This window comes from Ictidomys tridecemlineatus, chromosome 6 (genome assembly GCF_052094955.1).
Source record: "Ictidomys tridecemlineatus isolate mIctTri1 chromosome 6, mIctTri1.hap1, whole genome shotgun sequence".
Classification (NCBI taxonomy): Eukaryota; Metazoa; Chordata; class Mammalia; order Rodentia; family Sciuridae; genus Ictidomys; species Ictidomys tridecemlineatus.
Window position 1 is genome coordinate 118276763 of NC_135482.1, and position 1153433 is coordinate 119430195.

Below are 1153433 nucleotides of genomic sequence, written 5' to 3' on the forward strand. Positions count from 1 at the left end.
AATCAACGTGCATGTGCATGCACCTGCACAGGGTGCCAAGGGATCTGTCTAACCGTCAGCACTGACTTGCTCCTGCAAGACCCACCTCATGAGCTCCAGTCAGCGCGGGGTCTTTGGCCCACTTAGAAGGTGTAGGTGGAGTCCCTGAGTCAGCAATGCTGGAAGAGGAAGTACAGCCTGGCGCAACTGAGGGTTCCATAGATAACTAGAGAAGGAGAGCTGGCCAGGAGATCCCAAGCACAGCTTGCCGCTTGGCACAGAAGGGGGCGCTTGGCAGCCACAGCGCAGCGGGACGATGGAGCTAGGGGCAAAGCTCTGGTGGCAGCAGTGGGACAGTGGACCGGTGAGTGCGGGCTGCAGCCGGCTGGACTCCCTGGTCCGGGCTGCCCTTTGCTTCAAGGCTCCCGGCCAGGCAGCCTCTTGGGGAGGGGCGGGCGCGGGGTCGGGCCTCCATCGGTCCCAGAGCAGTGAAGTTGCAGCATCACGCCACGCGCGCTCCAGCGGGGCGGCGGGACGACCCAGCTAGGGGCACAGCTCTGGTGCCTGCAGTGGGACCCTGGACCGGTGAGTGCGGGCTGCAGCCGGCTGGACTCCCTGGTCCGGGCTGCCCTTTGCTTCCAGGCTCCAGGCCAGGCAGCCTCTTGGGGAGGGGCGGGCGCGGGGTCGAGCCCCTAGCGGCCCAGGGTCCAGTGAAGTTGCTGCATCCTGCCGCCCGCACCAGCCAGGCAGCGGGACTTCGGAGCTAGGGGCACAGCTCAGGTGCCGGCGGTGGGACCCTGGACCGGTGAGTGCGGGCTGCGGCCGGCTGGACTCCCTGGTCCGGGCTGCCCTTTGCTTTCAGGCTCCGGGCCAGGCAGCCTCTCGGGGAGAGGCGGGCGCGGGGTCGGGCCCCAAGCGGCCCAGGGTGCAGTGAAGTTGCAGCATCCCGCTGCGCGCGTTCCAGCGGGGCGGCGGGACGACCTAGCTAGGGGCGCAGCTCTGGTGCCTGCGGTGGGACCCTGGACCCCTGAGTGCTGGCTGCGGCCGGCTGGACTCCCTGGTCCGGGCTGCCCTTTGCTTCCAAGCTCCAGGCCAGGCAGCCTCCTGGGGAGGGGCGGGCGCGGGGTCAGCCCCCAGCGGCTAGGGGTCCAGTGAAGTCACTGCATCAAGCCCCGCGCGCTCCAGCCAGGCGGCGGGAAGTCTGAGCTAGGGGCGCAGCTCTGGTGCCAGCGGTGGGACCCTGGACCGGTGAGTGCAGGCTGCGGCCGGCTGGACTCCCAGGTCCGGGATGCCCTTTGCTTCCAGGCTCTGGGCCAGGCAGCCTATTGGGGAGGGGCGGGCGCGGCGTCGGCCCCCAGCGACCAGGGGTCCAGTGAAGTCGCTGCATCATGCTCCGCGCGCTTCAGCCGGGCAGCGGGACGACCTAGCTAGGGGCGCAGCTCTGGTGCCTGCGGTGGGACCCTGGACCCGTGAGTGCGGGCTGCGGCCGGCTGGATTCCCTGGTCCGGGCTGCCCTTTGCTTCCAGGCTCCAGGCCAGGCAGCCTCTTGGGGAGGGGCGGGCGCGGGGTCGACCCCCAGCGGCCAGGGGTCCAGTGAAGTCGCTGCATCATGCCCCGCGCGCTTCAGCCGGGCGGCGGGAAGTCTGAGCTAGGGGTGCAGCTCTGGTGCCAGCGGTGGGACCCTGGACCGGTGAGTGCAGGCTGCGGCCGGCTGGACTCCCTGGTCCAGGATGCCCTTTGCTTCCAGGATCCAGGCCAGGCAGCCTATTGGGGAGGGGCGGGCGCGGCGTCGGGCCCATGGCGGGCCGGGGTCCAGTGAAGTTGCTGCATCCCGTTGCAGGCTCCAGCCAGGAAGAGGGATGACTGAGATAGGGGCGCAGCTCTGGTGCTGGCAGTGGGACCCTGGACCGGTGAGTGAGGGCTGCAGCCGGCTGGACTCCCTGGTCCGGGATGCCCTTTTCTTCCAGGCTCCCGACCAGGCAGCCTCTTGGGGAGGGGCGGGCGCGGGGTCGGGCCCCCAGCAGCCCAGGGTCCAGTGAAGTCTCTGCATCCTGCCGCGTGCGCTCCAGCGGGGTGGCGAGACGACCTAGCTAGGGGCGCAGCTCTGGTGCCTGCGGTGGGACCCTGGACCCGTGAGTGCGGGCTGCAGCCGGCTGAACTCCCTGGTCCGGCCTGCCCTTTGCTTCCAGGGTCCGGGCCAGGCAGCCTATTGGGGAGGGGCGGGCGCGGGGTCGGGCCCCTGGCGGCCCAGGGTCCAGTTAAGTTGCTGCATCCCTTTGCAGGCTCCAGCCAGGAAGAGGGATGACTGAGATAGGGGCGCAGCTCTGGTGCTGGCAGTGGGACCCTGGACCGGTGAGTGAGGGCTGCAGCCGGCTGGACTCCCTGGTCCGGGATGCTCTTTTCTTCCAGGCTCCCGACCAGGCAGCCTCTTGGGGAGGGGCGGGCGTGGGGTCGGGCCCCCAGCGGCCCTGGGTCCAGTGAAGTCTCTGCATCCCGCCACGTGCTCCAGCGGGTAGGCGGGACAACCCAGCTAGGGGCGCAGCTCTGGTGCTGGCGGTGGGACTGTGGACCGGTGAGTGCGGGCTGTGGCCGGCTGGACTCCCTGGTCTGGCCTGCCCTTTGCTTCCAGGTTCCGGGCCAGGCAGCCTCTTGGGGAGGGGCGGGCGCGGTGTTGGGCCCATGGCGGGCCGGGGTCCAGTGAAGTTGCTGCATCCCTTTGCAGGCTCCAGCCAGGAAGAGGGATGACTGAGATAGGGGCACAGCTCTGGTGCTGGCAGTGGGACCCTGGACCGGTGAGTGCGGGCTGCAGCCGGCTGGACTCCCTGGTCCAGGCTGCACTTTGCTTCCAGGCTTTGGGCCAGGCAGCCTCTTGCGGAGGGGCGGGCGCGAGGTCTGGCTCCCGGCGGCCCAGGGTCCAGTGAAGTCTCTGCATCCTGCAGCTCGCGCTCCAGCCAGGCAGCAAGAAGTCGGAGCTAGGGGCCCAGATCTGGTGCCGGTGCTGGGACCCTGGACCGGTAGTGCGGGCTGCGGCCAGCTGGACTCCCTGGTCCGGGCTGCCCTTTTCTTCCAGGCTCCAGGCCAGGCAGCCTCTTGGGGAGGGGCGGTCGCGGGGTCGGGCCCCCAGCGGCCCGGGGTCCAGTAAAGTCGCTGCGTCCTGCAGCACGCGCTCCAGCTGGGCGGCGGGAAGTGGGAGCTAGGGGCCCAGCTCTGGTGCGGGCGGTGGGACCCTGGACCGGTGAGTGCGGGCTGCGGCCGGCTGGATGCCCTGGTCCAGGCTGCCCTTTGCTTCCAGGGTCTGGGCCAGGCAGCCTATTGGGGAGGGGCGGGCGCGGGGTCGGGCCCCTGGCGGCCTGGGGTCCAGTTAAGTTGCTGCATCACGCCACGTGCTCCAGCGGGTAGGCGGGACGACCCAGCTAGGGGCGCAGCTCTGGTGCTGGCGGTGGGACTGTGGACCGGTGAGTGCGGGCTGTGGCCGGCTGGACTCCCTGGTCTGGCCTGCCCTTTGCTTCCAGGCTCCGGGCCAGGCAGCCTCTTGGGGAGGGGCGGGCGCGGTGTTGGGGAGGGGCGGGCGCGGTGTTGGGTCCAGTGAAGTTGCTGCATCCCTTTGCAGGCTCCAGCCAGGAAGAGGGATGACTGAGATAGGGGCGCAGCTCTGGTGCCGGTGGTGGGACGCTGGACCGGTGAGTGCGGGCTGCGGCTGGCTGGACTCCCTGGTCCAGGCTGCCCTTTGCTTCCAGGCTCCGGGCCAGTAGGCTTATTGGGGAGGGGCGGGCGCGGGGTCGGGCCCCCAGCGGCCTGAGGTGCAGTGAAGTTGCCCCATCCCGCCGCACGTGCTCTAGCCAGGAGGCGGGAGGTTGGAGCTAGGGGCACGGCTCTGGTGCCAAGGGTGGGACCCTGGACCCGTGAGTGCGGGCTGCAGCCGGCTGGACTCCCTGGTCCGGGCTGCCCTTTGCTTCCAGGCTCCAGGCCAGGCAGCCTCTTGGGGAGGAGCCGGCGCGGGGTCGGGCCCCTAGCGCCCTGGGGTCCAGTGAAGTTGCTGCATCCTGCCGCGCGTGCTCCAGCCTGGAGGCGGGACATTGGAGCTAGGGTCGCAGCTCTGGTGCTGGCGGTGGGACCTTGGACCCACCGTGAGTGCGGGCTGAGGCTGGCTGGACTCCCTGGTCTGGGCTGCCCTTTGCTTCCAGGCTCCGGGCCAGGCAGCCTCTTGTGGAGGGTTAATTTTTAATTTGGTTGTTTACTTTCAGCAATGAATCTGAGTTTTCAAATACTGAAAATTAGAAAGGCTTGTTTTTGCGTCGGTGCTTTTAAAATCAAATACAGCATAGAAAGTGACAATTTTGACTGTCAAGGAGAGGCTAGCCATTTTATATATTTTGGTTTTAAAAGTTAGGTTTATCTAAAACTGTTCAAAGGCCTGCGACTCTATCAAAAACTGAGTTCAAACTGTTAGAATTGACTTATTTTTCTGTCACTTCTAGGATAAATTCTATTGAATTCCTGTTGTTTCTTTTTGTATACCCTTTACCAAACTTTCCTTTTCTAGCACTTGAACAAAGCTGTGATTGTTAGAGGACAAAGCTGGTTTGACCTTTCCCAAAGGCACTTTTCTGTGTGTTGTCTTTGTTTTTTCTTCTCCCAGGATTCTAATGACTTCCTTATAGTATTCTTTTGTCTTTACTTTTAAAGGATCATTGGAATTTATATTTTTGAAAGTTGTGTCTTTTCAAATGTTTAAAGCTCACTAGGTTGGAAAGTTTGGCTGACTTTTTTTTTTTTTTTTTTAATTTACCGCCTGAACCTGTATTTTGTGTTCACTTAAACAGTGAGAAGTTTGTTCTAGATCTCTATGTAAAAATTACTCTTAAGTTTCCAGTTGATTATGTGAAGTTGCTTGATAGCATTGTTTTATCTGTTTGCTTAAAATGTCTGACCTAACTGTTGATGTGCTACACTAACTGCAAAAATTCTGAAAATAAAGGTAGACACAGTTTGCTAAGTGGTCATGGGAACATAGTAGCCCCAGTTCATCATCAGTGTGTCTCTGTACACATTTTCCATAGAAACTTTCATGTGGCAAGTAATCTTTTGGCTCTTGGGATCTATATTTAAACTACTAAAAGAATTATTTGTACTCATGGGCCAGAATTTAGGGTTTATATTTCAGGAACTTTTATAACTTATGTTTTACCCCTGGGAGTAGCTCAGTATTGCTATATAGAACTTAAATTGGTCATCCTCTCTTCTCAGTTCCTTTTCTTTTTAATTCTTAAACTTTTTATTTATTTATTTATTTATTTTTGCTTTGTTTGGATGTTTGGAATCAAATGCTGCTTAGTCTGCATTTTTCAGGACTCATCCTTTACCTATGACTTAATTTAATCTGGCAATTGAAACATATTTTACACAGTAATACATAAATAATGCAAATAAACTTAACATTGATAAAGAGAGATGTGGGGTGAACACATCAGTTTTCTTTCCCCTTCTTATTGTCACCCTAATCCTGTATGTTTTTTCAGCAGTAATTCTACTATGAGGTGTACCCTTCCAGATATTTTTCAAAAACTTTTTTTCTTTAAAAAACATGTAGTGAATGCCTAACTAAATACTGGGCACTATTTTAATCACTGATGTTCTACAAATAAGAGATGAGAGCATTCAAGATATTCATAACCTACCTCAGTTACTGAACAGTGTGATATGTACCACGATAGAGTCCATAATGAGTGAGGGACTGGTGAGCCTCATGTGAATGACCTAATCCATCCATTCACTTGTTTTAAGCCTTTGGTACACCTTAATAGTTTGTCATATGTGCTAGGGATACAGTGATGAATAGGACAAACATCTCTGTTGGTCCCTGATGGGCTTGCTGTTCCAGCTCTCAGACAGTCTAACCATTGTTAGCAGTGCTGGCTCTGAAATGGTCCAGCTATGTGAACTGTGAGGAGAACCACAGATCTGAGCTTAGGAATTGCTCAGAGATACAAGAAAGACCTCCCAGAGGAAGTGTATGAAAAGAAATTGGTGAAAGTCTGGATTGAGGAAAAAGTGTACAATAGACTGGTCAGGGAGGTGGTACCTTGGAGCAACTGAAAACAGCACAGATTTAGTGTGGTGGTTCAAGGGCCAAAAAGTGGCAAGAAGTGAGACAGGAGAAAACACTAGAACCAAACCATGGAGGTGATTCCTGTTATATAGAGTTTGGACTCATCTATGGGCAGTAGGGGATAGTTGAGGAATTCTGAGCCAAAGAAGGACAAGGTAGATTTGCCCTTTGGGCAATGAATTAGAAGGGGGAAGGCTAGAAGGAGGGATTTGAGAGGGTAGGGTGGTTGGGACTTGGTGCTTGTTTGAATGTGTGTGTTGGGGGCCGGCAGGGGAGCTGGGAGAGGAAGGCTTTTAGGGCAGTGCCTGGTTGTCATTGGGTATTAGGGTACTGAGATGGAGACAGCAGTATTTGAGGGGAGAAGGTAATTAAGTTGCAGGCCTGTGGTACATAGAGTGCTGAGTTAACTACATTAGGGAATCTAGATATTTGCAAATCTTTGTGCAAGAGAATTCTGCAGAATCTAGATATCTGCAGATCTTAGTACAGAATTGAGAATTATTAGCACCATAGTTCCCAGACTGACTGAAGTGCTGTATTGAGCTCACAGGGGACAGAGATATATTTTAAATTGTTGAGAAAAATGCAGTGATACTTATATCCATCCAATTCTGTGAAAACTACTATCTGAAGTTAATTTTTCTCAACTAGATCATACTCCATTCCTTTTAATGGCCTTATTTCTGTAAAGAGGGGTTTGTGGTTTTTGAACCATGTACAAATCAGCAGGGAACAGGAAATGTAGGAGGGAGTATCCAACCTGACTCCAAAATTTTAGAAATTGGGATGGGATTGTGGCTCAGCCGTTGAGTGCTAGCCTGGCATGTGTGAGGCCCTGGGTTAGACCCTCAGCGCCCCATTAAAAAAAATAAATAAAATAAAGGTATTGTGTCCAACTACAACTAAAATAAATAAATGAATGAATGGATGGATGAATGAATGAATGAATAAATATTTAAAAAAAGATTTGAGAAATTGTGCAGTGCTCAAGAGATGCACCTGTACCATTAATAAATACTTACCATTATTTAAGAATGAAATAAAAATTCATTTGTTCTCTCAGTTTAAGTGTACTTTTTCCAAATGGTCACTAAATTTTTATGACATAAATATTTTAAGTTGTTAATGCTTTTGTGATTCAATAGACATTCCTTTTGACTCCAAGACACCCAGGATGCAGTGCACAGAGAAAGCTTCAGAACCCGCCTTTGCCTATAATTATGAGAAGCTATTGAAGTAGATAGGTTATTCAAGGAGTATGTATAGAGTAAAAAAAGGAATGGGACAGAATGTTGTTTGAGGAACTCTTGTGTTTGAAAGACAGGCACACTGAGGAGGAGGAGGTACTCTAGGGAACCTCACCCAGGAGGGAGTGGTTGGCAGCCAGGAGATCCTTGCTAATGTTGGAATGCCAAGGGCAACTTGGTAATGGGAACTGTAGCCAGAGGACTAGTTTGGTTTAATAGTGAGTGGGTTTGGGTCAGTAGTGAGTGGGAGTCAGTCAGGGTGTGGAGACAGCTTTGCTCAAGAAATTTGGTGGTGGTAGTTAATGGTGGTTACCAGAAGAGTGGGTAAAGGGGGAGCCTACTTTTTTGTTTTTACATGAAAGGCTTTGAGCATGTTTGAATGTCAGTAGTAAGGAACCAAGAGGTGAAAGGTGTTGGAAAGGGATTCCTCTAGACAGCAACTTAAAGGTTTCCATTGGATTTAGCCCTGAGATATAATTAGTGATCTTGGTGAGAGGTCTTGAGGAGCTTGTTCTATGAATTGAGAGAAGGAGGTTAAAGGAAGGAAGTCTGTCAGGGCAGGCAGTTTATTCTAAAACTTGATGATGAAGAAGAAGGGCATTAACTAGAGCGGGCATCTGGTGCAGGGTTATTATTATTTTTTTTTTTAAAAAGCAGTGCCTTTATTAAAAAACATTTTAAAAACAGTTTTTTATTTCTTTCTCCAGAAAGAAGAACTGTTGTCTTGGAACTGTTTGGTTCTTCTCAGGGTTCCTCTGGCCTGGCCTGGCCTTTACCTGGATGTGCATGCTCCTTTAGGTCATGTTGTCCTTGTGGGCTCCAGTTCCTTTTTGCTATTCTCTTCTTCTGAAGAATACTCTTTGACATCAGCGTCAACACCTTTTCAATGCTGCCTTTATTTGTTTTGTATCAGGACCAGTCCTCCTGTGTTGGTAGATGGTTCTAGATGAGCATATTTTCCATACTCATATTTCACTTTTCCACTTTGAAGCTAGCCTTACTCTTCCTTCTCTTTCCATGGACTTTTGCAGGTTAGCATTTTCTTTCTTTGGTGTGTCTGTCTGTCTCTCTCTCTCTGAAAATTTAGACATACCAAACATCCCAAAATGTTTTCTCCTCCTTTGGGTTGAACTTCTAGGCCTTGGCTTTGATCTAAGTATTTGGGATAATTTCTCAACTTAGTGCTTTTGGGAATTTCTCCTGGTGCCTGTTTTTAGGGTACCCCCCCAGCCTCCTGGAGTGGTGGTCTTGAAATTGATCAAAAGATCTCTTGTGTTATGTATTCTTGATTTCATCTTTTATTTTACTTTATTTATTTTAGTTTTAAAAAAATCTTTATTTTTTATTGGTGTGTTATAATTATATATAATAGTGGGATTGATTGTGCCTTTTATGTACATGCACAAAAGTTAATCAGTCTTATTCCCCAATAACTCCATATTCCCTCCTTTCTTTTCCTTATCGCCTAACTCTATTAATTTCCCTCATTATTTTTTAAAATTAGTTCCTTGTAATTATATATAAAAGCAGGATTAATTGTGGTCTATTTGTGGACATAGCATAATTTGGTAGATTTTGTTCCCCAATATTTCATCATGCTCTCTCTTCCCTCCTTCTCTTTTCTCTGTCTCCCTTCTATTTTCATAAGATCTCCCCAACCCTACCCTTTCCATCTTGCTTTCACATATGAGAGGAAACATTAGATCCTGGACAGATTTCTTTGTCTGCTTTATTTTACTTAGTGCAATGTTCTCCATTTCCATCCATTTACCAGCAGATGACATAATTAACATTCTTCTTTATGGCTGTTTATGTACCACGTTTTCATTGTTCATTCATCTGTTGGTGGATACCTAGTTTGGTTGCACACCTTGGCTATTGTGAATGTTTTCATTTAGTTTGTTAGTCATCTTTCTTTCCATTGCTGTGACAAATATCTCAGGTAATTAATTTATAAAGAGAAAAAGGTTATTTGGGCTGACAATGTTTGAGGTTTCAGTCCATGATCAATTGGGCCCATTGCTTTTGTGTCTCTGGCAAGACAACACATCATAGCAGGAACACATGGTGGAGCAAAAGTGGTCCCCTCATGGCTGGGATGCAAAGGGGAGAAATAAAAAGAGATTAAGGACCCTTTGAAGGCATATCCTTAACGACCTAAAACCTTCCATTATGCTTTATTGCTCAGAAGGTTCCACTGTTTTCCAGTAGCAGCATTCTGGAAATGCATGGATTTTTTTGGGGGGGGGTGGTGGTACCCAGGATTGAATCCAGGTACGCTTAACCACTGAGCCACATTGCTAGCTCCTTTATTTGTATTTTATTTAGAGGGTCTCACTGAGTTGCTTAGGATATCTATAAGTTGCTGGGCTGGCTTTGAACTTGTGATTCTCACTGCTTCAGCTTCCCAAGCCACTGGGATTACAGGGGTGCACCACCGCACCTGGCTTCATGTGAGATTTTTGGGGAACATTCCAGAAGTAAACTATAGCAGTCAGTCCATAAATATATGAATGCCTACTGTGTCTCAGACACTGTTCTAGTTTCTGGTCATAAGAATGTTTCACACAATCAAGCTTCTGCTCTCAGAAAGCTTGACAGGTTGACTATCCCTTATCCAAAATGCTTGGGACCAGAAGTGTTTTGGATTTTGAAATATATACACATAAAGAGTTCTCTTGGGGATAAGACCCAAGTCTACACACAAAATTCATTTGTTTTATATATATCTTATGTACATAGCCTTAAGGTAACATTATACAATATTTTAAATAAATTTGGGTGCAAATTTAGAATCCATATGGCCGTGTTTTATCAGCTAAGTTACATGATGGAGAATTTTCTACTTGTGGCCTCATGTTGATGAGGGATGCTGGACCTGTATTCTGATGAACCAAAAAAAACGGGGATAGGTGGTCTTGCTAATTAGTTTAGCCTCCTGGGGGCAGGAACCAGATAGCAGGATGCCTCCTACTTATCAGTGGTTTGTGTTTTTTTTTTTTCCCTGTTTGTCTGATAACCTCTTCTACATTGTAATCATGTAAAGAAAGACCTTTATTTAGGTCTTCACCTTGGTTCACAGTGATAATACTCAGTGCCTTTCCATGGCCATCTTTCCACAATCTTTGCTATCTTTGGATCTTGAATACCTCAGTTTTCTAGCAGTTGAAACCCTGCTGGATTTATGCTGAAGATTTTATTGCCTTGCTGCAGCAGTTCCATTTTGGTTCATCTCACAGCGTCTTCATTGAGGGCTGTAATCCATTTTGTGTACACAAACAGCTCAGTGAAATTATGTTGCAGTGTGAAACCATGGATTCCATTGACTGTGAACTAGAATCCAGGTGGCCATGTATTATCAGCCAAGGGGATGAAATGATCTTCTTTGCACACAGTAGACACCCAACAATTTTTTTATTGATTGAAAATATCATCTATTTTACTTATGATTATATATCAGGACATTATCATGACTGTTTAATTTACAAAATCTTGTCTTTTTTCCCTACTAATAATCACAGTTATCTTTCAGCCCCTTCAAAAATATACACATGACAAGGGTTTTGGTTTTTTTTTTTTTTTCCTGTTTTGTTATGTAATCCTGTGTTAGAATAATTCCTAAACAGGGTTTAGCTCTGAACTGGCCTTGTAACCCTTTGCTGGGCCACATTCTATCTGGAGTTTAAAGTTCATGTTCATGGAGAAGCTCATGGATTTAAGTTGATTCTTTTGATGTATGACATTAACATTGAGGGATGATGATACTCAGCAGAAAGGGGGTAAAGAGATGGCAGTTTATGCTTTATGTTTGTATCCTTCAAGATAGGCCGTTAAACAGCTTAGAATGAGGGGGAAGAGCCTGATTTCCTATCTCTTCAAAAGCAAGAGCTTACTTTTTGGAGGGAAGATTGTAATTTTTCAATATAGAATTCACATCCATTTTCAGTATAAATAGACAAATGCATTGTATGTTATTAAGAACCCAGTAGAAATTAACATCATATCTCCATTCTTGGTTTTCCATAGAATTTGTCTCCATTTTTGTACATCTTTTAGATTTAAGTACTTTGGTTTTTGATTTAAAAATCAGAAATACACAGAAATCCCCTAGTTCCCTAGTTACCTGTCCTCAGATTTTAATTACACAGTGCAAACAATGTTTTTTCACAAAGCTTCAATACAGTTGAATTGTTCTTTGAGATATCCCAGAGAGAAAGATTATTAAAATGTTACTCCTTTTCAAAAGTTGGCAGTGCAATTTATAGTAGTTGCAAGATTTATCAATGATAATGATGTTCATACCTGAGCTGTAATTAAAATTTTCATAGCTTTTCTGCTGTTTGCCCCTTATGTTACGTAAGCCTAATTAGTTGACATGTCCAGTTCCCTCTGTGCACCCTCCCGCTCCCAGCCAAAAATAAAAATGTGGAAACCACAGAACTTCAAGACCTTCAGGACATCATCTGAAACAATTGTATAGGGATTAGGTACTGAAGGGTTTAGGAAAGCTGTGTTACAGGAAGCTACAATTATGGTTACTTTCTCTTCAGACCGGAGTTTAAAAGTTTGTGGTTTTATTTCTTAGGCTGTATGTTTTCTAATGATTGTCAAACTTAAGTTTGACAAAATATATTGTCCTGCATTTTGATATTTACTCAGCATTCTTTCCCTGTTTTGGAAAGTGTAATGACTTAGGTCAGCATATGATAATTGAAAGTTACAAATAAAGTTTTGTTTAAATGTAATATATACGTATTTATCCAGATGTTTATTGTCTGAGATGATTATGATTTTATTGACCATAATCAGTGAAGGCTTGGCTCTCTTGTCTTTGATTAAGTGAAGACCTGATTTTGCTTATAGGAAGTACTCATGGTAATAAAAAGGCTAAATACAAATAGTGAGACTCAGAAGTATGTGAGGCAAGCATGTGGCCCCGGGTTCCATCCACAGTAGAACAAAACATAAAACAAAGTATATGAAAACCAGGAATAAAAACAGTCCTCTAGTTCTAACAAGATTCAAGTCTTCATGCCATTGTCTAGATTCAAGGACTGTTTCTGCAACTGCAAGATTACAGTGACTTGGCAGAAGAAATCTTAGTTGCTCACTTCTGTGAGGTATACATCAGGATCCTCCTGGGATGGGCCTCTCTCTATATGGCTCCTGTAGTCAGCCTTTTTCCACCTTGTGACTCAGCCTTCTATAAGGACTGGGAACCTGCTGGTGGTTGGGGGAAGAGTAGAGTCTTGTGGGAGGTTTTTATAGGTTGGCACACATCATCTCTTTTCCCATCAGCTGTGCTAAGGTATTTCCTCATTTAATCTACTTTATACTAGAAATGTAGTATAGCTGTGAATCTCCTGAGAAGAGAGGTCACAAGTATGGTGGCAGTCTCTTCCCCAGGCTGACATGGAACTTGACTGAGTATCCTAGTGGACATAGTGAAAGGGAATCATCCTCAGCTTTATCCTACAGCTTTCACCATCCATAAAAAACACATCAGTTTCCTTTCCTAAATGTTCCCTGATTTTGCACTGTAGTTTGGTATCAGTTAAATCCAGAGATGTAGCATAGTAGATGATGTACTCAGTGACATTCTTAATAGTACATAGAGCAGTGGGTTTTTTTAAATTGATTTTTAAAAAATGACAGCGAAATGCATTATAATTCTTATCACATGTATATAGCACAATTTTTCATATCTCTGGTTGGATATAAAGTATGTTGACACCAATTCATGTCTTTATACATGTACTTTGGATGATCTATCACATTCCACCATCCTTGCTAATCCCCTGCTCCATCCCTTCCCCTCGCACCCCTCTTCCCTATCTAGAATTCATCTATTCCTTCCATGTTCCCCCTCCCTACCCCACTATGAGTCAGCTTCCTTCTATCAGAGAAAACATTCGACATTTGTTTTGGGGGATTGGCTAACTCCACTTAGCATTCTCTTATCCAACGCCATTCATTTATCTGCAAATGCCATGATTTTATTCTCTTTTATTCCTGAGTAAAATTCCATTGTGTATATATGCCATCTTTTTTATCCATTCATCCACTGAAGGGCATCTAGGTTGGCTCCACAGTTTAGCTATTGTGAATTGTGCTGCTATAAACATTGATGTGGCTGTGTCCGTGCAGTATGTATGCTGTTTTTAAGTCTTTTGGGTAAAAAACCGATAGCTGGGTTAAATGGTGGTTCTATTCCCAGTTTTCCAAGGAATCTTCATACTAAGGCAGTGGTTTTTGTAAGGCTTATTATTGTAATGTTCTTAAATGGAGTAAAAAATGCAACTTAATTAAAGATGGTTATGCAGAGGGTTAAACAAACCTGGCTTATATACCTAATAGTGGAAAGAATGAACACATTGCATATCCTTCAGTCTTTCAGCAATTGACTTCAGATTGATTTTTGGTGGAAGATGTATGCAAGGGTGATGTTATTATTTCTGATGAGCTCAGAGTACTGGTGTTTTGTGTTGTTAATTAAAGGTAGCTTTAGAGACCAAAGAGGAGTGGTTGATTAACTTGAAGTCAGTATGCTGTGTATCAGGCCTGTTCTAGAGCAGAGGTTGGCAAACTAAAGCCTATGGGCCATACCTAACTTTTTGCTTGATTTTTGTACGAAAACTGTTCAAATACAGATATTCCTGTTTGTTTATGTACTGTGTGTGGCTGTTTCAAGGCTCCAGGGAAGAGGTGAGTAGTGGAGATGGAGACCTAATTCATCAAATATAAATTATTTACTATTGATTCCTTACAGTGAAAATTTCTGGCTGTTGATTTGGAGGCAGATTTGTTTTGTTTTGTTTTTTCCTTTTCTTATAGGACTCACATTCTCTAGTGAGGCATAAAGATAATAAACAACGTCTAAGTATATATAGTAGTAATAACTGTAAGGAACTTAAAGCAAGTGAGGGCAGAGAATGTCATAGACTGCTAGTTTTGACAGAATGGTCAGTAAAGGCCTCTGTGAGATGAACTTTAAGCAAAGACATGAATGAAGGTGAAGGAATGAGCTACCAAACATTTTGGGAAAGAGCCTTGTGGGGGAGTATACCTTTCAGGTGCTTGAGTAGCAGCAGGGAGGGCAGTGTGAATATGAGGGTTGAATAATGTCAGGTAGTACTAGGGGCCAGATCATGTAGGGCCAGATAGACTGTGATGACAATTTGGATTTTACTCAGAATCAGATGAAGGCCATTGCAGGGTTTTGATCAAGGAAAGGATATCATTTGATTTTGATTATAAAGCATCACCAGGACTGTTGTACAGAGGATGGATTGCAGGGGGACAAGACTAGAAGGAGGATGTGTACATGTGAGGCATGGCTAGATGCTGTGGCCATCTGGATGAATCACACATTCCTGTCTTCCAGGGGCTTGTTGGTGTAATAGCATAGTAAAGAGATTATTGTAATGTTCTGCCCTTTGTGGAGAAGCAAAAGTTATCTTGAAAGTGTGACTGATCTAAATTGGGAGACAATGCCTCATTGAGAACTTGGAGGGTGCCACTTAAGGCTGATTCTGTACCTGAGTTTTGAGATTCTTATTTGCATATAAGCATTTGCCCCAACTATTTGACTGTGAGAATAGGTACTCAGCCAGATCCTGGAAGATTCTGCTAGAGCAGAGATGGTAGTTTTTTAGGTCAGGTGTCAGTGCCTGTGGTGGCTCTGCGGAGCATGAGGAGAGTGATTCTGAAGCAGTGTCTCAGCTCAGTAGGATATAATAGCACAGATACTAATGGAAAGGATGAAATTTACACTACTTGCCAGAGAGCAGGACCAAGGTACCTTTTGATTTGGAAAAATCGGTATCACAGGGCTATAGAAAAGTCATGGTAATTTGTCTGTGGAATGTAGAACATTGCTGCTTTCCCCATGTACCCAGGTGGTAGGAATTAGTTGCAAAATGTACCTCAGTAATTAAACAAATTGATGTGGTATCTGGAGTTATGGATATGGCCCAATTAAACTCTGGAGAATGTTTATAAAAGTGATTTTATTTTTGAGATAGATGTTATTAAACCATTTTTCATAATAATAATTTGAAACAATTGCTGGCATTTTTATAAGTGTAGAGGAAGGAGGTCTATTGCCTTTCTCATCTCTAATAGGAAGTCCAAACCACCTAGAAAGACTTTTCGAGATTATAATCTAGGTTTCAAAAAGAAGTAGGGAGAGAAAATAAAATCACAATTACTCAGGGAGATTTTTATTTTATTTTGTTTTACACTGTCTCTGATAGAACAAAATTTAGTAAAGACTTGAATGCCACAATTAAAAAGCTTGCCTGCACTGTCTAGATGCTTCACTTAACAACTGTGACTATACATTAACATGGACATTAACCTAAGCTATCAGCTTCTTGGGGCAAGCAAGTTTCAGTATATTAGAAACTATTGAAATAAAATAGTGTTCTCTAAATTAAACTAATTAAGCTAAAATCAATAGCAAAAGGTACCTGGAAAATATTTTCTAAATAACCCATGGTGCAAGAAGATATTACAGTGGGAATTAGAAAATTTGTTTGGTTAGAATTCATATGAAAACATTCTGTATCAGTGTTTGTGGGGTGGAGGTGAAGTCATGCTTGGAGGTAAGTTCATATCATTAAATGCAAATGTTAAGAAGGAGAAAACCATAACATTTTTAGTGATCTAAGCATTAGTTATAAGAAGTTAGAAAAGAGCAGCAAATTAAATCCAGGGGAAGGAGATGGACATTAACAAAAGGAGAAATTAGTAAACTAGAAAACAGATGTGTAATAGAGAACAACTATGGGGCTATTCATTCTTTTGAAAAGACTGATGACTTTAATACATTTGGTGAGATTAAGGAATTTCAAAAAGACAAAAGGGCCAAATAACTAATACCAGTGGTGAAAAAAGGGAAAGTCACAAAAGATCTTTTAGGTAGTAAAAGGTTTTTAAGAAGGTATATGAACATTTATACTGATAGATTTTAATTTTAGATTAAATGGATAATTCTTCCAAACTTAATTTTAAATTAAATGTATAAATTCCTCCCTTGAATGTGTTTTAGTTATCTACTTACAATAAACCGGTTGTATTTAAGGGTCCCCTTCCAGTCCTTTGAGTTTTTAACATAATCAAATTTTAACATAATTTGAAGTAAAAAATGCACAACAATGTTATAGTTTCAGAGTAACTCTTTCTTTGGCTTTCCCCTTTCTCCCCCTTGTATGTAACCAACCATATTGTTTGCTGGTGTCTTTTGTAGGGAGTATTACATGTATGTTATTTCCTTTTCTTTCAATACCAGAAGGTAACATAATAGTATATGTATTCTGCTGCATTTTGCATTTTGCACTTCACAATAAACCCATAAAATTCCTTTGTACAGATCTTAAAGCTTTTCAGTTTACAATTGCCTAGTATATTTCCACATAATGGGACATGATGAAGTTTGTTCACTCATTTTTCTATGTTTGGACGTTTAGGTAGTTTCCAATATTGTGCAATTAAAAATTGTATTTTACTGAATAAACTTGTACATGTATATTTTTGTATTGCGGGTTTAAACTTGAGGGTAAAGTCCTCAAAGTTATATTTCTGTATTGAAGGATAAAAGCATAGGTAATTTTGTTAGAACTGACAAATTCCTCTTCCTAGAGACTGTCCTGTTTTGTCCCCCAGGTTCATTCATGTTGTCACAGATGATAGGTTAGTCTCTTTTGTCATTGTGACCAAAATACCTGACTGATAAGAACAACTTAGAGAAGGAAAAATTTATTTTGGCTTATGATTCCAGAGATTCATTCCGTCGTCTGCCAACTCCAGCTCTGGGCCTGAGGTGAACATCAAGGCTGAAGCGGGTGGAGGAGTGCTTCATCTATGAAAGCAGAGAGAGAGAGAGAAAAGGGAAGGAACAGCAGGGAAGATGAATCACCTCTTCTAGCCACACCCCATTTGCCTCTAGTTACTAAACAGTGCATTTAACTAGGTTACAACTCTGAGTCTAATCATTTCATCTTTAATATTCATGTATTAATAGGAGTCTTTTGGGACACATCATATCCAAACAGCACCAATAGGATTCCCCTACTTCCTTTTTTTTTTTGTACCAGGAATTAAAACCAGGGCACTTAACCACTGAGCCACATCCCCAGCCCTTTTATATTGTATTTGAGACCTGGTCTTGCTAAGTTGCCTAGAGCCTCACTAATGCTGAGACTGGCTTTGAATTTGTGATCTTCCTGTCTCAGCCTCCCAAGTTACAGGCTTGTAACTTGCTAGGGTTACAGGCTTGCACCAATGTGCCCAGCCAGGATTTTCCCCTTTTTATGGGAATAGCATTCCATTGTGTATATCACATTTTCTTTATCTATTCTTTTGATGATGTTTGCCTAGGCTGCTTCCATATCTTAGCTGTTGTGAATAATGTCATAATGAACATGGAACTCAGATCTCTCTTCTGTATACTACTTTCATTTTCCTTGGATATATAACCAGAAGTGAGGCTGCTGGATCCATATGTAATTCTCCTTTTAGTTTTCTGAGGATCCCCTTACAAACTACATTTTCATGATGTTGTATTAAGTTTTCATCAGTGCATATAGGTTCTCTGTTATTCATACCTTTGCTAGTGTTTGTTATCCTTGTTTTTTTTTTATTGATAATAGCCCTTTTAACACATGGGCTGTTAGTCTTAATATGATTTGAATATGCATTTCCCTGGTGGTTAGTGATGATGAGCATTTTTTACAATCTTTTGGCTATTTGCATTCTTTTTGCTATGTAATACTCCATTGTGTCTTTTTTACCACAGTTCAGCCACTCTCCTTTTAATGAATTATTTGTATCATTTTTAGTATTTAATATTTGTGATTCCTTTTTTTCTTTTCTAATTTATATTGTGGTGGAAGGATACTGCTAGTGATACTTTTATTTTAAGACCATATTAATGATTTTGTGCACTATAGTGATAATTTTTGTGCAAATTTTCAAAATACTGAGTTTATATTTTTATCAGAGTGTAGTGATGAGTATATACCCCCCCCAACTACCTTATTGGTTATATTGTTTAGATTATTTACATTTTTGTTTTATCCCTATGAGTCTTTTACGTAGATCATTTAATTTTTAATTACTTTTTTCTCTTGATCTGTTTTATACTGAGTAATGCATAGGTCTTTCATTTCTAATATTTTTCTGTTTATTTCCCTTGAATCCACTGTAGTTATATCATTTGGTTCATAGATATTAATAATTTATTTTTCATTATGAAATATAGTTTTTAATGCTTAAAAGTTCATTCATTATGTGTTTGCCTTGAGTTGCAAGTGGTAAGATTAGATATTCTTGATTTTAGGGGGAAGACATTCATCCTTTCACCATTAGGTGTGATACTAGTAGTAGGATATATTTTTTTATGCCCTTTATCAGGTTAATAAGTTTTCCTCTATTCTTGCTCTATAAGCTTTTAAAATATATATTTTCGGTTTATAATTGACACATATCAATTGTTTGACACATAGTAATTGTACGTATTTATGGGGTTTAGTGTGACATTTCAGTAGATATGTACAATGAGTAATGATCAGGCAATTGCCATATCTATCACCCCAGACTCTAGCATTTTACACTACTGTCATAAGGTTAATATGGTTGCTGCTTCAGCATCCATTTTAGGCTTTATGTGAGGCTGTGTTTGTTGCTCACTCAAGTCCTGTCACATTTCTTCTACTTTAAACTTCCTTTCATTTTAACTTCCCCTCTTAGTATGTTGCTTGTAATACAGCTTTCTTGTGCTCAATGAGGATGAGCCCAAACTTAACACACCCTAAGGCCTGACTGTGATAAAACCTAACAGGCAAACCAGAGTCAGGGCATAAGTTCCCCTTTGTGCATGTGTTTTTTAAACTACCCAATGTAGAACTCCCGAGGAATGTGTAAAGGGTGCTGCTACATATGCTCCACCTGTTGGTTCAGCATCCACTGTCCCTGGACCTATTGGGAGCACCCCTAAGCTCTCTTGTACCTAGGAGTAACAATCTAAGGATAACCTTTTTCATTTCATGCATTTTGCCTTTATTATTTCCTCAATATGTCTTACCTGATATTATGTACTGTAGTGTTCTCAACATTATTTAACTTCTTCAATGAACAATAATAATCATAAATGAATATTGAATTTTAAGAAATGTTTTTTCTGCATTTATTGATATTATATGTTGTATTAATTGACTTTTTGGAGGTTAAACCAACCTTGTATTCCTAAAATGAATTCTACTTCTTTTATGGTGTATATTTTTTCTATATGTTGCTAGATTTTGTTGGTTAATATTTTGTTGAGTATTTTTACATTAGTATTCATGAGGGAAACTAAATTGTAGTTTTCTTGTGCTGCTTATAACTTTGGCATTAGTAAAACTGGCTTCCTGGAATGAATTAGGAAGTGTTTTATCTTTTATTTTCTGGAAAGTTTGTGAAGGATGTTTATTTTTTAAATACTCATCTGTGAAGCCATTTGAACCTAAACTTTTCTTTGTAGGAAGGTTTTTAATTACTTTCATTACTATAATTCAATCTCTTGTTACAGATTTATTCACCCTTTTCTTTCTTTTCTAGTCAGTTTTAAAAATTTATAATTTCCAGAAATTTTTCTTTTTAGTTTCCTAGTTTGGTGGCATAATTTAATTCATTATATTTTTTTACAACCTTTGTGAATATTTTTATTCTTGGTAGTGTAGGGATCAGTGTCTCCACCCCGCCCACCCCACCACCCCATTTTGCCAATTTGTGTCTTTCTTCTCTCTTTGTCTAGCCAAAGATTGCTTTGTCAGTTTATCTCAAACCATCTAAGTAAGATTTGACCTTAAAATTATGGAAAAAAATTATAATTTCTGTAAAAACAGCAAAAAGAGAGAAACTAGATTGAATAAAAAAGTAAAATATTCCAGCAAGAAAAGGGAAAAGAGGGTGTTGAGCAAATTAATTAATTATGGTAATTATATTTTTTGTTTACCATTAATTAATTTTGGGATAGTAGACAAATACATTTAAACATTTTAATATTTCATGGCCTGTATAGGTGGGTAATCTTATTCCAGACAAATGTTAAATTGCAGTGCCAGTATAGGAAATAAGATTGAAAGTAATAGCATTCTTCTACTAAGAAGACCTTTTCTTTTTTCCCTCTCCTTTTTGGTGTTTTGCAAAATCTCACATACACTGTAACTTTGCCTAGTTTATTTATTTTTTTGTTGAACTTCATTTTTTGGTGTTGAGGGGAAGAACATGAGTTCAGCATTATGTAGACATGGTATAGACTCTTGCTATTACCCTTTTCCACCAAAAGGTAACATTCTTGGTAGTTAGTGTGAGCATGGATTATGCAAGGGAAACAAATGAATGAGCCCTTGGAGGCCAACAAAGCATGTGACCAGCTTTTGCTTCCCCTCTTGATCCATGTGGCACTGTAGGTCACCCAGTGATCTGGTTGCTTAAGTAACTGAAGATGGTAGCCCAGGTCATTAGGTTAGAGAAAATGCAAATGTGTCTTCTTGTATGGGCATGCCTTCCTACATCCCCAGGGATCCAGTTACCTCACCTGTCTTTGTGTCCCTGCCCCCCTTGACTTTCATTGGATGGAAATTTCTAAAGAATCTAGAGTCCCCCCAATAAAAGTCCACTCTGAAAGTGCTCACTCTATCTCACCAGCCTTTCATGAGATTCTTTACTCTCCCATTTGGGGAGCTTGAGGCCAAGGGCAGAGGAGCCATCCTGGGGCTTGATTTCAAGGTAAGTGTGTCTTCTGTGTTTTATTTTGATGCCTTAGGAATTTCACACCAGCCACCTATAGTTGAGCTGTCTGCGTGGGTTGTAGATGGCAGAGCCCAGAAAAAAAATGAAACTGAAACATAATAAAAAATAGATGATTTGCAGGTTGTGACTGTTTATGAGATTTTATGTTGAAAACTGGAAGCACCTGTATTTCTAGTAATTAGGCAGTTCTTACTGTGCAGTTTTGGCTTTCTAGTATATATTTTTAAAAATTAAAACACAAGTATGTTGGGCTGGGGATGTGGCTCAAGTGGTAGCGTGCTCGCCTGGTATGCATGCGGCCCAGGTTCCATCCTCAGTACCACATACAAACAAAGATGTTGTGTCCGTCGAAAACTAGAAAATAAATACTAAAAAGTTCCCTCCGTCGCCTGCTCTCTCTCTCTCTCTCTCTTTAAAAAGAAAAAAAAATACAAGTATGTCCAATGGTTGGTTTGTAGTTTTCTTTTCTCAGAAATGCTTTTTCTTTTCTCAGAAATGCTGTAGTATAACACAACTTAAAAACACATGTAGTTTTCTGTTTCTCTTAAGATATTTATTTAAAAAAAAACTTGAAATAAACATCTGAATCTAATTGATGATACTTTCCACGGGCTTTGTAGAAAACTAACCAAGCATTAAGTTCATATTTTCTTTCAGGCTTGATTAGCATTCAGTTATTACTTCTGAAGTGTTAGATTTCATGTTTTCTGTTTTGTTGCTTGTTGATTGATTTTGGTAAGTGCCTAATTCCAGTATTAACCTCAATTTATTTCTAGTGATTTTGGAATTTCTGTTTTTATTTATATTTTGGAGTATCATGGATTGAATCTAGGGGCATTCTACCACTGATCCAAACCCCCAACCCTTTTTATTTTTTATTTTGAGGCAAGGTCTCACTAAGTTGCTGAGGATGGCCTCAAACTGTGATCCTCCTGGCTCACTCTCCATGTTGCTGGAATCATAGCTGTGTACCACTGCACCTAGCTCTGGGATTTCTAGTTTTAAAGATGGCTTGCTGTTATTGATTATTGATAAATTGAGGAATCTCAGTGGATAGAATATCTGAATAGATGGAATGGAATTTCTTTTCCTAAACTGAGTAGAATTTGATTAATATGAACAATCTCATGAAAGTACTCAAATAAATCAAAAGATTTACCAAATTTCATTTAAATTTATATTCACAGAATTTCTGAGTTAAAAGTTTAGTCATTTAAAATATTTAAAGAGATTGAAATCCAGCAATATTTGAGTTGACCAAAGCATTTTGATCTGTTGCCTTTTCCTCCTCCTTAAAGAAATTTATGGGAAAACATACCCATGTTCGATCCAGAACCACTCCCTTTTAGCTGGTGAGCATTTTCTTTAAAATTTTATTTTTAAAAAGAATTAGCTATTGATCCTTTTTAAAAATAAACCACTTCTTTTCCAGGGAAGGATTTCCAAGTATAAATATTATCAGTGAAGATAATCAGAATTTCTTTTCTTTTTTTAGTTTATTGATTTTATTTTTTTAAATACATGACAGCAGAATGCATAACAGTTCTTATTACACATATAGAGTACAGTTTTTCATCTTTGTATATAGAGTATGTTCATGCCAATTCATGCCTTTATACACGTGTTTTGTTTTTCATTACAATTCTTATTATACTTATATCAAAATTTTTCATATCTGTTTATATATAAAATATGTTGACACCCAATTCAGAATTTCTTGACTTAAAAAAATAGCATCTAATAAAGATTCTTTCCTTGACAGTTATTTGCTATAAATTGTTTTGGTATCATCAGAAGAGAAGACATCATTTTAAATATTGAGTACAGAGGAAAATATAGTGAGCCAATATGGACTTACCTCTGTTTGCTAAGATTACTTTCTGATCTTAGATTCAGGAATACAGGCCCTCACTCTGAGCAGTTGATACATTTGTGGTTTGTAGACACTGAATTCTGTATTAGCTTCCTGTGTAGAAGTTCTGGAACCAAATTTATGGTATATCTGAAGCCATGTGTAGACTAAAAGGGATTTTTTTTTTTTTTTGCATGAATCTCATTTTGAGATTGTTTGATGCTTCTGTTTTCTCTTTTCTTTTTCACTTATTTCCAATAAATGTTTTCTTGCTTTCTCAACATAGCAAGTTGTATGTAAATGCAATCATATGTATATGGTTCCTGACTAGACCTATATCCTTGCCTAGGTTTAGACTCTAGATCTGATGGGACAGCCTCATCAGGAGCAGGGGTTTTGGTGCCAGACTGTATGGGGTTCTCACTTGGCTTTGCTGTTTATTAGCTGTGTGATTTAGGGGATCCTTCTTAACTTTTGTGAGCCTTGATTTCCTCATCTAAAAAAGAATGCCTACCCCACAGGCTTATTTTAAGAGTACAATTAAGAGAATGAAAATAATAAATAAAGGACCAACTACTGTATGGAAAAAATTGCCCAGCAATTGACAAAGTACAATAGCAATAGCAAGAAAATCCCTAAGAAATCTTCAGTCTGTGTGTGTGTGTGTGTGTGTGTGTGTGTGTGTGTGTGTATGTGTGTGTGTGTGTGTGTGTGTGTGTGTGAGAGAGAGAGAGAGAGAGAGAGAGAGAGAGAGAGAGTGTGTGTGTGTGTGTGTTGAGGCCACACCTTAGAAAAGAAGGGACAACTAGAAACCTTTTTGTTTTTTTTTTTCAGTTACTATGTATCTTCTGGTATGATTGATACCTTGAAAACATTATTAGTAACAAAAAAGATGACAGGTGCTCTGTTAATGCTAAAAATGGGGGTACAAGGAAATTAATACTAAGGTAGTAATTTGAAGCCTGGGTCTTTGTTAGTGAAAAGAGAATAATAGCTATGGCAAAGTGGCTTGGACAGAGTTAGCATGGATAATGTACATTGGTTCCATAGGAATGTGTTTTTGTAGAATGTTTATGGTGTTAAGTGTCTTTAATTATGTGATCACATTGATGATATTTACAGCATGCTGTAAGGTAACTTTGTCAGATGTTCCAGTTCACCTGGGAGCAAATTCCAAAGGGAGTTAGTAAAGATGAGAAAGAATGTTTTTATATTCCTTAATGGGTGAGAAATGGAAAGGTTTTCATGGTCACACGACAAGTGAACAGTACAACTAGTCTGAGAATTGCCAATTCTAGTGTAGGACTCTTTCTCTTTCAGTGTGCATGTTGTTATTTTGCTTTTGCTCAAAATAGCAGTACTTGCAGATGCAGAGTAGTTTTAGAGTTGGCAGGATGGGTGTGAAACTAGAGCCAGTACTTTTTTTTTTTAATTTTTTATTTTTTTATTGGTTGTTCACAACATTACAAAGCTCTTGACATATCATATTTCATACATTAGATTGAAGTACTTTTTTACTGCTACAGGTGGTGCTCTTCCATTGAAAATCCCTTATTTAATTGAAAGTTGGTTTGAAATTATCAATGTGTTAGTCAAAATAACAAAATACTGAGATAATTAACTTATAAGTAGCTTAGTATGATTTGCACTACAGAAGTAAAGGGTTCCCTGAGGACATTGATCCACTCTGAAAAGTGCTGCAGGCTAACTGTGGGAGTGTTTGGGTTCAGTGCACTGGATCTTAACAAAAACATTCCTTCCTGATGCCTCTTTTCTCATCATGGATTAGTCATTTAGTAGCATGGGACTAGTAAATTAACAGAATGGTGGCCCCTTTCCTCTTGCTTTTTCTTGGTGGCTAGTGGTTTCTGCTAAAACATCAATGAAAAATCACAGGGTTTTAAGATTTTGATAACTCTGGCAAATGAGGCTTTCTAAAATTCCTGGGAAACATTTAACAAGAATACTTCTGTATAATGCCCGATTATAAAGTGAAAAGTGTGACTCTAATTTCTAGTACAATATAAGGAGCACAATGTAGTGAACACAGACCATAGGATTTGGATTAAAGAGCATATTGGTTAAAAAGTCATGTGAGTGGGGTGCTGTTAAGAATGGTGCTGAGTGAAATTTAATTCATAACCTAAGGCAAGAAAGGCTAAAAGTTGTTATCATTCGATTACATTGCTTGATTTTTGTGTTTTTTAAAAGCTTCTCTCCAAGTGATTTGAGATTGCTGAATTTGAATACTATAGAACCTGGATAGAATTATGAGGCCCTGATGGGGCCTCATTCAATACATAGTCTTGATTTTGTTTATGAACTTTTTATAATGAAGTGATAGTCATTTTTTTCAAATAGTTTAATGTTGGCCTCTAATGTTTTTCAATCTTATTTTTTAAACTATTTTTACTAGTTGTTGATGGACCTTTATTTTATTTACTCATTCATATGCCATGCTGAGATTCGAACCCAGTGCCTCATGCACGCTAGGCAAGCTTTCTACCACTGAGCCACAACCCCAGCCCTGGATCTTATTTTGAAAGACCTTTTCCATTACACGATTGTTTTAAATTTTTATTCTTTGTAGGTCTTTAGTGGTTTCATTTCATGGATTCCTGGTGTATATGGAACTTCTTTTGGCTTAAAGGATGAGGTAAGAACTTATTTTTTTTCTCTCCTAATTGTTATTCAGTTGCAGTTATTTAAAATGCTACATGCATTTTTATCCTGAATTCTTATGTGTGTACAAATTGATTTCTACATTTTCTCATGTGTTCCAATATAGATTTATTTATACAGATCATGTTAACACACATGGTATTTTAGTTGTGATAGATTTATAATGTTTTAATATCTGATAGGGGATGCTCTTTACTCTTTATTCTTTTTCAGATTTGTCTTTGTTTTTCTTTAAGAATTTTAAAGTCAGATTTTCTGGTTCATAAGAAAAGTGTCAGAGATACTTATGAAGTCTTTCCTCCGGTGATGAATTCTTAGAGCCCCGTGTGTATTACAAATCTGGAGACCTAGTTTTAGATTTTGTTCTGACATTGGCTCTGAAATAAAACATAAGACTCATGTTTTATTTATTATTTGTACAGGTGTTTGCAGGTGCTTTAAAAAGAAGTACTGTATATTTGCAACTTTTTTGTCTGTATTTTTATTAGTCACTAGGTAGAGCTATTATAAAAATCCTCACAATTTTTTAGCACTGTAGAGGGGTACTTATATTTACAAAAATTGGAAAGAGTTCCCTGAACTCATTTTTGTTTTAAAATTCAGTTGTGAATAAATAAAAGGTGATATGTCATCAGTCCGATCAAGGATTGAATTTAAATCTTTGTAGTCACTGAAAGGGCTACTCTACCAAGAGAGACTACAGTAATGGTTCTTGGCAAGATCATTTGTCTGTTTCTTTGTTTTACTCTGAGACCAGTTGGTATTTTGAAAGGAAGCATATTGTCTGGATTTTCAGAGTTCTCCAAAAACAGGATGAGAGATATTTTATTTTTGAAGCATGTAACATGATTGCATCTTTTTTAAAGAGAGAGAGAGAGAGAGAGAGAGAGAGAGAGAGAGAGAGAGAGAGAGAGAGAGAGAGAGAGAAATTTTTAATATTTATTTTTTCAGTTTTCAGTGCATGCCAGGCGAGCACGTTACCACTTGATCCACATCCCCAGCCCATGATTGCATCTTCAGTAGAATAAAGTGCTTTGAAAGCTTGAATTCTTTGTGTTGTCATAGTTGGCTATTTTGATTGAAATAAGTATCTATGTATCTTCTTCCCTTTCTGAGTGTTCATTGTTAGGCAAGAGCCGCTTTACAGAATGGTTGATTTATAGTAGACAATCAAGGCTGTGATAATTCTCAAAAGACAAACTCTACATTTTGAAGGGAAAGTCAAATCTATAGTTTATATAATTCTGTAGCAGACTGGGAAATGATGGAACAAATGATGAGAGAAAATTGGCCTTCAGCTGTTGGTGAATGACAGTCATCATTAAATTGAGTTTTTAAAATGAAGAGACCAGAAGTTTTTTTGTCCTTTAGGAAAATTGCTTTGGGGATTCACTGATTGCCACAGGAACTAAAAACAAAACAGAAAACTTCTAAGAAAAGCCTAATAGCAGTCGTATAATTTCATCAGAATAATATCCTTAGGTAGAGGGAAAGATGTTAAAATGGTTGAGTCTGGTTACAATAGTCAGTCTGTTAAGGAACTGAGGAACTGTTAGTAATGTTCTTACGTGAAAATAAGTATGATAATCAGATAAGTTGATATAAATTGTCATTATTGAAATTAGAAAGAGGAAAGAAGGGAGTTTAGGGAAAACGAGAATATAAATAGAAAACAGTTCTGGAGAATAAATTTTAAAAAATTGAAATGGAAATCAGTTTACTGAATCCTCAAGTTCTGTTTATTTTGTACAAAGTAGAAATGGACTATGCCAGGTTGTGGGGCTCCTTAAAGCATACCTCTTAGTGTACATTTTCACTGCCCCAGAGCATGTATGACCAGAGAAAATCAAAACCACAGGGTGGGATTAAACAGTCCTGGTTTTCTAAAGTTACATAGTAGTCCCAAATAGACTTCCTGTATTCAGTTGTCAACACTGATTATCTTTTGGGAAATGTTCTTTCCTCTAGAGCCTCATTTGGTCTTGTGGCCCCTTTGCATATTTAAAATGCTTAATTGACAGTCTGTGCTACTGAAGAAGGAGGCATCATTGAAGAGAGTCAGGAAGTTTGGGGTTACAATTTTATTGGAGTAGGGTCAGAGGTTGTAATGTTTGAGCAGAGATTTAAAGGAGGTGTGTAGCACAAACCATTTTGAGGTGGGGTGGGTGAAGAAGAACATTACAGGACAGATGGTAGGAGAAGCAAAGGACTTCTGGTGGTTTCTTACCTTGTAAAGAACAGAGAGGAGGGCTAAAATAGAATAAAAGAGGTGGGAGGGAGAGAGAGAGAGAATAAGAGGTAGAGGAGGGAAGAAGGTAGATCTGGTGGCTCTCTTAGGTCATTAGAAGGGTTTTGGCTTCCATGTAGAGTAGGAAAACATGATGTTGGAGAGTAAACAGTTGTTGACCAGTTGGAGAACAGGTGATGGGCTTGGATTAGGATGGAAGAAATAGAAGGGAATGATTTAATTTGGATCTCTTTAGAAAGTAGACTGCCAGTAGAATTTGCTGGTGGATCTGATGTAAGGAGAATGAGGGAGAGAATATATAAATATTCCAGGTTTTTGACATGAGCAGTTGAGATATGTAGTTGCAATGAACTGAGATGGAAAAGCCTTTGAACACCAGATTGCAAGTCAGGAGTTGCAAGCTGGGCATGTGAAATTAGGGTGTATGTCAGATATCTGCATGAAGCTGTGTGTATAACTTCAGAATTCAAGGTAGTATTCTGGGCTAAATATTTGAATTTGAGGGTTGTCATTGAAAATATGGCATTTGAAAACTTGAGGCTGGATGAAATCAGGAAGAAAAGAGTGGAGAGAGAAGAGAAAGGTCCAGGGCCCAAATTGTGAGAATGTTAGGAACAACTGGTGTTGGTGGCTTAAATTCTTGAGGTGCTTCCTTGCATCTCAGTTGGCTTACTGTTGTGTGTTAATCTTAGTACACTCAGCTGTCACTTCAGAATGGACATCTTATTTACTGGAGAACATATTAGGTAGTAATTCAAAAGGACATCAGAGGAAAGGGGGAATTCTTTTTCTTATGCTTTCTATGTCAGAATAAGTCTAATTTTTCTGGGCTTTGTTTATTCTTTGTACCAATAAGGTTGCTGTATTGTAGGGTTTTTTTGTTTGTTTGTTTGTTTTGTTGTTTGTTTGTTTGTTTTTGGTACCAGTAATAGAATTCAGGGGCACTTTATTGCTGAGTCATATTCCCAGCCCTTTTTTATTTTATGTTTTAAATTTTGAGACGGAGTCTTGTTAAGTTGCTTAGGACCTCACCAAGTTGCTGAGGCTGGCTTTGAATTTGTAATCCTTCTGCCTCAGCCTCCTGAGCTACTGGAATTATAGTCATGTGCCACTGTACCTGGCTGCAGTTTTAATGAAGTTTATGATGTTATCAACCTCTGTAAACTATTTTATTTAACTGATTAATTGCCAACAATAACATTATTCTGACAGTTGACTTTAAAATATATTTTTAGTTGTCAATGGATCTCTCTTTATTTTTTCAATTTTTTAAAAAATTTATTTATATGTGGTTCTGAGAATCAAACTTACTGCCTCACACATGCTAGGCAAGCAGAACTCTGCCTCTGAGCCCCAACTCCAGCCCCACAGTTGACTTTTTAAGAAGATAATTTACATTAATTTGAAACATTTTATTTTCAGGAAAGATTCCAGAATATTATATTAGAGGTGTTTGTGTGTGTGTGTGTGTGTGTGTGTGTGTGTGTGTGTGTGTGTGTTTGAGTGAATTCCAGTAGGTTTTTTTTCCTTCTTGTAACTGGTATGAAAAAATACCAGAGACTATATGGCTTAAATAGTAGACATTGCTATGACAAAATACTGTAGGCTGTGTGACCTAAATAACAGTTGTTTATTTTTGCATTTTCAAAGAGTGGGAGAAGTCTAAAGTCAAGGCTCTGGCAGGGTTTAGTTCCTGGCAAGGAATCTTCTCCTCACTTGCATATGAATATTTTGGCCTCACATGGCCCTTCCTCTGAGAAAGTGCAGAGAGTGAACTCTGATATCTCTTCTTCTTCTTATAAGGGCACTAATCCTATTGGCTTTGACCATTTTAGCCTTAATAAAGACCCTTTCTCTAACCACAATTATATTATGGGTTGGAGCTTCAATATATGAATTGGTTTTAGGAGTGAGAGACATAATTCAGTATGTAATACAATATTTTCCTAATTTTCATACCTCTAACAGGATATTCTTATCAGTTTCTTGAGAATTGTATGTTCAGGATTTTATTTATTTATTTATCTAGTTAGTTAGTTAGTTGTAGTTGGACATAATACCTTTATTTTGTGGTGCTGAGGATCGAACCCAGAGCTTTGCATGTGCTAGGCAAGCACGCTACCACTGAGCCACAACTCCAGCCCTCAGGAAATTTTTTCTAAAAGATAATTTTTTTTGTTTTTGCCTTTGTGTATTAACTATCATTGGGTTGTTTTTCAAGGGAGTTTCTGTAGTGTTACACAACTCGGTACAGCAGTTTTTTTGGTGCTTTCCTTCAGTATAGTCTTTTCACAAACATTTAAACAGTCTAACATTTTGCATTTTAGGAATTGATCTTTAAATTTCTGTCGCATATTGAGTACTATTTCTAGGTGATATTGTGATTTGTGGTTTGAAGGGAGTCCCTACCATGCAGTATATTGGTAGGTTCAACAAATGAATGAACAAATTTAAGAGAGAGAGAGAGAGAGAGAGAGAGAGAGAGAGAGAGAGGGAGGGAGGGAGGGAGAGAGAGAATATATATATGTGTGTGTATGTGTACTGTAACAAAAATGGAAATGCAACAAACCCCCCAACTTCTCTAAAAAACAATCAATGAATCAATCAGCTTGTTATGGAAGGATCATTTATCTTGTGAATTTTTAACCTGTATGTAGTGTTACTGAGGAGTTGATTTTGGTCCATGCCAGCTCTGTGGAAGCATGGGTCTCCCTAAGCATGTTGCTTTTGCCTATTGAATGGTAAAGATTGGTGGGAATGAGAAAGACTAGAGGTTATGAAAGTTCTGCCTCGTGACCATACTGAGGAAAAATTATAAAGGGCCCAAATGTTTTTTGTTTCACAACTTTTCCTTTATTTTCTAGACTATTTACTAAGCCACCTGAAGTTTGCTTTGTTTTTAGTTTTTATTTATTTTTTACTACTAATCATATATTTTATTTCTTTGAAGCCAATTTTAGGTATTTTTATATAATTGATAATGTTCCCCTATTATATCCTGTTATGTGTGCCTTAGCATTTTCTTCATATAAGATTGTCTTACAGATTTATGTGTTTACTATTTTTTAGTCACTTTTCAGTAGAATCCTATCCTCCATTAAAAACTAGTATTTGGTTTTGACTGTATTTTATCTCCAATACCTAGGTACTAATACATAGTAGGTATTTGTTAAATATTCTTGCATAAGTAAGTATTGTAAACACTGCTTTGTATGCTTTTCCATTTAATATCGTAAGAATTTTTTCACATAAATGAAAAGTCATTTAAAATGCTAGATAAGTGGTTATGTAACAACTTACTTTATAAAGCTAGCGTAATTTGCTTTAAGTGATTTTTTTGTTTGTCATATTTAATTCTGTGTTTTATTATAATAACACTGAAGGGAACATCTTTATATATAAATCTTTATTTCTTTAGAATATGTTATTAGAATTATTAGTTGTAATTATTTAAATAATGTATAGTCTTAACATATATTGAAAACAAAAGTGTAACAATTTGTATTTTTTAAAGTATAAATTTTAAAAGAGCCTGTTTCCTAGAATTGGATCCCTAATGATATTTTCCTTTCATTTTGTATTCTCTGCCTTTGGCAATCCGTCTGTTGCTAGTCTCTTCTAGACCTTTGATTACAGCCTGATTTGTGATTTGTGCTTAAGGCTCTAACTCTGCATTTGTTAGATATCTGGGGGTTATTTCTGCATGTCAAGTTCATCATCTCCAAAAAATGTAGTTGTGATCTCTCCATCAAAACCTGCTTCCTACTGCTTTATTTCCTTTTGAGATAAATGAAGGTAAAATCTTTTCTGCACCCACGTGGAATTTTGGGAATAGTTCTCATATCTTCCTCTTTTACCTTAACTAGTTTTTAGTTCTCAGATCTTCCTCTTTTCCCTTAACTTTTTCCCTTAACTAGTTTTATGTCCTTTTATTTGTATGTTCCTTGATGCTGCCTTGGTTTAACTTTCTGACCATCTTTTTCCTGGACTATTTAATTATTGCTTTGTCATGCTTTCTGTGTCACTTTTCTCCAGTGCATCATTCATACTGCGAATTATCTCCCTAAAATTTCATAGTACTCCTTTTACTTTACTAAGTGAATTGTTTCTTCAAATCTTCCCACTTTCTTGTGGTGTGACATCTGAAATTCTTACTTAACAGAGGCTTTGTGTCTTGCCTTTTTACTCCCTACTCCTATTTGCTTTTGTCGTTTCCTATGGATTTTTTCCTCCACAGTCCTGGGTATCTTGAATCTTTGGCATTTTATTTATTTGTTATCTTTCTTTATACTTTGTGACTAAGCTCTGGTCACCCTTTGCATTGAATACGGTCCATAATGCTTGACTTAACATTCATTTTCAGAAACACAATGACAATTTTCATTCTTGTACAACCACCAGTATAAAGTATTTTGATGACAGTGTCTTTATTATTATTTTTTGGTAATAATTACAAAGATTTATGTTAGATCGTATGATTTAGTGTTATTTATCTTTGATTCCATGGTGCTTACAATACTAGTTATTGTAGAATATATATATACACACACACACAATCTGTATCTCTCACAAATATTAATTGAACTAATGAATATCTCAGTAGAAACATGCTGCACTTTGAGTCTGATATTCTTCCTTACTTCTTGCTTCTCTCAGGTACTGTTTCCATTCAGTTTGAAGAACTCCAGCATCTTTTGTCATATGGATCTGTTCAGCTTTGGCTTATTATAAAATGTCTTTATTATTCCTTTAAAAAGTAAAAATTTAAAAAAATTTAAAAAGTAAACATTGTATTTTAGAATAGTTATTGTCTCATAGGATGTTGAAAAAACAAAACATAAAAAAAAAAACCCTAGAATTTTAGGAACCTTTTGTCAGCTTCCCCAGTGGTGGCATCTTTTATGGCTTATAGTGCAGTAAAAACTAGGAAGTTGATATCTATCAGTACATTATTGTTAACATCTTAAGGATCTTATTTAGTATTTCCTATATTTTAAGCTACATCCATGTATGTATGTTTGTATGAAGCTCTGTGCGATTGTATCATGTGTATATTTGAATGATTGCCTCAAGTGCTGTTTCATTACCACAAAGATCTCCTTCATGTCATTTCTTTGTATTCTTCTCCATCTTGTTCTCTATCCCTGTTCCCTGTTCTCCATTTGTTAGTCATGTCATTTTTCATATAGTATGTAACCTTTTCAGATTACTTATGTTAAGCAAATGCTGGTAGAATTCTTTCCAGGTTGGTGTATGTATCAGTAGTTCATTCCTTTTTATTGCTGAGACATGTATATCATTGTGTGGATATAGCAGTTTATCCACCCAAACAACATTTGCATTGTTTCCAGTATTCTGGTATTATAAATAGAGCTGCTATGAACATTGTGTACAGGTTTTTAGATGAATATGTTTTCAATTCTCTAGGATAAATACCTGGTTGAATGGCAAGTGTATTCTTAATTCTATAAGAAACTGATGAGCCATTTTCCACAATAGCCATACCATTTTTTATTTCTAAGCAGCAGTGTTAGGAGTGATTTCTTTTCTTTTTATCCTTACCAGAATTGGGTATTGTCTTAATTTTTATTTTAATTGTTCTAACAGAGTAATCATATTTCATCATGGATTTTATTTGCATTTTCCTAATGGCTCTGATGATACTGACTACCTTTTTATCTGCTTATTTTACCATTCATCTCTCTCGTTTGGTGAAATGTATCTTGTCTTTTGTATGTTTCATAATTCGATTGTTTGTTTTCATTTTTGTGCTTAGTTGTGGGAATTCTTGGTATATACATTTTGCTGGATAAAGAGTCCTATGAAACAATTGTTTTTCTTTTCCCTCAAAATTTAACCATACCAGACCACTGTATTCTGACTTTACTTTTGACAAAAGGTAGGCTTCTTTAATGTTGTTGTTCTTACATACTATAAGTAGTATAAGTAGTATGTCTTTTTTTTCTTCAGACTGCTTTGAAATTTTTCTTTGTCTTTAGTTGTTAGCAGGTTGACTGTGATATGTCTAGATATGATTTTCTTTGTGTTTTTCTTCCTTGGGGTTGACTGATTTTCTTGGATCTGTGAGTTAATGTCTTTTAGCACATTTGGAAAATTTATAGGCATTACTTCTTTGAGTAACACTTCTGCCACACTCTTTTTCTTGTTGGCTTTTGGATTTTTCCCCCATTTTTTTTTTTAAATCATAGAACCTCTGTATCTAGGTTTCTGGTAAGCTCTTTGAATGTGTTGTTTTATTTTTCTTTTTTTTTTTTTAAAGAGAGAGAGAGAGAGAGAGAGAGAGAGAGAGAGAGAGAGAGAGAGAGAATTTTTAATATTTATTTTTTTAGTTTTTAGCAGACACAACATCTTTGTTTGCATGTGGTGCTGAGGATTGAACCCGGGCCGCACGCATGCCAAGCGAACGCACTACCACTTGAGCCACATCCCCAGCCCTGTTCTTTTATTTTCAACGTTAAAATATTTCATTTATAGTTTTTCTATATGCCTTTTAGTTCCTATTTAATTCTCTTATAATCCTTTACTTGTTCTTTTTTATCTGTTCATCTTTTCACTAGATTCTTTGGTACACTTATTGTAGTTTCATCTATTTTTTAATTGCAATATCAAGGTCAGGTATGAGTCTACCTCTGTTGATTGTTTTCTTATGGATCATGTTCTTATTGTGATTTATTAGATTTTATGATGTGTTGGATGTTGTATACTAAAGAATAATAAAGTCTGAGGAATATCCACTTTCCAAAAAGGGCCTGTCTTTTCTTTGTCACCCTGTTAATGTGGAGTTCTGAGCTAGGGCAGAGCTTTGTAGTAATATTAGGTACTGGTCACCACTGGCATTCTACTGCCTTAAGATTGGGATTGGGACTATGATTTTAATGGAGCTTTGAATTGAGCCCCAATAGGACATTGGTGATCTCCTATGCTTAAGAGCCTAGCTGCCATCTTTCTGAAGAGTGGGAGATCTCTTTGTTTTATAGCTTGACTACTTGTGTTTTTGGACACTGTTGAGTTCTTTACTTTCTAGGCTGTGGCTTTCTCCTGCTCAGGAGATCTCTTTTTGGAGAGGAATTTCTCTCAGTTCTCCTGACTTCCTCCAGATTTCAGCTTCCTACTCTGCAGCCAGAGGTGTTCACCAGTGCCAGAGAGACATGATCTCTCAGTTCTCCTACCCCAAATCCTTACGCACTATCCATATGTGTTGCCAGGAAAGACTTGGCAGATGAATGCAGACTTGGCTGTGTGTTAGTGGCTCTTGGTGATTCTAATCCATCATTTTGGCTCACATATGAAGGTTAAAAGTTTGTTATCAGATAAGCTTGTATCTTTTTATCCCTGCCATTGACAGATTCCTTGTTACTCTGCCAGGATTGAAACAGCTGTGGATTACTCTTTTCCTCGGAAGATATTGTTGATGTCTGATCTTTACTTCATTTAAGTTTCTTTGTGTTATGAGCTTTAAACCATTCCTGTGTAATCTTATATAAAATGGAGGTTATAGTCACCCCATGAAATTTGATTCATTTGGAGGAAGAGGACAGAATATTTCCAAAAGTGTCATTTATGAATGAACTGAGCCTTTGCCACTTAGAAGCTTTGTGGTGGTATTCATTTACTGACTCTGGAAGATACTCATTTGTTAGTTGAATGTTTTAATACCCACCTGTGCCATCCTCTTTGGGATCTGAAGATTATGTGATATAATGTATACAGAAATACACAATACACTTCCCACGGCTCTAGTGGCTTCCCTAGAGTTTCTGTGGAGAGATTTTGAAATTTACCTTTTAATAGTGTAATAGAATGGGTATCTGATAATCCCTTTACATTTTTAAGAGTTGTTTTTACAGTGAGATTATTTCATTTCAAATAAAAGAAGGACTGGCTAGCAGGTGAAAGTTAATTATCTGGAAACCTATTTTTGTTTTGTTTTGAATGTCAACTTCATTTTTTCCTCCTGTCCTTGGGCAAGGCTCTTGACTCTTCCCTAGTTTCTTCATCTCTAAAATGGGTTGTTATGAGGATTTAGAGATATATGTACGTAGAGCATGGAAACAGAGTGCCAGGAGCAGTACCATAGGCTCAGCCAGTGGTAGTGACTGTGTTCCTCATTTGTTCCCTTTCAAGTGCCCTATGTTGGGGCAGATACAGTCCTGCTTAGCTTTTCAGCTTAGCAAATTCATGCTACAAATCCCAACTAAAAAGATGTTTTAAATAAGAAGCCTTACAGTGCTCATAGGAGCTGGGTTCTCTTCCTTTGTCAGTTGGTAGATATTAGAGATCAGATGTTTCGGTTCCTGTTTTCTCCTTGTGCTGGGTCATCAGCAAAGAGGGACAGGAGTTTCTGCTCTGTATCACTTATTACCTTTAGGAAGAAGTAATGCCACAGAGAATCAGTGGTGACTCCTGCCCAGGTCTTCTGCCCACCTCCCTACTTCTTTCTCTCCTCCTTCCCTTCCTTGTTGGAAGGCTGGTATATATAGTGGAGGGATTGCCTTCTTTGTGACAGGGTAGAGATGACCAGCATATAGTTCTCTTAGGTTGAGAATGCTCAAGTTTAAAAGTTATGCAGGAGAGAGGGCTGTGATATGTTGAAATCTCACAATTTTGTTGGTTTCTATAATGACGCTTTTGTATTTTTATGTGCAGTAACTCATTCAGATGCTGTCAAATGTATCTTTAAAATTGCTAATCACTTTTATATTATAAAAGATTTGAGGTCATTAAATTTAAACATTGAGATTAATAAAAATGGTACTAACATCTGTATTTGTAATACACAATGACATAATTATATATCTTTGGTATCTGAATTATACAGTATTTATTTTAGGAAATTTTCATGGAATTTATTCATCCAGTATTTGTGGAAGGAGATGGTGAAATAGTGTATATGACTTGCTGGGGTGCTTTTTGAGTTCAAGCCTGTTGTCTGTCTCTGTGTAGGTTTGTTGCCATTGTAATTTCTTCAGTGCACTATGTAAGTGGAGTGCTATAGTCATTTATCATTGCTGGAAGGTTCTACAGAGATGAGGTCTTCCTTTGGGAGAGACGGCTCCTCAAGATTTTGTAAGAAAAATGCTGTTAAGTAAGGGGAATGATGGTGGGTGACAGAATCAGAATCTTGGTGTCTTTGTCCTTCAGGGTTGACAGATTTGGCTGGTATCTTATAGAGAATTCAAGCTATTCACAGACTACTTTGCAAAAGTAAATTAAACTTTTAAGAAATAAACCTGAGTGTCACGACCCCCTTGCCCGCAAGGAAGACGCGACTCAGGAATCTTCTTTCAGCAGTTTATTCAGGCCCTTGATATTCTTCTAATGATTCTTCTACTACCCGGAATAATAATTGGATGCCCCTCCCAGCCTTAATAAAGCACCTCGAACCCCAATGCAAAGCTGCCACGTGTACCCTTCTCACAGGGTGCTAGAAAATGACATGCCAACTTTCTCTGATAAGGAGCTGGGAACACGCCAACTCTCTTTGATATGGAGTTGTCCTTCACAGACCACAACGGAGCCAGCGCCATCATGTAATGGCAACCACAGTCCGCAGGAACGGCTCACCACAGCTCCCCCTTTTTGTTTCACTAAGACAATACAGGCGAGAGTAGAGGTCCTATCCCACTGTGCAAAAGTGGCTGCATAGTATGGGCCAGCCCCAGGGGGCGCCTTCCCCAGACCTGACACCATATCAGCCGACGCCTTTTTTCGTGGGGCGGGGCGGAGACACGTCAAACCCGCATGCAATAGGACATGCTCCCCTTGAGGTCCCTCTTCTCAATGGATCACTCAAGTGCAGTGCCTTGCCTCGCATCCTGTATCGTGACGATGGTGAGTAAGAGGGAATAGCTGAGGTTGAACTGTGGCCATGCAGAGGTACAACTACAAACAAGTTGGCAGCACCCTGAAAGAAAGGCACGGACTTTAAAGTGATAGATAAAGACCAGTGTGGAAACCCTTCTGCGTGCAATGGCAACAAGACCCGCAGAGTGCAAGGGCTTTCCAGCACTAAGAGAAAGACAAAAGAAGGACATGTCGTACCCAGTGCAATGTTATAATAACTTGGGGTGCAACGACCATGTCAAAGGCACTAGTGTAGAAACCCATCTGCGTGCAATGGTAGCAAGACCGGCAGAGTGCAAGGGCTTTCTGACACTAAGAGAATAACGAGGAAAGACATGTCAATCCCAGTGCAATGTTATAATAACTTGGGGTGCAATGACCATGTCAAAAGTTTAGTGCTTAAGATGCGCAAGCCAGACCTGTGGCGAGTTGCCAGTTTCTAAAGCAGCAAGAGCTTGTATGATCATAGCCTTATCTTGAGCACTACGAGCCTTAAGGCGACAGAGAAACCACAAACAGAGGAACATACCAAAACAACACAGTGCACCAAAAATGCCTACTCCCACCCACTCTTTAAAAAAGGAAAAGGCAGAAGATATCCAATTGGTGAATTGACCCAGAGTCACGGGATCGACACGGGTACTATTCAAGACAGCTATCTGGGTTAGTTGAGACTGGATCATGTCTTCCGCTTCCATGGACCAATTTCCGGCCAGATATCCACCAATGATGTGGGAAGCATTCCTGGAATCATTAAATCTGACAGAGGTTATACATAAATGTGCACGTTGGTCAATGCAGCCTAAAAGTACTAGGTCAGCCAATTCTTCTACCTGAGCTTGAAGAAAATCTATTCTTTGGTTGGTAGCTAAAATCCCCGACAAAATATGTTGATTAATCGCATTTTGCGATTCAAGTATAGTGGACGTTTGTTGAACAACTTGATTAATAGTGGCAGCAGTTTGTACTCTCTGCGGACTCTAAGTAGCTCTACAATAGGAAATTTATCTGGATCCGCAGTGACTGGGATTGGGACAAAAGTTGGAATTTTCATAATTACTGCTACAGTCCAAGAACCATTCCAACACTCAGATAAGAAACAGGTAATAATAGAACAATCCAGCATCCCCGATGAGGTGTGATTAGCTAAAAGGAACAGGAACGGGGATTGGATACAGACCATTGCAGGAGGCAATGTGGCATAATGCAACAGAGAGTTGAACGAAACAGATGTAAGCCTATTACCTCGTTCACTCTCCTTAGTAGTGCCAGAAACATTAGCCAGCCAACTTTTGGCTCCTAGTAATTGAGCCAATGCGGAAATATCGGCTGAAGCCCCCTTCTCATTGGAAATTAGCCATTGAAACCAGGACCAACCTGTTCCTGTAGAGGAGTTGGCATTGTTGTTAAAGTTATAAACATATCTCTTCAGAGGGGGGGAAAAGGAGAAACCTTTAGCAACTTGATGTTTCTCCCAAGAATGATCCTGACAAGGCGTAAATGTCGGGGGAAAACCAAAATTAGGGGTACAGTAGGGAGAGGCCTTGAAATGAGTGGCATAGCAAGTACTATTAGAAGAAGGAGGCATTGGGATTAATACCTCGGAGATAATAGCTAAAGTAGTTATGTTTAAAACAGAGCTAGTTGCGGGGGTCCCTGAGCCTGATTGCTTCCCTGAAACTACTTGGCTCAATACAGCACTGAGAATACTCCCTGAGACTCGACTGGACCGCAATGGGTCCTCCCAGTTAGTCAAATTTTTAGTCTTAAGGCTAATACAATTAGTGTTCCCAAGACTGAAACAAAAAACTCCTGTGAGATTAACTTGAGACTGATTAAAAATATTTTCCATGTCCCCTCTAGGAGAGGTACAAGGAGCAGACATCTCACATGAGGTAGAAAAAAGAGTGGGGAGGACACTAGAATTACTATGAACTGGCATTGGCATTGGCCATGCCCGTGCCACTGCCCACCACTGCATTGGTGCCATCTGTACCGTTGGCACCAGCATCAGAGCCAGAGCACTCATCAGAATGAAGCTCCTCATCATGGGACTGTTGTGGCACCTCCTGCTGCTGGTTAGTAGATCTCGAGACTCTTCTTGTCAGGCGTTCAGGGATCCACAGCGGCTCCGTGCGATCCTGGGGAAAAACACATACAGATCCTCGTGCCCATGTCAGCACGGGGTCAGGGCCGTTCCATTGGCCCGTAAGAACATCCTTCCACTTAACATAGCCAGTCACAGAGGGCTGAGGGGACACATGTCTATCGGCCGCAGAGCGGCCATGAATATCCAAATTCAAAAAATTAATGGTAAAAAGAGCTAAGGACAGGCGTTCTTTAGGAGTGTGGTCAACTCCTATTCCCCCTTTTTGTTTTTCTAAGGTTTCTTTTAAGGTGCGGTGGGCACGTTCAACAATGCCTTGCCCTTGAGGATTGTAAGGCAACCCATGAGCAAGTTGTACTCCCATAGCAGAACAAAAGGATGTAAACTGTCTGCCAGTATAAGCAGGTCCATTATCAGTCTTAAGGGATGCAGGTGCACCCCATGCTGCCCATGCCTCTAAGCAATGAGTAATAACATTACGTGCCTTTTCTCCCGATAAAGCAGAAGCATGAATAATTCCAGAGTATGTGTCAATAGAAACATGTACATATTTGAGGTTACCAAAGTCAGGCACGTGAGTTACGTCCATCTGCCAGGCAACCAATGGCTTCAATCCTCGTGGGTTTACACCATAAGTAGGAGGATGAAGAAATGTGACACAATGGGGACATTGTAATACTATCTGACGAGCATCTGCTCTGGAGATGGAAAAACGTCTGCGCAGTGTCATAGCATTGACATGAAAGTTGTGGTGAAACAATTTAGCTTCTTCTAAGGAGGAGGCCAAGCATACCAACTGGCTTCTAGTTGCCGAGTCAGCACAGGCATTACCCTGTGATAACGGGCCAGGAAGAGAGGTGTGAGCCCGAATGTGCATTGGATAGAAGGGGGCAGTACGGCTACGGATAAGCTGTTGAAGCTGATTAAAGTAAGCAGACACAGCATGGGTGTCACTAATAGCTCCTACAGCCTCCAAAATTTTGAGCGCCTGCACCACATAGATGGAGTCCGAAATGAGATTGAAAGGAAAAGAACACTGTTTAAAAACTTCAATGACAATTTGTAGTTCTACCCATTGTGGATTTCCAGGAGCAAATTGATGCTGGACAGGAGGAGAGTCATTAATCACATAAGCTCCCATTCCAGACTTAGAGCCATCAGTAAAAATGTTAACAGCCCCCGGAATTGGAGTGGGTGAAGTTACTTTAGGGAAAATGATAGGATGCTCTTTAACAAAATGGAGTAATGGATGAGAAGGGTAATGATTATCAATATCCCCTTGAAACGAACAACATAGAATGGCCCAGTTGTCCAGAGTAGCACACAAAACATTAATTTGAGCTTTAGAATAGGGTATGATAAGAGAAGAAGGTGCTTGTCCAAAAAATTGAATGCTCTGTTGAATCCCTCTAAGTGCTAACGCTGCAACAGCATCAGGATAGTATTCTAAAGATTTTCCTGGGGATACATGTGGGTGAATCCATAGTAAAGGCCCATCTTGCCACAGTACTCCAGTAGGCTGCCGCATAGTGGCAAGCACACATAACTGGAAAGGTTTATCACTCTGGAGCCTGCATAGAGTAGCATGTTGTATAGCTTCTTCTACTTTTATAAGGGCCGCTCTGGCCTCTTTAGTGAGGGTACGAGGGGAAGTAAGATCTGGATCACCCTTAAGAATAGCATACAAAGGCTGGAGCACGATATTAGGAATATGTAAATAACCTCTTATCCAATTAATATCTCCCAACAGTTTTTGAAAATCATTTAAAGTTTGGAGATCTTGAGTTCTTATAGTAACTTTTTGTGGTTTTAACATGTCATATTTAATCGTCGCTCCCAAATACTGAATAGAATCCCCTGTTTGAACCTTCTCAGGTGCAATACGTAATCCATACTGAGCTAACAACTTCACCAAGTCTTTATAGGCCTCATAAACTGACTGTTGTAATTTGGCTGCCAATAATACATCATCCATATAATGAATAATCTTAATGGAAGGATATTGTTGTCTGAGAGGTGCGAGTGCCTTCCCTACATACATCTGGCAAATCGTAGGACTGTTAGACATTCCCTGTGGTAAAACAACCCACTCAAACCTTTGATCTGGTTCCTCGTGATTACACGAGGGAAGGGTGAAGGCAAAACGCTGTGAGTCCTTAGGATGCAAAGGAATAGAAAAGAAACAGTCTTTAATGTCAATAGCAATGATATGCCAGCCCTGAGAAACAGAGGAAAGCAGCGGCAGCCCGAAACACCCCCGCCATACGGAGGCGGATCGGGAGGCCGCCCGTTCTTGAGCCCTTGCTTATCTCTGTTCCCTGTACCTAAACTCCCTAGCTGCCGAGACAGCGTCTCCAGCTCCTCCTCTTCATTATCTTCTACCTCTGACCCACTTTCGCATGGGGGCGTGCGCAGCACACTGAGATCTGGATACAGTCTCCTCCCGTTCTCCACGCCCCGCACACTCCCCTCTTCCTGAGACACTTCGCTCTCTGTTGTTTCTGATTTTTCTTCATGCAATTGTTCTAAAACCTCCTGCCCTTTAACAAGCGCTTCTTGGCATCTGCCATCCGTAAGACAACTACGGACCATCTTCCAGAGGGGTATCACCCCGCCCTCTAGCATGCCCTGCTCACGAGCAAAGTCAAGGTCTTTGCCTAATTTATCCCAGCTGGGTGTAGTGAGGCTGCCTGAAAATGCAAACCACGGTGCAGCTGTATCTACCCTCTGTAAAAATTTCTCTAAGGTACTGCGTTTCACCTCCAGTCCCTTGGAACGTAAAAGGCCATCGAGGACTAGAAGGAGTGGACTTGAAGTCACAGCACCCATAACGCAACACAAGAAAACACAGAAATCGAAAGTGAAAGTACACAAAACAAAACGAACATACACAGAAAACAAAACAAAAATACAGAGTGCAATTGCTATGAGATGTAACGCCCTCTCTTTTTACAGAGGAGCAGGTACCTTTTAATGCTCCCTCTTTATGTATAGAGGAGCCTCCGCTTTTTAACAGCGGGTCCCACCTTACCTGGGACTTACCGGCGCGCCTCCCTGACTGCTGAAAGTTCTGGTTCCTGGGTGTTTCTTTGTTTCTTTTCTCCCGGGTCTCGGCACCACTTGTCACGACCCCCTTGCCCGCAAGGAAGACGCGACTCAGGAATCTTCTTTCAGCAGTTTATTCAGGCCCTTGATATTCTTCTAATGATTCTTCTACTACCCGGAATAATAATTGGATGCCCCTCCCAGCCTTAATAAAGCACCTCGAACCCCAATGCAAAGCTGCCACGTGTACCCTTCTCACAGGGTGCTAGAAAATGACACGCCAACTTTCTCTGATAAGGAGCTGGGAACACGCCAACTCTCTTTGATATGGAGTTGTCCTTCACAGACCACAACGGAGCCAGCGCCATCATGTAATGGCAACCACAGTCCGCAGGAACGGCTCACCACACCTGAGGACCTCAAACATCAAAAATCTACTATCTGTAATATTCACTTTTCTTTGTCCTTTTGGTAGGTAAACTGGCCATTGTTATCTTTATTATAAAAATAAAAAAAGGAGCTGGGCTATCTACTACATCAATCTCTTGTCTAAGCATCCATTACTATTATTTGGAGATAGACCATTCCTACCTGTGTAACCTCAGAGAGGGAGAAGGGGCATGCCATCTGTGCACATAGGGGATGGTATGAGTACTTGGTCCTGGTAATGCTGCTAGGTATGGTAGTTGTGCTTTTTGACCTCCCTCCCTGTCTCTTCACAGGATTCATGTTTTGCTGTGTTCCTTACCATGATAGCTCATCATTCCCCATCTTCTCACTGTGGGGGAGATGTTATTGGCTTTATTTTTATAGGTGGGGAGACTGTGGATCAGACAGTAATAACTGTCCCAAGGCCCAGAGATTTTGATGGGGATCCAGGAGTGGAACTCAGATCTCTAAGTCTTGTACCTCTGATCTTTCCACTTTTTTCATGCAGTCTCTGGTTCACAGAAAATGTTTCCTCCAAGATTATATTGAATGCCACTAATTAAATGATTACTGCCACTCAGCTAATCAGAGATGAGATTTAATGCTAGAGATATTTTGGAGTTACTTTCTAGGCAACTAAAGTTTAATGTTCCTTTCTAGGACGTGATTTTTTTCCCTTGTTTTTATCTTGTTTTGTGAACTGTAGCATTCTTGTAACGTGGTAAGCCATTTAGCTTTCATTACTTTAGATATTGTGTGAGTTAGAGTTTGACTAGAGGCTCAGGAGAATTGAATGTAGACATGTTGTCAGATGTTATTGCTATGTTTGTCAGTCTATTTGAACACAAGAGAGTCCCCTCTGGGTGGAAGTTTATGGACCCATTTGTTATAGTGGCTGTTACTATACTTGATCCTCAGGGAATAAGAAAAAAACACCTGAAGTTACTTGTTGGATTGCACATGAAATCTTTATGTCAGGTTTAGTGTTATAGCTTGCTGTGAAATATAGATTGATTCTGGGATATGTAAAAATTGTTATGGTAATAATGAAAAAAGCCACCTCTGCAGTGCAGCATTTATGTCTTACTATTTCCTTCTGGTATTGTACATATTTCCTAAGTATTTTTATGAATTTATATAGTCCTTTTCTTTATTTTCTTTTGTCCAAATTTCAGAGTCATCATATTTAATGAAATTAAATACAAATCCTGTTTGGGTAGTGCTCTAACGCATGGGTATCCAAAAGTTAGCTCACTGCTCCATGATAGTCTAGTAGGCCAGGGCATCTGCCACCATTTCAGAGTATGAGCTTGAAGAAAATAAGGGTTAAAGAGAGGTGAGAGTAACTATCGATGGAACTGTTGTTACATTTATCCTTCTCCTAAAACAGCAGTGGAAGTTTTGCATGCAATTAACAGCATGCTTCCTCTTTTGACCAGTTGTGGAAGGCTCCCCTGAGTAGGTGGTGAACTGTTGTACATGTGAGGACAGGTTAGAAAGTCAGGTTTGAGAGTCAAGGTTGGTCTGGCAGATAAAGGTGAGGTTCTGGCACCAGAATAGAAGCCAGCAGATTATTTAGGAATCAAGGTAGTCAAAATAAGTGAATAAAAACATGAGCGGGTACTCCTGAAGCAACATGCAGTCAGAATCCAGGGATGGTATGTCGTAGGTGTGGAAGAGGGGCAGAAACCCAGCCAGTAAGATGTAAGGCAATTTTGACCCAGTTAAGAAATTCTCTTTTTGTAAAAAGCAGAAAGAAAACAACAACAAATCAGAATAAGAAATCCTCTTTTTGGCTTATTTATAAGGGTACATGAATGAGATTTTCTGGATGGAGCCAAAGCTAAGAAAGCCATGGCTTGGGTTCTTCATTTTCTTTTTATTGAGGATTGCACCCAGGGATGCTTAACCACTGAGCCACATCCCCAGCCCTGTTTGTATTTTATTTAGAGACGAGGCCTCACTGCCTTGCTTAGGGCCTCACTAAGTTGCTGAGAGGGACATTGAATTCAAGATCCTTCTTCCTCAGACTCCTAAGGCGCTGGGATTGCAGGCGTGTACCACCATGCCCAGCTGACGGCTTGGTTTCTGCAGTTAGGGAATGAGACCTTGTCTACTGGACTGCTCATTCACATGTGGCATCATAAACAGAAATTTAGTGTGTGCCTATTACATACACTGAATTGGCTCTGGATATTACAAAAACACACAATCCCTGCCCTCTCAGGGCTCCTGATTGAGTTGAGGAGGCAAAGCATAGGTCTCCAAAGGTTAGCCACAGTATACAGCAGCATAAGTTAGCTGGCACATGGGTGATATTCCTTCTATAAAAAGATAGAGGGAGTGTTTGGGTCCACTTTTCTGCTGCTGCAACTAAAAGATCTGCCCAGAACCATTTTAGGGAAGGAAAAGTTTATTTAGGAGTGCCTGTTTCAGAGGTCTCAATCCCCAGACAGCAGACCCTGTTCCTCAAGGCTCAAGGTGAGGAAGAGTGTGGAAGAGGGATGCAGCTGACATGATGATCAGGAAGCAGAGACAGCTCGAGCTCCACTTGCCAGATGCAAATATATACTCCAAAGGCACCCCCCATGCCCCACCCCTGTCACACACACCCCTGCCATCCCCCCCACCCCCTCACCCCCTCTTCAATTACCACTCTATCCCATCAGGTGATTAATTTACTGATTGGGTTAAGGCTCCCATAACTCAATCATTTCTTCTCTGAACATTCTTGCATTCTCTCACATGTGACCTTTTGGGGGACATCTTACATCCAAACCCCCATAATTGGGAGTCAGAGATGGAGTTAACTTTGATAGGTGAATGTCTCCCACCTTTACTTGGCTATATGATTTTTTTGAACGAGTCTTTTCTTTCTATGAGCCTGTTTCCTAAGTTTTTAGATGGGTAAAGTGATTTCTGACTTGTTGGAGTCAGGGTTGTTGTGGATTACATGAGATGATTTATGTGAAAGCTTTTTGTAAATGGCACTGTGGATTCAAATGTAAGTTGTTGTTATTAATTTGTCATTTGCAATGGAAAGCCTGTTGTATAACAGCTTTAATTCATTCATCATATGCAAATTAGGTGGTACTCTTGCAATCAAAGGTATTTAATGAAGGTCATGATTAGAAATAGAGGGAACAAGTCAGGAGACTCTTTTAAGTCAGGTTAGTATATGCCTCAAATTTCACTTATAAACTAATAAATATAATTCGTATTGACAGTTAATGTTTAATATGTCTTTGAAGTGTTTTACAGTTTTGATTAATAAAAAAGAGGAAATGTATTTGAAGAGTACGTTACTGAACAGTGAAACACTAGGAGTCCATTTAGTAACAAAATTACATGATGTGTCTCATTCTATATTCTAAAACACACTATTTTTAGCATCTCTTTGAATCAGGGATGAATTCCAGTTATAGGGTTCAGTAATTAAAGCAGAGAAAAATAGTTTGGGCAAGGAAATCTTTTCACTTGGGTTGGATCTGTTTCAAGATTTAATCTGTTACCTTTAAAGGCGTCCCTGATAGCCTCTGGTTTGTAGTCTTTGTGGGGTCAAGAGCAACAGAAGATCAGCCAAGGACAGTGTGTCTCACTTTTAAAAATGGGGAGTTTTTTAAAAAAAAATTGAAATTTTGGAATCTTCTAGCTGGTAAGCTTGTTGTATATGTTTTCTACACAATTCTGGACCCTCTAGCCTCACCTTGCTTTTCCTGTTCATGAGCCCTGTTCATCACTTTCTGTCCACCTTGTAAAACGTCCAGTTCTCTGTCTCCTCCTACTACCCTGCCTGCCTCTTTCTTTTCTGCAGTGTTCAGGCTGTCTCTGAGTATTCCAAAGAAAATGGCTTATTGATGTCAAGTGGTACTAGTCCACATTTGTATTTAATGATTGTGGATGTTCTGGAATGTTGCTTAAAAGCTTTTTTGTTTTTTTTTCTTGATTCTAGTCAGCAGTCTTTCCTCAAGCTAAAAACCTTATTTTATCATAAATAAGTTATTATTTTATCTTTTTATATCTATTGCAAAGAAGCCCATTAACTGTGTGGTTGAATGGAAACAACTGTTCTGTTGACTCAAATTCTCATGCATATTATGCATATTGCCTGTGCTGCATTTAAAAGTGGTGGTCAGACAGCAAGCATGAAATCATTGTGAACAAGGCATGTCTAGCTTTCTATGGTTGAAGTAGGCAAGGAACACACATCATGATTTATTTTATTACCTAGGCATTTGGGAAAATTCATTAATTTGATAGAGGTTTTTTTTCTTTAATATTATCTATGTACCAAGGAAGAAGGAGAATAAGAGAGAAATACTAAGAACTGTTATAGTGACAAGTTGCATTTTCAGCAGTTTGGTTCTTTTTGTTGTAGTAATCAATAAGTGAGCAAATTTAAGACTAGAACAAAACCTGAACTTGTGAAATCATCTTGGTTCTACATTTTTCCTGTGCTTATTTGTTTTGTTCTGGGCCACACTGATCAGGAAATTGCTGTGAACTCCTGTTTGTTTAAAGGCCTGGGAGGACATGGTAGTTTTCCACTCTGGCATATTGCATGATCTGGTGGGCTGAGTCCCAGGGGCAGGTGGGGTAGTGACATCATATTGCCAAGATCAACTCTTCTAGTACATTATTAGCTCATAATAATACTTCTCCCAGTCTCATCTTTGTAGTTAGGGAAACATGGGTTTAAATCAGCTGCCTTGAGTCTCCTGCTGTGTAAGCAGAGAAGCCAGCATAACTTGGAATCTGGCTCAAGAGTCCGTAGCATTCTGTTGTGGGCACAGAGAACTGGGGAAGTGGTTGCTGCCAGGCTAGCTTGAGCAGTATCTTACAGTAGCAGTTACCATTGAGTTTCACTAGTAGGAAAGAGGCTAAGGCCTAGCAGTGGATACAGAAAATGCCAGCATTGGGCAGGCTGAAGGTAGGGTGTTCTGATGAAAAGTAGGGGGAACCTATCTTAGAAAGGTAACTGGCAAGTGGAAGTAATGCCCCTATATCTCGTTCCCAGGAATTGAGTATTGTTGCCCCATAGTGCTACAGGACAGGGTGTGTCACATGTGGTGGCAGTGTGAAGAGATGAAAATAAAATTAGTCAGACATTCACTGAGGGAGAGATGGGTCAGGGCAGGGAGAGACTGAGAAGGGTGAGGGCCTTTCCTGCAGGCCTGGGTGGTAAGTGTGGCTCTGAGCAGCATCTAATGGGACCAGCTGGAGACCACTGGGCAGTCCTGCCTCAGATCCCAGGAAACTGGTAAAGTTGTAGGGCTCCACAGAATCTGGGAGACCAGGAAGTGTTGGTTTGAAGTTATAAGGATGTAGGCTTTCACTGAGTACAAAGGAAGCCTTATTTTAGATAGTGACATTTAATGACTGTGGCTACAGATCATGAACTTCCTCTGCCTCCACAGTGTTCAAGCAGAAGTAGGTGGGCCGTTGTGGAGGGGAGCCTCAGTACATGGGGTGTATGGTTCTCAGTCTCTTTCACTGTGTGACATTGCTTCAGTCAAATATATGCGCCTGTGCATTTCCTTGGGGATGGATGGACAATACAATCACTATTTTAAGAGCAAGCTCTGCATCTGTCACTTGATAGCACTGTATTTACATGGTGATGAGCATTTATCTTTACATTAACTTTGTATAATCTGTGCATCTGAAAAGACAGAAATCAGTTTCTTGGTGTCACTGTTCCACATGCAAATTTTAGATTTTTATTGTTTATTGCAGATGGAATCAGTCTCTGCATGCTTGTCCCTGACCTCGCACTTCACACTCTCAGGTCTGTGTAGTATCTTCCTGTACATAGCTTCATCTTTGAGAGAATCCTGGCTACATTCTGCAGCATAGTAGGAGGCTGGTTTCAAAGGGCAGAATTATAACATATTAAAAGATCTAACTGGATTTTATTTGTGATTCTAGAATCAGGCAACATTTCATTGTTCAGGCAGTCTTATGGACAAAAGAGGGATGAAGACTATAGAAATAAGAATGGAGGAAGAATGGGTTGATTGTTCAGTTACTTTCCCTATAGAGTTAAAAGAGAAGGAACTTTATTTTTTCATGCCAGCCCAATTAAACTGGGCCTTTTTTGATTGGTGAATCTAAGATAATCAAAGAGTGGTGGGGTGGGGGAATTGCTGTTATTTGTGCTACTAATATGCTTTATACCAAAATTTTGTATTTAACATTTTAATGAAATGTGTTTCTCTGAAGCTCATAGTGGCTACATGTTCTATACAGTTTGAGAGTCTTGTAAGTGAATAGAATTTAATGTGTGAATAGTTAGGGTTTGAAGAGAATGTAGAATTTGAGCCTGGTTAAAGAGGTGGTGCTAGGGAATGAAGTACGGAACAGGCTTTCTGTAGAGAGCCTATGTAAACTCTGTATGTGCTAGCTTCTGCTTTCTGGAAAATTTAGAGGCTTAAGAGAGATCGCAAGGACCAAAATCGTAAACAAATCCAAATACAATTAGATTAGAAGAATATCAGCAGATTAACAGTCATTTTGACACAACCTATTCTCAGGTTAAACGTTTTCACAAAAAAGATTCTTTATTTCATATTGACTCTAAAATAGTGAATAAGTAAGACTATGGGCTTATTACTAGGGAAAACCTTATTATCCTTGACCTTGTAAAATGCCTTCTAGAACAAAATTAAATATTTTATGAGAAAAATTCAGTTGTCTTTTGTGTCACTGTGCAGTGACACATAACCAGAAAGTAATTTGTATGCTTTGGAGGTGAATTGTCTGTAATGCAATTGAAATTTCCTGAACTCATGTTATTACTACAAACTGTCTGGTCCTCCTTCCACCTTATTTTTAGAAAAAAAAAAATTTAAGCAGGTAGTTAATTATCCTGGCTTGGCTTTGGTCTATGTTTGTTCCCTAAATTATGATTTAATGTTAGGGTTAGTTGATAGCATTGTGCAGAAAATATAAGTGCATCTTTGGTGGGATTTTTGAGGGAGGGTTTCCATAAAGATAAGTTTGTTCCTTCCTTCATTCTTCTAATCAAGAAATAGCTAGAAGGGAGGTGGGCCTTATTGTCTGCTAGAGCATCACAAACACAAGACCAATTTAGAAATTACAGGGCAGGTGTGTTCTTGCTTCATAGGGGGGCACTGCCAGCACAATATAGAGATTAAACCACAGATATGACCAGAATTGGAATGATGGTGTTTCATCCAAACATGCACCTCTGAGCTGGCAGTATTGCACCTCTTAGTAGAGATGTTGTGTTTCATACTTTATAGCCTTGACCTATAACTTCAAAGGACTGATGCTTGTCACTTGGCAATGAGGCTACACACTTAAAAAGGGAAGTTATATTCTTCAAGACCTTTGTGGTGCCTGACTTAGGTATTTTAGCAGCTGGATAAGAAAGGGGAGGGGAACATCTTTATTTATCCAAAAGGAGACAGCCCAGTAGAGTTAAAAACAGTGACTCCAGTTGGACAAACTTGTCCTAACACTTCTTTTTCCCCCTGGCTATGTGATCCTGGGCAAATCACCTTCTGTTCCTCAAGTTCTTCATTTTTAATGGAAGAACTTGCCTCTCAAGATTTAAGTAAATGTATGTGAAATATTAGTATTATGATTGATCCTGACTACAGCATTTACCGAATAATAGCTAATAACAAAAGTAATAATTTTGTAGACTTTCACACAAATGGAAGAATTCCTAAACATCCAGAAAACAGACCCGGTGTTGGACAGTTTCCTCACTCTTAGGCAGCATTAGCTAATTGCAACCACATTAGCTAGATAAAACCATCTCTAAAATAGGTTTTAATAGGGCTTATAGTGCTGGTTACTTTCAGAATCTTCAAATCAGATCATCTGATTGATGGAAGACAAATGAGGCCTGAATAATCTAATAATCTAATCTGTATTTATAAATAAGGTGATGATTTAATGCAGATTACTTAGGGGAAAGCTCACTTTTTTCTTTTACTCTGTGTAATCAAGAGCATGCTGTACAGCTGCTCCTAAGGATGAGAAAGAAAGCTGTGTGATGCTTTTGATTTTAAATAAGCAAAATAGGATACGTGTAAAACAGAATAAAACTGAATAAATGGTCATTCTGAATTATCAAGATACTTTTGAAAGGATAGTGGCAGTCTGAACTATGTTCTCAAAATCTGTTGAACTATAAATAATTCATACATGTTCTTATAATTATTTCTAGTAGACTCAGGAGTGTATTAGGCTCTTTTCCAGCCCCCATGGAAATGGCAGTTTCTTCTTTTTCTTGTCTGGCCTGCCTTTCCCAGACTTCAATCCTCCCTATCCTTAGATTCCCTGAAGTTATTTGACATATTACAATACATTATTATTAGGCTGTCATGTTATCAGTTTTTTCCATTTACCTTTTAACATTAAAATTGCTTGCATGTATCTGTCAGTTTTTTTCTTTTTTAAAAAAATATTTTTATTTTATTTATTTATTTTTATGTGGTGCTGAGGATCGAAGCCCATGCCTTGCACATGCTAGGCAAGCACTCTACCACTGAGCCACAACCTCAGCCCCCTTTCAGTTATTTTCTTACTCACTTTTGTGTGTTCAGTGTATAAAAGGGCTAATACAAGATGCTTGATAAAGTTTTGCTGAATGTATTAATGCCTATTCAGTAAATTTTTCTTATTTGTATTCATTCCAAGTAAACTATAACTCTTGAGTAGAAAACCGCATTTTACTGTTCATTACCTAATACTATAGCACATAGTTAAACACTATTTGCCAGATTGCTGCATAGCCTGGTTGCTAATATCCAGTATCCTGGAAATATTTTTTTGGGGTTCATTCAGCAGGTATAAAATCTTTACTACTACTTTATCCTTAGGTGTACTATTAAATATTTATGATATGATCCCCAAGATGTTCATTAAGTTTAAATCTTATTGTGGGAAAAATTACTACAAAGGCTCTCATCAGGTACAGGTCTTCCATCAGTGATCAATATTTGATGGATTCTGTAGGCAGTAACAAACCTTAAAATGCACGTTTTAGTTGAATAAACAAATTGAGTGGTTCAGTTGAACGTACCGTACTATAATATACCTTTAGCTCTTATTAACTATGAGTCCCTGAAGTTAATTTCAGAGTTTATTCCAGGATAGGGAGTTGAAATTGTATGGGAATTCATATACCATATCAGCTTCTTGCTTAAACCAATTAGAAAAGAACGGGTTCTGGGATTAAGACTCTCATTAAAATTACTGAAATATGAAATTTTAATTTAAGACTTTTTTGAAGACTTGAAAGCTTTTGCCTATTGGCATTTAATTTTGTTTTTATTTTTTTTCCTTTAGTTTTAATTTTGGTTGCTGTTACTACTGATATCTGAGCCAAAGTGGTGCTAACTGAGGGAATCTCTGCAACTTGTAAGTCAACAATTACACGGTAAGAATACGTGTCTTTACCTTTAAAGCCATTTCATTTCTATAACATTATAGTTTAGAAATTTAATTGGAAATAGGATAGCATAAAATAATATTTTTGAATATTTACTATTCAATTTTAACATATTTTAATATAATAACAGATTATATTTTAGAGCTTTTTATCCTAATCGATAATTAGGACATTAAAAGAGAAAACATATAACTTGATATATTTATTTCATGTTAATTTTTTATGGCCTAGTAAACAGATCTTATTTACTTCCCTATGTTCTTTGTTAGTTTGCTTTTTATTTTTTGCAGTTTAGCCAATTCTTTGTTGTCTGAATCTTGCTAATAATGAATCTGTTTAAGAAGTCAAGATTTAAAAACAAACTAGTCAATTTTACTATAATTCATTCTGAACTGAGGTTGTGGTAATTCCAACTATAGGCTAAAATGAGGTATTTTAATTATTTGTGGATTTCATTGATATATTTTGCTGTATTTATTTATTTTATTTATTTAGTGTACCAGGAATTGAACCCGGGGCGCTTAACCACTGAGCAACATCCCAAGCCTTTTCTTATTTTTTATTTTGAGATGAGGTCTCATCAAGTTGATTAGGGCTTGATAAATTTCTGAGGCTGGCTTTGGACTTGGGATTCTTCACCCTTACCTCCCAAGTCACTGGATTACAGGTGTGCACATCCACACCCAGCTATATTGCTCCATCTTTGAGAATTGAGGAGTAATGAGACATTTGAGAATAGTAGGGCAAGTCATTCCCTTCAGCTCCAACTTCTCCATGTGCAAAATAATATCATTTGTCTTGCTACATATAGAATTGTAGAAATCAAATGAGATGCTACATGTGGAATACTTTTAATTTTTTTTCTTTTCTTTTTGAAGTGAAGGGAGCGAATAACAAGTCTTGTTTTGAGACAGTATTGAGAAAAAACATGATAGTAGAAAGGATGCCATACAAGAAGCTGAATGACTCTAATTTGGTCATGTCATTATAGTTCTTTAACATAGGAAAATCGAGTTTGATTTCTATTCTTTCTTTTTAGAGGTAATTTTTTTAAGGAATATATCTGTGTTCTCTAACTACAGTAGAATTACTACTGTAGTAGTAATTGATTTCTATTCTTTCTTTTTAGAGGTAATTTTTTTAAGGAATATATCTGTGTTCTCTAACTACAGTAGAATTAAGCTAGAAATCAGATTCAGATAATTGGGAAATCCCCAGGCATTTCAAAATAATCATCATATTCTGAAAACTCATAGGCCAAAGAATAAGTCATAAAGGAATAAAAAAAATAAAAATGAAAACACAGTATATCAATCTGAGAGTTATACCTAAAGGACTACTCTTAGGTGAAATTTGTAGTGTTAAATGCTCATATTAGAAAAGAAAAGGTTTGAAGCAGTTATCTAAGCTTTTACCTTAAGAAACTAGAAACTAAAGAACAAGTTACACCCAGAAAAAGAAGAGGAAGGAACGGACAGAGAGTAAAGTCAATGAAATGGAAAACAGCAACAAAAAATGTGTATTTAAAAAAATTCATTGAGGGGCTGGAGTTATAGTTCAGTGGTAGGGCACTTTCCAGTGTGAGGCGCTGGATTCGATCCTCAGCACCACATGAAAATAAATAAATAAGGGGATGGGATTTTGGCTTAGTGGTAGAGCACTCACCTAGCACATGCAAGTCCCTGCTTTTGATCCTTAGCACCACATAAAAACAAATTTGGGGCTGGGGTTGTAGCTCACCGGTAAGTGCTTGCCTAGCACATGTGAGACGCTGGGTTTGATCCTCAGCACCACATAAAAATAAATAAAATAAGGATATTGTGTTCATCTATAACTAAATATTATATTTTTAAAAGGAGGAGTTTTTTAAAAAAAGGTATGAAACCAAACTGCTTAATTGATACAGAGTAAAATTGATAAGCCTCTAATCAGACTAATAAGGAACAAAGAAATAGAAATTCCTATTACCAGAAAAGAAAGTGACACAGCACTACAGATTCTGTAGATATTAAAAGGACAGTAAAGGGATATTATCTTGTAATGCATTTGATAACTTAGATAAATGGGCAGATTCCATCAAAGACACAAACTTTGGGGACTGATGTGGTGCCTCAGTGGTAGAGCTCTTGCCTAGCATGTGTGAGGCACTGAGTTTGATTCTCAGCCCCACATATAAATAAATAAAATAAAGATCCATTTTCAACTAAAAATTATTGGGAGAAAAAAAAATACAAACTTCCAAATTATTGTCAAGAAATCATGGATAAGTCTCCATTAAGGAAGTTGAACTTGTACTTCAAAACTCTCCTACAAAGAAAGTTTTAGTTATAGATGAACACATTATCTTTATTTTATTTATTTTTATGTGGTGCTGAGGATCGAACCCAGCGTCTCGCATGTGCTAGGCAAGCACCTACCGCCTAAGCTTACATGGCTTAACTGGTGAATTCTGCCCACCTCTGATACTAGTTAAGCACAAACTCTTCAAAAAATGAAAGGGAGAGACATGATGTTATTTTACAAGTATTTCCCTGATACAAAAAGATGTTATTGAATAAAATATTAGTAAATTGAATACAATTAATGTTACTAAACTAAGTCTAGCTGCTCATCTAACAGCAGGGTAGTTAAGTCAAGAGACAAAGTGTTAAGGCAAGGAAGGTGAATTTATTTTGAAAGTCAGCTAAAGGAGAAGATAGAAGACTTGTCACAAAGCCCATCTCTATAGAAGCTGATGTAGGGTGCTTTTTGCAGGTGCTTTATAGGTATCTTCCCATAGAGGGTGGGCCAGATACTTGCTATCTGATCCTTCTTGCCTAGTCATGAAATGTTTTTAAGTTCTTCAGATCTCAAAAACAGAGATCATTTTTTCCTCAGGCTATTTCTGTCACCAGTTATTTACATGTTACACATTGTATAAGTTAGAGGCTGGGTAGTTTCCTAAAGGCCATCTTGTTCATTGCCAAATTCCCAATAATGAAAGAAAACATCCTTAGTGCTTGGTCTCATTAGTTATGTACTACAAACTTCTGGAAATGAATGAAAACATTCTGAATGCTCAATTCATTAATATGAAAAGGATAATCCATCCTGGGTAAGTGCCATTTATTTTATAAGTGAAAGATTGGTTCAGTATTTGAAAATTGTAGTTCAAAATATTAACAGAATGATCAACAGAATTGTAAAAAACCATATGGTCATCTTCATAAATGCATAGGAAAAGGCATATAACAATACTCATTATCAATTCATGATAAAAGCTTAGACAGATAGGAATAGAAGGCAAACTCTCACAAACTTAGAAATACGAGCTTTCTCAACTTGATATATCAAGAGATTTATGTAAAACTGTAGCTAATATTGTAATTATTGGTAAAAGACTAATGCTTTCACCTAACATGAGGTGCAAAGCAAGGGTGGTCACTGTCATTACTGTTCAATATAGTACTGTTAATATAATAAAGCAAGAGAAAGAAATGGCATTCTGTTAAGGAAAGACAAATAACAAATCAAATTCACAATTCACTTAGCAAGGAAGTCTAGGAAATGATGATTTAGACTTTAAGCCTCATGTAAGGAGGCGCACAGAAGGAGTTGGGAATTGATGCTGAATGCTACAGTTACCAATCAGTCAGGGGTTCTTTTGCTTGGTTTGGATAGAAATCATGAAAAGGTAAAGTGCATCTTAGTGTTACCAGCTCTGAGTGCCAGCATCCCTTTACCCTTAGTGTAATCTTATCCTCAAGGTGTTAATAGCTGTCCCAGCCACTCCTGGCAGTGCCTTTGCAGCCAGGGTAGTATCCCCTGGCAGCTTTCAGGAGCATATCTAGTGATCAGAGCTAGCGGCTTCTAGCTGCTTTTTCTCACCTTCTTCACAGCTCTCCATTGCTCTCTAGAGCTTTAAGCAGCTCTCTGGCTTTTACGCATTCTATAGGGCTAGTAGATCTTGTTATCAGCTTTTAATGCAAGCAGCTCATCTATTTTTTTTTTTTTTACCCCAAATAGAGATCATGCACCGTAGTGGAACCATCCCAACAAGTCTTTATTGGAAACTATATTCCAGCATAGGGGGTCTATAAACAGGACGCAGGTCTCAGACTGGCCTGATGAGGAAGTTTGCTTCTTAGCCAAACAGGGATAGGTTAATACACGTGCACAGTCTCCTGTTGACTAAACTCAGTCTTTCTGCTTAGTCAGGCCAGCCTGCACAGGTATATTAGGCTCACCTGTTTTGGCTGTTGTGGGCTGGGGAGGTGCTCCTTTTCTGCCAGAATGGGGTCAGCTGAAGGTGGGTGGAGGCATCCAAAGTGGCTACAGGTTGGAGACCTCCTGGGTGACTGACTGTAGGTTGTCTGAAGCTACTATAGCTGAAGCCACATCTCCTGGAACCACTTCAGGACAGCTGAGCCTGCAGCTATCCTGATGACAGCTGGGTTGGACCACTGAAGAAGTAGCTGCTTGATTGACAGCCCTGAGGCTTATGTGGTAGTGGCAGGGCTGAAAGTCTGATGGGACCTCAGGAGCAGTGGCAGCATTCATTATAACCCAGTTAGATGAAGCAGCAGCCCCCAATCTCTACCTTACCAAGCCAACCATCTGTCCTTCTTCCAGGGCAGTGAGAGTCCAGAGGCTGGGCTACTGTAGCTGTTATTGGAACAGACCCAGTGGGGCATGATGGTTTCCCTAGTAACCAGGAGAGTTGTGACAGCTTCTTTGGCAATTGCATAATTGGTGTTTTGATTGTGCTTCCATGGCTAGTCATGCCTCCAAGGTAGCAGTCATTTGATGGACAGGCCCTGTTGCATTTGCAGAAGCTTTGGTGCTAAGTCCCAGTCACTCCCTCTGATGAGAATCCAGGAGTGGGGCCATTGATACTAGTTCACCTGGGCTTCGGGGATCCATCTGTACCCCAGTATGGCCCCATCTGAACCCAATCTAGGGCTGCTGCCTGTTTGTGTACCAGGGTAGCATCAGCTGTGCACAGGACAAGGACTTGACAGTGGTCAGTCAAATACCTGGGTAGTTGTTCACTTCCACCAGCTCAGGGCTTGTCTGTCATTAACAAAAAGTCAAGTCAGAAAGCAGGTTCCTTTGAGGAGGGTCAGTTGCACTTATTCTTGCTCTCCAGCAGACCCTTCCCACTTTTTTTTAAAGATGGACACAATATCTATCTTTATTTTATTTATTTTTATGTGATCATGAGGATTGAACCCAGTGCCTCACTTGTGGGAGGCAAGACCTCTACCACTGAGTTGTAACCCCAGCTCCCTCCTGACTTTTGATCTGAATCTGAAAGTCCTAAAAGCACTGCAACATTTTTATCACTGTGGTTTTAAATTGGTATTTCCTTTAAAGTTAAAAATGGGCATCATCTGGAGGAAAAATTTCACTTAGCATTTTCTTCTTTATGGTAATATAACTGAGAAAATTGTGTATAGTCCTTCAAAGGTATGCATTGGTTTAAATTCCATTAAATAGCATTTGCTTTTAACTTAAAGAGGATTGCTAAAACAATGTTAAAATGTTCTCTTAAATTGTAAGATGGCAAACAAATTGTTAAATATATTACAGTCATCATTTAGTTTCAGATGAGTTAAAATTGTTTTGGATGCTTGCTGTCCATGCCTTAGATATTGCCATGTTTTGTATTACTTTATATGCCCCTTATAATGCCTATTGAGTTCTTCTTAGTATTTCCTAAGTATTTGTATATATTTATCATGGGTAGCAATAGAGTTGAGGGACTCTTGAATTCCAGTCCCAACTGTCTGGGATAGTTAGACAAAAACACATCTATTGTCTCTGGTTGGTTTTCCTGAAATTTTATTATTCAACGAAGGTTTTGTAGCTGAGGTATAATGCTTAGAAATTTAAACAAATACATGTTTTAGTAACTGTGTGACTTACTTTCTTTTTTTCTTTTTTTGGTATTGGGAATTGAACCCAGAGGCATGTAATCATTGAACCACATCCCCAGTCCTTTTTTATATATTATTTAGAATAAGTTGATGAGGCTGGCTTTGAATTCATGATGGTCCTGCCTCAGCTTCCTGAGCCATTAGGATTACAGGTGTATGCAACCACACCTGGCTGTGACTTACTTTCTTAATGACATATTATATAGCTTACCCTTATTCCAAGAAGATCTTGGCTGCAGAAGCAGCATAAGACTTTGATGTTTGATGGAGCCGATTTTGAATATAAGTTCTTTAATTTACTAGTTACATTAATTTGGGTAAGCTACATAACCTATTTGAGTCTTGTTTCTTTACCTGTTAAATGGGGGCAATAGCAGACTAAAGTTGTAGTGAGATTTAAATGATACAACATATATACAATGTTTATGTGAAATGTTCTCTTATTTCATTATTTAACTAATTCATTACCATTAGCTGTATGATTAGGATATTTTAACTGATTTTCTATGGTTAGCCCCTTTGACTACTGTTTTTTTAATGGTGATCTCACTGTTATTCAGTGGAATTTGTTCAGAAGAATGTAAAGTTGGATGTTTGAGAAGAAGTACATAGTTTGTACACTTGAGATATTTTATGGTTTGGTATTTGTCTTCCTCCTTAGGATGGCTTAGAGAATTAGGAATATTTAGTTAAAAAAACATTTAATTATTTCAAAACTTTATTTCATGAGTGCAGTTTTAGTTGCCAGAAATAATGCTATCATAAAGCCTTTTGTTTATACAAAACAGAAACTCAAGGTTGGTAGCATTCACACTGGGAACTGCCAAGTGAATTACACAAATTTATACTTTTTTAACCTTATCCTGCTTTATTTTGTACATGCGTATAAAAATTGCAAATTTTTGGCCAGCATTAATGAACAACAGTGGTGATTTGGGGGCTGGGGTGTAGTTCAGTGGTAGAGCTTGTACTTAGCATGCCTCAGGCCCTTATTTCAATCCTACCATTGAAAGAAAAGTCATCTCCTATGATTCACTTTTATAATTGGGGGATGGTGACAATGTTTTCTTTACCTACTTGGCAAACCATCCAATTTTGTATTTTATAATTCTTTGTTTTCCTTTGGAATTCAGATTTATTTTGGGATTGGGGTTTTTGGCATTTTGGGTTTTCTTTTGTGATTTACATAGTCAATGTCATTTTCAAATAATTGATACCTAAAAGTTAGAGAAAAATGTGATAAATATATCATTCTTAACCAAAAGAGTTAATGCTAATGTCAAGACTTGAAATTTTATGATTAACTACCTAATTAGAAACAAAAATTAGATGTTTTTGAGAATTAATTGGATTGGAAGAGGTCATAGGGCTTTATAAGTCTGAATATCTAAAAATTATTTGGGAATTTTTCAAATTCTTTGAAGTAAGTATTTTTCAGAAAGTCAGATCTCTCTAGCAAGTGTTAAAATACTTTCAATGGTTTTAGCATTAGAATATTTATTGATGTATTTTAATTATAAAAATAATGCAGCTCTAGCTAAATTTTGTGTTTGTAAAATGCTTGTAAGTCGTGTTTTTATTATATCTTGAATAAGGAGCTAATTATTTTATTTAAAAGCATTAATCTGACAAATATTTAGTGTGCATTGTAAATAATAATGTAGTGAATCACTTATGAGCTTTTCATATACTTCACAGTATGATTTCAGACTGATTATAATGTTGATAATTAGCTTCTTCCTTTTCCTATGCAATTAATAAGAAAAGGAAGGTAGTTAAATTTTTTTTAATTTGTAAGGCAACCATTTATTTTTTAATATGAATACCATCTAGTATTTATATTCCACTTATAACTTTTAGGGGGATTGTTGATATTCTATCTCATTGCAGCCCTTTCAGCTTCTATATTTTATTTTTAAAATATTTATTTATTTATTTATTTATTTATTTATTTGGCGTAGATGGACACAACACAATGCCTTTATTTTTATGTGGTGCTGAGGATCGAACCCAGGGCCCGCCTGTGCTAAGCGAGCGCTCTACTGCTGAGCCACAATCCCAGCCCATCTATATTTTAAATAAGGACTTGAGGTTCATCAGAGTCTTAAATGGCTTACCCCAGGAAGTTATAGCTCCTGAAGAATCTTGAAGCTTCTTCCTGTATTACCATCTTCTTATTTGACCACTGGGCTGGATTTCCAGGCCTCTTACAGAGGAGCTGTTTAGGGGTCAGGCTGTTTTAAGACATATATTCTGTAAATTGTTAGAACAAATTCTTTTCAGATGAGGGAATTCTGTATAAAGAGGAAGACTTTTGTTAGGAATTTGGTTAGCATTTCTTTTTATTGTTCTTATCATATCCTTTAAATGTGGCCCCATGTATGTACTCTTGGAGATGTGCCTAATTGCTAAATTTATCTTTCAGGTTTGTTTTTTGTATCATAATATCTAGTGTGGTGTCTGGCGAATAGTAACCTTTTTACTTGGCCTTCATGTTAGCATGGGAAAAATTAAATAAATGTACATTTATCTTCTAATTTTCACTCAGGAATACCTCCACTGATTGAATTTTAAGACTTTTTATTGAGGCACAATTGATTTACATAAGCTATGCTTATTTAAAATGTACCATTTGATAAGCTTTGAAATGTATATACATTGCCAGTCTGACTAGGAGTCTTTGCTCATTTAAAGACAGAAGTCAAGAAAAGGCAAAGAACACAGCTCTTTAGTATTGCCATCTCTGAATTCTTAGAGTTACCAGCTGAGCTTTTGGGGCCTTTTGCTCAATTTGAGATAGAAATGAAGAAAAGGCAAAGCAGTACCACCAAAAAGAGGCTTTTCTGGGGCTTATGCTTTTTGAGCACAAGGAAAACAGTACATGGCATAGGGCTCTGGGACTGGCTTCCTGAGGATGTAGTGAGTGAAGCTTATATAGCCAAAAAAGATGGTCTCACAGAGGCACACAGTCTGTTACACATTTCTACACTTGTTTAGTTGGTTCTTTGCTGTGGGTACCAGGAGTTGTACTTTCTTCATGGCTTTCTTCATGATAGATCAAAAGCCCCAGCCTTTTTATTTTATGTCTACAAGACCCAACTGTGAAATGAATTCAGTACATCAGAAGACACTCACCAACAAGAGTCAAGCTGAGTCTAGGAAAGAAACAAATCTTGTGAGAGCTCTGAGCAGCAAAAAAATTGCACATATCTTAATTTGGAAATACTTTATTGTTTCAAACCCAGGCCGCACTTATGCCAGGCGAGCGCGCCACCACTTGAGCCACATCCCCAGCCCTGGATGTTGATGATTTTTGATCAGGGTGGTGAATGCTGAAGGTTGGGATGCCTACAGTAATTTATTAAAATAAGACAACAATGATATTTTTGACTTTTCCCCTCATAAAATACTTCTTTGAAGCACACAATGCTGTTTTTTTTTAGTAGTTTTTCCACAGACCTTCTTTCAAAATTGGAGTTAGTTCTCTCAAACCCTGCCACTGATTTGTCAACTCAATTTTTGAAATATTCTATGTCCTCTAACATAATTTCAACAAAATTCATAGCATCTTCACTAGGAGTAGATTCCATCTCAAGAATCAAGTTCCTATTCTCAGCTATTAGTGGACACTTCTCAACCAATGTTTTATCATAATAGCAATTCAATCACATCTTTAGGCTTTATATTTAACTCTGTCTTTTACTATTTCCACCAGGTACTTTCTCCATGGAAGTCTTGAACCCCTCATAGTCATCCATGGAGGTTGGAATCAAGTTCTTCCAAACCTCTGTTAATGTTGATATTTTGACCTCCGCCCATGAATCATGGATTTTCTTAATGGCATAGAATGATGAATCTTTTCCAGAGTATTTTCAATTTGTTTCTCTTAGAGTCATCAGCAGAATCACTATCTAGGGTATCTGAAGCCTTGCAAAATTTATTTCTTAAATCTTGAAATTTGAAATTACTCCTGACCCATAGGCTACAGAATGAATGTCATGTTACCAGGCCTAAAAACATTAACCTCAATGTAGGTCTTCAGCAGGTCTTGGGCATTTTCAATGAGCAGTAACATTTTGAAATGAATCATTTTTTCTAAGCACTAGGTCTCTACAGTGGGCTTATGACATTCAGCAAACTATGTTGTAAATAGATGCGCTTTCATTCCAAGCTTTGTTGTTTCATTTACAGAGCACACACTGAGGAAATTTAGTATAATTCTTAAGGGTTCTAGGATTTTCAGAATGGAAAAGGAGCATTGTCTTCAATGTAAAGTCACCAGTTGCATTAGCTTTGAAGCTAAGCACTGACTTCTCTCTAGTTATGAAAGTCTTAGACGGCATCTTCTGCTTCACCTTATACTTTTATGTTGTAGAGTTGGCTTCTATCCTTAACCCTCATGATCCAACCTCTGCAATATTCAAGGTATTGCAGCTTTCTCACCTCTCTTGGCCTTTATAAAATTAAAGAGAGTTAGGGTTTTCTCTGGATTAGGCTTTGGCTTAAGGAAATGTTGTAGCTAATTTGATTTTCTATCCAGACTACTGAAACTTTGTCCATAAGTGAGCACTAAAGGTGTCTCATTTTTTCTTTTTTAATCATTCATGTGTTCACTGGAGTAGCACTTTCAATTTTCTGTTAAGAACTTTTCTCTTTTATTCACAACTGGCTAATTGGTGTAAGAAAGAGGCCTAGTTTTTTTTGTTTTTGTTTTTTTTTTTGTCTGTCTTGGCCTTTGACATCCCTTCCTCACTAAGCTTAATCATTTCTAGTTTGGGATGTAAAGTGAAAGATAAGTCATTGTAGGATTATTAATTGGCCTAATTTCAATTTCATTGTATCTCAGGGAATAGAGATGGCTGAGGGATAGAGAAAATATGGGTAAACAGCCTGTTGGTGAAGCAGATAGAACTCATACAACATTTATTAAGTTCACCATCTTATATAGGCGAGATATGTGGTACTCCAAATCAATTACAATAGTAGTATCAAAGATAACTCACTGATCACAGGTTTAATAATAATTTAAACATTTTAAATATTGCGAGAATTACTAAGATATCACACAGAGACACAAAGTGAGTGCATGCTTTTGGAAAAATGACTCAGAGAGACTTTCTCTATGTGAGGTTGCCACAAACCTTCAATGTGTTAAAAAAATGCAGTGTCTTCAATGTGGAATACAGTGAAGCACATTAAAATGAGCTATGCCTGCACTTTTCATTTCTCTGGTTGTACATGATGCTGAGTCACACCATTCATACACTCATACATGGAAACAGGGTAATAATTTCAATCTCATTCCACCATCTTTCCCACCCTCAGACCTCCTACTGTCCTCTCACTCCCCTCTTCCCAATCCAAAGTTTCTCTATCATACTTTTATAAAAATAATTTGGTAGAATGATAAGAGATTTGAATTTTTCTAATGGGACTCTGAGTTGTGGATTCATTTAATTTTAATTAATTCATTTAATTTTAATTATATAGTTTTCAGTCACTTTCATGTATTGTTATTTCTGACTGCTCAGGTTTAGCAATGGATTCCAGAATGTTTCTATCACTGACCATGGCAATTCTTTCAAAATTGTGACAAGATAACTCACACCCATAGGACATGTACTGGTATTAACATTGCACTTGGTACTGTGAACACACAGGTAGCAAAAATGAAGATATGAAATCTTTTGAACCAAATTCTGGTCTTTGGAAAATTCCTTCAAATCTTAGATATCATGTATGAAAAAAATACAACTGAGGTTTCCCCAAATTTAACAAAAATATTTACAATGCATATGACCATCCCTAAAATGAACTGTGAAACTGAAAGAAACAGTTTAAAACATTATCAATAATGAAAACAATATGTATTGGCCACATTAGAAGACAGAACTGTTTATATATTATTTCTTCTTTGTAATTTTCTTGACTCACCTTTTCCTGCTGCATTTATACTGTATTTTCTCTGCTCCCTTAATTAAGCAAATTGAAACAAAGAAGGTGCCTTGCTCAAACTGAGTTTCCTTTCTTTGAATTTCAGAATGAAGGTACAAGAGTCTAAGTCAGTTCATATGAGGAAAGAAGAGACATAAACCAAAACAAATGTAACCAAGGCCTATTGAAGGAAGCACTATGATGGGGATGGAAAACTCCACACTAGGAATACCCTCAGAACTGACACTCTCTTCTTAAAAAGATTAGCTCCTACAGGATTGGAATCCCCAGAACACCGCCCAGTTTACTTAAGATAGAGTATAAAGGTTTTATGAAAAAAGCCAGCAACCCGTCAGCACTCCACTTTCCTAGTTATTGGCCTTGAATCTTTGAGTCTAACATTGGGAGAGAGCATCCGTTCTATAAATTACTTCTTATTCCTACATGAAGGGGGGGAAAGGGAGAAAAAGGAAGGAAAAATGGAAAGGAGAAAGAAAGAAGTAAAAGTACTAAAAAGAAAAGAAGAGAGAGTCAAGGGGAGGTACAGAATAACAAAAGTGATGTCAAATATACCAATAAAAATAAAAAGGATAACTGGAATGAGTACCAATAATAAATTAATTTTTTTTTTTTTGGTAAAAACTGAACTAATTCCAAAATGCCTCTCTATCCTCTTCCTTTGACCTCCTTCACTTATCAAATTGGAAGTGATCTTTGAATTTCAATTTCAATACAATAACTTGCAGGGTTCAACACAATAGCTTACATCTTTCACCAGAAACTGAACTCTGAGCTTATATTCAGAGGTTTGTCAATATTTTTCTGAAAAACAATGAAAGGAAAAAAATTACTGCTTCTCAATGCTTGTGAAGTTAAAATATAATGGCACTCCTTTTTTGGGGTTGAGGGGTCAGGAAAAAGGCTAAATGGTCAATCAACACCTCCAGTTGATTTCTGTCAAATAAGTCTCAAAATTTCAAATCAAGTGAGTGGACATTGGGCAACGACCTGAAAGTTGTGGGCAAATTCCCTATTTAGACAATATAGCAGTGACCAGAGCAATATTATTATGCTAAAGAAAGTTTGAAGTCATCAAATAAAATCTATAGAAAAGATCCCATTCTACACTAAGATCATGCCTACTGCTTCCTCCAAACAGCTCAACAATTTACGTTTTCATTATTCATTAGGCAAAATTTCCTGTTCTTATATTTGTACTAACAAACTGTGAAATTTCATTGCTGTATAAATATGTACATAAGTTGCATGTGGCACTGAGATTTGAGGTACAAATTTCCAGCTCTGCTGACTAAGATACCCAGAGCACACCCAAACACAGATTGGGGTTACCTAGGATAAGTTTGGAAGAGACACTGATTAGTATTCTAGCTCCTAGATAATTATCTCTCTCTTAATAATTTCCATATATCACATTTTTTATTGGTTGTTCAAAACCTTACAAAGCTCTTGACATATCATATTTCAAACATTAGTTTCAAGTGAGTTATGAACTCCCATTTTTACCCCAAATACAGATTGCAGAATCAAATCGGTTACACATTCACATTTTTACATAATGCCATACTAGTAACTGTTGTATTCTGCTACCTTTCCTATCCTCTACTATCTCCCTTCCCTCCCTTCTCTTTCTATCCCATCTACTGTAATTCATTTCTCTCCTTGTTTTTTCTTCCAATTCCCCTCACAACCTCTTTTATGTAGTTTTTTATAACAATGAGGGTCTCTTTCCATTTCCATGCAATTCCCCTTTTCTCTCTCTTTCCCTCCCATCTCGTGTCTCTGTTTAATGTCAATCTTTTCTTCCTGCTCTTCCTCCCTGCTCTATTCTTAGTTGCTCTCATTATATCAAAGAAGACATTTGGTATTTGTTTTTTAGGGATTGGCTGGCTTCACTAAGCATAATCTGCTCTAGTGCCATCCATTTCCCTGCAAATTCCATGATTTTGTCATTTTTAAGTGCTGCGTAATACTCCATGGTGTATAACTGCCACATTTTTTTAATTCATTCATCCATTGAAGGGCATCTGGGTTGGTTCCACAGTCTAGCTATTGTGAATTGTGCTGCTGTGAACATCGATGTGGCAGTATCCCTGTAGTACGCTCTTTTAAGGTCTTCAGGGAATAGACCAAGAAGGGCAATAACTGGGTCAAATGGTGGTTCCATTCCCAGCTTTCCCAGGAATCTCCATACTGCTTTCCAAATTGGCTGAACCAATTTGCAGTCCCACCAGCAATGTACAAGAGTACCCTTTTCCCCACGTCCTCTCCAGCACTTGTTATTGTTTGACTTCATAATGGCTGCCAATCTTACTGGAGTGAGATGGTATCTTAGGGTACTTTTCTCTGTGTCTCTTTTATAGCAGTCACTTGGTAATGTTCCTACAATACCTACTTTCTTACAAAACACTGTAGCTGCAGAAGATTAAGCAACAATTGTTCATAATTTTCATTGTATAAAATGGGATTTGTGTCTTTTGATTTCTTCATAGAAATAAGGAGTCTCAAAATGAATGAAGCTTTTGTAATGTTCCAAGTTCATGTCTACACAGTGTGTTTTGGTGAGATGCTTATGAGGACTCTCCACATATCTATGAGGATGATTATATGTTCATGGGAGTAGCTTCCCTTTAGAGTGGAGAGATTTGGGACTTTCAGACTGTTCCCAGGGTCATACAGTGTTGTGAGAAGAATAGGTGTTTATTCTAGAAGAAGAAATTGTGAAATTCTCAGGCAGACCCTAGTGTTAACTTCTCCAAAGAAAATTTATTACAGAGTCCCCAAAAGAAGCATAGGGACCATAAGGAGCAATGGTAGATATATTGATCTCTGTAAGATTTTTATGGACTTAGGTCCAGTTATACTTTGTGACTTATGTCCAAGTATATAACACTGATGGGAGTGGATATTTTTGCCCACTCTAATAAAAGTACCTTTCATATTAAGTTGAAACACAAAGCTAAGGACCACAGATTGGAAATATCATATGCTATAGCACTAATTGACCTAGAGAGTCAGGCTACTTGGTACCTAGCACCACTGGATCAGAAATGTGTTCCCTGAACTTCTAATAGCTTATACCTGCTGTCCCTAGGATGTCCTCCACATGGCCCTAGGGCATAATTGGTCATTTTTAGGAGAAACAAAACAAAGAGGCTCCAGAACTTATATCCCACTGATAAAAACAAGGAGAAATTCCTGAATTCCCATGGGCATTTTCTGGGCAATTTCTAACTTAGTCAACAGGCATTTATTTGGTGGAAGTTGGAATGCTTTGGGGTTCATCTGGATTTAGCCACTCTTGATTTTACTAATTGACTCCTTTGTGGACTGGATGTGGACTAGGAGAACATGAGTTAGACTTGGATGTTCTGAGTTAATTCCACTCTGTTGTCCATGAGAACAAAAACAAACAGTACAAAAACCTTCTGATAGAACTTGAGAGTCCTAAGTTTATTGTGTAACTTGGGGTCATCAATTGATCCTTCATCAGAGATTGAATCATAAATAGAGTAAGAAATATGGAGCAATGGAAACGACTCCTGAAAGACCCAGAAATATCATATTAGGAGATAAAATAATTTCAAGTATCCTTTGTAGGTAATTGATAAAAAGCCAGATGTGAAATAGAGTGGAATGACCTTTGTGAAGCATGGGAGAAGCACTATTAAGTTTCAAAAAAGAAACAATTTCTAAAATCCTAAATACAGTCTCTGTATTTTCTTAGAAATTAGTGACATTTGATAAAGATTTTTATATATTTTTAAAGTTGTGACAATTAAAATTCCAACAAGATGATGATGATGATGATGATGATGATGATGATGATGATGATGATGATGATGATTTTGGTTAAATCATTTTACCAAATGGAAAAACATTGCAAAATTTAAAGTCTATTCTAGAGGATCACAAATGAGAGAAGAAGGAAGCTATGATACATCAATGTGTATTTAGTTCACAATGTTTTATTCCACAAAGGATTTAGGAAAACTACAAAAAGAAGATACCCCAGTGAAATAATGATGATGTAGAAGAGAAAAATCAAAAAGAAGGAAAATAAAAAAATGAAAGATGCAGGGACCTATATAGTTAAACTCCTAATTTGTCTCAGAGATTCCTGTCAGTTAAAATGGATTGTTATTAGTTGAAGAATGTTCATTTAAGAGAGAGAGAAAGAGAGAGAGAGGGAGGGAGGGAGGGAGAGAGATGGGGGGACTGGCATTCTTCAGGTAAGGGACTATCATCTTTGGACTAATTTCTAAAGGCAGTAACTCATATTGGTAGATATTCCATACCCGGGAATAATGAGAAATACTGCAGGCTGTATCCTTCATAATATTCCAACAACAGATTTTTCTGAAGGATCTATTTCTATAAAGCACAAAGATATACCGTCAAATCACAGGTCTGTGTGCTCAGTTTTGACAGGGACTAAGATATATAGTACTCTCATCTCTCTCCTTGACATACAGTACCATTTGACTCTTCATTCCCAAAACTTCAGTCTTTTGGAACAATTATTCCAATTGTATGTTTTTAATCTTTAGTTTACCCATTTGTTACAGACAAATGCTTCCAGCAGTATGTTGTGCATCTCTTCCTAGGTACTTTTTCTTATAGTGTCTTTAGTTGGGATGTAAATATATTTTCTTTTAAGGAGTTTAAATTTTGTTTTTCAGTCTCTCAATTTCCTTATAGGCATTAATGTTCAGCTCCAAGAATGAACTTAATAGTGTTACATCATTCTAAAATTTAAGCTTGTATTAAATGGAATGTGACTGAAGATAGTAATCAAAACTTCTTTAAAAAACTGAAATAATGAAAGAAGAACTGAAATAAGGAAGGGTGAATAGAGTTCTCTACCTTAAACAATTGAAATGTTAAAGCTTTTTTTGTAGAACACAAAACAATATAATTTAAGGGTTGTTAACTATCACACTTTTAGGCATTCTTAGCTCTTGCTTGTCCTGCTGATATACTTTCCCAGTTCTGGTATATGTTGACCTGTTTTATCTCTTATTTGTCAGCTGTGTGTGCACGCACGCATTTGCGTGCACGCTCTACCAGTGTCTACCAGAGTGTGCGTACATGAGAGAGGCCAAATTCATGGATGTTGGATGAATGAGTCAGTTCTTACTGGGCACATTTATATCTCCACAGTGGGTTCTCTAAAATAGTAGCTGGAATAAAGTCCTTTACTTTTATAAAAATAGCTTTTCATTTCTCTGAGGCAATGACCAGAATCCTAAGCATGGCCTTCCAAGTTGTGCAACATATGGCTCTTCTCCTTCCTCTCCTCCTCTTGCTCTACAATACACTGGTATCCCTTCATTTCCTTCCTTTTGCCCCAGGTCCCTCATAGGAGTCTTTATCTTTCTCTTTGCCCATGGGAGGAACAGGCTGTTGAGCTTTCTTCTCTGATCCTCCAACTATGAACCCTCATATCTCAATTCAAATGTGACTTTCTCATGGAACTGTTTCCTAATTGAACTGTATCTGTGCTGAGGGTTTTAACAACACCTCAGTATTCTCCAAAAGTTCCTAATTTTGTTGCTAGCTTGATTCTAGAAAACTGTAAATTCCCTGTGGTAGTTATGTTCTTGGTAAGTTTGAACACAACACCTAGCATAGTATTTTCTGCATGTTAGGAATTAAATAAATATTTATTTAAAATGAGAAGTCTAAATGAAAACAATAGTGGAAAAAAAGATCAAGACAGACTGCAGTTTTGCAAAATAAAGTTGAGTCAAAGTTAATAATAGTGTGAAACTTAAAAACTAAAAACAGAAGTTTAGATGGGGAAGCATAGTATTGACATAAGCTTGAAATATCAAAAGTTTATGAGATTTAAAATATAAAATATTGGTAATTACAATACAGAATTAATGTAGAAGGATGGTTAGTGATTAGAGAAGAAGTAAGGAAGTTCAAAGAAGGGTTGTTTTCCCCAGAGAATCATCTTCTCCTTAACCAGGGGCCTGTGGTCTCCCATTCCTCAGGGGCACTCATACTTTTTCTTGTTCTGAATCTTATGTTCCACTCTAAAGGATTCCCTTTGGAGATTGCCTGCAAAATGGGCAGTCTTTTTTTTTTTTTTAAGTTTTACAATTTTATTTTCCCCACAAAAGTAAATCTCTATAGCAGTCACTAAAGAGTCTGAGTTCAAAGACCTTGTCCTTTAAGCCTCCCAGGTAAAAATAATAATAAGGGCTCAAAGCAGATTTTTTACTTTTGTTTAACAAAAGTAGACTTTACTTTGGGTGAATTACCCAATGTTCCCATGTCTGTTAATATAGAATAATACTATGAATGCCTTATGAAGGTTTATGAAAAATGTATATTAATTTATTTGATGTATATAGTCACCTGGTGGTACAAGTACTGTCATTGTTACCTTTGGAAGTAATCTTAAACATAATAATGTTAAACTTCTATTTTAGAGTTGAGCAATGTGTGTTTATTAATCAAACTGAGATTCAAACCTGGATTTTTTGATTCCCAGCATCTTAGTTTGGGATACTATTATAAATTACCACAGAGTAGAAAGTTTTAAAACAACAAAAATGTATTTCTCATGGTTCTGGAGGCTGGACATCTGAGGTCAGGGTTCCAGCATGGTTGAGTCTGGTGAGGGCTCTTTTCTGGGTTTCACACTGGCATCTTGTACTTGCACATGATGCAGAGTAGAGCAAAGGTGTTTTCTCTCTCATGACTCTTCTAAGGGCACTTGTCCCATTCACTCTTCTAACCTTATCTAATCCTAATTACCTCCTAAATAGAATTTCCACATATGAGTTTAGAGAGGATACATCCAGCCCTTATTATATATTTTAATTTACTTTTTTGTTGGTTTGTACAGTGATCGAACATTTTGTAAGATTTATGATCAAGAATGTCCAAAAAGCATATGAAATTCTCATAGAAAGTGCTCTTATTCCAGATTATAAATGAACTAATAGAGAATTCATATTGGTCATACTGTCCTTATGTGTGATTTTTTATTCTGTGTGAAATTTGTCATCATTAAAGCATGGTTTTCAAAATGGGAAATGTTAATAATTTTCAAAATTACTGAATATGAAGTATGTGATAAAGCTGAGAATAGATATGATGATCAAAATAAAGATTTAGTGAAATTAAATAAAAAAGCTAAGAATAGATAGGCATGAAAAATGACTGGTTATATGTGAAAATAGACTTTTTTGACTACCCCTTTCTTAACCTAGTCAGAATTAAGCTCCGAGAAGACCATGACAGGCTAGAGTAGATAAAGAATGTACAGGAATAAATTTAAAAGAGATAAGCATTTTAGAGTGGATCATGTGATAGTTCAGTTTTAATTGACTTTAGGCTTTATTTTGACTAACAGAGTGATAAACCCTAATTTAAATTTTAAGTCTCAATTATGTGCCATTTAAGTTTTTTTTTTTTTTTTAAGCCAGGTGCTAAAAAAACCTCTGAAACCTGCATGTCACCTGATCCTCATAGTGTTCAAAATGCATGTGAACAGATTACTCATCCACACAACAAGTAAATTATAAAAGTTTTCACAGGATGCTAGAGGAAGGAGGAGGAAGAATTAGCACTTCAAAATGGGGGCCAGAGAGAGAAGAGAAGTTTTCCATAGGAGAACCCTTAATTGCTACCAGCAGTTTGACTCACATACAAAGGCTGTTAAGTGAAGATTTTTTGGCTCTTTAGAGCAGTGATTCCCAAAGTGGTTGGCTACCTTTTGGGCAAACGTTATATATTGATTTAAATTAATCCTCAAATACAAATCCATTCTTTAATTGCCATGATTGAAAAATATGCATAGGTTTCTATTTTCTTGAACAATTAAGGACTGTATCTTACTAATAGCCCATATTTTTTTTCATTAAGAGTTATTAAAAACAGTAGCTATTTGCAAAATTAAGCTCATTACTGGAGGCTACCAAATATTCTAATATTCTGTCAGAAGTCAGAGTATGAAAAAATCTGGATATGTTGTAGATCTCTAGCTGCTCAGGCCCATGAAACAGCTGGCCAGAATTACTGTCTATGGCAGAGTATTTTGTTATTGGTGTATCTGCTAGGCACACTTCTGGTAGTCAGCTTTCAATAATGATGACAAATACCTGAGTAATCAACTTATAGAAGAAAAGATTCTTCTTAGCTCACAGTTTTAGATGTCTTAGTTCACAATTTTGGGGGACTCTGGTAGTACCTCATAGGGAGAATGTATAGCAGAGCACAATGGTTCAACTCAAAGCCTGGAAGCAAAAAGAGAAGAAGAAGGGACCAGAGTTTTACAACCCCCTGCCAGGACATGTTCCAGTGACCTAAAGCCCTCTCACTAGGCCCCACCAATTAAAGTTTCCAACATATCCAAATAGCACCAATGTGGGAGACAATGGCCCAGGTATTATTTTGCTTATGAATTATAAATGGTTTAGATTTACCATCATCATTTTTTCAGGATTGCCTTATTTGTCTAATGTGGTTAGTAATTAATATTTGCATTAATATAATTTTTGACTCTAGCATGTCTTCAAATATAGTTGGTAAAATCATCATTAGAACATGATTTTACATACTCTAATGGCACGCCAAAGCATCACCCAGACAGGTTGTCCCAAAACAGAGTCCTGGGCCACTGGTGGAAATTTGAGTTCTCTGGGTCTCTGTGGGGCCTGATAATTAACATTTCTAACAAAATCCTGGATGACAGTGATGCTACTGATCTTTTAACTACACTTTGGAATTGCAGTGATCAGTGTGTTTATTGCTAAAACAGACACATAGAAAATTCCATGGAAACATTCCTGTATGAAAGAATTAATACTTTTTAGTTCTTTTCTTTGTGAAAGTGGGAATACTTAAGATAGGATGAGTGGGCAGCAAAGTTTCAGTGTTTTGGCCAATTTGAGAACCTGCTTTAAAAAAGAGAACATTTGGTTTTGAGCTAATTCAAAGTTAATCAATGGCATGCAAAGAGAAAAGACAGGATAAATTAATGTGACTCAAACATTCATGTCAGGAGACTAGAGGGGATAAAGGTGGCTAGGGAAATTTACTGGATTATCTAGGGTCTAGTATGCTATGCTCAACAATCTGCATTTTTTCCAAGGATAGTAGCAAAGTATTTTAAATTAGGAGATGATATCATCAAGTTATAAAAACAAGAATATGGCAAGAAGGGAGGCAGAGACATCAATTTGGAAGCTATCACAGTAATTTAGGTGAGAATAATGAAGGGCTTGAACATAATGGGCAGTGATAATAATGATGAAAACAGAGTTCTGTTAGATGTTATGGAGTTGACAATAATGACAATACCAGCTGATGTTTATTCTATACTCACTATGGGATATGGGCTGATCATTTTTTTTAAGTTATTCATACGAACTAACTTAATCCTGCTAGCAGCATTCTGAGTGAAGTGTTATTTTTATTTTCATTTTACAAATTAGGAAACTTGAGTGCACGGGGTGGGGGGAGGGATAGGCTACTTGTGAAACGCCACCTGCCTGGTAGGGGCATCCCAGAATTTAAATTCCAGCAGTTCAGATGAAAATGTGGACTGTTAAATTGCATAGTAATTTTAATGGTCAAGTGGATGCTATAGAGAGGGAATGTATAATAGTAGCAAATAACTAGGCATTACTAGTCTAGGTACTGACATAGGAAAATTAGGAGGAGAAATGTAGTTGGAGTATAATGAAGTATAGAAATAAATGTATGAATTGAATATTTGTGCTCCTCCAAAATTCATATGTTGAAATCCTAACCCCAATATGATAGTGTTATTACATTGGGCTTTTGGTAGTAATTAGGTCATGAGGCTGGAGTCCTCATGAATGGAATTAAGGCCCTTATACAAAAGACCTCAGAGACTTCTCTCACTTCTTTAGCATATGAGGATATAAGGAGAGACAGTCATCTGCAACCTGGAAGAGGGCCCTCACCAGAACTGGACCACGATAGCAATTCAATGTCAGGCTTTGGTACTATAAGAAATAAATTTATTATTTATCCAGTTTTTTGGTCATATAGGCCAAAATTGATGAAGATAATGGAGAAAGGAAAAGATAAGTTTAGTTTTGGCTATTTTGAGCTTGAGAAATCTGCAGGATTTCTGACTTGACTGTTAAAATATAATGATTAACAAGGAAATGTGTTGTTGTCAAATGGATAAACCTCTATAGTATTGTATTCATATCTGAATTTCATATGTTAATTTAAACTAAAGTTTATTTGGAGCAACCATGCTGTTGAAGAACTGGGAAAATATGCCATGGGAAGAAAGGAATAAAAATTTGGTTGGTTAATGCAGCGTCGAAGGAACCTGGATAGGCTTGGTACTACACAGTGTTTTATTAAAGGATAGTTAATGTCAAATAGAGAATTTGTCTTATATTATTTTAGTAGTCAGAATGGGACCAAATAAATACAAGTTATTCAGAGATATATGCTAAGAATTAAAATCATATCTAATATGGGAAATGATTGCCTTATGAGGTAGTTAGTGCCTATAAGAACATATTGATATACTGACAAGTGTCCTTTAGTAGGAGTATAATAGTGATAATTCCTATTTTAATAAATTATTGAGTCCATAGAACTAATAATAATATAAACACATGTATTTTTTTGCTCTGCTGAGAGGGCTTAAAACCTACAAATATACCTAATGCCTATAAATTGGTTTCAAATACCATTCTCTATTTTTTTAAAAGAGATATTTTTTAAAATTGTTTTGATTATAGCATCAGTGCAGAAAATATGCACTGTAGAATACTGTGGTGCCAGAAAATAAGGTCATGTTTAGAAAAAAAAACCTGTAAAATAAATTTCTATGGGTCCATATAAAAAATAAGTAAAAATAGAAACAATGGTAGATCGATGATTGGGTAGTGGGACATACCCACTGATTTTTAAGCCTTGAAGACTTTAGAGCAAAATTTCTATAAAATAGCATGCATTTTTGACTTGAATAGTTTAGTGTTTGAACAGTTTGAATACATTTTGAAGTGTCTTTATGCAGGGAATGAAGTGGAGAGACTGATCTTAATATAGTTCCAGGAATATATTATAGATAGATCCATGTGTGAGTTTCCAGCAAACCAGCTACACCTGCTGTGAGAAGTAGGAATGAAAAGTGTAGCACAACATATAGTCAATTATTGAATTGTTTAGTAAGCTGTTACTTTTGCAGGTAAAAAATCAATAATTGCTATTATTTATTAGTCCAAACATTTCTTACTACATGACCAACTATTTAACTTTAATCTTCTCAGTTCTACTTCTGCAAAACATAATAGGTTTTAGATTCTAAGTTAGCCTTATCTTCAAGTTGCTCATAGTCTGTTATGGATACAGTCAGGGAGACAAATGATCGTAAGTAAATAAGAGTCTCTCTCCTTCATCCTTTCTCATAACACATTCACTAGCAAATATACACAAATACTTCAAAATACCTAGGCAGGGTGGGAAAAGGAAGAAAGACAAAGTAGAATTGCTTTAAATTCTCCTCACATTGAATAAAAACACCTTCACAATTCATTGTATTTCTCTACTTTGGTTGTATAACAAATGTCAGGCAAGAAAATTGTGCAGACAAGACACAATTCAAAACTCATGGGTACAAAGAGTTGCATTCCTTTTCCTATTCAAGGTCTTTTTTTAGATATGTTCATGGGTTCTATGGGATACTAAGTTGTGTGTGATAGTCCAACTTTCCAAAAATAGCAGCTTACTTATTAACTACAAATGGAAAAAAGTACCATTACAATGGAGAATTTGGAGGACACTGTTTTAAATAGATGAATAATTTACCATCATCAATAATAGAATGCTCTGATATTTATGCCCCTAATGTGATGCATTGAGGAGGACACAAACTGTTCTATATGGTGTTTTGCCAAAAATGTTAATCTGAATCGAATTTGAGAAAGCAAATTAAACAAACCCAAATTAAAATAAATAAATGCCCAAATTAAAGAGCATTCCTTAAAACAATGTCCAAAACTCTTCAAAAATGTCAATGTCCTGAAGATTTTTTTAAAAAATGGTAAAACTGTGTTTTAGATTAAAGAAGACTTAACTATAGTGTTTGATCTTTGATTAGATAATGGGTCAAGAAACAAAACAGCTCAAAATTACTGAGAATCAAAGAGGAGTGACATCATCAAGATGGCTAAATAGGAGGTACCAGCTCTTTTCCCCACAAAACAATAATTTAACAACTACCTGCAAGTGAAAGTAGCTCTGAGAGTTCCAGAGTATATTTAAGAAGTTGCAGCAACCCAGTGGGGTCACTGTTGTAGTCAGTTTTTTTGCTGCTATGATTAAAAGATTGGAGAAATTGATTTGGGAGCTCATGGTTTCAGAGGTCTCAGTCTGTAGATAGCCAGCTCCATTCCTTGGGGCTCAAGGTGAGGCAGAACATCGTGGCAGAAGAGTGTGGCAGAGGGAACAGCTCATACTGAATTGTAAAAGAACCAAAGTAATGCCATTTTATTCTGACCTGACTCCATTTTATGCTTGCTTAAAATCTTTTCAGTCTCCCGACACCTGTGTCTATGTTGACAGTAAGTAGGACCTTCCTGTGTCCCTGACTATGGCCCTGATGTATAACAAAAATGACTCTGAAATATATAATCAAAACGATTCTCTCATATAATCAAAATATCTGTCTCAACAAGGTCTTTTATGATCTCCATCATTGGGGTTTTTAGTTTTGGCCTTTCTAACTCTGTACTTCCAAAATTAAGTGCTGGGAGATCTTTGAGGCACTAGCCTGCTCCCAATTGCTTGCCTGGCTTGCTCATTAAAGGACTTTTTTTCCCTTTCAATCTGGCTCAGTTAGCATGGTGGTCTATAATTCTTGTGCCTTCCATAACAACATGATGATCAGGAAGCAGAGTGAGAGAGAGACTCCACTTGCCAGGTACAAAATATATATACCAAAGCCACACCCACTTCCAGGGACCCACTTCCTCCAGCCACACCTTACCATCCTTAAATTACCACTCAGTTAATCCCCATTAGGGGATTAATTTACTGATTAGGTTAAGGGTCTCACAACCCAATAATACATCTAAACCATAACAGGTCCCAAAACTGAAGATGGCCACGCAGAAAAGTATAGGAAGCACTTTATCTGCATCACCTAATGAAGTTTGGTACTAAGATGGGTCCCCTTTGTTCGAGATCTCTCCCTATAGGCAAGAGCCCCCAAAATTCAAAGAATTGTGGCTATCTGGAACCAAAGATTCAGAATCATGCCTACCATGGCATGGTTTATTGACAGTTTTGTCTGTGAAACTAAACACAGATGGGGTCCACTAAGCTGCATATACCATCTGGTCAATGGTTGGTCATGTTTTGACTAAGACTGATCATGGACATTTGGCCCAATGGACCAAACTATTTACAGTGGCCCCCACTTCAATTTCACTGAGTCATGAGTTGTTGACAATAGCACAGCCATCTAGTCAAGAGAATGGCAACTGAGTGAACTATTGAAGGATAAATGGCAGTACCAGGCAGCAACCTGATAAGGCTGTGTCTGTCAAATCCCAAGCTCAGTGACTCCCAACATTTTTTTTTTTCATTTTTCCCCTTAGAGTGTATGTTTTGGAAGTGGTCCATGGCTCAGACCATTATGGTACCCTAGGTAGGGCTCTCTGACTCAAATCTGGAGATGATGCTTCACCAGAATGCTCTCTTCTATGAGATTCTACAGGGGGTGAGGGGTGGGAACAAGGAGTATCATAATGCTAGTGTTTCACTAGTGGTGGTAGGGCATCTGATCCTTCCAGTAGGTGAACAATGTTATCACATGTCAAGTTTGTACAGGACATGATTTATTTTCCTGGACTGGATGACTGAAGCAGAAAGAACAAGGGCAAGATGTGAGAGCTTTAGAACTGGGACAGATATCTTGGGTTATAATACCTGGATAGCCAGAAGCCCAAGTGATAGAATACTGACCCAAGAAAGTATAGGAAGTGGGTATGGAGTGGGAAAACTAATCTCCCCCTTGTTTCTTCAGAATACCCAGTGGTATGAACCCACTGATGAAGATCAGTACAGCAATAACAGCAGGTAGTGATTTGAAATATTGCTGGATCTGGCATCTGAATATTTGGAGCCCTTACCCACAAATATAAATAGTTCATGTCTGGTCTATCACCAATTCAATGGGGGTGCCAATGATTCTAATCAGTGGGAGACTGATTAGAGACTTTTTATGGGTTACCTAGAACAAAGACAAAATTAGAGACAGACTTTAAATATTTTGATGTTTTCAGATGGTCCATACTTATGCAGCCTTACCCTGCCACCTAACACGTGGCTAAACCAGACCCAGGCTTTGTATAATTGGATTAGGTGGTGATGGATCACTGCTCCCTGGCTGGCCTGACTTGCTCCCTAGGTTATATGTTCCTGTGTGGGGCATACTGGGCTATGGAGTGCCTGTCACCTTTAAATGAAGCATGACGTTTGGGAATCTGGGGTTCTCAGGAATTTGTACAAAAGTGTCATTCCAAACTGGAAGAGTCACATACTTGTGACACATTGCAGAGTTGCCTGAGACACACTGCCAGGAAGACAAAATGACAGCCAATTTCATTCTTCTGCCTGTGTTCTCATATCCAGCATGGGAATACATGACTTGTCACTAACTGGAAGAGCTACCTAACATTGCCACCAGAACTATTTAGGATCCAAGTAGGATTCACTGAACTCACTAGCCAAGGTGGTGATGGATCACTGAATAGCTCTTGATTATCTACTGGCAGAACAGGGTAGTATTTTGTTATTGCCAATACTACCTGCCAGACTTGGATAAATATCCCAGGTTATTGTAGCAATATAAATGGAAGAGATCTGGAAACAGCTCACTGGGTGCAGATAGTAAGGCTATGTGCAGGATCTTTCTTTGGCCTCTTTTGTAACTTCTTACCTGGATTGATGGATCTTGGGTCAGATCATAGCTTCAGGCAGGCCTGGCTGTCCTACTTGTGACAATGGTCCTCCTGAGCCTAGGAAGTGTATTCTGGCTGTGGATCAATAATGCATGGAGATTGTCAATCAAAGGGATGCATCACTCTGAAGAGACAAATTGCCTCCAGATCCAGGGAGATTGGTGGGCATGTGATATGGCTGGCTTTGCCATATCACATGTGTGTGATGATTTGGATGTGAGTTGTCTCCCAAAAGCTCATGTGTGAGATAATGCAAGAAGGTTCAGAGGAGAAATGATTGGATTGTGAGAGTCTTAACCCAATCAGTGAATTAATTCCCTGATAGGGACTAATTCAGTGGTAAATGAAGTCATAGGGTGTGGCTGGAGGAGGTGGGAATTGGGGGTGTGGCTTTAGGGTCTATATTTGTATCTGGCAAGTGGAAACTTCTCTTTGCTTTCTGATTATTATGTGAGCTACTTTCCTTTTCTACATTATTCTGCCAGGATGTCCTATCTCACCTGTCTCACCTGGAGCCCCAAGGAATGGAGCCTGCTATCTAGGATCGGGACCTCTGAAACCATGAGCCTCTTAATAAACCTTTTCTCCTCTACAGTTGTCCTGGTTGGGCCTTTCAGTCACAGCAGTGAAAAAGCTGACTAAAACAGGGGATGGAAAACAAGAAGACTAATCCCCGAAAGGCCTTGACCCATGCAGACGTTCCTACTCACACTTGTAGCTCTCAGGATAACTGTAGAAGGTGCTGAGAATGCAGTGTCTTGAGATAAGGAAGAACTGTCTGGAATAGCCCAGACTTGGTCCTCATCCTTCCTAAACAGGATTTCTTGCAATTCTTGTTCTCAGTGACCCTATGTTCCCCTGGTGTATAAACCTCAGAGCTTAATGTTTTAGGGTACCTCAGCTGTGGCATGAAGTGTCACACACATAGATGAGATGCCATCCATCCCATAAGGCCAGCTCACTAAGATCCTGGGCTTCTGTAAGTCTGAAAGTAATAAATTTGCATTTCTTGGCTTTTGCAAATATTCTGGTTTACTGGATTAGACTTAAGAATGTCAGTGGTGAAGGTATGACTATTGCAGCAGCTGGGTCTCCTTTGAGGCTCTGCAGAACTCTGGAAGCTGGGTTTTTGAAAAGTTTCCAGCCAGAGCTGGGAATATGTGCAGACATTAGTAATATGTTTAGAGACCTTCTCTGGGACAAATAACTGGTGTAATGTTCTCCTCCTGGGGATTAATACTAGCATGTGGTTTTTCTGTGTAACAACATATACAATGGAATACTATAGGTATTCTGACAGTGGAAATAGACAGGGAATGTTCCCCTGGTGAGCAAACTCCCTAGGGGTAACTGGCGCCCTGATGTCCATGATTGGAATGCCCAGCTATTCCCTGCTGAGGTTATTAAGATAACTATGTGGATACACTACCTGGTTTACATAGTGACATCCTTTGAAGGAGAGAGGCTCTGTGTTTGCATTAACCTGGACCTTATCTCAGTTAGCTATCACTCAGGGTTAAAGAAATACTGGTCAAAGTGTAGTCACTGGTGGTAGGTAATATGTAACTTTTTGGGTTACTAAAGACAACAGTAGAGAGGGGTAGGCATTCCTTTTGCCTGCCATCCTTCTGTCTGTCTTGCACCTGCCCTTTGTACGCCTCCCCCACAATTCTCCCCACACAGGTGTTCCTTTACAGAAAACTAATCAGTATTTTTTAAAAAAGAAATTCTGTCATTTGTGACAATATGGATGAAAGCAGAGGACATTATGCTAAGTGAAATATGCCAGATATAGAAAGACAAATACTGTAAGGTCTTGCTTAAATATGAGATCTAAAAATTACCATCTAAATTATGCTGCCTGGAAAACAGACACTTTATGATAACACTCTCAAGTGTTTTACTGTCTTTATTCTGAACCTGTGAACTGTTTATTATAAAATTTCTGTACGTGGTCCTTGGTTATGAAGTAAAGAATTCTAAACCACCAATGTTGTAATGGTTAAGGGATGATGTCAAATTTTCTATAACCCTCCCCACAGCCCAGCTCAGGGCCTAGAACTTCAGAGCACTAGCTCATCTGGGTCCACCAGCTTAAATAAACCTGTGTTCTCCATCCCTCCCAGGGGTGCTTGGTCTCTTGCTGAGCACGATTTCCATAACATTTCCTTTATAGAAGGTTAGCAATGTGTTGTGAAGAGGGCTGACTAGAGGAAAATGGATGACTAAAGGGAAATGGCATTTCTTGTGACCCAGGATTCAAACAGTGGGAATACTGCTTCTCTTTGAGGTGGGTGAAAGAGGGATTTTATTAAAACTCCGTACTGGACAGCCAGACTTAGAGACTTAAAAATGTTGGATACCTTAAACAAGGAAAAGGAACAAAATTAGAGCTAAGCTGCTTGCAGGTCCAGGGGTATTAGCACACAAGGACAGAAAATGTCCAAAAACACTACAGACAGTCTTAGCATGGAAAATCCTGAGATCGGAGGGCCAGCCTGACCTAGGCTGATCTAGAAGCTGTATAGCACAATAAACTGGGGAATGAAAGATGTCCCACATTTACCAATTGTCCATGGAGAGCAGAGGGAGGAGCCATCTTGAGCAGATTGCTGCAGTGGCCAGTGGATATAAGAAACAAGGACTTTGATGTAGGAGTACTGGATTGGCTCTGATGTAGGTCTAGGCAGTCACCAACCATGTGACCGACACGATGCCTAACAAAACTGGAGAAAATTAGGTATGGAAAGTATTTTGCCTGTGGGAGTACAAGTTGGGGAGGTTGGGGAGGACCTGGGTCCTGTTGGCCATTAGTCCAATAGCTCCCAGGACCAGCTGCAGCTGGTAGGAATCTGAATGGGTGGGTGTGTCTGTGCTCAGAGACTCACCTGGGAGGCTGGGAAGGGCAGTATCTGTGAGCAACAGAATCAGCAAAGGACTGGCTTTCCAGTTCCAGGAGTGGAACCCTGGGGAGACTCCTGTGGTACAGTCTCTCAGAGTAGATTGGCATCTGCCAAGCTCTAAAAGTTCATTGATTTAATATCTTCATATAACTAGCCACACATAAAGTACCTGGGGCCTCACTAGACCTAAGCCCTGTCCTAGACCCACCTACAGGAATGCATCTCACAGAATCCAGGTGTGTGTGTGTGTGTGTGTGTGTGTGTGTGTGTGTGTGAGAGAGAGTATGTAAACATGTTTACATACTCTCATTTATAGCATTTTTTGAAGGTAGTTATTTTCTCTTGCTCTGCCTTTTGAGGCTTAAGGATTTTTATTAGTATATTTTGTTTTGTATTGTTTTCTTCATTACTCTGTTTCCTTTGTTTCTTTTTCTCTTTTACCTTACTAACACAAATTCTACTGTTCTATCTTTTATACTTCCTTTAATTTTCTACTTCTATTTTCTCCTACCCCCATAACTATCACATCCTATGTTGATTTTGCATTTCCCACATTCACCTTTTGAAATTGCAAATCCTTTACTACCCACCTGTTTCTTCTTTTTCCACTTAATTAACTATATTCTTAACATCTCTTAGCACTAAATAGTTTATATAACACCAGCCCCCACCATTAATGCTGCAGTAATAATCTTATGGAAGACAAAGACAACACCTATAGTTTGATTTTGTGACAGATATAATACATAATTACTTACTATTTTTACCGATGGAAATTGCTGATCCTACCAATTCTGTTTATTGAATCAATTAACATTGTAGATGTCATAATAGGAACCAAGTACTTAGTTTATCACTATATATTGTTTTCAAAGATTGTTGTTATTATTGGGCTTCCCCAAATCAGTGAGGTACTGGAAACTTACAGGGGCACTATAAGTTTGTAAGGTAGAAACTCTGCTGTTTCAGATCCATTTGGATAGAAATTTTTTTTGAAATTGCAAACCCTTTATTACCCACCTATTTTACTAACCACCATTTGGTTAGACACAAATAATATGAAAAATTAAGATAACAAACCATCCCAAGTAAACCAGAATGCTTCAACAACAGACTCCCTCCACACCACAGTGGAGGAAATGTCAGAGAAGGAATTTACAAAGTTCATAGTTAAACTGATCTATGATGTATAAGATGATTTGTAAGGAGTGAAATTAGAAAATACAAGAATCGAAAGATTACTTCAATAAGGAGATAGAGATCCTGAAGAAGAATCAATTGGAAATCCTCAACATGAAGAAATCAATAAATCAAATTAAAAATTCAATAGAAAGCATCATCAATAGACTATACCACTTTGAAGACAGAGATTCAGGCAATGAAGATAAAATATCTAATCTTAAAAATAAACTTAATCATGGAGAAAAGATGTTAAGAGACCATGAACAGTATTTTCAAGAAATATGGAGAGAGATCCAAGGCGGTAGAATAGAGGATGTCACGTTCCTGGCTGCTCTGTGGCATGAAACCTCTGCAAGGTGGGTGAACAAAAAATTTACAAAGGGAGGGAGGGCTTTACTGGAATTTAAAACTGGACATTCAAAGCAGACTGTGGACCAAGGAGTTTGGATGATAAAATAAGGAAAAAAATCCCCAGGGCACAGCCATTTCCTTGGCTGGGTTGGAAATACCAGCCAGAGCAGTACCTCTGTGAGTATAGTAGAGGGATAAAGGAATAAAGGAGACCCACAGTTTTGGGAGGCCTGAGGTCTGTCTGTGTATGGAGCATTTAGAGACCAAGGATATTGCTCCCCAAACCTGAAAGACATGCTGCACAATATCCATGTGTGGGGAAAGAAGCTGCCATATCTCCAAGTGGCATGCAGAGGACAAAGGAAGGAAACATTTTGCAGCCACAGTGTGGGGGCTGGCAGCTGATTTCTGGCAAACCTAAGTTTGGTCCAAAATACTGGCCCAGTAGACATACACTGTACAACATAGAGTATGCTTAAGTGATCAGGAGAAAATCAAACATGGAGAGAGGTTTACACAGGGGACAACCAGTGGCAGAAACCCATCTGGCTCTACACTCCCCCTCCAAACTGACTGCTTGCAGGACCTGCTGGGAGAGATGCATCTGACTGGCAACTAGGAAGGGCAGGGGTAGGACAGATTGTTTGGAAACTGAACCCAAGACCAGTAAATGTGGGGTCCATAGGTGATGGAGGGGACTAAGAATTGCATTCCCCACTACACGAGTGGAACCCCGGGGAGATCCAGTGTGGATCAGCAGGTACTGGGTGCTGGGGGTGCACTGATTTAAAATCTCCAGACCAATTGACATTCAAAATATAGCCTGAAGCCAACCTAAACCTAAACTCTGCCTCCAGGATTTCCACCTATGGGATTACCTTTCTTACTCCAGCAATCCAGAGGGTGGAGCACCAATGTTCCAACTGCTATGTAGTTGAGAAATGGTGCTGGGGTGGTGACTCAGAGGTAGAGTGCTTGCCTGGCACGTGTGAGGCCCTGGGTTCAATTCTCAGCACCACATATAAATAAATAAAGGTCCTTCAATGACTAAAAACTATTTTAAAAAAAGAAGTTGAGAATACTTTAAACTCCAATGGAAAGAATTCTTTAACTTTACATCAAGATTTTTTCCTGTTTTTTTTTTTTTTTTTTTAACACAGATAATTCTTTTAAAAAAAAATCATGGAATTTGCAGGGAAATGGATGGCACTAGAGCAGATTATGCTTAGTGAAGCTAGCCAATCCCTAAAAAACAAATACCAAATGTCTTCTTTGATATAATGAGAACAACTAAGAACAGAGCAGGGAGGAAGAGCAGGAAGAAAAGATCAACATTAAACAGATACACTAGGTGGGAGGGAAAGGGACAGAAAAGGGAAATTGCATGGTAATGGAGGGAGACCCTCAATGTTATACAAAATTTCACATAAGAGGTTGTGAGGGGAATGGGAAAATAAACAAGGAGAGAAATGAAATACAGTAGATGGGGTAGAGAGAGAAGATGGGAGGGGAGGGGAGGGGGGATAGTAGAGGATAGGAAAGGTAGCAGAATACAACAGTTACTAATATGGCATTATGTAAAAATGTGGACGTGTAACAGATGTGATTCTGCAATCTATATTTGGGGTAAAAATGGGAGTTCATAACCAACTTGAATCTAATGTATGAAACATGATATGTCAAGAGCTTTGTAATGTTTTGAACAACCATTAAAAAAAATTTAAAAAAAAATGTTTATTTTTATTTATTTATATGTGGTGCTGAGGATTGAACCCAAGGTTGGACATGTGCTAGGTGAGCACTCTACTGCTGAGCCACAACCCCAGCCCCCTGTTCTTTTCTTTTTAAATTTTTTTTCTTTGTTTAATTGTTACCCTGATGGTACATGGACATTTAAACATTTTCATGTTTGTTTTTTTCCCTAATTTCTAGCATTTTGAAGCCAGTTATTTTTCAGGAATTAGTTTTTTTGGGATCTTGGATGTTTGATTAGTATATTTTACTTTTGTTTTGTATTCTTTTATTTTTTAATTTTTTTAAATTTTTACTTTAGATGTATATATTTCTTCTCCCACCTGTTTTCCTTGATTCTCTCTTTTCTTTCACTAACAGCCAGTCTCAGTTGTTTTCTCTTTCATTCTTCCTTTAATCTTTTATTCTGTCTTCTCTCCTCCTCCTTCATAATCATCACATCCTGTATCACTTCTGTTCTCTTGCTGTCCAACATTTGAAATTGTAAACCCTTTTTCAAACTTTGTTTTTATTGTAGGCATAACTGATCATATCATTTCTGTTTATTATGATAATTAAAATCATAGATGTCATAGTAGGAACTATTTGATTTAATACTATATATTGCTTGCATTGATTGTTGTACATATTTGTCTCCCCCTAAACAGTGAGGTACTGGTAACCTTCAGGGACACTGTAAGTCCACAGGGTAGAAACTCTACTGCCTCAGATCCATACAGTTAGATGGGTAAGTACACAAACACCATGAAAAATCAAGGGAACAAATCACCCCAAGAAAACCAAGATACTCCAATAATAGAATCCATAGACACCACAATGGAAGAAATGTCAGAGAAGGATTTTCAAATGAACATAGTTAAACTGATCAGTAAAGGAAAGTATAAGTAATGAAATCAGAAAGAAAATATAGAAAGTGAAAGATCACTTCAATAAAGAGGCAGTGATTCTGAAAAAAAAAAAACAAGCAGAAATCCTTGAAATGAAAGAAACAATAAACCAAATTAAAAATTCAATAGAAAACATCACCAAAAGACTAGACCACTTGAAAGACAGAACCTCAGGCAATGAAAACAAAATATATAATCTTAAAAATAGAGTTGGCTACAGAGAGAAGATGTTAAGAAACCATGAACAGAATTTCTAGGAGTTATGGAATAATGTGAAAAGACCACATTTAAGATATATTTGGATAGATGAAGGTGTAGAGATGCAAATCAATGGAACACACGATCTTTTCAATGAAATAATATCAGAAAATTTTCCAAAGCTAAAAAATGAAGTGGAAAATCAAATACAAGAGGCTTATAGGACCCTAAATATGCAAAATTACAATAGACCCACAATAAGTCACATTATAATGAAAATGCCTAGCATACAGATTAAGGTAAAAAATTTAAAGGCTGCCAGAAAAAATATATCAGAATACATATAGGGGAAACCAATTAAAATCTCAGCTGATTTTTTCAACCTAGACCCTCAAAGCTTGGAGATCCTGGAATAACATATACCAAGCTCTGAAAAAAAAAAAAAATGGATGCCAACCAAGAATCCTGTATCTAGCGAAATTAAGCTTCAGATTTGAAGATGAAATAAAACTTTCCATGATAAACAAAAGTTTAAAGAATTTGCAATTAGAAAGCCTATACTACAGAACATTCTCAACAAAACATTCCATGAGGAGTAAATGAAAAACAAAAAGTGAAAACCAGTGAAGGGAGGAGCTACACTAAAGGAATTGTCAATCAAAGGAGAAAGTAATTCAAATTAAAAGTTAGAAATAAACCATAATGACCATGAATACAAATCATATCTCAATCATAACCTTGAACATTAATGGCCTAAACTCATCAGTCAAAGGACATAGACTGGCAGATTGGATTAAAAAACAAGACCCAACAAAATGCTGTCTCCAAGGGACTCATCTCAGAGACAAAGGCTTCCCAGACTGAAGATGAAAGAATGGGAAAAAAAAAAAACATCACTCACTTGGATCACATAAACAAGCAGGGGTTTCTATCCTCATATCAGATAATGTGAATTTCAAGCCAAAGTTAAAAGGGGTAAAGAAGTGCATTTTGTACTACTTAAGGGAATCATATATCAATAAGTCATAATCATAAGTATTTATGCACCCCCAAAATGGAGTATCTATGTACATCAAACAAACCCTTCTCAATTTCAAGAATCAAATAGACCACAACACAATAATACTGGGAGACTTTAATACACCTCTCTCACTACTGCCTAGATTCTCCAAACAAAAACTGAACAAAGAAACTATAGAACTAAATAATAAAATCAATAATTTAGACTTTGTGGACATATATAGACTATTTCATCCATCAATGAGAGAATTTGCTTTCTTCTCAGCAGCACATGGATCCTTCTGTAAAAGAGACCATATCTTATGTCACAAACCAACTCTTAGCAAATACAAAAAAAAAAATAAAGATAATATCCTGCATTTTATCAGATCATAATGAAATGAAATTAGAAATCAATGATAGAATTAAAAGTAGAAGCTACTCTAACACCTGGGGACTAAATAATAGGCTCTTGAATTATGAATGTATAGTAGAAGAAATCAGAGATAAAATTAAAAAAATACTTTGAAGTAAATGAGAATAGTGATACAACATATCAAAATCTCTGGGACACTCTGAAGGCAGTACTAAGAGAAAAATTCATTGCATTGACCTCATTCATTAAAAGAATAGAAAGTCAATGAATAAATGACCTAACATTATATCTCAAAGCCCTAGAAAAAGAAGACCAGTGCCAAAGCAGTAGAAGACAGGAAATAATTAAAATCAGAGCTAGAATCAATGAAATTAAAACAAAAGAAACAATTCTAAAAAGTGACCAAAAAAAAAAAAAAAAGGTACTTAGCAAGGATAGTAAAGCAGGAGACATCACAATTGACCAGATCTTAAATTATACTACAGCGCTATAGTAACAAACACATCATGGTACTGGCATCAAAACAGGCAAGAAGACCAATGGAACAGAATAGAAGACACAGAAATAAACCCACAAAAATATAGTTACCTTATACTAGACAAAGGTGCCAAAAACATACATTGGAGAAAAGATAGCGCTTTCAACAAATGGTTCTGGGAAAACTAGAAATTCATATGTATTAGAATGAAATTTAACCCCTCTCTCTCACCTTGCATAAATATCGACTCAAAGTAGATCAAAGACTTAGATTTAGACCACAAACACTGCACATACTTGAAGAAAACGTTGGCCCAGATCACCATCATTTCAGCTTAGGAACTGACTTTCTTAACAAGACTCCCAAAGCAGAAGGAGTAAAATCAATAATTAATAAATGGGATGGCATCAAACTAAAAGGAAAAACCAAAAAGAGAGCCTATAGAGTGGGATAAAATCTTCTCCTCCTGCACCTCAGGGTGTTTATTCCCAGGATATATAAAGAAATGAAAAAACTTAACACCAAAAAAAGAAAAGAAAAGAAAAGAAAATCAATAAATAGGGCAAAGAAACTGAAAAGACACTTCTCAATAGAAGAAATATGAATTGTTGACAAATATATGAAAAAATGTTCACCATCTCTAGCAATTAGAGAAATGCAAATTAAAACTACACCGAGGGGCTGAGGTTGTGGCTCAGCATTAGAGTGCTCACCTAGCATATGTGAAGGCCTGGGTTCCATGCTTAGCACCACATAAAAATGAATAAATAAAATAAAGGTATTGTGTACAACTACAACTAAAAAAAATAAAAATAAACTACACTGAAATTTCACCCAGTCTAGTCAGAAAGGCAATTATCAAGAATACCAGTAACAATATATGATGGTGAAGATGTGGGAGAAGAGGTACACTCATACATTGCTGGTGAGACTGAAAATTGGTACAACCACTCTGAATGAATGTATGGAGATTTCTCAGAAAACTTGGAATTGAAACACCATTTGACCCAGCTACCTACCTCTTGGCATTTATCCAAAGGATTTAAAATCAGCATCTTACAGTGATGTAGCAACATCAATGTTTATAGCAGCTCAATTCACAAGAGCTAAACCATGTAGCCAACCTAGGTGTCCTTCACCAGATGAATGGATAAAGGAAATGTGATTTATATATATATATATATATACATATATATATGTATATATATATATATAAAATGGAGTATCACTCAGCCATTAATAAGAATGAATTTATAAAATTTGCCTGTAAACGGATGGATCTGGAGACTATCATGCTAAATGAAATAAGTCAGTCCCCCAACACCAAAGATTGAATTTTTTTTTTTATGTGGAAGCTAATCCACAATGCGGGGGGGATAGAAACTCACCAAAGGGGAATGAAGGGAAGAATGGGGGTATAGGAAAGGGAAAATACAGTGGAATAAATCTGACATAATTTTCCTATGTGCATATATGAATACACCACAGTGAATCCCACTATTGTGTACATCCACAGAATGGAATTCTAATTAAGACATATTCCACACTTGTATAATTATACCAAAATGGATTGTAGTAGCTCATATAACTAAAAAGAACCAATAAAAAGAAAAAAAGAGATATGCAAAACCCCAAAACAATGTCATTTATTCACATAATTATTTATTTTGGAAAAATACAGCAATTTTTCAAAAAAACATTTATGTTAACATAATGGCTTTATTATTTTAAAAATAGATTAATGAAAATATTAATTTCCCCCATCAGTTATAATTTCTAACAAGGTAAATATAAATAGATATAGCCCATATAAAACAAAAGCTCTTCAATACTTTTTAAGAGAATGAAAGATTCTTGAGAACATAAAATTTGCAACCAATGACTTAGATAACAATTTGCAGTTGCAAAATTGTCAATTATTAAATTTACGTTGTTTATGAGGTTGTTTCAAGTGAGGAATTCTCCCCTCCCCCCCTTTTTTTAAACACAAAGCTGATTGTATTTTTTCCCATCTTTTTAAACTGATAAAAATTGTCCATATTCATTGTACACAACATGCTATTTTGAAATATGCATATATTGTAGAATGGCTAAATCAAGCTAATAAACACATGCATAAGCTCTTGGGTAAACTACATTGTATACTTTCTTTCTACCACTTGGAAGAAAGTATGGCAGGCCTCTTTTATCCTTCTATGCTGAGTGGAAAGAATAGAGGTACCCCAAGGCACTGGTAGCACAGCCTGTGAGAGCTTAAGTGTTGGAAGCCTGGTAATCCTGGCTCAGAAGTGCAGGCTGGAGGGGGAGGTGCAGAGCCCCCAACTGTCAGAACTTCCAGAGGCAAGCTGGCAAGGTTTTCTCTCACTCCAGGAGAACACCAGGGGCTACAGTAATCTGCTGTGTGGTAGCATTCAGGATATTCACCCTAAAAGATCACATTTCTAGTCAAAAGTGGTCTGTCCAGACTGAGCCTGGTGAGTAGTTTGTTTAAATTGGCAGCTGCTCTGCAACAGTTTATAACTGAACTTCTCAACCGACCCAGGCTCACTCCAGCAATCTGACTCCTCTTCTTTCATTCCAGGTTCTTGCCCTCAAAACCCTGTTGAGACAGGCATTCCCAAGGTGTAATCATTGTGCTATATCCTAAATGGCCATAGAAATAACAAATTGAGATTACAAATCGTCTTTACCCACTGCTTAAAAACTATTCAAGTAGTCTGAACTGTAACTGGTGGTGGCAATACAATCTGTTTGATTGTGTGTAGGTTGGGGGCGGTGGAGTAAGTAAAATTAAACAAACACTCATATTTTTACCATTCAGAGCAAACAGTCTTTAATATTTTGCTGTCAGGATTTTCTCTAACCTTTTTTTTTTTCTTTTAAAGAAACAAGTCATTGAAGGAGAGCAAAAAATCACCTTTTAACCATCATCTCCAGGCTCATTCCTCCTGTCCTTGACTCCTGCAACTTCGATTATGAATGTGTTGTGTTTGGTTTTAGATTTAAAACTACATCTATAAATCCACAAATGAGACAGAATACTGTAGACATGCTTTTAAAAGTGACTTAATAGAGGACACATCTTTCACAGCACTTAAGTTTTTGAGATCTATCATCTATATAATTTTCATCATCTATTTATTGATGATGAGTCACTGTCTCGTAGCAACATATCAGCTTATGAAGAATGTGGGTTTTATTTAACTACTCTTCTGTTGATGGGTATTTGTAACAACAGCTAAAGTTGTTGCAAAGATGTAAAACATCTTTGTTTATATCTGCTTGAACAGTCTAGGAATTTTTGAAATTTATAACTTCAAGTGGAAGTACTGAATTGTAGGGCATGTGCTATCCAAATTTGCTCGCTCTAAAATGCCTGTCAATTTTTACTCCTGCTTGTACTATGTCTGTTTCTACTTCCCCAAGTCCTTGCCAATCTTTGACTTTGTCATGTTCTTTAATTTTTAGCTTCAGCCTGACTGAATTTGAACATATTTACATATAATTATGGACCACTTCTCTTTTTCTGTTCTAAATCAATTGCCTATTCATATCTTTTGCTGATGTTTAAATTTTTTTTTTTAGTGGATAACCATTATCAGTATTCTGCACTAAAAATATATTCTAGAAGTACATGACTTACTTTAAAATTTTATTTTACTATTTTAGTGCACAGAAGTGTCTTCATTTTAATGAAGTCAGATTGATGTTTTATTTTATGGTTTGTAGTTTTTGAACCTTCTTGAAAAAATATTTCCTATATTTTGACATACAGATCTCACTATTTTGTTTTCAATATTTAAGCTCTTGCTTTTTGTCTTCAGAACTTTGACCTATTTGGAATGTATTTTTGTGAGTAGTGTTTTCCAAATTTTTCCATAGTGCTAACTCATTATTCCAGCATCATTTGCAGAATGACACATTCTTTTCCTATTATTTTGAAATGCCACTCATGGCTTACCTGATCTAGGTAGATATACTGCATATTTCTTGCTTTCCCTTGGTTTATTTTTCTGTCCCTCAGCACTGTTTAATATCTCATAATATTTTTTATTGTGGTAAAATCTATAAAAAATTTCCATTTTACATTTTTAAGTCTACAGTTCATTGACATTAAGCCCATTCACGAATGTAACTGCCATCACTGTCTACTGCAAGAACTTTTTCATCATCTCAAAACTCTGTGCCCTTGTGGGGAAGAAGGATGCTTTTGGGCCCCCAGCACTCTGAACACCAGACAAGTGAAAGGGTTGTGGAACCTCTGAGCTTGGAGGTGCTGCCTGCGGAGTGTGAGTGGCGCGTGAGCCTCCCCGGTGAGGTCCAGGCCCTGTGCCAGAACAGATGGGGACCTGACCAAGAGGCATGCTGGCCCTGTGGCTTCCAGGTGGTGTCGCTGGAGACAGAGCCTGAGCCAGGATCCATGACCATCATAAGATGATGAAAATAACAATGATCCTCCTCGTGCAACCCGCCGCCAGCATGGCGCACGACGACTTGGAGAAGATTACGGTGGTGCCGTCCGCCAAGGACTTTATCGACCTGACATCATCGAAGACTCAACGGAAGACTCCAACAGTGATTCATAAACATTACCAAATTCATCGCATTAGACATTCTTATAGGAGAAAAGTCAAATTTACTCAGCAGAATTACCATGGCAGACTCTCACAGATTGTAACAGATTTTCCCAAATTGGATGATATCCATCCATTTTGTGCTGATTTGATGCATATTCTGTATGACAAGGATCATTACCAGTTGGCTCTAGGACAGATTAATATTGCTAAAAGTTCAGTGGGCAATGTTGCTGAAGATCATGTCCGGCTTATGAAGTCCGGCGATTCTCTCTACCGCTGTCAGCAGCTGAAGCGTGCTGCCCTCGGGCGAATGTGCACCGTTATCCAGTGGCAGAGGCACAGTTTGGAATATCTGGAACAAGGGCGTCAGCATTTATCCCGCTTGCCAACCCCTGACCCAAATGCAAGCACTCTGCTTTTATGTGGGTACCCAAATGTGGGGAAATCCAGCTTCATTAATAAGGTGACGAGAGCAGATGTGGATGTTCAGCCCGATGCATTTACCACCAAGTCTCTGTTTGTTGGGCACATGGATTATAAGTATCTGCGTTGGCAGGTTGTAGATACCCCAGGGATTTTGGATCATCCTTTGGAGGATCGGAACACCATCGAAATGCAGGCTCTCACGGCCCGGGCGCACCTTCGAACCGCGGTTCTGTATGTGATGGACTTGACTGAACAGTGTGGACACGGGCTGAAAGAGCAATTAGAACTTTCCCAGAATATCAGACCTCTCTTTATCAATAAGCCTCTCATAATTGCAGCCAACAAATGTGATGTGAAACGAATAGCTGAACTTTCTGAAGATGATCAGAAAATATTTGTAGACTTGCAAGCTGAAGGATTCCCTGTAATAGAGACCAGTACCCTGACTGAGGAAGGTGTTATTAAAGTTAAAACAGAGGCTTGTGACAGGCTTTTGGCACACCGAGTGGAAACAAAAATGAAAGGAAACAAAGTGAATGATGTGCTGAACAGGTTGCATTTAGCTGTGCCTAACAAGAGAGATGATAAGGAGAGGCCCCCTTCCATCCCAGAAGGAGTAGTGGCACACAAGAGGAGAATGGAAATTGGGGAGCCCAAGAAGAAAAGGGAACGGGATCTTGAGCGGGAAATGGGAGATGATTATATTTTGGATCTTCAAAAATACTGGGATTTAATGAATTCGTCTGAAAAATATGATAAGATACCAGAGATCTGGGAAGGCCATAATGTAGCTGATTATATTGACCCTGCCATCATGAAGAAATGGGAAGAGTTAGGAAAAGAAGAAGAGCTAAGAACAGCTGCGGGGGAGTATGATAGTGAATCTGAAAGTGAAGTTGAGGAAATGATGGAAATCAGACAGCTAGCAAAACAAATTAGAGAAAAAAAAAAAAAAGAAGCTGAAAATCCTACAATCAAAGGAAAAGGATACACAGGGACCCAGGATGCCTGGAACTGCTAAGAAGCTTCAGCTGACAGTTTTGGAAAATGAGATGCGTAGTCTTGGTGTTGACCTGGATGATAAAGACCGTGCCCACTATGCAGTCCAGGCAAGAAAATCTCGGAGTGTCACTAGGAAGAGAAAGCGGGAAGAATCTGTTCCTCCCTCTTCTGTAGCCCAGAGTGGGAGCTGCCCTCGACCTCCACGTGATGTTTCTGGTCTTCGGGATGTCAAGATGGTGGAGAAAACCAAGACTATGATGAAGAATGCTCAGAAGAAGATGAATCACTTGGGGAAGAAAGGGGAGGCAGACAGACATGTGTTTGATATGAAGCCCAAGCACTTACTCTCTGGAAAGAGGAAAGCTGGTAAAAAGGACAGGAGATAACATCCTTTTCAGTTGACATGGTTGCCTAGAGTGTTACTGTTTGATTCTTGGTTTGGTTTCATGAAATTGGAATCATGATCTAGTAACTGAAAAGACAGTGGAAGTAACTAAAGTTCTTTCTTTCTTTCCTGAAAACTGGATAACCATATATAGGTGTGGGAAATTTTGATCACTTCATGATACTATAATTTTGAGTAGATGGTATTTCTGCATTTAACCGAGTGTTTGCTTCAGAGTCACCATGTAAGCTTCAGATGTCAAGTTTTCAACAACAAAATCACAAAGAAACAAAGTACGGCCTAATAAAGTAAAAACTTGACAAAGCCATCCCTTGTAGCTGACTTAATAGATAATAGACTTTCAACAAACTGCTAGGGAAGATTTGCAGAAGTAGAAGTATTGGTGTTACTTGGTTGTTTTGATGGAGAAAACACTTTTGCAAGAGGGAGATTTGGATCATCACACCTCAAGAGCCCTTTTTGTGAAGAAGCACTCTACTTGTTGGGCGTAGACAGAGGCTACCAGCCCTCCCCTGCAGGATAGGAGGCATATCCACTTATAAGTGTGTTAGAACCCTATGTTTAAAATTCTCTCTTAAATTATTTTCTAGTCTTTTTGTACAATATATCATTGTAATCTGTCTTCAACTATTTTATCCAAAATAAACCTTCAGAAGGAAAAAAATAACAATCATCCATAATAAGATGAAGCATCTTATTTTATGACTGAAGTTCCATGTAAATGGCTCAACTCCTCCCTGGCATCCGCTTCATTGTCTCCTCTAGGGATCTGGGCTACAGAATCTTCATTGTCATTTTGACTGTTTTTACCCCCAGTGTATGAAAGTTTTCACTCATCTTGAAAGTGAGTCAGCATAGTTAAGGGTGCTGCTAGGGAAGAGGCAGATTCAGTGGCCCAACCAAGAGCATCATGCAGTTCCCTTTGCCATGGCCGGCCCCCATTGGAGAAGAACTATCAGCAGTTGCCTGGCGCCTTGGATTAATCCCCCTTGTGTGCTGATGCTGTTGGGATGTACCTGAGCAGCATAATCGGGGAACTGCCTGTTGATTAGGTATTATCTGATGTTTGAGATGCTGGCCAGGCCCTTAACCACCCTGTTTGTATTGGGGTATTTCTACCATATCCATAGTTGTGGATTTTATGTGGTAAACTCAGATCATTCATCCACTGGTGCAGACCACCAGGCTCCTCACTTGCCTCCGCAGCAGGCCTGGAAAAGGAAGGTGAGCTCATGGAATGCCCACACCTAGGCGGGCAATATTCTGGACTCCCTGATTGCTGGCCACTGGGTGTTCCTGTGCTGGGACCTGTCTTTCATTGTGCCTGGGGCCATCATGGCAGCCATGGGAATAGTGTGCTTTCTACTTCTCATCCAACATCTGAAAGACATCAGATGCTCCTCCTCCCTGTCCACACTTTCAAAAGGCTATGAGAATCTAACAAACAGAGGTGGACTCTAGAAGCCAACCTTACACAGTGAAAGGAACAGGCTCCCGGACCCAGAGATGCAGTGCTTACTACTGTCCTAGGGGAAGAGTCCCATATGCCCAGGTTATGTGGTGGTTTTCCCTGGTGACAGCAGCAACTTCCTGGCCCTCATCAGCTTCACTTGGGCCTTTGAGAATCCCTGGTTTGGGAGTTCTCTCTGTGCTGTTGGCCGAGCAGGTCAGCTTCACTTTCCTCTTTTGCCTTCCATCGTACATCACCAGCGCAGATCACCTTAATGTCAAAAAAGCAGGAGAGCTCTCCATTTTGTTCAATGTGGCCAGGATCTCCACTCTATCATCAGCAAGAGGGGCCTAGAAGACACTGTAGCCATGGTGTTTAGCAGGGGCCTGGGCAGGGGGGGGGCTGAAGGTACTAATCACCACCATCCTCTCTGCTGACCTGGGGACTCCTAAGCGTCTGAAAGGGAACTCTCATGCAGTCTCTGGGTCTGTAGGAGCTGCCCAGAGCCCTCTGCTGGTAGGAGTCATCTCTCTCTCTCTGAGAGGAGCAATCTGTCCTATGGACTGATGTTTGCATATGCTTGTGCCTTGCTGTTCCTGATCTGCTTCATATATAAGAAGCTGAGCTGTCCAGGGCTGGTGGTGGGGGACCAAGCTCTTCTGTTCTGTGGAGGCAGCAGCTGAGCCCATCCTTCACAAACTGTCTATTTAAACAGATATGGAACTCAGGATAGCAGTGGCAGGTCCAGGGAACTGCTGAGTGCCTTAACTGAGCCAATGGACAGATGGTCTAGCCTGCCCAAGCTTGCAGATGTGAGTCCATCCAGGTACTCAAATATGGTGTGTGACAGCCACTTAGGATGATCCTGCTTCTCTAGATTTTTGCTTCTGAATAAATCTTGGCTTGATGGTAGATACTATCTTGACTATTCAAGGATTTTAAAAATGTTTAAAACATAGCATTTAAAGTCATTTCAATAGAAAGATTGGTCCTAATGCTCACTCATGATCTAAAGTTTTGTTTTCTACCAGACTCGTTTCATTCATCTCTTGGTAAGATATTTGATTTCTTACCTGTAGCTTGAAAGTTTGTGGTACAGTCTCAGTGTGGCTTTTATATTCACTCTCCCTCCAATTTCTGTAAGAACTTCAATGGTTTCCTGATTAAGAATTTTTTTTCATTATTAAAAGTTAATAACTTTACTAACAGGGGCCTTAGCATTGATTGTTTTGAATCCCATTTTCCTGAGTTACATTGTTCTCATAAAAATGTCTTCTTTTAATGAAAAATTTATTCTACCATGTCTTTGAATTTTTTTGTTTGTTTCTTCTTCAAGGACAACAAACATGCACCGATTGGATATCCTTTGTCCTACACCTGTAATTGTTCTCCAATCTTCTTTGCTCTTTTCATATCATCTTACTTAGTTTTCTATAGTCTATGCAACACATTCCTCTTTTTATCTGTCTACTATTTGAGTTGCATCTTATGTGGTTTTCCTTTTCTTGAAGTATTTGTATTGTTCATTTCTTTTCATAGCTCTTTCAGATCATTTAAAAAGCCTTTCTCCAGTTTTATTATCAACTTAAAAATGAGTCTTTTGAGCTCTCATTTAATAATGCCAACACTTCCTATATTTAATTTCTTTTAAAGGAAATGTCTTTCCTTATTATTTTTTTAGCTGCTTTGTAATTTGTTTTGAAGTGTGAAAGCAATTTCCTTTGTCCTTTGTCTCTCATATTTTGGGCAAAGAGCTGTATTACTTTTTCATAGATCCTGTGCTTAAAGATTACAGAACTGAAGGCATGAGTGTATCTGCCTTGACATTTCTGCATTATGTCCTTGTTTCTTCTTGCTGCAGGATCTACTCATTTTTCCTTGGGTAATCAGAAGGTGGAGAAAAGGATGGGCTGCCAACAATCTCTGCAAAGCTCAGAAGTGTTAAAAGTCCGAACCATTTACATCAATGACCCCCTTAAGAATACTTTCTGCACAAATAGCATCAGGTGAGAAGAGTCTATGTGCCTTGGAGGGGAGAAGGGTGGAAGAAAATGTGAGTTTCCTTCCAAAATGCAATACTTTGTATAAATCAAATCATGTGATTCTTTTTATCTGGTTACAGTGTTTTTTTCCAAACCTTGAAAAAACTAAATTCTCACATTCACTTTGAAACAAGGATTTGCTCTGGGCTCCCCTCTGAATGGCCTGTGCTAGCACTGGTTCCCCATCACAGCTCTTACCATGCAGATCACTGCCAGCTGATAGTGCTCTTTAGCAATAGTTTTAAATGTGAGGCAAAGTGCTATCAGAAGAACCCTCCTAGATCTGCTGGACTCCCCACCAATACCTTGTACTTTTCATTGAGAATCACCAGGCCTCTATTTCAGGAGGAATTTGATGAGTTTCATATTTACTTCAGAGGCAGAATTAGATGAAAACTTGAAAGGAAACTACTTTTTTGTTTGTTTGTTTCTTTTTAAGGATTGAATCCAGGGCCTCACACATGCTAGGCAAATGCTCTATCACTGAGCTCCTTCTTGAGCCAATGGAAACCACTTTTCGAGTGATTTCCCCCTCTCTTTTTTTAACCAGGAACTAGGGTCAGGTGTTGGATATACTAACTTAATAATCTTTAAGGTTTTGGGTTATGAACTAATCATATAGCTTAAAAATCTGTCGTTGACATGGCAAGAAAAGGGATATATCCATGGGGGCCCCAAATGAGGGCACATCAGGGATACTAAGAGGTAGGGGACACTGAGGTGCATTTTGCTCAGGGGACTCTACCTAGTTCTATTGACCTGGTGTTTCAGTTGTAACACTCAGTTGTGGAAGAGGAGTGATCTCGGTCCATGCATGGTGGACTAAAGAATTAAAGACCCTGTCTTTGTAAAATCAGGACACCAGAGGGCTACACCCTAAATGAGGAGAGAATAAAAATTAAAATCTGTCTTGCAAAAAGAGACATAGTGAGAAAACACGCTCCTTTAAAATTGGCCCCGTTTAGGAAAACTCTATATATTTTAAAATGGTGTCATGTTGCTAGTATCCCAAGGAATAAGGCAGAAACACAGATGAACCATATCTGGAGGAGTATTCATTGGTATGGGCCTGAAAAAATTCCCAGAGATCAAGTTTGATCAAATATGAGCTAAAAAGCTAACAACGCATGAAAAAGCAAGGTCTCACTAGTGAGAGGAAACATAAAGAATGAAACAAATAGACACTATAAAGACTTCAAGTAGTAGAAGTATCGTGTACAGACTATAAAATTAGAATGTTTTCTACGAAACACAATAGCATAATATGATTAAAGGAATAAAGAGAATGTTGAAAGTATAAAGACTACTTTAAAAAAGACCTGAGTAGATCTAGAAAAGAAACAAATAGAACCTAGAAATAAAAATATGATAATCTATTTTGAAAAAATCTCAGTGAATGAGGTAAAAAGAGGAAGTGGGGAGATACAACCAAAAGTAGACTTAATATATACTATTAAATATATAGGAGAAAATGCTCCTGATATAGATATGATACTCTTGCAATAGAGAAAGATGAAGAATTGGAAAATATTAAGGACTAGTTCAGACACATACATGGCAGAGTTAGCAGCACTAGTCTGTGTTAGAGTTCCAAAATGAGAGTTTAAGGGAATGATATAGACATTATTTTTCATTATTCAAAGAAATCATGGTCCAAGTTTCCCAGAACAAATGAGAGAGATGAATCCTAAAATTCAGGAACAAAAATCTCAAGACAATAAATGAAAAGAAATTCATTTCTAATTACATGTCATACAGAACATGTGAAGGCTCCAGTGTCAACCTGTGTATAAATATAAATAAAGCTTAAGTTTCTTCTTTCAGATTAGAACATTCAAATGAAATGTTTAGTATCTTTTTCCTGTGAATTATTTGCAGCAGCACATTGTATGACAACTACTGTAGCTATCTTCATATTATTTTTCCCAGAGGAGATAATCAACCCATTTGATAGTAGATGAAACCAAAGCAGGAAAACAGTATATCATTTGTTTTGGGGCACCAAGCCATTTATGTAGTGGCAAGGTCAGATTAAAATGCAAGAGGGATCTCACATGATTAGAACAGAAGAAACACAAAGAAGTGGGTATGTTGAGAGGTGAAGGGATGGATGTGGCTTGGGTATCAAAGATGGTGATGCAAATTCAGACGTCTAAATAGTTATTCTTATGACTTACCTTGCTTAAATTTATTTAGGGAATTTGCCAATATGTTCATTTTTAGATATTAAAAACTTCTGGTTACATATATGAAAAAAATAGTTTAATAAAAGTTATCCATAAATTTTTTCTGAATTTATTTTACAGATGAAATTGCATGATGTATGGGATTTGTTTCAAAGTAATGCAAGGGAGAAGTGAGGAAGTGGGGGCATGAACAAAACAAAATTGGCCACAAGTTGATACTTGCTAAAGCTGGGATATAAATATGGGGATTCATTGCCTGGTCTCTCCATCTTTGTGCATATTTAAAAGTCTCCACAATAAAAAGTAATTTAAAAATTAACTGATTGGTAAAGTTTCTTTTTAGCTTAAATCAATGTAATATGGGATGTAAATATTATAATCAGGGATGAAACAAACTTTCATGATTTAAAAAGGTTTTTTTTTTTTTTGCTAGATGGACAGCATGCCTTTATTTTATTTGTTTCATTTTTATGTGGTGCAAAGGATCAAACCCAGTGCCTCACACATGCTAGGCAAGTGCTCTGCCACTGAGCTACAGCCCCAGCCCTATGATTTTTTTATACCTTTATTTTGTTTATTTATTTTTATGTGGTGCAAAGGATCAAACCCAGGGCTTCACACATGCTAGGCAAGCGCTCTATCACTGAGCTACAACCCCAGTCCCTCATGATTTTTTTTTCAAATTAATATTTTTTAAAATTTTAATTTGTTACATATGACAGCAGAATGCATTATAATTCATATTACACATATAGGGCACAATTTTTCATATCTCTGGTTGTACACAAAGTAGAGTCACATGATTCTTGTCTTCATACAATATATTTAGGGTATTGATGTCCATCTCATTTCACTGACCTTCCTGCCCCTTCCCTACCCCTTCCTCTCCTTTGTCCTATCTAGAGTTCATCTAATCCACCCATGTCCTACCCCCATACCAACCACATTATGAATCAGCATTCTTAAATCAGAGAAAACATTCAGCATTTGTTTTTGGGGGATTGGCTAACTTCACTTAGCATTATCTTCTCCATTGCATTTACCTGCAAATGCCATGATCTTATTCTCTTTTATTGCTGAGTAATATTCCATTGTGAATATATCCACATTTTTTAATCCATTCATCTACTGAAGGGCATCTAGGTTGGTTCCACAGCTTAGCTATTGTGAATTGTGCTGCTTTAAGCATTGATGTGGCTGTGTCCCTTTGGTATGCTCTTTTTAAGTCCTTTGTGTAGAGACCGAGGAGAGGGATAGCTGGGTCAAATAATGGTTCCATTCCCAATTTTCCAAGGAATCTCCATACTGCTTTCCATATTGGCTGTACCAATTTGCAGTCCCACCAACAATGTATGAATGTGCCTTTTCATCCACATCCTCGCCAACACTTATTGTTGTTTGTCTTCATAATAGCTGCTATTCTGACTGTAGTGAGATGATATCTTAGAGTAGTTTTGATTTGCATTTCTCTAATTGCTAGAAATGTTGAATATGTATTTTCATGTATTTGTTGATTGATTGTATATCTTCTGAGAAGTGCCTGTTGAGTTCCCTGGGCTATTTATTGACTGGGTTATTTATTTTTTTAGTGTTAAGACTTTTGAGTACTTTATATACCTTAAAGATTAGTGGTCTGATGTGCATGTGGTAAAAATTTGTTCCCAAATTGGAGCTCTCTATTCATCTCACTGATGATGTTTTATTTTTCTTTTGCTGAGAAGAAGTTTTTTAGTTTAAATCCATCCCATTTATTGATTCTTGATATTAGTTCTTGCGCTATAGGAGTCTTATTAAGGAAGTTGGGGCCTAATCCGACATGATGGAGATTTGGGCCTGATTTTTCTTCCAGGAGTGTCTGTGGCTTAATTCCTGGGTCCTTGATCCACTTTGAGTTGAGTTTTGGCATGGTGAGAGATAGGGGTTTAATTTCATTTTGTTGCATATGTATTTCCAGTTTTCCCAGCACCATTGGTTGAAGAGGCTATCTTTTCTCCAATGTACATTTTTGGCGCCTTTGTCTAATATAAGATAAATGTAATTTTGTGGGTTAGTCTCTGTGTCCTCTATTCTGTACCATTGGTCTATAGATCTATTTTGGTGCCAACATCATGCTGTTTTTGTTACTATTGCTCTGTACTATAGTCTAAGGTCTGGTATAGTGATGCCACCTACTTCACTCTTGATAAGGATTTCTTTGACTATTCTGAGTCTCTTATTTTTCCAGATGAATTTCATGATTGCTTTTTCTATTTCTATGAGGAATATAATTGGGATTTTCATTGGAATTACATTAAATCTGTGTAGATTTTTTGGTAATATGGTCATTTTGACAAAATTGATTCTGCCTATCCAAAAACAAGATAGATGTTTCTATCTTTAAGATCTTCTTTAATTTCTTTCTTTAGGGTTCTGTAGTTTTCATTGTAGAGGTCTTTCACCTCTTTCATTAAGTTGATTCCCAAATATTTTATTTATTTTTTTGAGGCTATTGTAAATGGGTAGTTTTCCTCTTTTCCCTCTCAGAGGGTTTGTCACTTACACACAGAAATGCCTTTGATTTATGGGTGTTGATTTTATATCCTGCTACTTTACTGAATTCATTTACTAGTTCTAGAAGTTTTCTGGTGGAATTTTTTGAGTCTTCAAGGTACAGAATCATATCATCAGCAAATAGTGCCAATTTGAGTTCTTCTTTTCCTATGTGTATCCCTTTAATTTCTTTCATCTGTCTAATTGCTCTGGCCAGTGTTTCAAGAACTGTTAAATAGAAGTGGCGAAAGAGGGCATTCCTGTCTTGTTCCAGTTTTTATAGGGAATACTTTCAATTTTTCTCCATTATGAATGATGTTGGCCTGGGGATTAGCATAGATAGCATTTACAATGTTGAGATATGTTCCTGCTATCCCTAGTTTTTCTAGTGTTTTGAACATGAAGGGGTACTGTATTTTGTCAAATGCTCTTTCTGCATCTATTGAGATGATTATATGATTCTCATCTTTAAGTCTATTGATGTGATTTCCGTATGCTGAACCAACCTTGTATCCATGGGATGAACCCCACTTGATTGTGGTGCACTTTTTAATGTGTTTTTGTATGCAACTTGCCAGAAATTTATCGAGAATTTTTACATCTATATTCATTAGGGATATTGGTCTGAAGTTTTCTTTCTTAAATGTGTCTTTGCCTGGTTTTGGAATCACGATGATCTTGGTCTCATAGAATGAGTTTGGAAGTGCTCCCTCCTTTGCTGTTTCCTGAAATAAATTGAAGAATATTGGTATTAGTTCTTCTTCAAAGGTCTTGTATAACTTGGCTGTGTATTCATCCAGTCCTGGGCTTTTCTTAGTTGGTAGAGTTCTGATGGCATCTTCTGTTTTATTGCTTGGCATTGATCTGTTTAAGTTGTGTTTATCATCCTGTTCAATTTGGGTAAATCATATGACTACAGAAATCTGTTGATGCCTTTGATATTTTCTATTTTATTGTAAAACAAGTTTTCAAAATGATTTCTAATTATCTTCTGTATTTCTGTAGTGTCTGTTGTGATATTTCCTTTTTTATCACATATGTAAGTAGTTTGAGTTTTCCCTCTCTTTTTGTTCATTAGCATGGCTAAGGGTTTGTCAATTTTATTATTTTTTCAGAGAACCAACGTTTTGTTTTGTCAATTTTTTTTGTTTCAATTTCATTTATTTTAGCTCTGATTTTAATTATTTCCTGTCTTCTACTATTTTTTTGTGTTGATTTGTTCTTCTTTTTCTAGGGCTTTGAGATGTTATTTTAGGTCATTTATTTGTTGACTTTTTTCTTCTTTTAAGGAATGAATTCCATGCAATGAACTTTCCTCTTAGAACTGCCTTCATAGTATCCTAGTGATTTTGATATGTTGTCTCTATTTTCTCATTCTCATTCACCTCTAAGAATTTTAAAATTTCCTCCTTGATGTCTTTTGCAACCCATTGTTTATTTAGTAGCATATTATTTAGTCTCCAGTTGTTGGAGTAGCTTTTATTTATTATTTTATTATTGATTTCTAATTTCATTCCATTATGACCTGATAGAATGCAGGGTAGTATCTCTACTTTTTTATATTTGCTAAGAGTTGCTTTGTGGCATAATATATGATCTATTCTAGAGAAGGATCCATATGCTGCTGAGAAGAAAGCAAATTCTCTCATTGATGGATGAAATAGTCTATATATGTCAGTTAAGTCTAAGTTATTAATTATATTATTGAGTTCCATAGTTTCTTTGTTCAGCTTTTGTTTGGAAGATCTATCCAGTGGCGAAAGTGTTGTGTTAAAGTCACCCCAAATTATTTGTTGTTGTCTATTTGACTCTTGAACTTGAGAAGAGTTTGTTTGATAAATGTAGATGCTCCATTGTTTGGAGCATATATATTTATTATTGTTATATCTTGTTGATGAATGGTTCCCTTAAGCAGTGTGAAATATCCTTCTTTATCCCTTTTGATTAACTTTGGCTTGAAATCTACTTTATTTATGAGGATGGACACCCCTGCTTGCTTCTGCAATTGATGTGAGTGGTATGCTTTTTCCCAACCTTTTACCTTCAGTCTGTGGATGTCTTTTCCTATGTGATGAGTCTCTTGGAGGCAGCATATTGTTGGGTCTTTTTTTTTTAAAGTCTAATCTTCCAATATTTTGATTGGTGAGTTTAGGGCATTAGCATTCAGGATTATTATTGAGACATGATTTATATTTCATGATTTGTTTATTTTTAGTATTTAACTTGACTTGGTTTTCCCTCTGATTAGTTTTCCCTTTAGTGTAATAATCTCTTTGCTGATTTTCATTTTTGTTTTTCAATTCCATTTCATAGAATATTTTGCTGAGGATGTTCTTAGTGCAGGCTTTCTAGTTGGAAATTCTTTTAACTTTTGTTTATTGTAGAAGGTTTTTATTTCATCATCAAATCTAGAGCTTAATTTTGCTAGATACAAGATTCTTGGTTGGGATTCATTTTGTTTCATAGCTTGTTATATGTTGTTCCAGGATCTCCTGGCTTTGAGGGTCTGGGTTGAAAAATCTGCTGAGATACGAAATGGTCTCCACCTATATGTGATCTGATTCCTCTCTCTTGTGGCCTTTAAGATTCTATCCTTATCTATTAGGCATAATGTGCCTTGGTGTAGATCTGTTGTAATTTTGTAAATTTGGTGTCCTGTAAGCCTCTTGTATTTGATTTTCTAATTCATTCTTCATGTTTGGGAAATTTTCTGATATTATTTCAATGAAGAGATTGTGCATTCCTTTGGTTTGAAGCTCTGTGCCTTCCTCTATCCCAGTAACTCTTAGATTTGGTCTTTTGATGCTATCCCATAATTCTTGGATGTTCTGCTCATGGTTTCTTACCATCTTTACTGTGTGGTCAACTTTATTTTCCAGATTGTATACTTTATTTTTGTTATCTGATGTTCTGTCTTCCAAGTGGTCTAGTCTGTTGCTGAGCATTCTATTGAGTTTTAAATTTGGTTTATTGTTTCCTTCATTTCAAGGATTTCTGATTTTTTTTTTAGAATCTCTCTTTCTTGCAGTAATCTTTTGCTACCTGTATTTGCTCCTTTATCTCTTTGTTGTTATGATCAATGGATGCCTGTGTTTGCTCTCTATCTCTTTGTTGGACTGATCAATTTTTGCCTATAGTTACTCATTTAGGTCATTCTTTAATTCACAGACATTTTAATTATGAACCTTCTGAACTCCTTTTCTGACATCTCATCAACTTCTCTATCCATGGGTTCTGTTATTGTAGTATACTGGTTTGTATACTATGATATATATATATATTCCTCCCTTGTTTTATCATGTTGTCTATGTGATTTCCTTTCTTGAAGTATGGATATGAAGTATTACAGTTTCTACCCTATAATCTTGTAGTATCTGTGCAGATTATCTGTACCTCACCTTGGTGTTCAGCTTCTAGACCCTACCCATGTCCCAGGAAGGATGTTACTGCAACTATAGGTGGTGGAAGCAATAGCAGGAGGTAACTGGAGGTGGCAGTGGAGGTGCCACAAGATGGATGCAACATCTTTCAGAGATGGGGCTGAAAGGGTGGGTCTTACTGGCTTTGGGATGCCTTCTCCAAGATGCAGCTGCTTCTAGGCCCTGTTTTTGTCCCAAGGTAGAGGCTACTATGTGGGGAAGACTATGGGGATGCTGCAGTGTCTCAAGATGAAAGTGGGTTAGACCTGGGCTCCCAGGTGGTGGTGTGTGGAGGGCGGATCCAGGCCTACACTGGGCCCTGGATTCCTGGCAGGTCAGGGAGGTGGTCCTGGGCCAAGCCTGAGCTCCAGTGGATGTCTTCCAGTGGCGGGGTGAGCTCAGGCCTACCCTAGGCCCGAGCTCCCACGCAGGTCAGTGAGGAGGGTCTCTTAGCTCTTCATTTCCAAAAAATGTTTCTGTTGGTTTGTATTACAACTTTCATGGGCTTTAATCTTATTTTGTTTAATTTTATCTCAAATTAATATTTGGTTTTACCAAAATAGTGGATTTATTTTTTAAGTTAAACATAGTGTGAGCTGTTGGACTTTGGTGAGAAGTAGGATTCTTCCTAGGAAGAGGTATTCTCTTTTCTGAGGAAAAATATGCCTCAATGGATAGGTCTTATTTTGACAGTAGTTCTGTCCTGATGCAATCAATGTTCTGCATTGTTTCATGAGATGATCAATCAAATGCAACCGTAAGAGGAGGCATAAAAGAGACTCAGGATACAGTTTATTGTACGCACATGTCTTAGGAGGTCTCCACATGCCATGCAGGATCACAAGAGAAGTAATAGGTTTTGGCCTGGACGCAGAACATAGGCCACTTCCCATTTCCCCAAGTATTCCCCCTCCTACTCTCATCAGCCCTAGGTAATTCTTTTTATGTTAGCTTTAAATCTTTAATCTGGATGGACTTTCTTTTGGAGTAAGGAATGAGGTAGAGACCCATCCTGATTTTCCATTTGGCTGACCAGTCATTTTATCCCCAACTAATTTGTGATGCTTTTCTTTTGTTATACACAATCTTCTCTATGACATTTCCATTGGTGCAAATGGATTTAGATATATTTTAAGGATGAAATATTAGAGAAGGAAGGGAGAAAAACTGATGGCTCTCCTTTCTCCTACAAGGTAGAGGTTGATTAGGAGTTTTGTCATAGTATTATAGGCCATTAGAAAATATAGAGCATCTTCTGCCCAAGACACATTAAAGGTTTTATTGAACTCAGACACACACACACACACACACACACACACACACACACGCATACACACATACACACCTATACACACACATACATACACACCTATACACACACATACATACACAATACATGGAGTAAGTTTTGCATATCATTTTAGCATGTATTTATTTCTAACTTATTTAGCATGTTTATTTGTTACTGTTTGTCTTGCTCCATCAGAAGGTAAGCAGGGATATTTATGTTTTTCATGATGTATCTCAAACAGAAGAGCATCTGACACACAATAATTACTCAATAAATATTTTACAGTTAATAAATGAATCATTGATATAAATCGGTGAAATCAACATGGTGCTGTTCATCTTTTCCTTTTAATGTATTTAGACATCATGATACTCCCTGGTTTTTGATCCTTGGTTTACCATATTTCTTATATTAATGGCACTTAGTTCCTAAAATGGGGGAAATCATTCTTCCTTTATTCAGAGATTATTTTCAGGTAACCGTGAAAACTCTCAAAAAAGGCAAAATAGGGACTGTGGTTACAGCTCAGTGGTAGAGTGCTTGCCTGGTATGTATGTGGCACTCTGTTCAATCCTCTGTTCAATCCACATAAACATAAATAAATAAATGTACAAAAATTACAATAGCATTAAATGAAAGGCAAAATACCTTTAGAAAAAGGCCAGTGTTTTATACACATATTTTGGGTTTAACCCACTTTTGATTTATAAGCAGTTTTTCAGTTTTCTATTAATGTTTTCGGGGTTTAGAATATCTGCTGATAATGACATTTTTTTTCTTTTCACCTACAGCACAACTAAGTACAGCAAGTGGTCATTTCTCCCTCGATATTTGTATCTGCAGTTTAGCAAAGCTGCTAATGCATTTTTTTTGTTCATTACCATATTGCAGGTAATATTTTTGTACATGTTATTAAACTAAGATTCTTAAGACATCTAAGAAAACCCTTGTAAAAGTTCATTTAGCTGAAATAAAGGTTTCCATAGACAATAAACTGAAATACTGTAAGAAGAGAATTTGTATTACAATGTTTAAGTCATTCAGTGAGACACTGAAACTCAATTTTTGGGCTAAAAAACACATGGATGCAACTTTCATCGTGTATGCCTCCTTTATAATGGAATAATTTATTCATATTTTGAAAGGAACAATTGAAAGGAAACCAAACAATAATTTTAAATAGCATCTGTTCAAAAGAGTTAAATTCAAAGTTTTCCACAATCTGGTTCATTCCTGTTTACTTATGAAGCCCACAATCAAAATAATCTCTTCATAATTTTCTGGTTTTTTTTCTATTTCCAGACTTTGACCCTTAGTGTTAGAGGAGGAGAAATCTGATATTAAGTCTGTAGCCTTTGGGCACAGGACATAGCAAAACATAAAAAACCTGGAAGCTTTGGTTGCATTTCAGGAGGAAAATCACTGTATTAGTCAACTTTGCATTACTACAGTGAAGTATCTGAAGCAACTGACTTTAGAAAATAGGCATTATTATTGCTGTGGGTATATACATGACTGCATGACCAATGTAATTCTGCAACCTATACACTCAGAAAAATGAGAAATTATATCCCATCTGATTCAAACGTATGATATGTCAAGATCATTGTACTGTCATGTGTAACTAATAAAAACGAATTTAAAAAAAGAAAGAGAAACTGTTTACTTAGCTCACAGTTTGGAGGTTCAAAGTTCAAGGTGAGCCCTGTTGGTTTGGCTTCTGCTGAGGGTAATGGATAGCAATGGAGGGAGTGAACATCAGAGAGAGTGGCAACATATCAAACTGGAGGAGAGAGAGAGGGTGGGGGGAGAGGATGAAGGCGGTCCCATAATTCCCATAATACCTTTTAAGGCAAGCTTTAATGATTTAAGGACCTCCCACTTGACATCACCTTTTCAAGCATCTCCCAATTCTGCTATTCTGAGGACAAAGCCTTCACCTAGGAACATTTAGGTGACACACATTCAAACCACAGTGATTAGGAACCAAAGAGACAAGGAGAAGAGTAGAATTTTCACTGTGAAGAATTTTGTTTTGAATTGTAAAACATGTAAATGCGTTACCTGTTAAAAATAAATAAAATACAAATTGAAAGTGTTAAATTTTTTTTCTGAGTGTATAGAATATTCCAGAAAGAATAAAAATTTGATTTTTGGCACATAGGATTGATGAAGTAGAAAAGACACTAAAGACATTAGCCAAGGCCAAGTTATCAAAAGGTTAAGGGAACAAGACAGGGTGGAGTCTTAGGCAAAATGCCCCACTTGGAGCTGAACCTCAGAAGAGGGAGAGATTAGAGAAATATTGCAAAGGCAAAATCAACTCAGACCTCAAGCAATCCAAAGTTTCTTCCTTTTCTTCCTCTATTGCTCAAACTTTACTAGTCAATTTTTCATCTCTGTGACCAAATTACCTGACAAGAACAACTTAGACGAGGAGAAGTTTATTTTGAGTTCATGGTATCAGAGGTTTTAGTTCATGGTCAGCTGACTCTCTTGCTCTGGGTCTGAGGTGAGGTGGAAAATCATGGTGCAAAGACATGGGAGAGGAAAGCTGCTCAGCTCCTGGCAGCCTGGAAGGAAGGAGGGAGAGAGAGAGAGAGAGAAGGAGGGATGGAGAGAGAAAGAGAGACACATACATGGCAGGAACAGACATAGTCCAAGGCCAAACCCTAAGTGACCTACTTCCTCCAGTTATGTTCTCCCTGCCTATAGTTATCACTCAGTAGTCCACTCAGCTACCACTGGATTAATCCAGAAAGTGGATTAGTGCACTGATAAGATCAGAACCCTAATCATTGCCTAAAATCCCTGCTTCTGAACTTGGCTGTATTGGGGATCACATGCATTTTCTGGGGAACACCCCAGATCCAAACCAAAACAAATTCCTTTTAAAGTTGTTATAAGAACTTTCAGGAGTTCAAAATAGATTCTGTATTGCTAAGTGTCAAAGAAATGATAAGCAAGAAAGAAATAATAAGGCATAAGAGGGAGTACACATAGACCCAAACCTGGATATACAGGCCTAAGAACTTGTCTAAATCTAGAATGCTAAGGGGTCATACCCAGTACTTTACCTGCATCCTTTGGAAAACCACCACACCCTCATTTTTCATTGCATCATTGATCATTGTTTAAATAATGGGGGTATCCCTGGAGCACAGACAGCAATTGATTTGTATGTAGGTAGTGTCACTCTCCCACTCCAAAATTTTTCTCCTCTGCCTCAGAAATAATGTTCAGTTAAAGTAGCCAAACCATCTGATTCTGTTTTGAAAAATGCTATTTTAAGGTAACATTTAGGTTTTGAATGATTTCTTTGGAAACATAGGAGTATCCTATGAAGAAAGTGACATACTGAGATGTTAATCAGTTGCTCTAAAGACTCCATAGGGTAACAGTGTCACACTCAAGGGAGGGTTTGGATATGCTATGAATTTTCTTCCTTCCCCTTTTATTTAACATGATGCGTTAGTTTTCTGCCATGGTGACAAAAAATACCTGAGAAAGTCAACTTAAAGGAAGAAAGATTTATTTTGTATCATGATTTCAGAGGTTTTTATATAAGTTTGGCTGGCTCCCTTGCTTTTGACCTGAGATAAAGCAGAACATCATTGTAGTGGGAGCATGTGGTTGAGAAGGCTGGTCACCTTATGGATGCCAAGAAGGAAGGAGGGAGGGAGAGACAGGAGAGAGGAGAGAGCAGAGAGGGAGGAGAGAAGATGGAAGAGAGAGGAGGAGAGAAAGAAGAAAAAAGAAAAAAGACAAGGGGAGAGTATAGAAGAGAGGAGAGGAGAGGAAAGGAAGAGGAGGAGGAGGAGGAGGAGGAGGAGGAGGAGGAGGAAGGAGAATAAGAAAGGGGAAGGGGAAGAAGGATCCAAACTATAAAATTTGTCTACTGTATTTATGTCCTGGGTCATATGACTGGTCAAGATACAGAAAGCATTTATCAAATTAATGTTATTCTGATTGTTTTGCAGCAAATTCCAGGTGTTTCTCCAATAGGACAATATACCACTCTTTTGCCTTTGCTGGTTATTCTTGCAATTTCAGGCATCAAAGAGGTTGTAGAAGATTATGTAAGTTTTCTGTTAGATAATGAAATACCCTCAAAACTCTGCCCTGACTCTTAAGGTATTCTTTGCTGCTCCAATTCTTTTTTCCTCCTCCTCCTCTTCCCCTCCCCCTCCTCTTCTTCCTCCTCTCCTCTTCCCCTTTATTTCTTCTTTCTCCTTTTCCTTTTTTCTCCTCTTTCTCTTCTTCTTTCCAGACGTGATTCTTTGAAATCTACCGTTGGTGTGAAGAGTAAAGTAAGATTTTGAGGGTTTAAATTTAAGATAATAAACTTTTTGGTTGTGTCTTTGAGGAACTAATAGCACCTAGGAGTTGTCATGAGAAGAATTATGACAGTATCTTTGGAGATATAATCCCATTGAAGGCAAAAGTCTTAAAAGCTAAAAGAGATGTGTGCATGAATTGTGCGGAGTCTTTATTTAGCTTTGTCACAGTAGATTGTTTAATATTGTTTTTTTCTGCTTGCTCTTTTACTCTGACTGGTCTCCTTCTTTTACTCTTACAATCCTAATGTTTGTTTCCCCAAATTACTGGCCATTATTATTCACAGGTCTCTGCCTGATTCCTATCCTCCTATGAAGATATGCCATCAGCAAAATCTGTCCTTTGGTTCTTTTGCTTGGTGTTTGATATAAAGAATTGTTCATGCTTAATCAGAAGGCCTACGTTAAGTTGAGGAGAGAGAGAGAGAGAGAGAGAGAGAGAGAGAGAGAGAGAGAGAGAGAGAGAAACAATCCAGCATTGTAAATTACATATTTAACCCAATATAGTCATTATAAGCTATATATTAATGTGCTAGCATTCCTAGCAGTACTTACTTTGTACAAGGTACATGGAGGAGTAAGTCTGTGTGTTTGTGTTGTGTGTGTATGTCTGTGGGGGGGTACTCACTTGAGGCACATACAGGCTCTGCTGCATCAGCGAGAGGCAGATATGGGTTGTCCACATACTTAACCACTTTGCTATACTCCCTTCCATTAGCCACATCACAGCTTAGGGAATCATGAAAGGGCAAAATGAAATTGAAATCAATTACAGCCAAAGAAGATTTTACAATTAGGTTAGCTGCCTTTATTCTTTCTTAAAACTACTATGTCTTCTACTATGAGTTGCATTTTTCATTTTGAACTTTACATGTAACAATTTTTTCCCCCATAACAGAAACGGTATATGGCAGACAAAGTAGTTAACTCAAAGACCACTTCAGGTAAGTGTGATTGTTAATTTCATTTGTTAATTTGATTGGATTACAGAATGCTGATGAGGTTAATATTTAATAAGGTAGAATGAATAAAGAATACTGCTCTCCATAATAAAATGGGCTGAAGACCTGAATAAAACCAAAAGGTTGACCATCTCCTGAGTAAGAGGGAATTCTTTCTATCTGATTGACTTTAAAACAGAACATCAGCTTTTTCCTGCTTTTACATTGAAACTGAAAGGTTGGTTCTTCCTGGTCTCAAGTATGCTGGTTTTTAGACTGGAATTACACCAGATACTCTCCTGAATCTCTGGAGACCTTGTTAAGTCACCCTGCTGATCTTGGATCTGTGAATTCTGCTTGTTTCTCTCTCTCTGTCTCTCTCTCTCTCTCTGTCTCTCTCTCTCTCTCTCTCTCTCTCTCTCTCTCTCTCACACACACACACACACACACACACACACACACACAGACACAAACATGTCTTCGTACATGTACTTTGGATAATGATGTCCATCACATTCCACCAGCATTGCTAAATCCCTGCCCCCTTCTTTTCCCTCTCTCCCTTCTGCCCTATCTAGAATTCATCTATTCCTCCCATGGTCTCTCTCCCTACCCCACTATGAGTTAGCCTCCTTATATCAGAGAAAACATTCACCATTTGTTTTTTTGGGGGGAGGGGGATTGGCTAACTTCCCTTAGAATTATCTTCTCCAACTCCATCCATTTACCTGAAAATGCCATGATTTTATTATCTTTTATTGCTGAGTAATATTCCATTGTGTATATATGCAACATTTTTTAATCCATTCATCTACTGAAGGGCATCTAGGTTGGTTCCACAGTTTAGCTATTGTGAATTGTGCTGCTATAAACATTGATGTGGCTGTGTCCCTTTGGCATGCTGTTTTTAAGTCCTTTGTGTATAGACCAAGGAGTGGGATAGCTGGGTCAAATGATGGTTCCATTCCCAGTTTTCCAAGGAATCTCCATACTACTTTCCATATTGGCTGCACCAATTTGCAGTCCCACCAACAATGTATGAGTGTGCCTTTTCATCCACATGCTCGCCAACACTATTTTTGTTTGTTTTCATAATAGCTGCTATTCTGACTGTAGTGAGATGATATCTTAGAGTAGTTTTGATTTGCATTTCTTTGATTGCTAGAGACAATGAGCATTTTTTCATATATTTGTTGATTGATTGTATATCCTCTTCTGAGAAGTATTTGTTCAGGTCCTTGGCCCATTTATTGATTGGGTTATTGTTTTTTTGGTGTTTAGCTTTTTGAGTTCTTTATATACCCTAGAGATTAGTGATCTATCTGATGTGTGAGGGGTATAAATTTGCTCCCAGGATGTGGGCTCTCTGTTCACCTCACAGATTGTTTCTTTTGCTGAGAAAAAACTTCTTAGTTTGAGTCCATCCCATTTATTGATTCTTGGTTTTAGTTCTTGTGCTGTAGGAGTCTTATTAAAGAAGTTGGGGCCCAAACCCACATGATGAAGATTAGGGCCTGCTTTTTCTTCTATTAGACAGAGAGTCTTTGGTTTAATTCCTACATTCTTGATACACTTTGAGTTGAGTTTTGTGCATGGTGAGAGATAGGGTTTAATTTCATTTTGTTGCATATGTATTTCTGGTTTTCCCAGCATCATTTGTTGAAGAGGCTATCTTTTCTCCAGTGCACGTTTTTTGGCACCTTTGTCCAATATAAGATAATTGTAACTTTGTGGGTTAGTCTCTGTGTCCTTTATTCTGTGTTGTTGGTCTACCAGTCTGTTTTGGTGCCAATACAATGCTGTTTTTGTTACTATTGCTCTGTAGTATAGTTTGAGGTCTGGTATAGTGATGCCACCTGCTTCACTCTTCCTGCTAAGGATTGCTTTAGCTATTCTAGGTCTTTTATTTTTCCAGATGAATTTCATGACTGCTTTTTAAAATTTATGTGAGGAATGCCATAGGGTTTTGATTGAAAATGTATTAAATCTGTACAGTGCTTTTGGTAGTGTGATCATTTTGATAATATTAATTTGTTCTTTCCAAGAGCAAGGTAGATCTTTCCATCTTTTAAGGTCTTTTTTTAGGGTTCTGTAGTTTTCATTGTATAGATCTTTCAACTCTTTCATTAAGTTGATTCCCAAGTATTTTTTTTTAAGGCTATTGTAAATGGAACAGTTTTCCTCATTTCCCTTTCAGAGGATTTGTCACTGATGTACAGAAATGCCTTTGACTTATGGTATTGATTTTATATCCTGCTACTTTGCTGAATTCATTGAGTTCATTTACTAGTTCTAGAAGTTTGCTGTTGGAATTTTTGGGGGGTCTTCTAGGTATAGAATCATATCATCAGCAAATAGTTCTAATTTCAGTTCTTCTTTTTCTATGTGTATACTTTAATCTCTTTCATCTGTCTAATTGCTCTGGCCAATGTTTCAAGAACTATGTTAAATTGAAATGGTGAAAGAGGGCATTCCTGTCTTGTTCTAATTTTTATAGGGAATGCTTTCAATTTTTCTCCATTATGAATGATATTGGCCTGGGGCTTCGCATAGATAGCATTTACAGTGTTGAGATATGTTCCTGCTATCTCTAGTTTTTCTAGTGTTTTGAACATGAAGGGGTACTGTATTTTGTCAAATGCTCTTTCTGCATCTATTGGGATGATCATATGATTCTTATCTTTAAGTCTATTGATATGATGAATTAAGTTTATTGATTTCCTTATGTTGAACCAACCTTGCATCCCTGGGATGAATCCCACTTGATCGTGATGCACTATCTTTTTGAAATGTTTTTGTATTTGATTTGCCAGAATTTTATTAAGAATTTTTGCATCTATTCATTAGAGATATTGTTCTAAAGTTTTCTTTCTTTGATGCATCTGCCTTATTTTGGAATCATGGTGATATTGGAAGCACTGCCTCTTTTTCTATTTCCTGAAATTAATTGAAGAGTATTGGTATTAGTTTTTCTTTAAAGGTCTTGTAAAACTCTGCTGTGTATCCATTCGTTCCTGGGCTTTTCTTTGCTGGTAGGCTTCTGATGGCGTCTTCTATTTCATCAGATGATGTTTTTCTGTTTAAATTGTATATATCACCCTAATTCAATCTGGGCAAGTTGCATGACTTAAGAAATTTATCGATGCCTTCAATATCTTCTATTTTATTGGCGCATAAGTTTTCAAAATAATTTCTAATTACCCTCTGTATTTCTGTAGTGTCTATTATGATATTACCTTTTCATCACATATGCTGGTAATTTGAGTTCTCTCTATCCTTCTCTTTGTTAGCATAGCTGAGGGTCTGTCAATTTTATTTATTTTTTCAAAGAAGCAACTTTTTGTTTTGTCAATTTTTTTCAATTGTTTCTTTTGTTAACCATGTACGTCCTAAACTCCTTCTCTGTCATTTATTCTGCTGTGGCTGCCAATGATTCTAATGATGTGATGTCTTCATTTGTTTGGGGCACTTTCTTCCTTTGTCTTTTCATGTTGCTTGTGTGTCTTCCTTTCTAGCTCTGTGGGTATAGATTGTTTTTATTTTTACCCTATAGATTTATAGTGCTCTTGTAGCATTTCAAGACTTCTCCTTCGTGGGGAAGGACAACGCTAACAGATCCCAATATTAACAATTTGTTGTTTACAGTTTACATTTATGTTTACAGTTTAGTCTCAATGTATAGAAATGTTGGATTCAATTATTATCTAAACTATAATCAGTAGTTTTATAAAAAGGTTTACAATTTCTGTCGGTGGACAATAAACTGGGGGTGGGGTGTAGGATGATGTGCTAAGGAGGTAGGATGTGAGGATATAGAGTTAATATATCTTAGGAAATGTGAAGGAGAAATCTAATAAAGAGGGTTAGTAGCAAGAGAATAGACAGGAAGTAATTTAGGGTAGGCAAGTACGTGGGATGACAGTAGAGTACATAAAACAAACACATATAAGTATTTAGAAAAATACAGATATTAAAACATTAAAATTTGGAGGGGGAAGAAAAATGAAAGAAGAAAAAGGAAAAGAAAAAAAGGGAATATACAACATCTCTATATTATATTATTCAGATGACTCAGTCCTCAAAGTCCTATTTCATGCAAAGTTTTTGGTTTCACATATGTTGGGATGTGAGGGCCAGAGGATAGATGGGGTAGAAGAGAAACAAACAAATAAACAAAAAAGCTCAAAGGAAGAAACCAGGGTTGTAGCTAGTTTTAGAAATCTGTATCTTTCTGCTTTTCTTCTCATCCAATAGGTGGGGTCATCTGTTGTAATCTGGTGTCTCTGCCCTCCAGATGGTGGAAGTAACCAGGGTGGTCCTGGCACAGGGTGCCTGGATGGGGGGAGTGGAACCCCCAAGTCTCTTCAGGGAGGCTGCACCTCATGGGTCTCTTTTTAGAACCATTTGTATGACTTGAGCACCTGGTACTATCTCCCTCTCTTGCCCAGAGATTTCCCAGCTCCTGGTCTCTCTGCTAGGCTCCAAACTTTAGCCCCATCTTCCTCTGTCCTAGCAGTTCCTGGAGGAAACTCTCACCTTGGGGCCCCCAGGGGTGGCTGTCTGGTTGCACTGCACACATTTGTTGGGTAGCTACTGTGTTGGGTTACCGAGGCTGGGGAGAGGGGATAGTTGGAAACCTGGTACCTGTCTGCTGGAGATCCAATCTGGGAACTGCCCCCAACTAATATGGTGAGAATGTTGAGCCAAGATGGCGGCAGTCTGCTCTCAGAGCTCGGGTGTTTGGTGAGGTGGGGATAACTGGGCGATGGCGTTATGCTGTGGGTAGGTAGCAGCTGAGTGACCTGCATGGGAGCTGAGTGAAGTCTTGGCATTCTGCAGATGTGTTGATAGATGATTCTGCTAAGATGCTCACTGAACCTTGGGTGGGCTAGAACTTTGGGCTTTGGGTCCTGCTTGAACACCGGCATCCTACTCCAACACTGAGGCCCGGAGCTCTGCATGTGGTCACAGTGCTGGTGATTTCTGTGGAGAGCAGCTGTATATGGGTTGTCTAATATTCTCAGAGATGGAGGAATCCAACTAGATGAGATCTGGATCAAAGATCAACACAGAATGCTTTCTCCCTCTGGCCTGCCATCTTGAGAAATCCCCCATCTTTGCTTCTATTATAACTAGACTGAAGTCACAGTAGGCTCCTACAGGTGAAGTACAATGTGTGACTGAAGAGGAAGATGCTGCACTCCAAAAGGACTACTTAGATTTTCTAACTTGTACTTTCCTAGACAGAAATCTGGGGAAAATATATGCAAATGGATATTAAGGGCATGGGATCATCATGGGAAGTATATAAAGTTGTATCAGGTTGAATTTAGTGGTATGGGTGCAGTAGCAGAGATCAGCATGTAATGTTGCAGAATATCAAGGAATTAGAAAGGACTTGGTCTTTGCTCATTGTCTGAAACATGGGCCAAACTGTGATCCAGTGAGTTAGAAATGTCAGAAGTGCCTTGGTTTAATGTAGAAGAAGGAATTCAAGGACTTTCAGTGATTGGAATGTTACAATGGATTTGTCATTTAAGGACCTACTCACTCACCCTGGGATAGCCCAGAAGACATACCTTTTACCAAAATTGTGAGAAAAGTCTTAGCATCTCTGAAGAGCTCTGTTGACACTCTTCTCTGAAGGCCACACCTTACAGCAGAAACTACAGCTATTAAATTAGAAAACCTAAATTCAACGTGTGCTAATCAGGTTTTTGTCACTGACAAACCTGAGATAAAAAACTTAAAAGGAGGAAAAATTTATTTGGCACATGGTTTTATAAGTTTAAGTCTATGGCTACTTGGCCCCATTATTTTGGACTTGTAGTGAAACTGCACCATCGTCTGGAGACCAACCTTTAGCACATGGGCCTTTGAGGAGGGAACATTTAACCATAACACAATGGGAATCACTGGGTTACAGGGTAGCCAGAGTACAGTGGCAGTGATCAGCCACTAAGGCAAGGTAGGTATGGTTATCATAATGGACAGCAGAATCAAAGCGGCAATCAAAATAGATTTACTTACAGAAACTTATGGCATTGGCTTTGGGTGTTCCTAGAAGTGAAAACTGATAGGAGGCCTATTAATTTCTTACTTGATTTGTATAAGCAGAAAGGTTCTAAGCCAAATGAACAAAAGTCTAACTTGAATGATAAGAACAGAGAATCAGGGCCCCTCAGTCAATCTCCAGACTTCAGCCAGTTTATATGCCAGAAACACATGAATAGGAGGAGGCTGTATCCCCTCGAGGGTACAATGCCAAAAATTTATACCACTGATCTTTCCCGGAAGAGACCTATGGTCTTTTCCAGGGAACTGTGCATTGGAGGAAAAGAATAAAAATACCTTTTGGGTATTATTAGACATTTGTTTTGAATTGACCCTGATTCCAGGAGACCCCAAATGTCACTGCATTCCACCAGTTAGAGCAAGGGATTAGTGGAGGTCACTTATCAAAGGAGTTTTTGCTCAGGTTTACCTCATAATTGGCCCAATGGGTCCCCAACTCACCCTGTGGTTATTTCTCCAGTTCTGAAATGCACATTGGGGGCTGGGGATATGGCTCAAGCGGTAGCGCGCTCGCCTGGCATGCGTGCGGCCCAGGTTCGATCCTCAGCACCACATACCAACAAAGATGTTGTGTCCGCCGAGAACTAAAAAAATAAAATATTAAAAATTCTCTCTCTCTCCTCTCTCACTCTCTCTTAAAAAAAAATGAAATGCACATTGGGATGGGTATACTCAAGCAGCTGGTAGAATCCTCAAATTGGTTCCCTGACCTCTAGAGTGAGGCTATTGTGATGGGAAAGGCTAAGTGAAGGTCACTAGAATTGTCTCTCTCTAGGAAAATAGTAAACACAGAGCAATATTGTGTTCCTAAGGAATAGCAGATATTACTATAACCACTAGGATATGAAAGATGCAAGGGCGGTTATTTCTACCATATCCTCATGCAACTCTCTGATTTGGTCTGTAAAGAAGACAGATGGAGAATGACATCTTAGGAAAGCTTAATTAGGAGGTGGTTCCTATTGCATTGGTCTTGCCATGTTCCCTACTATCCTGAAATACAACTAGTTTTATTGAAGTGGTCTTTTGAAAACTCAGTTATAACAGCAGTTGGGTGGGAATGCCTTGTGGGGTAGGGCAAATTTCTTAGTATATACTTTGAATCAGTGTCTAATATATGGAATTGTTTTTTTCATGGCAGGGTTCAAGTGATGAAAATGGGAGTAGTACCACTCGTTATTAGTAGGGACCTTTTAGAAAAAATTCTGCTTCTTGTTCCTGCAAGCTTATACTCTCTTGACCTAAAGAACATAGTTTTAAAGGGAGGACTGCTTACCATATGACCAAGCCCCTTATGAACCCATCCTGTTTCATATCATCTGTCTCACCATCTATTTCCCTTTTTTTTTCCCTCAAGTACCCCTGTGTGATCAGCACATGTACTGATGCCTGATCTATGTCAGATATGTGAGGTATCTGGATTCTACAGAAAAGCAAGATATGAAACCAAGGGGTCTACAATTAGGATGCTGGGCTCAGTAAAACTGAACAGGTTTGAGCTGGTTTGGATGCCACCTTGACCTGAGTTTGCCCTCCAAGCTTCATTTTAATGCATTTCCATAGTAACTCTCCCACCTGTTAGTGGCATGACTGTTTACTAGTTCAGCAATCCCAAGAACTGGCAAAATGTCGTCAGTTATGTGGAGGAGGGGTGTGGGGAGGCAAAAGTGGTCTTTCCTGTCCCCTGGTCCCTTCCCACCTTCCAAATCTATATAATTTCATTCTTTTTCTTGCTTGGATTGAGTTGGAAAATTCTGTGGCAGAAAAGACTCCTGTTCCCCCTTGACTGGCCATTGAACAAAGACTTGCATTCTGTTTAATTGTTCTCCAGTGTCATTACTGGCTCTGCTCTGGGGAAAAAGAACCCAAGAGTTGGAGAAATCATGAGTGACACCCAGAAGCACAAAGATAATTCTACTGAATTGGAAGTTAAGAGAGCCACCTGTCCACTTTGGGCTCCTCATAGCCTTGAATCAACAGGCAAAAGAGGAAGTTACTTTGGGGTGACAGATCCTGACAACCAAGGGAGAATTGGACTATTCTTCCACAATGGAGGGAACTAAGAGTGTCTGGAATAGAGTAGATACCTTAGGGCTTCTCCTAATATTCATGTCCTATGACTAAGGTCAATGGGAAACTACCATAACTTGACTCAGGCAGGACTACTAATGACCCAGATAGATACATTAGGAATGAAGGTTTGAGTCACCCCACCAGAAAATGAACCACAACTAGCTGAGATGTTTCCCAAAGACAAACAAATACAGAATGTGTAGTGAACAACAGTCGTCATAAATACCAGTTATGGACACATGGCCAGTAACAGAAATGAGGACTGTAATTGTAATTGTCCTGAATATTTCCTCCTTACTTTGTTATGACTATGTGGGTGTATGTGTATATAATCTTTGGTTTTTTTCCCCTCTCTTATTTCCTTATCATGTAGCATAAGCTGTGCTGACTCTATATCAGTATTTAAGTATTGTTAACTTTCCATCAAAGCATTTAAGTTCTATAATTACAGGGAGAAGAGTAAACATTCAAGGAACTGAACTGCTAGAGAAGCAGTTAGTGTCTTTTTAGTTGTATGTAAGATATTGTATCATGTAAGGTAGAATTTTGACTTTGTTATGTTTGAGTTTCAGTTTGGTTTAAGGAGATGCATATGAGTGCCAGGTTGGCATAGAATGGACTTGTGGTGGCTAATTTTATGGGACAATTTGACTGGACTGTGGGGTTCCCAGGCATCTGATAAAAAAATTATTCTGGGTGTTTTTTGTGAGGATTTTTTTTGCAGGGGGGGGCGCGGGTACCAGCGATTGAACTCAGGGGCACTCAACTACTGAGTCACATCCTCAGCCCTATTTTGTATTTTATTTAGAGACAGGATTTCATTAAGTTGCTTAGCACCTTGCTTTTACTGAAACTGGCTTTGAACTCTTGATCCTCCTGCCTCAGGCTCCTGAGCCACTGGGATTAGAGCCACTGCGACTTGGCACCTGGCATAAGGATTTTTTTGTATGAGGTTAATATTTGAATCACTAACTGAGCAAAGCTGGTAGCCTTCAATACCTTCAATAAAGTTGTCAATCTTCATCCAACCCAAATGAAGACCCAAATAGAACAAAAAGGCTGATCCTCTTTTAAGTAAGGGAGTTCTTCTTGCCAGATAGCCTCTAAATTGGAACATTGGCTTTTATTTTTTTCTGCCTACAAACTGAAACTGAAATATTGACTCTTTTTGGGTCTCAAATATACAATCTTCAGAGTGGAACTTCCTGTGTCTCCACCTTGCCAACTCACTCTGCCAATCTTGACATGTGCAAATCTATAACCGTGTGAGCCAATTACTTTATGCACATAAACTATTGGTTCTGTTTCTCCAGACAACTCTGGGTATGACAGTAAGACATTGAATGGATACTTTACTCATCTCCTACTGTGATGAAAAATATCCAATTTGCCAAGAAGATCCCTGAAATACTTTTATTTAATAATCAAGATAAATGTTTTATAAGATATTTAAAGAAAAGAAAAAAGAACAACGATCAGAAGGAAGCACAATTTCCATATATTAGAATAAATAGTTACATTAATTTATAATAAAAAGTAAGAAAAATATGGGGCAGATGTAGTAGTGAGGATATAACGATTTGGATGTGGATATATTCTCTCCTAGTTTCAGTTTTTATATGTGCTGTCTTTATAATGGATTAGAGATATATTATGTTGCTTTTCAGGATATAAACCAGTATGTTAGCATGTAATGACAAAAGTTTTTTTTCCCCTTTAGGATTGAAAGTGACCTAATATAACCTCTATTTGTCCCTCTTTCACTATATCAATATGTAATATATATTATTGCATTTTAGTTTCACACATTTCAGTACAACTTACATATTCTTGCAGTACATGTAAGGTTAAAATAACAAAGATAAAACTTTATAGAGAACACCTTTTAGTTTTTGGGAAAAGGTATCTTAAATTAATCTTGGGTGGACTTGCCCTAGTGCAATAATTATAATTAATAAATATCTATTTCTTTTTCAGTGTTCAGACAGAATTCATGGCATGTGATTAAGTGGCATGAGGTAAGAATGTGTTTAACTTGAAACTTAGCAATAAAGTACTACCTTGTATTTAAAATCACAAGATCTTGAATTTAAAATTCACAGATCTTTATCTGTGAAGCACATCTTCAAGAACTATATTATCCCCACTTTATAGGTGAGAAAATAGATGACCATAGAGAATAAGTATCTCGCTCAGGTCTCACAGCTAATAAGTGGAGAAAATGGAACTTGAACTCAATTCTGTCTAGTTGGAAGTCAAACGCTTTCTAATGTATCTTGGCATTATCTGTGTCATTGCATGGAATATTTAAAGCTAATACTTTAATAATAAATTATGGCAGACACAGACATTCGAATCATAGCCAGATCCAAGTTAAAGGCATACTAACTGTTTTGAAGGCCAGATATTGATTTTGTCCTCATTGGTAATTTGTTGATGACCCATGTAAAAGTCTTTGGATAGCTAACTTTAAGAATGTTTTAGTTTTTAAAGTCTCTTCAATATTTCTTTCCTTGAGTGAGATAAAACAGGTAACCCAATAATGACTGGATTTCGTTCCTCTCATTGGGACTCAGAGAAGTAAGCCACTGCGAGATCACCCTCCATTTCTAGGGACAGTCTTAGCAGAGCTGGATAGTGAATGGCACGAACAGGAAGCTAAGGGAGAGGAACAGAAGTGAGGCTGCAGGGTGGGCTTCCTGCTGAGCCAAAGGTGACTTCCAGGGTCTGGCTGTGGTTGTCCACTAAAGAATCATTTTCTGGAAGCTTGTTTCCTAGAGCACTAGTGTTAAGGAAAAGAGGAGGCTGGGCCGAACAGAAAAGGGTTGGGTCATTGGGGACTTGGAAGGGATGAATGCAGTTCTTGTGAGATCCTGGTTATTTCATGTGAGAGTGACTTGTTACAAAAGAGTCAGCCTGGCTCCTCAAGCCCCCTGCCTGACTGTCTTCACATGGGATCTCTTCCACATACTCTTGCCATGATGCTATCTTTCGTATTTTGATGTAGACAGTAGGCCCTCATCAGAACTGAGCAGATACTGCCACCATGCTCTTGAATCTCTCTAGGACTGTGACTAAACAAATACTTTTTAATAAAGTATCCAGCCTCAGGTATTTTGTCATAGCAATATAAAATGGACTAAATAACAATGAGAATACAGTTGAGATCTAATTTATCCCCAATGTCGTGCACTGGCACGTCAAGTCAAGCAGCCAAAGCCAGGGACTCAGAATTCTTGTTCCTCTGAATACTTTCTATACCATGTGCATGGTACCATAATCAAGCTAAGCACTTTAAACAGGAGGTGTTTAAAAAAGGAAGAGGTGATTAACCTGGTTACTGTGGACAAAGAAGAAAAAAGTTTGTAAGATTCGTGATACTAATGACTTTCAGCAGGTCTGCTGTCATGTCCCAGGGTACATATTTTTCTACATAGATATTGTTTTTGTGGGAAAATCTAGTTTTAATTGCAACTTGTCTCATTTCAGTATTTTTTAGACCTTGTAAGCTGTTTATGTTACAAATACTATATTATTCACTGCCATGTGAAATTTATATATGATATGGATGTTTTATTGTTTTTTATATAAATATATTTTATTTAGAACCCATTTTAAGATCAATAGATGTTTTATTGTTGATCTTTATTTTTCCTATAAGGTTGAACTTGTCCCCTAAATTTTAAAGACACAATGTAGCTTTTAAGGCTTTCCTCACTTGAACCTCCACATCTGCAGGTTTCACTTCCAAAGATTCAACCAGCCATAGATGGAAAATATTCTAAAAGAAAATTTCATCTATACTGAATAGGTACAGATGTTTTCCCTTGTCACTTTCCTAAACAATGTCATGTAACAACTATTTCCATAACATTACATTGTATAAGATATTATAAATCATCTAATGATGATATAAAGTCTACGGGAGGATGTGCATAGGTTCTTTGCAAATACCCTACAATTGATATAAGGGATTTTCTCTGCTGTCATAGAACAGCTGAGGAAAGCAGGCCATGAGCAAGGCATTACAGTGTGATTTGGTATGAACACCACATCATGTAGAGACAGTATCTCTTTCCTTTTGTATCTCTTTTAACATTTCATTGTAGAGCAAGATTGGTCAACTAAAGCACTACTCACAATTGACACTGGATCATTCTTTGTGATGGGGCTTCCTGGGCATTGTGGAATGTTTAATAGCATCCCTGGCCTCTATTCACTAGATGCTAGTAGCCTCATCTCCCTTCCTCCCACAGTTGTGACAATAAAAATAGTCTCCAGCCATTGCCCACTGTCTCCAGTTTGACGGGGATGGAGGTGGTGGTGGTGCAGGGGGCAGACACACCCTTGGTTAAGAGCAACTGTTTTAGATGAATGGATTCATTAGTAAATAAAATTGTTCTAATGTAGCCAAAATTTATTAGGATGACTAAATGAGTCAATATTATATTGTACTTTTTCTTGAGGACATTTAACACATTCTATGTATGCTTTTAAATTTCACCCTTCACTCTTTTCTCTCCTGGCTTAAAAAGGTAAATGTGGGTGACATTGTGAAGACTTTGAATGAGGAGTTCCTTCCTGCAGACATGATCCTGATTTCTTCCAGGTTAGTTCTGTTAAAGGCATTTAAGGAACTGATATTCTGAATTGTAAATTTTAAGGAAACAAGGGCAGAGTATACTTTCTCCTACTTTATTCTTTTCACCTTCTGATAAACCAGTGGCATCCAACTTTTTCTCGAAAGGATCAGATAATAAACATGTTCAGCTTTGTGGGCCACATAGTCTCTTGAACCTCCCTTTGTAACATCAGGCAATGTTGTAACATAGGCAATGTAAACCACCAGGTCTACAATAGAACCTATTTATAAAAATAGGCAGGGGCTGGCTACGTGTAGCCTGTGCATCATATTTTCTTCACCCATGATTGATAATTTATTTACCTTTAATTTCCCTGAATATATTTTCTTCTATTCTGCTGCTTAGATTAATTTCATCCCTTCTATAATTTCTATGGACATTTGACTAAACTGAAAAAAAAAAAAGTCATGTTGACTTATTTCAGTATCATGGCAATTGTGAGGTATTCTCTTTCTAAAAGCATGCTGCCTCACAGAGAAATTAAGTTATTTACTCAGGATCACTGTGTGGGTTTGTGTTAAGCCCAAGTTTTAAAACAGTGTCTACTCCTTTTATAGAACTATACTGCTTTATTTGGCAGCTGTTTGGGAGAAAACTTTAGAAAGACACTCCTTTCTATTAGGTCCTATTTTTCTAGCTCCATGTTTTCTCCTGTGGTGGATCCCTCATGTACATAGTAAGACTATGTGGTGGACTGGGTGACTGTGGGTGAGAGTAACCACAGTAATGAACACGGCCGTATTTAACACGTTTGGCAGGCTGGATCCTCAGAAGAAGTCACAATCATCTCAAAGGGGTCCAAAAAATGTTTCCAATCTTCTGAATACACATTATCTTAGAGCATGAAATTCTTGAGAAGAGAGATTAATTCTGGATCCATTCTCTAAACTTCCAGAAAACCAGTTAATTACTACACAAGCTCTTCTTTCTGTCAGTTGCACTTTGTTCTTTTGCAAACAATGCATTAACACAGTTGAGAAAGTAATTTAACTGTTACTGATGTCTGTTTCCCACTTGGATTTGTGTCAGAGAATGGGGTTGATCCAGGAGGCCACAAGAGGGTTTGTTTTTTTATTTCATCTATGTCAGTTTTTTGTTTGTTTGTTTGTTTGTTTGTTTTTGGTGAGATTTCCTTTGCTTCTTTGCTCTGGATAAATTACTGATTAATAATGAATCAATCTTTTGGGGGGAGCAGGGAAAGGCAAGACTAAAATCATTACTCCTCAACTTTTTCCTCCCTCCCTGGTACTTTTGTATGTCACATTTCCTAAATGATTCTTCTGATCCTATTAAAACAACAAAGACACACAATTGCCTAAATGTTATTTGAGGTGGCAGAAAAGTAAGAAAAATAGAGACCCAGAAAGAACTGAAATACTAAAACCCCTCAAGAGCAATCCTGTGTCAATATAGGCTTTTCCCTTAAGGATTCTGCCAGACCCTGAATACCCTGAACTACAATTTTTGTGGAGCCTAGGGAGTAAGAGAGTAAGAAACAGAATCCAGGGACTCCTCCATGAGGAGATTCTGACAGGTGATTCCCTAACTAGAAAGAGGATTTTAACATGGGTGAGCTCTAGTGAGGTCAAGTTAACTCAAGCCTTTCTGGTGGGTCTTTCTGACAGCCATCAGACTGAACAAATAATGGCTTTTTGGAAATGAGACTCTGAAAGAGCTCCAGTCTGTTTTACTCTGTCAGTACCAGGAATGTGAGTTATTATTCTTCAAGGTACCATTGAGCTAGAAATCAGGGACTAGGGCAAGTCAAAACATCACAAAGCTTCTTTTTACTTATTTATTTTTTAGCCAAGATTTAGCAATCTTTCTTGTATAAAATATTTCTGTCTTGCTTTAAGCCTTTGGCTGCTTTTCAGAGTTCTGAAAAGGTTGATTCTGAAGAATTTTTGCCAGTTTTTAAACTGTTTGTGCAGAGGACAGGGACTTTAGAGGTTTTTACTCTGTCATATCTCTGGTATCCTTAAGGAAGCTACATTTTTAATGTTAGACTGTATTAGTAATTATTTTGGGGGTCATCAGTCACTTTTATTCATATCCAGAGGTTACATTCCCAGACATGCAATGGGTGCCTGAAACTTCAGATAGTACTGAACCCTATTTGTACTGTTATTTTTCTAACATATATACCTAAGGCAAAATTTAATTCTATAAGTTAGGCCCAGCAGAATATTAACAACTATAACTAATAATAAGATAGGGCAATAATAAAAATAAACCATAATAAAAATTATGTGAATGTAGTCTCTCTTCCAAAAGATCTTGTATATCACCTCTCATGATGATGTGGTAAGATGCAGTGCCTGCATGTTGAGATGAAGTTAGGTGAGTGATGTAGGTGTTGTGATATAGCATTAGGTTTTGTAAGGATTAATTGACCACAGACACAGCAATACTGTGACAGTTGATCTCATAAGCCAAATGGCTACTAATGGTTGAATAGTGTATACAGTGTGGATGTGCTGGACCAAGGGCTGATTCACATCCCACACAAGACTGAGCAGGATGGAGAAGGTGGGGCAGTGGTTTTATCATGCTTCTCAGAACAGTGACAGTTTACTTTTTGAATTGTTTATTTCTGAAATTTTTCATTTAATATCTTGGGATTGCAGGAAACTGAAACCACAGAGAGCAAACCACAGATAAGGGAGAAGCTACTGTAATGTCTTGGCTAGTTAAATCAGCACAGTTTATTTTAAACCTGATATTTGAATGAGATACAACAACAGATGATATATTCAGATTCTAAGACTTAATATTAACTTAAGTGGAACATTTTTGTTATTCTTTGTGTCTTTTCCTTCAAAATTATTAGTTTTCAAAAGTGAGTTGGCATGTGACATGGGATAAAATATGGTAAGGCAAATGTCTGTTAAAAATCTGTACATATCTGACTGGAAAATGTAACTTCATTCTAAAGGTCATCAAGCTTGAGTCTTTGGGAATTGTGATGGACTCATTTTAGAAAATGACAGAATTTTAGATTTGACCTCAGACATGACTGTTCTGAACTATATAACATTTGTTCATCCTCAGCAATTTCTCTTTTTGAGGTTAAAGAGCAGTCACGCAAGACTGTAAGGGTAAGATCTTTTATATTGAGCCATTCTACAAGATGAATTGCAGGCTGGTGGGAGCAGTCTGCTAATATTTTCTGGAAATAGCTACTTGTAGTTCTTTCAGTGGGTAAAATTTCATAACTTTCAATTACTAGGAAAACAATTTAATGAAGAGATAATAATTCAGTAACATTTGTTTTACTTTTCCTAGTGAACCTCAGTCAATGTGTTATGTTGCAACAGCTAATTTGGATGGAGAAACAAATCTAAAGATACGGCAGGTAAAGACACTTTTTCTTAACTAATTTTATATCTGAGCCCACAATGTCAAGTTTTGCCAGTAGACGTTGTCTTTTCCACAAAGAAAACACTCTCACCACTATTGAGTGGATGTAATTTATCCACATCAGGTTATTCAAAGGATTTTTAATTATTATTAGCATTATTACTAGCTATAGTATATTAGTATTAGTCATACTATTGTTATCAGGAATCTACATGGATGTGTATTGTTTTAGGAAAAAAGCATGTGCTATGAAATTCATATGCATATTGCTTTGAACTATTTCTATTAGTACTTTGGTGATAAAACTAATGTGTGGCTAACTATGGTAAGTAGATTAAAAGTAGGGTTTAAGAGCTTATATTCTTGCATACCACTCTTTTAAAAAGCATCTTCATAGAAACATGATTATGAATGTAAGGAGATGGTTTTACAATTAATTTGTTAGTCATGGGAAAAAGACATTAAATTTTAAGCCAACTCCTTCTCTGGTCTATTTGTTTAGTAAGGAAGCTGTTGGTCTTACATTTGTCTGTTCACATGTTTGTGTGCTAATTTTTTGGGAAAATTTAATTAAAAATGGAAAAAATAGAAATTAAAGTAATACATCATTTTTGTAAAAATAATAAAAACAATACAGAAATGTATGTAGTCTATTCAACCCTCTTCCCTGTTTAAATTCCACTTTTATTTCCAATGGTAATCATTGATAATAGTTTAGTGATACTTTCTAGATTTTAAAAGTTTCAATTATGAGCTTTTGTTTCTGGGAAGGTGGAGTTAGACATACTTTTCCTGTTAAGTACAAATAATAATATTGAGCTTTATATTGAAAACAAACCTAGAACGACTCTGAAAGGCTGGGGGAAGGTGGCGACAGAGAACAACCTGGTGGTGGGGTTCTTGGGTTTTTCTTTTACTTTATATATCTCAGGCTTGTAACTGAAGAAGAACAATGAACACAGACAACAAACAAACAAACAAACAAATCCTTAGCAAAAGCCTGCTATTTCTAGTCAAAAGACCAGGAAAGGGATAGCCTACCAAGATAGAATATTGATATCTGGACTGTAGTGAAGCAGCCCAATTCTCCCATGAGAGTGGTGTCCAAGAAGCTAAGTAGGAAGCCATGACTTTCATTCCCCTTGGTGGTAATGAGGGCCTTCCTGATTTTTAGTGGAAGTGGAGAGAGAGAGACCAAGTGGACAGCAGTAACAAGGCACTCCAACCCCTTCAAGTCAGGGAGGTGACAGAGAAGGTATGGATGAGCCTTGACTGGCTATAATGGAAAGGCCCTATCAACAGAGGCCAGTACTTTCTCTTCCACTTTGCAATATTGAGGCTGTACCTGTTTCATGTGCTGGAGTAGTGTCAGGCAAAGATAACCAAAACAGGTTTAAGTAAGTTCCAGAGTTCTATTATATCATATCCTAAATTTCCAGGTTATTATTTTTAAAAATCACCATTATACCTCAAACGAGAAAGTTCTGAAACTGAATAGGAAAAAAAGATGCCAATATCAAGACAGTGGATGTATTAAAATTATCTGATAGAGAGTTTAAATCATCCATCAAAAAAAGTTTTAATGAGTGACTACAAACATGCTTGAAACAAATAAAAACATAAAAACTCTCCAGCTAAGAAACAAATTCCCAGCAAAGAAATAGAAGGTTTAAAGGACCAAATGGAAATCTTAGAAATTAGAGATACAATAACTAAAATTAAAAACAAACCGTAAGAGATGGGCTTAACAGCAGAATGGAAGGAATAGAAGAAAGAATCAGTAAACTGAAAGATAAAACAATAGAAATTACCCAATTTGAACATCAGAGAAAAAATACACTGTATAAAGTAAGCATGGCTTCAGGGACTTCTGGGAATTTAATTAAATAGCTAACTCTTATGTCACCAGAGCCTTGGAAGGAGGAGGAAAAAAATAATGGGCAGAAAATTTTGCCAAAAATTTTGCCCAAAGATACAAACTACAGATTAAATAAGCTTACTGAACCAAAAAAGGCCCAAATGAATCTATATCAAAACACATTCTAGTCAAACTTCTGAAAACAAAGAAAAATCTTGAAAGTAGTGAGGGAAAAATGACACTTTACCTCTGCAAGAAAGAGAGTTTGATTAACAGCAGGTTTCTCACTAGAAAACCATCGAGACTGGAAGACAGTGGCACACATTTTTCAAGGCTTAAAGAGAAATGTCATCCCAGAATTATAGCCAGCAGAAGTATCTTTAAAGAATGGGGGAAGAGACTGGAGGGAAGTTAAAACCTTTTCAAATGAAGTCAAACTAAGATCTCTTTTAAAATAATGGTTAAAGAAAGGTTTCAATTTAAAAACAATTTAAAGGAAGGTAAACAATTTAAAAAGTAATGTAAGTATGGAATAAAGAAGAAAGAAAATGGCAAGTAAAAATAAGGTTAAATGTAATAGGATTTATTTTTCTTGACTTTTTGAAATTGTTTGATAAATGAATGAAAAATTTTAAAACTGATGTTCTAAATATATTTATGATATGTACCATACTGGAATAAACTAAAAGGTTGTGAAAGGAAGCAAAACTTCTATGTTTTATTCATACTTGTAAAATTATGATACAAATAGACTTTGAGAAGTTATCTGTAAATTATGTAATACTTAAAAAAATCACTAAAAGAGCTGTATGAAAAGATACACTAAAAATTCTATTTAAAAATCAAAATGGAATTCTAAAAACATTCAAGTAACACATAGGAAGTAAAGAAAACTACAAAAGTAAAAAATGGAGGAAACAAAAAATCAATAAGTATATTAAGTGTAAATCATCTAATTAACCAATTAATCAACTAATTAATCTAATTAAAAGACACAGGCTGGCATAGTGGATAATGGTATGTTGTCTATGAGAAATCACTTTAAATATAATGAAATAGGTAGTTTAAGAGCAAAATAATGGAAAAAATATATAAAGCAAAATTGATAGAAGTCAGGAATGACTATATTCATATCAGATAAGGTAGTTTTTCTGATAAAAGAAAATTACCAGAGAAGCTCATTATATAATGATAAATGGATTATCCCACAAATAATACATATGATTCTAATTTTTATACATGAAAAATACAAAGTTGTGGGCTGTGGTTGTGGCTTAGCAATAGAGCACTCGCCTAGCATATATGAGGCACATAAAAATAAACAAATAAAATAAAGGTTTGTGTCTAATTACAACTAAAAAAATTTTAAAAAATATAAAGTTGCAAAATGTGTGAGGCTAAACATTAATAAAAATTAAGATAATTATATAAGTCCACAATTGTAGATTTCAATAACTCTCTTTCTCATCAACTGACAGAAAAAAAGAGAATCCTTGATTATATACAAGAACTCAACACCACAAAGTAAAAGATATACTGATTATTATGAAACAGTCACTAACAGAGTGTTTTAGAAATACACCCAACAACAGAAGGATATACATTATTTTCAGGTGGCCAAGAAACACCAAAATAGACAATATTTGAGTCATAAATATAATAAGACAAAAATAATTAAAATCATACAGACTGTGTTTTCCAAACACAATGAGTCCAATTAAAAATCAGTAACAGAATAATAACAGGAAAATCTACAAATGCTTGAATTATAAAGATCTCATTTCAATAAATACCAAAGTCAATAAATGTAATTCATTGCATAAATATAATCAAGGACAAAAAAAATCACTTGATCATCTCAATAGATGTAGAAGATCTTTGGTAACATTCAAGACCCATTCATGTTATTAAAAAGCCACTGAAGAAACTAGGGAGGGAAGGAATATATCTCAACGTCATAAAGGCTATACATGACAAACCCAAAGTCAACATCATACTGAAATTATTTCCTTTAAAATCAGGAATTAAAAAAAAGGATGTCCACTCTCAGTTCAATGTAGTTCTTGAAATTCTAGCTAGAGAAGAGAAGGAAATTAAAAAGACACAAACAGAAAAGAAGAAGTCAAACTATTTCTTTTTGTTAATGACATGATTCTATAACATAAGGACTCAAAAAAAAAAAGATTTCAAGATCTGAGAAATAAGTCAACAAAGTAGCACAATACAAGATCAATATACAAAATTAAATAGCTTTCTTCTACTCCAATAATAAATCTTCCAAACTCATTTGAAGTAACCTAAAAAAAAAAAAAAAAGAAAGAAAAGCAAAAAAGTTTAGGAATAAGTCTAACCGAGGTAAAAGAACTCTACAATGAAAACTATAGAACACTGAAGAAAAATAGATCTTAGAAGATGGAAAGACCTATCGTGTTCACATGTTCATGAATTGGTATTAACAAAAGCAATCTACAGATTTAATGCAATCTCCATCAAAATACCAATGATATTCTTCACAGAACTAGAAAAAATTCTAAAATTTATATGGAAAAATAAAAGACCCAGAATAATCAAAACAATCCTGTGTAACAAAAGTGAGACTGAAGGCATCAGAATACCTGATCTCACATTATACTACAGAGCCATGGTAACCAAAACAGCATGGTATTGGTATCAAAACAGACATGAAGACCAATGGAATAGAGTAGAAGACACAGAGACAAATCCACTTAGAAACTGTCATCTAATACTTGACAAAGGTGCTGAAAGCATATGTTAGAAAAAAGATAATCTTTTTAAGAAATGGTGCCAGGAAAACTGGATGGATATCCACATGTAGGAGAATGAAACTAGATTCCCACCTCTCACCCTGTTCAAAAATCAATTCAAAGTGGATCCAAGACCTAGGAATTAGGCCAGAAACAGGGAAATTCCTAGAAGAAAACACACACAGAGTCAGCACTCCCCATACTGGCACAGGAACCAACTTCTTATTTATTTTAGTTTTTATTTGTTCTTTTTAGATATTCACGAGAGTAGAGCGTATTTTGACAAACTATACATATATGGAGTATAACTTCTCATTCTGTGGTTGTAAGGGGCTGACTTCTTTAATAAGATGCCTAAAACTCAATGAACAAACAAAAAACTCAATAAGTGGGATAGCATGAAGTTAAAAAACTTCTGAACAGTCAAGAAAACAGAAGTGTGAAGAGAGATCCTACAGAATGGGACCACAATCTTTGCCAGCTACTCCTTTGACAGGGGACTAACAACTGGGATACAAGTAGATATAAGGAGATCTATATCTATCTATTTATATCTCGAAGTTGGACATGATGGCACACGCTGTAATCCCAGTGACTCAGGAGACTGAAGCAGGAAAAATCACAAGTTCAAGGCCAGCTTCAGTAAATTAGCAGGACTCTAAGAACTTAGTGAGAATCTATCTCAAAATAACAAAATAAATAAAAAATAAATCCTATGGACTGGGGGTGGGTACTTAAAAAACTTAGCTCCAAAAAACAAAACAAACAAAACAAAAACCACCACACCACCAATTAATGAGCAAAAAATTTTAAGGAGATATTTTCAAAAGAAGAAACACAAATGACCAACATTTCCTGCCCACATCCTGCATAGGTGATGGGAATGGAGTTCCTCTTGGTGGAATGGGCTGCCTGCAGAATAAAAGCTAAGAAAGGTAGGGCAGTGGAAAAAACCAATGGACACAGAAAGTAATTTTAAAAGCAGGACGGGCCAGCTGATATCTTACAGATTGCTCTTGCACACTAAAAAGAGCAAAATGGAGCTTGCGCTTCCTTTATTTATATCTGGGGAACATCAAAGGTTTTTCATGAAGTGTTCTTTGCCAAATAAGGTAGGAGGTGGGCTTTGAATATGTACTCTCGTGAATATCTAGAAAGAACAAATAAAAAATAAAATAAATAAGAAGTTGTTTCCTGTGCCAGTATGGGGAGTGTTGACTATGTGTTTTCTTCTAGGAATTTCACTGTTTCTGGTCTAATTCCTAGGTCTTGGATCCACTTTGAATTGATTTTTGAACAGGGTGAGAGGTGGGAATCTAGTTATGCCCAACTCTGGAGCTATGAGATTGGTCTTCCTAGTAGAATGGAGATAGAGGTCATGTGCCTTGGGCAACAATCCATTGCACACGGGCGAGAAGCCCGGATAGTTCCCAAGGAAGAACCCAAATCTCCATGGCTCCATAAGAAGTGAAGACCCTCAAGTAATTCACAGATGCCTAGGCAAGTTCAGCTTCCTTAGCAATCAGGGGGATGCAAATCAAAACTATACTAAGATTTCATTTTACCCCAGTTAGAATAGCAATCATCAAAAATATGAATGATGATAATTGCTGGTGAAATGTGGGGGGAAAATATACTCTTATACATTGTTGGTGGATCTGCAAATTAGTACAACCACTTTGGAAAGCAGATTCCTAAAACAAAACAAAACAAAAAGCCTATGACCTAGCTATCTCACTCTTTAGTATTTATCTGAAAGAATTAAAATCAGCATACTATAGTGATACAATCACTTCTACATTTATGGCAGTACAAGCCACAATAATGAAGTTATGAAACCAGCCCAGATGCCCATTGATGGATGAATGGATAAAGAAAATGTAGAAATATACACAATAGAGTTTTATTTATTTAAAAAGAAAAATGAAATTGTGGCATTTGCTGGTAAATAGATAGAAGTGGAAAATATTATGCTAAGTGAAATATCAGTCCCAAAAAGCCAAGGGTTGAATATTTTTTCTTAGATATGGAAACTAGAGAGGAAAGAGGAATAAAAGGAGTTTTCATGAAAATCGAAGGAAGATCAGTAGAGTAGGAGTGATAACCAAGGCAAAGGACAGAAGGGAAGGAAAAAAGGACGAACTGGGGAAGGAAGCTGACCAAATTATCCTATATGATTGTATGAATATATCCCAGTGCATTCCAATATTTTATAAAACTATAATGCACCAATTTAAAAAATAAATAGAAGGAAAACAAATAAAGTAGAAGGAGATCAGGGGAAATGAAGCGGGGGGGGGAGAAAGAAGGTTTACGGGGGATTGAAAGAGCAAACAATGCCATATGCATTTATAAATATATCAGATATGAACTCTATTGTTTTTTATAACTATAATGCCATAATAAATTTTTAAAAATTGTTTAAAAATCCAAGCATGTATATTTTAAAGAAATTAAGAGAATGATATGTGTTAAGAGAAATTAAATATATATGTGTTAAGAGATAAGAATCTATGTGTTTGGTGCTGGAAAAACTGGATATCCATATATATATATATATATATAGGAATGACCTATCAACCTACACAAAAGTCCAATCAAAGTGAATCAAAGACTTAGAAATTAGATGGGAAAGTTTGCAAATGCTAGAAGAAAATATAGGGCCAACACTCCATCATATAGGTGCAGGCACTGACCTAAATTCAAGAAATAAAATCAAGATAGATAAGTGGGATGGCATCAAGTTTAAAAGTTTCTGTGCAGCAAAGGAAAAAATTAAGAGCATGAAGGGAGAGCTTACAGAATGGAAGAAAATCTCTGCCAGCTTCTCCTCTGACAAGGTATTAATATGCAGACTATATAAATAATTCAAAAAACTTAATACCCCGAAAACAAAACAAACAGTCCAATTAATAAGTAGGCAAAAGAACTAAAATTACATTCCTCAAAAGAAGAAATTCAAATGTCCAACAAATATACAAAAAAATTGAACATTTTTAGCAAAGAGAAATGAAAATTAAAACTACACAAAGATTTCATCCCACTTTATTCAGAATGGCAATTATCAAGAATACAAATAAAAATAAGTACTAGAGAGGATGAGAGAGGAAAGATACACTCATACACTCTTGGTGAGGCTGCAAAAATTAGTACAACCACTCTGGAAAGTTGTATGGTGATTCCTTAAAAGACTAAGAATGGAACTATCATATGACCCAGCTATCCCACTCCTTGGCTTTTATCCAAAAGAACTGAAATCAGCAGATAATAGTGACAAGTCACTTCAGTGTTTACAGCAGCACAATCACAACAGCCAAGTCATGAAAACAGGCCAGATGCCTATTAATATATGGATGAATAAAGAAAATGGGTATATATACACAATGAGTTTTACTTATCCACAAAGAATAATGAAATTGTATCATGCTAAGTGAAATAAGACAGACTCAAAAATTCCATTCTCACATGTAAAAGCTAGAGAAAAATAAGAGAAAGAGGGTATCTTTATTAGATATCATAAAGATATAGGGAAGATCAGTGGAGTATAAGAAGGAAATTAAGAGGGAGAGAGGAAGGAAGGGAAAGGGGAGAAAAAATGGAATGAATTCAACAAAATCACATATGTACATATATAAATATATCACAGGGGAATTTCATTTTTATGTGCATGTAGAAAGCACCAATAATAAATAAATAAATAAGTAAAAGGCAGATCCATAGAGTAGAGAGGAAGGAGAATAGAGAAAGGGATGAGAGGAGGAATAGGGGAAGGGAATCAGTCCTGAAATGGAGTAAATCAAACTCCATGTATATATGATTTTGTCAAAATGAACCCCAATACTATGTGTAACTATAATGCTCTAATAAAAAGACTATATATATGTTAAGAGAAATCAAGAGAATACATACATATACATTTTTTCTTTAAAACAAAAACAAGCTACAGACTTGGAAAAAATATTTGCAAACCACATATCTGACAAATTATTGTTATCTATAATATGTAAATAATCTCAAAATTGAACAAAAATCAAAGCACATAGAAACTAGGTGAAAGACATGAGGAGACATTTAACTAAACAGGATATACAAATGGCAAGTAAGTCCATGAAAATATTTTCTATAACATTAGCTAGTCTTTAAGAAAATACAATTAAAACAACAGTGAAACAGTGAAATACCCATCAGAACAACCAAAATAAAAAAATAGTTGTGACGTTAAACACTGGTGAGGATGCATAAAACTATACCATTCATTCATTGCTGGTGGGGAATATACAATGGTACAGCTACTTTGGGAAACAATTTCTAAGTTTGATATGGAGTTAGAAATGTACCTAGCATATGACTCAGCAATTGTACTCCTAGGGATTTATCCCAGGGAAATGAAAGCTCACATCCACAAAAAAAGCTATGTACAAATATTTATAGCAGTTTTATCTGCAATAGCCACATGTTCACTTATATATGAGCGGTTAAACTAATTGTGACACATTGATACTTATTTTTGCATATTGATCTTACCATCAACTTATTAAACTCTCATATTTTTATGATCTTAAAATATAATGTGTGTAGGCTTTTCTAATAGTCAATTATTTTTCTAAAAGTAGGATGATCATTTTTTCATCAGTTTTACATATTTACACAGTAGAAAGGAGAGTATTAGAATAGAGTTTGAGGTTTTAATGCTTTCTAGAAATTTAACATAAAATTTACCACCTTGTAAATTCTATTACTACTTCCTTTTTTTAAAAAAAATTTGGAGTCATTTTTGACATTTCCTTTCCAATAAAAATTCCTCATCACTTTCCCCCCCATTTCATTTCATTGCCTAAAAGTCCAGACAATTAAAAATAAATTTCATGTTAATACTGGTGACTTCTTATTTCTTCTAATAAAATTCTATCATTTCATAGTCATGCATGATAGTTGCTTGACTAATTTGGTTGGGTATTTTAACATTCTTAGTTACTTGACTTTCATCATCATCTTTTACTAACTATTGGAGACTTGAAGCTTTGCCAGTATATCAAACTTATATTTTTATTTTTCTCATTCTGTTTTTTAAAAATAGGCATCATTAGAAGTTGCTGGAATAATAAAGGAAGGACAATTGGTAAACCTAGATGGAAAAATTGAATGTGAAGAACCTGATCGTCAGTTTAATAACTTTGTTGGAACCTTGTATTTAAGGGGTAAAAGGTATCATTTTTCTCTTCTCAAGTATATTTTCTCCCTCTTCTGGAGCACAGTTTGTTGCAGTTTCTGTTCTGTCCACTAATAACATTTGAAAGCATTATAATTATTTACATTTTCCTTGACTTTGAAATACCCTGAAGCTCCTGTGAAAACATTGAAAATAAGGAAACGATTCAGCATTATCTTAATCAGGATACCTGTGTTAGTCAACTTCATGTTACTGTAATAAAATACCTGAAACAATTAACTTGTAAAAAAGAAAAAGTTTATTATGGCTCATAGTTCTAGCCCAAGATTGGGTAGACTTTTGGTCTCTGGCAAGGGTGGCATATCATGGAGGGAGTGAATGGCAGAGAAAATTGCTTATGTCATGAGCCAGGAAACAGAGAACCAAGTTAGGAAGAGTTAAGTTTCCACTATTGCTTCCATAAACCTCCAGTGACTTAAAGACTTTCCACCAACCCCCACTTTCTATAGGTTCCAACATCTCCCAATAGCACCACCCTGAGGATCAAGGCTTTAACACGTGGTCATTTGGGGAACATTATTCATATTTAAACAATAGCAACCAATAAATGCTATGGATAGAGAAATCAACTCCAAGTTACCTTTGACTATAAGCACTGAGCATTATCACATGAAGTAAATCAGTGAGAAGAACATGGTTTTGAAAGTGACCAAGCCAAATGGACTTGGTTTGATCATAACAGAGAGGTCTTCTTTACTGTTGCTCCAGTCCTATGCACTTTGTAGACTTTTTAGGAACATATTGTATATGGTGGGTCAGTCTAGTGCTGGAGGTAAGGAGGACAAGTAAATATACCAGGATGAACCTGTTTTCTGTGCTCTGAATTACCCCATGCAATCCCTTCTATAGATTACTTAATTGATACACAGGCATTGGTCTACAAAACGTTCTCGGACAATTTTTTTTAAAGCTGTGATTTTTTTTTATTATTTCTTACATGACAATAGTGGAGTACATTAAATTCATAATTTTTTTGCATTACAATTCTTAATACACCTTTATACCACAATTTATCAAATCTCTGCTTGTATATATGATATGTTGACATCAAATTCACATCTTCATACATGAATTTTGTATAAAGATGATGGTCTCTTTCCAGTATCCCCTTCTCCCTCCCTTTCCTTCCCACCCCTATTCCCTATCTAGAGGTAATTTTCACCCATGCTTTCCCTCCCTACCCCACTTTGAGTCGCGCCCCTCCTCCATTATATCAGAGAAAACATTCAGCATTTTTTAGGGATTGGCTAACTTCACTTAGCATAATCTTCTCTAATGCCATTCATTTTCCTGCAAATGCCATGATCTTATTCATTTTTAGTGCAGAGTAATATTCCATTGTGTATAAATGCCACATTTTTTTTTTATCCATTCATCCACTGAAGGACATCTAGGTTGGCTTCACAGTTTAGCTATTGTGAATTGTGCTGCTATAAACATTGATGTGGCTGTGTCTCTGTAGTATGCTGTTTTTTGGTCCCTTGGGTATAGTGCAAGAAGAGGAATAGCTGGGTCAAATGGTGGTTCCATTCCCAGCTTATCAAGGAATCTCCATACTGCTTTCCAAATTGGTTGCACTAATTTGCAGTCCCACCAACAATGTATGAGTGTACCTTTTTTCCCCACATCCTTGCCAATACCTATTGTTGTTTGTCTTCATAATGGCTGCCATTCTTACTTGGGTGAGATGATGTATTAGAGTAGTTTTGATTTGCATTTCTCTGATTGCTAGAGATGATGAGTATTTTTTCGTGTATTTGTTGACTGATTGTATATCCTCCTCTGAGAAGTGTCTGTTCAGGTCTCAGGCCCCATTTGTTGATTGGATTATTTGCTTTTTTTTGGTGCTTGTTGAGCTCTTTATATACCCTAGATATTAGAGCTCTATCTGATGTGTGAGGGATAAAAAATTGTTCCCAGGATGTAGGCTCTCTGTTCACCTCAGAGATTATTTCTTTTGCTGAGAAGAAACTTTTTAGTTTGCATCCATCCCATTAGTTGATGCTTGGTTTTAATTCTTGCGCTATAGGAGTCTTATTAAGGAAGTTGGGGCCTAACCCCACATGATGAAGATTAGGGCCTACTTTTTCTTCTATTAGATGCAGAGTCTCTGGGTTAATTCCTAGGTCCTTGACCCATTTTGAGTTAACTTTTGTGCATGGTGAGAGATGGGGATTCAGTTTTATTTTGTTGCATATAGATTTCCAGTTTTCCCCAGTACCATTTGTTGAAGATGCTATCCTTTCTCCATTGCATGCTTTCAGCACCTTTGTCTAATATAAGAAAGTTGTAATTTTGTGGGTTAGTCTCTGTGTCCTCTGTTCTGTACCATTGGTATACCAACCTGTTCTGGTGCCAGTACCTTACTGTTTTTGTTACTATTTCTCTGTAGTATAGTTTAAGGTCTGGTATAGTGATACCACCTGTTTCATTCTTCCTGCTTAGAATTGCGTTAGCTGTTCTGGATCTGTTATTTTTCCAAATTTTATAAGCACTCTAGGCATAAGAGATAGTTTCTATCTAAAATTTATAATCATTATGACTTTGGAATGGTAAGCAGTAGACACCAAAGAAAAAATTTTTTTCATGCTCTTTTAGAAATAGGTGACTATATAAAGAAACATCTATTTTATTGTCGTCTGCTTCCAGAGTTGAAGTTGCCAAAAAGAAATATATGTAAGGTGAAGGCAGGTTTTAAATTCTGTGTCACTGAAGCCAGATATCAGTCAAGAAAATTTAGAGGAAGGAAAGTTTGTTGGGGGTTTATGGTTTCAAAGGCCTCAGTTCAAATATGGCCAACTCCATGGCCTGGGGCCTGAGGTGAAGCTATGCATCACAGGGTGAGGTCCCAGGGCAGGAAAACATCTCAGTTCATGGCATGGTCAGGAAGGAGAGAGAGAGGAGAGAGAGAGAGAGAGAGAGACCACAGGGAAGACGAGCCCTTTTGGGGTATACCTTCAGTGATCCACCTTCTCCAACTGTAAAGGATCACCTGTGGAGACAACCTGTGAGGAGGAGCACAAAAGAACAGACAGACACAGCAGACAGACAGGAGGAGCAGAGAGGAGTGAAGTGGTGAAGAAGTGCAGAAATGAACTCAAAGAACATATACCCCCGTTACCATGACTATATTCTCATTAGCGTTTCTTTCACCCGAGTGCCAGCTAACTGAGATAAAGTCCAGGTTAATACAGACACAGAGCCCCTTCTCTCCAAGGACAGGGTTAAGGAAACTAGGTAGTGCCTGCACGATTGTCTTATTACCTCACAGGGAGGAGGCTGGGCCTTCCAATCCTGGGAATCAGGGCTCCAGTTACCCCCTGGGAGTTTGCTCACTTGGGGAATGCTCCCCTGTCTATTTCCATGGTCAGAATACCTACATCCAACCATACCCCACCCGACAACAGTTACTACCCAGTCTATTAAAACTCAGGTGGATTAGGCTACAATTCTCACAATCCAATAATTTCACCTCTGGACATTCCTGCATTAACACAGGAGCTTTGGGGGAACACCTTCTATCCAAACCATAACAAGGCCTATGCTTTGTTATCACACTGTGAGAAAAGGACTTCTTTGGTACTTTATAAATGCTCTTTCTTATTTTTAGTCCTATTTCAGTTGGTCCTGACCAGATGTTGCTGAGAGGTACACAGCTGAAAAATACACAGTGGATCATTGGTGTAGTCATTTACACTGGATTTGAAACCAAATTGATGCAGGTAAAATAGTCTGTGATGACGAATTTTCTGATTCTGGATGTTTCCTTCTGATTATATGAAGTGAGGGAGTTTAGTATATATCTTTTGAATTCAGGAGGCTCGTTCCTCTTTATTACTCTGAAATTTAAAGGCAGGTTCATATTATACCCTCTCATTTTAGATATTTCTTCAGCTTTTCAAAATTATTTCTTACCAGATATTTATTACCAAATTGCAATTATCTTGTTTTTACAGTATAATTCTGTATGTGTGTGTATGTTTGTGTTTGTGTATGTGTGTGTATTTTGTTCTTTGGATATATGTGCATGTGTGCCTGCTGTGTGAACATGAATAAATGTGCTATTGTGCAGAATTCCGTCAAATCACCTCTCAAGAGATCACAGGTTGAGAAAGTAACCAACATGCAGATCCTCATTTTGTTGCTACTACTCTTTGTGATATCTGCAGTGAGCTGTGTGGGAGCCACAATCTGGAACAAAATGTACCTGGAAAACATTTGGTACATGGGAATTAGTGGTAAGTGTTTAAGAGTTCAAGAAGCTGCCACTTTGGGAAGTTATGCTTTTAAAATAGGGACTTTAAAGACTTGTTTCCCTGCTTTTGTTTAAAAGGGTCCTCCCTTATTCTAACAATTTTGGCTGGTGTCTTTTTTTTGAGAAAGTGATTGTAAAGTAGTACTAGAAACAATGTTCCCTTCTTAAAAATTTTAAATCTTTATTTATTTTTTAAAGCTTTATTTTTAATTGAGAAATAATTGCCTTTATATATGCAGTGCAATATGATTTTTGACATGTATACATTGTAGAACAATGTAATTAAGCTAACTTTTATATCCTTAACCTCACATACTATTTTCTTGTTCTGAAAACATTTAAAAGCTTCTCTTTTGGCAATTTTCAAATACACAGTGGATTAGTATTAATGATGGTCAGTACTGTACAATCAATCTCCTGTTTAACTGAAACTTTAAACTCTTTAACACAGACCTCCATTATGTCCTTCTCCCTATCTCCCAGACCCTGGAAACCACCATTCTACTCTCTATGTCAATGACTGACATTTTAGATTCTAAACATAAGAGTGCTGCAGTATTTGCCCTTTTGTGATTGACTTATTTCACTTAACACAATAGCCTTCAACTTCATCAATGTTTTTACAAATGACAATATTGCTTTATATTTTAAGGCCAAATAGTATTTCTCCTGTGCGGGTGTGTGTGTGTGTGTGTGTGTGTGTGTGTGTGTGTGTGTGTGTGTGTCTCATATTTTCTTTATCAATTCTTTGCTTGAAGGACACTTAGGTTGATGCTGAACCCTGGCTTTTGTAACTCTACTGCAAAAAACGCAAGAGGGCCTTATCTCTTTCACACACTAATTCCTTTCCTTTGAGTATCTACCCAGCGGAGGAACTGTTTGATCATATGATAGCTCTAGTTTTAATATTTTGAGGAAACACCATAGCATTTTCCAAAATGGTTGTGCTAATTTACATACCCCCTAATGGTGTACAAGGGTTCCCTTTTCTATCATTCCTTGATACGACTTGCTATTCTTTTATAAAAGCCATTCTACCAGATGTAGTATGCAAACCCATTGTGGTTTTAATTTACATTTTCCTGATCATTAGTGATATTGAGCATTTTTTTCACATACCTATTTGCCATTATATGTCTTCTTTTGAGAAATGTCTGTTTATGGCCTTTGCCCATTTTTTAATTGGGTTGCTTTCTAGCTGTTGGGTTTTTTAATTCTCTCTATATTGTCAATATTAGTCAATTATGAGACCGATGGTTTAAGATTGTTTAAAAATTATTAGGACAATTACAGATAGTTATGGCATTCCAAAATACAGGAGAGAGATAGGACTCAGGGAAGAAGCACAAGAATGTGAGCCAGACACACAAGGGGCCAAGTCTTTAGCTCTAACACTTAGTGACTATAAGAATTTTGATGAGGCTTTTCCTTCACCAGGCCTTGCTTCCCTCATTTGAAAATGGGAATAATACCTGCCTCATCAGGTCAATACAGTTTTGTGTGTGATGTACATTGATGAGAAAATGAGGACAGTGGGCATGGAATGGGGGGGGTCGTTTATTAAATCAATTTGCTGTAAGTAAAGTATTTTTAAAATTTTTAAATTTGTTCTTTTTAGTTATACATGACAGTAGAATGTATTTTGACATATCATACATACATGGAGCACTCATTCTTGTGGTTGTACATGATGTGGAGTTACACTGGTCATGTATTGATATGTGAACACAGGAAAATCGTGTCTGATTCGTTCTACAGTCTTAAAGTGAACTAGTATATGACATGAAAAGTTCAGCATTTTTTTAATTAATGTATTTCTATGTTTCAGAGTAAAGCATTATATACTTTCTGGCTTTTATAATCTGTCTTTGAGGATCTTGAACTATTTTAACCTCCCTTATGTAGACCTGTTTGGGAGCATTTTAGGAATAAAGAAACCAAGTTATAAACTCTGTAGATAGCATCAGACCCTGAGGCAGGTTTATTCTTAAGCCATGGGGATTTCCAGATGTTCCCTGTCCAATTTTGGTTTTCAATGTTATAGATTTTAGATTACTTTCAAAAGGCAATCTGGATTTAAATTTCCTTCTTCAATTTGCTCTAACAGAAGAGAGTTAATATTATCTGTATTAGTCAGCTTTCCATTACTGTAATAAAATTCCCCAAACAATTAACATGTAGAGAAAAGGTTTATTTTGGCTCACTGTTTTAGTGGTTCCAGTTGGCTTTGTTGTTTTAAGGTAGCATTTCATGGTAGAGCAAAGCTGCTTACATTTAGAGACAGGGAGCAAAGAGATGATGGAGGGGACTAGGGATCCCACAGTTCCCCTTGGAGGTATGTATCCAATGACCTAAGAACTTCCCATCAGTAACCCCCACCTTTAATGTTTCCACCATTAACCAAAAAGTTCACCCTTGGGCCTTTAACATATGGGCTTTTGATGGACTTGCTACATCCAAACTATGACATCATCTTATTTTGACATAAAAAAATAAGTTTATGTTCAAACTGAACAAGTTACTGATATTTTGGTTTCTATAAAATTTGTCAAGGTTGGTATGCCATATAAGTAACCTACTCTTCCCTTTTCTGTCAGACTTCTTTTTTTTGTTTGTTTTCATAATACATTTTTTTAGTTGTAGGTGGACACGATATCTTTATTTATTTTTATGTTGTTCTGAGGATCGAACCCAGTGCCTCATATGTACAAGGCAGGAACTCTACCACTGAGCTACAGCCCCAGCTCTCTGCAGACTTCCTGAAAGAGGAAGTGACTCTTATTGTTTCTATTTCCTGGTCACTATAGTGCCCATATAAAAAGTAGTTATGTACACATGACACTGACTTCAGTGGCATTCTGTTGCCTACACTGGATTGGCATATCACTGTTTAATGGCCCACTGCTTGTACTTGTGAGTGGTTTTATTGACATAGCCATGCCTACTTGTTTTTGTGTTGTCTGAGGCTATTTTAATGTCACAATGGCAGAGCTGGGTAGTTGCAAAGGAGATCCTCTATCTGTTACTAAAAATATTTCCTGCCTCCTGGTATACAGGGTCAAGTTCAGCCTCCTCCAGTATGCCAATACCAGGACCTTTATTACCTTATCCATTCCTATGGTATGATATACTCCTACTTCCTCCTCAGGACCTAATCTCCATCAACAAAGCACTGCCTGCTTTTTGGTATCTTGCAAGAACCTTACATTAACTGGTTGTTGATACCTCTAGGCCTTTTGTCCCATGCTCCTTTGGGCCTCAAATTCATCTCTGGTCCCTTTCACCTGAACACCTAACACTGCTCAACGAGGCCAGGATGAGGCAGTATCTTCTCTTGCGGCATTTCATGACTTACTTCTCCCAGAATTTTTACTTAGGAGTTCTATTTGGTTCTATTATAATATACATAATAGAATTCATTCCATTTCCATGTTTCATAATTATTGTTTATTTGCCCCTCAACCCTAGATTGTGAATTTTTTATGTATGTCTTTTAAAAAATGTTTTTATTAATACATTATAGTTGTGCACAATAGTGAGGTTCATTTTGACATAGCTAAACATGCATGGAATATCATTTGCTTTATTTTAGTCCCTAGTACGTCTCTCTTCACTGCCCTCTTTACTCTTCCTGTTTCCCTTCCTCTATGCTCCTGATCTTTCTCCTCGTAATTTATTTTTTTTAAATATATTTTTAGTTGTTGATATACCTTTATTTTATGTATGTATTTATATGTGGTGCTGAGAATCAAACTCAGAGCCTCACACATGCTAAGCAAGTGCTCCACCACTGAGCACTCTACCACTGAGTGCTCCAGCCCAATTTATTGTTTTTTAATTAATGCTTTATAGATATACACAATGATGAAATTCACTGTGTTATATTCAATGTACATAGCAAAATTTGGTCAATTTCATTCCACTGTGCCCCCTTTCCGCATTCCTTCTCCCTTTTACTCCATAGTTTGCTCTTCTTTTTTCATAGAAATCCCCACACTTTTTGTTCCATTTATTTATTTTATTGGTTCTTTTTATTTATACAAGACAGTAGAATACATTTTGACATAAATAATTATACAAGCATGGAATGTATCTTGTTCTAATTCACACCCAAGTGCCTCTCCTGAACAGATACTTCACAAAAGAGGAGATACAAATGCTCAACAAATATATGAAATAATGTTCAATTTGAAAATGCAAATTAAGTGAGATTCCATCTGAATCCAGTCTGAATGACAACAATCAAGAATACAACAATAAATATTGATGAGGATGTGGAAAAAAGGGCACACTCATACATTGCTGGTGGGACTGAAATTGGTGGCACCACTCTGGAAAGCAGTATGGAGATTCCTCAAAAAATTAAATATGAAACCACCATTTGACCTTGGTTATATCACTCCTTGGTATAAATCTGAAGGTATAAATGTAGACTACAGTGATGCAGCCACATCAATGTTTATAGCAGCTCAAGTAACAAGAGCTAAGCTAGGGAACTTAAACTAGGTGTCTTTCAACAGATGAGTGGGTAAAGAAAACTGGGTATATATGCTCTAGAGAATATTACTCAGCCATAAAGAAGAATGACTTTATGTCATTTTGCCAGTCAATGGTCGGATCTTGAGCCTATCATGCTAAGTGAAATAAGCCAGTCTCACAAAAGTAAAGGTCAAATGTTCTCTCTGATACATGGATGCTAACACACAACGGGGGTGGGGTTCTGACTACAATTGTAGGGCCTGTGAATGAAGGTTCTCTGTAGGTGGCCTGTGGGATAGAAACCTCCACTTGGATGATGAACATCACTGGGATACCTTTCTTGTGAGAGAAAGGTATCCCAGTGGGGAGATTGACAGTTGACCGTCATTTTTCTGAACTCCTACACGGCTGGCAGTTTTGGATTTGCTGAGTGCCCACTCCCCTCTGCTTGGAGTTTTTTGTAGTGGCTCTAGCTAGACACTAGGCCGTTGTCTGCAGTGTGGAGCCTTTGGGTGCGGACTTTCTGTGGACATACTGGCGTGGAAGCTTCCACCATGGCTGAGGCAGATGACTGGCATTTTACCTATCAGTGTGATGGAGTTAGGGTGTCAGCCCGTCGTTGCCTCAACTCCTGTGGAGGCTGTGGGGGAGCACTGGGTTGGGTTTTGCACTCCCTGGGCGTGACTTGTTGTCAGGTCAGCTCCACTCCACTTCCCTTGTCCACAGTGAAGGGGAGGGGTTTGGGCAGCATTCAACTAATAAAGATCTCTCTGCACTTCCGGATGGATTACTCAGACAAGACCATTCAGAAACTTTCCCTGTGGTTTTATTTGTAGGTGAGGAGAAGCTGTATGGGTTTACTTTCCTCTAGGGAGACTGGCTAGCTGTGGACTTTACAGAACGATTGCCCTGCCCCAGCACAGCTTTTAGCTCACACTCCGTGATCCCCTTCACTCTTTGCTGCCTCTGTCCCATTTTGACTTGGTTTCATTTTCTTTCCAACTTTGTTAAGGAAGTAAATTTATGGGCTTTTCCTTTTCTTCTTTGTCTCTTTGTTAAACCTCCCTTCTGAGTTTGGGTCAAGGACTTCTGTCCTTATTTTCTGCTCTGGTAACCAAATTCCAAGTCCCTCCAAATCTAAAGATGTCCAATATTGAGTTTTAGAGTGTTTACTCTGTTGCTCATCATTCTTATGAGTTGGTCTTTCGCTACATGTTTTTCTGGGCTATGGCTGATCAAGAGTTGCTGCCTAGATTTGCTCTGCCTTCTTCTCTCTAGATTATGCATTTTTAAAAAATATATACTTTTTTAGTTGTCAATGAACCTTTTTTTTTTTTGTAATTTACTTATATGTGGTGCTGAGGATTGAACCCAGTGCCTCACAAATTCCAGGCAAGTGTGCTACTGGTGAGCCACAGCCTCAGCCCTAGATTATGCATTTTTGAGGATAGGAATCATTGTACCCTTAACTTCAAGAACATTTTTTTATAACAAACTCAGTAATTAATTGACTAACTATAAGAAATAATTTTTGAGTTGACATAGAACTTTATAATGTTCTAGTCCAATTTCTTGACTTACTGCTGCGAAACTCAGATTCCATATGGCAACCCAAAAGTACAGATGTAGTGAGTAGCATATTTGGAAAAAGAACCTAGAATTGGTTCCAGACTATATCAATATGCCCAGGATACTCTAGTTCAAAAGAAGAGGACACTTGTTGGATTAAAATTATAACTGCACTTTCAATAATTAATAAACTTGGCAAAACACTGAAAGTTTTGTCTTGGTTTCTCTGTCCATAAAATGGTCATAGTAAAAAATCTACCTCTCGTTTTCTTAAAAGACTGATTTATAAATCTAAGGTAAATATAACAGTATAATCATGGCAAATAAGGAAATGTTAGTCAACTTGAGGTCATAGAGTTTGAAAAGATGTGACTTACTTTCAAGTTGATGTAATTTAGAAATCTAGATTTTGCTCCAATTGTCCTACATTACCAGTTATGTTTCTCTAAAAGAAAAAAAAAGAATACAAGATTTTTAACTTACAAGTTAAAATAATTCTTTAATTTTATTCAATTATATGAATTTGTGTTCAGCAAAATGTAACACTTGTACAAAATAATTTGGCTATCTTTTTTCAGTTATACCCCATACCCCATGTAACACAGATATATAAACAAAATATAAGATTGAGATGCAAGTTTTCAGAAAAATATATACATAATTCAGTGTGTACATATCCCCTGAACACCTTCAAAATATTTGAAAGTCACTTTTTCTGAAATTAGGTTGAATTTCTTATTGGAAAATTACTGTCTCAAACACACAAATGTCTCTTGAAAATATGAATATATGTATAGATTTTACAAAGCCTCCCATTTACCTCTTTTTTGGCCTTCACTACTTTTGTTAAATTTTAAAAAGTGTAATATAAGTACCTATTTATATGCTCATGTTTTAGTTTCCTTAACTAAAGTGAAGTCTGTCTCTGACTTCACACCCACTGTTACATCCAGCTACAATGTCCTCCTCATTCTCTTCCTCTTATCTCCTGCATTTAGCAAACTTCCTTCTCCTTCAAACTCTGCTCATCTCCTTTTCTGAGATGTTCCTGTCTGAGATGCTGGCCCTTTTCTTTAAGTCATTGTCACCATGCTCAATGTTCTGTGCCACCATGGAATTCCTCACACCATCTTCACTGACCTGGCTTTCTTCCTCAGTCCGAATCCTGAACTCCCTGAGAGCAGGGTGATCTCGAATCTCCGTGCTTCCCATACTGGTCATGCATGGCTGCTATTTGATTAATTTTCATAAAAATATTCATTTTGGGGTCCACTTTTAATCATGATTTTCATGGAAAAATTCCACAATTCTAATAAAGTGGTAATTCAAATCAGGATAAATGAAACCATTGTCTGAAGCTGTGACATAGTTCTGCTGATTTTCTCCACAGGTATCACCCCCCACAACCATGTGTTTGATATACTGGTATTCATTATCTTGTACCATAACCTTGTTCCCATCAGTCTGCTGTTAACTCTGGAAACTGTGAAATTCATTCAGGCCCAGTTTATAAACTGGGTGAGTATTAAAATCAGAAATTTAAACAAAAATTCTCTCTTGAGCCATGGCTTTTATTTGATATCAAAGAACTAATAATGTCATTGAGTCCTTGTGACAGGGCTAGTATAGCCACTGGGCCAGGGACGCTTTCAACAGAAAGACAAGCACTGGTGTCAACCTGGCTCAGTAATGATGGGACCCTTGTGTTAATCTTGAGGACATCATTTTTTCATACCTTTTTTTTTTTTCTAACTGTTGAAATAGGTTTAAGAGATAGTGGCTTGGTAGTGAGTATGGAAAGATAGTTAATCTAATAAAATTCAAAATACTCAACAGTGAAGGAGGCTTACAGGTCATAGCCAGAATGATAGATTCTTGGCAATCATTCCAGAATCACTTCAAATTAATTAAAAGTTTTTTAGGTTGTCAGTCATGTATTGACACTAATATTTAATGAATTGTGGACTAAACTAATTTAACAGTTTGAATGGGGCTATAATTTTTAATTATTATCTTTGAGTATTTGTCTTTGAAATAAAATTATTTCTAAATGTTGCATATTTAAAAAATCTTCTTACTGTGCCATTGGATGGCCATAATTTGAAGAACATTTTTTTGTTGTTGTTGATGTTATCTTTTGGTGGTGCTGGCATCAAACCCAGGATCTCATCGTGCTAGGTAAGGTTTCCACTACTGAGCTACACACCTCCAGCCAGAGAGTAATATTTTAACAGCCAAGAAGTGCTTTCAAGTGTATTCTCATTTAATTTTGTAGAGTGCTGTGAGATGAGACACAGAGATGCTAACTAACTTAGGCAAGTTCACAGGTTGGCTAAGGCAGAGCCAAGAATTTGAAAGCCAAGTCTTTTGATCCCTGTTCACCAATACAGGTGCCTCTGCTTCTCCTAAATTGATTCTCCTGTTGTATGAGAGAAGCTAACCTATTGGGTTAATCTAAGTATTCTACACTGTCCATTGTGGGTTATTTTTAAATGTTGGTCACATAGAAATACCAATGCCAGGGTCAGCCTTCTACAAGAGATTTTGAGCCTCATTCTAATTATGGTTTGGACTGTATTTTTCATTTGTTGCAGGATGAAGATATGCATTATGAACAAAATGATCTTTATGCCATGGCCAGAACATCCAACCTCAATGAAGAGCTTGGGCAGGTGAGAGACTTTTCAGGGAATGAGCAATGTGATAGGAGCTTCATAGAAGACTCTAGGGAGAGCTTTTGCAAATCTCAATGCCACCGTGAGAACAGGGTACAGTTCAAATTGACATGTGGAGTGGGAATAGGAGTAGGCATGTTTTGTTTAAAATATTGATAATTCTGCATCATGTTTAAATATACTGCATCATGTTGAAGGAGAACAAACTCAGTACAGGTTATTATGTGTTTATGAAAGAGTGAAAAGCTAGAAGGGAAGAAAGGGAAGGCTGATGTTAGCTCTCAGGTGGGCTAACAGTAGTTAGCTTTCAAAGTTAGGAACTGGCTGAGGAGAGCTCTTGCCTTCTTCTTCCCCTCCCTTCATGAGGCTGATGACCCACAAAAAGCAGCCAAAAGCTGCTATAAAATTTTAGAGATTGCTACAAAATTCTTCCCTTCCACACCCATACATCGGTTCACGGCTTCCTTGTCTATATGTATCTGTAAATTAAAAAATAATCTCCCATTGTTGTAGCTAAAAGAAATAAGACTTATAATTCTGATTTTTCTAAATATCTTTTTTTTCTTAATATGTTTTTACTAGATTGAAATTTCCCATATTTCAATTAATTGGGGATGTTAAGCTTCAAGGGTGTGAATTCTGGCTCTACCATCTATCTATCAAATTACCAGCTGAGTAATTTGGGCTCCTTGTGTGACTTTCCTGGCCTTGATTCCTAATATGTAAAATGGGTAATAAGAGCATCTTTGTCACAAGATTGCAATAACTGAATAGGATAATGTGCATATAAGGCACTCGGCATAGTCCCTGGAGTGTGGTAGGAACTTAATTAATGCTAGTCATATTAAACAGTACTTGGTAAATATAATTTTTAATTCATAATCACATTGTGTGGTATCATTTGAATAATGGGTTGTCAGTAAATATTTATTTAAAAAGCATTTTGGCTTTTGGAAATGCCTGTTCAGAGAACTACACCAATATCCTTTTATTTATTTTTTTTATATTTAAGAATTAAAAATGAAGGAGTCTGCAATAATTAACTCCTCTAGCATCTTTTCTCCTCATAAAAATCAGATTATTTATTTTAGAGTGTGTTTTCTAATTGGCAGTTGGAAAAGTACCATTTCATCAACCTTGCCTAGTCTTTTAGAGTAATAATTAAATATAACATTAATAAAAATTGATGTCAGTCTTTTAGAGTAATTAAATATAACATTAATAAAAGTAAGCTTTAGGACTCAAGCTTTGAAAATAGTTATTGCTTATGTAGGTAAAACATAATGAAAAGAGCAAAAATGATGAAATTGAAAACAGAAGGGCAATAGAGAACTTAATATTCAGGATACACAAAAACTTCTACAACTCAACAGTAAAAAGACAAATAAACTAATTCAAAAAAGCACAAAGGATTTGAATAGATCTTTCTCCAAAGAAGATATATAAATGGCCAATAGACTCTTGAAAAGATACTCATTATCATTAATCTTTAGGTAAATGCAAATCAAAATCACAATGAGATATTATTTATAACCATTATTATGGCTATTATTTTATTACAATGAAAAACAATAAAGAACAGACACTGATAAGGGTGTGGAAATTTTGCAAACCTTGTGCCTTGCTGGAAAAACTGTAAAATGGTACAACTGCTAAGATGGAAAACATTTTGATTGATCCTCAAAATACTAAGCATGGAATTATCATATGATCCAGAAATTCCACTTTTGGGTATGTACACAAAATGTTGGAAGCAGGGGCTTGAAAATATATTGTATAACAATGTTCATAAAATCATTATTTATAGTAGCAAAAAGGTAAAAACATCAATGGATGAAAGGATAAACAAAGTGGTATACCCATACAATGGGTTATTATTCAGCTCCTGAAAAGAATAAAATGTTGACACAAAGCTGATTGTGTGTTTGTGTGTTTGGTGCTGGGGATCAAACCTATAGCTTGGCACATGCTAGGCAAGTGTTCTACCATTGAAATATATCCTTAGCCTCTCATGGATGAATCTTGAGGACGTTATGCTAAGTAAAATATGCCATAAAAAGGAGATTAAATGATTCTATTTATAAGTCTGAGGTCAAATTCATAGAGACAGACAACTGAATAGTGGTCTCTAGGGACTGGATAGAGAGGAGAATATAGAGTTTGACAGAATTTTCATTTATTCTTAGAAATGAGCATTGTAGTTTTGACCATAATTAAAATTGCATAGAGTTTGTATTTCATTTTCATCTATTTAATGTTTTCTAGATACTTTTGATGAAATTTCTGCGGTAAGAAAATGAACTTGGCTTCTGATTTTCTTTTGGTTTGATGCTTAAAGTTTGTTTTGCATATAACTACTCAATTTTACCTCAAGTGTAAAACAAAGAACATAACTTTCAAAATAAATATAAATATTAAGGTAGAATTCTAATGGACTGCATTTCTTGCTTTCTAAAAAATTTACATATTTTAAGAATTTAGAAAGTACTTAATCTTGTTGTCTTTGATATGTAAGTACATTTTAAACATGTGATTTTTTCATGTTCACTTTTTGTTTAGGTAAAATATTTATTTTCTGATAAAACAGGAACCCTCACTTGCAATACAATGGCATTTAAGAAGTGTACCATTGCAGGCATAATTTATGGGTAAGTGTTTTTATTGCCATACTCTGTTGTAAATTGGTGCATTGAAGTTATATATAAAAGCAAAAAAATCACTGTGGTATGTTCATACATGCATATGACCTAATTAATGATTAATTTCATTCTGCTGTTCTTCCTGTTTCCCATACCTCCCTCTCCACTTTGTTCCTCTTCCTCTACTCCACCGTTCTCCCTTCTATTTTCATGAGAACTCCCCCTACACACACACCTTTAAAAATTTTATTTCTCTGTAGTTTCCATATATAAGAGAAAATATTTGACCCTCGACTTTCTGTGTCTGGCTTATTTCACTCAGTATGATATTCTCTAGGTCCATTCTACCAGCAAGTGACATGATTTCATTCTTCTTTATGGATGACTAAAACTCCATTGTGCATATAGACATTTTCGTTATCCATTTGTCTATTGATGGGCTCTGGGTTGGTTCCAAAAATTTGGCTATTGTGAACTGTGCTACTATAAAATTTGTTGTATATAGGGTACTGATTTTGGTTCTTTTGGAATAATAACAAGGAGTGGGATAGATGGGTTATATGGTGGTTCCATTCATAGTTTTTTTGAGGAATCTCCATATTGCTTTCCAAAGTGGTTATATAATTTGTGGTTCCACCAAAAATGTATGAGTGTATTTTTCCCCTACATCCTTACTAGCATTTATTATTTATATTTTTGATGACTACCATTTTAACTGGGGTAAAATAAAATCTCAGTATGGTTTTGATATGGTATTTCCCTGATTGATAGACATGTTCAACATTTTGAAATATATTTGTATATTTATGTTATACATATTACATTGTATATATTATATATTTGTATATTATAAAATATATTTATTTCTTCTTTGAAGAAATGTCTTTTTAGTTCGCCTATTTTTTTGAATGGGCTATTTGATGCTTTTTTGTGCTAAGTTTTTTTGAGTTCTGTATATATTTTATATACTGTATATATTCTATATATATATTCTGAATATTAATCCTCTGTTGGGGGAGTAGTTGGCAAAATTTATTCCATTCTGTAGGCTGTTTCTTCACACTCATGTTTCCTTCACTATTCAAAAACTTTTTAATTTGAAGCTATTCCACTTGTTGATTCTTGGTTTTATTTCTTGTGCTTTAGGAGTCTTATTAAGAAAGTTCCTGTATGTGGAGTGCCTACCTTATATTTTCTTCTAGCAGTTTCATTATTTCTAGTCTAATTGTTAGGTCTTGGATCCTCTTTGAACTGATTTTTGTGCAAGGTAAGAAACAAGAGATCTACAGTTCCATTCTTCTACACATGGATATCCAGTTTTCCTGGCATCATTTGTTTAAAAGGTCATTTTCTTTCTCCAGCATGTTTTTTTTTTTTTTTGCACTCTTGTCTTTCCTGTGTCTATGTGGATATGTCTCTATGTCTTCAATTCTATTCCATTGGTCTTCATGCCTGTTTTGATGCCAATACAATGCTATTTTTGTAACCACAGCTCTAGTCACAAAAGAGATCTGGTATTTTGATGTCTTCAGCATTGCTGTTCTTACTCAGCATTGCTTTCGCTAATCTGAGATATATATAATTTGTTATTCATCCATATGAATTTTGGGATTATTTTTTCTGGTTATTTGAAGAATGTCATTGGTGTTTTGTTTGTTTGTTTGTTTGGTACCAGAGATTGAATTCAGGGGCACTGAACCACTGAGCCAAGCCCCCAGCCCTATTTTGTATTTTCTTTAGAGATAGGATCTCACTGAGTTGCTTAGTGCCTTGCTTTTGCTGAGGCTAGCTTTGAACTTGTGATCCTCCTGTCTCAGCCCACCCCCTCCCCAGCCACTGGGATTACAGGCATGAACCACCTTGTCTGACTGTCACTGATGTTTTGATGAGGATTGCGTTAAATCTGAATACCCAAGAATATAGGAGGTATTTCCATCTTCAAAGGTCTTAAACAATTTCTTTCTTTGGTTTTCTATAGTTTTCATTGTAGAGGTCTTTCACCTCTTTAGTTAGATTTATTTTCAAGTATTACTTTTTTGAGAATATTGTGAATGCAGAAGTTTTCTTGATTTGTTTTTCAACAGATTCACTGGAGTATAAGAAAGCTATCATTTTTGTATACTGACCTTGTATCCTGCTACTTTGGTGAATTTGTTTGTCAGCAACAGAAGTCTTCTGGTGGGGTTTTTTTTCGGGGGGGGGGGTGGTTCTAGGAATAGGATCATGTCATCAGCAAACAGATAATTTAGCTTCTTCTTTTCATATTTACATCCCTTTAATTTTCTTTTCTTACCTGATTGCTCTGGCTAGAGTTTTTAAAATATCGAATAGAAGTGGTGAGAATGAACATTCTTGTCTTTTTCCTGAATTTAGAGGAAATATTTTCATTTATTTCTCCATTCAGTATGATGTTGGCCTTGGTTTTTTCATATAGCCTTTATAAGGTTGAGAAAGTTTCTTCTATCTCTGGTTTCTCCAGCATTTTAAACATAAATGGGTGCTGGATTTTGTCAAAGGCTTTTTCTGCATTATTGAGATGATCTTGTGTTTTTGTTCTTAATTCTGTTTATGTGATTAATTACATTTATTTATTTCTGTATATTAAAACAATCTTGCATCCCCGTGATAAAACTCAGTTGGTCATGGTGTACTTTGTGCTTAATGTGTTTTTGAATGCAGTTTGCCAATATTTTATGAAGGAATTTTGTGTCTATATTCATCAGAGATGTTGATCTTTAGCTTTCTTTCTTATGTGTCTGTCTGGTTTTGGTATCAGGGTGATGCTGGCTTCATAGAATAAATTTGGGAATGTTCCCTCCCTTCCTATTTCATGAACTAATTTGAGGAGGATTGTTGTTAGTTCTTCTTTAAAGGTTTGGTAGAACTCAGTTGAGAATCCATCTGGTCCTGGGCTTTTATTTGTTGCTGTTTTCTATGGTTTAGATATGATGTGTCTCCCCAAAGATCATGTGTAAGATAATGCAAGAAAGCTTAAGAGGTGAGGGCTGGGGTTGTAGCTTAGTGGTACAGTGCTCGCTTTGCATGTGGAAGGTACTGATTTGATCCTTAGCACCATATAAAAATAAAACAAAGGTATTGTGTCCATCTACAAATTTAAAAAAAATTAAAAAAAGAAAGTTTAGAGGTGAAATGATTGGGTTATGAGAGCTTTAACCTAACCAGTGCATTAATCCATTGCTATGGATTAATAGGGAAATAACTATAGGCATGTAGGGTGTGGCTGGAAGAGACAAGGTGTGGCTTTGGGGTTTACATTTTGTCCTTAGAGAGCAGAGGTCTTTCTTTGCTTCTGTATTGCCATGTTTTCAGTTGCTTTCCTCTCACATGTTCTTCTGCTTTGAAGTTCTGCCTCACCTTGGAATAAGAACTGAGACCTCTGAAACTGTGAGCCCTGAATAAGCTTTCCTCCTCTATGTTGTTCTTGTCAGGTCTGTTGTTCACAGTGATGAAAATCTGGCTAAAACATTGTTTCAATATCATTGCTTGATACGAGTCTGTTTATGTTTTCTATACCTGCGTGTTTTAATTTGGGTCAGTCATATGTTTCTAAACATTTGTCAATATCATATAGATTTTCCAGTTTATTGGAGTATGAATTTTCAAAACAGTTTCTAATGATGCTCTGGATATCAAAAGTGTCAGTAACTTTGATTTGGATCTTCTCTTTCTTTTGGATTTATCAATCTTGCTTTCAAAGAACCAACTCTGTTGCATTGTTCCTTTATATTGTTTTTTATTTTCAATTTTATTTATTTCAGCTTTGAGTCTAATTATTTCTTGTTTACTACTGATTTTGGAATTAGTGTTGTCTTCCTTTCCTGGGGCTTGGAGGTGTAATGACAGATTATTATTGTAAGATTTTTTTTTTTCCAGTGTAGTGATTCAACTTTCCTTTTAGAACTGCCTTCATATTGTCCCAGAGATTTTGCTATGTTGTATATCTGTTCTTGTTTGTTTCCAAGAACTTTGTTTCTGCCCTGATTTTTTTCTCCAATCCATTCCTCATTCATATGTGTATCACTCAATCTCCATGTGTTAAAATTGTTTCTGTTTTTTATCTTGTTATCAATTTCTAATTTAATTCCATTATGATCTGATAAAGTGCAAGAATTATCTCTATTTTTTCTATTTGCTAAATGTTGTTTTGTGTCCTAAGACATGGGCCCCATTTGATGCAGATTCCATTTGATGCTGAGATGAAGTGAATTCATTTCAGTGAAATATTTTATAGATGTTTGTTAGGTCCAGTTGATTGATAGTAATTTTGTGTGCGTGCTTGTGTGTGAGTGTGTGTGTATGTGTGTGTGTGAGTGTGTGTGTGTGTGTGTAGATGCACCAGCATTTGGGACATGAATATTTACAATCCTTATATTCTTTTGTTGGATGGAACAAACTTCCTTGTCTCTTCTGATTAATTTTAACTTTAAGTCTGCTTTGTCAGATATGAGAGTCTCACTTGTTTTTAGTCTCTATTTGCATGGTATATCTTTCTTTAACCTTTCACCTTCATCCTGTGGGTGTCTTTGCCTGGCAGGTGAGTCTCTCAAAATATGGTTTAGTCCTGTTTTTTAATCTCTTATGTCAATCTATGTCTTTAATTAAAGACTTGAGGACATTTACATTCAGTTGTTATAGAGAGGTGATTATTACCTCTTGTCATCTTTATTTAAATGTTTTATTCAAGCTTCCCTTTACTAAGCTCTTCTTCTACTAAGATTCACTTATTTGCTTTCTTTGAGTTAGTTTTGCATTTCCTTTGCATGAAATGTGTATTTGCTGTAAAGTTGATTTAGTAGTCATGAATTCTTTTATTTTCTGCTTTCATGAAAGGTTGTTATTTCATCAAATCCAAAGGATAGCTTTACTGAATAAAGCAGTCTTGGTTGGCAATCATTATCTTTCAAAACTTGTGATGTTATTCAAACTCTCCTGGCTTTTAAAATCTGGGCCAAGAGATCAATGCTAATTCCCATTGTTTGCCTCTAAATGCAACCTACTGTGTTATGGTTTACATATGAGGTGTCCCCCCCAAAAGTTCATGTGTGTGATAATGCAAGAGTGTTTAGAGATGAAATGATTGAGTCATGAAAGTTAATCAAATCAGTGAATTAATCCCCTGCTAGGGATTAACTGATTAGTAACTGAACACAGGTAGGGTGTGAGTGGAGGAGGTAGGTCACTGGGGGCATGACATTAGCATATATATTTTGTCCTTGGCAAGTGGAGTCTTCCTGGTGTGATATCCTGAGCCACTTTCCTCTACCACACTCTTCCACCATGATGTTTTGCCTTGCCTTGAGTTCACAGCAATGGAATTAGTCATTTATGCACTGAGACCTCTGAAACTGTGAGCTCCCAAATAAACTTTTGCTCCTTTAATTGTTCTTGTCAGGCTTTTTGCTTAAAACAGTGAAAAAGCTGACTAAAACATGCTGTTTTCCTTTTGAAGCTTTTAAAATTCTCTTCTTGTTCTTTATATTAGACATTTTAATTATAATGTGTCTTAGGATTATTTTTGATTTTGTCTATTTGGGGTTTCCAAAGCCATGTCATTTCCAAGATTTGGAATCTTTCCAGAAATTATTTCACTAAAAAGGCTTTGCACACCCTTAGTTGGATCTTGCTTCCTTCCTCAGTGCTAGTGATTCTCATATTTGATCTGTTCATGCTGTCTAATCCTGAATATCCTCGTCATGATCTCTTATCACTTTTATTGCCAAGTTTTAAAGATTATATACCTTTCCTTTGAGGCCCGAAAATCTGTCCCCTGTATGATCTAATTTAATTTGATTTATTATTTTATTTTTAGCATACCTATTTGTCTTATTTCAGACTATCTATGTCTTTATTGAAATGATTTTCCATATGATAAACTATATTATCTCTTAGTTCATTTCTTGAATCTTCTTTTTCCTTATCATTCTATTCACCAAATTTTAAAATTCTTTGGCATTTCATTCATTTCAATGATGATTCAGTTGTTTGGGGGTTATAGACTTTTGGAGGCATTTTATTTCCTTGCTTTCCCATGTTTTCTGTATTTCTGTGTTGAGATTTGCCACTCTCCTTGAATGGAATATTCTCCAGTAGACTGCTCTCACTTTACTGGGTGTTCCAAGAATCCAGTCAATATGTTTTCAGTATTTTGATCCATCACTTTCCACACATATGGGGAGCTTACTATTGCCTGTAATTGCAAATACAAAAGAGCAAATCATCTACTACTAAGTCTTTAAACTTGTTAAAGAGTTTTCTATAACTCCACTACATCTAAAGTGGGAGGATGGGGGATAGTATGCTAATAGGTTGAAAGAATTTTATTAAATAAATGGAATTGTTATTACACTACATAGGGCATGAAAATGAAAGAGAAAAAAAGTGACTGAATAAAAGGAAAAAGAAAGGAGAAACAGAGAAAAATAATAGGAAGGGGGAAGGAAGAAAGGCAGAACATTAAAATGTGAGTAGATGAAGAAAGAGAGGCCGTCAGTGTAGAAAACAGATGTAAAATGTATTATATAAATTTCATTAATACATTACCCAGAAAAAATAATGACAAGCAACCTCCCATTAAAAAGTAAACACCCCAAATCACTGATGTTAACCTGACAAAAAAGGAAAACTAGAATATAGAGAACAAAGCAGTATACAAAATAAGTAAATTCAAAAATATAAAGAATAAAAAAACTAAAACAAGACAAAAACAGAAAAACTAAAGAACTAAACCAACAGAAGAAAAACCTGACCCAAAAGCAGAACCCATCCCAACACACCCTCAAAAAATAAAAATAACATACATTCATATACATGAACAAAAAAAATACAAAATTTGAAAATAAGTCAGGTATGGAAAGTACAAGGATAGAAGCAAAAAATGGAGAAGTGATGAGAGAGAAAAGAAAGGGTGACAGTATAAGATAAATGTTGAAGTGAGTAAGAAGAGAAACAAAATGAATAGGTCCAATTAGTACAAAATTTTACATAAATTAAAAAAAAAAAAAGCCATGGGTCAAGACACCCCTCTGGAACCCTAGCTGTCCAGAGGGCCAAGGCAGTTTGATTACAAGGCAAAGGACCATTCCAGCTACCTAGGAAAACTCTCCTTGAATGGAATATTTCTCAACACTAAAAGCAAAGGGATTTGGGGATGCAGCTCAGAGGCCTTGTGCCAAAATTAAGCAAAATACAATCAATTATCATGTAACAACAGCAGAATAAATTTAAAAAAAGAAAAAGAAGAAGTGGGGAAAGACGGTAGGCAAGAGAGGTAATAGAAAGGAGAGAAAAAGAAAAAATGAGTAGAGTATAATTAAAAATAAAAAACAACCAGGCACTGTTGCTCACACCTGTAATCCCAGTGACCCCAGAAGCTAAGGCAGGAGGATGGTGAGTTCAATGCCAGCCTCAGCAACTTAGTGAGGCCCTAAGCAACTTAGTAAGATCCTGGCTCAAAAATTAAAAAGGGCTGGGGATGTAGCACAGTGGTTAAGTGCCCCTGGGTTCAAACCCTGGTACAAAAAATAAACAAACCAACAAAAAAAATCCTGGTAGTATGGATCTGTCCAATTAACACATTATTACATTATCAATAAAAATGCATAAGATTATGGATTAAGTAATACAATTTCCAATAGAGTCAGGGAATCCATTGAATTAATACATAAAATGATACCAGTCTAATAAAGACTAACAGCAAGGAATCAAAATTTATTCCTTGCTGATGTTTCTGAGATAAAGATAGTTCTTAGTGAGACCTCCTGGTTTGGCCTGTCTGTAGACATAGAAGGTTATAGTGGAACCTCAGAGTGACTCACCTGTATGTTTATTATTAGATCTTAGATTATTAGATCTTTCTACATCAGACTTTTGATTCAAAGGCTTCCCTGCACTCAAGTTCTTGCATTTTTCTATGCTGGTGTCCATTTGTCTGCCTTTGGTATGAGCTTATGTGGTTACAGAGCTTTAATGGATCATCTAAAAGTCGGTAGGATTGTTGGATGGAAACTTTTGAGTGTCTTCAACCTTGTTGCCTGCTCTTTCCCAGGGTGGAAGAGCAGTTTGTGTTCTGAGTAAACACCTTGTCCCAGGGACTAACTGAAATATAACTATTCCTTCTCTTTTTTGGTGCTAGTGGTTCTGCTGGTCTGAAAGATCCACCTGCCCAGTTTAAATGGGAGCCCCCTGCCATCAACTGGAGAAAAGATGGGACCTTGGGTGACCCAGAGAGTCTGTGAATCCCAGCAGGTGTGCTCACTTGCTGATAAGACCTTGTTAACCCCTACAATTGGAGCTTGCTTTTCTTTATTGCTACAGGGCATTAGAATGGGTCTGAGAGTCTCCAAGGGTCAGTCCTAGGAGATTGGCTGCAGTGTATTGCCTGGGCTGGACTATTAAACTCCATAGCTGTAGTAGATATCCCATGGTAGGCAGTTCTAAAAATCCCACACTATGAATGGTTTCAGGTGCATGCCTGCAGCCCTGGCTTGACAGCAGCTCTTGCTGTCTGCCTGAGAGGCCCGAGTAGCAAATGTGGCTCCGATAGGAATTGTCTGGCACCAGGCCATCCAATGATTCAGCCTCTTAGTCAGAACTCCCAGTAGGGCTGTTCCACAGACCTGTTCCTGGGAACCTACCTTTCTAGTGAGAAAGAAGAAAAAAAGAAAGAAAAAAAAAAAAAAGATGGAGACTCATGGAGTTTACGTTGGATCTTGCATATGTTGAAAACAGTGTAGAAAAAGTTATAACACATAAGAGTGTGGTGATCCCTGCTCTTCTGTGTACAATTTTGCCCTTTTAAGATGGATCCTGGTCCCAGCTCTCTCATTTTTCTCCAGCAGCTCTGATCCTGAGTCACCTTAGTTTGTTGCACTGCATTTAAATCTCCTTTGTGTTCAAACAGCGTATCTATATGACGGTGATGTAAAAAATTCTTGTGATCTGTATGGTCCCCTCCCTCCCTCTGCCATTTTGCCTTCAGCACCCTGAAAAGGGGTTTCCCCTCCCCTACTAAGCAGCCAGGCATGCCCTGAATTGATGTAGAATACTCCACTTAAAAAAACCAAAAAACTGTAATTTTTCTAAAACAAACAGGAAAACCACAAAAAAACCCAAAACAGAAACAAATAACAAAACAAACAAAAACTCACAATATTCCTCCACTCCTGCTGACCATTTTCTCTTTTTTGGGATCCAATTCATCTTCCAGCAGCTCAACAACTATTTTTTTTATTTTTTAATTTATTTGTTCTAATTTGTTATACATGACAGCAGAATGCATTTGGATTCATAGTACACAAGTGGAGCACAGTTTTTCATATCTCTGGTTGTATACAAAGTAGAGTCACACCATTCATGTCTTCATACATGTTACCTAGGGTAATGATGTCCATCTCATTCCACTATCTTTCCTACGCCATATCCTCCCCCTTCCCCTCCCTCCCCTTTGCCCTAATCAAAGTTCCTCCTTTCCTCCCATGCTCCCTCCCTACCCCCATTAATGGATCAGCACACACTTATTGGAGAAAACATTTGGCCTTTGGTTTTTTGAGATTGGCTTACTTCACTTAGCATGATCTTCTCCAGCTCCATCCATTTATTTGCAAATGCCATGCTTTTATTCTCTTTTAATGCTGAGTAATATTCCATTGTGTATATCCAAGCAGGGGGCATGAATTATGCAGGAGGCTGTTACCCACTATTTTCTTCCTATCATTTATTTCTTAAAATGAGTTAGCTTTTATTTATTCTAAGACTTATCTGAATTTCTAATAGTATAGTTGTATCTGAATGATATTGAAACTTAATAGAGCCTGAATGAAAGCTTGTGGTTGTTTAAAAATATGGTTTATATTTGCTTTTATACATGATTGGAAGTTTTGAAGAGTTTTATATTGATAATCTTGTAACTTGTGTATTTCTTCCTTCATTTTCTCTTAGAAATCATTCAGACAATACTGACGATGGTAACGAAAACCTCAGGTATGAACATTTTTCTTTCCTACTTTGCCTTTGTTCCTTTTCCCTGAAGTCAACTTTTCTGAATACTAGAGTATTGATTTGTATCACCTTCCCCTTGTCCAGACCTCAAATCGCAGCTTCCAGAAAGCTCCCTGGGTAGATCTCTCCCATATCATATTCAGAAAACTTAGAATTTATCCTTTAATTTACTGCTTTTGAAGTTACTTTGTTTCAAATTATTTTTAACTAACAGATTGAGTATCCCTTTCCTGAAATGCTTGGGACCAGGAATGTTTGGGATTTTGGATGTTTTTCAATATTTGAGTATATGTAATGAGATATCTATATACAACTTAATACACATAGCCTGAAGGTGATTTTGTACAGATTTTTAGATTTCAATTGACACATAATAATTATACATGTTTATGGGGTATAGTGTGATATTTTCATACCTGTGTACAATGTACATTGATCAAATCAAAGTAATTTATATAACCATCATTTCATTTATTTTGTGGATGTGTGCTCAGAATGTTCAAAATATTCTTTTAGCTATTTTGAAATATACAATAAATGATTGTAGCTATTGTCATCCTACTATGGAAATAAAACACTAGAAATTAATCCTCTTAACTATATATATTTTTTCCAGTACTGGGGATTTAACCCAGGGGCACTTAAACACTGAGCTACATCACAAGCCCTTTTTATTTTTTATTTTGAGACAGGTTCTTGCATAATTGCTTCAGGCCTCACTAAATTGTTGAAGCTGGCCTCAAAGTTGCAATCCTCCTGCCTCAGCCACCTAAATTGCTGGCATTACAGGTGTGTGCCACCATGACAGGCTTAATTGTAATTTTTGTGCAATATTTTTGATAATTTTGTTCATGAAGAAAGGTTTCATGGTTTGGAATTTTCCATTTGTTTTATCACATTGGTTGTCAAAAAATTTTGGATTTTATAGAATTTCAGATTATAGATTTTTTAATTAGGGATGCTCAACTTGCATACAGTTTTCAGTACAAGTGTAGGTATTTCTAATGCCATTTTGCACTTGATGTCTGGGAAGATGTATCATTTTACTGAATTAGATATTTACTACAGCTCTATAGACTCTGTGTGGATCCTTCTCCTTTTGAGTATTGGCTGGTGCCATTAGGGACTCCTGGTCAAAAGTAATCTTCTGTATTCTTCCTCATAGTCGAGCATCTTTCTGTGAATTTAATGACCCTAAATTATTGGAGAACTTTGAGGATGGTCATGTAAGTCTGCTATTTTCCCTTCAAAATGGACATGATAATGCTGTATAACTTTAAAACTTACATGTAATTTCCTAAAAGAAATATAATTTTCTGAACCCAGTAGAAGAAAGTCTTGGAAAAAAATGATCCACCAACCAAGAATTTCTGGTGCAAAGGAATTTTTTGCACCAATATAATGAGCTAAACACTGACTTTATTGTGTGTGCATTTAAACATCATACAACACCTTTTACTATGTAGTTATCTATTTTTCAACTATCTTCATTGTATTTCATGCCATCAATATCTTCATTATTCCAACATACTGATATACTAGATTTGAAATCTTGATCTTCTATAAACAAAGTGATCTTTTAAAGCATACATCCATACCTGTTTGTTCTTTGCTTAAATACCCTCTGAGTACTGGCACTGCACTAAGGATAAAATCCAAACTCATAACCGTGGTCTTCTCTCCAACCTCATTTTTTGGCACCGTCTTTTGCTCAAGCTGCTAAAGGTCACACTTGTCTAGAGGCACCACAATCACACAAAGCTGCTTTCTGCTTCAGGTCCTCTGAACTTGCTGTGTCCTATGTCAGGTACAGGCCACCACAAGTGACAACTCTACAAACAGTGAATAAACCTTTTTTGTTTGGATATTAATTTAACTGTCTCCTTAGATTCCCTGGCCACCTATCTGAAATAGACTCCTCTTTTTCTGTCACAAGCCCTGTTTTTTTCCCTCCAGTTTCGAGAAATTCTATCTCCCCCAGGAGGACAGAAGCTCTAAGAGGGCAGGGCCGTTCTGATGTCTCCCTAGCCTCCTCTACTGTCCCTGACTTGGTAGCCACCCACAAACACTTTTTGAATCCATGATAAGTTTCTTGGCTGGAGCCTGGCTTGTGTGTTCCTGAGGTTTAAACCTCAGGCACCATACCTCAGTGGGTACAAAATTGCAGATTCTGTATAATTCCCACATTGCTGGCATTTAGGAGACTCATTATCTCTGCATCTTTTTCTAGCCCTCATCAGAATACATTAAGGAATTCCTGACCCTCTTATGTGTGTGCCATACAGTTATTCCTGAGAGATGTGGAAATGATATACTCTACCAGGCTTCCTCCCCAGGTAGGTGTCATGTGCAAAGAAAGTGTGCACCTCATTGTGCCTAGTGGGTAATGAGGCTTCAGGAGAAGTTGCTGCTGCTGCTGCTGATATCCATTATTCCTACCTCTTTCTTTCCCTGAGATTCTCACTAGTGGGGATACACAGAGCAGAGCAGCTCAGAGCCATTCTACAACCCTGGGGCTCCTTGTCTCTCATTTCAAAGATTGTTGTAAAGAGGCCAAGATGGGCTCTTGGGCCTGGAGAGCTGAGCAGTGTTTTGGTCACAACCAGGAATAAAACAGAGGTGAATTTAAGGCCCTGCAATATTTTATGAGGGTACTATGAATGTCATTGAGAACAAGCAAAATCATTATGTGTAGTAGTGCTGTTAGCTGGGTAAATTCATCTTAATCCAGAAAAAGGCCCTATTTAACCAGATTTCTTCTTCATGAGCACTAGTACGTAGAAGGACAGATAAAATACACTTGGATCAAAAAAGTCAACTTTAAAATATGTCAAAGTATTTTAGTATTGCAGAATGCAAATCTGTATTAAATTAAATTTGGTATGAATATTGCTTGATGCCTATTAATATGGACTATTTATTGACAGATGAAGCTGCTTTAGTGAAAGGAGCAAAAAAACTTGGCTTTGTTTTCACCACAAGAACACCTTATTCTGTCACCATAGAAGTTGTGAGTAGGACACTGAATACTTTTGGATGTTTTACAGACTCCTGATTTTCAATAGAAGTACAGGTGTACCATGGTTCAGAGTAGGAACCCTGAAGGTTCTGGGATTCCCTCTTTATCTCACCCCTTTCCAAACATTGTCCTCAGGGACCTTCTTTCACTTCTCTAAGTTTGTCTTGTTTTATTATTGTGCATTTACGCAGAGTTTGTGAAGATTAGATGAGTTAATACATAGAGAGTAATTGGGATTAGTGTCTGGCACATAGAAAGTACACAATTTAAGTGAGTTATTCCAAAGAGTTAAAATCTTCATAACTTTGAGACATGTACTATGATTTTCTATGTGAAATTCACATTGTTTAAATATTTTTGTGAATTCTGTTAGTATATTGATTTTTCATTCTTTGTGTATATATATATACATTTATATACTTTTTCTGTATATATATATATATATATATATATAATTTTTCTGTTTGATAATTATTCACCAAAAGTCTTTGATATTGTGGGAGAAAATTGAAATAATGTGAACATAGTAGCCGACATGCTGATTTTTCCCCTAGTGATAATGGGATGGTTAGGGGTGTTTGCAACTTTGGTAAAAAATCAATTAATCATTATATCTAGAGTACCTGGCACACGGACAACTCTGAAATTATTTGAAATTCTGCCACACATCACTGCCTTATTGATGATGCTGGGAATTGGTAGATTCAAAGATAAATTGATCTTAGCTATTAGAACTCAAGAGACTGTAACTGAAAAACTTAGAAAAGAAAGCATCATTGCTATAGACCTTTATATATATCCTATCACCTCTTACTGTTGTCCATCTCTTCAAATTAATTTGCTCTTTGCAATTTATTGAAAAGATTTATTTTTCCATTATTGTCTGATGATTGTCTCTTATACTACGTGTGTATGTGTGTCCCTGCCCTCTAGAAAGTATTAAAATGTTTATACTAGTGCTAATTTTAGGTTGAAAAATGAGGTGCTTTTGTCCTAATTTGGTGTCCTTAGAAACATTCATGGTAATACTTTCCATGTTGCAAACAATGCTCTTACCAGAGGAGGACATTGTCATCTCATTAGAATTGCAAGAAAATTTATATTTTGAAAAAGATGTGTATTTGGAGAGTAAAACATTTGTGACTGGGGCTGTGGATTATTTTATAAAATGAATGCGTTTTTCCTCTAAGAATTTTTTTTTATCTTCCTGTAGATGACAGAAACACACACTTTTGAAATCCTTAACATCCTGGAGTTCTCTAGGTAAGCTCTCTTCTCATACAGTTCATGTATTTTCAAAGTCAGTTTCCACAACTTTTCCAATTGAGATTTGGTAATGTGAATCAAAATTTCAAAACAGAATCATGAAAGTCTTGTTAGCCTCTATGTGGAAATCTTAGCTCAGTTCTTGGTTTTTGCAAAGAACTCATTAGGCCAAATTCCCCTTAGTAAGTTGTGTACAGAGTCAAATACCTCCCTTTGATAGCACTGCCAAGGTCAGAATTGCGATTTTGGATCTGTTATAATTTTACCATCTCACTGACTAGACAATAGCTCCCAAGGGCAATGATCACCTTCTATAGGGTCTGCTGTCCAGGAAATACTCAGTGAATAATTAGTGTAAGGATGGATGTTGGAAATTATTTTCAAAAACCCAACATGTTTCTTTAAAAGTAGTCAGTAAATTAATTCTTTTTTTTTTTTTTTCTTTTTATTTTTTTTTTTTTTTTTTTTTTTTTTTTTTTTTTTTTTTTTTTTTTTTTTTTTTTTTTTTTTTTTTTTTTTTTTTTTTTTTTTTTTTTTTTTTTTTTTTTTTTTTTTATTGGTTGTTCAAAACATTACAAAGCTATTGACATATCATGTTTCATACATTAGATTCAAGTTGGTTATGAACTCCCATTTTTACCCCAAATACAGATTGCAGAATCACATCGGTTAGACATCCACATTTTTACATAATGCCCTATTAGTATCTGTTGTATTCTGCTCCCTTTCCTATCCTCTACTATCCCCCCCCTCCCCTCCCATCTTCTCTCTCTACCCCATCTACTGTATTTCACTTCTCTCCTTGTTTATTTACCCAGCTAATTCCCTAGAGTACATTGTGAGGATGGTGATGCTAATACTAATTTTATTGAACTTTTCTGCAAGACTTATGAAATCATATCTCTTGAACTCTTTGAGCATTCTAATGTAGAAACTGAAAATTTAGGAAAGGAAATGATGAAGTTACTCATTAACTCTTCTCAAAGTTGGATGATTCTGTTTATATCATATTTTTAAAGACTTATTTCCTAATGACATTTTTAAAAAACCAAAAGAAATTTAACAAGTTTTTAAGACTTGGCAAAGTTGTCATCAACTTCCCCTCACACACACCTTGAGAGCTTTTTCCAAAATCTTTTTTTATTTTTATTTTGACTTTCCATAACTTTGATTAATTATAGTATATTAACTCCATGGCTTAAATATTTGTACTTCTTTTAACATTTTTTTGAAATGTGACATTTTTGAAATTTGCTTTATATATTTTTTTTTAATTAGTATTGGAGCTTTATAGTTATAAATAGTAGTCAGGTTCATCCCGACAAACTCATACATACACGGAAATCGATTTTACTTCATGATCCCCCTCTTTTTCCTTTCCATTTTCCCTCCCCTCCCCCATTGTCTTTCCTCTACTAGACTTCCTTTCATTGACCTATTAATTTATAGTTGGTTATTTATGCTCTTTTATCCTTCTCTCATCCTTTCACTTCTTTTACTCTCGCTTCTGCATATGAGAGAAAATATTAAACTTTTGAGTTTCTGAGTTTGGCTGATTTCTGCTAGCATGATATTCTCCATTTCCATCCATTCACTGGCTAATGCCACAATTTCATTCTTTTTAATGGTTGAGTAGAACTCTATTGTGTATTTATACACAATTTCTTAATCCATTCATCTGTTAGTGGGCATCCATAATTTAGCTATTATGAATTTTTCTGCTGTAAACATGGATGTGGCTGTGTCAGTGTAGTACACTGATTTTTAGATGTTTTGAGAAAATACCCAGGAGTGGGGTAGTAGGGTCGTATATTCAATGCATTCCTATTTTTTTTGAGGAATCTCCATATTGCTTTCCAGAGTGGTTGGGCTAGTTCACAGTCCCATCAAAAATATCTGAGTGTTCCTTTCTTCCTACAACCTCACCAGCATTTGTTGTTGTTTGTGTTCTTGATCATTGCCATTCTGACTACTGTTAAGTTTTTTGAATTCTTTATATATTCTAGATATTATTTCTCTGTCAGAAGAGTAGCTAGCAAAGATTTTCTCCCATTTATTGCTAGTTGTTGGTTTCTTTAGGTTTTTCTCTGTCTTTTTGGTTCAGTTTTCATAGATGGTATTTGTCCAGAAATGTATCTGTTTATTCTAGGTTTTCCAGCTTATTGGAGTACAAGTTTTCAAAATATTTCCTAATGATCCACTGGATTCTGTAACTGGTAATCCCTCCTTTTTCATCTCTAATTTTATTAATTTGTGTTTTCTCTCTCCTTCTTTTGGTTAGTATGGTTATGGGCTTATCAATATTGTTTATCTTTTCAAAGAACCAACTCTTGTTTCATTAGTCTTCTGTATTTTTTTATTCTCAATTTGATTGATCTCTGCTCTGATATTAACTATTTTCTTCTTCCTACTGGTTTTGGAATTGGTTTATTATCCTTTTTCATGGACTTTGAGATGCATCGTTAGGTTGTTCATTTGGGATCTTTCTGATTTTCTTATGTAGGAACATACACATATAAACTGTCCTCTTAGAACTGCCTTTATAGTGTCCCAGAGGTTCTAATATGTTGTATCACTATCATCATTTGAATCTAAGAATTTTTAAATTTCTCCCTTAATTTCTTTTATCACCTATTCATCATTCAAAAGTGTATTGTTCAATCTCCACAAATTTACATAGTTTCTGTACAGTTTTGTCATGTTGATTTCTAATTTCAATCCATTATGATCTGATAAGATGCAAAGAATTATATTTTGTATTTACTAATAGCTGCTTTGTGGCCTATTTATGGTTTGTTGTGGAGAAGGTTCCATGAGTCACTGAGAAGAGTGTATTCATCTGTTTGATGAAATATTCTATAGCTGACTGCTAAGTGCATTTGATTTATAATATTTTTCAGGTCTAAAGAGTCTTTACTGAATTTATGTCTGTATGATCTAATAGTGATAGAGATGTGTTGAAATCATTCAGTATTATTATGCTAGGGCATGAGACTTCAATTTGAGTAGTGTCTCTTTTATGTAATTGCAACCATATTTGGGGCATAAATATTTACTATTGCTATTTCTTCTTGTATTTTTCTCTTTACCAGTATTTTTCTTTACCAGTATGAAGTGACCTCCTTTGTCTCTTTTGATTAATTTTGGTTTGTAGTCTACTTTGTAAGATAAGAGAGTAGCTACTCCTCCCTATTTTAGAGCTCCATTTGCATGATACATCAATTTCCATCTTTTTACTTTCATCTTGTGGCTGTCTTTGCCTATAAGGTGAATTTCTTACAAATAGCATATTGTTGAGGATTGCTTTTTAAACTCATTCTGTTAGCCTATGTCTTTTAGTTGGAGAGTTGAGATCATTTACATTCAAAGTTATTACCAGGAGATGTTTATTAATTCCTGAGATGTTTATTAATTCCTGTCATTTTGATTTATTTATAATGTTTAATTTTGTCCTGTTTCTCATTTACTTAGCTACTCTTAAAATGAGATTTTTTTTCATTTATGAACTCTGAGAGGTTTTTTTGTAAATTTCTTCTCTGTGGAGTATTTCAATAAGTAAGTCCTATAGAGCTGGTTCAGTTGTCATGAATTCTTTTAGTTTGTGCTCATCCTGGAAACTGGTGAAGGAAGAACAAACCTGCCCTGGGCTTCATGTATTATTCCATCCTCACAACTCTTTCAAATAGATCTTCCTGTCCCCATTTTGCTGCCCTACTCTGTCAACTTGTGGCATCCCTGGATACCGACAGGGCCACTACAAGTTCACAGGGTAGAGACTCTGCTGTTGATCTAAACTCAACCATGAAGGCTAGCCATTTTGTTGTCCAACTCTGAGATTCTGTCTTCAAAATGGATTACTTTTAGAGACTTTCAGCTGAACATATAGTTGATTTATTTTGTCTTTAATTTCCAAGTTTATGTTTTGTTCTTTTTCAATATTTCTATCTTTTTATGGAATTTCTCATTCATATCCTATACTGACTTCCTTAATTCATTCAGTTGTTTTTCTTTGGTCTCTTGGAATCCATCGATTATTTTTATAATGATTCTTTTGAATTCTTCATCTGATATTTAATCCACTTCAATATCTTTGGGATCAATTGCTGGTGAATCATAAACCTGAGGAGGTGTTGTTTATCTTGAATTTTTCGTATTTCTATGTTGAGTCTGGGAGATACTGGGTGGGCCTTTTCTGGACACAGTCTTCACTTGCTAGAGTGATCTAGACTGAGATTCCTTTGTAGGTGTGGTATCCACAGCTTTTATGTTAATTCTCTGTTTTTGCTGTAATAGTAAATGACCACAGGTGGGACCTGGGGGTCCACCTCTATCTGTTTCTACTTGAGGCTTGGTTGTTAGTTTTGGTTTTTGTCTCTTCTATTATTTGTATTAAAGTACAGCTGAAGATTGAGTGTTATTGATTTGTGTATAAAGCAAGATGCACTGTCTTTTGGTTGTGTTTAGTTCAACAGCAGAGTCTCTACCCTGTGAACTTGTAGTGGCCCTGTCAGAACCTAGGGATACTACAAGTTGACAGTGAGGGTAGGGCAGCAAAATGGGGACAGGAAGATCCACCAAAGAGTTGTGAGGATGGAATAATACATGAAGCCCAGGGCAGGTTTGTTCTTCCTTCATCAGTTTATTTTTTTTTTTTATTTTGTATGTGTTCATTTTAGTTATACATGACAGTAAATGTGTTTTAGTTATACATGACAGTAGAATATCATACATACAGAGAGTATAATTTCCCTTTATTGTGGTTTTACGTGATACACTAGTTGTGTATTCATATTTGAACATAGGAATGTCATGTCTGATTCATTCTACTGTTTTTCCCATTTTCATTCTCCCTCCCTTCCTGTTACTCCCCCCTGTCCAATTCAGTGAACCTCCATTCCTCCCTTCCCCCACCTATTGTGAGTCAACATCTGCATATCAGGCGGAACTTTAGGCCTTTAGTTTGGGGTGTTGGCTTATTTCACTGAGCATGATAAACTCCAGTTACATTTATCAGCAAATGCCATAATTTTATTTCTCTTTCAGGCTGAATAATATTCCATTGTGTGTATGTACCACATTTTCTTTATCCATTCATTCTGTTGAAGGGCATCTAGGTTGGTTCCATAGCTTAGCTTTTGTGAATTGAACTGCTGTAAACATTGATGTGTCCGCATCACTATAATATTCGGACTTTAAGTCTTCTGAGTATATATTGAGGAGTGGGATAACTGGGTCAAATGGTGGTACCATTCCAAGTTTTCTGAAGAATCTCCATACTGCTTTGCATAGTGGTTGAACCAATTTGCAGTCCCATTAACAGTGTATGAGTGTACCTTTTCCCCACATCCTCATCAACATTTATTATTACTTATATTCTTGATAATTTCCATTCTGACTGGAGTGAGATGAAATTGCAGAGATGTTGAACTTTTTAGTATATACATTTGTTGACCAATTGTATTTCTTCTGTGAAATGGTCTATTTAGTTCCTTTGCCCATTTTTGATTGGGTTATTTTTTTTTGGTGTTAAGTTTTTTGAGTTTTTAATATATCCTGGAGATTAATGGTCTGAGGTGCAGATGGCAAAGATTTTCTCCCATTCTGTAGGCTCTCTCTTCACGTTCTTGATTATTTCCTTTTCTGCCTTCAAAGATTTTAATGATTATTTTATTTTATGTACTTATGATAATATAATATTAGAAATTAAAATATAATATATAGAGTGTATATAAAACATAATATATAACATATAAAATATATTTTAATATATGTACATATTTTGTATCATTAATATAATAAAATTTACATAGGTTTAATACCAGTAACTATATTACATTTATTATAATATGTGTAATATATGTTACATGATAAAAGTCTACATTCATTACATATATCATAATCATTTTATATGATATAAATATATTACACATGTGATATATATTATATATATACTTGTGCTAGTGAATTTCCATGTTAGAAAAGAAGAGTAACTTCTGAGTAGTAGTAGTAGTAGAAGGTTGGAGAGATTTACAGTTAGGATCCTAGTTTAAGGAACTAGGTAAAGAAAAGGAAATGGAGACTGGCAATTGAAGAAACATGTTGATTTTTTCATCAATTGTCAGCTGAGGACTCTATGGAATTCTTTTGACTTTAGTTTGTGTTATGTACTAAAGAAAATAATGATAATTTTTATATCGTTTTAGCAATAGAAAAAGGATGTCAATAATTGTACGGACTCCTGCAGGACATCTTCGGCTATACTGCAAAGGGGCAGTAAGTGTTGGGATTCATAATTCACATGAACTCTTTCTCTCCCTGCTCCACCAACTTGTAGAAAGTTGTTCACAACTTAACAATATCTTTAAATGGTGTTTTCTCTCTGCTGTTGCTTTTGGTTGTCAACAGCATTATCCAAGACTAAAACTTCATTGCATGGTGGCCAGAGAACTTTCTCACTGCCAGAGTTCTGATGTGAGACACCAGAATACTTGTTAAGCTTAACGTCAGTGATATGTTTGCTGTCATTTGGTTGTTTTATTGAGAACTAGTGATAAGATTGTTTGTGTCAAGAATTTGTCATAGGAATTCTGATCCCAGTTTCATTTCAAAGAATTTAGATTTGGTACATGTCATGAATTTCTTTTAACCTTTGTAAACCTTTTTAAAAAAGTATTTATATGTTTATTTACCACCATATAAGTTTTCTGAGGTATGATTAAAGTTTATTGAAGTAAAATAAACTGTATATTTAAAGTGCACAAATTGTTAAGTTTTGATCCTGATTTGTTTTTTGTCACCATATATTTACATTCACTAAAATATTACATAAATGAAACAAGGGTGTGTGTGTGTGTGTGTGTGCATGTTTGTTAGGCTTCTTGCATTCTTAATCATACTGAGATTTGTCCACATTGTAACTCATACCAGTAGTTCACTTCTTTGTGATGCTGAGTGGTATTTTCCTTTGATGGCTGTATCATAGTCTGCTTATCCATTCACCTGTTGGTGGATATTTTGTTTGCAGTTTTGACTACTACAAATAATAGTTCTATCAGCATTTGTGTGCAAGTTTCATTGGTTTTATTTTTATTGGATGTATATACCTAGGAGTAAAATGACGGGATCACATGGCAGGTATATGTTTAACCAAACTGTGGTTACACTCCTACCAACAATCCTTGTCAATACTTTGTGTTGTTAGTCTTTTTAATTGTAGCCTTTTAATTTTTAATTGTTTATTTCATTGGGGCTTTTATTTACATTTACATACTGTGATGGGATACTGAGCTTCTTTTCTGGGGTTTATTTGTCATCTGTGTTGGGGGTCTCCAAGACCATTCCTATGGAGATTTACTAGCGGGAATCATCAGACTCATCACATAGTTTCCTCATGGCTAAGATTTTAATAGTAGCACAGTAAGAATGCACAGACAGATCTTAAGGGGAAAGACATAAGGTGGAGTTTGGAGGAATCAATTTCCATGGAGTCACAAAGGGAAAGTTTATATGAGTTTAGTGACTTGTGTACCAGCCAAGTTCCTAGATGCCAGCCAAGGGCCAACCTTATAAGAAGGTGTTTCTGAAGATAACAGTCTCTAACCTGATATGTTAACTCTGTCTTGCATACCATCCACTTATTTCTTTGGTGAAAAGTCTTCTTAAATATTTGATCTCCCTTGGTTAAAAAAAAAAACTTAATTTTTTAGAGGTAATATTCCCTCAGCTTATATTCTTTAAGTGATCATAAAGAACATAAGTAATTGGTAGAATTTACCAGTAAATTAATTCATGTTTCTCCTTTGGAAGATTTGATTATTGGTTCAATTTCTTTAATTTATGTAGGACTATTCAGATTGTCTATTTCTTCATGTGTGAGTTTTGGCAGATTGCATCTTTCAAGAAATTGGTCTATTTTGTTCAGTCATATCTATAAATTTGATATTTTTTATCTTCTCTCTTTTTCCTGATTGGCTGGCTAAACAGTTATTAGATATATTGATTTTCCTCAAAGAAACTGCTTTTAACCTTATTGATTTTTCTTGAAAGCTTTCTTACCTTCTATTTCACTGATTTCTACTCTTTATTTTTTCCATAAATTTGTCTAATTTGTCTAATTTTTGTTTCATTTTCTCTTCTTTATTCTAGCTTTCTAAAGTACAACTTAATTTGGGAGTCTTCTTTTCTAATGTAAATGTTTAGTGCTATAAACCTCCTCTTAACTACTGCTTGAGTAGCAGCTCACACATTTGGGCTGCTTTTATAAGTTTAGAGAAATAGTTTGCATTCAAATCATGCAGAGTGTGGCATTTGACTCTTCTCATTATTTCGGGTAGGTGTGCTTTTTTTAGATTATTGAAATTTCTTTGATAAATTTGAGGATTTGTAAGACAATGATATTTTTTTTTCATTACTCTCCCTGTTGTCTTCTCCAATGTGTAGGTCAGACTTAGTTTTATCCAAAGTGAAGAGAGATGCTCTTTAAGACTTATTTCTTAACTCATCTGGAATTGTGGCTGCTTAAACTCCTTTACACCGACTAGATTCAGCAATAAAATTATAAGGCACTATTTAGAATGTTGACTTAAAATCTTATATTCGATGTTAATTACAGGGAATCATTTTTTTGTAGGACACAGTGATTTATGAGAGACTTTCAAAAGATTCCCTGTTTGTGGAGGACACATTAAAACATTTGGAAATTTTTGCCACAGAAGGTAAGTGAGGTTGTTTAGAATCCATTTACTTTTGAAAATGTTGTTCTTAAAGGTTGAGATTATAACCTGAATGCATGTCACTGATGCTTGTTGGGCACACAGGTGGCATGCAGAGCTCTTTTATGTTTGTGGCTTTATAATGCCTTCTGCTTGCTTGAAATTAAATGGTTTCTCCAAGGAATCCTAAGACACCATTATTATTTCCCCCTTTTTCTCCTTGTAATACTTTTGTGCTTATGAGCAAACAGTAAAATGTGTGTTTTTACTATGTATTTCATTATGTTTAGCTCATCATTATCTATTTCTGCAAGCTGTGTTGCCTTTTAGCTGGTTGTATAAGGAACTTGGCCCATAGATGGAGAAAAACACAGGCTTTTCCAATATGTGTTATATACATTTTGTAGTTAATTATTTCCACATGTAACTCAAAAGCCAACGTCACTGACATTTTTCTGTCATTTTCTCAATGTCTTTCTCATGTTGACTTATCATCTTTTAAGGAAATATAATTCCATGAATGAATTTCAACCAAGGACAACATTCACTTAAAGCTTGGCAAAGGCTTTGAAGAACAAGATAAAATATCATTTAAGAGTAAAGCTACTAATATTGGCAAGCTGAGGCTAACTGTGTCCTTTTAGTTTATAAGTTGCTGCTTCATATAACCAAGCATATGTCCATCCTGAAAGTATGGATGTAGTTTTCAAAGTCGTACATTGGATCTTTTATTGCTATTAAAATATAGAAGTGCTGTAGGCAGACTGTATCACATACAACCATATGGGAGCTCTATTATAATTGAACACAAAACAGAGAAACAACTTCTGTGTTCTGTAGAGTCAGTTTGTAGAGAATCCTAAAGTATATAGATGCCAAGATAGCCTTGGCAAAGTATTATAGTATGGTTTTAAAAAAATTTAAATATCCCCACAAAATGGGATTTAAATTAATTTTCTGTTGTTTTGGAGGTTATTTGACAGTAACTGATAACTTGAACCTTTGTTCATTCATTCATTTATTCAGCAGGTAATTAATGAACATCTATTAAGTGCCATATACTCTCCCAAACATCTAGGATAATAGTGGAGCTTAAGTTCCTGAGGAATTCACAAGTGGATAATGTCAGGTGATTCCAAGTTCTACAAAGAAAAAACAGGAAAAGGGAAGCAGGGAAGGATGATGCAGGGTGATTTAGGTCCAGACTGAAGAAAGGAAGGGAAAATGAAGTGGCTTCCAGAGAAGGTGGAAGATTCTGAAAGTAAAAGGACCAGCAAGGATGTTACTGTGAGTAAGGAGGAGCAGAGGAAAGACAGCAAAGGGGGCCAGGAGCACACTGGGTAGGTCCATGTGAGGCACATCTAAAAGGCTTTTGAATATTATTTCTTAATGCTCCACTTGTGCCTGATGGCTGGTTGCTGATCACGTTCTTGCTTGCAGGTCTGAGGACTCTCTGTATTGCCTATACTGATTTAACTGAGACAGAGTACCAAGACTGGTTGCAGGAATATAAAAAAGCTAGTGCAGTTTCACAAAACAGAATTCAAAGACTGGAGGAATGCTATGAGATTATTGAAAAGGTAATGTAACCCACATGCACTCTGCATGCCAAGATAAATATATGATGGAGGGCTGGGGTTGTACTCAATGGTAGAGCACTTGCCTCGAATGCAAGAGGCACTGGGTTCAATCCTCAGCTACCACATAAAAATAAATAAATAAAATGAAGATATTGTGTCCACCTACAACTAAAAAAATATTAATATATATCATAGAAATCCACTTGTCAATGTTTTCATATTTTGTTGTACTTTTAAAAATGTGTTAAACATTTAATAGGTTAATTATTTCACACATAATTATGTATGAGGGTTTTTCTTTAAAAGTATAAACCTGTTCTATGCTGAAATTCATAAAATATGTCCTAAAAATATTTCTGTCTCTTCTGCATCATAGCCTAATCACTTCAATTTTGTAACCATTTTTATACCTTTTCCTGTTTCTAAAGAAACACATATTCATTATAGAAAAACAAGCAAAAATAATAAGTAATCACCTATGTTGGGCTAATAAATAAGCTCTGGTATATAAGCTTCCAGTCTCTTCCTTTTCTTTATATAGCTTTGTATTATATATATTTAACCTATACATATACACGCACAAGTTTTTCCCGTGAATATTAGCACATCCTGTATGTACTACTTGAGTCATGAATTTTTCATGTAATAAATTGGGAATATTTTTCCACATCATTCAATATTCTTTCTTTTTTTTTTTTTTTTTTTTTTTGTGGTGTTGGGGATTGAACCCAGGGCCTTGTGCATGTAAGACAAACACTCTACCAACTGAGCTATATCCCCAGCCCTCATTGAATATTCTTATATGTTGTGAGCTCTACTGTCTGGTGATTTCTTTTCTTCAGGGAAACATCATGTGCCCAGGATTGGAGAGCGTCCATCCAGGGTCATTGTGAATCTGCTTCGGTTAAGGCCCCAGGGATTTCACAGGTCTTGGGCCAACCTTTATTTCAGTTTTTTGGCTTGGAATTCTTTTGTCCTTTGGCCCTGTGAACTCGGCATTGCATTTCTGGAGAAGTTTGGCTAGAAGATATTTAAATTAGGTCTAAATATTAGATAGCTCTCCTTTTTTAATTTGTTCTTTTTTAATCGTAATTTGTTACATATGACAAAGGATGCATGACAATTCATGTCACACATACAGAGGACCCTCTGGAAAGGAAACTACCCTATTTACAATAACATAAAAAAAAATACTTAGGAATCAACTTAACGAAAGAGGTGAAAGACCTCTACAATGAAAACTGTAGAATGCTAAAGAAAGAAATTAAAGAAGACTTTAGAAGATGGAAAGACCTAAATTTGTTCTTTTTGGTTAGACATATATATGTTATTTTTCAAAGTCATATATTGAAAGAGTTGCCATCGAATCCAGCTTCACGCCAAGTGTATGGACTCTAAAGTATCCCTCCTAAGTAATTAGTCAGCTTCTGCAGACAGATTGTAATGAAGGGGACTAGTGAGTGCATCATCTGTTTCTTCCTTATGGTTCCATTTTGGAGTCTCCCGTGGGGCATTCCCAATTTTTACCACAGGCCATTCATTTCTCCTACATCCTGAGAAGAAATCTGTAAACTGATCTTCTGGAACAGAGTACAAGTATTGTGGCAATGATTTTTCAATTAAATGGTTATATTTAAATTTTATTTAAAATATAGGGCAGGGGATTTATTGGGAAAAGAGTAAAGATGAGTAAGAAAGTCATAGGATAAGGAAAATAATAAGTAGATTTGCTTTTCCTAGCATATGTAATGCCGATGGTAAAACTGGGAAGTGGAGTGATTTTGAATGTTAGGGTTTGCCAGTACAGCTTGAGCTCTCACACAGTGCCTGGCTGCAGGGAGTGTTCAGGAACGTTAGGTGAATGGGTGAATGAATATTGGGTTGAAAACTGCAAGTTTCTCTGCTATTCAAGAAAAAAATAGGCATGTATAAGGAAAGGCTTGGTGTTGACTGCCAGGGCACATTCTGTTCCTTAAATAATAAAAAGCAGGCGGCCCATGTCAAGCCAGTTTCCCCCCATTTGGTCTTGTGTGGTTATCTGGCCTGGGTAAAAGTCACATTTTTATATCTCCAATGTACTTGAATGCCTGTAGTAACAATGAGTATGATACAATGCTGTTGTTAGGATTAACAAGCCTTTAAAAGGTCAGAGTGGAAGTCTAATCAATTTTAGACAGTTTAACAAAGCAAAATCATACTACTTATTAAAGTTCTATTTCTCAATGACTATATGATTTAAAAAATACAGGGTAGCATCAGTTCTCAAACATTACATTACTATTTAGCCTAACAGAAGACAAGTTATCAGACTCTGTGATGCTAAGATCACATTGATAATCATCAAGTGTATTGACCACTATTTCTTCACTTTCCTGACTTGATATTTTTCATTTCACTCAGAAGTAATGAGTTCCTGAGGGCTGAGTCATGCAAGCTAGACTTCTATGGGGCTGGGAGCTGGATCTTGCTATTCGTTTCAACTCTGCCATGGGAGGCTTACTCTGAGAACTAGAGGAATTATTCATTGCCAGGCGCTGTGACACATGGCTATAATTTCAGTGGCTCAGGAGATTGAGACAGGAGGATTGTGAGTTCAAAGCTAGCCTCAGCAGTGGCAAGGCACTAAGCAGCTCAGTGACACCCCATCTCTAAATAAAATACAAAATAGGGTTGGGGATGTGGCTCAGTGGTTCAGTGCCCCTGAGTTCAATCCCCCATATCAAAAAAGAAGAAGAGGGGGAGGAGGAGGAGGAGGAGGAGGAAGAATTGCTCATTGAAGGGACTTCATAAAATGAACACATACAAGAGACAAAAATAGATGAGAGGGCTGCTTAGTGTACATAGATTTTGTTTGGATGGACCTGGATTTTCATAAGATAACATATCTTTTAAGTTATCATAGCTTCAAAACAATAACAAACCACAATGATTTTGGGTGGTGTTGATTTTTTTTAATCTATGCTGTCAATTCTAGTTTTCTAGGTCTGGAATACCTTTACCTCATCTAGAATAGCCAAAAGTCTTGTTGTTTTGTTGTCTTTATTTTATATTAGCCAGTAGATCCTCTTATCACCTTATGACTTGTGCTAATTTCAACAATTGTAGATGATGGTATATTAGTTGTATGGCCACTCTCTGCAGACATGATTGTTGGGTCTGTGAACTGTCTGTTGTAGACAATTCCATGCCTATCGTTAGGGTCCTTCTTATTTTCAGATATCAGAAGTATTTTCTGGCCCTCTTTCTAGCTCTTGAGGCCAGCAGCCCTTCTTGGCTTCTTAAACATTTTTCCTTTAGGAAATCATAAGATATTTATTTTCTTGTTGGGTAAAATAAATTTTACCCAAATAAACAAATAAAATTTCTATATTTGAATCAGTAGTCTTTGAATGTACAACTTAGATCATAATGGCTAAAGTAATTAACTATCAACTTGCCAAGATTTTTCTGTTGGTTATCAATTGATTGGAGAGACTTTATTCTGAGGCCCTCTGGCTTTATAGTTGCTCTGAAATGTTCATTTCAAAAATATAATAGCTTTATTGGTATATAATTAACATACTATACAAGGCACTCATTTAAAGCATATAATTCTATGGTTTTTAATATATTCACAGAGTTGTATAACTATCAAAAAATGAAAACAGAACATTTCAACCTATTCCCCAAACTCCATCCATTCACTCTGTCCCCCAATTTTCTCCCCCAGACAGAACCACTAATCTGCTTTCTATCTCTATAGATTTGCCTCTTCTGGACATTTCACATAAATGGAATTGTATGATACGTGGTTTTTAGTGACTTCCCTTCTTTCATTTGGCATAGTGCTTTCATGGTTCATCCACCTCATGGCATGTTTCAGTTCTGAATAATATTCCATTGTATGGGTATACAATTTACTTATCCATTCATCTGTTCATAGACATTTGAGTGGTTTCCACTGGTGAGCATTATGAACAATTCTGCTATGAGTGCTCAGCTGCAGTCTTTCACTTGGACACAGACTTCCATTATCTTGGGTAGATACCTAGGAGTAGAATTGTCAGGTCACATGGAAACTCTATTTATAACCATTTCAGGGGCAGCCAGACTATTTTTCAAAGTGATTGCACTATTCTATATTCTCACTCCCAGTTTGTGAGTTTTACATTTCCTCCATCTTCATTAATACTTGATATTCTCTATCATTGGTTATAACCATCCCATGGCTATGAAGTGATATCTCATTGTGGTTTTGATTTGAATTTCTTTAAGGATCATCTTTTCATATCTTTATTGATATATATTCTTTGGAGAAATATATATTGGATATATCTATCTTTTTTTTTTTTCTTGGTTCTGGGGATTGAGCCCAGGGGCACTTAACCACTGAACCACATCCCCAGCCCTTTTAAAAACATTTTATTTAGAGAAAGGATCTCACTGAGTTGCTTAAAACCTCACTAAGTTGCCGAGGCTGGCTTTTAACTTGTGGTCTTCTTTCCTCAACCTCCCAAGCCACTGGAATCATAGCCATGTGCCACCAAGCCTAGCTATTCAAAATGTTTGAACCCTTTTTAATCAATAGATTTATTTTTAGAGCAATTTTAAGCTTACAGAAAAAAAATAGAGCAGAATGTAGAGAGTTTACATATGCTCCTTCTCACTTATCAACTTTCCCTATTTATATTGCATTATTGTGGTACATTTTGTTATAATTGATGAATCAATATCAATTGTTACTAAAGTTCATAGTTTATATTGGAGTTCATTCTTTGTGTTTTAGAATTCTATGGGTGTTATAGTTTGGATGTGAGGTGTGCCCCAGAAGCTCATGTGTGAGACAATGTAAGAAGATTTGGAGGAGAAACGATTGGGGCATAGCCTTAACCTAATCAGTGAATTAATTCCTGATGGAACTGAATGGTAACTGGAAGCGTGTGGGGTATAGCTAGAGGAAGTGGTACATTGGGGGCATGGCTATGAGGTATATATTTTGTATTTGGAGAGTAGAGTCTCTATCTATCTCTCTCTCTCTCTGCTTTCTGATCACCATGTGAGCTGCTTCCCTCTGCCACACACTCTGCCATGATATTCTACCTCACCTCGAGCCCTGAGAAATGGAGTCGGCCTTCTATGGACTCTGAAACCATGAGCACTCAAATAAAGTTTTCCTCCCCTAAAATTGTTCTGGTCACTTCTTTCAATCACAGCAGCAAAAAAGCTGTCTAAAACCATGGCTTTTGACAAATTTGTAATACGTATCCATTTCTCCAGTACCTTGCAGAATAGTTTTACTGTCCTACAAACTCTGTGCATCACCTATATTTCTTCCTTCTCCTGAATCCCTGAAGACCTTTAATCTTTTTATGTCTCTAGACTTCTTTCACTTAGTAATATGTTTTTTAAGTTTCCCCCATGTCTTTTTATGACAGGACAGCTCATTTCTTTTTAGCACTGAATTATATTCCATCCTATGAATATATCACAGTTTATCCATCCATCTACTGAAAGTCATCTTGGTAGCTTCTAAGTTTTTTTTTCCCTGCCACTGTGACCAGAAGACCCGATAAGAACAATTTTATTTTATTGTTATTATTTATTTATTCTAATTTTATACATCATAGAAGAATGCAATTCATTTCATATTATACATACAGAGTACAATTTTGAAGTCACTGGTTGTACACTAAATATTTTCACACCTTTCATGTCTTCATATATGTACTTAGGTAATGATGTCTAACTCATTCCACCATCATTCTGACCCCCTTGCCCTTTCCTATCCCTTCCCTCCCCTTTGCCCTATCAACATTCTTCCACTCTTCCCATGCTCCCCCTCCATCACCATTGTAAGTCAGCATCCTCATGTCAAAGAAAACATTCGGCCTTTGGTTTTTTGGAATTGGCTTACTTTACTTAGCATTATATTCTCCTAACTCCATCCTTTTACCTGAAAATGCCGTGATTTTATTCTCTTTTAATTCTGAGTAATGTCCCATTGTGTATATATACCAAAATTTCCCTATCCATTCATCTACTAAAGGGCATCTGGGTTGGTTCCACAATTTAGCTATCATGAATTGTGCTGCTATAAACATTGATGTGGCTGCATCTCTGTAGTACGCTGTTTTTAAGTCCTTTGGGTATAAACTGAGTAGTGGGATAGCTGGGTCAAATGGTGGTTCTATTACAAGTTTTCCAAGGAATCTCCATACTGCTTTCCAGATTAGCTGCACCAATTTGCAGTCCCACCAGCAAAGAGTGCCTTTTTCCCCACATCCTCGACAACACCTATTGTTGTTTATATTCTTGATAGCTGTCATTCTGATAGGAGTGAGATGTAATCTTACAGTAGTTTTGATTTGCATTTCTCTAATTGCTAGAGATGTTGAACATTGTTTGTTGATTGATTGTATGTCCTCTTCTGAGAAGTATCTGTTCAGTTCCTTGGCCCATTTATTGATTGGGTTATTTGTTTTTTGTTGTTAAGGTTTTTGAGTGCTTTGTATATCCTAAAGATTAGTGCTCTATCTGATGTGCTTGAGGTAAAGATTTGCTCCCATTCTTTAGGCTCTCTATTCACCTCACAGATTGTTGTTGGTTTTTTTTTTTTTTTTTTTTTTTTTTTTTGCTGAGAAGAAGCTTTTTAGTTTGAATCCATCCCATTTATTGATTCTTGATTTTAATTCTTGCATTATGGGAGTCTTATTTTTAAAAGTTGGGGCCTTCTTCTAATGATGAAGATCTGGGCCTATTTTTTATTCCATTAGGTGCAAGGTCTCTGGCTTAGCTCCTAGGTCCTTGATCCACTTTGAGTTGAGTTTTGTGCATGGTGAGAGGTAGAGGTTTAATTTTATTTTGTTACATGTGTATTTCCAGTTTCCCCAGCACCTTTTGTTGAAGAGCTTATCTTTCCTCCAATGTACATTTTTGTCTAATATAAGTTAACTTTAGTTATGTGGGTTAGTCTCTGTGTCCTCTATTCTGTACCATTGGTCTATAGGTCTATTTTGGTGCCAATACCATGCTGTTTTTGTTACTATTGCCCTATAGTATAGTTTAAGGTTTGGTATTGTGATGCCACCTGCTTCACTCTTCTTGCTATATATTGCTTTGGCTATTCTGAGTCTGTTATTTTTCAAGATGCATTTCAAGATTGCTTTTTCTATTCTTTATTTTTAATTTTTATCTATTTTTATTTATATATGACAGTGGGATGCGTTACAATTTTATTCAAGTTTATTTCCAAGTATTCTATTTTATTTTTTTGAGGCTATTGTAAATGGGGTGGTTTTCCTATTTCTCTTTCTGAGGATACAGAAATGCCTTTGATTTATGGGTATTGATTTTATATCCAACTACTTTGCTGTATTCATTTATTAGTTCTAGGAAATTTTTGGTGGAATGTTTTGGGTCTTCTAGATATAGAATCATATCTTCTGCAAATAGTGATAATTTGAGTTCTTCTTTTCCTATCCATATCTCTTTATTTCTTTGTCTGTCTGATTGCTCTGGCTAAAGTTTCAAGAACTATGTTAAATAGAAGTGGTGACAGAGGCATCCTTGTCTTGTTCCAGTTTTTAGAGGAAATGCTTTCAATTTTTCTCCATTTAGAATAATGTTGGCCTGGGGCTTAGCATAGATAGCCTTTACAATGTTGAGCTATGTTCCCGATATCCCTAGTTTTTCTAGCATATTGAACATGAAGGGATGCTGTATTTTATCAAATGCTTTCTCAGCATATATTGAGATGATCATATGATTTTTATCTTTGAGTCTATTGATGTGATGAATTACATTTATTGATTTCTGTATGTTGAACCAACTTTGCATCCCTGAGATGAAGCCTACTTGATCATGGTGCACTATCTTTTGGATATATTTTTGTATTCGATTTGCCAGAATTTTATTGAAAATTTTTGCATCTATACTCATTAGAGATATTGGTCTGAAGTTTTATTTCTTTGAGGTGTCTTTGTCTGGTTTTGGAATCAGGGTGATATTGACCTCATAGAATGTGTTTGGAAGTGTTCCCTCTTTTTCTATTTATGAAATAGATTGAGAAGTATTGGTGTTAATTCTTCTTTAAAGGTCTTGTAGAACTCAGCTGTATATACATCCAGTCCTGTGCTTTTCTTGGTTGGTAGGTTTCTGATGGTGTCCTCTATTTCATTGCTTGAAATTGATCTGTTTATATCGTGTATATCATCTTGATTTAATTTGGGCATATCATATGCCTCTAGAAATTTGTCAATGCCTTTGATATTTTCTCTTTTATTGGAGTACAAATTTTCAAAATAATTTCTAATTATCTTCTGTATTTTTGTAATGTCAGTCATAATATTTCCTTTTTCATCACAGATGTTAGTAATTTGAGTTTTCTCTCTCTTTCTCTTCATTAGCATGGCTAAGGGTTTGTCAATTTCATTTACTTTTTTCAAAGAACCAATTTTTTGTTTTGTCAACTTTTCCAGTTGTTTCTTTTGTTTTAATTTCATTGATTTCAGCTCTGATTTTAATTATTTCCTCTCTCCTACTGCTTTTGGTGTAGATTTGTTCTTCTTTTTCTAGGGCTTTGAGATGTAATTTTTGGTCATTTATTTATTGACTGTTCTTTTTTGAAGGAATGAACTCCATGCAATGAAGTTTCCTCTTAGAACCGCCTTCGTAGTGTCCCAGAGATTTCGATATGTATTATCGGTGTTCTCATTTACCTCTAAGAATTTTTTAATCTCCTCCTCGATATCTTTTGCAACCCATTGTTCATTCAGTAGCATATTATTTAGTCTCCAGGTGTTGGAGTATTTTTTATTAGCGTCTAAGTTTTGATAATATGAATAAAACTCTGGAAACATTTGAGTGCAGATTTTTATAGGGACATATGTTTTCAATTCATTTGAGTGAATACTGAAGTATAGTTTCTAGATTATTTGATGAGAATTTAGCCTTGTAAGAATCCACCACATTATTTTCCAAAGTGGCTTTACCATTTTGTATTTCATCAGCGATGAATGAAAGTTTCTGTTGCTCCATTGCTTGTCAATATCTGGTATTGTCAGCATTTGGGATTTTAGCCATTGTAATAGTATTTAACAGTGTCTCATTTAAATTTATAACTCCCAGATGGGATATGATATTAAGCATATTTTTATATGCTTATTTAACATCTTATGTGTTCTTTGGAGAGATGCCCACTCAGGTATTTTGCCTATTTTCAAATTGTGTTGTGTTCTTACTACTGTGTTTGAAATGTTCTTTGTATATTTTAGTTACAAATTCTTTCTCAGATATGTGTTCATTGTTGAGTTGTAAGAGTTCTTTCTATGTTATGAATGCAAGACCTTTATCAAAATATAATTTTCAAATATTTTGTACAATTGTTTAGGTTTTCACTTTCTTGATGATGTCCTTTGATATGGATAAAGCTATTAAATTTTGATGAGATTTTTTATTGTGTTGCTTGTGTTATAGTGTCATCTAAGAAGACTCTTTCTAGACGAATATCAAAAAAATATTTCTATATTTTCTTCTAAGAATTTTATATTTTAAGCTCTTATTTTTAGGTAGTTGGTATATTTTTAGTTGATTTTTACATGTGGTGTAAGGTAATAGTTGAACTTTATTTTCTTTTTGTCGATGTCCAGTTTCCCAATATTATTTTTTGAGGAAACTATTTGCATGTTGAATTGTTTTGACATCCTTATTGAAATCAGTTGCTCATAGTCTCAGAGGTTTATTTTTGTACTCTTGCTTTCATTCCATTGAGCTATGTCTGTTTTTATGCCAGTACCACACTGTTTTGATTACTTCTTCTAGAGGATTCTTCACAGTTTTCTAAATAGAGTAAGTCATCTGTGAATAGAGATAGTTATCTCCTAACTATTCATTTTGGATTCCTTTATTTCTTTTTCTTGTCTAATTGTCTTGGCTAGAACTTCTAAGAAGATGTGAATAGAGTTTTTGAAGATAGACATGCAGACATCCTCATTTTGTTCATGATCTTAAGGGGAAAGCATTTAATTCTTCTCCATTAAGTATGATGATAACTGTGGCTATAAGGTTAAGGAAGTTCCATCCTGTTTCTAGTTTAAGTGGTTTTATCAAGAAAAGAGTACAAGTATTCTTTTAAAATGTTCTATACCTGGAATAATAAATCATTTCTGAAAATACCTCCTGCCAATTGTTGGACATTTTACATTAAAATTCAAAGTTTTAATATAGAAACATTGTGAAAATATAGTGGCAGAAAGGACACAAGAATAAAATAATACATATAGATGTCTAGTAGGATTAAATGAGTATTTAGCATTTATAAAATTCAACTTGTCAATAAGACTAAGTTAAAGTTTCAACTTCTTGTTTATACATGTGAATATTTTATTTCAGATCTGATTATCAGCATAGAATAAGCTTGTCATATATCTCAATTTGACTTTAGCTACTGATAGCTAAAGTTATATACTCTTAAACTCATAGACTGCTCTGGCTTCTGGGAAACATACCTCAGACTATCTTAGGTTATCTGGTCTATTTCCTGTGTTTTTGTCTGCCATCAAATCTCTGACTCTCTCCAGTGATAAGGAAATAATTCAAATAGGAGCAAAAATATTAAAAAATCATTAAAATTTAAACTAAACCAAAACATTTAATGAGAAATAACTTATTAAAAAATGATAAGTTTTTACTTTAAGACAAAACAAAGCACCAAAATAAAAAGGTAAGTATTCATAATATGGAGAAAAACCTAGAATAATAAAGGTGAAACTTTGCAATGCAGGAATACATTAAGTTTAACCAGCTTGTCCTAAAATTTATATAAACATCAGAGTAGCCTTAGAATTATCATTACAATTATATTTTGGAGAATAATGGTATAAAGAAGAAATTTACCTGACTGAACATCAAAATTTATTTTAGCCAGGTGTGGTGGCACACGCCTGTAATTCAGTGATTCAGGAGGCTGAGGCAGGAGGATCACAAATTCAAAGCCAACCTCAGCAAATTAGCAAGGCCCTAAGGAACTTAGTGAGACCCTGGTTCATAATAAAAAATAAAATGGGTTGGGGATGTGGCTCAGCAGTAAAAGGCCTATGGGTTCAGTCTCTAGTACCAAAGATTTACCTTAAAGCAATAATAATTAAGATAATTGGTATATTTATTATCTATTTATAAACTACTAGACATTATTTCAATCTTTACAAATGTTAACTCATAAAAATTCCTTGAATAATAGAATTCCCCCCCCCTGGTGTTTGCATCTTATCGATGAGGAAACCGAGTCACAGAAAGTTTAGTGATTTTCTTATGATCATTTACCTAGTAACTTATACAGTTAAGACACAAATCTGTGTTCTTAACCATTATGTTGCACTGCCTCATGGTATGCTTAAATAGAACAATGGGAAAAGTAGGCCAAAATGTCTGTGCATATGTGGAACTTGGCATAATTAATTGTTAGCCTACATATATTTTGCCCCAATTTTTTCCCTTTTTCCATCTTAAATTTTTTTTAGATATTTATTTTTTAGTTTTTGGTGGACACAATATCTTTATTTTATTTCTATGTGGTGTTGAGGATCGAACCCAGTGCCCTGCGCATGCCAGACAAGCACGCTACCGCTTGATCCACATCCCCAGCCCCCCATCTTAAAAATTTTAATATCTAATTAGTAACAAAATAATCTCAACAAACATTTAGGAATTTCTGCTGCTTGGAGCCACAGCCATAGAAGATCGTCTTCAAGCAAATGTTCCAGAAACTATATCAACTCTACTGAAAGCAAACATAAAAATATGGGTCTTGACAGGAGATAAACAAGAAACTGCAGTTAACATAGGTAACACATGTAAAGAAATTTTTATAAAAATTTTATGTACATTCTAGGACTATTCATTTTGACATAATTATAAGAGCATGGAATATAATTTGTTCTAATTCAGTCCTCAGTAATTTTTCTTTGCCTCCCCTCCTCCTTCCTCCTTTTCCTTTCTCTCTACTGATAATTTCTGCTATTTTAGTTTTAGTTGTTGTTTTTAAATTAGTGTCTTGTAGATGTAAATGCTGGTGATATTCACATAGGAAAGTTAGGTCCGATTAATTCCATTGTCTTTCCTTATCTCATTCCTCCTCCTCTTCCTTGGCTTATTCCACTGACCTTTCTCCTCCTCCTCCTCCTCTTCTTCCTCCTCCTCCTCCTCTTCCTCCCCCTCCTCCTCCTCCTCCTCTTCCTCCCCCTCCTCCTTCCCCTCCTCCTCCCCCTCTTTCTCTTTCTCTTTCTCCTCCTCCTCCTCCTCCTTCTTCTTCACCCTGCCAGCCATTTTGGATTAGCTTCTGCATATTAGAGAAAACATTTGACCTTTGACTTTTGGGGAATGGCTTTATTTCATTTAGCATGATAGTCTCCAATTCCATCCATTTATTGGCAAATGCCATAAACTCATTCTTCTTTATGGCTGAGTAATACTTGAAAAAATATAAATATATATAGCATTTTCTTTATCCATTCATCTGTTGAAGGGCACATAGATTGGCTTCATAGCTTGGCTATTGTGAATTTTGCTGCTATAAACATTGATGTGGCTATGTCACTGTAGTATGTTGATTTTAAATATTTTGGATACATACCGTGGAGTAGGATAGCTGGGTGTGTCATATATATTACTCATAAACATTTAATTATTGGTGACAATATCCAGTTGGTATTTTTCCCCCTCAAGTTTTCTATGTTACTCCTTCCTCTCTTCAATATCTTTTTTTTTTTAAGTTTATTGATGTATCTTAGGGCTCATAGAGCATTCCAGGCACAGAGAACAGTGAGCACAAGGCTTATCATATTTGAGGAACCGTAGTTCCTTGTGCCTGGATCCTGAGAACAAAACAAAAAAAGTTCAGCCTCAGGAAGGACCATTTAATGTTAGATCCTCACCAGAGACTGAACCAAACAGGGTTGCCTAAACTTGGACTTTCAGCCTCCAAAACCATGAACTAAATAAACCTCTTTTCAAGACAAACAAAACAAACAAACAACAACAACAAAACACTATTGGAAGAATTGCATAAGTTTGTTTCTTTTAGCCACACTGAGGCTTTTTAGCCCCAATCTGTTGATAAAATAAGAATAAAATCAGAATTTAATTTCTGCAGACTTGGAATTATAAAGCATGAATCTAAGCTCAGGTCTAGAAAGACAATACTAACTTAAATGACAGAAATTTTTAAGTGCAGATCTAGCTATTGGTTGTATTCATCTTCTAAATCATTTCTATGTCAGTTGAATGCTAATACTAAAATGAACCAATATTTTAATTCCCTTCCACTCTATAACATCTTGATCAGTTTTTGTGATAGATTATTAGGCTTTGAAATACTCGTGAAGCAGAGGGAATGATGAAGGAAGAATATAAACGGTTTGTTTTCAATGCTCATCGAAGGCATTGGATCTTCAAATATATCTTTATTTCTCTGTTTGTAGCATTTTCCTGCAAACTGATATCAAGTACCACACCTCGTATTTATTTGAATGCAGATTCATTTGAGGTAAGTGATTTTTAAAAAATATATATATGTAATATGAGTGCAACCCATTTGTTACTAGGGGTTTTATCTACTTCCTCCAAATCTACTTGAGATTGCCTTTCATTCCCTTTAACAATAGAGCTAAGAGCTCCATTGGAAAGTCCTGGTTTTACCCAAGATTTTTTTTCCAAGAATCTGCAAATCCTACTGGAATTTTGCTATAGGTCATTTCTGATTCCTGCTTATTCTTCCTTCAGTACATATGGCCTACTTTGCTTGAGACTGGTCTTTATCACCACCCTGAGGCCACAACAAATCCAAGACTCAGATCCTTGATTTTAAAAATAAAAAAAAATTCATGTATCTAGCCATCTTTGTTGGAAGTTGGAGTCAATAGACGACATTTATATTGCAAGAATAAAATAAATTTGGAATGAAATATTAAACATCCTTCCCTTAAAATCTCTATAGTCAGATATTTTCTGATAGACATATTTTTTTGCTATATAATGTGCTTAAATTGACTTTTGAAGAATTTTAAGTAGACTTCATATATTCCTTCTCTAACAGTTTTTAAAACAAATGTAGCTCTGAGTTTTCTGACATAATTTTTCTTTTCTGTAGAAAATCTTTTAAAATATTTCTCATATTGCAAATATGCTGGTGATAAATTCCTTCACTTTTTGTTTGAGAAAATCTTGATTTCTATTTCATTTTTAAGGATAATTTCACTGGATATAGAATTCTAGGTTGGTGATTCTTGTTCATTCAATACTTTAAATGCTTTACTTCACTCTCTTCTGATGAGAAGTAATTCTTATGTTTGTTTTTCCTTAGATAAGATTTTTTTCCTTCTAATTTCTTTCAAGACTTTCTTTTATCTTTGGTTCTCTGCAGTGTGGATTTGTTACAGAATAGATGTGGATATTTTGGATATTTATCGGAACTTCTTGGTCTATGGTTTCGTGTCTGCCATTAACTTTGGAAAATTCTTGACTATTACTATTTAAACTTTTCTTCTCTTCTGTTTTCTGTTCTCTATTATTTCAATTACCTGTATTACAACTTTGAAAAATTATCTCACAATTCTTGGATATTTATTTGTTTCTTTACTTCTCTTTCCATTTATTTTTCCTCTTTGTATTTCAGTTTGGGGGATTTCCATTAACATATATGCAAACTTAGTAATTCTTTCCTTGTCTGTGTCCTGTTTAATGTTGATCTGGTTAAAGAAAATCTTTATTCCTGTTACAGTGTCTTTTAATTTCTATCATTTCCTTCTTATTCTTTCTTAGAGAAAGAATTCTCTTTGCTTATTTTGCCCATCTTTTATTTTATGTTTTCTACTTTTTGATTAGTCATTAGCATATTAATTATAGTTGTTTGAAATTCACTGCCTGATATTTTCAAAATCTTCATTAATTTCAGTCTGATTCTTACACTTGCTTTGTCTCTCAAAGGGTGTTTTTCCTAGCCTTTTAGAATGCCTTGTTAAAAGCTGAACATGATATATCTGGCAATAGGAACAGAAGCTGAGACCCTTAACTTGAAGTTTTATCTGTCTAGGAATGTTTAATGTCCCATGCCCTCTCCCTGTAGCATCACTCTCTGGGAACTCTCAGATGTCCAACTACCTGAAAGCTCTCTGAAATCAATGTTTTGGAGGGATTTGTGGAAGTTTCATCATATACATGCTTGATTAAATACTGGCCATGGGCCATCAACTTAACCATCAACCTTTCTTCCCTCCCCAGAGGTTGTCAGGACAGTGCTGAAAGTCCCAACCCTCTTGATCATGCCTTGGTCTTTCAGATGATCATCTCCCACTCTAATGCTACCTTCCTGCCTCCTGCCACCAAGTATCTCATTAGTGTACAAAAAGACAGTCTTAGCAGTCTGGAGAGTCCAAGGGTTTCAGGAGCTATATGACAGAACACTAGTCTTGCTCTGGTGCATCTTACTTTGGAAAGCAGTGTTTCACTTAAATATTGTGTTTCATATAATGACTCTGGTACTTTATCTCTCTAAACTTTTCTTAAATTTCTATAAACTTTAACCCTTTTTATTTTCAAAGCTCATTTCTAAATGATCATTATTTAATGGTGGACACTTTTTTTTTACATAATGGAAACACACATGTAATTTTCCATATAATGTGCTGCAAGTTACCAAAGCTCTATCACTTTTAACTCACGTCATTGAATTTTGCACAGTTAATGTTAATGTACTCTATTTTTAGAACAGTTTATTTATTTTATTGCTGCATTTAAAAAATAACACTAATGTAGCAGCTTAAGGCATCTTAAATTTATTATCCTACAGTTTTCATGAGTGAGGAATTTGGCATGTTTTATCTAGTTCCACTGCCAAGTGTCTCACAAGGCTTTTATGGTTTAGGTATGTGATGTTCCCCAAAAGTTCATGTGCAAGAAAATGCTAGAATTTTTAGAGCCAAGGTGATTAAATTATGAGAGATATAACCTAATCAGTGAATTAATCCACTGACATGAATTAATCAGGTAGTGTATGGCTGGAGGAAGTAAGTCATTGCAGTTGTGCCTTTGAGATTAGTGTCTTGTCTTTGGTGTGAGGAGCACGTTCTCTCTCTCCTCTCTCTCTCTCTCTCTCTCTCTCTCTCTCCTCTCCCTCTCCCTCTCCCTCTCCCTCTCCCTCTCCCTCTCCCTCTCCCTCTCCCTCTCCCTCTCCCTCTCCTTCTCCCTCTCCTTCTCCTTTCTAGCTATCATGTCCTGAGCTTCTTTCTTCCACCATACCCTCTCACCACAATGTTCTGCTCACCTTAGACCCAGAGCTGTGGAGTCAGCCAACCATGGACTGAATTTCTGAAACCATGAGCCAAAATAAACTTTCCATTCTCTAAATTTTCTTGTCAGGTCTTTTGGTCACAGTGATGGAAAGCTTACTAGAATAAGGCTGAAATCAACTGGTCAGGCAGCCTACATCTTCATTTGGAGTTTCAAGAAAAGATCTACTTTTAGGCTCTCTCAGTTGGTTGACAGAATTTACTGGTAGCTATGTGACTGAGATCCCATCCTCTTGCTGCCAGTCAGGGACTGTTGTCACCAGGTTCACTCTCAGGTCTTTGCACGTGACCTTCTTCACAGCAAAGCAGTTCCTTTCCTTAAAGGCAACAAAAGGACATATGCTGTAGCTGCAAATGTCTGACTTCTTGTCTCTTTACTTTTAAACTCTTTTTAAAAGGGCCAACCTGATTAGGTTCGGCCCACTCACACTCAAGGGGAATGCATTATAGTAGTCTCACCTATATCCACAGTTTTTCTTTCCATAGTTTCAGTTTTCCATAGTAAATTAAGGTTCAAAAACATCAATATTTATTTTTTTGATGAGAGAGAGAGAAAAACAATATTTGCATGTTTTTATAGTATATTATTGTAATTTTTCTATTTTGTTATTAGTTATTTTTATTAATGTTTACTGTACTTGATTTATAAATTTAATTTTATTATAGATATATATATGTATAAGGAAAACCATAGTATATGGGATTAGGTTCTATCCATGGTTTCAACCACTGGGGGTCTTGGAAAAGACCAAAAGATCCACTGGGGGGTCTTGGAAAATATCCATTAAGGAGAAGGGAGGATTACCATATACGGGACGGGCACACTTAGAGGTGAGAATTTTAGGATCCTGCCTTCCACCAGATGGAATCTTAGGTCATTGTTTTTCATCTGTTTTTTAAAAAATTAAACATTAAATCTATCATTTTCCTCTAAATATTGCTTTGTTTGTATTGCACCAATATTGATATGTTGTAATTTCATTACCATCATTTCAAACTATTTCTCAATTTCTATTATTATTTCTTCTTTACTTATGCCTTATTAAAAAGTGTGCTAATTAATTTCCACAAAATTGTCATTTTTCCTAGATTTCTTTCTTTTAACTTTATTTCATTTCATATAAAAGTCTGGTTGCTTTTAGTCCTTTGAAATTCACTGAAATTTGTTTAGTACTCCATTATATAACATGTCTCAGTGAACATAACATGTACACTTGAATGTAATGTGTATTTTCTAGTCATTGTGTATAGCAAATATCAATCAAGTCAAGGTGGTTGAGAGAACTGTTGTAATAAACTGTGTCCTTACTGCTTGTTTTTCTAGCCATTCTGTCAATTTTTGAGAAGACCATTTAAATTTCTTTTCGTGATTGTGTGTGTGTGTGTGTGTGTGCATGTAGTTCTGGGGACTAAAATCAGGGTCTTATGCATGCTAAGAACGTACTCTACCACAGAGTTGCATCTCTAAGCTCATCTTTCTGTGATTTTTTAAAAAAATTTTAGTTGTAGATGGGTACAATATCTTTATTTATTTATTTATTTATTATGGAACTGAGGATCGAACCCAGTGCCTCATGCAAGCGAGGCAAGTGTTCAACCTTTTACCCTTAAAAAACTTAGCTACATCCCCAGCCCCTCTTTCTGTGATTTGTGAATTTAATATTTATATTTTAAATTATGCCAGTTATTGCTTTATGCATCTTGAGAATTTCTTGGATTTTGTTTTTATTAGTCACATATATAATAATTGTCAAATCTTCCTTAGAAATTTGCCTTTATTTTTATGATATATCCCTGTTTGTTTTAGGCAATGCTTTTTGTCTATAGGTCTATTGTATTTGATATGAACCAACCTATTCAAACTTTATAATGCTTACTGTTTGCACTATTTATATTTTTCTGTATATTTACCTTTACCTTATCTTTTTTGTGTTCTGTTTATGATGTTCCAGCATACCATATATAGGACATCTATAAAAACTTAAGTTTTGCAGAGCTGGGATTGTGGCTCAGTGGCAGAGTGTTTGCCTTGCATGTATGAGGTACTGGGTTTGATCCTCAGCACCACATAAAAATAAATAAATAAATAAAATAAAAGGTATTGTGTCCATCTACAACTAAAACAAACAAACAAACTTAAGTTTAACAACAAATATACCACCTATGGTAACTTAATTGCTCAATTTAAGTTTTTATAAGTGCTCTACATATAGAACACTGAGATATAATGCGTTAAATGTATCTGATTATGGAAACATGAACTTTGATTTTACTTTTTTGATTCAAGTTCTGACAATCACTGCCCTTAACTTATAATAGATAACCTATTATTAGTGTAACTATTAATTGCATCAGATTTAGTACTAATAAGTTATTACTTGCTTTCTGTTTGTCTTCCCTCTTTCTCTTTCTCTGTTCTTCTCTTCCCGATGTTTTTTGGGAGAAGTGGCAGTTGATTTGAATAGTTTTTAGAATTCTACTTTTACCCATCTATTAAGTTTTAGTCAAATGTTTTTCATTATTACTCTTCATGGCTGCTTTAGAGATTGTAACATAGATCCTTACCTTTTCATGTTATAGTTAAAATTAACATAGTAACACTTCATATAAAAGTAGAAAGCTTATAATCATATGAATTTATTGCACATTGCTTACTGACCTTTTTGTTATTGTTTTATTTATATTTATCTAAATGTCATAGTTCCCATAAATCATGAACACAACTTTTGCCTTATGCGTTTATACATGTTTGAAAAAAATTTAGATAAAGTAGTGTATTATACTTGACTTAGAGATTTATGATTCCTGATGCTCTTCATTTATTCCTGAAGATCCAAGCTTCCTAGCATCATGTCCTTTCAGGTGATGAATTATTTTTTTTTTTAATCGGGGTTTTAACCCAGGGACACTTTACTACTGAGCTATACCTCCAACCCCATCCTACCCCCTTTTTTTTTTTTTGCACAAGGTCTCACAGAGTTGCTTAGAGCCTTGCTAAATTGCTGAGACTGGCTTTGAACTTATGATCCTCCTGCCTCAGCCTCCCCAGCTGCTGGGATTATAGGTATGCAACAGCATACTTGGCTCAGGTGATGAATTTTATTTAGCATTTTTTGTAGACTGCTGACAGTATATTTAGTTTTTCTTTATTTGCAAATACCTGCCTTTCCATTCACTCTTGAGAATGTGTTGTTGTTTGTTTGTTTGTTTTGCAGTGTTGGGGATCGAACCCAGGGCCTTAGATATAATAGGCAAGCTGTCTACCACTGAGCTACACAACCAGCCCTTACTTCCCTTTACTCTTAAAAAATAGTTTCACTGGGTATAGAATTCTTGTTTGAATTTTTACTTTATCTCTTTTTTTTATTGTTGGTCGTTCAAAACATTACATAGTTCTTAATATATCATATTTCACAGTTTGATTCAAGTGGGTTATGAACTCCCAATTTTACCCCATATACAGATTGCTGTATCACATCAGTTACCCTTCCATTGATTTACTTTATCTCTTTAAATTTATTGTTCAGTTATCTTCTATGATCTCTGAAGAAAGTCTGCATCATTGTCGTAGTTACTCCCCTTGATGTAATGAGTATTATTCTCTGTTTTCAAATATTTCTCTTTGTTGTTTGGTTTAAGCCAGTTTGAGATATACCTAGACATTTTTTTCCTAACTATTCTTTTGGACTCCACTAAGCTTATTAAATTTCTAAATTTATGGTTTTCACTAAATTTCTGGAACTAATTTTTCTGGAACTTCAATTACCTGTAGGTAAGTCGTGGGATTTTTTTTTTCTTCTCATAGATTCCTGTTTCTCTTTCCATCTTTTCCTATATTTTGTCTTTTCCTACTTGTATTGGACAGTTTTATTTGTCTACCTTAAGTTCACTGGCTCATGTCCTTTCTATTTTGCCAGTAAGCCCATGTTGATTATTTTTATCCCAGCTATTTTTTAGTTGTAAAGCTTACATTTTCTATTTCTTTGCTGAGATTTCCAGTTTTTTAATTTCTCTCTGAGCATAATTATGATGGTTTCTTTAAAGTTCCTGGTAACTATGTTAATTTTACAGTTAGCATTTGTTTCTTGACTTTTCCCATAGTGCAGTGTGAGCTTCTCCTCTTTCTTCTTCTTACGTTGAGTAATTTGAAATTGAATCATGAACATTGTGAATGCTGTACTGTAGTGGCTCCAAATGCTGTAATACTGAAGTATAACAATTTTACCAAATTACAAACTACTTCAGTGTCTGTCAATAGGGTCAGATTGGTTTAATGGAATACCATAAAGCAATTAAAAAGAACTATTGTCAATATATTATATAGCAGCCCAGATGAATCTATAAAAGGGTATGTTGAATGAAGAAATCCAAACACAAAAGTACAATCTAATTATTTTATTTACATGTAGATCACAAACAGAGAAGACAAGAGACACAGAAATCAGACAGGTGGTCACTTCTAGGTGCAGGTGTTTACATGCAGAACCTTCTAAAGTCCTGTAAATGTTCTATATGTTTATCTGGTTGATAATTAGATAGGTGTATATATATTTAAAGAATCATTAATTGTTCTTTTCAATTTGTGTGTTTCACTGCCTATTATATCTCAATATTCAGCATAAACATTTACAAGGAAATATCTCATTATGTTTAAGGAGTACTTAATTCAAATCTTAACTCTTCACAATATAGAATAGTGGTGATATCTCTTTTATTATTTTTCTTTATCTTCCAGGTTAGTTTGCATATATTTTGTGTGGAGAATTTATAATATTAGAAAGATCTTAAGAATATAATATGAAATGGAATCTTATATTATTTATAAAGCCCCCTTTATTATTAAATAATAAAGACTGAATTATAGTTTTTAACTTCTCCAATTATACACACCAAAGGAAACTAAAACATGTTTAAATTCATGTTTACAAAGTTTGAGAATATTTTGGTTTCCATTGCATAAGTAACAACAATTAGTTACATGAATTAGAATTTTCTAGAATCTAGTCTTGCTCTGGTGCATCTTACTTTGGAAAGCACTATTTCACTTAAATATTGTGTTTTATACAATGACTCTGGTACTTTGTCTCTCTAAATTTTTCTAAGTTTTTATAAACTTTAAGCCTTTTTATTTTCAAAACTCATTTCTAAATAATCATTATTTAATAGTGGACAGATATTTTTTTTTACATAATGGAAGCACACATGTAATTTTCCATATAATGTGATGCAAGTTAGCAAAGCTCTATCACTTTTAAAACATGTCACTTAATTTTGCACAGTTAACTTCAGCAAATCACTCAGGTTAGCTACATTCTAGATGAACCGTATTAGAAGAACTGTCTTAACTTTCATTAACATTGTCAGCAGAAGCACTGGTAGGGAGAAACAAGTAGAAAACTTAGGAATGAAAGAAAATTAGTTTAAAGATAATTAAAGATAATATAATAATTAGAATTGCATCAAGTTTTGAGTTAAGTAATCAAATGAAACATGCCAAGTTATTAAAGTCAAGGAAAACAGTTTTGTCAGATCCTTTTTCAGGGACAGAACACTTGCAGTCTCTTGAAAACAGTGAAGAAATAGTCAGCTGTGTGGAAAAAGTAGAAGTGGAAATGCTTAAAGTAATATATGGATTATATTACACGTAATAGTTCCTACATGGTGAGGAGTAAAATTTTCAAGTGATTGAATTCTATGTTATTAGGCCTTCTTATTTACATAAATGCCCTAGTAATTCAACTATTAATAAACCACTCTTTTATTACAGGAAACACAGTTACGTCATTTGCATGATGAATAAGGAAGACTTTTTGAGAAAAATAGTGATGAGAAAAAAACTGTTACTTCATTACAGTTTTTGGTGCTTGACATCAGTTGGGCTTTTCACCCATGTGGCATATTGTTAGAATTTCATCTATTCATATGTTTAAGGAAAGCAGAGATCATAGAAAACTCTGTGTCTACTTTCTGTAGATCACTAAATATGACTGCAAATTATATAGTTAAATAATGACCTTTTAAATATGGTGCTTTTATGACATTCACTTTAAATAGTCATAGAAACAAAATGGAGATACAACCAATAAATATTTTTGTACACTTAACTATCCATTTACCTTTCATGTGCGTGAACACATGTGTGTGCACAGACGTGTGTGTGCATGTGTGTGGTGCTGGTGTTGGAACTCAAGGGCTCACACATTTTGTTGCATATGGATTTCCAGTTTTCCCAGCACCATTTGTTGAAGATGCTATCCTTTTTCCAGTGTATGTTTTTGACACCTTTGTCTAATATAAGATAATTGTAATTTTGTGGGTTAGTTTCTGTGTCCGCTATTCTGTACCATGGTCTGCCAGTCTGTTTTGGTGCCAATACCATCCTGGTTTTGTTATTATTGCTCTGTAGTATAGTTTAAGGTCTGGTATAGTGATGCCACCTGCTTCATTTTTCCTTCTAAGGACTATTATTTATTTTCGATTCTAGCCATGTAAGCAGGTATAAGTGGTACTCCGCTATGCTTTAAATTTGAATTTTCCTAATGGTTAATTATATCAAGCATCTTTTCCCTAATGGTTAATTATATCAAGCATCTTTTCATGATATTTATTTACTTTTTCATCTCATTTTTTTTTTCTTTTTCATGTTGGGGATTGAACCTAGTACCTTATACATGCAGAGAAGATGCTCACCAGTAAGCCACATCCCCACCCCATCAGTGAAATTTTTTGAAGCAAAGAATGAAGTAAACATGTACCACTGGGGCTGGGGTTGTGCCTCAGTAGTAGAGCACTCGCCTAGCACGTGCGAGGTGCTGGGTTCTATCCTCAGCACCACATAAAAATAAGTAAAATAAAGGCATGTGTCCCAACAACAACTAAAAAAAAAAAAAAAAAAAAATGTACCTCAATCCTCCATCTTGATTCAGATGTCTTTTTGTTTATATGAGAAATACAAAGTTATGCTTTCCTCCTATTTTAGGCAGCACAACAAACAATTAACCATAACTGTGGAGATCTTGGAAACTTATTAGGTAAAGAGAACGACTTGGCCCTAATTATTGATGGTGAAACATTGAAGTATGCCTTAAGGTTTGAAATTCAGAAGAAGTTCCTAGATTTGGCCCTTTCATGTAGAGCAGTATTATGTTGTAGGTAAGAATATATTCATTCTTCATTTTTTTCTCTGTTGTACTTACTACTGTATTAACAGTATAGTATATGAAGAAAATATAGAACTGAAAATGTAAATTTCTTCAGAGACAACATTTCTTATTGGGAAAATGCATTCTCAAACAGAAATGCAAAAGTCTGTATTGAATTCTAATTGTCCGGATTAAGATTTACAGGAAAGCAGTTAAAAATTTTTCACTGGTAAATTGCTTATTAATGAATGACAAGTTGGAAGAAATCTGCTATAACAACAAAGGTCACAGAATTTCTTTTGCATGCTAACAAGATGTCTGGTGGTTGGAAACTCTAGATAGCTTCAGGACAGGAAGAGATCATAAGACCAAAACAGGATTAAAGATTTTGATTTTATTAAGATTTTATTAAGCCCTTTTTATCTAAGCCCTATCCCTCACCTCTTGGGAGCAAAAGGAGCATAAGTTTAAATTGATCACCATGGCCAATAATCAATCATGCAACATAATGTAGCTTCCTATAGGCATCCATTCCTATAGGCTAGCCTGAAATTATTTAGGATTATTAAATTTGTTTTTGTAGATTGCCTCAGGAAAAAAATCAATGATAATGTTCTAATCTGTACTGTTCACATAGCATGAGAAGGAAACAAGATTTCATGCTGTTACATCACTTGTGTTTGTTGTTAGTTATCAGAGTCCAACTTTGACTCTATTTAATTCAAGTTCAATGGGGTGTAATTTGATTTTCAAAGGCTACTTCATATCCCACCCTTAGTATAAAGACTTTCAAATAGTGTCATAAATAGGAGACATCTGTCTTTCCCTCATGTAGATAGCTAACGTAAATTAATATGCAGATTTGAGTCACACAGAGGGAGTTTACATCTCTCTGCATGTAAACTAGGAAATGATAAGAATTTATTTTGCAATGTTGAAGAAGTTACTATGTTATTTATTTATTTATTGGTGGGAGTGGTGGGAACATTTTTGCATATGAAAAAAGTCTCATGAAAGAATTGGAAAACTTATGCCTGCACATGAAACATAGCTTTAGGTGGTTTTATTGACTGAAGCTGGGGTTGTGGCTCCGTGGCAGAGCACCTGCCTCGCACGTGTGTGGCACTGGGTTCAATCCTCAACACCACATAAAAATAAATAAACAAAATAAAGATATTGTATATATGTATAACTAAAAGAAGTATTTAAAAAAAGAATTGGAAAACTTACTAGTATCTTCCATTTAAATGTAGTTATGTGCTGATTATTGTTGACTTTTTTTGTAAAAACTTTTAGAATAGTGTGAAGTAAAATGAACCTAAACGCAACCTTTAAAAGTGGTTCTCTCTATCTTCTTTTTCAGGCTATCTCCCCTCCAGAAAGCTGAAATAGTGGACTTGGTGAAGAAGCACGAAGAGGCCATCACTCTTGCTGTTGGGGATGGTGCCAACGATGTGGGGATGATCCGGATGGCCCATGTGGGAGTAGGGATCAGTGGGAATGAGGGCATGCAGGCCACCAACAACTCAGATTACTCCATTGCTCAGGTCAGTGCTGTGGGACACCAGCTGGGCATGGGAGATATTGATGAGTTTCCATCTGCCACTGAGGTGTACCTAACCTCTCTAAGCTGCCTCGTAAGAAAAATTCCACACATTTGGAGTTCTTAAAGTTTTTGTCCTTATACACTTTGGAGTTTCATTGATCAGCTCTGCAGATGATGGGTCAAACTAATGCCACTAAGAATTTATAGTCCTGTTAATATAATCTCTAAATCCTCAGTCTCCTTACAATGTGTATTTTGCTTTATGGTATCTTGTGACAAAGATTTATTAAAGACATACAATCTCTTAATTTCCTTTTTTATTGGCAGTTTTTTTTTTAAAAAATTGTTTAAAGCAGCTTTGGATTCACAGGATAACTGAGCAGAAGGTACAGAGATTTCCCATGCACTGTCAACAACACCACGCCCAGAGTGGTATAGCTGTTAGAACTGTGATCCTACATCCATGTATCATAATCGCCAAAAGTCCATAGTTTACATTATGGTTCACTCTTGATATTGTATGTTCTATGGATTTGAATAAATGTAAAATGATAGGTATTTACCATTATGATATCATACAGAGTAGTTTCCCTAGAAATCCTCTGTGCTCTATCAGTTTATTCTTCCACACTCCACCTCCTGACTACTACTGATAATTTTCTATTACCATAGTTTTGCTTTTCCAGAATGTTATGTATTTGAAATCATGCAGCATATAGCCTTTTTGACTGACTTCTTATACTTGATATGCATGTAATTTCCCCCCATGTCTTTTCATGATTAAACAGCTTATTTATTTTTAGCACCAAATAATATTCCATATTCTAGATTGCCGATTTGTTTATCCATTCCCCTACTAAAATTCATCTTGGTTTCTTTCAAGTTTTGGCCATTGGACTTAAAGTGTCCATAAATATCCATGTATGAATTTTTGCATGGATGAACACAAGTTTTCAATTCCTTTGAGTAAATACTAAGGAATGGGATTTCTGGATTGTGTTATAGAATGTTTTGTTTTGTAAGAAACTGCCAAATTATTTCCAAAAGTAGATATTTAAGAACAGTATATACTCATGACTTATAACTGCATTTTTTACATAGGGACCAGTTGTAAATCACTCTGCATTTTTTAACATAGGGGTCAATAGCTGAATTCCTAGGCAAAGTGGCTATTATTTGGCCTAATGACCCAGAAGCTGGGAACAAGCAAGTTTGCTCACCAAACTTGTTATTTTTTTTTTATTTATAAAGCAGTATCATCTAAGTGATATTCCAACTTCCCCAGGCAGAATAACTACAATCTTGTTAAAGGAAATTCCCTTTTATGTCTGTATATGTCAAGTTTTGCTGCTATAAAAAATTATCTAAGGCAGGATACTACGAAGAAAAAGGTTTATTTAGCTCTGTTTAGGAAATTCAAGGACATGGTGCCTACATTGGCTGACTTCTAGTGAGGACCCTCTAGCTGTCTAACATCATGGTGGATGGCAATGGTAGAAGCATATGTGGGAACACATGATTACATCTTGGTACAAAAAGCCAAAGAAGCCTGGCTGAGGCCAAGCTCAGGCCTTTATAATAAGCCTCTCAAGTGAGCTACCAAGGGGTCCCATAACAACTGCCTTAATTTATTCTGAGGGCAAGGCCCCAATCACCTACATACCTCCCCTTAGGCTCCACATCTTGAAGGCCCCACACCAGGTGCCAATATTACTACCCTGGGGACAAAACTTCCAATACATGGATCCTTGGAGAACAGACAACATCTAAACCATAGCAATAGCCATTTCTTGATTGATTTTTTCATATGGAAGCAGCCAACCTCACGATTATGGGGACTAGAGGCATAGAACCAATTAAAACTATGGGCTAACATTCACCAGAATCATAGAGATAGCACCACACAATATCCTTTACTATTTAACAAAACATTTTCCTGTTTTTACACTTTAGTATTTTGACTTTTGAAGGATATAATTTTTATTTAATAATTTAATATTGACTTTTAATGACTATAATATTTTCATCACATTCGACTAATAATTAGCAGCAACACTTTTCAGTCTTGCTGAATTCAGAAGCTTCATGTAATCTTAGAAAATCTCCCTAGGAATACCCATAGAACTCTGGGTAGGTTATCCTTATTTGGGGCAGTTGTTATTATACCCTCTCTCTGAGAAGCTATATGATTTTTTAATCCACTCACAGGTTAGTAGATACCTGAAGCTAAAATGGTGACATCATACTTTTCTCCTTTTCTCCTCCTTTTTTTTTTTTTTTTTTAATATGGTGCTTGTTATCAAACCCAGGGCCTTGCATAAGTGAAGCATACACTTTACCACCAAGCTATATCTCCAACTGTATAGCAGATATTCTTAGAGGTCCATATTTGAATCAGATCAGTTCTAACCTACATATGCATGGATTAAATGTGCTGTTGTATAGAGAGGTAAACTGTGGCTCCTGTGTGTTAGGAGGTCTGAGTTGAGAAGCATGCTATTTGCTTATGATCATAGCATCTGTCTATAGACAGGAAATGGTCGCACCAAACTCCCTCATATCTTTTCCTTAAGCACCAACTACCATTGAGACACATGCTTCTCATAGTCTCAGCAATTATATATGATATAGCCATGAATTGTTAAACACCATAGATGCACAATACTGTCTGGGATCACTACCCTGGAGTCTTAGAGGAATAGTTGTTTGCCATTTTCTTATGTATATCTAAGAAAGAGACTACAGCCTTTCCTTTTAAAACCAAATCTTAATGGGATTTAAAATTATGAGGTTGTTCTCTTTGGAGTTAAAGAAAAATCCAGAAGGGAGGTAGGATTTTGTGAGCTTTTGTTCAAGGAGATCAGCATTTGTCCTCATGCAGGGCACCTGCCATCTGAATCCTCTTTTATCTTTGTTCTGGACTCCCTCATCACAGCTGCATTTGTGGTTAGGCAGACAGTATAACTTTTTAGGCTTTCTTTTCTTCCTTCTGGATGCCCCAAAGTTGACACACCAAGCAGTTCCCTAATGCAGTGTATTGGTTTGATTCACACTTTGGCCCCTATTAAAAAGTTATTTCAGATTTATGGAAGCACTTTAAGTCACATAAATTTGCTTTCCCATCTTATTTTAAGCAACAGCAACTTATATTGGAGCTAAAAAGAATAGTGCTACCATAATGTGTGATACTACTTTCCCCCAGAATGATACTTATCCCCAATATTGTGGTGGAAATTTGTCTATTTCTGCCCTATCTTCATTTTACCCTTGTCTGAGTTTCAGTGATAGGTCAACAACGAACCATCATTTTGCCTTATGACCTCTTGGATACAACTTTCCCCTGCCCAGAGCACATCAGTATAATATTCTATTCAAAACTCTCTGATGAGAATTTATTATTTGCTATCTCCTGCCCAAATGTCTTACTATTTTAAAACTATCCTAATAAATAGAGAACTTTGATTTAGAAATTTTTTTTCACCCCTGAGATAAATCAATGCAAAACTAGAAACTGATAGTAATAGAAATGTTGTGTATAGTGACTCAAGTTTATTTCTGGTTCTGGGTTTCAAATGTTCTTTTCAAGTTTAGTTATTATTGGTATAGTTATGCATCTTATGATTAAATATCTCCCTCCCTATCCTGCCTTTTCATGTTCCACTGTTAATCTTTGTTTTAAAGGTTAATTTTTTTTTTTTTTGGTATATTTACCAACTTCTGTCACTTTGAAGTCACTGTTTAAATTAAGGACTTAACTAAATCACCATGAATTGCCTCATTTTGTAGAATAACTCATGAAGATACATTCATTTAAAACATGTTTATTGAGACCCTGCCACATTCTGGGTATGTTTCTAGGTGTGCTGGATTGGTCAATGAACAAAGTAAACCATGAGTCCTGCCCTCCTAAGGTTTAGAAATGTTTCCCAAAGGCCCACTTGTTAAAGGTTTGGTCCCCAGCCTGTGGCACTACTGGGAAGGGGTGAAGCCTCTAGGAAGTGGGGCCTGGTGGGAGAAAGTTAGTTCTTTGGGAACAGGTCCTTGAAGGGAATATTGGGAACCCCAGGCCTTCATTTCTTTGACTTTGCCTTCTGACCACCATGTAGTGAACAACTTTCATCTTCACATACTCTCACCATGATATGCTGCCTCATCACAGGCCCAGATAAAAGGTGCCAACTGACTGTGGCCCAAAACCACTAAGACCATGAGGCAAAACAGATCTTTTCTCTGTACAAGTTGATTGTCTCAGGTATTTGGTCACAGTAATAGAAAGCTAACTCATTTCTGTATGCAGCTTACATTGCAATGAATAGATCCGGTACGTCTTACACTGGAAGAAAAGCAAAAAGAAGATGGGGGTGAGGAGATTCAGGAGTGTCCCAGAGTCCTGCCCTTTTGTCCTTGTTATTTGCTATCTTTGTTATTTGTTATTTGTTATTTCTTTTATTTATTATAGGAAACAGGTAACTGATTCCTACAAGACATTATTACTTCAACCTGATCAGACAAAACACTCAGTGATTGAATCTGAGTTTCCTGTTTCCAATATGATGTTTTTTATATTAAATAATTCTGACTCATTCTTATGATTAAGATCCTAGACGTGTATTTAGTTAAGACTCAGGCACAAAAAACAAATATAATTTTGAAAAAGCCATACCTTTTATGATTAATAACAAAGCACCATTTGCTGGACAAAAAGTGATATTTAATGGTTTATTTTTGTTGTTACTGTTGAAACAAGAGAATTCTTAAAAAGGTCATTATAGCCAAGTGCCATGTCAGATTGTTTTAGGACTAATGTTCATTCTCTCCTCTTCTATATTACATTTGCTAAAGGGGGAACTGCTAAATTATGAAATACTGGGAACATAATACTTTGTGGGTTTTCACACTAAATGGTAGTTTCATTTGAACTTTTGTTGACTATTGTTTCTTTTCAGTTTAGATACTTGGAGAAGCTTCTGTTGGTTCATGGAACTTGGAACTATTTTCGAGTGACCAAATGCATATTGTATTCTTTCTACAAGAATGTAGTGCTATACATTATTGGGGTAAGAAAGGAGATGCATTTCATTATCTTTCTTCAAAGAATTAGGTCTTTTCTGTGATTTAGACTTGGTAATTAAAACTTTTTTCATATTAAAGTACTATCAAAAGAAAATTCCTTATAACTAAATTTAGCAGTTTACTTGAGCAAATCAAGACAAAAAAAAAATTGTTTCTTGAGTACGTTCTGATTCTTGACTAACCCCTGGAACTAGAGCAAGTTATGAGAATTCTAACCAACAATGTGATCTGATAGCATTGATGAAAAACAGAAGTGAGACCTAGAAAACAACTTAATTAACAACACCTTGAATAATCAGTCAATGGGTTACAACTTAACTAATTAATTGCTTGCAGCTTAATTAGTTAATTGTCTACAATTCCTCCTGCAACCAACCAAAGCTCAGGTATTGTGATTCAACTCTATTGTGGTTTGGACTGCTGGGCCCAGTAGAGGTGCCTGTTCTAAATCCATGGATCCCCACAGATTTTATTTAACAGTGCTGTTAATGAAATCCTGCTTCAAGTTTTTGCCTATAGAAGTGAATAAGTAAAAAGTGTCAATTAAACATCTTACATAATATCATGATGACAGACACCAGATACCTACTCACCCAAACACAGTTTGGTCTTTTAGCTCTAGATTCTTCCAGTGATTAAACATACCAGATATCTCTGTGCTTCCTTCCACTAAAGGATAGGAATGAGCCTGGAATTTTCAGTGTTACCACCACAGAGCTTGTGCAGATGTCATCAATTTTAGATGCATTGATGTGTGCATGAATATGTGCACTGTGTCCTTGCTCTTTTATCCATGTGTAGATTCATGTAACCACCCACTATAGTAATCAAGATACATCAAGATACATAACTATTACATCACCACAGAGGGATCTTCTTCATGCTACCTTTTTACATCCCTACCCATCTCTAACCCCTGGCAATGGCTAATCTTTTCTCAATTTTACAATGTTCTATAAAATTTCAACCAAATAATATGTCATCCTTTCAGATGAGATTTTTTTTACTCAGTATAATTCCCTTCAGATTGATCCAAGTCACTGTGTGCATCAATAGTTTATTCTTTTTTATTTTTAGTAGTTTGTTGTTTGTTTATTGGTGTGTTATACTTATACAATTTATTTACCATGGACATGTGGAAAAACATTTGTTTTTAGTTTGGTGTCAATAAAAATAAAATTTGTGTGAACATTTGTGTTTAGGTTTATGTGAGAAGTGCATAATTATTGAGTCATATGGTAAGTGCATGCAATTTTACAAGAAACTTCCAAACTATTTCCACAGTGGTTTTATCATCTTAAATTTCTACCAATAATGAAACAATTATCCTGTTTCTCTAGATATTTGCCAGTCTGAGATATCATTACTATGTCTTTTTTAACCTTTTTGATGTGTAGAAATATCTATTTTAGATTAAAATTAGATTTTCTTACCGGCTATTGATGTTGAATATCTTTTTATATATTTATTTGCCATTTATGTATATATTTTGGAAATGTGTCCCTATATCTTTTGTCCATTTTATAATTATATCATTAAGGTTGTTTTTTGTTGTTGTTGTTTTACTATTTTGAAACTTTTTCACATATTCTAATTATTATTTCTTTGCCAGGTATATAATTTGCAAGTATTTTCTTTCAGTCTTCAACTTGTTACCTTATTGTCTTAACAGGGTCTTTCACAGAATAAACATTTTAAATTTTGATTAGGTCCAGTTTATCTAGTTTTTCCTCATATGCTTGTAGTATCTTGTAGCATCATATCAAAAAAAAGTTTTTTCTAGCTTTAGGTTCCAAATATTTTCCTCTATATATTTTTTAAAAGCTTTGTATGTCATATTTAATTTCATGGTCCATTTGCAGTATAAGATGTGAGGTTTTGCTTGTCTTTCTTTTGCCTATGGATGTCCAATTGCTTTAGTGACATTTGATGAAAAGGCTCTCCCTCCTCAATTAAATTACTTTTGCACCTTTGTCAGAAGTCAGTTGGGCAAATAATAGAGAAATAGAAAAAATATGAAGAGACTTACAAGTAATAAGGAGAGATTGACTCAATAATCACCGCCCCCAACAAAGTGCAGCAGTAGATAGCTTCAATAAAAAGTTCTTCTAATCACTCAAAGAGGTAAATCATTTTCTCAGCTTACCTAAAAGTTGAAGATAAGGTAATTCTTGTAGAATTACCTTAAGAGCAAGGCAAAATACACTATAAGAAAACTATAGACCAATGTTCTTGATGAATGTTAATGTAAAAATCATAAACAAAATACTAACAACTCAAATTCAAGAGCATATTAAATTGATCCTATTCTAAAATCAGAGAGATTCTGTTATGCAAGGGCTTAGACCCAGGAAACAGATTTGAAATCCTGGCAGGTGAAAGAAGAGGCAAGATATGGTTGAGTCAGCCTTTATTCAGAGGTGGAAACAGCCTCAGCCAGTTTCAGCTTTAGACCCATCCAGTTCCATTTTGCTCCCATCAGTTCCATTTAGCCCATTTTTGAATACAGTCTAAACAAAGAAGGCACACTGCCAACAGCTTACACCAGTGCACACATGCTCACAAGCAAAGTATGCACACTGAATCAGGGTGTTTCTGACCTTGACTACACACTAATAGTGGCCTTGGCTACATGATAAAAACATAACATAACCTGCTGGAAGCCTCTGCAAGGAAGCCTAACTGGCCTTCCCCAACAGATTTATTTCTGGAATGCAAGAATGTTTCCACATGCAAAAAATCAACCAATATAACACCCTACATTAACATAATTAAGGATGGAAAATCACATGATTACTTCAATTGATGCTGAAAAGGCATTTCAACACAATTCAACACCCTTCATATGATAAAAACACTTAACAAATTAGGAAGAGAAAGAACCTACCTCAGAATAATAAAGGCCATATGTAAAAATCCCCCAGCTAACATTGTAGTCAATGGTAAAACACTGAAAACCTTCTAAGATCAGAACCAAGACAAGGATGCCCATGCTAACTACTTCTATTCAACATAGTATTAGAAGTTCTAACTTAAGCAATTAGGCAAGAAAAGGAAACAAAATGCATTCAAATATTTAAAAAGAAGTAAAATTATCTCTATTAACATATGATATGTTTGTATATGTAGAAAACCTAAATACTTCACACAAAATATTAGAACTAATAATTGAATTCAGCAAAGTTGCAAAATAAAAAGTCAAAATACAAAAATCAGCTGGGTTTCTATACACTAACATTGAACAATTCAAAAAAGAAATTAAGGTAAAATCCTATTTACAATAAAAAGCAAAATGAAATACTTGGGAAAAAACTTAATCAAGACACATATATGCAAACTAAAAAATATTGCTGAAAGAAATTGAAGAAAGCATAAATAAGTGTAAAGACATTTTATGTTTATCAGTTGGAAGAATTAATGTTGTTAAGATGTTAATTTTACCTGCTATAGCTTGGATCATGAACATACTCCAAAGGCCCTTGTGTTAAATGCTTAGTCCCCAACTGTGACACTATTGGGAGGCAGTGATACCTTTCAGAGATGGGGTCTGGTGGGAAGATATTAGAATATTAGAGACATGCCTTAAAGGGGTACAGGGATCCTGGTCCCTTTCTTTCTCTCTTTGCTTCCCATCCACCATGAGATGAGCAGGACTCTGTCAGGTCCTCACTATGATACACTGTGACGCCACAGGCCCAAAGCACAAAGACAAACTGAAACCTCAGAAACCATGAACTGAAATCGATCTTTTTCTCTCTTTTATTTGATTATCACTGGGCACGATGATGCATGCCTGTAATTTCAACAGTTCAGGAGACTGAAGCAGGAGGATTGCAAGTTTGAGGCCAATCTTGGCAATTTAGTAAGACCCTGTCTCAAAACTTAAAAAAAAAAAAAAAAATAAGATAAAAAGGACTCAGGAGTAAAGTGATCTTTGGTCCAATCCCCAGTAACAAATAAAACAAACAAAAAAATTCACTTTAAATTGATCATCTAAGGTATTTTTGTCACAGTGACAGAAAGCTAACACAAAAATTTGGTACTAAAAAATATGGCCATTGCTGTGACTGCACCTTAGAAAATGTGGAAAAGACTTTGCAGTTGATTTGCATAAGGAGTTTGGAAATTTGAGGGAAAAGGTAGAGAAGTCTAGAGTGCTGTAAAAAAAGTTTAATGGACAATTCTGGTAAGGGCTCAAAAGACCAAACTGTTGATAGAAATGCAGAAAATAAAGGCCAAGATGAGTAGGTTTCAGATAGGAATGAGGATTGTATTGACAACTGAATTATAGGCTGTCCATATTACATGTGGCAAAGAATTTTGATTTTTTTTTTTTTTTTTTTTGGTTCATGCCCTGAGACTTTGTAAGAGGACCAATTTAAAGGTGACAGACAAGTTAAGGCAATACATAGTTCAGGCTACAGGATGGAAATTTACAGTAAAAATTAGGGGCAAAAGTCAGAATGGAAAGATTTGAAAAATTCAAAGTTTGCAAGAAGTGCATTTAAAAATGCAGCAAAGCAGCATTTAGAGATGAGTGGCATTAAAAAGAAACCAAGTACTTTGCACCAGGACAATAGGAAAGATACTTTGACCATATTTCAGGAATCAGGATACCCCACCCACTGCAGGCTGAAAGGTGCAAAAGTGTGAATTCATTTCAAAGACATTCACTTGAGGAGAGAACCCCAAGGTGCCCTCTTCACAATATTACTACATTAAAAAATAAAAACTTAAAAACTGGCTCAGCATATTTGTGTAGATCTCCTTATGGATTCTCTAATCTGAGCCGTTGATGAATATGAATATCCCTGTGCTGATACCCCGTAGTCAGCTTTAACATTGGGTAGAGTGATTTCTCTCACTTTATTTTTGTTTTTTAAAATTGTGTTAGCAAAACTGTGTTTATCTCTTCAATTTTAAAATAAGTATATCTATGTCCACAAAAAAACCTTGGTGGAATTGGGTTAAACCTATATATCAGTTTGGGGAGCATTCATATCTTTACTCTGTTTAGCTTCAAATCCATGAACAGAGACTGATTCTTCATTTATTTTAGCCTTCTTTTGGTTTCTTTTATCAAAATTTTGTATTTTTCAGTATATAAATCCTATACATGCTTTTTTAAGATTATACTTAAATTGAATTAGGATTAAATCAATTTAGAATGATATTGTCTGGGGTTTGGCATATACAGCTTTTACAATATTGAGGTATGTTCCTACTCTCACTAGTTTTTCTAGTGTTGTGAGTATAAATGGATGCTTAATTTTGTCAAATGCTTTTTCTATATCTATTGAGATAATCATGTGATTCTTGTCTTTAAGTCTATTGATGTGAATTACATTGATTGATTTTTGCATGTTGAAACAAACTTGCATCCCTGGAATGATCCCCACTTGATTATGGTGCACTATCTCTTTAATATGTTTCTGTATGTGATTTGCCAGTATTTTATTAATTATTTTTGCATCTGTGCTCATTAGATATATTGGTCTGAAATTTTCTTTCCCTGACATGTCTTTGGTTGTGCCATCAGAGTAATACTGGCTTCATAGAATGAGTTTGGAAAGTTTCCCTATTTTTCTATTTTCATGGAATAATTTCAGGAGGATTGGTATTAGTTCTTCTTTGAAGGTCCTGGTAAACTCTGCTGAGAATCCATCTTCTTAGCTTTCTTTGTTGGTAGGCTTTTGATGGCATCTTTAATTTCATAGTTTGAAATTTATGTTTAAATATTCTATGTCATTTCTTTGAAATTTATGTTTAAATATTCTATGTCATTTCTTTGAAATTTATGTTTAAATATTCTATGTCATTTTGTTTCAATATGGGTAGGTCATATGTCTCTAGAAATTTGTCAGTGTCTTCAAAATTTTCTATTTTATTGGAATATAAATTTCCAAAATGGTTTCTGATTATCATCTGTATTTAAGCAGTGTCTATGCTAGTGTTTTCTTTTTCATCATGAATATTAGTAGTTATAGTTTTTTCTCTTTCTGTTCATTAGGTTAGCAAAGGATTTATCAATATTGTTAATTTTTTAAAGAAACAACTTTTTGTTTCATTGATTTTTTGAATTTGTTTTGTTCCAATTTCATTATTTTGGCTCTGATTTTAATAATTTCCTGTCTTCTACTGCTTTTTGTGGTTTTTTTGGGGGGGGTGTTTCTAGGCTTTGAGATGTAATGTTAGGTCATTTATTGGATGTCTTCCTATTCTTTTAATGAATGAGCTCGATACAATGAACTTTCCTCATAGCACTGCCTTCATAATGTCTCAAGAGACTTTGATATGTTGTGCTGCTATTCTTATTTACCTCTAAGTACTTTTTAAATTTTATCCTTGATTTGCTCTTCTAATCAGTTTTGTCATTTAATACCATATTATGTAATCTCTAGGTGTTAGAGTAGCTTCTATGTGTTATTTTATCATTGGTTTCAAATTTCATCCTATTATGATCTGATAGAGTGCAAAGTATAATCTCCATTTTTTTTTTTTTATTTTCTAAGAGATGCTTTGTGGCTTAAGATATCTTCTCTTTTAGAGAAGGATCACTGTGCTGCTTAGAAGAAAGTGTATTTCATATTGGATGAAATATTCTATATATGTCTGTTAAGTCTAAATTATTAATTGTATTTTTTTAGTTCTGTAACTTCTTTATTTAGATTTTATTTGGAGGATCTATCCAGTGATGGAGAGGTGTGTTGAAGTATTATTGTGTTGTGGCTTATTTGATTCTTGAAATTGAGACAGATTTGTTTGATGTACATAGATGCTCCATTGTTTAGGGCATAAATATTTATAATTGTTATGTCTTGTTGATGTAATGATTCCCATAAGTAGTATGAAATGACCTTCTTTATCTCTTCTGATTAACTTTGGCTTAAACTCCACTTTATCTGATATGAGAATAGAGACCCCTGCTTATTTATGAGATCCATGTGGATGATATGTTTTTCCCCATCCTTTTAACTTCAGTTTGTGGACATCTTTGCCTATGAAGTGAGTCTCTTAGAGGTAGCATATCGCTGGGTCCTGTTTTTAAATCCAATCTGCCAGTATTTTGATTGATGAGTTTAGGCCATTTATATTCAATGTTACTGTTGAGAAATGATTTTTATTCCCTGACAGTGTAATTTATTTCTGGTTTTTAATTTGATTTAGTTTCTCCTTTGATTGACTATTCTTCTAGTGTAGTTCCTCCCTTAGCTGGTTTTCACTTTATTTTTTATTCCTTCTCCATGGAATATTTTATTGAGTATGTTTTGTAGTACAAGCTTTCTAGTTGTGAATTCTTTTAGCTTTTTTTTATTATGGAAGGGTTTTATTTCATTGTCAATTCTGAAGCTTAATTTTGCTGAGCATAGTATTCTTGGCTGGCATCCATTTTCTTTCAGAGTTTGGTTTATATTATTCCAATACCTCCTAGCTTTTTGGGTTTGGTTTGAGAAATCTGTTGAGATCTGGATTGGTTTCTGTAAAATGTGACTTGTTGTTTTCTCTGGCAGCCTTTAAAATTCTATCTTATTCTGTATGGGAGGCATTTTTATAATAATGTGTCTTGGTGTGAGTCTGTTATTGTTTTGTACATTGGGATCCTGTAAGCCTCCTGTATTTGATTTTCCATCTCATTCTTTAGATTTAGGAAATTTTCTGATTTTATTTCATTGAAAATATTGTGTATTACTTTGGTTTGTCTCTCCATGCCTTCATCTGTCCTAATATATCTCAAATTTGGTCTTTTTATGTTATCCCATAATTCTTGGAAGTACTGTTCATGGTTTCTTAACATCATTCATTATTTAATAGAGTATTATTTCATCTCCAGGTGTTAGAGTACCTTCTACTTTTTTTCTATCATTGATTTCTAATTTCATTCCATTATGATCTGATAGAATGCAGAGTAATATCTCTATATTTTTTTTGTATTTGCTAAGAGTTGGTTTGTGGCATAAGATTTGGTCTATTTTAAAGAAGGATCCATGTGCTGCTGAGAAGAAAGTATATTTGCTCATTGATGGATGAAATATTCTATTTATGTCTGTTAAGTCTAAATTATTGATTGTATGATTTAGTTCTATAGTTTTTTATTAGTTTGTTTGTTTGTTTTGAGGATCTATTCAATAGGGAAAGACATGTGTTAAAGTCACCCAGTATTGTTGTGTTGTGGCCTGTTTGGTTCTTGAAATTGAGAAGGGCTTGCCTGATGTATATAGATGCTTCACTGTTTGGGGAATAAATATTTATGATTGTTTTGTCTTGTTGATGTATAATTCCCTTAAGTAATACAAAATGGCCCTCTTTGTCCCTTCTGATTAACTTTGGCTTGAAGTCTACTTTATCTGATATGAGGAAGAAATTCCTGCTTGCTTACACAATCCATGTGAGTTATATGTTTTTTTCCATCCTTTCACCTTCTGTCTGTGGATGTCTTTGACTATGAGGTGAGTCTCTTCGAGATAGCATATTGTTGGGTCTTGTTTTTAATGCTGTATACCAGTCTGTGTCATTTGATTGATGAATTTAGGCTGTTAACATTCAAGGTAATTATTGAGATACAATTTGTATTCCCATTTTGGTTTATTTCTAATTTTTAATTTGAATTGGTTTCTCCTTTGATTGACTATTCCTTTAGTGTAGTTCCTCCCTTTGCTGGTTTTCACTTTTTTAAAAAAATTTCATCTTCATGGAATATTTTGTTGAAAATATTCTGTAGTGCAGGCTTTCTAGTTGTGAATTCTTTTAACTTTTGTTTATCATGGAAGATTTTTATTTCATCATCAGATCTGAAGCTTAATTTTGCTGGATATAGGATTCTGAGTTGGCATCCATTTTCTTTCAGAGATTGGTATGTGTTATTCCAGGACCTCCTAGTTTTGAGGGTCTGGGTTGAGAAATCAACTGAGATCTGAATTGATTTCCCCTTGTAATCTAATACTTTTCTCTCACAGATTTGAAAATTCTATCTTTGTTCTGTATACGAGGCATTTTCATTATAATGAGGCTTGATGTGGATCTGTTATAAATTTTGTACATTGGGGGTCCTGTAAGTCTCTTGTATTGGATTTTCCATTTCATTCTTTAGATTTGGGAGATTTTCTGATATTATTTCATTGAAAAGATTCTGCATTCCTTTGATTTGTATCTCTGAGTCTTCATCTGCCCCAACAAATCCTATATTTGGTCTTTTTATATAATCCTGTATTGCTTAGAATTTCTACTCATGATCTCTTAACAAATTTTTGCCATGGTCAAGTTCATTTTAAAAATATATACATGTCTTTATTGCCTAAAACTTTGTTTTTCAAGTGGTATAGTGTGCTGATGATGCTTTTTATTGAATTTCTAATTTGGTTTATTGATTCCTTCATTTCCAGGATTTCTGCTTGATTTTATTTTTTTTTTAGAATCTCTCTCTTTATTGAAGTGGTGATCTCTCACTTTGTGTATTTTCTCTCTGATTTCACTCTATATCATCCTTTACTTCACAGATCAGTTTAACTCTGAACATTCTAAACTCCTTCTCTGACATTTCTTCCATTGTGGTACACATGGGTTCTATTATTGAAGTATCTATTATTGAAGTATTGAATTATTCCCTTGCTTTTTCATCTTGTTTGTGTGCCCAGCCATCTAACAGTATGGATCTGAGGCAGTAGAGTTTTTACCCTGTGGACTTAAAGTGTCCCTGAAAGTTTCTAAAACCTCACTGTTTAGGGGGAGACAAATAATAACAACAACCAATGCAAACAATACACAGCATTACATCAAATATTTCATGCTGTGACATCTTTAATGCTAATTGTCAAAATAAACAGAAATTTTACCATCAGTTATTGCCCACAGTAAAAAACAGTAAGTTTGCAAATAGGTTTAGAATTTTGAATGGACAAGAAGAGAACAAAAATGATGTAGGAAGTAATGATTATGAGGGAGGAGGAGAGAGAATAGAAGTAAAAAATCAAAGGAAGAATAAAAGGGAGAACAATAGAGATTGGCTATTAGCAGAAGAGAAAAATACAATTGAGGGAAACACATAAGTGAGAAAAAATATGTATAAAGTAAAAATTTAAAAATTAACATAAAAGCATAAAAAACAAAACCAAAATATACTAACCAAATATCCTAGTCCTAAAAATACTGATCCATGAAAAATAACTGGCTTTGAAAATGACAGAAATGAGGGGAAAAAAACACAAAACACAAAAACAAGTATATGTGTGTGTGTGTGTGTGTGTGTGTGTGTGTCCCTGAACCATTCAGGTAACAATTAAACAGAGAAAAAAAGAATAAATAAAATTTTTTTAAAAATCTCAATGAAAAGTTAAAGAATTGTTTCTACTGGAGTTAAAAAGATTCTCAGTTTCCCTTCTCAGCAGTGTTAGGTTAGGTGGGCTGGAGTGTGATGCTGGCTACACTCTCAGGATGGGGTTGCTAGAGTTTGAGAGGAAATCCCTAGGTGGTGTCCTAGGAGGTAGGGTTTAGGCTTAGGTAGGCTCCAGGGTTTTTGTTGAATGGTGATTGGTCTGAAAATTTTAAATCAGCTCACCTCCAGGGCCCAGCATTTGCCAGTCCATCCTGAAGAGTGCACCCCAGCGATTCCCCTCTGGTTCCATTCCTGCAGTGGTAGAGGCAATTCTTAGTCTCCTTCATCACCTGCAGGAACCTCTCCCCTTTCCTGGTCTTGACTTAAGCCTCCAAACTCTTCTGCCCCACCCCCTTTCGAATTCCCAGCCAGACATGTCTCTTTCAACTGGTCCTACAAGTGGCTGGATTGGAGGTGGGGTGGGGATGAGTGGGGGTGGGTAGGGGGAACAGGGGGACCTATACAATCTGTATTCCTGTGTAATCCCTGTGTAAACCCCGCTCCATGTTTGATTTTCTTCTGGTCACTTAGGCACACTCCATGTCTTGCAGTGTGAGTTTTCCGGGCCTGTATTTTGGGCCGTACTCATGTTTGCCAGGAATTGGCTCCCCCAGATGCCAGCCCCTGAGCTATGACTGCAAAACGGTTTCTGACTCTGTCCTCTGTAGGCAGCCTGGAGAGGCATGGCTTCTTTCCTGCACAAGGATATTGTGCAGCACATCTTTCAGTTTAGTTGGTCAGTGTCTTTGATCTCTGATCTTTGTATTTGCACACCCCTCAGCCCTCCTAAAAATGCAGGTTCCTTTAATTCCCTTATCCCTCCACTTTGCTCATGGAGGGACTTCTCTAGCTCATGCCTCCAGCTATAGAAGCAGCTGTGGTGCTGCGGATTTCTTCCTTATTTTATTTTATCCAACCTGCTAAGTCCCTGATCTGCTTTGAATGTCCAGTATTAAATCCTGGTAAAGTCCCCCCACCCCTTTTTTTTTTTTTCATGTCACAAAGAAGCCAAGAAAGTGACCTTCTCTATTCCTCCATCTTGGGGGAAAAAACTTGTTTTATTAATTTTACAATATATACCTGTATCAGAACATCACACTGTACTCCTTAAATATGTACACTTATTTTGTCAGTCAATAATAAAATAAATTCCATGAATGTAAAGACCACCTCTTATCATTGAAAAGAAGGAATTGGGCTTTGTTTTTATAATATCAAACAATGAAATGTGACCAAAGAAGAATTTTTTCTAATGTATGATGGTAATTATATAGTCTTAAAACTCCTGATATATTTTAACAAATCACCCCTAATGTTGCTTTTAAGAGAATGAGCATGAGTTATATGGATCTACGTTTCAATCCCATCTTTGCCACTTACTGTGTAACCTGAGTGAACAATTTAATCTCCCTAAACCTCACTTTTCAAAATTCCTAAATTGACAGTAATAATAATAATAATAACTACTTTAAAGTATTTCTATGAGGATTAACTATGTCTATGCATTTGAAGTAACATTGTAATGTTTGCTTTATTAAAATCCCATGTATTCTTGTTATTACTATTGACATACTAAGATTTACAGAGTATATTTTTTGTAACTATTCCCATAGAAGGCATAAAATTTATTACTTGTTACAAAGTAAACTTTGTTACTTGATTTAAGATTTTCTGTAATAAAAATCTGGACGTTTGCGAGAAGTTTGTATTTTAGTATAAAGATGTATGCCATTAGTTACCAAATACATCAATATTTTTAACATCATTAAGGATTGGTGTTTACAGTTCATAGTTTATGAAAGGACATCTGTATGGTCCCCTAAGTGATTGTCCTCTAGCAGCTGTGCCAGAGAAAGGGTCCCTCTTGTGTATCACTTCTTTTCAATATATGGATATATTTAGGTCAACATTGATGAAATGCTTCATTTAGCTTCCCTGTCTTCCAGCTTTGGTTCTCCTTTGTTAATGGATTCTCTGGGCAGATTATATTTGAGCATTGGTGCATCAGCTTGTACAATGTGGTAAGCATCCTCTTCCTCTCTCTGATAGCATGCATAACTTCAAGAATTTCCAAGTCAGTCATCTGGGTACTTAGCACTCAGGACAAATACCTCTTTAGGGCCTTCCTTGCCATGACAAGTCATACAGAAGTTCAAACTCTTCACATGTACTTTCAATCACGGCAGATTATTTTAGAGTAAGCATGTGAAATGTGTACCAAATGTGTTATTATTACATAAAACATATGCAACTTTTTTACTCTATACCTAAGCAAAGTTTTCCTGCTTTTAAAGCCAAGTGAAAAATCACTAAACTTTATCTATACCCATTCCAATTGATACATAAAGTTTAGGTTTACCTACATTTGCATTTTTGTGTATGTGTGTGTTTATATTGTAATTTCATGTGCTTTTAAACAAACTGCTTAAAAACTGATATGAAAAATATATCACGTGTTTGTACTAAATAATAAATTTTATCTTGTTTTATAGTATATGTTTTCTGTTATAATCAAATTTTCTAAAATTTAAAAAAGAATCCTTTGAGTCACTTAAATCATTTGGAAGTCAAAAGTAGCCACATTACCTTTTCCCTTTTTTCTTTTTGTATTGTTATTTCATCTCAAGACTTTGAGGATTAGAAATTAGGTTTCCAGCAAGTATAACATGATGCCTCTCTTGTACGGAATTACAGCAATCACTGTGTATTATGTGCTATAACTTCTGAAATTCTGTCTTCTAGGAGCTTGAATTCAGAAACAACACAGGCAGATGTCACTGGACAGAAGACATTGACTGTCCAATAATATAAAAATATCTAGCTCTGTGAATAATTAATTTGTATTGATGCCCATAGCTAGGTGGATTTGGCAAGAGTACAGCAGCAATGAGGCTATACACACAGTTGTCTTTATTAGACTCTTGATTACAGAGGATAATATTAATCAACCTTCTTTAAAGATTCCATAGTGGTGAAGAGAGTGACAGAATCTCTCCTCTTTCCTGGAAAAATCACTATTAATGTACAAGCCTCAGATACTGATCAATGGAATCATATTTTTATAATAGGAAACATAGATGTAATTTGGTGTTAGCAAGCAGTAAGTGGATGACATGAATATCCATTGACTTCCTAAGTCTCATCCCAATTCACATTCACTTTACAGATAGGATAAAAACAAAGCTCAAGATCACAGTGCCAGAGATAGATAGACTCTGTTTGCTTATTTTATAATACATCAATTATCATACTGTTTCTAGAGGTCATGTATTACTTCTACCCATGTATGACCAACTATTACAAGAACTATAAAAAAATTAAAACAAACAAAAAATTAGCATATCAGATGAAATGTATAAAACAAAATTTTCAGACTTTGGGCAACAGGCTGACTGATGGTGTTGTCTCTGGGAGAAGTCTTACTTCCCAGCCACAGTGAAGGAAGACAAACCCAAAGCAAAATGAAAGAAAAGAAAGTCCAGGGGTCCTCCTGAATGAAGACACAAAGGTTGGAGTTCAGCAGGCCAAGGTAGCTAAGATTTGCCTGGCAGAATGACAGAAAAGAAAACTAGAGGGGCTGGGGTTGTTGCCCAGTGGTAGAGCGCTTGCCTGGCATGTGCAAGACCCTGGGTTGGATCCTCAGCACCACATATAAATGAATCAATAAAAAGATCCATTGACAATTAAAAAAAGAAAAAGAAAACTAGAGAGAGACAAGAGAGAATGTGTCTGAAGAACCGCAGAGGATCCCCTTCAGTGTAGAACTGGTTCATACAAGCACTGAAAAAAGTCTATGCAAAGTTGGGGAAAGAACTACCAGAAAGGCCAAAATAGTTCTTGGAGCTCATTCAGGGCTGGGAATAATCTGTATTCTTATCAGCCAGAATGGGAAGACCTCCTTTTACACAGGATCTTAGGTAAATTCCTCATACAGGCCACTTTGAATCGTAAGGGTGAATTCGTCCTATTATAGAAATTATGCTGAACCTCCAATTACAAAACTTACATATTTTACAACATATAATCAGTCCCCTATATTTCAGAACACAGGCAAAAGAGCTGGGGGTACTGACATATAACTATAATCCCAGTGCCTCAGAAGGCTGAGGCTAGAGGATAACAAGTTTAAGGCCAATCTCAGCAACTTAATGAGGCCCTGAGCAATTTAGTGAGACAACATCTCAAATATATAATAAAAAAGAGTTGTGGATGATGCTTAGTAGTTAAGCACCTCTGGGTTTAATTCCTGGTTTAAATAACAACCAAACAACAACAACCAGAAGAAAAAGAACACAGACACAGTATTTAGATGACAAACACCAGCACTTCAGCTCCCAACAACATGTTTGTAATATTCAGCTTTCAATAATTAGGTGAAACATACATCAATAAAGACTAATTCAGAAATGGAATTAGTAGGCAAAAACCTTAAAACAATTACTATAAATTTTATAAACATGTTCAAGGATATAAAGGAAAACATGAATATAATGAGAGATATAAAAGATGTAGAAAAGAACCAAATAGAATTTCATGAGATGAAAGATACACTATTTAAAATGAAAAAAATATATATGGAAAAATTAATAGTAGATTACAGATCTCAGAACATGATCAATAAATATGAAGACATGTCAGTAGGAAGGACAGAGGAAAAGATATGGAAAAAATGTGGTCAGAAACATATTGTGCTCAGGAAGAATGTCAGGAACTCTTGTCCTTCTTATATCTAGAGCTTCAAAAGAGGGTGCAGAAAAATGTTTCAAGAAATATTGATTGAACATGTCATAATTTTGTGAACATTATAAACACAGAGATGTAAGAATATCAACAAATTTCACAAAGAATAAGCCTAAACAAAAAGTACATGTATGTTCTTTACAATCAAATGGCTGAAAACCAGTGACTACAAGAATATTATAAAAAGCAGCCAGATAAAAAACAAACACTACAGAGTACAAATGTAAAAATAAAAGCAGACCTCATGTTAGCAACCTCATAGACTATGCATAAAACAATAGAATAACTTTAAAGTTCTGATTAATCTATATTAATCTAGAATTCTATACCCAGCAAAAATGTCTTTAGAAAATTAAGGTGAAATTAAAATCTATACACATTCAGAAAATAGGGAATTCATCACCAGAAGACCCTGGATGCCTTAAATATTAAATTAAGTTATTTAAGCAAGAGGAAAAATATCCAAACATTTGGATTTCTACAAAGAATTGAAGTGCATCAGAAAATATTGATTATGGTGGGAAATGTGGGAAATTTCTCAATCTCTTTAATTGGTTAAATGGTTTGTTTAAAACCCAACTAATAATTTAGAGCTTATCAATTATATAGAGTTAAAATACATGACAAGTATAGCAAAGTGAACAAGTGAGGAGTTAAAATACAATAGTATTTGAATTTTGTGATATATTCCTCATGTATAATGTAAATCTTAATGAATACCTAATAAAAGGTATAGATAATAAGACTGTAATGGAGATAAAAATTAAAAATGATTAATGAAAAAGAATTCAGGAAATGAGGTAAAAGAATGAATGCAACAAACACAAAACAAATAGGAAGATTTAAAATCCAACATATTTATAATCACAAGTGACCTAACCATGCTAATTAAAAAGCAGACTGTCATATTGGATTTAAAATTAATATAAAACTATATGATTTCTACAAGAAACCTTGAAACATAAAGACAAAAGGGAAAAATTGAAAAAAAAATTTTACTATGTAAATACTAATAAAAGAAAGCTGGTACATTAGTCGTCCGTCTATGACCAAAATGCCTGGAATAAACAACTTAAAGGAGGAAAGATTTATATTGGCTCATGGTCAGCAGGCTTCAGCACTTTGGACCTGAGATTAAGCAGAACATCATTATAGAAGGAAGGAGAGCCGCTGTTCAGCTCCTGGCAGCCAGGAAGTACAGAGCGGTGGGGGAAGAGGCAAGGGTCAGGATGTAGTCCCCAAGGGCATGCCCCAAGGACCCACTCCCTTCAACCAAGGTCCCTTTCCACAATTTCTACTACCTCCTAGGAGTCCATTCAGCTATGAATGGATTAACTCACCAATGTGGTCAGAGCACTCCTGATCCACTCACTTCCCATTGGAAATCCACTCACTCTTACATTGGAAAACACATGGGTCTCTGGGGGACACTTCATATCCAAACTGTAATAACTACAGTAGCTGTAGAAATCATAGAATAGCAGACTGCAGAACAAGAAATGGTCTAATGACAAAGATGTGCATTCCTTAATGATAAAAGAATTAAAATAATTCTAAATATGTAATCTCTATTAAAGTAGCATATTAGCAACTTATTAGAAATTAAGAATCTGATATAATTAAATGGCAAATTAATTAAATTCACACATACAGTTGGAGATTTAAAACTCTTTTTTTAATTGATATAAACTATATATAAAACTTCAGAAAGTGCACAGAGGTTTTGAACAATATTATAACTAACTTGACCCAATTGACATTTATAGAAAACACCCAACCACAATAGCAGAATCTGTATTTTTTTTTTCCAAGAGGTAACAGCACACACTCTTATTTTGCTTCTGATCTTAAGGGCACACTTTCATTATTATTTTACCATTAAAATATATCAGCTGCAGTATTTTTGAGGAAGCTCTTTCACATTGTTCACCTAGTGGAATAACTGTGTGCTTCTTCCTTTTGAATCTGTCAACATAGTGAATTACTTTGGTGAAAGATTCACCAAATAAATCACATACTGGGCAATAAGAGTTAATATGTTCTTTGACCACAATGGATTTAAAGTAGAAATCAAAAGCAGCAATATATTATAAAAGACCCATATATCTAAAAAATTAAAGAACACCCTTCTAAATGCACCATAGATCACAGAAGAAATCGCTGGAGAAATTAGAAGATAATTTAACAGAAAAGAAAACCCCACAGATTTTCAATTTGTACAAGATATTGCTAAAGCAATGAATGCATAGAGGAGTATATACATTTTTAAAAGCTTATATTGAAAATAAGAGCCTAAAATCAGTGAACCAAGAATCATCCTAAAGAAACTAGAAAAAAGAAGAAATGAAGCCCAAAATAAGCACAGCAAAATAAGTAACAAAGAAAATGCCTGAGTCAAATAAAAGTAAGGCAGACAAACGAGACAGAAAACCAAACTGACTGCTAGAAAAGGTCATTAGGCTGATAAATCCCTAGACAAACTGACCAAATGAATCAAATAAAAATAAAATAAATAAAAAAGATACCAATTAACAGTAACACATACAAAAGAAGACTTTTTACTATAGACTCTACAGATAACAAATACAAAGTAAGCAAATATTTTAACAAATTATTATGACATATTAGGTGAAATTAACACATTCCTTGATTAAATGGATAAATTTCCCCCCCCCTTTATTTTTGGTGCTAGAGATCAAAGGCAAAAACCCTACCAACTGAACTATAGCCCCAACCCACTGGATAAATTCCTTCAAGGATGCAAACTACTAAATATCATTGAAGAACAAAATGATCCATGCCTATGAAAATTTTTGAAGTTTTAGTTAAAAATCTTCCTACTTAAACAAAAATAATTCCAGAAATATTAACAAATTTAGACCAAAGTTTTCCAGAAAAGAGGAGGAAACAACCCAACTCACTTATGATGTAGCTTTACCTTGCTGCCAAAACCAGAAAGGTATTACAGAAAACAAGAATTTAAAAAACAGTTCAACTAGGTGCAGAGGCCCTGCTTATAATCCCAGGGACTTCAGGAGGCCAAGGCAGGAAGATTGCAAATTCAAGACCAGCCTGGGCAATTTAGCAAGACCCTGTCTCAAAATAAACATACAAAAGGACTAGGCCTGTCACTCAGTGGTAGAGCACCCCCGGAGTCAATCTCCAGTACCAAAAACAAAAACCAGAGAGTGAATATGGCTCATGTACTTCCATTTTTTTAACACATTTTTCTTTCCTTCTCTCATTTTTTGTCCTCTTTACTCCCTTTTCTCTCTCTCCTTCCCCACTTTCCATATAATATAATGCTTTTTATTTAATTTAATATAGTTCCTAGAATAATGGTAAATATTCAAAGATAAAATGAATGGGAAACCTCTTCTTATTTCTGATAACAATAAGATAAAGAATTCTTGTAAAGTTATTTTTTGTTTAGTCCAGTCTATTTGCAAACTCCTGGTAAGTGAATAGCTAGTTCTCATCTAGGAGTTAGATGACATTATTACTAGATTTTTGTAGCCATTATGGCTATTATTTAAATAGCTAGATACTTGATTCATTCATTTTACTCTCATAAACATGACAAAGTGTGTAAATTTTGTGTGCAAAAAGCACAGTGTGCATAATTATAATGTATTGACTCAAAGCATTAAATCAATCTGAAAAATTATGTCATAGTTTTTGATAGACCCATTTGAATTTATGTGACTCAATAATAATAGCTCCTTTGTAAATAACTTCTTTTAATGCAATTTAAGACATATCAGAAGTTGCAACAATAGTTGAAAGTTCTGTATATCATTCACCCAGCTTCCCCCAAGATGAAATCTTAATAATCATAGAACATATTGTCAAAGCAAAGATGTTGATATTGATAAACTCACTTATAGACTAAAAGTTATTTTTAACAAATCCTTATTATCTACGTAGATTTTCACTTCATTACCACCTTTAACTCTGGGAATCTTTGAGAAATGTTGCAGTCAAAAGAGCCTCCTGGAGTATCCACAACTCTACACAGTTTTCCAGACAGGGGAAATGTTCAACACAAAGGTAAAGAAAAATTTATTACAGGTTTTCCATCTCAACCTGACTCCAAACATACCTTTGATCCTCTTCCCTTTCTGATGCTTTAGGGGGAAAACTATTTAAAACACAAGAATGTTGCATTTGGTGTCATCTTCCTGCCAGTTTAGAGAGCTAACTTTGAAACAATAGAAATAACAGTAAATGAGAAATGGAAAACAGAAACAAAAAAGAAAGTCATGTGAAAAACAAGCAAGGTGCCGTGTGTGGTCTCACAGAGTTTGCACCACTTTCAGGAGGCTTACGGAGTGAGGGAAAGGATGGAAGAGGACCTGGTGACTCCAAGTTGAGATTCCGTGTGGGGAGGTGGGAGTGGGAGGAGTGTTAAAGGGGATGTTTCTAGGCTGCAAGAGGAATGTCACACACTTTTATCAATTTTGAGTAAACATAACTGTACATCTCAATAATTAGTGAAGCTAAAAAAAAAAAAAAAAAACCTAGAACCTAGTATAAGCCTTTAAAAAAAGGAGAGAGTTTGGCTATTTTGAGCCAAAACATTTAAGACTTGGTTTTGGCTCAAAATAATCTTATCTTTCATCTTCTCTTAAAAAATGAATTAATGAGGTAAAGTACATAATGTCATTCAAAACTTTTCTGTCTTTACAGACTTTTCTGTCTACTTGTTCTATTGAGAGGTATTAAAATCTCCAACCATATTGTAGATTTATCTATTCCCCTTTGAAGTTCTAGTAGTTTTATGTATTTTGAAGCTGGTGTTAGGCATGATCCTGTTGGAGGTTGTCATATTCTCTTGAAAGACCCCTTTGTCTTTATGAAATGACTTATTATTTCTGATAGTATTCTTTGCCCTAAAATCCATGTTGCTAGTAATATAATTATTTCAACTTCTTTTACTTTTTATATACTTGTTTATTTATATTTCAATGTTTATTGGAGAGAGCTTGAAAACTTGCTTTATTATCCAAACTGATGTGTGCCTTTTAACTGGATGGATAATTTACATCGAACATACATTTTTATTTGATTAGGTTCAAGCCCACCATCTTGCCATTTTCTATTTTGTCTTATGTATAATTTTTCCATTCTTCTTTTCCTGTCTTCTTCTGGATTAATTAATTTTCATGAGTCCTATTTTATTTTCTTTGTTCACTTATTTGTTATAAATCTTTGCTTTCTTATTTTAGAAGTTCCATTTGAATGTATAATATTTGTTGTTAGCTTATAATTTACTTTGAAGTGATATACTACTTCACATATATTATTAAAATATAGTATATTTCCATCTCTTTCCTCCTAAGTTTTGGAGTATTCTTCACATACATGTTAATTTTACTTATTTTTATAAGTTCTTTATGATATTATTCATATCTTGCTTAAACAATCATTATTTTTAAAAATTTAAATAGAAAAATGTCTTATCTTACCCATGTAATTATCATTTTCAGTCTTTTGTGTAGAATCATATTATCTGTTATGATTTTCTTTCTGTCCGAAGACTTCCTTTTAACATTTCTTGTAGAGCAAATCTATTGACAATAACTCAGCTTTTTGCTTGTTAGTTATTTTTAGTTGTAGATGGACACAATACTTTTATTTATTCATTTTCATGTGGTGCTGAGGATCGAACCCAGTGACTCACATATGCTGGGCAAACGCTCTACCACTGAGTGATCACCCCAGCCCCTTAACTCAGCTTTTGTATGTATGAAAAATCCTTCCTTCAATTCATGTTTGAAGTTGTTTTTATTTGGTCTATTAACTTTGTGTTACTATAATAATATAATATAATATAATACCTGAGGAAATTATAAAGATGAAATGTTTATTTAGTTTATGATTCTGAAGGTTCCAGGTCCAAGATTGAGTTACACCAAAGCTTTAGGCACTGCTATAGGAACTGGATGACAATGACAGGAAGCACATGCCAGAGCACAGTGCTTACATCTTGAGCCAGGAAGCAGAGAGAAGGAGAGAGAATGATACAGGGTCCTACAACCACCCCCTTCAAGGGCATGCTCCTTACAAGGACCTAAAGACTTCCCACAAAGTCTACCTCCTAAAAGTCCACAGTACGTCCCAGTAAAGCTACCCTGAGATCAAGGACCTCTGGGATACACTACCAATATTCAAACTGTAGCACTTGACTAATGGTTTTATTTCTTTAAAATTTGAGATTGATTGTTTTCTTTCAATATTTTTCATATTTTTTTTCTTGTTTGCATTGTTTTGATGTAAAATTGCTGTTACCTTCATCCTTATGTAAAACGAGTCTTTCTTCTCTTTTTGGTTTTAAAAATTTTTTCTTTATTTATTGGATATAAGCATTTTATCATATTTCCTCATGTTTCTTGTGCTTCTCAGAGTGATGGGAGTTTATTGAGCTTCTTGGATCTGTGTGTTAAGACCATTACCTATGGGCCAAATCCAGTCCTCTACCTGGTTTTATAAGTTTCATTGGTACATAGCCATGCCTACTCAATTACATATCACGTGTGACGGAGGTGACTGAGTGGGAGCAACACAGATGACACAGTTCCAAACCCCAAGATAATCCAATCTCTTCCAGAAAATGTTTTCTGGTTCTTATTTTTAATACTTCCTGGCAAGTATAAAAATAATTGGTATATTTAAAATTGGAAGAACAATATACATTTTTTATCATTTAACTAATGTGTACTCTTGTTTGGTGGAACCCAGAGATTCAGTATTATTGAGATTTCTTTTAAGAAACTTATACATGGTGTGTTAAAAATTATTTTGATGAGGGTCAGAGTATAGATGTAAAAGATCAGAGCATATCATGTTTAGTTTCAAATTACATTTAAACTCATAACTTTAAAATTGAGCAAAATTCTTTTCTTTTGAAAATTACTTTTGGTTTTATTTCATTGGGTATAATAAACTTTCATAATTTTTGTGACAAATATATTTTAGTTTTATATATTTTTATCTAATAGATTTAAATAGAATAATGTGTAATATAATAATAATGATATCCTAAATCTTAAATGATTTCAATAATATCCTATAATTTTAATTTATATTATTCTATAATTTTACATAACATATCAGATAATGTTCCTATAATTTTGAAATTATTTCTTTTAAAAATAAATAAATAAATAATACATTTTTTCAATTTACAGAAAAATTTTTCAGCTTTATGACTGTATTATACAGAGCAAATATACTTCACAATGTCATATATTTTTAGATTTAGACCAAACTACCATCTTTTTTAAAATTAGTTGTTCAAAACATTACATAGCTCTTGACATATCATATTTCATACATTTGATTCAAGTGGATTATGAATTCCCATTTTTACCTCGTATACAGATTGCAGAATCACATTGGTTACACTTCCACGTTTTTACATACTGCCATACTAGTGTCTGTTGTATTCTGCTGCCCTTCCTATCCCCTACTATCCCCCTCCCCACCCCTCCCCTCCCATCTTCTCTCTCTACCCCATCTACTGTACTTCATTTCTCTCCCTTGTTTTTTTCCCCCCTTTCCCTTCACCTCCTCTTATATGTAATTTTGTATAATGATGAGTGTTACCATCTTGACTTTCTTGCTTTGTTTTCTTTTAGGTGTTTTGGATTCAATGTATAAATGCTTTGATCCACTCCTTCATTCTCTTCTGGTTTCCCACAAAAATGCTGGAGCATGGTAATAGCTTCATTATTTCAAATATTCAGCAGAGTCTGTAACTCTTGCTGAAATTAATGTTTTCATGTGATGTGCATATCCATAGAAAGAACTGGAGGACACAAAAATAGAATTCAGCAAAAACAAACAAACAAACAACTCACCTAAATCTAGTATTAGACATTCCTAGCTCTGAGGTGGGGAGGAACTAGGTCATGATTCAAATGATAAAAGGGATCAATCCCTTGTCCCACACCCCCCCCAAAAAAAAGGAAGGAAGGGAATCAGTATCCAACTTTGCTATAATATGTTATGTAAAACATCCCATTTCAACATCAGCATTCAAATAATGAGGAAAATGTGACTCATATACTGGAAAACAGGTAGGAAAGAGAGGCTACTCTGTGAGAAGACCCAGATGTCAGATTAAACAAAGAGTTCAAAGCAATCATTATAAATATGTTTAAGAAACCATACTGAAAGATATGAAGACAATGGCTCATTAAATAGAGATTATTGGAATGAAAATCAAAATTACAATAAAGAACTAAAGGAAAAGTACAATACCAAAATGGAGCCCCCCTTTTTTAGCAGAACTCAACAGTATATTTGAGCTGGACAAAGAATTAGTGAACTTGAGGTTATGTAAATATAGAATATGTACTCTGAACAGAGAGAAAATAGAATTAAAAAGTTGCACAGAGCCTCAAAAAAATGTGGTAAATTTTAAAAAATGTATATAATAGGAGGATCAGAACAAGAGGAGAAAAATAATGGAGCAGAATAAATCTTTAACAAATTATAACTGAAAAGTCACCAAATTAGTTGAAAACATTAACTAGACATCAGAAAATCAATGAACTCCAAGTAAATTATATGCAAAAACATTCACATACACACATTCTTCCATGACTCTAACTACACATACATCCATTTATAATATCTTTGTTCTCTTTTTGTTCATTTTTAGTTTCTTTTTCTATGCTTTTAAGTGTACTAATATTTTATTTAGTTGTGTGTTACTGATTTATCAGTGTTAATATTTTCATCTCTAGAAATTTTATTTTGTTCATTTCTTTAATTTCTTTCTTTATCATGTTCATATTTTCCTACAAATCCTTGAGAATATTTAAGATATTTATAATAGCTACAGACTTCCCTGCTATTTCCAACATTTCTGTTATTTTTTAATTGTTTCTAGTACCAATTTTCTTCTGGTTGTTCATCATTTTCCCCCATTTATCCACATTGTAATTTTATAATGGATGTTGAACATTATAAATGTTATGTTGCTGAATAGTTCATTTGTATATTTTTAAATACTTGGACTTTGTTTCAGCACAATAACTTAGTTATTGTGGTTCAATTTTACTCTTTTGACACTTATTTTTATATTTTTGAAGTTCAGTCTAATAATCCTTTAAAATGAATTTAATTTTTACTAAAGTTATATATTCCCTCTGGGGTCTCTGCTGAATGCTCATCAAAAAAAGTTCTTTGCACTTTGGGCTATAGGAATTTGAGCAATTCCTGTACTAAATCTGGAATTTTTTTAAACTTGCTCTTATGTAGTAATTTGTTTTTCCATGGAAGTTGTTCTTTACTGCCTTGTGGAATTTATGGGTTCACATTGCAGGTTAGCATTCAATCAAGGACTTATGAGGACCCCATATGAATTTCTTAAGATAATTCTTTCCATAATTCCCATGTTCTGTTCTGCAAATTTGAACAACTTGGTCCTCTCAGTGCCTCATTAATTCAGCCAACAATGTTGAATCTCTTTCCCTGCCAGTAGCTTAGAAACTGCCTCGAGGTGTGAGTAGGGACAAGGCTCATCTAATGTTTTACCCTTTCTTCAGGAATCAAAGTCTCTGTTTGGTCTCTTACCTAATGTCTGAAGGTAGTCATTTTATATTTAATCCAATTTTCTAATAGATTATAGCCAGAAATATTGTTGCCTCTTCATTTATTTGTTGTCACTTTATGTATTATGAACTGAGAAAGGTGAGTAAAAATCTACTACTATCATATTTGTTTCTCCTTTTATGTTTTAAAATATTATTTGTCATGTCTTGTGTAAGTCTACTTAATGTCAATTTCCTCTAGGTTACAGTTACTATTATGTCTCATCCTTGATCATCTTTCATTTTTCAACTATATGAGTTACTTTTTAAGGTGTATTTCTTGCAGCATAAAATCTAATTTAAGATTCAATCTAAAATTCATTTTGTTGAGATGTTCATATGACTTTGCATTTCCTTCCTAAATTTATTTTTCTAATCATTTCTTTGGGTTTCTTTGCTTATTTGTATAGATTTCTGATACTAAGAAAGGTTTGAATTTTTGTTCTTATAGTCAATTTGTTATTATAAGTTTGTATAAGCATCACTCTATTTCTTTAGAGAAATCATTTCCTCATATGAATAATGATAAAATTATTATATTTTTTCTTCCTTCTCTCTTTCTGTTCCTCCAGCACCTCATTATCTTGCATATGACATACCTTCATGCTCTTACGTATGCTTCCAGTTTGAATACTCTCTGTTTGCTTTGAATGTCTTTTGTTGACTTGATGAGACCATCTGCAAACTAGATGTTTTCCATTTATTTCACCAGTACCTTCATGTATTCACGTGTCATTTCCTTATCATCTAGTTTGATAGATGATAGATTATTTGACAGATTATTAGCTGTGATAATTACAGCTAATAATTTTAACACCACATTTGTTTTTGCTTTTGTACTCTTATTTCTTCAACATATTAGATGTATATAAATATATTTTGATATATTAAATCTTTCAAATGCACACAAGTCTTTTTGTTCTGATTAGTCATTAGGTTTTTGGCTGGGTAAACTGGGTCTTATGTAAAAATCCCTAGTGAGCTTTCTTCATCTGTGATAAATTTTGCTGTCCTTTTTCCACTCATTTGATTCAATTCATTTAAAAACATATTTCATAATCAGGGACAAATATATAGCATAATAAAGAATGACCAAAACTCATAAAATAGTCATTTTATGGGTACTGTGTCTGTTTCTTTTTTTAAAAATTCTTCATGGGATTAAAGTTTCTGTCCCAGAGAGAAGAAAAGTGTATTTCTGCAGATGTTTTTTTGGGATCTGATGTTTTAGGCCAAGTTGGTATTCACATCAGGGAGCTCTTACTGAGTAGCAAGCTCAGCTTCTGTGCTGGCCTCAGTTCCTTGGAAGCCTTTGTTAGTTTTCTGAGTCTATGGATTTTTTTTTGTCTCCTTGTTTCCCTGACATTGACTCTGTGGCAGTTTTCATTATTAATTTTGTGTAATATTCAGAAGGAAAGTAATTTCTGCTTCACACCAGAATGTTGGAATACTGGAAGTTTTTCTTCCCTCCCAATGTAGCTTCTAATTTCTCCATTCCTTTATGAGTACATATCCAAACAATATAATCCAATATTATGTTCCTGTGAAGCAGCTATCTTCTCTTTTCTATTCAGTTATATTGTTCTCATCTATACTATCATCCCACTCCCAATAAGCTCACAAAGTGTAGGTCAGTGCACACTCTAGCATCATGGTTGTCATTCTCCTGGTGGTTGTAATTTGGCCCACATATTTATCCAATTTTCTTCATTTGGATTCCCTAAATGTTTCATTGCCTGTAGTTTTAGTGGATTATAACTCAGAAACAAACAAACATAAAACAACAACAACAACAAATGAGCCTAAGTACATAAGTATACTATCTGAATTGGTATAAAGGTCAGGAGTTGGCACTTGAAAATTTACATATCAAATGTAATGAACCAAAAACCACCAATATGTATTAGAGAATTTTAAAACATGTCAAGAAGATCTGAAGAGAGTATCCTAATGTTGAGATAGTCTGGGGCTTTCATAAAGTTTTATAGTAGATATAGCAATAATTGAAAAGAATTAGGAAATTCTCTCATTATTTCAAATTGTCTATTGTTTGTTATTTTAGAAAAGGAAATAGTATTAAAAATATGATGAAAAAATTACTATAATTTCTCATAACCTAGCATCACTTATGGGATATTTGTACTTTTAATTTATGGGTCCTGTCAAATGGTTTAATGCAAATAAAGCTAAGTTTACAACAACATTCACATACTCCTTATGCTTTGTTTTTTCATCTGTTGCTTGATATATCCTTGGAGAGACTAAAAAGTAAGAAAAAGTCACAACTGTCACAGATAATAGATGCAAAATTTTTGTCATTTAAAGCAATTTAGAAATATGACCAATAATCAATGAATATTTTGGGGGGGTCCACTATGGGTTTCTTTGGTAAAAATAAATTCAAAATCTGTATTACAGACTCCATAAAGATTAAAACATGATTTTTTTCACTTTTCAGATATGATATTGCGACATGGTTACACCACAGACTATTTATTTCTTGGAAATTTTATTTATTCGGTAAGATTACTCTTAAATTAATTAAATCACTTATTTCTAAGTAAAACAAATCACTTTATCAAATGTTATAAGTCAGTATCCTATGAATTCTCTCACTCTAATGTCTTTTCCAAGAAGAAACTATTGTAGCAGTTGCTTATATATATTTCTAGAAATATAAACCTTATTACAAATGTATGTTACCTCCCTCCCTACTTTTTTTGATAAGAAGGAAATGCTTCTCAATATCTCATTTTTTCCCACTATATAGCATGCCTTGCTGATTTCAAATCAGCCCATAAATTTTACATCATCCTTTTAGGGTTGCTTGTATGAGTAACTTGCCATTATTAATTTAGCTAGTCTCCTATTAGTGGACATTACTGTTATTTTTTGTCCTTTGACATTATGAACAATACTACAGAGACTATTCGTATGTGCCCAGAAGTAAGTATATCTGTAGGATAAATTTCTAGGAGCTCAATTTTAGCTATATCAGATGGTAGCATGAATTTTGAAAAACATTACCAAATATTCCCCCAAAGAGTACACGTATTTAGTAATAAGAACATCAATTTCCCTGAGTCCCATGGGCAGTGATCTTATCACACTTCTTCATCCAAAAATGATAGCCTATTGCAGTTTTTGCTTTGAGAGCAATCATATTTGTGTGATTATAAATCAATTCCTTTTTTTTTTCTTTCCATGAACTGCTTGTTGTTGTATTTAGTTCTATTGAGATGTCATTTTTTTTCTTGTTATTGTGTACATATACGTACATACCATTCATCTATTGAGGGAAACCTAGGTTGGTTCCATAGCTTAACTATTGTGAATTGAGCTGCTGTAAACATTGATGTGGCCACATCACTGTAGTATGCTGACTTTAAGTCTTCTGGTTATATATCGAGGAGTGGGAGAGCTGGGTCAAATGGTGATTCCATTCCAAGTTTTCTGAGGAATCTCCATACTACTTTCCATAGCAGTTGCACCAATTTGCATTCCCATCAGCAATGTATGAGTGTACCTTTTCCCCCACATCCTTGCCAACATTTATTTTTGCCTGTATTCTTGATGATTGCCATTCTGACTGGAATGAGATGAAATCTTAGAGTAGATGTGATTTGCATCTCTCTAATTACTAGAGATGTTGAACACTTTTTCATATATTTGTTGATCAATTGTATTTCTTCTTCTGTGAAGTGTCTGTTCTAACAGACATATATAGACTATTTCACCCATCAGCTATGATTCTATACTTGGAAGACCCTAAAAGTTCCATCAGAAAACTCCTAGAACTAGAAAATGAAGTCAGCAAAGTAGCAGGATATATAAATTAACACCCATAAATCAAAGGCATTTCTGTATACCAGTGACAAATCCTCAGAAAGGGAAATGAAGAAAACTGCCCCATTCTCAATAGCCTCAAAAAAATTAAAATACTTGGGAATCAACTTAATGAAAGAGGTGAAAGATCTATATAAAGAAAATTACAGAACCCTAAAGAAATCAAAGAAGACCTTAGAAGATGGAAAGATCTACCTTGCTCTTGTATAGGACAAATTAATATTATCAAAATGACCATACTTCCAAAAGCACTATACAGATTTAATGCAATTCCTATCAAAATCCCAATGTCATTCCTCATATAAATAAAAAAAGCAATCATGAAATTCATCTGGAAAAATAAGAAGCCCAGAATAGCTAAAGCAATTATAAGCAGGAAGAGTGAAGCAGGTGGCATCACTATACCAGACCTTAAACTATACTACAGAGGAATAGTAACAAAAACAGCATGGTATTGGCACCAAAACAGACTTGATAAACCAGTGGTACATAATAGGGGACACAGAGAATAACCCACAAAAATACAATTATCTTATATTAGACAAAGTTGCCAAGAACATGCATTGGAGAAAAGATAGCCTCTTCAACATATGGTGCTGGAAATCCATATGCAACAAAATGAAATTAAACCCCTATCTCTCACCATGCACAAAACTCAAAATGGATCAAGGACTTAGGAATACAACCAGAGACCCTGCGTCTAAGAGAAGAAAAAGTAGGCCCTAATCTCCATCATGTGGGATTAGGCCCCAACTTCCTTAATAAGACTCCTATAGCACAAGAATTAAAATCAAGAATCAATAAATGGGATGGACTCAAACTAAAAAGCTTCTTCTCCACAAAAGAAACAATCTGTGAGATGAATAGAGAGCCTATATCTTGGGAGCAAATCTTTATGTCTCACGCATCAGATAGAGCACTAATTTCTAGGGTATATAAAGAACTCAAAAAGCTAAACACCAAAAAACAAATAACCCAATCGATAAATGGGCCAAGGACCTAAACAGACACTTCTCAGAGGATAATGTACAATCAATTAACAAATACATGAAAAAATGTTCATCATCACTAGCAATTAGAGAAAGCAAATTAAAATCACTCTAAGATTTCCTCTCACTCCAGTCAGAATGGCAGCTATTATGCATCAAACAACAATAAGTGTTGGTGAGGATGTGGGGAAAAGGGTACACTCATACACTGCTGGTGGGACTGCAAATTGATGCAGCCAATATGAAAAGCAGTATGGAGATTTCTTGGAAAATTAGGAATGGAACCACCATTTGACCCAGCTGTCCCTCTCCTCGGTCTATACCCAAAGGATTTAAAAACAGCATACTACAGGGACATAGCCACATCAATGTTTATAGCAGCACAATTCACAATAGCTAAACTGTGGAACCAACCTAGATGCACTTCAATAGATGAATGGATAAAAAAAAATGTGGCATATATACATAATGGAATATTACTCAGCAATAAGAGAATAAAATCATGGCATTTGCAGGTAAATGGTTGTAGTTAAAGAAGATAATGCTAAGTGAAGTTAGCCAATCCCAAAAAACCAAATGCCTCATGTTTTCTTTGATATAAGAAGGCTGATTCATAGTGGGATAGGGAGCGGGAACATGGGAGGAATAGACGAACTCTAGATAGGGCAGAGGGGTTGGAGGGGAAGGGAGGGGGCATGGGGTAATTAATGATGGTAGAATATGATGATCATTATTATCCAAAATAAATGCATGAAGACATGAATTGGTGTGAATAGGCTATGGATACAACCATAGATATCAAAAATTATGCTCTATATATGTAATAAAATTGTAATGCATTCTGCTATCATATATAAATTTTAAAATTTATATAAAATGAATATTTTACCCATCAATGAGCAAATATACTTTTTTCTCAGCAGCATATGGCTCCTTCTCTAAAATAGATCATATCTTATGACACAAAGAAACTCTTAGGTAAATACAGAAATCCATAGAAGATACTCTTTTGATTTATAGTGGTTTCAATTTACCCTGCTCAACTGTATTTTTTTTTATTAATAGCACTCAGATTTCTAGGTAGAGTCAAATCTTTCATGGTATTTATAAAAAAAATAAAAGTAAATATAGGAGCTTATAACATAAGTATTGATTTGAGTCATATGCTAAAGAGTTCCTAAACACGTGCATATATTAGAAAACACTATATCCTCCTTAGAACTAAAACCCAGGAGAACATTTATCAACTTAATGACATTACAGTCCACCAGATGTGAGGATGAACGGGGGTGGGGGGGATGTCAGGAAAGGAGTAGGAGACATGAATTCTAATGGAAATTTTTTTTACATTTTTTATTTTATTGTCTTTGCCTTCCCATCTCAACTCTCACAGTATGTAGTTGTTACTGTTTGTCTGAAAGCTGGGCTGGAGACAACATCTTGGAATAGAGTAAGTATACTTCAGGAGTTTTTCTAAATCCATTGTTGTTACTATGTGCTGACTTACTTTTAATTTTTAGAAAAATAATAAGCTTTTGTTTGTTCTCCATACTCTATTTGATTTTGCATATTCAAATAATGATTTAAACTGGATGAAGGTATATTATTCATCTAATGTCTTTAGGATATTTGTTTTCCTGTTTTACATTTGAAATAGATTCAATTTAGCATACTCTAACTGAGATACTTCATTTACTATTATTATCCAAGTTCAGGATTAATACAGAAAATTTAGCTAACACAGAAATTTAAGTAAATACATATTTTCCATGCCTTTCAATGTGAATGCTATTGTTGACAGTTTGGTTTCTATTCTTTCAGTCTTTTTTCTATGTATGTTAACTTTTTTAAACAAGAATAAAATAATAGCTAGGCCAGAGTACATGTGTAATCCCAGAGACTCAGGAAGCTGAGGAAGGAGTTTGGGGCCAGCCCAGGCTATTTAGACCCTAGTCAACTTCGTAAGACCCTCTCTCAAAATAGAAAAGAAAAAGGACTGGGGTGTAGGTTACTGGTAAAGTGCCCCTGGGTTCAATTCCCAATATCAAAAATGAAAAAAAAAGATTATAATGTAGCTAATGTTTTGTAATTTACTTTTTCACTTAATAATAGTTAACATTTTTCCATCTATTTAATCTGCATAGCTGTTACAGAAGGGGCTGGAAGATGTACTCAGTGATAGAACACTTGCATAGATGCTCATGGCCCTGGGTTTTTTTTTTAAACCACCATAAACAAAGATTTTTTTTTTTGAGAGGAAATAAATTTATATTAGCTTGTAACTTTTTTTTTTTGTACCAAGGATTAAACTCAGGGGCACTTGACCACCGAGCCACATCCCTAGGCCTATTTTGTATTTTTATTTTTTTTTAATTTAGAGACAGGGTCTCACTGAGTTACTTAGCGCCTCACCATTGCTGAAACTGGTTTTGAATTCATGATCCTCCCGTCTCAGTCCCTTGAGTCACTGGGATTGCAGGCATGCGCCACCGTACCCAGCTAGCTTGTCACCTTTTAAGAGCTAAGATGATGTAGTGTATCATGTATTCTCTGATGCAATCAATTTGGAGTTCTGACCACAACAGTATTTCCAACTGGACCTTGATACTCAGTTATGAAAAAACATATTACATTAGCAGCTCATAAAACATACAAGTAATAAGCATGATATTATACCACCTTAACCCCTATGTAAATATAGAAACAATTATTTTCTATTTCTCATTCTAATTGTCAAATCCTCTCCTGTAAAGAATGTTTTCTAGGTTTAGGATCACTTATGTCTGTACATACTGAATCTCAATTTTTTTATTCATAAATATTTCTTTGTTTACTTATTTATTTAAAGTCCATAGCAAAAGTAGCAAAAACGGGGGGGGGGCTTTCTTGTCGCCTGTGTTGCCCCATGTTCCTGCTCTCTACCTCCCATGGAGATTAAGAAGGAGTGTGGTAAAGGAAAAGAAGGCATTGGTTGCCTACCCTGTGGAGATGATGGAGTAGGTGTTCTGGGGCTTCTTCTTGGGAAAGAGGAGGATACTGGAAGTCACCATTTAGGTGCAAGAACTAAGCAGGGCAGAGAGGTAGCAAAATGCCTCTCAAGAGCAGCATGGTGGCTTGCGACCACTCCCGCGTCCCATGAGGAACCCATCTGAAAATACTAAACCATACCGAAATGCCTAGCATTACAGCATCGTGTCAATTACAAGGGAACCATTATGAAGATGCATTGTTGTATGTATGTAAATTTTAAAATTTTAGTTGTAGATGGATACAATACCTTCATTCTATTTATTCATCTTTATGTGGTGCTCGGGATCAAACCCAGTGCCTCACACATGCTAGGCAAGCACTCCACCACTGAGCCGTAACCCCAGCCCCTGCATTGCTGTTTTTTAATTTTCAAAGTTCCCAGTTTTTGCCTGATCCTCTTTTCCACCATCTTCATGTGGAAATCATCTTTAATCATCTTTATGATCACAGGAAGACCCTTTCTAGGACCAGTTCTGTTTACTTTAACCAGAGAGAGGAATCATTTGACTAATAGGTTACCTTTTAAAAGAATGTGAAAAGTTGATTTTGAAGATAACTTACAAACATAGAGTCTGAGAACTGGCAGACTGGTCTTTTCCACTGTTACATTTGTTGTTTGAACATAATTAATCAACAAGCACTACCTAACAGGATGAGAGCACTTGAGCCCATTGTAGAATTTGGCACAAGTTCCCAGACCCAGACATTGGCAGTGATCTTTCCTCCAGTTATCTCTACTAGGCTAATGTGCATCATTCAGTCAATGTCACAATGTCTGCCATTGTCCCAGAGCTACTTGTACAGAACAAGAATGATTTGGTCATTTTTAAAAGATCTCTTCCTGATTTCTGTTCAAATACTTTACTTTTACTGAAAAAGCTCTGAATTAAAAATAGACAAAAGCCGATAGCCTCAGTAAGTCACCCATCACTGTGTGGACTGAGAGTTGGCCGTTTTCACTAAAGACACAGAATGTCACTTGGCTTAGGTAAATGAGGTACCATTGTTTAAGATACATTAACCAGTGGTTCCCTGTTTCTACAGCAAAATATTCTGAAAAAATGTGGAAAAGAAACCCTAAATTTTAAGTGATTGAACAATTATTGATATTTTCTCATGAAAACATCTGAGATGAACAAATGTATTTTGTTAGTTGATATAATTACTACCTCCACCCTTTTAAATAGAAAAGACTCATGCCTCTGTGGTACTCTTCTTTCTGCAGTTTAGTCATGTGGCAATTTGGGGAAGCATAATAAGCTGGATCCTGTTTTTCTCAGTTTACTCTTTCTTCTGGCCCATCTTCTCTGTCGCTCCTGAAATGACAGGACAGGTTAGTCCTACCAACTGTGAGTGTCTTTATATTCCGCATGAAAATTGATCCTCACTAACAATATGAACTGATGCTAACAACTTCCAAAATTATTTAGGAAAAAAAAGTTAAAAATAAGTGTAATGAGAAGAAGTTACTGATTCAACTAAATTCTGACTTACTTATAAAAAATTATTATTATTTTAAGCTATCCATATCAACCACTTTTCCCCAAAATTGTATTTCTTGTGTATATAAGCAATAGTAATGGCTGAATCATCTAAAATAACTAATATTGTAATTTTATTTCTCAAGTAATATGCTATGTGCTCAAATTATTTGTACTTGTAACACATGCATGGAATTAGGAAATTATTATTATTTAAAATGTTTAGAATAGCCATTCTTCAGTTCTCAAAATAGAATACATAGTCTAAACTTCTAAATATTTTAAACCTACATGGAAGTTATATGAAACTTCAGAGCATACTCTAAAAATGTTATGCTTTTTTATATATTTTTAAATTCTACTGTGTTTATGCCTCTTGTAGGCATAGGAATTAGACCACATTCTTATAAAGTGAATCACAGAATTCCATGATATGGGAATTATAGGTGAACTTGGCACAAACCCACTCAATTACTAAGTGAAGAAATGCGAGTCCAGATTTCACTAGCTAAATCCCTGTGTTCTTTCCACTAAACAGCCGTCCCTTTATACCCCTGTCTTTCTCTGGGGATATAGGAAATGATGACTGTACCCCCAGGCTTTGGACAGCCCAATGCCAGTACACAAGAATTATAAAGGATCTTCTTGCTTTAACCCATGACTGAATGGCTGGTATTGAAAGAGATTGAATAAAGAACTGTAAAAACTGTACAACATATAGGAAAGGAATTGTTGGAAAGCATTAGTAAGTAACAAACAGACATAATACTTAAGGGTCTATGATTCTTGGAAGAAGGGACATTTTTAACATTACACTTATTTATGTATCTATAGAGAACATTCTCAAATCGGTTGTCTCTGCTTCCACATTAAGAAATTGGAAAAATAAAATAAAAACCAAGAAGAAATAAAATAATAAAGATTGTGAAATACATGAATAGGCACTTTATCGAAGAATATAAATGAATAGCAAAAAGTAAATGAAAAGATGTTCAACACCATTATTTATTAGGTAAATACAAAATACAAATTAAAACCAAAATGAGATATCAGTATACAACTACTAGGAAGGATAAAATTATAAGAATGAATCACACAACATGTTGGTATGGATGTGGAAGCAAGAAGAATTCTTATGGACTGCTGGTAGAAATATACATTGATAAAACTGTCTTGGAAAGCTGGTTGGCAGTTTCATGCAAGTTTCATCACACACCTTTTGTAAGGTGGGTACCACCTTATACTAAACTCCACTCCCGGGAATTTACTCAAAGTAAATGAAAGTGTATACTAACAGAAAGGCTTGCGCATTAATTTTCATGTCAACTTTATAGTAATGGCTGAAAACTGGAAAACAACCCATATGTCCATAAATGGGTGAATGAATAATCAAATGATGGTATTTCCATACCATAGAATATTATTCAGAGATAAAAAGGAAGAAATTATTGACACATCTAACAACATTGATGAATCTCAAAATGATGATTTTGAGAGAAATAAAGTAGCCCAAGAAAGAAAGAAAAGGAAAAAGTAAGGGAGAAAGAAGAGAAAGAAGAAAGAAGAAACAAATTGTATATGTTTAGCAAGAACTGGCATTTAATCAGCAGCATAAGGGAAGTTATGGGTGTGGTAGATATGTTCTTGATTGGGATAATGATTTCAAGGATATTTGCTATAGTTTTTTTAAATTATTCTTTCTGTATAACATTATGGTATATTTTGACATAATCACAAATGCATGGAATATAATTTTCTTTAATTCACTCCACAGAACATCCCCCTTTCTCCTCTCTCCTTCCTCCTGTTCCTTTCCCTCTTCTCCACTGATCTTTCTGTAATTTATTTTTTTTTAAAGAGAGAGAGAGAGTTTTTTAATATTAGTTTCCGGTAGACAAAAACACCTTCATTTTTTATTTTTATGTGGTGCTGAGGATGGACCCCAGCGCCCCGTGCATGCCAGGCGAGCGTACTACCACTTAAGCCACATCCCCAGCCCTTGTAATTTATATGTAGATTTTTTTAAAGTTACTGTCTTGAGGACATACTTGATGCTGGGATTCACTATTCTATGTTCATATATGTACATATGAACGTTTGGTCAGATTCATTCCACTGTTCTTCCTTTTCCCCCCCTTCCTCCATCCTCTTTGTCTACTCCACTGATCTTTATTTTGATGAAATTCCCTCTCCTTTTTTTTACTTTCTCTCTTTCTTTCCCCTCCCCCACCCCACTAACCCTTTATTTAAAATTAGTTTTCACATATCAGAACCTTTGACTTTATGGGACTGGCTCATTTCACTTAGCATGATAGTCTCCAGTTCCATCTATTTAGCAGAAAATGCCATGATTTCATTCTTATTTATGGATGAGCAATATTCCATTGTGTATATATACCATATTTTGTTCATCATTCACCTGTTGAAGGGCACCTAGATTGGTTCCATAGTTTGGCTACTGTGGATTGTGCTGCTATAAAGATTGATGTGGCTGTGTCACTGAAACAGGCTGATTTTAAGCCTTTTGGGTATATATTGAGGAGTGGGATAACTAGGTCATATAGTGGTTCTATTCCTATAATAGAACCTTCCCCCCACATCCTCACCAACATCATTATTTGTCTTCTTGATAATTGTCTTTCTGTCTGGAGTAATATGAAATTTCAATGTAGTTTTAATTTGCATTTCTCTAGTTGCTAGAGATGTTGAACAATTTTTTATATTTTTGTCTGCAATTTGTGTTTCTTCTTTTGAGAAGTATCTGTTTAGTTTAGTTTGGTTTTGGTTTTGGTTTTAACTTTTTTGAGTTCTTTGTATATCCTGGATATTAATACCCTTATCTGAGAAGCAGGTGGCAAAGATCTTCTCCCATGTTCTCATACTCTTGTTTCCTTTACTTGTGTGGAAATTTTTAAATTTGATGCCATCCCATTTATCGCTTTTTTATTTTATTTCTTTCACTTTAGGAATTGTGTTAAGGAGGTCGGTTCCTGTGCCAAAATGTAATGGCAGGGTTTATGTTCTAATTCCTAGAATTTTCTTTTTTCTTTTTCTTTCTTTTCTTTTTTTTTTTTTTTTTTTTTTTTTTTTTGTACTAAGAATTGAACTCAGGGGCACTTGAACACTGAGCCACATCCCCAGCCCTATTTTGTATTTTATTTAGAGACAGGGTCTCAATAAGTTGCTTAGCACTTTGCTTTTGATAAGGCTGGCTTTGAACTTGCAATCCTCCAGTCTCAGCCTCCTGAGCAATTGGGATTGCAGGCATGTACCACCACGCCCGGCTAATTCCTAGATTTTTGAACCACTTTGAGTTGAGTTTTATGTAGAGTGAGAGACAGGGATCATATTTAATTCTTCTACATATGGATTTCCAGTTTTCCCAAGGCCATTTATTAAAAATGTAAACATACATTTCTCTTTGTTTGGTATTAGATAACTGTATTTATGTGAGTTTGTCTCTGTTTCTTCTATTCTATTCCAGTGGTCTTCTTATCTGTTTTGGTGCCAGTACCATGCTGTTTTTGTTATTATAACTCTTTAGTATATTTTGAGGTCTGGTATGGTGATGCCTCTAGCTTTGCTCTTTTTGCTAATGATTGCTTTGGCTATCATTTTCCCAATGAATTTCAGAACTGCTTTTTCTATTTCTGTGAATAATGTCATTGGAATGTTGATGGTAATTGCATTGAATCTATATAGAATTTGTGGTAGTATGGACATTTTGACATTGTTAGGTCTGCCTCTCCAACAACATGGGAGGTCTTTCCATCTTCTAAGGTTTTCTTCAATTTCTTTCTTTAGAATTCTATCATTTCATTGTAGATATCCTTTACCTCCTTTGTTAGAGTATATTCTTGAGACTATTATGAATGGAATAGTTTTCCTAATTTATTTTTTCAGGAGATTCTTTATTGGAGTATAGGAACACAATTGATTTGAGTGCTTATCTCGTACCCTCCTACTTTGGTGAAGAATTTTAGAAGTCTTCTAGTGAAGTTTTTTGCATATTCTAAATATAGAATCCTGCCATTAACAAACAGAGATAATTTGAGCTCTTCTTTTCCTATTTTTATCCCTTTAATTTCCTTCTCTTACCTAAATATTTTCACCTAAATCATTAAAATTTGGTTTTTGCCTTTATCACTTTATCACTTTTTGCAAAAGTCATAATGAATCATTTACAATCAAATCCAGTGATAACTGGATCTCTCAGCTTGAGTTTCTCCTTTCTCACTTCCACACTGCCCGAGCCCTGTTTCTTAGGATTTTTGATATTCCTCATGACTCATCCAATCCTCTGACTAGTCCTTATCAGACTCAAAGACAGAGCAGAAACTTGAGGTGACATTGACTGTCCAGGGTGGGTTAAATACTGATATAAGACTGGGAGATAGAACACTCTATTTTAACAATCTCATTGGGATAGGACGTACTGTTTGGGGGGCCTATTGGGGTTGTGAAAGAAAGACTCTGCAGTAATTCAAGAGCCACAAAGCGTTGCCCCTTCTTGAAAGAAGACAAGAAAATTTCAAGACAAAAAGTGATAATATTTGTCATCTGTTTGATTCCTGGGCTCTAAGTCTTTACAAGAAAAAGATACCTTCCTCCCAGGTGAAGAATCCCAAACCAATACAATCATATAAAAATTCATGAGGGTTTGGGGAAAATGTCTTGAATTCCTCCCAAAAAATAATTATTAAGCCATTTACAATGTATTATACTTTTCCAGATACAATATACTCCTACAAAAGAAAAATTACCCTACTGAAGACATAAGGATTCTTTAAAGAGTCAGATTATAGCACAGTAGATTAAGGATGAGAAATTAAAATGCCATCTGAAAATGATAATTAAAATAATTTAAAAGAAAAATATGCAAATTTTAAAAGACATTGAAGGAGAAAATACAGATACATTTGATAAAGAACCAAAAAGAAGTTATTTAAAGAAAAATATCTAATCAACTGGTATTATCTGGCTGAATCATTTCTAATTGGGAAAATTGTAGTATGAAATGCATATATTAAAAGAAAGCCTGAAAAAAAATCAACTTAAGCTTCCAACTCCAAAAGCTAGAAAAAGAATCAAACCTCCAGCCAGGTGTGGTGGCACACACGTATAATCCCAGTGGCTCAGGAGACTAACTAAGGAGGATCGCAAGTTCAAAACCAGTCTCAGCAACAGTGAGGTGCTAAGCGACTCAGTGAGACCCTGTCTCTAATAAAATACAAAAAAGGGTTGGGGATGTGGCTCAGTGGTTGAGTGCCCCTGAGCTCAATCCCTGGATCAAAAAAAAAAAAAAAGAATCAAACCTCAGAAAATTAAAAACAGGAAATAAAAACAAGAGATCAATGAATAGGAAACCAATGAATCAGAATCAGCAAAGACCAGATTTGATGCTTTGAAAAGATTCATAAAATTGATGACCCTCTAAACAAGGCTCTTAAGAAAGAATAAGAGAAAACACCATTACCAATGGTCAGTGTATCAATGTCAGTATACCTGACTGCTGGCCCTAGCTCCTGTCCCTCTGCAGTCACACCATGTTCATGTCAAGGCCAGCATCCCCACAGGATGTTCCCAGGCAATGACTGAGACATGGGGATATTAAGATGGGTCTCCTTGGTGACTCTGTCCCTATCAGGCTAACTAAACATTTCTTGACACTGCTAAAATCCCAGGTTCTCCTTCTCTACCTTCTCCTAGCCTCTCTCCTTCCATAGGTGTCCGTCTGGCAATATGGTCTGAAGGCCTTCTCTGCCAATGAAAATCCTGTTGCTGTAAACCTGTCATGGTGTCTTTCTCTTGGTTAAACCAAATTAACACAAATGTCGCAAATGTGTTAAGAGGATTTTATGAGCAACTCTACATAACAATAAATATAAATTGAAAAAATCCACAAGAAATACCAAATACCAAATCTGATAGAACCACAGACCCTGAAGATGTTCTGACAGATGATTGGGAGACCTCAGGCACTCAGCCTCCCCTTCTGTCCATTTGGCAAATACTGGGACAGTATAAGGTAGGAAACTAACACGGGAGAATAACAGAGTACTGAGAAAAATCAGGAGACAAATATTAGAGACTGAGACTTGTTAGGAGTGTAAAGTTAAAGAACACAGCAGGTACTCAGTGGAAAAAAAAAAAAACCTTGGCAAGGGTCAAAGGCAAAGGAGGAATAGAGAGAGCCTCACTGAGTCTCAACTCACATGGTCTCTAATTAAGTAACATAATCAGTCAACAACCAATTAATGTGCTAGGCAAAAGGAAGAGTGAATTCTCTCAGGGAATACAATGGCAAAATTGCTTTACATATAACAGAGCAGTAAGATAATACTGACCTATCCTCGAATTCCTGGGATAGAAACCTACTTGGTCAAAATATTTATTTGATTGCTTGTTTTTAGAATACATTGAATTAATTTTGTTAATACCATCTTTAGTTTTTACACATCTGTGTTGATTTAGCGGTTCTCAGTTTCATACAACTGCCTCCATATCTTTTCTGGCATTGCCAGTTGTGGTGGAGGGGAGGAAATGGATAGCTGTACAGGCACTCAATGTTGACAAAGGCAAAGATTTTTTAACCCATTGTTTATTTCTGTTTCTTTGCAGATAAATATGGTTCTGAGTTGTCCTCACTTCTGGATGGGTTTTTTGTTAGTCCCTACAACCTGCCTGATTCAGAATTTTTTCTGGAAATTGTAAGTTGAAAAAAGAAGTAGTAGCCCAAAAGTTTATTGGCATACTCAACTGCCCTTTTCCAATTGAGTATATGTCTTTCAAACCACACTGAGGATCCCTTTATGCATATGAATGTCACAAGGCTTTTAAGAAAGAAATTGTCTTCTGCTTTCTTGCCAGTGGAGATTTACTGGCCATCAACTTAAATGGGAAAAACATGGGAAGGAAAGTGCACAAGAGGGAATATGAAATTTGTGGTGATATCACCACACTCATGATTTTTTTCCAAACACTGACCCATTTCTTTACTCTTTTGAAGTGTGATTTCAATTTTATCTAATTTATTAGAGTCAAAACCAAATCAGAGGATCACAGATTAAAAACTAAAAGTAATAGTAAGAGGTAAATACTCAATGGAAAAACATTCTTTACTTTGAAAAAAATGGAGTAAAACCCTCTCAAATATAGTTTTCCAAAAATATTTAAATGTTGGTTTAGAGTTTCTCAATTTATTTCAACCAAGTCCATTAAGGGCTGGGGTGGCAGAGGTGGAAGGAACTTTAAACTATATATAATCCCTAATATTAAGGTAAATGATTTATGGAATTACACAGCTTTAAAACAGAAACTTTATAATATGAATTATTACACATATTCTGTAACATGAACAACAAAATTCTAAAACAAATTTCAAACTCATTAACGAACAGAGAAAGGCATATACTGAATGGGATAATATTAATTTTGTTTTTTAAGGTTTAATTCTTCCTTAATTTCTCTATGTATCAGAAAATACAGAATTATTTGTGGAGCCCAAAGTGGAGAACTGAATCTTTCCCAGCATTGCCAGAAAATACATACCATGTTTTCTTCCCTCTCTCCTTCTCCCTCTCCCTTCTACTTGCCTTGCTCTCCGCTCCTTCCCACCCTTCTTCTCTCACTGTGTATCCATATATTATCTCTTCATTCATTCCACCTTCAAAAAGGATTATCTTGTCTGAGAGTCTTAAGAAACCTTTTGAAGAACTCCCTTTATATTTGTATTAACCAAAGTTCACTATGGGAATGGGGCAAAGGTACTGATACATTGGTATTATCCTGAAAGTGGACATGAGGTTTCAGGGGCAGCAATGGACACTCATTACTTACCCATAGCAGTAGCCACATTAGTTCCCCTGGCCCTGATTTTCACCCTTCTGGGTGATGTAGTGAGGAGTGGGTGGAATAGCCTGAAAGTACCAAGTTCATACCATCAAGAGAAAGCCAAAAATAGGAACCTGGGAGTTTGTGTTGGAGAGGGGCATCCATCCTCCAGCCCCTCGAGAGAGAGGAGGGAAACTTTGCTCCTTAATATCAACAAATTCTCCTTGAAAGACAACAGGGAAAGACTGTGGGTCCTAACCCCTTGAATGTAAATACAAGTCTTCAGGGATGAGAACAAAACAAAGGTCTGTGGATTTACAATTCCTGGAATATCTCCGTGGCCCAAGTCTCATCCCTTTTTTGAAATATAAACATTTTGACAAACTTTGTCATGTGAAGAGGTAAAGTTTCTAATTTAATGAACAGTTATGAGCCCTTCTTTGTATTAATAGATTTGTGATCTTGTTTATTAAAAATAATCACAAGGTGGCACATGCCTGTAATCTCAATGACTTGGAAGGTTGAGGCAGGAGGATCACAAGTTCCAGGCCAGCCCTCATCAACTTAGACAGATCCTAAGCAACTCAGCAAGACCCTATCCCAAAATTAAAAGGGCTGGGATGTGGCTCAATGGTAAAGTGTCCCTGGGTTCAACCCCCAGTATCAAAATAAATAACCACAAACTACCTAGAGCTGGGATAAGCACTTACCTCTCATGCTTCAGCCCAAATAAATCATTTCCCTTTATTCAGACACTTTCAATCTAGGTGCTAAATAATTCATCACCTGAAGGTATTTGGTATTTACTCAATACCAAAGTGTTCCTGGAAGCAGAGCTAGAATGCTGGAGAGGTAGAGTGTATATGGAACTAGAATATGCAGAAGACTCACAAGTTAAAATAAGCATTAGTCTAAAGTGTCTTCTTTTTCTGGGAAGAGAAAGCTTACTGTTAAGAACTTGACCCAGGGCAATTTTAATGTCCAGTTAAAATTTAACTTTGGAAAACATGCGGTATTTCCTGTCTCCTTACCTGCATCTTACCTGAAAACTTTTTAATTTGATTCCCAGAAATAATTGGTGAGGAACAAAGTAAACAAAGTAATTGATTAGGTGCTAGATGCTATCATTTAGACAATGACGAATGAATCAAGTATTGATTAACTTCAAATACACACACACATACACAAAAAGACAAAATAAGCATATCATTGTCAATCTTGAAACATGAGTTTTTGAATCTTGGAACATTTCGAAGCTATGTTTACCTTTTTAGAATCATTCAATTCTACACATTGTAGTATTGCCATTATAAATATATCCTTAAAAAATATTATTGAGGAGACATTTTCTTAAAGAAATGTTGTTTTCTTGTTAGTCAAGGCCACAAATGCCTATTTATTTGGTAATATTGATGAAATATAATTTCAGTGGAGAGAAAAAGGAAGCATTACTGTTGAAAATGAGCAGTATTTCAGCAATTAAGAAATGCCCAAGTGCTTGAAACACACCTCTCCCCATCTAGAGCCCAGCCCAAGAGATCACAGAAGGAAAGCTGGTTGCTGAGGAGGTGGTACAATGGAGAGGCCTTGAAAAAGCAAGATGCTTGTGCTGAAAGTGAAAGGCTAAAAAATACATAGGTCAGACATTGTTCTTTCTGTTTGAGATGAGATTTCAGACTCTGCCTCTCAGGAACTGCTGAGAGAACTATCATCCTATTATTCTTTTCCACAGAATAAAGAACCAAATGATAGAGGCCTTATATATTTATGCTAGTTATCATTGTGAATAGTCTCCCAACTGCTGCGCAGGGGTGCAGCTTCTTGCAATCTGAAGACAGCCTGATGGCTGGAGGTATACCTATCATCTGAGAGGTCCTTCCTGAACAGCATATAGAAATGCAGACTTTTTCTCTGAAACCTGGTAATCTGGCCTACTGAAACAAACTGATGATAGGCAGATTAAGACAAGGTAAGGTCCACAGACTTATTAACGTGTGCACATATTCATACGAGCCGTACAAAATATGAAGTTCAAAGAAGGGCTGGATGGTTGACACTTAAAACAAAGCCCTTCATAGGAAAGAGGTCAGTGGGGTGCTGTAGGGAATTTTAGAGGGTCAATAAATTGTTTTTAAGGAAGAAAATGAGCCTAGAGAATAGACAGAGACCTGGGACAAAGTTCCTTGGACTCTGGGTGTGGTGCTTGATTTTCAGTCTCTTCCTTTGTGCTATGAGCTTTAATTCTCCTTGGTTAATGACATCTCGGTAGGAAGATTTGAAGGCAATTTTGTTTCTTATTGGCAGATCTCATCTTTAGGTGCAGAAGGGAACTTGGGAGAAAGCCCTTCTTGGTTTGCTGCTCAATTTGATATCTAAAATGATATATTTTGGGGTGCTGCTTTCTGAGCCACAATAGCCAATTTTCAAGTCAGCTATTTATATGATTTACCATGAGAGGTGGTTCTGAGTTTGGGAAGTGTCAAATACACATGATAATGGAAACTAATGTGGTTCAATGTTATTTTAATATCTTTTTCATATGAAATGATACACTTTAAAATCTGATATTAATGTAGAAATCTACATATTAAATGAAAGCACTTTATCACATAAAAACTCTAACTCAGAAAATATATATAAAGTGTGTGTTAAGAAATTTCATTCCACATAGTGTTGTCTATCTATTTTTCTTGCATAAAGCCTGTAATTTGGTTCTTTATTCTGTGGAAAAGAATAAATGAAATATACCCCATTTGATAGAGTCCATTCCAAGGTATTAGAAGATGTCCATATTTTCCCTCCATAACCCAGAGTCACTTTTTTTAGATACACAGCAAATATATTCTGTGCCTTACAAAAGCTCTCCTTTGTTGTTATTGTCCTTTCTTTAGGTTGTGATGGCCAAAAATGTTCTTAGATAAACATAATAAGTAGAGCTCTTTCACAATGAATAGCCATGAACTTTAACATGGTCTTACATCCCTTTTCCAAAACCTAAGCCACATTTTGTTAAATATTTTTCCTTCCTTGCTTTGCTATTTCTCATAAGTAATTCCCAGGCAAGTCTTAATAATAGATAAGCCCTTGGGGTCAATTGTGAGAGGAGCATGGAAGAGTATCTATATGTTTATATTTTATTCATTATTTTACTTTGATAGAAAGGAATACAAAAGATAAATAAAATGAGAGCAGAGTGACATAGGCTTTGGAGTCAGAATATTAGGGAAATTATTGTTTTGGGAGGGAGGGATGAATGATAGCTTCATTTTCTAAGGAGTGTCTTAGAAAATTCCTTAAATGGAAGCACACCTCTTAGATACACAGCAAACAGCGTTTTTCCTCAGGTATACATTAGCATTTAGGTTTGTTAATTTTTTGCATAATGTTATCTTGTTAAGTCTGGTATCACATTTTTTAACTTTTTTGTACCAAAACTTGACCATTGACCTCTAATTTCTCCAAATCCATCAGTCCTCTTTTTTCTTCCCATCCTTTCCCATGTTGGCCAGACCAAAATTTATAAGCCACCAAGTTTTACTGATATCCTAAAGTCTCTTGCACTTTCTCGTGAGACTTGGTTGGAGGTAAAGAAAGCCATGGCTGATACAGTGGCTCATGAGCTATTCCTGATAGATGCCTCTGCTGGGCTTCCTTTCAGGGACAAAGCCAAATCTTTTTTTCTTTTCTTTTTTTTTATTGTTTTAGTTGTAGTTGGACACATTACCTTTATTCCATTCATTTATTTTAATGTGTTACTGAGGATCGAACCCAGGGCCCCGCACATGCTAAGCGAGTACTCTACTGCTGAGCCACAATACCAGCCCACAAGGCCAAATCTTTCTTTATCAGGGCCATCGATGGCCTATTTTGTGCCCATGTCTTCCATCTCCTCTAGCTACACTTTGCCACTGCTGGGCTTCTGGGTATGTTCCTTCTATCTGGAATATTCTTCCCCTCTCCCTTAGTTACTGCCTCCATCTCCTCCAGACTCCAGTTCCACTCACTTCCTCAGAGGAACTTTTACTGATATCTTTAACAACATTCTATCTCAGCCCCCAAAGAGTCACCGCACCAGTTGAGTCCCTTATCTTTTTGAGAAGGCAACCTGCGCAGCCTCTGTGTGCCACCCAGACACTGTTTTTCTAGCAGCTTAGAACCATTATCGGGGGGTGCAGGGCAGAGCTGGGCAGGGTAAGTCAGCAGCCACCTTTCCTTTACGAGGAGTAGGATGATATCTAATTATAACTCACAAAGTATATTAAGAACCCATGAATGGATACATGATGAATGCCCAACTATTGACATGCCCCATTGCAAACAAGTTGACAAAGAAAGGGAAAGCATCTCTTTGAGTCACCTGTATATTTGAGATCAAATGTATTGATCTCTGCTACAGTAACTACAGAGACTTCTTCTCTGCCATTAAAAGGCTATAAAAGGCATAGCTAGCCCTAGTGTTCTTTGATTTAAGTAAGTACAGAAGACAGGACACAGCTGAATAAGAACCTGAGCATCAAGATTCTCAAGCAGTTTTCACAGCAGAAAAAGGTATAAGTAGTCACATCTCAGTCCTATGAATCTTCAGTTCTCTGTGTGCCTAATACAGGAAAGTTCTACCCTCCATAGTCAGGGTGCTTCTATAGCCTGGACATGCATCCAACAGAGCTGCAGCCTTCATGGAAAGTGAGAAGTTTGGGGACTGCCAGCTGCTAACATACACTACCCTGTGCCCCTCTGGTAATGCTTCTCAGGTGCTAGGAAACAGCCTGGTTGCACATGGAGGCTGCTGGTGTGGTGTGATACCATGTTCCTTCACATCACCAATCATCAGAGGATGCCCAGACTGCTATCTAAGAGGGCAAGGAAGAGTTTCTCAAGCAAGTAAAGCTCATATGCTATGTTCTTTTTATCTTTCCACATGCTATAGGATTAAAAATACCTACAAAAGAGGTCTTCTAGAAGAAATTCAGGAGCTGGAAAGCAGAAAAGATAGCATATTGGAACATAGTGAGATTTTTGAAAAGAGGTGAGTCTGTTCTCTTCATTATGGTTTTTGTTAAGAACACCTTCTCCTTATTCCTTCTCACATCTTTCCTTCCCAGGAATGTTCAGACTCCCCCTTACTCCCCAAGTTCATTAAGTACATGCCAAACAGCATTTTGACCTGCACGTGCCCTGCAGCACAGTCCCTGTTTCCCTGCACACGAGGACACAGGACACAGGAGTATGCACATTTATGTCAATCAGAGCAATGGCTTTCCATTGAGGTTTTGACTGGAAAATTTCAAGGAGATTTCAGATATACAGGAAATTTATTTGGAAATTTGGAAAATAGGTATACAGTAAATACCTTTGTCAAAACTCATGACACTGAACTATGAATTTTAACATAGAGGAAACAGACCTGAGTGGGAAAAAATATATAAACACAGCATAAATGTGCAAAAATAAAGATTTCATAGCAAAGGGTTAATCTCTCAAATGAGAAAAGTGAAAATTTGGGATATTTCCAGAAATCAGAAAAAAAAAAAAAAAGTTGAAAAAGCCCACCAAGCAATAGAAAAACAGGTAAAATATAATAAACAGTTCATAGAGAAAGAAATATAATGGTCCTCAAACATATGAATGTATACTCAACTTCATAAGATATTAAAACTGTTCTTCATTTATCAGAATTTCTTACCTTTGGTTGGTGATGACATGGGAAAAGAAAGATTTAGAGCAGTTAATCTGGCAAAAATTATTAGAAATACAAATGCATTTAGCCTGGACTCAGCGATTCCATTTCTGGGAATGTACCCCTCTTCTTTGCCCTAGAAATACCTGCAGATATCTCAAGTACTTGGGTAATATTTGGAATAGCAAATATTTCAGACAATAATACCTTGTGATACATCTATACACTGTGATGGAAATGTCCCTGAGATATATTAAAAGGGATAATCAATACAGAACACTGTGTACAATATGCAAATTCTATGTAAAGGACATAGATAACCAAAATACATAATCATACTAGGCACCATTGTATATGCCTGTGATCCCACTGGCTCAGGAAGCTGAGGCAGGGGGACCACAAGTTCGAAGCCAACTTTAGCAATTTAGAGAGACCCTAAGCAACTTAAGCAAGACCCTATCTCAAAATAAAATATAGAAAGGGCTAGGGATATGATTCAGTGGTTAAGTGTCCCTGGGTTCAATCTCTGGTACAAAAAAAACATAATCACTCTCACTAATAAAGCACCTCTGCAAAATTACCCAAGAAACTAATAATAGGGATTTACCAGGAAGGAATGAAATGATGAACAAGGCAGGGAGCAGGAGAGGGGCCTTTATTTACTTTTTTTTTTTAGATATTTATAATGATGTACCTATTTCACTATGACAAAGAAAGAAGGAAAAGAGGATATATAAATGGTAAACATATAACAGAGGCTTAGAGATGCTGCCTTTTTAAAGAAGTCCTGACAGGGACATTTAACTGCCAGCTTTTACAATGTCCTGTTCCAGACCTCTGGAGCAGCACCTGTAAGTCTCCAGTCATTGCCCTACACCTTCCAGAACAAAGAAACTGGCAGGCAGATCCCCCCATGATAAGGCTGCCTCCCCAGCAGGAGCAGTCATCTCAGGGTACCTCAATTACCCACTTCTAGGATCACAGGTCTGAAAAATAAATACCCTGCAAAGAAAATGGGAAGTGTTTTCTCAAGTAATAATAAGGACTTCTCCAGAGTAAGCTCACACAGAACCAGAACTGAGATAATGAACAGCCAGACCAGTGTGACCAAGGCTGCTCAATTATGCACACCTCTTGCCCCCTGCCCCAATTCTTTCTCTATTTAAATCTAAAGCTCATGTCAATACACTTGATCTCACTTGTCTTTTCAATATGACTATTTTGATTAAAGTTCCTTTCCTGCTTCTCATCATTACTTTTTCCATTTGTTTGTTTGTTTTTGCAGGGGCGGGGAGGGGGGAGAAGTGGCCAGAACTGATTTGGTGGGATCCTCAGAGTTGGGTCTCTGGCCTGGGACTATAGTACAAAGGGATTTCGGAAAGCCCAGAAGCAAATGCTTCTGGGTATAGAGCAAAATTTAGAATCATTATCTGATTGTCTTAATTACTTTGGAGCATTTCAACCTCTTTCTTAAGTTTGTCATGGTGAAATAGGTGCATCATTATAAATACCTAAAAAGAAAGTAAATAAAGGCTGCTTTCCTGCTACCTGCCTAGTTCAACCATTCTCTCTCCTCTTTAGACAGTCCCTAGAAACCCTCCTCTGAGCTGGAAGGGCCGATTCCCATCTTGGCAGGAGGCAGGGGTTCCTGATTCTCAGTGGTCAGCCTTAGGAACAGAACTGGAGTCACATAAGGGAAATTGGACACCATGTGTAAAGGTGTTGTTGTGGTTGATGAAAGCCGCTGTCACTTGTTGTACAAACTTAAAACCCCCCAACTGGAGATATCAATGCACACAGTAAATCCAACATAGTAGAAGACTCTTGTGGTTTGTTAATATCCAGTACATAGGAAAACAATGTAGGCTTGACCATATGGGTATTTTAACCTCATCTTTCAACTATAGGGAAAAAAATTAAATAAATAAATAAATAAAGCATAAACTATATTAATTATGCTCCTTAGAGAGGGAAAATTCATAAAGTGATCCCACCTTTTGGAACTTAGAAAGTCCTACCCTTGGATTTTTCACTGTTGGTCCCATAACAAGTTTCCGGGGCTAAAGAAGAAGGTCCCCCTCATGTTTATGCCAATGCTTTCTACCACTGCCAAGAGTTTTGAACTAAACTCATTTATTATTCTTTGCCATGAAGAAAGGAAGTTGAGACAAATGTTGTTAAGGTACACCTCATGTATCTCTAAGGTGCTCTGACAAACTAGAGGAATGCAGAACACTTATGGTTCAATTCAACTATTTGGAAAGGACTGTTAGGAGAGTTTTATCTAAGAAATGCTCTCAGCAGAACACTATTTTAGAAATAGCATCTTGCTGAGTGTGTGTAGATAATACCATTTTATTTTATCTAAAATTTACATTTAAGGTTAAATTTACATTTAACCAAAATGTGGAATAGTTTCTTACTTTCACTTACAACTTGATCTTTCCCAGTCAATGCCTTTGAGACCTGTTCTAATGAATTAATGCCAGGCTGTGTTTGATTTACTCCCAGGATGACAGCAGCAAGTCTTGCAGTGTCCTTTAGTACACAGCCCTGTGAGATTTTCTTCCGGGATGATTCTGTTGATCTCAGTGCCCCACGTAAGTAACTCACCGTAAAATGGATCATGGTGCTGAAACTGTCTGTCCATGAGAGGGGTGAGGAATTAAAAGTCAGGTCATTCTACTTGAAGACATTGTGCTATGTGAAATAAGCATAATACAAAAGGCCAAAATGCTGTATGAATTCCCTTATGAGGCACCTTGAATCATCAAATTCATAGAGACAGAAAGTAGAATGAAGGCTGTCAGGGACTGATGAGCGGGAATGGGGAGTCAGTGCCTAACAGGCACAGAGTTTCAAAGTGAAAATAGTTCTGGGGAAAGATGGTAATGATGGCTTACAGCAATGTGAATGGACATAATGCCACAAAACTATGCATTTAGGAATGGTTAAGATGGTAAACTTTATGTTTGTGTATTTATCACAATTATAAGAAATAAATGGAAACTGCCTGTATTATTATCTTTTTTTTTCAAAGATAGTTCTTACAGGAAAAGAGAGCTCAATTGGATTTCAGAACTTAATGTGTTTAGCCTAAGTCATGAGCAAGTTGAAGAAAGATTATTCCAGATCTCTTGTTCCTAAAACATAAAATCCTTAAATGTAAATCCTAAAGTTTTCAAGATTCTCCAACAGATTCCCATTATACCATTTTAAAGATAAAACTGGTGGTAGTGCCTAATAATTTTTACCCAAAGAAACTTAACATACTCTTCATTGGTACAAAGTTAGCACAGCTCCATTAGGCAGGATAAAAACTTTGAAGTTATTTCACTTCCCCTTCTCTTAATAAGAAATCCATCTAAAGTTGCCTGAATGGAAGATTTGGATCCTATGTGACCTTCATTTGGCAATATTAATGCTGAGTACTATATTGGGAACAAAAACAAATCAAACAAAAGTAACGAGGAGGAAACAAGTTGTGATATTTGTTGAGAATGAGACCCAATTGCCTTTTTTTGGACAAAGGCATTCACTGAAATTTTAAAATTCTAGGTTCTCTTATTGTATTTTTTAAAAATTTCTATTGTTTGCCTCTTGGATGATTCAAGCTCACACATGCTCACACACTACTTCTTCAGCCTATCCCATGCCCACCCTTTTGCTTTCCTGCCTCTCACTAGAGATCTAGGGGGGGAAAGAAGCTGAGCAATAATGGGACAAAGAAATGAACCAGGATAAGAAAACATATACCAGAGTAGACATTTTAAGGACTGGAGTTAATGTCTCTCCCATCTTCATGCCCAACTGAGGACCTTGATTTCTACATAGGATGAGAGGTGCCCTTCCCTGGGCTCTCCCCACACCTTACTTGCCAGCTGTATCCATCCGCCTGGTTGGCCATCCCATCTGTTTCCACAGATTCTCACCAGCACACACAGTAGATTTTCCTATAAAGTAGAATGTTCTCTTTGCCACCTGTTAACCATTAGCTTTGGTTTCATTTCATGGCATTCCACTGCAACAACAGCTTTTGATAAAAATGATCTGTAGCCATTGCATCAAATTTCTTTTCTCTCTTTCTCTCTGACACCTGTTCTGCTCAGAATTTCATTCCTGCCACTCAACTGGTAGTGCTCTGGTTGAGGCCGCCACCACTGAACCTTTTGTAGTCCATTCTCACTCCTCAAGCTGAAAAGAAGCTAGTGGTACCCTGGGCTGCTTGGCCCTCCTTGGACTATTTCTTTACATGGTTTCTAGTGCACTATACCCTTTGGTTTCCTCCTACCTTGTAGGATACTCCTTTTTGTTGTGACTGGTTTCTTCCTTTTTCCTCTAGTCTCTAAATATTTGGATGTTCCACGGTTCAGTTCTTAAGTTTTTCTCTGTCTATATTCACTCAACTGAAGATCTAATCTCATCTCAGGATTTAAATTCCATCTCTATGTTGATAACTCCCAAACTTGTATGTCCAGTACATATCTTTCCCCCCAATACCAAATTCAAATATCCAACTATCCATTCAATATACCCATTTGGTTATCTAATAAATATTTCAAACTTCACATGTCTAAACTGAACTCCTGGTTTCTTCTTCCACCAAGATTGTTCCATCTAAGATCTGCCCATCTCAGTCGATGGTCACTTCACACTTCCAGTTGCTCAGGCCAAAACCCTTGATGCCATTTTCAGTTTTTCTTTTTCTCTCATAGATGGCTGACTCCATTACTCTGGGCCCAAAGTGAGGCAGCACGTAAGGCGGAAGGGCCCCGTGGAGGGAAGCTGCTCATCTTATGGTGGGGTCAGGAAACAGAGAGAGAAGGGGAAATGGGCCGTAGGGAAAGCGAACCCTTTCAGGTCATGTCCTCAGTGACCCCCGTCCTCCAGCCAAGCCCCAACCTGCCTACAGTGACTAACCAGTCTATTTGAACTAGGATGGACTGATCATGTCACAGCTCCCACAATCCAATCACTTCACCTCTGAACATTTCTGCTTTAACACAGGAGCTTTTGGGTGACACCTCATCTCCAGACCCTAACAAAGTCCAAATCCTTAAAACGATCAACAGAGATTTACTTGATTTGGGCCCTGTTACTTTCCTGGTGTTATCATCACCTTTTCTTCTTCCTCCCTCATGCACTCTGGCCTTTGTATTCTTCTTGTGGCATACCAGGTATACTCCTGCTCGAGAGCCTGGGCACTAGCTATTCCCTGTGCCTCCACTGCTAATCCCTTATATACCTACACACTCACCCCTTCACATTCTTCAAGTCTTTGCCTAAATATTACCTTCTCAATGAAGCCTACCCTGACCACTCTATTGCCACCCAACCCGACCATGTTTCCAGTTTATCTTCTGTTTAGTTAATAGCTCTTTATTGCCCTTTTGGGTACTACATGATTGACTTTTTTTTTATTATATCCTGGCTTATTATCTGTCTTTATTGACAAAATGTAAGCTTCATGAGAGCAAGAATCTTTGTTTACTTCACTGGTTTACTCCAAGCAAGCAGAAGAACACCTGGTACACAGTAGATGCTTAACAAAAGTTTTGTTGAATAAATGAAATAATTTATTAATTAATAGGTCAAGCTGAATTATACATGCTAACAGAAACCCATTCCATTTCTCTCTCTCTCTCCAATGTAAACTATAAATATGGTAAAGTGGAATTAATACTTATTAAGCACTTACTGTGTACTTGGCCTTCTGTTGAACACTTGGCCATTGCACTACATCTTTGGAACCACTATGTGAAGGTGATTGTCAGATACTTGTTGAATGACAAAATAACTAACTGAAACTGCAAGGTTAAGTCATTGGCCCTAGATTCTAAAACTAGCAACTGGTAGAATTCAGAGTGGAATATACTAAATTCTAAAGCTGAGACATGGAAATCATATACATGTTCTGCCACTCAACTGGCCATGGGGTGTTAGGCAAGTTAATTATCATCTCTGAGCTTCCCTGTCTCTGTCCTTTTGGTATTCTATGCTATTAGGATCACTAGAGGTGGCATGGAATGAAAGAGGCTGTAGATACCTGGATTCAAATAGACAAATAAATGCTTTATCCAAGAATCATACAGTCCTAAATCCACTACAAAACTTTTTATAATATCAAGAATGTGAAAGACCTCAAAATATCATTGAATGCATATGAGAAACAGAATATATGTATTCTGTTCCTTTTAAAGAAGCATTCATTATAAAAAATAATTTTATGACTCATTATTTTTTAATATTAAAATAGAAAATATTGTTGGAAGGTTAGACATTTCTTTAAGACTACAAGAGATTCTAAGATGTTTCCTCTACCCACATTGTCACTTACTGCTTGAGGTGAAGACTTTCAGCCAATTTGTGTTTTTTTATGTCTTATATATTTTTCAGCTGAATACCAAAATAATAACTTGAATTGTGCAGTGTTCTCAGCAATTCAAATAAGAAACAGAAGGGGAAACTTTCTGTTAATTGTAATGTATCAGCTCTTTCTCAAGATAGAAAATTCTGACTTTTTTTTGGGGGGGGGGGTACCAGGAATTTGAACCCAGGGATGCTTAATTACTGAGCCACATCCCCAGCCCTATTTTTAAATATTTTATTTAGAGACAGGGTCTTGCTGAGTTGCTTAGGGCCTCCCTAAATTGCTGAAGCAGGTTTTGAATTCACGATACTCCTGCCTCAACCTCCCAAAGTGCTGGGATTACATGGTGCCCAGCTCAAATTCTGACCTTTTTAAAAAAAAAAATTTTTAGACTCCCAAATTTATAATAAAGTGAATTAAATGAGACAATTATATCAAAATAATGAAAAATGGCATGGTTAATAATGAAGTCTGCTAAATGTTTTACCAGGTTAAAGAATGAAATCATTTGAAAATTCCCTGTCTTTCTCTTCTGCCCTTCCTCCTTTTCATTCCTTCCCCAGATTCTGTCAGCGGCTCTTTAGGAAGACAGCCAGGGAAAGTTCAGGAGTTGGGCCTTGCAGTACTCCCTCCAGGTCCCCATCTTGACTTTCTGGCAGTCAAGGCTTTTTTTCCTAAAAGATGAATGAAAGTGGGGAATGCAAAGAGCTGGGGGCTTCCTCAGAGAACCCCCATTTGGATGCAAATGGTGGTTAAATGTTCATCAGGCAGAATCTGGTGAGCAGAATCTGGCTGGGAAGTTGGAAATCAGTTGTCTGGGTTTCTGTTCTTCCATTCTTCACAGGAAGTGTTGGGAAAAGGAAAACCAGACCAGCTTTCTAAAGGATACATGTAGCCTCTGAATAATGGCTGATCCAGATTTAGTTGGTTTTTTAGTTGTTTTTTGTTGTTGTTGTTGTTGTTGTTTTGTTTTTTCCAGTACTGAGTACTGTATGTCTGAACTACATCCTCAGGCCTTTTTATTTTATTTTGAGATAAGATCTTGCTAAATTGCCAAGTCTGGCCTCGAACTTGCAATTCTCCTGCCTCATTCTTCCCAGTCACTAGGATTACACAGTTAGTTGCCACTATGCCCAGCCAGATCTAGATTTGGTGAGACCAGAAATTTATATAGTGTGGGGTACCTCTTAGGAAAAATTCAAAAGTTTACTAGTTTTACTAGTCTCAAAAGTAAATACTGTATTTATTAGGAATAAGAAAGAAATCACAACATACCACTAGCATATAAATGCTGACAAATTCCCAAACATCATTCAGAGCCTGAGCCAGGGCTATGTAGCTGAAAAAAAACTCATCAGCTCCCAGAAAGTACCATCTTTTTGGGGACCAAGGTGAAACCTTTTCCCTAGGCCAAATCCATCAGAAGTCCTCCAACTCCTTGAAGATCTTAGCTTGAAAAATATGGCAGGAAAATTGGCCTTTAAAAAAGAGAGGTTTGGTTTATTCATTTTGAGTGGAGAGACCATTTGAAATGGTCTTCCATTAAGAAGAGATGGGGATTTTTTTAATCTGTCCATCCATGCATTTATGGTTAGAACATTTAAAAATAAAGAGATGGGGTATTTCCACCTGTGGTTGTTTGCAGGCCTGATTCAGCATGGGGCTTTGATTCAGAGGGAGGCTGATGAAAGCTTTGGTAACTTTTCTCAGGGTTTTCCTGCCACTTACAGGTACTGTCCTGTCTGCTTTCCAAAAGACATCCACTGATGTTTCCTCAGAACCATTCATACCATCCATGGTTATACAGGAAGTACCAGTATGGGTTTTTTTACAACTCCAAATTTCCACCTGAAGATTGTAATTGAATTTTCCTGAAATGGCAAAAGGAGAAAGAAAGGAAAGAAGGAGGGAGGGAAAACTCAGGGTTTGGGAAATATTAATACCAATATCCAACCAGAGATAGTGATTACACTGACTAAAGCAGTAGTTCTCCATGCATAGTCCTATTAAAAGACAAATTGCAAGAAATCTTAAATCTTTGCAGAATTTAGTTGACTTTATTTGAGATTCCAGAATAGTACATCAGTCAGAACCAAAAATGTTCAGAATGCCTCTTTCACCACTTGGGCAGGTTATATTTATAGCCAAAGAAAAAGAAGTGACAAACAGAAAATGGAAGTGAATCAGAGCTGCCCAATTGGTTAAAACTCTGTCTTATTTGAACTTGGTTTGAACAGTTGGCTGCTTGAAACTGGATGAGACTTTGGTACCTGTTACAAGAATAGGTTATAGTCTGTACACATCAAGTTAGGTTGAAGTTTCCTAAGTAAGAACCTTTCAGGCAAACACAAAATGTATGGAGGCAGCTGTAGGCCAAACTTAATAGTCCTGAAGACAGCAATAGAAGTGTCCCCTGTGAAGTTCTTAGAAATGCCAGTTCCTGGTCCTCACACAGACTCACTAAATCAGACCTCTGGAGATGGAACCAGGCATCACCTGGTAAATTTTGGAATACATACAAGACAGAGAACCACTGGTGTAATGTTTAGGCAGAATACATGCAGTTTTCTTGGCTCCCTGGGTGATTCTAATATACAGAGAATGTTGTGAGCCATTTGCCCTTACAGAGACATTTCATTTAAAATCCTGCTGATTAGTAGGTAATGTAAGTTCCATTTATAGTTTATTTTTCTTTCACAGATCATGACTTCTCATTAGTAAATCCATTGTAATTAGCAACATGATAAGCATTAGATACATGTGATTGCTGGGCTTCATGTCTTTAATCTGAATGCAGTATTGTGTAACAGATCTACTGTTTACCCTATCAAGGTCAAGAGTTAAAGAAGGACAGTGATACTTGTTAGCTCTCAGTATAGAGTGCCAGCTTAACTTTCAGAAATGATTATAAGACTGGTCCTCCAAGGAATATAGTATTGACTAGTGAATCAATTCTTCTGGGAATTTCTACTAATGACATTATTTATTTAAACTTAATTAAACCACTTTGAAAACTTATTTAAATCAGCCAAATTTTAAGACAGGGATGTGTCCAGCATGATGGATTCTTTACTAAATTTAATATTAACATCATATGTTGTTTTCCAGCATGATTTTGGCTTCATCAATTACTTTTCTAGGTTTCAGTTACAAGTGTCCTCCTCAAGATTCAGACATTTGCAGGGCCTCTCCTCTTGAATGCCAATGGAAAAAGGGAATCGGGGACCCAGGAGGCCACTGTTTGGGTTGTTCAGTCTAGTCTCAGCCATGTAAGTGGCAATCACTCCTCAGCAAGTGATATAGATGGTTAAAATGGCAAGAGTGACATAGCCATGGTCAGGTCATTTCCTGTAGAATAGCAGTTGCTACGTAGGACATGATACACATCAGAAACCTTGGGAAATCTTTCAAAAGCCACACTAAGGGGGCTGGAGATGTGTCTTACTAGTACAGCACTTGCCTATCATATATGAGGTTCTGGGTTCCATCCTTAAACACACGCACACACATACACACACACACACACACACACACACACACACACACATCCATCCAGCCCCACTTCCAGATCAACTGTGGACCCAGAAAGGGATATTGCTTCAAGGGCTTCCTAAGTTATTCTAATACAGCTGGGTTTGCAAGCTGCTCTGTCATCAGACCCTCATCCTGTGGGTCACCTTTTTCTGTCTAATGTGGAGACTTGCTAGTCCAGTTGGAGTTTCGATCTCTGTCATCAGAATGTTCACCAGCCATTAATGTTCCTAAAGGGTTCTCTTGTCTTTGCCTTCCAGATGGGTATGCATTTTCCCAAACAGAAGGAGCAGTGGTCACTCAGGAAGAACTAGTTCGTGCTTATGACACAGCTAAAATGGAAAACTCAAGAATCTCAAAAAGAAGTTCTGATTTTTCTGAAATTTTCTAAGACCAAGATCAATGTGTTTTGTGTGCTCATAACCTTCCCTGAAGCTGACAGAGTGAATTGGCACTCCTATTCCAAACTAGAGTCTGTTATTTATTTGTTATTTATATTGACTGATTCATGGGAATAAGTAATGGGGAGGCCCTTACTTTCTTTTCTTCATTTGTCTTCAATATTTTACCCAACATGTTTATTATTTTCTGTGACTGTGAGATAATTTATCAGTTCAGCCTAAAGTATAAAATTAAACATATTACATTTTAACAAAATTTAAACTTTGTATGAGTTGGGGGTGGGGAGAGTAGAAGATGTCACGTTGCCTAGCAAAGCTATTGTGCCTAATAAATATGGAGCCATGCAGAAACTTCATATTTTGAAATCACACATTAAAGGCATGGAGCAATGCATAAAATATTTCCTGTCACTTTCATTGCATTTTATTGGTATGAATTTGCCCAAAATTTTTTATTTCAATAAATGCACACAAAGCCTCAGGCCTCAAAAATCATGTATATGAGAATCTACTAGATATTCCATTATTTTCTATGAATCATTGGGTTCGTATATAATCCTCGTTCTGATTCTCCGATCCAACAGGACTAGTAAGAAATTCAACTTCAATAATTCTTGGAGCTCTGCATTTGGCTGTACCAGTCATTCACATGGTACCAAGCTTTAGGACACACTCTGCCTTCTGTCATCAGCTCACATTGGTCATCACATAGATACAAGGTCCCTACGGGCCTGGAAGTTCTGGGAAGCTTCTGTGGTAGATATGAGGAACTGAAACCTTTAAATAGACTAGAAATCCCCATGCCCGTGGTCTTTCTCCCATGCCTGGGAAAGACATTCTGCTCTTGGAATGCATCATTTTCCTAGGGCATCTCCAAAGAATGAAGAGATATCTCACAAATCCCTTTTCTAGTCCAGGGACAGCCCTCTCTACAAGACCCTATTTTGCTTTTTAAAAGTTGTTGAAGGCTACCTCTACTTTTTTGTGTTGCCAAAATGACATCTCTCAGGAAATGAACCAAAAAGTCTGACACCTGTTTGAAGGAAAATAAAGTAATACGGAAAACCTTGGTAGAAAAAACAAAAATTCAGAAAGGGTTGGGAGTGTGGCTTAGTGGTAGAGTACTTGCCTAGTATGTGCAAGGCCATTGGTTTGTTTTTGTTTATGGAGCTGGGATCTTCTGAGAAACTGAGGCAGCATGAAGACTCCCTCTTCAAACCCTGATTCTTGCGATCAAGTCAGAAAGAGTTTAGACATGTTGCTCAGAATAACAGGAAAAGTTAATTGGAGGGATAGGAAAAGGGAAAGGGGACACTCTCAAGGAAGAGAGTGGATTCCCTCAGAGAGAAGAGGGACAATGTGCCTCTCTTGCACATCAGTTTTATCGGGGATCCCAGAGAAATTTTCAGAGAGTCCTACCCAGGTCCACCTCTTGGCTTTTGACTGACATAAAGATGACATCTCACTTTCAAGTCCCCCCTGTCATAGTAACTGTGGGTCACATTGGCCCATGTGGACTGATTCTAATTCTTACAGATTTTATGGTTGGGAGGACCTATCCTTCTCTCCCAGAGTTTCAGGATCTGGTCACAAAATACTCCTGGGTTCCTCCAATTGTTGTTATCTTGGGTCTGCTTTTCTCCTGCAGTTCACAGGTAGTTTGCTGAGGAATATAACATCCTGTCCACTTAGGCTGGGCAGGGATGCAGGTAAATTGCTTCTTGGAAAAGCAAGAATGTGGGGGTCAGTATAGTGAGCCTATTTTATAGAATTATTCTCTTAACCTCATGTTTTTACCATCTTCATCTGTCTGTTCCCTAACACACCCATAAATACATCAGAGAAGACTGGAATAATATACCTTGAGATGTTGACAATGATTATATTGGGATGCTGAAAATTTAAGCATTCTTTTTATACTTTCCATATTTCCTACATGTTAAATATGATTTCCAACTTTGGTAAGGTACTTTTATGAGTATTTCAATAGTAAGTATTTCTTCAGTGTCAGGGATTGAATCCAGGACCTCATACGTGCCAGGCAAGCATAATACACTGAGTTATGTCCTCAGCCCCACAAATCTTTTTTTTTTTTTTTTTAAGGTCAAGTTGAATCTTTTGCCAGCCACCAAAAAATCACTGGACTGATGATAGTTACTGATATTGAAATTTATTTTGAGAGGCACAAATGACATACTTCCCTTTATCACTGAAAACTGGCTGGATTTGGACCCTGCTCCAATCCCCTTGCAAATTAGGAAAATAGGGGTCCCAGAAGTCTCAACTCCTTTTTAAGTGATAAGGAGGCTCCAGGAAGGAGGCAAAGCCTGTGAAACTCCTTTCAGCCTTTTGTCCTGATGCACTCCTGCCCTGCCCTGTGCAGTGGGACATGTAAATCTGCAGACGTACATGTCCCATCTTAATAATCTGCAGCTGCCTCTTCTCCCCTGCCTCCCCTCTTTAAAAGTTCTGCTAATTTTCAGATATTTCAGAAATGGAACTTTTGAAATAATAAAATTTCTTCTGTCTTCCTTCAAATCTGGCTTTTAACCCCTTCTACCAATTTGAATATTTCAGAGCAGAAAGCCTTATGGACTAGCCTCTTCCTCCCCTCCCTAGGGAGGAAACTTATGCCACTGTGGTAACAATATTTCCACATCAGTTGTCACTGATTGATCTAAAGACTTAACCAAGGATGTAATGTACCCAGATGGGTTGTTTTTCACTGAAAAAATATGTTTTCAGGAGTGGACTATTTACTCTCCATCTGTCATATTGTCAAGTTACATGCCATTATGTCACATGGCATTTAACTAGTGAGCATTTTTAGAAATGCTAAACTATTTTCTTCCCCTTCCTCCCTCCTTCCCTCCCTCCCTCCCTCCCTCCCTCCCTTCCTTCCTTCCTTCCTCCCTTCCTTCCCACCCATCTTTCTTTCTTTCATTTTTTGGTTACAGGGTGCCTAATCACTGAGCCATATCCCCAGTGGATCCCCTTTTGTAAATTTTTTATTTGAAGACAGGGTCACCCTAAGGTCACCTTAGGGCCTTGCTAAGTTGCTGAGGCTGATTTTTTTTTTTAGTTGTAGATAGACACAATAAATTTATTTCATTTGTGTATTATTATGTGGTGCTGGGGATCAAACTCAGTGCTGAGGCTGACTTTGAGCTTGTGATCCTCCTGCCTCAGCCTCCTGAGCACTGGGATTACAGATGTGTACCACTGTGCCATCTTGTTCAACATCTTGATTAGTGTTAGTTTTATATGAATAGTGACTTTATTTAATAGCCAGTCCTTTTATATTTTTGCAACTCACTTTTGGAAAATAGATTATTTTAGTCAAAATTTACTGAAAAGGGACCAGAATCAAGGAATCCCCAGTTACTAAACATCTTTAACTTTCCTTTTATGGACTACAAAGTTTATTGGATTTCCAAGTTGAAAAATAAGACATTGTACCCCCAACAAATTTATTTCTGAAATAGAATAATAAACCCAGAAAGGATTTTGAAAAGTCAACTCGATAACTATTTTTGTTTGTTTGCCTTTATATGAAACAATACCCAAATCTCTGAGAAAAAAAATGAGTCTTTCCTCCTCATGTGTCATTTTATATTTAGCAAGTTGTAATCTCCTTTGAAAGGACAAACAAGTAGAATATATCTTTGCCAAGTGAGGTAGGGAAGAAGCACCAGATGCTGGTTCACCTGCTCCTGCCCTTCTAAATCCATCCTGGGCACCAGCAACAGGACTCAGTAATGCCCAGGCCTCTATGTCTCTCAAGAGAGACCCACACATATTATCAATCTTTTCTGCTCATTGGATGTCCACAAGAGTGTATTCTGCCCTTAGACCCTGGAGTGAAGGGTCTGTACTCATTTCTCTGCTCCCTGGTTGTAAACCTGGGTGTTCTTACCTCCTCCAGCTGCACACTCATTTCATCCTCTGATATTTACCTAAAAAGATGCCAGAATCCACAGAAAATATGGTGGGAAATCCACCCATCCTCCTCCAATTATTGTGAGGAGTCTCAGCTCTTCCATTTCTCATTTCATCTCAGCTCCAGTTTCCTACCTGACCTAAATCCTTGATCTTTTTCATCTTGTCTCTTACCGCTATTTCCTTTTCTCCATTGTCACTTAACCTCAGCTTGGAGCACACCTTTCTTCCTTTGATTTCCTTAGACCCCACTAACACAAAACAATTATAGTAGTCAACTTTTTCTGAATATTTGAGAATAATGGGAGAGTAAGAAGGCAAATTATATTTGTACAAATGGTAAGAAGACCAGCTGTCCCATTTTGCCTAGAACCAAGGTGTTTTCTGGAATGTGAAACTTTTGTTGCTAAACCCCAAACAAACAAAAACAAACAAACAAAAACCTCTTAGGCAACCTGGAATGAGTTGGTCATCTTAAATATAGATAGCACTTAGAGTTCAATTGCTGATGAGGCACAGAATTCAAAATGGTAATGCTTACAAAGTTGCAGTTCATTGCTGGAAAAGAACACACTATAGCAACTGCATTAAAGTAAGGGTGTGCATCATTTTCTCTTTCAAAGACTGCTTCACACCTGCAGGTCCGTAGAGGCCACAGCCCTCTGGAAGGGCTATGTGGGCACACAGGAGTCACCATCTTGAGCATGGAACACCTCAGAACCAGGGAGTCTGAAATGCCCTTCTGGTTCTCGTAGACATACTCTAGTACATAACTAATCCCAATGGCAGAGGGTTCCAGGGTTCTGGGGATGTCTCACCCAGACAAGGTTTCAATAGCCGCTCTTACTATTGCCAATAAACATGACTGGCAAGCAGGCACAAACCCACAGTTATAAAGAAACACCATTAATCAGTACAGTTCAAGCTTTGATCAGGCACTTTTTAAAAACAGATCAATTTAGATCAGCTGAAATCAATCTCATAGCCCATATTACATCCAGTAAAACCAGAAATTTAAAATGGTTTGTGATTTTATTATTATAAATCCTTTGACTTTTGCTGTTAACAAAATCTTTTATTTAGTCACCTACTTGGGTATTAAGCTTCCTAACAGTAAATGCAGCTAATTTTATCTTCCCATTTCTTGTCTCTAACTTAGCTTTACTATTTTCCTGGAGCATTTTTCTCTACTTCTCAGGATAAATTCTTCATACTTTATTTTCCAAAACAATTCAATTCTCCAAATTCTTTTTTTTTAAGGGCGGCTGGGAGGGGGAGAGAGAGAGAGAGAATTTTTTTAATATTTATTTTTCAGTTTTTCGGTGGACACAACATCTTTATTTTATTTTTATGTGGTGCTGAGGATCGAACCCAGCGCCCCGCGCATGCCAGGTGAGCACATTACCGCTTGAGCCACATCCCCAGCCCAATTCTCTAAATTCTTAAGAACACCTAAATTCTCTCCTAGAGAATTTTACACCTGCTTCAGTTTTATGGTTTTTTTTTTTTTTTTGGCGGCGGGGGGGGGGTGTTTGTTTGTTTTTTGTATTCCAGCTCCAAAGCCTCTCTTCTTTAGGGCGGCTAATATGAAATTATCTGTGTTTAAGTGGGAAAACCACACTGTTAATCTGCTCATGGTTATGAGGTTTACCCATTACATGCAATTGAGAAATCTCACCAAGTGCTTTCAATCAAAGCCTTTTAAATCCCATCTCTCGCCACTTTTGAGGTAAGCAGTTTTAGTCCACGAAGACTCTGACTCTTTGGATTCTCTCTTCTGTTTTATTTCTGCTTAACCAAATTAGTCATGTCTCTCTGAGGACACCTATTTCTTGCAATATTTTGCAAGATATGGCAATGCTACATGTATTAGTTTGCAGTACGATTTGCAGTATTAATTTTGAAACTTATTAGAATTAACTAACTGCTATAACTGAAAGCTTCCTAAAACCAAAACATTCATTACTCCCAGAGTTCAAATACATGATCCTGGGTGGCTTTTCTTACGTGGCTTCTCAAGGATACAAACCTATTACATAAATAGAGATCATATGTGGGAGATTTCTCACAGACTAGAAGCAGAAGTGATATCCATCATTTCTGTTCATATTCTACAGGCTAAAATTAATCACATGTTATCACCTAGATGTAAGAATGCTAGGAGGTACCATCTTTGTGTGTGCCAAAGGAAAGCAGTGTGGCAAATGCACCAGCTTTGGTTTTGCCACAGAAAGCCAATTCCAGATTAGAACAGAAGGTGTTAATGTCCTGAAAATAATATCTTAAGGAATTCAGAAGATTTCATATAATAGGTAACACGATCAATAGGAAATACATTAAAGATAGGGCAAAGATTTCTTTATTAACATGGGGAAAAGGCAATTAGAAATCACAGGAAATCTCAATCCCCCCGCCATTATGATCTTGTAAGAAGACTATAAGAAGGAAATAAAATGTTGTATAATGTTCATGGTACAGAAAGAGAATATATTTGTCTTCAAAGCTTGTCATAGTTTATCTAAGGAAGACACAATTCAATAAAATTAAATACAGAAAATTGTAGGGAAGATAATTTAAGATACTACTTGGCCAAGCCGGAAAATACATAATAAAAAATAATGTAAATATCATTCATTAGTTTTCAGGATAGAGACTTGGTTTATAACAAAGCACAAAAAAAAATCCAGAATAAAAATTTTAACAGCCTTGGAATATAAAACAAAGAGTAACAGAACAGATTAGAGCCAAGTGTGGTGGTAACATGCCTATAATCCCAGCTACTCAGGAGGCTGAGGCAGGAGGATCATGAATTCCAAGGCAGCCTGGGCAACTTAGTGAGACGCTGTGTCAAAATAAAATAAAAAGGGATGGGGATGTAGCTCAATAGTAGGGTGTCCCTGGGCTCAGTCCTCACTAGGGCAATTAAAGAATGAAAGAATAGATCCGAAGGAGGAAAATATATATATATATATATATATATATATATATATATATATATATATATATATATATAGAGAGAGAGAGAGAGAGAGAGAGAGAGAGAGAGAGAGAGTGTCAGAGTCTAAAGTTGATGAAACAGAAACAGAAGTTTAAAATATAATTTAAAGTTATGACAGGGAATGGGAGATACCTTGGTAATACAGTGTTGCCTAGCATGTGCTGGGCCCTGGATTTAATCCCCAGCACAATAAATACATGAATAAATAAAGTAAAATTAAAGGTCTAAAAATAGTTATGGCAGTAACTGAGAATATTAATAACAATAATATATTCATTAAAAACTGAAATGATTGGGTTGGTGTATATGTGTGTGAGCACACCTGTGTGTGTGTTCAAAGGAAATGCTCAACTCCAGCAGTCATTAGGCAAGATAAGCCCAAACTGTTCTTAGCCTTGAGCAACTGCCTCTGAGCTTCGCTGAAGATGGGGCCCACTCAACCTAGTATATAGCAGAATACTCTTGACAGACATTTGGTAGGCAGCTTCTAAAATGGTGGCCAGTCACTCCTAAATCCAGGTTTCATGCTCATGCCCTTGTATATTCTGTTTGCCCAAATGTAGACTGCATTTGGCAAGTTGATTCTAGTACTTAGAATATGGCCAAAGGGTGGGATGTCACTCACAAAATTAAGTTATAAAAAATATTCAGGATTCCATTTGTGATCTTTCTGGATCTCTCACTTGTTCACTCTGATTAAAGCCAGATGTCATGTAGGAAGCTACTGTATGAGGAAGATCATTTGGCAAGAAACTAAGAAAGAACTCTAGCTAATCACCAGTAAGGAACTGAGGCCCTCAGCCAATTTGCTTGTGAGGAACTCAATCTTGATGACAATCACATGACTGAACTGGGAGCTGGGCTCTCCTCCACCTGAGCCTTCCAGATGGAACTAAAACCCTCTCCAATTCCCACCTTTATTACAGCCTTATGAGACACCCCGATTCAGGGAACCCAGATAGTTCATATCTGGACTCCTGCCCCAGAGACACTGTGAGATAGTAAATGTTTGTTACTCTTAAGTCCCTAATATTTAGAATAAACTGCTACCCAGTGATAGATCATTATTAAAAGTATCCTTATTATTTGTAGACCTAAATTTTTATTTGCTTTTCTCATCCATGTGACTCATGTCACTCCACAATCTTCCTCACTTCTAGGGTGTTGTCTACCCAACATCCATTCTCCTTGTCTTTCCTGTTAACAGTCTGATTGAATTAGAGAATATGTTATGTTCATTATAGTTTCACAGCTTCCCTTGCAGATAAGATGCCCATATGACACCCTTGATGCTGAATAATAAAAGAGGATTACACTAAATTGTTAACATGGTGGGCATTTTAACCTTTCCTATTTATTTTTTCTTATTTCCTACAGGATTTTTTTGTTTGTTTGCAGTGCTGGGATTGAAGGGCTTTGTCTTGTGCATGCTAGGCAAGTACTCTACTACCTGAATTACATCCCTCACCCTCTTCTTATTTACATGGAGCTGATACTGGAAGTGAAGCAACCATATTCTGTGAGGCAACAAATATATCCCATACATCAATAAGTAAAAAGATACCAATTCTTGATGACCTTCTGAAATATTTCAGTCTTGGCCTGATTATCATAAAATTATTAATTTGGGTAATCTACTATTTCTCAGATTTGACTTACTGACAGCAAACTTCATTCTTAACTCATATCTTGGCATGGCTGCATGCTGAGGTAAAAGTATTACAATCTGTACTCTCCATTTAAAAGTTTTCATTGAAAGGGGAGGTAGTGGGGAACAAAACCAACCAAATTATATTGTTATATTGTGTTCATGTACAAACATGAAAAAACATTATTATAACTATAAAGCACCAATTAAAAACAGAATTTTGAAAAAAGATTTGTGTTTGGACACAATGAAATATTATCACGTCTAACATTCATATCCACATCTAATATTTCTCATATTCTTTGAATTCCCCTATGAAAGATATTTTGTATTCCTTTCTGAAAGATAAAGATTTGTCTTACACAAACTGAACATCTTAGAGGAAACTTATTGTCTAGTTTTCAAAAGTTCTTATTTTAAAATTATAAAAACAAAAGATTGGGTGTACTTTTCAGTGGTAGTGTGCTTGTCTAGCAAAATAAAACCACCTGTTCTTAGCCAATAATTTCATAAAGGATTAAACAATTTAAATTATTTAAATTATATCAATACAGACATATTATGTCTTAAGGGTGGATATAACATTTGCTCCATTAACTCCACTTTCAATTGTTTATCCTAAGAAAATAATTTGGTTAAGTGGGCACTAGAGCCGCCATTAGGGAACTTTTTAGATAAGCCATGAGAATTCCAAAAGATTAAATTTTTATCTGATATAGATTAGCCCTGTTCTGCTTAAAAATCTCCATGACCGCATTTAGGGTTAAATTCAAATACCTTCATAGAGCTCTTGATGATCTGGCCTTTTCTATCTTTGCAATCACAGGGCGATTTCACCCTTCTTTTCTTCTCCCCAAGAACAGGCACCAGGGGTAGGAGAAGGGAAGCTGGAGGTAGGAGGGGTAGGAGAAGGGAAGCAGGAGGTAGGAGGGGTAGGAGAAGGGAAGCAGGAGGTAGGAGGGGTAGGAGAAGGGAAGCTGGATCCAGGAGGAAAGCGGTCCTTGACGTGCTGCTGAGTCGGGACCATTTCCTGGTGTCGACGCTTCCGTCAGGACACCCCGATTCCTGCCCTCGAGTCAAACATCCGATGGCCAGAGCTGCCCAACACTGCGCTCAGAGCGCAGGAAACACGTATCTTCCAGCGCCCCCCAATCCAGGCCCGGTTGAGCCCCCTCACACCATTCCCCGCTCCAATTCCCCCTCACCATCCCAGTTCACGGGCCAAGTTCCTCATTACGGACTCCTTCCACTCTCCTGGCTCCTGGCAAGTTCTGGTTTGCCGGCGGCCACAAGTCAGGACAGGGGCGGGGAGCGGTGACCCCGGACGAGCTGGGGAGAGAGGGGCGGGGCGGGGGCGGGGAGAGGGGCGGGGCGCCGAGGGCGGAGGCCGGGCGGGAGGAAGGCAGCGGAGAGGAGTGAGTCGTAGCGAGGGGCGGGGCGCAGAGGGCGGAGGCGAGGCGTAGCAAGGGGCGGGGCGCCGAGGGCGGGGGCGGGGCGTGGCGAGGGGCGGGGCGCCGAGGGCGGAGGCCGGGCGGGAGGAGGGCAGCGGAGAGGAGTGAGTCGTAGCGAGGGGCGGGGCGCAGGGAGACCCAGCGTTCCCGGGTCCCGCGTTCCGCTCAGGGAGGGGTCAATTTTGCTCAGAATTTTCCTGCAGAACTGAAAGGGAGATGAAGAGCCGAGGAGAATATTCTTGACACCATGAGCTTTCAGCTTTCTTCCTTCTCACTTTTGAGTCCCTCAAAAGCCCCGTGCCCCAGGGAAGCGCTTCTCTGTGGACTAGACCCATCTACACGATCAGGCAAGTGGTTCAAAACCTACAGAATCAAACCACCCCAGACCTACAGAATCAGAAACTGGCAAGTTCTCCGGGTGATCTGGAGGCACACCCGTAGGTGGCACAGGTCTGCCACCGCGCACACCATCTTGGAGTGTTAGTTCTTAAAGCCGAGCACACGAGCAAGGGATTCCAACACAGAGCCGCCAGCTGGTCACATCGCCTCGTGTTTCCTAGTTAAGAGTTTCCCAGCTCTTTAGAGGTCAAGAGCTAGCTGCCTGCTGGCCTGGATAGCTAGGACGTAGGAACCAGTTTTGCGGACACGTGGCTAATGAAAAACCACAAAAGAGAAGTGTTTCTATGTTTTGAATGATTTCGTCGTCCAGGGTGGTCCTGAAGTCTATTTGAGGAGTCAGCCCTTGGTTTGGGGAAGTCATGTGGTCGCACTTGGCACACTTAACACTTGTGACCCTGAATTTTTTAGGGCATCTTGGATTTCGTCCAGGTAACTCAATTGCGGTTGGGAATTTAGCTAGTGTGGAGAGTGCTGCCCTCCACTGACGATATAAATGCAATAAATTGTCTCTGCTTTCCAAAACTATATTACTTGACTCATTTACTGTGTATATTGAAGATTCTTTGACTGGTTCACATTCTTTTAATTCTTGGGAAAGGTAAGGCGTGACTATGATTTTCACCAGCCATATATCAAAAGGGCAGAGGCATGGGTGGTTTGAAAATACTGTGTTCTCTGGGCTGAGAATGTAGCTCAGTGGTAGAGTGCTTGCCTAGCCTGCCTGGGGATACCATCCCCAGCACTGCAAGGAAAGAAAGAGAAGAAGGAGGAAAGGAAAAGAAGGAGGGAGGGAGGGAAAGGAAAGGAAAACACCAAGAAGTAAATTGTTGGCTTAAAACTGCCTTCCATTTCTCCCAGTCTTTGGATTCACTTGGCAAATCAGGTCAATAAATAGAAACTGTCTTCTTCCTTTGAATGCAATTGAATTATCTTGTGCTTTTATTAGTACGCTTTGTTAGCTTTTAAGCACTGGAAAGTTCTTGAGCAGCCACACAAGTTGTTCTCTGAAAAGCAGTGCCTTTGAAACCTTAGTGATAATTCGGTGTAGAAAAAAGTGGACACTGGTAATGTTGAGAATGCCTTTTATTGTGGGGAAGAGACAGTAGGTGAAGACAATAGTTACTCTTGCAGAAATATCATAGAAGGATGGGTAAATATCAGCAAAATATACTACAGCCAATGAGAAGTTGTCAGTTTCTCAGAAATAGCCAATGTGATGTAAATGAGTTGTTGAATATTTAATGATATAATTGAATAATCATTATTTTGTATCCATGACACCTGTTTGTATCTATGACCTGTTTGGCTCCTGTGTCATTTTTGTCTTGGTCAGTTCAAATTGTGCAAAAGCAAACATTTACTGGGAACTAGTGCACACCAGGTCAGTGATTCTAGCCTCAGTTCTTAAGGAGATGGAAGTTGGACTTTCAAAGAAGCAGGTAAGCAAATAGATCATCGAAGTGTGTGTTTTATTTCCTCTTTCCACCAAAACCCACAAACATAAAACATGTTATCCCGAAGTGGGTTGTCCAGTTTTTAATTTTGTTCGCGGTCTTTTGGGTTAAAAAAAATAAAATTTCAATAGCTTCTAATACAACCAGTGATAGCAAATATATACAAGCCATTTTCTTCATTGGTTGGATCACATTATTTGAAATGGTATTTTTCTTTCCTGAATATTCACAGATATATGTGTTCTAGTGTGTGTCTTAGATCTGAACTAGAGTGGGACAATACTCAAATTCCTCATCCATTCAGGTTTTTCTTCCTATTATGATCTGCTCTGCATTTGGGCTTCCCACAAAGTTCCCAAATCTGGCTCTTCTCCTGTTTTCAGGATTTTCTTCCTTGTCTGGTCTTTTTGCTCAGTGCTTGTCTTTGGTGGTTTCCCAAACTCTCCTTTTTTATCTTCTTTGTAGACACTCAGTCCTCATCCCTGTCCCTCTCAATAATTATTTCAGAAGATATCCTCACATATTTATTCACTGATGGCAGCCATCTGGTCATCAAGCTCCTCTAAGCATCTTTAATTAACCCCATTTTACAGTTGCAGTCAACTCAGCCACAGAACCAGCAGCAAACACCACGACTCCTTTTCTTCCATACTTACATATTTGGATTATTATTATAATAGCTGATAAAGTCATAAATAAGGATGGGCAAGTCATTTACTTCGATGGCAATTGTTCTAGGTTAAGGACAAGTCTTCAGCCATCTTTTCTCTGAAATGATTCAAAATCTTCGTAATACTGCAAGTCATGCCAATGGACATCAGGGGGCATAAGAGATGCCCCCCCTCCACCAAGGGTCACAAGAGACCCTCTCCCACAAGCTTTTATTTCTTCATGGTGTCTATACTTTTCTGTTGTGAATCTTGATCTCTCCTGCCCAGTGTAAACATCTAATTGGCTCTGCATGACTGAAAATAAAACATCTGGGCCAAAAGTATATAGTACTTGGGTTCTCCTGATCCAAGGAATATGTTAGCTCCCATTGCAGTGACTGAGTGCCTTTCCCTCTTGTGTCAAGAAGCATCCTTCTACTTCAGAACATTAGGAAATGTTCAAAAGGTGCTTTAGATCCTGTGGCATTCAAGACTTTTAACCACATATACCTAATTAAATAATAATTAAAACATGATTTCTTTCTTGAGTGATACTGTTGTTTGTTTGGATGGTTTCATTTCCCAAATAGTCTGTGATCCAATAACAATGAATTTTTCCTGGTGGGAATTCTGAAGTGTTTGCCTACTTTGGGTAAGTATCAGCTGTAGTTTGGGCAGAGTTAGGACTTATGCAATTAACAGAAGAGAAATGACAATGTCCCCTATTTGCTTCTCTTGTCTTCACTGCTGGGCCTCCCTGCTCAGACTCCCAATTAGGTTATGTTCCAACTATAACATAACCTTGGCAGATGTACTAAAGAGGGCTTATTTACCACATTCTCTGCTTGTAGGATTTGCCCCAGGTTCCTTAGTATGGGCACTAGGTCTTTACAGCAGGGCCCCGACCTCCCCTTCCATCTCCACTCTCCAGCACCTCTCCATGCACCACACTCCAGGCACCAGGACTTGTTAGTCTTCTGGGTTTTCAGACTAGTCCTCTTTTTTTTTTTTTTTTTGCATAATCCCTCTTCCTACCTGAAACACTCTTTTCCTCTTCTCATCCCATCCAGGGGAAGTTTCTTCATTGGCCCTCTCCTCAGTGCCCTGGTTAACTAGATTCATGGTAGCACTTCTAGAGGTTCAGAGCATGATACTGAGTTTGGTGCTTTGGTGTTCTGAGTGCTTTAAACTAAAGGAGATTGGAAGGCACTTAGAAGCAAAGTCTCTTGGACCTTCTTCTGTCTTCTAGTCTCCTGTACCTCCGTCTCCCTCAAAGCCATCAGAGAAACAAGAATTCCTATTCCCCAAGGTGGGTCATGGAAGCTAGAATCTCTCCCTCCTCTTTTCCTCCAAAGCAAGCCATAAAATCTAGAAAGATTGCATTCTCCCCTTTTCCTTCACCCTTTTTAAAATACCCTCTGAGGAAAGGAAGAGAGAAGGGAAAACATATGGAAATGGTAGGAGACCTTCAGTGATACACAAAATAATAAGAGGTTATGAGGGGCAAGGGGGTGGGGGGAAAAAAAGGGGAGAGAATTGAACAACAGCAGAGGAGGTAGAGAGGGATGTTGGGAGGGGAGGGGAGGGGAGGGGGGATAGTAGGGGATAGGAAAGGTAGCAGAATACAACAGTCACTAATATGCCATTATGTAAAAATGTGAGTATGTAACAGAAGTGAGTCTGTATTATGTATTTGGGGAGTTCAAAACCCAATTGAGTCGATTGTATGAAAGATGATATGTCTTGAGCTCTGTAATGTTTTGAACAACCAATAAAAAAAAAAAAAAGAAAAAAAAAAAGAAAAAAAAAAATAAAATACCCTCTGAGGGTCTTGTCCATAGCAGGAAGAAGGGATGCTACACAGAAAGACCAAGAAGAATCTGAACATACAGGCCTTGCTGGGTTTCCCTACTCGGTCTATTACTGTTTTCTCAAATACTTTTGTCCAATTACATTCCCACACAGCTGTTCATTCTTTACCTAACCTAAGCATAAAAATGGATAGTTTTCCCTGGATCTGTGTGTCTGAAGCTCTTGTGTCATGTAAAACTTTGGTTCAATGTATTTGTTATGTTTCTCTCTTGTTAACCTGTGTTTTGTTATGGGAGTGTTGACCATGACACTTAGGATGGGGAGGAAAGGGATCACATCTATCCACCTCTACACACCTTATTAAAATCTTCGTTTATCTCATTTGTCTGCTTCCTGTACACTGTCTTTTTACTTTTATATCCCCAGTGGTTAGCACATTGTCTAGCCCATAGGAGGTGAAAAATAAAAGTTTGCCTGATAAAGTTTTGGTTGCATTAACAGATTGAGCCATGGCTGAGCTATTCTGTAGATTCAGTGTCCCTGGGCAATGAATGATTGGCAAGTTTTAACTGGACCTTTAAAATTCTTTCTTATGAGAGCAACAAATATGGTAGAAAAAAAAAATCCAGACCTAGTAGTCTCTAGAATCCACCATGTCTATTCTACAAGGCACTTTTGATCTCCATCTGCTCTTTCAGAGAGTGTTCCTGAATACAAGTAAGACAGTTCACCCAGGTCAAGCAGTTAGCAAAGAACACAACGTCCAAAGAGGCTGTAAGCGCTGATTTAATCTCCCAACTCTGCAATTTCTTAAATGCCTGAAAGCTAAATTTCTTGATACTAATTTCAGAAGAAGCCATGAACTACAGTTCAGGCTATCCAAACAAAAAATTCTAATGTAGGAAGTAAAATTATATCACACTTCCTTGCACATTTCTTCCCCTGTGTGTGCCGATCTCCCAACTTGAAGGAAAAAAATATTTTTTTAGATTTTTTTTCCTATACAATACATAATAATTCCCCTTCCCCTCTCTTGTCCAGTTTTAAAATAGCAACTCCAGCTGCTGTTAGACACTCTTTGGGGATTTAAGGCCACTAATCAATTTCACAGCTGGAAGCAAAGCACTTTCCTTGAAATATTTTGCACATGACATGTATAGAGGGTACTTTGACCTTGTGAAAGCAGCCAGAGCTCTGAAGGAGCAGAAAAGGCTGCTGACCTGCCACCAAGACTTTAAGGAGGGTGAGGCAGCTGCAGGCAGGCCAAGCTGTTGCTAGCTACCCTATCCTGCTCTTGGCCTTCTTTCCTCTCCCTACTTTCTGAGCCAAGGAACAAGGAAATCTACTTCTCCAGGAACCTCTGGGAGCAGAGATCTAGGAAGGCAAGAGCTGCCTGGTTTCACCTTTCTGATCAGACACCAAGACCTAAAAGTGAATAAAGGAAAAAAAAAAGTCCTCTGATGGCACCTTTTTCTTGCCTAGTGGCTCCCGGATTTTAGCAAACACCAGAATCATATAAAGGGTGTGGGACTATATAGCTCAGTGGCACAGTACGCAGAGCATGTGCTCAACATGTACAAGGCCTTGGATTCAATTCCTACCACACAAACAAACAAACACCAGATGCTAAGACCTGACTTCAGAGTTCTGATGCAATGTATCTGGAGTAAGGCCAGAGAATCTGCATTTCAAGTTTCCTGGTGCTACTGCTACTACAACTGTCTTGGGAACCACTGCTTTCAGACATACAATCAATTGCTTTCTTTCACTTGAGTATTTATCCACATGATACTTGTGGTGTGTGAGTGTGTGTGAGATTGAACCTAGTGCCTCAGGCATGCTAGATAAATGCCCTACTGCTGAACTGCAAGCCCAGACCTTCCTCTTTGTCTCTCTTGGTCACATTAATTAACTCCCCATACTTTGCCTGCAAGTGTCAGTTTAGTCTAATTTGAAGAGTGTGGCGGGTGAGGATCCATAGGTCAAATTATTGCTCTTGCCTAATATTGGAGTAAATATTTCAGGAGAATAATAGAAAGGAGCATATCATAAAAGCATAGACTCTGCAACTGCTAGGAAAAGAAAGGCTCAAATTCCAAACATATACACAATAATTTTAAGAGATTTTCTTTCCTTAAGTTGCATAGCATAGATAAGTGTTTCACTAATTCAGTTTGTTCTTAATGGACACCTGTGTACCCATATATGATAAGATTATGATGGCTCTGCATTTCATATCTTTTCCCCCTAAAATAAAGTTAGTTTCAATACATTGATAATCTGTTTTCAGATGGAAGGGGCTTTCTTCATTTCCTACCTGGAAGAAATTGCCCATTGTGTCATAGAGTGACTTCTCCATTTTTGGTATCAGAGAGAGGATATAGCTTAGTGTTAAGAGCACAGTTCTGAGAGCTGAGGGTGCTCACTCAGTGGTAGAGTATTTGCCTAGCAGATGTGAGGCTGTGGTTCATCCCAACACTGTAAAAAATAAAAAAAGAACACAGTTCTGGAGTGAGATAGACCTGAGAAAGCTCCATCTCGCATGAGTATCTTGTGTGTATATATGTGATTATAAATTGAAGATAATGATTCCTACTTCCTAGACATGCACCACATTCACACTTTAGCTGAATTCTTGATGGCCAAGTGCTAAACTTACTGAGGCCAAAGTCAAATATCCCCATCATGACATAGATTTCTGGAATAAAAGAATAAACCTGATTCTTAGTACTACCCTCCCACTCCAAAAAGAAATATTCCAATCACAAAAATAAGCATAATATTGTTATTTAAAAAGTAGTCATTAATTACATTAGTTACCTCTTACCACACAATGCTAAATTACTAGTAACCACAAAACTTCAATGGTATTTAATAATAAATATTTATTTTTATTTTTCACCATCCTATGGGTCAGCTGAGTGGTTCTGATTATCTGGGCCACAGCCCGTGGACCTCCTCTAGGCTTGCTCAGTTTCTGTGGCTACGTCACTTGGCAGGTAGGCTGGGGACTGATGGTATAGAATGTTCCGTACTATGACTTGGAGATCATGTCAGCTCCATGTGATCTCTCAGCTGCCAGCAGGTAACTGAGCTTGCTGTTATGGCATGAGAAGATGCCAAGAGCGAGGAGGACATGTGCAAGGCTTCTTGAGGACTTGTCTCAGTCACATGGGTTGTATTCTGTTAGCTAAAGTAAATGACAAACCTACCCAGACTCAAAGCATGGGGAGATAGATTCATCTCTTGATCTGGAGGGGTTCCCAGGTCAGATTCAAAGTTTCGAGACCACAGAGGGGTTGAGAATTAGAGCCATTTTTGGTCAAACTACCACATTAACATGCTTTTATCATTCAAGTTTTATTGGTCACAGTTAGGGATGTTCACTCAGTGATGGAATTTGTGCTTAGCATGTGCAAGACCCTGAGTTTGATCACTACCACCAAAACAAAAATGAATGAATCAAATGTTATAAGTTTGATATGATGGGGAAGAAACAACAGTTTCTCCACTGTCAGCTGCTGGATTTCTTCTATGGTAGCCACCTACATATTAACAAATAGGGCCCACTTTCAACTATGATTGGTAGAAAAGCAAGATATTGGAGGAGCTCATTTAAAAACAATTATTCTTCTCTTTTCCCTGTAGTCTTTATTATTTCTGATTTCGATATGATTTATCATGGACTTTGTTGGAGAATGATTTGGAAGTTTTTCTGCCTTGTGAAATTCTAAGTGAACTTGCAGATTTTAAAGCAATCATAAAAAAAATGAAGAATTTCCAAGCAATCATTTTCCTTAGAAGATTATGGTTTAAATAGAATTTAAAAAATAAAAAAGTGAATACTTCCAAAATGTCATTTAACTGTCAGGAACTGTCTCCAAAACAATTCTGCAAAGTCCTGAATTATAATTCAATCTATAAATCTTTATTATTCTTTGTGTATTTTGATTTAAATTTGCATGAACATTTGTTGACTAGAAGGATATGTATCCTAAAGCTAACATGCTTTCTTTCACATAAAATTAATAACTTTTACACTGACTTGTGATAATAAAAATAAATTCATATGCCAATGGATCGATAGCATTCCAACCACTAAACACAGAAGGGAATTTTTTTTTTTTTTACTCTGAGTTTCATGTAGAATGATTGCCTTTATTTGAAAGTTACAATGTATGTATTTCAATAGTAACAACAAATTTGAATGTTTGCTTACTGATGATGCCATAATGACCAGATACAATGGAGACCAATCCAAGCACACCTCCATCATACACAAGTTCAGGAATGCCAGAAATACCATTAAATCCAGATTCCAAAGCTGAAGCCAAAGGCAAATGGCAGGATTTTAGGATTTCAGCCAGACCAAAGTTGAGCTGTGTGTCTCTATGATCCCTATGGTATTTAGAATATCGAATAAGGCAATGGATATAGATAATATGTGGCATACAGTAGATCTTTGACAAATGATAGGTATTACTTTTTTTTGTTTGTTTTTTTTGGTGCCAGGGATTGAACCCAGAGGTGCTTAACCACTGAGCCACATCCCCAACCGTTCTTTTTTATTTTATTTTATTTTGAGACAGGGTCTCACTAAATTGCTTACAGCCTCACTAAGGCTAGCTTTGAATCCACAATTCTCCTGCCTCAGCCTTTCAAGCTGCTGGGATTACAGATGTGCACCACCATGCCCAGCACTTTTTGCTATTTTTGCCTTTGGTCAGAATTAGTTATAATATTATATTGTCATAAAGGCTTAATAGAAAGGTTTCTTGAGTCCCAGCAGAGAAAAGGATGTAAAGACAGGGAATAGCTGTGAAAAAAAGAAACTGGTCCCTTAGAGATTTGAATTTAATTTTGTATAGAAGGCTGCCTCCCTGCCTTGGTGCCTCAGCTTTTCACCCTATTGCAGCTCTCAGTACCAGGACATGGTGACAATTATTTCACCTGTTGGAGTGTTACAGATATGATTAAACCCAGAACAGGTTCCCAAAGGTATGGACTCTGTAGAATTATTTAGGATGATATTTAAAAACCAAATGGATAACTGTAGGTTTGGGGTATCAAGTGGATTGCCATTATGTCCTATTCCAGCTTGATTATTAGGGTTATAAATGAATAATCAATTTCTGCAAATTAGTTGGATTTCAGGATCAAATTGAAAAATGTGACAATTCAGAGAGACGTAATTAAGTTTGTCTACTGAAAACCTAATAGCTCCTAGATATTTTACTATTTATGAACTATGGTGATTTATTACTTTAATATTTGCATTTCAGATTAAACTTGAGCAGCATGGCTACACACATTAAACAAAAGCAGATTCATTAGTTGCCCATTCTCTTTTTCCCCACTTCTTCTTGGTTATCTCCTTTTTAAAAATAAAATTTATTATGTATTTTTAAGATGGAAAACATAATATTATAAGATGCATACAGATAGTTTAAAGGTTGCTATACTGAACAAATTAACATACCCATCTTCTCACATAATTACCCATCTTTGGATTTTTATGGTAAGAACATTTAAAACCAGCTCATTTTGCATGAATCCCATTGAGAGTAAAATTTTATTATCTATAGTCCTCATGTTGTAGTTTCCCATTCTTAATTCATTCAATAAGATAATGCACAATTTATGGATGATACAAAGACAAATTAGGCTGGGTTCTGGCCTTCCAGAAGCCTAGATCTCAGGGGTAGTGACTTAGAGAAAGGTTTCCTAAGAGGAAAGTAAAACCATGGTAATCAGATCATTGTTCCCTGAGTCTCATTATGAGGAGCTGCTTCAGAAAACATTCTAAGTCTGAATTCAAATAAAAGAGAGCTTTACTTACCTGGCCAGAGACTGTCATCTACCCATAGAGACTGAACCTCTGTGGGAGAATAGCCATTTCCTGGCCTGTGTGCTGGGAATTTAAGGATGAAAACCACAAGCCTTGGGAAGTCCCTAGCATGCAAGCCAGCCAATCACAGATGCTAAAACAGAAGTTAGGGGAACTTAAGAGCCCCTAAGCAGAACTAAAGACCCTCTAAGGTGGGTGTACAGTTTGGGTTTTAGTACATTTGCAGAGTACAAAGTACAGTAAACACAAGTCTTTCAGGGAAGACAGCTCAGATGCTGATTTCCCAGAAATGGCTCTTGCCTACAGGAATAGCAATGGAGTCACATTAGCCATGCTTACTAATGTTGGCCTACAACAATTTTTGCCTTAATATGATTATGTCTTATTTCTATCTTGTAACTTAACATATATCAACTTAATAATTGCCTATGACTATAATTAACCTGAGGTCACACACACACACACACACACACACACACACACACACATACTTATAACTTTTATTATCTATACCTTATCACTAACATCTTTAAGTCTTATGTCTAGGTACTATAAAGGCTATATGTTTATACTAATATATTGTTATTTTTTATCTTAAAGCTTAAAACATATTTAACTATCTTAACATTAACTTTATTTTTATTATTTTCTATTTATTGATTTATATCTATTAATCTATAGCTGATGATTTATCAGTATGACTTATTAATAATCTATGACTTGTCTCTTATGAATCTATATTACTTATTTTAGACCATAACAGTCTGATCCCCAAACTTTACCCCCACTTCTTCCTTTCCTGACTCTGCCACTGGCCATGAAAACTTGGCTTCTCAGTTTGACATTCCAAAGGTAAGCAGAGGGTGCCATTTCCACACTGAAGTCATCTTTTTACTAATCTTTTAAATTTCTTTTTCACTGGTATCATCTCAGTGCCTTCCTTTTGTTTAAAACTATAGTTCCAATCTGCAGACTCTGTGTTATAAAACTAGTTTTAAGATCCACATGTTTAATTGAACTGTTCCATTGCCAACTTTTAGCCAGAAGAGGGAGTGCAAGAGCCAAAGCTAAGAAATCTGGGGAAGATGATGACTTTCATATATTTTTCTCTGCACTGAAAAGACTGGGATTTTATTTTTCAATTTAATACTTAAAGACAAAGTTTAGCCTTGTAATATGTATAAAGTTAGCCAAGCTGTTGGGAGTGGGTTATCCAAGTAATGTTCTTACAAGTATTTGATTCAGATTTAATAATTTGTTGAAAAGAGGGAAAAAGCATAAATAAATGACTAGTGTAAGAGAATGGGTTTAATTCTATTCTACAAAACATATGTAGCCAGCAATGTTGGTGCTCTTGTCTACATTTCTACATGACAGTCCAAAATTAGAAGGAGCAGGGTTAATACATTTCTATGAGTCACTGTACAGACATAAAACAGATTGTCCCAAATGTTGACAATTGGTGAGTCTGATAAAGAGGTCTATAAGATTTCTTTGTACTCTACTTATTCTTATAACTTTTCCCTTAAGTTTGAAGTTATTTTCAAATAAAAAAAGTAAAACAAAGACTGATGATGTAGCTCAGTGGTAGGGTGTTTGCCTTGCATGTGTGAGGCCCGAGGTTTAATCCTCAGTATTGGGGGGTGAAAAAAAAACTTAAGAAAAAACAGGTTTCTTTGTTTTGGTCAATCAGACATAATGTGATTTTATTATTGGCAGAAACTAGAGCCCTTACCCTACTTCTTAGGGAGAAAAATACAGTGAAAGTTGAAGTTTGCTGAGATCTATAGCTGACTGTGAAATTAAATGCAATTGTCATTAAATAAGAAATTATGAAGAGTTGATGTTTCTGAACTACCTAGTTTTCATGGATAAATATTCTTTATCCTAGGTATCTTTGGGTATCTTTGAGTATCCAATGAATTAAAGACATGACAATGTCAAAATATTTTCATAGGGAAGTGACATTTCACTTATTGTGATATCACCTGGGTTAGAGCTTGCTCCTGTTCCTGACTCAGTCACTGAATTGCCAGCCTGTGTCACTACTGTTTCTTGAACTGGAGCTTAATAACTGGAGGTCAAGCTTTCTGAAATTTGTAGACTAAATAGATTTAGTCTAACACTCAGAACTTATCTTCTTTTTTTTTTCCTTCCTTTGTCTGTCTCCCTCCCTTTCCCTCCCTCCCCTACGTCCCTCTCCCTCTCCTCTCTGTTTTACAGTCTTTCCATGTCGCCCAGGCTGGCATTGAACTTCTGGGCAATTGTCCTGCCTCAGCCTCCGGAATAGCTGGAATTCCAAGTTCATGCTACCAAGCCTAGTTCATACTTGGTCTTCAAAGTAAACCAAGCCCAGATCTTTAACCTCACCTCTAAGACAAGGACTTATTACAAAGAATAAAACAGCATTCAGAACTGTTCTGTGGTGCTGCTTACCTATTTTTTATTACTTCAGAGTCTGGTGTAATCCTTCTCTTCCTCTCAATCTGTACATGGCTAATATTTTCTTAAAAATTAAATTGAATTTGACAGCCACATATAGATTCTGGAAATGTATGAATGGGTTCAAAAGGAAGTAGTTTGTTTTCTGGGATTTTTTTTCTTATTTTTTTCTTTGTTTCTTAGCATCTATTATCCATTATCTACCATGGGGATAATATTCAAGTGCATCTAAAAAAGAACTACAGAAATTGTAAGTTCAATTTCAATTTTGTCTCTCCTGTAGTTTCTGCACTCAATATCATGATCACTGCATTCAGTACAGTTGGCAAGGTTTCTCCAAGTATAGAGAGATAGAGGTTTTACTACACTCCATAAATATGACCATTTATTGGACCTAACATATTTATGTTCCCATTCATTGAGGGCTTACTTAAACTGTCCAATTTGCTTGACCCCGTCTATAAATGTAAATTGCCTACATCTGAAACTAACTCTGGATGGCTTTAGAGTGTTCAGGAATTAGAATTATATGACTTCTACAGATGGACCAGGATTCCTGTAAGAGCGACCAGGTCTCCTATAGCCCTTAGGCAATAAGTTATTCTTTCATTCAACCTTTCTTCTCACTCTCAGAAGTACTAAAAGTGCAGAGTGGCAGGTGTAACTTAGTGGGTAAAGCATTTGCCTGAAATACATTAGGCTCTGGGTTCAATCCCCAGCGTTGCAAGAAAAACAAAGTATTAAAGGTAGATGTTATTCTAGAGTTTTTGTCAAAAATACTATTGGAAATTACCTGATACATTTAGTAGACGTCACAATTTTGTCTTGATTAAAAATGTTTTACTTGAAGGGAAGTCACCAACTTTGCCCAAGATTAAAAGAACCAGTATAGGACATATTTGTTGTTTTCTTTATCACAAACCTGAAAAAATTATGTTTTGTAGTATGAATTGAGGAATAATTGATTTCTAATCTCAAGTGTTTAACTAGTCCTGGTCCTATCAACTGGCATGGCTACCCCTCACTCTCCAAAACTAGAAGTTAATTGGCAAGTTGTTTTTTTTTGTTTGTTTGTTTGTTTGTTTGTTTTATTTTGAGGAAGGAGGGATCCAACTCAAGGGGCTGTGCATGTATATGACAGACAAGTACTCTACCACTGAGCTACCCTACCTCACCCACTTCTTCATACTGTTGAAGATAATTTGGAAGCAGCCTTCTCCCTTCCTGTCAACTTTATTTTCTTCATGCCCAGTGATAATCATCTTAAATCCTTCTATACTTTTCTGCTTTGCATTTTTCCAATATTTTCTTCAGGTCCTCGTGTTTCCAAAATAAATTGACCCACTTCCAGGAATAAAATAACTAAAAGTATGTGTGCCTTATTAAATCAAACGGCTACCCACTGAAAAGGAAATGGTTTAGAGAAACTAAGAATACCAATGACTTGTTTATGTTTTCTGATAAGACATATCATCTCATTTGTGTAACATTAGAGAACAATTCATTAAAAATAAAAACTGGGAAAGGCATACTAGCAATTCTCGTGTTAAAGTTACTTGGATGACATTCTGCACAGGTTGGGCATTTCATTTTAGATTATTAGGAAATTTTAGAAAGGGAATAAATTTGAACAGTTTTTAACCTATTTAATAAGGTACTTATTAGAAGAGACATTATAATGATGTCAAAGAATTTAGCACAATGCCCAGGACCTGCCAGATGCTTAATAAATAGCAGTTATTAACTGATTGAGCTTCAGCCTCTTCAAGTATATTTTCTAACATTACAAAAAAACATAAAACTTTCCTTCTAATTAGGAAATGAATGCTGGCTAGTTGGAGGCTCTCCAGATAACTGTTATATAAGAATTTACAATATGAAGCAAGTGTCCTGGATACTGTAAAGCTGCAAAATAATCTTAAAGACTTAACAAATCTTCAAGTGTTATTGGGACACTAGCATTTTCAGGACATGGAATTTGTTAAATGTTTTCCCATTTATTTGAATATCACACAATGCAGAACATTCTCCTTTTATTTCTCCATTTTGAGGAAATGCAGATGTGAGTTACTACCCAAGGTCTCTTTAAACAAACAGAGTTTAATTCAATTGTTTCCTGAGAGATTGCCTTCTTGCAAAAGCCAAAGAAAATCTTTTACTAATCCAAAAGGTACAAAACTATGGTTGAGACCGTAAAACTGGAGAAGGGGTTGCACTTGGTTTGGAAAAGTTAATGTGTTTGGATGGGAATAATTACTACCACTGTGAGGCTACACTGTGAATTCCATCATTCCCTTTCCTGCTAATGTAAGAAGCACAATGGTTCTTTTATCTTTTTATATTTTTACCTGAAGACTGGTGAGACAGCTTTGATAATGGAAATTTTTATTTATATCAAATCTAAACACGCAGGATAAAGGGAACTTCCTTTTTTTCTTTTTCTTTTTTCATTCTGAGAAATCTCAAGGAACCTAGGATCCAAAAGTGTCTTCTGAATTGTTTTAATAAAAAAAAATATGAAATTATCTTTAAGCAATCTAGTTTTTCAGCCTGGATGTTAAACAGCATGGCTTCATACTATACAAGTATTAAACATTTCTCCACCTCTTGCTTTCCAGGGACAAGCCCCACCATACCCAGAAATTCTTCTCAGTCCTGGGAAGTACCCCCAGGTTTCTCAAAGACATCTTCCTGGTGACCACCAAACTGAGCAGTTTCCTTGTCCTGGCTCTACCTCTTAAGGGTTCCTCCTTTCCAGAGGGCAGAACCCCGGGTGACATGGATGACACTGGCCGTGAAATTGCACACCAATACTAGGTCCCCAAAGTGAAGACTACCATAGGCGAGCGGCCTTCCTTTGTTAAGCTGGCACCAGTCACTTTCTCAAGTAGCTAGTTTCTTTTTCTTTTTTCATTGCAGATCTCTGTTATCTGCTATATCCAAACTCTTGAGACTGAGAGATTTCTGAAATAAAGGATTTATGGAGCCATTACAGATGCTAGCCAGAATGAAAAAAAAAAAAAAAAAAAAAAAAAAAAACATTCTTGGGACAAGTTCTTAGGTCCCCAGCATCAGAGATAGGTAGCAGTTGGGAAAATGTCTACTGGACCAGAGCTAAGAACATTCTTCGTAATGAAAATCTGGGGAAGGGCTTTGGAATAAGATGAGCATCTATAAGGAGAAGTACTTTTTGCTTCTGGGTTGGTTGGGGTTGCAAGCAAGATGCAGCGGCATCTAAGGCGTTTGTGAAGGAATCTGAGTTGCTTTAACATATTCAGGACTATGAAGCAATCTTTTTTTCTGCCTGGAGTTGGTTAATTTCTCCCACCTTTCCTCCTCTTCCAGCCCTTTATAATTAAATTGAGGACATCTCAGAATTTTTCTCTTATCACACCTTAAGTCTCAAATAGAAGTCTGTGGGTATGGGGTCATGGAAAACTGTATGGAAGTCCCCAATTCTCATGGATTTCAGTTACTGGAAACCAACTCTGGTCTGAACATATTAAATGGAAAATTCCATAACTCCAAAATTCATATGTTTGAAATTGCATGCCATTCTGAGTGGCATGATGGAATCTCACACTATCCCTTTCTGTCCAGGTCAGAACTCCTTTGTCCAGCATCTCCCTACCTAGCCATTAGTCACCTTGTAGCCATCTTGGTAATCACGTCAATTGTCATGCTACTACAATGCTTATGTCCAAGTAGTCCTATTTTCTTTTATCCCATAGCACAAAAGTAGTGATGCTTTTATTTATTACAATATATTGTCATCACTGTTCTATTTTATTATTAGTGTTCATCTCTTACTGTGCCTAATTTATTAACTAAATTTTCGTAGATTTGTATGTGGGATCTGATTCCATCTCTGGGTAGTCTCGGAATTGAATTGAAGCAAAGGACACCATTTGTTTGTAGGGGGAATAGCTCATACACATCTGAGGAGTTATAAACACCAGTGTAATTTCAGGGTTTTATAGTACTTTATTTCCGACTTTTTGAGGAAGTATCTGCTCTGCACAGGTTGAACCATTTTGCATTTCTGCTAGCAATGTCTGAGAGTGCCAATTTCTCTGCTTCCTCACCAACACTATTTTCTATTATTTTTTCTATCCTAGTGGGAGCAAAGTGGTATCTTGTGGTTTTGATTTGTAGTTCACTAAAGACTAGTGGTAAAAATGAACATCTTTTCATGTGATCATCAGCTTTTCTTTGGAGAAATAACTTTTTAAGCCATTTGTAAATTGGGTTGTCTTTTTGTTCTTGGGTTGTAAGAGTTTTATATATTCTGGATACTAGAAAAATATATGAATGTACATGATTTGCAAATATTTGCTATCATCTTTGTGTTGTCACATGATGATTCTGCTTAGCCCCCCCCCATTACATGAAGGCATTATTAACAGTCCTGAATGTTCTTTCACTCCATATTTCCAAAAGAAAAGATGACAATAATAAACATCAAAATAGGAATTAAGTAAAACAATGGGGTAAGATGTAGGGAGGATAAAGGGAAAGAATTTTCTTAAATGTCTGAAGTTAATGATCTATGAGAAAAAAAGAATTCAAAATATGGAAATTATTTTTCTGGAAATCAGTGTATTCATTACAATAAAAAAGATGGAAGATGAAAGAGGATGGAAAATTTAAAGCAAAAAGAAAGATATTTTTCCAAAAAATTTATTGTGCAAATTTGATATTCATATGCAGTTTAAGCAATCATGAGACAAAATTACAAGAAATTTAAATTAGCATATTTCTTTAGGTTTGAGGTCCCTTTTGGTAACACATACTAAGCACTTAAAAGAACTTTTAGTAAACCCAATGTGAATTCTGAATATGCTTGTATTTATAAAAAAAAAGAAAGGAAAAATATGAATGAACCTAGTGAAAGCCATTCTCCCTAAACAGACTGCTGATGGGGGTACAGATAGCAAGAACCTTCTGATCTTGCTGAAACTTGAAGAAAAACAAAGTAGAGCTTGCAGCTTTTAGAACTGCCAGCCGAATGAAATCTGATTACCTCCATACGATTTGTACCAACTTCAGTTAGCAAAGTTATAACTACAGTTCTTTAGCTATACAATTTTCAACTTGCTCTAGTGAAGATAGATGTAGAGGTCTGTTTTTAAATCATGAATTATATTTTATTTATATATATACCAACACACTGAAAGGCAAATGCTAAAAATGCAACTTTTAAAGTCTAGAGAATTCAACTTCTTAAAAGAGAAGTAGAAACACACTTTCATATGTGTTTAAATATATTTTGGTAGATGACATTAGTTTTGATTGTAATAGATCATTATTGCCACTACCTGTGTGTTATGAGTATTATAGTTTCTCAGAAGAGACTAGTAAAATAGTTTAGACTGTCTGTTAAGGACAGTGAGGAAATTTCTTTTTATTTCCTCTGTAGGGAACAAAACCATCTTAATATCTCCCAGGAGCAAGTCCCATAGAGAAGTTCATAAGTAATTGTCAACTTATTTTGAAAAATTTCAGTGCAACCTACTAAGTACACAAAGAAAAATAAAGATAAGTTAGGGGAAGAGGCAGAGCCATGTAAGGGAACTCTGAGTACTAGAGACATTTACCATATGACGTAGCAATGAAATAGATCATCTTTCCTTAACTTTTAAGGAATAAAAGACATAACAATTTTAAAAAAGAGGATGAATTTGCTTAAGTTCCATAGTTCACCAGCTATAAAGTAGACTTTGGGGGTGAAAAAAAAACACAACAGCACTACCAGGTTACCCAATCAATTCCAATATGAAATGCTCAATCATTTTTTTCTTTAAATTTTTTTTTAGTTGTAGATGAACACAATATCGTTATTTATTTTTATGTGGTGCTGAGAGTTGAACCCAGTGCCTCCCACGTGCTAGGCAAGCCCTCTACCACTGAGCTACAGCCCGGCCCCATCATTTTTTTCTTCATAAGCAAACTCTTGACAAATTGTGGGTGTTTTGGAGAAAGGGATAAATGGAGAGTGGGTGGAGGGTGTGATTATAGGTACTGCCTATACTCAGTACTGCCTGTATTAAGTACAAATCTTCTGCATCATTTGTTTTTAAATAAAACATTTAAAATAACACATAATAACACACAAATCAATGTAAGCTGTCATGGGAAAATGATATTTAACCATGTGGAGATTGATGCTCAGCTCAGACAATCATAGGCTTCCCTCAGTGGACCCCAGAGCTACTAGCGGTATGGTGGGCAGGCTTTGGGGTTAGGTAGGTAAGTTCAGGCAAATTGACATTCTATCCATACGGATGGGGAAAGTCAGCCTTGCTAGTAAAATGAGAATGGTAATTATGTCTTCTTTATGGGGTAGCTGTAAAGATTTAATGAAATCGTGCATGTGAAACTCTTGGCACAATGCCCGGAACACAGTAAGCTCTCAATAAATGAGAGCTAATAGTATCTTCTAAGAAAGTGACACATCTGAAAAATGAAGTCTCCCCTTGGCTTCTCCTGGCCTAATTTTAAGTCCCAGTCCTCTGGTGGTTTTTCTGCTCTCTCCCTCACATTAACCCCTTACATGGGCCTTAAACATCACTGCTCATAGATTTTTATCATACTCATGTTTGCTTATTCAATTCGTTGTCTAATTTATTTGTTTTACCTCAGATACCTTTGGCTTGTTTGAGGGAATGGCAATAATATCTGACACTTTGGTGACTCCCTATGACCCAACACAAAGCAAAGTACATTGACAGTGCTTTGCATGTGTTGGGTTAATAGTACATCGATACTGAAATTTTGTTAACTTATTAGTTTAAGTTAGTAAATAGTATATTTAGATTCATAATTTTATGTAGCTAAAAAATAAACAAATGACCTGCAAGAAATAAAGTGCAGTACTTGGAGAAAGATTTAGAGAAAAGAATAAGGTGTTAGGGAGGGGGAACCTGGAGTAGAATTTATTCTTTATTTGACTTTGTTGGGGGGAACAGTGACTAACGTTTGAGGCTTCCCATTAAGTGTCCAATGGTTGTTTAAACCAGAGCATCTTTGCTATGAATAAAACTGCTTTGTATTCTGTGGTTGTAGACTTGGAAGGAACCTTAATTTTCATCACATCCTCTGCTCCACTTCATAGACGAAGAAACTGAGAACAGCAACACTGGAGAATTCTTTACTGGTAGGGCCGGGTCTAAAATTCAAGATCCTCTGACTACCCTACCTTTAAAAGTAAGCGCGGTTGCTTTAATAGCGTCAGCACCTGTTCTTCCAGCTTCCGAAAAGACAGAAGCTATTAATTTCTCTTTCATCAATGCCGAATTTCTGGTGTGTCTGAGCTTCGTTTTCGTCCAGGCTGCAGCTGTCTAAACCACTGAGACCGAATGTTGGACGGAGGAGGCACCTTTCTGCTGAAATCTGTTCAATCGCGACACCCAGATACAGAAAAAATAAAGTGACAACTCATTCAGTCGGGAGCCAAATTTGGGATGTCTCTTAGTTCGTCCACGCTCCTTGTGGTGGAAACCAACGCAGCAGCCCAGGAAGGACAACGCTGCCACGAACAACCGAGTGTTTCCTTTGGTGGGCCAGGATATCAGCGGCTGGAAGGTGAGAGGCACAGGTCATTTGAATGGCGACTTCATCATCTGTAAATCTAAAAGAGACTATAATCCTTTGGGAAGTTTTGAGAACCAAATATCTTCACTAAGCACGTTTGGGCTGCTTCTGTCATCACCACTGTCGTTATTGTGCTAGCAAGGCTTGGATTGCTTAAGTTGTTTTCTCCCGCGCCGATTCTAGCCAGCCTCTGCCTGCCCATGGCCACACCTTTCGGTGTCCGAAAGTGAAGGGCTGCCGGGCGCCTCTGGACGTCCAGGGGAGGAGGGAAGCCCGCGCAGCACGCATGCGCGCCAGGGAGTCCCTGGCCTCTCATAAGAGCACCGCGCAGCGCGGCACCAAGTCGAGTCGGAGCTGGTCTGGCGCCGAGCGCACAGAGTGTGCAGACGTCCGCGGAGCTCGGCTTCTCCCTGAGCCTCGAGGACTGAAACTTCCGTGGGAGGCTCCTCTTGGCGCTCACCTCCTGAGGGCGCACCAGCGAGGGGGAGAGGGAAAGCCGGACGGAGGCTGCCTGGCGCCGGGGGAATCGCGCTGCAATCGAGGAGCCACGGACCAGCAGTTCGCTTGGACCCGCGCCCAGCAGCAGCCGCGGCGGCCGCCAGCCGGGCAGACCCTCCGGGCGGTAGCGGGAGGTCCGCCGGGCCCCCTCCGGTGTCCTGGACGCTCCCGGGGCGGCAGGCGCTGGGAGGATTGACCGGTCAGGGGAGCGTGGGAGCCGCAACGCCGAGGACTGCCCGGGCGGCGTGGCCGAAGCCATGTGGACGCAGTTCGGAGCTGCGGAGACTGAGCGCTGCCGGCCGCTGCACTTGCTGCTCGGAACCCTGCGCGCGCTGCCCGCTTTCTTTGCGGTTTCTGGCTGCCCGCGAGGTGAATGAAGAAGGGGAGACGCACCCCACTCGCGTACCGGACTCCCACGCTTAAGCCCCAGGGCAGTGACCTGGCTTCAGATCTGCAGCGGAGTGCCCAGCAGTCGTCGGCTCCAGTGAGCGTCCCCTCGAGGATGCACGGGGAGGGTCTGGTTGCGCGTGAAGCCTCCAGGGATTGAGGGACAGCAGCCCCGGACGTCCTCTGACTCTGCACCTCGAGAATTCCCAAACAGCTAGTGCCATTGGGACGGCAAGTCCTGGAAGGGACCTGGTCTCCCAGCTTTCGAAGGGAATGACTTAGGAGCCCTAGCCTTACAGCCTGGCGTCCACAGCTCCCGAGGTCGCGGCAGAGGGGAGTGCCTTTTGTGGAAAACGCCGCCGAAGCGATAGTCAGCGAAGAGTCCCGGTATTCACGGGGCACACAGTTCTCCGAGAATACTCTGTGTTCTCCGGAGACTCTTCGCCTGCGCCCAGGGTGGTGCCATGTGGGGCGGACGCCACTCATCCGCCGCCTCCTCCCTGAACACAGCTTCCCTCTTGCAGCTGCTGCTGGCTGCGCTGCTGGCGGCGGGGGCGCGGGCCAGTGGCGAGTACTGCCACGGCTGGCTGGACGCGCAGGGCGTCTGGCGGATAGGCTTCCAGTGCCCCGAGCGTTTCGACGCCGGCGATGCCACCATCTGCTGCGGCAGCTGCGCGTTGCGCTACTGCTGCTCTAGCGCCGAGGCGCGTCTGGACCAGGGTGGCTGTGACAACGACCGCCAGCAGGGCGCGGGTGAGCCTGGTCGGGCGGACAAAGACAGCCCCGACGGCTCGGCAGGTAGGGCTACCTGGGGCCCTGTGCGAAAGGGGAGAGCAGTTGGACTTGCATGGAGGGCACTGATCTGAGAACTTGGAGAAGGAGAAGGAGTTAGGAGCCCTGAGATTTCAGGAAAGGGATTAGGACCAGGAGGTGGAGCCTACATTCTTTCCCATCCATTAATTTGTGCGAAGTAGGGCACCAATTCGTTGCCCTTGGCCTCAGTTTCCCCATAGGTCCGCTAAGGGGTGGCAAGGCTTAGATTTTCCGAAACAAATCACACACCTACCGCAATGTGGCCACACACAGCTCCCAAATTTCTTCTGTCCAGGGTCCTCTGCCCCTCCCGTGTGATCTGTCTGCCTAGGACTTAATATCTTGGGGATACACAAGGACATGGTGAGAACTTCCTTGAAGGCTTCTCCGAAGGAAGGCAGTTCCTGGGGTTTTTGGAGTGGGTGATGTACACTTTACCAGACCTCAGGGAATTCAAACCGTCTGCACCTCTCCCCCCTGCCCTGGCTGGGTCTCTCCTTACCACATGGACTTGGTAGGTGTGACATTGCTCTTTGTGTCTTAAGATTTTTAAAAAATTTATGTATATAAAATTATATATATGATCATAAATACATACAGTCACACACATATACACACATGCACCCATATATGTGTATATGTACACATATATGGGTGCATGTGTATAGATGCATGTGGGTGTGTGTATAGATTTTTTAATTGCCAAAGCCAGATTTGGAAAATAAACAAACCTACAAAAGAATTTGATAGGTTACATTTCCTCCACTCTTTGGAAGCCTTCCCAGACTGCCTCCCTGGAAAGTCTGCATTTATTTGCAAGAGAAAGAGTGTGTAGTTTGGGATTGGAGAGGGGTAGAGTCAAATGGCAAGCATGTCTCAGACATGGTGTCTCATTTTTCTGTAGTTGTATTAATTAACTGACTTTATACCAGCACCCAGGGGTAGAACTGCCAGGACATTGACACCAAGTAGGTTCTGTGTTGGCCTGGTAAGAGACAGTTCTTTTCAGTGTCATTCTCCTTAGTGAAGCATTTTATTATCATACTACTCCTTGATGCTCTGCCTTGAATCTGAAGAGAGGAGAACTGAGGGTAATTCTAGAAAAGGTGTCATCTTAAAATGCAAGCCCAGCCTTGCAAAGTGTGTGGCCTCGGAATAAAGCCTGGAGAAATGAGCCAAAGCCCAAACTGCTACAAAAAGGTGTCTGTTAAGTTGGGCCCATTAATGATCTCTAAAAGTTGGGATGGCTTTGGACAGATCAGCAGGCATCACACTAGTCCTGATGCTTGTGTTGTGCATGGGTGCCTTCTTCATGCCTCTTTTAAATCTATTTCCTTAAATCCTGTTTCTTTCACATAGCCTCAGCAGTGAGGAAGGACGACCTGCCTAATTAAGCCTGTGGGGGGTGGGGGGAGTGGGGCTTATAGTAGCCCTGCATTCTTTACCCCTGTGTAATTATTTACACTTCCAATTAAAAATCCTGGAAAGAGAACAGTTATTTCTCCCCAAAACTCATTATGTAGACTGAGACTGGTTTGAGCTAGTTTTTGCTCTAGTGTTGGTGGTAAATTATTATTATTTTTCTCTTTTACTATTTTTTTGTTTACCTCTTGATAACATATTTGGGACTGGTGTCTTAATGTAGAGAATGACATGTTTATAGTATGTGTAGGAAAAAGTTGGGCATCCACTGCTCTAGCCCTTCATAGTTAGCCTGCAGTGATAGTGTAATCAGAGTAGTACTGCTTCCTCAGGCCGGCTATGTTGCACACTGTAGCAATACTCTGCCTGCCAGAATGGACACTATATATAGAACTGGCTCTGCTCAGCAGTGAGATTCAGGGAGATCTTTCATTGTCAGCCTTTGGCTAAATTACTCAAAAGTAGGTTTTACTTATAAGGTATTATTTCTCAATGATTCCAGGTGATGCTGGATTCTAAAAACACTGATTCCAGGAATACAACAGTCAAAGGAACATAATTTAAAAGCCCACTGCACTAAGGGACAGTCAAAGGGTATTTGCAGATCTGACCTCAGAGGTATTGGCTTCTTCCTAAAATGCTGCCCATCTGATCTTGTGCTGGCACTGTGGTTAGCCAAGGCAAGATCCAGTGTATTTTTCAATCAAATAGGGAGGTCTGGGGGATGCAGCTAGAGGTAGAATGCTTGCTTAGCATGCTCAAGGCCCTGGGTTCTGTCCCTAGTACCTGCAAAAAAAAAAAAAAAAAAAGGAAAAGAAAAAAAGAAAAAGAAGCGGGACAGGAACATATCAAAAACATACCAGGTTCTAAAGCATGGAGTGGAATTCTACGGAAGTGGCTCAGATTTCTTCTGCAGGTTTCCTCTTCCTGTTTCTGCCCCCAACAGCCTACTTTCTAAAGTGTCGTCTCTGTGACTCCCAAAAGACTTTTTTTTTTTAAAAAAAAAGAAAATAATTTAAAAAATGGAATTCGATACTGGTTTTAGTAAAGTGTTTTTTTTAATCTTATGGTTTTATTTTTCAAGAATAAAACCTAAATAAATGCTGAGTATGATAAATACCATGGTTCTCCTCTACAGACTTTGCATACAACCTTGGGTGCAACTGAACCTCTAGGCATCCTCCCTGCACCCTCATCCTTCCTGCATGCCTTCTTGGCCCTTGGTGGGCAACTCCTTTGTAGAACAAATGGATTTTTGTTCCTGATATTTGTTCTCAGTATACTTTTTCTTCTACATCACAGTTTCATCACTAGATGCCCCACACTGGGCAGGATGCCTCACCCAAGGACCCATCCCTTCAACAGACAGGAGTGTGTAGAAGTTTCTGCTATTTTTGACTGACACATAGTCATTGTACATATTTATAGGGCACAAGGTGATGTTTCATTCATGTAAAAATTGGGTGATGATGAATTCATTCAAAATTGCCCTCTTCTAGATGTTTTGGGATATAAAGTGCATTGTTTTTAAATTGTACTCACCCTACCTAGCTCACCAGAGCTTATTCCTCCTATCTAAATACTAACTTGTATCCATTGATCAGTCTTTCCATCCCCGGACCCTACCTGCTACTCTCCCTAGTCTCTGGAAACTACTATTCTACTTTCAATTTCTGTGAGATGAACTTTTTTAGATTTGTGGAGACTTTTAAACCCTTCCTTGATTTCTCATGCATTATACTCTTTTTTTTGGAAATAATAGTGGCTCAGAGTCTGACCTAAATTGTTATTTATCTACTTTTGGAAAAAGAACTTGCTAAAAAAAAAAAATGGCAAAAGACATTTTCAAGGAATGTAAGAAAATTTCCTGAAAAAAAAAAAAAGAAAGACTTAAGAAATTCAAACTCATTATTATTTGGTACATCCTACTAAATCTGCTAGGGCAGATTTAAACTTAGGTAGTTCCATTATTATAGGAAGATTAGAATCCTAGCAATTTTAATAATTTAAGCCCATGTTTTGCCATCTTGGGTATGTCTCAATCATTATAATTGATGACTTTAACTGTAAATATTAACAGTTTCCTTTCTGAGAGTCAATCTAGCATATCCATAGGGTCCTGGCACCTCTCCTGGATACTTGGTAAAAGATGGTGCATCTTATGTACTGCTAACATGTGGACTAACCAGTCCAGGTTAGGTCCTTTGATTCTGGATATCAGTGTGGCTTATTTATCGTGGCCTCCACCAGTCACCCATTTTAACTGCATTCTTATAGTAAGTCATAATGTTTCTGTCCTTTTCTCTAGTGCCCATCTATGTGCCATTCCTGATCGTCGGCTCTGTGTTTGTGGCCTTTATCATCTTGGGGTCCCTCGTGGCAGCCTGTTGCTGCAGATGTCTCCGGCCGAAGCAGGAGCCTCAGCAGAGCAGAGCCCCGGGGGCCAACCGCTTGATGGAGACCATCCCCATGATTCCCAGCGCCAGCACTTCCCGGGGGTCATCCTCCCGCCAGTCCAGCACAGCTGCCAGTTCCAGCTCCAGTGCCAACTCAGGGGCCCGGGCACCCCCAACAAGGTCACAGACCAACTGTTGCTTGCCTGAGGGGACTATGAACAATGTGTATGTTAACATGCCCACAAATTTCTCCGTGCTGAACTGTCAGCAGGCAACCCAGATTGTGCCACATCAAGGGCAGTACCTACATCCCCCATATGTGGGGTACACGGTGCAACATGACTCTGTGCCCATGACACCCGTGCCCCCTTTCATGGATGGCCTACAGCCTGGCTACAGGCAGATTCAGTCCTCCTTCCCCCACACTAGCAGTGAACAGAAGATGTACCCTGCAGTGACTGTATAGCTCACAAGTCACCCACTGGATTCCTTTATGAGGCTGAGAAAAACTGGGGTGGATTCTTCAGATGGAAGCCTGTGCATGTCAATGGTATTTATGGCACAGTTGTTTTGTGTGGCTTCATTTGCCCCCAGAACTGTAGGAAACGTCTCTGAATTAGCGTTTCTGGATGTGTTTCCTCCCAGTGTATGGATGGATTCATGATGGACAAATAACATCCACTGGAGCCGCCACCTGTGTTGTTGATGTGACAGATGCTTGAGCCCTTAAGTGCCCTTGAGGTGTGGTATCAGAAGAATTTTGTACACTGATGAATTAAGGGATTTAATATGTCATCATTATTATTTCTTTTTGTTGTTGGGTTTTAACTATACAAGAACAGAATACTTACCTCCCTTTATCCTGGGCCATTTTTTTTTTTTTACAAGCATCTAAGGTGAAGGGAAGACATGAATAACTCAGTTATTATAAAAAGAAACCAGTTTGAACTCTATGAGATTAGTCATCAGTCTCACTATTCCATAGGCACATCTTATTTCATTGTAAAAAGATATATATATTTTGTCTATTTTTGTGCTTTTTTGCCCTATTTTGTGCTTTTTTTTTTTTTTTTTTACCTTGTGTAGAGACCTTATTACCAAATGATTTTCTACATTATAAAGAGACTGAAAGAAATCGTGTAGTTCCTTAACAAATGAGGACATTTCAGAACTCTGGGATTATTTTAATCTTGAAGTAGTGGGTGGTAGAGTAATGAAACCATTCATCCCTTTCTTGATGGTATCTCAGTATTCTGGCTTTACTGGGATGTCTGAGAAGTAATTGGATTTTTTAAAATACTGAAATCATAAAACCATCACCTACTACTTCTCTGGGTTGCTTTTAATTTTGCCATGCATATGGCTTGGCATTGTGTTCTGCTTGATTTTCAGATCCCCTTGTCTATGTAGCAGTGAGGGCATAGTTATAAATGAATACCAGTGTTTCTACCTGGATCTGATAAAACATTTTTTTTGTGTTTTAATCATAAAAACTCAAAGGAATGTTTTGTATACCTTCTCACTTATAACCTGAGACGTGGAGTGAAATTTAAACCTCAGACATGGCATTACTTTGCAAATCATAAGGCTTTTATACTCTTGTTAGCAAAAGTAGCATATTTTTCAAGGAATAAGGACTATTAAGTCAAGAGAAAAACTTTTCAAAGAGATATTGCCTTTGTTTCCCCACAGTTCTTATTATTCTTTTTCAGGCCTCAATAAGCACTGTGTTCGTTGCCAATGTTTTGAATTGCCAAAATCAAGTGAATTTATTTGTGTATTACTTATTAAAAGTTTTAAGTATATGCAAGTAAATTTTCAACTGCTAGCAAAACAAAGATTTGTAATTAAACAAATCATTGTAAGATACGGTCTTTTACACATTTATGTCAGTGGCTACCTGTCATCTATTCTTCTATCATCTATCTCATGACTGAATAATGTTAAGCCATTGTTGGCAACGGGTATCAGTAAAGATACCCAATCATAGTTTTTAATAACCAAAGGCAGGGGAAAATCATATTACTTATTAATAAATATTTTATGGTGTGAATTTCTAAGAGAGTTGGGCTTTTTTAAAAAGTTTTCATTATACTTGGTGATTTTTCAGATGTTCTAGTAAATCTGTTAATAAAATACAATTACTAAAAATCATAAAATATTGCTTTTTAGACCAAGAGACTACTTTTAAAAGTAATCAGTATCTAGGAGGTTTGGTTGCATGTTCTGTGTGTGAGTCAGTAAGTATCATTTTACATATTCTGTGGGACCTGTTGACAACACAAAAGATGCAGTTCTTTGGGGATCATGATGTCATCAAGCTAATTTGTATTCCCAGTATTGTTTTTGACAGAGAATTTCTGCTTACCTAAGGAAGTAAAGTTTACTTCTTAGAAGAAAGGGACCTTAGAAATCGCTCACCATAGGGCTTGATGAACATTTTCAGTGAAGAACCAGAGAGTAAATATATTAGGCTTTTTTGCAGCCATTCAACTAAAGTAATAGCACAAATATAGCTATAAATGTAAATAGGAAAGGCTGGACTCCAATAACACTTTATAGAATATACTATATTTATGTATAGTATATATTTATGTCATATGTCATAAAGACAATTTATAAAAAATGTCCCCAACCATTTCCAAAGGTAAAACCCCTTCTAAGCTCCTGGGCTTTAAAAAAGCAGTCAGTGAGCTGTATTTTGCCCATGGACTATATAGGTGGCTAGTCTTTAAACTGATGCCTTTTCCTTACTAGATAAAGGAGTCACCTCTGTGATGTTCTTGACAGGCTTTTAAATTTTTCATTATTTTAAAATTTGGGTTGGAGATTGATGCTTAATCACTGAGCCACATCCCTGATCTTTTTAATTTTTTATTTTAAGACAGGGTCTCCCTAAATTGCTTAGGGCCTTGCTAAATTGTTAAGGTGGGCCTTGAACTTGTGATACTCCTGTCTTAGCTTCCTGAGCTGCTGGGATTAGAGGCATGCCAGTTTGGAAGGCGTTTTTAAAACACAGGAGTGGGCAATATTTGCTACTCTGTTACAAGACTGTTACTTTTTCCTCCTTTTCCTATGTGGTGGTAATGAAAGTAAAAATGCACTTTAATAAATGAAATGAGATTTTTTTTTTCCACTCAGTGAATGCTACTGGGTCTTTACAAACATAAAACACCATGAGAAGCAATCTCAGACCTTTGGTTCAATCTTAGGAATTAGAGAAATTTAGCAAAACAGGTGTTCAAATGCCTGGATTAAATGTATCTTCCTTGCTGTCATGAAATATAAAAAATCTGAGCTTGCAAGGTATAATTTCCACTCAGTAGAAATATTTTACAGTCTATGGAAAACTAGTTTGCTGCTGCACATTTTCTAAGGTCTCTAAATCTTTATTGTTGGTTCATAATAGTTCCAGGGGAATCTCTGTTTTTCAAAGAGAAAAATCAGATCTTTGATTGCAAGAAAGAAGTTCCTGTGTCTATTAAAGAGTGGAGATTACAAGTCTATAATTTCTGCTACTGCAGAAGAAAATTAAAATATACCCTCTCTCAAGCTGGGGATGTGGCTCAATGTCCAGGATGTGGCTCTTGTCCAATATGCTGGAGGTCCTGTGTTTTGTGCCCAGCATTGCCAAAAATAAATGAATTAAATAATGATGTCAACAGCCAAGTGGTGAGAAGACCACTAAGACAAATGTGGTTTAGCATATTCACTCTGCAACAGGCCCCTTCCCATAACCTTCCTGTTCTTAAGTTTCCACAAGCTTAACAAATTCTGTTTCATCTGTTAAATTTATCTTGAGCTCATTCATTCAAGATTGTACAGTTTTACTTCATGAGTTCTGTGACCCATACTTACCTTGTTCTGTTATGAACTAGGATGTGGGTTTCCTTCAGAATCATCTCCTGAGGAAACACTAAATGTTAGAACAAGGTTTATGATGCCAGGTTGGGGCTGTAGATCATGGCAGAGGACTTGGCTGGCATGCCTGAATGCATGAGGCCCCGAGTTCAATACCACACATATACACAAAGGTTCATGATACCAGTCAAAGCAGGTGTTCACAAATGGACTGACCTGCAGAGAAGGTTTGCATGCTGCCTCACATTGAGATAGAAAAGAAATTGGAATGATATGTTCTTTTCTCAGTCTGACTCCTACCCAGTAATAACGGAGGGATCTTTTAGTGCGAGTATCCCTACCACACTGTTCTCAGTGATTCACTAAAATGGGTTAGCAGGTTAATAAACAGCATGTTTGCTTTTAGTTGGTTGAACTTCCTAAATGCTAAAAGGAATAAATTCAATTAACAAGGAATAAATTTAATTGACTTCAGAATTACTATTTCCCTGATCTTAATCTGTTTTTTTTTCTGATTAGTCAGAATGTCGTCATTAAAATATGTAATTTTAATATTAAAATATGTAATTTTACTACCATGTTACTACATGGAGCAGATCTCTATGCCTGCCATGTGCATGAGGCGCTTATTGGTATGTGGGGGCAGAGGTGACAGTGTGCAGAGAAATTAGACTCACCCTGTCAGTCATTCAGAGAGAAAACAATCATGGCATGCACTTGCCAGCTCTACAGGACTTCCCTGGATTACTGCTGAGTAGATAATGTGTTTGAAGTATTGGCTCAATGCATTTTTAAAAAACATGATCATTTCCTTTTTGTGCTTAAAAAAGAAGAGAACAATCGAAGCCTCTGCGGAAGTCACATGCCACTTGTCTTGGTCAGAGGAATCTCAAGGCATGAAGTGGATGGTGATGCTAAACCTAACAGGGAATCGAGACTCTGGGGATCCTGCCAGGAAGGCCCAGGTGAGGGGCTGGGCCTGGCCACTGGTCAGGCACAGTCTGGTGTTCAACTTTTAGAGCACCTTGCATGTTTAAAAAGGGCAGCTCCGATTGTCCAAGGAGGAATGAAGCAGGTGTGCACAGGAGAACACCCTTCCTCCTCGCTCCATCTCAGAGCTTGTCTTCTGCTTACGATGGTGGAGCCAGAGGACATTGTCTTGATTCATTGCCATCCCTACTCCCCACCGGAAATCAATCAACATTTCTTTGCCTTTTGAATTTTTTTCCTTAGTTAACTGAAAGAACGGATGTTACTGTGATTCAAGAGTCTTCTAAGGGTTAAGTAAAAGATAACAACCAATTAGACAATATTCACACCTTTCTGGAAAATTACGGCATTAAACTTGGTGAATTGGTTTTAGTTTCTTTTGCCTCCTTTGCTCTGTTCTTCTGTATAGACTCATTTAACAGTGGAAAATAGAAGAGGAAAACCCTAGGAAAACCCTCAGTTACTCCAAGTAAAGATGTGAGGTACTTTTGCATACCACCTATAACCCTACACCACCATGACAGAATGACTTTGAGATAAACATATGAAGTTTTGAGCAGGGATCTGGTTCTGAGGATCATGCTGCCACTTACTGTTAAACCTTCAGAATGTCTTCAACATTTATACCCACAATTGAAGGTCCTAGATCCAAATCAAGACAAGAAGTTAAAACTTAGTGCTCTTTTACGTTTCTAAATGAAAGATTATAAAGAGGGTAAAAAGTTTACGATGGTGGCCTTCAGACTGATCTTAAACATAAAAACTTGCATTTTAACTTCAACCATCTTGAAGGGTAGGTCATTTAGAAAAATCATATCTTATACAATGCATTATTTACTCTGGAGACTGAACAGCTGCAGACCACTGATTGCCATCTGCAACCTGTATATAAAATTGCCACGTGTGTGTATACATAAATGTGCAGAAGGATCACAGGGAAATTTAAAGCAGAACAATCTTATTATATGGGGCTAGCGCATTCAAGATTGTGAGTTTGTTTGCAGTCAGTGCTCAGCTTTGTTTTTCTAGCAATAGTTTTTTTTTTTTTTTTTCTCCATAGAACCTCCTCTGGATTAAGTGGACCCAAGTTAGAACCCATTTCTACCATTTGTGGTGGTGTGGCTTCAGATGAGGGTTTGTTCTCTGAACCTGAGTTTTTGGTTAAAGGGGACTAAAAACACCCATCTCCAAGGGTTGGTGTGCAGACAAAGGATATTTGCTAGCACAGGGCTAGCAGCATCCAGTGGGTTTTTACAGTCAACATATAATTTAATTTTTTAGGCATTTTAAAATTTATCCAGTATAGAGAAGTACATCCTTAGAACTAGCTTAGGAGATTTTTTTTCTTATTTTTCTTCCAATAACAAATCTAAAGTGTTTTATTTTACCTGGGTTAGTCTCAATTTCTTGTTTTTAAGTGCGTAGGAGACTTGTACAGTATTGGCCTTTTCTGTCCCTTGCATCAATATCCCTCTTGGCGATGCCCCAAGTGGTCTTGTTTGCTTTCTCTGCACTTTACTTCTGTGACTTTGTAAATCCACAGGGCTCCTCTCACCCCTGTGTCTCTGGAGTGCTTGGCTATTCCTCCACAGTCTCTCTAGTCTGCCACTGGGCATCTCCCTGACCTGATCAAGTTTCAGTCAAGAATACAGACTGGGGGCTGTGGATATGGCTCAGTGGTACAGCACTTGCCCAGCAGGAGAAAGGCCATCAGCTTCATCTCCAACAATGGGAAAAAATTAACTATTAGTACGTACACAAACAGTCACCATCGTTATCTTTTATTTCTAATTAATTTTACTTTTTGATTGACACTGAATCATTTTATTTTAATTTTCTACTCAATTCACTACAACCTACACACAGCTAAAGCACATGCTCTTGGATGACTAGATCAATAAATCATCACTCACGTTAAGAAAGAGAAAAAATTTCTGTTGACAGCTCCCTTCAAAGATATGTGCTCCACCTCCATAGATTAGTTCTGCCTGGTTTAGAACTCACACACATCTGGGGTTCAAACAGTAGGTATTCTCTTGTGTCCAGCTTCTTTCACATCACATTATGACCATTGTTGGATGGAGCAGTGGCTTGTTCCTTTTTCATTGCTGTGCAGTATTCCAGTGTAGGACTCTACCCTAATTATCTGCCTACTCTGCTCTTGATAGACTGGGGTTATTTTCTGTTTTTGCTATCAGGTACATCTTTAAAGCTACCTCCAGGTGAGCATAAACCATTAGTCACACAGTTGTTTCAACACAAATTTGTATGAGAGATTGGTTTACGACGGGCAGAGTGGCTCACTCTAGTAATCCCGGCTACATGAGAGGTTGAAGCAGGAAAATCTCTTGAGCCAGGAAGTTTAAGAATAGCTTGAGCCCCAAAGGGAGACCCCATAAAAAAAAATTGGTGTTGGAGAACTGAAATAGCAAGAAGTGACACTGAGGTGACACTGAGGTGACACAGATAAAGTACTCGCAACATGAGAGGTTGAGGGTATTAGAAGGTAGAAGCTTGAAAGAATGGCCCTGTCCTGCTCAGGGAGAAGTGCCTGGTGACTAGGGCCGGTGCCCGCGATCAGGGGGACACTTTTAGGATAGTTCTGGAAGCATGAAAGAAATTCTAAAAGCTAGGGATGGGTCCTGGGGGAGGAAGAAAGGAAGTGGGGAGGGAAGGAAGGAAGAGGGGAAGGGGAGAAGAAAGGAAGGACAGCCAGGCACAGTCCAAGGGTCATGAGGATGAAGCTGAAACTGAGCACAAAGCACACCAACCCAACACAGCAGGAGCAGACCCAGCCTCCTCTCCTCTCTACTGCCCCCTAGGGGCAGAGCCTACTGTGCTGCCAGTAGGCACAGTGGGACCAGGCACTGCAAGGTCCCATCCCCTGCTCAAAGCCCAGAGTGTGTGGGAGGGGTCGAAGTCAGTACCTGGCACCTTCCAAGAGTTGACTGTGCTTGAAGAGTTCTAGTGGTTTTTCCTCATCTTCCTGAGGTTTGTGTTACATGAGTGTTTATTGCCTTCCTTTTAAGGTCAGAGGTTGAACTTAGAGCTGTTCATACATTCATTTTAACGCCAAGATAAAAATTAAATATTCCCTCAGGACAAGTTTGACAGCAGCCCCTGGACAGCGCTCCACACTAGTGCAGGCACCTTGGTCAAGGCCCACTTTAGAGGACATCTGGGGACAAAGCCCAGGCTTTGGAGGACAAAAGAGTTGACTTGAAATACATCTTCCATCTGTGACGAGTGTGTCACCATTCAGGAGGCCTCTCTGAGCTTCACTTGGTTAAACTGGGACTCACAGTCGCCCCTACATGGAGTTGTACAAGTCAGAGAGCTCGTGGCCCGGTGCCTGTCCCCACAGCGTCCTCGTCATACGCATGGCTTTTATAAGCTCCTTTCCAGGGACTCTGTGTCTAGGTGAATGGTGGGTTGGTTTGATTGAACTTTAGAGCATCTTTCAGACCTCACTAGCCACATCCTGGGAGGGTCCCTCCGTTGTCCTTCTGTCTGCAGTTTGGATCTAGAATGTCACCAAAGGCCCACATGTTAAAAACTTAGTCCCCAGCTTGGTGTTTGGGTGGAAACGTTAAGGCGGAGGGCTTGGAGGGAGGTCTCTGATCACTGGGGGTGTGCCCAGGAAAAGGCAGAAAACAGGAAGAGGAAGGGCTGGGGTCCCCACATCCTTTTCACCTGCTCCCTACCATCACGTACCACCAGGCAACAGGGCCCGAAGCACCAAGCCTACCAACCAGGGACTGCAGCTTCTGAAACAATGAGCCAAAATAAACCTTTCCTGGTCATCAGCTGATGACCTCAGGTTTCTGCTATACTGACTAAAAGCCCATTGACACACTCTGTTCTCATGTGAAACGATCCTTAGAAATCAGTCTGCAGGGCTTTTAGAGCTCATCCTAATCTATGCACAGATTCAACCAGATATCTTTATTTATAATACAAGTTTGTATTAAAAAGCAATTAGAAACAGTGGGAGGAAAATCAACCTTCAGGACTGCGAAGCAGTATGGATGGGATAGCCCTGGTCTCTGCTTCTCTCACAGGTACTTGGTATTATCCCCCTTTGTTCCCCCTTCCCATGGCACCTATTGGTGCCCTGACGTCATCCTGCCTTACTTATTTAATGGTATATCTTTACCCTTAAGTGGTATGTGCCTTGAGGATGGAAATCAAGGTATCTTCTTCTCTAAACAATTCCTCAGCCTCTAGTACCTACTGGCATTCAATGTTTGTGGAAGTAGAAATAAACATCGGGACACAAAGATTTTAAGTATTTCAAAAGGAGTTTTAAAAAGGAATTCTTAGGCCAATGCAAGAAAATATTTACTTAAGCATAGCATCCAATATTACTAGGCATTGCATAGACTAGCACATAGGCTTTTCTTTGATTATAAAAATTTTCAAGTAACCGATCAGTCCTTTATTGTGGGACCCTTTCTAGGTGACTCTCGTCCATGACCTGCACACATGAGTCAAACTGGGTTTAAATGGGCTGGCTGCAACATTAAGCTAAGTAGGTGGTGAAAATTACACAACACCTAAGTTTTTCAAATAGAGGGTAGGATGGCTCTTTGACCTGAAGGGTCAGCTTCCATATTGGAAAAGGAGCACTGGAAAGAGAGAGTGTGCACCTGGAATCCCTCTATTTATAGGGGGATCAAAAAAGGTTTTTCCATAGAATGTTCTTCACCAAATAAGGCAGGGGGTGGGCTGACCTCGCCCCAACAGGTAATGCCCGGGTCCAGAGCTGTGAGGAAGCAGACATCTTTGCTAACCCAAGGTGGAGGCCACCGCATCCCTCAGCCCAGACAGCGTGCAAAGCCAGACCAACACCCCTTGGGGCCAAGGCTGAGAGAGGATGCTTTCTATAGCTCATGGGTGGCCCCCACAGGTGACCTTTGTGCAAATGATATTTGCTGCTTCTGACTATATTTTAGTCATTGGTTGACTGTAAACATTTCGACTCACAGAACCAAGTGAGGGTTGTGAAGGTTTAAAATCACCAGAACCATCCGCAGTCCGATTTCTCCCAATATGCAGTTGTAAAGCTAAGCATAATCTGGAGTAGATTTTTTTTCTAGCTTGTAATATTGAGTTTTCATTTTCCTCTTTTTGGCCAGTACGATATTTCTATAGTAGCTTTAAGAAATTTCATAGCTACTTACAAGTTTATCAGAACAGAGAGACTCCTTGTGGAGCATCTAAGATCAATATTCATTCAGCAACCATTTATTGAACCTCATCAAAAACTCATAGGTTCAACAAGTTTCCTCCAATGTGGTTGTTAAGAAAAATTGCTTGACTGGTGGCCTTTGGGCCCATGTGCATCTCTACAATTGTAGAAAATGAGTTGGCAATTTTGGAACCTCTTCACTACAAGACACATTGGAGTGTACTAGAATACCATGCTGTCCTATATGTGTTGTGTAGACTTGATTTTCAGAGTAAAATACAGAGCAAGGTCCTCTCCATGGACATCATCCACAGGGAGGGCTGGTTCCTGAAACGCAGGCACACTGCTACCTGCAGCTTGGTTCTATGCATTCCCAGCTCAACAGAGCAGAGTCCCTTAGGCATTTAATAGGGTGCGAGTGAGGTCTGTGTTTTATTGCATCCTGCATCTTATGGATCGGGAAGCTGCTGCAAAACCTGGTCTTAATTTAATGTTTACTGTCACCATCATTGATAATGCACCAGTGAAACATTTCAGGATTTGACTTTACAAGACCTTTTCCATCTGTTACCTCAGCCCGGAGGCAACTTTCCCCCTTTCATTGAGGTCTCCAGAGTCCTCTTGTCTCTCCCACCTTAGTGTTTTATACACCCTTCATTCATTACATTTTGGTAGAATAAAAATGCTCACAAACCTTTTGAAATCTCTTCTGTGGAGAAGTAGAGGTGTTGGCCTCTCCCCTTGAGCCTGGGTATGTTTTGAGCTTCTGCTCTGGTAGAATTTTGGAAAGTGATGCTGTGCCGTTTTCTGGATCCAGGCATTAAAATCTGGCAGATTCTTCATCCTGCCACTGGGAACACTCTTAAAGCCCTCGACTGTTGCTGACACCATTCAGTTCCCCTGAGGCCACCATGGCAGAAAGCCCTCTCCATCAGGAGAGGATCTAAGATGAAAGAGAGGAGAGATGAAGATGCCCAGACAGCCTATGTGTACCCCCAGCTGCTGCAACGGGATGCCACAGTCTGTGGGGCTGGAGCAATACATACTTACTTCTCCCTGCTACGAAGCCCAGAAGTCTAAGGTCAGGGGGTCATGGTGGTGGGTTCTGGAAAGGCCCTTTTCCTGGTTTGCAGAAGGGACCTTCTCTCTTTTCACCAGGGCACTAATCCCATCATGATCCGATTACTTCACCAAATGCCATCATATTGGGGATTAGGATTTCAGCAGAGAAAATGTGGGGTCAATTTAGGTCTCAGACATCACTGAGCAGGGATGGGTCCTTCCTGCTGAGCCTTATCTCAATGGCAGATTTGTAAAAAAAGTAAATGATTCTTTAAAAATTTTGAGGTAAAATATACTGTCTTAGTCTGTTTTCTGTTGCTAATAAGGCAATGTCACCAACTGGGTATGTGGTCAAGGAAGGAGGTATACTTTGGCTCATGGCTCTGGAGGTGCAAGATTGAGGGTGTTGCCTGGTGATGGTCTTTCTGGCAGAGTCCTCAGGGGGTGCAGAGCACTGCACAGTGAGAGACAAGGAGTGTGTGTGTGTGTGTGTGTGTGTCTGGTCCTTTTTCTTATAAAGCCACCAGGACTCCATCATGGGGCTCCACCCTGATCACCTTTCACCTTAATCACCACCCAAACCCTAAGCACCACACTGGGTGACAACCCTCTTAGTACCTCACAATGGGGATTCAATTTCAACACATGAAGCTTTGGGGGACAGCTCAATCATTTTAAACTGTATATTTTGGTGGCATTAAGTCCATTCACGTGGCTTGCTGAGTAACCATCACTGTCATCTACCTCCAGAACTTTCTCAGCTTTCCAAGCTGAGACTTGGAAGCCCCGTTCCTTCCTGCCCCAGCCCCTGGCGTCCAGCATACTATTTCTTGTCTAGGCCTTTGACTACTCCAGGTTCATCGTCAGTGGGAATTCTGTAATATTACCTTGTGGTGTCTGGCTCATTTCAGTTAGTATGATGTCTTCAAGTTCCATCCATCGTAGCATGTATCAGGATTTCCTTCCTTTTTAAGAATCATATGTTAATGTTGTTTAATATTTTGAAGAACTTGCCATTTTAAGCCACTGGGTTTTTGAGGTGGTTTGTTGCCTAGTAACTGAACACTCTTCAGCTGTTTTTGGTGTATATACAGGTCTGTCTCCCTATGGGACCGAGTTCTTTGGGTGACTTATTTTTCCATATCATTAGTTCAGAGCAGAGGGCCTGGGATAGTTACGTAATGAGGAGGGAATGGGGATACTCATAACCAAGGGTGTTTCAGGCAGGTCTGGTGGCACACTCTGTAACCCCTGCTACTCAGAAGGCTGAGGCAGGAGGATCACAAATTTGGAACACCCCAGATCCTTGTCTCAAAATTTAAAACCATATCCTGTCTCAAAATTTTAAAACATCTGGGGATATAGCTCAGAGGTAGAGCGTCCCTCTGTCTAACCCTCAGTACCACAAAAACAAAAACAACAAAAAAACAAACAAAACTCAAGTTTTCAAACTGAAGAACAGCAGGCATAGACCAATCATAGCAGTCAAAGGCTTCAGAGTTGTTGGGTTGGGGGGTCTTGCCTGGCCAGCTTACCTCTTAGCTGCTAGATTGTGGAAGGCCTACAGTGGTGGAGCAATAAGGGTGGTGGTCACTGATCAACTGGTAGAGTTGTATTTCAATATTTTAACAAGTAGTGCAGTTGTACCAGCTTGGGTGTGCCATGGCAACCCTGTTATTATCACTTCATGAGGACCCTCAGGATAATCTACATCTGTTTCTGCAGGTGAAGAAAACGCCATGCAGGGAAGTTTACAGATTTCTTCAATGGCACGAAGTTTGGATCCAAGTGTTCTCTTAGTCTAATGTTCATTCCATTACACGAGCCTCATTGTGCGTGCAATAATAATAACAACAGGTCCTTGTGGGGAGGTGTATAAACTTCTTGGAGGGAGAAGGAGCACATGGGTGTAAGATGCCCAGTGTCTAGATGGTGCCAGCAAAACTATCAGAGGGCAGAGAAGGGAGCATTGTTCATGGATTAGTTTGACTAGAACCAAGCCTTTAAAGACAGGAAGAATTTAAGGCATCAGCAAGAAGAAGGGAGCATAAGGAGCAGACTGGGTGGAGAGGACCGGACTGAGATGTTAGAAAAGTCTGTGTCTGGCTAGGGTGGAAAAATGGCAGTCTAGAGACTGCCACTAGATGGGAAAGTGAAGAAGATGTAATGTCCCCTCACACCGTCATTACTTGTATGGTCAACAGGGACAGATCAAGTTAGAAGGAAGTTTTAAGAGGCTTTGTTGACAAGAGAAGGGAGATGGCATTCATTGAGAAAGACTGGACCACCCTACCTGCAGCTGCGGGATCTGGTTACCATTCATGCTGTTGGACACTGTCAGGTAACAGATCGTCCTCCAATTACAATGGCAGGATAAACCCATTGTCGGTTGAAAATGTAGTTAATTTGCCAATGCACGGACTACATCTGATCTACTACATATCTTGGCTTATAGTGCAGCACACTGTAGTGTTGGTTATTTCGCTTCATGATTTCCGGGCTTACTGGGAACTGTCGTGATTGCTGCTATCCAGCATCATAAGAGAAAACAGACTGCACAATGCTAGCCCTGGAAAAAAACCCAAGTTCAAAATCCCAGGTATGGTTTCTCCTGAATGACTTTTGCTTTCATCACATCATAAAGTCAAAAAAAACCCTAAATTGAAGGGAAGTCAGGAACTATCTATATATGTTCATCTGATCCGATCTCTCCCTCTAGAATGTGAGCTCCATGAGGGCAGGGACTTTGCTGAGTTCACCAGGACATCTCCAGTGTTGGTGAGGCAACTAGGATTCCAAGCAGCAACAGGAGAGGTGTCTGATACCCCCAAAACTGTAGCTCCCTGGTGCTAGGAGCCACTGCAAAGTATTACATTCATATGGAAATTGGGCTCCTACTGTTCTGTAGAAAGAGGTTCCAAGGGATTAGGCTCCACAGGTGTAGATTGGGCTGTGCTTTCTTTAAATTTAGATTCTCGCCCAATGCTAAAATTAAATATTCAAGGACATGATTTTAATGGGCTGCTGGACACAGATGCTGACCTCAGCATCATATCTCGTCAGGAATGACCAAAGCACTGGCCATTGCAACAAGCCACTCAAACGCTTCGAGGCCTAGGAGTGGCAACTAACCCCCATAGAAGTGCTATGGTATTAGATTGGAGGGATCCTGAAGGATGTGAAGGAACTATACAGCCTTATGTATTGGACCATCTTCCCATAAATTTATGGGGACGGGATATCCTAGATCAATTAGGATTGACATTAACAAATAACGTCAATTCTAACGCGCCCACTAGTAGGGCTAAACAAGGCTTTAGAAAAGAAAAAGGATTAAGGAAACAAGATCAAGATATGATAGCACCAATTCAAATAGATCAAGAAATAAATAAACATGGATTGGGTTTTCAAAAAGGGCCACTGAGACAATCAAAATTACATGGAAATCAGAAAGACCAGTGTGGGTTCCTCAGTGGCCCCTGACTAAAGAAAAGATACAAGTAGCCCACGATCTGGTCAAACAACAATTAGCGGAAGGACATTTACAACCTTCCGTATCTCCCCATAATACTCCCATTTTTGTCATTAAAAAGAAATCTGGTAAATGGAGATTATTACAAGATTTAAGAGCCATTAATAATGAGATGGTTATTATGGGACCTGCTCAATCAGGGATTCCCCAATTGTCTGCTTTACCAAAAACCTGGCATGTGTTAACTATAGATATTAAGGATTGTTTCTTTTCAATTCCAATTCATCCCGAGGATAGTCCACATTTTGCATTTACTATCCCTGCACTAAATCATGAAGGTCCTGATCAGAGATATGAGTGGAAAGTTTTACCCCAGGGGATGGCGAACAGCCCGACTATGTGTCAAATTTATGTTAATAAAGCAATCCAGCCACTTAGAAATCAAAATCCTGAACTACAAATATTTCACTATATGGATGATGTGTTATTAGCACATAAAGATAAGAACACATTGCTAGTATGTTATGCCACACTTACAAACTTACTAAAAAATTATAATCTAGACATAGCAATAGATAAAGTACAATTAAATTTTCCAATTAATTATTTAGGAGTTTTATTATCCTCAACCATGGTCCGTCCACCAAAAATTCAAATACGAGTAGATCAACTCAAATCACTTAATGACTTTCAAAAATTATTGGGAGACATAAACTGGATAAGGCCTTACCTAGGCATACCAACAGGAGAATTAGGACCCTTATTTGATATCCTAAAAGGTCCATCAGATCCAAATTCACCCCGCATGTTAACGCCTGAAGCAAGAAAGGCATTAAAAATCATTGAAACATATATGGAAAATATGCATTTGGATAGAATTGATATAAGTTTGCCTTTATTATTTATTGTACTACCAACAAAAAATATTCCTACAGGAGTATTTTGGCAAGAAGGTCCATTATTGTGGATACATTTATCGTATTCCCCTAATACTATTCTTACTAGATATCCTGAGGCTGTAGGACAATTAATACTCAAAGGGATAAAAGCAGCGAAGGGAATATTTGGGATTTCTCCCAATAAAATTATTACTCCATATACTATGGATCAAATTGATGAGTTAGCTAATGAGTTAAATACTTGGGCAATAATCATGTGTAAATCTAGTGTCTCATTTGATAATCACTTGCCATCTAATCCCTTGTTGTCCTTTTGGTCTAAGCATCCTGTAGTTTTTCCTAAAATGACAAAAAAAAACCCTATCATGAATGCTCCAAATATATTCACTGATGGGTCAAACAATGGTACAGCAGCGGTAGTTACCCCTGATCAAACTTTTACATTTTTAGTACCCAAACAATCAGCTCAAAAGGTAGAGCTCAATGCAGTATTACAAGCTTTTATGATGTTCAAAGATTCTGTATTTAATTTATTCTCTGATAGCCAGTATGTAGTTAATGCTATAGCATCCCTTGAAGATGCTGGTAGGATTTCTCCTTCCTCTACTGTTTTCTCTTTGTTTTCTGCTATACAAACTCTAATCTGGGACAGAAAAGATCCATTCTTTATTGGACATATCAGGGCACATACAGGGTTGCCTGGAGCCCTTAGTTTGGGTAATGAACTAGCAGATAAATCTACACATGACATACATATTTTCTCCACAATAGAAGAAGCTATAAATTTTCATAAAAGGTTCCATGTCAATGCTAATACCTTACAAAAACGTTTTAAAATAACTAAGGAACAAGCCAGACATATAATAAAACAATGTCAAAATTGTGTGACATTTTTACCACAAGTTAATCTTGGAGTCAATCCTAGAGGACTGATACCTAACCATATTTGGCAGATGGACGTTACACACTTGCCAGAATTTGGAAAATTAAAATATTTACATGTTACAGTTGATACTTCTTCTGGATTTTTAATGGGCTCCCTTCATGCCGGAGAAAAAACTAAAGATGTTATAGCTCATTGCTTACAAAATTTTGCCACTGTGGGTGTTCCTAAACAGTTAAAAACTGATAACGCTCCTGGTTATACGTCTAACTCTTTTAAACAATTTTGCTCATCATTTGGCATTACTCATATAACAGGAATCCCATACAATCCACAGGGTCAAGACATAGTTGAAAGAGCTCATCAAACTATTAAAATGTACTTATTAAAACAAAAGGAAGGAATTGGAAAAGGGTATATATCCCCCAAAGATAAACTTAAAATAACCCTTTTTACTCTAAACTTTCTAAATTTGGATTCATCAGGACTTAGTGCTGCGGAAAGACATATGTATCCGAAAAATGTACATAAGCCTAAGGTACTTTGGAAAGATATTCTAACAGGACAATGGAAAGGTCCGGACCCAGTAATAGTCTGGAGTCGGGGCTCCATCTGTGTTTTTCCACAGGAGGAACAGCAACCAATTTGGATTCCAGAGAGATTAACTAAAACAATTTCTACAGAAAAAGAAGATGATTTGACTCAAATCCATAACAGCTGATATCCAGAGCTCCAGCTTGGCTATTCTTACATCTACAACAGTGATTTACCACGGTGCCTTTTTCAATATCTATTTTATTATTACATTTTTCCCACATCATAAGGTTCTATTTTATTTATTTATTTATTTTCTCTTTCTTTTTGAGCTCATACAAACCTAGGTTAATGTTTTTCTGATCAGTTTTATTTTTTGACTGTGTTTTATTTTTTTTTAACTGTAAAGTTTTTAAACATTGCAATGGAGATTTCACCTAGGTATAGCTACAAGGCCTTTATTTACTATTGTCCTATATGTTCTATGTTATGTATGCACTGTTTTGTGTTGTATGTCTGTATGTGTGTATGTCCATATTTCATTTATAAGGAGCGCTCATATATAAATAGATATAAATGGATCCAAAAAAAAAAAAAAAAAAAAAAAAATCACATGACTTATATGGTTTAATTTAAATTAGGTAAACAGCTGTTATAAATTTTGCTTTTAAAGGTGGTTAACAGATCTGTTTGTTTACTTTCACCTTTCCTTTTCATTATATTTAACAATTCTATTCAAGATAATGTCTCTTTAGCACCATGGCCAGAATTCCCATCTCCATCCCAATGCCGGTGAAGACTAAGATAAAACCAAACTACAACTTCTATGATAGCTATCACAGTAAACTATATAAACTGATACATCAATCAATATAACTCAATAAGTATCCTCAATCAAGGACTTAATTTACTTTGGGAGAAAATGGACATATTGACAGACTCCTCCACTTTGAACTGCTCAATCAAGGACTTAATTTACTTTGGGAGGAAATGGACATATTGATAGACTCCTCCACTTTGAACTGCTTACACAACTTGCCTGGACTATGTATCACCTGTATGCATTGTGCTCTATTTGTTGATACAGTGAATTATGGTAGTGCTGAAATATCTTAGCTGCTGTGTCACCAGTGTTACTGTTCTTCCTAAGGAGCCGTCAATTGGCTTGGTGTCGTGGCATTTCTGTATCTTCCTCCCTTCTACTAGTGATGGTCTAAAACTTGGGGGCCAACAGAGGTGAGGCAAGAACCTCACCCCCCCACTGGCACCAAAATTAAATTTGGGGGCCAACAGAGGTGAGGCAAGAACCTCACCCCCCCACTGGTGCTTAAGCCTATCCACAAGCATGGCTATGCTAGACCGGTAATCAATGACGGGTTGATCTGATTACAGTGGATTCAACCTAAGACAGGAAACTGACATGTAAAAGTCAGTTCTCCCATGACGGGTAAGAACCACATGTTAAATTGGACAACCTACCAGGCACGGTCCCTAGCCACATTGCCATTGCTTAATTAAACAGAAGGGGGCAGATGCTAGGAGCCACTGCAAAGTATTACATTCATATGGAAATTGGGCTCCTACTGTTCACTTAGGCCCATTTGGGGACTCAAGTTACAAGACTCCTGGAGAGTTCCCATTGGTTGGGGAAGGATGGTAGGAGGGTGTTCCGGGGGAAGTGGAGCCCCCGGGTCCGGTAGGGACACACGTGTGTGGGTGTGTGGACCGGCTTGTTAGGGGGACGCACACGGCCTCTCACAAAATAAAACTTTGTTTCAGTTCCATCTGGCTTGTGTTTTTGTGCTCAGCCGGATTGCAGCATCGCAAGCCGGCGTGCACTGACAGCGACCCGCGAAAGCGCCCAGCAGGAAGGCAGCAGGTGAAAACAGCAGCGGGCAGAAGCGGAGCCAAGGCTCACGCGGCCCCCGCCGTCCAGCCTGCAGCACCCTGGGACAGGGGAACACAAGACCTTTGGCAGTCTGGTTTCCAACATCAGCCCGGGAGCACGCTCTAATTGCAAATCCCAGTGCTCACAGTCTCTCTCTGCCAATTGAGGCCTCTCCTTGGAACCAGGAGCTTCAGCAGTGTTAGCAAAAAGACTCCCGGTTCTCAGACAAATAATATCTGGCTGTCTGCTCAGTTGGACTTGAAAAGGCCCTAGAGTACTTTCCCTGTAGTACACACACAGTTGCCAGAGTAGGTTTTCTCTTGTCTTCAAAAATAAGAAATGTACTAACCCTTTACAAATGTTCCATGGCACCACAGGAACTACTTTGGCAAATTTCCAAGGTGAAAAACATGAAATTTTGCAGAGCTCCGGGGAGTGAACCCAGGTTCCCACGTGTATTAAGCATATGCTTTGCTGCTGACCTGTGGCCCCAGCCCAAAACACATTTTTTAAAAATTTTGTATTCATGCACGTTTGTGTCACTTCATCTTCTCTTGCAAGACCCTCAGACAGGCATGTACATCTAAAATCAGGTACACACAATTACAACACATCCTGCCCATCTGCATTTCTCCCTCAGACACAAGGGCAGATTCTTTTGTGTAGTATCCCTTGGGCTCTTGGCTCCATATTGGGGCTTTTCACCAAAGAAATTGGAAAGTAGGACTGCTTTCAGCTATTGTGCCAAAGACATATGCTCAGAGACTCCTCATCCAATATTTTAATTTTTAAAGATGTTTAGTTGTAGATGGACACAGGATCTTTTTTCTTTTTTTTCTTTCTTTTTTTTTTTTTAATGTGGTACTCAGGATTAAACCCAGTGCCCCACACATGCAAGGCAAGTTCTCTACCACTTAGCCACAACCCCAGCCCTCCCCATCCAATCTTAAAATATAAATTTGAAGTAAATTCTAAGGCTTTTTCTGCAGTCATTTTGGGAAGTATTTGCAGGCATCAAACCCTGGGAAGGAAAACAAGTGAGTTAAACAGCTCTTTTTTGTTTGTGACTAATAGGCTCTCCTGTTCCAGCTCTTAGATGCTAGCTGATCCCTCCATTTAAGGCTATTTGGGAAGTAACAGCAACAACCTCCCCATCATAGGCAAGATGAATGAGGTCAGCCCGGGGTGGGACCCTAGGCCTCCAGCATGCTAAGGCAAGCACTATACCACTGAGCCACATCCCAGCCCTGGCAGAAGAGCTGTCAATCACATGGAATGCATGCACAACCACTGTTTGGAAAACGGGGGGAAAATCAGGAAGCATTTCTCTGCAATTAACTTGGAATATTTCAAATCAAAACACATTTTTCTTAAAGTGTGTGTGGAGAGGAATATTAGCAGCACTAAACTTTGTAAGTAACTCTAATAATGATGATATAGAAACTGCTGGAACAGACCATTCCTATTCACAGCTCAGGCCAAGACTCAGCATAGCCTGTGCACCCTTCTTTCAAATACCTATCACTTGAGTCAAAGAGGTTCCAATTGAAGGTAGAGCTTTCATGTCAATCTTTATTTGTATGTGCTGCCTACTTTTAAAATGTTAAAGTTTAATGCTCATGAGTTGAACTGGGTGTATTGGATACTCGTAGCTTTGGTAGGCAAAGGGATTTTTGTCTTCCTTGGCAATACAGGTTCAGTATCCGTTATGGTTTGGAGGTAAGGTGTGGACCAAAAGCTCACATGTGAGACAACGTAAGAAGGTTCAGAGGAGCAATGATTGGATTGTAAGATTCTTAACCCAATCAGTGATTTAATCTTCTGATAGGGATTAACTGAGTGGTAACTGAAGTGGAAGGGTTTGGCTGGAGGAGGTGGCAATTGAGGTGTGGCTTTGGGTATGTATTTGTATCTGCAGAGTGGAGTCTCTCTCGGCTTCTTGATCACCGTGATGTGAGCTGCTTCCCTCTGCCACACACTCCACCATGATGTTCAGCTTCACCTGGAAACCTGAGAAATGGAGCCAGCCTTCTATGGACTAAGACCTCTGAAAATATAAGCCCTCAAAGAAACTCTTCATCCTCTATAATTGTGCTGGTCAGGTCCTTTAGCCACAGCAGCAAAAAAAAAAAAAACAAAAAAAAAAAAACAAAAAAAACCTGGCTAAAAAAATATCCCCTATCAGAAATATTTGGAACCAGAAGTTTTTCAGATTTTTTTTTTCAAATTTTGGGATATTTGTATATACATAATGAGATATCTTGGGGAGGGGATCCAAGTCTGAACACCAAATATATTTGTTTCATACATACCTTACACACATTGCCTCAGGGTGGTTTTCTGTGATACTTTAAATGATTTTATGCATGAAATAAAGTTTCATGGTGTGACATTTTTCATTGGTGCCATCATGTCACCAATCAACAATTTTGGATTCTGGAGCATGTGAATTTGGGATTTTTGGATTAGAGATATTACGTGCATTTATAGAGGACAAAGGTGTTATTTTTTTTCTTTAAAATAACATCAGGATGCGTATGTGGCTCAGTAAGAGAGTGCTTGCCTAGTATGTGCAGGCTCTGGGGGTAGATGGATAAAATAACAATGTCATGATTGATGACATTGATGGTAGAATTCCATCTGCCTCCATTTTGGTTTGCCCAGATGCTGAGATGGACCAGGAGGAGGGAAGTCATGGAGGGAAGAAGATTTTCTGTGGTCAGTTCTTTCCTTTAAGTCACCACATTCAAACTGGACTTCCTGGGCCCTCTTGTGAAGAGGGCCGGCCTCTGATGCCTGTGCTCAAGTTCATTGGCAATTCAGACTCCCCTGTACTCCTGCCAGTGAACAGTGTCCCCTGCTCAGCAGTTCCTGAGCTCCATGCATAGTCTGTATCTGCTGACAAAACCCTATGTTATAGTCCCAAGTCCCTAAGACTATAACTGCTTATTAGTGGAAAAGGAAATTCCAAAATAAAACACGGTCCAATCATTTACTTTAACAAAAGATTTATTTGAAACAGGTTTGTGCAGACATACACCAGTCAACAGGATTGATCAAAGCCACAAATCACTAAATTCTCCAAACACCTCTAAACACACAAGTAGATGCCCTTCATTTGTATTCACTCCAGGAGGGACCCCAGCTCCACTCAATGCGCTGCTGTAATTTAACAACCGGGGACGTTAATAGGACGGCAAAACGGTTATACTTCTAGAGAGAGGGAACAAAAACCCCCACATAACATGGAAGCTCTCCCTGCTCTGCTGGGAGCCAATTAAATGTGCCCCCATAAGCCCACTTCCCTCTGTATAACCAGATTAAAACCTCCCAATCGCCAACGATATTTAAGCAATCACAGCGCAGATGTGACAAGAGACAGGAGAACACATGGCTTTGCTCTCAGGAGAAAGACCACAAAGATGCTGCATTCAAATGGCAATTCTGTGAGCTAGAGGAACGAGGGCCCCATCCCTGCAGCTGTCCGTGCCGTCACACTGACCTGGACAGGGAGGCCTGCACACAAGCATCCTGACACACCCCTGGATTTGGCCATCACTGACAACATGGGAGAAGACGCAGGAGAGGCCAGCAGAGGTTTCAGTCCTTAATCCATTTTATTAGTGAAAAAACAAACATGACTTCACTGTTGCAAAAACTTTTTTAAATTTTTTTTTTTATTTGTGCTGCTGGGGATGGAACCCAGGGTCTTACTCATGCTAGGCAAGGCCTCTATCTCTGAGCTATGCCCCTAGCCCCAAAGCAATTTCTTTTCTGGAAAAAAAAAATTGACACATAATAATTGTATATATTTAAGGGATATGGTGCAGGCTTCTAGTTGGAAGGAAAGAAACTCCATGACTGGCTAGGTTTTCTATTTTTCTATTGGTGGTTAGTGTTTCACCTGTATCCACATACCAAGCTTCTCAAGGAACACAAGTGGATCCAATCTTAGGGCAAGTGGGTCCAGAACCTTCCGGGCTTTTTCGCTTTTGCAGGGAAGAGCTTACCTAAATAAGGCTCTTGATAAGCTCTCTTGACCCCTGTGTTTCCTGGGCAGGGTTATTTGGATAGTGCTATTATTTCAACTTTCTTCCATTTCTGCCATAAATCACAGCCACCTGACATTTTGTTCCTGACTTTTAAAACAAACAGGTCTCCTTTCTTTCTTTAGCCAGGTCAGAAGAAACGCCTATGGGCTAATCTTTGAGCGTGTTTTTCTTGGTCTGACGCCTGGGAGAGAGAGCAGAGTAGGTATCTCAAAAGCAGCTAGACCAAGAGATTGTCATTTGAAAGGGAGCCAGACTGGTGTGCAAAAAGAATCACCCTTTTGTCTCCCCTCCTTCGGGAAAGCCGGGAAAGCCGAGGTGTTCATCTAAGGTTAATGGCTGTGGATCATACAGGGGGTGGGGGTAACTGGTGAGCTCACCCCTCTTTTCTGCTTCCATTTGTTTGTAAGGTCTGACCACTTAGATTTATGTGGGTTTCATACCCTTCTCTTCCCACTGAAGAAATCACTCATACCTAGCAAACTGACAGAGAGCTTTGAACAAAGCACTGGTCAGAAGTTTGATATCCAGTGAGCTCAGGTAAATTCATGTGAGTGGAATGGAAATGTGTATTGCTGAACAACTTGAGATGCTGAGAAAAAAAGAATGAATAAATGAAGGGCACAATACATCAAATTGAATGTTCCTAGTCTATTTCTTTTAAGAGTACTTAATAGTGTCATTGTGGGGGTTTTAGACCCTTGTTACTATGATCCATCAGAAACCCACCTAGCTGCTGTCCATGCCCCTTCAGGGTGGGAAATGGCTAGCATGAGTTAATAATAACTACCTGGAACCAATGAAGAATCGCCAACAAAGCCAATTAATGCACATTCTTTTTTGGAGGGGAGGAGGCTTTTAACTCTCTCCGTTGTTATCATGTTCACTAATTTAAACATTTGCATAAAGAAAGTATTTATGAGATGAGAGGGGGTGCTGTCTTTTGATTTGACCTGATAAACTCAGTCCTTTGCCAAGTTATTATTTCAAGTTGTGCTTAGCTGGTTTCCCTGCTCACATATTTTATGGATCCCAGGAGATGAAGGCTACATTTCAAATGCTGAAGCTAAATCACTCCTTGAATTACTTTGGGACAATGACCCTAGGCAGTAATTCAAACCCTGGCTGAAATATGTGGAGTCCTTTCACATGTTCAAAACTAAAGACTACCTTCTCCTACAGCAAAGTCTTGCAAACATTCTATTTGACTTATGGTTCAAGATATAAATCCCTAGGAACATGGACAGATGATAGAAATTCTCACTCTTATGGTTATAAAAAGGTAGAGAGTCATTGTTATAACAAAAGGAGATTATAACTCCATTTGTACTCAGAAGCTGACCAAGACAATTTTTAAGAAAATTCAATTTTAAAGCCTATAATCTGTATGTCCATAGGCATTTTCAGACATTAGTTACCTAGACTCACTTTCCCCCCCATCGTATACTGCTTCTTAAAATGTTATTACTGAGTTTCACTATCAGATTCCTATAGCAGACCTGAATCCTTGTCAAGGAAAAGGAAATGTCAACAGAGTTCTCAGCCGAGCTCGGCTGAACCACAGATTCACTTTTTAGGACAGTTCTCTAAAAAATGTTCACAAAACACCATCCATCGCCTTTCTCCAAAGCACAGGTTTTATATGATACTGATCCAAAAGAGGCATCACATTTTTGTTTTAGTGTATGCACCTATACATAGGGAGATGGGAGAAAATAATACTGGTCAAGAAGTCTGGAATAGTCTGCATTGAGTCAGGACAGACATTAGCTACACTCCCCAAATTCTTACAAAGCCCACGCCGTCAGCCGTGCCAAGTGAATCCAGAATGCCAAGCAGAGAGAGGTGGTTCTTTCTGTTCTCCCCTTCCCTTTACAATGTGTTTTTTCTACAGTCAATGTTGCAAGTGAGTGCCCATGCAGAGGAACCAAGAACTCGTTTTAGAGGATGGCTGGTCTCACTTGTTTGCAGAGTTAGCCAGAACAGGACACAGCCTCAAACAACACAGTCACTGGGTATAGCACTAGCCTAGGGGTTGGCCTGACTGGGTTCTGCCAGCTCAGCCTAAGGCCCCATGTTGCTGACCAAGTTTGACCTACTAGTCTGAGAGTCACTTACTGTGTGGAGAGTGACAAGTCCCATGTGACGTTTCTACTGATCTGACAGGCAGCATATGCAACCTCGTCCAGCTCACTCGGCTCCCCGGAGAGGGGTTGTGTGTGACACTCTGACCTCAATTTAAAGATAGGACAAATGACACAGCCCCTGAGTTGGCCCCAGCTAAATATTATACATCACACCTCTTGACAGCTGCCTTGCCTAGAAACCCAATTTAGTCATTCGGCTGTAAGAAAGCTTAATCACACAGAGAATAAATAGAAAGGCATCCCTTCTAGAAATGTTTTCTTCTGTGTGCATACCTCATTATTGCAAAGATTGTTTAGTCTACTTCTCAAAAAAGGAGGAAATGCGACTTCAATCCCAGAAAATATGACTGTACTTTAATGTAAAAAAAATTAAATAAAAACCCTCAAACCCTATAAACACAAACAAGACTTCAAATTCAAGAAAGGGCTAAGTGTTTGACAAAAATTGAATTTTAACTCAATCTTTCCAAATGGGTTTAGTTCCCAAATGAAACCAAATAGTGAAGATGCCCAATGAACATTGAATTCCAACTCTCCTTCCTTTTCTGTATTTCAGCTACCATCTTTTTGGGTGTGCAATAAAGACATACACCTGGTTCGTTGTGTTAATTGGAAGCCAATTTCCTGCTGTCGTTCCTGCAGGTCAGTCCTTGAAAAATTCAACTGGCTGGGTGCTCTGATATTTAAAAATGTTTTGTTCACCTTAGGAAGTAAGAAATGGTAACTTTCTGAGCCTCCCCTGTTAAATGCATCTCGGTATTCTGGTCATCTCATAAAGGAGGATTAGTTTTCTTCATCAATGCAATTTATTCTGTTTTTTCCATGTTCATGAGTTGTGAATGTTCCAGTAATAGTTAGAAAGAAAAGTGCACTATTATTTTATTTTCTAGGTTAGTACAACCATCCCCAGAGGAACGGTGCATTTTAACCAGTACAAGTTACCCAGAAGTATTTACCTTAAGCCATCCTAAAATCAGGTTTGGCAACCAAAGCAAAGAGGAGAGAGAGAACATGCCTCCAAGCCTGCCATTTGTTGAGGGCTCCCATGTTCTCACACACATACTTGGAGGTACCCAGGTCTCATGCCAATTCGAGATGTGGGACTGCAGCTGGGGAGTCAGTGACTGAGCCTTCCCTTCCTTGTCTTAGAATTCAGGGCACTATTTTTAAGAAGGCCCCCGTGTCTAAAACAAAGTGGACAAAAAAAGGAAATCATGGGCTGGGGATATAGCTCAGTGGGTAGAGTGCTTGCCTCATATGCACAAGGTCCTGGGTTCACTCCCTAGCACCACCACAACAAAAAAAAAGGAAATCATGTCAATATTTCAAATACAGGTATTTAATTGAAAGGTTTGGAATTTTTTAAAATTAAACTGAACGGCAAGGTCATGCTTCAGCTCACATACAGGGGAGGCTGATCCTGACAACTGTAGGGGCCTCAGGGTGTGACTCCAGAGTTCTGAAAAGATCTGGTGGATATGTCCACTGTGTCTGCCTCCCACATTAGTATGCCCTTCAGCACCTTCCGAGGACAGGTGGGGTCTCCCTCACTCCTCTCCTTCACTGTCCTATACTATCCCTCTGGGTTTGTGAATTCTTTGATTCTACAGCTACAGAGTGAGAGGTGTGTTCCTTCACTGTACAGAGGTCTTATAAACTCAATTTGTTTCCCAATAGTGAGTCTAAAATGTGCTCTGAACTCTCAAGGAAACGAGCATTGATTCTAATTGAAGCAGTTGCCAAAGGCTTGGTGGTTGGAAATTGGGAAATGAGTGAGTACTCAGAGGCTGACCAGGGCAAGGGGTTTGACCATCGCTGTGATCTGTGGGATTCCCCCTTGTCAGAAAGAGGCAGATAGAAATCTAAGATATATTCAGAAGAGCTATGTTTTTGTTCAGTTATAGAACAAAAAGTCAGAACTGCAGTGGAACAAGGAATATTACTGATTAGGGTCAGCTGCCCACCAGCTGCCATGCACCAAGCCCAGTGGCCAGCTATGCAGAAGGTCTGAGGATAAGGGACACCTGAACAGCAATAGTAGGCTCAGTCAGCTGGCACCTGGCAAGGGTGTAGAAGAGTCCATGGTACACTGACTGGTTCGTCCTGATGGGACTTGGCCAAGAGGTTCAAATAAAGGTTCTTAAATTTACCTCCCAGATATAGACATTTTATGATTTCATTGCAATCAAGAAGTTTATGCCAACTTCATACAAACAAAATAGGAATGAAAGCGGGTGAGCAACCTGCCTAAAGTGAAGTTTGCATGCTGCCCACGTTGGATGCAATCTGTGAGTTAACCAAACAGGAAGTAAGGGCGCCCTGTTCCAATTACCAAGATGGATCTCTCATGCAACATAAAACTCCCTTCCCCTTCTCCCAGAACAACTAGTACTGATGTTTAAATATCGGTGGAACATAATGTTTTTAATTTCACACCTCACGGAGCACAGTTGAATGCTTTATAACAACGTAAACAGAAGTTAGGCCAAGCACTGCAGACAAATGGGGAGGGAAAAAATGGCTTCCCCTGCGGTCGGTCTCTACTCCAGGTTTGCGAGGGAATAAACAACTAACAAACTGGTTGGCTAAGGCCACAGAAATGTGTTCTCTGGTGATTTGGCTGCTGACGCCAGTCTCTTCTAACAAAGATGGGTTAACACTGGTGCCACAAACCACATCTCTTCCCTCGGATCCATCAGGAGAAGTTGCATCTTATTTCTTCCTCTGTTTCCTTTGGGTGGTATCATAAGAACGCACTATTTCTTCCTGAGAAACAGCTCCATGTTCTTCTTGAGAAAAGGCGTACCCATCTGAAAGAGAAGCAGGCAAGGAGGAAGTGGTTAGCAGGATGACTGAGAGTGCTCCAGGTTTAAGAGAAGCTGCTTTTCTGAGGACTCCAGCTGAACTGGAAGGCAACCTGTGGCTTCTTGAGCCTTGAATGGAGAGGACTGAGAAACCTGTGATGGTGAAGGGGACTCTGGGCAAGTAGACCTGTGGCAGCACAGTGCTGCTGATGCTGGGGTAGGAATGCCTCTTAGCAGGTAGGGTCTTAAGACTGTATTCCACTGCTATACTACAGATACCACAGACTGGGTAAATTATAAACAATAGGAATTTATTATTGTCTATAATTTATGGTTCTGGAGGCTGGGAAGTCTAAGATGGACAGGATGCAGCTGGTGAGGGTCATCTTATTGTGTCAGAATGTGACGGAATGGCAACCCACTCCTGAGATAACCAATAACCAAGTCCCTTGATGACAATATTAATCCATTCACGAGAGCAGAGTCCTCAAGATCTAATCACCTTGTAAAGGTCCCCTCCCTCCCTCCCTCCCTCTCTCTCTCTCTCTCTCTCTCTCTCTCTCTCTCTCTAGCATCCTGCTATGTTGCCTTGAATAGCAGGGCTCAAGTGATCCTCCTGCCTTAGCCTTCCAAGAAGCTACCAGTACCTGTAGGCATGCCTGGTAGGTCCATCTCTTAATGCCATCACCATGGTAACTAAATCCCAACACAAGTTTTGGGAGGGATATATAGTAGATGAGCCAGAGCAGGTGGCTTTCCTATTCCTCAGGTGCTTCAGCTAAGCTCAGTGTGGGTAGCATAAACAGTGGGTCACTCCCCCACTACCCATCAAGAGAGATGCCTCCATCTACCTAATGCTGCAGGCTGCCTACTAATTTATGAGGCTGTAAACATATCAGGAAAAACACACACTACACTAATAGGGAACTGTACGGATTTGTACTGGTAATAAGTAACTGATATGGGTTTATTTCTATGTAAATAAAATGAAAGAACCCATGATAAAATCAAGAGGAATTTAGTGATCGGACTCATCATGGACTCATCGTGTGGCCACACTATGACTCGTTCTCACAGTCAGTTTACATGATAATAGTAAATAATCACCAACACTTTTTAAGTGCTATGTGTTCAAGACATCGATCCACATACCATTTGCATAATGCTCATTTGATCATCCCAGAAACCCTAAGAAACATGTAATTCTATTCTTACCACTTTTCAGCTAGGAAAGAGATTTTTGTGACCTGTCCAAAGTCACAGACCAGGTGAGTGGCAGAATAGGGAAGCAGGCCTGAGCAGTGTGCTGTGGGCTATACCCTCTTGCATCTACTGCTCTGAAAGAGGCTTGGTGTTCAGAAGCCTAAGTGGGTGTTTTGCTTTCAACTGGTCCTTCTCACAGAAAGCATCTGGTAAAATTCCTTCTGCATTGGCCACCATTCTGTGGCAGAGGGACAGAAATGTCCCTCAGCTCACATAGATATCCTGACAAAAACAACAACAAAAAACACCACAGTCCAGAGCCTAACAATCATGAGAAACATCCGTGCATGTGTACAATGGAAATGTTCACTTATTTTCACACTCCAAAGGAGAAAAAGAAGTCAGCATCAGCTCCTGGGTTGTTTGTCAATTTCCTCAGGTGTTTGGCTTATAGAAGAAAGTTGCCAGGGCAAAAAGACATATCGTAGACCATAGCAATGTTTCAGAGACCTTGTGAGGATGGAAAAGACAAGGAGAAAGGAGAAAATGCCCTTTTTTTTTTTTTTTTTTTGTGGTGCTGGGGATTGAACCCAGGGCCTTGTGCATGCGATGCAAGCGCTCTGCCAACTGAGCTATTACCCCAGCCCTGCTGCCCCTGCAAGTTGCTTTTTTTTACTTCTCTGTGTGCTCATAAATCCAGAGTCCTTGTCCTTGGTCTGGCCTCCTAACTCTTCAGACGAGCAGGCCTGCCAGTAACGCAAGGGCTCCCAGGTGGGCCACCCAGGAGGCAAAGCGCTGGACTGCAGAGGTGGCCTGGGGATCAACTGAGGACACAGAGGCTAAGTAGCAGGGAGGAGAGCCTGGCCCAGGAGTCTATAGGAGGGAGAGAAAAGGAGAATGAGTGGGCCACAGTGAAGGCAGACCCCGCCGAGTGAGGGTGAACGCAAAGGACAGAGAGGGATCCTCCACAGGGGACTTTTGTCTATTTGGTCACAACTATTTCTAACAAAGCAACACACACACACACAATCCCACAAGCAGCCCTCAGATCAGTGAGAGCCCCTACACAGCTGGGCACAAGGCAGCGTCTCTCTGAACTGGAAGCCCGCTGGAGGGGGAGGCTCTGCCTGTTCCAACCAGAGTCCACAGCCCTTGAACTTGCGCAGGGCACTCTCCACACAGGTGTCTTTGCCTGATCTGCTTCTGAGCCCTGATGGGCAAATGCTGCCTCTCAGGCCCCGTTCCCTTAAGAGCTTTAGGATTTTCACCAAGTCGAGAGTTCATCAGGAGGAAGAAACTGCCCCTGCTGGCTTGGGAGGGGCTGCTCCCCACCTCCCGCCTCCCTCTGGCACAAGCCTGTCCTAAACCCGCCACAAGGTGTTCTTTGTGAAGCCTTCTTGGTGTAGTCCCAGAGGACACGCCTTTCCCTGGGACGTTTCAAAGCAAAATCTAGCCAGTAACAGTGTCCCCTGGTAACAAGACTGTGTGCTGTGGTCTGCTTGGCAACTTCCATTCTCAGGTCTTTTAAAAATCAACGTTTCTAATAAACGGCTGATGTGTCCCTGAGGGGCCAGGTGGCAGCTGTCCCTGGATGGGACGTGCCATGGAATGGCAGTTCAGCCTCCAAATGTGGCTGCAGCCAGGCTCCACTGCCAGGGGAGGCTCTCAGGCTGACCGAGGTGGCCGATCAACAACTGGTCTCCTCCCGTCATTCTAAACGCTCTTTATAAACACTTCCGTGGCAGGCAGGGGACTTCTGAGATCCCCACCCTGATGACCGCTTTGTGCACTCTGCTTTCATCTTGGACCCAGGAAGCCCAAGAAGCTGATGTACTGGGTCCTACTAGGTGTCTAGTCCTTGCTTGGCAATCTTGGGCTTTTTAGGTTTTCTGGTCTTGGTTTACTTTTCTGTAAAATAGATGACCTGGGCCAATGAAGGCTAAGTTCTCTTACAGCTCCAGCCTTCTGTGTGAATTCCAGGATGCTTCCTTGGATAACTATACCCAGGAGGCAGAATCTTCTCCTTGCTGAGTACTGATTGATACTCTCCATCAGTGGGGAGGCTTCTCCACCCAAGTCAGAGAGGAAAGGAGTCTCTCTCCACAGTGGGTCCAGTTAGAATAATTGCTTCCTATTCTTTTTTTTTTTTGGGGGGGGGTCTGTCTGTATTTACTTTCTTTTGTGTGTGGTGGTAGGGGGCTGGCGGGGGGGCAGGAAATGAAGGGTACTTGTTGAGACTTTAAAAATAAATACTGGGGTTGTCCTTTTGGGAAAGGTAGTTGTCTTTTGAGATTCTCTACTCCTTGTGTATGGAAGGAGCAAAAGCTTTGTCATTCATTTATCCTTTTTTTCTTTCACATCAGGTCTTGCCTAGTGGGCAGCCAACTCTGGGAGTTTCTTTGGCTCATGGCTGTTATGACTTGCTCAACTGCCATTAGTGCCACAGACATGTGGGCCTGCTGTGGGTGGGTTGGGGGCTGACTTAGCCACGCTGGGGTGGGAAGGATTTCTACATTTCCCTCCCAAGAAGCAGGCCGATAGAAATGCCTTATCCTGCTGCCGAACTCTTCTCCCAGGGTGAGCAGAGCACCCGAAGGCCACTGTCAAATGCTCCTCCCCTCAGGTCTCATTGGCTGTGATCTAACATCATGTTCCAGAATGCTGTGGACCGAGACTTTCTTATTATTAATCTCAACGAAGACTTAAAGAGAACTCAGAAATTCAAGAATGAATGAAGGATCAGGCAGAATCCTGCGGGCCAGTGATCCCAGTGAGTTGGGGGGCTGAGGTAGGAGAATGGCAAGTTTGAGGCCAGCCTGGGCAACTTATATTTAGAGAGAAGTAAAATAAAATAGAGGAAAAGAGCTGGGAATGTAGATCAATGGCAGAGCACTGGCCTGGTGTGCCTGAGACCATGGCTTCCATTCCCAGCATGGAGGGCGTGGGGTCGGCGGGTAGAGGGAGGATGGTCTGACAGTTTAACCCTAGGAAGTGGGTGGATCCTCCCTGGCTCAGGTAAAATATTCTCCTTTTAGAAACTGGGACTGATGGATGTTAAAGTTGTAGTGGGCAAAGTTTTAATGGAACAACAGGCCCTAGAAGTACTCACCTGCCTCCACCTGCCCAGCCTGTACCTATAGCCTGACAAAGACGCATGATCTGCTGAGCAGGTTCTGCCTAATGAGTATTTAACTAGGAGCTCAGAGGAAGCCCTCAGCAATCTGCATTTCCCACTTTCATTTGTCTTTCATGAAAGCCTGACAGCTGGAAAGTCCTGCAGTGGCCCTGGAGGAAGCACTCCACTCACCCAACCTGTGAACTTTCCCTAGCTGGCTTCCTAGTTCATCGATTCCTAAATACCAACCTCCACCAGAATTCAGGGAGCGAGTGGGGAGGTGGAAGAATGGGGAGAGGTAAATTTCTTAGTTGTTTGTCTTGTCCAGGTAGAACATTTGATGAAGTTCATAAAAATCATGTGTTTTTTTTTTTTCCTTTTCATTTATTTTGGAATAAGATTTCCCTTAAGTAGCATTCTTTGGAATCAGAGATCTGATAGCTCCTTAATGAAAGTAGCAGTTTCCTGTCTAGACAAAGATTCCTCACAGCCACAGAAGTGGGGAGACCACAGGGATGATAGGTGATGTAGGAAACACTTGATCTCAGTTGTAAATATTGTTCATTGGTGGTTGGAAGGCACTCTATCAGTCTGGTTTTTCTTGTTCTTATAATGAAATACCTGATTGCTGTGAACATTAGAAAGATAAGAGGTTTATTTGGGCTTATAGTTCTAGAGGTGCAAGGTTGAGGGGCCTCATCTAGTGATGGCCTTCTTGCTAGCAGAGTTCCAAGGTGGCAGACAGCATCACATGACAGGAGACAGGAAGCACACAGGCGTCTCTTCCGATCTGTCTTCTTGTAAAGTCATTAGGATTCAGTCCTGGCAGCTCCACCCTGAGGACCTTATCTAATCCCAATCAACTCCCAAAGACTCCATGTCTAAATACACAGTTGGATTAAATTTCTATCATCGTCATACCTCACAGCGGGGATTAAATTTCAACACATAAACCTTGGGGGATACGTTCAAACCAGACCACATGGTCAAATCCAGATCACAGCAGAAACTAAAAATACAACCAAGTTCAAGTGTTCCAGTTTCCTAAGGAGACTGAGGCCTGAACGGCAGATGGACACATGCAGGGGGACAGTCCAGAGGTCTGACTACTCAATGGTCCTCTCTCAGTATTAATGACAGAGTGTCTTACATTGTCTAAGAGGCCCTCATATTAGTCATCAAGTATTTTAAAAATGTGGTATGATACTAGAAGCTGATTTATTTCTTATATTTGCTCAGTAGATTTTTTTTGTTTTGTTTTTTGCCTTCAAAATGTTGACTTAAGAAAATCATTTAGACTGTTTAAGGCTCTCTGCTTGGTCTTTGATTGCAACACACAAACACACACACACACACACACACACACATTGTATATGTCCTTTCTTTCTTTCCTGCACAGAACCCAGGTTTTTGTGCATGCTAGGTAACCATCCAACCATACCCCTAATCCTGCAAATGTCTTTTCCCTATGGTTACCTTGAGACATTGACTAGAGGAGCAGAGTGGCTCTGTAGCATGAACACTGCGGTTCAGGGAATTTGCATGTGTTTTCTCTGTGTATGGCATACAGAAGATACTTCACACTGAGAAGATGCATAAGGCTGCATGCATATTATTATAAGTTTATTCTCTTTCCCAGAGAAGAAATTTAGAGAAATATGTAAGTTGCCCACAGTTTCTCAGCTAATGGCATCAGCATCATCACTGTCATCATTACAGTCATACCTAACTCTCTACAGTCCAGCACAGCTCTAGGCATTTATGTATATGATCTCAAATAATCTTCTTGATCACCCAGCCAGGTTTTCCTATTGTCCTCATCTTATAGATGCAGACATTTTTCTTGCCCAAGGTCACAGAAAAATGGAAGAGCAGGGCAAGGAACCCAGATAGCCGAACTCAGTGGGGGTGCACTCCTTGGAAGATCCCATCAAACCTCTGAACTTGACCTCTCTCAGTCAGAGACCAGCGGCTGTGACCTGTATCCCACAGGGCCTCCCTGGGCCACTACTCTCCTGACTTGAGCTTGCTTTGTGCTCTCAGGGCTGGTGCCTAACCCTTGGCCTGGAGGGACATGCATAGACAGGTCAGGCCCCTATATCTCAAAGGGATATTCCACATGGGGAAGAGGAGAGAGGGAGTGGATGACTCCAAGGTGGCCATGTGCTGCGCCTCACCTTCCCTTTCCATTGAGAAGGCCTGGATAATCCCTGTGGTCAGGTGGAGCGCGACTGGACCCCACACCAATCCATGGACACCTGGGCTGTTTTCAGTGTTTCATAAGGTGTTCTTTTTTACCACATGCTTCCTTCTCAACTTTTCAGGGAGGGACAGGAAGCAGGGAGTGGGGTCTGGGATTATAAAGAGATGACCTGTGCTCAGTTAGAAGAGAGGGGAGGTGGGCTGGAAAAGGAAGCGGGATCTCTAGAGGCACAGGCTGGTCCCCAGACCCCTGGGGGAAGGCAGCCTGGGCTCTCTGGCTGGCAGCTGAATGGGTGCATTGCTAAAAAGAAGCCGAGGAGCTCTCCTAAGAGGTCCAAAGTAAGTGTGTGTGTGTGTGTGTGTGTGTGTGTGTGTGTGTGTTGGGGAGGGGGGTCAATCACAGCTCACTCTCTACTCCTCTGGGTCTGGGGGTGATGGGGGGGGTATGGCAATCTTAGACATGGGTCAGTCTTCATGGGAAAAGAAGAGATTTCCCCCGCCCAATTGTTATCATTACAATTATTACACCAATAAGCAAAGCAATCCATATTGCTATCAGTGAAGGCAGTCATTGAACACTAATATCACTTCAATTTTAAAAAATTCTCTTTGGAGGCTGACAGAAGGATCTTAACCAGAGCAGGATTTTAGGATTAAGGTTTTTGTCATTCAGGCAATTGATTGGGTTTGAGGGAATTCCCAACATTCAAGTTGCCTTGGGGCCAAATATGTGCACTTCCAAAGCATACCTTTGGCTGATTAGCACTATTTGGAGTTCCTGCAGCTTGCTGCCCTCCTGGCTCTACCCAGGTCCCATTGCCCTGTCTAGGACGACAGCATGTACTCACGTGAGACACACTGCTGGTTCACAGAGCCACCAAGGAAGAGGGTCGGGGGTGTCTTCCTGCCGAGCCTCTTTATCAGGCGGTCACGCTCGTTCATTCTGCAGGGAAAGCAAACACAGTCAGGATCCAGGTCAGCTCCACACGTTTCCAAGGGAGTCGGTGAGGTGAATAACTTCAGGCTGTAAGATCAGACAGATTGACTGAGGTGGCGGGAAGCCTCCCACATCAAGGAGAAGGTTCAGTTTCCCAAGCTGCCCGGTTATTTGCAGTAGATGCTATCTAGGCATGTTGAGTGCACTGCTCCCTCTTTTAAGTCCCGTTGGCCTCCAGAGCCTCCCTCCTCACTTAGGGCTGCTTACAAGTGCCCTTTTCATTCCAGGCAGAACCTGGAGTGATGTGTTTCCACAGTAAAGTCCTAAGGCTTCACCCCCACCTGCACTCACCTTCCCTTTCTGAAGCCCAGGCGTCTGCAGAAGAGAGCGCTCACGTGCCACAGGACCCCAGGCAGAGGCGGCTTCTTGCTGCATAGCCCCAATGCTTAGTTTGAACCGCAATGAAAAATCTATATGAGTTTTCTTCTAAAACTCACGAATTAGGAACTCTCCCTGCCATTCCTGAACATGCCTTCCCAGGTGCCACTGCTGTGAAGAAATAGGGAACTTTCCCAGAGGTTGGCTATGATTTACAGCAGCCTCAACCCAAGACTGGGTTTCACTTTCCACCGTTTCAGGTATGTGGTCCACCACAATGGAAACATTTAAATGGAGAATTCCAGAAATAGACAATTCATAGGTTTCAAATTGGGTACATTCTGAGCACATCATTCACCTCCCTTCCTCTTACCATTTATATTATCTCACATCACAAGAAGGATGAATATAGTGCAGTAAGACTTTGAAAGGGAGCATGTTCATATAGCTTTGATGACAGTTTATGATTTTCACGTACTTAGATGTGGTATGCAGTCTCCACATACCAAGGCCTGCAAATGTCAGGAGTGGGTCTGGCTGTAGTGACTAGTTCAGAATTGGGGGTGTTGGGGCTGGAATCCAGGCTCTTGTGCATAGTAAGCATGTGCTATACCACTGAGCCATACCCTTAGCCCATTACTTCAGACTTTAATGAAATAATAAAATCTCAAATATAAAGTGCCCTTATACTCCTCCCTGGTCCTATTCTTCTTGCTGCTATAAGAAAATTTGGAAATAACCTTGCTGTCCATATTTTATTTGCACCATATATATGTATTTATAATTAATAGACAATTATAAAATATCCAAGTGGTATCATTTATATCGTACTTGCTATTTAGCATGCTTTTCTTTGCTCTTTTCTCTCCTTCCTTATTTATTTATTTATTTATTTGCCTACTGGCTTAGAGGCATTTTATTAATTTGAGTGATCACTCTTAGATTCTAAACTAACTTCCAATATTTGACAAAGTCAAAAGTGAGAAAATAATAACTGGCTTCTGGGATGGTGCAAAGGCTTTAGAACATCCAATTCTGATTTTTCCTAACTGTTTGTGTTCAGCCCTGAAGCTAACTTAATTTGATTGCCATTTTTTGCAAGTAATCTGTATTTTCCTCCTGGTGGCTTTTACGACAATTCTGTTTGTCTTTGATGTTCTGTGGTTTCAAACAACACTTAGTGTGACTAGGTATAAGCTCCTTGGGTCTTCAGATTTGTTTATCTTCATGAAAAAACTGTGAATTCTGCTTCCATTCTCTATTTTTTCTTGTCCTGAAGTTCCTAACACACACACACACACACACACACACACACATAATGTGTTAGATATGTGTACATGTACACACATATATAATTTTATCTTCCACATCGGTAAATTTCATCACGCTTTCCATTTCTTTACTCCTTTCACCTTTTTCTAATCTACTTTGAAATTGACCAATGTGCTTTAACTTCAATTACTTCATTTTTCATGCCTAAACTATATAAGTACAAAAAAGAACAAATTGATAAATTAGACTTAATTAAAATTAAAAACTTCTAGAATGGGTGAAGTGATACACACTTGAAGTCCAGGTGCTTGGGAGACTGAGGTAGGAGGGTCACCTGAGCCCAGGAAATTGAGGTCAGTCTGGGCAATACAGTGAGGCCTGACCCTCAAAGAACAAATAAAAATTGAAATAAAAATAAAAACTTTTGATCTTCAAAGGAGATGATCAACAAAGTGAAAAGAAAACCACAAAAGAGGGAAAACGCAGATCTACTGATCATATTTGATTCAGTTCTCATATGCAGAATGTATAAGTAATTGCAACTCAACAGCAAAAAGATAAACAATCCAGAAAGAAAGACTACACAAAAAGATGGATAGACAGAATTAATAAATTGTTAATCCAGTTTAAAAATGGGCAAAAGATTTGAATAAACATTTATTCAAAGAAGATACACAATGGCCAATAAGTACTGAAAAAGATGCTCAACATCATTAATCACTAGGGAAATGAATGTCAAAACCAAGGTGACCCAGCACTTCATACTTACTAAGAAGACTATAAAACACAAGCAAACAAAGCCAAAAAAAAATTTTTAAATTGTTGAATATCTCAAAAACACACAAAAACTTAGGAATAATTCTAATCAAGGATCTACAATGAAAAATATAGAATACCCAAGAAAGAAAGCATACACAAGAAGATGGATAGACAGAATTAATATTGTCAAGATGGCCATACTACTAAAAGTAACATACAGATTCAATGTAATTCAAAATACCAATGATGTTCTTTACAGAACTAAGGAAAAAAAACAGTTCTAAAATTCATTTGGAAGAGTAAAAGACCCAGAATAGCTGAAGCATTCATAAGCCAAAAAAGCAATGCTGAAGGCATCACAAACCTGACTTCAAATTATACAACAGAAGTATAGCAACAAAACCTGCACCGTACTGGCATAAAAGTAGATACATAGACCAATGGAACAGAATAGAAGACACAGAGACAAACCCACACAGATACAGTCATCGGATCCTTGACAAAGGGCCAAAAAGATACATGGGGGAAAAGATAGCCTTTTGAAGCAAATGATGCTGCTAAGACTGATCATCCTTATGTGGAAGGATGAAACCAAACTCTCACCTCTCCCTCACCTGCACAAAATTAACCCAAAATGGATCAAAAATCTAAGAATTAGACCAGAAATTAGCAACTTCTCGAAGAAAATGTAGGGTCAACATTCCAACATGTAGGCATAGGCACTGACTTTTTAAAGCTTAGAAAATAATGCCATGAAATAATAAATTAGATGGCATCAAATTAAAAAGCTTCTGCACAGCAAAGGAAAAAAATAAGAATTTAAAGAGGGAACCTACAGAATGGGAGAAAATCTTTGCTACCTACTATTTTGATAGAGGATTAATATCCAGAAAATGAAAAGAACTCAAAAAACTGAACACCAACGGCCCCCCCCATTAACCCAAGTAATAAATGGGAAAATGAACTAAATAGACACTTCTCAAAAGAAGAAATACAAATGTCCAACATGTATATGAAAGAATGTTCAGTATCGTTGGCAGTTAAGATTTCATCTCATTCCAGTCAAAGTGGCATCCATCAAGAATACAAACAATAATAAATATTGGAGAGGATTTTGAGAAAAAGGAACACTTCTACATTTTTGTTGGGATTGTAATTTAATACAACCACTGTGGAAATCAGTATGCAGGTTCCTCAAAAGACAAGGCATGGAACCACCATATGACCTAGCTATTCCACTCCTCAGTATCTATCCTAAAGAATCAAAGTCATCCTACTCTATCAATACATGTATACTTATGTTTATAACAGCACAATTCACCATAGCCAAGCTGTGGAAGCAGTCTAGGTGTCCATACATAGATGGAAGGTTAAAGAAAATGTGGTCTATATACACAATGGAGTTTCATTCAGCCATAAAGAAAAATGAAAGAATGTCATTTTCAGAAAAGTGAATGGAACTTAAGACCACTGTGTTAAGTGAAATAAGCCAATACTGAAGAGTCACATGTTTTCTCTCATGCGCTAGAGGGGGAGAAAAGGAAAGGATGGTGTGAGAGGAATCTCATGAAAATTGAAGGAGGATCAGTACAGCAGAGGAAACAGATGGGGGATGAAGGAGGGGAGGAAAGGGGGAAACACTGGGGAATGACACAGGCCAAATGACATTGTCACATTGTGTGCATGTACAAATGTGTAACAACAAATCCCACCACTATGTACAACTATAATGTGCTAATTAAAAAATATGGGGGAAAATTTTTAAACTGTTGAAAAGGATGTGGAAAAGCTGGAATCCTCTCACATCATTGGGACCATAAAATGGTGCAGATCTTGCTTCTCAAAAGGCTAAATACAAAATTCTCATACTATCCAAAAGTTCAGCTCCTGAATAAATCCCCCAAATGATAAAAAGGGACTCTGATGGATACTTTTATACCAGATTCATAGCAGCATTATTCACGGGAGTCAAAAAAGTGGAAATGACTCAAATGCCCATCAGTTGATCAATGCTGACAATGATGCTATCTTTATAGTTCATCTCTCCAGTGGTGGGAGCTGTTGGAATTAGAGTGCTTTTGAAAACATTTTTTTCTATGCTGGCATAAGCAGATGTGCTGGCTGGGATCTACCATATTCATAGAAGCATTATTCACAGGAGTCAAAAAAAGTGGAAACAACTCAAATGCCCATCAACTGATCAATGTATAAACAAAATATGGCCTACCCATACCATGGTATATTATTCAGTCATATGAAGGAATTCAGTAGATACATGCTGCAACATGAATAAGTTTTGAAAGCATTATAACCAGCTCCAAAGGCCATGCATAATTATATGAAATGTTCAGAAAGGGCAAATATGTAGACGGAAAGCAGACTGGTGGTTGCCAGAGGCTGCAGAGCAGAGAGTAGGTGGAGAGAGAGGGGAGGAACTGCTTAAAGATTATGGAGTTCCCTTTTGGGGAAATGAAAGTGTTCTGAAACTAGACAGTAGGGATAGTTTTACAACACTGTGAAGGTACTAAATGCCATTGATCTACACACTTTAAAAAATGATAAACTTTATGTTATGTGAATTTTCCCACAATTAAAAAAAATCAATTAAAAAGAAAGGAGAAGGTAAGTTTAGGTAAATTGCCTCCCACCACCTGAACTGCTGACAATGATGCCATCTTCATAGTTTACTTCTCTAGTGGTGGGAGCTGCTGGAATTAAAGTGCTTTTGAAAACATTTTTTCCTACACTGGCATAAGCAGGTATGCTAGCTGGGATCTACCGACATGAAAAGGTGTTAGGTAAACACAAATTCACCAGAGGTGCATGCAGTCTTGGTGCCTCCCCAGTAATGACGGTGAAACCTAATCTAACACAAGTCCTTATAAACAGGCTCTTTTTAGAAGCTGACATACCCTAGAGAAGGTGTTATATTCCTGTCCTGAAAAATGAGCAGTCTCAGGAAGGAGCAGAGAGCTGAGAAGGGTTATGTTGGGGAAAAAAATAAACTCTTAGGTCCACATTTCTGTTAGGAAGCTATTCCTGCAAAACTCACACATGCCTAACTGCCGAAGAGCAGGAGGGTGGAGATCTAGCCCGAGTTTTAGATGTCAGCAGTTCCTACAGCTGACAGGAATCACAGCAGACACTGCAGCAAAATCACAACCAAGTAAGTATTTTTAGAAACTCATTTTAAAATTAGTTACTGGGTAGTTTTGAAAACATAGATGTGGGCTGGGGGTGTAGCTCAGTGGTATAGTGTTTGCCTCATATATATAAGGTCCTGCGTTTGATCCCTTGCATAATAAAATAAAATAACTGCAACAAAGCATAGATGTGACCGGACCCTCAAGAACAAAGCTTGCCCAAATTTCCCTCGCTTTAGTTTAAGGCAAAACATCTACCAGTCCTTGAGGATGCAATTCTAAACTGCTTTTAAGGATCCTTACAGAATGACATTTCATAGCCTCACCTGGTAACTTGTTCACTCATAACAATTTGAACATTAGGAAATGAGAACCTTTTGGACTCAAGGATATCCTGGACCTCTCCAGGCCTCTATAGAATCAACAGCCTTCCCTCAGGTACTAACACATTTACGTAATGGGGGAAAAACAAAAATAAAGCAAATAGGCTTTCCAGCCTAAGACTCTAATAAGGCAAGGGTTGTATCTATTTATATACCCTGGAGCTAGGAGCCCTTCGGAAATTCCATTCTAATAGATGGTAGAAATTATTCTCCTTCCCTCTTTCTGCCAATCCACATACATCCCATTTGTAAAACCTGACTTCCCGACTTTTCAATTGTTCAGCATTTATGCAGCCCCCATTGTGTGTGAGACCCAGCACGGGAAACAAAGTTACCCAAGATACAGTCTCAGACCTCACGTGGCTCAGTTTCTGAGGAACCTTGCTATGTAGATAAATATCATGATGAAAGGTGATGCATGCCCTCGTGGAGATTATGTCAGGCTCAACAACTGTGGAGTGGAGCAAAGAACTCAAAGAAAGCTCTGGAAGGCTTCAGAGGAATTAACTTTGAAGCTACATCTTGAAAAACGCATGGATCAGTTCACTGCTGGAGGAAGAACAGGTTTTGTGGGAACGAGTCCAGTTTCAGAGGCCTTCGAGTGGCCTCTGAGGCATTCAGGAGCCCATGGGACAATGGCATCTGAGTTGGGCATGTCGTGTTGGGACTGCTGAACTTGTAGACCGTCAAGGAGAGCAAGCAGAGAGAGGAGGAGGTACCATGCCACCTGATTCCCGAGAAACACCAACATACCATCTGTTTGCTCAGCTACGGGGCTCATTCTCTCAGCCTGGACAGAAGTTCTACACTCTCTCAGAATTTTTCACAACACCTACCTGGGGCTGAGAACAGCAGACATGGTTACATAGGTAAAATCGCATTGTGGTGCTTCATATTCACTGATTGGTGCTGTGACTCCTTATGCCCTTCTGATGGGTGTCCACAGCACAATGCCATCGTCTTTGTGTCTGTCCTCAGTGCCCAGCACTGAGCTGACACAGCTGAGCTAAGTGGCTAAGATAAATTCTTCTGTATTATTTTTTTAAAAAATGACAGAGGGGAGAAGACTTCATTCCAAACTATAGAAGATACTTGGAGTGTCTGCCTTTGTAGAGCTGGAACACTAACTTTCTTAAGAATTCATTACACAGACCAGTCAGGGGCCAGCATGGTTGAGGACACAAAAAGGGTTCCAGGTAAACTCCTATTCCAAAAACAACAACAACAACAACAAAAAACCCACAGTCCTTCCTGGACTACCAGAATCGGGATCAGGATATGAGTAAAGCATTGTCTTCCTTCAAAGTTAAGGATTTGGACAACAGGGACAGGAGAATGATTCTGGATGTTGGAAGTAATTTCACTCTTTTACAGTATAGTTTGGGTGATTTTCTGTCAAAAAAAAAAAAAAAAAAGTTTATCCAAGAAGTTGTACCAAATGCCTAGGCAAAAAACCTGCAAGGGGAAATAACAGATTTGCAGCCTCAAAATAGATGGTATCTCTCCGCAGTGGCCTCTGGTCAGAGCTCAGAACAGCCTGTGAAGCCCAACAAAAAAGGGCAGGGACACTCACAAGCTTTCAAAGCAAAACAGACCCATGCAATCCTTTTCTATTGTGTCTAATAGCCGAAATGGTAACTTAAATAAACCAGTGAGGCTGGGAAGGAAGTTTAAAAAGAAATATAAACTAACCACTTGCAATCACACTGTCCTTTTGCCTTCAACATCAACCTAGGTAAAACAGATAAAAATGACTATTATAAAATAAGTGCTATATTATCATCTACCATTGATCTGGAAAAGTAACAAAGCCGAAATCTAAAAATTCCCACCCAGAAAGACTTCTGCTTCCATAAAGATGGAAGAGACATACTCTTCCTACTCTTTCAGCTGACAACCCTGGACATTTTATGTAAAGCACACAAGAAGCTGTGATAAAAATGCTTCAATAAGCATTGATGGACACACTTAAAACAAATAAAGAAAATAAGTAATAAATGCAGGGACTTGCCATTTTCATGCATTATAAGACTCAACATTGTAAATATATTAATTCTCCCCCAAATTAATCTAGTTTAGGCTTACTGCAATTGCTATTAAAACCCCAGAAACATTTTCATAGCTATAGATGAGATTATCTTTAAAAAAATATGGAAAGGCAAAGGAATAATTAGTAAAAACCATTCTGGAAAAGAATAGTACAATGGAGGAATCAGTCTATCTGATTTAAAGACTTATTATATTACTACAGCATTAGTGGAGGAATAAACACATAGGTTAATGGAAAGAAATAGAGAATCCAGAAACAGACACAAACATTCCCATCTAATTTTTTGTCTGTTTTTCTCTTCTTTTTGCAGTGCTAGGGATTGAACCCAAGGCCTTATGCAAGCTAAGCAAATAATCTACCATTAAGCTATACCCCAGCCCTTTGTCTAATTTTTGACAAAAAAGCAAAAGTAATTCAAAGGAAGAAAACTTTTCAACAAATGAAACTACAAGAAATTTACACATAGAGGCAACAAAACTAAACAATCAATAACAAAAAAAATCTGTAAGTCTCATACCTTATACAAATGTTAACATGGATCACAGACTTGAAAATAAAATATAAAACTATAGAACTTTTAAGGAAGAAAAATGACAGAATATTTTTGAGATCTAGCATCATATAATGAGCTCTTAGACTTAACACCAGAAGCAAAACTCATAAAGAAATATGGATAATTTGGACTTCACTAAAATTAGAAACTTTTCTTTTGAGAAAGATCCTATCGTGAGGTCAAAAAGGACAAGCTATAGGGTGGTAGAAAACATTTGTAAATCACATATATGACAGAGGACTAATATCTAATCAATATCTATATCTAGATATATAAAGACTTTTGCAACTCAACACAATACAAAGATTCCAGTTAGAAAATGATTAAATGACATGTGGAGACATTTTGCCGGAGAGAAAATATATATGTATATATATATATCAAAAAAACACATGAAAAGATGTTCAATATCATGAGCCATTAAGGAATGTAAATTAAAATCACAATGTGAGATCACTAAACACTTATCACATGTTTTAAAAATTAACAACAGAATGCTGGTTCACTCCTATATCACCAGTGGGAAAATAACATGGTATAGCCACTCTAAAAAGTGCTTGTCAATTTCTTTGAAATCAAATATACTACAACCTTGTGAAAATGTTAAAAACCATTGAATGATACATTTTAAGATGGTGAAGTTTGTGTTAAAATTATACCTCAAAAAAAAAAAAGAAAAAAGTCAGATAAACTAGAGCTAATACATAGCTCAAATTGCCAACCCACAGAATCATGAACTAATTAGATGGTTGTTATTAAAAATAAAAATTATGTAACTACCAGCTAACGTAATCTTGGACAGCTAATGTAATCTTGGACATCTATTTCAGAGAAATTAGACAATGTTTTCTCAAAAATCTGTAAACAAGTATTTATAAGAGCTTTATAATAGCCCCAAACCAGAAACTCAAATATCTTTCACCAGGTGACTGGTTGAACAATGTGTGTTAAATCCACAGCACGGAACACTACTCTGTAGTAAAGAGGGAAGAAATTAGCAATTTATTTAACAACATGGGTGAAGCTCTGGAGAATAATGCTGAGTGAAAAAAGTCACTCAAAAAGGTTATATTTTATATGATTCCATTCATATACCATCCTTGAAATGCCAAAATTATAAAAATAGAGAAGAGATTAATGGTTGCCTGGAATTAAGGAGATAGTTATGAAAGAACAACCTGAGGGGATCCTTTTGGTGTTGGAAATGTGTTTGCCTGATGTATTAGTCACTTTCCTGTTGCTGTGACAAAATACCTGAGAAAAACAATTTAAAATGTAGAACAATTTATTTTGGCTCACGGTTTCAGAAGTTTCAGTCCATGGTTGCTTGGACTCATGGCCTTGGACCTGTGATAAGATGGAACATCATGGCCGGGATTGTGAGGCAAAGCAAAACTACTCCACTCATGGCAACCAGGAAGCAGAGAGCTAGCTTCTATAACAAAGACCCTCCTCCTAAACCCATGAAGCTATGAATCCATAAACAGATTAATCCATTCATGAGATCAGAGCCTTCACATCCAGTCAATTCCCAGAACTCCTACCTATGAACACTGCTGCAATAAATGAGATTTGGGGGCACATTTAAGATCCAGATCATGGACTGAGGAAGTGGATTCCGCGGTGGAGTGCTTGCCTAGTTTATGGGAAGTCCTGGGTTCAATCCCCAGAACCACCACACGAAGGGTTAAGGAAAAAAAAAAAAAAGAAAAAGAAAAGAAAAGAAAGAAGAAAAAAATCCAAACCATAACACATGGTGACTGTATCAATGTCAATTTCCTGGTTGTGATATTGGACTACAATTTCCAAGATGTTATCATGGGGGGCGGGGGGAATGGGTCAAGGATCCATGAAATTTCTCTGTATTATTTCTTCTAACTTGATGTGAAGCTACAATTAACTCGTTTAAAACTCCCCACTTGTTTTTATGCATTTCTTTCTTATGCATTTTAGTTTCTCTACGGTGACACCCAGCCCCTTTCTAATGCTGCTTTGCCAAGCTCTGTTTAAAGGGGCGGGAGACAGTCGCCTACCTACCTATCCTGTGGGCACACTACCTGAGGGACAGGCCACCATCCCAGCGGAGCCATTCTGACCTCATTAGCTGAGCAGCCAAAGGAGAGTTTGAATGACAGCCCCGGCACATGTGGAAACCATTACCTCATTCCACGACTTGCAACAAGGTAGTGAGGCTTCTCTCAAATAAGCTGGAGCTCTACCGTACAGTTGGCAAGCCCCCGAAGAGGTCAACCCGGAGTCATGGGCTGCTAGGAACAGATAAATTAGCAGGGCACCTGGCTGACCCAGAAAGGCCTCAGGCAAAATGCTGTGTGGGGGGTGGCAGAGGCCTGGGAGGAACTGGTGGCGGAGGAATGGTCTCGGCTCTGTTCATTTACCAATAGGGAAATTTGGGAAAAAGGATCACACAGAACAATATTGTGGTGAAACACCATGAAGCTTCATAGGCTGAAGGTTCTTTTAAAACTCTATGTCTAAAGATAGGACCATGCCACTTAACTGCTGAAAATCACACAATCATAAACGCAAAGACCCCAGTTTCTGCTCAAATTTCCACCTCTGCTTTCCTTCCCTGTCTCTGCTCTAGCCGTGTAGCCTTTCCTGAAAATCCTGAGACTGTCAATGTTTCCCCACACCAGGGCCTTTGCACTTGCTTTCTGCCTGGAATGTTCTTTTCACTGACATGGCTCTATTCTTCCATTCACTCAGACTGCCCTCCTCTGTAACTTCCCCTCTCTGTACTCATACCTCGCTTTGTTTTCTGTCTCACATTTTCCACTACATACTCTGAATTTATTGCTATGTTCCCCAATTAAAAAAAAAATTGATTCTCTAGGGCATGGATTTTTTGTTTGGTTTGGTTTTTACAGTTAACATCTCTAGCACCAGAAACAGTACCCGGCATAGAGAAGGTGTTCAAGAACCGCTTGTTGGGCTGGGAATGTGGCTTAGCGGTACAGCTCAGCCTGTGGAAGGTCCTGGGTTTGATCTTCAGGATCAAGGTTTGGGTTTCATCCCCAGCACAGCAGAGGTGAGGGACAACTATTTATTGAAAGGATGAAGGAAAAAAGGTAGACCGGGCCAAAGCACAAAAGCAGGCAAACACACAAGGCCCTCCATCTTTCTCCTGAAATCACAGCCTTGATTCACCTTTCTCCTGCAGAAGGTGGGAAGGAGCTGGCCTGCTGACCTTCTCAGATCAAGTCCATGGGAACCTCTTTTTAAATACAGGGAATTCCTGGGGCCACAGGATGGTCAAGTTTTCTGAATAGTCAGTCACTTCTCAGACCTGCCAACAATGAGGTGGAGGGAGACTCGCCCACCTTCCTGATTTTAGCCTAGATCCAAAGTCCGCCCTCCCCCAAACATGAGAACAATGGCCTCCTTTAAGTGGAAGGAGGCAAGAAAAGAACTCCGAAAGGTGGGAAGGGTTTTTACAAAAAGGCAGAGATAACCTTTGAAATGAAAGATGGTCACAGATAAGAGGAGGAGAAATCCTATCTCCTATCTTATTCAGAAAGATTGCAAGTCCCATGCCAGCAAGGCAGTAAGAGTCTCTGTCAAAGTAAAAAGGTTATAGTGGTGGAGTTAGTACCCCAGGTTCAATTCCTAAGAGTGCAAAGAATAAGTGAAATAAAATAAAATAAGAGGAGGAGAGAACGAGTACAAGGAAGCAGAGGGAGAGCTGGAGGTACAGCTCAATGATAGAAAATGCAGGCTCTGGGTTCCATCCTCAGCATCAATAAACACATAGATAGATAGATAGGTAGATAGATAGATAGATAGGTAGATAGATAGATAAATGAAAAGGAAAATGCAGAGAGATATGTCAGTCAAACACTTTGGACAGACAGCCTCTCAAGAGACACTGGGCCAAAAAACAAGAATACAATTTCCTGAGAGTGCACCTGACAACTTTCTCGTGTCAAACACTGAAAATAAGAACATGAATTAACAAAGAACCTACTATGGAAAGGTAGAGATCTGGCATAAGAACTTAGGAGTATTTTTTTTTTCTTTTGCAATGCTGGGAACAAACCTAGGGCTTTAAGTATGTTAGACAAGTACTGTACCACTGAGCTACACCCCCAGCCCTATTTTTTTTTTTTTTGATCAAATAGATTCTTTGAAGTGAACCTGCCCTGATTTGAAAAATAAAACAAATTTGCTTCTTGGGGCTTAAGAAGATTTGGATCATGTTTGAAACTGTTGATCACTCCCTCAACACTATTATATCACCTTCAAGAGCTCTGTAAGGTTTTGAACAACCAATAAAAAAAATAAATTAAAAAAAATTATTTAATTAAAAAAAATAGCAAATCTTGTAGGACTGTTAAGCTGCAAATTAACTGCAATATGAATAACTTTCTGCATATGTCTCTCTACTTTTCCCAGCACTCCCTTCAATGCACACAGGGTCTAGGGCTGGACAGTAAACACCTGATTTTACAAATTCAAATAAGCATCCCAACAAACAGAATAAATCAAAGCTGGCCTCAAGGACCTCCTGACTCAATTGTTGAAGTAATTAAAAAAAGATGAGCTTCACCACCAATTAACCTCCGAAACACTAATTAAAGATAATGAGGGTTCAAGGTGCTTGGCACAGCCTGACCTGCGTGTCCTGCCAGAGTTCACAAACAGGCTGACAAGCCCTCCAAGACTCACAGAGAGGAGAGGGATCGGTGGACGCTTCATGCCATCTTCCTGGGAGAGCACACAGCCCAACTGACAGGGAATACAATAAACTGTCTGCATAAGAATTCCAGACAGGCCATTGTGCAGATCTCAGCTGAAGGAATCTGTCTTACAGGACTTCAGACGACGGGCGAGCCACTCTAGTTCAGCTTAGCCCATGGAGAGAGCTAGAGGACTCTGAGAAATTGTCTAACTCTTTGTGTTCTTGAGCTGCCAGAAGTCCTTTCTGGAATAAGGTTAGGTGTGGTAAATAAGCCATCGTGAAGGATGAATGAACTGGAGAGACGGTGCACTCGGGAGTCGGGCTGCGCCACAGCACACACACACACATCTGGAAGCGCTGTTCTGTCATCCATTTCCCCCTTCAGCTCAGGTGCAGGAGGCAGTATGTGCAACGCAGCCCTAGGTTGACACAGAAAAAGCCATGCAGAAAGTAATTTGTGTGCAGCTGAGCTTTCCCTTGCTTTTTAATGAATGTATTCCAACCAGGATGTGGTGCGGACATACACATTCCCATGTGTCGTAATTACAGCAGAAGGGAGGCTGAGCTGAATGAATAAGAAAGCACATGGCTGCCACTTTCGTCACTCGCAGTTCAAGGCCTTTTAACAGCTCCCCTTGCAGGTGCTGGCACCTAGCGTCATCACATCTGAGCCTTGTGACCGCCACCAGCTGAGGGAGATACCCCTTTTCAGGCACAGCTCCATGCTCACTCGTGTGTCAGCTGGGCCTTTCACAGTCACCAATCTGTGCCAGGTCTCCCTTAACTGGCTGAGCTGCTTTGTCGTGAGAGCTAAAATTTCATTTTCTGTAATCCTGGACACGGGTGGATACTTTTATGACTTGGTTCCCTGTAGTTAGAGTTCGGCTAAATATCTGAAAACTTCCCTTGAAACCTTAAAAAATGTCTGCATCATCAAAAACAAAAACAAACAAACAAAAAAAGAATGGGTCGTGTTTAACTGAAGGTGTGAAGGTCTGAACAGTGGGTTCAAACTGGCAACGGTGAAAAAGCAAGCACCATGCAATTTTCCAGGTGAGGTCGCACCTGTGGAACAGTTCTAAGTGGACCAAACAGGATCCCAGTACATAGTCTGTCACCATCAATTTCAGCTGTGTTGCTATCGAGATTGAAGGTAAATGGACAGGAAAAATAAGCATTGCATTGTCTGGTGTCTTCTGCGGGTTGTCCAGACCAAGAACCATGCCTATAGTTAAGTCACAGTGAGCTAAGGAACGCAATACCAACCCTGCGTGCCTGGCAGTTGTGTGTGGGTGTGGCAATATCCAGCATCCTTTCTAGGCCTTGTGTCTGAAAGAAAAACGACTTCAAAAAGCTGACTTTGCCAGAGACTTCTTTCATTGCTTTTATTTATTTTTTGGTACAGGACTGAATCTAGGGATGCTCAACCATTGAGCTATATCCCCTGCCCTTTTTATTTTTTTATTTTGAGATAGGGCCTTGCTAAGTTGCTGAGTCTGGCTTTGAACTTGTGATCCTCCTGCCTCAGCATCCCGAGTCACTGGGATACCCCACTACACCTGGTGTTTCATTGCTTCTAAATCAGGGTTTACTTAAAACTGATTGGCATGTGTAGAGACAGTGCTGAAGGGCTTTATTAGAAGGGAAGAACTCGGCCTTCCTCCCAGTGAAACAGTTGCTGAACCTACCTGCCCAGGATTTCTGGCAAACCTTTTCCTTTAACATTTCAATTGTCCATATTATTGCTTATTCATATTTTCCAGTTGGGAGAAGAGTTTTTATTGAAAAGCCTCACCTTGTCCCCAAGAAGAGAGGCTGGCCCAACAGGTCTAGCCACATTACCTTACTCTTGGTACCTTCCCAGTCTGGGGAAAGACTCATGGCAACCAAGGAAGGGATAGTGTTGTAGAAGACAAGGGGAAAAAATAACAAGATTCAGGGCACAGGAGAGGAGAAGAACATATCCCTTTCCTTCCCCAATGGAAAAAAGGCCTTTCAGCTATGAATTTTTTTTGGTGGGGGATGGAGGGACTGGGACTTGAACTCAGGGGAACTCGACCACTGAATCACATCCCAGCCCTATTTTGTATTTTATTTAGAGACAGGGTCTTGCTGAGTTGCTTAACCTCACTTTTGCTGAGGCTGGCTTTGAACTCACGATCCTCCTGCCTCAGCCTCCTGAGCCACTGGGATGACAGGCGTGTGCCATGGAGACTGGCTTCAGCTATGAAATCTTTAAAAAGAACGAATTGAACATTTGAAATAGGTCATTCATATGTCATTATTTGGCTTCTCTCTAGATCATCCATAAAAACTATGAAATAAGAGCTTAAAACCACAACTTACCTTCAGAGTCAGAATAATAAATTTTCTGAATGAACAAACAGTCCTGGGGAATGCTGAAATCTAGGAGTAAGGTACATTCTGCTTCTAAGATAAAGAAGGATTCTTACGCACTAAAGCCTTGGGGGAAAGTGGAAAGATGGAAAGAGGCTGGTGGGTCTTTGATGGGGATCCATCAGCCATGATGGCCCTCCAACAGGATGTTCCAATAAAATGGGGTAGGTACTTCTCACATCTTGAAGGTCAGTTTGATCTGGGGTCTCTGTAACTTGCAACTGAGAGCATTACTGACACAAAAGCAATTCCAAAATAATTAAGAGTCACTGGTCCAAAGAGTGTATGTATGTTCAAGGGAAAGAGCAGGAAGAATGAAGGGAAAGGTTAAGGAAGATAAAAAGTTGGAACTTAGCTATTTTTTCTTGATCTTCTGACCTTGAGATATACTTAGTGATTATTTTAAGGGTACTTAAATTTTTTTTTAATTATAGATGAACACAATACCCTTATTTAATTTATTTAATTTCATTATTTTTTAATGTAGTGCTAAGGATTGAACCCTGTGCCCCAAATGTGCTAAGCAAGAGCTCCAACACTGAGCTACAACCCCAGCCCTTCGGGGTACTTTTGTAGATACACTTCATAAAAGTAATGTTGCTTTTATTATCTTTTCCATTCTTGGAACCAGTACACATTATTTATTTTAAATGAACAGTTACTCATTAGGTCTTGTATGATAACTTATATTTCCTAGACTCTCCATGTTATTAACACCTACACCCCACAAAGTGCCCAAATATAGTATATGGTCAGCCCAGAGAGGCCACATTCTACATTTGCATCTTTGGTTACTTAGTACTTATGTACAAGGCAGTTAGTAAGCTACAATTTTCTTCTTAAAAGTGTGTGAAGCCACTGTAAGAAAACCTTTCTGTAACCTAGATTGCTCTTAGAGAGGAGTGACTCTCACATACAATGTGTGTGTCTTAACACAACCCTGCTTGGGAGAGGAATCTTAGTGACATGTAACATTCTTATCACATGGTCAAACTGTAGAGACTTGATGAAAGAAAGGCCAAATGATTCTTTTGAATACTCATAAGACCTCATTCTTTGGTTATTTCTTATAAGCAAAACTTCTAACGACTCCTTGTGGTTTATAGAATAAATCCCCAACTTCATCACAAGTCATGAGTTTGCTGTCGCCGATGTATCCACCCTAACTTCTTTCCATGTTTCTGGATTGTCAGCCCTATCATACTGAAGCCCCATCGCCGTTCCCAGACAACTCATCATGTCTACTGAGTCATTCTCTGCAGCTGGGATCTCCCTCTTCTGCCTCACTACCTCCTTAGAACTTCTGATTTTTTTCCCTGGGCTCTCTTGAAAGTCTATTACGCTCTTAAAACACTTTTCACATTCCATTTCCATTCTCCATCTATTCATCTACTGCCATTGCCGTACTCCTTTTCTACTTCTTCGTTGTCCAGATCAATGCTCGATGGCATATTCTAAAGGATGGACACATGTACTGTCTGGATTAGCATCACTATAAAGGATGACAACAAGGGGAGGGGAGGGGAGAGGGGATAGTAGAGAATAGGACTGACAGCAGAATACATCAGACACTAGAAAAGCAATATGTCAATCAATGGAAGGGTAACTGATGTGATACAGCAAGCTGTATACGGGGTAAAGTTGGGAGTTCATAACCCGCTTGAATCAAACTGTGAAATATGATGTATTAAGAACTGTGTAATGTTTTGAACGACCAACAATAAAAAAAAAAGAATTGTAATGCAAAATAAATAAATAAATAGAAAAAAGAAAATTAAAAAAAAAAAAAGGATGACAACAGGGGCCGGGGCTGTAGCTCAGAGGCAGGGTACTAGCCTAGCATGTAGAAGGACCTGAGTCTTATCCCCAGCACCACTACATAAATAAAGTAAGCAACTACCAAGAAGGAACCCTGTGCAGAACATCCTCAAAAACTGTACTATTACAATTCTGAGGAACAGAAATAGAACTCACCAAGTTTCTGTAAGAGAAATCTACTTTTAGAATGCAACTTTCTACAATAGGAATTGTCCCACTTATAGGAAAATCATAATGTTACTTGTCCAGTAAGTGTTAGGGGGCAAACATTTTTAAGGATTAAGATGTATATGGGTAATGGTTTATAGAGGAAAAAATAATTAAGGGAGGGTGGTTATGGCTTGTGTTGCTCTCAAGTGTGTGGACAAAGTTTTGGCAGAACAAATGATAAATTTTACTGCTAACTCAGGTCTTCCTTTTGCTACTATTTCATTTCCATTTATTGTTCTTGTTAATGGTAAAAGTAGATGAGAAAGGCTGCTGAAGATGTGTCTGTTGCTAGGAATGTGAAAATATTTTCTGCTCATACATGTAAGCAGCACAGAAAATCAAAATGGACAGACAGAAGGTGCATCCCAGAGCCTGTGCAATGTTGCTAATGATGTCATAAGTTGGATACTTTCCAACAAGGCTAAATAAGAACAAAAGTCAGAAGTTGTGAAACCTACACATGGTATAAGCTGCTGTACTCAAGAAACAAATGCAAAGAACAAAGCAGTGATACAAACTATTAAGTAAACCTGATGGAATGGTGTGGTTATGTCCTTTGAGAATATTACATAAAAGACAAAAAAAGTCACCCTATATGGAAAAATAAGAACTAAGGATCTGAAGTGTATACATGAGGGTGTCTGCTGGACTAATGGAAGAGCCCCCTGAAGATCCTTAACAAATTTCTCAATTTGGAAACGGACAATGTGCTTTGTAGATGGTTCTCTGCAAAAGAGCACAGATACAAACCCATCATCTTGGAGGATATAAGTATATTTTCATTTCTAAAAACTGAAGAAACCAAAGTGAAAACCTTGAGGAATGGCAGAAATGCTGTGTTCAGCTGGTTGCATTTTAACTGCAAGGTTTATTAGTGTAAGAAACCGAGATCAAAATGTGGCAGAAATGTGTGACTGCAGCATTTCTCTGGGATATCAAATAAAAGCTTATTTGGATTTTATTCTGAAGAGTGCTTATGTCCCAGATGCTCCAGGAGACAGAATATCTACAGATGTTTGGTCATTGAACATAGGCAATTTGTCCTGCAAAATGGCAGCAGGCTTGGGTGGAATCCAGCCCCCAGGGCTCTTGGCTTTTGAGTGGTTTGGTGCCTGTTGTCTTCTGCAGCATGTGAAAGGCACTGCACATGAATTGGGAACATGCAAAAGGGCTTTGTCTCCAGGCTGTGACAACTCAGACAATCCTTCGATGTTCAACAGATTTGTGAGGATGGTGAAAAGATGATAGCTTAGACAATGAGCCCAAAGTTCCATATGACAAAAGTGTTTTCAGCAAGTTCCTGTCCACAGCTCTTTCTTAAAAGCAAATGCTTTTTGAATAGGTGGGACAAAAAGAGGGGTACAAAAGGTCTGGGTGACAGATCACTGCTTTAATAAACAAAACAACTAACATTCTAAAATACCTTGAATGTCCAAAATTTCTTCTATCTAAACTCTTTCTCTCTCATGAACTGGGAGGAATTAAAATTTTGGATTCCACTAGTAATGGAAAGTATATATTTATCAGGAAATTCAATGAGCACATGTAATACTCTTGTTTAAATTATACATTTTAAATCCCCCAAACTTATTCATTTTATATTCAAATAACCAAATGTATTTTACTCTCTTTAAAATGTGTATTTTTATTAAAGACTTCAAATTTTTTAAGGAATGTGTATCCCTGTGAATTTTGTGACTAGTTGAAATACAGTTAATACATGCTCTTGGAGTTATAGTACCATTTATTATTCCTTCCACAACTAATTTTTAAATTATATTTTGTGTATATATAAAAGATATTTAGCTAAAATAAGAACATATATATGTTTCACATAATACATACCAAATCTTAATATAATGAAAACCACAAACATTTTCAAGTTAACTTGCTTCGATAAGGGTATCAGTTTAAAGTTCTTATTTTTTATCTGACAAATAGATTAGAAAGGTTGTAATTATAGACTACCATTTCTCAAAAATTCTTAAGTGCACACTCATATAAAATAAAACTGGCAACCGGCCTGTTCTGCTCAAAGGGCATTATTTGGCCCATGTTCTTGTCTAGGTAAGTGAGTTGTACCACCAGAAACAATTATCACATGATGCTATTTCAGAGAGTGTTAGTACTTACACAAATTGTTGGTTGTTTCTGTGTGATAAGAGGTTTAAGCAGCTGTTAGATACAGTCAAGAAAGAAATGAGAAACAGTCTGAGATTACAAGGTGGACTATGACAACAATTAAAATTGGCAACTAACCTTCATATATCAGGGCTTTTCTCAATTTTGCCCAGAAGAAAACAGAAGTAAACAGAAGTAAGATAACCTATCTTCCACTGATGCTAACTTCAAATTTTGTCATTTTGAAAAACCACCTTTCAAGTTGTGTGCAAGTATGAATGTATAACAATGAATCTCACTAATATGTATAATGCAGTAAAAACTTTAAGGCCTGGGGAGGTAGCTTAAAGGTAGAGCACTTGCCTAACATGCGTGAGGCACTGGGTTCAGTTCTTATCACCATGTAAAAATAAATAAATAAAATAAATGTCCATCAACAAGTAAAAAAAAAAAACTTAAAAAGGAAAAATCACCTCACAGGTACCCCTGACTTTAAAACAAATAAATGCCTTAATTTGAAATGTATAACAAAATCATATTAATGTTTTCTGGTTTTGGAACTTTACCCAACCTTAGAGAATGGAATTCCATGGCTTTAAAATGGTGTGATAATCACCAATTCTAGAAAACTGGGTTATGCATGTTCCTGCTTAAAGCCTTCCTGTGGACGTTTTTCCTCGTATCCAGATCCCCATCCTTACTCGCCAAGCGCTGAATGGTCTGGTCCCTGCTGTCTCTTACAAGATTTTGCTAGGACTTTTAGGCACTGGATCCGATGGAGCACATTTCCCCTCTAGGGCTTTCCCACCAGCTTGTTTTGCTGCCTGGAATGCTTCTTCCCTGGATTTGCCCCTGGTTAGCTGCAGTTTATTTATTACTCAGGTTAAATATTGCTGGGACTCAGAAAATACTACCTCAAAGAACTGTGAACCGAGAGAGACTGGGAAGTCTCAGGAGCAAGAAGGTCACTCTGACCTTGCCTTCCTTTTCTGAGTGAAAGATGGTCATAAAGGAATTCCCTGGCCTACCTGGCCTGAAAGTAGATCATAAGACCCTCATTCCAGAGGGGGGCTGTCTACGTGGTGGGGTGGTGGTGGTAGGAATGCTACACAGAGAGGCCCAGAAGAATCTGAATAGATAGGCCTTGCTGAGTTCCCTCAAGTTGATGACCATTAGGTCACACCTGCTTTGCTACATGACTGGCCATTCTTCATAGAACCTACGGATAAAAATAAAAGTTCTTCCTGAATTCTTGGGTCTTCATTACTTAAGTCTCTCCTGACATGTAAGACTTAGACAAATAAAGTCGTTGTGCTATTCTCTTATTAATCTATCTTTTGTTATGGAGGGTCTCAGCCATGCACCTTGCAGTGGGCAAGAACATTCCAGCCCAGTCATTCACTCACTGGGTCAGTCCTCTGAACAGCTCTCACTTATTTTCTTGCCCTTCACTGTTGTGACTCCAACTAGCTTTGGCACCCTAACATGGTTGGAACCCGTCTCTCGGGTTCTGGGCCACACCCTGACCTGCAATTTCTTCAATTTTCGATAAATGTCTATCGAGTGGATCAATAAATGACTTGCCCTCTATTAGGCCAATCACCAGTTCCATTTGCAATGAAGCCAGCATGTTTACTCATTAGTAACTGTGAATTCCCAGTTACCACCACCCGAGGTGCCTTGAGCCCATCCTCATTTCCAGAGAGAGAATAAACACTGAATAATCACATTTTCACTATCCTGTTAGAAAGGGAAGATTTAACTGGGACTAACTGATTGTTAACATTGAGTTAACAATCCATGCTCTATGATAAGCAGACATTCTGTGTCCTGATCTGCAAAACAAGAGACCCATGATAGTGTGTTTTACACCCAAGAAGTGGTTTTTTGTTTGTTTTTCCTGCTTCTATTGGTACAAAAATTTCTCCAAAGGTCCAATAAATCTATTGTTAATGCCTTGATTCCTACTACAAGGACTGTGTCTCTTAGTGATAACTTTTACATATTCTCTAACTTCTCATCCACAAAGTCAGCTATTTCCAAGCTGGGCCTTACCTGGCTTTCCAGGTGCCAGATAGAGATGGAATTTCCTCACCGTACCACAGAGACCATGCCTGGAGTCTGGATAAACGTTTTCTGAATTCTGGGGTGAGAGGGTAGCCTTCAAATATAAACCCCAAATGCCAAGCACTTTTCCTTAATTTTCTTTATTCCTCCCATAGTTCAATACCTCCAAGAGATTCACCTAAAATCATTACAAAAGTTATTTCAACCTGATGCCCAGGATGCCAGAGTCTCCACTTCTTTCCTCAGCTTCCCTGAGGATTTAGGGAGAGGTGCACCAAGAAATGAACCCTTGAATCTGGCTAGTCCCAGGTATGCAGATTGTAACTTAGCTGCAGAATGGTGTGCCTGGGCCATCTGATTTCAGCTGGCTGGAATGTTTTACTCTCAAGAGATCTATCACTGTTGAAGATAGGGAGGGAAGGGAAGTCCAATGGAAAAGCAAACAACTTACTGATAATGAAGTAGAGAAGTGATTAGCAGAGACTTCAGAGACCTGAAGAATTAATTCCTGCCTGGAATGTACAACATCACTATTCAAACAACACGATCTATACAATTAAAAAAACAAAACACAGCAACAAAAATCCTTTCTACTGCTGCTCAAGTGGGTTGAATAAAATCAACTTTAAAAAAAGGGATTAAAGTATACCATCAATTATTGGAAAGGGGCTCAACAAGCCATCAGCACTGGGATTAACATTAAATTCAGTAGTAAAAATGATTTGGAGGCAGGAGGGTTGGGGACTGAACCCAGAGCCTCATGCAGGTTACGCAAGCACTCTAATATTAAGCTATATCCCAGCCCCTTTCATTGATTCCTGAAAAGAAGTCTTGTAGCAAATAGGGAAAGTGGACATGAAACTAACTTAAGTCATGCTTAAAAAAAAAAAAAAAATTGTGCTTGAGTCACCCTGGAAACAGTCTGAGGCCATATTACCATCAAACCTTTCAAACCTTTGTCTGACTTTGACCCTCTACTCTCTGCTCCCCTACCTACCTCAGAGAGATGCCTCTTTCCCTCCCATTGTCTTTGGAGGCATTTCCTAATAAGGATGCTATACTTCTGCATCACAGCATTGGGCAGTAACTAAGCTCCCAATGCAATTTCTAACACATTTAATGCACCATTTTAAAGGTGAGCAGGAAGTCCTTTTCTTGCTTCAATAATCAATGTCAACTGGTGTTTACAATTAAACAAAAAAAAAATTAAACATTAGTCCCTAACAAAGGCTCTTAGGATTTAACACCCATAAAATAGCAAGAGAATCAATTATTTTTGGTTGACATGAGGAGCTTAGGCATTAACTGAATACTAATGAGGTGTTTTACTTCCTTCAGAGTTTATTTTCCTCCTCTTCCTGGCCTTCCTGTGTAGTTCCCAGAAATCCCCATTTGGGTAATCCAGTCAGCTTTTCTCTAATTTCCTGGACCATTTACCCCCTTTGTTCTACTAATGTATTTCCTCACCAATTCTGAGTATTCTGAGTATTTGTCAGCCAAGCTAGAGATTTAACTGGTCTTACCCAGGAGTTTTGTTGATTCTGACTGTTTTCCTAAGAACTCACCCTGTTGTCTGAACTAAAATGTTCAGGCCTTGCCCAAAATTCTTCCCTCCACAAGATTAAAAGCATTTAATCACTTTCTTTTCCACACCACACTAGACTCCATGGAGGGGATTCTGCACAGAAATCATCTTCCTTCATAAGTCTTCTCTTTTCTGAACTCTGACAAAACAGTTAACAGAACTCTTTCACCTTTATTTGCTCTGAAGTCCTCAAGAGTCTTTGCTTCTGCATTTTGTGGAGGGGAGCATATGATTTCTGTGCTTGGTCCATGTTTCTCCTGCAGGTAGGGTTTCAAAAAGAACTACATGCGGGTGCTCCCCTCACTTCCTTCAAGTTTAGCAAACAGTTTTGTGAAGCCAAATAAATGACTTGGACCTTTTTCATCAGACCCCACTGGCAGGGTGGCATCCCTCCAGGTCTCCCTGGGGGCTCGGTGGCTTTCTGGCCTTCTAATAAAGATGAAAGAGCAAGGGAAAACTTTAGGTGAGTCTTAGTATCTTGAATTTGTGCAAAGAGGCCTGCAATAAAAAGAAGTTTGTCTTTCTTTTTAGTTGGGTGACAGTGGGAAGAGGTGACTCCTCCTCTTGGTTGGAGGAGGCTTGGTTCCCTGGTTTTCATTGGCAACACATAGTGATCAATGTCATGATAATCAATGTCATGATAAAATGGGACCACACACAATGTCTGTTAAGTCCATAGCATTTAAAGTAAGGAAGGGAGAGCTTTACCAGATTAGGAGAGACTTGAGAAACTCAGAAACCCAGATATTAGTGTGAATCTTGCCTACATTCCAGTATAAATGATCCAGTCCTGAAAAGGCAGGGGCCATCCAAAAAGTCTGCTTACAGACTGAGTATTTGACTGACACCAAGAAATTACTGCTGATTACTGCTGGAGGTGTAAATTTACATTTAATAACATAAAGCAGAAGATGTACCCTAACAGATGTTATAATATATAATCTAATATTTAGAGATGCATCCTGAAGACTTGCTTTATTTGCTTCAGCAAAGAAAAATAATCAGGGAAAAAAGAGACTAAATGAAGCAACTGTGGTTTACTACAGAAGATGGCAGGACCATCCAAACTTTGAGCCAGAAGGGTTGTGCTTCAGAAACTGCCTGTGGCTGCATGGAAGCTAGCTGCAGGGAAGAGAGACGCCTGTAAAGGGGACCTGTGCAGGGAGTGCTGCCTCAGAGGCAGAGGCCTACCTGAAAGGGCAGAAAGGCTACCATTTAGGGAAAGACCTGGCAGTTTCTCTAAACTTTGCAAAGATAAACAGGGAACAATGAGGCCGCCAAGAGGGAGTCTGTGGTAGGGGAGCAACTCATCACAAACAGAACACAGAATGCTGAAGGGAAGGGCTGGTCCTGCAGGGTGCTGGCCAGGGACACTGCATTTCAAATGGACCTCAGTTGCAGTCAGCAGAAGAGCCTGGAGTGCAGGTGAGAGCAGCCTGGGCAGGATGTACCTCTTCTATGCAAAGAGGATTTCGTGGAAGCAGTAATCCAAAGGGTGATTTGGGAAAGCACTAAAATTCTAAACTTGTTAGATCACCCAGTTTCTCCAACCAAAACCCACTCTGTAGGTTGGGTTTGTAGCTCAGTGGTAGAGCACTTGCCTAGCATGTGTGCAGATCTGGGTTACAGCATCATAGGGAAAAACAACAACAAAAATTCACTCATTCACTCTGGCTGCCTACATTACTCTGATGTGCCTGGGATTCAGCTGGATTCCTGCATCTTATCCCAGATTAGGGAAACAGGATGCAAAATAGCACCTGCTGTGTTCACCTCTTCTCTCAATACTCTGGGACAAACCCACAGCTGTTAAGAATGGCCACTGAAATTTAACTTAAGCAGCTTTTAAGTTAGGAGATGAGATGAGTGTTAACACTTTCTGAATGTCTACATATGCTATAGATTTAATATGTATTATTCCATTTAACACTCAAAGAAAATTTATGATGACAATACAAAAGTTCAGAGAAGTTAATAATCCAGCCAAGGTCACACAGATAAGTAAGTGGCAGGGCTTGAAGCCCAACTCTAGCCTGTCTAGGGCCAGATATAGGGGCTCATTATAATATATAATATATATTATATATATCATAGGGGGTATATATATATATATATATATATATATATATATATATATATCTCAGATATAATAGGGGCTCATTGCTCTGCTTCATGACACAGCCATGGAAAAAATGCAGCTGGAAAGTGTGTTGGAAGCAGAAATTTGCCACCTGGTCTGGAGAAGTTTGCGGAAATGATGCCATAATTTCCTATCCTTTTAGCCAATGAAAAACTAATAGCCATTTTAGGAGGAGTAGGAGAGAAAGGGAAAAAAGAGTCATGCAATGCTAACAGCCAGTACTCCAAGAAAAAAGTATTTTTTCCTGAAATGATATAAAGTCAAAACTGGAGCAACACCATGCAAAAAATCGGCTATATCTCATAGGCGAGCTTTACTTAAATTCAAGTTCCATTTGGCAGTAGTGCCAATTTGACTTAGAGGTATGACAATACCAACTTCTTAAACATTACTGTTATCATTTTACTTATTCTTTATTTTGCAGCACTGGAGATGGAACCCAGGGTCTTGTACATGCTAGGCAACCACTCTACCAGCCCTTGAACATTAAAGATTGAAAGAGCCAGACTCGGTGGTACGCTCTTGTAATCCCACTGACTTGGGAGGCTGAGGCAGCAGGATCACAAGTTCAAGGCCAGCCTCAGCAACTTATCGAGGCTCTAAGCAGTTTAGCGAGATCCTATCTCAAAAAATTAAAAAAGCGCTGGGGATGTGGCTCCGTGGTAAAGCCCCCTTGGGTTCAGTCCCAAGTACCAAAAAATAAGTGAATAAATAAATAAATAATTATCTGTTTAAAGATCACAGCATAGTGGGTGTTTTGAATTGAGAAGTAAGCATGTGTTGGAGAGTTTTCGCTTTTTAAAAAAATACAATCAGTTTTAAAGAGCACCAGGAAAGTCCTGCCTGGAGCAGAGGAGTCATCTTTGGCTTGTTTAAAAATCTTGCTGCTGTGTTTCAGGCACCGTCCCCTATTTCTCAGCAGACAGCACTCTATTAGGATGTCCGTATTGCTGCCTGAGGCTTGTCCAGAGCCCTGCGGTTTAGAAGCAGCCTGGATGAAATGGAGCAGGACAGCAGGAGGGCACAGGGCTGCAGCGCCCAGGCAGGGAAGGGGATTGGATTTCTCTCCTGAGGTCCCAAGAGGCCTGGGCTATCCTGCCCAGCAGCCTCAACCCCCAGTCACAGAGCCACGCATCAGTGTTCACAGAGAACACAAAACCAAAGGGAGACAGGTGATCGCCCAGCAGAAGGCTCAAGGCCAGCCACATCAGGACCTTTATGGCAGACAGAGAGAGCCACACACGGGGGAAAGCACTTAAGTGAAAGAGAATCTACCCCTTCCTAGCAAAGGTAGGTACAGCAACCAGCACCATCCGACTTTGAAATTGGAGAAAATCAGCCCAAAGCCCACTCACTCCCACCAACTGTGACGAACAGGGAGAAAGATCTAAAATGAAACAAGGTCTTCTTGTTGTTTATTTAGATTAAATGTGACTCAACAACTAGATGTTTTCATAAAATATTCCATCTTGTCACAATACCTAAAATGTTACAACAGAACACCTGTATCCCATTATCAAATAAGAAAAAACATTAATGGAAAAAAGTTTGATATCTTACGTGACATATTGGACATTTGTTTATATTACACCTATAAAGTAAGTAGCCCTTAGGTTTTCTTCCACTAGAAATTTTTTTTTCATGAATTACACTTTAGGAATAAATAAGGGGAAATATAAATATGTTACAAAAACCCTGAAATCAGTAATTCGTCAGTTAGCTCTTCATTTCTTAAACACATAAAAAATAAAAATATGCAGGGTAGATCATTCTACACCCAGCAGCAGGCCCCCTGCTTTTCCTCGGTGAGGATAAGGATAACTGGGGACAATGGTTTGGAGAAAGTATTCTTATCAGTCCAAATGTGGCTCTCTGTACCTGCCGTAAACTTGAGCAAATGTCTAAAGTCTATACGTTGAAGAAAGCACACATCAAGGAAAACACTCCTTCAAGAAGGACAAACTGAAATCAATACAAACCTTTTTATTCCTTACCTGAAACAATTTTTTACTTTCCTGTATTTCTGTGCATATCTAATTCCCTGATCTCAGTGTTTCTCATTATCAGCTTACCTTATTAAAGTCATGAGAACATGCTTACGGATGCATAAATTCCACAGGTTAATTTTTGGAAGACAAGATTGGCTAATGAGAAAGTGTCGAAGCAGGTTAATGAGAATTTAACATTTCTCAAAATAGGGCCAAAGTTGGGAACTCAGATAAGGTCTATTAAAATGTTAGGTTATTTTCTTGAATGGATAAGACATAAAGGGAACCTCTGAATCCGCAGCCACCATTTCAAAATTCTAATTGTCAATTTGGCAGATGAGAAAGGTTTTCAAAGATCAATACATAACAGTTTTTGTTCTATTTCCTATACATTTCTAAGAAAAACTATTAGAATGTATGCCCTTGGGTTGGACCTGGATGCGGTGAGGGGGCAGAATGTCCTTATTGGGCCCCTGAGGGATGCTGTCAGAACTCAGTGAAGTCATATTCTTGTGGTTGTGCTGCCCAGGACTCTGGGGGCAGAGGCTGGGCTGGGGCAGCAGGGCAGGACCAGCTCCTACCTAGCCTGCGCATCTTTGCAGGGGTAGCACAATGCCTCTCTACTGGTGACTTTATGATAGCTCTATTCTTTTTTAAAAATATTTTCATTAGTTGTAGATGGATCTTTATTTTATTTGCTTCTCTATACGTGGTGCTGAGAATAGAACCCAGTGTCTCACACATGCTAGGCAAGCGCTCTACCACTGAGCCACAACCCCAGCCCCATGTTAGCTCTATTCTTAAGTGATAAGATAAACTGCCCCCCCCCAGCCCCCCAAGGCTGAGTGACTGCACTCTCTCAGCTTCTCTCTGTGGCCACTCCCAAAATGAGCCGGACACCTCGGGCACCAGATCTCCTTTCTTTCATCCAAGCCATTTCCATAGACTTTTGCATTTTTAGCAGGTCAGTTAACAAATATTTATAGAGCTTCCACTATGTGCCAGACTAACAACCAGAGAGGAATTTTAGAGTAAAAAGAAAAATTAGGTGAGGAAGAGAAGGAATGGAAAGGCAAGAAATGGGAAAGGTAAGAAGTGGCAAAAATACTTAGAATCTCAAAGAGGGAGTCTGTAAAATCTTTAACTGAACTGGTCTCTAGTCTCAACCTCCCCCACTTGCCCCTCCCAACCACCCCTCCCAGAATCCAAGCAGGTGTGAAAAAAGCAAATGAAGGTGATAAAAGAACAATTGTGGGGCAGCTCTCAGGAGGCCAAGCAGGACAAATCCCCTCTTAAGAGAGCAGCATGCCACCATTATCTAGTTTGCAGATGGACCACCCAGAAAATCTGGAGCAATTAGGAGGGAAACAAACAAAGGGTGGGTGCTGAGGCGATGCCCATGTCCCCATGCTGTACTGTAGCTAGCAATCCCACAGTGCAGCACTGGGAGGAGAAAAGGAATCATGCTGTAACCATGTGGGTGCATGCACACATACATATACACCCTCATACACAACATGTGCATGCACACACAATGACATCAACTACAAAGTTGTGCAAATTACCAAGGGACCAGAACAGAGTTTTTTTTTTTTCAAAAGAAACCCCATTTAACTCTGTCTTCTGGTATGCACTGGAATATTTAAAAGTGAATTTTGAACAGGATAGGTAGATTTTTAAAATTATGTTCTCAGACAGAGACCGTAGTGGAAGGGAACCAGGGAGAGAGAGGAGGGAGCGGGGGAAGAGGAAATACTAGGGAAGGATATTGACCAAATTATATTGTTATACTGTGTGTATATACCAATATGTAACAGCAAATCTCACCACTGTGTATAATTATAATGAACCAAAAAAACAAAAAACAAAAAACAAAAAAACAAACAAACAAAAAAAACTAAAGCACCAGAAAAAAATAAAGTTATAAATCCACATTCTAGGGGTTAAAAAAAAAAAAAAAGTTTTGAGGGCTGGGAATGTAGCTTGCCCAGCAAGCGTGAGAACTTTGGTGTGATTTGCCAGCACCACTACACACACCAAATAATTACTTTCTTTTTATCAACAAGCAAAGATGGGGCTCATGTTCTCTTTTAGGATTGACAGCCCAGGCAGGATTCCCTTTAATATTACCACTCTCTGGCCAAACTGGATACTCAAAGCTGCCATGCTGCATCCCCGGGAGGGCTCAGGCAGCCTGCTGTGTTGTGTGTACTATTTCATAAGCCTTACGCACCCCACCCAAAGTATTCTCATCATATGACCATCTTGCTCAAGGTCACACAGCTAAGCGACTCAGAATTCAAATGCTGTCTCCAGATCACTGAGAAATCTCCCTCTAAACTGAGTTGGTTTGTTTCTGCACAGTATTGCTTGTGCCTCTGCATGCATGCCTCTCTAGCTGAAATATACTCTGATTGCTACTCTCTACTCATTCCTTCACTTCCTCAAAGCCTTGCTGGCCATCCCATCTCCAACATGAATTCTTTCTTGGTAACACCAGGCAGATGGCCTGTTGCTGACTCTTCTGAATGTCCTCGTTATTGACCCCAGGTCCAGAACTTCAAAAGCCCTGCCATATATCACAGCAAGCTTGTGAAAGCACATTCTCTTACTGCATTATAGGCAATGCTTTCCTGCAAAATGTAGTTTAGGATTTAGAGTTTAGAATTTTGCTTTGAAATTCCCAGTTTACTTAGAAATTACTTATGCCTGAGCCAGGTGCAGTGATGCATGCACCTGTAATATGAGCTATTTGGGAGGCTGAGACATGCAGATCACAAATTCAAGGCCAGCCTGGGCAACTTAGTGATACCCTGTCTCAAAAAAAAAAAAAAAAAAGGGCTGGGGATATGGCTCAGTGATGAAGCAACCTTGGGTTCCAAACCCAGTACCAAAACCAAAACAAAAAATTAAATTACTTATGTTTGTTTAGCAATCCTCTTACGCTTAAGAATTCATGAGGTGCAAGAAGGCCTGCAGACTGCTTCCAAATGTGATAAAACTTATTGTGCTTATTAAGTTTTTAACAGGTATTGAGACAGGTAGACATTTTATAGAGCTTTTAAACATTTTCCAATTTCAATTTGCTGTGGTTCCCCTAGCTCAACTTTGAAACCTACAAATGGAATTTTTTTTTTCAGGTCTCAAAAGAATGCTGCAAGTTCCTGAAAATCTAGTAGGCACCACGTTCCTGCCTCCACTGTCTGACAGATAAAGCACCCTGCCCATGCCTTAGCCTGGTGCTGTACTGCACAGTGGCTACATGCAGACCTGCTTGCTGTAAACTCAGCCCCCTGTAAACTCAGCCTCCACATATTCACAGTTTTAAATTTATCGAAAACAGTAATTTTTGTGTTGGTGTCTAGTAATTTTTATGGTAATTAGCATGACTACCACACAATGAATGCTTAAAGTACTCACTTATTAGAAAACAAGCCTTAAATAAAACCCCAAACCACAACTTCAAGTATATCCTCTGAAATCTTTTTCCTAAAACATCTAGTTATTTGAAATAATATGCCTAAAAACTTCTCAAAATATTTGTTCTCCTTCTTTTAAAAAAACCTGCTTTGTCTTAATTTCTTTAAAAAGATAGTACAATATCCAAATAAGTATGATATAAAACAAAACAAAGCAGGAATCTCTAGATTTATGAATCTTCTAGATCTTCATTTCATTAACAGCTACAGATTTCTTTTTAAGCAATTACAAGGAAAAATGGTACAGAATTTTCTAGACATTTCATATACCCAAGATAGCATTGGCTTTCTAGTACTCAGATGTTCCCAGTTACACGGAAATCTCCTTCGGTAATACAGCTTTTAAACAAATGCCCTTAACAACATTTTAGTCTATGTGATGAAATAAATACTACTCACACAGCATACTGCTAAGTGCTGGAAAGAGCAGGCTGATCCTCCAAAAGGCAAGGACAGCCAGCAGTAGCTTCTGTGTCATAATTCCCAGGAACTTTTTCAACTCAATAGAAAACAGTAATTCATCAAAATAACCCCCAACCCCAGGTACAACTGAAGTACTCTGTAACAGACTTACACAAGTAAGTAAAAATACGCTTTATTCAGCATGCACAACTTCATGACAGATGCTCAACCTTGGGTACAATGGTTGGGTCTGAAATTAAAAGCCTGACTTTAAGATCAGGTAAGACTGCTAAACATGCACTCTTTCACCTTGAAATAGCATGTTCCATTGTCAATTCTTTGCATGTAGTTTTTTTGTTCATGCCGGTTTTAATTTGTATTTAAGGTGTCCCCCAAAAGCTCCTATGCTAATGTGGGCGGTGCAATGATTAGATAATGAGAACTGAAACTTAATGAGCCCATCCTGGTTCAAATGGCCTAAGTGGGTGGTAACTAAAGGCAGGTGGGGTGTGGGAGAAGAAAGTTGGTCCCTGGGAGTGTGTCTTTGGCCCCAGTGCCTCAGTTTCTTTCTCTGCTTCCTGGTTACCATGAACTGAGTGGCTTCCCTCCACGCTTTTGCCATGATGGTCTGCTTCACATCAGACCCAGAGCAATGGTTGACCGTGGCCTGAGAACTGTGACACAATGAGTCAAAATATACATTTTCTCCTCTAAGCTGTTGTTGGGTATCTTAATCACAGCAACAAAAAGCTGACTAATACAATGTCCAAACTCAATAAAACCCCCAGTCGTATAGGTGGGACTGGGCCAGATAGGTCAGAGGGTACAATCTAAATCTCACTGTGATGAAGTTCTTAGACAGTAACCCAAAAGCTTAAATCTGAGCACGCTGCTCTCATCAGAAACTGAGATGAAGAAACACAGGAAGGAAATTAGGGAGGAGGGCCAAAAGCGCTATGTCCTGTACATAATCTGATGGAACTACCCACCTCTTTCCATTACTGTCCCGCAGCATGGCTTTCCCCATCACTCTGGTCTTGGTTTCCAGCTCCTGTACCTCCTCCAGCAACGTCTTTTTGTAGGTATGCTTGGCCCTGTATCAGGAGGAGAAGACACGAAGAATACGGCCTGTCAACTTGACACATCTGGGAAGACTGGTCACCTCCTGCCCACCACTCCTAGATGCCCTCTGGACGAGGCAGAAGCTCCGGAAGATGTTCGAAGTCTTCTTCCTGTGGCTCCTTGATCCTTACCCAACAGCCATCAGAGAGCCCAGGGGTTAGCAGTGCCTCCTCCTTCTTTAGTGTGAGAAGGGCCACTGTCATAGCAGTAATGGGGTTTACGATACCAGAGTACTCTGTTTTATTTCCTTGTTAAATAAACCTTGCATCTGTGCCCTGAAATTTTTAAACAATTGAGCCTAAACAAAGCTAAAATTGAGCTACTGGTTGGAAATGATATAGATGGGGGAAAAAAAAGATATCTCACAAGGTGTAGACTAGATGAGGGAAAAGGAACACGGTAAAATGAAAGGCCTCATATATTAGCAATACTTTCCAGGTTCCTTTATTATGGAAAGCGCTGCATTAGCTTCTTTTCAATATAAATAAAGGTGAGAACTCCAAGAGATAAAAAGAACAACTGAGCACTTCTGTACAGAAGTGAAAACCGTGATCTGGGAACATTCTGACGATGTGGGCTATTTCCGCAGAATCACATTCTCCTGCTGCCTGACTTCTGCCTTCAAGGACAGAAAGCCTGTTGAGATAAGGCCGAGTCATCTAACACTCCACGTTAATCTATAATGGTGTATTAGCACCAAGATACTGTATATGCTTCTGTCATCCTTTCCCACAAAGTAAACAAGAGAAAAACCACACAGGTTTTAACACGTAATACCTTAATTACTTCAAACAGTGTCCCAAGACTCGGGATTGATAAAATACCACAGTTCAAAGCAGACTCTGTGGAATTTTAATTTAAGCAATAAATGAGAAAACAGCCAACATCTTGCAGGAAAGGAGACAGTTGCAAAGGATGTTAAAATGTGTACTGTTCAATATTACTGAATAGCTGGGTCCCAAACTTTACCTTTTATCTCCTGGGCTTATGGGATTATACTGATAATAAGCCAACTGAGTAGCTTATTATCAGAGTCCCCACCCCATTCAGAGTCATCCCACATATATAGGTTCCAGAGCTCATGTCTGGCTAGTCCTGAAGAATGAATATGTGTTCTCACTTTTTTCAGGACCATCTTCACTCCATCATCCTATCTTCCTCCTGCACAGGACTGTCAACCTCTAGATCGGCCCCCACTGTTAACTTCAGGACCATCTGTATCAAAGTGTCTCTCAGTAATTTGATAATATACCCACTAGGCTGGCTCCTGGGAGCTGGCCTGGAAATGCTACTGCTATTTGGGAACACAGTATTGCAATGCTGGGAATGATCAGGCTATTCTTTGTGCATGTAAACACTTGAATAAAAAGGATGCTAGCAATTTGAAACCATTTTCTGGAGCACCTTTTCCTAATAAGGTTGAATTAGAAAAATGAGTCTAAAATCTTCGTTGTCAAAGTCTACATGAGTAGACAAAAATTTCAATTATGGGTTATTAAGGCAGACTTCTAAGTATTAGCCACTGGTATGTAATTTAGTTTTCATTGTAAGCCAGGTTATGGATTGCAGCTTTGACAGAGAATAAGCCCAATTATCTGTCAAGGGCTTATCCCCAGTGACCCAAGGCTTGCTGTTTGTCACCCCACTCAAGACGCCAGAGACCACAGAAGGGTCAGAGTGAGGGTGACTGGTTACTGACAGGGAGTCCCTTTGAGCTTTCAGATACAGCAAAGGGTATCTCTTAAAAGAAATAGCTTGGTTTAGGATCTTGAACTTTTCATCTTTGTGAAATGTTTTTCTGTTCTCTTTTTGTGTGTAAAGACAGCAAGTCTGAAGGAAATGTTAAATTCTAACTGCAGATGAAAATGGAAATATAATGTACTTCAAGAGAAACTGGTTTAGTTAGAATGTTAAAAAAATCAAGGCCCATTTATATATATATATATATATATAAATTGCTTATTACCTTTTATTGCCATTTAACTGCCTATCTGGGATTATAAGAAGGAAATGAAGTCATTCTGGAATTGGGGAATGTATTGTGTGATGCCTGGTAAAAGGCAGGAGATATAGTTCAAGAAAAGGAAACTGGTTCCTCTCTGCTCAGTGGTCTTGATCTTGTATTATTTTTATAAAGTAAAACTGACAAATTTCTCCTAGATGAGAATCTGTATGTGGCAGCTCACCTAAGCTGTCATAGGTAAACATTTGGAAGAGTGTAAGCTAAAGGGTGTTAAAATAGTTTTGGGCAATTTACACTTCATGCTTCTAATAGGACTGCTCATTGATCACATATATCACATGTGATCAACCAATTATTTAATAAAAGATAGGCTAGTTTGGTCCTTCATAAAAATTCTAGTGAACAGAATAATAGGGCCAGCATTTTATGACAATCCAAATCTGACCAAAGATAGTCTAATAATGGATCTTCAGCCAGAAAGTTGACAGACTTCATGGAAAAAAAAATGACTGAATCACCTCATTCCATTTCTCTCTTCTTAACAGTCCAGGTCCTGAATTGGAAGTGAGAGACTGGGCAAAGAGAGGGGGAAAATGTGGAAAGATGGAGCAACTCGCTCACTTTCTTAGGTGCTCACAGAAGTCTATTTGAATAAGGCAGCAGCCATTTGCTTGGATTTTAAAGCCCTTTCAAAATAGAACATAACCAGCCAGGTGAAATGGTGCGCACTTGTAACCCCAGGAACTCTGGAGGCTCAGGCAGTAAGATTGCTGGAGCCCAGGAGTTTGGGGCCAGCCTGGGCCACAAAGAGAGACCTCATCTCAAAAGAAAGAAAGGAAGGAAGGAAGGAAGGAAAGAAGAAAGGAAGGAAGGAGAGAGAAAAGAACAAGAGTGGACAAGCATTACCACAAAATTCAAGACCAAAGAAATAATTCTTTGAATATTCCAAGGCAATAGTGGAACACCCAGCAGTATTATCCGAAGATCCCTACCATTGCCATGCCCAGCCATTACCCAAGTTCTGCAGAGCTGGGAGTTGAAGCACATGGGTGGGTTTGAACCCAGCTGCTCCTTAATTCATATCCACTAATTTAAAACTCTTTGGAGGTTCAAGGTGCATCATAGCAATGAATATCTGACAAATGAAACCATTTGATGGATGCTTGTGGACAACCAGGATTAACCTTTTCATTGCGTGTATAGGAAGGGGTAGGGGAGAACAAATCCTATAAAACAGAACATGTTTTCTAAAGGTGCAGTTCATAGGTAAGCACGATGGCCTCCCCAGAGGTGAGCATTCATAATATGATTTCTCCCCTTGGGATGGATGAGCCTCCAAATTTATTTGCTTGCACGAATATTTCAGAGTTGGGGTATGAGATACAATACAGGCCTCATGATCAGAGAGACAATGCCCAAAGATATTCTCAAAATTCTTGTTTTTGGAGAGGGGATAACTGTAGTTTAGACATTAAACAGACATATAAATTGGGCATATTTTTTGGACAAGTGCCCCAGAAGACTATTTTCCCAAATAAAATAAGATAAAAACACATTTCAGGAAGTATGCCAGAATCTGAGCTGTCACTCCTGGGAAAAGCTGTATTTGGGCCAATGCTAGGACTGGACATAAGCCTGTAAGGCCAACCTTCCATGCTTACTCTCAGCTTCCACTGAAACCTCCTTGGCGGGGCCTTGGTCCCTGCTTCAAACCCAGCTGGCAAACTCCTTGGAAAGGAAATGACACTTTACTCTTTCCATATGGTGGAGCTGGAAGCAGTGTCATTTGGCTTATCATTGTTAAAATGTAAATAGTGCTAATTTTATAGTGCTGGGTACTACAAACACAACCCAAAACAAGTCCTGTTGGGGGGATTTGGAATGCACTGGAAAGGATCCAGAGAACAGATAGGGAGGCATGTAGACGTTTTAATCTACAAACACTCTCTTTGAGTGGAAGAAAGATTCTTTTGCTAAAGTCTCATTTGGCAAAAGTAGCAATTAAAAAAAAAAAGTTCTCACAACATTAATTTAGGATAGCTGGATTGGGGACATAGCTCAATAGTAGAGTACTTCACCCAGCATGCACAAGGCCCTTCGGGTGAATCTCCAGTACCACAAAAAACACATTCTCAACTTTATGATAGCAGAAATAAGACAGTCTGAGACTAATGTATAAGCATGTTATTAATTCTCAATCACTTCACATTGAAAAAAACTATCTGATGTAGCTAAGGCCATGCTGCCATGCTGTATTTATCTAAAATGGACGCTCTTACAACATTGAATTGGACAAATTCAGCTAGGGAATAAACATACTGTGTGCCACCACTGGGCATACTCCTCAAAAAACAAAAATTTAATTTTGATTAATTTAAATTTATGTAGCCACATATGGCTAATGACTACCATATGAGATAGCAGAGATATAGGCAGAGTTTATGCCAAGGTTAAATTTCCAACTACAACTGTATACTATAGGTATTAGCAAGAAGTACTCTGTGGATTGAGAAGAACAGTAGGATGCGAAATTGGAGTTTTCTTTACCTGCGTATCTCCATTCTCATCATAAATTGTCCTTATCTTTAGCATCAGAAGCAGGGTGTATTAGAAAACACTGTACTAATTGAAGATCAAAAAGACCATGATTGTATGGTCTTAAGCAGCATAAGATTTTCCTTCAATAAAGTTACATATTTACTGTTAAAAAACCCAAATAGTAGAACTAATATTTTCTTATTTTTTTTAAGATTAAGAAAGTATCTTTTCTGCTCATAATCCACATTTCATTTTCAAAAATTCTGATTCTGATATTTACAGAACACAGTTTTAACATCTAACATGAAAATAGGGGTAAGTCAAAACATTTAGGAAGTTAGAATTATTTAATTTTTACTAACAGTTGGAAAACTTAATAAGCAAAAGAAAATAAAAACAAACTAGGTGCTATAAAATTCCTTTACCCTTCTCTTGTTGCATTAGGTATCCTGGGTTGTCAAGATAATGCCAAAAAAGAAGACTTTTTCAAAAGACATCCTTAACTGTCAGGCAAGAATAATTCTCGTTGAGTGTGGGAGGAACAGGAGTATAAAAATGCAATCTGATGTCTTTTTCTGGACCATTTGGATTAAAGTCTCGATTCTCTACCTCAGGGCTTCAAAATAATTATGCTTTGCCCAAAGGAAAGCCAAGGTAGGAGTTTCAATTTTCAGGGATGCTGGCAACTATTTGTAGGAGGCACTGGGCTTACTCACACCAAAATCAGTATCATCTTATTTGGAGTAAGATCTCTTTCGTTCCTGGATGAAATTAAAATTTATGTTATCTTGGGACTGAGTTGCTTCTTCTACACTGTACACAAGATACACAAGACATACAGTGAGAATTTTTTTTTTTAAATTGGAAACTGCTTGCTCCCAGCTTCCACTGGAACCTCCTTGTGTGTTGGGGGGTGCTTAACAATGTCATGAGAACTTTTTTTTTTTTTTTTAAATTGGAAACAATGTATTTTAAAGTATAGAAACAAAAATTGAGCCGGAATTATTTCCTATTCAACCTACATTATAATTTTACTTTTGTGATTTGATTTTCTCATAGATCTGTAAACTAAGTCCCTAGAAGAATTTTTTTTGGAAGGATTCTTACTGTAAATTGTTTGGAAAAATGAAGACAACTTCTTCTTTCTCATTTGCCATGACTTACATTTACACAATTTTCCTTTAAGCATGGGGATTTAAAGGCAGACCATGTTTGTGATCACTTAGCATCGAGTTTAAGATATAAACAGAACGAAGTTTGAGTGTGGGAGGAACAGGATAAGGCTTATAGAGGAAGTGAGAACAGAGACGCCAAGAATGAGTGACCTTGGGGACCCTTGCAGGCACTGGGCTTGGAAAACCCCAGAGCAGCTCTGTCTTTCTTTAACTTGATGAAATGAATTTGCATTTAGAAACTCTTCCTTAGGATCAAGTACAAGGAAAGATCTCTATTGACCTGCACACAGACTCTCTGGGGATTCCTTTGAGTCTAAATTTTCATTTTTAAGATGAAGCACAAGTTAAAAACAAAAACAAAAATACCACCACCACCCTTTTCTCTGAGTGGTGGCAGGAAATCTATTATTCAGAATTCCCATTGCCCTTAATATCCTGTGACAGGGCTCAGGTGAGAGATGCTGTTAAGGACAGGTGAGCTAGACTTAGGTCTACAACTTCATTTTCTACTTACGCTCTCCATGCCACATCTTCGAGCAAACATGCAGTAGGAACCAGAATTAATCCCAACCAGAAGTATGCAGAACTCAGGACCATGGTTGCCTACAAGAAACAGATCACACATATGTTAACAGGTTTTCTTTCAAAAACAGTGAGATGTAATTCAGTCAACATAAAAACCTCCGGCAACACAAAAACACCAATAGAAAGTATTAAATCCTGTGAAAGGTAAGACAAAAACCTGGGAAGGCTGTTACAGGGTCAGAAGAGGATGTCTTCCCTCTGGATCTCCGTGGGTTTTCACCTCTCTTCTTTTAGTTGGACCTGTGTTGTTCTCTGTACTTGATAAGGAGCTTCAAGTCCCCTTCTGAGCAGAATGCTGTCTAGATCCTTCTTTGAGGGAAATCTTGGAGCCAACAGGCTCCTTTAGAATAAACTCTGCTTCACTAGTCTCCTCTCACTCATTTGCCTATCAGCTCATTCATTCACAGACCAGTGCCCAAGTCACAGACACTCGGGGGTGCAAGGCCTCATGAATTCTTCCCACATAGAAGAGGAGAATTCATAGGCTCCGATTCATTGGTTGGCATCCAGGCAGTTAACAGCAGAGAGTTTGGTAAGTACCACAGAGATATCCTATGTGGTTTCTGGGTAGACTTCTTAAAGATGACAGAATGTGGTCGGTGCTGGAAAGATAAACAGGATTCAACAGATGGGGAAGAGTAGCTTTCTATGGGACCTCCTCGTTCCTGGCAGGCCGAGTCCGGGATGGTCTGGGAGGTAATGGGGAAAGAGGGTTTTGTGGGACAGGGCTGCAGGGCTGAAGTTCAGTGTTAGGTGAGAAACTCTGGACAGAAGCAGAGGGAGAGAGGAGCTTGCTTGCAAATGGGTGGGGGGCGGGGGGTTGGAGAGTACAGATTCTTAAATTTTGGTTTTGGGTGAGCCAAGAATGGAAGCACAGAGCGGCAGGCAATTGGAAGGCTGGTTCGGCAGGGCGGGAGGAAGGACCCAGAGTTACTATGAGTTCATGCTCCCTAAGTTTTCTTTTCTGGAGACCTCCATCATTTCATCCAATGAGTTTTGTTAGAAACTGTTGCATAGTGGGGCAAAGCTTATAGAGGAAGTGAGAATGGAGAGGCCAAGAATGAGTGACCTTGGGGACCCTTGCAGGCACTGGGCTTGGAAGACCCCAGAGCAGCTTGGTCTAGGCTGTACAATGAAGGCTGGATTCACTCTGGCCCCAGCCTGGCATCAGAGAATGAACTCACTCATTGATTTCCATTTTCTGCTCCAACCAGACAGCTGCACAAGCTATAGATCCTGTAGCTCCATGTGCCCTGTGGGCCTCCCCACCCCTGTGCCTTAAAAGCAACCCCACCTTTGACCCTGAATACCCATGCTTGCCTTTCTGGCCAATCCACAGCTCTTTGCCTCTGAGCTCCATATGTTACTGGGCTTGGTATTTCTTGGCATTTAAGACAATTCAGCTCAGAAGCAGTGATGTTTGGGGTAAAAGAGCCCAATTCCAACTCTGGCATGGGAAGACTTGCTTTCCTTTTCTAAAAATGAGAATACCAGTTTTTGAAAGAAAGATTTAAATCCTTAAAAATATGTGAGAACATTTTTGCCGTATGAATTAGAACTCTCATCTCATCCTAAGAAAGGAATAAAATGTATGAATAAGCAACAAGACAAGAATATTTCTAAGAGTGTTATACTAGCAAAGAAATAAGAAATAGATATCTAAGGAGAGGATTTATTAAATATATTATGGTACCTACATACAACGCCCTTTGGTGAAGCCACTAAAGAGACATATAATTGTATGTTTGACATAGAGATGTCACATTATATTTCTTTTCTCTTTTTCTGAAGTTCCCTTATCCAAGAACAGATCCACCTAGGAGGAGCATAATTGCTTTCAATCATCTTACTGAAATGTCATTAACAGAAGATGATGAAACTCATAGCATGCAGGAAGTGATGGAAAATCAGATACTACACCCACAGCCAAGTGGAATTTGCCCCTTTGGCCTCATTCTGTCCCCCTCTTTCTTAAAAACTGCCCACCTCCCCCACTTCCTCTCCCCTATGAAGAGGGTGTATGAGCTTCTAGACCTCATAATTGATTTGGTACTTGCCCTCCTGTGATGTCCTGTGCCCATAAATAAACATGTGTGTTTTTTTTCCTCCTGTGAATCTTTCCCTTGTCAATTATTGTCAGTATATTTAAAGACTCTAGTCTGATGAAGATGGGGGGAGAAATCCGCTCTGTCCCCACCCATTATACCCACATCAGTGCATCTTTGAGTTAAGTGTTGGGCATGACACATATGTCAAAATACATTGGTGTCTGCCATCATTTTTATAGTCCTGTTCTGGCATGTTCTTGCCTTTTAAAACAAATAATTCTGGGACTTCAAAGACAGTGGGGTGGCCCACCCTTGGTGGATTTGAGAGTAGCTACATGCTTACATATTCTGTAGAAACAGAATGGAAAAGCTAACAAGTGCCTGGGTGACATCATTAGTGATTTGTATTCTCGTATCACTTTGTATCACTACTTCCTGTTTCTTTTATAGAAAACAAGTTTTACTTGTTTATTCACCTCCCCTACAACCAAGAAAACTGCAAGGAAGGAATAGGATAGTCTCCCACTGGAAGACCGCATCTCTGGAGCCTGGTAGGACTGGGGCATCTGTTGTGAGCACAGAAGGTGGATCTGTGCAAGTTGTACTTGTGAGGATATGTGCAGGGTCATCTGCTAGGTATATTTCTCAAAGAATACAGTCATTTCACAATAATGAAGTCTTATTTAAAATAGATTCTGAAACCCAGGGAACTTCAGTTGCTAAGGAAAAAAAGGAAAATGAACTTAAAAAAAAAATCCCCTATTGGAAACATGAAGACCCCATCCCAAACTAACAAAAGTTAAATGGAGATTTGAAAGTATTGCTGTTCTCTCTGGGGATGAGTCGAGATGATGGAGATAGAATCCAGGGTCTTTTGCTTGCTGGGCAAGTGCCCTACCACTGAACGACATCTTAGCCCTTTTTATTTTTTATTTTGAGGCAAGGTCTCACGAAGGCCTCAAACTTGCCATCCTCTTGCCTCAGCTTCCTGAATAGCTTGGATTACAGGCCTTGCATCATCAGGCCTGGTTCCTGTTGTTGGTTTTTAAAACAAGGAGCTGTGAATATATTGTGTACATAACTCATCTTAAAGGTGTGTCTCAGGCAGGCTTCTGACCTGATTTTCGCAAATTGAGATTTGGAGTCCTAAAACCCTCCTCAGGCCACAGCTTTAAAATGTTTATTGAGCTGGGCTAGGTGACAAATGGCGCCTCTACCCCCTCCCCTCAATGCTATTAAGTGAGGTTTTAAAAAACATCCTTATGATGTGCTAACAGTCCCAATGGGAAGAATGCACCTTCAGTTAAGATGACTCAACCAGCAGCTGTTAACCAGTTAGGCGCCAAACGTGTGGGACCCACAAAGTAAGTTATAAGGAAGTGAGGCTCAGGTGGGTGGGATTACTTTATACATTAGGATCCAGGCTGGTGAGAGCCAGATGCAAGACTGGAGCCTTGTCTGATGTCAAAGCCAATACATTGGGCAGCTCTGCCTTGGATTAGACAGGGGCATAAACCAGGGACCACCACAAACCTGGGCCTCAGGGATTCATAGACATACCCATCCACAGTACTGCTGGACCAGCCATGACCTGAAGGTGGTGCAGCTTAGAAGAGACTTTATAAAAGAGGCCAGAAGGACTGGAGCTAGGTCAGGTGGTGAATTTGAAAAGATATGATAAAGACAGAAAAGGCAACAGTTTGCCTACAAGAAGAAGGAGACTGAGATTCACTGAATTATCATGATGTGGCAAGACTTCTGGTAAGCACTGCACTCAATGCTCCAGAGGCCCCATTTTACAGAAATAAAAACAAACAAAAACAAAACACTGTCTACAGTTTCCCTCAAGCACTGCCACCAGAGAGTAGAGTCATCCAGTGCCAAACTGAGGCCTCTCTGTCCTTGGACCCTACACACACCCCTAAATGGGAGGAGGGATGAACTTCCCTCTCCACTCCCTGCACCTGTATCTCCAGAAAAGAGAGAAGAGAATGCGTCTGAATTTCAAGAGAGCACAGTACTCCTGGTAGCCATTGAACTTCCATTTAATACCTCCTGCACTAAATTTTAGGTAAAAGGAAATTGGGAAAACTTATGATGTCACTAAAGCACAAAAGGGGGAAAAATTTCCAACTCATCCTTATTCAGCAACAAAATCACAATGATAAATTAAGACTGAACCCTAAGAATAATTGGATTTGTAAGAATACTCCTTCCCTCTCTGTCACCTTTCCCATTCTTTTCCATTCAAAGGCCAAAAATGCTTCAGTTTTGCTTTTGAGGTTTGGCATTCTAAAAACCTCGATTTCTATGAATGTGCCTGTCAAAAGCTGAGTGAATCCTCTTCTCCTTTTACTATGAGCTGTTTTGGGAAGGGTAGCAATGTACTCAATGAGTCTATTTGCTCGGGATGTCTGTGCAACAGTCCACAGGAGTGGGACTTGTGGGTCCCTTGAAAGGCGTGGCTTGGAAGTGCGTGTGCCTTGCACACTGTTCTCTGCTGAGAATGCAAATTCTCAGCACATGTGGAAGGAAGGACAGCTGAGTGTTAACTTTTGGATGCAGCAAGAAAGAGAATACCATGATCAGAAAGAGTACTCAGTTACTGGCCATGCTAACGTGGAGGGAGGAGGGAGGAAGCAATCCCAGGCTGAAATCTAGTTCTTCATTTCCTGTAATCATTTACACACCCACTATCCCCCTTACTCACTGCCTATTGCCTGGTGCCAATTTTAAGCTTAGATTTACTGCAAAGGGGGGAAAGACCTCTCAGTTCAATGTTTGGCAACATTCTCTGAAGAGGATTCCGAAGCCCTGCATGAATGTAGATGAATTTTCAAGCAGCCCCTCGATCCCATAAGTATCTTTATATCTACAACCTTTCAAAAACTACCCCCATGCTTGATCCTGAGGAGACTGCACTGGCATGTCAGAGCACACCTGCACCAAGGAAATTGGAACCCATAGCTCCAGGCATAAAAATCTGCCAATTTGGCCTCACCATTATCTGTGACTGAAAGGGGGAGAAATTAAATGTCCATCTCACCATATCATTGCTACAAAGGTAGCAGCATATGAACAAAGATATAATGAGTACACTCCTTTTGACATTGGGTCTTACTAATTTTTTTTTTTTTGTTACTTTAGCATAAGGAAGTTTTTCAGTGAACCTTACTATTGGGAAACCTCTGAAGTTAGGGGTGATTCCTTGATATAACTTGATAACTGTTTCTCAAAAGCATCCCCTATTTTTTTGGTGTGTGGTGCTGGGGATAGAACCCAGGGCCTGCAGCAGGCTAGGCAAGTGCTCTGGTACCAAGCCAAATCCCCAGGCTTCCCCTAGGCTTGGGACAATCGTATCTACCCTGCTAGAGGTTAGGCAGTGCTTTTTGAGGGTTATGATTTAAACACACTAAAATGCACAAATCTTAAATATTTAGCCTGAAGACTTCTGACAACTGTCTACACTTGGGTAACAATTGCCCGTAATAAGATATAGGACATTTCCGTTACCCCACTGAGTCCTCTCCACCCTCACGAGGCAACCACTGGTTCTGATTTCGGCCACTACAGCTAAGTTTGGCTAGAACTTCGCTTAATTAGAATGACAGAGTACGAATTCTTTTGAACCTGGCTTCTTTCACTCAGCATAATGCCTTTGGGATTGATCCATTTGGTTGCATGGATCTGTAATTCATTCTTTTAAAATTTTGGATAGTATTCCATTGTGTGAACATACCACAATTTGTTTATTCAGTCTCCCGTTGACGGACATTTGGGTTGTTTCCAGTTTGGGCCTATTATTGAGAACAAGGCTGCTATGCACATGTTTGTACAAGTCTTCTTTTGTGGACATATGTTTCCATTTCTTTTAGGTAAACACCTGGGAATGGGACTGCTTTGTCATATGGAAAGTGTAAGGTTCATTTTTTAAGAAACAGCCAGAGTTCCTCAAAGTGGCTGATGGAACAAAGCAAATGTGTGAGCACTCCAGTTGCTCCAAGTCCTTGCCAACGTCCAGTTCTGCCATCTTTTTTTTACTTTAGCCACTCTTGTGGTTCACTGGAGTAATGATATCATGCACGTGTGCAAACAACACTGAGAAATATTACCACCATCCCATGGGCTACCTAAGAGGAAGCCCCAAGGCAGGGGGGCTGCTCTCCACTGAGTGGCAGGCCAGCCCAAGACAGTTATTAGCTCCTGGAAGAAAACCCTGCAGTGAACCAAGGACCCTACTCCTCCCAGGAATGCACCATGGGGTGCACTTCTGTTTTCAAATCAGTGGTGATGTTTAGACTCTTGTGTATTCACTAGGTTGGTGAGAAACATTTCCCAAACAGGGTACGAAGAGGCAGACTGCTATTACTATAATTTGCCTACTTACCAGCTTGCCAGAGAGAAAGGTGAGAAAATACCTCATTTTTTCTTTTTTTTTGTTGTTGTTGTGTGAGTGGTACTAGGGGATTGTGGGTACAGGGAAACTCTACCACTGAGCTGGAGGGTCGTGTTCAGTTTTGCTAAGGCTGGCCTCCAACTTGTGTTCCTCCTGCCTCAACCTCCTGAGTTGCTGGGATTATAGGCGTGTGTCACTACACCAGGTTGTTCCTCAAATTCTTAACTGATTTTCTTTTACAACTTTTAAATGACTTGTGGTCATTTAAATTTTCCATTTTTCACTTTAGCAGATTTACCTAATTTTCCAGAACAAGTGGTTGGTCTAATCCAATGGCAGTATTGTTTGTATTTGCTTGTTTCCCAGTAACTTGGCTAAGCCATGATAGTCCTCCCTCAGTATCTTCAGGGGTTGGTCCAGGATGCCCAGGATACCAAGTCCTTTCCATAAAATGGTTTTGCGATTGCATAGAACCTACATGCATCCTCCTATAGACTTTATTTTTTTTATTTTTTTATTTTTTCCTCCTATAGACTTTAAATCATCTCTAGGTAACTTATAATATCTTAAACAATATCAATGCTTTATAGAAATAGTTGTTACACTAGGGTATTCTTTAGGAAATAGTGACAAGAAAAAGAGTCTGTGCATGTTCAGTATGAACATAAATTTTTTTCTCAAAAAAATTTTCGTCTGGGGTTGCTTGAGTCTGCTGATGCAGAGCCTGCAGATAAGAACGTGAAGGGCTGTTTGGGTATCAAGACAGGGCCATTCTTAACACCATTCTGCAGAGGGTGTGGTCTGGGGAAGGTCAGGCAGGGAAAATGCATATTGCTGCTCTGGGGCCATATGATGCTCTATTTCTAAGGTGAAATGGGCTGGTTTAAAACTGGTCCTGGGTGGTTTTAAAACAAGCAATCTGGAGTCTCTTCTGCTTTCAGAAATGACATAAAATGAGCCATGTTTGCTGAACACACACTGTGGTCTCTGCCACCCCTGTGTGGGGGGGAGCAGCTGTCCAGATGCCAAGCCTCTGGCAGGGGTGAGACTGCGGCTTCCAGAAGTTATGCTGGGCCCCGCGCTCCTGTGGCATATCGTGTGTATTGTGTGCTCACAGGCAATTCTGACAATCAGTTTTTTTCTAGGCTGCGATCCTTGTGTGGTTTTTACAGAAAACCAGGAAAGGCACTGTGCTGACACAGCAAAGCTATCTACCTTCCTGAAGAGAAAAATGAGATGCTAACAGCGGCCAAGCCCCTGGTAATTTGGAATATTCTATTCTACATGAAAGCCCAAGATTTGACCAAGATACTGGTGAAAATGAGGCAGATGACCATTTCTCCTTGTCACCATCTGAACTCTGAGAGAAGAGGAGATGGGCACTGATCTCTGGCCCTCCCCACATTGCCCAGAACCTGGGCCCTGGAATAGACACTTTCATTTCATCTGTTCCCTGGTAGCTGTGGCGTTTGAATCACACCTGGGCGGCACAATCGGAAGATCAGCCAGACTCGCAAAGTGGGGCAAGGAGGTGATCTGCACACCCCTCCTTCCGCAGAGAGGAATCAACCTCTGATAAAAAGCCTGGTGAGTGCACAGCTGAGGAAGGGCATCAGAAAGGAACAAAGAGAGGGACCAGAAGTGTTTCTGGAGAGGCTGAGGGGCCATGTGCTCTGTGAAGGTCTGAACTGCCTGGTCTTGAATTTGCTTAGGCTACTGTAACAAAATGTCACACCACAGCATAGAGAGCCCACAGAATGGGAGAAAATCTTTGCCACCCGTACCTCAGGCAGAGTATTAATTTCCAGGATGTATATAAAACTCAAAAAAAAATACAAATAAAAAACCCAAAACAAAAACCCCCAATCGATAAATGGATCAAGGAACTGAACAGACACTTCATAGAAAAAGAAACTCAATTAGTCAACAAATATGTGAAAAAATGTTCAACATCTCTAGCAATTAGAGAAACGCAAATTAAAACTACACTGAGACTCCATCTCACTCCAGTCAGAATGGCAATTATCAGGAATACAAGTAATAATAAATGTTGGTAAGTATGTGGGGGAAAAGGTACACACATACGTCATTAGTGGGACTACAGATTGGTGCAACCACCCCAGAGAACAGTATGGAGATTCCTCAGAAAACCTGGAATGAAACCACCATTTGACCCAGTTTTCCTACTCCTTGGCATATACCAGAAGGACTTAAAATCAGCTTACTACAGTGAGGCAGCCACATCGGTGTTTATAGCAGCTCAACCCTCAATAGCTAAGCTATGGAATCAACCTAGGGGTCCTACATCAGATGAATGTCTAAAGAAAATGTGGTACACATGCACAATGGAATATTACTCAGCCTTAAAGAAGAATAAAATTATGGCATTTGTCAGTAAATGGAGGGAACCGGAGACTATCGCGCTAAGTGAAATAAGCCAATTCTCAAAAACCAAAGGCTGAATGTTCTCTCTGACATGTGGATGGTCAACTCACAATAAGTTGGGGGCAGGAGAGAGGGAAGAATAGAAGTTCACTGGATTAGACGAAAGGGAATGAAGGGAAGGGAAATGGATGGGAATAGGAAAGACAGCGGAATGAATCAGACATGACTTTCCTGGTTCATATATGAATACACGACTAGTATAACTCCACATCATGTACGATCACAAAAACGGGAAGTCATATTCCATGTATGTTTGATATGTCAAAATACATACTACATCATGTGTAACTAAAAATAACAAATAAAAAATTAGAATAAAAGTCACAGAATGGGTGACTTAAGCAATTGACCTTCATTTCCTCAGAGGTCCGGAGGCCAGGAGTCTGAGACCGGAGTGCCTGCGTGGTCATGTTCCCTAGACACCCCGTCTCACTGTGTGCTCACATAACTTCCATTTTCTTCATATACAGAGTGCCAGTGAGCTCTCTCGTGTCCCTTCTCATAAGGACGCTAACAGTGATTCCTGAGTGAGTTTTGACTGGGAATTGGATCCAAAAGATTATGATCTGCTCCAACTTGTCAGGAGAAGGTTTTTTTCACTGATATTATCAGGTGGAAGAGTCAAGTTACAGGTTACTTCAGATTTCCCAAATTGATACTGCTAATAATTTGCTTATCACTGACAAACAGAACTTGTTGATACTGATGGTGTGCAGATAGAAAGCTAAAACCTGCTTTTTAGTTTTTTTGATGGTACTAGGTTTTGAACCCAGGACCTTGCGCATGCCAGGCAAGTGCTCTACCCATGAGCTACACCCTGAGTAGCTCTACCAATGAGTTTTTATTTTGAGACAGGGACTTGCTGAGTCCCCAAGGCTGGCCTACATTTGTGATCCTCCTGCCTTAGTCTCCCAAGTTGCTAGGTTTAGAGGTATGTGCCACGCTGCCTGGCTGATATCTGTTCTTTATACTTAAGGATAAGCACTACTCACTGTGCTAATGCCTATCCATTACCTTCTGCTTTTGTTAAACAACTAAGGTGAAGGTCCCCTCACTGTGGCATGCCAAGCAATACTTCTTATCTTGGTAGGACGATAGGCAGAGTACACCCTCAGGTGGTACCAACAACTTTGTTCCCAAATAGAAAGGAAAAAGGAAGTGATAACTGTTCTTGAAAAACGCCCCTGTAGCTCCACATCCGAAGTCTGCACCTAGTGCTCAGCTCAGGAAGAGAAGGGACATTCTCAGTGCAAGCTGTGTTCCAGAGCCTTAGCTGCTTCCACGGGGCTGAGATGTCAGTGAGGTCTCCTCCATCCTACAGAGTCACACTCTGGTAGAACATCCAGCTCTCTGCCATCTGCTTGTCTTATCCTTATCAGAGAATGCAAAAGGGATTTCAGAACTGGGGACCATCAGGCTTTTCTGCAGACAGGAACCATAGCTGAAGACAGATAGTAATTGTCTCTGATGGTGGCAGAGACTTCTCCCACTCTGAGAGCTGCCACCCACGTGGCTTGATAGGGGTGACTCTGGAAGGACAATCTCTCTAGTCTCTTACTTTTCTACTTGTAATTAATGATGACGTAGATGATGAAAATCACAAAATTCATAGAATGTATGTACACACAAACATACTCTAAATATGAGGCATTTTATCTCATTAAAAAGACCCCATCAATCACTCTTTTGTGCATTCACAACCATCTTTAAAAAGCTGATATAATCTAGGAGCTGAGGTTGTAGTTCAGTTTGTAGAGCACTTGCCTAGCCCTTGTGAGGCACTGGGTTTCATCCTCAGCACCACATAAAAAATAAATAAATAAAATAAAAGGTATTGTGTCCATTAACAACTAAAAAAGTTTGTTTTTTTTTAAAAAAAGAAGCTAATATGATCTGGAGATTCATGTATCCTGAACTGGAACTCCAATGTCCTGGTCATCACATTCAATCACAAGACAAACCAGACATATCTTCCTGGATCTCCAGACTTGCCCACATATTTGGGAAACAGGTCATTTCTGTTACCACCAATGACATTTTCTCATTACACCTGATTGATTTCTTTTTACCTAAAACTAGGATCTTGAAATAACTCTGACTTTGGATGTGCAATGACACAAGGTAGAACCCAGACCTCCCAGGTGTGTTTCTCCTCCTCTCCAGTGTTGGAGGCATCCATTCTACAGACAAGTCTGAGGACAGCGGAATCAAGAGTCAGGAAGGCCCATCTGGGATCGAAGATAACTTAAGACATCAGGTGGCCTATCAGTGGGCATAGGACGTCCTGGGACCATGTAAGCAGGAGAAGATGAGCATGCTGGGGTGGACACAGAGGGCCAGGAATAAACCACGCTTCTATCATGATTTTTCTGAGATCTAGGCTCCTCTTGGTCAGCACCATGAATCAAAGTTGTTTTCCCCTTCCATCTGGCCATACCTCTCAATCTGTCTCAATTGATATCTCACAGTTGAGATCTACGAGAAGGACTCTTGGGAACACAACCACTGCATTCGGTCACCTCACTATGTAACAGTGAACAGGAACTGAGAGAGCAGGGTCACCGGGTTCTCAGTGACAGTCTCAGTAGCTGAGCATGGTGGTAGAGAGTGAGGGTTTCGGTTTCAGACGGACCCAGGATGAAACTGTACCTCCAAGCCTTGGGCTGCAGCACCTAAACAGACTGATTAACCTCTTGGTGCCTCAGTCTCCCCCTTTGTAAAACCAAAAGCATCAGTGCCCATCTCACAGGGCTGTCATGCCTGGCCTACAGTTAGCTGTGTTCCTATTCCAGAGTATTCCATTTCAGCAGAATCCCAAGAAGCCCTGGGGCTAACCCTTCCAAAATAAGCACATACTTCTTCCTTCCTCAAACCCTACCTTGCTCCCCCCAACCCAAACATCTGTAGGGTGCCTCGTGGTAATCTCGAGACAGCTCTGACTGTAAAATGACTTAGCTGGAGCAAATGAGCTCAGAGGCTGGCTAACGGTACCAGGCGTCTGAGTGCCTGCCAGCTGGCTGCCATCCATCCCTCAGCCAGCCTGCCCGCAGCACAACAATCCGGGGACCCTGCGATGAGACATTTTCTCCAATGTTTTCTTTAACTCTGACAACTGCAACTGAAATTTAGCAGCAGCTTGTAGGCCCCTAGGGGGTTTCTTCCACATACTTTCCCCCCCTCTCTCTCCCCCCAACCCTTTTCTCCTCACCCCTGGTCTTTCTCTTTTACCCATTTTTACTACTTCTCCACACCAAAGTTCATGTTTCTTTTTTTTTTTTTTAAATAGAAAAAAAAAAGTGTTTTGGGAGGGGCTAAAAGAACTTAATAAAGATTTCAGGATAATCCAGTGAAGACTGTAAAATATCCATTGTGGGTGCCAAATTAAGAATTAAAATAATAGTTCTGCTGAGGGTGGAGTCAGTGGTAGGGTGCTTGTGCAGCATGTGCAAGGACCGGGGTTTGATTCCCAGCATTGCACACATATATATGAAATAAAACAAAAAACAAACAACAATAACAACAAAAAAACACACAAAAAACAACCTTCTTATGATTAAAGTTCATTTCTTTCTTTTGTGAGACTAATAACGAATAACTTCACAGCGACAGCCTTCCTTCTGCCAGCACTGTTTGAGCACACTCCTGATGTGTCACCCTCTGGGTTACCTAGTAGAGACACAGAATCGAAGCAAGCTCATTCTCCCATTCTGCCCCCACAGTCATTTGCACACATTTGACAGAACATGGTGCATGTCATTAGACGAGTTGTTTGTCTATATACACACACTGCTGGATACAGTATGCCCTGCAAAAACTCCAAACTCTCACGAAGAGCATCCCAAATAATACGCATGGATATTATTTGTCTAAAACCAACACTCACTTCCTTCCAACACTTCTCTAGCATTTCTTATTTCTGTCAATGACACAACCTTTTTCACGCACAAGTGAGAGATGGGCCTTGGTTTCAGCGTCTACTTTCTTGTATCAAATCTCTCTTCTCTGGCTACTCCCATATGCATTATTTATAAGCCTCAGACAAAAATCCTGCCAGGGAGATATGATTTAGTAGGCTCAGTAATTGAGCAGCTCACCTAGGATCATGGGCAAGGGGCTGAGTCAGGACCGAAATCTGGGTCCCTCAGATTCTACAGTCAGTGTCTATTTCAGAGACAGTTTCACAGATCCATATTCTTTGTTTTGTTTTATGGTACTGGTGACTAAACCCAGGATGCTCTACTACTGAGATATATCCTGTATCCTCTTCATTTTTTATTTTGAGACAAGGTCTCATTAAGTTGCCTAGGCTGGCCTAAACTTTCCATCCTCTTGCCTTAGCCTCCCAAGTTGCTAAGGTGACAGGTGTGCACTACCACACCTGGCCAAAGATCCCTATTCTTAATAGGCAACCACTTTACTGTCTCATAACTTACTAGCACTTACTGTAGTACGATTTGCTAGTATTTCAATAGCTTCTATTTTAATCAGTCGTAATCCTTTAGATATGTATAATTCAGATTCCATTTTAGCCCAGAAATCCTAGTCTAGCTATAACAGATATTCATTCATCTTTTCACTATATTTCTGACAGTGGCCATTTTCTACTCTGCCTAAAATGTAATATCTTAAAATGATGATTTCCATCACTGGGCCGTGTGCAGAGACTGTCATTATGACCCCGCAGTGCCACTGTGCACACTGAGCAAGCAGCCATGCATCATCACTCAACATAGCCAAAGCCGCTCCATCTTGGACCTGGTTGACACATGCCGAGGGGCACATCCACTAACAGAGGGCTGAAGCTCTGGATAGGCTGCAGGACTGGATTGGCTTTCATGGCTCCTGGTTATTTCTAGCAGGACGAGTCCCATGAAAGTTGGTACTCATGAAGCAAGATGGTCACTTGGTCTTCAAATCATCCCAGAGGGCATCAACAGTTTCCAAAATAATCCTTTTTATAAAAGAACAGTCACTTGAGTAAGAAGAACAAGTCTCCAGGTGACAACATAGAATTTCTCCAGGGATTTCAAACTTGTAAATGCTCAGACTGAACTCTCCTAGAGATTCTAGGATTCTTCTGAGAATTTCCCTAGAGACAAATCTCCCACACAGGGATTGGACTGCAGGCCATTTTGATGCTCTCCAGGTTCATCCCCTGGAGGCCAATGCTCTTGCTCCTCTCTCTGCAGCCATCAGAGCATTAGGGGGGCCTCTGCTTACACCCTTCCTTCACAGGCAATGCTCAGGACAACCTGGATGTGAAAAGTTTGCTTGACAATGTTTGGTGTCTAGCAGTCCAGTGTCCTGGCCACTGTCGGCAGGAAGGTAGTCAACTCAAAATGAGATACTACTCATCCAGGTGGGAAATGTCACGTTAGATCCTCTTTGATATTTACAGGCAGACATCTCTTCCAGGTAGATAAAAGATTTCATGGTGATCACTTGCTATTTGTGGGGATGGGTTCCAGGATTTCTGCAGATGCCAAAATCCACAAATGCTCAAGTCCTTTGTGTAAAATGTCATGGCATTTGCCTAGAACCCATGCATGTCCTCCTGTGTATTTCAAACCCTTTTGAGATAACTTACACTACCTAGTACTAAGTAAAAGCTATGTTAAATTGTTACCATACAGTATTGTTTAGGGAATAACAATAAGAGAAAACGTCTCTATGTTCTGTATAGATGGGATTTTTTTCTGAACATTTTTGAAAAATATGGTTGGTTTAAAAAAAAAATGAATGCAGAACCCCTAGGAACACAGGGCTGACTGGATTTAAAAGTTTTTAGGAGAAAATAAAGGAGAATATATTTATTACCTTGATTAGCTTTAAGAAAATATACAAACTGCAAAACCCAGGAAGAAAGTGATGAGTTTGACAGTATGAGAGTGGAAATCTTTTATACAAAAGACACCACAAATGAAGCTAAATGAAAGCCACAATTTGAGAGGTTGCCAATGTGCATTCCATTCCCAATTCTATACCCTTGGGAAACTCATCCAGGTCTATAAACGTATATGTTTAGGAATGTTTGCTGCAGCATTTTTGGTAATTACTGGAAAGAAAGAAAGAGAGAGACTTTAAATGTTTATCAATAGAAGAAATGAATTTGGGCATATTTATATAACTGAAATGGATTAAAATGAAGCAACTATATCACTATAGATAAACTTCAAAAACAGTCGACCCAGCATTGAGAAAGGTATTGATTCAATTTATACATATAAAATTTCAAAACTCTGCACAGTCAACACAGTGTATTACCTACATTTTCTACAGGTTTATACACATAGAATACATACAGGAAAGCTGTCAACATCACAGAGGATATTTCTCTGTCAAGGGGAGAGAGATCTGGAAGGCAGCTAGGGGTCTCCGCAATATGATTAATATTGCATTTATTTTCAAAAGACATTGAGCAAGTGGCATGGCCTTTGTCTCTATGTGTGAAATTTGTCATAGATTTTGGTGAGTTTCTTTCTTGGATCCCAGTTCACGACCCAGTGGTATGAAGTCCAGCACAAAATTCTAGTTTTTTGTGGTTATTTTTGCTTCTTTTTTGTGTGTGGTGCTGGGGAAGAGACCAAGGGCCTCATGCATGCCAGGCAAGTACTCCATCACTGCGACACAACCCAAACCCTGAGATGCTAGGTTAAAGGGGTGGCCCACAAGTGTGGACTCGCCAAGGTATAGTTCAGTGTGTGCCACTACCAGGACTGCACAGGAAATAAGAGGGACAGTGCTTGTCCTGAAGCAGGTGTGGGTCAAGGTAGGAGAAATAGAGAAATACATTTGAGGTAGAACAGAGTAACACAGATTCTAGAAGAGAGACCCTTGTGTGTGGTTCATTAGGTTCCATTCTGAACATGAGCAGTCTGAGCGAGGTCAGAATCTGTGGGCTCAGTGAGAAGGCTTCTGAAACAGCCGAGGGGGCGCATGTGAACTCGGACTGGAAGTGGGGAGCATGGAGCTCCAGCAGAAGCAGAAGCCAGCAATGGGAGAGGGAGGACCAGGGCTGGAAGACCTGGTAACTCTGAATTTGTTGGAAAATCAGGAGGTTCTAGTTTTGTAAAGTGTGAGAAAAGGTGAGTCTGGAGTTCTCAGTGAATGTGAGGCTGCTGAGGCCGACTGTGAAGCAAGTAAAGAGCTCAGTCATCCTGCTTATCTGCAGAGGATATACTCCAAGACCCCAGTGAGTGCCTGAAACCACACACACACACACACACACACACACACACACACACACACACACACACGTATACACTATGGTTTTTCCTATATCCACACACAGTGAATTTTAACTTATAAATTAGGCATAATAAGAGATTAATAATAGCTAACAATAAAATAGATTATAATAATGTACTATCCTAAAAGGCATGTGAGGCACACGCCTGTAATCCCAGCACTCTGGAGGCCGAGGCAGGAAGATTACAAGTTCAAAAGCAGCCTCAGCAAGTTAGCAAGACCTTGTCTCCAAATAAAAAAATAAAAGAGGGTGGGGATGTGGCTCACTGTTGAGTGCCCCTGGGTTCAATCCTTGATAAACAAAACAAAACAAAACAAAAAAACACAATGATATGTGAATGTGGTTTCTCTTCTCTCTTAAAGAGGGTTACTTGAACACAAAGACTACAATACTGCAACAGTAGATATGAAAACCAAGAGACTAATGGGTGGGTACTATATATAGCATGGATACACTGAACAAAGGGAAGATTGACGGTTTAGGGGTGGTGGAGTGGGATGGTACGAGATTTCATCACACAACTCAGAAAAGCATAGAAGTTAAAACTAACGAATTATTTCTGGAATTTTCTATTTAGTGTTTTTGGACCACTAAAACCTTAGAAAGCAAAACCACAGATAAGGGGCCCATTCCTGAACATGTGTTCTGTGCTTGCACTCTCGGTCCTGTCAATGAGTAAGCTCACTTTATTTTCTTAACAACCTGGGAGATGGGCACATTTGTAATTCCTCTTTCACAAATGAGTTAGCTTGGTCAAGAAATGTCAAGTGGTTTAGCCAGGTCTCATGGCTGAGATGGGACAGAATCACTATTTGAATTAGTCATCCGAACCTGGAACTTAAGCTCTCAGTTTCTTCCACGAGAGGTGGACTGGTGCTATATTCTGTTTGCACATGCAGACATGTGAACCTGCAGAAACACCCAAGATCACAGAGAAAGGGAAGATACAATAAGAAAAGGCTTGAGGCTAGAATCTGGGTGACACCTGAATTGGGAGGTTGAGAGAGAGAGAGAGAGAGAGAGAGAGACAGAGAGAGACAGAGAGAGACAGAGAAAGACAGAGAGAGAGAAGGAGTCATACCTCAGGGAGTCTGCCGGAAAGACAAGATAAAAGGGTAGGAGAAAGAAGGAAGAGAGGAAGAATCAAGAGGGGACTAGTGAAGAGTGACCCCAATGTGGGTGACAGTGGTGGCTTCAGGAGCCAAGTTGGAAGAGGTGACTCTGGAAGTTCAAGGCCAGTTCTTAAACCAAGAGACAGAAGGAAGATCACATCAGTAGGTGACTCTCTGAAATGACATCTGGGTCTGGAGGGAGATGTTGAAAACACCTGTGGGGAGTGATCTTGATCTCTGTGGGTAGGCAGAAGGCGAGATCATGTGTTCAGAGCAAAGGAACAGAGAAGCCAGAGACCCCGGAAACTAGTGCCTGGAGAACAGGAAGTGGGATAAGCAAGGGTTGACAATCAGCTTGCATGGGTGGATATGTTCAGGGTCCAAATCCTTGGATTTTCCATGAAAATACAGCACAGCCTAAGAGCACAGAGCTAAGCAATCAAAGGCAGGGGATGGAAAGGTGGAACCAAAAAGGACAAGAGAAATATGGACAAGAGTGAATTATCTATTAAACGATTGATTCAAACGATTAATTCTGGAGACTTGGTGGTTAAAAGAAAGACGATGCTGGAAGAAGTGGTGAGAGTACATTCGTATTCTATAAGGTCGAGAGCTTCATTATGATAGTGAAGGGGAAGCGCAGGATCAGTGGGAGCGAGGGCCAGGAGGCAGCGGAAAGGGTCTATTCAGAGCTGAGGGGAATCAGCTGCAGGATCCTGTAGAAGACACAGATGCCAGTGACTGAGGTGTGGAGGTGTAGCCTTGCTGGGGATGGGAGGCGGCTGTGCAGAGGGACCTCACAGGAGCTTGGGAGGTCCAAGGGTCATGCAGATATGCCAACAGGGCAGTTGTCCACATAGGTAGAAAGATACTCGGTGATGGGGCAACGAAAGGAGAGTGAGAACTGGTGCAGCGCTCTCCCAAGGGGTGCTATGAGCAGATCCATGAGCTACAAGAGAGAAGCCTGAGTGATGATTCAGGAAAGGCTCTGTGGACTCCTGCAGCCTGGGTTGATGTCTGAAAATAAGAGATGCCTTGGGATGTATAGTAGGAGAGTTGACTGAAGAATGTTAAGAACAAAGCAAAACAAAAAGCAGATAAAGAAATATCCAGATCCAGTGACTTGAATGCTTTAAAAGGAAAACATGCTTTTTGAGTTCCAGTAATGAAGCTGCTAAGAGATAGGGTCTACGGGAAGGAAAGATGGTATAATAAGTGGGTAAAAAAATATCTACAGGTAAAAAGATCATGTTAATGAAAGCTAGAGGAGTTCACCCGAGGCAAGCAAAAGAAAGAAAGATGCATTTCAACCCAATGAATTGTCTCTGGAATGTGTTAGAGACGCTCCTGACTTCTTTGCCATTATAAAGAAATGCCCTTATCTTCCTAGCTCCTTTAGTGATCAATCTCACCTTGAATCAAAGCCTGTCTCCCCGCTCTCTCGGTATTCCAAAGTGCAGCAGCTGCCTGGGCTTGGAGGCTCCTGGGTGACCTGACATAGGAGAAGGCAATCCATTTCACATCCTGTTTGTGCCCTGGCTCCCGTTACAATCGTAATTCAGGCGAAACATACATGTATGTTTAGGCGTGAAAGTTAACACCACAGATAGTAATATGAAAGACTACATATGTGTGGTGGGGTTAATTTACAGTTACTGTGGGATCCATAACTTTTCAATTTCCTGGCTTTGGTCTGTACAGTCTTTCAGACTCAACATGTTATTAACTTTTTCTTTAAACCAGCTATCTGTCTTTTGGCTAGTATTCCCCATTGTATTAGCGTGCATATTTCCAAGTGGAATATCATGTTGTAAAAGTTTGTTCACTTCCTCTCATCTCTCTCAGTCCATCTGTATATTTTACATCTAACCTCTTGGGTCTTCACCTTTTCTGGCTCTGTAAATTTAATTAATGTACTTTTGACTTTCTTTACCAGGTCACTCTTGAAAATTTACATAAAACAGATCCGCTTTTTTTTTTTCATCATACCCTAATGGAAACACTTTAGCTACATTTCCCTCTCCAGTCTATTTCAATTTATCTTTTCCATATATCTTCTCTAGTTTTGAAATTCTCAGATGCAATCAAACATGAATACTTTGAGTGCCCCTTCTAGAGAGAGCATTCTGTTTGTGGCATACCCCGACTTATTAACAGTTGACATCATGTGCTCTTCATAAAATCATCCAGATCCTTCTGATGCTTTTGCTCCCTTCTGAGCTATTTCTTTTGCTTTCACTGGACTGTTCTCTTCTATTTCTCTATTAATCTTGGAGAATTGAAGATGTTTTCAGAGAAAGAAAAGCAAAATACGATAATAAGATTTTTCCTCCATTTTTCCAGAAACAGAACCAGTGAGGTTACTTTGAGTTGCTATTCCAAATAAATAAATAAATAAATAAATAAATAAATAAATAAATATTTTTAAAAAGGAATGGGTTGGGGATATAGCCTAGTGGGAGAATGTTTGCCTAGCATATGCAAGAACCTGGGATTCCCGGCTCTGCAAAAAGAAAACACCTAGCTAGTTGAATGAATGAATTCTCCTACTACACTTGAGATTTTTGACTCAGACTTTGTATTTTTTGCGAAGGTACAACTTGGCTTTCCTCATATTTTCACTTGCTTACTAACTATAAAATTTAATGCCAAGGATACTCAACTTTGTGTTTCCTTTATCTTCTTTTCTTTTAAAACATTAGTAAACCAGAGTCAGTTACTTTGTTCTCCTTATTTACAACTTCCTTCCTCCTTAGCAGAAATATTTTTATACTTACTGCAGAAAAAGACATATATACATTCTCTCAAACATCAAGTCAAAACTAAGGAAGTCATAGCTGGCCGTATGTCTTGATTGTCATTCTTCCTACTGAAATCCTTAATTGCTATAAATACATTGGCAATAGAATCGATGAAAGAGAAAAGTCTAAAGATGTTTTCTGAATTCTATTCCTCCTAGAATCCCCATTTAAATACTTGGCCTTCTTATGAAATTCATCTTTAGTGATCACGACCAGTCAATAACATTCTCATCCAATCATCTATTTCTCTGTGATTCTTTAGTTGGATTTTTAAACCAATAGTACTTACTGACATGTACTAACCCATACGTTGGGTAGTATGTGGAAATACTTGGGAAAACAGGAAGCTAAGCCTGGTTGGCTTTCACCTGCTCAGTGTCCCACTTATCGGCTGAATGAAGCCGATAAGTGGGACACTGAGCAGACTGTAGAACTCTACCCTAACCTTCAGAGTTGTAGGCTTCAGACCTCTGCTAATGTCCTGGACCGTGAGCTGAGAGGTAGACAGTACCACTGGTGGAGTGGCTGAAGGGACTCCAGGACAACCCGATAGGAGCAAGAAGAAATACTCTGTGTTAAGTTAGGGAAAATGGACCCAGTCTTGAGGTAAATTTCCCAGGGGTGTAGGGAACCTTCTGACATTCTGCAGTCTTCCAATGACTCACCATGGAATTACCAAGAGGATCCTACTCTGACGCTTCAATATCAAGATCCTGTTAACTTCTTATTCAGGACAAAAGAAAATTCAAGGGTTGGGATTTTTTTTCCCCCTCTTCACTTGGCTTGACATGAAGATAATGCTTTACTAGTTTTCTTCCAATTAAAGGACACCAGGAAACATGGTTTTTGAGTCCTGGTATGCAAGCCCACAGAGGCTTATATCATGGATGTTCTCACTGAAGGTTCGGCAGGGCCTGTCTGCGTCACCACAAAGAATTACTTCCGCAGACACTCAGGCCCGCGGCCTCCCCCAATCCTTCCCTATAATCCCCAACATCTGTTCTGTGTCCATGCTGACCAAAGGGGGAATCAGCAAAGACCGGCTGTCACATGAGCAAACGCGCTTCTCAGGGTGTCAGCAGGGCCTATGATTTCAGCTCAACAGGCCGGATGTAAGCGCTGCTCCAGCTTAGACCACTCGCGACACAGAGGAAACACCTGCTCAGAACTCATCCAGAGGGAAAGTGCACGGAGCATTTTTGTGGGGTCGAGGTTGACAGCAGTGGTTTGGATTGCGGAACTCTAGGTATTCAGGGGGCACTATACAGCCCAGATTGGTAGGGTTGATGCTCACAGGTACTTACCCAAACTTTCAACTGAAGAAGAGCCATCTAAAATTAGTTTGTATTTTATTCTTTTATAGTGACTCCCACGTTACCTTATTTGGGAATCAAGCCTAAGACCTATCATGAAAAAGAAAAAAAATAGTGTGCAGTTTTTAATATGGTGCTTGATTTGTTTGGGGAGAACAACAGGACCCAAAGTAAAGTGAACCTTCTGTCAGCAAATTATACTACAATAATGAACTGCTTCTCTACCCGATCAACAGCTCAGCAGGGGAGGGTGACCAAACTCATTCAAGTTGCACATCAGTGGAGAGAGCTTTTATTTATTTGCTGTTGTGCTCTTTTCCAGATGTATCCAATGTCAAAAAGTGAATATGAATTTTAAAAATGAGGCAACAAAATTTAACATGAAATATCAAGTGAGACAATATGTCCTTTGGGTGAGCAGCTGTTCTAATCCACCATAATTTAATATGGGGAGTTTGATGACTAAGTATCTTAATCTAATGAGCATGAGTCTACCCATCTGTAAACTGGGGCCATCTTATCCTGATGTGGTAGTTGTTGAGCAGAAAATAGCATATACAAATAGTTCAGTAGAGTACTTGGCACTTACTAAACAGTAGCTGGGATTTTTAGTACATTCTTGAAAACTTTGGCAAAATCTAACCCCCTGAAGTGGTGTTTGAGGCCACTCATGGATCAGCCCTGATCAACGGGGACCTCACTCATGACCCTTGATCATCAGCAGCCTGCAATATAACCGTGCTGAATTGTCTCAGTTTCTTACAATCCTCAGCATGTATGTGTGTGTGTGTGTGTGTGTGTCTTTGTCCCTCTTGTTCTTCACTCATCTGACAGTTTTCCATTCCACCATTGTTCAGACTTTGAAAATTCTCTCTGCTTCAAGATTCAGTTCAAATATTACCTGCTCCACACTTCTCCAGGCAGAATCGCATGCTTCCTCCGCTGGCTGTGATGATCACCATTCTATAGATACCATTTGCTGCACAATGACCATGTGTAACGCACAGTGTTGGTAACTTGCCTCCCCCCCCTTCCTTTAATACACAAAGATGACTTTACAACAATAGTATTATCCTCCATTTAACAGATGAGAACAGATGACTGGTTCAAAGAGGTAAATTTTCCTAAGGTCACATTGCTGGCCAGGGGTAAGAAGCGCCATCTGCCTCAAGCCCACAGACTCTGTAGTATGTGCTCTTGCCACGGTGCCCTGGGATTCTGTGTCATGCTCCATGCCATGCTTGCTTGTCTATTTTTTTGATTAGACAGTCTCCTAACAGTAGGCATGTGTTCAACACATCCCTGTATCCTCAGTGGTGGGTACGTCACAAGCAGATATTCATAGACTCACCAGAGACAAAGAAGAGCAAAATGTTTTCTATGTAGGGCACCCCCATACACTGTGACTTCTATATTTTCTGTTTTATTGGGGTATAAATATCTGAGAATGAAGTTAAGGCCTAGTGGTGGAGCAACACTCAGGTAGCACCAATTCATAAGCTTTTTTCAACTTACATCAAGTGATTTTGTTTGGATTCTCAAGCATCAGGTAAAGTTTTCCTCTTGGCTTTTGGGTTAAGCCCTGCCCCTATGTCTGTTTTGAGCTGATTAGTTGCAAGTATACACTCCATGATGGGCCTATAATGTGCTCACCATCAGACCAGGTGGCCAGGAGATACAGCTGATCACCAGCTGCCTTTAGGTCTTACCATAGTCATGATTCTAGAAATAAATTCCCCTGGAGATCTGACTCCGAATTCCATCTTCAGATTGACTCACATACATGACAACTACAACCGGACCTACTACAAGAAACGATCATTTAAACTGCCTGTGGTCAGCTAGTCACCTATGTAGACACTCTGCTGACCTCAGCTTGAGTGTCCAGTCTGTCTTATGCCCTTCAAGGTTGCCCTGGACTGGGCTTGTGCACAACATTGAAGCTGGATTTATTTTATGCCTTGGCGAAAGCTATGTGCACAACTGCCCCTGTCTTCCCTGGTCCACTGGCTGCTGCTGTGATGGCCTACTTCCTGTGTTAATCATGATCATTATTGCCATTTACCGAACATTCATCCTGAGCCAGGCACTGAATATGAATTTTAAAATAACACAGCGAACTCTATGATGTTGGCATAATTGCTACCATTCTTGATTTTGCTGGTGACACACAAGGCACAAAGAGATCAGGTGACGTGTCTAAGGCCAAGCTGACAAGAAACCATCTATCTGGGGCCTCCCGTGTTCTGAACCGCCATGCAATACTGTCTCTCGGGCAATCCTGTGACTTTTCCGGCAGAGACCACCGGTGAAAAGTCAGAGGGGAATCCGGAAACATGCCCACCAAACCAGGCAGAAAAATTGAGATGGGCAACCCTGCTATGTAATCTGGTATCAGAGGGAGGAAAAGCTGAGTAAACCAAAGTGGTAGTAAAAGTTCACGTACAGCTCCTAATAACGCCCTAGTAATGGGAAGCCCAAACAATAAGATAAAAGTGAAATGGAGGGGGGCACCTACTGGGGCTTCTTTCAGGTCTAAACCCCACGGCTGACTTCCCCACAGGCTTTGAGCACTCAGAACACCCAAGACAAATCCCATAAGCGTACTTAATTGAATAATCCAGATTCTGTTTGCTGGGGTTTTTGAAGCATCAAAACAGTCCTTTATGTGCTTACTTTGGCTCCCCTGCAGTTTTAATTAAGCCTCCCAAGAGGCTCACGAGCATATTAAAATCAGGTGGAAAGAAAACTTGCAGCCTTTGATGAAGATGACCACAAGGTGCAAGGATTCTGGTTTGATCTCTCACTAGAGCAGCCACAGCGGATGCTCAGAGTCGACCCAAAGGGAAATTTTCCTGTTTATTTTCCTTGGTGGGGAGAAGATGGCCATTAACCAAGTGATGAAAAGGCTTCTTTCCTGGGACAAAATGGGCACCAGGGAATCCCCCTGCAGAAGACTCCCTGTCGCTCCTGCTTAGACCTGTCCCAGGACACGGAGGTGGGCACTCTTTCCCAACGACCACACTGGAGGCCTTCTCCTGTCTGGTCCTCTTCAACATCCACATTTAGTATGCTGTCCAATCTGCCAGCTGAGCCAAGGTACTGTAGGGCCACTTGTTTCCTACCTCAGGGGGGATGAAATCACTTCAGGCCTACCCTTGCGGCAAGTTTACGATAGGCCCTCAAACCTCAACTCTCTGGCTCTATCCTGTCTTGGATGCCACTTCACAAAAAGAAAGTGTGTCCTTTCTGAGGTTGACCATGAACTTCAAGATTCTTCTCTCGACTCAAGGTTTTTTTCTGATTTGCCTCAGTTGGGTTCAGGAGTTTGGAACAGGTTGCCTCAATAGCATGCAGAGAACACCAGCTGCCTGGGCCCATCTGGGGTCCGATATGCCCATCCAACAAGGCTCCGCTCGGCTGTGTGGGAAGCACTAAGACCAACTGAACACACTTGCTTCCCCCGCATCTTACTTGCTAGTTCAGGAGAGAGGAAAAAGACCTGTGCTGTATAGCACTGGACATGAGCCATGACGTAGACAGAGCAATGTGCTAGGGAGATGGGAAGGAGGGCAGAGGTCATCTCTGGTGGGGGACACACCCAACATCTGTCATAAAGTGACATGAGCTGAACTTGTAAAGGATGGGTAGGATTTTGGTATAAAAAGATAACAACGGAAGGGAACTTGAAGTAGAAGACAAGCAGCAACAAAGGCGCCCAGAGGGCAATGATGGGCCGTTAAATCTGGCTCACCCACAAAATACAGATGGGAGCCGTGATGGAAGGGGCAGGCAAGGTCAGCTGAAGTCAGACCTAGAGGCCCCTGAACCACAGGCTGAGGTTCTACTGGATAAGCGTGAGACTGTGGCGAACGCTTCTGCCTTGTTCATCTACAGAGTCGTTTTGAGCCCAGGCTGTGCATAAGACACTGAGTCGGTTGCTGGAAGAAAACCAACCAACCAACCCCTATGAGTTTCCTTATCTCAAGATGCTTACAGACTAGGGGAGGAGGAAATGGAACACAAAACAAATAACAGTCCACATTCTCACCATTGATGATGAGGAAGGAAAACATTTTGGTGTCATGACGGAGAATCAAGAGAGAGCTCAGGGCTGAGGAAGTCGTATTTGGGAGGAGTCCTCCAAAAGGCAGAGGACTTGGCAAGGGGTATGGAGTGCTGCGCACAGAAGGAACAGCACAGGGGAAGCTCTGGGGGCAGGGGCTTCAGGGAAGGTGGAGAAGCAGAGCGTGAGCTACGTGGCTGCAGAGTGCTCCACAAGACCCTCGCTGACGGGATGGCAGCACCGGGCTGGGTCAGGACTTACGGCCAGGTGGAGGGCTCTGATTCAGAACATAATTCAGACTCACTGAAGGGTGTGAAGAAGGGAAGGCACACCACTTGATTCACAGTGTTCAAAGACTATTCCAGAGGCTCTGTAGAGAACACCACAGGGGGACTAGAAGCAGGGAACCACAACACGGTGGAGGCAGCAGCTGGTGGTGGGGTGACGGCAGTGGGATGACCGAATGGGGAGAGACCTAGGGGAAATAGGGACAGAACCTAGTGAGGGATTGGGCCTCGGAGTCAGGAAGAGGTGGGCTGGAGTGGTGGTCTCTACAGAATGAACTGAAACAGGAGAAGAGATGGGGTGATGAGGGCAAGAAGGTCAGGGCTAGCACAGAGGGCAGCCCAGGAGATAAGGCCTGCAGGAAGGGCAGGGGATTCTGCTGGGGGAGAACTGACACTGTGTGATGCCTGAACACAGAGGTCGAGGAAGGACTCAAAGAGGACCCGGAGATCTCCAATCTAGCAACTGGCAACTGAGACGAGTTTTGACACCGAATGGAAATGGAACCGACTTGGAGATGATTCACATGGAAATGATACTGGGTGTGGGGTACAGAGTGGGTGGGGTGAGCCAGGGAGGAAGTGGAGAGAGAAGTGCGACAGAATCATGGTGAACCTCACCTCTCGGGGCCTGGAGGAGACCAGAAGCAGGGGAGAATGTCCACGTGGCAGGAGGAGACAGCAACACGAAATGGGGCAGAAAGACAGAGAACCCTGGGTCTCCAAGCCGAGAAAGACATGAACGGCTCGTGGGAGAAAGGCCAAGTGGTGACTGGAGTCCAACGCAAGGAGTACAGGTATGTCCGGTGGCAGAGGAGCAGGGTCGGAGGCTCTTCCGACAGGCTTGGGGACCAAGACAGCAAATGAGTGCACAGTGATTTCAGGCAGGTAAAATCAAGGACAAGGTGACTGAGAGCTCATGTGAGGGACTCTCCACCTTGTGAAGATAGAGAAATTAAACATGTACCATACAGCCCAGGGTGAGCAAGGCTTTAAATCTTTATATCTGGGATTGAATGGAGAGGGTAGCACCAATTGGGTTGTGTTTGTCTGTATGTGACTAAAAATCCAACTAACAGTCCCTAGAACAACAACAAAAATATCCTTTCCCCCCAAATAATTCCGGAAGTAGGTATTTGCCTCTGGTGCTATCAGGTGCTCGGGCTTGCTTGGTCCGTTTGCACTGCTGTGCTCAGTGTTGGCTTCCCTCCTGTTTGTGGCCTCATGGTCCTGGGATGGCTGCTGTGGCAGTGCGCATGACATCTGCCATCAAGGAAAGAAGAGAAGGGAGCCCCTCAAGCTCCATTCATGTGGAAGCCCCAGCTGACTTCCTGTAGTGCTCACTGGATAATTCGGGCTCACATAGAGACTCATGGGTACAAAGGAGCTTGAGGACATCAAGTATTCTTTTCAGTCTTCCTAATGGGAAGTGGCAGAAATAAAAGAGATGATCAGCAGCTGCCGTGGTTTGTGTATGTGTCCCCCAAAGGTCTGTTGTTAAAGGACTGGTCGCCAGTAGGTGGTAGACCTTGAGGAAGTGGGGACTAGTGGGAGGTCCATAGATCTTTGGGGACATCCCCTTGAAGGGGATTGTGGGGCTCCCACATCTTCCTCCCTGACTTTTGCTTTCTGGCCATTATATGAATGATTTTGCTCTGCCACATACTCTTGTCATGATATGCTGCCTAGCCACAATCCTGAACAAATGGGGCCAACTGATCATGGATTGGAATCTCCAAAACCACAAGCCAAGATCAACCTTTTCTCTTTATAAGTTAATTGACTCAGGTATTTAGTTATAGTGATAGAAAGCAGACACAGAAGCTTTTGAGTCAGCCATGGAGATGCAGAGGTTGTTAGAAATTACATGGGGGGCTGGGGATGTGGCTCAAGCGGTAGCGTGCTCGCCTGGCATGCGTGCAGCCCGGGTTCGATCCTCAGCACCACATACAAACAAAGATGTTGTGTCCGCCAAAAACTGAAAAATAAATATCAGAAATTCTCTCTCTCTCTCTCTCTCTCTCTCTCTCTCTCTCTCTCTCTCACACACACACACACACACACACACACACACACACACCTCTCTCTTAAAAAAAAAAAAAGAAATCACATGGTTCCTGAGAAATACAGATAATAGAGGGATATTTTGAAAGAGGATATATATATACGAGGTGGTTTTGTTCACGAGCCTGGAACAAGGTTGGTAAGGGGAGGGGAAGAGAGTTGGTGAGTTTGGAATATCACCTTGGGCAACAGTAAGAGAAAGCCAACAAGATGGGTAACCCATAGAGGTGTATCATAATCCAAGAATCCTAGAGAAACATTCTGTTATTGAAACCCCGCTTTTAAATTCCAAGGGCTTAAAAAGTGATTCCGAATAATCATTTTCTTTTTCTTGAAAGGCTCACTTTTAAATTTGTGTGATGTTCTAATGCAAATATATATTCCTTGAAATATTGAAGGGACTGGTTGAGCTGATTTTAGAGAGGATGAATAGCAATATAGGGTCAAGGTCAAGTAAGAAGGGACAGCTGAGAAAAATCTCCAATAAATGTTCACTTAATAATAGAGAAACCAATCCAAGAAATAATGCTTCTGTGTTCTTCGCTGACAGAAATCATGTAATTTTGAGTCAACTGAAAGGATTCCAGTATCTTTCATTCCCAAGGCAATCTTTAAATATGCATGTCAGCTGACTTCCTCCTCCTTACAGCAGCCCCCGGCCCCCAGCCATCTGCTTGGGGAAGCACAAGTGTCAAGAGGTCGTTCCCCCTGCCAACCCAGAGCCACTTTCTAACTGACAGGGAGAAAATGTGGGTTTGCAGAACTCACCAGTTGTTTTCTCTGGGGCCTGAAACCATAACATTTCCATTCAGAGGAAATAGTGGAGGATGTTTATTTTTTCAAACTTCATGAATATTAAAAGCACCATAATTGAAGCCAAAACATAAGAAAAATGAAATGCCGTGGTACCAAATGTGGGTGTTCTGCTTTCAAAGCCAGTCTCCATCCATGTGAAATGTTTGAAGCAAAGGAAGATAAATGGTATAAATGCACAGCTAAATCAAGTACAGTTCTGAAGATCATCATTTTATCTGGGATTTTGCTGTCCCCTAGGAAGGAGCAGGGCTGTTATTTGAGCAGAATGAGCCCACATCTACTGAAAATCCAGTGTGCCAATTCTATTTTAAAGGTTCAGATTTATTTGGCCTGGATATACCATGAACCTCTGAGGATTTACATATCTTTAACCTAATGTGAAGAACTAATAACCAGTGAGGGGCTTAGATAAGACCTTATGAATATTCAAACCTTTTAAACCTCCGAGTAGGGAGACACACGTATTTCTCAACACGACAATATGCATCCTATTATCTCTTTTCAAACTCTCTGGCCCAACAGCAGCCCCGTGGTGGAGAAATTCACTGGCATTAGGGAAAAAAAAAAATCAGAATGTTAACATAGACAACCAACAGCCTATTTTGGAACTGAGGACAACTGGAACTTCCTAAGAGTCAAACCTGATTTGCTTTTGAAGAGAAACACCATCAAACATGGAGCTCATTCCTGAAATGGAGAAGCCACGAACTGTTGTTCAATAAAGGTGATCAAGTACAGGTCAAGTATCTCTCATCCAAAATGCTTGGGTACAGAAGTGCTCAAATTGGCTTCTTTTTTTTTTTTTTTCCTTTTCTAGATTTTAGACGACTTGCTTAGACTTTCAGATTTAGTACCCCTAATCTGAAAAAAAAAGTAAAATCTGAAATCCAGAACATTTTATGAAAAGTTTCAGATTCTGGAGTACTTCAGAATTTAGACTTTCAGGTAAGGGATGCTTGACCAGCACACAGACTCAATTTTCCTTTTCTCCTAGTGCTGGGGATGAAGCCCGGTACCTGCTGCAGGTGCTGTACCCACTGAGCTACATACCCAGTCCTTGATGTTTTACATAAATGCTTTTGCTGGTGCGTTGGGTGGCTTAGGAGAGGTACGATGGCCGTGGGACTAGCTGTGTGGTTGTGCAGTAGGGTGGGGAGGCCAATGTGGGGCTAGCATTTGTGCACTTTACATCTGAAACAAGGAGCCATAGGAGAGGGGAAAGGGTGACAGAATGAAGAGTAGACCTACAGGAGTAAAAGGAAGTACAAAATCAGCTTGCAGGGGAGCGAGGAAAAGGAGACGAGGAAAGCCCTGGAGAACCTGGAAAAAGTGCTTTTCCTGTTACTGCTGTGGCCCTCTCCTGGCACCAGAAGTTACTCCCAAGTCATTTTCAGCACATATGTTTATTCTTCCAAAGATTTCTGAGACTGACCTAAATATAAAATAAATCTGCAATAATTTAAATCTTCACTGACTTGTGACGGGTAATATCACTCATTTTTATTTTCAAACTTTAAGCTCATTTTTAGGGCATGATCCATCATGCTGTGTATATATCTCATCCATTCTTTAGGAAAATATCCATTGACCTCCCGTAATATGCTAGGCATAGTACTGCAGGTTGGAAGTGTGCTGGATCCTAAGGGAGACTCAGTTCCTGCCCTCTAGGGTTTCCTGTTCACTGGAAAACAAGGATAATAAATGAACAATAAATTCCAAGGAAAGCACAGGGTGAGTGCTCTTGGAGTTGATGGTGGTGGGCAGACAAGTGGAGAAAAAATCAGAAAGAACCCTGAAACCTTGAAAGACGAGCCTGAGCTGTCAAGTGACAGATGCTGTGGCTTTGCTGGTTGCAGCCCGCATGGTCTCTCCTGGCTTGTCTCTGTTCAATTCCTGCAGCTTTCCTGGGCGGATGTTTCAAACACTAATGACGTCTCTTAACCTCAGGGGTCTCGACTGAAACTTTGGCTTCCTTCTCTTCATGCATCACCTTCTCAGAGCTAGCCAACAGGGACTCTGACCCTACTACACCCTATCTGGGCTCTCAGGCTGTGACAGTTTAGATACGAGGTGTTGCCCAAAAGCTCATGCATGAGACACTGTAAGAAACTCGAGGTGAAATGATTGGGTAATGAGAGCCTAATCTCATCAGTGCATTAATCCACTGTTAGGGGTTAACTGGGTGGTAACTGTAGGTAGGCAGGATATGGCTAGAGGAGGAGGGTCACTGAGGCACGACTTTGGGTTTTCTATTTTGTTCTTGGTGAGCAGAGTTCTCTCTGCTTCCTGGTGCCATGTCCCGGAGTTGCTTTCCTGTGTCAAACCCTTCTGTTATGGTGCTTTGTCTCACACCTCAGGCACAGAACAACGGGGTCAGACCTCTATGGACTGAGACCTCTGAGACGGTGAGTGCCAAATAAATTTTTCCTCCCCTAAGATTGTTCTTGTTGGGTCTTTTGGTCACAGCAGTGAAAAAGCTGACTAAAACACAGGCCTTCCTTTTAGATCTTGGTGGAAACCTCCATGACCCCATAACCCCAGCTTCCTGCAACCCTGCAGAACCAGTATCAGGTGGTTGTTGCCAAGGTGTGCCAAGCCTTCTGGGACCACAGCTGCAGCGGCCTCTGAGTGCCTAGGGAACCAAGCACGGTGGTTGGCACCCTTCCTTGGCACCCCTCCGCAAGCAGGGTGCCCCAGGGTCTCTCCTCAAATAAAGTTTGACTTTTACACCCTTGAGCCTGAGAAGGGTGTGGTTTTGCCAATTCCTGAGATGCCCTTAAGCCACCTCTCCTGTTGTCTCTGTGCAAAGCACATAATATCTCTTTGTAGGCTACCGTGTCTTTAACAATCACAGTTTCCTTAATCCCAGTTTTCTTGCATTTTTCTGGTCAAGCTACAATTTTTTTAAGTCTTTCTTTTCCTGATTATCACAGTGAACTTGGCTAAAAGCTTCCAGCAATATTCACATCACTTCCTGGATGTTGTGTTGCCTTGAAATGACTCCTACCAGATCAAGTAGTCCATTATTTTAAAATTCAGCCTCACAGAAAGCCTCAAGGCATGGGCATGGCCAGAAGACAATACGACTGGGCCCTAGTCCAATTTCCGATGGTGTTTTCCCCTGAGACCTCATGAGCCCAGTCTTTACTGCCCACAGTCCTAATGGCATTCTGGTCTTTTGAATTCCTTAGAGTTTTGCCCACAAAACTATTCTTATAACACTCTATGACTTTTTCAGTTTTCATTTCCAAACTTTTCAAAATCCCTTTCCTGCAAACCAGCTCCAATGGCTTCTGAACCACACAGTCAGGTGAGTAAAAGCAAGGACCCCACTCTTGGTACCAATTTCTGTTTTAGTTAGCTTTCTCATCAGTGTGACCAAAATGCCTGATAAGAACAAACTAGAAGAGAAAAGTTTTATTTTGGCTTACAATTTCAGAGGTTTAGTCCATGGTTGACCAACTTCATAGCTTTGGGCCTGAGGTGAGGGTGTGGCAGAGCAAGCAGCTCAGGTCATGGCAACCAGGGAGTAGAGAGAGATTCTTGTTCACCAGGGACAGAACATAAACCCCACAGTCACTCTGCCAGTGACCTCCTCCAGCCACTCCCCACCCGCCCAATTACCACCCAGTTAATCTATATCAGTAGATCCATTCACTGTTTAGGTAACAATTCTCACAATCCAACCACTGCAACCCTGAACACTCCTGCATTGTCTCACACGTGAGCTTTTGTGGAACTTCTCATATCTAAACCATAATGAATTTTATAAATATAAATTTTTTTATACTTAATAAATGTACTTTCTGATATATCTATTTTGTTATTATTATGATGCTGCTGGATGGAACCCAGGATCTTGTACATGGTAGACAAGTGCTCTAACACTGAGCTATATCACCAGCTCACTGTATTAGTTTTTTAAATCTCAAATGAGATTATTTCTTGTCTTGTTCAAAGCAACCATTTTTTCCTGCACAATTGCACCTCTTTCTCGTCTATGTCCATTAATTATTCTTGCCACAAGCCACTCCCTTCTCATCTCATTTCCCATCTCTTCTGGACCTGGGGTATGTTGTTTTCTCCTACTGAAATGTGGTCCTTCCCCTTAGATATTAGGGGGAAAAAAAATCTCTGTTTTCCTCCAAGATCTTTCTCAAGGGTGGGTGGGGTGTTACCGTTTGGGAAATCTTTAGTTTCCTTGACCCCCTCCACCCCAAAGCTGACTATGTCTTTAGGTGTTTTATATAGAAACACAGGTTTATGCTTCAATGTGAGGAATACCTTGATCACTACACAGAACACATTGTGCTCTATGTTTGTTCCCTTCACTAGTTCCTTGAGAGTAACAACTAAATATTTCATTTTAGATTCCCAGGACTAATATAGCTCAATAACTTGAAGAAAGGAGACCAACTCAATATTTTTTTAAAATCTGAGCTCAATAAGACAGCAAGATTTGAAAGTTCTGTGTTGCCCCAAATCTTTTTGAAATTAAATAATCTACCATTCTGTGAAATACTCTACCATTAGGAAAAAATAAAAAAATAAAATACTCTACCATTAGGAAAAAAAGCACAATCCAGTGTATTATCTGGTTAGTATCTAGTAAGGGTTATATATGTAGGAACCTCCAAGTACCTCAATGAAAGCATGAATTAAGATATCATTATAGAATGAATTACATCCCCTAAAAATTCAGATATTGGGTTGGGGATGTAGCTAAGCGGTAGAGCTTTTGCCTGGCATGTGTGAGGTCTTGAGTTCCATTTCTGGTAGCGCAACCGCCCCCCCCCCGGCCCCCCACCCCCGCAACCAAACAACAAAACAAACAACGATTCAGATGTTGACATTACAATTTTTCTATATTTCAAAATATGACCTTCTTTGGAAATAAAGTTGTTGGACATATAATTAGTTAAGCTTAAATGAGGTCACTAAGGGTGACCAGACTGGTGTTCCTTAAAAAAAGGACAGATTTGGATGAATATGTGCAGACAAGGTGATGCTTCTATAAACCAAGGAATACCAAAGATGACTAGCAAGCCACCAGGTGCCAGGACAGAGGGCCTGGAACAGATTCTTCCTCACACCCCTCAGCAGGAATCAGCCCAGCCAACATCTTGGTCTTGGACTTTCAGACCTTGGTACTGTGAAACAATAATATCTGTTGTTAAAGTCACTCTCTCTGTGGTGCTTTCTACCAGAGCCTTAGGAAATGAATCCAGATATTTATTGGGGGTCTATTGTCCATACTTTAATTGCTCTTGTCAAGCCTTCTATTGTTCTGCTTCAAGTGGGAGAGGTGCAACAGACAACTGGGGTTGGGGGGGAGCATTGTTTGACAGGACAGGCACTGTCAGATAATGCCAACACAGCTTGTGTGTGGAGAGACAAAGGCAAATAGGTTGAAGGGCAGGTTACTGGCTAGCATTTGTTTCTCCCATCCAGGTCAGCCACTTGGAAAAAAATTATTTTCAATCATGATAAAGTCTGTCATGTAAGAAAACAGAGTCTGTAACAATACCATCATTTTTCTGTAAGTTCTCATGCAGCCAGAGAGCAATGTCACAGAAAATGCAAGAAAAATAGAGCCAGAAAGGATTCAAATTGTCAACCCTATATCAACAGAAAGATGAAAATCGGAGCCATCATAAAATAAATACTCCTGGATAGAGGCAGCTTCTTTATTGAAAAGACTGCATAGGATTCCCTCATTCATTGTTTTGATAACTTGCAGGTGATGGGGGACTTCACATCACACCCATTTTGCAGAAAAAAAAAAATGGAATCTAAAGGTCGAGTTATCCCCAGGCTAACATGGAAGTGTGTGGCAGGATGGAATCTGGACTCGATCACTACAATCTCAGTTTTGATAATTTGCAAAAATAAATCTTGGCTGGGAGAGATATCAACATGAAGAGAGTCATTTTTCTGAAGTCGAAAAAGGTAGTAAAATGCAGAAAAAGATTTCATGCCTCCTGCATTGCACGCTCTTGCACACTCAGGCTGGCCCTCTGGGGCTGCAGACCATGCTTACCCTCGGTTCCCTGGGCCTGGCGGAGTGTTGGCTTGTGGTAGACAAACAATCAAGGCTTGCTGAAAGTGAAATAAAAGACTTCAATACAAGACTATTTTAGAAAGACTTTGTGAACTGGCAAGTACATCCCTGCTGCTTCTGGCAGGGCTATGCTGGTGGATCTGCTTATGGGAAAATTTTACTATGACTGTTCATCTAAATAGAAGAATTGCTGAATCTTCTCTAATGTGAGAAGGGGTGATGTTTTCACTCTCTGTTCCCACCAACACAGGTTTTGAGGTTGTCCCTTTGTGAAGTAAGCATGGTGGCCCAGTCTGGCTTCATTTAACCTCACTTTTCCTTCTTCCTTTGAGGTGATAACAGAGTCCACCTTGGAATCTGGACCAACATGACACAGAGTCAAAAGACTGGTTCCCTATAAAATAAGGTGTCCCTAAGCTTCCTAGCAGGCACCGATCTGGGTATAATTACCAGAATGAGGCTACCAGGATTAGAGTCAGAGGCTGTCACAGTGGGAAAGCGCGGCTGGCTCACAGTCACCAGAGATGCAAACAGATGAGCAACAAATGTGTGAGGCCTGCCAAACCTCCCCTTTTTTTGGAAATCCTCACCCCTGCGTGGAATATTTGGACACATGCAGGCATATTAGATGTGGGCTACTAATTCTAAGAGTGAGCCGAAAAAGGAATGTGAGAACCCTGCTAACCCTTCTGCTTAGTGCTCTCTGAAGGGGCTCCAATAATCGCTTATTTATAACCTCTGAGCACTTGGTGGCCTTCCATGGAAGGAGCAGGCAGCTGCCTACAGGAAACCAACTGCCCTGCCCACTGACTGGAAACAGATGTCCCTTTCTGTCATCTTTGCAAATAGTTGCAATTCCATAAAGCGATCGTTGTCAACTTATTTCCTTCTATTTGTGGTTCACTGAAATTTCAGGATCTAAAGATCTCATCATCTTGTCATCAGCCACAGTTCATGCCTGAGACAATGTTGCAATAAGACTAACCATACTCATTCTTGTAAATTCATCCCTTTATTCTAAAAAAAAAAAAACTAGAAATCAGAAAGGGGCCTTGCTTGCGCTCACTCAGATTAAATTCTGAGTTACTTTACAATAAAAACTTCTCTCTCTCTCTCTTTTCTTTTCTTTCTTTCTTTCTTTTTTTTTTTTTTTTTTTTTTGCAGTGCTGGGAATCAAACTGAGGGCCTCAAACACTGAGGCCAGCACTCTACTATTGAGCTATACCACCAATCCTAGAAGCATAATGAACTGACCACAGAAATTCCATTAAATTACATGTTACTGATTAGGATGATAGGGCCACTGGCCGAATTTCAGAGGCAGGAGAACTCTTATTGATTGTGTGGCATAGTTCCACCTCCTCCTATTTTATATGCAGTTACAGGAAATCTCTATGCCAGGATTGCCCCCTTCTGATTTCTCACTTTCCTAAATCGCTTACTCCCTAAAGTTTGTAAAACAAGAGTGTCACTGTTTTTACATTTTAGAAAAGTCTAAGAAACAAACTATAGAAGAAAAAATATTCATCACCTCAAAAAATTATTGACTCATTTCTGGTTTAGAAATACATGTTGTTTTTATGCACTTTTAATCAAATAAACACCATAAACTATACTTTCCACCATAAATATTGTACTGTTCTACATCATATAATCAAACGAAATAGTACAGGTCAGCTTTTAGACTTAAATCTTTCACAGCAGCACAAGATTTTATGGGTCAGTATGCAGTAAATACACCACATAAATATGAACTTGTTTCCAGTTTCTTTTTCTACTATCCAATGATTTTTTTTTTAACACAAAATTTAAGGAGGAAAAGATTCAACAATATATTTTCTTTGACTCTTATACCGGTTTAGCGTGCTGTGGGAAGTTTTGGGGCCTTGCTGTTGAATTTTGCTCACACCTCCTTTTTGAGTCCTTGAGGAAAAGAGGTCTGTCACTTAGGAGTTAAGGCAGGAAGACAGAGTTTCTGCCCACTGGAGGCTCACAGTTTTTCTCAGAGCACAAGAAAGAAAACATTTTGCCTATTCAGGAAAGGCAAAGGAAGGGTGTGGGAACTTGAGGGTGCCAGGCCAACACCACAGAGATGCACAACAGACTGAGAGCCAGGTGGGCAGAGGTAGGGGTACTTGGCTTAATGACTCGTCCGAGGGGAAGAAGGGTGTTGCTCCTGGCTCTGTTAGCTGATGGGTGGTGGAGCTATTTACTGAGGTGGAAACTGTCAGGGGAATATGGAGACATCTCTGTCACACAGGCTGGGCCAAGGACACGTGTGGATGCATGTATCATCCATGTAGAGAAATCTGGAAGGCTCTGGGCCACGGAGTCTGTAAATGGGTAACCTAATCTTTCACAGGTTTAGAGTTAGAAGTCATCGGCACATGGGGACTAGTGCACAAGGGGAAGTGTGGGTCGGTGAACATCATCTTACGGACGTGGGGAAGGGAAGGAGAAGAGCTGACTGGAGTACAGAAGGGATCCCAGGAGAAGGGTTTCAAAGAAGCCAAGGAGTGAGTTCAGAACAGAACAAAATGACAGTGAGGAAAAATCTAGAATTGGAGTTAAGGACTGGTTGGCACATAGATGAGACTAGTTTCAGAGGAAGGATGAGGGCAGCAGTCGGGTTAAGGGCTGAGCAGGTTAAAGTCCTCTCACATGGGCTGAGAAAGGGGAACCTCCCTTAGGAGTGACAGAGGGGTCTCTCAGGACTGGGGCTAGAGCAGCGGTAGATGATCCCAAAGGTTACTCCACCCACCTTGCAGCCCTCCTGCCAGCTGAGGGCTTGAACAATGCTGTTCTCCTCTACAAATGCAGTACATACTTTTATGTCCTACAAACAAAAAAAACAAACCTAACTACTTCGGATCTCTTGGGTATGATGATCTGTATACAATCACAAAAGAGGTGGTATGCCGAGATGAGAAATCCTAAATGTTTAAAGCTTTTCTTCCGATTGATGACTTCCTTTTAATTTCTGTAATTTATAATATGATTTACAATATATTATTTTTGAACTTCACCAAGATAGAGTTTTCTAGTAAAATATTTATGTCAACATTGATTCCTGAAATTAGATTTCTATGAATTCTAATTCACCAATTGAATGTGTCTATCCTGACATAGTAAAGTGAAATGAGTTACATATTGAAAAAAGTATGCTTGAGTATTCAAAGCATTTTAAAATTAAAATTTTAAATATAGAAGTAAGGTTGAATTCAAGGTAAACGTGACAATGCTAATCAGATAACCTTTTGAATTTTAAAACTAATCACTAACCAAGTAGATCATCAGTATGGATAATCAGCTCACAGCACACAAACTTGCGGAAAGCAGACACTCAATGTTTGTTGAGGTGCATTTTAGAAAACCACTATGGCCAAAGCTGTGAGCCCTCAAGCTTGTTAAAACGTCATTCCAGTGGACTAGGGAACATGATGTCCTGGGGGTCCAGGAAGCCAACCTCACGAGTGACCGTCTTTTATAAACATATGTAAAGGCATTCCTATTCCCAGGAGACAGACTAGCTCTCCTCTGTCTTTCTTACATATAAAGAATCACATCAAATATATAATTGGTCTTCCAGATCCATGGGTTCTACATCCGTGGATTCAACCAACTGTGAATCAAAGTGTTTTTCAATGTATCTGTACTGAGCATACGGATTTTTTTCTTGTCATTATTCCCTAAACAATATGATATTAACAACTACTTACATAGCATTTATATTATTTTAGATAAGTCATCTAGAGATAATTTAGTATCTGTGAAGATGTGTGCAGAGTATATGCAAATACTATGCCATATTATACAAGAGGTTTGAGCCTCCAAGGACTTTGTTATACACAAAGGGTCCTGGAACCTTACTGAGGAACATATGTGTGTGTGTGTGTGTGTGTATTACATATATGTGAATCACATAAAAATATGTTGCATTAATCAAATATAACTTCTAAAATTTTTAACAAGTGTTAGATATCATGATAGGTAATTGTCTCAAATCCCATAGTTTACTCTTGAAAATATTCACCCGCTTCCCCCATACAGGCTTGGCTCAAGGTTCAAGTGTAAGGAATGAGATCAAGGTAGAAAAAAAGGATAGATCAAACGCCATATGCTGAAGGTTTCAGCTGAGATCTTGCTTGTGTTTTCCCAGGTGAATGTATGCTGTTTTTCTTTATGTCTAAGTCTTCTTTATGAGCTCTCCTGAACACTTCCAAAAAAGGACAATGTATAATTTTGGAAAGAAATAAATTAAAGCATAGAGGGCTTCGTATCTGGAAAAACATACATTCTTTAAATATGAATTTCAGTTACTTTCTAGGCAGCTCCTAGTTTAGGTTTAGTTTTGGTTTTAAAAAATTTCATTAATCATGATCTTGGTCTGCTCTGACTTCTAATTAATTAAATATTTAAAGTTTCATTCAACACAAGTGCTTATATTGATTTTTAGTAGACTTCTATTTTAGTATAATTGCCAAAGAGGAATAGTATTTTAAACCTCTTTTTCCTACTGCTTAACCTCCATCTGAGTATCAAACTTCAGGCAGTAATTTGCTTTCTTTAATAATTCATTTATGAGTAATATATAGAAGGTTAATTTAAAGATTAATGGCAGTAAATAACACAGGAATCTCCTGATATCATGTTACAAGTGGGGTCCAAAATGAAATGAAATAAAATAGGAGAGAATTTGCATAGAACCCAGGCAGAGCCTCCAATAGGTTGCTGGAGGGACAGGAGACAAGTGCCAATCAAATGACCAAAATCACATTATCTTTGCTGTGTGTGGTAGTGCACACCTATAATCCCAGCTGCTTGGGAGGCTAAGGCAGGAGGATTGTAAATTCAAAGCCAGCCTTGGAAACTTAGTGAGGCCCTAAGCAATTTAGTGAGACCCTATCCCTAAAGAAAATATAAAAAGTATTGGGATGTGACTCAGTGGTTAAGAGTCCCTAGGTTCAATCTCTGATACCAAAAAAAAAAAAAAAAAAATCATGTTATCTTTGGTTTCACTCTATTCTAATTTTTTTGTATACCTATTCATGCATATTTGGAGAGGAACACTGAAAGTTTCACTGAATTATAACAAATTTTTCTTTAAAATACGCTATCATTTTTATCACATAAACCTTGCTTATGCCCTTTCTAATGAAGGGTCTGGTTGGATTGAGGGGTTCTCTGGTGGCAAAGGTAATGGATAATTTTTACATTGTAGGATATTCTATGCCTCATCAGTCCCTTTCCTGAGTTTTGCCACATATCTGGCTCTTGGTGTGACAAAGCACTACTAGCAAATAGTATAACCTTGTAAATGAATTCTCACATAATTAGAAGCATATACAGTCTAATCAACAACTATGACATCTTAGCTTGCTCATTTCCTGTTACAAATTTCCCTACCTCCAACTCTGGCAATGGTTATTCTCCCTAGAAAACCCCCTCTCTCTCACTAATGCGCCTCTAGCATCTTGAAGCATTCTGTTTTGATGGGAATGCTCTGGGAAAGTCACTCTGCAGACCACTCCACTGCCCTTTTACTTGCAACATGCTCCTTATCTGGCAGTTCATTCAAGCCCATTTATGTGGTTTGGCCAGGATGTCTACTTCATAGAAGATGTATTCACTGACTCTGAAAGCATATGTCCCTCTACAGATAATTATTCTCTTTAAACATCCGCTTTTTCTTATTTTTTCTCATCTTCTTTCTTTGTGGTCAGCAGTCTTTTGGGGCTTCTACTATTCAAAGAATAAAAGTGTTTTGAAATTATAGAATGAGGTAAGGTTTCTTATTCTATTACAGTCCATGTCTATGATATAGCTATTAGCATTTTAAAATAGTACATCAAATTATGAAGAAACTATTCTTATATTTCAGGAAAAAAAAATAAAGACATGTATTTTACTTTATGTGCTGAGAAAATAATCCTTGGGCCAGTGTTCTAACACCAAGATAAGACCCCAGGATCTAGACTTAGGTCTTTTAAGTGCTTATTGGTATAGGGACAGTCATTCTATTTTTAAACTTCAATATATTTTCTACTACATTATTTGTGTCAATATTAATTAGGGATTAACCTCCATCTGAGTATCAAACTTCAGACAGTAATTTGCTTTCTTTAATAATTCATTTATGAGTAATATATGGAATTATTATGTGAATTCTAGTTGGTATAGCCATCAGCTGACTATGTCTATCCTAACAGCACAGTGAATAACAGTGTAGCCAGCAGGTCTGAAATCAGTCAGACTTTTAGTTTTTGAACTTCCAGGTTTTTGAAGCTAAACAGCAATGTGACACTGGATTATTTAATGTCTTTCTTTCTCAATTTCTTCAGTAAGTGCGGACAATGAAAACTGGTCCTTCAGGGTTAATATGAGGAGCAGATATAGTCAATGTAAAACACTAGTGCAGTATCTGGCTTGAACTATACACCCAGCGATCTGACCTGCAAGAGTAAGTTAAAATTGATGCTCTCTGGATTTAGAAAGTCTTTATTATTTATTTATTTTGTTTTTGGTTCTGGGGATCAAACCTAGGGCCTTGTTTGTGCAAAGCACAGGCTCAATCCGTTGAGCTACGCCCAAGCCCTAGGAAGTAATTGAATGGAAACAAAGGAAGAAAGGAAGGAGAAGGAAGGGAAGAAGAAGAAAACCAGGATAATGTCACTATGCTTAATGTTTAGGGTCAACTCTGATAACTGTCCATGATGACCAGGAGAGAGAGGACCACCTCCCTGACAAGAGGAGCACTTAGAATAAGTTCAAAGTCTCCAGGTTCAAACTGCAGAGGTTGCTCATGGGAAGATAGCTAGAATCAAACTTTTTGAATCTATTTGTGTACTAAGGAGACAAATTGTGGAGATTTAAACTTTTAGAGTGAAAGCAACTAGAATGATACTGGTGCTGGAAAATAGAATTAAATATGGAACCTGGATACTGTCTAGAACTTATAAAGGCCCAATATATGATTTTAAAATTCAAGCCTAAACTAATCTACTAAAATAGGTAGAAAAAATTAATGCCAACAAATTAGAGGTAAACTAGATAAATACAAAGAAGAAAAGCAAACTAATTTATAATCATGGACAGTAACATCACAGCAAAACTCTGGTCAAAGTTAAGGTTTAAAACAACTTCTGGAATCTGTGCAGAAAAATGCAAACCTATAATCTCAGTGGCTTGGGGGGCTGAGACAGGAGGATCGTAAGTTCAAACCCAGTCTTAGCAACAGCAAGATGCTAAGCAACTCAGTGACAGCCTGTCTCTAATAAAATACAAAATAGGGCTGGGATGTGGCTCAGTGGTCAAAAGCCCCTAAATTTAATCCCCATGCCAAAACAAACAAACAAACAAACCAACCAACCAAGAATGACTATGGGTAGGGATAAGTTGGGTTATAGCTCAGGTGTGCTGCTATCAGGTTATGACACTCTGTCACCTTTTCCTGAGTTTCATTTTCCTCATGCGCAAAGAACTAAGGTTTTACCCAACTTCATTGGGTCACATGCCTCAAACATTAGATTACATGGCACATTTTGTAAAACAAATTGTAATCTCATGTATGACTGATGCAATCTGTGGCATTTTGCAGCAGCCAGGTGATGTCAGAAGCAGAAAGCAGAAAGTTAAACATAAGCAAGAGGGTGACCTTTGATAGCACATGCAGCTGGAAGCCAGCACCATGACTGCCACGGTGGTGACAATCTTTCTTCTTGGGAATGTCCCCTTTAAGGGAAAACAACTTAGAAAGGAAGGCTGGTATGGGTGACCCAACCTTCTATCTGGATCCACTGTGCTCTGCCCACAGCAAGGCCAACTACAGTCCTGAAGGTTTGTTCTAAGGGGGACAGGGAAATCTGGATACATAGCAAGGAAAGAGCTTTTTAAAGGCAAATTTAGGATAAGTTATGTGAAAATTGCCCATTACATAATTCCCCCCTTTTCTCTCACATTGTTAGCATTTATTAAGTCAATGTCTCCATTTCCCTTCTTGTATTTAATCTGATGCACAGTTGGTAGAAAATGTTTTCCAAACCAAGCTAGAGTTGATAAATAGCACTGGCTTAATATTAATAGAGGAATAGTTGAGGCTGAACTAAAGCATGGGTTTAAGTAAATAATTACACAAAATCTATGATTTTTATAAAGAAAAAAATTTCATGAAAGTGTTTCATGTTTTTGTTTCAACATTATGATAAATGGAGCCCAGGCGCTGGTAGAGAAAAACATAATTTCAGCCTTGGAAGGAAATCTTAGTGTTCATTTCAACTCACTGAATGTTTATGAGATCGTACTTGGTGCTTGGCACTGTGATTGCAAAGGCAAGTAAGAGGGTTCTTGTTTTTAAGCACCTCAAAATACATTAAGGAAACAGATAGAACTTGTGTCTGTACCTGTTCCTTTCTGCACTAGAGTCCTCTCGGCAGGCACCATCCCTGCGGGGGCCAACTCATGCAGGCAGCCTTCATTTTCTGGTGGTTTCCAACTGGGTTCTACCAGTGGGAGGCTCTGGCAAGAGATTAGAGGGAGGGAAGAAGGGAGAAGCCAGGATTCCTTCCCTAGGCCTGGAGGTCTCTAGAAGTAGCCATTATTTGCCTATGGTTCCCTCTCCTGCTGAACAGGCCCACAAGGTTTCCACCTCCACAGAGCAACTTGGCCCTGGGCTCCAGTAATACTGCACCCTGCCTCTGTCCTTCCAGCCTAATAAATGGTAGTGACATTCACCTGTTGCATTCACCTCTGGGTTCTCTCTCAGCCCCCTTTTCCAGCTTTGCAACTAGCTCCTTGAATTAAAGTACAATATTTTAAATAACCAGCCTGGCTTCTTTATTTCTGGTTCAACCAAGATTGATACGCCACCAATCCATGAGATGGTATGATAGCTGCTCTTCCAACAGTTGGAATAAAAATACTTAAGAGCTTTGGGTGGGCAGAGAGAGGAACATGAATTTAACTGGGAAATTTGGAGAAGATTCCAAACAGAAAGTAGCACCTTGAAAATCTTGTTAGGGTTTGGTGCTTATAAAGTGAGCCAAATCTTAACACGATGGGCATTCAATAAGGATCCTCAGCACATTTCTGATCAGCAGTATTCTAGCACAGGTGCAATTAAACAAAGGGGGGTTGAGCTGGGTCGGGAGAGGCCCCATCTCAGAACACTTGGAAACTCTTCTAGGAGACCATGATTTGTTCTCTAAGTAGCTGTGACCCTGATCAAGTTTCTAAGTTGTAAACTGAAGCATGAGGTCAAGAAGATTCTGGCATAGGATTCATTCGGAGTATCTGCTATAGCTGAACAGAAGGTGACAGGGTCCCAAGCAACATGGCAGCATCAGGAATGTGGACAGAGTGGGTTCATAAGACATTGGTGCAAGAAAGGAAATGGAAATAGGGTGCAGTAAGAGTATAAGAAAAGTTTCAGGTTCCATGTCTGAGCATTGAGATGAATGATGCTCATAAGAGCCCAGGCTGTAGACTGCGGGTTTGATTTTTGAATATGCTCAATCTTAGGCAACCATGCAAATCCTTCACTGCAAAGAATTCAAGAATGGTACTCAAGAAAGAGGGCAGGGCTAGGTATCTATCTCTAACACACACACACACACACACACACACACACACACACACACACACAGACACACACCTTCAGTTAATCAAAGCACAGGAATGGAAGAGATGGCCACAGAAAGGGAAAAGGAAGCCATGTAGGACTGAACTCTTTTCCCATCCATCAGTTTTTATGTTGATTCACATTAACCTAAGATAACTTAATTCTTTTTTTTTTTTTTTTTGTGTGTGTGTGGGGGGGGTGTGGATTAGTAGGTTTTGAACTAAGGAGCACATCACCACAGAGATACATCCCCAGTCCCTTTTTATTTTTCATTCTGACGCAGAGCCTCCTTAAGTTACTTAGGGCTTCACTAATTTACTGAGCTGGCCTTAAACTTGTGACCCTTCTGCCTTAGCCTCCTCAGCTGCTGAGATTATGGATGTGTACCACAGTGCCGGGAAAGAACTTAGTTTTTAGAGACCAAATTAACTCATCAGATCAAGCATTCAAATAAACACAAAATGAAGTTCTGATTGAGACACCAACACCCAAAAGATCCTTTACGCCAAGTTTAGGCATTAACATATAACATGGCATTTTACTTTATAAACTATAACTTTTTCTGTATGTTTCTCTAGTTTGAGAACAATTAATACCTTGCCCAAATGTTCTCCTTCTTTTGAGAGAAATATATAAAGAACTCAAAAAGCTTAACACCAAAAACCAAAAAACTCAATAATTGGGCAAAAGAACTAAACATGCACTTCATAGAAGAAGAAATACAAATGGTCAACAAATACGTGAAAAAAAATGTCAACATCTCTAGCAATTAGAGAAATGCAAATCAAAATGACAATGAGATTCCATCTCACTCCAGTCAAAATGGCAATTATCAAGAATACAAGTAACAACAAATGTTGGTGAGGATGTGGGGGAATAGGTACACTCATATTGATAGTGGGACTGCAAATTCTGCAATAATTCTGGAAAGCAGTGTAGAGATTCCTCAGGAAACTTGGAATGAACCATCATTTGACCCATTTATCCCACTCCTTGGTATGCAACCAAGAGACTTAAAATCAGCATGCTCCAGTAATACAGCCACATTAATGTTTATAGCAGCTCAATTCACAATAGCTAAGCTATGGAACCAACCTAGGTGCCCTTCAACAATGAATGGATAAAGAAAGTGTGGTATATATACACAATGGAATATTACTCAGCCTTAAAGAAAAATGAAATTATGGTATTTTCAGGTAAATGGATGGAATTGGAGCTCATCTCTTTGTGAGGGGGTAACCGGGGATTGAACTTAGGGGCACTCAACCACTGACTGACCCACATCTCCAGCCCTATTTTGTATTTTATCTAGAGACAGGGTCTTACTGAGTTGCTTAGTGCTTCACTTTTGCTGAGGCTGGTTTTGAACTCGTGATCTTCCTGCCTCAGCTTCCCGAGCCACTGGGATTACAGGCGTGCACCACCCCCACTGAGCTAGAGTTCACCTCTTAGAGGTTACATCACCTCCCAGTAATTCAACCCTTGGGGCCAATCTCTAAACACAGGGACCCTTGAGGGACAAACCATTTCAAACTCTTTTCCGTTTGTTAAATTAGAAACTTAAGCTTAAGCAGTTCAGTGATTTGCTTTCAATCCTATAAGTCTCTAAGTTGGGAAGGAGAACTGAGTCTGATGTCAAAGGCCATGCTGTTAACCAATGCACTACAGGAGTTTGGTAGCTTCACAAATATCTCCTGCCTAGAGTGTAGTGTTACTACCACTAAATAAATGTTCCACATGAAATAAGATATACCATTGAGCACCAGATCGTTATTATAATGAGAAAGGGGGAACTAGATTTAAATACTAACCTTGATGATACTTAATCTCAACCTGAAAGTAAGATTTTACTATGTAGTGCACTCCATACCATATTTACATCTTACTTAAAAATATTTTAAATTGTAAATTGAAATGCATACAACTAAATTTATATGTATTTACGGGTGCAAAGTGATATTATTTATGATACAACAATAAATAAGTAAATCAGGCTAATATATTCATCACCTCAAATACTGATCAGTTTCTGTGGTAAGAACATTTGAAATTTATTCTCTTAGCAAGGTTGAAATATACAACACATTACTATTTACTATATTCATCTCATCACATTGAGCAATATATGTGAAAGAAAAAATCCCTCCTAATTAAAGCTTTATATTCTTTGACCCTCACTTCCCACACTCCGGCCCTGCAACCTCAGTAATGACTGTGCTCTGCTTCTGTGAATTTTAGATTCCACACATAAGTGAGAACATACAGGATTTGTCTTTGTGTACCTGGCTCATTTTACTTAATACACTGTTCTCCATCCATGTTGAAGGAAATGACAGAAATTATGTCTTAAGGCTAACTAATATCCCTTTGTGTGTGTGTGTGTGTGTGTGTGTGTGTGTGTGAATATTGAATCATAATATCACACCATGTTTTCTTTATTTATCCACTGGTGGTTAGATTAATTCCACGACTTACCTGTTTTTGAATAGTGATGTTATTAACATGGAAGTGTAAACATCTCTTTCTTCAACATATTGATTTCATATCTTTTGGGTCAATTACCCAGAAATGGGATGTCTAGATCAGATAGCAATTCTATGTTAAGTTCTTTTAAGATCTTCCACATGGTTTTCTATAATGATCGTATTAATTTACACTCCTATAAACAAATGGAAAACCCTAGGGAGGTCCTAAAGAAATAAAAAAAATAGAACTATCATTTGATCCAGTAATCTTTTGGAATATAAATTCAAAGAAGAACAAATTCCCACCTTGCAAATATGTCGGCACGCCCATGTTCACGGCAGCATCATTCACAACAGCTACTATATGACAACCACTTACATGCCCACTGACAAGGGAACGGAAAAAGAAAATGTCTCTGTCTCCCTCTCTCTCTCACACCACACACACACACACACACACACACACACACACACACACACACACACAACTCTTATTCAGCTTCAAAAAGGGGGTAGATCTAGATTCTGAGCTAGAAATTTTAAAAATACAGAGAAAAAAAAAAACCCCCTGAGTATATTAAAGGAGAAATGCCTCTGTTAGAATGTTGAATGGCCAGCTTGAGAATAACTCATGAGCTGGTCAAAGGAGCCTGAGGGGTAGAAAGAGATCATTGACCCTGTGAAGCAAGGGGCTAACATTTGATTGGACCATGACCTTTGGGCCCAATCATCTGATTGACCACTCAACAGCCAGAGATGCTGAATCCCACATACCAGACCAGACCTCCTCCTGGGAAAACAGAGTATGGCTTAATATTTCTCAATTTCAAGGAGATCTAGTCCCTTTACATTGTCCATATTCTACCTAATTAGGTACCCTAATAAAAAATCATCCTAAGCCCCCGTGGTGTATCTGGCTCTTTAGATAGACTGCCATCTGCCCTGAGAGTGCCTACCTTCACCTTTCATTTTCTAATAAAGCTCTCTCTTCTCTTTACTGAAACCTGATGAGTCCTTAAATTCTTTTCTGAGACATGCTCAAGAACCTGGAAGAGGTCTGGAGAGGCCTCCCTGAACCTCCACATGGTGACAATCCTGGAGCACATGCTAAGTGAAAGCCAGAGAGAAAGAGAAACATCCCATGATTTCTCTTTCATGTAGGGCGTGAGTATAAGGGCAGCTACAGGCCAAATGATACCAAAATAGAAGTAGTGATGAGGGTGTATCTCAGGGACTGAGTGCTGGCCTAGCATGCACAAGGCCCCATTTCCTCCCCGCATTGAAAACCAAAAGAAAAAGATGGTAGGAAGAACAATTCTGGAAATCTAAGGTACAACATGAGGACGAAAGTTAATAAAACTGTATGGTATTAGGGATTTTTGTTAAATAAATAGATTTTAGCTCTCTTTTTACCAAAAAAAAAAAAAAAACTACTATGAGATGACAGATGTTCATCTACTTCACTACAGTAGCCATTTTACTATCCAAATGTATTTCATGTATGTTGAAAGCCTCAAATATATTCGATAAATTCTTTTTTTTCCAAAAAATAACTGATACTCCCACCAATAGTGTAGAAAGGTTCCCTTTTCTCCATAGTCAATTTTTTAGAACCAATTCTCCAAAAGCCTCCATACTAAGCAAAAATATTTGTAAGATATCTAATGACTGGTTATAAAGTATGGGAGTCCAGACTAGGTTTGGGGCTTATGTAATCTGACATCTGAAATGGAAATTCCCCCTTTTGAAAACAGGAAGCTGTGGTGTGGGATGGAAGTGAACTTCCCATCTGGAAGTAGATACTTTGGAAGGTTTCTTACCTGTGCTAGGGCCCTGGGGCCTACCTTATCAGGACCAGAGCCTCAAGCTGACAGGCTACCAACTCATTCCTTTCATAGTCCTCATCCATTCCTTTAGGCGACTCCTTTAGGATTCCGAGGACCTTCTCAGGGCTCTTAGCACATTTCTCCCCGTCAAGCCCAAATTAGTCCCCTCTCTTGCACTCCCACTGGGCAGCCTTGGTACATCACAGAGCACTCGCTGAGAAAATCGCTTTTTAGTCTCCGCAAATCACCCTCGTACCTGCTACTCTGACTAGGCCGGTGCCATTATTTATTATGGAATGAGCACTAGCTGTTGAGGGTCAATTATTCCATTGACCAGGCATTACAATAATTCCTGGTAATTAAAAGAGGTACTTATGTGAATCTGGATGCGTATTGAAAGAAACATTAGTCCCTTTGTCAACTTGGCAAGTCCATTGTTCGGAGCCAGGCCCAACCAATTAACATCTTTTGCCAATCCCTGTCAGCCAAGCTTGAAAAGAGGGGAGAAGGGAAGGGGGGGTCAGTCAGATGCTAATTTAGATACAATTGTGTCAGGGCGGATTGGAGGGGGCTGGCTCTGAAGAAGCCACCAGGGTTTAATGAAGCAAACAGCTTGGGTCCTAGTGACCCTGCAGGGGTAATTTTAAAAAGACCCTTCTGTGTTCCTGTGCCAAATAGCAGAGGGCCATCATAAGGAGCCCTTCCTTTAAAAAATTAAGAGAGGGATAATCATCCGTTTAATCTGCTCATTAAACAAATCTCTCAGGCGGACTTAACATGAATTAGCACTTCTCCAAAAAGGTAAAATGTGACATACAGCAGACAGCTCAGATCATTTGAAAGGTCACAATTCTTTATTATCAGCTCAACTGTTATTAATGTATTCATATTTGATGATATTGAGCAGAGATCACCACGTTCATTCAACCTTGTGAGCAAAACAGTATTTTTCCTAACTGGAAAACAAAAACACATTGTTCAAGTCCCAACACAGATCTAAGCATAAGCTAAATGTGGCAGACACCCTCTGCTCTATGTTTTTCATATTCAGGAATTAAGGGGGAAAAACAGAATCTGTTGTTTCCTCCCACCTGCTTCCCACCTGACCAAGGTAGGCTCACACCTGGGGCCAGAGACAACAGCCCAGCTCAACAAGACCGCAGTTTTGCAGGTAACCTCAGAAGCTCTGTGCATATTCCTGGAGGTCATTTGGTTGAATGCACCACAGCCTGGGCTCAACACCTGAAGTGCTGAAGATACAAGAAAATTCATGACTGAGGGGTCTGAAAGATAAACTTCTTGGAAAACAGCAGAACTTTTTTTTTACCCAGCAGCAAAACATCACAAGCACACAAATACCTCTTTCACAAACTTCCCAACCTTACCTATAGAGGGATAATTAATCTTCTCTTTACATTTACTTAATAATTTATAGGTGCTATGAATGGGCTGATTAACGATGAAGTTAATAGAGAGACACGAATTCTCTAACTAGTTGACTTAGGACTTCAACTAGGAGGCTTATATCCATGAAAGTATTTTCTGACTGAAAAAGAGCAAAAAAGGCCAATTTCACACCATTTTTGAAAGAAGATTTAATATTTCTCATCAAAAAGGGTTCCCTATTGTAAGACAAAGATAATGAAGGACCCTTAAATCAACACTACAACAGAAATGTGTATACCATGTTTATAAGCATCATAGTTCACAAGAGTCAAAAGGCAGGAACGACACAAATATCCACTGTTGAATGCAAAATCAAGATGTGGTATGTTTGTATGATGGAATATTATTTAGCTTTAAAAAGGAGTGGGATTCTATTATATGTTACAACATGGATGTACCTGAAAACAGAATTCTAAGTAAAATAAACCAGATAGATACAAAAGAAAATATTGTATGAGTCCTTTTATATAAGTACAATAGAGGATAAAATGGGGATGAATGGGGAGTTGTTTAATGGGCTCAGATTTTCTGTTTGGGATCATTAAAAACTCCTGGAGATGGTGATAGTGATGGTTACACAGCATATGAGTTCATTTAATCCCACTAAATTATAATCTTAAAAATGGTTAAGATGATTAAAAATTAATGTTACATACGACACTGGTAAAATCAGTCATAGTTATATATTTTACCAGGTGCATTATTTGGGGGAACTCATGCCATTAAACTTATAAAACTACTACCTTAGAATAATGTAATTATTACCATAGTAATTTAAATATATATTCAGGATTTACTTTTCAAGGAAGTCAATAATCATAAGAAAAACCAGTCAATCAATCAACAGCCCCAACTATAGTTGGAACGCTTTCATATTCAGCCTAAATATATCTAGTTTAAATAAAGATTTAATATGTGGATATCACTTGTAAATAAAAATCCTCAAAGTACATTTCACAAAATCTAGAAGTTTAATACCAGAATTCAATTTAAAGTCAGACATAAATGATTTAGATTTTTTTTTACTACTCCTTAATGCTGTTTTATTATCTTTTTATCCCAATAATATTTTCTACTTTAACTTTAAAAGTTAAGTATCACTCATCATAATCATCCAAAATCACTGGGTCAACCACCCTCGTGACAAACAGGATAGGAAACTAAAATGCTGCTGAAGTAACTGGAGCCAGGATCACGATTGCCTGGAAGAGTCCCTGCTCTGAAGTCAACTTCTTCTGAAGGAAGCAGCAGTCTGCTGGTATTTGAAATGTTCTCTCTGGAACTTGTCGCCTGAACAGTAAGTCATGTCAGCTTTGGCTCAAGCTCCCTCCAGGCCCGAACCAAGTGAAGCCTAAAGTCACTGTTCAGCAACTGTGGCAGCCACGGGGCGTCTGGAATGTGTTGAGTGCACTGAGCCTTACAACGGAACAGCTGCTGTGGAATGCTGTTACAAGACACCTAGGAGGGACCTGAGGCCTCCAGGCCACCCTTGTCTATTCTAAATAGGGAGGACATTCTCTGCTTCATTACTTTCAAGCAAGACAAGAAGTTGAAAAGATGAAAGCATCCAAGGTCAGCAGAAGGACTGACTAATTGAGAAATTCTCAATTCTCTGAAACCCCAGCTAGACAAGACAGGCCGGATGGGTGAAACTGTCCAACACACCAAAGTCACTGTGACCACAGACCTCAAGTGCTCAGACTAGAGCGGTACACACTGATTGTTGACTTAGAGAAACTGTGGAAATCATTGCACTGAAAACCTATTGCACATGTGCTACATCGTGTCCAACCAGAGATACTAGACCACAGAGTTCATTTGTCATCAGAACTCTTTATTCTGTCAAGGAAACAGAAATAAGTCAGTGTTAAAATGAAAAAGATATAGATTGGAATAAAAAAGAAAAAGAATCTTCAATCTTCTAACTCTAGGGACTCGGAGTAGGTCTCAGTGGCAGAGGGCATGCTTAATACCACATGAGGCCCCGAGTTTAATCTCTACAGTGTAAATAAATAAATAAATAAATAAAATTCTACTTCTGTATAGAACAGACTATTATATCATGCTTTGGTCTGTAAAATTCTAAATAAATATTTTTATTCTATATTCTACTGTGCTTATTCTAGAGGACAGTATGGTGTTTGTCAGCTACAAGTACAAAGGATTAACCTTGGAATAGATAAAGAGTTAAGATTGATTTAACTAAACAGGGGAAATTTGGGTGGAGTGGGTATAAAGAAAGCCTGTAATGGGAAAAATACAATCCCCAACAGATTTGCTAATCAAGCAACGTTTTGGATTGTGTTCAGAAAATATCATTGCTATTTTAGAGATAAAAGGGCCTTTAAAGATCAATAAGTACCTATCATGGATATTCATGAAACAGTTGTTGACTGGCTGAATCAATAAACTCCTTGGCTGCACAGATGAGAAAATCTAGAGATACAGCTGTAAGATCACTGTCACCAAGAACCCCACCAAATATATATGTATACACACACATATATAATATTATATATTATATATAATGCATATAATGATATATATTATATAATGCATATAATATATAATATATATTATACATAATGCATATAATATATAATATAGTTTATATATTTATGTATAACTTATACATTATAATATATATCACATACATATATGTATATGTCTATACATACACACAATGTAACTTCATTCAGTCATCATAAAAGTGAATAAAATTTTGTCATTTGGGACAATCTGGATAGAACTGGAGATCATTATGTTAAATGAAATAAGCCAGGCAGAGGAGGAAAAATATTGCATAATTTTACCCATATTTAAAAGTTAAATTTGATCCCACAGAAGCTGAGAGCAGACTGGCAGTTACCAGAGGCTGGGAATAGTGAAGGGGCTGGGGTGAGGGTGACCAGCAGGTGCAATGTGTTACAGTTAGATAGGAGAAACATTTTATGGTTTTCTATTGCATAGGAAGGTGACATGTATTCTTCTCTTCAAGACCAAGGGACCAGGACTAGATCCACACTCCCACTTAGGGGTATGTGCGCACATTCTTACACACATCTACATTCAGGTATCTAGCTATTGAATATGCAAGAAAACCCAACAAAATGAATCTCACATCATTAAGATAATCTTTGGTTTGGTAAACTAGTTAGAAAGGTAGATTTAATGATTTAATGAGGATAACAGTATATGTATATATAGTGTAAAATTTTGACACATAGTAATTGTGCATGTTTTTAAGAACTACATCTAATCATTTGCTAGATATCGAGGATAAAGCAATGCTCTCATTAGCCTTTAGGAATAATCTAAAGATATTATGATCATGGAGGTCAGTGGTGAGAATCTGAGTAATAACTGAGAGGAGGTAAGAGGGTCAGGGCTTGGATTTCTGAGGAAGAGGTTTGTTTTAGTCAGTTTTGCATTGCTATGACCAAAATACCCAAGAAGAACAATTTAGAGGAGGAAAAGTTTATTTTGGCTCAAAGTTTCAGAAGTTCAGTCCATGGTTGGCTGACTCTTTAGCTCACGGGCCCAAGATGATACAGAACATCAAGCTGAAGGGCATGGCCGAGGAAAAGAAGCTCAGGACATGCCAGTCAGGAAGCAGAGAGTGAGTTCCATTCACCAGGGACAAAATATAAACCCCAAAGGCTTGCCCCATGATCACCTTCCTCTATCTACACCTTACCTGCCTACCACCCAGTTAATACATTCAAGTGGATTAATCCACCAGTTAGGTTTCAGCTTTCATAATCTAATCATTTCACCTTTGAACATCTCTGCATTTTCTCACAGCTGTTTTTTTTTTTTTTTTTTTTTTTGCAGGAGTGGGGTGGTTGGAATACTTCATATTCAAACAATAACAAGGTTGGCAGCAAATGAAGATCCTGAAGACAGAATCTACCTTGGGACGTTAAGTAACAAGCAGTATGGTAGAGAAGAACGTATGGGGAGGGCAGTCGCAGAGATCGTGAATGGTCTGGCCACTGGAAGGCCTTAGACTTATACTCACAAAGAGGCTGGACACCGCTGCATGCTTCTGAATAGAGGAATGATTGACAGGAATCATTTGGGTTCCAAAAAGATCACTCTGGCTGAGAATAGACTTAGTGGGGCCAGGAAGGAGCAAGGACACCAGGTGGGATTAGTGGGAAGCTGGAGAGTCTGGATACTTACTGCAGGCGGTATGGAGGTGAAGGGAAGGAGAGCAGAGTGGCAGCCAGCTTAGGCAGGAGGCAATTGCTAGGGATGAGGAAAAGTACCTAGCAAAGGAATGATCAGAAAGCAATGGCAGGATTAAAATGGCCACACCGGCGGGCTGGGGGATATAGCTCAATGAAGGAGCCCTACCTATTATGTCTGAAAGCTATGGTTTGGATTCCCAGTCCTGCCCCACAATATGGCCACACTAGATGTTTGTTTGTATATGGGGTTTGTTTGGGAGGGAGAAGTCAAGAAGGAGTTGCTTGAAACGAAGACAGGATTTATAGTGAGAGAAACACATTCCTCTCTATTTCATCCCTACACTCAAGCTGTGTGCATCTGCATCTGCATATACATGTGTGTGCATGTGTCCACTGGGGAAGTGTAAAGTTAGTTGATACTTTGACATTGACTTTTAGGGCGTAAAGACCTTAGATAATTAGGAGAATGTGATCTGTTGAAAAAAGCTGGAAATTCACTAACGAGCTTGGACTTCAGTTTCAGGAGGAGGTCTGGGCTGGGCCAGGGGAACTGTGGCCACTGTAAAGAACAAGGATCAAAAGCAGAGACACAGGAGGCCGAAGACCCATCTTTGGGAGATCAGCATTCAAGGGAAAATGAAGGAGTTGTTTTTCAGCAAAGTGCAAAATACCTGAACCTACCAAAGCAGTGAACATTATTGGATCATTCTATTTTTTTAAATTGATGTTGTTATGTAACAAGACTTCCGAATGAATAGATACGATCGGTTATTTCAAACATTCATGTTCCAAAGTATAAAAATTAGACATACAACATTTATATTCTATCCTTCATCCACTAAATGTGGTGTTTCCTATGGATAGACACTGAATGAGCTAGCTCAAAAATACTAGTCATTTGTACAAATGAACCACTCTGCTTTTACAGAGTAATGTGCAATATCCCCCATGGGGCAAGGAAATATGAGTGAAGTTTCACTCTATGAGTTAAAGGATACACACACACACACACACACACACACACACACAATTGCATATTATTCTGCAGTAAGTCTGGAGTTGCTTTTGCTTTGTGAAATGCAGAGATGATGATTTTTAATCTTTCTAATTTTTTTTTCCTGCTCAGCAAAGTTTTTCATTCTCTTGCCTAAACCCCTACCAGATCTTATTCCATCTGGTAGCCCCCAGCTTCTTTTTTTTGTTGTTGTTTTTGCTAATTTTTTTCTATAACTACTGAGCTAGTTCTTTAATAGACCTCAAATCTAGGTTACTATAGCTACATTATTGTCAATTAGCTTTACTTAAGTATCTTCAAATTTGGTAGGTCAGCTAGTAATTCTTCGTTGTGCATGTATTTTCATTCAAATCAACCTTCTCTATATGCTTAAAAGAAGACTTTCCCTTGAGCATCCAGTGATGATCTATTAGAACAAGCAATGATCACTGGTGAATAATTACCACATTCTGATTGGAGATAACTTCCTAGCCAACAGGCTTGAAGGAAGCTTCCACGGCTTTATTAGCTTAGCTAATAAACTCTAGAGTGAAATATAATCTCACTTGGAAACCTCAGCTTCTCTATAGACAGTTTCTTTGTTATTAATGCCAATTTAAAAACTATTTATTCCTCTTTAAAACTGACCTCTGAAACGACTCTGCTTCTGCTTCTAAAATATTTATATAAAAATAATGGAAAGGCAGATTGAAACCTTTATACTGTCCTTTCTAGTTGATTTAATCTATTCTTAAAAATTATAAATTCAATGATGTACCTATAATGCAATTATGAATTTATATTCATAATTATGATATATTTTATATTAAAATACACCTCTACCAATTTTTAAATTTAATTATTTTAAAAGAACAAAATGCTTCCAAAACTTCTTAATTCCAAGTACCCCATAAAATCTTCCTTTTACCTAATCATAAATGCTACTGGAGCTCATAATAACTGGAAGTTATTAGGATTAGATGAAGTCATGAAGATGGGGCTCCCACAATGGCTTTATAAGAAGGGGAAGAGAGACCTGAGATGGCATGCCTGGGGTGTCTCCTCATGTGATACCCTCTGCCCATGTTATGATGCAGTAAAAAAGGTCCTCAACAGATGCTGAGCCCTCTTGTACTTCCAGTCTTTTAAAACCACGAGCCAAATAAACTTCTATTCTTTACAAATTACCCAGTCTCAGGCATTTTATTACTGCAACAGAAAATGGATTAAGATAACTACCTATTAGATTCTATGATAAGTTACGCTTTAGACACTGTCATATCAAATTGGGAGTTAGTCTTTTCTCCCACCTAGATCCAAACCTTACGAAGACAATGTTTGTTTCTTCTGTGTACCTCCTATACTAGCAACCGACAGATGTGTCTGAAACAGAGGGGTTGATTTTTCCCACAAACCCTCTTTTTTTTCCAATAGTTTTCTATTTTTGCAAAGAGCCCTACTATTTTCCATATCCCGCTGGCTCAGTCAAAATTCCAGATGGTGTCTCGGATTATTCTCTTTCCATAAGCTTCTAATTCAATCCCTGAATGAGCTCCGCCCATCCTGAATTTAACCATTTCCCTCACCTCCACCTGACACTCCACTCAAGTCATCATTCTCTAACCTGATCTCTCTGCTTCCACTCTTCCCACTGTACCATCTACTCCTCACACAGCAGCAGGGCGATCTTTTAAAACACACATTAATTTGGATAATGTTCCTATTTGAAAGTCTCCAAAGAATATCTATACCATTTGGAATAAAATCCAAGTTTTTTCTCTGTCTTTAAAAGACCTCCATAGTCTAGCCACCCCTTGCTCTCTGCCACCCTCCCCATCCTAGCTCCTGCCCGACTGTCCAGGGCCCTGAACTCAGAACACAGAACACCCCATGTCCTCAGCACCAGAAGCTCTGTTCCTTGCTCAGATCTCAGCCAGGATGGCAGTCCCCTTGTGAGGCCTCTATGTCCATGCTACCTTGAGGAAGCAGGCTGTCATTTGCTTTTGTTCTCTGTTTTTCCCATTTGCATATTACTCATCTGCATCTGTGGGACTTCTCCAGAATGGATGGTCCATAACAAAAGAAGTCTTAGTCCTTATCTGGTTTGTCCCCAAGTCCTAGCACAGTGGCTGTACCTTGGGGACATGTGTACATTTACATCTAATTAATATATACACCAAAGTTTTGCTAAATGAAAACAAATACAAAAAACTTTCCAATTTATGATAGGATGACAGTATGAGTCTAAAAAATCCCATAAGTGCCATTTGCTAAGCAACTATCAGGGGTGTAAACCAGATACCTTTGTGAATTATCTGACAAACCCTTAATAGATCCTGTGGCCTCCATTTGTCAAGCATACCCATTAGATAAGTTGTGGCACACCACAGGAGGCAGAAATGACAGCCCCTCCTTATTCAGGATCACAAGGGCACATCAGTGGTCTATCAGGAGCTGTCCTGGCTTTATGGAGACCCCGAGTCCAGACTGCAAACTGTGGCCAGCATGCCTCTATGCTTGCCAGGAATAACCTCCCCTGACTTATGCTAAGACAACATCTGACTGACGTGTCCAATATGTTTGATGGAAACAGTCCAAAACTCAGGCCTATCTAATGTTATCCACTACCTAATACTTGGTGCTAACTTTAAATGCTTTTAGCCCTTTGTATTCTTTGAAGAATACTATTAAGAGACATTGAATCATCCAGTCCTCATGTTTATGCAAAAACAATCATATATAGAAAATGAAACCCCTGTGCTTCAAAGATCATTTAGCCTGTGGCCGTACACAAGTCACTTGTGCTATCAAAAAGGCCAGAGCAGAAGAAGGTGATACAGGGAGGAACTACCAGCCGTGAATGACACGGAGCATTATGCTCTTATGTAGAGGTCTCCCCAGAATATTACCAGGGTGTGTGTGTGTGTGTGTGTGTGTGTGTGTGAGAGAGAGAGAGAGAGAGAGAGAGAGGTTGCTGTTTCCTTCTTCTTATTCTTCTTCCTTTTTTTTTTTTTAATTTTAGTTGTAATTGGACACAATACCTTTATTCATTTATTTTTATGTGGTGCTGAGGATCGAACCCAGGGCCCCGAATATGCTAGGCGAGCGAGCGCTCTACCACTGAGCCACAATCCCAGCCCTTTTTTTTTTTTTGTAGGTACAAGGAATTGACTCTAGGACCCCTTAACCACCGAGCAACATCCACAGCCCTTGGTATTTTTAATTGGAGACAGGGTCTCACTAAGTTGCTTACAGCTTTGCTAAGTTGCAGAGGTTGGCTTCCAACTTGCAATCTTCATTCCTCAGCCTCTGGAGCCACTAGGATTACAGGCATGTGCACCATAACCAGCATGCAATTGCTTTTTAATTTGTTTTTCATAGGTATAAAGAAAATCCCATCCCTAAAGCCAAACTGAATGTCTCATAATCAAAGAGGTGCCACCCTGTGCCAAGATAGGCTCTGCATGGGAGGCACACCCTACTTTTACAAATGAGGGAAAAAAAACTTTGGAGGTCACATACTTCCATTCCTTTAAGACTCTGAAATCTCAACATCAAGCAAACAACAACAAGGAATCCTAGTCCAATCAATCTGTTAGATTTGTTACCTTGAGATTTTCCTTTATTTAATGTGTTACATAAAAGAAACTTTTTTTTTTTTCCTTTTTCCAAAGCTGTACACTCTGGCCATCCCTGATAAAACAGGTACCAGGAAGTGCACAGGCAGAAACTAGCACGTTCCCTCCAATGTTTGTCAGAACTCTCCTCACATACCTGCTCATGCACAGAGACTTCGCACTCCTAACAAGGAAGAAGGGAACCAAACGGTTCAGATCTAAGCAGCAACCTGATTTCTACCCCATCCTGAATACTATGTACTTTCCACTGATCATTTTCAAGCAGCATAACTTTGCCTTTAAGAAACATCAGACTTGCATCAGAGGAAACTACTGATAACTCCAAAATGGAGTGAGAGATATGAACGGTATCTGTTAAAACACATTTTCATTAAACAACAGTAAATCTCAAGGACAGCATAACCTGCTTTCAATTTTACTCTGGCTTCACTGAGTCAACGTAGGAAGAGAAGTGGGATGCTTCTCAAACCATAGGAGGCTCATTTTTTTTCATCTCCAGCTGGACAAGGATGCTCAGGGCCCATCACGTAACCTGTGTTCTTTGTCACAGCAGACCCTTGACTTCAGAGCTCTGCTGAGCTGTAAAAATGTGTTCCAGGCTGTAACAAGGTAAACATGACTTAACCTGAGAGTAATGCTTTAACACAAATCTCATAACATCTGCTCTGTCATTTTCAAGTAATACCTTGGGCATCCACAGAACTTAAACACAGCTTTGTTTTTAAAAGCTAAATATCATAGGTCTTTTTTTTTTTCAGCTCTATGGAATATTCACTTCTGGCCATAAAAGGTTCCTCATAGGAAAAGAGGATTCCCAAATGTTTTAGCATTTCTATTCCCTAGACTTAGGCTGAAAATCAGTCTGTCCCCTAAGAATAAAGAAAATAATTGTTTAATAAATTATACTCATAATCCCTAGAATGGCATTTCTGCCAGAAGTCTGATAGAGACTTTAATTAAAAATGGACCAAACATGACAGGGGTCTGTGGGTCGATCATCAACACAAAAGGACAAACATCATCAGGGACACATTCATTCTCCCCGTATCTCACCAGAGGATACTTTATTAGAATAAAATCCTAAAGCAGAATATAGAAATTACGAAGAAACTTTAACTGATGAAAAGCATGTTTTTCATCTACCTGATATTTATTACTCACGTAGTCTATCAGGCATTTAAAGAGATACAAAAGATGGAAAAAAAAAATGCATGTCCATTTGCAAAGGACAATCATCACCCAGCATCCTCAGGGATTGGTTACAGACCCACTGTGGATACCAAAATCTGCAGATGCTCAAGTCCTTGTATTAAATGGCACAGTATTTGCATATGACCTACACAATCTTCTCATATACTTAATTTTTATTTTATTTATTTGCTTGTTTATTTTTTGCAGTACTGGGAACTGGATCAGGGCCTTGCGCTGCTAGGCAAACACTTTACCACGGAGCTACATTCCCAGCCCTTTTTGTTTCATTTGAGATAGAGTTTCGATAAGTTGTCCAGGCTGACCTCCAGCTAGTGGTCTTCTTGCCTCAGCCTCCCAAGTAACTGTTATTACAGGCATTCACCTCTGGCCCCAGTTTTTGTACATTTTTAATGACTTATAATATCTAATCTAATATAAATGCTTCATAAATTGTTGTTTTGCTATATTATTTAGGGAATAATAGTAAGGAAAAATGTCTATAGTTGAACAGTACAGATGCAATTTATCCTTTATTCTACCAAGTGGTTGGGGGACTGTGTGATGGGGGGCCTGTGGATATGGATAAGAAGAAATGACCATAAATTAGTGGTAGGTAACTTTAAACATTGTATTAAAGACATATGTTTGGAAGTTTTTAGTTTTTACCTAGAATTGAAGTTTTTGATGGTACAAACTAGAAAGAAAGTGTTTTTTATTTTTTAAAAGATGCCTAAGGAAAGAATTATTCAGATCTATTACATTTACCGTACAGGACATGGAGTAGAATAAACCAATGAAACACTGGTCAAGTAAGAGACAAGAGAGAAAGGAAGGAATTATGTTTCTCAAGGAAAAGACAGAATTTCTAGAAGGAATGGAGGATGGTTGGGAAAGTCAGTGCTGCCAGGAGATCATCTACCATGAAGGTAAAGAAGAGGTCATTGCATTTGGGAGAGAGGATGTGGAGGTGATGTTGATAACTTCCAACAGGAAATGAGCTGAAGTTTGTATAAAAATCAACATCAAACCTTAAGTAATAGTCCTTCTTAAAGAATGCTCATGAATCCACCATCGGTCCTCAAGTAAGTGTGAACAGAGTTATGACCGGAACACGTCACAGTGTTCTTAAGAGCAGTGGAATTGTACCTTAAACAGTCCTCTAGCCAAGAAATGAAGAAAGATATAATTTACGTAAAACTTATTAGCAAAGTCCTTCACCAAAGGAATTTTCAATTTTCTGATATCATAAATCATTTATTATTTGTTTAAAATCATTTAAGTCATATATATGACAAATGATAACAAAATAATATATTAGCAACTAATAGACATTGGTCTCTATAAGGAAATGGGAGAAACATCAGGACTAAAGCAACAAGAAAATAGTAAAAATTACTTCCTGCCACAGTCCTTGATAAGTCAAAATTTTTACCTATTCTATTAAAATTTCCATCTATGCAAAATGACCCCAAGAACAACACTACACGCTTCTACACATCACCAGGCGGAACAACCCAGTTGCAAAACATAAGAGCTCATCGTGTTTCCAAGCTACATCGATTCTCCTGTTAGTTACTATACACAGTGCCCATACCTTGCTGCTTCCTCTTTCGCCTTTTCTGAATTTTATATAGAAAGAAAGAAAAAGAAAAGGAAAAGAAAGAAAGGAAGGAAGGATTGATTCTCAGCACTGTCTAATTTAAGAAATTTTATACAAAATATATTGACATCTTTTAGAAGTTCTTTAATGAAAAAAAAAATCATGGTGCTACTGAATCCTCCATAAGGGCATTTGTCTTAGTCCTATCCTGAAATTTCAGATAGGAAATTTCACTACAGCTCAAAGCCATTTTACTTACATAAAGAGAAAATAAGACTGAATTATTCAACCAACCTTATGGATTTCATTGGAGTACGGACTCTGTCAAGTTAACTTGTGCTACCTTTGATGCACAGAAGGCTGTTCATCCACCTTGTAAATGCTTTCTTGTTTCTTTTCCCACTTTTTTTTTCTTTTTCGGCGTGTGTGTGTGTGTGTGTGTGTGTGTGTGTGTGTGTGTGTCTGTGGTGCTAGGGGTTGAACCCAGGGCCTCAGGCATGCTAGGAATATATACTATTACTGAGCCACACTCCCAGGCCCTCTTTGGCCACTCTTCATGGGCAGAACCATCTACTTCCAGGACCTTAAATATCATCCAAAATTGTGGTAATTTCCAAGTCGATGTGTTGAAATGAATTTTTCGATTACTTGTTTTGTGAGCAGCCAAGTGAAGCATTAACTCAAAAGTATTCCATTAGGATTTAGAATCATATCAATGTGTTCATTATTGGTTTGCTTTTTTAAAAAAATTAAACTTAAAACTCCCAATAAACAAAACGAAACTTCCTAAGAAGGGTTACTAAAAGCTACCCAGCTCACAGGGTGGATGTGAAGGAAGCTCCCATCTCAGGACACTACTTATGGTAGGCATTCCTTGCCTTTATCTTCCTTCTCTTGTCTGAATTTATGACTAATAAAAGTTGGACTGAGGAAAGAAGTTTTTCCTTACATAATTATCTTTAACTTCTTTTTTTTTTTTGGTACCCGGAATTGAACTCAGGGGTGTTTAACCACCAAGCCACATTCACAGCCCTTTTTATATTCTATTTAGAGACATAGAGAGAGGATCTCACTGAGTTGCTTAGGGTCTCACCAAATTGCTGAGGCTGGCTTTGAACTCGCAATCCTCCTGCCTCATCCTCCTGAGCCTCTGGGATTACAGGCATGTACCATCGACCCTGGCTTAATGTAAACTTTTATCAAAGTACTATAAATACGTACAAAGTACCAAAACCATACATGTGCATCTCAGATGACTTTTCCTTTTCACAAAATGAATACCTGTGGATGTAGCCTCCGGTCAAAAACTCAGACACTTAGCAGAAGCTTTCCCCTGCCTCTTCCATTTCTTACTTATTCCCCCTCCACCCAAGCATAACTACCATCTTGACCTTTAACACTGTCCATTAGTTTTGCAAGTTTGGGAACTTCATACAAATGAATCACACAGCATGGATGTTTATAGAGAATCCACAGACACTATATATCACTGACTAGCCTAAGTAAGAAAATGTGTTTTGTGTCGCTGGTTGATGGGCTGCTGTCAATGTGTCTGAGCTGATTGCCTTTTTTCTTTGCAAATATTCTATAGTGAACAACCAACAGTGCCATGTAAAGCCTCTGAAATAATAAAGGACTGGGGATTGGAAGCTTCATGTCTTCTCACATACAGAAGGCAATGCACACAAAGCAGAGGCACACAAGCTTCTTCTCCCAATTCTAAAAGCACACAAAACACATGCAGTTAAGACTAGGAAGAGCCCCTTGCCATCAGTTTTATGTTGAGAATCTTCCAGAACAAGAGCTTATTGAGATTTATGAACTAATCACAGAAGCAAGTACTTCCTTCCACCATCACCACCCCCACATTCCAACTTTTCTTTTGTGGAGTAAGACGGGGGCTATATTAGGTAATTTGGAAAATAATGTCATTATTGATTAATGACAGATAAAAAAATTAAACACCATATCTAAGAGTTGTTATAACACTGCCTGCCAAGTTTAGAAGTAGCTCCTGTAATATTCTTGAAGGAGAAAAACTTTCTTCCATCAAACGAAACTGGATAACAATGAAGCTTCGCTGGAGGTAGCCAGCAGCATCCCTGCCAGGAAAGCACTCTCCTGATTCAGTGGCATTTCCACCTCCTTTTGGTTGAGTTTTATTCAGTCTCTCACTGGAAGTTTCAACCTGTAATTCTCTTTTGTTTTTCTTTGAAAAGTTCCTCTCTCTGATTGGAATTCTGGTTATTACAAGTTAATATCAGATTACCCAGGGCCAGAGAGGATTGTGTCAGTCTAGGTAAATAAACACATCATCAAGGCATAATGCATGAAAACAACCCCTGTGGCTGTGTAAAAGGGCCAATTTTAAGAAGATAAATGCCCTGGCTCCACAAACATCCTGCTCTGATGGAATTCCTCGTATCAGGTTGTGATTGTTTTAATTCTCAGGGAAACAAGCCTCTAGAATTAATGGGAAGAAAATGGCATAATCAGAAACAGTAGAACGTGGAGATCTCTCTGGCTCAGGACTGATCTAACACCAGCCACCCCTTGTTCTATCAGTGAGTTGAGAAGGAGAGATGCAGACCTTGATCACCAGAACTAGTATTGAGCCTTTCCGGTCACCGCTGAAGGAGCATGCCAGTCATCCAAGGTGGAGGTACGGAAGGAGAAAGGGACAGGATCAGAGACAGGAACACGGAATAAAAGAGGCAAGTGAAGAAAGGAGGCTGTACCTCGGGTTGGAGAGAGGAGGCGATTCCGTGGCACATCAGGAAGTAGACCCAAGCACAGGAGCGTGTGGCCCAACATCATGAGTTCTTACTATAAAGCGACGTCCCAGGAAGGCCACCTAAGCGAGGGTCACAATACCAAGTCTCCTTCATTTCTGTAGAGTGTTATCTTGCTCCCCACAGAGTCAACAGAGACAAAGAGAGGAGGCAAGAGTCAACATTGGAGGTGGTGAAGAAGGGCCTGTATTAGTCCGTTTTCCATTGCTATACCAAAATACCTGAGGCTGGGGTAAAGCCTAAAAAAAAAGAGATGTCTTTAATTTGCAGTTTCAGAGGCCCATGTCTCAGATCAGGCCACCCTATTTGTTTGCCTCTGGTAAGGGCTTCACAGAAGATGACATCATAAGGGCAGAAGTCATGCAGAAGAGTTTACATCGCAACACCGATCTTTCTCTGTGATATCAATCCTCTCACAAAAGCTAGGCAGGGTCCCTCCAGAATTACATTGATTCCTCTGAGAGCAGTGCTCCAATGACTCAGCCACTTTCAGCAGGCTCCATCTCTTTAAAGTTCCACCATCTCTTAATACCATCACACTGGGGACCAAGCTTCCAAACATAGGAACATGACAAACCAGGGTCTGGTTGGACTTGGCTTGAGGGACGAGGCCAACTGCCAGAGGCCCATGGGAAAGCAAGAATTAGTCGTAGAAAGGAAAGCAGGTTCTGCTCACCCAGATTTAGGCTCCATTTTCCAACACTACCTTTCCAAGGATGCTCAGGAGAGTCTCAGGCCAAGGTAGGAAAAACAAAAACCAACCAACCCAACAAACAAAAACCTCACAGCAGCCAAGATTGCCTATGCTGGAGGAAAAATTACTAGAGAGAGAGTTTGCCACTGACCTCGCTCAAGGATCAGGGTACTTTATCTCCCCAAAGTCAACAAGAAGTGCAAACCAAAGCGGGTTCAGACTCTAGAATGATCTTGCTGACTTCCACAGCCTGCCTGCTGATAGCCTGCTAATGAGCAGGGGAAGCTGGAAGACACCACTAAGAATACAGAGAGGGTGCAAAGATGGGAGGAAAGGCATGATCCACAAATGAATTGGCCCCCAAATATTTGGGAGTTGGGCATACATGGCTGCCTTCCTCCAATATGGTACAACTATCGCCCTCAATCCTGAAGGATCGGCATGAATTTGATGAATGCTTTGCAGCACTGCTGCCATGAAAAAGGGATTAGAGACCAACACTACTTCAACTTGTCCTGTTGGCTGAAGGCCTCTGACCCACCAAGAGCGGACTTTCAAGGAAGACAGTGGTGAAAGGACCCACTATCCTCCCATTCTCCAGAGATGCCACTGCAAGTGAGGAATATTGAGGGTAGTAGACGTAGTGATGGATGCACCTAAAGAAAGCCATTTCTCATCTTCTGACCTTTAGGAACTTCCTTTCTTCCAAAAATGCCTTGCTCTGCTTCCTGTTACCTTCAGCCAGATTTTACATTGTATCTCCTAAACGACCAGTAGCTTGCCCATCAAGAAGGTCCACAGAATCCCATTTATAGAGGCTGCAAGGAAAGTTGCACTATACAGAAGAAGGGGAGGCAAGGAGTTCCTAATAAGTAATAAGCAAAAACCTGTTTGGTGAACTGTAGCCTAAATTCACATCCACTTAATGGCATAAAAACTCTTGAACCTGACATTTAAAATGGATGGTAAATTTTATATTATGTATATTCTGCCACAAAATTAAAAAAATTAAAATAGGACAACTTAAAAAAAAAAGAAGGTCCATCAAGGCTTTGGGGGCTAGCAAGATATTTCTCCATGTGGCCGTGACTTATGCCTAAAAGCCACATCGATGTCAATGAGCATCCCATACGATTTGGCAGACCGTGGGTGGCTGATGGTCTCTCTAGTTCTACCTGCAGGCACCTACAGGGGAGGACTTTCTCTAGCCTTTTGAAGAAGCTGAGAGAAGGGCAAGTGACAAGCATTCTCCACTCTACCCCAGACTTGCACTCCATGTTGGTGAAGACAGGTCATGCCTTGGGTTCTCCCATAAGACCTGCACACGGCTCAGGGATGAAGGTGCTGGATTGCCAGCAAGGAAGAGGGATGAATGATTGTTCATTGGGGGCCTGCTCTCTGCCAGTCCCACTCTCAAATTTCTAACAACCCAGTGGGTGAGAGACCTGTACACACATTAGTCTCTAATAATAATAAAAATACTCTTCCATAAGAAAATTTCGTGGCAGGCTCCAAGAGCAAAGAGAAGGCATGAGATGTACTGAGGAGGGAGTGTCAGGGAGTGACTGAAGGAAGGAATTGCTGGGTATTGCTGGCTGCTGGAAGGCCCTGGAGGCAGCTGAAAGCTACTCCCAGCTCTCTGCCTGGTTGTGTGATCATGAGCAGGTTCCTAAACTTCTGGGATTCAGCTTCTTGTAGAGAGTAGAAATTATAGTGAAGATTAAATGCATAAAGCACTCCTCCAGACAGTGTCATCACTGGTTAGTGATCAGAGTCATCACTACCATCATCATCGCCATCACCCCAGGCACAGAGGCACTGAGGAAAACACTGACTGATAAAACTAAAGATGCATGACTCTTTCCGTTTGCAGTCATCGATCAGTAAGAAATATTCAATAAGTGCCTGAAACTGATGGTATGGAAAGAAGCCATCTTCTAACCCTAGCATGCCACGTGGTGGAATGTGCGATGATCATTATTATCCAAAGTACAGGTATGAAGACACGAATTGGTGTGAATACACTGTGTATACAACTAGAGATATGAAAAATTGTGCTCTATATGTGTAATCAGAATTGTAATGCATTCTGCTGTCATATATAAATAATAGATAAATCAATTTGCTAAAAAAAATTAACTGGTGATGAGTGCCCCAAACAGTTATTGAACATGAAGTGCTCAAAATTAAACATATAAACATTTTACAGATTTATGCTGCAAAAGAATTGTTATTTACCTATAGTCTTCAATTTTGTATTTCTCCTACATTTAGTTCCAGATATGGGACATCCACATGTGAACAGATTATTTATTTGGAAAGGCTGCCAGGCTGCGGATGACCAAGGTACTGTCCTATGCATTTTAACCCCTAGGAAATCCGATCTGTATTGACTTTTTTTTTTTTAAAAAAAAGAGGCTGGTGCGGTCAAGTAAGCTTAATCTTTTCAAATAATGAAGATTTTATCTCTGCTAGGGCAGCCTCTCCAGTTCCACTTGGTTTGGCACTTAATGCTGCATTTAAAACCTCCCTAATACGATAATGATAATACCATCTTGGTGGTCATTATCTCCTGGCTGCAGAGCTATCTCCCAATGTGGATGCCGAGTCAGGTTTTCCCGTCCATTGGCCCCAGAATTCCTCCTTGAGCCTGCAGGAAACAGAGCCACTCCAGCTGCCAGCATTTATTTACACACATTCCTGCCTCAAATTGAATTAATGAGTATAATTTAACTCAGGCGTTGTCCTTCCCGCCCCCCCCCTCCTCCCCCTGCCCCTCCCCACTCCTCCACCTCCTACTGACTGGCCAGCTTTCTCCCTCACATTCTCCCCTAGCAGTCTTCTTGGAGAGGGTTCAGACATTCTGGTAGCATAGCATGTGACTTTGGACTTCTCTACCTTTAACGTTCTATGAATCACCTGGGTTCTTGTTCAGATGCAGATTCTAGTCCACAGTTCTGGGTTGGGACTTGAGCATTTCTAACAAGCCTCTGAGGATGCTGGTCTGAGGACCACACTTTGAGTAGCAGGGATTTCTGAAGAACTATAAGTTTGTAAATGGGCAGAGAACATAAGTAATGTGTTTGATGAATAACCAAAAGGCAAATGGCAACTCCTGATTTATCTGACCAAGGTGATTGGTCCTAGGACCCTCATGGATACCCAAATCCCCTGGATGCTCCTTTATATAATATGGAATAGGATTTGCATAGAACCTGCACAATCCTTCCATATACTTTAAATCACTGATTTATAATACAATGCAAATGCCATATACACACTGCATTTTTTAGGGAATAATGACAAGAAAAATGTCTGTAGCTGTTTGGTGCAGACTTATTTTTTTTCCTAACTATTTATGATATATCATGGTTGGGTGAATCCCTAGATGTGCAACCTGAGGACACGGAGGGCCACTGTGTATCAACAGCATCTTTCTCTCATTCTGTACCGGGGATGTATTTGCCTTGTCTATATTTTCTATATGCATAAAGGATGAGGAAGAGTTAAACTACAAGTCCTATTAACCCCCTAAATACAGTCCTACACAAATTCCAAAGCCTAGGAGCTAAAGAAAGTATGGATGGGAAGGCTGGGACCTTTAACTTTTACACAAAAAGCTAAAGTAACCCCACATGAGAAACTTCAGTGTGGATGTGGTTAGATGCAGGAGGTCTGTTTATTGCATTGGGCAGACCAATGAAGAATTTCCTGCATGCTATGCCAAAGTCAGAGTGCAGGCAACTCTCTTAGAAGTCTGGGCAATGAAATGAGCAGATCTCCTGTGTATTAACACATTGTATACCTTTGCTAGTTATCCCTGGCAAAAATCCTTCCACATTCTACCATGTGTAGAAAAAGATTAAAAGGAGAGTGCAGGGAGGGGGGAAACCCTTCTAAAACAAAAAAAGTAAATTAATATATTTGAAAACCTGTGTCAATATGTTGGATTTTGTTCTTCCTGGATACAAACACATGTATTACCTCCAGCAATAAATAGCCTAACCTTGGACCCAAAACTGTTTGCATAGGTCTACACAAACTTAATCTTTGGCTGCTTCCATGGGAGGGGGGGGGGAAGCTTTTATGTTGAATGTTGCTCAGAAAAATAGATTTAGGGATTTTTTTGAGGAAATATTAAAATTTATCATTAAACATATTTCATCAAGAAACCAGTAAAATGAGCCACCTTTTTACCCAAACCACAAAGAGTGCAAATTCTTTTGCTGTAAAAGTTGGCTGCTTTTGTTGAGAAGATTAACTTATGCTGAATAGTGGGGGCATGAAAAGATAGGTGAGATTGCCTTTTCCATTTAGGGGCACATAACTTATAACAATAAATAGCAGCTTCTAGGAATGGAAAAATGGCAGCTTATCAATACCATTTCCATATTGCAAAGGTTCTTCCAGCAGATTTATATGAATAGACCTAAATATGTCCTAAAAGAGCCTCACAATGCCTAAATTCTGGTGCAAAAAAACCAAATTCATCCCCAAACTTTTGTTTTCAAGGTCTCACTGTAAGGATTCTGGATTAAGGAGCAACTTCACTTGGTTGTGGTCACTCATTTGCTCAAATTGAAACTACCAGTGTTGGTTTTCATTCATATAATGAAATGATGCTAATCACGCTTTTCCCCTCTTTTGATGATTGCTCCTGCCTTGACAGCATCCTGAGAAAACAAAGATGACATTTTTTAGTCTGATGGAGTAGTTGGATACTTCAAATAAAGCAAGTCTGCCAAGAGGCACCCATCGTTACTCTATGGAGAAACTGCTGGATTTTGTTGAAGTACAAGTAAAAGGAAAATAGTTATTCAAATTGCTTTAGACACTGACAAACTATAGCTAATCATATGTAATTAATTTTTAGGATTATCTGATTATCTACCATTATCCTTCTGCCCCCAAAAGGCCATCCCATGGACAGGTCCATGTTCCCTGACAGTCACTTGGAAGCCACCTCCTCTTTATATCTACTTTGAAAAATGATACCAAGATTTACTCTGCTTCTTGCCAACCTCTAATTCTTCTCATTTAAATTTTCTCACATGGGTGACTGTTGTTTGTCTATGTACCTCACTTATTTTTTAAAAACCATATCTCTCAAATTTACCTCAATAACCTGTTTAGCTTGGCAATTTTGTCTTCTCACTGGGAGAAATAACTCAAAAAGGTCTAGAAGGTTCCCCTAACTCTTTTCCCCCTATGGAAGCCAAATGGAAAAGATATTTTTCTTCTTATTATTTGCAAGAGAACGTGGGCATTGCTGGGATCTCCTTAAAATGCATTTGGGCAGGTTCACATAAATCAGTGAGAAGAATCATGGTAGAAAGGAAATAGTGGGGACTTGGCAGGAGACCTGGGCTTGTCCATCAGCTGTTTCTGTCTACACTGGCTTCCTCTTGTGGCACAGCTTGATCGTGTCTTGACTGGGTGGCTGAGGCAGCCCCTCTGGGTTCAGCCAGATTCTTGAACCTGGTTCTTCAGCCTTTCCATACATATATATTTTCCTTTTTGTCCATTGCAAACAGGGACCCTGACTGGCATAGTCAATGAAGGTCTTGATTGACCTTCCGATGTCCTCTGTCCTTGGCACCCCATTTCTCCTTCCATTCTTGTTCCCATTCCAGGTATCTCCTCCCCTGTTCTTTAAAGTGAGCGCCTATTGAGACTTACATACATTGCCACAGAGGCTTAAGTTTCAATTTTAGTTGAAAATTTTAGTCGACCCCAGTTCTGCCAAGAGACCCCTCTCAAGCTGTTTACTACCAAAATCGCCAGCACCATGGATTCTAAAGCCATTTTATAAGCCCCCAAAGCCTCCAGACGTCACTTGGAAGGTAGCTCTGTTCATTAAGGACTCATTAAGGACATGACTTACTACTTTCGATTGCTGACAAAGGGGAAATGCTCTTTTTTTCTAGCAACTTCCTAACAGAGCTCCCATTGTATACAGAAAGAGAACCCTGAAAACCTGAAGGCATATGTCAGTCTTGAGGTCCTCCAAGAAAATAACTAATTTGTGAAATAGTGTTTAACCCACCACTTCCACTTGACAGAGGAGAATAAAAAAGGGGGTTTCTGTTAACCCCTTTTAGAAAGGAAACTTCTTGCAGACAGCCTCCTGGGTTGCTTGAAGAGCACATTGCAGAAGTGTTTAAGGAATGAATGACCCAAGTGGAAAGGAAGGGTGTGGAAAAAGGAGCCCCATCCCCAACCATTAGCCATCAGGCTCCTTCAGACATCCTGGGTTACTTGTGATTTTTAAAATTTTTGTAGCTTGCCTAGTATGTGTGAGGCACTGAGTTTGAGTCTCAGCACTGCATATAAATAAATAAAATAAAGATCAAAAACTAAAAAAAGTTTAAAAAAAATTTGTATCCAAACAAATTTGTATCCAAATTTGTATCCAAATTTGTATCCCATTACTAATGTAATGGGATAATAACCCTTGAATGAATCTAAACAATTTTGATTATTTCCATATCATCCATCCATGCAAATTGCCTCCTCAGACCTCAGACAGTGAACACCCAAAGAACACCTCCTGTCTTTCTCTCACTCTAATGCATCCCTCTCCTGTTCCCCCATGCTCAACGTCAACACCTCCTCAGTCACTGTCGTTAATTTTCACTTTTACAACTGTGTTATCTGTACCCGTGTTACGGCATTTACAGTATCATGCCATCAGTCTACGATCCTGCATGGCCCATAGCGCATGTTGAAATGGTAGGAGAGAGGAGAGAGTATTAGGCATTGAGGATAAGAATTTAGGCAAACTCAAGAGTTGAGACTCTGAATACTGTTTTCATTGTGGTTTGTTTCCACAAAAGAATATATTAAAACTGGGTGGACGGGGTCAAATAGGTGTGATAAGTGGCCGAGAAGGGTGGGAGCTTCACCCTCCATGGAGCCCTGGACAGTGGTCGTGAAGCCCTGGTCTTAGTAGTCATGCAGAAGTGGGACCACGGCTCCTTCTGCCCGCCCCATCCCTCCTGACCTCCTGAAGAACTGCCCTCCTCCACACAGTGCCTCCTGCAGGTGACCTGAGGGTGCTGCCACCCTGCCTACCATGGCTGTCTGTTCTGCACCCCAGTACTCTGCATGGCCATTGTGGCTGGCATTGTCTGGAAGCCCTAGCTTCCAGCAGGTGCAGAGAGGCAGCAATTTCCTGGAGCATCTTGGGGCCTCCAAGCCTCCCAGAAGCTCCTCCAGTATGACATCCTACAGCTTGCTACACCATTAACTCAGGGGTGAACACAGATGGGGAACAGGAGTGCAGGAAGCAGTAGAAGCTACAGGTAACTTAGCTTCTGCACCCGAGACTGCCTGTGAACCAGACACCAATCATCAATGTCACCTTTCCCTCTGTCACCCACATGCTCATGCAAGTCCTTAAAGTCTGAAGGAGAAAACTTTGGGGGCCTTAGCTCTGACTTCCTGTCTGATGTCCTTCACTTCAACCTGAAGACACCCAGGGCACATATAATGGCAACCAACTCCCTCAGCTCTTGTTGATCTGGTGCTGTGGTTGGAAAATGTGTGTCCCTTCAAAAAGTTCTATGCAAATTTAACTTGGATGCAACTGTGTTGAGCAGTGAGGCCTTCAAGAGGTGGCTGGGCCCTAAGGCTCCAACCTCCTGGATGGGATGTGTAGCTATGGAATCTAGCAGGCATGAAGTCCTAGTTCGATTCCCAGCACCATGCACACACACAAGAGCATTTATTAAGTCAGATGCAGTGGCTTACACCAGTAGTTCTAGCTACTTGCGTCACAAAAGCAGGAGAATCACACATCTGAGGCCAGGCTCAGCAACTTAGTGTGATCCTGTCACAAAATAAAGTAAAAAGGCTGGGGATACAGCTCAGTGGTAGAGCATTTGCCTTGCATGCAGTCATCCCTGGGTTCAATCACCAGTACCACCAAGAAAACAAAAAAGAAAGGGGCTGGAGACAGTGAGTCCAATCCTTCTGCCCCTTCCGCCGAGTGAGGACAGGGCAACAAGGTGCCACACAGAAAGACAACTCCAGTTCTGATCACACACTGAATCTCCTGGCACCTTGACCTTGGATTTGCCAGCCTTTAGAACTATGAGAAGTCAATTTCTGTGGTCAACAAACTACCAGGACTAAGGCATTTTGTTAAAGTAGCTCAAAGGGACCAAGGCAGCTGGGAATGCCTCCATTTATTTCTTCCTCTTATGGGAAGGACACTTCCGGCCACAGGATTCGACTGACGGGTTTTCTCCTTTATCATTTTGAATACGTCAACTCATTGCTTTCTGGGTTCCAGGGTTCCTCATGAGAAATCCGATGAGGACCTTATGGGTAAATTATGATGAAAGCTTCCTTTCTCTCAGCTCCATAGATGTTAATCATGTCCACATAGGGGCTGGGGTTGTGGCTCCATGGTGGAGTGCTCGCCTAGCACATGCAAGATGCTAGGTTCAATCCTCAGCACCACATAAAAAATATAAATAAATGAATAAATAAAATAAAGGTATTGTGTCCAACTACAACTAAAAAATATCTAAAAGTAAAAGTTGTGTCTATGTAGTGTCTTAGGGAACAGAACATTGTGCTATACTATCATCATGTGAATGAAGGGCTACCATCATGTTGATGCCAATCTTTCTGAGTTGAAAGAAGAAGGAATTGAATACCTTGAGTATAGATATGAGAAGTCCTTCAAAAAACCAAAAGTCATTATAGCTTTTCAGACTCAAAATGGAAGGCCATTGAAGCATCTCAGAGGTTTTAATTTCTAATCAAGCAAATACAGTCTCTGAACCCACTGAAGCAAAAGCTTCTGGAGTCTTGTCTTATTATTAAAGGCCCATGAGGCCCAAAAGTTAGAAACCCACTGTGTGTTATGCCCAGCTGTGCCTGGGCTATTTCTTATTCTGACCTCACAGAGAGCCAATGAAAAGGAATTTCAAGAACCATAGGTATAAGTCCCTGACTGTGGCTAATTTTTTGTCCATAAGCACAGGCTGATCTTGGTTGGTAACCTGTCAGACTCATAGTGAGTTTGGTCGGTTTTGTTGTTGTCGTCGTTGTTGTTTTAATTTTTTTTGTGTGTAGGGAAAACTTTTTTTTGGTTTTGTTCTTTAGGTTTTGGTTCTTTTTAGCTAGCATCATTAGTTGGTATATGTAATGATGTAGAGTGAGAGTCGAGAGACAGAGTGAGAAGATGACTGTGGCAGGGACTCCCAGCCAGCTCCTCCTTTGAAGATACCCTCATGAACATTATAGAGCCCTGCGGAACACTGGGCAGGGCAGCTCTGCCCATGTGAAACTGGACCACCATCTCCTCACTCGGACAGAAGTGGCTGTGAAAGTCCTGCCAAAGGAAGAGCAGAACTTTCCTGTCATGATATCCATACTGGATATAACAGAGACTATGGAACACCTAAATTGAGCTATTTCATGTTATTGGAACCACCGAGAATATCTACTTTGTGATGGAGCATGAATGTGGGGGACCACTATGGCGTCACAGCTTGGGGGGCAGTGGCATGCAGGAGGAGGAGGCCCAGAGAGCGTGCAGGCAGCAGCTAGACACTGACTGTGCCCCATACTCTGCTGGTGGGTAAAAAATATTATGGCCCCATGTTGGATCTCTGGATCTTGGGTGTCCTTCTGTATTTCATGGTCACAGGGTGCCTCACATTTAAAAGGACCCCATTTGTGCAGCTGAGGAGCAGATCCTGTACCCAAGGGACAATATTCCCTTGATGTTTCTGCAGAAGTTTGAAGCATAACCAGTCAGTTTCTGACTGTGGACCCCACACAGAGGCACCTGTGAGCCCAAACCATGGAGTATCTGTATCTGAACTAGAGTGACAAATATTCACCTGCTCATTCAGAGGAGCTACTCCCTAACCATCTAAACCCCACAAAAACGAGGGTCCTGTCTGACGTGTGTTACAACCTAAACAATTCCTGGATATCTCTGGTAAACAGAAAATTCGATTGGCATATCTGATGCTCCAGCACCCGACAATCTGGGGGCAGGCTGCACAATCCAAGTGAAGCTGCAATCTACAGGCTGGGCCTTGCCCATCCCCTCAGATCCTTTCACCTTTACTCTCCCAATAAGAGATGCCTGTGAGCTTCCTCTTCCCCCTCTTGCTCTCTGAACATCAGCTGGTGGAGGAGAATCAGCAGTTAGGATAGAACAGTGGCAGAAGAGCCTGAGCATCTGCCATTGCCCACCGCAGCCAGCAGGCAGGATCTCCACTCTCTGCATGGCTCAGCAGTATGTCCCTGTGCCCAACCCGAGCCTGTGGTGAGTGGCAGTGGGTGGGAGGCAGAGAGCAGCAAGTCCTCTCAGGGTACACTGTCAGAAGAAAACTCCCCCTCCACTGGACAACCCCATGGTGGGCCCATAGACTATTCCTGGGACAACCATCAGGACTGCAAGGGGGTGACTAGGAGAAATGCCACCTGTATTCTAAGACTACATTGCTGTGGGCCATGTTTCTACCTGCTGAGCCAAAGTGGCTCCAATGAAAGTGCACAAACCCCCAGATCCCACAGGATCTCTCTGATGTGGAGGAGCTGTAGGAGGGAGGTGTGCAAACTGCCTTGAGTCCCTCCCATGGATTCCAGGAAGGAGGGCACATGGACCACCTGGAGAGAAGTGGGCCCCTCCACCTCCACCCCAGAGAGACATCAGAGACTTTCCTGGGACACTTCCCCCCGCTCCGCTTGGCTCTGTCCTTTGTCCCATGTTTCTGGGATAGCAGAGAAGGTTCCTAACAATTTCTGTTTCTCACACACACAAGGAGGATATATTAAACCAGGCATGATGGCACACACCTGTGATCCCAGAGGCTCTAGAGGTAAGGCAGGAGGATTGTGAGTTCAAAACCAACCTCAGCAACTCAGTGAGATGCTGTCTATAAATAAAAATACAAAAAGCTCATTCACCCTTTTAGTGTTTTAAAGAGTAAAAAGCTGGGTGCTGTAGTCCACATGGACCTAAACCACAGAACAGTTCCCAACTCCAGCATTTACACAAAAGATACCCAGGAATAAGGAAGAGCTACTTTTCTCTTAAAAAAAGAAAAGAAAAGAAAAGAAAAGTGCTTTGGGGACAAAGTGGCCTAGGATGACTTCTAGTAGGTGGCATCTGTTCATAAGATGACCTAGGCTAGAAAGATCATGTAAAAGGCTTCCATGGAATTCAGTTTCACGCTGGCTGTATATGGGAATACTGTTTCAGTAAGTTTATTTCACTAGATTTGAACCACTGAAAACACTGAGGATGGTAGACAGTTTTCTTTTAGCCAAATGATTAAGTCCCCCAAGTCGACAACTTTGTTAACTACTTATAGTTACTTGTTGATCTTAAATTTTCTGTTCAAAACAAATTATTTTGGCAATAATAAGCTATTTTTCCAAAATCATACTCCTCTCAGACTTTTAAAATTTAATTAAGGATGGTTAAATTTACTTTATTAAAAAAAAAAGGATCATACTTCCCTAATGCAATATTTGATTCTGAGAAACGAACATATTTTAAATTATTTATCACTTTTTAAATAGATCAGACAGGAACTTTTTTGTTTTGTTTTTGTTTTGGGATTTATTTTAAACAGAAAGCTAGTAGTCAGAAAGCTAGCTCAAAATAACACATGTATTCCTTTTATTTCTTTTTGTTTCTAAGAATGACTTTTCCACACTAATCATCAAAAGGCAAAATTCTGACTTGCTGTTTCACAGGACCTTTTTCATGGTTACTCTTATTCTTTCTTGAGGCCAAACCCAGGACACCAATTTCTCAATGAACCAGTGATTTCCTGCAGTGCCATGTTTCAAACCTCTTTTTCCAGGGCTCACAGTCCCACCTGGCCTTCTCCATCACACTCTTTGTCCTCCTCAATATCAACCAGTTTCCTTCCTTTCCCTTCCCCCGACATTTTTTCTTCCTTTCCTGGATGCACAGCATGTTATTTCTGCTTATCTTTTCTTTAATTAAGATGCCGTGTTGGGGGCAGACTTTCAGTCTAAAGATGTTTGCTTCTCTTGCTGTATCACTTTACTTGACACTAAAATCCAGCACACCAATTCAGGTCTCAGGGCCAGAATCACTCCTCCCCTTAAGCCTCTTGCAAAGCAATCAGTAAGCTGGGACCCCAGCACCTGGTTCTACTGAGGAAATCATCCTGGGTTTATCAGAGGCCGCCTGTCACTAAACTCCATCAAGGCCTGACATTTTCTTGATGGAAAGCTCTCCAGCTATGTGCTAATATTCATTACTTCAACTATGCCAGTCCCTTGAATGTCATAATAAAAATGCTGCCCAGTGTGTTAGTGCTGTTGGGGAACAATGAACTATCTTCCTCGGTTTTATCTCTCATAAAACTATTCGATAATGATCATATCATGCCTTCTGGAATTAAAAGTTTAGGAAAAAACCCACCATTTCTATATTTGCCTTTTCTTTAATATCGACTCCCAAACATTTCCCATTCAAGTAATGAAACATGACTACTAATTCTCTCCAAATGCAAATATCAATGAATATTATACCACAGATGTCATTCAGGTAACCTAAACAGTTCAGCTATATTTTTTTTAGTACAAGGAAATTAAACCCAGGGGTTCTTCACCACCAAATACATTTCAAATGCTTTTATTTTTTTTTATTTTGAGACAGGGTCTTTCTAAGTTGCTTTGAACTATCGATCCTCTTGCCTCAGCCTCCCAAGCCGTTGAGATTACTACATGCTTGAACTACTGTGCCTGGATTGACTTGTGCTACTGGCTTTTTGTTTGTTTGTTTGTTGTTAATATATTTTTTTTAGTACAGTTCTTGTAAAAACAAACAAAACTCCACTAAGTTCACTAATTCGTCATTCATTTATTGGGTGCAGATCTCTTGCTAGGCTTCTTCCAAATATTCATAAAAGAATATAATAGGAAAAGAGTCTCAGGGGAAAGGCAAATGACATTAAATTCATCCAGATGCAACTGAATACCAGGGAACAAGTATGTCATTTTGTCTTTTAAAAAACCATTGTGGATACATTAGAGGAATTCATCTGCACAGACTGTGTGCTAAGAACTAGTCATGAAGCTACTGCAGTGGTCCAGGCAAGAAATGAGCAGCACAAACTAACTGGATTGGAGTATGACCAGAAGGAAAGAGAATTTAAGAGATAAGAAATGGCAGGACTTGGATTCAGCCTAGTGAGGGGGAAAAAGGTTCTGAAGCTCAAAAAGGCAAAAAATGATAAGGGGTTCATACAACCTAATAATCCTGCTTAGAAATGGCCACTTACAGAATAACCATTTGGAAAGAACAGATTTAACTTATTTTCAGTAGTGAATTTTCATTACTCAGCCACTTGCAGCATGACATAAATGTAACCAAAGTCCTAGGTCCTGACATGTTCCTTCTAACATTTGGGAGAAAATCATTGGAATATTAGCCCATTTTGGAAAAAAAAATTTGAAGTCAGATCCACACTTTATAAATCTTGGTTTATAAACTCTGCTTAAAGCAATTAATGAGTCCATAGATTAACAGCTCTGTTATCCCCAGATTTTATTTTTAGGGAAAGTCTTGTGTCAGAGCCAAGGCCCTTTCAATGGAAGGTGACTGAATTAGAAGTCAGGCAGTGCACACTCTGAGTATGTGGGAGAAACCTGGGGCATTGGGCTTTTCCAGACCCCGTCTTATCCCAGGCAGGCTTCCTGCATCTTGATCTTGCCTCTGCTAAATTTAGCTCTGAGGAGTGAACTTGTGCTTTCAAATCTCTGCTGGTCAAGAGCTAGGCTTTTCAACACAGCAGCCACTGGCCAGATGTGGCTACTGCACCCTTGAAAGATATGTAGCCTGGCTAGAGGCTCGTGCTGTATGTGCGACACACACACCGGGCTTCAGAGACATAACACGTAAAGAAGAATGCAAAGTGCCTCGTAAACAATTTATTTTTATGTTGATTGCATCTTGAAGTCATAATATTTTGTAAATGTTGGGCTAAACACATTAATAAAACTAATTTCACTTATTTTTTTTTGCCTTTTTTAGTGGAGCCACTAGAAAATTTAAAATGATACACATGTCTCCCATTATATTTCTATTGGATAGTGTTGCTCATGACTATTTGACTCTAAGCCATTTTAAATTAGCTGCCAGGAGAAAGAGAAAATCTCCATATTTTTTCTAGGTCCTGACCATTTTAATCAATTAGCTTTTACCCTGGCCTGTCTTTTTTTGTTTTGATGGGGGGTGGGGTGGGTAGAGAGTTGGGGGAGGGACTCACTGAAGGCTACAGAAAGGCAAAGTCCCCAACTTGGTAGATGCAAGCAAGAGAAACTGCTTTTCTACTATATAATGAAAACTCTAATTTCCCAAAAGGGATAGCAGAGTTTTCTCTATCTTAACTTGACCCAGACCATTCTACATTTTATTTTTTGTTTATATATATATTTTAGTTGTAGTTGGACATAATACCTTTATTTAATGTATTTATTTTTATGTGGTGCTGAGGATGGAACCCAGTGCCTCAAACGTGGTAGGCAAGCGCTCTACCACTGAGCCCCTGATTTTACATTTTATGTCTGTGACTTGGGAGATTAATTGTTCCATTAATTAAGGCTCTTCTCAGATATAACAAAAATCCAACCTGAATTATCTTATGCAAAAATGGAAATAGAGTGGTTTGTGGCTATCTAAACGTTCAGAGATGATTCCAGCTTCAGGCACAACTGGGCACACTCAAGGCTGTCAACTCTTGGTTCGGCTTTCCTCCATGCTCAAATTATCCTTCCATAGGAACTTTCTCTGCAGCAGCACCTGGCAGCTCCAGACTCATACAACAAACCTGGTGCCAAAAGACCTCCCCACTGCAACTGATGTGTGTGTGTGTGTGTGCGCACACACACACACACACACACACACACACATATATGTCCTTGAATTATCTCTAAGCATAGATAATTGTGGGGCACCAAAACCCATTTCTGAATCCATTGCTGCTGTCAATGAGATGAAAGGTCTGGTTGCCCAGTCCTAGGCCAAAGATCTAGACCTCAGAGGTGGAACATGGTAGAATCAGCACTATCTGAAAGCATATCCTGTAAAGGGGGAAGAGTTTGGGGGCTGTGACCGGAAGAAGGAGGAATGGATGGATGTAGGCAGGCAGCAGATGGTGAGATGCCACCACACCCTTTGTGCTGCTGCTGAGTGAGTTCGTGGGGCTGCCTTCTGAGCGCTTCTGCACTTGAAAGTATCTGCACATTTAAATATGTCTCCTTCAGTTTCTATCAAAACAGCTCACAGTTATTAAAATACATAGGTTATGAATTAAAGTGCACATATGAACAGAGGCACAGGTAACTGAGATTTCTCTTTCTCTGTCAAAGATACAACAACTGCATAGGAGTTGGCTAATCTAGGTTCCAAAATCATTCAACTTCCCCCAGGGACAATTTGATATTTTATGATAGCAACAGCAAACACAGTAACTGAAAATCTCACCCACTTGAAGACTGTTCACTAAAATCGATCCTCTTCGTTACTGTCACTGATAGCTTTGCATTTTTTTTAATACAAATCAGAAAAATCCTGGTCCACCCTTTATAGCATGCTATGCTTGCATTTTCTCCCTTCTCTAGCCTAACTTTCTCTGGTCATGCATCCTTGATTTGGTGGCCTTTCTCAGGCACCTCTATTCCTTTTAAATAGAGCAAACCTAAAGACCCCCACTATCCCTGGCTAGAACTGTGGGGATGGTCCCCAGTCATGAGAAAGGCTGCTTCTCTTCCTGCAGATGTCAGAGAAGCAGACCCCTGTACGGAATCTGAAGGAGGGTGGCTCGCAGACACATTTCCACATGTTGCACGCGAGAAAAAGTTCAAAACCACATCAAACATACTCTGTGACCACTGAGCATAAATATTACAAACAAACAAAATCAGCATGTAATGTGTACTTTAATTTGCTATTTAAAAAATTAACATCAGGATGAATGACAAATGGAAACACCACAACAAACCTTCTAAGTGAAGAGAAAAAAACTCACAATCAAAGCCCTCTGGCCTCTAATTAACACACGGCATCCTTGAAACGAAAGGCCAAAATAAAATAAACTGGCAAAAGGGAGAGAATTGTATAGGGGGGAAGGGAGAACTGGGTCTTCCCTGAATTAGGGTTTCCCATAATGTGCTTTTTAAAAAATCCTATTGTTTGAAACTTACTTTATTGCAGAAGAGACTGGAGCCATAGTCAGAAATGTGATTCAAAACCAAAGTCTGTTTATGTTTTCTAACTCAATATTCATGGGTTTAAAATTCCATTACATTGTATGGTAAGTCACTTCATATAAAACTGAATAAAAGCAACATTTTAAGGACAAATGGTTGATATTTATTAGATACCTGGTTTGTCATGATCCTGGATGCTTTCTGTCGTGACAAAGTATGGAAACATACCCTGTCACCTAGCAGACTTGAGGGGAGTCCTAGGTCCTCTGCTCTCTGCCTGACCATGGCACCCACCCTTTTCTCTTCGGATGGCTGCAGATTTCTGAATGAGCTGCTGCCTCGACTATATATGCAGAGTATATTTATATGGATGTATACAGTTGGCATTCCATATCTGCAAGCTACACAGCTACAGATTCAACTAACCACAGACAGAAAATGTTCTCATTCCCTAAAAAATACAATATAATAGCTATTTCCACCACATTTCCATTGTATTATTATAAGTAATCTAGAGATGATTTATAGTGTATAGGAAGAAATGCAGAGAGTAATTTTATTTTTATTTATTTATTTTGTATTTTTGGTGTCGGGGATAGAACCAGGGCAAAACATAACTCCATTTTATATAAGGGACTTGAGTGTTCTTTTATTTGGTATCTGCAGGGGGTCCTGGAACCAATCTTCCACTGAGGAACAGCTGAATTTTGTCTGACAAATGGTAACTGCTCAACAAACATTAACTATTTTTATTTACGTGTCTTATTTTCTTCAGTTTCCCTATTAAATCCAAAGATAAATACTACTGCTTTCACATACCTGACAAAACCCGGAACTCAGAAATAACACAAGTATCATTGTGTTATCGACTGTTGTGAACAACAGAATTAGCTTTATGGAGGTCTCAGGCATTGGGTTACTTTAGCTCAAGTCTCGTTTTCACAGTTGGGATGTGCACTGAGTAAGAAGGAAGTCTGTTTCCAGCCACTTTAGTCCAAACAGACACTCCTGCTCCTGCAGGTCTGCACAGAAAAATCTAAAAACCACTTTAAGGAGGTTCCAACTTCTTAAAAAATACACTTTCCCCTTTGTTTCTTAGCCAGAGGAAGAAAAACAAAGGCAACTTGTTATTCCGTGTTAACACCTATGAGATCCATTTCTGACAGAACCGTTGGATGGATGCCTGAGTTTTCTAATTTTATAGCCCAAATATTCATCAGTCTGGGAGAACCCATCTTAGGTAGCTCTGCTCAAGTGAACATTCCTGATTTTTCTTTTTATTATTAATGAAGAGGTTTTCTTTTGCTGCTGTAATAATTTTATTTGATTTTTCCAGTTCTAGTGCTTGCCTCAGACAAGGATAGGTGTGGGGGGCCTTCAAGGAAGGCAAACACATGCCAGAGAGACAGGATGCTGGTGACAACAGTCACAGACATGTGAGAAACAAGGACCTCCATGTACTCTTTTTTTACTTATTTATTTTTATCAGTACATTACAATTATACTTATTAGTGGGATTCACTGTAACATATTTATGCGATCAATTTCATTCCCTAGTACCTCCCTTTTCTCTCTTTTATATACTCCTAATTTTGCTTGTATTGCTATTTATCTTAGATAATAATGTTATCAATAAATATGTTGTGTTCCTTCTGGTAAGTCAATCTCACCATTCCACAAAATGTACAAGTTTAAAAGTAAGAATGTGGGCGGGGGTGGGGCAGCTCAGTAGTAGAACCTGCATTTGTAAGGCCCCAGGTTCAATCCCCAATACCACAAGGAAAATAAAAAGCCAAAATGTAAGCTGCTGTACAACAACAAATACTTAATAGACCTACTCAAAGATGCTAGAACATTATTTTGAAATGAAAAGCAAGTTTCTGCTGATAAGATTTTGTACACTTACGAGGCTGACCACTTCTCACCACACAGGCTTCTGAAGTACGGTATTCGGGGAAAATAGACGAATTCTATTCAATATTGCCGTGTTAAAGATATTTCCAGTGGGCTTCAGATATTCACATTTGGTGTTTCTGGGATATTATTACCAAAAACATGAATAAAGCAATTCATTACCAATTCCTATATCAATCTACAATTTGGAGTATAGCAAAATAGTAAACTATGTGATATAGGCCTTAAGCCTGTTTTTGAAAATCATTTATTTTCTTGACCAACCATATATTTATAAATATAACATTCTGACTGATACCTGTCAGGTGAAGAAATATTTTTTTTCTCACAATCTATACACCAAAGCCAAGCAACGCACACCTGGGTTGCTTCCTAGAGCACCTGACCTGGGGTGGGCTTGGAGTGGGTTTCATTTGGTACCTCCACACTTCCCTGAGGACTTTTGTCTTGGTTATTTATTTTTGTCTTTCTAGTCTTTCACACCAGCAGTGGGATTATGAGCATGTTCTTCCTGGTGGCAGAATAATTCTTCAGGTCTGTGTTAATTTTCTGTCACTATAACAAAAATCCAAGATAATCAACTTATAAAGAGAAAAGGTTATTTTAGCTCACTGTTTTGGAGGTTCCAGTCCATGATTAGTTGGCCCCCAGGAAGCACGTCATGGAGAAAAGGTGTGGAGGAGCAAAACCATTCATCTTATTGCCAGGAAGCAAAAGAGAGGAGGAGAAAGAGGAGGAAGGGGCTGGGGACCCACCATCCTCTTCAAAGCCTTGCCCTCAATGATCTACAGACTCTCACTGGACCCACCTCATAAAGGCTTTACCACCTCCCAATAGTGCCAAGCTGGGGACCAAGTCTTGAATATACGGGCCTTTGGGGGACATATCCAAGATGTGAACTACAGCAGGGTCACAGTAACAGCCACAGCATTTGGAAGAGAGGGCCTTCTCTTTGATGGATTTCTTTTGGAAGCAAACACATTTCTATCCCAGAAGCCCCCAGCAATGGTCTCCTTGCATCTCTTCAAGCTTCTGAATTACCCACCACAGCTGAGTGGAGGGGAATAAGCTCTCCTCTGTACTTCAGGGTGGAAACAGCTCCCCTAATGTGCTGGGCCTCTTGAGCAAGTCACAACCAATAAGTGATACAAACTGGGCAAGGACAAAGGAGGATGGATGTTGGAGGTGACCCACCATGCCCCTTGCTATGGGCATTCGCCTCACCCAATCCTTATGCCCCTGTCCTGTGGAGACATTCTAGAACTGCAGCTGAGCAAAGGGGTTTTCTACATGGCTCTTTTAATTACTCCTTAGCTGACCTCCTAGTATGCATGCCGCTTAGAAACGAAAGTCACTGCGTCACTGTTCATGTTTCATGTGGACATTCCCAGATCTGCCAACAGATTGACTGAGAAATCCAGGGGACACAATTTCTCAGGGAAGGAGAATCCTGAATCACTTGGATTCGGGGATGGCAAAATGGCAACCCACTGCAATTCCTCCCTGTTCACTTTTAGTCCACTGGAATTTGCACTGTGTATCTACGAGTGTGTATATAAAGCTCAAAAGTAAATTAATTCCTGTATTTAGGATAAAAAAAAAAAAATGAAGCATGTCATATTCCAGAAACTGGCTGGGCCTGGAACTTGGCACAGAAGATATAGTTAGCAGTTTGTAAGCTTTGAAGTGAAAGTCTCCCCTCCTCTTTTACTAGCAATGAAAAAATCTTTAAAGGAAAGACACAAGAGTGGGTGAGGAGTATTTTTCCATGGTGAGCTACGTAATGTCTTTGGTGTAATTCCCTCTTTAGACAGCTAGCTGCCTTACGCTGGCACTACCAGGCTACGTCTTACACTAACCCCAGCCCAGAGAATGCAATCAGCTGTGGATATTTTCAGTGGACCATTTCCTCCTATCATATCCAGCATAAGCTAAAATGTTGTAATGGAATAACAGATATTTAAAGCAGTGGTTCTCAAAATTTAAAGTATCACCTAGAAATATATTAAAATTCAGGTGCTGAGGCTTCATGCCCAGAGAGTCTATCTAATACTACATATGTGTGTGTGGGGGGGTGCAAAGGTATGTGTGTGTATGAGAGAGAGAGAGAGAGAGAGAGAGAGAGAGAGAGAGAGAGAGAGAGAGAGAGAGAGAGAGAGAGAGAGAGAGAGAGAGAGAGAGAGAGAGAATTGCATGCGTTTTTTTTGGGGGGGGAGGGGGTGGGGAGATTTCATTTTAACAAGCAGCCCAGGTGATTACAATATAGGTGATCAATTGACCTTACTGAGAAACATTTCATCTTGAACTTTCAAAATGTTAAAATTCTTTGGCCCCTGAAAATTGGGAGTTTAAATCACAGCAATATATTCCTATATATAAAAAGCATTCATCATCCCAAGAAAAAGAAGAGCATAAAAGTTTTCCAACTTCGGACTTCCCATGGGATATCTCTTGATATCTTCTTTGCAATTCTTTAAGGTAATTAGAGTGGGTGATCTTATCCTGACTTTGTTGATTAGGAAATTAGCACAGGTTAAGCAATTGCCCAAGGCTGTGTGGCTCTGGCTGGGGCATAAGCCAGGCCTCCTGACCTTTGAGAGCAGAGGTCAAGTCAGATGGACCCCCTCAGATACTCCTGAAGTCAGAAACCCTGGGAAATGCATGAAATATATATTATATATATTTATTTATTTAAAAGCACATTTCCTGATCTGGTTTTCCATCCAGTCCTCCTCATCTCTCCATTTCAAAGCTATATGCCAACAACCATATTATTATTTTCCATTTTGAGACATTTTACACCCTTAAGGAGAAACCCATGGGCATGGTTATTCTCCTGGGGGAAAGAAACCCACATGGTCTCCTAGTGGAAAGCATCATCATCTCTTTTCCATAGCTGAAGACCTTTATATTAACCAGGATGGACATAACCTGAGTTTTTAACTTTCTGTAGAAAACAGGGTGTCCCTTAAAAACCCCATAAATGCTGCACATTTTTAGGAGAGGAAATGTGCACATGACTTCTTTCATTTCAAAAACTTCCACTGGGACTTCCTGGCTCTTTGTCTGGTGGGGCTTTACATACCATATCATGAGGTGCCTTGGGGCAGATAGAAACTCTTTGAGAGTGGAGAACAAATATTTAATTCTACAGCCCTTCCTTTCCTTTGCCCTCAAGGGAAAACCTGCACTCTCCCCCACGTGAGAAAAATTCCAAATATAATGGACTAGACAAAGAAATATTTAATCACATTAGTTTAGGAAGCTCTGGCAGAACACAATGCATCTTTTCAAGGTTGAAGATGTTATGAATAGACAGAATGTTTTTGTGTCAAGTCTCTCTGGGGCTCTTGGGTACAAAATGCCATTTGCCTTTAGACACTTTTTAATTCTAGAGCTTCAAGGAACCACTTTCATTTGCTAAAACCCTATTGCATAGTCAAATAAAAAATGGCTTGTAAAAAAATCACTAAAATCATTATTTACATAGTAATTTTTCAAAAGCAGTCTTTGCCCAAGAATACCCTTCACTCTAAGCATTCACCAACCTAGAACCCAAGGAATGGATATAGCTTGGTCATATAGTTCTCCCAAAGCAGCTAATTCCTTTTATGAACGACACCAGAGGCCAGTTGCTTGCTTTCTTTATAACACCATTCAATTCCTTCTAGAATGGCATGAAGCCTTCCTGAGACTACTTTTAGCTACTCTCCTCTTAAGCAATTCTTCAAAAAAGTTATAAAATGTTTAACAGTTATTGCCACTTTTCAAAGAATCAGCAAGCTGTTGAATCAAAATAGAGTGGCAGACAGAAGGTAAAAATACTAAATTCAGTCAGGATATGGAAGTCATATATAGTTTTCTGACACCATTTTTCCACTCACCCTGGAGGAAGACTACAGATGATAAACAGCTCTTTAAATGACGGAAACTAATTAATCCTCTCGCCCAAATGTTAATGGAAACCTTAGTCTCATCCAGGTATGTCTGTCTCAAAACAGCATCATTTGCTTCCCGTTGAAGCCAACCAATCAACCCACAAAAAGGTAAAAATTTCATGGTTTCAATGGGAGGAAAAAGGGTTTTTAAACAAAAGTGAAATATAATAAGATCACTCCTTTGCTCTTGGATGATAGAACAGCTCTCTAAATTGTTACTGGAAAGTCCACAAAGACATTTAATGATGGAAATACATTCTGAGAAATGCATTGGTAGTCAATTTACCCATTACTGGAACATCATGGAAGGTACTTACACAAACTAAGACGCCTATAATATCACGAGGTCATATAATCATGTGGAATCACCCATGAAAGTACAGGGTCTGTTTTTGGTGGAAATATCATTATGCAGCACATGAGTGTATGTAAATGTCATCCTTAAGCTGAGCCTTGGAACCACCCAGACTGGCAAGTTCATGTGACTTGTTCAGTAAGAATGTGGACACCTTACAGGGCTGCATGATAATCCTGGCCCCTCTGCAGTTTGTTCGTCAACTGATTGATGGAAGCCAGTCAACAACCAGCCTAATTCATGCACACAGGAATTGGAGACACAAAGCAATTGTACACAGAGGGGTTTGCTAGAACAACACTGTAGAGGACACAGAGGGGCTTTCAAAGGAATGGCTTTGCCCGCCAGTCACACACAACTGACCTCATCCTGTCAGCTGTCACTCTTCTCTAATTTAGAAGCCTGTCTGTAACAATCCACCACAGTCCCATCTATTGTTCTATAAAATTCTTCAAATGAAATCAGAGTAGACACGCCCTTACCCAGGAGGAGAGAATACAAAGCAGATATTCTAAGTTTCCGTGACTTACCAAACGATGAGTACTGGATTCTTTTCTGGGTTTGTTTTGTGGGGGACAAATCACAACGCTTTGCAATAGAGTTGATGTCTTTAAGTGAACAAAGTATCTTTGTTGGGAAATTCTCATTCTGCTTTACAGTAATCTTGTGGGTTCATTCAATCAATGCCCTGCAATTTCCTCTACCGCTTGGAATTGGAAAAGGAGTGAAAGAGTGCTGCATTTGTCCTCTTCCTTACAGAAAGCAAAAATGCATCTGAGGATGTGCAGCCTGCTCCTGCAGGACAGGGCCAGCTTGCTTGCCTCCCACACTCATGGAGATACCAGAAACCATGGGTTATTAGTTGATTTACCAAGTAAAAAGGCAAGCAATGCCACCTGGGCTGTCTTAGACATCAATAGAACATGTATCTAGACTTTGGTAGACCCAGGCATTTTTGTTCCTATCTACTGTAAGGCAGAAGTAGCATCCAAATCTTCCTCTAAAGTAGGTATTCTGGAGGCTAAACCAAAATGGAAGCCCCTGACCTACAGTTCTTGATGTTGTCCCACAGCAGAATGAACATGCTCCTGCAAACCCAGGTGTGGAGAGACCGATGCAAACATCTGGTTGACTCATTGCATATCCCTTGTCAACAGTTGTCCAGTGCTTGAGATTGAGCCAGAAACAGTGACCATCTCATTGCTGACTGATGCTCAGGATAGTGTATGCTGGCTTGGATCTGGGGAGAGGCCCGGGCAGAGAGCTTGGCAGTGGTCTTCTGGCTATTCATGAAGGAAACTCAAGAGTCCTGGAGCCCAGAGAATGGACCTGAAGAGGGGGCTGGCTCTGCACACTATGGCTTTTAACTCCACAAAGAGGCACACACCCAACCATGGAGGCCTGCTCCAGAAGTTTCCTAAAGCTCAGGACTTGGATAGTCCCTTGTTGAGGTCTAAGGGTAGCACTAGCTGAAGACAACCCCAAGGAGGAGATGGTAGAGTGGGTCTGGGAGACCTGGGCTTGCATAGCTTTGCCTGAAAATTAAGGAATTTTGTATCAAAGAATTGCTAAACTCTTTCCTCTTCAAACCCAGTACTGTGGGATTCTGTGATTCAGTTGTCACTGTTGGCAGGTCTATCTCAGACACTGGACAAAGATAATACAAAAGAAAATTCAAAACCATTCAAACAAATATAAGTTGTCTATCTCAGCCTCCCTAGTTCAAAGAGATAAATGAGAAATTCTGGCTCATTAAAAGTCTGGTTAGGAGAGAGATTTATCTTTCACAGGTGACCAATTACCAATTAAGCAGCTAATCCTGTGGTTAACATTAAACTTATGATAATAATCATTGGATTATGAACAACTCAAAACAGCTCTGGTTTTTCCAAGGGCTACAAACCAAAGACATAAAGTACTATGTAATGAACACATAATTTATTATGGAAATGTGAACGGGGGCGGGGGGCAAGTCAGATGACTTAAAATTTCATGACTTATAATTTCAAATGTCGGTTCTGTGGACTGGACATCCTCTCCCAGGTACCTTGATTTGGTGCTTCTGATAAGTTTTGATGGGAGCAGGTAACAACGGTCTTCCTGAAGTTCACTGTCACAAGACACCACTTGCTCACACATACATATATGAAAACACTGCTGATGGAAGATAGGAGGCACACTCATAGCTCATAGTACTGACCTGCCCTCTCATGTCTGGAGCAATGGGGATGGTGGGCCAGATGGTTGAGTAGACGACAAAAAACAACAGCCACATCACCATGCTTCCCCACACAGCCAGGTGACTGAACTGCAAAGGAGACAGATGCTCAGATAGTCCCTCTGTTGGCCAGGTGATCCACCCCAACCCCACCTGCTGCAGAATTCCCCCCTCCAAGCCACCTTTCCCGATGGAAAGACTGTGAGGACTCTATTCCCTGGTCTCAGAATTTTTAACAATGAATTTAATTAACTCGTGGCTATCCTGAAGTTCAAAGTGTTTTTGTGTCACGGCTGACCATCCTCTGAGACATCCCCTAGTTATAGCAGGCTTTGCTCAGTTCATTTCAAGTATCTGCTGCCCCTGGGGATGGTATTGATCTAGTGAGAGAATGGTGGAACAGACAAATGAACAAGAAGAAGTTTTTATTTATCATTAGGAGACTTTGATTGTTCTGTTCATTTGCAAAAGAGATTTTTTTGACACCTGAAATGATATTACATCTTTAAAATTTTTAAGTCTTAAATTGACATTAATAATGGAACATGTTTATGAGTATATTGTAATATTATAGTACATGTATATAATGTGTGTGATCAGATGAGGGTAAATGGCATAACCATCCCCTCAAATATTCATCATTATTTTGTGTTGGGAACAGTCAAAATCTTTTGTTTTGAAATATATATCTATGTTTTTTAACCACAATGACTGCTTGCTGTAGAACTTAGAAATTACTCCTCCTATTTAACTGCATTCTTGTCCTGTTGACCATCCTCTTTCCTTCCTCTCCTTCCCTCTCCACTCTTCTCAGGTTCTGGTAACCCCTATTCTGCTCTTTGTTTCTACAAGATCAACTGGCTATTACAGTTTAATACCCCCTTAAGCATCTACTGAGTTGGTTATTTTTGTCTCCTTTGTACTCTTATGGTCCTTGACCTCTTCTTCTATACCTCACAATTCAATCCATCAGCAAGGTTTTGTTTGGTTTTGTTTTCCCTTAAAACAAGTACTTCCAGAATCTACCCACGACTTACTACCTTCTGCTCCAACATTCCAGGCTGTCGCCAGCCCCTCCCTGGAATAGGTGTTAACAGATTCCCCGACTCCACACTGATCTCCCACCCACCCCATCCCACCTTCTTAGCAAAGCATCAGATGAGTCTATTGAAGCTGCAGCCATGACCCTCCAGGGGTGACAAACATGAGAAACTGGTCATAACCCCCAAACCTTAGAAATAACCAAAGTACCTAAAATAAGGAACTGGTTAAATAAAGATGGGACATATCTATGAAATGTCATTGTCTTTAATCATGAACAATGATTTTTGTAGGAGTATATTTTAAGGAATAAAAATGTTCCAAATATATTTTAAGAAAGATCACAAAATTCTATGTTCTACAATGCAGCCTATTTCAAAACACACAGAAGAATGTATGGAGGGTCACAGAATAAAGTGTTACCCATGATTATCTCTTGGTAGTAAAATTACATGAAAATATGTAAAGTTTCATTTTTTTTCTCTTTTGTGTTTTCTGTGCATGTGTGTGTTTCCAGCAAGCCAGCATATACATTTGAAATAAGGTGACTAATGATAGCTTTGAGCTATATTAGCAAATGAGGCACCAGGAAACACTGGATTGAAAATTTGCCCTGAAAAAGATCAAACCACAATTTTTTACATGCAAAACTTAATATAGCTAGATATTAATTATCCCAATGCTTAAAAAGAAATCATAGTATGAAGATTATCTAGACTGCAGAGGGAGGAGCAATCCCAGAGAGGACTCACTTTAGTCCAAGCTGTAGTCTCCAAACCAGCTTTCAGACAAACTGTAACCACAACGTACTGTGAAAAGAAAGAGGAGTTAGGAAAAATGAAGCACACTACTTTTACTTTCTAGGAGAAATCCCAGATCTCCCCTCCAGCATCAGTTCCTCTAACCCACCATACTTTGAAGGTACCATCTTGGTAGCTAAGTTGCTAGGGGATGTTTTTAGGAAATGAACAGAATGAACAGACAGGTTTATTCAAGGAAAGTGCTCATCGCAGTCTCTTCCCACAAATAACTGCTCTGTCCTTTCTTAGAGGATTTTGGGGAAACCATCTTCCTTAGTACTCTTTGCTTTTAAAGATGTAAAAGGTCTTTTGAAGAATGGGGACTCCTGCTCATCACCTCTCCAGACACTTCGACTCAGTACACTCTCTGCTAAACAATAATGTAAGCATTTCTCAACCATCTGACCTTAAGGAATCTATAATATATAAACATTTGAAATATGACAATAAGAAAAGCCTTACCTAAGGGATTAGATAAGTATCCCCTACATTAGGAGTGGCTCAATAAAAAGAGATGAACTTACCGTGTAAACAATATTTCCAACAAATAAATAGTCTGTGGCATGACCATTGCTGAATGGAGTATCTGAAAAATAAAGAAGCTGTTATTAACTTCTGAGATCTTAGATGGCAATCTATATTTTATCCACAATATAAAAATGGAACTTTTAGAAACGTGTATCAAAATGGGAGGGCATTTCAAAATTGAATCTTCTGTGATTCTACTGCTCTTTCTTTTTGTGACTCCATTTTTTATATTGTATTCTCTCCAAATGAAGCAAACAAAATCATGTTTCCAACAAAACAAACAAAACAAGTCTTGATCTGCACGAAAATTTACATTTGTATAAAGATTACAATCTCTCTTTGCCCAGCTTATTATTATTATTTTTTAAAGACAGAAATAAGAACATGTTGATCTATCTACCATGGCTATCTTTCCAGCGGTGGAAACTTTTCAAGTTTTCATTTATTGTTTATTGTTAAGTTTTGCTAAATTGGAATTGTGCATCAATGAAAGAAGAGAGCCACACAGATACAAAATCAATCTGTAATGACTGAACTCTATTCTGGGGGAATTTTCATTGCTTCTGTCCTCCTTTGTAGCTACACGAACTGGAGTCTAGCATTTGTGAGGATTACAAGTGAGAGATGTTTCCAATTTTTACATTCTTCCCTTCCTTTCCCTTCCCTCCCTTTCTGATGGCTATTAGCAGGAATATAACAACTGCTAAGTCAGAACTCTCTTAGAATTGTCTAATTCATGTCAGCTAAGATAGCCCTGTCCTGAGAAGTCTTGGTTCTTATGCTGAGAAGTAAAAGCCTATTTTAAGATCAGAAATGGTTCCCTTGGATATCGCTACAAACCCCCTTTTATTCTCCCTTATACTCAAATTCAGATCTGTGGTCAGGTATATGGTCAGGGTTTTGTGTTCAAATTTCCAACCCAGTAGCTGCTATCCATATGTATTTGGGCTTACTGATTTACTCATCTGCTTGTTGAAAAATCCTACCCTTGTTAAGGAATCGAGATCTGTTTTGTTTCTTAAAACAGTGTAATCATCCAGTTGAGTCATGGTGGCATCTGGAAATGGTGGGTCCCTGAATCCAGCTCTAGGGCACATGCTTTCTCCTGATGTGGACAGGGGAAGGTTAACCACTAGCGTGGCATTGGGGTTGCATGAAGTACAGTCCTAAATGGAGAAGTTCCTGTGGGGAAGGAAAAGAATTGCACTGGGAGAGCAGAGAGAGAGATGCAGCCACAAAAGGAACCATCTCAAAGTTTAGGAGAGACATGGTAAATGCAAGAAGGAAAGCTTACACAAGACTTCGTCAGAACGGGAGGAGCAGAAATAATTGAAAAAGTGAAGGAGAGCCTAAACTAATCTCAGGAAGACAACAAACAATGTATAAGTTGAACATCATTAATCTGAAGTGCTCCAAAATCCGGATACAAAATATTGGATTTTGGTTTGGGGATGCTCAACTAACTAAATTCTGAGCAAAGATTCCCAAATCTGAAAAAAATCTCAAATCTGAAACCCTTCTGGTCCAAAGCATTTCAGATAAGGGACACTCAACCCGTATCTGCAAATAGTTATTCAAAACTGTGGGGGTTTGCTTTTCAGTAACTGGCTCTAGGATTGTTTTAATAATAAGTGCAAAAACATTTTGTTTGTTTGTTGAGTCAGGTTCTCACTATGTTGCCCAGGCTGGTCTCAACATCCTGGACCCAGGGATTGTCCTACCTCAGCCTCTGGTGTGTTGTGATTACAGGAGCTTGCTACCACACAGGGCTAAAGTGCAATAAATACTTCTAAAGGTGTACCTCAATAACAAAACACTTGAGGTTAGGCAGAGGGTCATTTCTTTGATTCTAACAGAGATTATAGTTTTGAAAATAGTAACCTTATTATTTTAGGTTCTCAACAAATTTTTACTTTAAGTCTAATTGGGGAGAGAAGGTCCCTGTCTTCATGGAGCTCACATTATAATGAAGGAGACAGGACATAAACAGATAAACAAATAGATACACAACACACCATTGTGTGTAATAAGTGCTATGAGGAAACATAAGGCAGAGTAATAGAACACAGAGTGATGGGGGAGGCTATTTTAGATTGGGAGGTAACATCCAAGCAGATTAAAATGCTGTAAGGAAGTTAAATGACCATCAAGAATGGCGTGAGGGAGGGAGTTAATGACTTTTGAGAGAAGAGAGTTCCATGCAGACAGAAGACAAATTGCTAAGAGTCTGAATACAGACAGCCCTTGATGAGCTCAGAGACCAAAATGGAGACCAGTCTGGCAAGAGATACTGAAAGAAGGAAAAAGAGTATAATCAGGCTGAGGAACAGATCAACACAGGCATGGTGAAGTGTCTGGGCTTCTGTGTACATGGTGACAGGTCACCATTCCCAGCTCAGAGGAGGATTCTGAGCTGGGAATACAGAGGTGTGAGCTAGGCTCTTAAGGGAATGATGCAGTTTTTACAGAACAATAGAGCATGGTGACCGAGAATGGGATAATAAACACAGTGCCAGCCGGCAACAATGGTAGGCATCCATCCAGGGGGGGACGTTAGAGCAGTCCTATATGGTAGCTACTAGCTGCATTTAGCCATTTACCTTTAAACTCATTCAAATAAAATACAATTAAAAAATCAGTTCCTCCCAAGGGCCAGAGAAGAGGGGGAGAATGAGGAGTTATTGCTTAATGAGGACAGTTACAGTTTGATGATGTTGCACAACATGCTCAATGTAATTCATGCCTCTGAATTGTACACTTGAAACAGCAAAGTCCAGTATATATATTTTAAAAATCATGGTAGAAAATAAACAAAAAATGGATCATAGAACCAAACTATACAACTCTTAGGATAAAACAAAGCAGAAAATCTGGCCTCAGATTTGGCTGTGATTTCTAAGACGTGACATCAAAAGCACTGTGACAAAAGTAAACAGTAGATGAAACAGACTTGATCAAAATTAGAAACTTCCATGCTTCAAATGGTACCAGCAAGAAAGTGGAAAAACTGGAAGCATGGAAGAAAATATTTACAAATTATTCATCTGATAAGGAACTTATATCCAAGATATAGAAAGAACTCTTATAACTCAACAATAAAGAGACAAAAGAAAAATCAGTTCAATTTAAAAATGGGCAAAGGACCTGAATAGACATTTTTGCAAAGAAGGCCTACAAATGGCTAGTAAATGCATGAAGAGAAGCTCAACATCATTAGGCATCAAGGAAACCATTAAAACAACAATTAAATATCACTTAACACCCACCTAGATGTCTGTCACATAAAAGACAGTAACAAGAGTTGGTGAGGGGGTGGAGAAATTAAATCATCTATATGCTGCAGGTGGGAAATCAAAATTGTGCAGACACTTTGGAAAACTGAAGGGCAATTCCTCAAAAGATGATACATAGTACAATTTTGCTTAGAATATGTGTTTTTTACCTTTAAAAATGAAGACTTCAGACAGGTCCAAGATGCATCTACCTCTACCTCTTTTAAAATATGAAACTTCATGCACATGCACCTTCTAACGTGGAATTTAATGGCAATAAAAATCAATTGGCCCCATCAAAAAAAAATGATGCATATTTATTACATGTTCCAGTAATTCTAGTCCTAGGTACATAGCCAGGAAGTAAGAAAACATATAAATGAAACACACAAAAAATTGAACACGAGTGTCCATAGCAGTATTATTCATAATTACTCATCATAGCCCAAAATAATGAAAAGCACTATTCATTATTCACAAGGGCCTATTCATAACCCAAATGTCCATCAACCACTGGATGAGCAAATAAATGTCCATCAATTGGTAAATGGTGTATCAGTACAATAGAATGTTATTAAACAATAAAAAATAATGAAGTACTGACACATGCTACAACATGGAGAAGTCTTGAAAAACTTATGCTATGTGAAAGAAGCCAAATACAAAAGGCCATATATTATATGATTCTATTCATATAGAATTCCAGAACAGGCATATTGTCAGAGACAGAATGCAAACCAGTGAGTTGGAGGTGTTTGGGAAAATACAGAATGACAGCTTTTGGAGGCAATGAACATGTGGCTAATTAAGATGATGGTTGCACAATGCTGAATATATTAAAAACCAGATGGGGCTGGGGTTGTGGCTCAGCGGTAGAGTGCTCGGCTAGCATGTGCAACGCTCTTAGTTCGATCCTCAACATCACATATAAAAAAGGTATTGTATGCAACTACAACTAAAAAAATAAATAAATATCAAAAAAACAAGAAAATTATACTCTTTGCATAGATATAAATTATATCTTAATAAAATATCATAAAAATTTTGGTTCCTCAGTCATACTAGTCACATTTCAAACACTCAATAGCCACATGAAGTTCAGATGGCACAGGTATAAAACATTTAATTTTCATTGAGGTTGGAAGTTCTACTGGACAATACAGGGTTGGAGTGGCTATGTCCAAGGTGACGAGGAATGGTAGAAATTGTTATACTGTAAAGTTATAAATGATAGTATTTGCTCATGATTTGGATGTAGGGTAGAAAAGAATGTGAGGAATCAAGGGTGATATCCAGATTTTTGGCCTAAGCCCTGAGGTCAACAGTAGAATCATCAACTTGAGATGGAGAACACTGGTTCTAGTTGTATTAACACAGCAGCAATGGTTCAAAAAAAAAGCATGTAAGGACTTGGTACCAAGTGTTTAAAATTTCCAGTTTATGACAGGAAGAACAGCTAACAATGAAGCATGGCTGTATTGCAAGAGAAGAAAAAGGAAATTTAGGAAAATGAGGTGGAGAGAAGAAACTGGGGTTAGTGGAAACAATCCCAGTAATGAGAATTAGAAGACTCTGTTCAGCCCTTCTTTCTTATCCCTGCTCTGTTGTTATTTAGTGTATTATTTTTTTGCTTTTTTTTAAATTTTAGATTCTAAGTCCCAAGATTCTCAACTATAAAACAGAGAGGCAAACAATGATGATGACTGAACTATGTCCAAGGTTCCTTTCAAATAGGAAATTCCAAGATGTTCTTAGTTGCCAAATCAGCCCCATACATTTAGTGGTAGGAACATGAGACTCTCAGATCCTCCTTCTCCTCATCTGACTTAGGATATATTTCCTAGCGTTAATCCCACACTGTGTGCCCATAAACGGAGAGTGGGGCCCTGTTAACTGAGAAGAACAAGGATTTTCGTGCCTTGACACTCTTCCTGCACAAGCCCTACGGGGCCTAGAGAGAACTCTGATCCGATGGGAGAGTGAGAAGCGGTGGGAGACTGAGCTTCAAATCAAAGTTTGCACTTATGAATTGAAATTGTTTTAAATTTCTTCCCTCTCTCCCTCCCTTCCTTCCTTCCTTCCTTTTTTTTTTTTTTTTTTTTTTGTGGTACTGAGGACAGAAACCACGGCCTTGTGCATGCTAGGCAAGTGCTTTATCACTAAGCTGTACCTCCAACCCTGAATTTCCCCTTAATACCAATATTTCCTATATTAGTAGAATCATGGACTAAATAAAAAGTAAATAAACATATAAGACATTTGTCTAATATAGAGGGCTTAGAATGTGTTCCATGTTTAGCATGTTTTATATTTTGTGGAGATGCGTATATATGAACATTAAAGTGGTATATGTAAAAAAAGTCTATTTGGAAAACATTTTTTGCAAGCATTAGCTATATGACAGGTACAGTTCTAAGTGCTTTGCAATATTGCTTCTTCAATACTTCAAGGACTGGAGAAAATATCATAATGATCTGTGAACTTCATATAAGGAATGTAGAGCAACAAAAGGAAGTGAAAAAACATGTCCAAGGTTACACGGTTTGGTGAGAATCTAATTGCTGTCAACAAGAGTTTGTTTTCATTAACTGAGTTAGAAAACTGGACCCCCCAAAATGACAGGAGACAACTTCAAGGAGAAAAACAATTAGACCAAGAGTCACTAATTGGAAATACCAACACCTAGCTGGGTGTGTGGTGTGCCTGTAGAGCCAGCTACTCGGGAAGCTGAGGCAGGAGGATCTCTTGAGGCCAGGAATTCAAGACCAGCTTGGGCAACTTAGTGAGATCCTTCTGAAGAGGGAAGAAAGGAAGAGAGGAGGTCAACACCCGATGTGAAGGTAATTTCTAGAAGAACCAAGGTGGACACAAAATTAGATTCAGGTGACAGAAATTCTTACTATGTAAAGAAACATAAACAGTGGACAATTCAGGGGACAGCAGGAACCTCTTGAGACCAGACTTTCTTCTGAGTTAATGTGGAGTATTTCCTTAGCCAAGAGTTTTTTGATCTTGGCACTATTAACATTTGCCAGATAAATCTTTAAAAAATTTTCTTTTCCTTTAACGTTTTATTTTATCCCCAATCAACATGTACTAATTGTATACATCAATGGGGTTCGGCACGACACCTGAACACACGCTGACTGCATGCACCAATCAAATCCGACCCTTACCTCCCAATCTCCATCAGTGACCACTCCACACTCAGATCTACCCCCTCCTCTCTGTGCGTTTGCCAGATAATTCTCTGGTGTGGGGTGGGGGCAGGGAGCCACCCTGTGCATGTTAGGATGTCTGGCAGCATCCCTGGCCTCTGAGACTCACTAGATGCCCCTGGTCTGTGACAATCTAAACTATACCCAAATATTGCCAAATATCCCCTGGGACAAATTCTTCCATGGTTGGGAGCCGCTGCATTAGAGGAAAGAAAAAAGAGGTAGTGGAATAGGCACAGAGTTCACTCTAAGAACTCACAAAGCTGCGGGGCCTTCACAAGGGGACAAGCTCCGTGATTATCTTGGAGCTGAGCACTGACCTATAGAGTTAGCGCCTCCACAGAAAGAGATCCTGAAGACACGGGCAGGACACTGGCCATCCAGCCCAAACAGAAAATAGATGGGAAAACTGAGGGACAGTTTGCCATGGAACATCCAGCATTTCCATGGCATTCATTTCTAAATGGTCATGAGTGAATGCTACTGGAATTCAATAAAATGTTTACACTTGAGGTCATCTGAGCATTCAACTTGTAATGAAGATAGGATGAATTTGATATTCCAGCTCATCATTTTGGTGGGATAATTCGACACTGCATTTTAGTTTTCAGCCTAGGAAAGAGTATCTCTTTCCCCAGTCAAAACTAATACCATCTGGAAATAATTGACTCCCTTGGAGGAAAAAACTCCCAAACCAGCTTGAGAGTCAGGCACTTGCCAAGTACCTCTGAAATGACAGCATCGGCTAAGGAAGCCATAGCCGTTGCCCTGAACACCTACCTCCTTGGGAAAATCCTCATGGAATGCATAGTTACATTTCAACCATTTTAGAGACAAACGCCTGTAGATGCCGTTCCTTGTGAAAAGCTACTCCTGAGAAACAGAAGTCCTAAGAAAGCTTTGGTGGATGAATGGATTCATCGCTTGGTGACAATTCAAGACCAAAAAAAGTCTAATTCCATTGTCCAGTTTATTTCTGATGCAGGTTCCTGACAAAATATTTCTTTCCACTTGGCTTCACAGCACTGTTCCAGTCTACCAATCCTCTCAGGAAAACATCTTTGTTGTCATTTTGCTGACCTTATTTTAGTCAGATATTGAAATTCTCAAGTGATTTTTTTTTTCTTGGAAAGGGGGGAAATCTGCCAAACTTAGGTGACTAGTTGGATTCTCCAAGCTGGCCTTGAGGACATCATTTCTCCTCCATCTGTGTCAACCATGGTAAGGACACCTTTCCAGAGAAAGCAGCAGGAGGTGGGATACATGGATCTTTGGGGGTGTGGGAGCAGTGAGAGGGTAAAGGATATTTCTGGCAAAGGGATATCTGCTATGTGCAGGCAGGGAGGTGGACACAGGGCTGACTGGCCAGCCGGCGATGTGGGGGAAGGGCCAGAGAGGGAGGTCAGCAGGGGTCAAGACAGGGAAGGCTCTGAAAAGGACCCTATGAAAGAGATCCATCCAAAGTGCACGGGGAACCATGTGATCTCGCTCAACCTTTGTTTCCCTGTCCTAACCAGCACAGAGCTGAGCTCTTCTGAACAGAAACCCATCATTAGTACACAATGGCTCAAAAGAGCCAGGGGAAAGGTGAGAAGCATTAACCTGCCCACTGCCTCCAAACAGCTGGCACTTCACTGAACCTGCCTGGGATCAGTGCAAATTCTGCAAATCTAGGGTCAGATCCACCTACAGAGGAAGGCTGAGCTGAGAAGAAGGGCATTGCCTGTGCCAGAATTCCAGGGGATGATTTCCTGGGGCCAAGAAAAAGAGAAGGACCCATTCCCCAAATACTTGGCCTGATAAAATCCAGAGTCCACATTTAGAATATTTTAGGATTACATGTGATGAAATCTAGCCATGCAATGGTGCCTATTACATACATGAAAAAAACGAGAAAGGTGAAAACACTGTCCTGAAGAGCAGAAGATTCTCCTAGAGACAAACAGGGTCTTGTAACTTCAGGACGCACTGACCCAAGGCAATGGTTGAATCTGTTCTCCCAGACTTAACTTATTTGCAATTTTTGGTTGAATCTGGGACCGACATAATGTAGGAGTAGACAAATGAGGTCTGGAAACACAGTCCCTAAAACAGACAGTTGTGAACAATTGGGACCAAAACCACACAGGCCCTCCACATTAGTAGGAACAGCCCCAAAAATGTTGCATGCAAAAACCGCTTTGAAAATACTTGTGGGAAAAACCACAATTTGTAAGAAAAGTTATGTCTCATTTTCTAAACAGAACGATCAAGGAACTTATTTCAGGATATACCAAAGGCCTAGGTTGATGACATTTGATAAAGATGCCATTTCAATTAAATTCTCATTAAAACCATGACATCATGGCCCAGCAAAACCACAGAACACATTCAGGAATGGCTCTGACAAAAGACAAAATGTGAAGACAAAGTTCTAACACAGTTCTGTAGGGTCAGAAAAGACAAGGTCTAATAATCACAAAAACAGACGGAGGGAATTCATACGTGCAGTTTTGATGGAGTAAGAATCAGGCGACAGCTGAATTGACAAGGGCAGGCATCTGGGTGCCACGGGACGCAGTAGGGAGAATTCAGGAGGATGTGGCACGATTCCCTTTGACATCAAAGCTTTTGCCAAGACATTTTGGTCAGGGGTCAGATGCCAAGATTCTGCTTCCCTCCCTCATCCTTTTGCTTCCAGAAACTTTCAGCTGAACAATTTCAGAGCAGCTCAGATTCCAGAATACTAACAGGGCCCCTGTTCCCCTACCTCTATGGGTCTCTTAAGACAGCGGAGGCGCAGAGGAGGTACAGAACCAACTACCCCTTGCTAGACTTACATCAAAGGTGAAGACGTAGTCCAAGTTTCAGTTGTGATTTCATTGAAAAATAAACTTTTAGAACTTAACCTGTTTACATGTCTGTACTCTAATTAACACTATGATTTCTTCTCCCAACACTATGTATTCATGAAGAGAACATTTCTTTTCCTTTCTTTGTAAAGAGTGGCATAAAATCTTGGAGAGTGCTCATAAAATGGAGGGTTTACACAAGTGTTAGCGATTACAATTACATTCAAGACCAGTGTTGGGTTAAGTTCCTGGTTATATAAGCCTTTGCTGGATTTTCTCCTCTTTATTGCCATTTCAGCTGGATGAAGTTAAGGATGTGAAACTCAAATATCAATCTCTTTTTTCACTTTTGTTTACTAAAAATAGGGTTTAAAAAGGAAGTGAAAATGAGGGAGAATATACTCAGTTGCCAACGCCAGTCACCTAGTGAGACCACAAACATGTTTCTTACTCCTGGGTCAATGGCTACGTGATACTCCCCAGCCTCCTACACCTGGGTGGGGTCTCGTGACTAGTCCTTGCCAATCAGATGTGAGCAGAGTGATGGCTCCCTTCCTGCCAGAGACAGACCAGCCTAAGTGACCTTGCTTCTCTCTCCCTTTCCAGTGTTGAAGTTGAGGGTGAAATCAGGGGCCAGTCACTAAGTAGAGAACGTTGTATAAAGCAGGACGGGGTTGTTTCTTAGCCAGGTGTGCTAGGACACGAGGACAGAGGAACAACTGTGATGAAGGAAGACATTCATAATCACAGATTGCTCTGTGGGAGAGTAAGATATCCCACCCTAAATACATTTTTTTTCACTATATTACAAGTTGGCTATTCAGAGAAACTAAAGACCTCTATAAACACGGGAATGGCTCTGAGAAGCCATTGTGTAAAAAGAAATTTAAATTTATATCAGTAAGTGAGCAGCAGATGCAGACAATGCTTTTTTACATGATATCCTACTATTTGCCTAGCAAAGATCTGGCTTCCTATGAAGAGCCCCCAGCCCCCTGAGGTTCAGTCATCTTGCCCCTCTTTGAATTCCATACTGAATGTGTGTGTGTGTGTGTGTGTGTGTGTGTGTGTGTCTCCCAAGCTTAGGTACAAAATAAAATGTGCATGTTCTCTTTCCTGTTGTCCATTTGATAAACTATAATTATTAAACCTTCAGAGAGAAAAAGGCAAATTTTAAAACTTCCATATGACTAGAAACAGGAAGCCAGATATGCCACGCAGGGCCATGTAGGAAATCTCCAACCTCAGTCTGGTCAGGAGGCAGGAGGAGGGGAGGACTAGGCATAGACCAGAACCTTTACTGGGGTTCTTGATGAAAGGAATGGTCGGGAAGGGTAGGCACACTGAATCCGTTTAGGATTGGTTACCTAAATAATTTCAGCAGGCTCTGAGCCATAGGAATGGTTTCTAGTTGTGGCACATTGATCCTGAGGTGATTTATGACAGAGGAATATAGATATGCTATGTTAGAGTTTGATAAAAAAGAAGATGGCTGGCCAGGTGCAGTGGTGCACACCTGCAATCTGAGTTACTTGGGAAGCTGAATCAGAAGGATCACAAGTTTGAGGCCAGTTTCCACAATTTAGTGAGACTCTGTCACTAAATTTAAAAAAAAGAGTTAAAAATAATACTTTTATTTAAAAGTACTAAAATAGAGTTCAAGTTGGTTATTCAGAGAAACTACTTGCCTTGCATGCAGAGGCACTAGGCTCAATCTCAGGCTGATTTATGTAACCAAAGACATGCTTCCAGGGGAGTCATTTGTCATTTTAAGAAACAGCTAGCTCTGGGAGAAAAAGTTTCTCCTGAATCTAGGCCCCCAAATGCCAGAGCACAAAGAATACAGAAAAATGTAGTCAGTATGCCTGTAAACAATGCATTTCTCCAGTGGAGAGTGACAGGGGTGGGAACCCCTCACTGGGCCAAGTCCCTGAGATGTGGGGATTGTTGTTGCAGTAGCTATTCCCATGGTAGCTAATATACTCCAGTTCTACTTTTTGCTAAATCTACAAGGGTCAGATCTGGGAACTCTGGTTCATGTTCCTAAAACTATTACACCAAACCCATGTGTTTGTACATGTAACAGAAAGTTTATTGAGAGATACTGAAACACAAGAAATATTCAGCTGAATGAAAACAAAGGCCCTTCCAACCCATTTCTATTTCTGGATGTGTGAGGTGGAATACTGACATTATGTACAAAGGTAGGCTCTGACGTCGGGGCTTTACTGTGGCAGTTCAAATGGAGAAAAAGAATTTGCATTTCAATTTGGAAACCTAGTTATATTTTAAATGTGTTATGACTGGGTTAGTAAATGAATAAGCTACTTAGATTTAAAAGTTGTACTTTGTGTAAATCTAAGTCTTCTAGAATATTCTTTCTAGTTCTTAGTTCCATTTATTGAATGGCCTCAGGATTTTATGACCCTCCACCACCCTGTTCTCTCAGCAGGTGTTCCCAGATGTCAGAGGCCACAGTGACTTATTGCTCCCCTTTTCTGTCCCATTAAACACTCAAATGTCTGCCTTTCAATTTTTCATTCATTTTAGACCTTTTCTAAACTGCACACAGTATTGGCAGTGACTTTTACAGGGGAACAAATGTCAGTGCATTGCTCAGGAACCCGACTTAGTATTTTGTGGGCCTTTGTGGCTGCAATAGCACATTTTCTTGCAGGTTTAAGACATAGTATAATCTGGTAGAGATGGAAAACATTAACTAGGGCAATTCTGGATCATTCCAGTTCTACCTCCAATCCACCTCCTCCATTCTGCTACATTTATTACTACACAAGATTGTGCAATGGCCAACCAAATGGACTCCAGTAATTATCCTTGCCAGTGTAGTTACATCAAAATAAATCAGATCCTATGGCTCCCTGTTAGACCTGTCCATGGCATCCCTGACACTTACACTCTAAAAGCCTCCATATTCTCGAAGGTCCAGAGAAGTCTGACATTTCTCCTTCCATCCTCATCATCTCAAGGCCATTTGTTTCACAGTCTCACCCTCAACCCCCACCCACTTGTGCTTTCCTTTATCCAGAGCCACTCCCCCCTGCACTATTCCCAAGGCTGAGGCACCTTCCTGTTTACTTTGTTCTCATTCCTTCCTACTCCTCTGTTGCCACATCCTCTGAGAAGCAGTCCTCAAAGCCCAGCTCAGTTCAAGTTTCCTTGGGATACAAAGGACCCTTTGGTAACAGTTCTCATTCAAGTCTGCCTTCTCTAGATGTAAGTTCCACGAGGGCAAGGAATTCATCTGTTATGTACACTTTTTATGTTCTTGCCCTAATTTAACTGAATTGCAACAATTCAAGTCATCAGGATCAACAGAGATACAAAACACCCAAGTTTACAGCTCATACATGCTTTAAGCTAAAACGACTGAACAATGCCATGGGCAAAGAGGTATGCTGAGTTTTATTTTAGACATGGGCACTATTACTTTTTTATTATTTAAGACACTTCTGATCTTATAGCAGCCCATTTATTAAAAAGTATAAAATTGCCTTCTTTAAAAATGTTGAGAGATGCTGTTGCTTAATTAGTAATTAAGCCAACATATAAATATCCATGAGACACACCTTCTTAAAATGCAAGGGATTTGTGAACTGAACTTTAAGGAATCGATCAAAATCAGTTATTTTAAAAGCCGGTAAGTGCATTCTCTTTTCCATCACCTCCCTTGCAAATTTCATCAGGAAAAATGTGAAAATTTCTTTTTCAAATCAAAATTGATTTTACGTTCTTTTGCCAATAACCACATTCCACCACAAGGAAGGTTGCTCAACTATGCAGACTGGAAATGCCAATCGGAAATCCAAGAGTGGCCTGGCACTAATGCCCCTGATGAATCTGGGGGTCTGTGAAGGTGAGATGCATGGTCTTCACCTAATGCCACTTTTTAGACAGAAGGGGATGGGGCTGCAGGCAGCCCGTGGCTTGAGCATAAGGTTGTGATGGTTGGGAGAAATCTGATTTACTGAACTGCTGGAGTGGAAAAATTTATTTTGAAACTTGAAATGAATCATCACAAACTCCATTAGCAAAACAGTGCTTTGAAAAGTCTATCCAAAACCATGCAAAAATAAGTGAAGCAAAAATTCTGGGAAGCATTCTAGGGAGAAAAAACCGGGCAAACCTTTCCAAGAATATTTATTTCTTAGTGATAATCATATGACCTTGAACCAAGTGAACAGCACTGATTGGTACCTAAGCCTCTCTCCATTCGTGGTGGATGGAGAATCTTGCAGTGAAACTCACTGTCTTTGTGACAAAATACGCCTAATATCACATGATGATGTGGAGCTAGACCAGGGACTCGCCCCGGGTTGAGCATACCTCCTCCATGGTTGTGGGTGTGAACAGGTGGGAAAGGGATGGCTTCAGAAACCACTGGGGCAGTAGAGGGAGGGTCCCTCTGCTTTGAAAATTATCCTCATTTGCCTCAAATTGGTGCCATGTTCCTATCCTATGCCTCTTGGGAGTAGAGTGAATAGCTTTCTAAATGGCAATTAAGAGTGTAATAAGAACTCACTTGTATTCAGGACAGTAAATCAGCACACATAAACAAGTAATCCAATCATCCTCTCAAACTTGCAATCTTCCTTGATTTCCACCACCGACTCACACCCCCCTCCACTGCTGTAATTCTCAACAACCTATGATCTTGCAAACTCTATATTTTTCTTTACAGAGCAGTCTTACCCTTCATGTAACTTCAAATCCCATCATGTAACTCTGCAGTTACCATCCTCTTCCCCCTTTATGCTATAGACATCCACAGCTCCCACCCACCACATAGGGGATGGTGGAAATGCATACAGACTTGTTTTGATTTACAGTTGCCACAAGGGTAGGGAAATGTGGAGAGGTGTTGTCTTAGTCTGTTCAGGTTGCTATAACAAAAGACATAGACTGGTAGCTTATAACCAATAGAAAATTATTTCTCATAGTTCTGGAGGTTGGAAAGTCCAAGATCAAGGTACTGGCAATTTCTCTGTATGAGGTGGGGGCCTATTCATTTTAGAGGGCACCTTCTTGACTCTTGGAGCATTAATATATAAGGGAACTAATCCCATTCAGTGGGTGCCACCCTCTTGACCTAATCACCCCCAAAGGCCTCACCGCCTAATACCATCACCTTGGAGGTGAGATTTCACCGTAAGATTTAGGGGGAGAGAAAAACATTCAGTCCATTTTCCTAGTTTGACTCTTCCTGCCAGTCCTACACATCTGAATCCCATGTAGACTTCACAGCTAAACCTAGATGTTTCCTCCTCTAAGAAGCTCTTAAAAATACCAAATGAAAGGCATCTCCCAACCTTCTGGTAGCTAATCACACTTCATCTGCATTTTCCTTGAGACAGCTATTGTACTAGCGTTATCGATGTGCAAATCTAATCTCCTTTACCAGACTACAAACTAATAAGATCAACACTGATACATTCACCAAACACCTTGAAATCCACTGCAGTGTTTTAGACATAAATGTTACATGAATGAACATGGTCTGTAAGTAATAATGTAATGCTTTTATTTTGTACTAATAGAGGGAAGATAGAAATTAATTCTAAAATGTTCATTCAATTTGTCCGAGGGGGTCAACTAATGGCAAGAACAAAAATGGCCTTCTATGCCAATTAACTTAATACTTTTAGTTTATTTCACCTTAAACATTTTTATTTACCTGTTGTTTAAAGCACAGCTAAAAGAAAACCCTATGCTGAAGGATCAGTAAATGTAATAAAACAGTGACATTGATGATGATGATGGTAACAATAATTAAAACAGAAAAAAATTATCTTGTGTGGCTGTTAGGCCAATAGAAAGATTTGGGAGAAATAGTTAAGGGAGGCAGAACCTAACTTAAAATTCACTTGATGATTTCTGTTAGTTACATCACCAACTGCTAGGAGTCTACTGCCTTTTAAACATAGACCACATTCGGTGAGTGAATAGATATCCATAATGGATTTGGGGAAACTCTAACAATCCCACCATCAGCTACAAGCACGTGATCCTCACTCCAGGAATAGAGAGCCACTCTCTCTACTGTAGAGCAGCTACATTAGTTCCCGTCAAAGCAGGCCATAAATGTCTTATAAAACTGGTTTACAGTCCAAAGGCAAACACTTTTGGAAACAGTTCCAGTGTCCAGTTCAGAACAAAGGGTCTGGAGACAGCACTGAGGCCAATCCATACTATCTGCCCTCTCTTCCTATGAGTCTGGGATCAGGTACAAAAGGACAATTGCTAAAATGTTCACTGGTCCATCGTGGTGTGACAATGGCTACTTCTACTTCTACCACCAAAATGTCACAGCTTTGGGAACAAAATCACACCTAATGCTCTTCTACTGGCAAACCCTTACTGCTAAAACCATTTTAAAACAAATAAAACACTGAATAAAGATGAAGCCCAGAAAAGCCTGAGAAGTAAAAGACATGGAATTCACTAAGATGTTCTTTTGCCGGGAAGGTGTAGAAGCAGAAAATTCTATTTCCTGATCTAAAGACTGAAGGTCCCTGGACAGAAAAGGAGTTCTGATGAAATTGAAAGAACAGGTCAGAGGGCATAATAAATTTCTGTGCATGCATTTTCTCTGTCAGAATTTAATAGGTTAAAGAATATCAGTGAAGATGAATCATTTCTGTTTGAAGCATAAAACACACTGACACAGCAACAAAGACCCTTGGAAACTTTATATATTCTTTGCTTCTTTGAACAATCAAAGGCCTTGTCTAGTCAAGGTTTGGAGTAATTTTTCCCAGGAGGATTATTATTATTTGAGAGGGGTGAAAGAGCAGTGTTCTTATGATACATTTTCATTTTCTGAGACTCAGAATCCACCTCTTGATGTGGAGGCCACATTTTGGAGACATTAAGAAGTATGAATAAACACGGAGGCTGTCACAGTTCTCGCTCATCCTCTTCTAGCTGTGGCAAAGAACTAAAACCAATCTGGAGAATTCATTCTCAAAGTATAGCTTCATAAGGTGGAGGAATAAGACTAAACTCTTACAAGATTTGAGTGATTCTGTATAAGAGGTATAAGAAGCTTGAAAAATGAAGGCTCAATAAATTAACAGAATTTCAAACATATGGGCAAGAGATTTCATGATAGTATAGCATTCTTCTTCAAGGTCAGACTCAAATAGTTATTACAAACGGAGTTTAGAATTCCTAGTATTTAAACCATCCAGTCAACTAGAAAAAAATGGAGTCTCAAAGTTGACCTGATAAAACCTCTTAAGTTAGAATTCTACTTGGTACTAGTTATTGTTCAAATATATACATATATATATGTACATATATACACAGACATACATATATATGTATATATATATTAAAATTATATATTTTATAAATATAAATTATATATATATATATGTATGTATTTTTTTTCCCTCTAATGTGTTCTTGTGATCTCATTGTGTAAAACTAGGGAGAAAGTCATGAACATGCCGGCAGCAGACGGGGTGCAAAGCTACTTGCTGACAGTTGAATCATAAAGCTGTTACCATGCTCCAGCGCTTTCATGGGAAACCAGAAGAGGATGAGGGAGTGGACCAAGGCGTTGATGCAGTGACCCCAGAAAACCTGCAGAAAAACAAACCAAGACAGTCAGAGTGGACGGAACTTTCAACCTCTGTGCGCAGCTCTCAGGCTGTGAAGGCTCCAGGAGCAGCATACTACTCTCAAATTTTAAAAAGCACCCCCCCCAGACAGCTATTTCCTCATATTAACATGCAAATGTCTGAACTCTCTCCACATAATACTAGTTTACTAAAAAGACCTACAGGATATATCCACCTATATACAGACTAATACACAATCCATCCGCTTTGAAAAGTGAGTTGCAGTGAGTTTTCTTTAGCATCTGAAGACAAACATTTTAGGAACATCTGGAAAAAGGGCATTAGGTCAAAATTGCTAATAAGAGATTAAATCTTTCGCTTTTGAAACCATTAAAAAGCATTTTACCTGTAAATTCTAACATGCCATTCTCTTGTTTTTCTGCTTACAATCCTTCCCATTTAATTTTTTCTTTCAGTTTTGGGATTTGGCTAATACGTGCACATTTAAAAAAATTCTGTTTTATCTGAAGGAACAGGAAGTTTATAGTAAACTAGAGTTTCATTAACACATTTCAGACTTTGGTGCTGGTGCTTCACCATAGAGCTACACTCCTAACTCCTTAAGTCTCATTCTAAACTATTGAGATGGTAGAACAACTAGAATCAGATGAAATGTATTTAAAGATCTAAAGTTGTTCTGGGAACTCTCATATAGTTTGCTCCTAAGTAGTGGTGGGACAACAGAGAAATAAAGAAAAATATTGTTATATAAAATACCTCCCCATTTTAAACATTCATGTTTGTTTCACTTTTTGCCTGACCTCTCTACCAAACAAAACCAAAACTAAAACCCAAAGCAAAACCAAACCCAGGAACCAAACAAACAAACAAAAAACTCCAAAGTAAGGTGACTGCCGATGTCTCAGGGCATACTTGGTATCACTATTTTGGAGGTGGGTTCATTCCCTATTTACTTCCCACCTTAAAAGGCTTTTTAATTCAAACTCAATCAAAACCACATTTGATTTATGTAAGAAATGCAGAGAAAACAGGTCTTATTTTCTCATAAATAGAATCATAGTAAACAAAGACTGATAAAAGTAGTCACCCAAGTCTCTCTGAGTATGGAAGACAGTAGAGTCAACAGGATCCCATTTAATTTTTTTTCCAGCCTTGGCTATGCCTGTTAAACTGGCCTAAGCATAAGCAGCTGTGAAGGCCAACTATGAGTAACATCTGGCTCAGAAGAAGGACCTCCCGAGGCAGTTCTACCACCGAGCTTGGAGAATGAGCTCACCAAGTCCTTCCACCAAGGACCCAGTGCCACCTGTGCACACTGCGACCACAGCCAGCACTCAGTACTGCAACGGCATTGGGCAAGGGACTGCGGTTTCAGCTTCCTGATCCCGTCCTGCACAGACCTGGGGCCACGCAGCTGTACTCACATCCTGCCTCCTCCAGGTGAGGCACGTGCCTTCCCCTTGGGCACGCAGCATTCAATCACTCTCCCGCTCTTGGTGTGACTGCAGGCTCTGCAACAGGCTCTCCTTGACATACAAGATTTTTTGGTCCCTATCATACCCAAGCCAGATCCTGCTTGGGTCTTCTGAGGATATATCTACATCGGCCCAGCATCCCTAATCCAAAAATTCAAAACCGAAAATTCAAAATTCTTGAATCTGAAACTTTTTGAGCCCTGATGTGATGCCACAGTGTAAAACTCCACACCCTGAAACAGTTTTCATGCCCCAAATTATTAAAAATACTGTATAAAATGACTGTCAGTTTATGTATATAAGGTCTATATAAAACATGAGTGATTTGTTCACTTAGACCTGGATCTTATCCTCAAGATATGTCACTATGTACATACAAATATTCCACAGTCCAAAAAAACCAAAGTTGAAAGCACTTCTGATCCCAAGAATTTCAGGGGTATTTTAAGGTATATTCAACTTGTGCCTAGATCCTTTCTTTTTCTACAGTCTGAAGAAAACAAACAAACAAAATACAAAAGTCACTAACAAAAATTCATGACTGACTTGATCCATGAGTTGGTATTCAGGCATTCTAGCTAAATAAGTATTTTCTTTAAAACGAAAAAACCCAGCAATGTCTAGGCAAGGTCCCAGTCAGCCTCACCCCAGGGCTCTTGCAAATGTCAGGCTTATCCTGAAGGAAGGGGAACATGAGTGCTAAGGCCCCACTGATATTAGGGACCTATGTGGAGAGGAGGGGAATGGGGTTGACCTCCTGGAACTTAAAGAAGCGCTCCATAGGACATGGGAAGCACCTCAGAAAGGCACGAGTTCTCTGGGCTTGCTGTATGAAAGGGCTGTGGGTCATAGTCTCACTGCTTCTCCCGTGTTCTCTCTCAAGCGTCACCTATAAGACTGCTGGAGCTGAACCTCTGAAGGCAGGCTGCACCCTGCTACACTCTTCTGAGGGGACAGCTCTGTAATTGCAACGTTTACCTTGGTGTTGAAGCCTTCAGCGTTCTGGGTGATTTTGTAGAGCTGCGGAAACCTGAGCATGCTCTCCTGACTGCAAGACCTCTCAAAGATTCCCAGGGTAAAGGGTGGCAACGCGGTGAAAATCTGTGTGAAGACAATGAGCCATTAAGAGCTGCCCTTCTGATCCATCCACACAGGAGCAGTGTTCTAGTTCTCTGGAATGATGACTTAATTTCCAGTCAAGTCCAAACCTGAGACTCCATGATTCACAACTCCCCAGACACCCTCCAAACAGAGAAAACATACAAAGGACCACTTTTTATTGTTAATCTGTGAAAAATGGCTACATTCAACAGTAAAAACAGCATTATAAATAGTGGATGTGCCAAGAAATCTTGCTAAGTTAACAATGGCCCTTCTTTGTACAATGAACAGCAATGGAGAATCACACCTTAGCTCTAGGAAGTGTCGTGTTTTCTGTTAGCGCTGAGCTGATGCACACTTTTAAAATTTCCCACCCTGCTTTTATCCTCAAATTTTAGGAAGTACAAGCTACTTCATACATCAATAGATATTTATTGTGAATGAACTGTGGGCCAGATACTGTGCCACTCTAGGAACACAGAGATTTAGAAACACATGAAAGAAGAGGAAGCAGATTTCTCACAACTCTGGCTACTACAGAGGTAAGAACCAGGGCAGCAGGGACACACGCACACACACACACACACACACACACACACACACACGCAGCGCTCTGCAAAATTACTCATGGAGATGGAGAGGGGGCAGGGGGAAAATGGAGGAGAAGGAAAAGTCAGGAATTGATTCTCGCATCAGAGCCTCTGACCTTCACCATATTGGACCTAGAGAATTTGGCAGGATATTCAGGGGTACAGATGGATGCTACAAAAAGCACTCCCTTGAGAAGAATTCTCCTTACAGAGCTCCAAAGCATCCATGAGCACATTTGAGGGGAACTTGCAAGACACATAGGATGATGGCTGGCTGAGTGCACAGTACAAGGATGGGAGGAAACCGTTGAGTCTCCTGGGACCCCGAGTTCTAGGGCAGTGGTGCCTTCTAAGATGCTGACACCTGTACCTCTCTAGGTGGCGGAAAGGTAAAGCCATGTGCTGAAGACGGGATCTGGAGGAAACACGTCATTTCAGTCTGGGATATGCTGTGGCCCCATGTGCCATGACACGTGAATAAATCAAGTCAGGTTCACTCCAGGTGAACTGGGTTGGCACTGAATAATCCACACAGAGACAGAGAAAATACCTTTTTCTTGGGAGTTCAGCAATGGCTCCTCGGCCCTGGCTCCCACAAGGGAAGCAAAAGAGACAGACAAAAGAGGGTGAGAGAATGCCAGAGCCCTATTTATTGAGGGAAGACAATCAGGAAAGTTCCACCCAAACAAGGCAAGGGATGGGGTGTCAGGGGAGTGTAGCCCAGTCTCATTGGGTGACACCCACTCCCAGAGCTTCATTCCCCTGCTGAGCCAAGATGAGATCCACCTGCTTCCTCCTGGAAACCAGTCTCACACCTCTCTTGCTCAAGGCTAAGGGTGCTCAGCTCCTAGGTGGCAGCTCCCAACACCCATGGGTCATTCTCTTATTTGGTTCTGGCATAGTTCAGAGACACTGATGGTTATGGTTTGAATGTGAGGTGTCCCGCAAAAGCTCATGTGAAATAAGGCAAGAAAGTTAAGAGGTGAAATGTTAGGGTTAGGAGTGCATTAATCCCTGATAGGGATTAACTGGCTGGTAACTATAGGTAGGTAGGGTGTGGCTGGAGGAGGTGGGTCACTGGGAATGTGCCTCTGCGGTATGGTATTTATTTTGTTCCTGGTTAGTGGCTGCTCTCGTGCCTCTTGCTCCTGCGCTCTCTCTCTCTCTCTCTCTCTCTCTCTCTCTCTCTCCCCCCCTTCCTCCCTCCTTCTTCTTCTCCCTCTCTATCTCTTCCTCTCCCTCTCTACCTCCCTCCCTCCCTCCCTCCTTGCTGGTCTCATGTCCTGAGCCACTTTCCTCCACCACACTCTTTCACCGGGATGTTCTGCCATACCTTGGGTTCAGAGCAAAGGAACTGGCTGTCTATGGACTAAGACCTCTGAAACCATGAGCCCCCAAATAAACTTTCCCTTTTCTAAAATTGTTCTTGTCAAGTCTTTTGGTCGCTGAGGTGAAAAGCTGGCTAAAACACTGACTCACTCACTCTTAGCAGCTAAGTGGATCAAATCCCTGCCCACCAACCCGGCAGGCTTTTTGGCCTGTGGGAATCAGATGTACATCTCTGAGACAATCCTGAGCTGACATCAGTTATTTGGAGACTTGGGTATGTGGCTAGAGAAATAAGCCTTTCCCAAGTTTGTTAGGATCAAACAATCAGAGATATAGTAAGGAAGGCCCATCAAACTCCCAGCTCTCCTCTTCCAGCAGAGAGCAGATGGAAAGCAGCCTGGGATTTCAAAGTGCTACAAAGTCTTCAAGGAGGATATTGAGGAGGGTGGTACCTACTTCCCTCCAAGTAAGAAAAGCTGTCTATGTTATGGCTAGAAGAAGGGGCTCCTATCAAACATCTCGGAAGCTCTGCATACTCTGAGTACACAGCTTCACCTTACCGTTTGGCATGGACGCCTACTTGTGCCATCATGCAAGTCTTTTCTCTTTCCCGTCTTTACTTGATTTCCTCCTTCCATCCACTTTGAGTCCTCTCCACTTCATCATTAGGCTAACAGCCTGACCATATTTTTCACCCTCCTTAGCATGCCCTGCACTCACGTTCATAGACTGGTTGGAGACTGTGATTTGTTTTACAAAAGGGAATGCTGCCTACATTTTTCTTCATCATACTTTTATTGCTAAACATCATGGAAAGCCCTCCAAAGTTCCTCGGGTTTGACACTAACTCGGTCTTTTAAATGCTCACATAATCAGTCAGAGCATGGATGTACCATACTCTTTAAGCCATTTGCTTCCAGCTTTTTGTTACCACAAATATCATGCAATAACTTCTATCATATATTATAATGTATACACTTTTTCTTTTATTTCCATGGAAAGAAGTCCCAGAAGTAAGTCTTCTGAGTAAAAGGACACATGTATTTTTAATTTTAGGAGATGTTGCTAGGTTGCTTTCAAAACAGGTCCCAATCACTTATGTCTCCCCTTGCAAAGGATAACAGTAATCTTTTCTCTGTTTTTCTATTAGCAACAGTTATGTCGATCTTTTAATATTCTCCAGTCCAAAAATTTAAAGATATTAACTGTTACTTTTAAAAATTTATGTTTCCCTATCAGTTAGTTGGAGCATGTTTTTATATATTCGTTGGTCATCTGGACTTGCAACTCTGTAAAACATCTAGTCAGGTCCTTTGTTATCTATTCGTGGCTTATGTCCTTTTCTAAGAATTATTTGAGTATAATAGATAATAAAACCTAATGTTTTATGTTATAAAATTAAATGCATTTTTGTCTGTTAATTTTAATGTTTTTTTGCATAACAAAAAGCTTTCAATTTTTAAATGGTTGAGAATAACTTTGGAGTATCCAACTGTGTTATAGAAGTATCTCTTCCCTGGAACTTGCATGAAATTTTCTGGATTTTTACAGTTTTATTTTTCACATATAAGTCTTTGATATAAGATAGAAGTCCACTTTTTCCCCAGATAATGAACAAGTTGAGAGAATACATTAATCCAGAGTTTTCCCCCTAAGTTGAAAAATCACCATTAAGGCTTATTAATTTCTCATGTATTATAAATCTACAACATAATCCTGGAATCCAGTTCTAGAATCTCTGACTTCTTTGTATAATTCTGTGCCAGTAACATATTGATTTGATTATGCTGACTTTAGAGCATAGCCTGATATTAGTAAAGATAAGTCTACTCTATGATCTTTTCTAAACCAATTTTGCATATGTATTCTCAAATACTCATTAATTCCGTCACATCATGTATAGTTTTATGCAGCTTCTCTCTTTGGAATTACATAAATTTAAATTTACATGTTAATTTTAGAAGACTTTACTCTTTAATAATACCAAGACTTCTCATGTAGAAAAATATCATGCCTTCCATTTGTTGAAATTTTGTTTTGTATCCTTTAGTAAGACTTTTTTTTCATAAAGGTACTATAAAATTATACCTATGCAATGTATAATTTTAATTGCAACTTTAAAAAAAAATTTCAGTGCTGGGAATGAATCCAGGCCCTTACACATGCTAGGCACATGCACTACTACTGAGTCACATCCCCAGCTTATTTTGAAAGAAACTACTATTCTCTTTGCATTTTTTGATTGCCAGAGCAAGTAAATAAATAAATAATGATACTAATTGCTAGGATGTTTAAAAGCTATTGATTTTTACATATTTATTATTTTTCTGGTCACCTTATCAAATTCTCTTATAATTCCAGTATTTCTTTATTAGTAATCTTTTGGGTTTTCTAGATAAACAGTCACATATCAACATATGTACATGCCCATGTTTTTGTATGCATACTGTATAACCACAGAAATTATTCATTGTTTTTCCAATATTTGTAACAGTCATTTAATCTTGGCAATTGCTGGAAAAACACAGAACAATGCTGAATTATACAGTAATGGCAGGTATCTTGACTAATTTCTTATTCAAAATGAAATAGTTTCAGGATTTTATCATTTATGGCAGCATGCTACTATTCATTATTTTTGTGAATAGTCTGAAATATAGTTAACTGACTTCTTTCTATTTCTATTTTACTTAGAGTTCCTATGTCAGGAATGGCAGCTGAATTGCTTCAAATGCTTTTGTAGCATCTACTGATGGGATGTTTTTCTTCACCTTGTCGATATAGTAATAGAAAGATTTTTTAATTTCAAACCTCCAGTATTCCTGAAATTAGTCTTACTCGATCAAGCACTTTATTATTTTAAGACACTGTTGAACTCTATTAGATGACATTTTAGTTAGAATTTTTGTGTTTATTTATAAGTGAGGCCTTCTCATAATTTTCTTCTTCAAATTACACTGGCTTAATAACAGGATACATTTTCTGCTACAGTTTAAATAAATTATAGTTATCTCATCACTAAAAAGTATATAAAATTTAGTTGAAACCCATCTGATCCTAGTAGCTTTTGTCCCTGAGTGGCCTTTATCATCCTACCCACAAAATTAAATGACACAGTGGACCACGAGTATATGGCACTCCCTCCTTCTCCTCAAGGGATAAGTTCCAAGACCCCCAGTGGATGCCTGGAACCTCACAGAATACTAAACCCTACCTATACTGTGGTTTTCCTTATTTATACAAATCTGTGATAAAGTTTAACTTAGAATTAGGCATAATAAGAGGTCAATAACAAAAACTAATAAAAAAGAACAACTATAAAAATATGCCACAAGAAAAGTTATGAATTACTAGCTGGGAACCATGGTGCATGTCTATATCCTACCCATTCAGGAGGTGGAGGCAAGAAAATCGGAAGTTCAAGGCATGGGCAATTCAGCAAGACCCTGTCTCAAAATAAAAAAATAAAAGGACTGGGATATGGCTCAATGGTGAAGTGCTTGCCTAGCATGCATGAGGCCTCATGCATGGTTCAATCCCCGGTATTGAAAAAAAGAAAGAAAATCTTATGACTAATTTATAGTCATAAATTATATGACTATAATTTATATATAAATTATTAAAAATATTAAACACAAAATTTTGTGTTTAATATTTTTAGATCGTAGCTGAATGTGGGTAAGTGCAACCGCAGAAAGTGAAATTGCAGAGAAGAGGACTAATGTAATGAGAATTCAGTGGGATAGTACTAACTCAGTACTTAGGGAGATGCATCATTTTCGAGTCTGTTTTAATACTCTTTCACTTGCTATGGGAATTAAATTGAGATACAATGATTTGCTCTCTAGTTTGAAGAGTCAAACATAAAAAATAAGTTAAAGAAAAAGTAGAAGAGAAAGAAACACAGTTTAAATATAATGACAAGGGGCAATCCAGCCCAGGAGAGAGATTCTTGGTAAACTGCTTTACATGTCTCATACTACTTCTTGTACTAGATCTCTGGAATGATTGTGGACAAAAAAAAAAAAAAACTGGTTAATAGGACGCTACTAGAACCATGATGGCAATATTGAAATATGGACTGATACAGATTAGACAATGTATTGTATATACGTTAAAATTTTCTGATGATCATTATACTGTGGTTACAAAAGAAAAGATCTTTGTAACTATGCACTCAAGTGTTAGGCAATAAAGGGCATGGTGTCTGCTAACACACATTCAACTGCTTCAGAAATAAGTGTGTGTGTGTGTGTGTGTGTGTGTGTGTGTGTGCATATGTGGTATGCATGTGTGTACGTATATGAAGAAACAAGGAAAATGGGGGCAAAATGTGAATAATTGATAAATAAATTGATAAATAAATCTGGGGATTTATTTATACTTTTTTTTTTCAATTTTTCTCTACATTTCAATTTATTTCATATACAAGTCATGAAAAAAGGGCAAAGCTTCCTGCTTCGGTTTGGGTGTGGTTTGAGTGTGTCCTCCAAAGCTTCACTTGCTAGAGGCTTGGTGCCCAGAGTGGTGAGCCCAGTGGAAGGTAATTAGGTGAGGGGGGCCTCCTTCTTAGGGGGGATTAATGTAGTTCTTGCATGAATGAGTTAGTTCTGTTGAGAATGGGTTGTTATACAGTGAGGCTACCCTATCCACTTGGTCTCTTCTGCATGTAGCCATTTTCCTTTCTACTTTTCTGTCCTGTTGTGATTCAGCTAAAGGGGTCCTCACTAAACCTGAGCAGAGGGGGCTGTTCAATCTTGGATTTTCAGCCTCCCAAATGTGGGCTAAACAGACCTATTTTCTTTATAAAGTTCCCAGTCTTAGATACTTTGTTATAGCAACAGAAAGTGGACTGAGACACTGCTGTGTTCTCAAATGAGAGAGGCAGTCACAGATCCCTTGATGTCCTAATTGGAAGTACTTTTCCTACCAGCACTTTTCAGCAGCTCATTTCAGTGCCTGCTTTGAGGTAACCCAAGATCATTTCACCTTGTGATCCACTACTATTCATAATGTCCTTTTCCTCTATAGCTCAGGGGACACATAAAGGCAAAAAGAACATATTTCCAATTCTTCCAACTCACTATGTTTTTTAAACTTTCTTGTATATAATAATCACTAGAAAAGTGCATTTAAAAGGCAGTATCTCATTCCCAACATAATCTAATAGGAATATAGGCAGCAGACCAGTATTGCCATGTAATCTTAATTTTTCTGGAAAGAATCATAGCAAAATTATAATATTGGTCACTTCTGTGTAGTAGAATTATGAATGAAATTTAGTTTGCTCTTTTCTGCTTATTTGTAATTTCCAGTTTGCTATGATGAGCAAGCACATTTTGACAATAATAAAAGGTCATTCTTTAAAATAATAATAATAAAAAAGGCAGTATCTCTATGACACTCTTTGTTAACTTGCTGTGGAGCTCAGGGATCTGTACTTTCCAAACAATCCCTGGTTATTATTCCATAACTGTTCTGTGGGCCTTAATTTGACCAATACTCTGTCTCAGCTTATCAGCATTTTATGTAGAACAGGTACCTAATAAAATTTTTTTGAATTCATTTGAATTGCCCAAGGCCTCATGGAAGAAAAGAACCTATCCCCATGCCAGGTTCATTAAAAGAGGGCTAAAATCCGTTCATCTTATAAGCAGGTATCATGCATTCCAGTCCTCCTGTCCTTAACTCCACAGCAGAGCCTCCTAGGGCTCAGTGTCTCCCTCCCTCCCTCTCTCTCTTTTTGTGATGGGGACTGAACCCAGGACCTCATGCATGTTAAGCAAGCACTCTACTACTGGGTTATATCCTTAGCCCAGCTAGCAACTTGAGAGGCTGAAGCAGGAGGCTTGCAAGTTTGAGGCATGCCTCAGTAACTTAGCAAGGCCCTAAGCAACCTAGCTAGAACCTGTCTCAAAATAAAAAATAAAAAGGGCAGGGGATGTGGCTCAGTAGTAAAGCACGCTTCAGTTTAATCCCCTGTGTCTAAATTAATTAACTAAAATAATAGGTGTGTGGCATGGATTTGCACGAGATAGCAACTCTATATCACACTTGGTGCTAAACCACTGTAGAGTAGCCCACCTGTTCCTCCCACTAAATCGTAGCATAACTTTAAGTTATGAAGTCTTAAGTTTTTAATTCTACCGATATTTCAACAAAATTATGTAAACACATTAAAATAGGTTGGAAATCATAACCTAGGACTTATATACATTATTATATTAATATTATATTATAATGTTATATAATTATATTATTATTACTATAATCATATGGTATGTTATATCCTATATATAAGATTTCACAGATGTTCTGCATCTGGGACAATGGGACAAAATGGGTTAACCTACTCAAAATAGTTTCAAGTCTTACAAAGCTAATGATCTCTAGTCTCCCTTTAGCACATAGAAAGGAAGCCCTTGAGACCCTAACTGTGGAGTAAGCTGTTAAAGGAGGTTTACCAGCATGTCAGCGTAGTTCTTCTCTCATTATCAGTTGTCTTTGTCTTTTAGGGCATCAGCACAAAAGCATAGTGCATTTTTGTAGCCAGTAACACAGATACTAATGGGCCATCACAATTCAACTCAAGATCTGAACCCAGCCTCACCACTGACTAAGTGCACCTCTGACCCCCTGAACCTGTGAGTTACATGGGATTAGGGTAAACTGATGTACTCAGCATTTTTTACCAGCACTCCACATGGGCGCTACTCAAAAAATGAGGGCTGAATGTATGGGCAGCATGAATATCTGGCCACTGAAGTATATACACACTATAAATATTTATAGCATCACAAGTTATATTATTGCATGTCTGGTAACTTCCATCTACACCTATCTGTGATGGCTGCTTCAGAAAGGGAAACTCCCATGGGGCACAGGACGCCAGGGTTAAAGTCCAGAGCAAGAAGAGCAACTCTATCATCATCTAGAGATGGGCCATTCTGGGGTCTCTAAAGCTCTCAGAAACAAGCCTCTCAGGTTTTTTTTTTTTTTTTAACCTCCTATTAAAAAAAGAAAGAAAGAAAGAAAGAAAGAAAGAAAGAAAGAAAGAAAGAAAGAAAGAAAGAAAGAAAGAAAGAAAAGAAGCCAGCCAGCCAAACAGCTACGGAGCCATTTCAGCTTATAGTTTATATTAATTTCCAGCTTTTGAATTCATCACAGTCAAGTAATATGAAAAGTACTTGGAAATCATGAAAATTACCAAATAAGCTGATTACAATTCTCCATGACAGCTGGAAATCAGAACTCATCATCTGAACACCAACTGTGGAAGAAAATGTCCTTCTACAAGGAAAGATACTCTTTCTGGAAGGCCAGAAAGGACAGTAGTGGTCACATATTCTATATTTTCGTGTCTACAATTAAGAATTCAGAAGTAAAATTATGAAGTAAAGTGAGTTTAGATGTAGTTCAGAAATTTTAACTTGAGCTAAAATCATGAATTGTTGAGCAGGCATTCAGTAAGGGGGCAACAAGGGTCTATTATCAAGATATATGGGTTAATAACTTCATGGGTTATTCAAGAATGATCTGCTATGATTGAAACCATGTGTGGAGAGTTTGGGCTTCTGCAGGATGTGCTGGAGCAACAAAGGCTCTAAAGATATATTTGTGCTGCCTGCTAAGTACACAGATGATTGACTTAGATACACTTCCCAGACATAAACAGTGGAGGAATGTCCCCGAAGTCCTGCATGCTATCAGAGAGAGGTGGAGAATGCTTACCACATTGTACAAGCCGATGCACCAACGTTCAAATAAAATCTGCCCAGAAAATCCATTAACAAAGGCGAACCAAAGCTGAAAGAGAAGAAAGTTCATGAAGTTTTATATCAATATTGACCTAAACGTTTCCATTCACCGAAGAAGTAGTGGGGAATGTGGACCACCAGCTGGACACAGCTGCTAAGGGATAATGAGCCCCCGGACCATAGCAGTTGTTCTTTCATAGGATATAAATTCCCAATATCACTAATATTAATATTTTAAGAAAAATTTATATTTAAGACATATTGGTTTTATAAGATATATGCATAAAGTTTAAAACAAAATAATTGGGTTTATATTTACTTTGTCTGTGTCAACACATTCTCATGGACTGGAAGAGTCTGAACTTCATGTTATTTTTTTTTTCCTGTAAAGTTGATTTGATAAATAAGATTTATATTTGTAGGACTTTCAAATAGATAAAAGTCATAAATAAGAAACAACAGCAAACACTCCTCTCTTGGTTATGTGTGTTTTTAGTTCACAAAATACTGACCCTCCATAATTGTATGTTCTCTTCCTTGGCCAGTATTAAAACAAATAATATGAAAGAAACAGGCTCTCATCATCTTTTGCAGCAACACTGAATGTATAAATAAATAAAACGTTAGAATATTGTTCATGTCTTCAATTAGTCTATAATTATGATTGACTAGGCAAAACTAACATAAAAATAACTACGGAACAAAGGGTCAGGGATTAATTAGTGTTGCAAAACAAGAAAATACAATGATCTTAGAGAAGGAAAGATCTCTCAGGTATGATCAGAAGAAGATATGGAGGCAGTAAGAGTGAGGTGGAAGAGGAGTGAGTCTGCAGGAGGGTGGGCAAAAACTGGACTTAAAAGGAAGCAAATACAGAATATGGGGAAACATTCTCGTGCAGCTAATTTGATATGATAGGATATTAATGATTTGGGGGCAGACTTTTAAAAATCCCATACAAATAATGTGTTATTGTTTTGATACCGGGTGTCCCCCCAAAAACTCACGTGTGAGATAATGCAAAAAAGTTTAGAGATAAAATGATTGGGTTATGAAAGCCTTAACCTAATCAGTGCGTTCATTAATCCCTTATAGGGATTAACTGGGTGGTAACTGTAAGCAGATAGGGTATCACTGGAGGAGGTGGGTCCCTGGGGGCATGCCTTTGGGTTATATATTTTGTTTTTGGTAAAAGAACACACACTCTCTCTTTCTCTGTTTCCTGGTCCCATTTTAAGATGTTTTCCTCTGCCATACTCTCCACCATGAGTTCTGCCTCACTTGGGGCCCTTAGGAAAAGAATCAGCTATCTTTGGACTGAGGCCTCTGAAACCATGAGCTCCCAAATAAACTTTTCCTCTAAAATTGTTCCTGTCAGCTCTTTTGGTCACAGCAGTGAAAGAGCTGATGAAAACATCATGGAATCTGCTTTTAGGCTAACTCATGGTAGACTCAATTCATTATTTTGGTAGAACCTAATTCAAAACAGAATAACTACACCCTAATAACCTGAGTAGAAATCAACTCTGGCACTGAAATTTTACTAAATCAAATATTTTTCAAAATCAGCTTCCTAACTCCACCAGTCCAAGTTTCTGGAGACAGAAATCATTCCCTCTGCTGCTTTATGTATAGCCATATCCACTACAACACATGGTATAAATAGGGACTCACCAAGACCCAGTGGGATAAAATTGAGTGTCTCGGTTCAATCACTCAATTATGTCTTTCTTAAACACAGCTTTCATCATCTCATACCCAAGTTTTAAAGAATCAAATAGGAGACTCCCTCCTGAATCCAAGATAAGCTTGTTGGTTTTCAAAAAAATCCAATTTGCTCTTAATTTTGCTATCATCCAAAGAAGTCCCAAAGAGGCCTGATGAAGAAATACTGGAGGACAACTGAGAACCAAAGGTTCATGCTATGTTCTACACTCAGAATATTCTTACAACACTGATTCAAACACCACCCATCCCCAAACCCACAATTTCAATCTATTGTCTTTTTACCACTCAAGACATTGGCAATCAATACTTGAATCACACTTTTAGTGCAATAAGTACCTGGATACACATCTGATTCAAATATATCTGTAAACCATTTCAAAGGTCTACAATTAATTTTCCCAAGACTGTTCTATACTTCTGAGTTCCATTCAAATAATTAGCCACACTGATGGATATCTAGTAAGCATTTGATTAAATTGCTTAGTCAGTTAAGTTGTCTTGGTGAAGGGGGTATGGTGTGATATTTCTAGTGGCCTTTCCTCCCCTGCCATCAACTCAAATCAACAAAAACAAATGAAAACTGAGAAGAAAAAAGTAGGATAGACCATTTTCAGTTAACCAATGAGACTGCTAATTAAAACCATATATGATATAGAATGGATACTAATAAATATGTGATTAGATCAAATAAAAGGTAATATGTCCATAACAAGCATAATCTATAGATTAAGAGTGAAATACTTCCATGAAAAAAAACAACTGAAAAATAGCTAACCAACTCCTTTTTTTTTTTTTTTTTTTTTTTAATTAGAGGACAAAATATAGAAGTAGAGAAGGAGTGACTGAGGTCTCTGGACAAATTTAGTGCAGCAGGCAAATTGAACTTAGAGGGCAATATATAATTTTTAAAAAGATTTTTAAGAATCAAACAGGGAGAATGGAAGGACATAGTAGAAATATACATGACAATCAACTTGGCAGACACTAATCAAGGTAAACTGAAGAAGACAAAATACAAAATCATCCAACAGAAAATTCATAACACACATAAATTCCCTGTGAAGCATAGAGGCTCCTCTTCCAAGAGGAAAAAATGGCAGCGGGGGAGGTACTTATTACTGCAAGGTGACAGATGACCAGTGGAGAAGAAACAGAAAATTTGATGAGAAAGTGTTCTGAAGACAACTTTGAAACCCTATTCCTCTAGACGTCCTAAAAAAATAATAATAATACAGAAAAAATAAGAATAAGATAAGTGCATATGAAATAATCTCTACGGAAGAACCAGGTCATGGGGGCAGAAGAAATTTTCAAATACCTTTTGTGAGCCTAAACAAGCTAAAGAAAATTATTTTTCTCTGAAACAAGAGATAAAATAAGATGTGTAAGATATTAAAGAAGGAAGAAAATAAGGAAAGATTAATGTTACAGATTAAAGCCACAGAGAAGGGAATAAAAATCAGAATTGACATTGATGAAATTAGGAATAGGAGGCTGGTCTTAATAAAACAATGCTAAGCAAAGAACAAAGTGTTAATATTGTTTTTTTAAGAGAAACAATAATCTTTCAAATATAATAAAAAAAATTCCAAAAAAGTATACTTCTCAAAAAAAGAACAAATATATTAAAAAATATATTCAAAGATAAAACAGAAGAAAAATTCCTGAAATATTCTAAAATCTTGATTAGCCAAAAGAGAGCATCCTTTGTTTCAGGAAAGAAAGCAAACAACAGATACAGACAGACCAATACCCATGCATATCCCGTTATGAGAATTACTGAATTATAATTTAAGTTTTTGTGGGTTTTCTAGGGTTTCACACATGCTATGCACATGCTCAGCTTCTGAACTACATCTCCAGTCTGAGTTTTAAAATTTTATAAGATTAACTCTTCAATATATTCAGGCAGAAAAGGCAATTAACTGGTAATACAACACTGTCTACAAATATGTTTAATGTACTTTTCCTTTGACCCAGTAATTCCACTTTTAAAGATGTACTCTTAATTTTTATCTTACAGTTATAATCATGTAGCATTTGACATCAAAACATGAGAGTGTTTACTTGGCATCATTTGGAAAAATGAAAACTTAGTTATGGCATGTACACAGACAGCTGGTTAAAAAATTAGACTTCATCCATATAATGAAATTCTTTACAGACATTAAATAGAGGGATAAAAATATGTACATATTGTCATACAAAAAGCTCACAGATATATAATTAAAATGGAAAAAATTAAGGCTTATGTTGAATGGTCCTGACTGTGCAAAATAGATGTATGTACACATGTGCATGACAACATCTTTCTGGGTCATACAAAAGACTATCTTAGTATTCATCATCTCCAGGCAGTTAGAGATATTCTCTAGGTGGAAAAAGGGAGATTCTCTTACACCTCTTTTGAAATTTTAAAAAATGGTCATGTTACTTATATACTTGTTTCAGGCAGTTAAAATTCTTGAGTAAGAGTGAAATTTTGCCTCCAAGGAGACATTTCCCAATACCTGGAGATCATTTTTATAATAACAGCTTGAAGGAACACGCCACTGTCAAGTTAATAGAAGACAAAGATTCTCCTGAACATCTTGCATTGCTTGAGAGAGCCCTCTACAAGAATTATCTGATCCAAAATGTCAATTGTGCCACTGTAAAAAAAACCACTGGATTAAAGATAAAATGTATTGGGTCAGCCAGATAGCACTTAGAAAGCTTGTCGTAATAGTGTTTACTTTGTGCCTGTTGCATGAAGGTGGGATTATGTTTGTGTGTACGGGGCTGTGGTTCCTTTTCTGAATAATTCCCCTATATCATGACCTCACATGTAGAACCACAGGTCCTATTCCTTAGAGGCCAGAGCAGCACTGGAAGTGAATCTAGTAACTTCCCAAATTTAGATCCTGAAGTAGCAGTCTATTTTTTATAAACGAGTAGTCAGAATTATTTTCAAGTCCTAGAGTGAATTTTGCATAACCAAGAAAGTCAGGTTGTTAAAAACATACAATAAGGAGGAAAAGAAATGTTAATAAATTTAGTATCTCCTTCCCTAAATTGACCTTGTTGACATTGTTCCGAACAATCCTGAACCATGTAAAACTTTTCACTCTTCATTTTGGATTAATGTTTTTGATGGGTCAAGTGTTGGGATATTGCCTCTAAACAGCTGATGCTTTGATATTGACCACATTGGTACTATCATGGCCATGTTTCTTCCAAATCTTTTGATATGTTCTCACTAAATTTTATCGGTTGCAGGTGCTGCTGCTTTTTGAAAAGTATAAACAAGCTTATTCTCAACATTTCCAGTTCAATTTCAGTCTGTGTCCAAATCATCCATCATTAGATGATCAGATCTGTTTATTTGATTGTAACAATGTTTTGGAAGAGAAAAAGAAGAAGAAGAAAGAAAATGAAAATAAACAAAACACACTAGAAAAAAAAAAAAACAACCCACCTCCTAATTTCAAAATCCACAAGCTGGTTATTTCTTCCACTGTAAACACTCAATCTTGATTTCATTTTGGCAGGGTTTCCATAGGTGAAATGGAAAAAGTATGAGAACGCACTGTATTTTTAAACATTCATACAAATGTTCTTATTTTATTTGTTCATGAGACAGGTACACGATGCCTCTCTGACACACTATAAAATCAGACTTTCACACTAGTTAGTCATATACAAATGTTAATTCATGTACAAGAAAGAGCACCACCCAATTCCTGAACATGAATGTCATTTTCGGTGGGCCACACGTTCCCAGCCGCATACACCAAACGCACAGTCCTCAATGCAAACAGATGGCCTGTCCCTCGCCCTGCCATGCAGTTACTTGCATGGCAGCTTGCTTACAGCCACTAAATTTTACTCTTTTGGATTAATGGAGGGAAAGATTCCTCTGCCTTAACTTTCTTGTTAACTAGGAATGCTCTTAAATGAATACAGTCGAAGCCCAGAGAGCCAGGTTCTGGCAGGACAGCCTCAGACGTGGTGGGTTGGTGGGGAGACCTGCCAAGCATTGCAGTTTGCCAAGCTCCTGGGGTTTTGGTCCTCAAATGTAGAGTTGTTATGAGCAAACTGACCCAAACTTATTAAATGGCTTTTCCTCCTTGGAAAAAGATCTTTCTTTGCTTTCACTGCTGCCTGACTGCCAAAAACGCAGTAACCATCTTGGCTAACTGCACAGGCTCCTGTCTGGAGGTCCTGCTGCCATTGCACAACCTCGATGGGTTGTACCTGTTGCTGCTCTCAGGTTCTCAACTAACAGCAGACACACTTAACAGACGGCCGTTTCAACTGGGGAAGGGATGGCCAGCTCCTCCATTAACTCTGTTCTTCTAGGATCCCTGGTACAGGGTGGAAGTGGAAAAGTACCCTACAGAGAATAGTTAAATAAGTTAGCCAAGAGGTTTCTCACTGAAAGAGCAATATCATGATCTACTAATTTGTGCATCAGGTCTGAGATGAATAATTGGCATTAAAGGTATTTGTTTAAAAGTCAAAGTCCAACAACCTTTTTTAAAAAATTTAATCTGGCTATATGTATTAAGGGGAAAAAAAACCCCAGCATATGCTTTGTCTAGAAACTCTACTTCTGGAAATCCATGTCTCATCAAATTAAAGAACTAGTAGGTAAAAGTGTATGTCATTTTGCAATACTGTTGGTAGAAGACCAAACAAAACAAAAGGTACAGAAAAAGACCTCAAAGTTCTTTATTAGGGGGTGGTTGCGGTGAATCTATAAAATACTAAGAACCTTTAAAAATGTTAAATCTATGTGTACTGAAATGAAGGGACTCATTTCAAGAGTACAAGAGAGACAAAAGAAAAGACAAAATAAATAAATAGGGAGGTAAGGTGAATAGGTAGACAGGAAACCAAGGGGAACAATCAGGGATGTATCATAGAGCAAGGGTTGCCAGAAGAACTAAAAATAATAGTAGTAGTAACACACTGAAAACTGCTTCTACAACCTTTTATCCAATAAATTATGAAACTGAGAGACTAGAATTAAATGGAGACTAGATAAAATATTGTAATGAACAGGCAGAGCCTCACCCATAAACTGTGCAAAGCTGTGTCTTGCTGGATCAATTTTAGACAGATAAAATGCTAGAAGCAAACACCACATACCTGTAAAGTTTCTAAGGATTTCCAAAGGCAAGCAAACAAAAAAGGAAAGTCTTAGAACAATGTATATGCAGTCATATTTTGTAAGACTACACAAAAAACATGTTACATGGTTATATGTTTGTAGGAGCTGGAAAAAAAAAGCATGGCAAGCTGGATAGACCGCTCCTACTGATCACATGAGCCAAAAAGAAGGTAGACAGGGCAAATTATTTTTGCTTTACTCATTGTATCACTATTACAAAGAATAAGCATTACTTCAACATTAAAGAAAAACACGAAGAAAGAAATAATTTGCCATTCTCTATCCCTGCACCATGCTGATACATGATGCTAACTTTCCTCTCAGCTTGTCACATTCTCTAATTTTTCTTGCATTGTTATCTGTCTACCCCATGTGGCTAGAGATCATATAAATTCCTCTCACTATTGCATACCCAGGATATAGCACCTAGATGGATACACAGTAGGTGCTTAATAAAAGAATGCATGTAGAATATTAATATTTAATGTTAAAGATAAAAGCTCACATAAGGGTAAGCACAGGACAGGTATATTTGGGCTCTTAACTATTTCCTAAACTTCATTTTTTAAAATTAACAAATGGGAAAAATATTTTTGTAGAATTGTTATTCTGTTATTTTTGATGATGATAAAAACTCACATATATTTATTGCTTACTCTGTTCCAAGAACTTCACAACACTCTCAATGGATTATCTCACTTAAACCTTGTCACAGTCCTTACAAAGTAGGGTTAGTTTCATTTCACAAATGAGGAATTCTGGGCACAGAGATGAAAGACACTGTGGCTTCTATCAAAAAGGTGTTCAATAGACTTCAGCTATTAATAGAAAATTCTACATAACCAATAAGTGATTTTTAAAATATTTAAGTAAAGGCAATTCAGAATCAAATCAAATCAATATTTATGATTGCTAACTTATTATGTTGATATTTTAAGTCTGTAACATGAACAAAATATTTCACAAAGATAAGCATATAAGTAGACCAAAAAACTTAAGACAATTTCCCAGATCTACTTAAATGTTAAAGAAGCCAAGGGATCCTTTATTATTATTATTATTATTATTATTATTATTATTATTATTATTATTATTACTACTACTACTATTATTTTGGTGGTGAAAGGAACTGATCCCAGGGCACTGTACATGCTAAGCACACACTCTACCTCTGAGCTACTCATCCAACCCTGGGGTCCTTTTTTAGGGTATAAACTGTTTTAAGAAAAATGGCAAAATCTTCCCCACTTTGTATGATAAAGCACAATCACTCTAATTGGAAATATTTTCCTGTAATATTGTAACCACACATATTGTAATCTTTTGCAAACCATGGTTAATATCAATACATTAGACAATCAAAAATAAACTTATCATCATTCATTATCCAAATTTCTTGAATTTAAAACACAAATAGAGGGTGAGGGTGGAACTTATGGTAAGAGTATTTGCCTAGCACCTGCAAGGCTCTGGGTTTGCTCTCCAGCACTGAAGAAAAAAACCCATAAAAACTCAAATTAATAATAATAGGACAAGCTAGGTTATATTTAAAAGGACCAGAATTTCAATGTGAAAAGTATATAATAGAAACTATTACATAGCATAGGCTATGAATATATAAATTTATTTAGGATTTTTTTATCGTTATTATGCTTTCCCATTAAAATCTCAAAGAAGTGAGAAGTTGAATCTCACAGCTCTAAGTCACAAAAATTAGTGAAAGAAGTCTGGTAAACATTTTTAAAGTTGCTTTAATTACTCATTTCTCGGCACTACAAAAATACCTCTTTTTCTGCAAAATTACATGCTTATACTATGAAACATCAGGTAAATACAGAATCGTGTCCACTCTCTCCCCCATAAAAGACCATAATACCCACCAGATGGAGTATGTACAATTAAATTGATTTTTAATAAGGAATTCTTGGCACAATAGAATGTAATCGCTCCAAATTGTATCAAGGACTACGTAAACTTTTTTATAGTTCAAGGCTTAGAGTCCTCAGTCTAAATCCCGTGCTGGCATGCTAGGGGACCAAATAGCTCCTGAGACCAGTAAGGAAATAATGAGTCTTTCATCTGGAGGTCACTGGTTAGGATCTGCTATCGTTCATTAATGACACAGCTGTTTCCAACCTCCTGGTGTTGGAACAGTGGCGGGGGGCTTATTATGCAAGGGGTAGCAGAAATATGTATAAGATCATTTCATTTATGGGCAGAACCTATGGCACATATTTGAGAACATGTGTTTTATAACCAATAAAGCAATGCTCTTAAGTTATTGACAGTAAGATTTAGTACCTGGCTCCACAGACCAGGATTGTCAGAAGAAAGCAAAATTCTGATGCTGTCCCTCCACCCCCATCAGCCCCAGTGAGCCTGTAGCCTGGGTAAGGTGAAGAATTTCTTTGGTTTTATTTTTTCATTCTGGAAAGTAGAGGGGAAAATTGTGTCTCAGAGGAGGATTATGAGAGAGAATTACATGTTTTTTAAAAAATTCAATTATTGAACTATCTGCTAAGACCCTGTTTCAAACTATGCTCGATGCTAAAAGTAGGAGGTACAAGGTGAGTGAGATGGTATCTCTGTCCTTAAAGAATCTGTCTGGTTGGGGACAGGCATGAGTTATATCAGAGGCATGGCAAAGTTCTTTGGGGACATTGTAGAGAGATAGGTCCTATCTGGAGGAGTCAGCACATTTTTCAAAGGTGATAACCTCTTGGGATGCATCTTGAAGGGTCTAATGCAATTGGGTGGGGAAGAAAGGGCATTGAAAGCGAAGGGAGCAACTTGTACATCAGCGTAGCAGGTGTGAATTGCCAGGTGGTTAGAACAAGGAAAATAAAGTGAGAAAAAGGTTCAGACCATGAAGGATATGAACAGGTGTTCTCCAAATACGTGAACAGCTGTGCATATATTCCTTAAGAGAAATTTAAATATCTATGCATCTGCAAATCCAAAAAAAAAAAAAAAACCTATCTCATTAAATTTTGTTTTTTTTACTGTGGTCAAATACACACAACATAGAATTTACCATTTTAACCATTTTCAAGTCTGAAAATGGTATACCCATTTTTTTCAGTGGCATTAAGTACATGGACACTGATGGGAGACCATTATCACTGCCTAACCGCTGGCTTTCTCATCCTCCAAAACTGAAATCCCAAGCTCATTAAACAACAGCCCCTCTCTCTAGTCCTTGGTAACCCAGCCTCTCTCTCTAGTCCTTGGTAACCACCACTCTATGTTCTATCTTTATGAGTTTGGCTCTTCTAGTTACTTCACATACGTGGAATTACACAGCATTTTTCCATTTTGTCTTGCTTGTTTAATTTGGCAGAGTTTTATTCACACATGTTGCAACATGTATTGTAATTTCATTCATTTTTAAGGTTGAATAATATGCCATTATATGTACGCACCACATTTTTAATCCATTCATCCATAGATGGACCTTGGGTTATTTCTCCTTTTGGCTACTAGGATAATGCTGCTATAAGCACTGGGACAAAAATATCTGTTGAAGTTCCAGGTTCTCAGTTCTTTTGTGTATAGAAACAAAATTCCTGATCGTATGAATTCTATGTTTAATGTTTTGAGGAACAGCTGTCCTGTCTTCCACGGTGGCTATTATCATTTCACTTTTCCTTCAACAATGCAAAGAATTCATTTTTTCCCCACACTTTTACCAATGCTTGTCATTTTTGATGACGTTTTTGATATATGTGTGTGTGTATATATATGATGTGTGTGTATACACACACACACACACACACATATTTTGGGGGGAACTGGGGATTGAACTCAGAGGTACTCAGCCACTGAGCCACATCCCCAGCCCTTTTTTGTATTTTATCTAGAGACAGGGTCTCACTGAGTTGTTAGGTGCCTCAGCATTCTGACACCGGCTTTGAACTCAGGATCCTCCTGCCTCAGCTTCCCAAGCCACTGGGATTATACACATGTGCTACTGCGCCTGGCCTTGATAATATTTTTGATATCTATTCCAATGGGTGACAAGTGGGACCTCCCTGTAATCTTGATCATATTTCCTTAAATAATCAATGATAGTAAGTATGTTTTCATATACTTAATAGCCATTTATGTACCTTTTTTGGAGAAATATCTATTCTTTTACCCAATTTTTAAATTGGGTTTTTGTTACTGCATTGTGGTTCTTTGTATATTCTGGATTTTATGTCTTTATCAGATATGATTGTTAGTATTTTCTTCTATTCTATAAGTTGCCTTTTAAAATACTTTTCTATCAGTTATTTTTAGTTACACATAACTTTAGGATTCACATTGACATAATTATAAGAGAATGGAAAATAATTTGTTCTAATTCAGTCCCCAGGACTTCCTCTTTCTCTCCCCTCTTCCCTCTCCCTGTGCCCTTCCCTCTACTCTACTGATCTTTCTGCTATTTACTTTTGCTCTTTTGTTTTAATAGTTATCTTGTGGGTATACATGATGGTGAGATTCACTGTGGTATATTCATATATTTTTTTTACTCCATTGATAGCATAATTTATTTTTTCTTTTGTTAACCCGTACTTTTGATGCCATGTCCAGAAAAATCCAGTGTCATGAAACTTGTTTTCTTCCAAGTGTTTTCATTGTTTTAGGTCTTTAGTCTATTTTGAGTTAATTTTTGTGTAATTTTAGGAGGGTCCAATTTTATTCTTTTCATACAGGTATCCAGTTTTACCAGAATCTTTTCCTGAAAAGACCATATTTTTCCCATTGAATGACAATTATTACTCCCTCATTGATAATCATTTTGCCATTTATTTGAGGATTTCTTTCTAGTCTCTCTATTCCTGTGGTCTTCCTATCTGTCTATATGGTAGTAGTACACTATTTTGACTGTTGTATCTATGTAGTAAGTTTTGAAATCAGGAAATGTGGGTTCCCCAACTTTGTTCATCCCTTTCATTTTTTTCTTTCTTTTTTTTTTTCCTAATTGGAAGTTGATACAGATTTCATAAGAGTTTAGGATGAATTTTTCTATTTCTGAAAAATAAATGTCATTAGAATTTTGGTGGCAATTTCATTGGATCTACCAGTAGCTTTCATCTCAGTAGATATTTCAAAGTAACATTTCAAATTTTTAATGATAAAGTTAAATAATTAAAGAAGAGTTAGTTTCTGGTATATTGTACATATTGAAACTTAAAATAAATGTACATTATTTTTAATGCAGTCAATACATTCTAAATACCACAGATGCTCACCATAACCCACTTTAAAGAAATACAAACAGAAATTTCTTGAACAGTGAGAAATTTTATTTATTTATTTTTTCCTTATCTATAGTGCATTTTATTTTATTTTATTATTTTTTTTTAAATTTTTTATTTTTTTATTGGTTGTTCACAACATTACAAAGCTCTTGACATATCATATTTCATACATTAGATTGAAGTGGGTTATGAACTCCCAATTTTACCCCAAATGCAGATTGCAGAATCCGAGAAATTTTATATCATTCCTTTTACCTTGAATTTGCTTTCCATTCCACTTGACTCTCACAGCTATATCCTGATTTAATGTAATTTTGTTTGAACACCTTTTTGACACATCACAAAAATTAATGACGGGAAATTCATTTTCTTTAAATTTTCTGTGACTATATAGCTCTCAGTGTTAAAAGTTCTTGTGGATTGAGTTTTCATTATAATTATTAGTGGTATACAATTGATAAAAATAACACATTTTGACTATTATTAAACAACAGGTAAAATTTTTTGGAAATGCCTTTCTTAATGAGACAGATGGAACTGCATCATCCTTCTTGGCCCATTAGTTCATGTGACTGTGGCAGAACTTATCAGTTGCTAGACTGAGACAGGTTTTCAGCATCATCTGCATCACTATTGTTCATTCTACAGATCTAAGCCCTGACAAATCTAGTTCACATAATAAACAATAATCTCAGTTTCATTAGAGAAGATCCATCAGTACTCTAGACTTCTTCTATACCACGTGCCAAAAATATTTAGTGCTCTAATGCTAAAGTTATTCGACCTCATCAATCTGGTGACATGGTGATTAGGTCATTTTAAAAGCTTTCTGAAAGTAAAAAAACAGAAACCATTGACCTGCAAAGGTATTTTTAAACTACTCAAGAGAATTGCTTATTATGTTTTTTAACTTCTGGGAAGTACATGCAGAGGCTGTATGTACCGAAAAGTTTTGATGATTTTAAATTATCCACTTAAATATGCATCTTTATATATCTTATATAATAATATATATGATGACTACTTTGCTTCTGAGCTTTCATTTGTAGATTCAGATTGACCTATGTGAATTTGGTGTCTACATGAAATAAGGGGCAGAAAAAAAAAAAAAGAAATAATGGGCAGTTGCCTTCCGTATTTCTCACCAAAGTTCTCTCTGGACTCTTCCTCAGAAGCAAAGTATCCTTGATCACTGTGTGCAGCGGGAGAGGTGTGTTGATCTTTTTCACTAAATGTTGTCTCTTTGGTTCATGTCCTTGAGACATCTGTGTATTGTAGAGCAGGCCCCACAGTAAGATTCTGAAGAGGTGAGATATATCCCTTCCTTTTATAAAGCATTAACTGTTGACTGTGGAGAGGCAGGTGGGGAAAAAGAGCCGGAAGTGCCAATGGAAGTGAAGGACTGTGGAGGGCCTGGACTCCCCTAGAGTATTCACCTGCCCCCGGGATGCTTTATGCTATACTAACTGGGAGCTCAGAGCAATCACATTTGGTGGCAGGGGGAGGGTGGCATGATTTCACTGACCTTTGTGAAAGTGTACCTAACAGAAAAGTGTAGGAGGCTGACTAGAGGGTTATGAAAGGAATCCCAGTTGCAATTTGTTTTGGAGGGAGAGTCTCTGAGGGCTTCATCAGTGAAACTAACATAGGGTGGTGGCAGCAAAGGCTGACTCTGAGAGTCTTCTGAAGGGAGACTAGAAGGACCATAATAATTACAACCAGAGGTAAAGCTCAGTGGTAAGATGGCCAAGTGGAAGATGAATTTACTTTGGAGGCACATCAAATGTATCTCCAGGCAAAAATTCAAAGTGCAAGGTTGATGTTCAGAGGAGTTTCAGTTAGGAAAAATACTTGTAGCATTAGAAAAGAAGCAATAATTACATCCACAAGAGTAGAAGTCACCCAATGAGAGATCTATGAGAAAAGGCAAGAAGAAAGTCATGGTGGGCTTCGGGTGACAGCCACATTTATAGGTCAAGGGTCAGAGACAGAAGCAATGAAAAGGCACTTTGCAGTAAATTTTTATAAATGGTACTTAAATTTTACAGCTACATGAGATGACAAAAAGCTAAAACTGCTATAGACTGTGAAAACACTCACCTCCTCTGTCTTTTATCCCAGCTGACACACCTCACAATCCTAGCTACAGGTTGACCATCCCTTATCTGAAATGCTTGGTACCAACCTGTTTTGGATTGTTTTCATATTTTGAAATATTTGCATATACATAATGATATATCTTGGGGATGGGCCCCAAGTCTAAACATAAAATTCACTTATGTTTCAAACATAGGTGCCTTAGACACATATCCCAAAGGTGATTTCATACAGTGTATTTGGTGTACCTGCTGTGTCTGGTCACATGAGTTCAGGTGTGGAATTTTTCATTTGTGATGCCATGTGGATGGTCTAATAGTTTTGGATTTAGAAGCATTTCAGATTATGGATAGTCAACCTGTATTATTTTCTCATACTTAGAAGCATCAACTTCATCATAGGTCCCAAACTGTGATCTGCTTCCATAGACTTAGCTCTATTTTCAGAAAGAATTAAAATGGGAGATATCACTTCTCTCAGTCAACAATACAGATCCATTCCAGGCCTTAGAATGTTGTCAATATGGGGCAGACTGATACTGGTGAATTCTACTCAGAGCTTCACAGGGAACAACATTGTTTAATGCTTTTCCCTTTCTCCTTCTCCCTTTTCTTGGCTTTCAACTTTTATTTTCAGAAGGATGCCATAATAAATTCTCAGCAATCCAGATACTATTATGGCTATTTCACTGCTTTATGCTTAATTATGGCCTTTAAATATTTGGAAAAGGGCATAGTTTATTGAAAATAATTCTAAGGCATCGATATAACATCTTGTCTAGTTTAAGTCTCTATGTACTTATTATTTTAGAATAGCAGCTTAACAACCAGCAGAAATATTTTTCAATCCTGCTGAAAGGTCTAAGAATACTAATGTAGCAGGGTACCAGCACCTGCTGAAGGCACTAATTTCAGCATGGAATGCATTTTATGAGGAGTTAAATTCTCAAAATATCGTTTCTTGCTGTAGATACTTGTATCTTAGACTTCCACTAAAGAAACTAATGTATAATTAACCTGACTATAGTATACTAATCATAATCAATCATGGACACTTGGAAAAAGTTCAGAATTAATTCCATATAATGTCTGCTTGATTAATAATACAAATATGTAAGAACACTATAATTGTAATAATGTATTGTTTATAATTGCACAATGTAAAGATCCCTATTCACAACAGGATTTGAAGGAACAGGCATAGTGATTGTCATTATCTAGATTAGCTAAAATATTTGTTCTGTTATTTCATGGTTTTTCTGAAAGGATTTTCTGAAAGAATTTTCAAAAAAAAGGAAATAAATGTCATAAGCAATGGAAAAGTTGTCACCTTTTACCACAAGGTCAAATTAATTTGAGCACATGTTAATTTTGTTAGTATCTGAAATGTATATACTAATCAATATTTCAATGTTTGCATTATTAGATAAATATTAAACATCACAATTAAGAAAGACTGAGAACACACTGGTGCTTCTAGGAACTTTCAAAAACAGAAAAAGTAATCTAGATAAATTGATAAATGAAGGAATAAAAGACTTCAAATAAACTGAGAGAACTTCAGATAAATTTTATTTCATATTTTCAAGGAGGTATAGAAGATGCTACATCTATAAACTTACACCAGAATGTTACCATAAAAGTGGGGAAGAAGAAATTTTAAAAAACACACATGAAAAAGAAAAAAATCAGTATTAATTAAAGGAAAACAGGGCTAGAGAATCAAGGAAATATCCAAGAGAGTGAAAGAATAAGATAATCTAAGTTAAATAAAACATAAGTAATTTGGGATATAAATCCAGAAAATATAATGTATGACTAAGCTGTAGAAAGACAAAATGTAGAAAATAGAAAACAGGGATGGGGCTGTAGCTCAGTAGCAGACAGCTTGCCTAGCATGTGTAAGGCACTGGGTTTGATCCTTAGCACCACACAAAAATAAACAAATAAAATAGAGGCATTCTGACCATGTACAAGTATAAAAAAACAAAAATAGAAAACAAATTTTATCAAAAAATGAGAAAATTTTCTAAACTGAATAAAATTGAGTCTATAGGTTAAAAAAGCATACTGAAGAAAGGAAAATCACATAAATACATATATCTTTTGTAAATTTCAGAATATTAAGTATAAAGAGAATACAGAAAACCATTGCAGAGTTTCAATACAAAGAACTGGAAATCAAAATTGCCTTGATTGCCTCTCCTGCCAACCAGAGACAAACTAAAGGATGCACAGCATTCTGAGCAAAATGGATTTCAGCCTAAAATTTTATATCCATCTGATATATCAATCAAATATAGCCACAGAAAAAAAGATGTTTTTAATTACCCAATGTCTCAGAAACATACTGCTCATGTAATGTTTTTTACAAATCTATCAATATATGTGCTTAATGAACATGTGTGAGGAAACTAAGATCAAGGAAAACAAGGAATCACAGAATCTCTGTCTTCTTGGGAAGCATCAAAGAAAAGCAAAATTCAGCAGCAAGCAGAGGCCTACAGAGCAAATAGTCTAGGTGGGAATTTGAGGACAGTGGGCTTCAAAAGGTAAGAGAAGGTAGATGGAAGATTTAAGAAAACATATATACCATAATGGAAAATATGGACGGTATTAAACATATGTGCAATTCAGTTAGTGCAAGAGACAAAAAGGCAATTAGAAACTGCAGGAAGAACAGATACCTGAATAAGATAGGAAAAATAATCATACTTCTTAGTTCTACAATAAGCATTATTTACATAATTTTAAAGAAGCTTGCATGCATCCCTGAATTAATTAAAAGCAGAGATAAAACTACATTGGAAGGGAGAGGACAGGGAGAAAAGGCAATAGAAAAAGATGGAAATCCTCACTCATTGAAACAAGAAGTCAAAAGATAATGTCTAAATTGGACAAACTGATATGGAGTAGAACAAGCACAATATTTGGAGATATCAAGATAACTTTCAGAAGAAACATCTAAAAGGTTTCCTTTGGGGTTTATGACTAGAAGATTACCTTTTTAATGATATATAAATACAGTAATACACACAATGTACACGCATACATACACACATGCTGTGCCTTCATGTACTGTGACTTAAATAAACTACAGGTTTTATCTTGATTTGAAAAGTTAAATGTAACTGATTATATTTAAACAAAGATATTATATAAATCATTGACTATCTGGTACTATTTATTTCTACATTGACATTTGGATCATATTTAGTATTTCTCTATTGCCAAAGTTATGCCACTGATATTGCTGTATTTCACTGCCAAGTGCATTCCACACTCTAATTATCAATTTTAAATCATGTTATTACATCCCACTCAGCATAGTTTATATAATTAAGAGGTAAAAAAAAAACTGTAGGAAAACAGCTGCCACTTAATTAAGATGACAGGTTCTTTTAATAGAGTTATGGCAATGTTTTTCTTTTAAGTGAAGTAAATGACAAAATTTTTGTATAACTGCATTAGATTAGTTCTTTAAGATCCTTAACCATAACATCAAGGACAAAATTTATAGGGCGAGCTGAACACAAAATGATGAAACAAAATGCAAACATGATCATACTTCTATCCTTTAATATTTACTTTCCAAAGATCCTAGCAAAGTTCAACCATCCAATGGTATCAATTATATACCATCTTCACCACATCAATAACTTCAAAGAATCAAACAGTCTACCCCCAGACCAAATGACTGACCTGTAACTGAAGGCTGACTCTAATTTGTCCTGCCTACTCCCTCTCTTTCTTTCTTAATACCTTATTTCTCCCATAGAGACACTAATGGAGCTTTCTGGAAATTTATTTAACATTACAGACATAGTCACATATTCATGGATGCTGGGAAATGCATCCATGAATCAGGGGTACCAGCATAGTAAAGCTGGAAAAGATTAATTAGTTCAATTTATTTGTGTTGAACATTTACTATATCAGGTACTGGTATATATTCTTTTTAAATCTCAAGATTTTTGGATTGAATTTGGGACTAATGACAGACTGGACAGTTAGTAGCTTTTTCATACTGAATGTGACAAATGCTAAGGACAGTGAAGTGTGCGAGGGGCCTGATTCCCCCAGGAAAGGCCACCATCAGCTGAGACATGAGGAGTGGGGTGGCGTTAGTTAGCACTCTGCATCCACACTGCCATCCTTCACCTTGCTGTCCAGAGGAACACACTTTTGCAAAAATGCATCAGTAATAAGATTAAAAACATGGATGAGCTCAGAAGTAGAAAGAAGCCTCATTCAGAGAAATGCTTTCCCCACTGTTGTCAATGATGAATGAAGGTCACAGACTAAAGAAGCAGAAGAAAAGCTGTCATGTGGTTTCTGAGGAAAACTCAAACAAAACAGTGAAAAATTAAAGCAAAACAAAACTGAAACAACTTTCTCCTCTACCATGTTCAAATGGTTGGAGCTTCCAGAAGTCAGTTCCCTAGGAAAATAACAGATAATTATGGCTTAACGCATATGCACACCTCAATGTCCAAGGGCTTTGACTTGGTTATACTCTGATAATTTATTAGGCACATATTTATGGAGCACCAACTACGGACTAGGCTCCATTCCAGGCAAAGATAGATAAGATCCTTCCATCCAGGGTGACAGACTGGTGGTACCAGCAATACAGAAGGAAACACAAATACGATTATCAGGGCTCTGCAGAACATAAACAGGGCGTTGTGAGTTGGAAGGGAGGCAAACCAGCCTTTTACAGGTGGAAGAGCACTGGAGGTGCAACTAGACAGAGGAGGAGACTCACCTCTTCAGGTAACAGTAAAGAGGGCCACGTGACAGGAGCACAATCATTGGGAGAGTAATATAAGCAGGTTGAAGGGTTGTGAGGGCAGATCACAAAAGGGAGGGGAAAGGACAGAGGAAGACAGAGCAGCAGGAGGTCTGGGGGCGGAAATCAACAGCTCCATTGTAGACTTGTTAAATTTATAAGGGCAAAACCATATAGGCTTTCTCCTTAACAAGACAGTTCATTTTTAAAAGCACTATTGCACTGCCTGGTAATGTTAAGTGGATATTTCATGTATGAGCCAAGTCATAGTCAAAATCAGATAATTTAAAATGTAGCATGTGAATATTCAGTGGGGCGATAAATTTAAAAAATATTACATGTGCTTTTCATGTCTAGCTTTTAAGTAGAACAAAATCCTTCCTTCTGAGATTTGTATTTCTAGATCTCTTTGAACTCTTCAGAAAAAAATCTCTTGGCTCTCTGAAAATATGGATTTCCAGTTTGGTTTTCAAGTGCTCTGTTTATATGGCCACAGAGGTTTCTAAAAGTTGAGTGTAGGTATCTGAAAGATGAAAAAAAAAACTTAAGTAGAAATATACTTTAAGTAGATATTCCAGGTATAAAAATGCCTTTGGGGAGCAAAGGAAAAAATACATGTTTTTGTTTTGTTCATAATGTTCTCTTTTCTTGCCCTGAAATCAAGGCAAAGTGTTAATGAAAATATCTCTAAATGTGTACAAAGGGAATAATATTGAAGAGCTTCAGTTTTACACATAGTAAATCAGTGGCTTATGGTAGAAAAACCAAATAACAAAATACAAAAGGACATTTATCTCTTCCCCTTCCTTTGTGCCTGTGAGAGAGAGAGATGATCTCAGAGTCAAGCTGCTTTTCCAGACTCCTCCTGTCTTGTCCAATGCATAGGAGAAGAAATAAACAACATGATGCGGCGGGTGGGAGGGTCGTGGCTTTAAAAACAGGTAGGAATAATGGTCATAGGAAATTAAAGGGTCTAAGTCTTGCTCAAGGAACTTAGAGCAAGACATTTACAGTGACAGGATTACAGATACTTTTCCATTCTCTGTTTTCCACACAGTTTTAGTAAAGTACTTAAGTAAGGTGTTCACTATTCATTTTTATTGAAAGAATTTTGAGGCTAGACATATAGATCAATGAAATGGAACTGAAAATCCAGAAATAAACCCATTCATTTATGGTAATTTGATTTTCAACAAGGGTGCGAAGACAACTTAATGGGGGAAAGAACAGCCTTTTGCTGGTACAAGTGAGTATCCATATACAAAAAGATGAAGTTGGGTATCCACTATATAATTTTTACCCCAAATGGATAAAAGTTCTAAATTTAAGATTTAACATATAAAAGTGCTACAAGAAAATATAGAAGTAGGGCTGGGGCTATAGCGCAGTAGCAACGTGCTTGCCTAGCATGGGCTTGATCTTCAGCACCACATAAAAATAAACAAATAAAATGAAGGCATTCTGTCCATCTACAACTACAAAAAACTTTTTTAAAAAAGAAAATATATTAGTAGACTTTTATGATCTTGGGCTAGGCAATGATTTTTTAGAATAGCAAAAGGAGAAAAAAATAGGTAAATTGAGTGTCATCAAAATTAGAATGCTTCAAAGGATGCCATAAGGGAGGTAAAAAGACCACCCATAGAATTGAAGAAAATATTTACAAAATATGAATCTGAAAATCAGCATACCAAAGCAATGGGATCATGTCAATGTTTACAGCAGCTCAATTCACAACAGCTAAACTATGGAACCAACCTAGGTGCCCTTCAATAGATGAATGGGTAAAGAAAATGTGATATATATTTCAATGAAATATTACTTGCTTTAAAGAAGAATGAAATTATGGCATTTGCTGGTAAATGGATGGAGTTGGAGAATATCATGCTAAGCAAAATAAGTCAAATTACTAAAATTCATGATGAAAATGAAATAACACAATCGACACTATTGAAATGTAGAAGATAATCAGAAACTATTTTGAAAATTAATATTCCAATAAAATAGAAAATCTGGAAGACATCAACAAATTTTTAGAGTCATATGATCTACCCTAACTGAATCAGGAGGATATACACAATTTAAATAGAGAAATTTCAAGCAATTAAATAGAAGTTGCCATCAAAAGCCTACCAACAAAGAAAATCCCAGATCAGAGGGATTCGCGGTTGCATTCTACAATACCTTCAAAGAAGAACTAATACTAATACTTTCTAAGTTGTTCCAATAAACAGAAAAGGAGGGAACCCTTCCAAGTTCATTCTAGGAGGCCAATATTACTCTGATACCAAAACCAGACAAAGACACATCAAGGAAAGAAAACTTCAGATATATATTTCTAATGAACATAGATGCAAAAATTCTCAATAAAATCCTGGTTAATTGAATTTAAAAACATTAAAAAATAGTGCACCATGATCAAGTGGGGTTCATCCCTGGGATGCAAGGCTGGTTCAATATATGGAAATCAATAAATGTAATTCATCACATCAACAGACTTAAAGATAAGAATCACATGATCATCTCAATAGATGCAGAAAAAGCATCTGACAAAATACCGCACCCCTTCATGTTTAAAACACTAGAAAAACTAGGGATAACAGGAACATATCTTAATATTGTAAAAGTTATCTATGCTAAGCCCCAAGCCAACATCATTCTAAATGGAGAAAATGCTTTTGCAATCCCTCTAAAAACTGGAACAAGATAGTTATACCCTCTTTTGCCACTTCTATTCAAAATAGTCCTGGAAACTTCAGCCAGAGCAATTAGACAGACGAAAGAAATTTACAAATAGGAAAAGGAGAACTCAAACTATCACTATTTGCTGATGACATGATTCTATACTTAGAGGATCTGAAAAAATTTTCCACCAGAAAACTTCTAGAATAAATGAATTCAGCAAAGTAGCAGGATATAAAATCAATATCCATAAATCAAATGCATTTGTGTATATCAGTGATGAATCTTTTGAAAGAGAAATTAAGAAATCTACCCCATTTACAATAGCCGAAGGGGGAAAAAAACATAAATAAAATACTTGGGAATCAACCTAACAAAAGAGGTGAAAAACCTCTACAATGAAAACTACAGAACACTAAAGAGAGAAATTTAAGAAGACCTTAGAAGATAGAAAGATCCCCCTTGCTCTTGGATAGGCAGAATTAATATTATCAAAATGACCATACTACCAAAAGCATTATACAGATTTAATGTAATTCTAATCAAAATCCCAATGACATTCCTCATAGAAATAGAAAAAGCAGTCATGAAATTAATTTGGAAAAATAAGAGACCCAGAATAGCTAAAGCAATTGTTAGCAAGAAGCATGAAGCATAACCTTAAACTACACTACAGAGCTATAGTAACAAAACCTGAATGTCATTGGCATCAAAATAGACTTGTAGACCAATGGTACAGAATAGAAGACACAGAGACAACCCCCATAAATACAGTTATCTCATATTAGACAAAGGTGCCAAAAACATGCATTGGAGAAAAAGATAGCCTCTTCAACAAATGGCACTGGGAAAACTGGAAATCCATATGCAGCAAAATGAAATTAAACCTCTATCTCTCATCCTGCACAAAACTCAACTCAAAGTGGATGAAGAACTTAAGAATTAAGTGAGAGACTTGGCACCTAATAGAAAAAAAATTATGCTTGGGCCCTGATTTTCTTAACAAGGAGTAAAGCACGAGAAGTAAAATCAAGAATCAATAAATGGGATGGATTCAAACTCTAAGGCTTCTTTTCAGTAAAAGAAACAATGAAGTTAAGAGAGAGCTTACAGAATGGGAGTAAATTTTTACCACACACATATCAGATAAAGCACTAATCTCCAGGATATATAAAGAACTCAGAAAACTTAACACCACAAAAACAAATAACCCAATCAATAAATGGGCCAAGGAACTGGACACTTCTCAGAAGATGATATACAATCAATCAACAAATTTATGAAAAAATGTTCAACATCTCTAACAATTAGAGAAATGCAAATCAAAACCACTCTAAGATTTCATCTCACTCCAGTCAGAATAGCAATTATAAAAAAAAATTAAGAAACAATATGTGCTGGAGAGGGTGTGGGGAAAAAGGTACACTGATTCATTGCTGGTGGAATTGCAAAATGGTACAACCATTTTGGAAAGAGTTTTGGAGATTTCTCATAAAACTTGGAATGGAACCACCATTTGACCCAACTATCCCACTCCTAGGTCTGTACCCAAAGGACTTAAAAGCAGCATGCCACAGCCATCTCAATGTTTATAGAAGCTTAATTCACATTAGCTAAACTGTGGAAACAGCCTAAATGCCCTTCAATAGATAAATGGATAAAGAAACTGTGGTATATATACACAGTGGAATTCTACTTAGCCTTAAAGAAGAATGAAATTATAGCATTTACGGGCAAATGAATGGATTTGGAAAATATGCTAAGCGATGTAAGACATCCCCAAAAAACAAAGGCCAAATGTTGTACCTGATAAGAGCATGCTGATCCATAATAGATTGGGAGGGGGCAAGGGAAGAATGGAGGAACTTTGGATGGAACAGATGGGGGAAGAGGAGAGGAGTGTGTGGAGGGAAGATGGTAGAATGAGATGGACATTATTACCCCTGTGTGTGGGCATGCTTGCATGAATGGCGTGACTCTACATCATGTATAACCCGAGAAATGAAAAGTTTTGCTCCATTTGTGCCAAAAAATTAAATTAAGAAAAATATAAGTAAAAAATAAAAATAAAAAAGTAAACAATAAAAAAGAAAGAAAGAAAGACCATACTTTGCTCAGCCCCCTAAAAGCCTGGCTATTTCCATCTTCAAAGGGAAAAAATGGAACTTGGAGGTTCCATTTCTACGGCACTGGAGTCAATCTCTACAACCTAACTCTGCCACTAAGAATATTCAAAGTACGCTCTAAAGCAAATCTCTCTCCACCTCATCCTCAGACTAAGTAGAAATTTTAACTCTTAATTATTCTTCACCATTTGGAGGAGCATCTGCACTGACCAAGTCTCTCTTAAATTCCTCTTCCTCTTGGCTGCTGAGCTGGGATGTGGTACTTGTCCTCCGACCCTTTCATGCTATTCCTTTTTGGTCCTCCCTCCCTTTTGAGAGTCGGCACCGTCTCTAGGAATACTGGCAGCTCAGAGCAGGTCTTCACATGCTCCCTTTTACCACCGTCCTGTGAAGAGCTCATCTACTCCTCAGGCCCCAAAGTCTCTTTACACAGGTGATTTTTGGGGGTGGGGGTGTTGCTGGGGATTGAACCCAGGGCCCTGTGTGTTAAGTATGTGATGTACTACCGAGCTGTCCTCCCATCCCTACACAGATGATTTTTATAAATGCATTTCTAACATCAACCCTTCATTACTCAGGCTGCAGAACATCTTCATCTTTATGTATCACTGCAGTTTAAACATTAACAGATTTTGATTTTTTTAGAGCAGTTTCAGGTTTACAGAAAAACGGAGCAGAAAGCACAGAGCTTGTATACACTCCCCATTTTAGTTTCATATTGATGGTTTTCCTTATTAACACCTTGCCTTTAACATTTGTTAAAATTGATAAATCAGCAGCAACACATTATTATTTAGCATACCTACATTCTATACCAGGGCATACTCTGTGTTCTGTGGGGTTGGACAGATCATGATATCATATATCATTCATCACAGGGTCACTTGGATAATTTCTCGTTTCTAAAACTCCCTGTGCACCACTTTAACTCTGAAATCAAGGTGCCACTTTACACCCAACACGGTTTCTCTCCAGATGCCTCCATCTGAAGGCTCCTCCTCTCACTCTTGTCTCATCTTCTTTCTTTGCAGGGTCTTTGGTGTTTCCTCTCCCTTCTCTTCACATTGTTGTTCTCCTTCCACTGTAAATCCCAAGGTCCACTTTAACCAGGAACTTGCCCTACATATCTCCAGGAATTGAAATAAAATTGATCTTCAGATACATGAACAAAGACCTCCCATACTGTCACCACGACCTTGATCTTCTCCACTACCTTTGGAGTGACAGACGCTCCATTCTAGCAAGTGCATGATATTACTGTGAATTTTAAGTGTTTGTTTTCATATTCTTATAATTGTTACTATACTTACAGTGAATTAAAGTGCACAAAAACAACCGCTATATTGGCAACCATTTAGCACTTATGATGCCTTCAAATCAATGTAAAAACTTAGTGTAGTTAGGTCTACAAGTTTTCATCAAGACAATAATTTAAATATTTCTACACTTTCAAAATTAAGTGTTCCATTTTATAAATATCCCCTTGTATTTATCCCTGGAACGACAGTACAGTTTTCACTATGGGATACCAACAGGCGATAGGAGCACAAATTTAGACTTCAAGCATGTAGCAATTTCAAAACCAACCTCGGCTGCTGGGTAAATTATACATATTTCAAGCTTTTATGACTGTACAAAAGATATGTTTTCTCATTACCCTAAAATAAGGGTCAATAGGAAAAAGTAAGCTAATACTATCTCTTGTGGGTTCTAAAGGAGAAACAGAAATAGGCAGGCAACGAGAATGCCAATAAGGACCTCAGCAAAGCACCTATAATGAATGGACTGAAACTTAACAACCAAGGGAACAGAAGCTGGTGAATGTTTAAAGTCAGTAAGTTGGATAACTGTTACACTCTGACCAAAGACCTCAATCATTTAAAACTCTTAAACAATGCTAAAAATCTGCTGGCAGCGTTTAACTGTTTAACACCTCATTTTTCTCCTAAGCAGACCTCTTAAGGCTCAGCTAGCTTCTGCCTTTTCTTCAATGCCAGAAGTTCCCTTGGGCAGAGGCTACGAGTTTTAAGTTCACAGAATTCATTTTTCTACCCACCAAGTCAAGAAGTCATTTTGCAGGGCCCCCAGTCCAGCCTAGGCAGGCCGCTCAGTAAGGCCATGTTAGGCTCAGAGCAACCGTCCCCGGGGAGTGCCATGAGGGTAAACCGGATGTCAGCTTAGTGGAAACCCTTTCTTAAAAGGAAAAGGGGAAAAGTTCATTTTAGGAGACAGTTTTAGATTTAGAATGTGTTTATAGAAAGCTCTTGACAGTTTTTTTGTGACCCAATCATAAATGAAAAAAAAAAAATAGCCATTTACACTAGCTCTATAAATGTGGAGAAAATTGTTTCTATTTACTTGTTAGATCAATAAACCTACAAAGCTACCAAACTCATTATGTGAGATCAGTATCATGGAGAATTAAACGGCAAAACACATGAAGTTTACATTTCAGAGTTAAAATTAGCTTACTCGTCTTTCAGAGCAAAAGCTTCTAAATTTTATAGTTTTTCAAGTAGGCACTCCTTATTTCTATCTTCACACTTTTAATATAAGTAGTAATATTTAATAACACTTCTTACCTGCCAAGAATCCACTGTATATTAATGTCATTAAAAGCGCCATTCCTCACTGCCCCCGCCCCCCCCCCCAAAATGATTGAAAGTCATGACAAGCATTCTTATGTATACTGGCAAAAACTAAAAGTCTCTCTAAGTTTAAAGGAGATGTTTTGCCAAAGTATATAACACAGTAGACGTGTAAGTAGTCACTTCACCAGCAGAATATTATTATTAATATACTTTCTTCTCTAAACATTTATCTATTTGTCTTTGGTGTGGGTAATCATTTGTCACCTCTCCTGGTATGCAAGTGAAGTTCTTGGTGCTGCTCATGTTATTTCAGTGTGCCAAAGTGCTGGTATTTGAAAAAAACTGGAGATTGGTACTGGGGACTGACAAACAAATCTAGGTTCTGATTCAGCTCTCAGACATCATTGGTTATAATTCAATGTTATTGACAAACACATTTCACAAGGAAACCACAACTTTCCATAGAGAATCCAGAAAGCCTCTAAATAAAGATAGTTTTGGACAGATAAATTTCAATACTAAGATATGGGGATAGGGAGCCGGGTGTGGTGGCATACACCTGTAATCCCAGCAGCTCAGGAGGCTGAAGCAGGAGGATTGCAAATTCAAAGCCAGCCTAAAGAAATTTTACAAGGCCCTAAGCAACTCAGCGAGACCCTGTCTCTAAGTAAAAGAAAAGAAAAAGGGCTAAGGATGTGGTGCAGTGTTTAAGCACCCCTGGGTTTAATCCCCTGTACCAAAAAAAAAAAAAAAAGATAAGGGGATAAGAGATGTGGCATTTTGCATACACAAGCTGGATGACATGGGTCAAAGCCTGAGAACAGGGCAGCCCTGGAATCTGTGTGATGATTACTTATTAAATGATGAGCTAAATAAAGTTTGTATCTAGGCCTTGTCTTTATGAACATGATGTTTAATCATATGTATACATCTTTTTGTATATTATAAGACATTATTTAAATTGACACCATGAACTTCTACTGATTTAGTAGGTTATGAATTTAACTATACCCCAAACACTGAGAGTGTAGTTTTGATGCATTTATATTAAATTCATTTCACAATCTGTTATAATCCTGTCATCTCATGATTTAGTCGAGACCTGCAGTCAGTACATTATTTAAAAAAGTAGTGAAACCTGATACATAAATATTGTATTTAAGTTAAATGGGATCAATGTAAGCACATTCATTAGACCTTGATTCCATAGCCAAGAACTGTTCCTGATTGAAGTTCCATGTTCTTCATCACAATTAGGTACCATGATGTAACAATCTATTTTGTTTACAAAATGTTTCTAGTTTCATTTTACTTTTTGAGTGCTAATCTTCATAAATTTTTTAAAAAGTTTTTTGCAATTGCCTTACCCATATCCAATTAGTTTAAAAAAACCCAAAGCAAAAACTTACCTTTGAGTCTTTCCAAGGCATACAAATTAGTTTTCATTAAATTTTTTTCAGCATTTTATGTAATGTCATCATTCTATGGAATAGCATGTAACACATGGTTCTAATAGCTCCTAGTGAGGTGGTAACAACTCAAGGAGCATAAGAAATGAAAGGGAAATAGGACTTAATTTTCTTCTTTCACAACCACAGGAGATGTGAAAAGTTGAAATGTGGAAGGCAAGATGTTTACTTTTATGATGAAATTAAAGGTAAACAGATTTTCAGACTTATCTATTGCTAAATGAATATCCAGCATCTACGCCCACTGTTTTATAACTCCTGCAAAACAGAACCAACTCACATACTGATAACAGATTCTGGGGATTCTGTTCCTACAGCTTCCCAGGATGAGTTTCTTCTTCACTTGGAGAACATGTTCTCAGGCATACTGAACACTTATTATCTCCCTATATTTTATGTAAGAAAATAAAAAAGCTCATTAGGATCACTGCACTTTCTAATTAAAACATCCAGTTCTTACCTTGGAATACTAAAGTTTGTTAACATTTTTAAAAGTTGGCAACTATTTAACAGGTATTAATCACATCTTCTTTCCATGCTTTTGTCCCCTGGCCCCCAAGCCCCTTGGATAAAAGACGATAGCACCATAGCTGCTAGTCCTAGAGGACTCCATCAAGCTTCTACATAGAAGCTGTACCTCAATCGTTTAACATTCATTTGTTTCACTGCAGTTATTCATATTTGTAAAGACATGTTCCGAGATGACGTCTACTTAACAATAATGGGAGATATCTCTTCCACAAGGCAAAAAGGTTTTAAAGTTCTGTTATTCGTATAACAATCTCTAATTAATGTAGGCTACCGAGTAGATCACATCTTTAATATTTAAACAGTCCCATCCAGCTACTTCACCATCTTCACAGTTCAAAGCATACTGTTAAATCCCCCAATAACAAAGAAGAATGATCTGGCAAGTGGAAGGACAAATATCCAGGAGCAATTCCTCTCGGATCATTCTGCAGCTTCTTGCCATCCTCAGGAGGGTGCCACCCACAAACAGGGATGTGGGAGGCCAATTCTAAGAGCAGCGCTTGTTCAAGTTTGCCTGTACGAGTTTCAAAAAAAGTCATGTGTTGGGCCAATAAGTTAGAGCTATGGGGAAAAACTGAAGCCTTAGAGAACTTGGCTTGAAACTGAGAAACAAAGGGATTTTGTGTGTGGGGGGGTGTCAAAACATGAACCCATTCCAGGTGAGCATGCCTGGACAGCCCCTGGGACATGGAGAAAGCCGTAGAAAGAGATGCTCTGGGCTCCATAACCATCCCAGAAGAAGGAGGATGGACTCCACATGGACCTAGAAAAGCCCCTACCACTTGAAGGTAGAGCACCCAGACAGGCATAAACTTCACCTCCTCAAAAACCAATTCTCTTTCTGCAAGGCTGATTTCTTTTCTGGTTGTAATATTGGTGTATGTTGTTTACACAATAGCCCAGTGTTTTCCTCGGCAATCTGGAATAAGACAAGGGTTCAAATTCCAGGTTCTGTAGCTAAAGCGAAGGTAGCTATTCTGAAGGTCAAGATCATGGTAATTCTTGATCCTGAAAGGTGCCTTCTGCTGCTTCAGTTCAGGATTAATATACAGCTGGGTAACTGAGTGCTTTTAAGGAAGAACTTATGATCACAAGCCACTTTTGGCTGCTGAAACCATCTTCTGATAATACCCTATGACTATTCTCACCGTTGCTTATTGGAAATGACAGCAAGGTTAAGTTTTCCAAGCATGAATTTAGGTGGAGAAGCAGGCTAAAGCAGGGTTTGGAAGTGGAAAATTCTCAGTACAACTGGGATCTCTGGGTTACTATGTCTTAACCTGAGACATAGGCATTCATCGTGGGGTGTTCAGTTTCTCAGTTTAGGAAATCTCCTCTCTAGGGATTTTTTTTAAGGTAAAAATTCATAGAGTGCCTCCAGGTGTTCAGAAACCTGCCATACAACTCTTCTGAAGTAAAATGAGTTGCTGCACCTTAAATTGTATGAAAGATTCTTGAAAATCACTGCAAAGAGGCTTATATTAAACATCTGGCCCCAGTTCAAGATACTGTATGATAATTTCAGGTCTGAGCATTTTTTCTTGACATTTCAGGATTCACCTGTTCTCCAGCTTGAAATTTTATAAATATGTAACTATGTTTGCAACTGTGTTTATTTTCCATCTCTTTAGTAAACAGCTGACCTCAGTGTTGCTCTGGCCAGGTCTGTGCCGACTTCTCATTCTCGGTCCCACTAATCTCAGTAGTGTTCATTTTAGTTGCAGACAGTGTCCTACAATCAGGTTGTCTGATTTAAAACGTTTGCTTGGCCAAGTTTCTTAACCCTCTGGGTGTCTTGACTTCCTCATGTAAAATGGGGACAATGGTAGTGACCATCTACAGGAGCTTAGGGGTCAGTGGGTATGGCACAAATTAATACATGTGAGGCACTTAAAACAGTGAATGGTACATACGAAGCCTTCGCTCAATAAATGCAGCTCCTATTGTTGTTAGATTGTTATAGAACATATGAGTCATCAGAAAAGCTTTCTCCTTTTAAGGTCCTTTAAAAAATATTTTATATTTTTGGTATATTTTGGTATATTTTCCTGAAGAAAATTATTTCCTGGATGCTCTGTGGAAATAATTTTGTTTCAAGAGCCACAGATTTGCCTCCTAGGTCAAAAGAGAAAAGTGGTAATTTGTTGTTTAATAATATTCTCCTGCTTGGCAATAGCTTCACCTGCCATCAGCAAGAGCACTGAAAATGCCTGGATCTGAGGGCTGCTTCCAGGGGAGGAGGCCTCAAAAATACCTACTCGGGGAGGGAAGCAGGGAGGATGCTGGTGGTTGGGAGCTGGGGTGGCAGGGGCTGGTTCTTCCAAACACAGATGGGGTTGGAACCTGGGCCATGAAGATTTCCTCTCTCCAGGCTTCCCTCCAGCCCACATCTGTCCAGCGAAGAGTCAGGTTTATGTGACATTATTTTCAAGTGATGGACTCCTACACCAGGACCCCAAATGACTGTGGTCTGAAGAGGAAGTGCATATAGGCATTTAGACTCTGCTAGAAGCTTGTACATTAATGACACTGAAGGAGTTAAAATCATGCCGCCTTATTATGGTTTGGATCTGGAATGTTCCCCCAAAGGCTCATTATCGAAGGACTGGTCTCTAATGCAGCCATATTCAGAGGTGGGGATTTGGGGGCCTGACGGCATCATGAGGGCTCTAACCTCAATGGTACATTAACCTACTGAGAGATTCAGAGCTGGAAGGCATGATTGGGAGGTGGTAGAAACTGTTGGAGGAGACAGGTCACTCTGGGTATGTACTGGAAGGATATTTTTTGTCCCCAGTCCCTTCCTTACATCTGTCCCTCTTTTTCTCTCTCTGTTTCCTGGCTGCCATAAGATGAGCACCTGTCTTCCACCACACCCTTCTGCCATCATGTTCTGCCTCACCTCAGGTCCAAAGCAACGGAGCCAACAAAGCCTCTGATACCATGAGCTAAAATCTCTCTTTTCTCCTTTGAGTTGTTTTTCTCAGATATTTTGGTCACAGTGACCTAACGCTAACACCCACCCCAAAATAAGCTGCCATACCATACTGATTATTTTAAATGAGAGGCACTTACAAAAACAGCAGGTGCAAGAAAATCACTCTGACCTTCCTTCTGCATCCTGAAAGCAGGAGACAAAATTCCATCAAAAATGTCCTTCCTGTCCCAGAAGGAAAGTGATACTCTTCTTGCCGAGGATGGAGAATAGAAGCCAGAGGGAAACCTGTACAGACAAACCTTGTTGGATCAACCCTCATCTCCTCATCTCCCACTCACTTCTCTCCCTAATTTACTCCCCGAGTCCAAGCGCCTTTGCCTTGTCACATTTTATAACTTGCTATTCCTTGTCCAGTTCAGTATATAAGTGATCGACACTGATGTTTCCTTGGTCCTTCATTCCCTTATAAGGGTTCCGTGCCATGTCAAACTTATATTAGATAAATTTTCATGCTTTCTCTTATTACTCTGTCTTGCGTCAGTTTAAATCTCAGGTCCAGCTAGGATCTTAGAGGATGAAGGTAGAGCTTTGTCTTCCCCAACACCCTTTAGAAGTCAATTCCATTGCATTTTATGATCAGGCCCCGAATTGAAGAAAGATGCAACTTGAGCTTGAATCTAAAGCTCATGCTCTTTGTACTATGAAAGTCCTGTGTCCCAGACCATTCTTTCTAAAGACCAACTTTTATAATATCCCTTTCCTTCTATCTTCCATGCACAGCAATTTGATATTATTTTCTTACTAAGCATTTAAAATTGTTTAGTCTTTCCCCATTCAGAAGTGGGACACTGAGTTTCCAAAGAAAAAAGAAAGTTTACAAAAAAACAAATATTTACTTTCAGTAGGCCAATTAGATCAAAGAATCATATCAAAGTGAATAACTGACAGTTGTATACCCCAAAATGTCAAACATAGGTACTCTATCACAATGTTCCTGTTCTCACACAAAAAGAACAGTTCCTAGAGAACCAGGTGCCTTTTTTCACAAGTAATAGATGCTTCTCGGAGGGATTTCTAGAGTTACATGAGACACTGATAATTTTATAGGTGTCTTTGTAATAGAATAACTATTGTTTCCTAGAAGCTCATTATGTGGCACATGGTAGTCACAAGTAACTCAGGTGACTCTCAAGGACAAAAGGACCTCACCTTTATAGGGAAAATAACATGGGCATTAAATAATTCCTCAAATAAGTTAACTCTCAATACAAGAAGGGATTCATTCCTACTGGATATAGATCCAAGTTGCACAGATTCTCTAAGTATCTAAGATTGACATATTGCAAAATAGGTTAGATTTAACTAAGGTAGCCTTCTCATGGATAACCATTCATATTTCAAATAGAATCATTCTGTCAATCTTACACCACTCTTTGGTTATAATGAGATAGCAAGTCCTTCGGTTTTTATTAATTCAACATGTAATGCTTAACAAAACCTTAACTTCAAAACTTTGCCTTGTAGGTATTGACCTTGCACTGAAACAGCCCATAGGCCATGAAATACCCCACTCATAAACAATCCTACCATTGAAAGAACTAACCTGGGCCTTCTAAAACATAAAGATACAGTAGAAAATAGGATGTACAACAACAACAACAACAAAAACTCTGATAATATAATACCTATCAAATTCCTAGAAAAATGTACGTATGTGACTGATTCAATCATCCATGTAGTTGCGGATAAAGCAGTTCCTTTAACGTAAATCTTGATTTGGACTAAACTGTCTCTTAAACGTGTGTCACTCACTGTCCAATTACCATGGAAGTGTAAACTTATAGTCAAACACACTATTGTTCCCCCATGGGCTTGAGCCCAGGGGCCCACCCATGCTAGACAAGTATTCTGCCACTGAGCTATATCCCCAGCAGAGTTAACACATTTTTAAACCAAAAAAGTTATTAACTGATATAGAGGAACTCAAGATAACACAAGACAGCTGACTGCAATGGGAACTAAACTGATCTTAGACAGTGTCCATAGTTTTTAAGCCCCTGAAACTCAAAAAAAAAAGTTCAAATGAAATTAAGTGATTTAAATGAATAATTCAACAGAGTTGTTTTGTTGACCCTACATCAGGGTTTGTATTATATTCTGGTACATCTAAAATCCAACAGATATAAAGGTATAAAGTACCCAATGTCCACGAAAGACCAGTGAAGAAATAGTTGGGGAAACCCAGCTAAGGTGGACTATCATTTTGAAAAATTATTTAATAGTATTTTTCTTATTCTGATAATTACTTACAAATAAAAAAAGTATCCTTGACAACAAACATATTTTCATACTTTAAGTGATAATCTTTCTCATAAATCCTATTTTTTGTTGCAATGGACAATTTTAGCTTCTATCATCTTAAAGGTTGATGATTTTGTTTTTAGTATGCATGCCAGTCATAATTTCCCATTGCCTTTCTTCTATCCCCTTTCTCTATAGTATCTCTTCACAAACATGTATGAATTATTAATATGCATGTATTTTCCAATTATAAAAGTCAATGTATCATTTTAGAATTCTTTAAAAATCTATAAAACACATAGAAAATATCATTTGTAAATATGCTATTCAAATATAAATATGGTAACATATGCTTTTTTGTCCTTCTAGTCTATTTTACATATAAATATATATGTGTGTATATATGTATGTATATATGTGTATAAACATACATATATGTATCTATTTGCACATACACATACATACGTACATATATACATTTACATACATATATACATATATATATTATTTGCACACTTGAGTTTCTATGGCATAAAATCATTTTTATTTACATTAACAAAGCTTTCTCTTGGTCATTAAAAATGCTCAATAAGGCTGGGGATGTGGCTCACTCGGTAGCGCGCTTGCCTGGAATGCGTGCGGCCTGGGTTCGATCCTCAGCACCACATACCAACAAAGATGTTGTGTCCGCCAAAAACTGAAAAATAAATAATCAAAAGTTCTCTCTCTCTTGTTCTCTCTCTCTCTCTCTCTCTCTCTCTCTCTCTCTCTCTTTAAAAAAATGCTCAATAATCATAATTTTACATACAAATTCACAGTAGCTCAGTAACTGCAAATAAAGGTTCAAACTGTGGGGCTGGGGTTGTGGCTCAGCAGTACAGTGCTCACCTAGCATGTGTGAGGCCCTGGGTTCGATCCTTAGCACCACATAAAATAAAATAAATAAACTAAATGTATTGTGTCCAACTACAACTAAAAAATAAATATATATAAAGGTTCAAACTGCTTCCCATCCACATTTTGCTCGATGCTGAAAAGGAGGATTCTGATACAGGCAAGGGAGACCAACTGTACAGCACATCAGGGGTGCCGTGCTGGGGTCAGGAGAGAAGCTGTGCTTGCACTTGTTTATGAAACTCTGTTTTAGAAGTTTTATTTTTGTCTTCCTTCAGATTAATCTTTTCTTGTTGTTGTTTTAAAATCTTCACTCCAAGCCTCTTTTATTTCTGGCACTGATGTGGCCATAATGCCCTAGGACTCCTTCTACTGGGGAGCAGGCCAACGCCTCCTGTTTGACAGCCAGGTGCCCAGCAGGACCCTGGGGGCAGGTCATGAGTCCTGGTGTCTGGGAATGTGTTGTGCCACCCAGTGCCAGGGTCTTTAAGGCCAGAACCCCATTCCCATAGGATGTTTGTGGATTCACCTGGAAAAGCCCTGCCAAGGATCACACCAGAGAACCCCTCCTGTTTGAAGGTAGTGGCTGAAGGGCTCATGATCTGAGGCAGCTGTTAACTGTTTACCAGAGAAAACTTAAAGCTGCATTCTCCTCTACATAAAAATTACCTTCTTCATCGATTTTATGGTGCTTTTTCTCCCTGGCTTCCTTGTCCTTAAAGATCTCACCTTTCAAATCTTTGCCATTTAAAAGAAGTCAGAGGAGGGGTTCCAGCAGGCAATACTGTTGGGTAACACAATGGCCATTTTGAAAGATGATGAAAAAAAAGTATCGCTTTGGACCAAGGCTGAAGATTTCAGATGGTCCCTTAGGCAAACAGGCCTCTTCTCTCCTTTCAAGGAACAGTTCTTCTCAGCGAGGTCCTTGCCCAATTTCATCCTGCCAGGAACCAGCTTGGCATTGCTCCCATTAAAAAGGCTTTAACGTGTGCAGCTCTCCTTTCCAAATTCTACTCCTCACAGCTTCTACTCAGAAGAGATGGTCATGGAAGTTTAGAGGTACAAAACAGCACACAGAACCTCCATGTCAGATGATTTCCACTAATTTCAGCAGGAAACTAGTTCAAAACCACACAGTTTAGTCTCTACTCCTGAAAAAGAATTCTTAAGAAACCAGGATCCCAATAAAATGATCACAGTGTTAAAAATAATTATAACACAGGAATATTGTCCTGTAAATTCCAAATTGTAGTTTGAAATCTCACAAACAAATATAAAGAAATGCCTTCTTCAAGTTTTGATCAGTCCTTTGGGACTTATTATTTAACCAATAAAATGCTATAAGAGAAAAGAAAAATTCTAGGCTATTTTAATTAATTTTCCTCTCTCTTGGGTCAAGAATATTTGCGATAAATTTATTTTCTATTTATCAAATACATATTTTAATTGATATCAAGACTACTTCCAGCAAACTTGAAATTTCCTTTTATTTAGCAAGATGCTCATTAATAATTACTAATTAGTTTGACCATAATACAAGAAGGAAAAAAATATGTCTAAGTTTGAAATGTGGAATAATAATTCTTCTCCTTATTATATTTCTGAGAACAGTTCACTTAAAAATCATTCATTCCCACTAAAAATATACTTCTAAAACAATCTATGTCAACGTGCTGACAGTCTGTCTCCTATAGAAATTTCTTCAGCTGTCACTGAGTGAATATGGAAAAGAAATTGACTAAATATGCTAAATGTGGACACAGAAGGTCTTTGCATTTATGAATTGTGGCCTTTAATTTACTATGATAGTTGTATTTAAAGAGTAAGGAAATATATACAAATATGAACATTTTAACAATTATCTTCTTACAACTCAAAAATAATGAGGAAGAGGAAGCTTTCATGGCCCAGCGGTACAAAAGGAAATACTTGTACCAACACCCTTGAGCCATCTCTACCTTCTCAGGAATGAAGAAACAGAATGGAAGAAAATCCCTAACTATTATTCAATATGCATATATAAAGTACATGCATGACATTGTGGGCTTACCTTGTTTTGAGGAAGACTAAGCTTTTTTTTTTTTTTAAATGATCCCCTGGTTTATAAGTTATTGAATCAATATATTGATAATAGCCCTGCTATTTGAATCAAAACCCAACCACAGATGGATGAATCACCCTCATGTTACCTAACCACTAAGATGACAAAGGAGGATGACATTTGAGTACCAGTTGGGAACAATCCATAAATCCCACTAAAATGATTATAAAAAAGTGTGTGGGATTTAGAGAAATAGAGAGGATATATATATATACATGCATGATAGAGAAAGGGGTAGAGGGGAGGGAGAGAAAATTTTGGTTTAAATCAGATCTTTCTATCAGCCCCCCCAAATTCCAACCTGATACATTTATACAAAGCAATAAAAAGTTTGTCAGTGTTTTGAGCTTGGCTTCTTTCATTTAGCAGGATGCATATTTACACACCAAAACGCTTCAGCTTTTTCTTGCTGAGTTGTATTCCATGGTATAGCTGTACCACCCAGCTATACCATGGAATACATGGTGGAGGGACACCCAGGTGTTTTCAGTTTATGGATTAGAAATAAAGCCACTGTAAAGCTTCAGTCAGCTACAGATCTTTATGTGAGCTGAGGCTTTCAAAGTGGGATCAAAAGATAGTATGGTAAGTGTGTGAAATGAAAGTGCCTGCTATTTATCAGGGTGGCTGTATCTTCATGTAAATCCTACCTCTTTTTTTCTTATTGATTGAAAACATGGTTAAGGGAATACCTCTTCAGACTCACTAACTCAAGAGTCTCCTCTGTCCTCTCCCTGCAGGATTCCCCATCTCCAAAACAAACCAACTAGCACACCTGGGAGTCTGAAAGCCCTGGGGACAAGAATGGCCTCTTTTTCTTCCATGTCTGAGTTCCCCAAATCAGGCACTGAGATCCACAGGAAAGTGGTTGAACAGGAGGACACAGGTCTTCAAATGCCAATTTTACTTGAAGAACAGCAGAATGGAGCTGTTTTAAAAGTGAAAAGAATTCAAGACACAGGCCTGCGTGGGACCCAGGGTCACAGTATGCCCTGGCCCTTCCCACCACCAGCAGACTCCCACAGGAGCCCAGCCTCCAACATGGGACTGTCCCTTCCAACCAGCAGGCTTCCAAACTCATTCTATGAGGCCAATATCACTCTGATTCCAAAACCAAGCAAAGACACGTCAAAAAAAGAAAATGTCAGACCAATATTTCTAATGAATATAGATGTAAAAATTCTCAATAAAATTCTGGCAAATCAAATACAAAAACATATCAAAAAGATAGTGCATCATGATCAAGTGGGATTCATTCCAGGGATGCAAGGTTGGTTCAACATACGGAAATCAATAAATGTAATTCATCACATCAATAGACTTAAAGATAAGAATCATATGATCCTCCCAATAGATGCAGAAAACTCATTTGACAAAATACAAGACTCCTTCATGTTCAAAACACTAGAAAAATTAGGGATAACAGGAACATATCTCAACATCATAAAGGCTATCTATGCTAAGCCCCATGTTAACATCATTCTAAATGGAGCAAAATTGAAGGCATTCCCTCTAAAAACTGGAACAAGACAGGGATGCCCTCTTTCATCACTTCAGTTTAACATAATTCTTGAAACACTGGCCAGAGCAACTAGATAGACGAAAGCACTTAAAGGAATACACATAAAAAAAGAAGAACTCAACTTAGCACTATTTGCAGAGGATATGATTCTATACCTAGAAGACCCAAAAAATTCCACCAGCAAACTTCTAGAACTAGTAAATGAACGCAACAAAGTAGCAAAATATAAAATCAACACCCATAAATCCAAGGCATTTCTGTGTATCAGTGACAAATCCTCTGAGATGGAAATGAGGAAAACTACCCCATTCACAATATCCTCAAAAAAAAAAAAGATATTTGGGAATCAATTTAATGAAAGTGGTGAAAGATCTATACAATGAAAACTACAGAACCCTAAAGAAAGAAGTCAAAGAAGACCTTAAAAGATGGAAAGATCTACCTTGCCCTTGGATAGGCAGAATTAATATTATCAAAATTACCATACTACCAAAAGCACTATATAGATTTAATGCAATTCTGATCAAAATCCCAATGACATTCCTCATAGAAATAGAAAAAACAATCATGAAATTCGTCTGGAAAAATAAGAGACCCAGAATAGCTAAAGCAGGAAGAGTGAAGCAGGTGGCATCACTATACCAGACCTTAAATTATACTACAGAGCAACAGTAACAAAAACAGCATGATATTGGCAGCAAAACACACCAAAGTAGACCAATAGTGCAGAATAGAGGACACAGAGACTAACCTACAAAACTACAATTATCTTACAAAGGCGCCAAAAACATGCATTAGAAAAAAGACAGCCTCTTCAACAAATGGTGCTGGGAAAACTGGAAATCCATATGAGGTAAATAGAAAACCTACATCTTGGGAGCAAACTTTTACCCCACACACATCAGATAGAGCACTAATCTCTAGGGTATATAAAGGATTCAAAAAGCTAAACACCAAAAATACCAAATAACCCAATCAATAAATGGGGCAAGGACCTGAACAGACACTTCTCAGAAGATAATGTACAATCAATCAACAAATACATGAAAAAGTGTTCATCATCACTAGCAATTAGAGAAATGCAAATCAAAACCATTTTAAGATTTCATCTAACTCCAGTCAGAATGAGAGCTATTATGAAGACAAACAACAATAAGTGTTGGAGAGGATGTGGGGGGAAAGGCACACTCATACATTGCTGGTGGGACTGCAAATTGGTGTAGCCAATATGGAAAGCAGTTTGAAGATTCCTTGGAAAACTGGGAATGGAACCACCATTTGACCTAGCTATCCCTCTCCTCAGTCTACACCCAAAGGACTTAAAAATAGCATAATACAGAGACACAGCCACATCAATGTTTATGGTAACACAATTCACAATAGCTAAACTGTAGAACCAAGCTAGATGAGATGATAAAAAAAATGTGGCATTTATACACAATGGAACATTACTCAGCAATAAAAGAAAATAAAATCATGGCATTTGCCAGTATATATATGGATGGAGCTGGAGAAGATAATAAGTTAGCCAATCCCCAAAAACCGAATGTTTTCTCTGATATAAGGAGACTGATTCATAGTGGGGTAGGGAGGGGAAGCATGGGAGGAATAGATGAACTCTAGATAGGGCAGAGGGGTGGGAGGGAAAGGGAGGGGGCATGGGTTGGAAATGATGGTGGAATGTGATGGTCATCATTATCCAAAGTACATGTATGAAGACATGGATTGGTGTGAATATACTTTGTATACAACTAGAGATATGAAAAACTGCACTCTATATGTGTAATAAGAATTATAATGCATTCTGCTGTTGTATTTAAATTTTTAAAAAATTAATTAAAAAAAGAATTCAAAATGCTGCCACCTGAATATACATGTTACTTCAGAAAAACCTGCTTTTTTTCCATAGAATCATTTTGGATTTTCTAAAAATGGTCCAGAGAATAGAAAATGTTTACCTAATATGAACAGAGGAAAAAAAAAATCCGATACTTATATTTTATCAGAAAGCTGATCATTTAAGTGTCACAGTCAGGCAAGGTGAACAGGACACCAGGGCTGAGACACTGGGCAGCTCACCTGGTACCTGGTTGTTAACTTTCATGGCCAAAGGTTAGTTTATAAAACACTCCTCTGCATCCTTGCATCCTTAGAAGCAATTCACTCAAAGGGGCATGAACTGACAGATAAAGAAGCTCCTCCTGATAGGATAATAATTTTTTTTTTTGTACCAAGGATTGAACCCAAGGGTACCTAATCAGTGAGATACATCTCCAGCCCTTTTATTTATTTATTTATTTATTTTTATTTTGACCCAGGATCTTACTTAGTTGCTTAGGGTCTCACTAAGTTGCTGAGGCTGACTTTGAATTGCAATCCTCCTGACTCAGCCTCCCGAGCTGCTGTAATTACAGATGTGCACCACTGCATCAGCTGGATGATTATTTTTAAAAAATCAAACTGAATACAGATATTTGTTCTAATGATTGTGGCTGTTCCACAAGTTACCACTCCCAGCCTCCAACTTACTGACTCAAACAATAATGATGATAGCGTTCCTCACATATGTGAGACTGGTCAGGGCTCAACAGGGGTCACTCTGCTCTGCTTCAGTCAGCATCAGCTAGAAGGCTGGGGGTGGGGTCCTCTGAAATTCACTCATGGTGGAAAGCTGAAACCCCAAAATCTAAGAGGGCTGTTGGCAAGAAAACCTGTGGCTTCTCCACGTGGCCTGGTCTTCCTGCACCAGCACAGCTGGGTTCCAAAAGTGGGTGTCTTTTTTATGTCCACCTTGGAAATCAATGGGTGTCTATTCTTTAAATCTATTTCAAAGGTCACCTGGTCTCAGAGAGCACAGAGCAACCTCTGCCCCAGTGGGAGGAGAATCCATCTTTTGCATGAAGAGCATGAAACTTACCAATTGGTAGAGTGCTCTTTGGAAAATATAAGCCACCAAGAAGAACCAGTATTGGAATGATCTTCCAGAAGTGCATATCTGCATCACATCATGGCTGCTTTGCTTGAAATGCCTCAACTCATATGCTGTTATGCCACACCCAAAGCCTGATGTCACCTTGGTTTTCTCTCCCATTGCATTTCTAGACAATTCTCTCATACCCCAATTTCCTGCTGTTCAGAGCTGCCCACAATTTCCCAGACTCCATTATACACCTTCTTCCTGGATAGGTCTTCCTCTTTTCCTTTTCTCTGCTTACTCCTACTCATGAAATTACTTCTGTTCTGATGTTCTCCCTGGAGGAAATGGCTTGCAGCTGGGCTGCACCAAGAGCAGGCACCTTCGTCCTCCTCCCAGCCACCTGTCAGGCCCAGGGTTTCAATTGCTCTACCCAAGCCACAGCTTCTTCATGCTTCTTTCCCCTCGTCCAGTGCTGTTGATCATAAGGGTTCTCACACACACTGACTGCCATCCCAGAGTCTCCTTCCCAGGGAGATCAAACTACAGTAAACGGTTTAGGATAATCCCAACCTTTTACTATAATAATAAATATAATAGGGTACTAAAAATTGCTTGTCACTCTTGTCACTGCCTATGGACTCACTTCCCCCAAATATAAAAAATTTCTAAAAGTTGGAAAGGAAGAAAATGGGCATTATTTATCAAAATTATTCATGCAATTACCATTTAACTTGTATGTCCCACTTCTGGACATTTACTGAAGGTGTAATAAGCTATGCCAGCACTGTAGCATAGTTTGTAACAAGAAAATGTTGAAGTTGGAAAAAACTCAAATGTCCATCAATACAAGTCTGGTTAAATGCAACGCTTACCTCACTGAAAATTCTGCAATTGGAAGAGTGAAGAGGCCCTCTAGTACTGATGTGAAAAGACTATAAAACTTATGTGGCTATGTCACATAATAAGTAACATGCAGAGCAGGTGTGCAATGTTCAACCATCCATGAAGAAAGGAGGCACAACGAGGGACACTCTCACCGGCCATACCTGTACATGAGGGCTGGAGGGCATGCTTCAGAGTCAGAAACAGGACCAGAACCTGCCGCACTGAACTATCAAAGGCATGCTCAAGTTTTGAGCCATGTAAACATAGTACCTCTTTATGTGGAGTTTTAAAAAAAGCAAAAACCAAACCACACACAAAAAAGTCACCCCAAATCCAAACCTCAAATCCATTTGGAATTAATTTTGGTGAAAGGAGTGAAGTGGAAATCAGGAACTCAATGCTATATTTTCCCTGAATGACCCTCTTGCAACATTGCTGTTTATGTAAATTATCTTTTACCCACTCATTTCAAATGCCAGCTTTATCACAAACCAAAGACGCAGTTGTATTTGGATCTGTCTTTGGATTCTCAATTCAGTCCTACTAATCTGTCCATATACCAGTCCCAGATTGCTTGCATTACTATAGCTTTAGCCTGTGTTGAACACCTCTTATGTCAAATCCCTTTTAACACTTTGCTTTTTAAGATTTCCATGATATTCCTCATATTTAATTTTCTTTTGAATTTCATCATTTTCTTGTTTAATTAGTCTTTTTGATGATTTTATTGTGATGCATGATACATATAAATGCATATGTGTGTAAGCATAGGTACATGTATGTATGTGCATATTTCTCATCACTCAAGAATATTGTCGGTCTTCTATTTATTCAAATTGACTTTCACAGTGGTAGTTTTCTTATTATGCCTTTAGTAAATTACATCATACTAAAGTTATATTTTTAAATAAATATTTAAATTAAATGTTTTTTCTAACTCAGTGTTTATAGGCAGAAAAACTTTATTTTAAATATGACTTTGATTTTATTCTTCAGAATTCATTACACCAACCTGATTAATAATAATGAAGACATTACTTGTTTTAGATAGGATTTAGGGGTTTGTTTTTTCCCATTTCTGCTTATTGTTTAGAACCACTGATTAGCAACTCTTGATTCTGACTTGTGGGATTCATGCTGTGGAAAATGCTATAGAAGAAATGGAAAGAATAAAAGCAGAATTATCAACCAAGACTCCTACTGCCAGGAATTCAGCTAAAAGCAGGAAAGCCCCAGTGCTGTCTAGGAAGGGGGGCCCACAATCAATGAAGGCAAGAGGATGCAGGACTGCGGGAGGCATTCCCAGGGACTCCCATCACAGGCAGATTTCTACAGCATCATGCCAACAGAGTGAAAGAAAAATAAACTCCCAAGATCATGTGCATTTACATGGCTCTCACAAGTACACTGCAGTGCTTATTCCAGGAGGCACGACTAGAAAGATGGGCCCAGCAGACTAGTGCAAAAATAATCACCATCTGCTTGGTGTCACTCAGCAGGGAAGGAAAAAACCCATAGTGGTTACAGTTCCCTGAATATGGCACAAGCTTTTCAGATACATTCAAGGTTAAAGTAATAAGATATTGGGAGTATACAATGTCAATTTTAACATTCCTTAACTATGACCTGACAGATAGCAAAGGATTTGTTCTCAGCATTGCCTCATTAATGGTTAACACAAAATATTTTTATATCACCAACAAAAATTGCTTCCAGTAAAATTCAAAAAAGGACACCCAAGTTTCTTTTTTAAAAACCTGAGGGTGAATGTTATATTTATTTGTATGTGTGTGTATGCATGTGTACAAATGTATGTGTGTTTGCACACATGTGCACATGTATATGTATTCATACATTGAAAGGTTTATATGCATAAACACATAATATAAAGGCAAAATACAAATAACTCAAGGCATTTGAAAGTATTATGCACCAGGATTTTGCCTAATTGTGATACATACATTTTTTTTTCTGTATTACCATATTATCTAGAAATAATACATTTTCTCTGTAAAATATTTGGGATGACCTGACTTAACATAAAATTCATTTAGTATTCTCCAAACTTACTCTGAAGACTTTCAGGGAATAGAATAAGGAAATATTACGTAAAACAATTAAAACTGAGGTGTATCAAGAAGTATGATGACAACTAGGAAAAAATCATCCATTCTTATGTAGGAAACAGGGATGATTTCAAATAATAACTCAAGACAGTCACAGGCCAGGTTCTGAAATTGCCTGAATGTGACACATATTCAAAATTGTACAGCTCTAGTAGTTTCCACCTGGGTAGGTCCAGTAGTTTCTAAGGAGCCACCACATAGTATGGCAAAGACTGGTTAACTAAAGAGATAACACATCCTCCCAAAGACTTTCAAAGAGGCCAGTAAGCCATTAGACCAATTAATAAAGACTGACGAAATACATTATGATTTACTAATTGCTACTTTCCTTGGACGCAAAATCAATGAAAAATCAATCTTTTGTTTAAAAGATGCAATTCTGGCCTTGGGAGAATTTATGATCTAGTTAAAAGGATTAAGAAATACTTTGGAAATGTTTCAGAGAAGTGCTACATTTTACTCTGCTGATCTTGAGAGTCCAAAGAAAAAGAGATCAAGGAAAGAGTGTCCGTGTGGGCTTCAGGGAGGTCAAAGCACTTGACCTTGAAGAAAAGGGTAGCTAACACAGAGGTGCACGCAAAGGCCAGATGGGACACGGTCAAAGCAATCAGTAGCTGTGGAAAGCCTTCTCTCTGGCTAAATTGCTATGTCAGTTGCACATGGCTGATGAAAACTGTTGCCAGGGGGAAATAAAAAGCAAGTATTTTGTTATTTTCATTACCTGGGAGGCCATAACGTTCTTATACTTGAATTGTATAGTAAATACATTTGGATAACAATCAATGTCTGATATGAGTGCAATGGTTACATGAGTTTTTGATTCGTTTTTATAGCTCAAGGGTGATGGCTAATTTATTTTATTTCCTTTTCTGGTTCTTAAAATTGATCTTATTAGCTTTAGTCATGGATAGGGAGAGAATCCTAGATAATGCTCTAAAAAGCTCTTAGTTTAAGCAACTTGGTCCTGGTATATCAATTAACACAAAATGTTTTAGTCAGATCTTCTGCTGCTGTGACCAAAAAAATCTGACAAGAACAATTTTATAGGAAAAAAAATTTCATTTGGGAGCTTCTAGTTTCAGAGGTCTTAGTCGGCTCCATTCCTCGGGGTTTGAAGTGAGGTAGAACATCATGGTGGAAGGGCGTGTTGGGGCAAAGGCGTTTCAGACATGGCCTCCATGAAGCAGAGAGAGTGCTCAAGAATATGTACCCAAGGCACACCCAAAATGACCCACCTCCTGCAGCCACTCCCTACCTACCTTCAGTTACCACTCGGTTAATCCCTATCAGGGATTAACCGAGTGGTAACTGATCCAATAATTTCACCTCTAAGCCTTCTTGCACTGTCTCATTCATAAACTTTTGGGGGACACTTCACATCTAAACCATAACACAAAAAAAATGAGTTTTGCTTCATTTATGCAATAGACAATAGCTAGGTTCACTTTTTTTTTTTTGGTATGTTTCTCTTGCCATTCCTCACCCATCAAAAGAAGTCAGCTTTACAAAGCCAAAATATACTCAGACGTGAGATCAGCAATAAAGGTCCAGGGAAGTTTATTTTTCTTTTTCATATTAACAAATACTAGTGACCAGGATATATCTCATCATTGCTTATTCTTAGAGTGATGTGTTCCAATGCAGGTTAGATTTAAGAGCACCCTGAAGGGAGGTGTGGCTGATAGGACTGGACACCTTGTATCTATACAGACTGCTCCTGACTTACAGTGATTCAACTGAGAATTTTTCAAATTTATGAGGGTACATTTTGTACAATAGGCATTCAGTAGGAACTCACTTTGAATGCTAATCTTTCCCCACGGGAGTTGTCTGCTTCTCATGAGACTGGGCAGCGAGAGTGACCCCAGCTCCTGGTCAGCCCCCATGATCACGAGGGGAAACAACCAACACTCTAATGTGCTGTGCTGCTAAGCTTCGATGTCTGATAGGCTAGGGAGACTAAATGTATTTTCCACTCATGACATGTTCAACTTACGGATTCTTCAGGGAAGAATCCCATTCCAAGCCAAGGAACATAGCAGTTGTTCCTGGTTAAAGAAGATGATCCATCAAAGCAACACTTTCTTACCTGAAAGCCCTGATATCCTCTTTACTGCATAATGACAACCCAGAGCTCCTCAGGGAGAGAGGAAGCTGTGTTCTCAGCCAGTCAGTTCTCTGAAACCACTGCTCTGACTGGTCTCGAGGGCAGGCAGATGCCTTGACCTAGTGCATCTTGGAGACAGGGTTTCTTTCAATACAAGATGGTTTCGCTTAGAAAGAAACCAGCATGACTCATGTTCTGGGAATGGAGGATTCCCTTTCACATGGGCTTCTTCCAGCAACTTCCAGGAAGATTGGATTGTTTAGGGGTTAGAGCTTTAAAGAGACAAGTACGTCACTTTTCATGTTTCATTTACCTGGTCTCGATGGAATAGGGCAAAGTTACGGGAGTGTTGGGGGTTTAAGGAGCTCAGTCCCCCAGGTGGTATGGCTGCATAGCATTGCCCTGTGACCAGGCTGTTGTCAATGCACAGCGGTCACCAGTGAGGTTGCCAAGGGAGGAAGCCAAGAATATGGGCTCCGGGCATTTTTTCTCCAGGGCTGGCCAGTGTTGGGCATCCTATACACCATAATCATCTTGGCTCTTTTGGTCCAATTTTACTAAATCTCTTCCTTAAGCTCCTGGAGTCCAGTAACTTCTTGGTCCCTGATTCACAACCCTCTGGGGGCTTGCTTCTAGAACCCCCCCAACCATGGGAATTCATGCCCAAGAAGCACAAAGGTGTGGCCAACTATGACATGGAACCAGAATCCTTTAGGGTAAAGTTCATGCTAGACTTTTCCTTCATGCAACCCAAGTGATAGAGATGGGGACCGGATGGGGAGGGAAGAAACAGAGGCCCCTTTATTCTGTTTTCCAAGATGACCTAGTTGTTTCAGAAAGCTCCACTATGACCACAAGAACACTTTCCCAAATCTAAAACTATGTTCTTTACTGCTCAAATGAAAACAGATAGTCATTTAATTTAATATTTAACTGATGGTTGCCAAAGTCTGGGGGGTGGGAATAAGAGTTTGACTACAAAGGAGAATTTGGTTTCAAAAGCAAATCTTCTGGGAAGGTTAAATGGGGGGAAATCACAGATTGTGTGGAATACTGACTGACCTTAGGGGAAATTCTGGACTTGCTAATGAATGAATACATTGTCAAAAAATACGCAATAGTATAAACTGGATGTGGTAACACACACCTGTAGTCCCTGCTAGGGTTTATGGCCAGCCTATCGAGATCCCCGTCTCAAGAAAGAAAAAGAAACAATACTATAAAATATCTGAACACACATATCATCAAAGAAGATAGACAGCAAATGAATTCATGGAATATTGCTCAACAGGGAAATAAAACAGACACATACCCATTACTAGGTGTTCACCAAGTGAAATAAAAACTTGTGTTTATACTAAAATTTAAAAAATGAGTGTGTATTCAGGCATTCCTCATAATTACCCAAAAGTGGGAAACTGCCCAAATGTCCTTCAACAGGTGAATGGATAAAAGAATTGCGGTACATCTGTGTAATGAAATACCACTCAGCAATTAAAAGAAAGATAAACTACTGACACAACAGCATGGAGAAAAAATCAAATGCACTATCATGAGTGAAAGAATGCAGAATCAGAAGGCCTTATACTATATGATTCCTTTCCTATGACATTCTGAGAAAGCAGGACTACAGGGTCAAAAAACAAACTAGTCACTGCTATGGGGTACTTATGAAATGATATCATTCTTCTGAGTCTGAATGCAATGGTGACAACACTGCTGTTTACAGTTGGAAAGATTCAGAGAATCGTGCACTAAAAAGGGTTAATTGTACTGCCTGTAAATTGTACCTTATAAAGAAAGAAACTGGTACACCATACTATAAATACCTTCAAAAGAATAAAGGAAATTTCTCAGGTGAGGCTAATAAGGAGGTATCAAGACTTCTAGTTAATAGCTTAAGTTATGAAAAAGCAACTTTCAAATTGGCAAGGGACTGACAAAATGACTACCAGAATAGCATGCAGCTTAATTAAAGGAACAGAAATAAACTTTGTCCTATAATCCCTGGATTAAAGAAGCCCATATTTTAATCAATATTTTACTGGCATGTTCTGGAGGTACAAGCAGCATTTAATAGGATAAGTCTACTTTGCCTCCCCTTGGTTTGAAAGAAAAAAAAAAACCCAGTTAAGAAAGTATATACATCACTCCTATTCTTGATCCTTCTTTAAATAGTCCACTGAAACTGCTAGGACCTTGGACTTGAGAAGTGGAGGACATTCTAAATGCCCAGATCGTTTGCTGGGAAACAAATCCAGAGGCTCAAGCAAATCCATCAGAATGCTGTGGAGATTATTTACCACTTAAAAGTACAGACGCTTACTTGAGAAAGATGAGCCTCCTGATATGATATGCATAAATAGACGGTGAACTAGAGGTCAAAGGCAACAAAGTCCAAAAAAAAAAAAAAGAGATGAACTGCATTAACATGAATCATTATATTCTACTTGCATACATACGGATGTTTCAAACTATGGGCTCAAAACTATATGTTGTTCCCGAGTCAGGATGACCAGTTTAGAGCAAAAGAGCAAAAGAGAAGGCATCTTACTCCTCTACAAGAAAACACAGGACTCAAACCCAGCTGATTCTACATTACAGGAGCAAATTTTAACAACAGGCACATCAGATAGAGCACTAATCTCTAGGATATATAAAGAACTCAAAAAGCTAACTCAAAAAGCTAAACACCAAAAAAAAAAAAAACCACAATAAAAAAACTATAAATAAATGGGCCAATGAGCTGAACAGACACCTCTCAGAAGATGCTATACAATCAATCAACAAATATATGAAAAAAATGCATCATCTCTAGCAACTAAAGAAATGCATATCAAAACTACTCCAAGATTTCATCTCACTCCAGTCAGAATGGCAGCTATTATGAAGACAATAATAAGTATTGGCCAGAATGTGGGTAAAAAGGCACACTCATACATTGCTGGTGGGACTGCAAATTGGTGCAGCCAATAGGGAAAACAGTATGGAGATTCCTTGGAAAATTGGGAATGGAACCACCATTTGACCCAGCTATCCCTCTCCTCGGTCTATACTCTAAGGACTTAAAAACAGCATACTACAGGGACACAGCCACATCAATGTTTATAGCAGTACAATTCACATTAGATAAACTATAGAACCAAGCTAGATGCCCTTCAGTGGATGAGATGATAAAAAAAAATGTGGCATTTATACACAATGGAACATTGCTCAGCAATAAAAGAAAATAAAATCATGGCATTTGCAGGTATATGGATGGAGCTGGAGAAGATAATGATAAGTGAAGTTAGCCAATCCCCCCAAAAAAAAAATGCTGAATGTTTTCTCTGATATAAGGAGGCTGATTCATAGTGGGGTAGGGAGGGTGAGCATGGGAGGAATAGATGAACTCTAGATAGGGCAGAGGGGTGGGAGGGAAAGGGAGGGGCATGGGGTTAGAAATGATGGTTTATGTGATGGTCCTCATTATGCAGAGTAGATGTATGAAGACATGGATTGGTGTGAATATACTTTGTATATAACCAGAGATATGAACAATTGTGCTCTATATGTGTAATATGAATTGTAATACATTCTGCTGTCATATATAAATAAAATAAATTTTATAGACAGGCATGGCCAGTGAATTGGTGCTCAGACACTACTACATAGTAAATTGTATAATTAGAGGTAATCTGATATCAAAGGTTTTGGGCAACTAGATCTCTTCTAGTAGAAAAAAGGACAGGAAGAGACAAAGGAGAATGACATGATTAACCAAAATGTCAAGAAAAACCACAAGGAGAAAATTTAATCAGTAAAGTCAACTTCATAAAAATGAGTATCTATTTGAGAATTTCATTAAATATAAAAATATGTGGGTAGGAACATGTTTAAAGAATGTAATCAAATTTATTCCTTCTTCTCCTAAAAAATGAGATAAAAAAAGGTAGATATATTTATCTACTAGTACTTGGATGGTACAGTTCTGTACATGAACATTATACCAGGAAATATTTAAGACCAGAAAGGCATTTCCTAGCTCTCTCCCTCTTGAAATGGCTCATATTTTCCCTTGCATGTGTATTTCTTAATTTACTCCAAAGAATGTCTGTCTCTTGGGATGACCTACATTCTCCCCTGAATGTATACCTACTTTCCTAAATGAATCCATATCTCTGGAAGAAAGGAGAAAAAAAAAAAGGGAAGATTTCCTAAAAGGAAAGACAAATAATATTCTCTTATAAGTAATCTTCTCTTGTAGATTAAAAACAAAAGAACAACAAAAACAGATAAAATCAAAAACAAACAAACAAAAAAATAAATTAAAAAAAAAAAACCAAAATCTTCAGTATATACTCATGTGTCTGCTTCTTACTGAAATGCGGTCAGTGGATTTTTATGTTTATAGAGCACTGTGTACCTAGTCCTGCAGGGGGCAAAGTAGTAAAATGGTCCCTGCCCTTAGGGAAGTCATAGCCAATTTGGAAAATAAAAATAACACTAACTCTTATAGGCAATCAGTACTAAGCTACATAGGCATCGCCTTTCAATGAAATAAGAAGGGGAGTAAGTTGGAATACATGAACATTAATGCATGAGATGAAGTGAGCTGAAGTTTTACTGTTTCCATTGCAGTAATTGGGTAGGGAGGCAGAGAGGCACCCCAGAGATAAAGCACGTCCAGCCCAGAGCCAACCTCTCTTAAGTTCATGTAGGATCATAGGTCTTTTCCATGGGCTTTACTTCCAAGCTTACATTTTTTAAATTTCAAAGACATTAAGACATTTTACAGCATTTCAAAGATAATTTTTAAAACAACAACAAAAACTCAATCCTAAATTCATGTTTTAAAAAAATTTCTGGGTTTTTCTAATGATTTTTTTTTAAACTAGGCAGCTGCAAAAACACCATTTAAAAAAAAGTATACACTATCACATGTAAAATGCAGTAAGAATCTATTTTTATAAAGTTCAAAGTGATTGTGATTTTTGCAGGGGAATCCCTCCAGACTGCTAGTATTTCTCTGGCTTTATATCTATCTCCACCCTGTCCCCCACCCCCGTCTCTACTTGTGCCTAATAAACTTCCAACATTATTCACTAGCAGCAATTGGCCTTTGAAAGAACATTCCTAAGCTCATGTCTAACTAGTTCTGCAGCCATCTTCCAAAAGAAATATAAAACCTCCTTCCCTGTTATTTACTAAGGGCTCTGCTAGCTTGTGACATTTATCACAGAACTGGAATAAACAGAGAGCATGGAATGGGAAAGACAGGTGCTGGCCTCTCTTTGGCACACTGACCTGACCCTCTCCTCCTGCCCTTTTCACCTGATCAGTTCCTACTCATCCTTCAAGTCTTAACTCTTTTCATCCTGGGACCCAGAGGCCCCAACCCACCACCACTGTAATGCACCAGTTCTAAGAGTTCTCATTGCAAGCTGTCTTCTGCCAAGTCAGCAGCTACCATGCTATATAACTGTGGGACTTGTGTTAATCTGCATTCTCCACTCTATTCCAAGAGCAAGGATCTTGTTCAACTCATCCCCAAGAGTGTACGACTTGAGGATGAGGCCAGAAAAGTAGAATTCAAAATGTTTTTATTTCAAGTTAATTTTCCAATTGCCCAAGGGGAAGTCTCTCTAACTAGTTTCCCCAGTGATATTTTAAAATTGTAATTACTGCTCAGCAATTATCAGTACATGGGCTGTGTAAGCTGTGTGCTCTTGGGATGGGGTTGGCATCAAGCCTGGGCTCACACAGTTCCCTGTACATACAACCATAGGAGGGGCACTTATACTACACTCACCTCTCTCACTACCCCCATTATAGAGGACCTGTCTTGGTACCCCTGGTCTTAGCAATCCATCTGCAGTGGACTAGGAGGTCAATACCCATTAAAGCTTTTAATGGAAGATAGATGATTTGCACATTGATGAAGCCACAGCATTCACAGAAAGGCCCATATGTTGACTGTGCTTTTAAATTTTCCTTTTACCTATTAACATGTTAACATTAAGCTTGCACCTGCCAATCTAGACCCTCAGATCCTTTCATAAAACACAAAGCCACCTCTGCCAAGGCAGATGCACAGGCAATAAGAAGAAAGATCAGCAATGGGGAATTTCGTATTCTACCACAATGAGATTTCTTGAGTATGAAACATCACTTTTTGGCCTTTTGGCTAAGATCAAGTGAATAATGAAACACATGTTTTTTCAAGGTATATTTAAGTCATGCATTATATCCAAGATAGGGGGAAAAAATCACTAGATGAACTTTTGACTATGGTTTTAAAATATCTATTCTCTATAAATTCCAACATTTAAAGTAAAATCAACTTTAAAGTCAGGGACTTTTTAAAGCTACAAAACAGCTAAAAGGAATTTGTATATTTAAAAAATAAAAATTCAAAATACAATATCTGAGAATTTTTAAGATTATAATAATAATTTATACATAAATAATCCAGTCTTTGAAATCTGAAGACACAGAAATCAAAATGTTGGTAAGCTTTGTCTCATTCTCTACAAGTATTATAAAGAGGTTTTAAATCTTGTTTTAGGCTTGTCAGATATTGATAGCTTTTCACTAGCTATCAACTAAATTCTGTTGGTTAGGTTTCATTGGGTCCTTAAATTGTTAAGGTCTTTGACTTACAATTTCTCACTCAGTAATAGTATTTCCAGACCTCCATGCTAAATATGCATCCCATTTCCTGGCCTTTATCCCATACCAGTTTAATGGCCCTAAGAAAACACTAAAATTTCATATACAGGTTGCCAAAAATAAGCAGACACTCCAAGTAGTATATAATTCCCATGTTTTTGCATGAGTACTCAGAGTTATGGTTATCTCTGTATTAGGAACCACCAAGTAATCAATGTGATAATCACCATTATGGTCACTAATCACCATGATAATTTCAAAGTCTTATCTCTGTTTCAAAGATAATTTGGTGTATCTTCTTTTTGTTACACCAAAGTTTATGAGAGATCCCTATCATAATTTTTGTAATATATATTATTCAAGACAGAATTATTATTCAAGTAATGTTCATATGAGTTTTCTATTTAAATTTTACTTTTCCTAAAATTTTTTATCTGTCCCCAAAAAAATTTCCCAGGAGTTAAAAAAGTCCATGGAAAAATACAAATCTAGAAAATGCTTAAAATGCTCATGACACTAGTGTTTTCAAGCCATATTCAACTCAGAAACTCTGAGTAATTAACTCCTACTATGCCGAGTAGTGTAGGAGCTTTAAAGAATTCACTGTCAATCTCCTGTTTGGGAGATACCACAGAAGGATCACATCAGGACTTCAAAAATTTTTAGGAATCCTTCCTTAACCTCTTCATACCCCAATTTTACATTTAAGGCAGGACTCCTCCCATTGTCAAAATGAAAGAATTTTTAAAAATTAATACTTGCCTTCTACTTGCAAATTATAAGAGATAGTTACACAATGATCCTAACTTATGCCCTTGTCTTAAAATTACAAAATCATATTTAAGTTCTCTTCTTACCATCTATCCTAACATTGACAAACTTTCTGAAGGCACTTTTACTATGTAACTTGCCTATTCTAAAATAAGAAGGAAAATTCCAGCTTCTCATGGCAAGAAGTCTCCTATTGAGTTACTCAGGTCAAGTTCCTTGGCCACTCACACATCCTATTCAGCTTTAACTTGTCTTTGCTAATTTTACTCCCGTTCCCACCTCCTAGTACAGAAATGCAGGGAAGGCTTCCCCTCCAGCTACTTCAGCAACCCCCTCTGCCTTCCAACGCTCAGAATCTCTGAGGCTTCTGGCCTCCAGTGGGTTCTACCTTCTGAAGAACAAGATCCATCCAGTGACCACCCCGAGACTTAGCATTTAATTGGTTCAATTCAAAACTAAATGTGACATTTGTTTTTCAAACCTTCAGTAAACTTCCCACAGCATCAGCTCTTACATTTGATCTTCCGCAAGGCGCAAGGCGATCAAGGCAGCAAAGTACTTGTGACATTTTTTCCTCCCTCCCTCCCTCCCTTTCTTCCTCCTTTCCTACCTTCCTTCCCTCCCTTCCTCCTTCCTTTTAGCATCTGATATTGTGCTACAATATACATAACACAAAATCCACCATCTTAACCACTTTAAGTGTCCAGTTCTAATGATTCACACTGTACAACAGTTCGGTACCTTCACATCACTGTGCAACCATCACCCCATCTGTCTCCAGGCCTCTTTGTGACACTTTATTGATTATCTATGAGCAGGAGACAGAAAATTGCCAGTTTGTTGCTAATAATGAAAATCCAATTTTAATTCAGAGAACAGTATGCTTAAAAGACTGTAGCTTGCTGTAGCTTGACTAGACTTCAATGACACTGATTAAACACGAAGGAAGGAGAGCACCGTGAGAGCATAAAGCTGCTAACAACTGGGGCCCACACTACAGAGGGGCAGGTGAGGAAAGGGAGACTGGGACTTCATCAGAAGTCAGGGGGACCTCTGGTGGGTTTGAAGAGAGTAGTGCATTTACTCACTCATTTACTGCCGACATTTTTGAGTGCCTCTGTTTCAGGCACTGTACCAGCCACTTTAACTGGTCAGAGTTAAATCTTATCTTGGTTACACTAGAGATGCTTGGGTGCAAACAGAAGTTTTTGCAATTCTCCAGGTAAAAAGTACTAACTTAAGGCAGCAGCAGAGGGGATGAAGGCAAAGGCGGTGTGTGTTTTTAGTATTACCTGTTAACCAGGGCCAACATAAAACCACAGATCCCATCATTTTGCTCCTATTTTTGAAATCATTTGAAGGATTGATTTTTTTTTCGGTAATATCACTATCAAAAATTTTTAAATTGCTTTTATTTTTTTAAATACTTGACAGTAGAATGCATCACAATTCTTATTACACATATAGAACACAAATTCTCATACCTCTGTTTGTATATAAAGTATATTCACACCAATTCATGTCTTCATACATGTACTTTGGATAATGATGTCCATCACATTCCATCATCATTGCTAACCCCCTGCCACCTCCCTTCCCCTCCTACCCCTCTACCCTATCTAGAGTTCATCTATTCCTCCCATGCTCCTTCTTTCCCTATCCCACTATGAGTCAGTCACCTTATATCAGAGAAAACATTCATCTTTTTTTTTTTTTTTTGGATTGGCTAACTTCACTTAGCATTGTCTTCTCCAACTGCATCCATTTATCTGAAAATGCCATGATTTTATTCTCTTTTATTGCTGAATAATATTCCATTGTGTATATATGTCACATTTTTTAATTCATTCATCTACTGAAGGGCATCTAGGTTGGTTCCACAGTTAGCTATTGTGAATTGTGCTGCTATAAATATTGATGTGGCTGTGTCCCTGTAGTATGCTGTTTTTAAGTCCTTAGGGTATAGACCGAGGAGAGGGATAGCTGGGTCAAATGGTGGTTCCATTCCCAGTTTTCCAAGGATTCTCCAAACTACTTTCCATATTGCCTGCACCAATTTGCAGTCCTTGCATTGTTTTTTTATATTTAATTTTAAGTTATAATTGGACACAATACCTTTATATTATTTATTTATTTTTATATGGTGCTGAGCATTGAACCCAGGGCCTTGCTAGGCGAGTGCCCTACTGCTGAGCCACAACCCCAGCCCATCATTGGTTATTTTGACCCGAATAAATTTTATGTGACACATTCAGGAAGTACTAAATAAAATCTGTCAGCAACAAAGAATCTGTTGTACAGATACAAATACATAAACTGAACACGTGTTACCTTCAAGGCACTGTGGTTAAAAAAAAATGGTCTAATTAGATCAGCATCAGTTTGGTAGAAGATATCTGGCTTGAGAAGAGGAAAAGCTGTTATCTACAGGCTTCTTCTGAGCGAAAACTGGAGATGGCATAAATGTTTATCAGTGCAGAAAGTGGCCAAAGAGATTGCAGGAAATAAAACAATAAAATGTCATGCACTGGGTCTGCTTTTAGTACCAAGGAATGGTCTCCAAAATACACTCAGGTGAAACAGGAATTATGGAATGTATTGTACAGCATAATGACATTTATCTAAAAACATCTATGTGTTTTTGTATGTACATTTTGTATTTACAAATATTTTCTCAGTAACTGCAGAGAAGAAGATCAGGACGTATAAGAGGTAGGAGGAGGAGAGAAAGGAGAAGGAACTTTTGGGTTGTATTCCATACAGCAATGAGAATGCATCCATGTGTTTCTCGTATAGAAAAACCACTTTTATAGGTTAGTATACCAAGTGAGAAGATTGCATTACATCACAAGCTTACAGCTCTTCCTTCTAGTCTTTATTGGTAATTCAAATCATATAACAGTCCTCATAATAACAGTTGAGAACAGTGTGCTTGTGCGTGTACGTGTTTTAATTTGTCAAATTGCTTTTAGACTGTAGTTTTAAATGACTGGAAGTTACGTATATCAGAGGATATTTGAGATGAGAACATATTGGCTATTGCCAAGGGTCTCTCCTTGAATCACAAGAAAACCCTTTAAGAGAGCTAAAGAACATATTTAATTTATTCTCACTTAAGTCATTAACTATATATTTACTTTTAGTATTTTTTTTTTTGCAAATGAGCAAAGCAATTCACAGCAATCTTTGATCTTGCAATTTGAAACACACTGAAATAGCATGCAAGTAATGCCTTCCTATTTTCAAAATTATATTTGAATTGCATGCTGAGGCCAGGGAAATAATTTGGCTACAGTAAAAACGTCCTGGGTCTAGGCTCTAAGACATATGGGCTCAGACAAGGGTTTTGTTTTCTTGGTTGCCAAATTAATATCTCCTAGATATACTAACTAGCAAATCAGACAAGCAGTGGTGAAGACTTTATATATTTTTAAACTGTATGAAAACATCTGCAAAGGCCATTCACAGAAGTCTGTTTGACAATGGCTGCGTGGCTACAATCGAAAAATTAATTCGCAGCACTCATATGGCACTTTCAGGGCCTCCTTCCAAATGGAGCTTTTAAAACAGACTAAAATTGAATTCTTCTCAGTCTCAGCCCACTTGAAGTTAAAAAAAAAAAAAAGAAAAGAAAAGAAAAGAAAAAAAGCAAGATAGTAGGTGTAAATGACTAAGAAGGGCCCTCCAGGGGTGCTCTGGAAAGCCAAAAGATTGGGAGCTGCATGCAGAATGTCTCCATAACAAGTCTAGACTATCTGTAATCTGCTGGTGGTGAAGAAAACCAGATTATCAAGAAACCTTGTGGAGCCAACAGTTACAGGAGCACAAAATGCTGGGAAACCCAGGACAGTATGCAGAAAAGGATTCCAGTATTCCTTTACACTATTATCTGTGACCCAAGTGACATTTAAGAGTGACTCCTATCATGAATGCAAAAGACGTGGCAGGAGGAGGGCGACAAACGTCTTTAAGTACCAAAAGGGAATTGTAAAAATGAAAGCAGGAAGAAGATAAAGACTACAAAATCCATTACACTAACGTTTCATGTTCTCACCCGGAGCAGAGGGAGGTGAATGTCACAGCACAGGACGAGCAGATGAATTGTGGACGAAATTATTGATTTTTAATCTCACATATTGTATGAAATGGGAACTGCATTTCCCAAGTCTCTCAAGGTTCTGCTTATATTATATTTTCTTCCTGGAGAAATAATCCTTATCTGATTAACATAAGCAGACAAAACATCTCACACAAAAGATTCAAATGAGGAATGGGTCGAGTTTCAGGACTTTAACCAGATCTATTTTGATTGCCCGTAACATTCTTTATGACTCAGGGCTGCTCCCCAACTTGAAGGAGATTTTGTGTGAGCTAGACAGCTATTCTTTCTGCAGATGTAACTTCACTGTGGGGATACACGTGAGCAAAGAGGTTGCCCTTTGTGTATATTTTTAAATGTATGATTGTTTCTAGGTGGGCTTCAGGCATGAGGGATAGAGAAGCACAGGCTACATTTCTGCCCAATTTACACCTTTGGCTGGGTGGTCTTGTGTAGTGAACAACATGTACAACTCAGGAAAGTTACTCTTCAGTAGTTTCGTTTGCCTATATGTTTCACTTGAATGATTCATTGGGAAAGATTAAACAAGCAAGCTGTTGAGGAGGCAGTCCCCATAATACTAGAACGTCATTTTTAAAATTACCTGAACCTATTGTTTTAAGAGACTGCATCAGAAAAAAATGTACCCCTGCTGTGGTTATTATTTTAGCTAAGAGTTGAAAAAAATCAGATCATGATATAATGAGATATTAAAAGACATGAACAATTAACACTGCTTTCCTATTCCTTTTATAGAGCAACTGTGCATGCCCTCTTTTCTATTAGCCACGATGGTTTCAAAATCCACATCATTTTAGCAGAGCTATTCTTAAAGAGAAAGAATGAGGTGACCAGTACCACCAACAGCAAACAGAAAGTGCATTTTCCACTTTTTCTTGGGCCTGGTCCTCTAGCAAGCACGTTCATTTTACTTGTAACCAAATAGGTACCCTAGAAAATTGCTGCACAACAGACTATGAACTCATGTGATATTTGAAATTATCTTGTTGGTTTCCTCCCCTCTGTTCCCCTTACTCCCATACCCTCCTCACATAAGCACTAGCATCCAAATATCCCAGGAGCAGTGAATGGGGGCTCTGGAACCACACCAATCCAGGAGAGAAATACAGCAGGAAAACAAAAACCAAAACCTAGGAATGACTCATTGCCCACCAAGAGATGTGAGAACTTCTGGTGCTAGAACACTGCCCACTGCAGCTCAGACCAGTCCAGAAGAGGACGGTGTGAGTGACAGCAACATCCTACTCCAGCCACGGACACTGAGGCACAGGCAGGGAAGGAGACACACAGGAATCAGGAGGGGGAGTAGGGTGGGGGAGGAAGACATGGCTGGGCAGGGAAGGAAGGCTCAAGACCCCTGGCTTTGTTTTTTCAACACGAGAACCTTGACCCGGATGGTCTGGCCAGCTTACAGGGAGGCTATTTGCCACATGAGTTTTAATAAGTCCCAACAGCATCTTTCCTTTGACTTCACATTAACAAAACCCTGTTTTGAAATGACTTTCAACAGTTTCCTCTTCAAGGGGAAAAAAAAATCCCCTTTCCTTACCTCAATGATGTAGAGGACTACATTCTTGTAGAAGCAGTATAATATGCACTTGGTCACCCGGATGTAGCTCCAGGCTCCATGTACAAGCAGGAGCTTCTCCAAGTAAGAAAACTGCAAAAGGAAAATATCAAAGTTCAGAAGAGCCTGTAACAGAGGAATAAATGTCACAAAATGTGTTTTTAAGCAGAAAACAGATAAAATAGGTACAGGAAGCTAGATTTTGCAGAAAACCTGAGAAGACCATTCCCTCAAGGTGGAGCTTTCCATGAGAACAATAAAATCTCAAATCTATCTCGTTAGTACCTTCCCCAAATGTACTTCTGGACTTCCTATTGTGATTTTCACAGAATCTGTTTAGTTATTTACTTATTTTGATACTAGAGATTGAACCCAGGTTCCACTGAGCTACATTTCCAGCCCTTTTAATTTTCTGTTTTGAAACAGGGTCTTGCTAAGTTGTTGAGGCTAGCCTTGAACTTGCAGTCCTCCTGCTTCAGCCTCCCAAATAGCTGGGATTATAGGTGTGTGCCATCATGACCAGCAACAGAACTGTATTTAAACTAATACTTTTTAAGGGTCTTAATTATTACCAGAAGGTGACCACTGGAACTGGAAGAAAAGTACAATGAATTAGATTCCTCTACATAATCCTGTCATAGATTTTATGGTGAGCAAAGGGACAGGGACACTTATGCAATAATGTCTTGCTTAAAAAAGATACACACCCTTGAACACACAAATTGTTCCCACTGTCAGCCTGCAAGTTACAAAAAATTACACATAGAAACACACACACATACACAACAGAGCTAGTACACAAAGGTACACAAACACACATATAGACACACGGTCAGAGGCACATTAACGCCAACACACAGATACACAGAAATTTATATACATACACAATGCCCCTACTTCTATACCTTTGTTCATCTTTTTACTCTAACTTGCCCAGAGCACCCCTTATCAGAGTGCTGTACAGTCACAGCAGTTGAGTGATTCTAGCTGAGAGTGATGTAAAAGCTCCTGCAGGTTGAGATGGGAAGCAACAATATCCCAATGAAATCCATGCATCCTCGTTGAGGCAAGGGTCTGTCAGTCTCCCATTAGCCTGGCTTTGCCTTCTGGGTCCAGGAGTATGACCTAAAAAGTGTGAACCTTAAACTGGAGAGAGGGTAATGAGGGTGTTTTTTTGTTATTGTTTGTTTTATTTTTGTTTTGTTTGTTTTCATTTGTTTCTTTGTAGATTACATCATGCTCTGGCAAGAACAAACTATTAGGGGAGAACTTGTTTAAGGTAATAATTCAGTTGTGCCCCATCCTGGTTGCTATTATGCTTTGGATGCGGTCTGTCCCTCACAGGGTCATGACACCAGTGTGGCACTCTGATGAGGAAAAGTCAAGAGGGAGGTGATTAGGACACTAGGGGCCTTGCATTCAGAAGAGATTCCCCACTTAATTCCTATAAGAGGAATTGCTATAGAAAAGCAGGCCTGGCTCCATCTCTGCCTTCCTGCCTCATTATGGTGATCTCTCGTTCTCGCGTGAGTTCCCATTATTATGTCAGCCGCCATGCTGTGATGTAGGTAGAGGGCCACACCAGAGGCAGCAGATGTTGGCACCATGCTCCTGGACCTCCAAACTATGAAAGGGATGAACCTCTTTTCTTTATTAAGTATTTTGTTTACAGGAACAGACTAATTCAGTTGCCTTAAATGAAAAATCTGAATTCATTCATTCTATGTCATAGTGTCTGAGGCCCCTGTTCCTGACTCGGTCAATGCAGAGACTTTAACCCTACAACCCGACTAGGAGAAACAATTGGGCTGTGCTGAGAATACCCTAAAACATTAGAAATTCTATTATTATTATAAACTTCCTATCAATTTCAGATAACTTTTGAAATTAAATTTAACTATCTGTAGAAAAGAAAGACTCTTACTTAAAATATTTTAAAAAACATGTCTTCAAGAGGAAACTACATAATAATTCCCTTTAGCACTAAAGAAGGTCACTGGATTGTAGGCAAAGTCACATTTCAATGAGTTCTTCCTGGCCACTCATCAAAATCTAGAGGACGACTTCAAAATGGCAGAAGTAGGTGCATATGGAAAAATAAAACTCCTCATAAAGGCTCATTAAGGATTCCAAAGGGGAATGGGGAATCATAAAATAACTAGCTAAACAAATAAAAAGGAAGTTTGCATTTGACCTGGACCTCCTGGTGTTAAATTTCAATGGGCACAGAGAACATCTGCTTGAGTCATCTCCAAGGCCTCAACCTGAGCGTTACAATGATTTGTTTTCAGGGGGGAAAAAAAAACGAAAAAAAAATTACATCCTAAATCAAAATGCTGTCTTCATGAAGTCATTCAAAAGACATTAAGAAGGTAGGGGGCAGGAATGATTCTCTCCAGAGGAGAACGGGAAGCTGAGGACTCCAGGTGAAGTTTTATACCCACAGTCTCGGCTACCCAGAGCCAGGCAGACAGAGGACAGTTGTCTGTCTGGAGCTGCCCCTGTGCATGAGGCAGATGGAAAAGAAATGGAACCAGAGCTCGGTCTGCTTCACAGCTTTCCCAAGGGTAAGTCGTTAAGCTAAATATATTTTTTCTTCTCTACATCACCTTACAGGATACTTCCCTCATAAACACGATCAAAAAAGTGTTCACCCAAATTAAAGTGAACAGATAAAGCAATGTGAACGTCAATCAGCGATGTTTATCCATTCAGTGGGGACAAAGGAATTCACCCACTCATGGTATTTCTGGTGTAGTAATTAAGGTACAAAGAACATCATGTGGGGTGGAGATGAGGCAAAGTTAAGCATGAAATTGGCCCTGAAATAACAGCATCCCTGCCTAATCATGAACAGGACCACGGACAGGAGAAACAAAGGTCCAGAGACTCATGTGGCCTCCATCAGTACCTTTGGCAGAGACACCCATTACCCTGGGAGGGCAAGAAAACCCCCAAGGGGAGTTATAAAGCCCTGCTCCCTGCTCCACCCTTCTTTGACACTTTTAATCCGATGAAAGCAATTGCTCCAGATTCCACATCCTATTCGTATGCAGCTTCAATATAGCAGGTCATGGAATCTCCCTTCCCTGGACATTTTAAAGAAAAAGCCAGAAAAATATTTTCCTGGAACTCCTAGGAAACCTCTGATGATCTCTTCCAGCCATATGATCTTATAACTCAAGTATTTAATAATGCTGGGGTATATAACATCCACAGTTGCTGACAGCATACAGGAAGCTGGAGTCCCCCAGGCCTCTGAGCAGTGGACTGAGAAAGTAAACGGGCAGGTGTGCAGGGCGACTCCTGACTTCACAGGGGGTCCGCACTTCTCTGACCTGGGATAGGCCCTCAGACCTGAAACGGGTCACCTGATGCAAAGGAACCTCCGTTTTCCCACCTGTAAAACCAGAATTTCTCCTCCTCACCACTCCAGGAATCATCCTGAGGATTTATTTGATCTCAACAAAGGAACAAGGTTGATTTCATGCTCTTTTCAGAGCCACTCGGATTTTGTAATTCCTCCCTGCATTTGCAGAACCTGGAACTGGGAGGGAATCTGAGCATGGATCTAAGGCAGCCCTCCTTTGGGGAAGGGGAGCCCCAAAGCTGCAGAGGACCAGCCCACAAGTCCTGGAGCTGCAGGAAGTTTGTTCATGTTTTAAAGGGCCACCCCCTGATTTCAGCTCGAAGCCACTCTTCCTCGGGTTCATGTGATTAAGGTTAACACAGACTTCAAAAGTCTAACCACAGAAACAGGAGAGAGCTCTTGCTAACCAGGGTACGAGCTGACAGTCACCGCATATTGTGATCTGGAGACGGGAGGAAATGCTCTGTGTTCCTGGGATGATGACATTTTCTGGATGATTTAGTAGGACATGTGCCCTAGGGGTCAGGAGGTTGGCTCTTTTCCTTCACCTTTCGATGTCATTAGGAACAGACATTTCTTTCATCCTTGAGCCACCTATACAGTAACCACAAAACACCTAAGAATTCTGCATGCAATTCTCAATTCAGGGAGGAATGGAATGAACTTGGCCTGGCTGCAGGTGGTCACATGCAGGTGAGCATGGTTCACGATGGCCCAACCCGGACTCATGCTCTCAGCAATTTATCTCACAGAAGTGGTACTGGACAGCAACCTTGTCATGACTGCAGAGAGGGGGGAGCGGCTGTAAATCATTGCTTTTCCCTGACCTTAGATACTGAGTAGTGCATGCCAGCACCTTCTGCAAGAAGAGGTGCCACTGCAAATGGATGTTATGAGCACAGTTATTCTCCAGCAGGAGGACTTATACAAGGAAACACTTGGAGCATGAAAGGCGATCACTCACAGATCAGGGGCCCATCTGTCAGGAATGACATGTCACCTGGATGGCAAGAAATGACAGGTCACCTGGATGGACAGCCCTACTCTGACAAAGGAAATGGTGCCTCCAAACTGCACAGGATCAAAGGGATGGAGAAATCTGAATAACAGGACAACTGGTCACCCATGTGGCTGACCTGTGCAATAGCGTAATCCGAGTTGTTGGTGGCCTGCATGCCCTCATTGCCACTGATCCCCACACCCACGTGGGCTGTCTGGATCATCCCGACATCATTGGCACCATCCCCGATGGCCAGGGTGATGGCGTTCACCCGCTTCTTCACCACTTCCACTATTTCAGACTTCTGCAGAGGAGATACTCTGTGAGAGAAGAAAGAGAAATTATGACAACATGCGTCTTTCCAGAGGAAACAGCTGTCATCTACATTCAGCAGCATTAAAAGGGCAGTTATTGGCCAATCTCCAAATCCAATACATACATTTTATGCTTCTGTTCAAAGAAGCTTGCACAAAACAGTAGCTTGTGGCTTTCAAGTGTTTGCCAACTTCACAGATGAAATACACCACCCGAAGCTAACTTAAAACCCAGCCTATCTGCAATGGCTCTGCTCAGTTGGAACCACACGAGAGCAAACTCTTCAGGGAACCTGTGCCCTGCTGAACAATGAAGTCAGTTAAACTAGTCACAGGGGTCTTCAGAAACATCTTCCCAATAAATCAGCAGACCCCATGTGTTCTTTGCTGCACAGCACATATGACCTAGGGCTGGCAAGGGAATTTTCTGTAAAATCTGCTTTTACAGAAGGCAAAGAAAATTGGCAGGGCAAAAGAAAGAGCAGAAAGAAGGCCAGAGTAGGAAGAAAGAAAAGTGACCGGCTCATCTCTGCCTAGAGATGGACAAGTGCTTGATGGACAGCTAGGGCAGTACTGAGGAGCAGCAATCTCAGGAGTAAAGGTCTACCATACCTGTACTTTGCAGAAGCACAGCCCAAAGGGAGAGAAGAAAAGTAGGCCCTGCCTAAGAGAGGTTGTCATACCAGTGATGGAAGAAGGTGGCCTAGTTTTCATAATTCCTCAGGTCATCTGGGAAGAAGACCTACTGGAAATCTATGGTTCTAAAGCACACAAGCAATGTCAATTATCATGAAGCATTTAATCAGAGTATAAGACCACACAAACCAACAGTATTAAAAAAAATCACTAGTATCTCAGGACTGATTTATTTGAAATTTGGGATTGAAAAACTTACAAATAAACACCTGAATCACTGGCATATGCACATATGTGTGCGCTCTCTCTCTCTCTCTCTCTCTCTCTCTCTCTCTCTCTCTCTCACACACACACACACACACACACACACACACACACACACACACGCATACACATGGTAAACATAAAGTAAATGACTTCCAGGTTCCCAGAGGTCTCCTGCTGCACTCACACGTGGACTGTAATGTAAACTAGAATGGGCACTCAAAGACTTGCCTCGTACAACTACAACTACAAATACGTTGGCCTGTATCCACAAAGATATCCATTCCCAACAGAAAACCTAAAATGTTACCTTATATTTAATTTTACCGGTCTGGGAAGAAATGCATTTGAATGCAGCATGAAGCTTTTGCTATACTCTCAGTTACTAAGATATAAAAATAAGAGAGGTAGAAAAGCAGAAGTTTAGAGTTGAAGGGGCTTTAGAAAACATACCACATAGTCCAATATCTCCTTTTTCATTTTTGTAGGAGTTTGCAATGATAGAAATCCACTGCTTCCTGAAGTCGATCCAATCACTAAAAATTATTGTTGCTTTTTTTGTTGTTATTGAGCAAACTCATATGTGTTAATTCTGCCCCGTGACCTAGACCAGACCAAGTATAATTCCTCTTTCATATACCTGAAAGGCTGAAATATAAAGACATCTATCACGTTCTTCCCCCAAAGCTTAGCTTCTGCTAACTACTTTCTCAGTTCTTTAACTTTTAGTTAACAGCATGCTTCAGAATCTAAAAACACCTTATATAAGTACGACCCTCTAGGAGCTGAGAGCACAATACTGAACTGACTTTAATGCAGCCTAAAATGAAGTACTCAGAAGCTTTATTATTGCTTATCACTGAGTTTCTGGTCAACCCAAGCAATTTCCACGCAGAGGGGGGAAATAGCTGCATATTTTGCCTCCAAGTTTGTGCAACTGCTGAGCTGAGGGAGACAGGACAGCCCACAATTCTCATTCGCAACACAAAGGTGATTTCTCATTCCATTTTTTAACTCAACAGAATCAGAAATCAAATGTGTTATGCAGAGTTATGGGAGTCAGAGTTAAATAAGCATGAACTTTTCCTCTGCCCATGCTAACCATGCAATCAGGAGAGGGATCCTGTGAGTTCCTGTCTTTTCACTAATGAAATGAAGGAAATGAGAACTGCCCACCTCATAAAATAGTGATGATATATTAATGTGAAACCATTACATTAACCAACAAGTGTGAAATAAGTGTTATTTCCTATTCCATCTAGCACAGGGTTATCTGCAAAGCCTCAGTTGGTGGGGATAAAAAATGAACATGTGAAAATTGCATGTCATCTGATGGTTCCCAAACTGTATGTGTAGGTACCTGGGAGGTGTTGCAGAGGATGTTTTAAATATTTGAGGGAAATACACCAATATCTCTCAGGTAATAGAGCAAAATACTAGCTGGAAGTACCTCTTCACAGTTTCAACATTAGATCATACTACATTCCTTCTCATGATCTATTTTTGTGAAACTGAGTTTTTATGGTTGTAATGACAGCAAATATGCAGTGAAAATCAATGTGGACTAGGAAATGAGGGAGGTGGTAGCTGCTGTCACCTTAAGATGAAGAAGCTATGTAGTGCTCCGTGGGCCTACCACCATGTACCACTGGAAAGTGATCATGATTATTTAAGGATGGAGGAAATAAAGATTATTTCTTCCAATGCATGTGCATTAGTGTTTGAAACACCTGCTAAGTTGTTCAGTCATAAGTACTTCTTAAATTATTTGACCTGACCTACTTAACAGTAAGACATGGTTTGATTTTTTTCCTTTGGCCTAGGGACTTGCAAAGGGATTATTAAGGATGTTGCACATCCACAGAGTCTGGAAGCCTCTGCACGAATCACTTCTCTCCATGATTATATTCATCACCTTAAGTATGATCATTTCCCTGGGGGGGAGGTGAAACTTTGTCTGATGAGGCCATCATGTAATCTTGTACTGTATTTCTGCATCCATGAAAATAATGCAAGAGGACAAGGAACAGAAACTGAAGCATTCCTGGGCAGGCTGGGGCTACCACTCCTCAAGACTGTGTGTTCTTCAAGTCATCAAACAGGCCGGACTTTTTGTCAGTAAATCTGAGGCGGTGTGGAGAGAAAGGGAGCCAGGGCAGAAGAAAGCTTGGTCGCTTCACACCGCGGGAGGATGGAAGGATCATGGTGGTCTGGATGTGAGATGTCCCTGAAAAACTTACATGTGAGACAATGCAAGGAGATTCGAAAGAGAAATGATTGGGTTGTAAGAGTCTTAACCCAATCAGTGATTTAATCCCCTGATTAACTGAATGGTAACTGAGTGGTAACTGGCTGGGGGGAATTGGGGCGTGGCTTTGGGTCTATATTTGTAACTGACGAACAGAGAGCTCTCTCTGCTTCCTGAAATGATGTGAGCTGCTTCCCTCTGCCACACTTTCCTGCCATGATGCTCTTTGATGCCTCAGGCCCTGAGGAATGGAGCTGGCCTTCTATGGATTTTTAATCTTAATTTGTGACCTGGAATCATAAGCCACACTCTGAAACTAGGAGCCCATTAAATAAACTTTTCCTCCTCTACAGTTGTTCCGGTCGGGTCTTTAAGTCACAGCAGTGAAACAGCTGATGAAAACAGGGGTGGAATAGGGAAGTGGCTAAACTAAATTGATCAATAGTATTATTTGAGGTCAAAGTTGTAGGTTTTCTATCAGGAGATGCTACAGTTTGGGTCTTAAGTGTTGCCTAAAAGCCTGTGTGTTAGAGGTTTACTCTCCAGCTTGGAGTTATTAGGAAGTGGTGAAGTCTTTAAGTGGAGGTCTTCAGATCACTAGGGTATGAGCCCTCAAAAGTAAACAGGGACCCCCGACCCTTCTCTTTCTTTTTTTCATTTCCTGGTCCTGAGGTGAACAGCTTTGGTCAGCCACATTCTTGCTATCATGATATGTTGCTTTGCCATAAACTCAAAACAGTGGAGCTAAATGACCAAGGACTGGGATCTCCAAACCTATGAGCCAAAATAAACCCTTTTTCCCTTATAAGTTGATGATCTTAGACAATTTGTTACAGTAACAGAAAGCTGATTTACACAGAGAATTTAGAGATAAGCTAACCAACTGGAGATGAGCTGCAAGTCAAATAAACTCACTTAGGCTTGCTCTCTGAGATTTGGACCTCAAATCAGTCAGTCAAGTCATGCTTTCCATCCTTACAATATGAATATCCAACAGCTGCCTTTTTTCCAAACAGCAAAGTAAAGGGTATATAACACGAGTCATATCCCAGCATTTTAGGACCATGAAATTCTCATCAAGGTTTTATTATGCCCTCAGCTGAAATGCCTTGAGAAAACATAATTCTAGCACACACTAGGGGTTCAAAACAGATGTCAAACAGGTAATTTCTACAGAACTGAACAGGCACTATTACACTTCAGCCATATGTAGTATTTTAGTATGCCAAGTTGCCACGAAGCACAAGCCAGCTCTTTTTTAATCTTAATTTGTGACCTGGAATCACAAGCCACACTTAATAAGCTTTCCCAGGGTATGATACATTCATCCCATAAAATAAGAACTCCAGACCACTTCTGAGCTGATAGAGGTGCTTAGGGTATTTTATAACCTACTTTTGTACATTATGAATAAAAACATACACTCAAAGAATTCAATCAACTGGAGAGATAGTCTACCACTTTTTTTGGCTAATACAATAGATTCTAAAATAAGAAGTTTCCCTTTTGAGATTTTTTTAAAAAAATCAATATCCTGGAGTAACTCATTTTACGGGATTTACATTCTTGAAATTTTAAAACTAGCTTTCTGAAATTATTTCAAATGTAGCACTTAAATTAAATCATGGGCAACTGCTTTTGTAGAATTAATGTTCATTCATTAATTTAATCTGGCCTATAAAAACCTTGGTCTCAGATTGAGTTTCCCAATTCTGATCTTATAATATAGTTTGAGCAAGCTTAAGCAAATTCCTTTTGCTTAAAGTCTCTTTCTCAAAGCCCAGCTGCCCAGTTTGCCAAAGAGAGACTGGACCTAGATTTTATGTATTTGTATACTGAGGTCACCTGAGCCAGAGGAATGTCAAGAAACTCCACCCAGAAACATCCCAAAGAGGGTCCGCCAGACCCCAAACACTCACTGATCAACCGGATTCACTAAATGCTTTCATTAACCGGGCTTCCAAATGTCTCTATTCTTGACAATCCTAAAGACTAAGAGGAAGTCTGAAGACACCTGCTTAGATCCATGAGTCTCAAATGTTAGATGAGCATCAGAATCACCTAGAGAACTTGTAAAAAATACAGACTCTGATTCAGAATGCCAGGATTGGGGCATGTAGATGTACATTTCTAACCAGCTCTGGCACAGTGCCAACACTGCTGGTATAAAGACCACACGGAAGTAGCCAGCACTGGCCTAGACAATATCACCAGTTCTTTCTAGTTCAAATGTTTTAGAACTGAAATGATAGCAGAACATTTATACTCAACTGTCATAGTGATTCAGTAATTAACTGGCAGAAACACTAAATCACCTTTTTTCAAGTTTTGCATATATATATAGGTTCTTCTTTGTTTTTAAACCCAAAATTAGTAGGTATAAATTTTGGTTGGTATTTCATTTAAAATATTCTTTCAATCTGAATGGGTCACATAAGAAGACAGTAGGAGGAAACACTAACCAAAACAAAACATGCAGGACTTCATGATTTTTAAAATATAAATATATATATAATGATACAGAAACTAATTTATCTATACCAAACCTAAAACACCTAGTAACTATTAAACAAAGTGATGCTAATATATCATATTTCATTTGGAAAAGTGTCTTTCCTGTTAAAGAAAATACACATAAAAGGGATTTTCTTGGACTATAAAAATATTGTACATTCTTTCACATAGCAGTTATCCTAAATGTTTCAAAAATTGTGATACCTTTAAAAATCTCACATCTTATAGAAACACAAACACATAATATATGAGTCTAAAGTCAAGCTGGACTTTCCCACTTATCTGTTTATGAAGGGCTTCCCTGGTTGTCCCCCAACCCTCTGCTGTAGTCCTTCCTATATGCATTTGGTACCTTTATGCAGGACACAATAGACAGTTGTCAAGGTTGTTATGAGGTATCCTCCGTAAGCTATGTGTGAGACAAGGCAAGAAGGTTTAGAGGAGAAATGATTGGGTTAGGAGAGCTTTTATCCAATCAGTGAATTAATCCCCTGATAGGGATTAACTGAGTGGCAGCTGAAGGCAGGTAAGGTGTGGCTGAAAGAGGTGGGTCACCTGGGGTGTACCTTTGGGGTTTACACTTGATGCGCTGAGCTTAGTCTCTCTCTGCTTCCTGATCATCATGTGAGCTGCTTTCCTCCACCCCACTCTTTTGCCATGAGGTTCAGCCTCACTTCAAGCCCCGAGGAATGGAACCGGCTATCTATGGACAAGATTTCTGAAACTGTGAACCAACCCATGAATGAACTTTCTCTCCTCCAAAATTGTTCATGTCAGGTCTTTTAGTGACAGAGCAAAATAGTGGACTGACACCAAGGTCTTTTGGACAATCATACCTTCTGGAATGCCCAATTTTTGTGCTTTGAGCCCAAATGTATTGCTCTCTCAAAATGTAATCTCCATGTCCCTGTTTTTGATATATCTCACTGTAGCTCCAGTTTCTGAAAGGAGATAAATTTGGCAGCTTGGAATGGTCTTAGGGGAAAAAGTGGCAGAGGTGAGACTTCAGGGGTGGGGGTAGGGTAAGGAGGTTTGGGAATGGATCCAGGTGAACTCCACAGGCACCTGAGGACTTAGCAAATGTGGAGGCAACAAGAAGTAAAATTTTAATTTAATTAAAACTTTACTTCTTAGAACTATTGAGTTCTAAGGTAGATTTAAAGGGCTCCCTTATTATAAAAACTTGCATATGGAGAGAAGCTACATTATAAATAAGGAAGCCCTAAGAGATCGTGCCTCAGAAAGATGCAATAGCTAATGAAAAGTGGAAACAGTTCAGTTTTCATTACAAAGAATGCAGTGCCTCACGAGAGCTAAAGCTAGAACGGGACCCATTATAAAAATCAGGATAAGTGCTTGCAAGAAAAGAAAAATCCATGAGATGGTGTTTAAGAGTGAATGCCACATACCCAATTATTAAATGAGCCTCATGCACACGTATCCAGGAATGAGAGTTTCCAACCTTGGTTGCTTAAGTAGCAAAATTATTTTAGCTTATCCCAGCATTGTTTCTATAAAGATTAAGGTATAATGAATCTCATCTCATGGAAAGACTCCTCTCAGTCCTTAATTTGAAAATCACATTTGAGGACTGGGGATGTGGCTCAAGCGGTAGCGCGCTTGCCTGGCCTGCGGGTGGCCTGGGTTCAATCCTCAGCACCACATACAAAAAACACAAAGATGTTGTGTCCGCCGAGAGCTGAAAAATAAATATTAAATAATTCTCTCTCTCTCTCTCTCTCTTTAAAAAAAATAAAATAAATAAAAGTCTTTAAAAAAAAGAAAATCACATTTGATTCTTAATTAGGCATATTAAAAAACTCCTTATGACTATAATTTCTATTCTTTCCATAACCCCATCAATAATACACACACTCTCACACACAAACACCAAAAAGAAAAAAAAAAACTGACGCATGATGGAATACAGGTAATAACATGGACTACCAACGTTTCAAAAAAGTGACAGCAAAATTATTTATATGGTCTACTTATTTCTACACAGTCTATTAAGTCACTATATATTCATCCATTCTGGGGGAGTATATTTGTCTAACATTCAAAAAAACAGAGATGGAATTTTTTATTCCTTTCCTATCCTTTCCTTTTCTCATCTAAATTCAAGGAGTCACACAATGGATATTCAATAAATGATGACTATCAAAATCATGATTCCAAGACTAATCACATTTCTTATCATAACCATAAATAATGGAAAGTACAGTTTGACTTAGACAAAAATGTAACTTCCACACAACTAATGGACCTGGGAACGTGCTTTGGAGGGCAATCATGGAAGATCACTCCCAGATGGAGAAAAAGAAAGGAACACAAGAGAGTCTGAGCCCCTCTGTGAGATCCAAATTAATCATTCATGGAAAGCAGAGCAAAACACTCCATTTTTCAAGTGATCTAGGGAGAGACATTATTTGTGAATTTCCTCACCAGCATGCTAGTGGTCTTCATTCTATTTTCTACTAATGTCCTTAAAAACATTGTAGGCTTTTTTTTTTATTATCTCACTCCAGTAAGATTGGCAGCCATTATGAAGTCAAACAACAATAAGTGTTGGCAAGGATGTGGGGAAAAGGGTACACTTGTACACTGCTGGTGGGACTGCAAAATGGTGAGGCCAATTTGGAAAGCAGTATGGAGATTCCTGGGAAAGCTGGGAATGGATCCACCATTTGACCCAGTTATTGCCCTTCTCAGACTATTCCCTGAGGACCTTAAAAGAGCGCACTATAGGGATACGGCCACATCAATGATTATAGCGGCACAATTCACAATAGCTAGACTGTGGAACCAACCTAGATGCCCTTCAATAGATGAGTGGATAAAAAAAATGTGGCTTCTATATACAATGGAGTATTATGCAGCACTAAGAAATGACAAAATCATAGAATTTGCAGGGAAATGGATGGCATTAGAGCAGATCATGCTAAGTGAAGCTAGCCAAGCCCTAAAAAACAAATGCCAAATGTCTTCTTTGATATAAAGAGAGCAACTAAGAACAGAACAGGAAGGAAGAGCATGAGGAAAAGACTAACAGTAAACAAAGACGAATGGGGGGAGAGAAAGGGAGAGAGAAGGGAAAGCATATGGAAATGGTAGGAGACCTTCAATGATACACAAAAGTATAAGAGGTTATGAGGGGCAAGGGGGAGGGGGAAAAAAGGGAGAGAATTGAACAACAGCAGAGGAGGCAGAGAGGGAAGATGGGAGGGGAGGGGAGGGGGGATAGTAGGGGATAGGAAAGGTAGCAGAATACAACAGTCACTAATATGCCATAATGTAAAAATGTGAGTATGTAACAGATGTGATTCTGCAATCTGTATTTGGGGTAGAAATGGGAGTTCAAAACCCAATTGAGTCAAATGTTGTAGGCTTTTTTTAACAGCTCTGGATGACAAAGGGGTAACAGCAGTCTCTGTCTTTACAAAGGGCTGTGCTGGGCAAGGCTAGCATACGAGCCTAGTCTTTGTTCCCCTTGTCTCTTCGGGTCATAATGCTTTGACTATTATAAGCTGACTGTTAGCACCCACATATCATCTTGCGTAAGCATTTGGAAAGCTTAATAGATACCAGCGCACCAATCACCAAGTCTTTACAAATGTTCTCATTCATGTTGGGTGATGCAAACCATCCAAAGCCTAACATGGAAGTACCTCACCTTGGATCCACATGGTGAAGTACTTACACGTTAGACTTTGCATGGTGATTTACACCTAGAATCACATACTATCACACATACTATCCCTCTCTCATGCTTCATTCAGTATCTACCTCTTCAGTCCTGATGAATTTTCAACACAGTGTCTAGTAAAATAAGCATTTAATCTGTGAACTGAAGATGATGAATCTAAATCATTATTGATGGTAAGAATTTTCACAAAATAACTATGAATGCTGATGTGATCCAGCCACCTTTGTGAAATAATAGTAACCCAAGTTTTTATAATTTTTCCTGTATTTTCCCCATTGTCAGTCATGAGGTCCTTTCCTCTGGATTACACTGAAGGTTGCTGTGGTCATAGTCCCACGAGTCTGTGCAAATGAAAGGCAAGGCACAGGCAGCTAGGCAAGTGTCTTTGTTTTTTCTTTCCCGTTTTGGTAATACAATTCTATGGTAATTTTAGGAATTTAACACATATATTTGGGCATATATTAAATTCAAATTGTAGAAAGCTTAACATTCCTATGGCATCTTATAAGTGCAAAGGTTATTTTCAACAGGGTGTAAGTATCCATTTCTCAAAAATACTTAAGTAAAATGTTTCCATATTCCAGAGTAGACTCTTTAAGCTATATAGCTAGATTTTCAAAAACAGGATTTGTGCTGTCCTTCACATCAAGCCTTAAAATGAATTCTTCATATAAATATGCTAGTGCAATAATATATTAACATTCACAAATGATTTTCTTATTGTTAAAAAGGTTCATTTAACTCATTTTCAGTGTTTAATATTTAATAATACAAAGTTTGATTTTTTTCTTCAATGTTATGTGTACAATCACAGATACAAAGTCTTGGCTCTGTACAAAACTTTTTGTTTTTGCTAATGTCTTAAAGTATACTGCACCTCTCACTTTGGATGGCTTATCCAAAGATTAAATATTAAAAATTTTATTTTATTTATATTATATTCTATGGTGCTGGGGCCTCATATGCTAGACAAGTGCTTGAATACTGAGCTACTACACCCCAGCCCTCAAGTTTAAAGAATTTCTATAGTAGCCATTCTGGAAACCCAAAATTACCCTTATATAGAATTTAAATCCTGATTCAAAACTCCAAAACATTTATCAAAAAAAAAAAATCTTTAAAGGAAGAAGTCCTAACACCTGATTTAGAGATGAGGCCATCTGTCTGTCTGCTTTTCTATCTATCTATCTGATCTTAATTACATGACTGGTGGCTGCTTTCAACATCCTGTGAGCATTCTCTTTTAAGAGCTACAGATCAACCATCATGCTGCTGTGAGAAGTCGGGGGCAACATGATATTCTTTATTAACTGAACAAAACCCTTATAACTCGATCCTGTGCTATAGCTATAAAGCTGGCTCTGCAGCCAAGACCTGCAGAGGGGCTCTCAGGAAAAGGTAGGATACCCTCCCGGCTCAGGATCAGTTTACTCCATGACCAAGAAAGGGCTCACTCTGAAATAAAGATACACTGCTTGGAGTTCCAGAATTTATGCATCTGTCCTTGTGTCTAGGACGATTTTATCACATCTCCAGGAAACGGAACAATTACAGGGACACTCGGACAGGAGCTGAGCTTCTGAATACTCAACATGTCCACGAAATGAGGTGGAATGGATTAAGACCTGGACAACCGCACTTTATAGAAGAAGCGAATGGGCTGTATGTTGTGAATTACATATGGGGTTTACATTCGCTGAAAGCAACTGGTTACCGTCTGCCTCTTCCTGTATAAGGCTGAAAAGAATGGAGCGGTTTAGGAAGGCTGGGATTTAAATAAAAGATATTAGATCCTTCTGTTCCCAGGCTGACACAGGGATTAGAATAACACATTTAAATACCTTAATGTTTTTAGCACAAAAAGCATTAATTTGATACTCTGCTTCCTTGAAATGCTTTATGAAGGCCCCCAACCCTCTCTCAGGAGTGTCTGCCTTCCTTGAAGTTAACGTACACATATTGTTCCCCGCTGCAAACTTCACTGCTATTTCAAAACAGCGTGCCTGACCTCTGCTGTGGGGAAGGTGGGAATAGGAAACAGAGCGGAGAGGAAAGCTGAGAAGTGTTTGAGATTTGATGTTTCAGAGCAAGCTTATGGCTCCAGCAGGACCGGGCTTCATGAGCTCATGGACCACTGAAAATTAATGACAACCGAGATACTTAGAATGATTTTCATTAAACCTGTCCTTCACCCGTCACCTGTGCCTGGAACAAAAGGTCATCTGATCCCCAGTCCAATACACATGCTAAACAGCATCTACCTGAACTCTGGAAAAAGTGGGGCAGCCTGTCTAATTCTGAATTTCACTCAATTCCTAACCCAAGCAACCAGGAGACCACAGAGCCACAGGGACAGCAGCGGTCAGTATACCACATGTGCCTCATACTTGGGGTAGCTATTTTCTAGGGTCATCCATGTTTCTTCTTCTTTCCTCTTCATTTCTTTCTTTAGTTTGGTTTCTTTCCTTTTCTTTCTTTGAGAGAAGAATTTGTTGGGTGAGAATGGAGATAAGTTTCACAAATCTTTTTCTTCCAAGCATCATATAAATATACACCTTCTAAAACCTAAAGCCTCTCTTTAACAAGCTACTAATTCTCCATCTCAATAACAGAGAATGGTAGTGCTTTTCTTTTTCGTGACCATGTAAGTAAAACTGTTTTTTAAACAGCTATGTCATTTACCCACTCCAGAACAGAACATGAAAATGACCCCTAGGGATCTATGTATTTGGTAATGTCTTAAAGTATGACACAAAAGGATGAATAGGCAGGCCTTGGTGGTGGTGGGTAGGACAAATACAGTCACAGTGATGAACCACCTGAGGGTCTGCACACCGAAAGAAGACATGCGCCCCAAATGCTCCATACCCACAGAAGAAAGAAATAATCATCCTAAATGTAATAGCAGGCAGCAACCTATTGCAGAGCTTAGTTTGCAACTTATTCCTCTAATTGATTAATACCACCGTCATAATGCTTCCTGGGATCAGTCTGATCTGAAATGTGTCCTTCTGTTTCCATTATTAAGGATTTATTTTATTCATCTTTAAATCCCTCAGAACCAAATATAGCAGCTAACAAACAAATGTTTGTCAAATTATCTGGGATTTTTTTTTTTTTGTAATGATTTTGTGGATCCCAAACATAACTGTCTTCTTCTTCTTTTTTTTCTAATGGTTGTTTCCATTTCATGTTTAAGAACACACTTATGACATCAAATGAATAATGATCATCTTGCAGTTTTGATCAAAGAAAATGAAAGATGAAGGCTTTGAGTTGATGACAGTCCCTGTTTGGAGGAGAAGCCTAATCTCAACCTTTGAGTCCACCCGATAGCTACACTTTTCAGAGTAAATTAATATGCCAATAGCTGCATTTCTCAGGTTACCACATTTTGTAAGTAACAGCCACCACCGAAAACCCAAGTTGACCATTGACATGGTTCAGTGGGCGGGGCTGATGCTGCCAACACCTGCCACATTCACTGTGGCTGACAGCTGCAGCCTGGGGGCCATGGAGACAGGCTGCCTTCAGAGCAGAGGCCTGTCACTGAGCTGGGAAAGGAGATCAAGCCTAGAGTTCACCAGACATACAACTGCCTGGATTAGGGCTGGTTCCAGAGTGGGGCTTTAGAATGAAGAAAGCTCCAGCCAAGAAACTTGAGAAATGGATGGGGGTGGAGGGAGAGCTTAGGAGCACAGACAGCAGGGGCTCCCAGCTTTATTGAGAAAAGGCTTTAACTTCTCATCTCATCATAGTCTTGAAATACCACGCCTGTGACTTACGATTACACCCACCCATCAGCTGAAAATGGGAGTCAACCACCAAACTGAGCCTCAGCTATGCAAATGTGACAAAGAAAGCAGGTACCAGCACACCCTCTGTGGCACCATGCAGACCCAGAGGCACACAGAGATACAGGGCATTGGTAAGTCTAACATGTATATAGACAACCTAAAGTAGGAACAGCTTTGGTGTTGTAACCTTTCCCCCCACCCAAAATGATACTAGAATCCACACACTTAGGTTAGAGTGGCCCAGTTCCCAAGCTCCAATGGCAGGCTCATGGTGGGTCTTCTTTGGGCACCAGTGGTGTTAAGGGAATGGCAGTGGGCACTGCGTCTGTCGGAACTATGGGGACTGATGGTTCTTTTTTCTACCACATGGTCATCCTTTCAGTGTTGGGCAACGCCCAGACAAGATTTTGGGACCTAAGGTTCAAGGCGATGATGCACAGCATGTGGGCAGGGTCTTTGTGGTTCAATAGGCTGCTCGGAAAGTTCCACACACCTACCCCACTTCATCCCTTGGAGAGTCAGTCTGTCCTGGAGGTCCTTAGGGCACTCGCTGTCAAGCCACAGAGAAGGGAGGACGAGCCAAGGGGATGACAATGTGTGAGCAAATGAAGGGGAGGAAGCCAGCAAATGTATGCACTGAGGGGCAGGATCCATGTGTGGGCTGCAAAGGGACACTGAGCCCTGCTTCTCTGGATGTGCCACCTCCCTAGGCCTTTTTCCTCATCTGTGGAGAGATCAACCAGGAAGATTTCTAATGTTCCTTGAGTTTTAAAACCTATGCTTTTCAGTGGAAAATGTCATGATTTAAATTAGGTGTCCCCCAAAAGCTCACGTATGAGACTAGGCAAGAAAGTTTAGAGAAGAAATGATTGGGTCATGAGAGTTTTAACCTAATCAGTGAATTGATCTCCTGATAGGGATTAACTAGGAGGTAACTGTAGGCAGGTAGGGTGTGGCTGGAGGAGGTGGGTCCCTGGAGGCAGCGTTGGGGTTATTTTTTGGGGTGCTGACTTTTCTCTGTCTCTACTTCCTGGTGCCAGGTTTCCAGCTGCTCTCCTCCACCACGCCCTTCTCCATGATGTTCAAAACTCATCTCAGGCCCCAAGGAATGGAGCTGGCTGGTTATGGACTAAGACCTCTGGAACTAGGAGTCCTCAAATAAACTTTTCCTCCTCTAGAATGATTCTTGTCAGGTATTTTGGTCACAGCAGAAAAAAAAAAAAAAGTCTGACTAAAACAGAACGCAAAACCTTGAACTTACAAAACAATAATAATGATAGGAACAGTGGCAAGGGCTGATTTAGCACATTCTGTTTATTCACCAGAAACTGGGCTAAGTGCTTTCCATGCACTGGCTAATTCAATCCTCACTACGACTTTATGAAATCCGTGAATTATTCTATTTTTCAGGTGAGAAAAACCAGCTCTGAAAGGTCGACACAGTGTGCCCAAGGTCACAAACCTAATGAGTAGCCAAGACAAGACCTAAACACCACAGTCTGGCTCCAGGGTCTGCACACTCCACCAATGCTGCCACATTCCTGGCTTCTGTGGAAATGAACATCTGGAAGCTTTTACCTAGTTCTGCTGAGCAACTGGGCCTCAGCTGGGGGTGCAGAACACAGGCATAAGGGCTTCTACTTCCGACGCTGTAGGACCCAACAGTTAGCTTTTTTTGCGGATTCTCAGTTTTCTGCTTGTAATATGGGGACTTGATGGAGCTGCCACTGCCATCTATTGCACAAGGCAGCCCTGAAGACTAAATAGACGCTAAAGCTGAACAAGCATCTCGAAAGGTAGGAAAATCAATGCTACATTTCCACCCCACTCCTGGATTAAGCTCCTCTAATGAACAGTATCCCCAAGCACCATTCTTCACCTCTGTTGAGGATCCATTCAGGCTTCCAACTAGTCCTGGCTAGGAATGTCTTTCCCCACAGAGTGACTAGCCTCTCAAGGACTTTTCAAGGGAGATGGAATGAAAACCAGGCAGAAAAGAAAGTCTTGCCATACATGTCCCTGTTTGAATTTATTTCTCTTTCCTTCAAGTCATGTATCAGATCATTTTCACATATAATTTTATGTAGAGTTTCTCTGCATACCAACCCATGACACACTCATACCGTGGGTTGAACATCCCTAATTTAAAAACCTGAAATCAATGATTCAAAACTCTGGAAGTGCCAACAGGATGCTAAGTGAAAGATTCCACACTCTGAAACTGGTTTATGCACAAAATTATAACAGATATTGTATAAAATTACCTTCAGGCTATGCGTGTAAGGTATTATACAAAATGTAAGTGGATTTCAGGTTTAGACTGCAGTCCCATCCCCAGTCTAGCTCATATATATAATCGAATATCCCCAAATCTAAAATGAAAAAGAAAACCTCCAAATCTGAAATAATCTGAAATCCAAAACACTTCTTGTACCAATATGCTAGATGAAGGATACTCATCCTGTAATATTTTCACACACTAAATATGAATAAATACAATAAGGCTGTGATTTCTTACAGAGCAAAGATAAGGTCTTCCTTTTTTAATTGCCCATACAGCCAACAAAACTCTTTTACACACAGTGACAACTACTGATTTTGCCTGTCTAGATCAGATTGCTATCGTCAGTCCATTTCTCTTTCAGTAGCTTTGTCTCTGTCTGGGTGAAGCTGGGGCCTAACATAGGGATGGCTTGCCTCTAGAGTTAGAAGTATTAATAATATCGTAGATTTTCTTGAATGATTAAAATGGTACAATTAACTCAATCTGTCCTCATGTCCTACCAAAAAAATGTCAGCTGTTCTAGAATACATTACAAACATACAGAAGATGTGCAACTGTGACAGGCATTGTCTCCTCCAGCAATAGGAGCCACGGCAGAGTGATTCTTTTCCATTCAACTGCTGTAAGAGTTTTCCCCTCTCACTTTAACCTCCAATAACAACAACAAACTAAAAAAATCCAAAACAGCAGATTAGCCAATCAGGATGCAATTAGTTAAGTGGAAATCTATAACCAGTTTTTCCTCTAAGAAAAAGGATAGGAATCATGTGAACAAATTTCGAAGGAGCCTAACTATGTAAAACAATACCAAACAATAAACAAGTGAGCAGCAGAACTATCAACTTCAATGAAAGACCATTTGGGTTAGCCTAAAACCCTAATGAAATTTAATTATTTTCTTATCATAGATGCTCTACTGATATATTTAAAATAATAGATACTTTTAAAAAGCCCATCGTCTGTCGCCACCACAGACACTATTACTGCAGACACAGCTGAGCCAGGTGGTCTTTTCTCTGGGCACTGCAGATGCTAACTCTAAGCTACCTCTGAGGTCACAGTCGCTGACACCCAAGGTCTCTTCTCCAATCAGCTGCCACCTATACCACTACTGCCATTGCCGCTGCTTCTGATACTGTTGTTGCCACTCCGAGGTCACCTGGAGGTCTTTTTTCTCACTGCCCCCAGAAGTTGCCTGGGTGACACTGTCCCCACACCTGCAGCTGCAGCCACTGCTGCAGACACTGTTTCAGTAAAGCTGCTACTGACCCACTGTCTACTGTCACCAACCACCACCAATCCCGCTGCCAACACCGCCTAGAGGACTGCTGCAGGAGAGACTCCAGGTTCGGCTGCACCTGGCCGCACCCATCTTGGGGCGCCAAACAGGGCCTGGGGCTTGGGTGCCAGCAGGTTTACCACCACAACAGCATCTGTCTGGGGACTCTGGCTGGGACCTACAGATTCAGTGTTGGGGCACCTGGGGTCTTCCTGCTGGGAGTGCTGGTGGCCCCTGTCTTGCTGCTGAATCTCAGGGTTGCTCCTTCACCTGAGTGTCTCCCTGGTGGTCTCTGCAAATAGGAGCAGCATTGAGATCTTGGGACTGCAGCATGGCCGAGACAGAGGTATCTGAAGCCCAGATCAGTGGGAGAGTAACTGGGTCTGTGAGGGCAGATCTGGGCCTGGTGATCTCATAAAATGTCAGAGATGGGGCTGAGAAACTTGTGAATGCTGACAGAGATAGTTTGACTTTCCATCGAGATTGATTTTATTTTATTTTTCTATTGGCTAACATCTCTACCAAATTGGATCAGGGTGTTTTTTATGCATCAGTGTGTGGAGGACAATGAGATATGAATTGTGTTTTGCATTTTTGTTGTATTTTTATATCTTTAATTTTTTCTCTTTGCATTCTGACTATCACTTTTGATTCTCTTTCCAATTTTTCTCCAACCAAGAGCCAATCTCTGTGGGCTCCTCTTCCAGTCTTCCTGTGAATCTTTGCTGCTAGATTTTTCTCTTCCTCCCTTGGGAACATTGTGTACTATGCTATTTCTGTTCTCTTCGTCCATCATTTGAAATTGTAGATCATTTTAGCAAATTTTCTGTTAATACTATAGATAGTTATTGAACTCATCATTTTGGTTCAATGTGAGAAAGCAGTAGACGCCTTAGTAGGAGCTATTAGGTTTAAGGCTATATATTGTGACCACTGGGTGTTGTTGATATTGGTCTCACCCTTAAAAGTGAGGTGCTGGAAACCACAGAGACACTATAGGTCTACAGGGTAGAATCTGTGCTGCTTTAGATCTATACTTCTAGGTAGAAAACCCCACAAACAACATGATAAAACAAGGGAATAAAGAGCCCCAAACAAACCAAGATGCTCCAATAACAGAAGCCACTGATAACACAGTAGAAGAAATGTTCAAGAAAAAGTTCAGAATGTACATAGTTAAATTAACTATGAACTAAAGGACAGTATAAGGAGAGAAATCAAAGAAAAAAATACAAGAAGTGAAAGATCATTTCAATAAAGAGATAGAGATTGTGAGAGAGAAAAAACAAACAAACAGAAATCCTCAAAATGAAGGAATCAATAAACCAAATTGTAAGTTCATAGAAAGCATCACCAACAGACTAGACCACTTGGAAGATAGAACCTCAGGCAATGAAGATAAAATATACAATTTTGAAAGTAGATTTCACCATGCAGAAAAAAATGGTAAGAAACCATGAACAGAACATCCAAGAATTATGGGATAACATGAAAAGCCCAAATGTAAGAGTTATCAGAATATATGAAGGAGCAGAGATACAAACAAAAGGAATGTACAATCTTTTCAATGATATAATAGCAGAAAATTTCCCAAACTTAAAGAATAGAATGGAAAATTAAATAAAGAGGCTTAAGAACCTCAAATGTATAAAATTACAACAGACTCATACCAAGACACATTATAATGAGAATGACTAACACAGATAATAAAGATAAGATCTTAAAGGCCACGAGAGAAAGAAATCAAATTACATATAGGGGGAAACCAATTCGGATCTCAATGGACTTCTCAACCCAGACCCTCAAAGCTAGGAGGTCCTGGAATAATATATTTCAAGCTCTGAAAGAAAATTGATACCAAGCAAGAGTGTTATATCCAGCAAAATTAGGTTTCAGATTTTAAGATGAAATTAAAGCCTTCCACAATAAACAAAACTTTTCACAACTAGAAAGTGTATATACTATAGAATATTCTCAACTAAATATTCCATGAGGATGAAGTAAAAACCAGCAAAGGAGGATCTACACTAAAGGAATAGTCAACCAAAGGAGAAACTAAGTGAAATTAAAAAACCAGGAATAAATCAAAATGACAAGGAATACAAATCATATCTCAATAATAACCTTGAATGTTAACAGCCTAAATTCATCAATCAAAAGATATAGACTGGGAGATTGGATTAAAATGCAAGACGCAACAATATGCTGTCTTCAAGAGACTCACCTCATGGGCAAAGACATCCACAGGTTGAAGGTGAAAGGATGGGAAAAAATATATCACTCATATGAAATGTGTAAACAAGTAGGGATTTCTATCCTCCTCTCAGATAAAGTAGACTTCAAGCCAAAGTTGATCAGGAGAGACCAAGAGGAACATTCCATACTTCTTAAGAGAAGTGTATATTAGCAGTACATAGCAATTATAAATATTTATGCCCTGAACAATGGAGCATCTACATACATCAAATAAACCATTCTCAATTTCAAGAATCAAATAGACCACAACACAATAATACTGGGTGACTTTAATACACCTCTGTCACTACTGAACAGATCTTCCAAACAAAACCTAAATAAACTATAGAACTAAATAATACAATCAACAAATTAGACTTAATAGACAATATAGAATATACTTCCTTCTCAGTAGCATATGGCTCCTTCTCTAAAACAGACTATATCTATGCCACAAAGCAACTCTTAGTAAATACCAAAAAATAAAAAATAAAAAACAGAGATAATACCCTGTATTCTATCGGATCACAATGGAATGAAATTAGAAGTCAACAATAAAGTAAAAAATAGAAGCTACTCTAATAAATGGAGACTAAATAATACACTATTGAATGATGAATGGATTGTAGAAAAAATAAAGGATGAAATAAAAAAATCTTAGAGGTAAATGAGAACACTAATACAACATATCAAAATCTCTGGGACACTGTGAAGGCAATACTAAGAGGAAAGTTTATTGCACTGAGCGCATTCATTAAAAGAATAAAAAGTCAACAAATAAATGAACTAACATTACATCTCAAAGTCCTAGAAAAAAGAAGAAAAATCAACACCAAAAGCAGTAGAAGACAGAAAATACTTAAAATCAGAGCTAAAATCAATTAATTCAAAACAAAAGAAACAATTGAAAAAATTGATGAAACAAAAAGTTGGTTCTTTGAAAAAATAAATAAAATAGAAAACCCCATGCCATGCTATGAAGAGAAGAGAGAGAAAACTCAAATTACTAAAATACAAGATGAAGAAGGAAATATCACAATGGATATGTCTGAAATACAGAAGATAATTAGAAACTACTTTGACAATGTATACTTCAGTTCAACAGAAAATACAGAAAACATCAACAAGTTTGTAGGGACATATGAATGAGGAGGTCATACATTATTTAAACAGATCAATTTCAAGGAATGAAAATTAGAAAACACCATCAAAAGTCCAGGACCTGACGGATTCTTAGCTAAATTCTGTAAGACTTTAAAAAACAACAACAACAACAACTAATACCAGTACTCCTCAAAGTATTCCATGAAATAGAAAAGGAGGGAAACTTTCTAAACTCATTCTAATATCACCCTGATACCAAAACCTCATCAGCAATGAATCCACTGAAAAAAAAATTTAGGAAAACTATCCCATTCACAATAGCCTCAAATAAAATAAAATACCTGGGAATCAATCTAACAAGATTGGTGAAAGGAGAAAAAGTGAAGGACGCAGTGTTACAATAACAGACCTAAAACTATACTATAGAGCTATAGTAACAAAAAATGGCATGGTATTGGCACCAAAACAGGCTTGTAGACCAATGGTATAGAATAGAAGACATAGAAACAAACCCACATAAATACAGTTATCTCATACGAGATAAAGGTGCCAAAAACATTCACTGGAGAAAAGATAGCCTCTTCAACAAATGGTGCTAGGAAAACTGGAGATTCATATGAAGCAAAATGAAATTAAACCTCTATATCTCACCTGCACAAAAATCAACTCAAAGTAGATTAAAGACTTAGACACTAGAACACAGACCCTGCACCTAATAGAAGAAAAAGTAGACCCAAATCTTCACTATGTCAGCCTAGGATCTGATTTCCTTAACAAGGTTCCTAAAGCAAAGAAGTAAAATCAAGGATCAATATATGGGATGGATTCAAATTAAAAAGCTTCTTCTCAGCAAAGGAAATAACCAATAATGTGAGGAAAGAGCCTATAAATTGGGAGAAAATCTTTACCACATGCACCTCTGATAAAGCATTAATCTCTAGGATATATAAAGAACTCAAAAACTTAACATCAAAATAAATAAATAAATAAATAATCCAATCAATAAATGGGCTAAGGAACTGAACAGGCACTTCACAGAAGAAGAAATACAACCAGGCAACAAATATATGAAAAAGTGTTTAACATCTCTGGCAATTAGAGAAATGCAAATCATAACTACACTAAGATTTCATCTCACTCCAGTCAGAATGGCAATCAACAAGAATACAGGCAACAATAAATGTTGGCAAGGATGTTGGAAAAAAAGTACACTCATACACTGGTTGTGGGCTTGCAAATTGGGACAACCACTATGGAAACAGTATGGAGATTCCTCAGAAAACTTGGAATGGAACTACCATTTGACCTCAGTTTATACCCAAAGGACTTAAAATCATTATACTACAGTATTGCAGCTTCGTCAATGTTTATAGCAGCTCAATTTACAATAGCTAAACTATGGAACTAATCTAGGTGTCTCTCAATAGATGAATGGATAAAGAAAATGTGATAATATATATATATTTTTTTCCAATGGAATATTACTCAGCTTTAAAAGAGTAAAATTATGGCATTTGCCAATAAATGAATGGAGCTGGAGAATATCATGCTAAGCGAAATAAGCCAGTCCCACAAAACCAAAGACTGAATGTTCTCTCTAATATGCAGATGCTAATTCACAATAAGGGGGCGGAGCACTAGAGAAGAAAAGAGTTACCTTAGATTAGGTAGAGGGAAGTAATGGGAGGATCCGAGAGAGGAATGGGGGGATAGGAAAGATAGTAGAACAAAACAGACATTATTACTCTGTGTATATATATGACTGTATGACCAATGTGATTCTACAACATGTACACTCATAAAAATGAGAAATTATACCCCATTTTTGTATGATATATCAAAGTGCATAAATGCATTCTACTGTCTTGCATAACTAATTAAAGCAAAAAAAATTTAAAAAGCACATCATCTCTGAAATGATTACTATCTAATATGTAAAGAAATTAAATTAAAACTTGGATTTGTTCCTGACATTTGATCTGAACACCTTTAGGAGCTAAGACCCTGCTACCTAATTTTTGTATCAGGATCCTCTTATTTATACAGGGCAATCTTTGAGCTACAAACCTATCACTGAAGTTCTAAAATTGAAAGTATTAATTTTCAGTTCAAGAAAAGGACTTTCCAGCATTATCAAAAGATGGTTTTGACTGGATTCCATGAACCTCACTGTAGTCCATTAAGTCATATCAGTATAAGTAAAAAAAAAAAAAAAAAAGAGAGAGAGAGAGAAAAGAAAAAAATCACATAGGTTTTTTTCCTATCAGAAATGCTTAAAAAGTGATGTTTTCCTGACAAGCAGAGAAAGGCCCTGCTTCTTAGAAGAAGGGCATCCAGCAAGATAATGAGCCCATTCTTTTTGACTTGCTCACTGCTGTTCTGACAGAGCCCAGCAGCAGCCAGGGCCAGTTAGTTTAACAAGAAGCTGATATTCTTTGTCACTCTCCTTTGTACATTTTAGGACTCCTTATCTGTGTGCTATGAAGCTCAAGTCACTGGTAGAACAAAGGAAAATATATTAAACAATCAGCTAAGCATATGGCAACAAACGAGTCAACCAACATTAGTGCACCAGGCAACTGAGTGTGACCTGCCGAGCTAGAGCTGCCCTACTGCTCCAAGGTGCTGACCTTGACAAGGCAGCTGCCCACCCTGACTGAGGCAGGTGGAATCTGCAGAGTTCCCAGCGCTTACTGGGTAAGTTGCACAGACGTGATGCTGTACAAAGGGAGTAATTTCTTTTCAAGTCCTTGAGTAAATGAAGGAGAGAAAAAAATATACAGGAATGTTGGCTTAATACACTTCAACAGTGATTAGGAAACAGGCAATTTCTATTTCTTCCAGATGCTAGGTTAGGGAAGGAAATGGACTTTTCCTTAGCTCTGGGGAGTTGACTTTTTCTGAATTTTCATGCAGGTGGTGTTTGTCTTTTGTATGTAACCCAAGCACCCGGGATAAGAAGACCTTTCACACAATCCAGGGGCTTGACCATGTCTCATGTGGCCGCCAGTTCCAATGATAAAAAGTCTCTAAGAGGAAAACTAGGAAACAGAGTGACAGAATGGGAAAGGCGATTCCTCCAGCCCGAGGGTCATTTTCCCAGCTCTTGCCCCCAGAGGCTGACACCATGATCACTGTCTTCACAGCATAGCTCCCATGTCGACCTCCATCCCTGGCACAAAGCTGTCACTCAGTATAGGTGCACCATCCCACCGTGCTAGAGAGTTTTCCCCGTCTAAAGCTGTGCATTACTAGCGTCTGCAGAAAGGCAAACAGAGGCTTGTATGCAGCGGAGAGAGGAAGCCAGTAACCACATGGCCCAGAGCGTCTGGCCAACATTCATATGAATCAGCACTGAACTGAGGACTGGAAATTAGCTAGAAATGGCTTTATAAATGTGCCTGGGTGGAGCCAAGGTGCAGCTGTGGGGCCACACCCCACAAGTGTTCACACTCCATTTATAGGCTCCCACTTCCAAAAATTTACCTACCTCTCGTATGTGTACTTGGACATGTGCTGGCCTTTAGGGCTAGACTTTCTCCATGCAGAGGTGCCCTGGTTCACTATTCCACTCTGCCTTTTCTGACCCTTCTCTCAGCAAATGAGCTTAAGGCGCAGCTTCACAAAAGGCACCAGAGAAGAGGCTCAAGAGTCCACTGTAACCAGATCCAGGGGTGGCCCCCAGTGCTCCGCTCCCATCAGGGAGGAGACAGGCTCTGTTCATAAATCACTCCACGAGGTCAAAACGGAAGGATGCTGTAAAACAGCTCAGTGAGAGACACATTGGAGGAAGATGAGGACAAAAGAGGAGAGTTAAAAAAAAAAAAGTAAATAAATCATGGAAACCTTTCTCTGAGCTACTTTTCAAAAGCATGGATAGAGATGGAAGGCTAAAGGTGACAAGAAAAGCATCTCATGTGGAGGGAACACTTTGAATGTGAATGTTTGGCAGAAACTAAATTGTCTAAAACTATATAATGCAGATTAGTGAATGAACAGGCAACCTTATATACTACTCTTACATGCAGCTGTCCCTTGGTATCTGAATCCGATCCCCCAGGGATGTTGAAGGATAACTGTACTTGAAATCATCTCTAGATTACTAATAATACCGTATACACTAAAAATACTCTGAAAATAGTTAGTATACTGCATTGCTTAGATAATAATTATAAGAAAAAAAAGAAGTCTATATATATTTACTATAGATGCAATTTTTTTTTCTTGAATAGTTTTCCTAGACATCTGTTGATGAGGTTGAATTCAAAACAAGCCAAGAAAGTGGGAGGTTAACTTAGTTACTTTCGTCTAACCATAGAGAAGGCTGTAGGAAAATCAGGAAAACCACCAAATAAATCACATTTACATAGTAAGCTCAATTTTCTCAGGAAAATGGGGCCTTTGTACCCTGAAGACAGAGGAACTAGCTGTGAGCCCACAGGTGCCTTTGTAGTTAATCTGTGATGCAATAAAAAAGAATCACTTCAAATTTTAGACCCTGGACACACAGAATGACAAACTCTCAGGTTTTGAAAACAGATACATTGCCATCAGGAATACTTTACCAAATCATCAATGTAATTCCAAAGGGATTTCGATCTCTTCTACCAAGATACTCTTTCGAAATACAGAATTTACATTCACAAGGTAGAAGAGGATTTTTCTGCACCAGATTTTTCATCCCTCTGTGCTCACACACATAACCGATGCCAACCCTATGAGAATGAAGTGACCACTGGCAGGAGCCCAAGTTCCCAGCCCATCATCCCTGTTATTTGAAAGCACTGATTTCTGAAAGCATATCACAAGGCAGTAAAAGGGTCCTACCAAACTGGAAACACCCACCTGATGCTAAATTGAAATGACCTCAGCTTGGGAGTGGGAGTTGAGCAAAGCAGTTTAGAGTGGGAAGAAGGAAGCTGGGTGCGGTGGTGCACATCTGTAATCCCAGCAACTCGGGAGGCTGAGGCAAGAGGATCACAAGGCCATCCTCAGCAACTTAGCAAGTCCCTGAGGACTTAGCAAGACCCTGTCTCAAAATAAAAAATAAAAAGGTCTGGAGATGTGACCAGGGCTTAAGCACGCCTGGGTTTAATCCTTAGCACCAAAATAAATAAATAAGTGTGGAGAAGATGTTAGAAGAATTGTTTGGGTTACTGAAGTGTGGAGTGGAGCTTGGGCACAGTTCAAAGAGGGCAGGAACTCCAGACAGCAAGAGCACCAAATAGTTATATGTGTGACTCTAATAAGGCAACATACAGTTGTGTATCACAGACCCTCAAACACCATGGGGTCCTGATAAACCCAGAGTAAGCTAAAAACATCTTAAACTGCAAATTGATGCAGCCACTATGGAAGCAGTATGGAGATTCCTCAGAAAACTTGGAATGGAACCACCATTTGACCCAGCTATCCAATTCCTCGGTTTATACCCAAAGGACTTAAAATCAGTATACTACAGTAATGCAACCATGTCAATGTTTATAGCATCTCAATTCACAATAGCTAAACTATGGAACCAACCTAGGTGTCCCTCAATAGATGAACAGACAAAAAATGTGGTATATATATTCAATGGAATATTACTCAGCTTTAAAGAAGAGTGAAATTATGGCATTCACCAGTAAATGGATGCAACTGGAGAATATCATGCTAAGCGAAATAAGCCAATCCTACAAAACCAAAGACTGAATGTATTCTCTAATATGTGAATGGGAATTCACAATAAGGGGGGGGCACTAGAGAAGAATAGAGTTCCCTTAGATTAGGCAGAGGGATGTGATGGGAGGGTAGGAGACAGGATGTGGGAATAGGGAAGATAGTAGAATGAAACAGACATTATTACTTTATGTATACATGTGACTGCATGATCAATATGATTCTGCAACATGTATACTCAGAAAAATGAGAAATTATATCCCATCTATCATCTATGTATGATATATCAAAGTACATAGATGCATTCTACTGTCATGTATAACTAATTAAAACAAACAAAAAATTAATTAAAAAGTGAACTTAATAACACACCTCCCCTACTAAACATCATGCTTACCTTAAATGTGCTCAGGACACTTATATGAGCTTACAGTAAGACAAAACTATCTATCACAAAGCTGATTTTATAATAAAGTGTTGAGCCCCTTATGACCAGAGCTGTGTGGGTGATAGAATTAAGATTTCTTTTTTTATTCTATGATGGTGCACAAGTATACCCAGAAAACTATTCTGCTTTTCACTTTCAGTACAATATTCAATAAATTACACGAGATGTTCAACACTGCATTGTAAAATAGGCTTTGTTTTAGATGTTGCCCAACTGTAAGCTAATGGAAGTGTTCAGAGCCCGTTCATGGTAGGCCAGGCTACGTGATGGTGGTCAGGGGGTTAGGTTAGATTAGGTGGTTAGTAGGTTATACGTGTTAAATGCATTTTCCACATGTGACATTTTCAATTCACTATGGGTTTACTGAGACGTAACCCCATCACATGTCAAGGAACATTTAGATTTAACAAGAATATCACCCGGGTTTTCATGAAAAGCATAGTGACTGCTCCAGAAAGCAATCGACTGAGAAACGGAGGCCACCAGGCCTGGGTCATCAACCACTGTCTGAAAGGACACAGTGGGTTCTACTTCTTCATCTACACTGTCGTTTTGATCTGCTCATCAGGACAACCTGCCACTACCCTCTTTCTGAAAATTCTCAATGGCCCCTCCAGACATATCCTAAGTTTCAGAGCTTCTAGGGGCTTCCTGGCTTCACCCTGTCTGACCTGGCTCATTTCTCTCTCTGCACTGTCTGTTCCAGTCAGCTTTTTTTGCTGCCGTGACCAAAAGACCCAACAAGAACAATTTTAAGGAGGAAAGGTTTATTTCTGGGCTTACAGTTTCAAAGATCTCAATCCAGAGATGGCTGGCTCCATTCCTGGGGGAGTAAGATGAGGCAGAACATCATGGCACGAAGGGTGTGGTGGAGGAAAGCAGGGACCAGGAAGCAGGGAGGGAGAGCCCTGCTCAGCAAGGACAAAATATGTAACCCCAAGGCTGTCCCCCAATGGCCCACCTCCTCCAGCCACACCTTACATGTGTAGTGACCACCTGGTTAATCCCTAATCTGGGATTAATGCACTGACTAGGGTAAGGCTCTCACAACCCAATCGTGTCACCTCTAAACGTTTTTGCATTATCTCACATGTAAGCTTTTGGGAGACACCTGATACCTAGACCATAATGGCTTCCATCTCTGACAATACATGCTGTGGGACAACCAATACCCACTGCCACATCCCCCACTCACCCCCATTCCCACTGCCTGCTTCTTCTCCTGACAGAATCCCCCTCCCACTCACAAGCTTCCTGTCTCCTCTCAGCTAACTTCTACTCGATCTTGAAGACTACTACCAATGTCCCCTCTTTCATGTGAGAGGTGTCCCCTACTGCTTCTCGCCCCCCATCCTAGGCTCTTCCTCCACTCAGCAGCCTGATCTCAAAATCGTCCTGTAACTTCCAAAGCTCCCTGAAAACCATATCAGAAGCCTCAACTTATGGCTCTAAAACCACCATCTATGTGCTGTCTTCCTCCAGGGACGAATTTCCACAAGGAACTTCTTTAGTATCCACAGTGCCTATCTCCATGCACAGCACAATGGTGCCAATGATAATAAAAAGAGAGTCACCTTTAACAGAAGACCAAAGAAGGGGAAGGTCCTAAGGGACCATAATGTCATGTTGGTAAAAATCATTCTAATAACTGAAATCTCAGTTGGTGTTATAACCTCCACATACTCCAGTGACGAGTATTGGTCCCTACGTACATTTCAGCTTATAAAATGTTCATTTATTTTAAGTTTTCATGTATTGCTATTGAAATGCCTCTGGTATGTATATGCAGTGGTGGTGGTAGGAGTGGCTCTTCAAAAATACTAAAAACACTTAAATAAAGAGAAAAAAAAAAAACGTTTTGAAAGCGCTACCACACATGCCAGAGTCACTGTTCATACAAACAGGCCCTTTCCCCACCGTCACCGGGTCACAAGTAATGGCTCACCTCAAAGCAGCCGCAGCCACACTGTTTACTCTCTACTTGGGGCTTAAAAGCATTTTAGTTGATGAACAGGCCCCGAAGCAGAAACTTCTAAACCCATGCTAATGCCCAGCAGAGCAGTAACTTCTTTTGATTAATTTACCAGTACTGAAAGCAAAAGAAAGACATCAAACCGGGTTCCGTACTAAACAATTAAACAAGGGGCCAAAGCCTCCAGTGTGGTGCACATCAGGATAAAAGCTGGATGGGGTCGAATGCAAAAGCAACAAATATCTTACATTGATTAATGCTTATAGGATTTTTCCCCCTGAATGTCATAACATTTCCTTCAATGGTCAAACCAGAGAGTTTATATAACATTTAAAATAGAAAAAAGTTCCAGAAAGCTTAAGGAACTTCAGATGTGTCATGAGGAGGAAAAATCAGGTCACTCCAAACAGTTCTAAAGAACATTCAAAACAGTTTGGCAGAACTCTGACCAGCTTGCTGAAATACCTTCAACATGAAATTGCATAGGGGAAAAAAATCTTATCACCTCCCTCCGTCCGAAAATGATTTTTCTGCCGTGAGTGACATTTTCCTAATTTAAGCTATTTAGCCCATTCACCATGTTCAGTCCTCTCCATGTGTCTCATTTTTGAAAACTCAAGAGTGAAAACAAATATAGTAATACAAGTAAACCTCTACGTGGTGTTTTTCAAATTGAAATTTAATCATTTTGTGTTTCACAAACTGGAATGAACTACAAATATGCCTGTAGTTAATCTTTTCATAGAATTTCTGGATGCTTAGCTGTATTAGTTTATAAAAATCTAATAGTCTCTTTGCAACAAAAACAAAACTTATTTCAAACTTGTAGAAAATTATCAGGACAAAGCCAGCTAAAAAATGTCAGCTTATTGAAAAATCATGTCCCAAAGAAAAATTTCTCAGGTAATTCCATATTTTATTAACCAACATATTGGTATGCTTTTGGGCAACTCACTACTATTCTTCCCTAATACATAAACTGGAGATGATGATACATAATTTATAGAATTGTTACAATTAGATGAAATATTATCTATAAAGTATAAATCCTCAAATTTTAACAAATTAAATTCTTCTCCCTATACTCTTTAGTGAATATATTCCAAGATCCCCCAGTGGATGCCCGAATCCATGGATACGTACCAACCCCTATAGACGTTACGTCTTTTCCTATATAAGCATGCATAATTTAATAATGTCTTTCCCATCTTAAGCACTTATCATGTAACGTAACCATAACTTTTGCAGTTTGGGGTCTGACAGCAAAACTCATTCAACTGTCTTTTTCCTTCTTCACAATTTCACAGATAAAAGACTCTTTCTTAACCATGGACCTTAGCAACTGCAGCATGATTTTTTTTTCTTTCCTTATCAAGTTGTAAACTTTCACCTTTTCCCTTAAAGGAAGTACTCACCTTCTTCTTTTGGCACATCCATTTTGTTGACATGACAACTCTTGTGCTTTGCTACTATTATTAAGTAAAATAAGGGTTACTTGAACATAAGCACCAAAATAGTGAGACAGTCAATCTGAGACAGCTCCTAAGTGGCTAACAGGCAGGTAGCATATACAGCATGGATACTCAGGACAAAAGAAAGATTCATTTTCCAGGCAGGATGGCATAATATTTAATCAGGCTACTCAGAACACATACAATTTAAGGCTTATGCTTATTTCTGAAATTTTCCACTTAGTATTTTTGGACCACAGTTGACCATGATTAACTGAAACTGTAGAAGGTCAAACTATAAATCAGAGGCAGCTACAGTACCCCCAGTCTATGCATTATGTGGTAGACATCCTGCATATGCTTGATTCCTCGTCCATGTTTAACCCTTATCACCTCTGTTCTAGTACAATACAGTATCATAAAGGTAACTTCACAAGTAGCTAGATAGGGCAGAGATTGTTCTGCAAGGATGTCTTAGTCAGCATTGCATTGCTGTAATCCTAATACCTGACAAGAGCAACTCAGAGGAGGGAAAGTGTATTTTGGTTCATAGTATCAGAGGTTCAATCCATGTTGGGCCAACTCCATTGCTCCACGCCCAGGGTGCAATAGAACATCATGGTAGAAGAGCAAGGGAAGGAATGCTGCTCCATTAATGGCAGCCAGAAAGCAAAGAAAGGGAAAAGGGGCCACAGGAAAGATGCATCCTTCCAGGGCATGTCCCCAGCCAGTGACCCACCTCCTCCAATCATGCCCCACCTGGTTATAGTTATCACCCAGTCAATTTATTCAAGCTAGGAAGAATCGATTAGATTACAGCTCTCCCAATTAAATCTATTCACCTATGAATATTCCTATATTAACACAGGAGCTTGTGGGGGGACACTACATATTCAAACCATAACAAAGGGTTATCAGGTATGTGGAAGATACTAAAAAGCATATAAACAAAAGGACCTTTATGGTACCCTTTGCTACAACTGATACCCTTTCCAAACAATGTAAATGGAAACCCTGTGTGTTCTAAGCTCTCAAAGAAAGACCACAAAAGATGAGAAATGCAAAGCTGAAAATGGACTCTCTCGTATTGACCTTCCCACATTCTGTCCCCTGTATGAAGATCTAGGAGCCCAAAGAGTACACACAGAGGCATATTTACCTGCTCAAGAGCTCGGTTCTGACAGACTCCAATCCCCTAGTACAACAAATGGGTCAAATAAATGGGTTATGGATGAGGCAGACCTAAGTTTGTACTGATTCCCACTTTGCATTTTTCTTCTGCTATTTTAAGTCTTTTCAAAGATGGTGACACCATGCTCATTAAAAAATAATCTAAAAACTCTTGGGTGAGATCAGGAAACATAAGGAAGCAGGGCTCTCATCTTACGGAGGAAGTAGGAATACTCCAGAGAATGAACATGATCCTCAAAGGGTTCTGTGATTCCACAAAATAGAGCTAAGTGTGTTCTCTCTGAGATGTTCCAGTCACGGGGGTATTTTGAAAGCGCAGGCCAAAAAGCTGGAGATGCTATCACAATGTTTAAAGTAAAAATTAAGAAAGGCCTACGAATTATTCCACACTGATTTTGACTCTGTAAAATTCAGCTTTCACTCTGACCTGTTTATACGGTTCTGCGTTTGACGCAGTTTTCTCCACTCTTCAGTTACAACTATCAGATTTTTAACTCTTAAGGCAATGTATTATTATGGCATAAATAACATTGGTTCAGGGGAAAAGTACTGGTAAAGCTTCCTTTCAGTACCTGAACATCAAATGAGCAGGAAACATAGCAGACTTGACTTGAGTAATTTTTTTCTAACTAAAATGCAAACATTTGAACACCTATAATACACAAAGTGACCTCAAATATTTTACTACAAAAACAATTCTATATACCAAGAAGACCAAACACTTCCTTTCAAGTTCAAATTCAAATTCTTTAATCAGATTTATTTTGCATAACTTTATTTACCTCTCTGCTAGATTCACTCTCCTAATTTTCCAAATTAAATACCCAGTGAGATGCCCAGACCCAGTGAGATGCCCAGACCCAGTGAGATGCCCAGAATGTAAAGAATGCTTTACATTCACATTAACATCCAAATTCCTACAGACAGCTTGAAAGCTATGAACAAGACTTCCTTCTTTTTCACTGGGTATTGAACTCAGGGGTACTCGGCCACTGAGCCACATCCCCAGCCCTATTTTGTATTTTATTGGAGACAGAGTCTCACTGAGTTGCTTAGTGCTTCACTTTTGCTGAGGTTGGCTTTGAACTCACGATCCTCCTGGCTCAGCCTCCGAGCTGCTGGGAAACCTTCCTTCTTATCACTGGAGTTTTTGTTTACTTTTAGGTTTTCTTTGTATTGGGTTTGCTTTGTTCATTGAGACTGACACTAGGAATGTCATTGAGAATGCCAATTTCAGCTGGAAGAGTTAAATGAATTGCATTTACTTGGACTTTAAATTCTTTCTGAAAAGCATTATTTGCAGTGGCGGATCTCTTGAGTATTAAAGAGCATTTTGTTGGCGTTATTTTGTTCTTGTTTGTTTTAGTACTGGGGATTGAACCCAAGGGCGCCTTACCACTGAGTCACATCCCAGGTTCTTTTTGTTTTATACTTTGGGACAGGTCCTAGCTAAATTGCTGAGTGTCTCATTAAGTTGCTGAGGAGGCTGGCCTTGAACTTGGCAATCCTCCTGCTTCAGCCTCCAGGTCATTGGAATTACAGATGTGTACCACCACACCCAGCTTTGAAGAGCATTTTTATGAAATCAAACTGCAAGGGTAAGAGAGTTAGAGAGTGGTAAAACAAATAAAAATATAGAGTACAAACAGAAAGATTTAGTGTTGCTAGGATTCTGCCTAGCATTCTGTCAGATCTGGGGTGATCTATTCCCTTTTACCACCAACAACAAAAATACAATATTCCTAAGAAAACAGAGAATGCTTTAAAAACAACTCAAGTGTTTTTGTTTGCTTGCTTAAAAATAATATTACTTCAATAAATCGAAGGTCTACTATATTAAAATTAATATTGGGACTTATTACATTCATGTAATATTAATTTCATTTCTTCAGTACTATCCTTTCTTTGTATCAATTATATTTGGCTGAATTCCTATTAACCGGATACATAAACACCCCCAACACATCCTCACAAGACCAGGAAAATTACATGCTTGGTCACAGAGTAGATATGTAGTCCAGAGCGCTGATGGATGTAGATCAAACAAGTGAAATATTCATGAGATAATCCTGTAAATGACACCAAATCAAATACTCATATCCAGTGTTTTGGACCAAACAGGATATAGACATAAGTTAATAATAAGTTGATTTTAACTTCTAGGCTGGCTCATCCTGCTGCTGAGGATGTCACTTCCCATTGACACTAACCAGCTTGCAGCATAATGCACATGGCCATTCACCATTCACGGTCGTTTCAGTCAAAGAAGTGGGAAGGCAAATGACACAGCATTAGTACCCAACCTCACGCCCCAAATTCCAAAGGCAAATCAGAACAACTGGGCCCCCATCTACTGTTCTCTCCTGTACCGACTTCGGTCAAATAATGCAACACTGTCATTTGCAACACTCTAAAGGTGTTGATTTTCCTTTTATTACCTGTAGGACATGGGGCTATAGCTTCTGAAAAGATATCTAAGGTGCTTTTCTCCAAAATATAATCTGTGTCTGAGAATAAGAAATTCCAATATTTCTCTCTGGATGAATGCATTTTAATTGTGTCACATGTCTCACAATGACATTTTTATTACAAACACCCTCTGAGGCAGGGAACTATCACCACAGTGGCTTGCTTTATTTTTTATTTTTTATTGTTTTTGGTGTTGGGGGATTGCACCTAAGTCCCTTGCATACTAAGCATATACTCTACCATAGAACTACACTTCTGGTTCTCCATAATGGCTTTTGAGATTTTTTTACCCAATATCACATAAGGACATAGCTCAAGTAGGATCAATAGCACTCTCTTGATTCCCAATCTAATTATTACCCCACTATTACTGCCTAATTATTAATATCACTGATGTAATAGAAATGTCATAATTTCAAAAGATGGAGCCATATGTATAAAAATTAAGCTTTTCCTTTACCCCATTTTTGTATTTTTGAAGGACTAAGGAAACTGTATTCTAAATGAAATGTGCAAAATAAATATTGTTTCCCATTTCCCAACATCATCTCAGACCCACAAACTTTCATATTTGGTCAGTTTGAACCACTCACTCATAGAAAGCAATGTACCAGACGGTGAGTGCAAGGATCAGCTTATTTTACTATTTCAGGGTTAAGTAGAATCTACTGCATTTACATTGGTTTTTAAGCTGAGAAACTGAAAGAGAATCAGGCAACTGTCTAGGAAAATTCACACTCAGGGTAAATCCATTTCAATCTCTTCTCTGACAAGATCAAGGTACCTATTGGAAGATGCTGGTCTGTAAGAAATTACTAAGCCAGATCCATGGAGTTAATACAATTACTGGATTTAAATGTTTATGTTACACCAAATGACAGTATGTACTTTTCCCTCATAAGTAATAAATGTAGTCCCAGGATTAATTTACCTCCTGCGACATTTCAAAATACTTTCCTTATAACTTGAAGAACTCTTTCCACGGACAGTCCATCAATGAATCAGTCAACTGTTAACTGATAGTGTGGGTGTTCCGCAGAGGAACTTCACCTCATTCATCAATAGAAGTTTTCATAACTAATTAGCATTCTTGCCAAGGTTAAGAAAAACTCAGCAACAGGTGAAGTGGATGAAATTGATCAACTTGTTGAAAGCTTCATAACAAATCACCGCAGAGCTCTTTCAATGGTGCTGCTCTCGACACCTCAGAACACATCTGTCTAAGATTTCTTTAAGCTTTTCCTGTCCAACATATGCCAGCACCTGATGCAACATCTACCATTACAAATGAGAAACGTGACTGGTAATTTCCATGTATAAAAGCTGCGCTCCAAGAGTCTTGTGACCACCCACAACGGGAACACTTCTCCTTGACTGGAGCATCACCACCCTGCTTGAATTCTAGAATTCTCTTCATAATGCCACCTCTCACGTTGTTACTTTCCTAAGCCTCTGTAACATGCAAAGAAAATTTTAGAATTTTTTTATGGGATTTAAATTCTATATTAGGGTAATTTCAGGTTACCAGAATAGTTAAAGTCTCTTTTAAATTTGAGAACTGGGGATGTAGCTCAGTGGCAAAACACTTGTCTAGCCTGTGTGGGGTCCTGAATCAGATTCCCAGACCCACAAAAGAAAATATAAATAAAATAAAATTCTTAATATGTAATCTTTGGGGGGTTGGGGTTGTGGCTCAGTGGTACAGCGCTTCCCTAGTACCTTTGAGGCCCTGGGTTCAATCCTCAGTACCATATAAAAAAAATAAATTAATTAAATAAATAAATATTCAATCTATGGGTAAGGCATACAAAGTGACTAAGAAGTGTTCTGAGCATGATTCAGGCAGACTAGGCTAAGGTAACGATGTTTGGTAACTTAGGTAAATTATCTGCATTTTTAGCTGACAATATTTTCAACCTAGAATGCGTCTATTGGGAGGTAACACCGTCATAAGGTAAGGAGCATCTATACTGTTTTACCTACACACATATGCCTATGGTGAAGTTTAATGTCTACATTAGGCACAGTCAGAGGTTAACAGCAATTAATAATAAGATGGGAAATTATAATCAGATACTAGGATAAAAGTGACATGAATGTGATTGGTCTTTCTCTAAGTATCTATTGTGCAGTACTGACTGAGGTAGGGCTCAGGTACCCAAACCACAGAGAGCAAAGCTGCAGATGAGGATTATATGCCCCATCTCCTCTGCTGCAGCCTGGCTCTCTGGGGAAGAAGACCCGTGCTAGACAGCAGCAGCCCTTCTTCACTGGATGCATTGCACATGGTCCCACGTTCTGCGTCCACTAGACCTAAAGGTCCATCTGCCTTCTCTTAGACCTTCAAGGCCACCTCCCAACCACTGCTTTATCCATCTACTCTGAAATCCCTCATTTTGAGTTTCCAACACATATTTCTCAGAATAAGTAACCCCTAGATTCATCACTAAGAAGAGGGGGGAGATCAGTTAAGTCACAAGAGTTTGGGAATTACTGCACCCTACATATCCCCCTTCTGAAAACCAAAAATAAACAAATACAAACAGGAGAGACACTTTAATGGTGGTGAGGAGAAAGCACAAAACATTTTGAGAATCATGGAGCATCAGTTTCTAATTTGCCCCTAATTTGTCAAAACACCTTCTTATGATGTAATAGGACACTAACTTAGTGTCTGTGTTGACAGATGGTCTTCACTGACATTAACAAGACACTTTTCACATATACATCATCTCCTGTTCCTTATGTGCAGATTGAGCATTTGATTCTTACAAATACCTACAAGGGGGGGTTGCTGGGGTTTTCATCCATAAACATTTTTGCCTCCCATCCTGAAAGTTCATGATAATGACGTCATGAGAGGAAGGGACCAGGGCACCAGGGATATAGACACAGATATCTCAGGAGCCTTGCCATGCTCACACATTTAAAGGGGGCAGATCTGGCCCCAGAACTCAGTTCTCCCAATTTCTTGGTAGAGTTTTCCTATCCAAAGGCTACAATGTCAAATTCTCATTTTTAAAAGGTTACATTTTAATAAAAAAACCGATAATGCCAACTTTTCTTAGGTTGTAAATTTAATAACTAAAATGTTGCTTGAGTATTTGTTTCAGCTACTTCAGGAATACTCTGGGTACCAAACTCATTATTTGCAAATTACTAACTAGGAAGGTAATTTCAATGTCTTAAGAAACTAAGTAACAATCCGATTTTGACCTTGCACATCATCAGCACACTTAGAATATTAGATTTATATCCAGTACTCACAAAATTTCCAAGATTTTTTTGGAACTGGTTAATGATTTTAAAACTAATTTCTTAAGACAAAGCTCTTTCCTATAAAACTAAATTTGAGGAGCTGAGGCTATAGCTCAGTGGTAGAGCATTTGCCCCACATGTGTGAGGTCCTGGGTTTAAACCTCAGCACTACATGCATACCCACACCCACAATGTAAACTCTTTTAAAAATATTTATTTTTTATCGTAGTTCTTAAAAGATGTTTTAAAGTGACTTCTTATTAAAATAGCCTATATTTAAGAAAAGTTGACAAGTATAGTCTTATGAAAAGAAAAGAATGTTTAAATAATTGGCTTCCATCATGTGGCCAAGATGTGTGAGATTCCCACATTCTTCAGCTCTTTGGGGGTAAAACATTAAAGGCTTATGTAACATAATTACTTTAAATTTCCTATTAGTCACTGACATACCAAATTAGTTTAGGACTAACCCAGTTGGACCTTAATGTCCATTTATACACTCAAGAATCCTTCAGCTGGATCCCTAAAGCCTGTGCAACTCGACCAATATGGAATTCATTATCTTTCCTGACAAATCGGAATTCACATCTATAATCCATCTCATGGGTACTGACAGTGACCACCCACTCCATCAAGCCACCACAGTGGAATCAATTTCTCCTTCCTCCTATTTGGACTTTCACCCTGTTGATGATGACTCCCACATTTAATTCAGGACCATCTGTTTGAGTAACTCCATGATGGCTATCTCAATTCAGACCTTCATCATCCCTGTTGTTACATTCCCATCCTCCTTATCATTGCAGCAATTTCTGCCAATAACCAATTTTTAACTACTTTATCTCTTAAACAGTAGAACTGAAAATTAAAATAGACACTGCTGGCCATCCTTCCACAAAATTATTCATCTCTTTCACTGATGAGGATAAGCAACGTAGGAGGTCCCTCATGGGCTGCCCCTTGCAGCAAGCTGCAGTCCAATGGATACTTCCAAATGCTCTTCTTGGCATTTTGGTGCACATTTCTTCTGTCCACGTGGGTTCTGCATTTTACATTATTTTCCCCAGTTGTATTGGTGTGCGTTTTCCAAGCTGTATCCCATTTTGTTATTTCCTGCCTATATTTTAATCTCCTTAAGGTATAATTATAATATTTCCATACTTCCAAATTCTTGAAATCAGCCCTGATTCAGAATCATCTGCCAACCTCATCAAAGTTCATTCCTCCTTAAATAAAATGTGATGTATCATACAATCCCCCATAAGATTAAGCTGCAAGTGGTTACCCTGCCATTTATGTTACATTTTATTTACTGCTTTCACACTGTTTTCCATCTGTGTGGCTCTTCTCCAAACCAAGCTGAATTTATTTCACAATAAAACAAGTCAAAAATTCCTATAAAAATAAAAAGATAAAGAAAAGGAAAACCTCTGTCTACGCTATATCAAGGCTCTGTTCATCTCTTCATCGACAGCAAACAATTAAAACCCACATTCTTTTCATCTTTCTGCTCCACACTCTTTTTGTTCCAGTGTGATTCAGTGATGGAGAAAAAAAATTTCTTCTGCAAACAGGAGCCTAAGGTGGTCAAGTTCCATTTAGGATAAAGAAGGGGCTAAGTGGGACACATCCAAAGCCTCTGAGGAGCAAATGGTGGCTTCTCCTGGCTCTCCCCAGCATCCCCAAGATGCCTTGGGACCCGTGCTAGCAAGTGCCACTGAAGTCTAATACTCTAGCACTCACACTCTGTGGCTGAGATCAGACGTTGCAGACACCTGAGAGAAACACCAGACATTTCCTTCCTCTTCTCAAATGCACGATGTGACTCTCCTGCTCCAGAAGAAAGGGCCTTTATCCACCAGTTCCACACATCCATGTATTCCAATCAGTCCTCCATCCTGCACTCACCAACCAAGTAGGAAAGGTTTCCTTAGGATAAGTCCAACTTCCAGTTTCATGATGTACATTGATTTTTAGAGTTCCAAAGTTTGGGTGTTTTCATGTTTCTTTTAAAAAATAAATCAATATTCTGATATCCCCGGCTGAACAGCTGCAGCAGATGCAGACTTATCTTGCCACCTCATTAGAAGAAACAAACAACTCTAAATCTTGTATTACATCCCAGAAGTTGTCAGCCTGGAATAAAAGCTGGCCCAGATCCAAGTGGCATGTGCCCTGGAGTCCAGTCATTTTGCCTGCAGTTCTTACATATGTAAATTGAGAAACTGTCAGCAGAAGCAAGCCAGCTGAAAACAGAAGTGTTTAGGGTACACAGACACATTTGTGGGGCCTCCAGGCCCAGGCCCCTTCCCACCCTTCACCACAAATCCCTTCCTGCTTCCTACTCTCCACCCCCCTGCTTGTCTCCCTCCTCCCTTGCTCCATCCCATCACAACATATTTTTATCATTTACTGCTGGCTGACTTCACATGCCCAGCTATGGTGGTAGACCTCAGAATGAGAATACAGGATGTAACAAAATTCCAGAGCCCTACAGCCTTCTTAAAGATTAAACTTCAGCAACTACCAGAAAAAAAAAAAAAAAAAGGGAGGGGGTGGTATGGGAGGTAGCAGAGATAAAGTGATCAAACAAGGCAAAAGCGAACATTTCATACCTATGTTCCAGGATTTGCAATTAGTGTCAGTGTTGGTGAGGAGTCTCTGGGACTTCCCAGCCCACCACTGAACTCCAGGGCATCCTGGATCCTACAGTCTTACCATAATCATCAGGGGGTCCAAGTGAGTATAGTTAAAAAAAAAAAAAAGAACAATAGTAGTAACAATAAAAACCATACCAACACAAGTTTGCATTTTAGCTCAGGCTTGAGTAATTTATCTTCATGAGGGTGCATAAAAATCCCCGCCCTCTTCCCTTGCAGGGCTGTTTTGAGCTCTAAATGATATGACATACATGAAACATGATCTAGGATTGCTGTCTTCCCTTCCTTGCCTGTTAGCCACTTTGTGAGCTACTTTTGTCCCTTCCTCCTCACTAAAACTCCCCTCCTGCCTGGCAGACACAAGCAAGAGAGAATTATCTCTACATTTGGGTTACCTCTGCCATAGCTGGCTTCAACACACATCCATGTCCCACGCTGAGAACTCATCCCCACTTTTGTCTCTTCCCGACTGACAGTCACCTCATTTCTCCTGGCTGGTTTGTTTAGTTATATTCACATAATACATTCTCCTATCCACTCCCATGGTCAAGTCTATCCCGTATGTTGATAATCATCTTAGACCAGAAATCAAAAAATCATATCCAGTGGGTCAAATCACAACATCAGCCTGTTCTTATAAATAAAGCTTTATTGGAACAGAGGCTCGTTCATTCATTCCTTCTTTTTGCAATGGATGACAAGTTTAGTAGCAGAGAAACCACAAAGCCTAGGATAGTTACCAATTGACACTTTGTAGAAAAACTCTGCTAGCTTTCAATGCAGACCTGCTTGCTTTTGTGTCTCCAAGTAACCCTGCTGATCCTAGTCCCTCAGGCCCCATCAACATGTCTTGACACTGGACACTTTACAAATGGTCAACTTGCTCTTGTGCCACATCTGGAGTTAATGGAAATGTGATTCTCACCCAGAAGCACAAGGTTCATCCCAGACAGAGACTTCTTTTACCAGATGCATTTGGGACAAAGCCTGGGTCCATCCTGCTCCTACTTCCTAAATCTCTCCCTGTGCCCCATGCCTCTCCCTCTCCAAACTTTCCTCCTGCTGCCATCTTTTCTCTCTTGGAACACCGTAAGAGCCTCCTATGTCCTTTCCTTCCTGACTCACTTTCCTCTCACTTCTTCTCCCTTACTGTCAGTTATTTCCCAACTCTTCCTTCTCTGTCAGTGTCCTTCAAGATATGGATGCCAACTTAAAACTTTAAAGTCATACTTAAAATCTCTTCTTGCTTGGTACCCATGAACCTGCATGAGGAATTCTTAGATGAAAAACCTTGAGAGAGGTTAAAAATTAAATGATTCAGACTTTAGATGCTATGCCAGAACTCAAGTTCAATCCCCTTTTCTTGAGTCCTTCCAGACCATCAGATAAAATAGTTAGTTCCCTTGTTGTTTTCTGCCACTGCCTTGATTTTACCTCTATTAGAAACCTTATCACACAGTTCATGATGATGATGATGATGATGATGATGATGACGACAACGACAATGATTATTTGTGGCACTGGGAATTGAACCCAGGGCCTCATGAATGCTAGGTAAGCACTCTACCACAAATAAATAGACTTGCCTAACTACCCACCTTTTTTTCACTTCTATTTTGAGACAGGGTCTCACTAAGTTACCCAGGCTGGCCTCAGACTTGTGATCCTCCTGCTTTAGCATCCCAAGTAGTTGGGATGTGTTGAGGGTCGTCAGAATTGCATCATAATTATTTGTTACTTCTTGTCCCCTCTACTAGGCTGTAAAGTTCCCTGAGGGGGAGGGCTGCTTCAAGCAACCTGGAAGCTCTAGTACTTTTCCTACTAAGTGGTATACAGTGGGTACTCAATAAATGCTTGCAAAGTACTTTGTAAATTGCAAAGCACTGCAGAAATGTAAGTTAAAAGATGCTACTTAAGGTTCCATGTTCCGTTTACTACCTACTACTCGCCTCTAGACACAAGCTGATGATGGGAACAGCTGCTGAGCAAGGATTTGGTCAAGTCCTTCCAAGAGGCCCTTCCAAGTACAGTCCCTGCCGTGGGCCTAGTTCCTCTTCTCAGCTGCACACCAGAGCCCTTCCGGCAGTGCTAAGCAGGATATAAATGGAGGTGATAAGGATATTATGAAGAATGGCGATGCTTCGTTTACATAGCAATTAACAACCCATACTGAAGTTTAGTCAATCAAATGTATTTGTTGCCTGCATATCACATGCTGGGCACTAGGTTGATGGTGTTCATAACAGGCTTTTTATGGTAAAATAGAGGAGGATGAAGAAATGTAACATAAAGGGAAGTTAAAGGGTAATTTGACCTTCTTTGTATATTGGGAAAAGGTAATTTTACAAAAGAGGTAACCAGCTGTTCTCCATTGCCAACCAAGAAAAATCAAAAGGATGTGGGTTACTCTGTGCCAAAAAGTATAAAATTAGGTAAAAGAAATACACTGCTGACATCAAAGGGTGCTGAATACTATGCATGGTTTACAATCTTATTTCCAGGCAGGGCTTTAAACAGCTTGAGAGGACCTGGGCAGTTCTTGAGGGAAGAAGGTAGAACTGATACCTCGTTGGACTATGATTACTTTTAAAAATGTGGGCCCATATATAAAACAGATAAAGTGATTCAAAACTTTCAACTCCTGTATATCATTTCCTTTGGAAAAACTATTAAAACCTAGTACACGAGATGGCTGACCAACATGAAGAACAGAATAACTGAGAGGTGACCACAAAATTGTCACAAATTAAAAGGCAATAAGGGGCTAGGGTTATAGCTCTGTAGTGGAACACTTGCTTTGCCTAGCACATATGAGGCACTGGGTTCAATCCTCAACACCACATAAAAATAAAGTAATTGTGTCCATCTACAACTAGAAATACTAAAAAAAAAAAAAAAAAGGCAATGGGGCTCTAATTGTAAGAAGGTAACTCTGGAATCTTGGAATCCTGATAACTGAGGTTCCTAGTGTCCTCTCAGTATATACGACCTATATGACCTTTTAGAAAATGCACAATGCATGCAGAACACACCATGAAAAATGGAACACACACGTGTACATAGATATATGCAGACAGAAAGGGTCCATAAAGAAAAAAAGAAACCCAATCAATAAATGGGCAAAGGAACTGAACAGGCACTTCACAGAAGAAGAAATACAATCTCACTCCTTGGTAGATACACAAAGGACTTAAAGTCAGCATACTAAAGTGACGAAGCCACATCAATGTTTATAGCAGCACAATTTACAATAGCTAAACTATGGAACCATCCTAGGTGCCCTTCAATAGATGAGTTGATAAGGAAAATGTGGTATATAGACACAATGGAATATTATTAGCCATAAAGATGAATGAAATTATGGCTTTTGCTTTCAAATGGATGGAATTGGACATGATCATGCCTAGTAAAATAAGCCAATCCCCCCAAACCAAAGGCCAAACGTTCTCTCTGATATGTGGATATTAACCCACATGAGGGAAGGTGAGGAGGGGAAGAATAGAAGTCCATTGGATTAGACAATATGGAATGAAGAAAAGGGAGGTAGGAATGGGAATAGGAAAGTTAGTAGAATGAATCGGACATAACTTTCTTATGTTCATGTATGAACAAGCCACCAGTGAAACGCCTCATCATGTACAACCACAACAATGGGATCCTAATTAGAATAAGTTACATTCCATGTATGTAGGTCAAAATATACTCTACTATTATTTATATCTGAAAAAAAAAACAATTAAAAAAAGAAGTAATAGCAGTAACCTTAGGATGGTGACACCACTGGTGACATCTATTTTCTTCATTTTTGCCCCCAAATTCTACAAAAAGCATCTATTATTATTAGAGACAAGGTTTTTTAGTCAGCTTTTTTTTTTTTTTTTTTTTTTTTTTTTTTTTTTTTTGCTGCAGTGACTAAAAGATCTGACCAGAACAATTAGGAAAAGTTTATTTGAGGGCTCACGGTTTCAGAGGACTTAATCCACAGAAGGTGAGCTCTGTTCCTTAGGGCTCGAGGTGAGGCAGAACCTCAGGGCAGAAGAGTGTGGCAGAGGGAAGCAGCCCCAATCCACGCCCAATTCCCACCTCCTCCAGCCACACTCTACCACTTCAGTTAACACTCAGTTAATCCCTATCAGGGGTAATTCACTGATTGGGTTAACTCTTACAACCCAATCGTTTCTCCTCTGAACCTTCTTGCATTGCCTCACACATGAGTTTTTGGGGGACGCCTCTTATCCAAACCATAACACAAGGGAATGAAAACTCTCTTTTCAAAAAAAAAAAAATCTGGCTAGATCTTTCTGGACATATACTCCTTCATGCCCTTTTTATCATGTCATTAATATTATGCTAACTTTTCTGTTAATCAGAAAACATGCAGTCAGATTATTTTCTTATGAGGCATTGATGACTTCCATGAAACAAGATGGGAATCTTCTATAATGCATCAAAAAGGCATGTAAAATCGCTGTTGAACAGCATATTATTCTTAAAGTTCACACATTCAATTTCTTATTTGTTTGGAAATTACACCACTGAGAATACGCATATATATGTATTTTTTTTTTCAATTTATTCCAGCTAACTATAATATGTCTGCAGGGGTGGGAACCCAGAAAGGGTGAGAATTTTGTACTACATTTTCAAAAAAATTTTAATAACTTTCAAATGTTTATGCCTTCCAGGTTTATTCACACCTGTGGGACAAAAACAGCAATAACACAAGGTATGATGCATTCTTTTAATGCAACAGGCTAGTTCTTTTACTGGGTTAAACTATGTTTTTAAGTATATATGATTTGTCATCCCTTTGAGAGCTGGTTGATCGATTCATAAAACATGGAATCTATTCTGTTATTACTTAGTGTGTTAGACCAATTCAGCTCTTAGACAAGCCGAAACATACTACAAAGGACACAACAGACCAAAAATATAAAGTACAAGCCCACAAAACAAATGACTTCTTTAAAAAAATTCATTTACAGCAGTGAATATTCTTGGCCAGGAAGGACATATTAAAAAATAAATGCAGGAGACAGTTCACTTACTGTGAGCTGTTAAAATTTAAGCATACTTAGAGTTTTAGTACAACAATAAAGGGTACCTTGAAGATCAGGTAGTCTCTTTTTCATAGACAGGAAGTGGAGGACTAAAGTCTGACAGGTTTGCTCAAAGAATCGTTAGCTGGTACCAACTGAGTCACTTGGTGGGGAACCTTCTGGATCCTGGTACAGGCTCCTTCCTGTCTGTGGTGCTGCTCATCTAGAAAGGACATCAAGTGGCAGCCTGGAAGAGATCACCAGCCTCCAACTTCCAAACGTCTTTGGAAGAATGTTGTCTCCTTTCCCTATACACGAGGATTGGAGCAGGGGAAAAGCCTAGTTCTTTGGACAAGGAAGACAATAACTTGGTTTTTCACTGAAGCAAAGGAGACCGAGCACTTTGCAGAAGCACAGGAGGCAAAGTCAAGAGGCAGGGAAGGAAAAAACTAGTAATTCAGAGAAACCTGGAACTCAAGATAACCAAGTTCTGAGTGTGACAACCTAAAGATGGAAATCATTTTTAGGTTGTCACACTCAAGTCAACTACTTTCCTTTTCAGAATCTAAGCTTTTCACCACCTCAAATGTAACAGAAATAAAGTTCCAAATGTTCATAAGTTCTGTGGTGGACTCTAACTTTCTTTTGAGAAAAGGAACAAGCCTGTTGCTATACACAGTGACAGTGACGATGCACGTTCCATGTTTTGGGTGACACCTTTGCATTAGTCACATCATGTGCCCCATTTCTTGTGCCTATCAGTTGCATTCTACCATATGTCCCACCACTTTTTGTGTGTGTGGGGGGAAGTACCAGATATTGAACTCAGGGGCACCTAACCACTGAGTCACATCTCTAGCCCCCCCCTTTTTTTTAAGAAAGAGAGAGAGAGAGGGAGAGAGACAGAATTTTTTAATATTTATTTTTTAGTTTTCGGAGGACACAACATCTTTGGGGTTTTTTTTTTGTATGTGGTGCTAAGGATCGAACCCGGGCCGCACGCATACCAGGCGAGTGCGCTACCGCTTGAGCCACATCCCCAGCACATCCCCAGCCCTTTTTATATTTTATTTACAGACAGGATCTCCCTGAGTTTCTTAGGGCCTCACTAAGTTGCGGAGGCTGGCTTTGAACTCGCGATCCTCCTGCCCCAGCCTCCAGAGCTGCTGGGAGTATAGCACGTGCCACCGTGCCCAGTTCACTTTTCTCTTTTTAACCAAAGAGTGAGTTATTTTCTACAAATTTGATTATGCCAACAGGCACATCCCACTAACCAGCTGCCTCACCCTAGCCATTTATATGAGCATTGAGGACACAGTACTCTCATCCAGAAAAATGAAAATTCAAGACTAAATGATATTTATCTTAAACTGGCCAAAGGTGCTCAGAAAGAGAATAGGAAAAACTGCAGACACGAGAGCCCTATTAACTTATTGTTTTTAATACTTACTTTAATTCTCTCCTTTAAACAATTAATAAAAATCCAAGAACTCCTAAATCCAAGAACTACCTTACATAGCAAGTAAATTGGGCAGAGTCTATATTTGGACTTCTTTACAGCATTCTTGTTAGGTCTATTAAGCCTGAAAGACCATAAAAAGAAAGAATATTGACCTGAGAATATAGACCAAAACAAAGAAGCTTAACCCATAGGACAAATCAGCACGGTTTATATAATACTTGTGCATATGACAGATATTATGCCACTTGAGACTATAAACTCTAAGAAGGGCAGAAGCTAACATCCCAGCCCTTGTTCACATGTTCATTGCATTTTACACACCAGCAGGAAACAGTGTAATAGTCTCCAGTCCCCACACAGCTGAGCCTGCCAACCTCTACTTGTCCCCTTCCGTTCCTCAAAACTAAAGGCAATTAGATGGCGTTGACAACAACCCGTCTTCATGTGATGCTTGCATGTAACAAATGAAATGCACCTTGAACAAAAACAAACTTGGGAAGGACCATATACTGTATTCCCTCTGGCAGGATTCACATAAGCATATTGAAGACTCAGGGGGAAAACGATCAATGTTAGCAGCTGCATATACTTATTTGTGCTGGGAAACTCTTCTTTTCACACTCCCATTAGCATCCTGAACAATTTCCCATTGACTGCAGTTTATGAAGTGGGTGAGAACCAAAGTCTCATGCAGATCTTCTATGTTACCAGCAGTTCTAGCTGTTGTCCAGTTTAGCAAAGTCACAGAAAAGAGGAAACAGAAATCAAATTAAACAAACCAGCAAGAAGGGTCAGGACCAACTTTATGCAAGCCTTGTTCAGGAACTATTGTTATTATTTATTATTATTGTTTAATAGTATCAAACCCACAGAAAGATGTAGTTATCACCTCAGAGTTCAAATAAAAGACAACATCATTGGATTCAGACCCAAATCCTGGTTATAAAATTCTCAACTGTGACAGACTGGACAAACAAATCAACTTCTTTAAACTCCAGTTAAATGGGAACATTAAGGCTTGCTACAAAGGTTAGGATTAACTGAGGCAACCTACAAAGGTACCTACCTCAGTGCCTGACCATAGTTATGATGTTCCATTCCTACCTAGTTCTCTGCAGGACAGAGAATCAAGGAGGGCAGGAAGGATAAGAGAGAATCTCAAAAATCAGAGCAAGAACTTCTAGCCAGGCACAGTGGCACACTCCTCTTATCCCAGGGGCTTGGAAGGCTGAGGCAAGAGGATTGCAAGTTCAAAGCCAGACTCAGAAACTTAACCAGACCCTAAGCAACTTATCGAGATCCCATCTAAAAATAAAAAATACAAAGGGCTGGAGATGTGGTTCAGTGGTTAAGTGCCTCTGAATTCAATCTCCAGTACAAAACCAAAAACAACAACAACAACAACAACAACAAAAAAAACAATAACAACAAGAAAAAGAGCTCTGAATTCTGCATTACAAGGTAATAATGAAACATGCTTAGTTTGTGCTCCTAATACAGAAACGGCGTGGGGGGTGAGGAACAGCACAAGGCGAACCAACAGAGGTGACTCAGAAGCATAGTTTTGTAAGGGTAACCCAAGAAACTAAGTGAAACCATGCACTTTCTAAGGGAGAGAGGGGTAAAAAGCATCTCTAAGGTTATCCCTGAGCTTTTACAATGCAACAGGAAGAACATCCATCTGCACTCTGGAAAATGGTTTTCAGAATTAATGTTCATCTCAGTCACTTTGCAAGAACATCACATAGGGGTACTAACTACATGACAATTTGAGCCACACATGTCTACATATGTACAAATATGCTAATTCCAAATTCTCCCAATGCCCAGGAGGAGGTGAGGATGTTTATTAGAGAGCCCATAGAAGATTTTAGCTGATCCTGTTTGCAGTATAGCCATGTAATTTGCAAGCAAGGGTCCCCTTCTGCAGCATGGCAGTCTCGAATGCCTGTCAGCAGTAGTGTGCTACAATCCCTGCTACCTAAAATAGTCCACTTTCTCTCTAAGCTAGAGACATTTTATCTGCCCATCAAATGGATCAAATATCACCAGTAATCCTGAAAAGTAATATAAACATTTTTTTTCTGGCATCCATTCAAGATGCAGGGCTCATGTAGATAAAACAATAGACAAGACAACCCTGCTACTTTTACCTCCATTTTTAAAGCAGGAAATACTATTAGCCAGGTATTGTGCTAAGCACCTCACACTTGCAAAGACATGTCTATGGGGGCATCCCCTCAACATCCATGAGAAAACAAATGATTGCAGTCAATTCCTCCACAAAGCCCGCCCCCCCCACACACACTGTTAAGTAGTGGAGTCAAGATTCAAAGCCAGGTGTGTTTCACTTCAAAACCAGTTTCCTTCATCACTTACAGCTTCTGAGTTTGTTCACACCAGGAATTCAGATGTTGTTAAAATGCATTCTGAGTTTTGACACTCGATAAAGATTATGAAAACAGGTTTTAGTTTTAACTAAGTCAGACACAGTATGTGGCTCTTTGAAAGATGAGCCATATGAAAGTTGAGAGCAGGAAGGAACTTTGTGGGTGACCAGAGCCTCACTGCCCCCTTGAGCCAGGAGAACTGAGGGCATTCCTGAAGGTGAAGGTGAGTCGGTCACATGACTTCTGTGTGAGCTCCAGAGTCAGGGTTCTGGCCAGTCTAAGATTTTCATCTGGGGCAGTCTCCAAATGTATAGATTTAGCAGAGTGAATGTTTTGTCCATAACTGGGGCAAATGGATAGGAAATTACAAAGGGGAGTATATTCCCAGTGCTTTGTCATACTTGAGGAAATGAAAGGATTTAAGCATATCTGGCCTGGATAAATATTTTCTCTATAAAAGTTAATCTATAATTGCATTTAATGTGAAATATAATATAGAAAAACATCCCATGTGTTTTTGTTGCAGGAGGACACTTTATAGTTTGTGTTTTATTACTGGTCTGCAGCATGGCTCTGAGAAATCCCCTCTGGGGAAGTTTATTGTGGATAATGGCTGACTTTAGTCATGAGCATTTCCAATCATCTCAGACACAGGTTCTCAAGGGCATGTGAGGGTGTATCATGTTGTCCAAAGGCCTGTGATATTTGGTTTTTAAAATTGCAAATACAGCTCTACCATGTGGCAGCTCCTTTGGCCTCGACCAAAGAAAATACACATGTAGTAATGTGGCCAAAATCACTTTCCTTATTGTCCACAGCATTTTGTGGAATGGTATGTTTAGTTTCCCAAAACACCACCAAAAAAGCTCAAAACTTCCAATACACTAAGCAATGTTTCTCAGACTACCCGTATTTGTCACATGGGTTTAAGTTTACATATTTATCAGGTTTTGTGGTTTCTCCGTCATACCATACCTTAGGTCAGTTTTCATATAAATGCTATCCTCTGATATCTAAGGGAAAATAATACAGAGCAGACCTGGGCCAGGTGTTCTGTGGCTTGCTTACCCCAGCTTTCCATTACATGATGTGTGTGCCCTTCTTGGAGAAGGATGGAGATACAATGTCAAAGATACCAGGTACTACACTGAGAATTAAGACAAAGAAAACAGAGTTGAAATGTCCACATAATTGTACATGCCCATCCATTCCCTCCTCTCCATGGGGTGATTCTCAATTGCTTTTCCCTACTGAGTCTCTCCCAGCATTCCTGTCCTATTGCAGTATATTTTTTTTCTGCAGACACTTCTAAACCTATCTTTCTTCCAGTGAGAAGAATTCCTTGAAACTGATAGAATCATCCCTATGTCCTTTCAAGCCACTGATAGTAGGCTGAATAAAATCCCCAAAGATGCCCATGTCCCTGGAACCTGTAAATGTTACCTTATACAGCAAACAAGATATTTGCAGCTATACTTAAATTAAGGATCTTGATAAACAGATTCCCTGGGATCACCCGGGTGGGCTCTAAATGTAATCATAAGTGTCCAGAGAGGAGTATTTTACTACAGAAGGAAGGTTCTGTGATGACAAGCAGAGACTAGAGATGCATTTTTGAAGAGGAAGGATACTAATACACTTAAAATTTAAAACAACCTTTAGAATTCAGTATCCACTAGAAGCTGAAAAGCACAAGGAAACAGATTCTCCTGGAGTATCCAGTAGAGAATAATTATACTGTTTTAAATGACTTTGTCTGTGATACTTTGATGCAATGGCAATAGAGATCCAATGCACCCCATTCCAGGTCTCACCTGCTCTTCCCCTGTCTCCTCTCCTCCATGTGTTTTACACACTTAGTTACAGTGGCATCTGTAAGTCCCTTCTACCTTCTACCACCGTGTAACTAAGGTTTCTGAATTTTAAAATATTACAAACTGCTTTATACAAATTAGAAAATTACTTTACTTTTGTTAAAGAACCCTCCTTAAATGAAATTTCTTCAAATGCTCGACATCACTGAAAAATTTGAAATAAACAAATTCGAAATGCTTTACTCTAGTTTTCTACTTAATGTATGTCTGTCAATATATTAAAGATAAATACATAATCAGTGTTTCCTTGTCAATTCATTCATCCTTTCTGAGTTTCTGGGGTTTTTTTAACCAGAAAATGGCACCACTATATGAATGAAAAAAAAATGACACATAAAACTCCTAGTAAGTCCTGGAACATTGTGAGTGTTTAATATATAGTGTTATCACACAGCACATGACATCTGGCCATAAGGCCATCAAACTGATCTTTCATGGTCCTTTAGGAGATATAACTTAAAAGCCACAAGAATGATCTGCAAGCCAGAAAAGAAATGAGTCTGATTTCTTGTTAGTCTCACCATATGTATGTTTATGCCCATTTCCCCACTGGCTAGTTTCCTTTTGATGAGATGACATCAGTATCAGGGGTCATGGCTGGATACCAGAAACAAGAAAGTAATCTATAGTGCAGGGACTGAAATAGTAATGAGGAACGGTTCTTACATGAATGTTTGTAACAAAATCAGAGTGGCAGAAAGAGGCAAACAAAAAGTCACGTTGCAAGCAACGTTCCGCAGCTAACTGAGGGAGTGTGCAAAGTTCCAGGAATAAACTCACAAAAGCATCCAGCAGGACAGGGTCAAAATGTTCACCACTAAGGCCAGTTTCTAGAGCACCGGGCCATTTGATGGTGTTTGATAGAGACATAGGGGAGTCACCAGCCTGCTCAGCCAGATTTATCTGAGAACCTTCCTGGTGGCCTAGTCACCTCAACCAATTTAATCCCCACAGTAGGAAGTGACCAGAGCTCTAAGACAATCCTGGATCACTTCCTTCACTCTAGTATCCTGATGAAAGGTGCTCTCTGGGGTGCTTGTTGCTGGTCTTCAGTCTCTGAGGCCTCAAAACATTTGCCTCAGTGGGTCACAGTCAGCATGGACTGCTAGCCTCGAGTCTGGCAAAGATCTTGGATTCCATCATGGTCAACCATCACCATTACTAACCCTGATCTGCATGATACTCAGACTTTGCCCCATACCTCTGTGTTCATCCTCACTGTTTAATGATGAAATTTTCTGTATGTCTTACCCAGATACATGACCCCAGGGGACAAGTAATAGAAAGCAAAGGTAATGAAACCTGGAAGAATCTCCACTGGAGAAGGAATACTTCTCCAGGTTGACAATGGCCTTCAGAGGTGACAGTAATAGAGAAATCAGCATTTATCACAGTGTCTTCCAATGTCACACTCTGACAGATGGCAGGCTCTATAGGGCAGGGAAAAGGTCTAAAGCACATAACATTTACTCTCTAGAGCCCAGCAAAAGCTTGGCAGGTAATAAGTAGAGTAGAAGAAAGGGACGAGGGGAGGGAGAAGGAGAAGGAAAGGAAAGGGGGAATACTTGGGAATGAAACTGACCAAATTATATTTTTAGTTTGTGTGCATGGATGAATATAGAACAACAAAACCCACATTATGCATAATTATAATGCAAAAATAAAAATATGAAAAAAGTACTTCAATCACTTGTTCATTCCAAGAACACTTGTTTATTTAAGACACCTAGAAACTGGGATGACCAATGGTGCCTTGAACTAGTATAGGATGAAATTAATCTGGACCTTGTACTGATGGTCTACACTGGATTGTCCACACCTTCATGGACCCAACCTCTTGTCAATGGTTCTACAATACTATAAGGGCATGGAACTGGTTTTTACATACTTTTCCAGCCCCACAGGATATTCCAACTAGAAGGGGAATACAAGAGCTATCTGGTTCCCTTCCTTACTCTCAGGAAATGTCCTAAGAACTAGACATCAGCCATTATACACTAAAAAACCATAAGTCAATGTGAACTTCAGAAATGGAGAAATAACAGCAAATGGGGCCACTGGGTCTTTTTGAAAGCAGTTAGTATACAATAAAAACTTATAGATTTCATAACTTATGTTGCCCTGAGTATACTTTTCGGCCCCTCAGGCTCTCGTTCACAATTTGACATTAGGAAATGTTGCCCCAGGTTTCCAGTTCACCCTCTTTCTAACTGACTCATCCACAGGTTATATTTCTGCAGCTCATACAGCAACAGCCATTGCAAATCTATCCCCAGGCTATAGCTGTCTCCTGAATGTTTGGCATTTATATTCAATTACCTTCTGTAAATGCCTGAATATCGTCACAGAGCCCTCTTGAATGCAACACAACTGTATTCATTTTCTGCGGATGCATAATAAATTATTATAAACTTAGCAGCTTATAACAGCACCCATTTATTAGTGACCTTACACAGTTATGTAGGCCAGAAGAGGTCCAACATGGCTGAGTTTCCTCCTTAAAGCCTCTCAGGGCTAAAATCAGGGTATTGGCCACGCTAGGTTCTTATTTGCACCCCAGGGTCCTCTTCCCGGCTCATGTGGCTGTGGAAGAATTGAGTTCCTTATAGTTGCAGAACTGAGTTCTTCATTTTTATGCTGGATGCCATTTGGGGACACTCTCGGTTCCTAGAGGTCACCTGCATCCCATGTGGCCGCCTCCTTCAAACAAGCAATCAAACCCTACTTATTTTTAGAATCTCTGTTCTCTCAAATCAGGTCAATGATTGAATGATTTTGTGGTGCTGGGTATGGAATCTTACACATGCTAAGCCTGCACTCTACCTCTGAGTTACATCCCCAGTCCCCTCAACCCAGATTCATAGGACTTGTATCTTAGGTCGGATAATCTCCCTTTCTTAAAGTCAACCGTACCACATAACAGAATCTAATCTAGGTAAATTGCATCATACTCACAGTCTAGAAGATTATGCAGAGGATGTCTACCAGTGGGTGGAATCCGGGTGCCATCTTGGAAGTTGGCCCAGGATCATGACCATGAGCAAACTCATCTCTCCCTTTCTCCATCCAGCCCAAACAACAACAATCACCTTAGATTCCATAGAAATAAAGAGAATTCTCTAGCTACACAGACCCTCCACTGGAGTTAAAAATAACAATAATAATAAATAAAATCTGCTAGATGATGCATTAAGGGAATATTTTAAAAAGCCCAAAGGGAAAGAATGGAAAAAGAAATGACAGGCAAATACTAACTAAAAGAAGGGCTGGGGAGTAGCTAAGTGGTAGAGCCCTTGCCTAGCATGAGCAATACCAACCCCAGCACTGCAAATAAATAAATAGAAGACACTGAATGTAGCCCAATTAAAACAGAGTTAAAGGCAAAAACACATTACTAACAATAAAGAATGTTATCTCATTAGCAAATACTAGAATATAAAATTACAATAAGTAGATACCATATCACACTTGCAAGGTTGGTAGAAATTATAGCACCTTAAAAACAAGTCTTGGCAAGGATATGGATTAGGAAAAGCTTTTATACATTCCTGGCAATTCACTTAAAGATATTAATTTTGTATTATTTAGTGAAGTTTAAAATGCACATTCTCCACTACTAAGCAATTCCACTCCCAAGCATTATATGCTAGAAAAATATTTGCACAAGGAGACATTTACTATTTTTGTAGCTACACTGTATGTAGTAGTCCAAATCTGGCAACAAGCCAAATGTCTATTATCAGGAGAATAATAAAATAAGTTATGGTAATATTCACACAATGAAACTTTATGCAGCAATGAGAATGAATACATTCCAGATACATGAATTAACATAGATTAAACTCAAGTAACCTTGAACAAAATAAGCCATGTTGCAGAAAATGGTACCATTTCATTTACGTGTATTTAAATATGAAGCAATGGAAATCAATATGGATCAGACGGGTAGAAACTATGAAGAAAATTCAATGAGAACAGTTACCTCTGTGGGACAGATTCAGGATATGATGTTAGGCACATGGGGATCTTCAATAGCCTTAATAAGTTTGGGTTTCTTGGTTGGGGAATGAGAAAGAAATATTTATTTCATTGGAGTTTTCTGGGTCATATATAGTTTTGTCTGCATGTGTGAACAAAAGTTGAAATAGATAATTAACTAATGAAAAACAATATATTAATGCCTAGTGTGTTACCAATAATTAGTACTCTAAGAGCATCGGAGAGGCCCCTTCCTGCTACCACTGGCAGAAAGGGTCTTGTGAAAGCACTGCAGGAAATAAAGGCTCAGAAGTGACAAACTACACGGAATGTGTGGGGTGCAAAAATGTCCAGTCTTGTTGGTCAGAAAGCCTAAAGAGAAAAGTGGAGTGCAAGGTTGCGACCCATAATGAAGTGACTGTCATCCCAGCAAAATGCAGATACTTCCATGGGATGTAAGGGACCTCCCAAGGGCTTTGGTCAGAGAAGTCCTAGGACAAACAGTACTTTAATAAGGATCTTGAGGTGACATCTTTTGACAGAGGCCCTGGAAACAAATAGGACTCAGTACTGCCATCAAGAACAAAGGGAAAACTGACCTGAGGAGGTCACTCGGGAACAGAGGACATCACTGTAAGAAGATGCAGAACCAGGACTCCCACAGTGAGATGCCACCACATGTCCATCACAATATCCAAAGCCAGTCAGTCACAGGACATAATATGAAGGCACATGATAACCAGCATGGGAGAGGACATGGTGAGATTGGACCCTGAACGCTGCTGGAGGAAATGTAAAAGGGGTAGCCACTGTGGAAAACAGTGTCGTGGTTCCACTGAGCCAGCAGTTCCACCCCTGGGTATACATCTGGCAGAAAACAAAAGACACATCTACAAAAAAACTTGCTTCTGGGTGTTCATGGAAGCACTATTCATCACAGCCCAGAGAAGGTGAATCAACCCAACAGCCCATCTATTTAGCCAAGAGAAGGTGAATCAACCCAATAGTCCACTACTTGATGAACAGAAAAACAAAATGTGCCATGTCCACATGATGAATTATTATCCCTCCCTATGAAGGAATGAAGTATTGATAACGATATGTCATGAATGGACCTTCAAAACATTACGCTAAGTGAAAGAAGCCAGACACAAAAGACCACACGTTACGGGGTTCTGTTTCTGTAAGATGACCAGAATAGGAAAATTGATAGAGACAGAGGTATATTAAGTAGCTGGACTGTACAAGTGTACATGGTTTCTTTCTGAGGTGATAAAAATGTCCTAAGATTGATGGTGATGATGGCTGTATATGTCTGTGTACTCATGAGTTGCACACCTAAATGGTGGAATTGTTTAATATGTGAATTGTATCTCAAGAAAGTATTATTATTATTCTTTAAATATATAAATAAGAAGGTGCCCATGGCTTGGATTAGTTTAAGTCAGGGCCTCTGTCCCCAGTTCAATCATTAGGTCCAGCCTGGAGATAGACCATCTAATCAACACCCATAGGACTTTTACAAACATTTAATAAGAGGAGATCTGGGCATGAGAAAACACACTTGTAGTCCCAGCTACTGGGGAAGATGAGGCAAGATTGTTTGAGCCCAGGAGAGTTCAAGAGCAGCCTAGGCAGCATACCAAGACTCTTGTCTTTAAAAAAAAAAAAAAAAAAAACGAGAAAAAGAGAGAAGATGCATAAAGTTCTTGAAGGTATTGTGTCTATGCTGTGCAATTTTCTTTAAAATGAGTGGAAAGTTAGATTTAAATGAAACAACATCAAAAAGCAAAAACTGATCATGGGAAATGGGGAAGGGAGACAAGAAAATGAAGAAGTGGAAATGAATGGGACTGGGACACTGAGACTGTCATTAGCCAATACTCTAAAGCTTCCTTCCTGTGTAAAGGAGGAGGACACCATGCATGAGAAGATGACAACCTGAAGAAAAAGAAAGACCTCACGTGGGACTTCCCAGTGTCCATGCACAGGGATATATTTCTTTCCTCAGCTCCTGAAAACTTGTCCCGTATAAGTGTTTACTTATCAGAATTCAGGTGCAGATAAGAGAAACCATGATGGATATTTTAACCAAAAGCAACTTTACACAAGAATCTGAGGTGAGAGGACTAGATGAACAGCCACTGAGCTGGGACCCCTGGAACTCCCAACTCTAGCACAGAACAGGCTGGCAATAAACTTCTGCTTTCATCAAACTCAGACAACTGGGCCAGCCAGGAGGCCCTGTCCTCATTATGTCTCTCTAAGGACCAGCACCCAGGGTCACCAGGGAGACCCCAAATTGTAGCTGGCTCTGGGCATAGCTTACCTGCCAGCTGGGCCAACAAACAGAGATCTTGACCATTTGCCTCTGTACTTGATTTTTTTTTTGTATTCGAGTCCTGTACAAATGAATCTGACCAGCTAACTCATCACTTACAGAAGGCCGACTGCCAGAAATATGATTCTCCGCTTTCTATAGTCTACAGTTCAGGAAGGGATAGAGGACAGAGGTGATAATGGGTACTCCGCGACTCAGTCTACTCAATCTGCCACTTCATCTCCTAATAATAATAGCTGAAATTCAGTAAGGTAAACAACAAATCCTCTGAAATGCTTGGTAAAAAAAAAAAATTATCTACCCATTTATCCATGCATTCACCTCCTCCCATCCATTCATCTCTCCACCCACCCACTCATGGACCCATCCATACATCCATCCATCCATCCATCCATCCACCCATCCATCCATCCATCCATCCATCTACCCATCCATCCACCCACCCATCCATCTACCCATCCATCCACCCACCCATCCATCCACCCATCCATCCACCCACCCATCCATCCATCTATCCATCCACCCACCCATCTACCCATCCATCCACCCACCCATCCATCTATCTGACAGTCCACTTGTTTTTTTAAAGCACCCCTCTCACTGACTGCCCACTCAGATCTAGGAAGTTGTCTCCTTAGAAAAACCCATTCACTGGCTTTGAGAAGGCTGGTTGGTCCAAAGCAGTAGATAAACTGATTTTCCTTCTCCTCTGAAAATCAACTGATTCTGAAGAAGAAAAAGCTGTTGCCTAAGCAGCACTAGGCTGTCATGCTGTGGAACTGTTTTAGTTTTACAGAAAGGAAATGGGAAGAAATTCCAGATAAAAGTCTACAGCCCAGTGGTGAAGTCTTTCCCCTGTTAAGTCGGATTCATGTGATCCAAGTGCTTAGCGGGGGAAGCCCTGGGGAGAAATGCCCCCAGAAGATGACCTACGAGTTTTCCACATGAGCTCTAACCCAGGAAAGGCAAAACAGGCAAAAAGTTCCAAAATCCTGAAATGCCCAGAAAATGTCACTGAGTGTCCACAAGCACCCAGGTATGTTCTCACACATGAACTTTCACATTTTGTCTCTCTGTGTGTCTATTCAATTCTAATCACTGCCAGAAGCCAATTACAGTAGAATAGACTTCATTTGTCATTGAATTGTACACATTTGTAAGTCTTTGCTTTTAACAAATTTTAAAAAAAATAGATTTAAACCAATTTACTGGTGTCTTAATCTTTATTATTCTTGGCTAAAAATGTCTGGTTTCCTTTCCCAGATTCACATTCTGTCTCAGGAGGTGTTTTTGGCAGATGTTTCTTAAATTTTTTGCTGGCTCTTTAGCATCTCCAAATTTTTTTTTTCAGTACAAAATTGACTTTTCTAGCTCATGGGGAAAAAAAAACAATATTTTTCTAGACACAATAGTATAGCAACAAAAAATAGCATCTTCTCTCTGTTTTGAATACCAACTCACATCCATAACCAAAAACATTATCAACAGATTAAAAAAAAAGAACCAAGAGATTCAAAATAGTAGAGCAATAAAAAGGAAATAACATCAAAAAATGAGTAGTAAATGAAAAACTGTACTTACATGATCATTTGAATTATTTTATATAGTCACTTGAATTATTTTCTGACCAAGTCTCTGATATATTAAAATGTTTCTTTGTATATTTTATAATTAGAGACTTGCTCCAACTCAAGGAACTTATTTTTGAAATATTTGTTCCATTTCAAAATTATGACAAAAAAAAGTGATCTCAACCCAACTTTCCTAATGTGACTATCCTGCCCTTAAAACACCATAACACCACACAATTAAAACCCAGTGACCTACCCAGTGCCGACATCCAGGGAACAAAGTGCTGGAGTACACATGACATAATTTCAGAATAGGCAGCACACACCGTGGCCAGAGCCCTCCTGCCATCTGTTCCATTTAACCCCCAGACACTTATGTACAATATTGTTTCCTTCTCCTTCTTAGCCTGAACTTTTAAGCACTGCCATAAAAAACACATCATGTAGTAAGAGGAAGGAAATTAAAATGCCAATGGCAAGCAGGCTGAACTTCAATTTTTAAATTACCCTGTGTGCATCAGGCACTTGCCCCATTAGGAACTGGAAGTCAAACACATGCCAGGAGACCAGGATCTGCTGTACCCAGGGGAGCAGTCAGGTGAGGGCCCATCTTCCACAAAGGAAGCCCAGCCACCAGAAGACAGTCATTCAGCACACACAGCCTGAGACTCTGGGAAAGTTAGTTCGTTTTACCTGGTTGTTGTTGTTGGGTTTTTTTCTCCCTCTAAAACTTCTTTGCTAGACATTTGATTAGAACTGTTAAATGTCTTTTTTTTTTTAATTCAATCTTTGGGCACTGCAAAAACTAACAAAGTAAAAGGAGCTCACCAAAGTAGTAAAAGACATCATCATTACGTCAATATTGATCGAGTCTCACAGTTTCGTGACCTCAGATAAGTGACTTCTCTCTGGAAGCTGGTTTGTCTGACGGCGGTGGTATCTTGCTGATATCTTGCCTCAAAGGTTTATTTGTTGGTCTGTTTTGATCACCACCTAAAATAACGACTGAAAGCCTAGTCCACACTCAGTGCTCAACAGCTATCACTAACATCAAAATCCTGAATCCCCAACCTCGTTCTTGACCACTCCATCTTCCTCACTCTCCCCTTTCATACTTCATTGCAAAGGCCTCTGTACCACCTCACATCTGCTCATTTCCCTTTGCCTCCTTAATCTAAGCTACAATGATGGGATGAATGAGATGAATCAATGAATGAAAGAGGGGTCATTCTGTCAGTCTGTCACTCTCTGGAAATGCTGCCAGGGGTTAGATACATGTGTCAAGTGAAAGCTCGGAGATGACAGTGATGTGTACGAGGCACTAACATTTAAAGACACCTTTGCTTCTGGAAGAGACAATTAGCCCAGCCAGCTACATTCTGCCCAACTTGTGTGTAACTTGGCATGTTTAACCTAGGTGCAGATGTGTCTACATTTGTCTACAACTCATGCCGTGCATACTCAACATCCACAGAATTTACTATGCACAACACTCTGGTTTCTTCTTTTACAATTTATAATCATCTCATTTCCTTTTTGTCTTTTTCCTGTTGGGTTCACATACCTCCTGTGATTTGGTACCAAAATACAAGGCTGGGTCTGACTTTTTATTACTAAATTCTAGTGCCTGGAATAATATTCAACACATAAGAGCTAAATAAATACTTGTCAAATGGATTTCCTTTTCCCTCTTCTACTCTTCCCTCCCTTAAACCCATCTCCACATTGCAGTTGGAATAATTTTTTTTTAAAAAAATAGACATCTGGCCAAAACCATTCAATGAACAAAAAATGATTTCTGCAACAAATGGTACTGGATAGTCAATGGAAAAAATGAAGTTAGAACCTTACTTCACACTTATACAAAAATGAATTCAATGTGGATCAAAGACTTATATGTAAGAGCCACACTATAAACTCTTAGCAGAAAATATGGAGTAAAAGAAGCTGCCTCTCTGCTTTCTTGGTCTCATTACACGGAGCAGCCAGGAAACCAACCTCCTCTATTCCACCATCATGGGTGGGTGGGAGGGAGGAAACATGGAGCAAAGCTCCAAGACCTTGAACCAGACAATGGCTTCTTAGATATGACACCAAAAACATAAAAAATAAAAGAAAAATAGATAAATTGGGCTTCATTAAAATGAAAAACTTTTGTGCAGCATATAATACCATCCAGAAAGTGAAGCTAAGCACAGTGGCCTATGTTTGTAATCCCACTGGTAATCCCAGTGGCTCAGGAGGCTGAGGCAAGAGGAACACAAGTTCAAAGCCAGCCTCAGCAACACATCAAGCCCCCAGGCAACTTAGTGAGACCTTGCCTTAAAATAGAAAACATAAAAAGGGCTGAGATGTGGCTCAGTGGTTAAGTGCCCCTGGGTTAAATTCCTGGTACCAAAGGGTGGGAAAAGTGAGAAGACAACCCACTGAATGGGAAAAAAGATTTGTGAAACATGTATTTAATAAAACACTTGTATCTGTACTAAATAAAAAAACTCAATAATAAAAAGACAACATTTTAAAATGGGCAAAAGATTTGAATAGATATTTCTCAAGGACAACATATGAATGGTAGCAATACTTAGAAATGTTAGTAAATATAATTATAAATTCAGAGCTTATAATTATAAATGTGAAGTATAATATTTAAATGTTGATGAATATTATTAGAGAAAGGCAAATCAAAACTACAATGACATACTACTTTTATTCACTCACATGGACAGTTAACATACAAAAGGTAGACATGGTGAAATTGAAAATTTACACATTGCTTGTGAGAATGTAAAATGGTGTAGCCACTTTGAAAAAATAATTTGGCAGTACCTCAAATGGTTAGGCAGAGTTACCATATGCCCCAGAAATTCGACTCCTTAGCACATAGCTAAAACATGAAAACATATATCCACACAAAAAACTTGTATATAGATGATCATAGTAGAATTATTCATAAGAGCTCCAAAGTGCAAACAACACAAAATGGATAAATAGCATGTGGTATGCACATACAATGTAGTACGTTTTGGTAATAAAAAGAAATGCTATAACATAAATAACCCTTGAAAACCATATAATACATGAAAGAAGCCAATCACAATGACCATATATTACATAATTCCAGTTTTATGAAATGTCTGTAACAGGAAAATCTATAAAGATAGAAAGTAGATTAGTGGTTGTCTTGCATTTGGGGGGAAGTGAAAATATTTTAAAATAGACCTCAGCAATAGCTGCATGACTCTATCAATATACTAAATATGAACTGTATACTTCAAATGTGTGAATCATACGGTTTATGAATGTATGAATATGTAACAACAAATCTCATCATTTTCTATAACTATAATGCATCAATAAAATGTGTGGGGGAAAAAGTGGGATGAAGTCTTTACCTCCATAACAAAAAAAACTTATTTAAAAATAATTATGTCTGACTCCATCATTCCTTGGTTAAATTTTTTCAAAGGTTTCATATTATGCTTGCCAAGGATCGAGTGCAAATTTCAACCAGGCTTGCAGAACTAAGCAGTTTGGCTCCAGCTTGCTTCTCCAGCCTCCTTTGACATCACTGTTCCCAATACAACACATACACATACTAGTTTCTCAATAAAAAGCAACCAAATGATCTGATTTATAATACAAGTCAATGATACTAGCTATAAATAAAACCAACTTCACCCTTAAGAAGCATCATGAAAAAGAGAAAAGAATAAAATATAGACATTTCCAAGGAAGCATTTACCAAATTTCTGTCAATATTTTTTTTCCTATCTCTAGTGTCCAAGTGGAGACCCTAACACTCAGAATTACATTCTAACTCACATTCAAAAGGCTCTCTGGTTCCTCCAAAGGCTTATTCTTTCTCTTACATGGGTGTCGATTTCCCATGTGATTGGCCCAGAGCATGAATATAAAAGCAGCTAAATAAACACCCTAAATTGTAAAATAAATAAATAAATAAATAAATAAAAATAAAGGGAGAAACAGGTTGATCCTGTTATCATAAATATTTTTATTCTCAACTTTATAACCATCATTGCTGTCTGCATAACTTCAATAACTGTCATGAGATGGGAGTCAGCTGACTCGGGGTAAGTCAAGGTTTGGGTAAGGTACCACCCCACTCCCTTAATTCACAAACATTGATTGAATGCTCACTGTGTGTCTGATGTCATCTCAGTTGCTGGGGACAGAACAGAGGACAAAAGAGATAAAATTCCTGCTCTCATGAAATCACATCTGGGATGGATACAGATTACCAAACATTAAACAAAAATAAAGTATGTCAGGTGATGAGAGGTGCTTTCAAGCAAAATAAAGCTGAGATGAGTAGCACAAGTATACCAGGCCCTCAAGATAGCCTTGCTGAGAAGGGAACATTTGAGCAGGGACCTAAATCAAGGCTGTTTTCCGTGTGTGACCTGGAAAATCCTGAAAGGGTGTTGAGCAAGAAGCCTTCTCTAAAAGCTTGAGGAATCTGACATGGCCAAGAGTGTGGAAAGTGAGGGGAAGCAGTATCCCACTAGGCCTCCGAATTTCATTCAGAGAATGGTGGAAAGTCACTAGCAGGGATTTTTGGCAGAGGCACATAGCTACTTTTCTAAATCTTGCCTAATTAAAGCAGATAATCAAGGGAGGTACAGAAATCTCCATCAACCTATGGCATTACGGAAGCTATTAACTGTTAAGAATTCATTGTACCCACGGTCGAAAGTATGTACATATTGAAATACAAATGAGCCAATACCAAATTCATAATTGTATACTCATGCAACTTCTCTGTGTGTGTGTGTGTGTGTGTGTGTGTGTGTGTGTGTGTGTGGTGTTGGGATGGAACCCAGGGTCTTGCCCATGATAGGAAGCACTCTACCACTGATCCTCATTCCCATTCCCCAATCCATATAAATTTTTCTGTGTAATTCTTCTTCCAGACCATGACCCCATGGAGGCTGGACATGCACTTCTAGCCATCCATGGTGCCCACTGTATCCCCAGGACCCATGGCACAGTGTTCAGCAGGATACATCTTTGTGGAACATATCCTCAATACTCATTGTGCACATATACAGACAGATTTCAAAATCATCAAGAAACACAACGTCAGCTACACTTGAATAATCCTTGAGAGACATCTGGATTTGCAAAAGAGCCACAGAAAAAGTACTAAGTTATAAAAGAAAAACTTGGGAATCACTAACAGGTACTAGATTTCAGACTGGACTCCCCTAGAATCTTGACTGAGAATCTCAGTTCAGAGCCACAAGAGACTTTTCGTTTTCCTACGTAATTTCTACATAAAAGGTGCAGAACAAAGAATAATGCTGACTGTCTAAGATTTTGAAAAGTAGGCTAAGATAAATTTGTTCTAAATCAATATCCCTTGGTACAACCATAAAAATAAATTTGGATGGTATAATGCATATGAACTGGCAAAAATTTCTAAGCCAATAAACTTGCCTCTTAGTCCTATCAGAAACAACAGACATAGTAAAAATGATGCAATTTGTTACACAGAATTGTAAAAATCCCTTTCAACTTGGAAACAGAAGAAGCCGTTTCTGCTTTTTAAAACTTATATCAAATCTGAAATATGGAATGGTCTAACAAAGCCAAAAATTTAGTAAAAGAGAAGCATACATCATTTTTGAGAAAGGGGGGAATTCAACACAATGAGCACTATCTATATTTTTAAGGATTAAATTGCTAAACTTATTTCAAGACAAAATAAATCAAGTTAATCTTAGGATAGTCTTAATGGAAGATGTGGCATAGTAAACTAAATGCAATCCATTTTCAGTTCCATGAGATTATTCTTTACTTCTGCTTTTATCAAATGAATAAAATTTTGTCTTTTCTGGAATGGCATGGTTTTAAACAAGGAATTTCCAGGTATATTTTATAGGGCATATTTTAAAGGCTATTATCTCCTGCTCATGAAATTCTCCCCACTCATCACCCCAACCACACCTTCCAACCTTTTTACATACACAGACTCAGAGCTCTTAATATGACTTTGGCTAATAAAAATAACTTCAGTGAGGATGTTTATTAATTAGCCTGAGCAGTATGGAAACCTAAGCTTAGTATTGCTCTTGCTTTCATTATATCTCCCTAAGCAAGAGCAGGAACAATTAGATTCTTCTCATGTATCATCTGGTCCTTTAGAGTCCCCAGAGTTCTGGCAAACCTACAGGATTAGCCTTGCCATTAGTAGCATATGGATCCTACACCAAATAGGCTATGACTTGGCAAGAATGCTTAAAGTCTACCTTCACTCAAAGCCTTACGTATCAGTTACCTTCCCAGAGGGACTGAGTTATAGGAGAATCCTTCACTTCCCTTGACATTTTCCCCTGTCCTGAGTGTGCACCTCACAGAGAGATTTCCTACAAGGCTTCCCCAGGTTCCAAGGCACTAACCGGTGAAGATCATCTCGACACCTAGTAGTAGAGGAAGATGCTTGGGCTTCTGTGCAAATGAGAGAGTAGTGGAAGAATCCTTTTCTAATGGGGAACAACACTGGTTGCTTGAAAAACCTTGGCTCATAAACTGAAAAGTAAACATCAGTCTGTTGGATTCATCTGACTGAAGTAAAACAAGTTGGCCCAGGACTGAGACTGTAATCTTGAGTCTTTGTTTCTCTCTTTTTTCTTCTGCAACAGCGTGCACTGACTACGAATGGACATTTCTTAAGTGCTACATATAAGATAAATAAATAAGGAGGTATGTTCTACAGCCTCAGAAAGACTGACAGACTGTATCTGGGAGGACATGGATTTAGCAATTCCTACCTGTACCTGCACTGAACACCTGGCAGCTGCTGGTGATTCCACTAGGCTTCACCTCCTAAAAGTTTCACCATCTCCCAATAGTGCCATCAGCTGGGGACCAAGCCTTTAGCATCTGTGCCTTTGGGGGACATTTAATATACAAACCAGAAGAGACCACTTGGATTCAAACCTCAAAACCATTCATCAATAGCACAGGATCTCAGAGTCATATCATTCCTCTTCTGTGCCTGAGTTCTCTAAAGTATAAATCTCTTTGAAGTCTGTTTATGGATTCTGAGGCAATACATGCTCAGTGTTTACAGAGGATCTGATCACAGTGACTGAGGGTGAGCATCACTTTATTAACAGTGTTCCCCACTAGACAGCTGTATCTCTGGGCCCTAGCCAGGCTCCCATTCAGGGACCTCACATTATGAACTACGTAACCATATGTAACTTAACTGCCCCTCTCACCAGATGAACCTCCCATCTAGCAAAGGTTGTGCCCCTAGTCCTTAATCAATAACCTTTATCAATAGGCTTCTACCCTGAGGCCCAGTCAATTCTAGGGGCTGAGTAAGGGCAAGGCAAACACCTGTTCAACCACATGGAAACAAAGGCATTTCAAAAAATAATGATCAGACACTTCACAGGACAAAACAGAGCTGAAATAGGCCCCCAAGATGTTTAGGAGTCCTCTCCTTCTCCACAGAATTCTCTAAATACACGTGATGCTGAACCAAAGAACTCTTCAGCTTGACACAATCTGAAGCAATGGATGAGTGGATAAAGATAACAGTATATTTACACAACAAAATGGTATATTCATCCATAAATAAGGTTAAAATCCTGTTATCTGCAGCAACATCATGTTAAGTGAAATAAGCCAAGCACAGAACGACATTGGTAGAAGCTGGGAATGTCAATCTCATAGAATAGAATAGTGGTCATCAGAGACTAAGAAGGGTAGATAAAGGGTACCAAAATATAGTTAGATAAGAATAATTAATTCTACCTTTCTGTTTGCAAATTTATGAGTGTATATGGGGCCGGGGATCAAACCCAGGGCCTCATACACATTAGGCAAGCACTTTACCATTGATCCACATCCCCAGCTCTTGGTTCTGCCACTCTGTGGCATGGTAAGGTACCTATATTCTGTATCATTTTATGATATATTCTAAAAAACTAGAAAAGAAGCATCCAAAGGTTCTCAAGACATAGAAGTGATAAATGTTTGAGATAGAAATGCAAATTACCCTCATTTGATTGTTATACATTGTATACATATATCAAATTATTGTACCATATTCCACAAACATGTACAAATATAATGTATCAACTAAAAAAGAGAAAAGTAAGTTAACATCATCTATAATTTTTTTCCTTTAAAAAACTATTTCATCCCCTTCAACCTTAATACTACATTATTCTGAGTTTTAGCAATTTGAATATAATGATATGAAGCACCAGCATTTTAAAAACACTAAATTTAAATGTATATTCACATATTCATGTTTCTACATAGAAAGTCCTATTTTCTTACTGTTATTTCCTGTATCAAAAAAAAATCAATATGTATTCACCATGATTTTATAAAGAGAAATTAAGGTTCTAGTATCTGAAAAAAGGCAATGTTGTGATAACACAGAACTTGAAATTTCTCAAGCTCTAACATCTTCAAACAACACCCATCCATGAAAACAAATTAGAGCAAGGAAAAATGCACGAACGATTGACAGATGGTTTTAACTCGGCACTTGTATATTTGTGAAAGGATTATCTTTGAGCTGGTATATTTACTTTGGTCTTTAAAGACTGGTATGTCCAAGTGGTGAAAGACACCAGTATGAATACTTGCTTAAAATGAGGAGAAATGCTTGCTCTGTTTTTCTCGGATGACCCAAGTGTCAAGAATTTGATAGGATGATGAGGGTAGGGGGTGTCTGTCTGTCTCTCAGTCTGTCTGCCTCCCTCTCATCTGCAGGCCTGTCAGGAACTAAACCGCTAGAGACAACAACGCTCTGGAACTTTGGCACAGCTCAGTCAATTGATTAACAAACAACAGAAACCAAATCATTCAGCAGACTCTCAGTCCCTGATGACCCAGCATAGCTCTGCAGATGATAATGGTAATAAAATTTAGAAATCGCCAATCACAAAACTCAAATTCAGCACAAGCTTCCAGAGTTTGGCAACTTTAGTCAACTGCATCAGTCTAATGTCGCAACTGTGGACAATTTACTTGTGACCCTAGATGGGACCAAAAATAAATAGAGTTTCAAGAACTCTGGGAAATGAAAGACTTAAATGTTCCTCTCTTGTCATTTGTTTCCTCTTTATACAAGTAAGAAATTGAATCAGAGAGGCTTAAAACTGACAAGTGCCTGGTTCTTGTGCAGTGCACCCAGCTATGCATTTCAAACTGGAAGATGGCAAAGCTCCAGGATGGAGTATGCCACGCAGTTTTCAAAGTCATACGAGGAGTCCTGCCTGTCAAAACCAAGAAAAGGAAAGCATCGATAATTCAGGAGGTGATAAATGAGGGAAAGTGTCAGATGTACATACAGGAAAATGGAAAACATAATTTTCTCTGGGACCAATTAATGTATGAACTACTTTGCATCCTCTCAATCAGAAAGGTGTCCGTGTTGCCAGGAGAAGGGTTTTTTTTTTTTTTTTTCCTAATGAAAGTTAACACAACACTTTCTTGTATTAATGAAACACATTCTGAACTAGTTCACAGGAAAGAGAAGAAAAAGCACTTTAAGTACAAATACCATCACAAGGCAAGACCTGGGGTTATAAATATTCATGACATAGTCCACATGTTTAATTAAGCTCTGGACTTGACTTTTAAAAAAAATTTTTTTTTCTGGTTTGTTTTACTTGTAGGAAAGATGCCAAATATTATGAGCTTCTGCTTCAGAGTTTTGGACCACAGTTTGGCCTCCTATCACCCTGTTTCATTTGGCAAGCAGGATTGTCAAGAATGACAAGCACCAATGAATTAATCATTCATGGATTCAGGGAGGGGGAAAAACACAAGAAAAAAACCTGAAAAGTGACGTGTCTGTGAGCTCTTCTGACATCTCACATCGGTCCCAATGTGTTGAGAGCAGCACACAAGACCAACAGGAACTCAAGCAGAGCCTGTGACGGCAACTCTTAGAGTGCTTCCAAAGAGGGAAGGTCTTTGCTATGGCCAGAGCCCAGTTTGTAACTGAGCTTCTTTCTGTTCAGAGAGACCATCAATTGAAGGGAATGTCTGTCATGTAAATCATGTTTTAGAACCACAAAGAAACGGGGATCTGCTCTTGAGGAAAAGTGATATAACAACTGTATAAACAACAACAAAAATCTAAGAAATGTATTCCCGATTACATGCAGGCTATTATTATAGATCAAACCTCATAATTAACTGCCCCATGGTAGATAAGTCTTTTTGTTTTGATTGCCTATAGATTTTTTAACAGAAAAATATCCTATATTTTCAAACTTACAGTAAATATTTTTCCATAAACTATATCTCTCCTCACCAAATAATTTTATCAGTTTAGGACATAAGCAACAAAAATTGACAGGTTAATTTTTCCCTATTTCTCACCTGAAAGAATTATATATAGTGATAATACACAACTTTTAGTGCTGGAAGTATGGCTCAGTGGTGAAGTACTTGACTAGTATGCATAAGGCCCTGGGTTTCATCCCCAGTACCACCAAACCAAACCAATAAAACAACTATAACTTTTAGTTGGAGGGTAATCAAAACATCAGAAATTTTTAATAGTTAAAAGTTGATCTGTTGAGTGATTGGTAGAAATGATTTTCTGCAAGAGTTATTTACAATGAAAACAGCTCTTCATTTCTGAACATGTCACTATCAAAATTACCTCTAATTTCAAAAAGTTTTCTTATTATTGTTCATTTTTTAAACCAGAAATAATTGCTTATAAGTAATTTCCTTTTCCTACTTGAGATTAATACTCCAAAGTATCAACATATTCTGGCTCCTACAATGGTTCAAATGAGCTACTTTTTTAATATACTAAAAAAAAATGTTTAACAAGATAATCTGCCTTCTAGAGAAATAGTGGTAAAACCTAAAGGTAGAAAATACATTTTTTTAAACTTTTGGAATTGAGAGACTGCTTTCATTAAGATATTGCTGGAGAATCATTACATTTGAGAAGACTCATCCTCAACAGAGTAATGAGAAGTCAGTGAAGACCAAAGAAAATTGCCTTAATCATTCAAATAATTGCATTCTTTTTAGAGTCAAGTGAAAAAATTCTGTCTGAAAATGAATCCTACTGTAATTGCATTTAATCAACAAATGTGCAAATATATGGTAAGCCATAATACAAATAACCCAGGAAAGGCTTACAGCCTCGACAATTTAATAGTGGTCCCTGGAATAAAATGTCAACATAGGAAGCTGGCTTACACCGAAAATGCATGATGCTGAAACATCACAATGGAAGAAACTAAAGTATTATTTTTGCAAGTGTGTGACTGGATCCCTACCAACATGGAGGCCAACCAAAACACAACTGGTGGTACAATTCTAATTACTTGTCTGAACTCTGTTTTAACATAATTCTGTGTATAATTCATAGGCTGAATGATATCACACATAAAATGCCCAAACTTCTGATTCCTATTATCCATCATGCCTCATCAATATGAAGAGCTAAGATGGGGAAGAGACTAAATCAGAAGAGCCAGTTCTTGCTACACTAAGTGGTCTAAAGTAGGACAGAGGTACAGGGTTTTGGATGCAGACTGCATTCGAGGTTTGAGTTCAGATCATGGGTAGAAGACTGAGCCAGCTATAGGAATGAGACACTGTCAGGGGGTTAACAATGCTGGGCCGTTTTATTCAGGAGGACAATCTGTGCTGCTAAATTTGCAAGGGAGGGTGTTCTAGACACATATTTTCTGTCATAAAATAGTCTCTCAACTGCTCCCCTTTCTTAGTGAGGCTAATGAACTACAGCTGGGGCTCAGAGTCCAGCCTAAGCTTCTACAAAGAGAGAAGAATTCAGGTATGGAACTGCGGGCCATCTCTCTCCTACTCTAAGTCAAATAACTTCATTTTTCTCAAATGACGAGAGCAAACTCTGCTGTACATTTCTATGGTGCTTACCCATGAATCCATTCTTGCTTTATGGAAATCATCAAGTATCTTTGCAAAGACTTACCTACTGTGTATGATTTAAAAAAAAAAAAGTCATTGACCTGAATATCCATCAACCAGAAATAGATTGACTGTTTTCCTACAACATCAGCTTTTAAAAAATATTTTATATTACTACTTGACATAGAAACTGTTTATAACTTTTCAATATGCACATATTGCATATATAACCCCTCTTTCAATAAAATATTTTCACAGAAGGAGGTCTAGATTTTAGCACAAATTCTTAACAGCAAATCACTAGTTTGCGACATTGTGAATGTTGATTTCTTTTTTCTTGTTTATCTGTATTTTTCTCCCTCTCTCTCTTTTTTTTTTTGCAAGAGTTATAAATCATTCTTGAGAGTCAGAAAAATAAACCCAAAAAAGTTTTTTAAAAACATTTCATGAGGCTGTTGCCTTTTTCTCTCAACCATCTTTATTCTTTGGTATCACAGTATGTTTTTGCATGTTTATCTTTGAATCTATCCTGAGAGGCAGAAGTCTAAACACATCCGAGAAAATAAATGATACCTTCTGAAACCCTTAATTTGCACATGCAGTGGAAGTCCCTGCTGTGGGTTTTCTTCCTACTCCTTCTCCTGTCCAGGGACATGGAGCCATAAATCATATCCACTAACAAGGCAGCACTTGGGGGCAAGTACAGAGTCATCTGTACTTGCAGGGCACTGTGGCGGGACCATCACTGACTTTCTTACGTGGGGGCCACTGATGATATTTTCATGACCCTTTTCCTGATGAGACAGTCATTTAAGATTTCTGAATATTCTTAAGAGGTCAAAGTCCACCCCTCTGGTAGTCTGTGCTTCAAAACTTATTTCCATTTTGACAAAAATAAAGACTTCAAAGAAAGAGAGAAAATGAGAAAGAGGAAAGAAACTTTTTTCTTTTCTTTTTTTTTTTAACATATTGGAAATGGTTTACACATTTTCTAAATGCCTTCTATCCTTTTAGAGAATGACGAATCCTGTGAGACTTTATGCTGAATATGACTAAATATTTTCTACAGTCTGAAGAATAGGGTAAAAGCAAAAACTGTAAGATGAAGTTGTGAGTATTAATGGGACTGAATGAGCTCACACAGCCAAGTAGGTAAGCACAGGTTCTGACATTGTTCAGATCTAGGATAAATGCTTCTTCTTCCATTATGAGCTGAGGACATGGGCAAGATAATAAATTTTAATTTCTGAGGCCTTTGATTCCTCATTTATAGAAACAAAGACAATGCTTATCTTGGATCAACAAATACAAAGAGTGGAATTTCTGGTGTCGATTTAATACAGTCATGCCTACTGATGCTATTGAATGGCTCTGGCAATGCAAAACAGAGTGGAGCCATCAAGGAGACAGTGAACTTCAAAGATTAGTAAAGGTGAGGAGTGGGCAGGTGCAGGTGGGGAGATGATGGCTAATTCTGCTGATAGGTCTTGAATTTACGGTGCCCAGGGAATGTGGGTATGAAAAAGTCCGAGACTCAGATGGGGCCTCAATGGATAAGCAGATTGTAGAAGTCCTTGCTCTCCATCTTGAATGCCAATCAGAACCAACCAGGTGTGTGTAAAATTCCTAGAGTTCTGATTTAATTGCTCTGGGATAGCATCTGGCAATCAGTCTTTTTATTTTCATTCAGCCAACATTTCATTTGAACATTTTTTTACTCAACACACTTTTCATTTAAATAGATTAATTATTTTATTCATTATATTTTTATTGAGGTAAAATTCACGTAAGATAAAATTAAACATTTTAAAGTATAGAAATCCAATGGCATTTAGCATAATTACAATGCTGTGTACCCATCACCTACTTCTAATCCTGCCATACCTCATCATTCTCAAAAGGAAATCCTATACCCAATTAAGCAATGATTTCCATTCCTCCCACCCCAAGCCCCCAGCAACTACAAACCTGCTCTCTGGTTCTATGAATTTGCCTATTCTGAATATTTCATATAATGGAATCATACACTATGTGGTCTTTGTGTGTAAGTGTTTGTATGTATTTGTATGTGTGCATGCATGTGCATGTGAGACAGACTGGCTTCTTCCACTAAGCATGCTTTTGTGGTTTACCCATACTGTAGTATGTATCACTACTTCAATTCTTTTTATAATAATATTCCATTGCATGGATATACCATTTTTGTTTATCCATTCATGAAATCATGGACATCTGGGTTGTTCCCAATTTTGGGGTATGGTAAACAGAGTTGCTACTATGAATATGCACATACAAGTATTTATTTAAGGGCCTGTTTTTAATTAGTTGGAGTGTATACCTGGGAATGAAATTATTTGATCATAAGGTACTCTTATGTTTAACTTTTTGAGGACAATCTTTTTTTTTATAAGGTTCTACAGATGATTCTATATAAGCTGGTATTGAGAATCATTAATGTGTAAGGCAGATAAGGTCATAAAAACAGACAGAATGCACATATGGAGCAGGAAAAGGAGAGGATCAGAGGCTGCCAGAAAAAGAGGTTGTAAAGAAGACAGATAAATAGGGAGAAGAGAGGTGTCACAGAAAGAGAAGAAACTCCCTGGAGGGAAGAACCACCAATAGCAAATGCCAAAAGGAACCGAAAGAGTCTATTGCATAAGGCAAGATGGAAAGATGGAGCATGCTAGCCTCACTGAGGGTCAGACTTTAAGAGACAAGGGTATACATGAGATTCAAAGAAGGCCAATACCATAATCTCTAATTCACTATTTGTACTTAAAGGCAAAGACCAGATCTTGCCTATTCTTCTATGACATTCAGAAGGTACAACACAAATATCAAGTTCACAATCAAAATCCTCTTTGACAAATTAAACTTCAAAAAATAATGGGCAACATCCCTGTCTTATACAGTGGTAACTGCATAAGATTACCAATCAGTAACTACCCCACTGACTGTATTATGACTTTTATAGGATTCTATCTACATGGAAAATTTTTAAGTACCAAAATATATAGTTAGCAAAAATGTTTGATTCAAATTTCAGTAAACTACTTAACAGATTCTTGCATTGGTGCTTTTTCTACTGATTAAAGTATCACTTTAGTTTAAAGGTAGGTACCCATTTTTGTGTAACATTCACCATTTAAATTTGTTCTAATTAGCGGTACATGACAATAGAATACACTTTGACATATCATATATAAAGGGAGTGTAACTTCTAATTCTTCTGGTTGTACATGATGTAGAATCACACCGGTCATGTAGTCATATGTATTTATACACAGGGTAATAATGTCTGATTCATTCTACTATCCTTCTCCCCTTCCTTCATTCCCTTCTGCCTAATCCAAAGTGACTATTTAAGAGAATATGTAATTATTTTACAGAAGAGCTCTTTTCTGAAAAAATAAATTCTTTTTCCTTCTGTAATTAGAGAAAGGGGTAACTCCTACATGGCTACATTTTAAAGACAGAAAGGGAGAATTAAGACTGACCTCATGTTTGAAGCGACATATTAAAATTAGCTTAGGTTTAACTTCTTGATGAATGTGTACACATGAAATATATAAGTGCTCTCTTTAAGGCTTTTTATTTAAATCTGAAGTGTGAGATCAGCCAAGAAATATCTCAACAGCAGGAAAGTAGTGCAGCATCCTGGATTCTTCTCCTTTTCAATTAATGCTTCTATTTTGTAGACTGTCACAGTATTTAATTTGAAATTTCCCCTTTCTGTGCCAATTGCAGTTTGAACTCCTTCCTGCAATATCCTTAAGCATACAGCCGTATGTGACACACAAAGCACCGTGAAAACAGCTAAAGCAAGAAGGGGGAAAAAGATGTTTTTCTTTAGTATCGAGCACCTGGCAAGAAAAGAGCATGTTCCCGTAAAGCCTTAAGGCTTTCCTGGCTCTCCCCTGAGAATCCAAACGGACGCGTTCTGGTTTCCCTTTAAAAAAAAACTTTATAAGGTTTTAGCACGTTTGCCTTCAAGTCACAGGTCAGCAGACTTTTCCACGCTGTTTCTCACTGTTTCTGGTGCTGCTGCTCATTTCTAGCCACTGACAAGCCGCTCCCTTACCAACATGGCGGTTGGCAGGCAGACGTGACCTGCTCACCTGGACTCTAGGGTCAGCACAGTGACAACCTCCCGTGTTGAGGAATTCATAGAAATCAGGTGCCTGCCCCTGCCAGCGACTTCATGCCATAGACACAAAGGGAAAACCATGGGAAAAAAAGCTTCCCATCACCTCTCTCTACCCTTCTTGCCATCTGCATGTCCTTGGCCTTTGGTGGTCATTCATCTTTCTAGGAGTTTATTTTCTTTATGATTCTGGCTTTCAAGTCTCTATCAGAACTGGACCTCCACACAGCCAGGAGTCATGGAACGTAACAATGTCCCCCCTAAAAAGCCTTCCCAGGCTCCACGAAGGACCCATAAAGACCAGAGTTGAATCTTAACACAAAAATTGGTATCATCTGAACCCAACCAGAGTTCTTCATTGACCAAAAAAAAAAATATTTACTGAACATTAGGAAAAAGGCATCAGAGCCCCACAAGCCTTGGGAGTTAAGTTCACACATTCAGAACAAGGAGCCAAGTAGGTGGGACCCTGGTAACTTCTCATGCTGGCTTGAGGCAGATGTTTTCAATATTTCCCCTTGTTGAGAATAGGACCTAAACCTCTGAATCTTACTTCTTTTGTCTTCTCAGAAGGCAATAAAGAAAACAAAAACATAAAAGACACTGAAACTGCCTTCTGCAAAACCTGTGAACCAACAATTAAAGATGATCTTGTATTTTTGTTTTGCTTATTTTTTTTATATATGTAAAACTTGACACCTAGAACTCCCTCTTGCACCAATTTCTTCTACAGACACACAGGACGCAGGCATGTCAGGACATGAACTAGGCACAGCCTGCAAATTCCCACCTGCAGCATATGACCGCTTTACAAGACAGCGCCAAATCGAGGAAGCTTCTCCGGACTTCGAAGGAGAGGGCATACTTGAGGGTATGGCCATCGATGATTAGAGCCACATCATTTTCCTTGCCCAGCAAATCTCCAAGGTCTGTGCAATGTTGGGTGATGGCTGCCCGAGTGGCCTGAAAGAAGAATGGAGGGGATTATTGTTACTGTGCGTTTAGCATTGGCAAAACAGAATTCAAAGGCGATGACCTTGAAATGAGAACATGCCCGTTCTAATGTAAAATATAGAAACAGTTCAGAAATCCTAATATTAAAATTTGTTGGAATGCCCTCTAGAGATGGGCAAAAACTTGCTCATAGTGAGACCCATTTGATATTTACAGTAATCCACTCGACTTGGGATCTACAGCTGGTCTAGGGATCCAAACTCTTCTCCACTGGAACTTTGATTACTAAAGATTTAAGGACTGGCTTTCTCTCTTTACACTACACACATGTTATCTTTGGTGCCTCTAGAATAGGAAACTATATGAAACTATATGAACAAACATGTTTTTAGGGAAAAAGATAGCATTATTAGAACTCAAATGGCAAACTCTATAACATTAAACTGCCAAAACCTAACAAAACATTCCTACCAGCCAAAATTAGTACCCTGGTGTGGTGCTTGTTGTCACATGGAATTAAAGCATAGAAACATTATTAATATTGGGAAAAAAGACTGGCTCAAATATTAAAAATGCAATTTGAAGTTTATTGAAGTACAAAAGTCTGGTGAAATTATTGTCTAAACAATAATCTTTTGGTTATTAAGTTACATTTACATGCAATTTATCAAATAATAACATGCATTATGATCTTAAAGAAATATGTTTAACAACAGGAATCCTGCTCCCTCCAGTTCAGTTGAGGATCAGCTGTTATTGCCAAGTGAGAAACAGCTTCCATTGTCTTAATGTTCATTCTCCCAGAAAGACTTTTTTTTGGTACCAGGGATTGAACTCAGGGGCACTCAACCTCCGAGCCATAACCCCAGCTCTATTTTGCATTTTATTTAGAGATAGGGTCTCACTGAGTTGCTTAGCACCTCACCGTTGTTGAGGCTGGCTTTGAACTCGCCGTCCTCCTATCTCAGTCACTGGGATTACAGGCATGAGCCTCTGTACTTGGCCAAAATAAAGATGTATTTTGGAAGGACATTTTCTGAGCCCTGCACTGCACCCATGCAGCCTGAGATCTAGTCCCAACCTTCCACTTAGTACCTCTGTGGCCTTGGGTGGGGGAAGATACTAAACCTCTTTAAACTGCAACTACAACTTTCTCATGCATAAAATGGGGTTAAGAACACATTATGGCACTTTTGTTATGAATAAATGAGCTAATCAATGATAAGTACCTGGCACTGGACTTGGTATACAGTATACACTTAATAAAACCCATTTTCTCCTTAATATTCATTCATTAAGAATTTCCTATATTAAGTAAAAAACACATAGATTCTAATTCCAACAGTGAATAAATACAATCATTGATAATGCTTCATTAATGATGTAATTATAGACAAATAATAAACAGAATAATGCACCATGAGATAAAAGTCGTACTTTTATTAATAACGAAGACAAAACTGTATATTTGCATTGATAATTATGCATTTCTGATCTCAATAAGCATCCTGAAAATGTCTATATTCTCTTAATCCATGAAAACAGCCTGTTCTTTAGAATTTGTGTAGGGAGAAGAAAATTCCTTCCATTTAGGAAAATCTGAGTTTGACACCTAGGTGTGTTCCCTGGGGAACTTGGACAGGTCTGGGCAGTGCTGCCAGCGGTCCACGCATGGAGGACTGAAAAAATCTCCTGAGAAATATGTCACCAAAGGGGTGAAACTCAGTAGGCAGATTTGTCACCCTGTAGGCAAGCAGACCTCAGGGCAGCCCAGTACTTTTTGCTTCTCTGGCCATCCCCGTGGTCCTCTACCTGAATCCAAACAGGGACGTCAAGGAACAGAAGTCCTTGAGTCACAGAGACCACTGCCTTCAGCTTGCTCTTGCACACGTGCTCTCTCTCGCTCTAGCTCTCTTTCTCCCTCTCCCCCTCCCTCTTATTTTAGAGAACACTGCATGAGCAGAGACATATAGAGTCCTATTAGAAAGTCACCTTTTATGCTTGGGGCTGCTGCTGGAGCACACTGGAGGACACAGTGGACACCAGCAGCCTTCCTTCCTTGGCTCTAGGAGGAGTGGGGAAGCCCCAGCTGTGAACCGCTGGCCCCTCACCCATATGAGTGAACAGGACTAGAACAGTAGGCATCACCAGAACAAGTCTGGGTACTGGGAAGATGACTGTCAGAGACGGGGTGCTAGAGCTTGAATGTGTCCCCAAAGTTCACAGGCTGTGACTTCATCCCTCACAAATGGACTATCATCGTAAGTGTGAGAGTGAGCTTGTTATAAAAGTCAGTCTAGCCCTTTCTTGCACACGTGTGTGCTTCCTCTCTGTCTCTCTGTCTGTCTGTCTGTCTCTCTATCTAATCCTCTCACCTTCTTTTGCCTTTCTACCCTGGCATGACACAACAAGAAAGCACTCATTAGATGTGGTCCCTCAGTCTTGGTCTTCTCAGCTTCCAGAACCACTCATCAAATAAACCTCACTGTTTGTAACTTACCTAGTCTGTGGTCTTCTGTTAACAGTCATACAAAACAGAAAAAGACACGGTAACTGAGAAAGCTATGTTCCTGAGAGGTGTGCAACCCACCACTCAAATGTGTAGGGGAAGGAGCTGAAAGAGAGCTGGAACTGGAGTGGGGTGCAGGGACGGACACAGAGAAACCCACCCAGCCACTCTTCCTGAAAGCCTTTACCGTCTCACAAGCAGCCACAGCCAGGGAACCACGGGTCCTACACCAAGGTGTGATATTTTCAGGTTGAACCACAAAAAGTGCACTCTAGTCCCCCCCGAAATCCCTATATCAAATCCATAATTCCCAATGAGATGGTTTTAGGAGGAGGGTCGTGAGGAGGTGGTTAGGTCATAGGGTGGAGCCCTCGTGCTGGGATTACGGTATCTTCTTCTCTCCCCAACCGAGACCCAGCAAGAAGACAGTCATCTGCAAAAAGCGACCTCACCTTGATCTTGACTTCCAAGCCCTCAGAATCATGAAGAATCAATTTCTATCAGTTAAACCACAGAGTCCCTGGAAATTTCACTGTAATAGCTGGAGCTCAGAAAAAAAAAAAAAAAGTCAAGCTCTTGAGCCCACTGGTCATGCAGCACTATTTTTGTTATTATGGGTACATAGAAAGGACACAACTTGGGATCACAGCAATGGGAGGATACACAGTAAGTGTTACAGCAGTGTTTACTGTCTGGACTGAGCCTTCTAGAACAATATGGTAAGTGCCATTATAGACACATGCATAAAGTCCCTGTCTTAGTTCCTTTTGTGCTGCTGTCACAGATTACCTGAGACTGGGAAATTTATAAAGAACACAGTTCATGGCTGTGGAGGCTGGAATGTTCAAGATCAGGGGGCCATGACTGATGAGGCTCTTCTTGATGGATTACCCCATGGCAGAAGGCCAAAGAGAGAGCAGGAGATCAAATGTGGAGCCCCAAGTTCTTCTATAATTGGATCAATGTGCGGAGTCCTCATGACCTAATCACCTCTCATTAGGCTTCACCTCCTGTGACTGCTGCATTAAGGACTGAGTTACCGACACACGGAACTTTAGGACACGTCCAAACCATCACAGCCAGGAATGCAGTGAGGACAGAAGGGCAGGACAAGGCCTCCTGTGCTGGGATCCACGTTAGAGGGAATGATCCCCCTGACCCCCTGGCTGAGTCAAATCACAAAGTGTCGATAAAGTAGCAGCCACCCTCTCCACTTGCAAATAGAAAGGCAAACTTTACTAAGTTATGCTAGAGTAATAAAAAAAATTGACATTTACATTCTGTTGAGCAGTGATTTCCTCACACAGTACACTAATAGTTTTCTCAGGCAAACAATTAATAAGCAGTCACATGCTAATTCAATTAAGTAGTTGCATGAGTCAGACCTATTTTAATCACCAACCAGGATATAGTTACTGGAGTAGCTACTAAGCTCCAGTGAAGATGGAAAAATGAATACTAAGCATGCATGTCTCATGTAGTCTACTCTTAAAAATCTAACAGAACAATCAATGTGACAAACACACAAAAATAAGGATGAAATAAAGCAAACATAATAATCTCCTATCTATCATCACCATTAGACCCTAGCCTGCTTTGGCTCATTTTTGTGGTTGGCTAGAATTACACTAAATTGTAAATTCGATGAAGGCAGAAACTCCCTTTGTCTGAATAAATGGACCAGCGAGTGAGAAGCCAGGAGGAAAGGGGGCAAGTACTGGGGAGTGATGTTGGCCATATTATATTGCTATACTATGTGCATGTGCAAAAATTAACAACAAATTCCACCATATGTACAACTACAACACACCAATACAAAATGCAGAGAGAGAGAGAAGATTAAAAAAAAAGAAGAAGAAGAAGAAAAGTCCTTTTGCCAACCTCTAATCACGTTAACCCATGGCAGATGCTCAATAAATATGTTGAACTTGCACATGAATTTATGTGTCGAAGTCTTGATTCTAAATACTGCCATGTAATATCTAGGAAAAATCATTTATGGGTCCTGAGGGCATCTTTTGACTTCCTTATGAACTACTTCACCTTCCTGGCATTTACTGCCTTACATTTTCCTTAAATGACTGATCAGTCTCACTGCTTACTCCTCATCTCTTGGCCTTTTTGCCCTCAGCTTCCTCTACTCCTAACTGACTTTTCATCCTCTTCTGTCTTCGCTTCAACTGCTCAGAATCCCACTTTTCCTTCAGAGACTGAAAACCTTTCCTAGCACTGAAGCCTCTGCAGATCTCTCCTCCCAGCTCCACCCTTGACTTGTCTCCAGCCTCTACTTTGGTTTTAATTCCTACACTTTCCATGCCCACTCAGCAATCATCTTTGATCAAACCCAGACTAGCCAGGTCCACCACACACGTGTGGAGGAATATAGGTCCCTTCTGTGCAGTTCTCCAGCAAGCCAATGGAAGGTATTACTATCACAAACAGTTCCTTATTCTCAAATGGACTATGATTCAAAAGTCTATTTGTAAGGTAGTTATTGGGCACTTAGAATCCATTTTCCCAGAGGAACGATGTTACAAATTGTGGTTGGATCTCCGGGCCTGTTAATGCCTATTTAGCCCAGTTGCTAGAATTTATACTGCAGTCTCTTATTTTAATAAAAAACCAATTACTGAAAGTTACAATGGACTTAGCTGTTATGAGGGGAATAGGGAGTTGGGGCTGGGGGTTTCATTCCCAGAAAGATAAGAAACATTCCAACATTCTTAATTTGAATTTGGCTTCTAGGTGTTAATATCAAACTATATATTTCCAGCTGTTCATTCATGTTCTACAATTTCATTTTCCTTTGCAATTAAAAACACACACAATTTAGTGCCAACGTGAATGAATGCAACCTATGACTGTCCCTTTAACTATGCTGAGCAAAGTCTACTTTTCTCTACTTGGGTTCTACAGTAAGCCTTGTATTTTTAATCACGAGGTCAGTGCTGGCCTTTGCATCTCTCATGTTTGAAATAAAATTATACAAACAGCATAAACAGAAGAGATGAACACTTCTGGATGCAATTCTAATAATTTGCAGAAGGCAGGAGTTTTCTTCAAAATCAAACAGTTCTAGCAACACTGAAATCTGTCAAGGCAGGTGCCCTGACTGTGAGCTCAGCAGTGCCATAAGGGATTTCTTAGAAGCCAGGGTAGCAGCAGCTGCGTCAGCCCTCACTTTGATGTTCTGCAAATTCCAAGGGGCTATGAGCTGACCATGCCAAAAGCCAGGCTGGTTCAAGTTTCATTAGCAGAACTTCGACCAAACCAGGCTTAGCCTTCAAGTTCAGAAGCAGATACCCTGCTCCTGAATTAACCTTGTACAAATGAGTATCTAATGACTGCCTGTCCTCTAGACCACAGGTTCGGTTTTGGTGTTTCTTCCCCATTCCCCATTCTACCCATCTACTACTCCTGTGCTTTGGTGATTGTCCCCTGCATCTTTTCTCTCAATGGCCCCCTCCCATTCTTCAGATAATTCCCACTGCCCAGTTTCTCATACCTCAGATAACTGCACCCATCATATTCCTGCCACTTTTCTTTCGCTTTGATGATTATTTTCACTTCTAGTATCATCATACCTATTTCTTGATAGCATCGATATTGTCTATGCCATTACATTTTTGGGATTTAATGGGTGTAAGTTTGTAAAACTTAACACAAAACTTGTAGAGCAAACTCCTTGTCAGCTATCTGTCTGCCAAACTGACCTCAAAGGAATTGCACATGGCCTCTACAGGAGTGGCTGGTAGCAGGCAGAGCTAGTACTCTCATGCTAGGGTGTTTGCTTTCCTCCAACCCATGAGAATTCTTCACTTCATGTGTATGCTTTCTTTTATTTTTATTTTTTTTTTTGATACACATGACAGTAGAGTGTATTTTGACATATTATACATGCATGGAGTATAACTCGTGAGTATGCTGTCAAGGACTTCCTGTAATACTAATAATTTTAAGGAAGACAGAATGATACCTTAGAGATATCACCCCAACATTTTAAAGAGGTATTTGGCTTCTTGCCTGTGAGCACCCAGGCGCCTATCTGGTACTCTCAAGGTTATCTTTTACTTCTACTTCCCTGAATTCATATTTTTCTGTACTGGTCATCCCTACTTCCCACAAAATGTTTCTATTTCATATAAAAAATTCTGTCTCAGAGTAAATCAACCCAATTTACTGAATTCACAATAATGCCCTTCATTAGTATTTTTTTTAACCACAATTAAGATGCAGAACATATTCCATTGCCCCAAAGAGTTTTCTCTTGCCACTCTGCAGGCAATCCCCTCCCCTCATCCTAGCTCCTGACTTTTATTACTATAGTTCTGCCTCTTTTAGAATGTTATAGAAATAGAATCAGTTTGTAGTGTCTTCCAAGTAGCCAACACTTAGCTCAATGCTTTGAGGTTCACCACTGTTTCTGAACATACCAAGAGTTCATTCCTTTTCGTTGCTAAGTAGTAGTCCAATTGCAAATTTGGACTACAATTTGTTCATTCATTCATACATTATTATACACTTGGGGATATTACAAATAATTCTACTATGAATATTATGAATATTTGTGTACTCATCTTTTTACAGATATACACTTTTTATTTATCCTAGGTAGAAATATAAGATCACCTAGTGATTTTATATATATATAAACACATATAGGGCAAGTGCAGGTTTCACTTTATAGTAACTGCAAGACTATTTACCAAACTGCTTGTGCCATTTTGAGTTCCCAGTAGTCATGTGGGAGTTTTCCAGTTATCCTTCATCTTTACCAACACTTGCAGGTTCAGTCTTTTTAATTTTAGCCATCTTGGAAGGTGTGGAGGGTTAGAGTCAATGGCTTTAATATGCATTTTCTAAATGACTAATAGTGTTGAACATTTTTTCAAGTTATTAAAATAATGTACAAAACTGTATATGGTACATGGTGTTTTGAAATACATATGCATATTATACATATACATATAGATGTTATACATACCTATGATGTATATTACAGAATGTATGCATCAAGCTAATTTAATTACCACATGTATTACAGAACTTCTTTTCATGTGTTCTGAATTAAGTGAATTTCTACTTGCTAGAATTTCAACTAAGAAATCATTTAAGTGGTACACTGGGGACAATTTTAATTTTGTGGGGGAAATTAACAATTGTACCCACGGACAGAGTGATTGGGATACCTCATTTTTTAGTTTCTTCTTTTTTTACATCCCAAATCTCCAAAAGAGCCACATTTTCCTAAAGAGGCATCCCAGACAGTATGAGAGGATAGATCCAGGAAGTGGCTGCTAACGAGCAAGCGTCACTGTTTACTCCCTTGTACTTCACAGACTAAAGAGTTTGAAAACCATCAGTCACCATTATTTATTGAAAGAAAGTGTGATTGGCAGTTTTGACAGAGCTCAAATTATTGAGGCTAAAAAAAATCCTAAAAATGTTCCTCTTTTTACTTCTCAAAAGTTGTCAAATAACTAACCTAATGTGTTTAATTTATTTTCTTCCTCAGAACTACATTTTTATTTTAGTACTAGGAATCCTTTCACAGGCTAAACAAACATATTCTTGAACAGCAATGTATATTAAGACCTCAAAAATAATTTGCATGCTTTAAGAAGCCTTTACTATTTGAATCTCAACTATGGTTCCTTTTTGAAACATTTCAAAATGTGGAATTCTTCTTAGAGAAATCTTTTTGTGTAAGAAAATGATTTCTCAGTGTCCCTCCCTCAGAAGGAATGTGAAATCAGCACTTGTGACCCATCACTCAGCTACACATAAATGACCTCCCTAACTTCATGGAACAGTCTCTTGTCACACGTTTGCCCAGACAGGGTTGGGAAGTCACTGTCTACTTTGGGGATACAATGAATCACTACTTCATTTAGTATCATCGTATTTACTAGGAATAATTTTACTGTGAACTTAAGCCTAATTACTTAATTTCCTAACCTTTTAGGATTAAAATTTTTAACTTCAACATGTCAATGATGCAGTCACTGCACTATTTCTCAAGCCTCCTTGATTCTTAGAGGAATTTTCCAGGGCTCAAAGGAAACACAATAGGGATTGAATTTATTAATTAAAAGAGAAACTACTGCCAAGATTAATTTCTAGACAACTACAGTTTGCAGGGTGCTTTTAATGAAGCAGGTGATTAAGTAGGTCAGGTAAACGTTCATAAAGCATTACTAATCTCATTAAGATCTACATTTGGCTCACATGGACAAATGTTAATATCTGCCATGTCATCACAAGCAGCACATCATAAGGTCCACAGTCATTTCAAGGCTCGACACCCTTTTCTGCTTTACGATGAACCGGTTTCTTAAAAAACATGCTAACTTTTTGATGCTATCAAAGAAAATGAAATAGGTACCTTAACATAATTATTTAATTTCCTAACCCTTGGGGATTAAAACATTTTTTAATATTTCAAAGACAGAGCCAGTGCATTCACTACTCCTCAAGGCTCCTCAGCTCCCAGAGGAATTATAATGTGCCCCAACTGCATTTAGCCTTCTGCAAAGAGCAAATGAAATGGTTACAAAAAAATTCTGAAAGCAAAAACAAATATCATTAAAGTTTTCCAAATGCACGTGTGGCAGGTGCAGGCTGTGCAATCAGGCAGAGAAGGGACAGATGAAAGCCACGTGGAGAACGTGGGAGCAAAGGCTCACATTTGGTATCTACTGAGGCCAAGGCACAGGACAAAAAGGGCTGTGGATAGGCTGCCACCCACAGGCTTCCAGGCTGCAGCCCAGTTGATATGGGCCCAGTGCTAGGCAGCACCTGCTAATGGTACCTCCTCAGTGTTTTTTGAACCTGCAGGAGGCTGGGGTACAGAGAGAGTTATATGAGAACAAAGAATAACTGGACACAAATCCTTGGCTATGTTAGGAAAACACTTCATGTTTATATGGTCATCACATTTAAAATTGGAAACAAAGTCACCCTATTGTGTTCTCAGGGGATTAGATCAGGGTCCCTCTCCCCGATCCCCCACAGATGCCCATGTTCCTGGTATAGAATGGAGTACTAGTCACACAAAACCTACACACATCCCCCTGTATACTTTAAATCATCTCCAGATGATTTATATCAGCTAATACAATATAAATGCTATAGGAACACTTGCTATATTGTATTGTTTAGGGAATAATGACAAGAAAAAAAAAGGTCTGTACATGTTCAGTACAGACACAATTTTTTCCCCAAATATTTTCAAACCATAGTTTGCTGAAACCTCAAATGTGGATCCTGCAGACACAGGAGATGACTGTACTTTTCAAATAAGTTTCCTGATGGTAAAGGCAGTAGCATAACTTGTTATATACAAACTGTTTGAAATTTTTTTAAAAATCTAAAAAAATAAATAAACAAAAGGTATAGAAAAAGTCCCATCTCTCCAGGAGACCCTGGCACTGAAGACAGAGTGAAGACAGAGTTCCCCAGACTCAGATTCCTGGCCAGAGGCTCCCCTGGTTGTGCAGAAGCAATAACTAACCAGGGGAGGTGAGGGCAGGCTTTGGGGCAGGCTGGAACACTTCACATTCTTTTCTCCACACAGACTGGCAAGGAATCAAGATCATGGAGATGGAAGTTTACACTATAAAGCAAGGAGGAAAAAATCCTAGAATTAATCTTTAGCCAGTAAGGGCCTATTAATGTGCACAAAATGTTAGGGCCTGGAGAGCCCCAGGGTGAAAGAATGACATAGACAAAGGTACAGAAGAGCGGGAAATCACTGCATGTCTGGCATGGTCAGGCAGCAAATATCTGAGGTCTGTAAGGAGATGGAATCACAGGCTGGAGGTAGAGCGGGGGGATCCTGGCAGGCCAGGGTGAAACATGGATTCATCCCAGAGCCTACAGGGGACCTGCAAAGCCTTTTATATATATATACACATACATACACACACACACACACACACACACACACACACACACACACACACACACACATACCACACTCAGATTTTCATTTGCAGATGTCCAGCTCAAAATGCAGAAGACAGACTGAAATAAGACCACAGATCAGTTGAAAACACTTCTGATGCCGACAGTTGTGGTAAGAGACAAAACCCAGAAAACATATTTATGAAAACAAATAAACAGTGTTGGGGCAATGGTCAGAGGACAAGGGAGGAAATGGGGTAAGCAGTAAACACCTGGCCGGGTGGATAAAGGAAGGCAATTACTAGAAAAGGAACACAGGAGGACTGGAGGAGAGCTGGGGAGTAGGTGACTGGGATCAGAGGATGCTGAATTTCAACTTGGTGGCAAACTCTGTCCTCGAAAGACGGGGGAAGCCCAATGGAAGGGTGGGGGTTGGGAAGGCCTGGAGCCTGGGGCTGCTCTCTAGGGACACTGCTCTGCGAACTCCACATCCATGGTCGACACTTGTAAATTCCAACTAAATATCCAGCAGCTGTCACTTTGTGGATTATCTAACCTCTTAATCAGTGATGGCTGAAGAAAAGAAAAAGAAACCATTTCCGGCTGTTTCCTTACCACTCCCCCTAGGTGAAAAAAGCAAACAAACAAATCACCCAGCAAATAGCACAAGCTGAAAAAAAACCGCTTGCCAGCCCTTATTTGGGGAGAATTTGCTGCTTCCTGAACTCCTGACCATTGGCAGAGCAACGGCTCCAGCGTCCATGGGTCACATGCTGTCCTCTGCTTGGGCCTCTCCTTCTGTGTCTGTGTTGTAACAATGGCCCTCTATTGAAATTTTGAAAAGTCTTTGAGACGTTAGCTTGGGAGTCCACTTCTATATTCAGTAAATGGTTACGGAATGCTGATCATGGGAACACAAGCAGTTCATGTTTATGTGGTCACGACATTTAAAATTAGAAATAAAGTCCTCTTGTTGTATTCTCAGGGGATTAGATCAGGGTCCCCTCCCCAATCCCCCACAGATGCCCATGACCCTGGTACACAAAGGAGTACTATTCACACAGAACCTATGCACATCTACCTGTCTCCTTTAAATCATCTCTAGATGATTGATAATACCTAATACAACGTATTAGTAGGGTCCTGATGGCAGGGTCCTGCTCTCAAGGTTAGTGAGGACACAGATCCTATGAAACTCATACAGGACATGATGCCACGAGCGGTAAGTGCCACAGAGGAAACTTAAGTAGGGTTTAGGAAGCAGGAGCCTCCCTGAGGTCGGCTCATTCTGACTCGGGGGCAAAAGTATCATGTATGCTGAGGTGCATGAAAGGCACTTTCTGAACATTTCAGTGGCTAGGAAATATGATCCTGCAAATATAATCATACAAAGGCAGGAGATTCCTCATGAAAACTCTGATAGCCAGCTTCTTCTGAAAAATTGCAGTACCTGGGAGTCCTGGGTCCACATGAATGCAAGGCCATGGTCTGCTCATCTCTAATAAATAGTTGTGCACCCATCTCCCACCTAGCACCTCCTTGATACTGGGACGCCACGTCTCACTGGCTATTAGGTATGTGTTGCTTGTTCCTCTGTACCTGCTTCTCCAATAAACATGGAACACATACTATCAAGGCAGATGTAGATTTGGGTCTAGAGATACAGGTCATTGTATTCCTGCACCTGCTTACCTTGTGAGCACTGTATTTCTAAATCTCTCTTGGAACAAAAGTCATCTAAAAGTCAGGTCTCTCGAGGACTCTACACAGCTTTCCTTCAGGGCTGTCATGGGCTGTTTCCAACACAGGCACAGTGTCAGATTCTTTATTCCACCTAGTGTATGGAAGGCTCAATCTCCAAAATTAAACTAGTAATTTAAATTTTTGTATGTTCTATACAAAAAAAACAAAAAAGGACCACACATGGTGGAACACACCTGTAATCCTAGCCGCTTGGGAGGATGAGACAGGATCACAAGTTTGAGGCCAGCCTAGACAACTTAGTGAGACTGTGTCTAAAAAAAATAAAAGGGCTGGGGATATAGTTCAGTGGGAGGGCATCACTGAGTTTAATCCCCAGTAACACATGCGCGCACAAACACACACACACATACACACAATATATATATCCATAAGAATAAGGACTTCCTAAGAATAAGCTTTTAAAAATTGCTTTGTGTAGAGAATTTATCTTCTAATATATGCACACACAAACACATATGAACACATTTTATCTCCAAAATCACGTTTGTAAATCTTAGGAAACAATTTCTCAGGCCCACAAACATTTACAAGGCTGTTCCATGTAGGTGATACTCCAAGATCTGGGTTGTAAAGATAGATAACCCCCTGCCTACTCCACCCTGCATCTTCAAGGGTATCACCTTCTACCAGGGACATAAAAATTAAAGCAGGATAAGTGCTATGATAGAAGACTGTTTAAAAAAAAGAAGAAGAAGAATGACCACATAAATGAATAAATGAAAGAAAGGAATACTAACAGGGAGGAGTCAGCAGCAGAAGGATACTACCAGCATGATGGAGGTTAGTTTATAACTGAGTCTGCTTTTCAAAGGGAGCAACACAGGAAAGTGGTGGAGACATGTGGATGCACAAAAGGGCCTGCCAGCAAAGGAAATGGCTCTCCAACTGCTGCTTGGTGATCATGCTTGCCCCCGACACATGTGGAAGCAACACTGGAGCACTGGAAAGGTAGGCTGGGCCACAAGGCAAAGATGCTGGTGGAAGAAATCTGCATTTCTAAATTCTATAAGAAAAAAGTTTCACGGCTCAGTCCAAAGACCCTCCTCTTCTGTGTCTTTACAGATCTCATCTGGTCTGACTTAAATACCATCTATATGTTAAGACTGAGTATCAGCGCCATCCCAAACTCCAGCCCCAAACATCCAACCGCCTAACCCGCCCTCTTCGTAGTTGTGTAATGAGGCATCCCAAGAAACCATGTCTCAGACTGAGCTCCTGGTTCCCTCCCTCTGGGCTTGCTCTCCCCTACTTGGGACAATTACAGAACATCAAGCATGAGGACATGACAGTGGACACTTTCTTCCCTTCAGGACAACTCCGTCCTTCCAGGTACTTATGCCAAGAATATTGAGGTCATTCTTCTTCCTTTCTCTCACACCTCATATATTCAATCCACCAGTGAATCATGTCACCTATGCCTTAGAAATGCATCCAGATCCTGACCACATCTCACCAGGACACAGTCACTTGCCTCCCGACCTGGCCCGCTACAACACCCTCTTCCCTGATGTCACCTTTCAGGGAAGCCCTCTCACTGTGTCCAATCACACTCGCCCATGCAAGCGCCTCATTTCCGCCTCCTCCTTTATTCTCTGGGGGCAGTTACCATGTTCCACCTTCTAGATCATTTCCCTATGTCTTCTGCCCACTGCCTGCCCTCCCCACGAGAATATCAGTTCCTGGGGACCAGGGATTTCTTGGCCGACTCTTTAACTGGCGCATCCTCATGGGCCAGCACAGATCTGGGCTACGGAATCTATCCGAATCTTTACAGAATGAAAGGATGGCTTAAAGAAGACAGAAATGGGAAGCTGGGAATCAAGTTGAGAGACTCTGCCAGCACTCACAGGTCTAGACTAAGGGGAAGGCAGGACTGAAGACTTCACAGGAGCAGAGAGCTCAGGTCGGGTGGCCTGTGGGATAGATGCCCTGTGAGGGCCTCTATCAGGGGTCATTGACTTGGAAAATGACTTGACAACCTTCATGGCGACAGAGAAGGCCCAGAGTGAGGAGAGGTGAGAGGGAGAGAGCAGGGGAAGCCAAGGCTTGACCTGTTCAGTCTCTGAGCATGTTAACTAAGTGAGGCACATTAATACACACATTAATATATCCTTCTTCGGTATGATTCAAATCCCACTAAACTCTTCCGAGAAAATTTGCAAGCTTTAAATTATTCCTAAATTTAATAAGCCCACAGACCCAGAAGGGCTCAGATTCATGTATTATATAGACTACAGGTTTCACACCATGCTCCAGAACAAAAGAAGAGTCACAAATGCCAGGAATATGTGGAAAATGATGATTTGCAAAAGACCAGAGTGTCCCCAGTGTTTCAAACTATGTAGAGAATAAAAAAGAAGTGGCTCTGTTTGCCAGACTTACATTTAATAGGCTCTAAATCCAGCACAGATTTGACCTTTGCTTTAAATAGATTTTCTTGGAGAGGAGGGAAGAAAACACTGATTCATCTGAGACTCCTGAACGACCTACTGTTCACATTACTTGAAATAAAGTCTGCTTTAAATCAGAATTCTTGAGACACCGAAATAAATATACCAAGAGGTTTCTAATTTTGTGCTTTCACCAACTGATTATTTTCATTCATAACAGTGGACGAACTCGATATGGTCTTTCCAGAAAGAAGGGCCTAGCCACAGAGCACAGCACACGGTGGAATCAATCACTTCCATGCAACTGGTCTCAGACTTCAGCTTGTCTTGAGATCAACACTTTGAACAGAAAAATAAGAGAAGTATGCAAAAGGGAGATGACTTTTCAAGTTTTCCAAGGCCCATGCTAATTCAACAATGTTTGGGCAATCAGGGAAACCTAGAAGCAAAAAAAATGTTTCCACTAAAACTGAAAAAGGTGAACCAGAATCATTCAATATTTGAACTGTTCCCTCGACAAATATGAAATATGCAAACTTCCCATTCTGTTGTACTTGGCCATTAAGAGCAATGTCATAGACATTGGGATGACGATACAACACGGTATCCTGGACCTACACCATTTTAGTTTCATCTTTGGAGATTTTTGTTTCCTCTCAAGCATCTTGAGCAGTGCAGTGCTCATTTTTAAATCATCATAAGACAAGTGGAGAAACAAAAATATAAATCAAATAGAAGTCTTGCTTTACCATCTATTTGCATCTGTTTGGAAAAGAAATATAATCATGTATTTAGGGTCCCCTGGAGACAAATGACCTCAGGACACCAGGCAGTCATAAAGGTATGATTGAGACATTCAGGAGTGGTGTGGTCTGTAGCCACTTGCAAAGTGCTTGTCCCACCTAACAATTGTCACAGTGCTCTCCAAGCAAAACAGAATTGCAAGCAAAGTGTGATCTGTTGATGATTAATCTGCCATAAAACCAAGCATGATCAGAGACTTTTCAAAAGAGAGAAAGGGATGGTTCACATAGTATTTTTTCAAAAAGCTAAACAACATTTCATCATGAATTCACAGAAGCCACCCTTTATAATCCCATGTCCCTTTCGCCTTCCTCCAGGTTAGAGGAGAGCAATGGCACTTTAGGTAAGAGGTGAACTCACATCTCCAATCATGTCAACGCTCTAATGCCTAGAATAAAAAACAAATGTGTAAGTTGAAACACTGAATCGACCTACAGATGTCATATATCCACACACATAAAATCCAATAGAAGTCTATTACTTTACTCATATACTAAGCACTTTGAGAAGTATGTGTCTAGAAAACTTGCAACCAAGAAGATCAACTGTAGCCCACAGAGGCAGAGCTGATGGAGAGACCACATAAGAATCATTCTTCTACAGGCTCAACTAGAGCCTCCCCTTGGGTGTGGCCACTGCCACGTGGGTAATGTCTCAGGGCAATGTGTTAACACAATCCTCCTTCTAAGCTATTTCCTCCTCTATGTCATTCTATATTCCATTATTAAAATGATGCAATACTGTCACATGACAACTGAGTGCTGGATATTACATATATAATATTCAAATTATGATTCTAGCAAATGATTTTTCTGTTTATGGTCTTTCACTATTTATGTCCTATCGAAGACAACATTTAGAGGTCCATTTCATGCTTACTTGCTCGGTTGGTTTAATGTTTTACATCTGTAGAGCTTTCAGCCTTTTCGGGCAAAAGACCACAGAATCTCCCTCTAATTGTACAAGGAATTTCTTCTTGAAAACTTAAAGCAAGACGATTAGGTGTAAAAGAAAGTCATAAATAGATGTGAAACCAGCCAGAAGGGAACTGGCTTGTACCAGAGGCCAACTCAGAGCTGCAGGCCCCGGGAGAGTACTACCTCATAGTCCTAAAGTAATTTACCCACCTACTTGGGGGGAGAACCCTTTAATGTTCCTGTAAACCAATATGCACATGTGAATCCTCAGGGCAGGCCTAGCAGAACCAGGGCTTTGGGGAAAGACATCCTGCAGCTGAGAACTGGGCTCAACATTCTTCAGGCTGTAACTCAATCATGGGGCTGCAGAAACCCACCAAATGACGGAATTCTGAAGAAAGTGAGCAGAAGGGGCTAAGCAGAGAGCCAGCGGTGTAAGAGAAAATCACCCACAATGAGGAAGGTGGAAGAAATTACTCTCACATGAGTTTTAAGGGTGTTCATGAAAGACGAGGAGAAGTGTGGCCAGTTAAAGCAGCAATACAATGAAGAAAAAGAGCAGCCAGAGAGCATGCCAGGCCGCTCTGGTCTGGAAGTCTGGAAGGTGATAGGAGTCTCTGAGCCAGATGCAGGAAAGGGTCTTATTCCTGATTAGCATCCCTCAAAACTACAAGGTGTTTGCAGAGGAGGCTGGAGGAAGGATTTGGTTAACAAGGGAAATCAAAGAGGAATAGAAGCAGGTTGAGAAGACAGCCCTTGGAAATGCAGCGTCACAGACCAAAACTCCTTACTTTAATAAAAAGATGGAGGTATAAAGGTCGGTGATCCAATATTTTTTTTAAATTTTGCTTTTCTTCAGCTACGGTTGTGCATAAAAATTGATATGCAGTTTTTTTTGCCTCTACTTGACTCGGTTTTCTTGTACACATCAGCCAAGGATTAGAGTGTTCTTTTTGACCTGGATTATATCCCAACACGCTCAGCGGGGGGCGCACCTCTCTATCAGTTACAGGGTAAACCATACCACATCCAAGGCAGTCAGCCCAAAGTCTCCCTCTGTTCCCAACTATTAAAGGTACGTAAGAATGGAGCAACCCAATGAGGTTTCTTTCCTTTTTAACATCTAAGATCATAGTTTTCATGCCTCTTTGGCAAATAAGGCTTTTGGGGGTATTTTTAAAGAGCTGTTTGCTTTGTTTGGGCAGGGGTGGAGGAAGATAGAAAGAGAGGCAGCTGAGTACTCATATTTAAGAAGGAGAAAACAAAACCTGTCTACAGGTTCATTCTGGCTCTTTCTCTTTTCCAGCAGTAGTGACCCACCATCATGCCATCCCCATAAGCTGCATGGAAAGCTGTGTAGGACAGCTCCCTGCTGCACACTTCCCTGTGTGGACTGAACAACGGGGATCACTGGCCTGCACCCTGAACAATCAGGAATGCACAGAGGTCGTGCTGTCACCCAACATAGCTGTCAGCCTCTGCAAGAATGATGAGTCCACAAAGATTTAATTTGTTACTCCCCTGGGAACATTCTAAAACATTAGCACCTATCCCAAATTCACTTTCCAATGTAGGAGCTCCAGGATAAAATGTGAAGACGTTCATTTTCATCATAGCCAAGCCTTCTGGAGTCCTGGGAGAAAGTCATGAATATTGCCAGAGACTGAGCCACTCTCAACATCCTTAGTATTGTTAAGTCTGGCTTCTTGGACAAAGATTTTTTTTTTCCTTTTCCAAACAGCTCCCCAACCTTCTTTTCTCCAGAGAGCCAGTTTAGCATTTCCAGTTTTCCTAGAGGACCTTGTCAAAGGAACTCGTCACTTCAATACCAATTATTTCCCTCTCCTCAGAAAAAAAATATACTGAAGTGTACTGTTTGAGTTGCTTGCAGTTAGAATTCTTTGGGGGCAGAGACTAGTGGCTCATTGAACCGATTTAACCTAAAGCCCTCAGTGCTGTTGAGATGGACACTCCATCCCCTGGCTTTCGGAATTCCTCCCAAGGAAAACAAGCACCCACACCAAGCACAATCTAAAGCCACTCTCAGGAACTAACAGGATGGCCTGCGGAGATAACTATAACCGTGAGTGTAGAAAGCACCTCCCTAACAAAAGCAGAAGCCCTTCGGTTTACTAAAGAGACTGAGATACAGAAAGGCCTCTGAGGAAGCTCCAGAACACTTCCCTCTGTTTTCCCCATTGTTCTCTGAACCTCCCATGCTATGTCCATGACTCTCATCACTTTGGTCTTGACAGTCTTTACTGGAGTCACAGCCAGTGTGCCAGGGCTGCCATAACCACATACACAAACTGGGTGGCTTTAAAGAATAGAAAGACAATCTCTATTAAACTATGATGGGCTCAAGTAATTGAGAATCCTAAGGCTAAAAGAACAGAGGTAGTTAGTAGTGGGACTTCTCGAGGGTCAAGGGTTTGGAAATCTGAAGTCAAGGTATCATCAGGGCCACATTCCCTCTCAAAGATGAAGGCAAGAACCTTCCTAGCCTTGTCCCCACTTCTGGTGCTGTGCCACCAACTCCTTAGTGTGCAGCTGCTGCTATCTTCGTTCTGCCTGTCATCATATAATCATCTCCCTCTCTGTATGCATTTCATCTCTAATTTTCATAACGACATCAGACACTGGATTTAAGGCTCATCTCATTCCAACATGACCTCATACCAACTAATCTGCAATGACTCCATTTCCTAATAATGTTGCATCCTCAAGTCCCAGAGCTTAGGAATTCAACCGATCTTTTGGGAGACATGAATAATTCAACTCGCAAAAACTATGCAATCAGCACAGTCACACCCAAGAGGCTACACATGAAACTTCCCACTCCTTCCATCACTGTTTGCCTTCAACATCACCTGTCCCGTTCTGAAAATACATTTTATTCTCTAAGCACTGACAACTTGCCCTCCTGTCAGGTTGTTCTGTTTGACCTCCCTGGACAGCTGTCCTGAATTTCACAGATATTGACACTGTCCTCATCCCCCTAACTTTCTGTGATTTCTATTTTTTTTTCAAATCCACAGTCTATGGTCTCAACTCACATCCTCCATCTATACATCATCAAAGGAGAAAGACATTAACAATGTCAGTGGTCTCATCCAGATTCCACTTGACTGGATGTAACCTTAACCCAGCCATCTCCTCATCTTACTTCGCAATGACCACTTTATCTTCAGAGAAATCATTCTTTCGCTCATTCACTCCAAAGAATGTTTGATGAATACTCATTGTGTTCTAGTAGGCATCTGACTTACATTCAGGGTTTCAGGATGTAAATGATTAATACGATCCCAGTGCTGGTAGAATTAAGAGTGTATCAGGAATATGAACAAGGAAACTTGTACTGCTAACACTGGTAAGTTCCCAGGCCATGAGAGAAGCAGGTAAGGAAATTATGGATGCATCTACGAAGACCTGACATCAAAGGAAAACAAACTGCATCATATGCCCCAGGAGTCTATTCCTAGTCTTCTTCTGATGCTATACTTTTGTTTTGTCTTTGTATTCTATTTCAAAATCTCAAATAGATTTTGGAGTGGTTGGCTCCCAACTCTAGCCTCAGTGTTTTCTCTGTGCTTACAACTAGAGTTTCCTCTTGCCATTTTCTATTACGATGTTCCAGTAGCATCAGGAATTCAGAAAGAATAAAACAAAGACCATCACCCTGATTGCTAATCTTTCCCTGTATACCCCACTTCAGTCAATCTTACCACCATTTTTCAGTCATTTGAACTTAGAAAGCTGATATCTTTCCTAACCCTTCCTTCTCTTCATCTCACTGCCTTTCCACCCACATATCATTTTAAAACCCTAACTAGAAACCCTTCTGTTGTCTCCCTAATTTTTTCATTCCCATTGGCTTGATTAGTGTTTGCATCAATTCATGGTAAGTATTGTAAAGACACTTTCACTGGGTCATCTATCTGAAAATGTAAATCCACCGCCACTCAGCTTACAAATAACTTGCGTTTTGATACCATATAACAGCTTATTAAAATGCTTTCACAAACAGAACTTTGCATCCATACATCAGCCTACAGTGATAGGTAGAAGAAGCAACAGTCTTAGAGGTCACAAGTGACTTGCCCAAGGTCAAGAACAAATGAGTAGCAGAAGCATAATTTCAAATGCAAAGTCCCACAGCCATACCGCTGCCAAGTCATCTGCCCAAAGAACAGTCCAGATACCAAGCTTGCATAAAATGTGTGCTCAAAAGCCAGCAACCTTGGCAACATCATCCAGAGATGACAGTCATGGCGGCTCCTCTGCTCATTTCCACCATCTCTGGCCACCTGCCCTAGAGGCCTGCCCTTGGGCATTACTCTAGGGCCGGGCCAGACTGGCAGTGCAGTGCCAGAAGCTAACCCAGCAGTATTTGCTTTGGCACCTTGGGTCCAGGTAATTCAATCAACTTAACAGATCTCCAGTAGGGTTTCTGACTTCCATAAACTCAGCAATACTCCTGGCCACATCCTCCACCTGCTGCCAGCACAATCACTAAGTACCTCTGCCTTTCTCCCCAGCTACTCTGTCTTTTTCATTCTGTTACTGAAATTCTTGCCTAAGGCATAGAAATCTGTTAAGTACCAAACTCCACAACTATTCAGCTTGATCAGCCCAAACTCTGCCCACGGGAAACAAATGTTCAGTAGGAATCTATTAATCATGGAGTGCTTCTCAGGTGCTAGGGAAAGTTGAAAGCTAAGTTCTTGCCATCAGAAACTACTTGTGCTTCCATTACACTCTCTACTGTAACCTCCGGGATCCTGAAACTATCATGAGACAACTTTCATTCATCTTCAACTTCTGAAATTCCTACATTCTTGGAATTTTAAAAATCTTTAAAATCTGACTTTTTCTAAAGGAATCACTTGTCTCACAACCTCTGTAATTTTCTTCTCCCTCCACTCTTTAATTCTGTCATTTGCACTACGTCATCACAGTGTTGACCTCTGATTCCATCTCTCTTCCCACTAATACTCTTGTTCCCATCTTTCTTGCAATTACCAAATCTATTCTTTCATGTTTGCTTTTTGAGGTCAGAGGAAGCAGAAGATGTCTGAATTTAAATATAGACTGAAGACCATGAGAAGACACTTACCTGTCTAAACCTAAAAGAGACTTCAAGCCACCTATCTTTCTCCCATTGCCCATTATCCAACTTGTACTTCACAAGACCAAGATTTTCTAAACTCCCTAAACTGATCATATTCACATGCTCTCCTGAACTACCTTCTATCACCCCTTGCTGTGTCTAAATGCCACGCATTCTGCAAAAAGGAACTGAATGCCTATTCACTATTACCCAGGTCTGCATGAGCTACAATGGATTTTTTGACCACCTTCTATGTCCGCCCTGTTTAATATTATATTCAGTCTCTATAGATAGCAAGATTTGAAGAGGATTAGAAGCCAAGCTAAAAAGTTCACCTTTAAATTCTTAAAAAGTTTGGGTTATGATCAGGATATAATGTATCTCCCCAAAAAAGCTCATGTGATAGACAATGCAGGAATGTTCAGAGATGAAACAATTATCTTATGAGCATTGTAACCTAATCAGTGGATTAATTCATTTGATGGATCAATCATCTGAATGAATTACTAGGTGGTAACTATAGATAGGTGGGATATGCCTAGAGGAAGTAAGTTACTGGGGGGATGTTTTTTGTGGATCATATTTTATTTCTGGCTCCTCACTCTCTTTCTTTGCTTCCAGGCTACCATGAGCTAAGTAGCTTTATTTGTCATACCCTTGTGCCATGATGTTCTGCTTTACCTGGAGCCCAGAGCAATGGAGTCAACTAACCACGGACTGAACTTCTGAAACTGTGAGCCAAAACAAACATTTCCTCCTGTAAGTTGTTCTTGTCAGGTATTTTGGTCACAGTGATGAAAAGCTGACTGATGTAATTAGGAAACCAGTAAGGGTCTACCTATATCCATGTTGTCCAACAGAACTTTCTATGATGGTGGGAGTGTTCGGCACTGTCCACAGGAGGCTGCTGGACACTTGAAAAGTAGCTAGTACAACTAAGGAACGAAAATGTTAGTCTAAGAGTAATTAGTGTAAATTTAAACAGCCACATGCGGCTAGTGGGGACTGCAATAGGCAGCAGAGTTTTCGACTAGTTGATGCCACAAAGAAAGTTTTACAAAAGTGAGTCAAATCCAGGAGGACAAAAGAAAGCATGGAGGATGTAAAACAAGGAAAGAGAGATACTCTGGCAGTGATCTGGGCAGGAGAATTCCCTTATTCTGGAAAGAAGAAAGAAATTACCCTAAGTGACGAGGAAAAAAAAAAAAAGGAGTTCATTTGCTAAATCCCTTCAAAAAAAAAAAAACAAGACTATAGAACTCAGGACACTTTTTTTGTTTGGAAGTCTTAACATATCAAATTGGGAATTTCATATTGAATAAGTACTAACCACAGATTTTGATCCCCTACTAAAATGTTTACACGTTCATCAAGTCATACACAAAAATACTTAGTTTTCAGAAAGAATATATAAAATGTAAAATAATCACTTAATAAGTTGTCAATATTTTCCATCCCACTTCAGATAACTCAAATCTTTTACTTAGGCACACATGAAACCATAGATTTCCAATGAAGGGTGGAGAGGCTGGCAGAGATAGAAGGGTACTATGCTATGAAATGGGCTACCAGACAATGACTAGAATATCCTGAGGCAGATTCTCTGAAGGGATTAGATCTCGCACTTCTATACAGAGTCCTGGTTATTTCCTTACCATCTTCCTCTTCTTACAAAGGTGTAAACCTTCCCAGTACAACTCAAGTCAAGAGGAGAGCTACCTAGTATAACAAACATAGAAATATTTAAGCCAACCAGAACAAAAAAACAATAAGGCTTACCCTTACTCAAATACCTGTGAACACTACAGACATTTAAAGATACCCATGTTTATATGGTCAAGTTAGAAACATACTCCTTTCATTGGAAATTCCAATTTTCCAATTTGTCCCAGGAATCCAATTGTTTGCTTGAAAATACTACCTATCACCCAATGCAAATCCTAAGAACAAAGTCCACACTGTAGATATGGCATTGCTGCCATTCCAAAAATTTTGTCCTGTTAAACCTTTAAGGCTCCACCACACCTAGTCCATCTATTCACCTTTACAAAACGGAATGCTAACAATCCAACAATATACTCAGGCAAATGCCTGGAATTTAGGGATGAAAGGAATGAGAAAAAGCAAAATTACCCCTAATGGGATCCAGAATGCTCCCACAAAACAGAGAAGACAGAAAAATCGAGCAAGGGATTTGTCCTTCTATTACCGTCTTACACCCATTCGACAACTGCAATTTGCTCTCAATCTACTCAGAAATATGATCAGTGAACTTGATATGGTCAAAGCTCACCAGAAAAGTAGAGAATAATCTGGACATGGCGTAATCCCGTAAACAACTTCAACACATCCTCAGAGGAGCAGAAATGGGGAAGACCCCTCACAGGGAACCCTTTTAACTTTGTCCTTCTTTAAAGGACATGGCCAACAAGCATCAGAAATATTAAAGGCAAGCTCATCTCAACCAATTCCAGAGTACAAATGATGAGATATGGGGGCCTGAAACTGATTGGAAAGGTAACAACATTTATATAAAGGTGCATAATTTATTAAAGACCTGATTTGCACACTCACTCCCACACATAGTAGAAGACAAGAAAAAAAGCAGCTAAGAGAATGTGATGGGTCCTCACAGCACAGATTTAGTCTCTTGTAGGCACACACATGGACCCTCAAGAGGAGTCTGGAAAGGGCACTTTGGCCAGGATGAAAGTGTTCATGCTAACATAAAAAGGGGCAGGTCTGGCGGCTTCTGTGAGCGCAGAAATATTACTTTGGGCCAGAAAATAGAAATCCCTGCGTGGCTGGTTTTTAACTGCAGACATCAACACCATGAAAATTCCTAGACCATTTCTACGTTTCATGCTTATGGCAGGATACAGTCCTGGCAGACCCAAGACCAAACAGGACTCCATAATCACAACCATGCAGCTGAGTTTCCTCTGCTGAACCACAAAAAAATAGCTTGTTTAAAGCATTAGCTTAATGATGACAAAGCAGCATATGGACTATTTAATTTTCACCAAACATTCTGTACCATCTTTCACTTACTTCCCCTAAAATTGTGTTCCTTTCATCCTGTCCCGATGTGAAATCAAGTACAACTAGGACCACACAGGCAAATGCAATTATAAATATATCTTCTGAATTAGTGGATCCTTTTTGAAAGTCAGCACAATGTCTTCCTTGCTTGGTCCTCCCTCCATTCCTTCTTTTCTTCCTTCTTTCCTTCTTTTTCCTTCCAATGCTAAGAATCATCCTTTATCAGCCTAAACCATTTTCCCAACTCAACCAAGAGTTGTTCCTATGAGATGTGGAAGACTGTGATCAGATTTGTATCTGGGACAGAAAGAAACAAGCTTAATAGAGGAACAAAGCAGGGTACACAGGGAGGAATCAATGCCAATTTGGAAAAATATAAATTTAAGGTAAATTAGTTGTAGGGTTGCATGATTTTTAGTATCATATTTGTTAAAATATTTTTGGCTTCTAGTCTTATAATCACATTGGTATTATACATTCTAGGACTGGAGTAAGGAGACCAAATTTCACACATGATAGCTTGAAATCAGTCTGCCTCCTAACTAGACCAGTTGGTCTCATTTGCTGCATTCTAGTAATCTTCCTAGTAACCTATCCAGAATCTTTGTGACCTAAAACAAGAATTATGAAGTAGAATTCCACATTACTTTACATAAGATCATCAGTATTCACTGCTACAACTTCTAGAGAACTCTGCTGAGATTGTAGTCTGAAAACCACAAGAACAACAAGAGGTGAAGACAGCATTGGGTCCCTCTATTCCTCTCTTCTCCTCTTCCACCCTCACAGGAAAGATGTAAGAGTGGAATGGAGAAGCATCCATAGCTAGGGAATCCTGTCATTTTTCAATCAAATATGCTATTCATAGTTACATTCTGAAGAAGGAAGCTGTAGAGATTATTTCCAAGGAATACTGACCATAAAAACTACCAACCGAACAAAGACTGTTGTCTTGGGCCTGTTGCTTGCCTCTTTCCCACCAATACCTTATATGATTCACATCTCCCAAAGTCTCCCACAGCTCTCAAGCCTGTCCACTCACACTCTGTAATTGCCTCCTTCTTCCTCTGTAACCCAGTCTCTTCTGGTCTTAAATAAGCATGTTCACACTCCTAAAATATTTTAATGGCTATCATATGCAAGGAAAATTAGATGGCATACATTAGCTCAAAAAAAAAAAAAGAAAAAAAAAGAAAACAACCAGAACTGAGCTCAAAAAGTACTATACAGATTCTGACCCTGTTCTAGCATCAAATTCATCTCTACTCCAACAGAAGTGAAGCCAGCACCTGGTCACTGGAAGAGACAACTCTAGATAGAAATGCTACAGACTAAATAAATTCAGAGAAGGAAGAAAACAAAGGGAAGCTCCAATTAGAACTTGGAAAGTGAGAAAGAGTAAGTGCCCTGTTGTTTTAAAAAAGAAGGCACACATTTGAAAGACCCACTCCTTGGAGATTGTAATTGAACTCCCCTTACCAAAGGTGTTTGAAAAGAATAACTTCCTGTCCCGGAAGAAATGGCAAGATTCTGCTAGTGTGACAACACACTGCAGTGATGCCAAGAGAAGAAGTTTTATAGAAAAAAGCCAATGATGCCACAGGCTGAAAATAAGACCTGAGACACCTTCTCTACAGTGGCTCGGAAGGACAAGCTTGAACGGAGTCAGAATGTCCCTGGGCATCTTGCATTGCCCCTGTAGGAAAAACCAGTGCCTTCCAGTAAGACAAAACAGGAAAACAAGAGACAGGAGGAAAACAAGAAACAGGAGGAAAAGAAAAGTATATAAGAGACCAAGAGGCAGGCAGCAGCTCCCAAGTCAGTACCCAAGCAAGGTAGATTCTGTGGCCACAATATCCCACCAAGCAAAACAGCACCCTGCTGCCCTATCTTTCCAGGGACCACAAGCACAAGGGCAGCGAGACACATAACAGAACTGTCAGTAGGAAATGAAGTAAACTCCAGGAGGAATCTTTAGATGAAATGAAGCATATAGGCAAATACTTGGATGAAAGGAAATCTGGAAGTTTCTAATTAAGGCTTCAGGAATAACATCTTCTAAGACATGAAGTGTTGCTACCTGTTTTCCTTCCAGGAAGTCAAAGGAAAACAAGCTAAGGGCTCTCGAAGTCAGACTCAATAAATTCATTCAAATATAAAATCTCCTTTGTGTTAATAATACTGGTGTGCCAAAGGAAAAAAAAAGGCATTTCTAAAAAATGATAAACTGCTTTCATTTTATGTAGCTACACTTAAGTACTCATTTACTTGGTAAATATTAGTAAATATTTAAAACAGTAGACATTGTGCCAAGAAATTCAGAGAATCCAGAAATGAGCCAATGTATGCTAGCCGCATATATCTTAGAGTCTAATAGAAGAAAAAGGACTTGTACCAAAATACCTATAATTCAAGAAACTAAATTGTTAACACCTAAAACAGAAGTAAAGTTACATAATAAGGAATTTTTAAAGTTTTACTTTGCTTTCAATTGACACATAATAACTGTATCTATTTATGGGGTGCTGTGTGATGTACAAACATTCATGGTGTAATGAGAAAATCAGGGCATTTTCCTTCTTAATACCCTAGGACTGAAAGAACTGATATCTAGGCTACCTTTTGAGAAATAGACAACAGAGACAAAATGAAAAGAAGGTGATGAAGGGGGCACTGGAAAAAAAGAAAGCACAGAATAAGGACCTCTGCCTCATACCAAGGCCAAGTGGCTGACTTAATTCAGTGGGAACAGAAAGGAACAGAATGGGAATTGGTGAGAAACGAGACTGCCAATGTAGACCCAGATGGACTATGGAACTGAAGGTGAGTGCCAGAAGTTGAGGTTTCATTTTAAAGGTATTAAAATGTGTGTGTAGGGTGTGTATGTGTGTATATGTGTGTTTAAGTGACCATATCAAAGCCATTCTTTGAAAACTTGATTCAGGGAGAACACTGAGTAACAGCATGAAGGGTGGAGCTGCACAGGGCCCAAAGCCACAGTGAATATGCAGGTGGGATGCCAAGGAGAGTCCATAGAGATACCTTCAGCAAGAGGAAAGGAGACTAGGACACCCGCCATACTGGAGCCAGGCCCTGCAGCCTGGACCTAGGGCTGCTGCGCAGAACATCTGATTCCATATCCTTAGGTAGGAAAACTGTCTTAGGTTCTGAAAATCTGCTTGATAATAGTATGTTTTAATACAATATCAGTGCTCATGATTCTATAAAATGGGAATATCTTCCTTCAAAAACGAATTGCCAAGTGATATCACAGAGGTGGTGGTTGCACAACATCATAAATGTACTGATTAATAACATTCATTTTAAAACTGTTAATTTTATTTTACGTGGATTTCACCTCAATACCGAAAAGCTAGGGAAAAAAGCAATTACCTCTGATTCTGTTTTCATCCTGCAAGTGGTAAAAGGGAAAAAAAGAAAAAGAAAACAAAGCTTATTCCCTATAAGAGACTGAATAAAATCAGTCCTTCTAAATGCAGAAAGCAGTCATTTTGGATTCTCTTAGATTACCTGTATCTAGAAAACCTTCATCGGTTGCAAATCTGTCTTGGAGTTCTACTTCCTGATCCTAATGTCTCTGAAAACAGAATTAAGTGCATGTCTGTTTGTCATAGTGCCCACTGGTGTCCTCAAGAGAATCAGAAATTAACATATATAACAAAAGGGGGGAGACACACAAAATACCTACTTTTAAGTCCCTCCTCAAATCAAAGAATTATTCTTATATTTAACCTGTATGTGATACTGTGAAATGTATATTTGGTATTCATTTTGTTTCCTGGCATAAAACTCCTAAAATTCTTGGAATCCCCAAAGTTATGTCCTCTTGAATGCTAATTAGTTACTGCTGAGTAGCTGGCAGCTCTAGGTAGCTTTAGGATAAGGGATGGTCACCAAATCACTAAAGCAGGATTAGAAAGTGATTCACCATCTGAATGAGTGAGGAGAGGAGAGGGGCTGAAGGCCAAATTGATCACCAATAGCCAACGATTTAACTAACCACAGCTACATAATGAGGCTATCATAAAAACCCAAAGGCTGAATTTAGAGAACTTCTGGATACCTGAACATTTGTAGGTCACTGTAGGGTGGTACACCCAGAGAGGATATGGATGCTCTGTACCCCTCCCTACCTTACCCTATGTATCTCTCCCATCTGGCCATTTATCTGTATCCTTTGTAATAAAACAGGAAATATGTTTCCCTAAGTTCTGGGAGCAATTCTAGCAAGTTAGTTGAACCCAATGAGTGGGAACATGGGAACCCTAATTTATACCCTGTCAGAAACACAGGTGACAGCCTGGGACTCATGATTGGCATCTGAAGTGGGAGGCAGTGTTGTGGGACTGAGCTCTCAACCTGTGGGATATAACACTACTCCCATACACACCCATCAGAAATGAATTAAATAAGAGGACATCCAGCTGGTACTGCTACAGAATTGATTGTTCCTGATGGAGAGAAATCCCAATACACAAAGGTAAAGCATTCTTTGTTGGCTGTTGTGAGAGTGTAACAGAAGAAACAAGGTTTTTCTCTTTTCCTGTGTCATTAGCCTATATTTTAGAAAGCAAAGTTCAACATGGAATCATTAATTTTAAAACTAATGCTCTTAAGATTCAACAATTAAAATAATGCAAGAAACAGCTCCTCCTGAAGTTTAAATCCCTGTGTCGTTACATAACAATACTTTAATATAAGGAGGCAAACCAGTGTTGGTCTGGGTAAACATTTCATAAATTTGGCTTAAGATCCTCTGATGTTCTTTCCATTGGCCAATAAAAACCAAAGGAGAGAAGCAGCATTCTTAATCTAAACATTTCTACCACATATTTTATGAATATAATAAGCCTTAACAAACAGAGTCTGGATTAAGAACCTAGCCAACATGCTTATCATAAATATCCATGGTTTCCAGAATTTAAGATTGAAGGACAGGAGTACTGACTGATTTGGGTTAAGCCCTTACCTGGCACAGACACAAATGTACAAACACATATTAGCATTCTTCCCCACAGACCCATATCCTTGGCTACATTTCACATATGTCGCTAAGACCAGAATGAGAGTCATGTACTAGGGACTGAAAATCTGCCCATAATTGCTCTATACTTGGAAATATATATGTATATTTCTAATTCTAATTTACATAATCTAAAATGCAACAAAAATTTGAATATTTCTAGGTAGGTTAGCATCATCCTGATCAAGTGGTTATTAACTTGAATGCCTATACTTCTCCTGCCCTGAGAGCAAAGTGCTTGCTCACTGCTGCAACACATTGCACACAAGGCCCTCCACCCATCCGAGTTCCACTGGCTGTCTTGTACATCCAAGTTCTGGAAGAATATCTGGGCAGGCTGCTCCTAGTCTCAAAGGTTTCATTTATCTCGATGATGCCATAGGAGATTGTTTTCTTAGTTCTAACAATGTTTTAGACCCAAGTATGGATCTTCTTGACTGTACACAATAGATGCTTTGTTTTGTTTTGAATGGCATTCTTCCAATTAATGATCTCTAGCATCCAAGAAGACAAGGGATGTCACCTGCTACCTCAAAGAAAAAGGCATAAAGTTGCTAGATACACAGAAAAAAACCAAGTCCCAGGAAGCCAGTAACCAACTGGTGGAAGCAATAAGGAAGTGAACGAAGCTTTCATGTCTTTCTTGGCATCTCCATTTGTCTCTGGGGGTCTCTCATTATCCTTAATACATTCTTGATCAAACAGCTTCCTCTGTCTACCCAGTTTGGGCTTCACATGACCCATCAGAGTCAAATTCACCCAAACTTCATTATTTGGCATTCCAGCTCCAACAATGACTGCCTCATGCTAACTGCTCTGTGGGTCTCCAATAGTTACTCAGGCATTCTGACTGGCATAGTGTCTGTAAGCCTATGTGCAGTACCTCCGGAGGCTGACCTGTAGACAGCGCCTCCTGATGGTGACATCCAAGATGCAATTGGTGAAGAGAGGAAGGCAGGGTCACATGACCCACAGCCCTCTCCGGAAGAAGAAAAGATATGGGTAGGGAAAGCAATGATTAAAAAAAAAAAAAAAAAAAAGAAAGAAAGCAATGATAAAATCTCAAATACGACCACCATTTTATCTGATCTCATATTCTCTCCTACAACCTAATCAGTACTTAAGGACTTTTACTCAATGTACAAGAAAAGTAAGTTACTACTGTAATTATTCATCTTTTATCTTTTATAGTATCTAATGGAACTACAGAGTATCTTCCCCTTATTCTGCCACAGTAATTCCCAAGATGTACAGGTTTGACAATGATTTTAAATTATTTATGGAAAATAAAGATCCCTATGAAGGACACCTCCAAAAATGTGTTTGTTCTCAGCAAATGGCTAGAATATAGGCAAAATGTACAGTTCTGCATATTATGGGTTAGGCTGAAGTCTTACTGCAAGGTACTAATTGGGTCAAAGATATTTTATGTCTTCATACCACCAGATAAGAGGTCTAGAACCAAGTGGACTGCAGTTTTGAAAATCCACCTGGTCTGAGAACCTTGAAATAGAGAATGTGGGATACAACTCCAGAGACCATGGAAATTAAGCCAGTAGCCCAGTTCACCTTCAGTGAAACATAAAAGATAGATTCTGAGGCCATTTGAATATTCCATTAAGTAGCAAGGTTAAATTGAGATATTCCTACTCTATTACTCAATTTCATTTCAAAAGCAAAATTCAAGAATACCTCTCTCATGGGAAAACTCATAAATTAAACTTGCCCAGTAATAGAATAAAAAGTTGAGTTTAAACATTTAGTGATACAATGAACTTGAATTGACTTCTAAGAAAAAAAAACTGAATTAATATTGATATAAAAATCATTCCCACACTGAATTAACTTTAAAGAGCATTAGGCTGAGTTTTATTCAACTTACACATTCAGAAGCTGCATCAGCTTAGAATTATTCAGAACTAAATTTAAATCCTGGTTTTGCCATTTACTATGCGTGATCCTAACCAAGACTATTATCTTTTTTGCCTCTCAATGTCCTCTATCTGCCAAATGGAGCCATGACATCTTATTTGGAGGATTGTGCATGTTTACTGAGATAATGACCGAGGCACCCAGCACATTACATGGGGCAGGGGACTGAATGTTCATTTCCTTATCCCTTTCCTACTAAAGTTCTAGAACATCCCTTTTCCTTTACATCCAGGCTGTTGCCACTCATCTATTCACTTCTATAGTTTCTAGTGAAACTACAGAGTATCTTCCCCTTATTCTGCCAGAGTAATTCCTAGAAATTGCTAGTAATTGCTAGAAATGAGCTTACATCTGCACATAAGGATTTTCTTCTATGTTATCAAAGGACACCACGTGCAAATATGAGAGTTTACCCAAAGATACCTTCCACATGGTTCCTGGCTTCTTACCTGACCCTAATCCTAACCCTTTGGGTGCAGCTTCTCAGAACCAGCAGATAATAGTTTCAAGGACCACTTGCAGCCTAAAGACATTTAACACAGTATCCCATAGAGTAAGGTTTGTGGCCAAGGTCTGATTTCCCCTCTCCCCAGATTAATCACTAATAATCACTAATTCACTTCAGACCCAGTGATTGTGAACTTGTGCTTCACTGAATAATTGTTTCAGTCTGCAGTGGCTAATTTCCTGTCAGATTTTTGTCAGTCACACAGAACAGTTCAAGAACATTCTTATTTGTATACCAAATAATCAAAAAATCAGTAAGAACTCTCCCGTGCTTGATAAAATTAAGAAAAAAAATATTCATGAGGTAAAAATACAATAATCAGGGAATCAGAGAACATTTAAGCTTAAATCAATTACTTACTTAGCTTATGAATTCTTTCTTTCTAAAAATTGGGGAAATCATCTTAGGGAGTCTATAAAACTTTGCTAAGGAGTCAGCCCCCAAAATAATTTTATCTTTGGTCAGTGAGCTTCTTCTGTGGCTTCATTAGCTTTTGCCTATTAATCACAGTAAGTAATGAGAGCAAATGTGTGTAACAATGCTTACAATCTGCTATCCACTCTGCTAAGACGTGGGAACATGTTGACTTACATTAGTATTCACGGCAATCCACGAGATAGGTGTTATTATGAACACCATTTTATAGATGGGAAACCTACGACTAGAGAGCTTCCATAATTTACCCCCAAGACAGAGAGCTTGGAAGTAATACAACTAGGATTCAAATGCAGGCAATCTGACTTCTGAACTCTTGAGTTAATCACTACCTATTGCTGCCACTAGAGCTCTGGGAAACAAAGATCCTCAATGCATGAGATCCTTTGTGTTCTCACTGGTTCTTGCCACATATCCCCAAATGAATGATTTTATCAAATCAGTTTCACACAATCACTTCAATTGGAATCTCATCCGTTCTGCTCATGTTTAAATCTGATATCATATTTTTGAAATATCCTTCTATAAACAACAATTTACTTATCACTGTACAAGAATGTGTTGAATCAGAGTTCAATGCCAATGGGGATGTTAGAAATAGGCACCGTGGGCAGTTCACATCCTTTGAGAATCAGATATTAGATCTCACATCACCCAACTGAGATGAAAATATGCTAAAAATTTTTTCTAAGCAGGTAATCTACAACAGTTATTCTTGCCATCCGGCTGCAGCAAAATAACGGGGCAGGGCGGGGGTGAATGACAAGCAACTTGTGTACATTGATACAGCAGGAGTGGGAGCCATTTATTGTAGGACAGGAGGGGTATATATACATTCCACACAGCTTATCTTAATTAACATAAACTAGATACAGCAGTCAACCAATAAGGAATCTCCACACTTAATGGCTCACTGGCGTTACTTCATAAACCACTCCCTCTGCAAAATGCCAGGCGCCAACTTGACTTGTTTACAGACCCTAACATTTGCCAGGCGCCATCCTGACTTGTTTACAGACCCTAACAACTCTAGCACGTTTATTTTTATTTTTGTACATTCTTTTACCTTGCCATTTGCTTGCTTTATTTACCCAAGTGATATAAGGAAAGGTTTCTCCAGAGCTATGCAAATTGGTTTGTTCTTTAAGTTTATAATCATTCTGTCACTCTTAAAACATTGTATTTAAGTGTGAAATTGAGATACCACAAGTTGATGAGCAAGACAAAAAAAAATAATGGTGTAACCTAAACAAAACTAAGAGACCAGTTAATACATTAATAGATGAATGAATGATTATCAATAAAATCAATAAATTTTCAAGTAGAAAAATAATTTTGACCTTTAATTACCATGCATTCTTATAAGTTAATATACATACCTAGACTTGGTGGGATTAGCCTTTAGCAGTGAATGGCAAGTATTTTGGACATGGAATAGTAGAATAGATGGCTCCTATGGTGAATCCCTAATAGGTGGACCAGGCTATGTTCTTAAGACACAGAACCTATGAATCACAAATATCCTCAAAACTCACATTCCAGTTGAAGACCATAGACACCATATCTACATACAAAGTTGACCCTGTTTCTCACAAATCCATCTATGTGTGCCACATATTAGCTCTCACTACATATTCATTGTTAAAATATATTTAAATAATGTAAATACTTCTCATTCGGTTGCTAAAAGAACTAAAAGTCATTATTTAAAAAGAAAAAACACCTAAATAGGGAAAGGGGGAGGAAAAAGGGGAGATTATGAACTGAAAAGGATTTCCATGCAAGAGTTTATCAGGACGGACCCAACTACTATATATAACCATAAAGCTCTAAAAAAAAATTAATTACATGGGACTAGATTAAAAAAAATCTAGCACATGAAAAGCACTCACCGAACATGGTCTATTGTGATAATTATATCATTATCATCAACCTAAAAATGTGTAAAAGTAGGGGCTGGGGATGTGGCTCAAGTGGTAGTGGGCTCACCTGGCATTCGCGCCCCGGGGCGCTGGGTTCGATCCTCAGCACCACAAAAAAATAAAGATGTTGTGTCCACTGAAAACTAAAAAATAAATATTAAAAATTTCTCTCTCTTTTAAAAAAATGTGTAAAAGTAATCTATTTCGGAGTCAAAGATTTTTAAATAAGCTAGAAAGCATACATAATCATTTGTTGTAAGTTTGTTGTTTCCCCCACCTGTGATGAAAACACGCAAAAAGGATTTTTCTAAGCAGATATCTACAATATAACCGTTCTGGTACATTTATTTTTTTATTTTTGTACATTCTTTTACACATCCGCACATGCTGACACATACACTGGCATCTGCATTTATAGCACTCATTAACCTATGTTAGCAAGTGCGTGGGATTTTACCAAGTAGGTGTGTTAGATGCCAGAAAAAAAAAGACTACTCGGCAGGCCCAACTCTCAAGGAGGTCTTGTTAAAATAAAGGAATACTTTTAGCTTTCTGAGTTGGTTCATTGTTTCAAACATGAACATAGTTCCTTCTTTTCCTATTTTTTTTTTTTTTACAATTTGATAATTTGTCATTTTTTTAGTTAAGATGGAATACCCCTTTTTATCTGTTTTAAGCTAATAGTGTAGGTAAGCTAAATTTGGGGCTCCAAATTGCCATCTTTCCATGTCAATATTATTCATAAAAAGTTCTGATTTGAAGGTGCTGTGTGATAATAAAATACATCCAACTTTCTAGCTAATTATTTCTCAATTGCCCTCTAGGTTTCTAATTTAAGTCAGCCCCAGAACCTTCAAGCTGAGTGTTTTCAATTGGAACGCAATATAGAGGAGTTAAGGTCTCTTTCCAGGGTGTATTGTTAGGACTCAGGGATGTAGGACCTTCTGACCCACATGAATTTTAGAATCACAAAAAGATTGCAATGACGATGACAGGTTTTACTTTGAGGGAGAAAACTCAAGCATAAGGAGGTACCCAAATATAAAAAGTGTGAATGTAATGTAATGGTTTCTCTCATTCCACTGTATAAAGAAATAAATAATAGATACATCGAAGAAGATTTTACATATTCTAACATTTAGAAGAGCTAAAGTTATGCAAAATAAAGGGCCTGATGATAAAAGATTTGGAGCTCCTTTCTTACTGTGTATTGCTAGAAACAACTGGCTTCAACTCGTTCTAGTTCATTAAAAATAAAAGGGGAAAAATGAATAATAGCAAATTCAAGAGAGTAGCCTGGCTCTCTGTAATTCAATTCTCAATGTAATAATATGCCTATTAGAAATGGAAGGTCACTCTCCCAAAAATTTCCCCAAAGGCACAGCTGCCAAATTGACTTCTGATCTAGTCTTTACAACATTATTAATTCAATGACATAATAAAGCTGGTAAGGAAAAGCTTCAGGTTTGCCTCACAAGGGGAGACAGCAGCGCTGAGAGAGAGGTTCTTGCAGGCTTCCTAGAAAAGTGACCCGAAAAAGTAAATGCTGCTTCTTCTCCCCTCACTCCCCCCCACCCCATCTCTCACCATCCTGATGAAGGACTGGACAAATGCTTTTGTCTTGCTTTGGGAAAAGCCTAACAAACTGGATTTCCTACTTCCACAGTCTTTATCCTTGCTTTGCCTTCAATGCATTAGCAACAAAGCATTCTGTCTCCAGAAGCACAGAGATAGTTTTATCTCAGGGTAAAACTCTGAAATTGGGTCTAAGATTAATATTGGCAAAGGGCAGAGTATCCTTGCAGGTTCTCCCCAGTACAGACAGGCCACCGTTGAAAGGCACCTGGCATGGAAGTTGGCCTCAAAACCATGACTTGGCAGCAAACTCTAATTAAATGAAACTTGATCACCGAATGCTTGTTGATTTTAACTTGTCTAAAGTTCCAGACTTGGATAGCAGGTTGAAACCTGCTGTGATTGTAATCAGTGCAATCGATAGCTTTTAGAAAGAACTTTTTCTATGTAGGTTTCAAAGGGTCACCTCTTTCCCCTATCTGCAACGCAAATCAAAGGATGCCTGCAAATCTGCCTAGGCTGACTTACTGGCTTTCCCAGACACTAAAGGGGCAGTAGATAACATAACCTTCCAAGGGAGACTATTTGCTCAATGGCTTATACTTAAGTGGATCATTCTGTTTTTACCATCATCCTTCTTCATTTATAAACTTGCCTCCTACAACAGGCCCTGCTACCTTTAATTTTTTCACAAATATTAGAAAGTACACAACAACATAATAATATCAGATATTTTGTAAAGGCATCGATACTTCTTTCATCCATAGGTCAGTTGGGAGCAGGCTATAGTAGAACTAAGTTCAATTTATTATTTTCCACAATTAGGAAGCCTGTAGGCTATGAGAAATTGCTCAGAAGCAATAAAAGTTAGGAGGAACTTGTTACATATCTGGGCTGGTTTGGTGTTCATAAGTTGCATGGTTTTGCTCTGGAGTTGGTGGTGTCAAAAGCAGGGGCGAGTCTGATTGGGTATCCAGATAACTTTATCTAGAAGTGGGAAGACCAAAGTGCAGCTAACTCATTAATGGACAAAGAAGTAGAATCACTCAGACAGAAAAGGAGGATGTCTGGGTCCTTTCAGTGGTTTGGAAACAGGCAATTCTAAATGCATACCCGCCTCTACAGAAACATTTTAAATCTTTTAAGTTTTCAAGTAGTGCAACTTAGGGAACTATACAGCAAAAGCCAAATATCTGTCCGGTGAGACTTTATCCGGTAATTCAATCAACTATGACTTATTAAGGCAATCATATATGCAACCAAGCCAGTGGAATTCAAGACTCCAATCCACAGAATTAAAATTCTTTAGAAGGTGATATTGTCAATTAAATGAGATAGAACAAAAGAACCAAAAATAATGTAGCCATCACTGAATTAATAAAACTTACAAGACAAGGACAGAAATTCAAATATTTTACAGAATGGCAATTTGTTAATGTGGGCCAGTATCAATTGCTCCCTCTAATGAGAAAATGTGAATTATGTTCTGTGTTAATTTGCAGTAGGTATGCTCTGAGTAACTGAAAGTGGGCATGATAATTCTGGTAAAACTATTTGCCTATCTTCAACATTACATTAAAGTATGTTTTCTTCTTCACTTGGGATATAACTTTTCCAAGGGAGAATATATTAAATGTAATAAATATTTTCTTCTCATTGCAAAGATTGCAAACTATTGGTCTTTCAGCCTGGATCTAATCTAAAGATATGATGTATCCGGGCTATGTACTACCCTTTAAATTTTGAATGAATTCTCAACATATCAAAATTGGAAGATTGTATATCAAAATCCAGAATTCTGTTTCTTGAAAAAAAAAATCAGAACTTTTGGAATACAAGGCCTAAATTCTGATAGGAAACAACTGGTTGGTCCTGAAGGGGAACATGCTCTGCCACTGGGAACAGTCCCCATCCGGCCTACATACTCATTTGTGCTGCCTACTCACCCCTCCAGACATCTGAGCTTTTATCTCCCTTTATAGAAAAGGGTACAGAGGCAAAGGTCAGCTTCTCTGGATCTGGGGAAAGGGATTCTCCCATACCGTAGCCCAGTAGCCTAACCATGCTGCTTCTAGTTCTTCCCTGTTCTCAATGCTCCACATGGCTCTGGAGGTAGCATTTGGAGGACATAGACATCTCCTCCTGTTTCACACTTTGGCTTCCTGACCTGCACACTGAAGATCCATCATTTTATGTGGCTTTCTAGAGTGAAAAAGCAAGTACAGCTCCCATGTCTAGGCTTTTTTCCAACTCCCTTGGACAATTCATACCCTGAATGAGGAAAACATACTTTCATACTAGACCATCAATCATAGTGATCTGAATCCAATGAGAATTTAATTAAAAAATGAAAACTTGAAGTAATGTAAGTTCACTAAGAATCCCTTAATTTCAGTTAGCAATCTGATCATCAAGGAAAGCTACACTTGCATCACTACTTCTCAGTGATGAAGGCCACCACTCCAGTGTTCATGCTTTATTAGCTACTGTTCTATGCTTTCACAGGTACGATGAAACTTAAGTCCTTACAACTTGCCTACAGAGTTCCAGTGTTACCACCATCTTATACATAAGGGAACTGAGGCACGGGGAGTTTAAGTACAGCCCCAGATTAGGACAGGACAGGGTCAGAATCAGCACAAGCAATGAGACCTTGCCTGTGAGATCCTACTCCATTGGCTGAAAGAGTCTTAGAAATACCAAGGGCTGCTGTATTTGGAAAGAAGAGCTGTTTATCAGGTTACATGTTGCAATCAGGGATGTCTGCCCAGCTAGCTAAGTGGTTTGAGATCCCTGTTCATTCTGCTCATTGGTACACATTTCTTTTTTAAAAAATAACAAATAAAAATGTACATATTTACGGCACATGTGATGTTCTGAGATACATATATATGCATTTATATTATGGGATGACTAGATCAAGCTATTAATGATCTGTTACCTCATAAACTTGGTTTTGTGTGTGTTGCAAGAACATTTAAAATCTACTCCCAGCAGTCTTCAAGTACACAATAAGTCATTATGAAATAGAATCACCGTGTGGTACGAGAGATCTTCAGAATGCATTTTGTCCCATTTAACTGAAATTTTGTAGCCTGTAAACATTTCTCCCAACTTCTTCTCCCCTACCCTAGCTCCTGGTAACCACCATTCTACTCTCCACTTCTGTGAGTTCAACTGTTTTTGATTCCACCTCTGAGCAAGGTCATGCAACATGTGTCTTTCTGTGCCTGGCTCATTTTACTTAGCATAATGTCCTCCAAGTTCATCCATGTTGTCAGAAATGACAGGATTTCTTTTTTTTCTTCTAAAAGACTGAACAGTATTCTATTGTGTATATGTACCACATTTTCTTTATCATTCCTCTGTTTCTTCCTTTTATAGGTTCTTTTTAGTTGCATATAACATTAGGATCCATTCTGATATAATTATGAAAGCATGGAATATAATTTGTTGTAATCCAATCCCCAGTACTTTCCCTTTCCCCCTCCTCCCCCTCCCAGTCTCCTTTCCTCTATCTACTCTATTGATCTTTCTGCTATTTATTTTTTTAATTAGCGTCTTGTGGGAATAGATGACGGTGAGATTCACCACAGTATATTCATATATGTACATAGGAAAGTTAGGTCAGATGCATTCCACTATCATTCATCTGTTGATTCTGTATCTTGGCTATTATGAATAGTGCTACAATGGGTGTGGGAGTGCAACTATATTTTTGAAATGCTGATTTTATTTCCTTTGCATATATACCCAGAGGCAGAATTGGTAATTTTATTTTTAATTTTTAAGGACCCGCCGTATCATTTTCCATAATAAATATACAAATTGACATTTCTACCAATAGTGTAACAAGGGTTCTCTCCACATTTTCACCAGCACTTGTTATCTCTTCTGTTTCTGATAACCATCCTAACAAGTATAAGTTGATATTTCATTTTGGTTTTAACTTATTTAATTTAATGATTAATGATGTTGAGCATTTTTCCATAACCTTTGGTTATGTATATAACTTCTTTTTTTAAGTTGGTGCCATAATTTTTTTAATATCTTCATTTATTTTGTTTTATGTGGTACTAAGGATCGAACCCAGTGCCTCACATGTGTGAGGCAAGCACTCTACCACTGAGCTATAGCCCCAGCCCCTATATATAACTTCTCTAAAAAAGTGTCTTTTGAGGTCCTTTACCCATTTTTAAATGTTTATTTTTTGATTTCTTGCACTTGATTATTTGCATTCTTCATATATTTTAGGTACTGACCTCCTTCTCACATCTATACTTTACAAATGTTTGTTCTATTCTGTGGATTGGATCTTCACTCTGTTGATTCCCTTCTGTGCAGAGGTTTTTTTTTTTTTTAATTTGATGGGATCACATTCATCTGTTTTTGCTTTTGTTACCTGTGTTCCTGAAGTCTTATCCAAAAATTATTTGCCAATACTGCGAGGCCATGAAGCTTTTCCTGTGTTTTCTTCTAGCAGTTTTACATTTCAGTCTTACATTAGGTACTTATAAATTTTTGAGTTGGATTTTAAATATATGATGTGAGATGTGGGTCTAATTTCATTCTTTGGCATATAGATATTCAGTTTTCCAAACAACATTTATTGAAGAGACTCCTTTCCCCATTGTATGTTCTTGGCACCTTTTACAAAGATCAGTTGACCATAAATGCATGGATCTGTTTTTGGCTCTCAGTTCTGTTCCACTCATCTACATGTCTGTATTTGGGCCAGTACCAGGCTGTTTTGATTATTATAGCTTTGTAGTATACGTTTTTAAGTACAGGGATGCCTCCAGCTTTGTTCTTGTTGCTCAAGATTTCTTTGGCTACTCAGGATTTTTTGTGGTTCTATATCAATTTTAGGATTTTTTAAAATCTGTGAGAAATATCATTGGAAGTTTGATAGGACTACACTGACTCTAGATCACTTTGGGTACCATGGGCATTTTAACAATGCCAGTTCCTCTAATCCATGAATTCAGAATATCTTTCCATTTATTGGTGTTTTCTTCAATTTCTTTCATCAATATTTTAGCATTTTTAGGGTAATGACATTTTGCCTCTTAGGATAAATTTATTCCTATTATGTATTTTTGATGATATTGTAAATATAATTGCTTTCCTGATTTCTTTCAGGCAGCTTTTTATTAGTATGTAGAAACATTACTTTTTTTTTGTACTTTGCAACTTTTCTGAATTTAGCATTTTATTTTTTTTAAATAACCCTTTTTAAAATATATAAGAGACAATTTAACTTCTACACACAAAATTTCTAAAGTAAAATAAATTACATGGTGTACACATCACATTCACTACAATGAAGTCTTAGTAATTGTTTATTTAAACTATAGAAAACAGTCAAATGAATACCAAAAGTTTCCTTTAAAGACTTGGTTTGGGGCCATGAGCTGGGGAGCAACATGCTGATGTTTCAGGCCAGTTCTAAGGAATCTGATGATTCTGTTCCCAGTTAGAGACATATGACAGCTGCTCTATCCATCAACTCCCCCAGTGTCTTGATTTTTCTACTATGGGGGACAATCACAGTTGGGGGAACATTTCAACCAATGAAAATCATCACTATCTCTTACTGTCTCTAGTTTAACTCCCAGATGGTATTCCACTGCAACAATAATAGTGTTAAATGATATCAGAAGCTCCATGAGGAAAACAGAAATTACACCATCCATCATAGGTGAGAGTCATTTAATCAGTGTAGAGCTAAAACTCTTACAATTCCTCCAACTATCAGACCCACTTTTACAAAACTGAGGTTCAGGGAGAGTTTAACACAGATTTCTTCCACCTATTCACATCACCCTTCAGTAAAACAGGCATATAAAGCAACTCTAAATTGGTGCAAATTTTGTAGACATCTCTTAAACAGAGTAGGGAACTAAAAAATGTATCCCCAAGTGGGGATAAATAAATTTTTTCCAATGATAAAAAAACTCAGGATCACAGATCATAAAACATCCATCACTGATGAGCATTTCATTGAGAACCACCTGCACAATGACACCTGTAAAGAGACTTGAGGGGGGAGTGTTTTCTCCTTGAGGACAAAGAAGACAGGAAGGCAAGGGGAGATGACCTTCTTATGCCGCCGTTCAAGGGTGGAGATGAAGGACAGAAATGAACTCTCCAGTTATGAGACTGCTCACCCAAGAGGAAACCACACACCAGCCACCAGAAACACTCCCACATTTTATGTCTTACAAGTCCAAAGGATGGCCTAGGGATTCCATGCAGAGGCTTAACATCCTAACAACCATTTTCAAAACTGCTACAGTCCTTAGCACCAATTCACTAGGAGTGTGAATTGGCAAAGAAGAACTGCTCTCCATTCACACCCAAAAACAATTTTGTTAAATTTGGAGCGAATAGCAATTCCTACACTGTATTCCCTCATTCCTTACTTCAGAAGAGAGAAAAATCTAATGTCACCACCTTTTCCCCACATACCTTTCTTTCCAAAGCCACCTCATCCAAGGTTTCCCATTCACCCAATTCTCTCTTTCACCAGCATCCTGGTGGCACCTAAGTCATGCCAAACACACCTCTTCACTCTGAAAACTAATCCCTATTCTCTAATCTGAATAGATCTACTTTAATTCATATGCTCATCCCCATCCTGCCTGCAAAACTGCAAGAGATTTCATTTATCTTTTCTCTATCCTATCTCCTATTCCACCACAACTTCTATATTGCTAAAGCAATATTACTAAAATAAAAACCCATGCATTCTGTCATGGTTTGGATATAAGGCATCCCCCCTAAAGCTTCTATGTTAATGCAGAAATGTTCAGAGGTAAAAATTATAATATTATGAAAGCTGTAACCTAATCAGTCCATCCTTGTTTGAATGGAGTAACTGGGTGGTGACTATAGGAGGTGTAGGAGGTGGGTCATGGCTGGAAGAGGTGAGTCACTGGGGGCATGGCCTGGGAACATGCCCTGGAAAGGTTCATCTTTCCTGTGGGAACCCTCCCCCCTGGCCCCCGCTTCCTGACCACCACAAGTGGAACAGCTTCCCTCCACAACACCTTTCCACCATGGTTTCCACCATGATGCTCTGCCTTACCTTGGGCGCAATTCACTTCACAGATTAATTGAGTTTTCATTAAATACCCCACTCTTTTGGTTAGGGAGACAGCAGCAAAGAAAACACACACACACACACACACACACACACACACACACACTCCATTTAAGGAGTTTACAATCTAGCACAGAAGAGTGATTACACTGAAATAAAGCACAGGAATAGAAGAAGTAAATTAGGTTATGGAGTACGTAGCAGGTCATAACCTAGATAAAGAATCAAAGCTGAATGCTAAAGCTTAGTGAATCATTAGGTAGGAGTGGGAGTAGAGGGAGTGATAGAGACTACTCCAGATAAAAGTAAGATTGAGCCATTAGTAAAAGGCTGAGTGACACAATCCAGGAACTGAAGGAGCAGAGCCAAAGGGTAGAGTGTGCTTTACAAATTCCGCTCAAAGAAAGTCAACCGCTTCCCTTTACACCAATACTCGCCAGTTAGAAAATCAAGGAAATGACATCCTTTTCACTAACACAAACTGAAAAAAGAAAATTGCATAGCAGTGCAAATCTGCACAGAAGAAATAGTCTTAACAAAAAAGAAGGAGTGCAAATTATGTGCAATGGGTGATCCTGTATAACAGACCATGTTTCAAATGACATGTTTAAATGGAAAAACATCTTACTTTTCAATAAAGCTAAGACTTTTTAAAAAAGAAATAAAAATAAGGAAGAGGGTCCAGTAATCTTAATAGACATTAAAGCACATTATAAATGGACAACCATTATGTTTGTGATATCAATCCAAGAACAGACTATTGACAGAGTCAAGGAGCTGTATTACCAGCAAGCTCTGGGGTTTAACACACAGAGAGGAGGACTCTCAAACCAGAGGAGACTGTCAATAAATGGTACTAGAAACATCAGGTAGCAAAGTGGGAAAATGAATGTGTTTAAATCAACCCTGGTTACACAACAAGAATTAATCTAGGGTTCAGTGAGTCTGGAAGGAGACTGGAAGAAGGTCTTTAAAATGAGTCTGAGGTGATTCTATCATGATGCTGGAATTTGGCATCATTAATTTTTGAGTTTGATTTCCCATCATTGATCAGAATAAAATTCTGGTTATTTTAATTTACAGTTTAATTTAGAATCTAGAGATAGAAATAAAATTAGAAGAGAAATTTAAACCTCTAATATCTAATTAAAAGATTTTTCTTAAGTTATTTTCTTGTTTTGATCTGTGAAGAAATCACAAATCAAAACAAGAAAATAACTAAAATCAAGAAAACCAGAGATAAACCAGGTGCCATGGTGCACACTACAATCCCAGTGTACTGGGAGGCTGAGGCAGAAGGATCACGAGTTCAAAGCCAGCCTCAGCAAAAGTGAGGTGCTAAGCAACTCAATGAGACCCTGTCTTTAAATAAAATACAAAATAGGGCTTGGGATGCAGCTCAGTGGTTGAGTGCCCCTGAGTTCAATCCAAAGAAAGAAAGAAAGAAAGAAAGAAGGAAGGAAAGAAGGAAAGAAGGAAAGAAGGAAAGAAGGAAAGAAAGAAAGAAAGAAAGAAAGAAAGAAAGAAAGAAAGAAAGAAAGAAAGAAAGAAAGAAAGAAAGAAATTTATAACTATGGTATCAATTAAATGATGAATACCTTCAATATAAAAATATATAATTTAGAAGGAAATGACAAGGTAAATACTTAAAACCACAATAAATATTAGAGAAATGGACATGAGCAATAGGTATAACTAAAATGGCTACTAAACAAAACTAAAATCTGTTCCTTAGAAAGTCTAATACCCCCGATCACATCGCTCTGGTAAATGAGATCTGCAATAACAAGCTGAATGCAAATGGAAGGTGCTACCGTTATAAAGATAAAAGGATAATAGTTGCAGACAATTTTAAGCCAATAAATTTGAAAATTTAATGAATAAATAAATATCCAGAAAAAAATGTAGCATAATAGTCGGACTTCTGGAGAAAACTGAATAACCTTATAATGTTTAAAGAAATCGATTCAGTAATTCAAGTCTTAACACAAATAAAATTCCAATTGAGTTTTATGAAGCATTCAAGGAAAAAATAATTCCAGTTTTACGCAAACTAAGTCAGAAGAGAGAAAACAAGGAAGGGAATACTTCTTTAATTCACTGTAGGTAACATAACTCTGATATGAGAAAAGTGAAAACTGTAAATAAATTACACTTAAATATAGACATAAAATTCTAACCATATATTTACAAACAAATCCAATAATGAATTTTGAAGAGACATCATGACCAAGTCGAAAATTTTCAGGAAAGCTAGACTTTTTTAACAATGAAAACCCAGTAAAAGTAGCTCATAAATTAAAGATTTAAAGGTGTCAAAAGTCACACGATCATTATGCTACAACTATAAAAAGTATGTGATCCAATTCCACATCCATTCATGATAACCCAACAAAAGTATTTACAGAAAATCGATAAGCATAACCCTTAAAGGCAAAACACAAGAGCTCAGAGTAGAACAAAATCAAGGGAGCCCCATCACTATCTCTGTTTGGCAATGTGCTGGAGTTCCCAGTCAGCAAGATAAATCAAGAAAAAAAAAGCCAAAAGTGGTGGCAAACACCTGTAATTCCAGTGGTTCAGGAGGATCACAAGTTCAAAGCCGGCCTCAGCAATTTAGTGAGGCTCTAAGGAACTTAGTAAGACACAGTGTCTAAATAAAACATTTAAAAGTGGGAGGAGGGGCGGCAGCTGGGGATGTGGCTCAGTGGTTAAGTACCCCTGGGTTCAATCTCCAGTACAAAAAAGAAAGAAAGAAAATAAATCATGAGGATGGGAAATATATTGAAACTGTCATTCAGAAATGATATCACTATTTATATCTTAAATTTTAAAAATTTACATATTTCAATTAATGAAAGAGTTTATCAAGGTTCTTACAAAATATTTTACAAAATATTACAAAATAGTTTACAAAACATTACACTAAAATAAATTCCATTTAGATATACCAGCCATGTGTAGGTAGAAAATTAATTTTTAAAAAGAATTCTTATCATAGCATAAAAAAGCATAAGGTTCCCCCCAGATATAAATCTTAAAGTATATGTGCTATGTTTAAGGAAGAACTATAGAACTTTATTTGAAAAACATTAAGGATGTACTAAGTACTGAAAGATATTAAGAATGATCATGGGTTATATGATTTAATATCCGTGTCAAATTTTAAGAGAGTGATCCCTAGGTTTAATACAACCGTGTTCAAAATCTCAACAGAGTATTTTTATAAGAAGAGGTGAGGGAGAACAGCAGGATTTATAACAAAGCTGTCGCAACTGAGATTATGCCCAACAGTTCTAGGGATCAGCAACTTACTCATGAAAAAGGACAAACATGTCAGAAACACTCCCACCCCTGTGGGCATTTGATAACAAAGTTGCCCCTGGAAAGCACAGATAACTAATCAACCAAGGACAGGCATGATGCTTTACACTCACAGAACAAAATAAAACTAGACTGCTACTTCCCAAACACTACAAAATTCAATGTGAAACTTAGACATAAAAGACAAAAAAGCACCAAAAATCATTTCTGAAACTTCAGAAAGCACAAGCCAAGGGAAAACAACTGATTAACTTACTGCATTAAAATCACAATTTTTCTTTCATGCAAGAAACTATAGGGAGATTGAAAAGACAAGCCCAATTGTCTTATCTTTGGGGCTTAATAAGTTTAATGTTAAGAATATACCAAGAATTCCAACACAGTAATAAGAAAATTAGCCAATAGCTCAACAGAAAAACCAGCAACAGACATCAGCATGTACTTCACAAGGAAGGTGATCCAGATCCACGTGAAGCCATAAGGATGTGCCATTGATACACAGGTAGACAGCATTCAGGGATCTCGACCACTTACCAAGGGCTGGACAAGAACACGGAGCCACAGAAACTCTTAGGACAGCAATCATTACCAAAAATAAATAAATAAAAAAAACTTAAAAATACTACAAGCACTTTAAAAAGCAGCAGGCATCACTTCTGAAAGTCTCATATGCTCAAACCTAATGACTCAGCAATTCCACCCCTAAGTGCATGCCTTAGAGAATCTTTCACAGATCAGGGGCCACAAATCAGAATGTCACAAAGACACTGTTCCTAACAGCAAAAAGGGAGCCACTCAAATGGATGTCATCAGGTGAAAGGAAGAAAACATGACCTTCAATATAACAATCCACAGCAGGGAAGAGAAACTACACCTATATTAAAATACAGATGCATTTTCCAACATAATAATGAATGAATATTAGTAAAACTCAGAAGATCACATATAATTTTTTTAAAAGCTCAAAAGCAAGCAAAACTAAACCTAATATATTGTTTAGTAAAATATGTACTCAAAACTGTTTCTAAAGATCAGGGAATATTAGGGAAAATAATACACAAATTTCAAGATAAGAGTGCACAGAGAAAGAGAGTGTAACAGAGTCCCAAGTTAGGTTCTAGAAGGAAGAACATTCAAACCTATGTGTCATTTGAGGGTTATCAATGACAAAGTTCACCACAGGATTCTGTTGTGAGCTTTTCTATATAAATATAAAAACGCTGTAACATTTATGAAACTAAGAGTGGCTAACAGTTAGCACTGTGAGGACTTTACACACTGTAAATATAATTTAATCTGCCAAATCATAGTTCTTAATGTTTGCTCCATGCAAAGCAAGACTCTAGGTGGAGACACCGTAGAGTGTCTTATTTTTGGGTTTTTTTTGTTTGTTTGTTTCTTTTTAAAGAAACAAACAAACAAACAAATTTTTGGGTTTTTTTTTTGTTTGTTTGTTTGTTTCTGCCCATAGGGAGAAGATCTGATATTAAGTCATTTGGGATAAAAAGCTCTCTGAATTCCAGAATATTCCTTTCTACCAGCAAAATCTATTCTTCCCATCCTTTTGGTTCCACCTCCTACATCTCTTTTGCCAGCCTCCACAGACCTGGACCACCCCTGATGGTACTGGATCCTGGCACCTCAGCCTCCACAAGACAGCCCTCTTCTTTCTTCTGAGCATGCAAATCCAGACTTGAAGTTTCACCATATCCCCACAATAGGGCCCGTTCTCCCTGTAGAATCATCCTGCAAAAACTAAATTTAAACAACTGTCTCACATATCCCTGTAGTTTGCATTTCTGTCTCCTCAGTAAGCTGTGATTCCCTTGAGGATCAGAGTCCACAGGTTCCTTTTGTATCTCTCCAAAACAGGAAGCCTCATTCTAATTATAGCAATTCCATTTCTGGTGGGAGATTATGAAGACTCTAAAATTTTTACACAGAGAAAATTTCAAAACTTGAGCATGGCCTGTAAGGCTTCCTGCAGCCTGGCCCTGGCCAAGCTCTCCATTCACTCTTCCGCCTCTAGCAAACAGACTATGCTCCCCACACCAATTAGTTCTGTGGAATACTATAAGGATTCCATGCTCAATGAAGTTTGGAAAACTGCATTAAACTGATTTAAGTGAGTTTCTTGGCAGAGGATAACTCAGAGAGTTTAATACGGTTATGTGATTTGAGAATCTCCAAAAGGGGCTTTCTATATGTTACACTGTGATATTTAGCCACAATTACCCCTTCACATGGAGCATCTATTTACACGACCTGCAGAGAAAAGATTTAGCAGAACACACCCCAAACTAAGGCAATTTCCCCTAAGGAAAGGTTTTTCATGCCTTTTGTTTCCCATACACTCTCTCTCCAATTCATTTTTCAGGCTTAGTTTTGAATATGATCCTACCCTATATTCCTTTTTATTTCTAAACGTACTCTTTTACATCTGCGGGTAAGCTTGCAATTTAAAAACATTATGTGGGTCATTCTCCACAGACTGAACTTTGTGAACATACTGATTTCCATAGTGGTTGTACTAATTTATAATCCCACCAACAGAGTAAAAGTGTTTCCTTTTCTCCACATCATCTCCAGCATTATTATTTGTATTCTTGATGGCTGCCATTCTAACTGGAGTTGAAATCTCCATGTAGTTTTGATTTGCACATCCCTAATTGCTAAAGATGTTGAACATTTTTTTTCATATATTTTTTGGCCATATGTATTTCTTGTTTCGAGAAATGCCTATTTGGCTCATTTGTCCATTTTTTAATTAATTTTTTATTTCTATATGACTGAGGAATGCATTTAAATTCTTATTGCACATATAGAGCACAATTTTTCATATCTCTGGTTGTATACATAGTATATTCACACCAATTCATGTCTTCATACCTGTACTTTGGGTAATAATGTCTATCACATTCCACCATCATTTGTAACCCCCTACCCGCTTCCCTTCTCCTCCCACCCCTCTGCCCTCTCTAGAATTCATCTATTCCTCTCATGCTCCCGCTCCCTACTATCAATCAGCCTCCTTATATCAGAGAAAACGTTTTCATTTGCCCATTTTTCGATTGAGTTATTTGAATTTCTGGTGATAAGCTTTTCTGAGGTCTTAACCTATGCTGGATATTAACATTCTGTCAGAAGAGTAGCTAGCAATGATTCTCTCCTATTCTCTCTTCATGCTCTTATTTCCTTTGCTTGTGCAGAAGTTAATTTGATGCCATCCCACTTGTTAATTTATGGTACTATTTCCTGAGCCTGACGAGGACTGTTGAGAAACTGGTTGCCACTATGTTTTTTGATCCTAGCAGTTGCACAGTTTCTGTTCTAATTCCTAGGTCTTTGATCTATTCTGAGTTGGCTTTTGTGTAGGGTGAGAGAGATTCAGTTTCATCCTTCTGCATATGGATATTCAATTTTCCCAGCACCATTTGTTTAAAAGGCTGGCTTTTTTTCCTAATATATTTTTTGGCACTTTTGTCAAGGATTCAATGGCAGTATCTGTGTGGGTTTGACTTTGTGTCTTCCATTCTTTTCCATTGGTCAATGGTCCGTTTTTATGCAGTACCATAAAGATTTGTTACATAGCTCTATAGCATAATATAAAGTTGGGTACTATAATACCACCTTGCATTGCTTTTGGGCTTAGAATAGTTTTGGCTGTTTTGAGTCTTTTAGTCTTCCATATGAATTTTAAAACTGCTTTTTTCTAGTTCTATGAAAAATATCTCCAGTATTTCGATGGAGATTGAACTGAATCTGTAGAGTGCTTTTGGTAATATGACCGTCTTAACAATATTAATTCTGCCCACCAATGAACATGAGAGGTCCTTCCATCTTCTAACATCTTCTTCAATTTCTTCAGTGTTTTAAAATTTTCCTTGCAGAGGTCTTTCACCTTCTTGATTAGATTTGTTCCTAAGTTGTTGCTGTTGTTGTTTTCTTTTGCTTTGTAGCTATTGTTAATGGCATTGTTTTCCCAATTTCTTTGTCAGCAAATTTTTTATTATTCCTACAGTCCATAAAGGAAAACTGTTGTTTTTGTAGGTTGATTTTGTATCCTGACATAGTCTTACTTTCAATGACACTCTTTGATTAAAAAAAAAAAAGATACAGAAAACAAAAAACACCTCATCAGTTCAAACTTGCTAGAAAAGCCTTAAGAAATCATGTACATATATATATATATATATATATATATACATAATTAGCTTGCTAGCAGTACCAGGAATTGAACCCAGGGGCACTCTACCACGGAGCGACTTCCCATCCCTTCTATTATTTTTATTTTGAGATAGGGTTTTGCTGAGTTGCCCCGGCAGGCCTTGAACTTACAATCTTCCTGCCTTAGCCTCCTGAGTAAACTGGAATTTCAAATATGTGTCACCATGTCCAGCTTTAAATCATAACTTAAAAACCTGCAGACAAAATATTATTCATGCAATTTTGATTAAAACAATAGCTTAGTTTGAGGCCAAATTTATGGCACATTGGAATTTTATTTCTGGATGAGCATTGCATGGGACTGATTTTGAAACACATCCTAATAGTGCCTGCTGCAAATAAGAGTCAAATGGCCCCATTTTTAAAGGACTAGTGATTTAGAGTTTGTGTATCTAATTTTTAGAAATTATCAATATTCATGGATCCAATTTATTTAATGCCTACTCTATCAGAAGAACAATTCCCAATTGTAGCTTCAGTCCCCCTAGAAAATCTGATGGCTTTTCTGACAACTCACTTGGAGATGCTGTCTGCTGAAACAGCTGTTAACTGAAAGTACAGACTGCTTGTGTCTGTGTCAAGCTTGGCAGCATCAATCTGCTTTAAATACATTCATCTTCTGGTAAGGTTTTCCATGGATTTTTAGATTGAGCTTTAAGGTTTTTTTTTTTATCTTATCACTTTTAATATTTAGGTGGTTTTTCCATCAACAAAAATATTTGCAACAACAAAAATATTTGCAATGGTGGGTCCCAGCATTGGGTACATACACAAGACCCTTAAAAAAATTGCAAACGAATTGAAGAGGGATGGGTTGAGTGGAGGGAGGGGATGTGGGGAATGGGGAAAGTGCTGGAACTGAATTTGATTGGGTTGTGCTCCATGCTTTTGTGATTATGTCAGGGTGTATCTTGGTGTTGTACATGACTAAAAAGAAGTTTAAAATTTTTTTTTTAAATTGCAAAATTTATTGCCTTATGATCTTGATTTAATTAACATTACTTTATAGGTAACTTGTCTTACACAAAGATTCCCAGGATCCAGGAGTTTTCCATAGACAGACTACAATGAGATAATTATTATTTTTGTCATCATTATTATTTTGATTAAAACATGCAATTTTTTTTAAAAAAGAGAGAGAGAGAGAGAATTTTTTTAATATTTATTTTTCAGTTTTTGGCGGACACAACATCTTTGTTTGTATGTGGTGCTGAGGATCGAACCCGGGCCGCACGCATGCCAGGCCAGCGCGCTACCGCTTGAGCCACATCCCCAGCCCCAAAAACATGCAATTTTGATTAAAACAATAGCTTAGTTTGAGGCCAGATTTATGGCCTAGTATAAAATGAGCATAATATAAAATGTTAAATTAATTTAAACGTCCACACATACGATTTCTAAAAGGCCAAAGAGGCACTCCCCTCACTCATACCCTCATATGTGTGCTCACTCTCACTGGCTCATGGGCTCTCTTTGGAAGGGAAAGCAAGACTGAAATTCAAATAAGCTCCTTCAAACCTTATGATGTATATTATCTGCCCTTATAGTCTTAGAAATCAAACCACTATATAAGATCAATCACTCTAAAAGCACACTGGCCAGTAGTGCATGTGGAATGAATACTCCAGAAAGAAAAGAAATTTCTTGACATGACATTCTGAGAGGTGTGCACACTTTTTTTTTTTTTTTTTTAAGGTACCAAGAATTGAACTCAGGGGCACTGAACCACTGAGTTATATCCCCAGCCCTATTTTATATTTTATTTACAGACAGGGTCTCACTGAGTTGCTTAGTGCCTCGCTGTTGCTAAGGCCAGCTTTGAACACTTGGTTCCTCCTGTCTCAGCCTCCCCAGCCGCTGGGATTACAAAAGTGTGCCACTGTGCCCAGCTCTGGGGTGCATACTCTATTTGTAAAATGCATACTTGGTCAGATCTATAATGACATCCAAAGGTTACTGTTATAAAGGGTATGCACCAAGTTCACAAGAAACCTGGCTTCATTTTTCTTTGCTCACGTGGATAAAACAGAGTCATAACTATATGACCTTCTTTTGGGAATTGGTCAAACATACCAAATACCAGCAGGTTTACTTAAGCCTAAATTACAGTTTGTCACTATGGCATAAGAACATCATCAACAACCAGAACTAAACAACTGGATGGCTCTGAGGCCCTTCCAGGGCCCCTTCACTGGGTGATGGAAAACTTAAGAGGATGTGTAAAGCTCCACCTCTCCCACGGAAAAGGGCAGCTTCCCAGCTAGTCAGGTAATTAAAAGACATCCTCAACACACCTACAATCTTACTCTGAACCTTTGTCAAATTAAAGTAGATCCCCATGGAGCTGAACCACATGGCCGCTCTGGTTTTTTGCTTTCATCTGATGCACACCCCAGCCAAAAAGCTACTCTGGTACTAGAATGTTATTTGAGGCCTCCAGGAGTCAACCAGGTAATAGGAGGTGAAGGAAAAGGGCTATCCAGCACACAGCAGGGAAGCTGCAGCATGATGTGTGTGACACTGGGAAATAAAGATTCAGTCTTCATCTCCATTTCCTTATATACAGTTCCTAGATCCTTGGCACCTCTGGAGTTGTTAGGTCTCATGCTAATGAGGTGACTGGTGACTGGGGGCCCTGAGGAAGCTCCAGGACAGACCAAGGCAGGATCAGAGGGTTGGGACATTCAGTCCCACTACCCCAGCCTCTGGGGAAAAGAGAGGAACTGAAGGTTGAGCCGATCACCATTGGCCAGTAGTATGATCACTCAGGCCTCCAAAAAAAAACTCAAAAGGACAGGCTCAGAAACCTCTGGACAGCTGATCCTGGAGAGGTTCCTGGAAGTAGTGACCCAGAGAGGATATGCAGGCTCCACACTCTATCTCCTATACTCGAGTATTCATCTGTATCTTCTGTAATATCCTTCATAACAGACAAGTAAACATAAGCAGAGTGTACCTCTGAGTTTATGAGCCATTCCAGCAAGTCACTGGACCAGAGGAGGGGCTTGTGGGAACCCCCTGGCTTTATATAGCAAATGAGTCAGATTCACAGGGCACACCCTGGAGCTTGTGACTGTCATCTGAGGAGGACAATCTTGTGGGGCGGAGCCCTTAACCTTTGGGATATGACTCTAACTTCAGGTAGATAGTGTCAGAATTAAGCTAAATCTCAGGATATCTAATTAGTATGTGCTACTGGAGGATTCCTTGCTGGTGTGGGAGGAAAGCCCCCACATAACTGTTATCAGAAATGTCCTATTGAGTGTGTGAGTGAGAACAGGAAAAACCAGTGTTTGCCTGTATCTCAGAACACGTAAAGCTGACAGAAGTGGTGGTATGATCTTTATTTGACAGTAGCAGCATCTGATTAGAAATCCCCCTGCCAAACATTGTAACAATGTTCCATGGGTCCCAAAGGTAGGTTAGCATCGTCAGAGCCAGTACAATGCCTAGTACAGGTGTATGATTGGCCCTTTCCAGCTTGAGAATGAAGCAGGTGCCCTCCAAGTTACTCTTCACCCTCCTCCCAAACATATGTAGCAAGCATTGGCTTTTAGAGAAGACATAATCATCATCCAGCACTTGACAAAATGATGTTACATAAATATAAAAGTAATATGACTTCAGAAACATAAGTCTCTTCTCAAATCAACTTAAGACCCAAAAATATAAATTTATCCTGGCATCAACCTAAGTATATTAAATTTATTCTAAACTGTTATGTACAATTGTCTTGGGTCTTTAAAAAAATATTCTCAATCTATTCTATCCAGTATGGTAGCTACCAGCTGCATGTGGCTAATTGCATTTAAATTAAAATTAAATAAAATTAAAAATTCAGTTCTGCAGTTGCACCAGCCACATGTCAATAGAGGTCTTTTCCAGCACAGTCAAATGCTGCCATCACTGCAGAAGGTCCTGCTGGACAGTGCTATTATTAATTCTGAAGACCAGTTTCTGCTCCAGCAAAAACTACAGCTCTAGTTTTCCCTATTTAGCAATTACCTGAGAAAAGTTATTTGCTTGCTGAGCTAGAAAGAAACTGAAAAGCAAATCACATTTAGTGTATGCAAAACCTTAGAAAATCCGTGGTCAACAACTCAAGATGCAAATACTGTAATTAAGCTATGACAGTGAAAGCACCAAGTATTTATTTATTTCACACATGGCCTCCGGCACAGCCAAAGGCCTTTGAACCAAATTTAATCCCCAGAAAATTCTCCAAGTCAGTCCCAGAAGCAGTTACTGCTCTGCTAAATTAAAACAAAGGATGAGAACTAGGACTGTACACTTTTTTTTTTTCAATAGATGATGCAGTTACCTTTGGTATGTCCAGAGTATTAAGAGAGAATAAACATCCTGTTCATTAGCCAATCAAATTGCTTAAGTTATCATTCAACACTTCATTTATCTGATTATCACCAACATGTATTATTAAGAAGCATATTTCACATGTATCAACATAAAGATTTCCCGTGGAACCATTCCCTCAAGGAAAGATCTGGAAGGTCTTTCTATTCATAATAGTTCCTGAGCGTCAGCTAGTTGCAAACCGCAGCTCTGTCACTTAAAATTTTTAGCCTCGAGCCAAGTTTCATCAATGAGAGAAGGAACAGAGATGCATGTGAAATGAGGATTAGGGCAGGGGTATATTGGCAGGGAAAACTGACACTGTGAAATTAGTGTCACAACAAATAAATGTTGTCATATGAAAGACGGAAAAGGCTTAGTCCCAACTAATTAGTCATCTCTATGGAGATCAATGCTGCCGCTTCTCTTGGACACACCACAGTACCTGGAATGGATTTTTATTGCCAATGGGTTGTGTGAGTTATAAATTGTTCTATGAATGCATTGTGTCCCACTAATTGCAAGCAAAACTAGAAACACTTCAAGGTCACAAAATTAAATCCCTGAACCACCTAGCTTTTGGGTTTCTTTGACCATATGTTCTCAATTCACTTAAAAATAAAACATTAGAAGCAAGCTTGCAAAATCCTAGGTTTGACTTTCCTTTCCCAGGCCCCTACTCAGGGGGAGGAAGAAAAACAAAAGTGTCTTCAACTGCATGAGGGTGGTGTGCACATCTATGACAGAGTAACGAGAATCGCTTCCTTTGAAAGAAATTGCCAACCCAAAGCTTTCAGTACTGCCTATAGTGCAGTTTCTGATGTCACTGATTTTGCCATAAAACCAAATTGTGGCTGTCATATGAACTGCAATATTATATTACTCTTTTCTTCTACATCTTAGGCCTTCTCTCAAATAATAAAAATATTAATATAATGTCCTTAGAAAGTGGAATAGTGTATATTAAATACTGACCAAAACAGAGTCTTAACCTCTAATCTTTCTTTGAGATCAGGGTTTATATGCCAGAAAATAGAAACCACACCTGGTTAAACAGAGTGATAAAGCAAGAGAAAGGTAGATTGATAGATGGGTGGTTGGGAGGGGAGGTAACCACTAAGAGAAAGGAAAGAGAAGGGAAGATGACATTCTGCTGGCCCTGTTACCTGGCTTATACTATCTATTATACAGTCATGTTACCTAGCACAAAATATTTTGTCAACTTTTCACATACCCAATGGAATAAAAATATTCATACATGTAAATTTGGGGCTATTATTTATAAAACCGAAAGAGTGATTCTAAAGAAGATTGGAAGAAATATGTAAAGAATATAAGATTGAAAATTTGATTAAAGGAGATCACTTTTTATCTGTTATTCCAAGAAAATAGACCTAATAGAACGGCGTTTCAAGCAGGCTTACTTTTAGAAGCTTTTCATTAAACCTGTCTACTTTTCAGTTATATGATTTTATATTCAATTACTATTTCTAAAAAAGATTTTGTTGAGTCAGATGATGTCTAAAGAGGGTATAACAAGCTAGTGTCAATGTGTTTACTGGATAACACCTGTGTGTGTGTTCTGTGAACCTTGTCCAAGTGCTTAGGCTACAAAGCCAGTCCTGATCCCTGTCTTCAAGCAGATTCTGGGCTAATGAGAGTGAAAGACAAGTCAGAGGGATAAATATGACAAAAGAGTTAATAGGAAGAGTGACTAATGGGCCTATTAGTCTAACAGAAGGCTAATTATGCTCTCGTGTGAGAGACCATCCATCACCAACTACCAAGCAAGGGCTCAGGATGTTTGCAATTCACTGTTCACACTGAGTCAGGAGAGAAGGGGACAGTGTTATGGGTTAAATTATGTTCTGCAGTAAAAGATAACTTGAAGTCTGTCATGGTTTAGATATGAGATGTCCCCTAAAATTTCACATGTAAGACAATGAAAGAAGGTTCAGAGATAAAACAATTAATTATGAGAGCTTTAACCTAATCAGTGGAGTAATCCACTGATATGCATTAACCAGGTAGTAACTGAAGGCAGGTAGGTTGTGGTTAGCTGGAGGAAGAGGGTCACTGAGGATATGACTTTGGGTTATAGATTTTATCCCTAGTGAGTAGAATGCACTCTTTCTACTTCTTCCTGACCATGTCCTGAGCTGCTTTGCTCCACACCACACTTTTCTACCATGATGTTCTGCCTTATCTTGGGCCGAGAGCAATGCAGCCAGCCTTCTATGAACCAAGACCTCTGAAACCATGAGCTCAAAATAAACTTTCCCTCCTCTAAAATTGTTCTTGTCAGGTCTGTGGTCACAGCAGTAGAAAAACTGACCAAAACAGAGTCTTAACCTCTAATATGATTAGCTCCAGAGATATTCAAGGTAAGATGAAGGCATTAGGGTGGGCCCTCCTCCAATATGACTGACAGCCTTACAAATGGGGAAATTTGTCACATAAAGAGCGAAGACACGGGGATGGGGATGTTGCTCAAGTGGTAGCGCACTCACCTGGCATGCGTGCGGCCCGGGTTCAATCCTCAGCACCACATACAAACAAAGATGTGTGTCCGCCGAAAACTAAAAAATAAATATTAAAAAATTCTCTCTTTCTCTCTCTCTCTCTATTAAAAAAAAAGTGAAGACAACGAAATGATACAGGGAGATGAGGGCCATCTACAAGAGAAACGTGCCTGAGGTCTCCAGCAGCTGGGGAAGAAGCCTGAACAGATTCTCCCTCATGCCCTCAGAAGGAACCAATCCTGCCATCACCTTGATCTTGTTCTTCCAGCCTCCAGACTAAGCCACTCAGTTGTAGTACTCTGTTACAGCAGCCCTAGCAAACTAATGCAGGCAATTTCACCCTGGATTAGAAAAGAAGGAAAGGGCATTTAGGCAAAGGGATCCGAATGAACAAAGGCAGTGAGGTCTATAAATGCTGCAGTACATTTGCAAGGATGCACTGCAGAAATAGAGGCTCCGTGTAGAAACTGGAAGGTTAGAGAGATATTTCATAACCTGGAAATGCAGCAAGATTAATACAAAAGATCAATGTGAAGCTGTGTGAGATCATTTTAAAGAGAATGAATGAACCCAGGGCCAGTGGGCCTCAGCTATAACTCAACCACAGTAACTAACATTAAAGGAGAGAAAAATGGATCAGAAAAAGGGTGGTCTAAGATGAAAACTACAGAGATCTTTAGAGGCATGGGTATCTGAGTCAGCGAAAGTGAGAATGGTCTCTGAGGGTCCAGCCAGGTTGTATAACAGCCGGTCACAGAGACACCTGATGCCTTTAAATATTTAAATTATAGAACATAAGTCCTTCTACTCTGAGTCCAAGTTTACCAAGAAACCTTCTGAGATAACACAGCTCCTGAGACAAGGTGGTTAGCACTATCCATAGATGTGGTCTACCTGACAGATAAAATTTGCATTGTCAATTTGGTGATTGATTTATAGCACCCTTGCATCCTGGCTCACAGTATGAGTGAGCTCTGATGCTAAGAGTTGGCATCATGTCTGAATCAAACAGGACACAGTGTCTTTAGCACATTGAGGACCAGACAGTCGGACCAGCCTTGCTAAGTGACAGATGTGTTTCCTCCAGATTTCCCCATCTATTAGGGTTTGGATCTTAAATATCCCCCAAAAGCTCACGTGTTAAAGGTTCAGTCACCAACCTGTGACACTACTGTGAGGTTAAGAAACTTTTAGAAGGTGGGAATTAATGAGAGGAAGTTAGATCATTGGGAGACATTGGGGTCCCAGTCCCTTCCTGTTCTTCTCTTTGCTTCCCTGACACCATGAGGAGAGCAGCTTTGTACCACTCCCTGCTGTGACATTGTGCCTCACCACAGGTCCAGAGCAAAAGGGCAAGTGACCATGAACTGAAATCCCTGAAACCAAGAGCCAAAATACATATTTCTTCTTTATAAGCTATTTATCTCAGGCATTTTATTACAGTGATGGAAAGCAGATTAACACACACTCTCACAAGCATCCAAGATCATCTGTAAGCCTGGTCTGTCATAATAAAAGGCCACTACCTGGGTGTCTTGAACAACAGACTTTTTTCCCCCTACAGTTCTGTAGTGCAATTCAGTGGTAAAAGCTCCCTTCCTGGCTTGCAGAAAGTTGACTCCCTGTTGTGTCCTTACATGTTAGTGTGAGGAAGCAGATATGTCACAGAGGACTCAACCACTCTCTAAAGATGCCCTTCTTTACCACCCAAGGCACTCCTTCATGTGCCTTGTCTTAACAAGGCACTTCTATTTTCTTGTTCATTTGTTTATTTTTATTTTCCCCCCAATTGAAGTGTGAATTCTACTTAAGGGACCTTCTACATCCTTTCTAATCATGTATTCTCAGTTGCTCAAAATCATTCTTACCACCAAGTGGGCCCTCAGAACATTTGCTGAACCAACGAATAAACTGCCTTTTAATTAACACCAATCTTTGCTCCCTCCCTTTGGAAAGGCAAATCAAAATCACTTTAGATTTGATTTTGACTATAGAACATTTGGACCATCAGAATAGCTGAGGTTCAGTTAAGTTCGGAGCCAGGAGGTATAACTTCAGCTATTCTAGTTAGTTGTGTGACCTTAGGAAAGTCATTTCTGAGCCTGATAGAACAATCTATAAAATGGAGATCCGGCCATCCCACTGTGGACTACTGTAGAGTTCATAAAAATCACTGATTTGTATACCAAGGTATGCCTTTTAGTTCCAAAGTAATTTTATTTAAATGGCAGTTATTCAGAGATCAACACAAAATTTTCAGTAGCAGTCAAGTGATACAAGAGACGTCCACTTTCTAAAGCATCCTAAGGAATGAAGTGTTAGCAACTCACAAGAGCCTCACAGAGGCAAAGGCTGTAATAAGACACCCGTCAACCCTGCTTCCCCAAAGACCTTCACTGCTCACTGCTCCACACACTGATGCTGGTTCCCACAAGAAGGTGTAATTTAATAATCTTTGAATTGCTGAGGCCTGTGTATTTTTAAACCTGAAGGTTCAATTAGCAGCTAGAGTTCAATCACCATGGTAGCACTTGTAATTTTAGACAATTACTCTCTGCTGTGTAGAAACTTTGGCCATAAAGGGATGTGTATTTTAAAGCACATTTGTACTACTGCATTTGTGCACCCTTTTCTAAATAAACACTTGATGTTTGCAAGACTGCATTTGTTCTTCTTCAAAAAGGGATGTGACACTAAAAGGCTTTCTCTGATTAAGTAAAACTTCTCATGCCTCTTGATTACAAGACTCAAACTTGTGTGTCACCTTTGATGATGAGTACCTCCAATTCTATCTGTGGAACCAAGAACAATTCTTAGGATCCACTAATGATCTCTTTTTTCCTCCTACCACAAAATGTACATTTTCTTCTTAACCACCTTGCCTACTTAAAGTTCTTTTCCTCCAAAATGTGACTATATAAAATTGATCATGCAAAATTTATTGTTGCTATGAATTTTTCCTTATACCAGTAAAGAAAAAACAAAAATTTTAGTGCATTTAGAGGTAATATGCAAAAACTTTGCCAATCTTAACTGACCCAAATATAGCAGGGGCAACCACTACTCAGAAGGAAGGAATTTCTTTTAAAATGATATTCTTGGTTAAACTTACAGGAGCTGAAAAACAAGTAAAAAACTTAAGGGCTAATCATGGAGTAAATTGCACTAATCACTTTATTTGGGTAAATTGACAATTTTTCTGAAAAGTAGCTCAGAGACAAGACCACCCCTGGGCAAGTGTAATTCACACAACTTGTCCTTACCCGACTAATAGCAAATCACTAACTTGATAAACACATAATTGCGTACATACCCTCAACTGCCTTTAGAACATGAAATTTAAGAAATACTGTAATTTGTGCTTGCTTGGTAAGTACACCATTCAACCTTCACTCGATACTGGGCAATATAAGGTGCCATTGAAAATATACAGAAAGACTATTTAATACTAAATTAAGGATCTTATTAGGTTAACTGAGTCACCTAATAATTTAGTGAAATATAAACCATAACGAGAGAAAATAAAAAGGTAAAAGAATTTGTGCTCAGTTATAAAAATTGGAGACTTAAGGTTATAACTCAGTCACCCTGAGGAAGATTCTGTAACTTAATTTCCTCCCAATTTTTCTCCTTTTCCTATTCTGTATTTGTAATACTACAAGCTATCGATAGGTGATGGAGGAATTCTAGTTCCTGACTAGATAATCATGGTATCTTCTATAGTCCTAAATGCCATTACCAGTGACTTGTACAGACCAGAAAAGGAAAGAAAAGTCCATAGTCCTTGTCTTGACAAAGTATGCTGACTAGATAAACAGAAAATAAGTAGATAATGTAAAAGCAAGACAATTTTCTATTAAGAAATGCCCTTCTTGAGGATTTCAATTCAGTAAATACCTGAAACACTACTTAGGCGCAAACTATTTTAAGGATGGGGGTGGGAGATGAAACTCAGTGATAAAAGTGCATTCTTAGTATGTGCAAGAATCTGGGTGCAATCTCCAGTGCATGTGTGTGAACACACCCACGATGAAATACAATAGGCTCCTCCACCATCAAGAAACAAGCTTATATTCCAGTAATATTGAGGGGGAGAGAGAGAGAGAGAGAGAGAGAGAGAGAGAGAGAGAGGATTGACAGAGGGCAGAATATACTTTTTAAAAGAAATACATGGAAATCTAAATCTAGTCTGAAACATGGGGCAAAGTCAGGAAGTCAGGAAAGGCCAGGAAGAAACACTAGTTCACATGAGCAACACTGTGGCTGTTTAGAAGTGAGCACTAGGGACTAGAACTCACAAAGAAAAAAATTTATCCTTTGAGTATATGCAGAACTTGTCCTACCTGGGCATGTACAACACACTACAGATGAGACGTGGAGGGGTTTGTTCAGTAAAGCTACTAAGCAAAATCTCATAGAAAAAGCAAACAAAGATTTAGACTATCTTTGGGGAAGATTCCTATAAAGAAAGATCAGTACAGTTTTATTACCATAAAGGGGGAAATCTCCAATGTTCTTGAAGAGAATACATCCAAAACAAAGAGAAATTTGCCATAAGAATTAAATCAGAAAATGAGAAGAATTAACTAGAAAAACTAATGTAGCAAATACATATTTAGTGAATTCATAGGGATTTTCTATTTACACTTTCCTTTCCTACCACAACCCCCCCCACCCCCAAATTAAGAAATAAGGCCAGGGCTTTCATCACTTCTGAGCTGACCCTGAGAAAAATCTTTAAAAAAAAAAAAAAAGTCCTGGCTTTTTGGTTCCAGTTTAATTTCTTTTGAAGAGTTGGTATGTCTTAAAAAAAAAAACTTTGAAATTCAGTTACTTAAAATTTAGTTTATAGTTAAATATTCAAGATATTTAATTTAGAAGATTTCTAACAGACTTCAACACTAATTTTAAAATGATCAGATCTTCAAAAACCCATTTTTCACTTAAACTAATATGACAACAGATATGGAGTGACCTGACAATATTATATACATGTCTCTTTCAGACTTCACCCTATTCCAAAGGATGGGAGGGAAGGAGAGAGAAGGAAGGATAGCACCCTCTACTTTTCTTCAAAGTGTAATAATTTTAAATCTCAACCTTCCCAGCTACTTGTGGCATCATGCCACAGATTGTTGCTTATCTCAATCTTACTATTCCCCCCTGCCTTTTTTTTCTGTAACAAACTAAATTTTGACAGTTGCCAAAAACCCACTTACCTCTACATAAATGCCTGGAATGTTTCAATTAATAAAAGTAATGCATTGGGCTGTGGATGTGGCTCAAGCGGTAATGTGCTCACCTGGCATTCGCCGGGTGCTGGGTTCGATCCTCAGCACCACATTAAAAAAATAAATAAATAAATAAAGATGTTGTATCCACCAAAAACTAAAAAATAAATATTAAAAAATTTTCTCTCTCTCTCTCTCTCTCTCTCTCTCTCTCTCTCTCTCTCTCTCTGTCTCTCTCTTTGGAACTTAAAAAAAAAAGTAATATGTGGCGTGACTGAGTTGCATGCACAGGACTAAATTCTGGAATCACTAAGGCATCAAATTTGAGATTCAGTACAAATTTCTAACTCTGACAATGGGATCTTAGGATATTTCAAAAGAGAACAGGTCTCCTAACCTTGAGGGAAATCTATTGTTTCCTAAACAATACTACTCCACCCCCAACCCCCACCCAGTTTTTTCAGTGATATCAGAACTGGGTTTAGTAGATGTTGACATTAACTGAGCTTTTGAAAGGCAGGATGGATTACAGGCTGACACTCCTAAGAAAGGAAAAGGGGGTGGGGAGATGGAGGTGGGGAATGAAAGAAAAGGAAACAGAAAATCTCTGTATATATACAACAACTCTGGCTGGGAAGAACACAGATTTAAACCCCAAGAGTTCCAGGAAAGGCTGAGGAAAATAAAATAGAAAGATGAATAGGCTCAATGGAGTATAGGACAAATATTATAGTTAATTTGCCCTTCAATGTCCCACCAACACTCAGCCCAGGGGATTAAAAAACAATCTGAGGTTGGCGGACTTAGATACATTTCATACTGATTAATTCACAAAACAAATTGTAAGAGCTCCCTTCCTAAGTATTAGGATTTGGGATGCATGGCAAGGTATTTCTTGTGCATGGGAGGTAGACACAAAGGTCTCTGGGATGAGATGAGTTCCATGGACTGCTGGATTAGAGAAGAAGATTCTCATCCAGCATTATTGCCTTCTAGTCTCATCCCCAGGGACGCTGCCCACTTCTCAACTTTCCTCAAAATAACTCTCCATCATCACCATCATGAATTTGTTGAGGGTTTCCACATGAAAGTCTCTCCTTCAATGGTACTAGAAAAAAAGTAGCATAGCCACCATTGGTTCATTGACTTCCATTTTTCCCCTGGATCACTGGCACTAAGCAACATGCTCCATCATTTCTTCTTCTAACATTTCGCTCCATTAGCCCATTAAACATGGAGCATATAGTTTTCTGTCTCACGATGTCTATCAATTATAAAATTGTGATTGGAAATATTTTCCAAGACCTTCTGAGGATTTTAAGCACTGGACATATATTTCCCATCCTTCTCAACTTGTAGGTTTTTGTTAATCCCATATTTCAAGTCAATATTTTTAAACCCTCAAGACATCATTGAATATATATAATATTAATCAAGTTTTAGAACCTATTAGTAGTAGTAGTACCACTTTCTTTGCTTTTCATCCCCTTGAGCAGCTGGGATCCTCCATCCAAGATCATTTTCTCTGTGTGTACCATGAAACCTTCAAAGTATCCTTTATTAAGAGTGAGCTCGTGGCAAGCTCCCAATTCTTGTTTCTGTGTTTTGATCCTAACATCACTCTTCAAAGACTTTTCTGCCTTTAAAACTCTAGGTTGGCAGGTATTTTCTTTCAACACTGAAGATGCCATTCTATTGTGTTCTAGCTCCACTGTTGCTGGCAAGATATCCCCTGTTTCTTGGGGAAAGTAATCTACACCTGTCTCTCTACTCTCCACCTGTTTTTAAAACCTTCTCTTTGTATTTGGTGTCTTGAAGTTTCACTATGGTAAACCTTGGTAAGAACGTTTTTAACTGATCCTGTTTAGGATTTTATTAGGCTTTTCAAATCTAGAGATTGGTATCTTTTTATCACTTTGAGAAAACTTCTAGCTTTTATTTCATTAGAAATTTTGTCCATCCCCTCCCCAATTTTTTTTTAACCTTCTCTCCCTTCTAGGACTCTGATAAAGCTCAGGAAAAATATTCTCTTTCTACCTTGTGTGCCTCAATCCCTCTTCTATATTTTCTCTGCTCAATGCTATGTATTCAGATTGAGGTCAGTAAATTGTGGCCGGTGGGCCAAATGTAGCTCATGGCTGTTTTTATATGACCTGCCATCTAAGAACTTTTCACATTTTTAAAGGTTTCTAAAAAAACAAACTTAAAACAAGGATGATTATGCAACAGAGATCACATGTGGCCCACAAAGCCTAAAATATTCACTGTTTTGGAAAAATGTATTTGTTGACATCTATTCCAGATAATTTCTTCATTCTAATTTTCTGCTTCACTAATTCTTTCTCAAATGTTATCTAATATACTACTCAACTCTTTCTTAGAATTTCTAATTTGTTGCAGTATTTTTCATTTATAAAAATCCGTGTAGTTGTCTCTTGCCTCTGCTATGCTGCATTTTGTCATTTACTGTTCCCTACAGATATTCCTAGGTCTATTTTCTATATTTTTAAACACAGTATGGTTCTTTTATATTCAATACCTGGTAATTCTAGAATCATCAGTCTTTGAAGTTTATTTCTGCTGTCTTTCTTTTTTTAAATATTTTTTAGTTGTCAATGGACCTTTATTTTTCATTTATTTGTATATGGTGCTAAGAATCAAACCCAATGCCTCACAAATGCTAGGCAAGTGCTCTACCACTGAGCCACAATCCCAGCCCTCTACTGTCTTTCTTATACTGCTAAATGCTTGAGGTGTCTTTTTCTTGTGTTGTACTATTTGTGAAAGCAAACTCATTATTTGCACTTAGAATTAAAGTGTCTGTACAAGAGCATCTGCATTAGTTTCTCAGACGCGTTCAACTGAAAGGTCACCGGACCATGTGGGTGAGGAGAACCCAGGCCTTAAGTTCTCTGGAAGCCCATTTTGCTGCTGGCTCAGCTTATCCTGTGGGTGAGGCCCTTTAAGGCCCTCAACTTGTTTTGAGGAAATTCCTTAGTGTATTACTTTTGTCCCCCTCCCAATGCAGACCTGTCAAAATGGAAAGTGAAAAGCACCAGGAGGACTGCAAGTTCAAAGCCAGCCTCAGCAAAAGCGAGGCATTAGGCAACTCAGTGAGACCCTGCCTCTAAATAAAATACAAAACAGACCTGGGGATATGGCTTAGTGGTCAAGGGTCCCTGAGTTCAATCTCCAGTACCAAAAAAAAAAAACAAAAAAACAAACAAACCTGTGAGCAGCTACTCTCAACACAAAATACTTCAGTGTTTACCAGACTTCTTGCTGCTCCAGGTTCTCACTCTCCTTTTATTCTACTCATCCTCTCTTCAATGCTATTAAAAATATATTTTTAAATGTTTTATTCAGCAGTCTCACTTAAATTTCAGCAGGAATGTAACCTAGAATACCATTATTAGAAACAGAAATCCAAGTTTAAGTTTTTAATTGTTGTTACCATTTAGAGAATTGGGAGTTCTTTTAATTTCAATGCTGAGAAACTAATAAAGCAAGCACTTTTCATAACCCAAGAACCCAATAAAAGACACACAGATGTCATCCAAGAATATACTTTTGCATACATCCCTGGGAAGTCTACGGCATGGATGAACTACTCTAGGCATCATCTTTCTACCAGCAACATGAAATCTCCCTGTAGCAGACAGGGATCCTGCTGGAAAAGCAAGTGTTAACTACTAATAGAGCCCTAAATCCTATAACTTCTAAAAAGAGCAGTTTCATTTTTTAAATCAATTTTTACTGCCCTTACGTAATTCCTCATTGTTCAAGAGGTTAAAACAGACTACCTAATGAAATTGTTTTCAAGTGTCCTAACATGGGTGTTTAGAAGGCCAACGGAGGACTGGTGACATGCTACCTGCATAGAGGGTCAATTGCATGCTGTTCACAGGGCTTGGTCCCCATGCCAGCGTTTCTCCCCCAAATCAACAAATCTTTCCTGAGGGCAACAAGACAGTCCCGTGGCATTGACAACACCCTCAGTGAAGAACATGCCAATAACTTTTCCACTACTTTCCTTCCCAAGTCACCAGAGGCAGTTCACTAGATCATTCTTGGTGTACATAAGCAAATGCTCCCAAAGAATCCTGTTCCAGTGACCTCAATCATCAATCTTCCTGCTCTGATTTAAATTATAAAAAAAAATTACTGAACACTTCCTAATTGTAAAGCAGTGTTAGCTATACCACATACCAAAATGAAAAAAAAAAACAGAAATCTAAGTGAAATTAAACAAGATTTATGCCATCAATATCTTAAGTTCTTGAGTATATTGACAAATCTCATTTCAAGTTGCCATCTAAATATCCATCCATGTCCACATGGTCTTTCAACTCCTAAACATGTTTTTATAGGATGGGCAATCAGCCCATCTGATAATTTTAGCACTCCTCTCATGAATTAACATATGTTGGAAACTTATACAAAATTTAGAGACCTATAATCAATTTCTTTATTATCTAAACTCACACTAAAAACATGGGGATTCATAGATTAGATAATATTAATGATTCATTAGGTAGCAGCAGTGGATAATGAGAAAAGATTTAGTCTATTAAATTCTAAATGTACATATGCATCACATCACCAATTCCTATCTTGCATAATAATAAGAATCCCCTCTCTCTTCTCACCCTATATCTATTCTTATCCATTGTGCAAATTTTAAAGGTATTAAGACTGATGAGGAGAACCTCGGAGGAAAAACAAAGGAGCAAGGTTGATTCTTAAAATAGTTTCCCCAGAACCACTCCAAGTTTTCCAGTTCTGCATTAAGGAGGAAAAGCCATGGGGAGAAACTTTCAAATATAAGTAATTCAGTAAAGTTCATTATGGGACTGTGACAAAAAATTAATAAATTAAATAAATCCATAAATAAAACCACAATAAGCAGCTATGTCAAGAGAACAGCAAGAAAGAATCAGGTCAGCAAGGGGAACATCCCGTGCTCATCTCTAACTTTTTTGTCAGATAAGTCACTTTTTTGTTTTATTCTGCCAAACTCTTCAAATCACTTTCTACTCGCAAAGCAATCCTGTCAATTCTCAATGGAAAGACTGAAAATTCCAAAATTTAAATAAATTAATCTATAAAAATAATGAGCTGCCAGAAGCAAAATCTAATATATAACGTCTGTAAATGCAACATGAATAATAAGGAAAAACATTTAAATTTTAATCTAATAGACAATAATAAAAATTTGTATATTGTCATTAAATAATAACTTTCCATATAATTATAGTCAAAACAATTAACTTTAAGAAAATGAAAATGTGAATATTTTCACATTCAATTTGGCATTATAACCTGTGTTATTTCCATTCAAATGCAGCAGGATTTTCAGTCCTACTTGAATCTCCTTGTAGCAATTTATCAATTGAATCTTGTCAACTACTAAACTCTAATTAAACTGTACAGTAAGCTATTTATATGTCTGCAATAATTTCCTTTTCAAGATACAGCAGACTTCAGTTTTATTCTGCAAAATCATTTTCAATTACATATTTAATCTCTATGTTATTGCTTAAATTACACCTGCACCACCCTCAGCCCAGATCCTGGCTGGAGATTCTGGCAGCAGCTGCCACACATGTCAAAGGGTTGTTATTATGTTCAATGGGAGCCACATGTACTTAGTCTGCCACAATAATTTGTACCCTATGACCTAACTTAAACTATCATGTTTTGCTAATTTTTTTTTTAAAGGACAAAGGGTGATTCTTGGTACTCACGATTCAGACACAAAACACAAATGTTTCAGAGGTAAAGCATCCTAGATGTATTATCAACTCTTTAGATCCCCAAACAGAAAACTATTGGGGACCTGGGGAATCTCACAAGCTGAGTTAACCCAAATACTGCTCTTAAAATTTAGATTCCATTAAGTGGTCACCAAAAAATATAAATAAAGAATTTATGTCTACCCATCTAGAAAAAATTTCACCTACAAAGAAAGAAAAAACTGGGCAGGCAAACAAAAAGGTATATAGGGAACTCTGGGTCCTAGATTCTTGAAAAGAATATTATATTTCAAGTATCGATAACACCACTCTTGTAATACACTTGTAACACAAGTTACAAGTCCAGACAGACTTGTAACTTGTGAAGTTACCTGCTGCAAACCTTTTCCCTGAGCGGCCAGGAAGCAGTGTTGTTATGTTACATTAAAAGGTGAGGCAGGTGGATGGCAGAGAATTTTGGCGTATTTTCCTTTCTGTTATATTATGTCTTTGCATTCTGTGACCAAGAGGGATCTGGAGCAATGAAAACCTGCACACACTCTTGGAGAAAGTATGAGAGTGATAGATCCATTTCAGACAGAAATTGGGCAATATCTTAGAACTTTGTTCTTATTATTGAGTGGTTCAATTTCTGTTTCTAGGCACACACCTGGGAAACTCCTACATATGTACACAAGGAGCAGCCCTTGTGAAAACACACAAAGTAAATAATAATCCAAAAAATCTGCAAAGTTTTAAATAATATACAATTATCTAGAATTAATGTAGCTATATAAATGATGAAAAAATGAAAACCACACAAAGGTACATAATGTATGATCTCATTGACATGAAAGTGAAAAATCCACAAGTTTATTTGTCGCTTACAGATACACATGCTACACATGTATGATAAAGGCATAAAAACAGGTCAGTGGATTTCTTAAAGGCAATGAGACAAAAGAAAGAACAAAGGGAACTTCAATTAAAAAATGGACTGCTTCTTTCAAAAAGTCTCCTATAATCCATCTTAACTCCAAATTATCTGTTGCTTCTCAGGTATCTTTCATGTAAACAATCATATTATCATACTATTAATTATACTTTGCTCTTTTCTGCTTTACTCCTCTAACTTTTATCTTTTGTTCCCGTATTTTGTCACACTGGAGCTAACACTTTCAAAATAATGTGAAGAGGAGTATGACAGGGAACATGTCTACTGCATCCTTACTTTCAAAAAAGGACAATAACTGTCACTGTATGGTGTGTTACAATGAGCAATAGAGGATTTCATAGATGTAACATCAGTTTTAAGAAAGTCCATACCTATTCCAGGATTCAGTGTTTACTGATAGTGGTGGTAATGATAAATGAGTGCTAATTTTGGTTGCATCTAATGAGATGACTGCATGGTCTTTTGCTTTATCTGTTAATGAGGCTTAAGCATATTAATAGATTTTTCTTAAGAAATGCATGCTTACATAACATATGCTTTCTTACATTATTGGATTTGGTTTGCCAAAATCCTTTATTAAAGAGTTTTCCCTCTTAGTTCATATTTGAGATTGGCCTTTTTTTGTTTGTTTGTGAGTGTGTATGTGTGTGTGTGTGTGTGTGTGTGTGTGTGTGTGTGTGTGGTTTGTTGTTTGTTTTCCTTTGTTATCCTACTGGTCCTGGTTTTAGTCTGAAGGTCTATTTAGCATCAAACTTTTTCCTACTTCCTGGGAAAATTTGTAAAAATTTCAAATTATCTATTCTTTTAGTACTTGAAAAAACTAAACTGTAAGCAACACAATAGTTCCTGGCTCCTCGTTGTAGGAAAAATTACAAATAATGACACCACTTCTTTAATGGCTGCAATTTATTGATGTTTTTTACAACAAGTCTGTTTCTGAAAATGCTGTCTTTCCTACGTAATTTCCCATTTCAGCTAAGCTTTAAGTTAGCTTAAAGTTGATCATTGTACTATCATATTTTTCTACTCTGCTATATCTGTAGCTATTTCTCTTTTCTCATTACCAAAACTGTTTATTTTTATCTTTTTGTTTGTTGCTCCAGCTTACTTAGGGTTTATCTCATTAGTCTTTTTGAGGACTCCACTTTTAGTTTTGTTGATCATTTCTTGTTCCATTTACTAACATCTTTAATTGTATTTATAACTCATTATTTTAAGCCTTTTTTCTTTTACAATATAATCAGTGAGGCTATGAATTCCCTTCTTCAGGATATTTATATCCCATGAATTTTGATGCAAAGTATTTTTTAATCATTCATTTCTGTTTTTCAGTGTGATTTTCCTTTGAGAGATGAGCTATTTATAAGTGTATTTTAAATTTTAATGTATTATATTAATTGTAATAATTAAATTAAATATATGAAGCATCCTGTACTTTTTTTATTTGTGGTAATTGTTACATAAAAAGAACTTAAATCAAGATTCATTCTGCTATCATGTATAACTAATTACAACAAATAAAAAAAAAGATTTAATGGCTATTATTGAGCTTAGAATAGCAGAGAATATGCTATGTCTATCATCCTGGCAAACTGCCTGACCTATTGAAAGCAATCAAATATCTGTTGATTTAGTATAAACTCAGAAATTAAATATGTTGATATTTATGTGTATATGTATACATAAATATATATATATGTATATAAATGTGTGTGTGTGTGTGTGTGTGTGTGTATTTCTCATGTTCCTCCTTTGGGACTTAGGCCTAGAAGAAAAATTCCCACAAGGAAAGAAGGCAAGAATGGCTTTTCTGCCATCTACCACCTTCCATTTGACCCCAGAATACACCATCTACAATTACAAGCACATTCATAGAGTGAGCTTTCAGAAGCTTGCTCCCTGGGTACTCCAAGAGATCCAGAAATATGCTACGAAGAAGATGGGGACGCCAGATGTGCCCACAGATAGCAGGCTCAACAAAGCTGTCTGGGCCAAAGGAATAAAGAATGCCCCACACCATATCCATGTGGGATTGTCCACAAAGCAGAATGAGGAAGGAGATTCACAAAGAAGCTCTATACTTTGGTTACCGATGTAACCATTTCTTAAAAAGATGCACAGCAGATGAAAACTGCTGATTGTCAAAGTTACACAGCTGTTTTTAAAAATGCATTATGTTTTCTTAGTCTAACCATTCTCTTCCATAGGTTTCTTCTTTTACCATCATCTTATAAAATCTCACTATTTTTAAAAGCACGGTTTCTAATCTGTGTTCCTTATCATAAGAGTTACCCACCAATAAAGCTAATGCTCAAGTAAGTTAAGTTACCAAAATATCCTATGTATCCACTTCTGTGAGATTAACAGTGCAAGAAAGTATTTAAGATGAGGTAAAACCTGTAGCAGCAGCAATTTTTTATTTATAACTCTGCATCTCCCTGAATTAGCTAGAGATCCAATCAGATCCCATTTCTCCCAAGAGGTATAGATGTGTGTGTATGTGAGTGTGTGTGTGTATTTCTTTTCTTTACTTTTCTTTTTAAATAAATGCAGCTACAACCGACAATGGGACTAGAATTAAGCCAGTTTCCATTTGACCAGGCAAGGTAGGGGTCAGCAGACTTTAACTATGGACAAGATGTAATTATTTTAGAATTTGTGGGCCATATGGTCTGTGTTGCAACAGCTTAACTCTGCTGTTGTAGCTATAAAGCAATTGTTGACAAGACACAAATGAATATGTATGGCTGTGTTTCAATAAAACTTTATTCACAATATAGATGGAGAGCTAGAATTGGTCCACTGGCTGGACTCCTACACTAGGCCTAAAAATTATCTACACTGTGTCCATTATGATAACTTCTAACCACATGGCTATTTAAGTTACTTTAAATTGATAGTTCCTCATCCAAATTGGTTATGTTTCCAGTGAAACATAATCACACATGGCTACCAACTATTCCAATGGTTAGTGTAGAAAGACATTTCCACTTCTAACTCTTTTTTTTTTTTTAAGTACCAGGGATTAAACATAGGGGCACTAAACAACTGAGCCACATCCCAAGCCCTTTTTTTAAATTAAGAGACAGGGTCTCACACTAAGTTGCTTAGAGCCTTGCTAAGTTACTGAGGCTGCCTTTGAACCTATGATCCTCCTGCCTCAGCCTCCTGAGCTACTGGAATTACAGATGTGCGTCACTGCACCAGGCCTTCACTAACTCTTTATAGAAAACGTGTGTTCTTTTTTTTTCTCCTCCAATATAGCAACCATTTTGTTTCATGCTGGGGTTTTTGTTGTTGTTGTTGTTGTTGTAGTTGTTGTTGTTGTTGTCATTTTGTTATTGTTCAAACACAGGAGATTCTTTTTTTTTTTACTTTTTTTAATTGATCGTTTTTAGTTATATAAAACATTAGGATACATCTTGACATAATCACAAAAACATGGAATACAATTTGTTCTAATTCACACTGTTTTTAAATTCAAGTTCCTGGTAAGAAAAGGGAAAAATACCTGAATAGAGTAGGCTAAGTCCAAATGAATATGCTTAGTTGGATAAAGATACTTTTCATTGGGTTTGTGATTGAAATTTAAATAGAAGAACTAAAGTGTTTGTCTGGAGGAAGGAGACTATTATTCGACTTTCTGTCACTGTGACAAAATACCTAAGAAAATCAAATTAAAGGAGAAAGATTATTTTGGCTCATAGTTTCAAAGGTCTCAGTCCCTGGTCACCTGACCCCTCTCTCTTTGGGCACTGAAAAGAAAACATGGCAAAGAGCACATAGTGGAGCAGAGATGCTTACCCCATGGCAGCCGAGAAGCAAAGACAGAAAGGTAGGAAGGGGCCCAAGGACAAGATAGCTTTCAAGGACACACCACCAAGAACCTACTGCTTCCAGATGGGCCCTGCCTCCTAAAGTTTACATCACCTCCCAATAGCACTGCCAGCTGGGACCGAGGCTTCAATACATGGGCCCTTGGGGAACATTATAGATCCAAACTTATAACACGGGTAACTTTGAACTTCCCCATTGAAAGCAGAGCAGAATGTTAATCTTCAAGGGATAGTAATCATGTTCTAACTTACACATTAAGCTTTGTTTTTATATCTGTTATGGATTATTTTTTTTCAACAGTTTTTAAATCATACAATTAAGATTGTTCTCATACTAAAGATTAAACACACACACAGAGTCATTCAATATCTGTACATAGGTGCACATTTGTATGTATGGACACATGGACATGGATGAATCTTTATCTAAGAAGGTATATTGCTCTTGACCTAGAAATTTACAGCAGAAAACAAAATAATGTGTGTTCTTAGACATGAAAAGTTAAAAACAACCTCAATGTCCAATAATAAAGAATTAAATAAATTATGAAAAATATATGATGGAATCTATGTAGGTTTCTAAAATGGGCTATAATTACATATTTGTTGATCTAGAAACAGAATTCAGCTTAAGAGAAAAAAATTAAGTTAACAAGAGTATCTACTATATATAATACCATTTTTGAAAAAGACTACTATATATGCACATATACACTTTTGAATATGTACATATGCATCTTGTACACATGCACACACACATACCCTGGACATACATGGCAGTTATTATACTGTTAGTGAATGAAAGGGAACAAAAGAGAAATATATATGTGTGTGTATGTTTATATGTGTGGTACGTCTGTGTGTGTGTGGTATATATAATTTCAACTATATGCTTCCACTTGCCCAAGAAAAAAAATTTCAAAACTTAGCCAAATTTTTTATTGTAGTTTCTGGGTAGTTAGGTTCACACTACTTTTTATTTTCTGTTTTCTCATTTATACCTGTTTTTACAACATGAAATGGATTTGGTGCTTTTTTAAAGGGGGTAAAATGAGGTTTAAAACTATTAGATTGCCAGAAAATCTAGATTATTCTCAGAACAATGCTTGTGGCTCTCATCCTATTAATCAAGTGAACTACATCAAAGGCTCTGTCTTAGGTACATCTTGAAAATCATTTCAAATAAAATATGTCCAGGTCTACAGAAGTCACCTGACACAGGAACAACAGTGCTTGGAAACCTGACCACAGAATAAACTTCACTGATGAAGGAACTTCACAGACTTAAGCCTCTGATGTAATATTTTTTCCCTTACAGTTCCCTGGGGCTCCATGGTCACAGAAAAGCAGGTTGTTATCTCAGCCTTAGACTTATCACCACTGTGAACATTAAACATTTTTCATGATATACCTTTATGATATACCATGTAATTACTGATTTTCTTCACTTAGGAAGATAAGTCAAAGGTTGTCAGGCTCCCTGCAGGTTACACATGCCTAGCACTATGATTTGGATGCTTCGAAGGCTACCACTAGGCACTAGTGGTAGACAAAGACTTCTGAGTCCCTGTCTCACCAAAGCCAGATTACACAGATATTGATTATCTCTTGTAAATAATCCCACTGTATGGGAATAATGTTGTAGCTACAGTAATAGAGTAAGGGAGTAGAATCTACCTCTGTTTTGTGAAATGTAGAAATAAAAATGTAATAGATTATAAAGAGATTGTTGCATTAGTTTATGAAGTCCTGGTTGGTTTAACTAATTATTTCAAGATTGTTAGCAATATCTATCACAATTAAACAGAGAAAATATTAATTAAAGGACATTCACTTTACTGGTTAAATTATTTTAAAAATCATAGTTCACTATGAATTAGAGAAAAATAAAGTTACCCATTAGTTTGCTCATCAGGATAAGGAAATCGATTTAACATGCTAATCTAAGACTTAACAATAAGTTTCAGCAAAACTCACTGAAAACTTAGTTTTCTCCATTCTTCTCCATGGGATCCTTTGAACCCCTGCCAGACAGGCAGTCATCTCCACAATGTCCCCAAGCAGCTCTTCACAAAGTTACTAATGACCTTTGTTAAACCCAATAACTGCTTCTCAGACCTCATCTCACTAGACCCATAAGCATCCGTTAATACAGCTGTTCCTTCCTTCCTTCTTGAAACTTTGTCGATTTCCAAAATGTCAACTTCTCATTTCTCTACCTCACCCAGAGCTGAATTCCACAGCTGTCTCTAGTCGGCCGTATGGTATTATTCAGTCCTCTCATGTTTTAAAATGCTTCGCTGAACACTCCAAGGTATTTCTGTCTATTCCAGACACAGATGTTCAACTGTCCTGGAGATGTCTAAGAATAACCTCCTAAAGTGCCCAAAAGAGATTCTCGATTCCTCCACCATGCCTGCCTGCTCTGTGGTCTTCCTCATCTCAGGCATAGCCACTTGCTCCTTCCAACTGCTCGGATCCAAACCTGAGAGTCTTATCCTTTTCCCATCTCACGTTCAATCTATCAGTCACACCCATCAATTTTTTTCTGTGAAAATACTCTATACCCAGAATCTCACCACCTATTCTCATATTAATACTGCCAACACCCTGATCCAACTTTCCCCATCATCTGTTCCCTGAATGAGAACAACAGCTGGTAACTGGGCTCCCTGCCTCTATCTGTGCCTCCCTACAGTCTATTCTTACCCCAGCATCCAAATACCCTCTTAAAGGGTACATCAGGTCCTATCCGCCTTTGCTTAGATTCCACCATTTGACTCAGGATAAAAGCCAACTTACAACAATAATCTACCAGGGTAAAGGATATAGTCCTTGCTAGTTCTCAGGCGCCCATGAAACTCCAGCCCCATGCAGCTCAAAGCAGTAGGAAACATTAGCCTTGGACCTTTGCACTCACTGAACCATGTGCCTGAAACATGAGTTCTCCAGACACAAGATGACAATATCATTTACCAACCAAATCAATGCACTTTGGGAAATAAATAGGGGTCCTCTTAAAATTATTCCAGGAAAAGAGGTGTAAACTAAGACTATCCCATGCAAAGGGGAATGTGCAGCCTTCCATCCAGACAGCCCCAGAGCTCACTCCCTGCAAGATGTCGGCATCATGATGAGAGAGGACTTCCCCAGCCAGCCACTAGTAACCTCTACACTCTCTGCTACCAGAGTTCCCCTCATTTTGCTTTATATTCCCCAATAACACCTTATTGACACATATGGAAAAAATGTTTTTTTAATAGTCTCTCTGTCCTTTAACTATAAATACTGTAAGAATTATTCCTAAAAATAAGTTAGGAAAAAAATATTCAGGCAACATTTCTAGTATACCCGAATCTTACGCTCACAAAGAGAGGTTAAGAAACAAGTTTGGGTTCTAAACATTAGCTTCTTCCACACACACTGTCCCCAGATTTCATATTCTACACTGAAGTCATTATAAGCATTTTCTAAATTCGATAAAAAAGAAGGAAATTATTCCTCTGGGATAATGATTCTTATGAAACTATCGAAAATATTTTTACACAAACTAGATTACGGATACGAGTAATATGTAGGTGTTTCTGTATTACTTTAGTGTTTGTGTACATCCTTTGGACTCTGGATAAGGAATTAAAGGCACTACAATAATAACCACATAGTCCAAAAATGATTTTTTGTGGTTTTATTGTAAATTTGAATTTTGCTTATACAAATACTGAAATTTTTTATGTTTATGAGGTCTGAATGCTTTCATTGAAATGTATAAAGATTTGGCTCTGCTTCCTGATTCCCATAACCTGAGGTGCTTCTGCCATGGCCCTCTGCCTCACAATGGGCCCAGAGCAATGGAGTCAGCCACCTGTGAACTGAAACCTTTGAAACCAAACTTTCTAAGATGCAAGAGCAAAACGATGGACTTCAGCAATGTAAGAGGCCCTGCTTATCTCCAAGAAAACAGACAGAAAGACCCACCCATCTTTAAGGAAGCTTCCATCATGGTTTCTCTTATATTTAATGTTGTTTTAATATTACTATTTAAGAAAAAAAAACTATCAGAGGTTTCTGTTTTTCATTTATTAAATTTGTGAATTTTCAAATCAATGACTTTCTCTGAACCTATCAGAAACTGAGGAAACGTCAAAGCAGACCTAATTGAGGAACATATTTCATACTTTCAAGTAAACTGTCCTGTTTGCTTAACAATTAATTGATGTTTACAATGAATATTTGTATGTATGCTTGGAGGGTCTTTTTTAATAGAAAATTTGAAATGAAATATTTAAGGGTCAAGAAATATCATCCCTGAGCATTATACATAAATGGGCTGAATCAATAAACAACAAAAAAAACATACACAAATGAACATATACATAGAAGAAAGACAATAAGTAAAATGTTACCTTTTGGGTAAGCGAGATAATGAGTAATGGGAATCCATTATAATATTCTATTTCATAATTTCGAAAACACTTTTTAAAATGTTATAATCTCTAATATGTATTAATATAACTGAAATTAAACATAAGCAAAATTAAAGAGATTTTCAAATATTTTAATAGTTCTATGACAGATTTTGTCATTTTCACATCAACTCTTACACATTTGTAATTGAAAATCTGGTCTAGGGCTGGGGCTGTAGCTCAGTGGTAGAGCACCTGCCTCACACATGTGAGGCACTGGGTTTGATCCTCAGCACCACATAAAAATAAATAAAAATAATGAGTCCATCTACATCTAAAAAAAATTTTAAAGAAAATATGATCTAAATCCAGTCTAAATCACATGCAATTATTTAAAGAATGACTGAAGAATCTTATTCTCAGTCAGTAATCTCATGCATAAGTGTTACAAAAATTGTTTTTAAAAAAATGTATAAAGATTTGTGCATACCATTGTAATCTATTAAAAAAAACTTATTTTTTTGGCAAAGAAAAAAGGGAGAAAATAACAAAGAAAAAAGTTTGCTAAAAGGAGATCTTACCAAGTAGGTAAATATCACCAGAAATTTACTATAAAGATGGTAGGGGGAAAAATACGCATTTTCGAACAAACATTTTAGCAACAACCTTGAAAAAATAAAATATCATACTGTTAAGAGTTACTAGAAGGGAGCCAGGGGCAGTGGCGCATGGCTGTAATCCCAGTGGCTCAGGAGACTGAGGCAGGAGAATCTCAAGTTCAAAGCCAGCCTCAGCAAAAGTGAGGCCCCAAGCAACTCAGTGAGACCCTGTCTCTAAATAAACTACAAAATAGGAATGTGGCTCAGTGGTTGAGTACCCCTGAGTTCAATCCCCAGCACCCACCCCGCAAAAAAGAGTTACTAAGAGGGGGCCTGAGGGCATAGCTTAGTAGCAGAGCATGTGCTTAGCATGTGCAAGGTCTTGGGTTCAATCCCCAGTACCTCTCCCCCCAAAAAATCAGGTGCCAGGAGAATTAAAAGAACTCATGTCATGTGGGGGCACTCATGAATAAGCACTCAGCAAGTGAGCTCGCGTCACTGCAGAGGCTGCTTAGCATACTGGTTAAAATCTATGACTGCATGTTCTGCAATAAAAACCACATGACAGTGCAATAAATTCTAAATGTGTCTTTACAAGTGGTCTTTCTAAACCTGAAAAAAAAAACTATTACATTAAAACATCCATGTAATCTTGAAGCAGGAAATAATGACAGCATGCTTATTCACATGCACATGTTCATACTTAAACGTATTTTAGGTAGCTTACCAGGGAGCCATCCGTCATCACAGAAAAGCTCAAATTGGAAAACTAGACTTTTATAAAAGTAAAACTGAACATAGTTGATTGTGACTTGCAATGAGAATTCACTGTGGGTCAAAGTTTTTCGAGGATGGAGAGTATCCTATGCTTATTCTTCCTTATGCCTCACCTTAAAACCTGGCAACTAGTAAAGCTCTTTGCCTTGAAAGCAACAATAGGAAAAAATAATAATAAACTTCTGTGTAGTCCAGAAATTCACTCATCATTCAAAGTAAAGAATCCACTATACAGTAAAGGTCTCACTTCAGTGGTTGAATCTACAAAATATACTGTTCTATACTATAAAATACACTCTTCCCCAGATTCACACTTTTTACCTATCAATGAGCCCTTGCAAGATGTTGTTTACTGGTCGACTCTCAATCTTCTTCCATCTTCTTCCATGTTCCTTCCCTATAGTGCAAAGGCTACACCACATTTCTCAGACTCCTTTATGATACTAGAAGTCTGGGTGAATTGTCTCAACAATATGCATTTGGTCAAGACTGAGAAGACCCAAAGGAGACAATGCCATTCCTCTTCATGTAGGGGAAGTATTCCACATTCTAACATCTCTTCCAACTTCACAGGTGTAGTTATAGGGAAGCTATAACTCCCTGAAGGGAAGTTATACTCCCTGTAGGCTCCAGGGTGGCAGCAACAATATCCTGACCCCATAAAAAAAAAAAAAAGAAAAAAAGAAACTGCAGAGGCAAGATCTTGAAGCCTAGCTAGGGCTTTCAGACTTCTCCTTCAGCTTTTCCAATAATTTTGGAAACACCTAATTTCCTGTCTTTAATTTCTTTGCATTTGATATTAGTTCCCCTACCAATTGCTGAGTTACCATCTTTCAACTTCAAACCTACCCTCCTCTGTTCCTTGTGACACTATTTTCCCCACTAGCATCTCACTCCCTGCTGGATTCTAAGGGTAGAGGGAGTTTTAAAAGGAGAGAGGGTGAAAATCTGCAGAAGAAAAAGAAAGCTGCTCCTTCCTGTTGGCCTCCTGTGGGCTTCCTGTCTGTAGGCAATTCCTTTCAGTGTCACTCTTTTAAACTGCAAGTGGGGATAGCTGTGTTCAATGCAACTTCATTTCTAGAAACAAGAGCTGGGTCAGTTTTTTCCTGAGGGTTGTAGTATGCCAACTCCTACCCTAGAACTCTCCTTCACATACTATACTTCATTAATACTTCTTTACATTCAAACCACTGCCCAAATCACTAATGTAACTTTTATCTCCTGATTAGAACTTGACTTGTTACCATTTCCCACCCTGAACTCAGATTCCTCCTATATCTGATATCAGAAGTGGATCTAAGAACCAGTCCAAAGGTGGTAAACTGGCATTGACTATTTCACTTGTTTAGTTTGATGGCACTGGTGACCTTATCATCAGTGGAAGAAAAACACTAGCTGTCCACAAGAAATAGTATCAAAACAGTTATTTAAATGGTTACTTATGACAATCTTTAAGTTAGTATTTATCAAAAATGTCTTCAGGAGGGAGAAGTGGATTACTCAAATTTTAATTCTGGTACACCATAAACAACTGGAAAACTGGAAAAAGGTATATGTAAAAGTTGTTTAGAGACGCTAAATAGCATGTTAATGAGATGAGCCACATGATAGCTAAGGCTTTCTTATTAAAGGTACTTTCCAAATTGTAGAATTGAAAGCACAAAATGTTGCTGAGAAAAATTAAAGATGATTGAAGTAAATAAGAGTATCCCATGTTCATGAGATGGAAACCTCAATGCCAGTGAAATAGCAAATTGCCCCCAAATTAAAATGCATAAATCTATAATTTCCATAAAAATTCCAACAGGAAACTGACAACCTGGTTCTAAAATGTACACAGAAATGAAAATGTCCTAGAACAACCAAGGTAATCATGAAAAAGAAAAGTTGGAAGATTTGGAGACTCATTACAAAGCTACCATAATCAAGACAATTGAGCATAAAGAGAAACGTACACATGAATGGAATAAGAGTCTAGAAAATTTGTGGTTAGAGGACTGAACAAGAAAATGTGGTCTATACACAGAAATGAAATACTATTCCTCCATAAAAAAGGAATGGAATCCTGTCATTGCAACATCATGAATGGAAAGCGAAATTAGGCAAGAAAGACAAGTACCACATGATCTCATTTATGTGTGGAATCTAAAAAAAGTTGAGAATAAAATGGTGGCTGCTAACGATAGGGGAGGATACCAGGCAGCTCCAGAGATATGGGTAAGGGTTGATCAGTGGGTAACAAATTACATTTAAACAGCAGTAAGAAGTTCTGGGTTGCTATTATACATTAGGATGCAATAGATAACAATAATGTGCTGTATATTTCAAAACGCTAGAAAAAGGATTTTTTAAAGTCACCATAGAGAAATGATAAATGTTTGGGGAGCTATGTTTAACCTTATTTAAATACTATGTATCAAAATAACACATGGTACCCCTTGATATGTACATTTTTATATTATATATCAGTTAAAAATAAATTTAATTTAAAATCAACTTAAAAATAAAATTACAAAATGCTTTTGGAACTCAATAATAGGAAAAATATAAAACAAAATTTTAAAAATGGGCAAATTTGACAAAGACTTCAACAAAGAAAGACTTTTAAACGGCCAATGAACAAGGAAAAGCTACTGAGCATGATTCGTCATGAGGGTAATACAAATAAAACTAAAATGTGACAGCATACCCACTAAATGGCTAAAATGAAAATCAAAAACAATGTAAAATATTGATGAAGCTATGGAATAATAAGAACCCTCAGATACTCCTAGCCAGGTCATAAAGTAGAAACTGGGTAGCAATTTCTTATAGACAGTCTAGCTTTTATCTCCCCTGTAAGTCAACAATTTTACTCTTAGGTATTTATCCAAAAGAAACAAAAACATTTGCCCACCAAAGCATATACAAAATGTTCATAGCAGTTTAACTTTTAATAGCCTCATACTAGAATTAATTAAAATGTCCATTGACAAGTGAATGATCAAATTGTGATGTATCCATACAGTGAAATATTTAGCAGTAAAAAGTAATGAACTAATAATAAAGCAACATGGATAAATACTGAAGTAATTATGTTGAGCAGGGTGCAATGGCACATGCCTATAATCCCAGGGACTTGGGAGGCTTAGGCAGGAGGAGCTCAAGTTTGAGGCCAGCTTCAAAGCACGGCCTATTGTAAGAACTGCTGATTAAAGCCAAGTCTTGGGTAGGTCAAGCAGCTGCTGAAACACACAATTATGGCAGGAAGAATACAAGACCACAGTATTGTATAGTTAGCCACTTGTCGTCAACTAGGGAGCTTAACGAATGAAAATTCCACAATCAGGGATCAAGATGAAGTTAGAAGACAAGGGGGAGTTAGGACAGCCTAAGAGAACTACTACTCTCACAGCTGCACAAATGCAGCTTAAATCATTCTGTGGCACAAACTCATCAGGTCTCTTCCATGAAAATCAGGACACTGATGGGAAAGAGCAGGTCCTTAGGAACTAGAACAGGGATATCTGTATCAATCTGAAAGAAACCAAATCACTTTCCTTCATATCTCATTTGTTGGCCTTTGCTGGCAAATGCAGAACCCCCTCCTCCTCCTCTCTGAGAACAGCCAGGAATCATGCTGTGTGCTTGGAGGGACTGCACTGATTGACGCTCCTTTACATATCATGTGTAGGGTGCGGAGAAACCAAAAGACCTCCCTGCATGCAGTATCTCAAGCTGTCTCCCTTCTTCTCTCCATAGGAAATCTGCAGATCCTGCTTGTCAAAGTCATCCAGAGGCTAAGCAAGGCGAAAAGTTCTGCTGTTCTCGAAACACAGCTTTCAAAGTGGCTCCCACTGTGCTTTTTACAGTCAGCAAATGTAAGAGCCAAGGAAGCCACCAGATGAGGGGTTCCATCTCAGTGGGTAAGACAGAAGTTTCACACTCACTTCTGCTCATCTTCCACTAAGAGAATTCCACCCCATGACGACACCCAGTCACAGGGATGCTGGACAACAGTTTCTGCCATCAGTGTTACTAATGAATTTTACGTAGTTCTATTTTCATTCCTAATTAGCTATCTCATCAATGACTATGCATGCTTATTTCAAAAACTTTTTGTTAGATTAATGCTTCACCCAGAACAAATACATCTCTGCCAATATATCTTTCTTTTGGTGGCTCACAAAGAGATAGTCATTTGTATATTTCATAAATTTAATACATACGATAAACAACGACACTATTATCCAAGTATGTAGCAAATCTTACAGATTTCATAATTTGTTCAGTGACCTTTTCCTTAGAAATTTCTATTAAAGTTCTCCATAGGTCTTATATTTATAGTCAATGTAGTCATTGTGTTTTCTACATTATTACAGCAGGAAAAACAAATGTTCCCCAAATGGGTTGATGCTTTTTGTCTTTTACAAACAAATATCAACAGACATTCATCATTGGATGACTAGCAGTAGGTTTTGTGAAATTTTGGAGAGTAACAGACTCCAGTATGATAAGTTTTTAATAAAATGCTGATAAAGTCACAGATTTTTTTCTTATATGTAGGATTCTTAGTGTTTAAAAAGTCTCACTTGTCCTTATAATTCCATGTAATAACAGCTAATGTATTTCAAGGTACCATATATATTTAGGGAAAGATTCATAGTTAATGATAATCGTCTTTGTGGGTCAGTGTGACATTGGTATAATCTATCTATCCAACATGATCACTGTTAGGACTGATCCAGAAGGTGAAGAACACCTGGACCCAGCACACGCATCAGGCAATGCCATCATATTGCTCTTGCTTGTCCTATTCTTGTCATCCTCAGACTGCTATTTTTACAGCTGGTTAAAAAAAAAACAGCATCTCTGAGAGTCAGTTTCACCAAAACTAAACATAGTCCCTAAATCCATTCAACCCATACACACAGATGGCAGCATCTCACAAAGGGCCCAAAGCACACAAGAGTACAAGCCCCAGGGATGACCCTTCTTATTTGGACCATTCCTCCATTTCTAGTCAGTATGCCAGGAATAAGGACTAGGGGTGCCAGTAGCAATCTTTAGGCATTATGGATAAAGCTAATTTCTCAGTACTTTTTTATTTCAACCAAAAGCAAGAAAATCTCAACACTTTTCCAGCACACTAACATATCATCTAATGCACGTCATCACTCATCCTTATTTCAAAGACAACTATGTAACAGAGTTTAGATGTTATTTTGTCAGCAACTGAAAAGCTCAAAACACAAGTAAATTCTAATTGTTTATAGCATCTGGAGGCCTAGCTTGGGCATACTTACTGGTTAGGTGAAGGTGATGGATGCCAGCTCTGGGTTTTGAGAAAAGCCTCTCATTCCCTCATGCATGCAAGAGACGAAGTAAGGGTAGCATAGTACAAATTCTCAGGCCCTCCCCTTCGCTCCTGTCTCGTGTGCTTCATCATCAGAACCCTGAGATCTTAAACATCAACTTGGGAGCTCCACTAGGCATCTGCCATCTAATTCATTGCCCCAGGACTCTGATTTTATTCTACATTGATCAAATGAAATTTTAATGAGAACAGGAATACCTGTAACCCCACTAAAGAATAAGCGGAAGGAGAAGGATACGAAGAATACTCCTGAGTGGACATTAGACAAAATAAGGTGTTCAATACCCTTGGAATATTGAACAACAAAAAATAAAATAGCAGAAACGGTCTCTTTGCAGAGTAGATACTGAACACTTTGAAGTCATTATACTTGTAATGGATAATTTGAATTGTCGACTTGATTGGATTAAGAGAAGCTGATGATTAGGAGGCTTATGGGTATGTTAATTAGAGTGTGTCTACGAATGACTGGCATGTGGGATAGCCAATTGAAATGGAGACTCTCCCTAAGTGAGGGCAGCACCAACCAATAGGATGATGGCTTGGGTGGAATAAAAGTTGGAAGAACAAGGAAGCAGCAGCAGATCCAAGCTCAATTCCTCTTGACTTGGTTCTTGATTGCTGCTGTGATCACTGAGAATATCACTCTTCCAAAGTGGACTCTGCCAGTGATTCTCCAGAAACCTCTGTCTCAGACTGGGGTAGCACCCTTGTTCTGAAGCTTCAGTCTCTTGGACTGTGCAGATACTTGTTCTTCCAGCTCTTCAGCCTGAAGACAGCCATTGTGGACTATCCAGCTTCTAGTTGTGGACTATCGAGCTTCTAGTTGCATGTATTAGTGCAACCTAATAAATCACCTTCTTATAATTATATTTCCTATTGATCCTGTTCCTCTAGAGAATCCTGACTAATACGATACAAAAATATGAATGTTATGATTTAGTTGTGGTGTCCCCCAAAAGCTCATGTGTGAGTCAATGTGAAAAGATTCAAAAGAGAAATGACTGGATTAGGAGAGTCTTAATCTAATTAGTGAATTTATCCCTGATGGGATTGGCTGGATGGTTATTGGAGGCAGGTGGGTGTGGTTGGAGGAGGTAGTTCATTGGGGGCATGGCTATGGGGTATTGAGGTGCATTCCTCTGCCAAACACACCACCATAATGTTCAGCCTCATCTCAAGTCCTGAGAAATGAAGCCAGCCTCCTATGGACTAAGACTTCTGAAACTGTGAGCCCTCAAATAAACTCTTCCTCCTCTATAAGTGCTGATCTGGTCCTTTAGTCACAGCAGCAAAAAAAACCCTACTAAAACAATGATGTTGCACTAAAGAAAATCAGGCATGCACCTGTAGACTTTTCTCACTGCAGTATCACAATCACTCTTTGATCAGGTGGACCAAAAAACTCCAACTGTGCCATCAGTCCAATGGTGTTATCTAGAGCTGAAGGCCATCTCTTGGATTCCAGAGAATTCCACACATAGAGGGAAGATACAGGCTCATCTCTGAGTACCTAATTTTAAAGTTGTGGATTCCTTGGAACTGGGAAGTCATTAGGAAACAAGACAGGCCCAGGTGTAGACGCTGTGCTGACACCAAGTGTCACAGGAATCTCTCTGCACCCATAGCTCATTCTCCTTTCCACAGAGGTGCTATTTCATCTTACCCAGCTTCTATTCCCTAGAAAGATCATCCTGCCCTTGGCCATCATGGCTGCCCAAGTCATTGCTTTATCAGCATGGCTTTTAAATAGAAGTTCTTACTGAGAGATGGAAAATTATCATAAGTTTGTTCATTTATTCCCTCCATTACTGAGCTCCTTATATGTGCAATGCAGCACTGTCTTGAAAGTAGAGAGGAAAAAAATCAATCAATAAATAAATAAAAAGAAAATTAGATTTTTATCCTAGACCTTACATCCTAAGACACTAGAGGGAGACAGATAAAATGGAAAGTGTTCACAATAGCAAAAAACACAAACAACCCAGATTGAAAAATGAATAAACATTTCCCCCAAAACTACTTACAAATGGCCAATAAGCACATGAAAAGAATGCTAATGTCACTAATCATGAGGGAAAAGAAAATCAAAACAACAATGCAATAAGACTCTCACAGTATGAGAATGGTCATTATCAAAAAGAAAAACAGAAAAAAGCTTGAGTTAGCAAGAATATTGAGAAGTTGGAATTTCTGTCCACTGTTGGTAGGAGTGCAAAATGGTACAGCCACTGTTGGAAAACAGTACAATTCCTCAAACAGTGAAACATATCATTACCATATGATCCAGCAACTCCACTCCTGGTATATACCCAGAAGGATTGAAAGCAGGGTCTTAAAGATGTACCTGTATACCCATGTTCTCAGCAACATCATTCACAAGAGCCATATGGTAGAAGCAACTCAAGAGTACATGATGATTGAATAAATCAATAAATGTAGTATATACATATAACAATATTATTCAGACTTTAAACGAAAGGAAATCCTGTCATATTCCATAACATGGATGAACCTGAAGATATCATGTTAAATAAAGTAAGCCAATCACAACAATCACAAATACTGTGTGATTCATTAATATGAGGTACCTATAGTTGTCAGATTAATAGAGACAGAAAGTTTCCAGTGATGGTGGGAGGTAGAGTTGGAGGGTCGTTACTTACTGAATTTCAGATTAGGAAAGCAAAATTTCTGGAGATGGCTGTACGACAATATGAATATACTTAATAACACTGATTTGTAGACTTAAAATGATTACAGTGTATTTTACCACAATTTACACACACACAGTATTTTCACTGTTAAAATGTTTTACAAGAAAAAACCAGAGACAAGTGCAGTAGGTAATACTGGGGAGGTTGGAACACTTGGGAGACTGCAGAGCATGTGAGAAGTAGAGTCCTAACGATGAGGCATGACCTGGGATTCTGGGATTCTTGCAGGCTGTTGTAGTTTAGATGATGAACATCCCCCAAAGAACCATGGTTGGTTCACAGGGTTGTGTTATTGGGAGGTGGTAGAGCCTGTGAGAGGTTGGGCTCTGAGGGAGGTATTTTGGTCACTGGGGGCATGTCCCCAAAGGGTATTGTGGGGCTCTAGTCCCTTCTTCTCTCTTTTGCTTCCTGGCCATGAGGTGGGTAGTTGACTCCACCACACACTCCTGCCATGATGTGCTGCCTCCCCACAGGCCCAAAGCAATGGGACCAACCAGTCATGGACTAGAACCTCTGAGACTGTGAATCAAAACAAGCTTTTTCTCTTTACAAGTTAATTTTCTCCATCATCTTGCTGTACTCACAGGAAGCTGACTAATACTCAGGCAATGATATTAAAAGGATAAGGGTCACGGTGAGATGAATCTGAAGCACTCACGCCAAGGACGCTATCTTGCTGATGTTGCCTTGGAGACACACAGAACTGTGGGCTCTCCCTGCCTCCTGCCCTTAGGGTTGTGAAGGGGTAGGCAGCATCTTGGTCTTCACAGAAGGATGCATGGCCTACTGGTACCTGGAAGGTGTCTATGGGTGTCCACCAGGAACTTGTTAAGTCTTGACAAATGGAATCGTATATTCAACTCTTATTTTTACATCAAATCACTTCTCAGATTACTGGTTTCCTTCAGATCAGCTCCTATTCCTGGTCTCCTTGGTGGTTTTAAGCCATGACAAGGTGGGAACATGCCCATAAAATACTCAGAGAACCATGATATTCAGTCTTCCATGAGCTGGTGGCACTGGGAAATTAAGTGTTAACGTATCCTACTCCTTTATAAAATTTAAATAACTCTTAACACTTGAGCATTTTTTTTTTTTAGGTTTGTACTGGAAAAAAAAATCCTACAAATCTCTTTTGTAAACTACACTGGAGTTCACCACAATGTAAATCATAACAGGTTCATCCATTCATGGACGTACTTCATATTTAACAATTAAAGGTAAACCAGATTAGAACGTTCTCATTTTAAATGCACAATTCTAGGTGAGTGAAATTAATATTTCATGAGGCAATATCATAACTTTACTATCTTGATGTTTTAAGAATAACACTTTATGACACCTGCTGATAAATACTACAGAAAACAGATGCAGTGGTTTTATCATCTTTTTCTAGAAAAAGAACACTCTATGATTAATCATCATAATAGAAAAAATAGTTTTAAAAATTTTTATGAAATACAACTTTCAAAAAACTACTTACATCCAAAGAGTCCTCCTTCATTAGGATAAGGGTCATATTCTGTGACACCAATCGGCAGGAATAGCCTAAGTGGAGAAGGAATAACATGTGAATTTAACATTCCTCCTGTGGGTTCCTAAATTCTCAATGGCTGACCGAATTCAACCTCCCTTCTTTTGTCTACCTTATTACCATTTTAAGCCTATTGGTTAACACAGAGGACTAAGGCAAGGATGAAGAAACCATAAGCCTGAATTGAATTTGATTCCTGCAGACAATGTGAATAGAACTGGCTAAGAAGGTCTTTCTAACTAAAGGCTAAAATAAATACTTGTCAATTTTCTGTGGATTTTTCTTTATCCTTGTTATCCTTGTATAACATTAGGATAAGCCTTAGATTATCTAAAATAACAGAAAACACTTTAGGAAGACAAATGCTATCCAATGGTGCTCCTAAATCAGCATAAACATGCCTACTGGAATAGCAAGTTCCTTTGTTTCCTTTGTAAAAAGTAAGTAATTCTCTCAAGTTTCAAAGGAATATTATTGTATATTGAGGGATCCACTTTTCCTACCAGAAGTTCAAAGTAATTCCCATTTCAAGAATTAAATCTGAGTTTAAAAAAAAAAAGAAAAGAAAAGAAATAGTCTTGTTTGAAACAAAAGGATTCCTAAGTAGTATCAGTAATTTCAATCTTATTGTGAAATAAAGTTATCTCTATAGCTTAAGAGAGATACTTTCTTTGTTTTTCCTCCCAGGACAGGAGCATATTTTCTATGAAGCTCTTTCCTTCCCAGTGGTCACTCACAGACCAAGACAGGAGTACCTCCTGATTACTCCCCTCAAATTCACAGACTCTATGGAATGAAATGGCTCCAGCCACCTCAAAGACCCACAATGACCCCCAGGGCTCCCAACCCCCATTTCCATTCAGCTTACCAAGAAAAAGCAAGAAAAGAATCCTCCTAAGAATCCTAGAAAACCAGACTTCACAACCATTTTTTTCCTCAACATCTCAAGATAATATATTGATGATTATAGAAAAATGAAATAAATCATCAAAGTGTAGAATTTTAACCTTCAATTAAATATGTTATGATTTCAAGAAGAGCCTTAATCAATCCTGAGCTGAAGGGTGGGAGCCCTGGATTTTTCTTGCAGAACACCTATAACATCCATTCTCATAGGTGCTTGGTTGAAGGGGAAGAGCAGGCAGGCATTTAACTAGTGAAAAAGAAACAGAGATCTGCATGTGGGTCCCTTCCTGTTCCCCAGGTCTCTTTTCATCTCTAGGAAAACCAATAGCAGGCACAAAACAAAATTCAAGGCAGATGAAAATTAAGACCAAGAAAATCCTTTGTGGATTTTATTTGTTTGTTTTGGGGGCAGATAATAAAACCTTGTGTTTGTTTACTTCAGAATGTAAAAAGAATGTCCCTTCCCTCATGACTCTCATTTGGAATATCTTGTAAAGCACCTCAGAACACAAGTTTTAAAGCACAAAATTATGACTTTTAATCTAAGTATTCTTTTTTAAAGCCATTAGAAAAAAATAGAGCTCAAGATGTTTAACAATAGCTATGTCAAAGGAATGAGATTATTTCTCTTGTTAAAAACTACCACATATTATTTTTAAAACTAAAACTAACCAAATAAAGTCAAATCATAATACTATATGGGCAAATACCTATTAGGTTTTAAAAAGGGCAGAGGATAACAAGCAATTTTGTATACATTTTAAAGTTAATTTTAATAACAGTTATGGGTGAAAAGTAAGCTGCTCCCAGAATGCTATTCACAGTTTCACACAGAAGGACTGGAATAATCAAATTCTTTGTTTCCCATTAAAATTTTTCACTCCTATAAGTTCTTAGATTAGGCCCAGAAGAGAGGGCTACATTTTTTATTTTCACTAACAAAAGGGGATATTGCAACTTTAATCATTTTCCTCTATGTTGGGCTTACTCTTCATCCCCAGAGACTTCTAGGAACTTCATGCAATGTTGACTGTTACAAATTTAGTATAACTAATGCAAAAGGATTTACTGGTCGTATTTTATTTGAACAACAGCTGCAGAAGTGAGCTGTAATTTTTAAGCTCTAGCTTTCTGCTTTATTTTATATTTTGCAATTTAAGTAAAATGCCATTTGACAACTGAAGCTACACAAAGATATTATGGAAAAACCCTAAGTATTTTTCTAGCCATGGTAGGAAGAGGGCAATAAATAAAACTACTGACACTTTCATGAATTCAAATATACAAAGCTAAAGGCTTCTGAGAAGAAACAGATTAAGCTTTTTTTAAAAAAAAAAATTGGAAAATGAATCAAGATTTTGCTTAGAGAATTATCACATAGAACACTTGCCCTAGACAGACCATGGAGGTTTAACCCAGTTAATTGTGACTTAACTAATGTAGCAAATCAAATTATGTCAATCCAAGTTTGGTGTGCTTGATTTCTAATGTTTTTGGATAAAATGAGATCAACTCTTGGAGAAGAGCCAGGTATATGGAAAGTCAATCCACACTTGTAAATTGAAGTCTAGTTCTTTAATCTCACAATCTAACAAGATGGCCATAAAATGACTGAGAGGAGAACCTTTGGGATTTCACTTTTTACCACAGCTGAAATTAACAGCACACTACAAAAGGGTTCAGTTTTTCTACTACCTGAGTATAATCAACATTCAAAGAAATTAAATTATTACAGAATCTATGGTACTTAGAGCAAGAATGATTTTAAGACAATAAAATAATTCTACACACCAGAAAATATTACCAACCAAATTTCCCAGATCTTTTAACCAGTTTCATATATTTTCTATAAGCTCATATTGTCCAACATCTCTAAATCCAGATTTTTCTGGAGACATTTTTGAAAAGGATAAGGGTCATATTCTGTGACACCAATCGGCAGGAATAGCCTAAGTGGAGAAGGAATAACACATAAATTTATCATAGATAAAAGGATAGAATAATTTACCCTTACCCACTGCATCCTGGGATGAAATCAACCAGGCTATCCATTGTTGTGATTCAGTAAGGTGCTCACAGTCCCTAAGTATGTTGTTGGTTCTAAATGTTTCCACAGAGAATCTGGTCAATCAATATTTGAGTGTGAATGAATAAAAATATTGCCAGACACCAGGAATAGATGGTGTCTACTCCAGATGGGGTCAAGGAGATACAGTCCAGAGTCCTCCATTATTCAGAAAGCCAGGAAGCTGAGGATTCATCAATGAAACCACATCCATTGACACCTTCCTTCCAGACCCTCAGGCCCTTCTCAGAACCCTTTAAAAAAAGAACACGCTGCCTCCATCCTACCTCACACGTTCCTCTCCAAACTGAGCCATCCTTACCCATTTTATGCTTTTTTTAAAATTTTTGTTTATTTTTTTTTTAGAAAATTTTGAAGGCTCGAGTTTTAAAATTGTCTCAACTCTGAAGCCTTCCCTGGTCTTTTGTAACTCATACATTTTTCATTCTGGGAAGTGGATCTTGGATGCCATGGTTAAGTATTCTGACTTTAAGCATCTTCACACCTATGTTACCTATTCTAAATTGCATCATTTCTCTGTGCTTCAATTTGATGTTTAGAGAGAGAATAATGTGTACCTCCATGGGCATTCAATCAGAGTCTTCTGTAAAGGACTTAAAACAGGATCTGGCACATTATAGATAACATCTACTAGTACCTATTATAAAAACCAGTTTTGCTTAATAGTCAAACGACACCATATTTTCTCATCTATTTCATTCTCTAATTTGTCTCTTAATTCATTCATGCCCCAGATGGGGTAAATAAATTCCCCAAGCCTATATTGGCAACAATGTTGCGATAAGTAATCAAGAGATATAGGTGTGAATTTTCTGTACAGAATAATAGTAAGATTGAGAACACTGCTAGTGTTAAAGTTTCACCTGAGAATGGGGATTTGACTTTCTTTTAAGGAGCAAGGTAATAACAGGCTGAGTAAGCACCCTATTTACTCACTTTTCAAAAGTAAGCATCTAAAACAATCTATATGTAGACCATAACATCATAATCACATACATTCATAATAAAATTTATTCCAAAATTTTTTTTAAAATATAAATGCATAAGACTGTAAGAAATGTTTTAAAAGTATCAATTAATCGGCAATGAAATGCACAGACACTGGGAGAACTCAGAGGTCCAACTAAGAAATAGTTTGAGACAAAAGCTATTTCCAACTTAATGACTTTAAAGTGGAATACATGCTAAGAATTCATTCTCACTCATCCCACATCCATTAGACAAAAGTTATAGACTCTGAAAACTCCACATCTATTGTATGACTCCTCAATAGATGTCATATCCAGTGGTAATAAGGAAATGACGACTATGTGATTCACAAAGGCCACATCTGAAAATTCACTTTAGAGGAGGGGATGCCAAGTTTTTAAGCTAAAAAAGAAAATTGCCAACTCCCCCAAAACACAGCTAGTTAGCATAAATTCAAGCACAGCCCTGCAGGATTCTGGCGACACGCCAGTTTCAAATAGTAAAACCCACAGGCAAGATGATAGTCGCCTGACAGTCTATCTACATAAAACTCATTGGCTCATTAGGGACACAAATATCCTGGAACTTAATTGGACTAATCATATTTATTTTCAAGGTACAAAGGAAAAGTTACATTTTAAAAATGACTTCTCAAACTACGATTTATACACACAAGCATGCTAAAGAAGGCCAACAACCCCAAACACCAAACTTGTCTTATTATACAAGTATCACCAGTTCTAAAGATGAACTTCTAGGACATGTGCTGCTAAGAAAATGCTGCCAATTAAAAGGTTAAGCATCAACAATCACAAAACATCCCAATTTCAGAGACACTAGAATGTAAAAACAATGTGCACGTGAAAATGAATGAAATAAAGTATGTCAAAGTTCAGAAAACAGTTTTTGCAAAAGCTGTATGAAGCCCTTTAAATAAGTCCTGCACCAGAAATCATGAGTCCTGAGATCTAGTAAAGGTTGGGCAACCTTATTCTAAAACTTTGAAATCTGAAATCTCCAAAATCTAATCAGGTTCAGATTCTAGAGCACTTTGGATGTCTAATTTTTGGATTGAGGATCCTCAACTGGTAACATCTATGCAAATATTCGAAAATTTGAAGAAGAAAAAAGAAAAATCTGAAACACTGCTGGTTCCAAGCATTTGGGATAAGAGATGCTCAATATGTACTAGTTTGGTTTTTAAGTAAAGTATAACCTTGACAAACTGAATTGTTTCTGTGAGCTGTAACTGTTCACATGTAAAGACAAAACAGAGAGTTTTCAGAAACTCCTGAGGCAGCATGAACAGCACTAGCCACTCTTCCACTTTGCTCTCTTTCCCTAAGTTGTTCTGGAAATAGAAGTGTCAGATACTTGTTCTTCTCAACTACCTTATGGACACTCTAAAAGGCACATTCGATGCACTAAAATGTGCAATGTTATGGGAAACGGATCAATATGATTCATACTACTAAAGGCTGAAGGTCTATATGACTAAAAAACAGGCTTAAATCCCATCCTCCATCCGGAGCATGACCTCATGCTGCTGATAGCTGCCACCTGTGGTATGACACTGATAGTCTAATGAAACGTCTAGACGTACATACTTTCTTGAGCCTTCTGCATCATTTGTAGGTTCAACAGATATCCTAAATGAGAAAAGACACTTAATCCCTCAACATCACCTTGGGTTACAAACTTGAGTCTTGAAGGTGGAATAAAGAATAATTCAGACATGGCTCTTTCAAAGAACACTAATTCCCTAGCTGTTAGAAACATACTGAGTAACTTCAAAGAAGAGTTTGAATGTGACTGATACACTAGATAAAACACAAGCACAGAAAACTCCCAGGATAAACAAGACTTTGGCAAAGTCATCTGCTTGTAAGTAGAAGACTTTGTCTTCTAGTGGCCTAGAGGAATATTCACCAAGAAAAATCCATTAAGAAATATCTAATGAATGTGACTGCTTCTTATACCAACAGTTACACATGTTACTTCTTTGTAAAGTACAAAATAATAATTATTACTTTTAAAAGGTTGTTTGAATGGGTACTGATTATCTCATAAAGCTCAGAGATGCTCATCATGCAAAAGCAAAATTTTTTTTTCAAGTAATAATCCAGTTTTACTTTCTGGCTGATTTTCAGTCCTTTGTTTTCATCATGTTTATTCCAAACTGAGCTAGACCCAAACAAGCTGGAGTGTAATAAAACAAAGCAAGGAAAGGACCCATGTGCTCCCCAAGGGCAGAGTGGCTGACAGGTGCACCACCAGCTTCTCACAGCATACACAATGAAGTGCTTAAGGAATTTAACTCTGAAGCTAAGGGAAAATACAGTTCATTGACCAAGCACAAAAAATAAAGATCTGAGAAATTAAGAAAATTTATCACTATTGCTCAATTTTAACTTGAGAGAATACACCCACCATTTTCATATCACTCTAAGAAGACAGAAAGCATAAGTATTTCAGGGCAGCAGTCAACTTGACATGTCGTATATGAACAGGGTCCATGGATCAATAGCAGATGTTTTAGGACAAATTTATGTGGGAAATAATACATGAAGAGTAGATCTATATACACATTCAGAAAGACAGACGCCAAAAAGAAAACACATCATCCTTCACTTATGAAAATGCTACTGACACATCATCAAATAAGTATTTTCTAGTAGCAACAATGGGTCTTTACTGAAATACTATCATGCTCTTGTCCAAAATTATGCATTTGAATGACAACCAGCACAAACCCATGAATAAAGTCTATAGCTGATGCTTCCAAGATTGTTTATAAATTTCGTATCACTCTCTTGTGACCTTAACTTCAGTTGTCTACTAACCTAAATTGCATTTTATTAGCAAGATCCTTCATAAGATATGATTAAATGACACATCTATTTAAACAAACAAAAAAATGAAACTCATCCCAGAGGGCAGGTATTGTGTACAAACAAGGTTATGAGAGAGAGAGAGAGAGAGAACTCTGATTCTAAAGAGCAGGTTTTAAGGAAAGAGTCACCACTGGATTAAGTTGATAATATTCCAAGGAGACTACTCTGTAAAGGACTACAGTTATATACATTCACAGGTTTCAGTAATTTTTTTTCCTAAACTAAGCAATGACATACAATTTGTTTCCATAAAGACAGTGTAAGTTACATAATCATTATGTATTTCTTTTATCACATACGTACCAGGTCTTATTATACCATAACGTGGCCAAATAATCAGATAAATGTATTTCACATAATCAAAATTAAATTTTTAAGAAACTAGTAGCTTCAACTTCTTTTTTTTTAAAGAGAGAGGAGAGAGAGAGAAGAGAGAGAGAGAGAGAATTTTAATATTTATTTTTTAGTTATCGATGGACACAACATCTTTGTTGGTATGTGGTGCTGAGGATCGAACCCGGGCCGCACGCATGCCAGGTGAGCGCGCTACCGCTTGAGCCACATCCCCAGCCCTTCAACTTCTTTTCAAATTTAAAATGTGCTTCTTGAAAAGTATTGGTATTAATTCTTCTTTAAAGGTTTTGTAAAACTCCGCTGTGTACCCATCTGGTCCTGGGCTTTTCTTGGTTGGTAGTCTTTTGATGGCTTCTTCAATTTCATCCATTGATATTGGTCTGTTCAAATTGTGTGTATCCTCCTGACTCAGTCTGGGCAAATCATATGACTTAAGAAATTTATGGATGTCTTCACTATCTTTGGGACTGCAAATTGGTGCAGCCAATTTGGAAAGCAGTTTGGAGATTCCTGGGAAAGCTGGGAATGGAACACCATTTGACCCTGCTATTGCCCTTTTCGGACTATTCCCTGAAGACCTTAAAAGAGCATGCTACAGGGATGCTGCCATATCGATGTTCATAGCAGCACACTTCACAATAGCTAGACTGTGGAACCAACCCAGATGCCCTTCAATAGATGAATGGATAAAAAAAATGTGGCATCTATACACAATGGAGTACTATGCAGCAATAAAAAATGACAAAATCATAGAATTTGCAGGGAAATGGACGGCACTAGAGCAGATTATGCTTAGTGAAGCTAGTCAATCCCTAAAAAACAAATACCAAATGTCTTCTTTGATATAATGAGAGCAACTATGAACAGAGCAAGGAGGAAGAGCAGGAAGAAAAGACTAACATTTAACAGAGTCATGAGATGGGAGGGAAAGGGAGAGAAAAGGGAAATTGCATGGAAATGAAGGGAGACCCTCATTGCTATACAAAATTACATATAAGAGGTTGTGAGGGGAATGGGAAAATAAACAAGGAGAGTAATGAATTACAGTAGATGGGGTAGAGAGAGAAGAAGGGAAGGGAGGGGAGGGGGGATAGTACGGGATAGGAAAGGTAGCAGAATACAACAATTACTAATTGGGCATTATGTAAAATTGTGGATATATAACCGACGTGATTCTGCAATCTGCATTTGGGGTAAAATTGGGAGTTCATAACCCACTTCAATCTAATGTATGAAATATGATATGTCAAGAGCTTTGTAATGTTGTGAACAACCAATAAAAATAAATAAATTAAAAAAAATAAAAAAAATTAGGCAATACAAAAATAAATAAATAAATAAAAAATAAAATGTGCTTCTTTAACAAAGTTATTCTGACTTAACCCACCTGTCTTCGACTTTCTTCTCTGTGATGCTCACCAAGCAAGGAGGATGCCAGTCAAAATGGGGGAAAGAAAGTCGTAATGCACCCAGAAAAACCCAATGATTGTTAAAACCTTTAAAATTGGTCATAATTATAAAAATAATGTATATTTAAATCTAGTGAAAACATGTTCTCTTAGTGTTTTTGTTTTTGTCTTTTTTAAGGAGCTAGGGATGGAACCCAGGGAGAGGTACTCTACCACTGAGTTACATCCACAACCCTCTTAATTTTTTATTTTGAGACAGGGGCTAAGTTGAGGTCCTCCTGTCTTAGCCTGAGTCACTGGAATTACAGGCATGCACCACCACACCCACCTCTCTCAGTCTAAAGTTATGTGAAGAAAGAAATAAGAAATTCAAAGTTTTCAACTATATGTTTAATTTTTTCAGAAAGCTATGATAGTTTAAATGCTTATAATAAGTAGATAGTGCACCTAAAAACATTGGATTTGGGTAAATTTTCCCTGGCCCAGCCAACAAAGAGTTCTAGAAAACATCATCCACTGGGGCTGGGATTTTGGCTCAACAGTAGAGCACTCACCTCACACGTGCAGGGCCCTGGGCTGGATCCCCAGCACCACATAAAAAAAAATGAGTGGAATAAAGGTATTGTGTCCAACTACAACTAAAAAAATAAATATTTTTAAAAACTATTTTAAAAAATCACCCATCAATGCATTAAAGAAACACTTAGACATGTCTATAAAACACTAAAAAACAATCCAAAAACCAGCATTGGAAAATTATTTTTTAAATTGATTACCTATATTAATTGCAGTTTCTTGTTTGTCTCCGGTCAATACCCATATCTTAATATCTGCCTTCAACAGAGTTGCTATGGTCTCTGGAACTCCGGCCTGAAGACGATCTTCTATGGCTGTGGCTCCAAGTAACAGTAAATCCTAAGGTTGAAAAAACATCTTCATTAAAGACTATTTCATGCTTAAGAGCAACATTAGTGACAAAAACTCTGCCAAAAGAAAGACAACCTAAATGTTCAGAGACAGTTACTTAAATCCTTTACACTAAACCCATATTTGTAGATCACTGATATATTTAGGTGTGGGGTATTTCCAACACAGGCAACCAGCACTTATCATTTACTTCTCGGCACATAGGCATTATAAAAGAAATCATCAAAGCACACACTTTGATGAGTCACCCTGAAGACACTAACGGTTCACAAGTTCTCTATTCTCACTCTGCTCCTGTGCCAAGTGTCATGTTTTATTTAATATGTGAGATGAACCCATTCTAAATGGCATACTTTGTTGGAAGTGCCAGAATAAGAAACCTATAATACTAAGAATTCAACAGCTAGAGAAGAAAATATCAAAGTATCTTAAGATTGCTGTCCCCTATAGTCCTCTTCAAGAATCAACTCCCGCTGAGTATGAGTGTGGTTGTGTGATCTATTGTTCACTACTTACTTGCCTCTGGTGAGTCTCTCCATAATATAGCACCTCAACCAGACTATGGAAAGTCTACTACCTCATGAACATCTACCACGTTTGATACCATAGAGGCATGAAACCTATTTAATCACTTTTTCTGATTCTAAAAGTAATTTTAGATATTTCTAGTATTAAATTATGTTTGCCCTAAACTTCTCTCCATGTTTGGATTAGATAAAGCTTGGCCTAATGCAGCCTTAATACATAATGAAAGGCAAATTACCCTAATAACCAAGCAACTGAGTCTCGGCCAATCACAGAAGGTGAACCTCCAGTCATTCAGGGGCTGAAACATGACCATATAAAGCAAATGACAACTGCCAAATGCTGCCACTCAGATTGATCCTGTATGTCATTTCCTTTCCTCTGGCAATAAATACAACCTACACATAGGATGGAGTAGTCCATTTTGAACCATCCTCTTCCGGTAGTGCTGCTCTGTGCTAGAACTCTTTCCTGCTCTGGTAAACCTTGTTAAAGTTAATTCAGCTCAGATTTTGTTCATTTTTTGTACCAGTACACCAGGGCAAATGAACACTTGAATTCAGTTCTAGTCCTACTCAGATTCCACAAAATAATTTAATATAAACAGCTTAATATAAAACTCAAAAGCTGAGTATAAAACAGCAAAGGAAAATTTTAAAACCAACAAAGGATCGAAAAAAGTGGAGGTGATGCCTTCGAAGCCATAGAAACTGGAAAATGGATGGCCCAAATGGTTGCTCAAACATAGAAAATGTTGAAACTTAGCTCCCAAGTGAATCCAAATAAGTAGAAAAATTATCTAATATTTTGGGATAAACTGAAAAAAAACCCAGCAACAACAAAAAATTAAAGTCATGAGCATGAAGTAGAAACAATAATGTATAAATGTTATTAAAACAAAGAAGTGTGAAATGTGTTCACATTTACAACATATAACCAGCCTAGAGAGCATTGTGATTGCTCATGTAACTCAAGAGGTTGAGCTAATCCATTAAACCTCATGTTAGGCAAACCCAGAAAGTCATTAATGCTATTTTTGACCTGGTATTTCTAAAGATATCACTAACACTTAGCTGAGGTGGCTAGGCCTTTGAGATAACCCATGAAAACTAAAGCTACTTTTGCTTCTTAAATGAAAAAAGTATGAAAAGCTGTCAGTTGGTTAAAACACAAGAAAAAAAAATCACAATATAGCAAAAGATTCCTGCTTCAAAGACTCTGTTCAACAGTAGTTAAGTCCTTCATTGGGTAAACGAAGACCGTTCTCTATGTGGTTACCTTTTCAATGATCTCGTAACACTCTTCTAATCGCTGAGCTCTGTCTTTCAATATGATGCTTGCTTCCTTATAGACTTCCAGCCACTCTGCATAATCATCCTCTGAGAGATCAGCATAGGCCACACAGAGAGTCCGCAAGCCTGCAAAACAGCCGCTGGTGAAGACCTCAAGAAGGGTCTTTTACCTGCTAGGGGACATCATGTGACTTCCTTTTACATAAGCATGCCCTCCTAAATAAAAGAAACCAGCTTATTTTACAACCAATCAAATTTAAAAATCTGCACATCTTCAAAGAGAAATTTAAAAACTACCTTATTATACTGTAATGCAAACCATCTATTCTATAAGTTTGAGTGCATAAGAAGTAATAAGAATGAATTATCCACAGCAGAGGGACACAGGAGCTGTATATGATCCATGTTCCAGAGGCAAGAATCAGCAAGCAAAGAGGCAGGAAACTGGCTAAAATAACTATCCTAGGTTGCAGTATGTGTGTTGGTTATAGAATCATTTCTAACTTTGTGCCAGGTGTGTGGCATATGTCTATAAGCCCAGAGACTTGGGAGGCTGAGGCAGGAGAATTGCAAGTTTGAGGCCAGTCTCAGCAACTTAGCAAGACCCTGTCTCATCTCAAAACTTAAAAAAAAAAAAAAGTTTTCAGTGAATTATTCCATGAAGTTGTGGATAAGCCAGTGCCATAAGTATAAGAAGAGGACAGAGAAAGAAGCACATGAGTTTTCCTCAAAAGGGACTAACTACAAGACCATCTTACAGGTGAGTTAGCCCGTGTCTCCTGCTGTACTGCTAGTTACGAATTGGCAGAGAACTGAATTTGGACTTTGCCGCTTATTTGTTTGCTGCCATAGGCACAGAATGTGGAGATGAGAGGGGCAGGGGTAGGCACCTGAAGAATCTCCTCCTGTAAAGCAACCCAAGTACTGCTCAAAAAAAGACATCTGTTTGGAATATGACTGCTTATCCAAGCATCAGCCAGGAATGCTTTAGAGTACTGCTTCAGTGGTAAAAAAATAACATTTCCAAATTTCGCTTACCTTCTGTGGCAAAATATTCCAGATGGCATAATGTTTCTTCCATGTATTCTGAGTCTTCTGAAAGTCTTTCAAAAATGACATTATCCTATAAAACAGGGAAACATTCATTGTGACTGGCAAACTCTTGTTCAGGAAGTCTTTCAGTCAACATGCTAAACTGGCTGGGTTTTATTAGTGTTTATCTAATGTGCACAAAAATACTTGAGTGGGCAAGTAAGAATAAAGTTCTTGGCCGGGCTTGGGCATGAGCTTTGGGGGAAAATGTTGGGTATGGATGTGTCCAAAAAAACAAAATCTGTTATGCATCTTCAAAGTCAAACAAAAATACATTATGGAGGACCCTAGGAGCCAGGAGACTAATCAAGGATATAAGAGTACCTACTTTTACACACATCTGCAAAACTCACATCCTAAAGTGTATATAGATTAAGATCCCAAAGGCTTGAGACTGGAAGTATTTTGAATTTCGGAGTTTGGAATATTTGTGTATACATGAGATATCTCAGGGAAGAGACCCAACTCTAAAGATGAAATTTACTTGTGTCCACACACACACACCTTACGCATACAGCCTGAAGGTAATGGTATACAGCACTTTTACTGTGCCTGTGTTTTGTCTGTGATTCATGATATGAGGTCAGGTGTGGTATTTTCCACTTGTGTCATATCAGTGCTCAAAAAGTTTTAGATATTAGAGTATTTTCGATTCAGGGTTTTCAGATGAGGGACGCTCAGCCTGTAATACCTTTATAAAATGGAAACGATGCACAGCCTGTTACCCAAGTACAACCTTGCTTGCTGACAACAGAGATGCTCCTAACCAGGGAAAGCACAACCCACAAAGCACCAAACCCAGTTCTGAGAAACACGTGGTTGGACATAGCTCATCTGTCCTGAATACCATAATAATCCATCAGCTATGTTATTCATTGCATATAATCTCAGCATGCATTATTTTAAAGCTAGTTTGGTTTGGGGAGTGTTTTGGAGGAATTAAATTCTATAAAAAGAAAATGAATCTTTGCAGCATTTTCATATTTACACTATTGTGTATTTATACCTTCCTCCCTGCCAACTCATATTGATCAAGAACTTGCTGGGGTACTAAGAATACAACAGCAAAAAAATAAACAAAGTTTAAAAAGAATATCATATAGCCAGGAACATGCCCTGTAATATCAGTGACTTAGATGGATGAGGCAGGAAGATTGAAAGTTCAGTCATCCTCATGTAATTTAGTGAGACCCTGTCTCAAAATAAATAAATAAATAAAAAGGGCTAGAGGTGTACTGGTAGAGCACTCTGGGTTCAATCTCCAGTAACTCCCCACAGCCAAAATGAATATTTTGTAAGGACATAGTCTCAAAGACCTTAACTTAAATTGCTGCTCTATAAAAGCAGAATTCTTTTATGGTTCCAGATATAATGCCTTCAGAAGTACCATGCATTACTCATCCTTAAAGAGCTCTAGTTATAGTGTACTTAAATAAAAATCACCTTTTGCCCCACAGTTGGTAAAAAAAAATAAAAAATAAAAAATTTTCAACAGACCACTAATCCTAGTATAGGATCATATTCTCAACATAGTTTTTAAAAAATAAGCATAACAATTCTTTCCCACAACCCACAAGACCACCATTTATCAGGGTGTAGTTTTACAAATAAAACTCAAAAGCAATAACATCTTTCCTTAGAGATAACACCTTTGAGTCTGGTTACTGGAAGGGAGACAGGACAAAAAAACTGATCTATGAACCTGACCAAAAGGGACAATAAAAATGTGGCCAGATATGGACACTGCCCCTGTACCTACATAGCACTCTATGATAAATAAAAAATAAAATACAGTGGTTAAGAAGACTAGATGCTAGAAAACCCATATATAACAGAGTACTTGAAGATTCTCACAGATCACACAAATGATATTCAGAGAATCACAAAATGATGGTGGTGAAACTGAAATGGAATGTTTGCATGGTACACTCATGGAGTTGCTATTTCTGAAACTAACCACTGCTAAAAGCAAGCTTTTCACTTGCCATTTTGCAACATCTCCTTGAAGCATATTCGCTTTAGCAACCTTTTACTATTATGTCAAGTTCTTTACCTAAAAGAGTTTTTCAACTCTGGGCAAGCAATCAAGAAATCAGGAGGAGAGTAGTGAGAAGCCACAACTAACTAAGTGGCCACCAAGTATGCACTATCTGAGACCCTTACCAGCAATACTTACAGCCCCTTTACAGTAGAGTCGAAGTTGTCCTGATGGAGTTCGGACGATTACAGACATTCTTTTTCTGTCACTGTTAAGAATTAAAAAAAAAAAAAAAGATTTTCATTGTCCTGTTTTATAGGACCTATGTACTATGACTGAACACCAATCAAAACAAAAGCTGGCAGCCCTAAAATTGACCAAGCTCCATTTCTCCATGCCTTTTTCCTCAAAATAGGACTTGCATTATATATCTCTTGCTCTTTTCATTTAAATCTAATGGATGTAAACCTATTTCCTGTCATGCCGAGAAAATTCACCAGCACTGCCATTTGAAGGAGAGGTAGAAAAGGAGAATTTGATCATGGATCCTGTGCATCTAACTGTCTCTGGCAATACTCTCTAAAAGTATTCTTTTTCTACTTTACAGTTCAAAAATATCAAGTAAGCCTACTAAATAGCCAAGTGGAAGGTTCAATATAGATCAACTTAATTCAAAAGCTTCTCAATGTGTCTTCTTTTTAAGAGAAATGCAAAGAAATTACAAATTTATAGAATGTTCCTGATTTGACACTACAGTACCCTTTCCCTCCCTTCTTCTCACTGAAGCCTGGCTACTTCCCTACACATCTCTCATCTCATGATCCATCCCCACTCACTTAGCTTCAATACTTCCATTGCCTAAATTCCTCTTCTTTCTTCTCTCTACCCACCCTGGCAATCTTGCCTCATCTCCCACTAACCCTCTCATAACCTACCAGGCTCCAAGCCCACAAGACTCACCACACTCCTTCCTGTACAGTCTGGTCCAAGCCCTTGCTAACACTCCATCCCTCTGAAATACACCCCAACTGGGCCCCAGATACCCATTTCTGCAGCCTTTCCACTTGGTGATTCCCACTGGAATCTAAGCTCCAAAAAACTGGGACTTTATCTCCACAGTCTCTTTCTAACCTAGATCTATATTCTCTCACAGCTACTTACAAGTTGAGCACTGTTGGCAAAGTTATCGAATTTGTGTTTAAGTTTCTCAGTATATAAAGCAGATTACCACCAGTTACTCCAAAGGAGTATTACACAATTAAGTGGCATCAGGAAAAAGATGAGTCCATTAAAAAGAAACAGAACCACAAGTATAACCACAAATGATCTGTTTCCTCTTTCTCCCCTGTAGTCTCTCGTAAATAGATCCTCATGTCTCCTTCCCTATCTACCTGTTTTCATCTAACCCTCTTTTCTCTTGTCTTACTATTAACTGCTCGGCTTAGCTAACGCAGCCACAAAGCTTTACCATTACCAACAAGAAACTTCCAGGGGCACAAAAATGTCTAGAGAGACTTCCTGTACATCCCCAAACTCCACACACACATCTACATGAACTACAACTATCATGAGCCATCCTTCATCTCTCCCATTGCATATTCAATATCTGACCCACCAGTATTCAAGCTAGACATCCTAAAACTAAAGACTAGGCCTGGAAAATATTTTCTATAAAAAAAATCAAACTTTATCCAATAGCTTATAAAGAAAACAGGGCAAATAATTTGTAAATCATTTACCAAAGATCATTGAAAAACCCATCAATTTCAAGAACAGGAAAAGACACTTTGGAGATTAGCAACAAAACCTTGCTCTTGTATTGACAGTTAAATATTAAAAAGTGAGAAAGAAACAAACATTAAGATATGGCTACTAAATTGACCAAACTATATTGTTGTATTGTGTGCATATATGAGTATGTAGTAATGAAGCCCTCTATTATGTACAATTATAATGCGCCAATTTTAAAAAGATGTGGTTTCTCATAACAAACTGTGAATGTTCCAGGTGAACAAAAGAATCCACAAAATATTCCTATGTCTTAAAGAAGCTACCCTGGGGAGGAAAGTTTTGGAATATGTACAGAAGAATGGTCCTGCCTGGACCAGGCCTCTGATGGGATGAACTGATCCAATCTGATCTGTCACCATTTGTCAGTTTCTGAGCTCTCTGGAGGAGTACTGGAGTGAAACAAGAGGTATGACCTCATGGGACCTGCGCAACACCAATGAAAATAACTTCACTTGCTCCAAACACGCAGACATGTCTGCAGCTGCTGGTGCAAGAATACCAGGCTTGGGAAAGCTAAAGAAAAAGGAGGACGTGGAAGCATAACATTTCTTTTGGATAAAAATAAAGCAAAAAAAAAAATCAGCTTCATTTTCTTTAATGAAACTCACAGATTCCATGAGGAAGAGGGTTCATGGAGGTATATTTGCCACATCAAAGAGTTAAAATAGCATACCATACAATCATGCAAACGTAGATGAGGTTGTCAAATATATATAAAGTATTTTATTTCACGTGTATGAAAGACAGACATACCTGGAAAATTCTAGGACATGAAGGATTTCAAATGTCTTTTCCTCTCCCATCTACAGGAAAAAAAAAAAAAAGCTCTTAACTGCAAAGTATTAAAATCTCAAAGCAATTGTCCCCCAATCTATCTACCTCTCTCTCTCTCTCTCTCTCTCTCTCTCTCTCTCACACACACACACACACACACACACACTCCCCTATCCTCTAGTCCTGCAAAAAAGCCTTTGCAATCTGCACTGTTTTCTCTGAAATCTGGCAGAGTCATAGCTCCCTCTTCTGGTAAGAAGCTTCATTATCCTGCAGTTCACGGGCTTCACAGTGGGCTTGGTGCAGCCACTTCTAAGTCTTGAAGATAACAGACAGGCTGCACAGCACCTTGGGGCCAGTTTTGAATTCAGGATTTTACACATTTATAAAAATCTGTGCCTAGATCATTTACCATAACATCCTCAGCATGGTCTGAGATAGCATCCTATCATACAACACATCTGTTCTGTGCTACAAAATGTATGACTAATACTGAGTCGTGAAGACCCTAAATAAGCTCATGTCAGTTCTGAATAGGTTTTGCTGCCAAACAACTATTTCCAAAAATTAGGAAAATATGGCATTATGTAAAAATGTGGATGTGTAACTGATGTGATTCTGCAATCTGTATTTGGGGTAAAAATGGGAGTTCATAACCCACTTGAATCTAATGTATGAAATATGATATGTCAAGAGCTTTGTAATGTTTTGAACAACCAATAAAAAAAATTAGGAAAAACTTTAAAATTTCAGTGTTCTTAGATTTAAGCCTGCAGATAAGGGGTTATTAGTGTGTATCTGGTTTTAGGGAATTAATCAAACACCCTTTTTCTTTCTTCTTCTTTTTTTTTTTTTTTTTTTTTTTTTTTTTTTGGTACTAGTGATTGAACAACCCAGGGGCACTTTACCACTGAGCCACATCTCCAGCCATTTCTTATGTTTTATTTAGCGACAGGATCTTGCTGACTTGCTTAGGGCCTCACTAAGTTGCAAAGGCTGGCTCTGAACTTGGGATCCTCCTGCCTCAGCCTACCAAGCTGATTATAGGCATGTGCCACCACACCCAGCTCAAATAGCCTTTTTCCTTTGGATTCTTTCAAGTTAGAATTCACAATTTTTTCCATCTAAAAAAGGGCAGATTTTGTGACTGCCATTTTCAATTTTTTCATCTAATCTTCTATTCCCCCAACATATCACAGTAGAAACAGTGTGGCCTTTGGAGTCCAACAGATGTTAAGTTTGAACTCAGTTTCTGCCACCAAGTGAGTGAATTTCTTGTGAATAGTGGCAACACTCTTTTCTTAGGCTTGAGGGAAATGGTCAATGAAGTAACATACAAATTTCCATGTCCATGACTAAGTAATCGCCATCTTCCTACCACAATTCTCAGCCTGTCTTGCTATATCCTAAAATATTCTAATTACCCCCTTAATCTAACCTTCATTAGTCTTCACTCACCCCTCTAAATCCACCAGCTCCCCGACCCCTCAACCTGTCCCAATGCTCTCAGATCCCTATTCTCAAAGGCACCCTCTGCCACTATCCTGTCTCCCTGCCAGGAACTGCCTCCTCTGCGCCACTGTTAACACCAACCACTGCCACATGCCACCCATGAGCTCAGCTGTTACAGTGATGATCAGCAAGGACATGTTGTGTAAATACCTGGTGGCTAACTGGAGAGTTTGTGGCTCACAAGTATCTCAGAACTAATGGTTGAATAGAATTTTTTAGATGATCATTGTTTATAAGACCTAACTAATCAGGCAGTCTTTTTATTCCCAGAAATACAACCTTAGTCTGACATATATATATATATATATGAATGTGCCACAGTGAATCTGAACATCGTATACATTCACAAGACTGGGGTCCTAATTAGAATAAGATATCCTCCATGTTTGTATAAATATATCAAAATAGACTCTACTGTCATGTATAACTAAAAAGAACAAGAGGAAAAAAACTCAGTAAAATAACAAAGGATGCCAGGTGGGGTGGCACACTCCTGTAATCCCAGTGGTTCAGAAGGCTGAGGCGAAAGGATCGCAAGTTCAAGGCCAGCCTCAACAACCTAGTGAGGCCCTGAGTAAGACCCTGTCTCAAAATAAAAAGTTAAAAAGGGCTGGGGATATGGCTCAGTGGTTAAGCACCCCTAGTTTCAATCCTCTGTACCAAAAATTAAAATAATAAAAATAATAATAACAACAACAAAGGAATACCAACACAGCATCTACGATAACCATGCCACAGGCTCTCTACTGCCCGTGCTTCTCTGGCACTGTGACACTATAGGCAGAAGCAGCTGTTCTACCTGCATTCCCATTCCCACTCACCCTTCCCATGTCCGTCCACCACATCATATCCTGTTTTCTCAATGCAGAAAGAAACGTGAAAGAGTCCCCATACAACAGAAAATACTACAATCACGGTTAAAAGTTCTCTCAAACTGAAGGGAAAGACCTTGTTTAATTTTAAGTTACTGAAAAAGAAATTCTGTATTCAATCAGTACTTCACTCTTAATGACTGCATATTTCTGTAAACTAAATTCCCTCTGTGGATTAAAAGAAAAAAAATAAACATGATCTGATCTCTTTGTGTAAGGTGGGGTATTTTGTAGATTTTGATATTTTAGAAGTAAAAGAGACAAATGAACTACTGCCAACTCAGGAACAATATCAACTTATTATATTATTTGGAAGTGAACTTCAAGTGCATTAAGGCAGTCTTGGGACTTAAGGATGCATTAAGCCAAAAACTATAACAATCCATGAGATTTCCCCCAAATTGAGGGATGGGCAGAAGCGAGGGAAGGCAGTGACATCCAGAGAGTAGCACAGCCCTTCTCTCTGGTCATCACTAACGTCGATAGCACCTCGCCAGTCCCAACCATCATTTTTATCTGTTGCTCACTCAGAGTGTTCATACCTGATTACTCTTGATAAATGTCAAACATCCCTAATTCCAAAATCCAAAGGGCTCCAAAATTGAGAATGTTTTTAGCACCAATATGACATCACCCATGGAAAATTCCACACCTGACCTCATGTGACAGGTTGCAGTCAAAACACAGGTGTCATACAAAAGTACCTCGGGCTGTGTGAATAAGGTCTATATGAAACATAAATTTCAAGTTCAGATTTGGGTTCCATTTCAAATTATCATGATATGCAAATATTCCAAAATGTGAAACATCCAAAATCCAAAACACTAGGGTCCCAAGCATTTTGGAAAAGGGATACTCAACTTGTAAAAAGCTTTTCCTATTGCTAAATTTCCCTCTGCAACCCACAGGAAAGAAAATTCAAATCAGAAAAAATACATAAACCCCTTGACTTCAGGGAATAGTCCTATAGATAGAAGAGATGTTAACCTCTAACTCGCAGCCCTCACAGCTACGGAGAGGGGAGCCCAGTGGACTCAGGACTCCACTGTGCAAGAACTGTCAGGCATTGGGGCTACAGAGAGGTGCAAGGTCTGCCTCAAGGACAGGCAGGCCTTGAAGTTATTTTCCCAACTTCTAGAAAACAGAGAAACTGCTTGAGAAGTTCTTTCCTGCCAACAATTTCAAAATAATTCATGAAAAACTTCTCAAGAAGAAGAGGGGGAAATTGCTGCAATACAAAATAAAGGGGATAAGCAAATACAATCACATAACCACTTCAGTGTTTCAACTGAGCATTTCAAGTCTAATTTTTCATCAAAATAAAAAACAGAAACTTAGCCATGAGATTCACCACAGACATACTATTTCAAGTAGAAAATCTTAAAAACAGTGAACTGGAATATGCACAGGTATGTCCCTTACCGCTTCTATGATGACTGAGTATGGGGTTCTGGCCGTGAAGACAAAGCCCAGCTTCTTAGCTCCTTTCACCAAAGCAGCTTCATCTGTCAATAACAAGTCAGTGAAATACTGACTAATCCTTCATGACAGAATTCTGGGAAGTACCATTTTTCAAATTACCCACCGTGGTGAGGGAGGCCTGGTGTTACCTGCGTGGTAGTAAGGATTCAGAATAGGAGCACTGACTCTTGCTACCACCAGGGACCTGAAATGGGCACTTCCGTAGGATGGGAAGATGTGGACCTAAAGCCAATTCACCAGAAGAGTGATTTGCACTCCTGCTTTTCTTGGATCAAGTTCTCTCTAATGGACATAACTAATATTTCCACTGACTAAACATCTCCTCTGAGCAAAGTCGTGTTTCAGTTGTAGTTCTGTGGGATTCAGAGCACCAGCAAGTGGGCAAAGAGTAACTGCTCCAATATATACCTTCCTCAGTAGTTGGAAAATCCACAAGGAAGGGAAGATGAGCAAAAAAAAAGCCCATCCCTGTTCTCTCTTGAGAGTTCTGTCCAGTTCTATAACTTTTACTAGGAAATACAAGACGGCCCTGATTCTCCCTGGCACTTAAAGTATCATGGCCATCAGGAGAGCTCAGCACCCGCTCTCTTGAGTTGTGACACCTGTAGTCATGATAATAGTCATGATCGGAAGATGTTGAAGAGGCCAGAGCTAAACAGCAGGGTCTCTGTGGGGCAAGCTCCATCACCACATCTGTTACAGATAATTGCAAACACCCATCTCGAGGACAGGAGCCAGCAGGGCACATCCACCCACAGCACTCACCTGGGGAAGAGGCCTGATAGATGATCTCATCTCCGTCCTTCTCAGGAACGACAGTGTGGCAAACAGCCAGCAGGGTGAGGAACTCCTGTATAACAGGGGCTGTGGGCTTCAAACAGGAGGCCAAGTTAGCCTGTCAGTTATAGCACTGCTACCGTAGGCTGCAGCTGGATGCATGTCACTGCCTGCTTCAAATCCAGTAATGATTCCCTTCTCCCTTTAGCACAGGGTCCAGATACTAAGCTGAACCCCAGGCCCCCTGGGACCTGACACCTGTTCCCCATTTAGTCCACCTCCTGCCACTGTCATCTGATGTCCTTTAGTTCTTCAAACAAGGCACATCCTTTCCCAATATCCCACTGCCACAGCCCTCCATCTGCTTTCAGGAGGTTCCTCTGTCCACCCACCCCCAGGCTCTGGGCAGCAGTCACTTCTCTCAGTCTCTCCAACTATCTCCAGTGCCAGCCCATGTCATCAGAAGAGAATCAAGGTAGCCTAGCTGCTCCTGCGAGTCCCAGGGCCCCAGTCCCACTCACATCTCACACTTCCCAAGCCGCTCATGGGCTTCTCCCCACTTGCGTTAAGGTCCCGGGACAAGTGGGGCTGTCCTCTGGGCCTTCCTCACAGAAGTGTGCCCAGGAAAGGAAAGTCACTCCCAATACACATGGAACCACCCAAACAAGTGCATTCCTTGTCTTTCCATCCTCCTGTGCTGGCATCTGTCCTACAGTATGTAGGTGTGTGGCGTTGGTGTTGGGGATGGAACCCAAGGCCCTCATGTCTGATCTTTTAACTACATAATTTCAACACTTATAGGGCAGTGCAACCTTCACTCATTAAAAAATCGATTTCTCTCATCCTCCTTGAGAAGAAAAAAAATGTAAGTTAAATTGGGATTGCACACATTTATAATCATAAGGAAAATGATACCTTAATAGAGTCTTTCCCATCTAAGAATACATTATGTATTCCTACTCATTAAAAGCATCTAAATCCTCTAAACACAGGACCTGGCATGTATCTTATTAAATTTTTGGTCTACTCAAAAAATACTTGAGTGACTACTGTATACAAAGCATTGTTTTCAATAAAGTCAGAATGGGGGATGGATTTGAACAGGGCAACTGTAATAAGCACCAACAGACAAACCCAACAACAAATTTAATCTCAGTAACTGAGCTGTGGTTGGTTGCCGGACATCCTATAGCCAATTAACTAATTAAACTGTAACCAGCCAAGCTGCATCTATCTAGTTGATTAAGCTTAGCCAATTCACTTGTTTTTGATGACACACTTCTATTTTTGTATAAGTGCTGTCAGATCACAGTGGTAGGTGGATTTCTCAGAACCTCTGGTTCTGGGTGCTGCCTGACTCTGGAGTCACTCATTTGCTTTGTTGTGTCGTATTTCCTCTGCTTGAATAGACACTACTAAATTTCACTGGTATAAGGAATTTTCCTTTTAATATCCATTTAAGGCATTTCATATTATGAATGGAATCTGACTTCCCTATATTTTCACAGTAGTTTATTATTGAGATGTAAATAAACACATTGATTTTAGTAAATTAATTTAATCTCCAATTGTAACTGAGTTCTTACTAGCTGAGTTTTAGTTCACTCTCCGGGATTTCAAGGCAAACAATTTTATCATCCACAAATCACACGATTTCCCTTTTCCTTCCAACACATTCGCCTGCCCAGTTCCCCACTGTTGGCATGAGCTAACACTTCAAGAATGATGTTCAAAGGCAGTGGTGGTAACAAGCTTCCATTAACTGAGGTTATTTTCATGCCCAGATCTTCAAGTGCGACCCTTTTAATTTATAGGCCACTGGCTATACATCTGAGATAGGTTTGTTTTTACATTTAAGCTGCTTCCTTGTTTTTCATGGAGGTTGGTTTTTTAAGTCATAAATGGATGATGACTGCCACAAAAAAAAATGTTTTTCATTTCTTCTCTGACCTTTTATTATAACTTAAGGGCAAGTTTGTGGAAGGAAATCACAACTATTCACATTGCTGCTTCTTATCAGCCTACATGAAAAGAAAATTCACATTAAATTATAGTTGAGGGAAGTCAGATAAGTGAGATTAGATAATTTACAAATCCCTTAAGGCCAACACTGCAAAAAATGATAAGAAATTTCTCCCAAAAGCACTTCAATTTGAGAAATAGACTTCAAGATTGTCTCCCCACATCTGAGACTCATCCAGCGCTGCACACAACCTTGTCCCACAAAGAGAAAAAGAGGATCACTGACTTACTAGCAAATAAATAAGCCTAATAGTGAAATACTTTCTGAGTTTTATCAATATGAGTCTTGGGCTACAGGTGTAGCTCAGTGGTAGAGCACTTGCCTATCGCACTTGACACCCCAGCACTACAGCATAATAATAATCCTAACAACAACAAATCAAGTTTCCACCTTGAGTGATGTGCCATGCAAAATTCATGAAGATTTTTACAAAACAAAAAATTCTGAGACAAAATTAGTATACCTTTACTTTTCTACCTAACCTAGTATTCTACAATGTATTAAAGAGACAAAATCAATCTGAAGTCTATAGAAAAAACGTCTGTAAAGTATTTCAGACAAGTGCTCCATGTTTAAAAATAAAGATTTTTTTCCTGTAACTTCCACAAAGAAAAATCTTTTTTATAACTTTGAAGAATTAGTGGTTTATTACAAATATCCACGTATGCATGCATATATACGTACACTTATTTATTTATTTATCTAAAGGGTTTCCATTGTGATAAAATACACGTGTAAATACCATTTTAAGTGTGCATTCACAATTCCATGTACCCACACCATGATCCATTTTTAACCATCCCCAACAAGAACTCTGTAGCCATTAAATCTTAACTCTCTGTTCTCTCTTTCTCCCACCCCCTAGTAACCTCTCTCCTGTTCCCTGCCTCTGTGAATTTGCCTATCCTATATACCTCATAAATGAAACCCTATCATATCTGTCCTTTGGTTAACAGTTTTTAATATGCACAAAATGCCAGGCATTTAGAACTGAGTATCTTCTATTTGATGAACTTACAAATAGCTTGAAATTTTACATTCTAAAATTCTTTGCATGCCCAATTGGATCTACAAATAATATATAGATACAAATGATTTTTTGTGTCAAAAGAAAGTTGGGGTACTCTTCCTCTGCCCATTGTTGGGAGTGTCTCCCACAAACAGAAGAAACTAGTTAGCAAAGCACTTAAGGAATTACATGAACCGTCTTTTGAAATTTCCCATAGGTTGATTCTCTAAGAGTCAAATCCCATCCCGGCCATCAGCCCACACAAAGCTTGAAACAGTCCTGAAGGACCCAGAAAGTCAGACAGGATGGCCCAGGAAAAATGAAAACTTCAAAATAGAAAAGTTCTCTCTTGTGAGGAAACAAAAGGACTTTCTTGGGCCAAATATTTTAGTTTTAATCAATGATCCTAAAACAACATAAAAGAAATGTGAGGTATCCATAGCAGAAAATTCACAAATGCTTATTTTCTCTTCGCAACCATATTATGGCAAAATTAAGTGACCCATAGGTCCTGTATTAAAACGGCTGAAAAAACATCCATTGAGTGTACTGAATCCTATCCCATACCTTCCTAAAGACAAATATTGAGCTATGGTCTCCATCATTTATAGAGAAGGTGGATGATAAACATCAAACAGCTTCAGGGATGTAGTACCACTGATGAAGACCTCGGAAGTTTTCAAAGATCTAAAAAAGCAGAATAATGCTAACACAGGCCAGTAGGCTTTTATTAGAAAATAGAAAATAAATTCCTAAATAAATGACCTCACAATTCTTTTACTGAATTATAAGCATACAGATTATTTAAAAACCCTTAACTGTCCCTGTGTTTCAATGCTCATGATAATGTCTTCATATCAAGGACATGAGGGCTGCATCTACCCTCTCTCACTGACCTTTCCATTAGAATAAAAGGAAATTTGGCTCAGGAGTTCCTACAGTTCTGATCTGGAATGTCCCCAAAAGAACCTCTGTATTACAGGTTTGGTCCTCAGGTTGGTGCTATTAGAAAGTGGTGGAAACTTTTAAGAGGTGGGACCTATTGGGGGGACATTTTATCACTGTGAGTGTGCCCTTGAAGGGAATATTAGTACCTTAGCAGCTACTTCTTCCTCTCTCTCATTTCTGGTCATGAGTTGGACAGGCCTCCTCTGGCATAAGCTCTTGTCATGATCTGCAGCTCCCAGGTCCAAAGCAACAGGGCCAATTAATCATGGACTGAAACCTTCAAAACTCTCCAAAATAAACCTCTATTCTTTTTAGCTTGATTTATCCTAGCTATTTGTTGTAGTAACAGAAAGCTGACTAACACAGAAGGGTTAGGAGAAGAGGAGAAGGAAGTGACAATGGCCCTGGAGGAGAACTCAGTAAGTGGTGGTGGTTACAGGAGAGAATAGTAGAGACCCTCTTTGTGCTAGGTCTGCATTCAAACATCCACAGGGAACAGGCACAGGACAAAATGGTGAGGAACTGTCAGACCCCTTAGAAGCCCACCACACACTCACATGGGGCTAGATTTAGAGACAACAACTGTGTGACTCATAAATTAAATCTAGAAGGATGTCAAGAATTAGAATCTCAGCAGCATGCAGAAGATCTCCTCTCCAGATGAGTTTCATGCCAGCCTCTAAGTTTCATGACAGCCCACACTGGGTCAGTGAAAATGACACATGGAACAGGTGGGGGAGCACTACATCCACACCTCAGCAAAAAAGTCCACCAAAAAGGGAGAGACTCCTCCACCTACACGAAACAACCACTTGCTCAGGAGTCGCATCGTACCTGTTCCGAAAAAGTGACGATGACTCTCAACGTGTTATGTGTCTTTTTCACTGGTTAACAAGGATTGCTTGAGTATTTTGTATTCATCTCTTCCCCTAGTACCCAGAGCAAGGTATTTAATGTAGATGAGGCCTTCAAACTATCTGCTAAATCGATGGATAAATAAATGGTTCTCTCACTTAAGCTGACACTGGGATTTTGAGGTACTCAGTACCCTCTTGCCCTCTGCTACCTTTTTTATCTGTTAATTAATGCTGAGAAACAAACCCTGTGAAACCAGACCGGCAGCAAGTTTCCTAACCTTCCACATCACCCTTCCATGGATTCCTTCCCAGTTCACCAAAATGCTTTGATCATTGAATATTTTTTTAAGTCCAAAAATTTTTTTAAGTACCCTTAAAAACAAAAATAAATTGATATGATCCTACAGTTAATCCTGGTTAGCTACAATAGCTGAAGGTACTGTGATATCTTAGTTAAGAACTGAACATGAACCCAGTGTGGTGGCAGACGTATGTAGTCCCAACTACTAGGGATGCTGAGGCAAGAGGATCACTTCAGCCCTGGAGTTGGAGGCCTGGGAAACAGTAAGAACCCAGATCTTAAATAAAAAAACAAATGAACATTCCCAAACAGATTTAGGTTCTAAAGCTCACTTCTATGTTTATCTGCTGGGTAACTCTTGGCTAATTCTTCCCATGTGACTTCCTTGTCCCCTTCTCAGGGTAGATTCAAATGCTAAAGGAAATACATCATCAAGTGTCTGGCATAGAGTAGAATGTTATAAATACTATCTGTTATAATTTCTTACCTTTGTTTCCTAAAGTATCCTAGAAAATATATAATTATATATTTTCTTAGATGCACAGCTGTGAAGAAAAAAATACTGCAGCTCTCTCTTGCAGCAACAGAAATCTGAACTATTATAGAATCCTGTGGGGAGGCTCCATCCTCGTGTGATTGCTTCAACACATACTTAAATTCAGCTTTACACTAATTTTTTAAAATATTTTTTTAGTTGTAGATGGACACCATCTTTATTTTATTTAGTTATTTTTATGTGGTGGTGAGGATAGAACCCAGTGCCTCACACATAATAGGCAAGGGCTCTACCACTGAGCCACAACCCCAGCCCCAGCTTTACACTAATTTATGCAGTGTTCACCACAAAGTGTTTGTTTAAGATCACATTCTCCAAGTCTTAACACAGTAAAATTGAGACTGCATCTCTTTCCAGGCTCCAAAGTAGCAACTTTCAAGACACTGCATATATAAAATATAAATAATAGTGGAGCATAACTATTTGATGTCTTATAAGTAAACTGGCAGACTCACATGGTTATCCTCAATATTCTTCAACAGCCTGGGATCATTAAAGTCACATGAATCACTAGGCGCTGAGGATATCCGACTGTAAGAGAGAACCAAAAGATACCCATTCAATTAAAAACTTCCTGTTAAGACACCTCAAGCCTAGTAAGAATCTGGCTTCTAGAAAAATCACCCCTAAAATGCCCATAGATTTATATTCAACTTTTTAAAGATTTAGAATGCTGTGTACTATTTCAAACCTCAAGATGGTAAATCCTTAATGTTACCATAAATCAAAATATTTTATAAGTTATGATAAATAACATCTTTAGAAAAAAAGAAACGGAAGCCACGGATCAATACTATGACTGTCATTTCAGTTGATCTCTGAATAACTTCTACCAGGGAAAACACCCCAGAGTGCCTGCTCAAAGTAGACAAAACAAGAGGAATTACTGTGTTGTATGCATTTACAGCCAAAGCTCATGTGTAGGAGAGAGAAAAAGGCACACAATTACTAGACAGGAAACTTGAATGATGGCTGTGTGTGAAGTCTATGTAAGAGTTTCAGTAGGTTCATTCATCTCCATTCCATCCTGAAACGTTTTCTTTAAGACAATAACAATGAAAAAAGAGACTACAACATTGTTGATATCCATCTTAACTACAAACAGATATCAGACTTTAATACAGCAAACAGTAGCCAACGATTTGCAAAGGAGATCACCTAAAATGCAAGCTGAGCCCCAGGAAAACCCCATAAAGGGTGAGAAAATGGCAGCATGGAGTTCCTGAAAGGTACAGGGAGGGCAGAAGACAGGATGCTTCTAAATCTGCTTGAGGAACTCAGCGTGCTAGAGCCTTCCTTCATCATGTAGTCAGACAATGCAACCAGACAGAAATGAAAAGTTCACACTTTAGAGAAGCCCTGAACCTGGAATATTATTCATTTCTAAAATGAATTAGTGCTATCAAGCCATGAAAGACATGAAGGCATCTTAAACGCACAGTACTCAGTTGACCTAAACAGGCTGAGTAGTGTATGGTTCCAACTTTAACATTCTGGCAACGGTGAAGCTATTGAGAAAATAAAAAAGATCAGAGGTTGTGGGGGACGAGGGTTAGAGGACTAAATAGGCAGAGAACAGAGAATTCTTAGGGCAATGAAAATACTCTATATGATACTATAAGGATAAATACATGTCATAATTTATTTGTCCAAACCCACAGCACCAAGAGTAAACCCTAATGTGAAGCAGAGACTCTGGGTGATTATAAGGTGCTAACATAGGTTCACCAATGGCAATACATGTACCACTGTGATGGGAGGGCTTTTGTTAACAGGGGAGGTCAGGAATGTTATGGGAAATCTCTGTGCCTTCTTAATTTTGTTCTGAAATAAAAACTCCCCTTAAAACAGGTCTTAAAAATAGTGAAAATGGGAAATTTTATATTCTGTATAATTAGACTAAAATATATATGAGCACACATCCAATGATCACCAAGCTTTTTTAATATATATATAGTTGTAGATGAACACACCGTATCTTTATTTATTTTTATGTGGTGCTGAGGATCGAACCCAGTGCCTCACACATGTGAGGCAAGTGCTTTACCACTGAGCTACAGCCCCAGCCTGATCACCAGACTTTTGAAGAAAGCAAAACAAAATTAAGAAATCAAAAAGTGGTGGGGTTTGGACATAGGAGAACAGAGCAGAGGAAATGGACACTGCGAGGCCAAGGACAAAAGAGTGCTCTTGAAAACTGAAAGTGACAGCCCATGAAGACTACTATGAAGGACAGAAGGCAAAAAGAATCAGAAAATAAAACAACCACAACAACAAAAAGGAAAATGGGAGGACGAGATGATACAATTGGAAATCAACCCAGAGGCTGAATATCTGCCTAACAAGAAACCCAAGGGAACAGAAAGATCAAGGGGGAAGAAAATTATCACAGAAACACAATGCAAGGACACTTCCCAAAAATTAATAAAAGAAAATACAGATGCAGAAATGGTTCTCTAGTCACCCATTAAATGTTCAACATAATTAAAAAAAACAAGCCTAGTTAGTTCAACATAATAAGAAAAATCAGCCTAGTCCTGGTTGATATATAGACCCTTTCTGTATATGCTAAGGATATACAGAAATTGCTAAGTGCTTCCAAAGGCTAGGAAAGAGAGACCAGAGAGCAAGTGACAGATCACACACAGAGCAGCAGATGCTGAAACTTCTTCCATGCTAGCAAGTCCAACAGTGTCTAAAAAGTTTAAAAATTTGTATGAACATATTATTTTGAATATGGGGATATTTTTTAAAAGCCAAAAAGTTGAAGCTGTCTACTTCCAGGAAATGGGAAGTACTGGGCCAACGGCAGGATATTTTTGCTAAAAGGTCTGAAAATATGGACTTTCAAAGTGGTATTTGTGTTTAAATCTTAATCTAATTTTCTTTTGGAAAAAAAAAATATATATATATATACACACACACATATATATTATGTACATAATTATATACACATACATATAATTTTTATTTTTGAAATAACATATATATATAACTTATTTACATATAAGATGTCCATATAATAAATGCTAATATCAAAATATTCTAAAGTTTTTTCTAGCATCAAGAAGTGCTGGAATCTACTTACCAGAAATCATCTGAGGATGCTTCTCTTGTCAATTCTGGGAAATGACTGCCAGAGAGAGGGAAAATAGAGCAGTCACAACACTGTGATCAAAAGATAGGCATTCAGATCAAAATATGAGCAAGAAATTTATAATCATTAGTTTGAATATATAAATTTACAGAGTCCCTTGAATTTCTTAGTGTTATAGTCAAAATTAATCAGTATAGTTTTATAAGAGATTTTATAGATTATCAATAGGTCATAGGTTATAGATAAGCCATAAACTATAGACTAATAAATATAGACTTATAAGATAAAACAATAAAGACAAGAGTTAATGTTAAGATAATTAAACATGTTTCAGTCTTAAGAAATAACAATACAGAAACATAAGCATATAGTCTCATATAGTACACAGACATAAGACTTAGATGTTAATGATAAGATATAGACAATAAAATTGATAAGTGGGGGGGCATAGGTTAACAATAGTCATAAATAAATGTTAAGATAATATAGGTTAAGTTACAAGATAGAAATAGTTAAGTTGAAATTGCTATAGGCCAACATAAGAAAGCATTGCTAAAGTGCCTCCATTACTATTCCTTTAAGCAAGGGCCATTTCTGGGAAATCAGCACATAAGCTGTGTCCCCCAAAAGAGCTGTGCTTTGTGTACTTTGTACCCTGCAAATGTACTGAAACCTAAACTGTACGCCCACCTTGGAGGGTCTCTAGTTCTTCTTAAGGGGCTCTTAAGTTCCGTTTGTACCCTAAATGTGTTAAAACCCAACAATACACCTGCCCAAGGGAGTCCTTAGTTCTGCTTAGGAGCTCTCAGGCTCTGCTAACTGCTGTTTTAGCTTCTGTGATTGGCTTGCTTGTATGATGCTAAGGAAAGTCCCTGAGTTGTGGTTTTCATCCTTAAATCCTCAGGACACAGGCCAGGAAATTGCTGTTCTCCCTAAGAGAGTCAGTCTCTGTGGAAGGCAGCCCTTGGCCATGTAGGCCCTGGCCAGGTAATAAAGCTCTCTAATTTGTTTCAATTCAGACTCTGTGTGTTTTCTGAGCGATCTCCCAAAACATTACTAAGCAAATATTTACAGAAGTAAATCATATTTTAAATTTTAAAAGTTCCCTTTGGGATCCATCAAGTTTTAGATACATTTAACAATAACTACAAATCTAAATTCCTTGTATATCAGAAAGTCAAGATACTTGATGAGGTAAATTTATTTTGTAGGAAGAATACAAATAAAATTTCAAACACACTTACCCATAGGTTACTCCAGCAATGCTACACTTCTTGAAGTTCATGATATTACATGTAAGAGTTCCAGTTTTATCAGAGAAAAGATATTTTACCTAAATCAAAGAATAAAAGGAATGTACATCAGGAGAGTAATAAGAAGCAAAGACCAATAAATGAAATCTTCTCTTCCATACTTTTCAAATCTGTATTAAACTTTTTTATTGGTTCTTTAGAGTTATACATGACAGTAGAACCCATTTGACATACCTACATACACGGTGTATCAAATTTAAATGAGTAGATTTCTTTAAAGTAAGTAAATTAATAACAAACAATAGCTTTAATGCTTAGACCAACTGCAAACCTTTTCTGTTACCAATTCTGTAGGCAAACTGCACAGAAATGTGCAAAGGAAGCTTCAATAATAGCTCTGGCACTACAAAGACAAATCTGAAATCCTGCCACACAGTGTCTCAATGATGCATTTCACTCTTGAAGATGATGCCACACCCTAATATAGTATGCAGATCTTAAGAGTCCACCCTACAATTGGATTAAGAAGGCATAAGACAAATCTGCAGTTTCTCAATCACTATCACAATTCAGATGCATATGAAGAAGACAGCATGCATCTTAGATTATATCACCTTCCAAGATGGAAGGTTTTACAGACTCAAATACATGATGTTCTCAAAACACAAAGACGAAAAGGGAAATCACTAAGTAGGTCAACAAGACCTATGAGATGCAGCCATGTTCACAAGATTAACTTAATGTGAAAGATATAATTACAAATGCAAATGTGGTAGGCTGGTTAGGCTATTTCAGGCTAGTGATGGGAAAGACAGGAAGAACTCTTGGCTATGAGACATGAGAGTTTAGGGTAGATTTGGGGTGCTACCTAGTCATGTGGACTATGGAGAAGTCACTTTATCCTTCTTAGCCCAGTTTTCACACTTATGAAATAAAGGATCTGTCCAGGAGATTGCAACATCCTTCCACATGTCATTCTGGGAATTATGTTATGGATTGGTGAGGATGGATGACTAACACAATGGCCCCAGCGGAAACTGATCTCTCAGTGGTTTTCTATAGAGGGGTCAAGAGTGTTGCTGGATGCTAGATAACTCCCAGAAATTCAAACCCTAGTCCAGATACTTTTTCTTAATGACAAAACAAACAAGTAAACTTAGAATTATTTCTTAAAGCAACCAAAGGTCATTCAAGTATAGAAAAATTATTTAATCTCCATAAAATAGTCAAATGTTATGTTCAAATATAAAATTACTACACTAAGGGCAATTTATGCTTTATCCATGAGTAAGTTCTTTAACATTTATTAATTATTTTAATGGTACACATTTATGAGGTTCAATGTGTAATTTGATACATGTACACAAAGTACAAGGAGATCAAATCGGGGTAGCTGGCATTTCTGTCTCCTTAAACATTATTAATTTTTTTTATTAATACATAGCTGTACATATTCAGGGATGTAGAGTGTGATACTTCAATATATGTATACAATGCGTATTGACCAAATGCAGGTAATTAATATTTCATTAGCTTATATAACCAGTAAGTTTCAAATAAGCTTTATATACATCAAGTCTGGAGGTATAGAAGTAGAATAGGATCTGCCTTCTGCCTTTTTTAAAAAGAATTAAGCAATATCAAAATGTTAAAAAGTGAAAATTTCCTAATAAGAAATCATTAAGACTTGCTATCACTCACCCTATCGAGTCTTAATTGATACTAAAGGTTCCAACTCAGAACCTCTTCCCTATGCAAACTTTCCCCCCATCACCCTAGGTGTCTTGAGTCCTCTAAAACCTCCCATTTCTCAGAGCTTCTTTATGGAACCCAAAAATAATTCTATTCTGAGCACTGTGTTAAACTGAAAAAGGCAACTAAAGACCATACGGTCATCCCTTGGCATCCTCAGGAAAATGGTTTCAGGAACCCCAGAGATACCAAAATTCAGGGATATCCCTTATAAAAATGGTACAATGCTGCATAAAACCTATGCACACCCTCCAGTATGCTTCCTTTCTGTATCATCTCTAGATGAATTTCTTAATACAGTTTAAATGCTATTATAAATCATTGTTATACTGTATGTTTAGGGAATAATGACAAGAAAAAATAGTCTGTACATGTTAGATACAGACACAGACATCATAGACTCAACTACATTTTCAGTCTGAGGTTGGATCCATCCCTGGATACAGAACCTGTGGATGTGAGAACCCACTGTACAGGGTAATTCTCTATTCTCAAATGGCCTCAAAAGTCTCCATAAAGAAACAGATACCACATGACTAATCACATCTCTTATATTACTATATTGGGAAAGACTGTTATGAGAACATAGAAGACAGACTCTTGCCTAGCAAACTGGAGACGCGTTCAAAAAGAAGACGAAAGTAGTCTGATATGTACCAAAAACACAGAGATTCTTATCAAAGTATGATTTTACTAATGACAAACCTAGTGTAGAAAGAAAGAATGGGGTAAGATTAAAAAAAAAAAAGAGGGACACTGCTGCATCGACGTTCATAGCAGCACAATTCACGATAGCAAGATTGTGGAACCAACCTAGATGCCCTTCAATAGATGAATGGATAAAAAAAAATGTGGCATTTATACACAATGGAGTATTACTCTGCATTAAGGAATGACAAAATCATAGAATTTGGAGGGAAATGGATGGCATTAGAGCAGATTATGCTAAGTGAAGCTAGTCAATCGTTAAAAAACAAATACCAAATGACCCCTTTGATATAAGGGGAGTAAACAAGGACAGGGTAAAGACGAAGAGCTTGAGAAGAAGATTTACATTAAACAGGGATGAGAGGTGGGAGGGAAAGGGAGTGAGAATGATATATAAGAGGAAAGGAGGGGTAAGACAAGATAATACAAATGGAAGAAATGATTTACAGTAGAAGGGGTAGAGAGAGAAAAGGGGAGGGGAGGGGAGGGGAGGGGAGGGGGATAGTAGAGAATAGGACTGACAGCAGAATACATCAGTCACTAGAAAAGCAATATGTCAATCAATGGAAGGGTAACTGATGTGATACAGCAATCTGTATACGGGGTAAAGTTGGGAGTTCATAACCCACTTGAATCAAACTGTGAAAGATGATGTATTAAGAACTGTGTAATGTTTTGAACGACCAACAATAAAAAAAAAAAAAAGAAAGTGAGGGCTGGGTTTGTTCCTCAGTGGTAGAGCACTTGCCTAGCATGTGTGAGGCACTGGGTTCAATTCTCAGCACCACATATAAATAAATGAAATCAAGGTCCATCAACAACAACATAAAACAGTGTATATCAAAATTTTTTGTTTGTTTGTTTCTTTACTGGTAAGTTTAATTCATTTATAGTTATTTATTTATTATTTATTTATTTTATTTTTTGCATTACAATTGTTAATACACCTTTGTACCACAATTTATCATATCTCTGATTGTATATAAGGTATCAAATTTTTTTAAAAAGTGAAAATTCAAGATCCAGAGTCAATTGCAGTGGCACAATTACACCTGTAATTCCAAGGACTTGAGAAGCTGAGGCAGGAGGATCGCAAGTTCAAGGCAATTTAACGAGACTCTGTCTCAAAATGAAAAGGGATAGAGATAAATCTAAGTGGTTAAGCATCCCTGGGTTCAATCTCCTATACCAAAAAAAGAAAGAAAAAAAAAGTACCCAGAGACCCATTCTGGGTACTATCCCTCACCTGTGTGAGTGGAACACAGGTGGGCAGAGGGAAGCCAGAGACGCTGGCTTGCTGGGGAGGATTTGTGCTCTGTGCCAGGGATGTTCTCTTAAATCACAACCCACCCTGTTTTACTAAGAATTTAAAAGCATGGATGTGAATATGAACAGTTCAAGAAAAGGTAGAAATATCTGCTATGATCTCTAAGTAGATTTGAAATATATTATCAAAGAAACACCTTCAATTTTTGTCTATAAATTTCTATTCTATCACAAGATTTTGCCCACAAATTAGCCTTGACTTTCTGGAAACAAACAAAACTATAAAAACCATTGCAGAATGAGAAAGAACGCCTACCTCCAACCAAGGCTTCAAGACTTTTTCTAGCCTTCTCATGACTGAGACATCTCACCTGCATCTTCCCAGTTTGACACAAAGTATGTGGGAGACACTCTACACTGAGCAGGGAAGCATAAGGCCATTCACTAATCCAGGGATCCTGGAGTAAGGTGTTCATTTTCTCATCTATAGAATGATAGCACCCACCTCATAGGGTGGTTGGGAAGTTTACAATGTATAAAGCGAAATCATAATCTTTTTTTTAATATTTATTTATTTATTTATTTATTTTAGTTCTCGGCGGACACAACATCTTTGTTGGTATGTGGTGCTGAGGATCGAACCCGGGTCGCACGCATGCCAGGCGAGCGCGCTACCGCTTGAGCCATATCCCCAGCCCAGAAATCATAATCTTTAATTGTGGTGCATTCAAATTTCAACTGCTGTGATTTCAATGTAAGCAACAGACATAAGTCAAAATACAACTCAGTAGAGGAAAGAAGAGTTGTAGGTGAAGGCAAGAAAGACACTGATTCTCTGGAATATTCCAAACAAAATGTAAACATGTGAGGAACACATAACCTTCAAATAGCTCCCACACATTTCATGGGGTTTCCCAGTATCTGATTATATGATTCTTGTTTTCCCTGTCATTGGCTCCTAACAAACAATTAAAAAAATGTTCAAATTTTTATTCTTATATATTTTTTTGTACCATGTTTTTGTACTATTCTATTTGCAGGTAACTTCTATGTGACAAAAGATAGGAAAAACAAGTCAAAGGCAAGGGAAATTTGTATTTGTTAATACTTTCAGATACCATAGAACTCTTCAGACATCCTAGCCACAGTCACAGGTATCTGTTCTTAAAAAAACCTCTCCATAGTTGTTCTGCTAACACTTGTCTCCTCTCCTGCTCATGCCACCACTACCACCCAAAGTTCCCAAAGAGGTTCTCACCTGCCCAAGCTCTTCATTAAGGTTTGAGGTCCTGGCCATTGCAGGAGTGTCATTTCCTACATAATACATATCTATGTCCTGAGAAAGAGAGAGAAAGCACACTTTGGAAAATATGTACCAACGATTCTTTATTCAGATTAACATAGAAGCTACCAACAGGTACCTTAAAACCCTTCTGTTTTAATATAAATATGATTTTTAATTTTGAGGTGAAAACAGTGACTGTTAAGATACAGAAACTTCAGAATTTAAGAAGGAAAATATGGTCTTTTATATACAGAAATTTAAGTTTTTTCATGACCTAGACCAACTCTTCAGGATTCTGAGCTTGATTAGTCCCTCATTCACAGGAATCCTGTGAAGACCAAATAAAATACACATAAATGTGTCTAATCTGCAAATATTGGCTGCTGAAGTCCTGTGCTTAAGGGCCATGAAAATCCAGTAAAAAAAAAAAAATCCCTACTCTAGAGCTGGGGATGTCACTCAGTGATAGAGCAATGCTTAGCATTCACAAGGCCCTGGGTCTATTCCCAGCACATACACATGTACAATTCTATCTCTCCAATCAAGTTCAAGTTTACTTTCACAATGAATTTTGGTGAATAATGAACACTACAGTAAACACACTTAAGAGTGTATTTCCTTGGCACTAAATGAGACTTTAAAAGCATCCACACCAGTTGCAGCCAGATACCAAGCACCCACTGAGCATCCTGCCTCCACTGTCTCACTTAGTCTTTACAACAACCCCGTGAATGGGTAGGCACCCTGTCCTCCCCATTTCTCAGGGGAACCCTTACCAGCTGTCTATTTGGATGACTTAACCGTCAGACCTAGTCATAAATGGACTCCATTCTTCCTTTTCTAGGAGCTCAATTAAGTGACAAAGGCTCAAGAGAGAATTAGAAAGCAGCAGTTGGCATTTCTCCAATAGCCCAAACTCCACCTTAATACTCACCCAGTTTATAAAAAGGGCTTGTGTGTATTTTACAACCTCAAGAGTCACCAGCAGACTGATGGGAATAAGATTGTTGTACAAGATGATGAACGTCAATAGGTTGTATCCAAAATTATCTGAGCTTGATTCTGTGGAAGAAAACCAAGGAATCTGTATAGCTTTACTTATAGTCTCTATTCAGTTTCTTTTCATTTTTGTTATTTTGATTTTTTTCTAAAAGATGTTGACAAAAAAAGTTGCTTATTGGTTTATTTAGATCCAAGTTAAAAGTGCTTGCTGTTGTGCATCTTCTATTGCAGGAATTGTGAGTACAGAGACAAGTCAGACACAATTTCTGTCACTATGAGCTGGTTTCTCCTAGGAGGTGGTGGGGGATAGATGGAACAGAGACAGCATGCCCCTCCACGTGACCACGCAGCAGGACACAGTTGTTAAAGAGGAGGTTGTGGAGCACCCCAGGAACCAACACAGCAGGTTTTTAATGGAGAGGCAGAAGGTGATGACTAGTGATTAGAAATTTGTAACAACTCTAAACCACAGTTACTGAGCTTTGAACCAAGAAATTAAATCAAATGGTGGTTTGATTAAGATATGGAGTTCTGGACAGTGGTTGTGATGGAAAGAAGTGCTAGGAAAGAATAAAATGAGTAGTCACCAGCTGGCCAGCAGACCCACCCTCCCACCACCCTCACCACCACTCAGCCAGTTGACAGCCTTTCTTCCTCAAATGTAGAATTTGGACTCACCAAATAGGATCTCTAAGTCCCGACACACAGATGCTCTTAAAGTATAGCATTTGCTTAGAAATGAATATCTGTCTGCCAGTAAGATTACATGTTAATAAATCATTTCTTAAAGTTTAAAAAATTTCCTAAAATTAATTTTGTTTTAATTTTTTTAAAGAAATTGAAATTTTCTGATTTTGAACACTAGCTCAAAATGTTTAATATTATTATACATAGTGTTCAAAAGTAGAGTGTATTCAGGGAAAAAGCCAAACTCAAAGCTCCAAAAACCATAAAACTTCTGGTCCAAAGTCATGAAATAGAAGAGCTCCATAAAAAATACAACCCCCACCTGTATGTAAAAAAAAAAAAAAAAAGGTTTAACCAAAAAAAAAAAAATCATCAAAAGGAGATAAGAAAGGGCAGAGTCAATTAGGAACTGAAGTCAAAGTTCCAACAGTGACCATGAAAATGTTAAGTCTGCTGGCTTTTGTCAAGGTTACTCAGATGCTATCATAAGAACAAGACAGAAAGTGTTATGAATATGACAAAAAGAACATTGTTCCACTGTAAATCATGCAGCCAGTGCTGGAGTTTGACATTACTCAAGCAATGTAAATGGCATTCAATTCCCACAAAGCCTGTATACCAATATGGTGTCAGTGCTATACATGTACCCAGACTGTGACATCTGTGGAATTAATATGCACACATAGTATCAGTCTCCACATTTGAGGCTAGTTTGGTCCAAACCCAAAGTTTAAGCACAAATACCAAGGGACTGTGATCCAATTACAACTGAAATTCCGGTCACAAGTCCCACATTTGTAAAGTGGCAATAAATGTTCTCCCAGAAAGTTAAAAGTGTATGTGTATGAGTTTTCTTTGTGAATAATTAGAAAAGTTTTTAAATTGTTTTAATCAGTTAAAAACTAAATATATTGAAAGATAGGAATAATAATAAACCCTCAAAAAACTACTTTTCCACTCCACCCCCAGAGCTATAGATTCATGTTGCTTAAATTCTGTTCCAGTTGGGTGGTAGGGATAGACCAGGATGACTACCAGTGCCCATCTTCCCTACCCAGAGCTCCATGCTGCAGAAATTTTATCCCAGGGCAGAGCAGGCTGCTACCCCAAGTAGGGTTGGCTATCAGAACAGGAACACACTCAAGGAATGGATGTTATTTGAGTGGAGTGTTAAAAAGGCCATGCCCCGGGCATTATCAAAAACAACAGAGATCTCAGTGACAAATCAAGGAAAGCAAATATCTCCACAAACAAAACAGGAAACCAGCTAGAAACTTAGCATTGATTGAATATCATATACCCAAAGAAGCCTTCCTAAGAGTACATTTCTCCTTGATAAGGTAAAAAGTCACATCCATGTGCAAGGCTGTGTCTATTCATGTGAAACCAAAAAGGGCACTCATGAGCTACCAGTCCCTAAATGAAAGTAGGATGCACTTTAATCTCCCCAAATGTCAGGGATATACCTTAAACCAACCACAGACCAAACAACAAAGGATAGACTCCTTCCTGGCTTAAAGACCAGTCATTGGCTGACCAGCAAGCCCTAGTGACCCAAGAGAATCCAGACTTTAAAATAAGGTAAGGAACTGCCTAATGTGGATGGGTTTCCTTTCTGAGGAAACAAAAATATTCTAAGATTAGGTAGTAGTGAGAGTCGCACAAATCTGTGAATGTATTCGAATCCAATGTATATTTAAAAATAATTTTAAAATTAAAATCAAAGAAATGAAATAGAGCAGTAATTCCAGTGACTACTACTATAAGAGAAAAAAGACTTTGCAGAATGAGTTCAGAAACATCACTAAAAACTAAACAAAATCAAGCAACAACAGGCCCCGGAAAGAATAGGAAATCAGAACCCAGAGTTTCTACAATATTTTATCTAAAATACCCAGTTTTCAAAAACAAAAAAAAATACATGAAACTTGTAAATAAAGAAGAAAAAAAAGAGCAATAGAAACTCAGGAGACTTCAAATAATGGGCCAAGCAAAGATATATTCAAATAACTAAAGGAAGCTGAAGAATTAAAGAAAAGCATGATTACAACAACTTCTCAAATGAAGAATATTAACAAAGGGAAGTTATTTCTAAAAAAAAAAAAAACAAATGGATATTCTGGAATGAAAAAAAATACAATAAATGAAATGAAAAAAATCACTAGTGGAACTCAACAGTAGACTTGAGTTGGCTGAGGAAATAATAAGTAAATGTGAGGAGAAGTTAACACAGATTATCTAATTTGAGAAACAAAAGAAAAAGAAAAATCAACAGAGCCTCAGAGACCTATAGGACACACCAACGGTACCAACATACACATAATGGCAGGAGAAGGAAAGAGGACTGAGAATGTGACAGAGCAATATTGAATAATACCTGAAAACTTCCCAAATTTAAAGAAAAAAAGTTAATCTGCACATCTAAAAAGCTCAACAAAGTTCAAACAACAGAATAAACACATAACTATTGAAAACAGAAGACAGAATCTTAAAAGCAACAAAAGAGACTCACATCACACACACACACACACACACACACACACACACACACAAATACAGTTAACAACAGACTTTTAATCAATTCAATGGAAGCTAGAAGAAAGTGAGATGTCACATTCAAAGTACTGAAAGGGAAAAAAACAATGTCAATCGGAATTCTATAAGAATTCTATATCCAGCAAAACTATCCTTCAAGAAATAAAGAAAGTAAGGCATTCTAAAATTAAAACTGGAGTAATTTGTTGCCAATCCACTTTCAAGGAAATATTTAATGAAGTTCTCTAGGATGAAAAACAAAACAAATGACAGAAATTAAATCCATATAAAGAAACAATGAATGACAGTGAAGAAAACTATATAGGTACTTCTAAAAGATTATAATTACATACACTTATGATTTCTTCTGGATTTAAAAAAATGATAAAATTTCATTATAGAACTGCAATGTTGGTGTTATATGCAGATATAATACATATGAAAGTATAAAAATTCATGAAGAAATGATAACCTGCCAATAACTAATACACAAGAAAAAGAGTATCAGAAATGGTAAGCAAGTAAGTTAATATAAAACATCTCCATAAAATTATTTTTTCTTTTTCCTTTTAGCTTCTTTAAGAGACATAAGGTAATATAAAGCAATAATTATAACATTGTATTGTTGGATTGTTAACATATACCTGTAATAATAATAGCACAAGAAAGGTAAGAAATGAAGGTGTAGTAGGAGTGACATTTCTTTATTTACTTAAATTAAGTTGGTACTAATAAAAAAATGGATTACAATAAATCAAGATATACATTGTAATCCTGAGGGCAACTACAAAGAAAATAAATTTTTAAATTGTGTAAAAATAATCATTTGAGTATCAACAAACCCCAAATGTGCCCATCTTCGATTCATGACATAAGCCAGAGGAAATAGAAGGATGGCACAGCCAACAAACATTGATTGACCAGGTCTGGAGGGGCTTTACAAAGGTGCTTTTGTCCTGTTTCAATGAGCAACCCACCCCAACACTTACCCATCTTTTTGATGTACCAATTACTTGCACCATGAGACCCGTTCCAGTACAGGGCCCCCACTGAGCTCACCAAGGCCATGACCAAGAGGATGCCAAACAACACCAGGATCTGCACATTGGTTACTTTCTCAACATTTGATCTTTTGAGAGGTGCTTTGGTGGAATTCTGTAAAACAGTATTAAAGTCAATGAGAGTCACACAACAGACTGGCAGGCCTACTTGAGAGAAAACAAAGTAAAACAACCAAATTCAACACCTGAAAAATAAAATCAATTTCTTTTCCAAATGAATTTCCAATTACCAATGAAATGTGAAAGCATATCATGTTCTTGAATTTACAGCTAGTTAACTCCACATGATTCATTCCACACTCACAATGACTACATCTTAGTAGGAAATTAGCCACTTCCATTATCATGGAACACAAGAGACTCTACATGATTTAAGTCCAGTTTAAAAGAAATCAGAATACTGCTAATTCAAGAGACACTTAGAGAGTCTATACCATAAAAAATCTAGAGATAACCTTCAAAGTAATAACACAGCTCCACAATAAATATACAGAGAGATATTTTTAAAGGATATATTTTTCCCTCCATTAGATAAAAATGTGAGGAAAGAAGATATACGCAAAGACATTGACATCAATAATGCAAAATAAAACATTCATAGGTGTAAAAATAAATGGATGGATAAAGATTCACTTGGAGAACTGTAAACAAGAAATGAGAAGGAAAAGTTAGGAAGGGCCTTGTGGACAGGATAAATCTGAATCATAAGCAGAACAGAGAGAGGAAGGTAAAACTTCTTGATGAGGCTAGAGCCCATGCCAGTGTTGGGAGGTGAGTGTGGGAAGAGAGATTAAAGCTAGAGTCAAGGATCATGGCATTTCAGGTACAAATTTTAAGACTAAATCCCCTCTGCAGTGGGAAAGTCAATAAAACACCCTGAGCCAGATAGTTACACAACCTGCAGTCATTTTATTTGATGATTTCTGAAAGTAGTTGTTGTGGGGAAAGTAATGCCCTCATCCTAATCCCTAGACATGTATATGTTATATTACATGGCAAAAGGGACTTTTTTTTTGGGGGGGGGGGCGGGGAGTACCGGGGATTGAACTCAGGGGCCCTCAATCACTGAGCCACATCCTTAGCCCTGTTTTGTATTTTATTTAAAGACAGGGTCTCACTGAGTTGCTTAGCCTCTAGCTTTTGCTTAGGCTATCTTTGAACTCGAGATCCTCCTGCCTCAGCCTTCCAAGCCACTGGAATTGTAGGCACGTGCCTCTGTGCTGGCTGCAAAAGGGCCTTTGCCCATATGATTAAAGTCTCTGAGAGAGGGAGTGTGTCCTGAATTAATTAAATGGGCTCAATCTAATCACAAGGGTCCTAGGAAGGGAGAGCCTTTTCTTATCATGATCAGAGGGAGAGGTGACAACAGATGGTCAGAGAGCTACAATATTGCTGCCTTAAAATATGGAGAGAAAGAATCACAAGCCAAAGAAAACAGGCACCTCCAAAGGCTGAAAGGTAAGGGGCAGACACCCACCAGGTCCTGCAGAGAAGAGCAGCCCACATCTTAAGCTCTAGTCCAGTGAGACCTATATCCAACTTCTCACCTACAGAAGTGGGGGGTTATAACTTGGGGGGTTATAAGCCACTAAATTTGTGGGAGTTTGTTAAGTCGCAATAGGAAAAAAAATACAATAATACAAATGGCTGAGGAAACACAGAGGAAAGTAAATCTAGGTGGGAATTAATTATGATAATCCATTCCTGGAGGTGAGGCAATTCCTGCATTAAATCAGAAGGCACGAACTGGATGGCGTGAGGTGGGTGCTGGAGCTTCAGTCTGCAAGTCTCCTTCCGTGAGTTTCAGCCCTGGCTTTCCACCAGCCAAACTGATTTGCAAAGACTGGGTGACAGAGAAGCTTATAAGGCATTAACTAACACAGAAATGCATCAAACTTAAGTTAAGCGCTGTCTTCTATATCCTCAATCTCTCTGATCATTGAAAGAGAGCTAGGATGGAAATGTCTTCAGAAAGAATATAAGTGAAGTTGCAATGTAAAACTAAAACTGAGATGAAAACAAGAGGCAAATCACTCCTAAGATTCAGAGAGAATCTCATGCCATGATGTCACTGAACTCTATCTGAATTCTACCACCAAACCTAGAAATACTGTAGTGCTGTCACCATGGCTTTCTTTGGTGGTAGGGAAGTTGGGGATTGTTATACTTGGGATTTTGAAAAGCTAAGTCCTTTAGAAATCTAAATAATACTGCATCATTTCTTCTATTTATACTTTTTTTCCTCTTTCTCTTTAGTTCTCTAAATTATTTGTCCTTTACAGGCTTTTCAAAAAATTCCTTTAGACTCTAAATGGAAATCCATTAGTAAAGGCCAACTTATCATCAATCAAATACCATATAAAAGGTCAACTGGTACAACACGTCCCCATCTGGTCTCCCAGCAACAGCCAGCAGGCCCATTCCAAGACTGTTTATCCTAATCTTTTAAAAACTAAATATGATCTTATCATTTTTAATAAACATTCATTGAATGAACAGGAAGGAAAAAAATACAATTAACCTCATTTCTAGGACCCCATTAGTTATTGACTTCTGATCTTTTCCAGTGGTTGAACTACAGATAGTTAACAGGGTTAGGAAAATTTATCTTATATCCAACACAACAGAAATGACCCCAAAACATCAGGCTTCAACACCTGCACTTTGTGAAAAGCCATGCTCTGCTCATTCAGCCCCAAGCCCTGAACATCTCTTCTTGGAATGATGAACTTTTAATGTTAAATTCCTAATGGAATCACAAGTTCTATAAAATTCTTTTAAAAACACTGCTACTTTGATGCAATGGAGTTTTAAGTAGAAACAGGTCAAAATGGTATTTTGAAAAAGCTGAATTAAGACTTGAATTTCACATATTTTATTTCTTATAAAGAAAGTGGGCCACAGAATACTGGTTGAAACAATGACTTCAGAGTTTGTCTGCTTGGATTTAAATCTCAACTCCATCTCTAAGCTTGGGTTACGTATTTATACAATGTGCCTCAATTTCATCAGCTATAAAATAAGAATAGGGATAGTTCCCTTCCTCATACTGAAGAATAAATGAGTTAATATGTGTGAATTGTTTAGAGTAATGCCTGATTTGCTGATACTAATTTTTGCTCTAATTAAGGTATTAATTTCTCTCTTTCCCATTAAATCAACCAACAGAAATGGTAGATTGAAAGATTTCTACATGGAACTACACTAAGCATTAACAGAGGGAACCCTCAACAGTAGAAAGCATTGACCTAAAAGTTTAAAGACAACAACAAAGTGGGGGCGGAGAGAGAAAGGAAGGAAGAAAGAAAAAGAAAGAAAAAGAGCCCTAAAGAAACTGAGTTCCTCTCTGTGGTCAAGTACTACAAGTACAGACAAAAAAAAAAAGTTATTACACAGACAGGATGGCTTCCAGCTATGTGTGTGATATCATATTCTTTTAAAAGCTTGTTATTTTTACTTGTTGATTCAGCCCTAAAGGCACAGTGAGAGGAGCACAGATGTTTCTGGGGCTTTCCATCATTCTATACTCGAGCAATAAGCCTCATCAAGAAGTTTGTCACATTGAGGGGAAAGGAAAGTGCTTCTCCCACTCATGGGCTACAAACTGCATGGGCTCACCTGGTGCAAATAACTATTAGACCTTAGCTAGAAAGCTGTATCACCGATGTATGATCTAGAAAACAGTACCATACCCTACAAAGTGACCCAATTCTCAAGGAAGCCTGGAGTGTGCTTGGATTTGTGAGGTGCACAAGCTGAAAACTAGAATCGGGGCCCTGCCACCCATGATCTCTTTAATCACTTCATCACAAAATAAAAGGAATAGTGATCTTGGTTACTAGAGTTCCAAGTGCTCGCCAAGGTCACTGTCATTGGGCTGCAGAAGTTCAATGCTACTCACTTGGTGGCACAGCAATCAGCTCTTCACCAAGTTAAAGACTTTGCGTACAGACTGCTCAGAAAGCTTTCTAATCGGCCTCTGTGGACAGATGAGGCCCGAGCAGGAGGAGTAAATGGGACACATCTCAGATAGGCAGAAAAATCTTGATCCAGCAAGAGCTGTCTTCCAGCAGTCGCTAACTGTTCATTTTTCTACCTGCCATGGAATCCAACACACAATCTCTGCAAGAATTCCACTGCGCCTAGCGCCCTACCCTTCTGTGACTGAAACTGCCCTCAGTCCTCCTCCTGCTTCACAAGATCTCCTCCTGCTCCTGGCCTTACCCAGTGGAGGACACACCTTCACTAGGGCCTCCTCCACAGCACAGATACTTGAGCAAAGACTCCATCCCTTGGCATCTGGAGATAGTTTACTGTATGTATATCGAAGACCTTGTAATGCTTCTGGATTTCTATTCCTCTAATGCCACGTTAACAAATTCATTCGTAAAACTCACGCCAGTTGGCTGCACTATATTCTGCCCTTCCCGGCAGCAGGTCCACTGACCTCTCTCTCCCCCTTTCTCGCTGAGGATTTCTGCACCTGGCTCATGGAATTCCATTCTGCCCCAACCTTGCTGTCATCCTACCTTCGAAATCACAGCAACACCAACGACCCATTAATTTAGCCTGTCAGTCCCTTACTGCTCAGTCCTGAGTGACCATCTACAGCTCTAGCTTAATCTTCCCATTTCCATGGTTCAACCCTAGGACTCATCACACATAAACACTCAGCTTCAGAGACTCAAAGATGAGTATCCTACACACTTAACCATCTGTCAGGCAACAGCTCCAACAATGCTCTTCAACTTCAGTGAGTGTCTCCACCTTTCTAATCCTAATTCCCTTCCCAGTCTTCACTGATCAATTAGGTATGGCTCTGTGTCTATCATTCCATTTATTCTAATACTTAATGCTCTCATCCTATCATTTGACCTCAAGGAATGGATCAACACACCAATCTCCCTTCCTCTAATGCATTATTTAAAACGTGTTTCTGCCCAAGAATTATTTGCAGTATCCAGTCAAATGACACCTGAAACCTGGGCATATGATCCTTTTTTATACAACTGTAGGATTTTGTAACAACACATTTTATAACATCTCTTTTTTGTAATTCCATACTACTCCTTATTCTACCTGGTTCCCAGAGAGTAAGACTAGATTTTTCATTATTGTATCTATATGGCTTAACATAAGATATATATGGCATAGTCACCATATTTTTTTTTAAATGAAGAAACACAGCCAAATGTGTGCTTTATAAATTACATTAAAGGGTTAAACAAGAAGAAAAGTCAATTCTCATTAACAGCTACCACTAGCAAAAAATAATCCCAAATGATACCAAAGAATATAAGAAATGACACAGAGGGACACTAACTAATGTGGAATTTCAAAAGCTGCCTGATCAAATGTGTCATAATATAATTTGTGGTATCAATTCACCAATGAGATTTTTTAAAAAAAAATTAACAGGGAAAAACAGCAAAATTCTTTTAAATGAATAATTTCCTTTGGTATATGAAGACTAAGCATAAGTTCTTTAATTCAGCTAAATAAAAATCGGCTGTGAAATCTAATTAACTGGAGTAAAAAGAAGTTGAGAAATTAAAAAAAAAAGGTTAAAGTTAATCCCCACTTAAGTTCAGAAAACAATGTAAGTTAGAATCATTCATCCCTCTCAAATCTAGAAAACAAAGACCATCTGTATTTCAGGCAAGAGGTAACAAGTATCTGTTAAGATGGAAATCCAGAAGAAACTACCTAAGGCACTCTCTTTCCTCATTTAGGTTGAAAGACAAACTTGAGCTTCCTAAATGCAATTTCAAACTTTCCACTCAATGAAAACAAAACAAAACAAAAAAAAAGGGGGTGGGGGGAAATAAGTAAGAACAAAGAAACTAAAATTATTATTGTTTTTCAGCATAGAAACATTTTACCTGCATGAGTTTGGTGTCGTGTCCGGTATAAACAACTACGCCAAAGACCCACTGAGTATTTCTAAGCTGTGTACCTCTTAATAAGATCTGGTCAGGCCCAAGGGCAACAGGGCTAAAAGTAAGAAACAACACTGATGTTTAATGATAGTCTGACAAGACAAGCTTGAGCTTACCCCCTTAAATGTAAACCCACAATAAAGCAAATGCTCCCTTCAGTCAAATTTGATCAATAAATGTTACCTTTGGCTTAATCTACCAAAAAAAAAAAGAACCACGAAAATGTCCATTTTATTCACTCATCACTATGGAGAAAGAGGCTGTTATTTTTTCCTATGAAGTTTTAAAGGGAATTATGTCTCTTATAATCCTGTTGTGAAACAAAATACCTAGAAAAGAAAGACCTAAAGTAACAACCAGACGCTTATTCATTTGGAAAACCCAATTTATTTTATAGACTATAATAAGAAAAAAATAAGCAATAAATGTGTCATATCAAATTTGTCAAAGATAATGTAATGATCAAATAGAGACATGAGTGATAATTTAAAAATTTAAAAGGGGGCTATGTACACTGTCTACACATATTAGATGACAATCAACAAGCAAGTGCACTTAGTTATCATATTTGCTTTGGGTCTATTGGAAATAAAAAGGAGCACCTGACAGGCTGTGGAGGCACTAATAAGGAGCATGCAGATAAAGGAAGGGCAGCAGATAGAGACTGCACCCCAACATCTCAGACAATAAAACAAATACCATGAGACAAGGACAACACAATATAGACAATCTAGCACTGAATACTCTATAGAGGAAGAATAACAATTTACTTCATTCAACTTTCCAGAAACAAAAGGGGATTGGGGTCCTAGCATGTGGGAGGCCCTAGGTGTGATCCACAGCACTGCAAAAATAAAAATTATAAAATACAAACAAATTCCATTTAGAAGAGAGCTAGCAAAAAAAAAAAAAAAAGGATAAATTTCTCGTACAAGTTCATTGACTGTTAAACAACTCCGGTATCTCTCCTGCTTTTTCTGTTTGTTATAGCTAAAACCTTTTCTTCTACTCTGCAGGTCACAGGGACATAGGAAGAACTAGTATGAATTTCATCTTAGGCCCTTGGGCTCTTGTCAAAAATCACTTCTTGGGGAATGGGGTTGTAGCTCAGTATAGAGCACTTGCCTGGCACTTTCAAGGTGCTGGGTTCGATCCTTAGCACCACATAAAAAATAAATAAATAAATAAAGTTATTTTTAAAAATCACTTTTGTTTAAATGGAAGGGAAGTTTTAAACTGATGTTGAAATAGTTTTTCAAGAAAAGCTCAGTTGGGGCTGGGGTTGTAGCTCACTTGGTAGAGAGTTTGCCTAAGAATTAAGCTAAATATGGAGAAATCTTATAGTTTTCAAATATTAGGAGACTAGGAAACAAACAACTTTTCCAAAGCTTCAGTAACTCTTAGTCACATTATTAATAATAATAATAATATAATAAAGAAAGTTGACACCTTTGCCCATCTAAGTGCAAGGTACCGGTGAAGTCATAGAGGTGACGATTAGGCCCCTCAGATTCTATGGTTCCTGTCAATTTCATCAACACCTCCCTCGTCTGCATGTCAGCAGTTTGACTCAAACCCTAAAATTTAAATCAAAAGACAAAAGTGAACACTCTTTTCCATGTTTAAGGGACAACATTCAGCATTCTGTCAATCATAAGGATATAACCAGCCATCTACAGTGCAATTATTGAATAAAGCAAATATCAGCCCCTCAAAATCCTTACTGATAGCTGGCAGCTTTTGCCACAACAACCTCATGCAAAAGATTTCAGTTTAGCAGAAGGTGAAGATTCCACCAGTGCTGGAAACATTTATGCTTAAATAATAACATATTGAAATGACTTTTAGAAAGCGTTCTAACACTGGTCAAGAAAATAGAATAAAGTATCCCCTTCAATATCTTACACTGCCTAGCACTTGCTAATTCTTTTTTGATTTTTAAAACATTTTATTCTGAACATTTCCAAACATACATAAAAGAACAGAATAGTATAATAAACTTCATTAGTTCCAAATAGAAAAGAGAATGTCTAAATCTATGGAGAAAAGAAAGATCTGTGGACAGAATTATTGAATTAAACTTTAGTCAGCAGAAAAGGTGTCAATAATACATTAAATATTATTTCTCATGCTAGAATAAAATGTATGGAGAGAATAATTTTATTTAAGACATGAAAACTGGGGGTATAATATACCACTCTCCAGAATTAGAATCTCGATTTCAACACAATGTAAATTGAGATACCCAGGGCCTGTCTACTCCATTTGTCCACTAGAGTTGCTGTTCTTTCCATCACCCAGATCAATCTGGCTGAGGATGTCCCCTCTCTTCAGCATCACAGATAGAGAGGCCAGTAAGATACAAAGGAAAACATGATACCCTCCCTCCACGACCTACAATTTAACAAAGTCCACTTTTTCTCGGTCCCTCTCAAAAAATTCCCCTTATAATTAAAGACACATTATTTCCATAGATTTCATTAGGGTGAAGGCCTGTCCTTTGGCAGCTGAACAACTTCTCCACAAAAGACAATGACTGGTACCTTTAGGACCAACTGTAACTTGAACATCTATAACATGAGTTATAAAGGTAACTTTACCTGACGTATTTTAAGGTTCGTCTCCCCATCTAGATTAGCTGTTTCGACATAACACATTGCCTGAGGTTCACTAAGGAGAGAAAAAGGAAAAAGAGGGCCACATTTAGTAACATCATCTCCCTAGATTCATAGCTCATCAACTATTATGGAAACCATGTCTGCTGATGAGTCCTTCAAAACACATTGTTATAAACAACCACGCTAGTAGTAGTGATTGGTGATAAAAGAAGACACGCTCTCCATCTTTGGGGCTCAACAGCAATACAAAGTTGTTTGCCCAAATAATCCACTCTCGCAGGCACCACAAAAGGACCCCCTGGCCTCAAGAAGACAGAAATGACTGAAATTCAATGAGAAGGAAAGGATGTCATATCAAAAACACATGATGCCCCAAGCAAGACCCAATCACTGGGCTAGGGGAATTCTTAAAAGCTGAGGCTGGGCCTACACCTGATCAAAAGAAGTGGCCAGAACAAACACACCTTTTGAGGAAAATGACAGTCACAGAAGTTAGGGAATCAAGGCATAAACTTGACAAACCTTTTTGCTTCCCTATACTTTCTACTGGGTCAAAAGGTAACTATTTAATCCAATACCTAATTTTTTGTTTATTTTTTTTTCTTACATACATGAAACTAGTGGAATGCATTATAATCATAATTATCCATTCACAGCACTGTGAATACCACTGTATTTGGCTGATCTCTGCTCTGAACTTTTATTCATCAATTTTTGCTCTGAACTTTTATTCATCAATTTTTCTTAACTCTGTATATAAAGTATGTTCACACCAAATTATGCCATTATACATGAGCTCTCTTATATTTTTTTTTGCATTACAATTCTTAATACACCTTTATACCACAATTTACCATATCTCTGTTTGTATATAAAGTATGTTGACACCAAATTCACCTCTTCATACCTAATTTTAAGGACAGCATCCAAAGAATTAAAATAAGTGTGGCAGATAAAACTCTTATTTCTAACCTTCTGGTTTAGGTTAGCTGGCATAGTTAATGGCTAAAAGAATGGACTCTGCAACTCACTAGCTAAATTAAAGTCCCCTAGTGCTACTTCGAGGAGCTATATGGTCTTGGCAAGTGGTTTAATCTCTCTATGTCTTGATTGTCCCATGCATGAATGAAGGATATCCAGGGTAGTTGGAAAGATTAAATGACACTTTGTGTTGAGCAGGCTATTCAGCACAAAGTGCACACTCAGGCACATGGAGTATCCTGACGATATGTCAGCTCAGACAAACCATCCCATATTAAAACTAAGTGATCTGAGGGTCACAGACAAGACTCCTACCCCAAACTACCAAGTGATTAAAGCTTTAACATGTCTAAAGAGTTACTCTGTTTCCTACGAATAAGGCCAAACATGAATCCCCCTGTTTACAGTGTTTTTCTCCCTCCATAGGACTCAGGCCCTATTTTTAAATTTTTCATCTCTAGCATAAAACGAATGCTAAGGCTCAAAACCTAAAGAATGATCAAATCCAATACAAGAAACACTGTTTGCAATCATAGAAAATGCATACAGCATGAGGATCTATAAGTCTAGCCACCCATTAATATAGAAGAAACAGTTTTTAAACATCATATAATTTAATCTTAAAATCAAGAATGGAAGTTTATCTTTACGCTGATTTTGACTTTCTCTCTTTGCTATATACTAAAAGAAAGAGAAAAAAAAAAGAGTCTTGTTGTGTTGCCATGGCTGCTCTCAAACTCCTAGTCTCACCTCCTTCTTCAGACTTCTAAGTGCTAGAACCACCACTGTATTTGGCTGATGTTTGCTCTGAACTTTTATTCATCAAGCCAAGAGCTGCACTGTTCCATCATGTATGTCACTGAGTGATGACACCTTTCTAGCATAAAACTACCTGGAGAACAAGGTAATGCCACTTGAGCAAATGGGGCTTGAATTGTGGATGAATAAAGAGCAAGTATCATCGCAGGTCATGTCCACACTGAGACAATGCCTGTGTTTCTGTGAACACCTGTTCAAGGGCAGAACTGGGTTCTGCCTGGGCAGACTGCTATCTGTCTGACCCACCAGGAAACTGGTGCTGAAGTGTCTGATATGTGCCCCCTGCGTGTTAGGATGTATCACTCCACTGCCCTTGAATCAGTGTACTTATCAATGAGGAAAATGCCCCAGAATGGCCAAGAAAAAGTCAAAACCTGTAAGAAAAAGAATTCACAAAAAGCCTAAAAGGACAAAGGGCAGAAACAAAACCAAGGGTCAAGGCAAGAGAAGGTAATTGAAAAAAAGCACAGGTTGGGTATCCTTTATCTAAAATGTTTGGGATTTTCAGATTTTCCAAGTTTGGATTGTTTTGGATTTTGGAATGTTTGTGTGACTGTAACAATTCTGCATCCCTAATCCAAAATTTTGAAATTCAAAATGCTTCAAAATCTCTAACTACAGTTAGCCAATAGAGTACTAACTGGAGAACAGGATAGTGAGAATAGGATAGTAACTCTGGCAATTCACAGGGTAGAACAGAAAAGATGGCTCGAGAGTTCTACAGTTGTTGTTTTTTATATTTAATTGTTGATAATATTCATTTCAAAAAAAAAATGTGCCCACTAGCACACCTGACCTGGAGGAGAACAGGACCATGTCTGCTGGAAGATACTGTCCATTGAGGACCTTCACGATGTCTCCCACTGCCACCTACAGAAAGGGACAAGGACAGAGAGGCACAAAAGAAAAGAAAGCACAAATGTGAGCAGGGTAGTTAAATAAATGAAGAAGAAAGTTATTATATAACTAAACCATGTCTGGCAACAGCAAAAGGAAAATGCTTCCACACAACCTGGAACACAGTCAGCCCTCCAAGTCTGTGGGTTCTGCAGCACTATATTCAAGCAACTAAGGATCAAAAATGTGGGGGGGGTGCCTGTACTTAATATATACATTTTTCTTGTCATTATCTCCTAATCACTACTGTATAACACTATTTGCATAGCATCTACATTTTACTAGGTCATCTAGAGATGTATATGGGAGGTTATCTAAAGTATATGGGAGGATGTACTTGTGTTCTATGCAAATGATACACTATTTTATATCAGAGACTTGAGCATTAGTGGATTGGGGTATCTATGGGGCATCCTGGAACCAATCCTCATGGATACTGAAGGACAACTTGCATCACCATTTCATGAAAAAGAAAAAAAGAAATGGAGAAAAGAGGTGCATCTGAACAATTATGAACATTACATTTTCTTACAATTACCTATTTGTCAACTAGTACTCCAGGATAGGCTCTCGTCTTCCAAAAGCCTCCTGGGTAAGTGTCTAAAAATCACTTAAATAATTTCAGAAGAAACACCAACTTAGAAAGACTGTGGGCTTTCCAATCAAGCAAGCACAGGCGCAAGTCCCAAATTCAGAGACACACACTAGTTCTATGACTGTGGCGAGCTGCCTCACCTCCCAGGGCTCCAGAACCCTCACTTCTAAAATGGGAAAAGAATACCACTGGCTCCTAAGGTGGCATATACAGCACCTGGCACAAAACTGGTATATGAGTGTAGTCCCACTCAGCATGTGTGTCACTGAATGGACATCGTCAGTGACAAAGTCAAGGGAATTAGAATTCTCTATGACATCTAAAAAGAAGACCAAGTATTACAAAATTGCAAAATGCAAAATGGGTACTTAATGTTTCCTGTTTCCTATTCTAACCATATCATTATTCTTTTAGAAACTTATATAATACTTGTGAAAAATTATATAAACTAGCTAGTACCCATTCTATTTTCTTTCAGGGAGGTAGCGTGTGACACAGTGATAGAGCATTTGCCTAGCTTGTACAAAGACTGGGTTTAATCCCAAACACTGCAAAAACAAAAACTACTATTGAAAGAAGAAACAGTTTTCTGAAAGGTGTTCTATTAGTGTTGTAAACTGCTATCAAAGTGTGAGGGGAAGTCTAATTGGGTTCAACATAGACAAGGATGGTAAAAATTAATTTTTAGAACCCTGTGCATTTACAGTTAGTACCAAATTCAAAAACATAAGTTAGTATTCAATTTAAAGGCAAAAGAAAGGCATATAATTAAAGTATATTCCAAGATAAAGCGAAGTTAAAGAATTGCTGCTACAGAGCTATTTTAATAATCATCAGCACAAAAAACAAGGGATATTTATGTAAATTTAAAGTACTTTTTAAAACTAAAACTAATTTATTCAGCTTAATTACATAGAAAAATCAGAAGCACCAATTAATTTGAGAAAACACTAGAAAGAAAAATTAGTCCTTATTTCAAAAAAAAAAATTTAAAGACTTTTTTTTCGCTAATTCAAAGGGGAAAGACAAGGGAAATTACAGCTTTCTCTCACCTTTATTTCTAAATTTAAATATATATTTTTTTCTAGTAATCAAGTATTAAGAAGTTTCAGGGCTGGGGATTTAGCTCAGTTGGTAGAGTGCTTGCCTTGCACGCACAAGGCCATGGGTTCAATCCCTAGCACCACAAAAAAAAAAGAGAGAGAGAGAGAGAAAGAGAGAGAAGTTTCATGTTCATGAGAAACTACTTACCTGGGAATCTGCTTCAAAATGATTTTCTATTTGATATTCTTATACATGATTGCCCCTTGCATATGTGATACTATCTAAAAGACTTAATACAGTGGAAAAGAAACCATCCCAAGCCCCCGAGTTCACTCTAGCCTCAGAGGATTCTTCAAGTCTCTTACTGATGAAGGAGGCAGAAAACGCTCAGTGGTGACCAGAGCTGTTGAGATCTAGCCGAAGGCTGCCTGTCCAGTTCCACCCCAGGAGCTTGCTGCTTGAGCCTCGACACATTTTGGATTAGAGTTATTGCTTTGGACACCAATGTTCTCTCCCATATCCCCATGCTCACTCTGAACTATACTAAGTTGTACAGCTGTGCCTGGTCCTCCCAAACAACTCAGCTCCACACCCTCTTCCTTGAACATCTCTTGAGAAAATCCTTGCCTGACTAGAACCAATCACTCCAGATTAACTGCCCCCTGGAGATGATCCCAAGGCACCTGCACACACCCTGGAGAAGTCAGCATGCCAACTGTCTCTCCACTACACCAGTTCTGGAGTGTGCACCCCACTTCATCCCCATCAACCTCTTCCCATAAACTTGTTAAAAATTCAAATTCTAGAACCCAGTGTATCACAAAATCTTGGAGGGGGGCCAGATCTGTATTTGATCAGACTCTGAGGTGACAGAATGCTGGCCAAGTGTTGTGGGCCACTGCACAACAAGGGCAGGAGCCATGCTCTATTCTTCCTGGGCAAATGGATCTATAAACAAATAAAATGCATTTTAAATTTGAAATAAAGTTGCATGTGGCAAGGTATTCAACAGGTGTGTTGTTGCTGTTGGTATTTTTCTCCCAAAAGTGTGTGGGGAAATAAAAATGAGCTTTAGGAAACTTTGAGGCCATCAACTTCTTTTTTTTTTTTTTAAGAGAGAGAGAGAGTGTGTTAGTTAGTTAGTTTTAATATTTATTTTTAGTTTTCAGCGGACACAACATCTTTGTCTGTATGTGGTGCTGAGGATCGAACCCGGGCCGCACGCATGCCAGGCGAGCGCGCTACCGCTTGAGCCACATCCCCAGCCCCGAGGCCATCAACTTCTGAACCCAAAAATCTGTGACCATCATTCTTCCATCTCCCACTGTTTTAAGTAACACCAGACAATACAGAACCAAATTCCTCTTCACTCTGGCCACTATTAACATCTGTTAGGATTTGGATATGAAGTGTCCCCCAAAAGTTCCTGTGTTAACGCAGGAATGCTCAGAGGTGAAAGGATTGGATTATGACAGCTGTCATCTAATCGATCCACCCTAATTTGAATGAACGAACTGGGTAGTAATTGTAGGCAGGTGGGATACGGCTGGAGAAGGTGGGTCACCGAGGCTGTGCCCGGGAACAGTCCTCTTCCACGCAGCCCTCACCCCTTCCCTCTCTCTGATTTCTGGCTCTGATGAATGGAGCAGCTGGCCTCCACCACACTCTTTGTGCCATGATGTCCTGCCTCACAGGACAATGGACTCGGCCAACTCTGGACTGAAATCCAAAATAAATGTTTCCTCCTTTAAGTTATTCTTGTCAGGTATTTTGGTCACAGTGATAGAAAGATGACTAACACAGAGCTTTTTCTGGGCAAGAAAAAAATAAAGGGGCAATTCCCCAGGGCCATGGGGACCCTTGACTTCCTACAGCACTAGCAGCATTTCTCTCCCCAAAGTCAACAATTTCTAATGTCTTGACCAAGAACTACCGCACTTCACTTGTAGATGACAGGGAGGCCAGTGAATGTGGACAGCACAGGACCTCTAGATGGCTACAAAGGTGAAGGTGTTATGAAAAACACTTTTATAAAGGGGAAATTTCTTTAAAAGGTGGTGGATCTTGTAAAAGTAAGCAAAAGTAAACTAAACCAAAGTGAAGGCTGCAATAACCATATCCTGGTCACTCTTTTCAGATATATAAGACCATAGGACATATTTAAAACATTGTTTGCTAATTGTTCAGCAATAAAAACTATTTTTAGTTGCCCTTCTAAAAAGCTGTTTTCTCTTGAAATCATCCACTTTGATGAGACTAATGAGAGGACTAATGAGAAGCATCCCTGAGAAACATCTCTGATCCATTAAGAAGGTCCTCTTAACAGACTCGCTTAAAAAGCTAATTTTATCAGTTACAAAATATCAAGATAACAGACCAGATTTCTTCTATATTTCCTGTTCATTATTACAAACAACCAAAGACCCCCATTCTTGAAACTTCCCCATGTCATGCTTCCAGGAATATGGTCAGAAATCATTTCTTACTTCCATGAAGTTAAGAGCAGCAACCGTTGTTCATGTTCATCTACCCCCATCTCAGAACCAAAACACAGGGTGTCCTACTTAAACTCTGTATTTAGTGATAACTCTTTCTCACCAATAATAATTAGAAATGAGAATCTCAAAGTTTAAAAAAAAACAAAACAACAACTCTAAACATTTGAATTTAGGTCAAGAGAACAACAGAAAATGTTTCTCACATTGGGTTTAGAAATGCTTTGAAATTTGAGAAATGAAGTTCACAGGTACATTCTAGAAGGGGCCAGAAACAGAGGAAACCCACATCAGCTCTCTGCAGACCTAATGGAAAAACTTACATAAAATGGAGATTACCTGACCTCAATGAAAGCTTTATATTGTGTAATATGAACAATTCACTACAAATTTCTAAATCAACACCTTCCAGTATTATCTTTAAAATTAGTTTTTACCTCTTTCCATATAATGGTATGCCACATACCATTTCTTAGCACTGGAAAAGAAAAAAATAAACACTGAGTCAGTTAAGATTGGTGACGATCAAATAAAAGCAGCTTCCTAAAAATCCAAAAGGCTCTTTTTAAACTTCTATTTATTAATTCTAACATATCGTGTCCTTTGACAGAAAAACATAACATCATTACCCCCAGAAATGGAGCCCCAACCTATATACTTTGTAACATACATACATTTCTGCAAACACATAAATATTTATGTTTATATGTAAGTAAAATCTACTTATGCCAGGTGCAGTGGCACATGCCTATAATTACAGCAGCTCAGGAGGCTGAAGCAGGAAAAGTGCAAGTTCAAAGCCAGCCTCAACAACTTAGTGAGGTTCTGAGCAACTTAGGGAGAAGCTGTCTCCAAAACAAAAATGGGCCAGGAATGTGGCTCGGTAGGTAAGCACCCCTGGTTTAATCCCCGGTACCTACCCTCATTCCTCACCAAAAAAAAAGAAAAAAAAATCTACTTATATTCCTCCCAGAAGCAGGAAAAAACAGATGTCAAACACACAATTACAACAACAATAAAATAGCAAAACAATAAAAAGTAGAAAAAGGGAGGTAGGGAGAGAGTATAAACCAGGGACATGAATACTTCAATGGATATAATCACAGTCTAGTTCATGATAATTACAACCTTTTCTAAAATTCTAAAATACACAGTCCTTTTCAAATATTAATTATCAGGGCTAATATTATTTTTCTAACTTATCTCAGTACCATTAACTACTTACTTAAATGCAGGCCTTAGGCATACAACAATGCAGGAAAAAAAATGATAATCTCTGGTATCTTACCTATTGCTTTCTTTTTGTTAACTGCATTGTCTGCCTTGTGTCGTTTCTGTTACAGAAAGAAACAAATGATTCTTAGATTCAAAAGTTCCAAATGAAAAACTGAAATAACAAACAATAAGGGGCAGAACCAGGTGCAGTGGTGCATGTCTGTAATTCTCAATTTCAAGATCAGCTTTGGTGGCCAAGCTGGCAGGACACACTTGTCATCCCAGCAACTCAGGAGGCTGAAGCAGGAGGACCACTGTATGGATCCAAGACACTGAGTACAAGTTATCTCCCCAAAAAATACTATCACCAGTCTAAAGGATGGTTCAGCTATTGCCCAATTCCCTGTATTGGACATATCATCCAAAGCAGCACCTACATTATCAGTTGTAATCCAAAAAGCAAACACTTACAAAATCTTCTACAATCTCTTTGATGCCGGCAATTGTTAAAATAATGATGAATGGCACCAGGGTGGTATATCTTCCTGTTGGAGATACATCTGGAATTTGCTGTAAAAGACCACAAAAGGGAAGTTAGCACATTAAAATCCTCCATGATAAAAGAAAATATGGCACTCACAGCTCACTCTTTCACAGTGCTACTCCATTTCTGTTATACAAAAAAAAAAAAGATTGCTTTATTTTTAAAACTAGCTATGCATTTTGGATATTTTTTTTTAATTTTACTCAATTGCTAATGTGTTTAAAACACAAGAGTTAAAAATATATCCCCTCAAGAACCATTTTTTCCATGCCTCTTTTACTAACTCAATTATCCTTAAGGCAATACCAAATGAAGTCTCTCCTTCTACAAAAATCACATTTGTTGCTACCATCAATGATTAGATTAGGGAAACAAACTATAAGCAACTATTGTAACACTTTTTCAAGTTAAGGAACCTGTTATCAAAATCTCCTTTTTTCATATAATTCAGGATGCAAATTTTAAGTACTTTTTAAAAGGCATTACCTGCAATAAGGCAATGAAGAGGAAGAAGGCATTAGCAGCTCTTCTAATCTGCTCATACAAGAATCGAGGTAGAAATGTCAACACACTGTACTTGGCTGTACTGTAAATGCAAAGAAAAATCCTACCATTAGTTACACATGAAAATCCTTTAAAAAAAACAAAACAAAAGTTTTTAAAACCTTACAACCAGTTTGTAAAAACATAATGTTTCAAAACTCAGGACAAGAAAGTTGCAGTGTGGACCTTCTCCTATAGACCTGTATTTTATAGAAGGGGACACCTAATCAGAACATCTCCCAAGGTGATCTTTGTGTTCAAACTTTGATACATACATGCTTGTTTAGTTTTCATATAGTATAAGCAGGGACATCTGCCCGCCCCCATCTAGAAGCCATGAGCCACGTTAGGTACACACATGTACCTAATAGTTCAACGTGTCTGTCTGGATACACACCACTGATATTGTGTGCTGCAACCACACCTAAACAAATTCCATTCCTTCTATGCACCCATTAGTTGTCCACCTTTGCTCACATTTTGCTTCAGTTGAGACATCCTCTCCCTTCCACCTTACAAGCCTCTCCACGGTTAAAAAGTCTTTCCCATCTTATCCTCCCATGTCTTATATACTCATTAAATATGACCAAAGTCATAATGACTCTTTATTCTTCAAGCCCACCATGTGGTGTTTATCCCTTTGTCATGTAAGGTCTGCTTTGATTCATAAGGTACACCTCTGCATCCTCGGGTTCTGAATCCATGGATTCAACCAACCACAGATTGAAAATATCCAAAAAAAGAAAGTTATATCTGTATGGAACATGTCATTTTTCCTTGTCATTGTTCCCTAGGTATTATAGTATAACAGTTATTTACATAGCACTTTCATTGTATTAGATATTGTAAGTCATCTAGAAATGATTTATAGTATAAGGGAAAATGTTATGGAGGTTCAATGAAAATACTATGCCATGTTATATGAAGGACTTACAAATCCACAGATATTGGTATCTGAGGGGGACCCTGGAAGCAATCCTCCACAGATACTGAGAAATGGCTACATCTATTTCTCTAGCTCCAGAACAGATTATGGAAGCAGTAAGAATGTTCACTTCATCTCAATATGTTCCTGCCACAGAGCACAATACGGTCAATGAACAATGAAATAAACCAAAGTTATAAACTGAGACCCTAAGAGGTAAAATGAACCATAAGTATATAAACTACCTACAGGTTTATCCAAGTACCTACTTAAAAATTAAAAGAAGGAAAGTCAAGTACTTATTTGATGCCTAGATCACTGTCTAAAAGCATGACTCTGAGCCCATCCTTAACTGAAATACATTCTAGCAAGATTATCTAGCAGGTTCCAAATGCACAACAAATTAGAAGCATCAAAAGAGAAGGACAAAGGGCTCAGGAGACAGCACATACCAGGGGCACATGTACTATTATTAATATCTGACTTCAACTAGTCCCAGAAAGACAAAATAAAACCAAAGCTGACAACTCAAGAAACACAAACGCCTGAGGTCAAATAATGTATCAAGAAATGGCCCCGTGTCACATTCAATGCCACCACCTCAGAGAAGAGCTTCCCATGATACAACAGCCTGGCATTTCACGATTCACAGTGATCACAGTTGTCCTTAAAAAAAAAAAAATCATTGTTGGCCTTCTGCCTAGGTGCTCGAGATGTATGATAAAATATATGAAGATCATTTTCAAAACAATTCAAACTTTAAAAATCCGACCCTTAAAGAGATATCACTGAATTAGCTCTAAGTGCTTACATGGATGGAGTCCCTCTTCCCAACAGTATACTGGGATGTTATTGAAAAATTCTGCCAGTCAGAATAAACTAGCTAACATTAGGCACATCAAAGAGTAGGGAAAGCATGCTTAACTTCTGTACAAGAGAGCTCACAGTACAGGAAGTCTTCTTAACTAGCGCTTAGAGGACAAAGTCAAATGGAACACCTTCCATTCTTGATGGCCATTCTGAACCACTGAAATAAAGCAACCAATATCAGCAGGAAAGGAAGCAGGAAAGTTCACACACTCTTAGATAAGATAATAGAAAGTGTTTTGCAAGATAGTTTGAATACAACACTTGAACTTGAGACTCCATTTACACAGCGCACACACACACACACACAAACATGTGCACCTATATGCACACATACAGTTGGCACATGGCTCCTTCTAGGTGTGAACATTTTCCTCTTTAGTCAAAGGCTCAGCATGCTTAACAGACCCACATTATGAAGGTGGAGAGCTGGTGAGGAAGGAGAGACAGGAAAACAAAAGTGGGGAAGGGAAGTGCACGCTTACTTTCACTCTACTAGAAGTACAAAATGTTTTCATCTGAGATAGAATCATCATGATCAATAATTGAGAGAAGGGGCTGTAGCTCAGTGGCAGAGTGCTTGCCTAGTATGTGTGAGGCATTGGGTTCACTCCTTAGCACTGCATAAAAATAAACAAATAATATAAAGGCGTTCTGTCCATCTATAACTACAAAAAATATTTTTAGTATTTTTAAAAATTTAAAAGTATAGATATAATTGAGAGAAAATGCATACAAGAGAGGGTTACTGTGTAGCATTAAAATAAAATGATTACCCAAATATACATTTGTCCCTCGGTATACAGAGGGAGTTGGTTCTAGGAATCCCTGCAGATGCCACGAACCAGCTCCCCAGCAAGGACAACGCTCAAGGTGCAAGGACCCCAGTATGAGTCCTGAGAGTTTAGAGCAGTTCCTGGAGAGGTAAAAATTTCCTGTTTGAATTCAGTACAGCAGTTGAATCTTACACTACAAGATCTTACACTGTGAGAGATAATAAGGTGGGAAATGTAATAAGAAGGGAGTGTTAAACTGCCGAATGAAGGCACTGCCTACCAGGCTGGTTTGTTCACCCTGATGGATCATGAATAAGTCACCCCCAAAAAGATTCCCACCCATGCACAAATCAGCCTCCTCACTCCTGCACAGCTATTCACAGCAAGGAACACACGGCTGCATGTGAGGGTGAGACATTGGGCAAGTGCTAGGGACTGGGAATTGGGGAGAAATGACCCTGTGGAAACAGAACGCTTCCTGAGGTTTACTCAGTTTCCCCCTAAATGTCTGTTAGACCACCAGGAGATAGGAAGAATGGCGGTACTCATCACAAATCCATTACCCATCTATTTACCCATCCATCCTTCACAGATTTTTTTTTTTTTTTTTTTTTTGGCTGAACTCAAGTCCTCGACAGGCTAGGCAAATGCTGTTCCACTGAGCTGCACTCTAGACCCCCATTCAGCAGATATAGGCTGAGCCCCAAATGTGCATCAAGCACTGTGCTGGACTCTGAGATGCTGCAGGGAACTGAGTGGTCGAAAATCACACCCTAGTAAGACTGCATCACGAGTGAGAAGGTCGATTCTTTTAAATGAATGAAGCACAGGAGAGGATAGAGAGCAATAAGTAGCATGGAGGGAAGCACAGCTTGGAATGAGAATACAGCTGGGGGCCAGGGTGCACTTTCAATACCCTCATCAGGGTGATTCACTGAGAAAGTGTCCTGGAGCTAAACCCTGAGGGAGGCAAAGAAGCAGGAATGACCCACATGGTTGCAGGGAAGAGCTTGCAGAGGGAGGGAACAGCAAGTGCCCAAATGCTTAGAAGGGAGAGTTCCCACGTTCCTCCTGTTGGAGGGCTGGTGGGGAGGCCAATGTAGGTGAACACATGTGGAAGAGCACTGGAACTGAAGAGACAGGGCCACACAGAGGTCCTAGTAGCTCATCTCCACGTGTGGCCTTTTTTCCTCCAGGAATAGTAAGCCTCTGGAAGGTTCTAAGGAGAGGACTAGATTTAGCAATTACATCAATTCTGCAAACCCCTCCCATGAGGTCTTGCTCATCAGGGCTGGATCATTTCTGTCTACGTGGCACATGCTCCTCTTGGCAACTTCCAGGATTTGGCAAGTATGGGAAACAACTGATTAGAAAATAGGGCCTGCCAAAAATATGGGTCTGGGCCTACCCGACTTCACAAATCACAAAGAACTGCAGGAGTCTGAACTCCAGAATGCAGCAGAAAAGCAAGAACCCACCCATAATCCTGGAGTCTGATTTTCCAGCAATGAGAAAAACTGAAGTTGACAACTTGTCAACAACAAGCAGGGGCAAATCTAGATTTTATTAACTGCTCAAAGTGTAAGTCCCCCTTAATACAAGCATCCAGGAACACGGAACTAAACTGGCTTAATATCTCTTCAGAATGTGAATAGTAAATCCACATCAGCATGTGAATACGGCCAGAAGCCACCCCCCCACCCCCCCACCCCCGCCCCATTCTCCTGTGCTCCATGCAGAAGAACACTTCTTGTGTCTGCCCAACAGACAGGAAATATTCAATATCTGCTGAAAGAGCAAAACGACCCTTTTAAACCTCTCCACAGATGCTGACTTCATGTTCTGGAAGGCCTGCATTCTACCCAGCTCCCTGTAAGATACCATTCTTCTTCTCCTCTCAAATATTCACTCCACAAGGAATTTTGAATTGCTGCAAGTTGAAGATAAGAAGATTTACATTAAATATCCTAAGAAGGTTGCTCATGTCTTTATAAATAGCTTAATTCATTTATCCCGTAGAAGTGCATTAAAACCAAAACCACAATTGAGAAGGAGAGCAAGACCGCTAAAAGCAAAGGTCCTCCTCTGTGTTCCTCTGCCGCATCTAAGAATGACAATGTCGCCTGCACCTCTGGGAGTCACCCAAGAGGACATCTCAGTGGACAGCAAAGTCCATGGGCCTTCCCCCATCTAGCACTGACTCCTTTGGCAAACATCCCTCCCAAATCATATTCTGTAAATCTCTTCAAATATAAGAATTCCCACCAATAAACAGGGTCCATCAATGTTAGAATGTTAGAATATGATCACCATCCCAGAAATTTTCACTTGATTTAATTAAACTCCTGACATCTCATCAGTCATAAATAAAAGGCCAATAAATTCATTTGAGAACATTAAGATTTTATTTTCCAACTTTTGTTGTTGTTGTTGTTGTTGTTGTTCAAGTAACCAGAAAAAAATGTGGGCTTTTTTTTTCCCCACATTTTTAATTGGTGATTGTAGCTGTACACAATAATGGGATCTGTTGTTACGTACATGCTCACAATCTAGCAATATAATTTGGCCAAAGTCACTCCCCAACACCTTCTTCCTCCCTCCCTGTTATATTCCTATTTCTTAGTTCACAGTAGGACACAATGCCAGCTACTGCCTTATCTCATAGTCTGTTTCCAGAATGTACTAATTAAACCAGGGCCAGTACTATAAACTCTGTAAATCTTTATAGCTCTTTAATACAGCTCACATAGGCTCCATTAGTCTATTCATTATAAAACACATCCATTGAGAAAAAGGGGGTTTATTACTGATTAATTATCTTATAATGCATCTTTGATCATAAGATCCTAAGGCAGAGATTACCCCTATAATTCCTGTTACATAGTGTGAGTGCCCTGTTGCAATTGATTTCCTAATCTGTTCTATTACTCAATGCATTATTCAAGAAACAACTCTGGATGTGAAATGCTTTACCTCAACACTTCTGTAGAAATATGAGCTCAGAAGAAGATAACATCTTGATCACTGAGAATTCTGCCAGGCAAATAGAGTGTGGATAAGTCTTGGATAACCAATTCGAAATGCGAGACGTTGGCTATTTATAGCTAATATCTTTAAATGTGACAGCACTGAAGAGTGGGTTTTACTCAAATGCTTTACAAGAAAAATGAGAACTTTATGATATAAAATTGAATAGAAATGAGTCAATGAGATTTACTTTATTTTGCTCTGCAGGTTCAGAGGATCATTACAAATGAGGATCGTTTTCAATAAGGAATCTATTTTCAAAAAAAAGAAACAACATATATTTGTTATAAAAATATCTGGCTAAAGGTCAACAAGGACAAGGGTCATCCCAGTTCAGGCTCAATTTTGCCAATGTCTCAAAATAAAGAGCAAACAGACCAAGGGATCAAATCCTAACAAATTGAGCATCCCTAACAGGAAGACCCAAATTCAGAAATGCTGCAAAATCTGAAACTTTTTGAGCATCAACATAACCCTCAAAAAGTTTTGGATTTTGGAGGATTTTGGATTTCAGATTTTTGGATCAGGGATAATCAACTGATAAAGTTAATGCAAATATTCCAAAATCCAAAAAACTTTGAAATTGGAAACACCTCTATCTTAAGCATTTGAATAAGGGATACTCAACCTGAACCATGATATACTGCATTTAATTACATAACCTTTGGCCCTTCATTCAAAAATTTAATATATTCTTTCCAAGGAGAGAGAGGTACATCCTACCAGAAAGAATGATTTCAGGATGTCGTAGGTGCTGACATGCTACCCATCAGATAAGGTGGGACAGAACTCTGAAACTGGTTATCGAAGCAGAAGGGCTTTCACCTCTTGCTAGGGCTCCATGCCTCTCTGCTCCCAGGCAGGAAGGTTGAGCAGCACTAGTTATGAGGAGGGGAGCTAGTGACCCAGAACTGGCACTTCCCAAGCATATAGGGTTAAGGGACTGCAACACAGAACAAATCCTGATGGAAAAGCAAGAAAGGGATGCACACAAGTTGGAGAAGAGCAGGAGGGGAGGAGACTGACACATAGTGATCTCCGGTATGGAAAGCACAAATGTTTACTTGAGGGCTAGGCAGAAAGAAAGATCTGTGAGTCCTCCATGTTTCAAGGAGTCAAACAAGTTTATAAAGATGGCAAAATCTGAGGTAAGCTGTTATTTATTTTTATGAATTTCACACATCATAATCAAATTTCATTCAAACGTATATAGTTCTAATTGAAGTGTTCCTGTTAGTTTATCATGCAAATATAGGAAAATGCATAGGAAAACCCATAGCTCAAAATTTCATAAAGCGAAAATACCCATGTAATCATCTAGCTGAAAGTCAACATAGAAACATGAGGCAACTAAGTCTTTACATGTGGGATTCTGGTCCAGCTAGCCTAAGATTCACAGTTGCAAAATGGACACACATTTACTACTTCTGGCCACTGGGACACCAGAGAATAGCACAAAGGAAAGTAAGAACATATAGCCACAGTTTTAAAAGCTGGAAATGAAATTATCAGCAAAAGAGATTTTTTTTTTATTTCTAAAACAGACTCCTTTCTGCTTTTTGCCAAAAAAAAATGGAGCATGCCTCCTAGATGCTGTCTCAGTGTGAGCTGCTACAGGAGAGGAGCTCACAGAGGGGCTGTAGCTTGAAAAGGAGCCACAGTCTGAGCATCAGGAAGAACAAGCTCTACCTTCACAATTGTTTTCTGAGAAGATATGCTGATCCACTTTAAAAGAGGAATTCAGTTCTAACAAGAGCATCATTGTATTAGTTCAGGGTCCTCCAGAGACATAGAACCAACAGGAACTGTTCATATATGTGTACACACACACACACACACACACACACACACCTCATATATACACACACATATATATTCTATATAGGGATGATATATAGATTATTTGTATGTGTGTATATGTGTCTATAAGAGAAACACACAAAGAGGTTTATTATAAAGAATTGGCTCACACAATTAAAAAGCCTGACAAGTCCTAACACCTGCAGGATAAACTAGCAAGCCATAGACCCAGAAGACTCCATTGTATAGCCCTAGTCCAAATGCTAACAGGCTCAAAATGCAGAAGAATCAGTTTCAGTTGAAGTGTGAAGACAGGAAAAACACCAGCACTCCAGTTTGAAAGCTCATGGGTAGGAGGAATTCTCTCTTACTTGGTGAAGGATCAGCCTTTTTGTTCTGCTCAGACTTTGGGCAAAAAGGTGATTTGCCTTACTATGTCTACCATTTCTTAATTTTTTAAATATTTATCTTTTAGTTATAGGTGGACACAATATCTTTATTTTTATGTGGTGCTCATGCATGGTAGGCAAGCGCTCTGCCTCTGAGCCACAACCCCAGCCCCACTATGTGTACCATTTCATATGTTAATCTCATTCAGAATTATTCTCAGAGAAACAAAGAAAAATGTTTGACCAGCTATCTGGAAACCCCATGACTCAAGATAACCCATGAAATTAGCCACCTCAAGGCTGACAGTGAGACTCACAGGTAGGGAGTGGATAGCTCAGAGATAGGGGGTGTGGCTCCAAGGTAGAGCTAGCATGTGCTAGGCCCTGGGTTCCATCCCTAGCACCACAAAAATAAATAAATAGGTAGGGCTGGGGATACAGCCCAGCCTATACTCTGGGGATATAGTGTACTTGCTTCGCATGCACAAGGCCCTAGGTTTGATTCCCACACCACAAAAATAAATACATAAAATCTTAAAAATAAAATTAACCACCATAGTCACATATCAGGCAGGACAGAGAAGGGGTCAATCTCAGTGTGCTGAGGGTAAGGGATAAGTATGGGGGTTGGGGGGTTCAGACTACAGAGCGAGGAGACCCTCAAACGGGAGACAAGATAGATAGAGTCTCAGGCAAGGACAGAACGCGTAAGAAAAGTATTTAAAATCCACACATAGGGAGCTGACCCAGGGGATCAGTGGAGAGTCTGGAGAAACTACAGGGGACATCTAGAAAGGGCTGAAAGCAAAAGACCTAATAAAAGAAGCTCAGCAGCTCTCCCACAGGTCCCCTTCTGCTGGGTGCAGGGAAACTCACCCGCCAGGCTGCTCACCCAGGGAGAGGGCTGTTCCCAAGGGCAAATGCTCAAACCCATGGAAGACAGAAAATAGCTCTCTACACGCCCATGTGTATGAGTCCTTCCTCTGGAATACTTTTTAAAATGCTAATGTCCTCAGTTATAAGGCGATGACACATCACATAAAACAAGCGCAAGACACTACTTCTTAAAAGGAACAATAACAGAGCTACTGGGAATTTGAAGCATTCTCGCCTAACTAAAAGAAGGCAATAAAAGGAATAGGAAATATAGGTGAGAAAAACTCACAGAAAGTAAAACAAAACAAAAAAAAAGCTAAAAATTAAAAGAGACTTAACAATACCGATGTGAGAATCAACATCTAACCATTAAATGGTCCCACAAAAAAAACAAAGAGAGGGATTAAAAAGTTACACAGAAAGAGTTCAAAGTGGTTGCCTTTGGAGAACAGGACCAGGATGGCAGAGGCGGGGCTACAGACTGTTGATTTCTAACACTAAGCCCTTCTAAATACTTGAAATTTTAACTACCAACATGAGTTATTTTAATAATAATTTAATATTATAAATAAAAATTACTATCCAAATATAACTGTTAAGGGACAGTCTGTTCTTTTAGCTAATTTTAGGAGCGGTCACACATAAGGAACTGTTTATTAGAACATGAAATATAGGCTAAATACCCAATTTGTTCTTCCACTACTTCCCACCACAAAAACATCTTGTAACTACCCATATCTGATGTCACTCCCCACAATCACTTTCTTTGTACAGAAACAACTGAGTCCCAGGTTGTGGATAAAAGAAGGCGAAGTTCTCATTTGCCCTGTAAGAGTCTAACAAGAAGCAACGTTAGTAAAGCACTCAGGGTACATAATTTTAATGAATTCCTTTGAGATTTTCCTTTGAGATGAGCAATATGGCTTTCAGCACAGGAGTCTCTGCCCTATAACTCAACCCACAGGGAAATTGAGAGCAGAGCTCTTGCCCTTTAAATGGAAATCACTGTATTCTGAAGAGTAGTCGCTTTTATTAAGTTCTCTCGCTTCCTTTTATCCTTCGCCAAATTCCTAGAACTTCTCTTTCTTCCTTTCTTCAAACCACATCCTTCGCCTCTTTTGAGCCAACAGCCCAAGGGGTCATCTTCTCTAGCAAGCTTTTCCCTATTTATGTCTGCCAGAAGTGTACATCCACCCATCCATTTCAATTTTGCATGTGTGTGACAGAGAGGAAGACAGAATCAGAGAATCAGACAGACTGCAAAAGAAAGTTTTGAGCTCTAATCTGATCACATCAAATATCTGTTTTCTTTAACCCTCTCAAACTCACTGCACACCCCAAATCAGCAGCACAGTGCCCTCTGCTGGCCAGCCAGAATAGCAGCGCTTTCTTCAAAGTGAACAACATTGGAGCCGCAGGTATCAGAGCCAGGACAAGGTCTTCAGTAATTATTTAATACAAATCCTCAGAGAACTGGTGCTTATTTATTTATATATTTATTTCATTAGAGTATTATACTCATACATGGTTGTTGATTCATCCCAATGAAATCTAACATGCACAGAATTTGGTGCTTTATTGCACTTGTTTCTTGTATATTCACTCGTGGTCATTTCATATAAAAACAAAGTACTATAGATCATATGGAGAAATTCTAAAATATTTTGTGATCTTTTAATTTACTACTCTCCGTGTGTGTGTGTGTGTGTGTGTGTGTGTGTGTGTGTGTGTGTCCAAAGTTTATTGAGATTTGTGGGTACTGGATGTAATTTGCTGAAAATATGCATAAAATTTGCAAATCTGGCCTTGAGAAAAATATAGAATTACAAAAGCAAAACAGGGCACAAAAGTGAGTGTTTGTTTAGAATGAAAAATATTACAACATAAGACAAATTCATGAGAGCTGAAAAATACCACATTGCAAACCCCAGAAAACAATATTGCTATAAATTATAATACTTCCCTCCACAATACACACACACACACACACACACACATACACACATGCATTTTCACTTTTATTTGCTTAAGTAGCTTCTTAAATGACAATTTTGTAAAATTTTTATTGAAAAAAATAGAAAATTCATTCTTTAACTATGATTGATAGATTATTTTTCACTGATCTTTTGGTAAAGCTCCACAACTTGTCAATAAAAATATCATTTAAATGTTTATGAAAGCTGTCAAATTCAGAGAAATGTCTCTTAAATTTCTTTCATAAATGAAACATAAAATATGAAAGGTTTTTTTTGCAAACTAGCTTCTGGTCCCATACATTTCAACACTGTTTCTCTAATAAGACTCATATACTTTCAGTGTAAGATGCCACACCGATGTTGTGAGATTTCTAGCAATGCTACTATACCTTTGAATCACATTTCTAGGCAACGTGGTGGGCAGGAGGAGCACTGCTGCTGCTTACTCTTGGGACATTTAACAATGTACTTGTTCACAAAAGTGCACACTACATAAAACATCCCTACATCCAAATTAAATCTTATATCCAACTCAACTTTTCCTTACTCAAATCTCCAAAATGCACCACTCCCAAGTCCCCTAACAGGCCCAGAAAGTTGATAGAAAGTGAGTCTACATCAACAGAGACAACATGCTTACCCAATCCAGGTTCAACTCTATTAATCTGAAGAAAAACAATTGGCCATTGCTATGATTCGAATGTGTCCCCCCAAATTTCATGTGCTAGAAATCTAATCCCTAGAGCAACAGTGTTGAGATATGGACAATTAAGAGGTGATTATGCCATGAGAGCTCTGTCCTCATGGATAGACTAATGTAGTAAGTGATGCCTTCCACCATGTTATCACACAGCAAGAAAGTCCTCATAGATGTAGCCCCTCCATCTTGGACTTCCCAGTCTGCAGAACCACAAGTCAAAGAAATCTCTATTCATTATAAATTACCCAGTCTGTAGTATTTTATTATAGCCACACAAATTACACTGAGATGGCCATGTAAACTCACTACATCATCCCTCCTAAGACCTTGGAATGGCAGATATCCCGAATTTAAGCTTCATTAGTTTAAAACAGATTTTCCTCTATGGAATATATGCAGAATCTAATTTTAAAAACCCACAAGTGATATACACATGGTTATTTTAATAACAACCTATATGCCCTCCCATTCTTTTTTCCAAACTTGCATAATCTTACACAGACTTACATACATATTTGCCAGTATTCCATAAACATGAGACAGTATGCCATTTTCTGAATTTAGCTTATTTACTCAACAACAGTACAAAAAAATCCTTACAAGTCAATGATTTAGTTCTAATTCGTTTTTTTTCAAATATTATTTATTTATATATGTATCTTTTTAGTTTTAGGTGGATACATTAGTTCGTTTTTATGTGGTGCCGAGGATCGAACCCAGTGCCTCATGCATGCTAGGCAAGCACTCCACCACTGAGCCACCACCGCAGCCCCTCTAATTCATTCTTTTAAGAGCTGTTATACTAATATTCGGCCATTTATTCAGCCATTCCTCCATCAAGAGCATTTACTTATTTCCTTATCACAATAAACATCCATGAGCATCTGTCCTTGAATGCTGGTTAAGTATTAAAAGTCACACTTCATTCTTCTTTCCTTAGTTTCCACCTATAGTCTTTTTCTCTTCCAAGAGAATCATAAATTATTTATTTTAATAGATAGTAGATAATTTTCCAAAAGGATTTTTAAACTTCCCATTTCTACCAGCAATGAGTAGGAACATTCTTTATTATCCAAATCCCTGCAAGCCATTGATGTTAACGATCAGTACTTATGTCAGCCATTGATGTTAACGATCAGACTTATGTCAAATAATGCATCACTGTTACATTAACATGTTTTTTTTCTTGGACATACTGTCATAGACATGGGACATATGGCTTTGCTGCAATATCGCCTTCTAGCACACTGAACACATTTTCCCAGCTTTTTTTTTTAAATCAATACTAAAAACTCTTGGCACTGTCTATTAATTCTATTTTGCATTAAGAAGTCTTCTAGAACATGTATTTTATATTGGTACTTTCGACATACAGAGAGGTACTGGACAATGTAAATGTTCAAAAAAAAAATTAAAGTACCTTCATTTAGTATTACAGAATTCTTTCCCATCCTTCAATTACATATATAAACTCCAAGATTTACAGATATTTTTGATATTGGTTTTTAATCTCTGCTAACCGATTTTCACATATATTATAGGATGAAGTCCATTTTTATATTCATCCTGACAGATAGCTATAATGTTTAATAAACAATTACTCATTCTACTTAACTGAGTTAATATATTAGCATGTATTTAGTTCCATGGATAGCTTTGTCAATTTCTATCCCCCAAAAAAATGTTCTTAGGAGCTTTATATTTCTTCTGACTCTTGATATGGTAGTACCTCTCTATATATATTTTTCAAAATTTTCTTTCCCAAAATTTTCATGTAGATATATATAATTTGTTTATAGGTTTGTATCTATGATCACTTTTGCATGTTGTATTGTGTATATGTGTGCGTGCATGCGTGTGTATATTTTAGCCCAAGTTCTCCCCAGAAAACTAAGACCACAAATAAAAAGGAATATCAAAGGAAGAGATTAGTTCCTAAACCTAAAAAAAGCTATTTCAGATTCAGACATGATCACTTGATGAAATCATACAGAAAAAGTGGTTCCATCCTAAGTTCCTCTAAAGATTTTTTTGAAATTATACACTACATGCTTTGTAGTAATGTATAAATTCTGAGATGAAGATCTGGTTTGAGAACTGTGAAGTCATCATTATTGGAATTACACCGGCAATTCTTCTAGAATTTTTTATGTTATTATTAGTAATACTAATTACTACTAGTGCTTTGAAAACAGAATACATTTGGGGGGGTTGACATTATAAGACATCTTAATGTAGTGTCAAAGTGGCCATAGTCATACTTAAAACAAAAAGTCATTGGGGCTGGAAGTATGGCACAGTGGTACTGCTTGCCTAGCCTGCTCAAGGACCTGAGGTCCATTCCCAGCAAAGAAGAGGCAGGCGAGGGGCAGAGACATTCAAACAAAACTGATCAACAATACTTTTACACCATATTTTGGTCAATTTTTCAATATTTTAGATTTTCCAATGAAACATAAACAGTGTTGTCATAAATAAGAAATTCCTTGCTTATTAAAAGCCAGTTAGAATATAACTGCTGCAAAAAAATATATTTTTGAAAGCAAACAACTCAAAATATATTATTAGACAAATGACCAGACATTCTAGATAGAATTTTTTTTTAATGTCCTCAATGATATCCCTTTAATTTCTTTCTTCTAATTGCTCTGGCTAGAGTTTCAAGGACAATGTTGAATAAAAGTGGTGAAAAGAGGACATCCTTGTCTTATTCCAGTTGCTTTCAATTTTTCTCCATTTAGAATGATGTTGGCTTGAGGCTTAGCATATACAGCTTTTACAGTGTTGTGCTATGTTCCTATTATCCCTAGTTTTTCTAGTGTTTTCAACATGAAGAGGTGCTGTGTTTTACCAAATGCTTTTTCTGCACCTATTGAAATAATCATATGATTCTTTTCTTTAAATATACTGATGTTAAACCAACCCTGCATACCTGGGATGAACCCCACTTGATCATGATGCACTACCTTTTTAATGTTTTTGCATGTGATTTGCCAGAATTTTATTGAGAATTTTTGTGTCTATGTTCATCGGGGATATTGGTCTGAAGTTTCATTTCCTTGTGTTGTTTTTTTTTGGGGGGGGGGTATCAGGGTGATACTAGTTTCATAGAATGAGTTTGGAAGGGTTCCCTTCTTTTCTATTTCATGGAATAATTTGAGGAGTTTGGGTGTTAATTCTTCTTTGAAGGTCTTGTAGAACTCAGCTGAGAATCTGTCTAGTTCTGGGCTTTTCTTAGTTGGTAGGTTTTTGCTGGTGCCTTCTATGTCTCTGCTTAAATTGTATATTTTCACCTGATTCAGTTCAGGTAGGTCATATGTGGAAAAGAAGAACACAAACTATCCCTATTTGCCAACAACATGATTCTATATTTACAGGACCCCCAAAACTCCACCAGAAAACTTCTAGAACTCATAAATGAATTCAGCAAAGTAGCAGGATATAAAATTAACACCCATCAATCAATTGTATTCCTATACATCAGCGATTAATCGACTGAAGGAGAAATCAGGGAGATTTTCAAGATGGCAGAATAGAGGAGGCTGAGTTCCTGGCTGCTCCCTGGTGTGAAACCCAGAAAGCAGACAGGCAGCTTCTCTACAAGGTAGATGAACCAGAAAAGGGGAGAACTTTACTGGAATTTAAAACTGGACATTCAAAGCGGACCAGGGACATAGGAGGTTAGATATAATAAAATAAGAAAAACTCCCCAGCAGCACAGCTTCTGCCTTGGCAGGGCCACAAGTCCTGGCCAGAGAGGTCCTTCCATGAGCATAGGAGAGGGATAAAGGGATTAAAGAAACTCACATTTTGGGTGGCCCAAGGCATGTCTGGGTACAGAGCATTTAGAGACCAAGGACATTGCCCAACAAATCTGAAGGACATGTTGCACGATATTCATGAACAGGAAAAGAAGCCACCAACTCTACAGGTACCAGGCAGAGGACAAGGGAAGGAACCATTTTGCAGTGGTGGCACAGGGGCCGCAACTGAGGAAGCTGATCCCTGGCAAACCCAAGTTTGACTCAAAAATAAAGGCCTAGTAAACACACACTGAGTGACAGAGTGTGCTCAAGTGACCAGGGGAAAATCAGACGTTGAGACAGGTTTACACAGAGGACAACTGGTCATTGAAACCCACCCAGCTCTGCCTCTCCCCCTCCAATCCAACTGCATGCAGGACCAGCCTGGAGAGAGAGACTCATCTGGCAGGGAACTCAGAAGGGCGGGGCAGGAGAGATTGGAGTCGGAACCCAAAACCAAGAAACATGGGGTCTGCGGTGATGTAGGGGACTAAGAATCGGCACCCTCACCATACGAGTGGAACCCAGGGGAGTTTCCTGGGGTATACTCTTCCAGTGTGGACCAGCAAGTACTGGGTGCTGAAGGTACAGCACTTTAAAAATCTCTAACCCAACTGGCATTCAGCAAAGAGCCTGGAACCCACCTAAGTCTAAATCCTGCCTCCAGGAATTCGGCCTACAGGATTCTCTCTCTCATTCCAGCAACCCAAAGGGTGGAGCATCATGATCCAGATGACGCCACCTAACACTGCTAAGAAAGAGAAGCTGAGAATATTTTTAATTCTAACAAAAAGAATTCTTTAACTTTTCATCAAGATTTTTCTGTTTTTTCTTTTTTTTAAAATTCTTTTACTCTGTTTAATTGTGATCTTGATACATGGACATTTAAACATTTTCATATTTTTTTCTCATTTCTAGCATTTTTGAAGCCATTTACTTTTTACGGATTAGTTTTTTTGTGAACTAGGATGTTTGATTTGCATATTTTACTTTATTTTTTATTTTTTTAATTTTTATTTTATATATATATTTTTTCTCCTACCTACCTGTTTCCCTTGATTCTCCCTTTTCTTCCACTAACAGCCAATCTCCATTTTTTTCTTTCATTCTTCCTTTAATCTTTTACTTCTGTCTTCTCTCCTCCTCCCTCATAATCATCACATCCAATATCATTTCTGTTTTTACCTGTCCACCATGTGAAACTGTAAACCCTTTGGCAAACTTACTGTCTTTATTGTAGACAATAACTGATCATATCACTTCTGTTTATTGTGATAATTAAAATTGTAGAAATCATAGTGGAAACTATTTGGTTTAAAGCTGTATATTGCTTGCATTGATGGTTGTTATTATTTGTCTCTCCCTAAACAGGTACCGGAAACCACAGGGTAAAAAATCTACTGCCTCGGATCCATACTGTTAGATGGGTAGACACACAGATAACATGAAAAATCACCCCAAACCAAGATACTCCAATAACAGCATCCATCGACACCACAGTGGAAGAAATTCAGAGAAAGAGTTTAGAGTATACATAGTTAAACTGATCAGCAAAGTAAAGGACAGTATAGGGATGAAATCAGAGAAAAAATACAGGAAGTGAAAGATCACTTCAGTAAAGAGGCAGAGATTCTGAAAAAAAAAAACAAGCAGAAATCCTTGAAATGAAAGAAACAATAAATCAAATTAAAAATTCAACAGAAAGCATCACCAACAGACTAGACCACTTGGAAGACAGAACCTCAGGCAATGAAGACAAAATATATACTCTTGAAAATAGAGTTGACCACAGAGAGAAGACGTTAAAAAACCATGAACAGAACAGAACTTCCAAGAATTATGGGATAACATAGAAAGACCAAATTTAAGATTTATTAGGATAGATGAAGGTATGGAGATACAAACCAATGTAATGCACAATATTCAATGACATAATATCAGAAAATTTCCCAAATCTAAAGAATGAAATGGAAGATCAAATACAAGAGGCTTACAGGACTCCAAATGTTCAAAATTACAACAGACCCACATCGAGGCACATTATAATGAAAATGCCTGGCATACACAATAAGGATAGAATTTTAAAGCCTGCAAGAAAAAAATATCAAATCATGTATAGATATCAGTTTATTTCTCAATCCAGACCCTCAAAGCTAGGAGGTCCCAGAGTAACATCCACCAAGCTCTGAAAGAAAATGGATGCCAACCAAGAATCCTCTCTCCAGCAAAATTAAGCTTCAAATTTGAAGACGAAATCAAAAGCTTCCATTATAAACAAAAGTTAAAAGAATTCACAATGAGAAAGCCTACAGTACAGAACATTCTCAACAAAATATTCCATGAAGATGAAATGAAAAAAAAAAAAGTGAAAACCAGCAAAGGGAGGAACTACACTAAAGGAATAGCCAATCAATCAAAGGACAAACTAAGTCAAATTAAAAATTAGAAATAAACTCAAATAACCAGTAATACAAATCATATCTCAACAGTAACACTGAATGTTAATGGCCGAAACTCAGCAATCGAAAGACATAGATTGGCAGATGGGATTAAAAACAAGACCCAAACCTGATATAAGATGACAATCTAGAGGGAGGCTGAATTCCTTGTCACTCTGTGACTTGGGATTCAAGCAGAGCAAATACCGCCACCACCACCATCTCAGGGCATGGCTACTTCAGTCTGGGAACACCGGCCGGGGCCTGGAGATGTATTGTCGAGGTACCTGCAGGTCTAGTTGCACCTGAGGTCTTTCTGCTGGTTGTGCTAGTGGCCACCATCTGGATACCTCTTTGCAGGGTTGCTCCTTTGTGTGAGCACATCCCTGGTGGTCTCTTTGCAAGTTGAAACTGCACTGACATCACGGGACTGCAGCAAGGGGAGAACCTGGGGAAGCTGAAGCCCAGGTCCATCAGCTTGTAGCTGGGTTTTCGTGGGCCAGCCTGGGTCTGGCAATCCTATGGAAAGCCAGAGACTGGGAGCAGTTCCCTAAGGGGAGCACAAGTAGGAGAAAACTGGGCTGTCTCCAGCTCAGTGAGTCCTAAAATACACAGGGACACAAGGGGCAGGCTACAACAGGCGGGAAGACTAAAAGAGGGTGTGGGGGCATCTTGCTATCAACTCGCCCACCCAATGGGTCTAGCACCCACCAAACTGGAGCTACCATCAAACCTTAGAGAAACCCACCTATTGGTGGAAAAGGGAAGTTGACCAAATTTTTGAAATCCAACAGAAGCAATCGTTCAATTTTCCATGGAGCGTTTCCTTTTTGTTTTGTTTTGCCTTCTCTCACACATTTCTACTGTCTTTGAATCTAAATATTTTTCATTCACCACTTTATTGAGGAATGGGATGTCTGAATAGTGCATTACAGTTTTGTTGTGTAGTCTCATATTTTTTTAATCTGCATATATTTTTTCTCTCACCTATCTGCCTCCCTGGATTCTCTTTTTTTTTTATTAGTTACACATGACAATACAATGATCTTGACATATCATACATTTGAATCAAATGGGGTATAATTTCTCATTTTTCTGAGTGTACAGGTTGCAGAATCACATTGGTTATATAGACACATATATACATACAGCAATACTAGTATCTATTACTCAGTTGGCAGAGCACTTGCCTCGCATGCACAAGGCTCTGGGTTCAATCCCCAGCACCACCAAAAAAAAAAAAAAAAAAAGTGGTTCTGGATTCTCAGTTTCTCATTTCTATCATAGTAACAGCCAATCTCTATTAATTCTTCCCTTGCTATATTTTACTATAAAATTTTATCTCTATCTTCTCTCCTTCTCCTTCATAAACATCATATCTTACGTTATTTCTATTCCCTCATTGTCCATCATTTGAAACAGTAAACCCTTTTAGCAAACTTACTATTTATATTGTAGACAAGAATTGAACACATCATTTCTGTTTATTCCAACAAAACTGTAGACACCTTGATAGGAGCTATGTGGTTTAAAGGTGTATTTTGTTTGCATTGGATGCTGTTGATATTGGCCTTCCTCTTAAAGGTGCAGTACTGTAAACCTTTAGGGACACTATACAAACAACATGTAAAAACAAGGGAACAAAGCACCTCAAACAAACCAAGATCTTGCAACAAAAGAATCCACAGACAACACAGTAGAAGAAATGTCAGAGAAGGAGTTTAGAAGATACATGGTTAGGCTGATCATCAAAATAAAGGATGGTATCAAAGAGAAAACACAGGAAGTGAAAGATCACTTCAGTAAAGAGACAGAGATTATAAAAAGGAAATCCTCAAAATGAAGGAAACAATAAACCAAAATAAAATTACAATGAAAAGTATCACCAACAGACTAGACCACTTAGAAGACAAAACGTCAGGCAATGAAGACAAAATATATACTCTTGAAAATAAAATCCACACACAGAGAAGATGGTAAGAAACCATGAACAGAACTTCCAAGAAATATGGTATAGCATAAAAAGACCAAATTTAAGTTTTATTGGGATAGTTGAAGGCATGGAGATATAAACCAAAGGAATGCACAATCTTTTCAATGACATAATATCAGAAAATTTCCCAAATATAAAGAATGAAATGGAAAATCACCTACAAGAGGCTTACAGGACCTCAAATATACAAAATTATAATAGACCCACACCATGGCATATTATAATGAGAATGACTAACTTGCAGAATAAGGATAGAATTTTAAAGGCTACAGGAGAAAAAAGTCAAATTAAATATAGGGGGAAACCAATTTGAATTTCAGCTGATTTCTCAACCCAGGCCCTTAATGCCAAGATGTCCTGGAATAACACATATTAAGTGCTAAAAGAAAATGGATGCCAATTGAAGATTTTATATCCAGCAAAATTAAGCTTCAGATTTGAAGACGAAACTCATCAACCAAAAGACACAGACTGACAGATGGAGTTTAAAAAAAAAAAAAAAAGACCAAGAATATGCTATCTTCAAGATACCTCCTAGGAAAAGACATCCACAGACTGACGATAAAAGGTTGGGAAAAAACATATCACTCACATGGACTGCATAAACAAGCAGAGATTTCCATCTTCATATCAGACAAAGTGAATTTCAAACCAAAATTAGTCAAAAGGGATAAATAAATACATTTCATACTACTTAAGGGAATCAGACATCAATAAAACATAACAATCATAATATATATGTCCCAAAAAATGGAGTATCTACACACATTAAACAAGCCCTTCTCAATTTCAAGAATCAAATAGGCCACAACAGAATAATACTGGGTGACTTTAACACACCTCTCTTACCACTGGATAGATCTTCCAAACAAAAACTAAGCAAAGAAACTACAGAACTAAATAATACAATCAATAATTTAGACTTAACAGACAAAAATAGAATATGTCATCCATCAATAAACGAATACACTTTCTTCTCAGCAACACACAAATCCTCCTCTAAAACAGACCATATCTTATGACACAAAGCAACTCTTAGCAAATACAAAAAATAGAGATAATAACCTACATTCTATCAGATTATAAAGAAATAAAATTAAAAATCAATGATAGAATAAAAAGTAGAAGCTACTCTAACATCTGAGACTAAATAATACACTATTGAATGATGAATGGATAGCATAAGAAATCAGGGAGGAAATTAAAAATATTTAGAGGTAAATGAGACTAGTGATAAAACATATCAAAATCTCTGGGACACTATGAAGGCAGTGCTAACAGGATAATTCATTGCATTGAGCTAATTCATTAAAAGACTAAAAAGTCAACGAGTAAATGACCTAACATTACCTCACAAAGCCCTAGAAAAAGAAGAACAAATCAACACCAAAATCAGTAGAAGACAGGAAATAATTAAAATCAGAGCTGAAATCAATAAAATTGAAATAAAAAACAATTCAAAAATTTGACAAAACCAAAAATTGGTTCTTTTAAAATAAATTGATAAACCCTTAGCCACACTAACAAGGATAATGTGAGAGAAAACTCAAATTACTACAATTCATGATGAAAAAGAAAATATCACAATGGACACTACTGAAAATACACAAGATAATCAGAAACTATTTTGAAAATGTATATCTCAATAAAATAGAAAATCTTGAAAATATCAACAAATTGCTACATACATATGAACTACCCAAACTGAAGGACATTCACAATTTAAACATGTCAGTTTCAAGCAATGAAATAAAAGGTATCAATAAAAGCCTACCAACTAAGAAAAGCCCAGGACCAGATTCTCAGCTGAGTTCTACAAGACCTTCAAAGAAAAATTAACACCCATACTCCTTGAATTATTCCATGAAATAGAAAAGGAGGGAGCTCATTCTATGAACCTAGTATCACCCTGATACCCAAAAAAGACACATCAAGGAAATAAAACTTCAGATCAATATCCTTGATGAATATAGACACAAAAATTCTCAATAAAATTCTGGCAAATCACATACAAAAACATATATAAAAGACAGTGCACAATGATCAAGAAGGGTTCATCCCAGGATGCAAGGGTGGCTCAACATATAGAAATCAATAATTTATCACATAATTTATCACATCGATCGACTTAAAAACAAGAATAATATGATTAACTCAATAGATGCAGAAAAAGCATTTGACAAAATACTGCATCTCTTCATGTTCAAATCAATGGAAAAACTAGGGATAACAGGAACATAGCTCAACACTGTAAAAGCTATCTATGCTAAACCCAAGGCCAACATCATTCTAAATAGAGAAAAATTGAAAGCATTCCCTCTAATAATTGGAACAAGACAAGGATGCCTCTTTCACAAACGTTTATTCAACATTGTCCTTGAAATTCTAGCCAGAGCAATCAGAAAGAAGAAAGAAATTAAAGGAGTAAGAATAGGAAAAGAAGAACTCAAGCTATCACTATTTGTCAATGACATGATTCTATATTAAGAAGATCAAAAAAAAATTCCACAGAAAACTTCTAGAACTAATAAATGAATTTGGCAAAGTAGCAGGATACAAAATTAACACTCATAAATCAAATGCATTTCTATACATCAGTGATGAATCTGCTAAAACAGAAATTAGGAAAACTACCTCATTCACAATGGCCTCAAAAAAATAAAATACTTAGGAATCAACCTAACAAAAGAAATGAAAGATCTTTACAATGAAAATCATAGAACACTAAATAAGGAAATTGAAAGAGACCTTAGAAGATGGAAAGATCTCTCATGCTCTCGAATAGGCAGAATTAACATTGTCAAAATGGCCATGCTACCAAAAGCACTATATAGATTTAATGTAACTCCTATAAAAATCCCAATGACCTTCTTCATAGAAATAGAAAAGGCAATCATGAAATTCATTTGGAAAAAATAAGAGACCCAGAATAGCTAAAGCAATCCTTAACAAGAAAAGTGAAGCAGATGACATCACTATACCAAACCGTAAACTACACTACAGAGCAATAGTAACAAAAACAGCATGGTATTGGCACCAAAATAGACCTGTAAGCCAATGGGCAGCATAGAAGACACAGATAAATACAGTCTCAAACTAAATAAAGATGTCAAAAACATTCACTGGAAAAAAGGTAGCCTCTTTTTTCCCCATCACTCAACAAATGGTGCTAGGAAAATGGGAAATCCACATGTAGCAAAATGAAATTAAACCTCTATCTCTCACCCTGCACAAAACTCAAAGAAGATCAAGGACCTAGCACTAGACCCCCTACGTCTAATAGAAGTAAAAGTATATCCAAATCTCTCCCATGTCAGCTTAGCATCTGACTTCCTTAACAATACTCCTAAAGCACAATAAGTAAAATCAAGAATCAATAAATTGGATGGAGTCGAACTTAAAAGCTTCTTCTCAGAAAAGGAAACAATAACATTGGAGAGAGCCTACAGAATGGGAGGAAATCTTTGCCACCTGCACCTCAGATAGACCATTAATCTCCAGGATATATAAAAAACTCAAAAAACTTAATACCAAAAACCAAATAATCCAGTTGATAAATGGGCTAAGGAACTGAACAGATACTTCAGAGAAGACGAAATACAATAGAATAACAAACATATGAAAAAAAATGTTCAACATCTCTAGCTAGGGAAATGCAACTAAAACTGCACTGAGATTCCATCTCTCTTCAGTGAGAATGGCAATTATCAAAAATACAAGTAACAATACATGTTGGCAAGGATGTGGAGAAAAAGCTACACTTACACCTTGCTAGTGGAACTGCAAATTGGTGGGACCACTCTGGAAAACAGTATGGACATTCCTCAGAAATCTTGGAATGGAACCACCATTTGACCTAGTTATCCCCATTCCTAGCTTTATACACAAATGACTTAAAATCAGCACACTACAATGATGCAGCCACATCAATATTTATATTCAATCCATAATAGCTAAGCTATAAAACCAATCTAGGTGCCCTTTAACAGATGAATGTATAAAGAAAATGTGGTATATACACACAATGAAATATTACTCAGCCATAAAGAAGAATGAAATTATGGCACTTACTGGTAAATGGATGGAACTGGAAAATATCATGTTAAGCAAGACAAGCCAATCCCAAAAAACCAAAGGCCAAATGTTCTCTCTAATATGTGGATGCTAACTCACAATAAAAGGTCAGGGATATGGAAGAACAGAAGTACTTTGGACTAGACAAAGGGGAATGAAGGGAAGGGAGGGAGAATGAAAATAGGAAAGATAGTAGAATGAATTGGGAATTGATTTCCTATGTGCATATATTATCACATGACCTATGTAATTTTATATCATGTACCACCAGAAGAATGAGAAGTCATACTCCATTTATGTATTATAAGTCAAAATGCATTCTACTGTCATGTATAACTAATAATAACAAATAAAAAAATGTTCTTAATTAGAAATAGAATTCTCTTCCTGTAACAAACTTATCTGGAGTCACTGTTATGGTTTGGATCTGGAATGTTCTCCAAAGGTTTGTGTATTGAAAGTTTGGTCCCCAGAACAGCAGTGTTTAGAGGTGGAAACTTCAAGAAAGTAACTGTATAATGAAAGCTCTGATCTCATCAGTGGATTAATCCACTGAAGGATTCATAATTTGATGACATTACTGGGAGGCAGTAGAAACTGTAAGAGATAGGGCCTAGTTAGAGGAAGTAGGTCACTGGGGAAATGCCCTGGAAGGGTATATATATCTTGTCTCTGGCCCCTTTCTCTTACTTTCTCTTTCTGCTTCCTGGGCACCATCAGGTAAACAGCTTTGCTCCACCACCTCAAGCCTACAGCAAGGGGGCCCAGCAACCATGGAATAAAACCTCTGAAATTATGAGCCAAAATAAATCTTTCCTCCTTTGTTTTTCTCAGATACTTAGTTACAGCAACAAAAAGCTCTCATCTAACCCACTGGAGGATTATTTTTCACTCAGAATGAGATTTGCAGAGATGGACCACCCAGTACTAATGCACAGAGCCACAAATGTGATATCCTGGGCATCTTCCCTTTACTCCACCAGCCTTACTATTGGGCATTGTGACACTAGGGTAAAACTGTGTGTGTGAAAGTGTTTTTGACATGGATAACCAGTTACATAAACACCAAATGGCTTTACCTATTCAGACTTTATTACTAATTCCAGACATTAAGATTATATGAAAATCAAGGAGGAAAACAATGACCTTGTAAGAAAAAATAAATCAAGAAGCTTTATGTGGTTTTGAGAAAAGAAACCGGAGGAAAAGGAAAAGGTGTGTGTATACCATATTCATTTATATATAATATATATTTATGTTATATGTAATATATAATATAAAATAAATATTTAATTATATATTATATCATATATAAATTATATATATGCATATAATTTTTTCTCAATAGGTCAATAGAGAGATTAATATCCTCTATTAGTGATGAGAAAATAGTTGTGATCATCACCCCCTGAAGAAATTCTAGTTATTAAACCTAATAAAAACTTTATTACCTGCAGACTTGAGACCAGGGACCAAGGCAGATGATATCAGACCCTAGGAATCCAATCGTTCTAAATCCAAGGTATACATGATTCTTGGTAAAGTGACTAATGTTAAGTTGTCACTCTACTGGAGAAGAGGGTGGATTAAAGCAGTAATTTCTTCAATAAAACTCAACAAAAACTGTCAATCTACATTAAAAGTGCAATTCTGAGGATACAGACAAAAGTTGACAGCTTCAGATGGCTTCAAGTCCACTAACCTCTACCAAGGATGTGAGATGTAATGAGAACGATAGTTGGGTTTATGAGCAAGCAACTACTAATGAGGAAAGCAGAGGATATTATATAAGACCTTTTCCATCAGACTAAAGTGACTCAGCCTGAATGTCATATATTTTAAAAAGAAAAGGAAAGAAATATAAAAAGAAATTAGTTGTAGACAAATAATCCCTTGCAACAATAACTCAAATAAAAACATGGAATAGATGTCAGATAAGGAATATTTTTAGACATAGGGTGGCATTCAGTTCTACTTTTTATAACAATCCACAAAAAAATCAACCAATATAAAATATCTAATCATTATACATTTTTAATACACATTACTGATAGTATTCAGTGTAAAACCTGAAGGGGGCATGGTATGGGTGTATGTGTGTGTGTTAGAGATACAAAACCCACCAACGAACAACCTTCCATTGGAATGAGAAGAGGCAAGTATATTGCAAATTCCCATCAGATTCCCTCTAACCTGCTTTTGGGCACATTATATACTCATGTATTCAATATAATCATATGGTCTTACAGCTAAAAGGATTCATATATTCATAGTGCTTTTAAACATTTGTGATCATTAGTAAGGGACAATCTCAATATTCTACTTAAGAAGTTTCTTCTTTTAAAGATCTTAAAGATTTGACTAGGAACTGTTATATTGCACCCAATGTGTGGGCATGCACATCTTCATGCCCATGTCTGCTGAAACCTAGAAACAGGTTTACAGTTACACTGTACTCTAAACTTGTAATTAACTAGTGTATTCAGACTTCATCCTTGCACAATTTACAGTCTTGTTCTTCTTTTCAGCATTGGGGTATGTAATGTATATTCAAATTCTGAAAGATTCACAAGAGAATTTATTCAGTGTTTGCTTTTTCAACATGGTACTACTTCCAAGAGGAAGTTATTTCTTTCTACAGAGCAAATGAGGCTTTGACCTCATGTGCAAAAGGATGCTTAGTTTCTATAGATGTGAACCCTCTGAATGTCCCAATGCCAAAAAGCAAATTTCCACCTCAGCACAAGTCTGAAAACTGGCAGGCTTCTATATGAACACTGTGTCATAGCTTCATTCTTCACCACCATGCTGACTCCCTCTCCAACATTACTCATCCAATAAAGTCGTTTCGCACCTCATTTAGTTTCCAAGAGGGCACTCTGCCTGGACACATCTCCATTGCTCAGCTCCATAGAGCGGGTGTCTGACCCACAGCAACCAGTTGGAGTCTGGTTGAGCTACGTCAAAAACTGTCACCTCCTCCATTTAAACTATACACAGAGTTGTAGGGTAAAGAGCATTATGGCATCTCATGTCTCTGACAGACCTACTATCAGAGAAGCACGTCCACCTAGATGGCATATGGATCCCATCACATTGTCCTGTCCCCACATGGATACCTCCATGACAGTGCTCTCCCCTGGAAACATCTCACTGCCCAAAGGTTCACTCAAGTCTTCCTGGGTAGTCTCAAACTAACAATGCCTCTTAAATGTAATAGCAGAACCATATCCATGAAATATCACTGTTTCCACACTCACACACATGCTAGATGCCAAGAACACACAGGACGTTGATATCAAGACAACAAGAGTCTAGAGAGCTGCAGACAGGCAGCTACACCATACAATGACCAGGGCAACCACCCAACAAGCCTACAATACAACATGAACCTGGAGAGAGTGATGTTTGAGTCCACAGGACAAGCGGGACTGAATTAGTCAGCATCTCAGGTAGAGGAGTGTGTGGGTGTTCGCACATGCGCGCGCACACACACACACACACACACACACACAGAATTCCAACTGCCCTCTTGTGAATATTATCAAATTGTTACTATTCGTAGCTTCTATTAAAGCCAGATTTAAAGACAGGTACTTAGTGTAGTTAGGTAAATCCGATTAAGTTGTCACTCTATGGAGCAAGATAAAGACCATTATCTTGTCTTTATGGAGTCCAGGAAACCAGAGCAGCTGCTTGGGGAAATTGAAATGTTAATGTCCCCAAGGCCTGGAACCCATCCTAAGGAACTGTTAATGCAGCAGCTCCCAGCAAACAGGGAGGTGCTCATCAAACCACCCCAGGCCCTTCCAGCCCAGATGACTCCTCCAGTCCACCTGTCTCCTACCTTTCTTCCCACCTACATTCTATCACTGCAGGATAGAGGAAAACAAAGACCAGGAATGCGGGAGGACTAAGCCCTTAGCTATAAAAAAGGGAAGACCTCCCTCTTCCACGGATTGGACTCCGCCTTTGGGTCCCCTTCTTCCTGGGTCCCCTTCTTCCCCGGGGAGAAGTATTTTCTGCTGTCCTTTAATAAGCCTTCCACTTCTCACTCTACACTTGCCTCGGCGTGCTTCTCTGGTATTATACTTCAGCATCTGGGGAAGCAAGGACTTGTCACTGGTAAACAGTGGTAACACTACTGTTGGCTTAAAAAGTTAACTATTGTTAACTTGTCCAGTGTCACCCAAAATGCTGGTGAGACAGGCAGGATTCCGCTCACCCCAGCTCCACCCAGGCTCTGAATCACCTTTGTTGAGATCTAGTCCCCTTTGAGAATCAGGAGAATTAACACAATGCCCACTGAAAGCATTCTTGGCTTCAATATTTGATATTAAATTCATTTTTCCAATGACATTATGATAATATTACAATGAGACTCAACAGGCTGAAGATTTCTCCAGAGTTACAGACAATTCTCTCCTCCATTTCTTCCCTTTCCATCCCAATGCCATCATGGCCTCCTGGAAGTCCTGATCACCACACACCTCCTAATTCAACCCCTGAATTGATCTCATTCAATGACACCTGATCACTTTTTTGACATGCAGCATGTCATATTCAAAAATACCATGACCCAAATAACAGCTAGAATTTGAAAACTTAGTATGTGCTAGGCACTCCACCAAATCTTATCTGTATCAAAGGGTTGGTTTTGTTTTGTTCTACAGAGCTGGGGACTGAACCCAGGACACGTGAGGCAAGCACTCTACCACTGAGCTGCACCCCCAACCCCAGAGGCTCTATTTGAGCAACAGAATCAGAAAATAAAGCTAGGCACAGCTCTGGACTTCACCACTAATAAGCTCCCAGCCTGTGACAGGGTCCAACATTCTGTTTCCAGGCATTTTTTCTTAAAACTGTCCCCTCTCCAGTTCAAGCTTCAGACACACTTGGACCTTGTTCCCTGAATTCACCATGTTCCTTTCTCCCCCTTTTTGTACCCCTCTAGAAAACCCTTGGCTGTTCCACCATACTGTAGTCCCAGGGGACAAGCAGCCCTTCCCTGTGGAGTCTTAAGCCACCTTCCATTACAAGTTACTCACATATATATGTGTTTGCCTCAACTGTATTACAGCTAGCTGAGAGCTTTGCACAACAGAATAACTATGATTTCTTGTTTACTGTATCCTGGATGCTCTAGCATCTGAAACCTAGCTGAGCCCTCCAGGGTTAGATAATTCCTAGAAACAGAAAACAACTTTGCCTGGAAGTGTCTTTCATATGCAAACCAACCAATCCAAAGCCGACCTCCTTTATTCAGTTCCCACACCTTAGGTCTGCCCTGATCACCCCAGAACCAGACAGCAGGCAACTAGGGGCAATCCTTATGCTCCTGAGCCCTCTGGAATTATTCACACACTAGTGAACAATTAGTAATCACTATCTTAATAAGCAATTAATAATTAGTTATTATTAATAACTTAACTAGTCATCCTAAGTCTGCTCACCCAGCCTTGTCTTGCATTTTCAATGGAAATCACAGTAAAAGTTGTTATCCAAGCTTTCTCTGGCTCCCTCTGCCTCCCTGCTGACCTGGTGCTTCCAGTAGCCCTGCAGGGTGCCTCTTGTTTCTAAGGAGATGTGAATAAAAAATTGTTTTCCTTGGTGACAGTCATTCCTTGTCTGCATGTCTCACCACACATGATTGAAACAAATAGCAGGTAGATTACACAATCTCCTTCATGACTCCTCTTCTGCCTAGATATACTTGAATGCACAGTCACACATAGAGTAGTGAGTGACCAAATATGTCAAAGAAATATATAAACAAAGCAAAGAGACATTAAGGTTTAGTTTTTCAGAAATAAGTAAATACATGAAACATACAAATAAAAAAATCAGGGAGTACATTTATATATCTCAATACACATTTATATATCTCATCTTTTCTTAATTTGTTTTAATTAGTTACACATGACAGTACGATGACCTTGACATATCATACATTTGAATCAGATGGGATATAATTTCTCATTATTCTGAGTGTACAGGTTGCAAAATCACATTGGTCATGCAAGTCACATGTATACCCACAGCAATAATAATGTCTATTTTATTCTACTGTCCTTCCATTCCCCCCTTTCCCTCCCCTCCCCTCCCATCACTTCTCTCTACCAAATCTAATGTGACACACTTCTTTTTTTTTTCTCACATCTTCATACATGTATTCTGTATAACGATGATGGTCTCCTTCCATCTTCCATGCAATTTCCCTTCTCCCTCTCTTTCCCTCCCACCTCTCTTCCCTATCTAGTGGTAATCTTCTTCACATGCTCTTCCTCCCTACCCCATTTTGAGTCACCCCTGTTATATCAGAGAAGACATTCGGCATTTGTTTTTTTGGGGATTGGCTAATTTCACTTAGCATAGTCTGCTCTAATGCCGTCCATTTCCCTACAAATGCCATGATCTTGTTATTTTTTTATTGCTAAGTAATATTCCATTGTGTATAAATGCCACATTTTTTTATCCATTCATCCATTGAAGGGCATCTAGGTTGGCTCCACAGTCTAGCTATTGTGAATTGTGCTGCTATAAACATTGATGTGGCTGTGTCCCTGTAGTATGCTGTTTTTAAGTCCTTTGGGTATAGACCCAGAAGAGGAATAGCTGGGTCAAATGGTGGTTCCATTCCGAGCTTTTCAAGGAATCTCCATACTACTTTCCATAGTGGCTGCACCAATTTGCAGTAATGAGATAAATCTTACATACACGACCGCTGATGTTACACTGGAATATCTCAGGTATACCTTTGGAAAAGCTCTATCACAACAAAATTGAATTCACTTGAATCCTCCGGGGCAAACAAAGGCCTTAGATTCAGTCCCTAGGAACTTCTAATAACTTGGGTGGCATCTCATCCACCCTGGATGACACCCTCCTTCCTTACAAAGTCAGAGAAACAGAAATCCTATTGACTGTACCTTTTTGAGAACACTCTGATTTTTTTGTTTTAAGATTGAGAGAGAGAAGAGTGAGAGAGAGAGAATTTTTAATATTTATTTTTCAGTTTTCGGTGGACACAACATCTTTTATTTTATTTTATTTTTTTATTTTTATGTGGTGCTGAGGATCAAACCAGTGCCCCGTGCATGCCAGGCGAGCGCGTTACTGCTTGAGCCACATCCCCAGCCCCTCTGATATTTTTAAAGTGAAGCATTTATGAGGAAGTTATGACTCTTCCCCGCCATGACACCTTCCTGGATGGTGGGACTCTCTTGTTTGGGAATGTTAGTGATTCTATCCCAGGGCTGAGGGGATAAGAGCATGCTGCCCTGAACAGCTGTGACAGCTCCTGAGGTCACCTCAGAAGATTCCTGACAACCCTGATGTCCCTCTGAGGGATAGGCCCTAAAAAATAAGGAGGCAGGCTACAGGTGAGACCCCAAGTCTGGCCCTTGCTTCCTTAACCATCCTCAGCTCCCCGCTCTGCCTACTTCCACCAGGTTCTTCTGTCACATTCTCTTGCCTTGCTGTTTTCTCTGCCCGATACCCTCCCTGCTCTGAACACCTGGCTCCTTCTATTTCTCATGTCTTAACACAGGCATTCCACGGAGAAGCACTTGCTAATCTTCTCTGAATTTTTTCTTATGTCTCCTGTGATTTTCTCAATAACCCTATTGTAATCTGAAGTTTCCTAGGTCTTTAGTTTACTGTCTATTCTTTCTAACCAAAACAGAAGTTCAAGTGCATTCTCAACATATATTAAATCAAAGAATGCACTGGAGAGGAGCTTCTTGGCAGAGATGACAGTCATATAATTCCTCAATGGTAGGGTGGGGGAGAAGATGGTCCCTTGGTGAGGGATTATTGCCATCTAATATATAATGCATGCCAGGCAACTGACCTTTGAAATAAGTTTATTAAGAGGCTGCCAACTTGCAAAGATAGACATATTCCCAAAGACGGTACCTGACTTGCAGGGACCACATAGCTCATATTAGCTAAACTAAGGTTCAAACCCAAGTGTATTTGGCTACAAATATCATATTCTAAACATTCCACTGGACACAGGTTAAGAATTAGGAGCTATGTCTTTAGTAGATTCATAAAGCTTATTCAAGATTCATATTCTTCTGCATTTGTTTCTGTACTATAATATGCTGATCTTGGCCAAGAATTCGTAAAATGTGGAAACTCAATCTAGTGAAGTTTACTATACATTAGAGTCTGTCAGATACGGGGTCAACATATAGCACAGGGACAGAGAATGAATCTTGAGGGACGGTTATCCCTGCCAAGTTGAGATTCTATTTTATCATCAAACATCAGGCATCTTACTCGTGTTTCCCTTAGGCAAAGTGTTATTTCCTCTTAGGTGTCAATTTGAATAGAACTTAGCACTGTAACTGAATCACCTCTGAGTTCAGGACTCAGTACCATGCCACTAACAGATGCAATACAGTGGCTGAGCTCTGGAACTAGACTTTGGCTTGGCTCCAAGATACCGGGCTAATTATTTAACACTCTGTGCTACAGTTTCTACATCTGTAAAATGGTAGTCATGAATTAATAAAATAAAATGACTTACAAATGGCAGTTGGGACACAGTAAATTCTCAGCAAAGGTTAGTGCTTACTAATTTTATTTAAATTGTAATGCATTCCGCTGTCATTTATTTTTTAATCCGTCTTTTTTTTTTTTTTTCAGCACTGGGTATCAAACTCAAAGCTTCACACATGCTAAATAAGTTCTTTATCATTAGACTACACCTCCAGCTCCCAATTTTCACTTCAACACATTAGTAGGATTAAAAAGAAAAAAAAACTTAAACTAGATCCTAACATCATCCTCTGAGCTTAGCCAAGGTATGGTATTAACAAAGCCAGGATTAGCCACATCGATCAATACTGCAGCTTAACTGAAAGCTTAACTGTCAAGTACATCATGAGTACACAAAAATGCAGAGCCTGTATTGGAGAGTGAATCTGTCCTATCACTAGAGAATCTGTGATGACCAGAAATAGACACATATTTATAAAAAGCACCTGGGATATGTGAACACTGAAGAATCAGAGTCCCTCTACAAACTGCACAGCTAACTGATTTCCTTCTTCAGTGAGAAATTTTAAAGGTGAAATAAATTTCAATTTTATTAACAAGAGCCCAACATCTGAAAACCCAGGCAGGTGCACAAACACTACTATTACACATGCTGCCTTAACACTAATACTTTTCTCCCAAACATACATCACATCATAGTATGAGCATCTGTTCATCTTTCCCACACTGTATGTCCAATCCTTTTTAACCTCTGGATCCAACACAGAGCATGATTTCTGCCCGACAGTGGGCACCCAAAATCATCCACCTGTATCCAGTACCTGTGTTCGTATGCCTGGGTGGAATGGGCATCAGTTATGATGAATAAGCGTTAGAGAATAGAAATTTTATTTTTATAGTGTTATCTTCAAGAGGAAAGGGAGACTAGGAAAAAGCAATAGTCTAAATTACTGATATTTGCTTGTTGGCTTAACATACCCACAAATTCTCCCATTTAAAGGAAAAGTGAACTAACATTGTAGATTCGAATAAATTTAAATTAAATTAAATTTTAAAAAGAATCCATATGCAAAAAACATTATTTTCCTCTCAAATCCAAAAATGTTTTATCTTAACATAATTTAATATTACAAATTCAATTCTCATTCAATATCCAGCCTTTTATTTCCCAAAATAATTAGGATGTTCATTAGGCAATGATTAATCCTAAAACAAACCATTCTTCTGAGTGATTAAATCAAACCTAAATTAGTACCTTTACCTAATGCTAAGTGAAGTTAGCCAATCCCAAAAGAAACAAATGCCAAATGTTTTCTCTGATATAAGGAGGCTGACTCATAGTGAGGTAGGGAGGGGAAGCATGGGAGGAATAGATGAATTCTAGATAGGGCAGAGGGGTGGGAGGGAAAGGGAGGGGGCAGGGGATTAGCAAGGATGGTGGAATGGATAACGTGTCTACACCATCACCCAAAGTACATGGATGAAGACACTAATTGGTGTCAACATATTTTATATACAACCAGAGATGTGAAAAATTGAGCTGTATGCATGTAATAAGAATTGTAATGCATTCCGCTGTCATTTATTTTTTAATCAATTAAAAAAAATAACTGTTAGAGTGAAATGTGATGACCACAGCTTCACGAAAATAAAGTTTCTTCCCATCACTGAAATTACATAAATACCTTCCCCCTATCTCAATGTTTTTGACAATGATGGTTTATCTGGGTCTTCAAAGAATTCTTCAAAGTAGGCAACTTCTCTGTTGCTCCATCATGTATTATCCCCACCTTCCTTTCATACAGAACATGCACCTGCAGAAAGGACCTAGTCCCTCTAAGGGACCCACAGTTTGCTAAGGGGGTGAGGATAGGGAGGTCAGACCTACACCTTGTTCTCATTAGCACTACACTCTCAACACTATACCAACCAAACTTAATCAATGCCCCAGATAGGTTTTTGATATCAAAGAACAAAATAACACATCAATTCATATAAGCAGATTATAACAGAGTCCACCTTCTCTATCCTTGGGTTCTGCATCCTTAAATACAACCAACTAAAGATCAAAAATATTTGGAAAAAAATTTCATCGGAACTGAACATGTACAGACTTTTTTGTTGTGATGATTCCCTAGGTAATACACTATAACAAATATTTGTATAGTATTCACATCGTATTAGGTATTATAGGCGATCTAGAGATCTAGATTCTGCAATGTAATTTAGGTACTGTATGTACAGAAGGATGTGCATAGGTTTTATGTAATATACAATGCCATTTTGATTTGAGCGTCTGCAGATTTGGGAATCTGAGGGGTCCTGAAACCAATGAGAATATTAAATATTCAGTTACAAAAGCACAGAAATGCTTTTTAAATGATCCAACAGTAACTTGCCTACAAAGCTCAACTCTACCCATGCCTGCCTATGAGAACAAACTGTTCCCCTGAGGAAAGTGGGGCTTATTAAACCTCATCTCGTTTATTTTAAGGAGAAATACGCTTCTCAAAAATAGAATTTTGTGGAAAGAGACTTTAGAGATCATTTCATCTGACAACTGCCAAGTCAAGTCCCCTCCCCACTTATTGATAATAAGACAACATTTCCTGAAAACTCCAAAGTTTTTCAGGCACCACACTCTGTGTGTGCTTGTGCATGCGCTTTTCTTTTCTTTGCATCATTTATTTAGCCTTCCCCAAAAATCCCTTCCCAGGAGGTATCTAATTCCTCATTTTCTCTATGGAGAAGTTGAGGCCTATTGAAATTAGGTCACTATTTACATTTTTAACCCTCCTTAATGAAAAACTGTCCCTGTTAGGAGTTCATGTAAAAAAAAAAAATCCCCACTTCAATGCAAATTTCATGCAGAAGCTCAAAATAAGCAGAAGCAATAAATGAGGGGCAGATCCAGGAGGGGGGTATATGAATGTGCAGCAGCTGTTTTCCCTGTCCAAGATGCTTTCAGTCTTTGTTCCCTCACCCAGTTTCCTCTTCAACAACGGTTCACTTTAATCACACACATTATTCATTGTAAGATTGCCCCCCCCACAATATAACTGGATACATCAGCCTAATTTTTAAAAGATGTTAAAGTCCACCTCTTCACTCCCTCCACAGGAAAGCACTTTTCAAAGAAATCAATCCAGGCAGCAAGGTTAACCTGGGTGATTCACAGAGATTAACGCAATTCACAGAGCACCTGATGATAGGAGCAATCAGACTGAGGGTAAATGTGCATGAGCCCTGACAGACAGGGTTCTGGTGGATAAACTGCTCAGCTATTATTTCCTAGGTAAAAAATGGACAAGAATCGTACTCCCTGTGTTCAAAGATGAGAAGACAAAACACACGCAAACCTAGAGGTTCGAGCTGTGCAGCTCAGAGTAAGGTACACTCCATAGGAAACTGTGTTCAAACCTGTGATGGGAAACAAAAAATGATTTCAAGCTATAAAAACAGGATGAGAAGAGCGGGGAGGAGGAGACAGGGAAGGCTCCCTCAGCCCCATCCATCTTCCCAGCTCCTCCCCACACTGAGACTCCACCCATACCTAGTCCTGTACTCATCCACCCTTCCAAAAGCCAGTCGTACTTTGTCATCATTTACATATGAAGTGTCCTCCAAAATCTCATGTGTCAGAAGATGCAGGAAAGTTTAGAGGTGAAATGATTAGGTTATGAGAATCTTAAGCTAATCAGTACATTAATCCTCTGATAGGGATTAACTAGATGGTAATTATAGGCAGGTAGGGTGTGGCTGGAGGAGGAGGGGCATGGGAGACATGCCCTTTGGGGTATATATTTTGTCCTTGTGGAGTGGGGCTCTCTCTCTGCTTCCTAGTAATGTCCTGAGCTGCTTTCCTCCACCACACACTTCTGCCTCCTCTGGGGCCCAGACCAATAGCGTCAGCCATTTATGGACTGAGACCTCTGAAACTGTGAGCCCACAAATAAACTTCTCCTCCTATAATTGTTCTTGTCAGGTCTTTTGGTCACAGTGGCAAAAAAAAAGCTGACTAAAACACACTGTTTCTCAGGACCAATTAAAATCTCCTTCCCACATCTTAAGCCATTTATGAGCTGATGACATTTTTTGGCCTTTCCTGACAATGATGAGTAACATTAGTTAGATAATCCCACCCATTAGGGCAGAAGAGGAGCATTATGACCGGAGTATATATTCAACTTCCTATTCTTGTGTTTGCCCAAACGTGTTCCTTCAAATTCTCACAAATCCCACCAAAGGTGGGCACCGTATTGGTTGAGAGAAAGGTAGCCTAGGAGAAATCTAAAGAGATTTCACCTAATTCAGACAGTTTAAGGAGAATGTTAAAAGGGCTGAGTAAGGAAAGAAGACTGTAATCTAAGAGGTGCTAAATGCAGAAGGGCCCATGGGGAATTGGAAGAGCATGGTGCAACATATGAACTAAACCCTTGACTATGTGACATCACTGTGAAAAAAAAGTTACAATGTCAGACACGGCAAGAAGGTCTCAAACTAAACTCATCTACAGCAATAAATAGGAAGATGGTGTTAATGGAGCTGGAAAACAATATGTCAAAAACCTCACACAAATTTTTATGCTTATGTTTTCAGTTGTTTTAAATACAGATAAAGGTCCTGTAAATATAAAAACAGCAAAGCTCCTATAAACTACAGAAGCAAACACCAAGGATCCTTCCCCGTCAAAAGACAAAACAAATAACAGCAAAAAAAAAAAAAAAAAAAAAAAAACAGGCTGTCTTCCCTACAGTCTCCTCTCATCATATAATCCTCCTTACATTCATCCCTGCCAAACACCTTCCTTCCCTTTGCAGCACGGATTTGCTCCCAGGGAACCTAATAAAATATTTATGAATGCTTTGATATTAGCAACAAGAGTCCTGCACAGAAATAGAAAGGTCAAAGCTACCTCAATACCATCCGCCCTCCCAGCTCTCCCTTAGAGATTCTATCTACTACACACCAGGGTAAATGCAGCAGACTCAAGCTGATCTCTTGACTGTTTGTTTTTTTGTTTTAATCATCAAAGTATTAAAGAAGCTAAGGTATATTATTCAACTCAGAAATATTAAGTGGGTCCCTGAATATGCAGCAATTCACATGTTTTCTGTTATCACCTAGGTTGTCTGCACTACAGACCTTGGACAGCTCCCTCCCTCTAGCAATAGGCAGGCTGCTGCAAGCCTCCTCTCTCCTCAAACCCTCCACCCTGCTCCAACACCTCACTTTAAGCACTCTGGGGTAAATAGAAGTTTTTTGGTTCCAGGGGCCTGTCCTAAGCTCTTCCCCCACTATCTTAGAAAAAAAGACTCTCTTCTTACTGCCCAAGTATATAAACTGCACCCGAGTTCGGGTCTGGGATCCTCTGTTACCCTGTGCCTAACCGGTCCGTCTCCCTTCTCCACAGCTTTACCCTCAGCCTATAAAGGTCCTCAGGAGTCCCTGACCTGCCTGCCTCTCTTCATCTCCTTCACTGTCGACTGCATTCAAGAGAACAGTTCTACTGTGCCTACCTCCTCACTGCTCATCTACCTTTTAACCTCCTGCTACCTGTCTAACCACAGTAAAGCATTTCTTTCTGGATCTGCTGTTGCTCACCACTTCCCTCCTCAAAGGGCTATTTTTGATTTTTGGCAATCCTTCTTTCTGGGTTGGCACTCCACCTCTATGGCTCCTCTGCCATCTCCCCTGCAGGTTCCTTTTCATGACCTTCAAATGGGGGTCATCCCTGAGGCTCCGCCCTTGATTTCTCTTCACTGTACTGATCCACCTTTTCTACTCCTCATTCCAGCTGCCACAAGCATGCTCATCAAGTAGTCATCATCTCCAACCACAGCCTTGCCCTACACCACACTCCTGTCTGGACCCATATGCCATCATGTGTTACTTAATGACAGGGCCACATCCTAAGACATGCATCATTAGGCAATTTCATCTTGGGGAAAAAAATCATCAAGTACATTTACATAAACCTGGATAATCTACTGCACACCTAGGCTGTGTAAGACAGCTATCTATACACAATAGTATTTAATATCTTAGCCGATTTTTCCTAGGGCCACAAACAACACAATACAAGATTAAATCAAGACAGCAGTAAACACAAGATACATGAGGCTGACACTGACATAACATGGCATACTGCTTACAGTAAACTTTTTTTCATAAGTAGGAATAATATCCTCTCAAATAAAAATAAAAGTACATTATAACAAATGCATAATCCAATAACAGCCATTTATTATTATATCAATATTAAAAAGCTAAATAAAGTCTTTTGTATTAACCTGTATGTGTGTGTGTGTGTGTGTGTATGTGTGTGTGTGTGTTTCCCACAGTACAGGGGATTGAATCCAGAGATGCTCTACCACTGAGCTATTTCCCCAACCTTTTTTTAAAATTAATTATTTATTTGTTTGTTTTGGGACAGAGTGTTGTTAAACTGGCCAGGCTGGCCTTGAATTTGAAAGCCTGCTGCCTTGGCCTCCTGAGTAGCCGGGATTAGGCATGTGCCCCTGTACCCAGCCTAAGTGTATCTTCTGATGTCACCTAGGAACATGTACAAGATATGTACATACCTGCATGTGCTATACTTTTATATGACTGATAGTAGGGGTTTGTTTACACCAGCATCATCACACATGCATGAAGAATGCTTTGAAACACGATGTTAGAAGGATTGTGATATTACTAGATGATAGGGATTTCTTAAAATTTTTTTAGTTGTAGTTGGACACAATACCTTCATTTTTATTAATTTATTTTTATGCAGTGCTGAGGATCGATCCCAGTGCTGCACACGCTAGGTGAGCACTCTACCGCTGAGCCACAACCCCAGCCCCTAGATGATAGGGATAGTTGAGCTCCATTATGATGCCATGGGACTATCATCGTATGTACAGTCTATCATTAGCTGAAATGTCATTATGTGGTACATAATTGTTCTAACTTCACGGGGTATACCTAGCTGAGTGTCCCATAGACTCCACAAGTCTACATGACCAGAACTGATGTCTTCACCTCCACCTTCCCCAATTTTCTTAGTAATCCCACAATGACTTCCATCAACCAAGCCAAAGAGTTGAGAAAAGGCAAGGAAGCAAAAATAAAAACCATAAAACAAAAGAACACACTATCAAAAAACTATGACAACAAATTGACGAAGTGCCCTTATGGAATGGAAAAGGATCTCTGAAGGGATTTTGTAATTTAACTTCAAAAAAAATAGAAACAAATTTATAAGCAAAGTAACTCAAACATAAACAAAAAGAAAATAGATCCTAAAATAGTAATATCAAGTTTAAGGCCAAAATTAGGTTAAGGCCAAAATAAGCATAGGCAAGAATAAAAAATATAGCTATATTACCACCTCTATGGTAAATTCTATTTCATGCAAAATCAAATTTTATATGAAATAAACTATTTTACATGAAAACATGTAAAATAAAAATTACAAGTGGGCTATCTGAAAAGTTGTAATAGGAGACTAATGCTATTATCCAACTTGCTAATTGAATACACTAAAAATATAGATTCAAAAATTGTAATTAAAAAATCTGAATACAGCTACTTGGGAAGCTGGTGCAGGTAGATGAAGTTCAAGGTCACCCTGTCTCCAAAAATAAAAATTAAAAATCCAAACAAATGAACTCTGAAGCCTGTAAAGAATACTCCTTCATCCCTACTATAACAGGAAACCTGAAATAAGTTCCTAACTGCAGTCACTGAAGCTATAGAGAAGAGATAACCATAACCACAAACCACCTGCCCGTTTTGCCAAGAGAACCTGGAGTTTGTCAAGAGAACCCGGAGGCAAACTCCAAAGGGTCTCACTTGCCTCAGACCAGCAGGAATGGTGGTCGCTGCAACAGCTGACCAATAGTTAAGATGTCAGATCACGCTGCCAAGTCATGGCTCAGGACCATTCAACACAGGATTTGAGAACTGGGAGACACTTTGAAAAATATAAATTGCACTGTTCATCTTACACAGGAGGAAACTGATGTCTTGAAAGATAAAGCACCACCTACTAGAGGCAGGCATCTACAGAGAGCTGCCCTCAATGGTTAGGGACTCAGGTGAGAGGCTAGAACTGAGCTCCTCTGAGATGGTAGCCACAGGTGGTAACATAACAAGTGTTTCTGCCACCCAGAGATTTAAAAAAAAAAAAAAAAAGTCCCTTCTCTATGTGGCAAAATTTTTTTCAAGAACAATTATAAAATAAAAATATGAAACTCACCAGAAAAGAAACAGAAAACAAAAATTATCTTTATTAGGGCTGGGGATATAGCTCAGTGGTAGATCACTTACCTAGCATGTGTGTCCAAGTTCAGTCCCCCCACATACCACCCCCAAAACACTATTGTTATTAAATTATATATGATGCCAGTAAATAAAATTTAAAAATTTTTATAGTACAAAAAAGGGGAAAAATAACACTATTTATTCAACAGTTTTTATATCCATGTAATAGTCTGTACTTTGATCTTTGGTTTAGGACTGATAGAATATTTATGTCAATAATTGTTCACTAATTGAAATTTAACAAAAGCAATGTCTACAAAGGGTATAATTTGATCATTTTATTTTCTTGATTTGGACATCAACTTTAAAATAATAACTTCTCAATGAATTTCAATTTTCAAAAGATTATTAAATCTAACAAAGTTTTATGTAAGCTAAAATGTGCAATTACCAAACAAAAACATTGTACTTCACAGATCAAACTGTTCCCATGTTTTAAATTTTAAACAGAAAAACAGCCAAATAGTCTCAAAAAATGACAGAATTTAGGCTATATGTGTAACTTAGTGGTAGAGCAGTGTCTCGCATGCATAAGACCTGGGTTCCATCCCCAGCATCAGGAGAAAAGAATAATGACAGAATTAAAATAGAATAGGTTCTATTTCCTCAGCATTTATAAATACTGCAGAGCTACTACTTGTTTGATAACTGCTGTTTAAACTCAGGAGTATACAGTATCATGGATCTTGTGCAAATGAGTTCCATCCCTGTCCAATTCTTAGGCCCTTGCCCTCAAAATGCATGCATACAGCTCAGTCATGGGCACCCAGGCTGGAAAATACCTAGGAGTGCTCCTAATTGGATTCCAGGGAGTCTTTTCACTTGAAAGAAACCAAAATGTACTAACTGGAAGCATAGATGTGTGTCTATTTTGCACGCATACTATATATACACACACATACGGTCTTTAACAGTAAATAATAATCACAGAAACTGTTTGGAATTTAATCCAATTGAAGACCTTTTTGATGAACATTTTATTGATGACATTATGCAGAACTGCTGGTGTATGGGAATAATAGAACAGAAGGACTTTAAGCGGGCTTTATTTTTTGTACCCTCCTCTTGCCCGTACCTCAAATGGATTGCTCCCCCAACACCCTCAACTACCTTTTGTACTCCTTGGGTTCTGGGAACTTGGGCAACTTGTATTACTTTATCTGGTGTGTTTCCTTATCTGTGCAATTAGGACACAAGTTGGGAGTGCTTCTGCCTCCTTCAGACAGCTCCTTAAAGACGGAGGATAGGTATGGAAACCCTGTCCTGGTCTATATGTGGTTTGCTCCCCCAAGAAGAACAGAGGGGGAAAAAGCGGGGGTTAATTAGCTTTTCATTACTGTAACCAAAATACCTGACAAGAGCAATTTAGAGGAGAAAATATTCATTTTGGCTCGCGGTTTCAGCAGTTCAGTCCATGATCAGCCAACTCCATTGCTCTGTCCCTAAGGTGAGGCAGCTCACCGTGATAGAGGGGTGCTGCTCTGCTTATGGTGGTCCGGAAGCAAAGAGAGGAAGGAATCAGGAGGACAAGATATAATCCCCAATGGCACAGCCCCCTACACCCCCCAACCCCTCAGTGATCCTCCAACCACGCCCCACCTGCAGTTAGTCCATTCAAATTAGAAGAAAAGGATTAGATTCCACCTCACGACCAAAGCATAACAGAGGGCAAGAAACAGAAATGACTAATCCAATGTGCATGTTCTGTTTCATCTTCCTCACTGAAACCCACCCAGAAAGTTCATCGGTAATGAGTAGATCAGGACTATCAAGGTTGAGTGAGGCCTCTTTTTTTTTTCCATCACCCTGTCCCCAACATCAATCACTGGTGTGTACTGCCATATACTTGACACTAAAAATAAATTTGTTGAATGAACAAATTCTAAAGCTCAACTTACATAAATGGCTTAAGGATGCCAACTATCACATTAAATCCCAAATAAACCTTCATTTGAGGGTAAACATCAATCTGAGTCTGAAGAAATGGCATTAAGAGCATTTTACTTGGCAGCCCTCTTTGAGGAATAGTTTATATAAGAAAGCAACATCAAAACCTCAAAATGCATCAATTTCCAAGGCTTGGGCAGCTCTATCTCACTGTGGGAGTTCTAATTTGTTCAGTAAGCAATAAAATAATGAAGAAAAATCTCAGAACAAGGTGTTAAGCCAATTCCTATTTTCTTTCCTTTTTTTTTTTTAATTAGAGCATTCTAGTTACACATAGTAATTGGGTTCATTTTGACAAATACGTACATGCATGAAATCAATTCCCATTCTCTGTACAGTTCTGACCTTTGCTGGTAGAACAGCAAAGGGTTTGCACTTCTCTCTGACCAGAAATGGTGCTTCGAGCCAGGGAAGATGCAAGGGGAGACAGACTTCATCCTCAAGAATGACCGCAGCAGAGCAGAGAGGGTCAGAGACCCATATAAACAGACATAAGGCAACCTGCTGGGATCCACAGCAAAAAAAAAAAAAAAAAAAAAGCCTGAGAAACACTGATGCACAGAGGGAGGCACCTCAGACTGCAAAGAGTAAGGACATGGGACAAGGACGAAAGTGCTTAAGAAATATGTGACCTGAGCCTTAAAATACAGAGTTCACCAGGAGGAAACACTGTGGAGGGAAGGAAATAGCATTGTAATCCCAAGATTAAAGACTGCAGCCAGACCAGAGGAAGAAAGCATGGGTAAGATAGGGCAGCAAGCTGGGGACAGGATGTCAGTGGCCCTGTATAACTTCCAGGACTGGGAATTAGAAATGTCCCTCAGAAGGTGAAACAGAAGCACATGAATTACTGTCAGTAGACGACAATCTGCAGCTTTGTTGGCATTCCCTCAAAGTTTACACATGTTAACACAGTTTTGAAGTTTCGGGGTATAATTTTAAGGATAAAAAATCTGGAAGCACTTCCAATCCCTCTTTAAATTTTTGTTGAGTATAGGAGCAATGTAAATGTAAGTGGCCACTCATTAATTCGGTGAAATAAGAAAATTTTTTAAAAAAACTTACTTTTGCACAAAGATGCGCTACAAGAGCAAACATTTGAGGAACCCACATTTCCTCTCTGGGACACTGTCTCTGTAAATGGGTCCGAACATTAAGAGCACTGTTAAAAGAACAGTTCACGAATCATAATTCAAATGTGATATGAGAATGAGTATTCGGCTATAGAAATGTAAAATACCTGTGTTGCCTATGGGCCAATTCCTGCATTTTATGTGTAGGCCGCAACCTAGAACCAATGTCTGGGAGCTATAGGAAGCCACAGCATTAAGGAAAAACCTTTAAACCAGCTAACCATGGACCAAAATAATTTGCCAAATGAATTAAAATGTTCCCTGTTGCTAGATTTTGGATCTGGAATGTTCCCCAAAGGCCCATGTGCTGAAGATTTGGTCCCCAGTATAGCATTGTTCAGGATGGAATAATTAATTGTTCAGGTGGAAATGATAGGATCGTGGGGGCTCTGACCTCATCAACAGATTGATCCACAGATGGATTCATAATCTGAATGGACTATTGGGTAGTGATGGAAACCACTGGAGGTAAGATCAAGTTGAAGGATGTGGTACTTGAGGATGTTCCCTTGAAGATATATCTTCTCTCCTCCCAGCTCCCCTTCTCTGCTTCCTGTCTGCGGTGATCTGAGAAGCTATCCTCCACCATGCCCTCCCACCATGACATTCTGCTTCACGTTGGGCTCAAAGCTGGAGCGAGCCAACCTCAGACAGAAATCTTTGAAACTAAGTTTCCTCCTCTAAATTGTTTTTCTCAGTCATTTTGTCACAACAATGAAATCTGACTAATACACCCATGGACACAGATGTTCATGTACAGGCTGTAAGAATTAAAAGCATTAAGTTAGAGCTACAGCATGTGCATATGCATATAGACATTTACTCAACACTTTGGAGTTCCCTGATTATAACATTCACAGTGTTTGGCTTACAAATATGACTCATCCATGTCAAGACCTCCATATATAGAGAATAACAGTGGTTCTCCTCTTTCCTCTCCCTCTCCCTCCCCACCCCTCTCCATCCTATACTTAAAAATCATTTCTGGGGGCTGAGGATGTGGTTCAGTGGTAGAATACTTGACCTGTAACACTGCAAAAAAAGAAGAAGTAGAAGGAGGAGGAGGAAAGAAATGAAGACAGAAATTTGCTTTTCCTGCAACATCTGAGCCTAGACAGTGAAGAAAACATTATTGAAATAGGTCTTTATTGAAACAGGTGTGGAGATGAAACCACGAGACAGCTGTCAGGCAAAACAGTGAAACTGAGAGAAGTTAATGTTTCTGCCTCCCGGAGGCATCCTCCTTCTACGAAATAATGTAACTTACTATGGTACGTTGACACTAGAATGATTAATGAACTCTAATTTGTAAAGACATCATTAAAAATTAACATGAGGCAGTTCTCACAAAGATAGAATACTGGGGAGGTAATTATGATACTACTCAGCAAATAGCCCGGCTGTTTTAAAATTAAGAGCTCTATTCTTAAATTATAAGAGCTTGGGAACACATATGCTAGCCAGTAATACTTTCAAAACTTCCACCCTTAACTGAAATTTAAAAAAGGTGTAGTATTTTTATTCAGTAATTTAAAGAACATTCCTTATATAATTGAGCCTCCAATTAAGTATTCAGGTTAAATATTATGCACAGTTTCGAGGTACACTGGAAGACTCAAAGCACAGGCAAGTGGTCAAAAAGCCAATGGTCCAAGTAAGAAATAAAGAGGAAAAGGGAGGAGAGAGGAAGAGAAAGAGAAAGACTTTTTTTTTATTGGTTGTTCACAACATTACAAAGCTCTTGGCATATCATATTTCATACATTAGATTGAAGTAGGTTATGAACTCCCAATTTTACCCCAAATGCAGATTGCAGAATCACGTCAGTTACACATCCACAATTTTACATAATGCCCTATTAGTAATTGTTGTATTCTGCTACCTTTCCTATCCCCTACTATCCCCCCTCCCCTTCCCTCACATCTTCTCTCTCTACTACATCTACTGTAATTCATGTCTCTCCTTGTTTATTTTCCCATTCCCCTCACAACCTCTTATATGTAATTTTGTATAGCAATGAGGGTCTCCCTTCATTTCCATGCAATTTCCCTTTTCTCTCCCTTTCCCTCCTATCTCATGTCTCTGTTTAAAGTTAATCTTTTCTTCCTGCTCTTCTTCCCTACTCTGTTCATAGTTGCTCTCATTATATCAAAGAAGACATTTGGTATTTGTTTTTTAGGGATTGGCTAGCTTCACTAAGCATAATCTGCTCTAGTGCCATCCATTTCCCTGCAAATTCCATGATTTTGTCATTTTTTAGTGCTGCATAATATTCCATGGTGTATAAATGCCACATTTTTTTTATCCATTCATCTATTGAAGGGCATCTGGGTTGGTTCCACAGTCTAGCTATTGTGAATTGTGCTGCTATGAACATCGATGTGGCAGTATCCCTGTAGCATGCTCTTTTAAAGTCTTCAGGGAATAGTCCGAGAAGGGCAATAGCAGGGTCAAATGGTGGTTCCATTCCCAGCTTTCCCAGGAATCTCCATACTGCTTTCCAAATTGGCCGCACCAATTTGCAGTCCCACCAGCAATGTACAAGTGTACCCTTTTCTCCACAAACTCACTAGCACTTGTTGTTGTTTGATTTCATAGTGGCTGCCAATCTTACTGGAGTGAGATGGTATCTTAGGGTGGTTTTGATTTGCATTTCGAAAGAGAAAGACTTGATATTCATGATTCAATACAATTCTAGTTCTCCATTTGTACCTAATTTAAGATTTTAACCATTCTATGATAAAGAATCTTAGTTGGTATTTGCTTGCAAGAGAAGGTGACAGTGAATTTAATGTGACCTTTTTTCCAACTCTGTTCTCCCAGCATATGGAAGGAGGAACCAACTTCTTGATTTAACAACCATGCACATAGACACACTAAATACATCTTAGACCTGCCTTTACGCTCTCAATGCAGCCTGCCTGTAATGTCACAAATTCAGGCTAAATTTTATTTCTTTACGTAATCCTAGCACCCAAAGATTATTGTTATTCTTTAGCCTGAATATTGATTCTCCTATATACCTTACTCAACTCCACTTTGCTTTTCTCCCCCAGCTTATCAACTGACTGTCTGGTTTATCAAAGAGAAGACAGAGAACAACATGAGTGGCAAAAAAGAGAGACAACAGTAATGACCAAGGTGGATGAGCAGGCACCATTTGCTCTCTTAGACCACAGGACCAATTCTGCATATGAGGTGACAGACACTATTCTAACTCTTGGGCATGCCAAAAGGCATAACCTTACTCTAGTTCCTATTCACTAAGTGGAACATCTTGAAATCAGGCACACCTAGAGATAGGGCAACACTGAATGTCTCTCCCAGTAAAGCTTGTGCAATCCCCGCCTTGCTGGAGACAGTTCACAGGAAGATATCTCCTTTGTGACACAGCTGATAGAGGTAAGCCCATGCACCTGACCCCTTGGGTTGATCCAACACTTAGGTGACAGGGGTTTTTGCCATTCTGAGGTCAATCATCTTGCCCCCAATTCACTGTTTAAAATAGTTCCAAATAAAACAAAACTCAGGAATAAGAGAAAGTATCAAAATACCTTCCACATAACTAAAACTGGAATTTTGGCAACATCTTTGTGTATTTCGCCACCTACTTACAAGCCTATTTCCATCTATCCCGAAAGCCACAGCCTCACATCTCTCCCTGGGCAATGACAGCATCCCAGTGCATTTCAAAATACAGAGCCTGTAGGTTCACACACATGCCACAGCCAAAGCATCCCAAACCCAAGGATAACTTTGTCACTTGCCCCCGTAAGAGCTTCTTTGGGCTACAGCTGACCCCTTGTCAGTAACTGGGATTTTCTGAGCACAGCTGTCTTTGCTCCTTCTTCCATATCTTTTACAGAAAGCAAAAGGCTATTACTCTCCTCTGTACCTTTGCATATGTGCATATGCTGTTCCCCATGGCTGGCATGTCCTCCCTCCACAAACCCCACCTGAGCTTTCAGACTGACTTCTAATCAGCTTTCAAACCCAACTGTAACTCTGTTCTGTCCTAGCCCTGAAGCATTACAAAAAAAAAAAAAAAACCCACTCCAGATTCCCCATGATAGAGGGGGATTAAAATGCTTGCCTTGAAAGTACCAAATGAAGGATTACAAATTGGGCTTAACTTTCTAGTCTCAGGGTTGCTGAAGTCAAAAGCAGAAGTTAGACTGAGCTTGATCTTCTCCAAGAAAAAGGAGGAGCCCCACTCAACAGAAATCTACAGCACATAGCTCCAAAGTGGGGTATGAAAGAAAGTTACCAGAGCTTACACTTACATGTATCTCCAAAAATTAAGGTTTGATAACATTTACTGAATAGAATGATCCCGGTGCCCCCACATGGTCTTAAGGAATGTGCCTGGAGGGGAAGTTCCCTGATTTGAGGGCTAGGGGTGTGCTATGGAATGAACAGTATCACCATCCCCAAATTAATATATAGAATCCCTAACCCCTAATCTGATGGTATTTGGAATCAAGATCTTTGGAAAAGAAAGGATTAGATGAAGTCATGAGGGTGGGGGCCCTCAGAATGGGATTAGTGCCCTTATTAAAGACTGATACCTTATGTGAAATATCACTATTCTCTTTGTCACTCCCTCACCCCATTCTCTTTTTTTTCATTTTTCATTGATTTTTTTAAACAAATGACAGAAGAATGCATTACAATTCTTATTACATGTATACAGCACAATTTTTCATACCTCTGGTTGTATATAAAGTATGTTGATACTAATTGGTGTCTTCATACATGTACTTTGGATAATGATGTGTCTATCACATTCCACCATCCTTGCTAACCCCTTGCCACCTTCCTTTCACTCCCACCCCTCTTCCCTATCTAGAATTCATCTATTCCTCCCATGCTCCCGCTCCCTACCCCACTCTGAGTCAGCCTCCTTATATCAGAGAAAACATTTGGCATTTGGTTATTTGGGATCAGCTAACTTCATTTAGCATTATCTTCTCCAACGCCATCAATTTACTTGCAAATACCATAATTTTGTTCTCTTTTATTGCTGAGTAAAATTCCATTGTATGTATGTGTGTGTGTGTGTGTGTGTGTGTGTGTGTGTGTGTATATATATATATATATATATCTCACATTTTTTTATCCATTCATCCACTGAAGGGAATCTTGACTGGCTCTATAGTTTAGCTATTGTGAATTGTGCTGCTATAAACATTTATGTGGCTGTGTCCCTGTAGTATGCTGTTTTTAAGTCTTTTGGGAATAGAACAAGGAGAGGGATACCTGGATTAAATAGTGGTTCCATTCCCAGTTTTCCAAGGATTCTCCATACTGCTTTCCATACTGGCTGCACTAATTTGCAGTCCCACCATCAGTGTATGAATATACCTTTTTCCCACATCCTGGCCAACACTTATTGTTGTTTGTCTTCATAATAGCTGCCATTCTGACTGGAGTGAGATGATATCTTAGATTAGTTTTGATTTTCATTTCTCTAATTGCTAGAGATGATGAACATTTTTTTCATATATTTGTTGACTGATTGTATATCCTCTTCTGTGAAGTGTCTGTTCAGGTCCTTGGCCCATTTGTTGATTGGATTATTTGTTTTTTTGGTGCTTAGCTTTTTGAGTTCTTTATATACCCTAGAGATTAGTGCTCTAACTGATGTGTGAGGGATAAAAATTTGTTCCCAGGATGTAGGCTCTCTGTTCACCTCACAGGTTGTTTCTTTTGCTGATAAAAAACTTTTTAGTTTTGAGTCCATCCCATTTATTGATTCTTGGTTTTAATTCTTGTGCTACAGGAATCTTATTAAGAAAGTTGGGGCCTAATCCCACATGATGAAGAATAGGGCCTACTTTTTCTTCTATTAGATGCAGAGTTTCTGATTTAATTCCTAGGTCCTTGATCCACTTTTGAGTTGAGTTTTGTAAATGGTGAGAGATAGGGGTTTAATCTCATTTTGTGGCATATAAATTTCCAGTTTTCACAGCACCATATGTTGAAGAGGCTATTTTTTCTCCAATGCATGTTCTTGGCGCCTTTGTCTAATATAAGATAATTGTAGTTTTGTGGGTTAGTCTCCGTGTCCTCTATTGTATCATTAGTTTACCAGTCTGTTTTGCTGCCAGTACCATGCTGTTTTTGTTACTATTGCTCTGTAGTATAGTTCAAGGTCTGGTATATTGATGCCACCTGCTTCACTCTTCCTGCTAAGGATTGCTTTAGCTACTCTGGGTCTCTTATTTTCCCAGATGAATTTCATGATTGTCTTTTCTATTTCTATAAGGAATGCCATTGGGATTTTGATCAGAATTGCATTAAATCTGTATAGTGCTTTTGATAGTATGGTCATTTTGATAATATTAATTCTGCCTATACAAGAGCAAGGTAGATCTTTCCATCTTCTAAGGTCCTCTTTGATTTTTCTCTTTAGGGTTCTGTAGTTTTCATTGTATAGATTTTCACCTCTTTCTTTAAGTTGACAAGTATCTTTTTTTTTTTTTTTTAGGTTATGGTAAATGGGGTAGTTTTCTTCATTTCCTTCTCAGAGGATTTGTCACTGATATACAGAAATGCCTTTGATTTATGGGTGTTGATTTTATATCCTGCTATTTTGCTGAATTCATTTACTAGTTCTAGAAGTTTTCTGGTGGAGCTTTTTGGGTCTTCTTTCTCTATGCAAGGTAGGAAGCGTGACTTTACCATCCTACCAGAAACCGACTACTCTATCAACCTAATCTTGGATTCCCAAACTCTAGGACTGTGTGAAAATAAATTTCTGCTGTCTAAGCCACCCACCCAGACTATGGCATTTTGCCATGACAGTCTGACTGACTAATTCATGGTAACAGTGGTACCCTCCCCTGTCTGTCTCTCTGCTTATTACTACTATATGTTTCAGTTTATATCTCCCAGCTAAATGGAATCCTGGTTTACTTTATCTAATTTCACTAAGCTAACCCTCCCAAATGAAAAAGTGGCTTCAGAATCTGGAATGATACCTTTTTGAAAATTATGTTAATATTGCAACTAAAGGCAAATTTTATAAAGCAGCAGAATTATCTCTTCCTTTCCTAATAAAAGTTCTTCAAAACAATTTTACTAGGTTAAGCATTAGGAAAATTTAACCAAACCTGATGAATCAGCCAAAAATATTCAAAATAATGAACATCATTAACAAATGTACTTAACTACAAAGTTTAACTGAGAACATTGGTGAACCATAGTATATCTTTAGATAATAACTAATTTAGATAATATGTCTACAGATATTTAAATGCCTATATTGAAGGTTATGCTAAAAAGTTTTAGTGAAGGAACATACAATCTGTAAAGTTTGGAGACCACTGACATAGAAAGAAAACTTAAATGATGAACATGTCGGACCCCAAAATATGGCCCCTCCTAATCTGTTCCTTTAGCATATTTCAAGATGAGTATTCTGAGAAACTGCTGCCAGGATTAACTCTGAGAGGCTGCCCTTTTGTAAAAGAAATGTACATCTGGTAAAGGAAATTTACACTGGTGAAGTAAGCAGCAGGCATGATACATAAACAGGTTTCTCTGATACCCACTTTTTGCCAAGGAAAGATCTTTTCACAGGAAGAAGAGGTTGGGGGTCTGACAGAATGACCACAGCTGGCAGTTACATAGGACACTTCATCTGCATCACAGGACAACTTTCCAGGCCATACACCTCCTCCCCTCAACCTCTCTTACCCCAAGAACCCTTAAGTCCTTATCCCTTTGTTCAGCTGTATATAAGGCTGGGTTATCTGTGCCCCTCCCTTGAGTCTGGTGCTATGTGTATAGCCCCCATGTTTCTGCAGTTGAATGCAATTGTTATGGGAGTTTTTTCCCTGTGAATCTGTTTGCTCTAGGTTTATTTCACAGATTAAAATCATCAAACTTTTGGAAGGAAAAGAGCAACACATCCATTCTTGAGCTGATGTCCTTTCTCAAGCAGGCCTGAAAGTTGAAACCTATCAACACTCTCCCGTAGCCTTTCAAAGTGATGGTATCTCTAACCAATACCTAAACATACAGAATAATCTAACAGAATGCCCAGCAATATCTCAAACTCAACTTCAAATCACTTTTTAATTGCATCTTGCATGAAATAATAAGAGTGGCTAACAACCTCTGATTTAAGTTTTGAAGAGCTGGCTCTCATTTAAGAAAAAAGAATGGATCAGCATTTAAATGATCAAACCCAACCTCATGAATTTCTGGAAATTTCTTTGTAAAACATCCTCGCATCCCAACAATGGTGGGTCCTCTCCTTTTGTTCTCTCTAAGCATTGTCCCTCTTGAAAGAGTTGCTGATTGGCTTTTCTGAGTAAGCTTTTGCTTCTGTTGAGTGGCTCAGTCAGAAGTGGTGGAACAAATACTTCGACCCTACTTTCTAGATGGTGACCCAGAAGCTGGGAGCTGAATGCTGAGCAGAAACAGGATTATCTGCAGGTCCCATGACTACCAACTCTTACAATTTCTATACAACTGGACTAGCTGTCATGCAAACAAATTCTCTCTGTGTTGTTGGTGAGTTTAGGGAATTTTCTTTGACACCAGGAATGGAATGTTTTCAAATCTTAACACAACAATCACCTAAGGACACTGACTCTTTTCTCTCTAATCACCATGACTTCAAAATCATATCTGTTTCCAATAAAACATGCAATGTTTATCAAAAAAAAAAAAGATGAGAGTTTAGCATTTTCCTACTCTCCCAGGTACTTGTAGTTAATTTTAAGATTTTTTTTTTTGCCTTTAGAAAACTATATATTTATAGGAGAGCTGCAAAAATAGAACAGAGTTGCCATCTAACTTTCACATAGTTTCTCTGTACAGTTAACATCTTACATCCTAGTACAATGATCATAATTAAGAAAATAACACTTGGCACAGAGCTAACCCAAGTACTGACTCTATTCAGGGTTCACCAGCATTTTTCAACCAATGTACTTTTTCTTTTTTTTACTGGGATCTGATTTAGGGACTCACATGGCATTTAGTTGTCCTATCTCCTTAGTTTTCTCTAATTCTGGTTAAGTTTAAACTTCTATCTCACTAATTAATTCTTGATGTTTAATTTATTTAGACTCAGAAATGCACCCAAGTTCACAGAAAGCAGTAAGAGTTAACAGTGTGGCTGGGGGTGGGGTGGGACACAAGTCAGTGGTAGAGCATTTTCCTAGCATGTACAAGGGCCTAGGTTCAATCCCCAGACCAACAAAATAAAAAATAATAATAATAATAAAAGAGTTCATAAGGAAATAAGTTGCTGATCCAAATTCTCAAACAAAATGCCTTCACTTATTTGTAAAAATGAGAATGGTGCTACATCTTGTAACTAGAATGTCTCTCAAAGGCCCTTTTGTTGAAGGCTTGGTTCCAAGCTGGTAAAGCTATTGGGAGGTGGTAGAAACCTAGGAGATGAGGCATAGATGGAGGAAGTATATCACAGCAGATGTGCCTTTCAAAAGTATATCTTGTCTCCAACCCCTTTTCTCCTCTCTATTTGCTTCCAGGCCACATGAGGTCAGCAATTTTGCTCCACCAAGTGATCCCTCTATGATGTTCTACCTCACCACAGGTCCACAGTGATGGGGGGCAAAGTAACTACGGCCTGAAACCTCTGAAACCATGAGCCAAAATAAACCTTTCCTCCCTTAAGTTGATTTTCTCAGGTATTTTGTCCCAACAACAAAAAGCTGACTAACACAAATGGCAAAGTTGTTTCTTTGGTCAAATTCAAATTGCGTTTCATTATCCACCCACACAAAGGTCAACTTGACAAAGAAAAATCACCAGGAAAGTCTATTCTCCTAGACATTTGCTGTTTCCTTAGAAACATCAAATACAAAGCTGGTCCAAGGTTGACATGCTTTTCTATTTCTAAAAATAGAGTTCAAGAAAGCTCACACATTCAATGATCAACTGAAATATATGGTGCCAAGGCTCCCCCAATTTCCAGTTTTATTTTCAGGATGCCTCAAAAACCTATCCAGGAGAACACTTCTAATTACCAGACTCTTCTATGGCATTAATTGCTATTGGTATTAATGAAATAAGGACTCATGATCTATTGTAACATTCATGTCAGAAAACACAGTGCCTGGTTTGGAGTTTAACCAAACATATCTATCTGCCTCTAATATAAAAATAGCATAGACAGAAGGGAAATCTTGAGACTGAAGGCTGAAAGGTAAAATGCTTTGAATATCAGCAAGAACTCTGAATGAGGAAAATACTTACCTTTGCCAAACTGGACAAGGACAGATGTCTTAAACCAGAGGTATGTAAATCTTACTTTTTAAGACAATGATCATTTTGTGACTCAAAAGAAAATGATTCTTGATAGAATCTTGGTATTGTTTCTTTGTTAAATTATAAGCAGCTTATGCATTGAGACAAGGTCCCATCTAAATTCTTTAGCTTTAAAACATTTGGAAAAGACTCCTTCATTTTTGTATCACTCAAAGACATTGGATCTAGAACCATCTACACCTATCATCCACCATTCATATATAAATAGGCTGATGAAGATTATTTTGTTCTCTCCATTCTCTTATTTTAGAATCCCAGCATAATATTACAGGTTGAATATACTTTAACCAAAATGCTTGGGATAAGAAGTGTTTCCAATTTCATTTGCTTTTGTTTTGTTTAGGTTTTGGACTTAGGAATGTCTCCAGACACATGATAAAACATCCTGGAAAGAGGATCCCAGTCTAAACATCGAATTTTCTTGTACCTATGTATCTCATACACACATCCTAAAGGTAATTTTATATAATATTTTTAATGTGCATAACTACAATCCACCACATGCTGGTAGGTGTGGAATTTTCCACCCGTGGCATCATGTGTGGTTCATAAAGTTTCAGATTTAAGGAATGCTTAACATATAAAACGTAACACACAGTGCTCAATTCCTATACAAACTTAACACAAAGTGCTTAATTACCTTTGCTTAAAAGGTAATATTTTAAACTTGCCTTGGGAAAGTCAATAAAATATTTATAAAAAGCAATTTTCCTTTTAAGATAAACAATCTGAAGAAATTCAGTAACTTAACAAAGCTCAAGTTATTGCTTTAATGAAGATTTTTTGCTAGCTAAAACGCCCACCTGAAATGAATGAGTCACTCAAAACTGAATATCTATAAACATTTCTAACTTGCTCTGAAGATCTCATTTCAGAATTGGGGAAAAAAAACCTCCTTATAGCCTTGAAATTCACTATTTCAAATGACATGCTGATAATCACATAGAAAGATTACATATGTCTGATCATGATGACGTAAATATTGTTCATTCCTTTGATCAGTCAACTACTTCAAGTATATTTTGGTGGGGGAAGCATTTTAACTTTAAATGGTTTTAAAAATTTATAAATACAAAATTAAAGATTGACCTACCAGATTCCTCTACACAGCAAATTTTTTGAAAGCATTTAATATGTAACTTACAACACACGAAAGGATATGGTGCCGTTCACATAAAATATCCAGTATAGGGAAATTTATAGAGATATAAAGCAGATTAGTGGTTGCATGGGTCTGGGGAGAAGCAAGAATAAGAGGATGACAGCTAAAGGGTAAGGAGTTCTTCTCAAGGTGGTCAAAATATTCTAAAATTGTACAACTCTGTGAATATACTAAAAAACCAATGACTACAACTTTAGATGGCTGAATTATGCACTTAAACATTTTAAAGGAAACAGGACTATATATTTTGGGGAAAACGGGACCTTGTTAGGTAGACACATACACACACACACACACACACACACACACACACACATTAAAAATAACCCATTAATTACTATTTCTTTTTCGGGGTAAAGGAATTTACTATCCTCACAAAGTCTTAGAGAATCAATGCCTAGGAAAAAGATCAATCATAATTCTCTACCATGAAGGTAATACAAAGTCATTGGCTTCAGACTGGGCACTGGTGTTGCTTTCAGTGTCAAGTACAAGACCAAGATTTGGAGGGACAACCATGTACAAGGTACAAGCTCTCCCAGAAATTCAAGAAATTTCTCAGAATTTAGACTTCCCATAGTGTGCACTCCTACAGGGTTGCCAAGGCCAGTCAACCCCAGAAGTGAACTATTCACTTCTGCTCTTTAGAGTTTTCTCCAGGCCCCGCCTCTGTTGAATCACACCAGTTCCAAATGTTAACCTTTGACTACATAATACCTGTCCTGAAGTATATCACCCCTCACTTACTTTCCCTATACCCAACAGCAACCTCCCTCCCTTAGCATCAAATTCTGAGCCCCATCCCTGTCTGGAAGTCAAACCATGAATTTCTCACAGAGACAAGCACAGAGCACCTGCCAAGACTGTAAGGTTCCACGCCAGAAAGGGTTTAGGGAGGGGGGAAATAAGAGAACTCTCTCCTACAGCGGAGGGTTCCTGAGGTGTATAATCAGACATTCCTGATTCAGTATACTAGTGTGAGCCTCAGCTGTCCCATATGTCCCTTCTTTTCAAAAACCTCAATATAGAAGCAAACAGGGCTGGAGGATACAGTTCAGTGGTAGAGCATGAGCTTAGCACGCATGAGGCCCTAGGTTCAATCCCCAACCCTGCAAAAAAAATACACACACACACACACAGCAAACTGAGATGAAACTTTCATGGCCCTACCTCTAAGAAAAAATACTGGTAACCTTTTCTCATGAAAAATTATATTTAAAAAAGAAATCTTTTATCAATTTCCTTTTATAGAAAGATTCCCTTGGATAGCTTTATCAACCTTCAGCAAACATTCATGGCCAGGATAAGAAAAAAATCCTTATTTTTAAAAAATCAATATTTTTTTAAACTGGATTTCAGCATAATTTAAAATGCTAAAACATCATGGCCCCATGTTTTGTAAAACCCTTAAACTCGAATGCTAAGAAGTTTTGTAATTAATTCCTAATGAACTACAAGTTACTGATAACCATCAGTGATTCCTACTTAAACACAGAGTAGAGGTGAATCGCATACTCAAAGGCCATTTTATAGAATCTCAAAGATCATATTTTAATTTCTTAGACACCACCCAGTGCATTCAGAAACTTATGCTCACAGGATAAGCCAGGCACTCAGAAATTTTTTTAAAATTTCATACTTAACATGATATATTTTAACAAGTTCAATTATATACTTATATGAGGTTTTTAAATAGAATAGTTGCTATCTGCTTACTTTATATCTAGCCAGCCCATTCTACATTCCCATACTTAGTCTTCTCTGCTACCTTATAAAAAAAAGCACAAATGAAACCCTACAATAAGTAGCCACTTGGAATCTAATAATAAAATCAGTCTCAAAAGTCAGTTTTTAATCTTCATTTCAGAACAGTATTGAGAGTCCATTACCTAAGTTCTTAGAAATCCTCACCTCCCATGGAAACTAGGAAATTTAGACCAAGCTCAAGACTCCTGATTTATTCTCCCAGCTTTATACAAGCCCAAGAGACACAAAAATAAAAGAAATTAATAGGAATTAAGTAAAATACCTTTGAAAACATACTATAAAGTTTGAAAAAAAAGTAATTCTTCAGTTCCATACCCTTATAGAGCATTTATCTTCTTAAAAATAATCTTTGTCTTTATAAAAGCAATTAAATAGAAATGTATGAGAAGGTGTGAAAAGTGGAACTATATTAGCAGTGCTAGATAGATTCCAAATGGTTTTAAGTATATTAAGATTTGTGCAACCATCATTAACAAATGAAAGTCCATGCCCATTAACAGTAGTTTCCTCCAATCTCTTCCCCCTTCCCCAGTCCTAGGAAACATTGATCTAACACTTTGTCTCCATAGATTGCCTCTTTTTGATATTTCATATAAATAAACTCAGACAACATGAGGTCTTTTATAACTGGCTTCTTTCACTTAGCATAATGTTTCCAAAGTTAACCCATGGTGTAGTAGGTGTATTTCATTCCTTTTGATAGCCAAATAATATTTCATTGTATGGATATACCACACTTATCTATTCAGTCATCATTCATCAGTTGAAAGACATTTGACTGTGATCACTTATTGGCCATTATAAATGATTCTGCTACGAACATTTGTACATAAGTTTTTATGTGGACATATGTTTTCATTTCTTCTGGTTGTATACACCTAGGAACAGAATTGCTGGGTCATATGGTAACTTTACATGGAACCTTTTGAAGAACTGCCAAACTGCTCTCCAAAGCCACTGCACCATTTTTCCTTCTCATCAGCAATGTATGAGGGTTCCATTTTCTCTACATCCTTGCCTATGCTTGCTATCTTTTTTGATTTCACTCTAGTTTGTGAAACGGTGATTTGTTGTCTTAAAGTAAGCCCATACATTCTAGAATGAGAGCTCAGCTCTTCTTTTAAGTTGCACTTTTATAAGTATAAAAATATGTTCAATCTTAAAACCCAAAACAAGTCTGGCACAACCTAATACTCCCTTAATAAATGAAGATACCACCTCCTATAATATACACTATTATTCTACCCCAAATTCTATCAAGCTACAATAATGTCCAGTAGCCAGACCTTTCTAAATGAAGGTGTCAGGCTAAGCACCCTGTATAAGCACTGCCACAGCAGTGGAATACTTAACCATATAACAACAACAAAGTTGGAGCCAAACTTTCAAGAAATAACACTGGACTGAAATTCAGGTTTGTCGATAATCTACGTGTAATCTGATCAATCACTGAAGTTCTCTATGCCTGAGGATGGTTGTCTGAGCAGCTCAAAAAACTACATCCTCTTAAAGTCACTCCAAGACCCAAAATTTTCTAAGCCTGAAAGTTGAGTTAAATTTGAAAATGTACTAACACCCATGCTAAAAAACAAAACTAGCCTTGCACAGCAGAAAGAAACTATTTGCTAGTCAGAGGAGCAGGTTCAATTTCCAGTTTTACCATTTAGTAGCTACATAACCACAGGTACATTACTTAGCATCTTTATACTTCAATTTTCTGATCTGAAGGTAATAATGTCTGCCACATCAGGTGATGGAGAATCATGAAGCTAGTATGACTAAGGCATGTAACACAGCAGCCAGCAAAAAAGCAGGCACTTAAATGTTACCTTCCATCCATCTTTCTGATAACTCTGGGCAAAGTTTCCCAGCAAACAGACCTCTTAACGAAGACCCAAGAATCTTTTGAGATCTGTGGGATTCCCTTATAAAGCATTTCCCTACATTAAGATCTGCAAATTGCTAAAGAGAACTACTAATCAGGTTAAAAAGAGATTATGGGGGATTCTTGACAAGCAGCCCAGGGATGAAAAGAGAAGAGACTTCACTTTGTGGGTGATATTAGAATAAAACTTCCTCAGGGCCCGCAGAAAGGCTGGACACAGCATAGATGCCAAGGGGAGGAAGGCTGAAGATGCATTCACACGACTCCTTCAGTGTACACCACTAGGCTCTGGGTGGGTGGAGGGAATTGGGGAGCAAGGTGCAGGAGGAAGCAGATGAGGCCAGGTCCAGCTAGGTGGGAGAAAAGCCCCTCCCCAGCTAACTCCACTGCCTCTGGCATCTCTCAGCCGCCTTCCCCTACCTGATCTGGTTGTCGCAGAATTTGTTGAGATGCGGTTGGTTGAGGTAAATGGTGCGGGCCGTTGCCTCCAGCTGATCTCCAACAGACGTGGTCCGGGACATCTCATCCTCTGCTTTCTTATAGCCCGCAGAAGAACGAACAGGTCCTGCAGAGACGAGGCGGGGGGGCAGAAAACAAAGAAGTCAGCCTCCGGGCGAGAGGCGGCAAGCACAGGCTGCAGGCTGACCCGCGGGGCCAGCAGGGAAAGGATGCTCAGGAGAGGCCGGGGCCGCCTATGTACCTTGGCTCCGGGTGGAGACGCCGCCGCCGCCGCCGCCGCCGCGGCCACTGCGGCAGGCCCCGCCCCTCCCCGCTCCGCCCCTGCCTCCGCCCCACCCCCAGGGGCTGTGGAGCCAGCCACGCCCGCCCTCCCCGGGGGCTGCTGCCCGGGCTCCAGCGCTCCCCTGGGCGCTCCCCTGGGCGCTCCCCTGGGCGCTCCCCTGGGCGCTCCCCTGGGCGCTCCCCTGGGCAGCCTGGGGCGCGCCTGAGGCTGGGCGGGGAGGAGCGTAGCAGCCGCGTGCAAAGTCCGCGGAGCCCCGTGTGAGTGCACCGTGGAGGCGCGCCTCTTCCGGTTGCGACCGGGATCGTGAGGACAATGGGGGTGAGGGATCGGGTGGCAAAACTCTCTTGCTGAGAGCCACCTGCCGTCCCAAGGACTGCGCTTTGGAACTGGATTCTCTGGGCTTCTTTGTTGCTACTTAGTTACTGGGTGGCAAACAGCCTGGGAAGACGTGCCTGACCTCTGCACTCTAAAATGAAAGTCCCGCACCCCGGTGTGAAGGACCTGCTCCCATGATGGTCTACGGTGGAGAAGGAGCTGCTGCTTTCCTCCATAGATGTGTCTAGTCACCTGAGGGCAGTAGCTTTACCAACCCCAGCTATGGACCTCAGTTTGAGCTTGCATTTCATTGCTTAAGTTACTGTTTCTCTGGTTACCACACGAACCAGCCTGACTCCCTACTGAATGTTTTTTATTTCATTTTATTTTATTCCCTACTGAAATTTTTATTTCAGTCCTATAGCCAAAGCTCCCTACTAACCTTCCTACTAACCTTCCCTTGAGTAAGTTATGAGCATAGAGAAGGATGAAACCCTTACTACACACACACACACACACACACACACACACACACAGAAAATTCATTACCACTTCAACTACAAGTCAGTATCCCTCATGGGAAAGGGCCACCCATCTGGAGAATGAACCTTTAGAGAGAAATGCCTGAGATAAAGGGTCATGGAAAAATAAATGCCCTACAGATGGAGCCTTACATTGTTTCCTTTAAATGTATGTTCACACCTGCCATCTGTTCACCATATCACAGTTTGCATGTTGGGTATCATTTTTAAAGCTCATCTTAGTGGAGTAAATTTCCACTTCCCAGCAACAAAGAATGCTGTTATTGTCATGGAGAAAATTTGAAAAATAAAGTTTTGGCAAAGTTATCTTTTAAAGTGAGCATAAGGATTGTAATCCTTAACAGACGGGGCAAAACATGAAGTTACTGAGAGCTAACATACTATAATGAATACTAAGTAAGGGTTAATTCTGAAGTGAACTAAGGCACCCACCAGGTATGCAGGCTTTGGGGCTCAGAGTGGGGTCCCTGGTCACAGATCGGGTACACTCCATTTTTGTTCCCATCCTCTGGCAAGGGACCACAGCCTCCTGGCTATTTCAGTGAGGAACTGATTCCCTCACCTTCCCACCGACCTCCCTCTGTCTGAGATCCTTCCTTGTGCCACTGGACACTGCTGGGCCCTCTCCTTATTATCAGTAAGGGGCAGCAGAGAGCAAGAGTCTGTATTTCAAAACTGGCTGCTCTACCAGCTCTGGCTCCTAGACTTCAATCAGAGAAGGCCGAGGTTTTGTATGGGGGATTTGACTTTGTTTGAGGGTTTTGTTTCATGTATGTATATGCATGTGCTGGGATTGAACCCAGGGCTTCACACTTGCTAGGCTAGTCCTCTACCACTGAGTTACCCTCCCAGCCCAGGCTGGGTTTTAAAGCATTCACTGATTTAAGACGGATGGAGAATATTTTTGCAACTAGCCCATATAAAAGTTACTGCTTTTCTCTCTGCCACTTACCCTATTTTGTTTTCCTCCACAGCGTTTTTATCCCCATTACCTGACATTATTTATTTATGGTCTTCTCCTGCGCCCCAGAGCATAAGTTCCAGGACACCAAGGACATGCTTTGTTCAGTGCAGTGACCTCAGCACCCACAACGGTGCCTGGCACATAATGAATACTCATATTTGCTGGTGGAATAAATCATTTTTATCCAAGTTGTATAAAGGGTGCCTTTGAATTCCCCAAGCAGAGATGCAGGGACATGCACAGATACACACACTAGTTTGAACCAAAATAGTTCATTGCCTGAATTGCATTCACTCAGTGGCTCCCAACTCAGGGTGCATCAGTATCATCAAGGGAGCTTTCACAGATTCCTGCCTTCCTTACTGTTCAGATTCTGCCTGTTCTTATTTTTTATATTCTGTAAATGATACTAATGGGCAGCCACAATCGAGAATCACTTGTCAAATGCTGCCAGGGTCACAAAAATAAGAGATCTAGCTCTTGCCCTCCAAAATGGTAACTAGTTTAAGGCACAAAGTCATAACCACAATTACCTGTTTACCAGTGAGTGACAGTTTATGACCAAGTAACTGAGAGCTTGCTAAAAGGTGCTAATGAGGATCATAGGTCATCAACAACTTTGTGCTTGGGATGGAGAAGTGGATGAAACAGACATTGTTGACAGATATGAGCCTTACTGAATGAGTACGATTTGTATTAGTAAAGAGAAAGGCACTGTAGATAAGGGCAAGGAGAGCTTAAGCAAATTTTGTCAAATAGACAAAATTGTATCAGGGGCCAATTAAAAAAAAAATCAGTATTGAGGATCCAAATTGGAAAAGTGCAGAAAAGAAGTACATAATGACTAAGGTTTCAAATTCAGACTCATGAGACAATCCTGAGTTAATGCATTTTGCAAATACCACCATACAAAATAAGAGTATGTACTTACAACTCCCCCATAGAAATAGGCACAGTGTCAGCAGACAGTGGGAGTTCAATAAATATCTATTAGTTGAGAAATAAGTGAAGAGAAAGAATCAAGAGAACAAGAGTAGGCTAATAAATACTGTTTGTCCCCTGCAGAGTTGATGCTTTAGTCAGATTTCTGTCACTGTGATACAATACCTGAGAAAGATCAACTTATCAGAAGAAAATTTAAGTTTGGCTCACAGTTCTGGAGATTCATGGTCATTTGGCTCCAATGTTTCTACTGTGGTGAGGCAGAAGAGGAGCACATGGTAGAGGAAACTGCTCATCTCATGGCAGACAGCAAACAAAGAAGAAGAGAAGGGGTGGGGGTCCCAATATGCCCTTGAAGGGCATAGCCCCAATCACATACTTCCTCCAATCAGACCCCATTCTCCTGAAGCTTCCACCACCTCCCAATAGAACCATGTCCCCCAAAAGTTCACCTGTGAGACAATGCAAAAACGTTCAGAAGTTAAATGGTTAAATTATGAGAGGTATAATCTAATCAGTGGGTGATTTCACGGATGCAAATTAACTGGATGATAACTGCAGGCTGTAGGGGATACAGGAGGTAAGTTATTTTGCTTCCTGTTGCCATATCCTGAGCCACTTTCCTCCACCAGCCCTTCCTCCACTTGGGCCCACAGCAATGGAGTGGGCCATCTGCAGACTGAGGCCTCTGAAACCATGAGCCCCAAGTAAACTTTCCCTCCTCCACATTGTTCTTGTCAAGTCTTCTGATCACAGTGAGAAAAACTGACTAAAACATCTATGGACCAAGCCTTCTATACATGAGTCTTCAGGGGACATTTAGGATGGAAATCATAACAGTGGAAATGCAGATAAGAGAGTGGATGGCCAAGGTCAGGAGAGAAAGGGAAGGGACTTTGTCTTATTCACAGCTCTATCGCTTACACATTGAATAATGACTAGCATGCCACAGGCCGTCTGGAAGTATATATCAAATGAATAAATAAAAGGCTAACATAGTAGGTGCCCTTTGAAGGTAATTACCCAGCTGCTGGACCAATGAATTCTCCCTTGTCTAGTTACTGAACTCTTTCTTTCTGACCTAAAAGCCAGGGAACCCAGTATCCGTGGAGGACCTTCTTCCTCTTACAGAGTAGATCAGGAGGCAGAGGAAGAATTTCTTCTGAAATAACTTGAAGCAGCTGTGGAGAAACCCACAGAGTCTCAACAGCTTGTGGATCCAGAGTCAAGTCCCTTCCTTGACCCCAACAGTGTTGGAGTCTTTGGTTTAAATGAACCAACCCTTCATCATTGGGTAAATCACTTAGAATTAGTTATTCCTATTAACACAACAAAGGAGCACACAGAGAACCTATTTTGTCCTATAAGATAGAAGAGCAAGTAAGATTAAAGAGACAAATTGCCCTTCACTTAGAGATCACACTGGGGCAGCAAGGTTTTAGATATCTCTGGCACCATTGCAACAGATGCCACAACCCAGACCCAGAGAGGCTCGATCCCACAGAGGAAAGTCTCCATGGCAACATCAGGGCTGGTGTGTTAAGATAAAACCTAGAAGTGGCTGAAAGGTGAATGGCTAAAGAAATAAGCACACCTGTTCTCCTCCATTCAGAGTTTCTGTCACAGCTGGAGAAAGAACAGAATGTTATGAAAGAGAGAGATGGTAGAGATCATGAATAAGAGAATGCATGAAGGAGCAGAGGAGAGTTTCTAACTCAGACAGACAGTTGTAAAAGAGCCTATAACTAGCTCTATGCTCCTTAAGCAATGGAAAGAGAAGTAGAGGTAAAGTCGGACCTTGCTTGGATATTGTATAATAAAGAATTTCTCTGCTCCTTGTCCTGGGCTCCTGGGAGGAAACCTCTAATAAGCCCTTGAAATTTCTGGAGTCCCAGGAGCATCTTTGTCATTCCTGGTGGGCATCTTGGTCCCCACCTGAGTATATGCTGCAAAGATGACTCATGGTGCATCCCTACCTATCTTCAGGTGGGGTTTGAAATTACCAGAAAAAAAAAAAACAACAATGTGATTAGAATGTCAGGTCTTTGAATCAGGTGAACCAACCCAACATCAGGGCAGCTGGAGATTGAGTTTAATTATGTTGCAATGATCCCACTGATAACGCTTGCATAGTGAACAGGGGAGGGGGGGAGGGGGGTAACTATGGACCCCAAAGCTCAGGGGGCTATCCAAGTTGATGAGTGACACTGATGTGCTGAGGAGATGACATCTCCTGAGGTCATAGAAGCTGCATGTTTGAGACCCTCTCAGACCTTGTTATATGTGTCTTTTCATTTGGGTGGTCCTGATTAACCCTTTAGAATAAAACTAATTATCAGTATAGCTTTTTTCTTGACTCTCTGAGGGGGTAGTGAGAACTCCTGATTTATTTCCAGTTGGTCAGAAGTACAGATGACCTGGCAGTCCGTGAGTTTGTGGCTGATGTCTGAAAGGAATGCAATCTAATGGAGGATTATGTCCTCATCCTACGAAATTGACCTGACTTTGGCCAGTTAGTGTTAAAATTACATGGCAAACATTACTCTATGAAATCTGAAATGACAGAGTCAAAGAGAAACCTTATTAACAATCACCGAACTAACTGCCTCATGGGAAAGAATTAGAAGCCACATCTGCACTTGATCAGGCTGATTCTTATGAACTTAGAGAAGCAGCTACTATTTGAGCCTTGGTTTCTTCTTCCACAAAACAGATTTCATTATTAATATCAAGGGCTGGTACATTTTTTTTTTGGTAGTGTGAGTTAGTGAGTATTTTAGGCTTCATGGGACACATCTGGTCTCTGTCTCATATTCTTCTCCCTCTCCTTCTTCATCCTCTTCTTTTCCTCCTCCAAATCCTCCTCCTCCTTCTTTCTTAACACAAATATATTTTAAAATGTAAGAACCTTTTTCTGAGGTTTGGATCTTAAATGCTGTCCAAAGATCCTGTATTGAAAGCTGGTTGCCAGCCAATGGTGCTTTGGGGAGGTGATGGAACCTTTGGAAGGTGAAGCCCAGGGGAAAAAATTATTGGGAGCATTCGCTTGAAGGGGCTATTGAGACCCTGGCTCCTTCCCCTCTCTCTTTGATTGCTGTCTGTCATGAAATAAGCAATTTCCTCCGTCACACACTCCCACTATGATGTGCTGCCTTGCCACAGGCCCAGAGGGAAAAGTGACCCAAAACCGGGAGCCAAAATAAATGTTTCCTCCTTTTAAACTGGTATTTTGTTACAGTGACAGAAATCTGACTAACACATCTTTTTTCCCTCACAGGCCTGACTTGGCCCTCAGGCTAGAGTTTTCTGGGCCCTTAAATAAACAAAGTTCTCTCACAGTTAATGATCTGATTTGGTTCCAACTCCCACTTCAAAGAAATAACAGTTTAAATTTCAATTAGGTCACATTTCCTAGCAGGCATAGGTATTCAAAAATTTATTGCATGAGTTAAGAAGTTGGTTATGTTTTTCCCCCACTTTTTTATGTACTGTGCTTGAAAAGTATGTAAAGGTTGTTTTCTCTTTGCCTCCAGGTATATCTCTAGGAGGAGAGTGCAATAATTATAGAACTTTTCAACAAGAGGCATGCACGTGCACACACACACACACACACACACACACACACACACACTCCCCTCCTCAAAGAGTTCAACCCTGGCCTCTACCCCATATTTACAAGATGTTTCATAATTGCTCGGAACACAGACACATCAAAAGCAGTCCAGCTGCTGGGGAAGCACTTGGGCTGATTATTTCTCCTAATCAAACAGACACAATGAAAATGCTGTGCAAACACAAAATGTGATCATTCTAGCCTTGGCAGACACGTTCTGAAGGCCCTTTCAAGACCTCACGTTGCACAAAACACGTCTTTCCAAATATAGCATCTGTGATCCACTTCTATCCAAGAATTCAAAAGAATGGGACACAAAGGAAAAAAGGCTCTGATGGGTCAGGATTTCTTATTTTTATAAACTCTTAGTGTCTTTTTTTAACAGGGATAGAAAAGATGCAAAGAAAGTAACAGGCCACAGACTATTTATGATTCAAAATATATAATTCAGTTATTATTAATCTGAATTCATTCAGTTATTAAATGCTTCCTAGACACAAAGCATCTGTAAAAGGAGAGGTACATAGTTGAAGGTATCAGCCTGTGTTTCAATAACAAGAGAGACCAAGAAATATGGAAATTCAAAGCACCAGGATGACTACCGGGTTCAAAAAGGGCCCATCAGACAGGACACTCTCATAAAGGAAGGATTTGAACTGGGCTTCTAAGAATGAATATGATTTGGCTGTGCAGAGAAGGATATTCCAGGTAGAACTGTGTGTGAGCAGAGACACATGCCAGAGAGACTTTATTTAAATATAGTTGGCTCCTGCACTTTAGGTGAAAGCTGAGCCATAGTAATTTGAAGTCTGGTTTCCAATAAGTACAGCTGTACAGACTGGACTTTTGTTCCTCGAAACCCATTCTATTTCTTATATTAAAGCTCATCATGTAAATTAAGTAAAAACAAAGAGGCTTCTAAGGACATATTTTTTCATATATAAAACCAAAGCTACAAAATATAAAAGCTGTGTTTCAATTACTCAATTCCAAGGACTTTTCAATATAGATGGGATTGGCCAAGGCTTAAAATACAAGTCCAGTGACTTCTCATAGCAGCTCTTTCTGTGAGGATGGATATTCTCCACTGTCCCTAGGATCTTGAATCTGGGCTCAAGGTGGGAATACCATCATTAAAATCCCATTGTTAACATAATATGTATGAATACAATCATCTGCAGGGGACTAGGACATGCCCCAACACTGCAGATATCAAAATCTGCAAATGCTCAAGTCCTTTATATAAAATTTATATAAAATGGTGTAGCATTTGCAAATAAATGGTTTATCCGTTTGCCTATAAAATTGTGTCATATTTGTACACATCCTCTATCAACTTCAAATCATCACTAAATTATTTATAATACCTAATATAATCTAAATTGTGTGTAAATAGTTATAGTATATTGTTTTATGATTTTTATCATTGTATTATTATTTACTTTCTTTTGTCCACTATTTTCCATCCAGGATTGGTTGAATCTGTAGATGTAAAACCTGTTCATATTGCACATGGAGGTCCGACCATACAGTCTTTAACAGTTAATCCCATGAGCAGGACAGGTGCTTTGTTTTGTTTTCTGAAGTTATGGTTTGCATATCTCCAGCACTTTGTAGACCTATGATTCCTTGTCCAATGACACACGGGCTCATGGCATCTGGCGGAATACCCTGCGTCATTAGTGGCCTTTCCCCCTTATTCTGGAAGTTCCACATTTAATGGCCTTCTCTCCATTCCTCAAAGACATCACCTCTGTTCCCTCTCTCTGCCCAGAGTGCTCTTCCCTTCTCTTTCTTTTGCCAACTCCTTCCTGTCACTCAGGCCCTAGCTTCAATCTCACTTCTCCACAAAAGCACCCCTCACCACCACCTATCTACGGCATCCCCCTCAATGATTCCCTAACATTGTGCCTCCTTTCTTTCATTACATTTATCACTCCATGGATTATTATTTTTTGTTCATCTTATGTCTTCCAACATTCGATAGAAGCTCCAAAAGGGCAGGGATCATGCCCACATTAACCACCTCTGCAACTCCAGGGCATAGAATGTGGAAAGCACTAAATTCAATGCATGAATCAAGTGAACACAAAATTTCACATTCTGCTTTAGGTAGACAGAGGAAATATCCAGTTTTGCTTGGAACTTAGTTCTGTTGAAAAAGTTCATGTATATGATTTTCAGTTCTCTCTTGAACAAGGATGCTTTAGCTCCCAGATCATGTCATCGTCCTCTTGCTTCTCTCCTTTAAATGGTGCTGGGGAAATGGAGGGTAGGGATGGTGACAGGGGAAGAGTTGGAGTCCCTGATATAAATGCCTTCTGCCTCTTCTTTTCTACAAAGTGATCTTCCAGATGACCCTGCCAGGATTTATGACTACAGTCTGTGTCTGTTCTGCTTTGGCTTTATGAAAGGGCATTAGTGTTCCTTTAGTGGCTCCTGCCTCACCTGTGCAGAGACCATCTGCCTGTGCAATCTGCCTGCTCATCAGCCATCCACCCAGAGCCCTACTGGGTGGACCTCTGGAAGGCCCAGTGGCTTTCAAATCAGCTTCCAGACTATCTAGAAGATCCAGGTGGGAAGTCTAGGAAAACAAAACCTGTTGTCAGTATTATCCTCACTTATCCCATACATCTTGTATCTTGTTGGGGAAATCTTCCCCAGAGAGAAAAAATAATCAAGACATGCCACATTGCTTTCTTCTCTCCTGCTCCTCTCCTTTTCACCTCCTGAAGATCAAAAGCAGAGGCAAGCTTTTTAATGTACTTCCCTAGCACCATTCTCTCTCCAGATCCCAAACAATGCTTTAAAAAAAAAAAAAAAAAAACCTCTGAAGCAAAGCCATCCAAGCTCTGTTATAAATATGGTGAAAGGGGGAGGGAGGAATTAATCCAGTCTCCTCATAAACAAAAGCCTAGCCTGCCTATTTCTGCTATTTTGGAAATGCACCCGATGCAAATGCCTTGATATTTCTCTTGACATCCCTTCTCATCTTTCCCAGGGAGGTGGGAAGTCTGAGCCTATGAGAGTCAAATGTTTTGTACAAGAGGAAGGCACATTCACTTGCTTTAACTGCCACCCCAGTTTCACATGCATAGCAGCCTGTCATGTTTACTTATCATCACTGGTCACAGGAACCCACATTCTGCTTCCATCAACAATATTTACATAAACGTCAAAATATGTGAGTCAGTTTTAAGCAATTCATCGCAGAGGACAATCCATTCACCTTTATTCCTAAATCCATGGGGATGAAATACAGTTTTCCCAGTACAGTGCTCTTCCTGACTTTCTAGCTGATTTTGACATTTGGTGTATCACATTTTCTTCTCAGACACAGAAGTGAGAAAAATTTAAAATATGGAAAAAAAATCTTTAAAAAGGGAATGCAAATGGAATCATGTTGAACCCCTGACATTCTCAACCAATTCAGTGCTTCCAGATCAATTAGTTGTCTTGGCCATATCACTTTACAGGTCCTAAATAATTATGGGAAGTATGACCATCTGTCTTTGAACCTACTACTACCCTAAGCATTCTGTTTATAATAGCCCATCTAATCCTTATGACAGTCATATGAGGAACATCCTCATTTTAGAGATAAACAAAAATGAGGCAAAGAGTAATTAAATAACCAGCTCAAAATCCAAGTTGAATTTGTTTGTTATTATAAGAAGGATTTACATAATTGTTATAAATAATTCAGGAGAGGCGGGTCTCAAGAAGCTTCCTAAAACAGACACATATCTGTTGACTAACTGAATCTTTTGTCCTTTTGGATGTTTTTTTCTAAAAATAGAAGTATATTTCCATAGTCTATGCATTAGAAAAAAAAATAGAAGAGGAAAAAATTCCAATGGCTACTCCAAGATCTCAGGCAGGAATGATAGAAGTGGTGAGCATACCCAGAGCTCAAACCAGGAAAGCCAAATCCCCATCACTAGAGTTTAAACTCTCCCAGAATCAAGACCAGGCAGAAGAAATAGGTAAGTCAAGTTATCCATTCACCAGAAATTCCAGGCATTCTATGTACACAAGGCAGGCATCAAAACTCCTTTCCTTGCATTTGAAGAGTTTATAATCTGGTGGGAAACAGACCAGTGCTGAAATTAACTCACACAGCATAGAATGTGAAGTGCTTCCTGCTACCTGCAGCTCCTTCCTTCCCACCTGTTCTCTGCCTGCCTACGACTCATCCTTTAAGACACAGCTTGGGTTTTCTCTCCCCAAGAAGCCCGCCCTTGCCACACATCCCCACGTTGGATTCAGTGCCCTTCCTCCACCTACGTTACCAAAGTAGGTTGACCATGTGAGGGATGAGATGATTTGAATTTATCTGGTTAAGACACATTCTTTAAGCAAAATGTAAATAAAGTACAAATGCTTTTCAAGTGCATGGTTTTATATGTGTTGCCTCTGAATCTTCATAAGTAGAGACAGTTTATTTAAAGACCATTAACTCCCAGAATATGTAAGGCATTATTTAGATTCAAACATCTCTCCTTTCAGATGACTAGAAACATCACTTTGACCACAGCTTATATACAGAAATATATACTTATATACTGCTGTGGGTGGTAGTGCCTCTCACACGCTGGTAATCTTAGGGTTGATAATCTTAGAATATGATAACTTTAGGATTATTCCAACTATGTTAGTCAGCTTTTGTTGCTATAATAAATTCCCAAGATAATCAATTTATAAATAGAAAAAGGGTGTTTTGGCTTATGGGTTTGGGAGGTTTTAGTCTATGACCCATGGCTTTGGGCCCTTGGCAATGTTCCCAACACATGACAGTAACACATAATAGAACAAAACTTCTCATCTCATATAGGAATTAAAAAGAGACAGAAAGGGAAAGACTGGCATCCCACAATCCCCTTCAAGGCACATCCCCAATGACCAACAGACCTATCATTTGGTACCACCTCTTAAGGTTCCACCTCCAGCCCATAGTGCCAATACATGGGCCTTTGGAGCACATTCCAGATCCAAACTATAGCAATGTAACTGAAGTATGTAATTCAGGGCTGGGGTGATATCTTATCTGATGACACATCATTCAAATAGGTAACAATGATGGTGATGATAATGATGACGATAGCTATGAAAAATACTTCATTCTTCACTCTATGGACATAAGGAACATAAATTCACAAAAATCATTAACGCTTACTATGGTTCCTATTGTCCACCCTTAAACTCCAACCCCTCTGGGTATTCTCCTCTGTTAAAATTTTTCCATCAAGATGGGTGGGAAGTGGGCACAAAAAGAGAGTGGTTAACGGTGCACCAGATGCAGTTGGCTAGGAGGGATGATTTCTACTGTTTTATTACATGGTAGGAAAACTGTGGTTAACAACAATTGCTTATTTCAAAATAGCTAGTAGAGAGAATTTAAAATGTTCCCAGAGCAAAGAAATGATAAATGCCTTGAGGTGATAGGAACTGCAAACTACCTCGTCTGATCATTACAAATCTGATCACATTGTAATATGTTTATTGCATAACATTTTATGTGTCTATGTGTATATTTTACCTGACATATTAATATATTTGTATTTTAATTGAAACATTAATTTTACATGTTCATAGTATACAATGTGAAACTTCAATGTTTATAAGATAAAATATCACATTGAAATATTATACTGTATCCCATAAATATGTACAATTAAAGCCTGTCTATTAAAATATATTTTAATCTATTTTATTTTATTTTTTATTTTTTTTCAGAGTAGAAATTAGAAGTTTATTAAAGGACAGCAGAAAAGACTTCTCCCGGAGGAAGAAGGGGACCCAAGAGGTGGAATCCCTAATCTATTTTATATATTACATTTTATACATTTTTCATCCATTGGCTTTCATGTTCTCTTCATCCCGCAACTAGGTAGATTGACTAAATTTCTTTCAACAATTCCTTTTTCTAGGGTCCTTGAAGTAAAAAACTCCCTCATTTCCTACGATCCCAGGCATTTAATGTGTGCTGAAGTTGAACAAATAGATTACTGTTCTTATACTATGGAGGAGTCCTCCCCAATCATGAGTGGCCTTTATTAGAGACACTTAGCATCTTCATTGGCCATCACAGCTTTCCATTACACTTTGAGTGGAGAGCTAACTCCCCATTGTCTTGGTAAGTTTTATGCTGATGTAGAATCACCAGAAAACTGGGCAATTTATAATGGACAGAAACTTATTTGGCTCATAGTTCTAGAGGCGAGGAAGTTCAAGAACAAGGACCTGAATCCGGTGAGGGTCTTCTGATTATATCATAACATGGAGAGGGCATCACATGGAAAAAGAGAATAAGTGAGGGGCCAAACCTCTCCTTTTACAAGGATCTTGCTCTCAGGATAACAAACCCGCTCCTGCAATCCATTCATGAGGACAGAGCCCTCAACCTAATCACCTCTCAGGTTCCTACCCGCCAACACTCTCGCATTAGAGATCAAGTTTCCAACACATGAACTTTGGGAACACATTGAAACCACAGCACCCACCCTAGGCTACAAGGCCCTATTCTAGACATACTGCCTTCTCTTCTGACCCTCATAAGGGTTTAGCTCCTTCCCACTTCAGAGCATTAGCTCTTACTACTCCTCCTGCTTACAGGAATCCCAGCTGGAACGGCTTTCTTCTACAACTTCACACTCTGTTCTTTATTATTTGGGTCTCTGAACCCAAAGCCAATTCCTCCAAGGAATTTCTTGAAGAAAACATAAATTATAATTATAGGGCATGTCTAACAACTCATCCTCCATAAATCCTAATGATAGGTAATGCATTTGCCTAATTCAGTTCTCTCACAGTCCTCTTTAACATCTGCCAAATGGCTGCACATGTAAGTTAAAAACTCAACCTTACAATAAATGTTCTAAACTCTGTGGAAAAGTTTGTACACCTGACATTGACATTGTTATACACAATGAGTTCATCACAGCTACTATACTAGACATTATAATAAACTCAAGCCTGATCTAATGTCAGAATCCTACCACTTGAGGGAACCTAAGAATAAATTTCTTAATCCTCTTGACCCCTGGGAGGAAATCAAAATAGCTAACTTATAGAATTTACTTAAGTTATATTTTTAAGTACAAAGTTTTTAAATTAAAACCAATAACTGATATGATTGTAGTTGTCAAGTGTAAAAATAATAATACCATAAAGTTACTTGCTAAATATCTACAACTCAGCTACCACGTTGCCCCAGAGTTTACGTAATCTTTTTTTGTCAGGGTTATTTTTCCTAAGAATTTCTCTGTGTGCAGTTTTCTTTGTATTCCAACAAAGTATTTTTCTATCCAGCCCACTTATGAACCTCAATTTGTGTGTCAGACTATAAGGGGCATCCCTATGTACACCATTGTCTTCTAGTATATAGCAATATACTCCTGTTGTTTAGGATTATAAATTGACTCCTATATTTTTCTTGCATAGATACAAAATCTTACTTTCAAATAACATTAACTTAACAAAGTCTTGTTTTCCTGTTGTGTATGCACAGTTCATGTTGAAAACATTTACTATTAAATTTTTATCAACAGAAGATACTGAATCCCAAAGATTATGTGTCAATTACCCAACCAGCTATAAATACCTAGAGTACTGGAAACATAGTTATGAGTTATCAGAAGCCAAAACTTGTAAAATGTCATTTCATTATAGCCATCCAAAGTTCATTAAAATGGTTAATTGTGAACTATCCACATATTACTCATAATGCAATTTGTGTGTTGATATGTAGATTTTGAATATTAAGAATAAAGCTGATCAGATTTTAAAAACTGATCACACTATGTAATAGACTAACACTATACTATCTAATATGGTAGCCACTAACCATCGGTGACTATTAAGCATGTAGAATGTGGCTAATCTAAATTTAAGTATGTTGTAAATGTAGAATATACACACTAGACTTTGAAGACAGCATAAAAATGTAAAATGACTTAATAAGTTTTATATTGATTGCAGTACAAAATAACATTGGAGATATATTGAGTTAAATAAAATATATTACCAAATTTAAAATATGCTCACATTATATTTCTAATTCATCTGCACTAGTATAGCAGTTACAAAGTGTGTGTGTGTGTCTGTGTGTGTGTGTGTCTGTGTGTCTGTGTGTGTTTGTGTATGTGTGTCATACTGGGGACTGAACCCAGGATGCTCTCCACTGGGCTACATACTCCAGTCCTTTTATTTCTTATTTTGAGACAGGGTCTGGTTAAATTGCCCTGGCTGCCTCAAACTTGCAATCCTTGTGCCTCAGTCTACCAAACAGCTGAAATCACAGGTGTGTGTGACCAGGCCTGGCTTACAAATTCATTATTAATAATTATCTTACCCTTCATCTGCTTCTCACATGTCAACCATATGTCAGTCCATCTCTTCCTTCCAGAGGCCTCCCCACTCCTCAAACCTACATTTTTTATCTAAAGGAGGAAACAATTTCAAAACCAGCTTAAGGAAACCCTGACAGAGAAGATAAAACAGAATGAACCCAATTCACTACATCCTAAAGCTAAGTGCCTGTACCTCACCAAGCTGTAACAGCCCTGGCAAACTCCCTACTCATCTGTGATTTAGGCATTAAAAACCCTGTAGAAAAATCCAAGTTGATGTTGGGAATGTTTTTACTAAAATCAAAACCTTTTTCTCCTAGAATGTTAGTGTTTCTTTAGAGGTAAGCACATGCAACAGCCCTCCTTTTCCATGGTTTCAGCTATATGTGGTCACCCATGGTTTAAAAATACTGTATGGAAAATATCATCAGTAAACAATTCAAGATTCTTAAATAACTTTTATTGTAATAAACTATTATAATTGTTCTATTCTTTTGTTATTGTTGTTAATCCCTTATTGAGCTTGATTTGTGAATTAAATCTTATCATAGGTCTATATAAATAGAAAAAACATTATATATTGCAGTTTCAGGAATCCGCTGGAGGTCTTAAATTGTATCCCCCATGGATAAGGAGGAACCACTGTATTAAGTTTACTCTAGTTTCTAGTAAGACGAATAAACACGGCAAATAGAGGGGGGGGGCGATACAGGGAGGCACACTAGTTGTAAATGACAGTTCATAGTAAAAATAGCCACTGAATAGTAAACACATAAGCTTGCCAAACACGGTACCCTTGGGGCCATAAGCTAGAGGCAGTACATGGTAAAACCTTAACCACAAAGAGAACCCTAATTAGACCCAATGTAATCACTTTATGTTCACAAAATGATTTTAAATCACTAAAAAAAAAGTTCATATAATACCTTCCTAAGGGACCTGGTGTTTTTAATTCAAAATTTTCTAAACGAAATGCTTAATTTATCAAGACTACATTTTTGAACATCAGTTTTACATACCAAATTCGTATCTATTGATGAAGCCAAAGAAGATATTTGCTGTTTTGAATATTTGAAATCTTCCTGGAACTATAAAACATCTAAAACAATTTAAAGTAGTGTATCTTAAATACAACTGTGTCTATAAATGCTCTTGTAGCCAATAAATTACAACCAAATACTCAATATAAACTTAAGTAGGAGATCAATCTTTAATGGCTCCTTTCTCAAGCACATTATATTGGCATATGACTTACACAAAACATAATAGCCTGTGGACATAAAAACCAGTCACAAATGTATAAGGAAAGCAAAACACACAAATAAAATAGAATTATTTTAGTGAAGTAAATAAAGATTGAGATGAAACTTACACCTAAAGAATTGTACGTAGCATCTACTTATTTACAGGTAGCCCTTGACGGTGAGGAAGATGCTAGAGGGAAATGTATATTTTCTATTCCTTTGTCACAAGAGCCTCTCATGTGGCTAACATTTGAGCTACATTGTGAAATACTGCCTCTAAGTTCTGTAACTAAAGCTCGTGAACCTCTTTAAATTCTTGAGGAATAGATTTGCTTACAGAAAGGGACATCTCTCCAAGATTTAAACTTTACGTTGAGATTTTGAAAATGAAGCACAGCATGATACCTGTGTTTTGGGTATGGAGTGATTTTCCACGACTGTGAAAACAACCCAAGTTAGATGATATCCAAGCAACTGGTCCCCTCAAACTGTACCAGGATAAGTCTAGAAAGTCTAATCTAATTTAAAAGGAAAAAAATATGCATCAGTAACCAGGAAACGTAAATTAAAATGAGGTTATCTTAACCCACAAAGTGAGTAAGTTTAAAAGACATGAATTGGGATTTCTGTTTCTGATTATGAAGATATACGGAGGTCCCAACTAGTCCTTCCACTATAACAAAAGCTGGACAAAATATTTGAAAACAATAAATATTCTCACACCAAACAATAGGCAGTGTAGGAAAGTTATCTCTGAGAGAAAAGAAACAAATGAGAATTATGAGCACACCATCCTTCCATCTGAAAACAGTTTCTTGGCTAAGTTCAATAGAAGAGAGACCTAAACAAAAGCCTAGCAGTATTGCTAAATTAAAGAGACAGAGATCTCCATTTAGGGAGACCAAAATACTGAGGATTTACAAAGTAGAGAACTGGAGATGAACAAGCTATGTAAAAACAGAAGTCAAAGACATTTGTATAGAGGTTTACTTGCATCTTTGGCTAAATTTCAATCTCCGCATATATACAACATATTCCTCAAGGCCAGGGAAAGAATAATTATCAAGATACTATCCAGGGAACAATTTTCAGGGATCACACAAAGCCAGGAAATTGTTAGAGTTCCCATGAATCAGAGTAGAGAGACCTCCTTGAATACATTTGGAATCACACCTTAGCTAGGGAGCTATAAATGGATCTAAATGGAAGGCTACTCTAGACTCACTGTATTATAGCTTAAGAACTAACTGCAACTAATCTATAAGTAACTAGGTCAAAACAAAGTCCAAGACATCTAATAGAAATCAACAATATCCAGCACTCAATTTACAATGGCTAGTATTCAGTTAGAAGTCTCTTGACATGGAAAGAAGTAGAAAATCTATATGAAACAGATGACCCATAATTAGGAGAGAATTCCACACCAGACAGAGGTTTATAAGTGAAAGAAAGGTGAAATTACCACAAAAAGGACATTAAAATAGCTAATAAGGGCTAATTCAATATGGTCAAAGATTTGGAGAAAAAAGAACATAGTAAGGAAGAAATAGGTGAGATACATGTAAGAAACAAAATTTCTAGAAAGAAAACTGGAATATCTAAAATAAACATGACACTAGATACAATTAATTGTAGATTACACACTGCAAAGAAAATGATTTGTGAATTCGAAAACATAACCATAGAAATTATCCAAAATAAAACATGGGGAGGGGGCTGGGATTATGGCTCAGTGGTAGAGCACTCACCTAGCACATGTAAGGTCCTGGGTTCGAGCCTTAGCCCACATAAAAAATAAACAAATAAATAAATAAATGTATTGTGCCTAACCACAACTAAAAAATAAATATTTTTTTAAAAACATGGGGGGAAAATATAAAATAAGTACCAAGGACCTATGAGATGATCTCAAAGGGGATTTAATGTATATATTATTGGAATTATAGGGAAAATATAAGGTGGGGGGACAGTACATAAATATTTTAGAAGTAACATGGAAAAATATTTCCAGATATGAGGAAAACTACAAATTCAAATGTCTACAAATACAATGAACATCTAACAGGATAAATATAAACACATTGGGCTGGGGGTGTAGCTCAGTGGTAAAGCGCTTGCCTCACACGTGAGGTACTGGGTTCCATCCTCAGAACCACGTAAAAAATAAATAAATAAAGATATTGTGTTCATCTACAACTAAAAAATATTTTTAAAAATATATAGTCACATCATATTCCAATGGGCAAAACCAGCAGTAAATAAAAGTATCTTAATAGTAACTAGAGAAGACATATTACACACCGAGTAACAAAGAGAAGCACTATATCAACTTCTCAGTTAGGAGGAATAAATTTTAGTGGTCCATTGCACAACATGGTGAATATAGTTAATAATAATGTGTTGGCCAGGCGTAGTGGCACACACCTGTGATCCCAGGCAGGAGGATCTCAAGTTCAAAGCCAACCTCAACAAAAGCTAGGCACTAAGCAATTCAGTGAGACCCTGTCTCTTATGAAATACAAAATAGGGTTGTGGATGCGGCTCAGTGGTCCAATGCCCCCGAGTTCAATCCTAGGTACCAAAAAAATAAAAAGGCGGGGTGGGGGGGTGGGGGGGAGAATGAACTCTATCAGGGGAACTGCATTCAAAAAGCCCTGGGGCTTACAGGAGGACTAAGTAAATGAATGGGAGGAGGACTCTGCGATAGGGTGGAGTTAACATCAGGGATCTGGACTCCAGGATATCTCTCAGCTCTTGCCACCAGCCACTGCAGCTGGGGAAAGGAGATACTGTGAGCTAAAAACAGGGAAAGCACATGGAGGCAGATATTGCAGATCTTCCAAGTAAGCTCAAAGAGGTGGAAAAAGAGCGACTAAAAGCTGTACAGTATGGTTTACAGCTACGAGAGACCCAAGATGAATTGCAAAATCAATTAGATAAATGTCATAATGAAATGATGACCATGAGTGAGAATTAAGAACAAGAAAAATAAACTCTTCAGAGAGAAGTTGAGCTCAAGAGTCACGTTAGAAAGTTTGAGCGGTGACTGTGAAGCTATTGAACAACAGCAAAAAATCCATCGAGGACAATTAGAAGAAGAGCAGCTAAGCAGAAGTCATGGACAGGAAGTGAGTGAACTAGAAAACAAGAAAGAAACACTGAAAGCAGAGTTAGATGACGCAAGGCTTAGTGAAAAGCAGTTGAAGCACAAAGTAGACCACCAGAAGGAACTCCTCTCTCATAAATGACAGCAGGAGAAAGAAGCCGTTTCTTACTATAAAGCCTTAGAGAAAGCTCATGGACCAAATCAAGATCTCTAGGTGCAGTTGGGCCAGGCCCTTCTGCAAGCCTTGGATCCCAATAGTAAGGGCAACTTTCTGTTTGCAGAGTTAGAAGATGGAAGGGCAGCAATGGAACGCCAGCCTTATCAGTATGAAAGTCAAGTATCAGTCACTAAAGAAAGCAAAATTTATTTAATAGAGAGCAAATGCAAAGAGTGAAGTTACAGATTGCTACAGATGAAAAACCTCAAACTGAAAGTGAGCCGCAGGATCAGAAGATGTTTGCCATGCTGGAGAAGAAGAATGATGAAACAAAACATCTTTTAGGTGAAATTAAAAATCTGGAGAAATTTATGAGTTTATAGGAAAATATGGATTCAAAGCCTTAAACCCCTCTGGTGCTCTGAAAGATAACACCTATTAGTACAGCTTGACTTCAGCAAAACTTGAGAACTTAGAGCAAGAAAATGAAAGCAACAAAGGTGAACTGTCCATACAGGGATTGAAAGCGGACCCTGGATATTAAGTATTAAGTATCAGTGTTCTCTTTACAAATATATGGCTCTGAAGGTAGGTTAAAGTGTTCACTTGAAAAAATCTTTTTGCAAATGAAAGATGCCTTCACCTTCACCTTTACCAGTGACCATATGAATCTAAGAGCTGAGCTAGATGAATTAAAGCTGAAGTAAGAACCTGAAGAGAAAACTGCAGTGCCTGTCCTCAAAAACAGGTGGAAGGTGCTACCTCTGGATGGAACCACCCCTGAGATGAATGTGCACGCCATGCTGTCAGGGAAGGAATTTGTACATTCGCACCCCAGAAGGAGAAGACACAGTCCTGTCCTAACCATTCAGAAGGTGACTTGCAGTTAGAAAAATCAGCATCTGCAAACACTCCTGTGATCCCTGTCTCTGCTCACAAAAACTCTGCCCATAGATATGCAGCCAAAGAAGAAATGTGTGAAGCTCGCAGCGAGCCCAGCTGACATTGAAGAAGCCTTAAGTGAAAATAGCGGAACAGCCCAGCTCTCTCAGGTTAGGGGCTGGAGTCAAGTCTTCAAACAGACGTTAATGAAGGGAAAGAACCTGCAGGCAAATTGGAAAAGGAATCTTGTAAGAAATCACACCCTATTCTCTGTGTGTCTTCCAAATCCACTCCAGAGACCCAGTGTCCCCAGCAATAATGACTTCTGTCTGATCAGGGAGGTCCTACTTAGCCCAAGGTCACTGAGGAGCTTAATTAAGAGGAGAAGTGGTGCCACCTTGCAGAATCTGGCTCTACTCGTTGTGTCAAGGCGTTTCCGTGCTTCTTCAACCAGGCTTTCAAATTTTGATTGTGATGCTAACCTGGAGAGTTTCTTAAGTAATGACTCTTCAAGGACCTTCTGAGTCACACTGAATAAACTGTTAACAGAAGGAAGACTATACTTAATTTAAATCTATATGCCATGTAGTGCCTGGATTTTTTCAAGTGAACACTTTAACCTACCTTCAGAGCCATATATTTGTAAAGAGAACACTGAAGTCATTTACTATTATATTTTCCCATGTGATCTTTTTATGAACTTAGTTTTTCACTATATTGTAAAAACAGGAAATTTGATTTGAAAATATATATTGTTACAGATTTTGTCAGCTTTTAAAGCACCTGTATTTATCTTTGTATTCATATTCATGACTTAGATTTTATGACTATATCAGAATTATCAAAAGCTATGTAAGACAATGGAACGACATCTCTAATACACTGTAAAAATACCGTCCCTTTAGAATTTTACACCCAGTAATAATAATGTCTTTCAAAAATTAAGGTGAAGTAAAGATTGCATTTTCACACAAATGCTGGCAAGATTTATGAACTATAAGAGAAATTAATGGAAGTGCTTCAGGCTGAAGGAAAAGAATATCAGATAGAAACTTAGAGCACATACACTCAATAAAGAATACCTACAATACGAAATATGTAAGTAAATGAGACATTTCCTTTAAAAATGTTTAAAATTTTATTTTAAAAGATAAGCTAATATAATAGTATACTGTGAAACTTATAAAGTATCTGAAAGTAAGAAATATAGGGCAAAGAATAAAAGAGGAGTGAATAAAAAATACTATAATAAGTTTCTTATAATAGATATAAGACCCTATGTCTATTCATTAAATTGGATATACTGTATATAAAGGCACAGAGAAACAAATGAAAAGATGCACATAGGAAATCCTGGAACAACCACAAAAAAGAAAGCAGGAACAAAAAACAGCAAAAGCTACAGTTAATAAACCTAGGGTGGAAAAAAAAAGGACACCTAAAATATACAATTAGTTCTTTTTAAAAAACAAGAAAAAAAGAAAGGGTAAAAGGACAGACTGGACAAGTGGAAAATCAAGCAGTAAATGGTAATTTAAGTCCAACCACACTAATAACGCCACATTAATAATAAACAGTCCAAATGTGCCAAATAAAAGGCAGAGACTGTCAGGTTGGATTTTAAAAAGTATGACCCAAGCTATCTACAAGAAACCCACCTTAAATATAAAATATGGTCAGTTAAAAGTAAAATAAAATTATAAAACACCACACAAGCTACCAAAAGAAAGCTGGAAAATAAAGCAACATCAGAGGAGTTAAATTTTAGAATAAGAAATATTACCACAGTAAAAAGATACATTTCATAATGATAAAGGTGTTTCCAAAAGGAATTAACAAACCCCAAATATTTTGGCATCTATTAACAAATACATGAAGAAAAATTAATAGATCCACAAGTAGAGATACACAAAGCCACAGCTATAATTGGAGACTTCAATACTGTTCTTCTTTCTCAGTAAGTAACACAAGGAGAAAAAAATCAATAGCAACAAACAAGACTGGAATACATAAAGCAACTGGATACAGCTTGACACTTACAGTACAAGCTAACCCACAAATAAAGATACATATGCACCATTCAACAAGTTAAACCTGTATTACACAACACTATCTTCTATATCATATAAGTCCTAATGCATTTAAAAGGATTGAAATGATGTAAAATATATTCTCTGACTACAATTAGAAATCAATTAAGGAAAGCTTTTTTGAAAATCCAGAGACAAATGAAAATCAGACAATGCATTTCTAAACTGTAGAGTAAAAGAAGAAATCAAAAAGGAAATCAGGAAATATTTTCAACTAATAAAAAATAAATAAAGAACCTGCAAGCAAATTGGAAAAGGAACCTTGTAAGAAATCACACCTTAATCAGCACCACACCAAATTTTGTGTGATGCTGATTAAGAGGGAAATTGATGGTTTAAATGCTTATGTTAGAAAAAAAGAAAAGTCCAAAATAAGTGAGCTTTCTTTAAAAAAAAAAAAAAAAACTAGAAAAGGAAGAGAAAATTAAACACAAAGTAGAGTAAAAAGTGGAAAAATAGAGATGAGAAAGAAAACCATTAAAAAGAAATGGGAGAGGGTTGAGGTTGTGGCTCAGCAGTAGAGCGCTCGCCTAGCACGCGTGAAGCCCTGGGTTCAATCCTCAGCACCACATATAAATAAATAAATAAATAAATAAATAAATAAATAAATAAATAAATAAATAAAAAAAATAAGGGTATTGTGCCCAACTACAACTAAAAAATAAATATAAAAAGAAAGAAAAGACAGCCAGGTGCTGTGGCACACGCCTGTAATCCTAGCAGTGGGGAGGTTAAGGCAGGAGGATTATGAGTTGAAAGCCAACCTCAGCAAAAGCTAGAGGCTAAGCAACTCAGTGAGACTCTGTCTCTACATAAAACCCAAAATAGGGCTGGGGATGTGGCTCAGTGGTTGAGTGCCCCTGAGTTCAATCCCCAGTACCCGCCCCCCACCAAAAAAAAAAAAAGAAAGAAAGAAAAGAAATGGGACAAACAATAGAGAAAGCTAAAGTAAAAATTCATTCTGTGAAAAGATCAACATTCTTTGCTTACAGATTTATATTATGAAAATCATAAGGATTTTTTTCTTTTTACAATATTGTTCATAACATACTTTTACTGTTATTATTCTGAGAGAATGCTTTCAATTATGTTTGTCTGCATGAGACCAATATGGAGCTATTTAAACTGTTATAAATGGTTATGTAGTAACCTGGGAAAATATTTGAGATATATTAGACAATCAAAGCAGGCTATAAATCATGATGCCCTTTCCTTCAGTTTTGAACTAATTTTATTTTAGGTAGATTAAATACCAGAAAGAGGTAAGGCCCACACTGGTACTGGGTAGCAAGGTATTAGGAGTGATTGCTTTTCCTTACATGCTGAATCCTCCAATTTTTCTCTTGTGACTTTTCATGCTTTTTAGATTGCAAAACTAATAATTTTAACCTGTTAGTCAAAGACCTTCAAACAGAAACTAAGCTTCAAATTTCCTTCTATAATATGCCAAGTACCCCAATCTTATCATCACACATGCTATACATGAATTGATGTACCCTCCAAAAATGTACAATTTCTGTGTCAATTTTTTAAAATTTTTTAGTGGTCAATAGACTTTTATTTTATTTATTAATTTATATGCGGTGCTGAAAATCAAACCCAATGCCTCACACATGCATGGCAAGCATTCTACCACTGAGCCACAACCTCAACCCTCTGTGTCATTTTTTAATGGGAAAAAAACTCTCTAAAATTCTCTCTAAAAAGTATTTTTTAATAACTTTATTTTATTTATTTATTTTTATGTAGTGCTGAGGTTCCAACCTAGGGCCTTGCACGTGCAAGAGCACTGAGCCATAACCCCAGCCCCTAAAAATTATTTTTTTTCAGAGAGAGAGAGAGAGAGAAAGAGAGAGAGAGAGAGAGAGAGAGAGAGAGAGAGAGAGAGAGAGAGAGAGAGAAATTTTTAATATTTATTTTTTAGTTTTCAGTGGACACACATCTTTATTTTATTTTTATGTGGTGCTGAGGATTGAACCCAGCACCCAGCACATGCCAGGCTACCGCTTGAGCCACATCCCCATCCCCTAAAAAGTATTTTTTAAATACCTTTTAATTAACAAGGTAGGTGATCTAGAAAACAAATACTGGATTAACCTAAAAAATATTTGTTTGTTACTTGTCAAAATCTAAATATGCCTGCTATTTTTTTTTTTATTGTTGGTCGTTCAAAACATTACACAGTTCTTAATACATCATCTTTCACAGTTTGATTCAAGTATACGGGGTAAAGTTGGGAGTTCATGCCTGCTATTTTTAACAAGAAGGAAGGATACCGTTTAGAACAAATAAATGAAAATTTTAGTTTGTTCAATTTTTGGAAAAGCAATTTGAAATTAACATTTTATATAACTACCTAGGAACTTTCTAACTGTCCCACTGTTCTTTAGAACCATACAATAAAATTTATGTTATATGAACCTCTAAGATTTCTTCATAACATCTAAGAGGGAATTTTTATTATTCTTTTCTGTTTAGCAAAAAATATTTGTTTGATTTTAGTCAGATTAATTTTAGATAAATTTTGCATTTGTTATGTTCTTCCCATGATATATATTTCACTCAATGAGAAACTTCATAAAAACACCAAGTCATTCAATACTGTAGTCTCCTCAGAAGACATGAGGTTGCAGAGTGATTTATTCCATTAAGAGAAAACAGAACTCATCACCTAATGTGGTTCTGGGCTTTGGAGCCCTAGGAAACTATTTTGTTCTGACCAGTTACAGAGATGACACATTCAATTGTTCAATGTATTTGAATGCCAACTGCAGTTAATCAAGCAACGCTCTAATTGAGGGGTGGAGACAGATGTATCTGAGTAGATACATAAAGATATTCAAGATGAATTCAGCCCTCATTTTTTCTTGGGGTTATGAGAGTGAAAGGTGAACAATACCAGTCAATGGACATCCTGTGTTGAGTCACACGTGCCACAAGAGTTACGCACAGTGCTTCGTAACTAGTACAACTGGTGTTCCCGTGAGTGGGGTGTAGAAGATAAAGACCTGCCTGGACACATGAACAAGGGAGGAAAGTGACCAAGAGGGCAGCCCAGAGGGAAGAACAGCTGCATGTACGAGGAGGGACACCCAAGTAGCAGCCACCATCATGGAATACTTCGTGTGATCTAGAGACGTCTTCTCTCTTCTTCTTCCTTCTCCTCCTCTTCCTTCTCCTCCTCCTCCTCCTCTTCTCTCTTTCTCCTTCTCCTCCTTCTCCTCCTCCTCCTCTTCTCTCTCTCCTCCTCCTTCCTTCTCCTTCTCTTCCCCCCTTCCCTCCCCTCCCCTTCCCTTCCCTCCTCTTCTCTCCTCTTCTCTCTCTCTCATTTATGCAATCCCACAGGCATGTGTTAATTTCATTCTACAGATGGGAAGCCTGTAACTTAACTGAATGGTTCAAGTTCACACCAAAGCATAGAGTGGGAGAGCTGGGATAGGAAGGCAGAATCCAAGCTCCTCATCCATCACTATCTATCTGTAACCTCACAGAATGACCATCAATGAGTTCTCGTCTCCAGGCACACACAATCTTTTTTTCTTTTTTTTTTTTAAGAGAGGGAGAGAGAGAGAGAATTTTTTTTTAATATTTATTTTTCAGTTTTCGGCGGACACAACATCTTTGTTTGTATGTGATGCTGAGGATCAAACCTGGGCTGCACACATGCCAGGCGAGAGCGCTACCGCTTGAGCCACATCCCCAGCCCCCCATCAAGTTTCTTTCCACTAATCTACACTTTTATTCTGCTGTTCCTAACTCTGCCCCATGCTCTTCCCATATCCAGCCCAGTCGCTTTCCATGAATCTCACTCATTGAGACCAGTGTGTCCTCTCTCACCTTCTATGCAGCCCCTTTAGAATTCAAATTGTCTTTTGCTTATACAGTTTTTGTTTAAGAAACAGATTATGAGTTTATACCAGAACACGAAGATGTAGATTTTGGCTAAAATTTAAAAATCAATGCTTAACTGAAGTCAGCATACCTCAATTCAGTCAATAAAACCAGCATCCACTTTGTGCCAGAAATAGTGTATGCACTTAGGACAAAGATGAATAAGACAGTTGCTGCCCTTCATGGGTTCCCCCATGCTAGGGTAAAGGAGACAAGGAGACAAGAAATGTTCAAAAAGAATGTCAAGTGCTACCAGGAGCTTAGGCACTAAATTCCATAAGGCACAGAGGGTGGCCTCCAAGCCAGTCAGAGGGGAAGGCTGGCCATGGTGGCACACACCTTTAATCTCAGCAACCCCTGAGGGTAAGACAGGAAGATCACAAGTTCAAGGCCAGCCTCAGCAATTTAGCAAGGCCATAAGCAACTCAGCAAGACCCAGACTCAAAATGAAAAGTAAAAGGGCTGGGGATGTAGTTTGGTGGTAGAGAGCCCCTATGTTCAATCCCCAATACCCAAGGGAAAAAAAAAAAGGAGGGGGATGTCCAGAAGAGATAAATGGCCAAGTCCCCTATTTTAAGAATAAAGAATGAATGTAATGGCTGCAAAATTATATTCTGGATAAAAGCAACAATGCATGTAAAGGATGCTAAGTCCCTCAGGCAATAATGAATCTGCAACATTAAGTTCTGCATGTGGCTAGAAGACAAGGTATGCATCCTGTGTGAAAGAAGATGAGGGTGACGAATAGAACATGGGAAGCAATCTAGTCTGTGTAAACGATCTGAGAGTCACTGAAGAATGGGAAGGTCAAAAAGAGACGTAATCGGTCTCGCTGGCTGGATTAAAGAGAGAGAAGAGTAAAGCCTGGGGAGCCATGAGGACAATGGACAGCTTAAAACATCATGGGGTGAGACAGGTGAGAGACGGTGCCCTACATTCTAGGTGGTGGCAGAACGGACAGAAGCAGAAAATTTTGGGGAAAAAAATGTTAATTCACTGGAATCAGCAGGGCAATCCCTAGAGAGAAAAAAAAAAAAACAGAGTTGGGAACAATATTATGGCTTAGGGAAAGAGCAAAAGATGGCAGCACCATTAACCACAATAGAAAGAATTGACATTTGGGTGGGGCCGAGGGAGAAGAGATACTGGAGAGAGAAGAGGTCTCATCTTGGGACATTTCTAGTTTGCAGTTGCCGTGAAGCCTTTGAGGAAAAGACTCAGTGTTGCATTTAGGAATTTGTATAGAGAAGCTGGGGACAGATATGGGTTGCAGAACAACTGTGGAAAGGGTGCGTGAAGCCAGGTAGTTCAAGAGGAGCTTGCGAAACAGGGTTACAGGGCTGCCCGCTGGATATGTCCTTACTCAGAGGGACATTTGTATCTTTAACTGCCTGCAAAAGAACACAGATCTAAAATAAATGAGCTAAGCGTTTATCTTCAGAAACTAAAGCAAGAAGAGCAAATTAAACAGGGCAGAGTGAAAAACAAAGACATGAAGGAAAACCAATGACAGAAATGGAAAACCAACAAAAACTAGCCAAAAATTTATTGGCACTCCATGTACCTGAATACTTGAATACAGGAGGAAAAGTGACTAAAAAGAAATAATAAAAAGAAGAAAAATGCTAATGGGCTAGTTCTTTTATGTTCTAGTTCTTTTTATGTACCTGAACATAATAAATAAAAATAAAATATTGCCTAGGAAAACAGCTTTCCCCATCTGACTGTTCAAAAATCTCTTCATAGCAGATAATTCACTTGACAACACATTAAAAGGAGAAATATGCATTCCAGAAAGGGCACTGGCACAATTTCAAGGCAGCTTCCTTACCACGCCCCTTAAAAATAAAAAAAAATCCACAGCTTGAGAAACTGCTTTAATATAACTCCAATGTTCAGGAGCCTCACATTTTCCAGTCTGTTACAAGAACTCAACAGGTGCTACATTCAAATATTCAATGCACTTTGATTTATAAGCTGCTACTTGCTTTGGCTGTTGAGTTATTATATTGGGAAAACTTTATAACAAGAACTTACAAGAAAAAGCTCACAAAGGCAGATGAGAGACATAATGCACAGCAATTTAAGAAGGAGAAAGGGGGCAAAGTTTCTACCTCAAACTTAAGTGACCTGTTAACCTCTCAAATCATTATTCCTTCCTGTAGCCAACAGACCACATTCTCTCTTAACATTGAGAAAGACACAGTTTCACTTTTAAAAAATTTTAAAACTATGTATGCAAAAGGTTGTAGAAAAAGAGGCTTATCATTTCCTCTTATCCTTAATAAAGGAAGAATGTTTCAATTTTGCAGTTATTTAAACATGACTCTTTTTTTCTTCCACATGAGAGCATCTAATGCAATCTTATTTTATCAGGCTAATTGCTTTAACATGACTTTAAAATCATTTCAAGATAGCCAAAGTTTTCTAAAATAGGACACAAAAAGCAATAGGCTTTTAAAAAAAATCAATAAATTTGACTTCATTAAAATTAAGAATGACTCATTATTGAAAGATGTTAGAAAAAGGACCCAGCAAATCATATACTGGCAAAAAAGATATTTGCAATGTATATATCTGAAAAAAGGGCTTACATCCCAAATAAAGAATGCATATGAAACAATAACTCAATGTACAACTAAAATTAGCCGAAGACTTCAATAGGTATTTCACAAGAAGACACCCAACTGTCCAATAAGCAAGAAAAAGATGTTCAACATCCCCACTCATCAGAAGAATGCAAACTGAGACCAAGGAAATCTTACTACATACCTACAGTTATTACTATATTTCCTACAAGAATGGGTAGGAAGGAGAGAGGAGGGAAGGCAGGTAGGCAGCCCTCCTTATATTCACCAGAATAAGAAACAATTGCTGGTGGAATATAAATTAGTTCAACCATTTTAGAAAACATTTTGGCAGTTTCTAAGAATCAGGTATACATTCTATCCTATGACTGAGTTAATTCTACTTCTAGCTTTTATTCTGGACAAATTACAAATTATGTCCACAAAAATAGTCATAGAAATTTTTTTTTTCATAATGGCAAAACAGGGAAATAACCCAGATGTCCATCAACAGGGGAGTTGATGAACAGATGATCATCTTATCACACAGTAGAACACCGCACGGGGGGCAGCTGGATCTCAGAGCCTGACCAAAATATATGAACAGAAAAATTCCATTTATATGAAGTCCCAAAGCAATCTATAGGTGATATAAATCAGAAGAATGATCGCATCTGTCAAGGAGGGGGTGGTGTGGGAAGGGCATGAGGGATCTTCTAGGGTGATGAAAAGAATCTAATTTTTACTTGGGTATTATTTATACAAAAATTTGTTGACCTATGTAATTTGGATTTGTATGCTTTATTTTATGTGGGAATATCAAAATTAAAATATATGAAATTTAAAATATCCCAAATGCATCTCTCATTTTAGTGGCTGATTTTAATTATAGTATTCTATAGTATCTATCTATATCGATTGGACATCTACTATATGCCTGGCACACTTCTGGGCACTAGAGCTATAGCAATGGGAAAAATGGACAGAAGTCCCTGCCCTCTTGGAGCTTATGTTCCAAGGAGGAAAAAGAGACAATAAACAAAAGGAATTAATAATTTACATAGTATTTTATAAGGAGAAAAGTAAGGTAATAAAAAATTTAAAAGGAAATGGGGATGGCAAGTGTGGGCAATAATAATGTGCAAATCTAATGTTTCATTTGATAACCACTTACCATCTAATCCTTTATTGTCTTTTTGGTCATTGCATCCTGTAATTTTTCCAAAAATGACAAGATAAACACCTATCATGAATGCTCCAAATATATTCAGTGATGGGTCAAATAATGGTACAGCAGCAATAGTTACACCTGATCAAACTTTTACATTTTTAGTACCCAAACAATCAGCTCAAAAGGTAGAGCTTAATGCAGTATTACAAACTTTTGTGATGTTTAAAGATTCTGTATTTAATTTATTTTCTGATAGTCAGTATATAGTTAATGCTATAGTATCCCTTGAAGATGCTGGTAGGATTTCCCCTTCTTCTACTGTTTTCTCTTTGTTTTCCACTATACAAAGTTTAATCTGGGACAGAAAAGATCCATTCTTTATAGGACATATCAGAGCACATACAGGATTGCCTGGAGCCCTTAGTTTGGGCAATGATTTAGCAGATAAAACTACACATGACATACATATTTTCTCTACACTAGAAGAAGCTATAAATTTTCATAAAAGATTCCATGTCAATGCTAATACTTTACAAAAGCGTTTTAAAATAACTAAGGAACAAGCTAGACAAATAATAAAACAATGTCAAAATTGTGTGACCTTTTTACCACAAGTTAATCTTGGAGTCAATCCTAGAGGATTGATGCCTAACCATATTTGGCAGATGGACGTCACACACTTGCCAGAATTTGGAAAATTAAAATATTTGCATGTTACAGTTGATACTTCTTCTGGATTTTTGATGGGCTCCCTTCATGCCGGCGAAAAAACTAAAGATGTTATAGCTCATTGCTTACAAAATTTTGCCACCGTGGGCATTCCAAAACAGTTAAAAACAGATAATGCCCCTGGTTATACGTCTACTTCTTTTAAACAATTTTGCTCATCATTTGGCATTACTCATATAACAGGAATCCCATACAATCCACAGGGACAAGGCATAGTTGAAAGAGCTCATCAAACTATTAAAATGTACTTATTAAAGCAAAAAGATGGAATTGGGAAGGGGTATATATTCCCCAAAGATAAACTTAAAATAACCCTTTTTACTCTAAACTTTTTAAATTTGGATTCATCAGGACTTAGTGCTGCAGAAAGGCATATGTGTCCAAAAAATGTACATAAGCCCAAGGTACTTTGGAAAGATATTCTAACAGGACAATGGAAAGGTCCTGACCCAGTAATTGTCTGGAATCGGGGGTCTGTTTGTGTGTTTCCACAGGAAGAACAGCAGCCGATTTGGATTCCAGAGAGATTAACCAAGGTCCTGACCCAGTGATTGTCTGGAGTCGGGGGTCTGTTTTTGTGTTTCCACAGGGAGAACAGCAGCCGATTTGGATTCCAGAGAGACACACAGAAAGATGGAAGCAAGTGCTCAAAAGATTTACATTTTGATGTGAGCCACTGGTGTGTGTGCATCTTCTGGCTGTACTATAGGAATATTTTAATTCACTTGGGCTAATGAATGCCGAAGTCTGGCTTGGCACAAATCAGGAGCCACTTGTCAAAAAGAAACTAACTTTATTTTTAGAACTACAAACGTCAAACAAAACAGCTCCTCAGGGAAAAAACCCTCAGAGCCCAACTGCCACCACCGGCTTCCACAAGCCTCTCCTCACACCAACCTCTCAACCTCCCACAATCCTCCTCTCTTGAGGCCGATTGGCTGGGTCGCATGGGCGGAGCCAAAGAAGTCCCCCAATGAGCAGCTCCATGGAGGAGCCAATCAGCTAGATGTTGCTGGGGCCGCTGTGAGCCAATCATCAGCTGGCAGTCTGAAGGGCAGGGAAACAGCCCAATGAACATCACCGCAGAGGAGCCAATCAGCTAGATGTTGCTGGGGCCACTGTGAGCCAATCATCAGCTGGCAGTCTGAAGCTTGCTGGCAGCTGGAAGTTTGCTGGGGCCCCTTTGGCTGTGGCTCTCAACAGTGGATGATCATTTCAGCACTGACCGACCCGATGTTGTGGTTTAGATATTAGGTGTCCCCCAAAAGCTCATGTGTGAAATGATGCAAAAAGGTTTGGAGGTAAAATAATTGGGCTATGAGAACCTTAATCAGTGAATTAATGCCCTGATAGAGATTAACTGAGTAGTAACTATAAGCAAGTAGGGCATTTGGAGTAGGTGGGTCATTGCGGGGCATGCCTTTGGGGTATATATTTTGTCCTCTCTCTCTCTCTCTCTCTCCTTCCTTATCATTATGTGAGAATGTGCGCTCTCTCTCTCTCTCTCTCTCTCTGCTTTCTTATCATTATGTGAGCATGTGAGTCTCTTCCCTCGGCCACACTCTTCTGCCATGATGTTCTGCTTCACCCCAAGCCCTGAAGAACAGAGCTGGCTGTCTGGGGACTGAGACTTCTGCAACTATGAGCCCCCAAATAAACTCTTCCTCCCCTAGAATTGGCTTGTCAGATCTTTTAGTCACAGCAGCAAAAAAGTTGACTTAAACACCCCATAAATTGCTGTTTAAATTAAATCATGATAGTCACATAAAATAAATTTCAACTATAGCTTGTTTTTACATTGCATTTCCATTTGATCATTGTGAAGTAGGATTGATTCATATGACATATGAAAACTCACAGCTACTTCCTCTCTACTACCTTTAGTTGGAATTTACTGTCTTTCTTTCTTTTTAACTTCGTAAGGTGGAGCTTCTGTTATCTATAAAGTCCTCAAAGGGAAATATAGCCAATAAAGCTTATATTTGCCTTTCAATATATCTTAAGGAAATGGCAGTGTTTCATCCTAAAAGACTTTTGTATTAAAATAAACATAAAATTTCATCTCAAGTTAAGATTAATTATAGTTGTCAGAACTTGAAACTAAATTTTCATTCACTAAGCTTCATAAGAAAAATGCATATCTACCTCAGTTAGAAGGTAAAATTAAATTGTAAAAAAATTGAACTTAATTTACTAGAGTTGCAATGATTTTTTTGGCTATGACACCAAAGGCTCAGGCAACAAAATAGACGAATTGGATTTTGTGAAAATTAAACACACTTGTGTGCATTAAAAGACACTGAGCAAAAAGGCAACCCACAAAATGAGAGAAAATATTTGCAAATCAAATATCTAATAAAGGATACTATTCAGAATATCCAGAGAACTCCTAAAACCCAACAATAACAAAAACAATTCAAAATGGGCAGAGGACTCCAAAGAAGATATGCAAACGACTAATAAGCATATGAAAAGACATTCACCCTCAGTCATTAGGGCACTGCATACCAAAACAGCAATTACTCAAACCCATTAGGAATTCTGCTATCAAAAAAAAACAAAACAAAACAAAAAACAGAAAATAACAAGTGCTGGCAAGGAGGTAGAAAAACTGGAAATTTTGTGAACTGTTGGTGGAAATATAAAAAGTATCAGCTGCTCTAGAAAACAGTAAGGCAGTTCCTCAAAAATTAAAAATGGATTATCATATGATCTGGCAATTCCACTATAAGTATATACCCAAAAGAACAAAATACAAGGTCTTGAAGAGATACTTTACACCTATGTTCACAGCAGCCTAATTCACAATAACTGAAGTATAGAATCAACTCAAGTGTCCACCGATAAACGAATGGATAAGCAAAATGTGATATATATATTAGAATATTATGCAGCCTTAAAAAGGAAGAGCATTCTGTCCCTTGCTGCAACGTGGATAAACCTTGAGGATATCATGCTTAGTGAAATAAGCTAGTTAGGGGCTGGGGTTGTGGCTCAGTGGTTGAGTGCTTACCTTGTACATGTGAGGCACTGAGTTCAATCCTCAACACAATATAAAAATAAATAAACAAAACAAAGGTATCTACAACTAAAAAAATATTTTTAAAAAGAAATAAGCTAGTCAAAGAAAAATACATGATTTCACTTGCATGAGATACTTAGAAAAATCAAAATCATACAAACAGAAGATTAATGGTGGCTACCAGAGGCTGAAGGAAGAGGAGCGAGGAAGTGATGAGTACTATAGAATGTCAAGTTCACAAGACAAAAAAAAGTTCTGGAGATGGGAGACAGTGGTGGTTACACAACACTGTGAATGTATTTAATAACACTGAATTGTACACTCAAAATGGCTAAGGTAGTAAATATTATGTGTATTTTACTAGAATTCTTAAAAATTGTGGTGGGGGATCAAGCTAACTCTCATTGCTGGGAACAAAAAAGTATGTCTACAAAGCAGGACATCATAGATTGACTATTCACTATGGCAATTTTCTTGGTAATCCCATAATACTTATAAAAATGTGTCTGAAAGAATCACAGTTAGATTCAGAAACCTAGAGTCCCAAGTTGGTTGACTGAGTGAATCAATAGGGCAGAGAAGGCAGGCTAAAAGGGCCACCTCCTGGAATACTTCATGTAGGTGCTGTGTTGACTTCCTCAAGCTAATCTCTCCTGACATGGATGTGGCATAGATCATTGTCGATTCTTCTGTGCTCAAGTTCCTGACACTGCTCTTCAATTGTAAGGTAAGGACAAAATCATTCAATTGCAAAAGGTGATCTATTCTGATGACGCTTTAGGTCATTCCCCTGCTTGAGTTTTCATCACTTATAACTTTTACCACTTAAAAGATACCCAGAAATCCAGCAGTCAATCCATGTTCTTTGGATTTTTCTATTTTAGCCATCACACCACTGTTCTAAACTGCAAGAGCAGATTAAATACCTCACAATATTTGAATTAATAATAATTCAAATAATAATAATTCAACATCCTATTTCACTAAAAGAAACAGTTGCAGAACAAATTTGGAGGAAGAAAAAGTTAATTATTATAATTATTATTTTCAGTATTCTGGGTATCAAACCCAGGGCTTTGCACATGACAGACCAGCATTCCTGTCTCAGCTATACCCCCAACCCCAAGAAAAAGTAACTTTAAAGTAATATGATCATCATGTTCCCAACTAGGAGCTCATAATTTTAACCTTCTGGTTTTCCTTTTGGGGACCACTCAGGTAAATAACCAATTTCAAGACCACAGACTATTATTAAACCATTTTCACATATAACTGCCAGATTTCTTACTCTCTACACAGGAAGTAATTCATCTTCATCATCATCTCCACAATTTTAATTCAAAATGCTATTTCAAGGGCTTCAACATATTTAAAATACACCTGGCTAAAATTTACAAATGAAGAATTCCCTAAATAAATCATCTAGGCTATTTTTGCTTCATTTTACATTTTAGGACCAACCATCCACAGCTGAAAGAATTGTTCACTACCAGCTGACCATCTGCCACAAACACTGCTGCTTTTCTCATCATCCTGCTTCCCCAGGCCTGGCGGAGGCTACCTGTGTGTTTTTAAATCTATGTATATGATGTCCATTACCTATAGAGCATCTTCTCCAGCCGCGGTGGAGAGGCCTGGCGCTCAGTCCTTTACATCTTTACTTGAAGACAAATGTAGATGGAATGTTCCCAGGCTTCTTTGTATTAGGAGGGCTCAAGGCTGATCCCATAATAATCTGGGAGAATTATATCACGCTCTGTAACTGTCCTGTTCTAATTCACCTGGCCTAAAACAGCTCTTAGCACAAGAAACTTAGGATGGAGGGTACAGAGTATTGCAGGATCAAAGGGAACAACTTTCAAGACTGAATTCAATATTTCAATTGGCATATAATAATTGCACATATTTGTGGAGTACAGTGTGATAATTTGACACAATGTGTAATGATCAAATCAAGATAATTAGCATTTCCCTCTCCTTAAATGTTGATAATTTCTTTGTGTTAGAAAGCTTTAAACTCCTTCCTTCTAAATCTTTATAAACATTGATAAATTGTACCCTATAGTCACCCTACTGAGTTAAAGAACATTAGGATTTATTCCTCCTGTCAACTTATTAATAGAAGGCAACTATTATTAACTTTTTGGTATATGTCCTCTTAGAAAGGAATATGAGTTTTAATTCTTTGTTTTCACCAGTGTGCTCTGTCTGTTATTTTTCAGAATCCAAATATTGCTTTAAAATCTTAAATCAGTGATGGCCCTTTCCCCCTCCCTTTCCTGGCCTCTGGTGACAACTATGCTATTTTAACAAAAACATAAAAACAAAACCTTTTACCTACCAAATTAGCAAAGGAAAAAAACACAAGTGATATAGTCTGGCATATCATGATAAAATTTCTAAATGAATGAGAACCCTCCCAAGGCTTGCTTAGTTTCCCACTAAGGTCATTGATTCATTCCTAGAACCCACGAGCAAATTAGAGGAAGAACCACCACCCAGACCCAGGCTTCCCCAGAATCTCTGTAGAGCACCTTCTATCTGACTGCATCCTCATGCAGAATCAGGTTGTGCCAAAGGCAAGCAACAGCATCACATCACTTAAGAAGGGGCAAGAGCAGGTGACCCGTGCACCCCAAAGACCATCTCCCTTGTTAAGCTTCTCTCATAAAATGGCCCTCGGACTTTAACAGTCAAGCTGCATGAACTACAAAGATATCTCAGTGTGATCATTTTGGGTTGACATTTATACAGAAAACATACAATTCCTCAAACTCAATATATTTAACAAGACCATATGTGGGAAACATGTCTGGTGAAAACCTAAAAACAAGCTGTAGAAAGTTAGAATCATGTGACATTTTCACAGCCTGCAGCAGCAGGAGATGACGAACATTATCCTTGAACAGGCTGGCAAAATAATTAAGACCCTTCCTTATATGATATGGCCTCAGAGAGTCCTGTAGATACATGGAGAGATCAACAGAAGTGAGCAGAGTTCCGTTTGTCAGTTTTTCCATCCTGAAGCATCTCCCGCTTCCTGGGAAGATTTCAGGCCTCTTTCCTCTTTGGGACCCTCACAGTGTCCCCAGACTACAGCCTTTCCAGCAGCCCCCAATTGGAAACGTTTGCAGAATTGCCCTGGAATTGCCCCTGCATGGCCCAAGAGGGCTGGGGAGCTGACTGCCATCACGCCCCCAGGCAACCTGTCCATTATGTTTTCTTCAGGGATTGGGGGGGCAGTTCTCTATCACAGCACCTTTTTTGGATTGCTAAGGGAGAAATTCAATTCTGAATTCAGTATCAGAAATAGCTCTGCACCTTGGAGCAGACTTCTTCTTCTCTAATAGACACTAAGGCTCATGACCGATCATGCCTTCTCTTGGCTCTGATGGCTTGAAGACGGAGCCAAATATATTTTCCTCTTTGACCTCTGATTTGGTCTTACTTTTCCTTGCTCCTATTTTCCCTTAACCCCTATTTTCTCACTTACTTTCATTTGTCACATGCCTTGCCATATTGACATGTGGGATAAATAATTCTTCCTCCAGAAGGACTAGAATAAAACAATATAAAATAATTAACAACATAGAAATAAAAACCTGGCATACAGTAGGCTGGATTAGCCAGCAAGTTTGGTTCAGAAATGGAAGATAGAGATTGTATTTTCTAATTTTCATCTTTCACTGTTTTTTTTTAGTCATTATTTTTTAGCTGTGGTTGGAAACAATACCTTTATTTATTTATTTTTATGTGATGCTGAAGATTGAACCCAGGGCCTCACACATGCTAGGCGAGTACTCTACCGATGAGCCACAACCCCAGCCCACTTTTACTGTTTTTGATTATTTGGGGAAAGTGAAAACCCTTCTATGAAAATTATCTCGACAACACACTGAAAAGCCCTTTAGAAAATAAGAGAAGGTGGTTATCAGAGGTGGGCTCTTGTCTTCGATATTTATTGGACATTCCTAGGGTGTCAATTTCCTACCCAAACTCTCCCTCATTTTTCACCCTGTCCTCAAAGTTAAATTATCCCACAGCTGAAAGAAAACTAAGGATCTCAGAATGCCCTAAAGACCATCACTGACTTGAGATTTCTGAAACTACATTGTGATTCCAAAAAATAACAAATAGAGCACAGTGGTAAAAACAAAAAAAAAATGAAAACTCTCATTTCTTCTAAAGAGGATGTAGAATAAAATGTCCATAGTAGCTACTTCATCAGGAGTGGATACATTAAGAATATCAATGATTTATTTCTTCTTTATTCCTGCTCCTGTTCTCATTGTTTTTAAAATGAACATACTTCATTATTAGAAAAAGACTAAGATGGATTGTGTTTTCTATTTAATCTTACTTTATACAAAATTCCTTTCTTATTTGGTTATTAAAGTACAACTGTCTAATCATCATCATCATACAGTATTCCACATCCAAATTGGAGGTCACTCAATGGCAAAGAATCCTGTTGGGAATTATGAAGCTTCCAGGATAGCAAATTGGCTAAAGCATATCACATTGCCTCTCCAAAGCCGAGTATTTTTTGGACTTCAGGTAAAAGAAGAATTTCCCTTATGTATTTTTTTTAATTCCATTTGTAATGCTGACTTTAATAAAAAAAGGAACATGTCTCTCCAATCCTGCTTGGTTGTAAGTTTTTTACCATCAAGAATCTTTTAGAAATGCTTACTATATCTCCAACAATACCAGAAAAAAACTAAACAGTTTCAAAATAGTCATATTGAGTGTATGTTCATGGATTCCCTGAATGTACCACTGGACATTCAGGGAATCCATGAACAAGCTTGGACAACTGATTTTATCAGGCTTTGATCTGTTAAAAAGCCATCAAATTTCTTAGCATGGACATATCGTCAGGGTAGGGAGAAGACAAATATGTAAACATCTGGGTTTCTATTAAAGTTGAGGAAATTATTAACAACTATGTCAAGACTATCCAAATATTATTCTGAATCCATCAATGGACTAATTCTGAACCTGATTGGGAAAGTTATGGGCATACCTTTCAAGCAAAGTTACCACAACTTGACTTACAACAAATTTGAAATCTCCAGTACTAAGATCAAGTTTTTTGGACACAACTCAATAAAACATTTCCAATATGTTAGAGTTAGTCACAAAAATAAATGCACACACCCACACCAAGCTTGCTTGCTTCCTTCCTTCCTTCCTTTCTTTCTTTCTCTCTTCCTTTCTTTTTACTGCAAGAGTTTTCATGAAGTCATTTTATCCTATAGTTTAGGGGAAGAATAAATAAGATACTCATTCAATGATAGTTCCTAGAATTAATAGTCTACATTATATTTTCCTAATGCAGACCTCTTAAAGAAGAACAGAGATACAAATCAATATGATTCAATAAGTGTATGTTCCAGTGGTGAGAAACCCACAAGTCCATTAACTGTGCAAATAAGCCTCAAAAGGAACAGAAAGTCTAGTCCAACAAAAAAACAAGGAGCAACCTTTCTCATCAATTACAAAGATTCCAGAATATCAACTTATTGACACTAGCACCAAAGAAGGGCTACACCAAGCTTGAGGCTAGGTGCTTCCAGAAGTAAGATCCTACAAATACTATGTTGATAACAACAAAACTTAAACTTTATTGGTTTTCTCTCCCCATAGATATAGCACACATTATTTAATTGATTGTAGAATCAAAGATTCCCTATACCAAGAAACTCCGATAATTCTAAAGTCTTCCTTTAATTTTCACTTTCAAGAAACAATACTTGTCCACCAGGCTTTGGCAGATGAGCACACAAGAATTCAAGGTGGCCCACCATGGAACAGCTGCATAGGTCCCAAGAAGAATAGTTATGGTTCAAGAAAGGTTTGTGTGACTGCTTCTCCTTAATCTGCCATCATCATTCAGGGATGAGATGAGACATAAAATGCTACACACGCCCTCCTTGCATCAACAATGCAGGGACATGTCCACACCAATAAAACACATCCATGTTGGAGAAAATTACATGTATGAGCAGCAAGCCCAGGTGTACTTTTTGCCTTCTGTACTACAGGATTTTGGTGAAGGAATAAAAGATATAAGAGTGAGAGACAAGTCATCAACAAAATGAAAGGGACTGGAGGCTTTGGGTTCTTATGGCAACTTGGACAGTACATTAGTCCATTTTCTGTTTCTCTAACAAAATGCCAGAGGGTGAGTACAAAAAAAAAAAAAGAGGTTTTGAGGCTGAAAGTATAAGGTTGGATGGCCCCGTATGGTATGATGCTCTTGAGGAGCCAACTGGCTACATTTCAACATGACAGAGAAGCAGGGAAGGAAAAGACTATATGCATAAGGGCCAGCCACATAGGGTACCCTTGCTTTATAACCAACCTTCTCTCCTGAGACATAACCTGGGTCCCAAAAGAACACTAATCCCCTGTGATGGCAGCATTCCCAATGGCCCAACCCTTTCCACTAGGCCCCACTTTCAAAAGGTTCTACCACCTCAACATGAGCATGCTGGGGACAAAGCTGCCAGGATGTGAGCCTCTGAAGGACAAACTACATCCAGACCATAGCTATCAGCTAGTGAATCCCGAATAACCCACGTGCCATGGGTAAGTGTCCCATATGCAGTCCATGGGCACCAGAGCCCCAGCCTTAAGCATCTCAACAAAGTCCTTGCACACAACAGGCTTGGTCACCTTCCCCTTCCACTGTGGACGAGCTCACAGTTTATAACGAAGCATTTCAGTCCAAACACAAGAAGCAAACACAACACTGGGAAAACAGACCTGGATGCACCTGTACATTATTTTAAAAGCTACACTTCATGGAAGAATCTCAACCACCCAAGAACATGTAGTTACCCAGAAGTGTGCCTAGTGGTGCACCCTAAGGGGATGGGAGTATTTCCTTTTGACAAATGTAAACATGGTCATATCATCTGCAGCAAAAGCTGACAGGAAGAAAACAAGCAAGCTGGATCACTTGCTGCCTTTTGGGAGACATCTCCTAGGTTCCCAAGAGTCCCGCTCACAAAGGCACATTTCTTCTGAGCAGCTCCTGACCATCCCACAAGCATGTTATCCAAATATCCAGGAGACAGACTATAGACCATAAAATCATGGAAAATCGTGCCTAGGATAGATTCACTTTGGACACAGAGACAACAACAAAGCCTAGAGATTATCCTAGAGGCCACACTGAAGCTGACTCAGAGCTACCCATGGATACACCAGAGTTGTAACCAAGGCTGATCAATCAGCCACAAACTCATGGACTTTGACATTTGCCTGCATCAATCATTGCAGGATTTTTCTTCTCATATTCAAGCTCTATGTTCTCTCTTCAAGATACACTAAAGGTTTTACCCAAATCTGTATCTCCTGAATTGCATTTCAAATTCCAAATACAGCTCTTTTGTGCATTACAGCCTCCAAAGTGATTACCGATACACACACACACACACACACACACACACACACACACACACACACAGTTAACCTTCTATCAACTACAACAAGATGCCTGAGATAGTCAACCTAAAAAGAGGAAATGATAGCTGGGTGCAATGGCATATTTCTGAAATCCCAACAATTCAGGAGGTTGAGGCAGTAGGACCCCAAGTTTAAAGGCAGTATGGAGACCACCATTTTATTTTCTGCTACTATCTTGTCATGTCAAAAATAAAAGAAAGGAAAAAAAAGAAATAACTTGAGAATGTAGCTCAGTGATAGAGCACCCCTAGGTTCCACCCCCAATAATGGGAAGGGGGGAAAATAAAAAGAGGAAAGGTTTATTTTCACTCACAGTTTCAGAGTTTTCAGTTCATAATTAATTAACCCTGCTGATTGGGCCTGTGGCAAGGCAGCACAATATGGCAGAAGCATACAGTGAAACCATGCTCTCATGGATGGAGTGTGAAAAGAGAGGGAAAAAAGGAAAATGGTGTCCCACATTCCCTTTGAAGACACACCCGCAGTGATCTACAACCTCCCAATAGGCCCTGCCTCTTAAAGGTTCCTACTACTTCCATCCACACCAAGCTGAGGACCAAGCCTTTAACAAATGGGCTCTTGGGAGACATTCAAAATCCAAAGTACAGCAACGTGTATGTGTATGCACGTGTGGGGTGTGTGTGTGTGTGTGTGTGTGTGTGTGTGTGTGCCTACTCTTTTTTTAATTTTTATTGTTGGTTATTCAAAACATTACATAGTTCTTGATACATCATATTTCACACTTTTATTCAAGTGGGTTATGAACTCCCATTTTTACCCCGTATACAGATTGCAGAATCACATCAGTTACACATTCACTGATTTACATATTGCCATACTAGTGTCTGTTGTATTCTGCTGCCTTTCCTATTCTCTACTATCCCCCATCCCCTCCCTTCCCCTCCCCTCTTCTCTCTCTACCCCCTCTACTGTAATTCATTTCTCCCCCTTGTTTTTTTTTCCCTTTCCCCTCACTTCCTCTTGTATGTAATTTTGTATAATCATGAGGGTCTCCTTCCATTTCCATGCAATTTCCCTTCTCTCTCCCTTTCCCTCCCACCTCTCATCCCTGTTAAATGTTAATCTTCTTCTCATGCTCTTCCTCCCTACTCTGTTCTTATTTACTCTCCTTATATCAAAGAAGACATTTGGTATTTGTTTTTTAGGGATTGGCTGGCTTCACTTAGCATAATCTGCTCTAATGCCATCCATTTCCCTCCAAATTCTATGATTTTGTCATTTTTTAATGCAGAGTAATACTCCATTGTGTATAAATGCCACATTTTTTTTTATCCATTCGTCTATTGAAGGGCATCTAGGTTGGTTCCACAGTCTTGCTATTGTGAATTGTGCTGCCTTTAACAAATGGGCTCTTGGGAGACATTCAAAATCCAAAGTACAGCAACGTGTATGTGTATGCATGTGGTGTGTGTGTGTGTGTGTGTGTGTGTGTGTGTATGCCTGCTTTTAAAAACACATTTCAGGGCTGGGAATGTGACTCAGTGTTAGAGTGCTTGCCTAGCATGTGTGAGACTCTGGGTTCCATCCCCAGTGTAAAACAAAATGACATTTCAGGAAGGAATATCCACTTCAGTAAGGAGAGGCAACACTGAGTGGCTCCTTCCTTTAACCCAGAAGCATGCTCAAATCTCTACCACAAGCTAGTACCATGTTTGTCTCTCACCACATCTAAACCATCCTCAGGACTGACAAGCAGTCCTTCCTTGACTCACCACCATGATTTTCTGCTACTGTCTTCTAAAGTCAATGACAAGTATTTACCAAATTCAACACTGCACACTACTCCCATTCCTACAAAACCCCTCCGCAGTGTACAGCCTCCCCATTCTTGCAACGATCTCCATATCCGTGTGTGATGTGATTGATGTGTAGGTCTAGGAATTCTCCTGATGGCTGATAGTTTCTCCCTTTTCTTTCACACAGGTTCCGCTCTCCATCTCTCTCATGGAGATTCCCATAGCTGAGCTTCAAGTCCTTTCTCATGCTGCACATTTCCTGAGGTTACAGCCTCTTTTCCCAAGTTGGGTCTGGTCCCGGACCCTTTCTCATGGACATGGACCCCCATTTTTAGCATTTTATTGGACTTCTGTTCCTGGAGGTCCTCCGAGCTTCTCCAGCTCTCTAAATCAATCACTGCATTGTTACCTTGGCTCATCAGATCTGCTTTTCTTTTCTGTCAGAGTTTATGGGAGGCCACTGTTTTGCTTTGGCCTCTGCACTAGGCCCCAGAAGATCAGATGAAAGCAGAATGGAGTCACTCATGTTGCACACAAAGTAAAACAAACTTTCAAAACAGGACAGTTTTCAAAACACAAAACAGGAGACTGCAATCTTACCTAGGTCAGCCTAATAAGGAAGTCCACTTGGTTTTAACTCTGTATGGAAAGTTAACATCAAAACGATCAATCTGGTTTTTGTTTTTTGGTTTTGTCTGTTCTTGCTCTCTCCCATCCTTTCCTGTTAATAAAGCCAACTTCCTCTGATCAGCTCAACAGAACATGAAGTGTTTGTTGTCTGAACAAAATCACAAGTAGAATCACAAGTAAAAGCCAACTCCATCCTTAAGTTTAACTCAATGTGATAACTTTGTGTTCTGACCTATCTAAACCATGATCGTCAGCGCCATCACTAACTTTGCTCATCTGGGATGACCAGGTTCCTCCTAGGACTTCCTGGTTTCAGCTCCAAACTCTAGCAGAACCTGTCCCCTTCTCATAGTCCCTATAACCATCCCTCCCTCTCAGGGCCTTGTCATCACAGCCTGGACCATCACTGGCCGGCTGGCTCCTACTCACACTTGCCTCCCCAACCACCAACACCTGACTCACCTCTCCAGGCCCTGGAGAGTGCTCCCTGAACACCATCGGCTTCTCCTGATTGACAAGAGGAAAACAGAATGCTTCAGCAAACAAGGCCCTTCTGTTTGGGCTCAAAGTGACATCTCCCTTCTCCTCAGATAACAACCTCACCCAAGCATGTGCAGAATGTGTGCATCCCTAAGTACATGGCATGCCTGCACAACCACAGAGCTTCACATGGTTGTCTGGCATATATTAATGATATTCCCTTCTTGAATAATTAATACACTATAAGAGAAATATTCAAGGAACGCAAATGGGCAAATTTTCTCAGATTTGGGGGACTCCTCCCCAAAAATGAATACACTAGATGCCTTCCCTAGACTATAACACTCTTCTTACCCTCGTCTGGCAGGGAAAGCTCACTGTCTACCAGCAACCTTGCACTAGCTGGCTATGGTGGCAACGTCTGTAATCCTAACTACTTGGCAGGGATCACAAGTGTGAGGCCAGCCTAGGAAACTTAGCAAAACTCTGTTTGAAAATGAAAAGGGCTGGGGATGTAGCTCAAACGGTAGAGCATCCCTGGGTTTAATCCTCAGTACTGCAAAACAAAACAAAAAGCCACTTTGTTTTTCCCACGCCTTCATCTTGAAGTTGTCATCTGCTACCTGGCTAGGGGTGTCTCCCAGGCTTGCTGGCAGGTTGTGTGAGAAGGTCTTTCTAAGGGTATGTGAACAGAAGTGACATGTGTTCAGGTGGGTTGAAGCTATCAATTCTGCTTCTCTTCCTCCCTTCCAAGTTGAAGCAGAAAAATAGGGTAACCACGGAAGGATCTTGGGGCATCAAAACTTGTTTGCAAGTGAGCCACCAGTAGACTTTAAATTACCTACCTTGCTGAAAGGAAAGATCTGCGCCAAACAGCTGATCTCTCACTAACACAACCAGCCTGTGAATATATAAAAAGGGGCTCTAATGGTATCAGTAATACACAAACTATAACGAGAATGACATATTTTAAGTGGAATAACCTAAGGCTGATGAGATTCAGTTTTGCTATGACTAAGTGGAAAGGAGTAATCTCACAGTTTGTCATAGAGATATATACTGGTACCACCTTTAGAAAAATTTTATAGAAGTATACAACAAAATTAAAAACTCAATTCCACCCTTAGGACTCTATCATGCAGAAAATATTTTAAAATATACACAAAAAAACACATCTATCTAAGGATCCCTAAGCAAGCATTGTAAAAGTTAGATATCCTAAAAGATTATTCATGGAGAAATCATTTCATTATCTTTGTATAGACATACTATGGAATACACTATACCATTTAAAAATAAGTAGACATGTATATTATTTATGAACTCTAATGGAATTTTATAGCAACATATTCAAGTCTCTCTTAGTATTTAAAAAAAATCATACCAACAGCAAAACAGGAAAGCCAAGAATGTATATTGACCGAGAGATACAATAACAATGAGGACTGTAACTCACTGGAGATATTTTTTAAAATCTCTAAGCCAAGTTGGTATACCCTACTAAGTGTGCACTGCCAAATGTCATGTATACCTTCATGTGAGTCATTACATACAAGTCAATGCTTTCGTAAAATTAATCAATATGCTTATTAATTAATTAATTAATTTAGAGGCGCTGGGGATGGAACCCAGGGCCTCCGGTGCAAGGGATAGAACCAAGCTCTCCACCATTGAGTTTCACCCCCAGCCCAAGTCAATGCTTTAAAACTAAACATCACTTACTCGACTAAGCAAACGCTTATGCCAAAATACATTACTGAGATCAATATGCCTCTGTACGTATTTATTAAGCCCTTAAGGAATTCTTTATCTCAATGTTCTCAATTCATAAGTGTTTTGTCAGTTTAAGTAATACTATAGTAAAAGAACAAGATCTGCTATGGTTGGATGTGATTTGTCCCCTAGAGGTTTATACATTAGAAGCTCGATTCCCAGTGTGACGATGTGAGAGGGGGTGAGACCTTTAAGAAGCAGGGTCTGGTGAGAGTCATGAGGTCTGGGAACATGCCCTTGGAAGGAAGAGATTCATGTACTTCTCAATGGAACCCTAGTCTCTCCAGCTTCCTGCCTTACCATGTAAACTCTTAACTCTTGAACATATGATGCCATGCACCATGAGGTAACAGAGTCAGGGCAGTCCTACCTAGAGCTAGCCCCATGCTACTTAAGCTTTCACCCTCCAAAAATGTGAGTTAAATAGACCTCTTTCTTTGTACCTCACCCTACCTCATAGAGTTCATTATAGTAACAAAATAGACAATTGCAATATTGCTTTGTCTTTCTGAAAACCAGAACTAAAAGGTTGAGTCCTATATCTGTTTTCATCACCTTTTTTTTTTTTTTTTTTTTGGTACTGGAGATTGAACCCAGAGGCGTTTAACCACTGAGTCACATCCCCAGCCTTTTTTGTGTATTTTATTTAGAGACAGGGTCTCACTGAGTTACTTAGGGCCTGCTAAGTTGCTGAGGCTGGCTTTGAACTTGTGATTACAGGCGTGCAATTTTCAAACTATGTACAATTTTCAAACCATGTACCCTATAGTCTCCTCTCTTACAAGGAAAAGTGATCACAGATATGGAGAAACATGTTTTAAAGAAGTGTAGAAAGGACAGCTGCTATGTCTCAAACACACAGAACAAGTCCTCGAGGGACCCCAAAACCAAATGTACTTTTAAGTAATTATCTAGTCATCCACCACAATGCCAGAAACATTAAGGGAATCTCCATGTGATCTGTCAGTTATATGCCAGCATAATTAATAATAACATTTCTGAAAAGTCTGAGCTCTCTGTTGATCCACAATTGTGTCCTATTTTACATAATCAACAAAATCCTAAATATTTCATAAATAATCTTGGAACTGAAATCAAAGCTTTATAAATAAAGGAAGGCATCTCATGGAAACAAATGAAAAATAAACAAGTGGTGTTTTTTGTTTGGGGATTTTTTTTGTTTTGTTTTGTTTTGATTTTGATTTTTTGGTACCAGGGCTTGAACTCAGGGGTGCTTTACCATTGAGCCACATCCCCAGCCCTTTTTTACATATATTTTATTTAGAGACAAGGTCTTGCTGAGTTGCTTAGGGCCTCAAGGGTAGTTGTTGAGACTGGCTTTGAACTCATGATCCTCCTGCTTCAGCCTTCCGGGCCTCTGGGATTACAGGCGCGCACCACCACAGCCAGCAAAAGATGTTCACACCTGTGCTGGCTAAACTTTAAAACTTAAATGTCAGCTGAAGCTTAAGGATTACTGCAAGAAGACAATTTAAAGTGTCTCAAGCCATCGGCTTATGTACCAACTCCCATCCCAGTATTCCACAAGATTTGCTGAAAACTATCAGTAACCATGTTAGAACATTGAACTAAACCTATTTCGATTATCACCCAAAATTTTATTTTGTATTCCCAAGACTGCATCTAAAAGCATATTCTCCATACAATGTAATCACTCAAGGCTGTCACATTTTTGTAAAAACAGCGTTAAAAATGCTAACCAGAGAGGCACAACCCTCTTCCAAGGCTGTGTCTCTGCTCCAGCCAAACCACCCCTGCCACCAGTTTGACTTGCCTCTTGTCTCTGTTGCCAGTCAGCCCAGCTGTGCCACCTTCCTCCCTAGTCAACTTCTTGAGGCTAATTAATTCCAAATGGGTTCTTTTCAAATAGGTTTAAAGGCAAATGCAACAATTCAGAGAGAAAGGAGTAGTCTTGAAAGAAAAGGAGGACTCTCCTTCGTCCCCTCCCATCCTTCAAAATGGTATCAGGTTCTAGGACGTTCCACAGTTAGAAGGATGTGTCTAGGGATGGTTTCTCCCCACACCCTTCAGTTAAAACACAAACAAAAGCCTAGAGAGCTGCAAAGATGGTTTACTCACGACCCACACGTACCCTTTTCCGTGAGTCCTTTTAGAACTATCCTCATGCCTGTTTAATTCTTTGCTCCTTTAACGGTCAGCAGAAATTCAGTGAAGATTATTTTATTTAGACTGTTAGAAAATAGAAATAGAGGCCCAAGGCTCTTTACAGAGCACACTTTCCTGCCTGCCCACAGCATTCATCGTTTTTCACATCACACTTCTCCACAGCAGTCGATTACATTTCACTTTTTCACTTACTCTTTCCTACCCGTTAACGTTATATCTCCAATTAAGGGTTAAGTTTCCCAAAGCAAAGGATTACATCTGATAATTCTCTCGAGACTTGCACAGGATTAATACGTGGACTAAATACATTATAGATAATGCAAACAAATAAAAGCATGACTTGTCATTCCCTGTTTAAATCACGGCACTTCTATTCCTTGGAACAGATTGCTTAGGGAGAGGGTGCACTGGGAGTTAGTTCAACTTTATGGTAGTTTGTGATTTGGCTGTATGTATCTCTCACTTAAGTCTCCAACTCCACGTCAGATGAATAGAAAGGCGGTAGGCCCAGGAGAAATGGACAATGGAAAGGAAGCAAACCCACCTGGTGAGTGCCAACTACCTCACATATCATTTCATTGAAGTTTTACAAGATCCTAGGAGGGAAATCCCTGAAGCTCCATCATCTGTCCAAGCTAAATGGCTAGTAGAAAGGAGTATGTATCTCTTGTATGGTGATGTCTGACTCCCCTCCATAGAGTGAAGACATAAGACAGAAGGGCGAAAATCAATAGCAATGACAAAGGCAGTCCAGGTGGAACTTAGCAACCACATTAATGAAAATGAGAACACTGTACACATGTGGTGCACATTATAATATGAGATGTTTTCTCATACTTTATCTGAGCTGATCCTCAAACCTCATAAGCTAGTGGTGGAGGACAGAACATGGTATCTCAAAAAATGGAACTTCAACATATGGGAAAACAGCAGAACAGAAAGACCACTGACCTTCTCCTGCCCTTCTCCCCTCATGGGAGAGGTGCCCTACCTAATTTCCAGAAAAAAAAGCAGCATCCTTACCTCTGAAGAAGCTGGGACGCCTAAAAGAACCTGAACAAACAGGGCTGGCTAAGTCCCCCAGCTTACGGCCAATCACACTTTATCAAATTAGCATAAAAACATGCAGGTTTACCAGTTTCTTTGGGTCTTCATCTTCGAAGGCTCCTGTGTCCTAAAATACTTTTATTAAGCAAATGTGTCTGTTTTTCTGTTAACCTGTCAATTTTTATAGGGGCCTCAGCCATGACCCTAGAGATAGGTTAGGAAAAGAAATCTTTGCTTTACCACAGTTAGGCGTATTTTTCTCCATGCTTTCAATGAAGGCATCTGGAGAGAGATAGTAAGGCCAGTGCTCCAAGAGGTGCAAGTCTTTGACCACGACTAAAGTCTCTGGGGACAAGTGGCCAGAGTCACAACATTGACTGATAGGTAGGAACCTAATGCTTCAGAGCAGTCACAGGTGTGCACACGTACACACACAGCACTACAGGGGATCCTGCGACATGACTGGTTGAGCTCACACCCTTCTGTGTTATTTGATTCTAGTGTTTGTCTTTAAGCTCTGTGAGCTAAAGATAACAGAAAGCAAAGCAAAACCATTCTTATCTGTAGACATGGAAATGGGGTCGGAGCTCAGTTCCATTTATCACCCCTCGTCCCCCAGACTATGGAAGGTGTTAGCTTGGCCTCTGCACATTCATTTCCATATTCATGACCTATAAATGTTTCTGTTCTTTGAATTCTGCTATGAACTGATGGTGGCATCTTAAGAGTTCCCTCTTAATACCGTGATTTAATTTTCTCTTTATTTTACTGTGCTGAAGATCAAACCCGGGACCTCACGCATGCTAGGTAAATGCTACCAGTGAACTACACCCTCAGTCCAACTAAATAAAAAATTATTCTGTAACATGGTATGGTACCAGATCAAGAACTGGCACAGTTGCCTGGGTCCCAAGGAGACCACAGTTCCTCAGGGAAGTCTGACAGCTGTAAAATTTACAACCCTGTTCACTAACTTTTGAAAGCGACTGTCATTTATGCATAGACTTTGAAAGACTTCAAGGAAACATCATTTGATGTCGCCCTAACACAGAGCCTGTCTTGGTTCTGGGTAAATGTCAGAGGCATTTTATGCAGCTCCCCAGTGTTGCACATCTGAGGATTTGAAGTCACTGGCAGACATGTCCTGGCAAGGAAACTTTGACTCCCTAATTGCTGGGGAAGACCTTTGGGCTTCCTGAAGCAGTCAATCCAAGGGAAAAAGAGAGTCTGTTAACGGAGGGAGACAATTATAAGAAGTGATGTGGCTACTCAGTATTAGAAGGTAAAATTTGAAGGCCTAGGGCATTAAGAAGACCTGGGAACCTAGTTCACAGAGCACCAGCTATTTTTTTTTAACATTTTTTTTTATTGGTTGTTCACAACATTACAAAGCTCTTGACATATCATATTTCATACATTAGATTGAAGTGGGTTATGAACTCCCAATTTTACCCCAAATGCAGATTGCAGAATCACGTCGGTTATACATCCACAATTTTACATAATGCCCAATTAATAACTGTTGTATTCTGCTACCTTTCCTATCCCCTACTATCCCCCCTCCCCTCCCTTCCCATCTTCTCTCTCTACCCCATCTACTGTAATTCATTACTCTTCTTGTTTATTTTCCCATTCCCCTCACAACCTCTTATATGAAATTTTGTATAGCAATGAGGGTCTCCCTTCATTTCCATGCAATTTCCCTTTTCTCTCCCTTTCCCTCCCATCTCATGTCTCTGTTTAATGTTAGTCTTTTCTTCCTGCTCTTCCTCCCTGCTCTGTTCATAGTTGTTCTCATTATATCAAAGAAGACATTTGGTATTTGTTTTTTAGGGATTGACTAGCTTCACTAAGCATAATCTGCTCTAGTGCCATCCATTTCCCTGAAAATTCTATGATTTTGTCATTTTTATTGCTGCATAGTACTCCATTGTGTATAGATGCCACATTTTTTTTATCCATTCATCTATTGAAGGGCATCTGGGTTGGTTCCACAGTCTAGCTATTGTGAATTGTGCTGCTGTGAACATCGATATGGCAGCATCCCTGTAGCATGCTCTTTTAAGGTCTTCAGGGAATAGTCCAAGAAGGGCAATAGCTGGGTCAAATGGTGGTTCCATTCCCAGCTTTCCCAGGAATCTCCAAACTGCTTTCCAAATTCGCTGCACCAATTTGCAGTCCCACCAGCAATGTACAAGAGTACCCTTTTCTCCACATCCTCGCCAGCACTTGTAGTTGTTTGACTTCATAGTGGCTGCCAATCTTACTGGAGTGAGATGGTATCTTAGGGTGGTTTTGATTTGCATTTCTCTGACTGCTAGAGATGAGCACCAGCTATTTTTACCTTCACACTCAAAGGCCAATTAACTGACACCACAATAAACTGCCCACTGCACCTACTCTATAGGCTGTCACTCATTTTTCTATGCTTAAAAGTTTTCGTTCTATTTCTATTGGCTATTACAGACTTGAGATTTGTTGTCCATAAATTAAGAGAATAAATATTTGGTGAACATCTATACTACAAGCACTGTGTTAGCACTGAAAGCACCATTTCTCAAAATCAGTCAGCAGACCCCTGATCTGAGTCATTGCCATTGCTTGTTAGAAGTGCAGATTCTTAGACTGCAGCCCAAATATGGTGAATCAGAAATCAGCACTTTAAACCAATGTCTTATTAATACGCTCTGAAGTTTGAGAATCATTGAAGTAGAATAATTAAACTGACTAATCTAAATTGAACAACTGCACATTAGGCAGTCATATTGTATCAACAAGGATGTGGGGAGTTTTTCCAACATGTGCACACACACACATATACACAGCCCAACAAGCGATTTTGATCATCTTTCCTCCTCAGCCTAATCCACCACCTGAAAAAACTGCTTCATTATTTGAAAGGGTTAGGAGGGGCTTCTAGCTCTTCTGTATCATAGAGTTAATAATAGCCATATTATTTGCCTCAGGGGATTCACATAATTGAATGGGTACATGTGAAAGTGCTTTGTATGCTCATGAAAGCAAATACCAATTATTATCATATTGCCTTAAATTATTTCTGAAACAAATAAAAATATATGAGTCAATGAATGAAAGTTACCCAGTGTCTGAGAAGATGGCAATCCATATATATTTGCTGGCTAATGAATGTACTTAGAGATGTCCAGAACAAATCTCTCTTCGTGTAGCTGAAGAAACTAAGTAACAAATGGTAAAAGTGACCTGGCCAAGATCTCAGAGGGAGGATTGTGATAAAGTCTTGCCCAGAGCAAGGAGGCAGGTCTTAGGAGCTAATAATTAGGAAGAAAGGGGAAAAAATCGTGTAAATTGTAGTCAAAGTTATTGTGATACAGCTTTGTGAAGGAAGGAGATGATTAGACCAACAAGATGCAGGAAATGCCAGATTCAGCCTAAACTGAGGGGAAACTGAACTACATCCAGCATCACAAAAGGCCATGAGTTTATGGAAAAATGGAGATAAAAGAAGATCCCAGGAAGCAAAGACAGTCTTCAGATAAGAAACAAAAACTTAACAGTTCACGATTAAAGTTCCCATCAATAGCTCTACTAACCTGTAATCCAGTTTCCTAATCTTTTCCCTATAGTGATCCATATTTTAAAACTCAAGACAGCAAAGACCACAAGTCCTCACATCATCATCAAGGAGCACAGGTTACAAGCACAAAATACAGTTTAGTTTATTGCTTTATTCAAATATCTTTGATTTGTTCATGCATCAATATATTCAATCTGAAAAGTTACTTTTAGTAATCTCTCATGAATGTAAATAGACAAGATAAAAGAAACCAATTAGAGACCTATTATAATATCATAAATATTAATACAGAGAGTCATTCTGGAAGAACTATTGACAATTTATGCTTCTCCTGAGCAACTTATAGGTTGTGTGATACAAAAATTCAACCAAATAATGTCAGGAACAGCCCACAGCTAATGTTTCCTGAGGGCTTAAGAATCTGTATATTTTAAGAGGACTAAGGGAGAGTAACATAGATACTTTAATTTCTGTAAAGGAGATAATCACTACAAAGTCAAAGCTGCCCAGAATCAACACACACTGTCTAGCTCACTGTCTGAAAACCGTAAGACACCCACAGAACTTTCACCTTCCCACCCTGGTGCCAGGACTCACCCTGGAGTTTTCCCAAAGACTTTTCACGCGAAATCTATAGACTCAATTTCATAAAATAATGTGGGGAAGGAGGAAATGACATCACATATATCCAATGACAATGGGGTGGAACGTTCTAGAACTGTGCCTTTGCATGGAGCCAGGGCCCCTTCAGTCCTCCCGCGCAGCAAGTCTTTTGACTTTCATAGGAATTTCAATCACTGAAATACCATCCTCAGATCATCCCAACAATTCCTTTGACAAATATTTGTTTTCTCTAGTAGAAAATAATGAACCAAATCCTGTCTCATGGAGCCTGGAATCTAGTCAGAGGACACATAAAAATCAGACGCATGCACTATAGATATTAGAAAAATAAAGACTAGGGGAGAGAGGGGGACTGAGGAGTTCAGTGTTAGATGAGGAGGTCGAGGGGCCTTTCTGAAGAGGTAACATTTACACTGATAATTGACTAAAATGAAGAAGTCCAGGGGCTGGGGATGTGGCTCAAGCGGTATCGCGCTCGCCTGCCATGCGTGCGGCCCGGCTTCGATCCTCAGCACCACATACCAACAAAGATGTTGTGTCCGCCGAGAACTAAAAAATAAATATTAAAAACTCTCTCTCTCTCTCTCTCTCTCTCTCTCTCTCTCTCTCTCTCTCTCTCTCTCTCCCTGTCACTCTCTCTTTAAAAATAAATAAATAAATAAATAAAAATAAAATGAAGAAGTCCAGTAAGAGAGGGGCATTCAAGATGGGGCAGCAGACCACTGAAAGGGCCCAGACAGGTGGGTTGGCGTGTGTGAGACCAGCCAGGAAGCCAGCATGCTGGGGTACATCTCCAGAGGAGGAGACTAGGAGGAAGAAGCCAATTAGGCCCCATGGATCTGGTCACCTAGGCCCCTTAGCTAGGACAAGCTTTGGATTATATCTGGGCGGGACTAAAGAACTTGAGAATTTGAGGAGTACAATTTTATCTGATGAAATCATAAATGATGCAACGTCACTGCAGGCTAAAGAACAGTGCCCAGGTGCAGTGGCCCACGCCTCTAATCCCAGCAGCTCAGGAAGCTGAGGCAGGAGGATCGTGAGTTCAAAGCCAGCCTCAGCAAAAGCAAGGGGCTAAGCAACTCAGTGAGAGCCTGTCTCTAAGTAAAATACAAAAATAAGGCTGGGGATGTGGCTCAGTGGTCAAGTGCCCCTGAGTTCAATCCCTGGTACCCTCCTCCCAAAAAAAGAATAAGTGTTTGTAGAAGAAAATGAGTCAGAAAAGACCCCAGATGATTGATGATGGTGCCGTGGCCCAGAGCCTTAGCTACGCAGGTGTTGAGATGCAGTTCTACCAGGGATACATTTCAAAGGTGGAGTCAGCACTGTGAATGAAGATAGAAAAGATGGACTAGATGTAGGTGTGATGAAGGGTAGTCAAGCATTGCTCCGAGATGTTGGGCTCCACACTGGGATGCAGTGGGGAAGGGTGTATGTTAAATCTACAATATCCCTGGTTGGAGATGTGGCTCACTGGTAGAGCACTTGCCTAGCAGGTTCAAAGCCCTGGGTTCCATCCATAAAATACATAAAGTAAATTGAATCTATCCATGAGACACCCACTGAATCCAACACAATCACAGTCAAATATATAAACTGGAATAACATTCTTCACTATAGGGTCTATAGTGGTGGAAATGTACATCTAATGAGAAGCTTAGAAATCATCACACAGTTTCTTTGCCTACAGTGACAGTTTTCTCAGAAACCATCTCTCTTTTTCATCATTTTGACCTACATAAGTGCCATGTTCTTCTGCCGAACACATTTGAAATATGCCTGTTCTCCTAGTTAATTATTTACACAGGCCCTGCGCTGCAGGAGCTTGGCCACTAGCCACTGATAAAGAACTAAAGAAGGCACAAAATAACAGCTGTGTAGTGGTGAGAGCATAAGAGGAGGGTAATGTATAAACAGTTAACAGGGCAATTCTCTAGAACCAAGTATCCATTAGGTCATGAGCCACAAGTTGAACAATAAAATGCAGTGTCATTTGTGTTCGGAGATTCTATTATGACTAGGTATTGGTATGTGGGAAGGCTGAATTAGGTAGGGAGGCCCTCAGTTTATGGGGAAATGGTGTACATACGACCAGTCAAAGGACTGGCTTCTTGGAGTTAAGAACAGCCTTGTTTTATTGCACTGACCACGACGTGTTTAGAAATAGTTCTTTGGTGGGGCTAGGGTTGTGGTTCAGTGGTACAGCACTGGTCTAGCACATGTGAGGCCCCAGGTTCAATCCCCAGCACCAAATATAAATAAATAAAGTAAAAAAAAAAAGAAAAGAAAAGAAACAGTTCTTTGGTAAGATAGTCACAAAGTCAAGAGTGTCAGGTTCCAATCACAGCTCTGATTTTTAACAAAGCATTTGATCTCTCTGGGTCTCAGTTTACCAATCAGAGAGGGAACATCAGACTCCGTGATTATCAAAGTTCCTCCAGCTCTACTATAGTCACCCTTATGCACAGGGGATGCATTCTAAGAACCCCCCTAGGTGCCTGAAACTGCAGACAATACTGAGTTCTATGTGTGTCATGCTTTTCCTAAACACACAAATCTATCATAAAGTGTACTGTTATTCTTTACTATTAGTTGTTGTTAATCTCTAACTGTGCCTAATTTATAAATTAAACTATATCAAGGGATGGCATTCTATTATATGGATACATCTAATTTGTTAAACCAGTATTCTCGGTCTACTCACAACAGAATAGAAAATCTTTGTTAACAACAGATAACAATTTTCTGATATAGATAGGGACTCTTACTCTGCTTTACAGGCAAAACTCTGAGAAGTTAAGTGATTTGTGAACACTGGTGTGCATGGTGAGTGGGGGCTACAAGGCTGACATCAGATCCTCTACCCTCATCCAGGATTTCTCTCAGACTGTTGGCAGCCTCCCCATAACCAATGACCATGTGGAAACACATGTGATCTACTCCTTTTAGGCTGACTAGGAAGTAGCACAAGCTACGCCAGGGGGAAACACTAAAGTTTCTGCAAAAGAAATTGGTCTTCTTGAAGTTTATGGCATATCTCTAGGTTATACTAATAAGAAAGGGTGTGAACATACATAAATTTGATGACATTTTATATCTAAGCCAGAGTCTTTTTTGCTAATATTGTTTTAATGGATTTCTTTCGAGAGAAAGGAAAAGAGAAAACCTTAAGTGGGAGTCGAAGAGCCCAGAATTTCTAGAGGACCCTCAGTAAACAGAGACACTAAGAACTCAGCAGAACAGTTAGATGAATCCAGTAGGATTGGGTAGATGAAAGTATTAGTATCCAGGAGGAGAAGAACATGGCTGCCAGCGAAGAGGCAGCACATACAATGCCTCTGTGGTAAGGGGATCAGAGAGACTCATTAATACACCCACATGCGTCCTGCTGGGAAACTTCAAGCAAATTTCCTCTGAAAGGAGACCTTCCTGGAACTAGTAAGTTTAATAGGAGGTGTCAGATTGTCACAAAATACTGAATCTCGGCAACCCAGAGCAGGGGCACAGTCCCGCCGGGGCCGCCGAATGGCCGCTGCCTACACATTGCAGTGAGCATAGGAGCGGACACTAACCGCCTGGACCCCCGCGGGCGGGCTCTGTGAACCCAAGCCGACCGCTGCCCACACGCTGCAGCATTCCTGGGAACGGTCGTTGCCTGCCTGGGTCCCCGCGAGCTGGCTCTGTGAATCGCAGCCGGCGCAGGCCACACGCTGCATTGTTCTTGGGAACCATTGCTGCCCGCCTGGACCCCCGCGGGCGGGCCCTGTGAACCCAAGCCGACCGCCGCCCACACGCTGCAGCGAGTTTAGGAGCAGGAGCAGCCTGCCTGGGTCCCCGCAGCCCGGCTTTGTGAACCGCCCACACGTAACATCGAACTTGGGAGCCGTTGCTGGCTGCTTGGCTGCTTGGGCCCCCGCAGACCAGTTCTGTGAACCGCTGCTGGCTACCGCCAAGCGGCCGCTGCCTACACCCTTGCAGTGAGTGGGGGAGCAGGCGCTGCCTGCCCGGCCCCTAGGGCCCGACTCTGTGAACCTCCTCTGGCGGTTTGGAGCTGCAGACGACCACCCTCCACCTGCCAACCCAGTGCTGCAAACGACCCCTGACCAGCTCTGCGAAAGGCCCCGCCCACACAGCGAACAGCAGGAATGGAGACCCGCCCAATCCAGGAGGAAGTACCACTGCACAGTGATTGACTCCCGCCTACTGAGAGGAGAAACTTGGCCCGGTTGGCATAGTTCCACCCACTGGAAGAGCAGTTAATCGAACTCTAGGACTGCATTTATAAATATTTTTTTTTGCTGTCTTTTTAAATGTTTTTTAATCCATCTTATTTTATTTTATTCTATTTTTTAAATCTCATTTTCCATTTCTACTATTATTATTTTTCTTTAAATCCCTTTTAATCTTCTATTTTTTTCTATCCTTCTTTTCTCCTGTCTTTACATCTCTTTTTAATTTTCTTATTCCCCCTTCCTTGAATTCTACCTGCTTACTCTTATTCCCTTTAGTGACTTCTACCAATCCCTTCTAATACCTTTCCTCCCAAGCTTCAAATATATTTATAGGAGTAAACAGTAACTCAGCAGTCAAACAGAACAAGAAACAATATGAACAGCATGAAAAAGCAAGGAAGAAAAGGAGTGCAAACAATGCAGGGCAGCCTAAATATTCAGGAGGATATAGAATCACCAGAAAAATGGTCATATAAAGAACTCATGGAACACCTGAGACAGATGGAACGGAACCTTAAAGAGGATACAAGACAGCAAATTCAAGCAGCAAAAGAACACATTGAGAATGTATTACACAAACAGATAAAGGAAGAAGTTAAGCATCTTTATCAGGAGATAGAGACTATAAAAAAGAATCAAATCATAATCTTAGAAATGAAGGAAAATATAAACCAAATTAAAATCTCAAATGAGAGTATCATTAATAGAGTGGAGCAAGTAGAAGCTAGAACATCAGATAATGAAGACAAAATATATCATCTGGAAAAGAGTCTAGCCAACTCAGATAGGTTGGTTAAAAATCATGAGAGAAGCATACAAGAGATATGTGATAATATAAAAAAACCAAATTTAAGAGTCATTGGGATAGAGGAAGGGAAAGAGATTCAAACAAGGGGAATGAGTAATCTACTAGATGAAATAATCACAGAAAACTTTCCAGAATTAAAAAAGGAAACAGATATACAAATTGTAGATGCATACAGGACACCGAACATACAAAATTACAGTAGACCAACACCAAGACACATTGTTATGAAGATATCCAATATACAGAACAAAGAGAAAATATTAAAAGCTACAAGAGAAAAGAGAAAGATTACATTCAGGGGTAAACCAATAAGGTTAACAACGGACTTCTCAACTCAGACGCTGAAAGCGAGAAGATCCTGGAATAACGTATTTCAAACACTGAAAGACAATGGATGCCAACCAAGAATTCTGTACCCAGCAAAATTAAGCTTCAGATACGACAACGAAATAAAAATCTTTCACGATAAACAAAAACTAAAAGAATTTGCAGCCAGAAAACCAGCGTTGCAAAGCATCTTGAGCAAAACACTTCACGAGGAAGAAACGGAAAACAATAACCAAAGCCAACAGTGGGAAGTACCTCAGTAAAGACAGACGGAGGGGGGAAAACTAATCATGGTGAAACAAACGCAATTAAAAAAAAAAAAACGAGATAAACAATCAAACATGGCTGGAAGTACAAACCATATATCAATAGTAACTCTAAACATTAATGGTTTAAACACTCCAATAAAGCGACATAGGCTGGTAACATGGATCAAAAAAACAAATCCAACAATATGCTGTCTCCAGGAGACTCACCTGACTGGAAAAGACATACACAGGCTGAAGGTGAAAGGTTGGGAAAAAATATACCACGCACACGCTCCTCGCAAGCAAGCAGGGGTGGCCATCCTCATATCGAATAAAATCGACTTCAAGACTAAGTTAATCCAAAGGGATAAGGAAGGACATTATATACTGTTAAAAGGAATCATTAAACAACAAGACATAACAATTATCAATATTTATGCACCAAATAATGGCGCTTCGAAGTTTATAAAACAAATTCTCCTCAAGTTCAAGAATCAAATAGACCACAACACAATAATTATGGGTGACTTCAACACACCTCTCTCACCATTGGACAGATCCTCCAAGCAAAAGTTGAATAAAGAAACTATAGACCTCAATACCACAATCAATAACCTAGACTTAACTGACATATATAGAATATACCAACCATCATCGAATGGATATACTTTTTTCTCAGCAGCACATGGATCCTTCTCAAAAATAGACCATATATTATGCCATAGGGCAACCCTCAATAAATATAAAGGGGTAGAGATTATACCATGCATTTTATCTGATCATAATGGATTGAAACTGGAAATTAATGATAAAAGAAGGAAGGGAAAATCCAATATCACATGGAAAATGAACAATATGTTACTGAATGATCAAAGGGTTACAGAAGACATAAAGGAGGAAATCAAAAAATTCTTAGAGATAAATGAAAATGCAGACACAACCTATTGGAATCTATGGGACACAATGAAAGCAGTTTTAAGAGGGAAATTCATTGCCTGGAGGTCATTCCTCAAAAAAAGGAAAAACCAACAAATAAATGAGCTCACACTTCATCTCAAAGCCCTAGAAAAGGAAGAGCAAAACAATATCAAATGCAGCAGAAAGCAAGAAATAATTAAAATCAGAGCGGAAATCAATGAAATTGAAACAAAAGAAACTATCGAAAAAATTAACAAAACTAAAAGTTGGTTCTTTGAAAAAATAAACAAGATTGACAAACCTTTAGCCATGCTAACGAAGAGAAGAAGAGAGAGAATTCAAATTACTAACATAAGGGATGAAAAAGGCAATATCACAACAGACGCCACAGAAATACAGAAGACAATTAGAAACTATTTTGAAAACCTATATTCCAATAAAATAGAAGATAGTGAAGACATCAATAAATTTCTTAAGACATATGATTTGCCCAGACTGAGTCAGGAGGACACACACGATTTGAACAGACCAATATCAATGGATGAAATTGAAGAAGTAATCAAAAGACTACCAACCAAGAAAAGCCCAGGACCGGATGGGTATACAGCGGAGTTTTACAAAACCTTTAAAGAAGAATTAATACCAATACTTTTCAAGTTATTCCGGGAAATAGAAAAAGAGGGAGTCCTTCCAAATTCATTCTATGAGGCCAACATCACATTGATTCTGAAACCAGACAAAGACACATCAAAGAAAGAAAACTACAGACCAATATCTCTGATGAACCTAGATGCAAAAATCCTCAATAAAATTCTGGCGAATCGGATACAAAGACACATCAAAAAAATTGTGCACCATGATCAAGTAGGATTCATCCCTGGGATGCAGGGATGGTTCAATATACGGAAATCAATAAATGTAATTCACCATATCAATAGACTTACAGATAAGAACCATATGATCATCTCGATAGACGCAGAAAAAGCATTTGACAAAGTACAGCATCCCTTTATGTTCAAAACATTAGAAAAACTAGGGATAACAGGAACTTACCTTGATATTGTAAAAGCTATTTACGCTAAGCCCCAGGCTAGCATCATTCTGAATGGAGAAAAATTGAAGGCATTCCCCTTAAAATCAGGAACAAGACAGGGATGCCCTCTATCACCACTTCTATTCAATATAGTTCTCGAAACACTGGCCAGAGCAATTAGACAAACGAAAGAAATTAAAGGCATAAAAATTGGAAAGGAAGAACTTAAATTATCACTATTTGCAGATGACATGATTCTATACCTAGAAGACCCAAAATGGTCTACAAAAAAACTACTAGAACTAATAAATGAATTCAGCAAAGTGGCAGGATATAAAATCAACACGCACAAATCAAAGGCATTTCTGTATATCAGCAACAAAACCTCTGAAATGGAAATAAGGAAAACTACTCCATTCACAATATCCTCAAAAAAAAAAAATACTTGGGAATCAACCTAACAAAAGAGGTGAAAGATTTATACAATGAAAACTACAGATCCCTAAAAAGAGAAGTAGAAGAAGATCTTAGAAGATGGAAAGATATACCCTGTTCATGGATAGGCAGAACTAACATCATCAAAATGGCGATATTACCAAAAGTCCTCTATAGGTTTAATGCAATGCCAATCAAAATTCCAATGGCATTGCTTGTAGAAATAGATAAAGCAATCATGAAATTCATATGGAAAAATAAAAGACCCAGAATAGCAAAAGCAATTCTAAGCGGGAAGTGTGAATCAGGTGGTATAGCAATACCAGATTTCAAACTATACTACAGAGCAATAGTAACAAAAACAGCATGGTACTGGTACCAAAACAGGCGGGTAGACCAATGGTACAGAATAGAGGATACAGAGACTAATCCACAAAGTTACAACTATCTTATATTCGATAAAGGGGCTAAAAGCATGCAATGGAGGAAGGATAGCATTTTCAACAAATGGTGCTGGGAAAACTGGAAATCCATATGCAACAAAATGAAACTGAATCCCCTCCTCTCACCATGCACAAAAATTAGCTCAAAATGGATCAAGGACCTTGATATCAAATCAGAGACTCTGCGTCTGATAGAAGAAAAGGTTGGCTCTGATCTACATATTGTGGGGTCGGGCTCCAAATTCCTTAACAGGACACCCATAGCACAAGAGTTAATAGCAAGAATCAACAAATGGGACTTTCTTAAACTAAAAAGTTTTTTCACAGCAAGAGAAACAATAAGAGAAGTAAATCGGGAGCCTACATCATGGGAACAAATTTTTACCCCCCACACTTCAGATAGAGCCTTAATATCCAGAGTTTACAAAGAACTCAAAAAATTAGACAATAAGACAACAAATAACCCAATCAACAAATGGGCCAAGGACCTGAACAGACACTTCTCAGAGGAGGACATACAATCAATCAACAAGTACATGAAAAAATGCTCACCATCTCTAGCAGTCAGAGAAATGCAAATCAAAACTACCCTAAGATACCATCTCACTCCAGTAAGATTGGCAGCCATTATGAAGTCAAATAATAACAAGTGCTGGCGAGGATGTGGGGAAAAGGGTACTCTTGTACATTGCTGGTGGGACTGCAAATTGGTTCGGCCAATTTGGAAAGCAGTATGGAGATTCCTGGGAAAGCTAGGAATGGAACCACCATTTGACCCAGTTATTGCCCTTCTTGGTCTATTCCCGGAAGACCTTAAAAGAGCGTACTACAGGGATACTGCCACATCGATGTTCACAGCAGCACAATTCACAATAGCTAGACTGTGGAACCAACCCAGATGCCCTTCAATGGATGAATGGATTAAAAAAATGTGGCATTTATACACTATGGAGTATTACGCAGCACTAAAAAATGACAAAATCATGGAATTTGCAGGGAAATGGATGGCATTAGAGCAGATTATGCTCAGTGAAGCTAGCCAATCCCTAAAAAACAAATACCAAATGTCTTCTTTGATATAATGAGAGCAACTAAGAACAGAGCAGGGAGAAAGAGCAGGAGGAAAAGATTAACATTAAACAGAGACACGAGGTGGGAGGGAAAGGGAGACAAAAGGGAAATTGCATGGAAATGGAGGGAGACCCTCATTGTTATACAAAATTACATATAAGAGGTTGTGAGGGGAATGGGAAAAAAATCAAGGAGAGAAATGAATTACAGTAGATGGGATATAGAGAGAAGATGGGAGGAGAGGGGAGGGGGGAAAGTAGGGGATAGGAAAGGTAGCAGAATACAATAATTACTAATAGGGCATTATGTAAAAATGTGGATGTGTAACCTATGTGATTCTGCAATCTGTATTGGGGTAAAAATGGGAGTTCATAACTCACTTGAAACTATTGTTCGAAGTATGATATGTCAAGAGCTTTGTAATGTTGTGAACAACCAATTAAAAAAAAAAGAAAAAAAAACAAAAAAAAACAAAAAAAAAAAGAAAGAAAGTATTAGTATCCAGGACTAGGGGAAATGATGAAAGGAATACCCAGGAGAATTTGGAAGCAAGGGAGTTGATCCAGTTAAGAGAAATTCCCAAAGTGGAATTGCTGGGATGATGCTAACTCAATTCAACTGCAGAGAGAAATTCCCAAGTGGCTACAATGGTTATCTCTTGTATTAGACACTAAACCCATAGGTGCCTGGATCTTCAGAGCAACCCAGCACCACCCCACTTAACAGATGAAGAAATGCACTGGGCATGTCCTTCCATCCCTTCCTAAAGGGCTTAGCAGGAAATCTGATCCTGCACAGGGCTCTACTCACAAGAGGTTTCTATTTTCTTTAGGACAAATTTGTATGTCCCACTGTTGAGCATTGAGATGACAAATAAGAATCAAATATAATCATTGAGTTCAAATAATTTAAAATCCAGGGGAAAGACAGGTGGGTGAATGATAATATAAGGCAATGAGTTGGCCACCACGTAGAAATATACACAACTCTGCTTCAGGGCTTTTAGGAAAAGTTAAATTCATTCTGCAGGACCAATGAGGAAAAATTTCACAGATCAAACAGCATTTGACCAAAGTCTTGAAGATAAACATGAATTCAATAATCAGAAACTAGAGGGAGATCATTTACAATAAGGGAAAAACCCCTATAAGAACTGCTGCACAAATTCATTTATACTTGTAAGAGGCTTGGCTGAGTGGAGAAGCTAATGGTGCCTGTGCTGTGAACCAAACTACTATAGGAAGAGCAGCACAAAAGGGTGAGTCCACATTGCATTCCATTTATTTTGGAAAATCACTGTACTAATGAGGCCAGTCTCTTTGGCCAACTGGAGTCAGACTACATCTTAATATCTGTTGTGTGCCATAAAGTAATTATCAGTTGGTACAATGCAAAAATTCCGTTACCTCTGTTGGCAAAACTTACGTGGCATATAGTTCTTCCTGACTGTAAGTCAGTACTGTGGGGACAGGTGCATGGAGTACTGCATACATGGCATATGTTAAGGGCATCAGAGTGGCAGGCCACTCGGTTCATGCTAAGCACGTGAGCAGCAGACCACTTAACCCCTAGGCACAGCCCAGGGCGTGAGGCTGTGTGTTGCAATCCCAGTGCTTGCTCCATGACCCACCCCTCGGTCGCTGCAAGGACAGTTAGCAAGAAACTGTATTGGTGGCTGCCTGTAGTTTGCCTAGCTACTGCCTGAGTATATACACATGGTAACTGCACAATAAAATCAGACCTGATGGGGCTGAGGTTGTAGCTCAGCAGTAGAGTGCTCACCTCGCATGGGCAAGGCCCTGGGTTCGATCCTCAGCACCACATAAAAATAAATTAAAAAGTTAATGTGTACAACTACAAAAAAAAATAAGAATATTAAAAAAAAATCAGACCTGCTTCCTGCTTGGTCTCCGGAGGTCTTGATTAGCGACTCCGCAGCCACACTCTCCTCTACCCTGTTCTGTAGACCTCCTCTCTAGACTAGAGAGAGCCCACACAGTACATCCTATTTCATTGATGTGCATTCATTTTTTTTCCCATTTTCTCCCCAGTTACCCTCTCTGTTTAGGAAAGAGACCACATTTGGTCAAGTTTCATAGTGCCTACTATAACAGTTTCTCTCTGCAGCTCATGATGAATCCATTCAAGAACCTGAAATGAGAATTATCATTCTCTTGAATCAATTTTTCCATAGACCCTTCCAGGCTATCTATTTTACCATATTTTTCTTATTTCAGTTTGGCTATTTGTTATGGTATTTGGAATTTTCAATCTTAGATCTTGAGTCCCGGATGTCCCAGATCTTGTCTTTTTGTTTTATATTTTTCATGCTTCAACACAATTATGCTCAAGGTCATATATATAATCATCCCCTTCCCCCCACAAAAGGAAATGAGACCCAGCAAATTCCTTTTCTGTAAATAGACACAATAGACATCATTCCTAAGCCTGCAGACTTTGTCAACACTTCAGTAGATAGTGTGTGTCACAGCCAAGAAGAGATGAAAGCTGGCCTGCTGGTCGAGCCAGTAGTGTTATTTCCAGAAATTGTTTGCAGAAAAAGAGAGCTTTATGGGAAGATCAAAATAGAAAAGGACATACACTAGTACAGGGAAATAAAGAAGAAAGATTTTCAAATTATGATTCCATGAAACAATACATGAATTTGCAACCTATAATTGAAGGTTCTAAAATCAAGCATCATAACAATTATTTCTCAAAGTATTATTATAATTCTTCACATAGTTGCAGAAAGCTCATTATTCCTACATTTAAGCTAGTCTTTTTACAGCATTCCAAGAGGATCATAGTGTTGTTCTGCATCTATACTCAGAAATTTAAATTATTAGATATAAAATTAGTTTCCTGGAACTATTCAATCAAGGAATCAAGAGAGAACTTCCAAAGCATAAGTGATAGGAGTATCCTCTAATTAAACAGCTTTTTAAAATAAAGTCAAGATTATTTTGGAAAAGGAAAAAGTTTAAGGCAATGGTTTAGTATACATAACCTATAAATAGCACTCATTGATAAGACACGCACACAATATTTTGCACATTTTTACTTTGCTATATTAATACCTAGTGGATATTCAGTGATAAAAGACAGAATAAAAATACCTTTCAGCAAAAGGAATATGTCAATGTGGGTGACCCTGCAGTAGCAAACCATGTAGAAGTCCTGGCTGCCTTCCATCCTGTCCCGCAGGAGCCTGAGAGGGTACAGCCAATTTATTTGAGATCATGAGTCAAGATGTTAACCTTGAAGGAGAAAGACTCTCTCACTTAGTGGAGCATTCTTGCTTTCGACAGGAAGGACACCAGCTGCCCATCAATAAAATTAAACCAACTGTACCAGCCCAACAGCTGCAAAACCAGCCCACACCCATGCCTGCCCACATCACCCCAACCAAGAGCACAGCTCCTGGAACAAAGGCCACATCATGGGGAGCCTGACGGTGGCAGTGACAACAGGAGAATGCTAGCAGTGAGAGAACTCGGAGGCCAGCAAGAGGAGGAGTTGTGGGAAGAGGCAAGAGAGGATACAAGTTCCAGTCCTCCTGCTTCTGTGAGTTCAGTCTAAAACCAGGAGACTGTTCCAGGCTGTCTCAAACGCAGGACAATCTATGATGAAAATAAAGTAGGTCTTCATCTACCTAGTATATATAACAGGATAAAAAACTTCACAATGTCTTCATGGGCGAAGTTTTAAAGGGATGGGCCTTTTTTCCATGGGTATTTTTTTTCTTTCTTTCTTTGTTCAGTTCAGAGGGGATTGAAACCAGGATACTCTACTACTGAGCTACATCCCCAACCCTCTTTATCTTTTTATTGTTTAATTTTGAGACAGGTCTTGCTAAGTTGCTGAGGCTGGCCTCGAAATTGTGATCCTACTGCTCAGCATCCTAAGTAGCTGGGATGACAGGCGTGCACCACCACACCAGGCTTTACATGGATGACCTTTCTCAAATTCAGTGCCCAGGGGACACTGGCCCTCCAGACAACTATATCTCCTGTTCTTCTGTCTCTGTACCAGGCGGCAACCTGAGAGCTGAGAAGGGTCTGAAAGAGGGAATGGAATATTATTTGACACTAAAAAGAAATGGCCCATTAAGTCATGAGAAGACATGGAGGAACGTTAAATGTCTATTACTGGATGAGAGAAACCAATCTGTAAAGTCTGATGACTGTATGACACTGACTTTCTAGAACAGGCAAAACTATGGAAACAGTAATACAATCAGTGGTTGTTTTGGTTTATAGAAAGGGGAAAAGGAATGAATTGGTGACGCACAGGCAATTTTTTTGGACAGTGAAACTGTTGTATATGATGTAATGGTGGATACATGACGTCTTCCATTTGTCAAAAGCCATGGAATGTACAAACACTAAGAGATAACCACGGGGCCCAAGTGATGATAATATGAGACTCTCAGTTCTTTGCAATAAATATGTACCACTCTGGTTTGGAATATTAATTGTCAGGGAGACTAGGATCAAGAGATACATAGGCTGCACTTTCTACTCAATTTTGTCGTGTACTTAAAAATACTCTAAAATGGAGACTTTTTTCCCTCAATGCTGTTTCTTTTTTAAATTTATTTATTTATTTATTTATTTTAATTAGGTATATATAGCAGCAGAATGCATTTTGATTCATTGTACACAATTGCAGCACAACTTTTAATTTCTCTGGTTGTATACAATGCAGCATTGCACCCTATGTGCAATCATACATATACCTAGGATAACAATGTCTCTCTCATTCCACCATCTTTCCTGGCCCCATGCTTCTACCCACCCCTCCCTCCTCTTTGCTCCATCGAAGCTCCTCCATTTTTCCCATGTAACCCCCATTATGGATCAGCATCCACTTATAAGAGAGAACATTCAGCCTTTGTTTTTGCGGAGATTGGCTAACATCTCTTAGCATGATATCCTCCAACTCCATCCATTTACCTGCAAATGCCATGATTTTATTCTCTTTTAATGCTGACTAGTATTCCATTGTGTATATATACCACAATTTCTTTATCCATTCATCTACTGAAGGGCATCTAAGTTGGTTCCACAGTTTAGCTATTGTGAATTGTGCTGCTATAAACATTAATGTGGCTGTGTCCCTGTAGTATGTTGTTTTTAAGTCCTTTGGGTATAAGCTGAGGAGTGTGATAGATGGGTCAAATGGTGGTTCTTTGCCAAGTTTTCTAAGGAATCTCCATACCGCTTTCCATATTGGTTGCACCAATTTGCAGTCCCACCAGGAATGTATGAGTGTGTCTTTCCCCGACACACATTTATTGTTGTCTGTATTCTTAATAACTGCCATTCTGACTGGTGTGAGATGAAATCTTAGAGTAGTTTTGATTTCCATTTCTCTAATTACTAAAGATATTGAACATTTTTTCATATATTTGTTGATCAATGTATTTCTTCTTCTGAGAAGTGTCTGTTCAGCTCCTTAGCCCATTTATTGATTAGGTTGTTTGTTTTTTTTGTGTGTGTTAAGTTTGTTGAGTTCTTTATATATCCTGGAGATTAGTGCTTTATCTGATGTGCATGTGGCAAAAATTTGCCCAAGATATAGGCTGTCTCTTCACCTCATTGTTTCTTTTGCTGAGAAGAAAATTTTTAGTTTGAGTCCATCCTTTTATTAATTCTTGATTTTATTTCTTGCACTTTAGGAGTCTTGTTAAGGAAGCTGGGGCCTAATCTGACATGATGGAGATTTGGGCCTACTTTTCCTCTATTTAGGCACAGGGTCTCTGGTCTAGGTCCTTGATCCACTTTGAGTTGAGTTTTGTGCATGGTGAGAGGGGTTTATTTTCACTTTGCTGCATATGGATTTCCAGTTCTCCCAGAACCATTTGTTGAAGAGGCTATCTTTTCTCCAATGTATATTTTTGACACCTTTGTCTAGTATGCAATTACTGTATTTATGTGCTTTTGTCTCTGTAGGGACTTTTTTTTTTCCAAGAAGACATAGAGCCAGGTACAGTGGTGCATGCCTATGATTCCAGGGGACTTGAGGGGCTGAGGCAAGAGGATGGCAAGTTTGAGGCCAGTTTCAGTAAGGCCCTAAGCAAGCTTAACAAGACCCTGTCTCAAAGTTTAAAAAAAAAAAAAAAAGACTGAGGATATAGTTCAGTGGTGAAGCACCTCTAGGTTTAATTCCCAATATAAAAAAATAAAAAACTCAAAAGAAGACACTGGTATAGGCTCGGTTCCAGAGACCAAAGAGTTCAGGAAAAGGTGATGTAAATGGCCAGGAGGAATGAAGACTGATGTCAGTGAAGGTCAGCAGGCCAATCACAAAGTGTGAAGGTAGAGTATTCCTAACACATTTATTTTTGAAAACTGTTAAAAAAAATTATTCATTCTCCTGAGTGGGTGACTTTGAGAGGTCATAGAGTAAAAGTCCCCGTCCTATCCACCTAGGGCCCCCTTGGAACCACTGTGTTATCTTCCAACCTGTCATTGCATGTCCAAGGACATTTATGTTATTTCCAGGAAGAGAGGCTGCACGCTCCTTTGGGAACCTATGTAGAACTTTCCAGCAAAATCCAAGCAGGAAGTCTTCTTGATGGCACTCTGCTTTCATTTTAACTCATTTCTTCTAGGATTTTCCATCATTTCCTCTCTGTGAAATTTCTTTTTCTTTCCTTCATTCTCAGTGCTGGCGATGGACCCAGGGCCTGGCACACCCACCTGATAGGCAAGTACTCTGCCATGGAGCTACCCCCGGGCCTGTGAAACTCCTTAGGAGCTACTTACTGATTTCCTCCTAATGTGCTTGTATAACCCTTCTCTAGTAAGTCCTGGGCTGGGGTTGTGGCTCAGTGGAAGAGCTCTTGCGTTCTATCCTCAGCACCACATAAAAACAAATGAACAACAACAAATAAATAAAAGTTAAATTCTTTAAAAAAAAAAGAACAATTAAATTAATAAGTCCTATTTGCCAATTTGCCAACATAGAGTCATTTCCTTAGAGTCCATATAAAAGAACATTCTCTAGGCAGTGATAACACAGCTTTTTCTCCTACTCTTTATAACTTCATTGGATATTCGGGATTCAAGTTTCTCATTTAGATTGTTTCAGTGTGACCATAACCAAAGTAAATTGCGTTTTCCAAAATACAAACAGTAGGAGGACTTTGGCTTTTAACAAACGTTTCCTTGTTAGCTGGGCTTAAACTCTTAGTGATGATAGGAAGGGTCTTCCTAGGGAACATAAACTCAAATTAGGCTTCTTTTTTCCTCAAGATCCTGGGGACAGACTGGGAAAGAAGCAAAGTATTAAGGCTTAAGGAAATCATCTTTTTTTGCCTTCCCCTGCATGCAACCCGGAGTGTTTATCAGTGACACAATCCCAGAGTCCTCCAGTTTAGAGTCAACTGATCTCTGCTGAAGTGAGACTAATCTTTCAAGGTTCCATGGGGGAACCTTGGATCTAAAAGGATGATGGAATAAACCCCAGCCCCTCCCTTCCACTACCAGCTGATCATGACATTAGCCTTTGGCCATCAGAGCTCAGCAAAACTCTTTGGGAAAAAAAAAAAAAAAAGGGTGCTTTCTCTCTTCCTAGGATTAACCAGGCAAATAAAGTCTGCAGGAAAGAGCCTGAGTTGCATCTGTAGGTAGGCACAAAAATACTCTGGATTACTCATTTACTTGAAGATGTATGATTTCTGGATTGTTCTGGGTAATGAAAGTTATAAATCTTACCTCCAAAGACAGATTCTACTATATCTAAGAATAGTTAGAATTTAAGAAGAGGGGAAATCTGCAGATGCTGCTTGATTTTATTGTTTGTGCTTCTGTAAGTACAGACCAGGCAAGACAGTCCCCAGCTTTCAATTCAAAATCAGAGAACTGTTACTGCCACTGTAACTTTGAACTTGATTATGCAATCATAGGGAAACTTCTATTCATGCACTCTCATTTATTTGTTTAGCAAATATTTACTGTGTGCCTTTATGTTCTGGAATCCATACAGGCCTGAGCAAATACCATGGCTTACAAATTACTCTCTTCAGAAACTTCTTTCTCATTTCATTGAAATTAACTTGTTCAAAATACAGTGTAGAAATAAAATCTTATATCAGAATTCAAAAGAAACTTTCTTTTAAGTGAAGTAGGACTTCCAGAAAGAGTTACGTAAGTTTTATTTTCCTTTTTTAGGGGTGTCACAGGAATGGAACTCAGGGGCACTCAACCACAAGCAACATCCCAAGCCCTATTTTGTATTTTATTTAGAGACAGGGTCTCACTGAGTTGCTTAGCACCCTGCTTTTGCTGAGGCTGGTTTGGAACTCCTGATCCTCTTGCCTCACCTCCCCGAGCTGCTAGGATTACAGGTGTGCACCACCGTACCGGGCCAGTTTTGTTTTACTTTTAGATTGCCTTGTAAAAAAATATTATACATCCAGGATGATGAGACATTCTTAGTTGAGTTAGTTTTAAGTGATACAATCTTTCTTATAATGTCACCTTACCTTGATACTGAGAATATCAGTATGAAACAGATTCATGTGGTCCCTTCTGAATCCAACCCAATATGGCATCTTTAAGTGGCCCTAAAATCCTTTTTCTCTTACTCTTCATGACTTCATTGGATATTCGTTTTTTCTTTTTCTTTATATATGACAGCAGAATGCATTGCAATTCTTATTACACATACAGAGCACAATTTTTCATATCTCTGGCTGTATACGTAGTATATTTACACCAATTCGTGTCTTCATACCTGTACTTTAAATAATAATGATCATCACATTCCACCATCATTAATAACGCCTGCCTGCTCCCTTCCCCTCCAACCCCTCTGCCCTATCTAGAGTTCCTCTAATTCCTCCCATGCTCCTGCTACCAATCCCACTATGAATCAGCCTCTTTATATCAAAGAAAACATTCAGCATTTGGTTTTGGGGGATTGGCTAGCTTCACTTAGCATTATCTTCTCTAACTCCATCCATTTACCTGCAAAAGCCATGATTTTATTCTCTTATTGCTGAGTAATATTCCTCTGTGTGTGTGTGTGTATGTATGTATGTATGTATGTGTGCGTGTGTGTGGGTGTGTGTGTATATATATATATATATATATATATATATATATATATCACATTTTTTTAATCCATTCATCCACTGAAGGGCCTCTAGTTTGGTTCCACAGTTTAGCTATTGTGAATTGTGCTGCTATAAACATTGATGTGGCTGTGTCCCTGTAGTATGCTCTTTTTAAGTCCTTTGGGTATAGAGGGGTCAAATGGTGGTTCCATTCTGTTGGGAGTCTCCCTGAGAACTCCCCAGGCCTTTCAAACATGGCGGCGGGCAAATTGCCAGTGGGCAGCTAGAACTCCCTGGGCCTTTCAGATAAGGAGCCCCTAATGCAACATGGCGGGGGGCAAGTTGCCAGTGGGCGGATAACAAGTTGTTTTGAAAACCTTCTAATTGGCCCTCCTGTCTTCCGTACTCGTGGACAGCTCTTGCCCCCCATGAATCTTATGCAGGGTGGACGTACGTGCACCATAGGTGATGACCTGACCTTTACTATGATTGGCCCCGGGAGCTTCCTGGTTTAAGATAACTGACTCTCACTTTCTATATAAACTAGCACCAGCTTGCAGTCAAGTGCTTCATCTTTGTCACTGCTGTCTGTGTGTGCGTTTTAATCTCCGACAATGAACCTTGGCCTTTCACATTCCCAATTTTCCAAGAAATCTCCATACTGCTTTCCATATTGGCTGCACCAATTTGTAGACCCACCAGCAATATAGGAGTGTGCCTTTTCCCCACATCCTTGCCAACACTTATTGTTGTTTGTATGCATGATAGCTGCCTTTCTGACTGGAGTGAGATGAAATCTTAGAGTGGCTTTGATTTGCATTTCTCTAATTGCTAGTGATGATGAACAGTTTTTCATGTATTTATTGATTGATTGTACATCATCTTCAGGTCCTTGGCCCATTTATTGATTGGGTTATCTGCTTTTTGGTGTTTAGCTTTTTTTTTTAAAAAGAGAGAGAGAGAATTTTTTAATATTTATTTTTTAGTTTTTGGTGGACACAACATCTTTATTTTTTTTTATGTGGTGCTGAGGATCAAACCCAGTGCCCCGTGCATGCCAGGCAAGTGTGTTACCGCTTGAGCCACATCCCCAGACCGGTGTTTAGCTTTTTGAGTTCTTTATATACCCTAGAGATTAGTGCTCTATCTGATGTGTGAGGGGTAAAGATTTGCTCCCAAGATGTAGGCTCTCTTTTCACCTCACAGATTATTTCTTTTGCTAAAAAGAAACTTTTTAGTTTGATTCCATCCCATTTATTGATTATTGATTTTAATTCTTGCTCCACAGAAGTCTTATTAAGGAAGTTGGGGCCTAATCCCACATGAAGGAGATTATGGCTTACTTTTTCTTCTGTTAGATGTAGGGTCTCTGGTTGTATTCCTAAGTCCTTGATCCATTTTGAGTTGAGTTTTGTGCATGGTGAGAGATAGGGGTTTAATTTCATTTTGTTGCATATGGATTTCCAGTTTTCCAGCACCATATGTTGAAGAGGCTATCTTTTCTCCAATGCATGTTCTTGGCACCTTTGTCTAATATAAGATAATTGTAGTTTTGTGGGTTAGTCTCTGTGTTCTCTATTCTATACCATTGGTCTACCAGTCTGTTTTGGTGCCAATGCCGTGCTGTTTTTGTTACTATTGCCCTGTAGTATAGTTTAAGTTCTGGTATAGTGATGCCACCTGATTCACTCTTCCTGCTAAGGATTGCTTTAGCTATTCTGGGTCTCTTATTTTTCCAGATGAATTTCACAATTGCTTTTTCTATTTCTATGAGGAATGTCATTGGAATTTTTATCGGAATTGCACTATATCTATATAGTGCTTTTGGTAGTATGGTCATTTATGGTCATTTTGATAATATTAATTCTGCCTATCCAAGAGCAAGGTAGATCTCTCCATCTTCTAAGGTCTTCTTTGATTTCTTCCATTAGGGTTCTGTAATTTTCATTATATAGATCTTTCACCTCTTTTGTTAGGTTGATTCCCAAGGTTTTTTTTTTGTTTGTTTGTTTGTTTGTTTTTTGTTTTTGAGGCTATTGAGAATGGGTTAGTTTTCCTTGTTTCCCTTTCTGAGGACTTTTCACTGGTATACAGAAATGCCTTTGATTTATGTGTGCTGATTTTGTATCCTGCTACTTTGCTGAATTCATTTACTAGTTCTAGGAGTTTTCTGGTGGAACTTTTAATGTCTTCCAGGTATAGAATCATATCATTAGCAAATAGTGCCAATTTGAGTTCTTCTTTTCCTATGTGTATCCTTTTAATTTCTTCTGTCTAATTGCTCTGGCCAGTGTTTCAAGAGCTATACTAAATAGAACTGGTGAAAGAGGGCATTCCTGTCTTTCTCCAGGTTTTAGAGGGAATGCTTTCAATTTTTCTCAATTTAGAATGATGGTGGCCTGGGGCTTAGCATAGATAGCCTTTATGATGTTGAGCTATGTTCCTGTTATCCCTAGTTTTTCTTATATATAAAGGGGTGCTGTGTTTTGTCAAATGCTTTTTCTGTCTACTGAGATGAACATATGATTCTTATCTTTAAATCTATTGATGTGATGAATTACATTTATTGATTTCCATATGTTGAGCCAACTTTGCATGCCTGGGATGAATCCCACTTGATCATGGTGCATGATCTTTTTGATATGTTTTTGTATTTGATTTGCCAGAATTTTATTGAGAATTTTTACATCTATGTTCATTAGAGATATTGGTCTTAAGTTTTCTTTCTTTGATGTGTCTTTGCCTGGTTTTGGAATCAAGTGATATTGGTCTCATAGAATGAGTCTGGAAGTGCTGCCTCTTTTTCTATTTCCTTAAATAAATTATAGAGTATTAGTATTAGTTCTTCTTTAAAGGTCTTGTAGAACTCGGCTGTATATCTGTCTGGTCCTGGGCTTTTCTTGGTTGGTGGACTTTTGATGGTGTCTGCTATCTTGTCACTTGAAATTGATGTGTTTAAATTGTGTATATCATCCTGATTCAATTTAATCATCCTGATTCATATAATTTGGGCAAATTATATGTCTCTAAAAATTTGTCGATGCCTTCGATATTTTTTATTTATTGGAGTACAGGTTTTCAAAATAATTTCTAATTATCTTCTGTATTTCTGCAGTGTCCGTTGTGGTATTTTCTTTTTCATCTTGTATGTTATCGATTTGAGTTTTTTCTCTCCTTCTCTTTGTTAGCATGGCTAAGGGTCTATCAGTTTTATTTATTTTTTTCAAAGAACCAACTTTTTGTTCTGTCTATTTTTTCAATTTTTTCTTTTGTTTTGATTTCATTAATTTCAGCTCTGATTTTAATTATTACCTGTCTTCTGCTGCTTTTGGTATTGATTTGTTCTTCTTTTTCTAGGGCTTTGAGATGTAGTATTCAGTCATTTATTTGTTGACTTTTTCTTCTTTTAAGGAATGAACTCCATGCAACGAACTTTCCTCTTAGAACTGCTTTCACAATATCCCAGAGATTTCGATATGTTGTATTTGTGTTCTCATTCACCTTTAAAAACTTTTTAATCTCCTCCTTAATGTCTTCTTTAACCCACTGTTCATTCGATAGCATATTATTTAGTCTCCAGGTGTTGGAGTGGATTTTATTTCTTATTTTATCATTGATTTCTAATTTCATTCCATTATGATCTGATAGAATGCAGGGTAGTATCTCTACTTTTTTATATTTGCTAAGAATTTCTTTGTGGCATAGTATATGGTCTACTTTAGAGAAGGAACCATGTTCTGCTGAGAAAAAAAAGTATATTCTCTCGTTGAAGGTTGGAATATTCTATATATGTCAGTTAAGTCTAAGTTATTAAGTGTACTATTGAGTTCCATAGTTTCTTTGTTCAACTTTTGTTTGAAGATCTATCTAGTGATGAAAGAAGTGTGTTAACATCACCCAAAATTATTGTGTTGTGGTCTGTTTGACTCTTGGATTTGAGAAGAGTTTATCTGATGAACATAGCTGCTCCATTGTTTGGGGAACATATATTTATAATTGTGAAGTCTTGTGGCTGTATGGTTCCCTTGAACAGTATGTAGTGTCCTTCTTTATCCTTTTTGATTGACTTTGGTTTGAAGTCTACTTTATTTGATATGAGGATAGAAACCCTGCTTGCCTCTGCAGTCCATGTGAGGGGTTTGATTTTTCCCAACCTTTCTCCTTCAGTCTGTAAATGTCTTTTCCTATGAGATGAGCCTCTTGAAGGCAGCATATTGTTGGGTCTTTTTTTTTATCCAATCTGCTATTCTATGTCTTTTGATTGGTGAGTTTAGGCCATTAACATTCAGAGTTATTACTGAGACATGATTTGTATTCCCAGGCATATTTGTTTATTTTTAGTATTTAAAGTGACTTGGTTTCTCCTCTGAGTATATTTTCCTTTAGTGTAATCCCTCCCTCTGCTGATTTTCATCCTTTTTTTTTTTTCATTTCCTCTTTTTGGAATATTTTGCTGAGGATGTTCTGTAGTGCAGGCCTTTCTAGTTGTAAATTCTTTTAACTTTTGTTTATCGTGGAAGGTTTTTATTTCATCATCAAATCTAAAGCTTAATTTTGCTGGATATAAGATTCTTGGTTGGCATCCATTTTCTTTCAGAGCTTGGTATATGATGTTCCATGATCTCCCGGCTTTGAGGGTCTGGGTTGAAAAATCTGCTGAGATACAAATTGGTCTCCCCCTATATGTGATCTGACTCCTCTCTCTTGCAGCTTTTAAGATTCTATCCTTACTCTGTATGCTAGGCATTTTCATTATAAGGTGCCTTGGTGTAGATCTGTTGTAACTTTGTACATTTGATGTCCTATAAGCCTCTTGTATTTGGTTTTCCAATTCATTCTTCATGCTTGAGAAATTTTCTGATATTATCTCATTGAAGAAATTGTGCATTCCTTTGGTTTGAAACCTCTGTGCCTTCCTCTGTCCCAAGAACTCTTAAATTGGATCTTCTGATGCTGTCCCATAATTCTTGGATGTTCTGTTCATGGTTTCTAACTTTCTTCACTGTGTGATAAACTTTATTTTCCAGATTTTCTTCATTATCTGATGTTCTTTCTTCCAAGTGATCTAGTGTATTGGTTATGCTTTCTATGGAGTTTTTAATTTGATTTATTGTATCTTTCATTTCAAGGATTTCTGACTGCTTTTTTTTTCAGGGTCTAACACTCTCTTAAAGTAATCTTTTATTACCTGTATTGGCTCTCTTATCTCATTGTTGGAGTGATCAATATTTGCCTGTATTTGCTCATTTATGTCATTCTTTAATTCACAGATCATTTTAATTATGAACCTTCTGAACTTCTTCTCTGACATTTCATCAACTTCGCTGTCCATCAGTTCTATTATTATAGTGTCCTGGTGTGTTTGTGGCACTTTCCTCCCTTATTTTTTCATGTTGTCTATGTGTCTTCCTTTCTTGCAGTGTGGATCTGAGATATTACAGTTTCTTCCCTATATTCTGGTAGTACCTGTGCAGATTGTCTGTACCTCACCTTGACGTTGGGCTTCCAGACCCTGCTGATGTCCCTCAATGGATGCCACTGCATCTTGGATCTGGGACCATCATAAGTTGGAGTGAATGGATCTGGGGCCGATGGGCTTGGCCTCCTGAGGTAGTCGACTTGTCAGAAGGGGCAGTCCTGTGCCAAAGGCTAGGCTCTGGGGGTGTCTGCCCTGCTGGGGGAGGGGTGAATCAGACTGGTGTGGGCGGTCTGGGCAGGATCTCAGCTCCCTGGGTAGTCCACTGGTCAGAAGGGGTGGTCCTGCACCAGAGGCTAGGCTCTGGCAGTGTCTGCCCTGCTAGGAGCGGGGTGAACCTGGCCTACTGAGAGCCTGGAACCCGTGTAGGCTGGTGTGGGCTGTCTGGGCAGGATCTCAGCACCCTGGGTAGTCCACTGGTCAGAGGCTAGGCTTTGGCGAGTGTTTGCCCCACCAGGAAAGGGTGGACCCAGCCCGCTGTGCGCCTGGGCCCTGCAGAGGCTGGTGTGGGTGGATCTTGCAAATGTCCTTTCATAACAATGCTGCAGCTGTGGCCAGAATCTGGAAACTGGGGCAAAAGAGCAGAGCCAATAGAGAGGGTGACCATCTTGATGGCATGACCATCTGGCAGACCTCCCCTTAAAGTCACTGCTTGAGTTGAAGCATTAACTATACAATGGCATTGTTTAAGTAAATATAGAATGCTTGGAAACGATGGTATATTTTCTGAGAAAGGTGACAAAACTAGTTCATGAACTCTTTACCGCAGAACCTGGCCCCTGAAGAACAAGATGAATTCAGAGGAGGAGACAATACAGGAGAGACGGAAGGAGATTCTCAGTGTGGTCTCATTGTTAACCACCTTGGAGAAAGTCAATTACAGGCTGGACTCAAATGCTACCTCCTCTGAGAGCCTTTTCTGTCCTTGTTGCACTTCCAAGAAGATGTATTTCTTCTTCTTTAGAGCTCACCTGATGTGTGGACCTGTTGTAACATATGCCATATTGTCCCCACAGAACCAAATCCCATTTAGTTCACCTTTGGTTTCTTAGTGAAGTCTTGTCCTGGAAGCTAAGTCCTCAATTTTTTTTGGGGGGGGGGGGCCAGAGTGAATGAGTGAATGGATGAATGAGTCATGTCTCAATAACACATTTTTAGGTAGTCACTGCAGTAGGAAGGAAAGGGGGAAAAAACCAGGATTTAAAATGTCTTTGGGCACTACTGGGATTTTTCCTGATATTCCAACTGCAGTTTCCTTTGCCTAGTCACAAGCACCTGTGCCCTCTCTTTAGAGATCACTGTGGGCTTGAGCTATGTTGCTCAAGCGCATGATCCCTACTATTTTGCCAGAACTGTTACTGGGTGGTTCTACTCCCTCAGGGGCAGAGGCGAGGCTATCCTGCTCTTTGCTCCACAAATATCTGGAATCAAATTGGCAGGAAAATAGGCTATTGGAATCTTCTAGCACCTTGATCTTGAACTTCTCAGGTTCCAGAACTATGAGAAATCATTTACCAACTACCCTGTCATGGAAGCCTAAAGACACTGAGTTAGATGGTAAACTCTCCACTCTCATGACTTCGTTACCTCCTAGAGGGCCCACTTCTTAACACTGTTGCGTCGGGGATTAAGCTTCAACGTGAGTTTGGAGGGACACAAACATTCACACCATAGCTGCTGTGTTTCCCATGGGTCTTTTTAATTGGCGACCAGCCTGACTCAGCTGCTCCCTACTGAACAGGCAAAGAAAGAAAGAGAGAGAACCAAAAGTTACATACACATTCTGGTGCTGACCTAGGAGCCAGAGCCAGGGCAAACCAGCACACCGGTTATTTTTAAAGGACCTTTGAATCAATCCTGTCCTTTCATCCATGCAGAAAGACATGTGCTCTCTAACGCACAGAGGGCTGATGATCACAAAGCCTAATTGTGGCTGACACCTTGCTCTCATTACTGCTTCTCAGCTCCTTTCTGTCACTCACAATCTAACCTAAATTTTATTCATTACCTTAAAAAAAATGAACAGCTTGAATCAAGAGAATAGTTATTTTTGTAGGAAAAAAATGCTTTTGTCTGCCACTTCAAGGAAAGGAGAGCCACCTAACTACGTTCTGAGCAAGCATTTATTGGGATTGCCGCTGGCCCTTTCTTCAGACTGAATCTGAAACTTACTAGCAGTCAGCATTTCTTATCACATACCATGAAGAAAATATTTGAAAAATGTCACTTCTTTTTAACACTTTTCAGTAAAAAGAAGAATAATCCCTTTCACTTGTGTAACATTTGACGACTTTAAAGAGCTTTTGCATACTTTGCCCTTTCTATCCTCCCTATTCTATAATATTGTGAGGCGAGAATGCATTCAGATCTGAACGAGAGAGTAGAGTCTCAGCAAAGTCAAGGGCCCTGCGTAGTTTTCCAGTGGACCAGCAGGCTTGCCACACGCAGCCTGCTCCACCTCTGTGGAAGCCCAGAGGGCCTGGCAGTAAATTGATGGGTTAATAAGAGCTAACAATAAATTACAGCTCAGGGCTTCCTAACGAGAAAGAAAGTACAAAACAATAAAACTACCTGTTATCCAGCTGAGCAGTTTCAGAACCAAGTGTGTGCCATAGTCGGGATCTAAAGCATTCCCCGAAGGCCCATGTGTAAAGGCTTCCTTCCCAGCTTGGCACTACTGGGAGAACGTGGAAACTTTAAGAAGTGGAGTCCAGTCAGGAATTTTAGGTCATTGAGGTTGTGCTCTTGAAGGGACTCTGGGTCTCTAGTCTCCTCCTCTCTTTCGCTTCCCAGCCACCATGAAGCGAACAGCTTTGCTCTACCACACACTCCCACCGTGATACGCTGCCTCGACACAGGCCCCAAAGCAACAGGGCTACTTGGTCATGAACTGCAGTCTCCAAAATTGTGAACCAAAAGAGAACTTTCTTCTTTACAAGTTGACCACCTCAAGTATTATTTTGTTGCAGGAACAGAAAGCTGGCTAACACAGTATGGCTTTACTATTGCTGAAGTATTGAAATGCCTCTGTATTAACTAGTAAACGGTCACTACACCAAGCACTTTGGTGGCCCTCCATGACTCAGTCTCCTCAGACCCCTCCCCAGGACCCCCAAGGCTTTCTCATAAGCCAGCAAATACTAGGCAACTGTCTGTCAAAGCACAGAAGCCATCAGAACCTTCCTGCTCCCTAAGAAGAGGAGTCTGCCTGACTGCTGTGGCCTCAGGCTGTCTGAGGTTAAAGGGTTTGAACACCATCCCCAAGTGCATTTCTATACAAAGCCATAATGGATGCTCCTTATGATAATACTGAGTCATCAAGAAAGGGTTTAATGATGTTCAGAATCCTGTATTTTCAGAAAGCAAAGAAAGGAACATTTATTCTAGAAAGGGTTCTCTAAATATGATTAAAAGAAATGAAGGCTTGACATTTGGAGAGAGAAGCTTCATTCATCTGGATAAGTCATTTACGGGGAACACTGCATTCCTCAGAAGCGCCAGGCAATTGAGATTTTCTTAGATGCCAGTGATGCTCAAAATGTGGTCACAGGCCAGCAGCAGCAGAAGCACCTGGGAATTTATTAATAATGCAAATCCTTAGTCTCACCCCAGATTTCCTTGACTTAGAACCCCCGAGGGTGGAACCCAGCCATGTGCATTTATTAAGCTTCCATCACTGTGAGCCATCAGTCCCCATGCTAGGTGTTGTATCAGATCCCCCAAAGAACTGGCTAAATGTGCAGATTAGATGCCCAGGTCCCATATGCCAGGGTTGTGCCTCAGTCAGTCCGCAAATTGGCATTTGGTGATCACTGCTATGAACTGCAGCAACCTTTTCAAGCAAAATAAAAGATGAGAAAAGTAAGTGTGTGTGTGTGTGTGTGTGTGTGTGTGTGTGTGTGTGTGATGTACAAAGCTTGAGTTTTATAATCTGTCACCTGTCATTTCGTTTCAGATCCATGATTTCATGACAGATAGCATTACTTGCTTTTGTGTATTTCGGGGTCACTCCCACCCCAAGCAGAATGGAAAATCTCCTCTTCCCTGTCACCTCTCAACCTTATCCATAGCCTTTGAGAGAATTTATCACATTGTACTGGAAGTGATTATATAACACATTCTTCCCTCCTGAATTCTTTAAGGACAGGGAGCAAGTGTCATTCAAATGTGTATCTCTGGGAATTTTAGTAAAGGACATTCAATCAGCAATGTTTATTGAACATCTACTGGATGCCAAGTAGCAAGGCAGAGGGTGCATGAGCTGCTTCATCCACTTGATACCCAACAGTGGTGACAATCAGGTAATTGTACACAGAGAAGTGTGATGATGAATTGTAATGGAAAATTCCAGGAAGTTATATAAAAAAAGATTCCTGATGAAGAAAAATAAGTTTCCAGAAGTGGGAAATTGCAAGTTGCTAACTCTGCCATGTGAACATGTACTGAGCCAAGGTGGATGAGAAGCAGAGAGAGCCCCCCATTCCTATGCCTGATAAGGAAGTCGTAATTATCATTTAATGGCAGCACAACAGGCAGGCTAAAAGAGACCTCTGCAAATTGTTATGTTGTCCATACGTTTGTATAGGATGGGTTTATGACCCCATATAAAGAATCAGGATCTTGGTGGTTTAGGTAACTTAAGTGGGCTTCCATAAGGTCTTGTATGAAAGAAACAAGCCATTTCCAAAGTTACTGCAGGACCCATTTCTGGGTAGCCTTGGAGATGAGCTCTTCTTCCCTTTCAGGCTGGTAGTTCTCAAAGATAAGATTGTGTTGGGGTGCTAGGGTTGTAGCTCAGTGGTAGAAAGCTTGTCTAACATATGTGAGGCACCGAGTTCAATCCTCAGCACCACATAAAAATAAATAAATAAAATGAAGGTATTGTGTTCATCTACAACTAAAAAAATTAAAAAGTAAAAAAAAAAAGAATGTGTTGGGAATGCAATGTCCTGTGATAAGGAGGAACTGCCTGGAACAAGATAGGCTCTCTTCTCCACCCTGAGATAGGATGTCAATCAATGTTTTACCCAGGGATCCCTGATGCCTCTGGGTATAAAACCCAGGGTACAGCACCCTTTCACAATCTGTCAGCTTCAGTGCAAAGGGGACAGGTACAGACAAGACCCCCTTAGCCCAGGCAGCGTTCCTGAGCCTTGGGGACTGGCTCACCTTGCATCTCAGACATCATCGATTGAGTCTTGCTGCCTCTCCATGAGTAATAAAGTTGCTTTGTTCAACCTGCTTTGTGATCATTATCTCAACAAACTGGTACAAATGGATTGATATCACTGCATAACACTGCCCAAGTGTTAGAGTCTGGTACACAGTGGGACCAACTTCAAGGTCACCTAGATGGAAAGTAGAAAGGAAAAGAAACGCAGATTTGCTAATGGCAGGCTTTCACCTACAGCTCAGAGTCAGTCTTAAAAGCATCAAATTTTTAGCTACAAAAGAGAGTAAAACGTTGGAAACATGAAGGTGATAATGGGTCCAAGGCACCTGCGTGATTGAAGGCTTCCTGGGCTCAAGAGCAAATGATCCCATGATACTGGAGTCAAAAGTCACAGAGCCAGAAGTGAGGATTGCCAGGCAGACCACCAAGATCCTTTTCCTAAAGGACTGCACCCACCCCTCACAGACCCAAGACAAAGCCCCTGGCTTTGGTAACAAGCTTCTGGAGCAGACACATCACAGATGGCTCAGGGGCCTTCTGAAGGGCAACCAGAAGAACGCCAAGGACTTTTCCTCTCATGTCCTAGGTTCAAGTTGGAGCCCTGCCAACTAAACTGACAAAAAAGACAAATTAAAAGAAGAAAAGAATGCAAATTTTATTTGATGTTACTATACTTTTTTTTTTTGGCCATGGATGGACCAAGAGGCTCTCAACCAGTGAGCCACATCCACAGCCCCTTCTTATTTATTTTGAGGCAGGATCTCCCTAACTAGCTCAGGCTGCCTTTGAATTTGCAATCCTCCTGCCGGGATCGCAGGCGTGCACCACCGCACACAGCTGATGTTAATATTTTTACATGTACACAGAGGCTTTCATAGGTACATAAGACAAAGAAGATCCCCCAAAAGCACTTAGGCCAGAAAGGTTATACACCATTTCAACAACAACAACAACAATAAAAAAGATAGATTGAGGATCTTTCTACGAGACAAAGGGAAAGGGAGCATTTCTAGGAGAAGTAAATTGTAGGATGGTAAATATATGGGGAAACCAATGGAAGATAAGGGTTGTCATCAGACTCCCTCAGTGCTCTGGGCTGATAAAAGTCCACAGTTGTCCCAGGTGATTAAGAGTGGCTCCTCTCCACTCTACAAAAGGGAGGCATCTTTACAAATGGACATTTAGGTTCTGCTTTTAGCTAGATAGCGAGCAGCATTTTTTCCTGCGTCTGCTGTTTCTTAATTGCTTTCAGTTCAAAGTTATCTTCATGTCAAAGAGGCATATTGTAGAGTGATGTATTTTGGTCCCCTTCACATGTCTGGCAAGCCTAGACCTGACCTGCATCACCAGACTGGCCAGTGGTCATCTTTTCTTTACCTGCCTGTTCTGACTGGCTGTTTCTCAGGCTCAGGGGGCACCGTTTGCATTAAGCCTGCTACATTCTGGTCAGACCTGGATTTTTCTTTTGTCTTGGGTTTTAGTTTACTCTTTTTATTTCCACTTTCTTTTTCTATTGTAAAATAAAATGCAAACATGAAAGGAAAGCCACACAGCAAATGTATGGCTTAATGAATCATCCTAAAGCAACATCCTTGATTATTCCTGCCTGAGTCCAACTTCTCTATGTCACTGATGGCCTGTAATGAGCTCTTCTTTTCCCTGGGATGGTCCCACCTCTATCTTAGCCTGCCGAAGGTCAGAATAGGAAGACATTATATTTAATCACACAATGAAGGATAACCCAATACATCTACAGCCCATGAAGCAGATCTAGAAAACAGAAACTATCCATCAGAACCTTTGTATTCTGGTAGTATGTGTTTGTCTGTTTTGTGCTAGAAATTGATTCCAAGGCCTTGTACATGCTATTCTTGGGCTATACCCTTAGTCTTTGCAAACTGTTTTTAAGATGCATTTATAAGGTGGTGAGAGTTATACTGATCACCTTAGTTATTTAACAACCCAAGAAAAAAGAACTGAATTTATGGAAGAACTATCAAAATCTAGGAAGTTTGCAGATTGTCTAGTTCCTCTCCATGATTCCTGTTTTATAGGTTGGTGGACAGAAAGTCTTTGAGAATTTCTTAGTTTTTCCCCAAGATCTCATGACCAGTATCTGGAAATGCAACCTTAGTCTGCCTGATGTAAAAGACTGGACTTTACCAATTAACCCTGTTGCCTTATTTAAATTGTCAGTAACTGTGCATTGAGCATCTAACATGTGTACAATGAAATGAATCTCAGGTTCTTCCCTCAAAACAATGAAAATCAATAGAGGTGTTAAAAATTATATAAAATAATTTTCAGAAGGTTAAAAAAAGTAACCACGAACAAAAAAGTGGTACAGAACAAGTGCCACAGTGGCTCAAAGAAAGCAAAGCTCCTCCATCTTTATCAGACATAGAAGGTCCCAAAGAGGAAGGGACATTTGGTCCAAGCTGGAAATGCGCTGTGTTCAAAGCAAAGGCATGGTGTGTGTAAAAGCAGTAAAAGTAGAGTCTTCTTCTGACTGCAGTATCAAGAACCTGCCGGGATGGTGCTCACTCTCAGTTACTGGCCTGCATCAAGTCTGTGAGGTCAGAGATGAACACTCTGCTCACCAGGGAGGGGACCCAGGAATGCTGCACTCATATTACATGGGCTCAGCACTAATGGGGTGCACCCAGGGACATCCAGGCCACCTTTGACCATCCATCTTTGTGCAACGAAATTTGATAGCTTTATTTTTAAATTCATGTACTTGCTTATTGTACATTATGACAGATTGATGCCTGCTGGTATTTTCCAAACCATTTTCTTAACCACAAACACTCAACTGGGACAATGTGACTGTTACATGCTGTCATTTCTCCTGAGCCCTGCATACCCTTAAGGTAGCTCGGGCAATGGTCCCCACAATGACCGACATTCCTTCTCCATGACCTCTGAATGGCAACCTGCAAGTGCAAGAACTTCAAGAGGCATACTTAATAAGAATTTTTTTTCTTTCCCAAATGCCTAAAGGTATCTAAAGGGATTCAACTCAGACTGATCTTTGCACTCATTGAAGTCTTAATGATATTCAAGGCAAGGTGAAATTCCTGCCCCCAGGACCTACATGGGAAGTGAATAATAATGTAAAGTAGGTATGACCATATATTACAACTGCTTTCATTCATTATCAACTTTCTTGTTATTCCTTCCACAAGACCCAGAAGAACTTCTTAGGGGCAGGGATTAGGACTTTTAATTTGTTTAACTTGATCATATCTCAGTGCCTAGACATACCAGAGGCCTTCGACAAATAAACAGATGATGGAAGAATGGGTGTATAAATACAGAATGAATGGGCAGATGAAGAGATGGACATAAGAGTTTAGGTAGGGGAAGTTATCACACACTGGAGTGTAAAGGAGGAGGCAGGATTTATTCATATGGATTTTTCCATAATAAAATTAAAACAAATCCTCAGATCAGAGTCTTCCTCTCTGACTTACGGGTTCTGTCAAAGTCAGAACATTATCTCCATGACTCATTCCATTCTCTCATTTCACTGTTGGGGCTCAGAAAATAATACCCCCAAACTCCAGGGTATAGTGAATTGGACTAAAAGGAAAAACCTCAAATTTTTATCTCTGACCTTCCTTCCCTCACCTTCAGCCTGTCTGAATCCTTTTTCACTCCCAAAGCACAGACTTCCTCTGAAGTTCTCTTACAAAAAACGCAGTTGTTATGAAATACCATTAACTAGGAAAGACCAACCATGGAGAAGGAAGAGACAAAAGGTCTCTATGCCCAGAACAAGCCACCTGGACAAACTTTTCATCTCTCCTTCTGATGGTAAATGTTCATTTATCATCCTCATAACTCCTTTAACAATTAATTATGCTTTGCAGGCACTTTTATAATTGTCTTGGAATAACATTTATTTTCTATTATTTCCTTTTCCCATGTCCAGGTCTTATCTCCCCAACCAGATGGTATATTCCTTGGAAACAGAAAATGGATAGTATAATACACCCTTTATCCACCTTCTGTATCCAGCTCACTGCTCGACACATTAGACAGGAGAGATAGCCCATAAGTATTTATTGATTTGAATCAGACTCACTGTGTGAGGATATTTTGGGCACTGTTTCAATGCAAAGTTAAGTATGGTAAACAGGTTCACAAGTGCATTTCTCCATTAATCAAAAACACGACTTTTCTTAAATGCCCAAACGTCTAAATCATACATTTCTCTGGTTAATCTATCACTGACATAAAAAATGAGCCTATTGTGGCAGCACATGCTTATAATCCCAGCCACTGGGGAGGCTGAAGCAGGAGGGTTGTGAGTTTAAGGCCAGCCTCAGCAACTTAGCGAGACCCTGACTCAAAATTTAAAAGGCGAGGAGGGATGCTGGGATGTAACTCAGTGGTAAAGAACCCCTGGGTGTGATTCTCCATACCACAAGGAAAAAAATAATAATTAGACTTTAAAGAACTTCAAGTAACTCCGGGCCAGCTGAACATGCCTCAGTGAAAGTGTTGGGACTGCGCTGATCCCTCCCCCTCAGTCCTGTATCCTTGGCAGATAATTACTGGCCACATTTAACATAGTTTGGGGGGAAAACATTATAGAAAGAATTTATCAGACTCAATAAAATCACATATCTGCTTTAATATTATAAAATCTAATAATTTCTATTTTATCCTTTTTACATCTGAAATGCTGAGTTTTCTTAATTTCAAACTCACCTATTTTCAGTTCCTAAAACAATGGCTACTTCCACCCCTGTATTCCCCCAAGTTTTATTAAGTGCCACTATTGTTTAGTTTTTGTTTGTCTTATTGTACTTTTTTTTTTTTTTTTTTACTGGAGATTAAACCCAGGGGCTCTCTACCACTGGGCCACCAGCCTTTGTTTTTCTTTTGTTGTTTTAAGACAGAGTCTCTGGAAGGTGCTAAGGCTAGCTTCAAACTTGCAATTCTCCTGTCTCGGCCCCTGTAGTTGCTGGGATTACAAGTATATATCACCACGCCTTGCAGTATTGCATCTTTCTAGGAGGAAATATAATCTTTATCGGTCTCTGGTAGGGAGCAGGCAGTTTGTCCTGTGCTCATGGAATCCCCCATCCCCCCCTGCATTCCCCCCACCCCCCTAACCCCCACCCGCCCCCTGTAGCTGCAGAACGATGACCCTTGTGTATCACAGAGCTGTGCCTGAGGCCCTTTGGTTGGTTTCCTATTGGATGTTTCTTAGCCTCTTTGGTGAATCTTTTTTTATTATTTTTTTAAATTTCTATAAGATAGCAGAATAGATCACAATTCATATTACACATATACAGCATAATTTTTCATATCTCTGGTTGTATACAAAGTATATTTACACCAATTTATGTCTTTATACATGTACTTTGGATAATGATAACCATCACATTTCACATAATTTCTAACCCCCTGCCCCCTCCCTCCCTCTCCCACCCCGATGCCCTATCTAGAGTTCATCTATCCCTCCCATGCTCCCCCTCCCTATCCCACTATGAGTCAGCCTCCTTATATCAGCATTTGGTTTTTGGGGATTGGCTAACTTCACTTAGCATTATCTCCTCCAACGCCATCCATTTACCTGCAGATGCCATGATCTTATTATCTTATTCTCTTTTATTGCTGAGTCATATTCCTTCTTGCTTTCCCTCCTTTCTTCCTTCCCCCACCCCTTCTGTCCTTCCCTTCTTAATCCTGACACTAAATAAGAAAAATCACAAAATAGCTCCACAAAAACAATCTTGATAGCAAAAATGTCTGAAAACAGTCCTATGGTTTGAATCTTGAATGTCCTTCAAAGGCCCATGTGTTGAAGGCGTGGCCCCCACGGGGGTAACTATTGGGAGGTGGTGGGACCTTTCAGTGGTGAGGCTTGATGGGATTCTTTTTGACATTAGGGGTATGCCCTTGAAGGGGACAGTGGGACCCCGCTGCTTCCTCTTCTTTCTCCTTCCTGGCCATGAGATGAGAAGGCTTCCTCTGCCGTGCCCCCACCATGATGGTTTCTCTCAGCAGAAACCCAAACAATGGGGCCAACGAGTCACCAACTGGAACCTCCAATAGTGCAGGCCCAAATTTAACCTTTTCTCTTTAAGTTGATTATCTCAGATATTTTAATTGTGACAAAAATCTAACACAATTAGTAAAGATAAAAGATTTTAATTAATGGATAGAAATATATTTACAGATTAAAGAAAAAAAACTGTAAGCTTAGACACCTATCAAAAACCCTTAAGATTACAAAATTATCATGAGTTTTAGGAAGTTATGGCTCTAGGTAATGTTTCAATGACTTCAATCATTCTCCCATTTTTCTAGAGGTACACTGAGGTGAGTTGGTGAAGGGGTTTGTTATTGATACCCATTTTAGGGACCAGTGAGGTATCCAAGGCCGGGTAGCTATGCACATCCCAGTGATGATGCAAACTGCTACTAAACACAGGCTCAAGTAGGTAGACACCATCAAGAGTTAAGCCAACACCTTCAATAACTAGGCTGTTCTAACAATGACCCAGGATGTGCCCAGGACTCAGCCACCCAAGAGTGACCTAAAAAGCTGGAGGAAGAGTTTAGAGATAAATGTACACACACAAATGAGAGGAGACAAAAGTTTAGGACACGGAAAGAGGTCCATTTAGACCCCGCTGCTCAGACCCATTTGCACTATCTTCGTTTCTGCTAATACATGGGCTGTCACCACTGTCCTGGGAATCCTCAATGGCTCTCTAGCACAGCCAACTGGGCAAAATTTAACTGGTCATTTAGGAGCAGAATTCCAAGCACAGAATCAGCCTGTTCTCTTTATGTTTCAAAAGCTAAAGAAGTGGGGTATCAAACAGAGCACTAATCTCTAAGATATATTGAGAACTCAAAAATCTTAACACCAAAAAAACAAATAACCCAATCAATAAATGGGCCAAGGAACTGAACAGACACTTCTCAGAAGATGATAAACAATCAATCAACAAATATATGAAAAAATGTTCAACATCTCTAGCAATTAGAAAAATACAAATCAAAACTACTCTAAGATTTCATCTCACTCCAGTCAGAATGGCAGCTATTAAGAATACAAACAACCATAAGTGTTGGCCAGGATGTGGGAAAAAAGGTACACTCATACATTGCTGGTGGGACTGCAAATTGGTGCAGCCAATATGGAAAGCAGTACAGAGATTTCTTGGAAAACTGGGAATGGAACCACCATTTGATCCAGCTATCCCACTCCTCGGTCTATACCCAAAGGACTTGAAAACAGCATACTACAGGGTTGCAGCCACATCAATGTTTATAGCAGCACAATTCACAAGAGCTAAACTATGAGTGCAACCTAGATGCCCTTCAGTAGATGAATGTATAAAGAAACTGTGGTATATACACACAATAGAATATTACTCATCAATAAAAGAGAATAAAATCATGGCATTTGCAGGTAAATGGTTGGAGTTGGAACATAATGCTAAGTGAAGTAAGCCAATCCCCAAAAATCAAATGCCAAATGTCTTCTCTGATAAAGGAGGCTGATTCATAATGGGGATGGGAGGAACATATAAACTTTAGATAGGGAAAAGGGGAGGGAGGGGAAGAGAGTGGGCATGGGAGTAGGAAAGGCAGTGGAATGAGATGGACATCATTACTCTAAATACATGTATAAAGACACAATTGTATAACTCTAGGTTGTATACAACCAGAGATATGAGAAATTGTGCTACATATGTGTAATATTAATTGAAATGCATTCTGCTGAGATATATAGCAAATTAGAATAATTTTTTTTTAAAAAAGTGGGGAAATTATCCCCTTAACAGACCAGGACAGTGATTAATTAAGGACCAGTTAGGAAGGTCCCTTGATGGTGTGTTCTAAGGGGAAATCAGAGGAGAAGGAAAAATGACATCACTAAATTGCTTCAGAAAAGAAAGGACAGGATATTTTCCAAAGCAAAAAACATCCATCCCTACTCACGCATCACCCACCACATCGCTTCGCACAGTTTTGCTGAAATGCAAGTTTGAATGGATGTCAACTCAGTCTGCGGCCATATCAACTCAGGAGTGGAAGCATCGAGGTTGGTCGACAGGACTCTGCATAACCACTGAGCTCCTCTAAGTTTCACAAAGCACCATCACCACACAGAAAACTGGTTTTGTTTCTCAAGAAAAGAGAAATTCTTGCACGTTTCCACAAATGACATTTCTAATGCTCTTTAAACATTAGGCTAATCATGGTAGTCATTAGACCCTCCAAAGACATCATCTCCATATAAAGATCAAATGATCTGGAGAGAAGTGAACAATCTAGTTACAAGACAAAATAAAATGGAGGTAGTCCAGGTCCCTGTATCCCTAGTATATTATTCTGGAAATAATGATGTCACATTAATAGTTGTTGCTTTAATAATTAATTTTATAATGATAAATAACACTTATTAAGTTTCAGGTAATGTTCTGTGCTTTATATATGTTATCTTGCTTAAGTTTCTCAATAATTCAGTGGGGAGGTATTATGAGCCACATTTTATAGGTAGAGACAATGAGGCTGAGAGAATTAGGTAACTTCCCTGTGGATACCTAGGTAGTAAGTGTCAGTGTCACACTCAAAACAAGTCTCACTGGAGTTGTCTGGGACATATTCTCTCCTAAAGAAAGGATTTTGGATACAGCCTAAACTGAACCCTAAATCACACAAAAATAGCATTGCTTGTTTGCTTGCCCTCCTCTACCAGCAAGTACACATTTCAACACAAAAAGGAAAGAGCAAATCAATGTGTCCTATGGCTCACATGGTCCCAAACCACCCTGGGTGAGGGCTAGGCCACCACAACATTGGCCTTTTGGAAATGGAAAGCCTGACAGTTTTCTTTTGCAGAGGGTTCTCCTGTGTACACAGGACATTGAGCTGATCGTGCAGAAGGAAAGACAAGCAATGACTGGCCATTTTCAGTGTAGGCCAGTGAGAGGCACATTCCATCCAACCCTGAGCTCACTAAAGACAGTGCATGAACCCTGGCCCTTTTCTTTACTCCTTCCATGGATGCCCAGCTGTAAAAAAGAGAGAGAGAGACAGAGAGTTCACGGGCAATTAAGACAAAAAAGACAAAGCACAACAGAACTCACGAACACTAAAGCAATCAGAAAAAGTCTTTTAAGTAGCTATGATTCACATCCTCCAGGAAATGAATGAGTTGTCAATGCATGAGATAATACTAGACTATTATGGAGAAAAAAGAATTAGAAGTCTTTAAATTAAAAAATATCTAACTGTTGAAATAAAAACTCATTGGATACTAAAAACTGAAAGAGAAAAAAATAAATCAAAGCTGAAGAGTGAATTACTGAACTATTAGACAAAGCCAAGAAATTTGTTCAAAATGGGGCACAAGGGGATTAAGAATGTGAAAGGAAGATTCAGAAAGCTGGGGGAGAGACAGAGGCAGCGAGAGCAGGACAGTTCCAAAGTGGAATGAAGAATGGGGAGACTCAGGAGAGAACAGACTTGAAGACTGAAGATGCGAGAATTCCTAGTCCAATGAGGTGGGCGCAGTGGTGCACGCCTGTAATGCCAGCAGCTCAGGAGGCTGAGGCAGAAGGATCATGAGTTCAAAGCCAGCCTCAGCAAAAGTGAGGGGCTAAGCAACACAGTGAGACCCTGTCTCCAAAAAAAAAAAATCAAAATAGGGCTGGAGATGGGGCTCAGTGGTTGAGCACCCGTGAGTTCAATCCCCGGTACCAAAAAAGAGAGAGAGAGAGAGAGAGAGAGAAAGAGAAAAAAAAGATACAATTCTCAGACTGAAAAGGCTTTCCAGCACTGAGAAGATAACTAGTAGGGGAAAACACATTATGCTGAAATTTCAGAACATCAAGAATGACTATATCCACTGCAAATTGGTGCAACTACTCTGGAAAACAGTAGGGATTCCTCAGAAAAGCTTAGAATGGAACCACCATTTGACCCAGTTATCCCACTCCCAAAAGACTATAGTGATGTGGCCACATTAATGTTTACCGCAGCTCAATTCACAACAGCTAAGGTGCCCTTCAACAGATGAATGGATAAATAAAATGTGGTATATGTATCTACACACAATGGAATATTATTCAGCCATAAAGATGAGTGTAAGTGTAATTATGGCATTTGCCAGTAAATGGATGGAACTGGAGATAGTATCATGCTAAGTGAAGTAAGGCCAAATGTTCTCTCTGATACACAGATGCTAACACACAATAAGGCGGGGTGACGGAGGAAGAATAGAAATTCACTGGATTAGACAAAGAGCAAGGAAGGGAAGGGAGAGGGAATGGGAATAGGAAAGATAGCAGAATGAATCAGACGTAACTTTCCCATGTTCATATATGAATACATGACCACCAATGTAACTCCACATCAGGTACAACCACAAGTTATACTCCATGTATGTATAATGCATCAAAACGTATTCTACTGCTACATATAACTAAAAAGAACAAAAAAAAACTAAAAAAAAAAAAAAGAATGACTACATCAGCAAAAAAATAATCAAAATGAAAAAAGCTATAAAAGAACAAGAATCAGATTAACAGATTCTTATCAGCAAATCTGGAAACCGAAAGATAACAAAGGGCTGACGGAAAGGAATATATGGCCTAGAATTCCAAGCACATGGTTGCTTAATTGGGATGATGTTATGGAAGCATTTGCAGGAACACAAATAATCCGACTGTTTACCACTCACAGATGCTCACTGAAAGATCCCCAGGGATCTGCTCACCAAGAAGAATGAAACCCAAAAAAGCACTGGTGAGTACATCCATAAATCCCTGTTAAGTGTGTGCGTGGGGGGGGGGTGAATTACTCTCTGGTGATTTTGACAAGGAAGGGGATAAGACAGCATGGAATAAGGCTGTGAGAAGTTTTCTGTCTTCTCTTTGTTTTGCGGGGTATCACTATGGACAAGAAAGGAGATCTATGCTAATTAACTCTAGCTATAATTAGAAACAAAAATAAGTAAATATGTGTCTTCATCACTTACAAGTGTCATCTGGAAGAATGAGTGTGTGTGTATGAACTTAAAAACGCTAAGAAAAAAGATTGTTGAAGAAAACTTGAACACTGAAAGCATAATTCATGAAAGAGAAATGTTGGGTTTTGCAAAAATTAAAACTTCTCAGCAAAATCCACTGTCAGGTGAATGAAAAGAAAAGCCAGGGACTGGGAGAAAATGTTTGGAAAATGTATCTTTCCATCCTAAGTTTTATGATTTAGATATGAGCTATTCCCCCAAAGCTCATATGTGAGACAAAGCAAAAAAGGTGAAACCATTAGGTTAGGAGAGCCTTAACCTAATCAGTGCATTAATCCCTTGACAGGGATTACCTGGGTGGTCATTGTAGGCAGGTACAGTGTAGCTAGAGGAGAGAGGTCACAGGGAGCATGACTTTGGGGTATATATTTTTTCTCTGGTGATCCAGAGCCCTATCTGCTTCCTGTGGCCATGTCCTGAGACACTTTCCTCTACCACACTCTTCTGCCACTATGTTCTGCCTCACCTCTGACCCAGATCAATGGTGTAGGCCACCAGTGTACTGTGACCTCTAGAGTCCCTAATAAACTTTTCCTCCTTTAAAATTGTTCTCATCAGGTCTTTTGGGCACAGTGGCAAACTACCGGACCAAAACACTAAACATACAAAGATCTCCTAAACAACAGGAAAATAAATAATTTATAAATAGGTAAAAGATCTGAACAGATGCTTTACCAAAGAAGAAATGCAGATGGCAATTGAGCATGAAAAGATGCTCCACATCGTATGTCATCAGGGAATTGCAAATTCCAACAATAACGAGATACCACTACTCACCTATTAAATGTCTAAAATCCAAAATAATAACACCAAATGCTGGTGAGGATGTGGAGAAACAGGAACTCTTCCTCATTGCTGATGGGAATACAAAATTATACAGCTACTTTACACAGTCTGGCAGTCTCTTATAAAACTAAACATATTCTTACCATATGGTCCAGCAATTGCACTCCTTGGTATTTATCCAGAGAAGTTGAAAACTTAAGTCCACAAAAAAAAAAACCTGCACACGGGTGTTTAAAGCAGCTTTATTCATAATTCCCTAAAACTGGAAGCAACCAAAATGTACTTCAGTAGGTGACTGGGTAAATAAACTTGTATATCCAGATGATGGAATACGGTACAGGGATAGAAAGAAATGAGCTATCAAGTCATGAAAATTCATGGAAGAATCTTGAGTACATGATTCCAACTCCGTGACATTCTGGGGAAGACAAAACTACAGAGACAGTCAAAGGAGCAGTGTTTTCTAGGGATGGATGAATGGGCAAGGTGAGGGGATTCTCAGGGCAGGGAGCCATTCTGTATGATACTTCACTGGAGGATACATGTCATTAACATTTGCTACAATTTGACACTTCAGTGCTGACATCCTGGTGCTGATGTTATGGTGTGATGCTACCATGCTCAATTCAGTGTTAACACAGACTTCACCATCTCCAAATGTCACGTCCACCACCTCAGCACAGTACTGCCTGCCTTGCCCTGGTACATCTTATCAATGTATCATCTGCATAAAAGCTCAGATGATGGACTTGGGCCTCCTACGAAATAGCTCTCTTACCCTGGGTACCCTCGGTCATACTCTATGCCCATGTTCACAAATCCAAGGTCTCAGATGAGGGGCTGTAGCTGGTACAGCACCTGCCTAAAGTGCGTGAGGCCCTGATTCAATTCCCAGCACCCCAAAATAAATAAATAAAGCCAAGATCTCCTTTGGAAAATATCCTAGGCTACTGGCAGCTTAGCTCTTTATTTTACAGACTCACAGATTGGGAGCCAAAGCACCCTAACCATATACTCTTGATACAAGATTTCAGACTACCAATAATCACACAAGCATTGTCTTGGTTATCATCACTATATTTATTATCACAGCACATGATTTCTTAGTACAGTTTAAAAGAAGTTCCTAAAAATTCAAAGTCCTGAACAATTATATAAAAAAAAAAAAGTCTAGCATTATCTCCTGGAAATAAAATTTATCTTTGTCTTCTCAGTAAGACTCAGGGATGCTAACAACCCAATGGTGTTTGAACACTATGGTAGTCCATTTTCTGCTGCCATAATGAAATACCTGAAGCTGCATAACTTTATAAAGAAAAGAGGTTTGTTTAGCTCATGTTTCTGAGGGTTCCAGGCCATAGTGCCAGCATTAGCTCAGTTCTGTGAGGATCTCGGATGCTAGATAGCATCACAATGGCAGGAGCGTGTGTGAGGGAGAGAGATCACATAGTGAGAGCAGAAGCCAGCCATGGTGACTTGACCGGCCAGGTTGGATCCTTTATAAAATCACTCTTAAGAGAAACAACTCAGGGTCCCACAGGAACTACCCTAATCCTTTCTGAGGACCAAACCCCAGTAAGCGGCCCCGCCTCTTACCAGCACACATGGAGGAATGAGCTTCCATGACGTGAACCTGTGGGGGACCAAACCGTGCAAACAACACCTAGAAAATATTTTTTTTTTCTTCTGTATTTACTTCCTCCATTTTCCTGACAAACTTATTTGAGAAAGCCATAAATTATGGAGAAGATACATGTGAAGAAGGAGACATTTCTAACTGGAGGACATCATGCTAAGTGAAATAAGCCAGTTCCAAAAAACCAAAGGCAGAAATGTTCTCCCTGATATGCGGATGCTAACCCTCAACAAGGGAGGGGAAGATTAGAAGTTCACTGGACTAGACAAAAGGGGAATGATGGGGAGGGAGGGAGGATGGGAATGGGGGAGGGGGATAATAAATCCAACTCTAGTGACTGGTCTCTGAGGGTCGAGGGGTGAGCTGAGATGCCTCTGGTCTTGAGAGCTCCCGGTGTGGGAGTTCCAGGGATCTGCCACTGTTCTCTCCAGCCTGGGCAACACGCAGGCAGGGGCTCCTTTACTCATAAGTAAAGAGTGCATGATATTTATAGATCTTCTCTACAAACGTTGACTGATAACATCAGTCAACAAAGACTCAACTAACTGGATTGTATTAGAGATCATATTCAGAGAAATAATAGCATTTCACAGTACTATGACCCAGTTCATTTTCAAAATTGATTTAAGGTGAATATCTTAGATTATACCCAAGGCATATCTTGTACCTGGTAAGAGGAAGACAAAACAATACTGAAAAGACTACCGCAGGAATCCAGAGACACTGTCTCTAGGGTCTTTCCCTCAGACACTGTCCTTGGATCACTGGGTGAGTCCCTGGGACCCTTTTGTGTCTTGGTGCCCCCATGATTCTATTTCTGAAAGTCTGAAACGCCATGAATAGTCGATCAAAAACGTTTGGACTAGATGATTTGTCATACTGTTCTCTAACAGAAATAGACTGCAAGCCACATGGTGACAATTTAGAATTTTCTAGTAGCCACATGAAAAAAGTAAAAAGAAACCCAGAAAATGATTTTTAATGACATTTTATTTTGCCTGACATATCAAAAAATCTAATTTTTTTCACTCTGTAGTAAACGTAAAACCTATTACTGATTCCTTATAACATATTTTAAATTTCTTTTTTGTACCAGGTCCTGGAAATCCAGTGTGTATTTTACAATAACAGCACAGCTCTGTTCTGACTCACCTTCCTCAAGCCACATGTGGCTAGTGGCCACTATACTGGGTGGCACAGTTCTATGATATTTACCTTTCAACTTTGATAACCTCTAACTCTGTTAAGTTTTGCCAACTCTGTATAAAAGATCTCAGGCTCCGCCAAAGACAAACAATACCACTTTTCTACTTGCCCATGATCAGGAGAGTTCCTCCCTCATCTCTCACTTCCTGGTTTCCATCTCTATGGAGTATGGATTTCCACTCAGCTGTTTCCCATAAGTCCTCTCTCTTCTCTGATGTTGCCCTGATTCAAGCCTCATTATTTCCCAATTGGTATATGATGACAGGCCCTGACTCTGCACTTCATTTACGATCTTCCTTTCAGTTTGTGTCCAGCCCAGTTTCTTGTTACTGGAGAACCCTTCTCAGGGGCCTGCCAGTGTTGGTATCTGCCCTTTCAGAAAATCTGCCCAGTCCCATCAGAAAATCATACGGTACAACAGTTAAATAGAGTTGAGGAAATGTATTTCCAAACATCCAGAAAGGGCAACATGAAAATAAACTTAGAGTAGACCAGCAAGTGTATTTCTATTATTCTCTCCAGCATGCACAAGAAGTGGGACAACTTGGGGAAGTGGCATGTGGAGCTGGGGATACTGCAGAAACAGTACACTCTCTTAGAGCTTAGCAATAGGTTCAGCTGAACCCCCGCTGCTGAACGAGTCTCCTTAGATTCCTGAGGAAAGAGGAACACCTTGTTTGCTATATATATAGTAACTACTGCTGTGGGCTCTAAAAGCAAAAATTCTGTAGTTTTAAAGGCAAAGTTATGCTTCCTTGACACAGTAGAATGAGGAAAAGAAAGGGCAAATTGAAAAGAGTCTTAAATAAAGATAATCATTATGTAGCTAAAGATAGCTGGTAAGAGGCCTGATCCCCTGGCATACCAAGGGAATATACCAGCAGGCAATCCACTGTTTTCTCCATTGAATACAAATGATCTGCTCCACTCTACAAGGGCATCATGACCATGAAAAAAAGCAAGTGTCTTTGAACTTAGTATTTGCAATGAGATTTCAATGTCAGAATAGGGAATTCCTCATTCCATGGAGTAGTTTTCTTACCCTAGTTCCCCATATAATCAGTCTCAGTAATGTGCTTAAAATATTTACAGTAATCCTGGGATCCTTGGTGCTGTGTGCAGCTAACACAGAATCTCTGGAGATACAAAAAGGGGAAGTGCACTCAAATCCATCTCTGAAACATGAAATATACACATGATGATAATTTGGCATAAGATTACTCAAGGGTGGAAAACGTACTTCCAAATGCAAACTCTCTGAATCAAAAAAATGAGAAGGAGGCCACTTTTAAAAATTTTAACTGAGTTTATTTGAGCAAAGAACAATTCATGAACTGGGCAGGATTAGGTCACTTTTTAGGATGAAATATGATGACATGTCAGATGGTGGTTCTTACAGAGAGGTGGGAGGAAGGTAAGAGATGAACCATCAAAGCAAGAGACACGCACAAAAATACGACACACATGTATGGTAACAGGTTGATGCAGTAAGTCCTCCAACAATGGCTGGTGAATCAACATCATCCCTATGCACTTCTTTTTCTCTTTTTTATTTTTATTTTATTTTTTTGATGAGTCTCACTATACTGACAGAATTGGTTGCTGGTTCTGAACTCCCTGGGCTCAAGTGATCTTCTGTCTCAGCCTGGTCCAGAGTAACTGGGACTCCAAGCACCCCACGTGGCTTCACACACAGACCCAGGGAGCCTCAGGACATGACTATTCCCCACTTCAGTGCCTCTCTCTCCCCAGAAGAGCACTCTCCTGGTCTGGAGTAGGCCCTGTTTTCTGTTTGCCCTTGACAATGGTAAGGAGAAACTCCCAGGTTATGAATGTGAGATCACTTTTATTTTTAGCCTTTCTTGATGGTTGTTAACATTTGCTCTGAGGGTTTTTACTGGACTAAAAGGATGTAAATATCATCTTATGTCAGTGTCATATTGACGAGACGCATATTTAGTAACTGTAAAGATCCAAAGAGTGAGGGTAGAGACCCATCCTTAGAGGCACTGTACACACATCCTCTCATAAATGTCTAAAAACATTTTAGAGAATAATTTTAATTTAATCCATTGGTCTAGCCGGCACCTCTCTCAGATAAAGGCTTAAGATAAAACGTCTGTTGTAAATGTAAAATCAATTATTAAACAACTGAAGCTATCAAGTGAGGTGCATATTGGCCACCTGAAGGCACAAGACATACTACTTCCAACAGGAGGTGATAACCTTCAGAGACACCAGGGGACGAACATTCTAAAATCAGAGTGGCTGGTGAGTGTTCATTTCTGCAATCACATATGCCTGGATAACGATGCTGAAAGAGCACTTAAATTCCCCTATCATGACTCTGCAGTTATTTCCTAGTTAGGCCTCCACCGTTAGATTTAGGGGGAAAAGGACAACTGAAGTTCTTGCCTTTTCTGCTATTCTGTAGGGTAAATGTCTAGGTGAAGGAGTTTGTCTTAGTTGATGACAGCATTAGAAATATAACAGAGTGCCTATATAAGCTTCATCACACATGAAATAATTAACACATGCATTTGTGTGCACATCACACATACCACTACAAACCTTGTGAGGCAAAAACATCCTTGTCTATAAGAGAAGTAAAAGAATATGTTTAACCATATGGGTAACAAAAAGTGTAAAACTTGAATCCAATTCCCTCCAACCTTAAAATTTGGCATTTAAAAATTTTTTTTTTTAGTTATCAATGAATCTTTATTTTATTTATTTATATGTGGTGCTGAGAATCGAACTCAAGGCCTGACACATTTCAGGCAAGTGTCCTACTGCTGAGCCCCAGCCCCAGCCCAAAAATTTGGCATCTTGACCCCCACACACATATACTTCCAAACAAAATCTAGACCTTTAGAACAAGCCCCAAAATTACACAAGACACAACTCAGTCAAATCTTTATTGAGTAGTTACTAGATGGTGGAGAAAATGGAACCCAGAGAAATTAGGCCCATGTCTGTCTTTATTTCTTATGAAGGAAGAGCAAACAATGTGGAATGAATGAATTTGTTCTGTTCACCTCACATGTGATATAGAACTAGGCTGATTGGAGATTGCAGAATGTTCACTAGACTTGGGGATTAGCAGGTTCTGTTGGAGATTAACCACTAAGCAAAGACTTTCTCTGTATTTTTTTTCATCCTGTGAAATGAAAGGATTAAATGATCTCTGGGATGTCTTCCAGCTCTTACGTTATAACATTACAGCTCCTTGTATTTTCAGCTGCCCTGATTCTTCTCCTCAGAACTTGGGGCAAGATGTTATGGGAAAGCAAAGTCCATATAGGAACTCATGTTTTTTTTTTAAAAAAAAAAAAAAAAAAAAAAAAAGATATCTTTCATGACCAGGAGAAAAACCATTTTTCATGACCAGGAGAGGGCAGGAAAGATAGATTAGGTATGAGACTGATAGCAGAACTCCCAGGACAGTTTCTGGAAGATCTGCGATCATTGGGTTTGGTATTTGGTCTGTGCACTTGCTGCCCACCTGCTCTTTATGATAATCTTTTATTTAGCCAAATCCAGAAATTCAATAAGATAGGTTGGAAACTTCTGCCCTGGACAGTACTGAAGTTGTAGTCCACAGAGAACAACCCTTCCTTCCTACTTCCACTCCCACTGCCCCCACACACTTGCCTGACTTCCCTATTCATGCGTGTGTGTCACCTGTGAGTGTATGTGGAGAGCGGTGATTTGGACCACGGTCTTTAACTGACTTAAAGCTTTGGCTGCACTTTGCCAAGGGAATATTCTGTGTAAAGGTACAGGATGAGATTTCCCAGGAGCTATAGCAGTGCCCTGACTGAGGAAGTTCCAAGCAAAGATGTGGAGTGTTTCATGCAAAGGCATGGAACCATAACAGTCTTGACCTTGAGCTCAGACACCAGCTGCTGGGGATAGAGAATTCTGAGCATAACAAAATAACCACAATATCTTGCAAGTGCTGTGACCTTCAAGCCTGCTTGCTTTGGAGAAATTTTCCCACAAATAACTTTTGGATGATAACACCTATATAATAAACGTGCTGTGCTAGCTCTGGGTCACTGTTCCTCCCAGAGATCGGTGTCCCACCCAGTCCCAGTTTTCTCTTTGTAAATGTTTGTGTGTTTTTCTTAATCCCCCATCACCCCTCAACAGTCTTTAGGGTTAGCTATGAGGGTTGTGGCAAGCATAAACTCAAGGTTGGATAGGAGTTGCCAGCCCTTACCACATGCCTTGTAATACACCCCTAAACCATGAGCTCTATGAGTATGTACCTGCTCAATTCACGGCTCCATCTCCAGCACTCAGAATGGTGCCTGGCACAGAGTAGATGATCAATATGTATTTGTGAAATCAATGACTTTGTTTCCATTCTGTCTCCCTTACTAGATTAAAAGGATCTACCTTTAGCAACTGCAAGCTCCATAGGACAAGATAACCCTGTTCTTACTTGTCTTTGGATTCCTATCATTGAGCAAAATATCTAAGACACACTAGCACAAAATAGATCTTTGCAAAGATAGAACTGATAGAAGTGCAATAGAATAATCCAGATAAAGAGAGAAATCAAAGATGTCTCCAAAGAGATAGTCATCTCAGAATTGCTTTACTAAATAGTACTCTGCTTAGCAGAACTTGAAGCTGACTGTGACCTGTGATCCTTTTATGGAAAGACTGTACAAAATGAGAAGCAGCAGACTTCACTGAAAAATCACATATCTTTAATATTTTTATGGGATTACACACTGTCAGGCCCTTTACCCAAGTTTTCATGAGTCAATCCTGGAAGCCCATACTACACAGGTCCTCTTCTTGCACATTTATTATAGAAATGCTCTAAATAGACCCCATCCCATAAAATCTTTCATTTGTCTTCTAGAATATCCACCTCTCAATAATGAGATTCCCAGACCCCCATCTCTCCAAATACTCCTGAACCTTCTTACCTTAATTACTCTGCTTTGAGGACCCTGCTCCTCACTGTGGCTCTCGGACCACTGTTCCCCTCCAAAAGTCCCTTAATTTGACATGTGTGCCATCACACTGTCCTGCTAGAGGATCAGTCTTAAAACATGCTCTCTTGAACTCACATCTTCTTCCTGCTACTACTCAATTTGATTCCTCTCCACTCGCTTTTCTGAAAAATGTATCCAAAAGAGTTTTCTGGTCTTGCTGTTTCCAATTCTTGTCCTCTTGTTCTCTCTTGCACCTATTCTATCAGACATTCTTTCCTATGATTACACAACAGCAGCTCTTTCAAGGTCAACTGTGACCTCCACAAGGCTAAATCAAGCACCAGTGCCCAGGCCTCATCTTTCTCGAGCTCTCGGTAGCATTCCTGCCTCTCTGGGCTTCCAAGCGTTCTGGCCATTTTCTCAAACACCTCTGTTGCCCCCGATTTCCCCAACCTTGAAACACTGGAATGCTCAGAATCCCCCCAGACGCTTCTTTTCCAAGCTACAGCTGTACACACTGACATCTGGGTACGGTTATGTAATTTTTAGGGCCCGGTGCAAAATAAATTTGTGGGTACCTTCTTTAGAAATTATCAAGAATTCAAAACAGCAACAGTAAAACATTAAGACAAGTGCAAGGCTCTTCTAAGAGCTGGGCCCTGCCCATCTTCAAGGCAAGAATGCCTAAACCAGTCATACTAAGACAATTGTTGAATTTGTATTTCTGACCTTGAACACACTCCTACACCCCAGATTTATAAACCCAGCTACCTACTAAGCATACCCACTGTACTCTCTAATGGGCATCTCAAGTGTGATATGGTCAAAACCAAATTCCCCCAACCCTCCCACCTCCAAAGGAGAACCTGTTCCTCTGCAGTCTCCTCATCTTAGCAAGTGGCGTATTCTTGTAGTTTCTTAGACCAATCGCCTTGGGGGCACCTTTGATTCTCCCTCTTTACAAGGCCCTCATCCAAAGCATAAGCAAATACCCTTGGCTGTACCTTCCAACACAGAAAGGTTGTCCCCACCTTTCCCCACTCTGCTTTCACATGGGTACAACACACCCCCAATAGATTACTGCAGCCCCTCCCAATTGTCTCCCTGGTGCCACTCTTTCTCCCCTGTCTAGACCCTGAAGCTGATGGTCCTTTCAAGAGGGAGGTCTCCCCAAAATGAATTTGAAAGTGCCCTGACTTTGCTCAAGTTTAACAAACCTTCATCAAAACTACCTAAGAAGCTTGTTTCCCTCTCACATGACTCAACTACTAAAATATGAAAGTCGCTTATTTTTCTATGCCTATTTTCTCAAAACAGGAAGAGGGCAAGTGACTCCAGCTCTAAACCCTGAACCTTTCTCTTGTCTCCCATTTGCCCAGAGTCCTGAAACAGTAAGAAACCAAATCTTTAGAAGGTCCTTTTTCAATTTTGCATTAGCTAGCGTCTAGCTAATCCATCATGTGTCATGACCACAGATCAGCCAATTCCACAAGATCGTGGTTTCTAAATATATATAACATAACCAAGGACTCAACCAGGTGAGTGGTTGGGAAGCTGTATTTGAAGTACCCAAGAATGCTACTGTTTTCAAGGATTTCAGTCGCAATCCATAGGTCTGGGAGCCTGATTGTGAGTCTGCCTGCCTGCCTGTCTTGTCTGTGTGAGCTTCTGGATCCAGTGTCTGCCCCGGTTACGGTGAGCTAGTAGACGTCGCTACTGTGCGCGCGACGACCCGGGCCCCAGGTGATAGAAAACACTCCACTGCTCTGGCTCTTAGAACTCTGCAAAAGACACTGCACAACGCGACGCGGCCGCCAGCAGGTTAGGCCAAAAGTCCCCAGAGCCGACCAACCGCGCGCACCGCCGCTGGGAACACTGCCGGCAACTGCGGCTCCAGTAACGTCCATCAGTCGCAGCAACGCGTGGGGCGCACGGGCATGCGCGCAACGCGCACACACGTACACACACACACACACACACACACACACACACACACACACACACACACCCCTGTACCAGGCGGATCTGGGGTCTCTGACGCCCGCCGCCCCCTTTGCCCGAGCATGGGTCCGTTTAGCCTCCTAGGTGCATGGGCGCCACCCCATCCCCAGGACAGAAAGAGCGTGGAGCGAGCGGGTCCTGCAGCCCCAGCAGCCCTGGGAGGAGGGGGGCCAGCACAGGGCGGGGCAGTGTCACATAACAGCGGGCGCGCCGCCCCCGCCCCCGCCCCCAGCCCCGGCCCACCCTCCGCGCCGCGCCCCTCCCGGCTCACCCACAGAAGAGCCGATCCTCGCCCTCCGCTGCAGGGACATCTTAAGAGCTTTGTCCAGGCCTGCACCCTTCAGCATCGCGCCCGTGTCGCTGACTCGGCCGCCCCGGGTGAGCGGAGAAGGCTGAGCGCAAGGCTGGGCACAGGGACCGCGGCGCGAGGGCCATGGGAGAGCCGGCGACTCTCTGGGCTACGGACGGGCGGGGACCGCCGGCGCCCGTGCCCCACAGCCGCGGAGGCTGCGCGGTTCGTGCCGCAACGGCCAATGCGGCAGCGCCCGCGAACGCCACCGCTGCGGGCCCCGCTGGCCCCGGCTGCGGCGCGGGGGGCGGGGGACCGGCAGTGCGGCGGAGAAGCCCGCGGGAGGAGGAGCGGGCTGGGGAGGCTGGGGAGGACCGCAGCTCTCTGCAGGACCGGGGGCTTTCAGGTGGCGGGGAATGCAGTACCGTGGGCTGATGGGGGGTTGGACTGGTGCTTTAGGGAGGCTGTTCTAGAAGGTGGCAGCCTGGGGACTCGGGGTCTGAGCCTGTTTGCTACCTATTTGCCTGCTTGTCAGTTGCCATATGATGCAAGCGGAGGCAGTGTAACTCCTGACCTTCTGTTTTTTTTTCGCAGTTTCTGTGTCTGGCCTGGTGTTAACTGCGTAGTTTCTTCAGGAAACAGATATTTCCAAGATATCTGATGTGTGGCCTCGAAAGTCAGAGAAGTCCTGGATCTGCAGCCCCCTGACTCCCACCCATCACAGCCTGTCTAGAATTCTAAATAGTGGCATGTTAGAGCTATAAGAATAGTGCACCTAACCACACGCACACCAGCACCTTCTTCCATAGAAACAAAATTAATTGAGAGGTAAGGTGACTTGTCCAAGGTCACTCGATCAATTTTTGTTTTCTTTTGTCAGTGGATGTTTAAACTGCTTGGTCCTCTGGGCAAATTGAGAATATCTGATGAAATTCTGACCTAAGTTAAAAATTCGGATAAGAGTCCTATGTATGTATACTGATATGATCATTTCATTTTACATAAAGTGAACACCAGGACGGACAAGGAGAACAAAGTTCAGAAAGAATCAATGTCTGTTTCAGTCAGCTTTTTCACTGCTGTCACCAAAAGACCTGACAAGAACAATTTTAGAAGAGGAAAAATTTATGGTGGCTCACGGCTTTCTGTTCACAGATAGCCAGCTCCATTGCTTTGTGCCCCAGGTAAGGCAGAGCATCATGGTGGAAGAGTGTGGTAGAGGAAAGCAGCCCAGGACTGGGAACAAGGAATGATAGAGAGAAATTGCCCTCACCATGGACAAAATATATATATATACTCCAAGGGCACATCCTAGTTACTACTCAATTAATCCCTATCAGAGGATTAATGCACTGATTAGGTTGACTCTCATAACCCAATCAGTTCACCTCTAAACTTTCTTGCATTGTCTCACACACACACTTTTACAGGACACCTCATATCTAAACCATAATACTAGGGATAGACATGTCGAAGTGCCGCCCCCACCCCCACCCCAGCTCCTCCTGTGTGGCCTCGGCTAACGATTTTTCTTAGGGAAATCCAGAAGGGATGGGAAACTTGTACTGAAAAATGTAGGCTATCAACAGACTGGACTAAATTTTAGTTTCAAGTACAATTTCTTGTCTGTCTATTCAAAGTGTTTCCCATTATAAATTAATCTATGGGGAGAGTTGAAGACAAAAAAAAAAATTCTTAAGCATTGAGCCGAGTTTCAGGGTGGGTGTGTTTTCTTTGAGTTTTCCTACTGGCTGAGAATGTAAAGCTGGAGTTAATCCTAGCACTGAATTTGTCAAAACTTTGCCCCTAGTGATTTAGCACATTTTCCGTCTATAATAACCCCTGGAAGGCTAAGCAAATTTTTGAAAAGGACTTGAAAGAATAAGATTTTTTCAGCCCCAAACTTTAAGATCAGTAGAAAACTTCTGTTGTTAAATATAGAACATTTACAGACCTACCCAGTGTCCTACCCTGATTTCACACAACCCCATTACTGCTTTTATTTCCATGTTTGTATTACAAAAAACAATAACAAAAACTGTCCTGACAACTTTGTGGGAGTTTAAGGCAGTTCAGTTGGCACACTTTGAACATCAGTAACATGAGCCCATTCTTTCTTATTTTGGCTGCATGGTCCTAAAAACAATCAGCTGGGATCCTTCTTTCAAGAAGCTATTTTACACAAATGAAGCTGGTTGTAGTGGCACATGTCTGTAATCCCAGCAACTGGGAAGGCTAAAGCAGGAGGCTTGAAAGTTCAAGGCTAGTCTCAGTAATTTAGCAAGACCTTGTCTCAAAATAAAAAATAAATAGGGTTCAATTTACTTATTGTTCACAAGTAAAGCACTCCTTGGGTTCAATCCCCAGTACAACAGCATTTTAAAAAAGAATTAAAAAAGCTTCAAGCCACTTCTTAAGCCCCCTTTCTTCAAACTGAAAAAGTTCTGTTTCTTTTGTCTGTTAGTTTCTGCAGTTCAGGAGATTGAACCCAGGGGCTCAGGCATACTCTACTATGCAAGGGCACAACTACTGAGCTATACCTTAGTCCTAGCCCTGTTTCTTTTAAAAATTTGTGTGTTTATAATATATATATATATATATATATATATATATATATTATACACACAGACTTTTAAAAGAAAATGGCATATATATTTGGCATATTAAAAATATATTACTCATCCATATATCCACTTCCCAGTTTAGGAAACATCACAATACAGGCCCGATGGGAGACTATTTACCTTCCCCTAATCCCTTTCTTTTCCTTCTGTTCCCCAGACCAACTTCCTTTTATCTTTTCTTCATTGAGTGTCTTTTTTCTTTCCTTGTTATTATTTACAGACTAATGAACTAAAAGTCAATCCTGATAGTAATGGGTAAGGGTCCAAGGTGGACCATTTCATTGAAATCTTTTTTCTATGAGGTTCTTACTAACCCATTAAGTCCTAAGTTTTAAATTCTGCAATTATTTCAATTTCAATAAAATTAACATAGATGCATTAAAATAGGTTGGAAACCGTAATCTAGAGCTTATATATTATTGACTGATACTAGTATTAATGTAATTATTATATAATTATATCATATAATTATATTATATACTATATTTTTATAGGCATTTCACTTCTGGGGTGATGGGGTAAAATGGGTTATGTAAATATAGTTTGATTACTTAAATCTTCTCTGAATTCTTCTCATTTTTACACGTTGTTATTAGAGAGCAGTGTCCCAAACTGTGCATAGAAGAAATATTCAAAAGAACTGTAAATCTCTGTTTTCCCAATGACAAAAAGGGCAATTGTCCCAGATCCTTCCTCCTCTATCAATCATTTCATTCATTCATTCACAGTCATGTCTGGCATTTGGTGGCTGGCAGCTGGGATTTTAGATGGGGCTGGGAACTGGTGTACTTATACATGGCCTCTCCACCTGGGATTCCTTACAACATGTTTGTTGGAGTTCAAGTGTGAGTTCCCAAGAGAGTATCAGGTGGAAAGGAGTCTTGGAAAGCATGGCCTTGGAAGTATGCAGCATCATTTTCACCATACCCTGTTTGTCAAGGCAGTTACAAAGGCCCTATCGGTCCAAGGGAGGAAGAAGTAGACTTGACCTTCTGATGGAAAAAGTGGCAAGATTCTGGAAAAGCACAGAGTTGCAAACATCGTTGCAACCACTTTGGGAATTGCAGTCTGTCAGAACTAGCAACAAGCAAGATTAATGTTAATAAAATATTATTTATGATTACATCATAATCAAGTAATAGTCATGGAGAAAATTTTGAAAGATGTGCAAGACCTACATGCTGAAAACAAGGCATTTGGGGTCCTAGAGAACAAAATTGAGGGACTTATACTATTTGATTCCAAATCTTTCTATAGTACTAATACTAATCAAGACAAGTAGGTTATTGAAATAATAGGTTTTTAAAGTATATCCAAGCACATATGGTTGGCTAATTTTGACAGACACTAAGACTATTCAATAAGGAAGACAGTCTTTTCAATAAGTGATACTATAACAACTTAATAACCATGTTGGGGTGGGGAGCTTTGACTCGCTAACCACAAAAAAATTCAAAATGGATCATAAACTTACAAGTGAAATAAAAAAGCAACATGCAAATCTTCTGGAAGAAAGCATTGAGAAAATATTTCACACAGGACGTAGAAAACACTAACCATAAAAGAAAACATGTATAAATTGGACATCATCAAAATAAACTTCTATTCAAGAAAAGATACCACCAAGAAAGTAGATAGGTAAGCCAGAGACTGAGAAAAGATGTTCACAATGCATTCATCTGACAAAGGACCCATATTTAGAATATATAAATAATTCCTGCAATTCAATATTAAAAGACATCTAATTTAATAAAAGTGGTCAGAAAACTGGAACATATTATAGATGAAGATATACAAAAGTTTGACCAGTACATGAAAAAGTGCTCAAAATCATTAGTTGTCATGAATAGGCAAACTAAAAAAATATTTTATACACACTCACTAATAGGTCAAAATAAAAAGATTGACTCAAATATTACAGAGGATATTGAACACCAGAACTCATATTATTGGTGGAAATGTAAATTGTTGGTACTGAGGATAAAACCCAGATGTGCTTAACCACTGAGCCACATTCCCTGCACTTTTTTATATTTTATTTTGAGACAGGGTCTTGCTAAGTTGCTTAGGACCTCACTAAGTTGCTGAGGCTGGCCTTGAACTTACAGTCTCCTGCCTTAGCCTCCAGAGTCTGTGGGATTACAGCCATGCACCACCATTCCCATCTTGCTGTATACATTTTTTTTAAACTTGTAGTTTCTCATAAAGTTAAATATACACCTTATCTATGACTCATAAATTCCACATCTGATATTTCCCCAAAAGAAATAAATACGTATTCTACAAAAATATTCAAAATGTAATGTTAATAGTTGCATTATTCATAATAGACACAAATTGGAAACCATCCAAACACCCATCAACAGGTAATGAACTGGTCTATTCCTATAATGGGATATGACTTAGCAATAAAAAGGAACAAATTAACAAATACACATTGTGTATATGTGTGTCTACACTTGTGTGTATGTCTCTCTCTCTTCTTATAAAGCCACCAGTATTCTGTCATGTGCACAACATCCTGATGACCTTTTCTAATCCTGATCTCCTGACAAAGGGTCTATTTCTAAAGGCCATAGTTGAATTAAGTTTCCACCCTCTTAGCAAAAGCAAAATATGAAAGTTTATATAATAGGGTTCAATGAAATGAAGTTTAAGGAAAAGCAAAAATAAACTATGAGTTAGGTTATAGAGATTTACATAGGGTTCAATGAAATGAAGTTTAAGGAAAAGCAAAAATAAACTATGAGTTAGGTTATAGAGATTTACTGGGAAGGAATTCAAAGGCACTTTTGGAGATGATGGAAATTTTCTATTTTTTGACAAAAAAGTGAATATTGGGTGTATAAGTTTGTTAAGGCTGTCAACTGTACAGTTAAGATTCATGCATTTCACTGGAAATTAAAACTCAATTTTTAAAATGCTAATAAGAAATTAGTTTTTAAAATGCTTGAACTACAATATAATAATGTTATTTATAATAGCAAAAATCTGGAAATTAGGCCCATGAGATGAGAAGAAGTTAAAAATTTTTCCCTTAAAACCCCTAATTCTCTTGAAATTAACAAATTTGTAAGGCTCTTTAATGAATAGAGAAAATATTTATAGTGATTAACAATGAATAAAGTGCAAATGCAAAGCTGTGTATATTTTGTAATCCATTTTTCAATAGATCACAATTAAGTAAATTCTGTACAATTTATTTATTGATATATACCATACATCTGTATATGAAGTATTAAAATACTAACAGTAAATTGGGCATGGTGGTACACACCTGCAATCCCAGGAACTTGGGAGGCTAAGACAGGAGAATAGAAAGTTCAGGATCAGCCAGCCTCAGCAACTTAGTGAGGCCCTAAGCAACTTAGTGAGATCCTGTCTCAAAATAAAAAATAAAAAGGGCTGGGGATATAAGCCAGTGGTTAAGCACCCCTGGGTTCAATCCTGGTACCAAAAAAAAAAAAAAAAAAAAAGTTAACTGTAATCATCTCTGAATGATGGTCTTTATTTTCTTTTTTATACCTCTCAGTATATTTCAAACTTTTTACAAAAAGAAATGGTGTCTTCTTAAAATGAAGTGTAGAAGTACAGTGAGTCTACCAGCCCAAAGTTATGGCTTCCATCTAAAGCAAGGCTGAACATGTTTCTAGGATGAATGCACAGGATCAAAGCAAGTTCTGCTTGCTGCTATGGTTTGAATATAGTTGTTCCCTCTGCTCCTGTTGGAATTTAATCCCCATTGATATTAAGAGGGTGAAAATGTAATCTAACTATGGTTTTTAGATATGGGACCTTAAGGAGATTGGGATCAGAAAGGTCATCAGGGAAGAGCCCCCATGATTGAATGCTGGTAGCTTTATAAAAAGAGAGAAGAGACACCAGAGGAAACACATGCTTATGCCCCACCTCTTGCCATGTCATGCCCTTCAAGCAAGAAGGCCATCACCAGGCTGCAGCCCTCTGACCTTGGATCAGAGTTGTAAGCCACAGGAACTCTCTTTCTTTTGTAATTTATCTGATCTGTGATAATGTTATTAGCAACAAAGAATGGGTTAATACAGTTGCCAAGCCAAACCCAGGGGACAGAAGGGACATGATAATAAGAGTAAAGCACCTCTGTAGCAGATGCCACACAGCTGCAGAACACGGGGTAATTCAATAGCTAACACCACCACTTGATGACAAATTAACTAGCTTAATAATAATGATTATCACAGCTAGAATGTTAAGTGCATACATTGGTCATTTACTCTAGCTAAATGAATGACTTGGGTTTTCCCTTTTAATTTTTCAAAATAATACAGAGACAAATACATTATCACCTCTGTTCTGTAGGTGATAACAGCTTGGAGTTAGAGAAGTTACAAATTTGCTTAAGGTCAAACAGGTAAGTAAGTAGTCAGTGGAGATAAAATTAAGCTCTTGTCAGAGTGTGTCTCATGGTCACACTCATAATGTGGTGACTATTGCATTCCCCTCCTTCTCCAAAGAAGTCTTTCAACAGAGAAGAGGTTAAAAAAAAAAAAAGTATTTCTTAACAGTGACAGTAGCACAAACCGAAAATCATACTTTTGTATAAACTGCATAAAGGGCTTTAATTGAGCATCTGTATTGTCTGTCACTTCTGCTGACCAAAGACCAACAAAAGCAGTTACTATTTTGACCACATGAGCACATGCACTCTCCTACACAAAAATGAATTAAAAACTCATATTTTACTAAATTCTGAAATTTCTCATCCACCCTCTAGTCACTGAACATCTGTTGCTTTTTCAGGGTTTATGAACGTTCTCTCCTCACTCTCTGTGATTTGGGGAATAGAACTAACAATATCACAAATACAACTCTTCATCCAAGGAGTGGGCTGGGAGCTTCCCGACCAATTAGAGCAAGTCTCTCTAGAAATCTGGAAGTGGTCATGTGATCTGAGAGGACTTTAGAGAGGCAGAGTCAGTCACATAAGCCCCCTCCACACACCCCAAGCTTGAGCCCTAGGGAGTCTATGATTTGGGGGGTTTCCAGAAGCCCTCTTGGCACCATTCAGGAAAGACCTCATTATCTAGCCACAAGATTCATTTCCTGATCACGTTGTTTGCTCTGGTTAGTCTAGCCATTTCTGAAGCCCAGACTACTTGCTGGACTTTTTACGACAGAATAAATTCAATTTTTTTTTTAACTTGAGATTATATATCACTCTAGAATGTTTACCTAGGAAGGACTTAGGGAAGGAAAAAAGCTAGAAAACATATCTTGAAGCACTGCTTTCACAGTTTGGGGATAATGGAGATTAATGGGAATGGGAACTAAATCCCTGAGCCACTCCCGGGAGCAAATGCTAGTTATTATATCACTTGTAAGCAAAACAGTATGGACTAGTACAAGTCTCTTCATCCTTTCTGCTCCTCTTCTCTTTATCATCAAATTTTCCTGGAACATGCTATTATAAAAAAGTGCTGTGTGTAGATGAAAGAATATCAGCATCAAAATGAAGCAACAGCATTGCTTCTCAAAATGTTTTTCAACCCTGCTGACTTCAAAAATAACATGTGCTCATGAGCATCAGCTGGTATGTCGGCTTTCAAAGCTTTATTCCCAGAAAACACTGATCTACTTGAATGAGCTTCCCAGGGTACCATGCTGTCATGTCCTATCACAAAAAAGAAAAATCTGTAATCTTATATTCTACATTTATTTGTATCTTTCTATTTCCATATATGTGATGCTAGAAGAGTCATTGAGACCATGATGAACACAGAGCCCATCGGTCAAAAGTTTCCCCATCAGTGTCTTCCTTTCATTTACATAATTTTCCAGAAATAAACTACTTTCTAATTTCCATTCCTCAAACGTGTTCTCAATTATTTTATGTTCTTAGAGAATGCTTAGGATTCTGAGAATATAAACAGTGGACTTCCACTTATAAATTTTAAAATATCTAAAGGAGGAATTTCAGAGAATTATAAAAACTTTTAAATACTTGGTTCTCTTAGTAACAAATTACACAATTTAAGCATGGTTACAATGCCATGGGAGACAATTTTCATAGATAAATTTTTACAGCAGCATTTATATTAATCCTAGAATATTATTTATCATCAGAGGAAGTTGATCCTCCATTTTTAGATGAATTTGAAAGATAACTGATATATAATTCTTTCCCCTCTTCCTTGTTCTATTCAGTTTCATTCAGTCCCTCTTTCTCTGACTTACACTCTGTCATTGTAAAAAGTTCGTTGCCCTTAGGGTTCTCATTTGGGTAGTTTGAATGGAAATCTCATTAAAGAAACCATGAAACAAAGAAATGGAATTTTTTGACCAAATCAATATTGTGTCTACTGACCTTCTTTTCCCTGTACATGATTTATCTAGCAGATCCCTGTAAGCTCTGAAATTCAATGATTAAAAAAAGATAGTAAATTCCATGTTGTATAAAATATCTAGTATTGCTAGGCACAGTGGGGCATGCCTGTAATCTCAGCAGCTGGGGAGGCTGAGGCAGGAAGATTGCAAATTCAAAGCCAGCCTCAGCAACTTAGCGAGGCCCTAAGCAACTCAGTGAGACCCTGTCTCTAAATAAAATATTAAAAAGTACTGGGATGGGGCTGGGGATGTGGCTCAAGCAGTAGCGCACTCGCCTGGCATGCGTGCGGCCCGGGTTCGATCCTCAGCACCACATACCAACAAAGATGTTGTGTCCGCCGAGAACTAAAAAATAAATGTTAAAATTTCTCTCTCTCTCTCTCTCACTCTCTCTCTCCTCTCTCACTCTCTCTTAAAAAAAAAAAGTACTGGGGATGTGACTCAATGGTTAAGCAATTCTGGATTCAATCCCCAGTATATAGAAAAAATAAAATAAATGTAGTGTCACAATAGCATTAACAGCAGTCAACCATGAACCGATACACCAAACCTTTCCTTGCCATCCCTTAAGCCAATAGATAGCAGACTTTCACATGTAAGGGAAATTTTTCCACTAATTAAATATTGAACTGCAGATCCCCCACTTCCTATCCTCTTCTAATTCAATAAATATTTATTTATATAAGCCAGTTGTATATGAATTTTTATAAGCATTTAAAAAAACTGTTTTTAAGTTATAGTTGGACACAATACTTTTATTTTATTTATTTATTTTTATTATGGTGCTGAGGATTGAACTCAGCGCCGCACACGTGGTAGGCAAGTGCTCTATCTCTGAGCCACAACCCCAGCCTCTTATAAGCATTTTATATTTATGAATATATATATATGAATTTGAATTTACATATGTATGATCTATGCCTCCTTCTGAAAAAAAAACTACTTTAGAGTCAATCCAACTTTCTACATTTTTTATAAATAGAAAGCAGAGGAAACTTTCATGTCATTGATCCACCTAGAATAGCCCCCTGAACATTGGACGGCCAACAGTGGCCACTGTCCAGCCACCCAAGAGTTAGAATTGCCATTATGGGCGAAGGTAGAAAGATTCTGAGAGAATGGTGCCTGGGCGAGATGTGTAGAGATCCAGAGAAAGAAGTGTGTTTATATGTGGAGGTAGGGATATGGGCAAGATGTGATTGTATGCACAAGAACTGGGGACATCTTTAGCCTGGGCCCACTGCAAGCATGGCATTCCTTTCATGAGCTGGGAGGTGGCAGAGCAGGGAGGCAAGCTTGCTTGAATAGTGCACTCATTTCAGGACCTCAGGCCCCAGTGACCACCTAGGAGTTGGTTTCCATTCTCTGACTTGGAAATAAAGCTGTCATCCTGGGCCATCTTTCCTCCTCTACCTAGAATCACCACCTGAAAGGCATTTTATTTATTTATTTAAATTAGGTATATATGACAGCCGAATGAATTTTGAATCATTGAACACAACTGCAGCACAACTTTTTATTTCTGGTTGAAGGGGGATGGGGGGAGGCATTTTGGGCACAATATGTCCTTTCTGACTTCGAGTCAGTGGAACGCAAAGGAAAACCTGAATGTCCAGTGGAAAAGAGACAACGCCTTGGAGGGACAGTGGTGTGAATTAGGTAATTAATGCAGAGTTTGTAGAAACATCGGCAGTTTACTCATACTGAAGCAGACCAGGTATCCCCCTGACAAAGACCCTTGCCATAATTAAGCTTAAGATTTTTACAAAGAGTGTTGACAGGATATCAAGAAAAATTTCTGCAGAGGGCTAAAATTGTGGTTTGTAACTTCCTCTTTCTTGTAAATGCAGACTAAACTTGTGAAACTTCTGTCTAACCTAAGAATGTGGGATAAAGAGCAACTGTTTTGTACCCACCCACTGACATGTACCAATCCCACTGAGCATAAATCTAAAAGTATTTCCAGACTCAAGATCCAGAGATTTTTAGGCATTAGCCCCCTCTGGGCTGCAGCTGCTAAATAAACCTGCTTCTTGAAAATTCCTCAGGTATCTAGCTTCATCTGTACTTTGATCACTCACTCCACCCATAGGCAACTGCTGTTCCTTGATCTTCACTCAGTCCTAATGCAACTTATTAACTTTGTGAGAGGCATTGTGGTTAGAGAATGCAATCGGCACCTTTCCATAACCAGGTGCTCATAGACTGCACTCTATCATAATGTGTCTAAGGTGAACAAGGGAAGAAGGCCTGTGTGGCCACCCCTCCTGTCTAGAACAGGGGATGCCTGGAGTGCATAGGAGACTGCATGGCATGCCGGTTGAGCGACATGTTGTGCAAACAGAGCAAGGACACTGTGTACTAAATACAGACGGTAATTATGAGTGCTTTTACTTTGCACATTTTTTTAAAGAATAATTGTTAGCAAATGAGGCTAGAACAATTGGAAACCGTATGCAAAAAAAAATAGGTGAATTTAGACTCTTCCATCTCCCATTTGGAAATGAACTCAAAACAGATCACAGACTGTTACATCATAGTGGGTTCCCTAGCTTGTGTTGCCCACGTGGCATGGTAAGACATGGTATTCTCAGATGATTGGTTCTAAGACCCCCACAAAATTCATAGATGCTTAAGCCCCTTATATAAAAAGGCATTTACATAGAACCTATACAGGGCCTCCTCGGTAAATTATACCTAGATATCTTATCATACCTAAAACAATGTAAATGCTTTGTAAAATTATTATACCATATTATTTAGGAAATAAAGATTTTTAAAAGTGTACATAAATCAGTACAGAAATATTTTTTCCACTTATTTTTCATCCATGGATTCAGAACCCATGAATACCAAGGGCCAATTGTATTTTTTCCCAACTTTATAAAAAAAAAAAGGTGATGGAGCACTATTATTGCATAAACAATTTCACCCCTACTCATGTGTTGAGAACCATATGCATCTCTTCCCTCTCCATGTACCTTGGAAGCTGGGACAGCAGATTCCTTCTGGAATAAGAGATAACAAGCTTTAGGGATAGGGTCCAGGTGTCCTGATCCTGTGAGGGTCTCTCTCTCCTGCTCTCCTGACTGGACACCACTAGAGTAGCCACATGTCGAAGTTCCTCCAGCTCAGACTTGAGGTGCCATAGACAAGAGAAGAAAGGCAGGGAGGCTCCGGCAGGTGGATTTCCACTGCATGGGAAGCATGGCATGGCTGACTTCATTCATGCAGTCAGGAACCATTTTTAAAACTGTCTTATTTGTTATGGATGATGGACCTTTAGCTTTATGATTGATAGATTATTATTTCTTTTCTAAAACCAGTGGATTTAAATGACCCTTCTTTAACTGATGAAGATGAATGCTTATTTGTTCACATGTTCCAAAGTACAGGGGGCCCAATTCTATGGAGGACTGAAATAGGACCCCTGATATATACAGTATGCAAAAGACACTATTTACTTGTGTTAAATCAAATCAAACTTTTGAGACTAAGAAGTGTCTGAAATGAAGGGCTAATTGATATAGATACAAGCCCAAGGGTAAAAGGACCAGTCCTGAGATACATTCTGTAAGTGGAAAGCACCATAGCCAGAAAACAGTCAGAAAAATGTCCCTGGAACTAAGGACCAGGGCGTGTTTTAATGAACTCTGGGGGGAGAAAAAACATAAATTGCTTACACTGAATCTATATGGGCTTTGGACAAGAAGGGCAGGACAATGCAAAGTCAGAGAAGTCCTGGGATTGGGGTGAGTCCATAAAGAGGAGTTGCTGTTGCTTCTTTGTTCTAAAAGTAGAATGTCAAAAGGCCTTGATGGCTGATGTCCAGCACACAGGAAAGGAATGGGGAGAAGTTTTTTGTTTGTTTTGTTTGTTTTGTTTTGTTCTTTCTCTTTGTTGATTTAGCTTGAAGCTGGGAGTTAAGCTGGTTTCTCTGTTCTCTCTCCTCTCTCCATTATCTAGCCTGGAGCTTTATTTAGGTATCTCATCACTTGGGGAAAAAAAAAAATAAGGTTTGGACACCCTTCTCTAATGGAGCAATCCGAAGGAAAACAGTCAGCATGTTATGAAAAATATAAAGGCTTGTACTCACATCCTCTTCAACCCTTGAGGCCCCCATGAAAGGGAATGGAATTCAAATAAGCCAAAGCACTCTCTCTTGGCTCCTGCATATGGATAATTACATAAAAGAGCATAACCTGAAGGCAAAATTTAGAGAAATTTACATTTAATATTTGTTTTGCTATCTGCTCCATCAATTCTATGGGCTAAAAATATTTTAGACACATTAATGCCCCTGTAACATGAACTGTCGATGTCGTTTTCTCACTATTCTACTTTCTCACTATCTACTTTCCTCTGAGTTTTAAGAGCAGCAGCAAAGGGAGATGAAATCTTTCAGATGAGGCTACTCCTGAATGATTTAACAACCAAAATGCTTTAGGTTACATTTTGGCAGAGTATCAAAAGTGCACTCAGGATGTTCCTAGCATACTGCCCACTCAGGAAGAAGACAGGAGTCTGTTCTCATCAGTCCTTCCCAAGATAGGGGCAAGGAGAAAAGTTGGGAGAGAGAGCACCCTCCAAGCTCCCTAAGGTGAGGCATGATCTGGCTCCTTTCCACTGCCCATCCACCCTGCCTGGCTACAGTCCTCCCAAGAACCAGTAACCTCAGCCAGTGGAGGCCACATGTCTCCTGATCACGATACAGCTCAACCACACCTACCTCTGTGATTTGGAGCAACCCTGTTTGCTTAACAGATTTGAATATTTGCCAGTACGAATCCAGTTATGTCCTCCTAAAGGACAGTGGCAATGTACACCATTTCATTTATGATTGAACTTTAAAAAACAAATCTATTAAATTCACCTAGCAAAATTCTCCCCCCAGATTATGGAGAATGAAGTGCCTATCTTATGAATCAAAAAATAGAAACTTAATTCTAAGTAGACACTATCCAGGTTATCAGAGACTGATGAGAGGTCTGCAGATCTGAGAGGCACCCCGCAGGCACCTCCCCATACATGCTACAATGGTCTCTCCAGGAAAATTTCCCAGAAATAGTTCCCTGGTGTTCTACAAGGTCACCAGGTTTGGGGTCCTTATGCATGCATGTAGTGGTGACCCAGCTTTTTCCTGCCTCCACTAACAGTCTGAATCAGAGGAGGAAATGAAGACATGGAAGGATCCATACAGAAGAGAAAAAAAAAATGAGGAGGGAAGGAAAAGAGAAAGAAGGAAATGGCAGCAGTTAGGCCAAAGACACCAAGCACTATCCCTTCTGGTCAACAATCCTGCAGGACCCTTGACCCCACCTCTGCCTTTCTCTTCAACTGCAATAGGAATCAGGGGCTCTTTACTGCCACAGAGGATCCCCAAGGATGCCCAGGCCAGCTCAGCCATTACCTGCACTCATCTGGACTCCCTGGCAAACCCACACTCTCCTCCTTGAGTGTACAAACATGTGCATAGAAGAATGCATACCTCTACCTGCACACACAACCTTTTCTTCCAGGAATTAGCCCCTTACCTGTTGTAACATCTAATGGCTGCAGGGTCCTGAACCCCAACTCCCTTTCTTTCTAGCTGGCAATTGTTTCAGAGGTTGACATGTGTCGGCAGCGCTAGGAGGAGGGTTGTGGTTCTAGAAGGTAGACTGGTCAAAGTGTCTGGCTCAGCGGAGGATTGGTGTTGCTGTGCTGAGGAGCTATGGGGATGGTTTCTGGCTTGCTGACCTGTGGACCCAGAGCACAGACACAGTGATCCCAGAGTTAACCTGATACACATTGTTCCCAACTCAGGGTCAGTGCAGCCTTTCAGTAGATCTTGTCAGTGTAGTATGTCACAACTTAGAGATAAGAGGAAACTCAGAGAAGTCAGAAGGGCCTGATGATAGGAGTTGGAAAACAGAACAGCACGTTCAGGAGGGTCAAGAGAAGAGATCTTTACCTGAGAAAAATTCCTGAGAGCTGACAGTTGGATCTTGCAAAATCTAGCTTGTGGCTCACTATATCAATGTGGCAAATTAATAGGTGTTAAATATCTCTTAAGGTGTAGGTAGCTTTGCTCCTTTGAATGATTATATATCACAGGACACAGTGGTACACACCTATAAACCCAGCTACTTGGAAGGCAGGAGGATCACAAGTTTGAGGCCAGCCTGAGCCTGTCTCAACATAAAATAAAAAGGACTGGTGATGTAGCTCAGTAATAAAGTGCCCTGAGTTCAATCTCTAGTATGAAAAAATGAAGGAAGGAAGAAAGGAAGAAGAAAAGATTACGCATCTTTTCATACATTCATTTGGTAGTTAGTATTTTTCTTTTGCTAACTAGCCACTGAAATTTTTAGTTGTTTTTCTTACTGTAAATGTTTTTCCATTTTGTTCTTTTTCTTTCAACTTGTTCATAATTTTTTTTCTTGGAGGAGAAGCAGTGGCTGTTATTCTTCTGTACAGATTATTCACTAGAATTGTATGAGTAGAAGCAACAGACACTGATTATGGCTAGCTTAGGCAGTCACGGAATTTATGAAAGGACACACAGGCCCTCAGATAACCAATGGCAAAATGGAACAGCAGAGCCGGGGGAGGGGCAGGCCCTATGATATTCCAAAGTGCAGGTACTAGACAGTTGCTCTGACTGTGCCCCAGAGTCTCGCTTCTGGGACAGAGTCAGAGTGGCCAACGCTCTGTTAGCTGCCAAGCCTGCATGGGCAGGTGACAGGAGTAGGGAGGATTGAAAAAGCCTAGTTCACACAGATAATCACAGGTAATGTGCTTCCCAAGAAAGGATGCTGGAGAGCAAAGCCCACCAACAACCAGGTGCCTCGTGTTGAGGCTGTACAGTTGGTTACGACCCTCACCTTCAACCTTTCTGGATGTCATGGTGCATTGGAAAGCCTCCTTTGTCTCAAGGTTGCATTCTTAAACAATGATCCATTTATTGGGGCATTTTTGTGTTCTCCCACTTCACATCTGAATCTTTATCCCATCTGGAATCAATTTTGTTTTAGAAAAAGAGGCAAGGAGTCCAATTTTATTGTTTTCTCAAAGGCAAGCAGGGATGTTCACACTGTTTATTGAACTATTCATTTCTTCCTCACTTGAAAATGTCACCTTTAATGTGGACCTTTATTCTATTCTGGATTTCCAACAAAGACCTCATCTATTTCTGAGAACTATCTCACCCTTCGTGGACAAGTCTCTTCTTCAAGGTGGAGGAAGCTGCTGCCTCTGGGGGAGTAGAGAAGAGGCAGGTCAAGGACAGAGCTTGACTGCCTGCCAGAACCCAAAGCAGGTTCACAGCTCAGCAATGTGACACTCAGGGAGGATTGATGGAGAAGAACTGCAAACAGGGGAGTCAGTGGAACCCTGAGTAATCAAGAGGTGTATGCACACAAATGCCTACACAAACACATTCATGGGACATGCACCTGCATGGCACACACACAAGCACACATGGGGTACACACGTGTGCATGCACAGGCATGCATATGTACACACAAGCACAGATACGAACTCAGACAAAGGTCAGACACACATCCAGACTAGTTAATGCGCAGAAATTCTGGCAGCCAGGCATTTAGGGAAATAAGAAAGAATTTTAAAACTTAGAAAATTAATGTGATTATTAGTAGGAGTTCCAGGAAGAGAAAATTGACAGATGGAAATACTTTTTTAAAAAAAATCTTTATTTTATTTATTTTCTTTATGTGGTGCTGAAGATCAAACCCAGTGCCTCACACGTGCTAAGCAAACACTCTACCACTAAGCTACAATCCCAGCCCTGGAAATATTTTCTAAAAATTAAAAAAAAGAAAAACCGTGCTCTAAATGTGTACTATGAGCTGAAATGCATTCTGCTGTCATGTATAACAAATTAGAATAAATAAATAAAATTTTAAAAATAATTTTTAAAAATTTTTAAAAGGGAGGGAGCTGGGGATGTGGCTCAGTGGTTAAGCCCCCCTGGGTTCAATCCCTGGTACCAAAATTAATTATTTAATTAATTTCAAGTGTGCGTCTATGTAAATTCGAAAAAGAAAAGAGAGGGAATTATGTGAATAAGTACGTTCTGAAATGATATTCATTAAAGGTGTTACTTCTGTAGAGGAGAAAGGAATTAAAAATGGAAAGAAGCAGAAGAGGAACATGGGTTTTCCTTTTTATTCCATGTATTTTCTATATTAAATTGTTTATACTAGAATTGTCTTCCTATATTACCTGAAAAAAATCGTGGAGTAAGCAGCATGTCTATCTTTTAAGGTACAGGTAGCTTTGCTAGTTTGAATGATTATATATCACAGGACACAGTGATTTTTAATTTATTTATCTGATAAGATTTTTAAATAGATTTTCTAACAGTGAATAATCTGCACCATTGAATGTTCCTATTGAATGCACACAAATAATCAAATTATATTTACTAATATTTTACTAGGACATCTGCACTAATGTTATGGTTGACGCTGTTCTGTGTTCTCTCTCTCTTTTTTTCACCTTTATTTAATTAATTTATTTATTTTCATGTGGTACTGAGGATCGAAACCAGTGCCTCATGCTTGTGAGGCAAGGGCTCTGCCATTGAGCCACAATCCTAGCCCTCTGTGTTCTATTTTTGTGTGCTATTTTAACTAAAATTTTTTATGTCTTTAAAAACACTTGGAAAATGCCAGTTTTGGAAGGGTTTGATAGCACAGGGATAAGGCAGGGTGATGCAGTGCTTAAGTGCAGGCTTTAGAGGCAGACTGTCTGAATTTGAACTCAAATCTGTCACTTCCTATTGGTGTGACATTAGACAAATTAAGCATTTTGTGCCACTGCATCCTCATCTATGAAATATGATGATGTTGATAATGATGTGATTTCATAGTACTACTGTGAGAATCCATGTAAAGCACATAAGCTTTCATAAAGATTTCAAAGAATTTGCTCTTATTTGTTTATGTTCTGAAAGTTTAAGAATCCATCCATGAAATTGCCTGACTGAGTACTTTGTGAGAGTGTATCTCCTTGTTGCTTTTTTATTTACAACTAGTGACACATACAGATGGAAATGCTATGTGACATTATGTGATTATACTGCTACTATTTACCCATTTACCGTGAATGACATTTAGGATTTTTCCAGAATTTGTCATTGTAATGTTACATTAACGTTATATCCTTCTTAATGCATATTTTGAGAGTTTTTCCAGGGTCCAGACCTAGGATTTAAATTGTTCTTAAGCAGATATTTCCAAATTCTTCTCAAAGTGTTACTTTTGTTTTTGTTTTATTTTATAATTCTCTATACATGTCTTTGTCTTTGCTAACTCCTGTTTGCATATACTTTATCATTTTTCCTTTCAAGTTCTTGAATTCATTGTTTTATGATTACATTCCAGAATTCACCATGATCATGATCCATGTTTTATTTCTTAGTTGACTGAATTGTGTGTTTACAGGTAAATTTTTCAAGAAAAGCACATGGATACTATACTTTCCTTCACTCTCATCTCCACGTTCCTGAAATACAGTTGCAGCTGTCTGTGTCCTGCTTGGAGGTCTGGGCATTGAAGCCCTCTGACAAGTTCCTACGTTTGATGAGAATAATCTGTTCTTTGATCTCCCCTAATCTAGGCTTAGTAGCTAGAGTTACCTGAGTTACTACTTTGGGTTTTGCTCCTTTGGCCCTCAACACCTGTGTAACTACTATAGTTTGGATCTGGAATGTCCCTAAAAGGCCTGTGTATGAAAGGCTTGGTCCTGGGTTTGGTTCTATGGGGTGCAGACAGAACCTTTAAGAGGTGGGGCCTAGTGAAAGGAAGTTAGATCACTGGGTATTTTGCTTCCCACCTGCCATGAGGTGAACAGGCCTCCTCCTGTTCCCACCATGATGTACTGCGCCACCAGAGACCCAAAGCAGAAGGGCCAAGTGAACATAGAGTGAAACCTCTGAAACATGAGCCAAAATAAACTTTTCTTACTTAAAAGTTTATTTATTTCAAGTATTTTGTCACAATAACACAAAACTGATTAATACTGTAATCAATTCCCATATTATATCCCCTTAAAATTTCTTATGTGTCTTATATTTTTCTGATTGTACTGTGGTCTAGAGATTTTAAAAAATGTCTGTTGGATCCACATTCTCTTTCAAAATAATCAAATCACATTTTGTCTGACACATTCTTTGGATTTTGTAGCATAAATTTCCAAATTTTACCTTAATTATTCATTTGCATCTCATTTAGTTATCTTTCTAAATGTACTTCAGAAAGCAGAGAAAATATATTTTAATTGTACTGTCTCTGAGTGATGGACTTTCTTTTGTGTTTTTCAAATCCTCACAATAGGCATATAATTCCTTTATAAACAGGAGCTAAGAGAGGGCAAAATGCTTCATAGAAATTTTGGGGAATAACTACTCTTTCTAAAAACAATGATGCATATTCTGGACCCAGGTCACTATTGTACAAATTTTTTAGGTCACTTTCCTTCATGTATTAAATAAATCCATTTGCCAAAAGGAGCTGCTCCTTTCACCCAGGAATGTTGAAAGGACAAATGAAACAAGGACCAGTAAAATATGCCTGAAAATGTTCTGAACTATGCTAAAGAAATATTATGGATTTATATAACATAGAGGCCAACCTGAGTACTATAAAGATGTAGCGTTTAATAACACCTTGTTTGCAGGGAGTAGATATGGATCCACCAAATTAACATAAGGACAGGTGCTTTGGGACCTGATATAACCACTGAAAAGAACTCAGTGAAAAGCCAGATCTGTCTTTACCACCTGGGTATTTATCAATGGCAATCATGATCTTGTCTGGAATAATGAAATGTTTGGCCTTTTCAGGGGCCCATGCATCTGGCCTTCCTTGAAAATAATCCAGCACAGACCATTGACACTTCCTCTTTCATTCTTAAACTAAGATTGAAGTGACAAGCTCAACAAGACGGCTGCCACTGCAGAATGAATTATGGCAACTCACTCCACGCAGAGTGCTATTTTTTACCCAAATGTATACTCCTCTGGCTAGAGGTTAGTTAAGCAGATAGAAAGCAGGGAATATTCATTACATGTTGGCCATATGCATGAAAATGCTTCATGGGCAGCTTGACAATTTTGATTCTGCATTTTCAGTTGTTCTTTTTACTAGGATGATTTCTATAATGGAGCCTGTTTTGCATTTTCAAGATCTTTTTCCCCCTTCTTCCCACTACACCACAGAAAGTAGATTTTTGCAAACCCTCAGAATCATTCCAAAGGCACAGATAGCCAAATTACCTAAAGACCTTTTGGGAAAAACAAATTTATAAAAGAGGAGCCCCCCGCCCCCCGCCAATTACAAACGCCCCACCTGAGACATTTCTCTAGTTTTTTCAGTGTGGTAGGACAGTGAGCCTCACTACTACAGCAATATTGTGAGAGGTATGAATCTCCCTCAAAGGGCTCCTTCCAGATGCAAACTGAGACCAGTCATTTAATTTAATTCTTCTCCATCCAAACAAGGATGATAATTATTCCACCCTGAAAGGAAATTGGAAGGTTTAAATTATGGATATAATAGTATTAAAAGGACAAATTATGTCCACAAAAGAGTAGGTAAAACTGGAAGTCAAGGGCATTTGTCTGACCCTGTATAAGGAAAATTATTTTCACCATGACTTGGGAATATGGAAAATCAGAATACTTGGTACTTAAGCAGCCCAGGAGGAAGCTGGCGGCTTATAAATATCACTCAACAAAATGGCTCAAGTCCAAAGAACAGGCTCCTGGGACCTCGAGTGAGAATTCAAAGGAATTTGAAAACTTCTTGCCCTATGATTTGGAACAACAAAAGGCACAATCACTGCTAAATAGAAGTTTTAAATGGATGGTGAGCCTTTATGCTTGTCATCAGGTTTACTTATTGGGAAAACAAATGAATGTATTAAAAAAAACCCTTTGTTGTTCCCAGATCAGATTTTAATGTGAAATGTTAATTAAGCTTTGCTGCTACTTCCTCAGAGACAATTTCACATAGTGTCTATTCTAGTTCTAATTCAAAGCCCTGCTGGAGACTGTCTATGTCACAAGTGATGCTTATATTGTATCTTTTTGCTACTTCAAATAATTCTATGTTTCCCAATCAATTCCTTTTTCTCTTTTGAATATCATTATGTGATCAGGCTAGAGACACTGGAGATGCCTGGTGGTACTGAAGAAGATTCAATGAAAAATAAATCATGGGAACTTAGGGCTTCCATAAGAAATAGTTAGGTACTGTGTAAATGGTAAACATCATACCTTTTAAGTATTAGCATTCACAAGGAAGCATAAAAGGTATCAAAAAATGTGGGGCATGGACTGGGGTTGTGGCTCAGTGGTGGCACACTTGCCTCAAATGTGTGAGGCACTGGGTTCGATCCTCAGCACCACCTAAAAAATAAATTAATAAATAATGATATAGTGTGTCCATCTACAACTATAAACAAACAAACAAACAAACCAATAAGTAAATAAATAGAAATGTGGAGCAAGTGCTAAGGATGTAACATAGTGGAAGTTCACTGGTCCAGCATGTGTGAGGCCCTGGGTTCCATCCCCAGCACTGAAAAAAAAAAAATCTGGAGTGGAGTAGGCAGGAGAGAGATTGGAGAAAATAAAAAAGAACAATGAGCTGAAATGGGAATAGTAAGCAACAATCAAAGTTGTAAGATAGATTTTGCCCTGGAGGCAGCATTGCCTCCTGAAACCGAATAGAAAGTAAAAGAATTAAACCTTGAACTTCCTCAATGAGAGAGAATCTCAAAGGGAAAATTATAATTGAAGTATAAAAGAAAATTCCACCTGAAAAAAAATAATTCATGAACAAATCTGGAAAAAAAAATAATCCAGAAGTATAACACAGAGAGCTATGGAAATAATCATTCTAAGAGTAGACTTCCAGGTAACTTAGACAATGGTGGCCACCTACAGCTGAATCTCCCTACATGTCCTTTAGCAAATGGTGAAGTTCAACAAGGACAATTAAAATAGCTTATTCTATCAGCTGAACTATAAGACAGAATCTTATAAACTTTGAATTACCTCTATGTAGAAAAATGATAGGCAATTTCTAGGGAAGACATCTCTCAAGTTCCCACCACGAGCCTTTGTGGGAAGCTAGGGAGGTCTCCATGGAAGAGGAAAGAAAGGAAGAAGGGCTTAGGATTTACTTAAAAGCACCACAAGAAAGAAAACTCTGTCCCAAGAGTGAGAATACTAGAAAACAGTCATAGTGCCTCAGAGCACTGACTATAGAAAAGAGATTTTAAAATGTGTAACAGTCACAGAAAAGCCTCAGTTCTGGAGAGAGGGCTGGAAGTGAAGAAACTTAAAAGGCAAACAAGGTCCTTTGTGGAGACTTTGTGATGAAGAACAAATAAACTAAAGGAGGAACTTAGAATCCTTAAACACAAAGGAGAGCCAACAGCTGACACAGGGCTCAAGCCTCCCTTTCAACTTTAAAAATAAAGTTAAAAAAAATAAAGTCATCCAGTAAAAGATAACCATTTCTTACATATTCATGTGCTACTTCAACAGCAGAGTATTCTCTTGAACTAAGAACTTCTATACTTGGTCATTCACAAAGATGGATACAACAATCCCTCTTAGCATCTACACATGCCCTCTAATAATGTGATTTAAGCACTCTCCTACACTTCAATCTGGACTAATTACATGATTTCCTTTGATTAATAATATGCAATGGAAGTGATTCTGTGTGATGTGAAACAGCAGTTCTCACTGTTTCCACTTCCTAAGACACCACCTTGAACTATGTAGACTAAGAGGCCATGAGAGGCCAAGCTGGGCAATCCAACGTAGCCCAATTCCCAGCCACCCGCCTGCTAAACACAGCTGCATTGATGAATACTGGTAAGACAACTAAACATCCACCCAGCCAAAACACATGTATAAGCCATTAGTTTTTGTTTTAAGCCAATAATTTGTATGGTGGTTTATTATAGTATTAAAATAGATAACTGATAGCACACCATAACCAAATAACCTTGCCTTTAAAATTCATAAACAAACTAATTAGAACAAATAAAAGTAAATAAATAAGATGCATAAACAGTCTTCTATACAAAACTCCTAAAAAATAGAAAATAAGAGAGTATTTCAACTGATACTTGATGAACTGCCCCCACCTCAATAAGTAGCAGAAGAAAATTCTAATATTATACTTCAAACAAAATTAAATATCCTTAAATAAGTCTTTAGGTATTAAAAACTTTAATAAAATAGTTACAAAATGACCCCCAATAGAAAGAAATGAAATGAAAATTTTATTAAAATGAGGGGAAATTAGAGCAAAAGACAAAATCATAAGAGAAATGAAGATTAAATTAGCTACCAGGTAACATTAATCACCTTTATAAAGCAGGAAACTATAGGAGATGTCAGGAGATATAGATTCAACCACATTAATCGTAGATTTTCAGATACCATTCTTACTACAGGTTAGGTGAACTGTGTTAGGTGCAGGGCAAGCCAAACTAAGTTGTCAGCAGGGCAAGCTGGACGAATGTTAGCTGCAGGATAACCTGGGCACTCAAACCCCCCTCTGTCTGGTCCTTTATCACCTGTTTGCGTCAAGTCTGAACACTCAGCCCCACTCAAGGCTGAACACTTGACCCCCACATCTGACCCCTGCCCCATCTGCCTGAAGGTAGAAGATGACACCCTATATGATCCTGTTTGACACTGCTGTATGATCCAATCACTGTACACCAACAAGGCAACTTGCCAGCCCAAAGACCCCATTAGATTTTGGCTATAAAAAACCCCTCCTGCCGGGCCCCACTCTCTTGTTCTCTTTCTCTCTCTCTCTCTCTCTCTCTCTCTCTCTCTCTCTCTCTCTCTCTCTTCTCTTCTCTTCTCTTCTCTTCTCTTCTCTTCTCTTCTCTTCTTTCTCACTGCTGCAATAAGGATCTCTTGGTGGCTCTGAGTGTTGTGGTCACTTTCCTTTCAAAGTGAACAAAAAGTAATGATAATAAGAACTTAAAGACTATAATTGTAAAGTAGGACTTGTAGACCTAACACATTGAAAATAAAGACTATACCTTCTTTTCAACTACTCATGCAACAGTCATGAAAAGTGATCACATACTAGGTAACAAAGAAAGCATCAGAGGGTTAGGAATGCAGTTCAGTGGTAGAGCACTTGCCTAGCATGCACAAGTCTAGGGTTCAATAATCCTCAGTCCTCCCACACACAACACAAGAGCATCAGTAAATTCCACAAAATATTAAAAACAACATTCTGATCACAATGTAAAAAAAAACTATTAATTAATACTATCATGTGGATCTTAAGTGACCCCCGGAAGTACATGTGTTCAAGGGTTAGTTCCCAGCTAGTGGCACTATTAAGAGATGGTATGGTCTTTAGGAGGTCAGGCCTCCTAAGTGAAAGATAGATCTTCTTTTTAATATTTATATTAAGATATTGTAAAATTTTCAAAGCCAGTAACAGAATCTTTTTGTATATTTATTTAATGCATAGCAAAGAAATACATATTACAGTATTATTGAAATATGGGCATAGACTAATTATGTATTTATGGGTTAAAAACAATACATTCATTTTGAAGAATAAACATTTAATGTAAATAACATTTTGGTTAAAATAAATATCATGGTAAATGTTAACGGCAACACCTGAAGTATATGAAGGAAGGTAGGTCTTTGGAGGCAGGCCCTTGATGAGTATATTGGAACCCTGACCCCTTCTCTCTTTTTGCTTCCTGGCTGCTACAAGGTAAGCAGCTTTGGTCCATCACACATTCTGGCTGTGATGTACTACTTCTCCACAGCCCCAAAGCAATGCAGTCAAGCAACCTTGGACTGAGAAATTGAACATGAGCCAAAATAAACCTTTCCTCCTTTGCTTTATCTGTTTGTTTTTCATAGTAATAGAAAGCTGATGAACACAGTAACACAGTTTTTAAAAAGAAAAACACTTCAGTTTAGTTGTAGTACTAAAAATGACCCTGAAAGCTAACATACACAAGGAGAATCTTTTTATTACCTGTGATGCCAAATGCACAGAGGTTAAGAGCACAGGATCCCCCGCCCCCTTATCAACTCTGTGAACTGAGGCAATTGCTCAACTTTTTCTTCATCTATAAAGGAAAGTGAATAGTATTAAATTAAATCATGGAGCGTATGCTTGCTTATTGAGGACACCCAATCATTAGTTATAAATTCTGGTTTATATGCATTGAAAATTATAGATTTGATAGAATCAAGAGTTAGGCACTTTTTATAGGTATAGGAAAATTTTATTCTGAAAAACAGAACTCAAACTAAAACTAAAGTCTATGAAGTTTAGAATTTGCATGGCCGGCCACTCATAATGTTCTAATTTACATCAAAATCTTGATGAGTCCCTAAAAAGATCTTTCCATTGTTTTGGGCTAGTCCACAGAACAAGCTGGCAGTTTAATTATCATATCTCAGTGAAATTGTGGAGATGACATTCATCAGGCCTGCTGGGATCGAAACATGAATGTGTTTCCTTTGAAAGCTTTATCATGAAATTGAACTAACCTGGCACAGCCAATAAACTGCAATCAGATAGTGTGCTTGGGAGAAAGTGTGTGTGTGAGTGTGCATTTGTGTATTTCTTCTTTAAAAAGTCTTGGCAGGTTGTATTTTTAAAAAGACCCTTCCTTTAGAAATTTAAAACTTTCTATTTAACAACTTTGGGGTGAAAAAAATTGTTTAAATTACAAAACTCCTAAATAATAAAAGTAATAAAAAAATCAACATCTATGAGGTACTTTTAAAGATATGTTAAAATTTATATACTTATATAATTGTATCAGTAAAAATGAAATAATTAAAAGAAACTGTCTAGTCAAGTGTCATATGAGACAGACCAAAAATATAAGACTATAAAAATGGAAAGCAAAAGAATAGAAAAGTTGCACTGGGCCCAGTAGCACACCCCTGTAATCCTGGTAACTCGGGAGGCTGAGGCAGGAGGTTCATGAGTTCAAAGCCAGCCTCAGGAAAAAGCAAGGTGCTAAGCAACTCAGTGAGACTATGTCTCTAAATAAAATACAAAAAAGGGCTAGGGATGTCACTCAGTTGTCAAGTGCCCCTGAGTTCAATCCCTGGTACAAAAAAAAAAAAAATGGAAAAGTCATACTATGCGGATATTAACAACAAAAAACAAACAACAACAACAAAAAAAACAGGAACTACTATGTTCATGAGACAAAAATAAATAAAAAGTAGTACTAGGAAAAAATAGGGTTTTTCCTATTGATAAAAAAGATTTGTTCAGCTAACTAAATAGCCTTCATATGTAAAACTAAAAATTGAAATTAATTCCGTATGAAATTGACAGATACTTCAATATCGTATCAAAGCACCTGCCTCAATTATTGACAGCACAACGCAGCAGTTAAGACCTTTTCTCTGCAGACAGAATGCCAGGTATAACTTTTTATTTTGTTACTTACTTGCATTGTGATCTTGGAAAGATTAATTCATTCTGATTTCTCATCTGAAAAACAGTGATAATCATAGTATTCACCTCATTGGATAGCTATGATAATTACCTAATAATTAACGTAAACAGTCCGAAATGAACTGTCAGCTATTTCATTGTTGATAGGATAAGAGAACCAAAAACCAAACCAAACTCAGCTGGTGAAGATGTAAATGATTTGAACAAAACAGTTTAAAGTTCGCTTTTCTTTCTTTCTTTCTTTCCTTCTTCTCTTTCTTTCTTTCTTTCTTTCCTTCTTCTTCTTCTTCTCCTTCTCCTTCTCCTCTTCTTCTTCTTTTCTCTCCCCACCCCCTCTCTCTCATTTGGTACCAGAGACTGAAACTTCAGGTACTCAAGGGTACTTAACCACCAAGCCACATCCCCAGACCTTTTTTGTATTTGATTTAGAGCAGGGTTTCACTGAGTTGTTTAGGGCCTTGCTAAGTTGCTGAGGCTGGCTTTGAACTCTTGATTCTGCTACCTCAGTCTCCTGAGGGCTGGTCTTTTTTTTTTTTTTCCTTGCAATGCTGAGGATCAAACCCAGGATCTTGCCCTTGTTAGACAAAACACTAACATTCCAAATTTGAGTTTTAATAGGAATCAATACCTGCACTCAACAGAGAATAAATATACTTTTATAATTTATTCTAATTAGTTGTACAGGACAGTAGAATGCATTTTGACACTTGTACACAAATGGAGCACAACTTCACCCACCTCTGGCTGTACATGGTACAGAGTCATACCGGTTTTGTAATCATATGTATACATAGGATAATAATACCCGTCTCATTTCACCATCCCTTCCACCCCCACACCCTCTCCCCTCTCCTCACTCTCCTCAGCCCAATCCAAAGTTCTTCTCTCCCCTCCCTCCAATTACAGATCAGCATCCGCTTCTCAGAGAAAATATTCAGCCTTTTTGGGGTTTGGCTTATTTTGCTTATCATGACATTCTCCAGTTCCATTCATTTACCTGCAAATGCCATATTTCATTCTTCTTTAAAGCTGAATAATTAGAGAATAACTATGATTTTTAAGCACATACAGCACATTATAAAAATGGAACAAGTTCTTAATCAAAAAATAACTCTCAAAAACTTCTAAAAAGTAATAGAACATATTCTCAGACAATTAACCTGTTATAAATCAATAACAAAATTAAATATAGGAATTTAAAGAATATGGTTGGTAATGTAGAGATTCCCTTTCTAAACTCAAGAACCAAAGAAGAAATCATGATGTAAATTAACATTCAGAACTTAAAAAAATAAAAGTAATTATCAAAACTAGTGGTATAATGCTAAATTGATACAAGGAAGTAAATGTAAAGACCTGTGTTTATGCTAGAAAAAAAAAAGAAAAAGAAACTCCCCAAAATAATTAAATAAATGTCCATTTTAGATATTAGGAAAAGAATAACAGAATAAACCTCAAAGAGATAGAAAATAATAAATATGAAGATAAAAATTAATTAAATAGAAAAAAGATATATTACAGAGGTTCAACAAAGTCAAAAGTTTCTTCTTTTAAGAAATACAAATGGCCAACAAATATATGAAAAATGGCCAACAAATATAAGAAAAAAAATGTTCAACATCATTAGCAATTAGGGAAAAGCAAATCAAAACTAACTGAGATTTCATCTCACACCAGTCAGAATGGGAGTATCAAAGAATACAAATAATAAACTGGGCATGGTGGCGCATGCTTGTCATCCCAGTAGCTTGGGAGACTGAGGCAGGAGGATTGCAAGTTCAAAGCCAGCCTTAGCAAAAGGGAGGGGTTAAGCAATTCAGTGAGACCCTGTCTGTAAATAAAATACAAAATAGGGCTGGGGATGTGGCCCCTGAGTTAAATCTCTGGTACCCTGCCCCCCCCCAAAAAAAACCAAGAATACAAATAATAATAAATGCTAGAGAGGTTGTAGAAGAAAGGACCACTTTTACACTGTTGGCAGGACAGTAAATTAAAACAACTACTATGGAAATCAGTATGGAGGCTCCTCAAAAGAATAGCATGGAACCACCACATGACCCAGTTATACCATTCCTCAGTATTTATCCTGAAGAATTAAAGTTACAACAATTACTAATTGTGCATTATGTAAAATTGTGGATGTATAACCGACGTAATTCTGCAATCTGCATTTGGGGTAAAATTGGGAGTTCATAACCCACTTCAATCTAATGTATGAAATATGATATGTCAAGAGCTTTGTAATGTTGTGAACAACCAATAAAAAAATAAAAAATTAAAAAATAAATAAAAAAATAAAGTTGACAAAAGAAAAAAAAAAAAGTTGCCAGTCCTGGTGGCACACACCTGTAATCCCAGTGGTTCCAGAGGCTAAGGCAGAAATATCGTGAACTTAAAGCCAGCCTCAGAAATTTAGCAAGGCCCTAAGCAACTTATAAGACCCTGTTTCTAAATAAAATACAAAAATAGAGGCTAGTGATGTGGCTCAGTGGTTGAGTGTCCTGGGTTCATTCTCTTGTACCAAAAATAAATAAATAAATAAAAATGAAGAATTAAAGTCATCATACTACAGTGGTACATGAATGCATACCTATGTTTATAGTAGCACAATTCGCAATAGCCAAACTATGAATGGCAAATTCAAGTCTAAGTTCTGCAACATATCCACATCCTGTCTCAAAATAAAAAATAAAAAGAACAAGGTAAAGCAAAACTGAGTTCAATTCCCTATATTGCAAAACCAAAATGAAACAACAACAACAACAAAAATAACTACAGAGTTATAGGAATACAATCAGCATGGTACTGGCATAAAACAGACACAGAATTGGATAGGATGAATAAGATAGGATAGGAGGAGCCAGAAATAAACCCAATGCATCTACAGTCATCGGATTCTCAATAAAGGTACCATTGGAGAAAAAGTACCTTGGAGAAAAGACAGCCTTTTCAGCAAAGGGTGCTGGCAAAACTAGGTAACCATACATAGGAGACTGAAACTAGATCTCCATCTCTCATCCTGTACAAAAATTAAATAAAAAATTGATCAAAGACCTTAATGTGAGTTCTATAGCCTTGAAATTAGTAGAGTAAAATGTAAGGGAAACGCTTCAAGATATAGGCACAGAGGCTGGAGTTTTAGCTCAGTGGAAGAGCACTCACCTAATGTGTGAGGCACTGGATTCCAGTCTCAGCATCACATATAAATAAATAAAATAAACGTCCATCAACAACTAAAAAATATTTTTTAAAAAAAGATATAGGCACAGGCAAAGATTTCCTAAATAGGTCTCTAATAGCTCAGAAAATAAATCAAGGATTGATAAATGGAATTGTATCAAATCAAAAAGTTCCTGCATAGTCCAGGAAACTATCAACAGAACAAAGAAGCACCCTACAAAAGAGAAGGAAAAAACTTTGCTAATTATTCATCTGACAGAGAATAAATATCTAGAATATATAAATAACTCTAAAAACTTAATATCAAAAGAACTAATAATCTGATAAACAATGATCAAATGATTTGAACAGACACCTTTCAAAAGAGGTACAAATGACCAAGAAATAAACAGGAAAAAAATCCTGAACATCTTCAGCTACAGGGAAGTGCAAATCAAAACTACATTCAAATTTCACCTCATTCCAGTCAGAAAGGCTATTATTTTTTAAAAATGCTGGTGTGGGTTTGGAGAAAAAGAAATCTTTATTCACTGTTGGTTATGATGTAAATTAGTGAGCCACTATGGAAAACAGTATGGAGGTTCCTTAAAAAACTATATGACCCAGCAATGCCACTCCACATTCAAAGAAAATTAAGTCATTGTTATAATTTGGATATGCTTATATGTGAGACAATAAGCTGGTCTCAAAAGCTTATATGTGAGACAATACAGCAATGTTCAGGGGTGAAATATCAGACCATGAGAGTGTGGCCTAACCAGTAGATTAATCCACTGATGTAGAATAAGTGGGTGGTAACTGTAAGCAAGTAAAGTTTAGCTGAAGGAAGTAGGTCACTGGGGTATGCCTTTGAGGGTTTATATTTTGTCCCCGGTGGACAGAGCTCTCTCTCTTTCTGCTTCCTGGCTGTCATGAACTTCCTGGCTGTCCTGAACTCTCCTCTGCCACATTCTTCTGTCATGATGCTCTGCTTCACCCCAGATGTAGAACTATGGAGTTGGCAGACCATGGACTAAACCTCTGAAACTGTGAGGCAAAACAAACTTTTTCTCCTCTAAGTTGTTTTTGGCACATCTTTTAGTCACAATAACACAAAGCTGACTAAAATAGCATACAAAAGAGATACCTGCATACCTATCTTTATTGTGACATTATTCACAATAGGTAAATAATGGAAATGGCCTAGGTACCTATCAACAGATGAATGGATAAGGAAAATGTGATATATATATAACCAATGGAATATTAATCAGCCATAAAGAAGAATGAAATCATGTCATTTGCAGGAAAATAGATGAAACTGAAGGTCATCATGTTAAGTGAAATAAGTATTTTCATGTTTTCTCTCATCTGTGGAAACTAAAAAATAATGAAAGATGGATTGAAAATAGAAGAAGGACCATTAGGGAAGGGAAAGGCAACTGGGTGGAGGGAAGGGGAGGAGAAGAGTGGGTGGTAGGGTGATATATGCATGTATGAAAATGTCACAGTGAAACCCAATATTGTTAGGATTAATATGAGTTAATATTTGTAATTTTATATATAATTATAATAATTACAGGGTATCATTCTTTCTTGACTTCCATTTTGTTCCTATCATTTTTTTTTCCTCATGTTTTAGTTCTTATGTTCTCAGTTCATGATAGTTCCCACTGGACACTAATTCTCTTGGCAAATAGCTCCTTGATTCAACAGGTTCGGCAGTGTGGTGATTGAAATTCTAGATTCTTTGCAGTTTTGCCACAGTAACATATGTGACATATTCTTCCTTTCAGAATGATATTCACTCCCGTAATGTCCTACTTGTGGATTTCCATTATGCAGCTAAAGAAGCAGTTCCATGTTTCCACAAAGGCCTAGGGAACTCTACAGTGTCTCTTTTCTCCACTCTGGTGATTACTAACAGATGACTAGTCTGGTTGAAATCTCTCTCCCCCTCCCACCCTCCTCTACCTCTTCTACCTCCTCTGCATCTGTTACGTCTATATACCTTTTACTGAATTTATTTTCACAACTTACTTATGAATTGTGAACCACGTTTTGAAAAAAACTTTCCCAAAAGAACTTCTTATATGATGTGTCAGGAAGCGCATGCAAAAATGTTCATGACAGGGGCTGGGGATGTGGCTCAAGTGGTAGCGCGCTCGCCTGGCATACGTGCGGCCCAGGTTGGATCCTCAGCACCACATACAAACAAAGATGTTGTGTCTGCCGAGAACTAAAAAATAAATATTAAAAAATTCTCTCTCTCTAAAAAAAAATGTTCATGACAACTATTTGTCCATAATAGAAAACAATGTAGAATCAATAGTGTTCACCTTCGGGAGAAGGGATAATTAAGTATTCACATAATGGATGATTTACATGGCAGTGAAAATCAATGAGCTATACATATACAACAGCATAGATGAATATTGAAAATATAATATTGAGTGAGACTATAGGTAATATGTAAAAAGACTATGTATAATATACCATTTTAAAAATATATTTTTTAGTTATAGATGGATACAATATCTTTATTTTGTTTATTCATTTTTATGTGGTGCTGAGGATGGAACCCAGTGCCTCACATGAGAGAGGCAAGCACTCTGTCACTGAGCCACAACTCCAGCCCCTAATATACCATTTTTAAAAAATATTTTCTTAGTTGTAGATGGGCACAATATTTTTATTTATTTATTTATTTTTATGTGGTGCTGAGGATTGAACCCAGTGCCTCACATGTGTGAGGCAAGCACTCTACCACTGAGCCACAATCCCAGCCCATTAATATATCATTTTTATAAGGCTAAAAATCAAATAAAATGAAATGTTTAGGGAAATATGCATATGTGATACAGCTATTTTTAAAACGGCAAGGTGTTATAGTTTGGATATGTGGTGTCCCCCAAAGTTCATAAATAGACAATGCAAGAATTTTCAGAGATGAAATGATTAAATTATGAAAGGTGTGACCTAATCAGTTATTAATCCACTGATATGGATTATAACTGTAGGCAGGTAGGGTGTGACTGAAGGAGATGGGTTACTGGGAGTGTGCCTTTGAGGTTTATATTCTGCCCTGGTGAGCACAGCTAGGAAGTGCTCTCTCTCTTCCTGATTGCCACATCCTGAGAGCTTTCTTCTGCCATGATGTTCATGATGCCTCACCCCAGGACCCAGACCCATCAGGCCATCTATGGACTGAGACCATGACCTTTTCTTGAGCCAAAAGAACTTTTTTCTTCTCTACGTTATTCTTATCAGGAGTTTGGGTGACAGCAGCGAGAAACATGACTCAAACACAAAGAAAAGATGAGAACAAAATTTAGGATAGTGGCTACTTCTGTGGGGATCCAGAGGTAGGGGATTGGATAAGAAGGCAAAGGGAGCTCCAACAACAATGTACGTGTTTTAGCTTCTAAATTGAGTAGTGATTTTGTAAGTATTTATCATTATTCCTCATAATTTATAACTATTGTATTATGCTTATACTTATTTCTTATAAGGTTCTTATTATATATATTTGCTATAATTACTCAGTATGCCTGTGCTTATTTTATTATTATCGCATATAACTTAAACTTCCTTTTTTAATACATATCCAATATCATATAACACTTTTATAGGGGTGGTACTAGAGATCAAACCCAGGGCCTCATACATTCTAGGCAAGTGCTCTACCATTAAACTACAGCTCTTTCCTCCATTTATTTTTTAAATGAAAGAAACTGTAGATTTGGTCCAAGTTCCCACAAGGGAACCCCACTTCCTTGAAGCCAGAATAACTTTGCCCCAGGCTCAGATCTTCATTAGCAGTTCCTACAAAGAGGCGCTAGAATTCTGCATGCTGCAGACAAGATTCCCAACACCCTACCATTCAACTTCACAGCCCTAACACCATCAGAACTAGGTTAATTATGCCCTTTGCCTTTATGTCAAACCCAATAACACCAGAATCCCCAATTGTACACTCATTTTCCATATTCACACTCCATAATCCTTTTGTATCTGGACCAATCTAATCACATCTCCAATCAATTATCAATTGTAAACCTCGTCCTTTACAACACAGGGACAGACTTTAGGAAAGTCCCTTGTATCCTCAGCCTCTAGTCTATACTCTACTGACTTTCTTCCTATGATAGTGAGAAGGGGCAAAGGAAAGGATAGCTGATTATCAAAGAAAAGGTAATGGTCAGATAGCACTTTACATTCAACCGGGGGATGGGGAAAGATCACAATTCCAACACAAGCAATCACCCCCATGGCTCTTTTCTTGCCTTTTGGTCTTTTCCTGCCTTTTGGGCATATAGTCATGAGAAGAAGGTAAACCTAAAATCTATAAAGGGGCAAAACACCCCCACACCCATGGGCACCAGCTCTTGGTTCTGACTTTTCTCCGGAGGAGTATCTATATATATCCATCCCCTCTTTTCTCTGTGATGTCTCTTACATAAAAATTTCTTTTTGCTCTTGCCTCAGCATTTCTCAAGTGTTTAATCTATAACACCAGGGGAATGAGGACCCGATCCTGATTTTCAAGACCATACATCTAATTATTCAGCCTTCCTTCTTTCCATCCATCCATGCCTCCAACTATTTGCTTATCTGTCCATTCCTCTATTTGTCCATCCATCCACCATTTCTCCAGCCAATTAGCCAAAAAACCAATTAACATTAAGTGAAAAACTCCCAGGTGTTAAGTCTGTACTAGGTGTTAGGCATTCAAAATTAAATAAGATCCAGTCCCTATTCTCACTTAAGATAGTTCATAGGTTAAGAGAAATGCTTATAGTACAGAAGTTTTCACACATGCTAGACTTTGATGTTTACCCAGGCCTTTGGTTCAGTGTGCTTTGTGTCCCTATAAGGAGATCAGGGTGCGGTGCAGCATGCCTTGTGTTAATGTAAGAGAGCAGCACAAGTTTGATTCAATGTGACTTTCTTCCTCATATGATTATTTTCCTCCTATTTAGTTGATGATTGTAGTGAAGCATTTTAATTCCCTTATCTCTCATTTTGGGTGTGCTTCACAAGTATTTCTTTGTATTCCCATGGGGTTCCATTTAACATGAGAAAGAGATGCTGCTCTGATGTGAATCAGTATATGACTTCAGTAGTGTACAGGTGCGGCTGCTGTACCTCTCCAACCCCTCCCCCTCATTTACTGATGTTACAGTGTTCCATATGCAATTTATTCAATACTATAGAATAAAATTGGGGTGTTTTGATATTTTATTCTCTTACATCTTGTTGAAAACTAGCTGTTGTAGTTCTCATGAATTTGCTTTATCAGAGATCTTTCTGTCTTCAAAAAGATCTGAGTTCCTATCTAATGTCCTTCAGTGCAACCTGAAGGACTCCCCTCACACAGGCACATCTAGTGGGGACCAATTCTCTGGGCTTTTGTTTACCCCATGCTGTGGTTTGAATGTGTGTATCTCTACCAAATTCCTATTGACAGTTAAGCCTCCATGTAATAGTACTGAGTTCTGGTTAGGCCAGGAATCTCCAGCCCCAGGGATGGGATATGCACATTAAGGGAACTTCTCCAGCATGTGCAAGGACCTGGTTATGTTCCCAGCACTGCACCCTGCCCACCCCCCCACACACACACACATACACAAGTACATGTGAAACTGGACGCATTGAATCATGGCTGTGTTTTAGGTTTTTGTTTTGTTTTGTTTTGTTTTTTGCCTCCATGACCAAAACACTCAGCAAGAACATTTAAAGGGGCTGGGGATATAGCTCAGACATAGATGGTAGAGTGCTTTCCTTGCATGCACAAGGCCCTCAATTCAATCCCCAGCAGCATAAAAAGAAAGAAAGAAACAACTTGGAGGAGGAAAACCTTCTCTGGGGCTAACAGTTCCAGAAGTCTCCATTCATAGACAGCTGACTCCATTGCTCTGCTCAAAGTGAAACAATCCATCATGGAGGAAGGACCCAGTGGAGGAAAGCTGCTCAGTTCAGGGCAGCAAAGAAGAAAAAAACTAGAGTGTACACATGATGACATAAACAACTTTGAGCCACAAAGTTATTGCAGATTTTCAGACTTGAAAAGACCACTGATGTATCCTACAAATTTTTCTTTTCTAAACAAGTAAATATCAATGTCCAAAACTCACCATAGCAAAAAAAAAAACCTTTTAGAGTCCTTTCTTATTATAGAAAAGTAGAAAAGGTCCTGGAGGCCTAAAAGTGAGATGCCCACTGGGGATTATGGCCAGGTGAGACTGAATTATTTCTTGCCATTGTGAGGGAATTTCAAGCAGTATGTATATAAGCAAGTGCCTACAGCTGGGTTTTTGTCTGTATGTACAGGAAGCTCTTGGTGGTGACCTAACAGACTCCCAGATAGTCAGCATGTTTGGTGGTGGTTGGTGGCTGGTGGCTGGTGGTTATAGTCTTTGGATATTGGTTCTTTGATTTGGGGTTTTTTTTTTCCTTTTGTTTTTTGGGGTTTTGTTTTGGCTTATTTATTTATTTATTTTTAGATAGCATCCTTGTTCTGGTTTAGGATGTGGTTTGGCAGTGAGAGTAGTCAGAGCAGTGTAGGGCTGCAAGACCCAGGCTCCTGCTATGAGCTCGCCCTCACGGACCATTATAAGACCCTGCAGGATATTGGGGAGGTGGGCTTTGCCCAGGTGAAGCTTGCTATCATCTCCTCCCCAGGACAGAGGTTGTGGTGAAGGTCTTGGCCAAAGAGGACTGGAACTTCCCCTTCCTCTGTGAACCAGAGATGATGGTGGCCTTAGACCACCAAAATGTGATCCAGGTCTTCCAAGTCATTGAGACCATCGAATGTATCTATCTTGTCATGGAGCGTGCATGTGGGGGATAGCTATGGGACCTTATCCTGCAACCTGATGGCATGCAGGAGGAGGAGGCCAAAAGATTTCAGGCAGTTCGTGCGAGCCATGCAGTACTGCCACAAGCAGCGGATCGTGCACCTAGACCTGAAGCCAGAGAATGTGGTGGTGGATACCAGCGGCAACGTCAAACTCATCGACTTTGGCCTGAGCACCAGATTCACAGCTGGGCAGAAGCTGAACAGGTTCTGGGGTACTCTCCTATATGTTGCCCCTGAAGTTGTCCATGGTAAGTAATACAAGGGCCCCCTGGCAGCCCGGTCTGGAGCCCTTGCGGAGGGGGGGGGTCATTCTCTATTTTATGCTAACAGAGAGATGCCCATTTGTGGCAATCAGCAATTAGCAGGTGAAGAAGGTGATCACGCAGGGAACATATGACATTCCCCCACATGTTTCCGAGGGTACACAGAGCCTCATCAGTGAGATGCTAACTGTGGACCCCAAGCACAGGCCCACCATAGAGCAGGTAATGGGACATCCATGGCAGAGCCAGGGCGAGGAAGCTTCATCCAGTCCTTCTAGTGAGGCACTGCGCAAACTCCTGGATCCCACAATTATAAAAAACATGATCGACATGGGTTACCGCCCCTGTAATAAATACCTGGGTGTCCGTGGCCAAAGATTTGACGATGCCATGGCTACCTACCTCATCCTTGAGCACCAGAGAGCCCAGGGAGCAGGCCCTGTGGATCCTCCCAGGGTCCACCCCAAGAAGTGTTCCAGTGAGTCTGCCCTTCCCTTGTCCTGTGAGCAGCAGCAGCCTGAGGAGGCCATGCAATCCCAGCAGAAGGGTGTTAGAAGTGCCAACATGCCTTCATCCCTCTCCGCTTCCTCCACATTGGACACACCCCCTCCCAGCCTAGCCTCCCTGCATGACCCTATGCCCAGCAGCACATCCTCCCAAGGTATCTCCACAGGGCAATCCCCCCACAGGAGCAGGGGTTGGAAGGGGCTGAGGAGGAGGATCATCAAATGTATTGGACATCTATGCTGCATACCCTGCTTCTGTCGGCAGTGTCCAGAAACAGAGTGGCTCCACTGGAAATGACCAGCCCAAACAGAGAGAACTAATGGACAGGCAGAAGACCCTGAACTCTGTGGATACTGACATGGTGGTGTGGGTGTCGACTTCTCTGCATGGATTCCAGGCAGCAGCGCAGCTGCATCCACCAGGAGTCTCCTCTGACCCCACCTGCAAAGACACATCATAGAGACTTTTACCTGGGACACTTCCCCTATTCTGCTCTTTGTCCTTTCTCCCATGCTTTGGGAGAAATTATTCTTAGGTTCTTTTCCCCCCCACAAATTGTATAATAAAATTGATGTTTCAAAGATTAAAGAACAAAAATCAGGGTTTTGTTTTTAGAAGAAGGCCATAGGGCAAGGGCCAGAGTCCAGCAGCCATCCTTTCCAAGGCTTGGACCACTGTGCTCCCCTCTCCTGCTCACTGTATATACTCACTTTGAGCCAGTGTAGATGGGGACTCACTTGCCTTAAGCCAATGTAGATGGGGACTTGCTCCTCCTGCTGTAGTACAGATGGAGATTCTCCCCCTGAGCCAGTGTAGACTTGATTTACTTTAAGCTGGTCACTTTAGCCAGAAGGAATACTTTTCCTGTCTTCAGGCCCCTCTGAGAAGTGTGTGAGGAGGGTGGGTTGCAGCTGTTGGAGACTCCATAGTATTGTATGGCTTTATCTTTTTTTCACAACTCATTTTTTTATTGGTTGTTCACAACATTACAAAGCTCTTGGCATATCATATTTCATACATTACATTGAAGTGGGTTATGAACTCCCAATTTTACCCCAAATGCAGATTGCAGAATCACGTCGGTTACACATCCACATTTTTACATAATGCCCTATTAGTAATTATTGTATTCTGCTACCTTTCCTATCCCCTACTATCCCCCCTCCCCTCTCCTCCCATCTTCTCTCTATATCCCATCTACTGTAATTCATTTCTCTCCTTGATTTTTTTCCCATTCCCCTCACAACCTCTTATATGTAATTTTGTATAACAATGAGGGTCTCCCTCCATTTCCATGCAATTTCCCTTTTGTCTCCCTTTCCCTCCCACCTCGTGTCTCTGTTTAATGTTAATCTTTTCCTCCTGCTCTTTCTCCCTGCTCTGTTCTTAGTTGCTCTCATTATATCAAAGAAGACATTTGGCATTTGTTTTTTAGGGATTGGCTAGCTTCACTTAGCATAATCTGCTCTAATGCCATCCATTTCCCTGCAAATGCCATGATTTTGTCATTTTTTAGTGCTGCGTAATATTCCATTGTGTATAAATGCCACATTTTTTTTATCCATTCGTCTATTGAAGGGCATCTGGGTTGGTTCCACAGTCTAGCTATTGTGAATTGTGCTGCTATGAACATCGATGGGGCAGTATCCCTGTAGTGAGCTCTTTTAAGGTCTTCAGGGAATAGTCGGAGAAGGGCGATAGCTGGGTCAAATGCTGGTTCCATTCCCAGCTTTCCCAGGAATCTCCATACTGCTTTCCAAATTGGCTGCACCAATTTGCAGTCCCACCAGCAATGTACAAGAGTACCCTTTTCCCCACATCCTCGCCAGCACTTGTTGTTGTTTGACTTCATAATGGCTGCCAATCTTACTGGAGTGAGATAGTATCTTTGAGTGGTTTTGATTTGCATTTCTCTGACTGCTAGAGATGGTGAGCATTTTTTCATGTACTTGTTGATTGATTGTATGTCCTCCTCTGAGAAGTGTCTGTTTAGGTCCTTGGCCCATTTGTTGATTGGGTTATTTGTTTTCTTATTGTCTAATTTTTTGAGTTCTTTGTATACTCTGGATATTAGGGCTCTATCTGAAGTGTGAGGAGTAAAAATTTGTTCCCATGATGTAGGCTCCCTATTTACCTCTTATTGTTTCTCTTGCTGAGAAAAAACTTTTTAGTTTAAGTAAGTCCCATTTGTTGATTCTTGTTATTAACTCTTGTGCTATGGGTGCCCTATTAAGGAATTTGGAGCCCGAATGCTTTTTCTGCATCTATCGAGATGATCATATGGTCTTATCTTTAAGTCTATTGATGTGGTGAATAACATTTATTGATTTCCGTATATTGAACCATCCTTGCATCCCAGGGATGAATCCTACTTGATCATGGTGCACAATTTTTTGATGTGTTTTTGTATCTGATTCGCTAGAATTTTATTGAGGATTTTTGCATCTAGGTTCATTAGAGATATTGGTCTGTAGTTTTCTTTCTTTGAGGTGTCTTTGTCTGGTTTCAGAATCAGGGTGATGTTGGCCTCATAGAATGAATTTGGAAGAGCTCCCTCTTTTTCTGTTTCCCGAAATAACTTGAAAAGTATTGGTATTAATTCTTCTTTAAAGGTTTTGTAAAACTCCGCTGTATACCCATCCAGTCCTGGGCTTTTCTTGGTTGGTAGTCTTTTGATTGCTTCTTCTATTTCATCCATTGATATTGGTCTGTTCAAATTGTGTGTATCCTCCTGACTCAGTCTGGGCAAATCATATGACTTAAGAAATTTATCGATGTCTTCACTATCTTCTATTTTATTGGAATATAGGTTTTCATAATAATTCCTAATTATCTTCTGTATTTCTGTTGTATCTGTTGTGATGTTGCCTTTTTCATCCCGTATGTTAGTAATTTGAGTTCTCTCTCTTCTTCTCTTCGTTAGCATGGCTAAGGGTCTGTCAATCTTATTTATTTTTTCGAAGAACCAACTTTGAGTTTTGTCAATTTTTTCAATAGTTTCTTTTGTTTCCATTTCATTGATTTCCGCTGATTTTAATTATTTCTTGCCTTCTGCTACATTTGCTGTTGTTTTGCTCTTCCTTTTCTAGGGCTTTGAGATGAAGTGTGAGCTCATTTATTTGTTGGCTTTTTATTTTTTTGAGGAATGACCTCCAGGCGATAAATTTCCTTCTTAAAACTGCTTTCATTGTGTCCCATAGATTCCGATATGTTGTGTCTGTATTTTCATTTATCTCTAAGAATTTTTTTATTTCTTCCTTTATGTCTTCTGTAATCCATTGATCATTCAGTAATATATTGTTCATTTTCCATGTGATGTAGGATTTTTCCTTCCTTCTTTTATCATTGATTTCCAGTTTCATTTCATTTTGATCAGATAAAATGCATGGTATTATTTCCACCCCTTTATATTTACTGAGGGTTGCCCTATGGTCTATTTTTGAGAAGGATCCATGGGCTGCTGAGAAAAAAGTATATCCACTTGATGATGGTTGATATATTCTATATATGTCAGTTAAGTCTAGGTTATTGATTGTGATATTTAGTTCTATAGTTTCTTCATTCAACTTTTGTTTGGAGGATCTGTCCAATGGTGAGAGAAGTGTGTTGAAGTCACCCATAATTATTGTGTTGTGGTCTATTTGATTCTAGAACTTGAGGAGAATTTGTTTTATGAACGTCGCAGCACCATTATTTGGTGCATAAATATTGATAATTGTTATGTCTTGTTGGTGAATGGTTCCTTTTAACAGTATATAATGTCCTTCCTTATCCCTTTAGATTAACTTAGTCTTGAAGTCGATTTTATTCGATATGAGGATGGCCACCCCTGCTTGCTTACGAGGACCGTGTGCATGGTATATTTTTTCCCAACCTTTCACCTTCAGCCTGTGTATGTCTTTTCCAATCAGATGTGTCTCCTGGAGGCAGCATATTGTTGGATTTGTTTTTTTAATCCATGTTACCAGCCTATGTCGCTTTATTGGAGAGTTTAAGCCATTAACATTTAGAGTTACTATTGATATATGGTTTGTACTTCCATCCATGTTTGATTATTTATCTTTTTTTAAAATTTAGTTTGTTTCTCCATGATTAGCTTTCCCCCCCGCCCTCTGTCTTTACTGAGGCACTTCCCACTGATGGTTTTGGTTATTGTTTTTCATTTCTTCCTTGTGTAGTGTTTTGCTCAAGATGCTTTGCAATGCTGGTTTTCTGGCTGCAAATTCTTTTAACTTTTGTTTATCATGAAAGATTTTTATTTCATTGTCATACCTGAAGCTTAATTTTGCTGGATACAAAATTCTTGGTTGGCATCCATTGTCTTTCAGTGTATGAAATACGTTCTTCCAGGATCTTCTCGCTTTCAGCATCTGTGATGAAAAATCCGTTGTTAACTTTATTGGTTTACCCCTGAATGTAATCTACCTCCTTTCTCTTGTAGCCTTTAATATTTTCTCTTTGTTCTGTATATTGGATATCTTCATAACAATGTGTCTTGGCATTGGTCTACTGTGATTTTGTATGCTTGGTGTCCTGTATGCATCTACAATTTGTATATCCATTTCCATTTTTATTTCTGGAAAGTTTTCTATAATTATTTCATTCAGCAGGTTGCTCATTCCCTTGGTTTGAACCTCTATATCTTCCTCTATCCCAATGACTCTTAAATTTGGTTTTTTTATGTTATCCCATATCTCTTGGATGTTTTTCTCGTGATTTTTTACCAGCCTTTCTGAGTTGGCTAGACTCTTTTCAAGATGATATATTTTGTCTTCATAACTGACGTTCTGGCTTCTACTTGCTCCACTCTGTTAGTGATACTCTCATTTGAGTTTTTAATTTGTTTTATAGTTTCCTTCATTTCTAGAATTATTGTTTGATTTTTTTTATAATCTCTCTCTCCTGATAAAGATGCTTAATTTCTTCTTTTATCTGTTTATGTAATTCATTTTCAATGTGTTCTTTCACTTTTTGAATTTGCTGTCTCGTATCCTCTTTAAGGATCCATTCCATCTGTCTAAGGTATTCCTTGAGTTCTTTATTTGACCATTTTTCTGATGCCTCTAGGTCCTACTGAATATTTAGGCTGTCTTGCATTGTTTGTACTCCTTTTCTTCCTTGCTTTTTCATGCTGCTCATGTTACTTCTTGTTCTGTTTGACTGCTGAGTTACTGTTACTCCTATAAATTTATTTGATGCTTGGGAGGAAAGGTATTAGAAGGGAAGGGAAGAAGTCACTAAAGAGAATGAGAGTAAGCAAGTAGAATTCAAGGAAGGGGGAATAAGGAAATTGAAAAGAAATGAAAAGACAAAAGAAAAAAATAAAATTAAAATTAAAAAAAATAAAAATTTTTTAAAAATTTAAAAAACAACAAAAAAATGAAAATGAAAAAAAAAACAGATAAATAAATTAATAAATGCAGTCTTAGAGTTTGATTAACTTCTCTTCCAGTAGGTGGAGCTGTGCCCACCGGGCCAAGCTTCTCTCAATACACGGGAACCAATCACTGTGCAGCAGCTCCTCCTCCCAGACTGTGCGGGTCTCCAATCCTGAGTGCCTAGGGCTTTCTCTTGTGTCTAGTCACTTCCCCACTTTTCCTCAAGCCAGGCCCTGCTCACGGTTGACGCTCACTACAATACTGGCTACATGCCAGGTCTGCTGCTCCCGGGAGCCCTATTTTCATGTATATGAAAATACTGTATTTAAATGCTCTAAAGACAACTGAGGTATACAGTTGTAATTTATTATATGTATCACACAGTTCTCTAAACACTTCACATCCTCCCATCCATCCATCCATTTATCCTTCCAGTCTCCCAACTAACTGAAATAGGGGCATAAGATAGATAGCTGATTATCAAAGAAAAGGAACTTTTTGCTAATACCTCTGTGAAGGGGAGGGGAAGGATGACACTTTCCAACACAAGCAATCACTTTCTGGAAGGCTCTTTTCCTGCCTTTTGGTCATGTAGGCATGAGAAGAAACTAAACCTAAAATCTGTAAAGGGGCAAGTCATTCTCATAGGTACCAGTTCTGGGTCCCTTTCTTTCTGGAGGATTCTCTCTCATTTGGTTCTCCATCTGATGTAACAGGAGCAGGGGTTGTTTGTGACATAAAATAATAAAGTGTAACTTTGTTATATTGCAAACCATTAATACTTTAAAAAAAGGATTAAACTAAAACAATCAGTTGGCATAGACTGAAATTTCATATCTCTGCTCCCCAAATCAGGAGGAGCTTATGGGTGGTGAGGCCCTGCCCACTGGTCAAGATCTCACTTCCCTGCTAATGGAATTATAAAGATAAAGCCATACAGTACTCTGGAGTCTCCAATGAGTCTCCAAGAGCTGCAATAAAATCTACTTTTTGTTCTTGGCTTGCATTTCTTGTGTGTATTTAATCTTAAACACCAGGGGAATGAAGACCTGATCCTGATTTTCAAGACAGATCATCAGCTTGGGGCTCAACCAGGATCATTACGGAGGTAAGCTCCTCCACACTTCATATCTTTCTGAGGTGCACCTTCCTGTGTATTTCATTCTGCAGGACAATAATGGTACCTGCCAGCTAATTAAAAGCAGTTAGTGCAAGCTACCATTCTATAAGGCTTGGTTGAGGGGATTGTCAGTCTTGGCAGCTTCTAATTACACGTCCTGCAGGTCAGGCATGTTGGGTTTTGCCAAAGCCATTTTCACTGTTCTATCCAGGCTCAGAGAATATTTGGTATCAGTACATTGTGTTCCTAATCCCAGTTTGCCTTGAGATTCATGGAAAGATGAACAAAGTATCAAAACAACTGTAACATTCTGTCCTGGGTGACTCCTCAGTGAATCTCAAAGGTTTTTCCCCTGCCACCACCTCTCCCATCAGCCCTAATAGGGTATCTTATGTGACTGGTTGATCAAAGCAGTGCTGGAGAACACTCCTGAATCCTAGAGGATCTTTGTCATTCGACAATCAGGAACCTTGTTCATTGTCCCTGGTGAGACAGCAATAAATCTAGCAGAACCAAGTAGTCAGGGAAGGGTTTGCTGGTTGTCAGAAGTTCATCTAGGGAGATGTCCCTAACAAAAAGAATGGAAGCTTCATTTTTTTTTCAACAGTTATGCCAGGTCCACCACTAGCCTGAATACTGAAAAATTGGGATAAGTTTGACCCCCACATGCTCAAAAAAGCACCTAATTTTCTTCTGTGCCAGGTCTGGGAAATGACATAATCATGATTGGAAAAAAGAGATGTCTGAGAATTTTATGCATCCAATTTGCCTCATTACCGACTGGGGGAATAGAAAATGGTTTCCAGAGGAAACAAACTATAACACCACAGCTTAAGAGACTGATTTTCACAAAATAAAACAATGGTTAAAATTCCCTATTATGAGGTTTTGCCTCTCATGCTCAAAAACAGCAGCTTTCCTTGTTAGCCTTCTGTCAGATCTCTCTCTCTCTCTCTCTCTCTCTCTCTCTTCAAAACTTGCATCTGAAATGTAAGCTACAGAGGCAATTATCCAAAATCAGTTTGATACCAAAGGGAATGAAAAAGGTGTCTCTTTTAAATTCAAGCTGCTATGGGACCTAAATGGCTTATCTGCTGTTTTCATTCTACCACCTGCTTTTTTAACAATTTTCTCCATAAACACTACAGCACAGAGAGGAAAAATAGAATGATTTCATATACTTAAGTCTTCTTTACCTTGAGAATCTTTACCTGAAGATTTCAGGACTCTCAATTTCTTTAACTATCTGGACTGAGCCTAATCTGACCCCAAAGTGCACTCTGATCTGATGGAGATGTTCTGCATGATTTATGGCTGCACCATTTTTTAGAACTCTTGGTTTTGTGTGTGTGTGTGTGTGTGTGTGTGTCAGGAATGAACTCAGGGGCATTTGACCACTGAGCCACATCCCCAGCCCTATTTTGTATTTTATTTAGAAACAGGATCTCACTGATTTGCTTAGTGCCTTGCCATTGCTAAGGCTGGTTTTGAATTTGTGATCCTGATGTCTCAGCCTCCGGAGCCGCTGGGATTACAGGCATACACACCAGGCTAAATTTCTATATTTTTGAGCTTATGATTTCAGGTTGAATTCACATTTGATTCTGTGCATGTAAATTAATATGTTTTTCTAATCAGTCTTATTTTATCTAAATATAGAGGTTTTTGTTCAGAGGCCAATTTTTCAAAGGCTAGCTCTCAAATACATTGGAAAAAATCTCCTTTCACAAAATCCTAAGAAGGACATAGACATGGTGATGTTGGAAATAAATCTGATAGCCATTAAGGATAGGTGGCCACCTGAACCTTTGATCTACAGCAAGGCACTAAGCAACTCAGTGAGACTCTGTCTCTAAATAAAATACAAAATAGGGCTGGAGGTGTGGCTCGGTGGTTGAGTGCCCCTGTCTTCAATTTCTGGTTCAAAAACCAAATAAATAAATAATAAAAAGGGCTGGGGATATGACTCAGTGGTAATAGTTCAATCTTTGGTACAAAAAAAATACATTTCTTGATTCATAGTTATTACATGAACTAAATGTTATTACTCTTGTTAATTTCATTTTGTATTTTCCTTGTAAACTTTATAACTATGGTCTGTTAGTGCCTTACAAAAGTACAACTTCTAGTATAACAACCTGAATTAATTTGAGAGAACAGGCCATCACCCACAGGACAGACAGGATATAAGGCTAACTTTCAGTACTAACACTGACCCTAATTAAATGGAAGGGATAATGACTGTAAAGTTATAGATGCTAAAGTTAAAACACAGTACTCCTACTTTAAGACTGGTGAAACTGGCTTGCTAGATGTTTAAAACCAAAACTTAGAGACTAAAGTTAAGGAAGTAAAAGGGCCAAGAAGAAAATAGCCAATATTTGGTCAGCTCAAACCCAGGGAACAAGGTGACTTCTTTAAGGGCTTTGCAACTTTGGGCCACATGATCTCCCAATCAGGGGGATCAATGAGATCCTAAAAAAATAGAAAGCTGACCAGTGCACCTGCTTCAAAATGGAGGGTCATTGGAGAGGGAGATATCTCTGATGCTTCTAAGGGAAGCCACATGGTCAACAAGACCCTAACCCATCCTGCCAGAAGAGAGGCTGCTCACAAGTTCCCAAGAGTGATACCTGAGGAAACTCAGTTGACTTTTCAAAATAGATAGGAACAAAGCAATTTGACCAGCTTAGACTTGATGGACCTTTATATATATTTATTTATATATGGTGCCGAGAATCAAACCCAGTGCCTCATGTGTGCTAGGCAAGCGCTGTACTACTGAGCCACAACCCCAGCCCATACCTGGGCATTTAAAGTGAAAGATAATAGTTCCTTTTATTTTTCTTTTCTTATCTGTTTAATTAGTTGTACATATCAGTATACTGCACTATTATATATCAATATATATGGAGTATAATTTCTCATTTTTCTGGTTGTATATGATGTAGATTCCCACTGGTCATGTGATCATATATGTACATAGAGTAATAGTGTCTAATTCATTCTACTATCCTCCCTACTCCCATACCCCCTTCCCTCACTTCACGCCCCTCTGCCTAATCTAAATAACTCTTTTCTTTCCTAGTCACCCTCCTCACCACCCTTCTTGTGAATTAGCATCTGCATATCAGAAAAAACATTTGGACTTTGGTTTTTTGGGATTGGCTTATTTCACTTAGCATTATATTCTCCAGCTCCATCCATTTACCAGCAAATACCATAATTTTATTCTTTTTTTAGGCCAAGAAATATTCCAGTTATATATCACATTTTTTAACTCATTCATCTGTTGAAGGGCCTCTAGGTTGGTTCCACAGTTTAGCAATTGTGAGTTGAGCGGCTATAAATATTGATGTGGCTATGTCACTATAACATGCTGATTTTAAGTCCGTTGGGTATAAACTGAGGAGTGGGATAGCTGGGTCAAATGGTGGTTCCATTCCAAGTTTTCTGAGGAATCTCCATACTGCTTTCCAGGGTGATGGCACCAAATTGCTGTCCCACCAGCAATGCATGAATGTCCATTTTCCCCTACATCCTTGCCAACATTTATTTTTTTGTCTTCTTGATAATTGTCATTCTGACTTGAGTGAGATTAAAACTTGGTTTTGATTTGCATTTCTCTATCTGCTACAGATGTACATTTTTTCATATATTTGTTGATCTGTTGCATTCCTTTTTACAAAATTATTTTATATAAATATATTTTTAGTTGTTGATTGGCCTTTATTTTATTCATTTATTTATATGTGGTACTGAGAATCAAACTCAGTGCCTCACACTTGCTAGGCAAGTGCTCTACCACGGAGCCACAACCTCAGCCCAATCTATTTTATTTCTTCTTTTAACAAATATCTGTTTGGTTCTTTTGCCCGTATATTAATTGGATTATCATTTGTTTTGTTGTTTTTTGAGTTCTTTATATATTCAAAATACTAATGCCCTACTCTACACCTAGAAGCAGGTGGCAAAGATCTTCTCCAACTCTGTAGGTTCTCTTAATTCTTGTTTCTCTTGCTGTGTAGCAGCTTTTTAATTTGTTGCCATTCTACTTGTTGATTTTTGGTTTCATTTCTTGTACTTACGAATCTTGTTAAGGAAGTTGATTCCTGTTGAATTGACTCTGTGGAATAAAATGTGTTGGAGTGTTGGGCTTACATTTTCTTCTAGTTGTTGAAGAGTTTCTGTATAATTCCTAGGTCTTGATCCAGTTTGAGTTGACTTTTGTGCAAAGAGTGAGAGATAGGAGTCAAGTTTTATTCTTCTTCATATGAATATCCACGTTTCCCAGCACCATTTGTTATAAAGGCTACCTTTTCTCCAATGTTTTTGGCACCTTTGTCTAATATCAGATAACTGAATATGTGGGTTTGTCTCCATGTCTTGTATTCTATTCCATTGGTCTTCATATCTGTTTTGGTGTCATACCATGCTATTTTTGTTACTGTAACTTTGTAGTATAATTTGAGGTCTGGTATTGTGATGACTCCAGAATCACTCATTGCGATCAGAAATATTGTTTTGGCTATTCTGAGTCTTTTGATTTTCCAAATGAATCTTGCTGTTTCTACTTCCATGAATGTCATTGGTATTTTGATGGGGATTGCATCAAATCTGTATATTGCTTTTGGTAGTATAGCCATTCTGACATTATTAATTCTGCCTAGTCAAAAACATGAGTATGTGTGTTGGGGGCAATCCTTTTATCTTCTAAGGTCTTATTTTTTAATTTCTTCAATGTTCTATAGATTTTGTAGAGGTCCTTCACCTCCTTTGTTAGCTTAATTCCCAAGTATTTTATTTTGGGGGGTTATTGTGAATGGAATGGTTTCCCTAATTTCTTTCAGTGGATAATGATTATCAGAATATAGGAAATTGATGAATTTATGTATGTTGCTCTTGTATCCTGCTATTTTCCTAAATTTGTTTATCAGCTCTAGAAGTCTTCTGGTGTGTTTTTGGGTCTTCTAAATATAAGATCATATCAACAACAAAGAAAATTTGACTTCTTTTCCTATTTGTATCCCTTTAATTTCTTTTGTCTTGCTTTACAGCTCTGACTAGGATTTCAAGGACTATGTTGAATAGGAGTGGTGAAAATGGATATCCTTGTCTTGTTCCTGTTTTTAGAGAAAATGCTCCCCCCTCCACTCAGTATTATGCTGATCTTGGGTTTCTCTTATGTGGCCTTTACAATGTTGAGGTAAGTTCTATCTATCTCTAGTTTCCAGTGTTTTAAATGTGAATGGGTGCTGTACTTTGTCAAATAGTTTTTCTACATCTATTAAAATAATCATGTGATTCTTAACTCCATGTGGTTAATTATATTTGTTGATTTCCATGTTGAACCAACCTTGCATCCCTCGAATGAAACCCAATTGATTGTGGTGCACTCTCTTTAATGTGTTTCAAAATGCAGTTTGCCAATATTTCTTAAAATTTTTTTCTCCTATGTTAATATTGGATATTGGCCTGAAATTCTCTTTCCTTAATGTCTTTGGTTTTGGTAGCTGGGTGATACTGGGTTCATACAATGAATTTGGCAGTGTTTCTTCCTTTTCTATTTTTTGAAATAATTTTGAGAAGTATTGGCATTAGCTCTTCTGGTAGAACTTGACTAAGAATCTATCGTCTAGTATGTTTATTGATTGGGTTATTTGCTTTTAATATTTAGTTTTTGAGTTCTTTATATATCCTAGACATTAATGCTCTATTTGAGGTGCATGTGGTAAAGATTTTTCTCCCATTCTCTAGGCCCTCCCTTTACAATATTGTTTCCTTTGGATTAGGTAGAGAGGAGTGAAGGGAAGGGAGGAGGGTGGGTAGGAATAATAGAATAAGTCAGACATTATTAACTTGTGTACATACATGACTACACAACCAGTGTGATTCTACTTCATGTATGATCAGAATAAGAAATTATATTCCACTTATGTATGATGTATCAAAGTGCATTCTACTGTCATGTATAATTAGAATAAATTAATCCATTGTTTACGTTCATTTTTGTGTTTGCTACATAACTTGGGTCTTCTCTGCACAATGCATGGTTTGGTTAATCTGAAACTTAAGCAGGTTCATATACAGAATTATTGAATTTCCTTCTGTAATTTTCCCTCCTCAGGTCTTCTACACACACACACACACACACACACACACACACACACACACACACACACACTTTCTAATCCAGAAGGGCTCCTTTACCCAGCCCTCTGGAGAGAAAGACTGAAAAGTTTCTATGGGAGTTTCAATCAAATTGTATCAGTCAGTCACTGAGGCAAAAAACTGAGGGAGAAAAAATAAACAAAAAACAAATAAAACAAACACACACCAAGGGTTGGAGGAAACAACCCCGGGCAATTGCCCCTGCAGTGTTCTTCAAGTTTTGACTTCTTACCCCAATCTGCCTTCCATTCTGTAATTTTTACAGTCTTCAAGTCATTGTTTTTGCGATTTGTTCTTTGTTTGTAACCAATAGGATTGGTTATTTCAGACATAAATCATAATAGCCAGACTCCCTCTAACCTTTGATCCCACTTCAGTCAGGCTTTCTCCTCAATGCTCCACCCAACTATGCTTCATAATGTGACCAGAGATTTCTCTTAACAGTTAATCCTTTCTCCTTCTTTCTCAGTGGACATGCTAAGTCTCCTTGCTCCTTCCTACCCATTACAGTTTTCCTATTATTGGAAAGCCCTAGATCCTGTCTCTTAGTTCTAAATCATTCTTTGTTGAATCTGGCCTGATGGGAGTCCCAAGTTTAAATCACCACTTAAGTCTCTCTTCTGAACTGCACAATTGTACTTCCAACTGCTTACTGAGTATGCTCACTTGTGAGTCTAAACACATCTCAAACTTTTTTGTCTGACTACTCCTATGATTCTGCACTCTTCCCCCCCACTGATGTCTCCTTCAGTCCTTCTCTTTTCAATCAGTTCCAGCTCCATTTTTCCTAATGCTCAGACCAAAGTTCTCCTATTCTTATCCTACATTCCATTTGTAAGAAATTCCTGTCAATTACACCTTCAAAATATGTCCAGATTCCTCTGATTTCTGTACACTGCCCTTGCCTAATCCATGTCATCTGTATTTCTCACCTGGATTGTAGGAGTACTCTCTTCTTGTCTGTTGCAGGAATACTTTGTGTTTATTGTGCTTGGCTTTATTATACTTCACAAATATCATGGTTTTTACAAATGGAAGGTTTGTGGCAACTCTGCATTCAGCAAGTTTGTCAGCGCTATTTTTCTAACAGCACATACTCATCCCATGTCTACATTGTTTCAGTAATTATCACAATATTTCAAACTTTTCCACTGTTATTATATTTGTTATGGTGATCTGTGATCAATAACTCTTCATGTTATCACTGTAATTGTTTTAGGCATCACAAAACATTCCCAAATCAAATGGCTAACTTAATTGATAAATGCCATGTTCTGATAGCTCCACTAATCTTTCAGGTCTCCAATTTCCTGAGGCACAATATTGAAATTAGGTCACTTAATAACTCTATAATGGCCTCTAAATGAAATGAACATCTTTTCTATTTGGAACCAAAGGCTATAAATGGTCAAGCTCAGAGAGGAAGACATCAAAAAGAGAGACAGGTCCAAATCTAGTACTTATGGACCAAGAGTTATCCAAGTTGTGAATGAAATGAGAAAGTTCTGAAGGAAACTAAAAGTGCTACTCCTGTGAATACATGAATGATAAAAAAGCAGAGAACTCTGATTGCTGATGTGGAGAAAGTTTTAGTGGTCTGTACAGAAGATCAAACTAGTTATAACCATTCCCTTAAGCCAAATCTAATCCAGGGCAAGGTCCTAACTCTTAATTCTATGAAGATTGAGAAAGGTGAGGAAGAAGTCAAAGAAAAGTTTGCAGCCAGCAGAGGTCAGCTGATGAGAGTTGAGGAAAGAAGCAACAGCCATGGCATTAAAGTGCAAGCTGAACTGATAGAGGTAGCCACGATATAAACTATATCTTTTCAATGTAGATTTGTCCAGTTTCTACTGGAAGATGCCATTTAGGATGTTGAGAGCTAGAGAGAAGTCAGTGTTTGGCTTCAAAACTTCAAAGCACAGACTGTCTTGTTAGAGATAATGCCCCTGGTGACTTTAAGATGAAGTCAATGCTCATTTAGCTCTAAAAGTTCTAGGTCCTTGAGTCTATGAAACTAAACCTACTTTGTTTGTGCCCTATAAATGCAATAACAAGGCTTGTATGACAACTGAATATTTTAAGCCACTTTACATATTGCTCATTAACATTTCAAAATATTACTGCTGATTAACAATGCACCTGATCACCCAAGAGCTGATGGAGATGTCCAATGAGATTAATGTTGTTTTCATGCCTGCTAACACAATATTCATTCTTTACCATATAGATAAAGGAGTAATTTCAACTCCCAAGTCGTCTTATTTAAGAAATACATTTTGTAAGGCTACAGCTTCATAGTGATTCCTCAGGTGGATCTGGGCAAAGTAAATAAAAAACCTTTTTGTAAGGATTTATCATTCTAGATGCCATTAAGAATGTTCATGATTCATGGGAGATTGTCTCAATATCAGTATTAACAGGAGTTTGGAAGTTGATTAAATGTCTTTAAGGGTTCAAGACTTCAGTGGAGGAAGTAACTGTAGATGCAGTGGAAATAGCATTGCAGTTGGAGGCGAAGCCTAAAGATGTGACTGAATTGCTGCCATTTCTGGATAAAACTAATGGATGATGAGTTGATTCTAATGGATGAGAAAGTGGTTTCTTGAGCCGAAAACATTCCCTGGTGCAGATGCTATGAAAATTGTTGAAATGATCCTAAGGGATTTAGAATATGATATAAACTTAGTTGAAAAGCAGTGTTAGGGTCTGAGAGAACTAATGCCAGTTTTGAAAGAAGTACTACTGTGGGTAAAACAGCATCACACACTACAGAGAAATCACTCATGAAAGGAAGAGTCAATGGATAGAGCAAACTTCGTGATGTATTATTGGGAAATTGAATTGCCAAAGCCACCCGGTCTTCAACAACCCCAATCAGTCAATAGCCATCAATCTCAAATCAAGATCCTCCACCAGCAAAAAAGGATGACTTTCTGAAACCTCTTATGACCATTAGCATTTTTAAGCAATGAAGTATTTTTCATTAAGGTGTGCATTTTTTTTTAAAGATATAATGCTGGTGCACACTTTAGCTGAAGTTTTTTATTTTGGTTTGGTTTTTGTTAGTGCTGGATATTGAACACAGGTCCTTAAATATTAAGCAAGCAAGCTATATATACAACTCAGCTATATATCCTACTGCATACTTTATTGACTACAGTATAAACTTTTGTATACACTGGGAAAAAATTCATGTGACTTGCTTTATTGCAGGGGTCAACTTAAATTTATCTCCAAGGCATGCCTATTTTTCTTTGCCAGTGTTTCCTAGATAGGCTTCTACTAACATTTTGTGTGCTGTAAAATATTTAGTATTCCTGGTCCCCAGTCATTGTGGCAATTTCCCCTGACACACATGAATCTCTAAACATCCTGTTAAGATAAAGGTCAGATCATGTCACTTCATTATATAAACCCTCTAGAACTTTAGGATCTTGGAGTAAAAGCCTCATCATGGCCCACAAGAACCTACACAATCTGATCTTTTCTGCTTATGGGAGAGTGGATCCTCTTGCTTTGCAGCTTTTGAGCTGATTATTTCTTCAGCCTTTTTTCTCCTTGTCTCCCTCTCTTATTGCCTGTCTTCATCTGAACATCATCTTCTTCTATAAGGCTTTACTAAGTACTTTGTTTAAATACGCAAATTTCACTCCTAGCATTTCTAGTTTTCTTCCTTTCTTTTCATTGCATTTCTTATCACTTAACATTCTAATATTTAACTTTATTTTATGTTCCCCAAGTGGAATATAAGTTCCATGAGGGCTAATATTTTGGTTTGATGTGTTCACTTACCTACTGTAATACTTCTAAGTGTCTGGCACATAGTAGTTGTTCAACAAATGTCTGTTGACTAATAAAATGACCATAGGAATGGTATATATAGTTTCATTAATGTGCAAAATACCAATAAGTACATGAAAAGATGATCAACGTGATTACTTACCAGGAAAATGCAAATCAAAACCACAATGATATATCACTTCACACAAGGCAGAAAGCTATAATAAAAAAGAGTGATAACAAGATAGAGAAATTGGAAACCTCATACGTTGCTGTAAGAATGTAAAATGGTGTAGATACTTTTGAAAAGTTTGGCAGTTCCTCAAAATGTAATATAGTTATCATTTGACCTAGCAATTCTACTCCAAGGTATATTCTTCAAGAAAATTGAAACCAGTTGTCCACCCAAAAACCTGGACATGAATTTCAGAGCAACATTACTCATCATAGTCAAAAATAGGAAACACAATGTGCATCAACTGATGAATGGATAAATGTGTAATACTCATACAAATGAAGATTATTTGACAATATAAATGAAGTACTGACATATGCCACAAGGGTGACTCTTAAAACCATTATGCTAATTGAAAGAATTCAGTCATAGTTATATGAAATATCCAGGATACGCATATATAGAGAGGCAAAGAATAAATATATGGTTACCTAGGACTTAGGGTGGTGGTGGTAAGGAATGGGGAATGATTGCTAACATGTAAGGGGTTTTGTTTTTATAGTGACAAAATGTTCTAAAACTAGACTGTGGTAATATTCAACAACTTCATGAATACACTAAAAACCATTGAATTGTACAGTTCAAATGGCTGAACTATAAATGTGAATTATAGTGCAAGTTTTTAAAGAGAGTGAGTTGCATAATCAAAATTACCAAATACTTATTTCACTATACTTGGTCAATTTTATTTTATGCATTCACTATACTTGGTGAATTTTCTACCATCCATTATACATACTGAACTAGTGGCCTGCTTCTCAATTCTTTAAACCCTCCCAGAATCTAGTTATATGATCCATTAGGTTCATATCCTTAAATACTTGATACTTATATCAAGGTCAAGTTTTCTTTCCTGAATTCTAAGCAGCTTGACCAAACTCACTCTAAGTCTTATAGTACTCTTCTTAAAAACAATGAGATTCGCAAAATGAGTGTCAGAAGTTCCTTGCAAAAGTAGATATTTGGTGATTCAATGACTGTTCAGAACTGGATTTTTCTTCCTACTTCATTGGTTTCTGTAACACTAGGTTTTCGAAATCCAGTTAAAACCTGTGATTTGTGGCCTGAGAGAAAGAGAAAAATAGTTTAGAATGCATTATGACATAAAAGTTAATATTTATTACATCTTAGTTTGCACAGGAACATTAAATTTAAACACCTCATTTTGATATTATCTAGATTTTGCTAACGAGGCACAAAGATGTTAAATAACCTGCCTAATGTCAAACAACTACCAAGTGGTGAAGCTGAGATTCTAACCCCAGCAACCTGGTTCCAATGCATTTGTGGAGAAAGGTCAGCAGGGTGTCACTAGATTACCCTTTGCTACTGCATTATCCAATTAATAAATACGGAATTCAACTAGATGCTAAGTTTTGATGATACAAAAACAAATAAAATCAAGACAGAGCTCCTGGGATTAGATAGGTTTAATGTGGGAAGCAAGAACACTAATAGTAATAAAAAAAATCATGTGGTAAGCCTGTACCCAAAGGTCCAAAGCCCAACTGGAGGGAAGCAGGTACAAGCTAACTTTTCTGGAGGAGTTGGAGGACAAGGAAAGATGGTACTGAAAGGATTCACATTGATTTCAGACAAAAGAAAACATGGTAGTGCACATCTAAAATCCCAAGTACTTGGAAACCTGAGGTGGGAAAATCATAGCAAGACTACATGTTAAAAAAAGAAAGGAGGGAATGTTGGGAGAGAAAGAGATAAAGAAAGGGAGAAAAAGGAGAGAGGAGAAAGAGCAAACCTGTAATATAAAATGAACTGCAAAGTGGTATGAAAGAGTCCAGTATTCCCAAATGGCCTTTGTATGAGTGTCGGATGAAGGTGTTGGCAAAAGAAGTAAAGACCAGGCAGTGAGGGGCCTTGTATATTATGCTAAGGAGTTTTGAAAAACAACTGTTAAGAACGTTGATGAATACGGGTACAGACACTGAAAGCAGGGATTCCAGGTTGGAGGCTGTTTGAACAATTGTTCTAAGAGATTCTTTAAAAAAAAAAAAAAAAAAAGCAAATTTAATAATCTACAGTTTATTTTTCTTTCAAGTACCTAAACCATAAGACCATGGTTAGTACCATCTAAAGCAGTAATGTCCAACAGAAATATAATGTGATCCACTTGTACAATTTTAAATTTTATTCTAACATTAAAACATGAAATTAATTTTTATTTAATCCAATATAGTATCCATTCAACATGACATCAACATAAAGATATTAACAAGTGTTTGAATTCTTTTTTTCATACTTCTGTGAAATCCAATGTGAACTTTATAACTAAATAATTTTTAATTTGAATACTATTTTCCTGGAAACTACTGATCTACATTTAGATTTTATAACATTTATAATTGAAAATGTGACCTCCTGTAATAAACACACTTAAATGTTGTCCAATATTTGAACTGAATAGTCTTAAATTTAAATTGATTAAAGATAAGAAGTTCAGTTCCTAGTTGTACTTGCCATATTTTCAGTGCTCAGGAGCTATATATATGGTTGGTGGCTACCATTTTAAACAATGCAGATAGTATACTTTTCACCCATGAAAGAATGACTTGCCAAACTCTCCTGGTTAGTTTATAATAGATGCCCACTAACTATACCCATTATTTTCAGAGAGCAGAGAACTCAAAAAGCAGAGAATACTAATTTTCAACAATTGGAAATAAAACAGTATATAGAAACTTCTAGAAGGAATTCTGGGTCCAGAAGTAAAAAAAAAAAACGACAGGCTGGTTTTTTTGCTAAATTATCTGAAAGAACTTGGTCAATTCTTTGTTTAGCCAATAGAGATGTAAACCATGACCTCAGTCATTCTTTATTAACAAACTCATAAAAACCACAAAAAATAAGTATCATCATAGAATTTTAAGTCATAAAATAAGGCCTTTTGTTTAGATCAGATACCCTAAAATGCAGACTTACCACAAGGCACCTGAAAATTACGATTCTAATTCTTTAAAAATACCTTTTAAACACGCAGCTGAATTAGCAAAAGAATAAGGTAAATTGTTGGAAGACAAAAATGAAGTAAAGGTGAAGAAGGCAGGGTACCTAGACTGGTGGCCACCAATAGTAAGGTTTTAGTGGCTGCTTAGGAGACAAGCCAAGGCCTTGGCAACCTTGGCATTATCCCCTCCACTCCCAGTAAAGTTTTTTCTGCTTTACTGGGAGGAGATTTAGCTGAGTGTGTGAAACCTATCAAAGGCACTCAGAGTATGACTAGGTTCTTGCCAATGGGATGTGAGCAAAAGTGAAGTATGCAACTTCTGGACCATACTCTTGAAGGACGAGGCCAACATGGTAGTAAAAGCCTATCACCTCAGTTACTTGGAAAATTGAGGCTGAAGGATACCAAGTTTGAGGATACCCTGGGCAACTTAACACTGTCTAAAATAAAAAGAAGAGGAAAGAAGGATGTTTTCTTCACTCTTTCCTTTATCCCATGAGCTGGAAGGCAAATACACTCCACTATTCAGACAAGGGCATTGCCCTCAGATTGGCAGAACAAATGCTACCAGGAGTCTGGGCCTCTGACTCCACTGAGCAGCAACATCAACTCTGGACTGTTCTTGGATCATCATGTGAAGAGAAACGATCTTGCTTTAAGCACTGTTTGAATCTCTTAATGAAGCAGCTTTGTATCTGACATAATTTAAGCCATACAAGGTAATAAAGAACCCCCCAAAAATAGGTCTTCTCTAGGATTGAGCAAATATTTTTTTGTCATAGCCAGGCAACAGTGATGTGTTTAAGTACTCTGAATCTGGGAGCAATGGTGCAGACAAAAAATCAAACACGCCTACGATTGACTACCCTTTCTTCTTCTTCTTTTTTAAGAAACCCTAGCAATACTCTAGGAACCCCTGGGGTATTGTCATAATTTGAAACCCTTTTACCACAGAAGAGATTTCAGTGCTGTTTAATTCAGACTATTAATTTGCTTTGCAGAAGCACCATAGATGACATAAACATATGGGTATGGCTGAATTCTAATAAAATGTACATAGAAAAACAGGGAAAAGGTCTCAGTCTAACTCATGGGCCATAGTTTGCCAATCCTTTGTCAACACCATTACCAAAGAAAATAGTGTCTCACCAAGAAAACTTGCCAATTGTGGCCTTAGCACTCTGAAGGGAAAGATAATTACACACTGTAAAGTCATTACTTTTAGCTGACTCTCAAAAGAGGCTGTAGAATGAATCCACATTACCCAAAAAACCCTTGATTTTTATTTTAACATGGTCCTGGGTTAGTAGTGCTTTCAGGTTCCTGAAACAAACATACAATTTCTCTGTGGAGGAACATATCTTCTAATGTAAAGAATTTCTAAAGATAAGTTCCTAATAAAATGAGCTCATGCTGGGTGCACTGCTGGACCCACTGCTGGGCCCACAATCCCAGCAACTCCAGAGGCTAAAGCAAGAGGATCACAAATTCAAGACCAGCTTCAGCAATTTATCAAGACCCTGTCTCCAATTGAAAAATAGTTCAGTGGTAGGGTGGCCCCAGATTCAATTCCAACACACACACACACACACACACACACACACACACACACACACACACACAAAATTACAAACAATAACCAGAAAACACCCTGAATCACCCTGAATAAATGTGGGAAGGAGGGAGAGAGGGGGAGGGAGAGGGAGGGGGAGGGGGAGGGGAGAGAGAGAGAGGAAGAAAAGAAAGGAAGGAAGGGAAGGGAAGGGAAGGGAAGGGAAGGGAAGGGAAGGGAAAGGGAAGAGAAGGGAAAGGGAAGGGAAAGGGAAAGGGAAAGGGAAGGGGAAGGGGAAGGGGAAGGGGAAGGGGAAGGGGAAGGGGAAGGGGAAGCAAAAGCAAAGCAAAGCAAAAGCAAAGCAAAGCAAAGCAAAGCAAACCTAAACAAAATTGGACCTTTGATCACTTTAAACATACTAGAATCATCAATGACAAATATGTTGAATATGCTTAGAAAAAACAAAGTGTAGGCTTTAATTTTTATTTTTTTTGTTACCAGGTACTGAACCCAGAGACACTTAACCACTCACAGAGCCATATCCCAGCCTTTTTTTTTGAGACAGGATCTCACTAACTTGCTATGGCGGGCTGAGAATTTGGGATCCTCCTGAGCCGCTAGGATTACAGGTGTAAGTATCAAAATATGGTTTAAAACCACAAAGAAAATGAATAGATAAAGAGCAAAAAAATCATAAGGGAAAGGGAACTAATTTAGCAGATCAAGAGAGCTAAATATTAAGCCTAAGGAGAAAGCCATTTGTATGTCTGCTAATAGGGAGGGATAAAGGCAGGACAGAAAGCCTGAAGAGGTAAAAACAGTCATTTCAAAATAGAAAGGACAGGGATGAAAGTGCTACCTTTTAAACAAATCTTATAGAACTGTTTGACTCTTTAACCAGTGCAACTTTGACAAAAGAAAAATTTAAAACTAACCTTGAATTTAAAAAATGGAAATAAATTGTTAGTTTTTTCAAAAGTAATAAATTTACTGGACTAAAGTCAATTTGAGGGCAAAGTAGTTATAAAATACATAAAATGTTTTCATATGCAATCATAAAAATAGGGATGAATTTTCATATTTTAATCTTATATAGTTATTATATGTATATAAATACACTGATAACTTTACAAAAATGTAAAACTACAGCACAAAATCAGGAATGTAAAAGTGCTGGTTTTAACTTCTTGATAAGATTATTATTTTAAGATAATTACATCTAACAAGGACTGATCTTAAAAGTTCACTTTTAAGAAGAATTTATTTCCATTTTCAAAGTAGTACCCATAGATTATAGCCAATTAAGATGAGATTAGCAGAATTTATTAGTCATGTTGTTTATCTATGAGACTTGTGTTCTTGAATCAAATCATCACATCTATCTATGCTATCAAAATTGCAAAAGAGGGGGGGGAAGGTTAATTGGCCAGATCTAAATCCATAATTTTTCTTCTGCCAAGATTTTTTTTGTATTTTTGCAGTAATGGAGATGAAACCCAGGGAATCAGGCATGCTATGCAAGTGCTCTACCACTGAGCTACATCCTGGGCCCCTGCCTTCTTAAAGTAAAATTGCATAAAAGGTGCTATTAAATGTGGAAAACCACATCAAGTGGAAAGCGTGTTACCCATTTTGATAACTGATTTTAAAAAATGTTTTGTGAGAACATCACCTGGGATCTGGGTGTTTTATCATCATCACTTAGTACTTACACGACTCTGGGCAAATTCCTTGGTTGCTTCACTCATCTGTATAGGGGAAAGGATCACACCACCTACCTTAGAGTTACTGTGGTGCTTTAACCCGATGCTCCTGGAACCTTTCCAACTATCAAGGGCTCTGTAAAGTGGCATGTTTTCGTAAAGTCTTGCCACTCCACTCTGATTAGTCTGTCCCTAGCCACCTGGCTGAGCCTTTAAAAGCATTTCCTCACATAGTTATGGAGTTTTAATGAAAAATATAAAACATTTTACAAACTGCAAAACCTCAAAATGTCTTAACTCTCTTTTCCCATCAAGCTTTCACTCATTCCCAAGTCATTTAAAGACACATTTTTGACTACATAAAAAAATTAAAGCTTCTACATAAAACAAAACAAAAAACACATAAGATGAATATCTTAACTACTAAAAATGTTTTAATAAAAAAAGAAATATCACATTGTATCCCATAAATATGTGCAATTATAATATCCATTTAATTTTTTTAGAATATACTGAAAGCTTTTTTTAAAGAAAAAAATGTTTTGCGCAACTTTATATGGAATGTAATTTTCATTGAAAAAAATCACATAAGTGCAAGACTAAAGAGTATAAAACTGTTAATCTTTTCAAACATCTTCTATGGATAGAAAATAATTGTATTTCGAATTCTCAAAAGTAATTAAGATGGCCAATACCCACAAGAGAAACTCCCTCACCAAAAAAGTTAATAAAACTAGATGCCAGTATCATCTATCCTAGCAGAATTACTTCTAATAGAAAATATATATTATAAACAAATATATATATTATATATAATACATATAAAAATATATTTTATGAACATATATATATTATAAATTATTTATATATGTAAACAATTGAATCTCGAAATGCTTCCCATTAATTTCTTTTTGACAGTTCTTAATACTTAAATAATCAACCTTTACAAAAGGAACTAGTTAGAATATGGACAGATCTGCTATTAAGCTATTGAAAAGACTGAAAAAAAATTATCACGATACAAAGAAAGTTAGTCAGGCTTGGTGGCGCACACCTGTAATTTTGAATTGTGGACCATCCACCTGAGAGCTGAGTGATATTAGTTAAATAACTTGATTTCCTCATTTAATTTCCCATTTCCTCATCTGTTAAAAAGGAATAATAGATGTCATAGGATTTAGGACTAAATGAATTAATATGTGGTAAGCTCTCAGGAGTAAGCCATGGAGTTGAGCATGGTGCCAGGCACCTGTAATCCCAGCTGCTCAAGAGGCTGAGGCAGGAGGATCACAAGTTCAAAGTCAGCCTTAGCAACTTAGCAAGGGCCCTAAGTAACTTAGGGAGACTCTACTCAAAATAAAAAATAAGGGTGGGGGAAGTGGATCAGTGGTTAAGCACCCCTGGGTTCAATTCCAGGCACAAAAACAAACAAAACAAAACAAAAACTTACTGATTAGCTAACATTATTTATTATACAATATCCAATTGATATTTATATTCCTCTAACTTTCTAGCAGAGGTTCACACACAGTAAATGAAGAAATGTTTACTGAATTCAACAGTTTTGCTACCAAAGAGGATGAGTATGACAAGAAAGGAGTTCTCCCAAAGTTTAACACTCTTTAGCATTATGATCTTATGAACATTATGAACATTCTGGACCAGGACCTATTTCTCTAGGATTCCTAACTCTTCCCTCTATCTGCTGTTCTTGTAGCACCTGAAGATTCTTGCCAATTTTCCTGGTCCTTTGGGCTGCTTAAAGTCCCACTGATCTTTCTTTCTCTGTACAGGCAAGTAAAAGACCTTAGCCTTAGCTGGTCAAGGCACATAGGGGCATTCTTCTGGGGTTACAGGAATCTCAAAATGCTTCCCATTAATTTCTTTTTGACAGTTCTTAATACTTAAATTATAATCAACCTTTCCAAAGTGGGCAGACCCTCCAGACCTGCTTGCTGGGACAAATGGTTTTTCCTCCATGTTCTTCATAGGAAAGTGGAAAAACCTCAGGAGATGGGATGCATAATCCATCTCTTGCTTCTTCCTAACAATCTTTACACCCCAAATATTATTCATCCTCCTTTAAAAACCTATAACCCTAGTACTTACCATATTTTGGCTCATCTGTAATCTGCAATGTACCTGTAATTTCACATATAAATCGTGTGATGACAATACCCTCAGTGCTTTTGCAGAGGTTAGGCATAAACACCAGTGTGCTATGGCTGACCACAAAAGGGCAATATAATATTGTGCTTTGAAATGAAATAAATATGGGTTCAAACTCTGGTTCCATAATAGATATGTGATCTGATAAGTTGCTTAATCTAAGCCTTAGTTCCTTCTTCTATAAATTGGAGACCTCAACTACATAAGGCAATGTTGAGATTAAACAAGGTCAAGTGTATAAAGCAGAGAAACTGGCTGGAGTTGTGGCTCAGTGGAAGAGCACTTGCTGGGCATGTGTGAGGCCCTGGGTTTGATCCTCAGCACCACATATAAATAAACAAAAGATCCACTGACAACTAAAACTTATTTAAGAATAAATAAATAAAGCAGATTATGCAAAAGGCAAGGAAGACTTTGTGAATGAGATTGAAATTAGGACCTCCAACTCAACAGTGCAGTACAGGCAGGCTTACTTATAGGGAAAGGCATACAGGAAAAAGGATCTCAAAGCAAAATACCTTCTGCTAGACTACTAACACCAAATGCTTCACAAAACAAATATCAACATAATATTCCTAAAGTTACTATTTAAATTCACTTATTGCAAAATAAAACAAAAATACACCACTTGAGACTAGGAGGACATTAAGTTGAGCTGCATTGCACTTTCTGAAGTATACCAAAACAGGCTAATTATTAGGTAACAAGACCCTCTCTATACAAGGCAAGCGTTCAAGAAAATCTGAGGTAGAGGGTCTTATAATTCAAATAACTTGTTGTACCTGCTGCAGGATAAAAACCCACCTCAAATGAAATCAAGGTGTCAGGGAAACAACCAACCAAGGATCTAGAAAAACTGCAAAACTTACTGAAGGAATATTAAAAAAAAAAAAAAAGAATAAAAAGCTTTATTAGTGCATATATTATGTTATACTAAAATGTCAATTCTCCCCCAGATCATCATAATAATAATTTTGTGTAAATTCAATAAATGTTTATTGAATTTACACAAAATTATTTTAAAAGAAAAATCAAACTTGACAAAATGGTATATATAAAGTTTGACTAAAAAAGTTAACTTGCCCAGTATCATGTGGGGACAAGGAAGGGTTCTGAACCCAGATGACTGCAGATATCTCACAGGAAAAATAACAATATCCATTAACAGTACTCCTATAAATAACTAAGAAACAAAAATCCCTAAATATCCTAGACAAAGGCTATAACATACAATTATATTAACATGCAATTAGCTTATGTACATGTATTCACACACATTTAAAAGTTCAACCTCACAAGTATTTATTAGGATTATTAGATTAGAAAATATTAATAGGATTGAGAACTTGGAATACTGCAAATGCTAGGATACATAATGGTAGGAGTGTATATTTATATAGTACCTTTGGAAGGCAGTCTGACATGAAAGCATACAATTTATATGCTCTTTCAGCAATTCCTCTTTCAGAATCATCCCAAAGAAACATTAACATGAGCACAAAAAGCCACAAACAAGTACACTCACTTCAACTTCTGTGAAAGTGGAAAGAACCTAACTGTCCATAACAGGGAATAGCTGAAGAGATCATTGGACATCCACTGTGGGATAGTATGTAAAACATAAATCTACATGGGTGACATGGAAAGATATTGATCATAGACCACTAAGGGGAAACAAGCAAGTCACAGACTATGTATAGGTTTTTTAAACCCACTGATTAAAGGAGGATCTGAAAAAAAAATGATATACTATAAGAAAAAAAAAATCTTTTAAAAAGGGGAGGAGAAAAGAGTATTTATACATATATGTTGAAAAAGGCATTTTTTTAAGAAGGATTTGCAAGGATATACACCAAACCTTTAGAGTTGACATTCTGGGGAAGGACTGGGATTGGGCCTGTGAACTGAAGGAGTCCTTGCTGCTTACTCAATAGTCTTCGATGTAACTAAAATGGTAATGTTTTTGTAATTTTGAGAAGACAAAAATAAGTGAAAAGAACTTACTATCTTGTGTTTAGACCTGTTAAAGAGAGATGTGTATGATAAGAAACATCTAAAAACTACTTAAAAAAGAAATAATAAAATTACATAGTAAGAACAATTATTGACACCTATAAAGATTCAAAGCAACCGACACAATAAATTTTATTGTTTCCATAATAATAGGCTCTAGACAAAGTGAAGACAATGGAGACAATGACAACACACTTAAAACTGCCATCACAAATTAATCTGTTACAAATTTCCAGTGGTTCCACATATTAAAATGTAAAATGTATGAGGAAAAAAAACCCCAAGAAATATAAATATTCAGATTTTTGCAGCACAATGCAAGGTCCTTAAAAAAAAAAAAAGTTACAGAGAACTGTATGTAACTCTGACAGTAATTCAAAACAAAATCACACCTTTTTTTCCTAAGCTCCCCCATGATCTGGATCTGGGGATTGCAGTAATAGAGAAATATGCAAGAATGAAAACATGTTTAGTGCTCAGAGACAAAATAATTTTCCTAATTTTAATGCAAGACACAGAAAAACAAAAGATTAATTCAAAAAAGCTAATCATTGCTATATGCAGATAAATAAAACAGATTTGACAACAGTTTTATAATCAAACCCAACTAACATCATACTAAAATATATATATGTGCGTGTATGTGTGTATATATATATATTTATATATGCAATACTATTTTAGAAAAAAGGTGCGTTGGTGAAAATGATTCTGAAAATATTCACTGATGCACATTTATGTACAAAAACTTCTATATAAAAAATTAAACTATTTTCAATGAAATTCCATGTTTACAGCCCATCTGAAAACTGTACTTGAAAGATAAATAGGTCTACCTAATGTTTTCTCTCTGAAATTATGGCTAAGGCAGTTCTCTTTCCAATGTTCTCTTTTTATCTACTTGACACCACTAATACTAATATAGACAGTATTACACAGATGCAACTTAACATGCCTATGCATTATTACCTGGAGCTGTGTTCACTGTTAAAACTGGGGATTGTTTATAGTTGCTATAAAGAATATTTTTCTTTCTTAAAATATATTGTTTCTCTATTCCAAGTTAAGCACTTACTTAAGACATTAAGAGGCTACAAAGCCACTCCATTTGGTGTCAATATCATTAGCCCTATAAGAAAGAACTCTGTATTGGAATAGCTAGAAAAGTTCTCATTAAAATAATAGTGCATCCTTCACCTGCATAGAGTCAATTTGGCTTAATAGCTCTTTGCCCCCAGAACACTAGTCTGGAGTTCAAATATGCTCCTGAAGGTCCATCTTATATGAAAAAAGATCTCATAGAAGCAATATGAGACTATTATAGGATAATAAAAATTGTTAAATTCTGTTTGATGAGTCTTACAGCATTCCTCATTCAGAGTAGCTGCTAAAGGATAGGAGGAAACAAAATGGATAAGACTGGGACAATGAAATTGAGTTGGTCAAACTATATCAGTAACCATTTAATAAATCTTTAAGCAAACAAATGAAATGACAGGGTACCTGTAGCTCATCATTCTATAAGCAGTGAGGATTTGAAGCTTTTAGGTGAAAAATTGAATACCCTTAGAAAAGGGGAACAGTCTGAGGCAAAAGTTGTAGATCTGTAAATATATATTTCATATGCACACACAATTGTGTGTTTTATTCTGTATATTTACATACATATTCACAAGATGCCCTGCAGTGTAGTTCAAAAGGCCTTTAACAAACTACTTCTATTATAGGCCCTAGAATTCATACCACCGGTATAAGAAACCAATGTGCATATATTCACATAATGTAAACCTTATCAACAAAAACATTGCTATTAACACTAGGTTAAATAATAAGCATTAGGTTAATTTTTTAAAACTACTATTAGTGATGTAATCACAACATTTCTTACACGGAGAATCAAAAATAATGGGGGGGGGGGACAAAAACACAAAACAAAACAAAACAAAAAAACCCCAAACAAAACCCACCACAACTGGAGTTCAAATTCACAAGAAATGTTCAGTATGGCAATCAAAGTTCAAATTCCAGAGTAGGGAAAAATATCAAAACTTTATAAATCTCCTGGGATGCAATTTAATTAATGCATCATTAGAAAAATAGATTCAGAATGAACGGTGCTGCTGAGGATTCTCTTAATACATCAACCCATATGTTTATCTTTTTCCTCTTTTGTTTCCAGCTGGAGGTTTCTTCAACTGAAGGAGTTGTCCTCCTGTTCCAAAACCTGCAGAGGCAGGATTGGACACCCCAAATGTCAAACCAGCTGATGCCGTGATGCCAGGATTGCTGAAGTTAAACCCAGATGTACTTGAGCTGCCAAAGCCTTATGTTTAGGGAAGAAAATATTCGTATCAGAAGTCAAATCATAAAACACAAATATAGAAAATGGGGATGAGCAGTAAACTTCTATCTGAAAGAATACATAATTTGTAAAAACAGCAAATATCTTAGGCCCCTGAATTTCTAACATGGAATTTCACAGGAAAATAACTTAGCTAACAACTAAGTGGCATCTTGAAAGCCAGAGGTTTAGTGATACAGGCCCAAGGTGAAACATTAGCACGAATAACTGAAATCTATAGAATACTTCAAGTTGCCAAAAAACTTTCCCACTAATTAAATAAGTCAAGGCGTCTTCCTCCTCGGCCCCACCAAAACCACTTTGTCATCAAGTAGAGCAACATCTGCAATCCCAAACTCTCCAAGAAAGCCTTAACTCACAATGTTCAAGACAGAGGACACATCAAAAAGCAATACTTATTGCTTTCATTTTAGACAAGACCCTGTATAATTGAGATCAAGTACTATTACTAACTAGTTAACTAAAACAATATTTAGATTACAGTTTTAATACCACTGAAGTATACATCTTAACACAACTGGAACTACTAATTTTAAACACTACTTAACATAAGCAGAACTTCCTTCAAATTCCCTGAAATTAAACACGTGTTTAACAGTGTTATGTCATTATTTTGGACATATTTATCCCCAAGCACTGCACATTCAAACAAGCCATTATTTTTAAATAAAGACTAAATGTAAAATAGATGAAATTTGGAATTTTCCACTGGAAAAGTCAAAAGATTTTATCTATTTTAGAAACAAAGAATAAAATTAATCCTTTTTGTAAGTCTGTGGCATTCTTAAAATTGGAGGGATTTAAAGAAAAACTCTTATTCTAAAGAACAACTCTTATTCAAAATGTCTTTCCCGGATGAACAATGATTAAAAACAAAACAAAAACCAGGTTAAACTTTCACAATGATAGGTTCAATTTTGCAACAATGAAGAAAACTGCTTAACCATGAATCTGTATTTAGGTAAAGAAGATACATTTATATATAAATCAAACTATGAAGATTTGTCAGAAATATTTCATATACCTGTCCTTTAGTTCATAAAAAAGACAGCTACATAATTAGTCAGGCTTGCATGCTTCATCCAGAAAGTAAAAAAAAATGAATCAGGGATCTTTTTGGATTACTGGAAATAACACTTATACTTTTAAGTTAAATAATTTCCACCTTTAAATTCACCTGGAATTCAGGTAGAAACACACAAACCTGCACTAAGACTTCCTGAGGGTTTATTTGTTGCTCCAAATCCAAATGTGGAGGCCCCTGTGGTGCTGCATCCAAAACCAGAGCTAGTTCCAAATCCTAATGGAAGGGTAATAGAGAAATATACAATGGTACATAAAACACAGGTTAAAGGTTACACACAATAAAACCAAAAATTATCAAAGGTCTAACAAAAACACCGTTGAAAAATATGGCTTTATTAAGAAACAGATTATTTTTTCTTCTAAATGTTCTAGAAATTTTATCGATCATTCAAATATGATTTTTAAAACAGTTATGAATATATCTATTTGACGGTTACTTTTTTTTTTGGGAGGGGGACTGACTAAATTCACAAATATTCATGACATACATAAAAATGTATACCACAAGATAATTTTACTCAGCCCTTTACCAAACATTTTTGGTTAATTAAAAAATCTTTACATTGAAAACCTAACTACATAACAGTCTATCACTTTAAATCTACTCCATAACAGATTTGTGCCATCTATTGTCAATGTTAACAGTGAGAAACTGGAAGAGGGAGCAGCATATTTTTCCTCTTAATAGTTTTCAAAACTTAAAATAACTTTTATCACAAAGTTCATGAAGATATTCTATGTATTTGAAGAACAGTTTCCCAGATGCTCTATGTAAATAAAATTCAAATTCTTTTTAGGCTACCCTATATCTTATCTAAACTACTGAGACTGACAGTTATCACTACCTATGAATCTTAAGAAATAGAATAGCAAACTGGATTATAATCATATAAATTATGATGCCTATAATGATTCTAGTAATTCCTAATATAGAAAAGTCTATATTAAATAATAATAAATAATTATAAGTCTTCTCTATTCTATTTTAGTGGAAATAAGGGAATCTTATTCATTACATTACAATGCTTTTGTCAAAATACAATCAACTTTTAATTATCTAAAGAACTGTGAATGTATCTGCATTCAGCATGATGCTTTTGCAGAGAACTTACCTAATTAACTTATGAAACTACCATAAGTTCAACTGCTTATGTATATAAGTATGCCAAAACTGTTTAGAAATGGAAGAAGTCAAGCTGTTTAAGTTATAATAAAATTAATTCCCCATTTTTAAAGTGATCCAGAAAAAAAAGATAATGATTAGAGACTGTTATGACATCTAGAAGTTGATTGGATTCCAAAAATTAAGACAGATTTTTAAATTTTAAAATTAAAACTAAGTAATTCAAGTTCATATCAGCATAGTGATTTGAAAATATAAACATCCCTACCACTTAATTTTAATACTTTTTAATATTTACTAATCACAGAAGATGGAATGATTTTTAAGTTCTAAATCTAATACTAGAAAGCAATGATTATGTTCGGAGAATCATTTTTGCCAGATGGAAACTTAACTTCCAAAACAGCAGAGGATCTTCTTAGAAACTATTTTATAGGCTAGTATAAATTCAAATGTATAATACTTCAATGAAATATTAGAAAAGTTAAAGTGTACCTCCAAGGTTTGAAGAACCTAAGCCACTTGATTGCAAGCCAGTGCCAATACCTGAGCCGAATGGCGTTCCAAAACTAACTCCCAGAGATGGCTGTGGCCCTGGTATAAAAAAAAAAAATGGGGGGGAAAAACAAATTTGCCTTACTCTTTCAAGATTAAAATTCCTTTATGAAATTATTTTAAAACTGAACAGTGATTACTTTTAACAATTCCATTTGTTAAAACTTTGTTTTTCAAGATGTCTTTCTGACCTAACTTATCTGTCCAAAGTGATTTACCTATCAAAAAAAAATCTTTTTAATTAACCTGCTCAGAACTATAACTATTAAAAGGCTAACCAAAATGAAAAAAATGTTAGTTTAATAGATGAAATAATTTGTTTTTAATATATCATAAATTATAGTTTAGATTTACTTATAGAATTATTTTAGATCTCCCCACTTGTTCTCTGATAAAACTGGTGTAATCAGTAAAGGCTTTTATTCTTTTTTTCCAAACAAGTTCCTTAGTGTTAGAGTCAAGTCTCAATTGATCAAAAGAGACTGACACTAACATGGCAAAACTATCATGTTACTTCATAAAAGTACCCAAAAAACTAGGCATGATTTGTTATGATATAAATAATATATACAATAAATAGATAAAAAACAAGACAATGATTTATTTTATTAAATTTATTGTTCATTTTAAAGCAAACCAATTACACAGTAACATGACAATTCCAACTTGTTCACAAAAAGTGATAATTGAGTTCTATTCTTCAGCTCAGCTACATTACACCACTTATCACCTGATTAAATAAGATAATGAACATTTACAAAGGCACCGTTGTGTACCTTGACAAATTCAATACATTCAAGATTTCAATTCAGAAGCTTCTTTCCAACATTTTGGGAAATGTACTCAGATACAGAACGATTAGTCATCCTTTTCCCATCTGTTACTTTAAAGATTTCGGCTGAGTTTGTCTGGCAAAAATAGCATCAAACTTACTAGCCTCTCTTTTTAACTACTATTTTTTTTTTTAAGCTAAGCAGAATACAAAAATCTAAAAATCTCATTTGATAAATAATTTATGAAAATTACTCAATAGATTTCATAGTACAATCTTCAGTCTTGTCTTTTTCAAGCACAGTGATCAGTGCATCTCAAAAGTTGAGGGAATGCCAAAGTAATACATCTTAAAATTTAAATTTTTAAAGAAATCAAAGCCTTCAAGTTGTTCAATGATGAATGAGGTTTGTATATTCAAAAGGTAGTGTAAAACTATATAAAGCATTAAAAAACAAAACAAAAAAAGAAAAACAAAAAAACGAGGAACTACATTTTGCTACACACTGGGACAGAAACTGGACTTTTCAAATAGCTTCTATCCAGAAAATAAAGATTAATAACTAATAGCGGCCAGAGTTCTTATACTACTATTAAAAAAATAAATAAAAAAGGATTTAAGCTTTTACATCCAGTTTGAGATCAATTTGAGAATATAATACCTGCCTAGCAGCTCTTTTGTAAAATGTTACTATAGAAAAAAGAAAATAAGCATATTACCTTTTTTTATTCCTAACAAAAATAATATGTAGAAAACACATGTCCAGTTTCTTTAACATAGAGAGACTTAAGTGTCACATGTTAACAGGAGGCACTGCTGGTGGAAGACCCTAAAGAACAATGCACACCACAGCCCTCAGCCTTAAAAGTCATAAGAGTTACTCAAATAGCATGTTTTGTTGTTGTTGTTGTTGTTGTGTGTGGGTCTGTTTTTTAGAGCAACAGAACATAGTTTCTCTAATCATCAATATTCAGGATATCAAGAACTCATATAGCTAACAATGACAAGACTTTCCATTGCACAACAGATACATGATAGTTTGAGTTTTGGACCTTCATACAAATTTTGAAGGCAACATCATTTATAAAACTAGTAGGCAAATGTATAACATTTTTTAATAGTAAAAACTCATCATAAATATCTCCCATGCCAAAGTATTAGCATATATTACACTCTGGCCACCATATATATTAGTTTCGCTATTAGAAAGCAGAATCAAAATCTTTCAGGCAAAAGTTACGTAAACAATTCAAGTCTGCTTTAAAAATCTGAATAATCATTTAATGAGAGGCTCTTAGTTCCATAAATAAAACCAAGTTAATAGTAATATATACCAATGACTGCCCAAAGTGAAATCTTTATGTAGAGTAACATTTTACAAAAGTTACCATAAGATATATTCACACACAACAAAATGAGATTTAGCACTGTCATTTATATTTTCCAGAATAAATTCTACTTTCTTTCTTAAAAGTAAAACTGCATTCACAGGAAAAGGACTAAAGTGCTAAAACTTTTTTTTTTTTTTATAATTTTCTATGGTCACTAAAAATACCTAACGTAGTTAGTATAGTTAACTCCTAAGTCATTTTTTTAAATAATAATTTTTCTTAAAAAACCAAAAATGCCTTTTCCCCAGTTTGAAAACTTTACTTACTTATTTGATGGGGAACATTCCTTTGGTTATTGAATACAACAAAATCACAAAACCACAAGAAACTAGGATAAAATACTTGAAGTTCCCTATTTAACACTACACCTTAAATATCCAGACTGTCACTAAAAGCTAGAAAGTAGGAATTTCTAATAAATGTCTCAGCTCTCCTTAAAAACAGCAGTTAAGTCACATGAGAAAAATCATGAGGTAAGCATCAAGTACATTGGTCAAAACACAATGGCAAAATCCAATCCTAGTACAATGCTTTAAAAATCCATCCTAAATTAAAATTATACTGAACAGCCTAATGTAAATGTCTTTGTAGGGGGCTTGAGGCATTTGTGAACAAGTATACTAAAGATCTGCCAACATGTAACTTATCCATGTACTGAGACTCATTTCGTACTTAAATAGCCTGCTGGTTTTTCAGCAATTTTCTTCAGGCTTCAAAACAAACCACCATAAATCACACATGCCTAAGTTCTATTGTATATTGTTCATTTAAAAAAAAAAATTGGACTCTGGGAGTGTAGCTCAGTGGTAAAGTGTGTGTTTAATATGAATGAGAACCTGGATATAATCCCCAACAACATTAAAAAAAAAAAAAAAGCTGAAGGATTAATAAGTCATTTTAAGTCCAACCCCTGACTCTAAGACAACATTCAGAAACCAGTAGTTTAAGAGAAGCTATCTGTTCTGTGCCATATTTCTAATGAAATCAAGAATCTATATGCAAATAAAACCAAATCTGATAACTCAAAACCTTGATCAACGGTGATGTATAAAAACAGTGCACAAGTTCTATCTCACTTCATCTAGATGGTCTAGAATTTGTTATTGGCACTTAAAAGATTTCATGAAAGTATCAAGGCACAAGGAATAACTCCTTGGACACAAAATATAAATGCAATAAACAGGGACATTACTAAGTGGGCTAACTCATAAAACTGTTATTTAACCAACAGAGCTTATAAATGTCATAATCAGGATGACATGACTGGTGACTAAAACCACTGGCATTCTGAATGGGAAGGTATAAAGGAATGAACTACAGAGCCTGGGAGACTTTTAGAGAAACAAAAGGGAAAGACATAATACAAGATTATTGTCACTTCGGTAACTTTTCAGTTCTAGAAATTCAAACAACTCAAAAGTAATAATACTGTAAGACTGTTAAGGCTAAAACATTCTGATTCCTGCCACGTTATCAGAAAGCTCCTAAAGGCTCTAAAATTGCAAGAACACTAAAGTCTTAAGATTTCCCCTGGCAAAAGAAAAAACAAAAAAACTTACCAACTTGGCAAAACTCACAGATAAAATTAAAGTATAAAAGCAAAAAGCTCCTCAGAATAATTACTCCAAATTAAGCTATTATTCTCTACTACCACAGAGAGCAAAGATCGTATTTCTACATCTACTTTTATGTCCCCCAAAACTAGCATATAGGAGGAACTCATATTTATAGAATGAACATACATGTTATGTCCATGAGCCCAAAATATATGAGTGAAAGCCTATCAATTCCTCTAAATTAGTTAAGTTTACATTCAAAAAAGTAAAAAAACCAAAACAACCTCGACAGGTAATTTTGCTTCAAGTTTACTTATTTACCATAGAATACAGTAATTTTAGATAACTGACTTTTCTCAAGCTTTATTATATTGGAAATCAATTATATTTAATGAATACTTAACCACAGCCATATTAATCTGATCTTCTTTAGAATTAATACTGGCTCTAAAAAGTAAACTGGTAATATGGTTGATTTGATTAGCTGGTTAAATAATCATTAAGAACTAATGGTTGTAATTTGGGGGTTGATTCTTCAAAGCAATCAATCCCATTATGATTTTTCCTCTCCATAATTTGAGAGAATACAATCCTATACTCCAGCCAGCTAGAGAGCTACTAGATAGTGCTATGTGAGCCACTATTCACATGTGTCCAGCCATGGAATGTGGAGGATTTGGCATAGATGCATCATCAACTCTTTACTGATATCTAGTCATTATGTTTTCTCCAAATGTGAAGAAGAATTCGTTAAACTGCCAACAGTTACCATAAAATGCTTCTCTGGTACAGGCAGCTTGAATGCAACCTAAATATGTATTTTTAAAATTATTTTTGTATTGTAATTTAATACCAGATTATATGGAATTCTCAGAAGACACATGCTGTAAAATAAACAAGCCTCAAAAATTAATGATTGAAGAAAAAAATTCAATATCCATTAAGAGTATAGTTTCCTAAGTTAAAGCCTGACAAAAATGAATAAAGAAAGTTTTCCTACTTTCCAGGGACCAAATAAAATATTGTAGAACTACACCACAAAATTTTTTCTCTGATTAGAAGTGGAATTAAACCAAGGACTAAAAAGATCTAATATTTTACTATTTTCATCTGCTCTACTCCCCACTTCCTACTTAACATGCAATCCAAATCTCAAAACGTCCTCTTCCTGCTCTTGCTACTTACTTTCTTTTATGTCCATGAGCCCTTATTTTGAAAAGGAACAAATAATTCTCGTGTATGTATAGTCTTCAAAATTTGGCTTACAGGACCTATATTCTGTTTCTTGTCAAAGTACATAAAGCAAATTTACTGATCTTCAACACATCTTCAGTCAATAAAATCACACTGCATCCTGAATGTGGGTACTTTGCAATCATTATGTATGAAAAAGGTCAGAATGCACCATCTATCAGTATCATACATGAAAAATGCAATGTATGGATGGATTATATCTGACTTTGAAACAAAAAATGATACAATCATGATTTTAGAACCTAATGGTATTCTTAAATGTAATTCAGTAGTGAAACACCATAGTCTAAAGAGTATTTATAGCAATACAGCAAATAACATTGAGTTAATTCACAATAGTCAATATCTGATGTATAATTATTGCTAGACTACCCTGCATTTTTTGTCAGGTGTGTTTATAATTGTGTCGATCACAATTTTTAAACTGTACTGAAACAGTTGTTCATAGAAATTTTTTCAGGGCTCACACAAAAGGAAGACTTATAAAAATGCACATAAATGTTCAGCATTTGAACAGTAAGAAGCTATAACTTGAATGCATTCAGACCTGTAGCAGGCTGTTGCTGCTGCGTAAGTGTTGCAGCCATGGCAACGGCTGCTGCATTTGGCATGGTGCTGAAAGGGGTTGGTCCAGTAGTAACTCTGGGTGCATTCTGCCACTTCTTAGCTTCTGCTCGCCTGGCTTCAAATACATCTACAGCATCTCCCAAGAACATTTTTCTGTAGCCAAGGTACTGTTCTTTGAGTACCTAAAGAAATGGGGGAGGGGGGGATAATCAAGTTCCAGGTTGACTATGATAATATGTAAATGATTATAACTACAAAAGATCTAAGAAACTGCCTATAATTTCCACCTAAACTGTAATGCACATTGATGTGGGAATTGGTGAATTTCGGTTCTATTTTTCCTTTGAATACTTTATTCCCCATTTTGCCATGTCTTTTTTTTAATGCAAGAAGGCTGTTTTTTTTTTTTAATTTTGTTATATATGACAACAGAACGCATTACAATTCTTATTACACAGAGTACAATTTTTCATATCTCTGATTGTTTACTGCCATATCTTTTTACAATAGGCCACATAAAACATTCTGGCTTCATCAGACTGTTTGTTCGAGATGAATCTACTACATTTTAGGAAAGCAGAATAATATTTAAATTAATATTAATGCCTAGAATGGTGGTGCATACTTGTAATCTTATTAACCTGGGAGGCTCAGGCAGAAGGATTTCAAATTCAAGGGCAGCCTGAGCAATTTAGTGAGACCCTCAGCCATTTAGCAAGACCCTGTCTCACAATTTAAAAACAGGGTGGGAGATGGTGTCGAGTTAATGGTGAAGCACTCCTAAGTACAATCCCCAGTATACCCACTCAAAATAAATATTTTTAATCATTTTTTCATAAAAATTTTTCCTTAAATGTCCAACCTTTCCATAACCTTTATTAAAAGCCAGCACTAAATAAGTACTTTTTAAGTACATTTTTTAAAAAAGGCCTGAATGATACATACTAAGATGTCACACCTCAAGTAGAGAAATGTTGGAAGGTATAACCAAGATTTCCACTTTATTGATATTGTTTGACTAGTATACAATGATGATGGCTGATATATCCAAACTTGACTCAAGTTCTTACACTTCATAACTCCAGAGTAATACTAAGACCATTAATAGGAATAATTCTAATTTACATGAGAATTATTAAATCACTAAAGATAGTCTAATTTAGATAGTTATTTACCACTTTTTGGACAGAAATTTCACATTTCTTACTTTTCTTAATAGAAATAACTGAAAGGCTACAACATATTGAAATCTTATTGCTATTAATAGTATTTAAAAATTATCATCATCCTTTTGTGTGGAAGTCTGTACTTAAAACTCCAGTTCCAAACTTTGCTACCTTTATAATGGATTATAAAATGGACCTGCTAAGAACCAACAACTGGGCAAAATGTGAAGTCAGAAGCAGAACGTGTAATGTAAGAAAAACAAATATTATTATTGTTTTCCCCCAAATCCAGCCTTCCTTTTCTTGTGCAATTCCAGGTAATTCCCAAAGTATGGCATTAGTATCACATAAATTTTACTTCTACTTCAGATAATAATAAAATGATCGCTTTGGAGACCTGAAAAAGGCAATTAATTTTTAAAAACTAGACATCAGCCATGAGTTATGTAACTAATTTCTAAAACTTCCAAATTTGCTAATGACTCTAAGTCCTGGCTGGATAAAGCAGTTTGTGTTTGGCTTCAACAGATTATCTAATAAAAAAGAGGAGGGGGGAAAAAAAAAAAAGCCTTGGGAGAGTTCTGTAAGATATAAACTAGTCAAATTTATAGTTAGCCAGCTCACTAAACTAAGCTAAAAACAACTGCTAACATACCAAGCCTGCTCACAGAACAGTCTTTGGTTCTTAGTAATATATTAAAAATATATTATTAAAGAAGAAGAATAGTTCAAACTTTCATGTTAAGTTTATTCGACATGAGGTGGACTATTTTATGCAAATTTCATTCTCAGTGGTTTATAGTCACATTACAAAAAAGGCATGTTTTTGAAACCAGACAGGAGAAAGACACGCATGTATACATTTGGGCTGTACTTAAAAAAATCAGCACAACAGACTTCAAAGTGCCAAAATAGAATCATGTTCAGTAATTTAAAAGATTAAAAGTAACATTAAAGACTGATAAAATTTTCAAGAAAATTTGATAAAATTCTTCATTTAAAAACTCTGATTTAGTTTAAAATGTTAAAGAGAAAGGTCTAAAGATGCTATCATTTTAAAAAATGACATAATTTAAGGGATTAACTTTTTAAAACATTCTGTTACCATGCATTAGATTAAGCATAAAAATACTAGTAATCTCAAACTTTTGTACACAATTTATTTAGACTCAGCTTTCAATGCTTTGAATATTAAAGGTTCTTTTGGACTATGTATGACTCTTAAAGAATTTAATTACACTTGGATTGGTTACTGAGAAAAAAATGCACCCATATTTTTCACTTAAAATAAATTTTAAAAATTACCATTACATGAGGGATATTCAGCGATGAATTATTTATATTATTGAATAAACACAAAGAGTTCCCTATAAGTAGGAGAAATAATGTAAAAAAATTTTTTTAAACACATAACATTAAGTCAGTGTAAAATAATTTTTCTATTGAGAATATTTACTTTCTATAGTATTATTTATAGTGGTAAAGAGATGGAACAATCTAAATGTCCATCACCAAGAATGGGTTAAACAAAGAATGCACATACAATGACCTACATGGCTACAAAAAATGATTTTGAGGAAATATGTTTACTAATAATTATTTCCAATATATTGCTGAAAAATGTTAAGAGGATAATTGACTCTGGTAAAAGATTTTATCAATGTAAACAGATTTCACCAATGATTATATTAGTATATAGTTATTTTATGTAGCCTGAGCCATTTCTGTAATAAGCATGGCCATGTGTTCCCAGTGAATAAATACTTGGATCTAGGTATATAGACAGAAAATTGGCACTGAAAACTTACCTTTACATTTTCATGAATAGACTGAAGTTGTGCAGCTAAAGCTACAAATGTTTGATAAATTTTCTGCATAGCCATTGACAAATCTATAAAAGAAAATTATGTTACCATACAATAAAACAATCAATTTTATTTTTCTACTATTTGAGACCAATTTTTGGTACAATTACTGTGTTAAAGAAAAAAAAAGTTCATCAATGATCCCATGGCTACAGAAGAGAGCAAACTGAGTAGACTGAAAAAAGGACATCAGTAATGTGAGGAGAAGTGGTAAGACTCTAGGATTTTTGCCCTTGTCAGCACAGTAACAATTCATAATAAAGTCTTTCATATTTGCAGGAATAAAGATCTATTTAATGACTTAAGGAAATTTTCTTACAGCCCTTTAAAATAACTATTAGTAGTTGTATATCTACTATACAACCAAGGTTTATTCCTTCTCCTACAAATAAAGTAATAGTACTGTCAAAAAAAATCACCAAAGCAAGCGCGTTACCTTGAGGGGTTATATGTGAATTATTTGCTTGGGTGGCAAGATGGTTTTCTAGTTCTTCAATCTGCTGTCTGTACTGTTGGAGCTGTACCTCAAATTGCTGAACCAAGATTCTGAAGTAGCTATTAAAAAAGTGTTAAAACAGATCAAATTTTTAAAAATTATTTTCTTTATACTTAAAATACCAAATAAATGTTCTTTTTAACAGGACTTCTTCAATTAGTTTAATAATGTCACAGATACAATCACTAAAATAAGTGCCCAAACACTGTAAATTGTCAAGGTATCATTACTAATCAGGGGAGACAAATCCAAATAATCACCTATGGAATAAGTTAATGATCTTTAGACGTAACAAGGTCATACAAGACAAGACTGAATAACTATTACAGAAAATAATTAAGGAGAAATTGCAAATAAATGCAATGTGAACTCCCAATAAGATCCTGAAAAAAAAAGTTACATTTAATGGGGAAAAAAACCAGTACAATTCCAACACGTTTTGTGGTTTTATAAATAATACTGTGTCAATGCCAGTTTCCCTATTGTTGATAATAGTACATATATAGTAGGTTAACATTAGAGGAAGCAAGATAAGAGATATAAGAAAATTATTTACAATACTATTTTCACAAGTTTTCTATAAGTTTAAAATAAAAAGATTTCTTAAAACAACAACAAAAAATCCCAAACCTGAACTGTTAATCAGACTTTACAATCAGTACTTAAAAGCTATTATAGTAATATAAGGAATCCGAATGTTTTTCTATTAAAAAAAAAGGCCATAATGAAACTTTTTGCAAAATAAGCCCTATTAGCAATGTGAAAAACAGCACAGAGGGATAAAATATCAGAAGTCCAGCAAGAAAGCATACCCAATGCTAATCTGAGTAACACAATAGATGTAACATTGTCATTGGTACCTGATTTTAATAATTATACTATTGTACAGAAGATTATCCAGAGATTGATATCAAATTCCATGCATATCTGATTTTTTCAAAATAAATCCAATTTTGTATAACTATAATGCTCTAATAAAAAAAGACTATCCTTAATTTTTAAGAAGTATACACGAGGGCTGGGGTTGTGGCTCAGTGGTAGCATGTATGAGGCACTGGGTTTGATCGTCAGGACAACATAAAAATAAAAGACAATAAAGTCCATCAGGAACTAAAAAAAAAAAAGTAGTAGTATACACAAAAGTATTTTTGCAAAACAACTATTATGTTTGCAAATAATTCAAACTGTTCAAGGAAATAAAACATATATACAGCAAGAGAATAAGGAATAAATCCAATATGGCAAAAGTGTTGAGATGTGGGGGGCCTAGATTATAGGTATATAAGAAATTTTGCTCCACTCTATAAATTTTTCTGTAAGTTTGAAATAATACCATAATAAAAATTAGAAGAAAAAAAAAGTGAAGAGCAGGAGTCAAATAGACTACCACTGAAAAAACACCTCTGGCTCCTCACTGGAGTAAAAAGTAATAATAGGTTTTGTGAAAAATAAGATAAAGCACAGACAGTGCTGAGCACACTGCTTGACAAATAGGAGACACCTGGTGTGTATTAGCTATTATCTGTAGTAATATAGTAGGATAGAAAAATAGAGACAAAAATCTATACCACATGAAGTGATTCAATTACCAGTGGAATTTTTTCTCTAACTTATCTGTGTTTTCTAATTTTTCATCCTCAATGTCATTAGCTATGCAAATAAATAAAATTTATGCAAATAAGTAAAAGAGTTAAAGTATAATTATTATGCCCTGTTTAAGGATAGGACTATCATAAAATTAATCTTAATTTAAAAGTTCTAATAGAAAAACTTAAAATTTCTTTTACCTGCAAACTTAATAAAGTAGAATATAAATTCCATGACATTAAAGTATAACTGCATAAAACTGTTTAAAAGTTCAGATCTTAGCCTTTACTCATCCTGAAGTAAAAAGGAAACACTAAACTATCCTCTTAAAGGTTATTAGAAATCAATTTAAAAGTCCGTGTGAGGTGTTAACTCAGTATATGCATATAATAAATGAAACGGTCTTAGCTTATCATATTATTACTACTGATATACTTTCTTAAAATGGGAAACATTTGTTTTTAAAAAAACCAATAACTTACTCAGCAGGAGCTGTATTTTCATGTTGAAGTCCAGGTGGTGTTTTTTGGGTTCTTAAAGCTATTTCAGCATTCTTTAACTCCTAATATGTCAAAGGTTTAAAAAACAAAAAAGCCATTTTAGAGGTAAGCTAAAACTACGAACTATTTCTCAGCTAAGATTTCAAATAATACCAGTTCATGTTTTAATAACACCACGGATGAAGTTACTTTATAAGAAAATTCTAAAACCTCTTGAGAGCAGACAATTAAACTCAACAAGGTTTATAAGATTATAATGAACTGGGCTAGGGCTGTAGCTCAGTGGCAAGAGCACTTGCCTAGCATGTGTGAGGCACTGGGTTCCAATCCTTGGCACCGTATAAAAAAACTAACTAAATAAATAAATACAGCTATGCTATCCATCTACAACTATTAAAAAAAAATGTCATTGGTAAATCCAGTCCCACCTAATTTTGTCTGATAGGCAATTTAAAAACAAAAGATTATAATGAACTGATCTATTTTAAGGTTTCTGAACAATTCGTGAATTCATCTATAGTGAAAAGATTGGGCTACTATTTGAAGCTGACATGGGCAATAATTAACATCCAATGCTTATTATGTACAAAAATCTATGCTGTAGGAAATGCTTTTCTTTTTATAGATGCAGAAATGGAGTTAAAGACATAATTTGCTCAATGCCATGTTGCCATGAAACTTGAGAACTGAATGTTGGCAGCTCAATTCTTTTAAATGCTATTCATTGAACAATTCTTATATTACCTTCTACTATTCCTAGAAGCCCTGGACAGTTCTGGACCATTCAAGACTGACGCCTACCCAACTCTCTAAGTACTGACTCTTGTCAGGCCCAGACATCTGTAATACTAAACTGCTTGCAAATAATCAAATATGCCTATGCCATGCCTCTTTGGCCTTGCTCATTCCTACCTACCAGCGTGTAACATACATACATTTTAAGACTCAACATAAAAGTATCCACTTAAGCCCTCTGTAACTATACCTATTATTTAAACATGATTGATTTAATTCTCTCCCGGTTCTCTTGATCCTCACTGCTTGGCACACACAGATTTAAAAAAAAAAAAAAAATTCACTAAGTGACTGGATAGCTAAACTCAGCAATGTGACTTAAATGAACCACATGGAACCCATTTGATGACCATTCCATTCCACTGTCTTTCATATCCCTATGCCCCCCCCCATTTATTTAAACTCAAAGTTATTTGCCAAAAAAGGAGGTATTAAAAGAATTCACTTCCATAAGATTTTGGTTCACATCATGCCTAACCACAGAATGCTTCTATTACCCAAAAGGCTGCCTTTGATGAAAACGTTTTGGGGTTAAATAAGATTGATAACTACATCACGAGGGATTCAGAACACTGTTTTTCAACTGGTAAATCTCTAGACACTGCATAGAGTACTAGGTTCCTTTATAATGGAAATAATAGTAATCATAAATCAAATTTCTTTGATGTAGCCTACAAAGTTTTCTAAATTCAGTTCATTTATCCTTAAGGAAACTTTGACTCCTATCCTCTTTCTTTGCAAACCTTTTTGCTCTTCTTAATCTTTTACCATTCCATTTATCCCCCACTGTCTTTTTATTACTAGAGATGATCAACAAGTCTGATATATAACAGGTGTCCCATGTATATTTGTGAGTGGAATTATCCAGTTTTAGAATTACAATGGGTCCCATCAGAGTTCATCTCACTCTGCGTTTGTTCCATTATTTTTCTACTTATAACTTACATGATTTCATATATTTTGCATACAAAATTTATGATTTCGTGTAATTTATGTAACATTTAATCTGAGATTTTCCAAATGACAAGGAAATCTGAGAAAACACAAAAGTCTTAAAATTCTCTTTAAACCTAATAGTTTAGAGTAGTTACTTGAGTAACATGGTATTTAAAAAGCAAAGGTATTCTCTAATAGTTGACTTGAAGACGTGTTTTAACATTTTACATATAACAACATCACTAGATGGGCACAATGGCACATGCCTATAATCCCAGAGGCTTGGGAGTCTGAGGCAAGAGTTCAAAGCCAACCTCAGCAAAAATGAGACACTAAGCAACTCAATGAGACCCTGTCTCTAAATAAAATACAAAATAGGGCTGGAGATGTGGCTTAGTGGTCAAGTGCCTTAGCTCAATCCCCAGTATCCCCACCAAAAACAACATCACTTATGAGCACAGCACTCATTGATAAGCTCACAGTAAAGGCATATCCTATGCAGTTTATCAACAGATAGGAACAACTTAAAGGGAATGTTGTCCAGATTGCCACAATGATATCAAGTATGTTTTATAATTATGACATATAAAATTCAAGTAAACCATCAACCATCATTCTTCTTCACTGCAAAAGAAAAGAATTATATGTTTTATTTAGTATGTATTGTATATTAGGCCATGGGATAAAAGCCATTAGACAAGAATGACAGAAAATACTAACCTCATTATAATTTTTATTAACTAAGATATAACCAAGACTAACAAGTCTTCAGTGAAATGAATCTATAAAGTGTGATATAATTTTAATTTAATAAATGATATGTTAAAAACATTTTCTGACTAGGTATTCTTTCTCTTATGAACAGACCAATTTAGTCAGCAGGCACTTATGTAAACAAATTAGTTAAGGGCATAAACTCAAACTAGATCAGCAGGGTCTGAATTCAGGCTGTTCAACTTATTAACAAAGTTCTCTGCCTCTTATTTACATAATGAGAATAACAGTACCTTACTTCAAAGGACTACCAAGAAAATGAAAGCAGATTAATAAATATCAATAAATTGCTTACGATACAGTGTTATAGAGAGCAAGCATTAACTAGTAACTACTATTATTTATTAAAGTAATTTAAAAATATATGATAGGCTGGGGATATTGCTCAGTAGTAGAGCACTAGTTTGGCAAACATGAGACCCTGGGTTCAATTTCTAGCATCACAAAAAAACATTTTTTAAAGAAAAAATATGATCTACCTGGTTTTCTCATAGTATGTATGTATCAACTTTCAATAAATCATTATTTCCATTTTGGAAAAAAAACAAAGCAAAACATTCTATGGTAAAATGGCTGTAATTTAGTGTACCTGAGCAGTTTCTACTTTCAATTTATCAATATTAAGAGTGTTTCTCTGTAATCCACTGGCAGCCAACGATAGAAGTTGCTTCAGAGCTTTAATATCTTCTTGTACTTTAAGCATTGCTTTTGAAGACATTCTACTAATTTCTTCTTGGACCTGTTTTTGTTCCTTCACAAATTTCCTTTACAAAAAATAAATAATAGATAAATAAATAAATAAAACAATAAATAAAACTGAGAATTTAAAAACTGTGGTACTGGCAAAAAACAAAACACTTAGGATCAATGGAATAGAAGACCAAAAAAAAAAAAAAAAGACAAACCCATAGAAATAGTGATTTGATCCTTGACAAAGGCACCAAAAACATACACTGGAGAAAATATAGGGTTTTTAACAAATGATGCTGGGAAAATTATATATGCATATGTAGAAGAATGAACCTAAATCTCTCTCATACTACAAAAAAGTCAATTCAAAATAGATCAACCTGTAATCCCAGTGGTTCGGGAGGAGGTAGGAGGATTGCGAGTTCAAAGCCAGCCTCAGCAAAAGTGAAGCACTAAACAATGAGACCCTGTCTCTAAATAAAATACAAAATAGGACTGGGATGTGGCTCAGTGGTTCAGTGCCCCTTAGCTCAATCCCTGGTACAAAAAAAAAAAGATTTAGGAATTAGACCACAAACTTTGCAACCCCTACAAGAAAATGCTGGGGCACTCCAACATAAAGGCACAGACAAAAACTTCCTTAGAAGGACCCCTAAAGCTCTGGAAATAATACCAAGAATCAACAAATAGAGTGGCATCAAATTAAAAAGCTCTGCCAAGCAAAGGAAACCAAAGACCATGAAGAGAAAACCCACAAAATGGGAGAAAAATCTTTTCCAGCCCTTGTTCTGATGGTATTGATATCAAGAATATAAAGAACTCAAAAAATTTTTAAAAATCAATAAATGGACAATTGAACTAAACAGACATATCTCAAAGAAGACACACAAATGACCAACTTACTTATAAAAAATATTCAGCTTCTTTAGCAATCAGAGAAATGCAGATCAAAACTACTCTGAGATTTCATCTCACTCCAGTTAGAACAATCACCATCAAAAATACAAATAACAAATACTTCGAAGAATGTTGATGGAAAAAGAACACTCATACACTCTTGGCAGAACTGCAAATTAGTACAACCACTTTGGAAATCAGTATAAAGATTCCTCCATGGACTAAGCATGGATTCACCATATGACCAAGCTATATGGTGCGTCAGTATTTATCCTAAATAATTAAAGTCAGCAATACATGCATCCTATGTTGCTAACAGTGCAATTCACAGTAGCCAAGTTAAGAAACCAGCTTATGTGTCCACCAAGAGATGAATGGATAAAGAAAATGTGGCATACACATGGAATGGAGTTTTATTCAATTGTAAAGAATAAAATTCTGTCATCTGCAGGAAAATGGATGGATGGAACGAACGTAAAAGCATTATGTTAAGCAAAATAAGCCAGATTCAGAAGTCAAGGATTGTTATGTTTTCTCTTATATATGGAAGCTACAGAGAAAAAAGGGTGAAAAAAAGAGGGAGGAGGGCAAATCTCATGAAAACAGAAGGTAAAGCTGGAAAGGGGAGGTACCGGGGAATTAAACTGATAAATTATATGCACATACAAATATGTTGCAATGAATTATATATAATACACCAATTAAAAGACTAATCAACTAAAAAATAAGTTTGTCAAAGAAACAAAAGTAAAAACTTCATCCATAATTTACACATTAGTTTATAGAATGGCAGTTACATTAATTTTAATTGCTTTTCAACTTTCTCTTATTTTTAAAAACATTAACAATTTAACCCAAGTTAAAATGTTTAGAAAGAAAAGATGTTCCCCCTAAAATGTATTCTAGAATTCTTTGAGCATTATTTATTTAATATATTTGACACTCACTGGAGATTTTCAACATCCTGGCAGATGACAGGAGGTAGATTTTCATCCTTCAGTGCCTTACTATCCCTAAGAAAAAAAGCCACAAATGTATTAATACCATTCAGATTTTAGAAAGTTGACATTAAATTTTACTATACTATGTGTTAAGATTCAAGAATATTGCAAATGTTCTCTACTTAGAGCTTCCTTGGATGATTTCAAAATAATAAAAAAAAATTCCTGACCTAGTTCCAGCAATTTATTTGAAATTGAGATTTCTTAATTAAGAAGAGTGGCAGCTATTATAAATATACTTAAAAGCTTTTAACTAAATTCTAAGGAAAAAAGAAAATACTAATGACTAAATGAGATGCTGAACTAAATTCCCTCTGGCTAAAAGATTCTATGACTAACATTTTATTCAGTTTGAATAATTAAAGCATCAATAACACAAAGTCTATATAACTTCTCATGAGATGCTCTAAATATTATAACTTCAGTTTGTTCTTCAACATGCATTGAAATGAGAAAATAAAAGCAAGGGACAGTTTAAGGGAAATACAAATAATTAATGAAGGCAGGAACAACTAAAATTTGGCATGCTATAATGAAATCATGAGTTAGATTTTATAACCTTAGACAGATCTCAGTCTGTTCCTTCATTTCAATTTTTTAAAGTTTCAGATTCTAGAGCATTTTGTATTTTGAGATTAGGGACACTCAACGTGTATATTCCATACAAATATCCCCAAGTCTGAAAAAGTCCAAAATCTGAAACACTTCTTGTCCTAAACATTTTGTATAAGGGATACTCAATCTGTATTAGGCTAAAATATACACAAGAAGTTTGTAGAACAGCAAATTTGATCTTTTATTTATAAATAGCTTATTTAATACAAATTGTGTGAGAAAACATAATTTGTAATAAAAATAATGATCAAGTTCAAATATATATTTCAAGTGTGTGTGTGTGTGTGTGTGTATATAATGTATATGAAAACTATTTTCTTTAATAAAGATACAAATAAATAAAAAACAGTCCTGGCATAATAATTTACATATGTAAGCAAGATGTTTTAAAGGCTGCACTATATAATCCATGGTTCAAGATGTTTTAAGGGCTACAGATTACATACTATTAAGCTTGTGCTTAATTAGCATGCACCAAGGCCTTTGGTTCAAAACCCAGCACCAGAAACAAAAACAACAAAAACTGACAAACTTATATGCATATTTACATTATCTGGGGAAAATGTCAATCACCTTTCTAAAAAGAAATGTTTTAAAGTTTTTTAATAACTAAAAATTGAAGATGTGATGTGACCTATCACAATCTTTCTAGAACATACATTTATTATCTTATTTTTGACAAATGCTTGTTAAAAGTGTCTTTTCCTTCTAAATGTGTACCTGGTTCTATGTATTTCCAACTATACCATCTGCCTACAAATTCAATAAATAAAACTCTTGATTAAAATATTTTAAATTAAAAACTTACTCTGGTCTTGTTCCTGTTTTATCACCTAGAAAATTCAAGAAGCTTCATGTAAAAATAGGTAATTTAACAACATATTCCAAACGTTTTAAATGAACACAAATTAAGGTACAAATATAAATGGAAACATTTCTTAGCTTGCCTCTTAAACACTGCTCAATGAAATGACTTGTTATGAACGCAGCGTTATCAAGGAGATATGTACAAAGCCAACGTGTTCCACAGCTGATCTGCACCTACTTCTTTCAAGGACATAGTTTTCTTTTCTCAACTAAAAATTTTCTCAATTGTTCCATAAAAAATATCCAGTATGAATAGTTTATATTCTCTACCAAGTTAACTCTAGGTAACTTTATCTAACACTTTTTAAGGCCCTATCAGGATTGAACACTAAGTCAGATTAGTATCCTGAATTTCTCCAATTCTTTAAAACAATCTGGCAATCCCTTAAAACAACTACTCTGAGAGCACTTTTTGGATCACACTCTCAAAAATCAATGAACATCAGATTTTTAAATCTTTGCTAATCATGTAGCTAAATGATGCCATTTATTTTTATCTTAGCTTGTATTTCTTAACTAGTGAAACATATTTTTCAAATCTTCATCCGACAGGTTTATTTTTTGTGAATTGCCTACCTGTGTAATTTCTACATTCTTCATTTTTTTGCACATTTCTCTTATGATATTTCTCTTATTAATTTCTAAGAGCTATTTCAACACTTAGTATATTAATTATTTATCTCACAAATATTTATATCTGTTTCTAAAATTGAATCTATAAACAACCTGAATTTCAGAGATATTAAAATGTGAGAAAGTAAGCATCTAAAAATCAAGTATTTTATTTTTAATGTATTATTTGTCTTTCATCTTTATAAGCAGGATTTCACTTTTTTCATCTTTCATCTGACTAGTTTATTTTTCCATAAATATTTGGAATATTTCATTAATTATAAAAATTTTTTCATTTTAATATTTCTGAAATTGGCACATTTCTTCTATAAATGCCTTAATAATGGTAATAAAAAAGGGCTTTTAATTTTGTTTTGCCAAATAATTCATCAATTATTTTCTACTAATATACTACTTCATTGGTATTTCATTTTATTTATGTACATACAAACAACTAGAACTTGGGCCTATTTCTAGACTGCCAAGGACACCTTACTGGTCTACCTAGCTTTGCCTCAGTAATATATCCAGACTACTATATAACTTCCCAACACTTCTCCATGCTGCTTCTCTCCTTCCTACAATTATTTTCTACCTGGCTGTCAGAATGCTCTTAATCTTAAAATACAAATCTCATCAATATCCTTTAGTAGAGTCTAGTGGTCATCAGTATAGTGACAAAATTCAATGTTGCACAGAAAGTTCTTCAAGACAGCTGGCATCTGACCTTTCTGCTCTCTGGCTATACTAGCCTTCAATTAGTTCTTCAAAAGAGAAGACTTTCTTGATTCTACTCCACTCCAGGCTTCCCCCTCTTTACCAATTACTGTTTCCTATCACTCTCCATCTGGTTAAATCCCACCAATAGTACAGCTCCTAAACTGATATAGCTACTAGAAAAAGAAAAAATTCTGTAGAGTAACACAACAACAAAAAAATCCTTTGACCAATATAACAGATTAAAGGGAACTGAGATATGGTACATGTGATCATGTGCATTTATTTTTATGTATTTTCTTTGCTCAACTCAAGCTTAAGCACACTACGAGTACAGGATGGTGTGGATAGAGGTAGAGAGGGGAAATTAAGTCCTTATATTTCTCATACTCCTCTCTAGAGTAAAGCACCTAGCTGAATTACACTGCCAAATGCTTTTGATATGTGAGTAACAACATATTACAAAATATATACTATGACGTCAATATAAAAAAAATTAACAAAGATTAAGTTGAATAAGAGATACACATATATATTTAAGTGATCTACAAAAATTAAACCTTAATCAATACACAAAATTTGCACAATGCTAATGCTAATGTAAAACAAACTTAAAAGTAAAAACTATACTACTGAATACATTCAGACATAGGAATTTTGAATAATGTGGAAGTTGTTTAATAGTAGTGTTAGAAGACAAAATTACAATAACACTACTTACTCTTTTTATCTGATGAGCTACTAAAATCTATACCACCGAGGCCTTCATTGCCTGCAGCTGAAGTAGCTGCTGTAGTTCCCAAAGTCAGGCCTAAAGCATTTTGTCCAAGTCCTGCAAATAAACCAAATATTACATACAATTTTACTGAAAGACTTTACCAGAATTTCCTCTTACTAACCAAAGTACTCAAATGCTTTTAAGATTTTTTTCATAATAGATTTAGGAAAATATCAAGGAACAAGTCTGGAGCATGCTTTGGGCAAAGATGGTATATGTAGTTTGGATAATGTGATGTTTCATTATTAAAAAGATCAGAATATGTGTTAATTCAATATATGTGGGTGTTTGTTGCTTTTGAACCTTTTCTACAAAAACAGTTTAAGTTGTATTATTTTCAGAGAAGTCAGTCTTCCAAACATATTTTGGAACTGCACACTTTAAAAATAATCCAGTGTTAATCTATAAACTTTGAGCATAATATATATTAAGTATAACTGCATACTTCCAAGTTCTTTTCAGAAAAGTTATTTTAAAAAGAAATGCTTTAATTTACCTGACTATACTAGCCTTCAATTAGTTCTACAAAAGAGAAGACTTTCTTGATTCTAGTCCACTTCAGGCTTCCCCCTCTTTTTTTTTTACTGCTTCCTATCACTCTCCATCTGGTTAAATTCCACCAATAGTATAGCTCCTAAGCTAACTGATATAGCTACTAGAAAACCTGGCAAAAGGAATCAAAATGATGACAGTTAATTCTAAGTCATTAATTTATATTTGAGCCAAGTAGCAAAATTTCAAAGGTCCTATGTTGAGGGACTGGGATCGTGGCTCAGCGGTAGAGCGCTCGTCTAGCACATGCGAGATCCTGGGTTTGATCCTCAGCACCACATAAAAAATAAATAAATAAAAAAGGCATTGTGTCCAGCTACTTCTAAAAAATAAGTATTAAAAAAAGTCCTGTTGATAAACATATATTTCTAAAATCCATGCATTCCTAAGATAATATCATCTATTTTTTAAAAAGAGAAAATATTTAATAAATATAACTGATATTTTGATTTAAATTCTGGCTATGTGTCAGAAAACAGCTAAATAAAGAATTACTCTATACCAGACAAGCATCCCTAATCCAAAAATTCAAAATCTGAAATGCTCTAAAAATCTAAAACTTTTTGAGCATTGATTGGTGAAGTCTACATAAATATTTTAAAATTCAAAAAATTCTAAAATCTGAAACACTTCTGGCCTAAACATTTCAAAAAATGGATACCTAACCTATGATATTTTTTAAAAATTCAACAACACATTTAGATTAAGTATAAGCATTAAATATTAAGAGTCTGAGAAGAATCAAAGCACATCTAAACACTGGGTAAGAAACATAAAACAACCCTCTGTCTCTCTTATTACTATTGCTTCTGATACTATTACTCGTACTACTACTTGCGGTTATTTGAGTCAAACCCCAGGTTTCACGCATGCTAGGAAGCACTCCATCATGGAGTACTACCTCCCCAGCCCTCTCTTATTACACAGATATTAAATAATTTCAATATAGTCATTGGCAAAATACTAAAATATCAATTCATATGGCAGAAAATACTGAATTAGTATTTTATGTATCAGGTTAATTTCTATTTTCTTGCTTATTATGAAATTTGCCTCATATTAAGGATTCTATAGATTTTTTTATTTTTATTTTTTTAGTTGTAGTTGGACATAATATCTTTATTTATTTTTATGTGGTGCTGAAGATCAAACCCAGTGCCTCACATGTGCGAGGTGGGTGCTCTACCACTGAGCTACAGCCCTAGCCCCTCTATAGATCTTTTAAATATTGGTTATAGCTAATGACTGTATAAAGAAATGAGTATTTTGAAAAGTCAATGAGGGCATTCTGGGAGTGAGAAAAGCTTTTCTATTATTTGAAGAAATTGTATAATTATTTCACATAGTAGTGTAACATCAAGAATTTCTATTTAGCTAGGCATAGCAGAGCACTCCTGTAGTCCCTGCTATTTGGGAGGCTAAGGTAGGAAGATCACTTTAGTTTGTAAGTTCAAGACCTGGGCAACATAATGAGACCTCAACTCCAAAAATAAATAAATAAATAAATAAATAAATAAAAAGAATTTCTGTTTAACAATGCACAAATTAGGAAATGCTAATCTATCAAACTCAGAATTTCCAGTTACACTTGGACTGATTTATAATGACTATTTTACTTTCAGAAGTTTTGCAGGGCCCCTAATATGTGCCTAATACTTCACTTGGTTGAATAGGAGAAAAGAAAGAAAAATGACTTGACTTTTTCGATTAAAGACACTATTTCTTTTTTATCCTTTCTTCAGATAATAATTTGATGATGAGGATTTTCAAGTCAGTGGAATGGAGGGTAAGGATGGTCATAATAATGTGAAGAAAATTATAGTGTTATAGTTTGTATTGATATCTCAAATACTATCTTTTTGTTATTGTCTAATTTTGTAGATATTCACAATATCTTGTAATATCCAAATCATGAGATGACTGTAACATGCAATTTTTACAGGATAAATATTTAAACATCTCTCATAAAGACTGATATAAAAGTAAAATGAAAAAAAATAACAAAGAAGAGGCACATGGTTTTCTAATACCCTTTCCTGAAATTCCATAATGGAAAGTCATTCCTAGAGCTAAGACTTTACAAGTTGCCTTATAGTGAAGTTAAGCTATAAATGACTCAAAACAAATTTTTTTTTTCTAGCTTGGGAATCCACCCAAGCCTTTGTGCATGCTAGATAAGCAATTCTACCACCGAATTAGACCTCCAATTAACCCCAAACTACTTAAATGCCACTTATTTTAAGTTTTCTGACTCCTTTTTTGTGGGGGAAAGAAGGAGGGATGGGGATTGAACTCAGGGTTACTCAGCCACTGAGCCACATCCCCAGCCTTCTTTTGTGTTGTATTTAGAGATAGGGTCTCACTGAGTTGCTTAGCGCCCCTTTGTTGCTGAGGCTGGCTTTGAACTTGCAATCCTCCTATCTCAGCCTTCAAAGCCGCTGGGATTACAAACATGTGCAAACGTACCTGGCTTTCTGACTCCTTAATAGGCTTGCTTCTTTATCTAATTTATCAATATTGAGGAAGAGAAAAATGTATCTCTAAATATGACTAAAAGGTTCAATTATGTACGAAAACCAATTTTACATTAAAGGAAAATATACAGATTAAAGAGGAAAAGCAAACTGGTTAAAAGGCAGAAATAAAAAATAATTTAAATACAAATACTTACTATTCTGTAGAGTAAATATCATCAATTACCTGATGCTGCTGTGTTTGTACTCTGGAAAAGTGAACCTCCCAAACCAGCTAAGGCTCCCCCTAAAGAAAGGCCTGTTGATGCAGTTGTAGTTGTGGCTGTTGTTCCTCCCAGATTATTTAGAGTAAATCCAGTGGATGCTAACGAAAAATGAGATACTAAGCCTTCAAATGGCACATTACTTAAGTACACCATAGAAAAATACAAGTAAAAAAATTTTAAGTTGATTTCCATGATAAAATTGTCTCTTTACAAAATCCACTCGCTAAAGATAAAAATTATATACACTTTAGAACAAAAGAATAGTAGCTATAAAGCAAAAACTGAGAGAAATAAGGGCTTCAGGTAATATTAGAACAGTACCAGGTAACTGATTCCATACAAGTGTTTCCAACCCAGGCTTCCAATTCCACTTTTAAAATTAAACAAATACTAAGCTAAGTAAGGTTTATATAACATTGTTATCCTTCCTTGTCATAAAATGGCTCCTTGAAAACAAAGCAAGTATTAAAAGCTTTACATTTTACCTTTCTAATCCTGTCCCTTGCTCTACTCTGTAAATAAAGAACACATTCCAAGACGTTCCCTGCTGCAGTAATGGCCAACACTGACATGTCTTTACAAACAACAACAAAAAAAAACGGCTGGGATGTGGCTCAGTGATTAAGTGTCCCTGGGTTCAATCCCTGGTACCAAATAAAAAAAGAAGGAAAAGTGGGTATCTATGTTCTCTACTCACCTGCTGGAGTTGATGTCAGAGCAGATGAAAGAGTGAGACCGCTTGCTGAGGTAGAAGTAATAGGAAGAGCAAATGGTGTGGCAGATGCTGCAGGTTTATTGAATCCTAAACTGAAGCCAGTTGTAGATGCAGATGTAGTGGCTGGTGTTCCTGTTTTAATAGATAAAATCCAATTTTACCTTAAGTGTATACATATCATATTGGTTTCAATCAGGATCCCTATAAGTTTGTGATCCTATTTTGTGTCAACAGAATAAGAATACATGTGTATGCATGAAAATTAAAATAGAGGTTAGAACCAAATCATGGTGAATTCAGAAAAAAAAAAGGTCCTTTAGATTTTAAGAAAAGTGAAAACACCCCAATCAATATAATATTGTGATCAATAAATTCAATACCTAGATTTATATAAAACAGTATTTATCCTTTTTTCCCTTTACTCTCAAAAGAAAAACAGTCCCTCTTCTCCAAGACTATGCAAACATTCTCTAATCCTTAAAATACTCTTCTTTCTGAGTCCTGTCAGCTCTCAGATCTCTTACTACTAGTTTCTGTGCTATTCCTTTCCCATATTCTTTTGTAGATTTCCTTCGTCTGTTGATGTCTTGATATTCCCTAGAGTTCCCTTAATGTCACCCACTTATGGGTACATGAGACTAAAATGTGCATTTACCTGAATGCCCGTTAGCTGGCTTTACCTTTCCAAAAAAACCCAAATAAATCTAATTTTGCTAAAGCCCCAGGCCCACCAAAGTCAATTCAATTATTAAAGCCAAAAAAGCCACGATTTTTTTCACAGTCCTTCCTTCCTCTGAATTCCACTGGCTATAAATCCTGCTAATTCTATTTCAGAAATATCCCTGGATTATAGGCATTCTCAAAAACCTTAAATTAAACCACCTCTCAAGAACTACAACAACAGACTTAATTTCTCTGCCAATCTCTTCTGAACTCTATTTTTGGCATTATCCCAGTTACCTTAAAAACAACATCCTGGTGACCCTACCAACTTATGGTTCCAATTAACTCTAGATTATTCTACAATAGTCTAAAAATCAGGCACATAAGTGACCTTCTAATCTGGTTCCAACCTGCTCTCAAATCTCAATTCTTCCCACCATTTCCACTTTTGAATCCTAAGCCCCATGAACAAAATGTTTTTCTTATTCCATTGGAATAAGTTTTATGATTGAGCAAACACTGCATTCTACTTCTGTCTGGAATATTTTCTGTCCCAAAATAACCCTATTCTCTTCTTGCTTTTCCTTTCTTTGTATCATCCTATGTCTATGAGATATTTATCAAATTACACAAGTCCATATTATATACCTGCTTACCCCGTCATCTCATATTAGATCAATGTCCTGCATGTACACCCCAAATTTCCTGACTTCACCATCAATACCATTCTCACCAACACCATTGCAAATACAAGCTAATATTGACTTTCAAGGCATCATGCATACTCATAATCACACAGAAAACAGTAACTATTCAAACAAGAAATGCATGAATGACCCACATTTGGGCTTCTCCTGAAACCACTGAGAAAAAAGAAGTCAGAAACTATGCTTCTGGATTGCCCTGATTACAAGTTCCTGCGAGAGCACAGTACTCCAAAATCATGTATGGATGGGTTTTATAACCTCAGATAATAAGAGGAATAAATTACTTGCACTCGGCCAATCCTGTCCAAAGCTCTGGTGACAAACAGATGTGTTTTCCATTGATGACAAGCCAACAGCATTCAAGTGAATAGTCAATCCTTAACCAATTTAAGAGCTTTTCAACATCCTTCATTTTTTCCTTTCACTTTACTGTCACTCATTATTCACCGTTAAGAGTCAAAGCAGGATGAAACCTAGTTACTTACATTCTCGTAAGCATACCACTACAGAAACTATTATGTTTCTGAGTGACAAGGGAATCAAAGAACTTTTTAGTCCAGTATCATTATTATTTTCTTTTTCAGTACTGGGGATCAAACCCAGGACCCCATACATGCTAGGGAAGCAATCTCCCACTATGCTACACCTCAGCCCTACAATATTTTATAGACAGCTAAGAGCTTTGTCACTACATACTTTATATGACTGTCTAAGGCTTCACATTATTTAAAGCTACAACCAGAGATTAACTCTAAGACTTCTGGTGTGCAGCTTGGCTCTTTTCCTAATATTTAGTCAAAATGTTGAAAAAGTAATATAAAATAAACTTCTGTGTTAAAAACCAATTCTGTATTTAAAATATTTATCTGAATTTTTAAAATCATGTATAAATCACTTTTAAGTACTCAAATATTGAAAGGAGTACTTAGGATCTATACTCAAGATTTTCTTTGCATACTTTCTTCTATATCCCAGTACTGTGAGATATAAGAAAAGAGTAGAAAGATCACTTAATTCATTTAAATTTTTAGGAAACCACAGATCTGAGATCTTTCCTCAAAAATTCTTACCCAGAGTTAGTCCTGTAGTTATAGTTGTTGCTATTCCTGAGAACAAAAAGAGAAATAAAATTTAAACAAGAAAGATGGCATTCATAAGGGAAAAAAACCCTCAGGTGTCGCCTCCATGGAGGCAAATAGATAATAGACTAATAAATACATTAGTCTATTAAGACTAATAGATCATGATATCTGCCACCATAACTACTAACACAAGAATTTTTCCTATGGCACTGGTTTTCGTATTACAGGCTATATAATTTGATTAATAAGGAAATAAGGTTTATAAAATGCAAACTATTGCTTATAACAAAATAAAACAGAGGGGAAAAAAAAAAAACTACTCCAGACAAAATGCAGGCACACAAAACTATCTTAGGAAACTCACTGGTTGGTACCCCAGTTGTCCTTTCATTTTCTGGGTATGGCTGTAAAATGTGCTGCACTCCAAGTCTGAAGGTCAACACAAAGGTGGCGAAAACCAAAAGGCTTTGAGGACAGAGAAAGTAAGTAAGGATGCAAAAACGTTTTAAATGGTCAGCTCCAGTAAAACATTCTTCAACGCTGGCCGTTCCATACATGCTTACATGCTAAGTTAATTAATGTTCCAAACTGGTAAACTTGGCTTAAACAATACTCTTTTATTAAGGAAAAAAATGTATTATATAATCTAATATAAAATTTTAAATCTCCTTAGTTCATTATATTTAAAGAAATCTTATATTTTTTTGAGAAAGCCTTCCTTATAATCATAGCCAATAACTCAGCCTATCACCCTATTTCCAAATCCCTGTATTCCATTCATCTTGGTATTTAGCCTTATTTTAAGTTCTACTACCAATAACAACCTCTAAACGGAGACAGAAGATGAAAATTGGAAAATAAATATCCCATTGGAAAAGGAATATCCCAAGCCTACTCCCTGAAAATATGAAAATCCTCCTTACCTGTGTTTGTTCCTCCTAGAGTGAACCCAGTAGTAGGCTTAGATCCAAAGAGTACAGTTCCAAAACCACCAGAAGAAGTAGACGTAGTTGCTGGAGTTGCAGTGCTTCCAAGAGTTCCAAAATTGAGCCCCACAGAAGGGTTGCTTGTTTATTAAAAAACAATAAAAAAAAATCTGTTATAGTCAATGTTTACTTAAGAAAAATAAAAATTAATTCTTCTGGGTTATTTTCTTTTTTATTATACATCTAATATACACCTAATGTTCAAAAGAAAATAAATTCAACTTTAACCAAGTTCAAATATCTTTCTGTTCTCCAAATGTAAAATTAGTCTTATAAAAATACAATACCAAGCTTTTAAGAAAAGCACAGTAGAGCAATCAGGATTTCAGATCTCAAGATAATCATAAGCAAGGAACACATTCTACTTTTATTAGTTTTTGTTTGAAAACTATCATATTTGAAAATGGCCATAATAAATCTTATAATGTATATTATTTTCCTTTGGAACTACTCAAATAGAATTCACATTTCCAAATGAATCAAAAAAATTAGAAAGCACAAAGAAAAATATACAAGTTACCTTAGCCATCTCTCTATTGCTATAGTACATATTCATGGGGGTGGGGGGAAAGATAATCTTGTCACCAAAACTGAGACATTAGGGGCTGGAGGCGTGCTGGAGTGAGCATGTCCTGGCAAAAATTAAATGCAAAGCTAAATTGACATCTATCAAGATTATGTGCTCAGCAGCAAAAGCTCTCTTTAGTGAGTTTCTTGAATGCTTAAAGAAAGGATTAAAACAAGTGGTGTAACAAAATTTACAACTTTTCAACTGCTATTATCAAGCCTCAGAGGTGCAAATTTGCTATCTATAGGTAGGAGAGCATATTATGAAAATAAGCAAGAAAGTTTCACAATTTGATACTTCAAGAATTATGTAGGAGGAGCAGGGGTGGTAAAGTATTTGCTTAACATGAAAAGGGCCCTGGTTTCAATCCCCAGAACCAAAAACAAAGTGGGAAAGTTAATAGATTATAACATGCATAGCATAATGGGAAATCCCACTTATCTTTATTACTACTTCCCTTTCTGCTCCACCATAAAGACTAATCACCATGACAGAACCCAATATCTTTCTAAAGAATCTTAATATCCTTAGGATGTTTCAATGTAAGGAGAGGCAGTAGAGGTTGGGTTCCAATACCAGCTTCCCCATGTGCTAGTATTTGTGTGACAACACTTAACTTCATTGAACTTTTATTTCTTCTTCATCTGCAAAACAGGCATAATAGTACCACTAAGTAGGTTTATTTATTCTGGTTAAGAAATTGTAAATGGGGGCTGGGGATGTGGCTCAAGCGGTAGTGCGCTCCTCTGGCGTGCGTGCGGCCCGGGTTCAATCCTCAGCACCACATACAAACAACGATGTTGTGTCCGCCAATAACTAAAAAATAAATATTAAAAAAATTCTCTCCCTCCTCTCCCTCTCTCTCCTCTCCCTCTATCACTCTCTCAAAAAAAAAAAAAAGAAACCTAACCTGTATTTAAAAAAAAAAAAAAAAGAAATTGTAAATGGCAAATTCACTTCAATAAATGTTGTTACTGTTATCATTAGGAATGCTTATAAATTGAATTAAACAACATTATGTGCAAGATAGTGTGCCTGAAACTGCAAAGGATACAAAGATAATTAAGATAATTCCTACTCAAAGAACATGTTGTTCCTCAGGGGGATAAAATAACACAAATAACTGTAATCAAAGTCAGAATAGTTCTCCAAGTTATTTAGGTGCAGGCATCACCAATTCCATAATTACCCAAAAATTAATTTGGTTTTCTGCACACATTAGGGGGCCTAGTGAAAGGGTAGTGTTATGATTCAAGCAGTAGAAATATATACCTTCAATAAAGCAGATTATAATCAAGTGCCAAATTATGGCAAAAATAATTATTGCAGTAGTTTGAGATAAAAGACTTATCAGTATATAGGGCATGGAGACAGAGGAACCCGTTAAAGAGCTAGGCCTTGAGATAGGACATCAATGCTGAGTAGAAAAAAGGAGGAGTGGGGGGCTGGGGTTGTGGCTCAGTGGTAGAGTGCTTGCCTAGCATGGGTTCGATCCACAGTACCACATTAAAAAAAAATAAATAAATAAGAGTATTGTGTCCATCTACAATTTAAAAAAAAGAAAAAGAAAGAGTACCCTGTTATGTATTAGTTTACCATATATGTATGCACCCCTGGATGTCTGAAGAGCAGGAAGGAGGCCAAATTAGGCTGCAAGGATTCACTGACAATTGTAAGGATCTCTGAACGCTTATTGAATGAATTTTAAAAGTATTTTAAGAGGGCTGGGGTTGTGGTTCAGTGGTAGAGCACTTGCCTAGCATGTGTGAGGCACTGGGTTCGATTCTCAGCACCACATATAAATAAATAAAGCCTTTGATAACTAAAAAAAATATTAAAAAAGAAAAGTATTTTAAGAAATAGTATTGACTACAATAAAAACTTTAGTGAGATACCCAGTTTAAAAAATACAAACAAAAAAGCTAGGTGTAAGTTAAAAAGAAGATATTACAGTATTCAATGACTATACATTCAGAGAGCATAGGAAGTACAACTAAAAAGAATGCATGAACACATGGTTTCACTGATGGTAGTCTACGATATTGTTATTTTGGATCTACTATGTGTGTATATAACATGGGCTAGAAAATTCACAGAACTTTTTTTAAAAAGAAGCAGGAGGATCTTAAGTCAAAACCAGTCTGGGCAACTTTGTAAGACTCTTGTTTTAAATAAAAAATAAAAAGGAGTTGGGCATTGCGGAATACTCCTGTAATCCCAATAACTCAAGAAGCTAAGGCAAGATGATCACATGTTCAAGACTAGCCTCAGCAACTTAGTGAGACACTCACCACCTTAGACCTGCCTGAAAAATAGATAGATAGATAGATAGATAGATAGATAGATAGATAGATAGATAGATAGAAAGAATTTTAAAAGAAGGTGGATTGGGGATGTAGTAGTAACGTGCCCTTGGGTTCAATCCCTATTACCACAGAGGGTGGGGTGGTGGTGGTAATAGATGCATGGTGAAAATGTTTTCAAAAAATTAATCAAAATATGTAAAATTTCTTGATAACTGAAGGTACTACCAAGTGTTACATAACTAAAATTAAAAATACTGCCATAGAAACATATCAAAGTAAAATCTTAAAAGAAAAAAAGTAAAAGAAAAATTTCTTAAAAGAAAAAATTCCATGTGGCAGAAAAATTTTCTTCAAAAAAAAAAAAAAAAACAAAATCTACCCTAGACCCAACAAATTATTGACTCAATCCAGGGCTATCTGCCAAGGACTTGATAGAATGTGCTGTGATAAAACAAAACTCCACTGGGCTGGGGATGTGGCTCAAGATGTGCGCTTGCTTGGCATATGCGGGCGGGGCACTGGGTTCAATCCTCAGCACCACATAAAAGTAAAATAAAGATGTTGTGTCCACCGGAAAAAAACTATAAAATAAATATTAAAAAGTTCTCTTAAAAAAAAAACCCTCCATCAAGTCAGGCATGTGATTTTAACTTCTTAGTCTGCCTCTAGTAGATTTGGGAGCTAACATAATGGTTAATTTACTAAGCATTTAGCAAATGCCAGATATGATGCTAAACTGACATGCTTCAACTAACATCTCCAAGATATATATACTATCATATCCCTTTTCCTTATGTAGGAACTCCCTAAAAATGGCTTACTTCAAATCACCAGGTGATACTAACAAAGTCAGGCCTCCGGAACAACATCTTGGCTGACACGTTGATTGTCTTTCATTACTTTATCCTAATCTTTCTAAAATCTGAGTAAATATTTCTAATTTATTACTAATAATTCATTTACCAATTCAATAAGGATTTATTAAAGACCGTTTTCTATGCCAGGTATGTTCTAGCAACTGAGGATAGAGTGGCATATACTCTGACTCTGACCTCAGAAATTTCACGACAGTGGGCTAGGGTTCTGGCTCAGTGGTAGAGCATTTGCCTAACACTGGTAAGTCACTGAGTTCAATCCTCAGCACCACATTAAAAATAAACAAATAAAATAAACATATTTTGTCCATCTACAACAAGAAAATAAATAAAAAAAGAAAGAAATTTCCTGACAGTGGGAGACATAGATACTAACTGTTCATTCATTTACTAAATATGGTTTGAGGTCCAAGTACAGTGTCTGCTGAGAAAACAGAATGAAAAGATCTCTAGCATCATAGAACTTACAATCTACTTCGGGGGTCATACTACAAGCAAAATAATAAATATTAACAATTACGATTTATATACACACTTAATATATTAAGATAGTATGATAATGGATATCTCATACAAAATAGTGTGAGAATGGATATCTCCCTTAGACTGACATGTCAGAAAAGGCCTCTTAGGAAAAGATCATTTCAGTACCAAAAGACAAACAGGGATTGGTTTGGTAGAGAGGAAGTTGTGGCACTCTAAATAGAGAGAACTACTTGGAAGTAGGAATGTTTAGCTTCATTCCTCTGAGGAACTGACAAAAGCCTGTACTGCTAGGACAGAATTCTTCAAACTAAGATCAGGACCACTAGAAAAGATTAATTAAAAAATTAATTTTGCAGGTCACAACATTCTAAAAAATAAAATGGACTAGCATAGAAAACAGCAAAATGCATCCCATGAAATATAAGTAAATATGAACAGTTCCTATGAAATTGTTCAATTTCTAATTTGTGCAAATATACTAGGTGATAACTTAAATGTTATTTTTCTACAGTGGGTCTGGATCACTGAAATGATAAAATGGGCCCAAGATGAATCTGGAGAGATTGCAGATTATTTGGGGCCTTGAAACCCAAAGGAATATCTTTTCTTTCCTCTTTTTTTTTTTTTTTTTTGTTTACTTCCTTCTAGGGATAGTGGGAAGTAACTAAAGGAGGAGCCAATCACTGATGTAAAAGGAGATTTGGGGACAGCAATTGGGATTCCATTGTACTAATCCATGCAGGAGCTGATAGCAGTTCTCAATCAACACAAGTTAAGAGGGCCGGCTGAAAACCTGACAGGAACCAGGAATTTTTATTTAGAATTTGAGCGCCAAAGACAACTCTTATTTGTCTTACCATCCAAAATAGATCCTAACACAAAAATTTGTTTAACAAATATCTGTGCCATGAAGGATAATAGCTTGTGCACTGGAATGCAGACAAATGAATCCTGCAGAAGCAAAGTTATCAGGACTTACATTAAAAGCACACAGTAGCAGAGGTATGGAGAAAAGCTCCCAGATTTCTTGCTTGCGTGTATTGTATGTGGTTCCTCTCCCCTTCCTTTTCTTTTTAGGGCTGGGGTTGTGGCTCAGTGGTTAGGCGCCTGTCTCACATGCCTGAGGCACTGGGTTCAATCCTCAGCACCACATAAAAATAAATTAACATATTGTATCCATCTACAACTTAGAATATATATTTTTTAAAAAAAATTAGTTGCAGATGGACCTTTATTTATTTATATGCACTGCTGATAATCTATCCCAGTGCCTGACACATACTAGGGAAGCACTTTACCACTAAGATACAACCCCAGCCCTCTCCTTCCTTTTTTAAAATACAGGTAATGTTGAAGGTGTTTTTGCCTTTTCAATCTACCACCATGTCCTTTAAGCCATTCACATCCACAGCTTGTCAACAGAGTACACATTTCTTAACACTGTGTTCTAAAGATTAAAGTTTTCTATATTCTCTTCCCATTCTTTCTGAACTTCCTTTTTTTATGTTTCCACCTGAACTGGTAGGTTGTTTTGTAAATTAGTAAGCGATAAAATGAACCATTACGACATTATTATCAGAGAGATACTGATATGCACATGCTACAGAAAATTATTACCAATAAACTGGGTCCCATGAGACACAAAGGTCTGCAAAGCTCGAGAAAAAAAAAACAATCACGAAATCATAAAAACACCGCTAGTACGAAAGGCCGTACATACTGCGAAGGAATCTTAATTAACAAGGAGAAACCATGATTGTCCTCCTCAACATCTTCTATTATTCGTCCCTTTCTAAAGCCCTAAAAAAGCTGTAATTTCATTCATTCGCTCAATTTTCACCTAGGCCTAAGATTAGCACAAGATTAAACTTTAGGAGTGAAACCCCAAGCCCCTTCACCTAGTCAGACCCCGCTGGGCAGTAACAATACCTGAACCATCTGTGAAATTCGAGACCTCACAGCAAAGGGATACTCGGCCCCCGTCCCTACCAGAAGCGAGCGGGAGGTCCATGTCGCTGGTGTCTGGTCAGGTGCTTTTCCCCCAAGCCCAACGGAAAGAAATCAGCGGGAGATAAGATGGGGCACCAAGAGCATCGCGAGGAAAGACAGGACCACGAAAGCGAAGAAGTGTGATTACCTAGATGCTCCAGTCCCGAAAGAAAAACCGCCGCCAGTGCCGGTCCCACCGGCCGCCACGGTGGTGGAACCCAGCGTCCCGGACCCGAAGGAGAAGCCCGTGGCCATGGCTGCCTCGGGCTGGACGCCGTCAGCAAGCTGGAAAAGGTCGGAGACCCTCCTCTAGCCTTAAAGCCGAAGTGGACCAGGCAGCATGGTTCTTGGCCAGTTCCGACTTGGCGGGCACTTCAAGCCCTAGCGGCGACCGCGAACCACGGCCAAAATGGATGGAGCCACTAAACCAAAGCACGCCCAACGCCCGCCGCGAGCTCCTAGCACGCCGGAAGCGAACCGGCAGCGCAGGGAACTCTGGGACGGGAGCGGGAGCGACGTGCCGCGCAAGGCACCCTGGGACGCGGTGGAGTCGGCTCCCCGCCTACTCTCTGAACAGGGTCGGGGGCCCAGAGTTTTTAAACCACCATTTCTTCCTTTTGTAGTTCTCCTCCTTCTGTACTTTGTGACTGATGAATTTCTATCCTACGTCCCACTAAAAAGCATGCCCAGAACCCCAGAGGTGGGGAGGGCTCTAGTGAACATCCCTAAACCTCCCGTACAGAAATAGGAGGAGTCAGGCTTGGGTAGGCAGCCGACTCATCCCAGGAAGGGAAGGGAGCGCAGCAGCTCCGCGAGGATTCAGAAATCAGACGATCATCATTTACTGGTCCCACGCCGCGAGCTCCACCTGGGAGCTCCAGGCCTTGCAGAGTTCGTTTGGCCAAGTCGGTGGGACGAGGGGGCTTCGGTGGCCCCGTGGAGCCCCCAGGCTGACTTGGCCAGGCGCCCAGGTCTCTGGTGTGTGGCGTGCGCAAGTGGACGAATCATGTGTGCGGCCTGGCTGGGTGAAGCTAGCATGCCGGGGATCCCAGCGGCTTGGGAGGCCGAGGCAGGAGGTTCCCAAGTTAAAAGCCAGCCTCCGAAACTTAGCAAGTCCTTGTCTCAAAATAACAAAGGGCTGGGGATGGGGCGGGCTGCGGTAGTAGCTCAGGGTAGAGTGCTTGCCTAGCATATGTGAGGCATGGGGTTGGAGTCTCAGCACCACATAAAAATAAAAAAATAAAATAAAGGTCTTATGGGCAATGTCCTTGCCTAGCATAAGGACGGCCATCTTAAGTGACAGCCAACGTTTTAAGAAAAATGTCGCTTTCCCGTCCAAGGGCATTAAATGAGAAAGGTTCATCACTCGCTCATATCTACCCCACCCTTAACCGCCTGCATTAGACTCCCTCCCCCACAATCTCTGAGACTGACCCTTAAAAGTCCCTAATTCCAAGCTTACTTTGTCTCTCTCCGTCTATAGAGATGTGCCTTAATTTGTAAACTGACATACTCCCATGTGTAGCTCTACCTGGTCTCTGTCTTTCATTTCTCTCTCGCCTGTCTCCCCGTTCCTGCTTTCCTTTCATTGTGTTCATCTACAATTAAAAAAAAATTAAAGAGTGACGGGGCTAGGGATGTGACTTCAGTAGTTAAGTGCTCCTGGGTTCAATCCTGGTACCCAAATAATAACAACGATAACAATAATCAAGTCAGCGTTTTAGTGGGTAGGAATGCCTGTGGGTCCTTCCCAGACAGCTGCTTAGTGGCTGTATGGTTGAAAGTACTAGAGGAACTGCCGAATGGGAGCTATGAGAAAAGTACAGAAACAAATACCATATAAGGCAAAATCTTCCTTGAGCAGCATACAAAATATGTGGGATTAAAGATGAAATCCTCCTTCAGCGGGAGCATCAGGAAAATTTCCTGGCAGTTGTGCATGTGTAGGCAGCCACCAGAATATTGGTCTTTATTTTTCCATCAGGTATAGTTACTCCTCCAAATGGTTTGCCTACTGCAGTCTCTTCCGAGGGGGGGGGGGATCAATCCCAAAAGCACCCCTTGGATTTGTTCTCCTAAAGCATAATTCTCACCATGACAGTACCTTGGTCAAAAGCCCAGTGTCTTCTAAGTCTGGCACTCAAAGTCCTCCAAAGGACCAGTCTTTCCAACCTCTTCTCTCACAGCCACCCTTAATTCAACACTTTCTGCAGCATTGAGTTTGATATTTACCATCTGTTAAAAACTGAATTATGCCACACACACCCCAAAGATTCATATGTTGAAACCTTATGCTCCCCTCCGAATTCATATGTTGAAACGCTACCCTCCTCCAAATCCATATGTTAAAGCCCTATCCCCTTCAAAATCAAATGTTGAAGTCCTGCCTCCTATGATCCTTTGGAGGTTACTAAATTTAAATCAAATCACCAAATCGGGTCCCCATGATGGGATTAGTACCCTTATAAAAGACAAAACAGAGCTTGCTCTCCTTTCTTCACCACATAAGTACACAGCAAAAGGGAGCCTTCTGAAAGCCAAGATGGTCCCTAGCAGGAACCCAACCTCCAAGCACTTTAACCTTGATCTTCCCAGCCTCCAGAACTGAGAAATAAATGTCTGTTTTCAACCACCCTAGCAAAACCAAGGTACGGGAATTTGACTTGACCTTCCTTATCTTGAGTAGCAAAAGTAGAAAATAGACTTTATATTCTTATGTGCTACAGAAACATGACTCCAAGAAAGCAGTTTCAATAAGCTCAATTGTTTGGTCAGTCAACTGAAAACTTGACAGTAGAATGGCATACGAACACACCAACATGTGTTTGTATAATTAAAAATAAAACTAAACATTATTGAAGTCACAGTGGGAATGATAAAAAAGGAGAGAGACACAGTTGAACTTCAGTTATAAAGAAAAAATTCATAGTTACTGAACAGGAGAAAAGAAAAGATTATTGTGTGCTTAAAACTTTTGACAATCTAAAGAATGCTATTTTCAGTGATGGCTGTAGAATGATACAGAAGAGAACGGTTGTAAAATCTAACATATTTCCTTTTGACTGAAGATTTTTAAAAAGATAAATCCAGCTTATTTTTGTGGGAAGACAGAAAACATCTCTGTATGTCTTTTAATTCTTATAATGTATCCTTTCCAAAACTTTTGAAGAATACCTACATAAAATTAGCAAGAGAAAAATGCCTCTCATTTAAGAAATATGTTAATTAACAAGACATAACAGCTAGAAGGAAAGAGCATGTAAAAATATAGTAGGGACTAACAAAATATTCATAATAGGAAAAACTGGCTGTGGATGTATGGGAACTATATAATAATGATGCAAATCTGAAACTTTTAAAATAAATTTATAGAACTAAAGCAAGAAAATACGACTCAAAAGATAATAGTTTGGGCTTTGGGGGAAAGATATTTAAATTAGAAAACCATTCTTTCAGCTTTATTTTAGTAAAATTTTAGTGTGGTATTTCTGTCTTGTATCTGGCAGAGTGAAGTTATGCTAAAGTAGCAATTGACCCCTAAATCCCACAGGGAGGAGTACTGCAGAGACAGGAAACTGGAATATATTATAAGAATATATTATAAGCAATATTACAGTCTACCACATGCCTCTAGCTGCACCAAATGTGAGACTGGACCTCAAAGACACTTTCTTATCTCATATACATTTTTCCTGTTTGTCTTGTTAGCAAGGACAAGACTTTCCATTCTTATGTGCTACAGAAAGCATTTTCAATAAGCTCAGTTGTTTGGTTAGTCAACTGAAAACTTGACAGTGGAATAACAATCACCTGAGTATCATGCCTCCTTAAAATTAGCCTAAAGCCAATTGCCCAGCCATGCAAAACCAAGGCACTGGAATTTGACTTCACCTTCCTTATCTAGTGTAGCACAAATAGAAAATTCTATAACAAAAGATCTTCCAGTTATTACTCAGACATAGGACTTGAACTCTACGTGAATTGCTATTTTCTAAGGATAAAGCAAATTATTCAGATTCTAAATTCTCTGGTAAGCCATTTGTTTCCTTTAGTTTCTTATAGTGTGAGATTTCTGTTAAGAAACTACATTTTTGGTTGATTTGTTGGTGGATGATATTGTTTATGTTATAAATGGAATTATTCAAAAGGCAATATAAACAGAATCATGCTGTATGTACTGTTTTGTGTCCTTTTAAAAAATTTTTTTTAGTCATAGATGGACCCAATACCTTCATTTTTTATGTGGTGCTGAGGATCCAACCCAGTGCCTTCCACTTGTGAGGTGAGCACTCTACCCTTGAGCTACAACTTCAGCCCTGTTTTGTGTCTTTTGCTTAGCATTATGTTTATAAGGTTTATCTGTTGTTACATGTAATTGAAGATTTTTATTTTCATTGCTGCATAATATTCCACTTTATCAATATCACAGTCTATCCATTCTATAGCTGGTATTTAATATTTTTTGTTTTGGACAATTCCAAGCAAGGCTGGTATATACATTTTTTTACTCATATTCTGTTGCATATATGGGTACAATTCTCTAGTCTACACATTTATGAATGGGTTGCTAGCTCTTAGGCTGTGTGCATGTTCAACTTTATTATATGACGATAAATTTTATAATGTCTGGTAGTCCATGTTGTTACTTACCCTTGCCAATACCTCTTACTGTCAAACTTTTTTTATTTCCTGATTCATAATAAAGTTAAATACTTTTAGATTACATATATTGGAGTTTTGGATATCTTTTTTTGTGAAGCCCCTGCTTGAATGTTTTACCTATTTTTCTGTTGAGTTGTTGTCTTTTTCTAATTGATTGATAAATAGGAATTTATACATTCTGAAATGGATAGTTTATATATTATTTGTGCTAAAAATGTTTTACCTTATAACTGCTTTACTGTTATATTCTTTTTTTTTTTGAGGGACAGAAACTTGTGATCTAAAATTCAATTTATTATCTCTAATTTTTACACCCTGTTTTAAATATTCTTCTCTAGAATGGTGACAAGTATATTCTCACATATCTGCCAAAATTTTTATTGTTCTACTTTTCATATTTGGGTCTTTTCTCAACATAGAAATGCATAGTTGGGAGTAAAGATCGTATTTTATTTTTTTCCACACATAGATTCCAAATTATCTCAGCACCATTTATTGAAAATAGTATCTCCATCTCATTGATCCAAAATATGATATTTCTTATAAATCAACCCGTTCCTGGAAGCCTATTTGCCTATTCTTACAATATACTATCTAAGTTATATTTATAATGAATCTTGATATTGCTTTCAACAAAACTTGCCTTCTTTTCTTCCTCAACTATATATTAGAATTATAATCAATAGAATTAGTTTATCAGACATATATAACACACATGTACTGCTAACTTCCCTCACTATAGTATAAACATTTGCTGGGCCTATTAGGACATTGATTGGGAATATGTTGAGTTGGTAAGTTGCTGAGGCTGGCTTTGAACTTGTGATCCTCCTGCCTCAGCCTACTGTGCTACTGGGATTATAGGCATGTGCCACAGCGCCCGGGAACATTGTTGTTTTCTAAATTAAATCTCATAATTACAAAATCTCTGATTGTCATTATATCGTCCCTGCCAGCTATCTTGACAATTATTTCTTTGTGTGCTAGTTATTTTTATTGTGACTTTATTTTAATTTTCAGTGAGAAACTAATTGTAGAAATTGTTTGGGGCCTATTATAGGAGTATGATCTACCTAAAGGGTTTTGTGTTTATAACAATAAAGTTCCAGGCATTACTAATTTCAACCACTTTAAAGTATATTCCCAGAGGCTTTTGGATCACATAGGTGATATGAATCTAAGGTATAAATATGTCCAATGATCTCCTCGTGGCTATAATATTTCCAAGACAGTGAATAATTCCAGGACTTTTTCTCAAAATCAAAGCAAATTTTCTCACAGTCTTGGTGGTTGGATTGTTTTTTTCCTTCTGGCTCTGAATTTATGTAGGGAATGTCTCCCATTGGGTTTCCCATCTGAAATGGGCTATAGGCTTTGTGTTCTGAACTTTGTGTTGAGAGGACAACGAAACAGATAAAAATTGGTCTGACTTTGCAGTGGCCCTCTTGCAGCATTAACTTCAATGTCCTGCTTACCTTTCTGGGTATACATACTCTTTATATTTTGCATTTCTAAGTTCTCATTATCTTGCCAGTTACCTGATGCTTTATAGAATTTGATTTTATATTCATTATTATTTTTTTAAATCAGGATATTTTCTACTGTATCATATTACCATAAATGGAACTTTAATATGGATTTTGAAAAGTGAATCGATATAAAATAGTTGTTAAGAATACATACTCTGGAGTCAGACTGTCTGGCTTTATTATCAAGATTTATTATCTGCTGTGCGATAATGAGTAAGTTACATCATCATGTTTCATTTTTCTCTTCTTTGAAATGAGGCAAATAATAGTATTTTCCTTGTAATATAGGTAAAGCCTTTAGTACTCTGTCACCAGACCATCTCTTGGTAAACGGTAGCTAACATCCTTATGATTTTCACTCTGTGAGATTTGGTAAGAGAGGAAATGACAAATGTCAAGAAATGAGAAGGGGATGGATGAGTTGTATGGGAATAGGAAAAGGGTGAGATAAGATTTTGAGGGAAAATGATATAAAAAGTGGTTATGGGCTGGGGATGTGGGTTATGGGCTGGGGATGTGGGTTATGGGCTGGGGATGTGGGTTATGGGCTGGGGATGTGGCTCAAGCGGTAGCGCGCTCGCCTGGCATGCGTGCGGCCCGGGTTCGATCCTCAGCACCACATACCAACAAAGATGTTGTGTCCGCCGAGAACTAAAAAATAAATATTAAAAATTCTCTCTCTCTCTCTCTCTCTCTCTCTCTCTCTCTTTCTCTCTCCTCTCACTCTCTCTTTAAAAAATAAAATAAAATAAAAAGTGGTTATGTTAAGAAAGTCTTGTTTGTTACATGATATAATTTACCTCTGTTTTCTCAAATGATCTTGTGTAAAGACCTACATTGTTTTCTAACTTTTTTTTTTCAGAGAAGGAATTGTGTATGTTTTGGATGTGAAACTATACCAAGGTTGGTTTAGGTGGTTTGATCTTATTACAGATTCACCTTGCAGGGGTCAGCAACTCCACCACAAATACTGTTGTGAAAAATAAGCATTTCTGTTGCATTGTCAATGTATTTGAAAAATACTAGGCACTAAAATCACCATGATAACTTGAATAAAATGAAATAAAAAAAATTTTTACTTAGAAAAGAATAGTCAGATGTTAGGCCCTTATCGTACCAATTACAGTAAGAAAGATTGTTTATTTTTCTCCCTAACCCCTTCCCTTTTGATGCTGGGAATTGAACAAGGGCTTCACAAGGCTAGGCACATATTTCTACTATTGGGCTACACCCCTAGCTCCTACCTAACCTTAAAAAAAAATTTTTCTTTTTTCTAATTAAAAATGTGAAACTGTTCAGAACGGAACACTTAAAAAATATGGAGCAGAAATTCTTTGCCTCTGCACTGCTGACATTTTGGGCAGATACCTCTGTTGTGTAGGCTGGTCTGGGGTATTGTAGGATGTTCAGCAGCAGATCTGACCAGGACCCACTAGATACTAGTAGCATTTTTCCTTATCCATAGCCAGGAAAACTAAAAATATCTTCAGATCTCACCAAGATCCTCGGGGATAAAATGAGAAAATGCTCCAGACCAACTACTGCATTAAAGGAATTACAAAAACTCCTCTAATTCTACCATCTAGAAATATAAACTTTTTGCTTAACATAATAAAAATTATAAAACATGTCACCTTGAACATATTGTACTGTAGCTACCTCTTTTCCCTCGCTAATGCAACATCAACATTTTTGTTATGTAATGTTCCTGACACTGAATGAATGCACCATGTTTTACAAATGAATCCTGTAGTATTAGAGAATATAATTGTTTTAAATAAGGTTAGAGTAAATTTATTTCTTTAGAATAAATTCCTAAAGTAAAATCATCTTAATCTGACGCTGTCCACTGGCACCGTGAAGAACTTCACAGACATCCAGCATGTGCCCTCACGCTCCAAGTGCAACTTAACTGAGGATCCGTTTTTAAATCCAGATGAGTCTTCTCACCTCCCAGCGCTAGACCCTGCGGGTTCTAGTCTAGCTGCCAGTCAAAGGACTGTCCCAAAGGGCTTGGTGTCATCCCCTGTCTGAGGGCGCTGTGGAGTTAACAGCGGCCCAGGAAGGGCCAAGATGCTGCCCTCCGTCGGTGGACGCTCTACCCATCCAGCTGTGCCCTCTCGGTGGCCTCGGCGTTTGGGAAGTGTTTCTAGGAGACCGAGCTTGCCGACTGCGCCTGCGCGGTTGACGCTCTCGGGGGCGGCCTGACGGACATAGGCGCTGGCCGGTTGAGGGAGTTCCCCCTGGCTCAGAGTCGCTGTCGCCGTCCGGTGCCTTCGCTACATGGTACGCCTGTGAGGCCGGCTGCCGACCGACGTTCCTCAGAATGGAGCACATTCGTACGACCAAGGTAGTCTGGCGCGGGAAAGCCATTAGCCACTGGCCTAGGTCTCACTTAGCGGAGGCGGAAGGCGACGAAGGCTCTCTTGGCCCTAGCAGGGCTGGGGACCGGAGGGGCGGGGGGCCTGTCTTGGGTGGGAGGGCTTGGCGGGGCCTGGTCTGCCACTGCAGAGTCAGTTTCGGCTAAGTGGGCGCTTCGTGGAGGCCTGTACTTTTGGACGCAGGGTCTCTTAGGAGCTCCGGGTGCTTTGGTGGGGGGCTAAGTCCTGGAAAATTGCTTGCCGCCCCCTTAGCTCTATATTTTCTTGGGCAAAAATTGGGGCTGCTCTAACTTTGGGGTATTCAGCCATTCTCCCCCTTACGTACCGAAAAACTGGTGGGTTCCCAAATTACCATTACTAAGCTTTGTAAGGTATAGCCCTTAACGTTTCATTGTCCCGTGTCACAGATTCATGATGCAAGTTTGGAAGAGTCCAAATCCGCCTTACTTTCTTGTCTGTCTCCAGTGTTTTTGTGTCTGTGCTTCAAATTGTAGGCATTGTTCTTAGAGTCAATAGTCAGTTTAACGAGAAATTATTCAGAAGGTTAAAGTGTTGTATAATATTTCAAAAGGTTGAATGGAACTTTCTTCAATTGAGATTATTGTTTATTAAATCCTATACTTCGTTTTTATTTGCAAGAGATTTGTGCATGAGTAAGTATTTTTATGATTCTGTTACAAGAGTAAAGCTGAAAGGAAATGGTATCAGAATATTACCAAATCATTTTTTCAACAACATTTAAAGCAAACTTCAACTTCTGGAGGGGGAAAAACAGACTGAGATCAGAACTGAGTAACAAATTAAGATCATGGGCAGTCTGTCATTTTTTAAATTATTTATTAGAAGGGCCTTTTGTGAAAGCAGACTCTATGTTTGCCAGAGCAGAAATCATCAGTCAGTTGCTGCTCATCTTAAAAAGTTACAGCTCATTTATGAACAAGTAAATCTGTGTTATCATTACTGGGATAAGGAGAATTTGAGATCTTTATCTTTAAAATGTTTCACAGCCCTTTTTAAGGTGCACATAGATTTTAAAAATTTTTTTTTAAAGAGAAAAAAGATATAGTAGCTAAAAAATTCAACTTGTTGGCAGTTAAAGTTTGAAAGTAGAAGGGTGACAGACTAAATAACCAAGCTTACAGAAGATGTACCCGTGGAAAAGGGGATTAGAGTAGACATTCGATCAGGATCTTGTCCTGCCTGGTTAGAGGGTTCCAGATGTGGGCTTTTGGCATGTGACTTCTTTCTACACTAATTTGAACCTCATCTTTGCATGTTTTAGATACTTACCACAGTGCATAGCACACAATAGAAAACCAGTCAAAGTGAACTGAGTCTAATCAACTAAAACAAACCCTACTTTTTTTTTTTTTTAAGAGAGAGTGAGAGTGAGAGAGAGAGAATTTTTTTTTAATATTTATTTTTTAGTTTTCGGCGGACACAACATCTTTGTTTGTATGTGGTGCTGAGGATCGAACCCGGGCCGCACACATGCCAGGCGAGCGCGCTAGCACTTGAGCCACATCCCCAGCCCACAAACCCTACTTTTAAGTGAATGATAAGAGTAAACACTGTTGAAAAATCTTTAGGACCCTTTGTTATTTTTAATTTTTTCTCCTTCAATTTATGATGAACATATATCTCTGTTTTTATTTGTATTGCTATAACCAGTTTTACTATCTCCTTGAAGATTGTTGCTAGTGACTTTCATTGAGCCTCGTGTTTCATTTTTACCATTGATGGACTGTTCTCCAATTTATGTTCTGATTTAGTTTTATCTTTTCACAGTGGGTCCATGCTGGTAGTTTAGTAAAGCTCCTTTATGTTTTTTAAATATGGAGAGATTTCTGACTAATTTTCTATTAAAATTACTTCTCATGTGTTCCTTTACTACATTGTGCCATTTAAGAAATTTATATATATTTATGTATATATATATATGTGTGTATATATATATATATATATATATATATATATATATAAATACATATATTTTTTAGTTGTTGATGGACCTTTATTTTATTTATTTATATGTGGTACTGAGGATTGAACCCAGTGCCTCACACATGCTAGGCAAGCACTCTACCACTGAGCTATAATCCCAGCCCTACATTATATCATTTTTATAGCATTGGATTATTACCGTAGAATTAAATGGGCGTGGTAGACTTCAATTAAACAAATATTTGTTAAACACCTATTTTGTGTCAGGCACTGCACAGATACTGGACATATAGTAGCAAGATAGATTGGACCTCCTAATACGTTCTGATAACTATTGTATAGACTATTTTTTTTTAAAATCATTAGCCTATTGTGAAAATAACTTGTTCTTAAAAATTGATTTGAACATAGCCAACTTTTTGTTTCCATTATGCATAGCCTCCACATGGACATAGTTAATTTGCTGCAAAATAATTGTAAGTATTTCACAATGAAAAATTGATTGTATTAGGTTTATTAGCTTTTTTTTTTTTTTAAAAAAAACCCTTATATAGATTAGTCACTATAACTGTGGTACTATATAACTACTTAGTAATTTATTTTGTTTAGATAGCGTATAACCCTGTCCATTGGATTTCATTATCTCCATTTACAGAGGAGGAAGAAATAGTCTTAGAGAGTTTGCATAACCTGCCCAAATAGCTCATGAGGAGTAGTTTTAAACTAGAGTTTGTTAACTCCAAAGACTATGTATGCTTTTTTTATTGTCTCTTTAGTTTGAAGCCAATTGTTAAATTTGTATTAATTTAAAAGTAAATACAGATTATAATTCTAAAAGTTTTCTTTCCCAAATCTGTTCTTATCATAAGTAATATTTATATATTATTATTTTTATTGTTTAGAATAAATTTTTTATGGACCACTAACTAGAGATTAGTATTTTAGCTGAGTACTAATTAAATGGCTTTCTCAGGAACAGATATATCATCCTGTTTTGGTCAAATTTAGTTTACTGATTTTATGAGGTCAATAAATATGTTAAGTCCCTGAATTTGAATTTCCAAAAGGGCATTTCCAGGTTATACTTAGGAACACTGTAGCTACTGCCTGTCACTGACTTTGAGCTCTAATTTTGCCGTAATCAGGTGATTCTGCTAATCATAATGAAAAATATGCAAAGGCAGTATCCTTTGCCTGCTAGGCTCCAGTACTTTGGTTGACATCATATATTGATTTTGAATGATATTATACCGTCTGTGAATAAGAACTCAATGAAAGTAGGGCTTTTTAGGGCTTGTTATAGAATTCAGATTTGTCCCTCCAAATCTGATCTTACTGGGGCTCAAATTCCAAAAGTAATGCCCAACTTTTTCTTTAGCTCGATCCTTCTTATTGCCATTAGAATGTGAGAGCATACGTGTATATGTGTAGAAATATATAAATATATGTTATCTGTTACAAAGAGTGAAGGAGATACAAAATTAAAATAAGGAAAAACTATCATTATTTAAATTATTGTTGTAATAAGAGCAAAAGTTTTGAGGAGTACCTGAACACTTTTCTCCAAGTGGTGTGCTATTTTGACTGTCACTAACATTATCTCATTTTACAGGTGAGAAAACTGAAAGTTTATAGAGATTGAATAACGTAAAATAAGTTGTCCTGGCTCACATAGCTATCTGGGAGCTAGCTAGCCAGGGAGATTACTGGAGCTTGGTTCTTAAATTCAGGTCTTTCTGATATCAGGCCTATTTTCTGCTTGGGATTCACTCCACATATCATGTAGTTGTAGAGTTAGCAGCTGTTGATCAGAGAAGTTAGATAAAAGAAAGCCATCGATCGCTTCCTGTCCCAGTAGAGATAACCAGGTGTCTGAATTTCTGATGTGATTTTGTATATGTATGATTTCATATGTTTTCTATTTCCAGTTTTGTATACAGCTGAAATTTGAAGTTCCTATATAGACTATTCAGTGAAGATCTTTTAGTGAAAGCCTATATAGTTTGAACTAAATAATCCTTAAAGTAATACATGTGTTGGCATTTATTATCCCTCACTAAAGTGACCACATCCTCCAGTTCCAGTATAAAATCTTTCTTCTTGCCCCATTGTTTTTCATTTGCTCTTTTCCCGGAAGTCTTTTCTACCTTCCCCATTTAAGTTTTGCCTTTTTAAGGATCCTATCACTATTTTCCTAGTGCCTCAGTGGTGGTGACCTGAAGGAGTTGTAGTTGCTTCTTAAACATGTCCCTTAAAACATTTCTAAGAAAAGCCTGTGGGTAATCTACAGCCACATCTGTAAAATACATTTCCTTTTTTTTTTTTAAAGAGAGAGATAGAGAGAGAGAGAATTTTTTAATATTTATTTTTTAGTTTTCGGCGGACACAACATCTTTCTTTGTATGTGGTGCTGAGGATCGAACCCAGGCTGCACGCATGCTAGGCAAGCACGCTACTGCTTGAGCCACATCCCCAGCCCATTTTCTTTTTTTTTAATTGTTTCTTCTTTAGTTATACATGACAGTAGAATCCATTTTGACAAATTACACAAGCATGGAATATATCTTGTTCTAATTCATACTCCAGGACCTCCATTTCATTCTTTGGTGAAAAAGAGAAATATAAAAAAGCAGTTGTTTTAAAAATTGACTATATCTATAGGCTGAAATTTGTATGCTGATATTTTAGCAATGAAAAAGATCCAAGTTTCTCTCTTTTGGAGGAGGGTTTGCAGCAAATAGCAGAATAATTAGCATATTTTCTCAAAACTTATTTTCTTCAGAACTTTAAATACTAAATAAATGTTTTGGAATAATTTCAGATTAATTTTAGTATCTGTAACATCCATTTGCCTATTGCTATACTGAAGCACTTACATGTAATGAATTTCTACTATTTTCTTAATTTGAGTTTGATTTTGCATTTAGTAAGGTTATAAATAATCCTCAGCTTATTAGTCAGATACACTTTTTGCTCAGACTTATTTTTATTTCTCTGTGCCTGATATTAATGAATGGTAACCAACCTGATAAGTTTAAAGTCTTTATATCTTTATTTCTCCTTTATCTCCTTCCTCCTTTTCACATTTGTTTTGTTACATTATTAGTCTGAGACTGTTCTTTTCTTGTCACAGCTTACTCCAGAACCCTAATATTTCTCCTGACCACCCCTAGATTGCTTCATTAACCTCTTACCTGGTTACCCCTACCCAATCCAGCATTTTCTCCACAGTGATTCTGGAATGATTTTCAAAACCATATCTGTTCTGTAGTACAGTGCTTAATGACCTCTATTTATATCCTTTTATCTACAGCACAGGCTCTACATTAATACTTTTCTCTCATCTGGTAAAATGCTATTCCTCACATATTGAAATATAAATGCTTTATCTCTATTGAGAATTTTGTATTTTCTTTCTGTTTCTATTAGTGAAGGAAGTATTGTTTATTTTTTATTTTTATGTTTTTTATTAGTGCATTATAGTTATACATAATATTGGGGTTCATTTTGACATAAACATACATGCATGGAATATAATTTATTTTATTATTTTTTTAAATTTTAATTTTTTAATTTGTTTTAATTAGTTACACATGACAGTACACTGTCTCCCTACGCATGTAATGGCAATTCCTGACATTATTGAGAGCTTATTATGTGACTCTTTCTTATTTCCCTTTGGGAAATATTTCCTCTGAGGCAGTTCATCTTGGTTCAACACTTACTATGTCAAACACTGTTCTAGCCATTAAGAGTCAGTCCTCACCCTGTAATATATTTTGGTTTTTAGTGGGAAGGACAGACCTATGAACAGATGCTTTCATTCTAACTTAGCACTTATTTTAATAGTAGTGGAAGGAGCTGATTTTGAAGTATTTAGGTGATGAAATTTGTAGGAATTAGTGAATATCATGAGTCAAGAATTCAGGATGCTTTCCAGATTTCCAGTGTGAGTGACTTGATAAGGATAGAATAACATAACTTACACCCAAATACAGAATTAGGATCATATTTTTGAGGGGTGAGAGGGGAAATCAGTTCTGTTTTTAGTGTGTTTAATATTATTCTTGAGACATCCAAGTGGAGGCAGTATAGCCTCAGGGAAGGCGGTCCAGCTCAGGAATTAGACAACATAAGGTTGTAATTGCTATCCCAGTTCCTAGCTTCTACTAGCTGAATGGGAGTACTAATGGTACCCACCACGTAGAATTTGTGAAAAAGAAAAGAAATAATGTACATTAAATTCCTATTAGGATTCTGGGCACATAATAAGCTCTCGATAATGTCAGGAATTGCTATTACATGCGTAGGGAGACAGTGTAAACTCAGGAGAGATCAGTTTGACATATAGTTTGGGGAGTCATTAACAGATGGCTAAAATAATGTCAGTGACATTATGGAGAATGATCATTGAGGGAAAATAGTAATAAATAGGGAATGGACAGGGAGGATTAAAAAAATCCATGAAAAGTAGTATGATTGTCTTCCATTTTAGGCTTCTGATTGGAGAAATGTTATTATCTTTTAAAAATCCAAAAACGAAAAACTTCACATAGATTTTTTTTTTATACCAGGATTTGAACCCAGGTTTGGTCAACCACTGAGCCACATCCTCAGGCCCTTTTTAATTTTTTTTTTTTTTTAATTTTGAGACAGGGTCTCACCAAGTTGCTTAGAGCCTTGCTAAATTGCCAAGGCTGGCTTTGAACTTGGAATCCTCTTGCCTCAGCCTCTCTAGCCACTGGGATTACATGTAAGCACTACTGCGCCCGGTTCACATGTACTTCTTCTTTTGGTTTTTCAATATTTACTTTTTAGTTATAGGTGGACACATGTCTTTATATTACTTTATGTGGTTCTGAGGATCAAACCTAGTGCCTCACGCATGCTAAGCAAGTGCTCTGCCTCTGAGCCTCAGCCCCAGCCTGACATGTATTTCTTTTTAAAGTAAACTTTCCCGTTTCATTAATAAACTTTCTTTTAAATTTATTTATTTTTAGTAAACTCCCTTTTAAAACTAGTTGCCAATATACTTTAAATTTTTTTTTTTTTAGTTGTTGATGGACCTTTATTTTATTCATTTATTTATATGTGGTGCTGAGAATTGAACCTAGTGTCTCGCACGCAAGGCAAGCACTCTACTACTGAGCCACAACCCTAGCCCTCCAGTATACTTTTTTATTTTGTCTAAGTTGGGTACCTATTTGAAGTGCTAAAAGATATTTGGCACACATTGTTAGCTTGAGTAGTGTCAATACTTTATGATAACTGTTATTTTCATGTTTGTTCTTAATTTCCCTTTATATAGCCCATAACACTTTTTTTTTTTTAGCTTAAGGAAATAAGGTTGAGAGTTATGTTGTGGAATTATAATTGCTATTGTTTGCCTAAGTGCCCTTTCCAGCCAAGTCTAGCACAGTTGGAGAAGAACATATAATTGTTGATCCCATTTGTGTTAAAAGATGTTTAAGTTTTGATTCACAATGTATGACATAGTGATGTTAGATATTTACTTTATGGAGAAATGGTCCCTAAACAATGAAATAAGTCTTAACCTCGAAGAGAAGAAATCTTTATTCAGGTTAGTAGGAAGCCTTCCTTTTTGTTGGTTTTTAAAAATTTATTTTATTTAAAAAATTTTTTAAATTTAATTTTGTAAATTTAAATTTAATTTGTATATATGTTTAGGTGTTGATGGACCTTTATTTTATTCATTTATTTATACGTGGTACTGAGAATTGAACCCAGTGCCTCACACATGCAAGGCAAGCTGACTACCACTAAGCCACGACCCCAGCCCTTTTTTTTTTTTTGCATTTCTGGGCATTGAACCCAGGACTTGACAGATCTTTCTGTTTTCCTAAATATCAGTGTATAATAATTAGACAGTTTTTGTATATCAAATCAGGTTGACAGTTTTTGTATATCAAATCAACTGTCAGACCTGAGTTTTATAAATTAGATCATATATCTAAGTTTTCAGAGGAGAATATTCAAACTAAATTTATTACCTTAACTGTGTAAATAAAATTTTGCATCAAAAACAAATTTAATAATCTTCAAGTTTAAATTTTAACTTATTTGAACAAATGCTATTATAAGCAGGCTTTCCATGGAAACAAAATTCTGGAAGAAAGGCTGAAGCTAATTAGCCTTTTAAGTGCTGGTTATTGATTACCTTGGAAATAAATAATTTCATTTGAGATAATGATTAACTGTCTGGTTTTGAAGATCTACACAATTTAAAGGAATATCTATAACCTACTGCTTTAGCGATAGATTGAAGTTTTTAAGTTGAATAATTATTATTTCACTTTTTTCCCCATAAGGGTGGATAACTTTAAATTTCAAAGCAGCAGTAGTCTCCTTCGGAATTCCTAATTAATCTTAATCCCACTTTCTCCTATGGTGACAATTGTGTGTGTGTACTTAAGACATACTGTCATACTGTATACCTGACTGTCTTAGGTAGTACAGGAGGCTGACACAGCACAGGACATAATCTGTGCAAGGGAATTCAGAGCTATAAAAAAGAAAAGCTAAGACATCAGTAACACATTAGTTTTTTAAGGAAAATTCTTGTTAGGAGGCAGAGCATCAGTATCAGTGAACCTTGAATAATGCTTAGTACTCAGCTAAGAGAGGAGACCCATATAGGAAATGACACAGTGTGAGTAAAAAACTAAGAGCTGGACACAAAACCACCATTGTTCTGGTATGGGGGGAACAGAGAGACTAAGCTAGAGTTTGTAAACATTTAATTGTTTCCTGATTTAATTTCCCTATGAGTTTACTTCTAGAATTCTAGATATAATATTTTATATACTTGATTATATATACCTGATTGATGTTTTTCTATTTCAGATAAAATGGACCCTTGATTATGAAAAATATTCTTGCTTATTTATACTGCACTCCTTTTTCTTGTTCCTCTCAATATAAATGTTAATGTTTTTTTTTTACAACCTATTCCCTGTTGGTTACATTTGCAACCAGATAATACTTAATGTGGTTTGTGGTGTATGTGTTTTCCTCCAAAAGATTGATGAAACTTAACATTGATGAAACTTAATATTAAATGAACTCTTTTTTTTTTTTTTGGACAGAAGGAGGAAACAATTGAAAATGATGCTTGTTAGTCCCTGGAACAAAAAATATTATTTATACTACTTTTTTAAATATATATTTTTTAGTTGTAGATGGACACATACCTTTATTTTGTTTATTTATTTATTTTTATGTGGTGCTGAGGCAGGTGCTGTACTGCTGAGCCACATCCCCAGCCCCTATACTACTTTTTGAAGTGAAAATAACATCCTTTTCTTTTCTCAGGTTGAACAAGTAAAATTGCTTGATCGATTCAGTACCGGCAACAAGTCATTAACAGGAACACTCTATCTTACGGCCACACATCTATTATTTATAGACTCTCATCAAAAAGAAACCTGGGTAAGAAGGACCACAGCAGAACCATGAACTATGGCTATTACTGTGTTGTTTTGAATACATATAATTTTTAATTATTGGTTACTTAACCTGGAATTTTGGTGTTTTCATCCTATGCTCCCATCTGTATCAGGTATATAGATATCATGTATCTATTATATCTGTAGAATACCAAACTCTCTAACTCTCTAAATAATTTAAAAATATCTATTTGTTCCTTTTAATTTAAAAAAAGCTAAATAATGTATGTATATGTTAACAGATCAAATGAATTATTTGGTATATTTCACAATATTTTTATACCATATTACAATTAGGGTATTTAATTTTGTTTTGTTAGTATAAATATTGTAGTATACATATATTTATATAAGTATGTACGTTTTCAAGTATAAGTTTATATGTAGCATGTGTACTTTCAAAAAGTATATACTTGAAAATGTGTATATGCATATAATGTGCAGTTGACCCTTGAACAACATGTTGGGTTTGAACTTTACAGGTCCATTCCTATGCCTATTCTTCCTTTTGCAACAGTCTGAGAAAACATTCAAACTATGTAGCATAAAAATTAAGAAAAATTAGATATGTCATGGATGCATAAAATATATGTAGATAATAGTCTGTCATTTACTACTACAAAATATACACAAATTCTTCAGGCACAGTGGCACACACCTATAATCCTAGAGGCTGAGGCAGGTGGATTGCAAATTCAAGGCCAGCTTTGGCTACTTAGCCCAACTCTGACTGAAAACAAATATTAAAAAGGGCTGGGGATGTTGCTCAGTGGTAGAGTGGCCCTGAATTCAATTCCCAAGGAAAAAAAATAATTACACAATGGGGCTGGGAATGTGGCTCAAGCCGTAGCGCGCTTGCCTGGCATACTTGGGTCGCTGGGTTCAATCCTCAGCACCATGTAAAAATAAAATAAAGATGTTGTGTCCACTGAAAACTAAAAAATAAATATTTAAAAATTCTCTGTCTCTCTCTCTTAAAAAAAAATTACACAAATTCTGTTACAAAAAGTTAACACTTATCAAAACTTACACTGCAAACACTTATAGGCCATACATGGTACCACTTACATTCAAGAAAAATATAAAGATTCAGTATTAAATCATAACTGTATGAAATTAAGGTAGTGTATACCGTAATACTGTAGTAATTTCATAGCTACCTCCTGTTGCTCAAGTGTAGTTAGTATCCACTTTAAACTCTGGGACACTGATCATAAACAGTTGTGGTTTCTTTCTAGGAAATTGCATTGTATTATTGATCTCTCATGGTTCTCATGTTTTTACTGTATATAATGTATAATATATAAATAGGTATTAGTCAACATTTTATGTTGTATGTAGGGCTCTGGTCAGCAGCAGGCTATTAGCAAAGTTTGGGGGGAGTCAAAAGTTAATTATGGGCTTTTGACTAGGAAGGGGGTGTCAGTGCCCCCAGCTTCTGTGTTATTGAAGGGTCAACTGTACAAACATCTTGTGTGCATTTCTTCCTTTTATATGTGCCAGAATTTCCTTGGGGTATTTGCCTGGGAGTAACATGCTGGATCTTGAATAAGCACATATTTAAGAATGTCACCTCTTCAATATGGCTGTTCCAATTTATATTCTCACTATAGTGTTACACATTTTCTGCATCCTACATTTGATATTGTCAACTCAAAGATTTTTGCCTGTCCTGTTCATTATACCATTGTGATGTTAAATTGCTGATTGGAAAAAGTTATCTTTTCAAATATTTTGGTCATTGGGTTTTCTTTTTTTCTGTTGGATTGTTTGTCTTTTATTTTAAAGGAGTCCTGGATTTTAATGCTTTGTCAGATACATGAATCATCATCCTTAGCTCCTCCCAGTGTGTGGCTTGTCTTTTATGTGTTTTTTTGTGTATATGTCTTTGAATTAAAGTTTCAATTTGTAATGTTACAGGTTTTCCATTTTTTAAATGGTTGTAAAGATTCTTTAATAATTTCTTCTAAAAGCTTTTTTTAAAATATTTTTTTAATTGTTGATGGACTTTTATTTTATTCATATGTGGTGCTGAGAATCGAACCCAGTGCCTCATACGTGCTAGGCAAGTACTCTACCTCTAGGCTACAACCCCAGCCTTAAATTCTTCTAAAAACTTTACATACAAGTTGTAGTACATCTGGGAAATATTTTGGCTTATGGTATGACATAGGGATTTTCATTTCTTCATATGAACAACTGACATCATTTATTGACCATTTCCTTCCCTTGGTCTTTAAAGTAAACAGTCATAAATAAAGCTTCTGTATATGTGAAGGTTTGTTCTCTTCTATTTTTTTGACATATTGACTACAACTATACCAGTACCATACTGGTTTGTTGACTTGCTTCTTAATAATAAGTTTTGAGATGTAGTAAAGCACATCTTCTCAACTTATTCTCCATGTTTGTTATGACTGTTTTGTTCTTCTCTTTATTTATTCACTCATTTAGCACACATTTATTAAACACTATATGTTTTTATATCACTATTCTAGGTATTATGGAAAGAATAGCCAGTAATAACAGATATAAATTCTGTCCTGAAAGAGCTCACTTTCTAATTGGGAGAAACAAATAATAAATAGGATAAATAAGTACTATGTATAGTGATAAGTATTACTAAATAAGACATAAGAAAGAGAAATAAGGTGTGGTTTTGTGTCTGTGTGCTTCACAGGGAGAGACTTGGGTATGTTTCTGTGCCACAATGGCTATGCCAGATTTTAAACTCTCGATTTTATAAATGAAGAATCTCAGGGAAGCAGTGATTTGTTCAGTGTCACATAGGCAACTCAAAATTGTAAATGGAACTTAGGCAATGCAGTCAGGGAACTTTGGGTTCAAATCTCAATTGTACTGCTTACTACTTGGGTTAGTATATCGGGGGCTTTCTGTTTAAGTCCGTGACTGTAAGGCTGAAGTGGCACCAAACCTTTCAAAGCAGAAGGTAGACTCCTCAGTACCTTCCCCTCCCTTTATCTGGGCTTCCTTCCCTCCCCCTTCCCATGCTCCCCTGCTGACTTTTCCTAACAAATTGTTAGAAAATTGGAACACTTGGAGAGTGCTGCTTGCATAGAAGGTAGAGAACACAGATTTCTGGCATTTTTAATCTCCTGAGGAAGATGGGTATTGCCAGGAAGGAAGGTTGGTTGAGAGGAATGACAGACCCATAGTATCTGCCAAAATGTGACTTCAAGTTTAGTACCCCCATAAAATAGATATACTATCAGATATCATGTAGGGCTTTGTGAATCTTGTATGAGAGAAAACAGGAAAAGCTTCTGGCCTAAAGCATAGAAGGGCCTCAGGAAATTGTAGCTGCTTTTCTTATGTTTTTAAGCAATAGCATCAAGATTAGAGGCTGATTTTGTCTCCCAGTGCAGGGCACCATGTTGCCCTGGGGTGCATCCCTTATAGCACATGTTGGCTTCTCTCTATATATATTCTTTATATTCCCAGAAAGGCCATCCAGTTGACATATGATTGTATCAAGTTAAGGTGCTTACCCCAGAGAAGCTATATTCTCTAGAAGCACTGGACCCCTTCCCTACCTGTTACTTGAACAAGAACTGCCAGGAATTTTGCCTCACAGAGCCTTGTAAAATCATTTCTTATATTATCCACTCTACCTCCTCTTTATTCACCTGTCTCAATATCTTCTGTATATGTACTCCATCGCCTAGAGAAATAAATGAAATATGGATAGGTAATTCCTACACAGTATCAATATGTTGTTCCTGCAGCTGTTTCTTCAGATGTTGGGAATGTAGTTTAGGGGGCAGCAAAAAGATTGTTGTTTTCTTTCTTTCTACTATTGTCTTAAAAATGCTGTTTCTCTGAAGTGAAGTCTGTTAGTATGCTATATTCATGTAAATGATTATTTTAATTCTAGAAGGAGTCTTATCAGCCTTTTTTCCTTGTTATCATTTTACAGATGATGATTTTTTTTCAAAGTTACATAACTAGGTAGAGCCTGGTCCTCATAATTCTGCAAATACATTTGCATCTTTATTGCAATCATAATAGTGGTATGATATTAAGTTTATTTTCCTTTATTTTCTATATAGATTCTGTTATTATTAGATCATTTCAAGTAACGTATAATAATATAAATGTTAATGTGCTTAATCTTAGCTACAAGTATGGGCTACATATATTAATAATCCTTACTATATGTAGTTTAAATTTTTATACTTAGGCTTTTCTTGATTACTTATATTCATTTAATCTTACATGTCAACTTCAGATTTAATAAATAATTAGTAAATAAACATATAAATAATTTTTTTTGTCCTTTACCTTGTAATACACACATAAAAACAGGGTGGAATTTTTTGGGATAAATTGATAATTTTGGATAAATTGATCTCTTGCCATAGTTGAATTTTGGAACTTAAGACTTTTGTTCTTCAGAAGGATTTTCTATAAACATTTTAAGTTAATAGAAATGATATTGAGAAAAAAGACTTTTTAGTAGCAAACAAAATATTGTTTGCAGGTGAGAATGATGATCATATGTTCAAAATGCCATCAAGTATTGAGTTTATAGTGGGTCTTTATATTCATTCACTCAGTAAACATTTATTGGGATAGATGAGAAGGTATCAGGAAGACACATATATTCCTGACTTGGGTATTCAGTCATTTTAAAATTTTGTTTGATGTGTAGCATATTTGATATTTTATTTGAGAAAGACATTCCTAACATTTATGGAAGAGAATAAGTACTTAGCGTTTCCTGTATTGATAAATTGAATCTTTTTTCATGCCATAGATATTACACCACCATATTGCCTCAGTAGAGAAACTTGCCTTGACTACTTCTGGATGCCCACTTGTGATTCAGTGCAAGAACTTCAGGATCGTGCATTTTATTGTTCCCAGAGAAAGAGATTGCCATGATATTTATAACTCTTTGCTACAACTATCAAAACAAGGTATTGTTCTTAGAGACCAAAGCTTACATGCTCAATTTGAGATAGGTTGTGTTAGTCAGCTTTTCATCATTGTGACAAAAATACCTGACCAAAACAACTTAGAGGAGAAAAAGTTTATTTTAGAGAATCAATTTATGGTTGGCTGACTCTGGAGGTGAGGCAGAGCATCATGGCAGAATGGCACAGCTCATGGTGGCTGGAAATCAGAGAAAGAGTAAAGGAGAAGCCAGGGGGACTAAGTATAATCCCCAAGGGCATGTCCCCAGGGAACTACTTCTTCTAGCCACACCCCATTTGCCAAACAGTTATCACCCAGTAAAAGTAGTCCTTTCAAATTAATCCATCAAATGGATTAATCCACTGATCAGGTCACAGCATTTGTAATCTAATCATTTCACCTCTGAACATTTCTGCATTAGCATAAGAGCCTTTTTGGACACCTTATATTCAAATCATAATATGGGTTTAGCCAAGATAATTTAATGGATCTCTCTCTCTTTTTTTAAATACTTTTGAGTTACTCTTATCATTTGGGTACTTATGCATGCTAACTCCTCAAAATAGTCTAGAAATAACTGGTGTGAGTTGCAAAAATGGAATTCAAAGAGGAAGTAATAGTGAGGGAAAAAGTAAAGTATGTATAGCATAAACTGAAGAAGCTATATATATATATATTTAAGTCTTTTCATGGCAGGTAGCACATTTTGTATTTTTTAAAAATAGTTTTGGGGGGCTGGGGATGTGGCTCAAGCGGTAGCACGCTCGCCTGGCATGCGTTCGGCCCGAGTTCGATCCTCAGCACCACATACAAAGATGTTGTGTCCACCGAAAACTAAAAAATAAATATTAAAATTCTTCCCCCCCCTCTCTCTCTCTTAAAAAAAAAGGATTTTCTTTAAAAAAAAAAAAAGAAAAAAAATAGTTTTGGTAATGAAAATTGACTCCAAGGGTGCTTTACACGGAACCATATCCCTAGCCCTTTTTTATATTGTATTTAGAGACAGGTTCTCTGGGTTGCTTAGGGCCTTGTTAAGTTGCTGAGGCTGGTTTTGAACTCAACAATCCTCCTGCCTCAGCCTCCTAAACTGCTGGGATTATAGGCGTGTGCTATTGTGCCTGGCTACGTTTTTTTTTTTTTTTTTTTTTTTTTTTTTTTTTTTTTTTGTGTGTGTGTGTGTGTGTAGTGCTGGGAATAGAACCCAGGGCATTATTCATGCAAGGTAAGCACTCTACCAATTTAGCTGTATCCCCAGCCCCTACCTTTTGTATTTTTAAAATTGGGTATTTCACAACTAAGAAGACTTACTTGAAGACAGTATTACTAAATGAGAAGTTAAGGAAGGTCAAGGTCTTCTAATAGCAATTGGTCTAAAATACTTAATAAATTGGGATGGAAGAAAAGACAAAAGAGAGGGATGAGAGTGTGAATCCTACTTTAGTAGTTTTAAGATTGGGAGGAATATAGACCCTAAAGAAGCATCATATCATTGCTATGCCCCAGGGATCTGGAGGCTTCCTTCCCCCACATTACTTCAATTACATGTTGAACTGGGTTTTAGTTGAGCATCCTGGATTAGTGACTAGGAGCAGGTCTATGTTTACTCATTTGTCCCAGCACATAGAACCTGTAACATTCATTGTCCCCAGGTAAGCCAGAATTTATAGTAAAGGTGGTTCTGTGACTTCATGCTTATTGTTCAGAAGTAAGTGCTCTCTTGAACCCTGTTGTTATTTTTGGTCCAACTGTTTTATGAGACTATATAATGCAATTCCAAGGTCTGCATGCCATCTCTAGTTTTTCATTGCAACATTAGTTTTGTTTTACATGTCATTTGGGAAAAGTGATGAGTAGGAAGTATCTATTTGTGTTTTTTACATTTGACTTAGAAAAATCTATAGTTGTTATTAATTTTTATAAAAGACATAAATTGAATCTTAGATCCAATTTATGTGTGCCTTTAGATATAGTCATTTGCATTACAGAAGTTGGAAAAAATATATTAAGTTCAGTTATGTTCATGTTTTGCCATCTTTTTGAAGATTTCAAAGAAAAAAATGAAGGAAAAGACTGAAAAATAATTTTTATTTAAAGGGTATTAAGTCTTACAAATTGCATCTTAACATTTTTGTATTTCATATTCTATAGCAAAATATGAAGATCTGTATGCATTCTCTTATAATCCAAAACAAAATGATTCAGAACGATTACAAGGTTGGCAACTTATTGACCTTGCTGAGGAATATAAGAGGATGGGAGTGCCAAATTCACACTGGCAGTTATCTGATGCCAACCGAGAATACAAGGTAACTTAGCAACCTTTTAGAGGAATTCAGAAAATGTTAGTACCAGAGGGGCAGAGTGTGTCATAGTAGCAAGTTTTTAATGTATTACAGTTTGATGGCTGTTCTTTGATTTCATAAGATTGCAGGTTTTTAAAGGATTTTTAACCTTATGGTTTTTGAATTGTGAGTAGAATAGTTATGTTTTGTTTGATATTTACAGATTTGTGAAACTTACCCCAGAGAACTTTATGTTCCCCGGATAGCAAGCAAACCAATAATTGTTGGTAGTTCCAAGTTCCGGAGCAAAGGAAGATTCCCAGTTCTTTGCTACTATCATGAAGAAAAGGAGGTAAGAAGCCTTTTTTTTTTTTTTTAAATTTTATAACTCCCCTTTAGGTTTAAATATCCAAAAGAACACTAATTTTTACTTCAGAAGGCCATTATTATAATGTTGATATTAGAAAAATGCTGGCTTTTCATTTAATTAAAATTTTTAAATTTTACAACTACCCCAAAAATATAGAAAATTTCATAGCTGTCATCTTCCTTTACCATCCCTTTCTTCCTTCTGTTCAGTGACTTGTAAACAAGGGACTAGTGAGCAGATAGGTTTTTCCTTTTTGCTATTCTCTTTTAATTCTGCTTATTTGGGGAAACAGGATACTTTGACAAGCCAACAACCACTGAGAGAAGAAAGAGAACCAAGGACATTTAAGGCTTCCATTTTAATAGCAAACTCTTCAAATCATAAGGATTTTGCAAAATGAAGAGGTAGAGGAAGTATCTTTATGATGGGTTGCTGTAATAGGAATTGTTCATTGCTCAGATCTCAGTTTTGGCAAGTTGCTTTTCTGTTTGTTTGGTAATTTTAATTTTCTTTCCTCTGTTTTCCTCTTCCTCTTCTTTTTTTAACTTATGTTAATTGACAATTGGGCTTTCTAGCGTCTCTATTTTTCTTAGGCTTCTTTCCTTCAATCTCTATTTTCTAGATTTCCTCAGCCATCTCTCTGTTTTAGCCTGTCTCTTAGATTCTTTATTTTTATGGATCATTTTTTAATATTTCAATATTAAATATTGAGTATTGGAGCTCTTTTTTTGAATATTTGAGCTCTTTTCCTATTTTCCAAAAATTTGTACTCAGTTTTCTATTGTTGGATATAGTGTCTTAGTTCTCTGAGAAAAAGGATTTTTTTTTTTAATAAAAAGAATGCTGTATTTCCACGTAAGTTATCTTTTCCCCAGAATTTCTTTTTAAAATTTTTTTTGTCTTTAATACATCTGGATTTTTAACTGGTTTCTCAGCTGTGTACATAAAGTTCTATATCATTGGCTTCTTTATGATATCTAATTGGTATCCTTAAAGAAGAATCTTTAAATTTTGCCAGTGTGTATAGTAACTCTGGATGTGACCCACACTATGGTAACAGGGATGGTAGGATTTCACATTTTTTGTGAAGACTTTTATTTCATTCTCCTGTTTTGGGGGATATATGGCTTTACTCCCATCCATAGCTGTACCTGTTGTCCAGAGTCTTCAGGTTAATCCTGTATATAGAATAAACTTTTGTCTTCAGGGTAAGGAAATTTTTGGAAATCTTAACTAGTCCTTATATAGGAATTCAACCAGTTATCCTGTGTTTAGTCATACCCCAACTCAGCCCCTGAGCTTTTCTGGGATTTTGATGCTCAAAATACTTTGTTTCTTTTCAATCTAGGGGAGTTAGCAGCTTTCTTCTGCCACAAGTCATTTATCACTTGACAATCTGCTATCACCCCTTTTTTCAGTATTGGAGATTGAACTCAGGGCTTCATGTATGGTTAGGCAAGCACTCTACCACCGAGTTACATCCCCCAACCCTTTTTCAAATTTTAAGACAGTGTTTCACTGAGTTTTTCTGGCTGGCCTAAAATTTGTGATCCTCCTGCTTCAGTCTCCACCATACCTGGCTTCATTTCCCCAAATTTTATTGACATCTCTATTATTGTTTCCTTTTGTATTCTTTTTGTCCTTGTGATTTTATAATCTTAAACTTATTTTTTCAGAATTTTGATTGGATTTTGGAAGGGAGTAGAGATAAAGGTAAATGTTTAAACAAAAGTTTCCAATTTGCTTTTCATTATTAAATTGTTAGGAGGTTATCCGGATATGGCCTGTTTGATACACCTATGTTTACGTATGTTGTTTATTGGAAAGCTGCGCTGAAAATAGATATTTAGTGGCCAACTTAATAAAATCAGAAAGTAGATATGAAAAAAATTAATAAGACAGTCTTCATTTTTTTGTTTTATGTTTTTACAGTTTTGTTTTATATATGAATTTAAAATATGCACAAATATATTTTTGTGTTTACTTTTGTTCCTCTAATGAGATTGTATATAGAATATTTGGGTAAAATTAAGTTGGAGTTGGCATGAATGAGATTGGAGAATAAGTGTCTGGGTTTAAATTTTTACATTTTATTCAGGACTTTAAAATATAGTAAATTTAATAGGGAATTCAGTCATTTCCTAGTTCTCAAAAGATATTCTTGCCTTCCTAGGTTGACTATATTTTAATCCAAATTTGAATTGAATGTCACTTTTGTTATTTTATATCTCACTTTATAAAAAGATTGCTGTTTCAGTTAGAGATTCTGAAAGTCTTTGGGACTTTCAGATGTTTAAATGTTTCTACTTTAAAAATTCATGTTTTACACGATTGACTATTCCTTTACTTAACCGGAATTGAAAGTATCCTATAATTAAAGTAGAGCATAGGATGCAAATATCTTAACTCTATAGAGAATTGACTAAGTGATTTTTCTTAAGACCTAAGTTTTGTTTCTATTAGACTAGTTAAGGAAGCATTTAGTTGTCTTAGGAGAATACTGGGAAAACTTAGGGAACATCGGGATATTGAAAGAATATTTAATTCAAATCGGATTTCAACATTAATGTATTCGATTACATCAATCTTTTAAACAATTGCATATTTGATTTTAACTTTTGAGTTTTTTTCTCTTAAGCTTTTTTTTTTTTTTTTTTGCATAATCTGTTTTCTGTCTTGTTAAAATTAGGCTGCCATTTGTCGATGTAGTCAACCACTGTCAGGATTCAGTGCCAGGTGCCTTGAGGATGAACATTTGCTTCAAGCAATTAGTAAAGCCAATCCAGTCAATCGCTACATGTATGTTGTGGATACCCGGCCCAAAGTATGTAATGCAAATACAGTACAATCTGTTACTTTATTTATCTCTGTTACTTTAATTAATGGGGGGAGGTAATAAATTGTCCATATTTAAAATATCTGAGTCCTGGTTTTAAATTAACCAAGGCTAATAATACAAAGGAAATCAATTCTTTTTTGGAATATCAACTTAGAAGGATTGTTCTCAGTAACCTGGATGGTGATTTCTTATGTCTTCTGATATGTGACACATGCATCTGATACATACATATACACACACTAATTAATTTAGGAAAGCTGAATTTTATAGTGTTCTTGGTAGTATACAGGTCTTACATTATTGTTAAGAAATACTAAATAGTGTGTAACATCAAAAGTTATAAATTCTTAACTTGTTTTTTATGAAATTTTTAATTAACACTTTTTTGTTAAAATAATGAATCTTATTCTAAAATATTTTTTTAAAAAAGGAAAAACAGTGAGTTAATTTAGGAAACATTGACTAGAGAATTATAGTGAATAGGAAATTATTGTTCTGTTAGGGGTATGAGGCTAAATTTTTATCATTGGGATAGAGTCAGAATCCAGTTTTCTTTTTATGAGCTCAGTTTAATAGCCAATTCACATAGGACCCTGAAATTAAAGTAATTAAATTCTTCAGTGGTAACAGCTAACTTTACTTTTAATTTTTATTATAGCATCGAATGCAGAGCTGGTGGGCTACACAAAAGGACATTGGCAGAATTATAGTGAGAATTTCTTCAAAAATCTGGAATGATGAGAAAATAAGAGAAAGCGATGAGAAACAGCGAGTGAGCAACATAAAACAAGCAATTTTAGGCAGCTTTGTAAAAGGAATTGTTAGCTGTTTTAGAGTAATTCTCATCTTTATGCACTCGAAAAAATAATGGAGAATGCAGAAAATGAGATTAATTTGAGTCAATTAGGAAGTATTAGAAATTGGCAATTGATAATATTTTGTTAAAAACAGACTAAGAAAGTCTAAGGAGTTCACATCTAAGATATAAAAAGACTTTGAAGATTTATGTCTTAACTTTGTATTCAAGAATTCTAATAGCTCTTACTTATATAATTATCTTCTACACAGAGAATATATCTTTAATTGCTTTGCTAGTTAAACTTAATAAAATCAAGGAGTGATAATGGAAACATTTTTAATATCTAACTCTTAATTTTACTTATAATTAGCGAGTTAGTAGATGTCATTTAAATATACTTGTTATCACCCTGAGGCCCAGTGAAAAGCTACATTTACTTCCGTTTTAGATTCCCTTTCATCCAAGTTCATAAGCAAAGAATAGTAAAGTAACATTTCATATGAAATCCTAGTCTGAAAGAAGTAAGTATTCAAATCCTAAGTGTACCTGTGATAACATTTGCTGTAATAACCAAAGACCATAGGCTTATGTACCTATGGGCAGTCTTTAGAGTCTAGTTTATTTTGGGCCTAATTCTTAGAGCTGTATCAGGCTAGCAGGTCAGATGCTATGTTACACAGTGTATAGATCTCCAGGAATCTCTAATGTGAAGGATCTCCAATAAGTTGGAGGCATGTTTCAGATCTGATTTTCATGAGCCTTGTGGATCATTTACTCTAGGCTTCTTCTGAAGTGAATCTCACAGTTTCATTCTGTAAAAGAAAAGCTTGCTAGCTCTGCAGTCATTTAAGATTTATATAGGAAATATGCCTTTATTTTAATTTTGAAGTATTGCAGATAGCTGAATTGGCTTCATGAACTTTTGTGGGTATTTCCTGTTGAGTCCTTTCCTTTATATGATAATCATATATATTGTTACTTTATAGTAACAATTCTTTATTGTTGATAATGTGACATTTTGCTTACCAAAAAATGGTAGCTTATTTAGTTTTGATGGATTCCTTCAAAATCTCTTCCAGATAATGTCTTGTTTAATGTTTTTATGACATTTTAGTAAATCAAAAGATAAAAGTAATTTGTTTCTAAATTTCTAAAATTTTAAATTTTAGCTGAATGCGATGGCCAACAGAGCAGCTGGAAAAGGTTATGAAAATGAAGACAACTATTCTAATATTAGATTTCAGTTTGTTGGAATAGAAAATATTCATGTCATGAGGTCCAGCCTTCAGAAATTATTGGAAGGTATGATTTTTCTTGCTTATAGATAACTTTGTTGACTAGAAATATAATGCTAGTTGCATGTATTATAAAATTCTCTGTTAGTCACATTTAAAGTAAAAAGAAACAAGTCGTATTTTAAAAATTTACTTAATGTTAAAAACTTGTTTAATGTTGATATAAAAATTGGTAATGAAATTTTAAGTCTTAGAAATCAAGTGTGTATTTTACACATAGAACACAGCTATGTTTGGACTAGCCACATTTCAAGTACTCAGTAGTTCTGACTGGGTTGTGGTGTCTCTGTTAATATAATTTTAATGGTTTTGCAAAAATTGCTATTGTTAGATAATTATTTTTGAATAGTCAGTGCAATAAAGATTAATTTATGATACTGTTTCTTTTAAATATTAAGATCTTTCCAGTCATGATGTTAAATTTTAAAAATTAAAATAGAAGACTAGTTTTAGTTAAACATCTGCCCTAAAAAAATCTATCTATGTATCTATCTATTTATTTATTTATCTATCTATCTATTTATTTATTGGTATTTACTCGACCACTGAACCACATCCCCAGCCCTATTTTGTATTTTATTTAGAATCTGGGTCTTACTGAATTGCCTAGCGTTTCACAGATGCTGAGGCTGGCTTTGAACTCACAATTCTCCTGTCTCAGCCTCCCCAGCAACTGGGATTACAGGTGTGCGCCACGCGCCTGGCTCCTAAAAAATATTTAAAAGGGATTTTGTATCAATTTCTTTTAAGTACAGGAATGATAGAAAAATGTATTTCAAAATATATTATTAAGGTTCTAATTGAATCTTTTCATAATTTCATTTTGTCCTTTCTTTTTCAACTTACTTACCTAGAAAAATCTTTAGAAGGACCAGTAGAAATTCTAGCCCCATTCTAACTGAAAAAACTTTCTCCCTTTTTTTCAGTCAATGGTACAAGAGGGCTTTCTGTCAATGATTTCTACTCTGGATTGGAAAGCTCAGGATGGCTTCGCCATATCAAAGCTGTTATGGATGCCGCAATCTTCCTAGCCAAAGTAATTATTTTTCATGTTGAACTTTGCATATATAATGGTTAGGAAGGATGATTTATCCTATTAGGTACTGGTACATAGTCTGGTCAGGTGACTTTTTATTACTTAGCTCTTTAATAAGGTTCACTTTAATTTGAGCTTTGAAAATATCATGTAGTATTCAATATAGATACTTTCTTTTTGTTGTTGTTGTTTATTTGCTTTGTTTTTGTTTTAAAGTATGCTATGCCAACATCATTACAGATATAGCTCTCCTTTGTAATGTGATAGCTGATAGTATGGTTTTCAAGTAAATAAACTTCAGATATATGTAAAAGGCATTCTGCTAGAATCTAAGTATGTGATATTTCTTTTCAGGCAATAATGGTCGAAAATGCAAGTGTATTAGTACATTGTTCTGATGGGTGGGATAGAACTTCACAGGTGTGTTCCCTTGGTTCACTTTTATTGGATTCCTACTACAGGACGATCAAAGGATTCATGGTAAGGATTTATTCAGTTAGTGGTTCTCAAATAGAAGTGTTTTTGTCTCCCCAAGGAACAGTGGCAATGTTATAAGACAGTTTTATGTGGAAAGGCAATGGTGCAAGTATCTAGCAGGTAGAGGCCAAAAATATTGTTAAATATCCTTATATAGGACAAATTCATAACAAGGAACTATCTGGTCCGATGTCAATACTGCTAAGGTTGAGAAATCTCGAGCCAGTTTTAGACAGATTTCCACTCATGCTATATCTTTGGCAAAAACTTTAGATTTAGAAATTTGTTTTCCCATCTTAAATGTTATAGTGAAAATAAAATTGTAACATTTTGTTTAAAAAATTAATGTAAAACAATGCACATATAAAAATACTTAAAAATTAGATTCTGAAGGGAACTTTCTGTTTAAAACACCTTTATTTGTTAGGTGTAGTAACATATTGGGCATGTTTATATGTGAAGATTAAGTTTCCATTGAACACATTTCATGTCTTGTGAAAATAAAGAACTAGTGGGCGTGGTGGCACATGCCTGTAATCCTGGCTGAGCCAGGAATATCGAAAGTTCAAAGCCTCAGCAATGGCAAGGTACTGAGCAACTCAGTGAGACCCTGTCTCTAAGTAAAACACAAAATAGGGCTGGGGATGTGGCTCAGTGATTGAGTGCCCCTGAGTTCAATCCCTGGTACCCCCCCAAAAATGGCTCTGGACTTTTTGGTTTTTGCTTTTTAAAAAAAAAAAAAAAAAAATTTTGTTTTTAGTAGTAGGTGGACATAGTACCTTCATTTTATTTATTTATTTTTACATGGTGCTGAGGATTAAACCCAGTGCTTCACATATGCTAAGCAAGTGCTCTACCACTGAGCCACAACCCCAGTCCTTGTTTTTTACTTTTTAACACATGATCAGATTAGCTTTCAAATTTCACATCTTTTGGTATATTTAATAAATGAAGAAATACTAGAAATTTTTCATAAGTTTAGATTTTATTTCCCCCCTGTGCTAAAAATTGAACCGAGGATTCAGTCATGCTAGGCAGGTGCTATACTACTGAGCTATGCTCCTAGCCCTAGATTTTTTACTTTTTATTTATTTATTTTTGATAATGGTTTTGGAGATTAAACCTAGGGCATTACACATGCTAGACAAGTGCTCTACTACTAAGCTGTATCACCAACCCCCTAGATTTTTTTAATAGTGACATCTTAAAGAAAGATTTAAAATCACCAAACCCTTTTCAGCACTATTGTTTTGTGCTGCTAACATATTCAGTCTGTGATAGGACATATGGAAATAAGGAAAAAAAATTTTTTTTTACCAGTACTGGATACTGAACCCAGGGTAACCCTGTTCTTTTCTTTTTTTAATTTTTAAATCAATTAATTAATTTGTGGGAACCAGGGATTGAATTCAGGGGCACTCAACCACTGAGCTACATCCCCAGCCCTATTTTGTGTTTTAGTTAGAAACAGGGTCTCACTGAGTTACTTAGCACCTTGCCATTGCTGAGGCTTTAAATTTGTGATCCTCCTGTCTCAGCCTTCTGAGCAGCTGGGATTACAGGCATGTGCCACCGGGCCTGTCTTGTTTTTTATTCTTGAGACAGGGTCTTAGTAAGTTGCTGAGGCTGTTGTTTTAGCCTCCTGGAGCTGGAATTTCAGGGTATACTGTACCCATTGCACCCTGCTAGAAATGAAGAATATTTTCTTTGGCGTGTTTGACTTTAATTGTTTGCTGGGCGTCTAAATGAAGTTATGTAATGAATGACCGGGGTACTGAGAGTGTCTCAGGTAACAGGAGCAATGTGAACTACAGCATTGCCCCTTTAGGTGACTGCAGATGATGTTGAAACATGGAGATTAGAGTGTTAGAGTGGGGTCCTGAAGAAGAAAAGGGGCTAGAATTGGACTTTACCCTCTTTTTTAAATATATTTATTTTTTAGTTTTAGGTGGACTCAGTGTCTTTATTATTTATTTTTATGTGGTGCTGAAGATTGAACTGAGTGCCTCATGCATGCTAGGCAAGCACTCTACCACTGAGCCACAACCCCAGCCCAGACTTTACCCTCTTTGGGCATTGAACATTAGCCTTTAAAAAACAGTAACTTCAAGTAATTTGATTAGATTTATGTTCTTGAAAGATGGTTTGTGTCTTGAAAGCAGAGGGGAGAAGAAATAGAGACTGGGAGTCCAGTGTAGAAACCATTCATGATAAATAAGTGAAGAGGAAAAAAAGGACCAGAACTAAGGTAGCAACACATAGTGGATAGGGAGGCACTGGGTTTTAGAAATGTTAAGGACTTAGAATCAGAATTGAGTGTGTGTGGTAGAAGAGCCCTCCTTTAGTCTCCTGAACTGGTTTCTAGCTTGGGTGGTGCCCCTCTCCTGCTACTCACTGAACATAACAAAGGAACAGGTTCAGTGAGATAATCTAGTTAAGATTTAGGTGTGGATGTGTCTAAATGGATGCAGAGGACCTAGAATGAAATCAGTGATTCCAGCCCAAAGATAACCTGTCCCAAGGTTACACAAGAGAAGAAGTAGTGAAGCCAGGGTTTGAGCCCAAGCCTGTACTCTAGAAACTTCATCCTTAACCATTATGACATATGGCCTTTTGCCTAAATGATATAGATTTAAGACAAAATTGGAGAAGTGAAAGTGGCAATGTTGACACTGTGAAGAGAATGTGCTTGCCGATTATATAATGAAATTATAAGGTATAGTAAATACTAAGAAGATATGTTTAAATTAGACTGAAAACATTAGAAGTCTGAATTTCAGTGGAGTTGATAAATAAAGAAGCCTATGACAGAGAAGAAAGATAAATAAAGATAATCCATTCAGGAGGATAAATATTAACATTTAGGTTTGAATCTAAACTGTGATTTTCATTGCTCTTTTTGATCATTTATTTTTTTCTCACAAAAAAGTTGTTATAAGTAATGTAAAAGTAAGCCCAAAAGGTTTAATGTTCACACCTCAGTCTGCTACCCAGAGTTCACCATTGTTAGCATTTTAGTTTACTTTTTTTTTGGTACTGGCGATTGAATCCAGGGACATTCTACCACTGAGCCACATCCCCAGCCCTTTTTGTTTTTTATTTTGAGACAGGTTCTCACTAAATTGCCCAGGCTTGCCTTGAAATTGTATTCCTCCTGCCTCAGTTTACTGAGTAGATGGGAGTATAGGCCTGCAGCCTGATTTTCCTAGCCTTTTCTATGTCATCTTCCTACATACAAAAATTTAAGTGTAATATTGTTTTATAACGTGCACTTTTCACTTAAAATATAATAAACAAATTTGTCATGAGACCTTTCATTTTATATACTTTCACTCTTTAATCCCACCACTAGTGCAGGTTCTAGACATCTTTGCCTGTAGTGTTTTTTTGTTTTTGTTGTTCTGTTCTCAACCATAATCTAAAAGTATAAATGCTGTTTTTAAGCTAATAGAATTTAAACCATTTTGAAAAAAGTTACAAATAATTACAAAGTATATTTTACTTTTTCTCATTAAGGTTTTAATAGAAAAAGATTGGATCTCATTTGGACATAAATTTTCAGAGAGGTGAGTGGCAGTTGTACATTTATGTCTTTTGTAAAATAGGGTACTACAGTGTTTCTGTGTTTAACACTTATGTCTGGTGGGAGGAGAGAGAGATATGGTTTTACATAGTATTGTATTTGAAGACAGATTTAATTTTTGTCTTTGCTTTTTATTCTAATATCTGTGTTATTTTCATGACTATCACCTTTCTTTTTGGCTGAATTGTAGTATTTTGAAGGTAACACATCCTTTAAAATTGTTGTTACAAAACTCATACGGATAAATGGTTTCAATAAAAAATGATAATTTTTGTGTTAATGTGCATTTTAGAATTATAGTTTGTATGTTTAACGATACTTGAACAATGGACTATTTTCAGAGGCATTTTTTTAAAGTTTTTGCTTTCTTGTGGGGGTGGTTAGGTGTGGCCATTTGGATGGTGACCCAAAGGAAGTTTCACCAGTGTTTACTCAATTCTTGGAATGTGTGTGGCATTTGACGGAACAGTTTCCACAAGCATTTGAATTCAATGAAGCATTTCTTCTTCAGATCCATGAGCACATTCATTCATGCCAATTTGGAAACTTCCTTGGAAATTGTCAGAAGGAAAGAGAAGATCTCAAGTAAGATGATTTAATGAAAATGGGCTCTCTTTTTTTTCCTACACAGCTGAAGTCACACAGCCATAAATTATGGTGGACTTAATTAAATGGCTCAACAGTATGAAATAGAACTAAATTTTATTGTGAAGATTTTATTGTCTATATTTCTAAAGCTAAATACCCTCCTAGTGTCCCCACCCCGCAGGTTAATAGTAAAAATATATCTTTAAGTATATTTTGAAGTATAATGTAGATACAAAAAAGTACATTTAGCGTTAAGTGTGCAGCTCATTAAATCTTATCTTACTTGCCTATATAACCAGCACTGAGAAAAAAGGAAACACTGCCTACACCCTAGAAACTTCCCTCATTCTCCTTTTTAGTTCAAATATATATTTTAGAATAGAGAAGTCTTTAGATTAATTTATTTCCCACAAAACAGTGGTCACTAGTTTAAAAGTGTGGTAGAATGTTTAAGATTTGATTTGTTTTAAGATAATATGGAGCCTTATAGCTCTCCTCACATTTCTGAAGAGATAGTTCTTTGGAGAAATTAAGTCTACCTGTGTTGACTATAGTGTGTCTGTTCCTGTGTGGGGTCCCCCATAACCTCTGAAACACTGTATGACCCTAACTCACCTGTTCTTTCCCAACCAGGTGGTATTTTGGTGCAGGTGAGATCTGGGCTAAGACCGAAAGGTCCTATATATCTTTTTAGGTTTGGCTTCTGAATTTACATTATTTTCAGTAGCAGTAAAGAACAGTTCTAGATTCTTGAACATCTGAATGACATATTAGAGAAGCTAAATCTGGTAATAGTTTGAAGATAGCCACATGCTTCTAATACAGTTGATGGCAGAACTGAGGATGTAGAAAATTCTAAAGATGTATAAAGGCGGGCTGGGGATGTGGCTCAGGTGGTAGCGCGCTTGCCTGGCATGCTTGAGGCCCGGGGTTCGATCCTCAGCACCACATACAAACAAAGATGTTGTGTCCGCCGAAAACTAAAAAATAAATATTAAAAAAGTTCTCTCTCTCTCTCTCTCTCTCTCTCTTAAAAAAAATTTTAAAAAAGATGTATAAAGGCAATAACAAATAAAATATGTCAGGACAAACATGTCAAAAACATTAAGACTTTCACTCTGCGTTATAATCATTCATAAGAGTTAATCATAATTTGAAGCAGGTGACTTGGAGTACAAAGCTAGGAAATATCTATTCTCAATTAGTACCAAACATATTCAGAAATGAGAAAATAGAAATAAAGGGTATATTTAATAGTAGTCTTTCTTTAAGAACATGCCTATGGCTCATCTTCTTATCATGGAAAAATAGAAGATTTTCTCTTTGCCTCCTGGATTCTAGTGTATACTGTTTTGCCTTTACCATCTCCTTTAGATTTGCAATATAACTGGTTTTTAAAACTCTTACATAATGTCCTAATTTTGCCTATTTCTCTGCACTGACATCAGTGGGGTCTAGATATGGGATTAAGAGAATAAGGACAAACAGATAGCTCTAGTAGTGCCTTGTTCCACATATATGTGTGCAGTGATTTAAAATAGGTATAAGAGAGACCCAAGTTTTCGAAGTTGTGTGATTTGAGAGGAATTGTTTAAAGTGTATAGTATAGAGAAAATGGTATACCTGTGTTATGTTTTAGAGACATGGATTTATTTGCATGATTATGAATGAAAGAGACAAGACATCAAACTGAATAGAAAAACTAAAACTTAAATCTACTTTGGAAACAATTATTTGCTTTATGAAAATGATATTAGAAGTAATAATTTGCATCTCTAAGAAAGATCTTTATATTTTTCTTATTACCTTAAGGTTGAAGGAGAAAACTTACTCCCTATGGCCATTTCTTTTGGATGACCAAAAGAAGTTCTTAAATCCTCTCTACAGTTCCAAATCTCAGAGGTTTACAGTTTTGGAACCAAATACAGTATCTTTCAATTTTAAGTAAGTTTGCATCATTGAAGTGTTTATATTTACTTTTTCTCAAACACAGTTTATTTTAATTGTTTAATTTATTATCTAAGTGTACATATTTAGGGAATATAGCATAATACATGTGTAATGATCAAATCCGAACAGTAAGCATTTCCATGTCTTTAAACAATTACTTTAAACTTTTTGATTAACATATAATAATTGGCTGGGCACAGTAGCGCACGCCTGTAATCCCAGTGGCTCAGGAGGCTGAGGCAGGAGGATCAGGAGTTCAAAGCTACCCTCAGCAACAGCGAAGCACTAAGCAACTCAGTGAGACTGTGTCTCTAAATAAAATACAGTGTAGGGCTGGGGATGTGACTCAGTGGTCAAGTACCCCTAAGTTCAATCCCTAGTACCCCCCAAAAGTGTGTGTGTGTGTGTATATATATATATATATATATATATATATATATATAAAATAATTGTACATATTTATGAAGTACAATGTGATGCTATGTGTACTGAACAAATAACTAATGTTTGTATCTTCTCATCATTACTTTGGGTTTAGAGCCTTCAAGCTTCTCTCTTCTAATTATTCATAAAATAAATAATAGGTTATTATAAAGTATTATCACCCTGCTATACTATAGAACACTGGAGCTTATTCTTTCTGAGTTTTGGTAAAAACTATTTTTTCATAAAGGTTTTGGAGAAACATGTACCACCAGTTTGATCGAACATTGCATCCGAGGCAGTCTATATTCAATATAATTATGAACATGAATGAACAAAATAAGCAGTTAGAGAAGGATATTCAAGACCTAGAATCTGTAAGTATTCTGAAGTATCTAAAATAATATATTTAAAATGTAAAATTAGTTAACTTGCTCTGTTAAGTTGTTTCACTTTTGAATTTCCATGATTAGAAATGAAGTTGGGTGACTTTTCATGTGTTTATTACTCATTTGGTTTTTGTTTTCTGTGAATGAACTATTCAAACTTATGCACATTTTTCTGTTGGCTCATTTGCCTTTTTCTTATTGATTTATTTATAAGAGCTCTTTACATACAAGACACTAGTTGTCTGGTTGTGTATAATACAAATGTGTGTTAACAAACAGCTTTGTTCAGCTTATTCTTATATTTTCTACTTTATATAGTGTATGTTTTATTTAGATGTTTTGATTTTCATATTAGTTAAACTGATCAATCCTTACGTTTTGTTTTTTGAGTGTGTATTAGGAAATCCCTGTCTTCTTGCTGGGCATGGGGGTCACACGCCTGTAAACCCAGCGGCTTGGAAGGCTAAGGCAGGAGGATCATGAGTTCAAAGCCAGCCTCAGCAATTTAGCAAGGCTCTAAGTAACTTAGCGAGTCCCTGTCTCTAAATAAATATAAAAAAGGGCTGAAAATGTGTTCAGTGATAAAGATTGAACCCTTGGCTTTGATCCCTGTTACCACCCTCAACAAAAAAAAAAAAAAAAAAAAAAAAAAAGAAAGAAAGAAAGAAAAGAAATCTCTCTCTTCTAAGAATTTCCTTTAATATTTTTTTTGTTGTCATTTATAACCAGAAAGGATCAGAAAATGCATGTGCATTTTTAAAAAATACTAGAAAGTTGTTTTTAACTTAGTAAGGCTGTCTCATCTGCCTCTCAGGCAGATGTCCCTTACTCATCTTTTTGATAACAAGGTGTAGTGACTGCTTGAGTAAATTGTAGGAGAATATGGAAAAGAGAGGAAGTCCAAAATATGGGTAGTACAAGATTATCTGGAGATCAGCCCAAGGGTTTAGAGAGCATAATACTCTGCCACAGGACACCTTTGTATTTAAAATAATAATAATAAGTTCTATTGCTATTCTAAAGCCTATCATGTACACCCATCTAACCATTGTAGGAAGACTCAGTAAGAAAAATTTTTCACAGTCATTATGACCTTTAGTCATAAGTGTATGGTTGTTAATATAGTTTCAATTTCAAAGACAGTGTCTAATATACATTTCTTTCATTATAAAATATTTGTTATATTTTCTAGGTAATATATGTCTTTTTCAAATGTAGGCCTAGTGATCTGCAGTCAAGTGTGGATTGTTGTTTAATAAATATAAAAACTTACAAAAGCATTTTCCACAGTAAAAATTGTAAACAGAATTTTAAGTTGTATCATGTGCCCTAGATTTTATTTTTCAAGATGTAATTTTGTGTTATATATAAGGAGAACATTTGCAAAAGCACATTTTTTAATCCAACATATATTGACCATGAGGTGTGTAATTTTTTTTCAAATTTTATTTATTCTAGAAAATTAAGCAGTGTAAAAATAAGCAATCAGATGGTGTCCTCACCAAGGAATTATTACATTCAGTTCATCCAGAATCACCTATCCTCAAAACTTCTCTGTGTCTTAAAGAACAGACTCTACTACCAGTGAATGATGCACTTCGAACCATAGAGGGCAGCAACCCAGCAGATAATCGTTACAGTGATTATACAGAAGAGTTTTCCAAATCGGAACCTGGTGTGGTCAGCTTAGAATATGGTGTGGCAAGAATGACCTGTTAGACTTTCCAAGTGTTTTTCTGGACTGAACATAGAACAAGAAATGAATTATGGTGAGGATGGTCTATGTGCCATGACCAAAGGGGAGTTAGAATGGGGTTTAACAGTACATGAATGGTGGAAGAAAGGAAATTAACTGCTCTTGTAAGAAAAATAAGTCAGTTTAATTGGATTTCTAGCGAGGAATGACATTCAGTTCTGTAAGAAATGAGTGGTATTTGCCATATTTACTCAAAACACAATTTGCACTGTACACTAGTGAATTGACATTTCTGTATGGTTTATATGTTAATTACAGCAAAACATGAATAGCTTTCCTTAATTGTAACTGTGAGGTAAGAAAACTCAACAAAATGATCTCTTAATAATTAACATGGCATGTACTTTTAATTATGTAACTGTGCAACTATGAATATTTACATATTCTGCCTTTTAGTGATGTTTAATATTGAAGTGCCATGAAAAATATTTCTAAGAGAGCCTTAAAATAAATTCTCAGTTTATTATTTACCTTTAAGTTTTATAGCCTAGAACAAGATGGGGTTTGCTTTGTTTTTCTATTGATCAGCCTCATTTAGTTTGAATTGCACTCTCATTACTGCAGGGGTTGCATGCATCAATACTCCTGATAAACAGTTGCAGAAGTACTGTTTAATTCATGTTTAGCCAGTCCTATTTCCATATTCAAAATTAATGAAATTGAAGGTCTTATACTGATTGTAATTTGTTTAGTGCTACGTTTGATGATTTATTACTTGTAGCTTAGATTATTGATTTCTTGAATACATACAAACACATTTTACCGTCTTTTATATATAGATTACTGCATTCTATTGATTCTTATTTTGTGGTTGGCTTTAATCCTTTGATAACTGTGTAAGTGTAAAGAGCTAAACCCTAAAATTGTTCTTAGAAACAATGAATAGTACACATATATATTTTTAAACTGCCTTACCTTCCAATGAGTTGCTATTCCTAGAATATTTAACTTTCAGTGTACCCAAAAACTTTGGGGTAAGTAAAAATGGAAGTAGACAGATAGTTTTAGATTATGCTTGGCTGCATGAATTCTAAAACAGTCAGTTCTATGTGGAACTTTTTTTTTCCCCCTATGTTAAAGGAAAAAAGGGACACCAAGGGGAGCCTAGGTTATATTTAACAAAAGCAGCTAAAACTCTGGAAGTGTTTCATTTTGCCTTGTTAACTGTTTTTTCTATGTATTAGTACGTATCTTTAATAAGCAAGCAAGCAAACAACAACAACAACAAATCAATTGCCATTGGCAATATCACACATCTGGCTTTAAAATCAAAAATTTAAATTACCTGGGTGGCATGAGGTACATACAACTCAAGGGTACTAGGAAATTTGCATAGGATTCCTCATGCATCTCTTTATTACACCTATATCTATTGTTAGCTTTGAATGTAAGCATCTTTTTCAAGTGAAAGAAAGTTTTATTGTATGTGAGCTTACCTAATCCTGTTTATTTTTCAAATGTAGTTCTGTAATACTGTATAAGAAAAATACTGGTTTTTAAACGGAAATATAACTTATAATATGTGATTAACCAATCCTACTTACATATGTAAGCACTGGGAAAGGAAACTTTATGACCACAAAGGGAAGCTTTTGTGCCTTGGTTCTAGTCATATTATGGTTTAAGAATCTTCCATGGGTAGAGTTCTTATATTCCACTCTCTGGTTTATTATCTTAATTTTCAATTTAGACGTGTGTGTGTGTGTGTGTGTGTGGGTGTGTGTGTGTGTGTGTGTATACTCACACATGGACTGAGAAATCAGATAACATCCTGAATATAAGGGTATATGTTGGCAAAAAGTAGATTGTATATATGTCTTATACAATTGGATTTATGTTTATTGCATTTGGGAATATATAGCATGTAAATTATTTCATGTATTATTTAAAGGTTATTAAATGTCCATGTTTTACTTTGAATGTTTTTCTTTTGGAAAAAACAAGTGGGATTAAGTTGTGTGTGTTTGTATTTTTTCTGACCTAGGCAAATGGTCCTTCACATTTTAGTAATATAACAGTATAAATTTTTAGCAATTCATTTCCCAAAAGATTGTAGGTAAATAATTACTGTTATATACAAAAGTAATTCCCACAATATTTAAAAGAGGCATAATGAGCTCAAAGACTTAGTAGACAAGAGTTAATAACTTGTAAAATTTTCCTTGTCTTCTGTCACTTACTGGTCTTACTAGAACCTATTATGCCATTACCATCTTGTTAATGGAAGGCAAGGTCCAGTGAGTACAAACGTTCTGTTGCCAGGTTTTGACCCTAAACTGGGCCCTTCTCTTCCCTGCTCAGAATTGTGGAATCAATAATAAGGCCTAACTCTGAGCAGAGAAGGAAGGTTGTTTATTCTTGGCCAAGAATAGAAGTAGGAGATAAACTCTCAAATCAATTTCTCAATCTGTTGGGGTTTGGGGGGGGTATTAATAATAGAGTAAAAGAAATGAGGGGGAGGGTAGGCCAATAAAAGGCAGGAATATTCATGTCTTTCTGTGAAGAAGTGGAGATTTTCCAGGAATTCAGATGCCACCTCTTTTTGTTCCTTTTATGGTTCATTCTTGTGCTGTCATATCAACTGTCCTGGCATTATAGCATGTAGATGGATTATAATGAAGTCAGAGGTTTTTTGGGGGGTTACTCTGGCAGCGATCTTAGATGCAATCAATTTCAGCGGCTCACTGGAAGAGGATCTGCTCTATAGGCATCCTGTTCTCAAAGATAAACAAGATCGAAGGGGTTAGCACATCCAGTTGAACTGTCTCCAAAGGCAGATCTGATGTCAGCATGAAGAAGAAAGTGACTAGTTGAGAAAAGGGTAACTTCTGGTTCCCCAATTTTTTTTCAATTTTTTAATTTTTTAGTTATAGGTGGGCACAATACCTTTATTTTATTTTTGTATAATGCTAAGGATCGAACCTAGTGCCTCACTTACGCTAGTCGAGTGTTCTACCTCTGAGCCACAATCCCAGCACCTCCATGTTGTGTTTTTTTTTTTTAAGTTGTAGTTGGATACAATTCCTTCATTTTATTTATTTATTTTATGTGGTCCTGAGGATCGAACTCAGTGCCTCGCATGTGCTAGGCGAGCATTCTCTTGCTGAGCCACAACTTCAGTGTCCACCCAAATGATTTTTGACTTGCCATTTTGCATTGGTGTCCAGCTGAGGGTCATTTGCTTATAACCCTTCAGTCCCTTTGTTGGACAGTGCTCTCACCTTTTCACCTCTTCATTGACTGAACCAGACCTGCCGTAGATACTTTCCACATTTGTCTGATGCTTCTTCATAGTGTAATTTGGTCCTCTATCTGCTGTGCCTTTTGTCAAGGAGGCATTAGATTCAGATCAAGTATTTTAGGAAAGTTCCTGACTACTTGATCTTGAAGAATTGGAAGAGAGTATAATGCTAGGTTGTTCCATTGTGAGTGATTCTCAATTTAATTATGTGAATTATCTTTCCGAGATAAAGGTACATTTTTTCCCTTTGTGCTTAGCAGATACTGTCAGGTGATTTGGGGGCATCAAATTGAATATTCTCATTTCCTAACAATGCATTCATTAATAATCAGTTATTTCATGAGGTATTACAAAATAGTGGTTCTCTAATTTTGTCTTTTTTTTTTTTTTTTTTGGCACTGGGAATTGAACCCTAGGATGCTTTATTACCATGTTACATCACCAGCCTTTTTTTTTTTAAAGTGCTTTCACTTGTCAATTGGGAAAATCCTCTTGAAAAAGTCATGGCAAATGCTTAGTTCTTCCTTTTGAATGACTAATTTTCAGAGTAAAGAGGTCTCATAGTCATCTCCAAAAACTTAGTGAGATTTTCATAATCAGTTACAGAAAATGCTCTTAGGGCTCAAAGTATTCTAATCCTGATCAACAGATCCCCTTCAGTTCATTTCATGACTTTTTGATATACCCCTTGATGTTAGTTTTGAGCATGTCTGTTTTCTGATGTTTTAGGCTCATCTTGTACTCTTCTGCCTGGTTTCGGAATCAGTCATTTTCCCAAGGAACCTTAGTTCCTTTTATTGGAAAACCAAACTCTGGGCACTAAATGTGCTCATTGCTATTGGGGTACCGTGGTTTCTAGGTCTGCAATAGATAGAGCTAGGGACGATGATATTTTTAAAAATCACAAGTTTATGCAGTATTAATTCACATTATTACCACAGCATATTCTTTGAGCTTTATATTTTTCCTTATATTGAAAATCTTGGTTTCTCATAGCCTGAAACATTGACATTGTTTTCTTTGTTTTTCAGCATACAAAATATGGTTTTAAAGTTACAATCAGTATCACTAATAATAGAAATAGGATAGAATTTATGTTTCCTTGCAGTTCTCCTTGTCCTTACATATACCATAAACAAGAAAGTACAGTTAGAATAGTATATTCAAAAGTCACTTAAATAATTTTTTAACATTATTGATTTGCAACATATTTTGTTTTCAATTTTAATATTTGCCTATTTTCTTTTTCATTTAGTGCATTTCTTAAATAGGTTAAACAGTTACACAGTTCAAAAATCCAAATGTACATAGAAAGTTATATGTAGATGTCTTGCTTTTATTACTTTCCCTTCCACCCTGCTTCTTAATTCTACCTCTTCATCCTCTTCACCAGAGATTCATTTTAGTATTGAGATATTAACTAAATTATCTTTCATTCCACAAATATACAGTGTGTTTCATTTATGTCATTTTTAATGTCTTTGAGCAAAATTTTGTAGCATTTAGTGTACAAATTTTTAGACCCCTTGATTAAATCTGTTCTTAAGTATTCTTTTTGATGCTTTTTAAATGAAATTCTTAATTTTAAGTTTCTTTATCAGATTGTCCATTTCTAGTTTATAGATATACCACTGATTTTTCTGTGTTCATTTTGTACCTGTAACTTTGCTAAATTCAATGCATTAGCTATGACAGTGTTTTAGAACCTTTAAAGTTTCCTGTATATAAGAGCATATCATCTGTGAACAGAGATAATTTTACTTTTTTTTTTCTCGTTTGGATACCTTTTATTTCTCTTCTTGCTTATTAATTGCTCTTACTAGATCTAGTATAAAATTAAAAGTAGTAAAAGAGGGTAGGGCATCCTTGCCTTGTTCTTTTTTTAAATTTATTAAAAAAAATTTTTAGTTGTAGATAGACACAGTACCTTTATTTATTTTTATGTGGTGCTGAGGATCGAACCCAGTGCCTCATATGTGCTAGGCAAGTGCTCTACCACTGAGCCATAACCCCATCTCCCTTGTCTTGTTCTTGATCAGTCTTTTACTATTCGTTCGGTATGGTGTTAGCTATGGAGTTTTCATATGTGGTCTTTATTATGTTGAGGTAGTCTCCTTCTATGCTTAGTTTGTTGAATTTTTTATCTTTTTTTAATATTTATATTTTAGTTGTAGTTGGACACAATATCTTTATTTATTTCTTTATTTTTATGTGGTGCTGAGGATCGAACCCAGGGCCCCGCACATGCTAGGCAAGCACTCTACCGCTCAGCCCCAGCCCCAGCCCCTGAATGTTTTTATCTTGAAAGGACATTGAATTTTGTCACATGCTTTTTCTACATTGAGATGATCAAGTGTAGTTCTTTTCTGTTCATTCTTTTAATGTGGTATATAAAGTTGATTTTCATATGTGAATCACCCTTGCATTTCAGGAATAAATCCCTCTTGATCATAGTGTGTAGTCCTTTTAATGTATTATTGAATTCAGTTTACTAAATTTTGTTAAGGATTCTTGCATAGCATTCCAAAAGGATATTGATCTGTAGTTTTCTTATGTCTTTGTTTGGTTTGGGCCTACTATTCTTTTTTGTTGGCATACTATAGGTTGGCAAACTGGAGGAGAGGTGACAACCATGAAAACCTGACATTTCTGCAAGGAAGAGGGAAGCTCTTGGCTTTCTTGACTAAATCATTACCTTTCAGTTCATTTTCAATTCATCTTTTGACATGGTTGCCAAAAGTTTGAAACTTAAACAGGCTTTATGAGAAGTTTTAGACTCTACCATTCAAAAGCAAGCATGCAGTTTTATAAAAGAAATGAAATTGGATATATGTTTCACTTGAGTGTGAAACTAGCTGAGTGAGAAACTTATTCAGATTGCCAGATCATCAGATATCATCAGAGGATGTTCCTGTGATAAAGCCATTGACTAAAAAAGTCTAGACTAGTACTCTATTTTTTTAAAAAAAATTTAATTAGGTATATATGACAGAAAAATGCATTTTGATCCATTCTACACAATTGCAGCACAACTTTTCATTTCTCTGGCTGTACACTATATAGCATCACACCCTATGTGCAGTATTGCATGTATCTAGGATAATGATATCCATCTCATTCCACCGTCTTTCCAGCCTCCATGCACCCTCCTTACCCTCCCTCCCCTTTGCCCAATCAAAGTTACTCCATTTTTCTCTTTAATAGAAATATAAAGCAACCACATCTGCAGTGTAAAATTTTCTGAAAGCCACATTTTAAAAGTATAAGAAAACTGGTCAAATTGATTTTAATGGTAAATTTTACTTAAGACATTATATCCAAAATATTATTCCCACAAGTAATCAACATAAAACTATTTGTGATATTCATTTTTAGTAGTGGGTCTTCAAAATCTGGTATATTTTATACTGACAGCACATCTCAATTTGGAGTCACCACTCTTTAAGTGCTCAACAGGTACATGTGTCTCTGCTCCTGGGCAGCATGGGGGGAGGCAGTTGGACCTCACCTTTCCAGCTCTGTTCCTCACTTCAATTTTTGAGAGCTTATCAGATGACATTGTCAACTTTTTTGAGGTCTTTTAAAACTAATCCAGCTGTGTACTATATACAGTTCCTATAAGAAATTTTAAATCCTAATATTTTTAATTTATCTAATAATGTATTCTTTAGAGATAGCAGACATTAGACAGATTGTCATAAACTGAGTCCTTGGCAAGCCATCTTGGCGTTTGAGGAGGGGAAGGAGAACTCTGATGGTAAAGTAGTTGTGGCAGGTGGGGACCTGGGGAATTGTGCAGGATTTTAGGCTCAGTGGAGCCAGCAGGGGGTAGATTGTTTGAGCAGTTGGTATATAGGAGAACAAAACATGAAGGAGTTTGGGAACAAACAGAGATGCTGGCCTTTCTTCCCCTTTGTGCGTCCTTGCTTGAGTACAGGCAGGAGTGTGTTAGTGAGAGTGGGGGTGCAGGGCCAGTGTCTGGGATCTCAGGTGTTCCCATTAGCAGTGGCAACTCACCCAAGCCCTTTCCTTGTCTGTATCCCCCTTTACTCCTTCCAAAACATTCATTTAACGTATTGAATGTATGCCCTTAGAAGTACCTGTGCTTTGGGTGTGTTTTATTTTACATAGATGTCATTGAGCCCCTTTCTGCCTATTTTTTTCTGTCCTTGTATTACTCCTCCTATCTTCTACTTGTTCTTTTCTGTGTGGCTTTATCCACTTTAGTTTCGACCTCCCATTTCTTTTAGTTGTTTGGCATTTATTGAGCGTCTCATGCAGCCTAGGTGAGTATGTAACAGACATTTTGATCAAGTCTCACAGTAATCCTACAAGGATAACAGTATTTTGCTATTTTTGTAAAGAAACCAACTCAGAGTAGTTAGGTATTGTGCCCACTGTCACACAGCCAGGAATCTGAATTCAGAATTAACTTTTTGGATTCTAAAATCCACAGTCTTCCTGCTGTTTCAAAATCCATTTTTTGGTTTGGTTTTGTTTTGTTTTAAGAGAGAGAGAAAGAGAGAATTTTTTTAATATTTATTTTTCAGTTTTCGGCAGACATAACATCTTTGTTTGTATGTGGTGCTGAGGATCAAACCCGGGCCGCACGTATGCCAGGCGAGCGCGCTACCACTCCCACATCCCCAGCCCCCAAATCCGTCTTTTTTATTTACTCATCCTCCTTTTAAGTGAAGAAACTATACAAATCAGTTTGACCATTTCTTAGGATCTATGTAGTCTAGCTCTTTGCAGATTTGATGGTAATCCCAGCTAGCATTTGTTCAGTGCTCTGGGGAGGCAGCACTGAGAAGGGGTTATGAGTATAGACTCTGGAGACCAGCCAGTGTCAGCTCTGCTTTGAGGCATCTGTGGCTTTTGGGAAGTTGGCCAATCCCTCCCTGGAGAAAGAAGTTGGATTCTATGTGGAAGAGTGAGGGAATAGAAAAAAAAAGAAGTTTTAAAATTAATTCATTTAACATCAGTTGACATGCCTACTATGTATCAGTTATTATTCTAGGAGCTGGGGATATAAAAGAGAACAAAATACAAAATATCCTTGTCCTCAGCAGACTTACCTTGTAATGGCCAGCAAGTAAGAAACTACCTGGGAAGAAGGCATGTGAGTCTTCCCTGGAGGAAGACTGCCATGATGCCCTGCTCTCTGTTGAGTCTTAGAGTCTGTTTCTGACTCACTTTATTGTTCAATTGTTTAAGGATAAGATTTTATTTAAAAAAATCTTTATAATTTACATCTTTTAAACCTCACCCATTTTAAGTGTACAGTCCAATGATTTTTAGTCAATATCAAGTTGGGGAACTATTATTGAGCAAGGGCCTGCTGCCCTGTAGAAGCCAATCCTATGGGACTGAGCTTTTGCTTAAAGAAAAAGCTTTATTGCATACCTAATGGATAAAGAGTCCTGGGGATAAAAAGAAGCTCAAATCTGACTCCCCCATCAATTGGTAACAAGGAAATTCATGGGAAGAGAGAGAGGAGAAGTTGCTGTTGAATGGATGAAATGTTGCTTATGATTTTATTAAATAAAGATCTAAGTATCTACAGCACTGGCGGGAACATTAGGTAGGAGGGATATTTAAAATATAAGAGGGAATGGAGTAGTAAATAAAAAGTTATCAGATCATGGGGGTATATTGGAAATTAGGTAGGGGAATAAGCTGAGAGCTTTTCAGTCCAGATCAGGGATCTGAGCCAGTTGACCATGGAGATACCAGTGAAACTTCTGGTTATTGCCTTTGTAGAGTGGAGAATGACACAGGGCATAGTTTTCTGGAAGGAGGCTGAAGTTTAAATTTTGTTGTTAGCAATTAACAGAGTTAACCCCCATCATTTTCTCTTTCTTTGCCTGAATATAATATCAGCCCTATTGGATTCAAGTTAGGTGTCTTGTGTGAAGCACAGAATCATGTTTGGTGCCAAGTACTTTTTATTTAAAAATTATGAGAACTATTTCATGAACGTTAATTTGATAGCAGTATATTCAATGGCTTGGCTTTTTTTTTTTTTTTTTGCTTGTACTTCAGTGTTTCACAAAAGATAGTTCCCCTATCAAGTGCGTCAGAATCAGTGTACTTGTTAAAATGTAGATTCTTGAGCCCAATTCCAAATTGCGTGAATCTGAATATTGGAGTAGGTACTGCATTTCAGCAGGTTCCTGGGTAGTTCTTAGGCATATTTCAGTTTGAGAACCACTGTGACTGGTCAATCTTCAATAAAATATTTTGTTTGTCATTTTTCACTGCTGTGGTGGCTGAAAGATTATTGCTGTTCTGGCATAAGGAAGTCCTAAGCCAGCTAGAGGAGGATCATGAAAAGCTTCCTCTTTTTTTTTTTTTTGCATGACTAAGTTAGCTTTGAATGAATGGGTAGGCTTTAGCCAGGTAAATGAAAGTGGAAAGTTATTCAGTTAGGATATGTATGAAGAAGGAATAGTAGTACAGGAGTATATGACTTTTGGGTAGAACTCTAAGTAGTTCAAAATGTGATCATAATGAAGGTGTGACTAGAGAGTACTAAGAGTTGATGGTTGGATGTTATATTAAAGAAGATAATGTCATTGGATGAGGCCCTTTTTACCTGCTGTGCAAAAATTTCTTCATAAGGCAACTAAACATGAGGAGCCGGAAGTACTTAGTCTCAAATCTATCTCCCTTAGGGTTGGGTTTAGGGCTGTTTATGAGTCAAAGAAGCAGGGAGATGTTAGGAGAGGTGACTGGAAACAGGGACAAGTGAAGTAATTGGTGATCTGAGCATAACCAAACTTCCTGACTCTTCATAGGATGTCTGTTCAGAAAATGGCTGTGCTAGTGTGTTCTGAGAGCAGAGTTTTCAACCCTCTGATCTCAAAAGGTCACCTATCAGACCTGGCAGGCCCAAGTGAAGGGATGGATTTCAGCTGGCTTGAGATACAGAAGTAGCCTCCAAGTTCCTGAAAAACTGTTTAGGTAACCATTAGCATCTTGACCCATACATCAGAGGGCTGTCTGTAGCCAAGCTCATGGTAGTGTCTAAAATTGCTGATAAAAAACAGTAACTATTATTTTAGTTTTATAATTATTTTATTTCATTAAAATAATGAAGCCAGGTGTGCAGTGGCTCATGCCTGTAATCCAGCAGCCTAGGGAGGCTAAGATAGGAGGATTGCAAGTTCAAAGTCAACCTCAGCAACTTAGTGAGGCCTTGTCAAAAATAATAAAAAGGTGGGAGATGTTGGATCACTGGTTAAGTTCCTCTGGGTTTATCCCTGCTACCAAAAAAAAAAAAAAAAGGAATTAAAGGTCATTAAATTTGAAAAACTAAATAAGTATATCTGGAGCCTGCATATGGATAGAGAAATATCAGGGTTGTTTTTTTTTTCCTTTGTCCTGAACTAGAAATCTTTTGATGACAGAAAGCTTTTATTTATTTTTTTTAAATGCTTAGCACATACCTAGTACCTTGCAGTAACTTAATAGATAGACTGGATGGATGGATATATAGGTCCATACTTTTCAGGGATTTGTTTTTTCCTAATACCATGTGAAGTTAAAAGAGAAATTAAAAGAACCATGTTAAAATATTGATACAATGCTTTCTTTTCCATATTTAAATATTTTAGTGCCTTTTAGAGTTGGAAGTGAGTTAGGATTTGTAAATTTGTCGATTCTAGATAATAAGACCATAGGACCTTAGTGGGGATTCATAACATTGTTGAGGGCCTCTGTGTCCTTCAACAGAAGAGATTCTACTTTAGCAATCTCTGTGTTCTGTAGCAGTCTCCCAGCACTGAGTGGGGGTGCTTGGGCCAAGGCTCCAGGAGTCAGGCCAGGTGGCACTCTGCCAAATGGTTTCTGAAAATGCACAATGTTAATAAATGTTTGATGGGTCTCCTTCCTATGCAGCTGCTCGAGCCATGATTTCCCCTTTGGAAGACCTTGTGTTTGGTTCTGTTCTCCTTGATTATTCCCACTGAACGTGGTGACCCAGTTTCTACTCTGCATTGTCATTATCTCCATTTACCCTTTCCCAATGCCTCTCACTCTAAATTCTCCAATTTCAGCATTCATTTTTGAGTTCCTGGGGATTTTGATTTGAACTAATAAAATTGATGGCAGTAGCCCTCCCAGGTCTATATTTTAATGGGTAAATCATAAAAGAAAAGAGAGAAGGTTTGTTTGATAGAAAAGGGTCAGTGGTAGAAGAACGGAACCTGGGGGGCTGGGGTAGGTCACTGGTAGAGTGCTTGGCAGCATGTGCACATTCACAAAGCCCTGGGTTACATCCCCAGCACGGGGTTTCGGGATAGGGGGGTGACAGGAAAGACACACACATCCAGCAATTTATATCTGATTCTTTCTTCATTTAACCCCTTTGCCTGACTACATGTTTGTTTCAGGTGTACTTTATTTGGACAAATTTTTGGTTTCTCTCTGCAGTTAAGTGACACGTGCGTTAATTAATAGCAAAGTGGCTAATTTATGAACCAAGTGACCAATTCACATTATTATCCTTCAAGAAGTATTTAATAAATGATCTGTGGGTCAAACATTGCTTAAGGCACTACAGATATAAACAGATATAGTAGTTCCTGACTTGGAGAGTCTCATAAGATAGTGGGGCATATTATGCTAGACAGGCATATAATACTTGAAAATTGATAGACTGTGTACATTATTCCACCTGTAACATTTGCTTTTAATGAGCATCATAGTTTCACAGGATGCAAGATTTAGCTCTCTCCTATGGGCCAAGTAGGAACATGTAGGAAATAGGAGAAGCAGTGTTAGGTTGAGCTTTAAAACAATGGATAGAAATTCACCAGTTCAAGATGGAGAAGGAACATTTAAGATGGAGAGATGATCAAGAACAAAGGAATGAGATAAATTATGAACAAACCAGGTGCTGCAGATTCTTGGATAGAGCAGGAGCCCAGCACATCCATGGGTGTGGTGTGGAACACAGGTCAGGAGGGGATGGTGGCCAGACCCTGCACATTTTATTCTGTTTTATTTGGGTTGAAAGTCTTGGTGAGTTGGAGGATTTTAAATTGTATGTGTATGTTACATAATCAGATTTATATATTAGAGGAAGGAGGATGAATTGGACTGAGCAAGTATCAGTTGCCTCTGGTGCCTTGTCTGGCACCCCTTAACCTTGTTTGCAGTCAGCACTTCATATGCCTTTGTTGTACCCAGCCACTGAAGCTTTTGTTTCAAGGATGTGACTCTCTGCCCTAGGTGTTCTACATAGAATATGCTCAGCTTAGAAGTGGAGGGGATTTAATATTTGCAGGGAGGGGTGCAAGAGGTATAGAAAAAAGCTATATGCCTGGCAGTTTTATGATTCATAAACATTCAGGAAGGAGCAAAACCCAATATAAGGGTGAGTTACTAAGATCACATCTGGGAAACTGGGCCTTGATCCCAACTGGGACCTTCTTAGGTATGTACAGGTTGCCTTTGCTATAGTTTAGTTCTTGAATAGCCCCTAAAGGCCTGTATTGGGAGGTGGTGGGGTGTAGTGGGCGATCTAGATGATTGGGACATATTTTTGATGGAGATTGTGGGACCGGGACCTCTATCTCTTTTTCTTTCACTTCCTGACTATGAAGTGAGTGGTTTTGCTCTGCCATTGCTTCTGTCATCAGGTGCTACCTCACCACCACTAAAGACCTAAAAGCAATGGGTTTGTCTGGTCATGGACTAGAACTCCTAAAACTGAGTCAAAATAAATCTTTTTGACTTATAAGTTGATCATCCCAGGTATTTGTTATAGTGATGAAAAGCTGATTAACATAGCTTCTCTGAATCATTTATTTTACTTCAGACTTCATCCCTCCCTGTGAGAGTTAAATCTCAGTGAAGACTGAAATCCTTTGTTATGTACTCCTTATTATGATGTTCTGCTTCATTACAGGCCCCCAAACCACAGAGCCAACTGACCATGGATGAAACCCTCAAACTTTGTGAGCCCAAATAAACCTTTCCTCCTTTTAAGTTGTTTATCTCCAGCATTTTGTCACGTCAACAGAAACTGAATAATACAGCATTGGACAGAGTACTGAAGATATTTTCCTTCTCAAAAACATTATAAGCTCCTTGAGGTATTGAGGCTTAGTTACTCGTTATAGCCTTGGTGGCCTATAGAATTACAATAATCATTGCTGAAAAGAACTGAATGTGATACCTACTAAAAGACAAAATTACAACAACTCTAGTTTTACAGATTTTAATTGATTCTAGAATAGGCCAGCAGCCTAGACCAAAATGCCTGAATGACCAAATTGGCAGGTTATATTTATAGCTGGGAATAGGAAGTAATGTATAGAAAATGGAAGTGAAGCAGACATCCCAATTGGTTATAGCTCCTAGCTGTCTTATTTGAACATAGTTTGAACAGCTGATCACTTGTGATTGGCTGAACAGTTATTAGTCTCTTGTGATTGACTGAGACTCAGCTACTTGTTCCAGAATAGGTTATCTGTAACACATCAAGTTAGGTTACAATTTATTCTGTACAGAGGCAGGTCCAGACCAAAGTTAACACACTCAGGGGAATTTATAAGGTATGGGTAGGACAAGAGCCACTGAAGAATCTCAGAAGGAACTGTAAGGGAAATAGAAGACAGATAATAAACTAAATTTATACTTGTATTATAAATTTATATTGAATGGTAGAAACTGCTAGTTATTATGAAAAAATCAGAGTAATAGGGCTTAGGAGGAGGGCAGGTGATAGTGGCCAAACTGAGAGGGTAATATGGGAGCAAAGACAGGAAGGAAGTGAGAAGTTAGCATTGGGTTGAAAGGCTGGAGGGCAGGAGCTGCCAGGAATGCCTGAGAAACTGAGTGGGCTGAGAGACACTGGCTTCTGTGTGTCTTTTCTCTTATCCACCATTCTAGTCTATTTCTAAAATAGGTCAGAAGTGAGCCTTTTAAACTACTAGCCATCTATCCTGAACCTATGCTCCAAGAAAACAGACACATAGTTATACTATAATGTAACTCGATATCTTAGGGCACAGTAGATGCTCAATGAAGATCTGTACAGGAAGTTAAGAGGGAAGATTGGGAACAAGAATGATCTGCCATGTAAATGTAAAGGAAAATAAGCACCTAAAAGAACCACAACTTTGGGAACCTCTCTATGGTGACAGGTCACTATAAAAAAGACAACTTCTGAATAGGAGGTTAATTTTCTATGTAATGGAATTTTCTGTGTAGTGGTTTAGCTTCCACTGGTCACTTCATTTACTTATGAAAGGTTATCTCTTCAGGCTTCTGCCCACAGAGTTTATATGAGCCCTATTAAACTAAAAACTATAAAGATTCTACCAGGTGCCATGTTGCACACCTGTAATCCCAGTGACTTGGGAAGCTGAGGCAGGAGGATTACAAGGTCAAAGCCAGCCTGAGTAACTGTATAAAGAAGTAAAGAACCTATCTCAAAGTAAAAAGAAGTAAAGAAGCTATCTCAAAGTAAAAAATAATGAGGGCTGGGATGTAGCTCAGGTAGAGTGCACCTGGGTTCAATCCCCAGTATTGCAAAAATCACAAAAACAAAAATAAAATACTTGATTCTTAATTATTTGAATATCTGTTTTATTATCTTCTATTTTTTTCTGATCTCAAAGTATGACCTGTACAAGGTTTGGTTATTCTTCACAAAGGTTTTACTAGCGTCTTTGGAAAATAGATAAAATAAGCTATTCAGAGGATTATCTTAGATTCCTGTTCCAGGGCTCAAATGCAGCCAGTATAAACATCACCACTTGGAAGTGTAGCTTCACATCCCAAATCAAATAGAGCCTTCACTCTTGGAATGTGGACTGAGTGTGTCTATTTCTTTATAGGTCTATAACTCATCTTGAATATTGGCATGAAAACAAATGAGGACTGGATACTCAAATATTGTTTTGTAAACAGAAATAGCATGCAAATTCTCTAATTTAGGGTTGTAGTGTTTGGTACTCAATTTATAACTTTTGTAGATTTTAATTTATAGATTCAATTTATACTTTTAGATTTTGTTTATATTTTATAATTATAACTTAATTCATAATTATACTCATAATTGGATCTTGATAGATTCATTTTGCAGTCAGTTTTCTGCCTAGTATCATAGGGAACATGTGTGGAGGATCTCTCATTTTTTTTTTTTTTTTTTTAGAGCGAGAGAGAGAAAATTTTTTTTTAAATATTCTTTTAGTTTTTGGCGGACACAACATCTTTGTTTGTATATGGTGCTGAGGATCGAACCTGGGCCGCACGCATGCCAGGCAAGCGCGCTACCACCTGAGCCACATCCCCAGCCCATCAGTTTTTTAAAGGTGAATGTCATCAAAAAGTTGTTGTCAGGGGGGTATTGGCTAAAACGGAAGCTTTCTAAAGTCTGAGACTCATTTTTGGTGGTAAAGTGCAGTTATTTGGACAGGAAAAGCCTGCTTTTAGCGATGTCAAATATTTATGCACTTCTTCCAATTCACCCACTAGAATAGGAGTATATTAAAGATAAGCATTTAGACCACAGGGTGAAGTGGAGGTCCCTGATGAAGAACACTACAACTGTACTCACTAGGCAGAAGGCAGAAGACATGTTTTATTCAGTGAAAGCAAAAGTATGACAGTCTCCACTAGTTCAGTAGTCTTTTGCAATTATAGGGATATATTGGAGTATGGGTGGGTGGGTGGGTGTGTAGAGGGGGGAGAGATATCTCTATATCCCACATTAGTGAATTTCAAACATTAAGTCCAGTTTTCCTCATAGAAATAAAGCCACACACAGAGAACATAAGATACAAGGTTCACACAATCCCTGCTGGACTGTCAATGCTCAGCACTTGTCACCTGCTCAGCATGTCTACCTGAGCAAATCCTGTATTTCACTCTGCTGACTCTGGGCTGTGGTGATTCTTTCCAGCCATCTAGGTCTTCTACCTGCTATTACTGGCTCCAGAGTAGGATGCAATTTTTCCAACATTTATTCTTGCATTCTCTGAAACAAATATGCATGCAGGGATTTTACTGCTGTAAAATTTTTTAAATGTTGGAAAAGTTTGTAAATGTTCAAGAAATCTCAAAAGGCCTCTTGACTCAGTAGCTGGTGGGCATTCTTTATCTGCAGCCTTCAACCTCTCTCCTGCCTCCTGCCTCCTTCCTCCCAAGCGATGGCCTTCTTTCACTGTCCACTAAGAAGATAGAGATGCCATTGGAAAAAGCACCTTCGTCCTCTTCCTGTGTTACTCCCTATGGCCAGTTTTCATTGCTCCACTTATCTGGAATTTAGAAAGTGTGACATATTTAGCTGCCCCTCTTTCGTGGAACTTTCTCTGCTTTTGACCTCCAAGTATTACAAACTCCTTTGCTACTATGTGTAGCTTTGGCCCTCTTCTGCTTCCTGTTCCAGGAGGACCGTGCGTGGCCACTGGCTGTTATTGTCCCTGGCCTCTAACTGAAGGTCAAGGGTCCATAACCCAGCACAAAGGGAGTTGGTAAATTATCTGAGATTTTCATTTAACATAGGGTAAGAAAGTTCTGCTTTTGTGGTGGGAAGTTCCTCAAACAAAGGATTTTTAAAATTTTTAATTGTCCCTGTGGGACCTGGTGCACTCAACAAGATTTGGGTCATTTTTATGAGGCAATTATCACTCCAACAGTTGATGTGTGGTGAAACTAAGGTTTTGCTACCTATCGGATTTATAGGATATATTAAAATATCTAATTATTTTAAAGAAAGCATCAAACAAATGAACTAATCATAAGAATCATAAATAAGGGGCTGGGGTTGTGCTCAGTGGTGCAGCGCTCGCCTAGCACATGGGAGACCCTGAATTTGATCCTCATCACCACATATAAATAAAAAAATAAAGTTATTGTCACCAACTACAACTAAAAAATAAATACTTACAAAAAAAAGAATTAGGAGCTGGGGTTATGGCTCAACGGTAGATTCGTGCTCGCCTTGCACGTACGAGGCCCTGGGTTTGATTCTCAACACCACATAAAAATAAATAAATAAATAAGGTATTAAAAAAAAGAATCAGAAATAAGCATAACCAACAAAAAGCAAAGAATAGACAGGAAGCAACTGCAGAGGTAAAACACCACTACTAAATTATTGCAAGGAAAACAGAAGAATAAATCAAGAACTCAAAACCTGTTTCTCAGGTAAAAATTAATCAAATAGGCAAACTTTCAGAGAATCTACTCAATGGGGAGAAAGACAATGGAAACAAAATGAGAAAAGTGATGTGGCAGCACTGTCGTCTCTTGCCCAGGCAACCACAAAACCTTTTTTTTTTTTTTTTTAAAGAGAGAAGATTTTTTTTTAATATTTATTTTTCAGTTTTCGGTGGACACAATATCTTTATTTTATTTTTATATGGTGCTGGCGCCCTGCACATGTCAGGCGAGCGCGTTACCGCTTGAGCCATATCCCCAGCCCCCACAGAACCTGTTAAAGTAGTCTCCCAGCTGCCTGTCCTGTTCCTTGCCTGTTGGCCTAAGTGTTGATATCCCCTTCAGAGCTATATGATGGAATCAAATACCTGCTGTGATCGTATTAAGAGGCGCTACCTTTGAGAAGTGATTAAGTCTTGTGGGCTCTAACTCCATGAATGGGATTAGTGCCCTTTTAAAAGGAGCCTGAATGAGTTCCAACACTGCCACCATATGAGGACAGGAGGAAACCACCATCCATGGAGAAGAACCTTTATCAGATCTACTGGTCTTCCCAGCCTCCAGAATTATGAGCAATACATTTCTTTTGTTTATAAATCACCCATCTAAGGTACTCTGTTTAGCAGCCCAAATGGACTAAGACTTCATGTAGCAGCCAGACTCAACCTATAGTGGGCTTTGGATCCTTCCTCTCCTTGCATAAAATTCTCCAGTATTTTCCTATTACCTTTTGAATACATCCAGCATCTAACTGTAGCCTGAAGGCATTTTTTATTTTTCTTGTGCCTTCCTCCCTGGTTTCCTTTATGGCATTCTGTATAAGTCAGCTTTGTGTTGCTGTGACCAAAATACCTGACAAAAACAACTAGAGGAGGACAAGTTTAATTAGAACATACAGTTTCAGAGGTTCAGCCCATGGTTGGCCAATTCCATTGTTTTGGGCCTGAAGTAAGGCAAAATATTGTGGTGAGTGTGTGGTGGAAAAAGGTGCCCACCTCATGGTAGCAAAGAAGGAGGAGAGGGAATGAGACAGAAGGATGGAAGGAGAGAGAAAGGGACCACAGGGAACATGAACCTCTTTCCTGTGCACATCCCCAGTGACCTACTTTCTCCAGCCACGTCTCACCTACCTACAGTTAGTACAGTCAAACTAGAATGCGCTAATAAGGTTACAACTCTCATCCAGTCCTTTCACCTCTGAATGTTCCTGTATTAACACAGCACTTTGTGGATACACCTCATATCCAAACCATGACACCTTCCTCCCCTTTCTTCCTGTCTTTTTTGTTCTGTAACCTGCCATACTTGCATTGGCTTTGGAGCCATGGCACTGACTGCTCTCCCAATCTGAGAATGTTGGTCCCCAATCATGGCCAGCCTGTTTCCCTGCAAAGATCAGCTCTTGTCTTCTTGGAGAACTTACCTCTGACCATCTCATCTCAGGCAGCCACACTCACCGGTCTCCATTTAAATTTTAACAATCAATTTGTTTACTTCTTCTATGGCACCCTCCCCAACTAGGATGTAAAATAAACTCTATTAGAATTGGACTTTTCCAGCCACATTCATGACTCTGCTGCCAGCAGCAAAATCAGCCCCAGGCACAGTGATTAAGCCCCTAAAATGTGACATTTCTATACAGATACTTTATTATGAGTGGAAATCAAAAAGTCAAACACACTCAATATTGATTGAACAAAGGGAGAAATGAATAAGTATAGAATAGTTTTAAAAGATTACAAAACAAATAATGCTAATAGAAAAACATTAACTATATGACATGAGAAACTTGAGTAGACAAGTAATAAACAAATTTTAAAGTTTTGATAGACTTTTTTCCACAAAATTCTAGGATAGAACACTATCTTCAGCCTCATCATTTAACATAGAGGTAAAATCTTACGTAAATTACAATTTAAATTTAACAGTACTTTTTTTTTGTTTTTACACAATACCTTTATTTATTTATTTTTATGTGGTGCTGAGGATCGAACCCAGGGCCTCGTGTGTGCTAGCTGAGCCACAACCTCAGCCCCTTAACAGTGCTTTTAAAGAATAATTGACTATAGTCATGTAGGACCTTTTATAGGAATGTTAAGAATACTGGTTTAAAATACGTTAACAGATCAAATTAGTAAAAAGTGTAAAATTCATTTTAGTAGAGCCTAAGGAGTTATTTATGAAGTTTACGGCTCTTGTCAAGACTATCAGGATCAGAAAAATCTTTAAAATACTAAGGATATGAAGGTGCACATTTGGAACAAAATATATAATGCTATTAAACAAATCACTGAGTGTGAAATCATAGATGTAGTTCTATAAAATTGGAGGGAAAACCCAAAGATGTCTGCTATCACTATTACTATTTACTGTTGGCTGGAAGTTCTACAAAATGCAACTGAAGGCCAAATTGAAATAAAAAGCATAACTATTTAAAAGAAACAATTTATTTAAAATAAAAAAGAAATTGAAAGATGAAAATGTCCAATATTTTTGTATACCTAAAAAACATCAGATAATCAATGGGAAAAGAATTTCATTTGATAATCAGCAAAGTGAATTCAAGACAAATATCAAAAAATTGCTCCCTTATTACTCTATCAGCAAACTGCTGCATATTTTACTTGGTGTGAAACAATGAGCTTTTCATAATTAAGAGGTGGAACTGTAAGAAAATACTCTTATTGCCATTGACTGTGCCTTTGTCTTCTGCCCCACTCTGGAAAATATCACACAAAACTTACCCACGGAGGGCCCTGGAGGGCTGAAGAGCAGGTGTGTGAATGGGGTTGGGCATGTGTGAGTAAGAAGCCTGCAGCACAATCTTTACGCTGTTTGAAGGGTTGCCTGAGAAAAGAATTACCTAAGGAGTCAATGTTAATTGGTGCAAGTTTAATAATTTAAGACCTTTAAGTGTTCCTTTTTGAAAAAAGAAATCAAGAGTTTATTGATCACTGGCAGGAGATGCATCACATGAGGCAATGGAAGGAAAAAGTACAGAGAGGTGCCACCACCCTCTTTCTGAGCAAAGGCACCTAGGAGATTATGGGTTTGATAGTCTTATCTTTATAGGAACAGGCATGGCAGATCGGAGAAGAAAAGAGAAACATATACACAAGATGCAAAGTTCCATCGCTTCCACCTCACACTTTCTATCTTTCCAGTGAAAGAGAGGGGGCTTCTGTCACTAGGGTCAACTTTCCAGCTCCGTGGTTCAGATTTCAGATTGCTAGTACAGAATAAATATTTGTTATTTGATTAAATGACAAAATGCTTCCCAATGTCTCAGAAGTCCATGTGAAGTCTCTGTTGGCCTCAGGTCAGGGTAAAGCTCTTCCAGTCTCTGGTAAAATGAAAAGGAGTACAGTGCGGTGAGTTCCAGTGTGAGGCGATCAGGTTGCAAGGTATCCTCTCTCAGAATGGATGATCCTTGTTCCTGAGAGCATGCCATATTACATTTTTGTTATTATATTATCTTTTTTTTTTTTTTTAGTTCGTTGATTACTTAATGAACTTAACTTGCAGTAGCAGAATGCTTCTGTTCAGTCTGCTTAAATCCACTTGTTCTTTTCCTTTGGTCAATCTTACTTTATTTATGGTGATACGGGGGATTGAATCCAGAAGTACTTTACCACTAAGCTACATTTCCAACCCTTTTTATTTTTTATTTTGAGGCAAGATCTCACAGAATCACTAGTGCTAGCCTTGAATGTGGTATCCTTCTGCCTCAGCCTCCTGAGTAGCTGAGATTACATGTACGTGCCACTGTGTCTGACTCATGAATATATATATTAAAACAATCCACAGTGGAATGTAGTGGTACTTAGGCCAAAACCAAGACAGAAACTTGCCCTCATCAGAACACACTTTGAGATTCATTAGTTCCTTAGATCTCAGTGTAGGTAAGTTTCAGATTCTTTCTTGAGAGTATGGAGTGGGTGAGAGAGAATGAGTGATTTGGGAATTCTAATGAGCAGAAATGATATAGAAAGATGAACAGGAGTCCACCAAATGCAACTTTGTCAATGTCCCAACTTTTCAGGCCTCTGAGTGGATGTTAATTGAACTTTGTAAATTCATTCATGTCAATAGAAAAAGTAGTTCTTAAATCATATACACTTTACAGATGTTGAAAAGATCTCAATCCAGAGAGAACTTGGTATCAAATTCTTTGATATTTAAACTTGGGGTGAGTATTTAAAATTTACAAAAAGCCTCATGCCATTGCAGCTGATTTTCTTAGCCAGGGTCCATTTATCCACTGCCTCTCTGCAGCATTGGGCTGTAAGTGTCTGGAGGGCGGGGGCTGACTCTTACTCATCATATGACTCCTGGTACCCAGCACAGTGCCTACCTAGCACACTGCTAGTACAAAAACAAATATTTATTATTTGATTAAATGACAAAATGCTTCCCACTGTCTCAGCAGTCCAAGATTTCCTGCCCCAAATTCAGTTCCATCATATAATGGGATTCCCAAGAAAATAGCCTTCTTTGGAGACCAAGACTTTGGGAAATTGTTTCTTTTGATCCCAATGTTCGGCTATGTCATTAAAAATTATGAGGGCACTGACAGAGGCACTAAACTCCTTCCCCTACCCCCACTATTCTAGGCAGGTCTCTTGAATTCCCCAGCACACCGTCTTTGTCTGCATGGCTGCACCTTTCAACAACTTCCCAGAGCCCTGAGAATAAAACTTCACCCCCTCACCACATATGAAACCTTCCTTGCCAGCTTGTTTCTCGTGTGTAGCACTAGAATGTGATAAAGGGACATTTGTCTCCCTTAGAAAGACAAAATCAAATGCGCCATCGAGACCATGCCACTACCACTTTGCATGTGTGAATGCTGGCTTATTGAAAAGGACAGCAATGGGAAATGAAACAGTAGGATGCAGGAAATAAGGGCCATTTCACAGTACCCGTGGCCTGGGAAAAGAGCTACAATTATTACTGAGTCGGCCTTGAAGACGGGGGCCTGCATTGTGCTCCTCTGGGTTTCCCACTGAGCTGCCACTCAGATGGCAGCGTAATTGGAAGCTGACAACCCCGTTGCCAGGTCAAGTGAGCCTCCAAGGGCCATCTCCACTGAGAAACAGCTGTGGGAAAATGTGGCCGCTGCTCACCAGTATCAGCATCATCTTCACCAGCACATTGGGAGTTAAGCTCTAGAACTCTAAATCCCCTGCAAAGCTCTCAGCATCTAGGATTAGTTGCTGCTGCTGGTGGGTTCATCATGCAGCCCAAATGCAAAAACAGAAGACTCTACTGACTTATCATCCTTTCACGAATGTGGTGTTGTACCGGAGGACAATCTGATTCAAATTCCTTTACTATCATTGCCAACGCAATTTACAATTCAGAAACGTATTCAACTGGGATTACCCAGAAGAAAAGGGAGTAAAATTTGAAACTCCACATGTAAATTGAATCAATGTCTAGTTAATCTTTTATAATTAATGACTCCAGTATAGTCACTGATTATTTCAAAATCCTAAATCCCAAGTCAGAGGTAATTACAATTTGGTAAAAGTCATTATCTGCTTTTGATTCCATTTGTCATCTTAACTGCTGTTTGAAGCATTAAGATTCAGGTGTCATTAGGCTTAGTCTCTACCCCACCCCCATTTTCTATTCCTTAGTCTCCTATAAATGACTTAATATTGTTTTAGACTTATCTGACATTTTAGATAATTTTTTTTTTTTTGGAGTGGTGCTGAACATGAGACCCAGAGCATCCTCCATGCTAGACAAGTGTTCAGTGGATATAGTCCACTGAACTATATCCCCTGCTTCTAAGTAATTTTTAAATTCTAGAATAGTGTTAGGTTTACCAAGGGTTACAAAGATGCCTTAGAGAATTCCGTATACTTCATACCTCATTTCCCTTACTGTTATCATCTTACATTATTATGGCACATTTGTCACAACTAACATTGGTGCACTGTTATTAACTAAAATATATACTTTAAATCACATCTCATTAGTTTTTTACTACTGTTCTTTTTCCATTCCAAGATCCCATGTAAGCATCATGTCCTCCTTTGGGCTGAGTATTTCTCAATCTTTCCTTGCTTCAAATGACCTTGACAGCTTTGAGGAGTGCTGATCAGGAATTCTGAAGACTCTCTCTCCGTTGGATTTGTCTGACGTTTGTGTTGTGATACAGCTGGGGTTATGAGTTCTTGGGAGGAAGACCTCTCATCACGTCAAAACTGCATGCTGCGCTGGGGTTGTAGCTCAGTGGTAGAGCGCTTGTTTAGGACACATGAGGCACTGGGTTTGATCCTCAGCCCCACATTAAAAAAATAAACAAAATAAAGGTATTGTGTCTATTTATAATTTTAAAAACCCAAATAATACATCTATCAACATGACTTATGCTTTGTACCTTGATCACCTGGCTGAACTTGGGGCACTCTACCACAGAGCTACATCCTCAACTTTTTTTTTTTTTTGAGACAGGGTCTTGCTAAATTGCTGGGGCTGTCCTCAAATTTGTGATCATCCTGCCTCGGCCTTCTGAGTTCCGGGATTATAGGCATGCAGTTGCTCAGCTAATTTCTGTTTTTTATAAATTGCCGAGGCTCTGGTATTTTGTTTTAGCAATATTGAACAGATTTAGACAGAAATTCATCTACTATAAAAAATATAAAATGTCTGTGAAGTTGAGACTATAAGTCAGAAAGAAGGCAAGATTCTCAGAGTGGCAAAATTCAAGATGACTGACAGCAGGCAGGGTAGCTGGTCCCTACGATGTTCCCATCAGTCCCTTACTTCCCTGGGCAAGCCAACCACTTCCCTTTTGAGAGCAGAGTACATTCACCCCATTTCCTTGAGTCTGGACTGACCTTAGTGTCTTGCTTGACCTATAGCATATGGCAGAAATGACATGCGGAACTTCCAGGTCTAGGTCACTAGGAACTTGATGGCTTCTTCAGGCTTTCCTGGGTCACTCACTCAGAAATGCCAGCTGTCAGGGAAGAGGTTTAGAGAATGCCTGAGCCCACCATGCTGCAGAAGCCCAAATACAAGGAGAGGACCTGAGGTGAGCTGCCAGGTAGACAGGGATAGGCAGGGAAGCCTGGGAGGGAAGAGGCCATTGTGGGAGTGGCTCCTCTAGTCCCAGTTCCTAGCTGACATCCATGAGTCAGAGACAGACTGCTCATTGGACCCCTTGCAACTGTGAGCAAAATCAAACTGTGGTTTCCAGTGACTGAGTTTCAGGATAGTCTTGAAACTGTTAAGGAGAAACTATTCTGACATTCTTTAAAAAACGGCAAGAAAGTCTTTATTCAACGTTCTTGGATTTGAGGTCAAGGGTCTTGAAATTGAGGGGAGGGGTTGAACTCAATTTTGAATACAGCAGGGACAAGTGGGGATTTATGGCCAACCTATAGGATGAATGGGCAATTATCAAGAGAAACTTGGTTAGCTAAGAAGGCTAACAAGGTGAGGAGGAAAAGGAGCTTGATGGTAGACAAGACAGTAAATTCTCAGTAAAGTAGCTTAGAAGGGCAGGAATATAGCTCAGTGAAAGACTGCAACATTTAGCATGCATGAGGCCCTGGGTTTGATCTCTAGCACAAAAAGAAAGAAAAGAAAAAAGAAAGAGAAAATTTAAAAAGTCAAGACAAAAAAGAAAAAGAGAACTAGCTTAGCAGAATGCTTTGCTATAACTGACAGGCCAATGATAGGGTCCAGGACTGAAAAGAAGGCCTAGAGGAGGTCACTAAAATTCTCTCCAGGAGGAAGTCTTTGTGCTTACACAGCAACAGATCACCAGAGGAAAGGCATGAAGGTGGCCAGCATGAACAGCAGTGGGGAGACACTCTTAGCCTGGCTGTTCCCTGACTCAGCAATTTCTAGAGGAGTGGGTTTCCTTCCTCTGGTCCTGGGAGGATTCTCTACTCAGAAATTATTTGCAATTTCAATAAAGTAATAACAGTGATCACTTGTATAAACTGCTTTAGTTGGGTATGTGGTGCCTGAGTATTGGTACTGAAAGAATGAGCCCAGTCTACAGAGCCATAGTAACAAAAATGGCATGGTATTGGCACCAAAATAGTCTCGTAGACTAGTGGTACAGAATAGAAGATACAGAGACAAATCCACGTAAGTAAAGTTATCTCATACTAGCCAAAGGCACCAAAAACATACGTTGGAGAAAAGATAGACTTTTCAACAAATGTTGCTGGGAAAACTGGAAATTCATATGTAGCAAAATGAAATTAAACCCCTCTCTCAACTTGCACAAAAATCCAGCTTAAACTGAATCAAGGACCTAGGAATTAAACCAGAGACACTGTGCCTATCAGAACAAAAGTAGGCCCAAATCTTCACCATGTCAGCTTAGGAACTGACTTCCTTAACAAGACTTCTAAAGTGCAAGAAATACATCCAAGAATTAATAAATGGATGGCATCAAACTAAAAAGCTTCTTCACAGTAAAGGAAACAACAACGTGAAGAGAGAGCCTACAGAATGGGAGAAAATCTTGACCACTCGGAACTCAGAGCATTCATCTTCAGGATATATGAAGAACTGAAAAATATCAACACCCCAAAAACAAATAACCTAAATAATAAATGGGCTAAGGAACTGAACAGACGCTTCCCAGAAGAAGAAATACAATTGAACAACAAATATATGAAAAAATGTTCAATATCTTTAGCAATTAGAGAAATGCAAATCAAAAACGACACTGAGATTCCATCTCACTCCAGTCAGAATGGCAATTATCAATAATACAAGTAACAATAAATGTTGGTGAGGAGGTAGGGAAAAAGGTATACACTCATACATTAGTGGTGGGATGGCAAATTGGTACAACCCCTCTGAAAAGCAGTATGGAGATTCCTAAGAAAACTTGGAGTGGAACCACCATTGACCCAATTATCCCACTCCTCTTTTTATACCCAAAGGACTTAAAAACAGCATATTACAGTGACACAGCCACATCAATGTTTATAGGAGCACGATTCACAAAAGCTAAGAAATGGAGCCAACCTAGGTTCTCTTCAATAGATGAATGGATAAAGAAATTGCATATATACACAATGGAATATCAATCAACCTTAAAGAAGGATGAAATTATGGCATTTTCTGGTAAGTGGATGGAGCTAGAGAGGATCATGCTAAGTGAAATAAGTCAATCCCAAAGAACCAGAGGCCGAATGTTTTCTCTGATACACAGATGTTAATTCACAATGGGGAGGGGGAACAGCTAGGGAGGAATAGAGGTACTTTGGATTAGACAGGGGAGGGAAGGGAGGGAAGAGGGTATGGGGGTAGGAAGGGTAATAGAATGAACTGGACATTATTACCCTATGTACATATTTGATTGCACAACCTGTGTAACTATATATATCATGTACAACTGGAAGAATGTACATATTTATGTATGGTGTGTCAAGATGCATTCTACTGTCATGTATTATAACTAATTAGAATGAACAAACAAAAAAAGACAAAAAAAAAAAAAAGAATGAGCACAGTGCTGTGAAAGTGGAGAGGAGGGAGTGAGCCTTCCTACAGCCTGCTGAGGAAAGCTTCCTAGAAGGTCTGGTGTGTTAGTCAGTTTTCTGTCACTGTAACAAATACCAAAAACAAATCAACTTAAAAGGAGAAAAGGTTTATTTTCGCCTTCTGGTTTCAGAGGTTTCAGTCCTTGGTCCTTTGGCCTCATTGTTTTGGGCCTGTGGCAGCACAGTACATCCAGGCAGGAGTGCATAATAGAGGAGCCCTGTTCACCTCATGGTGGCCAGGAAATAAAGAGAGACACAGGGAGGAACTGGGGTCCCATCCCCTTCAGGGATATACCCCCAGTGACCTAACTTCCTCTCACTAGGGTCCTGCATTCTAAAGGTTCGTTCATCTCCCAATAGCACCACAGGCTGGTGACCAAGCTTTTAGCACATGGGCCTGTGGGGGCATATTTTAGACACAAATTATGGCAGCTGATATCTGGTGTCTTCATTTTGCTGTGTTCTTTGATGGTAAATCCATGTTTCATCTTTCTCGTGATTGAAAGGGACCACAAATGTGACTTGGGACAGGGCTTCTCAGCACCCATTGCTTATCTTGTGGCACTACCTTTGATCAGATATTGTCTGTTGTAGACGTTCTCTTTATAATCAGTCTCCCCAGCACAGTCGCCAAGACACAGATGCTCTTCTTTGAAGGGTCTTTTGAAGGCTCTTTTGCTATTTCACCAACTCCAGAGGTGATTTCTTATGGCAGCCCTGGGGAGTGCTAGCCCCTCAGCTGGGTGCAGGGCACCCAGACATGTCCTTATACCTTGGTGGGGGGCATGGATGGCAGAGACTCAGGCCATAATGAGGAATCCTGCAGAAGGCACATCTTCCCGTTACCCCCAATCTAGCCAGACCCAGTCATTTATTTCTCAGCAAATCAGAAGTAACTCTGATCGGATCAGCCACTCTACTGTCATGGCCAAGGGAGTCTCTGGAAGACACCAGGGGAGACGGAGTTCCCCAATACCACATGCTGTCATAAGCCACCTGCTATATTTTGCATCTGGAATGTCTCTCAAGGCCTTTATTGAAAGCAGATAACCAGCCCATGGCCCTGTTGGGAGGTGGTGGAACCTTCAGGAGGTAGCACCTAGCAGGAGGAAGATAGGTCATAGGGGTTACACCCTTGAAGGAGATATTAGTACCCTGTTCCCCCACTTTGGTTTTTTTTTTTTTTTTTGGCTTCTAGACCACCTTGTGGTGAGCAGCTCACCCTCATCATGCTCCTGCTATGGTGTTCTGCCTTGCTGTGGGCCCAAAAGCAATGGAGCCAACCAACCTTGGACTGAACCTCTGAGCCCATGAGCCAAAAATAACCCTTTCCTCCTTTTAGGTTGATGATCTCAGATATTTTGTTACAGTCATGGAAAGCTGACTAATCCATACTCTTATTTTTTCTGTCTTGGGAAAGTTCCAGAAGAAGGGACATCTCTGATAGACCCATTTTAATTCAACTGAGCACATAACTAAAAGTAATGCTGAGGTGATTCCATCAGAGTGAACTGACTAAACCCCCGGTCAATTTTGCTCTCTGCCTTTCCTTCCTGTAGTGCTGGGGGCTCCTGAGGACAAGCAACTCAGACATGGAGGAAGCAGAAGCCTTTTTCTCTACTCATTTGGGGGAAATGGTAAATGTGGGACCCGACGCCAACATGCTATGTTTTCCAAATATAGTTTTTATCCCATGTCATATACCATTTTCTAAGTTTTCATACACCCAGCTCTTTTTTATGTATTGGCAGCATGGCTGGACTTCTGTACTTCCAAGTTATGAATGTCACCTTTAATCATCTCTCCCACAAAAGGGACTCTCCACTGGTTTCACGATAATCAGAGGACAGTGTGATGAATGGAGCCCGGAGCTACAGACCTACTTGATGTGGGCACCAGGACTGGGGCTTGCCTAATGAGCTCCATGGTATATTTATGACCTTCATGTTTCACTTTCAACCAAAAGCCTAGAATACTTCATAAATATTATTTTATATCAAAATTTTCAGAATCACTCTTCCAGAAATATTTTATCAGAAATATTTTATCTTCAAAAGGGCTCTCAGGAAGTCAGAGTGATATTTGCGATCACACAGGACACAGGCATTCCGGGGGCTTGATGTGCAGCTAAGACTCCACTGAGAGCCGCCATGGACAGGACGTGGGCCACTGCTTTCCTTCTTTGTGCATGGGAGAGAGGAAGTCAGAGAGAGTCTGAAACTCACGCGAGATCTCTGGATAAGACCAATTCTCCCTCCTGCCCTAAGGGCACAGGATAAGTCAGATGAAGGAGAAAAACGGAATACTTTCCTCTTCAAGGGAATAATAACATCTTATGTTTGGGTAGCGTTTTCTGGCTTACAGACTCCCTCACAGTCCTTCTCATTTAACCCTTGTGATGGCCCAGGGAGGGTGTGCTTGTGCCTGGGGTCCAAACACAGAAGGAAGCCTGGGAAGTGCTGAGAATTTGATCCGAGATTCCATGGCCAATCAGGGCTGTAAATGCTTCTTCTTGTATCCTGACAGATTTCTGGGCAAAACTAAGCTCCTCTTCATTTGTGCAACACCTCAAATTTTATAAGGGATGGTTCTATTTATTATCTCTTTTGATCTTCACCTTAATACTATAGAGGGGAGCAGGGAGTAAGGAATAGTTCCTTATAATCCACAGTTTCACTTTAAACAGTCGACTGAGGTCTGAAAACACTAAATGGAAAATTCCAGAAATAAACAACTCATCAGTTAAATGAATGTTGTTACAGTATATCATCATAATTACTCTCTTTTATTGTAAGTCATTGTTGATTTCTGACTGGACCTAATTTATGAATTAAACTTTATCATATGTATGTTCAGGAAAAAAAAAACAAGATGTACAGGATTCAGTACTATCTGTAGCTGCGGGCATCCAAGCGGAGGCCTTGGAATGTATCCTCCACAGTTAGAGGGAACTTCTAGCACGTAACAGTTAAGAAGTCAGAAGCTCAGAGAGATGACACAATGTTCTCCAAGTGTGAAGCAATAGAGCTGGTGCTAATTTCTGGAGAAAGGGAAGCACCACCTGGTTATGGGAGAGTCTGGCCCAGGGGCTCCGCTGGCACCTCATACCCAGTCACCATGTGGGCTGAGAAAGTCCTGGTGTGGAAATGCAGGCCCGCGGCTGCTTTCTTTTCTCCTTCCAGATCACAATATGTGGGGCAGCCTAGGCTTAAAGGACAAATCAATCTGGTGAGAATCCTAACCTTCCTGAGGACCTGACGTTTACTAATCCCCCACAGCCTAAGTTTCCTGCTCTGTACAATGAAGATAGCAAAGAAACAAATAAACATGAGCACACGCATGCTCATACTCACCCTTGGGTCTGTGAGCATTTGGTGAACTCAGACCCAATGAAGGCTTCTCCTTGGCTAAGCAGTTGGCAGGCACTTTCTGAACCTTTTCCTGGCAGCTGCCTTCTGCAACAAGTATTAGAGCCTTTTTTTTTTTTTTTGTACTAGGGATTGAACCCAGGGGTGCTTAACCTCTGAGCCACATCCCCAGCCCTTTTTATTTTTTATTTTGAGACAAGATTTCAGTTGCTCAGCACCTCGCTAACTGGGGCTGGTTTTGAACTCGCCATCCTCCTGCCACAGCCACCCAAGCCTCTGGGATTACAGGTGTGTGCTGCTGTGCCCAGCCTGGGTCTTGCTTTATGAAGGACAGAGCTGGGGTTTGGGGACAGGGGTGGGTCTGGGGAGAACACTGACGCCAGAGCTTCCAACCCACATGTTCTGCTTCTCCTGGTGCCTGGCCCCTCATGAGGGCTCAGGAGATAGTTTTACTGTCTCTGTAGCCTTTACCCTTTGCACTGAATCAGGAGATTCTGATGGTGTCCCTGGCCAGCCCACGTGGGAGGTGGCCTCTCAACAAATACCAGAAGAAAAAAAAAAGGCTCCAATAGGTCTGGGTTTCAGTCTGTGTCAGAGGATGTACATCAGTATGTGGGAACAATTGATCTTAGAGAAATGGATTTTTTAAGAGGCTTAACACAAGGCTGGCCTACTAGGGCTCTCTTCTGGTGGGGAGACTTTGAGAAAATTCACTTTTAATGAAACAGACTGATGTTAAAATGCTGTTAAGATGGTAAAACCAGTACCGCTTTGTGAGACCGATTCCTAAAATGACTATTTCTCTGTAGGGGTGGGATGGAATGAAATAAGTCATCTGTGGAAGGCTGTTTATGGTGAATGCTTCCCTCCCTTCTCTGTGGTACCTGTGGTCAGTGAGTAGGAGAGGGGCCCACCTTGGAGTGAGGAGTCTTGCCTCTCCTCCAGGCCATTCCTCTTTCCCCGTTCCCTGCTTCCCTCCTTCCTCCCTTCCTGCTCTCCTCTCTGCCTTCTTTCTTCCACTCCTCTCTCTTCTCTTCCTTCCTCTCCCATGACTCCTGCAGATGGGCCCGTGTCCTGAGACACCCCTGCCCATAGCACTTTAGTCTCCCTTAGAGGTGGATGATGAAGGGAAAAATGGGCCAGGGTGGCACCTGTGCACGAGGCCATGCGGTTAGTCTCTCTTTCAACCCTTACCGAGTCCCTCCTGAGGCCAGGCTCTCTGGACCGTGCACTGGGAGGTGGTGGTGGGAGGCAAAGGACCAGAGGTGTTTTTGTTTGATTGTTTTGTGGTGCTGGGGATGGAACCCAAGACCTTGCTGGTGCTCAGCAGCATTCTCCCACGGAGCTAAGCCTGGTAAGAGCTTTTGTAGAATCAGTTGGAACATCTGTTTGGTGGGCTGTGGGTTGCTTTTCCTGTAACTTGTTTTCCAGAAACTTGACGACCCCCAAGTGTATACATGGCTGAGGACTTATGTGGGGTGCTCATGAGTGTCGATAGAGCTTCCTGGGAGGTAAAGGGGACTGCTGTCCCTGCAGACCAACAACTTTTACCCGCCTGACAGAACTACCTGGTGTCAACATAAAGAATAGAAAGAAAAACTGGAGCAGGCCAGTTTTCCCACCCAAAGCACCCTTTTCTACATGCACAGTGTTCTAGAAGGAAGTGAAACAAAGCTATGCAGCTTGTGTGAGTCAGGTTAACCCATTACACCTCAAAAGGTTTCAATTCTGTGAATATTTCAACAAAAATCGACACAGGTCATTAAAACAGGTTGGAAATCATAACCTAAAGCTCATGCATGCTATATATTTATTTTCAAATACTCTTATTTTTTCTCAAAAGAATAGAACCCTAGAAACATTATTTATTTCAAAGTGACCATAAGTGGTATATTTATTTTTCAATTTAAGTGTTTTTTTTTTTTTTAAATAGGTGTTCTACCTTTAGGATGAGGGGACATAAAGGGTTGACTCAGCCAGAGTGGGGATCATTTTGTCAGCATAGAAAGTTAAAATACTTCACAAAGCCTTTGTCCAAAAGTTTTCCTTTTTTTTTTTTGACTTTATTTTATTAAGATTTAGGCTACGTTGTTTTTAAACCTTTGGCCTGTGAGTCACAAGTTGAGACTCTGTTTCTTACCAGGACTATTCTAGCCTGGGTTATGTTTCTTCATGGGTAGGTTCAATCTGGGGTCATTGTTTTCATTTGTGCTATGAAGGGCTTTGTTGAGGGAAATGTGGAATAAAGAATTGCACAAATTATTGCAGTGGTTGCCGCTGTCTTTGAGCAGTTCCCACACAATGAGCAAGCAAGTGTCAACTGGCAATAGGAAAATAGTAACTATAACCTTAGAGTATTTCTCTGATTGTGAAGTCCAGCTACTTCTGCAGGAAGTAGGAAAATCATCGTTAAGTCCATTCAAGGTTAAACTTGGAATACATCTGTCATGTGCAGGATTCTGAGAAGGCACACAGATCAACTAGACTTCTGCATGATGCTGCTTTGTGAATTAAAAAAACATGTAAGTGACACACAATGAACTTGGCATACAGCCTTTGGTTTTGGCCTCAAATCAGCCAGCCACGTAGCTGCAGCAGATCTTTCTCCTTGATGGTCAAAATACACCCATCGAATGCTTTGGCTCACTCACTCCTTTGAGGAAAGCTGGCATCTGACATGGAAGTTCCGTTTCCTCTCCCTGGAAATGAGCTGAATTCCTGACCCACAAAAGCTCACACAACTAGATGGCTCACTGGGATGAGTCATTTGCAACACTGTTCTAGTGACACTTGGCCTCACACACCTTCATTATTTATCAGTTTTAAAAGCCAAATGCACAAGTGGCTGTTGTCCAGAGTGTGGACAGTGATCTGCTTATGCATCATTCGACTCCCCCAGGGCACACGGAGCTGGGCCTCAGGTTGACCTCTGATGACAGAAGCATCCAGAGCCCAGGGGCCTCTGATTCAGGGTTGCTGTCAGGGGAGTTTCATCGTGTCCTCCCCAAGGACAAGTTGCAGGCCTGGAGAAGACCAAGTGGCATTGAGGGAGGGCACTGCCGTGTGCCAGAGGGAACTCACTGTGCATGCCTGGATGGTCTCTCCATCTTCCTCTTGTCCCCAGTGGGAGGCAGAATGGCTTGTGCTCCTGTTTCCTTTCTTCCTCCCTTACGTCAGAGAATATCTTTTTAGTCTGTTGTCCTCCACAGTTTTCTTGTCCTCAGTTTTCCACGATCTTCCCTGGGTATATCTGAAGCACATTAATGCCATTTCGCTCATCTTTGGGACCTCATCACCTGGTGCTTGGTGCATCTTAAATGCATGAATGAATCAACTCATGAATGAATCCATTTTGACCAGCTTGGCACACACCACCCACACACACCAAAATGCCAGCAGGCACATCATTCACGGATAGAGAATCGGAACATATTTCACCACTGGAGACACATTCTTATTGATTCAGGATCAAAACTGAGACGTGATAAACCAAAGACGGTGGACGAACAGTAAGTACCCAAAGATGATCTTAATAAGCTCTTTTAGTGCTAAAGAAGAGGCTTATCTGGTGACTTTAAGTAAGGGAGAGCCGCTTAAAGGGACACATAAGGAAATGGAGAAGTGAGGAATGTGTCACATGACCTGGGCCTTAAAAGGACAGAGTGGGAGCAACCCCCAGGACAGGACTGTGTCATTCCCCCCCCTCCCCCGTGGAGCAGGCACGGGTGGAGCTTCCTCTGCTGCCTGTGTCCCTGTGAAGGACACCCTCGTCCCCAGTGTTAAGGCTCCATGTCTACTGGAGAACAGCTTCATTTTCCAAGGATCCTTGTGGCCACGGCTTCCTCTCCCTTGGTTCTCTCAGGCTCCTGCTGCCTTCTGCTCTCTGTGGCCTGCATTCTCCTGAGCTTTGCTTCCACTTGACCTAACTCTCTGTATTTCACCTTTGAACTCCCCAAGAGGAGGATCTGATTCGCCTGTTACAGTGGTGAAAAATTAAACTGACCCCCAAGCCCAGAGCATGGGTATTTAAGCCAATTAAAATAAACCTGATAAAATAACCTGATAAAAATGTTCACTAAAACCCAGAAACTAGCAGAAAACAGAAGTACAATTGCTAAAGCTCACCTTCATATCCAGAGGAATGACTTTTTTTCTCTCTCCTTCCCCATTCTCCTATTTCCCTCCTGTTCTCCACCTCCATTCACTCTGCCTTTTCACTTCCACTGGGGGTAAAGGTGACATGTTCTTTTCCTACGGCCTTGGGAGCAGCTGTTTCTACCTTGTGCTCTGGCACTACTCTCATGGTTCTGGCTGATTTTCCCAGCCTTTCCCAGCCCTCTTCCCCTTCCTGTTCTCTCCTGTACATCTCCTAAACATGGCTGGGTTCTGTTTTGTACCACCACCATGTTAGTTCTTAGCTGTGTTCTCCCGACCTGGGCTGAGCAAACCCAGGCTTCCAGTGGAGAAGTCAAGTCCACAGTGAAGCAGGTGGGCAGCATTGCCCAATGGAGGGGCCAGGGAGATCTGGTAAGACTTTTCCTTCTACTTTTGAATATTATGGTATGAATATGTGATGCCCCAAACTGCTGGCAGCCACCTCATAACCAAGAAGGAAAAAAAAAAAATCAAGAGAAAGCAGAGAAACTGACCCAGAGCCCTGATATCATGAAACCATTAGATTCATTGGAATTTTCTTCCTCTGTGTTTCTTGTAAGTCATAATAAACTCCCATTGTTAAGCCACGTTTAGAGACATGCTATTTGCCGATGAAAGTTCTCTGACTTGTGTCTCACACACCAAAGTCTCTTTAGGACCTGGTAGGAGAGACCCAGATTGGTGAATTGAGTCCAGAGAAGCTTGTTTCATTCAAGGCAAACAGGAAGGATGGAGAGGTGAGGGACAGGCTCCCTTACTGATCACTTTAGCCACAAAATAGTGACTACCACCTGGGGTGTCCTCTGGGATGCCCTCTTTGCCCCTGTGCCAGATGCTGCTTCAGTCAAAGGGACTCATTCGTATCTCTCAGGAAAAGTTGAGAAGGAGACAATAAAGAGACCCAGAAGTGCGTCCGTCCTCTTGCCGGGTCATTGGGACGGGGTGAGGTGAGGTCTGTGCGTGTGTTAGTTCTCGAGGACTGTAGCAAATATTTTGACATCATCCACTTATAAAGAGAAACGGCTTAATTCGGCTCCCAGTTTGGGAGGTTTTAGGCCATGATAAGTTGGCCCTATTTCTCTGGGCCTCTGGCAAGGTAGCACATCCCACTGTACAAGCAGGGCACAGTGGGACAAAGCCCACTCACCTCATGACCTGGAGGTGAAAGAGAGGAAGAGGAGGAGGTGGGGTCCCACCATCCCCTTCAAGGGAACACCCCCAGTGGCTGAAGACTCCCACTAGGCTCCACCACCTCCCAACAGTGCCAACCTGGAGGTGAAGCCTTTAACACGGGGGCCTTGGAGACATTCAAGATCCAAACTGTAGCAACGTGGGCAAGAGAAACGGTCTGGAGCCATCTTAAAAGGACTCCATTTGAGAAGTCTGCAGAGAGGAACATTGGGACAGCAACAGAGAGTCTGTGTGTGTGTGTGTGCAGGGTAGGGTGCATGGCTAGAAACCTGGGCCTGTGACAACTGTCTGACAAGTGACATCGTTCACAAGTGACATGGCCCACATTGAGTTACCTGTGGGTGGGAGAGCCCCTGCAAAGAAAAGTCTCTACAAAATAAAACCCACCCCACCTCTGTAGAAAAATTGGTCTTGGACATCTGAAGGGGACCGCATCACAAAATGAGCAGCAGAAGTCATGGAGAAATGGTAAATCCTCTCTGCCCTTCACATCTTCCAGCCCAAAGAAGAACCAAGCTGGAGAGACATTTTCACTTACTAAAAAAAAGAAAAAAAAATTTTTTTTTTTAGTTATTGTGGAAAATTCTACAGAGGTACAAAAATACAATAATGAACCCCATTCACTCACTCCTGCTTTCAGTAATTATGGGTATTCTGCCTTTAATACTTTATCTGTTCCTCCCCAATACTGTTTTTCCCAGAGTATTTTAGAGCAGACCCTAGACATTGTATCATTTTACTGGTATGAACTTTAGTTTGTGTCTCTAACAGATAAGAACACTAACAAAATAAAACTACAATTCCCTTACCATGCCCAACCAAACTAACACTATTCCTATAATGTCTACTATCGGATAAGTAGTCCGTGTTCAATTTTTCCTCTTTGACTTAAAAATGAATTTTTTCAGGCATTCTTTCAAATTGGGATCAACACAGGACCCTTCCTTCCATTTGGGTCAAAAGCCTCTCGTAGCTCTTCCTTTTTTCTCCTGATGTTTTTTAACAGCCACAGATAATTTCTGTTACGTTCCACCGTTTCATCAGGGGTTGTAAAATTATGATTTTTCTATCAGTATAATTACTTCACCATTAATGATCTGGATTCTTCCATTAAGAGGAATCTGTCCCCCACCCCCACCCCCCGTTTACTGGTGGAATAGTGCTAGACTCTTCCCCTTGACATATTCAATCTCAGAATAACATTTTGATGTCCTAGCCACCTCCAAAGTTACCTAGTAAGTTTGCAGTGAGTTTTTGTTTGTTCCATTTAGCGTTATTATAAAATGCTTGAGTTTTCATATATTTGATTGCCATCAATCTTCTTTTTAAGATGCTCAAATTGTGCTCTCTTTAGCACCCCAGTGCACCTTCAGGGTGCTTTATATTAGAAGTACCCTGGTCTGACAACCTCCTAGCCTTCTCATACATTGATACATTTCCTGTCCCAAATAAGATGCCAGTTATTTCTCCAAGGAGCCCTGGTTCCTCTTAGAGGAAAATGGTATTTAAAGGCCAAATCTGTATGGAGAAGCATTTCGCTTTAAATGAATTTGGAGCTTTGAATATTATGTGAAATTGGACATTTTTAATTACAGAAATGATACTGTTCTAAAATAGAAGAAAACACTTCCATTTTCTGAGGCTGATGAGAGTCATGGGACCTGCCCTAACTCCCACATTTGGCTCTGGGCAAGTAAATTAAATTGTAGCCTCAGGTTTTCTCATTTGTAAATGAGAATAGCAACACCTGCCTTGAAGGGCTAGATGATGAGAATGAGGTAAGAGAGCTCACGTATGGAAATCTCCTTCTGACACCTGTTCACTCAATAGGTAGTAAGGATAGTTTTCATCTCTGAGATGCAGCACGGAGGCTGACCATGCTGGGGTACCAAGGTCTGGGGTACAGGCTAGGGGGTTCAAAAAGGTGGCCAGATAGGAGCTCAAACCATTGCACAGCTGATCAAGGGCTGGCTGCGTATACGTGCTGAAGTGTAGAAACACATATGTATGCACAAATACACGGTTCTATAGCAGCACACCCGCATTGTGGGGCAGGCAGCCATATGAGATAGCTCATCAGGCATTCAGATGAGAGGGCTGTCATTAATGGTAATTGCAGTGATCGCACACAAGCCCAGCATAGGAGCTGCTACTATTGTCCTGAGAATTCCTGGTTAGCCACCAGCACTTTGGAATAATGAACACATGATTGCATTGGGTAGTGAAAGAAAAGGCCACATGTCTGGACTCATTTGGAGGTTTGAGATGCTGCTGCCTATGGCTGGTCAGATGACCTGTAGGAAACAGGTCTTCACACGACAAAATGAAGCCAAATTCCTGGCTTTTATTAAGGGAGTTCACTAGGCAGGTAGTGTAGTTATGAGTACCAGAAATATTTTCAGATGGAGAGCTACATTTACAAGGAACAGGGCTATGAGGGAGACATGGTTTTGATTGTGGTTTATGGAGGTTTGAGTTTGTTTGTTACTAAGCACTATTATAGCAAAAGCTCACTGATACAAGTCTGTGTTGCAGAACAGTGCCTGGCAGTTAATGGTGAAGAAAAATGAACAGTGATATTGTTAACCTAGATAAATAACAGAGTATTCTCCTAAGATAATGAATTTATTTGGAAGTAAATATTTCAATACAAATATTCATGCCATAAAAAATTGTATGTATGTTCAGGGACGCAAAGGGAGATAAGAAGTTTTAAAGGTAAAATGAGGAGGGTTGTGCCAGTTGTTTTGAAATAATTCCCCTTGGCTAGAGGGGTCAATAACAAGGATGCACCATGTCAGGGTTGTTGCTGGGCAGATGTCTTTGAAGAAAGATTTTTGGTGTAAGGTTACAGTGGCTGTTGTGCAAGGTTGTGCTCTGGCAATGTCTCTTGTGATGGTTCTTATTATGAGATATCCATGCATTTAAATGAGTTCCACTGATTCAAGACCTCCCAGCTCTACTTATTTATTTTTGTTAGGGTTTGACATAGTGACTCCATTTTAATTTCTGACAACTTTCCCATCGTTTAGTTAACAACAACAATAGCACAGAGTATGGATGCCAAACTATGCTCTTTCTCTACCCACACAATTTTCGTATTTTGACAGATATGCGAAAAATTTTCATTCTCCTTCGCTCCCTTTTTATTTTTCCTCCCTCTTTCTCCTTCCCTTCCCTTCCCTTCCCTTCCCTTTCCTTCCTTCCTTCCTTCTGCTGAACTCTCTTCACTTTAAAAAATTATCTTCTTGTCCATATAGGTCCTCTGAGCATTGAATGAGAGGCAAAGGCAGAATGTTCAGGGCAGGAGTGGGCTGGGAGGCTGAAGTCTAGACAGAGTTGGGATCTTCCCTCCTTCTAGCTCTTAGCTTCTCGTTCCAGATAGAGCCTCTGCATCTCTACACCTTTCTCTACATGTATTACTATTTCCCATCAGGACTGTTTTCACTCCTGCATATAGATATAGATATTTATTTATTTTAAGAAGCTGGCTCATATGATTATGGGGGCTGGCAAATCCAAAATTTGCCAGGTAGGCAGGCAGGCAGAACACCCAGGCTTTTGGATATGATTTGGATATGAGGTGTCCCCCAAGGGCTCCTTTTAATGCTGGAATATTCTGAGGTAAGAATGATTAGATTATGAGAGCTATAACCCAATTCTCCCATCTTAGTTTGAATGGACTGGAGCCCTGGAGCCCCTTCCCTCCTTGTCTCTCTCTCTCTCTCTCTCTCTCTCTCTCTCTCTCTCTCTCATTCCTGACCCTGCCACGAGTCGAGCAGTTTTTCTTTGCTGGGCTCTGTCCCCATGCTATGCCCCCTTATCTTGGGCTTAGAGCAACAAAATTGGCCATCTATGGACTGAGACCTCTGAAACTGTGAGCTCCAAATAAACTTTTCCTCCTCTAAGTTGTTCTTATTGAATAGTTTGGTTATAGTCATGAAAAGCCAACAAAATACAGCTCAAGTCTGAAGGCAGATTGCTGGCAGAACTCCCTCCTCCTCAGGGAACCTCGGTGTTTTCTCTTAATAGCCTTCCACTGATTAGATGAGGCCCAGCCACATTATGAAAAATTGCCAGTATCACTTGTGCTATGGAACCATTATTAAGTAAACACAACCCTTATGATACTATAACAGCTGATCTGCTAAGAGATAGCTATTAAGTGACTAGCAAGAAGTTAGCATATACAGTGTGGACACACTGGACAAAGGAATGGTTCACATCTCAGGTGGGATAGAACAGGATATTGGAAGATTTCATCACACTACTCAGAATGGTGTGCAGTTTAAAACTTAGGATTTAAACTGGAATTTTCCTTTTAATATTTTTGGACCATAGTCAATGGAGGATAACTGAAACCATGGATAAGGGGGATGACTGTATCTGGGTTCTGTGGTCTGACATATAAAATATAACCACCGAAAGATCTCCCCCCAACAAGGAGGCAGCCAACAGACTACAAGTGGTATCCATGGTGAAGATTACTGTACTGCCTGTGAACACCTGGAACAAATGCTAACCCAGTGTTTTAGTCAGCTTTCTCGCTGCCAAGACAAAAAAAGAACAATTTTAAGGAGAAAAAGTTTATTTGAGGGCTCATAGTTTCATAGACGGCCTACTCCATTCCTTGGAGCCTGGCATGTGGCAGAGCATCCTGGTAGAAGAGTGTGGTGGAGGAAAGCCGCTGGGAATATGGCACCAGGGTGCAGAGAGGAAAATAAAATATAGACCCTCACAAATAAAATATAGACCCCAAGGGCCCACCCCATCGGCCAAACACTACTTGCTTACAGTCACCACCCAGTTAATATTCAGCAGGAGATTGATGTACTGATTAGGTTAAACATGTTGTGACCAAATCATTTCATATCTAATCCTTCTTGCATTTTCACTTACACATGAGCTTTTGGGGGCCACCTGACATCTAAATAACAACACCCAGGGCTTCTCAGAGCTGAAGAAAGTCTGAGCTGGAGGTGAACTGGGACTTAAATAAAGTGGACTTGTCAGTCACCTGAAGAAGCAAGTGGAATTACCCTCCGGATCAGCCTTGGAAAAAGTTGGGGATTCACCAGGACCCAGATGCTTCTGCCCTGGCCTGTAAAGAAGACCCATGCAGTGAACTCTACCCTAGTCCTGAACACTAGTGCATGAGGAAACAAGAGGAGGGGGCGGTGAAGAAATGCAGGGTGCTGGAAAGGGGATGGATTGGTTACCATTCTCCCCAGGCTAGCAAGTTTGAAGCCAGGACTATGGCACACTGTGGTAGGTTAAGGAGGGCCACAGATTCTTTGCCACTCCCCGCTGAAAGGTGACGGCAAGTTCCCCTCCCCTCGATTCTGCAATGACCTTGTGACTTGATTGGTTTGTAGAATGCAGCCAAAGTATCACTGTACCAATTTTTGGGAAAGTCCTGAAAGTATATGTTTTTGGAACCCAGCTGCCATACTTTAAGAACATCGAAGGCAAGAAATGTTAGGGGGCTCCAAGGGTGGCCCACGGCCCAGATGGATGTGTCTGTGTAAGCAGCCTGTGGTAGGACAAGTAGACAAGTTGCCCTGTCAGGCTACAGCACCATGAGAAATAATAAAGTGTTGTTCTAGGTGACTATGTTCTGCAGCAAGAGGTCTTTTTTTTTTTTAAATTTTTTTTAATATTTTTTTTTGGAGAGAGAGAGAGAGGGAGAGAGAGAGAGAGAGAAATTTTAATAGTTATTTATTTTTTAGTTTTTGGCGGACACAACATCTTTGTTTGTATGTGGTGCTGAGGATTGAACCCGGGCCGCACGCATGCCAGGCGAGCGCACTACAGCTTGAGCCACATCCCCAGCCCAGCAATAGGTATTTGAAACAGGAATTGAGAGTGCAGAATGACCAGTGGCCAGATTAAAGATATTTATTCAGGAAAACATTTCGCCTTCATAAGACAAAGGGCAGTAAAGTTTCGATGCAAAGAAATGATGCATTTGTAGTTTGCTTTGATATAAACTGTGCAAAGAATAAGAAAGAGTGGAACAATTGAAGAAATATAGATTGATTTGGTGGCCCCAAAGTTTCTGAGTGTTGGACAGAATCTCATCCTTGCCTTAGCTGGATGCAATTTTCTGACTGTGGGCTTGGAAAGCACCCCTGGAGTTGTAGCTTTCAGAGCTGCTGATAGAGGGCTGTTTGTCATGTGGGAGGCATGAGTAACTTTGGTGGCATCCTGTGGGGAAGAAATGAGAGTAGAGCTCACCCAGCCCCAGGGGTCTGTGAGTAGTTGGAACTGGGAGCTTTGATGAACCAGGGAGGGATGAAAACAAAGATGTTCTGATTGAATCTCATGCTCCTGGTGGGTTATGGCTTTGGGAGTCTGGAGCCCAGGTACAAAGAACTGGGGAGGAAAGTAAACCAGAGTCTGGTTATTGACTGGTCCACTACAACCACAGCCAATAAGCTGTCTTCCCCATGGAAAACCTAGGATTTCCTGTCTTTCCATCAGTAAGAAGTTCAGATTGAGAGTGATGAAGGCAGAAGGAAAGCAGGTGAACTCATTTGTCATCTACAATGAGAAGCTACGCCTGTCTCTGTTGTCCCAAAATAAGAAATGCCCAGAAAGTTCACAAGTGCGAGAGGACTAAGGAGGCATTTTGTAAAAGGCCCTTCCAGTGAGGATTGGAAACCCTGTGGGTAATCCGGCTCTGCAGGGTGGAGGAGACAGCGTGGGCACAATGTGAATCCTGCTGAGTTTTCTTAGCTGCTATCTGCAGAATATGAGGGACAGATGACAGTGGTGGTTTGGAAAAAAGTTGTGTTGGTGTCCTGGTGAGCTTGGGGCACCCGCAACTTGTTCTAATGTTATCTTATTACATTTCAATTTTCAAATGTCTAAAATGTAATTTTATTTTAAAATACTAAATTTACAACTTTCACTTTACTTTTTGGTAATAATGTCTAAACAGAAATCATTAATTTTTATGTAACTGAAACTTATGAATCTCTTCCTTTCCTCTATGCACTGTTTAAATAGACTTTATTTTTGAGAGCATTTTTAGGCTCAGAAAAATTGAGCAGAAGGTACAGAGTTCTCCACATACCCATAGCCTCCCTCATTCCGGATATCCCTCTCTGGAAGGGGTACATTCATTGGTCGATGAACCAACACTGACACATCATTGTCACCCAGAGCCAATAATTTAAGGTTCGTTTTTGATTGTGTAAATTCTCTGTGTTTGGAAAAATCTTTAATGGCATTACCTACTATTACGTGTGAATACTATTATATTAGTATCATACAGAACAGTTTCACTTCCCTACAAAATCCTCTGTGCTCCCTGTGTTCATCCTCTCCCCACCCCCAGGCTCCGGCAACTACTGATCTTTTTATTGTCTCCATAATTTTGACTTTTCCAGAATATCATACAGCCTGTTCATATTGGCTCCTTTCACTTAGCAATATGGATTTAAGAATCTTCCATGTCTTTTTGTGGTGTGAGAGCTCATTTCTTGTTTTCCCTGAATGATATCCACTGTCTGAAGTCATCTCCCAAAGAATATCTTGGTTGTCTCCAAGTTTGGGCAATTATGAATAAAGTTTACATAAATATTTATATTCAGGTTTTTGGGTGGCTGTGAGTTTTCAGCTCATTGGGTAAATAACCAAGGAGTACAATTGCTGGACCATATGGTAAGAGTGTGTCTAGTTTTGTAAGATTGTCATCCAAAGTAGCTGTACTGTTTTGGATTCCCACCAGCAATGTATGAGAGTTTCTGTTGCTCTACTTCCTTGACAGCACTTGGAATTATCAGTGCTCTTGATTTTGACCATTCTAATAAATATATAGTGGTATCTCATTGTTGTTTTAATTGGCATTTCTCTAATGACATATGGTGTACAGCAACTTTTCTTTTGATTATTTGCCATCTATATGTCTTCTTTAGTGAGGTCTATTAAGGTCTTTGGGGCATTTTTAAAATTAGCTTGTTTCAGCTTTAAGAGGTTTTTGTGTTTTGGATAATAGTTCTTAATTGAATATGCCCGTGTGTGTGTGTGTGTGTGTGTGTGTGTGTGTTGAAGATTAAACCCAGGACCTTGCACATCCTAGAAAAATGCTCTACCACTGATCTATATCCATAGCCTTTTGCACATATTTTCTGTGGCTTGACTTTTAATTATTAAGTCCAACTTAGTAATTTTTTTCTCTCATGAATCATGCCTTTAGTATTGTACCTATAAAGTCACTATCATAGTCAAGGTTATTTAGATTTTCTATGTTATTTTCTAAGAATTTTACATTGAGATCTGTGATTCACTTTAAGTTTTCTTTTTTTCTCTCATTTAAAAAATTAGTGCATTATTATAGTTGTACACACAGATGGGATTTGTTGTTAACATATTTGTACATACACACAATACACAATGTAACAGTGTGATTTGGCCAATATCACAATGTCGCTCCCCAGCCCTTTCCCCTACTTCCCCACTTCCTGTCTGTTTCTTCTACTAATCTCCCTTTGATTTTCGTGAGTTATTTTTTAGTGAAAGGTACAAAGTCTGTGTCTAATTTTTTGCAAGTGGATTCCACTTATTCCAGCACCAGTTGGTTAAAATACTATCTTTGTTTTACTGTACTGCCTTTACCTTGTCAAAGCTCGGTTGACTGTATTTATGTGGCTCTATTTCTGGCCTGTCTACTCTACACACGTCTGTTCTTTGCCAACCACACAGCCTTGATTAGTTTATCTTTATTGTGAGTCGTGCCATTGTGTAGTTTTAGTTCTCCAAATGAACATAGGAAATATAAGAGCATGAGGTTGGCATTTCCTGGGGGTGCCATGGTGGCAGAATGTGGTGCAAGAATTCGGGTTGCGTGGTAGGAAGTGCTCAGTTGTCATGGGCAGTGGAAAGGGCTCTGGTGGTGGGACTGCCCCTGGCCTTCCCACTGCTGGGAGCCCTAGCTGGAGAGCTGCTCTTGCTGACCCTCTGAGACACACAAACACCTTCTAGGTAGAAACACGATGACTATTCTCCTTTCTGGGTCCTTCCTTGGGCACCATTCCTGACGTAAACTCACAAGAAATGTGGGTGACAGGGGCTGTGAGGGGCCTGACAGAGGGCAGGCTAGACACTGCTGGGACCAAGATCTTGGGAAAAGATGGAGTCATACTGTAGGTCATGGGGGAGAGAGAGGAAGGTAAGTCCTACCAGGCACATCCCCCCTTGCCCTGCAGCCTGGCCCTGCTTCAACTAGAGCCCACTTTTCCACAGGGAGAGATGATGCAATATCCCCACCCCCATTCCCAAGCCCCTCTACCCTTTATGGCCACCTCCAGTGCACTCACCTTCCTTGGCCCTCCCACAACCACCCAAGGTCAAATTGCTCCACACCTAGCTCTCCCTTAAAAATGGCATCCCTTCCCGTCTTTACCCAGCACCTCCTTTTCCCTTCTTTGGTTTCTCTTTTCCTGTGGCATGACCCGACATGCTCTGTTCTCCTTATTTATTTGCCACTGTTCACCTCCTCAACCAGAATGGAAGCTCTGCAGAGGCAGAGAGACTTGGGGTCTCCTTGTTGTTCCATCCCTAGCACCCATGACAGTGCTTTGCTCTGAATTGCTCTCCACAAATATAGTCCTCTGTATTTGTTCTGCATCCATGGATTCAACCAACAGCAGATAAAAAATATTTTTAAGAAATTACTCCTGTTGGGGCTGGCGTTGTGGGTCAGCGGTAGAGCGCTCGCCTCACACGGGCGAGACCCTGGGTTCGATCCTCAGCACGACATAAAAATAAATAAGTGAAATAAAGGTATTTTGTTCAACTGCAACTAAAAAAAAATTTAAAAAAGAAATTGCACATGTAATGAACATATACAGACTTTTTTCTTGCCATTAGTCCCTAAACAATACAGTAAAAACAAAAACAAACAAACAAACAAACAAAAAAAACTGCTGACATAGCATTTGGTATTATAACTCATCTAGAGATTAAAGTCTATGGGAAGATGTGTGTAGGTTATATGTGAACACTAAGCCATTTTACAAGGGACTTCAGTCCAAAGATTTTGGTGTCTAAGGTGGGTACTGAAACCAATCCCCCATACATACTGTAAGATGACTATATTTATTGATTGAATAAAAGAGTGAAAGTGGATACATTTATTGACAGTTATTTTAGTCTTCCATGTATAAATTTTTTAAAAGAAATTGTTTGCTTTATCTGCATAATTTAAGGGCAGAGATCCCATCTTATATAAACTATATTCATTCATTTATTCATACATTCCAAACATTTATTGAGCGGCTATTTTATGCTTGTCGGGCACTGTAAGTGATAGACAGATTCGATCTCTCTTGAAATTTTGAGTTAAGTCACAAGTACAGATGACTAAATAGGGAATAAAAGTGAAATGGAATGCTCATTTAACTAGGAGATTCCTTGTAAATTACTGGGAGATTCCTATGTTAATTCCACACGAGTAACAACATAGTGCCTGAATTTTTTTTTTTTAAGTTTTTAAATAGCTCTTCAGTGTGAGTGCTGATGTTGATGTCATGTTTCTTATGAGAGATTGTAAGGAACTTAAATTCATGCTTGTTTTTGCAATTGCTCCCAATTCAACTTCAAAATTAAGACAGAAGTAAAAAATGTCATTCTAGTGATACGTCGAGCTAAGATAAACTTAAATCAGCTTTAGGATTTATATGATTTGGGTATCTGTTTTCTCCCAGAGACCCTGTTTTATGTTCACAGCGGGAGCAGCAAGTACTTGCTGCCCAATGATGCTGACGACAGTGAAGTGTCTCTCTTTGAACTCAAACCCAGTTCATCTATCCAAATGCAACTGCTTTCTCCTCTTCTCTCCCTAGAGAGATTGAGGGATTGAAACCTCAAATGAAAGGCTTCCCATCTGGACTATTGTGATGATGGTGGTAAACAGCACACACAGTGTAGCATTGTTGCAGCTCAGCTGACGTACTTCCCTCCTTCACCGTGGCCCTGCCCGGTCCCCAGCAGCACATCTGCAGTGGACAATGAGTCTCATTTCACATTTTGGCTCTGCCATGGGCACCATCATGAGTACTGAACACATGCCCAAAGGATTATAAACAAGGGACCTGTTCAACAACAAATATCGACATAAAAACAATGTTTCTCTTTTCTCTGTTCTTTCTAATCCCTCAGGATTCCTTCATGGGCTTCATGAAAACCCTCCCCTTCCATCCACTATAGTGTCTTCCACCTCAGTGTGAGAAGGCTTCTCTGGAGAGGGGCCATGGTGTCTGTCTTGGAAGAAAATATACTCCCTCTAGTATGTCTGTCCTAGTGAGCTTTGACCACCTGCCCCAGATGTGGAATGGCAGGATGTAGATAGAGAGATGGCCCAAGACTCTTAGGACATTGCTGCTGGGTCACCACATTTGGTGTGGTTCAGGGATGGCTGCAGGGCAAGATCAAGGACAGTTGTGGTCCCTGACACTTGCTGGTGAGTCAGTGTTATTGGGAATATTATGGGATGGTGGAGGGCAGTCGAGAGAGAGAGAGAGAGAGAGAGAGAGAGAGAGAGAGAGAGAGAGAGAGGAGAGAAGTGGCAAATGGTGATCCCAAGGGCTTTTCTCAGAGCACTCATACCCATACAGGTGGCTGTTACAGGTTCTCGCTTCCTACCCACAGACTCTTTCTTAGAGACTGTATTTCCCTGAAATGGTCCTTAGAGTTGGTCTAAGATGTTCTCTAAGATGGCACCATGGATTCATAAATGTCAAGGTGTTAGTTTTTTTAATATTCAAGTCAATTTTATTTCTGTATAAAAAATTAACACTTGGATTTGAAACGTAAAGCACAGTACCACTTACTAGAACCAAGACATAACAGATGGAAAAATATGAATCTGACAAAGATCAGTATAACAACATATACAGATTTCTGGAAAAATAAATAAATGAATAGAATGTATATCAGTGGTAATTTAACCTGTGATCCTTGATAAGAAGTTTCACTATTATTAAGATGTCAGTTATCAAGATGTTAGTCTTGAGCAATTTGCTTAAACAGATGACTCACTTCACCTCCAAGAAGGGTCAGCAAAATGTGTGTGATCAATAAAAGAGAATAAAATCATGGCATTTTCAGATAAATGGATGTGGCTGGAGAAGGTAATGCTAAGTGAAGTTAGCCAATCCTCCCCCCCCAAAATGGCAAATGTTTTCTCCTATACAAAGTGACTGACTCATAGTGGGGTAGGGAGAGGGGAGCATGGGAGGAATAGAGGAACTCTAGATAGGGCAGAGGGGTGGGAGGGGAAGGAAGGGGGCTGGGGTTAGCAAGGATGGTGGAATGTACATTATCCAAAGTACATGTATGAAGACATGAATTGGTGTGAACATACTTTACATACAAACAGAGATATGAAAAACTGTGTTCTCTATGTGTAATAAGAATTGTAATGCATTCTGCTGACATGTATTTAAAAATAAAAGCAATTTTAAAAAAAATGTGTGTGTTCAGATGGAGGTCTCACAGACAGTAAAGCGTGTACAGATGCTTCTTAATTTACCATGGGTTTCCATCCTGATCAACCCATAATAAGTTGAAATATCTACCCCAGGTTGAAAACATATGTAATCCACCTAATCTGCTGAGTAACCTGGCTGTGCAGCATGGCACACTGTGCCTGTCGGGATTTCTTCTGGTATCATGGGCTGACTGGGAGCTGTGGTCTCTGTCACTGCCCAGCAACCTGAGAGAGAATCTGACTTCACAGCACTGACCTCAGGAAAGAGCTGAATTCCAACTTCCTTGAGCGTGAGGGTGTAGCTCAGTGGAGAGCACTTGCCTAGCATACTGGAAGACCTTGTCTGATCCGCAGCAGTACAAACCAGAAACAAAACTCCAAGCACTAGGTCTACTGAACATGTATTGTTTTCACACCATCCAAAAGTTGAAACGTGGTAGTTGAAGCCAGCCTAAGCCGGGGACTGTCTGTATTTACTTCTTCAAATACACAATGGTACTACTTACTTTTCTGTTAGTAGAATGATAGTCCACTCTGATTTCCTAAGGACTTTCCTGATTTTAAAACCAAAAGTCCCATGCCCTGGCAAACGCTCCATCTCAGTGAACATGGATGGTTGGGAATGTACCCATCAAGAGAATTTATACAATTTCCACATGTTCTCTGAGGGCGGGGTCTGCATTTTGCCCCTGGATGGAGCAGCTATCCCTGCCGCAAGAAACAGGTGCTCAACCATGGGTTGGAGAACCCTTCTCCCTCTGGTAGTGAAGATGAAGTGTGCTGACCACACACACCACACACACACACACACACACACACACACACACACACACACACACACAGAGTGATGGCTCTGAAATGAAAACCTCACATTTAGGAATTAGCTGAACGAAGGGTATAGTTGGAGGCTGTAGGGCAGAAATCTTCCCTATATAAAAACATCTGAGCTCTGTCTGTAGTTGTAGAGACCAAGTGCTCAGAGTTAGAGACTCCTCTCCACTTACCAACACTCCTGGTAAGAGCCAAGCCAGACTGTGCCTTGATATTCTCATATGTACTAGTGGGAGCCTCTTTCCTTATGATGGTGGGAGGATTAAATGATAATACATATGAAGTATTTGCATGGTGCCTGACATACAATAGAAAGCAATCAATCAACATGATCTATTATTGATCATTAACATTGTGTACATGTATTGAAACATCACACTGTACCTCCAAATATGGACCATTACTAATGTCAATTAAACATTTTAAATATTAAATATTAGCTATTATTATCCAACTATAATATTTGTAAATATTTCTAGCAATGTTTACAAAATAAATTACAGGGGGAGGGGGTGGAAACAAAGCCCAATAAAGAGAAGGGAAGATAATGCTGGAGAATAGCCTAATATTTGGATTAGAATTTTTAAGATTTAGTGATGAGTCAATAAATTTCAAGGGGGAAGGCAACTTCATTTTAGTTTTTGAAAAGACTGAAAATATTTCATAAAGAACAACCTGAATTGGCAGAATGATGGAAGGAGCAAACAGAATAATCCATTTAGTCTTTGGATTTTATAAATTTTCCCAACATTATGAAGATGTATGAGTTTCAAGGAAATGATTTAGTATAGCTTAAAGGTTAATTAGTGATTTTTTTTCCTAATTTATAGAATGAGGGCCCAAAGGAGAGAGACACAACTTGACATGTACTTGGGAAACTGCAGCCGATATCAGGAGACGTCTCTGTGTGGTAGAACTTAGTATTCATAGGTGTCCTTTAATGCAAGAAAAATATGAGCCAGGCATTTGGCACACACCTGAAATCCCAGTGGCTCAGGAGGCTGAGGCAGGAGGATTTCGAGTTCAAGGCCAGCCTCAGCAACTTAGCAAGGCCCTAAGCAACATAGCGAGACCCTATCTGTAAATAAAATACAATAAAGGTGCTGGGGAACCCTGGGGTTCAATCCCCAGTACAAAAACAAAACACACACACACACACACACACACACACACACGCACACACACACACATATGAAAAATCTGAAAGTCAAATAGGACCTTCAGGAATAAGGAACTATTAGGCATAACTTGTTTATGGTAATGCAAGGTTGTAGAATGGGAGCATGATTTATTTATTTTAAAAGTGTTAGGATTTTGCCTTATTTCAAACATTTGAGTTTGGCTAAGAAAAATCAGTTCCTTTCCTGAGTTTTTTTTTTTTAAATCATATAAACATGTTGCCAGGCTTATATATCCCAATAAAAGGGATACATATGCCACAAAGTTGCAATTATCTATTTATTCTAGGATTAGATATAGAGCTTGACCAAGGACAGATTAAAATGATCTACTTCATTAGCTTAATTAGGAAGCTCCAAATTAGATTTTTGCAGCTAAATTCTTTGGCCAAACAGGGCGAGCAGCTGTTGCTCCAACGTGGGCCTCAAAGGTAGTGCCGCCATCTGAAAGCCCCCAGCCCGCCCCGGGCTGACCTCCATCAGGACTGTGGGAAGCCCGTGGGGCCACATCCTGCTGTCCCAGCTTGTGTTGACCTACAGAGCCACTTCAAACGTGATTTCCAGGAGAAACCCTGCTGACCTTTTCTGTTATTACTTGGACATATGTTAAGCTCCAGGGACCAGCTACATAATTTGCGGGGTCTAAAGCAAAATAAAAATGCAAGACTCCCTGTTCAAAAGTATTTAAAAAAAAAGAATTTCAAAACATGACAGTGGGCCATTAGACCAGCTTAAGCCTTGGGAAACTGGACATCATAAGCCATGAAGCCAGCCCAGCTTTGTAGCCTGAACCATGATTTCCATCTAGCTATGGTTAATGAAATGATTATTTACCAGATGAAGGATCTATTCACTTATCTGGATGTACATAAATACAATATGATTTATGTAGAAATAGCTACTTATAGGTTCCTCAGAAAACTAGGACTGGAACCACCAGAAGACCCAGCCATCCTACTTTTGATATTTATCCAAAAGAACTAAATCAGCAGACTATATATAAGACTTCAATATGTATATGCATATATATATATATAACTTCTGTATGTATTATATATGTATAACTTCAATATACACACATATAATGCTGCTATAAACATTGAGGTTAACTTCAATGTTTACAGCAGCACAATTTACAGTAGTCAAATTATAGAATCAGCCCAGATGCCTGTCAATATATAAGTGGATCAAGGAAATGTGATATATATTCACAATGGAGTTTTACTCAGCCATAAGGAAGAATGAGATTATGGCATTGGAGAAATGGAAATGGAGAACATCATGCTGAAATAAATCAGACTCGGGACAGTCAAAGATCTAATGTTTTCTCTCATATGTGGAAGCTAGAGAGAAATAAGGGAAAGAAGGCTGCTATGGCGGGGGGGGGGGTCTGTGGATTGGATATCTGTTTTGGTTTGGCTATAAGGTGTCCCCCAAAAGCTCATGTGTGACACACTGCAAGAAGGTTCAGAGGAGAAATGATTGGATTGTGGGAGTCTTAACCCAATCAGTGCATTAATCCCTGATGAGATTAACTGAGTGGTAACTAGAGGCAGGTGGGGTGTGGCTGGAGGGAGTGGTTAACTGGGGGCATGACTATGGGGTATATATTTTGTATCTGGAGCTGGAGTCTCTCTCTCTCTGCTTCTTGATATGAACTGCTTCCTTCTGCCAACTTTCCCACCATGATGCTCATCCTCACCTCCAGCCCTGAGGAATGGAGCCGGCCTTCTCTGGATCTCTGAAACCATGAGTCCTCAAATAAACTTTTCCACCCTTACAGCTGTGCTGATAAGATCCTTGTCACAGCAGCGAAAAAGCTGACTAAAACAATATTATAAAGATATAGGGAAGATCAGTGGAGTAGAAAAAGGAGATCAAGAAGGAGGAAGGAAGGACAGGAAAGGGAAGGAAATGCAAAATGAATTTAACAAAATCATGTGCATATAAAATCATATGCTTATGTGCATACAAAACATATCACAGGGAATTTCGCCTTTATGGATATGTAGAAAACACCAATCAAAAAGGAAGATCAGCAACAAATAAATGAAAAAATGCTCAATATCTCTAGCAGTTAAAGAAATGCAAACCAAAACTACTCTAAGATTTCATCTCACTTCAGTTAGAATGGCAATTATCAAGAATACAAGCAACAGTAAATGCTGGCGAGGATGTGGGGGAAAAAGTACACTGATACACTGCTGGTGGGATGGCCAATTGGTGCAGCCAATATGGAAAGCAGTATGGAGATTCCTAAGAAACTTGGAATGGAACCATCGTTAGACCCAGCTATCCTACTCCTCGGTTTATACTCAAAGGACTTTAAAATCAGCATATTACAGTGATGCAACCATATCAATGTTTATAGCATCACAATTCACAATAGTCAAACTATGGAACCAACCTACATGCCCTTCAGCAGATGAATGGATAAAGAAAATGTGGTACATATGCACAATGGAATATTTCTCAGCCTTAAAGAAGAATGAAATTATGGCATTTTCTGGTAAATGGATGGAGCTGGAGAATATCATACAAAGTGAAATAAGCCAATACCCCCAAACCAAAGGCTGAATGTTTTCTCTAATATGTGGATACTAATTCACAATAAGAGGGTGGGGGCTAGGGAAAAATAGAGGTACTTTGGATTAGGTAGAGGGGAATGAAATAGGGGGAGGGGTATAGGGGTAAGAAGAACAATAGAATGAATTGGACATTATTACCCTATGTTCATATATGATTACATGACAGATGTGATTCTACATCATATACAACCAGAAGAATGAAAGTTATTCTCCATTTATATATGATGTATCCAAATGCATTCTACTGTCATGTATAACTAATTAGAACAAATACAAAATTCTGAAAAAAAAAAGAAAAAAGGAAAATAAGTAGAAGGAGAATGAGTAGAAGGAAATAAGTTTAGGGAGGAAGGGAGGAAAAAGTGGGAGGGGGATGGGAATTGAAATCAAAGTCCATGCACCTGTGATTTTGTCAAAATGAACCCAAATACTATGTATAACTATCATGCTCATAAAAAGAATTATCTTTTTATACAAGGAAATGTACTATTACTAAGCAAGGAGTAGCAAAAGGCACAGCAGCCTAGGATTCGAATATCATAAAATTTCTTTGAGATACTCATCCATTAATACTATTTATAGAGTTCTGGAAACCTAAAAATGCAGAATAGGGGTCTGATGAAACACTCGCTCATAAACCAAATTCTACAAAACATATGCTGTCAAAAGGCAACAGTAAGTTCTGTTACTTGTGCCTTATGGTGTCCAATGAAGTAGAGACAGAATGTCCAGACAAGAAAGCCAGAGGTCATCTGGAACATTTGCAAGCCAGCTATGGGGTCAGGGTGGCATCAGGTTTTAATAAGTTAAAGGTCTGCAGAGCAGATATGAACTACTCCCTTGACAACCTTCCTGCTTCGTCTTCTTCTAGCATCCTTGCTGGGGGTTTGGTCAAGATTAGTCCTTTACTGCCTTTCCCTCCCTCCTCTAGGGCTCTTCATGATTGTCTCTTGGCAATTTCGTGCACTCCCATTGTTCTGACTGCTGTCTTTAAGGAGAAGGCTGAGATAGGAGTCTTCCTCAGTGCTGGATGAGTGTCTCCAGGTGCCTGCTGAGCACATTTACCCTCTATGTGCCAGATGCTTCTGAAATTTAATTAGAAATAAATAGCACCTCCAAACTCTCCTAGTCACTGAGCTTCAGTATCCTTTAGCTCCCCTTTCTTTCTTCCCCTCACCATTCACATGTGCCTCTGTACCTATGGTATTTCTAGAATCTAGTCTGTCTTCTTGTTTAGTGCCAGATGGGTGGCCCACCTCCAAGTCCCAGTTTCGTCGTCCTCTTCAATCCACCTGCATACAGACAATTGTAACCACTCTTAAATTCCAACCCTCTCTTGCTCAAAACCCTTCAACATTTCCCTCCACTCACAGAACAAACCCTTTAATCTAGCATTTGGATCTTTCTATACACTAATCTTGATCAACCTTCAAGCTTTCCCTTCCAGGAACTTCTCCTTTGTGTGAATCTCCCCCTTCCAGCTAAAACCAGCACTCACAACTTCGGGGTACATGGTATACTTCTTGTCCCTGTTCTTTATGGACCAACACAGTGAGCCCTGTTCCCTGGAAGCACCAGTAGGTCATCCCAGGCAGTGGTCATTTTCTCCCTTTGGAGGGGTGGAACCCTTCTGTTCTGTATCTCTCACAGGACACTTGTCCCCTTTTTTCATAGATAGAACTTTCCATTCTAGATTTTATAAGCTACTTGAGGATAGGACACATAATTTACCTTTCTTTTTCTCTCCTCCCCTTCTCCCTGCCTCCTTCCTTCTTTCTTTCCTTTTCCTTTTCTCTATCCTTCCCTTTCCCTCTCTTTCTTCCTTTCCCTCTTTCTTCTTCCCTCCCTCACTTCCTCCCTCTCTCTTTCCCTCCTCCTGTTGCAGAAAGCTCAGTCCTTATCCCCAGTGCCATTCCAATAATGAGGACACGGTTTTGAGAAAAAGGAAAAAGAAAGTTTATTGCTTTGCTAGCAAATGAGAAACACATGGGACTCCTGTCCCAGAGGCTGTAATTCTGCCCATTAGCAGGGACCCCGAGCTTTTAAAAAGGAGATTCAAAGGCTGTGTTCCATGTGTTCTTGCTCTCTGTTGGAGTTGTGGTTCACTTGTTAATTTGGGAGATAGTCATTTCTGAGATTTGGTGCCATCCCCAAAGTCTGGATTACTTCATTGTTACTGTGAGTGAGTGCTCAAGGACAAATAACTCTGTCTATTCTGGGGAAGAAAGGTAATCCTGTTTCCCCTGAGATTAGGGATGGGGAAAGATTAGGGAGGAGCAGGGGGAGAGAAGGAAAATAAAGTTTTAAAAATAAGTTACAGTAGCAGAGCAGTAAGGGCTATATTCAAAGTATACACTCCTTCCTCTCCCTCCCTCTCCCTCCTTCTCCCTCCCTTTACCTCCCTCCCTCCTTCCCTCCCCTCCTTTCTTACCTTGCTGTGTTTACCAGGTTGGCCTTGGACTGACTTCTGGACAGTGATCCTCCTGCCTTAACCCCTCACATGGCTGTATCACAACACTCAGCTTAGGGTGTGTATCTTGTTTTGTTTTACTGAGATTAGTAAACAGTTTTGAAAATTAATAAATAAATGTAGATGGTGCTATCACAGATTTCATATTCAGTTTTATAAGCAGCTCTCTCAACATCGTGTTTAGCACTAATTTAGGAGGGATCAACACTAACAGTGGGGTCTGAGAACTCGGTTCATGAGCACATCTTTGACTTTGTTATCACCATCTTGGTCCAAACCAACATGAGCCCTCCTTGGATCCCCAAAACAGTCCCCTAAATGGTCTCCCCATGACCATCTTGTGCCCCAATTGCAATCTCCACATTGACATTCTTAAAAGGTAAGTCAGTTCTGGTCACTTCTCTGTTAGAAACTTCTAGAATTTCCATAGAGGAAGAGCTCAGAGTCAGTCTGGTTGGAAAGGAAGATTAGGATAATTGATTTGATATTGTATTTGCACTCTAAGAACATTGCATTTTAATTGAATGTACAAAAAGTTGGAATTTCTTTGGGATTGCTGAAGAGTAAGCTAATGTGAACCCTGGCTGCTGGCATTTGTTCCCTCCTAGAGTGTGTTTACAGGGAAGAATTAGAAAGGAGGTGAAGACCATGCATTCTGGGTTCTACTTTGGTTTGGAATTTACCAGATAGCAGATCCTCTCTCTTGCTCCTGCCTCTTCCCACTTTTGCATCATCTGCTCTGTACTCTAAGATCCTTTGATCCTGCTCAGCCTTTCTCCCTCTTCCTCCCTGGAGATGCATGTCTAAGTGAATCCATGGCCCATTCTTTTTTTTTTTTTTTTTTTTTTTTTAGGAAAACCTCTCCTCAACTCTTGTCTCCCTTCCCTGGGCTTTGTTCCTACCTGAGAGCAGAATGGGGAGAAACAGAAAATACCACTTAGGATGTCTGTGTCTTCATCCTCCTGTGCATAAAATGAGAGGCTTGGAGGGATTATACCCATGTGAATATGATGCATGACACATGAATGAGGGGGATTCCATTCAGCTTGAGTGACGGGACAAAGTCGTTTTCACAGGTGCAAGAAGAAATTCATCCCAACATACACAGAGCACTGATTTAAAGACGAATCTCTGCACACACCACCTACAAGAAATGTCTTGTATATCATTAACAGGGAAAAATATTTTCTTCCAGCACTTCATGTTGCTGGAGGGAGGAAGAGAAGAAAGAGCCCCATTCAAGTGCTACCCTCCTAAAACTGGTGTGCTTCTGAGACACCCAAATCACTGAGGTTTGTGTATGACTCCAAGACAGTCTATAAAAATTCAGGGAAATTGCTTCATGTGGAAAAATTAGCACCCCTTCCACCCTCTTATGAATCCAGGCCTGAGAACTGCACAACAGCGTGTGTTGTTTACATCTGGGGCGATGGTTTTGAATTAGTCAGAAGTTAAATATTTAACAGAGGTAGTAAGATGAACCAATTTCCCAGTTGACTCCCTTAGTTCTTTTAGCCTGAGAAAAGAGGGAACACACTTATATTTTTAAAAATGTCTTTATTAGTGCATTATAGTTATACATAATACTGGACTTCATTTTGACATAATCATACATGCATGGAATATGGTATGCTCCATTTCAATTCTCAGTACTTCCTCTCTCCCTCTCCTCCTCCTTTACGCAGATCCCCTTCCTACTGGTCTTCCTTGTACTTATTTATTGTATTTTTTAAAAAAATTGGTGCTTAATAGATATACATAAAGGTGGAATTCACTATGGTATATTCATAAATGCACATAACAATGGATAAAGAGAGAGGAAAACATCCTTAAGCCATTGAAATGCAGAATCAAGCTACTGAGATGCAGAAAACATATGTGGCCCAGGCCTTTGGCCCTGCCCTTGTAAAATAAGAGAAATACACAAGCTCAGGAAAACTGTCCGGAAATTGTGCAGCTCCACCATGGATCCACCTCCAGCCAGGCCCCCTGATAATAGCCCTTCTTTAAATATTGAGCTCCCAACCCAAGGCAGGCCTTCTCATCCTTGAGATAGCCCACATTCTCCCTTGAATATGTTTTTACCTTCCTAAATAAACCTTTTCCTATACCCCTGTCTGGCTTGTGCTGAAATTCTTTCCCATCATGTACACCAAACACCCCGCAGGTACTGAGTTGAGTTTCTTCTCCTCTGGGAACTCCTCAGACCCTTCTCTGGAGACGTCTCTTCTCCCATGACAGCATAATTTTGTCAATTTCATTCTGCAGTTCCTCCCTTTTCCTGTCCCTCCTCTCTCCCCCTCAATCCCCTTCCCACCCTCCACTCATCTCCCTTCTATACTTCAAACTGCATTTCAAGGTGCAGCACTCTGCAGGTGAGTGGCCACCTGCTCAGAGCATCCTGAAATCAGGAGGCGTACCCTCCATGCATTCCCCAGCAACAGGGTCCTCTCCTACTCACCAGCATGTGCCTCCCCTGTCCTCCTAGAAATCTTGTCAGTGTGTCTGCAGGCAGTCTGGCAGCAGGTTAAGGAGAATTCAGAAAGCTAGATCTAACTGCCTTCAAAAAACATTTGAACTGCCAAGCTTCTGCTTTGAGGCTGCCGGTTATCAGCACAAGTCAAGAAGGGCAGGAGTGTCAGCTGGAAGCAGGCTACCGCGCCTAGAAAGGGCAAGGAACCTGCACTTTGCTTTCCCACACTGGCTGCGCCCCACTTCTTGATATTTAAATTTTTTTGAATAGTAATGCAGAGTGGCTGTAAATATTTACGTTATCTCTGAAGACTTGGAAAATAACTATGTCTGTATAAAACAACAAAAACCACCCAGAGACCTATTACTAGAATAGTAATAGGTCTGGCCACTGCTACTGTTTGATTGAATTTCCCTAGATGCACATTGTTTATGGTGGAGACTCTATTGGGTAGAGTTTTAGGACTGTCTTGCTTTTGTTCTCCTTAGCTTATGTTATCATAAGCATTTTCCCATGTCACAGAAAATTCTTTATACAACAATGTGAGGGGGAAATGTATATTATTAGCAACTGATACAAGAATTCCTTTTAGGGGAAAATGTGCTGTTTTTGAGAAAAAAAAAAAAAAAGCTCGGGGATGAAGCATGGAGAACAATTTGTCAGTATCTCCAGAGAGCTGAGAGAGCGAGAGGGTGAGTTAGAGACGGAGCTGAGGTGCACAATTCCAGGCCCTTAATAAATCACCAAAGTCATGAAAGACTTGAGAGAAACAGAAGCTGAATTAGGCAGCCCAGGGCAGGGGCTGGCCAGAAAAAGCCCTTGAAAGGAAGCTCTCGGTAATATACAAAATTAATGGGAAGATTTGCATTTTTCATAAATCGTAGAGTGGAGAATTAGGGCATGTTAATCAGACATCTGAGAGACCAAGGGAAGGGCCTCCCGGGTGCTTCTGCTTATCAGGTCAACATTCACAAACATGGTTTGATGTTTGTTCAGGGTGCCACTCAACACCAGTATCATTTAAGTAATTCTTTGAACAACTTTGTGTTTGCATTATTTCCTTGAACTTTGAAATCCCGAGGTCAAGCGGCAGGAGCATTTTTTGAAGGAATTTGCTACATGATCACCTAGTGGTACTGAAGAGTGTTTGTGAGCATGGAGCCCTACAGGCACCTGTGGTGGAGGACATTTCTCAGTGTTCTCGCCGGCAACCCCTCCTGCTCCCAGCTATCTCAGATCCAGTCCATCTGCCAGTAGCCTTTTGTTATCTGCCCAGTGGAAACAATCTTTTTCTATAAGTCCTTAATGAATGTCTCACTTTTGCTATCGCCTCCTAACGGTACTGAATATGTTGTTTTTGTTCCCAATACTAGCATTGATACTAGTATTCCTTACACTCTACTGTAAGCAGCTAGAAGGGAGGCCTGAGCCATTTTAGGCTTGCTGTACAATATGAGAGGAGGGGACAGAAGTCCACGCTTATTGAAAATTGTGGGGAGTCCCTGCTGCTCTGTCTTTGTGTCCCTTGACCCAGATTCATAAGATCCAGTTCAAAGAGGTGCAGTGACTGATTCAGTGTCGACACCCTGGAGCCCATCTCTGTAGAATGCTGGAGAACAGGGAAGGCTGGAAAGGAGTGAACAGGGTTGTAGCAGAAGACGCTGGAGGTGGGGTGAGATTCTACCATGGAGTGCTAAAGAGGAAGTTGTCATCACCGGGAGCCAACAGGGGCTCAAGAAGAACCTTCACATTGGCCTAATTCCTTTTGCAGCTAGAATCATGGGTGTGGCACATAGAGAAAAAAAACAGAGAACTGGAGCCTCGGACACTTTAGCACAGTACTGGTGTGAAAATGTAGGATGTTCAGACAAGTTGGTGGATCTAGAACTGTCCGAAAAACTCTGCCCTATTAGTCTGCAAAAGATGTAGATGATTGGATAAATTGAATTTTCATATGAAGAGAGGTTTTAAGTGGTGTATAGTTGTCATGCAAAGAAGCTCAAGTTTGTCCTTTGGTCAGAGCTCCATGGAACCTTCCAGATGTCCTTGCTATGGTTTAGATGTATGAGTAAAGGTACCCAGAGAATCCTAATCTTAGCTACCATCATGAGAGACCCCATTTGATGTTGTGTGGAGCAGATCTTCCCAGCTGAGCCATGCTGAAGCATCTGATCCCAGTACTGTGAGACACACAATAGGCATTGTTTTTATTGTTTTGTTTTTTGTTTTTGGTACTAGGGATTGAAACCAGAGGCAATTAACCACGAAGCCAGTCCCCAGCATTTTTTTAAAAAAATTATTTTTTTTTATTTAGGGACAGGGTCTCACTGAGTTGCTTAGTGCCTCACTAAGTTGCTAATGTTGGCTTTGAACTTGCAATCCTCCTATAGGCATTGTTTTAAACTATTAAATTTTAGAAGTGTAATTCAGCAATAAAGAAGCAAATCAGACGGGTGCAGTGGCACATGCCTGTAATCCCAGCAACTCAGGAGGAAAGAAGACAGGAGGATCACAAGTTCAAAGCCAGCCCCAGCAACAGCAAGGCACTAAACAACTAACTCAGTGAGACCCTGTCTCTAAATAAAATACAAAAGAGCGATGGGAGTGTGTGGCTCAGTGGTCAAGTGTACCTGAGTTCAATTCTATGAAGAATGGCAATTATGGAGAATAAAAGTAACAATAAATGTTGT

General features: G+C 38.4%; 6 protein-coding genes, 3 long non-coding RNA genes and 2 pseudogenes across 53 annotated transcripts; 7 read left to right on the forward strand and 4 right to left on the reverse strand.

The window, feature by feature from the left end:
* Positions 1-203: 203 nt before the first annotated feature.
* On the forward strand, positions 204-267930 carry LOC101976208 (phospholipid-transporting ATPase IB-like). Of its 33 annotated transcripts, none has more exons than XM_078015650.1 (39): positions 1772-1889; positions 2262-2331; positions 52684-52774; positions 98483-98627; positions 108880-108979; positions 112069-112167; positions 113324-113369; positions 123492-123532; positions 126050-126123; positions 129443-129512; positions 139218-139345; positions 142981-143092; positions 143443-143608; positions 151064-151191; positions 152268-152345; positions 154908-154996; positions 164945-164986; positions 166170-166230; positions 167235-167340; positions 167932-168014; positions 169237-169286; positions 175493-175562; positions 177919-178003; positions 179441-179580; positions 191261-191399; positions 193035-193099; positions 202879-203051; positions 204405-204588; positions 209534-209644; positions 221976-222050; positions 228697-228819; positions 232410-232488; positions 236830-236891; positions 240600-240656; positions 243462-243569; positions 250339-250427; positions 256478-256576; positions 259739-259827; positions 267389-267930. In XM_078015650.1, the coding sequence occupies exons 4-39, from the start codon at positions 98527-98529 to the stop codon at positions 267517-267519; spliced, it is 3453 nt and encodes a 1150-aa protein (XP_077871776.1). In that variant the 5' UTR covers positions 1772-1889; positions 2262-2331; positions 52684-52774; positions 98483-98526; the 3' UTR covers positions 267520-267930. The 33 variants fall into 33 exon arrangements, 30 of the variants coding, with proteins under 30 accessions (XP_077871777.1, XP_077871780.1, XP_077871788.1 ...); XM_078015646.1 differs by lacking the exons at positions 1772-1889; positions 2262-2331 and adding exons at positions 2628-2771; positions 3590-3659; XM_078015655.1 differs by lacking the exons at positions 1772-1889; positions 2262-2331 and adding exons at positions 2628-2771; positions 3590-3659 and having other exon boundaries at positions 52684-52755.
* Positions 93180-95166, forward strand: LOC101971444 (GTP-binding protein 4 pseudogene; annotated as a pseudogene).
* LOC101975923 (glucose-6-phosphate exchanger SLC37A1 pseudogene) lies at positions 95889-98475 on the forward strand (annotated as a pseudogene).
* On the reverse strand, positions 226423-277474 carry LOC144365012 (uncharacterized). Its single transcript, XR_013423267.1, has 3 exons — positions 277320-277474; positions 243437-243552; positions 226423-232579 (listed from the first exon to the last, which is right to left on the reverse strand). It is a non-coding gene; the product is annotated as an uncharacterized LOC144365012 (long non-coding RNA).
* A 21638-nt stretch (positions 277475-299112) lies between these two features.
* Shisa2 (shisa family member 2) lies at positions 299113-305339 on the forward strand. The gene is made up of 2 exons (XM_005337570.5): positions 299113-299446; positions 303192-305339. The coding sequence occupies exons 1-2, from the start codon at positions 299113-299115 to the stop codon at positions 303743-303745; spliced, it is 888 nt and encodes a 295-aa protein (XP_005337627.1). The 3' UTR covers positions 303746-305339.
* Positions 305340-325050: 19711 nt separating this feature from the next.
* On the reverse strand, positions 325051-964058 carry Atp8a2 (ATPase phospholipid transporting 8A2). Of its 5 annotated transcripts, XM_078015677.1 has the most exons (38): positions 963866-964058; positions 962428-962533; positions 844774-844918; positions 785630-785729; positions 785071-785169; positions 784673-784718; positions 783822-783862; positions 779150-779223; positions 776536-776605; positions 775385-775512; positions 773879-773990; positions 767925-768090; positions 763646-763773; positions 762685-762762; positions 757692-757780; positions 756439-756483; positions 753806-753881; positions 747645-747750; positions 746820-746902; positions 742993-743042; positions 740647-740716; positions 738417-738501; positions 737365-737504; positions 735411-735549; positions 725966-726030; positions 637325-637497; positions 562471-562654; positions 557947-558057; positions 498623-498697; positions 488850-488972; positions 486319-486397; positions 469468-469529; positions 468896-468952; positions 467085-467192; positions 377273-377361; positions 370950-371054; positions 338428-338522; positions 325051-331065 (listed from the first exon to the last, which is right to left on the reverse strand). In XM_078015677.1, the coding sequence occupies exons 3-38, from the start codon at positions 844872-844874 to the stop codon at positions 330968-330970; spliced, it is 3450 nt and encodes a 1149-aa protein (XP_077871803.1). In that variant the 5' UTR covers positions 844875-844918; positions 962428-962533; positions 963866-964058; the 3' UTR covers positions 325051-330967. The 5 variants fall into 5 exon arrangements, with proteins under 5 accessions (XP_077871803.1, XP_077871802.1, XP_005337628.1 ...); XM_078015676.1 differs by lacking the exon at positions 962428-962533; XM_005337571.5 differs by lacking the exons at positions 962428-962533; positions 963866-964058 and adding an exon at positions 949327-949654.
* On the forward strand, positions 863882-865530 carry LOC101975642 (protein Spindly). The gene is given in 9 exon segments (XM_078052439.1): positions 863882-863947; positions 864318-864488; positions 864490-864525; positions 864527-864731; positions 864734-864978; positions 864980-865109; positions 865112-865272; positions 865274-865358; positions 865361-865530. Coding segments are annotated over 9 exon segments (1269 nt in total).
* LOC120888400 (uncharacterized) lies at positions 949049-953099 on the forward strand. 3 transcript variants are annotated; one of them, XR_013423269.1, is made up of 5 exons: positions 949276-949433; positions 949939-950172; positions 950352-950528; positions 952189-952223; positions 952565-953099. It is a non-coding gene; the product is annotated as an uncharacterized LOC120888400 (long non-coding RNA). The 3 variants fall into 3 exon arrangements; XR_013423268.1 differs by having other exon boundaries at positions 949049-949433; positions 950352-952223; XR_013423270.1 differs by lacking the exon at positions 952189-952223.
* An 8513-nt stretch (positions 964059-972571) lies between the features above and the next one.
* On the reverse strand, positions 972572-976939 carry LOC144378405 (uncharacterized). Its single transcript, XR_013440058.1, has 3 exons — positions 975828-976939; positions 974387-974480; positions 972572-973320 (listed from the first exon to the last, which is right to left on the reverse strand). It is a non-coding gene; the product is annotated as an uncharacterized LOC144378405 (long non-coding RNA).
* Positions 976940-1002099: 25160 nt separating this feature from the next.
* Positions 1002100-1052831, reverse strand: Nup58 (nucleoporin 58). Of its 5 annotated transcripts, none has more exons than XM_040281318.2 (16): positions 1052489-1052831; positions 1046054-1046196; positions 1045119-1045154; positions 1042661-1042810; positions 1041924-1042061; positions 1038615-1038725; positions 1036506-1036530; positions 1035029-1035094; positions 1033084-1033258; positions 1029972-1030051; positions 1027843-1027961; positions 1027350-1027432; positions 1024356-1024557; positions 1018776-1018874; positions 1017276-1017371; positions 1002100-1004374 (listed from the first exon to the last, which is right to left on the reverse strand). In XM_040281318.2, exons 1-16 carry the CDS (start codon positions 1052593-1052595, stop codon positions 1004292-1004294), a joined length of 1713 nt encoding a protein of 570 aa, XP_040137252.1. In that variant the 5' UTR covers positions 1052596-1052831; the 3' UTR covers positions 1002100-1004291. The 5 variants fall into 5 exon arrangements, with proteins under 5 accessions (XP_040137252.1, XP_040137253.1, XP_005337629.1 ...); XM_005337572.5 differs by lacking the exon at positions 1002100-1004374 and adding an exon at positions 1013817-1016032 and having other exon boundaries at positions 1052489-1052830; XM_040281319.2 differs by lacking the exon at positions 1045119-1045154.
* A 7857-nt stretch (positions 1052832-1060688) lies between these two features.
* Mtmr6 (myotubularin related protein 6) lies at positions 1060689-1094960 on the forward strand. Of its 3 annotated transcripts, XM_040281320.2 has the most exons (15): positions 1060689-1060881; positions 1070189-1070305; positions 1075100-1075262; positions 1077409-1077566; positions 1077766-1077894; positions 1080602-1080736; positions 1081410-1081523; positions 1082720-1082852; positions 1083772-1083881; positions 1084236-1084361; positions 1087875-1087924; positions 1088326-1088526; positions 1090342-1090473; positions 1091153-1091279; positions 1092750-1094960. In XM_040281320.2, exons 1-15 carry the CDS (start codon positions 1060858-1060860, stop codon positions 1093008-1093010), a joined length of 1980 nt encoding a protein of 659 aa, XP_040137254.2. In that variant the 5' UTR covers positions 1060689-1060857; the 3' UTR covers positions 1093011-1094960. The 3 variants fall into 3 exon arrangements, with proteins under 3 accessions (XP_040137254.2, XP_005337631.2, XP_077871805.1); XM_005337574.5 differs by lacking the exon at positions 1081410-1081523; XM_078015679.1 differs by lacking the exons at positions 1081410-1081523; positions 1091153-1091279.
* The last annotated feature ends 58473 nt before the right edge of the window (positions 1094961-1153433 follow it).

Bases quoted from the DNA above. Each gene is read 5' to 3' on its own strand.
- Nup58 (XM_005337572.5), bottom strand. From the start codon at position 1,052,595: ATGGCCACGGGCTTCTCCTTCGGGTCCGGGACGCTGGGTTCCACCACC. The intron at 1,036,531-1,038,614 runs GTAAGTAGTGTT...TGAATTTTCTAG, and splicing joins TAGCTCATCAGATAAAAAGA to GTGATAAAACAGGAACAAGA. The intron at 1,027,962-1,029,971 runs GTAAGTTATTGG...CTTTTTTAATAG, and splicing joins GAAAATACAGCTCCTGCTGA to CTACTTCAGAATCTTGGTTC.
- Atp8a2 (XM_005337571.5), bottom strand. From the start codon at position 949,402: ATGCTGAAGGGTGCAGGCCTGGACAAAGCTCTTAAGATGTCCCTGCAG. The intron at 757,781-762,684 runs GTGAGAACCTCT...TCTTTGATTTAG, and splicing joins TTAATGAAGAGCTTGGGCAG to GTAAAATATCTTTTCTCTGA. The intron at 558,058-562,470 runs GTCAGCCACATG...TTCCTTTTGCAG, and splicing joins CGGATTACGCTATTGCACAG to TTTTCTTACTTGGAGAAGCT.
- Shisa2 (XM_005337570.5), top strand. From the start codon at position 299,113: ATGTGGGGCGGACGCCACTCATCCGCCGCCTCCTCCCTGAACACAGCT. The intron at 299,447-303,191 runs GTAGGGCTACCT...CCTTTTCTCTAG, and splicing joins CAGCCCCGACGGCTCGGCAG to TGCCCATCTATGTGCCATTC.
- LOC101976208 (XM_078015644.1), top strand. From the start codon at position 84,033: ATGTCACGTTCCTGGCTGCTCTGTGGCATGAAACCTCTGCAAG. The intron at 84,076-98,482 runs GTGGGTGAACAA...TTCTTGCTGCAG, and splicing joins TGGCATGAAACCTCTGCAAG to GATCTACTCATTTTTCCTTG. The intron at 191,400-193,034 runs GTAACACATGTA...CTCTGTTTGTAG, and splicing joins AGAAACTGCAGTTAACATAG to CATTTTCCTGCAAACTGATA.
- Mtmr6 (XM_040281320.2), top strand. From the start codon at position 1,060,858: ATGGAGCACATTCGTACGACCAAG. The intron at 1,070,306-1,075,099 runs GTAAGAAGGACC...TTCATGCCATAG, and splicing joins CTCATCAAAAAGAAACCTGG to ATATTACACCACCATATTGC. The intron at 1,081,524-1,082,719 runs GTGAGCAACATA...TTTAAATTTTAG, and splicing joins AAAGCGATGAGAAACAGCGA to CTGAATGCGATGGCCAACAG.